This window comes from Balaenoptera ricei, chromosome 4 (genome assembly GCF_028023285.1).
Source record: "Balaenoptera ricei isolate mBalRic1 chromosome 4, mBalRic1.hap2, whole genome shotgun sequence".
Lineage (NCBI taxonomy): Eukaryota > Metazoa > Chordata > Mammalia > Artiodactyla > Balaenopteridae > Balaenoptera > Balaenoptera ricei.
The window spans coordinates 99,940,013-101,082,860 of record NC_082642.1 but is presented as its reverse complement, the minus strand read 5'-3'; the positions used below and the strand labels follow the sequence as shown (position 1 = coordinate 101,082,860).

The 1,142,848-nt window shown below is 37.6% G+C and overlaps 4 protein-coding genes across 28 annotated transcripts; 1 reads left to right on the top strand and 3 right to left on the bottom strand.

The window, feature by feature from the left end:
* Positions 1 to 23,509: 23,509 nt before the first annotated feature.
* Positions 23,510 to 60,105, bottom strand: DRD3 (dopamine receptor D3). 2 transcript variants are annotated; one of them, XM_059922155.1, is made up of 7 exons: positions 59,836 to 60,105; positions 48,765 to 48,877; positions 37,612 to 37,754; positions 29,497 to 29,693; positions 24,994 to 25,129; positions 24,847 to 24,894; positions 23,510 to 23,706 (listed from the first exon to the last, which is right to left on the bottom strand). In XM_059922155.1, the coding sequence occupies exons 1-7, from the start codon at positions 60,103 to 60,105 to the stop codon at positions 23,510 to 23,512; spliced, it is 1,104 nt and encodes a 367-aa protein (XP_059778138.1). The 2 variants fall into 2 exon arrangements, with proteins under 2 accessions (XP_059778138.1, XP_059778137.1); XM_059922154.1 differs by having other exon boundaries at positions 24,847 to 25,129.
* Positions 60,106 to 114,542: 54,437 nt separating this feature from the next.
* ZNF80 (zinc finger protein 80) lies at positions 114,543 to 115,099 on the bottom strand. The gene is given in 2 exon segments (XM_059919987.1): positions 114,543 to 114,746; positions 114,749 to 115,099. Coding segments are annotated over 2 exon segments (555 nt in total).
* A 33,881-nt stretch (positions 115,100 to 148,980) lies between these two features.
* TIGIT (T cell immunoreceptor with Ig and ITIM domains) lies at positions 148,981 to 164,740 on the top strand. Its single transcript, XM_059922153.1, has 4 exons — positions 148,981 to 149,044; positions 150,403 to 150,732; positions 153,235 to 153,341; positions 164,510 to 164,740. Exons 1-4 carry the CDS (start codon positions 148,981 to 148,983, stop codon positions 164,738 to 164,740), a joined length of 732 nt encoding a protein of 243 aa, XP_059778136.1.
* A 28,602-nt stretch (positions 164,741 to 193,342) lies between these two features.
* ZBTB20 (zinc finger and BTB domain containing 20) lies at positions 193,343 to 977,583 on the bottom strand. 24 transcript variants are annotated; one of them, XM_059921075.1, is made up of 14 exons: positions 977,521 to 977,583; positions 975,411 to 975,505; positions 858,353 to 858,445; positions 795,248 to 795,299; positions 739,811 to 739,856; positions 647,790 to 647,863; positions 543,223 to 543,270; positions 429,677 to 429,776; positions 360,497 to 360,536; positions 243,553 to 243,653; positions 235,706 to 235,869; positions 235,141 to 235,328; positions 206,786 to 208,390; positions 193,343 to 195,984 (listed from the first exon to the last, which is right to left on the bottom strand). In XM_059921075.1, exons 11-14 carry the CDS (start codon positions 235,714 to 235,716, stop codon positions 195,563 to 195,565), a joined length of 2,226 nt encoding a protein of 741 aa, XP_059777058.1. In that variant the 5' UTR covers positions 235,717 to 235,869; positions 243,553 to 243,653; positions 360,497 to 360,536; positions 429,677 to 429,776; positions 543,223 to 543,270; positions 647,790 to 647,863; positions 739,811 to 739,856; positions 795,248 to 795,299; positions 858,353 to 858,445; positions 975,411 to 975,505; positions 977,521 to 977,583; the 3' UTR covers positions 193,343 to 195,562. The 24 variants fall into 24 exon arrangements, 22 of the variants coding, with proteins under 22 accessions (XP_059777058.1, XP_059777057.1, XP_059777056.1 ...); XM_059921074.1 differs by lacking the exon at positions 429,677 to 429,776 and adding an exon at positions 379,945 to 379,999; XM_059921073.1 differs by lacking the exon at positions 429,677 to 429,776.
* Between the last annotated feature and the right edge of the window lie 165,265 nt (positions 977,584 to 1,142,848).

The following is a 1,142,848-nucleotide window of genomic DNA, read 5'->3' as shown; positions in this document are numbered from 1 at the left end:
AAGGCTCCCAACAAATCTACAATCCCTCAAAAAAGTATAATTGTTCCCATTTATATTTGAGAAAACAGGCTGGAACAATCAAATAACTACTTACAGTTATGTACCTTGATTCCAGGAATATCTAGCTCTGGAGCCTACACTATAATTCCAACCTCACCCCCTTCTCACTCACTGGCACCTGAGGTCCAGGGTAGGGCACTGCAATGGATATATAGCCTGCCTTCTTCTAATAAATGTATTTCTACAGAGACATGTCACTAATATTTTTTAAACAGAATTTTGAAAGAAGTGATCTAATCTTGATGTCTAGAAGATAATCATGGGAGTAGAGACCTTTCCTAATGACCCAGCAATTATTCAAAACCTTCTTGGAGCAACATTTGGAAACAGAGTTTGGGAAAGGAGTTCAGACTGGAAAGCACAGCCAGCTGAGTGTTCTTAATGACAGCATTGTATATGTGCTTTACATTTTAGAAAATAACAAAAGGTCATTTGAATCCATGCCTCATGAGACGGTCAAGCTAAGTAATTCTGGTTATGATTTTTTTTTTTAAAGGGTGTGGGTGTATGGGTCAGAGTAACTGCAAAGCAAACTACTACTGGTTTTCTCGTGTGATTTTTGAAGTCAGTAAAAAGATCCTAGCTAGAAAGCCACATTTGGAGTGTTCATCCAGAAAACAAAAAATTAAAGAAGTTGCCATTTCATACTATTAACCTGTTTGGATGCCTGATAATATTTGTCGATGGATGGTCTATTCATTCAACATGTATTGCCTGCTTATATGTCCCACATTTGCTGGATGGTGGAGCTTGAAAGGTGAAAATGTCAGGGGTTTTGCTTTTGAAATCACAGCTTAGTGGAGAAAATAAACATTTTACTGTGCAAAACAGCGCAGTAACCACATTGCTGGTGGGATATACAAAGTATAATACCATGGTATGAAAGTTTTACTCACCATGTTTTTTTAACCAAAATAGGAACATGTAGTTGGATGAATGTGAATCTACTTATGGGGACAACAGGGAAAATAGTTGACTTGGTAATTTAAAAAAGGATGTATAGAGTTTTACCAAGGGAAAAAGATTCCAGGCCACTAACCAAGTGGTCCAGGAATTCCTCCCGGATTTGCCTGTGTTCTTTCCACGGTGCCATGTTGCCTCTGATTACCCTTCCGTTATCCATCCCTTACTCACCCACAATTTGCTGACTGACTAGGCAGGCAATGCAAGGGATACAGAAGAAAGGAATGTTGTTTCCTCTGATAAAATGAAACCCAGAATCCCTGAAGTTTAGCGCTGGAAGGAAGGTGGTATTCCACAAAGGGGTGGTTCACTGATTCCAGCCGTCCCAGCGTTCTCCCGCTGGGATTTAACTTCCCTCTGGAGGTTTCATATTCAAGTTAGCCCTGTCTCCATCACGTGAGCTTCTGGATTGGAAATATTTGTCTCCTTCCCTGACAGCAGTTGGAATTTCTTCATTTTTTCACATAGATGATCTAAATCTTTAGATCCACAATCTTTTTTATTTTTTATTTATTTTAAAAATTTGTTGGGGCTTCCCTGGTGGCGCAGTGGTTGAGAATCTGCCTGTTAATGCAGGGGACACGGGTTCGAGCCCTGGTCTGGGAAGATCCCACATGCCACGGAGCAGCTGGGCCCGTGAGCCACAACTACTGAGCCTGCGCGTCCGGAGCCTGTGCCCCGCAACGGGAGGGGCCGCGATAGTGAAAGGCCCGCGCACCGCGATGAAGAGCGGTCCCCGCACCGCGATGAAGAGTGGCCCCCGCTTGCCGCAACTAGAGAAAGCCCTCGCACGAACCGAAGACCCAACACAGCCAAAAATAAATAATAAATAAATAAATAAAGTAGCTATAAAATTAAAAAAAAAAAAATTTGTTTATTTATTTTTGGCTGCATTGGGTCTTCGTTGCTGCGTGTGGGCTTTCTCTAGTTGCAGCGAGTGGGGGCTACTCTTCATTGCGGTGTTTGGGCTTCTCATTGTGGTGGCTTCTCTTATTGCAGAGCACAGGCTCTAGGGGCGTGGGTTTCAGTAGTTGTGGCATGCGGGCTCAGTAGTTGTGGCTCGTGGGCTCTAGAGAGCAGGCTCAGTAGCTGTGGCTCAGTAGTTGTGGAGCACGGGCTTAGTTGCTCCACGGCATGTGGGATCTTCCTGGACCAGGGCTCGAACCCCTGTCCCCTGCATTGGCAGGCGGATTCTTAACCACTGGGCCACCAGGAAAAAGTCCCACAATCTTTTTAAAATTTCAGCATTGGGGGTGATGTAGGGTAGCAGAGGGAACGTGGGGAGTTACCGCCCACAATTGGGTGTCTGCTTCAAAGCTAGGGGAGGTATTCTGGCCACTGTTACAACCTCTCCTGGAATCAGAAGTGACTGACTTCTGTGATTGACAAAACCAGCAGTTAATCCTGGGTTTCCCTGGTGGTGCAGTGGTTAAGAATCCGCCTGCCAATGCAGGGGACACGGGTTTGAGCCCTGGTCCGGGAAGATCCCACATGCCCCGGAGCAACTAAGCTCGTGTGCCACAACTACTGAGCCTGCACTCTAGAGCCCCTGAGCCACCACTACTGAGCCCACGTGCCACAACTACTGAAGCCCACGCGCCGAGAGCCCGTGCTCCGCAACAGGAGAAGCCACCGCAATGAGAAGTCCATGCACCGCAACGAAGAGTAGCCCCTGCTCGCTCCAGCTAGAGAAAGCCCGCGCAGCAACGAAGACCCAACACAGCCAAAAATAAAGAAATAAAAATAGTAAAGTTCCCTTTAAAAAAAACCACATGTATTATAGCAGCTAATCCTGATTCCATTATCTCCTTTGCAGTGGATTCAATAAACAAGACCCTTGCTATTCTTTGACAGAAACTCCAAACAGCAAGCTGGTGCCATTTTCTTAGTGTCAACCGATCAGCTCAGGGCGAATCTTGTTTGTTCTACATTCATATCTATTCCTCCCACTCCTATCTGGATTATTTTGAAGCAAATTACAGACAATTTATGATATCATTTGTAAACATTTCAACATGTATCTTTAAAAAATAAGGACTCTTAAAAAATTAATAATAATTTAAAAAACAACCAAGAAACTCTAAAATACACATGTGAAATAGCTGACCACTTCAGATATTACTTCATTACACACTATACCACTTTATCCTATTATTGATTAAAGACTAGTGATTTTTACTGAAAAATCTTTGAAAGTGGTTCAATAAAAAACTTTCACCAATCAATAAACAAATAAATAAGTAAACACAGTACTGTTATTCCACTTAAAATGAATAATACCTTACTATAACCCAATACCTAGACAGTACTCAAAGTTCCTCCAACATCTCATAATTTTTTAGAGTTGATTTGTTTGAATCAGCATCTATGTAGCTATTAATTGCTTGAAATGTGGCTAGTCTGAATTGTTATATCCTTAAAGCATAAAATATACAACAGATTTCAGAAATTTAGCACATAAAAAAGATGCAAACAATAATTTTTACCCTGTTAACATTTCAATGATAAATAATATTTAATACATTGGAATAAATATATTATTATTAAAATTAATTTTACTTATTTACTTTTACTTTTTTAATGTGGCTGGTAGAAAATTTTTAATTACCTGTGTGGTTTATATTATATTTCTGTTGGATAGTGATGATCTAGAGGCTTGATCAGGTTCAGATTTGATGTTTCTGGCAAGACCATTTCGTGGATGGTGGTGTGTTCTTCCACGTGGAGGCATGTAATGGTTCGTTCACTTTTTGTGCTGTTAAGATTGATCAGTGGTCCTGGCATTGCAGCCTGATGCATCAGTTTTTCATCTAATGGTCGTGGCAGCCACTAATGATCATTTTCCAGATCCACTATTTCATTAGTGGCTGCTGTGGACTGAATATTTGTGTCCCCCTCCCCAAATTCATGTTGAAACCCTAACCCCAATGTGATGGTAATTGGAGATGCGGCCTTTATGAGATAATTAGGTTTAGATGAGATCATGATGGAGTCCTCATGATGGGATCAGTGTCCTTATAAGAAGAAACTAGAAAACTACGCTCTCTCCACCATCGGAGGGTACAGCAGGAAGGAGGCCACCTGCAAACCAGGAAAAGGGCTCTCACCAGACACCGAATCTGCCAGCACCTTGATCTTGGACTTTCCAGTCTCCAGAACTGTGAGAAATTAGTGTTTGTTGTTTAAGTGACCCTGTGCATGGTATTCTGTTACAACAGCCCAAGTTGATTAAGACAGGGGTTTCTAGGTAACAGTCTGCCATTACTTCTGTCTTTATTAGTTGGAGTATTTCTGTAAAGAAAAACCTTTCCTCATCAAAGATTTGGTTTTATTGAGGTTCAAATTATATAGGATAAGTGCTTGATTATTTTCTTGTGTTTACCAGTTTTCAAAAGAATGTGTTGTTTTCTTAGCATCCTCCAAAAGTAACAAATGAGAGTTTTTTAAAATTTATATTTTAAGTATCATAATGTACTCACAACATTTTAACTGTCTGTTGTTTTAAAAACCATTCCAGTTATCCTTTGTGATGCTCAAATTGTCTCAAGGATCATCCTGTTGGCTTCTGAGTCCTTTTGACACAATCCCAATATTTATTTTTTTCTTTCTGGTATAATAAGATGTTCCAGGATCATATTTTACATTTCCTGCCCCAAATTGGAATTAACCATTTTGCAAAGAAGTTCTGATTCCTTTTATTGGAAAGTGCTTTTTCAGAGACCATAATCTGGGTTCTAGGAGTATTTATTGCTATACATTATGATCATTGCTTCTACGTTTTTTCAGTGGAAAGAGCAAAGAAATACATATTTTTTAAAAGAGAAAATACTCTGTGAACTCAAAGTCAAATTTAGATTATGGGGTTTTAACATAACATTTTTTATGTTAAACATATTACATTTATATCTCCTTTTACACTGAAAATTTTAGTTCCTTAATGACATCAGCCTAATTACTTATTTTGATTTACCCCACCCACATATGCAACAGTGTCAGAGTAACAATTCTAATATTATTACTAACAATGTGATGTCTCATAACAGTTTAAAGGTTCTTTATAATTCTTCATGCTCTTGGAGATGTACACCTCTTAGAGATGTACAGTCAATTACGTGTTTTAAAGTTACTTGGAATGACTCCTCTCTCTGTGGCTAAATCAACTCTATTCACAGATTTGTTTATTTTATTTTGCTTTTGATTGTTAGGGGTTGCTTATTATCATGAGTATTTAATCCAGGTAAGGGTGAGTGGTTTTTTCTTTCAACACTTTAAATATTTCACTCTATTCTCTTCTTGCTTGCCTGGTTTCTGAAGAGAAGTTGTAATTCTTATCCTTGTTCTCTACAGGTAAGTTGCTCTTTTCCTCTTGCTTCTTTCAAGATTTGTTTTCCTCTTTGTCTTTGGTTTTCTGCAGTTTGAATATAATATTCCTAGGTGTAGATTTTTTTATATTTATCCTGCTGGGTGTTCTCTGAGCTCCCTGGATCTGTGGTTTGATGTGTGTCATTGATTTTGGAAAATTCTCAGCCATTATTACTTCAAATAAGTCTCCAAACTTCTCTTTTTTATAAGGACACTGGTCATATTGGATTAGGGGCCTTTCTAATGACCTCATTTCAACTTGATTACCCTTGTAAAGACCCTATCTCCAAAGGTAGTGTTCTGAGGTACTGGGGATTAGAACTTCAACATATCTTTTCTGAGGGACACAATTCAACCCATAACAATGACATAAACTCAAATCTGTATAAAATTGAAGACTGAATTAGTAAACTGAAGATAGTATATATTGAGAAATTCACCCAGAATATAGCCCAGAGACCCATATATACATATGTGTATGGTCTGAGTGTTTGTGTCCCCTCCAAACTCAAATTTTGAAACACTAAACCCAAGTATGATGATATTAGGAGGTAGGGCCTGTGGAGGTAATTAAAATTAGAGAAGGTCATGAGGGTGGAGACCTCAGGAATGGGGTGAGTGCCCTTACAAGAGTCACAAAGAGCTTGCTTCCCTTCTCTGCTCTCTGACATATGAGGACACAATGAGAAGTCGGCAGTCTGCAACCCAGAAAAGCACTCTCACCAGAATCCAGCCATGCTGGCACCCTGATCTAGGATTTCCAGCCTCCAGAACTGTGAGAAATAAATTTCTGTTGGTTATAAGCCACTCAGTCTGTGGTATTTTTGTTACAGCAGCCTGAACAAGACAATGTGTGTGTGTGTAGTTATTCAGACTATATATGTGTGATGTATTTACTTAATTAATTTACTTCAGTTAAGAGACATGGAGGATAGATTCAAAGGTTCCAACATTCCAGTATATCTAATAGGATTTTTATTGCAGAAGGCATTACTAACAGCATACCCAATCGCCATTACTCCTCCATCCTTAATAGCAGTATCCTGATATTTTTCAGGGAGGAAATGTGCCTAGCTAAAAATACTTGATTTCCCAGTCTCCCTTGCAACTAAGGTAGTCATGTGACCAGTTCTGTATGGTGAGATACCAGCAGAAATCCCTGGGTAGGCCATTCTTTCCTTAATACGAAATCAAAGCTCCATTAGGAGAAAGCTCTTCACCCTATAGCATTTCTCCCACTGCCCCTCACCAAAAGTCTCAGTTGATTTTTACAGAGTAGTTTAACAAACGTAATCTCTACCTTTTGAAAAAAAAAATTTTCCTGACCTAGACGAATTGATCCCCAAAATGCAAATGATTTTACATCAGAAAATCTATTAATATACCACACAACCAATTAAAAGAAAAAAACTCTATGATCAACTTAGTAGATATAGAAAAAAGAAAGCACATTTGATAAAATTAGACATTCTTGCACTCTCTTATTCGTTCATTTAAAGGAAAAAAGTAGCAGAATAAGTATTGGGGAGTTGAGAGTTGCTATTATATCAATATATAAAGAGTGCCTTTTATAGGTGACATATGAGCAGACACCTCAAGGAAGTGAGGCAGTGAGCCATGCGGACATCTGAGGGAAGAATGTTAGGGATATAGACTTTGAGATGGGAACATGTGTAGCGCTTTTTAAGTCATAAAAGACGTAAACAACTAAACTCTTAGCACTTATGGGTAGAAGAAAATATCCTTAACTGTACAAAAGGTATCTCTCAAAATCTTGCAGAAAGTTAATAATGAAACTAAAAAACTATATCACCACTTCTATTCCACATTCTACTGAACATCCTAAACAATGTAATAAGATGAGAAAAAAAGAGGTACAGAAATTACAAAGAAGTTCCAAAATAGATCTTATTTTCAGTCAACATTTTTTTTTAAATTTATTTATTTATGTATTTATTTTGGCTGTGTTGTGTCCTCGTTTCTGTGCGAGGGCTTTCTCCAGTTGCTGCAAGTGGGGGCCACTCTTCATCGCAGTGCGCGGGCCTCTCACTATCGCGGCCTCTCCCGCTGCGGAGCACAGACTCCAGACGCGCAGGCTCAGTAATCGTGGCTCACGCGCCCAGCCGCTCCGCGGCACGTGGGATCTTCCCAGACCAGGGCTCGAACCCGAGTTCCCTGCATTGGCAGGCAGATTCTCAACCACTGCGCCACCAGGGAAGCCCCAGTCAACATTTTTGACTACATAGGAAATCTAAGAGAATCTACAAACTACAAGACTTAATCACAGAGTCATTGAAGGTTTCTGGATACAATATCAATATAAAATGATCAATTGTATTTCTATAATGTGGTAATAAGCAAATTGCAATTGTAATAATGATATTTCATCAATGATAGCCATAAAGCTATAAAGTGTCTAGGAACAAATAATACCCATTAGATTAACAAATTAAATAGTTAACAACTCAAAGGTTTGAAAGAATTTGGATAAATGGGAACTCATAAACTAAAGATGGAGAAGTAAATTAACACAACCACTTTGGAGAAAAATTTGATAATATCTACTAAAGTAATAGATGTGCAAATCTTTCTACCAATAATTTCTCTTATAGGTTTATATCCTAGAAAAAATTCAGCACATATGCTCAAGGATATATTATAAAAATATTCGTTATAGCTTTTTAAAACAATAAAGATTTCAGAAGAGATTAAAGGATTATCAACAGGAGAATGGTATGTTTATATAGAGTTAAAATGAATGATTGAACTAAACTTCCATGTATCAACTAATGTAAAAAATGAATTTTCAAAGAATAGTACTTATATATACTTTGAAAGCATAAAATAAAATACACTATGGATATATGTGTATATAGCAAAGCATAAAACATGATGAAAATGATAAACATTTAATGCCAAATAGTGATTCCTTCTGAGCATAGAAGGAGAAAAATGCTATAAAGATGATTAAGTGTTTTTGTAATGTACTCCTTCTTTTAAAAGATCTGAAATGAATATAGCAAAATGTTAACATCTGATATAGCTATTAGGTGTAGTATTATTCTCTAAAGTTTTCTGAGTATTTGATACATTTTATGATATTTTCAAAAGTGAAATAAATCATCTAAGAAGACAACATTTTTAATCTCATGGACCACTCCCAGGGTTGCAGAATTTAGTGCTTCTACCAGCTGGATGTTCCAGTTCCCCTCTCTGAGCTCCCTGTCTCCTCTTTAGGAAGTTAGTATGAGGTCATGTTTGTGTAACCACCAGGGCAGCCCAACGAGAACCAACTTTTTATTTGTTCCCTATGGTTTTGGTTTTTCTTCCTGACAAGAACTAAAACTCATGTTCTATTTCCACCCCCTTGATGTTGCTCATGGATTGACATAATTAAACGAGCGAGAACTTTGAGGTTTCTCCTACATTTCTTCAGAGTGAAACCTGATGAAGTTTGAAGGTGATGGTGCTGGGCCGAGTGACAATATGGCTGGGATGGCGTTACCAGGCAAGCTTTGTTTTCTTCTTCACTGAAAGGAATTACTCCTCCTAGCTTCCTTAGCTTCTTTCTAGCTTCTCACTGAATTCTTTATTTCTTACTAACATTTCTCACAGCTTCTCTCTCTTTTTTCTAAACTTGAATTTATTTTCACTTGATCAAGCTGTTTTCCTACTTCCTTTGAATTTCTACTCTATGCAGCACAACTTCCCTTATCTCACAGAATCTTTGCTCCCTTACTTTACCTCCCTTTGCAAATCCTGAGCAAGACTTGCCCTTATCTCCACTCCCCTGCCTCTATCTCAGTCTTCTGGACAGTTTTGTCTTTATAGTATTTTCAAAAGTGAGACAAACCATCTAAGAGGCAGTAACATTTTTATCTCATGAAACCCTCCTACGTTCTAGGCTTTAATCCCCATATGTGTGGAGACAGGGCATTTTTTTTTTTTTTTTTTTTGAGACATTAGTAGTTTTATCGATAGGGGAACTTACACATCTGAAGAAAGGTCCTGGAGTGACACCCCACTGTGTGTGGCCGCAGACGGCAGCGGGAGGTGGCGGCAGGCTTCGCTGCAGGCGGAGGGGGAGATTACCAGTTATAGGGGAATTGACATGTAAGGTAGGCTCATTAGTTACCAGGGAAACCAGTAGAGGGTCACACCCCTCACCGCCCCTTTGATAAGAACAATCACTAGCTGGGGCCTGGGGTAAGTATGTAGGAAAGTCAGTCATATGAGTAAGATACAGGTGAAGCAGGCACTGGTCAGGCAGGGGATGTACGGAGAGCAAGAGAACAGCCATCCTGAGTGGCCTGACCTCACACTCCACCCTTACATACCCTGCAGGACCCTTATAGTCTTGGTCTGCCCCTCTTCTGCGATATCCCTGGAGTCAGGTATGTAGAGGGGCACTGCAACTGGATACCACAAATACAATACAGACAGGCCACCCCTGTTTTTCACAAACCCAGGGCCACCCCCATGGGGAGAGGCGGGGACAGGGCAATTCTTGATTTAAAAAACTCAGTTCTCAGACTTGTGTTTGCCAAGAGGGGGAGGTAGGGGAGGAATGGATTGGGAGTTTGAGATTAGCAGATGTGAACTGTTATATGTAGAATGGATAAACAAGAAGGCCCTACTGTATAATACAGGGAACTATATTCAATCTCCTGTGATAAACCATAATGGAAAAGAATATGAAAAAGAATGTGTATATATATATATATATATGTATAACTGAATCATTTTGCTGTATGGCAGAAATTAACACAACATTGCAAATCAACTATACTTCAATAAAATAAATTTTAAAAATACTCAGTTCTCAGCGTTCCTTGCTCAAAATTCTCCCTAAAGATTGTTCATTTCTACCCAGTTCCAACTCATAACTCCCATCCCTGATATTTTCAGGCAACATATCTATGTTAAGCACAAGTAGTAGATATTCTTGTATAGATAGATCATGGTTTCCAGTTTATATTTTCTTACATGTGATTTTTTTTCAACAACTCTGTAGACAGGACAGAGTTCATTGCCCTCACTGAGGAGGCTGAGGCAGAGATTTACTCCTTAGAGTTTGTCAGCTGAAGAAGGTGGACTTTAATTGAAGTTGATAGAAGCAGAACAGTTAAGAGATGGAAATCCCCAGCTGTCAGGGTTTACAGGCGGAGACAGCCAATTCCCTGTAGAAGTGCTTTCTTCACTTGGCTCCACTCATGAGTTTTCTGGAGGCAGGTGGTAGGTGAGTTTGCCTGGTACAACAAAGGCTCACTCCAATACATGAACAGAAGGTATTTCAGTCCAACAAAAGCAGTGTCTGGAAGAGAAGCCCAGGGGTCTTACACAGATCCTGGAAGGAGGCAGGGAAACAGAGGGGAAAAAGACAGGAGGGAAGGGGGAGGGGGAAGGAGAGTAAGTAATGGAGAAGAAAAAAGGTGTGAAAGAATTTGCTCCTACTTTGTCTTTATGAAATTTTGATATATGAAAATTCCTACTTGAAAGTGAGATAAATAAATAATAAAATGAGATAAATTATTTGCATTACAAATTAACTCTTCACTTCAAAAGAGTATTTACCACAGGTGTGATTCTGTGATGTGAGACTTTAGAATGGAATATGACTTGGGGGAGGTGGGAGATTTAAACAATAAAATCCTGATTATATTATAATAGGAAATAATCCAGGGATAAAAGGGGAGACATCTAAAGAAGGAGGTGGTTGTACAGGGAGCTCTCTGCAGAGCTCAAGCTTTTAAAAGGACATGCACAAAAGACAGGGAAAGGGGATTACAGATGAGCTTGAACACAAAAGACTGTCATGAACCTTCAAAAACAGGATAAAGGAGGCTAAAGTTGGGAATAAACCTAGCCTTACAAAAAGTGCTAAAGACTGCTGTAAGGACCCTAAAAGCTTTGTTACGGTAAGGAGAAGCCCAAACATGGAGCAACTTGCTCTTTCAGTAAGTGAGATGGTATAATGTTAACATAAGTTAAGTAGTTCTTGCTTTTTTCTATTGTTTATATTGCTCTGTCTTCACCGACATGCAAAAAGATGGAAAAAAATTGTATTCTCTTAGCTAGTGTGGAAGAAGTATATTGATATTGTCCCACTTGGAAAAAGAATGAAGATTCCCAGAGTCTGGGCATCAAAGACAGGAGAAGACTTGGGAGCCCCGAGGCCAAATTTGGGAGAAATGTGGTGAGAAGATACAGGGGAAAGACCAAGCCAGGAAGATGGTTATTTGCCCCTCCCCTCATCCCCACTGGGCTCAGATCTTGGGTAAATTCCATTAAAGCTTGTTAATTGCTTAGTGTGAGTGGACTTCTTATGGAAATAGAAGATGGAACTCAGCTCAGTTCCCTAGGGGGCCTGGGGAAAACAAAAACCAACTTTCAAATGTAAGAGCCAGAGGAAGGGGATAGCAGGATATACCACATTCGATTTTGAAAGGCAAGTGCAAGGAGAATTGAAGTCCCACATAAGTGAGAAATTAAGAAAACATAGAACCTCTCTTAGTGGATTTAAGTTTCTAGAGCTGGAGGAATTAAATGCCAGGAAATTGAAATAATGTGCAGGGCAGAGGGATTCCCAGTGCCTCATCAGTAATCCATTGGGGGTTACAGCAAAAGGGAGAGGTGCCTGAAGGCTGAAGGCTTTTCACACAGGGGAACAGATTAGATTCTACCAACTATGGATCAGGAAGCCTGACATCGATTCCATTGCAAATGACTGGCTTAAGGCTAAACCAATCATGGTATTCCATTCCCCTTGCCAGGATGGATTTTAGAGCGTTACAGACTTAATCCAAGGATGAGGGGAATTCTTTTTAAGGGACAAAGCCTCAGATAGTATGCCTGTCAAGAGAAATACTTTGAGGTAAGAATATATATCACTCATGGGCAGTAGTGAATGATTTGGCCAGTTGATGCTTTACAACCTAAGAAACAGAATGTCTTAGCTAGTTGATGTCAACCAACTTCTATCAGTGCTGGCACAAAAGGCACATTAATGCACTAGTAGGTAAGAAATGGAGCCGCCATCCTAGCAAGGCTCACTGACCTTTACCACCAGGAGAAGACAGTTCTGCTCTTACATAATGGAGACAGAAAAGAATACTCAGTTGCCCAAATATGATGGTAATGGACAAGTACAACAAACATGGCCTGTGAAATGGTAGCAAGGATGGAGGCTACGCATGGCCCCAAAACATGGGCTCCAGCTGTCTAAGTCTGATCTAATTATTGCCACTGTTGAATATCCAGCCTACCAGCAAAAAACACCAGCAATGAGCTCCCAATATGGCTCCACCTCTTGAAGAGACCCATCAGCTCCTTAATGGAAAGTTTATTACAATGGGCCCTTCCATCTTGTGATTCCTCTTGATAGGAAATGAGTGAATTGACACATATTCCAGTATGGATTTACCTTTCCTACTCATACAATCTTAGCCCAACAGTGCTTATGTGGTACTTGATCCACTGGAATAGAATCCTGACAAACATTACCTCAGACCCTGGTAATTGCTTGTATGGATGGAGGGATGGCGGTATGCACATGACCATGTGATCCACTGTTTCTATCACATATTACACCTCCCAGAAGCTGCTAGTCTAATGGATGTGCAACAGCTTTTTGGATGCACGATAGAGGCATCAGCTTGGAGATGATGCCTTCTGATGATGGGCACCAGACTTCAGATAGGGTATATTCTCTAAATCAAAGACCCTTATATGATGCCAATCCAATCAGTAAAATACATGGATCTGGGAAATGAGAAGTAGAAGTACAAGCACCACTGCTTAACATTATTCTCTCTGATGCACTTGAGGAATTTTGTACTTCTTGTCCCTGCTATTTGGGACTCTGCAGATTTACAGGTCTTTTTTTAAAAAACATTTTTATTGAGGCATATTTTACATAGTGTGTAATTCACATACTTCAAGTGTATAATTCAGTGATTTTTAGTAAGTTTACCAAGTTGTACAACCATCACAATGAATCAGTTTTAAAACATTTGTATCATTCCAATAAGATCCTCATGCCCATTACATCTCCCTGCCCCAGGCAACCACTAATCTTCTCTCTTTCTCTGTAGGTTTGCCTTTTTGGACATTTCATATAAACAGAATCATACAATACATAGTCTCTTGTGGCTTGCTTTTTTCATTTAGTGAAAGTTTCTGACATTTGTCCATGTCACAGCATGTACAACCAGTTTGTTACTTTCCATCACTGAATAATATTTTGTTGTACAGATACACCACAATCTGTCTACCCATTCACCAGTTGATGGACATTTGGGTTGTTTTTAACTTTTGGCTATTATGAATAATGCTGCAAAGAATATAATGTGCAAGTCTTTGTGTGGATATTTGTTTTATTTACTTTCTCTTGGATAGATACCCAGGAGCAGAATCACCTGATGATATGGTAAATTTGTATTTAACTTTGTAAGAGACTACCAAACTGTTTTCCAAAGTGACTGCATTATTTTACATTCCTATCAGCAATGTATGAGGATCCTCATTTCTCCACCTCCTCTCCAACATTTGTTATTGTCTGTCTTTTTAAAAATTTTTTAGTCATTCTCTAATGAAAATGATGAGAGTCTTTTTCATGTATTTATAAGCAATTTTTCTCTCTTTTTCAGTAAAATATCCATTAAAATATTTTGCCATTTTTGGATTGAGTTGTCTTCTTATTATTGAGTTGTAAGTGTTCTTTGTATATTCTGGATACAAGTCCTTTATCAGATATGTGTTTTGAAAATATTTTGCAAGCCAGTCTGCTGTTTCTAATTAGTGTATTTTGAAGTGCAAAGTTTTAAATTTTCACAAGATCAATTTATCACCTTTTTTCTTTTTTAAGGTGCTTATAGTGTTATATCTAAGAAATCTTTGTCTATCCTAAGGTCCAAGGACTTCTACCTAGGTTTTCTTTTAAAAGTTTTATTGTTTAGCTCCTACATTTAATTCTATGATCCATATTGAATTAATTTGGGGGGATGGTCTAATTTCATGTTTATGCATATGAATATCCAACTGTCCTAACACCATTTGTTTAAAAGGCTCTCCTTTCATTAACAGATTGCCTTTTTTTGAAAATCAATTAACCATAAATGTAAGGATTTCTTTCTAGACTTTTAATTCTGTTCAGTTATCTATATATCTATTCTTATGCCAATACCATATTATCTTGATAACTGTAGCTTTATAGTGAGTTTTGAAATTGGAAAGTAAACATTCTCCAATTTTGTTCTTCTTTTCAAAAATAATTTTGGCTATTCTGAAACTTTTGCATTTCCATATAAATTTTACAATCTGCTTATAAGTTTCTGATAAAGAAAAAAAAAGAAGGTCTGCTGGACTTTTGAGATGGATTACATGAAATATATAGATCAATTTGGAGAGAGAACTGCCATCTTAACAATACTGAGTCTTCCAATCCAAGAACATGGGATCTCTAGGTCCTTGTTCATTTTTATTTCTTTTTAAAATAAAAAAAAAAATATTGAGGTGAAATTCCCATAACATAATATTAACCATTTTGAAGTGAACAATTCAGTGGCATTTAGTACATCTATCAACTGTGCAACCACTACCTCTATGTAGTTCCAAAACATTTTCATCACCCCCAAAGAAGATCATGTACCCAATTAAGCAGTTACTCCCCATTCCCTCCCTATCTACCCTTGGAAGCCACCAATCATTATTCTGTCTCTGTGGACTTACCTATTCTGGATATTTCATATAAATGAAATCATACAATATGTGACCTTTGTGTCTGACCTCTTCCATTTAGCATAATGTTTTCGAGGTTCACCTGCATTGTAACATGTATCAGTACTTCATTCCTTTTTATGGCTGGATAATATTCCATTTTACATATATATATGTAAAATGGAATTATATATAATATATGTGGTATATATATTATCTATATAATGGAATCATATATACTATATATGTGATATATATATCGCATGTAATTTTAGCTATTATGAATAATGTTACTATGAATATTTCTATGCAAGGATTTGAACATTTGTTTTCAATTTGGGGGGTATATACATAGGAGTGGAATTGCTGGATCATATAGCAATGCTATATTTAACTTTTTGAGGTAAAGGTCCTTGTTTTTAAAGGGGGAACATGTCCACTAGGGGATGAGAATCCCATTAAGCTTTAAGTTATAGTTTCCACCTAGTCATTTAGAGCTCCTTGTGCCAGGATACCAACAGGCAAGTGATGGAGCATCCTGGATAATTGAATCCTGATCATTAGGAGAAGTTAGGAATGTTGTTACACAATGGGGACAGGGAAGAATACATCTGCTACCTGGATGATCCACTGAGGTATCTCTTTGTATTCCTTCGTTTATTTTGATGGTAACGGATAAGTGTAGCAGCCACGGCCTGAGAAAGTTGCCATGTCCCTCAGGATCACTCCACCAGGTAAGCCACCTGGACCAGTAGAGTGATAATCAATAGTGAGGGGAATCTAGAATAGACAGTAGAAAGGGAAATGACGAGAATTACCTTGTCTTTGAAACCATTTGCTGTGGCAGAGATTATAGTCCATTCCACTAACTTTCCATAGGAAGAGAACAACTAGATTCCTGAGGAAGCTGTTTTTAGAATTTACTATATGAGGAAAAGTGAAGCCAAATGGCATAAAGGGTGAACTGTAGTGGATCTTGTGGTGTGCCACCCAGATCACTCTTCAGGACTGAGGAATTTGTTCCCCCAGTTGCTAGGAGTGTTGACAGCTGAAACCTTTCAACTGAAGAGAGCTTCCTTGCCTAAGTCACGCCTCCTTCCCAGAGGTAGCTTGCATCCAATTACTGGTTGGGACCACAAACACCCTGCTCCCTCCAGAACTCCCTGTAGGATCATCTAAGATTTTTGTGTGACTGCAACACTGTTCAATTCCTCCCTCTGCTGAATCCTACTTCCTTCAAGTATAGGTGTTGCTCCTTAAGGCATACCCCATTAAATTTATCCATTCAGGATGCAAATTTCCTTCTTAGAGTTTCAATATGAGCCCTAAGAATCTATGCAATTTGAGTTGGGTCATTAAAAATGGAATATACCAATCATGCGGAATAATGAGTCCATGGTACTCTGAACTGGTTAAACAATATTTAGGAGATTGGATTCTATTTGTGGCCTCATATTTTAAGAGAAACACTAACAACATGGTTACATCCAGAGGAAAGCAACCAAGACAGAGAGTGCAAGGAAATGTAACTTGAAGTAGAGATATAGGGATTGAAACTTTGGAGAACTGTCTTAATCGCACAAAGGCTATCATTGAGAAGATGGAACAGAGGAGAGAATAGGGACCAAAAGGTGGATTTTATAAGAAGGTAAATTTTGGCTTAAAAGAGGGTGGGATTTTCTAAAGGATAACTTGTTATATGTCTAGAAAGAAGTGAGCCAGCTCCTTAATACAGCTGGGTGATAACGAATCAGAGATGTTAGAATTTCTACAATAACCAGGGGATTGGAGTAAAGTCCCCTCCAACTCTCAAATCCCATAATTATACACTGTGATGAATTGCAAGCTTTTTTAAAAAAATAAATTTATTCATTTATTTATTGGCTGTGTTTGGTCTTCCTTGCTGCGCATGGGCTTTCTCTAGTTGCAGAGAGCGGGGGCTACTCTTCGTTGTGGTGCGTGGGCTTCTCATCGCGGTGGCTTCTCTTGTTGCAGAGCACGGGCTCTAGGCATGCAGGCTTCAGTAGTTGCAGCACGTAGACTCAGTAGTTGTGGCTCACGGGCTCTAGAGCGCAGGCTCAGTAGTTGTGGGGCACGGGCTTAGTTGCTCCGCGCATGTGGGATTTTCCTAGACCAGGGCTTGAACCCGTGTCCCCTGCATTGGCAGGTGGGTTCTTAACCACTGTGCCACCAGGGAAGCCCGAATTGTAAGCTTTTTAAGTCTTTACTATGGAGTTTTATGGAGTCTGCTCAAACCATAGTGCAAGACTCAATTATGTTTGTTTTTCTTAAAGGAAGAAACGCCCTCCTCCACCTTAGTCAGTCTGAAGTGGTGCTACATGGAGTAGGAGACCTACATGATATTCCCTCAGCTTTCCTCCTCAGCCCCTAATTGCTGTTGAATTATTTTATTTTCTTAAGACACAAAGAAGCAACTAAGAGTTGTTTCTGGACAGTTTTGACTTTTATTAATAAGCATATTTGTAGGCTTTTAGGGCCTAGAAGATAATTTATATCCTTCTAGAATTATTTTAACTTGTCTCGTCATAGCTTAGAAATTCAGACTTATCACTTTTACTGATAAGAAAGTTGAGTTCCAGGAAGTCTGCAGATTTGACTTGGGCCACTAAAAGGGCTACATGCCAAGGCTGAAATCAGACCTCTTATATTCTGAATGACAGAGCTTTGTACACTTCCCCAAGTCGTCCAAGTTCCAAGTTCTCCTGCCTTTCAGATCACTTTCACCATAGCTTATGGATTTATTTGTGTTCCCACAAAAAGATATGTTGAAGTTCTAATTCCCCAGAACCTGTAAATGTGACCTTATTTGGAAATAGGGTCTTTGCTGATGTAATTGAGTTAAGATGGGGTTATATCAGATTAGGGTGGGACCTAATTCAATAATTTATAAGAAGAGTGAAATTTGGACATGGACACACAGGAGAGAACCCCATATGAAGATGGAAGCAGAGATTGGAGTCACGCTGCCACAAGATATGGAACACCAAGGATTGCTGGCAGCTGCCAGAAACTAGGAAGAGGGAACGAAGGATCTTCCCTTATAGCCTTTGGAGAGAGCATGGCCCTGCCAGCACCTTGGCTTTGGACTCCAGCTCCCGGAACTGTGAAAGAATAAACTTCTGTTGTTTTAAGCCACCCAGTTTGTAGTAATTTGTTACAGTAGCCCCAGGAAACTACTGCACCAGATCCAATGCACTTGTCTCAGGAAGGAAGAGATGGAGGAAGAGAAAAGCATGTTTGGCTCAGACGTCATGAGGAACAAAGCTGGGAAGTCCTAAGGAATAGATGTGTTCTGCTGCTTTTTCCTGGCCAGGAGAGGAAGACAGGCCCTGAGGTCACTTTGGCAAGCGATCATCTGCCGGCAATCTGGTGTTAGATCATGCCACACTTGTGTACTTGGCTGTGTGAACAGGGAAAGGGACTAGCCAATTGCCTAACAATCTGACTACAAATTCAGCCAAGTATCTTGGGCACATTTGGGGAATAAAAGACAAGAGAAAAATCAGTTTCAAGTGGGAGGCTGAACAGATTATGCCTAATAACTTGAGACTATTAGAGAATCAGCAAAGAGAAAGAAAGGTGGGCTGTGAACCAGATAGTTAGGGTAGAAACAGCTGCTTAGGGGGGAAATAATAATAATAATATCAATAATAATAATAATTATAATAATAATCTCTTACATTCGTTAGAGCTTTGTAGTTAACAAAGCACTTTTAATATTAGCTATTTAATCTTTAAATGGTCTATGAAGAAGGCTAGGCCTTCAGATCACCATTTTACTAATGAGGAGGTTGGAATTCATAGAGGTGAAACACTTGCCCAAGGTCGCTTGCCCCTGCTAGTCTTCCAGTCTTTGATTCATTTCTGTCCATTGTTTTTCCCATAAGCTGGTCAGAGGAACCTTGGGTTCAGCCTAGCCCCCTCTCTGGGGCACATCCATCCTCAGTGGCCTATGGCCATCTCTCCGCTCATCCCAGTACCCAGCAGACGGCACAAAGCAGGGACTTGATGCACAATGGCGGAGGCTGGGTGATTAACTGAGGTGAGGGTAGGTGGAGCGAGAGGTCCCAGGTCTTGTGCTTGGCACAGACTTCAGGTTCGGCCTCTGCCAGTGTGTGCTACAAAGCTGAGCTGCCTGGCATCACCCTCAACTGAGTCTCCGTGTCAGGAGGTAGTCATGGAAACTCACTCCCTTTCTAAGCGGATGAGGAGAGAATTAGGTAGAAAGGAGGAATCAAATTAATTGCCTGTCATCTGCTCTCTGCTCTCTGTGTGTTGATTCAAATTAAGCTTTTTCAATTTTCTGATGTCAGCAGATACCATATGATCAGAGCACAGGCCTGGGAGTCAGGATCTCCAGGAAACAGCCAGTTTTTAGCGAATCCCTTAACCTGTCTCTCTGTTTAGTTCTGACCCAAGCATTCAGAAAAACAAATCTCTCTGCCTGACCTCCCTTGATTTCTGACCTAAACTCTCTGAACTGCCTTATTTTAGCCATCTTTGACTCTACAGCCACCCAACCAGCCATCCCTCATCTTGTAGAGAAAAGAGCAGAGAATTCGAATCGAATTCTGTGTTTGCTGAAATTGACTGCAGCTCAGAGAGAGGTAGTTAAGTTAGTCAGTGATAAATGTTCTGTGATGCGCGTTGCCCACCTGGAGGAAAGTGGAGGCAAAATCTTGAGATTTTCTGTGAGAGGTGTCACCACCAGCTCAGCTGCCACCTGAGCAGAGCCAGAGGATGTCTCCAAAGATGCGGCCCTTTCCTTTCCTGTGCTATCTGTAGGCTCTCTTCTCTACAGCCAGTTAGCATTATTTGAGATTCCTTGCATGTTCCTTGCTTGTTTGTTTCTTTAACTTTTCAGAGGTTTTCTCTGCCGAGAACACTCTTCCTACTTTTTCATTATGTCTCAACCCCGTCAACACGTCTGCGAAGCCTTCTCAAGGCGGAATATGGGATTTCCAGACACCATGAATTCCCTTTATTATAGATGACAAGCAGGTCATCACTGTACACAGGAATTCTACCTCCCCAGTGGTCTACAGGCTTCTGAAAGCAAGGACTATGTCTTCCTTGATCATGTTTCCAGCACCAAGCATCATGCCGAACACATGGAAGGTAATCAATCTATTTATTGAATAAGGGACTGATTTAATAAATGAGTGATGAATGGAATTTTTTCAGGATGGTGTCTTAGAAGAAGAAAATATTTACTTAAGGTCTAGAGTTGAATGTTGATTGTAATCTGTTTGGATTTCGATGTTGTTTGCATTTCACCCAAGTAGAATGGACTGCTGTGAGATGACTTTGGGCTCCAGACCTGGTTTGCCCCAAGAACTCTGCTCTGCTTTACTCAGGCCAACATCTCTCCAGAGTCATACTGGCTCTGAAAGTAGCAAGCTCTGAGGTCAAGCGTACTGATTCATGTTGGGAATGTAGAGTTGGAAGAGATAGAATGCAGAATCCCAGGATGAAGAGGCTGAAGTGAGTGCTTGGGAGATGTGCTTGGGATTCCCCTAGGAGGCTCTTCCTGGATCAGGAGAAAATCCTGGAAAGGAGATGTTGTCTCCTAATAGATACTATCTAGGGGAAAAAGTGCCTCTCAGTTTAACGATGGAGATGACAATACGATTTTATCCTTGTATCTGTATGGAGTTTTTTGGGTTTTTTTTGTTTTTTTTAAGTATTTGTTTATTTATTTATTTAATGGCTGTGTTGGGTCTTCGTTTCTGTGCGAGGGCTTTCTCTAGTTGTGGCAAGCGGGGGCCACTCTTCATCGCGGTGCGCGGGCCTCTTACTATTGCGGTCTCTCTTGTTGCGGAGCACAGGCTCCAGACGCGCAGGCTCAGTAATTGTGGCTCACGGGCCCAGCTGCTCCGCGGCACGTGGGATCTTCCCAGACCAGGGCTCGAACCCGTGTCCCCTGCATTGGCAGGCAGACTCTCAACCACTGCGCCACCAGGGAAGCCCGAGTTTATAGTTTTTATGGGCTTCTCAGGGAGTGGGGTAAAGTAGAAAGAGCACTGAACTAGGATTCAGCGGATTTGAATACTCGTGTGTCATTATCCAACCACGGGACAGCAATTCCTGGCCTCGCTTTCCTTTTCTGTAAATGAAGGAGAGGGTAGGACCAAATACTCCCTCGGGTCTGTTCCATGATTCTATAAAAATAGGTTATGCATGTCCCATGTGACTGGTTCAGAGGTTGAATATGGCAGGAGAGTGAGAGTAATGCCTTGGGCTGGGTTCTCAGGAAAGTCTAAGGCGGAGGTAGGTGGGGCAGGGTGAAGCTCTCCCAGAGATCTTGCTCCATCTTTTTCTCCCCACCCCTTTGCCACTCTGGTGGGAGGCAGTGCACCATAGTGGTTAATTGCATGAGCTTGGGAATCAGGCAGGCATGCCCTTGAATCCCGGCTCTGCCACTTACTGACTGTGTGACCTGAGGCAAATTTCTTAACCTCCCTCTGTCTCAGTTTCCTCACCTACAAAATGATGTTTATCTTCCTAAAGTAATCATAAGGGTTGGATGACCTGATGTAAAGAAATGCAACAAAAATATTTGCTATCACTTTTCCTCACAAATATATGAATACTTATGCTGTTTATATTTCTCTCTTTAGAACTCTGATTTTGACATGAAATTCTGTGGTCTTTCACCCCACTCTCCCACCCATTTGCTGTTTATTTTGCTTGAAAAAACTTAGGAATCACGTACTTTGACTTCTTCTGATATTTAATTGTCTCAGTCCCTAGTTCTGCTTGTACCATAAATCTGTTGAGCTAGGTGGCTCCAGGTACAAGAACTAGTGGGCAGACAGCATTGTTATCAAAGATAACATTTAAAAATATTGGCATTAAAAGCATTCAGGAGTAACATAACTGACTCCCTGGGGGGGGGGTTGTATATATTTCCTCCTTATACACTTAAGGGTTAGAGGAATAAGGAGGGGCAAGAGATGCCTCGGATTCCATACAAAATTCCTGTGTATTTTGAGGTTTTAACAGCATTGCAGCCGGTATCTGTCACGCCTATGCACTAACAGGTCTTAACAGTAAATTTATTGAAGCTCAGGATGATAACATTTCATAAATTATCCACAGATTGTATCTTGATTCTGTAATCAATAAGAAATAGCTTCTGTAGGTGAAAAGGTAAATGTGAGGATATTCAAGTTTCTTATAAATGCAATTTTGAATGACATTTACACATTGTTTCTATTACACCTTTCATCTCAATTGTGAGAGGATAATGTTTAGCATCTGCATTAGGTCTTTACAAAGACTGTCCATATGATGGCTTTGGACAGCTAGTCTGTCTCAGTTCTGGGGTCCTCGGGCAGTTTAGGTGGGTCCCTACCACCCTTAGACAAGTAAACTGCCAAATACAGGAGCAGGCGGTGGGCTCCTTGAGTGCAGGAGCTGTCTTATTCAATGTCATATATCCAGAACCTGGGAGGTGAATGGCACCTTGTAGACGCTTAATAGTTAATGGGTTTCAGGGTCTGAAAGTATTGGATCTCTGTTAAGCAGGAGATGGAGATGCCTGGGTAGGAAAACCTCACAGCGTTATGAAAACACATCTAAAGCACGCTCTGAACCACAAGATTCAACAGTGATACTGTAGTGGGCATTGTCATTCCTTTGTCACTTAACATCCCCATCTTAAATTACTCTGGAACTGAGACTCTGAGAGTAAGGAAATGGAATCAAAGGGCCTTCTTAGCTAGGGCTAAAATACAGGGGGAGCAAGGTTTGAAAAGGAAGCCCAGGTGCCAGTGTGGGACCATGTTTCCCTCAGGGTGAGGAATTTCCCAAATCAAATGTAGCCAATCAGATTCTACAGAGAGGTGGAAACACTGACCTTGCTATTATATTTCAGGATGCAATGAATGAAAGGAATGACCAAAGAGAGTGGGCCCATGAAAGTACAAGGTTAGCCTGACAGTTAATTAGAAGTTTGAAGGAAGTGAGACTGGCTGTCTGCAAGACAGTTTACTGGCTAAGATTTCAAGGACCCTTGGCAAGTTGAGAATTATGAGATCTGTTCATTTTTCCTTCACTATAATGAATCATGCCTCTGATGAAAATTGTGTTGGTGTGTGGAGTCATGTTCTATCAGCTTCTCGCCGAATTACTGCTTATCACTTGGGGGCCCCCGAACGACTTGAAGGTTGCCAGAGTGAAGTCAGAGTTTAGGTGGGGAGGTAGAACTCTCTGTTCTGGAGGAAGCAGTTGGTTACACCTGCTACTCAGGGACATCTTGCCTTCAGGAATCTTCTTCCTGCCACATGCCAGCAGACATCGCACTGTCATTTTGAGCAGGTCCTGGCCAGTGGCCCGGTGGCCTGGCAACTAAAGGTGGGCACAGGGAGTCTTCTCTCCTCCTTCAGCAAGACAGGATCTTGAGGAAGGCTTTTCGGAACTCGATGTTGAAGGTGGTATAGATCACAGGGTTCAGGGCGCTGTTCACGTAGCCCAGCCACGTGGTGGCACTGTAGAGCTCTGGGGACACGTGGCATGCTTGGCAGTGGGCATTGAGAATGTGGGTCAAGAAGAAGGGCAGCCAGCAGACAATGAAGGTCCCTAGGTTGCAAAGGAAGAGAAAAACTGGGTCAGGGGTTTGTTTACTCCCTTTGTTGTAACATGGAAATGAGTCACAGTTGTCTACTTTACGGCAGCTACTATGCTCGAAGTTTCACATACCCTTTTAATTTTTACACCAACCCTATGAAGCAGGTGTGATTAGTCACTTTTTTTTTTTTTAGGTGAGAAAACTAGATGCTAATATCTTTGATTCATCCCAAGCCTTTGCTCCTAAATCAGTTTTCTGGTTTGATCTTTATATAGTCCTTCGCTAGTCTTTTCTACTTCTCAATTCAATTCAAATATTTATTTTATGTCTATCCATGCAAGACATGTTCCCAGGCACTGATAGGAAAAAAGACCTTAAAGATGCAATTCATATAGTTAAGGTTGTTGAGGGGATTAACATAGAGGTTCCCTGGATATGAGAAGTCCCTAAGACATGAGTAGTTTGGGGCTTGTCTGTGACAGTGAACAGGATACGTTCACCTTCACTAACTCTGTATGGTACCGTGACTTATCAATTTTTAATTTCTTTATTTAAATAAATTTATATTTTTCTACTATAAAAACCAGCCCTGATTTTATACACTATGGAAAACTGGGTAAATATGCAAAAGTAGAAAGAAGTGAAATAATCACCCACCACACAAAGACAATCAATCACTTTTGACATCTGAGTGAATTAATTTTCAGTCTTTTTTTCTCTGTATTTAAAATAATCTAGATGTTATAACACCATATGACAGTAGTCTTTTTGCATCCTCACATTTTTCACTTAATATTTTAAAATAGGTAAGCAGGTAGGAAATATCCAGTATGTGCCAGATGCTTTTAATGAATCATTATCTTACTTATTATTTGATTTATCCATTATAATTCCAAGTGATAGACACGAAACACAGCTCAATTACGTGACTTGTTTGGTTTCATAAATTTCAGTCTAGGTGTTTTGAATTTCCACCAGAGTTAAGATTTATTCACAAACTCTTTTCATTTACATTATAAACATTTATAAATATTACAGTCGTTGGATTTCCAATTTCTGTTAAATATGGTTACCTTAGTATCCTCCACCAGCTCCACTGAACTCAACCTAACCCAACGTAATCCAACCCATCCCAACTTAACCTGACTCACCAAGCACCATGACCAGCATCTGGGTTGCCTTCTTCTCCCGCAGCGGCGCTCCCCGAGGTTGCAGGGGGCCCAGCTTCAGGGATGTTGACAGCCTGCCATTACTGAGTTTTCGAACTTCTAAGCTGAGCTTAGGTGCCATGGTGGGGCTGAGGGAGTTCCGAGTCCTCCCCTCCCTTTTCAACTCTCCTTCCCCTTCTTGGAAGCCTGGTCTTCCCAAGGCAGTATCTTGGCAGATGCTGTAGTAGCGCTTCAGTTCCATGTGTGTCTGACCAGGGGAGAGGGGCTGTAGGTGTAACAAGAGAGGGTCCTGACATTTCTGGGGATATTGTTTATCTTCTGAATGTTCCTGAAAGGGAAACAGAATGCAATGAAGGAAGAAGAAGCCATCATTGTGTGAAACCTACAGAGGGTGCATCTGAGAGTGGTGGGCTCATGGGAAGTTAAGGTAAACAAAATCTGCTTCTGCCTTTACAACTCAAAAGCACCTACCACATAAAGAACATCTGAGAATCACAATAATCCCTTGAGGAGGGTAGCATAGAATTATAGCCTGGCCTTTTTAAGGTAGAATGACCTGGATATACAGAGGAAAATGTTAAATGGCACCATTGAGATGTAAGCAGAAAAATCTGGAAAGTGGGAAATGATAAGACAAATGACTCAGTTTCTTCAACAAATAAATTGCAGTGACAACACCACCACCACTTACAAGGTATGGGTCTTATTTGAATTTTGATTCAAATAAACCAACTATAAGAAATCTGTAAGACAATTGGGGAAATTTGAACGTTGACTGGATATTTAATGATAGTAGGGAATTATTATTAAATTTTTTAGTGTGATGTGGTATTATGGTTACGTGTTTTATAAAAGAGCCCATATCCTTTAGAGAGTCTTAGAGAAATATTTTTGGCTGAAATGTTGTTATGTTTGAGATTTGCTTCATAACAATCCAGTGGGGGTGTGTGAATGTAGGTGGGAATGTAGTTGAAAGAAGACGGGGCCATGAGTTGATAATTGCTGGAGCTGGCTGATGACTACTGAAGGCTTAGTTATATTTGTCTTTCTACTTTTTTAGTTTTGAAATTTTCAATAATAAAAAGTTTAAAAAACCCAGGATTTTCATCTCAGCTTCCTACTTAGTTGATGCATCCTGGGCAAGTTAATTAAATGCCTCTGAGCCTCATTTGTAAAACAGAAAAGAAATGAAAGAAACAGGTTTGGGATGAGCAGACTCTGAGAGTAGAAAACTGAAGATATGTGAAAGTTTCTGGTATTTTGGGAGGACGTGTGTGTGCCAACGTCTGAACTTCTTTCCATGTTTGAAAAATCAGATGCTGTGTCAATCTTGAGTAGAAGGCAGGACTCCCCAGCACCCTTACCAAAGCCATAAAAGCCAGATATTCACTCTCCCCGACCTCCCCACTGGGCAGCTAGAACTCTGGTACCTGAACCAAGCCCAGCCAATTGGAGATTCACACCTACAACCTTGAATTAGAGCTCATGAAGCAGGGAGACTTCAGAATTCATCTAGCAGTGGGGACGGTCAATGTCCAGTGTCCTAGGTATTTGAACCAGATTCTTCCTTAGGCATGAACAGCGTCTTCTGAAGCTGTTCTTCAGCCTTCTCATTGAGTCTGAGCTACTTGATATCCTTCCAGTAAATTCCTTTTTTACATAAGTTAGTCAGTGTCAACAACCAAGAACATTCACTAGTCTCTCCTTAGTTCAAGGAATCATAGTTTTCTAGACACACAGGGCTGGTACACTGTACAAACTTAGAAGCATTGTTGAATAAATGAATGAATGAATGAATGTAAGTGGGCTTCAAGATTATTTAGTGTTTTAAAAACTGTGCTCCACAGAGGTGTTTGTAGGAATTCTATCATAACGTACTTTTTTAAAAATTTGGTTTTCATTTTGATGGAATTTTCTAATAATTAATGTAAGTATACTGTGTTTTATCTGAATGACCATTTGTAACCAAGATTATATTTTATGATTGAGCTGGCATCTAGTGATCTTCTAAAAGATGCATTATTTCTGAAACTAAAGGACTAGGGACAAATTTTTGAGAATGCTTATGAAATCTCAGATTTGGGACTTCCCTGGTGGCGCAGTGCTTAAGAATCCACCTGCCAATGCAGGGGACATGGGTTTGATCCCTGGTCCGGGAAGATCCTACTTGTCGCGGAGCAACTAAGCCCATGTGCCACAACTACTGAGCCTGCGCTCTAGGACCCGCGTGCCGCAACTACTGAGCCTGCGTGCTGCAACGACTGAATCCCGCGTGTCGAGAGCCCATGCTCCGCAACAAGAGAAGCCACTGCAATGAGAAGCCCATGCACCACAGCGAAGAGTAGGCCCCGCTTGCTGCAGCTGGAGAAAGCCCACACAGCAACGAAGACCCAGCACAGTCAAAAAAAAAAAAAATTTATGAAATCTCAGATTTGAGAACATTGATCTAGTACAGCTTGTCTCCATTTCACAGATTTGGAAATTCAGTCATGTAGAAGGAAAGTGATTCTTCCCAGATTCTATATTGATGAGTGTATTTTTCAGCTCTTTCTGAAAACTTTTATCACCACCTCCATGACTGACATGAAGAAACATTGGATTGCTTTGGATCTGGCTGGCAGAGCCCTCCACTCCCAGATGGCAGGACAGAACCTAATTCTCCACACTCCAGGCAATGCCAGCTTCTTGACTCTTCAATCTCTCCTCTGTAGTCACCACTTTTCCTTCTTTTGGCCTTGGAGCCTTCTCGGACTTTAAATCTCTTATCTATAAAAAAAATCATTTACAGCAAGAGTCTGTAACAGCTACATCCGGCCCGTATAAAAGTGGTTAATTAACTATACGGAGATTAGACAAGGCTTAGACATTCATCATTATGGGTTTTTGAAGCTTCATTCCTAATATTTACTTGGCTGTGGAGCTCAGGGAGAGGAATACTGGTCTTTTATCTAACACCTTCAGGCTCCATGCAGCACTTGGCTTTCTTAGTGCGGCAGGGCTGGTTTGAATTGGAAGAATAAGAATCAGGGTGACTATGAAATTGTCTCAGTTTTCCCCATATTTAATGGCAAATAAGGCACTTGAAAGTTTCCCATTAGACTCCCTTTTCGGCTTTTCTTGGATCTGCCCATGTCTGTTTCAGCGATGCCCTGTTTCCTCTAATGCAGGTTGTTCTGGATGGTATCTTCACAACACATCCAAGAGTCATTGGCTCTGGTCACTGGGATCTAGCCCCACAGTCATATGCTTTTGGAATATTATTTGATAATGCCTATTCTGAAGCTCAAATCAGGCAGAATCTCAGATCTGTTATTTATTACAGATGCAAGTGTGAGGTTGGCGCTAAATTTGATTTTGGGGTGGAAGCGGAATTAAGTCAAGCCAATGTCTTGAGAAAGGGTCTCTTATTCTTTTCCTACAGTCAAAGGCATGGCTTACTCACCATTTTCCCCATGGCATCTGATGGAAATCTGGCCCTTACTGAAAAACTGTCACATAGGGTGCAACCGTAGCCAGGAAGACTAGGGTGGGTTGAAGGAGAAACAGTTGTGGGTTAAGCTCTATATAGTTGGGCCATATAGGTGACAATGCTTTGAATACAGTGTGTTCATATCCTCCGTCTTGGGTCCTGATATCCTATTTCATAGGGGCCATTATTTTGCTCTATGTAAGTCTTGGGGCATTGAGTTCAAGGCTCTGATTCTCATTCAAGTCATTATAGGTTGATCTAGACATCCAATGTGTACCTGCCTTCAACATCAAACTCAATTCTTACTCTATGAAGCCCTTTCCGGAGCATATTGACCTTTATCTTCTCATAACCTCTCCAGCATTTAATATTTAGATGCTTAGTTGTCTTCATCTCACATTTGGCAAACGTCCCAGTCAGTGCTGGGCTGCTCATTCATTTTGGGTGGAGGTGTGTTTTATTTGCTTGTCTAAGATTCTAAGCTACATGAAGGCAGAGGCTGTATAATATTCCTGCTGTCTCTTCCCTAGCAGATTGCAAGGGATTGGTATTCATCCATTCATGCTTCAAGTACACCTTGAAGCATGTGCCAGGCACTGGAATGAGCAGAATTTACAGCCCAAGCAATCAGAAGATTTCAGTGACCTTCCTTTTCAGAGCCTTGAAAAACCTAATAAAATGTGTCATCAGCATCTCCCATTCCCTCGGCTGGTTAGTGCCTCAACACAGAGGCAGATCTAGAAAGGACAGGAAGTTTCAATGGACCCCCAGTGATTCCTAATGTCATGATCTGACCAAAAAGTCATTCCTGGAAACCCGGCATCAGTGAATGGTAAAGCTGCCACACTAAAACTTCATACCTGTGTGACATCTGAACAGCTGGCCATTTAGGGGCAATGAAAGACTTTGAAGGGGAGCAGAACAAGACCAGAAACTATCCTATCATCTTGCTAAGTCAAGTGTGCTCTAGGGAAGACTATCAATGCACTTTTGAGATTGGATTTCCTACCTTTAAAGCCTAGTCAATATCTGCAGATTAAAAGGTGGGTATCAGATGTGTGTCCCCGACGTGGCAGAACAGGCAAAAGCATGCACTGCTGGACACAAGGCTGGAGGCCACGGGGCTGGGTGTCATCTTCCTTCTGCCCCTCCAGGGTGCTTACCTGTTGGGGGAAGCCGGGCCTGACACTGATGCACTGACTGTTCTGTCGAGTGAGGATCCGTTTCCGTCTCCTCTGTCTCAACACCACGTAGATCCTGGCATAGACGAGGACAGTCACTCCAAAGGGCAGGTAGAAGGACACCACTGAAGAGTAGAGGACAAAGTCAGGGTTGGAGATGGAGCAGATGCTGGGGTCTCCTGTGAGCGAGAGAAGGGGAGAGAGCAAAGTAGTTGGCCAAGTATGGGACCTCGGTGGGGAGCACAAAATATGGCCTCACATCATGTGTGGTGTCTCCACCATCGAATCCACAGTGGAGCTTCGAGAAGCACTGGCCAGTCCCACCTACCCCCTCATCATGTCCCGGTCTATGTGCTGCCTCCTCCGTGGAGGCTTCCTTGCTTGATTTTCTCAGTCAGGAGCGACTCTTACTTCCTTTGTGCCCCACAGCCCTTTATTGTGCAGTTAGCACACGTGGCCTGATTGTTAACTTGTGAGGGTGCCATCTCAGACACCTACGTCGTCCGCTCGCTGAGAGTAGGAGGTCTAATTCATCTCGATGTCGCGCACAGTTCACTATGAAGAAAATTTACTGATGACCACATGCCAGACACTGCTCTACACTGGGGCTGCAAAGATGAATAAGACACAGTGTCCTCCCTCGAAGGAGCTCCCAGTCTAGACAGACAGACGATCCCTTCCGTGTGCCGCGCTAAGCGTCACAGAGGAACGCGGTCTGGGAGGCTGGGGTCGGGGGGTATCACAGAGCAACAGAGCAGAGGCTCCCAGGAGGGATGCGGCCCCCAGAAAAGGGCCTGCCTGTGTGGAGGCATCAGAAGATTGTAGCATGCAATGAAAGAAAGGCGGAAGGCTTCTTTGCTGAGAATGCCAGGTCCCCGATTTTGAATCCGAGTTGTCGGGCAGGTGGTGGTTGACTACAGGCAAGTCTATTTTTCGGCGAATCCCGGTACTGCTCAGGGCTGAGATGGGAAAAGGGCCAGTAAACCTACTGTCATCGTGGGCAATGTGAATAGAGGCACATCCTTGCTTCATGTCCTGAAACGCTCCTGCCCTTCCTCCTTAGGGGGCCCTGCAGCTTTGTCTTCTTCACTAGCAGATGTTGAGATCCCTCCAGTAGCCAGAGTAAGGCCTACAACTTGCCCCATCTTGAAAAAGAAAGTGGAAGGAAACAAATATCTTCCAGGTGATTCCAAGGGCTTTAGACACATTATCTTACCTAATAAACGTGGCAACATGATGTAGGCAGGTGCCATTACCGTCTCTATTCTCAGATGAGCAGACTAAGGCTCAGAGCTATTCAGTAAGTGGCCTAACATCACACGGTCTGGATGTGTTCCTCCAGTCATTTTGACCCCAAAACCAATGTTCTTTCTATGATTTTGACTCTCCACCTCCCTCTACTATTGGGCACGACAAATTTGCACTTTGTCCTGTCAGCAACAGGTGTTGGCACATCCAGCCAATCTTAATAAAGGGATGGGCATTCTCCAACCCAAACTCTGGCCTCGGAAGATGCAGCCTCAGGTGTGAACTGGTGGGGAGAGGGCTGTGGCCACTTGGGCCCCTTATTCTGCTTCTTGGTCTACGGAGGTAGGGAGAGGACAGGCAGCCTGAAGTGGGAGACCCAGGTCTCCATTTACTAACTGTGTGACCTTGGGCACGCTACTTAACTATGCCAAGCCTCAGTTTCATGGTCTGTAGAAGAAGGACAAAAATATTGTATCATGTAGTGGTTGTGAGACTAAATGGTAACTATTATGATTATGTATTCTTTACTATTATTTATTATATACTTCCTCTGAGCTTTTTTTTTTTTTTTAAAGTTTATTTATTTATTTATTTATGGCTGTGTTGGGTCTTCGTTTCTGTGCGAGGACTTTCTCTAGTTGCGGCAAGCGGGGGCCACTCTTCATTGCGGTGCGCGGGCCTCTCATTATCGTGGGCTCTCTTGTTGCGGAGCACAAGCTCCAGACGCGCAGGCTCAGTAGTTGTGGCTCACGGGCCTAGTTGCTCCGCGGCATGTGGGATCTTCCCAGACCAGGGCTCGAACCCGTGTCCCCTGCATTGGCAGGCAGATTCTCAACCACTGCGCCACCAGGGAAGCCCCCTCTGAGCTTTTTGAACTTGAAAGGGAAGGTATCACTTGTAATGAAAATTTGGAGAGAGACTTATAGGGAACAATATTTGTGGGGGAGAGAAGGGAGCAACAGCTAAGAATTAAAACAAAACAAACAAGAAAGAATGTATTCGGTGCTCAGTTAGGCATTTTAATGATGGCACTGCCACCAGAATCTTTATGGGCTACTCCAGATTCTCTGATTCTCTTGGTAGGGGGGTAAAATTCAGGTAAAATTAATGTCATCTCACCAAAGCCTATATCATCATCTTTTAGGAAATGGCTCATAAAACTCTGAACAGTGGTCACCAAAATGGCATCTTCTGGTCTTCTAGGGGAGTGGGGTTGGGAGTAAGGATAGGGTGGCAGCTGGTGGTCTTTCTGAATCTGTAAGGAGCCACGCTGGCAGTGATCACCCCTCCCCTGCAGTCAGCTCCCCTGCTGTCAGCGTCTGACTATGATTGAAATGCCTCCTCTAATGAGGAGGTACCTCAGCACGTTTTATAGTGAGAGGGGGTCAGAGGGGTGGCAGGGCCAGTTTCCCCCTATTCATCTTGTTGCCATCCTTGGTGTGCTGGATAGTCCCCACGCGTCTCTGCAGATATACCATCTATCCTTCTCTATCCTCCTCTGGGTTTTGAGAGGGTGACCTCTATATTTTATATATTAACTACGACATTTAAAAAGCCAGGAGCCAAAGTGGGTATAGTATGCTTGCATTTGTGTAAACGTGGACACACACACACACTCACATGTGTCCATGCACGGGTGTGTGTATGCATTTGCTTCAAGCGTGGCGTGCGGGATCTTAGTTCTCCGACCAGGGATTGAACCCGTGCACCCTGCAGTGGAATCTCGGAGTCTTAACCACTGGATCTCCAGGGAAGTCCCGAGCATTATCTTTTAAGAATATGGGTGTTCACTTCTAGGGAGGGGACAGGGGGACTGGCAATCTAGGGTAGACGGGAGACGAACAGGGAAGTCTGTATATATATCTCATTATACCTTATGTTTTATCACGTGCAAGTATTTATTTTTCCATTAAAAGCATTGAACTATTGAAACGTTGAAATATTGAAAGCATATGTATGAGAAACAGAGTGAAGAGAGAGCACATAGCTATTGCGAAATCGCTGATCAATGAAGATCTTCAGTATACAATCCTTGAACCTGCACTGTCATTCCTTCCCTCCTTCCCTACCTAAGAAACTGCCGCCTGTCCTTAGACAGAGTTTTGCAGCCTCTCCCAGAATTTCTCCATGTTATGCATCCCGTGAGGGCTGTCAGCAGGCAGAGTGATGCTGGAGGCGGTTGGGAAGTGAGTGGGGCCCTGCCCCAGCCTCCGCCAGGCCTGGCCTGGGTGTGTGTCCTGTGGGCAGTGCAGAGTGAAACACCACACACGGCAATTCTGAAAGCTTCTCTCTGCTGAGTCCCGAGGAGGTGGTGAGGGCAGTGAGGTCCCCAGGAGCTAGTCTTCCCCAGGAGATGAGGTGCCTTGTCTTGATTATTTAACTGAAAGGGTAGTGTGCTGTCAGCATAACAGTTATTGAATGAATGAATACATGAATGATGAATAAACGAGCAAACTGTACAGATGAACATTTTCCATAAGCACATCAGCAGTCACTAGCTGGAGTGTAATAGGGAAGGCCAGGAGGCTACTCCACAACCTCCGAGATGGGGATGTTTATCCCAACTAATCTCAACAGCTAAGGAGGAAAGAATGATGATGAGGACTCATCCACTGACTCTTTCAACACAAGTTTACAGAGCACCTGCTGTATTCAAGGTGCTGTGCTCGGTGATACACTAAATATCTTTCGTGGGCTAGCCTGGGAACTTGAGTCCCACAGTCATGTGAATGGCAAAGTCAAAAGCAAGTTGAGTTGAGAGATTCATGAACTTCTAGCTCATTGAAGGATTTGTCCTCAATTTGTTTCTGAAGACAGGAGATCTTAATGAATTTGATCGAAGATGAGCCTAGTATTCTCTTTGTGCTTCTCGACCAAGCCCCCCTACCCCCAGATGCAGGGTTCTGAAAGCCAGGTGAGGCGTTCTATTGCTAAAATCTAAATAGCCCTCCTCCATTTCTTTGTTTCAAAGGAAAATTAAGTCAGTTGGTAGGACTTTCTCAACTTTAAGTTTTTCTGCCCTTGAAAGTTTCTTAAACCCTGGTCACCAGCTATCGCTTATCCATTCTGGAATTTTTAATAACCCAATAGCTATCTGATTTAACAGAAATTTAAATACTAGTTATTTTTCTTATCTGTAAAATAAAAGGATCGGGGATCTTTCAGGTTTCCTCTAGTACTAACACTCCATCCTCCGCTGCCATCAGGGGCTGTGGATGATGTGATATTTGGCTCCTGACTGCTGGGTCTCTGCTGGGAGCTGGGGCAACACGGGTCAGCCAGGCCCCACAGCCTTGGAACTCTCTGTGACCCAAGATCCTGCTTTATGTGTGCATCCAGACATGCATGTCACCCTTTTTTCAGACAATAAGAGCAATTCCAAGATAGAAGAACCTGAAGTTCAACTTTCCTCTACGTTATGTTCTCTGACAATTCACAGTCCCACGTGGCAGCCCATTTCCTTAAAAGAAGAGCCCTTCCAGAAAGTTCTGTTTTGTGTTGCACCTCATGAAAGTCCAGCCACTGCCAATAGCAGGTGTTGTTGGCAGTATCCTGCCCTTTTCTCCTCTCCTTCTCACAGGAGGAGTAGAAAAAAATGGCCGAGAGAAGTCATTTATATTGGGCTTTTGAATGAACTTGGGAAATTCCTTAGAGCTGTAAGAGGTGCTGGAGGAACCCACATCTATCAGGATAATGAAGCTTTGCTGTGAAGGTCAGACTGAGGCAGAGAAGGCCGGTGGGGCTTCTCTGCCTTGAGTCCTGCTCACGAATTCCCTGAACTAATGTTCTAGAATGAGACGACTAGGCTCCTCTCTGACCACCAACAGGACTACCAGTGTTTAGATATCCCTTGGAGCAGGGGCATAGTTAAATTTTGAGGCAGATGAACATTTTCTAATACATAATAATAATAACAACAATAACGCTAGCTAGTATCTACTGGGCTTTTACAATGGACCTGACACTTGAGCACAATACATGAATACGTGGAGAGCCTACTGTAGTCTAATTAATACATTTAAAAGTAAGAGACAGAGAGAGAGAGAGATGAGAAAGAAGTGAGCCTATACGTGGTAAGTCATGAGCCTTTTTTGCCTTCTCAATTCTATATTTGAAAATCCTTTTGGAAAGATTTTTCTGAGTTTTGTTTCTGAAACAATAATGATCTCACTGGTGGCAACAACACTGCAATTAGGTTGTCATTCTTCTTCACTTTATACGTTGACTAACTGGGAACTCTGTCTAATGTCAGATTTTGATTAAGTGTTACCGGGTGTGTATGTGTGTGTGTGTGTGTGTGTGTATCTGTGTCTGTGTGTCTCTGTATCTGTGTGTGTGTGTGTCTGTGTATGTGTGTGTGTGTGTGTGTGTGTGTGTGCCCACGCGCGCGCATGAGTAAGACCGCCCCCGCTAGCCTCTAAGAATGAGGAAGAGGAATCACTCCCCCCAGCAAAAGTTGGTGGGGCTTTGCTGCTGGCCGAGTTAAGGACTGCCTTGGTCTAGCAGTGGTAGGAAGTGGCCCGTACTACAAATTCCAACTTAGAAGGCATTTTCTCATAGAAACATGGATATAGAAGGTGGCTTAGTTATCAGACTAACCCCCAAAGCACATTTAGACTCATTGAAATGGTATTTGAGCGCCAGAGTCAGCCTCTACAGTCATGTTAGAGAAGGTCGCCTTGGTGCATGTGCGTGCACACGCATGTTTGTGTTTATAACGTGACATTGGTGACTGATAATGGGAAGCGTTAAAGAGTAACGCAAAGACGATAACAACATCATATTTTAGGAACACCCTGAGTTAACCAGGCACATCTTTGTTGGATAACTTGGCTACTTAACCTCTAATGCAGCAGAGAAACAAGCCTAACCTCGAGCAGGTGATATGTGCTTGGCACATCTATGTATGTTATCCCAATTTAATCCTCACTTACTTGTAAAAGAACTCTGTGAAGGCTGTAGAGTGGAGTTATAACATATGTAGGCTTAGATTCTAGAGTCAATGAAAATTATAGAGAGTCAAAATTCACCCTGAATCACACATAAAGATACACATGGCTTGATTACAACCCTGAACAGTAATAAGTAAAGACATATGACACATGCAGTAATATGTCATCTATTATAAAGAGTTAAACCTAACATATAATTTTAGAGATGAAGTTGCTGGACTTACTTGTAGGAGGCCATATATAAAAATAAATATTGAAAACTTCCTAACTAAATACATAGACCTAGTCCACAAATTTGATTTTGTTCAAGTTTATGCTGTGCTATATTGTTATCCCAAACTTACCAACAAGGAAGCTTAACTTAGAAAAGTTAAGTAACTTGTTCAAGCAGACACAGCTGTTAAGCAGCAGAACTGGAGTTTGAATCTAGGTTTTTCTGACTCCAGAGCCTCTGTCTTCCTAAATGTATTTTGACTTCTAAATAATTGACTAGCAAATGACTCTTTGAAGACTATATATAAGTTAAGATTTGCCTGTATTTATATGTAATGTGTTACCTATATCTGTATACACATAAGCACACAGCTATGTGACTTGTACATATATACCAGCAATTCATGAACCTGGAACATAGTAGGAATTGAATGAATCAATTCAAATGGAGAAAATAAGAAATCCAGATGAACACTAGAACATGAGTCAATCAGTTCTCTCTTAGTGAACACTCAGTGTTTATTTTCGATACCTGTAACTATACTATATGTGCTAATAGTTACCATTCAACACATGAAATTCTTGAGGCTGAAAGATGGTCATGGAACAGACACTGAAGGCACTGTGAGGCGTCAGTTTGGATTGGTGTTATATCTAAAATCCCAGACATCTCAGATATACACATTGTTCATCCATTTGTCCGTCCACCCATCCATCCATCCATCCATCCTTCCATCCATCCAATAGAAGATGTACCATGTGCCAGCACCATGGCCAAAATTTTTGTATATTAAAAAATATAGGACTTCCCTGGTGACGCAGTGGTTAAGAATCCGCCTGCCAATGCAGGGGACACAGGTTCGAGCCCTCGTCCGGGAAGATCCCACATGCCATGGAGCAACTAAGTCCGTGCACCACAACTGCTGAGCCTGTGCTCTAGAGCCCATGAGCCACAACTCCTGAGCCTGTGCACCACAATTACTGAAGCTCACACCACAACTACTGAGCCTGTGCTCTAGAGCCCATGAGCCACAACTCCTGAGCCTGTGTGCCACAATTACTGAAGCTCACGCGCCTAGAGCCCGTGCTCCACGATGAAGAGTAGCCCCCGCTCGACACAACTAGAGAAAGCCTGCGTGCAGCAATGAAGACCGAATGCAGCCAAAAATAAATAAATAAACTAATTTAAAAAATATATATATATATAAAATACATCCTCCAGTAATTTAGGAATTCATCCTAGTTCCCAAACGTCAGAAATGATTTTTATCGAATAAAAAGTTAGAAATGTATACCCTACTCCAGGGCTGTCATTATTGTTATTTTGCATTGTAAATCCATTGCGAATTATCATCTTTTCATTAGCAAACTTCACCTCAATTATTCATATAGCATAGTTTTTTAACTGGCACATTTCTTCAAATGAATACAATGGCTTTTCTTTCAAAATAGGAGTAAGCAGACTTCATTAATTGGGGCAGAACATTACTCCTGTGCCATTAATTGAAGAGGTTTTGCTTTCTATTTTATTTTTAATCAATAAAGGCCAACGTTTTGCAGTCTATAGCATCCTCATTTGATTACACTGACCAGGGGTCAGACATTTCAGGGCTCAGCACCACTCACAACCATTCAGATGTGCTGTGAATCACGCCGGTGTTGGAAGTGGGGCCATCACTGTTACCTGTGGTGTTGAAGCCAAAGAGGAGAGGGCAAGACACGGCAAAGGCCAGCACCCAGACAGCCGTGATCATGAGGGCCACGCGCCGACAGGAGCTCTGTCCTGTGCCATGTTGGTAGTGAACTGGCATGACCACTGCAGTGTACCTGTGAAAGGGAGGGGAGAGAGGATAGACATGATGAGAAAGGTTCTAAAGACAAGTTGAAAGAGGTTACTAGAGAAGTACTCAGGTTGATACTTGTGGCAGGAGAAAAATAATTTAGTTGGAGAAACTTAGAGAGGAAGGGGTATTTGAGTGAACATAGCAGAAAGGCTGAGACAAGATAGATGAAGTACTCATTGAGGGAGGTGAGCAGAGAAAGGGAGAAAGAATAAAAAGCACAGCGTAACAACACTGGGTTGCCGGAGAGCTTCTTACCAGTGCTGGTTGACGGCCCAGCATATCCCAGCCTTATATTCACACACCCTTAACCTTGAAGACTCTAGATGCTGGTTTGTGTGCCTTTACGTTCTCCCACAGTTTTTCAGATAATGGTGGAACTGTGCCCAAAGAGGATGTTTAGCCCTGCCTGTATCCTAACATTAATTCTAACCCTCGTAGTGACAACTATTCCAAGTAGCAGAGATTTTGTAAATAGAGATGAGTGATATCCAATGAAGGCTTATTTTAAAATCAAGTTTTCATGCTGTCTTAGTCTGCTTGGGCTGCTATATCAAAAATACCATACACTGGGTGACTTAAACAACAAATATTTATTATTTCACAGTTCAGGAGGTTGGGAAGTCCAGCATCAATGTGCTGGCAGATTTGGTGCCTGGTGAAAACCCACTTCTTGGTTTGTAGACGGCAGTCTTCTTGCTGTGTTCTTACATGGTGGGAGGGCTGAGGGGAGCTCTCTGGAGTTTGTTTTATAAGGGCACTAATCCCATTCATGAGGGTGGAGCCCTAATCACCACCCAAACGTCCCACCTCCTATACCATCACATTGGCAGTTAGGATTTTAACATATGAATTTTGGGGGGGCACAAACACTCACTCTACAGCACATGCTTTTACATGGTCAAAGCACAGTTTCTTATTCTTGTTGGATATTGTTGTCTTTTCTGTGGTATATCCACACATACATTTACAGCTGCTTATTGGACTTACCTGCATGATTGCTCCATGGTTGTCCCAAACTCAAATTATCTGAAATAGATCTTCCTATTTCCCTGCATCTCTTAATCTGCTTCCACTTCCTGCCTTTCTTCCAGACATCCACACCCAACACTCAGGCTTTTTGACTCTTCTTTGGCCCTTCCATATCATTTGCTCACCCATTCATTTAGCCTTTCATCATTCAATATTTATTGAGTTCTTACTATATACCAGGTCTTATTCTGGAAATATAGAGATGTGCAAATGGGACATTGTCTCTGTCCTTACTGAGCTGGGAGTTGAGTGGAGTAGATGGATGAAAAAAATGTTAATATAAAATGAAGAGTATCACGAAGGAAGTAAGCTGGGTGATATGTTTAGGGATAGCAGAGGACGTAAAGAAGGGGCAAATGACATAAGTGGGTAGGAAAATTAGTGGGGTGAGAGGGAACCAGACATGAGGGAAGGTAGGAGAAGAACATTTTAGGCAGAAGGACAGCAGGTCCTGTAAATTTACCCATTATGGTATCGTCCCCATTATCCATGCATTTCTTTTCTACCACTTTTTCTCTGTGATGGCCACAGCCTCCTGGCTGGTCTCCTACTGCTAATTCCCCAGATAGATTTCATCATGTCCCTCCCAACCCATGTTCCCCCCAACTCAGATGAAAACTGAAACAGGCATAATTCTAAGATGGCCCCCAAGATTTATGTACTGTAGAACTAGTAGAACTAGTAGAAATCCTGTGATTAGATTACAAATCAACAGACTGAGTAAATCAAAAAGGAGATTATCTTGGGTGAGCCTGATTATCTTGGGTGAGCCCTTGAAAGGGACTGAGCCCTTCCTTAATTCAGAGAGATTCAAATCATGAGAAATTACCCTCCTGGCCTGCAAGAGGCAAACTGCCATGTTTGGGAAAAGATCATTTGGCAAGGAACAGCAAAAGGCCTATGGGAGCTGAGAACAGCCCCTGATTGACAACCACCAAGAAAGTGGGAACCTCAATCTTATAACTGTAAGGAACTGAATTCTACTGACGACCTGAATAAGTTTGGAAGACGAAAACACAAGTCAGCCTACACTTCGTTTTCAGCTTTGTGAGACCCTTAGCAGAGAACCTACCTACACGGTTCACAAACTTTTTGACCTGTGAGATTAAAAACGGATATAAAGTCACTACATTTGTGATAATTTGTTACACAGCAACAGAAAACAAATACAACGTCAATACTTAGCCTTCCTCAACATGACTCCAACTTGCCCAGCCAACCTGACTTCCCGTTGGACCCTGACACTTACATATAACTGCAGCCATACTGGCCTAGTGATGGGTTATCTTCAACAGTCTTTGTTCAATCCATTATTCCTTTTCCTTCCCTGGGTAGCTCATTTTTTCTCTCCTTTAATCCCAGATCAGCTCTCCAGTAACCTTCCCAGTCCTTCTATCTTACAGAGACCTCTAACTCTGAATGCATAGCGCTCCTATGCCAATCAATCATGTTGCCCTTCTGCATGCATTATTGAACTTGCCTCATGGCTGGAGAGAGATAGACCCCATATGATTTAAGTTACTTAATGGCTGAAATCATCTTATAGCCTTGGTATTCCATATAGGTCCTTGTACAAAGCAAGTAGTAAGAAGCTGTTGACTGATTGCCTCATGGACTCTGAAGGCCTCCTTCCTCATAAGAGGACAATTCAAATCCTAGCCCAGCTCAAGGGATCTAATATAAATAGTTGGGTCTACTATGCTCAATTTTTATTTATTTATTTATTTATTAATTATTGAAGTATAGTTGATTTACAATGTGTTAGTTTCAGGTATACAGCAAAGTGAATCAGTTATATATACATTCTTGTTCAGATTCTTTTCCCATATAGGTTATTACAAAATATTGAGTATAGTTCCTGTGCTATACAGTAGGTCCTTGCTGTTTATCTATTTTATATATAGTAGTGTGTATATGTTACTCCCAAATTCCTAATTTATCTCTCCCGCCCACCTTTCCCCTTTGGTAAGCATAAGTTTTTTTCTATGTCTGTGAGTCTGTTTCTGTTTTGTAAGTAAGTTCATCTGTATCATTTTTTTTAGATTCCACATATAAGTGATATATGATATTTGTCTTTCTCTGTCTAACTTCACTTAGTATGATAATCTCTAGGTCCATCCATGTTGCTGCAAATGGCATTATTTCATTCTTTTTTTATGACTATTATTCCATTGTGTATATATACCACATCTTTATTCATTCATCTGTTGATGGACATTTAGGTTGCCTTCATGTCTTGGCAATTGTAAATAGTGCATATGCTCAATTTTTCATTGTCTCATCAGTGTCCAGGGAACCTGGAGGCCAGATGGAGAGCAGGAACCCCCTTAGCTCCTCTTGTGCACCTCAAGGCTTGGGGCTGAGGCAGGGAAGGACAGACCCTGGGCTGGAGGGGGTGGGGTACTGCTCCCCGATGCTCCTCCTATATGTGCCAGCCACCTGACTCATCTGCCTCATATGCATCTGGCCTTAGAGTTCATGTGTTAACATGTGTATCCCCAAAGAGCAGCCTGAGAGTCAGCTCTGAGGGCTGAGATGGAGGCAGACTCTGCAGAACTTGGCCTTGGCACCCTAACATGTGACAGAGGTGGCTTCTTTGTCAAGAGGGAGAAATAGAGTCCTTATCTAATAAGGTCAAATTACGATCCCACCACCAACCTCAAGGAAGGCCCATGACAACCCAGTTCCCTTCTCCTGATGCACATACACTATAGATCCTCCCTTGAATCTCTAACTTGGCGATGAAGGAGCAGGGCAAGTAGCACCTGGCACTCCTCCAGGCTTCTCACTCTCTCAGGACTTCCGACTCTGCTGGGGCAGTGAGCTGGGGCTTCACGTCAAATATGTCAACCAGGGCCTGGCCCTTAGCAGTGATCCCTGAGGCACCGTGGAGGAGAGGCTGAGCCTGAAACCCCTCAGCTGTCCTGGCCAAACAGCTGATGAGGGTCAGGAAGGAAAGGTATGGCACACTTCTTCCTGTCCAGAGCTGTTGGCCTTCATTTACATAATGACCTTGGATGTAAAAGAACCCGACCATTCCATAATTTGGTAGTGTGCTGCTAAATGCCTAACAACTGGCTCTGCAGGTGGAAAAAAGCCCTAATTTATACCATTTGTCAATTTCTGTGGTACAAATACTCCCACCATTGTCCATTTCAAGTTACACGGATGGTTTAATAACTGGCTCAAAAAAGTAAAATTTTGCCAGTCAGTTCCCACTAGCCGTTACAAGCTGACTCCCAGCCCACCACTGAATGTTGCACACTTTCCTAGATCTGCTTTAATATTCAGCAACTTCTTGGAGGCTTCCGTTAATTCAATGAGTCAGTAAGTGTAGGGAGCACTGGCTCCATTTTATAAAGGACGAATCAAGGCCGTAGAGAGGTTACATGATGAAATCAAGTTCCCACAGCTGGTGGTAGCCGTCTCCGAGGCCAGGTCTCTCCTGGGTGCCCTGCTCCCTGCCAAGGGCACTGCAAACCTCTGAGGCCTTACAAGGCGACAAGGGCTTCCTCAGGAAACGTGGCACTGAAAGGTGGTTTGTACTTTAAGAGCACCGCGGCTACCCAGAACTGAGTTTCCCCATCAATTAGCTTGATTCTATTAATTTCCCGGGGGTCCTGTTAAAACACATATTCCAAGGCCACACCCTTGGATACTTGTTCCACTCCAGAAGTTTGTATTTTTAACAAGCAAGTGCATCTTATAAGATTAGACAAGTTGGAGAAAGTCTGCATTAGGGAAAATTTCTGTGTCAAAACTCTTGTTAACTTGGGTAAGAAGTGAGAGATGAGACTACGTTTACCACTGTTACATTTATATATTTTTTCTTCTTAGTTTTAAAACATGATTAAACTTTTAGAATAAATGAGACCCCCCCCCCCCCGCCCCCGCCAAATTTGTTTCCAGGGTGAAAAACGCCAGGAAGCTTGCCATCGGGGCTGAAACACAGAGGCTGTTCCGGCATTGGCCATCGGAGGGCACCAGAATGCAGCAAGAACCCAGCCAGCGCGGCGGGGTGAGAAGTTCACGGCTCACCTGGGGGCTCTCCAGGCCCCCAGTGGGGAGGCGGGGAGGGAAAGCTCGGCCCCCCTGGTTCCTGCAGCCCTGCAGGGACCCTGAATTCCAACTCAAGCAGACTGCTCAGCCTCTGATTTCCTCCCGAATCGATCGCAGATGACCGACCGCAGGCCAGGGCAGGGCTGGGCGTGGGCCCGATGCGCTCACCCGGCTCTTCTGGGTCTTCGGCCAGAGCGCGAGCGCGCGCGGCGCGTGCTGCCCAATCGCTGCCTGGCCAGCCGCCTCCCTTTGAGCTCCTAGCTTTTTGGGTCTTTCCTGCCGGAACGCTGGCAGTGTGCTCAGTGGGTAAGTCAATGGACCTTGGAAACAGACTGATTAGCGTCTGAATCCCGCTTGGCCTGCCGCTGAACCTTGTGACCGTGGACCACAGGTTTGACTTCTTTGAGACCCAGTTTCGTCATCTGCATAAGGGGGATAATGAGTCCGCCTGATAGGGCTGTTATGGCTATTGAATGAGATGATCTCTGGGAAGATTTTTAGCACAATGCCCGGTCCATATTAAGCATTTAAAAACCAGTATTATTACGATTGTCGTTATTATTGTGCTAGCCCAAGGGATCTGTGATTGTTCATATCAGTGAGTTTAGGGGTGTCTGCCCCTTATTCCTGATTATCAGGGAACATTAAATTTATTTATTTCTCAAACAAACAAGTATACAGCACTTTCTAGGTGCCAGGCAACTGTTCGAAGTCCTTTACAAACATTAACTCATTTACTCTTCGTAACAACACTTTTGCTCTGATCTCTCCTAAACAGGTAAGGGAACTGAGGCCCAGAGAGGTTAACTGATTTGCTCAAGTTCACCTTGCTTGAAAGAGCCAGGATTTCCAGCCAGGCAGTGTGACCCAGAGCTAGGGGCCCAGAGTAGGCTAAGCCTCTGAGAAAGGCAGTGAGCTGGAGTAGAAAGAGGCTGGCTGAATCCCCTCTCCTGTACCTACCAGCTGTGTGATCTGGGCAAGGTTACCCACACAGTCTAGTCTTAAGAATCCTTACCTGTAGAGTGCGGGTAATACACCTACCTTGCTGGGATGTCGTGAGGGTTAGCGATAATGACAAGCTCTCGGTGCCCGACACGTAGTACATGCTAAAGAAATGGTAGCTATTTCTACCGCTGTTGCCTTTAGATTCACTCAAGTTAGCATTAGCACAGAGGTAGCCAGGGTATTGAAGACAAAGGAAATGTGACTGGTTTACTCCCAGGAAATAGCACCTAGAGAACTGGGTGCCAGCATGGCCAGAGGCCCCTCCCTCGGTGTCCCATCCCCGCCTCCACCAATGAAGGGGCCAGACAGACGGGTGGTGTGGGAGTTCAGAGACTCAGGTTCTAGTTTCAGACCTAAGAGGCTACGGGTCCCCGTGGGGGCATTTAGTTTAACTCATTTCTGCACAAATGAGTTAAACTCTAACGCCCCTTCCGACTCCCAATTCTGTGACGGGGGTTCGTGGGATTGTCACTCCGCTGAAGGTTTCAGGATCCTCACAGAATTCGACCTCTGCCTGAGGCCCTGTCCCCAAGTGGGAGACCTGTGTGTGTGTGTGTGTGTGTGTGTGTGTGTGTGTGTGGGAACTGAGGAAGGTGCGTCCCGGGGAAGCGGCAGTGGGGGAGGAAGGAGGCTGGGCTGGGTGGGAGGACCTGAGTCTAACTCCCCGCCTGGGTTTAATGAGCCCCCGAGCTCTGTGAGGGCTGCTTTTCACCACCTTTTATTTGGTCAGACAGGGGGCTCAATAAATCTTTAGTTCTGTGGACTCCCCTCACGGAATGGTTGAAGGAGAAAGCTTTTTGCAAATGACTGGAAAGCCCTTTGCAAATATAAAGTGCTTATTTAGATGCAAACTAAAAATCCAAGGTGCCTGTGACTCATCTGGTACCTATTGTGCTCGCTGCAGAGACGCGGAGGCTTGCCTGTGTGATGGGTGCCGTTTGAGAGCCACTTAAAGAACTCCCTGGTGAATGAATTTGGTTGCATTATTCCTGGGCTCCTTGCGGAGGACTCGAATTCTCACCGCTTGCTCGGATCTTGTCCTGCTCCTTTGACACTTTCTCAGCCCTCTCGCCGAGTTAGTTCTGACCCAGGATGTGGCGGGAGGGGGCTGCCCTACTGGGAGGCAAGGAGCCAAGGGCGGGTTAGGGGGTTGTGCTCACCCACTCTGCTTTTTAAAAAAGAAAAGGCGGCATTAATCCCAGCATCCAGAGCTATGCCTACGAATCTAATGACAATGGCATTACTTGCTTTCAAAAACCCTTTTATCATTTCCTTTTCTTTCCTATCTCTTACCACCCTGTTATTACAGATCAGGGCTTCATGACCAAAAAATGCTGAATCCATTTGGTCAAGTTTGTCAGACGGGTGACTAGCATTGTGTGAAGACCAAAGGTCTGCATGAATGACTGCATTTTTAATGAATTGACCAACTATTTGGCATCCCATGAACAGAATTTAATGCTGTGTAGTGCAAACTGCTGTGAAGGATAATGGAGACGGCTTTTCCAAGGCCTATTTTCAGTCCTAGAAGAGAAAGGAGGCTCCATTTTGAAGTTTGGTGAGGACTGGATCATAGAGACCTACAGGCCAAGAGGGGTGCCTCCTTGTCCTTTGCGGTCTAAGGCAGGACTTGTTCCTCAGGTTGCAGGTAGGTGAACGCTATGCATTCTGGGAGTTCTCCCTGTATGGGACAGAAGCCAGTTCAAGGTTTGTTCTTGTTGGTTGTGTCTACTAGGTGGTGCAAGTAGAAGCGTGTGTTAAGCATGACCGCTGCCAGCAAAATGGTGCTTTTGTGCAAGTTACAAAAAGATACCCTCTCCCGGCTGGTAAAGGGCACCCTCTCTTGGTTTACTCAAGGCTTGGCAATGAAGCCCTTGGCTGAATTCAGTTCCCACACTCCAGCGCACAGCCTGCACAGCCTCACCTGCCAGCCGCATGTGTGAGAATGTGTGTGGGTGGAGTGTATAGGCACACTTTCCAAGATGGTAGACGGTAGGGTTGGAACTGACAGGCTGGGAGGGGGCTGTCCCAGAGCCTCTTCTAGAAGCTCTCTTCATACAGTTCTTCCCTCCCTCCTCCAAGGCTGATCTGATCCTACTCTCTCATGTCCTTTCTGAAGGTGCATATTTGTGGTATAAGCATTGGCTACCCTCAGGCAGGGACCACCGGATTCAGGATTCAGTTAATATTCCCTTTTTTTTTTTGGCCGCGCCATGTGGCTTGCGGAATCTTAGTTCCCTTACCAGGGACTGAACCTGTGCCCTCGGCAGTGAAAGCGCGGAGCCCTAACCACTGGACCGCCAGGGAAATTCCCTGGTTTAATATTCCTTGTTCAAAGCTCTGTAATAGGCAGAGCAGGGAGATTCACAGGTAATGAGGAACTAGGATGATATAATAGTTTGGGGTGGTGGAGGTGATGATCTAGCAAACCAGATGCAGTCTATTACTTCTGTAAATGATATATTTCTGAAAGCACGTACTAAAACATGTACTAAATGTCCGGAAATCACACAAAAGACTTAGATGTTATTGGAGGAATTCTGTTCTCAGAGAGCTAAAAATATTATAAAATCACTAACTATCCCTTCACTGTTTAACAGCTTTATCAAGATATAATTTGCATACCACACAATTCATCTAAGTATACAAATCAGTGTGGATTTTTTGGGTATATTTACAGAGTTATGCAACTGTATCCCTTTTTTTTAAAACACATTCTTTAATGGTATTAGTTTCAGCATTATGGACACGTTCTTTAATTTTCCCTCTCAGGCTAGCCAATCAAGTAATAATAGTCAAGTGATAGCCAAGCAAATGATAAAAGTCAAAAAACCACCGAGTTGACTGTTTGGGTTTGCAGTATCACTAGAGGATAGGGTTTTCATGCCCATTCTTTGGTTACACACATGCAAGGAAGTTTAGGGCTGTTGATACAGAGGGCACAACAGTGGGTCACGTGAATGTCACACTTGGGGACATGAGGAGGACGTGCATTAGGACTCCTGCAAAGGGAGCCTGGAGATGCCACAACATGGTTACAGAGGAAGCACTGTGAGAGTACAGGGGTGACTGAATTAAGCTGTAGACATTTGGAAGGGCTTCACGGAAAAGGGGGCCAGTGTGATCGGCCTTGGAGCATGAGAGGGCTAGAGGGCAACCCAGAAAGAGATGAGATTGAAAAAGTAACGTGAGGCCATATTGTGGAAAACTTTGAATCTTAGGCTGTGAAGGTAACTTCAGTTTTTATTCCACAGGCCAGGGAGACACTGAAGGGTTTTGAGTAGGGCAATAGACATTCGGGCTTTACTTCTGGGGGAATAATTCTGAGAGTGGTTGAAGGGCCAATTAGGAGGCTGTGGCAGAAGTCTAGGTGGGAGGTCATAGGAGCCCAAAATAAGCAGGTGAGGTAAGAAAGGAAAGATGGGTCACATTTAGAAAGCCTTTCAGAAATAGAGTCTGTAAGCGTTGATTGCTTAGATGTGGGAGATGAGGAAGAGAAAGGAGTCGAACAAAATCCAAGTTTTCAGAAGAATGATGTTGTCAGTAAGAGATCATCAGGTCAAGATGGTTCGGTGTGGTGATGGTTTGATGGTTTGGTTTTCAACATTTTGTCTTGTAGGAGCCAGTGGTATATCCAGGCAGTAATGTGGTCTGGACATCAGGGGAGAAATTAGGGGTGAGGCTGGAGATTTGAGGAGGCTTAGCACAAAGCCTAAGATTGTTAACTTGGAGTCAGATAGACATGAATTTAAATCCTGGCACTGCTTCTTATCAGCTGTGTGACTTTGTGCAAATTCCTCAATTAGTCTAAGAAGCTGGAAATGAAGATAGTAATAGTACCTGAGAGTTGTTGTGAAGAGGAAATGAGTTAAGGCTTTGTCGTGCCTTAGCAAGATGTGCTAAATTCGCAATAGATGGCGAATTTTATTTGGGGTCACCTGTTGGAGCTATGGAGTGGATGGATAATATTCCTGGGAGAGACTGTAGGAAAAGAAGAGCTGGACGGGGACTCGGAGAAGGGAAGATCAGAGGCTCTTGACTGGCAACAGGGGCCATAAGCTCGAAAGTGACTTCCTTTCCCCAGGGCGCTCAGTGGGCCCGGAGATGTCCTTGGGGGCCATGGCAGATCTAACACTCAGGAAGGGGAAAGGGAAAGAGGAGAGGAAACTGAAAGAGAGGGGAAGAGAGGAACAGAGGTCCCCAGAGCCAGGGCGGTACACTCTTAGGGACAGAGAATAATGTTACTCTGGTGGAACACATGAAGGCTCTAGTCAAAATCACAGAAATCCACTCCAGCAACCAAAAGGCAATTCTAAAAAACATTGTTCTTTACTTGTTTTTCTTAAACTCTATGAAGGAAATAAATAAATAGGGCACAGCCACATTTTCTAAAATTACCATTCTCCACTCCTCTCTCCCCCCTCACAGGTACTCCCAAGCTCTCGAGCTTTTCTCTCCGCTCTCTGTCTTTCACCCCTGCTCTCTCTATCTCCCTCCCTTTGCCAAAACAGAATAACAATAGGAACAGTCTCTCCTGTGTCAGCTCATCTCACCTCTTTGTCCCCCTCACCCTTTCTCCCCACAAAAAATTAGGAATCACAAAAGCCCCAAGGGTGTTGGAAAAGCAAAACCAGAATCCTCTGGGGGAAAGGAAAGCTCATAAGATAGTTATTTCTCTCCTGTCACAGGAGTTTCCTCTCACCTACAAACCATCGCTTAAAAGAAAAAAAGGAGAAAAGAAAATGTCCCAGAGTTAAGTTGTACATGGCAGTGACCCCAGTGCCCTCAGATGCGAAGCCTGTGCCTTGAATATAGCAAGAGCAGCTTCCCTAGGTGGTTTCCCTCGCCACCTGACCTAGGCCACCTCTCTCCTAAGTCTGGAAGGGAAGCCCAGCCTTACCTGTCGATGCTGATGGCACAGAGGTTCAGGATGCTGGCTGTACACATCATGACATCCAGAGTGACGAAAACATCACAGCAAACTCGGCTGAAATTCCAGACTCCACCTGTCACCTGGGTATCAGAGACAAGGATGTTAGTGTTTCCCCCCAGCGAAGAGACAACTACCCACTCAACTCTACCGCCTTCCCTAGGCTGCCCTGCACAGACGCAGACATGCCCTCCCTGTTGGTACAACATCATTACCAAGGGTAGGCATCGAGGGACTGTCAGGCTGCCCAAGACTGGTCGCCCAAGAAAGGACAAATCCACAGAATGTTAGTGCTGGAAGGGATCTTCCAAATCAATTAGTCCAGCATTTCTCAAAGTGGGGTCCACAGGGGGGTGCTCATGAAAGATGTAGATTTCTGAACCCTTCCTTAGACCTCCTGAGTCACAGTCTCTGGATCTCGGGCCCATGAATCTTCGTTTTTAAATAAATAAACCCCCCTGTCTCCCATCACACCAAGGTCTGTGAATTGCTGATCTGGTTCAAACTCAGGAGGCAACTAAAGCTCATCGTGGTTAAGTGATATGCCCATAGATGCACAGCTGGGAGTGAAAGAACTTGGGTGACTGCCAGATGTGTGCACCGTGCCAAAACTACCCCTCTGAAGCCCTCCGCCCAGTGGAGAGCTCACCATGTACCAGGAAATAAACTGAGAACACATTTTTCATAAAACTTACCTCCAAAATGAAAATCTATCTGGCTTCCGGTTTTGAAGCTTTAACAACATCTACAAGAGCCTATGTAAAATAAATCTGTGCCAGTGTGCCTGCCTTCGTCACCATGGTCCCACTCACCAAGAGGTCAGGGGGAAGGTGTGTCCAGGGCATTGGAAAGGGGCCCAGATCCTCTTTACTATTCACGGAATCACTGAGGATGGTTCTGACCTCACGCATTTACACATGTGTTCCAAGCTCCATAACTCCTCCGAGTAACACTTATAAGTAAGTCAGGAATTTAGGTAATTTAAGTTATATTCTAGCACATTTCTATTTTATTTAAAATTTTTTTTACATTACCTAATTGAGCCAGAGAGATATGCTAGGGAGATTATCACTTTCATCCACAAATGCCACTCTTGGGGCCCCAAGGCTTTTGTGCATTTGCCAGCTTCCTGCCCTTGGGGCTGCCATTCTTGGGCACCACGGTTCTCAAGGGGAAACCTGTGAAGCTTTGTACCCCAGGCTGTAGCTGGGTGTTCATGTTATCTCTGCTGGGCAGGCCCAATGGCTATTTAAGAGAAAAGGGAGTGAAACATAGGTACAGTAGCCTCTGAAGTGGCTTCTCAAGGAAAAAAACTACAACTAGTAGTGCATGAAGATGCTGTTGGCCCTCTGTCTAATTTTTCTCATCCAAGATGCTGGTTATATCACCAGGCCACTTGACTATACATCATTGTTTTATGGCACTAATGCAAGTTCCTGAAAGGCTCTCTCTCTTTCCCCTTCCCTACTAATTTCTTTCCCCTTAGATTTATTTCCTTTTCAGCATTTGATCTTTTCCCTATATTTGGTCATTTCCAAGCTCTATTATGAGAAACTCTGACCAAAAATATTTTGTTTAAAAGCAACAATGAAAAGTTCAAACTAGTGATGAAGTCGTCATTTTTGTTCATTTAGTTGTGGATTTACTTTCTCTCTTTTAGTCCAACCATTTGGCTCTATGTAAATAAAAGCCTAATATGAATTTTAAAGGAATTCTGAGAATGAAAACTTTTTTAAAGGGACATGTATAGTCATAACACAATGAGAGGAACGAGGAGAATAGAAGATGGTTTTGCTCAATCCATAGGACAGTTGTATGCTGTAAAAGCTTCTTGCAAAAGGTAAAATTTGTATACTAAATCTCTTTTAACATATGTTTACTATGCAATTTACATCTTAAATTGGGGAAAACCACTTTTTTTTTGCAAAATTGTGAGTGCCTGTTTGTGTACATATGTTGGGGGACAGTGTAGGTGAGAGAGGATCATTAGAACAATAGAAAACTGCAGGCTTGTTGGATGTTCTGTTTGTTCGTTCATTTGTTTGCTCATTTGTCCATTCATTCATTCATAAAGCAAGTGCTTGTGAAACTCCTAATACTTAGTTCATTGGAGGAGGGTATGTTATGTGCTTTAAATTTTTTAAATTTATTTATTTAATTTATTTATTTTTGACTGTGTTGGGTCTTCATTGCTGTGTGTGGGCTTTCTCTAGTTGCGGTGAGCAGAGGCTACTCTTCGTTGGGGGTGTGTGGGCTTCTCATTGCAGTGGCTTCTCTCGTTGTGGAGCGCAGGCTCTAGGTGTGCTGGCTTCACTAGTCGTGGCTCGTGGGCTCTAGAGCGCAAGCTCAGTAGTTGTGGCGCACGGGCTTAGTTGCTCTGAGGCATGTGGGATCTTACCAGCCCAGGGCTCAAACCTGTGTCCCCTGCATTGGCAGGCAGATTCTTAACCATTGCACCACCAGGGAAGCCCTGTTACGTGTTTTAAGAGGTTTTTTAAAAAGATCTTCAGGCCTTGTTCTTGAAGAGAACTGGAGAAGCAAGGCATTCTTAAATAAAGTAGAGATCATCATGAGATCCTAAAATCGTTAATACAAGCTAACATTTATTGAGAACTCAATCTATGTGTGTCACCAACCCATATGACCCATTCCAGAAAGTTCTATAACTTTGAAACATAGATTCTGATAACTCGATACCTGAATTTTTTAAAACTGTATATGCTCTTAAAGCTTTTTGAGGACAAATTATACACTTATTTGATAGGAGATTAAATGACTGCAACTTAATCAACCTGATAGGAGCAGGGACTTTTACTTGTCTGCTGCTGCATCCAGGCTCCTAGAGCAACGCCCAGCCTGCAAATATATTCTGACAGAACGAATGGTCTCTGACATAATCTGTGTTAATTCTAATAATTACCGATGTCTGAACTTTACATACATGGCCTCTATTGCTGATTATGGTCCTGTGAGAGAAGACTATTGTTATCTTCATTGCAGAGAAAGAAACTAAAGCTTGGAGAGGTTCAGTACCTTGCCCAGAGAGGCATGGCTATAGAGGCAGATGGGGCACTGGAATGTAGGTTGTTACACACCTGCTGTATGGGGGTGTCAGGCGAGGAGGGGGCAGCTGTTGGAAAGGGATGGAAATGGGTGGACACAGGGGGGAAGGAGAAAACCATATGCCATCAAGGATCTTTGTGTGGCAGACCGCATCAACCCCCTTCTAGGGAATGAGACATCTCCTTTTGATTGCTTGTATCCCAGGGTTGTAGAAAAACAGCACAAGACAGTGGGGGCTACTGACTTTGGGGCCTAGTGAAAGTATGTACCTGGCAGATTTCTTTGGTCCCTGGTTTCTTGAGCCCCTAAGGACCAAAGCCCTCAAGCTGCCCCCTGGCTTCCAGGCCCCCACTGTGCTACCCCATTCTGGCTCTCCTCTCATCCTGTCTCCAACTCTGCCAGCAAAATCCCCATTCACTCCTTGATCTCAGCTAAGTGTCAAGAAGACAACAACCTGATTAGCTAATTTAAGTAATTCCCGCTAAGGTGCCATCACTTGGTTTTCCCTAATTGGTGGAATGTGTAATGGAAATACTTAAGTCCTCCATGCCAAGTAAATAATAGTGAACGATCAATAAAGAGCTGAAAGGGCCAAGAACATGCTAAGTAACTCTTACAGCAAGGAAATGAGGTAAATGTTCTCTCCAGTTTATAGATTAAAGAAATGGAGTCTGAGAGGGGTTGAATAATTTGCCTAAGGACACACAGCTAGTAAAAGTAGCTGGAATTTCAAACCCTTAATATCAAACATTACTCTATTTTGCCTCTCAGAGGTCAGCACCCCGACACGCTGCTTCTGGGAAGTGTACAGTTTAACTCCTTTCTCATATCATAGGAGGGAGAAGAGTTGGCATTGGTCCGTCTACCCACCCACATAGCCGGCGTTCACTGAGGGCCCATTATAGGGCTGATACCTTGCTGGGGTAGCTGTACTGAAATGAATTAAACCTGTTTTTGTTCCCAGGGCCTCAGAATATAGTGTCTGTGTGTTAGGGGGAATCATGTGTGAATGGGAAGGGGTGAACTGAGGGCCCAGGAGATGGACGCTAAGAAAATAACTATGATACAATATGATAAGTGCTGACAGTGAGACGAGTACTACAGAGTGTTGGGAGAACATGAAAGGTAAAGTGATTTTTGAAATTAAAGCAGAAGCAAAGCAAAGCAAAAAAAAAAAAAAATCTGATTGATTTAAGGCTTTTTAGAAACATGATTCTACCTTTTCCCTAAATTTCAATGAATAACTCACTTTGGAATTAAACAGCAGGCAGATGGTGTTACTCTCACTTGCTAATGAATATAACTAACTCCCTTTGGCAATACAGAAGGTGGGAGAAGCAAGAGTGTCTTCAGGTACTGAAGTTGGCTATTGATTTTCAACAGACACAGCCTAAGGCAGCATTTCCCAAATTTTCTGATAAGGCAGCGTTTCCCAAATCACCTGAGGCTCTTGTTAAAATGATTCTTAGGCCCTACTCAGAATAATAAGTCTCTCCAGTGATTTTTGCTGCCTGGGAAGGTTGGGAAATGCTGGCTCTAGGGGGTGTGGGGAGCATGACTTTGTCCCTAAAGAATATATATATATATATATATATATATATATATATATATATATATATATAACTGAGTCACTTTGCTGTACAGCAGAAATGAACGCAACATTGTAAATCAACTGTACTGTAGTAAAATTTTAAAAATATATATATATAAAAAGAAAGAAATGGTTGTCCCTAGAGCTCCTTAAGCATTCTTTATCCCTTGGATGCCTTTGGCCTCATAGTTCCTTCTCAGAAGAATATTTTTATTTATTTATTTACTTTATTTAATTTTATTTTTAAAAATTTTATTTATTTATTTATTTATGGCTGTGTTGGGTCTTCGTTTTTGTGCGAGGGCTTTTCTCTCTAGTTGCGGCAAGTGGGGGCCACTCTTCATCGCAGTGTGCGGGCCTCTCACTATCGCGGCCTCTCCTGTTGCGGAGCACAGGCTCCAGATGCGCAGGCTCAGTAGGTGTGGCTCACGGGCCTAGTTGCTCCGTGGCATGTGGGATCTTCCCAGACCAGGGCTCGAACCCGTGTCCCCTGCATTGGCAGGCAGATTCTCAACCACTGCGCCACCAGGGAAGCCCAGAAGAATGTTTTTAAATGCATGAAATAGAATACAGTGGATCACAAAGGATAGTGATTATATCAAAATATAGTTACCAAAGTATTTTTTTAAAAAATATGTGATTCTTTAAGAATGCACTAAATGACAAGACCTAGTAGTTTCAAAGCATTGATGAGTGTAAATGGTATTTCGGGGTCTGCAAAAACTGTAATGCGATTTGAAAATACAAATATCTGTGATTTCCACCAGGGACGCTAAGGATTTCTTCTGCTGTGGGTTGATGCTGACATTCATAATTGAAGGAAGTGCTTAATTTCGGTTTAGTGAAAATAAAGAAGTAATTTTATTTATATCCAGGTTGATGGACTCCCCAGGTTAAGAACTCCTGTTCTAAGGGATGGATTTTTAGTTGTTTGGGGGAGATATCCAAGGAGCAAAGATGGAATTACTTCTCTAATTAGCCTCTTCATTCCATTTTTGTTTGCCGCATTTGAAATCCTTTTTTTCTTCCTCCCTCCCTCCCTCCCTTCCATCCTTCCCTCCTTCCTTCCTTCCTTCCTTCCTCCTTTTCTTTTCTTTTTTTTTTGCAGGAGGGGATTGCTGTGGGGCAAAATAGGGTACTAAATGAGGATTTTTCACTTCTCTGAATCCCAGTTTCCTCATCTGTGAAATGGGGTTTTACAGATTAGTGGTTCCTACCTGTCAGTTTGTAGCAGATGGTCAGCTGGCTGCACAAATCAGCTGGGGTGGGAATGGGCCTGGGACTAAGGGCTTGTTACAATTGCTATAGACTTTCAGGACCACCCCTAGAAATTCCGGTTTGGTAAATCTGGGGTAGACCCATCAGTCTGTATTTTGAACAAGTAGCTCCCCGTAATAAAGGTTGAGCTCAAAGTTGAGGTTCATGAGAGTCACGGAGGAGCTCTTTTAAAGTGCAGACCCTGAGGCCCATGCCCACAGAGAATCCCGGTCACTGGGATGTTCTTGAGGTTGGATCATACTTTAGAAATGACAGCAGAAATACTCTCCAAGCCCTTCCAGCTTTCATAGTCTTATGACTTCCATCAAAATCCAGACTTTGGTGAAGAGACTGTGAGAAGCTCCTGCTTTTGTTTTCCAGTAAGGAGATTTTAAATTGCTATCATCTGGGGTTTTTTGAACAATGGTAAAATTCTTCTTAAAAAAGTCTTTATTTTTAATAATCAATATCATTACAAGTCCAAAGGCACCTGTCTCCCAAAACAGCACTGCCCCTTCCTGTCGTCACTCTCTGACCTTCGATCAGGCCCTCTATGGCGAGTTTCCCTGCCTGAACCCATTTGGCACTTTTTTGCTTGTTTATATTCCCTAACCATCAAATCTTTTCTCCAGTCCACACTGGGACCCAAGTACCCTGAGTTTAGTATTCTAAATGTTCCCCTGGTTGCTTACACTGCCTTTCTACCCTGATACAAGTGTATTAAACATCACAAAAGGTGCTTAACCGAGTGGAACAAAACGGAATGTTCGTGCTTAGAGAGGGAGCTCCAAACAGACTGCAGCTTCTAGAGCAGGAAATTAAAAACTTGAGAGGGAATCTGAGATAGAACTATTTGGTACAGAACAGAAAACAGTTTTCATGAAAATGCTGCAAACTGAATTACAGAGATGGCCAGGCCAGGGCCCTCTGGAATATAATTTACTCTGAGGTCACCTGCAGGGTTCTTACCCTCAACTTCTCTGCTAGGCCTGAGGACTGAGGAAACTGAAGAAGGTCAGCGTACCTTCATGATGAGAATGGTACCAGCGAAGGCCACTGTGGTGCATACTTGCTGACTGTCTTCTTTCCTCTTTCCAATAGTCCTTGGATTCCACTGGGAATCCCTGAGATTCCTGAGCAGTTGATGTGTCCTATGGAAGGTACACATAACCTATGCTAAACTGACTATTCTATTCAGTGATTAGTTCAGAGAAAATCGTGTGCCATAAGCCAGTCCAATCCAAGTACATCTTGACACTTCTACTAGAAATTCTGGGACATGGATTTTCTCTTTTGCTGTGAATGGTGTGGTGCACACATGTGAGGTCTATAGCTTACCCTTTGCCTGTGGATAAGGTCAGTATATGGAAGAAGACAGAGCTGAGAGAACTGTAGAGAAATGGAACTGGAGCCCTGTTCAAATCGAGCCTGCAGTCCACCCTACCACAGGACTTTTAAACTTGCTGGTAGGAGAGCCAGTGCATTCTGTTCATTGTTTAAGTCCATCGGAGTTAAGGTTTCTTTTACTTAACAATAAAATTGTCTAAACTGAGATATTTATAGATCACACTTTTTAAGTATCGAAGCATTTTTTCAGTTGGTGACAGTTGAGCCTAAATCAACCTTGTGAGGTAGGGAAAGTGTAGTTGTCACTTTCATTTTATTCATTTAACTCCACGCCTTCTGATTCCCAATTCTGAGTTGTTCTCATAGCACAACCCTGCATCAGAATAACATTCATCCCAGTGAATTCCAGCAGAAGCACAAAGTTATATGACATTTTATTGCCTACATCACCCCCACATCTTCTTTTTTAATAAAACCCACATTTTCACTTTTCCTTTTCTATCCTCCCTTGCATCTAAAAGTGGCCTTATGTTCCAGGTCTAGCCAATTAGACAAATGAAGTTCCTTAGGGAGATGCTTCAAGCCACTCCAGCGAAAGGGCTTTTATTTACTTTTTCTTTTTCTGCTGTCCCCACCCATCCTATTTTTGGGTATGGCCATGATGCTTGGGGCTATGGCAGCCCTCTTGTGAGTAGCATGAGGAAGTGGGTTTGCCAAGGATGATGAACAGAAAGAATGGGAGTCTGGTCCTTGATGACACCTGAAGCAGCTGAACCAATACCAACAGGACTCCTTCCTCCAGAATTCTGTTTATGTGAGAAAAGTAACTCCTATTTGTTTAAGCCACAGTGAGTCAAATTTTCCAATATTTACGGTCAAAACATAACTCGTATATACTGGTGTCTGTCATTATGAGCCAGTTTTCCTCTGAAGGAAAGGGTCTGGCCAATGTGAGCCAATATTCCCTTCAAACAAGATGGATACATTCAAATCAAAGCACAGGAAGCTGGGAATTTGACAGCCAATTTGGCGCCCTCATGGTGTTCTTCTCATGTTTGTTCTGTCCTCCTGGGGGCCCTCAAACCTCCAGCAGTCTCTGTGGTCAACACTGCGTCCTTTCCTCTTTTCAAGGGAGCTCTGTGGTATGATCTTCTAATTACTAGACCAGCTACTCATCATTAGGACAAATTAGTGAGAGTAACACTTTTTGCTCGTCTCTGAGACACGTGAATTTATGTATTCACGATCACTTTGAGAGCTCAAAGTGCTCTTTTCTCTCGTTAAAGCACCCAGTCTACTTCTGAGGTCCACAGAAAGCAGGCAGGCATTTAAGACTAAGGGAAATATACAGACTGGGGTGGGATAGGGAGACCTGATTCTTTGGAATAGAGCCTTCTATTATCTTAACTGGTTGTCTGTTAATGATGGCTACCTAACGTCATATTCTGTCTTTTATTGAGACAGACCCTTAGTTGACTGTTGGGGGAAGTGACGTAGAGATACTAAGCTGCAATTACTAGAGCCTTGAAGCAAGTGGGTAGGACCAAAAAGAGGTCGCAAAGCCCATTTCCCAGTGGAGAGATGTCTCTGCTCCCCCCAAATCTTTTTTGTATGATTTTAGACTTATGTGACCGTACTCTTGATTACTGAACACCTACCTGTTATAAATAACCTGTTGGACAGAGGGCATTTTGGTTTTAATGGGGGGAAACAAGAGCTCCACTAGAGCTCTTCTCACAGGGGAAAGCCCATAGATACAACCTGCAGAGAGTCCACTACAGACTTTGGCAAGATCTCATGCTGGCCCTCTGTTGCTCAGTTGCTCCTCTACGCTCAGCAGTAGAGTGGGCGTACTACCCATACTGGCAGGTGTGGCTAGAAGGGGATGCCAGGGGTATCTAGTGTGAGAAGGTCACAACGTCCATCTCCTATACCAGTATCTACAGAGGTTTGCCAATATAATCCATTCAGAGGCCTGGAAGCAATCACAAATGAACAGCCAATGAGTGCCCTGAGTGCACAGACACCGAAAGCCTGGTTTTATTTCAGAGGCAATTAAAATGCTTATCTGAGTGAAGGTTCTCTTCCTGCCTTTCTTTCTGACATTCATCCTTCTGGCAGACTTAAGAATCCTTGTAATGCATAGGGATGGACAGAAACACTTTTGAGCAGGGTGTGGTGGTGTTCTGAATCACTGACTAATCCATCCACACTGGGTTGTAGCACCTAAAGTGTGCCTCATTCTTGAACAGAAACATCATATACTTCTAACTCCTTTTCAGTATCATTATTAAAAAATAAAATAAAAGTAAATAGTTCATTGTAACAATAGATGTAGCTGCAGATGGTATAAGCAGGAATGGCCCATCTAACGCATACATTGCAGACCAGATTCATTTAATCATTCATACATCAAATATTTATTTAGTACATATTATGTGCCAGGTAGTATGTTTGGACTACAGGGAAAAAAAGAACAAAGACATAGCTTCTGACTTCAAGGATGTCTCAGCCTAATTGGGTTGACAGAAAAGTCAAGATAATTACAAGACCCTTTGACATCAGGATAATCCTAACTGGGAAAAATTAATGCATATTTTTTTCTCTGAGTATTCCCTTAGCCTTTAAATCTATCCCAATCAGCCTAGTTGTTTTTATTCTTTTCCTTTCCTTTTCTATCTCCTTGATTTCTTTCCTTAATGTCTCCCCATTGAGATCATAAGTCTAATTTTAGTTCCCAGTCATTCTTTAATATGGTTACTCGCCTAAGCAGTCTATGTTCGAGGTTTTTGCTCTCCTGTGATATGTCATACTTAATTAACTGTCATCTTCACTATTAATATTAACTGAGATATTAACTTGATGAATTTTAATTTCTCTTAATCATGGCATCATTTTGAGCCTTCATTGGATACCTTTTTAGAATGATACACAGTGCAGAGGAGAAATATTAATAGGATATTAAGGGTTTAAAAAAAAACTCTTTAGTAATTGCATGTTTTCCTGGTAGGAATATCTGTTTCTTGAACAGGTGTAGGCACCCTGATTTCCTTGTTAGCAAATGGATGTTTTGTCTTGATCACCTCCTGACTCTGTTTTGCACTTTCAAACTTAAGAAATGTTTCTCTCCGGCAGAATTCTCCAGGGTCTGCTGTATTATCTAACTGGTGAGGGAGGCACCAAAAATATAAATTTGGTCTTTTCCTTTGGAAGCAGAGTCTGCAGAGAGCTGGTACCCAGGAGGAAAATGCTGAGTCCGAGGGCAACTGAACCATCAGAAGTCTGATCTATCTGCAGACTGTTCTTGCTCTCTTTTCCTCTCATTCAGTTAAAAAAGAAAATTGTTTTTTTAAAAATTAATTCCTCAGCCCCTACATGCCTCCTGCACATCGCCACCCCTATATACATTGAAACACTGTTGAGGATGGCCACTGGACTGCTCCCACCCCAACCCCCGTGTCTTTGCAACATGACTGGCACAGAGAGTAAGCCTGGTGCATTTCTAGGACAAGTCCCATCACTCAAGTCCAGTCACCTGGATGCTGGAGGCCTGGGGAGAGAATCATTCCCAGCTCCCTGGTTCTGACGTGGGCAAGTGATGCTGGAATAATGCTGCTCTCAGGACCTTCAGTTCCCTCATGAAAGGGAGAACGACAGGAGCTCTCCTTCCCTCCCTAGACCCTGGATCATGGCAGGGAGCATTCTGACCCCAGACGCCGGGAGCTCACGGAAGACAAAGACAAGCACGGTCACATGGGCAGCTTGCACTTGCGACCTACTCACCTCCAGGTACACCACCCAGGGCATCACCAAGGTGGCCACCAGCAGGTCTGCCACGGCCAGGCTCACCACCAGATAGTTGGTGGTGGTCTGCAGGGCCCGTTCCTTCAGCACGGCCACACACACCAGACCATTTCCAAAGATGATGGCCAGGATGAGCACGCAGTAGGAGAGGGCGTAGTAGGCATGTGGGCGGGCCCGGCTGGCCCCGGTGGAGTTCTCTGCCGCACACGTGGTGTTGATGTGGCCCCCCAGCTGGCTGAGAGGCGCCATAGCCCGGAGGGAGAGGAGGGACCCCGACGCGTTTCCTGGGAGGAGATAGAAAACAATGTCGGTCAAGTCAGACTCTTTGGAGCTTGGCTGCTTTGGGTACATATTTTGATTTTTTGATTCGATAAATATTTTGTTGAGCACTTTCTATATGCTGGGCACTATTCTAAGCCCTGGATATACAGCAATGAAAAAAATAGATAAAAATCCCTGCCCTCATGCAGCCTCCATTCCAGAGAAGACAGTAATAAACAAGATAAATCCAAGATGTGGTATGTTCGATGATGACATGTATTTCGGAGAACAAAAAATTAGGGAAGGGGGTGAGGACAGGGTGAGGATGGTGTGTGTGTGAGCACTTGGGTAAGCAGGAAGCCCTCATGGAGATGGTGACAGTTGAGTCACGACCTGGAGGACCTGAGGAAGCCCACTGTGCTGATGGCCGAGCAGGAGGAACGGCAGGTACAAAGGCAGGGCGGCAGGGCGGCTGGCAGGTGGAAGGGACCGCAGGGGGGCCAGTGGAAAGAGCCGCGTGAGGCAGGGGCAGAGTGGAAGGGCGTGAGGTTGAGAGGTTGTGCTGGGCCGTTGAAAGAACCGTGCTTGGACTCTTGAGTGAGGTGGGGGCTGTTGCAGGATTAGAATCCCAGCTCTACCACTTCCGAACTCTGGGGTCTTGGGCGTGTAACTTCACCTCTCTGAGCTTCAGTTTCCTCTTCTGTAAAATGGGGGAAATAATGGAACTCGTCCCACAGGGATTTTGTGAAGATTAAATGAGCTATTACATATGGAAGACGTTGACAGCCATCCCCGACACCTAGAAAGCTATGCAAGTGTCAGCTCTTTTTCTCTGATTGGTCTGTTTCTCTTAGCTTCCCAGACCCTCTCCTTGTCTCCTCCCTCCCCGTCTCTCTTGCCCGCATTTGCCTTTCCCTGCCTCCCTTCACTTCCTTCAATCTCCCATTCTTTCTCTTGGGTCTTACGTAGCAGGACATGGTGGGCTTGGGAGACTGGGCTGTGGGAGAAAATCTCAAGAATAATGGGGTTTAGAGGCAGTACAGTGGTTTTTATATTTAGGGAAAATCCATGTACCGAATTTTATTTGAAACCTCCTAATTTTTATTTTTTGGCTGCACCATGTGGCTTGTGGGATCTTAGTTCCCGACCAGGGATGGAACCCAGGCCACGGCAGTGAAAGGGCCCAGTTCTAACCACTGGACCACCAGGGAATTCCTGAAACCTCCTAATTTTTAAAGACTCATTACTAATTTAAAAAATATTTAAGCCTTATGAAGTCTCCCGTCCCCCTCCACCCCAAAATCCCACATCCATGGGCCAATGACCCATGCATCACCAGTTTTCAATCTCTGACCTAGTCCAATGCCCTCACTTTTCAAACAGGGAAATTGAGACCCAGAGAGATGAGTAACAAATCTTAAGTCACAGCTTCTTAGCGGCAGAACTGGCATGCAGGCCTTCCAACGCCCTCCTTTGACATCTGAAAGCCATAGCAACTGTCACATCACTAGCCCACTGGGAAAAGCCAATCCTCCAACCATGGGGACTTTGGACATAGCGTGGGAAAGGCAACAGAGCCCATTGGTTGCCCCCATGACACCAACCTGTTGGGGCCAGAAGAGACTCTGGGCTCTTAAAGCCAGGTTTGTGTGTGTCTGTGGGGGACAAAAGTCATTGTGTCCTGAAGAAAAATATGGAAATGACTTTGTGCCAAGGGTAGCCGTGCATCAAAGCCACATGCTGGGGGAAGCGCAAGGCTTATAGCCTATGGTATGACCCTGAGACTTGGGTAAGAGTGACTCCTGCCCTGGGCTCTGTGCTTCCGAGGGCTCCACATTGGACCCCATCTGGTCATATCCTTCCTAGAGGATGAGGTCATGCTCTCCCATGGCACCAAGGAGCAGATCCATCAAGAGTCCACACTCCCATTCTAGACCATACTCTTGGTACCAAGATCACAGGATTCTCTGCCCAAACTGCTTGGAGCCTATTTCTAGGGCAACACCAGCCTCATTTCGGATCTGTCACCCTGAAGGAAGACTGTGGCATGTATGTGTGGGACCCGTTGGCTCCAGGGGTAGCTGTTTGGAGGAGCTCAGATGAATAGCTTGGATGTACCCCAAGGTGTGGAGAGAGGAGGACAGAGTCCCTGGGACAGGATGTCGGGTGGGGCAGCTTCTCCTGCCCTCTCACATTTTGTATGGAACTCTTAAGGCCCAGGAATCCTAAATTCAAATCTGGCCTTCCAGATTCTTAAGAAGGTGCCTTTATCAAGGCAGGAGGAGTAAACATTTCATTCAATGGTGTTTGTTAATTATAACTAAAATATTTAGACATGGAGTATATGGGCCTCCATGGGAACTCTTGCTCCAGGCTGTGGCAGAGGTAGAGGCTGGCTTGGTGGCCAGGATTTGCTCTCAATTCTGCTAACTGCTGCTCTCCTTTGATTAGGAGATTGGCTTAATCCTGGCTGTCATTCTGTATGCCATTTTGAATGTTTCAGCCTGGAATGTGAAAGTGTTAAAATGAACAAATAATTGTAAGGGGCGAGTGATTTGGAATGAATTCATAGAATTGTTTAAAAAAAATTGTTCTTTATCTTGGCACACTGTTTGCACTAAATATATTTTAAAGCATAATAATAATTTTTGATAATAATTATAATTTTCTCATTATTCAGAGAAGGGCAGCCACTACCCCGGAGATTGCACTGTTGCTGCCAAGAGCTTCTGGAAAAATACAAAGCTTTCTGATTGTTCAAGGATATTTTCACCTTCGAGGCAGGCTCAGGCCCAGAACACCTTTCCTTCTGCAACTGGGCCATGTTGGAAATCAATGGCCAGAAATCACTCTTTCCTAGGGTCTGTAGTTGGCTCATGATGTCTTAGCCTCATCTTCCCTGTCAGGTAGGAGGGAGGCATAAAACCTTGGGATATTTGTTACCATCTTGCTGGACATTTTACTCTGCTGAGGTTTGACAGCTACTTAAAAATAGTACAGCTAAGTGTCAATGACTAACTATACGAAGGGAAACCCTCAACTCTGAAAATCAATTCTGAGCCTGATGTTGGAATCACCACTGCATGAGTTTCTGATTTACTTACTTTTTGCATTGCACTGTCTCTGCTCTTAGATTCTTTAGAGCAGCAGGTGGGGGTAAGCCTTGGTTGCCCAGGCAGTTCCTGATGAGTTGTGGGTGTGGGAGATGAAAGCAGAAAATGAGTGAGATGCTAGATTACTCCCCACTTTTCAGCTTCATTGTTCCAACTTCCTCCCTCCTTAGATTAAAAAAAAATTTTTTTTAACCAGCATTGCTTATATAACACAGAACTGGGCTGGGTTTTCTCCTTTCTTTCTCCTTTCGATAGATATGCTACCAGATAGTAAACTGGTCTCAGGCAGGAGAAGTAAAGAGCCTGGAGAATTCATTAACTTGATAATCACTCTCTGAGTAATTCATAATGATAGCCTGGTTTCCTCATCAGCAAAATGAGGATAATCATACCCACTCAGTAGGGTTATTGCGCAGTCAAATAAAATTATATACGTAAAGTCTTGGCACTGTTGACAACTGGGGCTGGATAATTCATTGTTGGGGCAGGGGGTGCTGTCATCTGCATTGTAGGATTTTTAGCAACATCCCTGACGTCTACTCACTAGATGCCAGTAGCACTTCCCCTCGCCCCAGCTGTGACAGTGAAAAAAGTCTCCGACATCGTCAAATGTCCCTTGTGGGGCAAAATTGCTCTCCCCACTGGGATTCATGGCTCTAACATAATGTCTGGCACGTTGCACTTAAAATATTGTTATTTTATTGTTGCACTTAAAATTATTGTTTAAGGGCAAGTGGGAATAGGTGAATGGGTCAAATAAACTACAACTGCAGAGTGTCTAATGGACTTGGAAATTAGGAGATTACTGATGACCTCAGCAAAGAGTGTTAGTTAAGAGTGGATGGAGGTGAGAAAGTGGAGAAGGCAAGGACTAGAAGAATATTGCTGGTCTTACTCTTTTAAGAATCATTATATATAATACTACTTACAAATTTTAATGAGCCTTTGAATTTCTTACACAGTCTTTATAGTTTATTCTAGCATCTCTTAGAGTGAGTGCATAATCTACTTTAAAAAGCAGGGGGACAGAGTGTGGTCAGGCCCCCATCAGCTATGACATACACCCTGATTTGATGATATTCAGTCCCTCAGTGTGGAACACAGTCTGCCTGGAACATCTATCTGTAGGTTGCCTCGTTTGGGTTCCTGGTTCCATACCAGGCTCCCACTGAGTTTGTTAAGAAGTTATTTATTAAGATTTACAGGGTTTTAATTGTTTGTTCTCTTTCCTCAAGGCTATCAAGTTAAGCAAAAAACAAACAAGAAAAACAAAAACATCTTGGGTTCTCAACCTCCTTCTGAAGACAATATTCACTACCACTTCTGGCTGCTACTGTGTGCCAGGCACTACTAGTACTGCACAGATATTACCTTGTTTTAATATTTATAGTAACCCTGAAGGTGGATATTGATATCTTCCTTTTATAGATTAAAAAATTGAGACTCAGTAACTTTCTTAAGATTACACAATGTGTAGGGGGCTACATTGAACCCAACTTTCATCTTGTGTCTCCCTAAATCCAAAACTTGTGACTTATTTAATGTGTCTATGCTGGGGGGTGGAAGGTGATGTGGGCAGTCATTTCCAGATAGAAATGGTTTTTCCTAAACCCAGAACAAGACTCCTTGATAGCAGGGTCACAAGACCAATTACTTATATCACAGATCTCTGTCTTTTGCCATCTCTAAACTTTCACTCAGTTACCTCCTGACCTCTAAGAACTTTTCTGGCTTGGGGCTTCAATGCAAACTTGCTATATTGCCTGAAAAAATGAATAATTATAACTAACATTTTATAAGCATTATCTTATTTAAACCTCACAACAACCTGATGAAGGAAATAGGTGCTATTATTGTCCCCATTTTTGCAGTTGAAGAAAGTAAGTAACAGAAAGGTTAAATATCTTGCTGAGGTCATACACCAGTAATTAAGGAGCTGATTCAACCCAAGATCTGTCTGTTTCCAGAACTCCATGTTCTTAACTTCCCCATTATTTGGGTGAAGGAGACAAACCTGAAATGGCGGCTAATTTTAAAACCTCTCCTTTTCAGAGTATCTTGTGCACATGACCTGACCAAACTCAGTGAAGTCAATGCAGGTGCACACTGCACATAGAAACAGTGGGAGTTACATTGTCATTATTATTAGAGGTAGTCTTTAGCATTTCTATGGCACTTTATTCTTGAAAATTGCTGTCTAGTTTATTTTCCTACTGAAAATTCACGAGTGCATTGAAATACATAGCCTATTTATATATTTGGGCACATCTACATTGTTGGCAAATGTACAGAGAAAAATCGTTTCTGGTTACTGAGATCCAGTAGCTAAGGTAATATAGTTTTTCTTCATTAAACTTGCCCAGTAAAGCAGAGCATACCCACTTTCCATCACAAATTCTAATGTCTGAGCATCCTACCATTCTATTCAGAGATAAAATGGGGAACTCAATGGATTACTCAATCAATCAATAAGCAAATGTTAATTGATGACAAACTTCAATACATTAGAAATTGAATTTAGTATTGGGTAAAATCTACTTTGTATTTGTTTAAATTCATATTCCATAATAAGCAGGCTTCTGTATAGATTCTTTAATATCAGACATGCATTTGGATACTGTCAGTGTTTCCTATGCTCAACATCCCTGCACACTGCTAGCCAAGCAGACCCTTGAAAATGTTCAACTATAAATAAACATGTGTCTGAGTAAGAATCTTTCTCATATGGTATCTGCTTCTCTTTGGCTACAAGAGATCCAATGCTATGTCAAGCAGCGCTTCTTCACTCCTACCCATGGACAGACATTTTACTGACCTTTTAGTGTCAGTAAGCAAAGGGCTTCACCTGTAAAGTGCAAACAGGCATGCAGAATGTGTTTAGAATCCAAGTTTCACTTTGCTATTGCTGCATTATTATTTGTGCATTCATTTTGATAGTATTTGATTAAACTAAAGGCATGAACTGGAAAAATGACTAATTGCAACAACTTCCGTTGACCCAATAAGCTACAGTAAGTAACGAAAGTCCTACAATTAAACAACAACAATACCCTCAAAATCATATGCCATCAGTAAAGAAAATATACACAATTATCATCTCAAGTACTGCATATCTCTGTTGGGAATAATTGGATTCTGACTTGGAAACAGCCTGACTTAAAATAGACCATTGAAAACAGTGCCTCTCCAAACCCTCAGCCCTGGATTACCAGGGTGCTGAATTGGGGAATTTAAAATAACAGACCCTTCCAATTAAGTAAAACCCTTAAGAGGAAAACAATCAACTTCAATAAAAATCTCAGGAATAGCAACAGCTTTTTATTTTCCATTTTTTAATTCTGCCTTGATAGAGCTTCTAGAGCCCATGAGGATCTAATTTGGGGGAAAAAAAAAGAGAAAGAGAACAGGTTTCTACTGCCCCCAAAATGAGAAGAAAATGAAAACAGTTTCCTCAGGGGTTCAGGTTTTTAAATAAGAGAGGATACAGAGTTTTAATGCATGTTCTCAGAGAACCACAGAACCCCAAACTGCTTAAATAACCTCTCAGGAAAACACTGTGTATTAAACTAGAAATGAAAAGAAAAACTACTTACCCTGAAAATTTCTTCTGATTTCTGGAGACTGTGGGGTTTAGCACCTCAGCTCCTGCAGCCATTTACTAACAGCAGACATGCCTAAGCAAAGCAAACTTTGCCTTTCCCAGGACACAGAAACTGTGGAAATGAACAGAAAGAAAATCACCCATTTTTGCCTCTCAGGTGAAATCACTTGTGTGTTGCTCTTCCAGCTTCCCTATTAGACCTTACTGCATGTTTCATAGCTGCTTTCGAATGCATCATTTTCTCTAGAGAATTTGGGAGGGACCCTAAACTGAACGTTGCTTGGGTCAGCCCTTCAGAAGCTCTGTCCTTGGTGCTGAAAGAGAGGTGTAGCAGGATCCGTTTTCCACCTCGCTCTTCTCTTTTCCCTCTGTGCCTCTATATACTTTGTGCTATGCTACTTAGTACATGTGTATTTTCCCCTCAGTGCTCTTTTGAATCTCAGTTTTCCCACTGTCTTTACTTCTATGCTTTAATTTCTCTTGAATAATTCTCACCTTCCTCAGTTTAATTGTCATTCCAGCTTTTGGTGGGTGTAAAGATGATTGGTTCAGAAGAATGAGCAGATCAACAAATTGATACCACAAGTGGTTAATAGAAATCAGTACACTTTAAAACACAATTGACAGAATAATTGAACTTGGAGGTGTAAGCCTGTCTTGGAAAAGAAGGTTAAAGGAAATATATTACAGCAGAAGCAAAACCGAGGTATGAAGTATAACTGGTGATAAAGTTGAAATAAGTTTAATACTGTGAGAAATGTTAAATGTTTATTTAGTGGCACTCCTTGTTTTCAGAGAACTTTACAATAACATTTGCTAATTCATTCTTACTGCTTTTCTGAGGTATATGTGAGTAATTTTTAAAAACTCAACTTTAGAACTGGCTAAAGGGAGATGCGATGAAGGGCAGTCAGTGAAAGTCAGTTTCTGAAGCAGCACTAGAACTTAAACAATCTTAATTCATTGTCACCTGTTCATATAACATTTAACCATGGAATCCTAACTATTCCCTACTTTCTTGTTTTCGATTTCTTTCCCTTCCTTCAGAAAGGGTGGTAATTCTTTTACTACTTTCTCTGCCAACAGTGGATATGTTTGGCAGCTGCAGTCCAGACTGTCATGCGGAAGCTAGTCCCAGTTCAACTATGATAGAGACCTCTGCTGGCTGAGAAAGGCAGCAACAGCAAGGTCTAAATATTGCTATTAATAACAGCCATCATTTATTGAGCATGTACTAGTAGCCAGTCATTTTAATGCATTCTCTCTTTTAATCCTTTCAACAACCCTAAAAGGTAGGTACCATTTTTCCATTCCTAGTTTATAAATAGGGAAATTGAGGCTTAGAGAGGTTAAAATAAATTCTGAAGGTCACACAAGGTCGCTAACAAGTAGTAGAGCCAGGATTTGGATCTGACATCAATTAATTCTGGAGCATGTTCTCTTAACTGCTATGCTACAATTCTTCCAAAGATGGAAAATTTAGATTTCCCAGGAGACTGACAATATGTCATAGAGAATAATAATTATGATGACAAAAATGGTGATATCAATGATACAATATTGCTATGGTGACTTATAGTTTATATGGCATTTTCTAATTCATGCTCCCATCTGCATCTTACATAAATCCTCATGATGACCATTTTTACAGAGGCTATTATGGATTGAATTGTATCCTCCCCAAATCCATAATCTCAGAATGTGACTGTATTTGGAAATAAGGTCTTTAAAGAGGTGATTAAGTAAAAATGAGGCCATTACGGTGTGCCCTAATACAATCTGACTGGTGTCCTTATAAGAAGAGGGAGAGACACCAGGGAGACACACACAGAGAAAAGGCCACATGAGAACACAGCAAGAAGGCAGCCCTCTGCAAGCCAAGAAGAGAGTCCTCAGGAGAAACCAAACCTGTCAACAAGTTGATCTTGGACTTCTAGCCCCCAGAAGTGTGGGAAAATTAACTTATGTTGTTTAAGCCATCCAAACTGTAGTATTTTGTTACATAAACCCTAGCAAACTAATACAGAAGTTTAGGGAGGTTAGGTGCCATATCCAAGGTTGCTCATGATTTATGGGGCATAAATGTACTGTTATGTGGCATAAATATATCGAATATGCCCTAAAACTGGAATTTCCAGCTTGAATGTAAACCCCTAGGCTCTTCTTCCCTTGGATTTGGGGACCAAGAGAATATGCACTGTCGAGGTTTGGCATGTCTGGTATGTAACAGCAGAGAATGTACGAGTAGAATTTAGCAGAATCATATTAATGAGCTCAGGGTCTTATTGCTCATTTTCAGCATCATGGTTCCACTTTGAGTATCCTATGTTTATTTTCTTTAACATTTGGTGATATCATATCTGATGATAATGCTGCTCTGATAATGCATGAATGTAGCAGGAAAGGTCACATTTCTAAACTTTCTGTGTTGAGAGTACATGGTGTATCCTCACAGGGCAGCTATAAATGTTGCTGGCAGAATTTTCCTCAGCATTTTTGTAATGCCTTTCTTTGGCAAATTGCAAAGGAAGATAAAGAGGGAAATTAACCGACATGCCCAAAGTCACACATTTAAGCAGTCAACTCAGTCTCGACTCAACTGTCTCTCTAGTAGATTCCCTGACTGCCTTAGGGAACGGAAAGTGGGTGGTGAATGAGGGGGTCCTTTCTCTCAGGACTTCAATGTAGATGACAGTCAGCAATTGCTCCTTTTAATCTGGCACTTTCCATTCATGCAACACTGAACAAGTTTCAATCTTTTAAGTAAACAGAACTCTTATTCGTGATTGGCATTGAAGATTTGGAGACCTGCCTTCTGGGAAGGACTCCAGGATGCCTACAAAACCGATATGCTTGGGCAGAAATCAAGAAAAATATAGATCATTCTCATTTTCCTTCCAGGAACCCATCTCAGTAGCATGACTGGAACATCTTATGATCCAGTCAACAGTGCTTCATCAGGGAAGTCTTCATACTTTGAACCTGAACTGGGAGGGTTAGAGCAAGAATTAAGAGGTGGTGGGTGTCTGATACATAGGCATGTGGTTTTGTTTGAAAGGGAATTGGTGTGAAGTCTGTGGTAGAAATACTCCCCTCTAGTCTTTGAAATGCTGCTCCAGGGTAGCAGTTCTTTGGTTTCATCACAGGAATCTTGCCTTCAGCACCAACCATTGAGTGCAACATGACTTTCTCACATCACTTTAAGCCTCCACAGAGCTCACACTCAGCAGGACAGTGTGGGGAGCCAATTTTCAGGGCCCTGTATGAACAGAGGGACATTTTGTTTCCATGTGTCAACATAACTAGGATTTTTCACTGTGAACTGGTAGATTGGATTATCATGACAATTTTTTTTTTTTTACATCTTTATTGGAGTATAATTGCTTTACAATGTTGTGTTAGTTTCTGCTGTATAACAAAGTGGATCAGCTATATGTATACATGTATCCCCATATCCCCTCCCTCTTGCATCTCCCTCTCACCCTCCTTATCCCGCCCCTCTGGGTTGTCACAAAGCATCAAGCTGATCTCTCTGTGCTATGCAGCTGCTTCCCACTAGCTATCTATTTTACATTTGGTAGTGTATATATGCCAGTGTTACTCTCTCACTTCGCATGATGATATTAAATTACATAAATACCATCAAAGAATAGCCCTTTGGTATGTTTTTCACTAGAATCAGACCTCAAGTTGTAGAGTGCAAAGGTAATTTGGCAAATGCAGTAAGTGGTCCAGGTAGTATGATAGCATCTTCCTAATCCCAGCCCCCATTCCTCACCAATGACACGGTGGTCTTGCCATAGATGAGAAAGCCCTAGGTTTTATGTTTGAATTCACTCTGCTGCTGTAATAAATGTATGAAAGAGAAAAATAGGTCAATTCATTTTTTATTGTCTAGTACTGGGCTCGAATCTTTCTTCTTTTTTACCAGAGAATGGCACCAAGTTACAGTGGAAGATTCCCAACCAATCAGATTAGTACCCACTCCACTCTTTTACAGGTAGCAGAGTAAGAGTAGGGAAGGAAGTAAATAAGTGATATCTGTCTTCATATTTATATCAACTTTTCTGTGTGCTTGCATCTATCTTACTTCCTTTTTATACTTCCACCTTCACTTTTCCACCTATTTTCTTCCTGTTTTTTCCTACTCTCCATCAGATAGTCTTTTATTCTTTTACCTTTTTCTCATTTTCTCCCCCAATATTCTATTTCTTTTCTTCTTCCCCAAATTACATATAAAAGGGAATGGGGATGGGATGGAATTAGAGAAATTTGTATCTTAATTAATTTATAATTTGTTCAAAAAGGACTTTGGGTTGTTGAATGTGGCAGATTGTATCTTTCAAAGATGACTACAATTACATCTCCCATCCTTCATGCTCTTCTAGAACCTTGCCACTCCACCATCAAGAGTAGAGTCTATGTCTCTCTTCTTGAACCTAGTAGGCCTTTGTAACTCCCTTGACTAATAGAGTATGGCAGAAGTGATGCTATGTGATTTCCGAGGTCAGGCCATAAAAATGCGACATACTTCCATTTTGTTCTTTTGGGACACTTGTTCTTGGAACTCAGTCCCCATGCTTTGAGAAAGCCCAAGCAACCTCTGCAGGGATCCACATGGAGAGGAACCAAGACAGTTTGCCCCACAGCCCTGGGTGAGCTTCCAGCTGAAAGCCAGCATCAACTTGCCAGCCCTAAGAGCAAGTCATTTTGTAAGTGGCTCCTCCAATCTCCAATTGAGCTGTCCCAGTTGATGCCATGTGGAACAGAGACAAGCTGTCTCTGCAAAGCTCTGCCCAGATTTCAGATTCATTAGCACAATAAATGTTTGATACTGTTTTAAGCAAATAATTATACTGTATAGCAATAGGTAATACACTTAGAGTCAATCTTTCTAGAACTTGTCATATTTAGTGTTCAGAAGAGCACATCTCAAATTCTGTCAAATCCCATTCTGAAGCAATTGCCATTTAATTATTTAGTGTGTTTTGTTTGAATCTCAGATGCTGTTTATGTAACTGATTTTATAAAACTGTGTTACTCAAAGTATGGGCCATGGACCAGGAGCAGCAACAACAGTTTCGCTTTGGAAGTTGTTAGAAATGGAGAATCTTGGGTACCACCCCAGACTTGCTGAGTCTAGAATCTGCATCTTAACAAGATGCCCAGGTTATTCATTAAAGTTTGAGAAGCACTAGTGTAAAGAAAAAGCCTGTAAAAGAGATGCAGTTACAGACACGACATGAAAAATTTATTATTTATTTTCCATTTGTTTTTACTGCTCCCCTGGAAATCAGGAGGCTGTATGTGTGTGGGGTGAGAGATGAGGGAGAAGTACGAGAAACGTTATGACAGAAGTAGAGATGGCTAAGAAAGCAAGGATCTGGGAGCCCAAAAGAGACCTAGAAGCTCTAGATTGGGTGAGGCATGTTTCAACTCTTTTACATTAAGGGGTGAGGGACAATAGGGGGAATAAGATGGAGGGATAGTAGAGGTTCTTTAACTTTTTCATAGTTGACAACATTCTATTATAGAATAGGTTGTGCTTTTTTTTTTTTTTGGCAAATCCCTAAATATAGATGAAAAATATATGTTTATTTTGTAAAAAAAAAAAAGTAGTTTTAAACACTTTAGGATTTCCCAGGAGGAAATGTTCTCTCAGATTAAAAATAGACTATTATTATTGTTGCCATAAATTGAGGCTTGAGTAAGCCTCTCTTGGGTAAGTGCCTTTATAATAGTTTGATCCCTGCCCTAGAGCACAAAGGAGCTCCTTTATCTTCATATCTGACTTTTCAAGATTCTCAGCATGTATAAGGTATATCTGCAGTCCATTCTCTGTGGGTTACATTTTCTAATCCTCAAAAGTTCAGTTCTCCCCAGCAGACAGGAGTTGTAGAACTTTGTATGTTAATGACAATGATCTCGCATTCAGTGGTAGCTTTTGTCCCCTCCACAGCCCCTTTGCAAGCTTGTCATTGATGTCCAGATATCCTACTGCACTGCCCTGATTGAAATAGTCACTCCCAGAGTAAAGAAAAATGACAGATTATTACAAAGTAGCTGGTTTGAAAAAGGACAAATACAAGCATCCAAACAAGGGTATTTGGTGTCACTAGAACTCTTGAGGGAATTTTTAAAAACTCAGATTTATTGGGCTGGCATTCCTATTCCTAGAAATGCTCATTTCCTCCTCTTTCTTATTGTATTTTCCCTTAAGAGAGGATTTCTCTCTCACACTGGTTTCAACTCTCTTATGGTTTAAAGATGCCATATTAAAGTACTGATTGTCATCAGTTCCTGGTCATATTAGGGTGCTTAGTAGAACCATAACTGGTAGTTCAGGCACAAGAATTGTGCTTATATCCATCTTGATCACACCCCTGAAATGAGACACCAGAGAATTTCAATTTAGTCATGCTGCCTATGCCTTAGGAAGAGAAAAGGAGAAGAAAATATAGGGTATGCTCCCCTCTCCACAAAGGTATCCCACTATGCTTCCCAAAATACAAGGGGATAATTAAGTTTATTATTTTGGCTGGGGCTTTGGCAAACAACAGGAAAACTTCTCAACTGAATTAAATGATAAGGAGTTGATTATCACACAGAAGATGTACAGAGGTAGGTGACTTCACACTAATTCATTAGGGATCATTTCTATCTTTCTGCTCTGCCAATCTCAGCTTATAGGTCTTGTCCTTAGGCTGGCTTGCCTCATGGTCACAAAATGCCTGCAGCAGCTCCAGGTGTTCATATTCTCACAACAACATCCAGAAGTGGAAAAAGAGACCTGCTTTTAAGATTAGGAAACCCATTCCAAGCAGTTGCACACCAAATTCTTTTACATTTCACTTGCCAGATTTATATCATATGCCCATGCTTGAGCCAATCACTAACAAAGGGAATGGAAACACTGCTATTGACAGATTTATCAGGACATTCTCCTTAGTCACAAGGGAAAAGCCTGGATAACTGAACAAAATACGAGGTTTTGCTAACAAGAAAGAAGGTAGGAAGTGGTAACTGGCTACCTTTGAGATTAAAATGAACCCCCATGTTAAAGAGAATAATCTAAAATGCTATAAGGAATATTATAACAGCATTAAAATGATTTTTAAAAGAATGACAATAATCATGCCACTCTAATTAATTTCATTTTGCAAATTTCATTCTTGTCTTTGTCCACATGCCCACATACTTTTACATAGTTGAAATCTTAATTTTGTAGTCATTGTTTATCATGTAAAATAATTGTGAATAATATTTGTACACATTTTACATTATTGTTATCTTAAATGACTAAATTCCCTTTTATTGCATTGGCATAACATTTTAATCCAGCCTCTATCATTTGAACCTTTTACTGTTATTAATATCACTGTGATAAACCTTTAAAGTGATATTTATATTAAGCAAACATGAAGCGTAAGGTTGTTACTAACACATAGGAAAAGTGATGGCAAGCAGCTGAAAAATCATCAGAGTTGGAGGCTAGAGTTTTGTCTTGACTATGGTACATGCTTGCTGTATACCCTTTGGTTGGTTTATCAACCTTTGGGTTTTGGTTCCCTTACTTGGAAAGATGAAGTTGAAATAAATAAATTCTAAGATCATTTCCAGTTTCCATTGTCCATAATTTTATGAATTCTAAGATTCTTTGGAAAGCATCAGTGCTTGGGCCTCAGGCTAGGATGCTGACTTAATAGAAGCATAGAGATTGAAAACTGGTGCTCACATTATACCCGGCCACATTAAACTTGGGTTTAGCCAGCACACTTTTATGTAAAACGAATGCAAATACTTTTTAGATGGAGTATGCACTATGTACTTTGGCCGCAGTTTTCTCCTCTGTTGTTTTACACTAGGATGCTTCCGACTTTCATAATACCCACCTGCCCCTGAAGGCTTTGAGTTTGCAACTCCTGGATGGAGGTAAGACCGTGGTGATTAAATAAATCACCCACCTGAACCCAGCACCTAGGTTTCCATGGAAGTCTTCCTTTGGAGGATTGTGAAAGGCAGCCTTACTCGTTCGCAAGATCTAGTGATGGTTTCCATGTTATGCACATAAACACCTTGTCAGGCACCAGAGACAGGTTGGAGAGGATGATTGATGGGAGTGGGCTTGTGAAATCACACCTGCTGTCACAGCAGATGGGGAAAAAAGCCGGAGTAACCTGTGGAATTGCTGATCTTTTTTGAAAATTCACTCCTAAAAACATTATTTTAGCTCTTTTACATACTTTAGAAAGAGCTAGTGTTACAAACCAGACTCTAAGGGAGCAACTACTATATGAGTTTTCAGGAGTATAATTTCAATAAAATAGCAAGAAGCCTTCACCAACCAGGTGAAGTGGTGTTTGAGCTCCGGGGTGGTGAAGCAACGCTTTCTTTGCCAAGCAAAGAAAATGTCATTCATGCTGCAATTTCTGGCTGGCTGCCCACTGGGCATATAAACCTGTCCTCAATAATGTTATCCTAATCCATGCATAACATTGCCTTTGGAGCACAGGATGCATCCTAGAGAGGAAAAAAGAGATGAAATAACTTTGCACAGAACAAACCAATGAACGGGCAATGGGAAACATGGGCCATTACACCAATAGGGAATCCATGTAGAACTGAGGAAGTGCTCTGAAGTCTCTGCTTTGACCTCATTCGTCGTTGGCTCTGGCCTACACAACTTAGCCTTATGTTGTCCTAATTTTACCTGATATGCATCTGAGAAATTTATTCAACAACTAGTTCCTGAGTTTTCGCTATATTCACTGCACTACTTATGGAAGGTACAAAGATGTGTGTTTGCACGTGTGTGGGTACAACATGCACATGTGCTAAGTTAAGAAGCAAAGGGAGACCTGAACAGGACTAGGCAGCAGGCTGCCAGAGAAAGGCCTCAAGGTAGGATGTGGTCGAATTCAAATGAACCCTTCAGACAGAGCTGTGTGTGAGAAAGAGAGAAAACACAGCATCTGAGTGGAAGGGGAAGACTTTCCAGAGAAGCTGGAAACTGATTTGGGTGCTACAGTGCATGGGAGTTAGGTTTGAGCTGGGATATGGTGAAGGAGAATGGTTTCACCTACCAGAGTCCAAAGTCTCAGGCAGTTCAATTTTTTATTCATTCATTTATTTGTTCAACAAATACTTATTGAGCATCGATTTATACCAGGTCTGTTTTAGGCCTGGGGATACAGTCAATAATCATGACAGACAGATCCCTGCTCTGGTAGAGGGAGACAGAGAATAAAACCAATTAACAAAAGAAAGTCTCAGGAAGTGGTAAACATTATACAGAGAGGTAGAATTGGGTGATGTGACGGTGATTGGGTGACTATGGTAGAGTAGGTGTTTTCTTTGCTTCCCTGAAAATGTGATGGCTAAGCTCAGATCTGAACGACAAAAAACAGCCAGCCATGCAGAGGTCAGGGGGAAGAGTATTCCTGGCAGAGGGAACAGCTGGCGCGGGGGCCCTGAGATGGGAACATGTTCGGCACATTTGAGAAGGCCAGTGTCACCGGCGTGTAGCAGATGACAGGAGGGGTAGAACAAGGTGAGGCTGGAGAAGGAGTATGCCAGATGGTATAGGAGTTTGGATTTTATTCTAAGTGGGATGGAAGCCATTGGAAGCCTTACACGTGGAGGAGAAATGATATATTTGATACGCACATCTCTCTGGCTGTTGTATAAGAATGGATCACAGCAGGAGCAAGAGAGGAAGCAGTGACCAGTGAAGAGGCCGTTGTGGCAATCCAGAGCACGTGGGTGTTTCCTTGGATTCAGTGGTGATACTGGAGATGGAGAAGTAGTGAATCCATTTGGGTTAGATTTTGGATACAGATTTGACAGGACTTACTGATAGATTGGATATGGGCATGAGGGAAATGGAGTTGCCAAGAGAGTGATAGAATTGGACTTGGTTATTAAGAATGTGCAAATTTCTCTGAAATGCTTATGGAAACTCTGTCGTCCAACACGAACAGCACTGAGGTCTCTGAACAAAAGTAAGCACACTGTGGAAATAAATGAAGACCAACTAAATGAGAGAACCAAAGACTATTCAGAGCGTGCCATGGCAAGGGAGTCAGCCACTGTCATTTGCGTTTTGGTAGAGACTCAAAGTTAGGCAGAGACCCAGAGGCAGGTAGCTTTATAGTGAAAAACGGGAAGGCTTCTGCTATGCCCTGATTGATGGCTGTTGGTATGGGGAAGCTCTAAGTGGGCTACCTGGAAGCAGGGCTTCCTGTGAGATTGGTTAGGGGTGCATATTTGGCTTTTTCTGGTTAGGACAAAATTAGGGAAGGAGGGACAAAAACCAGGGAAGAAGGGACAAAACTTAGGGAAGCTGTCAGTTATTAATCAAGTCCTGGTTGTTTTTGGCTGATTGTTACATAAGTTATTGTTTCGCTTCCTGGATTGTCACTTAGAGTTAGCAGTCTGGCTTCCTACAAGTCTGACTTATAGCAAACTGGTTTCTGGGGTTGTTTATTGTAAATAACTGGTTGGTTTCCTGGGCAGGTTGCTGCAGGTTGTAAGGCAAAGTTCTGTTTGTATATATGGTCTGGCCATTGTCTGATTGTATATTCAGTCTTTCAATGTCCTGATTAAACTTATTTTTCTCTTTGAAGCAGATCATAAATTTCTGTATATTTCTTTCTCCAAGCTCCCGTGTATCTATTTCTCTCCTCCTGTTCACTGTTCCCTGTTTCTTTCTCTGTTTCAACCTCAGTTTTCTACTAGAGATCAGGCTTTTCTTCAGTAGCTCATACAGCTCTCACCTCTCCTGGGTGACTATTTTATGACAGATATTAGTTGAGCTTCCGATCCTAAGACACAGGGTTGTCTAATGACATTTATGTCCACCTATTCCAATTGTCAAAAGAACATTCTGTAGGGTTCCAAGCATGGTTTACCAAGTGGGGTCGGTAGGTGAACTTTGTTACTGGTCTGAGATAAGATAAATACAGAAATAGAGAGTAAGTGTTCAGAAACATTTATAACAATTGGACAAAATAATTTTATCTCTGTTAGTATTTAAATTTTAGGCTTATATGCCTTTCTTTTTCATTGTTCCAATCTAATGTATGGGTTGGAAATTTTAAAAAAACCCTGAACTTACATAACATAGAGTTTGAGAAGTACTGTGCTGGATTTCTTACGGTAGCCAGCGCTAGAATACCTGGAATGAGAAGGGAAATAAAGAGGATAGCAGACAGTTAACGCTTACATGGGCCATCAGAGACAGTGGCGGACCTCACTGAAGAAGGGCTGCTTCTCCAGCCTGGAAGCCTCCCTCTCCCTTCCTCTCAGGGGTTCCTGAGTCAACTGGGCCTACACTGGACTTCTGTTTCTCAAGGTCTGCTGGCACAGAGCATCTCTGCTGCATATGAGAGCCTTTATGGCTTGGTGGGCACTGCGGGCTGGGGGAAGGGTTGAGGAGGAACACACTTTCCTTGTATCCTAATTGGAATTTTTCTCAAACACTCTCCCCTCCCCTTCTTGTGGTTTATGTGTATCTTGGAGTCCTTCGTACACTAAATTGAGTTATTTGTAGTAAGGTGTGTGGACCTAGAATCTGTCATACAGAGTGAAGTAAGTCAGAAAGAGAAAAACAAATACCGTATGCTAACGCATATATATGGCATTTTAAAAAGTGGTACTGATGAACCCAGTGGTAGGGCAGGAATAAAGACGCAGACGTAGAGAACAGACTTGAGGGTACGGCGGGGGAAGGGGAAGCTGGGATGAAGTGGGAGAGTAGCATTGACATATATACACTACCAAATGTAAAATAGATAGCTAGTGGGAAGCAGCCTCATAGCACAGGGAGATCAGCTCGGTGCTTTGCAATGACCTAGAGGGGTGGGATAGGGAGGGTGGGAGGGAGATGCAAGAGGGAGGCGAGATGGGGATATATGCATACGTATAGCTGATTCACTTTGTTGTACAGCAAAAACTAACACAACACTGTAAAGCACTTACACTCCAATAAAGATGTGAAAAAAAATAATATTAAAAAAAAGACAAAGGTATACAACATCAAAGTCTAGAAAGGGAAATCTTAAAATAAGCATCTTAAATTTCATTTGTTCAGTTTTTCTGGGTATAAATGAACACATACACACAGTTTGAGTGTGTGAACCAGTTTCAGCTTAGCTTTTTTGTTGAGTTCACTGAGTAGGTACAACTTAGATTGTCTTGTTGCCCTATTCTTTTGTCACCACACATTCTGGAGTCTCCTGGTCAGTTTTAATTTAAAATATTCTATCCTGTAAGTAAATTCATGTCTGTCAGATCGTGTGTTCTGATTCTTGATTCATAAAATATGGTCAAGGTGTCAACCAGCTTCTGTCCCTGTTCATCTGAGTGACCGAGATAGTAGGCCCTAAATGATATCCCAAAATGACACGGCCAATGTGACTTTGGTCCACCTCCAAGTCAGTGTGTTAGACTCAGTTTCCTCTTTTTGTTTCCATCCAACTGGTGGTTTTACACCTAGTTGTGTTTCAGAAGGCATGCCCTGCCAGGTCCCCTCTGAATCCTGAATCCATTATTCTTTCTGCCCTTGACATCTCTAAAGATGTGTGGGGAACGCCAGCGTTTCTGATCTTACACAATCATGTTGTCAGTTTTCCATGTGATGGACTTGGACTTACTACCTGCTTTTCTCTGTTCTTTTGAAGGCAGGCATTCTGTCTTGTCTCAGACAGTCACTTTCTACCTTGCCTCCTTCCATGGGAAAGAGAGACACAGGCTTGGAGCATATTGCAAAGATTTTTTTTTCTTCCGTTTGAAATCCCTCAAGTAAAACAAAGTCTCCTCTTGCTTTCAAGTCACTTATCACTAATGTTCAGAGCAAAATCTGCTTCATGTAGTCACCCGCAATGAAGAAGGAACAACTGTCCTAGGACTTGGGGAAGGCTTGTCTGCTCTCAGTTCTTAGGAAATTCCCCCTGGCAGGTATCTCCAATCCGCTCTAATCTACTCATCAGTGATTTTCTTTCAAAAGAAACCACTTGAGGCTGAACCAGAGGCTTGTCAAGTGCCTTAGTCCTTGTGGGGGACAGGGAGGAAGGGAAGAAGGGCGGGGGAAGAAGGGCGGGCGATGGAGGAGCTTATGAATCTGCTACTAAATAGGAAACTTTTCTGGTGGAAGACTCCCTGAATTCTAAGGGGAGAATGTTATTGCACACAATTGCTTTTGTCTGATTTGCAATAACTGGGAGATACTTTCAGAATTCTCTGTAAAATAGAGGCCAAAAGTGTGTAGCCCTAGTCTAGCTAAAGGATGTCAAGTGACATTGTGCTGGGTCACCAGACATATCCAAGGATGATGACAAACCCCAGCAAAAGTGTAAACGTTGAAATGAGGTGACATTAAATGCCTGTAATCACACAGTCAATAAAATGTGTAACATTATGAAAATACCTCAATTACTCACAAGTTAGCTAAGCAAAGTAACTAAGTTCCATAGCAATCTTTATTACTCATGTAATAGCAGAGACTGGCAAATAGAGACAATAAGACATGAAGTGATTTTTTTTTTCTTTTCCATTATGGTTTATTACAGGATATTGAATATAGTTCCCTGTGCTATACAGTAGTTCCTTGTTGTTTATCCACTGTATATATAGTAGTTTGCATCTGCTAGTCCCGAACTCCCAATCCATCCCTCCCATGCGGACCTCCTACCCCCCCAGACCCCGTGCCCCTTGGCAACCACAAGTCTATTCTCTATGTCTGTGAGTCCATTTCTGTTTCGTAGATAAGTTCATTTGTGTCATATTTTAGATTCCACATATAAGTAATATGGTATTTGTCTTTCTCTTTCTGATTTACTTCACTTAGTATGATAATCTTTAGGTCCATACATGTAGCTGCAAATGGCATTATTTCATTCTTTTTGATGGCTGAGTAATATTCCATTGTATATACATCCACATCTTCTTTAGCTGTTCCTCTGTTGATGGACATTTAGGTTGCTTCCATGTCTTGGCTATTGTAAATAGTGCGTCTATGAACATAGGGGTGCATGTATCTTTTTGAATTACAGTTTTGTCCAGATATATGTCCAGGAGTGGGATTGCTGATCATATGGCAACTCTATTTTTAGTTTTTTAAGGAACCTCCATACTGTTCTCCATTGTGGCTGCACCAATTTATATTCCCACCAACAGTGTAGAAGGGTTCCCTCTTGTCCACACCCTCTCCAGCATATATTATTTGTAGACTTTTAAATGATGGCTCTTCTGACAGGTGTGGGGTGGTACCTCATTGTGGTTTTGATTTGCATTTCTCTAATAATTAGTGATGTTGAGCATCTTTTCATGTGCCTATTGGCCATCTGTATGCCTTCTTTGGAGAAATGTCTATTTAGGTCATCTGTCCATTTTTTGATTGGATTGTTTGTTTTTTGTTACTTAGTTGTACGAGCTGTTTGTATATTTTGGAAATAAAGCCCTTGTCGGTTGCATCATTTGCAAATATTTTCTCCTAGTCTGTAGGTTTTCTTTTCATTTTGTTTATGGTTTCCTTTGCTGTGCAAAAGCTTATAAATTTGATTAGGTCCCATTTGTTTATTTTTGCTTTTGTTTCTATTTCCTTGGTAGACTGACTTATGAAAATATTGATACGATTTAAGACATCAATTGACTTTTAAAAGTTATCAGCCTTGTGGTTGAAAAATCTAGATAGTTTTACTTTCAGGTTTGAAGTTAATTCAAAGTGAGGAGGGATAACTAGTATATTGCAACGTCGGATAGTTCAATTAGGATTCAAAAGGGTTACATAGAAAGAATTTCTATTTATAACACTATAAAACAGTTTAAAATTATAAAACATGTTAGTCGCATGTAAAATACCAATTGATCTAAAAGCAGAGGATAGGGAGATCTGACTTGACAATACTTATGGGACTAAGACTTTAGGGACAATGATGGATTGGATTATAAGTTTGAAAAGGTTTAACAGTCCGATTAAAGTAAAGGAAACATCCACAAAACTGTGCAACCTTAGGCAGTATAGGCAAAAGTTCACAAAACCAGGGAGCGAGTATTCCCTTTGCATTCCAGACTGTCCCTGTAACCTTTGCAATGTTGCTGTAGAACGAGAGCACAGTCTGAGCGGGATGGCTGTGTTGGTATCCATGACGTAGGACTGATGCAGTGTCTCTCATGCTAACTAGGCTTCATAATCACATCTAGAGTTTTTATTGTTTAAATTGTAGTATAACTGATGAACTGCACATACTTAAAATATGCAATTTGATAAGTTTTAACATAAATTTGACACCCTTGACTATGATCAAGATAGTCAACATATTCATCATCCCCCAAAGTTTCCTTGTGCCCATGTGTAATCCTGCCCAACTATCCTTCCTGTATCCATCCCCCTTCCCTAGGCAACCATTGCTCTGTTTTCTGTCCATATAAATTAGTTTGCATTGTGAAGAATTTTTATTTAAATAGAATCATACAGTATGTACTCTTTTTTACCTTTCACTTGGCATAGTTATTTTATATCCACTCATGTTGTTGTTTGTATCCATAATTCATTTCTTTTTAATGCTGAGTAGCATTCCACTGTTTAGTTATTAGAAATAAGGCAGCTATGAACATACCTGTACAAGTCACAAGTCTTTGTATTGATGTGTGCTTCTTTTCTCTTGGATACATTCCTAGGAGTGTAATGGTTGGATCACGTGATAGGTGTAAAACAGTACCACACAAGTGGTTGAACCATCTTTACATTCCCAACAACAGCGTATGAAAGTTCCAGTTCCCCTACATCCTTATTGGCACTTATATGGCCAGCCTTTTTAATTTTAGTCATACTAATAGATATGAGGGGATATCTCATTTTGGTTTTAACTTGTGTTCTCCCTAATGAATAATGATGTTGAGCATATTTTTATGTGCTTATTTACCACCTCTATATTTTTGTGTTGGAGAAGTGTCTATTCAAATCCTTTCCCAATTTTATATTGGACATTTATTTTCTTATTACTGAGTTTTGAGAGTTCATTATACATTCTGGATAAAAGCTCTTTATCTGATGTAAACTTTGCAAATATATTCTTTCCAGTCTATGTCTGTCTCTTCATTCTTTTAATAGTGTCTTTTGAACGGCAAAAGTTTAATATTTTGATGAAGTCCAATTTATCAACACTTTCTTTTTAATGGATTGTGTTTTGGTGTCTTATATAAGAAATTTTGCCTAACCCAAGGTCATAGAGATTTTCTTTTTTTTTTTTTTTCTAGAGCTTTCATAGTATTAGGTTTTACATTTAGGTCTGCTGTATATATATTTATATATATATATATTTAAATAAATTTATTTATTTTATTGTATTTTTGGCTGTGTTGGGTCTTTGTTGCTGTGCGCAGGCTTTCTCTAGTTGCGGTGAGCGGGGGCTACTCTTCGTTGCAGTGTGTAGGCTTCTCATTGTGGTGGCTTCTCTTGTTGTGGAGCACGGGCTCTAGGTGCACAGACTTCAGTGGTTGTGGTTCACGGGTACTAGAGTGCAGGCTCAGTAGTTGTGATGCACAGGCTTAGTTGCTGCGCCGCATGTGGGATCTTCCCAGACCAGGGCTTGAACCCATGTCCTCTGCATTGGCAGGCGGATTCTTAACCACTGCACCACCAAGGAAGCCTGGATATAGTTTAAGTTAGTTTTTGTTTATGGTACAAAGCATGGATTGAAGTTCATATTTTTATACAAGGATGTCCATTTTTTCCCTACCTTTACTTGTTGAAAAGCCTATTCTTTCTCCATTGAATTGCCTTTGTGCCTTTGTCAAAAATGAGTGTCCATATATGTATAGGTATATTTCTGGACTTTCTCTTTCATTCCATTGATCTGTTTATCAGTTAAAACAATCTTGATTACTGTAGCTAAGTCTTGAAATCAGGTAATGTCAGACCTCTCTGACTTTGTTCTTCTTTCTCAAAGTTGTTTGGCCATTTTAGGTACTCTGCAGTTCCATACAAACTTTAAAATCAGCTTGTTACTTTTTACCCCAAAAGTATGTAGGGACTTTGATTGGAATTGCATTTATTCCATAGATCAATTTAGGGTCTTCCTTATAAATCAATGTTGAATCTTTCCACATATGAACAAAGATATATTTCTTGATTTATTTAGGTCTTTCTTAGTTATTCTCAGCAATATTTTATAGTTTTTAGTGTATAGGTCTTTCATTCTTTTCGTCAGATGTATCTCTAAGGAGAGATATGCTCCTATGCAATAATTCTATTGCTCTTAATTCTATTGTAAATGATATTATTTTATAATATCAATTTCCAATTATTTGTTGGTAGTGTATAGAAATATACAATTATTGGGGCTTCCCTGGTGGTGCAGTGGTTAAGAAGCGCCTGCCAATGCAGGGGACACAGGTTTGAGCCCTGGTCCGGGAAGATCCCACATGCCGTGGAGCAACTGGGCCCTTGCGCCACAACTACTGAGCCTGCGCTCTAGAGCCCACAAGCCACAACTACTGAGCCTGCATGCTGCAACTATGGAAGCCTGCGTGCCGAGAGCCCGTGCTCTGCAACAAGAGAAGCCACCGCAATGAGAAGCCTGCGCACCGCAATGAAGACCAGCCCCTGCTCGCCGCAACTAGAGAAAGCCCACGTGCAGCAATGAAGACCCAATGCAGCCAAAAAGAAAGAAAGAAAGAGAGAGAGAGAGAGAGAAAGAAGGAGAGAAAGAAAGAAAGAAATATATTCTCTAAAAAAAAAAAAGAAACATACAATTGTTTTTTACATATTGATCTTGTATCCTTCCAGCTTGCACTTATCTGTTCTAGTGATTTTTCTTCAGTATTTTTTTTTTGGTAGATTCTTTTGGATTTTACACATAGATAATCATGTTATTTGAAAATAATGACACTTTTATTTCTTTCCAATCTGGCTGACATTTATTTCTCTCCTCTTTGTCTCTCTCCTTCTGGCTCTCTGTCTTTCTATAAATATACATATATTTAAAAATTCTTCCTGTGTTTCATTTTTGATAGTTTCTGTTTTTATGTCAAGTTCACTAATATTTTCTTCTGTGATGTCTAACCTGCCATTAATCCCATTCAATAAAATTTTCATCTCCCATATTGTAGTTTTCATTACTAGAAATTCAATTTAGCTGTTTTTCCTTTGCATACCTCTACTTAATTTTTTGAACGTAAAGAATGCAGTTGTAATAATGGTTTTAATGCCCTAATCTGCCAAATTTAACATCTGTATTAGTTCTGGGTCACTTTTGATTGATTTTTCCCCCCTGTCATTATGAAGAGTTAATAACTATTGGAAATAACCCCTGAATGAAATTTAAAAATCTCCTGGTTTAACAACTGATTAGCGGGCCTAAAATTAAAGAGTCTAAATTATAACATACTATCAGAAGATCCATGAAAAATGTCTCTAAAGAGAGTCATATATATTATGAATTGATTGTTAAGAACCTGAAAGTGGAAAGTATGATATTGATGAGAGGAAGGGAAAAAAATCTCTGTGAATGAAAAATAGTAAGAGCAGCAACTACAAAGAAATACAATTAGAAATTCAGAGAAAACTAAGTGCATATGAGAAAATCATGTGATAAATATGAAGTAAATGACACTGTATGATTAGAACAATTGATGGAAATGAAAAAGCAGCATTTTCTGAAATAATGAAGCAAAATATCAGATAGTTCAGGAAAATGAAGTGGATCAGCTGATGTTTTGTATTCATGTGTAGTTTCTTTGGGCTTGTCCTAATTACTAGATTTAATCATGTTCCTGTGATGTATTTAGTTTTCCTCTCGTGAAACTAATTTTTCTTTTTTATAGGCTATTTTTTCTTTCAGAGAAGCCTGTCCCTATTAGTTTCCTCCAAAGTTTCAAACTTGGTTCTTTTTTTAAATTAAAAGATAGTTTTGTTCTTGCTGTTTACCCTTGGTGGTATCTTTAGGTGCTTAAGAGACAATTGATGAAGTATTTGTTCTAGAAACTTAAACTTATGTCCATTGAAAAATATTTTTTAAAAACTCTCACACAATCACTTAACCCTCTTAATGATTTTTCTTCCTTTTTCTAATACCTCAAAAATTGTTATGGATTTTCTGAAGTTCAGTGATGCCTAAAGTTTCCTTTTACAAATGGTCTTTGACTTAGGACGGTTTGACTTGAGATTTTTCGACTTTATGATGGTGTGACAGCTCTTCAGTAAGAACCACACTTGGAATTTTGCATTTTGACATTTTCCCAGGCTAGTGATGTGTGGTAAGATACTCTCTCGTGATGCTGGGGCAGTGGCAGCGAGCCATCATTCCCAGTCAGCCACGTGACCACGAGAGTAAACAACCAATACACTTGCAACCACTTGTACCCATACAACCATTCTGTTTTTTATTTTCAGTACAGTATTCAATAAATTACATGAGATATTCAACACTTTATTATAAAATAGGCTTTGTGTTAGATGATTTTGCCCAACTGTAGGCTAATGTAAGTGTTCTGAATGTGTTTAATGTAGGCTAGGTTCAGCTGTGATGTTTGGTAGGTTAGGTGTGTTTAAAGGCATTTTCGACTTGGGATACTTTCAACTTATGATGGGTTTATTGGGATGTAACCCCATCACAAGTCGAGAAAGATCTGTAGTTGCTTTCTCTTGCTATTTCTTTATGTTCTTAAAGGAAAAGCTGTCTGTTGGGGTGTTACACAATTTGAACACTCACACAGGGGTTCCTTTGCCTTCTGGTCCAGCTGTCGAATAATCATCATGAACTGTACCAAAGTAAGTCTTATTTCCTATCAAGAGGGTTAGAACAGACTTAGTATTCATAATTAGTCATATCCAAGAAGCAGTGTGCTCTAATTAAAGATGTTGGCACAGTCATATTGACTTTTCAAAAACGTTTGTAACATAAGGTGACCTGGATACTAGAAGCTAACAGGAAGATTTTAATTGCTTGAGGAACTTCATCTCATTCTTACAGTGACTCCAGTCCTGGCTATTATCCGGTTCACACCTCCTTTGTCTACCCACTCCATCAGTTGAATGAAGCACGATTATATAATCATACAATAGAATAGCATTGACATAGCAAGTGTCCATTAAATGTTTGAATGGAGAAATAAGTCGTCTATTTTATTCATCAGCTACCTGGAAACTAAAGTTAAATAATTCTTCCTTCATTTAAAGTTCCACAGACAGGTGTTTATAAGCTTTGGTAGGAAAGTAATAGTGCTCTAAATTAATATTAGCTGCCATTTATTGTGCTCTTTGATATTTGCCAGACTCCTTCCTAAATCCTTTATATGCATTATTGGATTTATACCTTACAATAGCTTATGAGTTAGGCGCTGTTCTCCTCATTTTACAGAGGAAGAAACTGAAGCATTAGAGAGACTGGGTAACCAGCTCATGATCACTCTCTCAAGGAACTGCAGGCTGCGATTCAAACCCCAGGGTGCTTGGATTCAAGCCCTGCGCCCTTAACCACTGGTCTAGATTGCCATGGGAAAGTAACCATTATAAAAAGTCAACTGAGCGATTTTAGAGCACTTCAAATCCTGAGGGGAACTGAGATGAAAGAAGATGATCTAACAAAGGCAAATTTTACTTTTCTGTAAGTTTTACCTGAGACCCTGAGCTTATGTCTGTCCCCCAAACTATCATAGGGATTATAGCAAATTCTTTCTCAGATTATTAGCCCTAAAAGTTTTTGGAAAATGCAGTGCCCCAGAAATGGCAACCAAGGAAGTAGCTGTTGGTAGAAGCAAATTTGACCTCCCTCACCCTCTCTGTAACATTTTTCACATCTGAGAGGGCTATAGTCCAAGGCATTCAAACTATTTTCTGCATGAGCTTCTGCTGATGGTTAAGTATTTAATATTACAATTTGTTGAGTACCTACTATACCAAATGACAGTCATTACTTTAAAAATTATGGTAAAATATGCATAACATAAAAGTTGCCATTTTAATCATTTTTAAATGTATGATTCAATGACATTAATTACATTCACAGTGTTATTCAACCATCTCTACTATGTATTTCCAAAACCCTTTCATCTTCTCAGAAACTCTGTATCCATTAAGCAACAACTCCTCATTCCTCCCTTCCCCTAGTCCCTGGTAACCTCTAATGTACTTTCTGTCTCTATGGATTTACCTATTCTAGATATTTCATGCAAGTGGCATCATACAATATTTGTCCTTTTGTGTCTGGCTCACTTCACTTAAAATCATATTTTCAAGGTTCATCCATACAGTAGCATGTTTCAGAACTTCATTCCTTTCTGTGGCTGAATAGTATTCCATTGTATGTATACTGTATACCACAATTTGTTTATCCATTCATCTGTTGATGGACACTTAGGTTGTTTCTACCTTTGGTTATTGTGAATATTATTGTTATGAACACTGGCATATGAGTATTTGTTTCAGTTCCCATTTCAATTATTTTGCGTATATACCTAGGAGTAGAATTGCTGGGTCATATGGTAATTCTATGTTTAACTTTTTGAGGAACAAACTCTTTTCCACAGCAGCTATGCAATTTACATTCCCACGAGCAATGTAGGAAGGTTCCAATTTCTTCACATTTTTACCAACCCTTGTTATTTCATTTTTTAAAAATAATAGTCATCTTAGTAGGTGTGAAATGGTATCTAATTTTGGTTTTGATTTGCGTTTCCCCAAAGACTAATGATGTTGAGCATTTTTAAATGTACTTATTGGCCATTGTATATCTTTGGAGACATACTCATTCAAGTGCTTTGCCCATTTTTAATTGAGTTGTTGTGTTTTGTTTTTGAGTTGTAGGAGTTACATTCATTATCTTTAATCTTTATCACAACCCTGCAAATTAGGCATTATTACCCTAACTTCACAGAGGAGAAAACCAAGGCTGAGAGAGGCTGGGTTACTTGCTTGTGGTCCTACAATACAGGGCCAGAATTTGAACCCATGTGTGGTAGGCAGTCTCTAAGGTGGATCTCCATGATGCCCCTTCCTGATATTCATGCCCTTGTATAACCCTCCTCACCTTGAGTGTGGGCTGATGTTAATGACTCATTTTTGTTTTTTGTTTTTGTTTTTTTTTTTTAGGTGGTCAGGTAAGTCCTCTCCGAGGAGGTGATTTTTTTTTTTTTAATTTCAAACATTTTTATTTAGTGAGACAAACTCCAGAAGAATATGTCAATAAGTTCTATTTTACCTTCATGAAGAAGAATGTTGGCCTATGTTATAAAGGCATGTAAAAAACAAAAACTTAATTAATGACTCATTTCTAATGAATAGAATACAGCAAAAGAGATGAGATGCCACTTCTGAGATTATATTCCAAAAAAACTATGACTTCAATCTTGCTTGCTCTCTTTCATTTGCTTGCTTGTTTGCTCTGAAGTAAGCTAGTTGCCATGTTGGGAGCTATGTGGTGGAGAGACACAAATGGCAAGGAAGTGAAGGAGGCCTCTGTTCAACAGCCAGTGAGGAGGTGAGACCTCCAGTCTAGAAGACTGAGGGGAACTGAATTCTGCCAACAACTATGTAAGGAGCTTAGAAGTGGGTCTTCCCTCAGTCAAGCCTTCAGATGAGACTGCAGTCCTAGCCAGCACCTTGAATGTAGCCTTGTGAGAGACCTTGAGATACAGGCATCTGGCTAAGCTGTGCCCAGATTCTTGACCCAAAATACATGTGAGATAATAAATCCTATTTTAATCTGTTAAATTTTGAGGTAATTTGTTTTGCATCAATAGACAACGAACACCCCATGTTTACTGCTTTTTGGTAAGAACCTCAAATTGGTTTACATGCCAGGAGAAGACATTTTAAAAGAAGATAAGTGAATACTTTCTCTGGACCTGTTTGGGTGTAGCAGCCTGGGCCAGCTTATAGGAAGAGCTAAATTGGGGAGTGGGGATAGTCAACTTCTCTGTGGTTGTGAATAGTACCCTGAAAATATTTTTGTGTATTGACCTTTGGATGGTTCAGGTATGGCCTACACTCTCCTCTCCTCTAGGGGCACAGAAGAGCTATCTACTGAGGTATCTTTACCTATTTCCCTAGCCTCTGTGAGTGGAAAGGTACCAGGAAGAAAGATAAATAGGTTATGATTTCTTCCTACTTTAGACCTTGCTGGATTGAAACCACAATGTTTATTTATCAGAGTTGTTCAGACTTTGGGAAGACTGACTCATACAAGAAAACTAATCCATCATCATATACTGATGGTGCCTGGTATTTTGAAGCTGTAGTTCTTGAATGAACTGTAGGGGGTTCAAAAAAGCCTTTGAAATTATAAGTGTGATGGTGTATATTTGTGCCAATGTACATTTTTCTTCAGAGAGGGTCCATAACTTTCATAGACTCTCAAAGGGGTATGGGATCCTGAAACAGTTAAGAACCACTGCTTAAGTTTCTTATTAGCATGACTACCCCTGGTTGCAACTCTATCTTTATTTTGAATCCCAGACTGGGGATGGGCCTTTATACTGTCTAGAGTCTCCTGTGGCTGTTTTTCAGATCATCAGACTGTACCCTTTGGATACTGACAGAAGCTCACTTTGGGCTCAAGGTAGCCTCTCAAGATACCTTGCCTGGGATCGCCAGACAAGCTCCTAATGGGACCACTGGTTCAGCCAGTAGAGTCTAAACATCTCTCCCTGCTGGCCCATTGTGAGGCTCCTCTGTGCTCTTACTTCTCTCTTTCAGGGCAATTTACTCTTGGCTATTGCCTGATAACTCTAAGAAGAGACTCTTTGGCAAATTTGAATCTCTTCTCTAGTATAAGAATGATAAATAATTAGCATTGAACGTAGAAAAACTCTAGTTCAACATCTATATTATCTTATCACAGCCTCTTTGAAATTCTCCAGTGTTGAGGAATTTCTATCACCCTTAGAAAGAGCTTATTTCACTGTTGGACAAATTTTGTTGGAAATATCTTTTTTACTTTTACTGTGTTTTCTGTGACTTCAACCCATTAGTCTTTGTTCTCTCCTTGGGATGGCCCTAGGGTTGTTCTCTTCCTTCTCCCATACTGGCAGCCATTTCAATAACTGAAGACAGCTCTCAACTCAAGTTATTTTAAGAGTTGTTCATATCATGTTTTTGAATCTGCTCATCTCATTCAGTTTGAGAGCATCTGATTGTCTATGGTTAAGGAGGCAGTTTTTCTCCTCACATACTTCTTGAAATGAGTTGCATTCATTAAGTCTACCTTCCTCCATCAGTTTGTATTGTGATTTATGGGTGGGGGCTCTAGATGCTGGAGATGTTGCCAATATTATGTTTATATATGTATGTGTGTATGTTTACATATGTCATGTTTATATGCACACATATATATATACCATTACTAGCAAGTGTTAACATCTAATTTCCGCAGCCTGTAGGGAGAAGCCAGAGCTGTAGTAAGTCTTACTTTACAATGCCCATCATAGGCATGATGGCAGAGAGAGTAAAGAACTTATGTTTTCCAGTCCCACAGTACATGGTTAATCTGAGGGTGTCAGATGGCAAAGTCTATGCTTGGGGTTAATCAAAGTACCCCTAAACTGATTGAAAGTAAACTTCCTGCCTCTCAAGCCAGTAGAAGCTTGGAATAGATTGTATGATTAAAGAAATAAGGAGATAGAACATTATTTCACACTTGGGGGCTGTGGACTAAAATTCATACCACTGCTTATGATTGTTTAGCTATATCTTGGTTATGGAGGTTTTCATAGCAGATTGTCCAATTGGAGTTTTTAACACTACACCGAGGAGCTTGTCCATTTTAGGTATGTGTCTAAATAGTGATGATCTTTTTGAGGCAGTGTACAATTTGTATTCCTACAGCTCTTCCCAGTTTATGAAACACTATTTTTTGTTTCCTCTGATAATATTAGAGGCAGGGATCATTACCTTCCATTTTAAAGATGAAGAGACAGAACCTCAGAAGATGAAGAGACTATCCAAAAGTCACAGGTGTGGTGAGTGGGAGACAGGGCTTCAGATGCAGGCTTTGGATTCCAAGTCCTAGGCATGATCTACTGCACAGAGCGGGGCCCAGGGAGCCAGGAATGGAACTTCCGGGCTGCCCTTTTTCAACTGGTACCAGAAAGGTAGGTTGAAGGTAAGGAATATCAAAATTGCCCCTCTTGTGGCCTCCTGTAGGAGAAGTAGAATAGCTTTTTTATAATGAAAGTATAATTTACGTACAGTGAAACGGAGTGTACAGTTTGATCACCTTTGACAATGACACTCAGTGTTTACACAATGACACTCATATAAACCACATACGATCAAGAAGTAGAATATTTCCATCACTCCAGAAACATTTCCATCACTTCATGTCCCATCTCAGTCAACACCCGCCCCCCAATCAGGTCTTCCTGCCGAATAACCTCAGTTCTGATTCCCATCCCATAGCTTCGGAAAACTGCTTTAAGGTGGCTCTGTTTTGGTCACCTATGGGAGGGGCTGGACTGACAGCAGGGACCCTGTCATCTCTTTTGGTTGCCATGGTCATCCTGGTACCAGGCTACATGCAAACCCCTTGGATAGAGCTGCCAGCTTATGTCACTAAACGGAGGCAGTGTCTCTGTGACAACAGCTCCCTTGTGCATTCACTAGGCGGCAAGTGACATTTAAGCAGCTTCCAGACCTTGCCTGAGGCTCTTGTTGGCTGGCACATAACAAACCACTGGAATCAAGAAAATGTTGAGACAAAATAAAGCATCAGCCCCATTCCATTCCCCCCTCTGGGGATAGTGGGTTATAAGCTCATAGACATCTACTCTGGGGTTTCCCCACAGGAGACAGACTCTCCCCTGCACACAGGGCTGGGAAGGCTGAGTCATGCCCTAAAGCCCATTAGCCAACATCATGGTCTACGATGGCAGCCATCACTACTCCCATTTATTAGTGATGACTGTGATGATTCTGTCTAGGTGACCTGCATATGGAGGCCACTCCCTTTTGTGGGGGGCGGGGGGAATAGGTTTGGGAAATTGGACTCTACCCAGAAAGGTGGCAGGTAACCGACTGGACTCAGACTGAGGAGGTGCTTCTAAGGAGAGAGACCTAGTGGTCCAGTCCTGTGTCCCATACCTGAGCCCCATTTCTAGCCTGGGAAGCTCTTTCTGGGGGCGAGGGGTCAGCCAGGATGGTCCCCTTTGAACCCCTACAACTGTCCTTGCCAATTCCTTGAAAGAATATTCTTTATCTGCTTCCTTCACACATGCAGCTTGAGTGAGGCCACTTGTACTTGGAGCAAGATCCGGCTCATGGTTTTACCATCCTCGGCTGAGACCACTCTCTGCCCCAGTTAGGAAAGGTGCTAGGAGAGGCTGGAGTGTGGAGCCCACCACCCAGGTGAGTTGGAGGCAACAACAGGAGGGGTTCATTTCTTTGGAAAGTGCCCACTCCATGCTCTTCTTGGTCGTGCTGGTGAAGAGCAGGGGTGGGGACCAGTTCATCTGCACGTCCTTGGTCACGCAGGACAAAATGGGTCCAGACAGTAACTTGTTTTCATTCATGATTGCTTATCTTTGCCTCCAATTGGCAAGCTAGAATGGGGTTGGCACTCCAGCATCAGCAGCAGGGAGACACAGCCTTTTCATGAATGCGTGGAGACACGGGGGAACCATGGCTCAGGTGGGGCCCCGGGGTTTTCTGATTTTAAAAAAAGGTTCCAGATTCTTCTTTTCTCCTTGCTGATAGTCCATTTCTCCAGTTGCTTCTCTATTGCCCCCATCTTATTCAGAACTGCACAGATTCAAAGAACCCCACTTCATCTAGACAAAACACAAAAAAAGAAAAGACTGTCAATCAAAGTTCTGCTTGATGAGCGTCTTCGGAGAAGGCTAACATGAGTCTTCAGGGATGCAAATAAATGGCGCTGAGCTTGGGTTGTGGTCCTAAGGCTGACCTTGTCACTGCCTAAGAAAGGAAGGTGATGGAGGGAATTAGAGCTCTGGCCCCAGCGTGAATACAGTTGTACCCTTAACAGGACACAGCCATGATTCTGGCATTCAATTAATGTTTGCTATGCGTGCGTGCGTACACTCACACACGCAGAGCTGGAATTGAAATCATCTCAAGTGAGAATTCTTGTGATGCATTTAAGGGGCCTACGTTTGACAGGCTGCTACCTAGTTATGGACTAAAATCTCACCAGGCACCCCCATAGCTTATCGCCTGTCATTTCAAAACAAAGACATCCTGCTTCCCCTCTCTGTGTCACATCTCATTGGCCCCTCAGCAGAATCTTACTTTCATGAAGAGCTCGGTGCCACCTCCTTGACTTTCATCAGATGAGAACTTGGAAAAAAAAGAAAAAGGAAAAAAGAAAAAAAAAACCCGTTCCATGTTTTGACTTGGATTCTAGGTGTTATTCTCTCAGTCCAGCTTGAAAGAAAAAAAGCCCACCCCACGAGGGGGCAGGCCTGCTTTCCTGTCTTCTGCCAGCACACAGCCTCTGAAGTGTGTGAAGAAGAGAGGAAGAGACAATTAACACCGAGCACCAATCTGCATTTCCTTTTTAGCTGCCGTTGACACGCTGCTCAGGTTTTGAAAACCAGCATTTCATGCTGCTCCCTAGAGAGCCAGCACCAGCTTCAGCAGGATCCATCTGCACAGCACTCACAGCGCTGAAATCTTCAGCCAGCCCAGAATTCATTTATTTATTTATTTATTTGAAAGATGAGAGAAGAGAGGATGAGTGTGCGAGCCAGCGAGCTGGGTGAAAAATAGATTAGAATCTGGTAATATTTCACAAGCACGCTTGGCCGATCCCTGCGCGGGTCTAGGCAGGGGTGAGCAGGTGGGGTTTTCCTTTGATCATCATCTAGATTTGTGTGAGCGGTGAGTGAATGAGCCGGAGCCGTGTGACCACAGGGGATGACAGGCTGTGGGGTTCGAGGCAGGAAGGACACACGGGCTGAGCTTCGGGGCCGCTCATCAGCCTGTGTGTCAGCACGTTCTTGCTGACGGGGAACAGCAGAGAGAAAAGCCGTCCTGGGAAGTCGCTGCTGGGGTAGGATGAGTTACAAGATGCTTCTGGAGGAGGGAAATGTGTATCATCAACTCCTCGGGTCTGGCCAACTTGCTTTACTTCCTCCAGCCCCCAAAGGGTTGAGAATTGAAGCCTAATAGCTTCGATAACCTTGCTTATTTTATCATTATTATTTTTTAAACTGGATTCACCACCATGGGAGGTCACAGAGTCAATGGTCACAGCTGGCTTTTAAAAAGGGGATGAGTCATTTTGTGATTGGTAAAACAGAGTCTCAGCCTGAGATGGGGGTAATCAAATTTCCTGCTTCAAGGCACCAGTTGATCACTACAGGGGTCAGAAAGAAGTGTTTTTCTCATGCAAGTCCTGGCACGAATATCTAGGTGAATGCAAAGCAAAGTAAAAAAAAAAAAAAGGGTTGGCTTTTTTATTTTTTGAGAGAGCAGCAGGGCTGAAAAACCCATCCTTACTTTAATAGACCAATGAGTGCTCTAATTCCATCGAGCTCTGCTCAGATGGCAGTTGTGGTTATAGCGTTACGGACACATTTCCCAACTAAGCAGGGCAAGATGGTACTGTCTGCATGGGCCCAGATTTGTCCATGGGTGGGCACAGGTGTGCTCAGATGGGGAAAATAATTCAGGGCAGGAGTAGGAGGTAGGGTGAGCACATGGCCGTTGAAATAGAAATTGACGAGTTAAAAGAAAAGATTCATAAGAAGCGCATAGTGATCTCTGGGTGCAGTTGTCAGGTCAAACCACATGTTCTCAGGATTCAGGGGTGTTTTGCATCTCTCGTAGCAACACAGATGTGTAACTTGGCCTTCTCAGCCCACCAGCCAGGCAGCAAAAATAAGGTCATGAAAAACAGCTTTTGTTTTTCTGACTCTGTCCTTACTAGGTGGGACCTCCAATCCTTCAAATTCTCAAATAGTTTTTGGAGTCCTCCATGACAAGGATGTCTCTCTTCTACTGTTCTGAACAATGCCCCCACAGTCAGACTGTGTGGATTCAAATCCCGACTTCATTCATTCAGTCAAAGTACATTTAAAAGGAGTGCCCACTTATGAACCTGACACGATAGGAAAGAGCAATCCGAGTTCTCACGGAATTTAGGTTCCAGGGAAGGGAGACACATGTAAACAAATAAACAACTGAGTCTGTAATATTCCAGATAAAGATAAGTGCTATGGAGAAAAATACATTGGGGTGGAAGGTAGGGAGAATGGGTGGGGAAGGTAATGGTGGTTCCGTGCTAGATCAACTGGGCAGTGAGGGGCTTACTTCTGAGGTGGGTCTTTAGTAGAGACTGAAAGGAACAAACTCTCTAGGGGACAGAATCCTGGAGGAGAGGGCAGCAGGCACTGAGCCAGGGAGCAGGTGTGCTCAGCGTGTCCCAGGGAGAGCGAGGAGGCTGGCTGACTACACGAGTCTGGATGTCAGAGGGGAGGTGTAGCCAGGTGGAGCTGTCACCTGAGGGTTGGTTGTAGCCAGAGAAGGGAAAAGACCTAAAGACTGAAACCCTAGGAGATTCCAGCATCTACATGTTGAGGGAGATGAGGAGGAACAAGCAAAGGAGACAGAGATGACCAGATGGTGACAGAGTGGTGCTCTGGAAGGGAAGCGAGGGAAGCATTTTAAGAAGGAAGGTATGAGCATCTGGGTCAAATGCTGCTGGAAGGCCAAATTAGAACTTACCACTGCATTGTGCATTGAGTGGTCATTGGTGACCTTGGCGAGAGCTGTTTTAGTAGAATGAAGAGAACAAAAGTCTACTTGTGATGTATTTAAGAAAAGACAGAAGAAGGGATTCCCTGGCGGTCCAGTGGTTAGACCATGGCACTTTCACAGCCCAGGTTCAATCCCTGGTTGGGGGACTAAGATCCTGCAAGCCGCAGCATGGCAAAACAAAACAAAACAAAACAAAATGAACAAAAAAACCCCCAAAAAACACAGAGGAGAAGAATGAGAGAGAGTGAATGAAGACAACCATTTTAAGGAGTTTTGTTGTGACGCGGAACAAAAATAGAGCAGTAGTTTGATTTAGATGTGGGATCAAAGGGCCTTTGTTTGTTTGTGTTTTTGATTGGAGAAATAGCACCGTGTTTGTATACAGATTCAGTGGATAAGGAAAATTGTTATGAAAGCAATGTCATTGAGTAGGCACGAGGGGATGGGCTATAGTGCAAAGTGGAGGGGTTGGCTTTAGGTAGAAGATGGACAGTTCATGCATAGCCACAGGTGGGAAGGTAAAGTACATGGATATAAGTGCAGAAAGATGTAGACGTGATGGTAGAAACTTGTGCCAATTCTTTTTCTGATTGCTCAGATTTTCTCAGTAAATCGGGAAGTGAATTTATCAGCCAAGAATTGTCAAGGAGGAAGAGAGGTGTTGGAGATTTGAAGAGAGAGGAACAGGTGAAATGATCCTGGGAAAGTTAAGTGGATTAGGGAAATACAGCAGGCTGCCAGGCAGCACTGGGGAGGCCCAGCTGAGGCCTGTGATAACGACTAAGGTGAGACCAGTCAGCAAGGTTGTTTTCTTCAGTCATGCTTAACTGCTCAGGTGCAGGTATGGAGCAAGGGGAGAGTTGGCTTGCACTAGACTTAGGGTTTTTTGTTTGTTTGTTTGCTTTTTATAAGTAATTCAGTGAGGAAGGCAGAATAATTCTTTATTTTATTTATTTATTTTTGGCTGTGTTGGGTCTTCGTTTCTGTGCAAGGGCTTTCTCTAGTTGCAGCAAGCGGGGGCCACTCTCCATCGTGGTGCGCAGGCCTCTCACTATCGCGGCCTCTCTTGTTGCGGAGCACAGGCTCCAGATGCGTAGGCTCAGTTGTTGTGGCTCACGGGCCGGGCCCAGTTGCTCTGCGGCATGTGGGATCTTCCCAGACCAGGGCTCGAACCTGTGTCCCCTGCATTGGCAGGCAGATTCTCAACCACTGTGCCACCATGGAAGCCCTAGGCTTAGGGTTTTGCCAACTGAGTACAATGAAGGGAGAGCGGGTTGAGGATGCTGAAGGTCTACACAGGGAGTAACACAGTGATGGAATCTAAGTTGGGTAAGAGGGCAGGAGGTAGGGAAGGGTGGGGGGCAATAACAAGGTGCCAGGAACAATGGTTTGTCAGTCCTGGGGTGGTCCAAGAATTGTTGGAACTGTGAACCTAGAAAAAGTGAGCTGGAAGGGGAGGAGACCGTGGGCTCAGAGGGAGATGTTGGTGATGTCCAGGTGGCGGCCTGAACACGGGCTGGCTGGCCAAGACGGTAGCAGCGAAGTCACTGGAGGAGAGGAGCTGAAATAATGGGGGGGGGGCAGCACTTGGGGAGGAGCATCTCCCTGCCAGGCAGCTACCCCTCGGGCTCCCCCACTTCCTGCTGTGGTTTATATGGGTGGTGTCTTCTGGAGCCCAACTCCCCGAAGTCTAGTTGGATGTTGCAAAGCAGCAAGAATTATGATAGAAGAAGTAGCTTTGGAAAGAGTCCAACTAACTAAAATCTTCAAGGAATGAGTGGGAGGGATGCAGAGGTCGGTGACCAGGAGGGGACATAAGGAGGAAGCCCAGCTCACCCCCAGCCCAGGGCCTCCGGAAGAACGGAAGCGAAGGCAGACTCCGTCCTGGTGGCTGCAGCTCCTTCGTTCGTTTGTTAAGCGACTCTGGGCGAGTTATTTAACCTCCTTGTGCCTCAGTTTTCCCAAATGGAGAATGGAGAAAGTAACTGTACCTCCCTCACAGGGGATTTAATGAGATAATGTATGAAAGGTGCTTATAATACAGTACACAGCCCAGAGTGGGTTTTTGTTGTTTTGATTGAAAGCACTTTTGTCAGGTATCTGGGTCACCAGAGCCCAGTGTTTTTGAAGGGATAGAAGGAGCCCTTGGCAGGTGCTGAGGAGCTTCTCAAGGAGGGCGACGTGCAGGCTGAGACCGGACGAGAAGCCGACTTCGCCATGAGAGCTTCGGAGAGGAGGGTGAAGAAAGCAGGCCCACTGCCAGACGGGGCAATTAAATATGTAGAGGGCTGAGAGGCTTGACGGGAAAAATGGAAGTAAAGCATGTTTCTACTCAGAGCCATGACGAGGGCTGCCCAGAGGCGCTATTGGTAACTGATGTGCTCTGACAATAATGAGAAGCAATTTCTGTGGACTTACAGGGTAGAGTCGCGTAGTGATATTATTTACCACGGAGAGTAGTGTCTGGAGTGAAAATGGATATTACTGTTTCCTCAGAACACATTAGAAGGTGACTTCATGGTGAATAGATTTTTCAAGATATTTGATGTTCACTGACTTTCCATTTAACTCCTCTTAGTCACAGAGGCCATTACCATAATGACAATCCCTGGATTTATCTCTGTTAATGGCAGAAGACATGTGAGAGATAAGCCCTCCCTGTGTGTGTCCTGGACACGTGAATTTAGCTGCTTGGCCTCCAAAGCCACTGAGACCTGAGGGATTCCGGGAGCGCAGGTGGCCTGGAGTGCAGCTTCAGCCCAGGAGACACCCACAAAGGCTGAGGGGCACGATTAGCACGAATGCTATTGCCTTTTTCTAAGGTAATCTTTATTTTATGTCATTTGGCATTAAGTGACATAATGCATGTAAAATGCTTAGCGCGGAGCCTAGCACATAGCAAGCACTCAGAAAGTTTTGACTCATGAATTGTTATTTTCTCGGGTTTTTCTGACGAGACTTAGGGGTCTTCCATATTTGGCATTCTCCAAGGCCTGGGGATGTGTGGGAAGAGTTGGGGGAGGGTTGGTGGCATTACTAGGCCACGGAGCTAGTGGGTTATATTCCCCTTGGGAGGCCCAAGGGAGTTTTTCCTTGCATGGGCTTTTCTTGGGGCATCAGCCAGGAGGCAAGATGTCAAATGGCAGTTCACCAGCAAGGATACCACATAGGGGTTTGAAGGCAGAGCTTTATAGGTCAGACAGGATGCATTTGCCTTCTGCCCCATCTGCATTGGCAGCCAAGTGAGCAGTGACGTGGAGCCCAGGGAAGGAGGCATGGAGAGCAACACCTCTAATTGTAGCCCAGCGTCCGGGCCAAAGGAGCAAAGCCCTCTTTACCAGGATGGGGAACAATAGCAAAGGCTTTTTGAACCCCACGGATGGTTCTCAAAAGAAATGTTATTGGCATTACGGGAGGGACAGTTCTTCACTGGGTGGCACTGTCCCAAGCAATGCAGGATATATGGCGCCTGTGGACCCCGCCCACTAAATGTCAGGAGAGCCTCTCACCTCACAGGTGCTGCAAGAACCAAAAAGACCCTACAAATGTCTTAACCTCCTCAGGCTGAGAACCCCACATGGACAACATTCCAGGGACAACATGCCTGGAATGTCCTCCCTGCAAATATGCCTGCACACCTGCTGCCTGGCCTCGGTGGGGGCCCCTTCCTGTTCCTGGTTCTCAAACGGGGGAGGCTGGCAGCTCGAGCTCTCACGGTTGAACGAGTATTTAAAGATTGCTGATGCTGCCTGTCTCCTCCCTGGGGATGTGACCCTCTCTGAAAGAGCTGTGTTAGTCACACTACCTCTAGCCATGCATGAGTGTCCCACTTGGTCACATGCCACCAGCAGAGGGGAGGACAGTCTCTAAGGCTGAAGAAGCTTTAAGATTCAGAGCCTTTGCCATGGCTCATGTATGAAAGAAACTTGAGAAAATCCCCAAATTTGAAACCCTTGTAACATTTCATATGACGTTACTATCATTTGAGAAGTTTGGCTGTGGAATGATGTTAAGAATAGCTACAAATTATTACTAGCCTGTGTGTGTGCACCAGACACCGTATACCGGGTGCTTTCAACAGTCCTGTGAGTTCATTTTTTTTCATTACTACCTACTTTATGATTGGGGATTGAGGTGCAGAGAGGTTAAATGCCTTGCTGAAGATCATACCGAGTGGGTTAAGAGTCAGGATTCGAACCCCTACGTTTCTGATTCCAAAACCTCACATACTCTGCATCTGGTGATACTGCCTCACAGGCGGGGGGATAGTTAGTTAACACAAGGAGGTGCAGGTCAAGTGAAGGGGAGAATTGGCTAAGAGGAACAGTGGGCAGCAGCCCGAGGGAAGTTGAAGAGTTTGACCAGGTCCAACTCAATCTGGAAGTTACCCTTTGTGGAAAAAACAGCGACGTTGCCCTCCTCGTGCTGACCAGAGTGCACGAAGCCATCAGACTGGCCAGCTCTCGAGCAGAGGGGCAGGCCAGGTAAACAGACAGGAAAATCAGCAGTGAGCATCTTGCTGAGGTACTGGAGGGAACGGCTGTTTGAGGAGAGTTGTTGGTAAAGACTTGGCATCTGGAGTACATGTTGAACGCATACAGGTATCAAGGATGCACATTTTCGGGAAATAGTAAACAAGGCATGTAGACAAGAAAGATACACCCCAGCATGGACTCATGTGGGGCAAAAGCAGTGCCCAACAGAGAGGAGAATTCCAGAGAAGCCAGAAAGAGACACATTTTCTTACCCACAACAAGCAAAAGTATATTTCTTCAGTTTGCTTAGTGGGGAGGAGTTTGAAATGTACAAACCCCTTTTATATGACTTATTCAGTGTTGTGTACAATTATGCTTAAGCTATGTGCAGTTTTCATTATATAATGTAGATTTATTATCAACAACTACCTTTTTTGTCATCATAAAGATCCACTGGGTTATTTGACAATTAGCAGTGAAAAATGCACATGGTCTATGAGCCACTTGTTGGAATGTGTCTTATGGAGCTACTAGCCTGGGCAAATAAAGCTGCATGGACAAAGATATATTTATTATAGCACTGGTTGAATAAATTATGGTTCAGCAGACAGTGGATAATTATGCAACTACTAAAAAAAGTTTGAATAGATGTTATATTAAGTAAAAAAAACAATATGCAAAATAATCTTATTGTGCAACATGCAAACAGTCTTATTATTTAAGAAAGCCACTGTATGTGGATATATATGCCTACACATATTCGTGTAAACATTAAAGAAAAAAGCCTGGAAGGACTGTGGATACCTTTCAGAGCTGAAGTTAGAAATAAGAAGGAATTTTCAGTTTTTACTTTATCCCCTTTTGCAAAAGGTAGAAGTGATAGGATTGTGGGTGATTTTTATTTCCTTTTTGTGCCTTTTCTCTATTTTCCCAAATTTCCTATAATGACCCTGTGTTGCTTTTATGATCGAGCTTCATTTCTGCGTGCATGATGTAGAGGCTAAGCTTGTGAGTCTGGAGTCACGTCGCCTGAGTTCACACCCCAGCTCTGCGGCTTTGCCATGGCTGATGACCGTGGTGGATGACTTCACCTTTCTGGGACACAGTTTCCTCATTTGTAACATGGAGATAACAACAGTGTGCACCTTATGAGATTGTTGGGAAGGTTAAGTGAGACCTTTGTGTAAGGAGTGTGGTCAGTTTTGGGGAAGTGTTGGCCATTACTGTTGAGTATGGACCTCTCTACAGGAAAGATCAAGCTCAAGGGCACCGGTAGATGGTTTGATGTTGAGGAAACCATCTGATATTGGAGGGACAGGACCCAACTGGAGGCAGAATCTTGCCAAAGGAAGATGGAAGTAGTGGTGGGAGCTTGACTGGGGTGATTTTCCTCTCTCGATAGAGCCACAGGGAAAAGGTCCAGAATAACCCTTTCATTTGGGTTCTTTCCCACCTTTCTTGTGGTCCAGCAAGGTTTTTCTTTCCTCCTGCAGGCTTCAATCCTGCCTGATTTTCTGCGAATGAAGTCTGAATGTTTTCGAAGAGGACCTGCTCTCGTCCTGCTCCACTGGGAGGAAGGGACAAAGGGAGTCCACCCTTCCCCTCAAGATCTGCAATCCCTTTAGCAAATCTGACCAGGCTGGACCTGTCACTGAGTCGTTCCTCAACTTTCTTCATTCTGAAGCTTGAACAAATGTTGAGACACCAGGAGCTGGGTTCTGCCCATGGTGGAAATTGATTTCTCAGAATTTACTGTTGGGCTCTAAAGCGGTGGACACTGAAAATAATTCATGGCCCCATTTGGGATTCCTTTTCAGATAAGTCATAAGCCAGACAGGTCCACACTTTGACTGGTTAATGTAACAGACAGGCCTCCACATCACTGAAAATGGTCACCTGTATGCTCTCTAAGGACAACTACACACTGAAAAACAATCTAGCATGTAGAAGCTCCAGGTCTGAGGGCAGCCCTGCCTCTTGCTGGGTTAGACTGCTGCTGTGCCAGATTGCCTCTTGAGATCCCTTACAGCTCTGAGAGTACAGGGGAAGACACATATGGCCTAGATGCCTCACAGTGTGGCCCCGGTCAGGACAGCAAGCTTCACCTCCCACCAATTTCCCTTCCCTGCACTCTGCCCCCTGACCCCCAAGCTAATTTGAGACTCGCTCGTCTCTGACATCCAAGTCGTGTTTGTTTCCCTCCCCAAGCCAGCTCATGCCCTCCCACCCACAGTGTTTTTGTGTTGTTTCTCTGATTGGCTACTTCCAGTGGATCTTGAATGAACTAATTCAACTATAATCTGTTCTATAAGGTCTTTCTAGAGCCTTCTATGCAGAATTGATTATCTCCACTCTTTTATCTCCACTTTGGTGTTTCCTAGCATTTTGTTCATACTTATCTCTCTTCTCTTCTTTTTTACTTTATTAATATTTTATTTCCTTATTACCTAACTTATTTATCTTATCGTGGTGTGTTATATAGTTAATCAGCAGTCCTCAAAACTCAGTGGGCAAAAGAATTTAAAAGCAGCAGCTGCAACAACAATCTATTGAATACCTATGACGTTCAGGCCTAGGACTGGGAAAATAGTGGCCTGCCAGATAGATGGGGCCCCAGCCTGTGTCTTAGGATATTGTGTCCTCTCTCCCAGATGGGACTTCTGATTAGGCAGCTCTACCACGGAGCCTGGGAATCTGCATGTGTTAATTAATTATAACCCCACTTGATTCTGATTCAAGTGGTCAGAGACACACTCTTTGGGTAACAGTGTAGTAAAGTTACAGCTTATATGAATGTAATGAATATCATTTATAATATTGCTGTAGTATAAATTTGAATCCAAGTGTTTTGAGCCTGGTATGTGAGAACTAGACATTAACTAGTGCATGAAGCTAACTAATCATCTAAGACCCCTCATCTCAATGATGGTTTGTGGTTCTCTTCCAGTCTTTGAATAAATGGTGCAGCAGTTCCTAAATAGGTATACTGGGGAACTTATTCTGCAATACATGGAAAAATGTGCTAGGTGCTATAATTGCAGCATAAAGAAAGTATTATTGGGCAATAGAAGAGGGCGAAATTAATTTTGACTGGGATAATTAATTTATAGCTAGCAGTTGAATGAAATGCCAAAAGCAAACAAACACACACAGGTGTTCAGGATTGTTTTTCTGACGCCATTTGCTATTCATTTGTGTGTTGCCTGCTATGAGCAGCAACATGGGCCCAACTGGAGATCTGTGAATGCCAATCTTCAAGACAAGGAGCTGCCAGGGAGGGGAGGACTTTGATATGGTCAAAGGATTTTATTTTGTATTTCAGAAATCTCATTACAATTATACCTGAATAGAGAATATTGAGATATATTTAATTCCAAGCCCAAGAAAATCATAACTTGGGGAAAAGACTTTGCAGACATTACACCATAACTTACCTTTACAGAATTTTGACATTCCCCAGAGGAAGAATGAAATTATGCAACTTTTATATGACTGATCAATTCCAGAATAGTCTATTTGTCTGAGCAGTGGACTTTTGGCAATTCTCTTTCTCCCCGTAGCAGTGCTTTGTTGATTGGCTGAGGATTTAGTCAGAGGAGCTAGGGAAAGACCCTGGGATTTAGCAATAAACAACCACATTTACATAGGACATTTATGTATTCATTAACAAATTCTAGAACTATTTGTTTAGCATCTACTATATGCCAAGCATAGCGCTAAGCACTGGGAGTCAGTACTACACAAAACAGGCCCTGACCTCACTCATGCAGGTACAGTCTAGTGGGAGCTACAGAAAAGTACACAGGTAATTTATAAGATAGTGTGACAAACTCTATATCGGAATGTGTACAAAGTGCTATGGGGCACTTAAGAGGGGTATCTATTTACATTTGAAGTGATTAGTAAAAGTAGCTAAGATTGTTTCATGGCCTGAGAAGTAGGGGTAATGAGTAATTCTTTGGGAGAATCCATAAGCTGACTCATAAGACAGACAAGAGAGGAAGTGCAAAGTTAGTTATCAGGGGTAGCAAAAAGGCAATTAGAGGCAGCAATTTAAGGACTGCCTGTGGGTGAGCATTCCTGAAAATGATCCTTTTGTCTGGTGTCTCTAAAAGCTGGGCATGGGTTTGCTGTGTGATGTGGTGTCTTAAGGGTGCCACCCAGGGACTAATACTCACAGATGTGAAATGGCCTGGGCCTGGAACAAGGCCTCCAGGTAGACTGAACATGTCCCTGCCTAGTGCCCCAGAGACTTACAGTTCATGCTCTGTATTGGTGGATTCAGCTTCAGAGAACAAAAACCATTCTAATTAAATTCACTAATTTAAGCGGAAATATTACCAGATACTAATATTACCAGATATTTAATGGCTACAAAATTACTTGAGGGCTGGAAGAATTGACTCTAGGATGAGCTTCCAAAAATACTTCCAGCCCCCGAAGTCATATATACCTCATTTATAATCAGAACAGTTGCATGTCTGCTGCAGGAGACTGCTAAATTAGGAAGCTGCTGGTTCTGGAACATGCTGCCTCTGCCTTAATCCATGCCAGCAAATGGATGGATGCTCTGTCTCCCTCCTTTCAAGTTTCTTCAGTGAAACTTGAGTCCTTCTGGAAACCTAGCTGCAAGAGAATCTGGGAAATGTAGTTTTTGGCTTTCTGGACTCTTCAGCACAGCCAGGCACACTAGAAGGAGGTTAGAATAAATTTGGAGCAGGCTAATTACAATATCTGCTACAGGTGCATATCCCACCTAGGTCTAATCAGGTGCTATGGGGAGATATGAAGCCCAAAGAACATGGAATATTGGATCCTTCTGGCTCTGAAGGGTTGGGGACATGGGGGAAACTGGGAGGTTGTGGGAGCTGGAGAAGGACAGCCATGGAGTTGATGAGGATGTGATGGGGAGGGCCAGGCACAGCCAACAGAGTATTAATAGTGCAATGCGAGATGTGAGAGGAGTGACAAGGGTACAGAATTCAGAGAGGGAGCAGAGCCTCAGTGGAAGAGAAAGCTGTTGAGATTTCAAACACAGGAAGTCAGGAATGGCCACCTGGTTATTCTGATTAATTCTGCTAGAAGTCATGATGTTGAGCCGTTGTTGAACTAATCAGGAGGACATATGCATACTACCAGTGTCTTCCCAGCTTCCTGGTCATCTGTTGGTTGATTTTAGCCTCAAGATTTTCAGAGAGACAGATCACTGAATTTGATTACCTTGGTGAGCAGCTTGCCTTCTGAGCTAGGCCTTGCCTTTGTCTTTCCTGGTGGGATTGGGTCATAAGCCCCCACCTGCAGGCTCAGTCTGATCCAGATCCTGAGCCAATCGTGGCAGAGGCAGGAGGTGAAAGAAATCCAGCCTCATCATTCAGGAGGATTTAAAATGAGGACTAGATGCCAACAGACCTGGGATGTGGACCATCATAGATTTATTCCTTTATTCACTCACTTAACCACATCTGTTGAGCCCCTGTCATGCAGCGGGCACATGTGTACTCTGCATGGTGATACACTGGCAAGCAGTCTGGAAGATGAGTCAGACTCCCTTAGGTGGAGAAGTGATGGAGAGCAGATAGGCAGAGAGAACAGGAAGTTCACAAGCCCTGTTGCTGAAGTGGGAGCAACAGGAAGCCGCATGAGGGATGGGCAGGGCCTTATTGGCCCCATTGTGGAGCTTTGCTTTCTCCTAAGGGTAAAGCGAAGCCGCTGAAAAGGGTTTTAGGTGGGAGGATGGGCATGATCAGATCGTGCTTTGTTATCAATGCCCTCTTTTCTTTCTTTCTTGAAGGACTGATAGAATGGGGAGGGGCAAAAGTGGATACTGGGAAATCAGGTAGGAAGCCTTTGCGGTGATAGTGAAGTTAAAAAATGATAATAAGTCAGAGGGTGATGGTGATAAACGGACAGGACAGAGACATTTAGAGGAGGAAGACAATAATATAAGAAAGAAGAGCAGTTTTGTTCTTTCTCTCTACTCTAGTCACTTCAAACTCTATTTTCACTTTTGGCTTGGTTTTCTGTTTTCATATGTATCTTTTCATCTTATATCCTGGTATAAGAAAATCAAAGGGGATAGATTTCTTTAAGAAAAGTTACATCACAATATGGATATGCTTCCATAGGACCCATGCTCAAGACTTTGAAGTGGTATAAAAATCGGGTTTTTTTTAGTGCCATAGATAAGAGCATGGATTTTGCAGACAGAGTATTAGCTATGTGACCCCAGCTGAGCTATTTCACCTTTCTAAGCTTCAGATTCACCATCTATAAAATGGGGAAAAAGACAGTACCTAAGTTGGTGGGTTGCTCTGAGAATTAAATGAGATAATCCATAAAAGGCCATTAGCATACAGCCTGGCATAATGAAAATGCTCAATGAATGTTAACTAGTATTATTATTCATAGCTTTTAGCTGACCATCCATGATGCAGTTGATTGATGCTCTTGCAGGCCTTCAGAGCCAGCACCGAGCACAGTACAAACAATTATTGTACGACAGACTTGTGCACAGATTGCAAGGACTCTGAAAAGGTGGCTCAACATATTGAATCTAATTCTGCCTGTTTTCTCCCAAGTCAGGTTCTGCCTCCGAGACTGTGCAGAACTTGTTGGAGAGGCATTGCCTGGTAGGGAGGATGGGGAGAAGAGGGGGCCAAGAGGATGGATGAAAGGGAAGACTATGAAGTGGAACACAGGATTTCTGCTCCTGTTGGCTCATTTTGGCAGTAGCTTTATTATGGCTCTTTTTTTTTTTTTTTTTTAAATAGGGCTCTGATTTGTTTTCTTATTCCTCATTCATTTAGTGAACAATTACAATGTTCCAAGCATTGTTGCAGGTACTGGAGAGACAGCCATGAACAAAGTCCCAGCTTCTGTGGAGCTTACATTTTGGCGGGGTTGTCTCTTGTGTTAGCAGATTTTATTCTCCTGGAAGTCTTAGCTGGCCCAAACTTCTTCCTCCCTGATAGGAGTGAAAGGAGCCATGGAACACATTGCCTGTTCTAGATCCATATTGAAAGAAAGTTCTGTTGTGTGGAGTTTGGAGCTTAGTCCTCCTGGGGGAATTCAGTTTGTATTTTGTAAGGGAGGGGAATAATGGAGACGTCAAAACCCCAATGAATATTCCTCCTATTAGTCTTCAGAATATCCACATATGTATTATTGTCACAGATGAAGAAACTGAGACTGAGAGGTTATATGATTTTCCCAGTGGAGGTGGGACTCAAGATTTAGACTTCACATCCCATGCTTTATTTCTTTCTTTTATAAATTGGGAATTATTTGCTCAACTGCAAACAAATAAATTTAGTGGCATTAGCTCAGCTGGCCGTTGACTTGTTAGTGGTTGGAATTTCTGGTTAATAGATTTTACGCTTTCAGATAGACTAGTCTTCATGAAATATAACATAGCTTAGTGGTTCCCAAATGCTGGTCCATGGACCAATGATGGTGTATGACAAAGTTGTCACCAATCTCAGCAAAATGCCAAATAAAGTAAATTTAAGTTAAAGGCTGTTTGTTTCATAATCTGCTTACCCAAATTTCCACTATGGAATGATTGTGTTAGTAGGAGGTAGTTAGGTTTTTGCTTATTTGTTTGTTTGTTTTAAATGTTGCTTTACAAAATAAAAAGTTGGCAAGCCTATGTCTGTCAATTCTTTTTTTGTTAAAATTTACCGTTTGGTAAATTCAAAAGGCTGGGGAAACCTGATATAGCTAACTAAATGAAAAATAGAAGTTCTGTTTCTGGCAATATGGAATACTAGATATTAAAAAAATCCTTCTGGTGCAGAGCACCTAAAAAAGAATGTAAAATTGGAAAAATTATATATTTTAAAAAATGCATAGTTGTATTGGCAAGAAGGAAAATTCCTAGAGGCCAAAAATGACAAGAAAGCGGAAACCAGAGAAAACTACATTTGGGAGAGAAGAAACAAATCTTAAGGTGTTAGCAAGGTGGAAAATAGGATCAAATACTGTTGCCTAAACTAGTGTTCCCCAAAGATGACATCCTTGGTGGAAAGAGGAAATAGGAAAATAATGTGCCCCTCAAAGGAAGCCCAGTTAAATACAACTTCTCACCCTTGGGATGCAAGGAAGGGTAAATTTCTTCTGAGAAGTTCATAACCATGAGTCACTCTCATTGGATTTGAGGCTAGAATTCCCATCATTAATATGAGCTGAAGAATCCCAAGCTGAGAATTCAAAATAATCTGAGTTGGGTAGTGCCCCCAGGTGCCTGATAGGAGCAAAGATAAATTTTCTCTGAAGGCATATGCTATGATTTCAGGCCTCAAAAAGTTCCTGCAGTTATGATTCCAATTAAATTTTGGCTCAAAATTTTAAAAAATCACAAAATAAATGAGGAAATAAGATGTCAGGGGAAGAAATCAAGAGAAACATCAAGAAGCAGAATCAGAACTTTAAAAACCTCAGATATTAGAAATGGATACAATATATAAATAGAAGTATTGAAAGGATAAGAAATTACCAAGAATATTTATTGAAAAGAATCAATTAGCGTGACTTCCCTGGTGGTCCAGTGGTTAAGACTTTGCCTTCCAGTGCAAGGGGTGTGGGTTCGATACCTGGTCAGGGAGATAGGATCCCACATGCCTCGCGGCCAAAAAACCGAAACATAAAACAGAAGCAGTATTGTAACAAATTCAATAAAGACTTTAAAAATGGTCCACTTCAAAAAAAAAATCTTTAAAAAAAAAAAGAATCAATTAGAACTTGTGTAAATGAAAAATATAACCACTGGCATTTAAAAGTTTCAGTTACACAGGTGAAAGAGAGTTAATGAATGTGACGATAGATATTTTCAGATTACTTTGAAAGCACGGAGGAACAAAGAGATTGAAAATATGGGAGGTAAGTTAAAGAGAAAGGGAAGATAAAGTGAGAAGGTACGATATACATCTAATTGGAATTAAGGAAAGTAATAATAAGAGATAATGGCAGAGATGCATATCCCAAGTTATAATGCATGAAAAGTTTCCAGAATTGATGAAATACAGGAATCCTCGGATTCAGAAATCCTTGTGAGTACCAAGCATGATAAATTAGAAAACCACACCTAGATACTTTAATCCTGTTTAATCCTATTAAAATTATAGAATACCAAAGATAAACAGATCTTGAAAGAAGCTACAGAGAAAAGAAAAATGACCTATAAAGGAATGGTGATAAGCTGATAGCTGACTTATCAACAGCATGAGTGAAAATGAGAGATTTACATTCAAAATCCTTCACTAAAAAATAGTTAAGAAGCCAAAAGTCATATCTAAAGAATTACACCTCAAAAGCTTTACATTTTATTAGCTTTAAGAAAACACATGTTTACCTGTTAAGAGGAATGAACTGCCCCACAAACTTGGAATTTGAATATGGGCCTTTCCCCCCTATTTTTCCAACTAGCTACTTGTTCACGTGTCCTACAGGCCTCATTATTACGAAGCTTAGCATCTTCTTACAGTTCTTATGCACCTTGAATTAAATTGTCTTAGAACATTGGGCACTTACTCCAAAATGGGTTAGTCCTCTTCTAATGCCAAATGAAATTTGGTCTGTTTATACCACCCAGTGCAGTTACCGTTTCACTGCCACATGTATTGCAATTGAACATTTCTATGGATATTTGTCCATTACAAGGACGCCTTGACAAGTTCAGATCATTGCATTCACAGTGAGACCCCACTTGGAGTCTCTTAAACCACACCCTTCTGGAGTGGCACAATCATAGCTTCCCAGGGAGCAGGAGGTCACACTAACTGCCAGCACCCCCCTCAGATGCAAAATTACTGTCCCTGTTTCTCAGAGTGGCCACCTTCTTTTCCAGAGTGGAGGCAGAGTTTTAAAACCATAAAAAACACAAGTGTTCTTCTATTCATTTTTCCCAGGGCAATGCTTAGTTTAGCCATGTAAATGTCGTCTGAATGAATTGCCCAACAAACTTGGAATTTAAATATGGACACTGCTCCCTATTTTTCCAGTTAGCCACTTGATCGCTCACATGTCCTACAGGCCTCATCATCATGAAGCTCAGCCTCTTCTCCTGAGAGTTTTCATGCCCTTTAAATTGAATTATCTGAGAACATTGGGCACTGACTCTTAAGTCTGCTTAGCCTACACCTATAACCAGGGGAGACGGCTCAATGACTCTCACAGAAAAGAGATCTCTAGGTGATATTTTCTCCTCTGCTATAGATTGTGTCTCTCCAAAATTCATATGTTGAGCCCTCACCCCTAATGTGATGGTATTTGGAGATGGGGTCTTTGGGTTGTGATTAGGTCATAGAATGGAGCCCTCCTGAATGGGATAATTACCCTTATAAAGAGACCCTAGAGAGCTCTCTTGTCCCTTCCACCATGTGAGGACAGTCATCTATGAACCAGGAAGTAGTCTCTCACCAGATACTGAATCTGCCAGCACCTTGATCTGGAACTTCTCAGAACTGTGAGAAATTGACTTCTTTATAAGCCACCCAGTTTATAGTATTTTGTTATAGCAGCCCAAAACCAAGATATTCTCCTAAACCAATAAGGTCATCTTATTGCTCTTTCACAGTCCTCTTTCAGGAACTGACCCTAAATGGGCAGAATTTATTTATATCACAGCATAGCTGCTAATTTCTCTTGCTAAAGGAGAACAAAACTCACAAAATCAGTCTTTTGTGGGGCAACTCTATTGGGCAAACTCTTTCAACTGAAATACCAGAACAGGGTTTTACCTGCGGGTGACAGATTTTCTTGTGGGAAAATCCCACTCCTTGTTTCTTTCTAAATAGGGAAAATATTTCTGATGATATATAATTCCCAATGAAATAATGTTAACAAATATTCACATATATTGTGAGGGAAAACACAAGCAAATCCTAAGGTATAATCAGTTGATATCAGACTTGTTTTCCTTACTGGAAAATAGGTCTGATTGCTTGGCGTGAATATTATGTTGGAAAAAAGCAGCTAGGCTTCTCTTTCATTCAGAACACTAACATACATCCCAAAGTCTGAAAGTAAATCCAGTATCACCAAACCACATTCATTCAGCAGCAAACATTTAGAAATCAGCTGAGGCCAGGAAATGTGTGTGTGTGTGTCCGTGTGTGTGTGTGTGTGTATGCACACAACATATTGACATTAACACAAATCAAAGTACTTTCCTTGTGATCAACTCCAAGAAGATTAAAACCTAACCACCTGCTAAAAGGCATTTATAAATAACCAAGATTTTAAAGAAAATGAATGTTCATTGAAGAGTGCCTATGCTGAACTCTCATTTTTTACATTATTGTATGTGGACTCATTTTTAAACTACCTTATTTATTAAGTGTGGCCAAGCAGTTCTGAATCCCTGATCTCAGTTGTTTTTATTTTTTTAAGGTATAATAACACCAGGACTTTAAAATCCTGTAATAAAATTCATGTTTTATAAGAAATAATGAGTCACTTTTATTCCAAGGTGCCATTTTTATTAAAATATTTATTGCAAAGTAATACATGCTCTTTATTTTTAAAAATGCAAATAATACTGAAGTATATAAAGTAAAAACTGAAAGTTCCCCACAACCCTGGTCCATCCCATTCCCCATAAAGAGTCACTGTTAACAGTGTTACGTTCATCCTTCCAGATCTGCATTTATTTCCTGCAACTTGCTCTTCTATCTAACACTGGATCTGGGACACATTTAAACATCACTACATACAGAGATACCTTACTGTTTCATAGTATTTCATAGACCAGATGTACCATAATTTCCCTATTGATGGACATTTAGATTGTTTTCAATATATTCAAAATAAAGCAATATAAAACATTTGTTTCATATATAAAAATAAAATCACAGTATTTTTTTGTACACATAACTGCACATTTATGAGAATAGTTCTCTAGGCCAGATTTCTAAAAATCGAATTAAATGTCAAAGGGTCTACATGTTTTACATTTTAATACATTGTATGCATTTTTTAAAAGTTAAAATTTTTTCCTGAGTTTTTCATTAGTTAAAAGTTAGCCGGATTTTATTTAGTTTGTTGTAGCTCTAGTTTAACCTCTAGAAAACTGCTGACATGGTTTAGAGAAGCCCCTCTACAGAAGACTAAAGAAGCTGGGAGACCATGGAAGAAAGAATTAGGGCTCACCTGGGAAAACCACACAGCTACACAAGCATCCCCACGTCCCTGAGAAAATGCATCAAAACAAACTAGTATAAGGAAGTCAAAAAAAAAAGAAAGTGCTGGGTGTTCAAAACCACATGAAGAAAGAGATTAAAAAAACACTAGGGACTTCCCTGGTGGCGCAGTGGTTAAGAATCCACCTGCCAATGCAGGGGACACCGGTTCGAGCCCTGGTCTGGGAAGATCCCACATGCCGCGGAGCAACTGGGCCCGTGAGCCACAGCTACTGAGCCTGCGCGTCTGGAGACTGTGCTCCGCAACAGGAGAGGCCACGCGCGATAGTGAGAGGCCCACGCACCGTGACGAAGAGTGGCCCCCACTTGCCGCAACTAGAGAAAGCCCTCGCACAGAAACGAAGACACAACACAGCCATAAATAAATTAATTAATTAAAAAAAACAAAACAAAACACTAAAGCCTTAAATAGTCTTAAATGATGCAGTAAAATGTGCCCATTCATATGTGGATCCTTATCTCCTTAAATATAAAATAATTAAATGTGGCAATATTTTTAATATTCTAATTCGTTACAAGTTTCAAGTATTTCATGACTTAAGCCTGCCTATTTCTCACAAAGACTCGTGCTCCTCAAGACTAGAGATAATGTTTTAGCACAAAGAGTGCTTTCAACGAATCTTTATAGAGCTGCCTTCAAGTGCCCAACTCTCCTGTCACTAGACAGATGTGAATATATATATATATATATATTCCAGCTCCTGGAACCAAAACTCTCAGTTCCTAGCTGGCTAAGGACCGAAGTCCTGGCCAGTGATAGGCTATAACAGTAGCTCAAGACTTAGCTACTATATAACTATATATATATGACAAATAAAGGATCAAGGCTCTTTTACCTTTCAGACATCCCCAAAATAAAGAACCAAATTCAAATTTTCATAGGTTTGGCTTTCAGAGAAGCCTGAAAGGAGCTGAGCATACATTTCTTCTCTTCTACAGCACCCTCCTCCTCGTCGTTTTTGAAATATTCCTGAGATGGTTTAGTGATATAACCTGTGGAGAGAGCTATGGCTGAAGTTTCTGCTAAGTGCACGATAACCAAGAGGTTTCAGATGCCAAGTAAGATATTTCCCGTGTCCTAAAGATTTCTTCTTAGTAGTTATATTCAAAAGGTCTTTTCTCAGTATAAGTGCTCTGATGTTGGCTGAGGTAGGCCCACCTGCGAAAGGTCTTCCTATTTATCTTAATTAATAGTTTCTCTCCAGCATGAATTCTTCGAGGGATGAGCAGCAGCTCTTTTCTATAGTCTTTGCATTCAGAGCGCTTCTCTACAGCAGGACTCAAATGTCAAGGAAGAGAAAAGCTGTCACAAAAGGCTTTCCCACATTATTTGCACTCACAGGTTTTTTCTCTAGTGCGGATCTTATTATGCTGGACAAAAGCAGAGTGGTGGGCAGAGGCCTTTCCACATTCCCTGCACTCATAGGCCTTCTGGCCAGTGTGAATCCGCGGGTGGTACGCGAGATGTGACCTACGGCTGAAGGCCTTCCCACACTCTGCACACTTATGGGGCTTCTGCCCAGTGTGAATATCCTCCTGTGCCGGACGAAGTCGACCTTTTCACGAAAGGCCTTCCCACACACCTGGCACGTGTAAGGCTCCACTCCAGTGTGAATCCACTGCTGTCGAACAAGGAGGCAATTCTTGTTAAACACTTTCCCGCATTCTTTGCATTCGTAGAGGCTCTTCCCTGAAGGAACCAAGGTGTCACTTGGTCCCTGTGAGTCACATTCACGGACAGCATCTCCTGCAGAGTCTTGCTTTTGTAAAACCCTTGAGCACAGACGATCATCCTTCCCCACCCCACTGCGCTCCAGGCTAATTCTCTTAAGGAGAACCTCCTTGTGGGAGGCTGTAACTGGCTTTAAGTGCCCTTCCTGCATTGCCAACAACCCTTCCTGATCTCTGGCTTGCCCCAACCTGGAGCACCTTCTGGCTCCCTGAGTCAGTCTTCCCTGGAGCAAGACTCACCTGGACAGGTGCTTCAGCAAAGAACTCCCTTCCCTGTCTCTTACTGCTGCTTCTGCTGTTAGGTCCACTCTGGCTTGGGAACAGCATGGCCCAGTGAGACACAGACTCTGCAGGTCTCCAGTGTCACTTCCCAGGACAGGGTCTCCTGGGCCTAGTCCAGCTGCCCTCACTCCTAACAACTGAAGGTCGCGGACACATCCAACACCGCTGCCCGGGACGCTACTGCAATCGAGCGAGATAAAGGTCCACGCCGCACCAGCTTCCGCCTGCGCAGAGCGCGCCTCCGACTACAGATACCAGGGAGCCCTGCGCTCAGCAGCTGGCGGGACTACAAGTCCCAGAGGCTCCGGTTCACTCCTGTACTTCTGGGAATTGAATTTTCAGTTACTCTGGAAGGAAGTTCACAAGTGTGGATGGAAATTCTCTCCAATTTTGGCACGGAGAACCTCCAAACATGCACGCGCACATACACGCAAGGAATTTGGTCCTGCAGGGTGTGGGGAGGGAAAGAGCCCTACGTACCGCTTTACTTTATCCGCTGACCCACATCAAACTGTACCCAGAGGATGGGTGTTAAAGTCAGTTCAACCCAACCAACTACGGAGTTGGAGAAGGCTGGACATTCAGGATCACTTTTACATTGCTGATGGTTCTGTCGTTAGTAAAACCACATTGAAAAGTTTTGGCCTTGCCTCCTAAAGGTCTTTCCAAAGAGAAGCTTTCCCACACGGGTACCAGGAGACATGGACCAGAAGGTACACGATAGCAGGCACCAGGAGAGAGTCCAGGAAGGAGGATGGGTAAACGGCTTCTCCACAGAATGGAACATTCAGCAGCCCGGCAGTGCTCTAGTTCGCCGCTGCAGCGGGGGAATCAGAAGCACCACAATTTACGTTGCAGAATCTTCAAAAACTAAGGACGCATCAGTGCCAAGTCCTGGAACTGGTGAGGACGGGAGAAAGACCTGGGAAAAGCCAACAGAGTTTTCTCACCCAAAGGATTTGGTGGAAGTCAGTACAGTCAGGAGACAAAGCAGAGAGCTCAGCTGTGTTTTTTCCAGACAGCAGGACTCTCTCTAGGATGGGAGGCAGTAGTGGATGGCCATGACTGAGGCGGCTATGCATGAGCTGGTCTGAGTAGGTGCTGGACTGTCTTGCCCAGACAGGTGTCCCTGTCAGTCTCAGGATGCTACACATTTGAGACAAAGTTCTCTCCAGCAGTGGTTCTCCAGTTGTGGTCCGTGATCTCAGTTATGTACACTTTTAAGGGTTCAAGAAAGGCTGATCACTAAGTACTGGCGTCATAGCATGATAATGTGGGCAATTACAAAATTAGTTGGCTTTGCTTCTTGGAAAAGTCTCATTTTTTTCTTTAGTGAATTTGTCTTTCAATATATGGTTTAAATGGTATATTTCCAAAATAGTTTCCAAAATGATTAATACTCAGTCATTTAAGCTACCCTAGTGCTTTTATTTTTAACATCTTTATTGGAGTATAATTGCTTTACAATGGTGTGTTAGTTTCTGCTTTATAACAAAGTGAATCAGCTACACATATACATACATCCCCATATCCCCTCCCTCTTGCGTCTCCCTCCCACCCTCCCTATCCCACCCCTCTAGATGGTTACAAAGCACTGAGCTGATCTCCCTGTGCTATGCGGCTGCTTCCCACTAGCTATTTTACATTTGGTAGTGCATATATGTCCATGCCACTCTCTCACTTCGTCCCAGCTTACCCTTCCCACTCCCCGTGTCCTCAAGTCCATTCTCTACATCTGTGTCTTTATTCCTGTCCTGCCCCTAAGTTCTTCATAGCCATTTCTTTTTTTTTTAGATTCCATATATATGTGTTAGCATACAGTATTTGTTAGTAGCAGTGCTTTTAAATAACCTGACTATCTCAGCAGGAAGTTGGTATACATGAGGTGGCATCAATACCTATACCATACTCAGAGTGCCATCTGGGAGTTCTCAGGAGGACTTCTCGTGAAGGCTCATGTGTCAGCCTGGGCTGTTGCAGGTGACTTCACTCTTGCGAGTGTAGACTGCCACCTGTGATTTTCAGTTCTTGGACGTAGCCATGGGTTGAGTGTCCACCACCACTCCTCTGCCTCCCTTTAGCATTGCAGCCCAAGTACGAGCATAGACTTTCCCTCTAATATTAGACCAGGCTATGAGTTTATTAAGACTTGGTTGATGACTGAGGATTGCAGAGGGACTTCCACACAGAGAATAACTTACAACCGGCCTCTTGCCATGGCTGTTCTTAGACCACCTGGTTCCCAGTCTGTCCTCCTGGGGCCTCTGTAGGACTGTTTTTCTGTACTAATCCCATTCTCCCCACTTAAGGAAGAGGCCGGGTTTCCTCTACTACCCAGAAACACCTCAAACATGCCTCCATTCCTCAGAGTCTAGGCCCAAGTCAAGGTTCAGAGAGAGGAAGAAATTTCCTTTTCAACCCCATTTCAGGCTTGCCTTCCCTATTTTTTTATTCCCATCTTTTACCTTTAAGGATGACTGATTGGTGTAGCATCTACTTCCTTTAGTGGAGACTCCACCCCCACTCACACAGTATTGGCCTGACCTTGTGTCTCCAATAGTCTGTCCCTTTAAAACACAATAGAGCAACGTTTCTACAAGGTAGCGTATTGATACTTACTGCTATGGGTTGAATTGCGTCCCCCCCAAAAGACGTTGAAGTTCTAACCCCCAGTACCTATGAATGTGACTTTATTTGGAAATAGGATCTTTGCAGATTATCAAGTTAAGATGAGGTCATTAGGGTGGGCCCTAGTTTAATATGATTATGTTTCTTCTTTTATAGATTCAGAAAAAAAAAGAAAGCTTTTTTTAAAGAAAAGCGTGATTATCTTGGGAATGAATAGTGTTTTCAACAAATGGTGCTAGGACAACTGGATTCCCAAGAGAAAGAAAGAACAACTTGGATCCTTACCTCACACTATACACAAAAATTAACTCAAAATGGGTCATAGACTCAAATATAAGAACTAAAACTATAAAACTCTTAGAAGAAAACATAGGAGTAAATTTCTGTGATCTTGGGTTAGGAAATGGTTTCTTAGACATGGCACTGAAAACATGAGCAACAAAAGAGGAAATAAATTGAGCTTCATCAAAATTAAAAACGTTTCTGCTTCAAAGGACACCACTGATAAAGTAAAAAGACAACCCACAGACTAGGAGAAAATATTTGTGAATTGCATATTTGATGAGGGGTTTGTATCCAGAATATATAAATAACTCTTACAACTAAATAATTGAAAGACAAAAACCTTAATTAAAATGGGCAAAGGGCTTGAGCAGCTATTTCTCCCTAAAGGATAAATAAATGGTGAATAGTACATGAGAAGATACACTAACATCTTTAGCCATTAGGGAAGTGAAAATCAAAACCACAAGGAGAAAACCACTTGATGCCTACCAGGATGACTAAAATTAAGAACACAAGAATAAGTATTGGTGAAGATGTGGAGAAATTGGAAACTTCATACATTGCTGGTGGGAATGTAAAATTGTGCAGCCATTTTGGAAAGCAGTCTTGTAGTTCCTCAAAAATTTAAACATAGAGTTACCACAGGACCCAGAAATTTTACTCCTAGGTATGTATCCAAGAGAAATGAAAAAATATGTCCACACAAAAACCTGCACATAAATGTTCATAGCAGCATGATTTATAACAGCAAAAAAGTGGAAACAACCCAAGTGTCCATCAACTGATGAATGGATAAGCAAAATGTGATTTATCCATACAGTGGAATATTATTCAGTCACAAAGAGTGAAGTACTGATAGATGCTACAACATCAATAAACTTTGAAAACATTATGCTATGTGAAAGAATTCAGACACAAAAGCACACATATTGTATGATTCCATCTACAATATATGAGTTGTCCAGAAAAGGTAAATCTACAGAGACAGAAAGAAGAGCTGCGGGTGGGAGGAAGGGATGAGGGTTGACTGCTAAGGGGTATGGGATTCCTTTTTGGGGTGAGAAATATGTTCTAAAATTATATTGTGATAGTTGGACAACTCTGTGAATATACTAAAAACCATTGAATTGTATATATTAAATGGGTGAATTTTATGTATGTGAACTGTATCTCAATAAGACTTTTTTTTAAAAAAGAGAACCATATTCAATTGTTCAAAGAATATTTCATTTCAGGCATATAGATAATAATACAATGACCACTCATATACTTAACATGCAGCTTAATAAAGAAAATCCTACAGATGTAATGGAAACCTCTTGTGTATTTTTTCTTGATTCAATTAACCTAACACCACCTCTGGAAGTAACTAGTTTGTTTACTAGCGGTGAACTTGATATTTATCATTTGTTATTTCTTGAGTGTTTTGTCCTTTTGCTACATTTGTATTTATGTATATATATGAAAACATGTATTTATTCATAAACAGTATATGATACTGATATTCATATATTACCCCTTTTATTTTTAACTTTTCTAAAGGTTAGGTAGTTCGGTTTTAAGCAATACCTTGCATAGGACATCCACGGTGTAATTCAGGCTGGGTTTCCACAAGCCATGTGGGGATCTTCTTCCAGAAGCCCGAAGAGAGGTGAAGATCCTTCTGCCTACAAGCTACAGTATCAGACAGGAATTTAGCTCCTTGAGTGATGGCTGCTCCATTACCTCTACTTCTCAGTGGTCTCCAAGTCCTTTTTTTAAAAAATTTATTTTATTTAATTTATTTTTTTATACAGCAGGTTCTTATTAGTTATCTATTTTATACATATTAGTGTATATATGTCAATCCCAATCTCCCAGTTTCCAGTTCTTTTAGGAGATGTTTCAATATGGTTAACGTTCCACTGGAGAGCTCTGTGTTTCATATATTCTAGAAAAGTGTGCACTTTATTTTCTAGATCTGTTCTATTGCCAGTTAGCAGAAAGGGAATACTCCCATCACTTCGTCTTCTGGTCCCTGAGTCTAGCTATAGCAGCAAAGGATCCCAGTTCTGTCACTGAGAAGACCTGAAGCGGGTCATCTCTATCTGGGAAGTCCTGAGCATGGCGGGGTGCCCTTGGACTTCTTTCCCACTTGGCGCTAGGTCCTCCATGGGTCTATCTGTGCTGATAGGCCTAGAGCCTCTGCAAATTTGTCCTCTACAAATGTTCAGGTCAGAGAGAGCGTCCCTCACCGTGTCAGATCTGTCTACCAGACTCTGTGTAAAGCACAGAGGAGGGGGAGGAAGAGGAACTTCCAGTGTGAGCACATCCGAGGCTGAGCTGTGGAGCTGAGCCCTCCTCTCCGTCACTGGGTGCTGGTAGAGAGGAACGGAGCAGACGGGTCAGGAGCAGGTCTGGGGAACGGAAGAGAACGAGGTGGCACCCAGCCCTGCTGAGATTCTCCCCTTTGGCCTGTGCGGCCACCGGTCCTTCCCTCAGTCACATCCCACAGATACCTTGAATGCAGCCAAGTCCCATTCCCCCCACCGTAGCAGGCCTGTGAAGCTGGCCCTTGAAATGCTTCAGTAAGGAGATAGTGGAAGAGAAACGAGAAAGCAGATCGACCCTGGGCTCTTAGCAACAGGGTCCCCTGACCTTCAGGCAGGAAAATGCAAATTAAAATAGTGACTTTTAAAGAGAGCAACATGGGTAATATATTTCGACGCTGACACACTTTCTGCCTTCAGAAGAAAAAAAAAAAAGCAAGTCCAATAGAAAGGAAAGGTCTTGAAATGTTTTTAGAGGTGAGTTAAAACGGCTTTAAGTGCTGGTGGTCTTTTGATTGCTCCCTTCCCCCATCCCAGCTCCTGGAGGAGGGAAGACCAATGGGAGCCCAAGACAGTATTTAAAGCAAAGGAAACAAAGAAACAACTAAATCTCCTTAGGTACTTCTGGTGGTCTGCCAGATTCTAGAAATTTATTAACTCAATTTCTTTCTTCCTCCTGTGGAACAGGCCTCTTGAAATACTCATCCTTTCCAGACTCACATGTGTCTTCCTTCACCTCTTTGCCTGTGCCTTGCTCCTGCCTGGAAGGTTTTCATTCCCTCTCTCTGAATGTCCCAGGCCCAACGAAAATGTCCTTTTATCCCAAAATGCGGATTCTCCTTAATTCTCCATGTTAGGAATAAACTCTCTTTGTATTTCCCTAGTCCTTTATCCTTTATCTCACATCATCACTCTTCACCTTCTGCCTGGTGGTGAGGCTGATGTGTGAACAGTCTCACTCTCCCCAGGCCTCAGCTCACAAGAGCAGAATTCCTGTGGAATTCACCTTTATACCTCCCGGAGCAAGAAACACTGTGCCTTGCATGTGGGCCATGAGCAAACATGTCTTGTCCGAGTTGATTCCTTTTATAAGTCAGAAAAAAAGTGTTTTCTAATGTTTTGACCAACGAAGAGAAGCATGTCCCCAAGATGAGACCGACCAGACCACGTAGGAGTCTTTCAGCACCCTTTGCTGCTTCAAACAACCAACAAAAAACCCCAAACATCAAAGCCAGTAAAGCGTCTCCATTGGTTTTCCATCTTGGGAGCAAACTTCGCTTCACGTGGCTCAGCTCTGTTTCTGCCTCGTGAGGGAGCCGGTCCACTTCCCAGGCAGAAGCAAAGCGACTCACGACACAGTCGAGGACCAGCTCCTTTTCCCTTTCTGCTTGTGGGGGTTGCCTCTGGGCACTGGAGCTGCTTGAGGAGCTCAACAGCTGCCTCTCAGATGCCCAGCGGATTCTGAAGTCCTTCCCCATGGTGATTGCTGTAGGGAAGAATGAGTTTCTGTTTTCCTCAGAAGATATTCTTTCTGACTGGAGGTTTCCCATGTGCTTCTGGTCTGTTCTACTTGTCTGTCATCTGCCGACAGGTTGCCTGACTCCTCAGTTTTTCATATAAATAAGTAAGTAAATATTTGTTTATTGGCATGTTTCCTATTACCAGGCCAACAGTGAATCCTTCAGAGGTTGTTATAAGATGTCAAAGTCTCACTCTGTAACATCCCACTAAAAAGATTCAGAAATAGGAAACAGAGAAAGCGTCATTGCTTCTCAGTCTAGGAGGATTTAACAACTCACTGTGGGGAGACCCAGGTTTGTCAGTTTCTTCACTGAAAAGGTGGGATTAGATCAGATTATTCTGATCTATTAATTTTCCCCCTCACCACTTTTAGGCTATCTCAACTAGTCTGCATTGAGACTGTAGGACATGGGTCATATAGGACCAAATGTGAAAAAGCGAATAAATCTCAGGCTAGGAAGGGAATATTAAAAAGAAAATGTCAGAAGCAGAATTCGTGAATTCATAGAACCATAATTACATTTATAACTCCAATTTGGGATATAAAAGGCAAAGATCAGATGGACCACTGTGTTCCATTTTAATTCAATATATCTCAGGATTCGCCACGTCAAAACTCTCAAAGTCCTTTGCCAAAAAAAAATCTGGTCCAGTCTTGGCAGTCTCTAAGCATCTGGATGGATGATCATACTATCCCTAAGAAATCTTGATCTAACTCCTCCCATTCCCATTTTTCCCAGCAAGACACTCCCAGCCACAGGATGTGGGCTAAGATGAGGAAGGAGGGACCCTGAATATAATCCATGCTAAAGTCTAGTAGGGGATCCCCAAACCATGCCTTCCCATTCTGGGCTGCGCTAGCCCTTGCTCATAGCTTCTTCTTGTTTTCTGGTCCAATTTGAGGCTGCTCCATACTGTTGCCAAAGCTGCCAATTGAAATCTCTTCAATCAGTGGCTGGTCAGGTGTGGCTGTTACTTTTTGAGAATTTCAGCTGTCCCTCTGAAAAAATTTTTCAGTCACCTTTCCATAAGGCGGGTAACGGAGCTCACCTGGGGATGTGCTAGGACTTTTTTGCTCTTTGGTGGATGTAGGACTGATTGCTGCGGTGCTGCCCTCTGGAACTAGCCTTATACAAAACAGCTTCATTTATCCCAGTGCAATCTCTCGCTCCAGACTCTTCATAAGACAGGGCTCAGTTTTATAGATTTTTATTGTGTCCACAGTTTGAAATTCCTCCCTAGGAGTTGATAGAGGATAGCTCTTCATCATCCTGACATTCTGAGTACATTGAGTACATCCCAGAACTCCAGAGCAAGTCTTCCCTGAGGAACCCTCTCTTCAACATTCTCCATAATAGAGGAGTATACATCCTTTAAAGCGGGGGTCCCCAACACCCCTGGCTGCGGACCGGCACCTCCTGCTGTGCCGCCCTGTTAAGAACTGGGCCGCAGAGCAGGAGGTGGGCAGCCGGCAAGCCAGCGAAGCTTCATCTGCCGCTCTCCATCGCTCGCATTACCAGCTGACCCATCCCCCACTCCTCCCCGGTCCGTGGAAAAATTGTTTTCCGTGAAACCGGTCCCTGGTGCCAAAAAGGTTGGGGACCGCTGCTTTAAAGTACCCAACTGGTCTGGTCCCTAAGTATTTCTCAAATAGCCTCTTTGATTTATTCATTAAAGCTTAATTGAAGGACTCTGGTTCTGGCCAAGATAGAAGAGCTCCATTTCTAGTCCTCCCTCTTACAACTAAAGAAAATCCAGACATAATACAACAAACACAGGGAGACTCTGAACGGTGGAAGGAAAAAGGTATACTGCTTCCCATCTCAGGACTTGAGGATAGACACATGGTGAATTCCCTGGGCTTTCCTCCGGTATATCTCAAACTGCAGGGTGCTGGAGAAACTTTCAACCTGGAACCCCTGACAGGCAAAGACAAAAAAAGCCCCAAGATTCTTTTATCTCTAGTCAAAAGACCAGGAAAAGAGCAGCCTAGTGGAACAGAAAGTCTTTTTGATAATATCTGGCTCACTCCAGCCAAAAAGCCAATACCTTGGAAAACCAATGATCAATTTGTGGTGACAGATATATAAAGTACAAGTGGACACGGTGGGGGGGAAGGGGAGGGTGGCACGAATCAGGAGATTAGGACTGACAAATATACACTACCACGCGTAAAATAGATAGCTAGCGGGAACATGCTACAAAGCACAGGAAGCTCAGCTCGGTGCTCTGTGACGACCTAGATGGGTGGGATTGGGGGTGGGTGGGAGGGAGGTCTATGAGGGAGGGGATATAGGTATACATATAGCTGATTCACTTCATTGTACCACAGAAACTAACACAATTATACGCCGATAAAAAAATAAAATAAAATAAAATAATCTATATATATAAAAAAAGAGTGAATGAAGAGAGATAAGACTGCAAATGTAAGCAGGGCGTACGTGTGGAGGACCCTGAGTACCAGATGAAGCATCTTTGTTAAAAATCTTTGGACTTTATCTTGTAGATTTAGAGGCACTACAGACATGATTTAAGGAAAGAAGAAGTTTAGATTTGAGTTTTAGGTGGATCGCTCCAAGGGCTAACTCCAAGTGAGAGATGAGGAAGGCTTCCACTTGGGCAGGGGCATTGGAGATGTGGAGGTGGAGAAAGATTCCAAAAGTTTAAACACTTGGTAACTGGATGTTGAGGGTAATGGTGAGAAAAAACTGAAAAAACAGTGTCAGGAATGACTTCTAGGTTTCTAACTGGGTGACTGTGTGGATGGCATGTCATCGACTGAGACAGAGAGCACCGGGAATGAGCTTGTTTGGAGGAGGAAATGTTGAATTCACCTTTGAACATGGTGAGTTTGAGGTGCCTGTGTGTCACCCAGATAGAGAAGTCTGCCCACATCATCACCCGCCCAGGTCTGAAGGGAGCTGTCTGGGGGGAAGAAGTAGATTAGAACCCAATTAATATGTCACTGACACCCTGGGGCTCCGAGTCCTGTGCAGATGAGTCTGGGGCATATGGTCATGACTCACCCATAATTTTCCCCTGGAGCTCAGAGTTATTTTGTTCAACCAGGGCCTTTCCATGGTGCTACACATCTAAGTTTTTTTTTTTTTTTTTAAAGACCTGGGTAGCCAGTATTTATGTAGTACATTTAATTAGATTAAATTAAACTCTCAGGGTGCTCCTGTCTTAAGTTGAGCCCTTTGAACAGAGATAAGAATTTTTAAGATGATCAAAATGGGAGCAACCCTACTTCCCCCCAAATTTCCCCCTGATATTTGGTGGGAGAGGGAATGAATGAATCACTGCTGCAACTGCAGACTTCTTACATGAGAGCTGGAAAGGACACTAGTTTTACTTTTAGTTGAGTTGAGGGAAGAAGGGAACTTTTGCCTACAGGAGAAGGGATGGTGGCCAGAAACAGCCTTGACAATGTGCTATTCTCTGATGACTCAGATAATCTTGAATCAGCTTGGATCACCAGGCTCCTTGGCAGAGACAGCCGGCAGCATCCGGACCCACAGATCAGCAGACATCAAACTAAGAACTCAGGAGTTCGGCTACCAAACCTTGCAGAAACTCCTTTGTGTACAGGAGCAGGGAATTTATGATTCATACCCACAACCCTGGATAATAAAGGCAGTCCCTGGGAAAGGACACAACCTCAGGCCCCATAGTCCCACAGAGGTGATGTTAAAATTTAATTAATTACTCATTAATGCTATGACTTAATCCTGAAAAGAGATAAGGTTGTTGGTTATGAATTTAAGAGATATCTCATGATGAGGGAGAATAGGGTGGGGAGGTTTTAAACTTAAGTTGGTCATTAATGATTTATTAGGCTCCTGTAATTTGCTAAGCTCTGTGGTTGGTGCATTAGAGAATATGAGGATGCAGAAGACACTGCCCCTACATTAAAAAGGTCTAAAGTGTGGTGCGAGAGAGAGATGTACACAAGTGGAAGTGAAGTCTAGAAGATGCTGTTAAAATCGTTCCATGCCCTTAGAAGTCAAAAAGGAGATATTCAAAGGCATTGCTTAGAATTGTTAGAATACTTATATTTATGTAGTGATTCTCTTCATTTTAAGTCATTTATACTTTTAGGTTCTTAAAACAGCCCTTTGTGGTTCATGAGTGGTATAACTCACAATTTGTGGATGAAGAAACTTAGTTCAGCCAATTCCTAGTGCATGAGGTTACAAGACTTAAGAGTGACAGGGTCTGGGCAAGAACTTACACCTCCTTGACTAAGAATCGTGAAAATGGCTCGCAGGTAGCATGCAAGGAAATACCGCTGAGCCAGAAGTGGCCTTGCCCACCCAGGGTGTGGAAAAGGAGAGCAAAGCAAGGTGAAGGAACAAAGCAGTGATCTTTCTCTTTTTACCTGAGTTTCCCAGGCCTCCCCTGTAGACAGGAATGGGGGTGATTAACTTAATAATTCAAGTCTCATTCCCTTTTTCCTGTTGGTATAGGCTTCCCTCCCCTGGAACATTCTTCCCTAATGATTTCTTGGAAGCCCCATCCTGGGGAGGGGAGTCACGTGGACTCTACACCAGTGAAAACAGGCATCGTCACAGGATATTCTGGGGATCTCCCTCCATGGAAAAGCAGAAGAACACCCCCCTTCCTTAGTGATAAACTCAGTTACAAGGAAGCCTTGAAGTAGGGACAGGAATAGCTCTTTCCGTTTTTATTTTAAAGGCTTGTGTCTCACTAGAATCCAGGATCCAAACTGTGTCGAAGCGTTGGGAGCTAGGATAGGTCCAAGTGACACCTGCCATTCAGGATCTGACAATCACAGCAATTCTGAGAGCTGAGGATGTTTCCTAAGTCAGACTGTCAGTGCCTCCCGCTGTCTTCTGTCTCCTGTGCTTTCCAGTCAGTCTCTGCAGCAAATAGGTTCCTGGCAGGCCTGCCCCATCTGGGTCAGACATATGCAAATTCCAATTTTTATGATAACAAGACGGGGCCGAGATAGGAGCAAGGCAAGTAGCATGCAAGATACAAAATGGTAGTTCTGAGGTGGGGGACTGAGGGGTCTGAGCCCAGTAAAATAGCTCAAAAAGGAAAACAGAGGGTATCACAAACTGTCTTCCAAACAGGATGAAGAGATAGGGTGGGGATAGAGACTAAGGGAAGTCTGGACTTCCTATGACCAAGCACAGCAGCCAAGTTAGTGAAGAAGGACCCACAATGGCAAAGTTGGCCTGTTTGAACCCCTAGGAAAGGATCTGAAGGACTGATGAGGTCAGATGGACTGAAAGGGACCATTTGATTCTTATAAACCTGTACCACCTCCAAGAGCCCTCAAGAAGCAGAGAGAAACCCAGAGAGCTGGGAATAACTGTAGGGTTAATCAAGCTCTTTTCATCTGGGTCTGGATGACTGAGTGGTAGGAAACATTGTGGGTGATATGGCTGAACTGTAAACAGCTTGCAGCAGTTTCAAAAAAAAGGTCCCAAATTCTGTGAGACTCCTTTCCCTGAGAGGTAGTGTCCATGTCCCCTTCTCTTGAATCTGGGTGGGTTTGTGACTGTTTTGACAAATAAAACATGGCGGAGGTGTGCTATGTGACTTTTGAGGCTAGGTCATAAAAGGTCATGCGTGGTTCTCTGGAGGCAGGCACCAGCCTCCATGTAAAATGTCTGACTACCCCAAGGTGGCCAGGATGGAGATGCCATGTGAAGGGTCTCCAGTCAATGGGCACAGCTGAGCTCAGCCTTCCAGCCATCCACACCTAGGCACCAGACAGGTGATGGAGGCCATTTTGGATCCTCCAGACCATCCCATCTGATAACTAAGTCCAACTGAGTGACATCAGTGAATGCACAAGGAGCAAAAAAACCCACTGTATGGCCTGAATTGTATTCCCCTCAAAGTTCATATTTTGAAATCCTACCCCCCACCTACTACCTCAGAATGTGACTGTATTTGGACATAGGGCCTTTAAAGAGGTGATTAAGGTAAAACTGAGGTTATGTGAGCAGGCTCTAATCCAACGTGACTGGTGGCCTTATAAGAAGAAGTTAGGACACAGACACACACAGAAGAAAAGACCATATGAAGACGTATGGATAAGGTGGCCATCTACAAGCCAAGGAAAGAGGTCTGTTAAAAGAAAATTCCGGGACTTCTCTGGTGGTCCAGTGGTTAAGACTCCATGCTTCCAAAGCAGGGGGCACAGGTTCAATCCCTGGTAGGGGAATTAAGATCCCGCATGCTGCGTGGTGGGGCTAGAGAAAAAAAAAGAAAATTCTCCACAGACAACTTACTGATCTAGTAGGCTTCATCTGGCAGCATCCAATCTAGCACATAGAAAGGAGCTCCAAAGAGTTGTACAAAGCAAGAGGGATTTTAAAGGCCAAAGTGAGCAGGAATAAGGCAGTTACACTGGGTGTTTGCTGATTGGTTAAAGCAGGGTTACTTTCCTTACATGGAGCAAAGGGGAGTCCTGGAGCTTGTTCAGGTAACTTGGGCCGAGCAGGCAAGCCCTCATCAGCTGACCTCGTTCTTCTTTTTCTGGGAGAGCTGAGGGTAGAGACGTAGTTAAATTTTGGTTTGCAAATGTGGGGCTTAGCATCAGCGATTCCATCTTGGACCTAGTCTGGTTACTTTAATAAGCCTCAGAAGAAATCAACACCTTGGTCTTGGACTTCTAGCCTCCAGAACTGTGAGAAAATTAGTCTCTGGCCTTGCAAACTAATATATTCACCCAACTAAGAATTTGTCACAGAAACTGTGAAAGATAACAACATGGCACTGTTTTAAGTCGCTAAGTTTTGGGGTAGTTTGTTCCACAGCAATAGGAATGGGGACAAGCTTGGACTTCTAAAGTGACTCTTCTTCTAAAGATATTTCATTTTCTAGTCACACTGTCAATTTAGGACAGACCGCGGTGGGCAAACTTGAAGAATTGATACCACCAGAGAGAGGGAGAGGATGGAGTAAAGGCCAGAGCCCAGACTCCAGGATTTGGTGGCACTTGAAAGCCAGAAACTTTTAAACAGAGGTTTAAAAATATTTTCTCATTAGTCTGAGAAAAATGTAAAAAAAACCACAAAAAACTGTGCATACAATGCAGCTTTATATAGCCATGTTAGGGGTATGTCATTTGGTCAGGTGGGATTCCTTGGGAGAGAGAATTACAGTACCAGATTGCAAGCTGAGGGCCCCATCTGACCTACATTCTGATTTTTTAGAAGAGTGATTATAGCTCTGGAGGCAGGGGTGAGGTCTCATGGCCTCTACCAGGAAGCACTTTTCTTAGCCGTGGGAGATAGTACATTACAGCTAATTACAGGCTGTCTGCTAAGATTTTCTAATTACTTCACTTACGTTAGTCTTGCTTTCCCAAGGAGCCTGTAAGTTTTTGGAAAGCATCTTGAGGACAGGGGTGCACATCTCTGGATTTTTCTACACCAGGCAGAGCCCTCTTCAGTGTCCCAAAACATATCAGATAGCAGGGCTAGGTGGTAGAACATGTGTCACTGTAAGCATGGGCTCTGGGGTCCACCTGGTTGGGTTCAAATCCAAATTTTACTTCTTATTAGCCACGTGACCTTGGGCAAATTGTCTAACCTCTCCAAACCTGTTTTCCTCATCTGCAAAATGGGAATACTAATAGTAACTACTTTATAAAGCAGTTGGGATTGTGCCTGGCACCTAGTAAATGCTCCATTCACACTGTAAATATTCACATTAATAAACTTTCTTTTTCCCCTTTCATTTGGCCCTAAAAGTTCAAGAGCTCCCTCCTACTCACTACTGTCAGGTTTGGGGTTTGCGTGTGGGGGGAGGAGCAGGGAGCAGAAGCTATTGGAGTTAAGGGGCATGGGTTTTGGAGAGATCTGAAGCCCAGCTTCCATTTGTGGAGGGGCGGTGAGTTTGCATACACCCGCATCTGTGACATAGGGCCCTGGGGCAAGGATTGCTAAGTCAGGGCTGTCCCTGCTTATCTCTCCCCCTACTCTCACTCGCAAGTGGACAAATCCCCGGGGACCGTCAGCCTTCTGTATTAGACTGGAGGCCACCACCAAAGCCAGAAGGACTAAAGATCTTCCTCAGCCATGGCAGGGGCTTTGAGAAATTAAGAGGGAGCAAGTTAATTAGAAAATGCTTAATTAGGAAACCAGTTCCCTAGAAGAAAGGGAATTAAATGAAAAATAGACCTTAATCAAGAAGCTTTGGGCACAAAAATCCAGTGCTGGAGTTGGTTTGTTTGAGACGATTGGGCACTTCCCAAACTTCTTTTTTTTTTTTTTTTTAAGATAGATCTTTATTGGAGTATAATTCCTTCACAATACTGTGTTAGTTTCTGTTGTACACCAAAGTGAATCAGCCATATGCATACATATGTCCCCATATCCTCTCCCTCTTGAGCCTCCCTCCCATCCTCCCTATCCCACCCCTCTAGGTCATTGCAAAGCACCAAGTTGATCTCCCTGTGCTATGCTGCTGCTTCCCACTAGCTATTTTACATTCGGTAGTGTATATATGTTGATGCTACTCTCACTTCACCCCAGCTTCCCCCTCCCACCCCATGTCTTCAAGTCCATTCTCTATGTCTATGTCTTTATTCCTGTCCAGCAACTAGGTTCATCAGTACCATTTTTTTTTAGATTCCATATATATGCATTAGCATACAGTATTTGTTTTTCCCTTTCTGACTTACTTCACTCTGTATGACAGACTCTAGGTCCATCCACCTCACTACAAATAACTCAATTTCGTTTCTTTTTATGGCTGAGTAATATTCCATTGTATATATGTGCCACCTCTTCTTTACCCATTCATCTGTCGATGGACACTTAGGTTACTTCCATGTCCTGGCTATTGTAAATAGAGCTGCAATGAATATTGTGGTACATGACTCTTTTTGAATTATGATTTTCTCAGGGTATATGCCCAGTAGTGGAATTGCTGGGTCATATGGTAGTTCTATTTTTAGCTTTTTAAGGAAACTCCATACTGTTTTCCATAGTGGCTGTATCAATTTACATTTCCACCAACAGTGCAGGAGGGCTCCCTTTTCACCACACCCTTTCCAGCATTTATTGTTTCTAGATTTTTTGATAATGGCCATTCTGACCAGCGTGAGGTGATACTGCACTGTAGTTTTGATTTGCGTTTCTCTAATAATTAGTGACGTTGAGAATCTTTTCATGTGCCTCTTGGCCATCTGTACATCTTCTTTGGAGAAATGTCTATTTAGGTCTTCCACCCATTTTTTGATTGGGTTGTTTGTTTTTTTGATATTGAGCTGCATGAGCTGTTTGTATATTTTGGAGATTAATCCTTTGTCTGTTGATTCGTTTGCAAATATTTTCTCCCATTCTGAGGGTTGTGTTTTTGTCTTGTTTGTAGTTTCCTTTGCTTTGCAAAAGCTTTTAAGTTTCATTAGGTCCCATTTGTTTATTTTTGTTTTTATTTCCATTACTCTAAGAGGTGGATCAAAAAAGATCTTGCTGTGATTTATTTTCTTTATTTTTTTGGCTGCATGGGGTCTTAGTTGTGGCACGTGGGCTTCTCTCTAGTTGTGTCGCACGGGCTCCAGAGCGCGTGAGTTCTGTACTTTGCGGCGCACGGGCTCTCTCATTGAGGTGCGTGAGCTCAGTAGTTGAGGCGCGTGGGCTTAGTTGCCCCAAGCCATGTGGGATCTTAGTTCCCCGGCCAGGGATCGAACCCGCATCCCCTGCATCATTGGAAGGTGGATTCTTAACCACTGGACCACCGGGGAAGTCCCCTTGCTGTGATTTATGTCAAAGAATGTTCTTCCTGTGTTTTCCTCCAAGAGTTTTATAGTGTCTGGTCTTACATTTAGGTCTCTAATCCACTTTGAGTTTATTTTTGTGTATGGTGTTAGGGAGTGTTCTAATTTCATTCTTTTACATGTAGCTGTCCAGTTTTCCCAGCACCACTTATTGAAGAGACTGTCTTTTCTCCATTGTATATCCTTGCCTCCTTTGTCACAGATTAATTGACCATAGGTGCGTGGGTTTATCTCTGGGTTTTCTATCCTGTTCCATTGATCTATATTTCTGTTTTTGTGCCAGTACCATATTGTCTTGATTACTGTAGGCTTTGTAGTATAGTCTGATGTCAGGGAGTCTGATTCCTCCAGCTCTGTTTTTTTCCCTCAAGATTGCTTTGGCTATTCAGGGTCTCCATACAAATTTTAAGATTTTTTTTCTAGTTCTGTAAAAAATGCCATTGGGATGATAGGGATTGCATTGAATCTGTAGATTGCTTTGGATAGTATAGTCATTTTCACAATACTGATTCTTCCAATCCAAGAACATGGTATATCTCTCCATCTGTTGGTATCATCTTTAATTTCTTTCATCAGTGTCTTATAGTTTTCTGCGTACAGGTCTTTTACCTCCTTAGGTAGGTTTATTCCTAGGTATTTTATTCTTTTTGTTGCAGTGGTGAACGGGATTGTTTTACTTAATTTCTCCTTCTGATCTTTCATTGTTAGTGTATAGGAATGCAAGAGATTTCTGTGCATTAATTTTGTATCCTGCAACTTTACCAAATTCATTGATTAGCTCTAGTAGTTTTCTGGTGGCATTTTTAGGATTCTCTATGTATAGTATCATGTCATCTGCAAACAGTGACAGTTTTACTTCCTTTCCAATTTGTATTCCTTTTATTTCTTTTTCTTCTCTGATTGCCGTGGCTAGGACTTCCAAAACTATGTTGAATAGTAGTGGTGAGAGTGGACATCCTTGTCTTGTTCCTGATCTTAGAGGAAATGCTTTCAGTTTTACACCATTGAGAATGATGTTTGCTGTGTGTTTGTTGTATATGGCCTTTATTATGTTGAGGTAGGTTCCCTCTATGCCCACTTTCTGGAGGATTTTTATCATAAATGAGTGTTGAATTTTGTCAAAAGCTTTTTCTGCATCTATTGAGATGATCATATGGTTTTTATTCCTTAATTTGTTAATGTGGTGTATCACATTGATTGATTTGTGTATATTGAAGAGTCCTTACATCCCTGGGATAAATCCCACTTGATTATGGTGTATGATCCTTTTAATGTGGTGTTGGATTCTGTTTGCTAGTATTTTGTTCAGGATTTTTGCGTCTATGTTCATAAGTGATATTGGTCTGTAATTTTCTTTTTTTGTGATGTCTTTTTCTGGTTTTGGTATCAGGGTGATGGTGGCTTCGTAGAATGAATTTGGAATTGTTTTTCTCTCTGCAATTTTTTGGAAGAGTTTGAGAAAGATCGGTGTTAGCTCTTCTCTAAATGTTTGATAGAATTCGCCTGCGAAGCCATCTAGTCCTGGACTTTTGTTTGCGGGAAGATTTTTAATTATGGTTTCAATTTCATTACTTGTGATAGGTCTGTTTATATTTTCTAATTCTTCCCGGTTCAGTCTTGGAAAATTGTACCTTTCCAAGAATTTGTCCATTTCTTCATGGTTGTCCATTTTATTGGCATATAGTTGTTTGTAGTAGTCTCTTATAATCCTTTGTATTTCTGCGGTGTCAGTTGTGATTTCTCCGTTTTTATTTCTAATTTTATTGATCTGCGCCCTCTCCCTTTTTATCTTGATGAGTCTGGCTAAGGATTTATCAATTTTGTTTATCCAGACTTCACATTCTGCGACATGTTCTCGGTAGCTTGAAATCACCACAGTGGGAGTATTTATGCCACTGACATTGACTGAGGCTACAGACCTGGGACTTTTTTCTTGGCAATCTGTTGTTAATCATTTACTGTCATGCAACTGCAGAAATCTAACTTGTGTTCCCAGTCAGAGGCCTGTGTGCCTCTGGGCCTAGAAACTTGTAGTGGAAGCACAGTCTTGATTCCTTCAAAGCTGATGTCTCCAAAGTAATTTGCACAACATGAATCACTGCAGTGCATAAAGAAGATCTCAAATTCGTTATATAAATATTTTTACTGCATAGCTACTTTTTTTTCTATTCTCAATTTTTGTTGTATAGCATATAAAATATATTACTACAGCCATATGTGTACATACTTTATGTGAATATACACATTTGGGAGGTCACCCCTTAAATTAAAAAAAAAACTGATAGTGTGCAGAATAAAAAGGAAAACGTGGAGACCATGGTTTTAGGGTAAAAGAAAAGGGAATTAGTTCTAAGAAATTCAGACATGGTGATTCAGGAGCAGTGTTTGTGTGTGTGTTGGGAGGGGTGGTGTTAGAAGTTAGAGGTGAAAATAAAAGGTGGAAAGGGTGGCCTCGTTGCTGTTTTAGGGTGAGGTATTGAATTAACATGCAAGAAGGAAGGTTGGTCTGTGCAGTGATCAAAGTGGTGAGACGGGTTTTTCCTCCAAGATCTGGAAGGAAGGTACTTGCAGGTGGACGTCACAAATGCTCAGTCACCTGGAGGCTTGTTACAGCAGAGACAGCTACCCCCAAACCCCCACACCTGGGATTGGGATTCAGTAGGTTTGGGATGGAACCTGGGGATTTTCATTCTTCCAAGGTTTTAAGTGATGTGATACTGCTTGGCCAGGCTCACACTTTGGAAACCAGTGATTTAAAGAAGAGTTTAAGGATGAAAGGGGTATTGCTGATGGCAGTCCGTGAGACCCAGAGAACAGAATGGGAGACTTTGGGGTGGGTGAGGCTAGAAGAGTGGGAAATCAGGTCAGATTAGAGCCTTAGAGGAAGAGAATCCAGGTGATGAGCATTGACCTAGGAGGCTTGGACTTCTGATATTGGTTAACACAAGCAAGATTACAAGTCACGCTGGGCTTAGCCCTACATAAAACCTCCTCGTTGGCAGTGGTCTTTGGGGCAGATTGTAAAGGTGAGGCGGGAGGTGGTTTGGCTTGGTGGAAGGTGGGGTGAGGTCTTACTGAGAGCCAGATAGAGCTTGGGAGGGCACAGCTCACTTTTGACCCCTCTTTGTCCTCCAGGCAGAATTCTACATGCTCTTGGTTATTCATTCCTCAGATCACGTCTCACCTCTTTTTTTGAAGTTTTTTCTTGGACACTCTGGAAGGGTAACCTCCATTCCATAAGGCAAAGAGGACGTGTGTTTCTTTCGAGTGAGGATGATTATGGGGCCACAGTCTGACCCTCCCACTCGCCCTCTGGCCCCACTGGAGGCACGCTTTCCCTCACCACTGTTAGGGGAGCATCAGGTATTTGTGTTTACACTTGACCTGTTGGACCAAGGGAGCAGGCTAGGTGCATCGACCCGGTGAGACCAGACAGGGACTTATGAATCAATAGGTCCCTCTTTTACTGAGACTTCTATCATACCTTCCCTTGAGCCACGACAACATCCACCTCCATAACGTTTTGTTTTTCATAATATATGTTTGTAAACATTTGTCTAAGCATGCTCGGTGTCCCACCATATCTCTGAGGTGTTGCCTAGGAGCACACGAATCTGGGTATGTGGATTAACAGTGTCATTGCAACTCTGTCCAGGCGTTCGCTGCATGCCAATGGTTGTTACTGCTTCTGCATTTACTTTTATATTATTTCGATATATCTCCTTGCTCTGAGATGAGACATCCTTGCTTCATCCACACAGCTACTGCTTTCACCTTTTACCTGATACAAATAACTATCCTATAAACCCAACTTTGTTCCTGTGTATGAGTCATTTGCACCTATTACCTACCTTATATTTTAAATTATTTTTGTTTGGGTATAAAACTTCGTAACTAGGTTGTAAACTCCTTGAGTAAACTTTTTCTTCTTCCTATCAACCATAATGTCTAGCACAGCAGTTTTGCAAAGTAAGTGCTCAATATCTGTTGATTGATTGACATGAAGAAATGTGTCCGGGCTGTTAGGTTTGTTGTGACAGAGAATCAAGCAGCCTCAGCTCAGACCAGGAACTGCCTATCCAATATGAGGAATTTGGCTAAATTCTGAAAAGTTCCTTTAACTATTATGCCACTTAAAAATAATTATATATTTCCAACTGTATTTTTTCAGTTGTACGCGTAATTATTATTATGTTGAACAGTATTTATACTTAAATGTTTGGTAGTTCATGTAAGCGACTGAAATTAGTAATGTTTTACAGCTAAACCACATTCATTTTTAATTGTTCTTTTCTCACAGCCTTACTATTGACAATTTCTCTGATGCAATATTCACTTGAATTCTAACCACCCTATCTCATGGGCAGATGGATTAAAACACAGAGGCCCTGAGTTCACTCCCATAACAGGCAAGGATCTTCTTGTAAAGGGGTCTTGCCCCTGGGCTTTTCATCCACATGTTCCCCCAAACTGCCTGCACATCCTGTCTGGCGCCCTGTTTCTCCCAGCTACACTTGAACATTTCCTTGCATTTAATTTTGACTTTTTGCTATGAACTTTTAATTTACAGAGAAGTAGAAAGATAAAAATTAATTCCCATTGCCTAAATTTGACAGTCAACATTTTGCCACCCTTTCTTCATTATTTAAGGATTTAAAAGTTAGAGACATTAATCCATTTCATGCTTAAAAATTTCAGCAGAGAAAAAAAAAAAAAAATTTCAGCAGAAATCTCTAAAAAAATTTTCCTACATAACCACAAAGTCATTGTTATACTGTGTTAGTTTATCGGGATTACTGTTACAAAATACCACAGACTGGGTGTCTAAAACAACAGAAATTTATTTTCTCACAGCTCTGGAGGCTGGAAGTCCAAAATTAAGGTGTCAGCAGGTTTGATTTCTTCTGAGGCCTCTCTCCTTGGCCTGCACATGGCCACCGTCTCACTGTGCCCTTACTTGGTTGTCTCTCTGTCTGTATCTCTGTCTCTCTGTCCAAATTTCCTCTTTTTATAAAAACAACAATCATATTGGATAAGGGCCCACCCTAAAGACTTCATTTTAACTAAATTAGCTCTTTAAAGACCTTATCTCCAAATACAGTTACATTCTGTGGTGCTGGAGATTAGGACTTCAACATAAGAATCTGGCGAGGGGGGGGGACACAATTCAGGTCATAACACACACTTAACAAATCTAACAGTAGTTTATTAATATAATTAATGTACAATCCATATTTGATTTCTTACAATTGTCCCCCAAATGTCTTTGTTCAAAATAAGGGTCAATCGAGGACCATGATTTGCATTCGGCTGTTATGTCTCCTAAATTTATTTTAATCTAGAATAGTCCTCTTCCCCTCTTTTTTCCCATGACATTGTCTTATTGAAGTAATTGCCCCACATTTTGCATTTTTCTGTGCTCTGTAGTTGGGGGTAATTTAACTTGTTCACCTATATGCCATACTGGGTTTCCCATAAGCTAGAAGTTAGGCCTGAAACCCTGCTTAGATTCAGGTTAAACATTTTGGGAATGAATATTTCATGGATGATATATACACTTAATATTGGGTCCAATTACGTGGCACACTATGTCTGGCTGTTCAAATTTAAGTGGCATTTAGATTAGTCACTGGGATAAAGTGGGGACAGCTTGATCCCTCCCTTGAGCAGTTATATTTTCCCCCTTGTGACCAGAAAGCAATCTGTGAGGCTGCCTTAGCACAATGGAACATCCACTTTGCCATCACATTTCACCTAATGGTTTTTGTTTCCATTGGTGATCCTTAACTAAATCAATTATTTCATTAGGGTTGACAAAATTTATTCTCTATTTATTAGCTGGAATTATTCTGTAAAGAAGTGCTTTCCCTTATCAAGTGGGGCTATTTAGCTATCCTTAAATATAGTTCCAAATGGAAAGACAGGATAAATCCTTTTAACTTTAATTACCAATTTTTAGAACAAGAAGTTGGTGTAGTAATTGCTTCCAATAGTGACAAATGAGGCTTGTTTTGTTTAGAGTTTTCTGTTTCTGGAGTGTCATTTATAGATTTGTGGCCTTTAATATATCCTTATAGCCTTTTTTCTTTTTCACACTCTATTTGACCCAACTTTGGCCATTTGTGGCCCCTGCAAATTGGTCTGGTCTTTTTGACATGACCCCATGAATCTTTGAAAGAATAAGATGTCCCAGGCTTACCTTGTATATTCCTTGATCCAAACCTGGAGTCAATCATTTCCCTCAGAAGCCTGGTCCCTCAAATGCAGAATGGTTTTAGAAAGCATTCTGCCCCTAGTGATACTCATTGCTACTGGAATATTGTTGTTTTTGGGCTCTTTCAATGGACCACACTAGACAATATATATATTCTTTTAATTCATGGCGTTGTATTGATCAAATTCAAATTTAACATTACAGGGTTTAACTTAATTAATTGAATTTATACTTCTATCTATTTTCTCTTATACTGAAAAGCTTGGCTTCTAACAACATTAAGGTAATAACTTTGTTTTTGTATCATTATTTCAGAATTATAATACAACGGAATGACTGGAATATATGGTTTTTTATCCTAGAAAATATCCCACTAAGTAAATACAAAGTGCTAAGTTTTAAACTCAGTTGATTATTTTCTCTGTGTGATTGTGTTATTAACTTTAAATGTGATTGGATTAATTTTTCTTTTTGCCTTTGATTTTTAGGGGTGGTTTTTCTTTTTTTTTTTTTTTAATTTTTTTTTTTTTATTCTCCAAGTAGGGAGATTGCTAGTAAAGCGGCTGGAATGGCGAACCCGAGCACAAGGAGATGAGAAATGAGGTGCGTTTTAGAAACCTTTCCCGATCACACGGTGTACCATCTTCTGGGTTTCTCATGCATGTTTGTGATGTAGGAAGATGCCCTTGAACCTGGAGATTTGGGACCCATGGGATGGGTACCACGCAGTATTACTTTCAAGGGTCTGCGTTTGCTCACCCAACATCACCAAACCTCTCAGCCCCAAGAGTGTCCACCCTTATGTCTCATCCATCTGTGGGTCTAGATATGGTCAATCCAGGTTGCATCACAGCCCCTGAACGAATTTTGTAAGAATTTCTCTCTCTTTCACTGTCTTTGTTTCATGGGTTTTTAAAAGTAATTTATTTTTATAATGGGGTTTAGCTGCTTTTCACGGCTGTGTTTATGCCGCTTTACACCCACTTGACTCACTTACAGAGAGAGATCAATACATAGGTTTTAAGATTCTTACTAGTCAGATATATTCTTGGGCGGTGAATAGGGGGTGTTGAGTCCAGTTCACTGAGCAAGGAGTAGGTCTTGTCTATTACATATTGGGTTTATGGAACGGTATCTGAGCTAATTTGAAACCCTTGTTTTATGCATCACCCCACCTCACCTTTCCCGTTAAGCAGCCATAGTGTGTTTTCTAAACGTGTGACTCTGTTCTGTTTTTTTTTTTTTTAATAATAGTGGTGAGAGTGGACATCCTTGTCTCGTTCCTGATCTTAGAGGAAATGCTTTCAGTTTTTCACCATTGAGAATGATGTTTGCTGTGGGTTTGTCATATATGGCCTTTATTATGTTGAGGTAGGTTCCCTCTATGCCCACTTTCTGGAGAGTTTTTATCATAAATGGGTGTTGAATTTTGTCAAAAGCTTTTTCTGCATCTATTGAGATGATCATATGGTTTTTATTCTTCAATTTGTTAATATGGTGTATCACATTGATTGATTTGCGTATATTGAAGAATCCTTGCATCCCTGGGATAAATCCCACTTGATTGTGGTGTATGATCCTTCTAATGTGTTGTTGGATGCTGTTTGCTAGTATTTTGTTGAGGATTTTTGCATCTATATTCATCAGTGATATTGGTCTGCAATTTTCTTTTTTTGTAGTGTCTTTGTCTGGTTTTGGTATCAGGGTGATGGTGGCCTCATAGAATGAGTTTGGGTGTGTTCCTTCCTCTGCAATTTTTTGGAAGAGTTTGAGAAGGATGGGTGTTAGCTCTTCTCTAAATGTTTGATAGAATTCACCTGTAAAGCCATCTGGTCCTGGACTTTTGTTTGTTGGAAGATTTTTAATCACAGTTTCAATTTCATTACTTGTGATTGTTCTGTTCATATTTTCTGTTTCTTCCTGGTTCAGTCTTGGAAGGTTATACCTTTCTAAGAATTTGTCCATTTCTTCCAGGTTGTCCATTTTATTGGCATAAAGTTGCTTGTAGTAGTCTCTTAGGATGCTTTGTATTTCTGCGGTGTCTGTTGTAACTTCTCCTTTTTCATTTCTGATTTTATTGATTTGAGTCCTCTCCCTTTTTTTCTTGATGAGTCTGGCTAATGGCTTATCAATTTTGTTTATCTTCTCAAAGAACCAACTTTTAGTTTTATTGATCTTTGCTATTGTTTTCTTTGTTTCTATTTCATTTATTTCTGCTTTGATCTTTATGATTTCTTTCCTTCTGCTAACTTTGGGTTTTGTTTGTTCTTCTTTCTCTAGTTTCTTTAGGTGTAAGGTTAGATTGTTTACTTGAGATTTTTCTTGTTTCTTTAGGTAGGCTTGTATAGCTATAAACTTCCCTCTTAGAACTGCTTTTGCTGCATCCCATAGGTTTTGGGTTGTCGTGTTTTCATTGTCATTTGTCTCTAGGTATTTTTTTATTTCCTCTTTGATTTCTTCAGTGATCTCTTGGTTATTTAGTAACGTATTGTTTAGCCTCCATGTGTTTGTCTTTTTTACGTTTTTTTCCCTGTAATTCATTTCTAATCTCATAGCGTTGTGGTCAGAAAAGATGCTTGATATGATTTCAATTTTCTTAAATTTACTGAGGCTTGATTTGTGACCCAAGATGTGATCTATCCTGGAGAATGTTCCGTGCGCACTTGAGAAGAACGTGTAATCTGCTGTTTTTGGATGGAATGTCCGATATATATCAATTAAATCTATCTGGTCTATTGTGTCATTTAAAGCTTCTGTTTCCTTATTTATTTTCATTTTGGATGATCTGTCCATTGGTGTAAGTTAGGTGTTAAAGTCCCCCACTATTATTGTGTTACTGTCGATTTCCTCTTTTATAGCTGTTAGCAGTTGCCTTATGTATTGAGGTGCTCCTATGTTGGGTGCATATATATTTATAATTGTTATATCTTCTTCTTGGATTGATCCCTGGATCATTATGTAGTGTCCTTCCTTGTCTCTTGTAACATTCTTTATTTTAAAGTCTATTTTATCTGATATGAGTATAGCTACTCCAGCTTTCTTTTGATTTCCATTTGCATGGAATATCTTTTTCCATCCCCTCACTTTCAGTCTGTATGTGTCCCTAGGTCTAAAGTGGGTCTCTTGTAGACAGCATATATATGGGTCATGTTTTTGTATCCATTCAGCCAGTCTATGTCTTTTGGTTGGGGCATTTAATCCATTCACGTTTAAGGTAATTATCGATATGTATGTTCCTATGACCATTTTCTTAATTGTTTTGGGTTTGTTTTTGTAGGTCCTTTTCTTCTCTTGTGTTTCCCACTTAGAGAAGTTCCTTTAGCATTTGTTGTAGAGCTGGTTTGGTGGTGCTGAATTCTCTTAGCTTTTGCTTGTCTGCAAAGCTTTTGATTTCTCCATCAAATCTAAATGAGATCCTTGCCGGGTAGAGTAATCTTGGTTGTAGGTTCTTCCCTTTCATCACTTTAAGTATATCATGCCACTCCCTTCTGGCTTGCAGAGTTTCTGCTGAGAAATCAGCTGTTAACCTTATTGGAGTTCCCGTGTATGTTATTTGTCGTTTTTCCCTTGCTGCTTTCAATAATTTTTCTTTGTCTTTAATTTTTGCCACTTTGATTACTATGTGTCTCGGCGTGTTTCTCCTTGGGTTTATCCTGCCTGGGACTCTCTGCGCTTCCTGGACTTGGGTGGCTATTTCCTTTCCCATGTTAGGGAAGTTTTCGACTATAATCTCTTCAAATATTTTCTCGGGTCCTTTCTCTCTCTCTTCTCCTTCTGGGACCCCTATAATGCGAATGTTGTTGCGTTTAATGTTGTCCCAGAGGTCTCTTAGGCTGTCTTCATTTCTTTTCATTCTTTTTTCTTTAGTCTGTTCTGCAGCAGTGAATTCCACCATTCTGTCTTCCAGGTCACTTATCCGTTCTTCTGCCTCAGTTATTCTGCTATTGATTCCTTCTAGTGTAGTTTTCATTTCAGTTATTGTATTGGTCATCTCTGTTTGTTTGTTCTTTAATTCTTCTAGGTCTTTGTTAATCATTTCTTGCATCTTCTCAATCTTTGCCTCCATTCTTATTCCGAGGTCCTGGATCATCTTCACTATCATTATTCTAAATTCTTTTTCTAGAAGGTTGCCTATCTCCACTTCATTTAGTTGTTTTTCTGGGGTTTTTTCTTGTTCCTTCATCTGGTACATAGCCCTCTGCCTTTTCATCTTCTCTATCTTTCTGTAACTGTGGTTTTTGGTCCACAGGCTGAAGGATTGTAGTTTTTCTTGCTTCTGCTGTCTGCCCTCTGGTGATTGAGGCTATCTAAGAGGCTCGATGGGAGGCTCTGGTGGTGGGTAGAGCTGCAGGGGTGGTTTTTCTTTTTCATTTTTATATAATACATATCATTTGAATATGTAAAACAGTCATGTGTCTTAGAAGTTAAAAGCTATATTCCAAGAAGTTCCTCTTCCATCCCAATTCCCCCCTCCCTACCCCTTCTCCCACCACCTAACAGTAACCAAATTTTAAAATTAATTCTGATCAGTTCTTACAGTGTTTCTTATTACAAATATGGGCAAATTTGTACTCATATTCTTACTCCCTTTTGTTCCTTTCTGCAAAGGTTGCATACTGTATACACTATTGGGCTCCATGATTTTTCATTAACAATGTCTCCTGGAGATCACTCCATATCAATACATTGTAATTGTTCTCATTCTTTTTATGATTGCCCAGTTCTCCATTAAATGGAGGTACCATAGTTTATTCAGTAAGGGGCTGGGTATCATAGTTTATTCAGCCAGGAACCTATTGATAGACATTTGGATTTTTTCCTGTTTTTTTTTGTTTTTGTTTTTGTTTTTGCTAGTGACTGATGTCTCAATGAATAACTTTGTGCACATGTCATTTTCTATTTGTGCAGTGTGTCCTTAGAATATATTTCTAGAAGTGGGATTCCTGGGCCAAAGGGTAAACACAGCTGTGATTGTGATAGATATTGACCAATTTTCCTGCAAAGGAGTTGCATCATTTTTTATTCCTAACAACGATATATGCCACTTGTTTCCCCACAGCCTTACCATTAGAATATATTGTTAAAATTTTGATTTTTTTCAATTTGGTGGGGGAGAAATTGTATCACAGTATAGTCTTAACGTATCCCTCTCTCTCTTTATGACTGGAGTGAACTTTTCAAATGTTTAAGGGACATTTGTATTTCTTTTTCTATGAACTTTCAGTTCATGAATTTTGGTCTTTTTCATATTGATTTTTAGAAATGCTTTATGTTAAGGAAATGAATCATTTGGTTGTGAAGTAAGTTCCAATATTCTTTCCTAGTTTGTCATTTATCTTTTGACCTTTATGATTTTTGAAATGCAAAATCCTTTTTTTAACAAAAAAATAAACTTTATGTAGTCAAATTCCTCACCAATTGTATTTATTGATTCCAGATTTTGAGTCACAGTTTAAAAAGTTTTCTCAGCTCTCAGGGTTTAAAGGAATTCACCCATGTTTTCTTTCAGTATTTGTAGGTTTCATTTAAAAGTATATTTGGATAGCTGATTCATTGGAGTAAAGTTTTCTTAATATGGATTTAGCACATTTCTTGTTAAATTTATTTCTAAGTATTTTATTTTATTTTATTTTTTGCTGTTACTGTAAATGGGAGATCTCTTCCAAAATATTTTCTAACTGGTTAATGATTGTATGTAGGAAGACTGTTTATTTATATTAATTTTATATCCTGCCAATTTTACAGAATTCTATTGTTTATGATAACTTTCCCATTGATTCTCTTGTGTTTCCTATGTATATAAGCATGGTAACTAGAGATAGTTTTATATCCTTATTTCTAATTCTTACTCCTCTAACTGTTTCTCTTAATTGAATTGGCTAATACTTCTGATAAGTTGTTAACTAGTTGTGGCAATAGTGATCATTCTTTTTTTAAAAAATAAATTTATTTATTTATTTATTTTTGGCTGCATTGGGTCTTCGTTGCTGCATGGGCTTTCTCTAGTTGAGATGAGCGGGGGCTACTCTTCATTGCGGTGCACAGATGCGGTGGCTTCCCTTGTTGCGGAGCATGGGCTCTAAGCACGTGGGCTTCAGTAGTTGTGGCTCACGGGCTTAGTGGCTCTGCAGCATGTGGGATCTTCCCGGACCAGGGCTCAAACCAGTGTCCCCTGCATTGACAGGTGGATTCTTAACCACTGCGCCACCAGGGAAGCCCCGATCATTCTTGTCTTATTCCTGACCCTAGTGGGAACACCTCTAGTGTTTTCCCATCAAAAGGGATGTTGGCTTCGGGGCTGGTGTGTGTGTGTGTGTGTGTGTGTAATTATGTTAAGAAAGAATTAATTTTTATTTTACTGAGTGGTTTTTTTCTTTTTTCGGTCAGTCGTAGGGATTGAATTTTCTTTTCAGTATCAGGAAATGACCGTATATTTTTTTCTATATAGATCTTGTATTTAATATTAAAGGATTTCCTAGTATTGAATCATCCGTGTAATCCTGGAATAAACTCTACCTGGTCATTATGTATTTTGCTTAATTTGCTATTGGCATCTGTGTGACGATATTTTATTTAGAATTTTCCCCTCAATATTTGTAAGAGATTAGGATCTGATTTTCTTTTATTGTGTACAATCTTAATAATTTTTACAACAGTTTGAAATTCACTTCATAAAACAAATTTGGAAGTGTTCCTTTATGTCCTCTGTCTGTATATTTTAAGTGACATTGAAATTATCTGCTCTTTACAGGTCTGTTATATCCCCCTGTGACACCATCTTGGTCTGGCATTCTTTTTGTTGGTGGAAGGAGGATGTTTGATGATTGAGACACTCTTTGAACGATATGTTCGCATGTATTTCTATCCGAGTTCTAGTTGTCCTGGATGTTGAGGGATGCAGGTAGCAGGAAGCAGGAAGTAAGTTTCCAGGGGTAGAGGACATCTTTCCCACAGCAGATGGAGCTAGGGGGTGACTGATAGTATAATCACATCTAGGATGGGAGTGGAGGGGAAGCGACGTTGGTGGGTGGGAGGGCTGTGAAGAGAGGCTGCAGAAAAGGCCTCAGCTGAAGACAGAAGAGGAGTTGCTTCCTCCCAGAGACTTTTCTTCTGATTGCACTCCAGCCTCTCCTGGGAACCTCTGTCCTATTTTCACAGCTGAGAAGGCAAAGGAAATTTACCATAATCCTCGAAACTCCTTGGCAGCGTTTACTGGGGGGCGGGGGTGGGTTCCTCAGGGTCACCTCACCAGAGGGAGCTTGAACAAACAATGGCAATCCCACCCCCAAATTCTCCCCATTGGCATTCGTTCTGAGCCAGTTGCAGCCAACAAACCGCCTGGCTCACAGACTTATGAAAGAGCCTCAGGTCAGAGATACTCCTTTCATGTTGAGTCTTTGATTTCCTCTCTCCACAAGGGGCTTTGGGACCACCACCCACTGCCTGGATGGCTCTGCTGTGAAGTGACTTTGCTGTGGCAAAGGGCGGATGGGGCTGAGGGGGACGCAGGGCAAGCTCTTCCGGGTGCTCTGGGCGGCCGGCCGCGTCCCCTTCTCTCCCCGGTTTCCGGTCTCCCTGCTCCCGCAGGCCTCTGCGGACCCCTGGGCCACAATCCAGCTCACACCAGGAGGCGCTGGTCTGCGGGGTAGCGAGAGGGAGCACTTGTCTGGGAAGGTCACCGCCCCTGCAGCTGCTGGTGTTGCAGTTGGTAAGAGGCCGGGAAGAGGGCGGAGAAGACAGTTGTGATATCCCTGAGGCTCCCGCACCCCTTCTGAGCCAGAGGGAAAACTCTGGAGACTACGAAGTCCAAAGACACAGCTGAGAGATTGGTCTGTGCCCTGAGAGAACACTAGGTTGTATTTCGCGTATATGAGTCATGGGCCTTGTGGACAGTGTGACCACCCTCAGCCCCCCGGGCCCAGTGCTTGTGACCGCCCCCCGCCGAGCCATGGGCTTCCAACTGGAGCTGGGGAGCCAGCTGTGGGCTCGAGGGGGGCCTACAGGGAGAGGGGAAGACTGGGCTGTGAAAGGACTTGAGGGGCCTGGTGAGGGTTTTACATTCTAGGCCAGTGCTTCTTCCCCCTTTACGTGCAAATAGAGTCCCTTCCCTGACACCTACACCCACCCCACTGCCTCAAGGCTAACCATCCCTGTCCAGCCCACAACCCCAGAAGTCAGGGGAGAAAAATACGGTGGCTCCTTTTAGAGCTTTAAATGGAAACGTGAGTTGGCACCCAACTAACCACAGGGGTTCACGCTTTGCTGCAGGGGCTGCCAAGGGGGGGGGGGGGGCCCAAAGGCTCAGGGTGGCCCGGGGAGCTCTTGCTCCAGACCTGCTCCTCGCAGCTCTGCTGCTTTGCTCTGGCTGCTGCCGGCGACTGTTCCAAGAGGAGTCCCAAGAGGAGGCTCCCAGAGGGATTTGGGAGGTTCCCTGGGGAGACTCTTCCGTCATTCACCTTCCTCCAAGGCGTCCTCAGGGTTTGGCTGGTACAGTGGCTACTTTTCCACAGTAACATCTTATTCTCATATTTGATATCAGATGCCTAAGCCAGAATGAAGAGATTTGTAGAACTCTGGCCTTGGAGTCCAGAAACCAGGGTTTTACTCCTGGCAAAATACATTACATAGACAGGGATAGTCTCCTCTGATTTTCCTTTCACTTCCTTAGTTAATGTTATTATCAATACTATCATTGATGTATTGAACCCTTCCTGTGTTCCAGGCACTGTGCTAAACACCTTACCAGACATTAGTTCACTGAATCCTCACAAGGACCCTATGAGGGGGGTGAGGAGCGGGTACTATTGTTTTTATTTACAGAGGAGGAAACCGAGGCTTAAGGAGGTTGAGTAATTTCCCAAGGTCATCAAACCAGGATGAATTTGGACCCAGGTCTTTTTCCTTCCCTAGGGTGTTAGTCACCACCTTCAAATGTCTCTGGAGAGCACCACTGATCAAAATGGACTTGACCGTGCTCTTCTTTGGACTGACTGCTTAGAAACAAATAGAACAATTCTTTAACCCACTCTAAGTTTCTTTGGATTTCTAATTATACAGTCATCCTTCAGCATCTGTGGGGGATTGGTACTGAGAACCCTGCAGACGTTCAAGTCCCTTACATAAAATGGCATAGTATTTTCATATAACCTAGGCAAATTCTCCCATACAATTTACATCATTTCTAGATTACTTATAATACCTAATAGCATGTAAATGCCATGTGAATAGTTATAAATACAATGTAAATGCTATGTAAATAGTTGCCAGTGCATGGCAAGATCAAGTTTTGCTTTTTGGAACTTTCTGGATTTTTTTTTTAATATTTTCAATCTGTGGTTGGTTGAATCCACAGATGCAGAACCCATGGATACAGAAGGCCAGCTGTATAAGACAGGTCCTGCCTCTGTGGCTTTTACCAACCCCCACTATAGAAACACAGTCTCTGAGTTTTTTATAGTCCAAACGCCAGAGTCCGCCTTTGTGCTCTATTCCCCAGAACCGCTCTCGGCTCTCCCACCCCTCACCCCTCTGCCTTGGCAACCAGTTTTGAAAACACCCCTCTGGTTCAACCTCTGCGCCCACATTAGGTGGGCACGCGTTAGGTCTCATAGCTTCTTCAGCTGCAGGCTCTGTGACTGTGGAGGGGCGGTGGAGGAGACATGTCTTGATGTGAGCCTTGAAGGACAGGTTGAATTGGGATGGGCAGAAAGAAGTTGGTGAGGCATAAGTTGTCTAAGGGGCTGGGGGTGGGGTGTAAGGGTGTACATGGGTCGTAGTGTAGAGTTGGGAATAGGTAGTGTAGAGTTGGGAATAGTTTCCTCCCCAGGGAGGGGAGGAAACTGGTTTGAGATGGAGTGTCCTGCAGAAGAGAAGGAGGACAGGAGCCCAGAAAGGGTGGAACGCTCAGGGTGCTGGGCTGGAATGAGAGGCAGAGCACCGGGCTTCAGATGTTCCCCCGTTGGAGCAGCAGACTTCCAGGACATAACACCACGGGGCATGCCCAAGGCAGGTGAATGTGTACCCTCCACCTCCTCTCCGCAGGGTGTGGCTTCACCAGAGCAAGCTTTGACTTTGACAGCAGGGGCGGTGATTATCTACCCTCGTATCTCCAGAGGCTAGTCTTGAGTCCAGTGCTTCGCAGGCACTCAGGGACTTTCAAAGGCATGAACTGAGAGAGGGAGGGCGGGAAGCAGGAAGGAAGGGTGGGTCGACAGTAGGACTTGATGATGAGCTGGGAGCTCCAGACAAGTGTCAGCCAATCCCGATCCAGGGTCAGGCAACTGGGGCTAGCCCCTCTTTGCATCCCTGATTGTCACGGGGTCACGGTACGCGAGAAAACTCACTCTTCTGGTCTCCTCTGACTCTACTGGGTCAGAGAGAGTAAACCCGAATTCAACAGTGTCTCAGTCCAAATAAACAAGACAGAAGAAATAAGATTCAAGGAGAGAGAATCTCAGTTCTTTCCCTCATTCAGGGGAAAGTTGCTCTGTTTGACCAAGACTTTTGTCCCACTCATGTCTTGTTTCTGAAGTAAATGTCTCTTGTTCCCTCCATCATTAGATTTCAAGTGCAGTTCCTGGCCTTTAAGCACACAAACTTAAGTTTCTCTTGTCATTGCACAGTCGGGGCAGCCCAGTGAACCCTGTGAGGAACAGGTTCTCCAGAATCTTGGGCATTACACAGATGTGCTTGAGCTCATTAGATAAAGGCTAATTTAAACAAAAAGTGCATTGAGACAGAACTTAAAAACAATAGGTTGACTAACAGTAATCCAAAGACCAGCGTACCTCTAACCACATTTTTGTTTATTTTTAAATGTGTTTCCTTCATGGTCTTTCTTGTGGCTCGCCCTGTGCCGTTTGTGCACTTGTTGTGAGTTTTATCTTCGACGTTGTTTTTGCTGAACTTGGTTTTTCCGAGACCTTCTCTCCTCAGAGGCTCAGTTTCACCCTGCCATCAGCAGTCGGCCAGTTTCGGTGGCAGAAGAGGCCACAGCGCCTTCCTGTTGGCCCCCTGGGCAGAAGCATGCAGTGGTGTCTCCTCCTGCTCTGGGCCCAGGGGCTGAGGCCGGCTCGCCTCCCTGCCTCAGGTACGGCCTGAAGTCTAGCCTGGGATTGGAAGGGGAGGGAGAGCGGGCGGAGGAAGGGCGAGGCCGGAGCCATGGTCTTATCCATCTGAGGGAAGGAAACACAGTTTTCAGAGCCCTGTGTCTCCTCGTTGAGAAACGGCTGTCTCTGAGAAGGAGATACAGTTCTGTACTAGGCGGCAGATGAAGGACTCGGGGATGGGGGGGTGCCCGACTGGCTGACCCAAGGAAGGAAGCAGGAGGAGAGAAAGGGACTAAGGAGGAGGGATGATGAGTTTGCTGAGAGAAGTTCACTCCTGCGCCATCCTCCTTTCTTCTGTCCTTGAGGAAACGTCTAGAAAGACATTGTATTTCTGTAATGGAAAAACCGGCACGAACTTTTTGGCCAACCCAGCATGTTTCCTGTGGATTAAAAAATGTCTTTGTGGGCTTCCCTGGTGGCGCAGTGGTTGAGAATCTGCCTGCCAATGCAGGGGACACGGGTTCGAGCCCTGGTCTGGGAAGATCCCACATGCCGCGGAGCAACTGGGCCCGTGAGCCACAACTACTGAGCCTGCGCGACTGGAGCCTGTGCTCCGCAACAAGAGAGGCCGCGATAGTGAGAGGCCCACGCACCGCGATGAAGAGTGGCCCCCGCTCGCCGCAACTAGAGAAAGCTCTTGCACAGAAACGAAGACCCAACACAGCCATAAATAAATTAAAAAAAAAAAAAAGTCTTCGTCACAGATTCCAGAGATTCTACTATTATAGATTTAACTTATGTTAAATCTATTTCCTTCTATATAAAATATCATAAACAAATGTTTCTGAGGGGGGCGGAAATATTTAAAAACTGTAGTATAATATTGTTTCCCTGTTGCTTTCTGAACCGTCTGGAGCAGGGTGGAGGTCAGTGTCGAGGATGGTGGCTTTGCCTGGAGAAGCAGATTTGCTCTCCAAGCCTCCTTTCCTTTGGATGTCATGGCTTTCCTGAAAAATTTTCCGGGCACCCCAAATGGCTGTCAACCAAAGCAGCCAGGTTTTGTTTCAAAGGATAATGTGCCCAGCACAGAACTGGCTGCTGGAAGATACAATCAAACAGAAGCGGTGGCTGACAAGGGCTTATATTCTAGGTAGAGAGACAGAATAAGTGTGTGGAAATAATCAGTGAGTTCATCAGGAAGGTATATTCCCACAGAATATCCTAAGAGGGTGAAGTGCTACGTTGTGTAGTAATTACAGTCTGTATGGGGGAATGACAGGGCAGGCTGGAGAGACTGTCATTCCAAAAATCAATTCTGGCCTAAAGCCGCCTTGGAATTTCTAGGGGAAGGTTCAAGGCCAGCTGCTAAAAGTGCATGCTTCTTTTTCCCCTTCCCTAGGAGCTGTGACAGGCAGAATAGTAACAACGGGGAACATTTCTGCAGAGGAAGGTGGCTCTGTCACCTTGCAATGTCACCTCTCCTCCACTACTGCCAAAGTGACCCAGGTCAACTGGAAGCAGCAGGACCAAGTTCTGGCCATTCATCATGCCAGCTTGGGTTGGCACATCGACCCAGCCTTCACGGAGCGAACAGTCCCAGGCCCCAACCTGGGCCTCACCCTCCAGTCACTGACTAGGAACGACACAGGAGAGTACATCTGCATCTATCACACCTACCCTGACGGGATTTACAAAGGGACGCTCTTTCTGGAAGTCCTACAAAGCCCAGGTATGCCCTCTGGAGCAGGGTGGCTGGTGATCGTCATCCTCTAGGGTAGAAAACGCATTCCTGCCCAATACTGCAGAGTGGGGCCTCCCAACCCTGGTTCACGTTCAAATCACCTGGGAGCTTTTAAATGGTACTGATGCTGGCACCCCATCCCAGACCAGTTCAGTCAGAGGGGCAGAGCAGGTTGTGCTAGGTTCTAAAAGCACCCCGATGATTTGAATGGGCAGCCAGGATTGAGAACCACTGTTCGGGTAAAAGCACCTCTTATGTATATTTGTTAGGAAGACCGGTTGTTCAGGTCTTGTGAGAAAGGATCTCATTAATTAGTTTAGCATCCATCATGCAAATTAGAATTAGCCACTAAGTTTATAAAGGATTAGAGCTCAGTGCTAAGTGTAGATGTACAATAATTTACATTTCTGTTGTACTTCATAGTTTCCCAAATGCTTTCACTTTCATTATCCACCTGGACACTTAAACTGTTCTCTGGAGGGTGGGAAAGGGTTGTTATCCTGGCTGAGGGACAGGATAGCAGAGTCTTGACGGGCTCAGGCAGCCTGGGTCCAAATCCTGGTGTTGCTGTTGACCTCAGACAAGATTATTGGGCTTCTCTGTGCCTTGTTTTTCTCGTCTGTGAAATGAGGAAAAGATGTAAGACCTCACGAGGAGCTAACGTAGGATTGAATTACTTACTAAAAAAAAAAAAAAAAATGCCCTTAGAACAGTCCCTGGAACATGACAAGCATGAATTCAGCACGGAAGTAAGCATGAACATAAGTATGAACACGATCCCCCGGTTCCCATCTGACTGTTGGGTGGAGGTAGAAGCTGAGGCTTGCTCAGAGCGGTACAGCCGATTTTAACACAGGTGTTCTGGTTCCACTCAACTACACCCTCAGAACTGCTATTTGCTGCCATCAGTGGTGTTGGAGATTAAGTTTGATGAGTTAGCAAAATATGTGTAAACTGAGAAGATAAAAAGGTTATCTTAAAGTTTCTTCTCAAGTGCTACTTCTTGAGGGCCCCTGGCACAGGCCAATGCAGCATGTGGGGAAGAGCCTCCGTCCTTTCCTGGTTCTATGCTGAGCCCTCTGCAGCTTCTCTGACCCTCTCCAACTTTGGTCTCCGTCAGTCCTCTTCCCCTACCTGTGGCCGAGGCAGGAGACTGAGTCCTTAGAGCAGGAGGAACACATTCTGGGGAATTTGGGCTCTCCCCCCCTGCTCCTGGTACCTTGTGCGTACTGGGGGTTCTGCCCTTGCCCTAAGTGATTACATGCTTTAGCCATCCTCCCGGCAATCTAAGCCCTTTGTTAGAAGGAAGAGGGGCCCGGCCTCTGCTACACCCTTCTCCTTTCAAGACTGCCCTGGACACCCGGGTTCTGCCCAAGTTCCTGGGAAGGAGGTGGGGATGGGATGAGGCAGCCTGGAAGCCCTTCCACTTATAGTCCAGCACACATCCTGACAATTGTCCTGTTTCCCTCACACTCTCCTTGGGTCAGGCGTCACTCATCTTTACAAAACTCTCTTCCTGGCTCTTCCTCCTTGCATTTACATTTTACATCTTCATAGAACTTCACTTATTCATGCTTTAATTCATGTCATGAATATTTATTAAGCACCTGGTAGGTGCCAGGTGCTGGCAAAACAGCAAAGGATAAAGCTCCAGAACCTTACTCCCTCCAGGGTCTCACGGCCGAGTTGGAGTAAGTGTTACAGGCTTAAGGTGAAAGGTTATTTGCTTTTTTACTTCTTTGTACTTTAATGTTCTTCCAATTTTTTTTTTAATATGTATTTATTTATTTATTTAGGCTGTGCCTGGTCTTAGTTGCAGCACGTGGGCTTCTTAGTTGCAGCATGCAGACTCTTAGTTGCAGCATGTGGACTCTTAATTGCAGCATGCAGACTCTTAGTTGCGGCATGTGGACTCTTAATTGCAGCATGCAGACTCTTAGTTGCGGCATGTGGACTCTTAATTGCAGCATGCAGACTCTTAGTTGCAGCATGCATGTGGGATCTAGTTCCCCGACCAGGGGTCAAACCCGGCACCTCTGCATTAGGAGCGCAGAGTCTTACCCACTGGACCACCAGGGAAGTCCCTGTTCTTTTAATTTTTAATTAAACTTTTTTTATACTAGTATGATTATAAATATGAAGTTTAATAAAGAAAGTAATCACTTTCTGGTTTTTTTCTGGCTGTTATTTGTTTCACTTCATGATTATGACTGAAATTGATTTTGTCAAAAAGAGAAAGGAATGTTAAAATGGTCTGCCCTGGTGTCAAGTGTGTGGGGTACACCCCTTGAGAGATCAGGCATTAGTTTCATGATGGGCCCGGCAGATGCTCTGCTGCCTGAAGAGCTGGACTTGAGGACGCCAGTCCTGTGGTTAGAGAAAGGCCTGGCCAATTCCCACGCCCGTGCCCTGACACTGAGGCTTCCCTTGTAATGGTTGCCCTTTGCTTCCGGCCTCTGCGCACTCACCTGTGTTTTGTCCTCCCTCTAGTGGCTGAGCACAGCGCTGGGTTCCAGATCCCATTGCTTGGAGCCATGGCCACAGTGCTGGCAGTCATCGGCACAGCAGTCATTGTGGTGGTCACACTGGCCAGAAAGGTAATGACTCTGGCTGCATATCTCAGTCCTGGGCATCCCATCTCTGCCACCCTGGTCCTTTCATGTCCCCTTTGTGTCTAGGAGTGATCTCTCCCACTGTTCATTGTGCCTTCTTCACAGTCCTTGCTCTGCCTTTCAGTGGCATTGTTTATGCTCTTTTGCTGTCCCTTCCCTTGTCTGGGAGCTCCTGAAAGGTTGGATCTGTATCCTTCCCATCGTGCTGTGGCCTACAATTCCTGGCTCCTGCTTGTCCCTTAAGCCACTCCTCTGAGAGTTTGATTTAGCCACTGTGATTTTGATGCGTCTTGGGCATCTACTCTGTGCCGGGGGGTTTTGAACATTAGCTCCTTTAATTTTAACAACGCTTCAGTAGTGCTGGGCTATCTAGCACTTCTGCAGAATGAGAAATCAATACTCCAAGGATTTAGGGGTAAAAGGTACATGGCAAGATGAGTAGGTTGTAAATCCTCCGTTACTCTTGCTTAAGAGGTCACGTGGCTGAAAGAGTATTGGATGGGGAACTGGAAGTTTCTAATCTCAGCATTGAGTGTGGGATGATAGGGATGCTGTTTCATCTTCCAAGTCTCCATTTCTTCATATATAAAATGGGGATTATGATTCTGCTCGCTCTATATCACAGGGTGGTGATGAACAGGTGGCATATTGCATGTGAAAGCTTTGTAAACAATGAAGAAATATATCCACATCCTTGTGTCATAACTGGTAGTTAGTGATTAGAATAAGCAAAAGAATTCCCACTCCTGTTTTGTCTGCCCTGTTGGGTCTTTTAAGCCATCCCAGGTTGCCTTAACTTAAGTTACTAAACAAACACTTGGGGGGACACAGGCCTGTGATTCCCAACACTGTTTTCCACCTTGTTTCAGATCCTCTTCCCTAGTGCCTGACTCACTTTCCCTCCAACTCTGGTTCCCCTCCGTTAACAACTCAACTCTGCAGCCTTGCTTTGCTCTCTCTGGACTGGTACCTGGTGCTGTTATTCCTGATACATGTGGGTTTACAGTTACCACTTTATTTTCTTCATATTTGTTTTGTCTGTTTTTTTCCCCAATCTTTCTTGCTGCCTTTTGAATTAAGTACTTTTTATTATTAAAAAGATCTATTTAGTAGTTATGCATTTTTCTTTTCTTTTAGTGGTTACATTAGAGATTACAAAATAGATCCCTGATTTATTAAAGTCTAATATGTATTAGTACTTTCATCATTTCTTGGATTTTGCAAGAACCTTAGAACACATTAACTCTTTACCTACCTCCCCAACTTACTGCTATTATTGTCATGGATTTTAGTTCTCTATTTTAAACCCCAAAGAAATGATTTATTGTCTTATGAGCCAATATTCATTTAGATTTACCCTTTCTGTTGCTCTTCACTTCTTCCTGCATGTTCTATCTTATAACTAGGATAGTTTTCCTTCTGCCCAAAGAATATCCTTTAGTATTTCCTTGTGGGCAGGCATGCTAGTGATGAATTATCTTGCTTTTTGTTCATCTGAAAATATCTTAATTTTTCCTTAATTTAAAAGTGATATATTTGTTTTGCTGGGTATAGAATTCTATGTTGGTAGTTATTTTCTTTCAACATGTGGGAAATATTGTCCCATTGTCTCTGGCTTCTCATATTTCTGTTCAGAAATTATACGAGAATCTTATTTTTGCTCCTTGGAAGATAATGTTTTTTTTTTCTGGTTCTTTAGAAATTTTCTTTCTCTTTGGTTTTCAGCAATTATATGCTGATATAATTGGATATAGTCATCTTCGTATTTATTCTCTTTGGGGTTTGAAGTGCTTTTTGAATTTGTAGCTTGATATCTTTTGTCAGTTTTATATCATTCTTGGCTATTACTTCTTCATGTATTACTTGTATTATTGGTATTTATATCATTCTTGGCTATTATTTCTTCATGTATTATTGAATTCTAATCACGTGATATTTTCAACATTTTCACTTTTTCCAACATCCTTTACCCTCTTTTTTGTATTTTCCATCTACTTGTCTCATCAAGTGTTTTCTTCGGACATGCCTTCCAGTTTACTAAGTATCTTCTTGGATGGATCTACTCTTCTATTAAACCCATCCCTTAAGTTCTTAATTTCCGTTATCATATTTTTCAGATCCAGGATTTCTATTTTGTTCTTTGTTTGGATAGTTTAAAGTCTGCCAAAATTCCCAATCTTGTTTTTAATTCTTTGAAAATGTTAATCATAGTTATTCTGAAATCTGTGCCTGATACTCCTATTAATTGGGTTCTCTATGGGTCTTTTAATATTCTCTCTTTTTGCTTGTTTTTTGGACCTATCTTAACTTTTTGACTGTTTACTTTTCATTGAATGCTGTATTTCTACATGAAAACCTATGGTCATAATTTGAGGCTGTGGATAATATCATCTTCCTCTAAAGAAGATTCCTTTTTGCTTCCATCAGGTAACTAATCTTCAGGCAGTAGCATTCCCATCACCTTAATTAAATCAGTAGTGAGAGGATTTAAAGCTGGATTTAATTTCTGCTACTTCCTTACTTGTAGAGTGTAGTCCTTTAGGGTCCCAACTCAAAGCCTGTAGTGTTTGCCAGAGTCTCCCTTCCTCGGTGGCCTCTGAACTCCAAATTTTGTCCCTCCAGCTAGAAATTCTGTGTAGCTAATTTGCCTCTCAGCCATGACTTTCAGGCAATTTCTCTAGGAGAAAATCCATACCCCTCCCAACCCCACAATGCTCATCTCATCTCTCTGGGCTTCCTACTCCTGGATCTTGCTCCCCAGACCACAAATTTCTCACTGATTTGATAGATTTCTGATTAATACAGATAGATGTTTATAATATTTTGTTCAGTTTTTCTACCTATTCTCCCTGGAAAGGTTGGTTCAAAGCAACATAGGCAATCATTGTTCTACCAGAAGCAGAACTCCTATTTCTGATGTTGTATTTCATATCTGCACTCAAAGGCTGACTTTTACAAGCAGAACATATTTACCCAGTCCACCCACTCTGTACCTTTGGCTATATTGGGTCAAGACCCCCAACTCGAGTTCTAGCCCCTCTGTACCTGATTCCTGAACAGCCATTTAGCCTGAATGTGGCCAGGTCACTGCCAGTCCCATAGAGGGAGGGATTTGGACAGATGTGTGTTCTTAGGCTCTGGTTCCATCTTGCTTGCTTATTGTGAGTTCTTGTCTTCTTTTTCCTTTTCTCCCTCTCTCAGAAATGGACCATCCTTTGACTTTCTCTTCTTTTTTATTTAACATCTATTTTACTATTTTACTCTTGTCACTCCTCTGAAGACCGAGAGCTACTTCCCTCTCCAGGCCTCAGAGTTGAGATGAATTGCACAAACTAGAATTACTTAATAAGAAAGTGCTATTGTAATGTTCCTCCACTTAGACCTCATGGTATTTTGCATTTTAAACAGCCTTAATTCTATATCCCTGCCTAGGATAAAAATTGTATATATTTTCCTAGTGTTAATTCTGCTTATGGAGTTACACTTTTTTGCACATTCATGTCTATTACCAGTGACTAATCTTGAACATTTAGTCTAATATCTTACATCTTAAATTCTCTTAGTTTTCTGTGTAGATAAACTCAGTTTGCTTTCTGTAACCTACCATCAATAACTAGGGTATTGTTGTAAAAATAACACGTTCCATTTGACACATGTTCTGTCTTCAGTCAGATCTACAAATGAAGAGAGGCCAGGAACACTCACTCTAACCTTATTTTACTGAGAACAGATTGGAGTGAGGATGGGAAAAGGTATTTTGGTAGCAAAACCAAAGTCTTGTTCCCCTCTGAGTTACAAATTGGCCAGGTCTCCCCCAGTCACTGGTCTAACAGTGCTCCAGGCACCTGTTGGACCTTGTTAATTTGGTCTAGAGGAAGTGAAAGAGATTCTCCAAATGGTAGGAAAGCTCATGTGATAGGTGAAAGTTACATAAAATCTAATATCAGAAGATGACTGCCTGGTCCACCAACTTGCCTACAAAAATCTCTTGTCCTATGGTTCAAACCCTCACTTCCAGGTTTATGAAACAAACACTGAGATTGTTGACCTACCTGGTTCATAGAGATGTGGCCACTTATTCCTTGTCATTCAACAGACATCATGGAACAGAGTACTGGGGATCCAGCAGTGGCTGAGATGTGGCTAGTGCTATCGAGGAAGTCAATGACTTACAGTATTTTCATTTAGGTCTTGGCTATCACAGTAGACAGGTTTAGTAAATGAAACCTCTAGGGGAAGATGAGGGAAAGAGAAGTGATTGACTAGAGGGGAGAGGGAAGAGAATGATGATTGATCTCTGAGCTGGGCAGGGAGCTGTTATGGTGGTTGGTGAACAAATGTCCTCTGCTGTCACCAGAGCTCTGTAGCTCTGGCATGGACATACGGAAAGCTCTTTAGAAGCAGCAGAACACATTTTCCTGTTAAGGATTAAGACTGGTTCATTTTCAGGCCAGTATCCCAGAGCAACTTTGGTCATCTCTGTATAAGGGAAAGGGGAAAAGGTGAAAAGAGAGAGTCCAGTAGCTATCAAGTTCTGTGGCTCCCCTTCTAAAATGTTTTATTCACCAGTCCCCTCTTTGACGTGTCCACGGCTTCCTGTCTAAATCAGTTCCTCTCTGTTTTTTCATGTGCTTTGGCTATAGTTTCCAGTCTTCTCTCTCTCTTTGCTCAAATGCATTTTACACCTGTATTATTCAAGGTCCATCAGGGAACACATAGTATTCTCAAGATGAGTAGTTTGAGGATAGTTTAATAAGGAGATTTACAAAGGACTGGGAAGCATATAAGGAAACCATAAGCGGGAGTGTAGGAGTGTGTTGTTACCAACCCTAGTTCTTTAGGGGAAAGGAGAGAGGATGACTACTGGAACCTGGGAGGGAGGATGATTACTAGGACCTGGAAAGAGAGAGTTGTGTGGAGGGACCACCTTGAGAAGTACTGTAATCTTTGATTGAAGGCCACAGCCAGTCCAAGTCCACCCTGCAGAGAGAATGCCAGGAGAATATACACCCTCACCTCGCACTCTTTCCCTCCATTCTCCTATTGTTGCTTTGCATTGGCTGAACCCAAACTCAAGCCAGAGGACAAGGGAACTCACTGATTCAGTACGCGTAGTTCAGTCTTCTTCGGGCACAGAAGAGGGTGCAGAAGGTTGGAGAGTGACGTTGAAGGGTGAACAGACAGTATCCAAGCCAGTACTATTATAGACCTGGAAATGGGCAAGAAATCTTGACTTTCCATGCTTCAGTCTACTCTCGTGTATCCTTGATCTTTTGATTATACATTTAAGCAATACCCTTGTTGGCTGTCCATTTATATTTCTCCTAGGAACACACTGGACTTTATTAGCCATCTTAATATCCCTGTGGGCCAGGCTTCCTTGGCTGCCATTGCAGTAGTTACATCCACCTTGTTTCTTAAGTGCTGCCATCTGTCCCTATATTATTTTGGGATCTCCTCATCCCTCTTTCTACTGGGGATCCAGTTCTATAAAAGCATCACCTACTTCAGCCCCAACCTACAGAGGAGAGATATCTCTGAGCCCCTCAATGACGCTGGTGCTCCCCTCACTAGCACATTCCTTTCCACCTCAGTAAAAGGGTGTCTTCTGGATCTTCCCTAGAAACATAATCAGCTGTTGGATTTTAAAAATTACTTAGTACAGGGATTGGCGAAGTTTCTTTGTAAAGGGCCAGGATCTTTTAGCTTTTGTGGGCCTTACGGTCTCTGTTGCAAAAATTCAGTGCTGCCATTGCACTGTGAAAGCACCACAGACAATATGTAAATGAGTGAGTGCCACTGTGTTTCAATAAATCTTTATTTATAAACACTGAAATTTGAATTTCATATAATTTTCATGTTTAATAAAATACTGTTCTCTTGAATTTTTTTTCAATCACTTAAAGACATAAACTCCATTTTTAGCTCATGAGCAGTACAAAAGTCTGTGGTGTCCCAGATTTGACCCATGGGCCTTAGTTTCCCAATCCCTGATTTAGTAGACTGTATTGGGAAAAACTCTGTTTGTCTGTCTTTTCCTCTTCTCTACTCTTAGCACTGCACAGAACACTTCTGACACCAGATGTGTGGGTTTATTGCCACACTGACCAATTCTCCTACACCCCCTGAGTGTCCTACGATCAATCCAGTTCTGACACTATCTGCTTGGAGTTAACGTCAGGTTAGGGGCTCAGTCCTCCAAGACTGCCCTCCTTCAGATGCCAATTGCAAGTCCCAGGTTGTCACCTGTACCTTTGACTGACTGGCTGTATATTGAGCTTCCTACAATCCTCTCCTCGGATTCGATAATTTGCTAAGACAACTCACAGAACTCAGGGAACACTTACTTACATGTACCTGCTTATTATATAATAAAGAATTTGATAAAGGATACAGATGAATACCCAGATGAAGGAAATACATAGGGTGAGGTCTCGAAGGGTCCTGAGCACAGGTGCTTCTCTCCCCAAGGTGCTGGGTGTGCCGCCCTCCCAGCATGTAGATATATTCATCAACTCCAAATCTCATACTTCTGGGATTTTTATGGAGACTTCATCACACAGGCATGATTGGTTATTAACTCATTTTCCAGCCCCCTCCACTCTCTGGAGAATAAGGAGTAGGGCTGGAGGTTCCAAGCTTCTCATCATGGTTTGGTTGTTCTGGTGACCAGCCTCCATTCAGGAGCCCAGCAAAAGTCGCCTCATTGGAACAAAAGACACTCCTGTCACCCAGGATATTCCAAGGGATTTAAGAGCCCTGTGTATGACATTCCTATCACTCAGGATATTTTAGGAGTTTAGGGAGCTCTGTGTCAGGAACTGGGGTTAATAGAGACCAAACATTAGCAGGAACTGGGGGTAGAGACAAATATATGCTTCTTACTATTCCACATGGGTCCATGATAACATCCCCACTTCTCTGAGCATTTTGTTTCTTTCTTCCCTAGTTTTCAAAGCACTGCTGGCATCTCTGTTGACAGCTGTGTCCCGGGGCCTTGTGAGGGTGTTAGATCTTGAGTCATGGGATGTGTCCTAATATTGACAAATGATGTGTCCCTCATGCAGTCTTAAGTTCTACTCACCCAGCCCTGATCCACTCCCCTCAGGATTCACACCCAAACATACCCTCCCAGTTCCACCAGTATGTGTTAGCTCCTTTTGTTACAAACTCTCTCCTCCCTCAGCATGCCCAGGATTCCCTCAGTTAGTGTAGGTTGAGATTTTTGCTAATTATGGGCCAATGGCCAATAGGGGAGGGGAGGCAGGTCCTGACAGGACCCATCTTCCATCCCGGGGAAGGGGGTCACCTCTGCAGCTCCAGATGATGCAAGAGAAGCTGGTGGTTCAAGGCTCCCAAGTGCATCTACCAAGAGATCCTCCTCCCAATGCACAGAAATGCCTCCATTCCCGCCCAGACCCTGATTTTGCTGGAGTCTTGCCCAGGCTTAGAATTCAGCCTTCTTTGAAGTTCTGTCGCCCTTATAGGTAGGTCCTCTGCCTGCTCTTCAGTGTTGGAGGTGAGCGTTTCTTTAAATGTTGCCAAGGAAGAGGAGCTTTGATTCTCACACTTTGCTTTCAGTTGCTGGTAGATCTGTCATGTTCTCTTCTCAGTCCAACAGCAGAATTTAGTAAAAGCCACCCAATCCCACAGTCCTAACAAGCACTATCTGCTCTATACTTCTCAAATGTCAGAGCTGTTGCACCAGCTCATAATCCCCTTCCCTTTGTGTCTCTTCCCATTTCACCACCAGTGGTGGGGTCTGTATTCCCATCCAGCTGTTGAGGGATTCCCCTCCACAATCCCATCCTAGAGTCTGCCTTCTAGGGCCATTCCCAGGAGCAACTGTTTTAGATTTGTGCCCAGACACAGAGCCTGGCATGGGAATTCCGGTGAGAGTGACTTATTGGGCTGGGCTCTCAGATGAAGAGTAGTGAAGGAAGCAGGGTAGGGCTAAGGGATGTGATTTTGGGGGAGATGTGGTTGAAGCAGATTTGGTCACACCTTGAGGAGGGAGCCAGCCTTTTGAAAACCCACCTCAGCCAGTTGTTGACTGCTGGCTGCTCACCAGGAAAGGTCCAAGAGCAATTCTCCAGAGAAGGGGCAGCTGTGAGCCACTCATAGCCTAGATTCCCAGTGTCTGGGGCAGGGGAGCACTGGTCAGGTGGAGAGGCAATCTGAGCAGGGCACCAACAGTATTCCCTACAGACGCTGAGAGCCTGAATTATTTAGGAGTTTGGCGTTTGGAATCAGACAGACCTAGGGTTTGGATCGTGGCTCTACCACTTGAGTAGCTGGACCACCTAACTTTGCTGACCCTCAGCTTCTTCATCTGTAAAATGGGAACAATTATGGTATTGCCCTATTAGGGTTGTAGAAAAACTCAAGTCATATAATTCACATAAGGCCCCTGGCATTTTTCCTGGCATGTATTGATAACCATTATTTATTAAGTTCTTATAATTATTATAAAATTTAGGTACTGTAGCACCTCATGATACCTGGTGCTCAATAAATTAGTTATATTGCATAGAGTGATTGTGACTAAATGAATGAATGTTATTTGCTAAGCTACTATCAGGAAAAGTGCACCCAGGGGAGCTTCTGTGAGGAGAGATGGGTGTGTCCAGCTGCAGGACGGTGACTGCCAAGTGTCTGTTCTCACGTTCTCCAAGAGGGTAACATTTGTCCTGCAAATCTCCATAGTCGCTATCGTCGTAGCTTCGTTTGGTCTTTTAGAACAACATCAAAGCCTTAATTCCAGACTTGTTTTTTACACTGATTACAATTACAGGGTTCCCTGTGCAGGATGGAATGAAAACAGAACAGCTGAGAGACCCAGCTCAGGCATATTTACATTTCCCAGAGGATTTTTGGAAGCCAAAATAGTCCTAAGATTCAAAGGCAAGGGTAGAGCAGTCTAAGAATGAGAACGAGACCACACCAACACAAAAAGCCACAATCAGCTCTTTGAGAAAGAATTGGGTGTCTGTATTTTCAAAATGGATAGGGTGGCATCAAGGGATGTAGGACTTCTCTGAAGCAAAGAATCAGCGTGACCTATGATAACAACCCTTTTCTTCACACCTACAGTAAGGCGCAGCCACTTCTACTGAAAAGGAATGAATGAAACAGTCCGTGGGCCTCAGCTCCTCAGGGCCCGCAGTGAGGCCGCACCTGTAACTTCTGATATGTGTTCAAGGCGCCCATCCATGCTGCCCACCCTCCCACTCAGCCTCTCTGCGTCTATTTATGTCCTGCAGAGCTTGACACCAGCCGATGAGGATGGTGCTGTTTCCTGTCCTGGAAGCAGTGGGGTGGGCACAAGGAAATTTGGTTTGTGTTTGTTGTTATTTTCCAAGCCTGTGTGTGGTGGCTCTTTGTGATTCTGTCATTTGGACCTACAGTGGGGCTAGGTGACCTGCTTTAGAGCATATCCATGAAGGCCGAGAGGCTGTCACCTTTGCATTGCGCGCCATTAGGCATTTCTCCTGCCATCCCACTTGTGCCTGCTGTTCTTGGATTTTCCTGCCTGTAAAGCACAACCCTCACGTATGACGCTGTCATATGGACGTGATGGCTGATTTCAGATCCTTGATTTTCCCAAACAGGTTTCACGGTCTATCCTCTTGTCTCATAAGTGTAAATGTACTTGTCTGACCATGAGTCCATATTTTGATTTGGAAAATCCCGTTTATTTAGATTTGGGGCCGGGTGGCGGGGAGCGAGCGAGGAAAGAGAGAGAGAGAGAGAGTGAGTTTGTGTGTGTTCGTGTGCATTTCAGTCCTAAGACCTATACTGAGCATCTGTTATGAACTCCGAGGTTACCAAGAGGAGTACAGCACAGATCCTCCCCTCAGGGGCGCTCACGGTTTGGGGCCTGAAGAGACAGAAGGGTAAACAAATTCCAGGCAGCACTGAATGTTACAACAGAGAGCACCCAGGGCCGTAGTGGAACACACAGGAAGGATGTTACTCTCCCGGAAGAGTCAGTGACGTCTTCTTGGACAACGTGCTGCAGAGCCGGGCCTGGAGGAGTGAGCAGCCAGCTTTGCAGGGAACTGTGGTGAATGGACAGTGGGCGAAACATACACCAAACTGGAGAGGCAGGAACCAGTGCATGGCATTCGAGACACTGCAAGATGAGAGGCAGCTCGGCTGAGAAGAGCACGGTCTGGAGTCCCACAAACCCAAGTCAGAACTGGGACTTCACCTGTCTGAACCTATCAGCTCACTCGCAAGTAGAAACGTCAATAGGGTTGTTGCTGAGATGACATCAAGAAGCTAGCCCGCTTGGTGCTCACAGCATTTTCTCAATCAACGGTGCCTCTCTGGCATCCAGGCCCTATACCAGGAGTTGGGCTGTTGGTTGGGGAAGCGCTGCAGCAAATGAAGCTGGAAAAGTGAGTGTGGCCAAATCACAGAGGGCATTTTGGGGGGCATCCCACACAACCCGCTGTGGGAGGTAAAGCGAAACTACACGGGGCGTGTGGGCTTGCTGTGGGTGGTGAGACCCGCCTGCAGCTGGACCTCTGGGTCTGGAGCTCAGGGCGGAAGCCTGGGCTGGTTTGGGTAGGGATTGGGGGATCCCTAGAGGACAGAGGGTGGTTGCAGCTGTACATAAGGATGAAGTGTCGCGTGTGCGGCACAGAGGAAGAGAGAGTACCGGGTGCGAGAAAGCAGAGACCGAAACCCCGAGGAACCTCTTTACCTGGGGAGCTGAGTGTCAGCGGAAAAAAAGAGCAGGCCTGGCCGCGGAGGAGGAGAAGCGGGGAGAGTGATGCCGCGGGGCCCAGGGAAGGAGAACATCTCGAAGAGGAAGAGGTCAGTGGCGTCAGAGGCAGCGAGGAGTAAGAGAGAGCTGGGACTGGAAACCGCCTGCCCGGGCTCAGCAAACAGGCAGGAGCGCGTGGGCCGCGTGCGCGTGCAGCCCGGAGCCTTTCAGGGGAGCAGTTAGTGCTGAAATCTACTGTGAAGAGGCTGAGAAATTAAGGGTTAAGGAATTGCTGTGGATAAGAACACAACTTTGTGAGTGTGTGTGTGTGTGTGTGTGTAAGAAAGGAAGAGATCATTAGAACTATGGATCATGTTGGGGAGTAACTTTTAAATAACATCCCCATATACTCACTCTGTAGTTTTTTTGTTTTTGGAAGAACTCGCTCAGAATCCGTTCTGCGGAAGGTGGCCTCGGGAGGAGGCCGTCTGAACAGGAGGAGTGGAGGCCCAGCGTCCTGTCCTCCCCGGGCAGCTGTGTGCGGGCGGACGCCGGCCTCTGCAGGGAGCAGCCGGGAGAGGACCGCGCAGAGCCCGAGCCACACGACTACTCCAACGTCCTGAGTTACAGAAGCCTCGCCAGCTTCAGCGTCCCCGCCGAGAAGGGCTAGCTCCCGGGGGCACCCTCTGGGAGACACAGTCCTGCCTGTGCTATTACAGGTGGACGTATTGGGGTCTGCCCATCACAGCTCTGTGTGTGTGTGTGTGTGTGTGTGTGTGTGTGTGTGTGAGTGTGCATGCATGTGGACATCTGCACACGTGTGTGTGCGGTGTGTTCGGTTGAGTGAATGTATGTCGTCCTCCTCTGTGTCTGCATTCCCTTTACCCTTCCCTTCTGTTCCATCTTGGCAGATCCCGGAGAGGAGCTTGTGTCTTGATTACCAATGCAAAGTTAAAAAACCAAACAAACACTTGACCTGGTTTTGAATCTGGCAGTTGGAACAGATCCTGTGGCTGAGATCTGCATTCCCCCTAAAAGCTCTGGGCAGGGTTCAGGGCTACAGGAGTCTGTGGTGGATTTCGGGGATGGGTGACTGCAGAGCCACCTCATCTCATTTGTCACTGTCATCTGCATCAACGTTCACACATTCGTGGCATTTTAGGACCAAGGCATGCTACCAGCTTGTATGCGGAGATTGGAGGATGACTAAACCATCGACCCGGGTCCCAGCCCTTTGAGAACTTAACAGTTCAGTGGGGAGACAACGTTTACATTAAAAGGTAGTGAGGAGATAAGGGTCCAAGACACAGGCCTTTGGGAAGAGATGTCAGTGCAGGGTGAGATGGTCAGGATAAGCTTATCTGTGGGGAAGTGGCCTGGGAGGATGTAGGGAACAGTGAGGCTGGGCTGGGAGAGCAGGATTTTTGTCTAGGGAATTCATAGATTCTAAAGTTGGGAGTTGAAAGTCCCACATGGAAGACCCTGGCATCAAGGGAGCCAGCAAGAGAGCCAGCAAGACTTCAGATTCTATTCTCTGGGCAGACTTTCAAATCTCCTTTTGCTTGATGCACGCAGAAGCTAGTGATGGCCTGATATAGAGGACTCTAGGCTCTTCCAGTCACGTGCGCTGGGGAAGCCCACAGAAATGGTGTATATCCGCTGCAGGAGCTGTAGTTCAGCCCTTGGGCCAAGATCCACCTCTTCTCTATCAATCTGCCATTGAGCCTTTGAAGAAAGAATCTGTTTCCCACCCAAAGGAAAATCTGGATTTTAAAATAGGGACTCTTCACAGGAAAACAAAGGAGGGGGATGGAAGTTTTAAAAAATGATCACCTCAAACTAGCTGCCTGGAACCCTTAAATTCACACCCTGAGCTCTTTGTGCTGGGGTTAGAGTGGCATCTGAGCTGCTCATTTCTGTTCAGCTGACATTCAGGCTTTCTCCTCCCACCACCTCTCTTAGAAGAATGAGGGAGGTTGGGTTTATAGGAGACTGATTTTCTTTCATGGGCACAGGAACTGAGAGAAAATGTGACGCAAGACTGTCCTTTACCAATGGTTAAAATAGAACATTGCCCTGCTCCCTCAGAATTAGGCTGGTTGAGTGAGGAGACAATTCAACTCCTACTCCTCCTTGGACTTTGATTTTGATTTTTCTCAGTTCTCTACCAAACAAGTATGTAGTCAGGAGCAATGAGCTGAAATCTGTCCAGAGTGCCAAGTCCTTTGGAAGAAAGATAGATACCTGTAAAAATGCTGTTATTTGCCATGGCAGTTCACAGCACTTTTATTGCAAAACTAGTGCAGATTGGTTGGGAGTAGAAGACAATTCACAATTCACAGTTCACAAATGAACTAACATATAATGACAAAAAGGGAGTGGTGGTTTGATTTGGAAAAGATGTACATTGGGCTGAGGCTGGACTGACAGTTGGGCGTTATTTAACATGATTATGGTAACAGGGAAACATTTACAGATGCCATTTGGATGGTGCTAAAAATACAAAGGAACCCATAGATGTTGTAAATGGGACAGGTTACTAAAATGAGATTGAATTAGACAGAAAATAAATTTGAAGGTGGAATTCATTGAACCAGATTTTCCTTGGAGAACTGAGAAGACAATCCCCTAAAAGCCAGATTCCTGGAGACATGCCTGTCCAGTACGCCAGCCACTTTCCACATGTGGCTCTCACGTGGGATGTGGTTAGTCCTATTGAGATGGGCTGTGCTAGAAGTAGAAAATACATGCCAGATTTTGAAGACTTAATGTGAATAATAAGAATGTAAACTGTCACATGAGTAATTGAAAAAATATTGAGTACATGTTGAAGTTATAATATTTTGTATATATTGTGTTAAATAAAATATATTATTAAAATTAATTTCACCTGTTTCTTTTTACTTTCTTAATGTGGCTACTGGAAAATCTAAAATTGCCTATGTGGCTCCCATTGTATTTGTGTTAGACCGCGCAGCTGTAGACTCTAAACCCCAGCCAAGGTGGTACCGGGGGAGGGTGTCTATCACTGACTGGTGGACTCTGTCTCTCTCTCATCCAAGACAGGGCTTGAGGAGTCTTTTCCCTCTTATTATGTCTTTTGAGAAGTATAAGGAAGGATCACAGGAGAGATTGAGGTGGGAGACCACTAAGTGTAGACGGGAAGAGCTCCTAAGCTCTCCTGGATCCCCTCTTAGATTCCATGATAAGGGGAAGGGAGAATAAATGAATCAATAAATGTGAGTTCGAAGAAAAATACCTTTACTGACTCCCTACCCCTTATTACTCCACATTCTAAGCCTGGGCATATAGAGTGTGATCTGTAACCCAAAGAATTATACTGAACAAATAAGAGAAATTATGAGTCATGGAACTTTGAGGTAGATGATCTTCATGAGTGGATAGAACCTTCCCATGCAATTTTATTTCATGACTTGTTCCTTCTCAGCCTGTGGGCCCCTGGAAATGAACCATCACGGACTCAGGTTTATACAGATTCCATCAGTGCTGGGCTGGACAGGCAGGGTGGCCGTGTGTGCTGCACACGAATGGCAGCGTTCTGGTGGGCTCACCAAACCCCACCAAAGGAGGGAGTCAGCAGCGTGGCTGTAGCTGCCAGCTGTGAGGTGCGAGTGTTTTGTTCCGTCTTCTGGTTCTTTCTAGTCCTGCAAAACTGCAGTAATCCCCCACATCCACTCCAAGCACACCTGCCCAGAGGCCCAGGAGAGCCTTATGCGTGTAAGAGCCTGAGTTTTCTGGAAGTCAGAATTATATACTTTGATGCTTGAGAGAATTCTTCTTCTTTTTTTTTTTTTTTGCATAAGTTAGAGTCTAGGACAATACTATCCGATAGAGCTTTCTCTGATGATGGAAATCTTCTATACCTGTGCTCTCCAACATGGCAGCCCCTAGCCACACGTGACTATTGAGCACTTGAAATGTGGCTAATATGACTAAGGAACTTAACTTTAAATTTTATTTAATTTTGATTAACTTAAAAGTAATGTAAATAGCAACATGTGACTGGTGGCTAGTATATTAGATATCACGATTCTAATAATTGCCTTGCATGTGGAGAAAACACAGAGATGAGTGTCTATAAGCCATTGGATGGATCTGCAGATGTTATGCATTTGAAAGGGCTACCACCAGGAAGAAACACGGAGGTCTTCTTCTGTTCTCTTCTGTCCTTCCTTTGATCGAGACAAGCATGACACCAAAAGCAAGCTGTGCATTTACTTATTTCAGACTCTTCCCCAAAGCTTATCTGTGGTAGCTAAGTGGTTCATATAAACAGGCCAAGAACTGGCAAGAAGTTTGCAACTCACAGGTGTTACGCAGGAATAGACTTGCGTCATGAGACTTGCCTTGGCCTACAGTCATTCTGACTTCATGCCAGAATGTTGTTAAGAACATCGCCTCTGCCACTAAAAGTCTAGTTGATTTTATGGAGGTCAAAAGAGCAGTAGCTGTGGTGGTGTAGTAGCTGTCGCTGTCGTGGTTTGGGAGTCAGAATACTTGTCCAAGTGCTGAACGCTGCTAGTTAGCCTCATGACATTGGATGAGGCACTTAACCTCTTGATCCTCATTACAAATGTTTCCTTATTTGTAAAATGGTAATAATAATATCTACTTTATAAGGTTCTTGGGGAGATGAAGTCAGATAATGTGGTTGAGTGTTTGTAAGCTGTAAAATGCTGAATTGTTATTATTGTGCCTGGCACCGCTTATGGTGCCACAGAGGTCCCTAGGGGGCATCAAATCTTGTTGGGATTTAAGGAATGCTAAGACGTTGCAGATATATCCTTGAGCTCTGCAAGCTCTCGGTAGGTATTTAAAACTTCTCTAAGTGTGATGATAGTCTTTAGAAAAGTCAATCGTGTCTTGGATATTGATGACCTTCTTATAATAAGGTACTGTCATTGTCTTCAGTCTTCATATTTGTGTTTCTAATTAAGTTGATGTCAAGACAGGGAAGCTTAATTCATAAAAGATTCATTTGCTCCAGGAGGGTGGAGCAGTGGAAGAGTTTGCAAGAGTTGAAATACTAGGAAAGTGATGGGAGAGTTGTTCTTACTTTGTACCCTGTCACGTGGGGCCGCGGCATCAGGACCGGGGCAGGCAGTGCACCTCCCTTTGTGAGCAGTGACTTCAAGTCAGCAAAGCCTCATCCAAAATATTAAATTTGTGTTGTTTACCTGTACTTATTTTTATTTTAGTTTTTTTAAAAACTGAAGTATAGTTGATTTACGATGTTGTGTTAGTTTCAAGTATACAGCAAAGTGATTCAGTTATACTTATATAACATATACATATACACTCTTTTTCAGATTCCTTTCCCTTATAGGTAAAATAAATAAATAAAATAAAATAAAATATTGAGTATTGTTCCCTGTGCTATACATTAGGTGCTTGTTGGTGATCTATTTTATATACAGTAGTGTGTATATGTTAATCCCAACCTCCTAATTTATCCTTCCCCCACTTCCCCTTTGATAACCATAACTTTGTTTTTTATGTCTGTGGGTCTATGTTTTGTAAATAAGTTCATATTTTAGTTTTATAATTCTGTAAGAGGTACAAGCATAATAGGTTTACCTGGTTTTATGTTTGAGCATATTTCAGAAAGGGTTTAATAAAAATACATTCTATTAATTATTAATTAATGTATTAATAGGCATTACAATAAAAATAATCATAGAGTCTTCCCTTGGGGAGGGGTCTGTGAGAAGCACTTTTTTCCTTTTTAAGTATATACACATTACTCAAGTTTGAGAAACACTGGTGTGGTATATGTATCATTGGATTTCAAAAATTTGACTTCAAGCACTAGTTTATTAATTGTTTTATATTGGGAAAGACATATTTCTGAACTTCTGTCTCTATAAGTTAGTGTAATAATGTTTCACAAGGTAACTGTAGGGATGGATAAAGCGTGTGAAGGAGAAGCTTTGTAAACTGTTAAGTGCCGTATGAGTAGTCCGTGTGCCATTTACTACTGTTACAGTCCGTGTATAAACCACACCACCACATTTCCAACAGGCAGGAAAGAGGCTTCAGGAGAGAAGATGATGCACAGAGAGATCGAGGACTCTGGGTGAAGCTGGCTGGCATCATTAAGATGTTGCTAAGAGTCACAGAAATCAAATAGGGGAAGATCATGCATCAGGAAAATGTTTCCTTCCTTTTATTTTGTACTTCCTAGAATATCAGGTGAACGTAGGGGCTCAGTGATTGAGTTGCAAGAAGTCAGCATCTAAATTCATAGAGGTCACCTTTCAGCCCAGGTTCTCCCCATCCCAAGCCCATGCCTGGGTATCAGTGTGTTCCTCACACTGGTGGGAATGTCCGTCCACACTCACCTCCTCCAGCCCAAAGCCTGCACGTTCTTGGGAGTCCCCAGACGAGACTGTGTACTCCTTGAACACTTCCTTGATGGACCTGCCCGTGTCTCTTTTTGTTAGTTTATAAACTCCCACGGCACTGAGAGTCTGAATGGTACAATCTAACTCTTGATGTATATGAATCTTTATTTATATATTTCTAGTTGTTAGATTTGAAAGCTCACCAAGAGCTGCAATAACTTCCTCCATTTCTTGCATACACTGCACAGTTTTGAGTGAAATGTAGATGCTTACTGAAGACAGCAAATCTAATTCAGTTGGGTTGACGTCACCCGGGACAAACAAGATGTACATTTTCTCCATCACACCAGCAATTTCTGTGAGAATGATGAGGTTAGAGAGCCCTATGGGTAGGGTCGCGTATGAGAAAGGGCCTATGGAGCAAACAGGAGTCCCTCGGGAGTCCCCACAGTCATCAGATGGGGACGTATTTTGAACCACGAAATTTCTTTGGATACAAAGATACAGGGGTAGATGGGCATAGTGTCATATGGGATTGGTTATTTCCACAGTGGGCAGAGAGATAATGATTTGCACATGGAGAAAGAGGAAAAAAGGTGAATCAATTCAGATAACAGTAAATGAGCCATGTGCCATTTATGAGGTGTGGACAGGAGACGGAAAATGCCCCAAACGGCCTTATATTTCCCCAAAGGGATTTCAGTATCACCCATCCTGGAATTCTCACTTCCTGTAGCATGAGGATTGATATGTTGAGAATTTTCCTGGCCTTTTAGCCATAATTCTCAATTTGGATAATCTCAGACCAGGCCTAGGCCACATGCATGAATGTGTAGAAACACTGCCACAATATAAAGAAGACACAACAGGAAACCAAGAGAAGAGTTTTTTTTTTTTTTTAATTATTCCTTCATATTCAAACTTCACAAACAGTGTGAACTTGTACAATACCTCGGAAAGTGAAACTTACAAAAAAAGTGCTGGTAACATTTAAAAAAAAACAACAAAAACCCCAAAAAACAAACATCATTCTTAGCAACATCAATTACTCTTCCACACAAAACAGAAACCTTGTAAAATTTATTTTCGTATTTTTAAGGCGTAATACTTCCGTATAAAGTATATGCAAGAGATAAAACTTCACAGTATTCCAAAATGTCACAATAATAATAATAATAATATAGTATAATGAAGCGCTACAGTTAATTTTTCTTTTTTTGAATGTTTTTTTTTCCTGTTTAAATAACAAATACAAGTCACAGGTAAATATACGTGAGAAAAATACGAGGCTAATATTAAATGGCAGGTAAGGATACTGTCACTGTAAGAAAAAACTGGCAGGATGTGTGTATTTAGTCTATATTTTAAAGCACTTGATAGAAAAGGCGTATGCAAGGTTTTTCAAAACAATTTTTTGTTTGTTTGTTTGATAACTGACAACAATTTAAGAGTATAATGAGAAAAAAAAAAGGAACAAACTCCCTCTCAAAACTATTGACCTGCTCAACCCAAACCACGTGTATATATTGATGGTGGATGGGTGTGTGTTCGCGTCTCCATGGGTTTGTACGGTACACAGACTGATACAAGCAGTGTCCCTTGCCCACCTGCAAAGTTTGGAGGTTACAGTCTCTGCAGTCATCGAGCTCAGGTTCCTCATGGGAAATTATTCTTTCAGTTTAAAGCTCTCTTTTTCCTTGCCTCTCCCTCCTTCCAAACTCTTCCCCAATTCCCAGGTCTTCAGTCTGAAAAGACAGTCTGGTTAGAAAAGTTGCCCTCCACTTAAAATTCACTGGGAAATAGAAACTGCGTAAACAGTGACACCCACACAGACACTGAAAATACCACTTGGACGAATGAATATGTTTGTGCATGTGTGTGGGGTGTGTGTGTGTGTGTGTGTGTGTGTGTGTGTACAGTAGCAATTGCAAAAAAGGGACCATATTCCTTTCCATACTAAGATACAATGTGATAAGAAACATTTCTGTGCAGGGAATAGGGCTTCTTCGAATCTTATCACAACACTGTGGCGGGAAGATCAGGAAACGGGTTCACCTTTCAGCAGTCACCACAGTAAACTTCATTGAGAACACGCATGCCCAGCTCTCTCGTCTGTGCGCATGTGTGTGTTAACAGCTAGCCATTCAGCCAACAGGTAACAGAAAGACAGCAGATAGCAAAACACGTCAATAAGGTGCTCAAAGAAAAAAGTGGCGCCCATTCCTTGAATGGATGGCCACATTAAGGTGCTTCAAAAAAGTTTTTTTTTTTTTTCAGTTTTATTTCGAACATTAAGAGAGTACTGATTTGCACATGGTAGTTCTGAGTCAGGCCAAGGGTTTTGAGATTTCTGACATCTTCCACTGAAAAGGGCTTTCACTGTAGTTGTTTTGTTCAGTTTGTTGTGGGTCACTTGAGTTTAAAAAAGTTTAATAGCCAAAAACTGAAATCAAATCAACATGACTAAAAGAAATAGGTGAAATGGTATAGAACATTACTGCATTCCCATTGGATCAAGATGGTTTCGCCCATTTTTCCTCTTTCACTAATACTGTTCCTTTTTTTCTTTGTTACAATCCATTCCTTGTGAACAGACAGAAATGACCAAAGTCACTGCAAGTGGCTGTTTTTATTTTTTGTGATCTGTTGCAAGAGTCCAACCTTGTTTCCTCTGCTGCTGTTTGTGTAGCATCTGGTTTTGTAATGAAAGCATCTGGATTTGTTATGTGCATGTGTGTATATATGCACATATACACACCTATACATGTATAATATATACACTATATATATAGGGATATATATAGGAAGTGTGTATACATTTATACATAATATAGTGTATATCGTTTCAACTGGAGATAAACTGAACTGGGTTCAGACACTAGCACATGTTTATCTTTCCCCTGCCCCCTCTGTACATTTTAAACAGTCTGGAGCTTTTATGTATTTATTTTTAAAGTGCATTTTTAACGCAGAATAACTGTACTCCACTGATTCCTTGGAAAACATTTTTGATGAGAAAAAAATCTGACGGTTCGCAGCCCCCAGCAAGAGAAGCCCGGGTCTGGCCGTGCCAGGGGCTGACGTGGCAGTGCCAGGCTTGTGCCTGAGTGATTACTGGGCGTTCTGGACTCTGGGCACCTCAGCAGCAGCAGCGCCTATGAGAAGGCAGAGACAGAAGAGGAAGAAGGAAGGAAAGCTCAGATGAGGAAGGATGAGTTTGCGGTGTGTTCCGAGTCGGAAGCGTTAACTTCGTGTGGATTTGTGCAGTTCCTGCTTGGCTTCGGCTCAGAGATGCCATCTAGTCCCCTCCCCACCAACTGACACCAGCCTCCTGACGCCCTGCACGCTCCAGCATTGCCCAGGCGTCCCCGCTCCCGAGGCTGACTTCTGGGTCAGCTCCCCGTGGGGATGTGAGTGCCAGCGTCCAGTAGGAATAAGGCACCAGAGAAATCAAAATGTTACAAAAAGATGCAAAACCCCGTTTCAAAGAGCCTCTCCCATTGCTCCGTTAAAATATTGCATGTGATACCATTCGTGTGTAAAGTGTGTCATATGCAGTCTCTGAAAGGAACTGGAGGCCCTTCAGCACCAGAGATCTTTAGGGATGCACCCTTTGTCAAAACACACCCACTCTCCCCACTCCCACGCCCACCCCACGCCACACGCAAAAGCACCAAAGTGGGAGAACAAGGCTGCGTGCCATTGCTCACCTCATTTTTGATAAAGATCAAAGAAGTGTACGAAACGAAATTTTCAGGAATTGCTCTAAAATTAAATGGGTTTTGGCTGCCATGTAGCCGGTTACTTGATGCTCTAAATGTCCAGAGAGTATGACGAAGGGGTGGAAATGTTTGTGTTAACGTTTGGGGGAACGTGCTAAACAAAAATTACTTCCTAAACGACACCCAAGTCCTGCACTAACACTTCAACCTCCCCTATTTTTTAAACACTGTGAAAAAGGAAGAGGTTCATCTAACTATAAAAGGAAAAAAATGAAGGCACAAGATTTTATTCGGTCCCACAATCCTTAAGAAAAATGGTGTTGTGCAAGTGTGTGTGTGTGTGTGTGTGTGTGTGTGTGTGTGTGTACGTGCACACACAAGTGAGATGGGAGACCAAGGGCCATTGGGGCAGTCGTCCAAGGGAAGCTGGAAAAGGAGAACAAGAGAGAATTTCGAGACAGAGAGAAGAAAGGAGAAAGGAGGAAATGGAGGCCTCTCTCCAGCTTTCTGTCATAGACAGTCTCAAGATTTGGCTGCTTTAGGGTCCAGAACGGAATTCATTTGTCTTGGTCTAGAAAGTGCCCCCAGTTAAATATCTCCAGTTAATCATGTTACAGCTTTTGGTGTTTCCCTTTTCCCTTCCCTCCAGCCAAATGATTTTTTTTTTTTTTTTAAATCACAGTTTTAAAAATTATTTTCTCAATCTTGAAAAAATATGGAAAAGCTATTGAACAGCCTTAGGGCTCTCTGCCTCTCCATCTTCACAGTGAGCAGATGGGCGGACAATCCACACAGCCAAAGATGAGGCAGGCAAGCTCCCCTGTGCTAGGGGGTCCCTTGCCCCACCTTCCCCAGGGCTGGGGGTGCCTTCGCAGCACCCACAGCCGCTTCTTTCCATTGGATCCTTCCTCCCCCCACCCCATCCATGGAAGGTGGGCTGCCGAAAGAAGCAAAGCCAGTCTAGAGAGCGATGGTAACAGGAAGGTCTTAGAAGCCGAGGGTGGAGGCGATGAGGGGGCGTCCCTGCTCAGGCAGGCCAGCCCTGCTCTCTCGGCAGCCTCCCCGCAGGATGGGAAGCGTGGCTGCCCGCTGAGAAGTTGAAGCCCCGCTCACATGGACTTCACGAGACCTCAACTCTCAGGCTCACCACCTTTATGCCTCTGTTGCATCAGAACTGGCCCCCAGTCCTTAAGAAGGCAATGATCCGAGACGGAGAGGCAGAGTCGACCGGCTGTGTCATACAAAAAAAAAGGGCTACGGACAGTGGGATTTCAGAAAGAAATTTAACTTTGGTTTTCCAACTTTTTCAAACCGTAAAAATTAAAGCAGGTCTTCAGTGGCTTCGATCATCCGACAGCTGTTACATTTTTTCTCATTTGGCAAGGCTAAGGCAGGGGGTGGGGGGGAAGAGAAAAGGGGTTTCCCATAATTGGTCGAAGACACAGGGTGGTAAAATGCTTCCACACTTAAACTCACAGTCCAGTGTTTTTGACATTTCATAAATAGCTTTTTTTTTTTTTCTCTAAAAAAAGAATAAAACAAGAACAATCCCTTTACTTACTCATCTGAAACAAAATAAACAGCAGTGGGTACAAACTTCTTCTTGTAACAATTACAAAAAACAACAATATAATCCCAACTTTTAACACGCATCTTGAATCAGTTATTTTTTTTTTTAACCTCAAAACTGCAGCATATCCTTAAGGGCAAACTTTTCGATTAGTTTTTTTCTTTTTTTTTTTTTAAATAATGTCTTCACCAAAAAAACAGTCTTGTACCAATAAAATGCATTCAAAAATAGAAAATATTACACAACAAAAATATGTATCCTTCCTTTCCAAAAAAGATTCTTCACAAAAAAATGTAGAAAAAATTCCAACAATTTTTTTCCTCTCCTAAACATTAACTTTCAGTCTAGGGCACGATTATTTATTGATTTAAATGTCTGCTTTTGCATAAAACATGGAAGATGCAAAACAATTACTGTATTAGGTTTGTGAAGTTATGTCCACTCCCACCCCAACTCTAAAACAAAACAAAACCAGAAAAACCCAGCAAACATTAAACAAAAGATACAGCTGGTTGACTAGAAAAAATCTCTCTTTCCTTCCACTGTGCCTTTGTATGGGTTACTGGCTCTGTTGGTATCTGGGAATGCTCAAGAAGGGAGATCAGTTTGGAGTCAAGAGGTACTTTAGCGTTAGCTGATGTTCTGAGGAGTCATTTACAGTCTCCCATGTTGTGGGTTTATCTGCTGCAAATACTCAGGGAGAAAAGAAACATGAGGATAAGCAGAGGACTAAACTGTGTCCACATGTGTACTGTACAAATACCTCTATACAAGCCAGTTTCTCCATCATAGCACATTTTTCTTCCCCCTTACGGTGCAGCTCAAGCGTCCGATAAATGGTAACGGAGAGCTCCAGTGGTATGCGGAAGGCTGGGGCTATTTCCTCTGTAGTCACCACGCCCACATTTAACCAGTTTGGGCACTAATTGGAACAATAACGAGATCTCAAATCTCAAAGCAATGTCCTGTTTTCCCCATCCCCATTGAACCCAGGTATCTTTTCCATTTCAGTATTGCAGCTTAAACATATATTGTTCTTATTTGACGGTATTTCTCTTTTGTGTGGGATGTATTTTGTATGTGTATCCAGTACAAACAGATTTTTTTTCCCCAAGCTTTTTTTCCCTGTTGCTTATTTGGTTGCTGGTTTTTTCTTTGCGGTTTTTGTTCTGTTTTGTTTCTGATTTTTTAAACAGTGAAATATGTCCAATTTTATTTCCAGTGCATTAAACAAATTTTAAATTAAAAGAAGAAATAAAACTTTTCCCCCATCCTTCTAAAGGAAATGACCCACAAAAGTACAATATAATAAAATCAGGCATTGCCAAAAATAGCATGATGTGCAACCTCAATTACATCAAAGGAAAACAAACAGACAAACAAGAATTATAAAACATAAGCATGAAGGAGCCAAGACTATAATCCCAACTATGGTATGATTGGCAAGCACTGGTTAAAAAATAGGTAAGGCTACTCTTAGATTTCTAACTCAACATAGTTAACCACTGCTCTTCTGTCTTTTCCTTCAACTCTTAATCTTTCACTCACTAGTTCTTTATATCTTTAAAATGAACAAAATTTTTTTTATATTTTTGGTCTACAGTAGAATTACATATTAATAATATAATAAAAAGGTATTTCATTAACAGGTTGGTACTGCATCTATGTGGGGAAAATAGAAAAAAAGCACTCAAAGAGACATTGCAAATGGACTCTATTCTTATAAAAATAACCACAAATACGATAGAAATTATGATCAGGGCAACAGATTCAACTGAAAACAGGTGGAAAAAGATATCTTTTGGGTAATACAAACTCCTGACAAGCTATGCCCTAGAATTACAGCCTCCAAACTTTTCCTGTGATTTCCACCTTTCCACAGGATCACTCAAAATTCAAATGGAAATGGAAACAAAACGAAAATAAAGTGGACAGGTGAAAGTGAGCCAGCCAAAGCTTCCAAGTTATCTTAGTTGACTGGTCAAGACCAGCTGGACAGCATTTGAGAAACTGGTAGGCCACAGGAGAGCCACTGATGGTATTTGTTTTTAATATTGGAGGAGTTCCCAGCCCACTGATAAAGAGAGAAACCAAGGAACCAAACAATTCTTCTGGTACCATATAATATATGAGATGAAATATAATTCCGATAGAGGGGATATGAGGGTGAGGTGGGAAAGAGAAGAGACAGGAGAAATAGGCAAACTTTGGGCACCACCTCCCTTTGTTTTCTTCAGCACATTGGTTTCCTTCTTTCTGAGCATCCTTTAGGATTGGCCCTGGGCCCCAATGTCCTCTGAGCAAATCTGTGTCAGCACAGCTCTTGACATGACATCTATGCTTACTGGCTTTCCTAAGGGCTCGATGGCTCTGGAGGCTCCCTGCCCCGCCCCCCATGCCCTTGATGAAGCAGAGAAGGGGTGTGAAGTTGTAATGACAGAGGCCCTTTCCATTAACCATTCCTACCTGATGGTTAATTCACACCGATGGTCCAGTGTGGGGAAAAAAATAAGAAGGAAAAGAATTGGTAAAAGTTGAGCTTGGTAATCAACAAGTGTGAAGTTTTCTTTCAGGAAAAAAAAAAAAACAAGAAGACGAAGAAGACAAAGAAAACAAAGAAATGACATCAGTCAGGAAATACTGCTTTTGGTTTCTCTGAACTATCCTTGGTTTTTCTCTCATTCAGTTGCTCCAGTTTAAAGTTTAGAATCTAGTGCAAATATCATCACATCACAGCATTCCAGGAGCAATACACTATCCCTTCATCCTAGGTGAATACTATCCCTTCAGACCTCCTCAGAAGACTGGGGGCAATGAGCCAGAAAAGCATAACTGAACAGATTATTAACCTAGTACTCGCTACAACAAGAAAGGCACTATCACAAGAGATCAGCCTCAGCATCTTCCTTGCCGTGGGCATGGATGTTTTCACCACTCCAGCAACTACAATGAAACCCAGACTGTGGCTTTTCCAGTACTTGAACTCACTGGCCAGTTATCTGACTCTCCCACTGGCCACTGCTCTTGGCTCCGGCCGTGCAGACCACTGACCGGCTCTGTGTCCACGCTGCCCCACATTTCACCAGGGATCCTTGTTTGGTTCTACATGATTTAGCTCACTCTCTTCCATGGAAGTTTCTTTCTCTCCATCAGTCTCCAGGTCATGACTCTATTATAAAGACAGTTTACAGTGTCAAGTACTAGCGCTTATCTATTTTTTCCTAGTTTTTTAAACCTCTAACCAAACCCTAAGTCATAAAGACAATTCAGTAGCTCCTCTAACAACAAGTCTCCTGTAAATATCACTGTGAACAGAATGAAAACCAGAGTATCATCCCTTGACCACCAAAGCATATCCCTTGAGCCTGTTGTATTACTTTTGTCTGCAAGAGAGGAGGTGGGGTTCTGGAAAGGAAAATCTTTGGTGACAGAACTGGAGTGGGTATGCAAGTTTCAAGGAAGAAGTTATTTTCCGAAAGCCTCAAGAGAAGTATCCTAGGGCAGTTACTGTGAATATATTTTAAAAGGTCAATTATTTCTTTCTGTAACTTTGGTTTGGTGCAGTCGGTATCTTCTCAGTGCTTACCCAATACACATCTCTAAGTACCTGTTAAGAGCTCTGAATTTAGAGTTTCTTATTTGAAAGGGAGATAATACTTTGAGCGCTTAAGGGACTGCTTACATTAGTTCTGAAAGCTCTAAATGGAGTTTTTCTGCCTAGCAAGGCTGACAGCTTCCTTAAAAATTTTTTAACATGGAAAAGTAGACTTGGATGGGTGCTAAGGAGGAGAGAGAAAGAGATAGGCATCAATGTAATCTTCAGAAAGGCCGCAACCGAGAGTTTTCCAAACTGATGCTCCAACATGTGATAGTGATCAGAGAAATTCCACATTACCCATTGATATGGGTTGTGACCCTTTCTTACTGAACCAGAATCTTCAAAGCTGTCACCCTGGATTCTGGACGAGTCCTTCAGCATCTTCACTCTCCTGTTATTATTCCCTACACAATCTATTGCTTTTCCTGTGGTGAAAGATTCTTTTATTAAGAGTCACTAAAGAGCTGTCAAATTCTAATTACTTCTAAGATTTAAAAAGGCAATAAAAATAAATCCAATAAAGAAAAATTGAAAGAAAAAGCAACAACTTCAAAACTAGGCTTTTAGGCACTGTTAAGGTCTTCTGCTTTATAAAGGATAGTCTCTGATGGAGCAGCTAGTAAGTAGGTTCTGATTAATCCTCCAACGCTTCCTCCAATTTCAAAGTTGGCCTAGCTTGTTTCAGATAAACCTTTCACCTCACTGGTTTTCAATGTTTATTGCACTGTTCCCTTACTGTCATCTTAAAGGATTCTACCACATGCATGGCCTTCCTCTTTGGTTAGCCTGATCTAGGTTTCACCCAGCGATGAAAAAGCATGCTCAGGCTGAAAGGATACCTCCAATATGGACAAGGTGAGGTTTTTCTGAAAGGAGGCCCTACCTCGGGCCAAGGTGAAGACTTTCCGGTCACCTCGGTTGGCTTCCTCACCATCGCAACTCTTACTGAAAGCTTAGTTGGAGACAACGTTGGGCAAACTTCTCCTTAAACGTCTTCAATTTACAGTACTAACTCAGCTTCTTTATAATAAGAAAACAGATCCTATCAGCATGGCAGTTTCTAGGCCTGATCAAGGGTTGGCAGATTCCACAGATTTTTACCAACCCTGCTAAGACCAAGCATGACGGAAATAACCCTCCATTTTTGTGGTGCTTCTAGTTTCAACACTTGCCTCTTTCTTTCCCATACCTCACACACTCTCTCCCGGCACAAGTAAATACATTTCAGTAGTGCAATGCAGTGCAGTCATATTTATTTAGTGCAAAAAAAAAAAAAAAAAAAAAAAAAAAGCCCTATTACAGCCCCAAGCTCAACCCTAAACAGCTCTTACTAAAAGTTACCAGTGCCACAAAAGTGGGAAATTCAGTCTCACACTTCCGTAAGTCATCTCTTTCGTTGTCCCTGTTTGGTTCAGCTCAAAGGAAGGAAACAACTAGCATACGCCTAGGCGTTATTCTGTAAAATGTTAAGCCAATAGGCAGAAAATAAAGGGAAGGAGTTGAGTTGAAACCAAGGGTAGTATTTAGAAGAGGAAAATAGCTATTTAATGCAAAGATCAGTAGTGGTTTTTTACTGAATGCTTTTCATCATGTCAAATGGCTCCGATGCTAAAGGGAATGGGTACAGAAAAAGATAAAGCTTTCCTGTTTCCCAAAACACGGTCCTAAATTTAACAGTGCTGGGTTCTTATTTTTGAATAGTGCAATCAGCTATTCCTCGAGGGCTTTGGGCAGCAGCCACCTTACCTAACATAAATAGGGACACTAAGAGCACTCACTTTTTCACATTGACCTTCTCTCTTGCCTCATTCCTCTCCTATCCATTTTTTTCTGACTACACATAAATACAGATCTACATACGCATACACAGAAATTCTCAAGGCCCCTCTCAGGATGACAGATTGAAAATTGGTACAAATAGCTCAATGACACACTCACACAAAAAGTACAATTATTAAATATAAAAGTGAATTATTACACCAAAATTAAGGGTCTGCATTGTACCTCTTCTTGTATTATTCTGTAAGAAAAAACATTCATAGCAGGATGTCTTATGGAACTTACTTTTTGCTTAAGATTAATCTGGACTTAGTTTGGGATATGGCAGTACTGAGTGATTTTGGAGAGATGCCTTGCATTTGATCATCCTCCAGAATCATTCTCTCCAGTTTGCCTGGGTCCCCACCCTCGAGGTGTAAATCTGCTTGTCTGCACATACCACATGCATGCTGGAAGTCTCAGGAGGATCAATATGTAGTTTAGAATAGATTATGGAAACATTAGTGGGGTCAGCACACTCAAATTCCTTTGGAACACTACGCTATCATAGAGTTTCTTGATTCTATCAACTTCTTGCCTTTGTTTGCCACGATGAGGATTACCAAGAGACTCTGCTTTCATTTACCCTGAAAACCACAGTTCTTTTAACGATAGTGCAAAAAACCAAATTTAATTAGATATATGAAAGTTACCCTTAATTTATATCTCAATAGGCCCCTCGGGAAAACGTAATCACTGGGACTAAAGAAGGAGTTTAATTGCTGACAATGCTTTTGATAATCCTCGCTTACAAATCTACATATAGATGGTTCCAAATCAAAGTCTGTGCCAAGGACAGCAGAGCAGAGTAACTCACCTTATTTTTCAAAGAACCCTCTGGCAGTGAACATACACTAAGCACTTTAGTCTATGTCTAAAGCTTGTATTAAATTTGAACCATTATTTTATTGTCCGTTATCTCTCTGCATAAGCCCCGGAGAGCAGATTAGTAATGGGAGCAGTCAAGGGTTTCTGTAGTTTCTCTATCTGGTTTTGATAGCATTAAGAGAAGTCTTAAATCACAAAGTAGTGAGGTTATTTTACTAATTCTTAGGCCTATAATAGTGAGAATGGGCAAAAATGGCAAAGGGCGAGTGGTGCTGACTTTCCCTGCTAACCCTGAGAACTGGCTTTAGGAATCCAGAACTGTATCAGATTTAGTCCCATCACATTGTCCTGTTTCCCCTCTTTCCTTTTCCTCTGTTCACTTAATTGAAATTGCAGTTATTTTAAAGATTCAGCTAAGAATGCAAATTATAGCATAAAAGACAGGTTATAAAACCGTTTGTCAGGCTATCTGTAACTTGAATTGAGTTGAAAACAGTGTGCTTTCAAATGAAGCACTACAATTTCCTCTTTTTTTAAAGTTTCCAATTTGGTTTTTCTTTCTTTTGTGGTGGTGAGAGTACGGATGGGTGAAGTACTGGCAATGCCAATCTCCCTCTGTGACTGTCACCTCCAGTGCCAGGTTGGGGAGAGGAGAGGCAATGGAGGAGTGGTGTTTCACCATTTAAGACCTCATGAACACATGCAGTTTTGAAATGAAGAGAACAGAAATCTGAACAATTATAGCAATCCACAGATCAACTGATTTTGGCATTTTAGTAGTATCCTTTCTTTTTCTTTTCTGGTGATTCTGTCCTATATTAATAAGAAACATCCAAAGAGGATTTTCATTACATCAGTCTATCCTCAGCCTTATTTCAAAAAATTGAGGAGACAATAAGGATTTGTAGTGTGAACTTCATCCGCAGTCAATTCCCATCCTTAGGCCTCATACGTGTAAGTTTAGGTAAATGGGGTTGCTTTTTCAAGGAACAGCTTTTATTTTAACTATTCTACCCTCAAAGTGCAGAGAGACTCTTTCTCCTCAAAGCTCTCACATTCTACTCGAAAAGGAAGATAAGATTTTCATGGAGAATAGACTCCTTAATGATAGAATGGAAGGCTTTTCATTCTAAGAGGGAAAGGAGTAAGGTAAGGGTGGGCAGTGATCTGACTGATGCCTATGGCCATGGACAGTATCAAATGAAAGAATCAAAGTTTTTTACTGCCTTGAGAAGAAAGAGATAAAGGAAACAAACAAATCAACAAACAAACTTCACTAAAATACACATTCCTCCAGTTTCAGGTTTCTAAAAAGTAATAATTATGCTTAAATCAAGGTTTACAGATAGCAAACAACTGTTTTAATGTGTAAAAGTATTATCCCTTTGCTTTACTATGTTAGTTTCACTTTCTTTGAAGGAATTGTATCCGTGCACACTTGTCCTAAAGTCCAGTGCAGAAATAAACTGGTTTGCTACCAGCCTCAATCTCAGAATATTTCCTAAGCTCTATCTGCAAATCCTAAAACTATATATCTGTAAAATGAGATGCAGAGCTTCTGAAATGCATTGTGGGGGTGGGGCCGGGGGAGGAAGCAAGCTTTTTATGGAGGCAAAGAAAGAAATCCCTTCCTGTCCTCCCAAATGTATACTGTAATGTTTCTGACCGTTATTTTGCTGCATTACTTACCGTTAGGGCTACCAGTGTTAGCTTAGAAAAGCAGGAGGCTCGAAAGTAACAAGAAATTCACATCCTGGACTCTCTAGAATATTCAACAGGATTTCAACATTAATCTAGACTAATGCAGAGGCTGTGGTGAGAAATCTGGGGTCTCAGGGCTAGAGCTCTTCTTGGAGCACTAGAAGGAACAAGGTCAAGAAGGCATCCTGGAAGAATCTTTGTGATAAACTGGACCCAATGGGACCTATCGGAACCAGATCCGCTCCTCTTCCACATTATACTTTAAATGATGGCATTTAGGATTTAAAAGAGAGTCTTTTGTTCTTTCAGAAGTCAATGCCTGAGGAGAGGAATACTTTAGATGAAGAGTACTTAAAAAAAAAAAAGATAGAGGGAGTCAGAATGGACAAAGAAAGAGAAGGAGGTAAGAATGATGGGGAGAACATGCTAAGTGAAGATGACGGTCCTAAGCAACATACACACTGACTTTAAGAAGTGTTGGTTTCCTGCTAGATGTGGGACTCAGGGAGGTTTTCGAACCTCTTCTTTATTTCATTGCTCTCTATGCTGTGAGATGTTAAAAATTGGTTTGATTAAGGTAAAACCTGCGTCAAGCCTCAGATCAAATTAAGACTACATTTCTGACATTAATGTTGCTTCTGTTTGTCAATGGGTAAAGCAAGAAATGGAAGCATACCCCTGTGTGCTCAGAATCAGGTAGCGCTCTAGATGCCATAGAATGGTCCACCCAAGAGCCGAGAGTCAAAGCAGTATCACAGTAAGAGTGCTGGACGGGGAGTCAGGAAAGACTGTGTTACAGAGTTGTTCAGATTGCGTCATAAGCGTCCTGTAAAGGGGGAGACCCAGAAATGTATGAGTCTTTTGGACAATGCTCTGGCAACCAGACAGCTGTAACTCACTGAAATGAGATCTAGCATGATGACCAAATTACATGGTGAATGCTTAGTTACTGGGGAGTGTATTACATGGCTCTTCAAGTATCTGTTCTGCCCTATTATTATTTTATTTAAGCACATATTACGTTTATGTTTAAAAATATCTGGTTGCAAAATAGACACTTTAGAAACTTGATGGATCTTTTCATCCCTTAGTAAATTACTGCTTAAAGTTCTAAACCAATCAACAATTATTTGTTTTTCAAAAACATGACGTGAAAAAAATTCTCCCTAATTATCTCCTGTGATGCCTTTGAGTAGAAGTGGATTTACCTGTTTTAGAAGAGCTCACTAGGGCTTGAGCAGGTATCAAAATTATTCTGAAATGTTACCCCTTTCATTAGATTTCTCTAAGTCTAGTACCTGTACGTCATTTGGCTAAATATTAGTAGGAGTTGAAAGAGTCATCACTGATGATTTTTTTTCTCCCTCAGAAATGGTCTACTCATATCAGGAATTTGAACACTGTGGTATTTAAAAAAAGAGAAAAAAAAAAAAAACCAGAAAATATTTTTCTCTCTGTCTTCGGCCAAATGTGAAGGTGAAAAGAATTTGTGACCTCAGCTAGTACGGCTGACATTTAAAACTGTGACTCAGGTCCTCCCACTCTCAAAAGAAAATTGATAACTTTTAAAACCTGAAGGTACAGTGAAGACATGCTCCGCTCTGCCTACGAGTCTCATGCTGATGAACTCACTCGTGTCAGTGCTCTTTCACCACATAAATCTCAAAGGAGGACATTCACAACGGGGTAGGGGGAAGGGAGGGAAATGAGCCCTCAGGTGTCATGATGATTAGAGTTCTTAAGGCAGTGAGGAGAGGAAGAGGTAATTTAAAGTCTTAGAGAGAAACAAGAAATAAAGAGAACGGGTGAGGAAAAGGAAAGAGGAAAATAGTGACGTTGATACAATTTGGGTATTAAGTGATCACTGGAAAAGGAAGAGCTCACCTCACCCTCAATTCACTATGATGTTGGTCTAGTAGAAATATATTTAGTTGAAAACTTTGGAGAAACAGGTGGATATTTTTGCTTTTAGGCTCAATACTAGCCCCTTCCAAGCAGATTAGAGCAGGTAGTTCCTTAATGAGTAGCGCAAGTAGAGGGCAAGGAGGGGAGTTGGATAAGGGGAGGGGGGAGGGCTTGTTGGAGGGGCACAGCAGAATGGGGTGGGATTTGAAAACAAAATCTACTGGAAAAGACGAAAGGAAGGAATTGGTGTTATTCACACTGAGAAGCCTTAACGGGTGGTTCAGCGTGGGAAGGGCTCTCACGCTGAGTATGACGAACAGCTGTTTTCATCCTGTCCTGAATGTAGAACTGGTCTCAGGCACCCAGGACGAATGTAAAGTTTATCCATCAGCGGGGTTTTCCAGGCATTGGGTTGAGTAGCTGAGGGAAGCTGAAGGAGCTCTTTATCTAAAAATACTATTTGAAAATATTTCTTGCGAGGAAGACAGGATGCCTGATTTCTGACGTTTCCGTGATGGCCTGGTTAAAGAAGAAAGGCACCAAGTTCCCACCTTAACAGACAAATGTGGATATTGAGGGCTAGATACGCAAGAACCACTATTTTATGGATTCTGCAGACTAAAAAAATGAACTATAATTTTCTGAGTTCTAGTTCTATCAGCCTCTGTCATGAAAAAGTTCCTAAATTCTGATTTTATTAAAAAGAGTCTCCTAGGAAAATGAACATTATATTGCTAAACTGCCTCCAGGGAAGCACTGAAGACTAGTTAAAATAACTGTAAGCATACTGAAAACAGAAAGTAGTCAGTAAAGAACTAGTATTAAAAATCAATATTTGAAAGCACAGTTGGGACAACTAGGCCTTTAACTGCCTCTGCTTCTCAGATGAGCAGCCCTTTGAAACGCAGCCTGTAATTGTTGGTCAGATCATACGGAGGTTAAGAGGCCCCTTGGTCATATTTTTAAAAGCAAATATAGACAGTGACAGTCCTAGAGGGGAAAATCACAGATACATTCATATGCACTTCTTTTGTTCTTCAGATATTGAGAGGGTCAGCTAAACAAGATCACTTTGACTATGAACCTCTTTGTGTCGGCCACACCAAAAAAAATGTCTTCTTAAAAAAAGTTTTCACTTTCCTACATTTGCTAAGTCTGAGCTTAAAAAAAATTCTAAAATCCTGTAAAGACAATACTGAAGCTGATAATATAAAAAGCAAACTAGAGCAGTAATGATTGATTATTATTAAATGCACCAGATTAACTGCAGCAGGTTGGTGATGGGTGATAAATGCAAAGAAATAGTATTTCAATCAACTCATGATCATAGGCAGATTCAAAAGTTAAAATGAATATAATGTAATATATATTTCAATATAGAGTTGTTATATATAATGTGTATGTTCTAGCTTTCAGAAATACTGCAATGTAGTGTACTGTACGTAAGTAAGCATACCTAAATAGTAACTCATATTCTTCCACAAAGTCACTAGTACTGTTAACTAAAAAAAAAAAACAACTCATTTTTTTCCAGTAAAAAGAAATACCTATGGTTACAGTCACAGACTTCTTTTGGATATAGAAAGACAATATACATTTAAAACAATAGTAACAACAAAAAGATTGCAACTGTAAGTAGCCTTACTTAACTGGGGAGGGGAAAAGTCACCAAAATAGAAGAGGAAAGAAAACGTCCTCTGAATTCTGTAAGTGAGCAGAAATAATCCACATGTCATAAAAAATAAGAAACCATCTAGTAAAAGAAGGGCGTGGGAGTGAGAAAACTGAATCCGACTGTTTCCAGGCCACCCTTCAAAGTCAGCTATGAGAGCCAGGTCCGTTTGTTCAGAATAGTCCAGTAGAGCGCGTTCTACTTTAATGTTCGAGATGGGCAAGAGCCATCAATTCTTAGAGATTACCGAAAACGATTCTTCTGAGAGTCTATTGGTTTGCTAGACATGGTAAACAACCCACTTCTGGAAAGACTTCAGCAAAGGCCACATTGGTTTCAGGAGACACAGTTTGTGATTGATGATGGTTCCCTGCAGATGCAGGCAGGATTAGGAAGCTTTAGTTTGGGAGTCAAACTTACAAGTGGGTGGGTGTTTGTGTGCACACACTGGGTTGCATAGAGGAAAGGAATGGAGGCTTTTAAGCCATGGAAGGGCTCAGGCAAAAGTTTGCATGGGCCTTGCCTGCCTGGCCTTGGTGCCCGCTCCTGCACAGGAAACCTGGGTAGAGGGGGTGCCCCACATTGCTGCTCCCTCTTACCTACTTGCCAGTTGAGTACATCTGTTCTACCTTATTCTGGAGGAAAGCAGCCTGTCACTGTGGGTTTGCTGTGGATCCAACAAGCTGCCTTTGTGTCTCCCAACTCTGAAACGCTACAAAAAGCAACAGAGTGGGCAGGTGACTGCTTCCTGGGAAGGGAGCCACCAGTCTTGAGCACGATGGCGGGAAGAGGCAACAGTATCTACGCACCAGGGCCTATGCCTGTGTGTGCTTTGTTTGAGATGCACACATACTCCCAGACCACAGCAAGTACACACGCAAACACGCATGTCCACACACACGTCAGTAAATCCAATAGAAGTGCAGTTCGTTAAGTGCACTCTACTCCACACAAGCATATTCAAGTTTCTCATGAAAGGGGTACATAGAAATTACCGATGGTTGGGCTCCTTCAGAATGCCCTAAAGCCTCATCACAGATAGTGGACAGCACTAATGCACCCAACTAAGGCAACAGAGCAGAAGCAGATACATGAGATATCTGAGACCTTTGACTAACTATAAATTCCAGACTTTATCTTGTTGTCACTAGGGAATACGAATGTGGAACAGTTTTGTACTGAGAGCACCTCACATTGCGTGTGTACATGCATAATGTATACTCATTTACAGACATTTTGGACAGCAGCTGTGACATACTAGATGGGTTAAGTCCCTTTCATTACTAGAATCTACATATAAATTGCAATGATTCTGCTGGGCAACAACAAACTTCTGTTGCAACGGTAGTAGAAACAGATGTCTCCCATGGGGTTAATTTTTTTTTTTTTTTTTTCCTGCCTTGGGTTAGAATCTCATTGAAGCATTTTGAATCAAGAAAACCTCTGAATTTGAAAAGAGGGCTAGTTAGGGACTTTTTACACCCTAATTAGGTATCTCAAAAGCCAGGACTCCAATAACTGCAGCTAGATTTTCCCTATGATCTGCAGATCGTGCTCCTTCATTGAAGACTTGAAAGTTGTGAGTTTGCATTTAAACAAAGAACCACCAGATAACCCAGATGCTCACTGAAACTGAGAAAAAAAAGTTTAGAGATACACACTGTACAGGAAAAGACAGCTTTTTGTTGAGATTGTTCTGTTAAGGAAATGATTCAAACTAGCATTTTAGGCACCTGTGATTGTGTCTTATGGGACTCGCTATTTAGCTAATAGGATGTCTATTTTACATCCAGCCCAGACCTATGTCACTGAGATAGGAAATAGCAGCCACTTCCTGAGGGCAGCCAGTTCCTGACAAGTTTGGTGCCTCCCCCTAAAGCCACTGTTTCCATAGTCTTCAGTCATGAATAGGGCTCATTTTTGTAATAATGCAACCATAAAAAGGCAAGAAGTGTCCACGTCTTCACACCCTTCCGATCTATCTTCTGTTCTCTTCCCTGGGCTTTCTGACTTAAGGCAGTAACTCTTTACTATAAGTGGCTTCCCGTGAAAATACCTTAACTGAGGTCGCTTCAGATAAGGTTTCGTCTGAAATTATTCAGTTTTTGGAGCAACAGGCTGGGCCTGAAGAACCACCGGAAACCAGGCATTTTTGGTCAGCGGTGTGGAAAATGATGTTTCTTGTTTCAGCCCAGGGCATTTCTACCCCTCGTTCAGTGAAATACATAGTTCTGAAAAAGAACGCATGCTGTGCAACCCTCATCTTCTACCTCTTCACCCTAAAAAGAATCCAGACCGACCCTAGTGTTCCATGCCATTTTCTGGGATCTGTTAACGCGCACCACTGACCACTATGGATTTGGTGTCCCAGGAGAAAAAATATTCAGAGACTAATCAAGTTCTCTGGGGTGTTTTGGTCAGGCTAATCATCTTAGCACCTAGTGTTAGAAATGATGCTTTGGGTTAGTAATTTCCAGGCTCTGCGTTTACAGGAACACTGAGTCACCACAGCTTTCCTACTTGGGGAGGTTTAAGCAGTATCAGAAATGGCAACTCTACACAAACAGCTGTTGCGAATCTGAAAATATTCTCTCTGGAGCAAGAGCTCCTCTGTGCCCCTTTTCTGTCTCCATATGCGGCCTGAGCCCCAGGGTAGAGATTGCTTTTGAAAGTTTGCCCCGTGTCATCTATTTCCCGGGCACCTAAGAGAACAGCCCCTTTTTTCACGAGAGCACAGAAGAGAAAGCAGCTGCTGCCGGACCACCGTGAGGGCGCGTCTAGCCTCGGGGAGCCCGGCTCAGCTCAGGCACCCTCCTCGCACACCACACACCATGGGGCACTGGGTCGCCCGGCTCTTCTGTGGAAGCAGGGAGTCGATTGAAATTCTAGTGCACCCTTCCTTTTGTTTGACACCAAGTCCCATGGTTCTGTCTTTAGTGTCCTATTTTTCTCTTTATAAAATTTCTTTCTCTGGGGGACAAAATTGGCCATTTAAATAAAGTTCTTTTATAGTTAGTAAAGAGGTTTCTCAGAGCCAGAAATCACTGAAAAGTCTGTCGACCCTACCCATGGAAAAGCCCAGAGCTTTCTCTAAATGCCTCTTGCCAAAGCTCCTAGTGTTGCGATGGGATGCTTTCTGGCTTCGCATTATTGGTGCTGAATACGTTTCGCAATCCTTCTGTTCCCTTCTGCAGGGCTCCCACTACCCTGGACTTCAACTCATGACTATATTATTCTTTCAGAAGATTTCTTTTAAGAGTCAGGTCACAACAGAAAGGGCACTCTCCCTTTTCCTAAATCCCAAGGGCATCTCAGGTGGTGCCTACTCCTCCCTTGCGCCTTCGTTTTGCCTCTTTTTGCTGCAGCAGCGCACTGGCTATAGCAGATGCAGACCTGATGTGGTTATCTGATACCTTTGCTGCAGTCACACATCCTCTGCTCCCAGCCCCGACTGATTAAATGACATCTTCTAGAACAATAGAGGAAGGCTCCAAAATGGGCATAGCTAGTGCGAATCCTGGCCAGATCTACCTCACTGGTCTACCTTTCCTCAGGGCAGCAGGTATTGGGAACATTCTGGAGGAGCCACACCGAAGATGCGACGTGACCCTTATTATGTTCTCTCGGGGCTCTGAGGGATTTTATACGAAGCACACCTCACTTTCAATTTCTGTGCTGAGGGAAAACACTGATTAGGGGCCTGGGCTGGGCACATCCTGTTGGTGTGCTTGTATGATGGGGTACAGGTAGGTGAAGGCATTAGGACTAACATGAAACTAACACACCCAGAGGAAACCTTTTCTCTTTTCATATCACAATGCACAAATTCTAACTGTTCATGAGTTGGAAGAAGTTTTCTTGGTCCTTACAGAATGTTGAGCTGATACAAAATAAAATCCCTGTGACTTTTAAACAAAGCAAATTCAAGTCTTTCCTTCTAAGGCCAGGAGCTACTGTGACCTCCGAGATACCTAGGAAGAAGGAATGGGCTTCAGCCTGAACAACAGCAGGAAAGTATTCACCACACTTACTCATGGCACAAACAGATTCAGAGCATTAGGAATTTGGGGAAGAAAAAGTCTATAAAACTGTTATCAGAAGCTAAAGTTTACAACTCAAGCTGTATAATAAGAAATATTTTGATATAGAGACTTTCATTTCAGAGTCTATTTTGGCCTGGCTTGTTTCTCAATCTTTTCCCATGTGTAGATTTGTATCAGATCCATATGTCTCAATTCCTTCCTTTTTTTGGGCTCTATTTTACACATTTGGGGCTTTGGGGGGGGGGTACAAATTTTGGCATTTATTATATCAATAGGGGAAAATTTGCCCACTCTGCTAAGATGCTACTGATGTGTTAGTGCTAGAAAATGTTATTTTTCATAAACTGTACCTAAATGTCTAGAGATAAACGTTCCCCTTTGACTTTTTCCTTTCCTTTGTCCAGCTAATCCAGTTTTAAGTCATAAATTGCTAAAAAAAAAAAAAAGAAAAGAAAAGAAAAAACAGTACTTTTCCATACCAGTTCTTGTTCCCTGTACTCATCCTAAGAGGTCTTAAATCTGGAGCACTTGCTTCCATTTCATCTATTTTTTTTTCCCCTGGCTACTGAAATTTTTTTTTTTTTTTTAGCACTCATAGCATCCTAGCATAAAGTTCCAAATGTAAGAAGATTGTTGGATCTGAAACTAAAAGAATAAAAGAATCATGCTCATCTTCTATTCTTGAAGCAAAATGTTTCCCCTTTCCTAAGATGTTGGTGATTATTTAATTTGAAAGGAAGGATTGACAAACTAAAAGCATCTCTATCCTTTTGAAATAGGCACGGACTAGTTTATTTCCTAAAATGTAGGTCAGTTTGGAAGCAGCCCTTTCAGAGGCCAGAACATGGAGTAAGGTCCCACAGCAAGTTCACTGCTCCCCAGCTTAGATCTTCCACTCCAATCTAGCTGCTTCCTTTCTCCAGAGAACAATCTGTCAACTATTTTGGACTATGAGATGTTTGGGAGGAACAGACACACAGTAAGAAAAAGTCTACTGCTATGCAAACCTGGAAAGTCCATATTGTTATAATGATTACATCACCTCACCAGGAATTCTTTGGGAGTCCTCTAACATTTAAAAAAAAGAGATACTTCATTTGAAGGGAAAGGATGAATATTAGGGTTTAAACCCAACTGGTATTTTTTTCCCCACGTGTTCTATAACAAAAAGTAAATTTTAACCCAATTGCTTAGTTTTTTACATGGCAGATCAGCACTAAGGCGAATGGGTCTCCCTCAGATTTGACAAGCAGATAGCTGAATGTGGCCCATACTGCCACCCAAGATCAAGTTTCTGGAGGTCCTATAACATCTGTCTACTTTGCTAAGGCTTGTGTAAGGCCACTATTTTAAACGAGCTACTGTCCAATAATTCAAAATATTTTAAAGTGGCTTTTGGCCTTCTTCCATTTGTAACATATGCTGAGTGATTTCATGTCATTTTCCTCTAGATTAAAAGGATCTTTTTTTAACGTCAATTTTTTCTTTTTTACATCATGGGTTGAATGACTTGTTTTTCAAAATATCAAAATTCTAGGCCATGGTTAATTAACTAATGCTCCCTCTGTTGGTAGTAAATGGAAATACTGGAGTCTTACTTAAGATAGCTATTTCAAAAAGCAAGAGAAAATGGACTATTTCTTGTTTCTGAAGCTGTTTCCCACTAGCTTTTAAAACAGGTCAATTTTGGACAGATAGTTTTTAGTAGGACTCCTCTTAGAAATCACGATGGGTGATACTTAAAGGTCAGTCAGTTAATCATCCAAGTCTACATTAAAACTACTAGCAAAATATTTACTGAATGAAGGACCACAGGACCAAATGAAACTCACATATACGCCAGTCCAGTCGCACTAACCCTACTAAACATCACCAAGAACTTATGGAAAAGATACAAGTTAACCAATCCTAAAATGTATAAGTAAAACCAATTTAGTTATTATACAGTTGCTTCCCTTGGAAGATTTCTCCTCATTTGTTGCACAGTTTTTGTAAATAAGTTGCTGATAGGAAAATTAAATTAAAATGCAAAGTAATTTTGAAACTGAAATACTTTCTTTCCTTCTTTTTTTTCTTTTTAAACTGTAGTTTAGTGTTTCTGCTTTGTTTAAAGATTTACTTTTCCCCTTAAGTGTGTTAAAATATGCCCAGCAATGAAATCACCTTTGGAGTTTTCATTAGGTTTAAAAATTCCTATATTTGAGTTGGAATCCCTTTAGGACACTGTCTATAATGGAAAAATCTCTATTCTGATACCTTGATCAGGACCGAGGAGAGAAATCCCAACTAGGAAGAGAGAGTGGCATCTAAGATGATGCAATGAATCGGTGGCCTTCTGAATGGTGGATGTTGGCATCTGGGAGATTTTTGTTAGTTTCTTTAAAACCTTACCAACAAGCAAGGGTTAATAAATCATCTAAAGAATAATCATCTTATTTAGCCCTCTCAACCATGGTGGAAATAGAAGGTGATCTTTGAAAGGAAGAAAGTAATTTCGGCATCGAGGCATTCTGATCTGCAACAGGCTTCTGATAACGCCGCTCTCTGTAGTCGTGAAGGGTGAGGAGGGACAGTAGAGTTTTGTGAACTCCTCCTCCCGGCTGACCACAAAAGGAAAGAACACTTTTGTCAAGACCTCTAGACTACTAATGTTTCATCAAAGAAAAAAGGTAAAGTCAATAGAAATTCTAGAATCATAAGATCTCAATGAACTTTCAGAGAAGCAAGAAATCTGTTTCTGAAAGATAAAGTCCCTCCCGTGAAAAAGAACAGAATTCTAGATGAATCAGTTGAAAAAAATATTCAGTGGAGCAACATAAGCTTGCTAAAAGTCGAAAGACTACATATCAAAATACAAAGCAGCAGTTCAAATTACAGCAGGGGTGGGCTGGCCAGAGGCCCTCATCAACCCAGGCAATACTTAAAATAATAAAAATTAAGAAAAATTTAAAAAAATATGAAGAAAATATCCTTCCTCTCTTTCAAATATAACTTTAATTGCCTTTTATTCTTTCTATCTGGAAGCAGTATCGCTAACCTTAACAGTCTTGACTTACCAAAAAATATATATATGTGTGTGAAATAAAATAAAAGAGAAGGGATTGGTGGCAGTGTATGCAAAACCAAAAGGAAAAAAAAATTACTTTTAACAATCTCACTTTTTTTGTTTTTTTTTTACACAAATACTGTTGTAAATATATTAAAAAAATCAGCATTCTATCTGGTAAACGTCACTTTTGCCCCTCTATAAAATTTTGAATTAAAAAAGCCTCAAGAACTTTTTATTATTCCCCCCCCCTCCATTTCTCTTTCTTTTTCTCTTCCACAAGAATATATCCTGACACTTTTTTTTTTTGTTTGTTTTTGTTTTTTGCAAAGATTGTTGGAAATAATCCTTCTCTTGTACCTAGAAACATAGGTGCAAACCTCTGATATCTTTGTTTTATCTGCATTCCTGCCTTTCATGAAAGTCCCTCTTGATTGTGCTGAGTCTGGGGCTCAGCGAAGACACTGAATAAATACGATAGCCACTGTTGCTTGATGCTTGTCCAAGTCTTCCTGGCTTCTGCTGAAAGGGGGGGGGGCATGGAGGAGGTGGGCCAGGGTGTGTGGACCGAGCAGAATCTGGGGGAGAAGCCTGCCGTCTGCCTTTCCCACACCACCAAACCCACGCCCCTTCCCACACCTGCAGCCCTTGCATGAAATCAGACAACGTTGGGGGTGGAAAACAGCAGGGCCTTTCCTCTGGGTTTTCAACCAGAAAGTGATATTCCACAGTTTTAACTGGTTACTGTGAAGTCCAAGCGGCCAGAATTGTGAAAATGTCCACTGAAACACTGCAAGCGGTGTACTTAAAGACAGTAGGCCTTTTAGATTTTGTTATATATTTTTGTAGTGCTCTTCACAAGTGAAAAAAGAAAATTTTTTTTTTTTTTACTTTTTTTTTTAAAGATTTTTTTGTAAAGAAGGGTTGTATTTAGAGGCCAGTAGCTAGAGATCCAACCAGTGGACCTCCTGAAGCACTACCAGGCCTTAAGGCCACCATCCGAGGGAGACTGGGAGAACTATTATCCCCCTGAGCCTCCGAAATGTAATGTACCAGCAGGCAAAAACAGTTCTTCATGTAGTACAAAATGAAACGAAACAAAAACAAAAACAGAAAGTAAAAACGAAACCAAAACATTTCTTAAATTCTAGTGCCATAGCTTTTTTTCGTTTGTTTCTTTTTTGTTGTTTTGTTTTGTTCATAAGAAAGAGAGAAAGATACTACTTATCCGTCAGACACATGCATCCTCATGTGGTCGTTGAACTGCTCGATTTGGTCAAACTTTGCTGGACAGACGGAGCAGACGTAGGTGGTCCCCTCCGTGCAGGCCACCACCCCTGGAGGGCCAGCTCGGGCCCCCGGGGGTGTGCCTGCGGGAGGGGTCCCGTTGCTGGCACTGTGCAGGGCCACGTGTCGCTCCAGGAGGGTCTTGTGGGAGAACTTCTTTTTGCAGATGTAGCACTCGTAGGACTTCTCGCCCCGGTGGAGGCGCATGTGCACGTTGAGGGAACTCTTCTGGGTGAAGCGCTTGTTGCAGATACTACACTGGTACGCCCTCACTCCCGTGTGTGTCACCATGTGCTTGATAAGGTAATCCTTTAAGGAGAAGGAGCGCCAACAGATGCTGCATTGGTGGGGCTTCTCACCTGTTCACGTGGGAAGAGACAGCAAGCGGGACAGAGCGAGACACAGCGAGGGAGGGAGAATGAGAGACAGAAAAACAAGACAACAGAAAACAAAAACAAAAACATTAAAAAAAAAATCTGATTGGTTAACGGATCACCCCTGATTGGAAAGGTCCAGTCCTTCCTGGCTTCTCATGTTCTGAGAAAACTTGCTTTAAGGTGCTGCCAGGACAGTCTAGAGTTTTCCATGTCCCCATGCCAGAAAATGTCTCTCTTGGAAAGCTACTCGACATTCTCCAGTAAAAGTCTTCCAAGGTCATTCCGTGGAGAGAAGGGAGTGCTACTTTATAGGGGTCATTTTTAGTGCCATCATTCGGGGATTTAACTGTGTGTTTGCCATTTGCATTAGCAAACAAATATAAGAAATAAAAGAGAGAAAAGTTCTTTGGAGACATGGGGTCTCTAGAATCTTTGGGAACTAAGGTTGGTGGTCACACAGCTTGGCTCTTTGGGGACAGTCTCCATTTCTGGTATTTTGTCTAGTAAATGCACTCATGCTTTGATTATAGGTCTGGAAAATATTGCCCATTGTAGGAATAAGTCATTCTGAAGAGCTGTGCCTTTGATTTTTATCTATTTTGGACAGCAATCTTCCTAAAATGTAACTTGAGAGAGTTAATTGGCTATTCTGTCTGGACTGCCCTGAACTGCAGATTGGCCTTGTCTGGTGTGGAGGTTGAGTAGGTGGTAGACAACACAATGATCTCAGAGTCAAATGGTCCTGTTCAAATCCAGGCACCAATGCATGGCCTGCCACTCTGACAAATCTGCAAATGCCTCTGAGGTATACAGTTCTGCTTACCTCACCGTGCTGGTGTTGACATAAAATACATACGAAATCACTTTGTAGACCACCAAGAGTGGTGTGGGAATACTTGCCTGGTGTTCTCATTACAAGACTATCCACCAACACCCCCTCCCCTCATTAAATGGTTCCATACGCCTTTTTTGAACTCTTGGTCAATTTTTAAAATAGTTTTCTCTTTCTTTGCTCTCATTGTGTTGGCTGAAACCCTTCTTTCTCCTCAGTTTACTGCTTTGGTTTGCTGTTGGCTTAGAGACCAAATGATCAAGCTTGCTAAAAACTGTAACGTAAATAAGAATATTGTCACCGAATGACCACATGAAATATTCTTCTATAAGTTAACATCCATGGGCCTGTCACATCTCTTTGGATAAAGAGAGACTTGTTTTTGTTGGTGCTGTTTGTTCTCGGCTCTGCTCTTGGCGGGTGAGATGAACTACATTACAGTGTTTCCATCTCTCCCAGCTCACCGCTGGTTGCCCAATGCAGGCACCCACCTCAGAGAGGAAAGGCTGTCCATGTACTCTTCCATAACTCAGCCTAAAGCCCAAAGCCTCTGAAACTCTCTGCGGTAATATTTCAACATCTGGACGAGGCATCAGGGTAGGAAATCTAGTTCTTGAATTTGAGTTAACATCCATTTAAAATATGTGCCTTGACTGTGTTTCCATTTTTTCCATCATGAAACAGAAGAGGTTTGATGTGTCATGGTGATAATGGCAATGAAAACAACCACCACGTATTCTGTGCTTACTACTGTGTGCCAGGCTCACGGCTCGTGATCTGCTTTATGAAACTTTATATCAACAGAAAGCTTTTTCGTTGTGTTTGTAAACATAAAAAGATATATTTTGAAGCACACAATCCTAAGAAATGGCTATTTGGTTCAGGAATGACTCCACAAATTTCTAAACCAATTTCCTTGATCTTTGAACTTTTTCCTTTAGTTATTCACAAACGTTTTGGCCTAGCTCCCTCTCCCCTCTGCTGTCTTCCAGTCTCCTTTCCCTTCATCCTCACTGATGAAAAAGTATGAGTCATAGGATTGCAGAGTTAGAAGAGAAGAGTTTCACTTTTAGGCTAAAATGGGGAAATTTAGGGAGGCCTCATTCCTAAATGAAGAGTTCAGTCTCTGCATGGTGTTTATGTAGGTACATTTTTTTGAAATGAGAGATTCCCTAAGAGAGACAGTCATGCATGTTATTTTTAGTTGGAACATTTCTGTCAGCTGTAAACATGCTTGGAACTCAAGCTGGTCTTTACCATCCTTGTGCTTTCAGTACACTTTCTAGAGGCTATGCTAGGCCGGCCGACTATCTTTTAAAATATGTCTACCTGTCACCTTTAATGGGAAGTGTGCCTTCTTAATTCCAGGTGGTATTTTGGCTGCTAGGAAGTTGAAACTTTGTCTGTGTTAAAAATTCTCCTGCTGTTTGAAACTTTCACCTTCTTATAGTGTATTTTTCCTCTAGGCAAGGTCAGTGAGGATGGCTTTTTACTTTCACACCCTTCTAATCTGACTATAAGTTGATACTTCACAGTTGTCATCTTTCCCTCCATAGCATATATATGTCTTGATATGTTGTTTGTATGCACCTAGTATTGGTTCGGCCATTAATTATCCGTGTGACCCTGGGTTTTCTAAGTGTTTTCATCTCTCTGGGTTTGTTTCCCCTTCTCTAAGTGAGGAGTTGGACCAAGCACTTGCCATGTCCCTTTGCAGATTTAGTGGCCTTCTGCCCACCATGGGCCATGCCCCAGAGGACTCTGGTCCAGGTCTTGTCAACACATGACCTGAGGGCAACTTGCTTAAATCACTCAATGCATCTGCAGTCCCACATTTTAAATAGGACAAAGTATCCTGCCACAGAAAAATGGTGTGATAGTTAATGAGTAAAAATGTTTGCAAAGCACTTGGGAGCTCCATAAAGGAAAGTGCTCTAAAATTATTCAGGTGCTGTGTTGGTGGAGCATAGGTATTCCAGGAACTGTCTTACTAAACAGGGTGCATTTTCAGATTAGTCAGGTATAAACAACTCATTTCTCTATGTATGGATTTGAAACAATATCACTCACTAGAAATGAGTGATTCTTTCCCATTATTTTCCTGCATATTACTTATAGTGATCCCCAAAGGGCTTTCAACATTATACATGAAATGGATATGGCCTGTTGATTATTGCTCTCAGTGTGGAGAAATGAAGTTAAGATGAGTGGTAGTTGATGGCTTTCCAGATCTGAGCCTATGGCCAGGAATGGTAAGTCTGATTCATTAGAAAGGGACACAAAGTACTAAGCAGACAGTAGAATTAGACACAGGACAGGGAAGCTCATATAAGCCCCTGTACTTCAAAATGATCCATTTTGGGGCCATACAGATGCAGGAGTCAGATATGAACTCCATTTCCTTGGCTGAATGACCTGGGCATGTTACTTCGCCTTTTTAAGCCTCAGTTTCCTTATCTGTAACTTGAGAATAATACAGTTAAGCACCTGTCTTGTGAAGGTATTTTGAAAATTAAAGCGATAAAGCACTTTGCACAGAGTATGTGATCATTTCAAGAAAAAGTCAACTGTTCCCTTCAGCACAAAAGAAGTGGTGATAAATGAAATCAACTGAAAAATGACTTCCATGGCATGGGGAAGCCAACACAAGATTTTGAAAAGATTGTTTCAGGTAATCAATAAGCAAGTGATTATACTGCAGCTATGCAATTCAGAGTTAAGGGTCTGGTCTAGTCTCAGTTACAAATGCTAACGGAAAGAAGTGGCACCATGAATAAAATGTCAGCAAATAGCATAGACAGAGGATTTCTTAGCAGGCAGCAACTGAACTCTGGAGGCTGAAAAACCAGACAGCAAGTGGAGGAGCAAAAGAGGCGGCAGTGTCCTTTACAATCCCATGGGTTGGGGAGTAGTGAATGCATATATTTGTCTCCATTTTTGGATGCCTGCTCTCTAAAGCATCACTTTCCAGCTCCTTCTTGTGGACCAGCACTGACACTCTACCATGACTGACAGTGAGAAAAAAAAAAGAGGAAGAAAGATACTGTTAGGTTAGTAGATGCAGAGGGTCTGCCCAAAGTTTGGGGCTGAGCCACCCCGATTCTTAATAGTGACCTCTGTATTGGGGGCTCAGCAAGAACCCATTTATTCTGCTGAATCTTTTTCATTCTAACCAGGCTTCTCCTAGGCTGCAGAGAGGACAGTGAATGCTGTTACCAGGACACTTGTTTGAAACACGGTCCCCACCTGTCTCTCACATGCTCTCGGCCTCTCCATCACCTGCTCTAGCATACGCCTTCCTTCAGGTGAGTACAGTGTAGGGTCAGAAAGCCAAGCCTGGGTGCTTGGTGAGAGGGCAGACAGCAGGGGAGGAAGGGGCGAGCAGGGGCAGGGGAGGGTGGCTACTGGCAAGGAAAGCAGAAGGGGTCCTGGAAATCGCAAGTCCTCTGAAAGGGGAAAATCAAGACTGGAACAGAAAATGGGAAAGGTTCAGTGACAAGAATGGAAAGTGCTCAGCTCGGGTCATGCAGAGCCTTCACTGGCTGAAGAGTGTGCTCTCCACCCAGAGGAGTCGAGTTGGAGCGGGGCCTCCACGACCGCCTGCCAGCCTTTCTCTCCAGGTCCAGGGATGCGGTCCTGGTGCCATCTTGGACTGTGAGGCTGTCTAGGGGGGACTGCCTGCTGGGGGCACACTGCATTCACAAAACCTCTGTGGCTTTAGCAACAACTAAAAAGTTTTGGTGTCAAGCAGAGTTTTAAAGATCTCAGGGACCTTCACCCACATTACTTGACTTTTCTTACACCTTTATGAGGGGGTAGATGTTAACAGCCCCAGAAGATGGTCTCTTCATTACAGTGGTAGAATAACATCCTGCAGGTCCCTCTACAAGTCAGTAACAGCTGAGAGTATGACACCCCCTGAGCCAGATCATCCCCTCCTCCTCCAGTTAACAATTTCCTGCTCTCTAGATTATGCTGCAAAACGTATGATGCTGCTATAAAACACAACATGTAAGTTCCTAAATGGCTTGGGTAATTTTAAAGTATTACAGGTAAGTGCTTTCACATAAATTATGTTATTTGATTCTCAGAGCAACCATGTAAACTAAGTGCTATTAAAATCTGTACCTATGTGACAAAAAACTGAGGCTCAGACTGACTACAGAATTTACCTAAAGTCACTCCGTCAGAAAGTGGTAAAATCAAGGCTTTCTCACTTCAAACCTTATACTTGTTCATTACTTCACTGGCTTGATACAATTAATAGCCCAAGCTCTATACGAGGATGATCACATCACGATCTTGATCTCACTATTATTACTATATGGATGACATTGTTATGCTACTATCATCACTATATCTATTTATATAAAATTCATGGCCAAAATAGCTGAGCTTCTTAAAGTAACAAAGAAAATTATTAATCGTCCAGAGGACACTAATGGGCATTAGTGACCATCGGGTGGGCTGCTGATACTATGATTCAGAAAAGGCCCAAATGTCTACCATTTGTTGGTGAAGGAAACGCAAGTGGGAACACAGATATAATACAGTCTTTGTGTATAGAAAAAGAAGAAAAGAAAAAGAAATTTAAGTCTTGCTGAGAAAATAATGCATTTATATATAAGTCCCCTGAATTAAATTCTCCTGGAAAGCATGCTCACATATTTTCTCCTGGAAATTGAGTGAACGTTCATTCACTCACTCAACAAATATTTGTTAAGCAACTACATATGCCTGTATTCATCTATGGATTTTAAAGCAAGAGTCCTAAGATTGGGTCTTAAAAGAAAGTTCTGTCTGAAGAGCACTGCCAGATAAAATACATGGCACCAGGTTAAATCTAAATTTCAGATAACCAATGAATACTTTTTTAGTATAACTACACCACATATATTGAATGGGACATACTTAGACTAAAAATTATTTGCTGTTTATCCAAAAACTCAAATTTAACTGGGCATCCTGTATTCTTGTTTGCTAAATCTGGCAACCCTGTACCTGGTGATAAATAAATACCCTGAACGCCATCTTAGTCAGTCTTGTTATTATGTGTGCAACTTTGTTATATAGGGCAAAGTACGAACAGACAGAACGTGGTATCTGAAATGTGCTCAGATCCTTGGAGAAAGTACTTCATATATAAATGTGCAAAGTATTTTTGCATTATTTCTATGGAACTACATCATACAATAAATAAACAACTCTGGAAATAGGCCACTTTTCCGTTTGGAAGTGATTAGATATCATTAGAGAAGGATTCAACTCATTCATTGATTAAATATTTCTTGAATGTTTACTATGTGTAAGGTATTATGCTGGGTATATTGAAGTATAAGATATATATTTCTTTATATATCATATATATGTAATTATATATAAAATTGTTTCTGTTTTCACAAAGTTTACATTCTAATGGGAAGGCATAAAGGCACCTACATAATGATAAGTCATTGTTATAAGTCAATGTTAAGTGCCAGAAGGGGTACATTTGCCATGGAACCTTCCATATGCAAGACATTTGCTTCCGTAACATAATTTATCACTATAAAAATCAAGCTGTTGTCCATAACTATGTTTTACTTTTTCCAAACACATAGGTTCTTGTGAGTGGAATTTTGGGGAACAATGTTATGTAACAAAAGCAACCTGAAGCCATCCTCCTCCTAATCACCCAGGCCATCTAGGGAAGCGATTCCCAACTTAGTGTGAATCAGGGCTTGTTAAAACACAGATTGCTGGGTTCCCTCACCAGAGTTTCTCATTCAGGTCTGGGATAGGTTCGAGAATTTGCATGTTGCTGCTGTGGGGATCACACTTTGAGAAGTACTGCTCCCACGTTATCTTTGAATTTTCCCTATTGCTTGGCTTCCACATCCACGTTCATACCCAGGCTTATCCTCCTATGTCCTCTGTCTTTTCCTTCCCTCCCATTCCTTTGACTTTTGCTTTTTCTCTTAGGAGAGGGCACAGAGGAGTCCTGCTTTGTTCCATGACAGGATGGTTTTTGTTATCTTTGCTTTTTTCCAATTCTCTTGTTTTCAAATGTGTCCTTAACTCTTGTTTTTCTTCCTTACAACTTTTATGAAGCTGCAGTAAAGCGAACTTGAGAAACTCCTAGAAGAGATGAAGTCCTACCATGGTTTGTTTGGCAGTAGATAGAGTGGTTTGGTGAGAGATTTTCTTGAAAAAATCCTTAAGGGATGAAAGAAAAAGTTCATGTTATGGAGGAAGTTCAAGGGAAACCCAAGGGGTATCACATTGCTTCAGCATTTGAATTCCAGTGAAGAAGGAAACATGTCAAGAGTTTATTACTCAGAGATTGGAGATAGAGCAAAAAAACTCAAAGCCTCTGGGAGAGGAGGGGGCTAAAGTAACGATGACGATTTTTTTTTTTTTTTAAATGTTAAGTAGTACTTTACCTTTTATGAAAAGCTCTCACATGTGTAATACCTTTACAGCTACTCAAAAGGCGGGAAATTATTATTTCCACTTTAAACTCAAAGAAACTGAAGGTAACGAAATTAAATGACTTGCATAAGGTCACAGTTAGAGGAACCAAACCCGAACCCAAATAATCTAATTCCAGCACAGTCGTCTTTCACTTATGTCCCTACTCTAAGTTTCAGTGTTATAATCATTATGGAATATTCTCTACAACCAGAGCTTCCTTGGTTCTCTAAGGTAGAGCTTAGCTCCGAGGTGAATACGATGGACTACTTATTTGTTACAATCACGTCCTTTCAATGAATATGTGGATCATTAACATAGAGTTAGAATTCAGATCTCAGAATCGATTCTCTGCAGTTGTTGAAAGCAAGTATCATTTACTTTAAAACTTGCAGTTGCTAACCTGCAAAGCCAGTTATCTATCATGCATAGTGGCTGTGATACCGAGAACCTAAGTTTCTTTCCTTTTAGCTCTGTCAAGCTATTCTTTCTTGGTAAGATTTTTTTATGTTAGACCGTGGGTAAGAATACAGAATCCATCTCTACTCTTCCAAGTATTCTATAAAGTATCTACTTTCTAGAATCTTATTTGAGACTAACATTTGGACTTTCTGCTGTGGATTATTATCATTTCCACTGGGCTCCTGTAAAGTCGGGAGGCCCCACTTTTTTGATGTTTTCCCAAGAAATTGGAGAAAACTTTGTTTTGAAATGTCGGCCAAAGTGAATCCAGGTCCTGAATTACTTCCATATGTTCAGGCTGTCTTGCCTTTTGAAAACCTAGACTAACTGTTCCTAAACTTTGTTAGGTTATAGACTCCTTCACTCAGACAAAAGTCTTGATAGAGACATGACCGTTCCAAACTGCCACTGCCAGATGATTCAGGGGTGAAAGGGAAGAGTGTTGATTCTTTTAAATGAGGTGCTCGAGTCATATATGTACATTTATTGTTCCTGGATGTGGCCAGGTTATACACACCAACACAAAGACCTTCATAGTTTACTGAGGAACTTCAGAGTTTACTAGAGATCTGAAGGCTACCCTCTGAGCATAACTCAGATTTATAAAATGACTATACTTGTAGCTTTTGTATCTGTGATGTCTAAATTTGCAAACCCATTGCTGGTTTTCTTATGGGCAAATCTAGTTATTTGGGTTAACCACAGAATCCTTTGGTGAATCCATTGAATAAGTGTGTTTATACACCCAAAAGACACTTTTCGGTAGTACGCTAAAAATTTTATGTTCCAGATTTAAAGCCTTATTTCAATACGTGATCTAATAGAGTGTGTAAACTTTATATCTGCTAGGTCTACTGGCAGAGATGCAAAGAAGGGGAGAGTAGAAATGTTCACGGATCCAAGACCAGCAAAGTCAACTTTGGCTAAGATTACACTTCCACAAATGATCTCTTTTTTCCCCCTTAATCCTTAATTTGATGGATTTATAAGATAGATAGCTGCTCAGAGAAGGAAAGGACATAAACTATGGGAGAGCACTCTGTAAACCATAAATTGCCACATAAATAAAAATATTACTATTTGATTAATTTACTAAATAATGATACCATACCACATGGAAAATGTCCTCGATTGATCTCAGGTTATTAGATATTCACATTTACCCTAAGTAAGCATAGTGACTTACTACCACTACCTGATTTTCTTCCTGAATTCAGTAGTGAGTCACTATGTTTTCTGGAGGTATGAAAACTCATCTTTAAGAACAACTGATTCACATAAAGGCACATATGTGGATTTACATATTGTCCTGACTTAAGTTGGACTGCAAAGAAGGAAAATTGCATCTTAAGTAATGTTCTATTTCAGTTGCTCACTTCCATGTTGGTGTGTCTGTTGCTGTCCTTCCCTTCTATTCCCCAGTTTAAATTGATCTGCTTTATGTCCTATCCCCTAGCTATTCCTGCTAGCTGACCTGAGAAACAATGTTGCTTTGAGGAACCAACTTGTTTTCATGTATTGTAATTCATGTATGTAACTTCCCCCTGACAATTTATTTGTCATTTAACAGGGACATTCTGGAACTAGAGGTTTACCTAGAGAGACGAGTGACTCTCATAATAGGAATTCCAAATATGGTGATCAACATTGGGGTAGGTATTTTCAGGTACAAGAGAATCCATGTGAAATCATATCACATATGTAGTCCCTTATATGGAGGAGCATGCATGGAATTCTCGCTTCTATGCCTGTCCCATTACGGAACTAGGATAGGGCACTGGCTGGGAGGTCAGGAGATCTTAGCTCTAGAATCATGGACTCCAGGGATGAAAGACCATCTTGCCCAACTACTCGCCTGATGGATGATTGAATTGCCTCTATAACATCGCTATGAAATGATCTTCCATTCTCTCCTTGAACACCTCTAATTACAGGAACTCACTCCCTTTGGAGGTTGTCTGCCTGTCTTAGAGCAACTCTGCCTGTTAACAAACTTCCTCTTTTATTTAATTGAATCTCTCTATAGCTTCCATTCATTGGTCCATTTCTACATTTTGGACCCAAACAGAACAAGCTTAAGGGATCTTCCCTCCAAACCATTTAAATAATGCTAACAGTGTGAACAATAGCTACCAATTATACAGTGCTTATTATGTGCTGGAAATTGCTTTAAGAACTTCATACATATTAATTCATTTAATCCTCAAAACAGCACTACAAGAAAGAAATATCACTACTATCCCCATTATATAGACAAGGAAACTAACGTATAGAAAGGTTAAGCAACTTTGCCAAGAGGACAAAGCTCAGTAGGCACTTTCAATTCAAACCTAGGCACTGCTGAACACCTCTGGCACCTTCAGCAATGACTCATATGCCATGGCTTCACGTCCCTTTCCATCTTACTCATACTCCTCTGAGTGTGCCCCAGTGAGTCTATTGTCCTTTCAACAGGGAGTACACAGAACTGACTGTGGTATCTAGATGTGGAAAATAGAGAACAAGCACTAGAAAACAGAGCAAGTCTATCACTCCTCCTCATTTCAGGGACCATAAATGCAGCCTCCGCTTGCATCAGCCTTGTTGTGGCCTCCTCACGCTGATGGTTCATATAAAACTTACTACAGACTAAAACCCTTACCCCTGTTCTGCCTACACGACTTTGGTCTGTAACACAAGGTGACTGGAGTATATGATCTCCAAGGACTTTTCCAGTTCTAACCATCTAGGATCAAAAACATATTTCAAAGTTCAGTGAAGTTAAGGAATGTTGTGCCTGCAAATTCTGTATTAGGTTTTCTCATTTGGCCCTTTTCCACAAAGGGTTTCTGTGACTTTGTCTTTCGGTGACAGGGTGCTTGGTTCCTGGGATGGGGGCATAGTCGGGGCTTCTAGAAGATGGTTTACAATGGGGTCTTCCTTAAAATCTGAAAGATGACTCCGTACCTTCCCTTGCACCTGCTGTCCTGCCCCCCCGCTTCCCCAGCCCCCTCAGCCCCTCCCCCTGCTGCCAGCTCTCCAGGGGGGGCCTGCGCTCACCTGTGTGTACGAACATGTGCTTGACGTAGTTCTGTTTGGCGGTGAAAGTCTTGTTGCAGAGAGTGCACTCATAAGGCTTTTTTTCGCCCTGCCCACTGGCTGTGCTGTGGCCGGCGGATGGGGCCAGGGGCTGTGGCGCTGGCAGCTGTGCAGTAAAGGTTGACAGGCCGGGCTGGGACACTGTCACAAACTGGGTCTGCTGGCCTGCCAAGGGCTGTGGCAGGCTGAAGAGGAAAGGCTTGGGGCCGCTGCCCGCGGGCTGGGTGGTGAAGAGGGCCGGCAGGTAGGTGTTGCCGGCTGTGCCAATGACCTGTGTGTTGCTGGTTAAGGTCAGAGGCATCCTCAAGTTGCTGGTGAGGGTTTCCGTCTGGCGTAAGTAGAGCTGGGTACTTGGCAGTGGCTGCCCGATGGACGTGTTGACCGCAGGCTGCTGCAGGGCGCTCTTGTCGGAGCTGTTGCTTACGGTGATCACCGTGCTGTCCATCTCCACCTCGTTGCTTCTTTCCGGGGAGGAGGCACCGGTCTCTAGCTGGTGCGGCGGCGGGGCGCCCTCAGCCGGGGCTTCCGCGGCCTGCTCCGGTTGCGCGGATTCGGCCTGGCCGTCCCGCGTCGCCCCGGGCCCGAACTGCTGCTCCACGGAGTCGGGTTCGGTGCCTATGGAGGAGCTGACGCCCGAGTCGAAGCTTTCGCCCTTGGGTTCACTCTCGGTGCCCTCGGCCTGGTCGGTGTCTTCCGTACACTCCTCGGACTCGTTGCGCTCTAGGATTTGCACCCTCTGCTGCCCGTAGTAGTCGTAGTCGTCCTCCATCTCCTGCTTGATGCGGATGTTGCCCACCAGGGTCTGGATGCGCACCGGCCGGGGCTGTTTGCGGCAGTGCGTGGTCTCGGGCGTGGTGGAGAGGTAGCGCTCCATCTGCTGCGAGCGCTCGTGGATGCGCGTGATCCAGCTGGGGTCTTCCATGTGGTGGTCGCGGGGCAGGCCGAGCGCCGTCTCGTGGTGGCTGACCACCGCACCGCTGTAGAAGGAGCGCTCGCCGCTGCCATTCTGCATGGAGCAGGCATAGAGCGCCGAGTAGATCCTGTCCACGCTGTGCTGCGGGTGGCTCTGCAGGTAGCCCGACTCGGTGTCGCTGCTCTGGCCCGAGGTGCCCGACTCGGGAGTGCCCCGTGGCGTGTCCTGGCCCGAGTCCTGGATCCCCGGGAACACATCGCCCACGTTCTGCGACACGATGCGCGTGCACTCATCGATGACCGTTTTGATCTGCAGGATGCTGGCGGCCGTCAGGATCTGCAGGGCTTCCGACTGCGAGACCCGCAGCACGCCACTGTACATGAAGTCAATGAGCTTTTGCACCGACTGCACCGACACCACGGACGGGATCTCAATGTCGCTGTAGCCCAGCAGCAGCTTGTCCTGGAAGAAGGGGCTGCCGGCTGCCAGCACGCAGCGGTGTGCACGCAGCATGCTCCCGTGGATGCGCACCGTCACGTCACAGAAGTGGCCACGGTTGCGCTGCTCGTTGAGGGTCTCGAGCACGGAATTGCTGAAGTTGTGAAGGTTGATGCTGTGAATGCGCTCGGTCATCCCCTTGCAACTGATGTCACCTGCACGGCAAGACAGACACAAGACAGGGCATGGGTCAGATCTAGCTGACTGCATCCCTAACATCTAGTCTCAGGTGGGCAATGCTCATGGCCCCTAGGAGCACCCCCCACCCCTTGCAGACACAAGCAGGCTCTGTGGCTTTGCACAAGGGTCAACTTGTGGGTGTGATGTCCTATGGGAACAAGGCCTTGAATTTTGTTCCAGCAGTGTTCCAGCTATTTTGGTGTATTGAATCCATTTTAACCCCGTGGACCTTCCGCCAGGGTTGTCAGTTGAGGCAGAGCAGCCTAAAACACAGATGGGTCATTGCCTGCTATACTACAACTTCAGCAAAGAGGGACTGAAAGGCAAATGTAAGACTTGTTCCACTTTAGGCTTAAGCAGGCCCTTTAAGAAAGCTTACATTTTCCTTATTAAAATTTCTTACTTTATTCATAGACAGCAAAAATACTTATAGTTAAATTCCCTTCCTATTAATTTATACGGCACATACCCCAAATCCATACGAGGTATGCAAACATTCTTGGAAAATTCAACCCTGTCTAAGATATCCACCCAACAGCTGCCACCATGTTTTCCAGTTGAGGGACAGGCTCTAGAATGCAATCTGCTGGCTGAAGGGGCACTTGCCCACTGCTTTCTGTATCTACACATTTTTCTCATCATCTCTCACAACCTGTTTGAGTACTTTCTAGGGTGGCTGGCTGTGATGTGGTGGTTGTCTGCATTTTCCGAGACTTACTGAAGAAGAAATGTTAAACAGGTCAAAGATGGCAGCGTTGACCTGGGAGGCTGCAGTACACTAGGTGACCATATTTGCCATTCAAACTGGGCACTTTTGAGAGTGAAAGGGAGCACTGTTGATAATTAGGTCAGGACAGCAGGAGTAAACCCTGAGTGGGATGTACGATCACCGAGGAATTGGGTGCTCTCTGTGCTTGCTAGAGGGAGGTATCAAACAGCTCCCAGTAGGAAGGCAGCAGTCAGCTACGTGGAGGATGTGGATAGCCTGACCTATTGCCACCCATATACCCCAGGCTGTGCAGGCAAGGGATAATACTGGTAACATCTAGACCCCAGACTGAGGAGGATAACAGGTGTCTATAACACTGAGTTTTAGGGCTTTCCTATTTTTCTACTTTACCTCTCTAAAGAATCCCTCTCTCCAAACCGTTCTTCAGTCAGATTCCCCATTCTTGCCTTCACAACTGAACGATCAGCTTGAGGGAGGCCAAGTAAGTAGGCTTTCAAAACCAGGTGACCCAAGCATGGATTGTTGGCTGTGACCCAGATCCTTATATCTTGTTAGAAGTAACCCAGAGGTAATGGCCTACACACAGAGGAATGTCCGCCTCCTCGCGTTCTTTCTCCTCTGCCCTAGGAGAGAGGGCTGGCTCAGGGAAGTCTGAGCTCAACTAGATTTTCTACCTTGCTACGCCCTACCTCCTCATGCTGTCTGAGCTCAGTGGATATGACCTCATTCTTAGGTACTAATTCATTTCCTTTGCTCTCAACTGTACATTTAGTCAGCCTCACATATATCCACTTAACTTAATAAATGCCTATGGGCTCTATGTTCTCTTTCAGTGATTTGATTTGTGCACATTTTTACATAAGAGAATTCCTTCTCATTCCGACTTCCATTAGGTCTGTTACGTGCCTAAAATATTTCATTAGGCTACTGTTTCTTTTTTTTTTTTCTTTTATATAAAACAAATAGTCTTTGCCAGAGTAAGGAATCATGATGAATCCTCTATAGCTGTGTTAATACAAAACATGGCACCAGAGGAAGGGCCCAATAACCTAGGAAGGAAAATTCAGGAAATCAGTCAACAGACCAAATTCCAACATCTTGCTGAGTCCCTGATGCATGTGTACTGCGATAATAATAAGAGCAAACACTTTTCAAGAGCTTACTATGTGTCAAGTTCTAACTACTTTATGTATATTATTTCATTGAATCCTCACAACAACCCTATGATGTCGGTAGTATTATTATCCCCATACCTCAGATGAGGAAACTGAGGCCACAGAAATTAGGAAGTCCGCTCAAGGCCATGTAGGCAATTGGTGGTCAAGCTGGCATTTGAACCCAGGCAGTCTGGTTCTAGAGTTCACACTCTTATCTGCTTCACTCTATTGCATTCTTTGCCCCTGAATGAAGTCTGGCCCTTAGGTGTCCATGGTCTGCTGTAAAGCTGTGTGAAAAGGTTTGTCCAGTATGCTCTCCAGCTACTTCTATACCTATCCATAAATTAGCATGCTGTTCATGTTTCTAGGCCTTGGGACTTCATCTTAGCCTCAGTCATCTAATAAAGAACATTTTTTGAAGTTTATAAATGGAAGAGTGCAAGAGATAAAAGTGAGGCCTGGCACTCAAATGTAGAGTTTTCTATATACAGTTTTACTATCACCAAGATCTCCATCATTTAAGTAAAATGGTAAGTACTAAAACTGGTTGAGTCTCTGATAAAAATCACCATCTCTGAGTAGGATGGGCTTATTAAAAAATTTTTTTTCCACACAGGTGAAAACACTCTTTAAACCCACAATTGCTCATAGCACCACTTGCAGTTATATCACTAGCGTTATATATTACAAAGAGTTGCCTTCTTTCTGATAATTCTGGGAAGAAGCTCAATCACAATTATCATAACAATTAATAACCATGTAGTGTTTTACAGTGTACAAACTCTTTCACATGTATCATCTCATTTACTCCTTATAACAATCCTGTATGTTTTCAGGACAGGTCCTATTATTACTATCTGATGTAAGAGGAAGTCGAGGCTTTCAAAGTACCTAAATGACTTGACCAATGTTTTACACAGCTAGTAAGTGGCAAGGGTGGGATTAGAACCCATGCCCCTTGATACTGTTTTTATCACATGATACTGGATTGCTGATGAATGAAACTTGGATTGCCCGAAGACTGAGGGCCATCCTAATTCTCAGGACGTAGAAGAAAAGATAAAGACGCTGAAAGTGATGATGGAGGTTGCTTTAGAGTTGGAAATGGTCAACAACAAGAGCTATCATTACATTACACACACACACACACACAAACACAGAGTCTCAAGAAGAAAATTCAAACTGCTTGTTGGACTGAACTGGTCAAGTCTATCTAAATAATCAGGTAACCCTATGGAGATAATCACGACAAAAATTGCTAAATAGTCTGAGTTACGGTTATTGCACTAATGTTGTTACCAACTTCATTAAAAACCACAGAGACAAACTCAAACCTGCACGCATATACAACTTGACCTGACTAGCCGAGCTGGATTTTTATAGACACAATTTTTAAACGTTTCTCCGAGAGCACTGGTCCTGTACTGCAGTGAGCAGCCGTGAAAGGCTGAATCGTTTTGCTGATATGTGTACAGATGTGACGGGGGACCCTGCCGGTCCATTCAAGCATGCCTCGTCCCTCTAGCACACAATGCTGAAGCAAGTCCTTTCCCAGGCTTTCTTTCATTTTTAACACTAACACAGTGGGAAAAAGTTTCTGTCACGGCAAGGCAATGTCCAGGCTTTTGTGAAACAGGTCCCTTTCATCCAGTGGGCATTAATGTATAGATTCCAACGGAATAAATCTGAAATACTCTACTGTAGAAGATTTGTTCCCCATTGAAAACAAACCTTGATTAGATGGTTATTCAGAGACTGTATAGGAAGGAATGGTGTGAAAATGTTAACTCCATTCTTTCTTAGATTGGCACTGAATAGGCAATTGGGCTATTCAAAAAAAAAAAAAAAAAAAAAAAAACAAACCCTCATCTACAAAACCATACAACTTTACAAAGATTTTGTGTGTCTGGGGATGCCACGTCACCCTCCCCTCCCAAGAAAAACCCCACAGTGGTGTGAACAAAGAACTGATGGGGCAAAATGAAAAAAGTGATAAAAATAGTTCCTGTGTGTTTTAAAATAGTAACCTACCTTCTCTCCCCTAGAGTAAAAATGTAGAGTCAGCCTGTGATGGCATTCACTAGGACACACAAGGAATTCTACTCCTGAAAGCGATCATGTATTCTAAGTGATCGTGTTCTGTGAGTGAGCACAGTATGGGTGAGGCTGAGGCAGGAGTGAGTACTGGAGGGGTATTCTGCTTGTGGTGAAACAGCTGATGGAGGGCCTGGCTCTCTGTGCTGTAGGAACCCAGGTCCTGCCTGTCCCTGAAACGGCGGGTGTCCAGGGATAGGACTTAGCGTGAGAATAAAAAAGCTGCCTGTGCACAAGGGAAAAGGAACAAGAAAGGAAACAGCAGGCAATACAATCTCTTTTAATTAGGTGTGAAATCCAGTCCTTTCTCAGCCCGGATATATAAAATGAGACTAGTGCAAGGGTGAGGTGTTGTAGAGGGAGATGGGAATTGGATGTCTCTGTGGCTTGGAAAGAAACACCAGCTCTCAAATTAAAACCAAGATGAATTTTGGTCAAGTCAACAGGCCGAAGTCAAATGTCAGGGCTGAAGAGCCCTTGAGCTTTCAATCTGGGCCGCCAGGCTCACGTGCGCTAAGCGGGTCAGCACACGAAATAGGGCCAGGTGGCCAGGCCTCCACAAGCCAGCCTCTTATCACACCCTTTCCCAGATTGTGCTTTGATAGCATGCTGAAGTTGCTCTTTCATATATCAGGTGATTAGTGATGATGTTAAACTCTCACATTTTGGTGCTACCTACCAAGCTGGTCCCAGTGGGAAAGAGCCAGTTCTTGCTGGAGAAAGCTGGGATGCATGTGGCAACTCAGGCCTCTTCCTCCCCAAATCGACATCTGTTGCCCTGCCAGGGGCAAGACCTCAGTCATGTGTATACTTCACCTATGTGTCGAGGGGATACCTGCTGAGCCTCTGCACCACAGGAGGTTAGGGGTTGCTTGCTCACAGGTTCCACCATCTACAGCAGATGGTCCTGTATGTCCCTACCCCCTCATTCTATCTCACTGGCATCTCCACAGTCTTTGGAGGGTGGCTCTGGGCAAGTCACTTATGCAAGTGAAAGGTGGTAGGCAGACCAAGACCTCTTTCTCCTACAGTGGCTCCATACACCTAGCATATCCCAGCTCTCGTTGCCCCTGCAGGTGAACTACGGGAAGGTCATCAGCTTACAACTAGGAGAGGTGTGCTGCTTTACTTATCCATTCCTGGCGATAAGGGGGATGCTTTGGGCCATCTCCCAATGAGAATTCTCCCCTATCTTCCAGATTGTCTTAAGCCTGCGCTACAGGAACCATTAGCGATTTCATCATTTTCTTTTTTTTTTATCATCAGTAACACAATTCTTCTCCTAAAACATAAATCAATTCTTCAACTTTCAGAAATCTGACTTTCAAACAAACATATTTTCAGGAATACATGACTAATGAAAGTTGGGAGCACCCCGTATGTACTTTTATAGTCACTGCTTATTATTTCAGGTAGACAGAGATATTAAAATTACTAATGCTTTTCTATTAAGGATCTCAATATTATGGTTGGGCATGTCTTTTACATTACTTGAATTTTCATTCATATATGTAATTCATACATTTAATGAACTTTCATCCATTCTGGAGCACATTTTAAGTATTTAAAGGTCCTTAAGAAGCATATGTAGTGGTATCAATATATATATATATATATATATATATATATATATATATATATATATATACACACAATAGAGTACTACTCAGCCATAAAGAAGAAGAAAATTTCACCATTTGCAGTAACATGGATGGACTTGGAGGGCATTATGTTAAGTGAAATAAGTCAGACAGAGAAAGATAAATACAGTATGATATCACTTATACGTGGAATCTAAAAAATACAACAAGCTAGTGAATGTAACAGAAAAGAAGCAGATTCACAGATATAGAGAACAAACTAGTGGTTACCAGTGGTGGGGAGGCGCAATGTAGGGGGTGGGGGAGTGGAAGGTACAAACTATTGGGTGTAAGATAGGCTCAAGGACGTATTGTACAACACAGGGAATATAGCCAGTATTTTGTAATAACTGTAAATGGAAAGCAACTTTTAAATATTGTATAAAAAATTAAAAAATTATTTCAAAATGTGTATTACATATATGTATTTCATATACTTATATAATTGTAAACTCAATAAAGGGACCAGTGTCAGCATTATAGTTGTATGAATAAATGAGTTTTGTGACAAATAAACATTAAAATTTTACTTGAAAGAGTAAAAGAAATATTCGGCCACATCTTAGCAACAATATAGGACCTATGGTATGCTTTTCTATGTAAAATTTATCCTTGACCTCATTCAATTGCTTATTTTACCTCTACTCTGATTTCTTTTTTATAGCTATAGATAAATATATTTTCCTATTTATTAATGTATTGAATATTCTTTTAAGCCAACTTAAATCCTTTTAGCTATGAGGTGAGGATATTATCAAACAATTAATCAACAAATAATTGTACATCAACTTTATGGAACCAATTCTAAACATAAGTTAACACTTCATTTTGGGGTATTATCAAGCCCCATACTTTATGAATTTACATACTTTGAGCATCTGATTCCAGAGGACTAAAACACTGAAAGTTCAAACACCTTTACTCTCTTACAGTACAGCTTGTGAAAGCTAAGTTTTAAGGCTGTGAACAAAGGCATTGGATAGCTATAATCCTAGACAACATTCTGAAAGACACCTATGCCCTCATTCCAAAGCTGAAATGAAATGGCTTCTTCTTGAAGAGGGAGGACCTGCTGGGACTAAGGAGAAAAATCAATGAAATCTGAGGTTGATGCCTTTAAATCCTCTTATATTGTAAACCTTTTGAGACACCTTTTAGGAGTTTGATTTTTTTTTTTTTTTTCCTAAAGCTCTTTCCTTACAAATTTAGCTGGTGCCCTATTGTAACCTTTTCCTTTGTTCACTAAATCTGGGGAACAAAAACACAGAGATACTGCATCTGTGGGTGGGATAAAAAAATGAACAAAATGATCTACTTAAATTCACAAAGGATGCAGTTTGAACTTGCTTTGGATAGGCCTTAAAGAAGGGCCCATGTATTCAAATGCACAGTTAATAAATTAGGTCCGTTATTTTTCTTGAGAAGAAACTATACACTTAAACAGTGTTTATATAAAAAACAAGCATCTTTTTGGGCTTCCCTGGTGGCGCAGTGGTTAAGAATCCCCCTGCCAATGCAGGGGACACGGGTTCGAGCCCTGGTCCGGGAAGATCCCACGTGCTGCAGAGCAACTAAGCCTGTGAGCCACCACTACTGAGCCTGCGCGTCTAGAGCCCGTGAGCCACAACTACGGAAGCCCGTGTGCCTAGAGCCCGTGCTCCGCAACGAGAAGCCACCGCAATGAGAAGCCCGCCCACTGCAACGAAGAGTAGCCCCCGCTCACCACAACTAAGGAAAGCCTGCACGCAGCAACAAAGACCCTATGCAGCCAAAAATAAAAAAAAAAAACCCAACCAAACAAAACAAACAGGCATCTTTTTACTTACTAACCTGTTCACCTTTTGATCTCTGCATCATCATATGCTTATTTTTTAAAGGAAAAACAAAATTTTAACTTCAGTGAGTTCAAAGATCCAGCATAACTCCCAGGAATGGCATTCCTTTGGAAAATATCATCAACTGGTGATGAAATATAGTTAGGTAAGAAATTAATTTTTTGACTTTGGGAAAACTTTTGTCTGAACTTCAATAAGTGAGAAAACAGAACCCTATAGTGTCATTTTAAAAAAGCTTCTTGACTAATCACGGAGCTTCCCAATTCACAGAACCCCCTCTGTTGCTTACTGTTCTGAAACTGCTTTTGAAGCATATCTTCAGATTCATGCTCAAATGATCTCTTTGCTTGTGTCTCCCTGGAAAAAAAAATAAGTTGCTTCCATTGTGACAGCTGGTTTTTAAGCATAGCTGTTTGTTGGTAGGAGGGGGCTAAACTCTTTCTCTATGGAAAGTGTGGACTTGAGCCATGATAGACTGTAGATTCCTACTGAGGAATGAAGGCCTTCTATCTCAAAGTAACAAGGAAAAGCCCAGGAAAAAGGTAAATTTGTTTTGCTGGATGACTGGTTAAGGTAGAAGCACAGAGGTGATTTGATGTGGGCCAGTTTAAGAAAGTAGCAGAAACTACATCTCAACAGCCCACCTAGGGTGATCCATTATAGAAGCAGGCACAGGATTTCCTTAAGAAAAAATAAGATGTAAGTTCCTTTTTGGCTCATGCTGAGATGAAGAAGAGTCTAAATAATTGTTGTCAGAACTTAAAACCTTGGGAAGCACTGGTAAGTAAGTGAAGTGGAAGGCATACTTCGTAATTATTCTCATTAGGAGTAAGGTATTGTATTTTTATTTTATTTTTAGTATATTCTTGATGTATTCTCTTATAAAATACTTTATTATATTATTTACATATTACAGGAAAAAAGATATGAAGCTGTAAGAGTCTTCTATTGCTATAGGTAACATTCTAGTTATCTTGACTTACTTCACCGATTTGATTTGATCTTATTTTCTCATTTTTCCCCAAATAAAATCTCAGCATTAATCTAAGAGGTTGGACATTTTGCCATCTCTTGATGTATTGCATTCATTCTTAGTTCTCTTCTCCTGCTGAATTTGTCCTGAGTTCTGAGATTCTTGTGCTTTCTCTACTTTACCAAATCTTATGTACCATTTGAGAACCCTATTCAAAGTTCTTCCCTCTCTGTGGAGCCTTCTTTGATTACTGAACTCCATCCTGAGTTTTCTCTTTAACTAGTTCCCACTGATGGGTGAGGTAATAAACTGAAACATTAATTTCTGGGTTTTCCCCCTGGAATTAGAAGACTTTCATAATAATAAGGCGATTAAGAAAGATCAAACCTTCCATACCATTCTGGGCTCCCTTACTCCAGGGACTTGTGCCTTTAGAACCCAAATCAGAAGTTAAGCCCTAAAAACAAAGGCCCAAGACAGAAGGCTTTGTTTTTTGAATCTAGGTCCTCTATGGGGAATTAAGCTGGGCCCTTTCTGGGTGAGGAAGGGGACACGGGTGCTTTGGAGTTAGACTGAGGTGGCCTGACAGAGGAGAAAAAGAATCAACTTCTCCTCAAATGACGAAGGTGCCAAGGTTTGAGGTCTCTGCCTGTACACGACTCCAGTTGGGGTGATTGCTTGGCACACTTTTGGAGGCTGGACATAAAAAGACACCCAGTTGAGAGGAACAGTGACGCTCCTGGGCTGGGCCCTTGCTCAGCAGAGAGGACCATTGTGAAGTGTGTGTCTAAACTCAACTAACACAGTAGTACCAGGCAGTCAGATGTACCAGCCAAAATGGCATCTTTGTCAGGTAGACAAGTCATGTTGATGATGAAGACCATTAAAGACTAAGGATCTGACTGATCCCTAGATTTTATGAGTTTTGTATAAGTCTAGGGAGGGGAAGGGAGCCCTAAAACTTGACTAAATTTCTTGCTAACTTAGTGATAGGGGCCTTGGGTTTAATTTTCTATAGAAAAATAAGGAAATGTTTCTTGTACCTGAATGTTGTAGGATAGGTCTGAACTTTCTAACAGTCCTTAACAGTATATTATTGATTATTGTGCCTTTCCATTTTTTCTGCATTTGCGCCCGCCTTATCTCTACAAGAAGACTCCCAGCTTCCCGAAGGCTAGCACCTTGCCTTGTTATAACTACAACTACCATCACAAATTATCAGATCCCTCACTCTGCCCAGCACACTTCTTTCCACTGAGTGGGTCTTGTCTGAGGGTTTACTTGCTCAGCTCTCCACCACACATCACAAACATGCTAACAACAAGTAGGCACCTTGTGGCTCCTGAGGGTGCACCTTTTCTCTGAGCTGTGTCTGCATGATGTAGTCCCACAGGTCTTTGTGCCCCCGCAGTTCTGGGTACTGCTCTTCGCCCTGTCCTTTATCACCGTACCCCCTCTCATCAGGGAAGTTCAGTGTTCAGTATGAATTCAAGGTCTAAGGCAATTGGTTTTTTATGTGTTCACTGCATTTCCCACAATCTGTGCTCCTTCATTTATGATTTCTGACACATGCCATACTGTTCCCATCTCTTTGGTTCCATTTCCCCCAAGAGACAGCTCATTGGGTCCTCCTGTCATCTGAAAATTCAGTGGAACCTTGCAACTCAAAGTGAGAGGAGACAGCCAATCTGTGATGTGATATAAAAGTGATCAGGCCAAACTCCAGGCACTCTTGCCTAACTTAGTGAAGGTAAACTGCTCGGTAACAGATGTTACAGAGATTATCTATCAATCAGCTTTGATAATGGGTATTTATATTTGCATAAACAGTGTCAGGGATTGTTTAGAATATTTTCACTTGGTGGCCACTGGGTGTCCTCATTTACAAAGTAAATATGCAATATTTAGTGTGGGTCACCAGAGAGGATAAAAAGACACTAGTTTTCTCTTTGGCCTTTCACATACTAGATACAAATTTATTGCTGAACTCACAACCAGGTCACGTATTAGTACTGTTTAAAAAGGTTCAGGTCAACTGTTAAAGTTTATAATCAAAAGTAACTTCTGCAGATCGCAGACATGAATTTACAAGGCTGCTTCCTCAGTCAGGGGGATTGTGAGCCAGCTATTAGAATGAACGCGTACTCATTTGAAAATTGGCATGGGACTTTGGCTATCTGCCGAGAGAGTCAGGAGAGAGGAGCAGAGACGGTCTTAATTTATTCTTGAAAGAAAAGAGAACACCAAATATCTCCATGGGATATTTGTTTAATTCTGTTTTTATCTCAACTTTTCTGAAAACCAATTAAAAATAATAATGAGAAAGATAAAATATGTCCTTTGCTTGGGAAACCTGAAATAATGTGAAAAATAGTACAATAAGCTGTGTCATATAATGGTTATCAATCATTTCATATTTAAAGACAAAGAATTAAGTTATTCCTTTGTGGACCAATTATCCCACGTGTAAAAGAAAGAAGCTTGTGCCTCACAAGGATGGTGTAGGACAAATAAAATAGAATCCGAAAGCATATAGGGTTCCTAAGAAGAGAAACAGTATACAAGATAGATTTAAGGCATTACTAATCTTCTAATTATGGGTGAGTCACAGTTGTGTGACTTGTTCCTGATGGCAGACAGGAGTCAAGGCCAGAGCTCACGCAGCAACAAATATTTACTGTTGCGACCACACCAAGGCACTGCGTGTGACATACTTCTGGGCAATCACTTTGTGCTCCCTAAGGTGATTTTTGCATGCTTGGGATGGTCAATGCTTCTAAATCTATATTACATATATCTCTGAGGAGATTATTTCCTTGCATGGCCAAAAGGATTTGCTTCCCCACCTTGCAAATTCTCAAACTTGAGATAGAGACCTACTACTGAATATATAACAATACTTGCCTTCAACTAGCTAACCTTTTTCAAAAGCAAAGTTAACTGTAATTTTTTTTCACTAGTGTATATCTCCAGATTAATAATTATTTGCTGGCATGTCATTTCAGTACATAAATTAGCAATATGATTCTGTGCCATAACCAACAGTTTATACAGATAATATCAGGGAAACTAGGAAGATCCGACAGCTAGTCACTGCCTTGCAGAGATGCGCTCTGGTCGTACTTGGCTTTGCTTAACAGCCTTTTCTGCTTTTAAAGGACCACCCACCCATGCCTCTAGTACAGCCATCTGTAACTCTTAATCAACTGTTTAAATCTACAACAAGTGCACAATAGCCAGGTCACTTTCACCCTGAGATTCTACTAAAGGATCGCCAGGTATTCAGAGAGTATGGAGAAATGTCTCATTTCTTCTAAGAGCCTTAAATTCCTGGGATCTATAGCATTTTCTAGCCCTTTAATTAGTAGATTCATTTCTGAGCTACTGTAACCCTAAGACACATATCTGCAGAGCCCTCCTGATTGTGTTTGAAGCGAAGCCTTTCTCCTTTCAGTCTCCTCCGTTTGCTCCTTTAATTTCACTGTGAGTACTTCTGGAGGCTCGGTGACTGAGCGCCACACAGCGCAGGTCTTATCTGATGTGCCGGCGCCTGGTGTGGTCTAAGACACACTGGCGTTTTGTTCTTGAAGTATGGGACTGATGTTCTGAAACCTAGACTCCAACGCAAAGGAGATCATTAGCCTGTTTTGAGTGTCTCTCTTCTTCCCGCCTGGCCTCCTCCTACCCTCCCGGATACTTCCTTAGTCCTGTGCATTGGCAGCAGATGGCAACCATATTCCAAGGCTGAGCATGTACAAAACCGTGCTATGGGGAACAGAGTGGCTTCAACGTTAGCTTTCTGTTCAAGTGGGGTGGCGGGGACTTCTGGAGCCATGAACTCATCTCTCGTTCATTTCATCCTCCACGTATTCATCCAGGAATTTGTTTTTTGACACATCTTTCTACTGTCCAGCTAGTGGAGGGAGGGTGGCTGGGAAGTACTCTCTGGAGGGCCCTTCCAGCATGAGGGCCCCAGGATTCTACGCCAGCCTCTTGTTTCCCTGGGCCAGCTCTGCCTGCTGCAGATCACATCATGCCCTTCCCGTGAGAGGGGCTTGGGAGCACTGTGTGTGGAGTGGATTTCTCCAGAACTGTCTCCTTGCTAGGCTGACAGTCGCACGCTGTACTTCCTAGGCAAAGCTTTTTCACCTGGGAAAAGGGTGAAGCAAGGAGGAGGCTGTGGGGCTGCAGAAACCTCTGCAGGATGGCACAGTAATGGGAGGTGGGAGTGGGAAAACCTATCCTTTTTGTTGTTTCAAGGTTTGCTGGAGCTTTCGCCTAATCATCTGTTTGAGCATCTTGAAAATAAGTGTCTATTTTCATGATATCTATCAAAAACAGGCACCAGATTATCCTACAAAGTCGACCTTAACCCTGCCATATTGCTACTAGAATCAAAACATGTAGCAGCCTACATCCAACAGAAAGGGATTCTCTTTTCCCAGCACAAAAACCAGAGGGTATCTGTGATACGCTTTGTTTTGTAGGTCTGCTGAATGAAAACAATTAGGTAAAAAATCAGTAACTCTACTTTTACAAACTGGAGCAATGCTCACAAACACACTATGCTCTCGCTTTTGCTCAGTTCTCCCTACCACATTCACTCATTTATTCATTCAATAAATATTTGCTGAGCACCTACTATGGCTAAGCACTTCTCTGCTAGGTGCTAAGAATTCAGCAGTGAACAAGATAGACAGAATTTATGCCCTTACAAATTCTTCCACCTGGCCAAAATAAGCATTTAATAATTTAACTGCTAGAATATTCCTCAAGGAACAGGAATAATTAATTTGTCTTACCTAGTATCTCTTCTGACTCTTTCTCAAACATGTTTCTCGAAGGTCCAGACTCCTTTAACCAAGAAGTTCTGTCTTAAAACTCTCTCTATTGTTATATTCATTCCTTTCTTGGCTACAATGTTGAGAGTTCAGATTGCAACTGCTACATTTTTTTTTCTTTTTTTGGTGGGATTGCAACCCTGAGGATCCTTACTTTTCAAGCTACATGTATATTTTCTCTGTAAATATTGTATCATCTAATTTGTGTCTTTGGATTCTGCTGATTAGCCATCAACATGTGATTTAAAGAATACAGCATATGAGATGTAGAAATCATGACTCACTAAGTTATTATTTTAAAGCTCTGACTTGGGATTTCTACGGACTTGCACACAATCTAGTTAAGCACTTGATCTGCGACTATTACTAAAAGCCTTATAGCTCAAGTTCCATACCCGTGTGTCTCTGGAATTCTACACTCAGCAGCAAAAGTGCTCCAGAGTTGAGAGAAGCAAATGTCTGAAATTATCTGCAAGCATTACCCCAAACTATGTAGGCACCACGGGACAGGAAAGGCTCACTAGGTACAATCAGCCAACAGGTCTTACTGAATTTCTTAAGATTATGTTTTTTTGCCAACTACTGCGAACTGCTTCAGAATGGATGAAGGTAAGTGAGCTGAGTGATTAAGAGAATCCTCCTCGGCAGTGAAACACATTTACTCTTGCAACTTCACTTCTATTTTGATTTATTTCAAAATACTCTGAAGCCACCAGGCAGACTGTCTTTCAAAACAGGTAAAAGATGCATTTCTTTAGCTGTAAGTGCGTCATTTTGGAAGGGGCTGTCTGATGTGGCAGCACAGCAGTTTGCCCATTCTCAGGACCTGATGTTGTGGCCTCTTCAGGTATCAGGGCTGGAAGATGGACAGTGAGAGGATGCCTAAGGGTGCACAGTAGAGGCACGCACAGGTTCCACAATGCAGTCTGAGGTCAGACAGTAGACAAATCCACTCTCCATATTCTGAAAATCTCTCATTGATTAGAATGTACTTGAGACAAGAAGGAACTTAATAGGTTAATACTATACTATAATGTAAATAATACCCTAAGCCTTCCCTAGACCAAGAAGAAAACATTCCGAAAGTTTTTTTTTTTAACTTCTCTGAACCACAGTTTCCTTATCTGTGAAATGGGGTGTTTTGTAAGAATGATATAATGTATTTGACAAAAAGTAGATGTTTAGTGGTATTAGTTCTCCTCCAGTGTTAGAAAACACAAGAAAAATGGGGGAATAAAAGAAGGCAAAAAGATGATGGAGAGGCTTCCCTGTCTGCCCAGGCCTGAATCCAAGAAGGGACAAGGAGAAGGGCATTGGCCATTTCCTGAAGTGAAGAACAGACCCTCCTGCAGACCTACGGCTTTTGTCTCAGTCATTCTCAGGGGGAGGGATGGAGCACCTGCTACAACCTTCATTTATGTCGCATCCATTTTAGTTCATATTTACCTAATAATTTAAAACCCTTAAACTACAGCTAATGCTCAGATTCACTGAGTGCTGTCTGTCTGGTCCGTTTTAGGGGCTTCCCATATAGCAGTCCCTCTAACCCTTATACTAATGCTATGAGTTAGATACTATTTTCATTCTCATCATGCACTCGAGGACATGGAAACATAGGGAGGTTAAGTAAAGGCACGTAAACTGCATGCATAGGCTGAAGTTCACATGAAAAAGGGCAAACAACCAGACCAAGGGGTAAGAAAGCATTTTCAGAGCAACACATGGTCCGAATCTTAGTCCGTTATCAACATGTTCAGGAAATGGCTTTCGAAGTCTGTTAGCACACCTGCCCCTGCCCTGCGGGCACACTGAGAACCCGAAAGAAAGAGCTTCAGGAGTCAGTCCACATCGGACTTTTCCTCCTTTGCTTCTTGGTTTACTCTCGGGGGCCAGGTTTGAGGATGCAGATTCTGACTGGGATTTGTCCTGGGGAAGTGGCTCTTTCCTTCTTTTAGTTCTCTGACCCCAATCTAAGCAAAGTTACACACTCGTGTCCAAGAACAGCCCGCACGTTGGCAGGCATCCGCGTGCGCCTATCTTCTTAGGAAGTTCACAGACTCTGAGAGGGAGGCCCAGTCACGGTGCCAGTGGAGTTTAAGGCCTCCAGCTCAGGAACTCCTCCTCTGGAGGGAGGGGTTATGCTCTGCTTAAAGTCTCTGCCTGTGCCGCTACCCAAGGACACCATATCTGCGGGGGAGTGCCACTCAGCATGTCAGCCAAGGATTATGAGGCTGCTTCAGGAGCCTAGGATCCAATCACCCCTCTGGGACCTAGTGTCAGGAATAAAATGGAATAGGCTACATTTAGGGGGGGTTTCTTAAAATTGGAGAAAAATACCCAGGCCTGCCTGGAGAGACCTACGATATTTCCCTGAAAAAAAAGATATACTTCCTTTTCCATGGGGCTAACTTCTCATGGTTGAAGTTCAGAATTTGCATGTGCATTTTCCATGAGACGTGGGATTACACTCTGTAGCTCAAATTTATATACACCTTTCTTTCATTATCTCCTTTATATCCAAGTACCGGTTGAGATATAAGGCAAAGAGACAATAAGTGATTATACAGGAAAGGAAATCATTACAGCAGAAAACTGAATGACAAAGTTAATTTAGTTACCACTTCTTGAAATTGTTCACGTGGTGTTCTACGTGCCACACCAAGCTTTCTTAAAAATTATGCATGCCCTCAGCTAATACTGCGTGAGATCTTGGCATAAAATTGATAACACGAACCTAGCTAAAACCACTGAGGATAAATGAGTCGGAGGAAATTCTTTTTTGGAGTTGGAGAGGAAAGGAAAACCTCCTCAAGGTCCATTTTGACGTCAACTAGGAATTCATTGTTCCCTGTGAAATTATAAAAACTCATATTCAAAATTCCTCCATGTGGTTGTTTGTATAATTTCTAGTAGTGAGAAAATAATTTTCTTATTTAGTTTTACAGTAATTTAATAGCAAAGCGAAATAACATTTCATTTAGTTGGTTCCAGAGCACCACCCTGAAGTAGGAGTAATTGCAGATACTGTGTGTCCAGGGGACTGTGGCCTTAGGGATGTGTTTAACCATCAAAGAGAACAATACAGACAAAATAAACAAGTTAAAAATGCCCCACAAATAATGAACTTGATGTCTTGTGACAATGCAGGAGTACATGAGAACAACATATAGGCTTGTTATTAGCAACTACTTGAATTGGATCTATCATGAAAGAAAGTCACAGAATGTGGCATATAAAAAAAAAAATGGATTATGCTTTGAAATAACTTGTTTTAAAAATTTTTAGAAAAGTTAAAGGCTCAAAGTCTATAATATCTGTCCTCTACCTAATGCTCAGAGATTACTGAGGGTTAGTGAATATTTGTGAAGTCATCCGAAGAGGATGTAACAATTTTTGCAAGACACTAGTTCTTATTAGCTACAGGGAAGAGAAACCAATGTCGGGAAGAAGTAGAGAAAGAACTAATATAATAAAATTACTGATTCTTTGGGCTTGGGTAGTGATTTCAAATTTCCTTTACATATATTTATCATCCCAATTGCCCTGTAAAATGAGAGATCTAATTCTCTCACCGTGCCTATTTAATTGCAGAGCCTCCCTTAACACTGGTTTTTATTCTTCAGTCTATAAATGGGCTTGGGGCTGCTGTATCGTAAAAATATTCACCACCCTGCTTTTGCATTACCTGTTCATTATTTCTTTTTAAAGTATTAAACTTTAAAAAAAACTGGTTCATTACTGTTGGTGTTCCATTCATTCTGTGTGCTCCTGAACCCTTTTCTAAGGTGTCTGCGTGATGCATCGGACTCTGTTCTCTCGACAGCCTCTGGGAGGCTGCAGTACCCACACTGCCTACCTTCTACCTTTCCTCTCCCTGCTGGTCTCTCTGCACTGTCCTGCTTTTCCTCCTATATATTAGACCATCTTTTCTTTCCCTCCTTTGAGGGTTCTTCATTTTCTTTCTCTTTCTTATCACTCAATATAAATATTTCCCAAGGTTCTGTTATTTTCCTTTTTTTCTCTCAACAAAAATCTTCTTTGAATTTACTCCTACATTCATGGCTTAAAGTATGCCCCTCTTGGCCAAAGCATTTGCTAGCCCTAATTTCAAATCATCCTGCTTTACTCCAGTACCCTATTTATAACGCAATGTTAGTTGTCTTCACAGGGTCTACCCCTGGTATCTCATATTCAGCATTGTACAAAACTGAATTGTATTCTGCTCCTCTCATTATTCCCTTTTCACCTTCTCTCTTTGATATCTTGGAATTATCTTTGATGATTTCCTCTCTCTTATCTAATACTCTGTCAGCTCCTGGAGCTGTCCACCCTCATCCACAAAGTCTGTTGAACCTGGATCTTCCCCATCCCCCTGTCACCAGCCTCCTCGGGTTACCAATAATCTGAACAACTGACAAGTCTTCCTGGGCTCTGTCCTCTCTCTAGTCACTCCCTTCCACATCCAGGCATGTTCCACATTCCTGTTGCTAGATTAGATCTTCCCAAAGCAAAGTCCAGATCATGGCAACCCCTACTTAAAACTTTTCCACAGTTTTGCCCCAGAATACAAACACCTTATACCTTACCCTAATGCCTAACCTCCAATGAAATTCTATTCATCCTTCAAGAGACCTCAAATGAAACCTTTCCTGATAAACTGAACTGGATGTTAATGTTAACTGGATTATAATGTATTTTATGAACTTTCTAACTTCTATCTAAGATAGTGGTGATTTGAGGGCATGTACTAAGTCTTAGAATTCTTGGTGGCAGGGTCTGTTTGTCTCCAACTTTCTACCCCTGCAGAACTCAGTGGAGTGCCAGACACCTAAGATATACTCTACACATGGTTGCCAAGCCAGTGAATCGAGTCAATCGATGCTCTTGTGCATCTGGGTAAACAGGGACGTAGCTTTAACCACCCTGCAGGGCGGTTGGTTGTGCATGTATCTGATCTTCTCCATGCAACTCTAAGTCTCTGAGCACAGGGCTCCTGTTCATAAAACTGCATCCTGTACAATACCTAGGCTTGGTCCTCTACACGGAAAGCATTCAGTAAACTGATGGATAAATAGTCCTGACTCCTTCTGGTTCAGAGAATGTAAGTTCTCTTAGATGCAGACTCACTAACAGGCAGCACAGTATGGTGGGGATGGAGGGAGCAAGGTTCTATTTTTGGCTCTTCCACTCACTATGCTGAGAACCTTTTGGTATGACCCTTGTTCTCTTTGGGCCTACGTTTCCCCGTGTATATAATAATAGGTTTAAACCAGCTAAACTTTAATCTCTTTCAATGTTGATGAAAAGTTCTAACTGCACTCGTTCCTTAGAGAGAACAATAGATGTAGGAGCAGAAGAAAAGCAAAAAAAAAAAAAAAAAGCAGACGTGCTTATTCAGCATGTGGTAATAAGAGGTTTCACTACAGTACCTGGTATGAAGTGATGGGTGGAAGGATCTGACTTGCAATTTCTAGAATCTTCATGCATGCTCTCAATCAAATGATCCTTCTCTGAAGGCAGTAGTACGTGTGTGTGTGTGTGTGTGTGTGTGTGTTTTTTAAGGTCAGGATGTGAGAGGCCCTGACAGATATGGAGGAACACTAATTTCATATAACGAAATTTGCCACGAGTGGAGGAAGCACATATGAAACTGTCACCAGCAGCTGCAGATAAGAATTAAAGATGTGCTTCAGCAAGACGTGAGATGGAAAGATGAAGAATACAGCCCTGAAGGTCAGCAATCAGCCTTACCAATTATACGTGGACAATCATAAGCACATTCATGCAATATCTGGCAGAGTAACATGGCACGGTGTGACTCAAAGCAATGGGTCATGAGACCAGATTTCCCAAGGGACCTGGGAGGAGTTCATAAGAAGACTGATGGCTAGAATCTGGAGGGCCCAGGAGTCAATGACAGAGTTCCAGTATGGCCCTTACAGGTGACTCTGTGGCTCCAGGAATGAGCCTCTCAATAAGAAAAGTTATTTTGAATGATTCATCAATAAATTATCACTAGATTTTTCCTAATACTTTCCTACATCTACTGACCTCATGCTAAGAAAGGTACTTTTCCCATTAGAAAATAAGTGGTGTCTTGCTTTATTATTTATTTGGAAAGCAAATGTCTCTAAAGGGACATGTAGCTCAGCCCAGCTGACTTTTAATGACAGGCAATGTTACCCAAATACAAACTGTCCTGTGAGTTTATATTAAAATGAGGCAAACCGTAAGAAGGTCTGAGTCTGGTAACTGAACTGCTCTGTTTTCTGAGAACACCACGCTCTTTTTGTGCCTCTGTGGTTTTGCTTCTGTTCCTTCTGCCTGGAAGGCTGTTCCTTCCTTCTTCAGCTTTACACACACCTATTCCTTCCTGATCCAGGTCTAATGTCACCTCCCCTGCGAAGCCCCTTCCTCTGCTTCAGGAGGTTGGGAGCTTTTTGTGCATCATCAGACATTTTCACACCACATTTGTATGTCCCCTTTTACAGGTTTAAAAGTTGGGGAAAGTGTGTGGGAACACCATGAGTTCCTAAAGTGTGGGGATGGTATTTTGCTTGTATCCTCATCCCCGGTCCTAGCTGAGGTCTTGGCACAGACGCAGGGGTTCAACAGCATTTGATGCGTGGCTAAATGGAGAAAGGCATGAGTGAACAAGGTAAGAGTGACTTCAGGAAGTTACTGAGTCAAATGGCTATGGAAGATGTCCAGTTACATTAGCATTGTAGGGAGAGGACAATTTTTATTAAAAAGAGAAACACTTTCATAAAAAGAGGTAGATTGTGACATGAAACTTCAAGACACATGATTTTTAAAAATAAATGTGTCCCCAGATATATGAAGTGGAAACTCTAGGAAATTAGAGACAATAAAAAAAATTTAACTGGGCTTCTAACGTGTAAGTGTGGGATTAACACTCAAACCTCTAAATAAGAGGGTATCAAAGGTAATAAAAATAATTCTAAAGAGATTATGTATCAATTAACTCAGGAAAAGAAAGGTGACTTTTAAAAAGTGAAAGACTATCTTTAAAGAAATGAATCCACACTTAGTAAGTAAGAGGTTTACTTGGTTAATGAAATAGCAGGAAAACAAGATTAAACTGTTAGCAATGAAAAGGTAAATATATAATTCTTTATAGGAAGTAGAATAAAGAGGAATGTGAGACACTCTGGGGACAATGAGAGCATTTAGTTACATCAAAGATGCTCTATTTACTGTTTAACTGATATGGAATCTATGAGAAAATTAATAGCAAGCCATAGGATAATAACTATCTGTAGTGGCTTATTTCATCCCATTTTGACTATTTCTTCTGCAAATTAGTGTGACCCCAAAATGTTTTCAGGATTGTCCAACTTGTCCTAAATTCCATAAATAAACTCTTTCAGAGGATGCTGTTTTTTGTCATGTCTCTACTACAGTTCTTCACAGATGGACCATTTTTGTCCTTCCAAAGTCTAAGAATAACTCTTTCAGTTATCAAGACATACCAAAATCCAGTACAGCTGCTCCTGTGGGATTCCAGTTAGTTTAGACACATCTGCTGAGATACATGCATTTGAATCCAAATGAAGCTTTTGTTTGATGATACATTTTGAACATTTATGGAGGTTTTTTGGGGGCGAAAATGTTTTTCATTTTTTGGCACTCCAAACAGAGATCTTCAGTTATAAACACTGCCTTCTGAGCACCTCCAGCAGAAATCCAATCCTTTCATGCGAACAGGTGCCTCAGGAAGTTTTTGGAAGGTTTTACACTGAATCAGCTTTCTGATTGGAAACTTTCTGAAAACGCAGTCGAATTTGCCAAACAGACCTTCAAACTTGCTTGAGCAGTTTTCACTCATACAGACATGCATTCACACGTACAGACAGCCCAAGTAAAAGCAATCAGAGCCCTGTAAAGCTGAAGTCTTTTTCTTAAAGGTTAGCTACTACACACAACCAAGCTAAACAAAAGGAATACATGACAGGAGAGATAATGAAGAAATAGCAAATACAGAGGTTCAAATTCCCCATAAGCGTGTTCCTAAAGCTTGACCTGAGCATTTAGACGACACATCCCTTCAGTAAAAATTCTATCATCTCACCCAGTTTCAGATAAACCTTCAAGTATTTGTGTTCTTAAACACTGTACCTTAGAGTATTGCTACTAATCCTTTTTACTAACAAACTTGTTCAAACAGTTATTTTTGAAACACTTCCTTCTCTAACACAAATAGGTCAACCAGATTCAAATCTAAAGGAATTAAAAACACTGCTCTGTAAATCAGGGATTCTTTGGAAAAACCTCTATTTTACATGAGTCCCTACGACTTTTCTTTTCCAGTTTGAATATAAACTGAAAAGCTGTTACAGAGTAAGACAACTTTTTAAGCCTTAAGCCTGAAGAGTTATTACAGAGTAAAATCACTCCCCCATTGGGCATGCCCAGAATTCAGGGGGAAATCTGCTTTGAAGTTGTTCTGATGGCCCTGGACCAGATGCTCTAAGGTGGCCAGAAACCTCTGTCTACACCCACTTAGCAGATTTCTGGCTCTTTATCAGGGACTAAGGTTTATTTGCAGAAATGAATCATTTCCTTCAAAATATCCTTTACCCTATTTACATGCTTGCATATTCCTTCCATTTTCTTTTCCCCCTACAGCTTTACTAAGGGAATTAATTATCTAGAAGAACAGGAACATACAGTAAGTACATCTGAGATGCAGGATGAGACACAGTATGTCATCTATTAGGCCTGGCTAAGACCAGCAGCTGATGCTAAATGGGAAGGAACATGCACCAAATGTTTTTTAATCACAAAGTTAGTAATTAATTGCTCTTTAAAATACATTTTATGCTTCTTTCTGTCTGTGTACATGAAATACACATTTATTACATGCCAAAAATTACAACATTATGGTTTAAATGTGACTGGCACGGAAGTCCGGAAATCAGAGTTAATGTTCCCACAGCAACTTTAATTCTGTCCGTGCGCACATGTAGAGCTCTAATCGTCTTCCGTTCCAGGATAATACATATAGATGGTTTGGGAAGGGAAGCTAAAGACCCATATCCTCAACTGTAGTTACAGGAAAAAAACAAAGGATAAAAGCTGTGCTCCTTTCCACGTACGTGGATGAAAAACAATGTCCCCACGCCTGGTGTTGTGTAATCCGGGAATGAAAGAATCTGCTATAATGCTGGGACTCAAGGGGACAGTTTCTTTTGCTGTGGGAACCTGAACTTTGCATTTCCTGACTTTGGGGTAATTAAAATGTCAGCCTTAATGTGGCATTAATGGAGTTTGCCATAAAAAATCCTCTTTGTTTTGTTCTCTAAAAAAATTGCTTAGAAGTTCACACTGAACCAAGTGTACTGATATCTTCAGGCTTGGGGACTGAGGCAAAGGGGTGGGAGGGGGAAGGCCAATGAAGGTGGACGGCAAGAGAGAGCCAAGGAAGGACCTACCCGGCTCCTTGACAGCGTTCAGCCCGGCAGGGTCATGCTACCTACAGAGTGAAAGTTAAACCCACCCTCACAACAGTTTGGTAATGTGTAAAGGTTAAATTAAAAATAAATAAAAACTGCTAATGTGTAAGCGCATCTTGGCAAGGACACAAAAAATGAGACGATCTGATGAGGCCAGTGCAAAACCTGAGAAGGTAAGTAACCACGGATGTCAGCTTCCAACGAAACAAAGACATTGTACTTAGGTGGTTCTACAGCCCAAAGCAGGGAGACTGCCAACGGGGGTGGGATGGGGGTGCAGAATCGCTTCTCCCTTCAGTGGGAGCCTTATTTGGGGGAAAACAAAATGGGAGCATCTTTCACATGTACATGACTGTGATGTGCTACGACTTGATAGCTGTCAGGAAAGGTTTTCCTGTGGAGAGCTTCGTCTGCTCTCCTGACTTGGTTTAGTCCTGTTAAGTGTTTAAAGGGAGAGCCTGGCTCAACTCATCCTCAGCCTGTGCAGTGGGAACTGTTCTGTCAAACGCCTAGGGGTTTGGTACCCTTTGCATTCCGAAACTCATCCTAATGCCTTCCGCTCTCATCATCTGCGTTGGTTTACCATGAGACTGTTAGAAAGGGTGACGAGGTGACAAGCTAGGGGGTGATGGGGGAATATTGCTAAAAGGTGATTGTAGTGGGTGCACTGAAAAGCAGCGCATGTTTCAGTAGTGATATTAACCTCACCATTTCACCAAGGAAAGCCTTTCTCAGCCATATTCCCTCTTGCTTTGACTTTTACTGGGATCTTCTGCTGAATTTGAAATGGCTCGCAGGTTAAATAGCCAACTGAGAATTTAAGGGGTCGGACTTGTTCTCTTTGCTCCAAAACGCGGCCTGTGTCCTTCAGATGCAACAACGCCATGGCTTGCCCACCCTGATCAGTTCGTAGGCAGAGCTGAATTTTCTTCTGTGGGGAGGCGTACCCATCGTGTTCTATAACCTCGTCACCAATATGAGTAGTTGAACATTCTCAAGATGCCTGTTTCGAGCCAGGAATGCCATCTCTGGGCTCAGAGCAGAGAATTCAGGCTGCTCACAGTGAGGGCAAATCCACAGACATCCCCCTCTCTCCCTCCCCATATCTGAACGAGGTAACTACTAAAGCACGGCATTCATCTATCTGGGTGTCAATTTTCTCAGTTTTCTCATCTGTAAATTGGGAAGAATTATAATGACTGATGGGAAATGGACATTAAGGCATGACTAAGAATAATTTTGCTAAACACATGACAAATAAAAGGGTGCTGTAAAAATTCAGGCACTTGTGAAAGCTTGGAACACCACATACTGGTGGAATGTTTCTGAAGTTAAAGATACTAACAAGTCAAGGGCACTATTTTTAAATGCCCCAAATCTGTTAGTTCTAAATAGAAACTGAATATTTTACCTTAAAGAAATTAGGCTTTTAAATTAATCTACGGTTAGAGTGACATTTGAAAGTAAAAAAAAAAAAAAAAAAAAAAAAAAAAAATCCTCTTGAATGCAAGAAGAGCATCCAAAAATCTTAACAGCTTAAAATAAACCTCTTTCCTGTCTTCTCTCAAGCAAACTCCAAATGGACAGATTTCTGTGAATCTTTCCTCAAAACAATTTTCTTCTAAGCGTAGGCTCAAATCAGGACAAACTACAATCCAAATATATTTGGAGAAAAGTATAATCAATTTAAACAACAGGTTGGAGCAGAGAAGGCTTATACATCTTAATGGCAAAATCAGAAGGACTTTCTGAACAGCTGGAGATTAGGCTTCTCCTCCCTATTTGTTCTCCTTCCAACTGTATTCAGACCTTACTGAGCTTGGATCCACTGGCATCCTCAGGGTCACCAAGGGGCTGTGCCTTGTACATATTCCAAGCTAACGCCAAGGCCTGGTCAGATGATGCTTATGGCAAAGTATAATACACAGAGCCCGATGCTCTTTCTATTCAGCAAAACATTCATTTTATTGTAGTGGGATTTCTGGGCTAAGGCCATTCTATGTAATCTTCCCCATAAGCTGTGGCAGAAAGCCAGGCATTGGAGGTCTGCATGCAGGAGCTCCAGGTCCTTCTCCACAGGAGCAGGCTACCTTCCTGGTAGGTAGGGACAGTACGCACATGTCTACGGGCACCGCGCCACGCTATTTTCCAATTCTTCCTGTAATTACTATTAGGCTGGAGACTGCCAGGCAAGAAGGCCAAGGATGTTACCATTTTGATGGTCCACTGAACACAGTCCCTGCTTCTGACCCCCGAGTTTCTGTATAGAAGCAGCAGCTTTGTACAACTTACATGGGCTGCAGAGATTTGGATCCTGTTATTTCTCGTTTCGTTTTCTAGTGACAGCTGGAGTGTGGTCTCAGCTCAGTCACGAGTAGAAAAAGGCTCCTTCACCCAAACCCCAATCCTTAGGTCATGTCCCTTTATCCAGGGACTATTATGATGAAGAAAGTAGGGAATGGAATGTCCCAGGCTCATTCACCTCTCACCCTTTTTGCAGAGTTACATTTGCTTTGTCAGAAAAATAACAACAGGAGATTTAGAATCTCATTTCCTAATTAATAATTTTTGCTTTGTGGACAGGATAAATGGAGTCCTTTTTGGAAAATAAAACTTTCTTGGTCTGATCTTAATCCAAAGGCGAATACGCCAGCTTTCTGCCTGACATCCACTGTGGAGATCAGTTCTGAATAGTTGTCGGGTATCTCAAGACTAAAAGGAATATTCTTTCCGATTGGACTCCAAGTGATTCCATTCCTTTCCATTGTCAACACATGTGTTTCTTTCTCTCTGAAGTATTAAGTTACGTTTCAGAAAATACCTCCCAAACGTGCATTTATCAACTTTCTTAAAATAGAATTTGAAGAAGTGACGACTCTCAGATTATTGGGAAGACAGCAAAAACAAACAGCAACGGAGTGATTTCAGTAGTGACAATCTCATTAAGCTGCCCTTTTCCAAATTTAGCCCATAGGCAGTTTTTTGAATTAAAAAATATTTTTAACCTAAATTCTTATTGGCTACGTGAAGTCTGGGTGGCTTCTGAATTCTTGGAAGCCATTCTCTTTTCTTCTGTAAATTTATGCTGTCCTTTAACCACTTCAAAATAAATTAAAAACCGGAAAGACAGAAATTCAGCCAAGGGCTTCCCTGGTGGCGCAGTGGTTGAGAATCTGCCTGCTAATGCAGGGGACACGGGTTCGAGCCCTGGTCTGGGAAGATCCCACATGCCACGGAGCAGCTGGACCCGTGAGCCACAACTACTGAGCCTGCGCGTCTGGAGCCTGTGCCCCGCAACGGGAGGGGCCGCGATAGTGAAAAGGCCCGCGCACCGCAATGAAGAGCGGTCCCCGCACCGCGATGAAGAGTGGCCCCCGCTTGCCGCAACTAGAGAAAGCCCTCGCACGAACCGAAGACCCAAACACAAAAAAAAAAACAAAAATAAATAAATAAATAATAAAGTAGCTATTAAAAAAAAAAAAAAAAAATCATCCCCTTGAAAAATAGTCTTTAAAAAAAAAAAAAAAAAAAAGAAATTCAGCCAAGCTACAATAACTAATGCAAAGCTGACTTGTGTTATGTAATCTCAAAATGGAAGTTTCCTTTTGAGGTACATATTTGGTTGTTCAATTTTGTCATGGTGGAAGTACCATTATTCAGATCACGGGGACAAAAGAATAATTAGAAAACAGCAACACGGCTTCTGTTTTTGAGTTAATGTTATGAAAGAGAATGTGATTGATGTAATTAATCAGCCTTTTGAGGCCAAATGGCTGGTCACCTGGTTTTGAAATACACTCTAGCTTTGAAAATATAGATGTTGGCTGACTCAAAATGGTGGCAAGTTACTTTTGGCTACTTTAGAAGACCGAATGGAAACAGCTTGCTCTGAATGCAAAAAAGCCCGAACCCGGGGGAGAAGCCTGCTCCCAGCACCGCAAAGACACCATCACCTTAGTGGTGTAAGTGGTGTACTCACAATCAGATGACCCGGTGTGAGCGTGAGAGTTTGTCAGTGAATGTGTTGAGTGGATGAGGGCTGGGCCTGGAGACAAAACAGCTTCAAAGTTCAGGCAGGGAAGGCCCGGCTTGGCGCTGGATCCACCCGGCTGAGTAATCTCATTCTCCTCAGATGCCTTCTGGTTTTCAGCTGTCTTGGGTTTCTTCCTGAAAATAAACAAAGGGCCCTTTGAAGGAACTGACTGCATATTTGGGAAAAGGCATTTTTAGAATCTGTTAAAGATAACTTGATTTTTTTTTTTTTTTCTGAGGGGGGATGGGAGGGAGTCCAGTATGTCCCTTGTTTTAAAACAAGCTGATTCTTGTTTTTTTCCCTCCAGTAATGGCCTAACTGGGAACACATGAAAGCATATGGGCCAAGCAAACAGCACCACATTTGGACTCTGTTGGCTGCATAAAAAGACCCTGTCCCAGAACTTTAGACAGCTTGAGCTACGTATGGCTGACATTATCCAAGAAAGCATCCTTTTTTCCCCCGTTAAGAGTTTTAACATGGTCTGGAAAAATACTAGTGGAGGTTTTACCGTTCTAGCATTTGTCAGGAAGCTTAGAGACAGGACCCGTGGAGTAATGGGAGGAGCACTGGACTGGGAGTCTGGAGACTTGAGCTATGGTACTAGCTGTGCCTCTAACTTGCTGTGTGGCCTTGGGCACCTCACTTCACCTCTCTGGGCTTCAGTTTCCTCATCTGTAAAATAAAGGGCTTGGATTAGAAGGCCTTAAAGGTTCCTTCCGGTTTTCAGTTTCTATTCATGGAACACATTATGTAACAGTCAACTTTCTTGCTGTTATTAGATTTTATTTTAGATCAACACATAATTTCAAATCACAATCTAAATTTGCAGGTTGTACAGATGAGAGGGGTAGTGATGAAAGGATTTGTTAAAGCAGCAAATGAAAAGTGAAAAGAAGAGCTTAGACTCCAGTAGGTAAAGAAGGAAGGTGTCACACAGAGAGCCTCTATTCCAACTCTTTACCCACGTGAAGCTTAAGATTCCCTTTGTTTTTTGATTTAGTGCATGATCCTGGAGTACAGGAGTGTGATTGTGTGTTTGGGACTGTGTGTTTGAAAAGAGATGGGTGAAGGGAATTAGAGAGTAATTGTCACTAATTGTTGTTTGGGACCAGGAATAAGAAGTAAAAGAGCTCAGCCATCAGTCAGCTCCTCTCCCTAGGACCATGCAACTGATGTAAATGAATAAATACTTAGCTTATGCTGCATGCACCCTAGGCCCTAGTCAAACCCGATTGGATTACTTGTCATACCCTGAACATCCCCCCAGTTTTCTTGGTTCTGTGCCTTTTTTTATCATCATGTGTATGGTGAACAGAAAAAAGTATTTTCTTATTTTTTTGGTAGGAGAATATGTGTGGTGCAGAATTTGTTGTAAGTAGGTCTGTTCCCATGTTTCCCTTGTTTCTCTAAGCACGGCAATGGACTTGTTATACAGAATATTTTGTATTGAAATTTGTTGTACTGGGTAGTTAAATCTGCCCTCGCAGAATATGGTGTTATGATTAGCATGCTGTGTTTCTGGTCCAACAGGTTGTGAAATCAAATCTGCTTTTCCAGAGGGCAGGAGGCAGAGATGGCATGGTAAAGATGAAAATAGAAGGAGAGCTTTCAGACATATTTTTCAGGATGGAGGAAGCCAGTACAAAAGCAACAAATTGGATTCCTTTACCCGCTCTTTGTTGAATGGGTGACTAAGAAACAAACCCCCAAATCTTGAGGGTCTACATGGACCTTCAAGGAGCTCGTTTCTGGTTTTCAGTGTAGGGAAGTATCCGAGATCAAAGTTTCCAAAGCCCAACTCGTTTTTTTCCATGGAAACCAACGCTTCCTCTACGGTCCCTATTTCTATCACTGCTGTCTGTCACCAGGTTTGTCACCGGGTTGGAAACCTCAGGGTCATACACCTTCCTCTGCCTTAAAGCCAGTTTGTCAAGTCCTGACAATTGTGCTTCCTTCATATTTTGCACATCTATATTTCCATTGCTATCACCATAACACTTTTTATTTAGACTGTTGTTTACTTTCTGACTCCCATCCTCCTTGACTTCTCTACTCTCACAGCTTTGATTCACTAAATCTGAGATGACCACGTTAGGCTGACAGTCAAGGTGAATTCCATGTCTATGAGACTGTAAACTCTCTGAGGGCGAAAAACATGTCATAGCTATTTTTGAAGTCCCTGTGTTCACCCATTCGTTCCTTCTTCCTTCCCTCCCACTATTCATTTATTCATGTATTCATTTCACAAATACTTGTTACGTGCTTATGATGTGCCAGCATGGGCTAGGAAATAAAACAAGCCAAGTTTCTGCCCTCCCAGATTTGCTGTCTAGTGTATACTGTTAAGCAGAGTTGCTTAGACAAAGCTGTCATTCAATATAGGTGTGTTGATGGAATGAAATTGAGTTGAAATTAAAGTATATTCTGAGAATAGTTATAGTCTGAATCCCAATTAAGTTTCCTATTCTTTATGCAGCAGGGAAATCTACCTTGACTGGCTGCTTTTCCTTTGAATCTACGAAATGCATTTGATAAGAGTAGGACCACTTTGCCCACTGAAGCTAGGCTGGTCCTCATGAATCATTTAAATATCGGGATGAAACACTGACAGACATCACTTAACGGAAAAAAAAAAAATTATTTCTGATACTCATAAACAAGGCCTAGGCTAGTTTCAGATGTGTGCTTCAGGAAATTAAGGAAGCCCTCTTCCAAACATGAGTACGTGGTCAACCCACCAACATTACTCTTTTATTTTTAACTTCGCAAAAGTTGTATTGTTCTTTATATCAATGGCCTTGCTTCCTTCCCTGGATTTGATCCTGCTTTCTAACTGACATCTTGCACCATATTCTCCTGTTTGTTGTCTCAGGGGTCACCTCTGGAGAACATTCAGAGCACAGAGGCACTGAAACCACTTCTACAAACAGAAAATACTGAAAACTCAACCTTTGGGCTCACCCCTTCATTTGCCTAATATCACTTTACTTGTCCTTAGACCACTGGGCCGTTTCCCAACTGCACAGATAACAGAGAGACACTCATTGTCCTTAGAAACAATTCATTTTCCATCTCACTCTCTCTAATAGTTCTTTTGGACTCCTTTTTCCAGAGCTGAGAAACACTAAAACGTAGCAGCAATCTACATCTAGACATGCACAGGTGCAGTTATTTTCACCCTATTTTTGCAGTTCATATTTCATTAAGGAGGAAAAAGCAAGTCCTTATTAATTAATTGAAAATACCTTCTTTGGCTGTGTAAAAGAATTATATAAGCACAGCACGTCTGAGGGCAAGTCTCTCCAAGCCTCGGTGGCTGTGCACTATTCCCTGGAGCCTGTAGAGGGCAGCAGCACACAGGCGGACTCCAGGCAGCATGTCAGGCAAACTCCCCACCACACCAGAACCTTCCTTCTGGTCACCATGCCAAAGGTTGGTTTGCCAAGCTCTGGCCGGCCGCTTAGCCTCTTTCTTTCTTTTCCCTCTCTCTCCCTCTCCTTCTCCCTCCCTCTCCCTCTCTCTCTCTCTGTCTCCCTCTCTCCCTCCCTCCCTCCCTCCCTCAATGTTAAAATTATACACTCTGATGAAGTCGCCCCTCAACCAGAAAATGAAAGCTCCAATGAAAAATTAGGCGAGCCAACGACAACAAAGAAAGAAAATGGGAGAAAGGAGAAAGGGGGCTGGTGAGGGGGAAGGATTTAAGAACAAGAAACGGGCAGATGTTTCGTAAATACATGCAAAGCAAAACTGGGTGTACGCGAACACTTCCGCAGAGAAACAGACCAATCACTGTGCACTTCCTCCCGCCGCACGGGTGGAGCTCTGCATTCAAAAAAAGTGTGGCCGCAGGCACCTGCGTTTCAACGGTCAGTTCTGACATTCTATCTCCCAATTGTCCAAAGAGAACAAAAACATTTTCATCTCCCCACTACAGACATTTCTGTTATGAGAAGAAGGCTGTTTCAAGAACGGGGAAGGCGATTTAAGGTGACGGGAGGCTGAGTTAGCCAGCGGGACCTACTGGTTTTTAACTCTCATTGTGCTGGCCCTGGCAACAAGTTTTGGGCTGAAACATAGCAGTGAGTAAGGCTGTGGATGATGCCGGCTCTTTCCTTATTAAGACCGTATTTTATGTGTCAAGAAATATACATGAAAACATACTGAGGAGATGGTAGGTATTAAGCATGTTAAATGCACGGAAATTAACTAGGTCGGTGGCATTTGATGTATAGATTTCACACTTCTTTGCACATATTGCACACATACAGTGATGGCAATGCTTTCGGCAACATGTGGAAAATAAATATTTTATCTGTGTGAGCTCTCATCAGTCTCCGGGGGCTGCTGAGGGAAGAGTGTTCTCTTCTGTCCCCCTCTCCCAATTTTCTCTCTTCGCTGGGCTCCCACCCTCTCCTGCACATTAACATGCCTTCCACTTATCAGCCTGGTTGGATGGAAAAGAATTAGTCAGAACCTCTTTTTGATAAATACTCAGTCACTGGATCATGACAATTTTGACCCATGACCTTGCTCATGAAGTCCTTCCCCCACCCCAATCGTTTTGGTGTGGTAACTATTTCTTTGCTCTCCTTCCCAATAATACATGGAAGAGGCTTAGTAGAGTGTTTGGGAAGAGGGGCAAAGGGGAGGTGGTAACAAACCACCCCAGTGGGGGTTGGTAGTACAACTGAGCTCTATCAGTAGCTGTGCACCCTAGGCAGATTCCTCTGCTTCTCTGGGCCTCAGTTTCCTCATCTGTAAAATGGAAATAATAATACCTTCTAGGGCTGATGTGAGGATTAAATAAGACACTTCCTGTCAAGTGATTGGCATAGCGCTGGCACACGGTCAGTGCCCCATGAAGGTAGCTCTTTCACAGAAAGCATCAGTTCTGCGGTTTTCATCCTTTCACCTAGAAGGAGGCACTTCCTTTATCTTTTTTTTTTTTTTTAACATCTTTATTGGAGTATAATTGCTTTACAATGGTGTGTTAGCTTCTGCTTTATAACAAAGTGAATCAGTTATACATATACATATGTTCCCATATCTCTTCCTTCTTGCGTCTCCCTCCCTCCCACCCTCCCTATCCCACCCCGCTTTATCTTTTTTAATATCTAGATTTGGGCAGGGGCAAATGGATTGTAATTTCAGCAAAGGCAGAAAGAATGCTAGGATAAGCAAACTCTTCTTCAACACTTGGATTTTACCGTATCACCCCCCTGACACCTTCTTTCTGTTCACGTGTTTGTCACTGCTGCTACTACACTATTAGCTCCTCTTGAAGTTGAGAGTCAAGCAAGCTACACTTGGCCTAGAGAAGCCCATCAAACCTGAGCACTATGGTCTATTCATTGAAACCAACCTTTGGTACTCTATCTTATCACGTCTTCTTACAATTTATCCTTTCACCGCTTGGTCTAATGTTCTCAGATCCATTTAAGATGTTTTCATGATTAAAATATTTTATTCCCTCAATTTTTCAACCTTCTTGGCAAGGTTGATTTATAATGTTTTTCAGTATATTTCTCCCTCACTGTATCAGTCAGGATCTTCGCAAGAAACAGATGGCACACTCAGAGGTTTTAACTGAAAAGCGTTTAATGAAAGGACTCTCTACTGGGGTACAGAGGAGGTTAAGGGATCCTCAAGGGATGGTGATACACCAGGGACTAGCAATGGTGCGAGGTTGTTAATCTCAGCTTTAAACTGCTAAACCGAAGGAGCGAGGAAAGGTGTGGAGTTCCCTAAGTCTAGTCAGAACTGGAGTAGGGAAGGGGCTGGACTCATAATACCCTGACCCCACTCTCCTCCCACTCTCATGTCTCTTTCTGATGCCTCCTATTGCCTAAATTCAAAGGGAAGCCAGAGGAGAAGGCAGCCTAGGTAACGTGGTTCAGAGAGGTCGGTCTCCTGGGCCATGTATCAGGGCAGAGAATGTTCTGGGGTTTTTTGTGTGTGTGTCAGGGGTGAGGGGGAGATGAATAAGCATACTTATTTTTCCCCTCTCCATTTCCTTTACCCTTTTCTTCCCAATTATACTTTCTGGAAGGAAAGACACAGCAAATCAAATGAAATCAGTTCTCTCTTAGTGTCCATTTACCTGTTTTGTCTACTTGTAATTTATGGGGGAAGAAAACTGAACATAAGCTATGTGAGAGCAAGGATTTTTGGTTTGTTCTGTTCGGTGCCACACCCCTAGTGCCTAGAACAGTGCCTGGCACATAGTAAATGCCCAGTAAATTTTAGTTGGCTGAGTAAATATACTCATGTCTGCTGTGCCAGACGCGACATATACGTTATCTCATTTAGTCATTGCAACAAGCCAGGTAAGTAGGCAGGTTGCCGAGCCCAGTTGTGCAGGTGGTGTGGGAGTGGGGAGGCTTTAAAATCTAACACTCACCCACTCCTTACCCACCTCTAGGCCTTGAGACTTCACCCAGGTATTGTGAATCCATAGGGAGGGATACATTTGAAATTAGTCCACATTTTTATACCATATTCACCTCACTCAATGAAGGTTTTGCACCTATCAAGCCTCTGTAAGTTTTATTATTTCTCTTTTACACATGAGAAGCTGAGTTTCTGAAAAGCAAAGGCTGCAAGGATTAGAACCCAATTTGTCCATTCTCTAGGACCTGCAAAGCATGAATGCAGGCACTGGCATTCTGCATAGGGGAAATATGTCTAATGGCACAAACAGAGGCTCCCTTGTGGGCTTCCCGGAGATTTTTAGGAAATCTTAGCTCCTGATTTCTAGGTCTGGTTATGGGTTCTCTGCAGTACAGGAAGGTAGGAGTGGCAAAGACTCTCTTCCCTCCCAAAGGATAAACCAGGCTGAAACTTTGGAAACAGGCTGCATCCTGGTGTGCCTGTGATACTTGCACCAGCAATAATTACTCTGTGATGAAGAAAAACTCAGAAAACTGTCCAGATGTGGGGATTTCTAACGCATTCTTTCGCTTGAACTTAAGGACGAATGAAGGTGCTTACACAAGCAAGTTCCTTGTATGGGTATGGAATGAGGACACTCTATTTTTGACCTTTTATCATGTCTTTAGTCCCCAGTCCCTCGAGCCCGTTAGTACTGTAGATCAGTCTGATGGTTCCCACCTCCAACCTGGCCAGGCAGGCCTGCCTATTGCCTTCATATCCGTCACCACCAATTACAATTCAGGTGACTGACAGCATTAAAGGTAAAATGCAAAGCAAAATAAAACAACACAAAACTCTGACTTCATCCCTTTGGGTTTGATTTATGCCAGAATAGCTAAAGACATAAAAAATATGAATGTGAAAATCCTACCTGAAGCCTGAGAGGGATGTTAGTCTCCCAGGTTTGGCGTTTTCCAGTAACAGAGATGTCTGTAAAACACCATCCCGTTACCTGCCTCACACCATATAGGAAAATGTGTAAATATAACAACCAGAATGAGTTTTTGTTCTAAAATGTATAATTATTTTGCATGCATAGCCTCTAAGTAATTTAAATTTCTGGCTTTTCTAGTAAAAGAGAGCATATATTCATCTGTTACTTCTAGCAATGATCAATGAATACTTGAGCATATATTCATCTGTTACTTCTAGCAATGATCAATGAATACTTGAGCATATATTCATCTGTTACTTCTAGCAATGATCAATGAATGAATGATCACTCTTTCATCAGTATTTTTCTGTAGGCATCATAGCTCCTACCCCAACTTATTTCTGCAACTTGACTTGCATGGGTTGTACTTCTCCTACATAAATGTCTGATGTGGAGGGAACTAAATCAAGTACTCAGAGCTATGCATCCAGAGGGCAGAGCTGACCTGGGCACAATGGTTTAGAGATATGGCTGAAGAAGCCCGCAGCTGCAAGGGTGGGTGTTGGCCCCCTTGAGTAACAAGGAGACCACAGCATGGGACACAGAGATGCAGCTACATCACAGGTGGACACAGGCACGGAAAGCTGGCTCACGGATGTGTCCAGGGTGGCATGAAATGACAAGCTGCAGTGAGATTCAACAGAGTGGCAAAGAAGGGGGATGAGAAGCAAACAGATAGGGCTGGAGCTGCCACCGCTTCAGGCAGAGGCGAGATGACCAAGCAGAACAGCACCGGTCCCTGCAAGGTGCGCTCAGATGCAGCTCAGCGCAGCCCCCCAGCGAGGCGGGCGCGATGCTACCAGGGTGCGCACTGCAGGCTGGAAGCGGAGAACCAGTGCAGGTACTTCAGGACGGAGTCTGGTCACCTTGCCGCATCCAAGAGATGACGCCATCTAAAATTTCATCTGCGCTTACAATTGTGTGAGTTTTTAAAAAAAATTAAACAAAGTGAACTAAGAAGCCTTTCATTGGAGGCATAATGTACTCACAGTAGTTTTCAAATAAATGGTGTCACTCTTCAGGTAAATCACTCCAAGGCTTGGGCCTAGTGCAGATGTTCATTGGGGCAGGGAACAGAGAGCGGCTGCATCTGGATCAGACAAGGAACAAACAAAGATAACGCTGTTAAATGAAGAGGTGATGGTGATCACTCATTCTACACAGCCAGAACCGTGGGACTTGGTTGAGAGTCGGGTCCTGCACTTTGCACCAGAGAACACTGAGTCAGGGGAGGGAGGTGGAGAGGGTGTTGCCCAGGCCCCATTTTCAGTGTTTCCACCTGACTGCCTGTCTGGTGTGAAGCTGTCAACAGCACCCGCCAGTGTGGAGCTGACGGTGTGATCCTGAGTTGGAGTTGAGGTGGAGGGTGAGGGTAGGGGAAGCCTGGCCACAGCGGACTCTTCGTCCAGTGTTCATTCCACCGCAATCTCTCTCTCACTGTTGCTCTGAGATTCTTGCCTATCTTAAAAACGCCCACTGACCTGGCCATGTTTCTGAGCTCTTGCCTTCTCTCCACCCTTCACTACAGCCTCTGTTTTCTGCCATATCCTCTAACCCCGAGGAGTTCAGCCTCAGGGGCTACAGAATGGACCCTTGTCTGTCTCAGAGCCTCAGGCCCAGAGGTCTTTTCCCAGGACTTTCCCCTTTGGCCACCCTGCGCCCTGATGACCACTTTATTCCGGAAACTCTCCTCCCTTCTCATTGGGACGCTGCATCATCCTGACTTCCCGCTCTCAGTTCTCTTCTGCCTCTTTCACTGGCCTGCCTTCTCTCTCCTGTTTCCTAAATGCAGACAGGCCTCAAGATTCTCTCTCTCCTCAAGCTTTGCCTACACAGCCACCCTCCATGGCCTCAACAGTCACTTCTCCATAGAGAACACCCACATGGCTATCTTTAGTTCTCGCTTGTCTACAGAGCTCCAGACCCGCATTCTAAATAACTGCTGCTTATCAGTTCGCTGATTCATTTGCTTGTTTGTTCATTCATTCATTGTTTACATAGACTCTATTAGGCACCTAGAAAAGATGAATAAGATGGGGCCTCTAACTTTGAGAAGCTCACATCTCCATCATACACTGCACAGGCACTTCTAATTCAGAAAGTTTCCAGCAGAATTCATTGCCTTTCCCTCAAAATATGTTCCTTCTCCAGCCTTCCCATTTCCTGCTACTGGTACCATCTTCGTCCAGTTACTTGTGCCTACAACTGAGGAGTCTTCTTTAGTTCCTCCTTTTCTTTCATTTCCCATATCCAATCAGCTGCCAACTCCTGTGGTTTTTACTCAGGCTGTGAATCAATACTCACTTTTTATCCCAACACCTATTTATCGTTTTATCACGTGTTGCCTGGATTTCTGTGAGTGCCTCCTAACCGGCTTCCCTTCCCCCAGATCCTCTGTACCTCTAGTCCATCCTTCACAACAACACTACATTTACTGTTCTAAAGCACCATTCTAAACACATTACTCCTTTGCTCTTTGCTTACTGGATCAAATGCAAACTTCTCAGCTTGGCATTCTAGCCTCCTACAATATAGCCTCAATCTAATTTCTTACTCTTTTTTTCTACAGTGCATTCTACACTGCAGAAGTCCCACTTGTTCTCACCATGGTCATGGTCTTTCCTCCCCTTTCCCAATGTCTACATAGAGCTTCTTTAGGGGTCATCCAAACACCACCTCGCTTATGAGACATTTTCCAAAGGAAAGTGCCCTTCTCAAATCCTTAAGCACTTTTTGCACCACTCCCTTCCCACGTTCTATGGACTCTAATAATTATTTGTGTAATTTGTCTCCCCCCCCCCCCCTTAAGCTTCTTGAAGGCAGAGGCCATTTTTACTCTGTGTACTTTTTACTTTGTACCCATAGAGTGCAATGCCTTGCACACAGGTTAGTGCTCAGCTGATGTCTGCTGATTCAGACCCCAAATAGCCAAAGCAATTTTGAGAAAGAAAAATGGAGCTGGAGGAATAAGGCTCCCTGACTTCAGACTATACTACAAAGCCATAGTCATCAAAACAGTACAGTAATGGCATAAATATAGAAATATAGGTCAATAGAACAGGATAGAAAGCCCAGAAATAAACCCACATGCCTATGGTCAATTAATCTATGATAAAGGAGGCAAGACTGTACAATAGGGGAAAGATAGTCTCTTCAATAAATGGTGCTGGGAAAACTGGACAGCTACATGTAAAAAAATGAAATTAGAACATTCTTTAATAACATACACAAAAATAAGCTCAAAATGGATTAAAGACCTAAATGTGAGACCGGACACTATAGAACTCAGAGGAAAACATAGGCAGAACATTCTGACATAAATCGCAGCAATATCTTTTTTTGATCCATCTCCCAGAGTAATGGAAATAAAAACAAAAATAAACAAATGGGACCTAATTAAACTCAAAAGCTTCTGCACAGCAAAGGAAACCCCCCTGAAAAATGAGGGGTTGGGGTAGATGAGCTTTAAGGTCTTTCCATAAATAAAACAAAAACACAACCTGCAGATTGGGAGAAAATATTTGCAAATGATGTGACTGACAAGGGATTAGTCCCTAAAATTTACAAACAGCACATGAGGCTTAATATCATCAAAACAAACAATCCAATCAAAAAATGGGCAGAAGATCTAAACAGACATTTCTCCAAAGGAGACATACAGATGGCCCAGAGGCACCTGAAAAGACGTTCAACATCACTAACTATTAGAGAAATGTAAATCAAAACTACCATGAGATATCACCTCACACCAGTCAAAATGACTATCATCAAAAAATCCACAAACAATAAAGTCTGGAGAGGGTGTGGAGCGAAGGGAACCCTCCTACACTGTTGGTGGGAATGTAAATTGGTACAGCCACTATAGAGAACAGTATGGAGGTTCCTTAAAAAACTAAAAATAGAGCTACCATATGATCTAGCAATCCCACTCCTGGGCATATATCCAGAGAAAAACATGGTCCGAAAGGATACAGTTCATTGTAGCACTGTTTACAATAGCCAAGACATGGAAGCAACCTAAACATCCATCAACAGAGGAATGGATAAAGAAGGTGTGGTACATATATACAATGGAATACTACTCAGCCATTAAAAGGAATGAAATAATGTCATTTGCAGCAACACGGATGGACCTAGAGATTGTCATACTGAGTGAAGTAAGTCAGACAGAGAAAGAGAAATGTATGATATCGCTTGTATGTGGAATCTAAAAAGAAATGATACAAATGAACTTATTTACAAAACAGACTTAGAGAACTAACTTATGGTTACCAGGGGAGAAGGGTGTGGGGGGAGGGATAGTTAGGGAGTTTGGGATTGACATGTACACACTGCTATATTTAAAACAGATAGCCAACAAGGACCTACTGTACAGCACAGGGAACTCTGCTCAATGTTATGTAACAACTTAAATGGGAAAAGAATTTGAAAAAGAATAGATACATGTATACGTATAACTGAATCACTTTCCTGTACACCCGAAACTTTCACAACATTGTTAATAAACTATACTCCAATATAAAGTAAAAAGTTTAAAAAGTTCTAAAATAAAAAGTTTATTAAAGAAAATAAAAGCAATAAAGATGCTTGCTTAGAGTCATGGAAGCTGAGATTGAACTGGAAAGACCTTAAAGCTCATCTACTCCAACCCCGCATTTTTCAGATGAGGAGATCAAGGGAACTGACTTGCTCAAGGCCACATCCTTACTAGCAGCTGAGCAACGACAATTGATAGAAAAGGTCACAAATCTCTGAATATCTACCGGTGTTGCTTGGCACCAATAGACCCAGCAGACCATCAGCAGTGACCAGACCAGAGAGAGTGAGGGGTTGGGTGCATAGCCTGCAAGGATACACTGGGTTCCACAAAAAGAAAAACTTTGTTTCACTTATTCACTTCAATAAATCAAACTAATAAATGTCCTTTTATAGTTAACTGATGTTTAAAAAATGAGGATGGATTTAAAGAACAAGGAAGCAAACCTTTTTAACATTACCAGCAGAAACAATTGTGACAATACTGCAAATACCACTGGGGTGATTCAACTCAGGGTGAAAAAGCAGAATGAAGAAATTTCTCACGCTTTGGAAAAGCAGGGGGTTCAGCTGAAGTTCTTGGTGAGAACATGCTGTGGTAATTCTATGGTTAAATTCATCTTACAGAAACATAGGCTATTGGCAATCTTGCTATTATGCCACACCAATAAATCTTTTTCCACCTCGCTTTGCCCAGTATTTATCCTATAGGCTTTTTTAAATTTTTACTTATTTTCCTTTCATTATATCACCAATCTACTTGTAGAAAAGGATAGATGACTGCTCCCAGGTCTGTTCTAATTTTCGTCCCTTGTTCTTCTCTTGTGGTAGACGAAACATTAATTGTTTAATCTCCTCTCTATCCTCATTCTCAAACGGAATCATTTTCTTTCTCCTGAAGATGTAATGCCCAACAAAACACGTTGTGGGGGTAACAGTGTTTACCTAGGTGAGGAAAACAGACTTTTCCAGGGGATCTCAGTAGATTTTACTTGTCCAGAAAAGCTCAGCTCTTAAATGCTAGCCTCCGGCCCTACAAGAGTTCACCTGTCTCCCCCAGGTGAGCACCTTACTCACTGTTACTCACCAGAGGAGAAACGTGGTGCTGGTCATTATATTCTCTTTGGCCAGTATGGTGGAGCCATGCTATGCATTGAGAGATCCATTAAATAGTAACACCCACGTAGACAGCAAATTGGGCTCAAGAGTTCCTCATAGTTCTTACTAAACCATCACATGGCTGGACAGTTATCAACCCTTCACCAGACAGAGCGTCCTTCTCTTTTCTTCCCTTGGCAACTACATTAAAATGATAAAGGAAATCACTGGTCGATATGTCCAGTACAATGCAGTGAAAAATCACCTGGAAGCATACACACCCACTGTGTAATTACATAAGTGTACATTTTAAGTATGTCTAACATTAGATTTAAATTGTGCATTTTATAATTAAATGGAGACATAATCTTTCTGTCCTTTAATCACACTCCTCTTTCACAGCTCCACATTTTCTTGCTAAGATTTTCCTTTCACTTTTGGGTAAATTGGGTAAAACCTCTCTCCTTCTTCTTATTTCCCTCTTGCCTTAGCACACACCTGAGGGTTTTTAATTAGAACTATTGCATGGTGTGTCATATTTCATTACTTAAAGAGTAGTTATACTCTAAAAAAGACTCAGTGAAAATGACTTTATGAGGTTTCATATTTATCCTTTTTCAATGGCGTCCATATCCAGTGCACTCAGTTTTTAAGTCAAAAGGTAAAAGGCTGCTGGGGTCATACATTTTTCCCAGAATCTGGAAATCCAGCTATTCTCTCTGCCACTTACATCATCACTGTAATAAAGAATCTGCCCTGGGAGCCCAGCTGGCAAGGTTCTGAATGGTGCCAGAGGCAGAATAGACAGTGGGTCATTTCCATTCCAGACTGCTGTATTGTTGACAGCTCTGCAGATCTGTCTCGGAAGCCCTTAGAGAGCAGAGCTCTTATGTAACACACTGCCACAGATTGCTGTGAGGAACTTTCTGCGGAGATCTCATTTCAGTATGGCCATTCCCCTTCTTTGGAAGTCACACCAAATCATTCTAAAACCACAGATGGGGCTTCTCTGACAAAGGCTTACAAAAAAGATAACAGTAACAATAATTTGTTAGATGTCTAAATGTTGTTAGGGACTGCGTGAGGAACTTTTATGTGTAAGTTCATTCTTAGTTAATCCTCACAGCAATGTCGTGCTGTAGGTGTTAGTATACCCATTTTACAGATGTGGAAAAGTGAGACTCAGAGTGCTTAATGAACCACTCCAAGATTAGAAAGCTGTGGATAGTGAGGCCAGAATTCAAACCCAGATCTTTCTGACTCTAAATCTGTGCTTTTTTCACTACACAACAACTGCTCCAACACAGCATGGACACATTTCTAGTTCCCACTGTGATTTCAGCACAAGAAAGAGGTTTATGTTATTTCCATAATGGTTCAGAGTCACTGAAAGAAATGGGAGTACAGACCTCAGGTGAAGGAACTCTTTCAGAAACTATCAATAAGTATAACTCCTTCCTAGCTCCTTTCTAGTTGAAGATGAGGATGCCTTGTACTGGTTTTCTCAAACTCTAATGAACAAATGAATCACCCAAGATTTCTGATTCAGCGTGCCTGGGGATGGAGTCTGCGATTCTACAGTTCTAACAAGCTCCCAGGTGATGCTGATGACACTGATCTGGTACCACAGGTCCTATGTCTGACACTCACCTTCCTACTGAGGGTTGCTTTCAAAGGAGCAGTTTGAGCTGAAAAATTTGGCTAACAGCTCACACGGCATGCCTGACTTCTGATTCTGGGCCAGTTTGTCAGGTCATCGGGCAATAGACATAATTCAAGGAGTTTCTGGCACAGAGCACATCGTGAAAAAGAATAATTTCTAGATCCCACAACTGGAAATTAAAATGATCATGTCTCTAACATATGAAGTTCCTATTTTTTTACATTATTGTTATTTTTAACAATAGTATCTGGTAATAATTCAAATAACACCTTTCCTCTGAGAAATTCAATGCGCTTTACTAACCTTAATTGTCTAACAGCGATTCCCAGGTGTAGAGAAAGCGGTCTCAAAGATCACAGTAAATTTAAAATTGTTCCACTTCCCTCCTTTCTTCACCCCCAAATGTAGTGATGAATTAGTGGTGAGGGGTTACTAATTGGCAAAGACCCACTAGCTCATAATCTGAGGCACAGGAAATTTCGTAAGGCAAGGATAAATGCAATAAATAATCAACAGAGAGATGGTTGTGAGTGCAGAGAATGTTGGTGAAAGAGAAAAGGAGAGCGTTAAAAAGAAGTAAGAGTAAGGAAAGAGAGCAAAATCATAGAACTAGCTGCATGACCTTGGATGAGTCATTTAACCGCTAGGTAGCTCAGCTTTTTCATCTGTAAGAAAAGGAGGTGAATTTTATGATTTTAAAAGTCCTTTAAAACTCTAATAGTCCCCTGAGAAGAAAGATGTGGGAATTAAGTAGCTCATCAACCTGTTAAACCACTAAACCTGTTAAAGAAATCTGTTTGACTTTTAACTTTTTAACTAATTACCTGAAACGAATTCCCAAGTCTATATTACCAACCCACCTCCTTGGAAACTGATGAGAAAACCATTTAATGAATAAGGCACCAATCATGGCCAGAAAAACTAATCAGGAACCCCATCTTCAGCTTTTTGATGCTACAAGAAATGTTTTACTTAAAAAAATTTTAGCTCCTTAATTAACCACTAGTTAATACCCATGTCCAGAAGAAGTACCTCTGGTGGCCTGAGGACCCCTGGGATAGCCCTGCCAATAGAAGGTCCCACTCACTGTTTGTCCCTTTAAATCTATGTTAATTTTCTCTACAGGAATCTTGATTCCTCTTTGACAATTCATAAACTCTGTTAATAAGAGTTGCACATCCCAGGAGCCTTAGTGTTGTCAGGTACAGTTGATTTTTGTTTTTAAAATAAGAGATCTTTGGGACCAGGTGAGAGATAGATATATAGATATACAGATATAGATATATACATACACACATACATATGCATATATACACATATATACGTGTTTATACATATGATGATACTTTTTCTGTTTTTAATGAATACCTGTTGATGGAAACCCCTTCTCTAAGTCATTTGATACTGGAATCTTCCGGTCCAAAAAGGCTGCCGCAGGACCTGGTCATAAGGTCACTTTAAACTCCGTAATGAGGATTCCAACATGAGAACAATTTAGGGTGCAGCATGTTATTTGGTGTTATATCAGAGTTATCTATACTTTGCCCCTTGCACTGAGCATGTTTTCTGGACTAATCATTACATTTGTGGCTAAATGGAGAAACATCAAAATGGCACTAGCCAGAAGAACACATTGCCACTGTCTCCAAAGTGAAAATCACTTCCCTCTTCCTGCTTTCATCACCTCCATAGTAATCTGGCTACCCGTATTAAATGCTTACTGTGCAGCAAGTCTTGTGCTTGGCACTTTTTATACATTATTTAACTTTATCTCTTACACTCACTCTTCAGAGATGGGAATTATATTCTGATTTTATAGATGAGGAAGCTGATGTTTAGGAAAGGTGAAGTTTTTTTTTTTTTGCCATAGATCACGAAGCTAGAGGGTAACAAAGCAGGGCTCTAGGGCCAGGTTTTAACCACAATGCTTTGGGGCTTAACCTACACCAAGCTGTGATCACTAAACAACTGATCTCCTGCCTTCATTCCACTGCGGTTTATTTGAGGTCCTCGTCATAGGCTTATGGTATTAGATTCTCCATCATGGCCCACTAATGCCTTCTTCAATCCTTTTTTAAACTTTTCCAAAACCTTCTATGCTTGATTTATGTTTTCCCTCCCTACTTTCATTAATATGTCAACCTAAAACCCACTACCATTTTTTTCGACAGACCTTTATCATCATCTTTTTCAGCTACTTCTTAGCCCTCATTCTCATTCCAAATTACTCTTTTGAGGCCTCACATTTGACCTCAAGTGTTCCAACCCCAGCTTGAGAATTCCCCTTCCTTAATGCCTAAGGAACCTACTCGTTTCACCTGGTCCATTAGTAGGCTCCTGCTGGCTTCACCGGATGTCTTTGTCCAGTCTGACCTTACCCCATGATCAACCATTTCAACGCTATTCTCAACAACTCTCCAGATTTCCTTGCTCCCCTGGCCTTCTATGTAACAGGGCCTCTTCTTATGTTATTCAGTTATGAATCCGTGTCACCACTCACCATTCCCTCCCACTCTCAGTACGAAACCCTGCGCATGCATGCCATCTGTACCCTTACTCCTGCTCAGTGCTGTTGCTGAGTACAAGCCTACAGCAGTTTTTCTTCATACGTTTTACTTTATCAAGTCTCATTCTTCATTCTCTTTCAGTTGATGACCTTGCCTCCTACATTAAATAAGAGGATCTAGAGCATCCAGTGTGGTAAGCTCACTGACTCTCATCTCCTTCTCCAATATCTCTGAAATTTTATCATTTGTTTCCTCAAGATATAGCTTTACCTTTCTTTACATTCTCCTCCTATCTTGGAGTTTATCCTCTCTACTTCTGATCTCTATCCTTCCCTTTGGTTCCATCAGTGATATCTTTTTTTTTGTCTGTACTTGAAGACAGAAAAAAATAGTAGTACTATTAGTACTTCATAATAGTACTAAATTAATCATTATAGTATAGTGTTTTGCCCTGTCATCTACTCCTGCCCTTCAAAATCTTTCCAGCTGGTATATCTCAAAGTGAGTTTTATAGGACACTAGAACTTCAAGATGAACCTCAAAAAAAAGTTCATTGGTCAAACAAATACAGGAAACACAGAATACGATATGTCTCTCTTACAAACTCATAATGCCCATAAGGATATTAAAGGTGTTGAAGACTCCAGCATTGTCCAAACTTACTGGATTACAGAACCATCCCCCACTCCCCCACCTTTCTACCGGCACATTTATTAACTTCAGAATATGCTTAGAGAAGATGCTTTAATGGATTTCCCCTGGCTCTAAACTCTTTAGCTTGGGTATGTTAGTTCACTGAATCTGTATCAAATAAGCCCTCTCAGATTTCCTTTCCATCAATATTCCATTTGGTCTAAACTGGTTAACTTACAGAATGTCAGAAAGACTAAGCACGTTCGTATCTCTGAGCCTCTGAACATACCATTTTGGCTGCTTGGAAGGCCTCTATGACCTTTTTGTTATCTAGGCCTTTCCTTTCTTTCAAGGCCTGTATCAATCATGTATCTGTTATGAAAACTGTCTCAGCCCATGCTGACCTCTGCTACTCATTTAACACTTAGATAAATGGTTGTAGTTTAACCCCTGTGTCCTCTATCACTGGTAAGAATGTAAATTCTCTAGGACATAGACCTTGGTTTACACATTATAAAAACTCCAGCACCTAGGGTGGCCCTTTGTGCAATACTAGGTGGTTATAATCATATTATTAGAGGCCGTGAACAGAAATAGTTAACACTGGGGCATGTTAGGTCAAAACTTGATTTCTGTAGCTATGGGGACAGCTTAATATGCTAAAGGCCCAGGTGAATGTACCACCACCTTGTGGGGAAGAAACACCATCCATTATTACCATCATCACCTCCACAAATGGTAACATGTATGCTTTGGGGAGATGAAGGCTAGATCTAGAAGAGCAAAGGCAGCTCTGTTCTTAGGTGAAGATGAGACTTTGCATTAGTTGACTCCAAATGGAGAGAAGACTAAAATAATCTGGGACCATCAGAGGACCCATGAAAGGAACCAGTGGCACAAATGCCTCTCTACCAATGAGGAAATCATCATTCATGATCATTAAATCGTGGTACCTGGCTGATAAAGAAAAGCCTCTTTTCCTGCACAAGGAAGTCGGTCTTGTGCGAGGATCCACTGCTTATCACCATGCCTGGGACACAGAATATGCCATTCTGTAGGGTAGCAACCACCTGCAGGATGTCAAAGGACTGAACGTGCTCCTGCCTTCCAGGCATCTTCCAGCCTCTATCTCTTTGGGTCGATCTGGAGACACGTTGCATTGACGAAGTTAAGACAGCTCGGCTGCTAGCACAACATGTTACCCCCAAACAGTGAATTCCATCATTCCCGTAAAGCTCTTTTTCTGCCATACCACATAGACCACTGAGCAGATTTGAAGTCTCAGGCGAGTGTGCAATAACCAGATATTAAGGGGCTTTGGGTTTTTCAGATTAGATGTATTCTGAAGTTAGGACTTAATGGATTCCCTAATAGTGAGTTTGTAGTGAGGCTAGGACTAAAAATTTGGTCTCTGGATGCCCAGTCAGGGAGTTTGATTATGAGAGAAACAGACTGTAGCTTTCTTCCTTAAAACTGCAGCAACATATGATTTTCACATTTTGGTAGAGGGGAAAATGAATTTCATTCAAGTATAGTTTGTGAAGTATTTTGCTATTTTCCTGGATAAAAAGTGGTATACAAACCAAAGATTTAATTGAAAACTATTTATAAGTTAAAATGTTTACTTAGGCTTACTTCAAAATAGGTATATATTGTATTATATAATGTATGAAAATAGTAGGATAATGGTAAAAATGCTATAATAGGAAATTCTGTGTTGGTCCTTAGTTAAAATTCATAACAATGTATTATTTATTATTAGTAGTAATCAATAATAAGCATTTTTAAAACTGGAATTTTTATTGTGGGAGATTATTGGGTGGGTGAAGCTAAATGGCTTAGCTAATTTTCTGTCATGTCCCTGTTTAGAGTTGCTTTCTGAACAATTTACACATTTGAGAGTAAAAATGAAGGGTAGCCTGACTTTTGAATGTGTCATAGGCCACTGGGTCAAGGCTGTTGCTTTCTGAGAGCCATGGGCAGTTTCTGCAGTAAAGTATCTTAATTTCTTCTTTTTGATGTAAAAATAGTTTACTTTTATGTTCTAGGTGAAATTTGAGATCTCTGCATCTCTCTCCTGTTGTCACACGTGGTGGAAATGGGGGGATACTACTGGCAATCTCTGCACTGATTTAGACCCATCAGAGCTTACGTGGTACTTTCATGGCCACTCTTTAAAAGTGAGTTCTCCCCACCATGAGTTATACAGATGAGAAGTCTGGGGTGGGGGAGGGAGGTTTAAGTTGCCCAGCTAATGAGCAGAAGAGCTTAAATCTAAAAACCACGGTTTTCAGCAGAAAATCCTTTTTTATCCCCCAAAATGCCATGGCTGCCAACAAGCTTTGTAGCAAATCCGAGAAGCAGAGTACTAGATGGAGAATCAGAGGAACTGCCTTGTCTTCTTGGATCTGATAAGTACTAGTTGTGTGATCATGGTCAAGTCACTAACTTTTCTGAGTCTTATAAAATCATGAGCAAGGAAACAATGAATGACATAATTACCTTCTAGCCATAAAACCTCTCACCTGTAAAATGGTATTCATTAATAATGTGTGCTTGGCCTCTCTCCCAAAGTTGTGAGGCTAAAATAAGCTGACGTACGTGGAAATGCTTTGCATTCTGTGAAGTGGCGAATCAGTGTAGTCTCAAAGAACAGCTACTGGAGGAATCAGGAAAGGGGCCCATGTGTGTCTACACACACAGCCAGTCCACTTCCATTCAGGTTTGAGGAGAAGCTGTACTAAAGCACCGGCAGCAGCTCAAATCTCACTCCATCCTCTCCCCTTCCCGCGTGCTGCAGAGCGTCACTGGAGCAAAGTTACTTGAATGCGTGAGCCAAACACTCAAGTTCCAACTTTGCTGAGTAGAAGCCACAGAGAATTCTGAGCCACAGTGCAGGTAACAAGCACTGTTCCTCCAGGTGTGTCTGAAACACGGGGGAGACCCTGGGGCGTGATGTACAGGAAGCTGGGGAGGGAGGTCAGACATCCCTGCTCCCGAGGCCCAGTTTTCTCCTGTACACAGCTCCAGCCCACATGATTTCGCCTGGTAGTCCCAGGAGACAGAACAGACCCAGAAAGAGCCAGGAGCCTCCTCTCCTGATAACCTAAGTGCTCTGATTGAAAGGCAGAGGGTATCAGCAGAATGGCTGTACTGAGTCGGCATTGATTTCTCCAGCCTTTGTCTGCGTCTGGTTTCTGTCTCGTTTGGAGGTGGTTACTGTTACTACAAGCAGCATGAATCATGTCTCTGTTAAAACACAGAGCTTCAATTGTCTTACATAACCCCTGGTAACTGCAAGTCTAATAATAGCAAGCCATTTACAGGTAGGGAGTCTGTCTCCTCCCAGACGTACACGCATACACTACTTCCAGTGCCTCCCAGTAAAGTGAGACAGGCAGGCAGAGGGAGAAAGGGGACAGCACGATTGACTTTGGGGGCAATTTTAAAACGTATTGAATAATCATGCATCGCAGGGCCTGATGACCAACATGTTTAACTAAACTAGTTTTAAAAACTGCAGGAATCAAGCATTCTTCTTCAAAGTATTTGAAACAGCAAGGAATCCAAACATGCCAGATAGACACCTTCTCTAGCATCCTATTACCGTATAAAACCCCCAAACTCCAGCGATGGGAGGGTGTGCAGGGGATAGGAAGAAGGTAGAAGTTTCACCAGATTTGCAACTAGCTTGCACCAGATACGTTTAATTTTCCAAGGACTTTTTCTTCTCTCCTTTTTGTGTGACCAGACAGAGATATTTCAAAGGTTCTTGGATACTGTCATTGCATAAAATTCTAGAGAGTGAAAAGCACTGAAAACACGGCTGCAATGTCCCACTCGTCAGGCTATACCTTGTTGGGTACTGTTACCTGAGTCACTTTCTTTGGGAGGGAGAACCTTGTATCTGAAGACCTGTATTTCCCCCATGAGCATAATCTCTGCCTTGTAAGACAAGATGAGGTCTTTTTGTACATGATCCCCACTCCACCACCTGTTAAAGTGACGACCAAAAAGCAAAATAAAAGGACAGGCTGGAAAAAATCACTCAGAAATTATGAATGTAAGTTTTTCTTTAAACCACCCATTTGACTGAGAAAAAAATGGCTCTAGATAGCAAGTTAAAAAGTGTATGAGGAGGGCTTCCCTGGTGGCGCAGTGGTTGAGAGTCTGCCTGCCAATGCAGGGGACATGGGTTCGAGCCCTGGTCTGGGGGGATCCCACGTGCCGCGGAGCAACTAGGCTCGTGAGCCACAACTACTGAGCCTGCGCGTCTGGAGCCTGTGCTCCGCAACAAGAGAGGCTGCGACAGTGGGAGGCCTGCGCACCGCGATGAAGAGTGGCCCCCACTCGCCACAACTAGAGAAAGCCCTCGCACAGAAACGAAGACCCAACACAGCCAAAAAAAAAAAAAAAAAAAAAGTGTATGAGGAAAAAATAATCTAAATTTGTAACATGCATGTCTCCATTTCCTCACTGCCTCATCATGGCCATCCTAAGAAAAATCACTGCAAGCTATGTTTTTGGAGTGTGCATTCCCCCCAGTAGCTCTAGATATCATAGAAATTGGACCAGGGGAGGACTTCATGGAAAATTACAGAGAGAGGCTACATCCTGTCACTCATTTGGGCTAGGACCACAGAAGGAAAACTTCCTTCTCTGTTTTGACTGTTCAATAACATGAAACAGTAGGCTCGGCTAGTTCAAATCAAAGAGTGCCCTAGGACACACCTACTTTAAGGACCAGCGCCTGGGCTGTTCTGTATGCTCTTCAGCTGTTTAGGAATACAGAAAGGCATATGGATATAGTTATAAGTCAAAATGGTTATGTTGCCCTCAAAATAGTTTTTATTCTGCCTATTTCCTTTTGGAATACTCCCTACATCCATAAGCAAAAGAGTTTTGAATAAAAGGAGGAAAGAAGAGAAAGAAAAAGAAAAAAAAAGGAAGAGAGGAGAGAGGAAGAGGAAGGAAAATGACTAATGTCCTGTTATCCCAGCCTGCAAACCTGGCAGGAGTTGATAACAAAACCTCTACTACTGCTGTCTAGTAGTACTTGCTACGTGCCATGTGGATATGGTTTCTGAAGGAAATGAGTTCTAGATTTTCCTCACAAATATCCAAATGCAGAATAGTAGGGATCTTGACCACTAAATCACCCCACATAACAGCGGTGGAATGTAGCTGACGGGGCTAGACTCTTATTTCATTCACTTTGTGAATTAAATTGCTCTTTGAGTTGGTATGCTGGTGAACTAAATGTTTTAATAAAAACAGCCACGAGACACCACAGTTTCTTTCACAAGAGACTTTTCCCTCTGACTACTACTGCTGAATGATTCCTGCTTCTGGAAGAGCAGGTAGTTTGCCTCTTCTCCTTTTCATGGTCTCAAAAGCCAGGCTCTTCTATGCATGTGTGAAGAGATTACACTCACCTGGTATTTCAGGGCACTATGTCAGCCAGTTCCTTCACAGTGGTGTGTTTGGCACTCGAGCTAGGACTTGGTGGGCCAGACACATTTAAAATGTAAGAGTGGATTATTATATTATTTTGCACTGCAACAGTAAGAGTATTTCTGGATTGTGGCTCACAAGTAGATCATAATAACCGTATGTGGTGCAACAAACCACAAGACATTGTATCAGAAGCTCAGAGGTAATATTTTCAAATGACCCAGAGATTTTTTTGAAAAAGAGAAATGATGGATGCTTTTTCCCCCTTTCAATAAGCATTTATTGAATGCCTAATGTCAGTGATGGACTCTTTATTCACAGAAGGGAAGCTGGGCTACGCCGGACTCTCACCATGTTCTTTCTCTTCTAACACTGAATGAAATATCAGTAAAACACCAAGTACAGCCTTTTTTCAACCTGATAGGCAATCAGTATGTAGTAACTGGCCATGCTGATGAGAGCAGGAGCTGATGATACTAATGGCAGTGGGAAGGACTTCCTTACAAAGGCACCTCAGTTTAGGAACATCCAGGGACAATTCAGAGGGGATACCTAAGCAGATCTGGTCTGACCTATTTATGCTTTCCAACAAAGGTCTAGAACGCTAGAAACTTTGAAAAATCTAATAATATGATCATGCCATTTTTATAGGAATGATAGGATTTTTATGAAGAGGCATCTATATTTATCTAGTGAGCTTCTCTGTATTTGTAGAATACTCAGAATACTTCTGAGAACCCATCTTAATTTTTAGAACCATTTCTAAGAATCCAGTAATTTATTATTTTAAAATAAACTTCAAAGCAATTAATTAAGAAGCTTGTTGATAATCAAGATACACAAAGCAAGGCTGGTAGGATAAGGCAAAGTTAGAGTTCTCCAAAACGACTGCAGAGAAACTGAAGAAATGACAGGGTGTTTGGCTGGAAGGCATCTGACTGTAGATCAGACGATGTGGGTCCCCAGCCATGTTTGTCAACTGCTGTAGATATTACAAGTCATCAAATTTCTCCTGAGTCTCACTTTTCACCTATTTAAAATGGGAGTGTTGGATGTGATGGTCTTTAAGATTCTTTGCAGTCGTAACATTTGATGACTTTAATCATCAAATGTCCTCTTGTTTTGGTAAACAGGTGGCTTTCCCTTCATCTGTGTCTATGTGGTTTGCATTGGGTTTTAGGTTTCTAGGTTCTAGAAGTCACACAGTAAATTTTCTAGTCATTTTTCCTTGTGTACATGATCAAATGATAGTGGATAACTCTCTCTTTCTTTCCATATCCGTGTCTCTTCTCAAATCAGACTTACACGCCTAACATTAAAAACACAATCATTCCGTCACTGACGAAGATTCTTCTCATCCTCATCACAGACCCTCACTCATGCTCATGCAAGCTTATCAGATTGGGTTATCTCTATATTTATGTCCTGGCTATTTTTTCTCTTCCAACTTGTTTATGAAATCCCTGGTAAGCATAAAGCTGCAAAAACAAAAACAAACAAATAAAACAAAACAGCTCTGTTTGAATAATTTACTTCAGTTAAGGGAGTATAAGAAAACATTCTAACACTCAGGGGAAAAAAAGCTTTAAAAAATACTCCTGCCATAAAAAGAAACGAAATTGAGTTATTTGTAGCGAGGTGGATGGACCTAGAGTCTGTCATACAGAGTGAAGTAAGTCAGAAAGAGAAAAACAAATACCGTATGCTAACACATATATATGGAATCTAAAAAAAAAAAAAAGTTTCTGAAGAACCTAGGGGCAGGACAGGAATAAAGACGCAGACGTAGAGAATGGACTTGAGGACACGGGGAGGGGGAAGGGTAAGCTGGGACGAAGTGAGAGAGTGGCATGGGCATGTATACACTACCAAACGTAAAACAGATAGCTAGTGGGAAGCAGCCGCATAGCACAGGGAGATCAGCTCGGTGCTTTGTGACCACCTAGAGGGGTGGGATAGGGAGGGTGGGAGGGAGACGCAAGAGGGAGGGGATATGGGGATGTATGTATGCATATAGCTGATTCACCTTGCTATACAGCAGAAATTAACACAACATTGCAAAGCAATTATACTCCAATAAAGATGTTAAAAAAAAAAAGTACTAGAAAGACTAGTACAGTGGCCTCCCATATACCCAACGCATAGATTAAAAACTTACTGTTTTGTCATAAAAAAAAATACTCCTGTATCTTAGAAAAGACTAAATAAAATGTTATATCAATGATAGCTTCATATGTTGTTATTCTTTTTCATTATATAGAATGCTACATATGGGGTTTATAGTCTGTTGTACAGATGTGGATATTTTTCCCAGTCTTTCTCAGGCCACTGCATCTTCGAAGCCAAAAAGATCCAGGGCTTGCCGAGCTACCTTTATATAGACAAAGGAGCCACAAAGAAAGCCCAGTACCTGGAGCTTATATCATATCCTACCTAGGCACTCCATTTACTCATGACTCACTCTTTTCCATCTGTGTCCTGTTCCTTTGCTGGTTTGACTCCCTTCACCTAGGATGCCCTCTGTTTGCCTCCCTTTACTGCTCAAAATTCCCCCTATCTTTCAAGACCCACCTAGCTCAAGCCCCATTTCCAAGAAGCAACTTAGGTTGACCCAACTTGGGACCCAGTGATAATTTTCATGGCTAGCAATCGATAATTGCCCTTGTAATAACTGGAGTCACTGAGAACACGTATCTAAGAAGTTCTCAGAGAACACCAGAGAAAAAGGTTGTAAAGAGTTGCAGGGTCCTCATAAAAGGAAAAAAAAAATGCTAGCTTTAAGAACAGGACCAATATAGAAGCTGTGGTACAAAAAATAAAAGTTGTAGCCTTGTAAAGAATAGTTGTAGTTTGTACAGAAAGGATTTTTTTAGAGTTGACTTTTTTTTTTTTTTTTTAAATAAAGCGAAGGATATTCTTTCTTAAAAGTAAGAGCTAAAGCACTGGATATAGCAATGTACAGTATCATGAAGTTTGATTGCACTAATTATGAAGCTAAAATATCAAGATTTTAATAGAAAGAAAATGGGGCACAGATTAATAAGGCAAAGACAGAGGGGTGTGTATAAAATCTGAATTTCATCTCCCCCCAGTCTCCCTCAGTCTGACGGCCACACCATGCATTACGATCAACTCTGCCAGTACCTAGCTGGGCTTAAGTGATGGGCCATGATACATTCTGATAGTAAAAGATAGAATGAAGCTAAGGAATGCTGGATGCTGTTATACATGTATATGATTTTATTTATGTGTATATTTTTATATCTATATATACAAACATATATATTTGTATGATGTTTGGCAACCTCACCCATGGTATTCCTGTGAAGTAGGCATGTGGTAAACATAATTAGCCCATTAAACAGATGGTAGGGCTCTGGCATATCTCACCATATTCTAAAATGGTGGAGCTGTGAGCAGGGACTGGAGAGAGAGTGCAGTTTGATATATGGGTAACTGCAAAGCTCTGTGAATTGCTACTTTCCTGAAGACAATCTGGGTAGGTTGCATTTGGCTGAGAACTGGGGATGGTTTGGGAAGATTTAAAAATATACAAGGGGACAACTTTTCACATTCATTCAGATATAGTATCTTCATTTTCACTTACTAGAGACTTTTTTTTAAAAACAGCTTTTTCTCTTAACTCATCTGTGTTCCAAGCAAACTCAAATTGCTGAGCAGATTTAAAAAAAAAAACAACAAAAAAAAAACAAACCCTACACGTCAAATAGAAACACCAGGTAAATTTTTTTTTAATTGTCTTTACAAAGTGCACTCTTGGAAAGGATCAAGTTGAACAGAGGTTTGGTACCATAAATATAAACACATAGCTCTCATTGTCGCTCAGTGACCAGATATGCGCAAAAGCACATGTGATGAGCTTTTACCTGGCTGAATTATGTGGCCATGGCATTGCCACTCCATGGTACAGCTGGCTGCAGAGAGCCTGTAATCAAATATTCTAGCCCAATTCTTGGTCAGTTGAAATAGGGGCTAGCAGAAGAGAAAGGGTTACTACAAGTTAAGACTTGAATTTACAAATGTATTTGAACTGGCTTCAAGAAGACATGAAACATCATTACATCTGGAGAATAGAACTTGCAATTGACTGTTCTTTACCATCTGGTCTCAAGAACATTTTCTGCTTGGAAGTTGCATAAGCAATGAAAAAACACACAAACAACTTCCTGTACCATGCTTTTGGTCACTTATAATGATGCATTACAAAGTAAACCAGCTAAATATGATCAACTCTGCCTTACTCCAGATGACAAATACAGTATATAACTAAGATCAGTGACAGAGAACATCTTTATTTTAAGAGATCTAGACTAGAAAAAATATTCAAGAACAAATATCCTTCCTTCTAAGGTATTTGTCTTGAGTAGTTTTGGCTAGACTGATTTTTAATGTCACTACAAAACCATGTTTAATTTTTTCCAAATTAAAAAAAGAACAACAAAAAGAGCTATACTGGGGAATGAAACGTTCCATATATATTTTTTTAATGACATAAACTTGCCTCTTTAAGCAATAAAATATATCTTACACTTTTTTTAAATAGAAAACTTTTACATATCTCTGTTTTCTTAAACAGAGTAGGCTGCTATCATTTACATTTTTTCGTATAATACTGGGTTATCCTTGCGAATACCCATTGCTCCTACTTTTCAGAAATACACTTTTTATTTTCTCTTGAGAATCAGCCTCATCTCGCTCTGCTCAGTCTAATGGCCCCAGTCTAATGATCCACTGCCATAGCTCGTTGGTGTCACTGTCCCAGTTTTTAAGAGCCATCTCCTTCCAACCTGTTATGCTATGTATATTTTCTACTCTGCTTAGGATTGGAAAATTAGATAAGTGAGTGCTATAGAGACATTATTGCCTGGAAGGGTTCGGTTGGAAACTTTGGGACGCTCATTTTGATGTCTGAAGGTCTTCATTTATTTCTTTGTTCAGGGTTGTAATTCAGAAGTCTGAACTGCAAGAAAGCAGACTTCGAGTTGTTGTACAACACCGAGTGTGGCATTTATGCTATTTTATTGCAAGGGTTTTTATTTTCAAAGAGTTGCCCAGAAATCCATTCTTGATCACTTTATTTGTAGGTCTCTGATCCATTCCATTTCACTCCCTTGATTTCTGCAGGCAATGGAACTAACATGATAACATTGAGAAGTAAAGAAATAGCACATTTTTTAGGATAAGGTGGGACAGTCTTGGTAATTGACTTCATCATAGGGATGGAAGCAAAAGTATGTAGTCAAGGTAGAAAATCTCTCTGGACTTCCAATTTTTTCCTAGATTTTGAACAGGACTCTGGCCTTACTGGATATTAGAAAAACACTAAAAAATTGTAAAGCTATTTATGTTAATTTAAGCATTCAGAAAAGTAACATCTGATCATCTTTTTCCCCTTTCCCCTAAAGGAGAAATCACTGTAATTCAAAATCTGTGATAGTTAAAAGGGATAGGGATTTTGTTGAAATTTACCTTTTTCCTAATCTCTGAAAATGGAACTTCTAAGTAAACTAATAGTGTTAAGATTGTTGGGAGGGAGGGAGAAAGGAGAACCATGTTTACCTATAGGAGGGGAAAATGAAAACTTAAGATATTTAAAAACACACATACCTGATATGCTACTGACAATTCTTATTTATTGAAATCAGTGCTTAAGAAACTCTACCCGTGAACACTTTGAAATCCCAGTTCAAACCACATTAAAATATTCCATGATTCATACTTTCAGCCAATTCAGATTGGTCTCTCTTTCCCAGTTTATCCCAACTGGTGAAGTTTTACAAAATAAACATCTTGAGCTTCCTAGAGTTACATTTTTACTTGTTTGACTTATTTGCTGATTTTTGTAATGTGCTTATATGATAAAAATTCTATGTAAGTGCTAGGACTATTGGTTAGAGATTATTTTTGGATCAAGAGAGTTTGCAGGAAACTGTCAATTTTGTAGCAGCCAAGGTTATGCAGACTAAAGCAGAAGTTCGGGCATAAACTGTCTTCCACCCGTTCTCCACAACAGCAGCTGAGGACATGGTTGACGAGTTCTGAAATTCATTTACAACATTGCTAATCTTTTAGGAATCTTATAACCTTGCCTGAGCTTTCCATCATCACTGGAGAAAGACCTTGACAGAATTAGAACTGGTCGTCATGGTCTCCCTTCCTTCTAGTGATCCACTTTTTCTCTGGTATTGGAACAGTCAAAAGACCCCATGTTTTTAAATTCCGTAGAAGACTAACGATTGAATCATTTTCTCACATCTCTGTTTGCACTTTCGCAGTCTGGTTGCATTGATTTGTGTCTCATAAGTAGACATTTCCTTTGTTGGTTACAAATCAATGCTATAGAACAAACCTGCCAGCCCATTCCCACCTCCCCATCCCCCCTTGCAGTTTGAAAAACAACACACAGTTTTCTTTTAAAAAATTAATTTAATTGCTTGGTAATGTATTAAAAAAAAAGAGGACGCCCCAGAGTTAAAAAAAAAAAAAAAAAAAAAAATCCATGGGAAAAAGAGCTCCTCCCAAGCGGGTGGCTGCGTTTTCTACCACCTAAAGCAGGGCCTGCCTAGTGGGAGGGCAGCGCTCGGCCCCACCCTCCTGGCTTGCTCCCTTAACCCAATCACTGACCTCACCTTCATACCCCACAAGGCTGCCCAAAGCAGCACACTGTGATGTCACAGTCAGATATGATTTCATGGCAGGGAAGAAACAAAAAGGCGGGGAAGGTTGAATGTATTCTGCTTTTATTCAGATCTTCTAAGAGGGGGCAAAAGGGAAGATAATTTTTTTTTTTTCTAGGAGAAAAAGAGCACAAGCTTTCTCAATGTGAATGTGAAAACTCGGCTCTGAAGATACCCTGGTGCTTTTACCCCAAGTGGATAAGCACGAATAAAGAAGCACAAAGAAGTACTATCATTAATCTGAAGGCTCTTGCCTGCACTTAGCTACAGGTGGAAAGCAAGCAGGCACGATTTGATTTACCTAGATTAAAAGAGCAACTTTCTGTCCTCTTTTTTTTCCTGTTAAAAATAGCCAATCGATTTTGGCCTAGCTGCTGCTCACTGTACCGGGTCCATTTTCATACACCACTGATTAAATGGTATGCTCATGGCTGAAGGCACTAGAGCAGGAACAAGCAGAAGCTGCCGAAGGACTGGGGATGGAGACCAGAGGCCACAGCTCAGAAAGGCCCCAGGTTCACGCTAGTTCGGTGCTCCATGAAGGCCACAGTTGCTAGCACTGTACTGCCGATAGCTCATTTTAGACTTGGACTATAGCTGAAGTATAATTCTGGGAGTGTGAAGCCTGGAATTCATTTAGCTTTTTAAATTCTGACCTTAAGTACCAAAGGAAAAAAAAAAAGAAAACAAAGTCCTTTTTTTTTTTTTAATATGGATGGGGAAAATATTGTGTCCTAAATTGCAACGGCATCTGACGTGAAGATGGGAATGTGCTTCTCAGGAATCAGCTTATTTAACTGTTTTATGAAAAAGTTAAATTTTTGTCTGTTACGGAGTTAGAGTCATCTACCAAAAGAGGATCTAGTTGTTTTGAGACCTTGGTGGGTGAAATTACATGAAAACGAAACACTGAATACAGGACTTTTATATAGGGTGACTCTATGCTGGGATTCACTGAGCAGCCCTCTGAAAAGAGAGATCTCTACTAGTTCTGGGAAACAACCATCTTGGTTATGATGAGAAAGTACAACCTTAACCAGAATCTGTGTGGCTGGAAAAATAAATTCTGGAGGGATTCTCTCAAATCACTCTTAGAGAGACTCAACATCCACAGATGTGTCTTCAGAAAAAGGCAAGTCCACCTGACAGGTGAGGCTATAGCTCAACAGTACATCTGAGGACACAGGGACTGGGTCTGGAAATTAGTAAAATCCATTTCTAAAAAGTGAACCTACTTTTTTTTTCTTTCACCTACTGCTTCCTCTCTCCCTTCTCTCCTTTTTTTTTTCTCTCCCATTATTGTTTACTTAATTTGAATCCTGGCCTTAATGCGGACAGAACAGTATCCAGAGGTGCTATTAAGACATTTCAGGAAGAAAGCTTTTATGACGGGCTTAGGAGTTTTGGGAGGAAGAATAGAAAATTAGAGAGAAACGAGAGAAAAACTAAGAAGTTAAGTATCAGAATCAGCACGATGGCTGAAGACAAGCTTCTGCGAGACACAGCCAGCCGGCCTGCATTTTCCAGAACAAAAACAAACAGGAAGTAACAGGGCCAGAACCCCTCTCTCCTCCATTCCTCCCTCCCATGTAAATTGCGGGAAAAAAACGAAAATGTGTTCAGATCAAAAAGTTTTCCTTCAAAAGCTGGAAACTGACCAAAGTAAAAGAAATAAGAGAGAGTTGGTTCTAGCAGGTAAAATGCCAAAGAGACATCATATTTTGGCGGTGGGTTGGGGGGAAGAGTAACTAGGGATCAAACACACACACAGTTTGGAGAAAAGTCAGGGTGTATGGGTAACGAAGGGTGAATGTAGCAGACAGGTGGCAAATCAGAAGTCTGGAGGAGAGAAAGGGCTTCGTTTCGGGCAGTCATTTTCTGGAGGAGGGGTGGGGAGTGCTAGGGAACATGACTACTCGTGGGGTGCAGGGGAGACAAAAGGCTGACAGGAGGCCAGTGAAGGAACTAAACCAGGGAGTCGTCTGGGGGCACTGAGTCAGGTCGGGGTTCATTTTGGATGATAACAAGCTCTCAGAACATGGCTTTGAGTCTTAGAAAAAAACGTCGCTGGAACAGATGGCTACTTACAGGGTTAACAACACACTAAGCTCTTCCATTTCCAAATCTGATGCTGAAGTCCTGCCTAGAGCAGCAAGCACGTACATGCAAAACATCGAAACTCCACAAAATGTGGGTTCGGGGCCAGAGAGGAGTTGTGTGAAATGTGCCACCTTCTCGTGCACACCCCAGGACAGCACAGAGCTCTGGCAGGGAAATCACCAGTGAAAGCGGAGACTTCCAAGCCATCCCACAGAGATAAACCACCCCAGGTCCCCAGCGACTTCAGGCAGCAACGAGGACAGTTTTCATGTTCCAAAACTAATTGGACAGTAAGGAGTGTCTGTAAGAATAAAAGGGGGTGGGAGTGGAGGATGGAAATAAAAGGGGAAAAAAGTGTCCTTGTTGAAAGTTTTAAATTACAGGCTCAGTAAAAAACTGGCATTCCACCACATCCGGTCTAGTTACCAAATGGAAAAATAGGGTCATTAACATGTTTATTTGAATTACATTAGTCCTTCTCTTTCATATTTAATTTATTCTGTTAGAAAAAAACCACAAGGCTCTGCAGGCTGGTGAAAGGCAGGAGTGTAATGGATCAGGGAGCTGAAATGCAATGATCTTTACCCATTATCTACCCTGCTAAGGCTTTTCAGAACTTACTAGGATCATTCAGGGATTCTGCCCCTCAGGAGGAAGGAAAGGGTACAGAGAGGTGAAAGGCACGGATGCCACTGAGTTATTAAAATATTGAAGTACATTTGAACTAAGGTGTGGGAGTGGGATTTTAATGTAAAGGAAGTTGAGGAAAAGAAGAAAAAGTTGGGATAAATGACCTCTTTCTGGATTGGATGTCCAGACACAAGGTCGATGCTAGGCTTACTGAACATTCTCCACGTGATATGGATGGTGTAGAATACAGAGAAATCTCCGTGTGATTGGTTTTCTGGGTGTTAAAAGGTCAAGTCTTCATGATGATCTCATGAGCCTTGCTGTTGCCCAAAACAGTTCCGATCAACATAAGTATAAGCAAGTTTAACGCAATACATTTAGGGGAAAATGAAAGAAAGTATATTTTTAGGACGGTGCGTGGAGATGACCTGGTTATCGCTGTGGTAGTGACAAGACCAGTCCTTACTCTACAATTTACTCACTACACTTGCACACATAATTTAATCAGTTCTCCCCATCCATAAAATGGAACCATGAACAGTTACCGCAGAGTTGAGAGGAACAAGTAAGATAATCTACATACAAGTGTTCTCTAAAGCACTATACAAACGTAAAACATTCTTATTTCCTGAAGATTGTGGTGCCAAGTACAGGCCAAACAATGTGCCAAATAGCCTTAGAAACAGGATTAGAAACAAAGCAGGAAATGCTCTAACTAAACTGAGGGGACACGGATCCTCCATCTCAGGGCTGACTGGTGGTATCACTCACTACCGGCAGGGACTTCTCACCGGGGTGTTGACCTTGGGTTCACAGACTGCCTCCACAGTAGGCTGCCACCCACTCATAATGAGTCACATAAAGTTCAGATCTTACTTCGTGCTGCCGATGCTAATGTTGAGGTAAGCAGGTTTAGGCTTTTTAGTTGCAGATTTCTGCTGGCATTGTCAGAACCGTAGCCCCTGCCTCTCACTGCAACACAGGCCGGCCAGCCCAACCTAGACTTGGTTCTGGGCCCCTGAGCGCTCCAAGTTCAAGTTCCAGTTCCAATGGAACAAACTGGATAGGGAAGCACTGCCTTGTGCCTCTTCCTTAGGACCTCCAAAATGAGTAAAAATTTCAGTTTCTACCTTGACCTTCAGGCAAATTTCTCACTTTGCCACAGACAGAATCACGTTTTCTGTTACGATTCTTCCTTTTGGTCCTGTTTGTTGAACATTTTGCCAGCTGCCTCTAAGCTGAACCTTGGCTCAAATACAATCGCATTCACATTAAGATCATTCTGGTTTGAGCCCAGAGTATACCTAGGATGTAATTTTGACAGAGGATGGGGAGAGTTAAATGATAACAACTCTATTAAAGATAATGGTAGCCTGTTTGTGGGACAGTTTCTGGATGAAGCACTTCGATAAACAAACAAACAAACAAGCAAATAAATAGATAAGACTAGGAGAAAGCTCAGAATCCATGGAAATAATCATCATATAAGATGAAGATTTCCATTTATAATGACCAAATCCAGGAAGGGATGTGATAAATGTCTATAAAAAACGAAAGGCCTGGGTAAAGTGAATACTATGGATTTGTTTATCAAATTCTAGTGTACGTGATATAGAAATCATCTTGTTACTCTTTAAAAGAAACAAATTAAGTAAAAAATCGTTTATACAATAGGCAGGAAACATAAAATTCATTATAAGTTGACGACAGAAACAGTATCATGACAGCTTAGGTAAATTCATGGATAATACATCTATAGTGGTTTATTCAGGGAAACTAGGATGTCTGGAGGAAAGTAACTCTAATTCTTGAAGGTATCAAAGGACAATTGTCTCTTACATAATAATTTCCTGGTCCTGTGATCAGAAGGTGAGTGCTGAGCTGAAAGGTCCATGGGCCCACCCAGTGGGGCTTTTCTTATAACCATATGCGCATAAGAAACTAGCAGCCAACTGTAGTACTGACAGTAAGCATGCTGGGGCCAGTAGTGTCACAAATTCTCCAACCTACAGTCACGTGTGTGGGACTGCCTAAGTCATGTCTTTCTCTGCAGCAATTGTTATCATCTCCATGTTATAGATGAGACAACTATGGATCAGAGAAGTTCAGAGAGGAAAAGTAATTTAACAAAGGACACACAGCTGGTAAGTGGCAGACCTGGGATTTGAACTCAGGATTATCTGCTTCCAAAGCTGTGCTACTCCACTGTTGCTGTTTTCTTCCCAGTAGCCTGATATATTAACAGCTTACAATGACCAGTGTCATCTGTTAAAGCTACATGAAGTCTGGTTCTTCATTTCCCTCCATATCTAAATTGTGTGTGCAGTAGCTTCTTGCTAAGAAACCACGTGAACATCCACAACTTTAAGATGACGCCAGGTCTCATTAAGAGGGAACAAAAGAAGCAAGCAGATCATGAGAGGGTAAAGGCATATGGCTAGTAACACATGCAGCCACGGATTACTATAGAGTACCACCGACTACACCGTATACTAACAGCAATTCTTTCTTATCTTATCAACCCATCTAAGGATTCATTCTTACTTTTCCTAATCTAAGCTCATATATTTCAATAAAAGTAACATCTAAGAAGTGAAGGGATATTGCAGATGCCAAGAACCTCCTTGCCTTATTAATTCTAATGATGACTGGGTTATCTAAATGGAAGATGGGAAACGCAAGAAAGATCTGGATGGTGGGGAGAAGCATGGTGAAGAGGAGAAGGGGAATCAGAGAAAAATCCAGGGTTCACTTTCCCAGACTCTGGGTGATTTAGGCCTCATGAGCTTGGTTTCCTCCATATTTTGAAGAGCTTAAATTCAGTTGCAGGAGACTTTGTGATATAAGAGTGCTGCTAACCTAAAGCTATGATAACATATTTTAGGAGCTTTCTGTCCCTCAAAACAAAAATAAGAAGACTTTCAAAACTGTTTATGCCTTTGAATATGTTGGTAAACACCTGTAACTTAATTTCTGTCCTCGCAGAGTGAGGCCAGTTATTTTTTTATATATTCAGGATTATTGTATCCATTTGTAAGTGAATAGGAACTATTTATGTGTATTATTAAAAATTCAGGTAAAAGTAAAGTCACTTATAATCTTTTATCCAGGGTTCTCTTCCATTTTCTTCTTTACATTTCTGTTCCCTTTTTTCTTTTTGCATGATATTAGCCACAAGTATAATAAGTTTCTATAATACTTACTGGGCACTCATTGCTTTCACAAATACTCCCCTGGAGATGGACTACCCAAATAGTGACTATCACTTGCCAATGAAAAATCAGTGTGGTGGGCTTCACTGGTGGCGCAGTGGTTGAGAATCTGCCTGCCAATGCAGGGGACACGGGTTCGAGCCCTGGTCTGGGAAGATCCCACATGCCGCGGAGCAGCTGGGCCCGTTAGCCACAATTACTGAGCTTGCGTGTCTGGAGCCTGTGCTCCGCAACAAGAGAGGCCACGATAGTGAGAGGCCCGCGCACCGCGATGAAGAGTGGCCCCCACTTGCCGCAACTAGAGAAAGCCCTCGCACAGAAACAAAGACCCAACACAGCCATAAATAAAAAAAAAAATAAAAAATAAAAAATAAACCAAAAAAACCCAGTGTGGCTTGATGTTATTTAGAAAGGATTGAAATAATTCTCTGAGCAGAAATTCTTTTATTATTTAAGAATACCTCCTATCTAAAGACTTACTTTCCCTCAACACCAATTTGACAATCTCACCCTAAATAAGGCCTGGGGATGTGGCATTACCAAACCTGGCAAAGCTATGTCATGATGTCAGTGCTTCACTGAGTTAAAGAAACTGGTAAGAAGAAAGAGGATATGAGAAAAATGTCAGGGGTTATTGTCTAGACCCAGAGAAACACTTCTCATTGTGTTAAAAGACTCACATCATGTACTGACTGGACTCTCTTTACTTTCCATGCAGCAATATTGACTATAATATTTAATTTTCACAGTTTTTTCCTACTGGTAAAATATCATTGAAGACTGGTTAGCTCAGCCCCTTGAATTTAATTCTGACTATGTTAAGTTGTGGGATTGATCTCTGCTTAGCTCATGCCCTTCAACTTGGGGGAGGAGGGACATACAGTGGACAGAACATTAGAGTGATGACCAGCAGCTCTGAGCTCTGGTTCTGGCTCTTGATACTAGTTAGATGTGTCGAGTTGGGCAAAATGACCGAACTGTCTAGGCCCAAATGCCTTCATCTGTAAAGAGAAGGACTCCTTTCAAATTTAAAGCTCCAATTTTGTCTGACTGTTTTTCTTGGTTAGAGTATGGTTTGCAATGAGGTTAACATCATAAATTCATTCTCATACAAGTAAGATGGCCCAGTATAGTTCCCACATAGCACTTGCTCAATGAACATTTGTTCAATCACTACATTTCTTGGTATAGAGAAAAACTCCGTCTCATAGTCAAAGATTCTAATTTACGTTAAAATGGAGAGCTGCCAAGAGAGACCATAGGGCTTAGTACCAATGCATCTCAGCTCCTGGGCAAAATAATTCAAAACACAGGTCTCACTAATGTTGAGTCAGTGGTATTGCTATAGCTGGTTGTGGTATAAGAACAAGGTCACCATCTGTTACTCCTAAAATCAGCCAAGAGTGCTCTTCCCAATACTATCTTCCAAAAAGATATTAATTCTAAAAGAATTCTCTGAACTTGAGATTACGGAATAGCTCATCAAATCCTCATGACACTCATTTGAGGTATGAAAATCACAGATAACTTTCTCTTCATTTTTCACGTGGGAAAAGAGAAGCCTGCTTCCATTGCAGGTCACCTTAGTTGCTACAGGGGTGGGAAACAAGTTAACCTTTGATACTTTAAAGCTTGAACCACTACCTCTTTGTAAAATACTTGAGTCTAGACTTTGCCCATATGTAGGATATCCAGTGATTCAGGTGGTGATATATGGCCCCAATTTTGCCTCAGATAATGAGAATCATGTCATAAAAGAACATGTAAAAATATAAATTAAGTGAGACAGTATCAACCACCAGACCAGTGTGATCAGATAAACCATAATTTGAATTCTTTGGCAATACTTTAAAAACTAACTAAAAAGAGGGATTAGAACCTGGGAGATGAAGGATCAAACATCAGAACAAGTCACCTCAGATCATAAATGTTCTCTGACATCTTCAATTTGCTTCCAACATCTAGGGTTTTCTTTGTTTCCTTTTGTTTTTGGTTCTACGAGTGCATCGTGTTTGCCTTCTCTTCTTCTAGAATAGGCCAGGTAGAGCTGTGGAGGGTGAACCCATGCCAGAGGGCTGACAAGAGTTCCTCCTCTGGCCACACAGCAGATCTACCGAGTCTCAGGTCTCCTGGGGGGGCCAGCAGCGACAAATAAGCACGGGTTTTATTTTAGTAGCTCCGTTGCAGTCCTGCAGGCAGCTGTCCTTACTGCACACAAGCAGTCCCTCTTTTCAGGGGGTTATAACTCAACCATCAAAATACCAGAATATGCTCTGGTTTGAAACTTGGTGTACAGAGTCCCAAGGCCTAGAATGACTGTGGTTTACTTCCAAATTTAAGAAAATATTGAGTTTTGTAGGTTATTTGTTTACCGTTTTCAAATATGTTTGAAGAGTCTTTTAAACTTTCCATAGGAAAATGTAGTAAAAAAGACACACCATTTTAGCACCTTTGGTAATTCATTCTGAATTTCAGCATACCACTGAAAGGACCAAGTGGTGGGGAAGAAAAAAAAGTTTGTTTTATTTTCTTACCAAAATACAGATGTTTTGAGCACTTGGGTCCTCATCAGTGTTCAAAATATTGGTGTGTTGTAACACAATAAAATAAAGGCGTTAACCTCTTTGTTTCATTCCTTTCAGTGATGTGCAGAATGGATTAATGAGTTCTTGTTTTGGCCCTTGTATAACTCAAAAACTCGTTTCAACTTAGATAAATTAAGTAAGTAATTAGTTCATAATATGGCCTAATCACCTCTGGTATTTTGAAACAAACAAAAACACAAAAATGGCTGTTGCACATTTGTACTTAATTACTTCCATATAAAATACCCGTGGAGATTTTATTATAGGTGGCATACATTTCAAATCTAAGCTTTGTTTGCGATAGAAAACCTGGGCTAATGTATTGTGTAGATTCTGTACCCTTCCCTATTTTCCTAAAGAAAGACAGTCTATGAAACCACATTCTTGCTCTCTTAATTGGCAAAGGAAAGCACTTCATTTCAAAAACTCTGGAGAATAGGTTACTTCCCTCAGAGGCTCAAAGGATGTTAATAAAAAAAAATAGTATCATTTCTAGAATTTATGCAATGTTCAATTTTTGCTCTTGGAGTCTGAGCAGTTCTTGTTTGCATACATGTCTATCTGGGGATTGCTCCTGGTGATCAGGACAGCCTTATGGAAATCCTTCCAGATGAATACACCCAAAAGAGCAAAAAATCTTGCTATGTCTCTAATGTAAAGGGAGAAAGGACTTTTTAACAACTGCGTAATTGTGAGTTTTAGCCTTAAAGGAACTTTCTTGGCTTGGATTTCTTCCACCCTCCCCCTCAGATACTTAATAATCAAAGTATATGCCAAGAAACTAATGATGCAAAGCAGAGTACTGCACATGAAACTGGACCTCCTTCCCATTGTGTAGTGTGCGTAGTATGACCAAGATTGGACCCAGAAAGTCAACGATAGAAAATAGACAATCCAACATGATCAGTCAGAAGGTGCTGCTACCTTGGGTAGACTCACAGATCCATTTCCTATCCTCCATAAATGGGTAAAAAGAGCCCCAGTATAGGTTTTGAAGCTTCTAGGCTAATCTGACAACCAGCTGCAAAAGGAAGAAGGAAGAAACCTTCATTAGTAAACATCCAGGTCATTTCCTTGGCATGGGCCCACTGCCGTGGCAGCTGCACACCTCACTGTTCTCTAGGTGACACATTTATAACACTTTTTGAGTTCTGATACAGAAATCTAAGCACAAACAAAAATTCCCCCAAGCTGTGACAGCTTTATGTATTTCACTCACTTTAGAACTTGGACCCACTTTTCTTCGGATGTTTGGCCTGGGAGAGCTCTTCCTTTAGCTTTCTGACTCATGCAAATCCATCTCATGCAGAGCTGCGACCCTTGTCAGTCGTGGCCATCCCTTCACTTAGCGATGCTTGACACATAGTAGGAGCTCCATAAACATTTGCTTTCCAGAATTGAACTAGCCTTATTTTAAGGGAAAAGGGAGTACATAACAGAGTTCTAAATGAACTTGAAGGAGGACTGATAGATCTTGAGTACATTAAAAAAAAATTCAAGCAGTGAAAACAGTTGGGGTTTGACACAGCTTCCCAAGGGAAGTAGTGGAAGTTTCATTACTCAGGGCATTTTAAACGAGAGTAGACAAAACACTAGTGGGGTATGTTGAAATAAAATATGCGTAGTCCGTCTGTGAATTAGTGTTTACTTTCAATATAATTATAAGTGAAGCAACACTGTAATGGGAATTTTTCATACACAGGAAAGCTATGGCTACTATGTTTCCACATCGACCATATGTTGCACATATTGGTTGGTGTGGATGTGTATCCCTACTGCCCTCTAGTGGATGAAATGTAAGACCTACCTGATCAGACCAATCTAGCAAGCTCCTATGGCCTGGGGATATATCAATCCTTAATCATTTAGGGTAGAAAGAAAATAGCTGTGTTGATGCATTCTCCATCAAATTATAAAATTGAAGGGCATTAAAAACAACAGAGTCAAACTCTGTAATTAAGACTGCCATTTAATGTTTGTTCGCACACGGTATTCATTTCTGTGTATCTCTGCCAAAGATCCATTGTGTAATGCTGTCCTCACATGACATTAAAAACACCAGTTCCCTGGTAAATGTAAAAAAGAAATCGTGCTGCCTTGAAATACATGGAGTTTACTTTTGGAAACAGAAAATTAATACAAATGCAGTAAAATAATTTGAAACACAAATAATGGCTAGAAGAAACTTGAAAATCAGGACTACTCTTTAAATCTGAGCAAGCATATTAGCAAACGATGGGTGTGCTGGCTGATATTCAGAAGAGGGCAGGCAAAATGGGCTTCGGAACAGGGAAGCTTATTTAAAAAGGACTGACTAAACACACTCTTACCCATAGTAATGGAGCAGGAAAATAAGTCAAAACACATATTTGGTACTGTGGGTATATATTTAATGCTATCATATTTTAGACTGCTTTTCAGGTGTAGAATCCAGATGCTCTATCCACTAAAGAAAGATATGGCTCTGTGTAGTTCTTTAGTGTTTTGGCTTTAAGACAAGGGATAAATCTGAAGGCTGTTCTCTTTGTATAATATCATTGTTTTAAAGAATTTATACTTTAATCACTAAACTTTAGTTTCAAACATAGCATGTGAAATAATCCTCCTAAAATACTGAGAGGGAACAATTGTAAAACCTGAGTTGCCAAAACAACTGAAATTACCAGGTAGAGTAAATGAAATCGGAATGAAGAGAAACGTAGCCTATGCATGCTGAGTGTAGCAGGCCAATGGCCATGACTATAAATGTGTAGTAATGTGTACAAATGTGTGTGTGTGTGTGGGGGGGGGATGGACTAATTCTTTAAATACCATAAATTATTAGAAGCTGGTGATGTGTATGGTGCAGGTAGGTGTACATTTGAGGTGAGAGGGATCTAGATGGGCATGAAACCAGATTGCTCCCTTTGAGGGAGTGACAGTTTTCACAGCACCTGATTTGGTAAAGGAGTGATGGTTTAGCAATCAAATGTAGATTCCAGAGGGCTTCCTGTCAACTTAAAAAAAGCAACAGACCTACCTAGATCAAGGTGAAAAACAACAGGAAATCTCTCATTACCTGAGTGACCTAGAAGAAAATCTGACCCAATAAATATCCTGATAAGTTGGTTTTCACCTCAACCAGATTTACTGTGCAGCAATTAGCACCCCTATAGACAGATGACTGGAAGCCCCAGGAGAATTGGGGGTAAGCAGTATGGGCCACAGGGAAGAAATCCAGCCAATTTCCTACTTAGCACCACGGACAGAGCTGTCAGCAGAAAGGAACATCCTCGGCGTTATCCTTGGAGTTAAAGAAACACAAAGAAATCAGTGTTGTATTTTAAAGAGGCTTCCTATCCCCAGTATGACTGGCTTGTGGGATTGTGTTGGAATTGTGTTCCGCTGCTTCCCCACAGGGCAGCCATTGGAGATGAAAAGGACTAGCTCTGAATAGAAAGGTGTCTTGCCCACCTGTGAACATGGAGGAAGGAAAGGTTGATACTGGAGAATGATGTCTCCTTGACCTTTCTGTCAATTCTGGTCTTTGAAAAATCATAGTACTCAGAGGAATAATACCCAGGCTTTCCTATGACAAGATGAGTCCACATGTATTTCAGCCTTCGGATCTCTAGGGCACAGAAATTGCTATGGGGCAGAACTAAGAGAAGAGACTAAGTAAAAACAACCTTAAAAGAAAGTCAAGCACCTCTATTCCATCTCCTGTCATAGCAGATGACAAATCAGACCCTCTTTTTCCTCATAGTTTTGGTCTTTACAGGGTGAAAGGCACTGTTCAATTCCGTAGCTGAATAACAGAATCTGGGAAATTAATGTTACCTCTCTCACACCTGAGAAGTGAGTGGGTCTCCTTTTCTGCCCTGTTAAAGCTTGATGCAGAGACCTAGTTTAGGGAAAGAAAGCATCCTGGCACAAATTATCTGACGTTAAATCTTACTGTTGCTTGCTGAAAATTTGGTCAAAGCTTTTCCTATTTGATTAACAAGAAACTTATCATATCTAAAAGAACCTGATTGCAGGGAACTTCTGGGTTGCAGTTTTAATCAATTTTTAGGGTTTTCTTTGATATCTTTTGTTTTTTAGGCCTTTATGTCCACAAAGGGAGTTTAGGGGGGCTATAAAGGGAGTTGGAACCTGGAATTTCTGTTGGCTCACTACAAATGTTCACCAAATGGTAAAGTCCTCACTTGAAATCCCAGCAAGACAAGATAAGCTCTGTCTGCCCAGCAGCCTTTCAGAGGCATTAAGGGTAAGAGAGAAGGTAAGTAATTCACTATGCGTCCCCATTTCTATAATGGGAAAGGACGTCTTGATACATTTACAATACTCCTCTGGGGATATTTCATCAGTTATACCTAAACTCTAATGGACAATAATTGATTTGAACTTTCCACTTAGCACAGAGCTGTAAACAGCTTCACTGCAGAAGGCAGCAATGAGCCGACGTTTTGTAAAGTGGAGAGAGATTCAGAAAACTTTTGTACTGGGTCAGGCCGTAGCCTAACAGCTTTTGTATCCAGGGAAGAAACAGCTTGTCCTCCTGGTTTTAATAGCTGGGCTAATCGAGTTTCAAGCCTGCAGTAGGTATAGGTTATCTCTTGAAGGCAATCCATTTTAACCCCTTACTATTATGATGGGTTTATAACCCAGCCATAAAAATGCATTCCTAGTTTAGGTACACATCAGGACACACTCAAAAACATAACTTTCAGAATGTTAATTTCCTAATGAAGGGGAAAAGAAGACATTAAAATCATTTTAAGACTACAGTTTTGTGGGGTTTTTTCCAGCGCTCTGTGGTTGGTGAACCTCTCAGGGAACATATTCCGTTTCCTCAATGTCTCTCATCTGGTCGACATTGCTCTGTCTCTTCCCCTCTCTCCCCCGACACCTCACTTTGTTTCCGGCAGTATCCTAGTGCAGTCTCCCGCAGAATGACCCCGAAGCCTCATCTGTTGCAAGGCACGGGCCGAGCACGAGGGCACCTCTGTTCCACAGCTGCTTCTGCCGTCCCTCCCTAGCCCTGCTGAACACAGAAGTAAATGAAATTTGAGGAATTCTTATTCTATTTAAAACAGTTTTTCTCTCTCCCTCAGGCATGACATCAGGTAAAAAATAAAGAAATGAAAGACGAACTACATTTTTGCTTAGCCCACTGCATCTTCTGCTCAAATTGTGGCTTTCCTACCTTGTCCCGTGATTCCTCAAAATGGGATTCAAAGCGCACCTGGCTGCCGCTCTAAGACAACAAAGGGCAGAGACGCCTTTGGAGTTGTTGCTGCCACTTCCCTGGTGTCAAAGATCCACAAACCTCATGGCAGGACCTTACACAGTCACAAGCTATAGCTTTGTAAAAGCAACTTTGGTCTGCTGTGTGAGGAATACACAGCAAGAAGGTACATTTTGTGAATATAATGCTACCTGTCATTAGTCACCTTATGTGAGTTTGACACAGAATATGAATTTTCTGGTAATTCAGCTGATGAGATTACCAGAGCAAAAACATCTCACTGTCAGAAAACAGATTTACCCTCCACCCCCAAGTGTAGCTCCCTTTCTAGAAATCTACAGGAAAAACGAGATACAGTCAGGTTTTGTAAGATGTCCAGATTCTGAAATGGATTAAAATCAAGCTAAACATTACTTGCTCCACTTGGCCCTGAAAAAACCAGTCTGTGGATTCCAGACATCAAGCCTAGTTCTGGTTTTGATTCTCACTGATTATGTAGGTAACACTAAGTCCCAGCTTTCCCATTCCCCATTTGGAGAGAGTGATACCTGTGCATTTATATTCATTCAGATACATGTTCATTCATATTTATGTACATTCATTTACTGATGAGATGAATGAAATTATATGATAAGCCCCTAGACAAAAAGATGTTATATATTTAAGGTCAGTCACGTTTAGAGTGGCATGACCAACGACTGACAATAGTGAAAGTTCACTGCATTTTATTCCCTTCTTGGGTAGAATGCAACACGGAAATGGCATTTCTTACTTGCTGGCTCTAGCTCTACCCAAGTTCTTTTCTAGGCAAGCCCTTTTCTTCCATGGTCAAAGGAAAATATTTTAATATTTGACCTTTGAATCAAATTTGGCATCCTCAAATTTGGTTTTACCAATGTTTAAAATTCACCTAGCTTTCAATGAATCACGAATACCTTCTCTCAGCATTAAGCTCCCATGGAACACTCTTTAACCACAAAATTTCATACGCTGGTACCTGGCTATTTCAAATTATTTTTCTCAACAATCAGCAGTTTAACAATTATTAGTCTGCAGGTATTTATAAAGTAGACCATCACTGTATCAGGTTCTGCTCTTATAAATTTTGCTAAGCATAAAATGTGCTTTAAAAATAAAATGATAACAAAAGTTAACAAAGAAGTGGATAACTTAAATTCACTCTGTCTTTTATATCAACCTTGGGATTCAAAGTTCCATAATTAATGGAGATGGGAAAAGCTTAGAGTGGGTTCAGGACAAAGGTCAAAGAACTCTCCCTCCTTCCTTGCCCAAAATATTTTAAGAGGTGATTTGATAATGGTTATCAGTAAGATGATGTGTTAATAGATGTTCTTCATCTATAATTCAGATCAAACATTTAAAAAGGGGCTTAAGAAACATCAGGGATTTAGTTTAGTTATAAAATTCTGACATATTTCAGGAGGTGTTAAATCCTCATATGAAATACCGTGATGTCCTATTATAAGTTTTATGAAACACATTTGGTCTCCTTTTGTCTATGACAATTTAGCTAGAAGGCAGGGTAGGTAAACCAAATGAGTCCTAGGCTTTAGCTTTTTATAAAAGTTAAAAATGAGTTGTAGAGCTTATCTTGAAATAATCTTTCACAAAAAGCCTATTTGTGACACAAGGACTGACACATCCCCCATGCTAAGTTGACTGCTGTCACAGGGAGCCAATCTCATATGAAATGTTTGATCCCGTTATTGATCAGTCTTTATAAATACTTGGCAGAGGTCAAGGAAGCAGATCTAACACCCATAAAACAAATAAGAGATGTATTTCCTTGTTTGCTTTTAAAAATGACATTTACTGATTTTTTTCTTTGTAGTATTCAGCTGTATGCAGCCATATTATAATTGTCATATAATAACCTTAATTCAGGGACACATCTTTTAAAACAATGTATTATTCAGCAACCTTCGGTAAACATGCAATTTAGGAGTGGAAAAATGCGCACAGAGACAAGTAATCATAGATACAAAGCATGGTGAATTTCTGTGCCATGCACTTCACACCCCAACTCATCTCGCAGGGAAACTAGAGAAGGGGCAGAACCATTTCTATTATGATAATTCACAAAGGGAGGCCATATAGATATGCATGCAAAGTCTCTCCCCACCTCTCCATTTACATGCCAGGATTTCAACTCTGTGACACTGAGTCCCTTCATTTAGCCAATTAGTCTTTCCAGCTTCATGTAATGCACGCCAAGAAGAAGGAGAAATAGAAGTGCTGACGTTCACTGCTTTGAAAGTTGCTATTCTAATGCCAAAGCTGCCTCTTGAGCAATTTCCAGAATGTATTAACATGGGAGCAAAGCTCTATTCCGAAAGACATGGATCACATTATGCAGGGGAGCCCCCTTCAATGTGTCACAATTGCGCAGAATCTCCTCCATCTCTCACAAGACCTTAACAGTTGTAGTTAGCACGGACTCAAATTTATGGTCCTTACTCAGGCAAAACCTAGGAGGTCTTCCTGAAGAAAAGGGGCCAATTTAAAAATATTTAACAAGCAAAGCACGACATGTTTTCTGGACTATAGCACTGGCCAAGTCTTTGCATGGCTGTACTGAAGAAAGCCAGTCAAGTTCCAAAGCAAACCAGTTTCTCAGTTTAGGTTACAGTGAAGGATTCTTCAGTTTCAGTCTTTTTTTTTTTTTTTTTTAAACCAACTGAGTCTAGGTTCAGTTTTAATTATTTTAATTCAACATGCAACCCCTAGAATTTTCCCTCAATATTAAGAATCAATATGAAAATGAAAAGAGTTGATATTTAAACAAAACATAAATATGCTTCTACACTTGCAAAACTGTGTAGCTGTGCACCTCGTACCTGCTTACACACGTGATTCTGATACTTGGCAGGCAATAAGAAGTTGCTCTGAAATACTCAAAACTATTCATTCCCCTTCTTCTGTTGACCATCCTGGCCAGAGCTGAAACAGTGATGGAGATTTCAACATCACCCTCTCCTTTTCTCTTATCAACGGATTTACACACGTCTGTTTGTGTCAGTCTGGCCTCTACAAATTCAGCCTTTCTTTGCTTAAGTCATGACATTTACAAGAAGTGATGGGACAGGTCCTTCACGGAGGCAGCACAGCACAGTGGAAGCAGCACGTGACCACGATCAAAGACCCCTATGACCTAGTTCTGGTTCTTCTACAAGTTAGCTCTGCTTAACATGACCACTTCTCTCTTTGAGGCTTCCTTTTTCCCACGCACAGAATTTGGGCATTGGCTGAGAAGATACTGCAAGGTTCCTTCAGTTTCTTTCTGTTTCCCCAAAATCCTTTTCAAAATGGTTTCTTACTTTGTCTTTGCCTTCTGTAGTTTAAAATCTTGGCTCAATCTTATCCCTTCAATTATTCCCTCAATGTTCCTTTACTATCTTCTAACCGTGCTGTCCCTCGAAAGCCATCATCTTAAGACTCAATAGTTTTTTCTTCTTATGTTCGTGCATTTGAGGGGTTGATACACTGATCCATCTTTTCCTATAATCTACCTCTCTTAGTTTTGGTTAACTAAGTTAATTTAGTAAACACTTCTTCTTTGGAACACCTCTGATGGGACGTTCTGCTAGCACCTCAAATTCCCTACAGAGCCTCCTCTCCTTTTAAATCATTCTGTTATCCAAATGCCATGAAACCACAGTCCATGACACCATCCAATGCCCCAAACTTCCGCTAAACTTTCACATTTTAAAATATTTTGCTTCTTATATATAGCCAGTTACCAAATATAGAAAGTTTCTTAAAATGATCTTAAACATACATTTTTTCTACTATCCTTGGCTAGTTCTTGATCACAGCACACCTAGGATATGAAAATTGCCTCCTCACTCCAAACATCTTCTCAATGGTTTGATTATCAGAGTTCCCTCTTCAGTCCTCCAGTCGATTTCTATCCCACTTCAGATCAGTTATGAATTCCAAACTACCAGCACTGAAAGCCCTTTACAGGTTTGCTCATCTAATTTGTCAGAAAATGGTGCCACGAAGGCCTCCCTATATCCACTAAGGAAATCTCCTTTGCCTTCTGGCTTCTTCCCATTGAGAGTCTTTCCTTTACGTAGAAAAGTCCATCTCTGAAACTTTCCCACATAAGCCTGCATCTGTGGAATAATTCCTCAGCACTGAAGAACGTTTCTCCTTCCTTCAAATGATAACTTAAATGCTGCTTCTGCTAGAGAGACTTCCAAGATTACTGTCAGTCAATTGCCAACCCTCTAAAACAAGGTAAAAACCACCCTAGCTGCTTTACCACACTTTAAAAAATTTATTGTATTTTAAATGTATATTGTAATTGCTTATAAATTCCATTGATGTTAGGAAAAGTATAGTGGGTACTCAACCAATACAGTTTGATTAATTTATTGTGTTGTAACTTTAGGTCTTGATTTCAAATACTTACATATATATATATATATATATATATATATATATATATATATATATATATATATATATCCTGTTTTGTTACTTTAAGACACATAAAGCTACTTAAAGTCTCCTGATTTTTGAGAACTGTCAACTGCTCTGCATTTGGTAGGTGTCAATAAACACTTGTTGAATTGGGTTGAGGAGGAATCATCTTAAACAGGTTACTCTTGGAGGAGGGAGTAATCAGAAGAAGACTATTAACATAAATATTCTATAACAGCATCTAAGTGTAATAAAAAATAATACTCAAATGAGAGTTTCCCAAATTTCTCTCATCCTCTTGATTATTTAATAGTATATTGATAAAGATATACTTTTAAAAATAGCTTTGATTTTAAAACACTAAATTTACACACCAAGAATGAGACACTAGCAAAATCTCCTAGTCTGATTTATTTCTCTGTAATATATCTGTCTTGAGAACATCAGCCGGAATACACTGAAGAAATATGTCCCTCACGGGACCAACTATATAAAAAGACAGAACACATCATCAGCACAAAAATCATTATCCATCTAATCCCCCATTCTAGATGGCTCCGGTGAGCCCCTCCATCATTACTGACTAGGGTTAAGATTGACCTTAATGGATTAATTAAACCGAAGCAGGACTGAACTGCAGACCGAAGAGGAGGCAATCCTGACACAGACGAGGCAACAACCCTGTTCTTTCATTCAAATGTGTAAGACTTGGCTTCCCCCAAATGCTGTACCTTTCTACTGTAAAGGAGCTGTCTAAAAATAAGATTTGGTGACTGTTGCCTGGGTCTTGCCCTTAGCACTCATAAAAATCTAATACTTGGGTGCTAATCAAAATTTATCATGTAAGAAATTAAATGTTCAGACTTTTGCTTCAGGAAGGTGGGAGCATCTGCAAGAGAGGTAAAGCAATAGAGGCAGCATGGTCCTTCTGGTAATCAAGAAGGGCCAACGAGGGGAGAAGTTATTGTTGGAATGCCAGTGCGACTCTGAGAGAGGGCCAGGACACAGAATGTTCACAAAGAGCTGAAAGGAAGAAATGCCCACCATAAAGTCCCCGGGACAAGCCCAAAGGCAGCTGTCAGTAATAGAAACCTTGAGAATTGCTCATTTAAAGAGGATTTTGAAATTCAAATGTAAAAGGAGAAGATGTTAATCCAAAGGCACAATTTAGGGTCTTTTTTCTTCTTGTAAAAGGAGAAGAAAAAAAAAAAAACCCCAAAACAACCCAGAAGTACTGTACCATACTGGCAGTTTACTCTTTCAAGAACTAAATCAACATATTAATGACACGAACACCTACCTTCCTGATGGGGACAATTAGGCTCTATCACACACAGCATTAAATATGCAGGTATTAAAAGACAGACTGGGCAGACTGTCATTAATATCAAGCTATCCTGAGAGTCTAGAAAAGCATCTATGAAGACAGACTAGAACTGGCTGGCCTCACTTCCACCAAAGCGGAAGTGTCCTTAAGGATTCCAGAAGTGGAGATCTGAGCAGCTTTCAGTTGCTTTGTTGAAGTAACAGAAGCAGGGCAGGCTCCTCTGGGGGTCAGGCTGGCCCCATCCCGTTGAATCCCTGTATCTAAGTGATAAGTAATTGAAATGAAAAGACACCAATTTCAATGGCTGCTCTGAGTTTAAAAAGCAAGTACAAATTCCCACCCCCCTAGTAGATTTCATTTGTGATTCTTGCACTAGGGGAAAAACTTGCACGAAGTTCAAACAACAGCACACCTCTCAAAAACACACATCATTTCTCACCGGAGAGAAAAAAATAGAATTATAGAGTTGGAAGGGTTTCCTACCTTAGTGATTATTTAATCTAGTCATTTTGTAAATGATGAAACTGAGGACTTGTCAATGGTCACAGAGTTAATTATGCAGCTGGCAATTTTATCAGAAAGGAATTCACAGATAGATTCAGGGCTATCAGTGATCCAATGGAACTGGGTCCCTTAAGGCCTTTCATTTACACAATCATATATATATATACACACACACATATATATATATACACACACACACACGCATACACACACAGAGGGAGAGATCTACAGATACAGATATATATATATATATATATACATAAAATATATTGCTGGACAGTAAAAATAGGATCCTGTGTCACTATCATGGCCACTATGACGGTCAAGAAGCCGCAGGCTAAATTTGTTTACTTGACAAACATTTATTGAGCTCCAACTATGTGCAAGTACTACAAAAAATTGTCAAAGAATTTTACATCTGTGACACAATCACGTAGAATAATCGAGTAGTCAAACTTGTTCCCATTGGATGAATGTAAAACTTAATCATTAATTTTGAATCAAGAGAGAAGGCATTACATATTAGTCAGAGATTAGAAATAATTTGGAATGTTTCTAGTATCCCAAACCTAAAGGTTGGGCCACTGATTTCAGCTGTTCTGTGCATTTAGACATGTTTTCCCTTCAGAATCTACCCCGAATTCACTGCCCTAAGTAGCTCAGAAACGGGGCTTTCTAGGCCTTGCTGCTCTGCTCCTGCTCCTGACCGGCCTCTGAGAGGGTATTTAGGTCAAGGATGAGGGTGGAGCTGGGGATAAAGCAAAGAACCTGGCTGAGCCACGCGTCTATTAGCTCCAACACACTACTTAATCTCCAAGTCATTTCACTAACAGTTATATTTTAGTATATATAGCACAGCAGAATGATTTCCTTTGAGATGAACAAAAATTGAGTGGCTAAAACCTAATGAATATGATTGGTTCAAGTAATCTGGATATGAAGAAAAATCACTAATAGTAAGCTTAAGACCAAAGAAGTGATCATATCACCCAGGCATTTCTCTTAAAAAGAAGGGAGGAGAGAAATAATAAATTTAAGTGCCTACCATGTTTCAGACACTATGCTAGGGGATTTACATATATAATTTTACTTAATCCTGACAAAAACCTTCCAGAGTAGAGATTATCATACCCCTTTCTTCAGGTAAAGAAACTGAGGCACAGCAAGACTGTGGTTTAACCGGACTTGCAAAGTAGAAACTACCTTATGCCACTCATATACGGAACTAAGTTTGTCCAGCTACAAAACCTGTGTTCTTTGCCAAAGTTTGCTGAGAGGGAAACCCAGAGGTGAAACAACTATGAATGCCATCGGAAAATATTTTTAGTGAGTGTCTGCTATATGCTGCTAAATTGTGTGAAGAAGTTTATACAAATATAAACACACATTTTCTACCACCTTGACATTTAAATATGCTAACATGAACAAACTGACATTGGACCCACCAAAAAGAATATTAAATATAGAAAATTCAAATGACTCATGTACAAAAGCGTATATTTTTTTCGGCTATAGAAGACAGTCTACCTGATACTGCAAAGCTTTTGTGCAACTAATGCTTAAAAACATAAACAAACAAACAAAAAATCCCCAGACTCTTTCAATACCAGAAAAACATGCATAACCCCACAAAAATCTAGCACAATCAATTCTCCAATAATTGCCAATAGACAGGGATTTTTCCTCAGAAAGTATTTAAAGGTGAGCACATAGTTTGTGCACAAAGGCTTCATTTTCAATCCAGGGTTGACATTGTCACTGCCTCCGCTTACCTTGTCTTCATAAAGTGTGGAAAGGGAAAAAGGTTTGAGTTTTTCTTCCACATATGAAGGCTTAGCTGTAGGGAGAGGTTGTTTAAATAAAAACACCGAGTTTCTTTCCTAGAGGTAGGCTCAGGCATCAGGAGATCCCCTCCTCCCTGCACTCTACCATCCACTCACACACACACACACACACACACACACACACGCACACACACACACACACACACACACACTCCAGTTCAAGCTTCCACCCAGTTGCATGAGAGGTAGAAAAAGAAAGGGAAGAAAAGAAAAGCAGGAAAGGGTGTAGAAGACGAAGAAAGAGGGAGGGATAGGAAGAGTGGCTAAGGAAGTAGTGCCGTTCGTTCTCCAGAGTGCTCCAGAAAGTGAAAGTATGCAAAGAGCCAGCTTAGAAGCACACAGCTCCCAGCTCTCCAGGGATGGCTCTCTCAGACCATCAGCTGCGGAATTCAAGCTTTCTGTGGCCAGGATGGCGCTGAAAGAAGGAAGATGCTGGACAGGGGTTGGAGAGTGATACTAGAGAGCTTTCCAGCCCCTTCCACCCCACATGTAAATATAATTATTCTCGAACTACTGTAACTTCCCAGGGTTTATCCAAATGCAAGGGAAAGGTGCATTCTAAGATGAAATGTGATGCAAGAATGTTAAATTATTTATTATTATGTCACAATTATTTATTTTAATTATCTATCTCTGACACCGCAATCTTCCATTGCCACTTGATAATCATGATTACAACACGTCACTTTAATTGCTTTGCTAAAGAAATAAAAAAGAGGGATTGAGGTGGACAGGAATTGTACTGCAACAATAAGGACACATGACCGATATCCCCAAATCAACAACAAAAATGTCGATGGCAAGGTCCTGAAATCATGGGGGTTTGCCTAATTTTTCCACACTCAGAACCAAAGGTGAAATTCAAGTTGTAATAGGCCCTCAATAGATAGTATTGAGGGCTACTGCAGTTAGTCTTTTTTGAATAAAATTCAAGGTTGGGATTCCAAAGATTCCCCCATGCTGGAAACTGCATTCATATTAGCTTTTCTGGGGAGCCACACAGAGGAGGGAAAGGGTAGAAAAGGAAGCATCCTCTTCTACCCCCTTGATGGGGGTTAGCTGAAGGCCATGGAGAATAACAGAGGTGCAGTCGGCTCTTTCTTAGACAGACAGCAGAGGGGGGCGGAAACCACACACTTGTATTTTGCTAATGTAAAAGTCCCAGTGGAAACATTAGCACTCAAAGACATTAATGTGGATTTGGGACACTCCCTGAAGGATTTTGATTCCATTAGAAAAAAAAAAAAAAGATGGTGACAGATATAATCCTGCTTTGATATGTTTAACGCCATTTAAAGAGAAACTGCACCCATTTACCTCAGGCCAGGACACCAAGAGTTCAAAAAGTGAAATATCATTTCTCAGTGCAAAGAAAAAGCTTGGAAAATATTATGTGAAAATTAATTTGGCATGCTTCTTTGAAATTTTAGATTTCTGGGATGAGCAAATGGGTACAGTTTTCTTTTAACTGTTTTTGAACACCATGTGTTGAGAAGAAAACAACAGAATGGCAATTGCTCATCCAAAATGCTAACTTGTGGCATGGCACAGTCAAGATGGCCTGCCACAGCCAAAAAGCAGGTGTATGCTATGCCTGTCACTTCAGTAGCATGCACGCCACATGTCCCTGCATTCGGCAACCTCTTGCATTTGCTTTTGGAACCTTTCTGAGGGGGACAGTAAACATTACTCAACAGAACGTCTAGCCTAGGAGGGACCGGCCCCCCTGGCTTTCTGTGAGGCAGACTCTCTGAGGAAGAACCGAGGCACAATTGGAATAATATACCTATATTGGAATTCTGTGACCTAGCACGGAAGTGACTGGTTTCAGATCATTTTGTGTGGCTGAAGTGTAGGATCTAATCAGGATGGAGAGTAATGGTGATGCTTTTGCATCGCTGGAGAGGGTCTATGCAATCGGCTGTCTCATTCAGGCTGAGGACACGGTCAATGCAGCTGGTACAGATCTTACGCACCTAACGTAAAAGCTTAGAGTAATAATCCCCTCACCTCTCAGGTCCACGAATAAGCGCAACGCATAGGATGTTCAAAATCATTTGGTGGGCTGGGATGCCAAAGCTTCCTCAATCTGACATTATGAATCTGATATTACATTCGTTCCAGAAATTAAAATGCTTTTATATAGACTAGTTCTCATTCAACTATGTAACAGTCCTATGAGGCAGAGGAGGAGACAAAAACAAAAAAAACAACAAAAAAAGATTTTCCTTCTTCCCTGTAAAAGGCCTGATAAAGAAGCCAAATTAAAAACCGTAACCATTTTTAAGCCTAAGCCAGGTACCATGTGGAATGATAACTCAAGATATCTGTGTTGCAAGGGTTGACAAGGTCTGAAGATAAAGATGTAGATGGAGACCAAAATGAATATTTCAACATAAAGCAATGGGAAATGACTGCTTTATTCTATGATTTTAATTGATAAATCAAAACCATTTATTAAAAACCTACTATGTGAAAATACTGTCAGCGAAGAGTAGGGAAGAATGAAACCTATAAATACTAAATTGGAAAAAAAAATCCTAGAGCTTTACAGATATAATTGAATGATATATTCTGTAGGCTACTTTCTGGGTAGGCATTTATGGAGCTCAGAAAAGCTAGTTTGTTGCCAAATATTTATATGCTATTGTTAATTTCATTCATTAAAATTACATTATTCACTATATACCTTTTATTTCGGATGGTACATTCTAGGTGCTGAAGGAGATACAAACTGTATAAATACAATCTCTGTATTTATGAACTTGCTGTGCAGTGTGCAGTGGTAGGAGGAATGACACACATAAACATACTCTAGTATAGGACAGTACGTAATCAGTGCCAAATGAGACATATAAATAAGTGCTTCAACAGTTCAGAAGAAGCAAGACCTCCTGGCTATGGAACAACACTTTCATAGATTTACTAAAGTTGCTCAGTGCACAAAAAGGAAGGGATTTGGATCAAACTTTAAGGCACCAGGCATCCGTGTGCATAGGGGTTTAGCTAGGCTATGAGGGGAGGGGTATGTACCCTGGATCCATAACGCCTCTCAAGCTGAGTTGTCCTGCAATTAATGTTGACCAAGAGCATGCGTGGCTGAAAGAGGAGTCAATGTGGTTGATAGGCCAGGTCAGTGGTTCTGCATTAGCCCTAGATATTAAGATGATTATTAATTCCCTGTTCGAAGTTGGCATCATAATGACATCATTTTCTTCCCATACAATTACGAAAAGTTCAGTCTTTACTCCAGCGTGATGGGAGGTACAATTCAGGGCTCATCCCTCCAAGTGAGGGAAAATGTAAAAATGCCATTGGTACAGGGATCACAATGTTTTTCAGAACAGCAACAAATGAAATCCCCCACGCTCCCTTAGGAGGATGAGTCAGAATCCACGCTCCCTAGAAATGATGACAGTGGAGTTCGGGTGAAGCGGCTATGTTGGGATCCACACAAGAAGGCAGGTTACCATTCAGTAGGAAACAGAATTTGGGTATCCTGACTTCTAGGTCTGGGTTCTAGCTATAGAATCACTTTCTTTTTCAATTTTTTATTCCTCTTGGCCACTCTAGCCATTTACATCATGAATAGTGGCCTTCTGTAGTTGGTCTCTCTCTCTCTCTGTGTGTGTGTGTGTGTGTGTGTGTGTGTGTGTGTGTGTGTGTGCGCGCGCGCGCGTATGTGTGTGTGTCTTTTTAAGAGGGAGGATGGCATTACTGATGTGCTTTTGTAAAGAATTCAAGGTTGTCTGGATCCTCAAAGAATGCAATTGAAAAAAATACTGTTTCTTTGATTCAATGGTGCTTACATTTGGGCAGAGTTTTCTTTTTCCATCCTCAAATACAGTATTTGAGACAATCTACCCACAATGGAAAGATTTTAGAGCTTCAAAAGTGTAGGCAAACCAAATCAGAATTAATCTCTGTGAAAACGGAGACTCAGGCACATGGAGAAAGTTGAGAAAAAAATCTGGGCAGGAGGCAGTCCCAGAGAAAGATGCCTGACATCTCTCTGAATTTAAGGTGAGCTAGAGTAGGACAGGTGAGGAAGGGCCAAGGAAAGTTCCAGCTGCCATGTGATCTGCTGTTTCACCTATGTCCATCTAACTTGAGTCTGTGTTATCAGGGGGTCTAGTTGATTTGGTTAAAATGTGTCCTATGGTCTGACTGCATGAACCCAGAGGAGGCTAATAAAGGGAAGTCTAGGCTAACTGGGGCTAAGGTGAAGTGGCCAACAGCTATTCACTCGAAAAGGACTGACCAGATCAGTCTGCAGGGTAGCTCTAGCAGTGTTGCCTTTTATTATCATATTAAAAGCCATGTATTTTATTGGGAAAAACTTAATTAACTAAAAAAAAAAAGACTTGCAGATCATAGAAGCAAAAAGGGTAGAAGATAACAATGATCACTTTTGAACACTTGGTATATGCCCATCAGTTTTTCTTCATATGTGGATTTCTCTACACATGTTATCTCATTTGATCCTCATGCTAACTATGAAAGATTGATATTTTGCCCATTTTCTATGCGAGGACCCTAGGGTTCAGAGAAGCTAGGTGAATATCCTCTGGTCACACAGCCAGTAGGGGCTAAGCTGGTATTCCAGTCTGAGTGGTAGGACACAAAACCTGAGCTCTTTTCCGTGCCTTGTGCTTTTCATGGCACGAAATCAGTGTTGGGGGAACTCTGCCCAGCATCTCTGGTTAGCAGAGTGAATCGCTTTTATCTTTTGCCAACACGTCATAGAAAAAAACCAAAACAACAAAAAAATTAAAACTCCTGGCTCTAGGAGATTTCCTATCAACCACCTGAAGTTTGGCTTTGTTACATATTATTTGAATATCTTGACAATCTTATAAAAAGTCTAACAAGAATAAAGAATTTTGCATTTATGCTAGCTTCTATGTTAGTTAAAAATCTCCTATTCCTGCATAACAAGGTGCCTGGGGGACTCGCTCACTGCCAGAAACTTATCTGAAAATGCTGGAAAGTCAGAATTTGGGGCCTATATACTGACTAATATTACCAGCTGTGAGTCGGCTTGAACATCAGTAATACGATATTTCCCGCTACAATTTGATTTGGTTAAAATGTGTTTGAAGTTCACCCTTTTATTAACTAGAATTACCACCTCCTGAAACTGGAGGGCCCCTGAGAGCAGGCTGCTAGTGCAATCCAACCTCCCACCCGCCATCAGTGCATTTCCTGGCAACAAATACTATTAAATTGATAACTACAGAAATAGGTCAAAATGTCTTTTCAATAGTTGCTAATGTTCCCCTAATGCTCCATCTCCTCCCTTTGATTCTCCTGCTAACATTTTCTCTAACATCACAGGAGCAACAACTAGTAAAGAGAAACGACAAGAAGATGGACAAGCTGGCAGAAGTGGATGGAGGAGGTCTTAGGCATTCCCCCAATTATCAAATAGAAAAGCTAAACTTCCCTAGGGGCCAAGGGCCCCCAAATCAGCTCCGCCGCTGAGTTGGGTGACCCGGAAAAAAAAGCTGTGTCCCATATGAGCCTTAATATCCTCCTGTGCAAAAGAGGAAACTCAAGATGACTGATTATTCAAATTTGTAAAATGCTCAGAGTTCACAGGAGATAGGAGCCTTGACTAATCTCAAAGCAGTGGGGTTTTAAACTTATTTACACTACTTTCATAACCATATCCATTAGAGCCTTGGCTATCCAAGATAGAAACTTCGTTTTATATAAAGAAATGATACCACAGCATATTTTTGTGAGAGAGACCCTCTGCAATCATCCCAGGTTTGATTATTCACTATGTAAACCTACATCCACACCCCGCCCCCAGAAGAAAGTTTGATTTTCTGAATTCACGTCACATATGTGACTAAAGATAAAGAAGCGGACGGGTGGGTACAGATGTATCAGGACACAGCTGATTCTAGGCAGATAGTCTGGCTCAGAAGGGACAGCCACCTGCTGTAGGCAAGGAGCATAAGCCCCCTTGTTAATGAGGTACATTTCAATTTCCAACACTTCTTCTGAGATGCAAACGTAACGTAGGGGTTTAAGCCATTCGTGCCTGGATGCTCTAATCACTTCAATCCCAAGAGGGTTACCTCAGTGTAAAGTAGTTCTGAATTGGAGCTGGGGAGGGGATAGGGATAATTTTGGAACTGGGGAGGCTGAAGGAAAAAATCAGATGAACACAAGGACCCTGGGCCCTGGAGGCAGAGGAGAGGAGGAAGGGAGTGGCCATGACTGAAAAGGACTCAATCTATTTAGCAGTTTTTGCTCAGGGCCTTGTCCAGAGCTAGGGAACCACTGCAAAAACCTCTTGCGAGATGCCATGGTCTCTGAGTAATGCTTTTGACCTTTCCTCTGTGCCATGGTTGTACTGTCACTAGACAGGAGGTCAGCATTGATTTGAAAACTTGCAAACTTCAGTCTACCTGGTTCAGGCAAATAAAGGTTATTCTAATCTTCTATAATTTAAACTCACAGAGACTGCACAGTCTGGCAACTCTCCATCAGATTCCTCTGCCTTCCTTCCTTTCATGGGGGAGGGAGAACAGAGGTGTGGAAGAGAGGGCACGGGAGAGGAGGAGGGGAGGTGGAAAGGGCTCTCCTTCCAGAGTTTTCGATGTGAGTGAGGCTTTGTGTCAGATGAGCCTCTCTCTGGACCCTCCCGGTAACCCAGGAGACACTGTTAGTGGTAGGAAGTATTTTATAGGTTCAGGGAGGCTAACTAGCTTTAGGTGGCCATTCAGGTTCCTTCTCCCAGCTCCTAGTTCCTCTGGCATATTTCCTCCTCCTCCTGGTTATGGGTGCTTAGAAACTGGTTTACAACCCAGTCATCTAGAATATATCTTTTGGGAATATTGAGGATGCCCTGAATAATCACAAGCATATCTGGCTGGGAGTCAGGAGCCTTGAACGCTTCTGGTTAAGACCTAGTCCTAACAAACTATCACTGAGGACAAATCCAGGCACCTCTATGGGGTCTGATCCTGACTTTACAATCCTGTCATTCACACTCATCAAGGTGGTGGCAGGGGTGTGAATGCACAAAATTCAGCAGAATCATTCTCATTATATGTCATATGTAGATTAAAGCGAAGAACTCCCTCATGCTAATGCCAGTTTTGGGTAAGAAGGATGAAAGGATTGATAGGAGTTGAAGGCAGAAGGGGTCATGAGAAAGATGTGGAACACACAGCAGCAGCAATGGAGGAGCTTAAGAGGGACGGAAGCCCAGGCCAGAGCTGGGAGATGAAATTGTTTGTTGAGTACACTGATGTGTTTGATCACACAGTGGTTGGAAAGTCCTAGTTTAAAATAAGCTGAATGTTAGATGTTCTTTTTTAAATCTCAATTTAATGGTTGAAGCCTATTTTAACGAGCCAATAACGGGCAAAGACCTCATTACTACAACTATTTCTCCCAAGTATTAACCTCTAGCAAAAAAATATTTGGCTGAGACCACTACAGAGTTTCTGATTACAAAACAAGACCATCTTGATGATAATCATATCAAAGTGTTTGGAAGAAGGAGGGAGAGATGGGTTCTTCTGAACCATATTGTATGGACAGAAATCTTCAGAGTTGAACACAGGAATTAGCTTCTGAGGAATCGAGAAAGAGGATCATTTTAAGCAAGAGAAGATATGTGACTGATACCTTCAGTTGGCATGCCAGGAAAAGATAAATTCCAGGCAGGACCAGCTACATAATCTGTGGGGCACAAGGGAAAATGAAAATGCGGGGCCCGTTATTAAAAAAATCATTAAGGATTTCAAGACAGCAACAGCAGCGCATTAAACCAAGCCCAGGGCCCTTGTGAGCCCTGGGTGTGACCACTTGGTTTGTACAGCCAGGAAGGTGGTCCTGACTCTAGCTGTATTGTTTTCACCAAGGCATTCTAGTCCCATAGTCACCAAGACCTAAATTAAGACAGATGCACCACCACTCTCAAAACTCTCAGTTAACCCTGTCTTCTTAGGGTAAGGAGGCAACTGAATTCTGCAGTAAGGATCAGAAAGATCTGGGGTCTGCCAACATGTTTGATAGAGTGCAACTGCACTGGCTTCTGCTACATTTGTTACAGCCACCAATCCCCACTTCTGTCACCACCCAAAGATGCCCAGGATATCAATGTCTGGGAATTGAAACATATTTTCTAAAAACACAAATTTCCCTGAAAAACAAAACAAAACAAAACAAAACAAAACAAAACAAAACAAAACAAGCAGAAGTTACTAAAAAGAAGCTGAGTTTCCTGGATATAAGTCCTATCCCTGATTTCTTACTGGGCTTACCTTGAGCAGGTCTTGGGCATGTGCTCAGGCTCAGAAACACAGGTGAATTACCACAATAACTCTTTTCAGTTTGGGAAAAAATAGAGGAAACAGGAGAACCTGGTCTTAGCCCAGCAGAAACTCACTGGGTTCACTAACAGTGTGCTTGCTCCCTTTCTCTTTCTCTCTCTCTCTTTCTGTCTCATTATGCTAAGTCGGAGCTATGACTTCACTCTCCATGGAAGCTGTTTCTCTTTCCTGGGTGCTTGGAATGGACCAGAGAAAAGCCATTAGAGGGTAATGGTCATGTCTAAAAAATCACATTTATTTATCTTCACCTGCCCTCCTGTCATTATCATTCCACTGAGGTCTGTATATAGAAAGCAGAGATTAAATAGCCAAGACGAACATCAAAAGAATAACAGCAGTACCAAATAGATCAATGTGACCTCTTTCCCAATGATCTTAGGGGCTTTACATATACTGAGCCTGATTCTTGTAGGGACAGACCAGTAGCCTGGGCAGATGCCTAGGATGTTTGTGTAGGCTGACACTTACCGTCCCCTTACTATACATCTCTGTTCCATTTTCTAAAAAATAAGGTCTAATATAGAGAACTAGTTCACTTCTACAGCCAGAATTATACCTTGATACTAGACCTTGATTTAGGATTTTTTTAAAAGATATTTATTGGCAAAACTAATCTTTTTTCTTTTCTTTTCTTTTTTTTTTTTTCTGCTTAATAGGTTTGTACTGCCTTGAGTAAGGCCACTAGGGTCCATAAGTAGATGGAAATGTGTTTGAATCTCTATAATTATGTTTAGATTTCAAAAAGTCTTCCATTCCACAGAGGTGATATAGGTTCAGTCATCATTTTCAAGTGTTTTAACAATTGGTAATTAGCAGAGGAGGTCTTAAAATTTAAAAAAAAAAAGTGATTGACCTTCACAACAGATGCATATATAAAATCTTGATTCACTTATTTTGAAATCATTCTCCTGCTGGAAATATATAGCTATACTATATACATTTATATATGTGTGCACAATCAGCCTTAGCAATACCACTGAGAAGGAGATGAGGATAGATAGTTTTCTATTTATCTGACAAATACACTATTACATAGACAGGTTAAGTGATCTGTCCTGTAAGGAAGGGTGGAGCTGGAAAAAAAAAAACCTGTCACATCTGCTCTCAGGTTATACCACTCTGGAATTGGGTAGCCGTTATTGTTTTTGAGCAACCTGATCTAAATGTTTGGCGAGGCAATTTTCCTGAAAAAAGATTTTGCACTTTTTTTTTTCCCTTGGTACTTTCTTTCCCCCTCTCTTTTCCTCCTCTCTGAGATTATTATAAACTAGCGATAAATGTGTCTGCTCTAAGTTTATGCTTGCTCTTCATGGATTTGGATGGATTTTAGCTCTTAAGAAAGCATAAGAAAAAAAATCACCTCTGAAAGGTAATAATGATAAATAATGCTGGGACAGTTGGTTTGAATTAATGTCACTGTAATAGTTGATATGGGTACAAATGAGGTCTTGGACTCACCTTTCACAAGAGCTAGTCTGTTGGCTCTGAACTGACCCAACAAGAAGCAAAGGCTTCTATGAGGCAGAACTCACTTGTCAATTCCCTGCTGTTCTCCTGGGATCTCAGACATAGGCCAAACATTTCTGTTGCACCTTTCTGTGAACTGCTGCATCTTGGAAGTGCCCTCTACTCTACATTAGGGCTACACCCTCTAAGTTCTTGACCTTAGATAGTCCTTCTCTATTTTGGTACATATTTGCATCATGCTCACAGTGCTATACTTGATTAAAAAAATTGGCCTGTTATTTGGCCAAGGAAAGACTATTTTGGTATTGTTTTAATTCTTTACTATCTATTTTGTTAATTATTTGTGTGAATACAAAAAAATCCTAGATTTCTTGCCTCCTGTCATGCTATTATTTCCCAATGTTATCTGGTAAATACTTAGGAAATACAATTTTATTTTAATATGTCCTAAACAAAACACAGTTGTGAAAGAAAACCGGTAGAGAAAAACATAATAAATTTTGAAGATAAGTAACAGTTAATTCTGAAATATCTGCCACTCTTACTCCTTTATATTAGAACCTAATGTTGCCAAGAAATTAGTTATCCATACCGATTTTTTTTAACTGAAGGGACAAAATAAGTTTCTTTCCTGATGATAAGAACTGTAACCCCTGCAGCATAACAGCACCTGAGCAGCATCTGTGATGTGAAACTGGCTTCAGTGATTTCTTTCTCTTGAAGAAGACTGCTCAGTCAGGACCTTCAAGAAAGCTGCTGCTGTTTAGGACCCAGACTCTACGAGGAACGTGCCGGTTCCATACAGAACTTGGGCTGGCTGTCGTCCCATCCGGTACCCAGTCTGCAGTTGTCACTCAGACACGTAGAGTGTGTGTCTGGGGACGACACACAGTAGAATAGGAAAGGATACAGAGCTCTGTCGTACCAGCACCTTTATTGTAAGGAACTAGTTATGCTGCAACTGCTTTGCTCGTTTATATTCTAGGCAACACACCGGTGAATATAAGTCATAACGAACATATTCAACATTTTTTCCATCAGTTCAATACATTATTCATAAATATTAGAGATGGAAAAGACCTAGTAGATTACGGAGTCCAAACCTCCTTTCTGTACCTCCCTTTCCCCCAACTGTTGATGCTAGCTCAAGAAAACAAGACAACAACAAATCACACAAGGACAAATTCACAAGTTTTACAAGTAAAAAGGAAAGCTCCAAAGAAGTCTGTATTGAGGGTGAGGAAGTTCAAGGCCTTCTCTTCCTGCTGGTGGTGGAGCTCTGAAGACTAAAAGTATGGTGGCCCTTTGCTGTGAAGGCAAGCCAAGGGAGAAAAATGCCAGTTTCTCCTCTTGAGAATCAGAATTCAAGGTAAAGCGCAAGAGACAATCCCATGTCCTTGGCTAAGTGCTTCCTATCTGTCTCTACAACCTGGTGTGGATTCCGGCATTCTTCTCTCCTGTTAGAACTTGAGATACTGACGATAATGATAAAAGAAAATGTATAAATGAATAGAGAGTTAAAACTACTAGAGTATGCTCCCTGGGATTATCTGTACTATCAAGATAGGGAAACTTTGCAGATGCTACTGTCTCTCTAGAGGAATAAATGCTTGCATTTTAATATTCTCAGCAGCTGGTTCCTGTTGAATGCCATCAGGATGATTCAGCCACCCACCAGGAACACCAGTAATGGCAAGTGCACACAGAGAAATCTGCAAAACTTTCTTCTCTTGATGCCAACACTATTACTCTGGCAAAGTCAGAACCCTTTATTGAATTACCAGTTCTACTAAATGTGACCTTGTTCCCCTCACAAATACCAGCTCGCTTTCAAATAAATGGAACTTCTGGCTGATTAAGATGCAGCATACTTCCTGATTTAAGCACACCCTACGGTCAGCTTCTCCTCAGCTATGGCCATGTGATTTGCCCGCTTTTATTTTCTCACTATTCACTGTAACCCTGAAGAACCAGTAAGACCCATATATACCTCGAGTCCACCTTGTATGCCAACCCGCCTACAGCTGACTTGAAGTATTTAATGCTATATCTCTACCCTGACATGCCTCAAGTTCTTTTATCATTTCCAGTTTTTAGAAGTTTCTCATTTCCACAGAATGGGGTTGCATGCCAGGAAAACAGAAATGTGTAGATGAACTGCATTGACCCTAGACCTCACTGATACAGAATTACCATACCACATTCAAGTTAGATAAAAAATTATATACTTGCCCCCTTCTTCAAACAGACCAGCTTAGACACTAAAAGAAAGAAATGCCAAAGATGATAGCTAGCTCTCAAAAATGTCTCACTGCCTCATTTTCTGGTCCCCAAAGTAAAATCTAAGGACATTCAACACAGATTCAGGAGCTCTCAACAGCCATGAAAATATATGGCTGGAGAGGGAATTTATAAATGTAACGAATACACAATTGGCTTATAACAGATGCAACTAAAATTAAATTCGATATCTTGACCTGCTCTCCAAGTGAAAGTTTCTAGTTCAGGCTGCAGACAGAGGTATAACCAGCTCATTAATCACAGGAACCAGAACTATAAGCTGACACTTCTGGGGATGCTGCAGAGAGCAATCCTATGTGACTGGGGGGCCTGTGTGGAACCTGAAAGGGAAGGCGGCACCGACAGTCTACAGTGAGCAATACTGATATCGTTTATGGCGTCCATAGGTTGGCCAGGGCTGACTATCCTAAACTTCCAGGAAAGAACTGAAGGATCTTTGTAAGGAAGTAATGGGGCCTATGGACTTGCACAAAAAGATTCAATATATTTTTATTCAGCTCCTATTATGTAAAAGTCATTGTGTTTGTTGCTTGAAGAGATTTTGAACTCAATAAGATCAATCTATGAGCTCGAAAAGAATACTGTTGGGGAAGAACTAGGGGAAAGGGAATATTAATATTAGTAGTAGTAGTAACAACAACAATGATACTGAGCAATGATCATGCACTAGTCATGGTACTAAGCACCCTACATACTCCATTTCAGGAATTCTTACAATATCCCAGCAAGGTAGTTATCATTTTCCTACTTATAGATGTGGAAATTGAGGCCCAGTGAAATTAAGGGCATTGCCTCAGATTACACAGACCTGTTCCTTACATTACAAATAAACATACAAATGGCTAATCTATAAGAGAAAATATGACAAAAGCCATTAAAAGATAGAGTATTGTAGAAATAGAGAAGGCAGAATTTGTCTCTACTTGGGAGCACCAGGTGAAAAGAACAGGGGTGTGGAAATGTAGTGTGCGCTTAGGAGACAAGGAGGAGCCCAGTTCAAATGTGTTTAAACTTATTAACTCAGTACCCTCTGATTAGAACTCACATTTTGATACAACAGTTAGATACATTGATTTGTACAGGAAGATTTCTAAGGAGAAGGACTTCTTTCTAAAGGATTTTCTGACTACAATTTCTCAAAAAATTTTTTTCTTTTCTTTTTTCTTTCTTCCTTTTTCTTTTTCTTTTGGTGGGGATAGCGGGAAGAAGAGAAATGAGATACAAGGTTACCTTGGAGGGGATATGAGGGTTGCATGAGGGAAGCAACGTTAACAGCAGAGAGTGTCCACGGAGTGCCAATGTGGGTGCGTTTTCTTTCATTCCCCAGAATGCCTTATCCTTACCACACATATTTGCCCCCTACCCCATGTAAGGTAGGGTTATTGGTATAGAAATAGGAACGCTAAGGGCCTGGTTACTTTGCTTTCTTCCTCAATTACTTCTGGAATATCATCCACTTTTTATTTTTATAAAATTTGTTTTAGGGGTCAGGCTTGTGGTGTAGAGTAGAAGCTAGAAAACTTGAGATCTCGTACAATTTGCCTTTCTCATCTTGAGAAAGTTTTATCACTTTTCCATTTACATTTTCCTATTAGCATGGTGTAAGCCCAAACAGCATTTCTTCTTCTGTTAAACACCCTGTCCCTTTGGTGAAAATAAAATTTTGTGCTTTACTGAAAAATTTCCACTCTTCTCTATTTAGAACCCCTGGTTCACAGAATCCAATGTATAGCACCACTAGTCAAGATGAATTTGTGGAGCTTTAGTTTCTCTGTTTTTTAAGCTTTTATATTAAATAGTGTTTTCCAAATGTAAGTCACAATATATAAAATACATATTGTTAAAAATTCTACATGGTCCTGCACCAGATATTCAGTATTCCTTTCTGGAGAGTTTGGTAACCCACTCACCCTTATTGAGATATCTAAGGCTCCTTCAAGCTCTAAGATGCCATGATTATGATTCTGTGATGCTGACATTTGCTTTGTCGACACTTAAAGCAGAGCTTTTCAACTTCAAACAATAGCATAACAAGTTGCTACAACAATTACACTTATATGAATCTTTAAGCAGATGAACATAACAGCTCTTTACAACTATTACCACACTGGACAGCCAAAGCTTAGGAGGTTGTTGTAATTCTCTGCAAAAGTGAATTCTACACTTGATTATATCCTATAAGGAAAAGTATTGCCTTTCTATCTACTTTTAAAATTCATGGACTCTTTTTTTTTTGGTATCTGTTAGTTTTGCAGCCAGCTACGAGCTTTAAGCATCTCCAATAACTTTCATCATTAACCTCCACTCTGTCATGGCTCCTGTGTCTCACCCTTCTGACCTTGCCCACTGAGGTCACTCTTCCTGATGTAATCACACATGCTTCTTTGTAGTTACATTCGTCACAGTGCTCATTAGAATTATCATCATTCCTACTGCACCTTAGGTCAACGAAATTAAATGTGCTTATGCAATTTGTTGTCATTTTAATTTTTCAGCCAGGATTTCTTCATCCAGAAGGACAATTTTATTTTATCTGATCAATAAATAACTAGCCAGTCGAATGACTCTGGAAAGGTTGGTAGAAAGTCGTTCATTGGGGCAAAATCTTAAGTCTAGAGAGGTTTTTGTAAACTTGGACAGTGGCATTTCACTGACCTTGAATCCATAGGTTCAAAATGTATTGATGTTAACTTAGTCTTTCAATCTAGTAAAGCAATAAGGATAAAATATGCGTGATTTACATTTATGTGTGTGTTGAATTTAATAAATTAGTCAAGAGTCAAGGTATTTTTAAAGAAATATTCAAGTCTGTTCCACAGTGACTAATTCACTTTCGGGTATAGTCTAAAATATTCTTTTTGGGTTTCCCTGGTGGTGCAGTGGTTAAGAATCCGCCTGCCAATGCAGGTGACATGGGTTCAAGCCCTGGTCCGGGAAGATCCCACATGCCGCGGAGCAACTGAGCCCGTGAGCCACAACTACTAAGCCTGCACTCTAGAGCCTGCACGCCACAACTACTGAAGCCCGTGCGCCAAAACTACTGAAGCCCATGCACCACAACTACTGAAGCCCACATGCCTAGAGCTTGTGCTCCGCAACAAGAGAAGCCACTGCAATAAGAAGCCCGTGCACCACAATGAAGAGTAGCCCCCGCTCGCTGCAACTAGAGAAAGCCCGCGTGCAGCAACGAAGACCCAACACAGCCAAACATAAAAATTAAAATAAATAAAATAAATAAATTTAAAAAAATATTCTTTTTGCTGTAGCTTTAACCTTTTTTTTTTTTTTTCAAATAAAGAACGTACATAGACTGTGAAGTGGCAATGTAGTCCACTGTGGCATTCTATATATTCCTCAACTTTTGCTCTTTCTATGGTCAGGGTATGTACAAATAAATAAATCTACAATAGCTTAAGTCTAGAAATTTTTGTTTGGCTAAACTCTGAAAACATAGCTTAAATAGAGTTGAAAGCTTGGCATCTCATCATTTCTTTATATTATAAGGCTTACAATGCCACCTTATAAAAGATATATTCGTTTATTTTCATGTTCAATCAAAAGTGTAGGGTTTCAGGTCTAGGAATGGATTACAGATCGTTCTCTCCTGGTTATTTTTGGCTTTAAGTGTATTGATCATTTTATCATTTTCTTGTTTTAAACTGCTTTAAACACAGCACAAATGTTATTCTCATCATGCCAGAAATGGGTTTGGAATTGATTTTGAGTTTCCATCAGTTTTACTCTTTGCTCTCTGTGAGAAGTTTTTCACTTGCTTAAATTCAAAAGGATAGTTTTGTTCAAAAGATGTCAGAGTACAGCATTCAGAGATCCTTAGCTGGACAAGAAAACTGACATTTTCTTCTTTACAAAAAAATAAAAATCATTGCATCTATTGCCATGGACTTTATTGAAATTAGTGAAGAATCATTCATACGAATGCAATTTCAAGGGCTTCCTCCCTCTTTCTCTTCATGTAAGTGTTCGACAAAAGCATGCATCTTCTGAGAAGCTGGCCTGATTGGTCCAGGTTGGCACTGTTTCAGTGTTTGGCCTACAGCGGCTGCTTAGGAATAATTTCATCTCATCCTCTCTGTTTTTCTGGACTGTATTGGACTCAGACACGTGGTATGCAAAGGAAATCCAAGTCCCTTAAAAATGCTATTTCTTTTGGTACTAAAGCCAAGCCCAGTTCTACTTTGGCCAAATGATCTTATCAAGATTTAACAAGAGATATTCAGTAATATCTCCAATCTGGGAGAAGACATTCCACTAAGAAAGATAATTTACTACAGAATATCTATATTTTCTCTTCTGGTACCAGGCAAGGACATGATTGAACTTTATCCTATTGGTACTGAGAATACTATAACACTGACGCAAATTTTATGACAATTACTCATTTCAATTAATTTAAACGGAAATAAACAAGTAGTTCTTTCCATATTAAAGCAGATACTGGAGATCTATTTTCAGATATTGCTGAAAATATTTTGGCTTCCATAAAGGCACCTTCCTAACACAGCTGCTTTGCCCTCCTCTGCACTGTCACAATTCAGAATTTGTCACATTTCAGCCAGGTTCTCTAGACTAATTGGATGAAACAATTGCATTACAGTATTAAAATTCCTTTGCAGAATCAAATGAGAGGAGATCTGCACAGTTCAGATAGCCTGGAAGATTTGCAACAAACACAGCCCAAATCCTGTATGTTCCATACATCTTTCTACATTTACAGTAATAATCACGTCTATAGTGTTAGGAGTTAACTTCACACTTGAGAATATCAACAAACATAGGGAGAAATTTAAATATGTGAACTTCATTTCCCACCCCATCCTTCCTTCTCCCCTGTGCTGTTTTGTGTTTCAAAACGGAGTGCTGCATCTTTTTTGAAAAGTGTCAGGAAATCGCTTTCTTAGCAATCTAGGCCCTTGAGTTTATATGTGTGGTATGACACACCTTGAAACAGAGAGCCCCACAAATCAGAGTGGGACGTTAATTTAAATACAGACTTAGGGGGAAGAGCTCCATCTACTGAATCAGTTAGATCACAGTTTGTACCCTATAGTTATCCCATTCACTACTTTCAACCTCTTAGAGGCTCTGGGGAGAACGGAAAAGTTACAGACCCCCAAACAGCTTTGAGTCTGATGCCATTTTGAATATTTCCCAGTTACCCTGAGCCCCTTTCCTTTGCCCTTCCCAATCTCCAAAGCTTTCCATGTTTCAATATGAAAGAAAAATGGGATGCTTTGCTGGATAAATCATCCCTGGAAAAAGGTAGAAATCCATTGGTAATTGAAGGAAAAGCCCCAAATAGCTGAAGGGAAAGCAACAGAAAAAAATCGCTCTACCTGACCAGTTGGCAGCCCAGGTAAGAAGCAAAGGGAAGAGTAGCCTACTTACTCCTCTCGCCTTACATCATTGCTCGGGAAGTCTGCAGCCACCCAGGATCAGCTCTTCTGGGCTCTCCCCAGCTGCACAGTGTTGTTGTGGCATTGGGAATTTGCTGTGGCTTCATAAGATTATGGGGATATGCTTCAGCAAGCCAAAAAAGTCACAAACAAAATTCAGGAGAGAAAAAAAAGTACAAAAACAGCTGATCTTACTGGAGAAGCACTTGGCATTTTCCTACATATGCCACAATTTTCTTTGGTATTTCCTGGTTCTATGATCAGAAAAGTTATCATATCATGTTTATTACTGTTGTGTTTTCAGGGTTGCTGCTGGCGGGGCATGGTACAGTGAGAGCAAACAGACTAGACATGGGAGTAGCAAGGTAAAGATTACTTCTCCTACTTGTTTGAAAGCTTTCCAGGGGACCATGAGGTTAAAAAGTTTTCTTCTTCAGAATACTGAAGACATATAGAAATAATGTACAGAAAAAATAGCCATAGCCTTTCTAGATTGGGAAAGTAAAAAAACTTGTTTAACACAGTAACAGATACGGAACAAAGCAAATCGTATCGGAATAAACCTGAATGTTAATACAGCTGCATAAAATTCAGGAGTATGTAAGACTTATAAAAATACTTTATAAGTTGAGATAAATTATTAGAATACAAAAAGACATTAATAAGTATATACATATATTAAATAATCAGAGGGAGGCAATAGTTAATTGGATTTTTAAATTACAGAAAATAATAAAATATAATAAATTAATAAAAGTTTGCATTAAGGCTAATCCTCTTTCATGTAAAAATAGAATTAATATAAATGTAAAGTGAAGCTGTGTCTCTATATGTGTGTGTATGTGTATATATATATGTATATTTGCACAAAGTATTACTGACTGACATTGAAAGGTGATATGTTGCATAGAAATAAAAACTTTGAATTATTTTAAATTGGGCATTTAAAGTATCACCATTAACCTGGCAGGTTTTTTTCTTTTTTTAAATTAACATTTAATTTTCAAGTTCTACTTTAAATCATAGAAAGAAAAAAAAATTAGAAAAGCATTGCATAGATGCACAATATGTATTTTGTAAAAAATTTCATTTGCATTTCTTAGAATATTTAGTTCTCAAAAAACGGCTAGTTGGCTTTTCTTCAAGCCTCTGCAAGACAAGTTCAGTTCTGAGTCAAGAAAAGCTATGAGAAATTTCACCTCAAAATGATATCTGTTTGGATAATTATAAAGGCCTGAAAAATGAGATTATCTCCACCATAACTATAACAAACACCTAATGAATAAATATATTCTGGCAAGAATCGATAAGAATTGCAAAGCCTGAGAGGGTCATTGCAGACTTGAAAAAGGTAACCAAGTGAGGAAACATCAAATGGAGTTAATGGAGATAAAGCAGTCTGAAAAATGTAAAGTGTTAACAGTCACTGACAGGAAAGAATATACTTCCACAGGGATGACAGCAACAAAATGAAACAAAACAACCCAAAACAACTGGAAATGTATATCTCCTGGAGCAAAGTATGACTACTTATTCAGCAAGAGGAGAACCTACTTCTTTGTCATTCCCTTTGGAAGCCTGGTTTTAAAAAAAAAAAAAAAAGGTTGCACAAAAGATACATGTGTTCTTTTTCTGGTATTATTACAGGCCCACCTAGATTTAGCTTTCGATTCCAGATGAGATCAGGCATGTTCAGACTAGCACATCTTTGCTCTGTAAGCACAGAGCTGCTATCTTTTCACTGGCAAATTCTCGGATCCCCAAATTTATGCACAATAAATGCCCTTAAAAATCTGCAAATTTTCTACTTCAGTCAAATACCTCATTGAGTCCAATTTTTTTCTTATTTTACTCTTCTAGTAGTAAGCCGAAAAGTTAAGGCAGGCGACTCCCATAAGAAAGGAAAGTTGAATAGTACTTACCCTAAGTACAATGTGCAAGCCTTAATGGGGGAATCTACTTTTGCTCTATGGTTTTTAGAAGGGAATCCAGGTTTAAACTCAGCTCTCGCCCTTTTCCCTTCTGGAAAACTGAGTAGACTCACTGAAGGTGGCTCTGAGAAAGATCCTACAAATCAACAGCCTTACCTGTGGCCATTCAGAAGACTGCACTTTGGTGTGTGTTTAAAACTATGAATAAAGTCAGACACAGCGCATGCTCAGCAGGCAATTTAAAAATATTTATAACATTGTTGTTTCAAAAACAAATTTCCTCAAACAAAGCAAAACTCACATTTCCGATCCATGCCAAGTTTAACGTTCTGAGACAAAGCTGTTTTGGAGTTTTCTGCTGGGGAAAAAAAGGGCTTCTAAAATTTTTGTTGAACGAAAAATAGTTCCCTCTTTCCTTTTGGATACTCTTAAAGAGGTGGAATAAAATTCCCTCTAAGTTTCAACAAAATTCACCTTGGGCTAAGATAAGGCAGTAGATATTTAAGGTCTGTAAAAAATAATTTTGGGGAGAGTAACAAGGAACTAAAAACTATGAGTTTAAAGAATGTAATGGTCATCTGTACCTTCAAGGCAGTCTTGCTTGTTACTATACAAAAAAAATCCTGATACAAATAGGATATATTATGTTACGTATAGATAGGTTATGCGTTGATAAGAATAATGCATAGACAACTATTTGCATACCTAGAGAAGTTATGTTTTTCTTTTGCTAACTAAAATCTGAACTCTTGAAAACTGAAAAAGAAATACATCAAAAATTTAGGAGAAACCCAGGAATAATGTCAGTATAATTCCTCTGTTTTACATAGCAGGCATGGAGAGGAAGGTAATCACGTATCTATTAGTTAAATTTTGAGTTACACAAAATAAAAATTGGATTAAATACAGTTTTTAAGGCCCTAATTGCAGCAGGAATGCCTGTGTTACCCTGACTGGAAATTTTTTCTTCTCCTTCAGTATCCCTAAGTATTCCATTTTACCATCTATCACCAAACCCTGCCCGGCCCACAGATCTCACAGATCTTATTTAAATCTCTCACTTAATTCTTAAGTCACTGAATGACTTTCAGCCCCTGCTCTACTTTCCAGGGGTGCTCAGCTGGCCTCACAAAAGCTCCACAGACACATCGTTCAGTATCTCTGATGCTTTCAAGCTCAGCAGAGGGTGCCAAAAAAAAAAAAAAAAAAAAAAAATCAATGATCAAAAAAAAGTTTATTAAAGTGAAACTAGGAGTGCAGATTTGAAGAAGTTGCTTCTACTTTTATTTCCCTCTCAACTCAGCACAGGTGTTTCCTAACTTATACTATTGTGCATGCTGATGAGGAGGAGGGTGAAATTAAGGTGAGGGAATGGGCCAAGGGCCGACCAGCAAGCATTTAGGATTTCCAGCCTCATGTGTTAATGGACATGTCTAAAAGTGGACCCCCCAAAAGTCTAGAATGAGGTTTCTTTTTGGCAAATGATTAAACCAGTACACTGAAATAATTAAAGCTTTGTCCTTAAAGAAAGCATCAGATCAACAGAACAAAAACAAAGATAAAAATTGCACACACATATGCATGCGCACACACACACTCTCTCACACACACAGATACACAAAACTAGCGGGTGAGGGGAGAAGGAAATTAAATAAAAGAAAACAAACAGAGTCCTAACAGGCCATTCTCCGAAAAGGAATCTAAATAAAAAGTCATATGATATCTGATAGTGCAGGACACGTCGCCAAGAACTGGAGCGGATTGCCTACAGGAAGAAAGGGCCAGTGTATTCCAGCTCAAAGAGCTTTTCTTTCCTCCTCCTCTATTTTTTTCCCCTTTTCTCCTCGACTGTGAATGTGTTACTCTCAGGTCAGATGCACGAAGAATCCCAGAATGACAGCTATCACCTTTCACTGTACTCCTGGCGGCACAACTGGCTCATAGGAGCTGCCTGAGTTGGGATCAAGAGGGGCTAGTGCAGCTTTCAGTAACAGCCTCTTCCAGTAGCCCCTCTGTCTCTTTCATAGACCCCCTTGGTCACATTAAAAATAGAACAACAACAACAACAACAAAAAAGCACAAGCAAAAAACAAAACAAAAAACAAAAATGCAAACACAACAGCCCACAGCAACAAAAGAGTTCAAGGGAAAAAAAAAATCAGAAACAAGCCAAAAGGGGGGGGGGAAAAAAAGCTCTTGCCTTCAATATAAAACTTTTTCAAGACCGAGTTTCTTTTCTCTTATTTTGATGACTTTCTTTTTAAAGATCTTTTTCTCCTTAAGCACTCTTAAGAGCATTAAAAATCTCTACAAAAATACAGAAAAGTCTCAAGGCAATACAAGAATTTTCCTGAGGAAAACACATAACGGTAAGAAGTGAGTTACCCTAGAAAAATTTGGATTCGCCAAAAGTTCCCCTAATTCTAATGTCTTTCAGCGACTTCAAGTGCAAACACTGGCCACCTAGCTCTTGTTTTTTCTCTGGTGGGTCATTACTGAGGCAACACATACACAGTAAGGTTTCCCGAAAAGACTCCTTGTTATCAAGTTACTTCAAACATAAGGCGCTCACACCTCCCAGCCAGAAGGGCTTATTGACTAGACACCACTCTCTGCCCTGATATGTATTACACCCTTAAGAAGCAGTTACTTAAATGTATTCTAAAAATATGGAAAAATGTATATATTTTCCCTACAGTTTCCCACCCCAGGGACAGAAACAGATTATACTTTCAGTGAATGAAAAAAAAAAAAAAAGAAGAAAAGAGTTTCTGAATCTTGAAACAACTGTTGTAGCTGGTTTCCACTTAGTAAAATAGTTATCTGTAGTTAGGTACTGTACATAATGTATATTTAAGAATTTTTGTGGTGCTTGTGAATTTTCCCCCTGTTCAGTGTCGTGTCTATTAAGTATCTTAAAGAGATTTCCAAATAACAATTGAAATATAAATGCATTAGGAGGAGAACTTTTAGAAAGAAAACATTTTCTTGAGTTTATAATTCAAGGATGTCAGTATAAAGATATAAATGTACAGCATATGTAAAAGGTGGAATTGTTTACACGTCTTGCACAGACAGTTCACATGATTTCTTTCTTCTTTTGTTGGAGCATTAATTTGAAAATGATAAGCATTCTGGAATGTTTGCTACAAACACAAATTCATGGTGAAAATATACATGCATAGGCAAAAAATCAAATGGAGAACACGCAAAGCTACGTGGCAATCAGAATCGTAGAAAAATCTCTGTCTAGACTATATTTCGCTTGAACTAGTATATCACGGATGGGGCAGTAATCTCTCTGGGGGGTTTGTAATTTACATCATTAAATAGAAACAAAAATAAAATACAAATATCTGTTCCCTTAGTACCTTTTCTTAATAACTGACAAGTGACACAAGCGGTACCTTTTAAACGGATGCAAAAACTTGTGAGACCGAATGAACTAATGTACCCCATTGGTATTTTGGGAACCCAAATCCCATAATTAACTTTTTACCTAAGTGGCAAAAGTAGATGTCCTTGCCACTAAATTGATTATTTTGTGGAGTCTTGTTCTCTCCTCCACAGGATTTTAGGGACCCAGAATGGGTAAAGAGATGATAACAGAGGATGAATCCTGAACAACTTTTATTGTGAGTAGAAAAAAATAGCATAGAGTGAGCATAGAACAGTTGGATTTAGAAAGATTAAAAGACGAGAAAAGAGCAACATATCCAACTTAATTAGTCTTTTTCCTTTTCATTTTTTATGTATATATATTGGGGTGATGGGGAGAAAAGATAACTGGATTTCTTTTGAATGTCTTTGTGTCTTTATAGAGTGAATGTTCTGTTCCTGTCTCTCTCCTTTTAGGCGAAAAACTAATAAAAATAGAAAAACATATATCAGACATTAAGCTCACTCCCCCCCCCCCCCCACCCCTTCCCTTTGTAAAGAACTCTTTGTTCTCTAGTGAAAATGCTGAAAAATCCCCGGGCAGCTACTCCCTGAAACAAGTGCAAAACACTTAGAGGCTTTTGGGCTGGCTGGGAGCCAGGAACCCTCCCGCTGTCTGGTTAGAAGAGGAAAAAAAGAAGAGAGAGGGAGAGAGGGGAAGAGAGATGGGGGGGGGGGGGCAGAGAGAGAGAGAGAGAGGAAGAGAGAGAGAGAGAGGAAGAGAGAGAGAGAGAGAGAGAGAGAAATTGGAGCTTCCTTTAACAGACATAGGAAGCAGCGTTTTTTTTTTTTTCTTTTTCTTTTTTTTCAAAACTGGCGGTCAAGCGTTAAGTAACTCCCGTCTAAATCCACCTGCTAGAAATGAACTTGGGTAACCCCCCAGGGGTGCACAAAGACAGGGAAGACAGTAACATAGTCCATACTCTTTCCCACCCCCCGTTGTACTGCTTCCATTCTTTCTGCTCCCATACACAAATGCCCACAGATCTCACGCCACCCCCTTACCCCCCAACAACAAACACAGCGAAATACATGCTCCCTAGGTCTCTTAAAAAAAAAAAAAAAGGCTTTTCCATCTCGGTTGCGACACAGTGATAAGGGGTAGCGAACATCTCATACCTGGTGTGAATGCTAATCAGTCAGGAGTTCTCCTTTTCCCAAGACAGGGAACTGTTTCCTTCCAAATTTATTAGAACCTCCTCCACTGCCTCTTTGAAAAACCTTCTTTGTCACCCTCTCCCAAGTCCCGATACTTCTTTAAAAAAAAAATGGCTTCGGAGCTCCTTCTATTCTTGATATTGATTCTCTCTCTCTCCCCCCCACCCCTCCTCCTCTCTCCTGTCTGTGTCTCTTCTGAGTGGTCTATTGATAAGTCCCTGGAGGCACTGGGTCAGCCTGCCCGTAGGAAACCAGACACAATGCACAAATCTCCGAGTGCCATTCTGCCATCAGCAAGCAGACCACGTTTAGGAGAGAGAGAGAGGAAAAAAAAAAACAGTAGAGCAAGAGACAGAGAGAGAGAGAGAGAGAGAGAGAGAGAGAGACCAACCGAGGGAGGGAGAGACCGAGAGGAAGAGGTGGGGGAGAGAGAGAGAGAGAGAGGGAGAGAGAGAGAGGGGGAGAGAGACAGAGGGAGAGAGACACGGAAGGAGAGAGAGAGAGTGTGAGAAAAAGACTGATTGGAACAGGAGGGAGGGAGAGAGAGAAAGGGAGAGGGAGAGAGAGAGCGCGAGAGGGAGAGCGACACTGCCAGTCAGGTTAATCATCCCTACTTTAATTAGCTGTTCGGCTTAGACATAAAACAATTGAATTTGAATGATCTGTCAGCAGGCTCGGCTGAACCAAAGGGGAAAAGCGAATATTACAAAAAGACTGTTGGTGTGTTCTGATAAGCAATACTGCTCCTACTGACAAATCCTCAAAGGGGGAACTATTAAAACTTACAACTAAACAAAAAGTGCAAATGTAAATGGTACTAGATAGAGGTCTTTTCAAAAAATGGAGTTTTCTACCCTAGTTTTATCAACGTAGATATTTATGTGCAGGTGCCAGCATATTAGGGTCTGTGTGTAATGTGTGAAAGTTTATTAACGATGGTCTAGGAGTGTAGCAGACAGATGCTGCAGAGAACAAGACAGGTACAGTCGGATGCAGAGTCTAGATCTTGGAGGGAGATGGATGCTGGAAGAAGAGGAACCGTGGCAAGAGATCAGCACAAAGTCAGTGGGCAGACAGGCAGACAGATTTTAGGCACGGCACGATCGCGTCTAAAAAGGCAAAAGTTCTGATGCAATAATAGGTGCAAAACAATCCATCCATCCTTCTCTCTCGGGAGCACTCCAAGGTACAGTTAAAATGGATTAATCTTTGTGACAAACAGAGCTGGCAAGGCAGACTATGGCAGACACTGAAGGCGATTCGCAGACCCAGAGAATACCAGAGCCGGGAAAAGCCACAGAGATCAATCTCTCCAACGCCCTAGCAGATGAGGAAACTGAGGGCCAGAGACTCAGGCTAATAAATCATAAAGGCAACAGCATTGTCGACATTGGAACCCAGGGCTCCAGTGGCCCACCAGTTCTGTTTCCATCATACCAGACAACTTCCAGCTTTCTTTAAAGATTCTGGCCCAACAGGTATGGAAATCACCCTTGTCTTCATAATAATAAGATTCTTCCACCTATACAGTTAGTGTACAGACCTCTAATTCTTAAAAATGTCTAAATAGCCAAGTGGAAATTTTTGGGGGTTCATTTTGAATTCTAGGGATAGGGATTTAAGTGCTTAATTCATTCTCAGAGAAAAGCAGAAAAATATTACATTGTACAGGCCCAGTCTCAGCAAGGTATAGCTGGTGCCACATTCCAACCTAGTGAAGGCCAGTTGATCGATCTACAAAGACCTCTTCCAGAGTTTGCAATTCTCTTTGTGAATATTGTCCGCTATACATCACCATGTAAAAAGATGTGGTTCTTTCATATAATTCATTTTTAAAATATAGGCACACTGTAGGTGAAAGAGATTGAATCTTTCAGTTTACAGTGTCATTTTCAATCACTGATGAGATTTTCTACCTGGAAGATTAGCTATAGGCAACTTTTCCTATATATTTCAATTGAAACGAGCTACTAAAATAGAAAGGGGAAAACTGTATTATCTGCCTATGTATTTGATGGTATCTTTTTTGGACATATATGATCATATTCAGTAAGGATCTTCCTCTTACAGCAGATAATTGAAGGTAAATTTTTTTTAAGGGGGAAAGGGGTGCTTATGAAGAGAACAGTTCTATCAGATGTTACTGGAGAGATTAAGTCTCTTGTCCTAAAACAAGAATCATGGTGTATATAAAAGTGAAAACTCTCAGTCATGCTTCAGCAACGACGTTGCTACTTAGGGTGATGGAAGAAAACTGAAAGAAATGTCAGGCACCTGGGAGCCCACTCAAAGGCAAGTAATCTGAGAGAAGTCATGGCCAGAGTAATTTAGTTTTATTTGCATGACAACCTCTTTAACAATGACTGCTGTGACATGTCTAAAACATACGGTCCACAGTCAATCAATTTAGGGGGAAGAGGAATCAGTGATTTTGACATTGGTAGGTCCTCCTGCAGGTCTCAAAGCACCTGATAGGCAAGAACCCAAGGCAGAGCAGTGCAGTCCTTAGTGAATGCGTTCTAGGTGACCTGCGTGAAAGGGGAATGGGCTTTGGAGTCAAACAGACGTTTGTATAAGTGTGTAAGTCACAGCTGCTCTCAGAGTCTCAGTTTCCCTGTCTGTAAAAGGTGATAATATCCATCCCATAAGGTTATTTTGAGGATGACATGAGCTAACACAGATAGAATCTGTGGCTGGTCATTACATGGTAGCTTTTATTGAGCTTTTATTGAGGAAGGCAGAAAATGAGGGTGTGAATAAACAAAACTGCATACTATGGATGTGCTGAGTGTATTATGTTCAAAGCATGCAGGTTCAAGACATGAAATCACATAGCAAAGCAAGGATCTAATACAGATCCAGAAGTCTAATACAGACTTCTGTTGGAAAGGGTAAAGTTTAAAAGCCCTAAATTCTGGAATCTAAACTTCAAGGATTATCTGAGGGGTGTTTGATCTCTTTGTTTCCAGACTTTTGTATATTTCCTGGCTAATAATAATAATAACCAACATATCACTGAGCACTTGATTTGTGATAAGCACTCTGCTAAGTACTTAACATTTTTCATCATACTTTAGTGCCACAACAACCCTATGAATTAGGTACTACAAATCCTCACTTCATAGAAAAGAAAATCAAGGCATAGAAGATTTAGGTGACTTGTTCAAGAGCACACAGCTAGCGTGCTCAAGAGCACACAGCTAATAAGTGTGGAGCCAGAGATGAAACACAGGCAATCTGACTTTAAAGCCTGCATTCTTAGCCATAATGCTGGGCTGGCACAGGGTAGGTATTCAGTAAATATGTGTTGAATAAATGAGCAAATGCATAAAACACCAGTGTTTCGATTTCATTACAAAATAAGTGCAAATCCATTCACGATCACCTGAAAGAATCTTGTGCTAGGACTATACAACCTGTACCTCCTCTGTAGCTCACTTCAGGTGGCAGCCCTTCCTCAGAAGCCAGGGTCAGCCATGTCCCTGGATGGTGCTGAAAATGGATGAGGTGAAGATCGCTGGCTGTGACCACCCAGGGCATTTAAATATCTGACGGCATTTTCAGCACTTTGAGGGTAGTGTTAGCACATGGGTTATTAATTGGCTTAATTCCAGTTCGGATAATTACATCGTGTCTCTTTAATTTTTCCCTGACTATGCCATTCTTCACGTCCTGTCACAAATGTGCTCTTTAAAAAAGCATAGGAACACACACAAACATATAGTTATATTTAAGGTTTGTATAACCATCTAGGGTGTTCTTTTTTCTAAATGATTAGTATATAGTAGCCATGTAATAAATGAATGAATGGGCAAAAGAATTAAAGTCATTGCAAAATAAAGATAACTAGTTGAGATTTTTGTTTGGCACTGAAATAAACAGATTTTTAAACCATTTCCTTGGTGACAGGATTCCAATCATCTTTTTTTCTCATGGGCAGATATTTCAAGAGCTGATGACCTGCTCATGATAAGCTGATTTCCTTATACTGTGTAGTTTCCAGCATAAAAAATAGCAATGAAAACTGATCTTTTAAAGTAGAAAGTAAGACTAGGTCCCGAATGGCATAGTATATTGAACTCATAGGTTTTAGAACAGTCATTAATTCAGTTATTAGCCCCTGACTTATTTAACAGCATTTTTCTTCACCAAACATATTACTAGAATAATCTTCAAGTAAAGAAGAAAAGGACAAGGGTTCCCAACTTAATAAGCTTAGGAAAGTTTGACAGTCATAAACACACACAGACCACCTCTTTTTCCCAAAGAATTCTTGACCTTTGAAATACTGACTGTGTCTACATGATACCAAAGAAAATCTCCTAGAGGCATCCATTTTAGTCATGTGCACAAATAGTTAAGTGCATCCATGGCAGAGCGTGGTTTATTAGTCCTTTTCAGTGTACATTTGTATGAACCAAAATAAGTCACCAAATATAAGGAGCATAGAAAGGAAAAGAATAAAGGGTTAATTTATTTACTATGCATGAGAGTGTCTAGACCTTTGCTTCCTCAGCTTTTAGTTCAAAATTCCATGCATACTCTGCACATAATAATAAATGCCATAATTCAATGTATGCCATAATTTGATTTACTTTCAAGCACCTTTTCTGGTTCGGCTCTCAAAGCTTTCCTTCCTATAAACTTCCTCCAAATTATTCTTCGTGACCCTCTGTAAATCATCATTTGAAACTGGTGTTTGTGGGGTGACTCTAATGCTGCAGAGAGATTTGTATCAAACTAGTCCTGTTTTCTTTTGTGAATCAGTGGTCAAGTTCCATGCCCTTATCGGAGAACAAGCCAAATTAAATTTTTAAAAAAGAATAAAACCCGAGCCCTTTCCCACTTCTTTGACCCCTGTAATAATGACAGAAGTCATTCAGTGACTGTCCTCTCATTTGTTTCTCATGCTTTGAGACTGAGATCTTCGGGACAAGGTCTGTACACTCTGCTCGGCGTATTTAACATATTGTCTGGTATCACATCTAGCTGTGGTGGTAGATGGTATCTCAGAAAAGCTGGAGGCAACAACTGTTAACTCTCTTAGTTCTTCATATGCAATTGCAATTTATTTTCTCTGTACCTCGAGTTTCCAATATGTAAAAGGGGTATACTTATTGCCCTAAGACTAGTGATTTGATGGTTAGACTAAAGTAGTATTATTGCGTAGGATATTTAAGAATTAGCAAGGGAAAAGCACTTATACTAGAGATTTTTATAGCCTCACCACTATTTTTATAGCAAGAAGTCCTTGGTTAACACATTCTAAATTCAAAATTTAAGTGAATTTTTAATTCAAAAGAAAAGTGGACAATATTTATACTGAATATTAGAGATAGTAAACAAACTCTTGGTTTTAAATTTAAATGTCGTCTAGAAACAGCCTGTTAAATTTTATAAAAGCACAGAATCTTAGCCCTAGGTGGTATTTAGGAGATTCTCTGGTTCTTTCAGTTTGCAGAGAAAAGCTGAGTGGCTTAGACATATTATCTGATAAGTACTGGAACCCAGTTTGTCTGTTTCTTGGTCCCATGCCCTCCTCAGCCACAGTGGGCAACATGGCTGTCACACTCTTGCCTTTCACAGTCCTGACCACCCTCCTTTTGGACATATTTTATTAAAGGGGCTCTTAAACTCTGGTACTGAGAAAGGGGTTCTGTGTTCCATGTGTAGTCTGATAGACACGCCACAATGGAACTGTGGTAGGCCAAATAATGACCCCGAAAAAGATATCTCTAATCCCCAGAACCTACGAATGTTGCCTTATATGGCAAAGGAGTCTTGTGGATGTGATCTAAATGTAATCACAAGGGTTTTTATAAGAGAGAGACAGAGGGTCAGAGCTAATAGTAAGAGATGTGATGACAGAAACAAGAGGTTGGAGTTATTTGTGGAAGGGGTCGTGAGCCAAGGAGTGCAGATGGTCTCCAGAAGCTAGAAAAGGCAAGGAAATGGATTCTTCCCTAGAGCTTCCAGAGAAACCAGCCCTACTATCAGCTACCTTGATCTGGACATTATTTCACAACACAGCTAAAATATTTCTTAGCTTTTTTTTAAAAGCAGATATATTACCTTGTTGATTCAAACTGAGTTTGTGATACAAGATTTCTTACTAGTCTTCAGAAAAATATTGACTAGGATAGGTCAAGAATGGGTCTCTCCTTCTTGCCCTTAAGAACTTCCTCCTAAGTTGACATGGAGAACTATATGTAAAGATTATTGGTTAATGGATCAGTTGCCTATGGATCCATCTAATCACGCTTGCCTATGTCCAGTCTTACAGCAGCTCTTCATCAGTGGGTTGGTACTCATCTCCAAGTTAATCTACAACAGTCAACGGTAGGTTCTAGTTAGAAGCAAACTGAAGGGTTTTGCTGTGTAATTCTTGAGTGCAAGAAGATCGAAACTTATTCTAAACAGTGAGGTGCTCTCTTGCTGGCCCCCACCCCAAATTTGTTCTACTTTTTCCTAGTGGAGGTCAGAAATGGAGAAAAGAAGCAGCATAAGGCAACACCATGCAAAACAAACTTTCTTCTTAGGACTTTGCCACTCAGATATGCATACAATCTGAGGACAGTGCTCCTAAAAGAGTGGTTCTTGGCAGCATTAGCATTGTCTAGAAACTTGTTAGAAAAATAAATTCTTGGACCCTACTCTAGGTCTACTGAATCAGACACTCAGAGGTGACTATCTGAGTGCCTCTGTTTTAATAAGCTCTTTAGATAATTCTAAAGTCTAGCTGAGAATCATAGGGCAAATCTGTGAGATCTGGCAAGGCTAGTGAAAAACATGTTGGACTCTGAGTGATATCACCTGTTCATCTGGGTGTAATTTAATTGTGGCTCTGTTGCTTGCCCACTATATGACCTTAGATCATGTTCTTAGTTCATCTCATCACATACAAAATGGGGATGACAATATTATATTATTAGTGGTATTAGTATTATTATTAGTATTATTATCATTGCCCTGTCTACGCAAAGGGCTAATATAGGACATAATAAGATCATGAATATGAAAACACTATATACTTTATAACTGCAGCATTATTATTATGGAAGAAACATCAATTTGGATTGCGAGTGTCCTGGGACCAAGGTGTAGGGGATATCACCTTGATATTTCACATTAACCGAGGCTCTGAAGACATAAGAGTAAAAAAAAGTTCAAGAAGCTCAAATGTCAGTTCTAATTCTCCAAGCCAAAAATGAAGCCTGGAAGTCTGTAGACTTTTAAAGGATGTGATAATGAATGGAGGACCCACTGACATTTTTAGCTTCTAGAACCAGGTGCTGAATTTTTTGATTTGTTCATCAGGTAGCAAAATGCAGTGGCAGTTTTGAATGCTATATCACCAATGAAAGCCTGTGGCTTGTGAGATTCGGAGTCATACTTCTTTATAAATTCCCAGTGCCACTCAGTTTTAGTAAAGCAGCCCATGATCTCTTTCATTTCCATACCATATTCTTAAGTAAGTAAGAAGCTCCAGGAAGCCAGCTCAAAGACAACTGATTATATTCACAGATTTTTCAATGGAAAAGATATAAATCCTGGTAGGTGGGAAGGGTTGTCCAGATCAGGATTGAGACTTTTTTAGATATTGAAGTCCAACCTCTTAAGGAGCCAAAAAAAACCTCTCACACAACCAGTTCAGAAACAACCATGATTTTCATGGAAAATCATCAGGATTTTATCCAATTTCTTAGTAATGAAAATTCACAGTATTTATCAAGGGCTCTGTATAAGTGGGAAAAAAATATCTTATAAAAGATAGCTAACCATCCCTTTTCCTTCTTGCATGAAGTCATAGTAGGTATGCCTTTTGGCCTGAGGGCTCTTCCATCCTCTCATGATTAAAGTCTACATGTCACATTTTGGCAACTCTTTGGTGCCTGGTGCCTTGCAGGACAGTTGTGGTGTGGAAAAGATTCTGTTTGGATTGCTACTTCCTCTGAGCCAGTCACAACGTGTGCATCAGGGGAAGCAGCTGCACCTTTTAAGAGCTCTGTGTCCTTAAGCAAGTCATCTGCCCTTTTAAATTCATAGATTTTTCACTTGTAAAATGTGGATATGTGACTTAATAATCTCACAACTTGTTGAGATCACAAGTTGAGGATCAAAAGGAATGATATATTCTAAATGCTTTGTAAGATAAAGATCCCATTTGCTTGGCACTATTGATGTTATTATTTACACTTCAACAGAAGAGTAAAGGTATATATGGAAATACTGCATATGGTAGCCTGCACACTTTCAGGCATTTAAGTTGTATATACTACCATGGTTTTCTCCTTAACTTACATTAATCTTTTTGTCAGGTTATAGTTAAGGTGGTAACTAAGGATGTTATTTCCTTTAAATCCCTATATAATCTTTGGGTCAATTATGATCAGTTATACATTAAATAGACACTGCTGCAGAATTTATTATGGTTCTGTTCTGGCCAATATTCCCTAAGTAAGAACAAATTCAAAATAAAAGCAACATAGCATCCAAAGCTGGTATTGAGGAGTGAAAATATCTTCAAAGGCCATTCCTTGGTTGCTTAACATCAAACATCTACTTAGAAATGTCTATTAGTTCAACAAGCATTCCTGAAGGAAAATCTGTAGCAAAGCTACTGGGTGTTCAACATTTCAAAAGACAGGAACATGTATTTTGCCACGATGCAAATTATTATTGCTTGAATTGCCCAAACTTTGTTTAAACTAACCTATGAGTCGAGTTCAGATGAAGAGCCCATGCACTGTTGCCACTCAGTAGCTCTAAGAATAGGTGGTACCCAATCAATGAGTCCTTCCAACGGAAGGGAAATTACCTGGTATATTTTAATATAAATCATTAATGTAATTGTGCAAAGAACATATCTAAGTATCTAGAACTGTTATTTAAATCTTTAATTGTTGTATACAATCCCATCTTTTCTGTTGTGCACCCTTAACTAGACTATATGCTCCCTGAGGATAAACCCTGACTTACACTTCTCTGAATTTCCCAATGCTTCCAGTACAGTGGTTTACACATAGCATTTGCTTCCAAAATATCTGCTTTTTAATTGGATTCAATTCTTACTGGCTTTTCTTGGGGGCAATTAAGCCACATAAAGTGGCCATAGATAAAGGCATCATTATCACTGAGGTGAAAGTTGCAATTCTTAATTTTTTTTTAAATTATGGATTGGGCCACTTATTTTTCCCATGTGACACTTAACCTGACTAATTATAGAAGTAAATAGAAAAACATGATTCTCTTCTAAAAAGCTCACTTTACATGCAACGTTTTTAGGAATTCAGCTAATATGTCAAGCAGAATCATTCTGCACAATGAAGGTGATGGTGAGTATGTACTACAGCTTTGACGGCAAATATTTTAAATTAAAGCAAGCTACACACAAATTACATAAACATAAATATGCACTCTCTCACAAATCCGCATTTGCACATCCTTAAACTTAAATTAATGCAAAGAAGAGATATATTCTTTTGTTCTAGTGGAATACAAATGATGAAGACTAATAAATGAATACGTAAAGCACTGGGTAACCAAATCAGTGTCTGCTCAATTCTGGTCAAGGAGGTGAAGTGAGGTTTCCCTTTGAGTCAGAGAATGTAGTGGGTAAAAAGGACATGAATAGCTGGGGGGATTTCCTGAGGCCATTGCAGACCAGCTCACATACTGTTAAGAGGCTCGTTTTTATGAGACTTTTGGTTGCATTTGTAACGCTTGCTCGAGGTCCCCTAGAGCATTAAGTGCCACATCACAGCACTACAACTACAGGACTAAATGTGAGAAGTACGTTCCAAACCTCTTTTTCTTTCAGATGCAAATATCTGGGAGTTTGTAGATATTTTCAAGACCGTTTTTCCTCCTTTGTTTCCCCCCTCCACTCCCATCCCTCCCTCCCAACAAAAATCCTTTCTAATAGGACTACATGGAAAGGACTTTCTGTTTTCAGTAAAAATCTAAATTCTTGTACTTAAAAAAAATGATCAACTGTAAAACCTGTGGATTAGTACAGTTAATTATTTCCATAGATAGAACATATTTCATTAAAAAACAACAACAACAACAAAACCTGCTCTGACTGGTAAGTTTTTTCTAGATTAAGGATTTAGCCACAGTTTGATAAGTATTTGTTGTCTGTCAGGCTTGGTGCATATTAATTGGTGCACATTTCAACATTTTACTACTGCATTAAATTATTGATATTTTGAAATTATTAGCTGGTACTGCCACCATTTTTTTTTTTTTTTTGAACAGTGCCACCCATTTCTTTCAAGTTTGGTTCAAAACAAAAAGTCTGTAATCTAATTTATCAAGAAAACAACTGTGAAGTTCAGAAAAAGGATAGGAATCACCAAAAGAATGAGATCCAATCTTAAAATCACTAGGGAGAACAAAAACTCACTTAATCCTCAAAGCATATGTAAAAGTAGGCATTCTGGTTTTGTTGATGAAGAAGCTGAGGCTTCCAGAGGTTAAGTAACTTCCCCAAGGCGCAGAGTTGACAGGTGGCAGCGCTGTGTGTCACACCTTGGTCTGTCTGACAAAGCCTGTTCTATTTTCTTTTACACTCTCCATCCCCAGAAAGTCTCTGGCTATCTAGGAGTTTCTTTGGGATGTGCCATCAGGTTCATGGGGTGACATAACAATTACAACAATTATAATAATTGTTAAATGTATATGTATTATAGGTATATACATATATGTTTAATATACATATGATTATATATACTATATATGCCATATATATGAATATTTAGCACTTAGAGTGTGCCAGATATTATTCTAAGTACTTTATTGTTTAGTATTTATTCTTTACAGTTTAGTACTATTTACTTAGTCTCATAACATCTCTGTCAGGTAGAAAATATTATCATCATCCCGTTTTACAGCTAAGAAATGTAAGGCATACAGCTAGAAAGTGATACAGCCCAAGCTACTCTCCATTACCCTACCTGTCTCAGGTACATTTTCCTATGTGTTACTACCTGGAGAACATACCTGACCTCTGCCTATTCTTTGAAGACTTTGCTCCCTCTTAGGAGATAATGAGTAGATCTTAGAAGGCAGAGTAACTTAACTAGTCAATAGTTTACTTTCTAGGGAACAAAAAGACACAACTTCGTGGAAAATTCCCATTTGTAGAAGAGCAAGTCTCCAAAGCAAGCTATTATGGCCTGAAAAGTAAGGGAGACACTTTGGGTAGGTAGGTTTTCCAGGTCTTTCAAACCCTAACGCATACATGACCATTGATACATAAACCCAATTTAATGCAATATATATTTAATGAGCACCTGCTATGAGTAAAAGACACTGTTAGAACCTAAGACCTAGAAAATAGTTACAAAGATGAATAAGAAGCCATAACCCTAATTTTTAGAATATGGGAGAAAATAAACACCACATAACTAAAATACAATACAAAATAAGGCCATTACCATAAAGTGTTGCTAACAAAATTCCGTAGGTTCAGTGGCTTGAGGAATATCATCTGATGATGCACACTGAAAAAAGTTACCCTAGGAAGGCAGTGTTTGAGATGGACTTTGGAATGTGGGAAAGTTCCAACTGTTAGAATTTAAGCAAGGACCATGGGATGAATAAAAGCATGGAGATAGTAAAGCATGAACTGTATTTGAGGTTGATTTGATTAGCTTCTAGCATATTCGAAGGATAGCAGCAGGAGTTTGAGATGCTCTTGGTGGCACATCCAGGTGGGTTTTTCTAGTTGGCAGCTGGTACCATGTCTGTGGTACCTGAGTCTACAAGCTAGGACTAGATACTCAGATCTTCAGGGAGGTGATCCGAATGTCTGGATGAAGCTAAAACTGCTCACAGACTTCAAAAATGCAGTGAGGGAAGAAAGAAAGGCAGACTTACATTTTGTGGGCAGATGAAGGAAGAATGCATGAAGGGGCAAGAAAGAGCATTCAGATGAACAGGAGAATCATGAAAACAGATGTTATGGAGCCAAAAGGTAAAGACTGATCTAGAGAAGTGGAGATAGATGGTCAAAACAGTCAAATCAATAATGGTGAAGAGGCATATTTAAGAGCTAGAGTCTTTCTTCATCATTGAACTCATCTTTAAAAGGCCTACCTCTGGAGAGACCTTCAAGATGGCAGAAGAGTAAGATGTGGAGATCACCTTCCTCCCCACAAATAAATCAGAAATACATCTACATGTGGAACAACTCCTACAGAACACCTACTGAACGCTGGCAGAAGACCTCAGACTTCCCAAAAGGCAAGAAACTCCCCACGTACCTGGGTAGGGCAAAAGAAAAAAGGAAAAACAGAGACAAAAGAATAGGGACAGGACCTGCACCTCTGGGAGGGAGCTGTGAAGGAGAAAAAGTTTCCACACACTAGGAAGCCCCTTCACTGGCAGAGATGGGGGGTGGTGACGGGGAAGCTTTGGAGCCATGGAGGAGAGCCCAGCAACAGGGGTGCGGAGGGCAAAGCAGAGAGAGTCCTGCACAGAGGATCGCTGTCGACCGGCACTTACCAGACTAAGAGGCTTGTCTGTTCCCCTGCCGGGGCGGGTGGGTGCTGGGAGCTGAGGCTTGGGCTTCAGAGGTCAGATCCCAGGGAGAGGACTGGGGTTAGCTGCGTGAACACAGCCTGAAGTGGGCTAGTGCGCCACAGCTAGCTGGGAGGGAGTCCGGGAAAAAGTCTGAAACTGCCTAAGAGGCAAGAGACCATTGTTTCGGGGTGCGTGAGGAGAGGGGATTCAAAGCACCGCCTAAACAAGCTCCAGAGACAGGCGCGAGCCGTGGCTATCAGCGCGGACACCAGAGATGGGCATGAAAATCTAAGGCTGCTGCTGCAAGAAGCCTGTGTGCAAGTACAGGTCACTATCCACACCTCCCCTCCTGGGAGCCTGTGCAGCCCGCCACTGCCAGGGTCCTGTGATCCAGGGACAACTTCCCCAGGAGAACACATGGCACGCCTCAGGCTGTTGCAACGTCACGTTGGCCTCTGCTGCCACAGGCTCGCCCCACATCCCGTAACCCCCCCCCGCCCCTCACCGTGGCCTGAGTGAGCCAGAGCCCCCCTAATCAGCCACTCCTCTAACCCCGTCCTGTCTGGGCAGGGACAGATGCCCTCAGGCAACCTACACTCAGACGCAGGGCCAAATCCAAAGCTGAACCCCAGGAGCTGTGTGAACAAAGAAGAGAAAGGGAAATCTCTCCCAGTAGCCTCAGGAGGAGCGGATTAGATCCCCACAATCAACTTGATGTACCCTGCATCTCTGGAATACCTGAACAGAACAAATCATCCCCAAATTGAGGCAGTGGACTTTGGGAGCAACTGTAGACTTGGGGTTTGCTTTTTGCATCTAATTTGTTTCTGGTTTAATGTTTATCTTAGTTTAGTATTTAGAGTTTATTATCACTGGTAGATTTGTTTATTGATTTCATTGCTCTCTTCCTTTTTTTAAAAAATATAGATATATGTATTTTTTTCCTTTTTCTCTTTTTGTGAGTGTGTATGTGTATGATTCTTTGTGTGATTTTGTCTGTATAGCTTTGCTTTTACCATTTGTCTTAGGGTTCTGTCTCTCTGTTTTTGTTTTGTTTTGTTTTGTTTTTTTAGTATAGTTTTTAGCGCTGGTTATCATTGGTGGATTTGTTTTTTGGTTTGGTTGCTCTCTTCTTTCTTTCTTTCTTTTTCTTTTAATTTTTTTAATTTAAAAATTTTTATTATTTTAATAACTTTTCAATTTTATTTGTTTCTTTCTTTTTATCTCCTTTTTCTTCTGAGCCATGTGGCTGACAGGGTATTGGTGCTCCAGCCAGGTGTTAGGCCTGTGCCTCTGAGGTGGGAGAGCTGAGTTCAGGACATTGGTCCACCAGAGATGGCCCAGCTCCACATAATATCAAACGGTGAAAGCTCTCCCAGAGATCTCCATCTCAAGGCTAAGACCCAGCTCCACTCAACTACCAGCAAGCTACAGTGCTGGGCACCCTATGCCAAACAACTAGCAAGCCAGGAACACAACCCCACTGATTAGAAGAGAGGCTGCCTAAATCATAATAAGGTCACAGACACCGCAAAACACACCACCGGATGCGGTCCTGCCCACCAGAAAGATAAGATCAAGCCTCATACACCAGAACACAGGCACCAGTCCCCTCCACCAGGAAGCCTACACAACCCACTGAACCAACCTTAGTCAGTGGGGGCAGACACCAAAAACAATGTGTACTACAAACCTGCAGCCTGTGAAAAGGAGACCCCAAACACAGTAAGTTAAGCAAAATGAGAAGAGAGAGAAACACACAGCAGATGAAGGAGCAAGGCAGAAACCCACCAGACCCAACAAATGAAGAGGAAATAGGCAGTCTACCTGAAAATGAATTCAGAGTAATGATAGTAAAGATGATCCAAAATCTTGTAAATAGAATGGAGAAAATACAAGAAACGTTTAACATGGACCTGGAAGAAGTAAAGAGCAAACAAACAACGATGAAGAACAAAATAAAGGAAATTAAAAATTCTCTAGAAGGAATCAATAGCAGGATAACTGAGGCAGAAGAACAGATAAGTGACCTGGAAGATAAAAGAGTGGAAATAACTACTGCAGAGCAGAATAAAGAAAAAAGAATGAAAAGAATTGAGGACAGTCTCAGAGCTCTGGGACAACATTAAACACAACAACATTCAAATTATAGGGGTCCCAGAAGAAGAGGAGAAAAAGAAAGGGACTGAGAAAATATTTGAAGAGACTAGTTGAAAACTTCCCTAATATGGGAAAGGAAATAGTCAATCAAGTCCAGGAAGTGCAGAGAGTCCCATACAGGATAAATGCAAGAAGAAACATGCCAAGACACATATTAATCAAACTATCAAAAATTAAATACAAAGAAAAAATATTAAAAGCAGCAAGGGAAAAACAACAAATAACATACAAGGGAATCCCCATAACTTTAACAGCTGATCGTTCAGCAGAAACTCTGCAAGCCAGAAGGGAGTGGCAGGACATATTTAAAGTGATGAAAGAGAGGAAGCTACAACCAAGATTACTCTACCCAGCAAGGATCTCATTCAGATTCGACAGAGAAATTAAAACCGTTACAGACAAGCAAAAGCTAAGAGAATTCAGCACCACCAAACCAGCTTTACAGCAAATGTTAAAGGAACTTCTCTAGGCAAGAAACACAAGAGAAGGAAAAGACCTACAATAACAAACCCAAAACAATTAAGAAAATGGTAATAGGAACATACATATCGATAACTACCTTAAATGTAAATGTAAATGTAACTACCTTAAATGTAAATCGATAACTACCTTAAATGTAAATGTAAATGTAAATGTAACTACCTTAAATGTAAATCGATAACTACCTTAAATGTAAATGTAAATGTAAACTACCTCCAACCAAAAGACATAGACTGGCTGAATGGTTACAAAAACAAGACCCGTATATATGCTATCTACAAGAGACCCACTTCAGACCTTGGGACACATATACACTGAAAGTGAGGGAATGGAAAAGATATTCCATGCAAATGGAAATCAAAAGAAAGCTGGAGTAGCAATTCTTATATCAGACAAAATAGACTTTAAAATAAAGACTATTACAAGAGACAAAGAAGGACAATACATAATGATCAAGGAATCAATCCAAGAAGAAGATATAACAATTGTAAATATTTATGCACCCAACATAGGAGCACCTCAATACATAAGGCAAATGCTAACAGTGATAAAAGGGGAAATCGACAGTAATACAATCATAGTAGGGGACTTTAACACTCCACTTTCACCAGTGGACAGATCATCCAAAATGAAAATAAATAAGGAAACACAAGCTTTAAATGATACATTAAACAAGATGGACTTAATTGATATTTATAGGACATTCCATCCAAAAATAACAGAATACACTTTCTCCTCAAGTGCTCATGGATCATTCTCCAGGATAGACCATACCTTGGGTCATAAATCAAGCCTTGGTAAATTTAAGAAAATTGGAATCGTATGAAGTATCTTTTCTGACCACAACGCTATGAGACTAGATATCAATTACAGGAAAAAAATCTGTGAAAAACACAAACACATGGAGGCTAAACAATAAACTACTTAATAACCAGGAGATCACTGAAGAAATCAAAGAAGAAATCAAAAAATACCTAGAAACAAATGACAATGAAAACATGACAATCCAAAACCTAGGGGATGCAGCAAAAGCAGTTCTAAGAGGGAAGTTTATAGCAATACAATCCTACCTCAAGAAACAAGAAACATCTCAAATAAACAACCTAACCTTACATCTAAAGCAATTAGAGAAAGAAGAACCAAAAAAACCCCCCAAAGTTAGCAGAAGAAAAGAAATCATAAAGATCAGATCAGAAATAAATGAAAAAGAAATGAAGGAAACTATAGCAAAGATCAATAAAACTAAAAGCTGGTTCTTTGAGAAGATAAACAAAATTGATAAACCATTAGCTAGACTCATCAAGAAAAAAAGGGAGAAGACTCAAATCAATAGAATTAGAAATGAAAAAGGAGAAGTAACAACTGACACTGCAGAAATACAAAGGATCATGAGAGATTACTACAAGCAACTATATGCCAATAAAATGGACAACCTGGAAGAAATGGACACATTCTTAGAAAAGCACAACCTTCCAAGACTGAACCAGGAAGAAAGAGAAAATATAAACAGACCAATTACAAGCACTGAAATTGAGCCTGTGATTAAAAATCTTCCAACAAACAAAAGCCCAGGACCAGATGGCTTCACAGGCGAATTCTATCAAACATTTAAGAAGAGCTAACACCTATCCTTCTCAAACTCTTCTAAAATATAGCAGAGGGAGGAATACTCCCAAACTCATTATGCAAGGCCACCATCACCCTGATACCAAAACCAGACAAAGATGTCACAAAGAAAGAAAACTACAGGCCAATATCACTGATGAACATAGATGCAGAAATCCTCAACAAAATACTAGCAAAGAGAATCCAACAGCACATTAAAAGGGTCATACACCATGATCAAGTGGGGTTTATCCCAGGAATGCAAGGATTCTTCAATATATGCAAATCAATCACCGTGATACACCATATTAAAAAATTGAAGGAGAAAAACCATATGATCATCTCAATAGACGCAGAAAAAGCTTTCGACAAAATTCAACAGCAATTTATGATAAAAACCCTCCAGAAACTAGGCATAGAGGGAACTTACTTCAACATAATAAAGGCCATATATGACAAACCCACAGCCAACATTGTTCTCAATGGTGAAAAAACGAAACCATTTCCTCTAAGATCATGAACAAGACAAGGTTGTCCACTCTCACCACTATTATTCAACATAGTTTTGGAAGTTTTAGTCACAGCAATCAGAGAAGCAAAAGAAATAAAAGGAATCCCAATCGGAAAAGAAGAATTAAAGTTGTCACTGTTTGCAGATGACATGATACTATACATAGAGAATCGTAAAGATGCTACCAGAAAACTACTAGAGCTAATCAATGAATTTGGTAAAGTAGCAGGGTACAAAATTAATGCACAGAAATCTCTTGCATTCCTATACACTAATGATGAAAAGTCTGAAAGAGAAATTAAGGAAACACTCCAATTTACCACTGCAACAAAAAGAATAAAATACCTAGGAATAAACCTACCTAAGGAGACAAAAGACCTGTATGCAGAAAACTATAAGACAGTGATGAAAGAAATTACAGATGATACAAACAGATGGAGAGATATACCATGTTGTTGGATTGGAAGAACCAACATTGTGAAAATGACTATACTACCCAAAGCAATCTACAGATTCAATGCAATCCCTGTCAAACTACCAATGGCATTTTCATAGAACAAGAACAAATAGTTTCACACTTTGTATGGAGACACAAAAGACCCTGAATAGCCAAAGCAATCTTGAGAAAGAAAAACAGAGCTGGAGGAATCAGGGTCCCGGGCTTGAGACTGTACTACAAAGCTACAGTAATCAAGACAGTATGTTACTGGCACAAAAACAGACATACAGGTTAATGGAACAGGATAGAAAGCCCAGAGATAAACCCACACACATATGGTCACCTTATTTTTGATAAAGGAGGCAAGAATATACAATGGAGAAAAGACAGACTCTTCAATAAGTGGTGCTGGGAAAATTGGACAGCTACATGTAAAAGAATGAAATGAGAACACTCCCTAACACCATACACAAAAATAAACTCAAAATGGATTAAAGACCTAAATGTAAGACCAGACACCATCAAACTCTTAGAGGAAAACATAGGCAGAACACTCTATGACATAAATCACAGCAAGATCCTTTTTGACCCACCTCCTAGAGAAATGGAAATAAAAACACAAATAAACAAATGGGACCTAATGAAACTTAAAAGCTTTTGCACAGCAAAGGAAAACATAAACAAGACAAAAAGACAACCCTCAGAATAGGAGAAAATATTTGCAAATGAAGCAACTGACAAAGGCTTAATCTCCAAAATTTACAAGAAGCTCATGAAGGTCAATATCAGAAAAGCAAACAACCCAATCCAAAAATGGGCAGAAGCACTAAATAGACATTTCTCCAAAGAAGATATACAGATTGCCAACAAACACATGAAAGGATGCTCAACATCACTAATCATTAGAGAAATGCTAATCAAAACTACAATGAGGTATCACCTCACACCAGTCAGGATGGCCATCATCAAAAAATCTACAAATAATAAATGCTGGAAAGGGTGTGGAGAAAAGGGTGCACCCTCTTGCACTGTTGGTGGGAATGGAAATTGATACAGCCACTATGGAGAACAATATGGAGTTTCCTTAAAAAACTAAAAATAGAACTACCATACGACACAGCAATCCCACTGCTGGGCGTATATCCTGAGAAAACCATAATTCAAAAAGAGTAATGTACCACAATATTCATTGCAGCTCTATTTACAATAGCCAGGACATGGAAGCAACCTAAGTGTCCATTGACAGATGAATGGATAAAGAAGATGTGGCACATATATACAATGGAATATTACTCAGCCATAAAAAGAAACGAAATTGAGTTATTTGTGGTGAGGTGGATGGACCTAGAGTCTGTCATAAAGAGTGAAGTAAGTCAGAAAGAGAAAAACAAATACCGTATGCTAACACATATAAATGGAATCTAAAAAAAAAAAAGAAAAGGTTCTGAAGAACCTAGGGGCAGGATAGGAATAAAGACGCAGACGTAGAGAATGGACTTGAGGACACAGGGAGGGGGAAGGGTAAGCTGGGACGAAGTGAGAGAGTGGCATGGATATATATACGATACCAAACGTAAAATAGCTAGCTAGTGGGAAGTAGCCACATAGCACAGGGAGATCAGCTCGGCGCTTTGTGACCACCTAGAGGGGTGGGATAGGGAAGGGGGGAGGGAGACGTAAGAGGGAGGAGATATGGCGATATATGTGTATGTATAGCTGATTCACTGTGTTATAAAGCAGAAACTAACACACCATTGTAAAGCAATTATACTCCAATAAAGATGTTAAAAAAAAAAAAAAAAAGGACTACCTCTTATCCCTTTCTACTGTTTCCCTAAACTCATGCATATACTCAACCACACACATGAACAAACTATTATTTTGCGGGAAAAATTTATGTCATTATTAACTCTGAAGCACCCGACCTACGTCTGGAAGTTCTATGAGTAAAGTTCAAATTTTATTGTTTGATCTTTATTAAAAAGATGACTGACTTTTTGATGTGCAAGTCAATTGTTTTTTGGTGGGAGTGCAAATTTATTCATATTTAACAAATACTTTTGGAGGCTTTCCTATCTGCCAGGCATTGTGCTAAGTGCTGGGATCAGATTAATTTCCATAAATGCTTAGACGGCTTTTACTTGTTAGTTTTGCTCCCTATGGTTGGCACAAAGTTGATTCCTTTGCAATGATGAGTTTCAGTTCCAGCCCCTGAGAGTTTTTGTGTTCATACTATAAAGTGCATATTTATGTGAAATTTTTCTGCTCCAAGATGTTTACAAAATGTTTTGAATAATTTTTGGTATCAGCAAAGGGTACTTTAGAAGAACAAACCAATTCCAGGTCAACACAGGAATTGGTTCTCTTGCTTTGCCATGGTGGTAGTCTAGTGTGTGGGCAAGCAGGAATGGCTTCTCAAGTATTTAAAACAACTCTGAAATTCTTATTCTTAATTGTATCCTCTAAAGAATAAAGACAAGAAGAATAATCAGCTTCAGATAGAGAGATGAAAAATAGCTTCAGGATATGTTCCAACTGTTGCATAAAAATGGAGTAAAGAAGTCATATGGCAGGGGCTCTAGAATAGATATCCTTGGGGCTTATTTATTTACTTATTTTTATATATTTTTTGTATACGTGTACATTTTGTAAGGCTGCCCTGAGACATCACTTTAGCCTTCTTCCTCTGTGCATAAATATTTTTTCTTGTACAAAACAGGAGTCTTGCTGTACAAATTGTTTTGTAACCTTCGTTCTTTCAAGACATATATTTTTAAGCCCTGTAGAGTATTCCATTCTATGGATATATCAACAGTTTTAAGCAATTCCCTATTTTTGGACATTTTTATTGCATTCTAATTTTTATCATTTTCAATAATGCTTTGTTGAACACCAGTGTATGCGCATAGCCTTTGCAATACTATCATGTATTGGAAAGAAATTTTTGGAAGCTTTAAAACTTAATACCACAAGCAAAGAAAGCAAGGAAACTTAATACATATACTGTAAGCAAAGAAAGAAAAGTGAAGTGCCTCTAGGAGCCAGGGTGATAGAGTAAATGAGTTTAGTGGATGTGACATAAAATGTGGGGCAATAGGTACTTTGTCTAACAGGAGACAACATGGCTTGTCTGAAGGGAACAGTTACTACCCAGTTCCAGATACTGGTCCTGTGTAAAAATGCAGGTCTAATATTTCAAGCTCACCACATTTTCAAGAGAACCTGGAAAAGATCTGGATTTCTTTTCCGTGAGATCTTGATCTTTAAAGGTTGGCTCAAACTCTCAAATTATTTGAAAATACTATATGGACAAAATTGTTTTTCAATAGGCTAGGTTCGATGCAGCTCACAGGTCACTGGTTTGTAACCTTCAAATTAAAGAAAAGAAAACATGGTGTTTGAAAATATATTTCTAGGCATGAAAATATATTTCTAGGCAGTGAGTTAAGCAAATAAAGTTTGCTTCAAGTTTTTGCAGTAACAAGAGATGTGACTGGAGAAACTGAACCTGAATATGCAAATCTTGGAAGGTGGGTAAATTCTGCTCCCCATTTAATCATCCACGAAATATTAGCTAGAAGACGCTTCTAAAATGTTTCAAACTTCACAAAGAACCATGCTTTAATTATATAAAACTTTAACCCAAGGTACTGTATGATGACATCTAACAATCATTTCCCTTCATTTTCCACCTGAACACACATTTCACTTTAACATCCACCTGCACTACTTCCTTTCGTAAAGAGGAGGTGGTATTTGGCTATTCTCTGGCTCTGATTCATGAGAAATCAGCCCAAGACCAACATTTCTGTTCTTAACAGATTTTGGTTTTTAAATCAGTAGAACACAATGTTTCCCTGGGCTGAGTTCTAGCATGCCAAGTTTTGGCTGGCCACAGACTTTGACATCTGAGTGAAAAATCTTTCAACAATGGCATTTAAACTGAAGAATCAACAGACCTTTAATTATAACACTGCTTGTAATCCCCCCCTCCCCACTCCTTTTATCATGATGTTCAAATTGCCTAAAATCACTAACTGCACGGACAGCATGTTATTTCATTTGCCATTGGAAATATCATAATTTGGAAACTTGGTAGCTTGAGCTTGTGTATTAATTTTTGAAAAATCAGTATTGTTTTATGCACTATAAGTAAAGAGGCATATGGAATGAAGTTCAAAATTATTGATTCATTCGCAATAGGAAAAAACACTTGGCATACAAATTTTCAATTTATCTAAAATGTTCAAGATTTATTTAGATAAGAGTAATATTTCTACTTGGAAATTAGGCATTAAATATATCAAAATATGGAGTCTCTTTTTTGTGAAATTTCTCTAAGTGCCTGGGTATTTTTCCATAAAATGTTAAGTGATCACTTTTTATGGCTTTTTTAAATGACACAGCCAGAGAGTACCCTACCTTTCCCTTATATAATAACAAAAGACACTTCTAAACTGCTAAAGTACATTAGGAATCCTTTGAAAACTTCCTTTTTAGAAATCAGTGTTCAAAAAGTATAGTTTATATCCAATCTGTCTATCTGGATATACTTAATGGACAAATTGGGGTTAAAAATGTAAATGTGGAAAATGTTTATTTCCATATTCTATAGTAGCTAGATAGTTTTTCATTTGTTTTTAAAGGTACAGATCGGTTATATGTGGAAAGTGGGCAAAATTTCTGTTCCGTTTCATCTTGAAGAGAAACCTGGCTCTAGATCTCCAGGAAATGCATTTATTTAGACCAAACAATATGCCAGCTTTTTATACATAATTTCTAATCTTCATAATATGTCTGCAAGATGGGTGTCATTAATCTTGGTCAAATTATTTGATTTATCTGAGCCTCAGTTTCCTTATCAGTAACAGACTAATTATAGGGGCTTCTGAGTCTTTTTGTCATTGTATTTTAAGTGGTGGAGTTTGGATGTAACTCCAGATCTGACTTCAAAGCATCTGCTTTCTCTTTTGGGGGGAGAAAAATACCTCCCTGAAGTGTAGACAACTGTTCCCTGTGTTACTGACCTTGCTTTCTGAATACAGTGGGTTATCAGGGAGGTCACTTAATTATGTTTAGCACTCCCTTGTGACTCTGAAATTCATCTTCATTCAGAGTATAAAATTCACAGTATAAGAAGTCATAAGTCTCCGATTTCCTGCAACAGACCTGGTTTCCAAGCTTGCCTTTTATTATCCCCACAAATATGCTTTTATTTATAAAATTATGTCCTGTTTTTGTTCATAAAATATGGTCCCTATCATTATCAACTTTCTGTGTAAAGTAGCAGAAAAGGTCAAGTGCAGGAAACTGGTCCTGACCAGCACAGTACACTCAAGAATTAGCTTCTCCAAGGTAGAACCAGTAGAGGAAATGTGAATCAAAATTGTTGAGGGAAGTGGAAATAATAAACAATATTAATACTGTAACTACATGTATTGAACTCCTAACAAAATGTTCCTGATCCTATTCATATATCATAGTTAATCCTCACAATATGCCCATTTTACATATGAGGAAACAGAGGCTTAGAAATGATAAATACCTCACTTAAGGTCATACGCCTAGGAAGTGGCATCTGACTCCAGAGCTAAGCTTCATCTATTTTACTAAAGTATCTCCAAGATCAGGGGAACAAAAATCTAAGAGGTAAATTTAAAGAGCAGTAATAAGATTATAAGTAGAAAATGGAACCAAGGCTCAGAATTTGGAGTGGGAACAGATTAGGAACAAGGTGGTAGGTCCAGCATGGTGGAGGCCAGCGGGTGTTTGATACATGGTGGTGTCATGTGACATTAAAAGTATAGCAACATGCAGAGCTGAGAGAGAGAGGTAGGGTGGGAAAGCAGAGAGAGAGGGAGAGGGAATATGTGTGTGGGGGGTAGGGAAGATACATAGGTCTGCTTGGCTGATTTCCTCTGTTATTCTCTTTTACGAATGTAAATAAAGCTTTGTGTGTTGGGGCACAGAGGGCAAAGAGGATGTGTCTGAGAGACCTACTCAAAAATATCTCTTTTCCCATGTCATTAACTGGAGGAAAAAAAACCGGTTGTCTAACAAGCTTCATTTTTAAAATACAAATTTCTCCAAGAGGGTTAAACCTCATTCACACCTTGGAGTAAATTACTTTAATGAGGCTACCAGACCACCTAACTGAGTGTAAATAGTCAAGATGCCACAGTTTGACTGGGGAAAGGTCATGGATAACTGTGGGGCTGAGGAGTAGAAGAAGGGTGATGGGTGATGATACAAATGAGGATGAGAGAGGATTTCCCTAGTCGAGAGGGAGGGCACAAATCTAATTCTGTGAAAATACTGTTAAGATCCATATGAATGTAAAGTATCATCATTATCATTAGTTCTCCTCTGCACTTAGGTCTATGGTAGTAGCCAGCGCTCAATCAAAATTACAACTGGTCGCAATTTCTGGTGTAAATAAAGACTCAGCAGAATGCCCTACTTATAGCAGCTCCTCAATAAATACTAGTTGGGCAAATGGGATGTCAAAATTAGTTTGGAAGTTGGAAACTTTCAGATTTCCTGTGTTCCAACCTGTTTCTCCAGTCTGACCGGTCAAGTTCAGGAGACTGTTTCCTCAACGGGAGGAAGGGAGAAAGAATACAGAAAGTGAACGAAGAATTGACACCTCAGCCCTCTCCCTTCTTCCCACCTGCATGGCCCAGGCCAGCACACTCTGAACTCTGGGGCCCTCAGAATGTATCTCTTTTTGCTGAGGCAATGCTGTAATAATGGAGCTATGAACAAGTTCAATTATGAAATGTATGATGAAAAACGAATAAAACAAAGAGGGTGTGTTAAAGGCGAGCCCATTAATCAAGGAGAGGGCTCATCCTCCCCTGGAATCTCAATAGGCTTCAAAAAAATTTCACTCTAGACCCGTTCTGGGTCTGCCCTATGGTCTGAAGGTCTGTGTCGCCCACCTCCAAATTCATATCTTAGACTTCTAATCCCCAGTGTGATGATATTAGAGGTGTGGCCTTTGGGAGGTGATTAGGTCATGAGGATGGAGCCCTCATGAATGGGATCAGTATTCTTCTAAATGAGGCCCCACAGAGCTTTCTAGCTCCTCGTGCCACGTGAGGATACAGGAGGTCTGCAGCCCAGAAGAGGATCCTCACCTGATTATGCCGGCACCCTGAACTCGGACTTCCAGTCTCCAGAATTGTGAGAAATAAATTTCTGTTGTTTATAAGCCATCCAGTCTATGGTACACTATTTTGTTATAACAGCTCAAACAGACAAAAACAATCTACACAAGAACCTCTGACATGCTGATATATGCAATCTAAGCAAGCACGGTGGGAGCATTAAAATCAACCATAGAGCACAGGCATAGCCGGGTTCTGGGTGCGTGGCTAGTCCACGGGTGCACAGAGAAGCGCTGCTGTAGGTGCGCACGTGCCCGACCCTCCCTGGTTTTCTGCCCCTTCCATCTCCCCCTTCACACTTATCTTTCACACTGTATAACATCACAGGAGACTTCTAAATTATAGTGCTTTTCAAATACGTTTTCTATTTTACTCTTAACTTAAAGAAGAGAGAGGGAGTATTTTGTTATAGATGGAATTTGACAGTAAATCTTATTTTGGATATATTTTCTTATTTGTCAATTGTGGCAAAAAAGGCCCATTTTGTCTGAAGGATTGCTAACTCTTTAGAATGTAAGAGCTGGAATGTGTAGCCCAGTGGTTACCAACCCTGGCTGCACATCGGAATCACCCAGGAAGGTTTAAAGAACACGGGTTCCTGAGCCTTGGCCTCTGCCCCTCTCTTCCCCAAGTGATTCTTACATAATGTCAGTTTTGGCTGCTTTCAGCTAGTTATGGTGACCAGGGATCTTAATCAACGTCTTCATTTAACTGATGAGGAATCTGAGACCCAGAGAGGTACAGTGACTTCTCTAAGGTCACACAGGAATTTATTATATGTGAAGATAAAGGCTGTGGATCATGTGAAATTGATACCATTAGCTATATTCCAAATTATTTCATTACTTTAGAGTATATTTTGTATGTTTTTATGTATAATTCACACACCTGCAAGCCACTTAGGTGGCATTCCAAATACGGTTAAGAAGAGAAAGAAAGTGTAAAAGACCTGCAAGTCAAGTAGACCACACATAAATCCCTCAAGTCTCTCTGATAAGCTCTGCTCTCGCCACTTTGTCCTCTTTGTCTTTGAGACAGAGACAACATCTTGATCTCCAAGCCTTGCCCTTCTGCTGCACTGTAGCCTCATGTCTCCAAAAGCCCAGCTGAACTCTCACGGATTCCCCGTCCGTACCTTCACGCTGTACGTTCAACATTAAACTTGTGCTTTCTGCTCCCAAATCTGCTCCTGATCTTTAGCCCTCTGCTTCTGTTCATGGCCCCACTCAGGCTCAAAATCATAATGACGTCTTTTGTGCCTTCCTCTCCCTTGCTCTCCAAATATAATGGATTAGTTCTCCTTCTGCCATGTCTCAATCAGTTTACCAGCTCCGTTCATTCCCTCTGCCCCTGGCCCTAGTTAGGGCCCTCATTGCCTTTTCCTGGACTATTGAGATAGTCTCCTACCTGATCTGTGTCCTCTGGTCTCTCCCTACTCCAATCCATTTTGCTCACGGTTGGCAGAGCCAATCTGAGGCACAGCTCTGATTATGTTACTCCTACTAAAAACTTTCAATAGCTTCCCATCGTCTACTGAAAAAAGTCCAAATTCCTGGCCTGGTAATCAAGTCCTTTCACTTTCTGGTCCCAATTTATTTTTACATTTTATTTCCCACTACTCGCCTTCACACACTCCATGCTCTAGTTAAACCCAACTACTTCTCTGCAGAGTCATTACCCTTTGATTCTTCCCGGCTTTGCTGACGGTTTCAGAAATGTTCTTTTCTTCTATCTGTCTGCTCAAGTCCTCCTTGCCTTTTAAGGCCCAGATCCAGTGTGGCCTCTTCGGTAAAGCCCCCCGTTAGCTCTTCTCTGAACTACAATAATACTTCATCTATACTGCTTTCATAGAGCACAGCACTTTCTACTATGGATTCTAGCAAAGTAGGCACACATCTCAGACCTGCTGCTGGATGAAAACTTTTCTGAGGGCAGGATTTGTGTCTTGTTTATCTGTGTATCCCTCCCACTGCTGAGTACACAGTGTACCACACTTGTTTACATATTTGTTAAGTGAATGAGTAAATGCATGGACTTTATGTGCAACCTAAGTGATGTTGGTTGTTTTTTTTTCCTAGTCTGAAGCAGATTAGAAGTAGTGTATAAGAGAAGAAATGCGGATTAAGATGAGGCTGGCACAACAAGAAGAAACTTGATCACTGAAGAAGAGAAATAAAAACTGTAAAAAGAAGACATGAGAACTAAGAATATTATAGCAATCTGGGGGTAAATAAACACAGAAGCAAATAATCTTAGAGACTAAGGACCAAATAGTTAATGCCCCTTGCAAATGCTTGGAAACCACAAAACAGTATTCAAATATACAGCATTATTTTTATACTTCCACATCCTCATCAGCGTTAGTAGAAACACAACACAATTGTTGTTTAATGATGATGACCCTCAGGCATTTAGAAAAGTATGAATGATGGTAAATATATTCTAAGAAAGCTGGATATCAATTTAAGATACTATACATCAAAACTTAATATTAATAAAATAAAATATCTTTTGATAATTAAGAGGAGATAAGCTTCTGTTATATGGGATACTCTATTTGCATAAACTGATTTCCATAGTGAAGTCAGATAAATAAGCTCTCTCCCTTTACACATGAAGACACCTATATATTTTTCTAAACATAAGAGAAACAATTGTTGTATCATTAAAAATAAAATATGCTCAAAAAAAATACACCCATGATATACAATTTAGGAAAACAGAAAAGGGGTAAGACAAAAAAACATAGTTTTCCAGGATCTACAATTTATTACTAAAAAATAGTTGTGTGGATACATGTATATGTATGGCTAAGTCGCTTTGCTGTTCACCTGAAACTGTCACAACATTGTTAATTGGCTATACTCCAATATAAAATAAAAAGTTAAAAAAATAAAAAAATAGTTGTGATTACACAATATGTATAATTATATATGCTGCCCTTTAGTATATAGCATAAATAGTCCAAGTTATTATAAGCTCTTCATAAACATTTTAATGACTCAAAAATTCTAGTGGATATGTCATAATACACTTAACCAATTCCCTAGAGTTGAACATATAGCTTATTTCTAGTTTTATAACATAGATATGTCTAAGAAGATTTGCTATGAGCTGATAATTGTTGCTGAGTGAGGAACTCATGAGGGTTCACTATGATGTTCTTTCTACTCTTGTATATGTTTGAAATATCTACAGTGAAAAGGTAAAAAAAATATTCATGATGAACATTTTGTGTACAAAGTTTTTTATTTATTTGTAATTATTTTCTTAGGTTAGACTTTGGTACTAGCTGCCTGGTTCAAGATCTGACTCCATCATTACCTAGTTATGTAACTGCGGGCAAACTGCTGATGTGTTCTCAGCTTTAGTTCCCTCAACTGAAAAATGGGTGTAATAATGGTGACTGATAGGGCTGTAGTGAGGATTATCATGTGACATGATATACATCACGTGCCTTGCACAGCACCTGGCACGGTGTTAGTGTACGATAAATATTACCTTGTAAAAACAAAATGCTGGTTGCATAATTATATGTGTTGTGGTTATAAAAAAATCATCATGTATAAACTGAGAAACATTCCAGAAATAACACACTGAAGTGTGCATCATGGCCATCTCCATGTGAGGCATTTATTCTAAAGATACTGACAATGCTAAAATAATTTAGACTCTGAACTACCATTACGGAGCATTTTCTATGTGACCGATACTGGACCAAATGCTTCACACATATTGATATTATTTCATTTAATCTTCATGAGAATTCTTGGAAGCAATTACTATTACTATTCTTATTTTATAACTAAGGAACTCAAGGCTAACCGATTAATTAACTTGCCCCCAAGGACACAGGAATAGAAAGGGCCTGTTGTCAAACACAGGTCTGAACCCCTGGAATTCATCCCTAAGCTATTGGAAATGGCCTTTGGACCTTGCTCTCTTTTGTAAAGACTTCAGTGTTTTTTCTTTTTTTTTTTTTTGGCCGCGCCCTATGGCATGTGGGATCCTAGTTCCCCAACCAGGGATCGAACCTGTGTCCCACTGCATTGGGAGCATGGAGTCTTAACCACTGCGCCGCCAGGGAAGTCCCCTCAGTGTTTCTAATCTTTATCCCTCAGAGGCAGATTTAAGTTTTGGATAAAATTTTGGCCCAACTTTGGAAGTTAAACTGGACCTCTGGTTAGAGCATATTTTCCTCCCTTTCACTTTCGTCAGTATTATTTAATTAGAAAAAATGTATTCTAGAAAACAATTTTAGAGAAGAAGAAGGAGTACTCCATAAAATAAGCTGCTCTTTAAGAATGCATATCTCATGGTCCAAAAAAATTAATATACATGTTGGTTTAGAACAATGATTTCCCATTGGTTTGATTAACTTATGTCCTAACTGTAAAATAATTCATTATCAAACACAAGCACATGCACACTTCTTTAGAAAACCTATAAAGTGGTCCATATTACATATTTCACTTTAAATATATAATCTCTAAATGTGTATGCATATGTGTATATGTGTAAGATACAGACAGTGAAAGTTTGAATTTGGAAAACGCTTCAAAAGTAGAAAAAGATGGTTTTCTACAAATGTTACGAGAAATTAAGTCACAGGAAGTCTTAATTTTAAAAAAATGGTCAGATGGCAAATTAAGTCTTTTATTTTGGGTCTGGGAGGCTACTCCTGTGCAATGCACTCCAGACAAGAAGCACCAAAGGGGACGTTGCATCTCTTCTGCCTCACACAGCACATTCATGCATCTGTATTATAAAGCATGTGCCAGCACTAGCAAGCTCACAGTACTGAGCAAAGTGCTACAGTTACAGCTGGGAATTTGTATTTCAGGGCTGGCTCTATTTACTGGTTGGTGGGTTTTTTGGGGGGGATCTGTTTCTCCCCGGGGGTCCCAGTGGGGTGTTTTTTGTGGGGTGCGGTGATGAAGGAAGGAGTTTTTGTGAGTTCTATTTTGGATTTTGGTGAGTAGAAAAGCAGGGAATTTGCCAGCCTGCTACTCAGTTATACTGAAACATGATGCAAACTGCCTCAATTTGGAGCACAGAAGGTGCTGAAAAAATTTTCTGAGGAGGTCTTGAAATATCTAAGCCTGTCTTCAAGGAAGGACTCGTTTCTCTCAAAAATCACCCAGTAAATAATAGAGTATGTTGTTGTTGTCTCTCCTCCCATAAGTGGCTCCCTAAGCCACTACCCAAGGTATCACACTCGAAAGGTAGCCATTACGATATCTAAAAATTACACTGTGTCCTTTAATAATTCCCAGGAGAGTATTAAGAGGAATATGCTTGAATGTGGGCCTTCTTTACAAAGTCACTTCTACATGTGCACACTGTTAGGAGTATAGGCTGCAAATGTTTGAACAAGCTGTATTTCCATATTTGCATTGTCCAGTCTATTTTCTTTTTCCTATTTTCCTGAATATGCCTGAACACATGTGTCCAGTATAAACCTACAATTGCACGGCCATGTCTACGTGTGTTTCCAATTCCAAACTATCTTCAAAATGGTTCAGCTTTCTAGAAACACAGCCATATAATTTGTTTGATTTGAAAAACTGCTTGGCAAATGCACGCAGGTCATAATGGCAGGTAACAGATCATTTATTGAAGTGCTGAAACAAACAGAAAACAAAGTCCAGGACACCATCGCAGAGCAGCACTTCCCTTGTGAGATCCTCTCGGCTGAGGAAGGACCGAGTGAGACAATAATAAAACAAATACCCGTAGGCTTTTCAAAGAGTTAACAACCCGCTCCGGGTTAGCAGCGTTTCTGGACCTTGATGGTACAATGATGTCCTCAACCCTTGCTTTCAGACACTGGATTGCTCCTTGAGTAGCCTTTATCATTTCCCCCCTAATTTTTGTTGAAGATGCCCTTGAAATTAGATCATATTTGTTCCTGACAAAGCATATGCATATTGTGGCATCACTCTAAAACCAAGGATGGGTTTTAGCTCTATGAAGAAAAAAAATTCCAACAACCTTTCATGCTGAGATTTCTCATGCTAGTTCTCAGCACAGAAGTGATTTTTTTTTTTTAAAGTTGCATAAAGCCTAGCAAGGTTTAAGTTTTCCCAGCAAGAAGAAAGTGTTTTTCAGCTGTTAAATTTTTCAGATGCTTTTTCTGAATTTGGATACAACTCAAAAACATGTTTGTTTTAAAATGTAAACCTTTTTATGTACAGAGGTTTGCATATAGAGAAATGCTATTACTATGTTTAAAGGTACTTGCTTTTGAAATAAGGAAGCCATGGGCACTTAAATATAACAAACTGAACGTTGCATGATGGACATTTCATTAGGCACTAACATAAATACGATGTTCTGGAGGACCACGGAGCACACGTCTGCTGGCAGGATCACTTATGACACTGGAAGTGGATGTATTTCCATGTGAGAGCAAATGGTGGCCAGGTTTGGACTGAAGGGCATCCTTACAGTCAGCTGGTGTGCCTTCCCAAGACCCTTCACTCCAGTTGCGTGGCACTTCTTGGCCCTAACTTGCTTGATTCCTCAGCTTGCTGACTGGGCCAAAGTTGATACAGCATATGGTATTTTAAGCACAAAAATGAAGAAACACATTGAGGTCTCAGCAGAGAGGCAGAGATGAGGGTAAATCATCAGAAGGCCTGCTGTCTGCCTATTTAATGGGTCTAGTCACTCTTCAATTTTAAGCACATTGTAGATATGTTGAATAGGAAAATATATTATCTTGATCTACCCATTTTTTAAAAAACATTTTTATTGAAGACTCACAGTAAGAAGTTCATTTTACATTGTGATCCAGTGATTGTTTACATACATACATGGAGATACACACACACACACACACACACACACACACACGTGTGTGTGTGTACCAGAGACAGAGGGTAACCAATCTACCCACATTTTAAATCTTAAGAGTCTTTGTAATTCTATTGAGTATTTTAAAAATTTTATTTTATTGAAGTATAGTTGATTTACAATGTTGTGTTAATTTCTGCTGTACAGCAAAGTGATTCGGTTACACACACACATATATATATATACACATTCTTTTTCATATTATTTTCCATTATGCTTATCATAGGATACTGAATATAGCACCCTGTGCTATACAGTAGGACCTTGTTGTTTATCCATTCTAAACATAATAGTTTGCGTCTGCTAATCCCAAACTCCCAATCCGTCCTTCCTCCCCCCCACCCCCATTGAGTATTTTATTGCTTGGAAAGTTGAATAGCAAGGATTAGAAATTCAGCACACTTCAAACTTCTAATCAAGTACTTTCCAAAATTAAGAAAAGTACCTGATCTTATGGTTTAGTCTTTGAAATGCAAACAAAATTCATCCTTTCCCTTATTCATTCATAATTTATTCATTTATTCATTCTCCAAACATTTATTGACAGCCTACTATATGCCTTACACTATATACCTGCAATATTTCTAGGCCAGTTACTTCATAGTTGCTTTAGAATATATGGCAGTGCTGGCCAGATGGTTCTTGAAAAGGAGAATCTTCCAGAGTAAAACAACCTGTTCATAGTGCTTCCTATCTAGCAACTAAGAGCCCTGATAGCATCTCTCCTAACCTCTTATTATGGTTCTAGTATAAAACCATAAGTCTATTTTTATTTACTTTTCATATCTAACCCTAATTTTAAATGTTGAGTGCAAACATGAGACTTTAAGAATATTTGAAAATAACTTTCCCATAATAAGGTCTTCCTCACATCTTACATGATACATAGAGAATATTTACACAAATTTTCCCATGCTACTGATATGCAGAAAACTGACTTACCTACTTTATAGTGATTATGAAAATAAATGAGCTAAAGCATGTGAAGTTCTAAGAAGCAGAGTAAATAAACATTATTATACTAGAACCACCAGAGACAGTGTGTCTGCTCCCCTCTTGATGAGGGCAGTATATGTACAGTAAGAAGACAGGTTCTAAATATTTATTACGAGACCTTCTTCAGGTGGGTGTGTCCTTCTATTGCAGTAGAAACCATTATGTAAGTATAGAGCTGGAGCCCAATTCAATTACTTACATGGGTCTTCCAGAAAACGGTTAAGACCAGGGACTTAGAAAAATGCAGAAGACTGACCATACACACAGGTGGAGGAGACATGAGTCTCTCTCCTCATCATGTAGGTCATAATTCAAAGTCATGGAGTTGCTACGTTTTAAGAGTAAAATGTTTTGAGGCTTTTATGAGAATTTTAAATGAATTAACTTTATTTTGGGAACTATGATTTGGGCATTATTAAAATATTACAATTGGATATTGTTTCATAAACATAATTATAGGCCACCTTTTCAAAAGACCTTAATAACTCAGTTTTTTTATGGGTACAGTCAGTTGTCTGTTTAAAGTTATTACATCTTCCAAATCATGTTACTTTGCACAAATGACAAACTGGCATGTGCATATCAACACAGAGAAAGAAGGAACTGCTAAGGTCATGTAATTAGGGACATGGCAGGCTTCAAGCACGGAGGCCAAAGGTGCCAGAAACATGGGCAAACAGCTTAAAATTGTCCCTTCTTTTGTTTGTGCATTGTTTCTATATGGAAAATTACATTTCTCTGAGAGTATATGTGTAAATATGCATCTGCTAGTATTTTGGCAACTCTAAGTTATCTAAATTAGTTTTGATCAACACTGTCGGATTTTTAAACCCACCAACGTAATAAAAGCAAGTTTAAAAAAACACAAACAAATCCTACAGTACATTGTGTGCTCTGCTGTTCCAAGCCTCAGTTTCAAGACAAAAGGAGAGCGAGACTTTGTCATTTGCTAGCTGTTAATAATCAAGAGAAGATCTGCCAGACAAGCTCTTCGAGGGCTCTGTCTGTCTGGACCAGGTATATACTGCAATACACAAAGGGCTTTGCAGGGGGAGAAAAATGAGTGTTCATGGACAATGATGCAGCTTTCTTAATTAAGATTTTCATTACTGATACATACATTAAGTTCTGCAACTGCAAGAGCCAAAGCACTGTCATGTGCAGGTAGATGTCCCTGATTCCACCTTCAGGCAGTAAAGCTAAAACATATTAAATGTGCACCCAGCAAATGTTGTGGGAGCCAGGAGAGCTCCAGAAATATTTCTGTTGAATGCAGAGAGGTCCCATTAAAAGCAACTTTGTAATGCATCTAATAGGCAGGAGAAAAGCCCATACCAACAGACAGTGCGCGCATGTGCTCCTGTACGGGACTGCTTTGAGGGTCCAGCCACAGACAAAGGTAGCTGTAGCTGACCTAGAAATAATCTCTACAATCACATCAATAGCTCAGGCCTGAAAAGGAACTTTGATCTTTAAGGTTTTTTTAATGCCTATTGTTGAGAAAGGAAATAAATGACTGATTTGGGGTAGTTTTTGGAAGATGGTAAAGACTCCTGTCCACAGCTGGCCTTGACTCTGTCCCTTTGGGTCACTCAGTCTGTTTTCCCTGGATCCTCAGGCTGGTCCACAAGTCAGCGTGATCTGCCAAGGGTGTACTGTTCCCATGAAATAATCTGACTGTGCTGTGGGGAAATCTTTCTTCTTAGATCAAGTTATTTTTTACTAAGAGATGAGAGGAAAGTAAACCCCTGCACAATCCTAGAAATGGATGAATATCTAGAGTATGTGTTTTCGATTACATCTTAACTAAAGCCTAACTCGTTTTAGGGTTGCTGGCACTGTTAATGAGCACCCAGCTCTCCCTTGTTTTTCTGGCTTCTAATTGCATCCCTTCCTGTTTCAAAGTCTGTGTCCCTTTGCAGGGCTACCCATAGAGCTCCTGTCTCCTCTCTAAAGAAAACCTCTATCTCTTGGTCATTACCAAAGAGGAAATGATTATTAGGCACTGAACTTCATGAAAGATCATCGTATCACAACAGTCAAAAATTATACATTCATTTCCTATTAGGTAAAAGCATTTATCTGGAATTTAAATGTAATCCCTCATTTTCTCAGAAAGAATAAATCAGAATCCAATATCAAAATCACTCAAAAGGATGTCTTTAAAGTGTTTTGGCTATAGTTCTTTGTTGTTTGAGGAAAAGGGGAAAATTCCCAATAATAGTGGCCAGTAAGATTTCTCTTGGATTCCTGCACCAAGATTCAGATCTCTGAAGTAGTTTTCTGGATGTTAGTGTACATTTCTGAAATTCTTTTCCTAGGTATATCAGAGAATTGGAGTGGAGTGGTGAACACACAGCCTACTGTGAGGTGGTTGACCTCTGTACCAATTCTAGATGAGTGATGTTAATGACTGGTGATAATAAGATGATCAAGAAATTGACTCTTTATAAATCGATAGAGATAGATAGATATAGACACATTGTCAACAGATACTTCATGCATTTTGGGAAAACTAAACAGTATTAAGGTTCTTCCTAAGCTTCATTGAAAAGTGCTATTATAAAACTGGTAGACTGGTAGTCATATAGGCTCAAACACATTCTAGAAAAAAAAAATCTACATTTTCTTACTCTCCTCCACCACATTTTGTGATTGTGGTGTCCCCTTTTGCATCTTCATGTTCATCCTTTTGCTGTTCATTGTGGTTATCAATGCTTTCACAGATTTTTTTTTTTTGGATTTTTAAAAGAATATATATATATGTATAACTGAGTCACTTTGCTGTACAGAAGAAATTAACACAACATTGTAAATCAACTATACTTCAATAAAATTAAAAAAAACTGGTAGAGGAGTATGTGGAATCTATTGGTAAAGAACTAATGTAGTGGACACTATTCAAATCTGATGATGATGGAGAAAAGCAGGGGGAAAAATCCCAGAAAATGATTCTAACTAGAGACTTCCTGTTACTTCTCTTATGCATCCTTGACTAGCTTGTAAGGACCAGAAAGAAGGATATTGTCAGAGGATTTAAATGTAACTTTTACTCAAATTCTGTCATGAGACACAGGCTTCTCTCACCCAAAATACAGGGTTAATTTTAAATTAGAGGTGCTAATTATTTTCCATGTACTAAAAGCCTAGAAATTTCCAGGAAAGAACTAAAGGTGGAATCAGTTTTACCCTACCAAAGTGTGAGAGGTAAGGTGGTCCATTTTAAATAATCTGGAAATGATTCCCTGGAACAAGGTAGGTATGCCTGATTTGTCTTCAATAACTTCACATTAAAAGAAATGAGAAATAACAGAGACTACAGAAAGAGTGCACAAAAGAAGAATCCAATGAAAGAAAAAGAAAAACCTTAATTTTATCACTACAAAGACCTCCTGTGCAAGAGAGTAGAAAGACTCTTTGAATAAGTAGGTGGCATATGTACCATACATATATGTAATGTATACCCTATATACACACCTTTGCCCAGCTTTAAATTGGCAACCATGTTTGGGGAAGAAAAGAAAAGGGTGAGAAAGAACATGAGGAAGACTCAACGTTAATTAATAACACTCAACATTAACCGTCATTATTGGGTCCCTGTCTGGCCTCTGAGTATAAGCTATGTTATAGAGGGAGGGGTATAATATGTGAAGTTTTCTAAGGGCATCATTAAGAAAGTCAGACATTCGGCACTCTGAGTTGGCAGTACGGCAGCGCGGCCTCTAACTGCTCCTGGGGCACCACTGAAACCCAGCTCGTAGTCACGTGCTCCCACCTCCTGGGCAGTTTCACTGCTCAGGTAGAGGAGTCATTTACTAGGCCTGGTTCCTACCATTTGCCTTAGCTTGTGGTTGGCTTAAAGGAGCTTCTGTACAACCTTGAACATGATTGCCTCTTTTCTGCTTCCTTTCTGGACACTGCCTAAGGATTTAAGGCACTGCATATGACTTTCAGACATGGTTTCTGTTAAAGAGGGAGAAAGGATGCCCCGGAGCACGTGCCATCCCTTATCATCTGTAAATGAACTTTTTGTGCTGAAGGAATGCTCCAATTACCACTCAGAACAGCGCTGCACAACATCTGCCCCTCTGAGAGGCTTGGGGTACACACTCCGGGAATCAGATGCTCCCTACCCCAAAACACAGGGAAGGTGCTCTGTCAGTCTGCACTGTGAAGGGCAGGGGCTGATGCTGTCAGTGTGGCACTTCTGCCTCTCTAGCGTCTTTCACTTCCCCTGAAGTTGCTGATAAATATTCCATTTCATTAAGTATGTAGTAATACACATGGGAGTCAGAGAGAGAGAGAGGGAAAGGTGGAGGTCACTGATGACATGGCCCCTAGCACTTTATTTATGAGAACATCCAGAAATCTCTATCTACGTCTGGTAGAAGAATAGTGTCAATTCTGCCCTGGAGACATGGATCAAGCAATGTTGCCAGTGTGTATTTTTCCCTTCCCAATAACTGACTGATTCTGGAGTCTGATGGCAGAGCTCAGATGATCATTTTCACATTCATGTGAGTGAACAATTAGCCTGCCGCTTTGGGGGATGGTGATGTCAAATAAACATGAATGTATGTAACCAAGGGAAGTACTATCAGTCCCTCACCCAGGAACTCCGCGGGTCCCCTGAGTAGTGCTTTCCCCCCACAGCTTTCGCTGGGAGGGCGGTGAGGGTGTGGGCTGTGTGCAGAGCACAGGAAACAGTGCTGGGGGTGACCTCACAGGACCTGAGGAGCACTGCCTTTGAGCAGAGGATGAGACTAAACAACTGAACACTTGTGAGGCTGCTCATTTGCCCTCTCCAAGTTTTTACTGTATTATTCACCTTTTCATTGTTGACTTATACCTACTCTTAAAATATTAGGGATATACAGCAGAAACTAACACACCACTGTAAAGCAATTATACTCCAAAAAAGATGTTAAAAAAAAAAAAGAAAAATCAGTGAAAAATTCAGCCAAAAAAAAAAAATATTAGGCAGATGTCACAATATTTTCCCCAGTTTTTTTGAAAAAAATACTTTCTACCATAGTGATTTTTATTTTCATGTAATAAAATTTAATACATTTTTCTTTAAGTTTTCAGACTTGATAGTATGCTTGGAAAAAGCATCTCATACCCTCAATACGAAACTCTTCACTTATATGGCAAAAAGAACAATTGACAATTACAGAATTAGTGAAGATGCAGAGAAATGGGCAGGCTCTTTCTTTGCTGGTGGGGGTATACATTGATACAGTTTTGTTGCAGGACAGTTTAGCAGTAGATAAACTTTACTTTGGCAGTTCCACTACTAGAAATTTATCCTAAGGAAATAATCAGGCAAGTGAATTTTTAAAAAAATGCACACATGTATAGAGATGATTACTGTAGCGTTGTTTGGTTAGAAAAAATTTCCAAATATCCTAAATGTCCATCAATAAGTGACTAATTCAATAAATTACCCTCCACTGGCGTACAGTGTGGCTGTCAAAAAGATAATGTAGATCTATATTTATTAACATGGAAAATGCTTATTACAATGTTGAGTAAAAAACCAAGATTACAAAACAGCCAGTAGATTTTCCTTTCATTTTGAAAAGAGAAAGACAAAGAGAAAGAAAAAGAGACGGATAAATAGATATGTTTGGAAATATATTCCCCAAAGTGTTACCAGTGGTTATCTCTGGGCAGTGCGATTTTTGAATGGATTTTTTTTCTTTTATATCATCATTGTAACAAATGCAAGCCAAACTAAATGTATACTTTAGAAGTAAAAATTAGAATTTTAACCTTAGGGGAAAAAAGCTTAAACTCTGCAACAACTACTTAAAAATTCAAATATGAGTTTCATAGTCTTAGCAGTTAGTAACTCTCTTAATAGGGTGACCATTCTTTTGAAAGGGTGGCATCACTGCCTGCCTCAAGTTTCCTCCAAGTTTGACAATTCAGGTGACACATTATAGTTCTCACCTTGAAAGACTTTAAAGTATAAAAGCTCAAATACTGGAAATAACCCAAATATCTATACCTAGGGCATTGTTAGGAAAATTCTGGGGATTTTATATGATAGAAAATTATTCAGACATTATGGTGGCATTTACAAACAGTATGTAATTACACTGAGAAGCACTTGTTTGTTAGTAAAAGAATTAGGATACAACCCTATACATACAGTGTATGCTCAACTATGTTAAAATTCAGAGAAAAGACTAGAAGGTGATCTAAAAAATTGTTAATAATAGTTTTTTTCTGTTTAGTGGGATTGTGGATGTTTTCTCCATACTCTATACCTTCTTAATATTTTACAATAAGTGTGAATTATAGAATCATGAAAGAAGTAAATATTAAAAAAAATACAGCTGCTTTGCTCAGCAGCTGCCAAATTTTACCCCAGATGTATCTGCAATTTAGTTTTGAGTCAAATGGTCCTAATGTCATTTCCTAAAGGGAATCTAGCAGAATGGAATGTGTTCAAATAAAGGAAAGCTGTCATTACCACCACCTCTTTGTAAGCTATCACTTTATAATGCTTAGAACAAATCTGAGTGAGGAATCCTACTGCTACTGGAATTAGGGATTTCCATATTCTTCAGGTCTTCTTCATATCTTGTCTTACATTACCAGAAGCTGGAACTTAGTTAGTTTATAGCACTCTGGAATGTCTCCAGGTCTGGAAGCTGCTTTGGAAGCTGATGGTGTAGGTCACCATTAGGAATGGAGGCTCATCTACTCATTTCAAGTGGGAGTTCCCTTGAATGACGAGGGTGAGCTGCTATATAAGGTCTTCTATAGATAATTAGCTTTCTTTTTCTTATTTTTTTCTTCTCTCTCATCTACCCACTCTTCTTCTCTCCATCCCTCTTTTAAATAAATCACCTTTCTGTATAGTTAGAGGGAAGCTTTTAAAATTTAGAGAAAATTCACACGGTACCAATACCACACTTCAAGTAGATGATCTAATTGTTCCTAAATGACCGTATTTTAGCAAAATGATGATGGGAGAAATCAGAATTGTCACTCATATTTGTATGATGCATATTAGAGGCTTGGCAATAAGGCAGACAGTAGATATTTTGTGAGAAAGCAAGAAAATAATTGGGTAATGCCAGGATGGCATTCTCTCCATCCCTCTTTTAAATAAATTCTCCATCCCTCTTTTAAATAAATCGCCTTTCTGTATAGTTAGAGGGAAGCTTTTAAAATTTAGAGAAAATTCACACGGTACCAATACCACACTTCAAGTAGATGATCTAATTGTTCCTAAATGACCGTATTTTAGCAAAATGATGATGGGAGAAATCAGAATTGTCACTCATATTTGTATGATGCATATTAGAGGCTTGGCAATAAGGCAGACAGTAGATATTTTGTGAGAAAGCAAGAAAATAATTGGGTAATGCCAGGATGGGAGGAAGGAACAGGCAGAAGAAAGAAAAGTAATGACATGGGTTTCTGCGTCTTTTGGTAAAGGTTATCTAATCACCTGTTCCTGGCCTTTTGGACTAGATGGCAGCCTTTAAACTTCACTAGACTGTTTTTTCTGTACCAAACACAGTGCCTGGTGCAATGTAGGTACTCACCAGATGCTTAGAGAACTGAACTTTCACACTGCCTTTTCATTCTGGTCTCTAATAGAACCAAAAAGAAGCTAAAAACTCTAATATCTTTTCATGTACATCAGGTAAAGCTCCATCCTAATTTGAACTCAAGTGCACATCTCCTCTGAGCTTCCACCTTCATCACTGAACTGCTTCATCACTGAACTGCTGGAGAAAATCACACAAGACAGACAGGTACCACATTAACCCACCAGGCTCACCTGGACCTTCCACACTGCCAAGGAGAATCCTACTGTTTTTCTGGCTAACCTACTGTCCCATTTGTCCCAAGAACTATTTTAAACCTCTACTTTCCTCAAATCTCCTCCTCACTTTTTCTTAGTAGGACCTTGCTCCCTAGGAGCCATCACTTGGGAAACCTCTCAACTTCTCACTACCAAACCTACACATGGCTCGCATCTATCCCTACCCTTCCTTCTTTTTTCTTGTAACTATAGAAGAGATGTCCCTCCTTCTCTCCTTCCACTTGTGCTCAGGATTCCATGTCTCTGTCCTTATCAGGAATCTTCCACCACCAATCATCCCATCCTCTTGTCTCTCCTGTACACTGAATCTCTCCTCTCTACTGCATTCTCCTAAGCATATAAAGATGCCAGTATCTCCATTTTTTCCCCCAAATCTTTGACCTCACTCCCCCATTCCAAAGATATTATACTAGCTCATTTTCTTTTCCTTTACAGTAAAACTTCTAAGACTGATCCACATTTGCTGTCTTTGTTTCTTCACTTCTTACGCTTTCCTCATCCTATGACGAATAAATTACTGCTTCTACCTCTTCAACAAACCACCTCTGGCTAAGGTCAACAATAACATCCAGATTAATATATTAAGTGATATATTTTTCAGTCCTTAACTTACTTGACTTCTCAGTGGTCGCTACTGACCGCTCTCTTTGAAACACTTTCTTCTCTTGGCTTCTGTGCCAACGTTTTCTGATTTTCCTACTACCTCTGAGCTGTTCCTTCTGAGGATATTCACAGCCTCATTTTTCTCTACCAGCTGATTAAATATTAAGAGTTCTTCAAGTCCCAGTTGGGGCCTTCTTCTCAATCTAACCTTGCCCCTAGGCAATTATCATCCATGCCAACAGCTTCATTTGCCTTTGCTTTACTTCTGAATTCCAGTTGTATATATTCCTCTGCCTACTCAATATGATCATTTATCTCTATCAAAAGCATCTGACACTAGACATTTTAAAAACAGATCTTATGATTTTTTTCTCCACCCCGGTTCTCCTCTGGTGTTTCATACAACCCTGAGTGGCACCATCCTCCATATTGTTTTACAAGCATAAAACCAGTAGTCATAGTTGCCACTTCTTTCTCCTTCATCTCCCACATCCAATCCATAAGAAAATCCTGTATATTTTGCTTCTGAATTATCTCTTGATTCCATTTATTATTCTTCCATTCCCTTTGTCACTACCCTAGTCTATCTCTTGTCTGTTCTATTACAGCAGCCTCCTTACTTTTGCTCCTTCTAGACCATTTACCATAATGAAACTAGCTTGATCTTTTTCTTTAACTTTTAATCTCAAGATTATGGTAGTTTATCATGCAATTGTAAGAGATAATGCAGAAAGATCTGGTATACCCTCTACCCCTCTATTATTGATATATTGGCCCAATATAATATCTTGTTTAACTGTGGTACAATATCACAGTCAGGCAATTGACATTGGTACAATCCATCCACCTTATTCAGATTTCACTCACTTTGCATGCACTCATGTATGTGTGTGTATGTAGTTCTACGCTATTGTATCCTTATGTATAGATTTGCATGGTCACCACCACAGTCCAAATACAGTTACATCATAAGAATATTCTGGCCTACACTTTTACAGCCACAGTCAGCTCCATCTCTCCCCCACTCCCTAATCTCTGATAACCACTAATCTGTTCTCCATCTTTATAATTTTCTCATTTCAAGAATCCTATATAAATGAAATTGGCTTTTTCACTCAGTGTAACACCTTTGCTATTAATCCAAGTTGTTGTACATACCAAGAGTTCATTACTTCTGAGTGCCGAGCAGTTCCATGGTATGGTCGTACTACAGTTTAACCATTCACTCATTGAAGGACATCTGGGTTGTTTCCAGTTTTGGGCTATTATGAATAAAGTTGCCATAAATCTTGATTTTTGTGTGGATATGTTTCTGCTTGTTTGGGATAAATGTATAAGAGTAGCCTGATCTTTTTAGAATAAAAAATTGATCATGCCACTTTCATTCTTAAATTTGCTTTCCTATTGCCCTGAGGCAAGTCCTTAATATGGCCGACAAAGATCCTGATATTATCAGGCCCTGTATTCTCTCTTCAGCCTCAACCTGGCTGCTTTTCACCTCATTCTCTCTATTCTGCTATATTCAGGGCCTTCATTCATGCTGTTCCCTCAGCCTGGAAACCTCTTCCACCACCTAATCTCACTTCTTATTTTTCATCTTCAGATGTCAGCTCAATGTCACTTTCTCAGGGAAGCTTCTCCTGTACTTCCAGACTCACTTATTAAATATTCCTCTCCTATATTTATTATTATTATTATTAAATATTCCCCTCCTATATTTGTTCTTAGAAAACCTGGCATTTTTATGTCATAACAGAAAGCACAGTTTGCAATTATAAGTTCTTTCATGTGACGGTTTGGTTAATATCAGTCTTTCATCCCCCAAATTATAAACTCCAGTAGGGCAGAGACCATGTCTGTTTTGCTCATTATTATATTTTCAGCACTTAGTAGACATTTACTTTGTGTTTAATGAAATTCAGCCAGGGCTTTTAAGACAGACAGTCTTGGATTCAAGTTCTATCTCTATCACTTCCTAGGCATTCTTGGAAAAATTACTCAAACATACAAAATCTCCATTTTATCTTCAAAATTAGGATTATAACATCATCTATTTAATAAGAGTAGTTTAAAAGGTTAAATCATATAACCATTGAAAGTATTTTGTCCACTACCTAAAGAAAGGCAAGCACTCAACAAATGTTATTTCTTATTGTTATTACTAGTTTAACAAAAGATAAGAGTTTTTGTATTTTTTTTCCCAACTAGGTTTTAGTCCATTATCTTCATTTCTTGCTTGTCCCTGGGATTCTGATTCTGGTAACTTTGAGAGTCTGAAAAGGATCCCTTAGTTTAGGTCTCCAATAATTCTATGACTACTGGTTTCAACATCAGGTATGTCCCCTTAGGCAGATGAGAGCCTTATTTGGCCTCTTGGCTCTGGTTCCCATTTTCATCTTACTCAATATTTCCTCTTTTTGTTTTCCAGCCTGTGGATCTTAGGGTTTATAGGAATGCCTCTTCCCCACTCCCAATTTCCATAGGGAAGTTTTCTAAACATATCTTGCCTCTGGCCTCATTCCTTATACTTCTCCATGGAGGAGAGTCATCATGTTGGTAAGACAGCCCTTGGTCCATGTTTCTCAGTTAGGTGGAACTGATCTATCAAAGTTTATAAGTACAGGAATTTAGACTTTCTCCTTCCTTGACTACTTAGACTAGTGGGAATTAGTGACCTGGAAAAGTGTTGTTCTTATGCAGACCCAAATTTTCCCCTGGGAGGAAGGGAGTCAGTGAGCTCTTTTTACCTCTCATACTAAGTTAACATCTGTCCCCAAAGACTTTGGCAAAAATTTTGGTTCCTCAGCCATCAGTTCTTTTGTCTTATTTTCCAATGGGTTTAGAATTTGAGTGGGGAAAAACAGTGCTATTTATTGTACCCCTTCAAAGATTCCCACACTTAGGTTTATGCTTTTGCTTGGAATACCATTCCTTTATTCTTCATCTTGTTTACATTCTAGCCATTTTTCAAGACCCAGCTAAATCGCATTTTACATGAAGTTTTCCAGCCCTCAAGGCTCTGTTTCACTAATGAAATCCTATAGTACTTATTGGAATGTCTCATTCCTTTTGGAGTTGTTATTTATTATTTTCTATGCATATGAACACTCAATAGTATGACTTCTTTTCCTAACTCAATTTTAAGTTTCTTAAGAGCAAGCAAGGGCAGTGTCCTAGTTTATGTTTTAACTCTCCACTAAATATGATTCTTTGTATATAGTAAGTAGTTATAGCTTATGGGATGATTGTGTTTAAGGCTGGCCTACTAACCAGGCTTTGATTTGAAGGCCCAAGTTACAATTGATATGGCTTAGTGGCTGGATGGTTCCTGAAGGGTTAGGGTTAGGGTTAGGGTTAGGGTTAGTGGTGGCAGTGGCCTAAGAAAGAAAGGTTAATATGAGTGTGTCCCTGAGATGTGTATCAGTGTGTTTTCATTTTAGTAATATACTTCCCCCACTTCCTTTATGAAAAGCATATGGAAAGCATGGCCTAATAGGTAGAAGGGCTAAGAGAAATGGAAGCAGAGGGAGGTAACGCTCCTGGCTGTGGTAGACTGGTCTGCAGAAGTGTTTTGATTCTCTGAATTAGTCAAAAGATTGAAAAAAATAGCCACTACTACTACAGGAAATAAAAATGAGGAGGAAGGGTGCTGAAAATGGTATCTGAGCAATGAAAGACAGTGAATATTTTAAAGATCACTGAATTTAATTTATTCAACCTAAATGCATAAAAGTACAGGTGGGGACATTATTTATGCAGGTATATGCAAATCACTTTATAAAATAGGCAAAGCCCTTCTGCTTTTTATAAGTTGCCAAGGTGGTTCCTGATATTTTAAAAGCTATGCACCTTTCATGCAATTTCCTAAGAGTTGGAATCCCTCTGTCGGAATCATAGTCATTGTCAGAGCAAGTTTATTTTTTTTCTCTCCTCTGGGACATTGACAAGGCTCTCATAACCATCACAAAAAGAGTGGTTTCCACAGCGATGTGACTGGAAAAAATCACTTGGAAATCACTGAGGAGCAAGTCACAATGTTCAAAGCAGAGAACATAGGCTTTGAAAACATGAACCCATCTGACCTCTTGAATTTAGAACAGTGAATTCCTGAGCTCTGAAACATGGGGCCCGGCTGTGCATGCCATATTGGTGCTATAAGACTGGCAGTAGGTTGGCTGTGGCATGGTCTATTTCAAACTCCTTCACAGTGCCCAGTGTTGCATGTTCCCAGATGACATTTGGTTGGCAGAAGCCGGGCCTCCAAAGCTGGCAGTCTGGAATGCAGCCCACTGTGTTTTGACAAACACATAATTGACCATCTGATCACCAGCCTACGTTCTGCACTCAGGTCACTGAAGGGACCTGGGCTTTCAATAGGTCTCTACTCCTTATCTTGTTCATCTCCTCAAACCTCTCTCCAGAAAGTAATACAGAGAAGACTTAAACACACCCACAGACATCCTCTCATTTGCAAAAGAGAACATGGTACATGCAACATAAGCTGTTGAAAATTTCCTTTAAATTGTCCTGGCAGCCCAAAGTGAACAAGAGGAAAGCACACTTATGGTGAACTCTAATTCAGAAAGAAGGAACAAATATACTGCATTGTTTCAATACCCGGCTGTGCATAAGTTGCAATTCAGGTCAATGGCTTGGAACTTCTCCTCAGAAAAGGGCAGCAGTGGGAAAATGATAGGAAACTGGGACAATGATTGACTTTAGGGGGATATTATTAAGAAATGGTTTCATTTTCAGGTGAAAGAAGAGAAAAGCGGGACACTGGCAATGTCCTCTCCTTTTCTGCCTGCCACTCCCCCAAGGCCACTATGGGAGAGAGAGACACACATCTCTGGAGAGCAGTAGGTCAGACTCAAGTTGAGGTCTCTGGTGAAGGTCCCATAAAGGTGCATTTTGGCCTGAAATTTGGCCCCAAACAACACATCAACCTTTCTCCTAGAAGGCAAGGATTATGCACGGGGCCAAGCCAGGCTGGCATTAGGCAAATGTCAATGTCTATGTCGGCACTACCGAATCGCCCCTCCCCTCCACTCCCAGCCCCACTGCACAGTTCAGGCCCTTGGTTTTCATCTATGACCTGGTCTCCCTTTTCTCAGTCACCAGAGTGCTCTTCTTCTAAAACATAAATCTACTTAAAATTCTTCAAAGCCTCCCCAAGCCTGCTGCTTCCTGTCCAAACTTCTCTGCTCGGCATACAAGGCCCTCGTGATCTGCCTCCTGCCCACTTTCCAGCCTCATCTCCTTTGAAAGGATCCCCTTTCCGTCACCAAGCTCTAGCCACGAACTCGGGATGCGGCTGCTGCGCAGATGCCCCCTGACTTCCCTCTGGCTTTTCTTCTGATTAGGATCCCCTTTTGCTTTCCCCTCCCCCCATCCACCTGGTAAACTACAATTCACTCTTTAGACTTTCAGGCCCAGCTTGGGCACCTCCCACATGCAGGCGGGCGCTCCCTCCTTGTTCCCCTCGCTACATCTTGTATATACCTCCATTCCAGTGCCTATCACATGGCATGGCCTTTATTTACTATATATCTCCCCTACTGGACTGTGGGATTTTTAACAATGGGGAGCATTTGTTATTTATCTAGCAGTTTTAGGAACTGAGCATAGTGACTAGCTTTCCATAAATGTTTGTTGACTGAAAACTGAATGAAAAGCTGTGTATGATAATCAATCAAAACCTAAGCCAAGCAGTAGTATTAGCTTTTAGAAGCAGGGTAGGGGCCTACTAGCAATCTAATGAAGGCAGAAGACCCCAGCAGTAAGGCGCTTTAGACGGTTATCACAGGGTGAAAGGAAGAGTGAGGGATAGAGGGCGTGATGGAGGAATGTCTTGTTAACAGAGAATGTAGGCAGTTAATTTTCAGCCTTTTCAACATTTAGTTTTCAATATGGAAAGGTGTTGTTCTGAGAATGAACCTTAGTCCGAACTGTAGAGAGGTCTACCTTTTAAGAACCTAGTTTCTCAAATAGGGCAAGTCTGTGCTCTCTGCTTCAAGGCAGCATGGCAGGTTATAGAGGGCTCCTCTTTGCTCTGCTAAAGATTAATGGGATGAAACACTTTTGGGGGAACATCTGGAAGCTGTTCAGCTCCTATTGAAATTTGTGTCAAATCCAGACTGGGACTTTGGACTAAATGCAGTGCCGAGGAGAAAAAAGTTGAACAGGCAGAATGCTGCACCTGTCTGGAGGAGGCCATCAAAGAGGCACTAGGAACCAGAAGCACTGGGGAGATAATGTTTTGATCTGTCCCCAGGGAACTTTTCTTCTCCCTTTGATGGGCACCTGGGGCACCACCTCTGGAGCCATCAGCTGTGTCTGTGGGGCACTTGAGGACAGCAGGACTGTCATAGGCCCTGTCACCTTTGAAATAAAGGCAGTCTCAGCATTGGGAACAATCTAAGCAAGCATGAAGCCTGGCCTGGGGGGTGGGAAAAGGTTAGTGGAGACGTGGCTGGGCTATTAGCCCATTCAGGTCATTTGCTCAGCCCCCTCTCTGGTTAAAAACTTGGATCTCTCTAGAAGCTGCGAGACTGATGGTTGATATAGCATAGAATCAGCTTCACATTTTCCTATGAGCCAGAGACAGCCTTTCAATTACGTTTTTTATCTCAAAGGTCTCCCCTCGATTTCTAATCTGTGACCCAGGTCTCCAGGCTGCTGCACTGCTTGTGTCTGAGGCTTGCCCTCCAGTGCTGACGTCATAATAGCTGAGCCGTGCGGGCAGAAGTGCACGGTGCTGATTCATCCCCGGTGATGTGAGGATTAATGCCTTGTCTAACACAGAGCTATTATGTGAACTGTTTTTACACAAAAGAACTGCAACAAAAATGATTTGCCAGTCAGAGGACTAGAAATATGCAGTGCTAGGTAACTGGAGTCGGGATGCAGAGACGTAAAGTGGTAACCACAAGCATGCACGCCGACACCCTCCGACGCACTGACAGACCCACTCTATCAACACCAAGAATGAGGAATAACAAGACTTGTCAGGGGCAGAGAGGACCCACCCCTGCTGTATAAATGCATTACACACAGCACCAGTCTCTGGGGAGTTTAATCAATCTCCTTTCTCTGTCAAATAAATGTCACTTTAGACTTTAGCCTTAGCATCCTTTGGAGGATTCTACTCCCCTACATATATTTGCAACTAGCTTCTAGGAATGTGAGTGGAAGCCACATGCAAGCAAAAGAGCCATGGGAACCTCCTTTCTGTGCAAATGATTGCAACACAAGAAATACCTCAGAGTGTGAAGGAGTCGGTGAAGATAGTATGTTGTGAATAAGGGACAGTGTTCACCAGAGAGTGAGAAGCAGCTGGAAGGATGCTGATAATATTTATCACGTGAGGTAACTGCCATTACCTGTAGCATCTCTTGGGTGGTGTCTCAGGTAGTGACTTTGATTATTTGGGTTCGTGGCCCCAGAATCTCTTTCAAGCAGCTCAAGGTGAAATTTATCCAAACCAACTCAGTGCAGCCTGATTTGGGCTTTAAATTATAAATGTTCTCTCTTTTCATCTGAAATCAAGTTGTGTTCTTTTTTTTCCCCAAATGACTTTCCATCTTTTCTAAAAAAAGAATGGTACCTTCTATAAACCTCCTGGCACATGATTTCTCTCTCTCTCTTTTTTTTTTTTTTTCTGGACTTTACTATTTCACATACAATTTTAGCCTAAATTAACTAACTAGTTATTTTGTACTTCAGTCTTGTACCTCCTGTAAAAGGATATTAGAAATTTTGTCCAAAAAATGACAGCTCTGATCTAGAAGTTGAAATTAAAAACTATTGGGCCTAGGGATGGGTGTATAACTGAAGAATAAATAATTGCCCATTGATTGACAGTGGAGCAAAAGCCCAACTGTGGCTGGTATCTGGCTGAAGAATGTAAGCTGTAGTTCAGAAGAGCAGTGACTTTTGCAAACAGCAGCCGTGGCTGAGTCAAAGGAAGTCTTTATATAAGTCCAGTGGCTTGGGCTGCTGGTCTTTTCAGCCCCCTCATGATGGCAACTACTACTACCACCAACAGCATTGGCTCCAAACACAAAAGAAGCTAATACACACTGAAGAAGCACTGGAAACCACAACAATGTCAACTGGAGAACATGCCAATAAAGACCCAAATTTCCCAAATCTGGTGCTTTTTTTGAAAAGTAAAAAAAAAAAACCACTTTTACTTACATAAAGAGAAGGGGCAGGCCACAGAATGACGGTCAAGGAACTGAAAATCAAAGACAAAACAAGGAATTAAAAATAAACCCAATGATACTGTGGAGAGAAGGAAAGCAAATCTAAGTTTAGACAGGACTAATTGCTCCTAAAGCATGAGCAGTGAGAGCCCATGAAAGAGGAGATTCAGCCTCGTAAAATTTCCAAAGGTGTGACCTGCTGCTATCTGACCAACACAGAAGGAGTGCCAACCTCTTTCTTTGTCAACTTCATTCTGATCGAAATCATACAAGCATTATCTAGAGCTGTGCTGTTCAATACAGTAGCCACTAGCCACATCTACCTATTTAAATTTAAAATATTTAAAATTTTGGTTCCTCAGTCTACTATTCACATTCCCAGTGCTCCACAGCCACCTGTGGCTAGTGGCTGCCTTACAGATAGAACGTTTCTATCATTGCATAAATATCTATTGGGCAGCACTGATGAGAATAGATAAAAGCTTTACTATGTAGTGCATGACAGATCTTAGCTAATTTTGACAAAGATGAGTGAAACTGATACACTTTGCTTCTTTTAAGGGTAGATTTAGTATGCTTAATGCCCAGAAGATACTCTGGGAAAATTCAAAGCCTCCATGTATTGTCAACTGTTAGCTGAGGACTGCTACTGCCTTGTCTACCCTGTCTCACCAGCCTAAGAGTGTCCCCTCTGACAAAATGATTTTAAACGAAAGCATTTGTCCCCCAAAATGCATTTCTAATAATGAAAACTTCAGGTTTGGGGGGAGTTGACCTTAACAGTTTCTCATTCTATATTTCAAGTCTGATAATTCTCCTTTGTAATCTTCAACACACAAGCCAGATAAGCGATTATGGGACTGGCCTGTTTGCCACTGTTTTGATAGCTTTTCTTACAGAAGAATAAAACTGAAGTAACAGAAGATCCAAGAGAAATTAATAAACCAAACAAGGATGCTGAGAAGACAAAGCAGGTCTCCCTACCCCACCCAACTCAAATATGTCAAGGACTTAATATACACTGATTGAATTCTTGTCTCTCTGACACCATGATTTTAACCACTTCACATACGGCCTTCAGAAATATGAAAAACAAACTGTATTAAAAGAGATCAAGTAGAAGGACCTGACTAAAGCATAGAATAAGGCTAAAGTAGAAAACTGGCAATTAAGAGACTTCACTTCTCGCAAGTTTTCTGGGAAAATGCACCATCATAGAGGTTCCTCCAAAGAGAAAGTTTTTCCTTTTATGGACAAGGTGAAACCCTGTTCCATGAACATGCAGGAGTGAAGTATGGTGTTCCCCTCTTTGGACAAGAAGAGTTAAGATGAAAATCTGCAGCCTGGACCATAATGTATGCCAACACAAGAGAGGCTGGAGGTCTCCAATGTTTTGAAATTGTTTCACAAAATTGATGAGCTTAATGAAAATTTTAAGCAAGATAATTAACTTATGTATGATTCATTGAAAGTACACACAAACTTGAAATACATATATATATATATATATATATATATATAAAAAGATCAACTAGCCTCAACGACTTTAAAGCTCTAAGTTTTGCTACATTCTAGTCCCTTCCACAAGCTAGGATCCTAGACCACTTCACTGGTGCATCTTTTAAAATCTTTTTCCTTCCTTCCTTTCTTCTTTTCTTCCTTCCTTCCTTCCCTCTCTCCTCCCTTTTTTCCCTCCCTCCTCCAACCTTTTTGAGCTTGCTTTCTTTCCCAACGCTTGAGAAAATGGAGAAAAATATGATTAGTGGTTATCTATACAATATACTCACTTATTTTTCTGTTGCATGTTATAAACCCAGTAAGTCTCAATAATAATTATGCTCTTTTTGAACTATACTTAGTATTTATGCTCTTATATCTAAGAGCATAACTTTCCTTTCTAGGAAAGGAGTATTTATTCATAAAAGTTAATCAGTCAAAATTAAATTTTTGATGTGATCAAAAGAGATCGATGTAAACTGTACCCAGATTGATTAATACATCCAAGGTCTGGAATGAAAAGCTATCTTTCCTGGATGTCAAATGACACACAGGCTGTCAATGACAGGAATCCAAGATGGAGAGAAAAATCACAGTGTGTATGTCACAGTCTAAGACAAATTAAAGCCAAGTTAAATTGAAGATTTTATTGGATATAATTGTTGTCTTTATGTATTAATGAAAAACAATACTATCTATCCCAAATTTAATACTAAGGCTAAAAATTTAATCTCAGAGTTCTTATACAATTTATAAGCATTCATAAATGTCAAAAGGCCCCGTTTCTTGATTGAATTACAATCTGCTATGCAATTTTGAAAATATGTATTAATCTACATGGGTTTATTTTTGTTCAGTTCAAATTGTTATTTTACTGACATGTGCCCTTTCTGCCTAAGTGATATTCACCTTGTGTGTTTGTAAATTGTTTTCATCTGAAATGCAAAGAATTATCTATAATAGTTTTGCATAAGCTTAAAAACATTTGCATTAAGCATGCTGGGTTCAAAGCACAAATATCTAGCCAAGAATATAGAACTATAAAGCCCAAAATGAATCAAGACCTTAAAACCTGGCGGGGGAGGCAAGAGTAGAGAGGGGGAGAAGGGGTGATTTGTAGTGAAGTCTAATTTTAGTTTTGTGATTTCTGAGTAGAAATTATTATATAGTATCAATCTCCAAGGAACTAAAAGTATTATTAACTGTAACTTAAAGATTAGTCCATTCTGATTTCCATTTATGTTCTACGGCAATGCTTCCCAACATCTGAGGTGATACAGATCCCTATGAGAATTTCTCCTCCCAGAAATTCTTCAAAAACACCAAGTTCCAAGCATCTCCCAAAGTCCATGAAGGTCTTCCAAGAGTTCCAGGTTAGTAAGCCTTGGTCTAAGGGGAGAGGGGAGAAAATGCTCTTTCAGTCCCCCTGCTCATCACCTCTAGGATGCTTCAACAAGTCGCTATAAAGTTAAAGCCAGGAGTAAATGAAATGGATAGAAAATGGATCTCTACATGGGTGAGTGTGTGTCACTAGAGACACACAGACTCCTTTACAGGACTTCCAGACTCTGACTTTCCTAGTCCCTTATAACTTCTTTTTTAAAAAGTCCATAGAGCCTTAGGAACAATGAGGTAGAGGAATAGTGAGCAGAGAAATGATAATAAGAGTTACTATTCACTGAGTACTTTGTGTGGTTCCAGGCATCTTAAGTAAATGCTTCTGAAGTTTGAATATGGGTATACCCAGGGAGGTGGAGCAGTATGACAAGAGTGTGCAAAGCCACAAAATAAATAATAAAGACACGGCTGTCTCTTCAGAGGGTCAGTTGTCTTTGTGACTAAGTAATGTAACCTCTTATTTGTATATGTACTCATTTATCCAATAACTATTTCTTGGACGTTATAGAAAAAAAGAACAGATCCTGTTCTTGCCCTCATGGAACTTCCGGTTTAGTGAAACAAACAAGGATAAATTGAGGGGTAGAATGCAAAACGTGTATGTATCTTGTAGGGTGAAACCTGAGACCTCACTGAAAAGCCTTATTTGCAGCAGACTGTTTCAGGTGAGGTCCAGGCACCCTGAATATCGGATGCTCACCTTAGCTTGATGATCACCTCCCTGGAAGAGTTTGAAAAGCAGCATTAACGGTGTATCATTTAATCCTGACTACAAGAGTAAATACTATTACTTCCACTTTACAAGAGGAAAAAGGGAGATTTGAGAAATTAGGAAACTTACCCTAAATCAGAGAGCTGCTGGGATCTGAATAAGTCTGTACCATTCTGAGGTCTACATATTTATAACCCTTAAGTTCCAGTACCTATAGGTGTTTCCCACTTTATGTTTGCCCTTGAAGTCTGGCCTCATTAAGAATTTTGTAGGCTAGTTTAAGTTTCTCCTTTGGAAGGAGACAGTTTTGGCTTGATTTGCATTCTAAATATTTCAGGGTGGTAAGGGAAAGCTACTATTGTACCCATTTTTGGGTGCAGAAGCTGAGACACTTGACAGCTGAGGTACCTGGCTGGGTTAAAAAAGGAGTCTGGGCTGTCAGTCTCTCGTTCCTCTTGACTAACTCCAAGCCTAGGCAATGGTACTCTCCAAGGGCTTTTCCGCACGTGGGATTCACACTGGCTGATAAAGAGTGAGAGAAACTTTGCTAAGGGAAAATAATAGTGCAATAAAAAAATGGAAAATAAGTAATCATAACTCACAAAAACTGGTTACTTTTAGCATTGTGCATAGAAAAGGGAGAGCTTATTCATCACAAATGAATCAGAAAATTAGAATGTGTCACAGCATTGATGACAGAGCTGAGGAATTCAGATGAACTGAAGTTCAACACTTATCCTTCTATCTGAAGAGGGTAAATGATGTGACAACAGGACAGAAAAGACCTCTTAGACATGCCTTTAATCCATCCAATTTTTTTTTTTTTTCAACTACTTTCTCCAGCAGTTAGGTGGGTTTATATCTTTGTTTTCTATGGGTAGAGATAACATTTTAACATCCTTTTAATGTTCTAGAAGTATTGTGTTAATTAATTCTTATGTGGGAGTCATTCCAAATAGTAGGATGAAGATTTTTACCTTACTGATTTTCCTAATACCTTTCTGGCTTCCAGTGTTTTCAAAGGATGAGGCCCTATTGGATTTTTAGATTCATATGTCTCATAATATGTGCCAACTTCATAGGTTCCTGTCAATTGATATTCCATCTTCACTCTGGATACATGATTTCCTTTATCTGACAGATTCAAGAAATTTTATGCTAGATATAATGACATTTCATGCACCCTGAATTTGGAGGTTTTTAAGTCTCTATTTTCTACCTGGCAAAAGATTTATAAGTTAAAGTCAGATGGAAGGCTTATTCAGACGTGCATACAAAACATGCTCAATTTCCCACTAGGTACTTTGGGGTCTCCTGCAAGTTTCTTGAAGTGTTTTCATTCCTTTGGTCAGTCTTAAGGAGACTGACTATAAATGCCATAAATGGTCATTCATATCTTGGGGTCTGCTTTTCAAGACCATCTTGAGAAGAACAGTAGGGAAATCACAGTGATGCCTTACCTTTCCTTAATATGCTGTGATAACACAGAATGATGTCTGTCTTCAAAAACCGAGATGATGAAATCATGATCAGTAAAAAGAGAGAATTCAAAAACTAAAGTTCAGCAATTAGGTATAGGACTGTTTCTGAGCCTGAGACATTGCTGAGATACAACCTGACACTCTACCCCATCCCATACAAATCCTCTTGAGTCTTCCTGATTCTTACAGGTATAAAGCCTGAGAAATAAGAATGAAGTAGAAGCAGTAAGGCTGGGAGGGGTGGTAGGGCAGGGTGGAAGGTAGTATCAGGAACTGAATTTGTTTAATATATTTAGGATGATTTCTTACAGCTCCTAAAACAGACTTAATTTGATGGCATGATGACATTCAGGACCTCTCTACAATCTTATTCCGAACAACTTTCCTTCCTTATTTCAAACTCCTAAAGTTACAGCTTTACATGTTCTAAATGGATTGGTGTACAAGACCTTTTATTATAGTACATTAATATCTTTTAGGGGATGCTGAAAAGGTCTGGTATTGTTATCATGTGGTCCAATCAAGTAGAAACACTTGGTCATAATGCTGCTCACAGCTTACTATTAATGCCATTTGGTACAAAAAAGTTGTGCCTATTATAGGACAAACTCATCCCAAGACTCCTTGGTATATAAACACAGAAAGTAACATGTTAGTGGTACAGAGGGCTTTGGAATAAATATGGGCACAGCAGGAGGAAGAAACATCCAGATCAGTGTGAACAGAAGGCTGTCTTTACTCAAATGGTTCCCTTGAATTTTTTTTAATACAAAGGGAAAAATTATAACACAAAATTTATATCGAAAGATACAAATTAAGCAGGTACTTTCACCCGATGGTCTGTTAGATACTAAACCAAGAGGACAACGTAGGCACAGTCTGTGTTTTAAAGACTTGATAAAAGCTTTCCATAATACAGATTGGAAAATGTTACTTTTGTCCTTGTCACCACCAACTATTTGCTTAAGAGCAATCCAAGATCTTTCACGATCTGGCCCCAATCCACCTCTCTTGTTTTTTTCCCCACCACTGCTTCCTTACGTACTGTAACAGGCTATTTGCTCTCCCTGAACATGCTCAGGACACCTCTGTCCCTGAGCCTTTGCTAACAGTTCACACTAGAATCTCCCAAGCCTAGAACAGTGTCCTAAACACAGCATGACACTCCAATGTTTGTTGAATAAATGCTGTCCATCTATTTTAGGAGACAAAGATGATAGAAAAAAGTTGTTAAATCAGTAAACAAATAGCACCAGAGAGAGGGCAAGGAAAAGTTAATTTTAGTGCATTTTAGAGTGGGGGGCAAAATGAGCCTTTAAGATTAAGAAAACTGATGCTCTTTATTCTTGGGTCTAGCCAATGCTATGAGTCAGTTACTTTTTTGGGAACAAGTTTCAACCTCAAGGTTAAATGAACACAAATGCTCTGTCCATCAGCATATAATGAAAAAGCTGTGGCTATTTCTACATCGGCACAGTGAAATTAAAATATGCAGTGCCTTTCTCAGGGGCATCATGTATGACAGAACTTTTTAAAATAGTCCCCTTTGCCACTCTTGTACAGAAAGAGCTATAGAGATAAAAGTAAACGTTTAAAAAACTGGAATAATTTCACTTAAGAAAGAAAGAGCTGAGGTGTATCTTCATAGTTTTCTGACTATAAGAAGAGTTGTTATAAAGAGAATAATGATAGGTATTTTTGTCCTAGGGCGAAATGATATTAAACTGTCCAGTGAAGAATTTAAGTTAAGACTTAAGCATGAACATCTTAAATGTACAAGTGGTAAATAATCAAATAGATTGATTGCTAAGAGCTGTTATGAAATTTCTATCTTCACGGTTATTTAAAAGTAGGAAAGATCCTCATCTATTTCGGATGGAATAAATACAGCTCTGCCTCCAGTCAGGAGGGTGAATTCAATACTTCTCTAGTCTTGTTTTGCTCTATATGACTACAAAATCCTATAACATGCTGACTCCCAAAATTGTACAGAATCACAACACAGTTGAGTAAAATACATTTTATGGTTAGACGAGGATAAGGCAACACAGAAAGTCTGTAAGTTACTAAATTCAAAATAGTGTATATAGTGCTTATGTATTGATTCAATTTGCCAAGTGTATATTAATTACTCAAATAGAATTGAGCAAAAATATACTTGAATCTACTATGGTTTTAACATAATGATTAGCTACAGTAAAACATTCTAACAATTAATTCTTTCACGTCCAAGAAATTTAGCTGAATATTTCATAAACCTGTTATGAATATGCATTTAAATTCAATATCCAATTTTTTCTTAAAGTTAGAAAAAAGACCAGAAAATAATGTAAGAATTCACTGTTATTATTCCCAGGACTATCTTCAAAGACATCAAGAGAACCAGTGAACAAATACTTTTAAATGGCCAAAATGGGCTCCATATGACTAAGAATGTAAATCTGATGACAGACTCAGGGAAAGCTCTAACAGGGGTGGCAAGTTACTGGCTTTCTTATCTATTTACCTTGCAGCTTTGGAGCTCAGCAGAAGTGTCCATTACATACGGCACACAGGATTAGATGAACAGTTCCAATGACCTTGTCTGAACCAAATTCATTTAAAGCAGTTTGCCACATTTCTTAAATAGAAGATGAGCCCTTTCTATCTATGGCCCAGATTTGGACTGGATCACTGAACTATTGCCCAACTCTTATAAGCAAAGCAGTAACATGTACCAATCAACAGGCAGCCCATAGCAGAGGCATCAGGAAGGTCAAAATACACACACATAAGAAATTGGCAGTACATTATAGAAGAAAGCTATTTCTAAAGATGGACTTTGGCTACTAAAGCCTTTGAGTGTTATTCAACCTTTGTTAGGAAAAAAAATCAGTCCCCATGTAACTTGTAAAGATCTGGTTAAAAAAAGAGATTGAGACAGAGAAATGTAGTTTTATTTTGCAAACCATTATTTTCATAAGGACACAAATCAGAGATAAACTACGCCAATTTCTTCATAGCTGACTTTTTATAGGATATTATTCTAGTCTTCACTAATGACTTCTGGAGGTTGGTTATTGCTGTAATCAGGAGCTGGGAGGATAGACGTCTAAGACCTTTCAAGAGAAACATTTTGTTCAACATCAGTACAGAAAATAAAGCCAGCATTAAGCTGACTTTGACCACCTAACTAGGATAATGGTTGGTACATGTAGCCATTGCTTATGCTGTTTCGAATGTCAAGAATGAATTGAGGACACGGGGAGGGGGAAGGGTAAGCTGGGACGAAGTGAGAGAGTAGCAATGACATATATACACTACCAAATGTAAAATAGATAGCTAGTGGGAAGCAGCTGCATGGCACAGGGAGATCAGCTTGGTGCTTCGACCACTTAGAGGGGTGGGATAGGGAGGATGGGAGGGAGATGCAAGAGGGAGGGGATATGGGGATATACATATGCATATAGCTGATTCACTTTGTTATACAGCAGAAACTAACACAACACTGTAAAGCAATTTTACTCCGATAAAGATGTTAAAAAAAAAAAAAAAATGAATGAACTGAACAGCAAAGGTGTCAAGCTAACCAGCAACTGGAATTTTGAAAGCCTGTGGTACAATAAGCTGATAATGTTGTTGTTAGAATTCATAAAGCTTACTCCTGGCTCCCTCCCTCCATCCCTTCCTATTTCTACATCCACATTCCTATCATCAGGCAGTTGAAGAAAAAGAAACAAATGTGACCTGGACTGCCTCTTTGGGGACACACTCAGTCAGCTCTCAATCCTCCTCAACCCCAACCTGCTCTCAGTTATCTGAAAAGTTATTAATTTAACTGCTTTTAATACTTCTTCTTAGGGGAACTGTCATTTTCTTAACTGTCTCTACAAGATCCAAATGCAGGTTTTTCCAAGGTAATGAAGGAGGTATTTGGTGATTATGTGTTTGTGTGTGTGGTGATGGTGGTGGAGGTGGATTCTGCTCTGCACTCTACAGATTGTTCAGCTTTACTGCCCAAGGGCGTCACCTGATTCTGCATCTCAAGAAGCAATATTGCCTATAGTTTAACTGCAGATAAAGATACATACATATACATGTATATATCATATATATGTGTGTGTATATACATATTTCCTTTTGGAAGTTATATACATTGTGGGACTTTCTGTCTATACACTCTGTGAAGTGTTCCTACTGATGTCAGAGTAATTTAGGCAGAAACATAAGAAAACATAAATGGTTTGCTCTGAAACTTTACAAACATGTTCTTTGTTAGTGATTTCCTCCTGGTTAATCTCCATTGGTTCCTGGCTCTTAGGAGCATGTGCTCAAGGAGACTTTTTCACAGTATCTTTCTGCCTCAGAAAACCCTGTGGGTGAAATTTACTTATAAACACCTGAATTCTTGTATTCACCGATTAATGATCTAGGAATTGAGGATGTTTCCTGTCTGCCCTTTCACCTTCCACTTCATGAAAGGATTAGACTGTAAACAACCTAGAGGAATCCTTCAGGCCAAACCCTGGCTGGGCTTATCTCAGCAGGCAGGGAACCCGTGGAAGCCTGTGAAACACAATTATGAAAATAGAAAGAATTCACCCATATTTTCAGGAAGAAATTATGTTGTTTCCAAGATGAGACCTAGAAAATAAGGCACATTAAAAGAAACTGAGCAAGACATGAATTTAAAGATTCAGCAGAGGTAAATTTCAGAAAGTGCCCAATTTGCTAGAGCCCTCCTCAAGCCGCAGGTTCATTTTCAGGATCTGACAGTGGCCTGCCCAGATATTTCAAGTGAGGTCCACTCGTCCCTGACAAAAGGCAGTGAGTATTTCTCACCTCCAAAGGCAATCAATTTGTGCCACGGAGTCTGAAGGTTCGTGGCTTTCTTTTACTTTTAGAAGTCTGTACATGGGTGGTTCCTCTGCATGAGTTGGTCCTGAGGAAGGGATCCACCCACAACTCTACAGAGCGAATTAACCCCATACTGAGCTTTTTTGTTTGTTTGTTTCCCCTCATTTCACACACCTACTCAATGTTTTAAATGACCCAGCAGTAGCATGATCAGATGATTTTTTTTTTTCTTCTCAGTGAGGAAAGCCTGGTGGTGGGAGAGCTGGGACATATCTGCTCTAATTCAAAACAGAAGTGTGGCCCTAAAACATCACCAAATAACATTTTACCAGCAGTGCAGAAATGCTCAAAAATGCTTGAATGAAACCCTTTCATGCTATTCATCCAACTTACTGAAGTTTCTATTTTAAATAACAAATAATACATAATAAATACTGAGGTAGAGAAGTTTGAGCTATATCCAGAAAATTTTTTAAAATCCCATTTTACTGGAAAAAAATTAAAGAGACCCACAGCCTCCTTCCTCATCTTTAACAGCTTCAAGAGAAGGGCCAATGAGAAGAACGACACAACCCATCCTTTTTCCATTTCAAGGAATAGGCTCATATTTTTCCAGATTTATTTTTGCCAAAGTGAATGTCTTGAAAACTCTAAGATGATCGCTGTTTTCTAACTTTTCAAAAAAGAAAAGAAAAAAGTGAACATGATGATGGTGGGTGATTTAATGGAATCAGCTTGTCAACATGATGAAACTGAAAAAGCTTTTACAGAATATGTCCACATGCTAAAATAAAAAATCTTTAACATAATGTATATAGTGTAGCGTGATTTTTGTTATGGCAAAAGAAGGGAATATCATTAATTTAGACAGTAAGTGTAAGGTTCTGCTAAAAACTCCACGGATAAATCATAGAAATACATCTTGGCCAGACAAATGGAGCCAGACAAGTTCTAGTTCTTTCAGAAGCTATCAAAAGAGCCATCAGATTTTAAGTCTGTCATCTCTGGTATGTGATAAGAAAAATTCTGAGCTATTTCCCTCAGTTATACTAGAATACAGCTTCAAAATTTTAACGATTTATACATAAATGGACAAGAAAATGACCTCTCCTGAATGTCCCATTTTAGGCAAACTATCAGACCTCTCTCATTCTCAAAAGTAAGTGTGGCAAATTGGCTCATTTTGGTAGGACTTGGCCATAGAACATGCACGTCTTGTGTGAACTTTCAACCTCTCTTTCTTTTGCAGAGTGATTTATGCACACACTATTTGATGCCCAGGAGTTCTGTAATTCTTAGCACAGTAGTCAGTAAGTACAAGGGAAAACCTCTCACATTTAAAATTCATGTTTGAAGTGTCTTAAATCCAATGTTTTTGAACTGAAGGCCTTATGAAAGTTCTAAAGCACATTCACTACTTCCCCCTAAGCGTCTTATAGGTATGGCTGCCAACTGAAAGTGTTAGGTTGGTAAAACTACTGGTTCAATAGGCAAAAAAGAGGGTCCAAATGAGACAGTGCTTTTATTTACACTGGTTGGAAATTTTATATTTGATTTATAGCCCAAATCAAGCTCTTACGTCTGTGTCTCCAGCCCTTGGCTGGAACTGCTTCATCTGGTCAACCTATAGTAGGATTGTTGTTATGATTTCAAAGACTCCTGCCCATCACTGATGCTAAGGGATTCTAAAGGACTTACCATAGTCTGCGAGCCCCAATCCCTCACTACCTCTCTAATCTCATTTCTCATCACTTGCATGCACAATTGGTCCAACTGCAACAGAATATGGTTACCTAAGTGGAACAAGAACAGGAATGTGAACGAGGATTGAAATGAATAAATTAAAAACAATCAGTGACTCTATGCCCTTGTGAAAATTTAATTCTCTCATTGGAGAGACACCTGTGTTTGTAACTGAGACTAAGAAAGTGTATGAACTTTCCTTGAGAATTGGTTAGATAAGGGAGAACATGCAAAGCATTGTCCAGATGGCGGCATGCATTTATTCATTAATTTAACAGAAGTTTTTTCAGAGTTTACTATTAATTACTCTGCTAATTGGACTCCATTCCCGCTCTCAAGGACCTCTACTCTAATGTACACTTTAGAGAGTTTTTATGTCTCCATTATCACTAACAGTTTACTAGCCCACTTAGGTAGGTTATCAGAAATATAACCACCTACCTATAACACTTCTTGTTCCTTATTCACTCTTTTCAATTGCCCTGTGACACCCATTAAGCCCTCATCAATAATCTGACCCTTCGTGGCCTATATTATCAACTCAGTTAATGTCAACTTAGATAAGAAACCCTTACCTCACCACCAACTACCTTTTCTTTTTCAAACAGTCAAGAAAATATCATAAATGTCTTCCCAGAACTATTTGTTTGAAATGGGTCCTTACAATCTTATTTAAAACAGCATTTTTGTCTTTTCTTTTCATTTCCTGAGAAGCGTATCTTGAGCTACAGACAAATTATGAGTCAATGGTCTCCCAGACACAACACTCACTACTCACTGGGGTAGAACATTTCAGCACCCAGCAAAGAATCCTAATCTTAAATAAGCTCAATCTCAGGAAGGATTTAATGGAGCACATGTCTCTAGTCTCTCTGCTCCTTGTAAGGAGGTACCCCCTCCATTATACTTCTGTCTTTTCTAAACTTAGCTATCTTAGGTCAATTGCAGTGAACATGGTATAAAGATCACTAACTCCTCCTCAACTTGTTAAACTTCTTCTCCCTCAAATGCCTTATAAACAAAAATACAAGAATTTAATGTATGTACAGAGAAGCAAATGTTCTCTCCCTGTTTCTTTTCAGGTATTTTCTTCTTACATAAACAGTGGTGATAGAATTATAAGTGCCACTGCTCTGCCTCCACGTTAATATTCTTATTATCTTGTGTAAACAGGAGTGAATGAATACGTACATGACACCAATCAATCCCTTTTTTAAAAATGCAGTTCTCATCTTTTTAAACAGTGGAGGAAGAATTAATGAATTCAACATGTAGTTTACCTGTTTATATTTTGGATGTTAATAAAGTAAAACCAAATTATTGCCTAAGTTCTTTTCAGACTTACATCAGCCATTAACACTCTCCATGCCAGCATGGGCCAGGGGAAAGTGGAACTAATGGCCCTGGGTCCAAGTCCCTGGAGTCAGCTGGCAAGGGGCTTGGAAGGCTGGAGAGGATGTTAAGCTGCTAGGGCAGGAGATTTTGGCTTGTTGGGTAGATAGGAGATATTCACTGGCAGTGAAATAAATTCTTTTTGTAGAGCACATTGCTAGGGAGAGGTCATCTGGGGCATTAGGTGAAAGGAATATCAAAACCAAACGTACAAGTGCTCTGAGGAAACCACGGAAAAGGGAAATCACTATTTTTTTCCATCTCCTCATTGGCTTCCCTTCTTCCCTAGTATGCTTTCTCTTTCCATCACTTCATACTTCTTCCCCCTCCATTCTTCAGGTTTTCCTCTGCCTCTTTCTAACAAAGAAGCACTTAGGAACAATTTTAGGGAATAGTGAGACCAAAAAAAAATTAGAGAAGACAGGATGATATACTGTACATTTATATATACACAAGAAAATACAACCTATATTTGATTGACCAAGAACTAGAAACTGGGAATTTTGAGATTTAAAAAATTCATGGTATGTCTGGTCATATTAATCTCCAGACCAGCTGGTTTTTAGCATCACTGGAAAGAGCTATAAGAGAATCATGAGCAGGAAAAAAAACGGGGGAAAATGGAATTGTATAAGGATTCATATTTGTTAGGAGAAAGGGAATTTAGAGCTGTCTATTGAAATTCCCCCAAATTATTTTTTGTACTTATATATGACAATACCAAGAGAAGAAGCTTGGGAATTCTGATTGGGTTTGGGGAACTACTAAACCCTGTGTGTTGTCAAGCAGATAAAGGATAACCAGAGCATGGTACCTCACAGTGGGTAACATGGGTGGCTTCTCTGCCACCCTGACATATGGAGGCAGGGCCCGCAGGAGCAGAGGTGCCTTATGAATTCCAGAGAGACGCTCAGGTTCATCTGACTGCATAGGGAATGAAGGGATAGCTGCACCGTGTCATCTGTGAGGTACCTAAATGTATCCTGTAACCAAGCGCCGCCATTTTAAGCCTTGTCGTCTTGGAAAAAATTCTAATACAAAGCTTATGGAAATACTTTATTTGGTCACCGGGTGGGGGAAGATGCTGGGACATATGACAACATTCAATGGCCAAGGACAGGAGGAAGCAAGAAGAAAGAGGAAACCCAGAAAGGGAGAGTGAGTATCTAAAGTAGGGTGCCAGCTCTGGAGATTCTGTAACCGAATAAACAGAGAATCTTAAACTAAGAGAGATAAAAGAGCATGCTTTGAGGGAAACATCAGTATGCTTTTGGAATCTGAGGCAAGAAGGAAAAATATTTGCCTCTTGTCAATTTTCACCATTGTCCCATGGAAGGTTCCTCTTTCTTCCACTTTTACACACACAGGTATATTCTTTTCCTAAGGATTAGCCTTCTGTGATAATGGTGGTAATGATGGCAGTCTTAAGTTATTGGCAAAGTTGGGAATGAAACTCTGACCTCCAGGCTATGTTTCTGAGTCCAGACTATGTCCTCCAAAGTGTTCAGTCTACTTTCTGTGATTTCTCTGTGACCAGTGGCAAAAGGTATGTGTGGTAGGGGCAGACTTCCTTCCTGGGATATACATGGCTCCAGAAAATAAATGCCTTCTTACCATGACTTTTTGATTTTCTTTTTTTTTTTCTCTTTTCTCCTAGGCTATTAATCTCCAATTTCTTCTCTACCAGTCTGGGCCCTCATGGTTAATTTTAAGACATCCACCATTAGTTTCCTCATGTATGGCTCTCAATTGTAGCTCGCTAGTTCTTGAGGCCAGAAGAACCCACTCAAGTATGTTTGCCTCAGCTCCCAGGCTGCTGAGCAATGCTGAGGAAAAATTGAAAAACTGGACAGCCTGGTGCCCTTCCAGAGTCCTGGTTTCCAACTTGAGCTGGGGTTCTGGGACTACTTTACAATTCTTTTATCTTTCCCTAGTCAGTTTCCTTTTTTAATCCCCAGTTTCCATTTATCATTGTAATTAACTCCTTGTAACTTACCTCCTACTCTTTATTCTCAGTTACTGTATTAACCTTGCCTCTTTTTTCACAGAGAAGACAGAAACCATCAAATGGCAGTCCCATCACCATGTTACCTCTGTCAGAACCCATCCCTAACATCTGAGAGACTTTTTTCTCTGGCACTAATAATCTCCTCCAGGATCTTACTATATCACTTACTCCTTCTTTCTTCTGTATTTTCCATTTTCCTACTGCATGCCAACATGCTTCAGTTGCCCACATGTAAAACAAACAATAACAACCATAACAAACTAACAAACAACAAGCCATCTTGTGTGGACCCAATCTTTCCCTCCTTTGAACCACTTTCGAGCTTCCTAAACTCCAATTTATTCCTCAGCACAATAAAATCTGGTTTCTCTACCTGTGTTTCCAATTAAACTGCCAAGGTCTCCAAAAACCTCTGAATTGCTAGTTCCTAAGATCTATTCTTCAACCTTCTTGTTTTATTTCTTTCTTTTTAAAGTCAGGTTCATTGATGAATAATTTACATACAATAAAATTCATCCTTTTAGTACCCTTCTACAGTTCAATAGGTTTTGACTTCTGTGTTGGTTCCTTGATGTCTACAAAATAAAATCCGAATGCCTTGAATTCATATAAAATCTCTTCAAAACCTCTAGCAGTCTTCCCCATGTAACCCATTCTCTGGTCATACATCATTTAACAAAATGTACTCTGTACATTCATGCCTCTGGGACTTTCTTCATGTTTCCTCTCTATAAACACACACGTTTTTGTGTAATATAGTAAACGTTATTAATATCACCACATCGAGTTCCACATAGAATTATAAAACTAGATGCTATTTTGAGAAGTTGATGTTTTCAAAATAGAAAGTAACTTTAAAAATATTACTACCTGAAGATCTCTGCTGTTTTAGTGTTATGGGTTGAATCGTGTCCTCCTCAAATTCATATGTTGAAGTCCTAGCCCCTAGTACCACAGAATGTGACTGTATTTGAGAACAGGGTCATTGCAGATATGATTAACAAAGATGAGGCAATCCTGGAACAGCGTGGGCTGCTAATCCAATATGACGGGTATCCTTTTAAAAGGGGAAGTTTGGACACAGACAAGCACATGAGGAGACTGCCATGTGAAAATGAAGGCAGAGATCAGGGTTATGCTTCTATAAGCTGAGGAACACCCAAGATTGCCAGCGAATCATCAGAAGGTAGGAGAGAAGCATGGAACAGATTCTTCTTCAGAGCCCTTGTAAGGAACCAATCCTACTGACACTTTGATCTTCGGTATTTAGCATCTAGAACTGTGAGACAATAATTTCTGTTACTTAAGCCATCCAGTTGTGTGGCACTTTGTTATGGCAGCCCTAGTAAACTAACACATTTAATAAATAAACATCTTTGAGTATGCTGGAATACTAAGTAGCTCATTCACTCATCAAGTCCTGAATTGATACCTACTATGTGCTAGACACTGCTCTAGGATACGAGGATGCATGGTATATATGAAAAGCTCAAACAATATTTGTTGAATGAATGAATAAGAACTTCATCATGTTACTGTATTTTTTTGAATACTAATAAGCAGTTAATCTATTAATCAACATAGGATTGATTGAATGCCTGCCATTTATTCATTGATCAAATATTTATGGAATACCTACTATGGGTCAAATAACATTCTAGGCACCAAGGATAAAGTTATAGATAGGACAAGTTCTCCACTTTCATGGAACTTAAATTCTAATGGGGGGAACAGACATCAAACATGAAAACAAGTGAAAAAATTATGTAATTTTACTCTGTGCCCCACATTGACAATCACAAGCATTTATTCTGTAAACCCTCTAACTCTTGAACAATGCCCAGGGCAGTACTAAGACTTAAAAATATTCCTAAATACCATGCCCTGTTATTTCCCTTACATTCCTGCAGTCTACATATAAGCCTGAAATATCCCTAAGGTTAATGACCTTAAGCAGTTCTTTAGACTTTCTGATTTAATAATAGTTTTAGGAGTTTACACATTACTTCAGAGTCTACAAAATAAAGATCAACATGATAAAGTCCAAGTGTGGAGGTAGGGTAATCCACAGGCAGTGCACAGGTGAAAACTGTTTGAGCAGGACATCCCCAAAGCTGGCTTTCTCAGTCAGTCAATGTCATTCAACACGTATTTCTTAAGCACCTCCAGTGTGTCAGCCCCTGTGCTGAAGATAGCAGAACTGTGGGCAGAGGAGGCATGGTACTGACCCCCATGGAGCCTACATTGTAAAGGGAAACACCTGAACGGCTAAGTTCATAGTCCGTTTCTTAATTACGATTGTGATGAGGTTGTGTGAAGAGAGCTAGAAGAACTCCTGGGTTAGGGGACCTGGCCGTGAGAGCTTTGTGAGAAGCTTCCCTGAGGAAGTGGTACCTCAGTACTGGCTTTGGGGCTGGCGTATGGGTCTTTGTTTGAGCAGGGATCACAAAGTCTTATGTTTCTTCTTCCTCATTTCCTTTCATCCACGTGCACACATTTCAAATACTTAAAAGTATTCTTCAAATACACTAAGAACACCAAAACTAAACACAAGAGAAGGACTCTCCAGAGGAAAGAGGCCAAAAATAGAAGGGAAAAATACCCCTAATCTCACCATTTGTTTTGAAAACACCCAAAAATGATTAAAACACATTATAAACTAAAACATATGAACTAATCACTTGCCAAGTTTCATTTTTAAATCATAGCCATTTTTGAGGTTCCTAAACTGAAAAAGAGTCTTTAATATGAACTTGTGTTTTTCTTTTCTTGGCCCTCAGTTGGCTTGAAGCATTTGCTGTTAAGCTGTATGGAGGGAAAGGGATCCAGCTGGTCAGGAACACATGGCATACCTCCCCTAGAAGGGAAGTGCCGTGAGATCAGGCCTTTGTCTATTCGTAGTTATATCCTTAATACACAGAAGAGTGCCTGGAAGATAGTAGGGACTCAATAAATACCTGCTGAATGGCTAACTGAATGAATATCCTGGGCCTCTGAAGGAATTCTCCAGCTCTCTTTCCTTACCCAAGCCGCATCTTGCTTTAAGTCAGTGGTCCTCGGGCAATTTTTGCTCCCATAGGGGACATTTGGCAATGTCTAGAGACATTTTTAAGTGTCAAGACTGGAGAAATTGCTACTGGTATCTAATGGGTAGAGGCCAGAGATGCTGCTAAACATTCTACAATGCACAGGATAGCTCTGCATAACAAAAATGTATCTTTCCCCAAATCTCAACAGGGCCAAGGCTGTAAAACTCTGCCTTAGGCCCTTTTTACTAGTGGGCTGTACTTGGGAGTATGGCCCTCCATATATTTGGGAGAAGTTCAGTCCTACTGTATTTGGGAGTATGGTCCTCCATATATTTGGGAGAAGTTCAGTCCTAGAGGAAGCAACCAGATGGATGAAACCTTGTTTCATCCTCATTCCCTTCATGAACTGCCCCCCCTGGGACTTTTGACCCCACTGGGTCAATATGCAGTTGCTGGAGAAACCACTTGAAAAAGTCTGTCTCTACAATGGTGGGGAATAATTTTTACAGTGTATTGGTAATTCCCCTGAGCTTACCTAAGAATATAGCCTAATTTAAATAAAATGAGCTTGTTTAGAGTCTAGTCATGTGTCTGTAAGAAAAAGAATGTCCTCCCCTAATTCAACCAGTTTCTCCATGTCTGATCAGGGTGTGCACACCAGTCTAGCTTTATAATAAATAAGATCAACTTCAAGAATCCCCCAAAACCCTATAATGTGCCTGTAGAGAGACTGGGTTTATAGCATTTCCTCTGCTCCCTTCTTTGCCTTGTGTATTAAAATAGTAGTATCTGATTCCAGTTTCAGTGGGGGAAACTTCCATGGTGCCAGAGGAGTACATGCACCGATTTCCTGCCAATGATGGTTGCTCCAGGAATCTTGGTGTTGTGGCATGTGTCCTAGTTACCATAGAGACCGCATACACTAAGAGTGTAACATTATGATTGGTGGGGAAGATACATTTTGCAGAAGCTTTTTGGAGGGAGAAAGAGAAGACAAGAGAAAGAAAGTGAGACTGCCAATAAAGAGGCACAGCAAAGAGAAGTCCCTGACCATCACAGATTCTAGAAATTCGGGACCACAGAGATTACAACTACTAATATAAGACCAACATAAACTTTCCCCCAAAGGCTGCCTCCATCAGGAAAATTTCAAGTATGAGGAGAAAGAACTGATATAAAATATTCTAAAACAAAAAAAGTAAATAAATGAACCTACCAAGGTCTAGAGGTGACAAAAGTGGTATGGCAAGAAAACATTTTTAAGTGATTCAAGGCAAGGAAAAAAAAAGAAATCTAAGAGAAAAATAAAATTGAAAGTTACATTCCTGAGGATGGCTGACTTACAGAGAGGCTGGCTGGCAAGGAGTAACTTAAGTTCTGAGTGCCTATGTTTCATGCCCTGAAAGTGGAAAGAAAAAGAATAAAGATGAGTCCCCTCTCTTTTTTTAACAAGGGTCTCCTTAAACCTCCCAATGGTTTGACGTTATAGCAGATGAATACACGCTGGTCACAGAAAATCTGACAAAAACTCTTAGCAAATACATAAATTAGGGGACATTGTTCACAATGCAAATAGGCTCATTCCATAGTTTCATAAAATAATGAGAGCTTAAAGTGCACTGACAGTGTGCTTTCATGTACATACTAATTCTCTGCATACAATTTTGAGGTATAGTGTTTTTACAGAGATCAAGGCATGTCTGCAATGTAAAGGGTCCAAGTGTTGAATTGTAGATGTTTTTAAATAGAAAGGAAGGCTGGAGATAGGATGTGGGTTGGTGTAGGGGACGAGTAGGAATGAATTTAGGAGAAAACCAGTCTAAGGAAATGTCAGATAAGTGATTATGTCCAGGTCCTTGACCTCTAGGTCTATGTCTGGTAATGTTTTATTACACATACTTCAGCCTAATATATCCACTGCCCACTGGAAATCCCTGTTTCCAAATTTTAATTATCATCAATATATTAATAATCTCTGAAATCTATATCTCAAGCCATTAGTTCTCAAATCTACATCTTGAGCCATTAATTCTGACCTCTAGCCCTCTATATCAAATGACCTACTTGACAATTCCAACTGGATATCACAACATGTCCAAAGCTCAATTATCTTCTCCTTTATAGTTTCTCTCCTTCCTATGTTCTCTATGTGAGCAAATAGCATCAATATTCACCCATATGCCCAAGGCCCATACCTGGGAATCATCACCCCTCAAATAATCACCAGATTTGTAATTCTAATGTAATTTCTTTTAATAACCAACGGAGGCTTTTGTGCATAGAAAGCAATATTAACAGTTAATTGGGTTTTAAACTATTATGTGTGTGCATGTGTGTACCTATCTATATACACATATATTATTCTATTTAATAATCTAATAATTTTTTAATAAAATAAGAAAAAATGCTTTCAGGAAGGGTGAGGTTACTAGGCAGAAAATTTGGGACCTCAAACTATTTCAGTAGTTGGGACCTCAACTATTTTGGGAAGAATGAGAGTTAGGATCTGATCTGGGAGCACCTTCCAGAATGATTCTTTAGGGTCACCAATGAACACACCAAATATTCTTATAGTGACTATGATGATGAGGGGTTCTAAGTCAACATCCTACAAAGGGAATTTTACAACTCATGTCCTCTGTGTTCAAGTTCCACTCTTATCCAGTTCTTTTATAATCACTTTCCACTTTATAGCCTGACAAAGGTAGACAGCATTTTGTTTTCTCCATCAATCAGGTTTCTTGACTCTGGTGACCTTTTACTTGATGATGTTTCTCACACTTCTAGGTCTCTTGCTCCCACTGCACCACATTAGCTTAGGCCTCCATTACCTGTCACTTGTAATATGGTAACAGTCCGTTGTACTATGTTCTCTTACATTTCTGAGCCTTTGCACATGTCATTACCTGTGTCTAGCACAGCCATATTCCCTGATAAGCATTTAACAAATGAGAAAAAAAATGCTTTAGATGTTGCTGCTTTGGGTACTAAACAGAAATAGTGGCCTATCTAATATTCTGGATAAACCTGCACAAAGTGCTCTTACTTTCAAAATTAATTTTGAAGAATGAAAATTTTGCCATGGAGAATCACGGGCCAATGATACAATTTTAAGTTTTGCATCTAATAAAAACATCTGTAAACTCAGAGAAAGAAGCACTCATTTTTTTCTTCAATTCATCCAGCAAGTATTTCCTTAACACCCTTTATATACCAGGCACTATTCTAGACACTGGGGATTTCTTAGAATGTAAAACAGACCAAAAAAAACCCCACCAAGATACAAACCCCTGCAATCATGGGGCTTATATTCTATGACAAGGTGAAATAAATATGTAAATAAAATATTTATCCGAAGGGAATAATTGCTATGAAGAAAAATGAAGCAAAGGAAGGGGGTACAATTTTAAATATGGTTGTTATGAAAGGTCTTACTTAGAAGTGAAAATTGAGCAAAGACCGGAAGACAGTGAGCAAACAAGACTTATCTGGGGAAAGCACTGCAGGCGGTGAGAAAAGCAAGTGCAAAGGCCCCGAGGTGAAATCATGTATGGTAGGTGAGGAAAGCAAGGAGGTCAATGAAACTTGAGAGGAGTGAGTGAGGGATCAAGCGCTAAATGAGGACACAGAATTAACTGAGGAAACTGAACGTTTAGGGCCTTGTGGACTACTCTAAAGGCTTTGGTTTTTCCTCTGGGTAGATGGGGAGCCATTAGAAAATTCTGAGCAGAGGAGAGACGTGGTCTGACTTAAATTACTTTACATGCATTACAAAGAATCACCCTGGCTACCATTTTGAGAATAGACTGTATGTGGCAAGTCCAGAAACAGAAAAGATACAGATAGGAGGCTATTGCAATAATCCAGGTAAGAGATGATAGTCGCTTGAGTCAGGATAGCATGGTGGTGAGGATGAGAAGTGGTAAGATTCTGGATGTATTTTGAAGGTAGAACTGCAGAATTTGTTGATAGGTTGGATTTGTGAGATAAAGGGCTGGGAGGGAAATAAAATTTTGACTTGAACAACTCTAAAGATGGAGATGCTATTTACTACAGAGGTGGGGAAGAATGCCTATTTGTCAGGTAAAACAAGGAATTCCATGTGGGGATGTCACGTTTGTGGTTCTCATTAGACTTCCAGTGGAGATTTTGAGTAGGCAGTTAAATATGTGAGCCTAGAATTCACATATTCTAGCCTAGGGTAAAGGCCTGGACTAGAGATACAAACTTGAACCGTAAGCTTAGGTATGAATATTAAGGAAGTGAACAGAGATTAAAAAAGAGGTTCAAGGACTGAGCCATAGGACGCTCCAGTGTTTACATGTTGGGAAATGAGAATGTATCAGCCAAGAAGAGTGAGAAGAAATGGCCTGTGAGGTAGGAAAGAAATCAGGTGAGTGTGGGGGACTGAAAGCTAAGGGAAGAACAGGTTTTAATGGAGAAAGAATAACAAGCCATGTAAGCAATGCTGAGAGATCAGGAAAGACTGCAAATTGCTTGATGGATTTGGCAACATGGAAGTCACCAACAGTGTGAACTGCTTTACCACGTTGGTGGGTGCAAAGCTAATTAGAGAGGGATCAAGAAAGAATTAGAGAATAGGATTATTGGAGAGTGTTTATAGTGAGTACCATGACATTTCTTGAGAAGTTTTGCTATAATGGGAATCAAAGAAATGGGACAGTAGTTACAGGGAGTGTGGGATCATAAGAAAGTATTTTTTAGGGCGAGAGAAATGACAACATTCTTGTGTGCTGATAGGAAAGATTTGGTAGATAGGGAAAATTGATCAAGGAAGAGAAAGGGGAGATTTTTCAGGAGCACGGTGGATGAGTGAGTGAGAGGCGCGGGGTCTAATGCACACTGAGGGGTAGGTTGAACAGGAGCAGGCAGAGTTTATCCACAGTTACACGAGAGAAAGCAGAATATGTGGATACAGATGCAGATGGGAGCGTAGGTGTGATGGGGAGTGAGTGTTTGTGCAAGTTCTTTTTTCATTGCTTCTATTTTCTCAGTGAAGTAGGAAAGAGGGTCCTAAGTTGAGAGTAAGGACGGGGAAGGAGGTGTTGGAAGTTTGAGAGAGGGAAAGATGAGAAATATTCTCGTAGTGGCATGGGAAAGTGAATGGACAGGGAAGTGTCATGTAATTACATGGCAGCACTAAGAGCTTCTCTGAGTGATCATGAGTTTAAAGTGAGAGTCATCAGTTTACCTGTGTGCTTTTCTCCAGCCTCACTCAGCTGGCATACAGGCCTGGAATAGATGGGGAGTTGCATATGATCGGTGTAGTTGAGATTTGCCAGTTGAGAGGACAGTGAAGCAAGAGAAGATTGAGGGAGTTAAGGGTGTATGCAAAGAAATGATTAAAATCATCGTCCATGGAATCTAGGCTACATAAGGAAGGGGAAATATGAGGGGCTATGGGTAGAATCAATGTATTGGAGGCCCTAGTAGGCTTCAGGGATTGTTGTAATAGAGGGAACAGTGGGATTGGGTTGGAGAGTGGGATGCTTGAAATTGAGGTTATGGAAAATTTGTAATTATTAGTAAATAAAAGGTCAAAAGTAAAACCATGGGAGTGAGTAGCTATGGTAGGGTAGAGGACAGATCATGAGAGAATTAAGGAATTGAGAGGCAAAGTATTGGAAGGGTTATATATTTAGACACTGAAATGACCGAGAATTGTGATGAGGTAGAAATGAAAAGAGCGTTAGTGAGCCAGTGGCTAAAATCCTCAAGAAACTGGAGGTGGCAACCAGAGGTATAGTCGATCACTCCAATGAGAAGGGGTATGGGGACAGTGAGCTTTCCTACCCACTCCCCAGCTTTTCCCCTCTCTCACTTTCCATCTTCCCAGCTTATATGACTGGCATTAGCAAACTTTTAATTTCCCAGACTAGCTAGCTATAAACAACCCGTGACTTCCCTTTGTTCTTTCTATCTGAATTACTTCCAAGTCTGAAGAATTTCCACTTTCAAATATTTACTCTACTTTCTCCCCATTTTGGGCCATAACTACTCTTGCCAATCACTCTTTTTTCTACAACTCAGTTTAATGTTCTTTATGGTATTAATCATCATCAGAAATTATCTTGTTCATTTATTTGTTTGTTTTTTGTTGGAGGGAGGTTCTATTTTCCCTCATTAGAATATAAGTTCTGGAAGGGGGAAAAGCCTTGACTGTTTTGTGTTTGAAATATAATATCCCCCTCAATAAATATTTCTAGAATGAATTAATGAATGGACCCCTGTCACATGCTGATGAATCCTAATTTTCTCAGGTTCACACACTGGCCTTACTTTACTTACTACCTCTTTCTACTTCCCCTCCTGCTCAAACCAACCATTTCAGCAGTTAAGGGTATTATACTGCTCCCTCCAAACATCCTGTTAATTTCTATCCTGATGATTTCATCATATTTCTCCCCTGCTTTTAATGTCAGCCCCCCACACACCAATTCTTCAAGGCTCAGCTTGGGTCTCATCTCCTGGATGGCTTTTCCATGATTACTCTGAGACCTGCTGATTTCTCCCTTCCCGAAAATCCTGCTATGCCTAATAATGTCAGCTGCTTTATTTTTTGTAACTGTTTAAGGGGTGTTAATCTTATCTTTTCACTTTGAACACAGGTTTATTTTTGGCTCAGGGATCTTGACTTACATCTATGGTACACTCTGTAAGAATTAACATAACATAGGACAGATAATGAATGTTCCAAAAAATACCACGGCTTCATTGGATAGTTTCATTGACTTCTATCTTCAACAATCTGACAAACTTGACTCCTTTCCCACCTTTCATTCTGCTTTTTGCTAAATCTTACTAATCTTCTTGCTGTACCGATATTGTCTTCAGGACCATGCCCTCTGTCCACCATGCAGAGTTCTACACCCTTGCATTGCAATTTCCATAACTAAATCATTGTCTTTGCCATTATTGTTCCTGGAGATTCTTGGCAATTTTAGTACGTTCAGGACATAGCTGCCAAGATCATCTTTCTTCTTGGTTGATTTGAATCTTTCTTTAAAAAGAAATCATTGCAGTTCTTTTTCATCAAACTTTATGTATCCCCTTGGGATTTATTTTTCCTTGGCTCCATCGTTGGCCTGGTCCTTCTCTACTTTCTCTAACTGTGTTCAGTCCCTGCTTCTCACTCGATTTGCCCTTTGTCTCATTTGAAGGAATCGGTTTTCACACCTTCTTTCAAACCACCCAGTATATTTAGAATAACTTCTCAAATAATATAAAATTTATAATATTTACGAATAAGTGACACAATGCCAAGATATTCTGTCTCTTCTTTCAAATAACATCTGAAGATGCACCTGTACCACTGAGTTCTATATTTAAGATATTGAATAAGTATCATTCATCCATCTGCTTTCATTCTGTCTTGCATTTTTCAGGACCTGCTTAAGAGTTGTATCGTGAGGTCTTTGGGGCTGGGGACTGTCTGGCATAGTTCACAAACTGGCCTCTGCTCTGTATATTCATGTTTCTTTAACAAATAATAAATAATAATAATAGCCCATTGTGCTTTTTTACATTCCAGGCATAAGACGCTGGAAAAAGGAAAACTAATAACCAGGGATTATAATAGAAACACTGAAACAAGACTAACCTTTTGCCAGGTTTTGCTACGGTAACACAGACTTCTATCGGCCTATATTCTAATAAATAATTACCTACTTAAGTCATTTGTAAATTGTTCCTTTGCCAACATTATGTATCATATCACATGCCTATGTGGTTTTTAGGACAGGGAAAAACAACTAGAACATTACAGCTATGTGGGGGATCGGAGCAAAAGCAGCAAAATAAGAGGTTTACTCTGCTGGGTGCACAGTTTGTAAGAATTAGTCTCACAAGTAGAACTACTTGACAGAATACATGCCTGCTTTCCCGCTCCCCTCCTCTCCCTCCCCTTCTCTTCACCACTCCAGATCTCTCCTCAATAACGGAAGACTTTCTTTCTTTTCCTTCTCCTCCTTCTCCTTCTTTTTTAAAAATTCTAGGTGGGAAGTGTACCATTTTGTATGAAAACCCTGTTTTTCCTGTGAGTGTAACAAATGTTCTGATTGAAGTTGCTCTGTGAGAATGGCTGTGTGTGTAAGGGACGAGGAGGGGACTCCGTACTTATCCACAGATGAGCCACATTTAAACTCCAGTTTTCAAATGAAGACAAAAATGTTATACCATTGCCTTGTTACTGCAGTGGCCACTAGATGGCAGGTCCAAAAAATCTGATTCGCACCTCACAGGAGGGCAGTTCTTACATAGGAAGTAGAGTAATTCTGGCACTCAAGCACTGGTTTATCAATAAGCCTTTGTTGCTTGCCAAAACACTGGGTGGATAAGACAATATCCATGTTACTTCACAGGGCTGCAGTGAGAAGGAAGCCCTTTGATATCTAGGCTTGTACAGCATTGCCATCACATACTCACACATCCAGACACAGCTAGATCTTTGGACTTCTATTAACAGACTTTCTCAGACCTGGTTTTTATAAATGTTCAGTTGTATTTCATTATCTAATGGTCTTCGCAATACCTTGCCATAATCTCAGGGGTATAAAAAGTAGTTGTCTAATCTGCCTCCGTAAGAACACATGGAAAAAAGACTGTCAAACAGGTTGGGGGTATATGTAACTGCACTCTGTACCACTTAGCAGTACATATTTACCAGTAATTCCAATTTAGTATTTTCTATTTCTATCTCTATATGTCGATCTATATCTGTATTTAATATACCAGAGGCTGGCTACATATTCACGTAAATTGTTTCGGAAAAGAGAATGTTTGCATATAAAAGATCTACTATTTAATAGGAAAAACAATTAAGCCCTATGATTGAAATGGATATGAGTAAATTTAGAACAAATTCTTTGCTGTAACCAGTGTCATTTCCTTTTTCCTGCACTGAGATGGAAGACTTCTAGAAGTGGATCTTATGATACTATAAAAGAAGTCATTCTTAGGCCAGTTATTCTGAAGATAGAGTTCATCTCTCCCTTCATGATATTTTTCATGATACTAGATTATCCTGGTGTAAGTGATTTGACTACCTGGACATTGAGTACTTTTCTTTACCTTTTAATTAAAGAGTTGATCTTATGATTTTTAAAAGTAAAGAATCACAAGTTCTGAGACAATTTATCCTTCTCACTTGAGAAAACATGTTCTAAAGTCAAATTTATTTCTGTACAAAAGTTGTGACATGCATTTTGATATACATTTAAGCATCCATGCCAATTAAAATTCTGTAACAATGAAAGCAACACAAACTCAATTATAGCCATACAACTCACTCATCACTCACCTTTTGTTCCCTCTTTCTTTTAAAATTTAGGTAAGAGAATAATTGTAAACATGTTGATTTCCTCTACCCTTGCTCTGTATATTTGGACGGTTAAATGTCTACATGAGACATGTGAAGAAGAGGACATATACGCTGGTCTTCAGAATAAGAAACAAGCTTTTCTTTTTCATAAGGAATAAATATGGACTATACTGATTACAGAAGAGATTTTACATCAGCACTAGATGACTTCCTTTCGTTTGGCAGTAGAATTTAAATACGATGACAGAAACAATTTATGATGAAGCTCCATGGTTATTTCTACATAATTGTGGTGAATGGAATTTAACCTCCTTTTTTCACCCCACCAAAAATGCTAAAGCTTGTGCTTCCCTCACAGAAAAAGCACTGGAATGGAAGCTGAGGCCTGGGCTCTACCCTGGTTTTGACAGTGCTTCACGGGGTGAGACCCAGAGGGTAAGGCCTCCCCGGGCTCCTCTTCTTCGCCTCTGAAATGAGGCTTTAAGGAGAAAGTCCGTGATCCTTCTCTGCTTTTACATTCAATAGCCAGTGAAGTAAATTACCATGTTTTGCAGATTTTTTTTTTTTTTCTCAGAAATAGACTAATTTTCTCAGATGAGAGAACAATGTTGTTAAGGAGTTTGTATTGAAAGCTAACATGTCCCAACCAACATTGTGGATCTGACCCATGGAGGGGAAGCTGGAATTGCTTCTTCCTTCGACCCCTCCTTTCCCCTTTCTGCATCACTCTTCCACGGACTCCCCCATTGTCTGTAAGTCTAAGTCCTACCCCAGAGGCCCTCCCTGACCCTTAGGCAGTCACTGGCTAATTATTCAAAAAAACCTTTATTTTTTTCTCTTAGATATATAACCAAACTCCATTTCCCAGCCCTTCCTGCAGACAGCTACAGCCTTGTGACAAAATTCTGGCCAGTGGGATGTCAGCAGAAGTGACATGTGCTGCTCCAGGGCTAACCCGTAAAAGTTCCTTTGCAATTATTGCTCTCTCCCTTCACCAGTCTTCTGACTGGATGCCACACCCAAGGTGACCTTGGAAGCTACATGCTGAAGATGACAGAGCTTCGGCCAACCTGGATCCTTGACCAGTCTTTACTTGAGCAACAGATAAACTTTTATATTAGGCCACTGAGACTTGGAGGTTTATGCATTATGGAAACTAATATTACCTTAAATAAGAAGCCCTCTAAACCAGAGATTGGCTCTCCTTCCAAGACATTTTATTTATGTCTCTTTGATCATGTTTTCATCTTGTAATGGATTCTTTATACTGATATGTAAGATCTTCGAGGACAGTATGTGTTTTATTCATTTCCTCATCCTTCACAGATCTCTAGGTAGTTGAATAAGTGCTGAATAGAACACGGCTAGTTTGGAAATTGCAGACGGTGGTAAAAGAAGTTTTGATTAAAAATAATCCTAGCTTTTTTCTTGTCCTATTTGGGTGGAAGGCAGGAATGATGAGCTTTTTCAGAGTGAAAATGTTATATTGTGACAACGGTAGCCATTTAATATATTTTGTGTGCTGCCTTCCTAATAACCATGCTCCTAAGATAAAGTGCAAATTAAATATTTTGAAAAATTTTTAAAAATACCAAAGAGGGGGATAAGTGAAGAGATAAATTGAGAAATGTGAGAACTAAGGGATAAAAAAAAAATGTCTAGAGTTACAGGGGGCTTCTACTAGCCCTATCACCTATGAAATTATAGCTATAAACTATTATCTCAAATAATACCTTACTCTCAGTGTTAGTATTGACTTCTTTTGAGCCAAATTCCTTGGACATTTTCTGTTTGATTTGTAGTTGGCTTCACCACAGCCCCTCCCTGAAACACTTCACCCTTGGTTTCCTCAATACTGGCCGGATTCTCTCATTCTCTGTCTCTGACTGTCCTTTCTCATCTTTTCTTTGGCTCTCTTTCTTATCTACTCTTTAAGCATTAGAATTTCCTAGTATTCTGGTCTGGGTCTTTTCCTCACAACTTGTCCTTGAGTCATCTCACCCAGTCTCACGGTTTCACCGACCACTTCCTAACAAGTAACTCCCGAATATCTCCGGCCCAGCACTCACTTTCTCTGTAGCTTCGGACCTGTATTGTCTATGGTGTGCTGGACATTTTAAGACATTTTAAACATCTTGCAGCAACCTTGAGTACGAGTCCCAAAACAAACCTATTCTTCCTCCTCCTGTGCTCCCTCTCTCGGTAAACAACATCGAGTTAGACACATTAAACTCTCCTTACTCTCGTCTGTCCCTGATCTAAGTTAGCTAATTAAATTCTAAATCCTAAAGTGTTTTCACAGTCTTTTTGAGATTTTTAACCTAAGTTTGAGGACTAGAGAAGTGAAGGCAGATTAAAAATAGTACTTCTTTTAACTCAATGTCAGAGACCTACCACTATGAATTTCTTCACACAAACATATAAAAAAGGCAAGAAGTATAGAATGACAAAAAGGAGATTTTCATACCCTTCCATCATACCCAAGTTACTCTGTAAACCAGCAGAGAATCATGAGAGCTGTTCTGAGAGTGAACATTCTCACATTCTGTTTCTTAAATTGGGACTGCTTTGAAGCAAAATTGAATCAATGGAAAGAAAGGATTTTTGCAGAGGTGACAGGAGCTTTGCTCACTGCTGTTCCTTCCATAACCTCTGCAAAAGAAAAGTTTAAAAAATGTCCCTAATGTCTAAACCTACAGAAATTTTAGACCTGTGGCTTTCATTCCTTCCTGGGTGTAATTGTAAGGGCTTGCATTGATTTTAAGTGTTTTATTTTCCACTGACATTCACATGAGACTTCCCCCTCATCTAATCAGTTGCTTTGATTTCTTTGTCTTAAAATTCATTCTTCAGTGTTTTGTACAGTTCTTCAACATTAATAATAACCGCCTATAGCAACTGTGGTCCTTTCTCTTCCCCTGGTGATATATTTATCATCTATTACACAAACTCCTCTTTGCTTCCTCCTTTGCACCACCAGCTCTAACATCTTAAATTTTCATTTGACATACTGCTTACCTAAATTATTTCATGTGTGTTCCCATCCATGGAAATTCATTTTTGTGTGACATAAATCCTTACCCTATTCTATTTCACAGTAATAAAACTTTATACTGAATTGCCAAAGAGATAGGTAACCAAGCACGCAGTTTAAATTAAGTGCAAGATACACATGTTTGAATATTCTTCTCTCTGTCTAAGATGTATAGAGACAGGTCCTGCTTGTGTCTGAGCACCCTGCCATGTTACTCAAATTGCGGGGGTTAAACCACGTAAGAACAGGTTTCTCACTTTGAGTCAAAAGTAACTGCTGCTATGAAAAAATAAAAAGCACAGTAATGAAATCATATGTGCATTAAAAAAAAAAATCTCTTCTAAATAATGGTTATGATTGGGTACAGTCTATGAAAGAAGCAGCTCCTGACTTGAGCACATGCCAGTGAGATTAAAACTCATCCAGGGCTGGCATTCTCATTGTTGTCCCTTAGCACCTTCAGTGGTTTCCAGTCTTCGCCCATGCTAACCTTTGCTAGTTGTTGTAGCCATGGTAAATACCCTGTTTATTGGATTTTATTAGGATTTAAAATTTTGACATTTGGAAAAAGCACAATCCTTCTTTTCCATCCTGTCGTTTTTAATGTATAAGTGTCCAGGCTTTTTCCAGTTTTAAGTTTCTCTCTCCTAGCTTCAGAAAATTATAATTTTGGAAAGTCACAATTATATTGCTAGTTTGTGGCCAGAACATTATCAATTCCATATAACAAAATTTTAGTCTGAGGCATGATTCATAAAACTTAAGCACCAAAGTTTACTTCTGTTCCAGTTACTTGGCATTTTTGGTGAAATGAGTTTTGGTCTGAATCACCCATTTAACTATGTTGATTCTCTACCACTTTTGGTGATATAATAGTTATAATGCTAGATATCTGCATAGCACTGTAAAGTTTTCAAAGTGCTGCCATATACACAGTTCTTACTTGACACGTTGTATTATAAGCAATCAGATATTACAGCCATTTTATAGATAAAGAAACACAGGAACAGAGAGTATTACTCTGGATCACACATGGTTAGCAGCAAGGCCAGAACAAACTCCTATTCCAGGGTTCTTTCCACTATATCACATTATTATTGTTTTTATTATTTACTTACCATTGCATACTTATTACTGCTTTTCAAATATCCGATCATCACATCCTTCTCTGCACTGCACTAATATTGTAACCCTATTGTATTTGATCTCTTTACTAGGTTGTACCCACCCTTCCAGTTCCCTACAGCCCTCACTAGACTGTGAGCTACTCCAGGACAATGTTTCATCCGTGTTTGTATCTCTAGCCCCTGGTGAGATCCTACCATGTGTTTGCCAAGTGACTGTGCGGTAAATATTCACATTCTCTTAGTTGTAAACTGTTTTCAACCCACGATTTTTAAAAATACGATATAAAGGTTAGTATTATCTAAGAGGAAGGCATTTCATCCATGTCACAAGTAGGAGAATGGAAAAATCAAGCGAGTGAATGTGGTTTATTTGAGAGTATCGGTGAGTCAGTGACAGAGATAGGAAACAAAAAGCAACCCAGGGGTCTTCATGCTCAGGCTACATCTCTACCACCACAGCCAAACTTACTGGGACCAGACAGACTGTGGGGACTGTGTAAGCAGCGTGAACAGTATTTCCACATCCCTTGGGCAGGCTATTATTGTTGAAAAGAACTGTGGCAAACTGGACATTTTGTTCCCTTCTAATTTATCTGTGTTCCTGTAGCCATGTCTCCACTTCTAAACACTAATCACTTCTCTAGGTGAGCTTAAGTACCTAATTATTAAGAGCCCTCCAAATTTCTAGTGCCATCTTCAATACAGTTAGTGCCCTTTCTGTCCCATTTGCCCCCTGTGCTTGGTACTGAATCAGTATAGCAAATATCCCTAATGAAGAATCATGACACAGGGTTAAATTTACAAATTAAGCAATTCCTTTAGTTTTTATGTCGATTCCTTTCATCTTTGAATCCCCATCCTCCATTTGCTTAAAATACATCCCACTGTGAAACTAAAAAAAACAATGCTACTATGACAGTTCAAAGAGAAATACTGAAACCTAGGCCATTTTCCAGAGACGCGTCTCACCTGTAAGCTCTTGCATATAGCATCAGATAACCTAGTCTTCCAGGGAATGGTAGGACAATACATTAGCAGATTTAATATTAATCTCCAGAATCCCAGATTTATTCCCGTCCAGGTTAAGTGCTCTTTTGATTATTATAGCAAAAAATAATACAAAAAATCGATTACAACCATTAATGGAGGCTTAAAATATTAACTTCCATAGCTTTAACCCAATATCTATAATTAAATGCAGAAAAGCTAAGTTAATGTAATGTTAAGGTTGAGCTTCTAATTGCACAAAAGTCATGAAATTTAAAATTAAGGTTTCTAGTGCCACTCTCTGTTAGTTCTACAACATTCCTCATATGATTTTCTACAATATATGTTTCATTTAAATGTGTCTGTGATAGAGTTCCTAAGAAAGAATATAAAGTACAATAGATTAGAATTCAACTCTTAGATGTCTGCTTAGAGTTTTATGTAATCAAAAGTACTGGAAAAGTGCAATTAGTTTAAAATTACAGTGCCCCATTTGAGTGATTACCATATCCTTGTTTAGGAATTTGTCCATTTCCCCTATAAATCCTTTAACTTTCACTTCTAGCCATCCCCTGGAGAAGAAAAGAGAATTTATGTAAAAACAAAACCAAAACAACCTGTGGGCTGGGATAGTACATATGGGTCTGTTCTTTAAATATATGACAAAAGGTATTCATGTGAAACTACTACTTAAGAGAGTAACTTGGAATATTCAACTTTATGGGAACATCTAATAGGACAAGCCAAGGCTCCAGAGATGGGTAGATAGGGATTCAAGTCCTTTTAATGCTACTTACTAGCAAGCTGACTTTGAGCAAATTACCTAACCTCTCGCAGTCTTGTTATCAGAGTCATTATACCCACTTTGTAAGGTAATTGTGAAGATTAAACGAAGTGACATATGTAACACAGGCTTTGCAAACCTCTCTTGGAATTTATAGCACCATCTCAACTATTGTCATTAAAGAATGAATGACCATAATTTAACCTTCATTTGGTTGTCCACATGTATTTCTGAAACACAGAATAATCATTTAAAATTTATTCTATTGAAAGGTACATAGAGCTGTTATATATATTTTTCATAATAGTTTCCTTAGGACAGGAACATGTCTATGGCTTATTACTGAGCATCCAGATATGTTCAATACATGATGCATCAGGTACATCAGCTAATTCTGAAGGCAGATGAGTGAAATGAATTCTTGTATATTGGGCTGCCATGCTCAATATTTTCTTCAAATGTTATGAAACAGTTGTGTCTAAATAGAGAATACGCTTGAGAAGTTCTAGTCCAACATGCAATTTAGAGAGAAAGTTATAAATCATAAATATAAGGGCTTAAAGCTAAAGTGCCACCTCAACCAAAACAATCATAAAAACTCCTAAGTGCATTCTGGCAGGAATAAAAGCAGCAAAGCCTGTTGTGGACGCTGCAGAGCCCAAGAAGGTAACCAAGTGAGTAAACAGTAAGGCAGGATTATCCTTATTTGGGAGGAATCCATTCCAGACAGGAATTAAAGGGGAGGGGGTGAGGGAAGGAGAATGCAGTTTGGGAGGAAGGGCTTTTGCATCTGAAAGCAGCTAAGTTACCTTGTGGAATGAAAAGGAAATTTGTTTTTTTCCTGTCAACAGTAATCTTGTTTGAGGTCTAGCAGACAGGTACACAAAAGATACACGTGTTCCATCTACTTGGTTTTTCTCCTCTGGCAGTGGGGTATACAGGCAAGGTTCAGGTTAATCAGACCCACTCAGAGTGACATGGCCAAATTCCTTTCCAAAAGTATAAATACCGATTCTTCAACAGCTTTATTCAATAGACTGATAATTTATTGCACGGTTCCTGGCACATTCACAGCCAGGATTTGCTCCTGGGTGTACTACAATGCAATAAATGGGTTTAAATGAAAGGTGGGGGGATTTATACTGAAACCATGAATCACAATAGATAATTATTGAAACCCCAAAAATCTCACACACATGTAATACCCAGAAAAACATACATAACCAATAATTTCTGAACCCTGTTGGCTCTTCCTATGTTAAATCAATGGTATAAATGAGATTTCAATGCCCTCAGCATCACATATCATCTCTGACTTCCTGTGATGTGAAGCAAGTTACCTATCTTTTTTGGTACTTCATTTTCTTAACAATTAATAAATTGACTATAAAACCTTTAGCTAATATAAATTCTATTAGAAAATGGCCTGTTTCCAGAAAAAGCCAAGGACACTAGCTATCTACACCCAAAGATTTACATTCCCCAAGCTTTTTAACAACATCAGCATATATTTATAACATTACAGTTTATACTTTTGAGACCAAGAAAATAGTTAAGGTTTCAATGGTCATAAAGAAAGCAATGGCTATTTTCTGAGAAAGGAAAGACTTTTCTTCCTATGATAGTTTAACTCAAAAACTTTTGAAGTCCTTTTCTTTAAAGATTTTCATACATCATTTACCTTTGAGAGTAAGCGTGAAAAATCTCAGGAAATAGGTAAATATTGTTCATTTAAACACGTCCCTCCCCACTCCAGGAAGCCTCACAAAGCTAGATGACAAACAAATTGGAGGTACTTCATTAATTCATTCAGCAACGATTTATTGAGCGCCTACTATGTCTGACATGAGGCAGTGAACCAGAGGGTCCATAGATAGCATACAACACCATCTCCTAGTACCATGAAGGGAAGACTAGTCATAGTTAGGCTTAGTGGTTTTGGTTATGAGGTAAATGAAGTTCAAAACAGTGATCATTTGTTTCATTTCATTAAAAATTTTTGAAATAATTGTTTATTTATATCATTTAAGTGTTTGTTTACAAATTATCTCCTTGCTAAAATGCCAAGAATTGCCAACTAGAGCCATTTTTGAAATAACGAAAACAAATCAATAAAAAACACAGTGATTTGGGGGAAAAATCTATTTTATAAGAAAGGCACATTACCTAAGACCAATGAAATTACATGAAGTGTTCTTAAAAACTAGATTTTCAAACGTGTAGGGTTTCTTCCAGCTATGTTGAAAACTCATTCATTCAGTCTGTATTTAATTAGTGTCTAGAACATGGAAGATAGTATCTCTAGGAGCTACTTTTACTCCATCAATATATTTAGAAGAATGACTACCTATTTCATGCAGTTATCATGAAGAAACCCTGTCAGAAAACTAAAATGAAATGGCTCATGAAGTTGATATTTATATTAACAAGGATTCTGCTCATACCTCTTCTTTCTCCTTGGGATGGCATTGTCCATGAGCATCCCTGTATATGAAGGAGGCAAAAACTGCTTTGGATATTTATGCTCCTGGCTAGGCTAGTCAAAAAGGAATATGAAGTTGTTACTGGATGCTTCTGTATGACACAGAAGCACAACTCATGGCCTTTTGTACATAACCAAAAGGGCTGCTAGTCTCTTTAGAGTGTTTAGAATAAAAGCCATTTATTCTCTTTTCAGGGTAATGTGAACATTGCCCTTCTCAGGACTTTCTGCTTCCCACATAAACTACCACCTGTGCAACACTTTCTGGTTTGAAAAATGCTTTCACGTGTGCTGTGTTGTTCAGTTAGAAGGCAGCAGCGTGGGGACTGAGAGAACTGGCTTTGGCACCAGAGAGATCAGGGTGTTTACCAAAGTCACTTACTAGTTGTGTACTATGTGCAAGCTGCTTGGTCCCTTTAAGTCTTTTTCTGATCTTTAAATTGGGGATAATAATGCCTACCTTGCAGCAAGGTAGAGGTTAGCTACGGTGCAGGTAAAGTGTGATTGCCATCGACAACCCATTGCAGGGACACCAAAGGCTTCTCAATAGTCTGCTTCTCTTTATCAGGCTGGAGGAAAGGGGTCTACACCATTACTTAAGAGTATACACACACACACACACACACACACACACACAAAAGAGTATACACAATCCAAGCCTCTAGCTAAAGTAATGGTCTCTTCAAATCTTTGATCTGAACCATCTTCATAAAACGTTTCTTTAATTCATGGCCAAAACAGGCCTTTCCATATACTCTCAGAGAGACAGCCCTTCTTTGGGAGCAAAAGATAAAATTTAATTCTATGTCTTTTTTAACCCTGAAACTATGTTCCCTGAAGCAATCCATGTGCTGCCATCAGATTTTATTAGGTGGGCTAAAATAGAGTCAGAAGGAGATTTTCTTACATAATAGCTGTCCCCATGAGACCTTCGGAGAGTCAGTTCAAGTTTTCTAATGAAGAATTTTTGAGATCCATAAGTACAGGAAAAATCTTGATGGCCTCTCTTGCTTACTGATTCATTGATAATTCTCAAGCACTGGGCTGGCACAACTAGAGTAAAATTTTGCACAGTGTAAAGTGGTGGGTGTGGATGTTTCCGGAGCCAGTCAGTCTCTGGCAGCTGACTGAATCACACTTGTGCTTTCCTGCCCACTTACATCTTCAGAGAGCAGCCTGGGTGGGGATGCTCATCAGATGTGCTCATTTAAGGACAGACCCATTTGAATATTATAACAACATTTGGCAAACTTCCTCTACCGAATGGTGAACCTGGCCCACTGCCTCTGAGAACTATTGCTTGGCTGGGAAACATAGGTCCTCTGATGTTCCTCACATGGTAGACCATATTCAAGGCCTCCCAACTAAACACCCTCTGTAAGAGTCCTGCTCCTCAAACATTTTCAAGTTCCCGGTCTGGACCAGTGGGTTACAGACATGCAGTGAGTCCTTTTGCAACATACGGCTATTTTTAATCGTGTCTGGAGAATCCAAATGTCTTATTGAGATCTAGTGGTCACACACTTCATTAGGAAGTCAGAAACTGTCTACTGAAGAAGTTCTATGTGGAGAATTCTGCACCATACTTAAGGCAATGCTCTCTATTCCCTTCAGATGTCTGTAGTCTTGCTGGGAATCTGAGAACAACAAAACCTGTTCAGGCAAAACTACTTAACACTTCTAGATCAACATACAAGTGAGTACAGACAGGATATATAAAGACTAGGGTAGTAGGACAGAAAAGAATTTGGAAGGGAGTGATGGATCTACATATTCTAAAGTGAGCGAGAAGAGCATCACAGAGTGGAGAGAGAGCATGGACAAGGGCATGGGGGTGGGCAAGGGTCAGCCTATGATGCTTGATGTAGAGAAAGCAGGGCAGTCAGAGCAGGAGGGTCACTGTGGGTGCAAGGAACTGCATGAGGAACTGACTCATCTGGTCATAAAGACTGCCAAGATGCCAACCAAATCCCTGTTCATTCTGCTTTGGGGGAAACAGAGGTTAATGGGGAGCTGGGGAAGAAAGAGAGGCCAAGGAGAATAACTGGTACTAGAGGAGCTTACAACCAGATGAGGAATTTGGATTTTAATCTAGAGGTAGAAAAGAAGAAGAGTAGAATCCTAAACCAAGAAATGGGATGAAGAAAATGATGGGTGAGGGCAATTATTTTAGATGCTTAAAGGATTGTTTTCTGAAAACAGCCTGAAGGAAGGGTGGCCTATTTCTAGCGGTTCAGAAAGGAGATGAGGGCCATCTTCTCCAGGCCCACTGGGAGGTCCTGAAGATAAAGAGAATAAAGAGGCCAACTCAAGAGATGTGGTTGGGGGAGAACTGGTAGAATTTAGTGATTGATTAAATGGGAAGTAAAGGGCAAAAGAAGAGAATTTTAAAATGATCCTAGTGCCAGAGCCTGAGGAAAGGGTCTCATGGATAGTAATTGGAAAAGAAAGCGGACTCCTGGAGTGGAAGATGCTTTGGGTAGTGATGGGATGTACAAGTGATTAGGAGGGTGTGTGTGTGTGTGTGTGTGTGTGTGTGTGTGTGTGTGTGTGCAAACTATAGACCTGCAGATTTAGAAGACCCCTTTTCCCTAATGTTACATAAGAGCTTACAACTTTCATTCAGTTACTTAATTTTTTAATTAAACAAGTGTTTATGAAGGGCCTATATATGTGTAAGGTTTACAATACAGCTATGTGTAAAGCTTAAAATAAGGAGACATAAAAGTTCCATCACTAAATGGAAGATGGTTTAAACCTGTTTGCAGCATTATTTAAAGGGTACATTTTCATTTTTTTTATGTTAATTTTCTATTGTTTGTAATTCTTAGGGCACCGACATAGCACTGCTTTCATCAGTGATAGATGTGCCATCTCGACACAATTTATAATCAAGTAATTTTTATTAGTGTACTTGGATATCTTCTTTTTTCTCAAATAGCATTTACGCATTTAAATGAAGCCAGTTGAATAAGATGGCTTTTGGTTACAGCAGGTTTAAATTTCCACTCAGATCAGTCCTGATCAAAAACCATGTAGTTCCCTGGAAAGATACATGTCTATATGCATATTCTATGCCTCACTCAGGTTTTGGCCTTATGGCCATGGTACTGGAACTACTATCAATTATATTGTGAATTCCTGCTTGTTTGGGGTTGAGAGGAAAAAGGAAAATTAATACTTATTTTGCACAAAGCACTGTGCTGGAATCCAATGGCTGTAGCCTCTGTTCATCGTCAATTCAGGTATGATGGAAAACTGTGGGGAGTTGACCTGCAGTAATGATCTCTTAGATCATCTCGCTTCTCTCATGCAACTGATATCTAAGGAGCTGCAGAGCCCCAGGCTCTCAGTTATTCTCAGAATCGAGTTCACCTATACGTATACCAAAAGAAAATCATTTTAAAAACACAGCTGGATTATTTCTTAAACATTAATAAAAAGCAAAAAGAGCACAAGAAATGGATGTAGGAATCTCATTTCTTTATATTTATTAGGACCTGAAAACCTACCTTGAAGAAAACTAGTCATGGATAAGAAAATAACTTCTTCACAGTGGTTAAAGAAAAAAGTACCCAAAGAAATAAACAAACATATGAAAGCCTCTTAATATACCAAGGTATTACTATATTTATTTCTGACCTTTGGCTACTGAGAAAATACGAAGGATGACAATTCTATAGCTATTCTATATAATGGCAGATGTTCCTCTTATTCAAAGAAACAAAATCCTTTTATGACATTTTACTAAATGTCTATCCAACCAAAGAGCATTTTATGTGTTCATTTTAGATAGTCTTGCTCACCAGTCCTTATAACTTAAAAATAAGACCTTTTCTTAAGCAGTCCACCTTGTGTATGAGTGTATTGAATATTTTCTTTAAGTGTTAACTTTGTAGTACATGATCTAGTAGAGTGGGACAATTATATACAACAATTCTTCCATCAGTCATATTTCTACTTCCTTTTCTAAAATATATTTAAATTAATGGCAAAATTCTGTTAAGTGTTCAATGTATATCCTCACTGCTGATTTTTTCGCCATGGTACCGTTACTGGTACCACAATGGCTCCTCATGTCTTAAGTCTATGCAGTACAATCCATTCTCTATTACAGCATCATTTTCTTTTTGTAAATAGAAATTTGGCTTTCACACAGCAATTTCCACTAAACTATAAAAGTGCTAATGATGCCCAATTTAGGACATAAACAACTTACTACTGTCTTCCTTTGAGCCTTTCTCTTTTTTAATTTCTCTAACTCATTACACTAAGAATATTCTTTCTTGGAAAGCTGTGGCAGGATTGATTTCATAACGGGTTACAAGTTGACTTTTTAAAAAAACTGATGCTCATATTAGACTTTTGGTTAACCTATCAGTTAAGAAGTGTACTTTGTACTTGACATTTTTCTTGCTTGGGCGATTGATTCCAAATATCCTTCTTCTATTTTGCTTTCCTCACTGTGCATCCTCAATTTTCTTTCTATAAAATATCCTTTCTACTTCTATATAACTATATCTTCTTTAATTATTTTTCTCACTTATCACATCTGATCCTACTTTTCTTATGCAATTAAAATATTTCCTGAGTACGTTTTAGTTCAGTAGCTGGTTGTAGTTACATCACTTATTCCACAGTTTGTTTGATGACTTGCATAAAGCACATAGATTTATCAAACTGACTCACATTCACTGTGAATAAACTGAAGTCCAAACTGCAAATGGATTTGTCTATAGCTTTGTGTAAACATGACGCTGGACAAGACTGCCATTCTTCAACTCTGTTTCCTTTTCACTTATGGAGGAGGCCTTGAAGACAATAAGTGTGTTGTTTTAGCTTTGTAATTTTTCTTTTTTTTTACTTGTCCTTAAGGACTTACATTCACCCTTTAGGAAGAAATTATAATTTCTTATTTTCTGGTCTCCTTCTTTTTTGGCTGTGCTGGGTTTTTCGTTGCTGTGCACTGGCTTTCGCTAGTTGCGGCGAGCAGGGGCTACTCTGTTGCGGTGCGCAGGCTTCTCGTTGCAGTGGCTTCTCTTGTTGCAGGGCAGGGGCTCTAGGTGCGCAGGCTTCAGTAGTTGTGGCATGTGGGCTTCAGTAGTTGTGGCCCTGGGGCTCTAGAGCGCAGGCTCAGTAGTGTGGCGCACGGGCTTAGTTGCTCCGCGGCACGTGGGATCCTCCCGGCCCAGGGCTCGAACCCATGTCCCCTGCATTGGCAGGCGGACTCCTAACCACTGTGCCACCAGGGAAGTCCCCTGGTCCCATTCTAGATCTCTTTATTTTCTTCCTGTTTGTGTATTTGTTCTCCATTTTAAAAATCATAATTTATGAGTTGTCTTTTGAATATACAGAGCTTAAGATAAATTTTTCTAAAGGGGATCTGGAATAAAAGATGCCTGAGCATATGAAACAAAGGGAGCTTATAGACTCACAAGGATTAAAAATTACTTTCATTCTCTTTCTAATTTTGAATATAGAGATGCTTTTATTTATAAGTCTGTCCTTTAAGTAGTATGGAAAACTCAAAAAAATTTCCTGTTTACAATGAAAGAGATTCGATTTGAGCTGTAATATTTATTGAGAATCTACTATGTCCAAGACATTATATCAAGTAAACTTCTTTCACTTAAAGAATTAACATCTAGCAGACGAATTAGACTAATACCAGATGATGACACAAATTAAGTACTAAGTTTCATACAAGCACCACCAAAAATTGTGGGGAGAGGAGTCCCTAGGAGGAATCAATGACCTTTGCTACAGAGAAAGATGAAGAGAAGTAGGCATGAAGGGCTGCATAAAAGTAGTGGACTTTGAGATGGGCCTTAAGGACAGACAACATTTGACAGATGGAAATGAAGGAAGGGGTATATATGCAACTAAGTAAAGAAAAGAGTGTTAGATCAAAAGTGGGATATTCAGAAAAAAAGTGCTCTTCTATGGAAACTGTAGGAAATATTTCAGATTCTACTCTTACAAATTATTCTAAGCAAAGGTGCCACTCATTATATGGTACTCGATGTTAAATCTTCTCCTAGCCTATAAGGTACATTACTAGTGAGACCAGAAAGGATGTAAGTAGATGTGAGGCTGTGACTAGACATACCCTGATTGTGTCCCAGATGTTTCTGTAAACTTCTCAATACGGTCTTTAAAGAAATAAACCTCACAGAACTTTTATTGTTTTAGACCACTTTTAATTCCATAAATAAATGGAAATATCTGCAGCTAAAAACATGGAGATTCCAGATATCTATGTATCTATTTACTCTTACAGCTTAACTCTATTTCCTTATTATTTTGTCTCTAGCTAAAGTTCTCTGGCAACAGACATCAAGGGAAAAGACCTCAAGAGTTATGAAATCTAATCTAAAAAGATGATGGAGTCAAGGACAGTGGCACCTTTTTGAACTTTTTACTTGAATCCTCCTGGTTTTTTACTTTCCTAAGTCATTCACTACTCCGTTCTACTTTACAACCATCGAAATAACAGAAAAGTTACAGAGATTCAGTAAATGTTCCTATGGCCTGTTTCCAAGTAGCCCAACATAAATAAGGGAAATAAAGTCAAAAGAGCTTTTTCTCTGACATGGGTTTCTAAACAATATAATTATGGTTCACTCCATGGTTATGAGCTTTTGGAGCTCCCACAAAAAAGTCTTTGCTGCAGATGTGGCCACTGGCTGTTATACCCGGCAATTTGATCCATGTTTGTTGTTGTTTTAAACACACACACACACACACACACACACACACACAGTCTTCTTGTGTTCGGTAGAGTAGGATGAAGTTAGATACAAAGGTCAGGTATTCCAATATGGTCTCTCTCTATTTGCTCATTCATGACCAAGGTGGAAGCTTACACATTTGATGCATGTGAAGATTGTGCCTATTACTCTGTTACATTTCTGACCTCAGAATTATTTTTTTCAACAACACCAGTTTATATAAGCACAAAAAATAAGTCCAAGCTGGACTACTGACGTTGGGTCACTCCAAGAAGTGTCTTCAATGTACCTTCAAAAATTTACCCTCTTCTCTCTAAATCTAGGTTTATTTCATGGGACAGTTATATGGTGTCTTGCCAAGAAAGGAACCGAGAGTAATGCCTCATGTTTAATTGGGCATTTAGACTTGAGAAGCAATCCAGTAAAAAGACCTTAAAAAAGACCTTAAAAAAAGACATTTTGTTTTCTACATAGATCTAGGATGTGGCACATAAAGTATTAACACTTCATGAGCATAGTAGCTCAATTTTTACCAATTTCTGGCATGTATATTAAGTTATTTTTTAGGAAAAATAAAATAAATTGAAGTATAATTTAACTTCCATTTTCCCAAACAGCCTCTTCTTACCATCCTTCCTAAAGTATTTCTTTGATCCTTGGCAAATCAGTGAAAGAAATCAGGATTTTGCATTTGATTATGTGTACATTTATTAAAAAGCATACTGGGCTTCTCTTTTCTGATGCTATTAGAGATTAATTATAACTTTCCTAACTCAACCTTAGTATTAGACTGGTAAAATTTATTAGTTAAAATGAACACCATAAATTCACAGTATAACTTATCTGGTACATTCTTATCTGGTACAAACTACTTGTAGTTTAAAAATGTGCTGTTCAGGACTGAATGCCTCAAATAAAATCAGATTTTATTTCTAGAGAAGCAAAGTCTATACTTGTATGTGACCCCATCAGCAATTAACTTTGTCCTAATGGAATTAATACAGTGTATGAGTTCAGAATTGGGTAGATGAGAAGGGGAAAGGAGAATGAAACTCATTCACTCCCTTGCTAGGTTTTGCAAAATAGCTTCCTTATTCCCACAGTGTGACATTTCTTTTCCTTATTTCCAGCACAGTTAAGGTCAGTAGCCCTCAAAATCTTCTACACAGAGATTTACGTTTTTTCCCCTAAAAACATAAAGATGAGCTTGTGATTAAAAAAAAAAAAAAAAAAAGATGTCTCCTGCTAAATTATAGTGTCAGGTGGAACAGTTACCAAGCAAAATTTTGAAGAGTTAGTCATACTTCATGCTACCTTTCTATCCTTGTCTGCTTCACAGATTTGAGGATGGGGGTCACAGCTAGTTTATCCCTTTAGGTTAGAAAGCCTTTCCAGATGAGGTCATCATTTTCATCACTGTTTCTTTCTCTCTCCCTAGAGTGTCTTTCTAAAGGCAACTGAGGACCTCTTTAGTGAAATATTGAAGGCAGGGGATGCCTAGAATGATTAAAAGACACAAAGCTTTCCCATAGCACTTGTCCTTTTTTCTGTAAGGAGATGAGGTGATATATAATCTCCTTCCTATATTACTACCACAAGGGCAATTTGTGGGAGGAAGAGATGGATTTCTGGGAGTAAAATCCTATTGCATGGCCAGGGCTATTTTCAGAAGTGCTTATCTTCAATATCCTCATTTTAGAATTGGTCTCTTTGCTCAGAGCAGTACCTTGGGCAACACTGAGAACCCCCATCTTCAAGGTAAGATTGAAAGTTATTTCCTTGTTGTTGGAATATCTGATGAAGAAAAAGGAAAATGCAAAACCAAGAGATTCTGCTAATATAAGGTGTTGTGTATGAATAAATGTCAAATCCTTCTGCTATGTCTCATGTGGTTTGTCTGATATTCCTATTTACTCTTCTGCTCTGCAGTTTCTACCACTGGACAGCCCCCATGTGTAATCTGGACAGACAGCTAGTTTGCTTATATACAAATTAAATAGCCCCAAGTGCCAGTAGACCTCTGTATCTTTTTAATACCCCAGTAACTTCTTCAAGCAGAAACAGTTACAGAGAACCTTACCATAGAACATGGAACTTGCACTAGCCAAAGAAATCACTACATGTGTAAATTAGACTAATCATTACTTCCTTTCTGGATACAGTGCTAGCTTTGCCTCAGAGTTTATGTTGAAATATACATTTTTATGAAATATTTCTCACTGTAGTCGGTATCAATTGAGGAGTATTAAACATGCATTCCCAGTTCTCGCACACCTGAAAACCAGAGAGAGAGGGAAGAGCTGAAAAGGGTAATTGACAAAGGCCTGGACTTTTCTTAGATTTTAAGAGGCCTATTGTATTTGTAAATTCCTGATTAAAAACCTGACAATTGTCACTGCCAGACTATTCCTGAGCTTCTTCGTCATATTTTTTTTTCCCTAAAGTTTATCAAAGAACTGAAGGGCTTCCAGAGATGAAAATAAACTTGACCATCATGTTGCAACTCAAACAGATCCTGATTCTTTTCATCACTTTTTAATTCATTGCAGATGGTGTAAATGGGATGTTTATTGGCTGGCAGGTAATGAGTCTTATTGTAGATAATAGTGATGGACGGGCTCTCATGCCTGTTGACGGCCCAGCATCTCAGAAGCTGTATATGACTATCACCTATTGCATGGTAGCACGTACAATATTGTGACAGGATGCAAAGTCAAGTACATTCCCCTCAATAGAAACAATTACTGGTACACCTGAATCTCACTAGCCACATATGAGTTGCACTGATTTCATCCTCAATGTCCACATGGGTAGACAGTCTAAGATGTGATCTAATGTCTACTGCTCTAAAAGGAAAATGTAATCTGTTTAAACATCCAAACACTCCTCTTCCCAGGTCCCACCATTCATCACAACTGTCAGTGCTTCTGTGGAAGAGTAATGACCCTCAGGCATGGGATAATGCTCCGTAGGGGCCTTATGAATGCCACTGCCAAGCACAGAAATTGATCGGTTTACAGTGGAGCTGGTATGTGCATCATGAAAGACCTGCACTTACTCACTAAATTACAAGTGGCTGTTTACTCCTTATACAATAAAGCCTGGGTTAGGGAGCCACAGACCCTGCTGACTTTAATTGTCCCAAACATGTGAGCACTAGATTTGGGCCCATCAGTGAGATAGATTTAAACAGCTTGAAACTGAAAGTTGGATCAGAGTCATTCAAAAATGCATTGGGAGATAACATAGGTATTGTTGCCTTCCACTCTTTTTTCTTTTCCTTTTTTATCCTCTCTAGCAATGAAAGGTAACAACATCCCACTATCCAATATAAACACAGTTTAAAAAAAAAAAAAAAAACAGAATAAATGTGCCAGTGAAAAGTTAATTCTTTGTTTCCTTCCTGTGGGCTTCCCTCCATTTCTGGATTTGCTCACACATTGTTTCTACAAAGTAGGATAAAGATGAACAGTTACATAGTATGAACTCATGATTTTCAAAATATCTCCCAACAGCTCTATTTCCTCATTTAACCTATATTGACCTTTTCCTTTAAATCCTCCCTACACTCCCAATCTCATCTACGTTTACTATCAAATCTCCTTGGGAGATAGGCTAACTTGCACTCTATAGACTATTCATACCTTGGTAAATGCTCTATTATTTGAAAGTTTTATTCAAAATATATCTCTTCCTCAGCTCTCAGACTTCCTTTTTAAAGCTGGATATCCTCTTGTGATCTCTCTTTTGATTCTATCTCCCTTAGTTCTAGTAGCAGTACTTTATTTTCAGGGCTTTTAGAATCTAGAAAGTCACCATGTTTTTCATATTTCTTTGATATTATTTCCTAATGTACTGTTAATTTTTAAATTTCTGTCCAATCTTTTTTGTCAATAACCTCGAGAGTACCAAACATTTTAGTATAGTTTATTTCTCAGTAAATAGGTTTTGGTAGTTCTGTTATTTTATTAGATCATAATATTTTTATGCTTTTCTTTTTTTAAGGGGGTAGAGATAGCCAAAACTGGAGGGAAAATAAAAGATACCTTTCAGAATGTCACATCTATGTTAAGTCACAAAACACTAGTTGGTCTTGCCTTGAAAACTGTTTTCCAACCTGTATGAGTTGAATGGATCAACATAAATAAATGAAGGAAACTAAATCTTTTACTCACATTGACTCATTCCATTTTAAGAAAATTTACTAAGTAATGAACGGGCCCTTATTAAATCATTACAGTTAGGAGAGCTCTTTCTACTTGAGACTTTGTTCCTTTGGCAGTTCAGGGTTATGCCCAACTTAACTATACTTTTGGTGTTCAAAATATTCTGATTATTAGTATTTCTAATGATGGGACTCAGACACGTTCCTGGGAAGAGAGACTTACAATTAGAGAGATCTTAATAATTAACAAAATATACCAATGAGATAATGAAACTGGAAGCTCTCAGTATACTGCCAGGGATGAAGAAATCTTTTTGAGAATTAGGAATATGCTAGAAGACAATAAAAAAGATCAGATAGTGAACTGAGCAAAGTGACCTTTGATGTAAAGTGTCAGCTAAAAATGTCAATCCAATTCAGGACTGGATACAAAGGGATATTGTGTCGCTGAGCAGAGAGGTATTAAGTTACCTGATAATCTTCTCTGGAAGAATGCATTATGGTTTAGACACTTTTATTACCAGAAAGATGTAGACAAATCAGGAAAGATTAACAACCAGTTTTATTAGGAGGTAGCAGATGAGCTGGTATGAATAGCTCTGGTTGTTAAAAGTTCTGTATTCTCTTCGCAGCTTTGATATGCTCTCGAGTGGGAATAGTCATTCTTGAAATTTAGATAGGATAAATTATATTCTGTTCCCCAGAGAAAGGGCAGTTTGGGAACTGAAGGGAGGGAAGGTTTTAAAACAGCAGAAAGACCTGGGGTGGCAGAAGGGCAGGAAATTCTATTATAAGATTTTCAACTTTAATTAAAACAACAAAACAATAACAACAACCATTTGTTAAGCCTTCATTTAAATAAACTCAGCACATTTAGTATGTGCAATATGTCTTTCATATTTAGTACCTAGTTGTTTTTGGTACATGCAATAAGATTATTCCATAATACTACACTATTATGCTCATGTTTCCCTGGAAATATAATTTGCAAGGCCATTCTAGAAACTCTGATTATGAAATTCAATATCACTTTCAGTTAGTTACCCTTAATTCTAGTGCAGTTTTCTCATCTCTTCACACTTACCCTGAAGCTGTAACCTCTGGTTTCATAGGAATGTCCTGGTGGAAGAGGCTCCTGATCCTTGCCTTCTGAATGATTTTCTAGATATACTTTCATATATAATTACTTATTTTACCAATTAACACTATTTATGAATATCATTGGGAAATGATTCATATAATTTTCTAGTTTATTAGTGAAAAGAAGTTGTCCAGAAGCTAACAATAAATTACACAGGCCATTATTCCTGGGTGTATTTATTATTTATTATTATTATTATTTATTGTTTATTATTCCTGGGTGTATTTATTATGATTTACCATTTATTAAAGGATTTCAATTGGTTGACAAAGTATAATAGAACTAAACTTATTTCAAGAAATGTTGGTGACTCACTAAAGTCCCGATACATTATACTAATACCTATCCCTGGACTCCATCTTTTAATTCTATTGGGAAACACCTATAAACATAACATAATTTTTTTCTTTTCTGATGTTCATTCAAGTTACATTTGCCCCCAGTCACTGCAGTAAGCTTCTCTGTAGACTACCTTGAAGGGTAGATGGTGGTGAAGAATCAGGACATTTAAACTCATATTTAAAAGGGGCAGAAGAAGAGTTTAGATGACATGTGATCTTAGGCAGGCTTTAGGAGAAGAGGCGGACTTGTGATAAACCTTAGTAAAATGAGCCCAAACTCTCAGTCACCCCCTTACCTACTGAGGTGCCCGGTTACTGGTGACTTTCTCAATATCTTTAACAATCCTCTCCCCACCAAATAACTCTGCTTCATTTGCAAACATTGTTGGACTGTGTTCACATTTCCTTTTCCTCTTCCTCTAAGGAAGAACATTTTTAGGCCAAAATAATCCTTTAATAGACCAAAGACAGGAGATGCTGCTACACATCATCAATCAGTTTCTGCTCTCTTGGCTGCTCAACATAAGACATCTCAAAATCTCCATGAAGCAATATATTACACTGTCATGAGTGTAATCTCCTTATTATCTTCAATTCCGGACATTTTCTTAACTATTAGTTGGGATTACTTCTCTTCTTGCTCCTCTACACTTCATTATCTCTCTACAGCAACTACAACGATTATCTCAAATGTGAAATCAGATCCTACTACATAAATCTCCAATAGATGCTCACCACAACTAGAATAAAATTCAAACTTCCCACCCTGAAGCCTGCATAATCTGGTTTCTGACTCCTCTTCTGATCACATCTCCAATATACTTCTCCTTATTCCCTGACCTTATTTCGTAATTCACATGCCTAACTCATTTTAGTCTCAGAGTCTTTGCTGTTGCTGCTCCAGTTTCCTCTAGACCATCACATGGCTGGTTTCTAAGATCATTCAAGTCTCAGCCAGAGGCCATCTTTGTACACCCTATCTCTATTAGGTTATACTCTTATTGTCTTCATTTCACTTATCAGTGTGTGCTAGTGTGTCTACATATTTATTAACTATCTCCCCTAACTAGAATGTCTCATGAGGAAGAAGACCTTGTGAGTCCTGCTCACTATTATATTCCCAGTGCCTAGAACAGTAGGGGGCTCAATAAATATTTGCTGAATGCGTGAATAAAAGAATGACTGAACAACAACAGAATGAACAGTAAACAAGGGCAATACCAGTGCTTTTCATCTCAATGGTTCTTTAAATGCACCTCAAATGCTTAAAAAACAAAAATACACTTTCCTATCCATTAGCATCAAAATTACTAATTTTACTAATTAAAAGACTGGACCTCAATGTACATTGATGACTGTTTCAAAATCATGTGACAAATAGGGATTTCATAATTCCGGTCTCAAATTATGTGGGATGAATTAGTCCCACAGTGTTTTTCTTAGAACAAAATTGTAAACCAGGGATAATTAATCTGAGGTCCACCATTAGGCTTTAGGGGTTCTGTGAATCCTCTGAAAAGGTATTATATCCTCTTTTGGGGAGAGGGTCCATAGCTTTCACCAGAATTTCAATGGAAGCCCTAAACTGGAGGAGGCAAGGAATCCTTTCAAGCAGTACCATTCTAAAGCACTATGCTATCCCAGCTTCCTCTGTGATGGTATATGTTCTTTTGAATACAAAGATGCTAGGTAGCAAGTTTCAACCACTGTCTATTTGAGGTTTGTTTGTTTTTTTTTTTCCCCTAATCATTGTCTTTGTCTATTAGGGTAAAACTCACTTTACTCTAAAGCTTTCTTATGAGTTTTAGACTGTTACTTTTTGGAATGACATACATGCCTGTATCCTCAACTCTGCTAAAATATCATTGGCCAGTTGGGATTCAATCTCATTTTTACCTGAATATGTTATATACAGCATTTTATTTGCCTAAATTCTACGTAACTCTGACATTTATTAATGACAAAATTTGGGGAAAAATTTTTAATGCAAGTCCTAGAAGGTTCAAATGAAATAACCCTGGGTAAAAAAAAAATAACATAGTAGCAAAACAAAACAAACAAAAAAACTGGGTATGTTGAACCATATGAAATTGCCATTTCTGAAAGTCAAAATGATTGAACATTGGCAAAGTGAAATGGTTCAACCTGTGGTTCAGATGTTAACTGCTACTGTTGTTAGAAAAATTATTCTCACTCTCCAATCCTCCCTTCCTGTAAACACTTCCATTCATGTGGAATGCATTGCTGGTAAGTGGCGCTGGGGGATGGGGTTGAATTTGCCCGTGATTTTAATTCATAATACATAGGCTTTCTTAATTCTTACCATAGCAGGTACCTCCAAATGACAGAGAGCCTGGAGAATGGGCCTTAGAAAATTAAATTTATAGAGGCTTATTTTTCTCATACCCAGGTGCACTTTTAACTGGACAACTTTTGAATGGGTATCGAATCCATGGAGCAAGTTCATGGGGACTGTATTGGTTTCCTATTGCTGCTGTAACTAAGTACCACAAACTTAATGACTTAAACAATAGAAATCTGTTAAGAGTTCTGGAGGTCAGAAATCCTTAATCAAGGTGTCAGTGGGCTGCATCTTTCTGGAGATTCTAGGAGAGAATCCCTCCCCTTGTCTTTTCCAGCTGCTAGAGGCAGCTTGTACTCCTTGGCTCACAGTACCTTCCTCTATCTTCAAAGCCAGCAGCCTAGCATCTTCAAATCTCTCTCTCTCTCTTTGATTCTGCTTCCTTTGTCATATCTCCTTCTCTGACTCTGACCCTCCTGCCTCCTTCTTTCCTTTACAAAAACCCTTGAGATTACCTTAGGCCTACCCAGATAATCCAGAGTAATCTTCCCATCTTAAGATCCTAATTTACTCACATCTGCAAAGTCCCTTTTGCTATGTAAGGCAATGTATTCACAGGTCCTGAGGATTAGGACATGGACATCTTTGGGGGAGGGGGTCATTATTCTCTCACTGGGTTCAAAATATTCCAGATACTCAAATTTCAAATAGCAAGCAAGACAGTATCATATCATTTCTTTACAGCTACATAGAAATTTTTACATATACCCTCTTATAATTTTTAAAGAGATAGTAACTTACAACTCTCCAGCCTCACTTTTGGCACATGAGTATGGAAATCATAGTCTTAGTTTTGGTTTGTAGAGTCTTATTTTATCCCTTTACTCAGTTTCAGTTAATCCTACTTATATTCTAACTTGTCCTTTCTGTGGAAATCATACTGCTATCTCTAGCCAAAGAATTATTAATAAGTTCTTTCAGCACTATCTTCTATTAACTCTAAAAATAAAAATAAAAGACACCGATTTTTAGCCAAGAACCAACCAGGACAGATTCCGGCACTTCCCATCACACCTTTCTTGTGCCCTTCCCTCAGGCACTATATACAACCTGTCTGAATAAGCTAACCAGCAGGTGCAGGTGTTAACACACATGACTATACCATGAGAAATTTCCTCCCTCAGATTCTCACGTGGATAAACTTAACTCAAATGTCTTCCTTCTTCACTCACCAGAAAGACCTGCTTCCCTGACCTGCATCTCCCCTGTCCACTATCTCAGTGAACATTAGCCCTTAAACATTTCAGCTTCATCAGCACAGGCCCATCATGACAGCATAACATCTTTGTCCTGCTAGAAACTATTCAGCATCCAGAGGACCATCTTTATGCTGATAACACTAAAATATAAAATAATGCCAACAGCTGGTGCTACAAATGGCTTTTAAAAACGATGTTCATTCACTAAAATTCCTCTTGCTACTTTTGACATGAAACACGCAGTCTCTAATTATTCTGATCAAGACGGTGAAATACAAAAACAAACTTTAATTGTGTTTAACAGATATTTAATCAGGACTCACTGAACTACAGATTAAAGCTGAAATTCATAAACCATAATTACCCGATTGTCGCAATCTTTTGGTCCACATTCTCCTTCCGTCTGGGCGTCTGGCACCTTGCCCCGAATTTCTTTTACTGTCTTCTCAGCTTCGTTACTGTTCATGTTTTCCAGCAGAGATTTAGCACAGATTACAAAATATCTGTTCTTGGCAACTTTCTTCATTAGCTTTTTTTCCCCCTTGCAAAAAAGTTTATTTTTTTTTTTTCCTACCAGAGTAGCTGAAACGGGCATACGTTTAGGGTGCTTTGGTGACACAAACTAATTATATAGTTATCAGGAGATAATAAGGCAGCGATAACGAGAGTTACTATAGCTATCACGTAGGTATCATGCAATTTCTCCAGTATGCCACGCAGTGTGTCCCAGTCACCATGTAATTACCTCATCACTACCCCATTGTTTTATGGAAAATGCTTATCTCACCCTAACAAAACCTTTTCTGCCACATTTGGCAAAAAAAGTAGAATTCTAAGTTCTTATTTCCAGTACCACTTATCCCCAGTAAGATGCTATCTTGCAAATTTAAGAGAAACACATGTCCTCTCCTGAAAATTTGCTTTTACGTGGAGCAAATGGAGCAATTCTGTTTTCTTTTGCTTTATTTCACCCAGGTGAGAGAAGTAATTACTAACAATTCATACATTTTCTCTTTTGTTTTTTTTAAAAAAGCAAACAAACACACACACACACACACACACACACACACACACAAAGACCCAACCTCACCCTATTTACTTAGGATTCATTTAGTCTGGCACTTCCCCCCTACTCTTCCCTTTCAAATCTCAGTCACTCACATTTGTTTTTTCCTAGAATTATGGTGTAAATCATTCTTAACAAGCTAGCTTGAAACATGTCTCACTCAGTAGAAACACATAAGCCACTATAATTGAAACATGGAATTGCAAGCTTGAAACTCTTTCTAACTATTTTTTTGGGCCACTCTTCAGAAGGACATGCCGAGTTTCCCTCGCAGTGCCGTAACCCCTGTGTCACACAGTTAGGATAACATCACAGACCAAGACGAAAGGATAAAGAGAAGGCACTGGCAAAAGAAGAGGTGGGTGGTTCCTTTATTCCCCCCAGTTGGGCAGACAACCCTATGAAGCAAGGGTTGTAGTTACTGCTTATTTATCTCAAGTTGATGGCTTGAAGTTTGACCTCACTAAGACCTCTGGATGACATCCCACCTGAGAGTTCCAGTTTAAAACAGGATGGAGTGGCTTACTTTGCAGCACAGATGAAAGCTGCTTCCAATTCTGCTTTTATTAGTCACCTCCCAGTCTGATAGCTTCCCATTCATTTGTACACTTAACTCAAGTTGGGGTCAAAATCACCCTCAGATTTAGAAGGGCCAGAAAAATTGCTATCCCATCCTATAGCATTGCTCTTCAATCACACAGTTTCTCTAAATATGGTTGATGGCCTTTGAGATGCAAAATGCACCACTTTAATGTAGTAGAAGTCCCTTTCATTGCATTGCCAAATCTATTTAGCAGAATCTGCTTGGAATAATCTGTCCCTAGACCTGAGGATGTGCAGTGATTTTAAGCATTTTAAGCTAACGATAATGGTTAGTGCTGAGAACAGATGTACCTGGCTGTGATGTGATCTATTCCAGTAGGCTTTTATGAGCTGTTCATTCCTATTGACTTAGCATTTTATGTCTGTGTTTTTGCCTGGTGTGATGGTTGCATAGGGGTGTCATGTGTGTATTTTCCTGATGTGTGATGGCTGCACGGGGGGCTGTGTGTATTTTCTCAGTGCAGTGGCTACACAGGATGTTGTGTGTGTGTTTGCCTGGAGTTACAGCTGCACATGCTATTGTGTGACTCTTCCCCCCACCATTTGATGCCTGCTAGCAGGGTCCTATGTGTGTCTTTTTCCTAGTGCGATGGTTGCACTCGTTGCTCTTCTAATGATGGACATTTCTAGCAATTATCTATCTACAGGGTCCTGGGGAAAGAACTGCAGTAAAATCAATAAACAGTTCTAGACAGGGCCTTGTAAACATGAAATGACACCCCTGCATAAATGCCTTTTCCTACCATAGCATGTTAAAATCCAAGTGCTGTTACCTTATTGGCATTGGGATAAAATTTCTATGGTCTCTCCATCTCTTTCATATATTGCAATCGTTTGGGGGAGTCTGAGATTAGTGCTGGTTGGAGGGCTTTTACACATGAATCGATCTAATGACATTTTTTACTACATTGTCCTACGCATTACTTCTTATACTCCATCCTGACTTGCTCTGGTATAACAGCTGATATTCTGAAAGTGAATATGCCTTTCATTTATTCCTGCAGTCTCACCAGGCCCTCCCCACATGCCCACTACCTCACACACACACAACCTCCTCCCTTACTGCTTTCTGGTCTCTGTATCCCTCCTGCGTTCACCAAATGGGACTGACAAAGAAAAGAACCAATGAGGTTAAAGTCTTTTGAAACCCCTGGAATACAGATGAGCTGGGAGGCATCTGGAAACAAAACCAGACACTTGAAATCAAAGAGACAAGTAAATTACTATCCTAATCTAGGAAGAATAACTAAAGGTGTCAGTGGGGTTCCATTGATAGCACTTGGCCCTGGGCCAGAATGCCAAAGGTTCAAACTCCATATCAGCTTTGGGCTCGGGCCCAAGACTTGCCACTGCAGGGTGCAGCAGCGTGTGCAGCAGTATTAAAGGTGTCAGCCTTCTGCAGAGAGGTTAAGTCCAAGTTCTTCTGCCTGCTTGTCATTATACCCCAGAGGGATGCAGAGATAACCCTCGCTTCCTCTTCAGTGCCTTTCTCAACAGGACAGGCTGTGGGGAGCTGCGCTCACTAGCAGTATTTACTAATATCAGTACTGTACAATTAATGAAATGCCCCTTTTCTGATAAGGCTGCTTGAAGAAATAAAGTACGTGCGAGAACATCCAACTGCCTCCCCCCTTCTCCCTCCAAAAAACCTGATGTCTGTCCTAAAGATTCTTCCATCAATGCAAAGAGCTAAGTTTGGAAACCTAAAACCACGTGTCTGAATGAAAGGAAATGTTTTCATTGGAACAGCTTACATGTCTGGTACACTTGCATAAAAACTATCGCGTAGCATTTTAGAGCTAAAATTGCTATAAAATGCTTAATACAGTAAGAATAATTATGAGATTTTGCACGCACAGCTGGTATACAACTAAAGTCTCAGCCACAGATTCAGTGGAGCATGGGAAACCATTTATAAAAATTCCTGGTATGCCAGTTTAACTCACCATCAACAGCCCATCAACACTCCCTCCATTCTTTAGGTGGATGGGGAAGATATTTACCTACCGAATGCTTTATTTCTCCTTTTATGGATGTCATTAATACTCGATTCAAGGAATTCTAGTCATTACTTGACAGTGGCAGTATAAATAAATTGTAATAGGACACAAATGCCCTGAACACAAGGCTTTTCCACTGAGCACAGGAGTTACAAATACAGTAAACAATAAACCAAAACACCAAACTATTGTCTACCTGTAGTACCATCCCCCTTTTTCCTTCCTCTTTCTTCTATTCCCTCACTGCTTCTCATCTCCCCTCTCTTTCTCTAAGATTCAAATCCTTGAGTGACTTCCTAGGTATTCTGGAGGCCCATGGTCACAGCCCACCTGGCCTTGTCTTCCCCTGGGTAACACCCCAAGGACGGAACTTCACTTTCTCCTCAAATTATAATAGTTCTTTCTTCTCCATTCCCCTCAGCATCAGCTAACAATCACTTAAGAAGGAGCTAAAGTAATTTGGATGAGATGTTAATGGTTAATAATAATTTATTATTATTATAATTCATTATTATATACATTATAATAATAATTTATTGTTACAATTTATTATTATAAATTATAATAATAATAATAATTTATTATTATTTCTTGATGAAGATTGAATTAAAAGACAAGGAAGAACCTCTTTATTTTGGCTTTATAGGGTCTATGGAAAATGCCATAATAGGTGAGATGATTGTCGTCAGAGGCATTGCTGGATGCTTCACTGCATGGCCTTGGTCATAGAAAGAGAAGCCACAGTGGGTATATGGGAACCCTCAGGGAGACAGTCTGTGGACACAAAGGCAGCATAGTACAATATAAAATGAATTGGACCAGAATCAGGAAATCAAAATTTGAGTATCAGTAAACCTTGCCAACAAGTGTTTGGGTAAGTCATTACACTCTCTTAGCTGAGAAACGAGGCCCTTGGATTAGAAAATCTCCATGGCTCCTTCCAGCCCTGAAATGAAGATCATGTCATGGCTCTCTGACTGAAGATCAGTTGTTTCTCCTAGTTTAGCTGCTTCCTCCAGCTAAGAATTAGTGGCTCTCAATAAAAATGGCTGACATTCCACATGGAGCCATCTAACTAAAGGAGTGTTGATGTCCATAAATAAGTTTTAAGCTCTTTGCCTACTACCTGCATATACTACTTCTGAGCTGGCTCCTTTATGCTCTACAGATATTTTCTTAGAATTTTGTTTCTCATTTACTTAATCTGACAAACATTTAATGAACACTTTCTATATATGAAACACAGAGCTAGTCACTGAAGACAAGGCAGAACAGGACACCATCTTTGTATCCTAAGAAGCACAAATGAGTCTACTATTCTTGTCCATTCTCTCTGTCTATCTCTCTTTCACTTCTGTGCATAAACATGTATACTTCTAAGACTATAAGAGTAGTATAGAAAAAATAAGGGGAATTGGACTTATCTAATCTGTGCTCAGTCCAAAGTACTGTTTATCTTCAGCAAAAGACTGATAATAATTGGTATTAAAAAATTATAGTCATTCAAATATGCACTTCAATTGTATAAAGGGTATTTATCAACATGTATTTTGAGGTCACTGATGTACATTAAGAACAGCAATCTGGGTGGCAAGAAGATTATAAAGGCAAAACAATCCATCCTGTAGGATTCCTGATAAAATTGTAGGATAAAATTGGTGACTCTTTTAAATAGTCTCTGGGGAAGTTAAGAACACAGAATATTTTTGTTTAGTATTTTTTTCTTCTGAGGAGTTTGGGTTCTTATCCCTCCAAACTTTCTTCTTGAATTAATAATAATAACTGCCATTTATTGAGTGCATATTAAATTACAGGCACTTCCAATACAATATTGTATGATAAGAAAATAATTCTGCAATGTAGATATTATTACCCTCATTTTACCGATGTGAAAACTGAGGCTGAGGAGGGTGAAATAATTTGTCAAAGATAATACAGTGTGCAGAGTTGGGATTTAACCTCAGGTTTGTCTTTGTCTGTGAAACATAGCTCCATAAACGTGTCTTGGTTCTGCCAAATCTAACTGTTTAAAAAATAAATAATCTTGTTTGAATGCTTTGTTAACAAACAAGGAAAACAACCTTCATATTCTTTCTTCACACTCATTCATTCCATTACATATAGTACAATGAAAACAGGAGATGGTTAAGATTTTTCTAAGATTTGGCTGCCTTTTCATATTTATCTGGACTGAGATGAATAATTAAGCTTGGGGCTCTCAATCAAAAGTAAAAGAATGAGCTATTTGCTATCTGAATAAGTATTTGTTGTTAATTGATCAGACATGGATAAGGGGTGTTATTACAACTATATTTGTGAGATATGATTTACGTTGTTCTACTGCATATTACTCTGTGCTGTTTTTCATTTTCTTGCACTTTGGACTTTCTGTTTTGTTTTCATGAATTTAGTCACAGTTGGTTGTGTTTTGAACTTTGTAAAAATGTAATTCTAAGAAAATTAAAAAAAGAAAAAGAAAATATTTTCAAAATGATGTCAAAATCAAATCTACCCCTCACTAATTTGATTTGTAGGAAATGGAGAACAAAGTATTGAAAGCAGAATGCTTTTTAAATACATCCTAATCACTTCAATGTGCAAATGGATTGACTAAATCAGAGCATGCATTTAACACTTTGCACTTCAATTGTGCTTATTCATCTAAGTCCTATAGATAGCAATCCCATTTAAAAAAAGGAGATAAACTTCACTATAGTCAGTCATTCTATAGTTATCTGGGGAAAACTATCATTCTTAAATTCAAGCTTACCTCTCAAGTCCACTCACTTTTGGACTAATGCAGAAGATCATTAGTCCAAATAATACAAAATAATAGATAATTACTGCAGCTACTCAAGTTTTCCCAATTGACCCTATCTTTCCTATTCTTCTCTTCTGCTTTTAGTGGGTGAGCTGAGGGGGTGGGGTAGTAAAGCCACACAGTATGAAGCAGACAGAGTGAGTCCTGAGGAATGATGCTATGGGCTGGAGATGATACACAATCTAGGCTGGGATGGAGTTATAATGTCAGGGTTAACTTAGGGCTTGCTCTGGGACCACCTACACCAGAATCTCCTGAGGAACACGTTAAAAAGACATATTTCAGAGTCTCACCCCAGAGTAACTAAACTGAATGAGTGTCTCTTGAGGTGGAACTCAAAGATCTACATTTTTAACAAGCTTCCCAAGTAATTCTTATGCTACTGAAGCCCGAAAAGCACTGGCTTATGCACTTATGCAGCTCTCTGATTCTATATCCAGGGACAGCATCGCTAGTATACCTCTGTACCTTCTGTCCCAGTTCTCAAGATGCATGTGCAAGTACACATAGCTGACCTGGGAGGCACAAATTGTAGTAATAATAGCTCAAGGGCTTAGCCAGGCATGGTGCTGTTTGATATGCAAGATCTCATCGGATCCCCACAACAAGGATTATGAGTTAAGTATTATTACTATTCCCATGTTTCAGATGAGGAAATTGAGATTCAGAGAGATGTAGTAACTTGTTGTGAGTGTCACATTAATTATTGCAAGAGCTCTTAAGCTTTAACTCTTTAACTCTTAGCCTTGTGGAAAAATATGTTCTTGAAAGATGTTTACTCCCAAAGATGTTCATGATTTGGTGATAACATCATTGTAAAAGAACTTACTTAAGTACTAGTAAAACTGGTTATATAATTAACCAATCATGGGTTAATGTATAATAACCTATACATAGGGTGTGAGCATTTGTAACCAAGTAACTCTTCCCTTAGGTTATTTGTATAGTTACTAAAATCATCTAAACTAAGTTGCTGATCTTTCATTAGTTCATTCAACAATCATGCACTTTGCCAGAACCTGAGGTGACAAGGATAAATAGGACAAGGCCTCTGCCTTCATTAGACTTACAGTTCAGTAAAAGAGATGAGCTTGTGTACAACTGGTTCTGGGTTAACTTGTAGTCAGTGGAGGCCTGAGCTGGAGAGAGAGTGGTCATTCTCCTGGCAGAAAGGAAAAAGGGTGCGGTCTGGAAATTTTTAGTTACTCCAGCACTATGCCATTGGCCAGTGTAAGGAATCCAGATTTTTTAAGATTACATTTTTACTTATACAGTTTTGTTAGAAAAAGGGCAGACTAAGTTACTTGTGTATTTTGGGCCGATAAAACTTTATGTGGTTCACTCTTTCTGGCATCCAACTGGGTTTCTTTTTTGGCTAAATTCTGGGTACAGAGCCAAGTTAGTTGTTATGTTTATTCATTCTTACACAGAGCAGCCGAGATTCTCCTCTTGAGATGGGTGCCTGATAAATGTTATCAGTAGTAGCTCATGCCACCCAATAAAAGTGACTCTATAGAGACATTGGCTGTGTCCTTTACTTCATTTTCATGTGTTTCAATTACTCAAAATGCTATTATTAGATTATGAAATTTTTACAATATGAGAAATTTAGGAGTTAAAAACAATTGAAAACATAAAGAGTGCTCTAGATTTCTTCCCTTGTGATAATCTCATATACATGTAAATGTGGTCTGAGCATATTAATGTCAGAGCTGATTGATGGACTAAAAAAAATGCAGTTCTGCAATGTCAAAGTGCAGGCTGATAATCTAAGGCAAATGTACAAGAATCTAAAAAAGAGAAAGAAATTCTGGGAAACACTGGGCAATAGAAACTGTATGATATGATTCAGAAAATACATATATTTAATATGATTAAGATTCTAAAAATTGATATCTCAAATACTTCAAAAGCTTAATAAATTGGAAAAGCAAAACATTTTAATCCCTTTATGAAGTGATAAATAGTAGACATGCGTTCTTTTCTTAAATTGAATTATTATCAGAGTTGGAATTATTTTTATTTAGATTATTTGCTGTTTGCTTAAAAATTTTACTTTTCTAATCATTAGAGTATTTTTAGAATATTTAGAAAGTTTAAGAAAAAGGAGAAATAAAATATCACTTAATTCCATCATACAGAGGTACTAGTACTATTCATATTCTAATGTATTTCCTTTGATTGTAACCAAATATATTTTTGGTTACATTCATTTTTCTAATTTGGGATCATTTTGGGATCATGTTAGGTATACAAGTTTCTTTTGGATCAGGTATTTTCAGTTACAATGTTTCATGAACAATTCCTAGTAAAATAATTACTTAAAATATCTTTAATAACTATGTAGTTAATAATTATTATATAATAATATATGTATGTTCCATAATTTGCTTAATAATTTCTTTGATTAAATATTTAAGATCTTCTCTTCTTTCACTTTTATAAATGACATTGTGATGAACAAGTCTTTGTATACAAATCTTTGTCTGAGTTTCTGGTTCCTATAGATAGATTCCTAGAAATCAAATGACTGGGCCAAAAGACACATTTTTAAAGAAAGGTTCTTGATAATGTAATGCCATATTACTTTGCAGAATTTCATGTTAACACATGCCCCCTCATCACTATTATATGAATGACAGTTTTACTGAACATTTATCAGCATTGAGGATTATTATTTTTATAAATAATGTCTTCGAGTGTTAGTGAGTTGAAATACTTTTTCATATGTTTATCAGACATTTGTATTTCCTCTTTCAAAATTTTTTTTTATAATCTTTTTAGATTTTTTTGAACAAATATACATCTCAGTACCTTCATATCTTTTGCTTCCACTTGATCTCTAGAGTATCACTATACTCCAGACTCTCCTTACCTAATCCTGAACCTTGGCATAATGTCTGCCTAGTCTGTAGTTCAAATTTCTTCCATTCTTATCCATTCTGTACACTACTGCCTAACAGTATTTTGAAAATACTGCTTTTGTCATGTCAGTCCTGATCAAGAACCTACAGTAACTTCCAGTTATGTATCTATTGGCTAAATTCAACTGCCTTCTTCAGGGGAAAATTAATCCCGTTCTTGGATATCTCCTTATGAATTCTGTTGATTAACTTAGGTTATTGATGTATGGAACTTACATGCAGTTAAGTTTTTATATATGAGTTTTTATATGTGTGTATTTATATACAATAGAGAGAGACACACACACGATATTGATACTAGACATGAGCACTGGAAGGGGATTTACAGAGCATCAAACCCAACTCTTTATATTTATAAATGAAGAAACTGACTCAAAGAGTTCAACAAATTACCCAAAGTCATAGAGCTAGTTAAATGATAGAACTGGGACTAGAAATCAAGTCTCCTGATTCCCAGTTCAATGCCTTTTAAATAGGGAATAATAAAAAATCATTTTTACAATTTAAAGAATAGAAACAGCTAGGAAAACTATTTAATTTCAGACTGATCTTATGTATAAAAGATTGTTAAAATCATGTCACATAGAAGGCTTTAGTGTTCTTATAAACATGAATAATACGTACTTATAAATTGATCAAAGTGTCATTACAATTTTCACAAAATTTGCACATCAGCAAATGACCCAGTTTATGCTAGTTTGCTTTCTTCTTGTTAATCTACATTGTTTTATTTAATCTGCTTTGCTACAATAGAAGCACGGTATTTTTATGCTAGCATGTTGCAGATCATCATTAAGTTTCTTGGTAAGATCTAGTGGTATTCAATGGAAAATCCAATTTGCCTAGCAACTTCTATAAAGAATTTCCTTTGACAATAATTGGGGATTTTAAGAACTACCCTTAAAAAAGAACTATTTCAAAATTCCTCTATTTAAATAGTAAACAACATGAACTATTTTGTAAGAAAATGGGCTGTGAGACTGGGAGTTGCCAAATATACTAATTATTTATAGGGATAGGGTAGGGCACAAGGGGCCAATGTGGGAATAGCTATGAATTGAACTAACTTGGATAGGCGCTCATTGACTGTAAAGCGTTGATTCACAAAGCATGTGTTTGCCCAACAAAAGTACTGACAGAAAGAGTGTTTATTAAATCATATGGCAGTGCCACAGTTACAGAATCCAAGGTTTAAATGAATAGGTGGGTCATCCAGCAGTAGAGGGAGACTAAAGAGATCTTAGCTATGTTTTCTTTCTCTGTGTACATGTGTGTGCACACAAAATAGGTCTATTCATTTCATCCTCAACAAACATCTATTAAGCACCTACTTTGTGCTAGAAGCTATTACCAAAATAAATGATCCAGCTTTTTGTGATTATCCTCTCCACAGCTGTATCATAGAGAGGCATAATAATCTATACCTGACTAATGCATTATCACAAAAACTGAGAAAGTGGGTAGGAGGAGAGGATTGAAGGAGCGGCATCCTAAATTTCTCATTTTATACAGCATACAATTTCATTAATGTTGATAATTTAAAAAACTAGGTCTAAATATTTTTTTAAAAATAACAGTAATCATTACTAGAAGAATAAACTGTGCTTTAAAGCTCCCAAATTGCTAGATTGATAACAAACAAATAATATAGTCATACACCAAAAGAGAAAAAGAGAGAGAGAGAGGGCCAAGGATGCAGAAAAACATAGAAAGTAGTAAATAAAGTTTCTGAGATAGTACCAGATATATTTTTTACAACAATAAATATTAAGTTAATTAGTTTATTATTAAAATAAACACTATAACATAGGCTTAAAAAACCCACAAAATCTAACCATAGGATAGTACTTTAAGAATACTAGTTTTGGTAGTGGAGAAAACTGAGTTCAAATATTACTTCTGCCATTTACTAGTCATAACCTCTTTCCTAAGAGGGAATTTATTTAGCTTGTTTATATCAATTTCCTAGTTTATAAAATGTAAATAAAAATAACTGATTATAGAGAGAATTGAATAAAATAGTATCTATAAAGTTCAGTGCCCAGCACCATTAAACATTCAATAATAATAACTATTATTTATAATATTTGTTTTAAAATGATGTATCTAAATGAAAGAGAGGTAAAAATCACAGGAGTGTTGTCCAAGATATACTGATAACTGAAAAAACTGATACAATACAAAATGAATAAAACTAAAGAGGCAGAGTGAGACTTAAAAAGAAAGTAATCATTTCTGCAAAGAAAAAAGCAGTGAGGAGGGCTGAAGCCATAAGCCTACTGAAATCTGGATCCATAAGCACATAGAGGTAGCTGGGAGTCTAGGTCTTTGAAGTAATGGGGCCAAAAAGTTTCCATATGAAATGGTGGATCTAAGTCTGTCTTACTACTTCAACAAGAGTCTACACAAAGTATGGCCAACTGCTGCCTGGGGCAATAGCTTATATAGAGCTGAAGGCACTGAAAGGTGGAAGGATGAAGATACGGCCTCAGCCTTGAGATCAAATATTCCTAAAGGTAAGCTGAAAGGACACCTTTGTAAGATTTGGATTAGGACTAGAAAGCCAGGAATGCAGATAGGGGCAACTGGAAAACCATTAGTCAGGGAGGTATGAAAAAATTACAAGAGAGAGAGAGAGAGAGAGAGAGAGAGAGAGAGAGCTTACCAACAGGCAAGACAAAACAGCCTTATGACCCACATTAACCTGCAAAACAAAATTCTAAAACATAGCAAGGTAGGTTTATTCCTAGGTATTTTATTCTTTTTGACGTGATGGTAAATGGGATTGTTTCCTTAATTTCTCTTTCTGATCTTTCATTGTTAGTGTATAGGAATGCAAAACAACCACAAAATTAATAATTAGAACATTCACTCCAGATAAATTTGATTTTATAGAACTGTCTGACAATGACCTCAAAATGAGTATATTTGCAATGTTCAGAGATAAATAAAAGAATCATACCTGTAAAAAGAACAAGAAATTATTTTAAAAAAATAGAGAAGATAAGAATAGATGAATAAAAATCAATCAGAAATCTTAAAAATGAAAAAAAAATGTTCACTGACATAAAAATGCAATAGATGGGATAATTTAAGATTGGGCTGTTTCAAGGAGAGGATTAAGTGAGTTGGAAAGTGATATTAAGGAATTCACTCAGGAAAAAAAAATCGCGGAAAGTAAAATATGCTTTTAGAAAATGAAAAAGTGGTTGAGATATGGTAAATTGACTGGGAAACACCAAAATGTAGCTATAAAAATCCCAGGAGAATAAAATGAAGGTAATGACAAATATACAATAAAAGAAAAAAAATAGCTGAGAATTTTCCAGAATTAGAGTCTTGAGATTAGAAAATATATCCTTAGTTCATGACTGATAATTTAAATAAATTCACATCTAAACACATTTCAGAGAAACTATAAGATATTAAGGATATAGAAAAACTCGAATAAGTTACCAGAGAGAAAAGGCAGAGTACTTAAAAAGAGATGAAAAACAGATCGATAGCGGACTTTTCTTAAGTAATGATAGTTGACAGAACAATAGTCTAAGATATGATTGAGTAATACCTTCAAATGCTGAGCAAAAACACCCAGTTAAATTGTTATTTAAGGTAAAAGATAAAATAAAGACACTTTTAGGTATACATAAAGAGTGTACTACCCAGGGCCCTCCCTAAACAATTACAGAAAGATGTAATTCAACAAGAAGGAAAGTAAATCCAGAAAGGAAGCTATAGAATCCACAAATAATGGTGCGCATAGTAGTAACTAAAACTGAGTAAATACAATAAAGTGTTGATTATAAAAATAAATGATAATTATTTTTGGACATGTTTAAAACAAATAAGTAAAACTAAAACTCTATTCAACAATTACAATAATGAGAATGATACTCAAGAAGTAGATAAAACATGCTAGACATCTTTTTTTTTTTTTTTTTTTACATTAAGGACAAAGCCAGAAATACTAAGAAGTGGATCTTATTTTTTATTAGAAAAATATGTAGTTAGGTATACATATAAAAATTTTAGTATGAGCACTAAAGAAAAAGATAAGCCACCTATGGACTTCAAGCCCAGCAGTAAAATCCATGTACTAAAAAGAATTTTTAAAACATTTTTTTCAATCAAAGTTATATGAAACATATCTTATTATAGTGCAAGTAAATTCAGAATCAGTAATAAAAATAGAGCAAATATATGTTTAGAAAATAGAAATGTACACTTTTTAATTTTTGGCCGCACTGAGTGGCATGCAGGATCTTAGTTCCCCTACCAGGGATCGAATCCACGCCCCCTGCAGTGGAAGAACAGAGTCTTAATCACTGGTCCACCAGGGAAGTCCATAGAAACATACACTTCTAAATAACTTAAGGGTTAAAAATAAATCAAAAGAGATTTACAAAATATTTAAAATTGAACAAAACTACATATCAACACATGCTATACAGCTAATGAGAAACTTGCTACGCAGCTAATGAGAAACTTGAATGAGAATTTAGAGACCGATTTATTTTGAAAAACAATAAGAAGTATTAAAATTAAATGAGTAATAATTCAACTCAGGAATCTAGAAAAAATTATCTAAATAATAAAGTAGAGTGAAAAAAATAATGTTGACAAAAGCAGAAAGTAATGATATAGAATACAAAGACACAATAAAATAGATAAGCAAAATCAAAAGCCAATTTTTGAAAAAAGTTAATGAAACAGAAAAATGTCTAACAGCTAGTAAGAGAAGAGAAGAGGCTAACATAAATAATTTTAGGAATAAGGGGACATAATTAAAGATAAAATTAAAAATCATAAGACTTTATGAAGAGCTTTGTGCAAATAAATTTAAAGGTGTAGATTAACTGTTAATTGTATATTTTCCAAAAACAACTTCTTAAAATTGACTTAAGAAGAAATATAACCCTTGAATAAACCAATAGCCATGGAAGAAAAGGAACTGATGATAATCAAAAGTCCACCCTACACTACCTACCCCCTACTAACCGAAAATAACAGGTCCAGATGATTTTAGAGGCAAATTTAACCAAATCTTCAGAATAGGTAATCTGTATAATATAAAAACTATTTCAGAAATAGAAAAAAAAAAAAGAAAGAAATGTTGCTCAACTTATTTTATGAGGTTAGTATCACCATGACACCAAAACTCTGCAACAACAGTTTTAAGAAAAGAAAATTAAAGACTAATCTCCCCATGCAAACATATTATTAAACTATCAGCAAATTAAAGTCAAGAGTGGATTTAAAAAACACAACAGGACCAAGTAAAGTTTTTTTGCAGGAATGTAAGAAGTGTTTACTATCAAGAAATGTATTAATATCACATAAAATATTAACATATTAATGGGAAATTTTAATCATATTATTGATGCAGAAAATGCATTATATGAAATTCAACTAGTATTCTTGATTAAAAATGCTTAGCAAACTTTAAATAGATGATGGGAACTTTCTTACAATAATTTTGATTTATCAAAATCCTAAGCAAATACCACATTTCCAAAGCATTTCCATTAAAGAAAGAAACAGAGCATTCTGAACATCACTGCTTCTACTCCATGCTATATAGAGGTCTCAGTAATGCAATATGACAGGAAAAAGAAATTGAACATTTAAGAATTGAAAGTTAAGAGACAAGTTGGAATTATTTACTGATGATATACATGTCTATGTAGAAAACCTAAGAGAATTTCAGTTTAGCCAGTGGAACTAATAAGAGAGTTCAGCAAAGTTGCTGAGTATACACCAATAATAACCAATAAACAATACAGTGGAAAACAGATTCTATACATAATATCATGAAAACTAAGTTATATGAGAAGAACTCTAACAAAACAGGTTCAAGCGAGACCTTTATGGTGAAAATTATAAAACATTATTAAAGAACTTGAAGGAAGAGCTGATTAAGTAGAGGAGTATAGTCTTAATGTCAGAAAGACACAGTGTTATAAGAATATCCATTCTCCTCCAGATTATTCTCTAAAGTTAATGTAAATACAAACAAAATTCAGCAGGGCTTTTGCCAAATTTGACTGACTAACCCTAAAATCCATATTGAATAGCAAAAGGCCAAGAAGAGCCAAGAGAACTTTAAAGAAGAACAATGTAGAGAGATTTACCTTACCAAATAACAAGAATATTATAAAGCTATGGTAATTAAGGCACTTTTGTGTTAGCACAAGAATAGAGAAACAGTCCACTGGATAAAGATCCTAAATAAACAGATTTGATGTAGGCGAAAGATGGCATTACAAATTAGTGGGTAAGGATGACTAATTTGTTAAATGGTGCTGGGATAATTGGGTTATCCACATGGAAAAAGAATAAAATATGATGCATGTAAGATACCATATACAAAAATAAATGCCAAGAAGATTAGAGATCTAAATGTAAAAGGCAAAACTTTAAAACTGTTAGAAGAAAATATAGGAAGGTTTCTTAAGGATCTTGTCAAATGGAAGGATTTTTTAAAATGACATAAGAGCACAAGCCATAAAGGAAAATATCAATAAATTTAACTGCATTAAAATTAGAAACTCTTAAAAATAAATGCTACTACAGACACAGTTAAAAGAGAAACTGAAAATTGGGAAAGGACATTTGCAATCTATATTGCCCAAAGGATGAGAATCCAGAATATTACAACCACCACCAAAACCAAAAGCTGTCCAAAACAACAATAGCAAAGCAAATACCCCAATAAAAACATGGGTGAAGATACAAATAGGCAACACACATGAGGAAATCCCAGTGGTTTATAAGTGAAAAAAATTTTAAACGATATATTATTCAATCCCCCTCAGTCTGACAAAAATGTAAAAACTTTGGCCATTCCAAAACGTTGTGAAGCATGTGGAGAAGATCTCATAGATTGCTAATGAGAAAGTAAATTGGTACTACCATTTTAAAGAGAGAAATTTTATAGTTCTTAGTAAAGTTAGTGAAGTTTAATTTAAAAAATAAAAAATATATAATAAAAATTTCAAAATGCATTATTTCTTACAGTTTAGCATTTCCTCCTCTGTGTACAAACACGTACAAAAATGTTAACTACAATTTTGGTGGTGATTGGGAAATACTGGAAATAATGTCTAACAATCAGAGACTCAGATTTTAGTGATACATACAGTAGAACGCATTTTATGTAAGTCATAATACATGACTTATGTAAAGCTAATTCATGATGATAGAGATCAGAAGAGTTTTGCTTGTTTTTAACGTTTTGTTAAAGTTTTGGAGGATATCGCCTATAAAGGGGCATGAGGGATTCTTCCTAGGTGTTGTGAATGTTTTGTATATCTTGGATTGGATATTGTCGCATGGATGTATACTTACATAGAAGTGCATCAAGCTATACACTTAATTTGTGTACTTCACTATATATAACTTAGAATAACATACGATAAAAAACAGGTTGGGAAAAAAATTTTCCACATTGATTGAGGTTTGTTTTACTTGGGTGCTGGATTCTTGTATGTTCACATTATTCTTTATACTTTTATATGCTTGAAATATTTTACATTAAAAAATTGATAAGACAAAGACTACTGCATTTCCTAACTAGAATTAATCAAGGTAAAAGAAAGCACTAGTGTCATCTTCTCCTCTTCACTGTCCCTGACACTAGGTCCAACTATTCCAGGAATCAATAAACACTTCACAGCCAGACATACTTACAAAGCGATCATTCTGTTGAATCAAAAGCAAAACTTTCAATTCATTTCTTGACTATGTGTAGAATCTAGGCTTTCTTAAGTGAACGACCAGCAGTATGTATTGTTGATGCGATGCTACTAATGCACAAAGATCATTCATCCATTTAGGTTTTTCAACTGATGAAGTACGGGATGCATTGCCAAAGATTTTCTTGATGTGAATCAACAGGTGGTTTGGCATCAATATTGCTATTTGTTTCTGGGCTTCACCTCTGGTTTCAGAAAAGAAAAAGAGACGATACCTTTTCAATGCTGTATTTCAAGTCAACCATATGGAAAGCAAGGTTTTATTCCAGCCAATTCTCTTTCTCTCAATTCGTGGAGGAAAAGTGCCAGCCACTGCTACTCTCGCCACCAGCCATGGTACAGATGTTTGGAAAAGGCAAAAATAGAGAAATGAAACAAAAAGAAAACCCTCAAAAATAAGTTTTGCATAAGTGAAAAATAGAGTATATAATTATCATAGCTGCAAAAAGGTAAATGCATTTTGTATTTTTTTCCCTCGTGTTAAACTGAAAGAACCAAAACAAACAAAAACATTGATGTTTTAACTTAATGTTTTGTTGAAACTGACGATTACAAAGACCAACTCAAACGTGGCTAAAAGTGGGAATAAAAAACAGATTTCTTTTAATCTGATAAAAGATTTTTTATCTCCAAGAATGTTAGAATATGACCTACTTAAATGAATATTTATTAAAGGAATAATTATAGACCCATTTAAAAATACATGTTTTCAGGTGCCAAAATGGGAATGGAGAAGTGTTTCTTTGAAATCTTGTAGGAGAAAAGAAATAATTGAAATTATAATGGTTCCTTATACGACTCAGATAAAATACAGCTTGGGAAGAAATGTCTCCATACTGTTCACATGTACGTCCCTGAATTGGCTTAGCCAATTCGTAGACCTGGTTTTTCCAAAAGCAAATGTCCTATTAGATTTAAGCACATCGATGTAAATTACTCTTTGTTTAAAAGAAAGTTTAAAAAATAAATAACGTAATTTCTGAGAGAATATTGCCTGAATTGAAAGTTAGACCTCGATTTAGGCCTAGCTCTGCCACAATCTTGATGTGTACCTTTGTTCCTGTTATAACTGAGATGTCTGGGTCTCAGTATCCACATCTGTAAAGTGGGAGTGTGACACAAAGACAAAGCCCTCTCATTTAGCTCCTTTCCAGCCCCACCATTCTATGAATCTAATGAAATTACTCCTGCATGAGAGTTTTTCTTTACTTTCTTCCTTTCTTAAAATAGACAATCAAATAAGTAAATATATATTAAAAGCACATACACTAATCATCTATCCCTCTGAATACGAAGAGAGAACATTTGTTTTTGTTGCCATTATCTATTCCCTAATGTGTATTTAAAAAGAGAGCTCCCACAAAAAAGATTTTTATTTTTTCCTGAATCAAAAATAGCATATCATTTCTTTGCCATTTACGTTCTATTAAGAAAGAAAACAGAAAATCATTACAGAAATCATATTAGGAACTTTAAGAAGGAAGAAAAGAGTCACTAAAATTCCATTTAAAATTCAAATGGTTCATTTACATGTTTTCTTTGACAGAAGATATCATTGCCACCTCAAACTCCCTTCACTTCCTTTTCCAGGGGCAATATCCTTAACTGTGCAAACCAGGACCCTCGTCACACACCTTTCCCACCTGTCTTCTGAGGTAACAAAGCTGCGGTGTAGATTACAGCCTGAGATACTTGGGATGGGAGTAAAACATTTCATCTGGGAGACAGTACTGTGATACATTTGCCAAATCTAGAAGAAAGTTAAGCCCCATCACTACTTTGGCAAGAAATTTCGGTTCTCATGGCTGAACAATGATCATCATTTTTACACAAGACTTTTAAAAATGAAAGCACCTGGGGCGCCAGAAAGAAAATAAGTCTAAGAATGCAATTTTTTCTGTCAATATTTAAACCAGATAAGACACTATCAATGCACCCTTAACCAAGGGTCTGAAAAGAATTCAGGGCACCTGACACCTTGGTGAATAAGAGAAGCTCAGCTTTATGAAAAGGCCAAAGTCTTTGGGGGCGAAAGCTCCATTGTTCCAAGTACTGATCTGCCTAAGACACCAGCAGAGGCAGAATGCTTGGAGGCAATAGGCAAAGGCTCCTATTACAGGCTCCAGCTCTGGTGTATATGCTGATAAGCCTGGGACCCACCAGACGCACACTCAGGAAACACCAAGGGTGGGTCCCCTTGGGAGCGGAGGGCTCCTCAAGCAGGAAGGCGAGAGTCTGAAGTTGCACAGTGTATGAGCACTCCCTACTGGCTGCTGAGGTTGGAGATGAACCGGTGGTTTCTGAGTAAGGGCTGTCCCAGGTTTCTGTGAGGAGGCTGATGGACGTACCTCATTTTCTAGGGGATAAGGGCGTGGCTCTGATTAGGTTTAGATTGCTCCAGATGTCATGCTGAATGAGGAGGAGGTGAGGAAAGGCTACGGATAGGAGGAAATCCAAGAACTGGCAAAAACTGTGTAAAACTGGTATATAATTTTCATTACCTCTTCCAGCTACAGTATTCCGCCCTTATCTGAGGGGGATAGGTTCCAAGAACCCCAGTGGATGCCTGAAACTACGGATAGTGCCAAACCCCATATACACTATATTTTTTGCTATACATACATACCTATGATAAGCCAGACACAGTAAGAGGTTAACAACAACTAATAATAAAATAGAACAAATATAACAATATACTGTAATAAAAGTTATGTGAATGTGGTCTCTCTGTCTCTGCCTCAAAATATCTTTTTGTACAAATTTAATGACTTTTCCATCTTAACTGAGCACTTATCATGCACTGTGGCCATAGCTATTGCAGTTTGAGGTGTGACAGCAAAACTAGCACGAATTTCTTTTTCCTTCTTCACCATTTCATGGATGGAAGATTCGTTCTTACCAGAGATCTTAGCAACCTCAGCATACGATTTTTTTTCATAAGTTGAGAACTTTCACCTTTTCAACTAAAGGAAACACTTCACAGCTTCTCTTTGGCATATCCAATTTGCCAGCATCACTGCTCTTGTGCTCTGGGGCCGTTATTAAGTAAAATAGGGTGACTTGAACACAAGCAGTGCCGACTCAGTGGATCTGATAACTGAGCCTCCTACTAAGTGACTAACTGACTCCTACTAAGTGACTGCGCAGTAGGATACACTGGACAAAGGGATGATTCACATCCCAGGTGGAATGGTGTGAGAGTTCATCATGCTACCCAGAACGGTGCACAATTTAAAACGAATGAACTGTTTATTTCTGAAATTTTCCATTTACTATTTTCATATTGCAGTTGACGGTCGGTAACTGAAACCAGGGAAGGTGAAACCGTGAATAAGGGGGGACTTCTGTATTAACGTTTTATAAAGTATATACAGACCTGTGTACGCACACGTGTGTGTTTGGGGTGAAGAGGGTGTGGGAGGAAATGAATTTCTATGTGGCTCATTTTATCCCAGCAACAGGAATCCTTGGGACAGTCCAATGTGCTTATACTATTTATGTTTTACCAGAAAAATCCCATCCATAAACTTGATGAAACTGCCTGGTGTGTTCACTATACCGCTGCACCTAAGCCCTAGACAGGTGGTCCCAAGCCTGGGGCAACAATATGCTATGTCCCCAGTGCTCTGTTCTGTTTGGGTTCTTCTGTATAATAAGATGAAGGTCAAAATGGCAGCCTGCTAAAAGCAGAAGCATTTCAGTTGCAGGAATAACTTGCTTGTCATCAATTTGTTAATGCAATAGTCAAACATTTCTTTGACATGTACAGTATCAACTAACTTCAACAGATAAAGGGTCTAGAACAGGAAGATGCTGCAGATGCTTTAGCTCGAAGGAAGGCTTAGCAGAGCCAAAACGTCAGCAGGGCCTGTTTGTTCCATACTTTCCACCGGGCTCTGTGAAAGAAATGTTAGATTACTGCAATGACAAGTTTGTGACAAGCAAGTCATTTGTGCAACTGGTGCGCTCCTGTTTTTATCTGTTTACCATTCAGACTTGTGAATGCCATTTCAAGCACTTACAGGATTTCTGGCTCCCATTAAGGGGAAATGGTTTCTCCATGTTTAGAATTTTCTGCCTCAAAGAGAATTACTAAGCAATTATTTATCCCTGTGGTCACAGTGTCACACAAAAGCACTCTTGTGTTGTTTAGTCGGACTGAATCATGAAATGGAGTCCTGGGGACTGGATAGCTTGGAGCATCAGAAATTTCTCATCTAGTTTATTGGAATGACTACAAAGTAAGTCTGTAAGAGTCAATAAAATTGTGGCCAGCTTGAAATACCTTGCTCTTTTGCTCTGGGATCATATATCAAGGCCATATGTTTTAAGGCACATAAACTCACTTCTAATGAGTAGATCCTGAGAAGCCAAGGCCTATGTCACAGACACTGATGTGATCTAACATATGATAGTTATGGTGACAAGGACTGCTTTAACTGTTGAGAAGGGGATTTACATGGCCTTCTCCCTGTGTTCTGTGGGTAATCAAAGGCCCATGCAGAAAACATTTTAAGTGTGTGGTAAAAGGTATTATCATAATCTAAAATTAACACTTGGGATCATCCTTCCTAGGCTGACTTTTGCATAGTAAATGGCAGATTTTGGATCAAGAATTCAAGATTGTCTCATGGGATTCTTCACCTGAGATTGCTGAGTGAATTTTCGTGAGTCATTTTAACCTCCTGGGAGGAGGGTACAAAATAATAATACCTGTTTCTTGTTTACCTGACATGAATGGTCTCAGGGTCAATGTTATAAAACATGAAGAATGCCTTCAGAACTCACGAACAATATTTCCTAAAAGTCATGTATTCTTTTTATGATTTAAATTTTTTGTCCATTGTTGGTACTGGATTTATAAATGATTCTAGGTATACCTCTTAAAGAGGTATACCCCTTAAAGAACATGGAAGCATGAAGTTTTGAAGCAGGGAGACAGACGCTCACAATATCTAGGGAAGCAAGTCAAAGCTGGAACAGAGGTTGGAATGTTAAGAACCAGCCAGAAAGTGATGATGTAAAATGAGGCAGAGCTTGGTATGGTGACTAGAGAATGTTACAGAAATGTATATTTGTCCCTGCTGAATAAAAATTTTATTGTTAGTAATCATTTGCCAGACACTACATGCATTACACAATTTACATGTCTAATACAATCTTTATAACAGCTCTGTGGTGTGCGTATTATCAATTTTTTTTCACCTGTGGAGACTAAAACTTATAGAAATTTAAATACTTTACCATAAATCTGTAAGTAGCAAAGGTTTGAAACTATTTTCCCTTAATCCAAAGCCCTGATACTCTTGACCACTGAAGAACTGAAGTCACTTCCAACTGCCTTCAGAAGACTTTTCTCTCTAGTTTACTGGGAAACATTTTAATCTGAAAATGTAGATATTTGAGAATTTGATACAAAAGGCCTGGTGAAAATATTCTGGCTCTAGCTGTGTTGCCACCCTTCTTAGGCCTCTGGGAAAGCTGAGCTTCATCAAGATGTCGTTCCTCTTGCCTCGGCCTGACCTATTCCGGCTTTAACACACTGGGGAAGAGGTGAAAGGGATTCTAACCGAATCACGTATCTTTGTGCAGTGAATGCACGGTGTTTGGCTGCTTCTCCCTGTGTCCATGCGGACTCCTTTCTCTCTCTTCATGTGTATAGCCTTTAGTTCACCCTACTCTTTGCTCCTATGTTACCCCCAGGGAGCCTTCTTTTGTCACTTGTCTGCTGTTGTTTTTAGATGGGGGAAGGGGCAGACGTCTTTCTTACCATGACAAGGATTACTGAAACAGTCTAAACTTCAAACTTTGCACAGAATGTATCCTTTGTTCAGTCTTCTGCTTTGTTTCTCTTTAATGATAGCTTTGCCACAGGTTCTTCCTATGTAACTCAGAGCTATGCAAATCAAACTGGTAAGCAAGACTTTGCAGCTGTTCTATCTTAAAATGATACGTGTCCAAGAGGTGGAGGCCTGAGTGAGGCATATCTTCTGAATATTACATGTCTAATGGCTGCTTTCCTTGCATGAGTAGCAAAAAATGAGCTCAGTGAGATTCCTGGGTCTCTTTTTAGTGTGTGTTCAGGGTGGATCCCAAGAGGTTTTAGCTTACACAAACGTTTTGTTTCATGATATTTCTACTTTTTAAAAAATAAAAAAAATTTACTTCTAGGGGTTTCCCCAAGCACAAGATTCTTACTTAAAAGTTACTCAAAAAGACACCATGCATCATGCAGAATCATAAAATCACAGGGCAGTGTGTAAAGGACCCTAAAACCCTGTGGTCTGAGTCTTGATCTGGTGTCTGAGTTTGCTCGCTGCAGTCATTCAGCCTCTGCTGCACACCGCCAGGGGCATGTTGCTTTCAACCTCGCAGACAACTCAGTCCTGCTCTAGGACACTTCTATTTGTACAAAATGTTCTTCCTTATATTAAACCTTAACATGTCTTTCTAAAATTCCCCATCATGGCCTCTCGTTCTTTTTTACCACACTTTTCAATCCTGAGAGCTTCAGGGAATTAACAGTTTAATGGCTCATTTAGTGACAATTCTTATGCATTTCATATACCAACAAAGGGTTTAGATTGTCTTGCCTTGTCCCTCTTCCCTCACCACACATAAGTTAAATTCCCATTCTACCCCTCTGACAACCCTGGGAAGAATGAGAGTCAGTTAGTCTACCCAGTTTTTTCATTTCCATTTGGATGTAGATAACACGTGTGACAAAGCATTCTGAATCCCTTCGATTTTCTGTCCTACTCTGTGGAAGTTTTGCTAGACAACCTCAGGCAGGCTTGACAGCTATAGCTATTCATAGGGTGACCACACAGTTTACTGTCCAAATGGGGACACTTTTTGAGGGTGAAAGGACCCTATAAATAATACCAAGACCACAGGCAAAACCCAGAAATGTCCCAGGCAAATCTGTACAATACTTTTCATCTACCTTTACTCCAACACCCATCTCTTCGCACCTTAGTTCTCTGTTTCCAAGTCTGCTTCTCCCAACAGTCTGTGAGCACTCTTTAGTGATGGACACATTTATCTGTGTACCTCTAGTTCCTAGAAGAGTACTTCGCAAGTAGGAAGAGCTTGGTGTATATATATTTTTAAATGAGGATATACTTTTTCCTACTTGTTTACTGTGGACTTCTCCCCTTATTTTTATAAGCAAATTCCACCAACACATGTTGGCTTCATATTTTTGGAGATGAATCAAAAATACTTAGTGTCATAGGAAGGGAATGATTTAAGTTTAATAGAAATGAGTTTGACTTTGAATATTGAGAGCAACAGGCAGAGAGTGAAATGTGCTAACTTTTCCACTAAAAGTCTACTGTACCTCTTTACAGAACACTGAAAATATGTTCTAATCTCTTTGTTCACAAGTAATTTTTTTCAGCAGCTGTACCCACAATTCCAAGTTTGTAGGAAAGCAATTATTATAGGCAATGATGGTAATATAGTGTGACGGTTACATATATGTGATCATATGGAACAAAGGGTAACATAGTGTGATTCCTGAGAATTCTCCACTAAAACATTGGTGGCACTTCTGTTGCTTTCACCTTGGGCAACCACATTTAGCAGTCCTGGTGGCTTTTAGTAGTGTTTGCTTCTGAATAACAGTGGTTTTTAAAACGACAGAGAAGAAGAAAGTCCTGAAAAATGAGAATCACCTTGAGAAGTCATTGCTTCCTTTCATCCTGACACATTTAAACCATTCCATAAAGATGTGGGTCTATCCTGTTTAGGTTAAAGAGCTTCAGAGAAGACAAACCCAGAACTTCCCTTTCAGTGTTTAGAAGCCTCACTATCAAGAGCTTACCTCATTATCAAACCTAAAGATTTTCTGTCGCAGTGTAAGCCTATTTCATCACTATGGGGCCTCAGTGAAGAAAAGAAAGTCTCATTTCTTACTTCCCATAACTTGCTTAAAAGTTAATCTTAGCTCACTATCTCAATCTTCTTTTTTTTTTTTCTGTTAGGACGAAAAAACTCAACGGTTTGACTTTTCCTTAAAGACTTTTTTTTCAGAATTTCATTTTATTTTTTAAAGTTAATTTTTATTGTAGTATAGTTGATTTATAATTTTTTTAAACATCTTTATTGAAGTATAATTGCTTTACAATGTTGTGTTAGTTTCTGCTGTGCAGCAAAGTGAATCAGTTATACATATACATATATCCACACTTTCTTAGATTCTTTTCCCATATAGGTCATCACAGAGCACTGAGTAGAGTTCCCTGTGCTTGTATACAGTAGGTCCTTATTAATTGTCTATTTTATATATAGTAGTGTGTATATGTGAATCCAAATCTCCCAATTTATCCTTCCCCCCCACTTTCCCCCTTGGTAATCATAAGTTTGTTTTCTACATCTGTGACTCTATTTCTGTTCTGTAAATAAGTTCATTTGTACCATTTTTTTTAGATACCACATATAAGCAATATCATATGATATTTGTCTTTCTCTGTATGACTTCATTCATATGACAATCTCTAGGTCCATCCATATTGTTGCAAATGGCATTATTTCATTCTTTTTTATGGCCGAGTAATAGTCCATTGTATGTATGTACCACATCTTCTTTATCCATTCATCCATTGATGGACATTTAGGTTGCTTCCATGTCTTTGAATTTAAATTTTACTGGGACGGGGTTTAATAACTCTTTCTCTCCAAAATGTTCACATCCAATTTCAGCTGAATATCAAACAAGCATGATTAAGTGTCTGATCCATGCTCAGAGGAAATAGTAGAGATATCTATATTCTTCATGCTTCTTATATAGTCCACTATTACAGCTATGTTTAAATTTCAGTTTTACATTTCACACTCCTGATTTACTTTCTATGCTCTACTTCTAGATGCTATTTTGCCCACAAAGCTAGCCATTCTTTATTTTCAGTCCATCAGTGACATTTACCAAACCATCACGGATAATGGAAAATATAAGACTTGCAAGAAGATTCAAAGAAACAAAGTTATAAGCCTTCCCTTACATATGGCAAACTTATAGAGAAAGAAGACAACCTCATAGAAAAGAAGCAACGGGGATATGCATATTCAGGTACGTGGTGTTAGTTTAGCAGCTATTAAGACGTGCAATCTAACATGGCTATATGAACTCAGATATAAACGATGAGAGAGTAGTGAGACAAGTTGCCACTTGTGATGTTTATTTTCCTTCCTGAGAATATTAACATTAACATTTATTTAACAACATTCTGTTGATTTTCTGTTTTAGGGAGTGTTCATTTTAAATTTGTCCTTTTTCTGAAGTGGTTGGTTACACCTATGTTTCAAATTGCTGCTATTTGGACACTGTGCATAAAAGTACTGTACTTTGAAAGCATGCATTCCCTGTCCTCAACATCTAAAACAGTGATTTACAGCTAACTGTTTAGAATCTCTGGTGACCTGTTGTTCACGTGATTTGCATCCCTCTTCCTTGACTACTCCTTCCTAAAATATAATTATATATTAAAATGCATTTTGTTTTGAGATTTTTGAAATGCTGCCACCAATAATTTAGAATACACTGGGTTTGTCAATATTGGAAAACATGTGTCTAGTTAATCAAGGTAATCGAAAACCAGAATCCAGAATGGCATACCATTTCTCCATTTCTCCATATTGACTCCTGAGAATTCTGAAGTGCTTGGCACCAAATAAACAGGTTAGAAATTGTTTTTGTTTGCTTATTTGTTTTTTGTCATTTGAGACAAAATCAAAAGCTCTGCTATTTATGTGGAGTTAGATCATAACTCTAGCTTTGCCTTAGTTCACCAGAGCTCTCATTGGACCAAGAAAGAAGACAAGATATTATACAGCATGGCATTGTGCTGGTTAATACCTAGAGTCCTGGTATTGTCAAAGGACTGCCAAATAAGTTTTACCAGGGCTTTCCTGGGATATTTTATTTCACATAGGTTAGATTTCCATGATTATAACTTGCAGATAGCAGTATTAAAATGGTTGTAAATGGTGCAGTTTCCCAAATAGTGAATTTCATTTTGGCAGAGAAGAGACAGTGAAGGTAAATATAAAAGTATCATCACCTGTAAACCAGAAAGGTGAGCTAGAGCAAAACTGTACCTTTCTTGGGTGATCAGCCACAGAGCACCATTTTTTAAAATTGAAGTATAGTTGATTTACAATGTTGTGTTAGTTTCTGGTGTACAGCAAAGTGATTCAGTTATATATATGTATATATGTATATATATATATATATACATATACACATATATATATTCTTTTTCATATTCTTTTCCATGGTGGTTTATTACAGGATATTGAATATAGTTCCCTGTGCTATACAGTAGGACCTTGTTGTTTATCTATTTTATATATAAAAGTTTGTATCTGCTAATCTCAAATTCCTAATTTATCCCTCCTCTACCCCCTTTCCCCTTTGGTAACCATAAGTTTGTTTCCTATGTCACAGAGCACCATTTATATAAGAATTTGAATTTCTATACTGACCTTATTTTCAAATTGCATTGAATATAAATATAATAATGCTGTTAATAAGCAGTTCATTTACTAAATTTATAGAGAAATTTTCTCCAAAATAGGTTACTTAGTCCAATCTATTACTTTGTCTAATCTATTCTCTATTTTGCTCCATACATTGTTTTACAGAATTTTATTCTATAAAAATCTATATCATATATTTTCTAAACAGCATAATCTATTCTTTGTTTTTTTAAATAAATTTATTTATTTTATTTATTTATTTTTGGCTGCGTTGCGTCTTCCTTGCTGCACACGGGCTTTATCTAGTTGTGGTGAGCGGGGCCTACTCTTTGCTGCGGTGCACGGGCTTCTCATTGCGGTGGCCTCTCTTGTTGCAGAGCATGGACTCTAGACACGTGGGCTCAGTAGTTGTGACGCACAGGCTTAGCTGCTCCGCGGCATGTGGGACCTTCCTGGACCAGGGCTCGAACCCGTGTCCCCTGCATTGGCAGGCAGATTCTTAACCACTGAGCCACCAGGGAAGCCCAGTATAATCTATTCTTATACCCAATCTATTCCGCTCCCAACATACAATTCCAAGAGACTCACATACATAACTCCAAATTCATTACTTTGGGGCACATAAATGGTCTCCGGGTCCATGACTGCTAGTTAAGCAGGTAGCTTCCAAGCCACTATTACATGAGTACAAACTGAAAACTATATGCTTTATAATTATTGGGTAAAAGAAGACTTTCACTATGGAGGGGCATATAGTTATTTCAAAAGCAGTGGCTTCAAAAGCAATGGCCCCAGAGGAAGAGCTTCAAGATGGTGGAAGAGTAAGACGCGGAGATCACCTTCCTCTCCACAGATACACCAGAAATACATCTACATGTGGAACAACTCCTACAGAACACCTACTGCACGCTGGCAGAAGACCTCAGACCTCCCAAAAGGCAAGAAACTCCCCACGTACCTGGGTAGGGCAAAAGAAAAAAGAAAAAAACAGAGACAAAAGAATAGGGATAGGACCTGCACCAGTGGGAGGGAGCTGTGAATGAGGAAAGGTTTCCACACACTAGGAAGCCCCTTCGCGGGTGGAGACTGCGGGTGGCAGAGGGGGGAAGCTTCGGAGCCACGGAGGAGAGCGCAGCCACAGGGGTGCGGAGGGCAAAGCGGAGAGATTCCTGCACAGAGGCTCGGCGCCGAGCAGCACTCACCAGCCCGAGAGGCTTGTCTGCTCACCCGCCGGGGCGGGCGGGGGCTGGGAGCTGAGAATCCAGCTTCGGAGGTCGGATCGCAGGGAGAGGACTGGGGCTGGCGGCGTGAACACAGCCTGAAGGGACTAGTGCGCCACAGCTGGCCGGGAGGGAGTCCGGGAAAAAGTCTGCAGCTGCCGAAGAGGCAAGAGACTTTTTCGTGCCTCTTTGTTTCCCAGTGCGTGAGGAGAGGAGATTAAGAGCGCTGTTTAAAGGCGCTCCAGAGACGGGCACGAGCCGCGGCTATCAGCGCAGACCCCAGAGATGGGCAAGGGACGCTAAGGCTGCTGCTGCCGCCACCAAGAAGCCCGTGTGCGAGCACAGGTCACTATCCACATTTCCCCTCCCGGGAGCCGGTGCAGCCCGCCACTGCCAGGGTCCCGTGATCCAGGGACAACTTCCCCGGGAGAACGCACGGCGTGCCTCAGGATGCCGCAATGTCATGCCGGCCTCTGCCGCTGCAGGCTCGCTCCGCATCCATACCCCTCCTTCCCCCCGGCCTGAGTGAGCCAGAGCCCCCGAAGCAGCTGCTCCTTTCACCCCGTCCTGTCTGATCGAAGAACAGACGCCCTCAGGTGACCTACACGCAGAGGCGGGTCCAAATCCAAAGCTGAACCCCGGGAGCTGTGCGAACAAAGAAGAGAAAGGGAAATCTCTCCCAGCAGCCTCAGGAGCAGCGGATTAAATCTCCACAGTCAATCTGATGTACCCTGCATCTGTGGAATACCTGAATAGACAACGAATCATCTCAAATTGAAGAGGTGGACTTTGGGAGCAAAGATATATATTTTTTTCCCTTTTTCTCTTTTTGTAAGTGTGTATGTGTATGCTTCTGTGTGTGATTTTGTCTGTATAGCTTTGCTTTTACCATTTGTCCTAGGGTTCTGTCTGTCCATTTATTTATTTATTTATTTTTACTTAAAAATTTTTTTTTCTTAATAATTATATTTTATTTTAATAAATTTATTTTATTTTATTTTACTTTATCTTATTTTATCTTTTCTTTCTTTCTCCCTTTTATTCTGAGCCGTGTGGATGAAAGGCTCTTGGTGCTCCAGACAGGCGTCAGGGCTGTGCCTCTGAGGTGGGAGAGCCAACTTCAGGACACTGGTCCACAAGAGACCTCCCAGCTCCACGTAATATCAAATGGTGAAAATCTCCCAGAGATCTCCATCTCAACGCCAAGACCCAGCTTCACTCAACGACCAGCAAGCTACAGTGCTGGACACCCTATGCCAAACAACTAGCAAGACAGGAACACAAACCCATCCATTAGCAGAGAGGCTGCCTAAAATCATAATAAGGCCACAGACACCCCAAAACACACCACCAGATGTGGACCTGCCCACCAGAAAGACAAGATCCAGCCTCATCCACCAGAACACAGGCACTAGTCCCCTCCACCAGGAAGCCTACACAACCCACTGAACCAACCTTAGCCACCAGGGACAGACACCAAAAACAATGGGAACTACGAACCTGCAGCCTGCGAAAAGGAGACCCCAAACACAGTAAGCTAAGCAAAATGGGAAGACAGAGAAACACACAGCAGATGAAGGAGCAAGGTAAAAACCCACCAGACCCAACAAATAAAGAGGAAATAGGCAGTCTACCTGAAAAAGAATTCAGAATAATGATAGTAAAGATGATTCAAAATCTTGGAAATAGAATAGAGAAAATACAAGAAACATTTAACAAGGACCTAGAAGAACTAAAGAGCAAACAAACAATGATGAACAACACAATAAGTGAAATTAAAAATTCTCTAGAAGGGATCAATAGCAGAATAACTGAGTCAGAAGAACGGATAAGTGACCTGGAAGATAAAAGAGTGGAAATAACTACTGCAGAGCAGAATAAAGAAAAAAGAATGAAAAGAACTGAGGACATTCTCAGAGACCTCTGGGACAACATTAAATGCACCAAAATTCGAATTATAGGGGTTTCAGAAGAAGAAGAGAAAAAGAAAGGGACTGAGAAAATATTTGAAGAGATTATAGTTGAAAACTTCCCTAATATGGGAAAGGAAATAGTCAATCAAGTCCAGGAAGTGCAGAGAGTCCCATACAGGATAAATGCAAGGAGAAACACACCAAGCCACATATTAATCAAACTATCAAAAATTAAATACAAAGAAAAAATATTAAAAGCAGCAAGGGAAAAACAACAAATAACACACAAGGGAATCCCCATAAGGTTAACAGCTGATCTTTCAGCAGAAACTCTGCAAGCCAGAAGGGAGTGGCAGGACATATTTAAAGTAATGAAGGAGAAAATCCTACAACCAAGATTACTCTACCCAGCAAGGATCTCATTCAGATTTGATGGAGAAATTAAAACCTTTACAGACAAGCAAAAGCTAAGAGAATTCAGCACCACCAAACCAGTTTTACAACAAATGCTAAAGGGACTTCTCTAGGCAGGAAACACAAGAGAAGGAAAAGACCTACAATAGCAAACCCAAAACAATTAAGAAAATGGGAATAGGAACATACATATCGATAACTACCTTAAATGTAAATGGATTAAATGCTCCAACCAAAAGACATAGACTGGCTGAATGGAACAAGACCCATATATACGCTGTCTACGAGACCCACTTCAGACCTAGGGACACATACAGACTGACAGTGAGGGCATGGAAAAAGATATTCCATGCAAATGGAAATCAAAAGAAAGCTGGAGTAGCAATACTTATATCAGACAAAATAGACTTTAAAATAAAGACTATTAAAAGAGACAAAGAAGGACACTACATAATGATCAAGGCATCAGTCCAAGAAGAAGATATAACAATTGTAAATATTTATGCACCCAACATAGGGGCACCTGAACACATAGGGCAAATGCTAACAGCCATAACAGGGAAATCGACAGTAACACAATCATAGTAGGGGACTTTAACACCCCACTTTCACCAATGGACAGATCATCCAAAATGAAAATAAATAAGGAAACACAAGCTTTAAATGATACATTAAACAAGATGGACTTAATTGATATTTATAGGACATTCCATCCAAAAACAACAGAATACACATTCTTCTCAAGTGCTCATGGAACATTCTCCAGGGTAGATCGTATCTTGGGTCACAGATCTACCCTTGGTAAATTTAAGAAAATTGAAATCGTATCAAGTATCTTTTCTGACCACAATGCTATGAGACGAGATATCAATTACAGGAAAAAATCTGTAAAAAATACAAGCACATGGAGGCTAAACAATACACTACTTAATAATCAAGAGATCACTGAAGAAATCAAAGAGGAAATCAAAAAATACCTAGAAACAAATGACAATGAAAACATGATGACCCAAAACCTATGGGATGCAGCAAAAGCCGTTCTAAGAGGGAGGTTTATAGGAATACAATCCTACCTTAAGAAACAAGAAACATCTCAAATAAACAACCTAACCTTACACCTAAAGCAATTAGAGAAAGAAGAACAAAAAAACCCCAAAGTTAGCAGAAGGAAAGAAATCATAGAGATCAGATCAGAAATAAATGAAAAAGAAATGAAGGAAACAATAGCAAAGATCAGTAAAACTAAAAGCTGGTTCTTTGAGAAGATAAACAAAATTGATAAACCGTTAGCCAGACTCATCATGAAAAAAAGGGAGAAGACTCAAGTCAATAGAATTACAAACGAAAAAGGAGAAGTAACAACTGACACTGCAGAAATACAAAGGATCATGAGAGATTACTACAAGCAACTATATGCCAATAAAATGGACAACCTGAAAGAGAAGGACAAATTCTTAGAAATGCACAACCTTCCGAGACTGAATCAGGAAGAAATAGAAAATATGAACAGACCAATCACAAGCACTGAAATTGAAACTGTGATTAAAAATCTTCCAACAGACAAAAGCCCAGGACCAGATGGCTTCCCAGGCGAATACTATCAAACATTTAGGGAAGAGCTAACACCTATCCTTCTCAAACTCTTCCAAAATATAGAAGAGGGAGGAACACTCCCAAACTCATTCTACGAGGCCACCATCATCCTGATACCAAAACCAGAAAAAGATGTCACAAAGAAAGAAAACTACAGGCCAATATCACTGATGAACATAGATACAAAAATCCTCAACCAAATACTAGCAAACAGAATCCAACAGCACATTGAAAGGATCATACACCATGATCAAGTGGGGTTTACCCCAGGAATGCAAGGATTCTTCAATATACGCAAATCAATCAATATGATACACCATATTAAAAAATTGAAGGAGAAAAACCATATGATCATCTCAATAGATGCAGAGATAGCTTTTGACAAAATTCAACACCCATTTATGATAAAAACCCTGCAGAAAGTAGGCATAGAGGGAACTTTCCTCAACATAATAAAGGCCATATATGATAAACCCACAGCCAACATCGTCCTCAATGGTGAAAAACTGAAACCATTTCCACTAAGATCAGGAACGAGACAAGGTTGCCCACTCTCACCACTATTATTCAACATAGTTTTGGAAGTTTTAGCCACAGCAATCAGAGAAGAAAAAGAAATAAAAGGAATCCAAATCGGAAGAGAAGAAGTAGAGCTGTCACTGTTTGCAGATGACATGATACTATACATAGAGAATCGTAAAGATGCTACCAGAAAACTCCTAGAGCTAATCAATGAATTTGGTAAAGTAGCAGGATACAAAATTAATGCACAGAAATCTCTAGCATTCCTATACACTAATGATGAAAAATTTGAAAGTGAAATTAAGAAAACACTCCCATTTACCATTGCAACAAAAAGAATAAAATATCTAGGAATAAACCTACCTAAGGAGACAAAAGACCTGTATGCAGAAAATTATAAGACACTGATGAAAGAAATTAAAGATGGTACAAATAGATGGTGAAATATACCATGTTCTTGGATTGGAAGAATCAACATTGTGAAAATGACTATACTACCCAAAGCAATCTACAGGTTCAATGCAATCCCTGTCAAACTACCACTGGCATTTTTCACAGAAGTAGAACAAAAAATTTCACAATTTGTATGGAAATGCAGACGACCCCGAATAGCCAAAGCAAGCTTGAGAAAGAAAAACGGAGCTGGAGGAATCAGGCTCCCTGACTTCAGACTATACTACAACGCTACAGTAATCAAGACACTATGGTACTGGTACAAAAACAGAAATATAGATCAATGGAACAGGATAGAAAGCCCAGAGATAAACCCACGCACATATGGTCACCTTATATTTGATAAAGGAGGCAAGAATATACAGTGGAGAAAAGACAGCCTCTTCAATAAGTGGTGCTGGGAAAATTGGACAGCTACATGTAAAAGAATGAAATTAGAACACTCCCTTACACCATACACAAAAATAAACTCAAAATGGATTAAAGACCTAAATGTAAGGCCAGAGACTATCAAACTCTTAGAGGAAAACATAGGCAGAATACTTTATGACATAAATCACAGCAAGATCCTTTTTGACCCACCTCCTAGAGAAAGGGAAATGAAAACAAAAATAAACAAATGGGACCTAATGAAACTTAAAAGCTTTTGCAGAGCAAAGGAAACCATAAACAAGACGAAAAGACAACCCTCAGAATGGGAGAAAATATTTGCAAATGAAGCAACTGACAAAGGATTAATCTCCAAAATTTACAAGCAGCTCATGCAGGTCAATATCAAAAAAACAAACAACCCAATCCAAAAATGGGCAGAAGACCTAAATAGACATTTCTCCAAAGAAGATATACAGATTGCCAACAAACACATGAAAGGATGCTCAACATCACTAATCATTAGAGAAATGCAAATCAAAACTGCAATGAGGTATCACCTCACACCAGTCAGAATGGCCATCGTCAAAAAAGCTACAAACAATAAATGCTGGCGAGGGTGTGGAGAAAAGGGAACCCTCTTGCACTGTTGGTGGGAATGGAAATTGATACAGCCACTATGGAGAACAGTATGGAGGTTCCTCAAAAAACTAAAAATAGAACTACCATACGACCCAGCAATCCCATTACTGGGCATGTACCCTGAGAAAACCATAATTCAAAAAGAGTCATGTACCAAAATGTTCATTGCAGCTCTATTTACAATAGCCAGGACATGGAAGCAACCTAAGTGTCCATCATCGGATGAATGGATAAAGAAGATGTGGCACATATATACAATGGAATATTACTCAGCCATAAAAGAAACGAAATCGAGTTATTTGTAGTGAGGTGGATGGACCTAGAGTCTGTCATACAGAGTCAAGTAAGTCAGAAAGAGAAAAACAAATACCGTATGCTAACACATATATATGGAATCTAAGAAAAAAAAAAAAAGGTCATGAAGAATCTAGGGGTAAGACGGGAAGAAAGACACAGACCTACTAGAGAATGGACTTGAGGATATGGGGAGGGGGAAGGGTAAGCTGTGACAAAGTGAGAGAGTGGCATGGACATATATACACTACCAAACGTAAAATAGATAGCTAGTGGGAAGCAGCTGCATAGCACAGGGAGATCAGCTCGGTGCTTTGTGACCACCTAGAGGGGTGGGATAGGGAGGGTGGGAGGGAGGGAGATGCAAGAGGGAAGAGATATGGGAACATATGTATATGTATAACTGATTTACTTTGTTATAAAGCAGAAACTAACACACCATTGTAAAGCAATTATACTCCAATAAAGATGCTAAAAAAAAAAAAAAAAGAAAAAAGCAATGGCCCCCATGTTGGTGTATGCATCTCAGAAATTTGGTATCATATCCCTCCCCTCACCCTTTTTCAAAGTAGCTCTCAAGATGAGTACTAAAAAGCACTCCTTTAGTAGTAGTAATACCTCTTGCTTAGGGTACTTTTGAGTTAAAAGTTGGCAAATGGTCTTTTTAGGAAGGCAGAAGTAGTAATCATTATAAAATCATTCAATCATTCATAAACTAAAAATAAAATGGCAATTTATTGGCCCAAAATAGAGGAGGGCAGAGGTCTGAATAAAGGTACCCTTGTGACTGGGATATAACATAGAACTGGAACTAGATAGGTCATTTACCTCTGGTGCGTTTGGGTTGGAGGTTGTAGGTCTCTATTGAGTGGTGTCTAGTGCTAAGTATCACAGAGGCATCGACAAAGCTCATCTCCATAACAACAGTAGATTTTACTCTATGTTAAGATAGACCTGTTTTTAAATTTTTGAAAAAATGTTTTATGTTTTATTTTTTGATTCTTAGGTTGACATTGCGATTTGATTTTATTTAAAAAATTTTATTGGGGTACAGTTGATTTACAATGCTGTGTTAGTTTCAGGTGTACAGCAAAGTAAAGGAATGGATAAAGAAGATGTGGTACATATATACAATGGAATATAACTCAGCTCTTAAAAAAACAAAATAATGTCATTTTCAGCAACATGGATGGACGTAGAGATTGTCATACTGAGTGAAGTAAGTCAGACACAGAAAGACAAATATCACATGGTATTGCTTATATGTGGAATCTAAAAGAAAGGCTACTAATGAATTTATCTGCAAAACAGAAATAGAGATACAGATGAAGAAAATAAACTTATGGTTACCAGGGGGTAAGGGAAGGGGGATAAATTGGAAGATTGGGATTGACACATACACACTACTATATATAAAATAGATAACTAATAAGGACCTACTGTATAGCACAGGGGACTATAGTCAATACTCTGTAATGGACTATATGGGAAAAGAAGCTAAAAAAGAATGGATATATGTATATGTATAAAAGATAGACCTTTTAAACAACCCCATCAAGTGTTCTGTTGATTATCAGCCATACAGTCAGGCAGCTATTTCTTTTTTGTCAGGGGTAGCCAAGGCAGAAGAGTCAATATATGTGCCTTCCCTGCTGAGGTGGGATCAGACATGCCCCCTCAGCACTTTTGTCTGTTCTTATTTCTCTCATTTCACTCTGTGATCAGTAAACAAAATACACACCAGGGAATAAAGAGCTGAAGAAGTTGCTAGGATTTCTAAGGAAGAAGAACCCAAATCTTTCCTGCTTTTAGGCAAGAGAATGTTTTAGTATTAATGAAAAGAGATGGTTAAATTACAGCCCATCAAATTTCAAAAACAGTTCCAAAGTGTGTCTAAAATGATCCAAAAGAAAACAAAATTCCTCCTGTCCTTATCTATAAATTCTGCAGGCTGATCCTATGTTCTCATCTCATTCCTGTTTCTTGTTTTGCCCCAGAAAGGATTAGTGTCTAACATTAAACAAATAGTATACAATAAAGAACAGATATAATGTATACTCATAAAATTCTGAGTTCAGAGCAAGAGGAGGGTGAGTTGTTAGCCCAGCAGATGAGTCTTACTGACAGGAAGAGAGACCTTTTCTAATTCATCCATAGAAGGTGCAGAAAATGCCCTCTAATATATCTTGAGATGAGGTTTTGGTGGTATAAAAATCTTGTGGTTAATACGGCATATTGTTGTTGTTGTTAATTTTCCTCCTCTCTAGGACCACAAAAACAGAGCTAAGTATAGACATGCTTATTTCTTCATTAGAAGCTTTACATGTTACTATATTCTATTGTAAATGAATTAGAAAGAAAAATACCAAATCCCTTGATGCAGGCCATGTTACAGATCCATGTATACCTATGCTTTCCTTTTTCCTATCCTCTCAATCCTTGCGCCCATTTTGTCTTTTTTGAATTTGAGGCTTGCCCTTCCATTGCCAGATTATTTCTGGTGGTGGGAGTCCTTGTGACATTACTTTGTCCATCCACGCTGTCTAGTTTGATACAAACTCCCAAGGGGCCTTTCTCCTACCAATGATGGTGACTGATTGAATTAAAAATGATGACTTTTGTATTATGACGTAAAATCTGGAGTCAAAATGAACTTTTAGTTTTATAAATAACTCATAATTATGAGGCAAATATATATATGTATTTCCCTTTCTGAAGTATAATTAAAGGTTCTAGAGGTCCTAAGTTTGTCTTCAGTTGTTGTATTGAAACTGCATAAATGCAGTTCATTGGCATTTCTTTTCTCAGTTCCAACAAGAACCACCCTAAAATCTTCTATGGTGTATAGCAGATCCTGGCAGCCCACATGAAAGCAAGTGCTCAAATGTTAGGGACTTAAATTGGAAATCCAGACTGGGAAATGTCTGTGAGTGACATGAAGCTTGGGCAAATTCATTCAACTTAGAAGTTATTGCTGGTCCAATGGATCCAAGGAAAAGGTCATTACTGACCCACTCAAGGGGCATCAAGAGTTCCAGGTTAGTCTCTTGGATATCTGGAAACCTGGATTATTTGATCTGAGCATGACCTAAAGCTTGGCAAATTCTTCCATACTTATTCTAGGTTGGATGCAGATCTCCAAGACACTCTCATCTTCCTTCTTCCTTTTGTTAAAGTTCAGATTCTTGGTATATTTTCATTACACGTTATGGACAAGGTTACACATGGGTTGAGAGCACACTGTAGTGCAGTAACTAAAGTGTTGTCTTAATATTGGTCTCTCTTACAAACCATGAAAGGCCAATATGCTGTTATCTGGGGCAGTTCATGGGAAAGTTGACATAATAATGCTTTCATGATTCAATTTATAAATGGGCCATTTCACTGGCACAGTAGGAAGGACACTAAGAAACATCTGCAAATGTAAATAGTTTTTGTTTCAGAGAACAACCTTATCTCTCCAACTCATTAATATTTCTTCATTATGTAGCTAAATCTCTATCACACTAAGTTCATACATAATCTAGGAAGACTTACTTAGAAAGTCCCAACATACAGTCTGTTTTCCATATCCATGGATGCCATTTTATACATGAGACTTGAACATCTGTGAAGTTTGGTATTTGTGGGAGTCCTGGAACCAATCTCCCATGGATACTAAGGGACAACTATATATATATTTCTAGTATAAAATGGCAACAACAATTCTGGTTCAAATATCATAACCTAAGCAAAAAGAAACACCTAAAATATAATAAAAATGTATTACCTATGTATATAGCTATATACAGAGCTTCCTTGACTTATGACGGGGTTACATCCTGATAAACCCATCATAAGTTGGAAATATCTTAAGAATGCATTTAATACACCTAACCCACTGAACATCAGAGCTTAGCCTAATGTACCTTAAACGTGCTCAAAACACATTAGCCTACTGTTAGGCAAAACCATCTAATGCAAAGCCTATTTTATAATAAAGTGTTGAATATCTCATATAATTTATTGAATACTGTACTGAAAGTGAAAACCAGAATGGTTGTGTGGGTACCGAATGGTTGTAGGTGTATCGGTTGCTCACCCTCGTGATTGCATGGGTGATTGGGAGCTGCAGCTCATTGCCACTGCCCACCATCAGGGGAGCGTGTTGCACTGCATATCTTTAGACCAGGAAAAGATCAAACTTCAAAATTCGAAGTAAGATTTCTACTGAATACATATCGCTTTTGCACCATCATAAAGTCGAAAAATTGTTAAGTGGAACCATTGTAAGTCGGGGACTGTCTGTCTATAAAACCCACCAAATCAAGATTGTGCAATGATGCTGTTTACTTCAGTTTCATTATAGTATTTTTTGGAGATTCCTATTTTTGTACATAGAAGGGAATGACATCATATAAATGAAGCAGACAAACAGAAAAGTGCAGAGGGTGAATGCAAGATGCCCATATACTGTCTACCAAGAGTTGCCAGTTGTGAAAGGATCTGACATGCTAATATCCATTCATTTGGACTCGTTACTGAGACACTAAGAGCTTGATGGCTGGCAGGCACTACATTTAAGTGTGGTTACCGAGGCCCCCCAATACTGACAGAGTGCCAGATTCTAGGAAACTATTGATGTACACAGCTGGCCACAGCTCCAGACACCTCTCAGACAGAGTCTTTAAATGTCACAGATAAATGAATTTTCATGAAACTGTAAGAGAGAAAGGAAGAGCAAGAAGAGAGAAAGAACATAGAATGGGAAGCAGGGTAAGAAAAAAAAAAAAGAAAATCACTTTTATACCACTGACATGAAAGCATGTGGCATCCCATCTCTAAAGAGCCTTACAAAGGATGTAAGATCAAGCCTTCTGAATGCATTCTGTGTTACCAAACACTAGATCACGTTTAATAATTTCACTGTGTATTTAAAAAGTTAAGGGAGATACATATTAAAGAATAGCGTCAATGAACTATTTCTGAACAAAATTTGGTTTAAATATAAATATTGTAAAACTCAATCTTAAAAAATTCAGAATAAAATAAAGTAAGGGAATCACAGGTACAAATAAACATGAGAAAGACTCCTAAGCAGTTTTCTCTGTATATTAGAGGTTAAAATTCAAGGTGCCATGAAATCCGTTTTCCGCCAAGGCACAGATGTGTCCTCTGACAGTTTCCTTTCCAGAGTCCCACTGAAAGCAGTGACACCTAGTGGGTTTATAACAAGATATTGAGGAATATCTCTCTCTCCCTGACTTTCCACAGAAAACACCTACCAGGGAAATATATGAGGTAAGTCAGTTACTTGACACATGATAACGGAAATGAGCCATGGTTATAACTAGAACAACCAAGTGTTCCTTAGAAATCATATGTAACTCAATACATTTTAAATGTAAATGAAGTTTTTTCACTTTGAAAGTCTTCCATCTGCTGAGGGCACCTTCCCTTGACCTTGATGCACTGTGTCATTAAAAGCAACCACATTTTTCAAGATTAGAATAGTTAGAATATGGCTTGCTTGTGCATTTACTTTTCCGTATTAGAGTTGTGCAATCTCCACATTTTACATAGAGCAATCATGCCAATGCCCACAAACAAAATTCTTCCTCCTATTCAAAAGCACATGGGTAATTTTTTTTAACCTGTAGCAATATGGTTTTGAAAGCCCCACTTGCCTTATTACTAGCATCACAGTAAGTCTTGATGTAAATTACTTTTCCATATCTGGTTCTCTCTGTCTTAGGTACCTGGGACATTATCAGGTACTTGGAGAATAAAGTTCCATAGCTCAAATATTCAAAAGGGGTTTTTTTTCTGCATCAACTTTTCAATGATTTCTTAGTGCTTTTCTTTTTTACATTAGGACATAAAAGGAAAGAATTTAGAGTTCCTGCCATGGGAAAAATAATTATTTTCTCTGTTTTTGAAGGCTTTTATTTTGAAGACAAAATCAGTTTTAACTCAAATGGATGCAGTAAAATCTCAGATACTGTAATCAGTGACTGCATTAAAACTCTCAAGAAGTATGCCAACTTTCATGTGAGGCCACAAGTCAGCCAGAATCACAAAGAGACATTATCCACCTTACCTCTGGCCATTCTAACATTTTGTACTGTAAAATTATAGATCAAGACAATCATCTCTAACATGTTCACACAAATACACATACATACATACACACACATACAGTAATTTTTTTCTCCTGTGTCTGTATAATAAGCAGAGAGGTTTTCATTTACTCTAGGCTGAGGTCTAGCAAATACATAAAAATGGGTATTAAATTTTTCTGATTATAAAAGTAATAGTGTTCACAAAATATTCAGCAACTGATTAAACACCTGTGGTATACCCCTACAAGGAATACTATGAAGTTGTTAAAGAGAATAAAGTAGATTTATATGCTATATGACAAGATCTAAGACATATATGATATGGTCCCTCTTATATGAATAAAATGAGGACATATATAGATATATACTGGCATATACATAAACACATTTTTTTGTGGGGGAGGAAGTACAAGACAATTTTGACTGAAGGGATGAGGAGAATTTTACTTCTAATTAAATGTTTTTCAATTATATGTTTAAAAATTAATGCCAAGGTGCTGGGAAAACTGGACAACCACATGTAAAAGAATGAAATTAGAACATTCTCTAACACCATATACAAAAATAAACTCAAAATGGATTTAAGACCTAAACGTAAGACCAGATACTACAAAACTCTTAGAGGAAAACATAGGCAGAACACTCTTTGACATAAATTGTAGCAGCATTTTTTTGGATCTGTCTCCTAAAGTAAAGAAAATAAAAGCAAAAATAAACAAATGGGACCTAATGAAACTTAAAAGCTTTTGCACAGCAAAGGAAACCATCGACAAAACGAAAAGACAACCTACTGAATGGGAGAAAATATTTGCAAATGATATGACTGATAAGGGGTTAATATCCAACATATATAAACAGCTCATACAACTTAACATCAAAAAAAAAAGTCCAGTTAAAAAATGGGCAGAAAAACTGAATAGACATTTTTCCACAGAGGACCTGCAGATGGCCAATAGGCACATGAAAAGCTGCTCAACATCACTAATCATCAGGGAAATGCAAATCAAAACCATAATGACGTATCACCTCACACCGGTCAGAATGGCTATCATCAAAAAGAACAGAAATAACAAAGGCTGGCAAGGATGTGGAGAAAAGAGAACCCGTGTACATTGTTGGTGGGAATGTAAATTGGTGCAGCCGCTGTGGGAAACAGTACGGAGGTTTCTCAAAGAACTAAAAATAGAACTACCATATGACTCAGCAATTCAACTCATGGGTATATATCTGACAAAAACAAAAACACTAATTTGAAAAAATAAATGCACCTCAATGTTCATAGCAGCATTATTTACAATTGCCAAGATATGGAAGCAACCTAAGTGTCTATCAACATATGAATGGATAAAGAAGATGTGAATGGATAAAGAAGATGTGGCATACATATATATATATATATATATATATATATATATATATACATATGGAATACTACTCAGCAATAAAAAGAAGGAAATTTTGCCATTTCTAGCAACATGGATGGATTTGGAGGGTATTACGCTAAGTGAAATAAGTCAGACAGAGAAAGACAAATACTGTATGATATCACTTATATGTGGAATCTAAAAAATGCAACTAATGAATAAAACAAAAAAGCAGCAGAATCAGATATAGAGAACAAACTAGTGGTTACCAATAGGGAGAAGGAAGGGGGTAGGGGCAAAATAGGGGTAGGGAATTAAGAGATACAAATTATTAGGTATATAATACAAATTATTAGGTATATAATAAACTACAAGGATATATTGTACACAGGAAATATAGCCAATATTTTATAGCTGTAAGTGGAGTATAACCTTTAAAAATTGTGAATCGCTATATTGTACACCTACAACTTATATAATGTTGTACATCAATTATACTTCAATTAAAAATTTAATGCCAATAAGGCTATCTAAGTGGCAAAGTTATGAGGAATTTTTTCCTTGTTTTTCTCTTGTTTACAATATATGATATTTTAACAGAAAAAAAATCTCCAAAATAAATTTTGTAAAAGTAGTTCATGTTAGTTATAAGAAATTTGAGAGCACTAAAAAAGCATAAATAAAGCAAAAAAAAAAAAAAAACAAAACCCATAATTCTCTGACCCAACAATAACCACTGTTGAATTTTTGGTGGGTTGTGTCCAGTTTGCAAAGTCTCTTCTCTGCTCTACTTTAGGAGTAAGAAGGATCCTTTTCGTTCTTTTAGGCAGAGAGACCCAAAACAGCTCTACAGCTGTTTTGCTATATAGCTTCCTGAACACTCTCCAACACCACACAGTTTTTTATTTCTAGGACATTCTCGGAGCAGCATAAGCTATATGTGACACTTCTCAAATCTCATAGGTCTTCCTTCATCTGGTATTGCTCCCTGAAAAGCATGATTCCTGTGCCACCTCATGATCTCCGTGGAGTTGGGGCAGGGGGGACCTCATGACACCACACAATTATTTGCACTGAAATCATTTCAAGAGGACTCAGGAATGCTCTGTTCTTCTGAATACACAGAGATGCTTCTCTGCAAGTTACCCAGCCTTAGAACATCTTCAAAAGTGAAGGAAGAACACAGAGAGGTGATATGCTTGGTGTTATTTTTTAGGCAATTGACCTAATGATTACAACACCTTCAAATACTTTACTTGGTCAGGATCATTTTCTGAAGAAGGGTATTAACCCTCTCTTCCACGCAGATACCTGAGTGTTACTGTTACTGTACATCCTTTAAGTACCTTATCCTCCTTTCAACAAATTTAAGCATCTTCCACCTTTGTTGCTGCTGTTATTGAAAATAAGATGATAATGATAATCCTTATTTTTATTATGGCTAACTTCCATTGATTGATTTCTACGGGTTGGGCGGTTTACTTACACTATTTTCATTCAATTCTCAAAATACTTCTGTTGTTGTTGTTATTATTATTATTCCTATTTTATAGATGAAAAAACTCAGGCTCAGGAATGTTGAAAAACTGCCGAGTGTCACAGACCTAGTAAGAAGCAGATGAAGACTCAAATCTACATCAGATTGATTTCAAACCTTCCTTAAGATCATTTTCCAGATTAGATTTATGTGACTCCTTACTCGCAGGTACAAACCATGCCCGGAGCTTTCTTATCTCTCTAGTATCTTTCTAATGCTCTGTGTGTGTGTGTGTGTGTGTGTGTGTGTGTGTGAGAGAGAGAGAGACAGAGAGACAGAGACAGAGACAGAGAGAGAACTTCAAATAAAATGTTATAAAATTTCTCTAGAACTCTATTTTCCTCACCTCTAAAATTGATAGCACCTACCTCAGAGGTTTATTGTGAGGACCAAATGAGATAATATAAGTGAAAACACTTAGTACATCTAAAATAAAACATCATCATTATTGCTGTACAAGTTTTCCTCTTTTGCATAATGGATGTGTTCTAGAGAAGGTGATTATGAAAATGTATAGGCTTAACTTCTATTATTAAATCACAGAGCAACTGCATTATATAATCATAGAAAAATAGACTCCTAACAGATTGAGATGAAGACTTGATGTAAGGCAGGGGTTCAGGTAGAGGTTGGGTCTATGAATGTTGTACTGGGAGCAGTCTGTGTTGGCAGCACTTTCTAGATACTCTTATCTCCCCTTCCTCAGCCTCCTTGGTCTGGTAAATTCTTGATCTACTCCAGCAGTTTACAGAGATGATTTCTTTCTTTTCCTTTGTCTGGTTATGAAGTCCAATGATATTTGTATGCAACAATACTTCATCTGGTGGCCCTATCCCACACATGATGGACAATAGTTAGAAAGTTCCTTTAATTTGAGATTTCCAATTAGGTAAATTCATTAGTGCCCTATTTACTCTGGATGTTTGGTTATAAGTTTCAGTCACATGTATTAATACTATTTGCATTAGCTTCATCATGTTTATTACTTTGAAAGGCTTCTGGGTCAGAAACCATGTCTTCTACTTTTTTGGAAACCCTACACTTACTAGTGAGTTCTATAAATAAAATGAAACTTTAAATAGTACTGACTTCATCTTCAAATCATAACTAAACCTGACTCTGGGCTTGAAGTGCTATTTTCTCCCTGTAGTCTCATCAGATATGAGTGTGTCATGTTACTGAGGGCAAGCTATATGCTCCCACAATTCACTTCTAACAACCAGCTACATCTTGGTGCTTGCCTTTTCTTGAGGTACCAGGACTTATTCTTAAATCAATGCCTTAATTTTTTCTCTCAGCACATCCTTTACTTTTGGAAAACATTCAGAAAGAATGGAATTTAAAAAATAAACGATGTGCTGCCCAAACCTTGGGAAAAGCGGTGATGTTTGAAAGCATCAGATTCAACTAATCAGAGGCACAAAAGCCTTATTTTTTTAAAATTAATTAATTAATTTATTTATTTTTGGGTGTGTTGGGTCTTCGTTTCTGTGCGAGGGCTTTCTCTAGTTCCGGCAAGCGGGGGCCACTCTTCATCGCGGTGCGCGGGCCTCTCACCGTCGTGGCCTGTTGTTGCGGAGCACAGGCTCCAGACGCGCAGGCTCAGTAGCTGTGGCACACGGGCCCATTTGCTCCGCGGCATGTAGGGATCTTCCCAGACCAGGGCTGGAACCCGTGTCCCCTGCATTGGCAGGCAGATTCTCAACCACTGCGCCACCAGGGAAGCCCCTACAAAAGCCTTATTAAATGTATTCACTTTCTTATCTTTAGAGCTCAGGTAAGAAACAAGATCCAACCTCAGCATACCAATGGGTATCAAGTGAGAGAGGTCAGCATAGTCTACACCGTTATAGGATAGCTTGGACACATCAGCTGGAAGTATTCTTAAATTCTAAAAGGAGATCTTGTTCCAGATTATCTCACACATGACAGCAGCCTGGGAAGCCACCAGACAGTCTACCTTGTTCTAGACCAATTCAAACAAGGCTCATTTATATTTTATTTAATATTTTGTCATAAGAAGACTATAGGATCTACTCAAGACCACTTTTATTTTACTGCTTGTTCATATTCCTATATCTGTCCACTATCCCCTCATTTTACCATTCATCCATTTATTCAGTATATAATAAATATCAAGTACCTTAGGGGATGGGTAGATAGATAGATGATTGATAAATAGATAACTCAATCAATAGATAGGTAAATAAATAATGGATAGTTAGCTAGATACAATTTATGAGTAATGACCTCAAGAAATGGCTAAGGAAGGAGATTTCAAATGGAGAATCCTTGAAACTAGGTATTAAAGGATAGATGGGATTTCAAAGTATAGAAAGGGAAGAGAAATCATTTCGAGCAGAATAAACCATATGAACAAAAAGGTTATCATGCAGTGGGAAAAGCAAATCATTTGGTTTGTGAAAGGGAGTAGCAAGAAATAAAATTGGTAATCTTTAGGCAAATTAGGGCTAGATCACAGAGGAACTTGAGTGCCAACCAAGGAACATCACTCTGGCAATAATCTAAGTCTGAAGAAAGTTCAGTTAACAACCTAGAAGCATTATAATTTCAGTAGAGAGTACTGTAATACATCACAGACTCTGAGGCTTTGGGTTCCATAGGGGAGATGCTACATTAGTGGTAAAGAAAATGTCTTCATATCTAATGTCTTACTCCAGCTAAGATTATTGTGTTTCATCTATTAAGATTAATAATATCACAAAACAAGAATCTTACCAGCTCCTAATCACATTGACATTGGTCCTTCATTCTCAATAATAAATCCTATAGAGTTGCCTAAAGGCTGATGGTGAGTCTGGCTTAGATGAGAGAGGTGAGTAACCTAAGCACATGTGAGATGTCTGTTGAAAAGTTTGATATAAGCTGTCATTTGAATTTGAATAGAATCAATATGTTCATAAATAATTGGTTACTTATGTAAGTTTAGTTCTGGTTCTTCCTATGATACAGAAAGTCATTTTAGTATCTTTGGAACTCTGAGATATCCTTACATATCCTTTAAAGGTCATTGCTGAATGTGTAGGATTCCCTGATTCCAGTCATCAAAGAAACACCCCTTTCCCAGCACTTCCTATCCCCCTCCCTCTTTCTTGCTCTCTACTGTACTTACAGACTTCTGATATGCTTTATATTTTATGCATGCATTTGTTTATTTTCTGCCTTTCTCCTCCAAATATTAGCTCTTTGAAGACAAGAATTTTTTTAATGTGTCTGTTTTGTTCACTGTGTAACCCCAGCACCTAAAACAGATACTTGTTGAAAGAACACTTTTGAACCTGAAGGAAAAATATAGAAGAGTGTGAGCAAATATTAACTGGAATGTGGGAAAATAAAGCTTTCTACATAAAGCCTCCCCCTAAAAATTCATATGCCATATCATATGAAAATATCGTCAGCTAATAACTTCATGAACTAATTTTCTATAGTACTCAAACATTTAAAAATGTATCTATTTGCTTTTTTACTGTTTTTGAGATAATGATCTCATTCTTTCCATTGACTACAGATGGAAATCATGGCAAGGAGAGATGCTCTGGGGTACACCAGACGAACTCAAGGCTTCTGACTCCAAGGGCTAGGTTCTATGCACTATTTTATACCAGTTTGGATTTCATAATGAATAAGATTTTAGTGCTGAATTGCATAAGATACTAGAATTTGAACCAATAAATAATGCCATTAGCTTATAGCCTCCCTGCTAGCATGTGGCCTTCTCACAGAAACAAACAAAAAGCAAAAACAAACAAACAGCAATATAGAAAGAGGAAAGGTGAAGACCTCAAGAGGCTAAACATTGTTATTCTTAATTTTCCTTTTAAAATCCAGATTGGCCCTTTCATTGTAATTGTATTGCATCCTGCTGGCAGAAAGGAATGAGATTTAGTATGCTATGCAAATGATAGCAGGTTAGCCACAGCTTATCAAGCTCTGGGAACATTATGGCTTTTCTTTCCTAGATCCTCTTTTATCCTGAAAATATCTTCTGGATTAAAAAATCTCATTCAATAGATGTATTTTTCAATATAAAAATCTAAGCTATCAAAGTACTAAAAGAAAACATTGGCAAATCCTTTCATAATCTTGGCATGGGAAAGGACTGTCTACCTGACTCAGTATCTAGGAGCCATAATAGAAAAGATTGGTAAATCTGATTATATTAAAAGCAAACTTCTGTATGGCAAAAAAATATATACATCATAAGCAAAGTAATTAAAAAAAAGACAAACTGGGAAAAATATCTGTAACTCGTATAGAAAAAAGAACTATCTCCTTAATGTATAAATAGCAAGACATCAATAAGAAAAGACCAAGAACCCAATCAAAAGAAAAGGCAAAAGATGAACAGACACCTAATAAAAAAACAAACACCAAAATCATTAAACATATCAAAAGATGCTTGGCATCACTCATAATAAGGAAAAGGCAAATTGAAAATACAGGGCGATATCATCTTTTACCTATACAACTGGCAAAAATCCAAAGTTTGAAGAAACACTACTTTGTTGAGGCTGGGAGTAAAAAGGCACTTTCATATATTGCCAATGGGAGTAGTCAGTAATACAAGCCCTGTTGAGATCCATTTGGCAAAGTTTCTCAAAAGTTAAGATGCATGTAATCCTTTGACCAACAATTTTACTTCTGAGAATTTATCCTGCAGAAAATCTGCACGTCTATGAAATGATTTATGTACAAGGTTGTTCACTGGAGCATTGTTTAAAATGACAGAAATTGTTTATAAATAGGAACTGGTAGAATAAACTATGATACATTTACATAATGGAATACTGTGCAACTGAATAAAAGATTAATGTAGCTCTCTATGTACTGCTATGAAAAGATCTCCAAGATATACTGGAGAATGCAAGTTTGAAAACTGTGTTGAAAATGCATTGAAAAATGTGAGATTGACTAATTCAAGAATAATATCATATAAAAGTGAAAATGGAAGTGTTCTTGCCATGATAAAATGGTTCTCTTGCTCCCCCATCTTTTAGCCACCGGTGTAGCCAACATTTGGGCAAATGTGGCCAGTATTTAGCATCACTGGGACTCCATCACCTTGAACCATAAAATGCTCTAGGTTCTTCCCTCCCTAGCTCTGTAGCATTCTTATGATGTTAAGATGTATGATGTTCCTTTGTAAGCTCAATGGAATTTTTAGTAAAATGTAAAATGTCATTAAATGTTTCAGCTATGAACTAGTTGGGACAAATCCCATCTAAAAGCCTGGGGTGATTCCCCATATGTTCTACTTTCCACGTGTTGAGTGGAGAAGATCTGGTAATCCACCTGATGATATATAAGAAGAAGAAAACACATTTCTCTAGGAATTTAAATGTATGAGATTATTGAAAATAATGAGCGTAACATATGCATTTGATAATATTTATCAAGATTCTGAAGTGCTCAGGTGATGGCTTCAGTAGCCGTAAGATTATTAACATGAGGCAGAATATAGCATTAGGTTGATGATGTATGTTGAATACTTGGGGGTTCCTAAAGGAGAAGCCTATATAAACAATGCATTATAATTAATAATAAATTTAATAGCAGCAGCCTACTTTTTGTGAAGTAATCAACACATTCATTCACTACTCAGAAATTATAGCATAAGTCCAACAAACTGTTTCTCCAAAGGTTTCCTCACATATGTAGTCAGAGTGCTATCTGGAACAAACTAGAGGTCACAGAAAAGAGCATGTGTTAAACTCCTAAATTTGATTTCCCATTTCTTTTGTTCCATTACTTTTTTGGTAAACAGATAACCAGTGGGTTATCCATTCTGGGTAGAAATGTCTTCCTCTGGGTTGTGTTATTTATTTCAGGCAATTATTTTAAAACAAGGAGGTAGGTAGGTAGGGAGTATTGATTGATTGATTGATTCATTCTTCATTAGTTAAACACCCAGTACATTCTGGGTATTTTGCTAACATTAAAGATGCAAAGATAAAGGCTACAGTCCCTGCCCTGAAATATTTCAGTCTATTGGGGAGAAGGTAAAGTAACTATCCAAATAATTATAACATGGGGTGATGCCTGCTATAAATGAGTTAAGCATAAATTACCATGGGAGAACAGAGGCGTGGGACCCTGACTTTTAATGAGGAGAGATGGAAAGGGTCACCAGGTAGAGGTGACAGAAAAAAATTACAGAGCAAGGCAAAATATAGTCCATGCAGGGAACTGCAGGTGGTTCCAGACAGAGCTCTGGGTAGCACTTGGGAATATGCTACCCAGAGGTGGGTTGGGCTCACCCAGGCTGTGATAGAAGCACCACTTTAGATAAGGTGATCAGGGAAGGCTGAGGACATGAATGAAGAGAAAGAGTCAGCCATACAAAGCTCAGGGAGAAGAGCATTCCCAGCTGAGAACTGTACTTAGTGTACAGATAAGTCTATTCCCAGGAGTGTTTAGAGAGCTAGGGTCTCTGATTCCTGGTTGTCAGAGATGAGCAGAACTATTCCAAATACTATTCCCCTGACTATTATCTAATCTCTTTTGTTGTCTCTGGAACCATGGCTCTTTCCCATCAATGAATTCATTCAGTCCCTGTAATCAACTCTGATTAGTGTTGTTTAACATCAATCTTTTCTACTTTTTTTCAAAGAAAAATACCAATCAGTTCTGCACACCCTGCATGTTAAAAGCAGCACCTCTCCTGCTGACTTACCGTTCTCTTAATCAAAAGGGCAGGAGGAAGCAGTTGGGATTCACTTCTCTTTTTTTTTCTTTCAAAGTACACAAATGTCAACTTCCTCAAGGATGTTTGGCATAGCGGAGTTCAGTCATGTTACGTACAAAGTCAGCTTGATCAAAAGGTTGCAGGCTGCCCACTGCTAAAATGGAGCGAGAAAAGGAAACCGAGGGCTTCTCTGAAGTGTGAATGAGTGCATAGGCCACTGTCACATGTGTATTTACACTGAGGACATGCTGAGCCGACAAGGGAGCTCAGGAAATGTAAACCTCTACTGCTACACTTCTCTATCTTCACCTTCAAAACTCGAGCGGCACTTTCTTTTATTTTCTACTTTTATTGTTGTACTCAGCTAAGGACTTTCCATTTAGCTTTGTAGCAAAGCCAAGTCATGGACATGTATATGTATTTACAAAAATTTTTTGACACCAGTCCTCCAATGTTTAGTTGAAGAGTATTACCATCCTTGCCTCCAAGGACTTGAAAGTGTTAGCATGGAGAACAGGCACCAGCTTATTCATTCATTCACTCATACCTTCTCTTACTCTTTCAACAAGTCAGTATCCATAATGTGGTTGTCAATGTGACAAACCCTTGTCAACAGTTCCCATGGAAGACACTTCTAGCTGCCAAAAGAAGAAAATACATTTTCCAAAAAGTTTATTATCTTAGATGAAATTGTAACTCAATTTGGTTTCAGAAATAGGTAACAAGTCTGTAAATAATACTTAACGGACATGTCTAAACCTGAACACACATTCCCGTCAAGCGCAGAAGTCATCATATATGGTCCCCAAACAAAGTTACAGAAGTTATTTAATATTCGTAACAATGTAGAGCTGGGATAGTTCACAAACAACATTTTGTGCAACCTCATCATTATTCTAATGTGAAAACTAAAGTGATGGAAGGTATAAGGTCACATAGCTCTGAGCTTCAGCCAGAACTGGAACTCAAGCTCCAAATTCCTAATCTAAGGACTTTTATTTCATGATATGACCATTTATTAGGTAGGGATGAGGGGTGGGGAAGAGGGGAATACAAAGTCTTAAGGTCATTGATATGGAGGGACAAGGAGAGACAAGAGATGCTTAAAAATCATTGGTATAAAGAAAGGCTCTTCTTTTACTCTCCTGAAATGCCTCTGAAATCTCAGGAAGAACATAGGAGAAGTGTATATATAAAATCATCAGTCCCCCTCTTTATATGTTCTAAAAAAAACCTCTTAGAGAAGTATTCCCAGACTTCCCTGATCTTAACAATCAACTAGTTTCCTTGTTTCAGATACAAATGCCAAGGTCACTCCATGGAAGTTTCTGATTCTCTAGGTCTGGTGGCAGGAGGGAGGACCCAGACAAGTGCATATTTCACATGTAACCCTGATGATTCTTAGGATCAGGGATGTTTGGGAAACACTGTCCTAGAGAAACCTTTGCCACAGCATCTAGAAAATTCTTTGTTCCTAATGAATTGTCCCATTTCAGCATTTCTGTTGTGCCTTTTAAGCAGGTGCAGACTCTCATAGCAAGCCATGAACTTACATGTTCATTTAACATGACTTTGATACACATACTGAGTTTTAGGGCTTTTAGTGATAGCAAAAGGTCAAATGGGGTTCTTACCTAGCTCACTTTCACAGAAGCAGCAACCTATAACTCCCAATTACCAATCCCTAATTTATTTTTTTTTAAAAAGCCTTTGCTCAGGCAACATACTTTAATTGAATACAGGATTCCTTTTTTCCATTTTCATTTCACTGTCTGTTGATCTAGTTGATCAAATTACTAATTTCTACCCTACTGAAGGTGATCTTCAGAAAAATCAGTTTGCCTTTGTTGCACAGTAGAGATAGTAAGAAGAATAATAAGAGGAAAGCATACCAAATAAAAATAACTAGGAAAACAAAGCTCTACCTTTGAACCCAGTCCGTCTCCTATTCAATGAAATATCTGTCTTATACCTTTTTGACATATAGAAATAAGCCCTTTTCACATCATCTCACCTCTCTTTGACAAGACAGTCTCTTTCTTTCCAAATTCTGTCTGAGACAAAACTCTCCTGCTTTCCCATCTACCTTTTAGAAAGGCAAAATCAGGAAGCACTGTCTCAGATGAGCTCACTTCTTGTATCTTTCAGTCAGACTTTTATTAAATGGATACTACACAAACCAACCAAAAAACGAAAATACTCCTGTCACTTCTTTTGCAATAATGCCACAATCTTGAGGAAAATTGAATTTTAGGGGAAGAGAATGGTCCATGCCCTCTTATAAGCATGAGAGGAAGAACAATGACAAAAAAGAAGTCTGTTAATTGTGGTTGTACTGTAGTTATATTAAGAATTGCACAATTAATTTCCACTATCAAATTAAACTGGTAAACAGGCCTAGATTAAAAACACAAGTTTGCTCTGCTTGTTTTCTTCAGTTATATACAAAGTAATCATAAATTCACTTTGCCATCACTAGTGTGTTTTCACTTTGGGGGAGAAGTATCTTTTTCCTCACAAGGAATATTCATACTGAGACGGTAAAGACCACGGTCAATGATGTATATATTTGTAGGGGTGTGATAGCTGCTAAAGTAAGCACCTAGTTTAGTAGACTATTTCCATTAGAAGCCTGAAGCACAATAATTTTTTCCTACTGGGAGGGAGTGTGTCTCTTGAGTGGGACAGAGGCTGAGAGGCAGCCTGCAGCAGGAAATACACTTAACAGGCAGAATCCAGGAGGATCAGACAGCATCTGAAAGGCGTTAGAGATGGTGCCTGGAGATAGCAGAGATGTGTGTACTCTTGAGGCACGATTGAAAGACGATAGATGGTGGGTAACCATGGTTTTAAGAGTCCATCGTCACTGGCCACAACAACATTGGCAGTCAACATTTGCAAGGTCTCTATAATTATGTCAGTGACCAGAGCTAGCCTCCCAGGTTAGGCTGGAACAACAACTAACAAGCTGCCCCTAGCCTCCTTCAGGATTCAAATGATAAAGCCACAGCAATCACAGTGGCGGTGGTGGCAGCAAGAGCACGGCTTTGACCTGCAGTTCTTGCCCATCAAAGAGCTGTGCCCTGTCTGCTCCCACTGACAGGCAGATAAATACAGAGATCTGCTGGCAAGTACATATTTATGTGTAGCTACAGCTCCTTCATCCGGACCTATGGAGGATGCATAACAGCTTCCAGTGGTGTAACATATGCACCCACTAATGGGGTGAGACCCATTACTCACAAATGGGTGAAAAGAAGCCACAATATGCAGGTCTTAACCCTGGTTTGTGGGCAGAAGCCTGTCATTCCGTTGCAGGCCGATAGGTCTCCTATTCAGACAGTCCTTGTTTAATTTCCCAAACACCCTTCCTCTAAATGGTGCGCCACTCTACACTCTGCAGACAGACAGGTTTGACAAGCAGAGCCATCAATTTCACATTCCCTATGCCAACTGCTGGGGAAAGTTAGGCTTAGTAAGTACCTGGGATTGACTGGTTGGGGAGCCAAAAGAGTTCGTCACTTAGGAGGTATTTTCCGCATCAGAACTCAAGATGGAAACCTCATGGAGGGCTGTCCCTGTTCAAAATGCATGAAACCAAGAGAGTCCATAAACGCGTACTGGTGGTCTACTGTGGGGCATATGTTATGCTGAAACCAGAAGATAAACAGAAAAGCAAGGCATGGTCCTGTCTGGAAGGAGCTCTGAGCAGGCAAGAAAAGGCAGTCACTCGAATAGCCATAAGATAAAATGGGGCACTTGCCTTAGGAAGGAATCACAGCAATGTGCACACATGACTCTTGGCCAATAACAAGTTGAATATAGATGTGATATGCTGGTCAAATTGTTACCCTTCAAGAAATGTCAGAACTGTCCAAAGAAAAGGCTAACTGAGTGCATGACTGATAATGATGGCACACAGCAAAAGACAAGTTAATGAGTACTGTTTCTCACAACCAAGTACAAGAATACCCTTGCGGTCTCTGAGACCGTCCAGGAGTAAGACAGAGCTTGGGATGTCCCTGAAATCTCTGCTAGCATATAGTCTCTACTGAGGTTTCCTTTTGGTGTTGACCTGGTTTAAGTGAAGAAGGAAGGGAGAAAATGTAGAAGGGTTCTGTCGCTATTTCAGGAGTTAGATAGTGAGAGTTAAGAACTATATAGTTAAGAACACTCCTCCAGAATCTCTCCAGAGAGGATCAGCACTCTTTGATTTGCTAGATTTCCCACAGAGTCTTGCCTATCAGGAACTCATAAGTATGAACCCAAAGGAGTCTGTGTGTCCCCTGAGTTTATTCCCCAAGCAGTCAAACTTCGAGAGCATGTTACGTTGTTCAGGAATATAATATAATAAAGCTTCACTGATTAGAGGCTTGAGTAAGCCTGAGGGTCCATTCTCCATACTGACCCTGCCTTATAAGTAGTAATGGACTTCACTAAAATCAAATCAAAAGGCAAAAAGGATCCCACATTTAGGAGATACTTTCCATTTAAAGTTATGGTGGGGCTAGGGTTACGGTTGGCAGGAAAGAGACACAGAGAGTGCCGTTAATGTTTTTAGAAATGTCCCTTTTTTTTTATCTCCACAGTCATGACTGTATCTGAATTTTGGTTGCTCTGCATCTGAATGATTGCAATTACGTCTCAGCTAGAGGCATCTCGGACTAGTCTCAACCCCCTCAAACCACCCTGCACACTATAGCCAGGTTAACTCTTAAAACACCACTTTCATTATTTTTGCTTGCCTCTCTAAAACATGTCAGTTATTCAGCAAACCCTTACTGAGTTCTAACTGTATGCCAGCTATTGTTCTCATCACCCACATAAAATAAATTTTGGACTCCACCTGCCTTTCCAAATTCATGTCCTAATCTTCACGAACGTGGATCTTATTTCCAATTTCATTACTTCCTGTATGCATCAACTTCACTCCCATTGCTGTGCCTTCTTTCAGGTTAAAATTTTTCTTCGTTCTCCCTACTTCTCTGTTATCTGGTATCACAGCACTGCATGCCATCTTCCCTTCTCTCCAAAAGACCCTTTTTTCCTTTATCCTTCAACGCCTAGCTTTTACATCCTCAGCTAAAGTTCTCCCTCTGCTATCAAGCCTCCCATATACCATTAGAAACCTCCCTGATGTGAATTCTTGCAGCACTCACTGACTTTCTTTACTGCTCATTTTGGTGCATAATAACAGGCTAGTGATTTCCACCTAATTAGTTTTAGGACCTAATTACTAATCTCTGCAACAAGACTATACAAACTAGAAGCTCCTTGTAAGCAGGTATTGTCTCTGATAATAGTAACACTGATAATAGTAACCCTGTTAACTATTGTGAGAAATACTAATTAAGTTTAGTATCATACTTGTTTCTAAATTTAAATTGTACCTCTTCTTTAAAAAAATTTTTTCTCTCCTTTTTATGAGTCCCTTCCCAAAAAAAGTGACAATAAGAGGAACACAATAAATATGTCAAAATGTAATGGTGAATGGTGCTTACCAGCTGCAACGATGTTGGATTTTGCTGTTAGTTTCTCTCCCTTTTACATGTGATATTTACTATTAGATGTACTCTACACTAATGCCAACATTGCTCAATTAAATTTTACATTAATTAAGTTTGTTAGCATCAGCCTAGGGGTGGAGCAGGTATAGGGCAACTGAGACCAGGTTCAGGATATCAGATCTCTGACATTTATCAAGGGACTAAGATAAGGACCATCGTGGAGGCATAACAAATGGTACAACACGTGGTCTGCCAAGGTGGTTGAATGCTGTTTCTTACAGATAGGGCTTGATATCAGCTTTCACTTACTATTGATGTAAGCGTATTTTTCTCAAAATATAATAAATATACAAAAGGGTGTGTGAAACACATGATATGAAGATCAAAATCAAGGTTAGAACCAAGGGTATCAGATTAAAATACAAATGGATAATAATCACTTATAAGATTAAAGTTCAGATTTCAAATGGGAAGAAGGTATAGGCAGAGGCATAAAGAACACAGTTCTAAGGATAGTGTCAATGGTTCCACAAAGGAAAAGATGAGGCAGATAGGAGGGCAGGCCTACTATAGTGACTGGATATCAGTACTGAGAGTTTCAAATCAGGCAAGAGGAGAAAAATAACTAGCAGAATCTGGACTAGAAGACAGAATAATAACTAGGGTTAGTGAATGCAGTGGCCTAGATAAACAATGAGGTTAACATTTAGAACAACAGGTAGCCAGCACTAGGACCAAAGTGAAGATGGCGAAAATAGAACATTCATTCATTCATTCATTCATTCATTTACTGCACATTTATTTACTGAGCTGAAACTATAATGGTGAACCCATCTATAGATTTGGACTAGACCATGCTTAACAGAATTTATGATTTAGGAAGGTCTTAAGGGATGAGATGAGAACAACTAGAGTGAGTAATAGGCGTGAGGACCAGCCACTGCGTAATTCTGCATCAAGTACTTAAACCAGTGTGAAGGCTGAATTTAGTATCAAACCCACCTCATCCAAAGCATGGAGTCCTTATACGTTCTCTGCTTAGGAAGACCTTGAAATTAACATATAGGTGAAGCTTAAGCCCACAGCTGAGGTAAGGAAGCACTGTTAGGTGGATGGCGTGTGTGCATGTGTGTTTGTGTGTGTGTATGTGTGTGCATGCACACACATGTGTAGAAATTTTCCCAACAGGTATTAACCAAGACTCTATAGTTAGGAATAAGCGATGAAGAGGAGGATGATAATGGTGATTATAATAGCAGCTAATGTTTATTGAGTGCTTACTGTATATCAAGTATTGGTTTAATTATTTTACATTTATTAGATCATTTACTCCACATAGTAATTTTATGATGAAGGTATCATTATCATCCCCATTTTATATATTAAGAAACTAAGGCACAAGAATTTAATAGCTCTCCTAGGGTCATATAGCTAGTAAGTGGCAGAGCCCAGAGAGTCTGCCCTCTTAATCACTCTGCTGTGCTGCCTAAATCCAGGAAAACAATAGGAGAGTTGTACTTCTTCATGACGGAGCTTATCTATGTCTACATAATCTCTCTCTTTTTTTTTTTTTTTACCTTCCCATGGATATAAATGGTTTGAGGATACTCTCACTAGAGCAGTATCGCTTCTCAGAAATGTGACAATGGCATATTATGTTGTTCAGGAATATAATGAAAATATCATGGTAACAGATGAGAGAGATTCAGCTTTTATAGACTTTAATTTTTAATTATACTATTTAAGCAATAAAGAAATAGTGTGATGAAGCAGTAGAACAATAGTCAGGCTAATATGGAAAGTAAAAACTTCAGTCTCAGCCATTAATTGTGGGTCCAGCTATCTACCTCTCCATCCTCCATTCCTCTACAGGGTGATATAAGGGTTAGTAAGATCACCGAAAACACATTTACCTTATGAGGAGTCATAAGTTCTATTACTATTGTGGTTTTCTGAACCATGATAATCCTGCTGGGATTTTTGTATTTAAGACAGTACGTAGATAGATGATTCCCTAGCCCAGGAAAGAGAGTGACCAAATAAAATGTCAGCCACAAGGACTGAATAAGTTTAAACTCCGGGGTCTAATTTTGTAGTGGCCTCTCTGGACAAAGTTGATAGTTGATGTAGGGGCACAAACGTTTTCATTAAAAACCAAAGAGAAACATACACAGCTTTGAATCTTTCCTTGTTGGTCTCCTGGATTCAATTCCAAAGCATCATCTAATAAACACAATTTGACAATTTGCAATTTTATTTAAATTTATTTTCTTCAGAATATAAACATTCAAGTCAATTATTATGGCTTCCAATTTTCAGCTTGACTATATCTCAGGACAGAATGGACCCTTTAGACGTCTAGGGAATCACTTTTGTGGGGCATTGTATAATCTGTACCTTACTGGATACTATTCTAAGACTATCCAGTACTAGTATTTTCACAAGAGATCATGGGTCAAGGCAAAGAGAGGAAAGAATGGGGCAAACACTTACAAGCTGTAAACTCTGATGTACAGGTAAGTTTAAAGGTCCCAACTTTTCTAGCCTCAACATGCTGGAAGACTCTGACCTTAAACAGAAATAGAGAATGTCTTCAACCAGGAACACAAGAACACCTATATTCTGAACTTGCTGGGGAGTTTCTGGCCCCTTTTAACATTTGACCTTCAATGAATAATATAACTGCTTTTAGCCCTTAGCCTATACCAGCTGCAAAGGTGACAGGTACCTGTCATATTTTAGGATGGCTTATCACCTCAGCCCCTGGAGTGATTTGAGTACTTATAGACACAAAGATAGAAACATAAAACACATATGTATAGGCAGGGGTCCCTCGGAGGTGGCGATTAGGACTAGGCAGTAATTTTAGCTTGAAGTTCCTATGACTTAAATAGCCACTTGAGCTCTGCTCTTGCAGTTTACGATGTCAATAGAACCCCTAAATGAAATTACAGCCTTCTGATACACAGCAGGATATCCTTTCTTTGCCATGCAATGTACACGGCCAGGAGAAATTGCTCTGTATATGGAGTTTCACTAAAGCAGAATTTATCATAAGGCTGCTCTGCTAAAATATCATTATGCTGTTATTCACTGGATAACACATCTAATGACTCGGGGTGCACTTGATAGCCATGTTTCAGTGAACACAGACGCACGCCCTGATGTGAACTGGGCACTCCAGTGCTTCAAAGCGCTATCGATTTCAATTCTACCATAATTTACACCTGGCTTGTTTTGCCGATAGCTTGAACCCATGCTAACACCGGAACATACACATACAAGTATTAGAGAAATCAGAAATGAACGGTATGGCGACATGCATGCAGCAAACTTTCCAGGATTCTGCCTTTATAATCTCCCTTAATGCTAATTAAATATTCTGTACTACTTTCTCTGTTATGCTTGGACATTTCCTCTGTTAGCACTGTCCATGGTTGGTGGTGATAGTAACCTCTTATATTTTTACAAACTGTGGGTGCTTTCAGGGCAGGATCTGGGTAGTAGTCATCTTGGTTCCTCCACAATCTAGCACAACGGCTGGCACATAATAGTTGCTCAGAATAATCTTCTCTAAGACTCCTCTTTCTCTCTCTGTGCCATAAATGTGCTTTACTCCAAGGATCTGCTCCCTTTTGCTTTCTGTCAATAAATTTTCCTTGAGAAAAGTCCACGCTGTAATTTTAACTATTATCCTGAAGCTGACGACTCAGATGATTGCCAAACTCATCTCTATCGCTGACCTATCTCCAGCTTTCCTAACTAAATCCAACAGCCTGCCAGGCATCAGTCTGGATAATTCCCCAACATCTCAAAATTAACACATTCAAAAGCAAATTTATCATCTTCCCCCAGCCTACAAAACCCATTCCTCCTCCTCATAGCTTTACTTGCTTAGTTGTATAAGGCAGAAGAAACCTGGGAGCAATCCAAAACTCCCCCTCTTGATGCCCAGCCCAAAGGTTATTAAGTTGTGTCCATTCTGCCTCTTATCTCTCGAACGTGTCTCTTCCGCCCTATTCCCAAAGTTATTGTCCTAGTTCAGAGCTTCATTGTGTTCTGTCTGAACAATTTTAGTTGCCTCCTAACTCATTTTTCTGTCTCTATTCTCCCATTCCTCCAATCTATCCTCCACCCTGCTGCCAGAGTGATCTTCTGTAACACAATTTGATCATTAACCTTCTCTACTTAAAACCTTTCAATGGCTCCCCAAATGCCCCGAGATGAAGTTAAAACATCTTTGCATGGCAGTCAAGGCCCATCATGATTGTTCCCTGCCTACATCTATAGCATCATTTCTCCACACTCCTCTATTGAACATTAGCGATCCTTGTTCCCCAACTCTGCTATGCTATTTCCTATTTAAGTGTCTTTGCCCCTTCTGGTCCTCTTACTGAATGTTCTTCCTCCCTCTGACCATCTGGGAAAATCCTTCAAGGCCCAGAAGGGACTTATTAGCTCTTTTATGAAGCTCTCCCTGACCCTCTGCCGCAAGGTGCATTCGGGTAAAACATTCACTGTTTTGTGCCTCCGAGGTTCCTTGAGCATCCTCCAGTTACGATACTTAGCATATGCCATTATCCCTGCTTGCTTCCCTATCTGTCTGTCTACCAACGAGCAACTTGAGGTCACGTCTTTTCATCTCTGTATTGTCAGTGACAAAGCCAAAACCTTCACAACAGCATATAAAGGCCCACGTGCTCGGGCCCCCACTGCCTTCCCTGTCACATCTACCATCCCCCTGCTTGCCCACTCTGATCCTGCACACAGACTTCCTTGTTACCCCTCAGACTTGCCTGATACAACTCCATTTCTGTCCAGGGCCTTTGCACTTGGTAGTTCCAGGCCAGAAATGCCTTTGCCTAGATATCCACAAAACTTGCTTCTTTATCTTTTTCAGATGTTGTCCCCTTAGTGAGGCATTCCGTTTCTACCCAGTTTGAAATTGCAACCTTACTCCTGACACACACGCACATATACACACACACACACACTCTCTCTCTGTCTCTGTCTCTCTTTCTTATTTCACTTTTCTCCACAGCACTTATCACTACCTAACATACTATATATTTTACATATGTACCTGTTTGTCATCTTTCTCCCCTGCCTAAAACGTAAGTATTTTGAGAATAGAGACTCCTGTTTGTTTTGTTTACTGTAGTATCCTCAGCCCTTAGAAAAGTGCTAGGTGCATAGTATGTGCTCCTTAATAAATATTTGTTAATAAATGAATCAAGCTTTAGCTTCTAGAATAATATCTGACACAGAATATGGTTCAAAAATGTTTCCTGCATTAATAAATAAATGAGTGAATGAATGAATGTTAAATCCATGTTTAATGAATGTAATGAAGAGACAGTCTTTGTAATCTGATCCTCATAACAATGCTGGTAAATAAGTCAAATGGGTACTATTATCCTCATTAGACAAATGAAATAGATGAATAAGGATAGGAGCCTAAGTTAAGGCAATATGGGTAGTTTAAGGTTTGCTACTCTTTTAACTCACTGTTAAAAGGAAGAGACATTTTTCTGCATTCTGTTTATGATGCACGTCTAACATTTATTACACTATTTTGGTTCCTTTTGACTAGGAAGGCAATTAACAGGAGATGCAAGGTGCTAACACTTTTTATTACAATTTGTGTCTTTCCTTATTAGGTGCTTTTCATAAAAACAGATCCTTTTCTTTCATTTTCAAAAGTGGATTAGGCACTCATACAATTTTGCCCCTCAGAGTGGTTTGAACATGACTGCCCAAGAGGACATCATGCTACAAATCCTGCCAGAATGAACTGGAAGGTGAGTGTGGCATTTGCAGCTTGAGAATGAACAGGTTGTTTGGTGCCAAGTTTGCGCTAATGGAGATGTCCTCTACGTGTTAACACTCAAAGGAGAACACATTCAACAACAAAACATTTCAGTTTTTGGCATGTCTATGGAGAGTTAACTTTCCATTGTTCAAGGGTTAATTATCCGTTATGTGAATCACTCCTTTTTCTCCCTCTGGCTGCTTACATCTAGGAATTCAGTTTACTGGAGGATAAATAGGAAAAATAAAAAGAGATGGAAATCAAACTAGTACATATCATTTATATATATTAGAAGCTCTAGAAAAGAATTCAGTGTAGGAGACAGAATTAGATGTAGTTTGGGGATTGCCAAGTTGATTGACCATTGATTGACAGTTGATAACAGATATAATTAAATTTCACGAAATATTTTGGCTTCTTTTAATTATTGTTTATTAGGGTCAGCTTGTAGTAATATGAAGTTAGTCTCCGGATGTTATTCGTGTCAGCAGGGTACCATTTAGGGTGTTGGAATGGGCCCCTCTCCTCCGATGTGTCCAGAGCACCAAATGTGCCTTAGTGTGCTCCAGCTTACTGACTGAGGAAGCACCAAGACATCCCACCAATTTCTTTACTTATTCATGAGAAACAACTGCCCTTGGCTATTTTCAGCTATTATTTGCCTAAAACAGGGCATTTAATTAGTGCCTGTTAAGATCGTGGAAATGATTTGGCTGCCTGTCCTCTTGCCCCTCTCTTTATTGTGCTGTCTGTCTGCCCCACCCCTCTCCTGTCTAGTTCATGGGCATTCATAGCTAGTCTTCGTGCCTTTCCACACCTGACATCAGCCTGAGCTCCTTAGATGCTGAGTTTGAGGAAAGGAAGAACCACTGACTGACTGTAAGCAAGTACTGACAAGCTGGAGGAGCCTTTGGTCAATATGATACATTAGAGGCCAGTCTGGTACTTTCAGACTGCAGGAGCAGACCAACCTGGGTATTTGGCCCCCTCATGAGTCCTGGAAAATGAATGGAACCACTGCAAGCTCAAGACTCCATGTCCCATCAGAAATCACCTGGGCATTGTGGAGATTAGAAAAGCTACCTTGGCAAACGACTGGAGTTGCTGTCAGCTAGCTGGAAGATCTAATATGAGAGTTTAACGGATTCAGATATAGAAGAATCTGTTGATTTGTTTTCTGGATGTATTTCTTCCTTACGATAAGCAATACGTACTCAATGTCAATGCACTGCCATATAGATATCATCCGTCCATTCATCCATTCATTCATTCATCACATATTCATTGATCCTCCATTCAGATTAAGGTAATTTGACATTGGTTGGAAGGGAGATAAATAAACATAAAATGTAGTACCTTTCCTCTAACCACGTGTAGTTTCATACATATAAAAAAACTTCAATTCAAAGCAGTACATGATAAGTGTCAAACAAAAGCTACCGATTTTTAAAATGCAATTAATGTCAGAAGGGGAAGTTCACTTTTAATCTGGGTTATTATGGAAAGCTTCAAAGAAAAGTGTGACTTCACAAGAATATGTCTTGGCTGGTTATCTTGAAAAGGTATTTGGGAAATTATAGTTGCTGATGCTGATATGTAAATACAGCATCAAAGTATTTAATGTACAACTAAGTAGCCGAGAAACTAGAATAAACTGGGTCATTTGTATATAAATTCATTCTTACAAAATAAAGTGAATCATTAAATATATTCTCAATTTTCAGATAATTAAAAGCAATTTAATTTCTTTCTACTTCATTTTAAACTACTTTATACATATAGCAATTAATATTTTGAAGTCGTACATAAATAGAATTTAGGCTCATAATCTAACATGTATGTTCTATGAAGGATAAGTACCAATCTTATCAGCTAACCAAATCTTATCTTTTGCAGATATTGTTCATAAATATTTGTGTAAAATTTCTGTGTTGTCAGTGTGATAAAATGTCAACTACATTTCACTTACGGTTGATTTGCAAAATGTTTGATTGAATTCAAAGGCAAGTAAGCCTAGCTAGGATTTGGTTATATTTTTAATAGTTGAATATAGGTATGTGATTATGCATAAGATAACATACATATACAATCACATGATATAATGAATCAACGCCTTCGTCCTAACGTTTAAAGATATGTATCTTTTGAAAGGAATCGCATAAATTCAAAAAGCATTTCTATATAAATAAGAAAGAATAATTTCTTACTGGGGCAATAATAATTCTGTTATTTAGCAATGTCATTTGTGTCTCTTTGTGACTGCCTAATTAAATAAATATAACATAGGAAGTACTTACAGCAAAAATGCACATGCAAGATAATATACATTTTATAACGTGCATCCTCTGAAATGAAATAAAAATTTGGGGGATCAGCACTGGAAAACTGAATTATTGATAGTACACTATGAAGGTTTATAAGATAGGTTTTGAAAAGATCAGGTAACCATTTACAACCATTTAAATGGAAAGAAACACATCATTATCTGGCCTTTTTGTCGAAGGTGTACTGATCAAATTCTGACTTAAATACTCCAACTTAGCCATAGAATTCTTTCTTCCACAGCCATGTGGAACTCCAGATCTTGGCAACAATGAGGACAATTTCTCTGTCAGGTTATATTTTTAAAATGTCATCTCTTGGGATGTACTCTTAGATATTTGTGTTTACCTGTTTTCTGCTTAAAGATGCTCATAAAATTTCATATACAGGCTACAGGATTCCAATAATAAAATATTTTCTAAGTATTAGATATACAGCTTGCCCTCAGTGCAGTCCTAATAGACATCATCCCTACCAGAGATGAACAGACAATTCTCCCAGCAGTCTGTGCAGCCTAAGTGTTAACTGAGGAAGGCACAACCTAACGTAGGTCTTGGTGGTAACGGGGTAAAACTAGTTACATTTTTTTATATCAAACTTTAAAAAAATTTTAACACTATTTTCCCTTTCAACTTCTTTCTTTTGAAAAAAAGAATTAATGGAAAATCCCCAAGAAACATTATACATACAAGTAGTATGGTCATAACTAACATGGCCTAACTGAAATAGGCAAGTTTTCCATTATATACCATTAAACTTTCAGCACACTGGTCCTAATAAAACTCTGGGACTGCTTCCTATCACATTGACAGCTCAGGAATTTGATGTGCCTCACAAACTATAGGAATTGTGAAAGGAAGCTGCCTCTTTGTTCTAGAGGTCACTGACAGACCCTGATGAGGCTGTAGCAGGGGTCAGTCTCTGTAGGGACCACAGGGATAAACGAGCATGCGTGAGTTCAATGGTTAAGAATCTGAATCGCCCAGAGTAGCAAACAAAATTCCAAAGCCAAGTATCACTGTAATATGCTGGATGACTGTACCAGCTTGGACAAGAGTACACACAACAGGCACACAGAATACACATCTGGTTAAATGTAAAATCAACTATTGCTAAAGCATTTTCAACTTTTAGGAGGAATCTACTGGCAATGTGTTAATAGCAAGGAAAACTAAAACAATAAAATAGCATCTCTTTCCAAATATTTAAGAACATCGAGTAAGTGCCCCTTAGGCTGGGTTGTGGTTCTTGGAAGTTTTAGCCTATGAGAACCATATTGGGGACTTCAAAGACTCCTCCCTCTCTCCAAAGAGCAATTCACTTCAGATGCTGCCACACAGTCAAATGCTTTTATGGCCACCATGTTTTTTTGTTTTCTGTTTTTTCCACTCTTAATATTTTGGAACATGCTGGATTCTTGAAATTGGAAGGAAGACAAGAAAACACAGTAAGATCAAATACCTCTGAAAGAGCAACGAAGTAGGGACCTGATGGTAAAAGACAAATACACATTCCAACCGAAACTCCACTTCCAGGGAAGAGTGTGAATTATTAACAAGGACACGGAAGGCATGTATTGGCACCAAAAGCTGGTCTGTTGACTCCTCTGCTAGTCTCATATCAGACAGCATGCAACCACCCCCATTTCATTCCTTCGACAACTTCCCAGAGCACACTCAATCAGAATCTCTTATATTGAGGACAATACTATATTTGGGTTTAACACTGTGAGGACAGTCATCTAGTTTTCCTCGGTCACAATGATAAATTTCCCTGGAACCAAATAAGGATTCTCCTTGCATTCTTCTGTTTGATATCATGAATGCAGAAGAATAAAGGAGAGGGTATGACAAATAATATTTTCCAAAGGTCGGGTGGAGGGAGTTTCCCTAACATTTAAAAACAGCCAGTTCTTAGCAAAGTGATCTTTAGAAGAACAGTATTAACAATATTCTTCTGCTATGCGTCCACTTCTCTTTCTTGCTTAGCTGGGTACGTTATGTATTCTGAGCATAATGTAAATGTGCAGAAGAGAGATGCATGAAAAGTTGGTAGAGAGAAACTCCAAACAAACCATGAATCCCACTTTCACTTCCCCCTCCTACCACCCCGACTACTACCTCCCAGCTGCACTCACTCACCTATCTCCCTCCTCCCACAAGCATGTTTGCCAGGCCTGCCAAGGCTGACATCCATCGGTGGCAGCATGAAACCTAAGCCTGCAGGCTCCTCCTGAGCACAGACTCAAGGCTCAGCCATTGTCCATAGAGTGCTCTCAGCTGTGCACAGTAAAATCTTCATCAGGCCGTTGGATTGTTTGGTAGCTTTTTAAAAAAACTGCATTCTTTTTTTCCTTTTGAAAAACACTCGTTATTTCCTGACTGCCTCAGAGACACCAAGAATAGAATCCTTGACACATCAAATTCTGGAACCTCACCACTCACCAGGACTATGGTTCCTGATCCAAGGAGTATCGACTGAGAATCAGCACAGCCTCTTGAGAGTGTCCAGGCCTGGCTGCTAAGCTCCCTGCTCTGATTAGTTTGTCAAGTTCACAGTGTTCCAGAGTGCTGAAGCACAGAAATTAGGGAGGGGAGGTGGAAGGAAAATCACTGGAGCCTCTTACGATCTAACTTCTACTAACTGAGAGGAAATGTCTTATAAATAAACAACAGCAAGAGAAACAAAAAAAAAAAAAAAGGAAAAAAAGCCCATCCCGTCCTGCCAGAGGAATGTTCATTATTGTCTCCCGACGGAAAACTTTACACCACACCAGAATGCAGCCATGTCTCCTGAAACTACCTCCCTCAAAACAGAAAGAAAAAGAGAATCAGAAAGAAAAGGAGAACAAAAAAAGATTTTTTTTTCATTTCCTTGAATTCTGTTGGGAAGTTCATGTCAGTTCCCAGTAGACAAACTAAGCAGTTCCAACAGTGTCACTGCTCTAGGATTTCTTGTGGAGGCTGCTTATTAGCAAAATTTCATTTCTGCCCAGATCATTGCTGTGCCATCCAGACATTTTCAGAAGGGAAGTTCAGGGAAGGGGTGGGGGGAGGGTGCGATTGTGGAGGAGAGGAAGGAGAGGACAAAGGAACATTCCTGATGAACCGGAATGCCCTAGACACGGCCAGCTCCACCCGCCACCCCACTACTGCTTGTTGAGGACTTGGTGATGCAGTGTGTTTAATCTACTTACTCTTTCTGCTCGGGAGGCTGAGGTTCCTACATTTCCAGCTCATGCTGGACTGTACCGTAAGCAACAAGTGAAATGAGTTCAGTGATCTCATTCTAGTCCTTCGACTCCTGTCCACATCGCTAAGCGACTGCACAGCTTGGCACAGGCCAGGATGAGTCAGCAGTCTCTGGTCATGAGAGGCCAGGCCTGGAATAGCAGGGGGGGTTTAGGTCAGAAGCAAAATGAAGCAGAAAGGCGGTCTAGATGGCAGGGCTCAGCTCCGCAATTCACGGAGATACTGCAGGTCAAAATGAAAGAGCCTCATCAGCTCTGGGGTGAAGATTGTAGGAGTGTACAAAAAAGGAGCAGCAAGGGAAAAACTTAGAACAGCTGCCTACCAAACATAGCAAGAACAAATTAGAGTACCACAGACAGAAAAAGAGGGCACGGGTAGAGCCCTGGAGGAGAAAAGATGCTCATTAAGATCTCTGGAATACCTTTTTTTCCATGTGCTCCTGAACTTGATTTAAGAAACAGTGGTTACCTATACACTATCCTGGTATTTAGGTATTGCTTTCCCAGTTTGGTAAGTAGCAAAACAAACAAACAAAAGAAAAGCACTGCAGTAGAATAACAAGAGGAAGCCTCATGTTCCATAAAATAATGTAATTATAAGTAAAAGCCTAATATCTCAAAGATGTGCATTTGGGTCAATAGTGTCCTTGAATAGCCTGTAAAATCTGGTCACAAAATGGTTAAAGAGAAGCACTCCTTAAATTAAGCTTGGATGGCAGTAGAGAAGAACTAAGAGAAAAGAAAGACATAAGTTCAATGATGGAACACAGGGGAAATATGAAATTGTGTCTATATTTCTACCCAGTGGGGTCAGCATAGACCTCCAACAGCAAGTGACACTTCTAGTCAACAGGACTTTCAAACACCTCTTCCTGTGCAGTAGTACTGTCATAAGCAAGAGGAGAGGGAAAAGAAAACAGCCAGAGGAAAAAATCAGGTTCAACCTGAAAAATAAATCAGTAATAAACATTTTGTTTTGGAGGAGGCAAATCACCTGAATGAGCCAATGGATAAAGAAAAGACTTAGTGTATGAAACAAACTTAGAGGAACCATTTCTAGATAAGGAAACTGAGGTGGGGACAGAATTATCAGCAAATAGTGGTGATGGCCCCCAAATAAGGAAGAAAGCAACTTCAAAAGTCAGATGGGATGCAGCAAGAATGGCAGGGAAAAGAGAATACCATCAACAGAGCTGGGAAATGCTAGTGAAATATTTCTTTACAGTGCTTTGAACAGGACTAATAAGGACCCACCATATATTTCTAATTGTTATCCCTTAAGGACATACAGATGTGTAAGATGTGTAAAAAAATGTAAATTTTATTTAGTTTTCATTCCAGAGACCATTAAATCATCTCAACATGTCTTTGATAAACGCTTAACCTTGAGCAAATGAACTTTCTAGCCTCAGTTTTCTTTTCTTTGAAATGGAATATTATCACATTGAATTATTATAAGGACGGAATCAGTGTTTGTCAGTCCTTATCACAGTAGTATCTATCACAGGTTGAACACTCAATAAAGTGTTATTGTTTATATTTGATTATCATATCATCTTCATAAGTGCCAGTGAAAGAATCATTCCCAGTGTCGTTGCACTGTATTGAGTGGAACCAATACGAAGACTCTAGTAAAATCAGTTGAGCAACATTCCTCAGAGAATGTTGCCTTAGAAAGCTTGTTTCTATCTGGAGACGTTAAACATTATGCTTGAACACAGAGGATGTTAAAAGTCTATTATGTTAAAATCTTGATTTGGGGTATCTATGTTGTCAAAGCAGCTTGGAGCTTAATAGCATTCAGTAACTAGAGACCTAAAAAAGAAAAGAGGGATTTTTAGAAGCTTCTCCAAAAGCAACAGGATAAAAGTGCTATCGGCCTTGACCGCATGATGAGGGTTTTTTACCAAAGGGAAAACTTAGTCCAGTTGATCATCCCAGCCTAATTGATTAATTGTGGGTCTGACCATCTGGCTGATGAATGCTGACACCCAGCAGTGATTACTGTGAAACACAAATCCGGATGTGCTCTCCCTGATGCCTCCCACAATAATGGCAACGCTGAACTTAAGGTTAGTTTTTTCAGGCCTCTTGGCTCAGTCTCTTCATGGAACAGCAGTTGTGGCAGGGAATATTTTACTAGACCTGGTCAAGCATTATCTTCTCTTATTTCAGTTACCCACCCCTTTCCAACTCCACGCCTACCTGCTCCTGAGCCCTCTCTTGTATATAATCACTTTTCATGCAAAGCATTCCATCTGTAGTTTTCATCATACTGTCTGATTCTCTCATTTCCGGTTGCTCTATTCTGAAAAATATTCGATTGGTCTAAAAGACCTATACTGCTATATCACAGGGAATCCTACTGAAACATTTTTATCGTATCTTCTTTGCTACTGGTTTACTTCAAATTATCCTGTGCTTCCAAATAAAGAAAATTATTTCACCAAACTCATGAATCTGATTATAAGGCCCACATATGGCTCAAGTTCTTCATGAGGTTAATAGAATACAAGGGTTAACAGAAGATAATTTCTGTATCTTAAACCTACAACTGATCCTTAGTTAGGGTGTCCGTTGGAGAAGATTCTCCCCACAGGGACTCTGGAGCACATTTCAGTGCTAGAGAAAAAAGTCAGGCTCCCATAAATAACAGGAATCAATAGCAATGCCACCCACAAACCTATCAAGATAACCTGTACATGGGAGAATTCTCTAACCAAATCCAATTTGAATGCATAAATATAAACCCTGGAGAATTACAACCAAATTATTTTATTATTGTGGGAAGGCACAGGGGAGTAAACTGACATAAAATGTCTTGCAGAAAGTTGGCCAAAGAGTCACAATGAAGGAGAATCATCCATTTCCCCTCTCCTTTTCCCAGACTGACTTCCATCTCAGAATTCATCATTTTTCTTGCTCCCCACAGATGCTGAATTCTTCTATGTTCCAGGCTGGGTTAGTGTTAATTTTCGGTAGAGAATGGCAGTAGCATGCTGAACTACAGAGTTCCAGACTGGGAGTTGGGAAATGTTTTTGGCCTGACTGTCAGTAAACAACTATGTGTCTAGGGCAAGTCAAGTCCCTTAACTCCCCATGTCTCAGTGTCTTCATTGAAAAATGATAGGGTTGGACTGCCTGAACTCCATAGTCTCTGCCAACACTAAGATTCTATGGTTCTATAGCTCATTTCCTTTTTCTCTCTGGCACCAACTGCTCAACAACTCTGCTTATAGTCATTTCTCTGCTCTCAGTTACTGATGGAAAAATATCGCCTTCATTTACTAGCCGGTATTTGGTATTTGTAACCTTTCTCTCTTTTTTTGATGCTAGATATTTTGAGTCGTAAACATGAACATATCCAGATAGATGCTTTAAATTTGAAAGCATTTAAGGAGAATAGCTTTCCCATGTAGAAACATTTAGTGCAGCTCGGCATGGAGGAAGCCAGGCATCCAAAAGTGGAGCAAAGGGGCCAATTCACAAATGAGAGGAAGCCTTTCATAATAAGAGTCTCCAGACTCTTCAATTTAGATAAAGCTACCAAATTCCAACTACTTTTCCAATCAATCCCAGACACCCTCGCAGACACTTAGGACTATAAATTTGAGGACCAGCACTGGCAGTGATGCAGTTCTTATTTCACCTCCACCATGTATTGCCAAGTAGGATTTAGGATGGCACAGTAATAAGAGCCAAGAGGACAATCTGTCATTTATTTTCCTCCAAACTTTTCAAAATTTCCCATTTGGGCTCTGTTTCCCAGTTTTAATTTGGTAACTGCCATTTTTCAGCATTTCTTTTAACAGGTTACTAATAATTTCTGATACAGGATCTCATATTTCATTTTGTGCTGCTAGAACTGCTGTTAATATTTCATCTGCCTTCAATTCAGCTCTGAATAAAGGCTGCTGGGTTTTTAATACACGGTTAACACTTTGGTTCTGGGGATTTGATCACCAGTGTTCACCCAGTTTGTCCATATCTTGTTAGGTAAGAGTAGTAGATTATCTCAGAAATATCTCAGGGTGTGTGCTTAATTAAACATTCTGGGGTTACATTACAGTTTCTTTTTCTGGATATTTGATGAAAACAACACAAACAAGTGTTCTGTGTTTGTTCTCCCAGGTAGTTTGCTATTTACTTCAGTACGAGTGTTCTGGAAGCAGAGAGCAATGGTTTAGAGCCAGGGCTCACAGGCAGATCTAAGTTCAAATTCTGGCTCTGAAATGTTACTACACATACCACATTAGGCCAGTTCTTTAACCTTCCTGAACTTACATTTTTCTATTTGTAAATAGGGATAATAACGGTATCTACCTCTATTGCTATGAGTTCTCAAAAAATGATGGGTATCATTATTTCCCTAGCATTAATAATCTACATATTCACATTATAGTGTTACTATTTTGCAACATCTTTTCAAGGCTAACAAATTATTTTTGAGTCCAGTCTTTTGTTGTTTGCCTTATTATAGTTTACATTTTAAAAAAACTCTCAGTGAAATCAAGTAAAATATTTTAAAATTGGATCCTTAAAACCATACGTACAGTTAAAAATAGTATATAGCATCATATTCTTATGTCACTTTTCAATCTAGCATCAAATTCTCAAAACTCTTTGTTCATCTAATAGCCAGGCCTGGATAAGGCACATCATACTAATGCTAAACCATTCCATAAAGAGATGACTGACTTCCCCCTACTCCCAAACAACACATTATTTCAATATTCTCTGGTCATGTATCAGTCAGGGTCCATCAGGAGAGAGAAATCACACAGCAATTTGAAAAGGAAAAATTTAATATAAACAATTATTAACTATAACAGGGGATTGGAGGAATGAGGAAGTAACTAATAAGAAGAGAATTGTAAATTATATAAGAATAAGCAAAAATAAGGAGCAATCACAACTTCTAGGGCTGATAGAGAGTGCCCAAGGAAGAGTCCCTTACACCTCTAGACTGGGATCTAGTCCTTGTTGGACAAGGCATACCCAGTGAATGAATGAATGGCAAAGAAGTTGCTGGAGAGCTGTGTCAGTAAAACTTGCTGGAAATCTATACTCTAGGGTGCCAGGGAAGCTGTTCACAGGGAGGCTGTCTCATTTGAGGCACACTACTACATAAACCACCCGATGTGTGTATGTGTGCACGTGTGTGCATGCACGTGTGTTGGGTGCTGCACGTAGCCGCTGGCTGCTGGGCACGGGAGAAGCTACCTGTGCTTCAGCTGCTGGGCACCGGGGCAGCTGTATGTGCCGCAGGAGCCAGGCCTTAGAGAACCATGCGCACGGCAGGAGCCTGCCAAAAAATACACGGGGGCTAGGGAGGAGAACCTCTTTCTCCTATAATGTCTGTCTGATTCCTCACTGACAAAGCACACTCACACAGTTAGGAAAGGAAAAATATTTAAAGGACCCAGATACATTTTTGTAGAGCAGGCAAGGAAGGGTAAATTTGGATCTGAGAGGCAGTATATTGATAACTGGTAGAGTTATTTGCTTACACACTTTATGAAATAACTCACTTCGGAGACTACAATCCAGTGTTCTCTTACTTACTATACTACTTACTAGGCCTGCTGTTTACCTTTAATAATATACTGACTCTCTGCATAATGAAATAAATATTGTCAGAATTAAGGAAAATAATATTCTATTAAATAAAAGTGGCAATACTTGTATCTGTATAATGACCTTCTTTCCTCCACAAATGCTGCCCACATACGTTTTCATTGTTTATAATTAACAGATTAGGAAAAAATGTAAAGAAATACTAAACTATTGACCTAAATTTACACATTAGTGATCCCAGTCCAGAATTTCAACTAAGTGGGTAATCAGGAGAGTCACTGAAAACAACCCACAGCTTCAAGAGTGGTAAAGATGACCTCAACTATTATTTTTCCTTTCTCTCTCCTTTTCTTTTTGTTGACTCTAGAACCCATATTTGCTGTTCCATGATTCATTTTTGGGGAGGCTGTTAACTATAAGTTGCTATTTTTCAGAAAAATGTCACATAGTTAGCAGGAAATTTTTCCTATGATTCTTGTCCTATATTGTTCTACCTTCAATATTAAATAGAAAAGCATAAGTAAATGACCAGCTTAATACATTCCTCAAGGTATACAGCGATCATTGTCAGAAATAATTTTACATACAGATGGGGAGGTATACTCAAATACCTCCACTGTTTTCACCTAATTCCTTAAGAAGGGGACAGAACCTTTTATTCTATAACTAGAGGTAGGGTTTAAAAACACAAACACTTGACATTAGAAAGGGTTGTGGTGGTGAGAGGCTGAGAGCACAGAAAGCAACTGGGTGAGAAGAGGGTCCTGTGGAGAGAAGACTGTCTCAAGACTAAGGCCACAAAGCACTCATCTCACCCATTCATCTGTTTTTACTGATGCCTGGCTATAGCAATACTATCTGTTCCCACTATTATGGGAAGGATCTACTTGTTTCCTTCAGTTGTGTTTTCTGAAAACCAGTGCTATTATCAAGCAAAACAAGCCCTGTTGGGCTGTCTCACGATCATACTGTAGGCAGCGCTGGCAGCTGCAGGTGGTTGTCTTTAGGATTTTCTTTTGTTTGTGTTGTGTGTGAAGACTGAGGATAAACCTAATGACCCTGCTGCGTACATTTGATCCCCACCTCCCCGGCAAACACATACGCACACCTCTCCCCTGCAATTCCTGAGTCCAAAAGTAGATGATGACAAAGACGAATCGTAAGTCCATGTGAATCAGGCAGGCAAGTCCATTTTATTTTAGTTTGCCCTTCTGTTCAGCTGGCTTTTCTGCTCTGACCCACTATACTTACCCTGTCGGCTGCTCTTACTAGCGACATGCCTTTTTAATCAGCCTTCCTGGGGTCTGCATTTGATTACAGCATTTGTGTTCTATTTTGATTCTTTTGTACTATGCCCTGTGGTGTTAGCTTGAAAGGTGTTATTTATAAAATGAAATTCTATTGTATTGCCACTTGGATTCAAAGAGGGCATATAATATTAATGCAGAATGTATTTAATATTTTGAATCTATTAAATCAATTTCTTCATGAGAACACAGAATGGGAGGGAGGCAAGTGGGTTGGTAACCCAGGTAATAAGACTTCAGAATCACCTGCACTTTCCTTCACAAGCATTCATGAAAGCTGGCATGAGAATCTTTCTCTTAACGTCAGGGTTTCCAGAAGGAAGAGACTACCTTTCCTCAGCCAGACCAGTGCAGTGTGCACCTGTTTAAACATTCAATCGTGAAAACCAAACATTTTCCTAGGCCTCAGATGCAAATTTTTGACTAAGGAAACCATGAGACGAAACACGGATATGACTTTTTTACTACCTAGGAAGATTTAGGTAAAGAAGGAAACCTAATCACCTGTTTCCAAGGAGCTGCTTGCAGGATTTGTAAAAAGAAGTAAATTCATTATGTTCCTAACTCCCCTCAAAAGAAGGCTAGGAAAATTCTAGTGATGCTAAGAACTGAGGCAGTTTCCAGGGTGGCATGTTCAGAATGACATTCTCGCCTAGCAAAAGCCCAGGTTTCTTTATGGCTGCTGGGCCTATAGTCAAATGTTTATGGATCAGATTGACGAAGGAGTCCCCAACTTTTCTTCACTTCTAATTTTAGTGCAAACTGAAGACTGGAACATTATATCACTATATCACAACTTGCGTGTCACATCTGTTGCTGTACACATTCCATTCTTCCACTATAACCTTTTTTTTTCCTGGTGATACATCTGAAATCATCAATGGCTGCTCTTCAGATAAAGAATAAGGAAGGATCAGGTGTGGAAGATAGTTTAGCAATCAGGCTCTGCAGAATTTGCTAAAAGAAACTGTCACTCACAGGGGAAGCTGGCTATGCAGTCCTGGAGTGAGGGTTCCTAGAATTTCACCTGTTCTCACTCACTTGCTCATTGTATAACTCCAGGAAATTTAGGGTCCAGTTTTCTAATCACTAAAATTTGAATAACTATATTTACACCTTTCTACTTGCATTGGACTTCTTTAGGGATGAATGAGATAATGGTCTGGAATGCTCTAAATTCTCTGCAATGAAGGTGGGATACAACTGCACAATATTATTAAAATGATAGTTCAGATCCCCTTTTTTTTGTTGTTTCTCCAAATCCAGATATGAAAAACTAACAAATGAATGAATTTCCTCCCCTTTGGGAATGAATCATATGCCCTCATTCATAAATGACATCCCAAACATGAGGAGCTAGGATGTGTTGGGAAATATACGTCTCAATCTTGAATGCATCCAGTTGTAAACCCCTTGCATGAAAAAATCACGTTATTTATCTCTGTATCCATCTAGGTCCTACCATATTGATTTGCATCATGTAAGTATTTCATTAATATTTGTTGAATTGTACTGAAAAATGAGATCATACAATTACAGAGTTGAAAGTTGCTAGAGATCATCTGAGTCCAGTTACCTCATTTTGCAGATGAGAAAACTGATACCCAGATAAATTAAGTGACTTATCCAAGTGCAATATTAATAACGTTACAGGTCTTTGGAGGAGTTAAAGATCTGTCACTGGAAATATATAACTCAATCAATTACAACAAAATGAATGTTCTTTTGTCAAAATAAAAAGTATTCTTCAGCTCAAATAATCTGAAGTATTCTAATCTAACCAAGGAGGCTGAAGCCTAAAGCAATAAGTAAACTTCACGAAATGGCTACAGACCATAAGTGTGCTAGAAATGCCATTACTAAGGTTATACATTTTAATACCATGCCTATCCCCCACTCCATTGGCATACTTTTCAGGTAAAGTTAAGGTTGTGAAAACAAAAAGGAATTGCAAATCCTTAAAATTATGTGGGATTCATGGAGGTGCAATTCAAAAATGAAACTACTTTCATTTATTATTTCAGTTTACTATTTAGCCATATTGTAGATGGTAAACCAAATTTAAATTCCAGGGTTCGGGAAACAAAATAGGACAAGACACTTTATCCTTTGTTAAATAGAAAGTGAGCAGGACTATGAGAAAGATAATTTCCCTCCAGTGGAAGTTACTCATGTGGTATTTGCAGAACCAAGTTTGTTTGACTCTTGGCCTGAGTTGTCTGGTTAAATCAGTACCATGACAATAAAAGCCAGTCAAACTATCCTTTTGACCAACTTGATTTTTTTTTGAACAGTATTAAATTTCTTTTTCTTTACTTAAATCAATCATGATATTTAAATTCTTGATTAGAATGTAAACAATTTGTAGTCAGGTATTTTAATGATCTCCTAAAAACTGCAGCAGACTGACTGGCATAGAACAGGAACTGAATAAAAGTAAAATGTCAATTACTGTAGAGTAGGAATCTAGGAATCTCCAGCGAACTACTTCTCATTTTCCCAAAGCTCCTTTCACAGTGGAAATCCCTGAAGGTCACAGAGAACAAAACTTGGAGAAAAGGGGGACAAGTGACAGCAACAGACTCTAGGCTTCCAATAGTTGGAGGGCCTGTTGGAGACTATCATTTGTATATTACCAAAACTTTACTCCAGAAACATAATCAGGTTTTCACAGATCAAGTTCAAATTATTAACTTGATATTTCAGCCTCCATTTCTTGCTCCACCTTGCTTAGGCATCCCAGGTTCCAGTACTAGCCAACAAGTATTCTAGAGTGTAGCCAGACTATATTAGTGTTTCCCTTTATCTTGGTATTGCCAAGTGAGTCCTAAATTTTAAATTTTGTATTCTATTATCTCCATGATTTATTAAATCATGTCTGGACTTCTGGGTTGGAATATTATACATTCATTTACTATGATTCAATAAGCATCTACTATGTGTGAGACACTAGCAAAATAAATAGGAATAAGCCTTACTTCCTGCCTTCAAAGAATTGAGGAATTCACAATGCAGTGTCTACTTCCCATATATAGCATATATGTTCCTGACTTTAAGCTTTTGTTCTTCCCTTAGCTGGAGTGTCCTATTGTCATTCTTTTATCAGTCTAATTCCTTTAGTTATCTTGTAGTCCAGCTTATGTTCTATCACAGCCGTAAATCATTTTCCAGTTTTTGTAGTCCACATTAATTTTCTTTCTTCTTCTTTTTTTTTTTTGTTTTTGACTAGTACAGCTGGAATAGACACTATTGCCTACTCAATATCTATTCCCCCATTTCTGCCTACCTACAGACTCCTATTTTGTTCAGAGTGGCAATGTGCTTAGTCCTGAACGATGAGTTATAATATTTCTAAGCCAATTATGACAAATCTGTTCCCTGATTTCTTTGCCTCCCTAGCAACCAAGGGTGGCCTTGGGACCCAGTCCTAGTCAATAAGATCTATGTGGCAATCTGCTTGAGAAGCTGGTTTCTGAGAAAGCTTTTTCTTTTCTGATAGAGGTAAAAAGTGATCCCCTGCTTCCCTCTTCTTCCTTTGAATATGGACATTATACTTCCAGCTGCAGCAACTATTTTGTGAACATATGGCAACAAGCATGAAGAAAAAAGCAAAGATAAACCCAGAGATTTTGACCCTGAGTTTATCACACACCAGCAGCTCTCTACCTCTGGACTTGTTACGTAAGAAGCACAAACCCCTATTTGTTTAAGCCACTCAAGTCAGAATTTCTGCTACTGAACGTATTTCTAACCAAGAAATAATTTTCATAAGTTGAGTTATCCAAACTGTTCTTCCTAACTAGATGGTAGACACTGGTCACATTCTTGGTATTTAATAAATATTCATTTGCTTCATATCTTGATTATATATACTAGACGTTCAATAAATGTAATGAAATGCTCACTCTGAAAACAAGGGGGAAATTTCTGTTAAGAAAAGAGGATTAAACCAGGTCAAAACAGAAAATTTTGAGTCTAAAATAAGAATTTTTATGACAAGAATTTGTTACAACCTAGTTCAGTTATTAATACAATAAAAACAAACTTGTAAAATTTTCTAAAATTAGTAGAAATATACTTTAAGTAAGAAATAAGACTAAGCCCCAAAGGCACGGATGTTTTAAAGAAGAGATGATTATAAATAAGATTTCTACTAAACATAGAGAAAACAATGCAACGCAGTTCTGGCTCTGTTAAAACTAAGTGAGGAGACAACACGCGTTAAATATCACTAGCGACAAGACATTTTCTCTACCCCTCAGGTAGCACGGCTGTGACTCACCCAAATGCTCCACACTCCTTAGCACGCTAATTAGCTTCCAAAACCTTTCACCTGACATTTGAACCCACGAGTAAGGAAACTATTACAGTATAGCATTTGCTTTTGGAGAAAAGGCTACATAAGTTAGGACAGAAGCTATTTTCAAGTCTTCCAAATATTACAAATAATGGGGAAACCGTTGAAGAGAGAAATAAGTAGCTTTGGGTCGTTTTAGGTTAGTGACCTTAAATATAAAGTATGATTTAATCAGAAGCCAGAGTAATCATGGCAGGAGGTGGGGAAAAAGACTCAGAGCTGCCTGGATCTGGGGAGGACTTTGGTGGCAGCTTTCAGCTCGAGCTAAAACTGCAGGATTCTGTCAGAGGCTCCACAAACACAGGGCTGCATTATGTAATGCATCTTGTATTCCTTTGTGAACTATTCCACAACAAAGTTTCATTAGTTTCCCCTCTCTAGACATTTTACCACTTCCAGGCTGCAACTTGTCCAGAAGGGAAACTTTCTACCTCAAATAAAAGTTTAAGTTGCAAGAAAACTGACATTTTTCCAGGAACTAAATCAAATAATTTGAACTTTATACAGACTAGGAAAATACTTCTTAAGCTAGGTGGACCAAAGTAATCTCATTTGAAGAATTTCCAGATAATTCAGCAAACTCTCTCTCGAGCTGTCCTTTTCTGGTTATGTTATTCTGTGTTCAGTGTACCACTCTCAGAGGGTCACCGTTCAATATAGCACTTTATAGGCAAAATTGGAAGACAGCATGTTGCGTGGATAGTACATAGCAATACGTTCTCATAAATAGTACCTTTTTTTTTAAAACAAAATTTATTTTTGTGCCTGTCATGAGGATATTCTAAGGTTAAATACAGTCCTACATTATCAAATTTAGTTTTGGTGTATAAAAATCTATCTTTTAGCAGTTTAATTATTTTTATCAATTACTAATATAATATTACATAATATTATTTTGATCAGCTGTAAAAATAATTTAACTGTTGGACAGATTCTCCCTCGTGACATTTCAAATGTTGGTTTAATGACTGTCAGTTAGACCCCTATGAAAGTGACTAAGGTTTACTGGGGAATACTGCACAGAACATGTCTGTTTGAGTTTCTGGGTTGTACATAGTCAAAGTTTAGATGGGAACCCCCAACGACCAAGTGGTATAAAAAAACGTGGAATTTGAATCTCAGCAGGTGACACTCTTCCTTCTGACTTGGTCTTAAATGGATGCCCCCAGACTGTCATCTCTTGGGCAGAGCATGAGACTGAAGCATTCAATCGTGCTTATAGTGTTTAAGAGTCAACTTCATGGGAATTGGGAATCGGGGCAAGTTACAGGTCAGGTATAGGAATTTTGATTCTGCTGGCCTTTTTTCATTCAAAATGCATCACTCTTAAACCCAGAATTATGTCCTATAAGTTGAATAGTCATATTTCCCTATTTACTCAGGATAGTTTCAGTTCCAGCTGTTCAGGCACAATTATTAATAGTGGTCACTTTCACTCTGAAAATTGCCCTAGTTTGGATGATAAATTATGGGGTTACCCTACATACAAGCTTTAAAAAAGTTATTTATAACACCATTTACAGTGATAATCATTCTCTTTAGGGCAAATTAAAATAGTCACTATTGGTCAACTTCTGTAAAGAGAAAGAGATAAACTAAAACTTTATTACTTTAATCCCAATGCTTCAACTGGAGAGATCTTGCCATATAAAAGTTTATTTTAAGATAAGAATAATTTCGGAAAATCATATTTCTATGAATTATTTAGGTTTTCTAATCTTAGGTAGTACTGGGGTTTTTTTAGCCCTATTTCATACAAGAAGGTATATCTGCCCCTAAATTTTGTTGTAATGAAAAAACACAGTTTATGAAGTAAAATTCTTTAACTCTTGGATCTGAATCCTAATTCAACTGTTTGCTCAGTTGGCAAATTCAAATAATCTCTGTGAACATCATTATTATTAACCCCTTCTAAACTACCTTTAAGGACATTTTAAAAACCAGAAGTGAAAGAGCTATATAGTCTGTAAAAAACTGACATGATTTCAAAATAGTTATTATTATTAGTTTTTTATAATAAAGACGGCTTTTGGATGGACAGCAGAAAAACTGCAGTAGCTAAGACTGAGCACACATATGGGAACAGGGGTCTTTCTCTAGAATCTCCTTCTTTTACAGCTTCATCACATTTCTGGGTGACACCTGTGCATGGACATTGGTGGCCCACAAAGATCTAAGGGGGAAAGACTATGGACCCTGTGCACAGAGGCCTGAAAATGAAAGGCTGAATTTTCAAGTACACAATTGTGGTCAAAGGTTTTGTTAGTGGTTTCATGAGTTTCTGATATAGATAATCTTTCCTCAAAGGGAAAAGGAAAGGGAAACTTGGGAGCAAGAGGAGCTGGAGTAGAAGGGCTAGTTTGTGGAACAGAACAATTTTCTCTTTGCTCATCACATTTTAAAAAGAGATTCCTGGATCCCTACTGACATACTCCTCTTTCTTCTTATTGATGATTCTACTCTTTCTTCTCTGAAATTCTAAATTCTTTGGCCCAGAAAAAAATCTAGGTGTTCAGAGTTAATTCTCTTAGTCTGACATCAAAATTACATGGAAAGTGTTTTTCAGTTTTTCATCTACATGAATGTAATCAAATAATTTTATTTTTTAAAAGGTCTCTGATCTTTTCCCCCAATTTTTAAAAAGACATTTCTTTCTTTTAGTAATTATAGGAAAGTTCTTATAAATTGCCCTTCATTTAAATAATTAAACAGGTAAATATACTAAATGGAGAGTTAATCCTTTAATGTGTGGCATTTTTGTCTGTTTACATTGACTACTGTGAGATTTAGGGCTCTAGTACCTAATGTGAGGCCCAAGACCTTCAGGTTTGCACAAAATTCTATCAAGCAATTCTCTAATAATTCTCTGTTTTAAATATGTACTATTTGCAAAGGTTACTGGTAGGATAAAAGAGGAGTGACTGCAGAGGGGAGAGGAATGCCAACAAGACTGTACTTGTGTACCCATGGGCTGAGAAAGAGCACTGGAAATCTCCCCATCACTTAGAGAGAAGAATCTCTCTCACACATTCCATCTATTAGAAGTTCATTTGTGTTTAACAAGCCCCTGTTTTAAAATGCAAATCTGCCTTGTGAACCTGTAAACCTCAAACACACCTTACTGTTAATTACTTTTATATTCTAGAATCTGATCAACACTTAACTGATATTGGCAATCTAGGAATGAACAAATAGCTCAGGGTGCAAAAAAGGGAAATTTGGGTGGAGTAGGGTTGGAGGTGGTAGGGTAAAGATTTCATTTGTGGGCAATAGAGCATACTGATATTTTGCAGTTTTGTCCAGTAGCTCGGAATACCACAAAATGAGAACTTTTCTTGATTGCCAATGCCTGGCTGAGATCAGAACAGACCTGGAAGCCTGAAAATTTCAGGTTTCAAATATTTAGCCATAGCGAGTTAATAGAGTTTACTCTTTCCTGGAAACCTTTCTAGCTAAGTCTCACTATCTCCCCAAGTTGGCAACCCTGGACTCTAAGACTCATGGTTCAGCCTCCCAGGTTTGAAGCTCAACTGATAAATGAATTCCAAAAAAACAAAAAAAAGGGAATGCGGCCCAGTCCTTTTTCATTGTCTCACTAGTCATTCACATTTTTGGAGACTATGGTATGTAATCCTAGAACATACTGTAAGCAGTTTCAGAAGAATATAAGATGATATATTATTTCTATATCTGTTTTAGTAAGTGCCATTCAATCTGATATCAAAAGGTTGCAAAATTTGAATTAGACTTCAGTTGACTTAAACTGCAAGTCTTGGTTAGGCAGAAATTCAAGGAAAAATATTTTATGACCCCTTGTAACATTATTAATCACTTCTCCTTTTATATGAAAAATAAATACGCTAAAATCTTCATTCTTAAGAAAAGGGGTCATCTTTCCCACCAAAATGGCTAATTTTAGTTTTTATGTGGTTTGATACATTTGTAAACTATTACATGAAAACATATGGTCGGAACATGCTTATTCCTTCATGAGTATTCTTTTGAGGATGCAAAATATTCCTTAGTTGTTCCATGTGCTATTTTGTTGTGCTGATGATTTCTTGTTCTAAATATTTTTTTTTCTTTTTCCAGCGTTAATGAATTCTAATAAGGAAAAAAAGAAGCTCTCTAATGAAAATCTCTTTCTTGCAGATGTGGGCTGGGAACAGACATAGGTCACAGGGGGACAGCAAACATTATGTCACACATTCTTCAATCAATTGATCCCTTTGTGATTTATTCACCTGAATGTATTTTGACAAGTAGTGAAGCAATAGTGGAAAAGGGATTATTTGTGTGGCTAATTTTCATTTACCTATAAAGTACTAGACAAGTTTTTCTTTTTATTTCTTACTAGCTACACACTTTTATGACCCATAAGATCAGTGAACCACCATTTTAAGCTATGTCACTGATAAGGAACAGTGAAAAGTCCCACAGGTATTAAAACTTCACAAAGCCTGACCTTGGAGTTTTGGTGTATGATTCTCAGTTGATCTTTCAGTATAATAGTCAACTATTAAATTGGCATGGTTGAAGTGCAGGTCTTTCAAATAGAAGGGTATTGTAGAAAAATTGAGAATCCCTCCAACTTTTAAATTTGATTTCTTACTTTATATTTTGCCCTTACCTTTCCTTATAATACTCCTCCTTTTTCCCCTACGTGTATTTATTCCCATACCTTCCCAATTCTGCTTGACAGAGATACTCTACTATTTTGGCATATGAAAGAGTCTCTATAATTACTTGTTGAATGCACAAAAAGCCACTTGGACAAATATTTTGAAGTGGAAAAATAGAAAAACATTAAAATAAGCGAATTAACAAATCTACAGCTTTGGGAAAAAAATCCATGAAAGTAAAAAAATGGTTAATAATTTTAAGTATATTTAGGAAGGATGAAGCCTAGAAGGTTAAAAATTAGAAATTCTAGAATTAGAAAAGAAAAAAAATAATACAGTTCAACACAGTTGAAAGCACATGCAGAAGGAAGCTAATACATTGTTTATTAAGAAATTAAATCTAAAGGCTGAAATTAGAATGCTAGTATTATTGTATCAAAAGCAGAAAATTATTTCTTTCTTCTCCAACTCTAGAGAGAAAAACAAATTCTCTAATGCCACCAAGAACAGAATAGGGAGAAATGTTTGGAATTAAATAGTTGTAGTATATAAAAAAGCTAGTTGTTCAAGGTAAGCCAGATTGGTTTGTGTGGTACTGGTTTCCAAGATGACCCCTTATGATCCCTGTCTCCTGGTATCCACACCCTTGTATAGTCCTACCTACAACCCCTATGAGGGTTGACCTGTGTGACCAAAACAGTGTGGCAAAAGTGATTTGTATGACTCTCAATGTGAGGTTAGAAAAGCCGTTGCTGTTTCTCCTTACTCTTCTTGATCATTCACTGTGGGGAATCCAGCCCCTATGTTGTGAAGACACTTAAGCAGCCCTATGGAAAGGTTCATTTGGCCAGAAACTGAGACAAACAGTCAACACTGACTTCTGAATCCTGTGAGTGAGCCACCTTGGAAGTGGATCTTCTAGCCCCAGTCAAGCTTTCAGATGACTGCAACCCCTGCTGACATCTTGACTGCAAGCTCATGAGAGTTCTCAAGCCAGAACCACCCAGCTAAGCTGCCCCTGAATTCCTGATCATGAGAGATTCCTGAAAGATAATGCATGTTTTGTTTTAAGTCACTAAGGTTTTGAGGTAATTTTTTTTTTTTTTTTTTTTTTTAGCAATATATAACTAACATAATGATTGTAGCTTTTTTTTTGGTACCTCAGGTATATGGAATTAGATAAATCATAATCCTTGGTACATGATGCATACTCATTATTGGGCCATACCTGGCCTACTTTTATTCACATAGTTATTTTTTAATGAAAAAAAAATAAATGTTTTAAGTCCCTGAAAGAAGAGTTAGGAGCTTTATAATAACCTACATCTATCGATATAGTTTTCCCCATCTTACACTCTTGCCTCTTCCACCCAAGATAACCATTATCCTGATCTTTAAGTTTATCATTTCTTTGTTTTCCTTTTCATGTAGTTTATCACAACTATAGGTATTCTTAAATTTATGTTTGTGTATATGTATGCATATATGTATATATATTATGTATACAATGTGTATATATTTTGATTGCTTTTAACTTTATAAAATGCTATTATGCTCTACATAATGTTTTGAGATTTAATTATTTTCACTTAATATTATACTGTTAGCATTTATCCATGTTGCATATCACTGCAGTTCATTCATTTTGTGTCTAACTATTGATGTTGCCAAGGTGGTAAGTAAGACAGAAAAATGGGACTAAGAAGCCCTTATATTATGGAATTATGTAGTTGTGGGTAAGCAGGATAAAGTATATTTAGGATATAATCTAAATAAATTAACTAGCTCTAGAAATGAAAAAACTAAACAGAAAATTAATATAGAAATTTAAAAAAATTCTTTCCCTATGGATAACGGATAAGCAATAGCATTTTTTTTAAACCGTACACGTTTATTGTAAATATAATACAGTTTATTACACACAGACATACGAACTATGGGCCCCACAGGTGTTTGTTGAAGTGATTATTACAAAGATCAAAGATACATGAAAATATAGTAAAAGTAAATGTTAATGTTCTAAAGGACCCATTGTAGGAGACTACATTGGTGAGCGAATACCAAAGATCATCTAGTCTTACCTTTAAGAATTCACATAATACATTTTTATGTAAATAATAATTATGTACAGAAATTTTCTTTACTACCAACTGTTCTCAAACACATATACATTATCAAAGAATTCCTATATATTAATTAATAACCACCTCAAACCTTTCTAACTACAATCTACAGCATTACTGACAAATCTAATTAATTATGTAGCCAAATGGTGAGGATCTCTCAATCTCACCTCTCACCCTCTTCCCAATCACTCACAGACTATATTCCTTTGTCTTGCTAGCATCATCCAGAAGCTGGACTCATTTGTTAATTCCAGAAATGTTTTAACTATATTTGTTTCAGCCAGCTGTTTCTTGATATCTTTCGGGCTAGCATCAGTTTACAATGGATAGTATTGCTGAAATTCAAAGTTATTTTATTTTAGTATTATTATTAGTTCCCCCACATTCACTCCCTCCCGCACCCCGACCCAGTGCCTCAAGGAGGGTTACTGAGTCATAGAGATTTAATATAAGCTAAACAGACTTCTAACACAAGTAGACTTTTGTTATGGAGTAGCCAAATTAATTTAATCCATTGAATTAGGATTTATCTAGCCACTTGTCTTTATAAAATAGACACAACCACTTTCTCTGACTTGACACAATCATAAAGAAGGTGTATGAAGACTATAAAGCAGGAGATATCTCATTCTTAGTTCTTCACTAAACAAATTATGTAGGATTGAGGAATAGAGGAAAACAAATTGATGAAATAGAGCCCTCAACTATGGTATAAAATCCAGAGCACGGTCAGAAAAGAATGCAGAAGATTAGCAGAATTACTGAAGGTGATCATAAGTACTGATGGAATAGAGTTACCTTTTTATCCTTAGTCATTTTCCTAAGGCCTTTTATAAAAATAGGGCATAAATATTTTAGGAACAAATTTTTCTGAAATTTCTCAGTTTTCAAAAAATCTCTACACAAAAATGGACTATATGAAAAGCAGCTAAGTGGGAGAACAACAGGAGTCTGTGGACCAAAAAGGAGGCTACCCAAGCCAGCCCTTGCCTTGATGCCCTCTCTCAGTAGGATTGCAGTGGATGGGAGAAGTTAGGAAAACATTTATGTGGAGATGAAAAAAGCAGTGGAAACCCTAGTTTAAAGAGAGTGAAAGGCATATCTTTTCTCCCTTGTACTAGAGATTGTATTTGGAAAAGTAAGCGTCTACTTTCTTCTAATGAAAACTACTTCTTCCTAATGAAAACTCCACTAGGAACATTTGCAATAGTCAAAGCACAGGGCAATGGTAATGGGAAAGAGAGACCAGTTTTAAGATTTGCTTTGGAGGTTGAATTGATAGAATGTGGTGAAAACAAGCTATATTGAACAATAAGTCAAAAAATAGAATAATATCTTTCTTCCAGTCTATCGCTATAACTGAGAGTTAGTTGACTTTTATACTGCAAATATAAAGAAAACAAAACTTTCATTCAGCCTCCTATAATCATGCCAATATATTTGCTATTAAATTTCCATTCAAACTCTCTATTTTGTTTACTTACAAGGGATATGATCCCCTTAAACTTTCCCAGACAGTTTGTATGGAAATCAGTTGCTAAGGGTATTCCTAAGGGAAACTGCAAAATGTTGGAAGATAAATAACCTCACTACAATATGCAGATTAAGTAGAGGGGAAGGCTTAAGAGTTACCTTTAGTAAGGAAAAGAAAAGACTTAGAATTCTGGGCTAGAGTTGCTAGTTAATCACGGATTGGAAGGAACTTTGTCAAGGTAGTTTTACCCTTCTTAATTAAGAAGGGAGGACTTTCACATTTTTCCTCGTAGGAATAAAGGTAAGAGGTATCATGGAGAGGAAGCTGAAGAGGAATGCTCATCACTCCTAACCTTACAAAGTTCCTTTTCTTCCTCCCTCTACCTCTACAGCTCTTTCTTTTCTTGCTCAAAGATAAAGAACCTAAGAATAGGAAGCCATAGATGGCAGCTGGGAAGTCTCAAAAAGTCTAAAGTGAGGTTAAACTTCCAGGAAAAGCTTTTGGCAATTTACTTAGGTTGAGTGAAAGAAGCCATGTGATGTGCTAGGGAAAGCATGGGTTTTGGGTCAGACAGCCATGAATTTGAAACCAACTCCACTACTTATTATCAGCATGACCTTGAGCAAGTTAACAGCCTGTTTAAACCATAATCATCTCTAAGATGATGATTACCTATGTGTTATACATACTATGCAGGTTCTCAGTAAGTACTAAGCACTTCTCTAGTATCTCTCTAAACCAGATTTGGAGTAAGGAGCTAGTAATCATGACATTTATGGAAGAGAAAGAAAGATGTCTAGTCCTGAGAGCACTCACTGTCTGTAACAACCATTTGACTATTGACCAGATGGTACTTTGTTGACATCTCTTCCTTTGCTAATTGATAAAATGCTAGGAGTAGAAGAAAAAGGATTAATCTCTAATTTCCATCATTTGAAAAAAACTAAAGATCAGAACTAAGGAACAGAAGACAGTACTAGATTATTTTTAAGGTTAATCCTTTAGAGATTTTTCACAAGCATAACGTGTTTAAGTTTCCCACATTATAGAACATGTTTTCCACTTATACTTTGATATGGTTGTCTATCAGAAGAGTAAAACAATGTACTTTAAGAGTAAATATTCACTAAATTTTGTGCTTTGTTTTGACTAGTTGTTTTACCCATATTTTTGAATTTGTTATGATAGTCCTTCCATTATTATTGCCTTTGCACTGCAGTTAATAAAAAATTTACTAAGGAACTTATTAGTTAACATAATTAATACTTATTATTTATTACATACTAGACATTGTACTAATCACAGTCTTATTAGTATTTTAATACCATTAATAGCTATGAACATATTATATATAATAACAATAGGAACCTTATTGAATGCTTATTGCATACCACATTTTGCTAAGCATTTTATATACATTTTCACAGTTAATACTTTCAAAGACCTAATGAGCTAAGTATCATAAGATAAATGAGGAGACATGATAATCTTCTCTAAGGAAAAACTCACCATACCCAGTCTTCCAAGCACTGATAGAATAGTAATATCTTAAATTTAGAAAGTGCCATTCAAAAAAGTGTACTATTAACTACTTTACTAATTTGTGTTCTATACAATAACAATGTTATATTACATAGGACTGGCTTCCTCCTAAAAGATAGCATTTGATAAATTATATACAATAAGCCACTAGACTAACAGCTTAATAGAGGAATGAAATTCCATCTGAAGTACAGAGAGAGTTTAGAAAAACCAAACACTTTAGCTTGACTAGAATTTGCTTCAGTATATTGCAAAGTTCATAAATATAGTAGGGCAAAGGTCACCAACACTGTCAGGGAATTATCATTAAATTTCAACACAAAGGCAACAAACTCAAACAATGCAAATACAGAAAGTAATGCTCCCAAAATAAAAGTAAAGCAAATATTATGATTTACTCCAGCTCTTACTCCTTTGATTAACCAGCAGCCTCAGAAATTAAATATTTAAATATTTTAAAATAATACATCTTTAAGCAGTTGACTAATATGTTACTAAATAAATGATCCCAATTACATTTGAAGTGTCTCCCAGTTCAAAAATTTAACTTATATCCATCCATTTCCTATCTCCCCAAATAATACAATAACTTACTTATCCCATAGTTTAATCTGGCAGAGGAGCCAAAGAAGATATGTTGTACTTTCATTGTTACTTTACTTCAGGAAAGGGAATACAATATGAACGATATGGAAAACCTTACATGTGTGTGTGTTTGTGTGTCCCACCACCACAATGCTTTTACTACTAACTCTCTTGTTGACCCAATACAAAATGTTACCATTCAATTAGATGAGTCTCCACAAAGTTAGAAACATTCAAGTGAAATCCATAAAATAAAAATGATAAATGGACTCCAGAAATTCTAGTTCTTGAGACGCTGATTACACAGAAAAGGGCTATTAAAAGTGAAAGGGTTAGTAGAAAATCTTCTGGGCTTATTTAATAAGAGAATGTGGAATTCCATCAGATGTTTTTCTAAAGAAACCACTAACAATGTTGTAGATCTACAAAACCTAAAAGGGTGCACAATGGACTCGAGTCTCTGCTTTGTGATACATGGGTATGCTTTATCAGGATGTACTTCCTCTTTTACAGGATCATATAGGTGAATGAACTGACACAGTCTATAGAGAAGAGAAATCCACATATGTCATAGGGATAAAATTGATTTGATCTCAAGTTCTATATGCATTAAAAAAAACTAATTCTAATCCAAGCCTTGAGGAACTCAGTACTGTTGGTGGTGTTTTGCCTCTAGAATGTTCTCCTTCTTTTGCTTCTAGAATACAACTCAAATTACTTTAAATTTACACTAGGTAGATTATATATTTCCCAAATCTTTTATAAAAAGATAGGCTTAATGAGACAACTTCTAAAGGCCAGTTGGAAATGTCCTTTTAAAAGTAGTAATAATAACAGAAGCAATACTAATAGAATAAGAATGAGTAACTGAATGCACACTATGTATCAGGCACTATGCTCAGAGTTTTACATGCATTCATAAACTAACAAGACAATCAATACTTTTGAGAATCTACTCCAGACTAAGTAAGCACTATACAGAATATGTCACACACACACAAAAGATAGAAGCAATTTTAATTACACAACAGAGCTAGAAAATATAATGGATAAGGGTATCATGGGAGATTTTTGGTAAAACTGAATAGGTCCTTTGAATCTTTCCAAATATCCCTAATGTCTGCTTTTAAAAAGAAAAAAAGAAACTATAATAATTTTGAAAAAAATTATTCACAAAGAAAACTCCCACTCTTTTATATGAAGCAGTAATTCTTAACTTAAGACACCCAATATTCTCTACTATTTCTGAAAAGTCATTGAGAAGTAGCCATAAAAACTTAAATAATAACTTAAAATAGTCTTCAGAGATAAACAGGCCAAGAAGAATTCTTAGAATATGCACTGGCCTCCATGCACATTATTCAAAGCCATGTACTTTTATCTGTCAGCACTTTCTTCTGTTGTTTTTTATATCCTTAGATTGAGGAATACCAGCATTTGTTTACTGAGAGTGCTTCCACAAATGCATATTCTTATGAAGACCAAGAAAACAAGAAGAAAACATGAGAGTCATAGTATTCTGAAGTCATTTAGTCTTTTTTCTTATTACTATCACTATTATTAGGCCTACTGCCTATTTCTAATAGGCCAAATCTTTCATTAGACCCAAAATATAGCGCTCTTTATTTAGGACCTGGACATAAATATCAGTTGCTCAGTTGCTATTTTCATGGTCATTTTAAGCGATTTCAACCATAAATGCTTTAATATCCTGAATATCCTAAAGCTGTCTAAGTACAAATATACTCCCACCACATTCTTCTATGCTAAAAAGTAATGTAGTTGGAATAAAGTTTCATTAAAATATATGAGGGAAATTGGTGCATTACTAACATCTAAAAATGTAACAATATACATGATAGTCATAGGACATAACATGTAGTTAGGACTTCAGAATTTCTGATGCATCATTTTAAAACATCTTTTATCGTTTTGATAAAGCCGAGGTCAAGTTTCTAAAAATGCAACTTGTTAAAAGCAGGAATAAATGAATGAGGGATGAGTCAGCTCATCTGATGGAAAGGGTAAAAAAATACTTCAAAAGCACACCACATGACTTGGTAAATATTCAGTGTATCAAAATGCAGTTGCCATCTGGCGTTGATAGACTGGGCTAGAATATGTGTTTAAAAAAAAGCAGGAGAGGAAATAAGTCAGCCAGGTTAATGTGCTCTTGTCTGCATTTCATAATTCAGGTATTAGGTGCTTTAAAAAAATATTCATTACAAAAGAAATTGTATTACAGTCAGACTTGTGCAGTGTTTGTTGGGGGTGGGTGAAGAGGAGTAAAATAAGACAAGACCTGATGACACCTATGTAAGCTAAAAACAAGAGTGTTTTAGGTAAAGCAGAATTCTCGATCATGTGATAATACTGCCAAAACACCAGCTTTACGGTTAAATGCAGGGAAGTGGTAAGCCTACATTTGGAAAGAAACTGAAATCTTGCTTATTGTCATCTTTGAATACTCAATTATTCTTTTCTTTGACGATGACTCTTTAAAAGTGTAGAGTAAACCAGAGAATAAACAAAACTATTGGTTGGATAGTAGAAAGAAGGAAAAATTTGAAAGTCCTGAAATTCTTTGAAGTTTTTAAGCTTAGAGTTTGCTACTAACTTTGCAATATGTAATCAAACAAAAAGTAAATGTGAAGGACTTTATATCCCTCTTGCTCAAGAAATGAAGCAAATTTAGAAAACAATATCGTTCACAAAAGAAAACTGAACATAATCAGTGAAAACTTGCCTGAAGTAGCAATGCCTATCCAAGGCCATATCTGGGCTTGTTATTAGATTCCTCTTTCCTTAACCTTGAACATTTCTTGGGTTTCCAAATCTTGACAGTTTATGTTTTACCACATCTCTTGGAATCAAGGCAATAGGAAAAAAGAAACGTTTTAACACAGCTTTGAAGGTTAATTAGGACAGTGCCCGGGGAAACTGTTAGCAAAATGGATGAAGCACTTCAGGTGAGAGTTGATTAGAGTCAAGCATACATCGTTTTAAAAAATTGAGGTAAAATTTACATAAAGCAAAATCCATGGATTTTAAAGTGTATATAGTGCAAAGAGTTTTGATAAATGTATACACCTATGTAACCGCTATCCTAACAAAGATTAAGTTCCTTGTGCCCCCTTCCAGTCAATTCCCATCTCTTGTAACAACCAATATTCTGATTTTTACCACTATAGTTTTGCCTTCATACAAATAGAATCATACAATATGTAGTCTTTTGGGTTCTGGCTTCTTTTGCACAACATATCTCTGAAATTCATCCACAGTGTTGTCTGTGTTATAGTGCATTTGTTTTGTTTGCTTATTAGTAGTCTATTCTGTGAATATACCACATTTTGTATACCATTTTCTATATTTGGGTGTTTCCATTTTTAAGCAATTATGAATAAAGTTACTGTAAGCATTCTTGTGCAAGTCTTTTTGAGGGTATAGTTTTCATTTCTTTTTGGGAAATACCCAGGAACGCAATTACCAAGCAATAGGGTGGGTAGGTATATGTTTAACTCTATATGATACTAAGTGTTCCAAGGTGGAACATTCCCACTAGCAAATGTAAGAATACCAAGTATTCTACAACCCTGCCAACACTTGAGTGTGTCAGTCTTTTTTGTCTTAGTCATTCTAGTAAGCATAAACTATGATCTCCTTGTGGTTTTTTTTTGTTTGTTTGTTTGTTTTCATGGCTGTGTTGGGTCTTCATTTCTGTGTGAGGGCTTTCTCTAGTTGTGGCAAGTGGGGGCCACTCTTCATCGCGGTGCGCGGGCCTCTCATTATCGCTACCTCTCTTGTTGCAGAGCACAGGCTCCAGACGCACAGGCTCAGTAATTGTGGCTCACAGGCCTAGTTGCTCCGCGGCATATGGGATCTTCCCAGACCAGGGCTCGAACCTGTGTCCCCTGCATTGGCAGGCAGATTCTCAACCACTGCACCACCAGGGAAGCCCTCCTTGTGGTTTTAATTTGAATTTCCCTGATGACTAGTGATGCTGAGTAGCTTTTAATGAGTTTATTGGCCATTTTTAGATCTTCCATTGTGAAGTGCCTATTCAAGTTGTTGCCCATTTTTAAATTTCATTTGTGTACTTGTTATGGATTTGAAGACATTCCTTATATACTCTGAACATGAGTCCTTTTTTGATACATGTATTGCAAATATTTTCACCTAGTCTGTTGCTTGCCTTTTTATTTTCTTAACAATGTCATTTGATAACCAGAAGTTTTTAATTTGGATGAGGTCTGATTAACCAATTTTTTGTTTTATGTTTAGGGCTTTCTGCATCCTATAAACATCTTTGCTTACCTCAAGGTTATGAGGGTTTTTTCTTTTCCCTATGTGTCATTCTAGAAGCACTTACAATCTTAGGTCTTGCAGGCGTTTAATACGTATCAAATTAATTTCAGTGTGTAGTATGAGATAGAGGCAAAGGTTTAATTTTTTTTTCTGTATGCTTGTTCTTTATTGTTCAAGCACCATTAGTTGAAAAGATTTTCCTTCTCCTAAATAAATGATATTGTCATCTTTGTTGATATTAATCAACCATATGTTTGGAGTCAATATCTAGATTCTCTCTCTATTCTGTTCCAATGGCTTATTTGTGAAGTGCTTTTTTCTTGGTAGGGGAGGTGATAGTATAATCTGTTTTTATTTATACTTATAGAAAGTCTTGAACTAGATAGTGTGAGTGCTCCAACTTTGTTCTTCTTTTTCTAGGTTATTTGCAATTCTATATGCATTTTAAAATTAGCTTGACAATTTCTCCAAAAATTAGGAAAAAAAAAAACCTTGTTGAGACCTTGACTTGAATTGTGTTGACTCCATAGATCAATTTGGGGAGAAATCATACTTTAATTAAATATCGAGTACTCACCCACAAACAATGGATATTTCTAAGGCTTTTGTAGCTCTGAGTGTAGAGGCCTTATATTCTTTTGTTAAACTTATTCCTAAGTATTTTGTATCTTAACGTTATTGTAAATTAACTTTACAATTTCATATTCAAATTATTTGCCACTACTACATACAAATATAATCAATTTTTGCATAAAGATCCTATGACCTTTCTAAACGCACTTTTAAGCTCCAGTAGTTGTTTTGCATATTCCTTAAGATTTTCTAATGTAAACAATCACGGTATATGTGAATAAAGACAGTTTTCTATTTTTATTTTATTCCTTTTCTATTTTTTAAAAAAATTAATTAATTTATTTATTTTTGGCTGCATTGGGTCTTTGTTGCTGTGTGCGAGCTTTTCTCTAGTTGCGGTGAGTGGGGGCTACTCTTTGTTGCGGTGCGCGGGATTCTCATTGCAGTGGCTTCTCTTGTTGCGGAGCGTGGGCTCTAGGTGCGTGGGCTTCAGTAGTTGTGGCACGCAGGCTCAGTAGTTGTGGCTTGCAGGCTCAAGGGTGCAGGATCGGTAGTTGTGGTGCACGGGCTTAGTTGCTCCACGGCATGTGGGATCCTCCCGGACCAGGGATCGAACCTGTGTCCCCTGCATTGGCAGGCAGATTCTTAACCACTGTGCCACCAGGGAAGTCCTCCTTTTCTATTTTTTAACCTTTATTTTTCTTGCTTTATTACTCTGGCTAGGATCTTTAGTATAATATTGAACAGAAATAGTAAAAATAGGTACCTTTGCCTTGTACTAGATATTAGGCAGAAAGCATTCATTCAGCCTTTCATCTTTAAGTATGATATTAATTGTAGGTTTTTATAGAAGCCCTTCATCAGATTGAGGAAGTTCCTATCTCTTCTAGTTTCCTGAGTTTTTATTAAGAATGCTTATTAAATTATTTCAAATGCTTTTTCTGAATCTATTGAGATCATATTTTCCTTTTTTATTCAAGTAATATGGTGAATTTACATTGATTTATTTTCAAATGTTAAGCTAAACTTGCATTCCTGAGATAACCTTTAGTTGGTTGTGAGGTATTACTCATTTTATATATTGCTGCATTTTTTTTTTTTTAAACTTTGGGTATTTATTTATTTATTTATTTATTTATTTATTTATTTATTTATGGTTGTGTTGGGTCTTCGTGGTTTTTTTTTGTGCGAGGGCTTTCTCTAGTTGCGGCAAGCGGGGGCCACTCTTCATTGCGGTGTGCGGGCCTCTCACTATCGCGGCATCTTTTGTTGCAGAGCACAGGCTCCAGACGCGCAGGCTCAGTAATTGTGGCTCATGGGCCTAGTTGCTCCGCGGCATGTGGGATCTTCCCAGACCAGGGCTCGAACCCGTGTCCCCTGCATTAGCAGGCAGATTCTCAACCACTGCGCCACCAGGGAAGCCCCCTTGCTGCATCTTTTTTACTAATTTTTTATTTTTTAAAAAATTGAAGTGTAGTTGTATTTGCTAATATTTAAAAAAAAATGACTGTGCCCAGACCCATGAGGGATACTGGCTTGTAATTTTCTTATCTTTTTCAGCTTTTGCTAATTACGGTTATGCTGGACTCATAAAACAAGTTAGGAAGTGTTTTCTTCTATATTTTCTGAAAGAATTTGTTCGGATTAATATTATTTCCTCCTACAATGTTTTATAGAATTCTTCAGGGAAACTATTTAGTCCTGGGGTTGTCTTTTTAGGAAAGTTTTTGATAACAAATTCAATTTCTTTAGTAAATATAGGGTTATTCAGATTTCCTGTTTCCTGTATCAGTTTTGGCAACATGTATTTTAAAGAAATTATCTGTTTCATCAAAGTTGTTGAAATTATTGGCATGAAGTGCTCATAATATTCTCTTGTTATCCGTTTAATATCTGTGTGATAAGTAACGATACCCCCTTTCATTACTGATATTGGTAATTTGTATCTTTTCTTCTTAATCATTATTTCTAGAGGCTTATCAAATGCATTTATCTTTTTAAAAAATCAAGTTTTCCCTTTGTGTATCTCTATTGTTTTCTGTTTCTTGGATTTTTGCCTTTATTATTTATTTTCCTTTTTCTACTATTTTAGTGTTTAATATGATCATATTTTTTCTACTTCATTAAAGTGAAAACCTATGTCATTGATTTTAAACCTTTCTTCTTTCTTCTAATTAAGAATGAAACCCCTAGATTTCTGCCAAGACCTTCTTTAACCTGTATGATAAATTTCAATATATTGCATTTTCAGTATAACTTGATTTAAAATATTTTATAATTTCTCTCATGACTTTATCCTTTCAACTGTGGGGTATTTAGAAGTTTGTGGTTCAATTTCCAAGCGGTCTTTTCTAGATATTTTGTTTTTTATTTATCCTTTAGTTACATTATAATCAGGGAACATATTTTGTAGTATCTCAATCTTTTGAAAATGTTTGTAACTCATTTGATGGCCCAGATTGTGGTCTACCTTGATAAACATTCCATGTGCAGTTGTAAAGAATGCATATTTTGCAGGTGGGAATAGTGTTCTATTCAAGACAAATAGGTCAAGGCATTTGATGGTGTTTTTAATATCTTTATGTCCTTACTGATTTTCTGTCTACTTATGCCATCAACTACTGGGAGAAGGGCACTAAAATTTCCAGTTGTTATTATGGATTTCTCTATTTCTCTTTATTTTTTGGTCAGTTTCTGCATATATTTTTATTACTTTTGCCTTCATGATAATTAGACACATATCATTATAAAAATCCCTCTTTATCTCTAATGATACTCCTTGTCTTAAAGTCTACTCTGTCTAATATTAATATAGCCAATCCAGCTTTCTTATGCTAACTCTTACTGTATGTATATTTGTATATATCTCCCTATTCTTTTACTCTCAAGGTAACCGTAACTTGATATTTAAAGTGCTTTCCTTATAGACAGTATATAGTCAAGTCTTACTTTTTAATCCAGTCTGACAGTCTTTGTCTTTTAATTGTAGTGTTTAGACCATTTACACTGAATGGAATTATTGCTATGGTTGAGTTTAGACTTACCATCTCATTATTTGCTTTTTTTTTTTTTTTCTTTTTTGTTCCTCTGCTTTCCTTTCTGTTTTTAATGGCTTAGTAGGTAATTTATTATTTCATTTTAAATCCATTATTGGCTTTTTAGCTGTACTTATTTTGTATTGGTTTTTAGCAGTTGTTCTTGGGATTACAATATGCTTCTTTAATTTATCACTGTCTACTTAGACTTAATATTGTACCACTTCATGTAAACGTGTGAGTCTTACAGGAGTATAATTCTATTTATCACCACTCTGTCCTCTGTAGTATTTTTATATATTTTTAAATTTATAAATATTATAGATCCATGATAAAGTTATAATTTATACATTAAGCAATTAGTGTTTTTTTAATTAGCAGAATAAAAAACATATTCTTTTACATGTACTTAGATATTTACAACTTTTAGTGTTTTTCATTCTTTTTTTAAAACCAAGGACATCTGATGTCTTTTCAGCCTAAAGAACTTCCTTTCACATTTCTTGTACGAGTTCTGCTGACAACAAATTTTGTTTATATGAAAATTCTTTATTTTTTCACCTTTGGAAGATATCATTACTGTAAGTAGAATTCTGTATTGACAGTTTTTCTTTCTAATCATTTTTTCTAGCTTCCATCATGTACGATGAGGTGTCAGCTGACATTTACTTAATCGTTCCTCTATAGGCAATCTATTCCCCAAATACCTTTGGATGCTTTCAAGATTTTTCTTTTTATCTTTGGCTTATAGAAGTTTGAAAACAATGCCTACATGTGGTTTTCCTTGTATAATTTTGCTTTTTCACTTAATTTTGAACATTTTCTGCCATTAGTTCTTCAAATATCATTTTTGTCCCATTTTCTCTTCTTCCATCTCCAATCTGCTGCCAAGAATTATTTTTATTTCAGCTATTGTACTTTAACCCTTTGGTCCTTCTTAATAATTCCATTGATGTTCTCTTCTCCTGAGATACTCCAAGAATATTAGACTGTTTGATGTTGTTCTACAGATTACTGACCCTCTGCACATTTTTTCAGTCCTTTTTCTCTCTCTTCTTTATACTAATAATTTTTATTAATCTGTATTCAGGTTTACTGACCCTTTCTTCTGCCATCGATATGATGTTAAGCCTCTCCAATTATGTTTTGTTTATTTGTTTCAGATATTGTACCTTAACTTTTTGGCTTTTTAGAAAATAATTTCCATTTCTCTGCTTATTTTCTCATGTTTCCCCTTATGACCATATTTTTCTTTAAGTACTGAATATATTTAGAACTTTTGCTTTAAAGTCCTTGTATGCTAATTAAAACATCTATATTACCTAGGGATTTGTTTCTATTGACTGTTTTGTATTTTAGGTTAGCAGTCACATTTTCCTGTTTCCATGTCCAGTCATTATTTAATTGTATTTGTACCTTATATATGATATAAGACCCTCGGTTCTGTTATCTTCCTCTAAAGAATGGTTTTTAATTCTAGTAGGCAATTAAATTACTGGTTGACTGCCTTGACATTGTGGTGGCTTAGTTTTGTGCTTTGTTAGGGCCTTTCAATGTTACAGTTTTGTCCCTTTTTCTCAAATTAATTTCTTAGTCCTGATTCACCATCTATATTTCTAAAGTGTGGGCCTTCTGTGTTTTAAGCAAAGCTTTAGACATTTACCAAACCCTTACAACTTAGTTAAACTCATACTCCTAATTTTGTCTTCCCTTCATCAGATATATTTTCTCAGCTCTTCCAGCCTTCTAGTTGTTCCTTTTCTCCAAGTCCTTATAGACTCCTCTCTACTTGCATAGTCCACAAATCAGCCAAGACATTAGGAGAGTTTATATACAGATTTATGGGTGCCCTCCCTCTGTGGCTCCATCCTTCCCAAAATTTGTTCCCTTAATTTCAGCTACTCTGCCAACTCTGAACTCCATCCTGTGACACCTCAGTCCAGTAAGATTGTGGCTTGCTGCTTCAATTCTAACAATACTCATTCCCATACCACACAGACTGGGAAGTTCCTTGAGGGAAAAAGCTATCATAAATGTGGATTTCACCCAGTACGTTTCATTCCAGATTCTGTCTGCTTTTGGTCACTTTCCAGTGCCTTCAAATAATTGTTTATCAGTTTTCAATTGTAGTTCAGTTTTTTATTTTTTTTTGTTCTTGTTTTTTTAAATTGCAACCAGAGTTTAGAATTGTTATCTGTGGATATCGTTGTCCTGAAATAGTACAAGCTACTCCTCCATTACCAAAATCAGAGCTATCAAAAGTGTTGTTTTATGGTAGATAGTATTTAGAAATTGATTTGGAAAATTGCATTATAATCAAAGTGTCAGCAAGTTTTCCTTTCTCAATAGACTGCTTTTTCCTTATGAGAAAAGACATTTTTTTTTCATCTTTTAAAAAAGTAATTCACAGTGCCTTGGAAAATGGTATGTATTCCATTTACTAAACATGGCCAGGAAATATTTGTATAATTAAATTCAACAGGATACTCTATATGAGTGAAATGAAATACAGTTACAAATAAAGAAAGGCACCTTAATGAGAATGCTTGGGAGATTAGTGATGTGAGATATTTCTGATTATGACAGAGAATCTGAACATGTGGTACAGTTGTGAAGGGAAAATGGGTAACTTCATCCTCATCATTTATAAAGCCTCATTCTAAGACAAACATTTACTACGTATTTTATATAGATGAATTTATAAAGTGGCCCAGGTAGTCAGACTCCAGAGTTAAATTTCAACCATTTTCTCATATTGCCTACTTAGAATTGAGATCAAACTCATTCACAGTACTCATCACTTGTTCTAACAATATGCATTTCCTATTAATATTCTTCCCATCTCCTACATTAGCAACTTGCTTCTTCTGTCATGTAAACTTGCTCTCCATCCTTCCCATACAATTCTTGCTCATTGTATGGAGCAGCAGAAAAATGGAGCTCTCAGATTGAAGCAGGGAGTGGTCCAAAAATAACTCTGGAATCAATGAACCTGAAACAGCCTCTCCAGTTCTGTCCACCCCTTTTGTCCTTTAGAAATCAGTGTCAAATTCATCTCTTCCAGACAGCCTCCAGTATTTAATCTGGAGTTTTTAACCTACTACCCCATCTCACCAATTACCATGGAAAATTGATATAACAGACCAATTGTTAATTATTTATTTTTATGTCTCAACAACATTCCAGGTGCGGAAAACAAATTAAGAACAAGACAAGGTCCTTAGCTACAAATTACACCTTGGTTAGGGAGAGTCTTACCCATCACACAGTGACCTACAGTGTAACCTTCATCCAATTTATCAATCTCTATGTATGTATATATTCCGATATGTATTCCACTTTTCTTTCTTCGCTGTAATAATTTTATGCAGGCTATTCATTTCAAGAACCTAACTGGCTTCCTATTAGTACCCATCCCTTAAACCCTGAGAACTGAGGGCCGAGTGGAGCCCTGTGGCACCTATCAGGTCCTTCTGGTGGAATTCAGTCCTTGCTGCCTCATCCAACCTTCCTCCCTCAGCTTGTAATCAACTTAACTTTGAAAGTCTTTGTACACATTAGGTAATATTTGTCCTCTGTTCTCCCAGGGGACTGTGGTCACTGCCCAGCTAGGAAGCCCTACCCTTCATTATTCAGCCACAGCTTGAAGAGCATTCTAATTCTAACTTTCCGCCCTCCAATGGACCAGCTGCATCAAAGGCTGTGTTCCCTTATTTGTTTGTTTTTTTCCTAAAGCAGAATCAGTATTTCAAACTAAGTCATTTACTAGAAGAGTAAGGACTCTGGGTCCAAATTTTCAAAACATGTCTCTTCTGTGAACCACGACAAATCTAAACTGAATTATGCTTCATATTAGAGTCAGGACTCATGTGCTCCCTTTTTCTCTGCCCCTCTGGATCCCTGCATGCTGTTCAGGGGAAGTTGCTGGCTTTTGAACTGACAGTTTGGAAATGAAGGCATTTTTCTTTTAGGGAGAATAGTCCTTCAGTGATTCAAACAACAAGCCTTGTGATCAAAATAATTCATAAAGGAAAAGATTTATGAAGTGACTTCACTAGCACACAATGCATTTTTAAAACTTTGTTTTTTAAATAAATCTGTCAGTACACAAGCCAAGACAACACATCTGAATGCAATATCAGTGGACACACCCTGAATCTCTTCTCCTTCCCTTGTCTGAGACTGTGGCAGAAAAGGAAAATGCTTCTCATTGTCTTTTTTAAATTTAATATTTGTTCTTTTAAATTAAAAATGTGAGTTCTATGAAAAGACTTTAAAAAATTGTGCATACTATCATTTCCTACATAAAATCTGTCTTTAAAAAATGCATTTTCCATCTACCACTTGTGCTTGTTTAAGAGAATAAAAAATAAATAAAGAAGTCTTACTTATAATGAATCCCTCTGGCATAAGGAAGCTTGTCCTAATCTCCCTTTATCAGGTTTGACTGATAGATCTGCTCAACGAGTATTGACAAGGCCGTCCTGTTTCTCAGGCTTTCGTTTTCCTCAGTTGGAGAAGCATACAGTGCATTTTCACATTCTCAAAGTCTGCAGTTGTTTTTATATAAGAAGCAATTTGCTTGGGTCACGTCAGGTCGAATGGGATGCCTGCCCAGCTCTTGGTTTTAAAGGAAAAACATACAGAAAGACACAAAAACACAGCAGTTTCCTTCATTAAATTCCACTCTACCTGCCATGGGCTTCTAGCCACAATGGAATTTCCCACCCTGGCCTAGACTAGCCTAACTTTTATTTTTAGGGATTTTTTTTTTTTCCCCTTAAATCTTATGAGCTTTCTTTCAAGTGAACTTTGAGGTAAGGATTATTAAAACATAGAGTAATTGCCTGGTTTAAAAAGAATCAGACTTGAGAAACAAATGCCTGCTGACCTTCCATGATATTATTGGATAACCACCCTCCTAGATAACAGCCTTTCAAAAAACTGTTCATAATCAGCACAAGAAGACAGGTAATGTAATTCAAAATCAAAACCTGAATCATGAAATGAAGAGAGGAATGGCACCTTTTCAGTAATACTCTCTACTTACCATTACATTGGATAGACAGAATTTTAGGATAAAAAATGTAAGTGAATAACTAAAAAAATGAGGAAGTATATATAGAGAGAGAAGAGGGAAGAGGGAGAGAGAAAGAGGCAGGCTTTTGGACCATTCTCTCCTGAAAAACCATTTATGCTTTTGCCCATAGCCTGGGGGCAACTGATTTAATCAGGGTTGTTCATGTGGATTATCTAAACTATGAAAAGCAACAGGGAGAACTTCCTAAGAAATCCCGACTGGGTCTGCTGCAAAATACTTGGTTTGCAGCCTGGAGCTAAGTAGTCTGTTCACATTGTACTCAGGGTCTTAAGGAAAATGGATCAATGCCTCTATAATTCTTTGTTCCTTTGATCTACCTCACCATTTGGTGTCTCTTGGCATTAGGAAAGCTCTTGAAAATGACCCTGCCTAGTTAACTGATTTATAGTCCGGGGACAAAAAAAGCAAAGAAAGAAAAAAGGTCTGGTAATGAGGAAAGAACAATGTACTTTCTTGCTATCTTTTCTTAGCATAAATAAAGATTGAAAGATGTGATTTTGGGGGATGTGAACCCCACTCTCCCCACATTAACAATAGCCTTGTCAAAGCCAAACTGAGGGCTCATCTCAACCAACTCTCTTTAAAACATATCAAGTTGGCCCTCTCATTCATTATTTTCAAGTGGATTTTGCATAATATTCCTTCAAATGGCAAAGTTTACTTTTCAGGCATGTCATTTGCTTTGTTGTTCTTCTTCACCCATTTCAGCTTCTTACCCTCAAACCCCTGTCTCCTTGTTAAAGTTGATTGTTAATGCAGCTGTTCCATTAGCATCACAGCACATTTATAAACCAAAGACTGGTTCACTCTACCTGGCTTCCAAAACCATTTGCTGATTGAGACCATTTCATGAGTTTGTCTACTCATGTGAGTAAACAAAAATTTGTCTATAATGTGAATTTGGAGAAGGAAAGAGCAGCTGCCTTGTACAAAGTCTACAGAGGCCAAAATTACTGCCATAGGCTTCATGGCCGCTCCCCCGAATGTGCTATTCTACATTAACTTCATCTTAGATATTAGGATTTTGGTTCTTAAATGGATTCCATTTTCCTCCAGTAAAACCAAGTGGTTTACCCTGACATTTAACAGTGATTTAGTGAGTTTAGAGTTTCTTCTAACTCTAAAGTAAATGTTCATGAGACTTGTGAACTCATATCTAGGCAATTAATCTGAGCATTTTAACAGTTCCCTGAGGCTGCATATGGTCTCTCATAGCCCCTTGCAAACCCTGAGATTTTGAACCACTGTCTAGTTTGTGGTTGTGCTGCCAAGGAGAAGAGCAAAATCATTACTTATGGTGACTTCCCCTCAAGCATAGTGAATTGAAATACAAGGAAACCTGCACTATACTTTAGACAGAACATTAGGATTAATGCTGAAAACCAAGGAACTAAGAGCCTGTAAATATGCCAACTCAAGAAGGAGAAGATGACAAAACAATATTGGAGTTTAGAAACAAAAGTAGTACTGTGTCACCATGTCACTATGCATCAATCATCACAAAACTAACCGAAGGTCAGCCTCAACACCAACAGCGATATCTTTGCGTACAATTCTTGAAGCACAACTTGAACTGGATCTATAGGAAACAGTTCTCATAGGTCTGTTACTTATCCTTCTCTCTCTCTCTCTCACACGCGTACACATATATACTCATAGTAGTAGACTAGGCCTGTGGCTACTGTGTTAAATTTGCATCTGTGAGCCACGAAGCAGCTGCTTTACGTATAGACTGTAGAAGAATGAAAGTGAGAAAACTGGCGTAGAGATGGTTTTTGTGTACTACCACAAGGAAAGAAAATAGGCTGAGAGCAAGTTAAAGGGAAATGGACAATGATGAGCATAGAGAACAAGTTAGGATCCCTCAGGAATTGACAATAGGACTAACCTGACTTAAAACATTTATAAAGGACTTGCTCACCCCAGCATCTCGCACTATGCCTGGCATATAGTGGAAGCTCAATTAATTTTTGCTGAATTCACCAATGAGTAATCTGAAACTAAGAGTGCACAATAAATTATCCAATTATGTGGATGGAATTGAACTTTCCTGAGCAGGGTAAAGCTAAGCTGATGGGACACAGTATTTGTCCAGGTGTGCAGAAAGGTGGCAGTGTGAAAACATGGACAACAAAAATATTCAAATATATGAAAAGGATAGCTTTAAGCCTTAACCAGGAAAGGGACTTGAAGGTCACTGGGCTCTTTCAGGCAAAAAACAAAGCAAAACAAAAACAATGCTTCAAAAACTTGGTCATTATTAAGGGAAGTGTTAAAATAAAAGTTATACTTCCTTTATATTAAACTCTCTGCACTTATGTAAAACCATCTGCACTTAGAGTACAAAGTTTCTCTGACATAACATCCCAGAGTCTCTTACACAGGGCAGTCATTAAATTCAAACTAGATTAATATAATGTAAGCTAGTAGAGAACAAGTTATTTTGAGATTTCATAACAATTCATTGACTACGAGAAAAATGCAAACAAACATGGTTGTTAATAAATGTTATTTAGCAGACGTCATATTGACATTTCTAAGTAACTGGCTACCAAGGCAGTTTCCTAATAAGTCTAATTTTCCCTACTCTCTGAGCTTATGGGCTAGTGATCTTGTAGTTTTGGGTGTTTACATTCATTTATCCATTCAACAAACTTTTATTGAATGCTTCCTCCAGCTGTACCAGTCTGGTAAGATCAGACTGGATCTTAAATGAACACCATGCTTCCTTTGCCCCTTGCATTCTCTGGTTTTTACGGGAGGTTGTCTCTCATGATTGCACATTCAGATTCCAGATCCTAGCTCCTTTCCCACCTAATTTTTTTTTTTTTTTTATTTCCCTTCACCCTATGTCTATCTCCCTATGAGTAGACAAGAGGCTGTATAGTTCTTAGCAGTGGCCATAGTGCTATCTAGAGTGGAACTCCATCATCCCCATACACATTGCCTTGTTGAAGAGATATAATGCACTTTCCACGCTTAAGAGATGATTTGATTTCCTTTGCCTCAGTAGAAATATTACAAGCTAACAGTGGTTCTCCTGTTATAAACCACAGTAACTATCTGCTCACCAACATCAGTTGCTAAATTGTATCATGATAGAATTCTAAAATACATGTTAAACTTTCTTTCTACAAGTTGCCTATTTCCTCTGAATACAGCCAATTCACCTGGCAACAAAGATTAATTAGCCGCTGGTTTTTTTGTATGCAAAAAGAAAAAGGTATGATTTCTCTTTGCTTATAAGAACTTCTGGTAAGTGGTGATAGGTTTCAAAACCCTCTTCTTTTTTGGCAACCATGGTTCAATTATCAGGAACTTCAAGTTCAGAACTGGAGAACATTGACTCCGTTCTGTGATTTCACAATTGCTAGGGATTGGTTAATTGCTAAAGACTGCTCACATGGAAGACGAGACACTGTTCTCTTTATTTATAGGGACAAATAGGCATATTAAAAGGGGTTTTAGAGTATCTAAAACATGATAAACTCGTCGCTTTCTTTTAAAAAACTATTCATGAGGTTCTCCTTAGAAATAGGAGAGACTAATTTCTATGGGTGGAAATCCCACCTGTAACGATGTTTTGCAAAGACACATACTACCAATACCTTTTCCAGTGAGATGCAGATACTAAAATCATATAAGCTAGACAAGATAATTTTATAATATAAGCAGAAAACAATAAAAGCTACTGTGATAGTCTAGATTACATATGAAATGTGTAAAAGAATCAAATGAAAAGTTCTCTAATTATTTTTGAAGTTGCATCAGAATTTCCCTTCCATGTTGTAATCATGTCTCTTTAAATGTATATGAAAAGTAACTTTGCTAGGCTCATGAAGAATGACCTTGATAAGCATGGCATAACTGTAAGCAAAATAATTTTTAAAAGAATGAGTCTACATATATAATTTCATCATTTCTAGAAACATGGATGTCATTAGACTTGAAGATAGCCAGTGGATTAAATCAACTTATTCTGACATCAACCAAAATGTGATCTAATTGCAGGCCACAGTGATTAAACACTTTTGGAAAGAAATAGGTCTCTCCTCTATTTCTCCAACTGCCCACCCCTCTTCTCCTCTTCCGCCACAGATCTGTGGCAGCCTAACTTCCAGCTAACAAGTTAGAAGACTGGGTGAAGCATCAGTTTGGAAGTATTTTTTAAAAATTATAAATAATCAAAAGAGGTGACAAATGTTTCAGTGGTTACTAAACATTTAGTGGGTAGCAAGGTATAAATTAATAAGTAAGGGCGTTAATCTGTTGACTAATATTGATGCTTAGAAAGCTAGAAGTGTTAAGATGTTCTTTCAACCACAGTATTCCAGATTTCGGAATTTTTTAGTGGGTTTAGTATAGGAAAAAAGATGCTTAGAAATGCACACTTAAAAAAATAATAACTGATTTATCTATCATCTAAGTCCTTGTGTTTTCTGGAAAATATATTAATGAGAGGTGGCATTATTTGACAGTTAAGGAAGGAAAAGGGAAATCATCTGTTGTATGCCAACTATGCTCATAAGCAAAATAATATTCTCTTAATCCTCAAAATGAAAGGGGCGATTATAAAATAATTTGAGACTCTCTGGACAGAACTGAGATATTCTCTGAAAATTTTGTAAGTGCTATATATTTTAAAAGTAGTGTAGTATTACTATAACATAGCTATTAAATATGTAATTCTTTTCTTTCCGATAATCCCTCTCCCTTAAATCTGAAGGGTTGATTAATTTCTTCATTTATTCTTTTGGATAAATATCCTGTTCAGAGATGCTTGAAATCCAGCCCATCACTTTCCCTTTAAATTCTAACATATTTTAAAGAACTTTAGAAGATCATGAACTCTGGAGTACTGACTAATTTGGAACCTGCCTCCGTCTCTTACAGGCTGTATGACTTTGACCAAGCTACTAAAATTCTTAGTAGTCCAGTTTCTTCACCTGTGAGAATGGCAGAGTAAACATACCTACCTCCTATGGTTACTATGAGGATTAAGGGGTTTCATACAGCCAATGTGAAGATGTGAAATTGCTTTTCTGAGTCTTTGGAGGTATCTGAAATCAGGCTAAGTCAAGCAAAGCTGTGGTGTCTTTGTTTGGCAGGTGATCTCCAAATTTCACTTCAAGGTCTTGGACCCTCTCAAATCAGTGTAGTGAAGAGCTCTTTGTGTAACTGCCATCTTTCTGCCTCAAAGCCAAGATGGATTTACCTGTTAGTTTTAGTTTTCACTAAAGATCTCTCTTCAGCTGTGTGCACTAAGGGTAAAATATCAACAATTAAATTATTTGAAGCAGGCAAATGTTGAAAGGGGAGTTTAGTTAAGTCATAGCAGTGTGCCAGCTTGGTCTGACTTTCAGAAAGATCACCATAATGAGGAGACCAATAAATAAATTAAAAGTATAAAATATACATCTATGCAGAATCTTAGAACCCCTTCTCTGACACATAAGTCATTAAAGGGAACTTTGTGTCCTGCCTATTAATTCAACATTTAAAATAGAACCCAGTTTTATGGAAGAAATTCACAGGTGAGAATTACTGAGTTCCTTTGGATCAGATTTTTCTGTGCTCCATTAAAAACAACAACAACAACAGCAAATGAATAACAACAACAAAAAACAATGGTTCTGGTTGTATGTAATGTATACCACTAATCTAGTGGTTCTTAACAGGGGAACAATTTTGTCCTGCACCCCCCAACCCTAGGGGACAATTGACAATGTTTGAAGACAATTTTGATTATCACAACTGAGGGGTGCTATTGGCATCTAGTGGGTAGAGGCCAGGAATACTGCTAAACATCCTAGAGTGCACAGGACAGTACCGATCTGCCCCCAACAAAGAATTTTCTGGTCCAAACTGTCCATAGTGCTGTGTTGAGAAACCCCATCTTGATTTGATATACCAGAGACACTGGCCTTGAACCATCAGCTGCATCAACATTTAAGATACTCAGTCTATGGAGTAGTCTGACAGTTGAAGGATACACCTAGAAGGAATACCACTTTGAATATATAACTGACAAATCTGGATACAGTGCTAAGGGAAGAACTGGTAAAGCAAATAATTGGTGGCTAATTATGCCAAATATAAAAAGATAATTTTACATTACTGAGTAAATCAGATTAATATTCTTCTTTAATCCCAGGGGGTCTAAAAATAAGAAGTTATGGACTATGCAACGTTATCCTGACACAGATATTTTGAAACGGTTTATAAAAAGCAGTAAACGTGTTTTTTTTTTTAAAAAAGATAGCCCAAATGAGGTATGAAGAATTAGAAGTCGTTTTTCTAGGTCAGATTTCTTTTCCTACAGATCAGATTTTCCATATGCATTCATTCATGCAGATCACAAACTACACTTCTAACACTCTTTCTCTCTGAAGGCAAATCAGGCTAAAACTAAGAGTTTAAGAACCATTTCTGTACAAGAGTAATTTTCAGCTAAGGGAGCACAACACAAGCTCTAAGGTAGGTGTGAAATTTATTTTTAAATTAAGCCACTACTATTCTGCAAACATTTAACTCAGAACCACACCACTGTTAAAGTTTGTTGATTCCATACGAAAGGAAGAACCAACATAAATTAAATTTGAAAATGAAGAAAATAAAATATGTGAAAATTATTTTTAATATGGCTAAAATTCAAATATGTAACATTTTATCTTTTTACAGGTTTCACTGTCAAAGACAACATGTATATTTTTCCGATGAAAGAGGATGACTGAAATTGACATTCAGGTGAGCATCTGGACGCTACCAGTATGTGATGTTGCACAAATTTACTCACATCTGGAGTTATCCTCGTGCTTTTGAATTTTATCTTGGTTAGTGTTACCAGGAGTTAAAATGTATTGAGGGCCTCAGAAAAATTGGCTTTTATTTATTGCCACTTAGAACCCCAGAAGTTGCTTCCTAGACAGGCACTTCTTACTGATGAGGAAATCCAAGGTGAAATAACTGGCTTAGCCACAAAGAGAATGGAAGGTCATTCATATCTGAGCTGCCAATATCTTTTCTTCTCCTTTTTCTCATTTTAACTTCTAGATTTAGCTCCAAAACATTTGCTCGTTCTCCCTTAAGGGGAAATTCTAGGGTCAGAAGGTTAGTGGAGGGGAGGGTAGTGATGGGTTTAGGTTTTCGTAGCAGTTCAATTCAAAACTGTTAAGTACCTCCTACCAAGAGACCACCACTAAAAAACTGCTTCTAGAACAAGGCAAAGGGAGAGATTTAAACATGGGGGAACAAAATGGAAGGAAACAAGAAAGCTCTGGCACTGTGAAAGATTCAGAAAAAAAAAAAAAAAATTCTGATTTCTGCTCTCAAGATGCTTACAATCTTATTCTAGAGGAAAAAAAAAAAAAGAATTCCACTTTAAATAACTGAATAACAAAAAGAAACAGTACAGTTAAGTGTAACAATGGGTGGTAGAAGCAAAATGCTGTGGGGAAGCCATGTCTCTTACCTCTTTTCCAACTCAGAGGAAAGAGATAGTGGGTCAAATTCAAGCTACTCTAGTTTTTGATATTAGTTTCATAATACAGCTATAATCCTATTACAAAGAACTTCAAGGAACTGTTGACATTTTTTTTTTTCCTGTCCTGTAGTTTATTGTCTCAAGTATTGCTTGAAATACCAGGCTACATGCAGAGATGTTTGCTCTAATGGTATTTGTTGACCTGCATTAAGTTAGGGTCAACCTGAATAAACGGAGGTGCACACTACAGGGAACCAGTTAGTCGGATTGTTTGTAGTTAGGCTTGCATTATTTTTACAATACTTTATTACTTTTAACCTAAAGACTAGACATTATCCTCAAATAATCTTGTTATTATATGAAACAGTAATATTTATTAAGAATGCCTCTGGAAAGCCCCAAATGGGGATATGCAGAGGAGGATTTACTATGAATTTAATGGAACTTAAACTTCAGGGCCCCTCACTTGCACAGCCCCTCCCAAGACCCTGTACTGAATTTGTAATCATAATTCTGTATTCTTTTCCTTAAAGAGGGTCCCCCAAATAGTTTAAGTGCCTGGCAAAATCTTCATCCACCTTGGGTAGAAAATAATCTTGAAGGAATCAAACCTGACTATCCTGAAAGGTCAAGTCAGAGAAGGATACAAAATGTACTTTTACAAGCATATATAAACTACATTTCCAAATGTATCCCTCCTATCGTTGCTGTCTTCCACCCCCGGCAAAGGATAGATGCCATCTTACTCACTGTTACAAGGTTTCTAGACTCTTTTAAATAAAATCTGTCTGTTCAGTGACTGGGAATAATCAGTGTTTAAAATAAAAGATGAAAAATTCAGAGACAGAAGATGATTTCTAAGAGTAAAAAGAGAGACACAATTTTTTACATAAATAGTAATAATTATTATTCATAGCTAAGGGATACATGCATCTGAGAAAAGGAAGGACTTGGAAATTCTCTCAGTACAATTTACAGTAGCACCTATGAAAAGTATGGTGAGTTTAGGCAGAGTGTGGGAACTTTTACCACAAATAACACCACGTGTCTGTTTTTCTGGTTTCTGAAAACCCCAAATAAATCCCACAAGCACCTCTAAACCCCACCATGGAATTCTGACACTTCTGAGTAAGAAGTTCCGATGAAAATAAAAACTTTGGATGCACTATGTCTGTCTACAGTTTTTCCTATAATGCCTTGTCCTGCTTTTTAAAGAAAACTGAATAAAAATTAATTCAAAAAATGAATGAAATTACCCCAAATGGAATACTAAATTGAAAAATAGTAGTTAAATTGTTCATAACCATTTTCTCTTATATTTTTTTCCTCTCTCTCTTAGAAATGGAGTAAGAATGCTTCAAATAAAAAATGTAAAACCCATCCCATTCCATAAAGGGCCCACTCACGTAAACAGGCAGATCATTAAAAACGCTTTTCTTGGTTTCCTGGCAAAGCCCACTTTTTATTTTGGTAGCAGCACCTATTAAGTAGAGGACTCTTTTTGTGGGCAGGGTGAAAAATTAAACATTACAATCCATCAGGCACCCGCTGGATTAGAGTTAGTTGAGCGACTCCTTGACGAGAGTGAACAAGGTAGCTTTGAGATCAAGGAACAGGTTTTGGTCTAGCCCTGCCCTATAGATGATGGGCTTCTCTGTCCAGGCATCACAAATCAGCTCGAAGTTCCAAAAGAGCCAGGGAATGCCAGTTCATAATAGTGCAAAATGTTTCACATGCACATTGAACTATTCTCTCATTTCCTTTACATTTAAATACTGTTTTATTTGTTTCTTTCTTTGCTTTCCCTTTCTGGGAAGCACTGTAGCATAATGGAAAGAGTATGGGTTTTGGAATTTGAAATCTTGGTTTCTAGTCCCCGCTCTGCCAAATATTGTGACATCTTACCTTCCTGAGCCATCATTTTCTAATCTGTAGAATGGGGACTAACAATTCTTCCTTAATCAGCTCAAATTTTTCAAAGTATAGGTAAGCATCACCTGTCTCAAAAATCAACTGAGGTGAAAATCCAAATATCAGGGCCCCTTTCTGATTCTCTGTAACTTAGAAAGCCTTGAAATCTGCATTTGAAGCTTGCTTCCCAAATAACTTTTGTACACACTAAAGTTTTAGGACCATAGCAGGTTCTTATTAGTCACCCATTTTATACACATCAGTGCATACATGTCAATCCCAATCTCCCAATTCATCACACCACCACCCCCACCCCCGCCGCTTTCCCCCCTTGGTGTCCATACGTTTGTTCTCTACATCTGTGTCTCTATTTCTGCCCTGCAAACAGGTTCATCTGTACCATTTTTCTAGGTTCCACATATAATAATAAGAACCTGCTGTATAAAAAAATAAATAAAATAAAATTCAAATAAATAAATAAATAAAGTTTTAGGACCACACATCTTAACTTGTCTGAGTCAGAACTGAATTAAATCATGTAGGTGAAATTTATTTCAGCCTGTTAACTGCAAATCAAGATGTGTATGCTTAGGTGCTCTCATTAGTGATATTTTCCAGGGTAGCTCAAAGAACCAAAGGAAGGACACAGGACCATTTTCCCAAAGATCTTGCTTTGAGCCATTCCTGCCGTGCCAACAGCATTCTGCTTTACCTTCAGTTAGGCAGGTTGGTGGGTTGGTGGAGAGAATAGAGCTGAGAGCTGTGACACAGGCGAGACTTCTGTAGAATTTCATTTATGTGACTGTACCTACCCCACAGGGTGATATAAGGATTAATTCCTATTTGGTAATTTACTGTGTGTAAAATGCCTTGAGCCCCTTGGAGGAAAGTGCTATATAAATGTAAAATAATAATTATAATAATAATAACCTCAACTATTTAACTGATCAGTGAATTAGCTAGAAGATTTAGGCTGCCAAGGGACAAGGCTGAAACCATTATAAGTAGGAACATTTTACATCATCATCTCTCATAACTGTTATCACAGAAAGGGGAAACAAAGGGTGAAAATTAAGATAAATCCATGTTCTCCACTGATTTAAATGACAGAGGATCACTAGTAATGGTTCATGAAAGCCAGGAAATGCAAAAATGACAGCTGCATTGTAATTCTAACTCAGGCACACATCCTGAGATTTTATACACTTTGGTCTTTTATTTGTATAGAAAATATCTCATCAGTGCAACATCTAAAATTTAGCATTATTAATGCACTTGATTATGCTTTTGCTCAGTTGGAATATGTTCATAATTCACCCTTATTGGTAGGTAATGGTTTTCCTATATGAAAGGTATTGATGTTATTCTACGAAGTTCCAGGTAATATTTGAATCAGTTGTTTACAAACAACTTGATTCCTGTGTATCTTCCTAAGAAAACTAGGGATTTTAGGAAACTAAAATATATAGGAGATAACTTCTCTTCCCAGGAATAAAATATTTTGGTGCATAAACTTGCATGAGTTCAACTGCCCTCAGTTCTTACATTATTTGTTTTATTTATTTGATTCGCTTTGTGCAGACCCTTCCACTAAAAAGCTCAAGGGGCTGAACCCAGAACTTTCATATACTGAACGTGAATCACTTCTTAAACCACAAGAAGCAAAAGAAAAGGCTATAGAAATCTTAATGGGCAAGCTTCAGATGCTCAAAAGCAATTGTTTAGTTACTCTACTTAGTTATGCATCGTTCAAAACACTTTCTAAATCGGGCAAGAAAGGTTCTTTTGTGAAGAACAGGCTTTGGGGCCTTGGACAAGTTTTAAGTTGTTTTATAGCTCACACACACAGTAGTTTCGATGTGTATGTAAAGAGGTACTTCCATGCGACAAAGTTTGTAGTTGAGTACTGAAAGGGAAATGGAAAGAAACAAAGCAAGGAGAGGAATTGAGCATGTGGTACCTTGTTCTATTTTTAATTAGTAATTCCTAGCCTCAAAGATTTACACTTTTAAAAAAATCCAATACTGAGTGTGTAAAAACAGGTGTAGACTAAGGTGAATGAATACCAGAAAATAAAGTTAATCAGTATAACTTCAAATTATCTTATAAATACTAAAATTAAGCTTTACTCTGTCTAAAGGAGGAAGAAAGAAAGACAGACAAAAATAAAAAATCAGACCTTGCAATGAATTTTCTTTGCCTGAAATAATAAATATTAGATATGCCTTCTGATTTATAAAAAGTCATGTGATACCTAATCCCCAACATTACAAAACATTCCAAATGTGATGTGTGTTTAAACACATCCATACATAAACACACATGCACACACATACACACACACATCAAAAATATCGGTGTTTTAGTATAGCCTTCTTGCTTTAAAGGGCCTCTAAAAAGGGCAGAAGCAAATGGGTATCTGATAAAATGCTTCTGCTGGGGTCACCAGCAGAAAGCAAATCCAGTCAAGTGCTGCCAACAATCATTTCTATTACAAACGTTTTTAAAATCCATCTTTTCTTTACATATACTTTTTCCTTTGGTATAGCTAATATGGTGGCCAATGTCCCGGTCTTCTAGTCACATTGGAGTTTCTTGCCCTTGCATCACAAGCTCAGCTGCACTCATCAAAGTGGAAAAGCTGACAGCACTGTCTGAAAGACACAGCTTGGGATAATTGCTCCTTGTAGTTACCCTGTCAATGAATATTATCATATTCTTCTCACGAGTAAGGTTACTGTACTTTTTTTTTTTTTTTTTTTGGATTTCTACACACTTAGCCACTAAGCACATCACTATTCCTTTAATGAAATGGACTAAACATGACAGTGTGAACTGTGGCCTAACATTCTCAAGATTCTGTTTTGAAGCCTCTGTGTTCATATTTTTAAAAATAATCTTTGTCCAGAAGAAGTAAAAATGACAATAATTTTTTACTTGATATTACTGTTTTCTTAAGAAGGCTAACTGAGAAATATCAATCAATAGGCACAAAGCAAAGAAAAAAAACACATAAGCCTAGCAAATATACTCTCTTACTGAATTTCTTTCACCTAAATATACAATGGAATCCTCTGACATAATGTGTTTTCTTTCCCTATCATGTTTGGCTGAAGAATAGTTCTTGGGCAAAAGTAGAAAAACCATGCTTTAAGTCTCCTTGTGATCTACACCTTTGAAATATTAGCTTCTCTTTAAATTTTAAATGCTAGCTCATTAAGAAGGAAAAAATTTCAAAGTACTGCAGTCACTAATAACAACATCAGCAGCAACAGTAACAGTAACGATATTAACATCAACATTTATCAAACTCCTAGATGTCCTAGGCACCACTGTAATCACAGGAATTGACTCATTAAATCTTCACAACAACTCTGCCAGGTAATACTATTATTACCCCCATTTTATGGATGAGAAAATACAGGCACAGAGAGATTAAAATTTTATGCAAGATCACATAGCCAGTAAGCAGAGGAGCCAGGATTCAAATGGAGGGAGCCAGACTCTGCCACATAATGAATGCTTGACACCACAGGGCCCAGTGCTCCTTACTCCCCCTGAAGCTCTTCCCGAAGTGGCCAGTGATCAGTGTTTACTTCCCTCCTGAACACTTACACACTTGTTGGCACCTGTGGTTAAAAGCTCAGGATCTGGAGTCACATATAAGAGATTTACCCAAGATACCAGCAGTGCTTAACTCTACCAATATCTGTGCCTCAGTTTCCTCCTGTGTAAAACAGTAATAATAATACCAATGTCATGTAGTTGTTGTGAAGGTTAAATGCGATAAAGCACATTAGAGTTCAACGGAGGGTCAATGCTTAATAAATGTTAACTTCATTATTACTGATTTTTATCTCTTAATGTATATGACCCCTTTCCCCAATTAGATTGTATTTCTTTTCAGAGAAACTGTCAATATGAATCCTCATTGTTTTGTGTTGGGCTTTCCAATTGTTTAATATATGTTGTTGAAATCTTAGATGTCCTAGGTACCACTGTAATAACATGTATTAGCTCATTAACTCTTCATAACAATTCTATGGGGTAATATATTTATTTATAATATTATAAGTAATATAATATTTATACCAGTATCCAAAATTTAGTGAGCACTTACTATCTGTCAGGAACTCTGCCAAGTGCATTATGGCATTATCTCATGCAATTCTCCCCAATCCTCTGAACTAGGCACTTTCAAAATCTCCACTTTACACAGGAGGAAACTGAGGCTCACAGAGGTCACACAGCTAAGTGTTCAAGAATGTGAACCTCTAACCACAGCCCTATACTACCTGCTAAAGAATGAATGTAAGGTAGGTATTCAATAAATATTTGGTCCTGATGATGAATCGACTATATTCTTAATTATTTCTGTTACCAGAAAACTGTGCTCAAAGCAAACTAATGTGGCCTAGCCAATATCATTCATTCATTAGTTAACTATTAAAAAGAGATTACTGTGTGCTAGGTACATGCCAAATACCGGCAATAAAAAGAAAATACTACGGATCTAAAATTTTCTCATCAAAAGCAATTAAGGATTTAATATAATTTCACTTACCACCATTTCTATGTCAACTCATAAAAAATCAAACTTCTTCCTCTCTCCCTTTCCCTCCCTGCCCACTCTTTCTTATTCCTTCTTTTAAATCCAAGTTTCATGGTATTAAATTTATAAAGATTTTTGCCGATAAGAAGCTTATATGTCAAGGCAAGGAACCATTTTAATTATATTTACTCTTCATTTTGAGAATATTTCTTTTTCATATCTGACAAAGACTTTTGAAGTGACTAAAGAAAGGCAAAGCAACCTGATTTAAAAAAAAAAATTCTTTCACGTACAATCTTTTTTCTGTAATAGTCTCATAATAGCTTCGAAATTTTAAAAGAAGGTTTTAGCTGTTTTTGTTCTTTTCAAATTGGCAAAATTTGATTTTTTTCTTCACATGTTTAGATTACCTTTAAAATCAACAAACAAGAAATAAGAACATATTCAGTTTTAAAAATACACTCTTCATTGGTGCCTTGGCATCATCAACTAATATCAGCATCACTCTGAAAACTGTGTTTCTGTTCTTTTTTAAAAAAGAGTTGAAAAATGCACCCACAGAACTCACACAAAACCAAGCCTACTATCTTAAAGGGAGAAAAACTTTAAGGGCAATGGGAGACCATAACCATTGCTATTAACAAACTCTCCAATCAGCTAGCAGATTTTGTCAACATTTCCTTCACCTCCACACTTAAGGTATTTCATTTTGTCTGTGAACTAAAAAAAACCAAAACATCTATTTAAGGGTTTAGGTGGATAATTCTAAAGTCAGTAGTGTTCAGGTTTACTCTGCAGAATCATGATTTCTTATGTATGACTTTAAGTTGTACTGAGTTTATAATAAAAGCCTCCTGAAATTCTGTCATTAAATGGCTCAATTATGCAGAATTATTTAAAATGCAATGCCAAAGAAGAACATTTTATACTTATCTAGAGTGCATACACATAAGAATGACCTTAGGAAGTTAGTTTAATTCATTAATTCATTAAAGGTACATTTATTGTGTATCTGCTATGTGCTAGGCATTATGATGGACAATAAAAATACAAAGAGCAATCAAATTGATCTGAAAAATAGTAGGGGGCATATAGATGCTGCTGGTGAGAGAGAACAGAGATGAGCTAATAAAGTGATTATAATCATAGCTTCCATGAGCTGACGGCCTATCACATATCGAGGGAATGTACTAGGGCTTTATATGAAGCACTTCACACCAACACTGCAGGATAGGTATAATAATCTTCTCACAGATAAGAAACCAAATGGTTGATGGATTATAAAGGGCTTTGTAATGACATACAACAAAGTTTAGATTTTATTTTATATGTAATGAGGAAACATTTTCAAGGTGAGGAATGATAGGATTGAAGTTTTGTTTTAGAAAGATAACTTTGGTGTTGCATTCATTTTCGTATAGTACCACTTTCCCTGGCTAAAATGTCCACCACACAAAGATATGATATTTTGGGTGGAACTGTGTGATTCTCTAACTAATCCACAGTTTATCACCAATAGAGCCCCATATGAATTAAGTACTATATGGTTTCTGGAAAACATAAGATTGGATATCACTATTCTTTATTTTTTTTAAAAAGTCACCTTTAATGATTCCCATTAATTAACCAATAGAACTCCATTCTGAGACATCCACGATCTGCTCCTGAAAATTGAACAGCCTTGTCTCCCACTAAATTCCTAATGCCCTGAAGTCTTGCCACACTAGTCTCGTCACTGTTTCTGAAAACACTAGATTCTATCATGGCTTCCCACCCCAGTTCTCCTGATGTTCCATCAACTTAGATTGCCTTATTCTTTTTTCTATCAGGTGAAAATCTCACTCATTCTCCAACATCTACTTTCCAAAGTTTTCCCTCTCAATCATCTTAGATCAACCACTCTTTCTGGTTTCCTTCAGCACCTAGTATGTCCTTCTACAATAGCACCTTTTCATTCTGCTTTATATTGAAGCTATTTGTTTCTAAGTCTCCCTCCCTCTAGAATCTATTTGGTAAACAGCCTGAGAGTATTGGTCTTGAATCTTTCATCCAAGTTTTACAAACAAAAAAGGAAAAGAAGCAAAGTGTATTGTATACTTGGCCAAGTAATGATGTCCAAACGCTGCACTGCCATAACCAATGCTCAGTAACTGACTGGTGAATGAGATAGAGTCATTCATTCAATCTTTTACTCACTTTTTCATTCATTCAACAATTCTATATGTTCATATTTAGTAGAAACTAAAGACTGCTTTATAAAAAATTTTTTGTTCATTTAAATAAAAATCTTTTATAAATCAACAGGCTAAGAAAAAAATCCATTATAATTACTACTATTGAATCAAACAATGGGACATCTGAAGAGTATATACCATGTTAAGAGGCAGGAAAATTTGTGATAAACTGAGAATTGTACCAGCTCACCATTTAAAATCACTGCCTCCGAACAGCCTACAGATATTTATTGACTGTCTCAGACTAATGTGTGAGTGCCTGTGGCACTGGCAGAAATATATGAATTACCTGCCCAGAGATACTAATAGATACATATAGATGTTAAAACAAACAAAACAATTTTATAGCACCACAAGGGAGAAAAGACTAACATTTACAAGACTGTTTATTGTCCAGGCAAGACTGTAGACTCCAAACATATTATCTCATTTAAATCCTGATAAAAACACTAAGATGGCTAATGTTTACACATTTTAAATAAAAACATAACTGAGTATGAGAATCTTAACCAAATTCCCAGAGGCCACAATATTAGGAGGCTGGAGAGCCAAAATTAAAAAGCATAGAGGCCTTAGACTTTTCCACTTATATTACATTATTTCTTCTTAGGATCTACTTCTAAACCAAAGAAGTTGAAATCAATGTGGATATATATTTTAATAGAAGGGTTCACGGAAGAGTGGGATCTTAATGTAGGCATCAAAAGATAGAAGTTAATAGGTAATATTTATTGAGTACTTACTACTGTTCTGAAAATTCTGGATATATTCACTCATTTAATCCTTACAGCAATTTTTTTGGAGGTAAGTAATATTATTATTATTACTGTTATAACTGTGCAGTATGGAAACTAAGCCAAAGAGAAGATAATAAACTTCCCCACAAAGTCACAAAGCTGGTAAGTGTTGTATAGACTTCCTTGTCTATAGCCCACAGAATTTAACTATCATGCTATACTGCCTTATTAGTCTGTAAGGGTATTTAATGTGATGGCTTGAATAAAGTTCCAAGCATGGGGCTATTGCTACCACATTGGAAATTAGGGCTTCTACATATGAATTCTGGGGGGACACAAACATTCAGTCCATAACACTAGCACTTCCCAAACTTTTTCATGTCATGGCACACATAGAAAGAGGTAATATTTGTCTTGCTTGCTTGCTGGGATAAACTGGGAGGGATTTGGAGCCTTAGAGGAGGCTCTGCTGGACTAGATATGACTAACCCCTGGAGCTCCAGTTGCCACTAGGCCTCCCTGAGGGGATCAATAACCATTCTACAAAGTTTGGCAAACTACACACTGTACAAAACCACAAACTCTTCAGAACACAAATAGCATCAGCCATTATAATCACTGTCTCAGAGCCTCCTTTTGGATCTTTCACAATTGAGCTGATATTTTTCTGGAAAACAACATTAGTGTAGAAAGGGGTTTCCTAGGAGGTTGATCAATAATCACTGGAAAAAAGATGAGGATATTTAGAAAACTGCTGCAGGGCATAGTACAAATTCCAAATAAGTCCACTTTGGAAAAGAGCAGATCAGATAGTTGACTTTTCTTGAAGAGAATGTTTCTAAATATTTATAATTTTACAGTTCTCCGGGTGTCAGCAAGAATGTTGAGAAAGTAAATGGAAATCACCATTTCTTCCTGAAACAGATACTTTTTTTTTTTTTTTTTTGGACAGATTCAGTAATCATCAATAGTTTAATCTTCCTAGAATAAAAGTTGAAGAAATTTCCTAAAAGTGGGGAAGAAAATCTTCTGTTTTCTCAGAGGAGTACAGCTAACATGCAACATCAGGTCCTTTTGTACTCACATGGGGCCAAAATAAACTACGTGGGAAATTAAGATCCCTTTTCCTGAAGTGTCCTTCTTCTTCAGTCCAGAGTGGGACATTGGTTAAAAAGAAAGAGGCTTGTGGTGTTAGGGTGATCATCTTGGTCACCGCACCCTGGACATAACTTTAAAATTTCATGTCTTGGACACTGAGATGCAGGAAGAGAGTTTTGAACTCTCTATCTCATTGTTATTTGTGTTCTGGCGCTTCATTAATCTCTCTTACAGAACGTAGACTCTTCCCTGGTGCCAATTATAGATACAGAGGATCTTACATTTCTATCTAGAAAACAGCTATCAACAGGACATCACCATGTCTCATTTCAGACTAGACTCACATAATCACTGCAATAAATACCCCAAAACAAGAGTCATTCAAAAGCCTGTTGAATTTGATCAGATACTTCAGTATCTGCCACTATTCCTACAGTATGACTCTGAAGTACTCAACTTTATTTTCCCCACCTTGATACAGGAAAGATGATATTTAGATTCTAACACATTCTCATGGATTTACCTAGGGTTATTTGCAATTTCTAGAGTACAAACTAAAACATAACCCATTTTTCTCCCACTTAATAAAGCATATTAGAAAACACAGGTGTATAACTTTATTATAGGGACAGTCTTATGTTTGTTTTGATTTTAAAAAGAATAAATCATATACTTCAGAAATTTATTAATAGCAACAAATTTGTTGTAACGCATCTCACATGACTGAAACACACCAGTATTTCTTATTACTGGAAATAAAAATCACTGTGCAGATTATGTATCTCATCCGACAAACATTAATTGAGTACCTACTATGTGTCAGGGCAGTGCTAGATATAGGAGACCACAGATGAATAAACAATGTTTCTCCCTCCAAATGTTACAGTCTATTGACGTGAGCAACTGGGCTTCTATCTAGCTTTGGGAATGGGGCTATGAATGGGCAATAGCTCACTGTGGGTAGTAGACAGCAGAGAAGCAGATGCTGTGAACAGACTGATTAAAACAAACAAAAAGTCTTCTGACTACCTGACTCATTTTGTGTTCCATCCAAAGAAGAGCCTGAGACAAGGACTTGGTGCAGATAGTAATTGGGAAGGTGACCTCAGAAGGCAGTAGTGAAGGAGTGATGAGAGTGAGTCACGGAGGAGGACTGGCAATAATAAGGATATGTCAAAGAGGCCAACAGCAGTGCAGTTCCACAGGATCTCTGAGATACATATATAATGCCTCCAGAGGTGTCCATCTGAAGGAAATGGAGGCTGGAACATTTCTTTTCCAGCTCTGTTCCTCCTTTGGTTGAGAGTTGCCCCCACAGGGAATTAAGCTGCCATTCTAGTTCCCCAATCCAGTGTAGATTTATTGAGCTCTCCCAGCACTGGAAAAGGCCCTGGGCCAGAACATGGAAGACCACCACAGAGGCCGAGTCTGGGCTAACACTGAACTGCTTCAGTGTGGTTGAAATTACAGGTGAGCTGAGGGATCTGTCCCACATACCGGCTAAAGCAGACTATAAAGACGTCTGCGGGTGGAGCATAGACACTGAGCAACCTGATCTAGCACAATCTGATCTAAAGGATGGTCTGGGGAAAGGTTAGACTGACATCTTTTTATTAAATTATATTCCACGTAAAGTGTCTCTGACTCCTGCAAGAAGTCAAACTTTGGGATAGTAAATCCTGACACTGCCCAGCTTAGAAACAGAAAAATGATGATTTGCTAATCGGCTTACCTGATTCTCTGGCTATGATGTCAAGATCAGACTCTTAGCAGTTCTTATGAAAATCCTGACACTCATTCACCAATTACCCTCTAGGAGTTGATATATGTCGATCTCCCTGTGTTTCAGGAGAGAAATCTTTGAATTGCTTTAGGGAGCTTTTCCAAAAATGGTGATGCATTTTTGCATCATTTTGTCATGACTGGACCTACTGAAAATTTCCTGACATTCTGAATTCATGGCAATGTTATCTGTGCTGTTGTAGTTGGTTTGCATTTTTTTGTTGTTGTTGTTTTGTATTAAAGTAGAGGAGAAGTAAGGAGAGGTGACGGGTTGCATCTAAATGTATTAAGCTTGAAGGTTTTCAACATAAATGAGAAGATTTATAGAAAGTTATTAAGACCTTTAAGCTTCTATAAACATTTCATCATTGCTGACAATATCTACTTTCGTTAACTCTGCCCAAGCAGTTCCTGTGTTGCTATAAGGCTGAAGGTGAGTTTATTTTGCAATTTAGCAAGCAGCATAGGAGCTTTCTGGAGAATTTTGGTTTGGGGGTCCAGATCATAAGGTTAAACAATAGATATTTTATGGTTACAGGAGAAGAATTTATAGGCCCTTCATTCTTCTATTATAATGTATAAAGGATATGACTGTATTCCTAATCCCTAGAAAATGTGGTGGACCGGTACATTACGGACTCTTATATGAACATATGTAGCGTCCCTTTGACCACAAGTGGGCAAGTCTTTAAAAAAGTTCTGGGAGAAAAAAAAGAGCCCCAGGGACCATTTAGGCTCTGTCGGTGAGTTCCATTCTGAGACATCAAATCCAGTTGCCCAGAAACCAAATGTCAATATTTACAAAGCTCTTCCCATCTTATATCCACTTCCTTTTCATTTTATGCTTTTTCTTCCCCTTTTCTTTCCTCCCTTCTCCTTGATCCTCTTCTTCACTCTTTATTCCATTTGCTCTTATTTTCCCCATGCCCAGTAGTCAGTCCACAGTCTGTGCATCCTGAAAGCGGCTTCATGGTGATTGGGGCCAAGCCTGAGGATGAGTGCTTGGGGCTCTGAGGTTCTTAACCCACCCAGCAAGCCATGAGGCTTCTGCAGGCCTGATGGCTGTATCAAGCCTCGCGATTTCAAAACTCTTCTGCACTGACAAGGACTTGCCAATTTCAAACTTTCTAACCAATTACAATCACAAGGAACTGTGGACAACATCAGTGAGCAAAGTGAAAGTGCTGGGGTGGAGGGGCCCTCATAGGTTTCACTCTGCTGGTAACATGCAGCTGGGACTCTGCTCAGTGAGTAAATAAAAACACAGCACAAAATACAAACTGCTCAGTGGGTCCCTCTGGCTGTCTTGTTCCCAGTAGTGGGGTATGTAGGAACCTTGTCCTGCATTTAGCCCATTCATTTCTGATGGTGTTAATTAAAAACTTTTGATGCTGATTTGAACGGAAAATACCTCAAACAGTGTTTTCTTTATTGAAACACCAAGTTCCAAGTCGTGGACTATTAGGTCAAGCTCTCTCATCAGTGAGACCAACATAAATGCTTTTCATACCATCTGCTTTGACTACTACTACTACTAATAATAATAATGATAAATGAAAAAGAAGAGAAACTTTAGATTGAAACCCCCTTATTTTAACCTGTTTTTTTTTTAAAGGACTAAACTGAAAATCTGGGTCCCTGAATGTAGAACATATGATTCAAAAAAATCTTTTTTCAAATCCTTATAGAACATTCAAATCACCCAATGTTCCAGGACCTGAATTTTTTATATTTTCAAATGGGGAAAGCTGCTTAAAATAAGTGAATCAGCTGCTAAGTGATTTCTCTCTGTCTCTTCCCCTACTTTCCCTTTCAAAACGCTGAAAAAATGCTTAAAATGGTATATGAAATTGATATGTGCTGCTTAAGTAGCTTAATATAATTACTGAGGACGCAGAGTTTCTATTTAAAAACAAGACAGGGGAGGGCAATAGAAACTGAGTTGTGAGTACTCATCCTTTGTGAGGTGTGGGGAATGCTTCCAAATGTTTAATCCACTGAGCAAGGTAAAAGGGTGCAAAGTAGTTATTCACAGATTTCTCTGTCCTCCCGGAAACCTAGAGAAACCTGGGAAATCCAGAGAGCAATGCAAGGGGATAGTCTGACAGATGCTGTGCAAGAAGCGAGCAAATAAAAAGTCCATCTCTGCAATCCACCACTTTTGTGAAGTACTAAGCACACCACTAAAACATCCTGATTGGTTTCTAAGACTCTTCTTCAAATTTATTTTTTAATCATATTTCCTCTTACACCAGGGCCTGAAGCTTTGGACATCTAGTCTGAGAGGCCCCATGAATGTCCTCTCACAGATGACAGCTTTTCTTTTTCTCTTTTGTGTTTTCATATACCTAACTATCATTTTCCATCTCCTAACCTGTTTATTCACACTGTTTGCAATATTATCTGAATCCTTAAAAGACCACAAGCCTTTCTTTTTTTACTCTGAAGGTCTTCATCACTCTTATTCTTGTTTTGATCTACAGATCTCTAAAGAGGATGAAGTTCTCCATAAAGGCTAAGCACTTTGGCAGATCTCCTTTCCTTCCCTCCCTAACCATAGGCTGCATTGACCTCACCCTCTTGGAAAAGTTTGCAGAATTGGCCTCCCAGCCTGATGGGACATGATAGTGATCCTTCAACAACAACAAGGACGACAATGACAACAATAACAGAAAACACTCACTGTAACAGCATAAAGCAGGTGAGGGGAATATGTAGGGCAACAGAACTAAAACTCTAAAAAGGAAATAGGCCTGAGCAAACCACAACATGAACCTATTTGTTCACAAAATTTATGTTTCCCCCAGAGAAAATTGATAGGTGATATTGTCTATAAAGAACTAGTAAATGCAAATTAATAGATATGTAGCAAATGAGTGCACTTAATGATGATTTCCAGCTGAAATAATTTTTTTTTTTTTCCTAGAGACCAAGTTTTCGTTAAACTTAATCCTTACTCTCTTCCCTCTCCAGCAGCAGAAACATCTGGTCAGTTTTAGATTCCCCTTGGATTTCCAACTTCAAAGGGAATTACAAAGAATAACAAATTCATGTACCGGCACTAAAAAAAATTAGAGCAGCAGGAGAGAATGGTAAAATTGTCCTTATTTGACTGCTAGTGACAGGCGCCACAGGCAGAACTACGAGGAAAGACAAAGGCAAGATCACTGGTTGACAACCCGAGTTCCTGGAAAAGACTGAATCTTTGGCTAGATACAAATATGTACAGGGCCCTTACAAACTGTAAGGAGCTTTCTCCTTGCTTACGTGAAAAATAAATAAATAAAGTATAAGGAGTAAGAAGGTAAAGAAAAAAAAAAAAAAGAAATGCGTTCACATGTACCTGTCACATAGCGAGCATCAACAAAAGTTTGTTGAAAGGGTGATCTGGAAAGAATCTTAAAGATTCACTTAACCTATGGGTTTTTAATTTAATTTGCAGAAAATGGTGTGAGTTCTGATTCTACAAAGGGCTGGATAAGCCATCCCAGAAATAACTCAGGCTCCTAAGAATCTACTAGACCTATCATGTCCTCATAGAAGATTAGACCTCCAAGTCTCAAAAGCAGTCTGTTTCTTCTTTGCTCTGCATCCTTATCAAAGGATGGCTGGAAATCAAAGTCCTACCAGAGTGGAGGAATAGAGTTTGAATGAACTATTGATATTTGTAGCTGTGCCAAAGTTGTGCCTGACATCACTTTATAGAACTGGATTTACCTTTCTCCTTTGTCATTTTCCTAGCAAAACTGAAACACAATTCTTAGAGTGTAGGTCTTGATGTAATCAAACATTAGAAAATGAGAACAGTTAAAGAAAGTACAATTTTGTCATTGTAATTACCTCTTACAAATAGCCTTTCCTCTTTCCTGTTTTATGTGCAATGTGTGCAGCAACAAAAATAAAAATACAGATATGATTAGCCAATCAACTTGTTTGTGGACAAAGAGAGAGAGAAAGAGTTAAGGGCTAAAATGTCTTTAAATAAGTAATTATAAAGGTCTTTAAACTTAGCATTCAGAGGTTACAGATCCCCACACCACAAATACATTAGGTTGATTCACAGAATGGCCATCAGAAACTTAGAAAGCAAATTGCTTTTGATAAAAAAGTATACATCATACACTGATGTGTATAAAATTGAAGACTGATTAAAAAAAATTATTAAAAAAAGAAGTATACATCCACGGCACCTTAAGAATATTTTATAGAGTAGGATAGAACAAATAAAACCAATTTTCTATGGAGCCCAGCACGGTTTGCTAATGCATCAGTCCCCCCCAAAAGCAGACCATCTCCAAAGGAAGTTCTTTATATCACAGGCTTTGAGTAATCGCTAGTGAAGGGTGAAAAAATGGAGACTTCTCAGCATTTCCAATGTGAAAGGACTGAGCTGGCTGCAAAATCATCTCCTTGAATATCTTTGCCTTGAGTGGAGTTTTCATCCTTATCTCACCACTCCAGGTAAAGCAGAATCGCCAAAGTTATCTCAGTAAAAGAATGCCATAATTCCCATCCTTATGTTAATTGTGCATGATGGTGTGTTACGTGTCTAATAAAGTTTATCCAGAAAATACGCCAGCTTCTTGAAACATAGGTCTGATGACATGAACAAAACGTTTTTTTTTCCTTTGTAACTATCTGTATTTAAGTCTAAAATGAAAGTCCTGGCTTGATGGGGGATTTTCAAAGGATTTCCTGCTCTATCTAAGCAGAATCATCCAACCATGATTATGAACTAAACTAGAGGGAAGGAGGTAGAGGATATGGAATACTACTTTATTCCAAGAAGTGTTGTTTTATAGCAAATGTAACAATTGAACAAACACCAGACCCAAAGGCCAAGCATAAGAAAATGCCACACACATACACCAAGAAGTGAACACTATCATTAATCATAGTAGTAGTAGTAATAATAATAATCATAATAATAGCTGTTGTCGTGATGAGATATTTAAGGTTCACTTGGGCATAATGAATTATACTTTAGCTCGAAAGAACTATTGGTAAACTTACTCTTCTCTATAAAAGTCACTTTATATTCTAGGTTTATATGACATGAGCTACATAATCCAACACCACATGTAAGATGATGCAGGAAAAAGTGAAGACTTACACCTTTATTTCAGTTGTTGTGTTGTCAGCATCAATCTTAAAATAATGATGAAAAGGTTAACTGTTTTAAAATATGGGTATTATGGGTTATGGTAAAATATCCTTGCAGCTTTAAAATAGTATAGTAGCTAGCTCCTACCTATCTTTTTTTGGAATGCCTGCTTCAACGCCAAGCTGTCAGATACATTCCTGACCTTTTGAGGACATTTTAACGATGGTAATGCCAGGCCAGGATAAAGAGAAACAGAAGTGATCAGAAGACTGAGGGGAAAAAGAAATGAGATGGAAAGAAAAAAATAGTTTGTACTGTTTACACCATCCAGTCTGGCAATTTTTACAGATGCTTTCTGTTTGCTTGGGATAGTTTATTGCTTACGTTATTTCTTTTCTTTCTTTCTTTTCCATGTGCTTTCCTCCACCAACTTTGTTTGAAAATATTTTGTATGTGTCCATACTGTTAACCCTCATATTTTTTCTAGAGATTTAGTGCAGTGGGGAAGCTCTTTTTTCTTCCTTCCCCAAGGGTTAGGCACATCAATATTCTAGCTACTCACTTTCAAGGCCAATGGAAAATGTGCTCTTAAGATTAAATAGACGTGAGTAACACATAAATCCAGTTTATACTGATGCAGGATGTTACGCAGTTACTCACATCCTGAATCTCTGATGAGTGGAACACACCTGTTGGAACAGTCACTGACCTGCAGGTCAAAGACAGCCAGGAAGGATAAAACCTTCACTACTGGTCTTCTGCAGACAACGTACTTGCATGAAGCATTCCTCCTTGTGGCTCTGGGTATAAAGGAGGTGGTCTAGCCATGGAAAACTGACCCACAGAAGGTTCTTTAAATATTCTCAGGATAAACTGGAGTTAACACACACAGGCAGTGAGTGCCCTTTGTTCTGCAAGGCACCATCTCCCTCCACGCCCACTTCCCCAAACATAGTGCTTTTCTGAAAAATTATTCAGACTATTAATGGATAATTCCTCCCTTTTCAGACTTCCTAAGTACCTCCTTAGGAAGAAACCTTCCGTTTCTGCCAATAAATCTTAAAAAACTATACACATTTAAATCCAGTGTTACATTTGGTTTAAGTATTTTCACCATATTTATATCTAGGATGGGTTGGCTGCAGCCATGCTGGACTTCTGAGTAGTTAGAGGGCTATGTTTTCCTTTCACCTCAAATATGGAATTGTATATAATACAGCATATATCCAAAAATGAGTATAATTAATGCTGCATCGATCTGGCATGCAAATTATTATCCTAAGTTTGAGTCAAGTAAAAAAAAAATACCAAAAAAAAAAATTCATCCAAGAAACCTAGCCAAATCTGTAAAATGTCTCTCTAGTCAACCAAATTGTCCTTTGGCTTACAGATGCGCCTAAGAATGTTATGAAACACACTGATGAGATTTTATGATCAATTGTTACATTTTAGAAAATGTGATGACAGTACACTCAGAAGAAAACTACTCCTCTACACAATGATTAGAACTATTCATCTGAATGTTTTTAACATTAAAATGTAAAAAGTTCTTTTTTTTTTTTTCTGATGGGCCTGAAATATTGATGGACTAAAATGCTATAATGACTGGGGTTTGCTTCAAAATAACATGGTGGTAGCACGGGAAAACAATAGACCATGAGTTAATCACTGTGCAAGCTGGGTTATGGGTACATGGGGGTTCATTGTAGTCATCTGCTTATATTCATGTATTTTAAATTTTTCATAATAAAAATTTTTTAAATTTATACTGATTTGAACTTTCATTCATTTACTCATTATTTATTGACTGATTCATTTACTTTTTATATGTAAGATTATGGAAACAAAAAGTTAAAAAAAATACTCTTGTTGGACATTTAGGTTAAGTAAGCTATTCCTCTTCAGAAATAGTATATATTTATTTAAAATGATGTTTATAAAGACTATGTAATTACATGTAGAATTCTGAGGTTAAAATTTGAAAGCAGGACATAAAATTATATGGAAAGTATGATTACAGCATGTTTTAAAAAATATATCCTCAGGGGAAAATGAGCGTAAAGAAATATATCAAATGGTTATTAATGGTTGGATTTAAATTACAGAAATAATTACTTTAATTTTTCTTCATTTTACTCCAATGTGTTTTTCCAAATTATTTTTAATAAGCATGTATCATTTTTAAATGAAAATAAATATTTATTCATTAGTGGATAAGATGTGCTCTCCTTTCCCAAGGAGCTTTTTATTTACTAAAACAGAGAAACTACAAACACACAACATTGCCCTGATAGTTTAAATCTTCATACCTAGAAGTGAAATACACCCACAGGAAAAGAAATGTCAATACAGATTTTATCTGATCGTAGAAACATAAAGAGTTTTCTGTGTGTTGGATAGAAATAGGGGAGGAACTGGCTTCTTTGCAAGCCAGAAAGAGTGTGAAATTCAGGCCATTTTGTTATGAGATCATTTCGCAATGAATGCAGGGAATGACAAATAAAAGTTACCAAATGAGCCTGTCCCTTGAGTTCTTGACATTCTCACTCTTTCTTTTGGGGCAGTATAACAAGTAAAGCTTGGGAGTGGGAGTAGGGAGTTACAATCTAAAGGCTTGTGCCCTTCACTGGCAGGATGGGTACATTCAGAGAGACAGATAGATGTACAACAGAATTAGAAACAAAAATACAGTAGACAACTGTGGATTATGTGTAATGGATATGGAAAGTCTCTGCTAGAAAGCTATCTTTATTACCCCAAGAGATTACTTTCCTCATTTTATGCAAATTCATATAAAGTGAAGTCAAGAGTGTAGCTGCTAAAAGTCCAGATGAATATGATGCTCATGACTAAACAGGCCTGGCTAGAGCAAGGGAGAATACATTCAGATGCCAGGTAAGTCACCCCTTTACTCCTCCCCTCTCTGGTATATCTGCCAGTGCATTTCTATGCAGGCCAATCTCTAGCAAACTCAACTCTTTCAAGCTCTGTCTGACTTGATGATGTTCTACCAATATACCCTCAGTCCTGACCTGCACTCTCCTCCCAGCCACTGAACTCTCAAGAATTCTAGAAACTTTGAATTTTGAAACTTTACCAATTCTCACTAAAAGACACATAGACCTCAAAGTTTCAAACCTAGGCTAGCCTGAAGCCCTGGTGTTGGTCCTCTTACTTAATTGGTAATGTTGGTGGTAGTGGTGAGGGTTGTCCACATCCCCTTCGTTTGTGCATACCCACAAGAGCAGTCATGTCTGATTTTAGGACTGATCCACATGAAGTAAATGCACCTCAAATGTGTAGCATATCATCGAATAATAACATGTAGTTCAAAGCATCACAGAATATGTTTGGAGGGTTTCGTTTGCATAATGCCAAAACACCCAGTGTTCCACATGGAAACATCAGTGCCCAACTTCACCAAATCACCTTCTCTGTCCACTCAGGTGTCCTCTGAATACTTCCACCCCAGTGTAGCAAAATCACTGTAAACCATTTGTTGAACTCTGTGACAACAGGTTCTCAAGATCATGTTTCTTATCATTCTAAATGATGGTATTTCAAATGAACAAATAGGATATGAAATAGGTACCCTTCACCAATGTCAAAATACGTTCTGTTCAAATTTAGTACTTGAGGTGGTGGACTCACCACAGCTTTACGTTTAAGTCTTTCTGAGGTTGGGAGAAATATACTTGACTTCTTTGTACCTCAGTATTTTGGACCGCCATTTAGAGATGATGAAAGTTGCTTACCAGACGGCAATGTCACGAGGAAAATCCAGTTAGTGATGGTGAAACATTCTGAAATGAAAAGAACACTGTTGCTGCTAGGTATTTAATAAATCTATGACAATCATGGAAAATAACCCCATTTACTTTTCACTCAGGCCACTGACACACTGATACTATATAAAAAGTAAAGGATGCTCCCCTTTGGGAATGAAAATACAACTGTGCCCTGAGAAAGTGCTTTTGTAGCTGTCTGTGTGCTTCACTTTAAGGCTCTAACCAGTTGCAACCAGTTGTGAATGACTTGCTGCCTATTTCTGTAATTCACTGTAACTTGTGTTGAGAAAGTTATGTTTTATGGTTAATTATCTGTGGTCTGTTTAAAAAAATAAATCAAACCATTGTGAACCACCAGGATTTGCAGCTCCATTTGAACTTTACTGTACTTTTGATTAAACATTTTGTAAATAAAAACAAACTGGTTTCTCCTTGTTTGGGGTTGTTTGTTACTTGTGTTCTGGATATAAATATTGTGGCAAGAGTGGTAGAACAAGCTATGGATTATTTACCCCTGGTTTCACGAGTTGTGAGTTACTGGCCTTATCCTCTTTCATGAGTATAAATAAATGTATAGCATTATATTCCAAGTCCTGTAAGACAACTGGAATGAGTGAACTGAAACCTTTCAAAACCAAAACCTTTTATGCTAAGTCACAGAACAACAAAACAAACCCCAAATTAACATTTAAAAAGCTTCTACTGTGGAGCAACAAAATCCCCAAATATTATATAATCTGCATTTTAAAAACTGCTTCCCTAACAAGCAGCAGTCTACCAATAATTCCACACACGTGTCTTTTCACTGCTTTTATAATGGAGACGCCATAGGTGGTTTTACCAGAGATCACCTCCCACCCCCAATATCACCACCAGAATGAGGCCTTGAAAATAGCCAGCATAATAACTTAAGCCAAAATTGATTTAGCAAGATCAGGAATTACTGTAGCTAAAAGTAATGAAACAATATATAAAAGAAGAATTCTATATAAAATTTGTCTGTTGTCATCATCCTAGGACCTGTGTAAATAAAAGAAGTCTAAAAAATAATTGCCTAGAGAAAATGAGAAAAGCCAAGATTCAAAGGACCCTGTGGCAGAGTGTAAGAGGAGTATATTTGAGACCCAGAATCGTTATATCCCTAACACATTTGCATATGAAACTTAACCAGGATTACCAAAGTACCTTGCTCAAAATTATGTTTTTTAAATGATCCAATGGTCTGTGCAGCGCTGACCATTACAAAGGACCTCTAGGAAAGATATAAAATTTCCTTCTGCAATTTGTTATTTTTATAAAGACAGAGACAGGATAATAAGGGTTTTCTTATAAAATGGGGTGGTCGTCCCTTGCTGAAGCTTGGAGTGCTGCATCTGGTTTCACCTTACCCCTTTATTGCTCACATTGCTTACTGCTTACCTGCATAAGTACTAAGAGAGAACAGCCACCGCAGCTCCCCAAAACATATTCATGAAGCAGATACCATGTGCCAGGCACAACTAGAGTGATTCTTCTTGAAAAGGTTAAGTCAGTGACTGAGGTTCCTGCAACATTTAAAAATATCTATTGTGCCAATAGAAATGAGAAGCCAGGTTAAAAGAGTTGTGAAGTACTTCTGAAAAATTAGAAAATGTCTAAATCTTCCCCTAGATTCTTGAACACCCTGGGAATAGAAAGTTTAGGCCTGCTAGCCCTTCCTAAGCCTGGATCCCATATTGCAGAAGAAAAACTAGAAGTAGGCTATATGTTCTCTGTGACATGGTTACAACCGAAAAAGAGGGCTGAATAGAATCGGCTGGCATTCATTGGGCATTGAAAGGTCAATTCTGCCCTGAGTATGGTTCAGAGAGTGCAAAAAAACTCACCGAAATGGAATTGGAAGATATTCTGATAAACTGAGGCAGGAAAAAAAGTCCAAAGATGTTTTACTCAAAGATGTTTTCCTCTACTTCTTTGATAACCAGATGGCTCCAACTATTTTTGACAATCAAGAAAATGCTCCTCTACAGAGGTCTAAGTTTTCTTTTAAATCCAAGCAAACCCATTTGCAAAGCGGGGTATTCTAAATGATTCCCTGTATACAGAACTACACACCAAAATTAAGTGCTTGGCTACAGATGATTAATCATGTTACAATTACATTATAAAGAAACATTTTACATGGTGCAGAATTCATTTTGATAATCAGGTACACACATACAAAACCGCCTACTGGAACCCACACTCAGCTATAACTGAGAAAACCATAATTCAAAAAGATACATGCACCCCAATGTTCATTGCAGCACTATTTACAATAGCCAAGACATGGAAGCAACCTAAACGTCGGTCGATGAATGGATAAAGAAGATATGGTATATTTATACAATGGAATATTACTCAGCCATAAAAAGAATGAAATAATGCCTTTTGCAGCAACACGGATGGACCTAGAGATTATCTTACCAAGTAAAGTAAGCCAGACTGAGAAAGACAAATATACAATATCGCTTATATGTAGAATCTAAAAAAAAAATGATACAGATGAGTTTATATGCAAAATAGAAATAGACCCACAGACATAGAAAACAAACTTATGGGGCTTCCCTGGTAGCAGAGCGGTTAATAATCCGCCTGCCAATTCAGGGGACACGGGTTTGAGCCCTGGTCCGGGAAGATCCCACCTGCTGTGGAGCAACTAAGCCCGTGCGCCACAGCTACTGAGCCTGCGCTCTAGAGCCTGTGAGCCACAACTACTGAGCCCGCGCGCCACAACTACTGAAGCCCGTGCGCCTAGCCCGTGCTCCACAACAAGAGAAGCCACCGCAATGAGAAGCCCATGCACCGCAACGAAGAGTAGCCCCCGCTCGCCGCAACTAGAGAAATCTTGCCCACAGCAACGAAGACCTGACGCAGCCAAAAATAAATAAATAAAATAAATAAATGTATTAGAAAAAAAAAAGGAGAAATCAAACTTATGGTTACCAAAGGGGAAAAGGGGGGAAGGATACATTAGGAGTTTGGGATTAACATATACACACTACTGTATATAAAATAGATAACCAACAAGGACCTACTGTATAGCACAGGGAACTATACTCAATATTTTTTAATGACCTAGAAGGGAAAAGAATATTAAAAAGAATAGATACATATATGTATAACTGAATCACTTTGCTGTACATCTGAAACTAACACAACATTGTAAATCAACTATATGCCAATAAAAAAGTTAAAAAAATATGAAGAGGGACACAGAAAAAATATATGTATGAATATATGTGTGAATATCCTGCTTAAAGGCTAGAATATTGTGACCAATTTTCATTATATTCCACAAACATATCTATCTGAGCTATAGATTCTTTCAAGGAAAAAAAAAAGCTGAAAGGAGACATATTTACAAAATACTTTAATAATGTATGCTAGCTTAGTCATTATTCATATTAAGACAACAAAAGATGTCCCCATGTCATCATACATACAGAGATATGACAACCCCAGTGATCTTGATCATTCAGTTGTTACAACACAGAGCCACATATTCAGGCAATGAAACCTGAAAAACCAGACAAAACTCTCCTGGCTTTGATTTTTATCTTTATGCACCAGACTTTTCCATACAAAAGGAATCCCAAATTCAATAGCTAACACATAAGAGAAAGTTAAACAAACTAGGAAATAGCCTGAATCTTTTATAAAAAGTAAGGAAAAACTCACCTCCTACCTTTAGTAAAATTAAATGAACCAATTTCATATGGCCTTACCATCCAGAAGTAAAGTGTGACCTAAAGGAATGATACTGATCCCAAATACACAGAGATGAACCTCAGTAGTTCCTACTCAGATCCATCCTCTCTCCCGCCTACTTTTACCTTTCCTTATTGTATTAAGAACACTCAGACCTACCACCACACTACCTCTCACACAGGTGATCTCACTTTCCTGTAGCAGAAACCTCACAATGCCTAATGCTGTGCTCTCTAGAATTTTGTATCCATTTAAAAACCATTTGATAGGCAGAAACTAAAAGGGAAGAACAGACAAACCCCCAAAGCCCTCCAACCTCCCTCATCAGAAAAATGCCAGGTCCCCAGAGGACATCAGTCAGTTAAGTGAAACAAAATATCATAACAGGGAAGGAAGACTGATAAACCTTAGACAAATCTCACTGTGTTCCCATCTGGGAAGGGAGTTACTCCAATGAAAAAGTAGTGGGTGTGGGAAAGAAGTGAAGAGCTACAAAAAGAGAAAGAGGAAAAAAAATACTTTTATAATATGTTTGAGACTTGAAGGCAGTACAATGAATCCAAAGGTGTTCCAGGGAATAGTGTGAGAGAAAGTTTTAAATGAGAATTCCAGAGACTACAGGTTAGTAAATGAAACTCTTGTTCAAAGGGTGAATTCTATAGGGAGTTTGAATTAAGTGTCTCTGCTGTAGCATCTAGATGTTTTCTCTTTCCTTAAGACTTTGTGGTTTGAATGTACTTTGTCATGAGAAAAAAACAGTAGAGCTTTATACAGCTCCCAAAGTAAAAAGCAAGAGAAAGACAGGGTTTATATAACCAGCTTTTTACATAAATATTACATCAGGATACATTTCAAATGAAAACACACACATACACACACACGCAGCTGTCTTCCTTATCCTTTCTATTTTAAAATTCATTTCATACTTTAAATGTTGTTGATTTTTCACAAAATAAGTAAAAAAGCATTAAACACCTCAGAATAATTTTAGTCTTATATTACCTGGAAAATTTACCACATCATGGAGGGTCACAAAATCTTGTTTTAAAGCCAGTTAAGACACTGACAATTATGGGATGTTTTGCTGCAGCCCAGGGCAACTAGAAATGGTCGTGAATGTTAGCTAACTCCCTTCTCAACAGTCTGAGAAAAGGGAAAAAAAAGTGTAAGTTTTCCCCATCTGTTATTTCCTTTTTTTTCTTTTTGGCTGTGGAAAAGTAAAATTATGCAAGAGCTTTTGAATGTAAAGGCTGTGTGTGCTTTTTCCCTTTTTGTCTCTGTGTACCGGTTATGTGATGTTGCGTAACTGAGTACAGAGTAGGCGGTTAGCGTTTACTATTGATTTACACTATGCCATCTAATGAATTCAGAACACTAAAAAGAAAGGAGCAGGAGGGGAGGGAGGAAAAAAGAGAAAGAGAAAAACAGGGAGAGAAAAGAGGAGGACCGAACAGAGGGGAGAGAGAAAGAGCTCATTTAGAGAAACAATTCTAATGCCTGGAATAGTTTCATTCTTATTCCCTGTAGCTCTGACTTTCCGTTATTGTTCAGGTCTCAGAAAAACGGATTTGAGCTAGTGACCCCAATATTCCAATCTTATTTCTAATGAGGATTACTGGCAGGTGAGTGTCTGAAAGTACTAATGTGTCAAATTACTTGAAAGCAATTCCACTAAACTGTCAGACTTCTCCACATGCACCTATTTGTCATTCTCTTGATGCCTTTGGGAATCTGTATCCGTGATAGCCAATGATATGGTCCAACTAGTTTACCTAGTAGCAAATATTATTTGAAAGACACACAGGGATATCATCAGGGCAAAGAGAAATATATTCAATTTTACCCATCTTCTTTAAAAATGCATGAAGAACGCGTTTAGAAATCTTTGAATAGATCACTATTTTACTTTGGAAGAAGACATGCCACACATTATTTTGCTAAACAGAACAGCCCAATATAGGACAATGACAGAGAAATGGGCAATGAGAAAAGATTCTAAACTGATGAACATGCTTGTAAAGGAAATTTAAATAATTTCTTATATTGTGCTTATGGAGAGCACTTAAAATTTAACTTTTGATCTGGATGACTACAGACATCTCCAGTGCTCTGAGGTTGCCTGGTGCTTCCCATGCCATACAATGAGTTCCCAAAGCTGAGGCCAGAAAGTACGGGTGAAGTTGATTCTCTTGCTAAGCACAGGACCGTCCTGTACCTGAGTGTCCTCCTATGGCTGAGGACAATCACTAAAGTGAGAAAGAGAAATAGAAGTTCTCCTTATTAGCAGCCAGCTAGAGAGCAAGGCAGGGAGCTTGTACCCTTCTTGAATCTGCATTTGTAAATGGTGACTAGAAAAAAAATCACAGGAGCTCATCTAAAGGAAAGAACAAGAGTTTGGTGTTTCATTTCTGATCATCCAGTGATCTTCTCTTTTCATCCATTTTAGCTTACAAAATAATAAACAGATGCCTACTCCATCCACTTTCAAGGATGCTTTAGTGATGGATGGCCATGTGCACACAGTTTATACCTAGCACCGAGCACAGTGCTTGGCACATTCTCTATGCTCATCAACATTTGTTGAAACAGTAAAATGATTATGGGAGAAACATCTCTGTAGGAAAAGTATACTAGAAAAGCCTCAGAAAATATATTCCAATGACTTACAGGAAATCTTAGGCTGTGCTTCGGCTGTAGACACAAAAGAATGATGTAGATAAAGTGTCAAACAGCTATTTGGGGATCAGTTCACTTTAGTTCCATTTTATTAGAAAAAAAGCTTAACAAAATTATAATACTGGTAATATCAGCAAAGTTTTGTGTTCATTTCCACCATCCCTTTGGACTATTTTTCATTTCAGACTTGGGCACAGAAAAGTCCATTTTAATTTCCATGGACACATTCTAAAGGAAAAGTCATGGGATAGCAACATAATTCATCTTTTAAAAAATACTGAGAAGAATATAGCCATTTAGTAATGGGAGAGAATACAGCATTTTGTTGAAGGGCAAGGCAGGTTGAGTTTTGATTAGGTTATGCAAATTTAAATTAATAGAAGGGCAACCAAGAATGTACTGATTTCCATTTTCTTGGTTAAACAGGAGTTTTAAATTTCTGGATTAGAAAGTCAGAAATACCATCTTTCAGTTAATTGGAGAATAAGACCTTAAGAGAAAGAATTGAAAGTATAATCTCTCAAAAATTCCAGTTGAAGATTTAACTAAAAGTGTGTTTGGCAATGGTAGCCATAGTACTTTTTATAAAGTGGGGCTACCGTCTTGTTAACTCATCTGGGACTAAGCATGCACATATCAGTAAAAACTTCCAAACTTTTCTTTTTTTTTTTTTAACTTTGATCATTAGTATAATCTAATCTAATTCAGCAACTTCCTTCAATAAGCATCCTGGCAGTAGGTCAACAAGATCATACCATGTGCTGTTTCATTTCATGGATTCTTAAAAGTGGATAAGAATGTGCCTGGCCCCCTCATTTTATATGCAAAGATTCTGAAGCTCAGAAGGTAATTTTCTCAGGGGTATATATTCTGAGACAGATCTGGGAGTAGTACTTAAAGCTCACAGTTCATTTCTCCACAGCATAGAATAAGTCAAAGTTGCATAGAGTGAATCTTATTTTAAATGCTATAAAGAGAGATTTCAAAAGATTTTTTAGTAAGATTTGGACTGCTTACATTATGTAAAATGTTCACCTCAAAGCTATCTTATACTTAATTTTCCATCTTTAATCTGAGTCTCTTCTTCCTCCTCTTATTCTTTAGATCTTTGGATTGAGTCTTTTCTACTCTGATTCTCACTCATTTATCCCCATATCTGACTTCAAATTCTTCCCTTTTATCACTTTTCATCTGTTTCTCCAACTTGTATTTATTACTCTTCCTCATAAAAATCATTTCTTTTCTGTTCATGTGTTTTGAGATCCTCAGAAATCATAAAGGAAGAACAAGTTTGAATTTAGTACCATACAATAATCTTTGGTATACACTTTGGAAAGGTTTTTTAAACTGCAACAAGATACTGACAACCTGAGGTTAAACTATAGCTAGAGGCTTTGCCTGTGATACAGCTGTCTAGACCTCTGCACTGCTGGAGAGGAGACTGGGGCCTAGTGTTACAAGGAATCTCCTCTAAGGTAGAGAGCAAAGTCTCACAATCTCCAGACCCGACCACTCATTTTTCCACTACACCAGGTCACCTTTTTGTTTCCTTTTCTTTCTCTCCATTCCACAGTCACAACTATTTTGAGACTGATTGTGGCAAAGCAGGAGGAGATCCAGAGAAATCCTAGTGGCTTAACGTGGTTTAATGATACTGGCCAAACTCTCAATGCCAAAAAAAGACAGAAAGCTGCATACTAAATTTGTAGTTACACAGAAAGTGGAGTCTGAAGAGGTTCAAAAAGAACTTGGACCTGAGAAAGGTCTCTGTGTAACAGTGACATTGCTGCCAGAATCATTTAGGTTGTGTCATTGTTTCCCTTATAAAGCTTAACTCTTATGGGGTTTACAATTCAGCTAAAATGATCAGCTCCAGGCTGAAATGCAGCTCTAGATATCTTAGAGTGGGAGGGTTTTTTTTTTTTTTTTCCTCCTTATTCCTTAACAAAGAACATGTACAGCAACTATTCAGCCATTTCAATGACATCTGGATTCTGACCGCACACCTCTCCCTAAAAAGGAGTAGGTGCTAATCAAGGAGCCTAATCTACAGTGAGTTAAAGTGAGCAACATCCACTGTGGAATGAAGGACATGAAATTGGTATATGAATGGGCAATACACAGATGTTCTATTATTTTAAAAGGCTTAATGTACATCACTTGGATAGATATTTCATTCCACTTTACTGATGTGAATAGGATTTTGGCAGTAGCTTGGTGAAGTCTCCCATTTGTTAACTAGAAAACATTACAATTACAGGAGGCAGAAATTCCTGGTGCATTCCTTAGATCTCCTTCCTCATAAGCCCATTCCCAGGGTAGCTATAAGATAATCAATAATTTTAAAAACTCCTTGCTCCTATGTCTCTAGTCTTGGTTATAATGTCTACAGTATGATGCTGTGCCACAGTGTTGAGAAAGGATAGGAGGAGGAAGTCCTAGACATAAATTAAAATTAATAGGCCAGAAGGAAACTAGCATTTATTGAGTACATATTATGTGCTACATCCTTCATTGATATTATCCCATTTAATACAAATCCCCTGTGAAGTAAGTAAGATTGGCCTAAGTTTCATAGATTAGCAACCTAGTTACAGAGCTGTTAGCTAACTTGCTTGAGGACACAGAGCTAATTAAAAAGTTGTGCCGGGGAGGATAAGGACACGTCTGACTCCCAGGCCCACACGTAGTGTAATGTACCACAAAGCCAGGAGCAGAATATGAAGCCATCTAACCAAAACAAAATTTCTCTAAACCAATGATGAGAACCACCAACATCCTCAAGTAGGGGGTGGGAAGGATAAATGACTCCTAAGGACAAACAGATTCTTGCTTTGCTCTTGGCTACGATAAATCCCTGTTTTCCAAATGCATAGTTGGAAAATGTTCCTTGTCATAGGTAAAGAAATGCACAATTTCCCAGGAACCTTTAAATCAGACCAGATATTTAAGTGTTTTTAAAAATTCCTTTAAAGATTTATACTGGATAAAGGTAAAAAATATAATGCATATAAAATCTGAGGATTAGTATATTAACAATTGAATATATCTGTGTATGTATATGTATATGTGTGTGTGTGTACATACAATTTTTTTTCTCTTTGCTAAAGTTTCTGGTAATTGCTATAAACTGCTTGACAAAATCTAAACAATGAATATGCTAAGCCAGGAGAAAAGGAAAGAAACAAAGAATAAGAAAAGGAGAGGCATGTGTGTGTGCATGTGTGTGTGTGTGTACATAACTTTCCTCAGAATTTTAATCCTAAAATATTTCTTAAGCTAAATAAGTCATAATGCTGTAAGCCTACATTGTGTGTGTGTGTGTGTGTGTGTGTGTGTGTGTATACAATTTTTTTTCTCCTTGCCAAAATTTCTGGTAATTACCATAAAGTACTTGACAAAATCTAAACAGTGAACATGTTAGGCCAGGAGAAAAGGAAAGAAACAAAGAACAAGAAAAGAAAAGAAATGTGTGTGAGCTCGGTGCTTTGTGACCACCTAGAGAGGTGGGATAGGGAGGGTGGGAGGGAGACGCAAGAGGGAGGGGATATGGGGATATATGTGTATGTATAGCTGATTCACTTTGTTATATAGCAGAAACTAACACACCATTGTAAAGCAATTATACTCCAATAAAGATGTTAAAAAACAAAACAAAACAGATAACTAATGAGAACCTGCTGTATAGCACAGGGAACTCAGTGCTCTGTGGTGACTTAAATGGGAAGGAAATCTAAAAAAGAGGGAATATATGTATACATATAACTGATTCACTTTGCTGTACAGCAGAAACTAACACAACATTGTAAAGCAACTATACTCCAATAAAAATTAATTTTAAAAACATGTGTGTGTGTGTGTGTAAAGATAAAGGGGTTTTACAATGTTAATTTGACAAATGACTGTTTTTCAAAAGTTTACTTTTCTATACTGAATCTTTTATATGTAGACATTTTATAATGCTCGTGAATAAACACTTGTTGAAGATAACATTAGAACTCATTAAGAAAATAACAGCAGTTTTGAAAAGTCTACATTTTGAAGTACTATAGAGTTTACCAACTTTACATATTGCAATGAAGCATTCTTTCAAAATAATAAAATGGAGCATATACTCCATTTTTCATACAATACAAGTTTTTGGAATGAATCTTTCACAACTGTATTATTGTGTGTGTGTGTGTGTGTGTGTTACATGTCCTATTCTCAAGACCTTTGGGACACTTTTCTTAATATATTTTTAAAATCATAGTTTGGTGAAGAACTTAAAGTAATAGCAGCCAAACAGATGTGAAAGGAAGAATTAACAGTTCTTAGGCAGCACCAATTTATTCCTCAACTTTTAATGAGTCCTTCTTGCTCTGTCCTTCCCTCCTTTTCTCCCTCAAGTCCGAATTTGTTTGAGAGCAAGAAGAAACACTAGCTTCTGGCTTAGAAGAAGCACAAAAGAGAAGAGAACTAGACCACCTTCTGGGCCCCCATTTCCCATCCTTATAAGGAAAAGCAATAGTAAACTGATCAACAGGAAAAGCGATGACAAGGACTCTGACACTTTTGTGGTGTGAGGCAAAAGCGGGATTTGCATTTGCACAATTTCAAGGACTTTCTTCAAAATTTAGCTTCTCTGGATGTTCTTATAATGACACTGAAGAAGACACACGATCTGTTGAGGGAAATAGGTGAGATTTGGGGGAAAGAGGAGGCACCCCTTATTTTCATATAGTATTTAAACACATGATCAAGATATAACTTGCAACATTAAAAAAAATTACCCAGTTAACTCGAACCTGCTAAAAATAACTCAGAATACCCTCCCCACGAAAACAAAACAAAATAAAGCAAAAACTCACAACCAGTTATTTTGACTGGTGAAAACAGTGACATGAAAGTAACAGATGGAAGCCCAGTTTTACTCACACAACATACTCACTAAGCACAGTCACAAGCATCCCCACGAAAATAACTTAACAATGCTGACTCTGGCCTTATGCTTAAAATATCTCCTTTAGGTTGGTTTCCTTGAAGACTTCAGGGGGCTTGTGAAAAATGACATAGAATGAAATTAACTCATCTGTCCATACCCAGAAACAGGAAAGAGCTGCCAATCACAGCCTATAAAGAGGACCTTTGTCAAGTCCTTTCTCAGGATTGGAACAGGTGTTCTTTTCTTATGTATTATTATTTTGTTGTCTGGTAGTATTTTTAGGAAAGGTGATATATCTGTACTTTTAAAAACACCACACTACATAGCATCTAAAAACTTTCATAAAACAAATAATTAAAAGTAACAAATCTTCCTGCTAATTACTCCTCAAAGCTGTAAGAAAGGTTATTTTCTTACCTTACACCATGCCTTCTGATCTGACAGTGTCATTCAATCAATAATTTCAATGTCAGTTACTGATTTTCACCTCTTTTATTACAAAGACTTCCAGCAATAATGAAATGGTGCTGATCTGCTTGCTTTCACTCTATATAACGTCTATATTTATATGCTTTGCTTCTATTTGGATCTATATTTATCTGCTTTATCTGCCTACAGTGCATCTGTTTCTCATACACACAGACATATATTTATATATATACACACATACTGTATATATATAGGTTATATATAAACACACATATCCACAAAAATGTATGAATGTATGCTAGTGTGCTTACTTCAACAAGCATGCAGGTGCATAAATACTCAGACACATGACAAATATACAAAGAACATAAATGTACATGTAAACATAGTTGCACAGGGAGAAGAATGTCTCAACAATAGGCCTGTCTAAACACTTGGCTGTTGGCCTCTGAGGCTTACACACCACTGAGTGACAGCCATAGACTACTCTGGGAAGGAGAAAAATCTTCATAAGGCAAAACTATATAACTAAATAGAGAGCATTCATTCTGATTTATTCATTTTAAAGACTAGGAAACTGAGACACTGAGAGGCTAAGAGCAAAGATTTTACAGCTTTTTAGTGGCAGAGCTGGAAATAGAACCCGAGTCTCTGCCTTCTAGACACTCTTGTGCTACGTTGAATTGAAGTGATGAAAACATTTTTCTCAAACCCAGTATCATCTTCTGATTTCCACTCTTTTCTAGTTTTCCTTTTCCTTGCTGCATGAAATCTAAGCAACCAACATTCACTGAGGGTCAGGCACTGTTCCAACTGTTTAAATGTGCTATTTCATTTAATCTGCACAATATCTCCAAAACGTAGGTATTATTATTCATGTCCATCTTACAGATAAAAAAATCTGAGGCTTGGTGAGTTAAATAACTCACCCAAAGCGACACAGCTTGTAAGCAAAAGAGCTGAACTCCTGTGATACTCCGAGGCCCATGTCTTTTCCACTAGATCATAAATGCTTTCCTTAATATACACCTCAATGTCCTATGAACCTCCCCTCCCGTCCACAGCCTAACCATCATACAAACCTAAAAACTGGTCTGTTTCAGGATATATAACAAGCCTAAAGCAGAAATTCTGTCAGACTAAGAAAAGTAAAGAAGGGTGGAACAGGTATAAGTTACATATCCCCAGTATGTAGCACACACCCACTACTAGAAAGCTGAAATATGCAAAATTGCGTCCGAAAAAATTACCCCACGAGTAGTCTTATGTGATTTAAAGTCTTAATAACTTCTAGTCTGTGAACATTTTATGTTATTTTCATCAAAGGATCACAGCAAACTGATACAATTGAATCAGATGGGAAATAGAGGCAGGAGCAAGCAAAGGGAAGATAGCAAAATGAAGAAAGAACCACACCCCCTCTTCTTCCTCTCCTGGGGCAACACTTCCAAAACAAACACTCATCAAAAAATACAAAGCTAGTACCAATAATTGGTATTTCACCCCCACTGAAGTGTCTAGAACAAATTCAGAAAAGAAACTATGTCTACATATGGTAAGGTAATTTTACACAAATTTCCTCAGCTAGTAACCAGTCCTGAGCTATCCCAACACTTAGGAGTTTTACACTTTGTTCAGTTCACACAGAACCCAGTACCAGGAGATGCCATGTGGATTTGTGAAACTCCCTGGGGCATACTGCATCCGTAAGCCAAGGAACAGAAATTACACTGATCCATATATGCAGCTCTTCATCTGTGACATATTGATAATTACTCTTTATTTGTGAATTACATCCAAGTTATAAAAACAAGTTTCAGACATTTGTCACAAACAGGGTACGTTTCACTTAACTCTTTCAGAACAGCATCTCGATGTGGTGTACAGGAAATGGGAGCTGTCGTACAATGGAGTCTGATGTTGTGGAAAGATTATAACCTTGAGAGAGAGACTGACTTGAGTATGAATTCCAGTTCTTCCACTTATTAGCAATATAAATTTAGGCACATCACTTAAACAGCCCTAAATCTCAGTTTCATCACCTGTGGAATGAAGAATAAAACCACCTATTTTGCAGGAACATTGTGAGGATTAGAGATAGTCCCAGTGCAATGTCCTCCTCATAAAGAGGGGCATTAAATATTAATTATTATATGTTTAAGAAGGCCTTTTGGCTGCGACTTTCTATTGTAGATCTGATACAGAATTCTTCTGAGGTACTTTTTATGTTCATTTAATCAAAGATAAACTTTTTGGTGATCAAGTATGTTCCAAGTAATGATAGAAATAAAAGCATTTCAAGGAGTAACATTTTCACTGGAAGATCTTAAGGTACTTAATAACCCTCGACTTTCGTGATGGCTAGTACTCTCATTTAACAATTGGGCAAAATGAAGCTCAGAGATACATCCCCCAAATGAATTATAATAAAAAAATTCACCAGCAGGAGTGAGTAGAATTTCTGTCTTTAACATCTAAACCCCATAGTGTCCAGCTGAGTAATAACTGCTGCAAGGTCACAGATACAAAGGGCCATGCTTTCCCCAAGGCTCTTTGAGATTATTCACCGAGGCCAGAAACATTAGGTAATGCTGTGTACATCTGCCGAGATAACAGGGCTGAGTCAGGGTTAGGTCAGGGTTTCAGGTTATAGGGGTGGAGTGAAGAGTGGCTTTCAGATCAAATGATGAGAGTAGTTTAAATTAAGCAGATAACAAGCCATACAGTACTTAATGTAAGAGGAAAGGAAAGGGGAGACAACCACAGCCAGGAGAAGGTGGGTGGGAACACAGACTCTGTGGGGCTCAAACGGGTAACTGTGCCTCACAGAGGAAACTCTCCCATGTTCATGCACACTGAGACGTGAACAAAAAAGCCCAGGGTGCAGCATAAATCCTGCCATCCCAATAACACACACAGATGTTCCACTATTGTTTTCTTTTATGCACATTTTAATTAAGAGATCAGAATCAAGCATTAAAATGTTATTAAATGGCTTGTTTACATTTTCACTATATGTCATTTATTATGCATTTTCTAAATGTGTGCATATCTATTCAGAAGGATTCTTTGGAACTTTTACATCACTGTTACAACTATCCCGCTAACTCAGGCCATTTTTAGCAAACCAAGTAACTGTGGGAAAGCCTTTTTGGTCCAAACAGTGGGGTAGAGACTCTCACCTCTTTAATTCTCAGTCAAGCAATGCCCATCCCCCATCAAACAACTTTGCCTAGTGACAAACTGCACTCCAGAACTCCAGCGCTACAGGAGGGCCCAGGTCCACCACAGCCTTTTTGATTACTAATGAAAGACCCAATTACAAATATTGCCCCATTGTCCTCACAAGAAAATAGTCTTTCTATCCACACCACACCCCTTCCCTAAGCAGTTTCGAAAGCCTCAGAAACCCCAAGCTATCACATGGAGGAACCTGGCCTCCTATCAGTGGCACAGACTCCCTTGGAAGTAGGAAGGGACACAGTAGGAGAAATGGGAATAAGTAGATGTTTTTCTCTCCTCAACCCATCACCTAGTTCTAGTCTACCACTTATGTCTATTTCACACTGCAGGAGTCCCTTGAGTTTTCACTATTATTCTAGAGTTGAAACAGATAGCCACACTTTTCCTTCTCTCAGACTCCACAAATATTAAGACTTAGTCACACAATCCACCTGCAAGGGTGGATCACAAGTATTCTGTAGTCTGCCTGTACCATATGGTTCAAGCACTTTAACAATAGGGCATTGTCCTAGGAGCCCACAATTCGTATAATGCCTTATGAATAATGGTACATGGAGTTGTATGGTCTCAGAGGGCAGGACTCATGTCTCCTGCATGTTCAGTTCAGTAGGCAGGACTCATGTCTCCTGCATGTTCCGTTCAGTAGGCAGGACTCATGTCTCCTGTATGTTCAGTTCAGTGGGCAGGACCCATGTCTCCTGCATGTTCAGTTCAGTGGGCAGGACTCATATCTCCTGCATGTTCAGTTCAGTGGGCAGGACCCATGTCTCCTGCATGTTCAGTTCAGTGGGCAGGACTCATGTCTCCTGCATGTTCAGTTCAGTGGGCAGGACTCATGTCTCCTGCATGTTCAGTTCAGTGCCTAGAGTGCTCAATCAGTCCAAATAAAGAGGTGTTTTTGTTTTTTTTTTCCTTTCCTTTTTTTTTTTTGTCTGTTTTTTTCCAGGGTAAGCAGAACACTTGTACAGAGCAGTCATAAGATAGGAACACATTCCAATCCCACTGTCAAATTATATTCTTTAAACTGTCTCATTTATAGCACAAATGATCTAAAAAAGGTTTAGGTATAACCTTAAGGGAAGAGTTAAACTGAGTCTGCTATAACTGGTGGACCAGATAGGACTCAGAGAAAAGCAATGGTACAGCTTTAAATCAAGTTTCTTTTGGAAGGAAACTTTAAGATGTTACCACAGACAGAATGAAATTGGTACAACTCTCAGGAGACTGTCTTAGCAATATGCATGAAAAACTTTAAAAGATATAAATGCTATTTGATCCATAAATTTCACATCTAGGAATTTATCTAAAGGAGATAATCTAAGATCTGCACAAAGATTTAGAAGCGAGTGCTTACCATGGTTTACTCACAACTGTGAAAAACTGGAAAACTTGTCTGACGATAGCGGGTTGATTAAATAAATGATAGTACATCCATATATTGGAATACTATGCAGCTATTAAAAATAATATTTTGAATACTACTTAGTAACATGAAGAAATGTTTTTGGTATATTAATAGATGAAAAGGCATACTAACCAATAATATGTAAAGGTTGATCTATTGTATAGGTAAGTATTGCTAAGTTAAATATTGTTTAAGAAATGATAGATGTGTACATACATAATGGAAAGACTGGAAAATATATATGAAAACACTAAAATTCATTGTTTCTGGACAGAGGAATTTTATGTAAGTTTTGTTTATTTTGAACTTTTCCATAATTAATTTTACAGCAAAATATTACAAATATTAATCTACACCAACCTTCCTTCCCTAAAGTCCTAAAAAGTTATTTTCTATAGGCATTTTGTCCCTAGTAGTCTTCTCTCTCCTATTTTTAGAGAGAGTATATGCTGCATTCTAAAATCTTTAGTGTTTGAGACTATGTAGTTATAATAGATCCTTTACTTCTTAAATCAAAATCTTTAATAGCCCTATGATTTTTGTCTTAGGCTTCTCCTTAGAAAGATTTCTAATGGCCCGTAAGTTAATCTTAAAATTAGAACAGAGCTGCTGTACCTATTTATCCTAAAGTCCTAAATTTTTCTTTCAATTCAGGCTCTGTAACAGCAATTAATATCATTAAGTTATATTATTTAGGACCACAACATAACACGCCCTTTAGGATTTCCAAACTCTTTCATTTATTTCACCAGTGCTACATTGTTTAATAGATGCCGATGCTATAGAGAATAAATGAAACATAGAGAGTGAACCATTCAGAAAATATCATCACAGGCTTGGTCAAAAAAGGAGGAGCTTAGTTCAGTGCAGTCTAATTCCCTCTGTGGTATTTGATGTAATAATCCCTGTACTTCTCATACTGACAGTTCCTTGTAAGAGATACTACCCCTTCCACAGCTTTTATTCACCTGCACACCCATACCCAGCCATAGGTGATTGTATTGTGCAAGGGACCATAAAGTAGGAAGAAAATGGAGGAGCCGTGACAGCCCACAGGTGGTTCCAAGTTATAAAAAGCAGGAAAAGGATATACATTCTATTAATACTAAAGGAAAATCAGGCAGAAATGCAGAGAAATGCCAAGCCATGATATTTAGTCTACTATAGTAAAGTTCCATGAACTCCTGCCACAAAGGTTTCTGGAGCAGCCCTGGATCTGGAATGATCTCACCAGAACCTCTCCTTAGAATTTCTTTATTGTGCCATGTGTATCTCAAAAACATATCCTCAGCACTTGAGGAAACTGAGTCTCTATTCCTTTAAATAAAATAATAATAATAATAATAATAAAAACAATAACAATAATATCTGACAGCCAAACTTAGAGGCTTCATTAGAATTCAAAACACAGACTTTTCTGAAACCCGAGTTGCTGATCTCAATATGGCAATTTCAAATAGCTAAAGTGAAGTATCACAAGTTTGTATGTAGGGTCTGTGGGATTATAAATTTAGGTCCATGATACACGATAGTGTAGCAACCACTTACAAAGACAGGGAGTTACTCTTGAAATCAATTTGTAGGCTTCTGGGTTCCCACTGGATAATAGCAGCAAACTAAATTTGAACCCTCCAAACATCTTCCAAAAGTAATGTAGATTAACAAGGAGAGAAAATAAAACCACAACTTATGCCCATAGCATAAACTAAAGACAGAGAAAGCTACAAACCTCAACTTCTGTGCAAGTAAGGAAATAAACATTCTGAAACAAGAAGAGCCAGCATGAGAGCCCACACTAGCATGGTGACTGGAGACAGCGCTACCTAGGAGTCCAGCAGGACTGTTAACTCTAGTAAATAATCACAGCTTTAGGGAGGAGGTGTGTTCTAGAAGAAGCTCTCCGTGAAAAAAAACAAATGCTACAGCGCTTCCAAGACCCATGGAATCAGATTTTCCAGAAGTGATACACAGGCATCCATATTTTTAAGCTCTAAAAGCGATTTTGAAATACTCTAGAGATGAGGGCCAATGTGACTGGGTAAGTTCAACCATGATAAATTCACCTCCCTTAAATTCATAAACAAAAATTCTGCTCCTGCTCAGCCAGTCTCCTTGTTCTCCATCCTTGCTTCCCCCTAAAAGGAAAGTTAATTTATATCTTTCTACATCTGCTCCTGACTTCTCCCTATCTGGAAAGCCCTGCCTGCTCCTTCCTGCCTCTTTATGTGTTCCCCAGTTTCAAAATTGGGTTCAAGTTTTACCTCTCCTTCTAACTCACACTAATTCCACTCGCATTAGTAAACCACCGAAAATGTGTTTTCACCTCTGTCTTACATCATTATGGAAACAATAAGTTATGTTTGTCTTACATCCCAGTGAGATCATAAACCATATGTGTCCTCAGGAAGTGTTCATATGGTTTTGTTGGTACCTCTCTGCTAGACACATCCGGGACTTTCCAAAGACAGCAGAACGGATGAAAGTAGCACCTGTATATTCATCATCGAATAGCACAGGGTGGGCACATTTACCTCCAGAAACTGCTCATTGTCCATCCCTTGCGTTCCACAGGCTTACATTCTAAAAATAATGCTCATGTAGAGATGAAAAAAAAAGCGTTTGCATCTCCAGCCCTAATCCCTCCTCTGGGCTCCTAAGTTATATATCTAACTGCCTACTCAGTTTCTTCACTTGGATAAGAATCTCAAAGTCAACATGTCCCCAGAGTAACTCATAATTATCTCTGCCCCCAAATCTGCCCTTTCTTCCATATCCCCATAGCACCCGACTCCATGGAGTTACTGATATTGCCATTCATCCAGCTGCTCAGGCCAAACACCTGTGACTCATCACACCTGCTGTGTTTCTTTCTAATCTACACCACATCAAGCCCCTCAGCAACTGCCTTCAAATTACCGCCAAAATATTCAGAATTGAATCACTTTTCCTCCCCTCCACTGCCGTGGCCCGTCTCATACTCGGCTACCACAATAACTCCTAACTGGTCTTCCTGCTCCACCCTTGCCCCCTTAGGTCTATTCTCCACAGAGTAGCCAGAGAGCTCTTTAATCTATAAATCAGATCGCACACCTTTTTAAAAACCCTCTTATGACTTTCCATCAGTCTTTACCATGCTCTTCCTGGAATATTTCAAGTTGTTCTTACTTAACAATATCTATTCCCTCTGCCTAAAACCCTCTTCCTGCTGATCACCTCATGCTTAGCTCCTTCTCATTGTTTAAATCTTTGCTCAAATGTCTCCTGCTCAGTGAGACATTCCCTATTAACCTTACTTCAAACAGCATTTTCTCTATTACTTATCCCTATTTTCTACCCCCTTACCCTGCATTATTTTTTTTTGCCTGATCTCATCATTATTTAAAATGATACATTTTTGCTTACCTAATTATTGACACTCTCTCCTTTCACTACAAAGTAAGTTTTATGGGGGACTTTTTAAATTTCTCACTATATTCCCCGTAATTAGAATAACGCCTGAAACATTACAGGTGGTTGATAGATCTTAAGTGACTGAATGAATAAGTGGGTGGCTAAAATGTTCCAGTACTTATCAATCTCACCCCAGTCACATCAACTTTAATAGAAAATCTTTGTTATGCATTATGTAGTGGCTGCTCTAAATTGTCCCAGAGGTCTCTGTTCTTTCCATCTCACTGCACAGGCCACTTACATGTTACAGCTCAGGTCTTCGAATACTGTTCTTAGAATACAGTCAAATAAGATAGTTAATTAAAAATACTATCTCCGAGTCTATAAAGGGAATAGTTTTCCCAGCCCAGCTGACCCTGGTGACTTAGACTGGCATGGGATGCTGACATGGCGATCTTGTGCCTGAGGAACTCCCAATCTGGAGGGGAAGTTTGGCATCCTTTTATTGTGAAAGTACCAAGTACAACTGCTCTCTGTGTCCAAAAAGTTCAGGACATTTCTGAGTAGATAGTAGGGTTCCAATAAATGTTTATTAAACAAATGAACAAACTGATCTGTGAAACATACAATAACAGAATTTTAAGTGCTGCTCTTCTATGTCTAAGCTTTGTGATAGTGTTAACTAATCTCAGTGAATAAAGCACTTGCCTCAGTTAGACATATGATACATAAAATTCATTCTTGCAGTCTTTTTTCCCTTCGTAGATTAGATTGAAAAACTCATTGTGAGGGACCACGTATTATCTATCTTGCATCGCCGGTTCTTAGCATGGCATCTAGCTGTAAAAGGAGAAAAATTCCAAAGCAAAGAAAGGATAAAGAAACTAGAAGTCCTGGCAGAAATCAGTGAGTACTAAAGAATGCCAGTCTGACATCACTGTCAGATGTTAGGTGATGAAAATCATGCCAACTAACATATGGATTCCTACCCTGTTTCTATGGAAGACTTGAGCTCTAAAATTATTTCCTCAACACAGGGGATCAGAGCTGATTCTGATTATTTACTATGAGACTGCTACTTTTCAGAATATTGCTGATCAAAGTGCTAGACACTCAATGCATGAAAAGCTACACCTCTTAACTCTCTCTTACAGTTAGGTAAAATGCTTTAGCAAATGGATGTTAAAAAAAAAAAAGGGTTCCTAACAGCAGTTTGTTCACTAAATATGAAAGTCTTTTCAAATATAAGATGAAATATATAATACAACCATTAAGTCAAATGCCTTGAGAGTATCCATCATGATTAGGGTACTAATTGCCTTGGTTTGCCTGAGACTGAGGAGATTCCTGGGACGTGGGACTGTCAAGGATAAAAAAGGGAAATTCTGGGCTAGCCAAGGTGACTAGTATAGCTTGCTAATTTAATCATCAGATCTCATATGTATCTATATGTAGGATTTATATATAGCTGTAGAATATAAAATAGATAACTAGATTATTACCAGGCTACAAATACAAGAGGATGAAGAATTAGCCTTGTCCTAGTGCACCATATGAAGTGCAAATCCCTTCTTTTGTTTTCTCTCCATTTCCCTCCTATGTTGGCCCTCTGACTTATGTTTTAAAATTGTATGCTTGTATTGTTTTTATCATAGTCAAAGGATATTAATTTGGGCATTAGGACAATTTCCATCTCTTCAAAAGAAAGGGAAAAGTGAGACGCAGCAATGGAGACTGGTCTCGATTGACACATGGGCTCGTCTGTTTTTAACAATCCCAAATGTGGTAGTTTATGATGGTGATGTCACTGTGGGGAATTAAAATTTTCCTAACTCAGAATGTGTGTTTTCTACATATTCCAGAACTGAACACATGCAGATTAAGTTCCATAATCCAAGGTGAGATCTAAAAATCTACCTCAGCCCAAATTCTGCTGAGGTATTTATTATGACAAACTGGAACAGGCCCTTGTGGTCTCCTCCATCTCCTCCAGATTCTGTGGCCCTCTCACTAGCATCATCTGGCTTTAAGAGGCTCCAAAAGAGTAATAAGCAGTCTTTGGGCAAAGAATAGCCATCAGAATCTGGACTTCAGTCTGAAAAATATTGCATTTTCCCAAGAGTTTACAATGCCAGATTTTAAATATTGAAGGGCAATGTCTTCTTTCTAAATATCTCTGGTCAGTCTTAGCAACTAGACCTACCTTCAAGGCTCCATTTCTTTTGTGTCTTTTAAATTTAATGATAAAGAAGAAATATCTAAATTTATAATACCCATGAAACAGCTAAATTAGTAAAAAAATTCTCTTGTTTTTGTTTTAAGCTCCCATGACTAAGAAGATCAACAGTTACCTACATTTGTAATATTTATGCCTCCTAGACTCAGTGTAATGAGTTTCAACTCTGATTGAATTTTTATAACTGACTTTCATTTACTGGTGAAATAGAAAGCCTTGGTAGGCTCTTGCCCTACAGAATCAGATGCAAAAGTTAGTTCTATTGCAAGGAAGAGAAGGAAAAATAAAATGTCACTCTAATACACTGCTACAGCATTCCTCTGGTTTTTGCAGGAGAGAAAAGCTATGGGCTCCAGATATAATTGCCGAAATTCGTGAAGTACAGAAGACTGATTAATCTAAACCTGAAAATCATAGTCTTCAGCTGTCTTCCATGAAACTGTGGTGTGTCCTCTTAACTTTGACCAAGTGCCCAGTTAAGGGAATTCTTCCACGAGATGAGCAGGTTTCAGAGCAAACTCTTATCCTAATTGATGGTTTAAGGAAGCCCAACCTTACATTCTGTTCAGAGCTTTGGTTAAGTAGGCAAGCCAAGACAGAGGAGACATGACTTCCTCCATTTAACTGGCTAGAACCCAGGTTAAACTAATTCAGCCTAAATAAAAAACCTCTGCTTTTCAATCCCTTTGTTCTCTTGGATGTCACAGCTCCCTGCTCTATTCGCGCTTCCTTTTATAGTCTTTCCTCACCAAGCATTTCAGGAAAAAAAAAAAAAGCTAAATAAAGATCAGAGCCTGTTCCATTGTGTCCCCTTCTTCTTCATCATCTTCTTTTCCATTTGTGCAATGTTGTGGCACCTATTAACTACCAATGTTTTCAGAATGACATTATACAAGGTGCAGGCTGTACCACTGTGCCCTAAAAATATCAACAACTGCATTAGTCTCACAATAATTAATGGCAGGCATTATGCAAATGACAACTTTTTCGCTGCAAAATAATGACATTTCTTCATTTTGAGCAGAGTTATGCAAAACAATGAATTTAGGATGATAAATCACACAGGAGAATTAAGAAAGCCATAACGTTCCTGCCCAGGCAGGCAGAAAGATAGACAGACCAACAATTTAGAAGACATTGTTTGTTCTCACACCACTATAAAAAATCATAGCCAGTCGGCCATTAATGTGTGGGTTTTTTTTTCCTTCTCCCCTTTAGGCAACAATGCATAAGGGGATGCTAAATTCTAGCAATTGGATCATTACAAGTCACAAGCAAATTTTTCTTTATTAACCTTAATAAGTCATTCACTCACAGACTATAGTCATCAGGCAAATAAAAAGTATCACATGCCATTCTGCTACACATTAACTAATTCCTTATGCAAACATCACAACATATAGCAATTACTGCCGCTCAAAAAAACAAAGTCATTTTCAATTTATTTTATTGCTTTTATACTTGGCCATTTCCTGTAGCACATTATCGTTTCTTTCCATAACAACCCGAGGTGGAATGGAGAAGAACTTCAGTAGAAATGAGCACTTCCTCTAGCCACCTCTGTCACACCTTTTTCCCTTCCTGGGGCGGCTAAGGGAGGTTATTAGGGTATGTGTGTACTCTTTCACAGCACATCTCCAACAAGCTCTGATTGGAATGGCACACTCCGCCCCTATCCCTGTGGCAAAGAGGGTTGGGGGCAGGCAGAAAGACTGGATCTGACTGTCTCCCTCATTTGCCACCATACTGCTGCCAGCTTTCCTTGATTCTGTACAACAAGGTAAAAGTGCAGGTTTAGATTTGCCACTAACAGGTGAACATTAAAGTCAATATATTCAATGTTAGCCTGAGAGATGCCCATTATGTTTAATGAGAATTATGAGGCTAGTTCGTCATGCTTCACTCAGTGCATAACATGTCCCTTCAAGAGAGCTAAGTGAAGAGCAATAATATGTATTAAAACCCCACCCCCCCAATGTTAAATAGACCCTCTTTGATTTTTCTGTTTTATTCCACATCACCCTTTATCCAAAGCTCTCAGGATGTGAAACAAACACTAAGTAAACCTTATATACAGCCAGTAGATTTTTTTTAGCCCATTTTACAGACCGACAAATGGATTCTAAGCAACTAGTGGCTTTTCACAAAGTTGGACAATGAAACAGGTCTGATCTGACAAACTCTCCAATGTTCTAACCTCTGAGGCCCATGGCCTCTTTCTCATAATCATGAGCACTCTTTTCTGCTGGTAAACAATTAGGCTGAAAACAGTCTGTACTTGTCCCTGTTCACACAATAGGATCATCATCTCCCTCTGTTCTCCTAAATCCACAATCCATCCCCCCGTTTTTAAGGTAGAACACTTCCAAAATACACAAAGGAAAAGCTCCCTTTTCGGTTTTTCTTCCTGAAAGTAATAACATTTTGCAGTTCTCCTTAAATAAAATCCAGCCCATGCTGGATCAATAAGAATGATGCCCATTTCCCTAATGGCAGCCGATTGCCATTTGCTATTCAAATCAGACTAGATAAATTACAGTACATGCCAGGGAACAGGCCAGTGAATTAAGACAGGCCTCCAGAGGACCAGCGATATTATTAATCTTTTAAGACACTATCATATTTCTTCTTGACAGTGTGCGTAGACTCACCGACACACTGCACCCAGATTGAAATATCAGCTGCTGAAAAAATCAATAGTGTTAGAAACACAATAATTTTTGGTCTGCAGGGCCTACACTAAGCAACACTTGTACCCCTCTGTGCCACCTCTTCTCCTCCTTCCCATTTCCCATTTTCTCCTAGTACCTTCTTGCTCTTCCCTTTCCATTCTCTGGTGTTAAAAGCTTATGAGCCCAAAGGACGAGATACTATGAAGTTTCCACTGCTAACACTGGTCATTGTGGTCAGAGCATTGATTTTCCATGGGCTGTTTGAGATAAAATTTCACTAGACTAGTAAACTGTTTTGGTGTGGGGCTGTTCTTCCTAAGCTCTTAATATAGAACCCCCAAACCCTGTGCACTTGGTTCTGTTTTAAGAAGAAATGCAGACATTTAGGGAGGTGGACATACCCAGAAAGCCCTGGGGAAAGTAGAATGGAAAGAAAGAAAAATTATGGGAACCTGGACCAGAAATGAAAAAAAAAAAAAACCCAAAAAACAAAAAAAGCGCATTCACTGAAGAGTGAGGGGAAGAAACAAAACAAAACAAAAGCCTACAGGACAAGTAGAGGGCGAGCACTGCATGGTGGGAAGAACTTTGAATTATATTCTGAACATTTGGGTTTAAAGCCCTGCCTCTGTTGTCTGCACACTGTATGATTTTGCTCTTTCAGAGCCTTGGTTTCCTTATCTGTTAAATAAACCAATATAACCACTTACCTTGTAACAGTCTTGTGAGGGTTAATTAGCAAGATGTGATTTCTTTTGAAATAATATGGTGCTTTGTTAATGGTTAAAAATGGTATAAATTTTATTTCTACTAGAGAGAGATTTCTGAAATATGTCTTATAATTTTTTCCTTTCATAGAATTAGAATACCATAAATGAACTTAAGATGTTATCAATAAATAACTAGACTGACAGTCACAGAAATGTTATTTAGGGCCATTTTACCAACAGCTGGCAGAACTTGAGCTAGAACCCAGATCTGTTGAATATTAACCAATACCTTTCATATTTTACCAGACTGGCTTTGCCTTTTCCATATTTCTTTTTACTCTAGATTTGATTCTTATTCATGTTGTTTTTCAACTGGGGAAGCAGATTAAACAAACAAATGTGAAACATAAAACAAGACAAAAAAAACTACCATACTTTGCAAATCTTGATGATACTCTCTTGATCCCAAGTCTCTCTCAGTTGCTTCTCATTTGCCTTCCTTTCATAGCAAAATATATTGAAAGAATTGTTTATATTGGCTATTACCATATCTTCACTTACTATTCTTTCCTCAGTCTATTTCAATGAGACTTTTATTCATTCTATTTACCGTATCTGCTGTTGCCAAATCCAATGGTCACATTTTCATTCTCATCTTACTCAACTTCTCAGCAGCAATTTAACATGGTTAGCCACTTCCTCTCACTTTAAACACTGTGGCTATCTTCTGGGACACCTCTCTTTCCAATTTTTCCTACTACCTTATTGGGCACTTAAAACCTATTTAAGTCTCATCAAATTTGAAATCTGTTGCTAGTAATTCAATCTCAAGTTATTTCTGATTTGGGATAAAGACAGCATATTTGGCAAAATAATCAACTCTTAGAAGGTGCCTGTGAGATTCTAGGTTTTGAATGTCTGGCTTTATGACTTTGAAATGAAGAATAGAGCAGAAAATCTAGCTCTTGATTTGGCCTGAAGCTTGTTTATTCTTGCTGCAAAAATTATTAGCAACTAGCTTTAGAATATCCATAAATGATGCTTTACCTAGAAACTTGCCAAATGGACAGATTTCTACATATGGGCAAAACATAGAGTGTCTTCAATGGCTCAGAATTTCAGAGACCTCCATATTAAATTTTAAAGTCACATACATGCAACACCTCATAGTTCTCCCAGGTTAATTTAATTGCTCTACCCAGTTTCTTCTAACAACTGTTCCTTGAGGTCTACATTATAAGAAGTAAAGATGAAAACCATTCCCAAATAATCCAAAATAACCTGAATATGGTTTCAGTGCTAGGTTGTACCCCTGAATCCTAGCAAAAGTATGAAGATTTCTTTTTAAGATATACTCTAGCAATCATCAGATAGAGCTCTTTGTCTCAGGAGAAGAAACAGTCCTTCTTGACTTATGAAAGCAGCTGGAGGGCAGGACCTGAACAGGGTGATTTCTCACCCCATGTCTGACTCCAAGTTTTGATCATGATGTAATATATAAAGTCAATGACACAAAAAAATATTGTAAGATAGCACAGGGCAGATCAAAGCTAAAGATTATTCAAATACACTATTTGGAGAGAATCCCAACAACTTCTTTTGAATGTGATATTACCAGGAATATGAATAAAGGGCATTTTCCTAAGAAAAATAGGATGTTACCATTATTTTCAAGTCACCTGCCATCTAGGAGTAAACTCTGCCTCCCCATTCTGCTTAAATTCTTCCAAAAAGTCAGCCTGCCAGGCCTATAACTAAGGTCTTCTTTTATCTAGACTAGAACAAATATTCCATTTTGAGTCATGAGAACATATCAGCAGAATTCCCAGAGTTAATACTTTTATTTAATTATATACACATATATTTATTTTTTTATGTGTTGTTCCACTAAGTTAAACTTCAACTATATTAATCCAGGGAAAAACCCCAGATTATCAACTAACAATTTTGTAAACAGTTATCTCATGAGTTAAATATTAACTTGAAAAATTTAACTCAAAACTCCAAACAAGCAGGAGCCAAAAGGCCAGTAGGAAGGAGTAAAGATTTTGCTGCCTCTGGTATATCAGGTTCCTTTGGAAGACTGTGACATAGTAAAGTGAGGGAGTATTCTGGTGGCAGCTGGAGACGGGAAGCAAGAAAGGAGCCTGGAAGACACCTACTGCTTATCATCAAAACCTCTAAACTTGGAGCAAAAGAGGTCAGACCTCATGGAAAAGAAAATTCATAGGAATATGAATCCACTGGTAATGTCCATAGGAATTCAGGGATAATAAAGCTATGCACTTCAAGAATATGGACACTTAAAAAAAATCAACACAGTTTAAGCTATCCATTACAAGTCTGGCTGGACCACACTGTCAGCCTGCAGTGAACCTCAGGTGGAGCATTCTGATACCGTTCTCCCACTAGAAACAATGGAATGAAGACTGATCTACTTGTCCTGGTTCCATTTAATACTAAGAAGAAAACAAAGATGTCTTCCTGCAGTACTGGGTTGTTAGGGGCTGTGATTTCAAGTTCCAAGCCATCATCAAACTGTCCATCAATTTACTCCCTGATAAATAGAAACACCCACCTATGAAAAAAATTGAATCTAGGCAGTAGACTAATGTCTGAACAGCAATACTATAAATACTGACTTTGGTGAGGTTTTTGACTCAAAACTTTCAAAAGAATCCACAAGGCCAAATAATTTGCACAATCTTATATCTGTGGTGTAGGATAAAGTTGAGTTATTTTTAATGCTGTTTAAGGAATGGTTAGGAACTGTTAAGATTCTTCCTGTCAGTCTGTTAAAGATCAGTCTTGCTTGCTGATTTCTAAAAAACAATTATGAAAAAAGGAAAATATTCTCAGTGAAGATCTTTTAAGGAAGGCTCCCATTTGCCCTGTAGATGGAAAGAGTGAGAGCAAATAATGTGAGTTGCTCACAAGAGGGCTGAGACTAGATGGGAAAAAGGGGAAGACACATGAATGTAGGAAGTACCATCCTTAGATACACATGTATATCTTATTTAGATTCAAGACATATGACATGGCTCATCAGACCTTACTTTTGATGTTTTTAACTATATATTTAATACATGGACACATGCTTGTTGGAAAATATTTAGACACTATAGACTATATGTTGTACTCACAGAGCTTTTTATAGTTTATAAAATGCTTTCACTAAATTAGCTTTTGATTTTCTGACAACTCCAAGAAGTAAAAAAGAGCAGGTTCTGTCATCTTTGTTCAATAGACAAGCAAGTTTCACTCTAGCATTGATGTAGTTGGTACAGAACGAACTTGAACAGAGGAACTAGGACCCATTAGCATCCTGGCAATCCATATGAACATGAGGAGGGAGGGGGTAGCATGAAGACTGTGAAATGGAAAGACTTTATAAGTTAAGTGGTCAGAGGAGGGTAATCAAGGAGGGAGAGGTTTCAAAATATTCAAAAGGAAGTGTAGACAAGCACCAGGAAAAAAAAAAAAAAAATCCAGAATGATCTGTGGGAAAAAGTGGTGAAAGCAAGGAAAAAACTCCAAATTCAGATCACTTATTTGTTTGGCATATATGAATTATATAGCTACTATGTTTGAGTTTCTCTGGATGCCATTGTGCAAACAATGATGACCTGTGCCTGAGGTACTTAATATCTAATTTTTGAGACAATGTCCAAAAATAATTATAATACAAGGCAATTCAGATATTCAGAATAGGGGTTTAGAGAAAACCATTTCTATTAGGCTGACAATGGAAAACTTCACTACAGTGAAGAAATCTAGCTGAACTTTGAAAAATGTGTAAGATTTGGGAAGTAATATGAAGATTCTGGTTATGTGAAGGGCATGAAAAAAGGCATGGAAGCAGAAAATTGAAAGATATATATGGGAGCAGCAAATAAACAAGTTAGCTGTAATTGCAATAGGAAATAACGTTGGAAAGATAGGTTGAACCTGGCATGGGAAGGGAGTCCTTGAATACTGGGCTGAGCAATCCACACTATCTTGTGGGCAAAAGAGGTCTATTAAAGGCTTGTAAGTAGGGCACTGTTACATCATAATGGTATTTTAGTATTTAGTATAAATAGTTGGGAATAATGGGCAGAAACAGGGAAAGCCTAGAGGTATTGAGAGACATGGAGAGAGAGAGAGAGAGAGACACCATTGGAGTAACCCAGGCGATATCTAGTAGTGTTAGTAGAAAAGGAAAGAAAATGAAATGTTCTCCAGACATTGTGAAGGAAGAAATGGTAACTAATATTTATTAAACCTCTACTATGTGCCAGGCACTAGACTATGTGTTTTACGTAGATTAACTCATTTAATCTCCATGTCAGCCCTAAAAGACAAGTAACTTTATTGTTTCTGTTTTACAGATGAGGATTAAGCAACTTTTTCAAGTTTACACAGTTAATATGTGACAAAATGGGATTCAAACCCAGATTATCTGCCTCCAGAGCCTGCCTGCTTAACCTCTATGCTTAGTGGTTAAGCATAGGCTTAGGGGTTTTGGTGGTGCATTATATATGACAAGATCTGATAGAACATGATGATTGGTTGATTACATATGAGTCATAAGACCCTAAGATACTTGGGAATCTTGGTTCTGAGATTTTGGGGTGATGGGTAGAATGGTAATACTACGAATAAAAACAGGCAAATGAAAAAGATCTTCTGGATTTCATATTTTACATTTGCTCTTAATGGTCCAATTGCTTTTTGTATTTAAAATGTCAATTTACCATAAAAGTCACAAAAGCAACTGAACCACCAAACTTAAAAACTTTTGAAGATAGATACTGGCTGATTCTTCCTTCCTAGTTTTACTAATGAATATGTGGAGTATAGCACAGTGCTTAGTATATAGGAGATGCACAACAATAATGTGTTAAATAAATGATTGGAGGGTTATTAATCATAAGTAAGTGTGAATAAAGGGCGGGTGGGTAGTAGAGTCAAAAGTGTATGACCCAGAGTCAGACAACTCTTGGTTCAAATCCTGGCTCAGCAACTTTACAACTAGAGGACCTAGGGCAAATTACTTTAAACACTTTGTGTAATATGGAGTAATAATTCATGGGAAAGCCAGACATCTTTCTGGATTCAGTACTTCTTTGTAAGGGGTCTATGGAGACCTAGAAAGGATACCCCCGAAGGCCATTATCTCTGACAGAAAATTTGCAATACTCTTCTCTTACTGAGTTGAATTTACAAAAATTACATTGAGACCTATACAAAAAAAAAAAAAAAATCTGCCAAGTAATTGCCAGTTTTAAAAGAAAAATAAATTATTTTCAGAGAAGTGAAAACTGGAGTTTCAACTGAGGGGGAGATTTTAATTGCAGGGAGACAAATCAGCTGAATGGTTTAGCTTGGACTTGTGGGATCAGTAGCAGCCAGTGGGATACATATTAAAGAAAAACCAAGTTTAATTAGCCTTAAGATTTTATACAGCTTGGCTCTTCCCTCCCACACCTAGTCTGATTCCAGCGGGTCAATATCCTTTTCAATCACGCTCTCTTCCATCTTTTTCTCAGTTGCTGTCATGACAAGCCAATGGGAGAATGACATACAGATGAAAACAAGGCTTGAATAATTACTGCACTGCGGCTGGTTGTTGTTTGAGCATCATTCTATTTCTTCCAATCACACAGGTCCTTGGACTTCACAGTCCTGTGTTTCAGACGGGGGTGATGCTGATTATATTATGACATTACAGCAAAGACAGGCAGATCAGACAAAGTGAATTTCGCTCCGTAATTAAACTGCAGTATCTTTTGTCTAAAAGTCCAGGGCAGGATTAATCGAAAGGTAGCTCTTTATCATCTCGATTAGTGCTGGGATTTGACGAGTGAGTTCTGACTTGATAGCCAGCTCTGAGTCGAGCTGACTGGTGGCCCCATATCTGTCTAACTGGCAAAAATAATATCAGATCAAGATACATTTGCAAGGTTATACCCTTTCCTTTTATTTTTACCTGAAGGAAATTCAGATAGATTCAAATATGCTGGCATTTCCATTACCCTGTTTTCTATTACGAAAATGTCTATTGAAAAGAACAGGTCCTTCTAAACCCAACAGCATTTTACAAATGATTTCCCATAATTCCACTTAGCTCCATGCTCTAATGGCTTCTTATTTCTTGCCTTTTTTTTATGTGAGACTCAAATCTGAATTGGATGGCCCAAGCAACAGCTTCTAGAGCTGCTCACAGGGTCCCCTTTTATTTCAAAGGACTTGTTGTTGTAGAATTTATGAAGGGATTTTGCTTCCTTCAACTGCTCTTTTAAAGTATATAATATTCCCAAATTCTTCATAAACTAATGAGTTGGATCAGTGATTCTCAATCCTGAATCCCTATAGAAGCACCAGTGTGGCTTTGTAAACAATCAGTCACGTAGTCCCCACTCCAGATCCAATGATTCAGTATCTGTGGGGTTAGACCCAAGCATCTGTATATTTTTAAAAGTTCATAGTTGATTTGAAAGTGCTGCCAGGGTTGAGAACCACTGAGTCAGCTATACAGCACATCAGCTGTACTTGCAAAAGACTCATCAAAACAAGCCATTATTAAGGGAAATAAAACCTGATATTGTGAAAATTTTCTTAATAAAATTATAAAAATGTTTATTTTAGTAACATTTGCATAGAAAAATACATATCAGGTCTTTTAAGGGCTAAAGAAGACAAGGTAGATTATAAAACAGACAGGTTTATGTGGACAATGCTTCCATTGATCCCTCTGATAACACTGAAGGTGATGATTTACTGACTGAGCTCATCACAAGATAATACTATAGCTACCAGCCATATAATTTAAGATGACTCTCGACTAACCTCATAAAATCTCAGAGTTTGGACACAAACTTGGAATTAGCTGTTATCTACTTTAATACTTTTACTATTCAGCTGTCTTTTTAGAAAAAGGCAGGATTGAAAAGCTCTGATTTCAAATTCTGACTCAGCCTTGTTTTAGAGTTTAAGAACACACATTCTGGAGTCAAACAGAATCCAATTATCAGTTCGTTGGCCTTCAGAAAGGTATTTACTTCTCTAAGCCTCAATTATCACATCTCTAAAATGGGGCTAAGAATCTTATCTCACAGAGCTATTTGGGTTTTACACTGATTAATTTAGATAACAGTGCCTGGCAAACAAAAGTATCAGAACTAAATATCTGTTGAAAGCAAATGCAATATTTACTAAAGGTTGGCACTGAGCCTCTGTGCCTAAAAACTGCCAGTTTTGAGATTCACAGATCAGTTTTCTGGAAGATTTGACCCACCAGGGAAAAAAAGAATGAATCTGAATAGGAATGGTGTTCAAATTTTTTTGTGCATAAGCATCACCTTATGCACAAAAGTGATTGTTAAAACTGTAAATTGCTGGACTCCAATCCCAAAGATTCTGATACAGTATTTAGGGATGAAATCCGGGAATATGCATTTTAGCAACCATCCAGGTGATTCTGACTCAGGGTCAAGGATCCTCAAGTGGATAAAACAGCTATAAAGGAATAGAAATTAGTCAAAAATTTATCCCCCCAAAAACCACAGTGTGGCCTGACTTGGAAGAGACAATGCTTTCTGTTGCTAAGGTCAGAATTCAGTTAGATGAATTTAAGTTATGCACAGATGTAACATGTTCACATAGTATGATTATGCTCTGAGTAAAAAGTCTATTTTTTCTTTAATTAAATATACTTCCGGAATAATTATCATTTAGCCACTAATATTATCTTCAATTTTTTCATCACCACTAGGTACATGTAAGTATATAGTCATGGGTCAGATTCATTATCAACTCATCCTTTTCCTTTTATAAAATAATAAAGTAACTTTCTGAAAACTGGTAAATTCTCTAAATAAACAAAAGTAGCTATTTCCTTCTTTAAATGCTTTATAGAATAAAGTATTTTTGAAATGCCTTAATTAAAATTGATGATGAAAATCAGTGCACAACTGTAAGTTGAATACTTTAAATGCAGTTGATAAATTAGTCTGCTAAAATGCAGATACCCAACCTATTACTGGAGACTCTTCTGGATCTAAGGGGAAACTTGAAACATTTTCACTTCCAAGATTTTCCTAAAGGAAGACAGTGAGACAAATGCCAGAACTAGGTTTAGTTCGTAATATAATATACCAGCAGATAGGCATTAATTCTCTATATTCTAAAAGTTATTGTATAAGACAACAAGAAAATTATGGCCTCTAATTGCAACTGAGCATATAGTTAAGCTAGGGAGAAAAAAGATGCCAGTAGGAGAAAAGTTTATCAACATTACAGGACAGTATAGCCTACTGGTCAAGTGTAAGTCTTTTTAATACATAATGTGTGACCTGGGGTAAGCTACCTAAGGTCTCAGGAACTCAGGCACAGTATTTCTTTGAGAGGGTTGAGGTGACCATAGTGGGTACTGAATAAATGTAAGCTGTTGTTTATTGTAACAGTTGACAATTTCTTAGGTGAGATCTGTCACAGGTAAGACTTAAATGAATGGTACAGACATTGAGAACTATAGAAACCCCAAATTAAGAGAATGTCATTATGACTGGTAAGGTTTTTGCAAGGAACGGTATTTGAGTTGGATATTTCAGAATGAATGAGATTTGGCTAGACAGAGGGTAAAAGGTCATTTTAGGCTGGGCAGGGGGTGGGTCTTGATATGAGCTGCAGGTCAGAGGTAAAAAGTGTTTAGGAACTGTTAAATAGTTTAGGGTAAAACTGTGGAGATAATTTGGGTTAAAACAATAGAAGGTTCTGAATTCCAAAAGTCACTTTTGGCTTTTTCGTAGAATTTTTAATTGCTCAACTATTTTCCCAGTGTAATTCAATATCTCTTTAGAAGAGTGGTTGTTCTCAAATTTTAGTATGCACCATAATCACCTGGAGGGCTTGTTCAAACACAAGCTGCTGTACTCCACCTCAAGGTTTCAGATTCGATAGGTCAGGGTGAGGCCCAAGAGTCTGTGTTATAGTGTATTCCTGGTGATGTTAACGCTGCTGGTCACTGTGAACCATGGCTTTAGAAGATGATAAAACAGAGGTGGATGGAGAAGGTTTTTCCTTAAAATAAGAAATAATTCAATAACTGAATAGCCCTCTTTATTTCCTATAAAATTTCATCCTCACTTTCATGCCAAGTCAAAGAAAAACCTACATGGAGATTACTTACGTAAGAAAAATGCTTACTTTGACTTCCTAATCTATCAAGTCCAGGTCCTTAACTGTGGGAATGAAGGGCCCCTGATCCAAAGGACCCCAGTCCAACCAGCCTGGAAACTTAAAGAAGACTTAATCAGCATTAAGGATGTTCAAGAATTGAAAATAATAAAGCCAAGAGATTGGAGAAGGTGGGTGGAATTTTTATTACAAAGAGCCTCTATCAATCTGTGCTAGACATTTTGTACTTGGGTTACACTTAACTGCCTGCCTCATAATCCACAAACTATTTTCAACTTCCCTTCATTTACCTTTTTCTTTTCTTCAACAGGCACTCAGGAATGAGCAAGGGGAACAAGACCTCTCAACTTAGGCCTGGGTCACTGTTTAAGCATCTCTACCTCCTGCTTCAAAATCTTTCTCCAAAACATACTTCTGCTATGTAGTGACTATACTTTAAGAAATATTTTAAAAGGCAGAAAGAGGAAATGGAATGCTCTGAGAGACTTTATTTTCTATACATGACTCCGAGGGCACTATCTCACAAGTTAGTACTTTATTTTCAATGGCAGACCAAAAAATGTTGTTTTAAGATTCATGTAGAAGTCTTTGTAAAAAAAAAAGTCAAAAATGGATCTAAAATGTTTGAAACTCCAAAAATCTCTCAATTAGAGTAGCTTGTTTATTTTCTAGACATTTATCTTTTCTTAAAATAAGAAACTATATAATTACAAAGTATAATTAATAATAATAACAACAATTACCACAAGTACAACAGAAATAGTGATAGTAAGCACCATGGGCCCAGATCCTCATAGTTATAAAAGATAGGAATTTGTCTCAGTATTTTCAAGAACAGACAGCAGCCTAATAATACAGGGGAAAAAATATGAAAGGAAAAAATCTTTCCTATGCTCCCTGGAAAATAGCACAAAAAAATAGACAATAAACTTTAATACCTGTTGTTAAGGATCTTCATTTTACAGATAAGTTAAGGCAATTTAAATAGAAAACAACATGAGGCCTCTAACGTCTCTTAGGAAACAGTATCAACATTAATTCCTGTCTGGTCCCAATTCCATTGCTAGTTAAGCATACCCATCCACTCATAAGAAGAAAGAAATAGCCTTTGTATAGTGTTCTACAGTGTGTAAAGCACTTTCACAAACATCATATCATTTGATTGTCTCAACAACCCTGTGGGATATGTAAGTAGGGAGAGTATTAATATTATACCCATCAGAAGATGAGAGAATTAAGGATCAGAGAAGAAGGAAATAAATTAATCTTTACTAAATATCTACATTGGGTCAAACTCTATTCAGACTTGAAAAGAAGCCTACATATAGAGTTTTACATAACATGAAATAGGCTCAGAGAATCTGATACCTGCCCAAGATTACAAATGGCAGAGCTAGGACTTGAATGTAGATAATCCAGTTCAAGATGCCCTGTTCTTCCACCAAACCTTAGCCTTGACTCTCAGTTGTAAATGTCTAGTTACAGTAACTGGCCCTCTTGAGAGGAAGCTTGTTCAATTGCCAAATACCATAACCACTACTAGTTTCAGGGTTTTTGTTTATTTTTAGTTAGTCTGATGAAAAAGGTATACATTCCTTGAGAAAATGTGCATCTTTATAATATCTAGTATGTCAAGAGAAAAAAAAAAGAGAATGCATTATTTCATTGGCTTAGAATACTGACTTTTAAAAGTCAGTCCAACTACCCACAGACACAAGAGACAACATAGTCCCATTTCCAACAAAATACTCATTACAAGAAAGAGAAACCAAAAGACTAACCAATCTCAAAGGCTAGATTCTGGCATAAGCTCAACTTTAAACTAGTATTATCTAAATAAGTGGCCAATACACATTCATGCTAAAATGAGGAAAAACGGCAGAGTGTGCATGAACAAAATAAATCATCCATTCCTTGTTCTGTCTCAAAGCTATAGATTCAGATTTGGAAAACTCTTGACAATACCACTTTTTATTTTTATTTTTTATGTGCATTTATTTGTATAATTTGTCTGTTTTGTTTTTTGTTTTAAGATATGAGTTATAGGGGCTTCCCTGGTGGCGCAGTGGTTGAGAATCTGCCTGCCATTGCAGGGGACACGGGCTCGAGCCCTGGTCTGGGAAGATCCCACATGCTGCGGAGCAACTAGGCCCGTGAGCCACAATTACTGAGCCTGCGCGTCTGGAGCCTGTGCTCCGCAACAAGAGAGGCCGCGATAGTGAGAGGCCCGCGCACCGCGATGAAGAGTGGCCCCCACTTGCCGCAACAAGAGAAAGCCCTCGCACAAAAACGAAGACCCCGGCTTCCCTGGTGGCGCAGTGGTTGAGAGTCTGCCTGCCAATGCAGGGGACACGGGTTCGAGCCCTGGTCTGGGAAGATCCCACATGCCGCGGAGCAACTAGGCCCGTGAGCCACAACTACTGAGCCTGCGCGTCTGGAGCCTGTGCTCCGCAACAAGAGAGGCCGCGACAGTGAGAGGCCCGCACACCGCGATGAAGAGTGGCCCCCGCTTGCCACAACTGGAGAAAGCCCTCGCACAGAAACGAAGACCCAACACAGCCATAAATAAATAAATAAATAAATAAAAAACAAAAAAAAAAAAGAAGACCCAATGCAGCCATAAATAAATAAATAAATAAAAATTTAAAAAAAAAAAAGAAAAAAGAAAAATATCCCCCAGGAATCTGAAAACAAAAACTAGATTCCAAAATAATTACTGTGAATGTACAGGGAGCATATCTCTTAAAAAAAAAAAAAAAAAGAAGATATGAGTTATAGTCTCCCTCTGCTTATGTAGGCACAACTTCTGACTTAGAGTATTTAAAGGTTTGACAAAGCAACATCCTCCCACAGAAGAGACAGAGGTTTCACCTAGAAGGTATCTTGGGAATTTGGGCTGCAGAGGTTAAGGGAGGTCTAGGATATAAGTAAATATTTGTGAAATTAGATTGAATTTTTGAATATTAAATGAAGGCATTTATTGAAAGAAGATTGCTCTATGTACTGAGCAATTACCTTGTTACTGAGCATTTTCAGAGAACTGCAGAATTTCAGAGTTGATGCTGTACTGGGGATTTTATTTTTATAATGACAGAATATTTGTGTTGGACTTCATTAAAATTATATATTACAATCATCTGTCTAAGGCTTGAATATCCTGTAAACATCCATGTAAAGCAGTTGTCTATGCTTAAACACCTTGATCTTAGGGAATTAATATTTGTTGATATTAGGGACTGTTGGAAACTGAATATGTTTCCTTCCTCCCCCTTTCATATGTTGAAGCCCTAACCCCCAATGCGACTGTATTTGGAGATAGGTCCTTTAAAGGAGTATTTAAGGTTAAATAAGGTGCGGTTCTAATCCAATAGGACTGTTGTCCTTAGAAAAAGAGGAAGAAGCTCAACGGATGAGTGTACTTAGAGAAAAGGCCATATGAGGAGACCCAGTAAGAAGAAAGTCATCTGCAGGCCAAGGAGAAAGGCCTCATGAGAAACCAACCCTGCCGACACCTTGATGCTGGGTTTCCAGCCTCCAAAACTGAGAAAAAACTTTCTGTTGTTTAAGCGGCCCAGTCTGTGATATTTTGTTATGGCAGTTCTAGTAAACTAATACAGGCACTAAGGTTTTCACAACAACCTGCAAGGTAGGAATTGATTAAATCTACTTTACTGGCACAGAAACAGGTTATGGGAGATTTGAGAAATATCCCAAGAGACACAGAATACGTAAGTGGAATAACCAAGATTAAAGGTAGGTAAGTCTGTCCTCCAGACCAATAATTTTTTCCCTCCTTGTCTGTTTTCTACCTTTGAGCACATAAGAGTGTTACAAAGTTAGTTTTTATATTGACCTGAATATTTTATTCTTGTATGTTTCATCACTGGCTTGTGTTCTACTTGAAGTCACAGAAAATATAGTTTATTTTCTTTGTGACAGTCCTTAATTTACTAGAACACAGTTATCTTATCCTTACGCTGTGAATTTCCAAACAATTCCAGTTCCTTTAAGCATTCCTCGTATCATTTGTTTCATTTCCCTACCATCCTGGTCACTTACTCCTGAAGATGTTGTTATTTATTCAGATTTCTTGTACTGGATTGTTAAGCTATCTCTCCCCTATATCATTCATGAGCAGTCTTTTAAAACTATAAAGACAAAAGCTTGTATCTATCCGTTTAAAAAACTTCATCTGGTTAGATGTAGCACGTCATTCCAGTCTTTCAAGATGTCTTTGGAACTTGATTACATCATTCAACAACTTTTCTATGTATTTGGATTCATGTCATCTGCAACTCTGATGAACATGCTTTCAACAAAGTTATTGAAAAAAAATGGCGGTCGAGGCTTAGGATATTCCTGCAATATGCCATAAGAATTCCTTCCACTTTAACACTGAGCCATTTGTTCGTACCTAATAGTGTGGTCACTCAACCAGTTACTAATCTATCTGTACTTAGATTAGTTACTAATATATCTGTACATCTAACCCAGGTGAGATCAGATCATATATTACAGACATGCTTTCACTGAAGCCATTCTGGTTTCTAGCAAGCACCACTTCTTTCTGGGGATCATAAACCATTGCTTTATGCTTTACTGTTTTAATAATCAATTGTAGGCTCTTGGTCAGGACTGACATCAAGCTGTTTGTACTTGTAAACTGCCTTATTATACTTTCTAAAAATTAGAACATTTTTAATATCTCTAGTTGCCTAATATTTTTTCTCTTCAGACATGAATGGCAGTAACTGATCTTATTAATAAATCCTCTCATTAGCCTATGGCTCTCTACCCCTATTTCCAGGCTCCTCTCTTTTTCCTTTTTTCTGTGTCCTTCCAAGGAATAGAGTCTCTGTGTGTAATCATGGACCAACTCCAGAGATGGTATGCTGGTCAGAGATGTATCTGCAAACCAGAAGAGCAGAGAGGACTTAGGGTGCTGACTTGGGCCTGGCTGTGCTGGCAGAGGAGAAGGAGCTCTGATTAAGTGAGGCTTTGTGCTCATCTCTATGTATGGCCCTGCCGAACTTCTGTTTTTCACTTCTGGCTGTGCACCTGGACAGGGTTACATCCTTTTCCTATTCACTCTGGATGATTTTCTTTGCCAAAGATTCAAGTCAGCTTTGTATTTTTCAGTCTTTAACTGAGAAAGGTTGTAACATATGATGCTTTTATTTTCCCATGAAGACTTTCTCTGAGGCAGGCATGTACCCTGACCTTTACCTAATCAAGAAAAGTTGTTTGGGGGATGGGAGATGGGGAGGCAGGTTGGACTTTAAATGCACAAATCAGTTCTAATAAAAACACTGAGATTCAGGTGCCTGAGGTTAGAAATACTAGAGGGAATTCAATTACACTGATTAATATTTAAGAAGGGCTAGAGATCACATGCTGAATGTGGAAAACTAGGCCAGTCAGACATGAGCATATGAGGAGGGCAAGATCAACTGATAAAAGTAACAAACATATCATACATAAACACTCCAACAGGAATGAAAAAGAGAATAGAAAATAAATGTTCCAAATGACAATGAAGAGGAGGTAAATGGTCTACCAGATATAAAAGCAAAATGTTCTAACACACACAACACTTTTTATTGGTTTTATATAAACACATATCTTATAAAAATGATTTTTTCAAATAAGTTAGTAGGAAATGTTACCCATTTGTAAAAACACTTAGTTTGGGATCTGTGGATTCAGAGCATACTATATCCGCTCTTGTTTCTGCACTGGCTGCTCAAGTAGTAGTCTCAGTAAGGCTTGACTTTCATAATAGGTAGTTCCCTGATGGTTTAGCCTAGCTGGAAACCCAAAACCTGATGGAAGGTCGGAAAGCAGCAGAGTATTCTGGGTTCTACACCAGCTTTTTAGTTCTGGCCCTGATGTCATTTGGTTGGTATCACAGCTTATGCCACATTCTCTCGTTGAACTTGATTTTTCATTCATGGCCCAGACAGTCAATTCTGATTTGTGGTCACTCTTTTGTACACTTCAAAGCTTTCTAGAGCAGGCACTAATGGTACCAGCATTACCTTGCTTCTGCCATGTAAACGGTTCTTTCTTCTTCTACTCTAGCACTTACCTACCCTTTTCCAGTCCTTCTCTACCTCTAAGCCCTGTCTTCCTCTGTCCTTTTGCTCTAGTTCATCGGAAGGTTACGCGTCGAACCTTGTACTACTACTCTACCAATCTTATTCTTTCAAAGCTCCACCCTCTGAAAGCCACAGTTTATCAATTCACAGCCCTATCTTGGGAACTTTGAAAACTGGAAGCCAAGAGAATTCACTGGATTGCTTTTGCCATCGACACATCATGAAGAAACAGAAGTAGAAGCACAGAGTAGTAGATGGGAGGAGGACTGAGACAGATTTGGGTCCCTTTCCCAAATTCTCTAGTGTACACAGATGGTAACTAAATGACTTTGGACAAACCCTATGCCTATGTACAATGTGCAAATGTTAGGCTGGTGGTGAGAACACAGCAAAAAGACAAAAACAAAATCCTTGCTCTTCAGTTTAAACTCCAGTTGAAGAAATAATTTAAATAAACCAAAACCCCCGAAATAAAGCATCCCCAAATGATCAAATTGTCCTTAAATAATAGAGGAACAGAGAGAGAGATTAAGGTTACTTCCTAGAGATTTGAACCAAATTAGTGGTTTTCAAACTATGCTTCATGGTCCTCAAGCTTAAGAAGAGATGATTGCAAAGAGATTGAGCAGTTAAATATGTAATTAAAATGTAAATTTAAAACATTACATATTTGTATCAATTTACAATTGTGATAAAAATGACATGCAAATTTAAATGTATTATATAAATTTTTAAAAGATCAATGTGTTGTTACAAGTTAAATATGTACAATAAGGTTTACTAGTTTTCATGCAGGTCTCAAATTAAGACCCTGAAATTGGAAGGCAAGTTGTTTAAAAAAAAAAAAAAAAAGCAGAAAACAAACAAACAAAAAGCCCTGTAACCATGTGCAACTACTTAACTGTATACAATGATTTTCTTGACACCATATAGTAGTGCATTCCTCATACAAAAATACACTGAATTCTTAAAGCCAATATAATAATCTGATCCCGAGTTTCCATTTCTTCGTATATTTGCCATTATATTCTTATTGATTGACTTTATAATATTTAACATAATCATTTGGATTTATAAAATGAGTTTATTTTAATAAAATGCTACTCATTATTTCAAATGTAAAGGTTCTAATGAGATTTATTTTGAAAAGAGGGTTCTGTTGTTTAAAGAAATATGAAAAATCTCTACATCAAATAATTTGTATGAACTCTCCAACTCAAGACAGTATGATTCTCAAGCTTCTGGCTCCAGGCTGCTCAGTTTCTGAATTTATCGACTTGCTGGCTCAGACCACTGTATACAGCAGATATACTAGGCCCAAACGAGATTTCATACTGGCTACTATTCCTTCAGCCTTAAGATGATGATAGTTTTACACTGAGGAATAGATTATATATCATGAAACCATCACATGTCGAAAGAGGTCACCTTATCTTAAATTTACCCAATACATGAAATTTATCAGATACTCTTAGAATGCCAGTTATCAGAATTTAATATATTAGTTTAAAATTTAAACAGTAGTAGCAAAAACTAAGTTAATGGAAACCTCTTTATTAATCTAAGAACCATTGTTTAAATTCATTACGTAATATGTGGACATTTATTCATTTATTTTACATTTTCTCAAAATATACCAAAAGACTCCAGAATATTTTTTCCTAACATTAATCAGCCATTATCTATAGCTAGGAAGAGAGTGAGCCAAAAGTGACTTTCTACCACTACAGAGAATGAAACTAGCAAATCTGAGGAAAGATCCATTTTCTAAAACCTGAACTATGCTCTACTATGGAAATGTTTCAAACTTCTATGATGCTTAAGTGTAAGTAAAGAATAAACTGACTTGAGGCCTTTCATGGTCTCTATATAGAATAGTTAAACCATAATTATGTACATATTTGTTTGTTTTTTAAAGGCTGTGACTTGAACGGTACCACAGTATAAAGGTTAAGAATGCACCTGCGTTTCTATTCTGGCTCCACGTTTCCAGCTATGAGACCTTGAGAAAATTACTTAAACTGTCTAAGTCTCAGTTTTTATTTTTGTTAAATGGAGGAAATATCAATAATAAGAATAACTCTCCTCATAGATTTGTAGTAAGAAATAAATGAATAAGTGAAATAATGAATGAATGTTACTTGGTACATTGCCTAGCACATAAAAAGCTCTTAATAAATATTATTAACTGTAATAATTAAAATTGCTAAACACCTAAAAGCCAGTAGTTTTCTTCTGATTAATTTTTTCTATGACCTGATTTTACTCATAATTTATTGACTTCTTCCTTTCTGGAATGATGTTTTATTTAATTTCTTTTTCTTTGTTTCTAGAATGTTCTCTAACATCTCTTCAGCTCCAACCCAATCATCAGATAGGATTGCAGGGCTTCATTTTGGTAGCTCTGTACTTGCTTTTCTGTCACTGCTTGTGTTATTTTCTCGTTCCTACTCAGTGGTTTAAAAAGTAAAACCCAAGGAAGAGCTAAACATTATGAGGAATATATTGAGATGAATGGTTATCAAAATTGGGCAAAAAAAGGATATTATTAAAAATAAATCACACCAAGGGAGAGCAGCTGATGACAGCAGGTGTGAAATGGCTGTACATGGTGGGAATCAGTGAACCCCAAAGAAACAAAATAAAAAATAATGGAAGGCCATGAAACTTACATGATTTACAAGGGAAGTGTAAACTTAATGAACAGCCTCTGAAGACTAGAGGAGCCAGGAAAGTCACTTCTGGATGAATATTTGGACAAGACAGTAACACGGAAAGGACTGATGTTCTCTGATCAAATGGGAATTACTAATAAGAATGGAATGAGAAATAAGACAAATGGAATTTTTTACTGTGTTTGATTTCTTTACTGCATAACCTGCAATGAGGGGACAATGTCCCTGTGTATACCAATATAGACGGGATGCTTAAAAAATGCTTTGTAATGATGGCAATAGCAATAAGGATGATATATTTTTAAAAGCCAAAGTTAGATTTCATGGACAAGATAAATTAAAATTAGAACCCAGGTTGGCAGGCATTGGGGCAGGGTATTCTGTGACACAAAAGCTTTTCTTAAATAGGACTCTAAGGATTTAGTTGTTTGAAAAATATTTCATGTAGGCAACACAAAAACAAAGAGTTGGTTTACTGCAAAGATGCCTGCAGATGTATGGCTTTTTGCCTTGTACCTGGGCATGGACCTGCCTCTCAACTTCCATGAGCACGAAATTAGGTTAAAAACTAAAAACAAAGATACTGCCAGGGAAATTGAGATGGAAATATAACATCACGCCAGAGAGAATAAACCATTGAGACAAAATGAACAAAACCAACTGAGATGGGACAAGCAAACTTAACACAAGTCAAGGAAGCTGTGTGTAGTGTTAAAATAAAAATACTACTAAACAGAACCAAACTTGCTATTCACAGGAATTCATGGGGATAGCAAGTGAAGAATTTTTCTCAGAATCTATGTAGATGACTCCTGTGAGATTATTCCAAACATGCGGAATTTTTTCAGAATTGCCTTTGTTTCCAAATGAAATTTTAAGACATTTCATGAAACAAATGAGCCTTTATCAGAAATAACCCTTTAAATGACTAAAAATAAAAGGCTAGCCTACTTAGGAAAAGAAAACTCAAGTCAGGCACAAATGTTGAGGTAACAGTGATTTAGGGAGACATAGTAGGAAACATTTTCATTAAAGCCCGATATCTTCCCTTCTTGAGAAGAAATTGCTCCACTCTGCTGAAAACCTAAACCAATATTCAAGGAATATTCATTTGAAATCTCCATTTAGGAAAAAAAAAAACCCACATTCATTCTCATTCCAACACGAACTATGTGAACTTTTAAAATCATCTTAAAAAGAAAAACATCACTCTTTCTTCTAATTTAGCGTTTTTGCATTTTCCAATAGTCGACATCTGGAAAATAACAACATGCAGGAGGACAATGTCATAGTGAATATAGTCACCAGGTCAATATGATAATTTAATGTATAACTTTAAAATCAAGCTTTCTTCCTTTCATGCTACTGTTCTATAATTAACTTCTTTATTTTGCCATGATTAAAATATCTTTTCATCAAATTTGATATAAATGCATTAGATATGGTAAACATATTTCTGGCTTAAAATGACAACAATGCAAGTTATATGATAAAGACTATATAATTGTCCCATTGTTATTTTGATAAAATCTCTTTTTAGGTGATATCATTTCACATTAGGCTTTTTGTGCTGCTTAATATTATAATTAATAATTCATATTTTTGTCTTCCCCCTCTCACTCTGACAACTTTTATTTTTAATCGGTGGGCCTGTGCAAAGTTGGCTTGTTATTTATTTATAACGTAAAGTGACATGGGAATTGAATATGTGAAATAAGATAGAGAGATCTTCTTTCATGCGACAAAAATTTCTTAGTAATAGGGATGTTTCTTGCTTACCCTAATGGACTCAAGGATTTTGGAGAGGTTAGATCTGATGGCACCAGTACCTCATATGACAACATAGGATAAATATATTAAATGGAACTGTTCATTTCTGTTTTAAAATTCATTTTAATTTTGTGAAGACAGCTGGGCACAAGCATAAAAAGAGGACAAAAAATACCAAAACTCATAAAAGATCCCCTATTTTGATAGATCTTTAAGTGCAAATTAGGTAAAAATTCTGACCAAACAGATCTATTTGTATTTTCTTTCCTAAATGCTAAAACATGCAAATTTAATAGGAACAAACAGAAAATTTCAAAGATATGGAGTTTCCATTGACACAAAAAGTTCTGTCTGTAGGGCTTTATAGAGCATTAAATAACCCCTTCAGTTCTGCCCATAACCAGAAACCACATAATCTGAAGGCTAGAGCATTGAATGGCTGTGACAGAAAATTCAGAGTGTGGTCTCAAGGACATCAGCTACCAAATCACCGAGGTTGAGAAAAATGAAGAATCACAGGCCCACCCAAGAATTACAGTGGAATCAGAATCTGTAGGGATATGGGTCTAGAATCTGCACTTGAAGTCAGCTCCTGAAGTAGAATTAAGTTTGAGAACAGGGACTTGCCATAAGAACAGTCTTATGGCAAGTCCCTGTATCTCACCACAGTTCCCCATTGTCAGACATGCTCTCTTAATTCATCCTTTGTGTCGAACATTAGAGAACTCACAAGATATAACACATTTGATCAAGCAATATGCTTCGCGAAAGATTCTACTGTCTCAAATTTCTTCTGTTAATTTAAAAACCATAGTCTACTGTCACTGCCCTACATAAGCCAGCCCCTTATCTCTGGCTCTACCTTTGTTGTCAACCTGTGCAGATTTTCAGCCTTTGACATCATTCAGTTGGTCTCCAACATTTGGAACAGGCAATCTTTTCCTAAAAATTTGGTCCCAATTCCCATTTAAAACTTGACGATTAACAGACTATATTTGTGTATAACATTGAATACTTCAAAATAATTTTATGACACATTGTTTTGACCATTATTCAAATGTAGGAGGTTGTGGAGGGTAGATGTTGAGCCAGATGAGGGAACTGATACACAGGGAGGTTAAATCCTTTAACTAAGGTTGACCCATTAAGTGGTAAAGTATGAACTAGAGCATAGGTATTCTAACATTATACCACACTGCCTTTCAACCTTCTTCCTGAGCAAACCTTTCCCTGCCTTTAAGGAATATGCCATTTCATGGGCTCTGTATCTTTGAGATATTTTCATCTATACTTATGTGTACATGGTATTTATCTTTCAAAAATGGACTATGGAAAACCTAATTTTACTGTGTTAGTATAGGATTATGCAATCTGGGGTGGTCCAGTTTAAAATGGCAATAATAATGATGCTAATGCCAGTCTTGTGAGGTACTACTTCTGACCCCGTAATAGCTACATTTTTAAAAACTTATCATTTTGAATTTTCATAATTCATTTTAAGGTTTGGTGCTACTGTAGATATGAGAAAGAAAAAATAACTGCTGTCATGTTGAAAATGTATCCAAAAAAAATCACTAATAGCCATGACTACTACTTGGTTAGCTGTATCTCAGTATTTGAATGTAACCATGGGAAGTGATGTTCTAGAATCTCATTAATAATAACTCCATATAATGAAAGGAACTAGAAGCTATTAGCATAGGTGTAACGTTAACAAACTGGTGAATTTTCAAGAGAGCTCTATCAGACCAGATTATTTGAAAAAATGTGCCTCCCCCAAGCATATATCAAAATCTTCATATTTAAGTTTTTAGAGAAGAATGCCAATAGACCTGTTTGTTAAACACTTTACTTAAATGGCATGATAGAGTCTTTCAGAAATGGGAGTTGATTTAGATTTCAGGAGTTTTGATCCCCAGAGGTTAGGGCAGGGGGATGGCCAGAGGAAGAGGAGGGCAGGTGAAGGGTATGGGTGGGGGTGTAGAGGTGGAGGGAGGTGCCCACTTGCGTGAATTTAAGCACCCTGAATTTAATGAAGAAAAATGTCATTATTCTGTGTTTATGTAGCATTCTGTGAAACAAGTACTGTTCTCTATAACTGGAGTTTACCTATCATAACACCCTTTGAGAATCTTTTTAAACATCAAAATGTATTTTTCCAAATAAAAACTTCCATGATTTAGCTTTATTAAAATCTAAATGAATGTTTCCATTGACTTGTCCAGAAAAGGGGTCTGAGTACAGTTTAGAGAACAACCTTTTTAATGATGATGGGTAGCAATGTCTCCCTTCTATCAGAGAGCAGGCTGTAGAAACACAAAGCAATAGATGTACACCTAGATAAAAATAATACTGTAGAGTCCAACTGGTATCTGTGAGGACAGGCTGAGATGGACTCCTTGGCTTCCTTCTGTCCAAAAATTTTCTGTTTCCCTATTGCCTATGGTTACCACCATGGAACATGTTAAAATCTCAGTAGGGACTCTGTTTCAACTTTTCCTTTCAAAACACAGTGAAAAAGCTTAATGGAAAAAAAATGTCCTTCCTATCTCCATGCCAGGCACAGTGTAAGATCCACAAACTTAAAAGCCAGGCAAATAGTCTTTTATGTGCCCCAAAGCTCAGCAAGTGACCTAGTGCTACAAAAATTCCCAAATAGGCATGTGACCTGACTAATGTGTGCTGTGAGATGAGTCAAGGAAAATGGAACCATCTGTACTTTTATTGGACAGTCAAATAATTCCTCTCTGTCTGTCCAAAAACATAATTTGTATACTTTAAGGGAGATACAAGGGGAGTTTTTTCAAAAGGGCTCTAATTTTTAAAATTGATGGTATAAAATATGATCTAGTAAACATAGGTAGAGATAAGCAAATGTGCTTAGAAAACCATGACTGTCCTCAGAAATTGTTACTACTCATCTGTGTACTAAGACATTTTTAAGAGTCACAGGAGGAAATCTGGGAAAATGAAGGGACCAACAAGATGGCATAATCTTCAAGAAGTGGGATGTGGGCACCCTTCTTCCCCTGCGATGAAAGCTACCAATGACTGAGAGTAGGTGATGGCAGAAAAATAGCAATCAACTCTAGGGCCATGTTAGTTTTTGTATGTTTACAAAGCTTTGCCGTTCGTTTTTTAAACCTAGATGTCAACCATGCACCATACCTCCATTAACCTATATGGGAATTTCAGTGGATTTGTTCAATTTTACAAGTTTTCAGTCTTGATGGGAAAAAGGAGGACAGAGTAGTGATAGCTGTTAAAATACAGTAATAAAGGTTGAGTCTGTCAAAGACAGCACCTTACAAAATATGTATATTTAGGAAGTGAAAAGGCAAGATGGAACTGAGCAGGATACTGTGGATAAGGTGACAGACAAGTATCTACAGAGAATCCTAAGATATTTGTCTTCCATTTCATAAAGTGCCCCCCTCACTTCACAGATAAGGAAACCAAAGCATAATATAATAACAGCAGCTAACGTAATACATCCGTACCATGAGCCAGGAACTATGTCAAATATTTAAATGTATCATCTCATTTAACTCCCGTAAATATCTGACAAGGCAAGTATTATTATTTGCATTTTACCGATGAGAAAACTAAAGCTGACAGAGATTAAATAACTTGATCAAGTTTCACAGGAACTAAATAGAAGAGCCAATATATGAACTAAGATCTGTCTGATTTCAAAATCCAGGTTCTTAACCAGGAGGTCAGTAGATCTCAACCCAGATTCCACATTAGAATCACCTGGGAAGCTTTTAAAACCTCCTGCTGCTCAGATCCTACCCCAGACTCTTAATCAGAATTGCTTACACATGGAACCCAGACATGGGTGTTCATTTCCAAGCTCTCCTGGGTGATTGTAACATGCAGCCTGGATTGCAGACCACTGCACTACGCTCAGTCTCTTTGCAGTGGCTTTTCCCCTGCCCCACTGTGTACTCCTTGCTACGTTCCTTCATCATGACTATCTGGAGAAGTAATATACATGTGGAAATTTTTACAAAGCATTGTCACAGCAGAATATGTTCACAAGTCCAACCAAAGAGAAGCCTGTTCATATCTGTCTACAGGCTATGATGAGTGAACACAAAGAAGACTCAAATTTATCACTCTCATCCCCAAAGGGGCAGAATAAGGCTGGCCTTATAAGCCTTTCATACCAAAGTTAATCACTAAAATTTGGAAGGTCCTCCTTTTTTTCCTTCACAAATCCAATAAGAGTAGCTACTAGACCCAAGGGGAAAAGATCCAATTACCACTCCTTTACAATGCTATTTCACTCAGGATCTCAAGACAACCGAAAGTCATTCCAAATAAAGTAGTAGAAGTAAAGAGAAAAAAATGTATGTAGTAAGAAAGTAAGATTTCAAGTCAGAAGTCCTAGGTTTTTGTCTGTACACTGCCACTTTACTGCCGTGAGTTGACCTTTGGTTTCCTTTTCTGTACTTAAGCTACATCTCCCTTAGCGCAGTGATTTTAAAAGTGTGGTCCCCACCAGCACCACCCGGGAACTTGTTAGAAAAGCAAATTATCAGTCCCTACCCCTAGACTCAGAATCAGAAACTCTGGGAGTGGGGCTTAGTAGTCTGTGTTTTTAACAAGCCCTCCACGTGATTCTGATCATTTCCAGGTGATTCTGTTGTATCTACTTCATAGGGTTGTTGTCTAAGGACAAAAGGAGATTGTGCAGAAAGTTGTTGGTTTTTATTGCTACCTGCTTAAGTCAGAAATCTCAAATTCTCTAGCAGAAATAGAGAAATAATGTTATAGCCTACATTAGTTAGATTAATAACCTCATTTCTGAATTTCACTTTGTGTAGACGAGGCACAAGTCAACCAGAGGTTATGCAATTAGCTTGGAGTCAAAGAGAAAGCAAGGAGTAGAGCTGAGAAGGAAACCCCAGAATGAACTTGATTTTAATTCAATCAAACTGTTAAGGTACCAACCACGCACTTTCATCTATAATCACAATGAACCTTTTTATAAACAAGTCTCTATCTCTCAGCTTAAAAAAATATAACAGTAGCTTTTTGGATTTTAAAATGGATTGACTTCTATAATTCTGGGCTAAAGGCAGCTCAGGAAGCAATAAGAAATCACGAGCTTTCTACAGTGAGAAGGTGCAACGCCCCAGACCTCTCTATGTGTGAAGTGCAGACAGTACTCCCCTTGCTCACCTCACATTTCTGATTATTGCAATGGTGGAAACCATGAGAAATAAAAGTACGTATCTAGTGGTTGAGTTTTCACTCTGTAATATATATATATTATATATATATAATATATATATTATACATATATATATATATATAAAATATATATATACCCACGCTTCTGTAATATTATTATTTGGATACTGTAAAACATAAACTGGATTTCAGGATATGCTTTGGAATGTTTTTTCCCCCATCCTCCTATCAGCAGCACTCTATCTTCTTACTGTAATTTATCTGATATAGCTACTAAGATGCTTGATAGTTTTACATGCAAGGGTGCAGAAAAACAAAGAGCAAGGGAATGGGTTCTTAATGAAATTCTCTGATTGTAAAAAGCACTTTGGAATGATCAGGTGGTAAATAATAATAAGAGGAAATAACCTAAAGTGCTTAGATGCCACAGCAACAGTCACTGTAGAAATGCAGAAGAGATCAGACTTGAATAGAATTTGCATTTTATGCAGCTTCTGTGTGTGTATATAGAATATACAGTTGCTAATTTTTCAATAGTGCTGGTAAAATATTGTTCAAAATCTATTCTTACTATCTTATCACTTTAAAAGGCATCATATAGAAGCACCCATGTGTCCTAGTGAAATGGAGACTGTGTGTAAAGAAGCTAGAGAAAGAGTCTCTTTCACATGAAAAAAGATCCCAAATAGAGGGAGAAAATGAAGAAGAGAAAATAGTAACATTATTATAACAGCTATGGAGACATACACAAAGATGATCTCTGAGAAACATCAGGGACAAATAACTCTGTTAATGTGTGGCAGAGGAACTACAATGAAGATATATGGTCATACACCAAAAATACAGACACGAGCTCTTTCTCTTTGCTGGGCAATTTTTATGGTGGTGGTTGTTTTTAAATGAAAACAGGGAGAGGGGAGTGAGAAGTAAGGCTTTTTTAATTGTTGTTATTGTTGCTGTTTAATTTAGCTATATCACTAACAAAAATTCCATACCAGGTACTTCCAACAGTTGCATGACCTCAGTGCTTATCATGAATTTACCTTCAATTTTCTTGTTACTTTCCCTTATTACTTGTTCATAACCCAATGCCCATTCATTAAGGTATACCAAACTTTTGTCCATGGTTACTCTACTTTTGCAGATGAAGATGAAGAGTTTGAAGAGTTGGAGATTCTCTTAGTTACAGGGAAAGATTCTGATTAGAATGCTGAGAAAGCAAAGACCTTAAAAAGACCACTAGCCAAACAATAGAGGACTGAAGATTGAACTAGCCAAAATACACAATTCCCTCCCTTCCTTTGTCCCTTTCCTTTGTGGAGCCTTTTGTCTCTAGGATCTTTTCTGTCTCTGGTCATTTAAAAAGCACATCCAGCTATACTTCAAACACCTCAAATTTCCAACTTGGAAGAAAACAAACTCTCTCAGAGAAACTAACTCTGTGTATTCACAAAATTTGCACTTATTTCTGGAATAAGAAAATGGAGAGATAATTACCAACATAAGAAAGGAATAATAATAATAATATTAGTAATAATGATATTGATACCAGTACTTTGGATTCTAGAGCATGTTTTATCACAAAGACTCACCTGTATTAAGGGAGACTCCAGGACAAGGAGTTCATTAGGCCAAAGTCAGACTCTCTGGAAAGCTGTAAATGCTCCCAGAACAGACTTTAGTAATGAACGAACACTGGGACTGTAGCATAAAAGCATCTCCCTGTCCCTTGTTCTAAATGTTAACTATTAAACCATATGTTGTTCATCCTGATTTGGTTTACTCAATTCTAGAAATGTGGATGCACTGATCAGATTGCGCTGGGCAACTGAACACTTAGTGAAGGCTTCGTGAAGACAGTGTTCTTTCTTCCCACTACCTTCCCACCTACCCGAAGGGCTTCTATTATCAGACTATCAATTCCTTGTTGCTGATGAAGGATGGAAAGTATCATCTTTTGAAGAACAAGTTCTTTCTCTCCCTGAGTTTTCTGGTTTTGGTACAGTCAACATTTTAGGTGCTTAATCTCCTCCTCATTCCACCCCTCCCAAACCATTTCCTCTTTTCTAGTTTATTCTTTTAATTAATTACAGACTTGCTTGTCTGGACACTTCATTCTAGTAGAAGTTGGCTGATTTTTTTCAACACCTTTTAGTGGAATGAAATAATAGACGAATAGAGAGGGAATTGGTCTTTAATGGTATTTTTAGGTTTCATATGTGAAATATAGAGATTTTTTTCCCTTTATTGATTTTTCCTGTATACTGTCCACTCTACAGCTTGAAATGGCTACAACAGTGTTTGAAAAATTGGTTGTTTATCATTGTTTAAACCTCTTTTTAAAACAGTTTTTGCAAGCCCCATTTTACTCTCTGTTTTAAGGAAGTTTTTGTTTGGTTTCGTTTTCTTTGTGGAGTCATGCTGGCAGAGAAAAACAGTCTAGAACATTGCTTTTAAATGTGGTATGATTGGGAATATAACCATATTGAATCTATATTCAAAATTTATTAGAGTGAGCCATGTGCAGCTAAAAGGAAAAAGAAGTCGTAAGTCTTTAATATTTTTCACAAATACGAGCAACAAGGGATGCGAATGTTAAAATTCATCAAGCACAACACGATACCCGACTGTTGGAAAGACATTTTCTCTTGTCCAAAATTCATTTGGGGGGGCAAGGAGTTGGGACATTTACATGTGGGATTTTCCTCCATATTTTTGATAATGAGTATCTGGGAATGTGTCTTGATAACTATGTGATATTATATTTGTGAAAATGATACGTTATAGGTTAGAAACAGCATGACAGGAAGTTCATTTTGAATACAACTAAGAACAGGAAATTTTCCTATGCTAACTTTCTGGAACTGTTCATTTTCACTTATATTCCCTGGACTCTATGCTTTACAGAGAAGAACAAAAGTTGAAGAACTTGGGGATAAAGAAAAAGGATGAAGATAGCCCATGGTATTCAGATTTGTAAAAAATAATGGCAATATTTATTTGTTTAAAAAACAGGATTTGGGGCTGAGTTTTGGAGTGCTTTTTTGATAAATGTACAATAAAGCCTTCTGAATCTTCAAAAAGGGAAAGAGTGAAACATCTACCCTACTTTAAATTTAGAGTGATAAATAATAGTGTAGACATACATCAAAATTGGCAACAGTCAGAATTTGAGGGAAGGAAATTGAACATTCATTGTGACTGGAGGAAGGGTGAGCATGAGAGATGCAGCCCAAGAAAAGCACTCATGATGTGTAATCCAAAACCCAGCATCATACATAAGGTTTTTATATTTTTTTTCTCAGGGGAATATTTGAAGAACGATGGTTCCAGGGTTCTTGTTATAGTTTTTCTTTTCTTTTTTTTAGCTAAAATTTCACTCTGAATTCTAGGGAAATTTCCAGAGTTCCTCTTGGAGGTTTTGACCCAAATGAAGTAAGTGGTTGTGGCAAAGAGACAAATTAAGCCAATCTACACTAACGTCCAAGTCCTTGCTCAAAGCAAAGTCTTGGGATCTGGACTGCAAACTGGCAAACTCAATGGTCCAACTGTGGAAGGGCAAATACTAAGTAGTGCCCTGGAAAATAAAGATTCTCAATCTTGGTAGGAGGGTAGTCCTACCACTGGTTTACTGTATGTGCGCACTGTAGCTAAATTATATATCTCCATTTTAAGTTACCCTGTGGAAAAGACAATGTGCTATCTGGTATACATTTTCCAAACTATAAACCATAAAGTGCTGTGTAAAAGTAAAGTGGTATTGATTAGTGCCTCATAAGAGAAATATATAGATTGATGATGAAGGATTAAAAATGCATTACGTGTGTGCTTTATAAAACTCCTAAATACTACTAGTACTACTAATAACAATTCTTCAGAAATTTGGTGGGAGAAAAAAGATCTACAGAATACATTTGCTGAGAAAAATCATCAGGTTTTAATTTTGGAGAAAAAGACTAGCAGAAGTCACAGAAGTCTTTTGATGGGAGGTCTGAAACCCCTCATCTATGAACCACCCATTTTAAGCTCCAGTTTATTCAGAGCTAATAATAACCTGTCTCCTGAAAGCAAAGGGAGCAGTAAAGAAAGTTGCCTACACTCATGTGCTTCAGACTTCTGGAGACCTAGTGAATCCATAGCCTGAGGCTCATATTTCTATAAAAAATGATAACAGTTAAATCTCATCATCACTATGTTTGCTTTGAGGAAATTGGCTATGCCCCCAATTAAATTATACTACAAACCTCCTTCCTACTACCAATAATGTAAATATATAACCAGGCACAAAAATGTGGTAAAGGAGAAAGGATGAGTTTTAAAGTCTTAGAACCTTGGGTTTGCATCCTCTTTCCACCCCTTAACAAGTCACTTAACCTCTCTAGGTCAAAGTTTTCTCATCTATTAAGTGAAGATAATGGTTCCTATCTCACCGGATTGTTTTAAGAATTAAATGTAAAATTCTTGGTGCAGAGAGGTCACTCAATAAATGGCAGCCAAATCGCTGTCTGCAGTAAAATCCAGATATAACATATTTTGCCTGGACTGTTGCTCTGTGTGGTAGGTCTGGTATCCAAGCTACAAAATCCATTAAGCCGAAATAATTTGGTCATTTTAGCAATGCATTTTAGAGATATTTTTAAATGACATTTCCCCAAAGTCAAGCTACCTTATGGTTATATGGAATTGCTGTATTTAAAAGGGAGCTTTATTCAGTTCATAAAATAGTGTATCTAGTGTTGTTCCCCAAATCTAGGATTGTAAAGACCTTCCACCAAAGAGGATAAGAGTGACATTTAGAAAAACAAGTTTTAAAAAAACTATAGTAGGAAATGAATGTAGATTATCCAGATGACAGGAAGTGCCCCAAGTCAAAGCAACACGGAGAAGAAATATGTCCTGCAGATGAAGAAGAATGGAATGACACTTTAAACACTCGAGAGAGGTGGAGTAAAGATCAATACCAAGCCCTAGAAGCCTGTAGGCTAAAAAGTGATTGAAACTCTGACTCTAAGGTGAGAGGTAAAGAAAGATTCAAGAATACGTATCAGTGGGAAGAAAAGCAGTGAGAGCAAAATTCCTAGGAACCAAGAAGCATTTAGTAATAAAATCCTTAAAAGTGGTATGCTCGCTCCAAGGTGGCGCTAGCTTCAGAAAATACAAATATTGATGGGTTAAATCAGGACTGGAGAAAATATAAAAGCAAATATGGGCAGCTCTGAGAGAAAAAAAAAAAATAGGCAGCTTGGGACTCAACTGTCATCACAATTCATTTGTGTTTCACATCCCACTGTTTGTGACATTAACAGAATTTCGAATTTAGCGATGAACTATTTTTGTATTGTGAATCTCTGCAGCCATTTTCCATATGTAGCTACCACTGAAACTAGAAATAATAGCCCTATGATCTTTAAAATACTTCCAATTAATACTATGCAAATTAGGGGTCACCTAAGACTTTCTTAAATTAATTCACTTTTTCTATCATTTGAAGTGGAGTGTTAGCCCTGTTCTTTATTTGCATTAAGTCCAAATTATTTGACTATGTTGGTAACAGATCCTTTGGTGGCTTTTGCTTTTATTGCCATTTCTCAAAAGATAAAGTTAGTTTTAGATTTTTGAATTTTATCTTCTTTAACTAAAATAAATAAAGCAAATCTTTTCATAAAGGCATTTAAATACATAAACTTTACATGTAACGCTCCTATGGTGTGACAAATATTAAGCAAGGCAATCAGGTATTAGTATTTATTATATTGGAATGTATATACCAATTTACATGAATCATATCTATATTTAGATATATAGTGGGCTTATATACATTGTACACAGTGCTTTTCTGTCTTATTATTGTTATTGCCATTGTTAATGGATATAATTTCTTGAGTATCTATTATGCCCCAAGAACTCTTCTAGGCACTATACAAACATACCGTGCAATGAGGCCATTATGCTCCATTTTCTGTTTAAGGATTTAGGCACAAGAAATAAGGTGTCCATGATCACATAATTTGTAAATGGTGGAGGTAATAACCAAATACACGGCTGTGCAACTACAAAGTCTACATTCTTTTCACTATATAGTTCTGCCTTTCATACTGAGGCAAGCCTACTATTTTAAAAACTTAATGTAATATGTTGTCAAGATTCCACACAACTGATTTTTTTCTAATATATTGTTATTCTTTTGTGTAATCTTTCTCTTAAAATCACTTACACTTCTACAGAACATCTACATTGATGTTCACATGCTTTTTCTTGTAAATTCTAAATCAATTGAAAAATTATTTAAGCATCTAATATGTAGCATTGCTAGGCTAGGTATCTTTGTTCACTATTACGTTAAAATACAGATCCTGACAATGTAGAAGTTTCTGCTTCCTGAAGGTGCCTCTTTAGGTCAATTTATATTTCTAATCATTTTCAGTCACTGATGGTACAGAACATTAGGGCTTTGGATTTAAAAGTTCCTTTTAATAAAACAACCTAGTTAACCACAAATTGTTGAAACAAAATCTGTAACATGAAGGGCATTTAAGGCAGATTTAAACATCATTTCCACTTAGAAACAGAAAATTAGTCTGCATAATGTCATTTATCTACCAAGCTAAATTATAATTTTCAGCTATAAATCCAGATTCTTAATGTGTGTCTCAAAGATGATATCTCTGACCCACCCTCAGTGGGAAGCATGTTTTGAGTTGTTTTGTCAGTAGTGACAATGGAGTTGCTTTGGACAAAATATGTTTTCGGCAAGTTTCCTTGGTAATGAAAATAACTGTAATAGTAATAATAATAACAGTAATCAGCATCATAATAATGATAGCACTTACTGAATACTTTACTATGTGCCAAGTACCGTGATTAGCACTTTACATGCATTATCCTAATCATTTCTCAAAATATCTCATGAGGTATGTACTGTTAATAATCTAGTTTAACAGGGAAGGACACTGAGACACAGAGAGGCCAAATAAGCTGCCCAAGATCACATAGACAGAGAAGAAGCAGAGCCAATGAATCTGACTTTCACACCTATATCAGGTGGGGGTGATAGCAGGTGCTATGATGTTTGTTCCGGAGAACACTCATGGTGCTCTTCTATCTACATCAGCTCCAGTTGGGGCCCAGCTGGTTTGTAAGCCCAAATCTGAAGACATCTAACAGGAGTCAAAGTTTGAGTTGCTTCTATTCATATTGCCTGCTAATTAAAATGTTCCCTTCCGAGAAGACAGTGACTGGCTGGCATAACCCTAGAACATAATACATGCTCAAAAAGTATCTTATGAATGTTAACAATGGTTTCTCAAGTGCTGAGTTAACTGGTGATTTCCACACACCCCCTTTTTTAAAAAAAATAGGTTGTCCTATTGTCTAAAATATTTTCACCATGGACACATACTATTTAGGTGATCAGGTGAAAAATCAGAAGTTTATTTTAAAAAATCCTTTTTGTTTTGCTTTACTCTGAGGTTGTTAGTCTCAGTTAAAACCTGACCCCCTCTGGGAAACCTTTCCTGTTGCCTATGCTCTGATCTATTCTAGGGCAGTACTCCTTCCTGTGTCCTTTAGAACATTATCAAAGCCACATACTATTGTTAATTGCTTGTCTTCTTTATCTTTATTCACTTGAAGATTGACCCCATAACTTATCTAGGTCTTAGACCCCTGGGTATACTGAGTGCCTAGCATTCAGTTCATTAAACAATGAAAAACAAAACCCAGGACACACACACACACACACACACACACACACACACACAGATAAGCAAAAAGATGAAAAAGAAGGATTTTGTAGTTGACTGTGCACACATTTTGGTCCTTGCAGGTGGCTTGTCTTCCCCTTACATCATGTGCAGGTCCCCATGAAAAAGGGCTTCCCACAATAAGGAGAGCCCTGAATTGACTGGTTTGTTCCCGAGAGTTCATAAATCCATCAAGAAATATATATATATTTATACATACACACACACACACACACACACACACACACATGCACACACACACACATAGATACATACACATTATGAAATAACATGAATATATTTGGAAGTCATGGAGAGTGCAGTAGGCAATGTCTCAAAACTGAAGCATATATTTATATTTATATTACTTTACATTTTACATTTAGTAATTTTATTCCCTTTCTAATCCTAATACATTATATAGCCTAATATAAATTTCATGAAAGTAGAAACTTTATTCATCACTCTATCCCTAGTTCCTAGAAGAAAGCATGGCACTAAATACGCAATAAATATATGTTAAAAAGAAGGGAAGGAAAGGAAAAAAGGATATAGAAGGTCTCACAATATTTCTCATATTGTTCTGGAAATAATAAAGGGGGAGGGTGTCTCCAGTACTTTTCCAGGAAAATATGAATCATCAATGAAATTGCAAGCTCATCCTGTCCCTCAGACCAGCTACCAAATTCCTTTATGCACAAAATGTCTCTTCTAGCCTGCTGACACCAATTTCTGGCACTCATGGGACTGGGGAGCAGGGTACTAGGCAGGAGCAGCTCAAGTTCCTCCATATTTTGCCCTACCTGACAAGTAGGGAGGATGCTGCCATAGGCTCCAGCATTTCCTATAGGTGAGCTGCCCCAGAGGGGCAGTGGAAAAGGACATACAAGTCTTCATAATGTTAGGAGCATTCACTTACACATTTCTGTCCTCCTCTCAAAAGGAATCCTGGTAACAAATCACTGACTGATGATGAGAGAAATGCAATTAGAAGTTCCCCATGATACCTCCCATTCCAGTCTTGGGGGATGCAGTCTCCTGCTGAGGGGAAGAAGGGGGAACCCACAATGGTTTCTTACGTTTTGCCACATCCGAATTGTAGCGGGGTCCTGTTATGCGAAATTTCTACCAAGTATAAACTCATACTGATATAATACAATGGAAATCTTCAGTTTACTCAAGGGAAGATTATGTGGCAATTCATACTTACTCTAGTACAGAGAAGACAATATCCTAGTAGTAATAAATTATCCTAGAATATGCATTTTTTTCAGACAATGGGCGGACTTGTTCTTTTTCATCTTTGTATCTCTAGTACCCAGACGCAACATATGACTTAGCACATAGTAGTTTTCAGTAAATGATAGCTAAAAAATTTAAGGACATCTTCCTGTAATGGTGAGATATGGCTTGAAGGGTTCAAACAAATGCAGAATGTTCTTCTAAGCTTGATCTTTCCAGTCTCATGAGCAGGCAATCATCACTTATTGTTGAATGTGCATTAGTGTTTTGGTCAGTGTTAATATAATAAGCCCTTATCAACTACGGTGTGGAAATCCTACCATTTTATGTTCATATACTAGAAATTTTATAGTCATGATCTTGAAATAGTGGTTTTCAAACTTTAGTGTACATAACTAACCTAGGTAGCTTCCTAAATTGCAGAGCCTCAGACTCTATTCTCAGAGCTTCTAATTCAGAAATTCTGGAATGGGGCCCAGGAATCTTCATTTTGACAAACATCCTAGATAACTCTGATACAGGTGGTCCTTGGACTACTTACTATGGATTGGGCTACAAAGGTAATGTGAAAAGAAATCTTTCTGCTTCACCTGTTCAATATGGAGAAAAGACTAGCTTATTCAATGAGACTTAAACCATCAAAATTACCTGTGGAAAGACCAGGCAGTTTGCTAAGACTTTTGAAAATGAACGAAGGGAGGATGCAAGGGCAAGGACCATTATATTCAAGACAGAAAGGGTCTTTTTTACAACTTCACAAAGACTGACAGTGTGCTTAAAGTAAAAGTAGGAGAAGAATGGCAGCAGTGCAGCAATGTTTCATTAACAATTTAGGGAAGCAATGTTGATTCAACAGGTTTATTTGATAAAATGTGTTTTAATGGCTATTCTAAAAGTGGAAGCCTTCTAAATCTTTGATTTACTGTTAAACTATATATGTATATATATATTTACATGAAATAATTTTTAAAATTTCCTCCTTAAATCCCTATATTCCATAATATCTTGGTCTTGCCAATGTAATTGCACTAATTGAAGCTTCCCCCTCCTCCACCCAAGAAACTTCTCCCCTGGGAGTGAAAGGAGATTACTGCAGTGTACTCCTCCAGACATGTCCCATGGAAGGTATAGCTGCTGATTCTGTCCTGACCTCTAGGTCTCTGCAGCCTATAATTATTTTCAATGGGAGTTGTCTTAGCACTGAGTTCTCTAAATATTCAGAGTCTGTCATTCTTCAAGAACTTTAGCAATGAATGATGGAAATTTTAAAATTATTCTTATGAATGTTGTAAATTGCATAACTTGTCATGGTTTTCTCTTTGACTTGACTGCATGAAAGTTTAAAGGCAAATGTATAGCACTTCACCAAATGTAGTTTTGTGTACCAACTTCACTCTTGACTCCTTTTTATATCTTTGCTCTTGTTTATTGTTTTGGGTTTTTTTTTTTTGTTTGCCTTTCTTATCTACTTTCAATTCATGTATTTCACTGTATTACTTGTTTCTTTTCCTTTGTCAGCCATTTTAATTCCCTTTTTGGAACTAGGTGGCAGAAATAAATGAGGAAAACAAAACAATACAAAAAGTGTGTGTGTGTGTGTGTGTATATTAGATATATATATATCAAACTCACCTAAAATATAAAATAAAAACTAACCTCCTAAAATAATGGAAATATTTTATAGTCTTTGGGCTAATAGATTCATTTGATTATTTGCAGGACTGCAGTTTAGGGAGGCATAAAATTAAAATACCACTATGAGAATAGCCATATGAAATTGAACATAGGTATTTTCGGCACCAGATCATTAATTCTGACATCCTTCAGTTCTGAAAGCCAACTATAGCTGTGTTAAAATCTGTGCCTTCAGTCTTTTAGACTGACTGTATAAAAAAAAAAAAAAAAATGACCAACTCCTAGGCTTAATCAATCTAACAAAGTATGCAATTCTAAAACTATTTATTATTTAAAAAATTATATATGTATGCATGTAATAATATATGCATATATTATTTACTTATATGTATTTTGCATACATATATATGTATATATCTTAGAATCTTCAACCAAACTCTTCAGTCCTTTGACTCCATTATTATTTTCTCTTAAATAATTTTCATTAAGCAACAAAGAGTGATAAGTCCTCTCAACAATGAAAGCTTATATTCAAGCTGGGTTTAGTCTATTTTCTGCATTTCTTCTGATAATGATCCAGCTAGTCTCAGACTGATTCTAGTAACAACTCAGGTTAAGTTAGAAGAACTCTAATTGGGCACTAGACATCTTAACAATGATACTCGTGTTAATTTGTCCTTATCTAAGCACCTTGGGCTGAAATATTATTGTTTGGGACCAAACATGACTTTTGTTCTTGTATTAATTTCTGGATCTCATATCCTTTCAGATACCAAAGGAATATAGTACCATGCTGGAATAATGCCAAGTTATGTTTGTTTTTTTCTTTTTCCCCCCATTATGGGCAACCAATAGTTGATTCATACTTCCATTACATCACAGCTGGATTACAGATGTGCTCTTTAGTCTGACCTCCGCATGTCTCTTGCAACTCATTTGTAGATAGTCCAGAAGCTAGCAGCTGGATTTCATTTTTGTTCCAGCAGTCACCATTTTATAATGTTTCTCCAATTCACTGTGAGTTTCACTATTGACAAGTCAATCCAAAACTCCAAAAGGCATTTAAACATAGTGAGTTAAATCAGAGAGAAAATACTACCATTAACTTGCCATAGGTTCATGTCACTCAACTACATTTTGCCACCTCTCCCCATACATCAAAAGGGTGTAATGGTACAATTCTCCCACAGAAGACTAATGAAATACTTAGCAAAAGTAAGTGGTTACAAAAAACTTTTAAAAATATAAGTGCTGTATTTTTTTTTAATCTTGCATAGAACTCTGGTTCAATTTTTGAGCCTTTCCAAGTCCTCATAATTCTGTGGTATTCATAATAAAGCAGGCAGATGGTTTAGTCTTTGAACATATGCTTTAAATGCCCCCTTTGAAAATAATGGGCCAAATTGTGCCCTCAAATAGTCACAAGAAACTTCAAGGAGGCTGCCTCTTGAAATCTGAGGACAGAATGTTATCCAGTGGGAATTAAACCTTTAAAAAATATATTTTTAAAACTTTCTTCTGAGCTCTATTCTACATAATAAGGGAAGCCACTTTTTAATAAAATAGGATATAGTAAGGAAAAATCTTAACCAGCACAATATTGCATGGTTCAAGGAACAGATAAGTAGGTAAAATATGTTTTTTATATTTATATTTTAAAATCCTGATTGTCTAAAACCTTATAAGAGTTGTCTGATTTAATTTTTGAGTGATTGCCAGACTTTCCATTTTTATTATTATTCCTATTATTATTACTATCATGTAGATGTTTTATTGTTAAAGCACTTTGCAATTATTAATTAATTTAGTTTAAATTATGTTTATGCCTTTGTTTTAAATCCATGTTATTCATAGTTATTATAATCCTAAAATGCTATTTCGCCAGCCAATTACTCTCATTTCAAAAACAGTTTGTTGTTGATGAAAGCACATTTTCACAGAATATGAAATTCATCCTCAGTGGATATATGTGTTTTGATAATATTGTTCACATAACCTAGTTGTACTTAGCAGTATACCTCTGTTTCTATATGTCAACATTTCATACATAGAATGAGCCTTCATTTCCACACTCATATTTTTATGTATTTAAATTTGCTTTTGAAAAAGTCTCTAATCTAGTCTCACTTATCTTACAACGTCCACAGAACTCAGTAGTTTGATTAATACGTCAGCTAAAAAGACCACACAATTGACAATAAGGACACTTTGGTTATTACAGAAGCCCGAAGTTTAAGGAACTATTCCAGAACTGTAACGTCCCTTTAGAAACTCTGAACAAGGACTAGCTCGGAGCTAATGTAAAACAGAGTTTACTTTGAAAAATAAATGCAATAGTTGTACCCAAATGTGTTCAGGACACTGTTAAGACAGGTCATAATTAACAATATTGAGAATAACTGAAGAGCCTTAAATCAAGCGATAATTTCATACAAATGCCCACAAATATCTGAGCAAAGTTTATAACTATTTTTTGGGGCAAAACATTAACATACTCTTCTGCTAATAAAGACACAAAGTAACTCTGAGAAAACCTCCCTCCTCATTTCTCTAACTTTCACAATAAATGCAGCACTGAAACTGAATTCTCAGTCAACGTAGAAATATGCCGAGCAGTATTCCAATAAACAACAAATTGATTTTAAAAAAAACACCAGATTAAAAATTTCCCCCTTTCTCTTGCTTCGCTTCGTTGTTTCACTTTCCATGCACACACAATCACACTTACCTGCACAAGTCTGAAACATCAGCCTATGTAATTTTTTTGAAATGTACTCTGTACCGATGCATTTTTCTGTGTTTCTTTCTAACCCTCGGGAATGTTAAGAATTTAGGAAGAGAGCCACAGCTTAAGAGAGCAATTATTTGCCAGTAAATACTCAATTTGCTTGTCCTGTGATTTTTCTTCTAACTTGCATATTCAATAATCCGTCCCTGACTGCGTCACGAGCACAAAAAGTCTTTTCTCCAAAGGAGAACACTTTCGCCAATCAACCTTCAGCCATGCCAGGGCACAGCTCGTCAGGGTGATTTGTTAGCTTTAATTAATAATTCCTCACGCTGGCCACTTTAACAAATAATGCGGTGAGACTGGGACGCTAGATGGCTATGATTCAGGCCAATAAAACTACAGTGGAAAAGAGGTGGGGAGGGGTGGGGGGGAATTCAGATGCCGTTTATAAACACCTCTAATCATACTCTTTCAGTTTACAATATAGAGGACATCTCTGCTGAATTACCACGTTATGTCCACCAATTTGTATTCAGATGGGAGCCATATGTTCCTCCACTTTATCTGCTAAGGCCTCCTCGGTGCCAACTCAGTTATCGGGCAGACAACATTTACAAAAGCGGTCTCTAGCCTCCAGATTGCAAAAGTTTACTGCAGGGTGAAGTTGGGAAATCAGACATATACGGCACTTCTCAGTGAGCCTGTGTAACGACTGAGAGACTCTACAGAGGTAAAAATTATGAGTGTCAGATTTGCTCTCATCCGCTGTCTGATACTGGGCATTTCATTTAGTCTTTCTGTTTTTTGTTTTTTTTTAAATCTCATACCTCATCTTCAAAACAGTTAACAATAATGGCTGATTTATTCATGCATTCCACAAACATTTACTGAGTCCCAACTATATGCCAAGCACTGTATTAAATGCTGAGAACTGCTTTTGAAAGTAAGACTTTTCCAGCTAACTGACACAATCCATGTATTTATTATATAACATAAGATTATGTACTTGAACAAAGCCACCAAACAGGCAGCGTGTGAATAAAACTAAGGATTCATAACATTGTATGGTCCAAACAATCAGTACTTGACAGCACACTTGAGTCCATGTGCAAAAGTGATGCTCAAAGTAAAAACAAAGAATAAGAAAAGGTAAAAAAAAAAAAAAAATTTTCTTTTCAAAGATTAGAAAGTTTCCCTCAAGGTGACTAGAACATTCAGAAATATATCAATCTATTCATAAGCAATGTTAAAAGGTTCACAAGCACTTAAGGAACATGCAAAGTTATAGGACATTTTATTCATGCCTTGATCTAATATGTGTGTGTGTGTGTGTGTGTGTGTGTGTGTGTGTGAGACTGCAAGTTCATTAATTTATTGGGTATATATTTATTAAGCACCTACTCTATCCTAGGAACTGAATAATACTATGTATCAAGAGATAAATAAAGCACTATCCTCATCTTCAAGAAGCTCACAATTTAGCCACCAGATTCAAAAAGGGAAAATCTAAACAGAAAACGATTGGGTTGGCCAAAAAGTTCATTCTGGTTTTTCAGTAACATCTTACCAAAAAACCCAAACAAACTTTTTGGTCAACCCAATATAATACACTATAATAAAGGGAATGACATAAATATGCATAGAAGTATGAGGCAGGGCTTCTAGAAGTGATGCATGGACTGTTTCTAAAGGTAGAGTAGAAATATCACTGGTAGAAGAACATTCTAGAGAGAGGCAAACCTTTGAACTTTTATTAGAATTAGATTACCATTTAGAAACTATGGTATTTAAAGCATAATAAATTCAGGTGCATAATGATAAACATTTCAGAATTTTAAAATGAATTTCTTAAGAAAAAAAGGCTCCCTAAACTGTGATATCTTGACATCACCAGAAAAGTAAGCGGTATCTCCAGAGTGTTTCAGTTGTCTTAGACAAATAGGAAGCATTCACAACACATACTGACTTTTTGTTTTTCTCCAGTCCATTCATCTTCTTTCACTATGTACATACTTGTACAGCTTCTGTTTTCATTATACCATAAGATAAATCATATCTGCATGACCAATAAAGGAAGGAGAAAATCTATATCCATTTATTGGTCACACGTATAACTCTAGCCAGAGAGTACAGGCTATACAGTACTAAGGGTGAAAATGTTGAGGAAAAGAAATGATACCCCAATACCAAAAAAAAAGCTCTTTTAGAGCTAGGAAATGCTCCTGAAGATTGTGTAGAGTTCTTAACGACATTAAACATTTTGTTTTATATTAAACTCAATAGTGAGGCAGCTGGCAGAATACTGCATTTACCATAAATCATTAACCACTAGCCAGTTTGAAGAACTGATACAATTTATTAATTTATTCAACAGACGTGTATTGAGCTCCTGACATGTACCAAGCACCTACTAGTTATGGTTTGATTTTTATTTCTGTAATACTCATATATAATAAGTTTACAATTTGTTGAGTGCTTACTATATGCTAGGAACTGATCTAAGAACTTTACATATATTACCTCACTTAATTCTCACAATATTACAAAGTAGGTACTATTACCATCTCCATTTAATAGATTATGAAACTCACAAGTGGTGAATCTGGATATGCACTATGTGGATTCATTCTAAACAATGAGACCAGTGCCATTAACACCCACCAAAAATCAGTCCCATTACTTTATAGTTACCTAGTCACATATAATATTTATGTTATTATTTTTAATCTAGCAAAATTAAGGTAGTTTTGAGGTTAATTTGAGAATTGAGCTAAACTTCTATATTTAACGAGACGCATGTCTCATAAAATAAGACTGGAAAATAGCATTTATGGTATCAACAGGCTAGCACTTGGGACAAACCGGCAACTAGCTTGAGTTGGGCATGTTTTAGATAATAAAAACTAGCACCACAGAACCACATGCTATGGCAGCCCCCTTCTCCCTTATTAAAACTTCACAAACTCTTAGAAGGTAATTCAGAATCTTCTACACCTTTAGAAGCAGAATGAGACAGTGGTTTAAAAAGTGAGAGGAAGACCTTGAGTCAGAAAGGCTTAGGTTTGAATCCTTGCTTGGACACTTATTAGCTGTGTGCCCTCCGTCAAATTAATTAGGTTCTCTGAGGCTCAATTCTTTTATCTCTAAAATGGTTTGTTGTGAAAATTAAAGGAGGTAATGTAGTAGGGTACAAAGCATAGAAATTAGCCCAGAATAGATGCACAATATATGGCATTTGAAGCATTCAGAGTTAAAGCTTATTACATACAACTAAAATTTACTGTTTCTGAGCCAAATGATACATGTAATATGTAAGCCTGCCTTAGACAATAAATGTAAATAAGTCTTAGCTAAAGCAAATCGGACTTGGTAGTCTGGTAGAATTTCCTTTGAGAATGTTAATAATATAGTTGAAATGGTTGTGTTTAAGAAAACAGAGCTGACCCACAAAATAGAGAGAGATGGCACAAGAATTTACCAGTTAATAATAGAAGAAATCTTAATTTTCCAAGTGATTAATACAATGTTACATTTCATTTAGTGGAGACGTAAAAGCTTATTTGGGACTCACTGCGGAAGCCAGCACTCAGTACAGTCATAGGCTCTCCTCAGACAACCCGATGCTGCTAAGTTTGCTAACTACCAGCTAACTACCAGCATTCTCCAACTCCAGGCACCCTGATGCCCTTTCCACATACTTTCTTCTCACCTGACCTTGATTTAGACCAGCCATCTCCAGTTCTTGATCTAAAGTATAGAGCAAATATTAGTGGAACACATATTTACTGATGGTGATAAAGCTAGTTGTAGGTGAAATGGGGGTATTTCTTCATGGAGGGGGTCACTGGAGGGGGTTCACAAAGGCTCTTCTTATTTACTTGAATGTGTATGTAAGGCTTCTCCTTTGAGGATTCCTTTGGGATAAGGAACTTCCTGGACCCTCCATTATTGGTTCTTATTCGATGGCCTCTACCTGACATCAGGAGACGGGGAAACCAGCAGACCAATTAATAAGCATAGGGATTTTCTGAGCCACAGTAGCCTGAGTGGGATCTCCTGGGCAGTCAGAGCTTTCTAGAATCTGCTTATTTCTCAGTTAGAAACCCTAATTGGTAGAAAGAAGAAGTATGGAAGACTAATTCATGTACTCTTTCCCAGGGATACCTAGATTGGTAACAATGACTTAGTAAAATTTTGGCCAGGTTTAGTCTGCCTTTCCTTATTAACTACCTGATTCTCCAGCCTTATTTAGGGAAATTTAATCTTCTGGTTAAAAATGATGACAAGCAGACATTAGAACAGAAACAGTTCAAAGTTGATGCTATTTTTTTTATAACATTTTCTCAAATAAATTCCATGTATTTTACAGTTTCCAAACTTATGCATTTTTACATATGTACATAAATACCTAATACCTAAATATTTCACTAAGTGATAACTGGATAATGATGGAGGGGAAAGGTGATTTAATTCCAGTTTCAAATTTAGAATTCTGTCTAAACAAGAATTTTAGAAATATTCATAAATTGTTAAGTGGTGATCAATATATTTGACTGTACTAGGTTGAGATTAAAACCTTAAATTTCTCAAAAGGTCCTTGTCCCTTGAGGCATTACTTTTTCAGTGAAAGTCTCCAACGTTTACAAATGTGAAAATTGGGATTCCCCGAAGGAGAAAAATATTTCTTGTCAGAAAACTAGTCATGGCTAGTTCACACAGTGAAGGAGTCCAAGACCTTGTCAGCTTTCCTGTGACCTTGCTATGTGATTTGCTACAAGTCATTTAATATCCCCTTATGTCTCAGTTTTCTGTCTCCTTATCTATGATACCTAAATGATATTATCAAGATAATGTGGAGAAAATACTTCTATCGTCTCATAGAGCATATGCTAAATTCCTAAATTTCAGAGTATCCAATGATACTACCAGTATCAAATGGGTAGAATGACACCAACGCCCTGTATAATCTTAAATAACATATTTAGTACCTCAGCTTTTCACTTTTTCAGCTATAAAATGGGTATTGTCATGTTTACATTTTTGTTCAAATACTGTATTAGAATAGAGAGACTATTGCATAATCTATTAAAACTTTTCAACAAAAATTTCATACAGTTTAAAAAATATGACCAATACAATCAAGTTGCCAAAGCTGATTTTCAAATATTGATATATTAGAGGAATTGATCTTAAAATATCAAGGCATAAGATGAAGTAAATATTTCTAAGCATATTCAGATATTTATGAAGGGAGACTATTTCTAAGTCTATTTTTATGGTGGCTCTAAGACCCTGGTAATGAGAAAGCCAAATCAGGGAAAGTGATTTTTAGCAGACTGTTGAATGATATATAAAATAAAATGTATTCACTAATGGGTTGGCAGAAATGTTATACATGAGCTTTTGGAACCAGAACTGCTTAAGTAGCTTTTCATATTTGGCAAAGCCGTGTTCCTGAAGTGTCCCCTCCCAACCTCCTCCCACCTCTCATTTTTTTGTCCTATAGTGCCAGGTGGGAGTAATGAAAAAAGGGAGGGGCAAAACAAACAGAGACAGTCACTGTGCCAGGAGCCACTCCAAAGATCAAAGAGCCAATTTGGCTGTGGCTGCCAAAACTGGAACCACGGTGGGTGGCTCATCAGCATGGTACCCTGAGAACCACATGGGCCACTCCTGGTAGGTCAGCACCTGTGGGCACAGGCCCCTCATCCAGCCAGGAAGGACTACCTGCTAAGAACTAAATGTGCACATTTCCTTACCCACTCACAGCATTTGACTTCAACACAGTTCTGCACTACCATTATGTTCGTTGAATGATCTCAGTGTGATAGACACTATACAAAAGGGTAAGTCTGTTCTACTCAGATTTCACACCTTACAGAATTCTAAGGAGAACTCTGATTTTCCTATACTAATGGGTAAACTCCTGGGTAACTAGTAGACAGGATAATACAATTTCTAATATTTTAATCAGATATATTGCTTTAACTTTCATATCTGTCATGAGAAAATAATACATTAATACCCCTATTACCCAGCCTTCTCATATTCACCTATAACTATACCTCGATTTAACATGGTCATGAACCCAGAAAAGAGAAAATAGAGTCCTTGAGAAACTAAAAAAAATGCCATAAAGTACACATGATTGTCCAAACTAATCTTTATTCATCAGTGAGACTTTAACTTGGAACCTATGTATTCTTCCTTACTACATAGTAGTATTAGTTATCTGGGCCCTCCATTCATGTTAGATGGAAAGATGAGATACTTCCAGAAGAAAGCACAATGGGAACTTTAAGAAATAATCATTCTGTGTCTCAGAATGAAGAGGAAGAAAGGAGTAGGGGAGAGATGAAATATCCAAGGCTGAGAACTATGTACAGTTTGCAAACATATGTATAATTGTGTCCTACATAAATCAGTGTGGCAGAGCTCTACACAAAAAAAATATTTATATTTGTTATGGGATGAATTATATCCCCTCAAAATTCATATGTTGAAGTTCTAACCAATAACTCAGAATGTGACTTTATTTGGAAATAGGGTCATTGCAGATACAATTAGTTAAGATGAGGTCATACTGGAGTAGAATGGACCCCAATCCAATATGATTGGTGTCTTTATAAAAAGGGGGATTTTGGACACACACATGCACATGGGGAGAATGCTATCTGAAGATGATGACAGAAATTAGAGAGATACTTCTACAGGCCAAAGAACACCAAAGATTGCCAGCAAACAATCAGAAGTTAGGAAAGAAAGATGGTACAGATTTCTTCTCACAACCCTCAGGAGAAACCAACCCTGCTGATTCTACCTGCCAGAACTCTGACACTGTACATTTCTGTTGTTTAAGGCATCCTGTTTATGGTACTTTGTTACAGTAGCCCTAGGAAACTAATACAGTAATGATGATCACAGAATCATTATGTAAAGATTAACTCATGTTTGCAACACTTTGTTTAAGAAGGTTGAAAAATATAAGATTCACTTCAGGAAAAGTGTCATTGATATGCTTTAAATAAATAAACCATTCGATGTCTGAGTGATATCTAGATGACCAATATACATGAAACATACAGTTTTCAATTTTTGCTAATGCAATGAGATATTGCCACCTTTACTGAAAAGATAAAGTGATATATACTCTACAGAAGACATCAAAGAGTCCCCAACCTCTAAGAAAAGCATTTTGACTAGCAAGGCAGATAAATTTGAATTTATTTTTGCTTATTTGTTTAAAATACATACATAGCCTAATGAGGTTGGCATGGTTACCAAAAGAAATTATTGGTAGAGAAGAGGCTGGCTACTTAGAAGAGAACAATTAAGAAATGGGATTTGAGTCTAGGTCAAAACTAGGTGATGTTTGTCCAGATGAGAAGTTACAGACAATTCTAAGTATGAGGAATACAGGGGGAAAGTAAGAAGACTGAGGCAAAGCAAGAGAAAGAAGGAAAGGGTGAAACAGCAGTGGAGGAAAAATGAGAGAAAGTAGCTGGTATTGAGAGCAAGACAATCTGAACTGGGCACAGAAAAGGAAAAAAGTCCTGCAGATGTTAAGAAAGACAAGAGAGGGTAGCATTCCTGTGTTCTGAACAAAAAAAAAGAGAGTTAAAAACATCTAGTGCAAGAATTAAGCTCTCTTTAAAACTAGTGCTCTGAATGCTTTTGTGTGAAAAAGAAAGACTGTACCTTGATTTTTCTTTAAGGATTCAATAGTGCAATGGAAACCTTTTTTTCTTTAAGTGTAAGCTAAGCAGTTATGGCAGGTAGGTCAAGGAAGAAATACTTCATGGAACAGGAAGCCATAACTTTATACAATGTGTTCTCTGGAGAATTTACCAAAAAAAAAAATATATATATACAAAATAGTCCCACAAAGTTTGTTTTGTTAAGTAGCTTTAAAATCCTACCTCTCCTAATTGTTATTAACATTTTATTCAGCCAATTATCAACTTAATCTGGGGAAAGAAAAATCAACTTGACTTTTTGACAGCCAAGTCAATCCAACTGGAAAATTCTAATCCTACAAGAATAGGGCATAGGGAAAACTCTGCATAACAACATTTTCAACTGTCAACAGAAATCCATAATATTATAATCATCTTTTTCTTCCTTTCCCAAACTCATTCTCTCTAAAAAAATTGATGATGATATAATGATATTCTTGGGTAAAATGAAAAAGTGAAGATAGCCATTCATTCTTTATGGTAATAGGAAGTTCTTGTTCAAGATGGTAAAAATTGTAATCTTTTTTTATCCTTCAGAGAAGTTATAGATGGCCTTGTCCATGTCCCTAAAACAACTCAATTATACCACTAAATAGAAGAATTACAGTTTAATTTCATCTATTTTCTATGTTAAACAATTCACAAATCAATTTATTTATTCATTGGGGGAAACTTTAGCTTAGATGATGATATTCAAGTAGGGAGCTAAAATGTTGAAAAAGAAAGTGATGGATTTTTTTTTACAGGTATTACTTTTTCTTTCTACTGATTTCTAAATGATTTCTGCTATAGAATTGACTTCTACAGAGCACTACTGCTTCTGGTAGATGGGAAATAATGCTCTCAAAACTGAGATAGTAGTAAAATGAATAAATTCAGATCATGGGAAAAGGAAATGAGAAGGGAGTGAGGAAAAGGTTACTGCTACAGCATTAAAAAAATATATTCTTTGATGCTTACTGAAAATAATGCTTGCTTAATCTTTCTCCTCTGAAGAGGAGTAATTGAATGAAAAAAAGAAAAAGGAAGGGAGGAGGGAGAGAAGGAGGGAAGAAAAGAAGGAAGAAAGGGAAGGAAGGAAGGAAAAGCAAGAAAACAATTGATCAATTAAGTGTAAAAGCAATAAAGTAAGAAGGTGAGAAAGTAGGAAAGAAAGAGAGAAAGCCATTATAGAGGTACTCTCTCATCCCCTTCCCACTGGTTGGCCCTCTGATCTTTTTTTACCTACTATTTACTCCAACTCAAATGTTTGGGACACAACTGTGATAGTTGAAAAGGGAGTGGGGAAGGAAAATTACTCCCTTTAATTGATGCTCATTTAGGTACCAATCTGTAATTCAGCAGCTCCAAGTGCTTTTTTTTTTTTTTTTTTCCCAAGTGCTTTTAAGCTCATGTACCCCTTTGAGAATAAATAAAATCCATGAACCTCTCCAAGGAAGAAAGAAAGGGCACATCTACCAACACATACAAATTAGGTGTTGCATACTTTAAAAATATGCATACACATACATATGAAGCATATTTGCATGCATTTTCAAAAGGCCCATATAAACTCTAAACTGATCCCTGCACTCTCTAACCATCCATTAGATCAGTGTAAAGAACTATTGGCTCTAGAATCTGAACCAAGCCAAAGTAAATAGATGAGGGTAGGGACTTGGAGAAATGGAAATGGGATATAAAACAACCAACCAACCAACAAACACATACATAAAAAAAAGTCCCTTGTCTCCAAGTCAACCCTTAAGCTTCTGACTCTTTTCATTGGTTTTGGAACTTACGACTAATGAACTATTTAATTAACAAAAATAAAATATATAGCAAGATATATAATATTTTAGTGATTCTGCATGTTTTTAATCAGTAATTTTACATTCCTCCCTGTTAATTGTCTTTGATAGTGCACTGACATCTAATACTGTCTTGATTTTGAATATTAGCTCTAACAATTACAATAACATTGAAAACCAACACTACTTACTATTGTGAATAGCAACTCATCAGACACATAAGAAATGACATGGAGACTTGGCAACAGATATGAAAAAATCAAATAAAGAATAATAAACTAATTTCAACATTTTAACTAGACTGCATATATTTGAGGACACAGACCATGCCTTAGCTGATAATGAGAATTATTTCTATTTATTTAAAACATAATTTTTTCATAGTATTTCACAATCTTTAAAGGCCTTAAGGTATCTTTATTTCATCTGATTTAGACATCAATTCTGCAAAGTAAATGGGAGAGATACTATCTTTATTCTACAAGTGAGGAAACAGTCTATATGTGATTAATTGGCATGCTTAATATCATATATCTAACATGTGATGAGGTAAAGATGGGAATTCAGGAATTTTGATAAGTTTCCCAGTAATTTTTCTGCTACCCTATACTGCACTCAAAAAATGTTCATTACACATAACTTATTTAGGCACTTAGTATTTAGTAGTGGCACATGTTGACAAATAATTTATAAATCGAATCAACATAAATACATGAACAGCACAGTAGAACATATTTGGAGAAAAAATATAAATACACATTATCTACCTTCAACTATCCTTCCTATTAGTTGATAAGTGGTTGGTTACTTACATTGGGTTTATTAAATTAGAAGTAAAAACTGACTTTAAAAATATATTAGTATATTTTCATTCTTCCATCTTTAAATACAGTCCAAAATTTAGTTATTGTTAAAGTTTTACAATTTGATTGTCTTTATATTCCCTGTTTTCACTTGGGAAATTAGTCTTTTAGCTGGAAAATTCTCCTTCCTATTTTTTATTTTAATCTGAGATATACAGCCATATTTTAAAACAAATAAGATGGTAGATTGCTAGGATGAGCTAATTTCTTACTTGAAGAAATGGTATAACAAATCACAATCTAGTGGATTTACCTGTATTTATCCCTTAATGTCCAAAGCAACGCTTATATTCCAGACATCAGAACCTACCTTGAGCAAAACTGTGAAATGTAGATGAAATTTGTCCCCAGTTCCTATTCCTTATCTCCCTTTGACCTTACTTCCTTTTGACCTTCTTAGCCCTTCCTTCAACCTTATCAAAAGATTTATTTCTGGTCCCTTTTCCCTGGGGCACTAGAAACTTCCAATTTAATTTCAGCTGTAAACTGAGGTCCTTAGTCAACTCAGATTCCTCCTACTGCATCCTTAGTCCACCTTGTTAACCCGTCCATCAGAATGCTGCCATGTATCTGACCAATTTCACTATGCCTTATGTCATGCCTTCACTCACCACATCATACTCTCTTAGGCGCCAGTGAGAGACTTGAGATTTTCCTATTTCCTGGCAGGTTATAACTGCATTTATCTCGGCCCTCCATGTAAATCATCTCTACTGATATTTTAGTAATCCCATTTCAGGTTTATTCAATCTTGGCTTACGTCCCTTTCCCAGTTGGGCTACCACTACGGTTCTAGCATGCTCTGGCGAGAATAAAAGGGTGTCAAGGAATAAAATCTGTCACCATAAGCCTGAAAACTTCCAGTCTAGCTCAGGCTCTAATGATCAACATGGTTTTTTCCTGTGCCCTAGTTGTTCTATTTATCAAGTGAGAAAAAATACTTTTTACCATGAGATATATGAGGATGAACGTTTAAGTTTTTTAGGAGAAAACCTACTAATAGATTTTGTAAGTATTCATACTGCCTTTCCTTCTGCTTCTAGAGCAAAAAAAGAATACTCAGAGTACTCCAAAAATAAATACTGGAAGTGACCCATTATTCTAGAATTCATCTGTAGTAGGCAAAATAATTGCATCCCAAAAGTGTCCACTCTCTAAAACCTAGAACCTTTAGTACATGGCAGAATGTTATGTTACATGGAAAAGGAACTAGCTGAGGCAGTTAAAGCTACGGACCTTAAAATAGAAAGGTACCCTAGATTATCCAGGTGGGCCCAATCTAATTACCTTAATAGCAGAGAACTTTTTCTGGCTGGAATTTGGAAAAGAGATGTGTTATAAGGGGAAGTCAGAGAGATTCCAAGGGTGATACTGATGTGAGGTACTCTTGCCTGCACAAAGATATAGGGGCCCATGTGCAAAAAGCTGAGGATGGCCTCCAACTGACAGCCAACAAAAAATGGAGATTTAGTCCCATAACCACAAGGAGCTGAATGAGCCTGGAAGCAGATCCTTCCCAGAGCCTCCAGTTAAGAACCTGGCAGTATGATACAAGTTTGGTCTCGTGAAACCTGGAGCAGACAAATCAGTTGAGCCAACCCAAACTTCTGATCTGCATAACTATGAAATGATAAATTTGTGGTGTGAAAAGCTGGTAAATTTGTAGTCATTTGTTATAGCAGCAATAGAAATGTAATATACCATTCCAGTTCAAAGGCCAATAGGTACAATAGTTTAAAATTATATGGTAAGGAGTTGGAACAGGAACCAATATCATGAACACAGAAAGTTCTTGGTACTACAAACACATTTTCCCCTTGATTTTCCTTCTTTCAGTCATATCCCCAGAGAAACAAAGGACTAAAGGACAAAGACCATGAGGAGTGTATATCTACTTAAATGCAAAGTGTCTTCACCAAGGAGCTTCACAAATATGCCTTTTTGTCACAGGTAAGAATACCAATAGTGCTACACTACTCACACCAACTAAATCCACTGTCTTGAAAACGAAAAAGAAAAATCTGAGAATAGTTCAAAGGATTATAAAGATATGATAATAATGGCCATTTAGGAGAAAATGAAGACAGAATCCAAGCAAACGTACTCAGAATTCACAGATCATATGTGTAGTAGGGTGTGTTTTCCCCACTATATAAGTTGTCTTATAACCATACATTTAAAGAAAATTATTTTCAAAATTAAAATTATGTATTTTTATATGGCATCAACAGAGCTATTTTTCAGATGTAGCTTCCAAACAATTTTCTTTCTTATTCACATTTTTTTGCATAGCCAGATTCTGGCCTTGACAGAACAAAACAATATTGGAAGAAAGGCAGCAATTTCCAATGATTCTTCAGCATGGAAGGTCTAGAGAACTTGACTTTTGAAGATATACTCAAAAGTCTAAAAAACCTAAAAGTTTTTGAGGTATAACAACTTGCTGAAAACGGATACTTTTATAATCGACTAGAAATGATTCTCACAGTAAAGGGTAAATGCTCAGCAAGTTGTACATATTCTACTTTATATCACAGTATGAAAGAATACAAATGAAAAAAGGAAGAAAAACAAATGTAGTGATTAAAAATTCTTGTAGAAACAGGATAAATGCAATTAACTTTTTTTTCCTGTAGAGACAGGAAATACATGAGGTAAAAAATTTCTAACACCACACTTTGCAGCTTTCCTTTTGTGTTGCATGAGGCCACAACAGGGAGTATAGCTCTAATGGTTTGGTTAAGAACTGTGCAGGATGAAGGCCATGTGAGAAAAAATACTCACCTTTCTCTTCTTTTGAACACTACATTCTGTTTACTACAGGTCTCTGAAAACTTAGTAAAAACTTTGGTCATTTTATAAGGAGATATCATAATCTTGAGGGACTTTGAGCCTCAGGCACAGCAAATTAATCCCCATTTTATATCTGTCCCAATTTAGTATTTCCAAAGGGGGCGGATATAATAAATCCCGCCAACTCTCTTTTTTAGGGCTATTCAGATACTAAATAAACCAGGAACATTTTAAAATGCAATCTCACAAAAATCTGCTTTGCTTAACCTTCTCTCTGTCTTTAAAAAATAAGAAAGCCATGATGTTCTTTTTTTTGTTAATTAATTCATTTTAGACAATTCCTTAAATTTTCATTTTAATAAATTTTTGTGTGGGTGCATTAATTACTTTCAAAGACAGCTTTACAACTGTTACCTATTAAAACCCTTTGTTAGTGAATAAAAAAAAAAAAAAGAAAAATAAAAAAAACTCCCAGCATGCGCCCTCCCTTCTCCATTCTGAGCAGGTCCTTGCTATCAACTGCTGGAGTATGCTTGCTTTGCACCTAGAGCTATAATTATTTTGCTTTAATTTTACAAAACCTTTTGTTCCATTCCCACGAGCCCACCTGATCCTTATATTACACTCGCTCTATTAAAACACTCATGCAGAACAAAGCATGGCTGTACTGATTCATAAGTAACTTTTTTTTCTCAGAAAAATGCCACTGGCTAGGGTTCGGGACATAGTCCTGGGCTTCACCTTCCTCTGCCAATTTTCATGTGTTAGAGAAAAAAAATATGTTGTTTCAGAGTGTCATATTCTTCCCAAACGTCCTTTCTTTGTCCCGGTGGCTTTTTGTGCATTTTAAAAAATATTTTATTATCCATAATTTTAATCTGCCGCAATATAAAGTGATACATTGTTAAGGATGGTGGGTATATTCAAGGATTGTAATCATGTTGAGATTTCTTTTATTCATATGGTTAGGATCTTTTAAAAATCACTTTTCTCTCCTTACTCCACTCCTTTTCCTTGAGATCTTGCAACACATGTGGGCTTCTGGCAGAAAAAAATTGCAGTGACTCATCAGGAGAATTGTTTGTTTGCTCTGAGGAGCACCCTGAGGACCCTCTGGGCTGCACACGGAGCCCTTTGATCCTAGGAAATTTATTTCTTCCAGATGTTTTCCCCACAGCCACCTTTCTGCAATGTCCCTCTTCATTAGGTAGCATGAGGATAAACACTCAAGACCCACTGCTACAGCATACAGTTTTCCTGAATGGAGTGTGACAGGGAGTTGACATTTGACTGAGTCATTGGATTCCCCTTGCCTTAGGCACAATGATGGAGGAAGGTTAACGCTGAGGAAGACAGAACCGGCTCTCTTCAGGCAAATGTCCTTAGAATTAAGATGGAAATTATGTGAATCAGGCCAAAAAAATACACAAAAAACACAAATCTGCAGCCCATTGCTCATGAATCTAGCCTTATCCAATCTTATAAAATCTTAATGCTTGGATCTGTCATGTGACTTGCCCACTTGTTCAACCTAAAGTATAAAGAGTGAATAGGAAAGTGAAGTCTTTGGACATCTCTTGCATTTTCTTGGTCTCGCTGAGTGTGCTAGTAGAAATGAAGGGAGGACAAGGCAGGAGAGGGAGAATAGGTGCATAGAGAAAAATGGTCTGCTAGGCTAAATAAGCCCCCCTCTGCACAAATGATAGCCACATCCTCATCCCTGGAACCTGTGTTTGTTACCTTATATGAAAAAAAAGGACTATGCAGATGTAATTAAGTTAAGGATTTTAAGATGGGGAGACTGTCCTGGGTTATCTAGATGTGCCCTAAATGCAATGAGAGGTATCTTTATAAGAGGGAAATTTCACGCAGACACAGGAGGACAAGTTAATTGGCCATGAAAGCAGAGATTGAAGTGATACAGCCACAAGCCAAGAAATGTTGACAGTCACCAGAGGCTGGAAAAGGCAAGGAAACACATTCTCTCCAGAAAGAACAAAGCCCTGCCAACACCTTGATCTCAGCCCATTGATATTGATTTTGGACTTCTGACCTCCAGAATCATGAGAGAAGTTTCTGATATATTAAGTCACCTAGTTTGTAGTAATTATGTTATGCTGTCACAGGAAACTAATATAGATGGTAACTGCTTCAAGACTCCATTGTTCAACACATTCCTGAAATCATCAAAGTCTCAGGTTGAAGGAGGAGTGGAAAATAGGGTGCTACGACTTGGCAAAATTCTTTGTGCAGATACTGGAGTTCTTAACAGCATTTGTGATCTACAGCACGTTGAGAGTGAAAATAAACAGAGAAAAGAGAGTACAAGAGGTCATTTAACAGATTTTACAGATTGTAAGTGTAAATGCTCCAATTTTCTAATACTAGTTTGCATATTTTATGAAGTAGGACAAATCTATTACATTTTCCCTTTAAAATAAACATTTATATATAATGTATGACCAGTCATTTCCCCCCTAAATTGTCAGTATAATATAATGAACTACAGCAACAATTGATTTGGCATATACATACCAATATTATATTTGGCATATATAGGCTATGCTATAAAAGTGAAGATCTGTCTGCACTTGAGGTAACTTTCTATTAGCTATTCAAAGGACAGTCAATTTTAAAGATTAATAATATAATAATATAATATAAGATAATAAGATAATAATATAAGATAATTTGGAACCTAAACCCAAGAATTCTTAAATAGATGCATTAAAATAATAACAAATCTGGAAAAGTCCAATAGCAAAATGACTATTATGTGACCAAACTGCTCAGTTTATCACTTTCCCTAGATCATTAAAAATCTATAGCAGCTGCATCATTTAAAAGGACAAGGAAGACTCCTCAATTCCCATGCTTCTTTTCAGCTATTGGGTTTTTCAACAACCAAACCATTAATCTTCATAAACAACATGAGGTCAGTAGACCTAGACCACTAATATAGATGAAGAAATGGAAGATCTGGAGAGCCTAAAGAGATTCTAGATCAATCAGCAAATGATAAGAACTGAGAAAATCAAGTAGAAATGCTGACTCTATTCTCTAGTACCTTTGTAAAGCAAATAGAGATCGAGTTGTCCTTTTGAAGATAACACTCCAATGACAAAATATATAAAAGATGGTCATTTATTTTTTGCTACTTTCATGTAACTACCGCTGAGTATTCATTTGACAGTAGGTTTAAAAACAGAAAAACATAATACTCTATCTTTTAACAAAATAAACAGATAATAAACTGATGATTAATACAACTAACCCACTGAAAAAAGATATCCCAAGTTATTCAAAGTACCAGGAGGCTAAAGAAACTGGTAGTTGTCCCCATGAGCCTACATTTGGGGAAGCACGAATAATGAGAATCTCCTTGCATTCCTTCTCCACTTCCCACCATGACCAGCTGTATCCTGACCTGAGGCAGTTCAAGCTCTCAGGACTTCAGAGATTCACTATCTGGAGTGAAGAGCAATCAGTGCAAATTCCACCTTCATACTCCCATGTCTCATTGTTTTATTTGCTTTAGCACTATGTACACCTTATCTTTGGAAGGTCAGAATGCATATCTTTGCTTTGAGTGTGGTACAGGTTCTCACAGCACCATATAATTATAACTGCTCTTTACTCATTTATTAACCCCTCCAACAACTCAGGAGGCAATTGTTAACATTCGCATTTATCACCATCCCACTTGTTTCTACAAGTTCCTAAAGGGCAGGGAATATGTTTTTCTTTCAACTAGCTTCCCTTAGCTCTACAACACCTAGTTAATTCTTAAGGAGTAACCGGCTGATACATAACTCAAGCACAGGAGAATGGGTGGCCAGGGTCAGTGCGGATTGGCCCATTTGACTTTGCAAACTTTGTAATAAAACATTGTTTGCTGAAGAGATAAACAATAAAAGAATTTTTTAAAAATCCTAATACAAAGGTACCTTAACTCCTTTAGCATAGGTTATGATCCTGAGAGTTAATAATCTGTACTGTTCCATAACAAATACACTGAGCCATAACAAATATAGGAGGGTGAGTTTAGTATAATATCGTTGGCTGTGATGGAGATATGGTTGAGATGAATGGAGCTTTAAAAATCAAGAGTCAAGGACATTTGGGAAGATATAAGATGTAATTGGGTACCTTTTAAATGACCAAGGACTTGTCTCCAGCATTTTAATTATCATGTTTCTGGGACTTGAATTAAAGTCCCAGGTTATCAGTTACTTAGTATAAGTTTTCCAATAAACACCCTTTGATTATGCATTTAGATCTTCAAAGTGGGTAGACTTACACAGCCCTTCCTACACAGGCAAATTACGTAGGTAAAACATGTAAAGTTAATATTTTCTTCTTTGATGCAGTTTAGTGAATTTTTAAAAATCTGCAATGAATAAAACCAGACTTTAAATTCTGGATAAAAATGTTCTACATCAATGACTATCATGATGTGTCTTGGTTACAGATTACTGTATGTTTTTTTTTCTTAATAAAATGGGATCTCCATCAAATACATAGATAGATCATAGAGTCTTCCCATAGGAACCTTTAAGATCATCTAATCCAATTGCTCATTTTACAGATGAAGAAACAATATGTGAGTGTTTTAATAAAGCATACTTTACTATTTGCATTGAGACAAAAAGGATGTTACATGAAGAGACTTAAAAGTAGAAGGTTGATGAAGGAGAAGAAAAAGAAAAGAGAAGAGCTTTTTCAGTGGAGCAGAGCACTAAGCAGAGATGCATTTTCTAATATGCATCCAAGTCTTTGCTGGCTTAAATATTACAAAGATGGTAGCATCCATATTTTAAAGAATTGCTTAGATTATTAACATATAAACAGTTTAGACAGATTTACCTCTAGGGAATCACATAACTTATCATAAATAAACAAACATGTTCTGTATTTCTAACATGTAACTGTCCATTCATTTATTCTGCATATCACCTCTCACTTCCCCAGCATATATGCAAATTGAAGGGAAATACAAAGAGCATTATTAAAATCTATTTTAGGATAAAGATTATCCCCCCACAAAACAGAAAATGTGAATACTTTTTAGAGTTATATAAAGATAAGTTCTGATTTGGATACTTGCTACTAGGAACTATGTGAACTTGTTAAAAGTGTAAGGCTCTGGAATCAGATTTCCTGGGACTGAATATTGACCTTGCCACTTAGTTGACTTTGGGCAAATTTATTCCTCTCTGTGCCTCAATTTCACACCAGTAAAATTAGATAACAATAGTGACTATTTAAAAGAGCAGTAGTGAGGGTGGAATAATAGAACTTTACATATAAATCTCTTAGAACAGGAACTGGCACATAGTAATTACTCAATAAATAGCTGTTACTACTAATATGTACAAGCCTGTTAAACACTTTCAGGGGGGTAAGGGTATTCTCATTAATGAGACTTGTTTAAGTATTCTGTCTTTCAATTTGTGGCCTAATTTAATTCATACCAATATTCCATCTCAGCATGAATAATGTAGTATGAGGAAAAGCCTCAGTTTGGTTTACTTAGATGTGTTTGAGACAGGGATTATCATCCTTTTAAAAGGAATAAACTAAAAGGCTGCATCTGGTTCTGACTTAAAGCAACTGAGAGGTAACTCTTAAAAGGCAAAGGAGAAAATGAGAGAGCAGGAGAGGCTTAGCAGGATGCATATATTGTCTGATGCTGTGGGGAACATGAGAGAACACTCTAAGAGGAAAGTGAAGGTGCAAATGCCCCCCTTATATGACCCCACAGTCTCTTATGCAGGTCTCAAAGTCATTAACCTTCTACTATGTAATTATTTGTTTACTTATTTTTTTTTCCGATTGTACAGTGATCCAATTGAGGACAAAAATTGTTCCATTCATTTTTGTTCAACAGTTGCTCAGTAAAATATTCACTGAATTAATGAGAACTAGTTAATTAATAACAACTACTACAATGGGGGAGGCTAGTTAGCAGTCCCTAAAAGAAGAGCTAAGACTCTCATAGACACTCCTATTCAATGGAGGGAAATGTTGAGGTAGAAGTGACTGGCCATGGATCTGGCAATGGATCTGTGATCTCCGTGCTGGGGATAAATGTTCTCAGTAAGAATAAAATATTTTTGAAGTCTTAACTTGTGTAAGTTTTGTGAGTTTTCTTCCATAACTTTCGTTAAAAAAAATCACAAATATTTGAGAATCTACTATGCAGAACTTTACAAGGCAGAAGAACTAACTGCAATGTGGGGAGCAAATGTAATCAGACTAATAAACCATGGCAAAAATCTGAAAGTAAATTCAACAAGAGTCCCAGACAATGTGTTGTGGAAGATCAGAGAATAAGTAAGTACTTATAGCTGGGGAAATAAAGGTAATTTTAGTAGAGAGGGTAATATCTCAATCCTGATGCAAATACTTAATATAAATCTGTGAAAACAGAGCATTATATCTTTAATTTGGAAATTGATTGATGTGCAGATGTTAGTGGAAATATCTGTGAATGAATGACATAAACATCAAAGGCATTCCTTTGTAATTGTATGAAACTCAGAGTATTAATATATAGTTCATGGCTATTAGTTGATATATATGTCCCTGAAATGGCAATAAGTCTAAGTAAATAAAATAATAATAGTGCCCCTTAGAAAATTCATCCATTTGTGAATATTCATTCATTCAACCTAACGTGAGGACCTACTGCATCTCAGATTTTGAACTGTGCTGAGTACGTTGGATAACATGTGTGGTCAAGATGGAATAGGTGTTCTGTCCAAGAAGTAGATTCAGACAATTAAATTAATAACTACAACATGATGTATTCTATGTTAGATGAAGAAGTGGATGTTATGGGAATGCATATTTGTAAGCGATTTTACTTTAACTCATTCCAGAAATATGGCAGAAATATATTTGGACAAATATAAAATGCTAGTGGTTTTTACTGACCTTGAATTTCTTCTGACTTGGTCTCATTTAAATCTACAGAGTAGATTGCCACAAGTGGGTCTTTTGCACGCTGCTTGCTACTCAAAATTTTGCTTTTTGAACAACCTATCTAATTATGGATATATCGAGCAGAAACAAATTTATTTTCTTAATTTCTTTAAGACTCAACATGGCAGCATTTTTCCTACCTCAGGGTTTTGGTGTTTTTTTTCTGTTAAGGTACATCTTTTATCATAAACAATAGCAACCTCAGGAAGATGACTGTGATAATGTCTGAAACAGAAAAAAATCTGCTCTCTTTTGTGAGATTATATCTACAGGCCTGCGAAAAGTAAAATCTTGCTTGGACCAGTAAATTGAACAAACATAACACAGGAGTCACAGAGGTAGCAATTACAGGCAACATCAATTCTTATCATTTTAATAAGTAAAGGTTTGAACTGGTCTTTTTGTTGTGATTCTTCTTCAAATCCAAGCCATAACCTATTCCCTATACCAAATATTTCCCCCCAAATTGTCAACCATACAGTGAGTCTGTCTTAGAAACCAAAATTCTGGATTTATTAAAGCAGAAAACATACTGCCTTCCTTCATTTCAACTCTGAGCAAGGAATAAAACTGTCTTCTTGTTTTTCTTTGCATGAAAAGTATAGTTAACTAGAGCTGCCACAGTCTAGAGAACTAACAGAGTAAAATACTAAATGATCCAATACATAGGGCATTTGTCTCCCTGGATTTCATCTAGTTCAGCATCATGGCTTTGTAGTCTAAGCAATAGATGAAGAGCATCAATAAACTGGGCAAATAATGTTTTATGTGAATAGCATAGAAAAGAATGGACAAAAATACAGTTCACCATTGCACAGAATACAATTAAATATTGTATTGTATTGTTAAAAAAATAACAAATAGCAGCTGACTCTCAACCCGATCATAGAAATGAATGTGATCAGTTCAAATAGTCTTAAATATGGTAAAAATGTCCTTAGGATATACAGGATGAGAGAACAAAATGGTCTCTCCCTCATCTGTTGGACTCAGGGCCGGTGTGCTGCGTGGCGGTCATTTAAGTGCTCTGTTTTTATTCCTATCAATACTATAAATTATGCATGCATGTTTGTATTTTAGAAGTACATAATTTTTTTGGATTAACTCGTGGAGCTGTTGTAAAGAAGGATGAACAAATCATGCTGAGAAATGAGAATGTGAATAAATGCCAATTCTTCCCCAGATCTGAGATGAGATACCCTCACTCCTATTGTGAGAAAATGAAAGATAGGATGTGAATTAATCCCTTCTCTTTAGGATACCCTACTAATTAAACACATTGACACTAATTATAACAATAAGTAACAATTTTTGAGCACTTACCATGTGCAAAGCAGTGTTATAATCATTTCATATATATTCTCTTATTTAACGCTCACAACAACACTATATTACATATAAGAAAACTTGAGACAAAGAAGTGAAATAACTTGTTTAAGATCAACAGGCTAATAGAAGGTGGAGTTAGGATTCAAACCAGACACTCCAGAGCCCATACAATATTAGAATATTCTGAACCAAAGAGATGAAAGGGATCTAACCAATACCTTGGGAATATCATTCAGCTTTTCTCAATTTTAGGTCCTTCATCTAGGACAGGGGTCAGCAAACTTTTTTTATAAAGAGCCAGATCATAAATATTTTAGGTTTTGTGGGTCAAGCGGCAATATCAAGAACGCTATATTATGTGGGTACTAATATAACAAGAGAGAAAACAAATCACACTATATATTTTTAATAAAAATTATTTAAAATATTTAATTTAAAAATGTTAATTTTAAATAAAATTATTTAAAATAAATCACATTGTTATTTTATTAACAAAATTTAAAATATAATAATAATTAAGTCTTTTTTTTTTTTTTTTTTCCAATACAGGTCTCCTAATGACAAGAACAGAATTCTTTTTTAGAGCATAACATATTGCTTAGCTGAGGTTCAAAGACAGTGTCCTTATCATGAAATCAACTGCAAATGTTCATCTGTAAAAATCATTCTTACCTCACTGGCCATACAAAAAACAAACAATAAGCTGGCTTTGACTCACAGGCCATAGTTTAGCAACCCCTTATCTAGAAAACAAAGTTACTGTACTAGATGATTTCTGAGAACCCTTCCAATTTCAAGATTTTATGGCACTATCTTACTTTACAAGTATAATAATTTTGATTTTTCAGTGTCTTCAGTACAGTTAGATAAGAAGTAAAATCTAAAAGCCCTATACTCTATATATGCTAATAATTAAATGAATAGACGCATGTAACTACAGCATCAAATATTTATATCTGCCTTGCAGACTATTGTTTTCTTAATTTTCTTAGGACAATTTATATTTTATTGCATTTCCACGGGTCCCTTTGAATGTCATCATAGAGGAAAAAGCTTTCTGTTGATAAAGCATTTAAGTGGTATGTTAGAGGCAGAGAGACAATCAACATAGCCTTACAGTGAAATAAGAAAAGAGTAACTACGACATACCGATAGATTCCCTACTAAAGGGAATTGTTTACCTGATTTAATTCTGTTTCTATACTAACATTTGGTACCTTAAACTAATAGTATAAACTCATACTTCACATAAATTGGCATTGGATTTGCAAACTGTGACTTCTATATTGCTTTATTATTATTATATTGTTGTTGTTATTATTATTGAAACTCCTATGGTTAGTCATGGGAATTTCTCAAGAAACTTCTAGATTCCCTGACAGTTTTCATAGGAGGTTGTAAAAACAGAGGGCTTCCAGCACACATAGAATCTTTTCAACACACAAATATGTAGTTTTCTTGCCCTTACGTAAGCAAAAATATCAAGAACTTACTGTCGCACATTTATTTACACTTAAATACCTATTTTCAAAAAAAAAAAGAATTAAAAAGTCGATCTATGATATTTGAGGTCAAATGTCATATGATTTATCAGTTCTTTAAGGTATAATTGAACACTTCTGTAACAGTCAAAGTAACAGATAATTAACAATTCTGGATGACTTTATAGAAACTTACAGAAGAAATATGTTTTCTGGTTTCTGATGCAAAGATCTATAAAATAGTGTTATTATGCAAATTCCTTGGTGGTCCTAAATAAGGTTGACCCTAGCAAAATTGCTAAGTCTCCAAAAAGGCTTACTTTCCCCGAATTCTGTTTTATATTTTCCCAAAATACTACATTTTATTTTCCCAGGTAAGAGTGAATCAACAAATCAATTAATGCTATTTTGTTCTTCCAAGGCAACATTTTAAATTCTGACAGGGGTTTTTTCAACTTAATTTTTTTTTTTATTTGAAACTACTGAAAACTATCCCATTCACCCACAGACAAATACAAAATGAAGTTAAAAAAATTACAAACAATCCCACCACTTAAAAATAAATTTTAACAAGAATGAAAGAAACCCCCTCTGTCACTGCAATCTTCCTCAGTCACCCTCTAAGATAACCAGTTTGGAGTGCATTCTCCCCATTCTTTGTGACAGTTGTAGTTCACTTGTATCACTGTAAGATAAGACAATTACCTATATTAAACCTACAACTTTGTAATTTAAACGTAACATATATTATGTAAAATTTCAGGCAGTATATATGGATCTATTTTATGCTTTGTAAAAGATAGATATAGTCTAATGTAATAATATGTTAAACCATTTATCTTTTGATGGAAATCTAATATGTTTTGAAATTTTTGCTACTTTGAATAAAGCTGCAATGAAAATTGTTGTAATATATGTGCAAGTATTTCTTATGGAAAGATTACTAGAAGTGGCTTGCTGAATATTAAGATATATTCCTTTAAAAAGCTTTTTTTGAAGGCAATTTCTTTAAACATTAAAAAATCAAGCAAATCTGTTAATAAAGTAATTACCATTATTTAGTTCCTAACATTCTAGGCAGTGTGGCATGCCCTTTAAATGCATTCATACATTTCAATATATAAAATTTATTATATATAAAAATTCTGATGGTCCAATTCTGAAGGACCTTAATTGTCACACTTTGGAGTTGGGTTACACTTCTACGAGCAATGAGGAGTCATTGCAAGTTTCTGAGTAGGGGAATGACCCATCTCCCTCATTCAGAATAAATCATTTCTAGGAAGGCAAGAGAGGAAAGAGACCCATCCAGTTGGTGGAGACATATTAAATGGTATCTAGAGGGCATGGGACCAGACAATGGAGAACAGTCCTTGCAAAAAGCTAAACTTCTTCTGCACCCAAAAGTGAAGAAGCATGGCAGCCTTAACAGGAGATAAGCATCATCCTTCAAGTATTACCTGTCAGACAATGACACTTGATCAGGGCAAGAGTAGGTTAAGGGTGTGCTTTCCCATCCTGCCTATTGTTTCCAATGGCTCCGGATCACCACTATTAAATTGGAAAATGTGGAGATGAGGAGAACACCGGGCCAGTTAAAAAAGAAACACAGAGTTTCCATGTTTAAAAACTATCCAGTTGAGAATTTTGCTGTGGTTACTCACATATGGAAATGGCCTGAAACAAATGGACCAGAAGCCAGCTAAAGTTCTGAGGAAACTGTATTGCCAAAGATAATAGAATAAGAAAAAAAGATGAGATACAGCATTAACTGGAGCAGGCCTCTTCCACCAGGATGGTGCTATTCACAGAGATGGGGTGGGGAATCAAGATCTCTTACTCAATTTAAGGTGCCTACCGGACCTCCAATGTAGACAGCAAGTAAATGGTTCTATTTCTATGTCTAGAGCTCAGGTGAGAGATTAAGGTCAGACCTGAGATAAAAATTTGGGGGTCATAGACATATAAATAGTACTTAAAGCTATTGGATTGGAAGAGCTCCTCTAGGATGTATAATGGACCAGAGAAGGAGGAGCTAACAAAAGTGACTAGTCAGTGAGGTAGGAGGAAAATCAGGAGAGTGTGAGGAGTGTGAGGTCATAGAAGCCAAGGGGTGACATTATTACAAAAAAAACGGATTATTTCACATTTTGAAATGCTTCTGAGCAGCTGAGTAAAATGAGAGTATGCCTCTGTATCAGGGTATAGACAATGTCCTGCAGTAAGGATGCATAGTAAACAAATTAGTTAATTATGTTACATTGTGATATTAAAGTCCATCTTTGTTAAGAATAATAAAAATGTTGCCTTTCTTGCCGTACTTAGTAACTAGATGTAAATCCTGGAAAGACAGTGTTAGTTTTTAATTTTTAAGCTGGTAGGAATTTTAGAGATCATCTAGGCCAACTTTCTAATCTTATGGACAAGGAAATGAATTTGGAGAGGTGGAATGATTGCTCGAACTCCAAAACTGCAAAATCGCAGAAGTGGGGCTGTGATGCCGGTCTCCTAACTCAGGACAGGACTCTTTTCTCTAAAAGAAAACGTGTGTTCATTGACATAAATTTGTTTTCATTTTTCCAAAATGTTATTTTAAAGTAGAGACCAAGACCCATTCAACACCTGATGTGCTGATCTCAAACAATTTTATTTCAGCAACCACATTCTCAATATAATTTGCCTCAACATTAGAAGTACAAACAGAACTATTACTTGATATTTTTCATATCACCCTTTCCTAATGTACCACGTATTTTTCACCTAACTCATTGAGATATGGCAAGTGTTCAACAAATGTGTGTTGAATGAATACATTAATTTTGTTATACCTCATATCTAGAATTTACGTAGGTACATACTCTATTTCAATCTACATTAGAATTTCATATAAACAGGTGATCTTTTTTAGATCTTCAAGAAAGAGATTTCTGAAAAATTAAATTAATGCACTATCATAGAGAAAAATAGCAATTCTGGGAAGAGGAGGGTAAAACAAACAGTATCAGAAATATAAAAATAATAGACCATATTTTGTTTCCTGTGGAAAAACATACATAGGAGTAGAATATCTCTAGAAATGAGTCAGGAAAGATTATGAACCCAGAATCACATTTTCATCTATAGCTTTAAAAAATGTAGTTAAAAGAAAAAAAAAAAAAAAAGTGTTTCCACTACACACCTATTACAATGACTAAAATAAAAAATATTAACAATACCAAGGGTTGTCAAGGATGTGGAGCAACGGGAACTCTTATATATTTCTGGTGAGAATGCAAAATGGTAGAGCCACTCACTCAGCAAAACTGTTTGGGAGTTTCTTATAAAATTAAACATACATATTACATCTGACCTAGCAGTATGACTCCTAGATATTTACCCTAGAGAATGAAAACTATGTTCACACAAAATCCTGTACACAAACGTTTATAGCAGTCCTATTCATAATTGCCCCAAACTGGAAAATAAAAAACAAAAACACAATGTCTTTTGATGGGTGAACGTATAAACAATCTGTGATACATCCATACGAAGGAATAATATGAAGTAATAAAAAGAAACAAACCATTGGCACAGGCAACAACATGGCTGAATTGTAAATACATTACGCTGAGCGAAAGAATCCAGTCTCAAAAGGTTACACACTATATGGATCCATTTATATGACAGTTCTCAGAAAGACAAAACTATGGGGATAAAGAAGAGATCATGGTTGTCGGGGGGTTGGTGGATAGGGGAGGGATAAAGGGATAGCATAAAGGAGTTCTTCTGGGTAATGGAACTGCTCTGTACCCTGATAGTGATGGTGGCTGTTACAAAAATCTATACATGTGTTAAAATTTACAGAACTTTAAACCAAGAAATTTATGAGTCAATAAAAATGTTCAACATTTTCAGGAAAATAAAAAAAAAAACAAAACCACTGGCTCACATATTGAATTACTGGAAAAGTATGGACTCAAACAAAGCCAAGGTTTCTCCTACCTAGAAGATAATTTGGTAAGAGATAGTGCTGTTGGTAAAAGAGAAACCTGTAGCTCTGCCTCTGCCATCAGTTAATGAAAAATGAGGATTCTAATATAGCTTTAAGCATTTAATAATAATCCTGTTTACTTAAAATCTGGTCTCTGTAGTTTATTACAGTCATTACTGTTTGAGAATCAAGGATAATACCAGCACTTGGATTTTATAAGTATGACTGGCCTCAGTAGCAAAGTAAAGACTATTACTTAAACTAAAAAGTTATTATATTTCATAAAACCCTAATGATTCTGTGAATAGACTACTCAGTTCAATTGTGCTGTCTAACCCTGTAGCTGCAATCCATTTTCACTGAAATTTCTTAAGTTTTCAAATGTACATTTCTTTTTAAAATTGTGGTTAAATATATATAACATAAAATTTACCATTTTAACCATTTTTAGGTACACATTTCAGTAGCATTAGGTACATCACTATTATTGGCAACTATCACCACCATCCATCGGCAGAACTTTTTAATCTTTCATACTCTGAACGCATTAAACAATAACTCTCCACTCTTCCCTCCTCTCAGCCCCTGGTTAACCTCTATTCTACTTTCTGTCTCTATGAATTTGACTATTCTGGTACCTCATGCAAATGGAATCATACAATATTTGTTCTTTTGGGTCTGGCTTATTGCAGTTAGCATACTGTCTTTAAGGCTCATCCATGTACTTACTGCGTGTCAGAATTTCATTCCTTTTTAAGGCTAATATTCCATTAAATATGTTTACACCACATTTTGTTTATCCATTCATCCAGCAATGGTCATTTGAGATGCTTCCACCTTTTGACTATCAATTTTACACCCCTTTGACATTGTTGTCAGCCACCATTTATTTCCCCACAAATCAGACTCAAGGCATATTCTGGTTGAGCAATGTATGGCATTTCATTTTCAATACAGGTTTAAAGAGGACTCTTAAAATTTCATTAACTATACTTAGTTTCTAATTAATTATGGTAAAAGCAATTCTATGTATATCAAATTTTTGTTCAAGTTTGGTCATTAGCTTAATGTGTGTGCTTGTGAGTGTCACATGCATGTCTGTGTGATAATACATAGATACAGCTGTATTATGCATAATGTTAAAACTTTATTATTGCCTGGTTAGGAAAGTAGTCATTATCCAGAAAAAAATGGTTTTCCAGTGTGAAGAAGCATGTTAAACTTAACTGAACTGAAAATTTTGAGATGAAATAAGAGTGTGGCTCCTGTAAGGGTCTAGCATTGTAGCTAAACTCCACCCCTGACCAATTAAAACAGAACATCTAGGGTGAGGTCAATGCATTGGTATGCTTTTCTTAAACTTCATAGGTGATTTTAATGTGCAGCCAAGATTAGGAATCTCTGAGCTGGAGAAAGAGTTCCTGAGTCAGGGGGAGTAAACAAATGAAAGTAACTGTAAAAGGCAGTTTGGGTCTAAAGCGCAGAGGTGAGGAAAGAGAAATTTAGAATTGTAAATGACAGAAGAACCATTCCAACTGGCAGAAATTAAGTAGCCTTTTAGTTAAAAGCAGAAGAGCAGAAGAGGTGTCAATTATAAGGATAATTGACATTTAGATTTTAAAGAGCTACAGAACCTAAACTAGAACATAAGCTATGAAAATGGTCTAAGGACTTCATTAGACCTTAGAGAGATATAAGGTGAGAATAAGATAAAAAGGTGAGCCATAAGGTGAGAATAAGATAAATAGGTAAAATATTTAGAAGACCAGGAGATACAGAGTTTGGGCTATATCAAGTCTCTTGACTGTGTGTAGTTTTTTTTCTCCATTTAAACGTTTGTACCATCTGAGCTTTATAAGTGGAACATGAAGTAAATTCTCATTTAAGTAAACATTTATTTTATATAGAAAAGCATGGTTTGAATATATCCATTGACCTGCCTTGCTTCTCTTGACTATTCTTTCCTGAAGTGACAAGTGTTCTGTTTGAGTTATATTAATCCATCCCCGGTAATTAGATAATGAACCATCTACCTCACAACCTCCTTCTCCCAGTCACTCCACCAAAGCTCAACGGCTATTTGAGCATTAAAAATGACCAGAATATTACACTATAGTAGCATCTCTAAAGAAAAAAAAATTCTCAGCAAGAATATCATGTCACTCAAATTTGAAATGAAATCTCTTCATTATAAGAGATGCAACCATTAAAATTATTTCATTGATTAAAACTAAACAAACTAAAAAGGCAGGATATTGCAAGAGCACTTTTCCTTTTCTTTTTCTTTCTTGCCATTTTGGAAAACGAAAAGAATGGAAGAGAAATGAACAATAACCACCTAGAAATAAACACTTAATATTTTATACAAGTTTTGTATCTTGCTTTTATCCCTTGACATTATATAAGCATTTTCTTATCTGATTAAAATCTCTTCACAAACATTATTTGTCTTTCTAACCACACCTCTATTGTTTGTCACCTTTCTAGCTAGAGTGACTGTTCTCACCAGACTATTGAGGCTCAGGTAGGAGTCACATAAGATAAACAAGAATTCATGTTTTTTCTGCATAAATTATTTAAACTGAAGGCATAGGGCAAAGAAGTGAACCTACAACTTTGCGCAAGCTTGCCATGATCAGCTGCCTTTTGACTTCTTCAGTCCCCTAGAGTTAAGAGACACAAAAGTAATTGCGAGCATATTCTAAAGGGCGTTTCCCACAACTGTAAATGGTTCACTCTGAGTCAGCACTCTCTAAAAGGAAGGAGTGGACAGCTGACTGGCTGGAAGTGCCAAGAAGACCCAACCCACCCAGGATTGGACTCATAAGGGACCAGGGAAGATTTGTGCAGATGTAGAGAAAGTCTGGGGTATCAAAATATATTTTATTTTTTCCTTCATGCTTCCTAATCCCATAACCAATCACCTTCTTCCACTCTTGTACCCTCTCTCCTTTTTTTATTTGAGAGGAGGATATTCTTTCTTTCTCTTTATCCCTTCCCTCTCCTAGTCCCCCGATCCCTTCTTTTCTCTCCCTTCTTTTTCTTAAAGCCTTTATCATAACTGACTATAATATGAAGTAAAGTACATCTGTTTAGCTGTGGTTATTATACTACAACTTTCCTGTGTTTTTAAGTTAGCTTATGGTACCTCTGCCCTTTATCCATAAAGGGTGAGTCATTGTCAGGACTACTCTATGACGGAATCTAGAATGTACTGATTCTGAGAAATACAGTACCTCAGATTGTGCAGTCCTCTCTTGCCTGATTCCAATTCAGATGTTCTGCCCATCTCATTGGCTGAAGTCTATTCAAGCATATTCTAAAGGGGACCTCTGATGTTTGTTTTTAACCTAAGGCTTCTGGGTCTGCTCCTTCAATTACTTAAACTTCTATGAATTTTCTGTTGGGAATAGAGTCCTGAAAACTTATCTTGCAGAAGGTTTATTTATTTGTTTATTTTTCCTCAGTGAGTGAGAGAAATAGAAGTCAGAAAGTCTAGTGAGATTTACAACAGAAAGAGAAGAATAAGTCAGATCCAGCAAGGAATTTGGAAGTGAGCAGAAAAATTAATTGACCTGGGCCAAGGAGAGTTAGTGAGGGCTCTTGAAGAGGAGAGTGAGGAAAAGGTAGAGAAACATTGGGGGTATCTATAATGGAGAGATATACTGTGGATGAAAGAGATGACAAAAAAAGAACATTAAGTTTTATTTTTTCTGCATTGCAGGTTATATATTCAGAGAAACTATAGTAAAGAATCAAATTACTTTTAATAACTTTTGCTTGCTCAACTATTATTCCTTTGTATGTGGTTCCAGTCATGAACCTGTATCATGAAAAGGCTCAGTTTTACATACACACACACACACACACACACACACACTGTGCTTGTTAACAAGAACCAATACCATCATTTTTTTCATGTTTGTGTTCATATAAACACACAAATATATTTACTCATAAATATTTATTATCCTGAAAATTTGCTCTTTCACCTAATAAATTATGGTCATCCTTCCAGGTCGATAGCAATAGATATAATTCATTCTTTCCCTAATGGCTGTATAATCTTCAATAACAACTGTACATATCACATGGTATTCATGTAGTCAAATTAATGAATGCAGTATTCTTTTTTTAAAGCAAATTTTACTAAAATTTTACTAAATTTTTACACAGGATACTCAACAAACACTTACTGAATACCTATCTGGTGCCAGTGTTAGTGACTGAGAAAATTAAGTAATTACCCATGGTTCTTTCCCTCAAAAAAAAAAAAAAAAAATCAGTCCAATGTGGGAAGTAAAGCAGTTTAAAAATATTTTTTTAACTTGAGAGAATCAGAGAATTTATAATAAAGAATGGTTTAAAAATAAATCTTTAAAAGAAGTAATTTATCACCGGCAATTTATTCTTAGTCATAGTTTCCAATGTATGAACAGTACTGAGCAGCAACAGGGTACTTCTCTGTAAGGCAACTCAAGAAACAAACTAATTTCTAACCACTAAGAGCTCGGATAAAGCACCTTACTCCTGAGACCTCAAAGTGATTTATAATTCTACTAATACTTTTACTGTGATAGTAATACATGATATTTATGAACCATCTTTATTCCGTGGAACTCTAAATATCATTTGACTTCTTTGCATAATGTCTGTAAGATAGAGAAAAGTGTCCCCTACAGATAAGGAAAATGATCTTAACACAAAACTGTTCGACAATGCCTGAATCAAGTCTCTAGATAGTTAGCCCCTTGCTCCTTCCTCTCAATTACACTGGCTGTCTCTCTGGTGGTAACTGCAATGATTATGTGGATAGTATTATGTCATCAATCAGAGTCTTGTATAGCAGGATAGAGTCAGTTCTTATTTAAAAAACAAGAGCTTTTCATGCAAACTATTTCTCTGTCTGATAAAAGGACTTACACATAAAAGTCTGCTGACAAGTTTTCTAGGTGAGATGAATCTAAGTTAACTAACTGAGCAACCAGTCTAATTGGTCCCTCCCACTTTCCAGTCCTACAAGAGGATAAGACAACTGTAGCGTTAAATGTGTAACCCAGGCTCACAGCTATTCCTGGCAGCCCTAATCCACAGAGGAAAACAGAACTCAGTAACAACAATGACCATGATAACAATGTTAGACATATACTGGTTATTGATTATTTAATAAAGTTTTACAATGTTCAAATAAGGTAAACAAAGAACAGTTCAGTAAAATTGTAGCAAAGGTTAAGCAAATTTCATATGATTAAGTTAGTGCAATTGCAAATAAGTAAACGACTTTGTCAAAAATCTAAATCTTCTACTACTTGGTAACTATTATTTTCCTGTATCTCTGAAGACATTTTATCATAAGAAGTTTATAATCCTGAGAATCTGATATTAATCAGAAGACTGACTTCATTCTGTATTCCATTTCTCATGACCTCCTGAAAGAATGTCAGTTCAGCATGGCCTCCTTCCTTTGCCAGTTGATTCAAAGAATGGTGCTTTCAAATTGCCATTTGGGATATATGAAGCGGTGCATTTGGAGCCAATGTGCTGCAACCTGAAGTGTAACACTCTTTATTGTTCTTGAGAAACGTGTGCTTAATTCCCTGGAAATTTACTGTTTCAAAGAGTCACAAGTCTCCTGATAGCTTCTCATCAGTCTTGAGGAGATTAGATAAGCTTCCTCCCTCTTACAAAAGCTTTTCCTTCATTCAAAATTCCTTTGAGAACAAAACACTGAACCAGAATTGGATTTTTAACAAAATATTATAATATTGTAGATAACATTTTTTTTTTTTTTCCTCCTGAGGAGACCCAGCAGTTCAAAACATATACTAATGTACTTTCTGATTTAGGGCTACTAGCCACATATTGGAGGAGCAAGGCTGAGGTAAAAGAACAAAGTCCCTTCTGTGAAGCAGGAAGGATTTTTTTCACTGAGTTATTTTAGAAGACTTGAATGGACTGCTAAGGGCTTTCACACAGAAAGACTTGGAAGTCAAACTCAAGAAATACAGAGGAAAAAACAAATGCAGAACTATAACAGGTAGGCATTTCTTCTAATTACCATAAACTTGTTATGCATACTGGTGCTATGCTATAGTGACAGACAGTTTTAGAATAATCGTTCAAGTGTAACAACAGTAGAAATGACCTCAGAAACGGAGGTATATACATGTGGTGTTGCAAAAGTTGACAAGGAAGGAAATTCAGGATCATGTTTGCAGTAGGACCTGCCATCAACAAATGTTTCAAACCTCTCTCTCTTCCTCTTCTTCCATATTGTCTCTCTCCCTCTCTCCCTCCCTTACTCCTTCTTTCCCTCTCTCTCTCTCTCTCCCTCTCCCCCTCTCTCTCTCTCTTTCTCTATCTCTCCTGCCCTCACCAAGGAGTTCACTTCTAATGTTGTCCTCAGTGGTCATTAGAAAACAACATTAACAATTGATAAATATGTCTGGATTTTCTGCTTTGCATTTTTTTTAGTAGCAGTAATGATGAGCACTTTTATTGACCTATATCTCTGATCAGGCTTATAAGGCTTCAATTAAGTTAGACTTGAGAAGGAAAATGTAAACCTTATTCTTTCTTATTGGTCTAATAAACACAATATTTTACTTCTTTCACTTTTCAAAGATGTTTTCAAGTATGATCAAGGTTAGTAGCACCATTGTCTGCGATATGATTGGGACCTTGGGCACAGACACACAGTGAGTCAAGATGATGTAGAGATGAAAAACTAATGTCATGGATTTGACCAATCTTCCAGCTCTTCATTTCTGAAAGATGGAAAAATATATAGGGGCTCTATTTATTTCCAGGCAAGATGATATAACTTAACCATAAAAGCATCCTCTCAACATATTCTCTTTTTTCTTGGGATATCTACAAGAGCATGTATTAAATTCTACTTTGCCATATAAGGAGCTGAGGTATGCAGACCATAGAATACTAGCATCAGGAGAAGAGCAGACTTGGAGGTGGGTGGAATAATAGAAAGAATACTTGGGGTCAGAGAGATCTGCGTTTGGATCCTGGCTCTGAGTTTTACTAAGATGTTGGGCAGCGGGGGGCTATTTAATCTCACTGTTCCTCAATTTCCTAAAATGTAAACTAAAGGTTATAATATTTATTTTGAGACACTGTTGTGAGAATTAAATGTAAAGAGCTTTATGCAGAGAGGGCACCTGCTAAACGTAACTTTTTTCTTTACCTTCCTAACTTTTTTCAAAGTTTTTCAGACATTTGGACTGTTAGAGAACTAATGGCCTCTGTGACCACATGACCTGAAGTGATAACAAAATGCAATAGATAAAAACACCAAACAGGAGATAGTACAGGGTTTGAATCAGTTAGGTCTGGCATCAATACAAAACTCACTTACTGGCTTTGCAATCTTGGATGTTACTTAATCTTTCTGGATCTCAGTGTTCTCATTATAAAATGGAAATTATTCCTGCTTTGCTGAGGGGCTGCTGAGGGTGGTAGCAAGGATTAGAGACAACTTTTATAAAGCATCTGGTACATTAAGTAAACAGATTGTGAGTAATATTTATTGTTCAGATTTTTATTAATTAAAATTTGTCTATAGATTCATCTCCTATACTTAATATTCCTTTTTCCACCCAAGACCTTGAAAGGGCTACAATAGGGGCTTTGATCACAGATTAGCTGGTTTGGCTGTGGTAATCTAGCTCTTAAGCATTAGAATTACAGTTCCAGCCCTGCCATTAACTATTTAACTGTATGACTTGAACAAGAATTCTAGGCCTAAATTTTGTTCATCTCCAAAATGAGGAGAGTGGAATAAATAATTCCTAAGGTTCTCTGTAGACATAATATTTTGATTCTGGTGTCTTTTTACTGAGTTGCAACGGATAAGTACTCATATCTTTAGAGCTTAACCTACTTCTCTATGGTTTAATTTTCACATTCCCTCTACTCTATTTCTTCAATTGCAAAAGGGGATAATTTCTATCACTTTGCAAACAAACCAATACCTCTATTCTGATTTAGTGGCATTCCAGAATATTAATCATCATACTTTAAAACAGTCTGGATTGTTTTAATCCAGAAATTCAGTCATATTATAGGTAGTATTAATGAGGATAATGATGATTCATTTTCAAGGCTTTCTATGCCTCCAGGCCCCTGGCCACTGCACATGATAAAATACATCAAAATTAAAAATAAGATTAAGGTTTAACAGTTAAAAATACATTCTAAGAGTAAAACACAGTTTTGTACTCATTTCTACACTATACAACGAGCACTTAAAAATCAACAAAAATAACAGATTCATTAACCAACAACAGAATTTTAATAATTATTAACTAGAAAAGAAATAAAATTAACTTGACCTTATCTTAGAAGGTTGTCAGAGACCTATTTTGGTTATGCAGATGGGAAACATGTGGTGAACTATTAGACCTCTGTTTCAGAAGTCCAAGCCCTCCTCAAATTCAGAAGTAAACCTTCAGTGAGGATTCAAAATGAATATATAGATGCTATAAGCTTACGAATATTATGTACCTTTGAATTATCTTCATCTTGTTCTATTTTTAAGCTATTCTTCAATTAATATTTATTTACTCATTTACTTACTTTTTTTTGCATGTCTACTATGTGCTTTTCCAGGGTATTCAGAATAAAATCCAAATTCCCCACCCTGGCTACTTCTCTGACCTCACCTCCAGTCACTCTCCTCCTTTGCTTCTTTTGCTCTACCTACTCTGGAATCCTTTTATTTCCTTGAATACAGTTTGTCCTTGCCTCAGGGCTTTGTCCATGCTGTTTCTGTTGGGAGCTTTCTCACCCTCTCAAACTTCCATCCCCACCCCAAATTCTTCACCTGGCTGATTCTTTCTGTATTTCAACCCTCAACTTAAATGACACTTTCTCTAAGAATTCTTTCCTGAGCACCCAGTGGACAGTACAATAGATTTTCCCCACCCATTATTGTCTTGCATACCAATTAGCTCTTCCCATGGACTACAATTTGTAATTTTGTAATTATTTGCATACTTATTTGATGTCAGATTCCCTTAGAAGACTATAAATTTCATGAGACACTAAGGGATCGTTCCTTTATTCCCAATATTAAGCATGGTTGAATAACGAATTAATGATTCTATTGTGGTAGATTCTATAGGGTTAAGAAATATTAATAATTTAATATGGGCTCTATCCCTAAGAATTTGCTTTCTAGTAAAAAAATAAATAAATAAAGCATGCCCATAAATATTACTTAAAAATATAGAAAGTAATTCATGTCTCAAAAAATGTGTAGGAGGGTGCTGTATTAGGCTTTTAGGCTGCTGTAACAAATTATTACAAACTTGTTAACTTATATAAATTTATTCTTTCACAATTTCGAAGACCAGAAGTCCAAAATGAGATTGTTGACAGGGCTGCTACAGGTGCTAAGTGAGTTTGGTAGGTAGGGGAGAGTGGATTATTTCTGGCTAGGCCAGGGAGAGAAGGTTTCATGGAATAAATAGCATTTAAAGTAACCTGGAAGGATGGATTAGATTTGCATATGGAAAAACAGAATGATGGCCATTCCAGATAACAGAAACAATACTAATAAATGAGGGTGTGGAAATCTGGCCTGAGTGTATGGTATATTAAACCATAAAATTAAGTCAAAAATGGGGACAGAATTAGATTTTAGAGTGTCATGAATATTGGTTAGGCATTGTTTGGTAATTACTATAGAATATTTAAAGTTTTGTCTGAACAAAAGTGACATGATCTTAGGGCTCCTGCTTCATGAAACCTAATGGGGCAACAGCATTTAGGATGAACAGGTCTCCCCTCCCTGTTTCTCCCGACTAGGAGATTAGTACAACCAAGAGAAGATGAAAACCTGACGAGGACAGAGATACCAAAAGAGGAGAATTACTGGCCATTTATTGGATACTTGGCGGGGATAGGAGAGGCAAGAATGAGATATTTTGAGCCAAGATGACCTGGAGAATTGGGGTGAAGAAAATTAGGATAGTCAAAAGAAGGATGATTTTTAACTAGGAGGATAATTACTTGATATATTGATTCTGAGAAACTGGTGTGATACCTATATAGTTGAAGATTTAAATAAGGAAACTGGAAATACAGTGCTGTAGTTTGGGACTTAAGATATAAATGTGTGCGCTATCAACAGTGAAATAAATGAAGTCATACAACCCTGCAAAACAGTGTCAAATCATGGGAAAAGTATGCATGTGGAGTTTGACAGACATATTCACATCCTATCTCAACCAATTACCTTTCGTATGACCTGGGACAAATTGCTTGATTCTTCCACTTTCTCGTTTGTAAAAAAAGGGGAAAATAATATTATCCCTTAGTCATGATTACCTGAGTTGAGTATTTAAAAGACCTATCATCTTTAGATCTGCTTTCATATTCTGGTGGCATGATTCCCAGTAAGACATATATTTATTTTTCAATTCATTATCTTAAAAATATGTAACACACTCTTTTTACAAACTTTTTTTTCTTTGATTCTATTTCTTAAAAGCATATTGACTGTGATCCTCTAAACTGATTTCATGACCTATGAATGAGTTGCAACCTATACTTTGGAAAACACTGGCCCTAACCATCATTCTATACTCAGGTCACACCATTACCATTGTTTCCTCAACTTCCCTCTGCCTAGGCTGCTTGCTGATAAGATATTATTCCTTGATGGTCCAGAATAAGTGATAACCATTTATTTCCTCTACTACACCTATAAAATACTTTGTCTATAAGAAAGATGTATCTGTTGTCCAACTACTACTCTGGTCTCTTTGGATTGCCAAATGACAGAATCCAATAAAGGAAACCTGAAATACATTACCAGGGCAAGTAATTCATTTTAAATTATTAAAGTTTATTTCAATTTTTCCAGACCCTGAGAAACTTTTCTCTGATGGAAATGACTCCTGGCAACAATGACATTCTGACACCATGCCTGATGCACCCTCTTTGGGAAGTCTGAATTCCATGTCACAATGGCTGTGTTCAGATTACCGGTTTCATCTTGCCTGTAAGCCCAATTAAACTACTGACGTTTCTAATGGTCTTCTGTCCACTTTGTAAATCATCATAAAGAATATTAAACCAACCACATAAATTTGCCTCTGTGTGACTCAATGCACAACCAGAGGCACAATACCAAAATGCATAATAAAAAAATAACAATTTTTTGATAACAATAAGTGCTTTTAGAATACCCTTTATATATGAATTTTGGACTAGTTGGTAGAGGGGACCACAGTTCAGTGGGTCTCATAAGATGAACCTAAGGCAATTTGTTCCTCAGCAAACACAGCTCAGACACTGAGTGTAGAAGAAAGATCAAAGCCTCAGAGTCCAAAGTTAGGTTTACTCTCAGGCCTAGATGTCTGAGGATGATTCGCATTGGTGATCAGTATGGTTTGGGTAACCTGCATGCCCTACCCTGGGCCTCAATTTACTTATTCCAAAATGGGATGACTGGACTTTTATTTCTTATATCCTTTCTACCTGTAATGTTTGACGATGCTCTGCCCTTACATCCCTTTCACCTCAATCTTTTAATCTTAAAAAATGTGAAATGTGTTTATAAAGTTCTTTGATGTCCCTAAATGTTATTCAACATGATAACAGTACAATTCATGAAGCCTAAATTTTATCATTTTAGCTTTGCCTCAGAGGCCAAGTTTTATGAGAGCCTTAATTTGTACCACCAGAAGCTAATTTAATAAAAATGAAGGGACCCCTTTTAGAAATAAATTAAAATTGGTGGAGGAGGGCAGATAACTTTATGCAAAAAAAAAAAAAAAAAAAAAAAAACCAGGAAACTAAGCTTAGAAGGGGTCAAATTGTTCTGAGTTCTAAAGAACGCTGTGGTCTTATTTGTGCTGAGAAACTGGTCCTGGCTTTTGACGCACTGAAAGCAGAAGTTTCTAATGGCAACTTCCCAAATCTCTGGACTCTTGACCCAATACCTTTTGTACCATTTGCCCCATTTTCTTGAAGCACAATCTACTGCATAGCAATTAGACAAACAGGTACAGAGCACCATCCATCCTAGAGTCAGGTAGATTTATCTTTGGAGACAACTTCAGTGTATGGGATGTAAGACACAACTTAAACAGAAAACTAGTGAAGACCACTTCACAGACAAAAAGGATATATGTATGAGTGGGCACTTCTCATTCTGCTCCGGTGAAAGAAGTATAAAGTCAAAGGGGAGAAAGACTAGGCAACTGATGCCTAATGTTATGTGGTAAATAGTAGGTTTGTCTTTGACAAATTCCTTTATAATTATCTTCCTGACTGTCAAAAACTTTATTCAACCCATCTTCAATATTCTCTGAATGAATGACTCCTAAAGTTCTGACTTAAATTTTCTAATTGTACTAATAACAATAGCTGTTTCTTGATTACTACTATTATGCCAAGTACTGGGGATTATAAAAATCAATAAGAAATAGATCCTGATTTTAGAGACCTTACCATCTATGGTTTTCGACTGTGGTAGTTATGACAAAAATAACAATAACCATCATTTATTCACTCATACCATCCAGGCACTGTGCTCAGTGGGCAGCATATATAAGCTGCCAAAGTTCCCTCCAGTTCACCAGATACCCTGACAGTGAAGTGATCTTGCTCTGTCCATGCATCATCTCTCAAAGCAAAAAAAAAAAAAATGGACCTAACAGGAATTCAGACAATAGGCAGGGATATTTAAGCAACATCAGAACTGTCTACAGTAAACATACAAGAACTGCAGTCAATAATGAAACAGTGCAGTAAACCAAAGTGAAAATGGAAGAAATCATCTGAATCACCTTTAGTGTACTCTGTCGAGAGGAACTGTGACACTTTGAAAACCACGATGCAGTAAACCCCACATCCGGCATTCCAACAATGACACAAGGAGATGAATGCTATTTAAGTGTTTTAAGACTCTCTAGCAAAAGACCTCATAACACATTAAATTGTGAAACTTAGGAAGACACCATAACCTTCTGGACTTCACTACGAAAATGTACATTTTGATCTAAAATTTTAAAAAAATAACACTGAATTTCCTTGTAGTATTTCATAACCTTTGAGTGCGGCATTAAAATGCTTTTCTTTTTTCCCCCACCAACTCTAAGCTTCTGTTTTCTTACCCTGGGCGTCTGAATCTTTTATATGCTTGGGTTCTATTCACTGCCTGTTATTCAGACATTGAAATCCCAAATGTTAATTGTTCTTCCAAGTACATTGACAAAACAGCAGCTAAATAAGGGTAGACCAGACTGTGGTAGACTCTGACATGCATTTATGGAACAATGGGGCTCTGAGAGACAGCCTTGTAGCTCACGGGAAGACATAAGATGTGCTATTTTGACTGCTTCATAGCAGAATGGGGAACACACGCACACAAGGGAATTATGCATTTTACTTAGTTTTGCCCAAAGTCCTCAAAGCAACAGAATCTTGTGATGTCATCATGAACTTTCTTTCTCTCCATTTACATTGACACAAAGGCTAAAAATTTCTAATGACATCACAAAGGAAAAAGGAACCTACTTTGATTCCATAAGAAATCTGTTACCTTCTAAGAGACTTGTACCAAAATGTAAGAATCCTTCCTGACAGGGTGTATGTCACTGTGCTGATGCACGGTGGGTGACACCCTCCCTAATGCAATTCAAGCCAGCCAAAAGAAAGGATTCACAATTTAGGTTGGATAAAAAAGACATACTGAATATTGAGCCTTACAAATTTTCTTTTTTGAAAGAAGGAAATCATTTAAACATGTATTTCTTCAGGGATATTCAAATTTTTACTCATGTCTGGTTACTATGTTACCAATATTTTTGTCCTTTTTTTGAGTTGGTCACAAAAACACAGAGGAAGGTAGAGGAAGCTTTCACTTACAAGAATGCAGTGCAGCTCAATCTTTTGTTTTTAAGGTGCAGTGATTTCAGTCTCTAAATGTAACTTCAGGCAGTCTGAAAAGAAACAGGTTAAAATCTCTTTCAGTTATAATTGGTATTTCAGATTTAATTAAAAATTAAACTTTCATAATGTTTCACCATCCAAAGCAATGCATTATCAGTCAAGCGTGGCTTTTTTTTTTTCCTAAGGAAAAAAAAAAAAAAACTCTCTTCCCAGAGTCGTTTTTTTAATGAAAAGGAAAGGATCTAAAGAGGAAAAAAAGCAATTCTGAAAAACAAAATATGCCGCCATGTTAAGTACTTCATAATGATATGACTAGAAGCTCAGTGCTTCTGAATTCTACCTATATTCTGATTTTTAAAAAACTCCTAAATAATTCCAAAGCCTCAAGATTACATAAAATGTTATTTCAGAGAAAAAAGAAGAAAATCTACAATCTGAATACACATATTAAAGGGAAATATAACTTCAAATAAAATTGGAAAAAAATGTTACATCTACTACTTTCAAATGACTGAATTGGTGGTGGGGCAAATGGTGAAGTAGAGGTAAAGGAACATAATTTAGCAATACAAATGCCCATTGCAAGGTATTGTGGGTTTAGTGCACTCCAGACCACATCATACTGTATAGCTAGTCACATGCAGCACTGCTATTTGAAGCAACATGGGAAGACCATCAGGGTTTGAACCAGCCTTCTTGATTTAAATAACTGTGAACGCATTTAAAAAATACCTATTTTTAATCTTTGAATTAAGAGTCCAGGCATTAAAATAAAAGTATGTCATAAATACTTGGGCTTAAAATGTCATACTAATTTTTTCAATCCTTTCTTTCTTCATACAACACCATCTATGAATAAGATAATAGTTAAAAAACAGACTGGATTAAGTCATCCCTATTTTTAGCTTCAAATAACTGACACAACAGGTTTAGAAAAACACAGCTTTATAGTGTAAAATGGAGATAGAACAATTATCTTTCTTTTACTTTACAGCATGGCAATACATTTTTTATATATTTGTAGCACTAAATATGGTATGTTTATGCCCACCTTCCTATTAATGCAAGGTAATATTTTAATATCACCATATATGAGACTATGATCATAGATCAGCCCTGAAATTGCATCTGTTTTTAGAAAATGCATCTAGTTCTTACTTGTGAATTCTATTTTCTTTTTCTCTTGTATTATACAGAGGAATATTTTGGGTATTGCGTCTATTTGATGCATATAGATTTTAAGTTCAAACTGGCTTAAATTCACTAGGTCTATCCATGAATGGATCCAAAAAAAAAAAAAAATCACTGACATTGACTAACTAAACTTTTCCCCTGCTTCTCACATGCCTGAATTAGACTAAAAATGCACCAGTATAAAGACAGAAACTGACTGAGAGGAGGGGAGTTCACATATTTCCTTATAAGGCAACAAAACATTCATAAAAGAAACTGACAAAAATAACTCATGCTCAGAAATAATAAGGAATAACAATAATCCCCAATAAATGATTCAGAAATATAAAAACTGCTCACCTCTATATAAATCTGAATCACCAATTGGTACTGTTCTACTCACTGATCACATATGGTTAGTGAAACGGATTCAACTGTCTAGTTCAGACAAGAAAGGGTGATAGAAACTAGGCTGCATATTTATATATAAACTACTTAACTGACAACTAGCAGTTCAATTTAATCAGTCAGATTTCCTTTTCCTTAATTCACCAGATGTTGAGTGAATTGAACTTTTAGTTCAAAACAATAAAGCAGTTTCTACGAATAGGAAGTCAAGTTACATTCTCCTCTTCTCATGTCATTCCTCTTTCTCTTCTTTGACCTTTCTCTTCCCTTCTCTATCTCTGCCTGTTTCTTCCTTACTTTCACTTTCTTCCTTATTTATTTTCTCCCTCTCTCTTCTCTCTTTTTTTTCCCCCCTTGGTGAGGGTAATGAAGCTCAAAAATAACATCTTGTATCCTGTTGAGGGAAACTTGGTCACAACTATCCTTCCAGATGACAAATTCATTCTTAAATGTCTGCTTCCCAATCCAAAGAAAACAGAGCAATTGAGAAAATAGAGATGCAACATCACTTAGCACTACCAACACCACCACTTTTAATTCCCATGTTACATTCATCACAAGGAGGACTGAAGTTGATTTACGTTATCCCCTAACCTCAAATAGGACCACAAATAAGACTAATAACAGGACCATTTTGTGGCACTCAGGCAAACGGCTGGGCAAAACAGATGGATCTTACTTTGCGCCAGGACTCAAAAAATGCAGTCGCCAACACACTGTTGGCGACTACATATCTTGGCCCAAGGATGGACCTGGAAGTGGGACCAGTTGTCTTTGATATGAATACTGTTCCTATTCATATCTGCCTCATGAGAAATCATTAACTCTGTTCCTATGTAGTGGGGTTAAGTATTGGGTAGAAACTCTTTGGAAGATTGATCATCGAGAAAGTGAAATATTCTGAAAGCATGTCAGATTAGATTAAGGAGCAGAGAAGTTAGGACTAGGACCTTATTTTTGGCACTACTGTCTACTTTTCAACCTCCTGTTTTTTTCAAGTTCAGTACTGTACACTGAACCCACTTTTAAAATACTAGATTTCCAGAGTATGTGTCATCAATAAGAATAACTTGCTGCTGACGTTTTGGGTTCCAAAATCTGTTAAAATTTTTTCAAGTTATCCAGATCAACCTCAGTCATTATTAAAACTGACCACCAATGTCAGACTTCTTTAATCAAGACAGAACTATGTAAGGCTTTATAGAATACACCCAGTGATACACTGGGGAACAGCTCAGTAATCAATGCAAATTACAAAGCCCGGAAGAATGCTTCTCTTGGCAGAGACTATTTAGCAAAAGAGTTGTACATTCTGCACTAGTTAAAGATTCTGAATGGCTTTCCAGAGAAGTAGCAAATGCATTATATTACAGTAACCCATCCTGTAAGTCTTCAAGGCCAAAAAACAAAGCCCCAGACAATAAAAAACTGAAGGGGGTGAGGAACTATAGATCTTAGTATTGATTAGGAACAAAGGACTGCTTCTGACCACACTCTACTTTTTAAAATCCTCGCATAGGTAGGAGTTTTAGATATCACCAGGTCACAGAACTTCAAGGAAAGAGCAACAAAGCACTCCAGTTTAGGAAGTCTGTGCTAATACAGGCAATTCTCTTAATGCTTTCCCAACTATTCAGCACTGACTGTATCTTGCTCAGATTGTTTTTGAGAGTTCACTCACCTCTCTATGATTTATTCATTCTGACACTGTTCAGATTTGATTTTTCATAGACAAGCCCTGTTTGTGGTCAACATAGAGACCAAATTATAATGTTTTAATTATTTCTCTTAGTCTTTTTTTTTTTCCTTTTCACTTACAACTTTTCTTATTGTGAAATATTTCAAACATATGCAAGAGTAGAGAGTATAGTAAAATGAACGCCCCTCCCCCCACAAAGAAAAGAATTCCTATGTACATTGCTTTATTGCACTTTATAGATACTGCATTTTTTACAAATTGAAAGTTTGTGGCAACCCTGCGTCAAGCACTTCTACCAGTGCCATTTTTCCAACAGCATTTGCTCACTTCATGTCTCTGGTAATTATACCTTGGTAATTCTTACAATATTTCAAATTTTTCATTATTATTTTATTTGTTATGGTGATCTGTGATCAGTATCTCTGATGTTACTATTGCAAAAAGACTACAACTAGCTGAAGTCTCAGATGATGGTTAGCATTTTTTAGCAATAAAGTAATTTTAAATGAAAGTATGTACATACATAATGCTATTGCACACTTAATAGACTACAGTATAGTGTAAACATAACTTTATATGAATTGCTGAAACCAAAAGATTTGTGTGACTTGCTTTATTGTGGTGGTCTGGAACTTGAACCTTAATAATTCTGAAATAGGCTTGCATATAGAAATACAATTGACTTGTGTATAATGCTCTTGTACCCAGCGAGCTTGCTGAACTCATGTATTAGTTTGTGTGTATGTGTATGCATTCCTTAATAGTCTCTACGTACTTATGATATTTTCTGCAAATAGAAGTTTTACTTTTTACTTTCCAATCTGGATGCCTTTGATTTCTTTCTTTTCTGTCTGTTTCTTTCTTTTTTTTTCTTTCCTTGTTTTATTTCCTCTTTTTCTTTTTATTTATTTATTTTTCTTACCTTTCTGTACAGAAACTCCAGTACAATTTTGAACAGGAGAGGTGAGATCTGACAACCTTGCCTTGTTCCCAATCTTAGAGAAACCCGTCAGTTTTTCATCATTAAGTATGATATTAGTTGCAGGTTTTTTCATAAGTGCCCCTTATTTAGGTACAGAAGTTCTATTCCTAGTTTGTTAAAAGTTTCTGTCACAAATGCATATTGGATTTTCTCAAAATTTTTTTTGTGTATCTATTGCCACAATAGATACACATATAGATACAATATACATATAGATACAATAGATATAGTCATGTGGTTCTCTCCTTTATTCTACTAATATGTTATATTACATGAATGGATTACTGGATGTTAAACCAATCTTGCATTACTAGGATAAATCTTACTTGGTCAGGGTGTAAATAATATTAGATTGCTGTACTTAGGTTTGTGAATATTTTGTAGAGGATTTTTGTTTCTATATTTATGAGGAATACTGGTTTATTTTCTTATGATGTCTTTGTCTGGATTTGGTCTCAGGGTAATACTGTTCTAATAGAATGAACTGAAAAGTGTTCCTTCTTCCTCTATTTTTGGAAAAGTTTGTGAAAAATTGGTATTATTTCTCCTTTAAATATTGGCTAGGATACAGTGAAGTCACTTGCATCCAGACTTTTCTTTGTGGGATGACTTAGTTAATAATTCTATCTTTTTACTGTTATAGGTCCATTTAGATTTTCTGTTTCTTCTTGAATCAGTTTTGGTAATTTGTGCATTGCTAGAAGTGATACCATTTTATCTAAATTGTCTAATTTCTTGGAATATATTTGTTCATAGTATTACATTTTAATCTTTTAAATTTCTATGGGGTTGGTAATGTCCCCTCTTTCACTTCTGACTTTGGTAATCTGTTATGTCCTCTCCTTTTTCCTCGGTCAGTCTAGCTAAAAATCTGTCAATTTTGTTGATCTTTTCTAAGAATCAACTTTTGGTTTCACTGATTTTCTCTATTATTTTCTTGTTATATATTTCATTGTTTTCTGCCCTAATCTTTTTTATTTCCTTCTACTTTAATTGAGTTTTGTTATATAGTTATACCATATCTATGTTTACCTACATAATTATATTATCAGTGCTACTTATCTCTTTGGGTGTATTTTAATTGCTGTTTGCTGTCATTTCTTTTCAGCCTAAAGGATTTCTTTTAGTATTTCTTGTAAGGCAGGTCTGCTAGCAGCGAATTGTCTCAGTCTTTATCCTACAATATCTTTATTTTACCTTCACTTTGAATAGTTTTGCTGGATATAAAATTCTTGATTGTCATTTAAAAAAATCTTTATTTCCTTCAGCCTTTGAATATGTTATCTTTCTGCCTTCTGACTTTAAATGTTTCTGATGAGAAGTCAATTGTTAATCATAGTGGTGTCCCTTGTATCGAATTTCTTTTTTTCTCTTGCTGCTTTCAAGCATTTCTCTTTCTCTTTGGCTTTCTAAGTTTGGCTATGATGTGACTATGTATGGATTTTTCATATTTATGATACCTGGAATTTGTTGAGCTTCTCAAACATGTAGATTAATGTTATTCATAATATTTGGCAAATTTTTGGCCATTGTTCCTTCCAATATCTTTTTTCTTCTCTTTCTTTCTTTTCTCTCCTCCTTCTCTCCCATTACACATGTTGGTATGCTTGATGATTTCTCACAGATCTCTGAAGCTCTACTTTCTTCATTATGTTTTTCTCTTCTTCAAATTGGATAATTTCTATCAATTAATTTCAAGTTCACTGATTTTTTCTTTTGCCATCTCAAATCTGCTGTTGAGTCCCTCTAGAATATTTTTCATCTTAATTAGTGTACTTTTTAACTCCAGAATTTTTGTTTCTTTTTAAAATAATTTCTATCTTTATATTAATATTCTTTATTTGAATAGTAATTATAGTAATACTTTATGTAATTATTTAATATGATTTCCTTACTTACTCAAACATATTTGTAGTAGCTCCTCTCAGGTCTTTGCTAAATTCACCTTCTGCTTTCCCCCACAACCTGGAGATAGTTTCTGTTGACTGCTTTTTTTTTTAACTGGGTGTGGATTAAACTCCTGTGTCCTTACATGTCTGAAAATTTTTTTCTTGAAAATTGACATTTTATACAATATATTATAGTAGTTATGACTTCTGATTTTTCCCTCTGGGGGTTTCTGCTGTTTTTGCTATTTATGTGTTTGTTTGTTTAGTGACCTACCAGTCTAATTCTTTGGAATCTGTCTCCCTCATACTGTTCAGCTGCTGATGTCTCTGGTCAGTTTTTATAATTCCTATTTTCATTTCTTAGCTAAGACTTGCCCCTGTGTCAGCACAATTTGCAGTTTATATCCAATGACTGGTCAGAAGTTGTACTCAAACAACTTAGGCCAATAAGCTAACACCCTTTGCTGATGAATATATGCATGGGTTGGGGAATTCATTCAAAGTTCAGTCAGCTTACAAGTCTTCCTTGCCTCTTACATTCCACTGGGCTCTCCCTTATCTCCTCTTTGCACTAGGCCTTAGGGTCAGTCTGGGGTATGTGGATATCTTGGACCTTCTCTGATCTTCCCTGAAACATGTATGCAGATTTCCAAACCACCAGAGATATGTGTTAGTTTCATCAAGGCTCAATATGGCAGTCTCCTCATCCAATTCTCCTTGCTAAATTTCTGGCTAATATGCCAGTCTATTGCCTGTCCCAACCTGAACTGCAATCTGAGGCTAGCTGTGATGTTTACACTTCCTTTTTGTTTGCTGCTGAGACTGTTACTGTTTTGACAGCACCCAGGGGCATGTGGTTTTTCAGCTTGATGTTCTATTCCATCAAGTCAGCCCCTTTCAGCAGTGAAGGTGTGGATATTCATGGCTTACCCTGCCCTGATGGAACTATTGTGCCAGTGGAGTTTGGGGAGGGGTAAGGAGAGGAGGTAGTCCCAGCTAAAACACCAGACCCCACTTATGTCTGTTGTCTCACAGTAATCTTTAATGTGGCACCTTTTACTCTCAAAAACATCCAATTTAGGTGATAAAATTTATAGTCTCCTTCTACATAGTGATCATAAACCACTTACGGTATTCCTTCAACAAATGCCCACTGCCTAATTCTTTGCCTTGTAATGCAAGAATCAGAGGCCCAGCTGCACGGGGGGTGTGTGTGGGTGGGTGAGGAAGTCCAACTGCTACTGAGTGAAAGTTTCCATGATGGTTACATGTGTACAGAAAATCCTCTACAGCTCTAGAAAGTACAAACATTTTGGGGGATTAAGAATATCTGTCAATTCTGAAAATCCTTAGTTGGGTTGGGCCATGAGAATTGGGAGGTGGATGGAGGATGAGGATGAGGGTGCCAAACTTCTCCCATCAGAGATAAATAATTTTGCCTTACTTTACAGATCTAAGAGGAATCACTCAATGAGAAGAGGTAAAATTATGTGGTTTATAAAGGATTTCTAGGAAATTTAGAGCTTGAATGAGCCAAAATAAACCCATTCCAAGTCACTGTGGAGAATGTGTTATCTAGACTTAATCTTACATAAAATAGTAGCTCAGAGATCTCACTAAAGAGGTCCAAATACTTACTTGGATCAGTTTAGTATTTACCAAATTGTTCCTTCACGGTTTCCTGTCCCTCTCAGTTTATATCTACTCAGGAACATACTAAGGTGATGCACTCCTCTGGGAGCTTAAATAACTCTTGCAAATCAGAAAGTTCCCATATAGAAATAGGGAGTAATAAGCACTTTAGAAACGATTTTTGCTTTACATGATGATCCACAATAAAATTCCCTTGAGAGATTCTCCTAGAGCATTTAAATTATGAATAGATTTACAAAATCACTCCTATCACATAAAATGAGATAAACATGTACTATCTGCTTCTAGGAATTTTCAAAACTGTTTTTTTTGTTGTTGTTGTTCTTCAAAAAGACTTAAAGGATTGGGAAAATCAGTAAACTTTGTGCAGTAGAAATTCAGAACGTATGATGCCTTAACTTCGAATATCTTACTGATATTTTTGGATCAACATTATGCTTCACAATTTACAAAGTACTGAAGAAATCAAAGTATTCACCAAACTTCATCTAATTAAAATGTCATAGCAATTCACCTTTAACCAAGGAATGTGTAACAGTAAATATTACTATTTCTATTTGGAAAACAAGGAATCTAATCCATGAAACAGAACATGTAAACATCACATAAATTGCTTAATGACGTGAATAAGTCTGCTGATGGAGTATATGATGAAATTCCATCATCTTGTAGCATGAGATTATCAATTAGGCAATATCCAGGCTGTGACAAAGAAGAAACTTGGAACCTGCATCTTCCATTTTGTGTATATTAGAGCAGAATCAAAATAAATGTTTAAAGAGATTTTTTTTTCTCCTATGAAATGATACTTCTCCAGCTAATCTCTCAGGTAAAGTGGGTAGACATTTTTTAGCTGTGTGTTTTTGTTAGGCTTTTCAATTTCTGTAAAAGAATTTAAACACAACCCCTAACTTGACTACTATTTCTGCCCTTAATTAACAAAGAATAGCTGTATTCCAAGTGTTTTCCAATAATACAATCTAGAATTCACAGTCATCCAATAGCAATCAAAGGCCTAACTTAGAGAAATAGTATATATAGGAAACTGTCTGAAGGATGTGCAGTCCTTTCATTGGAATTCAGCATCTAGATATATTCTAAAATCTTCCTTCGAGTTATACCAGAATGGAGTGTCATCTATCTGGTCTGTATTTTATGAGACTGAGAATACCAAATTGTACATTACTGAAATGTTATCAATCTATATTGAGGGCCACAAGAGTAGAAGTATACCTATAAAATATTCTTTGTTTCTCATGAAAGTGAATATTGATCATGATATTCATAATAAAATACAGGGATCCCTTTATATACTTAAGGGTATCAGAGGAAGATATTTCTTTCTAGTCTTAATATCAGCAATGTATTGCTTCAAAACATATGATAAGAATCTTATTTGTAAACGTATGTAAGATACTATCTAGGGTGCTTTTTTATATATAGGTCTAATTCTTGCCCCCTTCTCATGTTTTTCCCTTGTTTACCCATTTTAGTTTTCATTTATTTCATTTATATTATATACTTCACTTAAATTTTATTTAATTTCATTCACAATAAATATATATATGTGTGTGTGTGTATATATATATAAATATATATTTATATCGTATACCTATGTATCCCTTTAAACCATCTTTATTTCTTTTTGGAACAAAGAGATGTCCATCTGCCTCTCTGTCTTCTTATCTACCTTTTCATATACCAAGTCATCTAAAGTTACTAGAGGATACCCCAAAATTTAGATGTAATTTCAAAATGTCAACCTAGTTCTTCTAGGAACTGGACTTGATAGCCTTATTTATACTTTTGCGGTAACTTCATTTTCTTCTACCCTCAATGCTATTCAAATCAGATGTCTGAAGCAAAGTAATAGACTTGTATCGTGAGGGTCCAAGACTAAATTAAAGCTAAGATAAGCATCTTTTTGCTAACTCATCTAAAGGTGATTCTTGGCTTTCTATGAATAGAATAATTTGAAACCTATGGAGCAACAGTAGCTATTTTCAAATCATTAATAAAGCATATAAAATAGGGCAGTCATGACTGACTGTGCAGGATGTGCCCTGTACAAGGGCTCCCAGTACAATGGTGTGTTCCAATTTAGAAGCCATACTCCCTGGCCCAAGCTACATCAGCTGGAACAGGGTTTCCTTTAATAATTTGCACAAAGGTGCAACCTCTTCCTGAGTTGTTCTAAACCTCTGTACAAGTAACAGAAGCCCTGTATAACATGTTTCTATAGTATTTCTAACAAAATATAATTAATTGCATTGATATTTAGCTGGCTTTCTAGCTGTTACATGTTACATGAATGTTTGGGTAAGCCTGCTAGTAATGACCTCACCACCTGAGTTTGAGTCTACATGACTTGGACTAAGCAATGCTTCAAAAACAGAATGTTAGTTATAAGTACAGATCTACTCAGGGAGACTGACTCTGAAACAGAATAGGAGGAAAAGGATGCTCCTAATATTGTCTTTCTTTGTAGGAAACAACATATCTTATATCAGATCATATTCTCAACATACTAAAGGCTTTTCTTCTGAAGTGGAGTTGAGAAGTGGGTGCAGAACATAATGTTATTCATATTATTATTATCTCATTGATTAAATTGTCTCCAGTTTAGAATTTTCAAGCAATGAGAAAAGTGACTTTAAAAAATCTTCAATAAGTTTTGCGACAATGGATTATTTGTATAATGGAGTACTTTGCCCTTAAATTTAGCTCGTGGCTTTCTCTCTCCCTGGGAAATTTTATACAGTTAACTCTCAATAAATGATTTACAAGTGAGCTATGCATGAAACATTTTACATTAACTTTTTTTCTGACTGCAAAATTAACACATACCCTTTGCAAAAGAATTGGAAAATGCAGAAAAGTATAAGAAAAAATGATAAATACCAAAAGTCTGATCACAGAGTCAATCAACCACTACTGGCACTTCAGCATTTAATTCAGACATGACAAACTTTAATCCCAGTTTGGCTTTCTTTTCTCCTCCTGAACATCACTGAGCTGCCTCCTATTTTCACTTTTTGGTATTTACTCAAGCAATAGTAATTATTTTCTACAAATTAATTTAGCAATTAACCAAGTATGATTATATTTCATAGATCTGATACAGATTATTATTCATTCTTACTGTTCATTATAACATGAGATAAGTTTTATCTAATCATGCCCTATGAAGATTATAATACATAACAAAGTATGACATTACATACTTTGTGTTAGATCATTTCTGTTTCATAATATGGATGCTAGAAATAGCTTCATTAACTCATGAAAAACAAAAGTAAAATGGTAAATTTGATGTTAAAAAGTCAAATACTGCATGCAAAGACCAAAGACAAATTATTTTAGATAATACTCTTGCTTCTTTATTTTGATTTTTACTATCTGTACTTCAAAACTACAATATTAGTATGGAAAACTGAGAGTTAGCTATGCTTATGAAGGTAAAGCACCATAAAAGTGCCAGTGCATCTCTCTCAAGAGTCTAATCCAATTCTATCTGAGGAGCTATCCTCTTTCTGTGAACTCTGTCATGTAGAATTACATCATCTCCCATGGCTCAAATTATCTCCAATTCATAAAATGCTTTAACAAAACTATTATGAAGTGGGTTCTGTTATATATTCATATAACTTCCTCCTCACTTTGGTTTAGCACAGAAATACACAATACATCAATATGTATTTCATTAAGACAGTTGTTTCGATATGGTAACAAGCTGGGCAAATAGAGGAAGTGTGTTGGATATAATTTATTTACATTTTAGTAAGATCTCAGATGAATGATACCACACAGGAAGCTAATAGTGAGGTTAGGAAGAAATGGTGGCTGAAAGATGTCTTGAAGTTTGGAAGCTGTTAAGTATTGCTTAATCAATAGTATTGCTTCTGAATTAAGATAGGATATCAGTTCCACAGGGATAGGTATTGCGGTCCACGACAAACATTATTCAATGCAGGCATTAAAACTTAAGGGGGGATATAAATTTTCCAAAATATGATAAATGTTTAAGGTTATAACTTAGAACATACATCAAATGCTAAAGTTTAAAATGGGTGGCCCTATGATATAAAAATCCCATCAAATCCCAAAGGATGGGACTATGCTTCTTTAATATACCAAAGCTTACTGCTAAAATTTCCTTTTAGTAGAGATGCTAACTTCATGTTAGCATTTGGATTTCCTCCTACTTTGCATGTTAATTCTTTTGTGAATGATTCTAAAAATCAAAGCAAGTCCTTTAATGAAATAAGAAATTCAGAAAGCAAGGATTTTCAGTCTACAATTATAGTAGCCTGCACTATTTCTGCTTTGAAATTATGAGCAGGGTCACCTTTGCATAGGACAAATTATCACTGGTAATATTTTAGAGATTAATGTGTGTAGCATTTGTCTACCCAGTGTTGTTCCAAAGAGAATTTTTTAAAATCTTGCAAAGGTAAATACAATTTTCAAGCAGAAAGTGAAAATAATGGTAAAGGTACAATAACAATAGGAAAAGCATAAAGAGGCCAGGGTGAGGCCAACATACAAAAGGTAAATTGTGAGTTTTAATATAAGTGCTTAAATATAGACTAAGAATATGACTATATTTGTATTAGCCACTATAAAGAATAAGTATTTCATTAGCATTTGTTGTTTTTGCATTTTCCCCTTATTTATATCTTAATTTGCCAACTAGAACGTAAGCTCATTGAAAGTATGTAATTTTTGTTTTCCTGTACTATAATTCATAATAACTAGTGTGATGCTGAGTAGAAAATTGATTCTCAATCAATATTTCTTTATTTGTTTTGTGTGAAATATAAAGAATCTGGTGAAGAGGGTATAGTATAAAAATATCGTATGTTCATTCATGCATACTGTATAAAAGAACAAAATAAATGATTCTGAAAAATAAAATAAATTATAACACTAGATGGGGAAAACAGGATAAATTATGCTAAACTACACTGAAGCAGTAAAATAAATACAAAAAAAAACACTTCAATTGAAAATAAATCAATGTAAATGCACACTTAAAACCTACAGAAAATTAAGACTTCCAGAGAAATGAAAATACAAAGATGGCATCATGAAAGTGATTTGTCCCAACATCACAAACCATTTCTGTCATACTATATAAGAAGTGATAAATTATGATCAGGAATTCCAATTTCCTGATTCTATAGAATATGAACTATCTATATTATAGAAGTCTATAAAATTTCAAGTTTTATAGATGTCCCTGATTAGAATTTGAGCACTATGACTTCAGATGTAAAAACTCATAATTTCAACTGTAAATCAAAATTTAACTTTTAGCAATTCTTAAAATTCACATTTTGACATGGTAAACAATTAGGTAGCCTTCAAAGTATCCTTAATAAAGTCTTAAATGTAAAGTTTTTCTAGTGATGCAGGGGAAATTTAATAATGGGAAATCAATTACTATAAATCTCTTGCTGAATTATCATAATCTGAATAATCCTATAATGTTTTTAAGGGAAGGGACTATGCCTCTGAATTCCAATGCCTAGTGAACAATTTCTGGCACATGGTAAGTGCTGAATAAATGTGTGTTTGAATTGATTTTAATTGAAAAAGACATCACAAGAAAAGTCTGTGTTCACCCACCAATTAGAGTTTGAGAATATTTACCCCAAAAGGCATGTAGTGTACTTCAACACATTCCTAATAAACAAAGAAAGGGTGAGACAGTAGTATTCTAACTCACCTTACCAATGTAACAAAGAATATCTGTCTTAAATCAACAACTAATATCTGCCTTAACAATGGAATAAATTAGAGGCATTATCATACAATCAAGAACGAGACAGCAGCAAGTAACACAACAATGCAAAGCAATTATACCTCAATAAAGATGTTAAAAAAAAAAAAATGAGAATGCCTCCTATCACCATGATTACTTAACTGATTTGGAAATTCTAGTCAATGAAATAGAACATTAAACAGAAGTAAGAGGGAAAAAAAGAAGATAAAGTCATCAATGTTTGCAGACAATTTAAGGACCTTGAAAACTCAAGAGAATTTATAAGTTATTAAAATTATTAAGAAAGCTGAATAAAATAGCTAGATTATAAATATTATAAAAAGATATGGTTTTTCTACTGAACAATGAGAAAACGGAATGTAAGCAATTAAAGAGAATAACAAGAACAAAGCATGCTTATACTTGAATTAAATAAGGAATCTGAGGACCTATATGAATAGAAAGACACAGTTTATTTGCATATGAAACATTACATAAATAGAAACATACGATGCTTCTAAATGTGATGACTGAATATTGCAAAGATATGAGTCTGCTTTATAGGTTTAATAAAATTCCAATGGATCATTTTTATGAAATCAATGGAATAAATCAATCTTAAAGAATAAGTAGGTGACAATATTCAAAGTATTTTTGAAAAAAGAAAAAAAGGAAGGATTTGACTTAACAGATCTGTAAACATACTGTGAAGCTCTAACGGAAACAGTATGGAACCAGTGAGAGAAATGAAAAAACAGGTAGTCCAAAAATAGGTCCTAATGTTGATTTAAAAATTAGTAAGCAAGAAAGATGGTACCCAAATTAGTGAGGAAATGGTGCTGGGATAGTTGATTAACAATTGGGAACAAAATTAAGACACATCTCATACTTTAGGATAAAATAATTTCTGGAAGGAATAGAGAGTTAAAAATACAAAATAAAAACATGATGATACTAGAAAAACGGTGAATACTTATTGGACTTCAAGCTGTTTAAAAAGAAGATAAAAGCAAAGGCTACAGTCATAAAGAAAAAAAATACAACAGAATTGACCATATAAATATTTAAAATTTTCTCACACCAACAACAGCAAAAACAATTTAATGGCATATGAAAACTGGGATAAACCCTTTTGCAACACGTTTGACAAAATTAATGATTTAACATTTAAAAAAATCTTATAAATCATCAAGACAACATGAGTAAAGGACATGAGCAAACAATTTATAAAAAGAAGAAAACAATGGCAAATAAGCATATGTAAAACATTCCAGTTCCATATTAATCAGTTCAATGTAAATTAAAACAAAATAAATCCATTTTTTGCCTGCCAAATTCGAAAATATTTATAAAATGATACTATTCAAAGCAGGTAAGAGTGTAGTTAGAAAAGTACTCTCACAAATAATTAGGGAGGAGTTATCAAAAAAATCTTGAGAAGTTTATATCCTCTAACCCAAAAATCAACCTTCCAAGAATATATGCTGAAAACATAATCCAAGATGCAGATAAAAATTTAAATATAAGAATAGTCCTCAGAGCAGTAGGAATAATGGTGAAAAATAGCCAAAATGTCAAATATGGAGGATTTAAAATTTTTTTGGTACATAAATAAGGTTCAGTATTAAGCAGCCATTAAAAATGAGTATTTTATGACTCAGAGAACTAATAATATAATAAATGTTAATTTAAGAAAGAAGAATATAGATTGTATGATCCAAATTTTTATTTAAAAATACACATACAAACACATATATGAACACATACACTTAGAAATATACATATAATTAGAAAGAGGCAGAGCAAAATCTTAGAATTGTTCATCCCTGATTTAAATTTTATTTGATATATATATATTTCTATTTACACAATTATATTCAATGAGCATACTTTACTTTTAATCTGAAAAAAAATGTATTTTAAACCTAAAAAGAATTTATATGTGTTTAGAATCTACTCAAGAGAAAAAAAATTCAAACATCAATAAAAATCAATTATCCTATACATATGGAATTACTATGCCCATTCATCTGTGAATCTCCATAATTTTGTGTGTAAAGAATACCTATTGAGATATTTGATTTTCTTATTTTTACTTCTGAAGAATGTAATACTCTCTCTAAATTAAGAATCAAAGAATGTAAAGTCACTTTTAAGTCCCATATTTGACCATAGTGTTCTTCAAGTGCTCTGATGGCCTTTCCTCTAACAACTTCTAGAGTAAGGTAAATAAAGTTTACCTATTCAGCAATATTCAGTCTCAGAATGTTTACTTGGCCCATTTAGCCAATACCAAGGAAGTCACCTTCAACCAACTGTGACCAACATAGTGAATAGTGCATTTGATTTTCACATTTCTTTTGCCTGGAACATGAATCATGCTGAGTATTCTGAGAGTAACAATGGATGGAAGTTGGATTTTTCATCAGTGCTTAAAAAGTAGCTGCCAAAGTCAAGACATGCAATAACCTTCTAAGTAAGTTTGCTGGCTCCATATTGTGTTTGAAGGCACACCCCCTCCAAACGTCTGCACTCACCATCTGCTACTCAACTGCAGAATAATGCACTCAAGTCTGGTGTTGCTTGGCATAGGCAAGGGCAGTCAATGTCCAACTCCATTCAGACATGTGCACCATATCAGGAACCTTATGACACAGTCCTCAACTTCAATGCAGCACTTTCAAGCCCCACTGCACATCAATCAAGTACGTATGACAGTCAAGCTGATAGACAAAATCTAAGCCAACCCTAAACACCTACTGTTCATGGATCTCTCCAGTTTGCCTGCAGCTCACCTTCTATTAAGATGATAGTGTTGGCCTAGTCTTCCATGCCAAAAAAAGTCCACGGAGTCACTCTGGCAAGAAGAAGGGTCTATATCAATGTCAACAAACAAGTTCCTTACTGCCGACCCTACCATCTGTCCTCCTGCTTCCCACCTACCTTACTTTACGTGGACCTTGATGAATGGGATTCTAGTAGTCCAAGATTCTGGTTTAGCCAGCCTTTGCAGATGGGGTCAACATGACTGCCCTCTGGCCAAACACCCAGGGTAACATAGCTGAAGGGTTACCTGGAGAGTGCCTTTTTGCAAATTTGATCTTAGAAACAAAGCAAATGACGAAGTTCCTATCAGTTTTTGAATTTCAGGTTTGTGAATAAAGTGTTGTGTTCAGTGCTTAAAGTGAAGATGATTTCCCTTTAAATTCTTTAAAAATGTTAAACATGCTAAAGGATAAATTCCATTTCAACACTATGGATAAGGGAAATAAATAAATAAAAATAAAACTGAGATTATTTTAAAGTATTTACAAAGAAGTTTTAAGAGAAAGACTTGTAAAACATCTCAGAAATATGTAGAAATAAGATTTTAAAATGTAATATTAATATAGAAGTACAACATTTCATTCTGCATTAGATGTAACAATATTAGAGAATAATGTACATGCTAAATGGAGAATAATAGCTTTCAGACTTATTCTCCGGAAGTTGTATAGCACTTACAGAGACTTCATGGTAGAGCAGTAGAATATGATATAATCTTAAATATGAATAGTTTCTTGGGAAATCTAATTTTTTGATCTTAAAAAAGATATATGAAATATAATACATCAACATTGCCTCAAAAGTAGTAAAAAAAAATATTTTTGTGAACATTTTGACAAACCTTTTCAATTAGGTCATTAAAAATACACTTCAGACTGAACCTAATGTCATATAAAACAAACAGAAAATTTCTGGAAATGCCACTGGTTCTAACCAAATCAATTTAATATGATGATACAATTATGTGCCTTTATTTTTTATTCAAGGGATGCTAAACGAATTTGTAGAATGGTCTCTGGATTCACCAAAAACAAAACAAGCAAAAACTCTACCCCAAATTCAAAATATAGCTCCTCTGAAACTCTAGGCTATTTAAATAAGTAATAATTGTAGGGGGAATCTTTACCACACAAATGAGATAATGAATGTGAAAATATGTTATACACCATAAGGCACCATGCACAGAATTATTCAGAGCATCTATCACAGTTTTTTGTACATAGTAAGTACTTACTAAATGTTTATAGAATTGATTAGAATTTAATTGAAAGGAGAGGTATAATGAGACTCCTATAAGTAGAATTCAGATCCTTTCAAGATCATGGGAAAAAGTTCAATCAAATTATATTACTAGGTACATCAGTTGTCTTTGATGTTATGAATCAAGATGAGCTCCTATTGTATCTAAAGAAAAATTTTGTAGGATCCTCTTTGGAGAAATCACAGTGGAATAAAAAGCATGATTATTTTTAATTTTTAAATATCCCCAAATTTTCTAGCATTCTTTGGTCAAGTAAGATAACGTTATAGAAATTCTACATAAAACCCGAACTTACAATGTCCTGGCCTAATCATCTGGATAATCTCTTTGAGTTTTCCTAAAATATGCTCCCATCCCATTTTCTATGGGAATTCTCCCACTGATTAACACAGAGAATGAGAATTTGGCCTGTGCTCTATAGACACCATTGAAATGTGGCCACCTGAGGCATGTAGGGAGGGCATCCAGCTGGCACACCACATGTTGCCCTGGAGTAGTATACAATGAGAAGGATATTTTGGCTAAGAATACCTGGACAGTCTCTACAAAAGCCCTGATTATGAAAAGAACTTCAGTATCATCATTGTCTCTTGAGTGTAATACGAGCCAGGGAAACTTCTGTTTCTAAGTTTATATATTTTACCAAAAAAAGCACTTATAAGAAAAATCAAAGAAAGCTGGGCCATTCATACTAGAATTTGAGCACTATTCATATCACTGGTAGAAACTTTTTTGAGAACCCCAGATACTTTAAAATTGATGCTAAAGCACATTACAGACTTGACCATAAACTAAAACATAGAAAACTGTGTAAAATAAAGAATGTGAAAACACAGAATGAAAATTTATGTCTGTAGTGCAGTTGTTGGACTATATATAACGAAAATCAATTACGTTCATACTCACTTAAGAAATATGTTAGTTTTATTTTTATTTTAGGCAACTTGTGAGAAAGAAAAGCCAGGCATTTGAACTGCAATGCCAATGAAACAATTTTGTCAATTCTGAATCTATTTTTTTCAAAACACCATACGTGATTAGAACACATAATGCACTAGTATTTTTGCCAATTTTTGTTTTAAAACCAAAGCTGTTTTTGTGTTACATAAGCACAAAATCAGAAATTCAAAACCAGCAAACATATTTAGGGGTGAATTTTAAAATAAGCCCACTTGATGCTTTGTTAGATCAACTTTGAGCGCCAGGAACATTTTTGTAAAATTCCACTGGGGTAAATAGGGTAGCTAGGAAACGCTCCTCATAGTGAGAAAGAAGAATATGTATTATTTTCAAGTTTTGTTTAGAGTTTTTTCGTCCTCCTACTGAATGTTTCTGGTGATATTTACAATACAATACAAGTATAAATCTTATGGGATTTATGATGTCACCAAATGCTGAGAAACAATTACAGCTGGGATTTACATTTGTTTTTATGTGTTATTTTGCCTATAGATTCCAAAAACCAATGAAGAAAAACTTTGATACAAAACACATCTTGAAACTGAAAGACAGATTCCGTCTATCAGTACAACCAGTTGATAGTAATTCTAAGACAGAGTTTGACAGAAAGTGAAACAAGCAAAAATAATGGTTTAAATATGCCACTTCAGCCATTAGAGCTGTCATTCAAGAGGCTTTTTTTTTTTTTTGCATCATTAATTCAATGCCATACAAATAGGAATTCTTACTTTTCAACAAATTTTGGTGACAACTCGTCTACAAAAAGGAAACCAACACCTATAGGGAAACCTTTGTTTTGTCATCATGTATGTCCATTTGAACTTACTTAAAATATTATAATTTATTTAATTTACACTTTTTCCCCTAAAAGCTCAAGAAAATCTCAACGATCATAGTGTTCCTAAGACTAACGAGTCCCAATTTATGTCAGAGAAAATAGAAGCTCAGAGAGATAAAGAATATTGTCAGGGATCATACTGCAAGTCCAGCAATATACTCAGTGTAGTCACTTGGAATCCTAATAAAACCATACAAATTACCATCTTACATTTTTTCATTAACCTATAATTTCACTTAATTCAAAACATTGTGCAGAACAGTTTTATTGCTGGCTTAAGTAACTGAAAAAATTAATTAATTTAATAATTTTTGTAATTCGTAACGAATAAGGTTTGGCATACATCTTGCCTTTTTCTTCAGGAGTTTAAGGACTTCCCAAACCTTAATATCCTGATGGATATTTAAGTCCTAAGAGGACAGAAAACACTGAGACTGAAGCTGGCCCCTCTTCCATCTTTATTGACAGAAATTCCAAGTGCCAAAAGCCTGTGCTGCTGGTTACTGTTCATCATATCTAAATACTGATTCTTCTAAAACTTGTATTTTGAGACTTTCCTCAATTTAGAATTACAGGTGGAAAGTCACTTCTCTTTGATACAAACTGCATGAAATAAAGAAGGAGGCAGTCCCACACAATAAATATTTAGGGAATGGTTTTCCACCTCTGCATGCTGTAGAAAATCCCACTGAGTTAAGTAGGGTTCTACCAAGGCCACTTAAACATATTAGCCTATTATGCTCCACATTTCTTTGTTGTTCTCAGAAAGCTAATGAAATGTTCCAGTGTAATGTTTATGCTGGAGTACTTTTAAAGGCATTTTAGAAGTGATGTTTCTCTCATAACTCCAGAAGGGGGTTCCACTTCCTAGAAGTATTTAGTTGACCATGCAGAGACCATGTAGTCTCATTACTCAGACTGTTCAGTTGCATAGCTGGAGAATAAAATCCTTAAAGATAATCACTTAAGAGTTTCAGTGTGGGTTTTAACATCATTGCAAAGTGACAGGAATTTAAAAAGTGGCAGGCATACATGATATACTGTACTACTGAATTAGATAGGATAAAAATACTGCGTACTGTCTACTCGTAGATAACATTGAGCTATATTGTCAATCTATTGGTTCAGAGTATCAGAGAAAAGTTAAAGAATCAATTGTTTCTCCAGATTCAATTGTTTTTATAAATATAAGGAAATATAATCTTCTATCACTGAAACTCAACCAGTTATCTTCCCTGTTGCGGTGTCAGTTTCTTCATCTGTAGGATGGAGGAATCAGACCTGTTGATATCCATGATCACTTCTAGTTCTAACATTTGCTGGTTTTATGATTCTAAATACCAACACTGTGTGTTGAGGAATAGCAAAGTAGGCAAACAACAAGGAACAAAATTTCATTAAGGTACTAACTTTCCAGCAAAATTGAAGGTATATAATTATGCCTGGAGTTGCCATACATGATCACTTCACCCACTAAACATCATCAATAATATAAATGAAAGGTTGAATATTAAGGTCACATGTGATAAGATTAAGGTTAAAGCCAAGACTAAGAATATAATAATGAATTGAAAAATGAAAGAATTATAAATTTCTATTGAACTAATATGTGATATGCCTTGATAAATGGCGATTTCTTATACAATTATTCTCAATTAAAAACAACAACTTGGAGAGATCTTGGAGTTTTTGTTTTTATTTTCAAGAAATCAGACCATAATACTAAAAAAGTATTTAACAGAGTTCATAGCGCTGACCTCTACTGGATAATCCTAAGAATATCCTGTTCTTCTTTTTGAAATGAGACATTAGCACTTAATACGGATACTGCAATTAATTAATGCCAACTATGTTCCACCTGCTTTATTTGCATTAACTCATGTAATCCTTCCATTAACACTAGAAAGTAAGTACTATTAGAACTATACAGAACCAAAGGGGTGGCTATCAGTAGTGCTAGAATATCAGTGGGTACCCCCATTTTCTCAGTGTACAAAGCTAACACAGTGTGGCCCAGTGTTTCAATAAATAAATATGACTCCTATCAAATGATTATGTTTTTGTATTCTTCCTAACAGTAGCCACATGAGTAACTTATTCTTCCATACACGAAAGCAAAAACAGAGGCGATGGTATTGGAAGGTATACACTTTTTTTCTCAGTATAAGTCTGAAGACATCCCCATAAATTATTAGAGGCATAAAAACCAATAACCAAAGTGAATGAAACTGTTTGAAATTACATAGCAAGCTTTTAAACAAGTGAATTCTTGTAGCATAATGAACACTAAAATGGGCACGACAGACCTATATTATAGTCCTGAAGCTGCCACCATCAAATTATATCATCATGGACAAGTAACTTAACTATTTTAGATGCATGTTTTAATTTTTCCTAAAATGGGGAGATTTAGATCTCAAAGTTTCCTTCTAATAATAGCATTCGATAGCAAGTTACCTATGAAGTCAAGTAATGATTTGTGTTGTTTCATTTATTATGTAACAGTTACTAATCTAAGTGAGTGGTATATCCTCAGCTTTAACTACATTACAGCAAAGATCTGGCCTGCTTTGTAGTCATCTCTCTAACTGCAGCTCTGATATAATAAGGTGCTACCTTGAACATTGAGGGACATGTCACTTTCATTTCTGCTCAAGATTTAGGTGAAAATATATCTTTGCAGTAATCAGATAATATAAAAACTCAGAAGTGCATAAATACTAGGCCTTAATCTTCTTGACCCCGTCTATAATTTTTGACCACCGTTTAAAATCTCAGCCTGCTACTCATGACCTCTAATACTGCCAAGTACTAAAAAGTTCCCGGATGTAGTACCTGCGCTAAGAGGCTTGAGAAAGGTGGAGGAAGGGGCAGAAGTATAATAATTTGCTAACACATTTCTTATGTTTCTTACCATTTCTTTAGTTATATTAGTTCCAGGAACTATTTTAACACATGACTATAGGTAGAAGTCATGTGTGACAGGCTGGTATTATAAGTAAAAACAAAAAATCATGGGAACAATGGAATATTAGGTCCTGGAGCTTAAGCATTTCTACCACTAGAAATACTTGACAAGCATACCACCTTCACTGTGCTCTGGAAATTGTTTGAAGGTAAAGCCAGATAGCAGAAATCCAGCTTCTATATTTTGGGCATTAAAAGGTCATTTGAAAAGGAGAGCCCAGGTCAAGAGCAAGCCCCTTAAGCCTACTCCAGAAATTTCACTAGAGGGTGCTCTTGGGCTTTTATGAGTTGTCAATTCTCCAGTATGAAAACCAAGTATCTCTTAGAAAACATGTTCTGTCTTAGCATAATGTGGACTTCATCATGGAACCCATATCCAATACTTCAATATAGACGTAAGGATATCTCAGGTAGACCTTGGGCCTCATTCCTATTTTCCCTTGTAATAGCCTTGTTTCTACCAGTAGTACACTTGTAGGCTTCACAAATGTAGGACCCACAAGAGGTCTCCAAAAGTCTACATTCTAGTTAGATAACTACAGAAACTTCTGAGATGTCAAAGTGAGATTACATGGGGTTAACTGATGGAGCTATTTTTGCAAACATTTTAATCTTGTAATAGGTTCATAATTTATATACCTACTGAAAGGATTTTAATTATTCTATAGGACCTATAGAGGTAATCTTACTGTCAAGTAGATCAATCTGAAGCAATTATTTATATTTATTATTCATATTTATAATGACATCAAATATTGAGCCCTGAATAAGTACTCAGTAAATATTTCTTGATCCTTTATTGCGTATAGAAATTTCTGTACTATGTTCCTGGTAGGACGACGTAGGATTAAATCTTAATCTCTACTCCATATGTTAGAATTTTTTTCTATAACTGTAGTTTCACCTTTCTTATTAAAAGAGTTTCACCTCTCTTCTTAAAAAATTAAAGAAAGTCATTTCTTATTAAATGACTTATTCTAGTTATTTCTAACGATAGCTGCTTTCTTTATGTTTCCTGTTTTTCTATGTTCTTAAGAGAAAATGGAACATGGAAATTGTTTTGTTATGTGATTAACTTTTTAATGTTTTTTGTTTTTTTACTAGAAAGACTGAGTAGGTTTTTTGTTTGTCTACACATTAAAAAATTGGCAATGACATATAACCATACACAGCAATGTTCTTAAGAATTAAAATGAAAGACTAAGTAAAATTCTTCTTCACCTTCATATTGTAAAATTTCTTCTGAGCCACTGATGGCCACTGGCCATTATACCTGGTGTCATGTTGACCTTCTCATCACACATGTTGCAATCTTGATGACTTTAGCATCTTTAGGATTGACAGGATAATTCTGAAGATGATTATGGAATACTAAGGCTTTGTCTGCATTTCCAATTTGGTTAAATTTGAAGTTCCATTATTCCCTAATTGAATTAAGCTTAACAGTTTCTCTCAAAATTACCTTGAAGCTTCTGATAAATAAGAAATTCAGGGCTAAATAGTAGTCCTTTATAATGTATACATTTGTATAAAAATGTGTTTTAAATTCTCATTTTGTAAAAGATAAGCCAGTTTCATTTATGAATTCTGATTCCTTTCATCATCCTGCCCGGAATGTACCAGCATGAAAAGTTGGGAAATTCTGAAGTGGATTCAGAGCTCTTATGGTCATTTGAGCTCTTAAGGGGCCCTCTTCGAGAAGCACCGGAGAGTTTAAGCATACACATCTGATGCATGTTATCCCCCCATTCATCTTGAAGAGCAGAATCACCAGCATATATTCAAAGTGTACTTTATCTAAGCTGGTGATAAATAAGCTTAAAGCACTCTATAAAGAACTGGCAAAATTCCCATGGATACTGTGAAAATAAAGTAAATCAATGAAAAGATATAATTATTTTAGGCCTGTATGTAATTAATTGTGGGTAAGGTCATTTTCTCTTAAACACATTCAAGCTTCTCCAAACACAGGTCAAGGTTTACTGGCTGATGGGGAGAACCCATTTGGTTTAAGTTTTCCCATGTTCATATTCATTTCTATGTCATAGCAAAATAAAATGTCATAAATCATCACATCTGCAAAAGAGGGTTCAAGCTGAGGCAGAGTGACAAGCATTGTTGACTGGGAATAAGAAAACCGCTTAACTACTCATACATGTTCTTTCTATGATTTTCTGTTCTATTCTTTCTACTGGAAAGAAAGAAACAAAATAGTTTTACCTCATTTTATGAATCAGATGCAATAAAAATTTTTTTTACCTAGAAGTTATATAGGAGATCTAAGTCCAACCTGATTATTTTACAATTAGGACACTAGGACACAGAAAAAAATAGTAGCTTCCTATCCCATGCCATGCAGTTAGTACATGGCAGGTCTTATTCAGGGCTCCTAACCCAGTGTTCTTTCTGTTTCACAACTTTCCACTGCTGTTTGTTTTTTCCTGAAGGGTCTATGTATCATGTCACAATGTCATGTTGACTTCCACTGAAATTTCAGAGAAAGAAAAAGAGATATAAGGAAAATTACTCTGAAATATCCAGCTCTTCAATTCAGGCAAAATTCTTATGTGCAATGGTCTAATGGTCAACTGACCTATATGAGCTTGCATGCTCATTAAAATTGTATGCATCACAAAGCACAATTAATGTTCTAACTGACTAGAGTGACCTTGTATGTTCCCGTGGTTACCCAGCCTATGCCATCCTGAATCTAAGAGGCACCCTATATTTCTCTGAAAATCAGCCCAGCATGGAAATACTGCCTACCTTGTAGGAATAAGAGTGCAGGTGTACTCTTTGCTTTAAGAAGACTCAATAAGCCAAATTCTGAACTTACCAAACAGATAAATTAGGAGATGATTATTCACATTGTAAAAGGATTCACCACAGGATGCTTTTAAATCATAAGTTGCTCTACTGCATTTTAAATAAATTGATTTACAAAGCTTCCTTTATAAGTGCTTTTCACAATCCAGAGTTCATGGCGACCTTATCCAAAGGCAGTGAGAGATTGGTAAGCATAAAGTCCTATCACTTATTACCTGCTAGGCCAAGATTCTTTTTCCATATGAAAGAGTAATTAGCACTGTAGTTCATTTTTGAAAAATTAAGGAATCTTTCACTCCTGAAAAATTAGTATCTTCTGAACACTTACTATGTGCCTGGCACAGTGCTAAGCATTTTACATAATGATCTAATTTATTCCTCTTCACCACAACTCTAGAAGATTAATACAATTATCCCAATTATAGATGAGGAAATTAGGACTCAGAGAAGTTAGAGTTAAGTAACTTGACTAAGTTCATGCAGCTAATAAATGATAGTGTCAGAATTCAAAGCCAGATCTGTACAGAGCTCTTGCCCTTACATGCCGTACAATACTGCTTCAGATGAAATTAATGGTGTCCCTTACTTCTCACCTAGCTGAGCATAGTTGTACTCCAATGTACTATTCCAGTGCAGCAACTCTGTCTGCAGCAACAGAGACCTGCCATGCAACCTGTACAAACAGAGACAGGGACCTCACTAACAAGGTTGCCTATTCTGATTACTGCACTGCTATGTTAAACCAGAACATATCTCCTTATAATTCCCACCTATTGGTCCTAGTTTTGCTATATGGTTGTTGAAAACAATTATAACCTGATCTCCCCATAGCTATCATATTTCTTTCATGGTTTTTTCTCTTCCAGGTGAAACTCTCCAGTTCTTCCAACCTTATATTTTATGCGATGGGTATGTCTACTATTCGCGTATATCTTATTCTTTCTTGAAACTCATTCTTCTGGAGCACTGAGAACTTACCTATGACATTTCTAAGCAGGCATATAACTAACGAATGCTTGAGAGGCTGCATAGCATAGTGATTAAGGACACAAGCTCTGGAACTCAGACTGCCTGTGTTCATTCAAATCCAAGCTTTACCACTTAATGCATCTGCTTCCTTGTGAATTTACTTAATCTCCTTCCTATGCTTTAGTTTCCTCCTCCAACTATGTAATGAATATAGCAATAGTACGTTCTTCGTAAGGTATCTTATGAAGATTTAAAAGAGAGACTGTAAGTAGAACAATTAGAGTCCTGCCCTATAGCACTTACAACCTGCCCTGTCCTAGCAGGTTGTAAGTGCTATAAATGTTTGCCATTGTTATAGATGCTATAGGAGTGGACAAACACTTAACTGCATGGAAAAAATTATGACCTATATCATTCTATGAGATTGACTTTATTGTCCAGGTATAAAGAAATTAAGCTCTACTAGAAAAAGCACTTGACTGGAGACCAAAGACTTGCTTCTAGTGCCAGCTCTTCCACACACCCCAACTTAGAGATCTTGGACTAGTCACTTTACCTACATCATACATTACACAGAGGAATAGGACTATACTTCTACCTCTAAAATGATATGATTTTATTCTAGGATTCTAGGATTCTATGGTCCTATTCCCTTAGACCTTGCTTAAATTTCATTACTAATTATGTTTGAAGACTACCACTACAAGACTAACTTTTTATCTGAATATTTATATTAATCTGTTGAGATTTCAAGCAGCTTAACTGCATTATTTCCAAGACAGAGAATAAGCTTCTTAGATTCTATTGATGGGTTTCCTGGAAAATGAAAGATATTATAATTTCATAGAAAGGAATTTAATGTTACTTTTGCGGTGATAACACAAAAACCTATTCTGCCATGTCAGCAGATCCTGCCCTCTCTCTGCCCAACCTGGCCCAGTCCATTTTCAATCATCTTGCTGAATCTCAGAGCAGTCCTTTGGGTAAACACACATTCCAGGTTTAGATGGAATGCTAAGTTGACATAATAATCATTAAGTGTTCTTTTCCACAAAAGTGAATCCAAGTCAGACTACTTCCCTACCAAAAATCACCTTATTCTGTGATATGTATAACACTCAGCTAATTTTATTATGGCTGAATATGGCTGTGTTACTCATGTGCCTCATTATTCATTTCTAGATCTAATGAAGGCCTGGTATCAATATGAAAGCAATTGTCTTCAAAGAGAGTGACAATCTATTCCAACAAAGTAAATTCCACAAGGGGGCAAAGGAACAAGCACCCCAAATTCACTGGTGACAAAATCTTTGACATTTTTAACTGAGTGCATTTTAAAAATGCACTTTTCTGTAAATAAAAATGATGTCATTGTATTCCTAAAAGCCAGGAAACATCATCTTCTCTATTTCTAAAAACCTCTATGCTCAAAGTTTAATTAAGTATTCTTAATTGCATGGACAGCTATGATGTTTCAAATCTTAGATACTAAATTTGTGCATTGAATGAATCTCCCCTCCCCCACTTAGATGTGATCATTTCCGTTCTTACGTAAAAACAGATGAATATTTTAGGCCAGTGTTCTATTTTTGATAATTGACTTCTATAGTATCTGTCTGAGAAGGTGAAAAGGTGACAGCCTATTTCAGGATATCTACAATTTCATAACACTAATATGGCCTTTTAATAATTCTGGTTAAATAATGTTTAACTCTCATTCTATCTGTAGCCCTTGCATTGTGAAGAAAAGCTTGATGCTGAAGGAAAGACTTCAGTAAAAAGGATATGAGCTTTATACTCTGAAAGGTTAGAAATATTAGAAAAATCAAAGAAATGAAATTAAAAATTTTGGAATCTGGTTTTATTTCTGACTATACATAAGAAAATAATCTGGCCCATATATACTGATTTACTGAAAAATCATTACAATGTTACTCAGATTGTCTGATGCTACACCAGCTTTGTTTTGGTTAATGTTTGCATGATAAGTCTGGTTGTGTTACAGGAGAACACTCAGCAGAAACAGAGTCGTTTTTACATTTATTACATTATATACATACAAAGTCTTCCCTTAAAGTGCAACACTATTGCTTTTGAGAAACAGACTTTATATGATATTCATTAAAATGATTAAGTCAACATTTTCATAGCACTTTAAGCTTCCCTAGTAAGTTTCCTATTATTTCACTGAATGGTAAGAGAACCTTATAGTAGGTATTATTAATCCCATTTTACAGATTAATAATAATAATAATAATAATGCACAGAAAGGTTAAAATGAGTAGCATAAGGTCAACAACTACCAAGTAGAATTAAGCCAGACTTTGAACTTTGACTTTCTGTATTGGAATCTCAGTGTTCTATTATTCCCAAAACAACCTCGCTAATATACACATCAGACTGCACTGATAAAGGAGACCCATTATCTCTGTATATGATACTGCTCCTAGGAAATACAGAACAATACTAAAAACACCATCCCATCAAAGAGCTTGGTAATATCTATTGAATGTTTTAAGTCTCAGCTGTATTGTAAAGTATTCTAAATCTTGAAAGTTAAAGAATAGCGCCATATCCCTCTAAATTTTGTAACCCTTTAAAATCTAAGAAATATAAAATGAATTCCTAATTCCTGACTTATAAACCCTGGAGAAGGAAATTTATAACAAAACCAGAGACAAAGCCCTTCCAACTGTGCCTATGACGCCATGGATATACAAATCTGCCCCATTTTATACTACACAAAGAAGACTGGAATTCAGCTGTTATCAGAGATAATAAACTTCTGGTGAGTCAGTCTCTCAGCTTCATATTTACATTCCCACTGTCAGCAAGAGTTTTTAAGTTAAACATTTTTCAGAAGTAAAAATTCAATAAACAATATATTACCAATAGAATGTGTTTTCATCACTTTGGTGCTAAAATATCTGATTTTTTAGACTTTGCTCTCTTCTTTCTCTCTTTCGTCCATCTCTTAGCTTCCTTGCTAAAAACCATGCCCCCTCTCCACACTTGTTCTCTCCCGAAGCTTCAGGGAAGAGGACTGCAAACTGCCTGGATGGCTGGACCCTCACACTTCTGAGATTAAACCCAGACCCACCCATGGCATGGGTCCCATTCTTTGTCTGAAACCAGCATCTGATTGAGTCAGATATGGAGATATTATCAAATTGAACAGCAAGTCTGTATTATTTTTTTTGCTATTTGTATAAAAAATGTATGATATTTGTATAAAAAATGACTATCTAATAAACTCTCCCAAAGAAAATAGTCTTATTATATTTTCACCCTATTTCCTCATTCCATCCTTAAAGCCACAGTGAAAGGAAAATTGTTGTGGTCACTCCAAAATATTCTTTTCCACTGCCAGTTAAGGTCTGGTTTGGGCAAAGCTAAGCAATAATTTTTAGTTTGTATTTAGAGATACTAGTTACTATGGATGTTACCTGGCCTACTGAGGGGTCCTTGGAGTGATATCTAAGTTTGTCACTTCCTTGACATTATGTTGTAGGTGTTAGGAGGGATTTTGTAAAGCTAATTTTCTCTCAGTACTGTTTTATCCCCATAGGGAGTAAACAAGATGGAAGGGTATTTTCCCTCAAAATAAGGCTTATGGCATTGACCAAGGCATTTAAATGTATCTTTACAATCCTCAACTTGGTCTCCCAGGAATAGCTTTTATAGATTTAGATATTTTTTTGTCATAAAGTATTCTATTTATTTCTCAGCAGCTGGTGTCAAAAAAGTTGTTGTTGTGTTTTTTTAATATTCCTTTTAAATAAATAAAATCTGTTTTCATATTGTGTAAAATTAGTTTTGCCTGCTGTGAGTTTATAGCATTATAAAGTGATCATTTCTTCCCATGAATTATTTAAAGTGAGGATATCAAAATCTGACGGAACAATACAATGCACTATACAATACAATTTAATTTTATAATATACCAGTTCATACTAGTATCTCACAATGCATAGCAGTTGCAATGTGTTGGCTTAGAATTAGCAAATCAAGCCTATGCCTCTCAGTTTATTATTTTTGTATCTGAGAGGCAAGTCTAAATTTTCCAGTGGGCTGGAGAATCTCCCCATATTTGGCAACACATAGATAGCTAAGTACATTTTTGCTAACTACGCATGCAGAGCACTGATGTTCAACTAGCCTGGGTGATATTTACCTTTTTTAAAAAAATTCTTTAAGCAGGTGTTCACCCTCTCATTACAAAACACTGTTGGTATTATCAGCATTTCCTCTGGATTTTTCTGATCACTTTGTCTTATGGGACAAATGCATATGTGTAACCACAATTATTCTCACCTCTTATTCTTACTACAGAGTTTGTACAGGAAGGGAAACAACGATCCACTCAAAGTCTCCACTGCACTTATAGGACTTATAGGAAAGCTGCTACTAAATTTTAAAGTGAGTGAGGTGGCATGAATCAATTACTAATAAATACAGAAATATATGATTATAAGCTGTAACAAAGTTTGAATCAAGGAGAGAGCAAAGGTTACCCTGTATGTGCTATCTGTGTTGTAATAAATTATAACCAAAGTACTACACTGATTTTTTTTCTTCGGTGGATTTCGTAGCACTCCGTAAGAGAAATTATGCCTGATTAACCCACTATATTGAAAGGATGAAGTTAATGTTTGCTGTTTAAGCATTCAAATAGTCTCTGACAAAATTCCACCGCAAAGACTAAAAAAAAAAAAACAACTCACCAGGACACAACATATTATGGGATATTAGAGGTGGTTTTCCATAGCAAGAAACTGGCTTAAAGCACATAATAGAGATCAGTGGGCACTTCCCTTGCTAGGTTCACATGCTATGGACTAATATAACACACACAAAACAAAAACCCTGAGTCCTTAACACCCATGTTGCCACTTCCTCCTCCAACCAAACTGTGTTTCCTTCATCTCAGTGAAAGGTGCCACCATCACCCTATTGATCAGGCCAAACATTAGGAGCCTTCATATTCCTTTTGCCTCACTCAACACATCGAATCCATCAAGAATCCCCATTAACTCAAACTGAAAATTACATTCCAAACTCAACCATGTCTCACCATCTCTGCTATCACCAACCCAAAACATGATTATCTCTTAAATGGTCTCCTAATCAATTTCTCTGTTTCCATTCTTGTCTCTGACAATCCACTTTCTAAACAGAAGCCAGAGTGGCCTTGAAATGCAAGGCAGATCATACCATTCCCTTGTATAAAATCCACAGTGTATGTATGTTGCAAGAAGAATGAAATCCAAATTCAAAACCCTAACTAGTAAGTTCCTCCATTATCTGTTCCTGCCCACCTGCCTGATCTCATCTCCTACCACTCTTCACTTACTCACTGCGCTTCTGCCTCAGTGACCCATCGTGTCCCTCAAACAAGCCAAGACTATTCCTACTATCCCTACTCTAGCTATCCCCTCTGCCTGGACTGTCCTGCCTTTACATCTTCACATGGCTGATTCCTCATTACTCCTAGCTGAACGTTACTTCACAGAGAGGTCTTTCTTTCCCTGATCATGGTCTCCAAAGCATCCCCAATTCACTCTATCCTGCTTTATTTTCCTTTTAGAATGAATTACCAGTATCTTCCTCATTTATATATATTGTGTGTGTTGTGGAGGGATGTGCTCTTTACCAGAGTGTAAATTCCATGAGAATGAGGTTCTCAGCCATATTGCTCTATTAGTTATCTATTATTGCTTGACGAGTTATCCCAAAATCTAGTAGCTTAAAAAAACAAACATTTATTATCTCACAGTTTCTGTGGGCCAGGAATCTGTGTGCAGCATAACTAGGTGCTTCTGGGTCAAAGTTCAAAGTCCTTCATGAGGTTGTAATCAACCTGTCAGCCAGGGCTGTGGTTTGAACTGAAAACCACATTCTAAATTCACTCGCTTGGTTGTTGGCAGGTCTTAGTCCTTTGTCAGGTGGGTGTCTCCACAGGGCTGCCTCATGACATGGCATTTGGCTTTCCCCAGATAAAGTAACACAGGAGACAGTGAGAGAGGCATTCAAGATGAAAGCCACAGTCTTTTTTTTAACTTAATCTTGGAAGTTACATCCCATCATTTTTGTCTTTTTTAGAAATAAGTCACTAGGTCTAGTCAATACCAAAGGAGAGGGAATTACACAAGGGGGTGGGATATAGAATATGGAGATTATTGGCGGCCAGTTTAGGAGTTGCCTACCACCACCAACTACCACTGTACTCTCAGTGTGCAGAATAATTCCTGGAATTTAATAAGTGAATGAATAAAAAATGAATCTCCCATTGATTAGTACTGGAACCTGTCCTAATTCAACATCTTGCCAATAATGAAGAAAAGTAGTGAATAAAAACTCCTCAAAGTAGTGACATTGAGCCATTCAAACCAAAGAGATAACCAGTCAGAAAATCAGGTCATGTGAGTAAGCAAAAAGTACTAATACAGTCTCAGTTTCTTCATCTGAAAAATATAGAAAGTAGTTGTACATGTTGGAGATTTAGTGAGGTAACTCATATGAAATATTTAATATAGGGCCTCACAAGTCAAAGGCACTGGATAAATATAAGTTATTATTCTTAGTGAGAATAAAAGCAAGGCAAGCCCTTTGGGAAAAAAATAACTGAAATTATATCTTTAAGATGATTTGAGATATCAGATACAGTCAAAAAAGTATCTATAAGTCACTTTGAACTGTTTACTAATGATATTAGCTTAATATGAACCTGTAGCCAAAAAGACTAATAAAATGTTGGGACTCATCACATGTACTGAAAACAAGCTAGAAAGGTTTTCCTATTTTTATGTAAAATTATGACATATTTGAATGTATGTAATGACACATTTCTAGTCTGTACAATCCATGAAAGCTCAAATGGAGAGGGCTGTGTGCAGTTTTGGAATTGAAAGATCCACAGTATGACTTGGGGTTAAAGTATCTGAAAAGTTAAAGGAAGGGCACTGAACCTGGTCTATTACATAATGGGATTATGGAAGTTATGGACAGGATAAGCACAGAATTATTCATGAAATCCTAAAATATTACTACTATAGGACAAAGTTCAAGTTTGGAAAAGTAAAAATAGAGTCAGAGGAGAGGGTGTGGAGGAAAGGGAACCCTCTTGCACTGTTGGTGGGAATGTAAATTGATACAGCCACTATGGAGAACAGTATGGAAGTTCCTTAAAAAACTAAAAATAGAACTGCCATACGACCCAGCAATCCCACTACTGGGCATATACCCTGAGAAAACCATAATTCAAAAAGAGTCATGTACCAAAATGTTCATTGCAGCTCTATTTACAATAGCCAGGACATGGAAACAACCTAAGTGTCCATCAACAGATAAATGGATAAAGAAGATGTGGCACATATATACAATGCAATATTACTCAGTCATAAAAAGAAACAAAATCAAGTTATTTGTAGTGAGGTGGATGGACCTAGAGTCTGTCATACAGAGTGAAGTAAGTCAGAAAGAGAAAAACAAATACCATATGCTAACACATATATATGGAATCTAAGAAAAAAAAAAATGGTCATGAAGAACCTAGGGGCAAGATGGGAATAAAGACACAGACCTACTAGAGAATGGACTTGAGGATATGGCGAGGGGGAAGGGTAAGCTGTGACAAAGTGAGAGAGTGGCATGGACATACATACACTACCAAATGTAAAATAGATAGCTAGTGGGAAGCAGCCGCATAGCACAGGGAGATCAGCTCGGTGCTTTGTGACCACCTAGAAGGGTAGGATAGGGAGGGTGAGAGGGAGGGAGACGCAAGAGGGAAGAGATATGGGAACATATGTATATGTATAACTGATTCACTTTGTTATAAAGCAGAAACTAACACACCATTGTAAAGCTATTATACTCCAATAAAGATGTTAAAAAAAAAAATAGAGTCAGAGAATGAAACACTCTTCAATATTTTAAAGAATACCTCCCTTGAAAGGTAGCAAGGATTTACAGATTAACTAGGTAGTTGGAGAAATTTCATGGAAGATATACCAAAATAGATTACAATGTATTTATATTTGAGGTTGGCATCATGGAAGAAAATCAAATGTCTTTCAACTTATTTATTGATGTCTCCTTTTGCAACCAAATAAGCAGGATGGATCATAGTTTTGATGAAGCTATTCCAAAAGCATGAGCAGCATTCCTTTAAGATGGTATCATTCTTGCCTATTAGCAACAGAGTGACAGTCACTGTTCTACTGCTGGTCTCCATGGAGAATCAGCATTAACCAGCCATTTGCAAATATCTCTGTATATTTGTAACTTTAGCTTTCTGCACTCTGATTACCCTAAATTCCAAAGATATACCTACTGTTTTGAGAGCAAAACAGTTCCTCTGATACCGAGTCTTGAGTCTCATGGGTTGAATGCTGGCTCTCTAAAAGATATGCCCACATCTCAATCCCCAGAAGCTGGGAGTGTGGTTTTATTGGGAAAAAGGGTTTTTGCGGATCTAATTAGGTTAAGGATCCCTAGATGAGATAATCCTGGATTATCCAAGTTTGTCACCCAGGATTATCCTAAATACAATGACATGCGTTTATAAGAGACAGAGGAGAAGACAGAGACACAAAGGGAAGGCCAAGTGAAGAAGGAAGCATAGACTGCAGTTATATAGAGCTGCAAGCCAAGGAATGCCTGGAACCACAAGAAGCTGGAAGAGCAAGTAATTCTCCCCTAGAGCCTTCAGAGTGGGTGTGGCCCATGCTGATTCTTTGATTTCAGATTTCTGACTTCTGGCCTTCAGAGCTGTGAGAGACTACTTCTGTTGTTTTAAGCCATCAAGTTTGTGGCAATACGTTACAGCACATATTACCCTAGGAAACTGATATACCTAGAACAAGTAATTGCTTTGCAGAGAGGTAATGGAATGAATTAGAAAGAACATTTAAGCAAGATAGACTCAGATTTTAAACCTAGATTTTCTCTGTATAAGTTGTGTGGTGTAAAAATGGAAGTTACTTTAAATCTCTGATGTTCAGGCTTTTCATTAGTAAAATCATGGTAAGCTCTCATTGTAGGATCACTGTGGGATATGGAGGTATGAAAATACCTCACTTGCTGTAAGCATTACAACAGCAGAATATTATTCTGATCAATATTCAATACTCAACCTATTAATAAGTTCAAAAATGTGCCACATATCTATAAAAATTAAAAACTGTTGTTTTCCTTGAGAATCAACATTTTAGCAATTAGAGCATAAGGGATTGATTAATGTGGAAACTGGTTGTGCAATACCAAATGTTTTGACAAACCTTTATTTCAAACTTACTATTCATGCCATTTTAAGCAACCTCCTCGGTTGTCAGTGGAACCATATTCAGTCAGGTTCCTTTACTGTCTCATTTTTAATATCCTCCCTAGTTTCTTATAGACAAATAATGGAAAGTAATGCCAGAGTATTACTGGAAAATATTTGCATCTAGCTTGGGCTTAAGACAGCCAGATAAAGAAGCAAAGACTGTGATAATAGAATTTTCCTAAATGTTAGTCTAAGAAAATTGACAACAGCATAATAATCTCTAGGACAAAGTTGTCATATTCATACCAACCGTGAACACCTTTGGTTATCCCTGACATTAAGGAAGACAAAAAAATAAAAGGAGCTCTAACAATAATTTTCCTAGAGGGACAATATAGGAATCATGCAGTTTGGGTATTTCATATTCTGGAATAACTCCTTAATACCAGAAAATTGAGACTCTAGTAAAAGCTATTGAAAATACACACAACAAAAGTGAAAAAAAATTTCAAGAATTGCTCTTTTTTACTTTTCTAAGGACAAACTTGGCAAATATTATAAAAAAATAAAAAATTAAAGTGAAAAATATAATAGATTAGCTATAATGTTACTTCTGGCTGTTAAAATTTATTTATTTACTCTTTCGCTCATTCATTCTCTCAACAAATATTTATTAAATGCCTCGTCAATACCAGGCATTATGTTAGGTGCTAGAGATACAGCCTTGAATGAGATATCCATTCCCTATCTTAAAGGAGATTTAGATAAAATAATCAATTAAAATAAGGCACACATTATAGGAGTACAATGTAAGGCAACCCTAATTAGTTGGGGAATAAGGGAAGGCATCCAAAGAAAACGAACTTTAAGTTGAGATTTGCTAAGTTATTTCAGTAAGGGGGAGAAGAGAGAAATGGAGACTTATTCCAAATGAAGGGGAGGACAAAGACCAGAAATGGGAGTGAGGTGTGCACTGAAGGCATGAAAAGAAGTTCAGTGTGATTGGAGCATAGAAAGCCAGGGAAAAAGTGATATAAGTCAGGCTGGCAGAGGAGACAGGGGCCAGATTTTAAGATTAAGGACATCAGGAGAATGTTGCAATAACTTAGGTGAGATAAAATGGTACCGTAAACTAGAATGGTAAGCTTTGATATGGAGAGGAATGAACAGATTTAAAACATACTTAGGAGGAAGATCAAGAGAACTTGGAGACTGAATGCATGTGGGGACAGTAGAGGATATGGAGACGGTAAGGATAATGCCAGGTTTCTAATGTATGCAATTATGTTGCGACACTGAAGGTAAGGGCATGTCTGCAGGGAAGATTATGAGTTTCCTTTGGGATATGTTGTTTGGGGTGTCTATGGGTAATCAAGAAAAGAAGTCTAGAAGGCAGTACTCAGAGATAAGTGTGGGTAGGAGAGAAAAATGTGGTGGCCATCCATATGAAGATACTAATTGAAGCTATGGGAGTAAATGAGATTGACCAGGAGTTCTATCCAAAGTGAAGAGAGAGCCTAACAGAGAGTCTTGAGAACATCTGTCTTTAATACTGCAAAGGTTAAGTAAGACTGCCTTTAACGGACTTCGTAATTCCCCTTCATAACAAACCCTTACTTTTCTATAGCAATTCAACACTTTCCCTTACATACATTCTCCTTTTTGGCTCTCAAACAAGGTTATGAAATAAGCAGGGGTGGCAGTACAACTCTTTACAGATAAGAATCAAGGTTCCAAGAAGTTAGGCCTGAGGTCACTGCACACCAATGTGAAGACTGCAACTTGAAACTTATTTCCAGCTTAGTATTCTTTCCTTAACACTACTCTGCTCTCAAACATCAGTTGCTTACAGCTTCTTCCTTAATGCTAGCCTGGGCAATAGCCTACTTGGCATCGCTAAAGGTGTTAAGCTTTGTGTACATATCAATCAAAAACCTCTCCATCTAGAACTGCTCTAAGGACAGAAGGGCTAAACTGAGGCAACATTATGAAGTAGGAGAACTATTTCTTAGAGCTTAGAGCTTCCTACCTTCTCTATCTCTCTTTCCTTCTGTAAAACCATTTGTTCATTCACTCACCAATTAGTTACTAAGCTAGATACTTTGTGAATACAGGAGTTAATAAGTTACACCCAATCTCCACCTGCATGGATCATACACAATAGCAGGACGGCAGATGTAACAACTAAATATACTTAAAGTTAGGAAAGAGAGGAGTAAGGAGCTGGGGGAGCAAACAACAAGCAGACCCAACCTACCCTCAAGAGGCTGGGGAACACATCTTAGAACAAGTAACATTTAAACTGAGACTTAAAGGATGGTTGAAGTCAAGTATCTTGTCGGCTGTTGTAACGAGAAAAAGTGAGCCTATCAATTAATTCAAAAAATGAAAATAGAAGCTTATAAGTTAATGGACTACCTTTTATATTTTTCAAAAAGGAAATCCCAGAGTTTGTGATGCTTGATCCAAAAGACCTCCAAAAGTTTCCTTATGCAACCATTGATCTACCTTCTGTCACTACACATTAGCTTATATTTTCCAGAATTTTATATAAATGGAATCTTACAGTATGCACTTGTTTTGTCTACTTTCACTCAGTATAATAATTTTGAGATCCACCATGTTGTAGTATGTATCAATAAATTGCTCTTTTTATTGTTGAGTAGTACTCCACTGTATAGATATAGTACAATTTGTGTATCCATATCCATTCACCTCTTTATGGACATTAGTCTGTTTATAATTTTTAGCTTATACAAATAAAGCTGCTATGAACATCTGTGTACAAGCCTTTACAAAGACATATACTTTCTTTTGTGTATATACATAGGAGAAGAAAGACTGGATCACATGGGTGTATGTTTAACTTAAAAAAACTGTCAGAATGTTTTCCAAAGTGGCTGTACCATTTTGCTTTTCCATCAGTAATGTATGAGGGTTCTGGTTTCGCCACATCTTTGCCAATATTTGGTATGGTCAGTCTTTTTAATTTCAGCCATTGTAATAGGTGTGGAGTAGTATCTCACTGTGGTTTTAATTTACATTTCCCTAATGACTGATGATGCTGAACATCTTTTCATATGCTAATTTACCATCCCTTTATCTTCTTGGGAAAGTGTGCTCAACTACAAGGAGCACATGCAGCTCAATATCAAAAAAACAAACAACCCAATCCAAAAGTGGGCAGAAGACCTAAATAGACATTTCTCCAAAGAAGATATACAGATTGCCAACAAACACATGAAAGGATGCTCAAAATCACTAATCATTAGAGAAATGCAAATCAAACCTACAATGAGGTATTACCTCACACCAGTCAGAAGTGCCATCATCAAAAAATCTACAAAAAATTAATGCTGGAGAGGGTGTAGAGAAAAGGGAACCCTCTTGCACTGTTGGTGGGAATGTAAATTGGCACAGCCACTATGGAGAACAGTATGGAGGTTCCTTAAAAAACTAAAAATAGAACTACCATATGACCCAGCAATCCCACTACTGGGCATATACACTGAGAAAACCATAATTCAAAAAGAGCCATGTACCACAATGTTCACTGCAGCTCTATTTACAATAGCCAGGACATGGAAGCAACCTAAGTGTCCATCGACAGATGAATGGATAAAGAAGATGTGGCACATATATACAATGGAATATTACTCAGCCATAAAAAGAAACGAAATTGAGTTATTTGTAGTGAGGTGGATGGACCTAGAGTCTGTCACAAAGAGTGACATAATTCTCATAATGTCTTCTCATAATTTATTTGAAAGCAATTTAATAAAATAATATGTATATGAAAAAATAAATAAAAAGATTGGGTCATATTATTATTGAATTTTGCTTTTTTTAATATTTTCTGGCTACAAGTCCTTCATCAGATATATTCTTTACAAATATTTTCTTATAGTCTGTGGCTTGTCTTTTCATTGTGTTAATAATGTTTTCAAAGAGCAGAAGTTTTTACTTTTGATGAAGTTCAATTTATTCTTTTCTGGATCATGTGTAAATGGATAGTGCACTGATCATCTCCTAACATACTTCATGATTCACTTTTCATTGATGGATTCCAAGTGTCTAGAATGGTCCCCAATACACAGTAGGTATTCAATGAACATTTGATTAATAAATAAAAATTTCAAAAGTTAAATGCAAATTGTGGAGACAGTTTGTAGACAACACAGAAAATAAAGTAGTTTTAAGTGCAAAGGCATGTTCAGTTTTTATCTGATCTAATACAAATGTTTATTGATATAAGTACCCAAATGTATTAAAATCTCTCAGTTAAAGAACCTGGTACTTTTTACCTGGAGACAAATTCTTTCTCCCCCAAAATATGAATTTGAGATTCTGTAGAACTTAAATGTAAAGTAGTAAGTCCCCTACCCATCTCCATTCTCCACACCCCCAGTAACTCAAATCCTATATGAATCTTTGTAAATAAATTAAAGCTGATGAACTCTCAAAAACTCTAATTGTGCCAATTATAAATAAGCCTCAGGATGGATTTCAACCAGCAGCGTCCCCAAAACCATTATCTGAAACTCTAATCCATTATTTTTTCTTTCATAATTAATTTTCCTAAGTAGGTCAGTACTATTCATTTTATTTAAGTGCTGTTCCAGTAATCCCATTTTCTTAACAACCAAAGTCAACTATAACTATATCCGTATTTTTAATTAAATACACCAAAAACATTCTTATATTATGCAAAACACTATATTAGGCAGTAAAAGTTTTTTTCTAATAAGTAATATGATAATGTACTATACTGGTCCTCAATTGCACATCTTGGCCATATAAATCTGGTAGAGTCTTATAAGCACCTCAAGGATTTCCAGATATATGGGTGCTTAAATAGGTATTTCCCGCAAGAAAAAGCTTATGTTATTATATTTTAGCATCTAAATCACTAGGAACAATTACCAGAGATGTATATAAGTAAATAGATAGATAAACACATGATGTGGTAGACATACATATTATATGTTATATGTATAACTATATATACCTACATTTTGTGTGTGTGTGTGTTTATGTATAACATCAAAATTAAACTCACTGGAACACAGGAGATAAAATGGTCAAGCAGCCAACAGAATTTGCCACATTGATGGACTTTACTCCTAAGAGAGCTTCTCAGGTCCCCCTCACTCAGAGCTTACATATTCTCCATTTAGACACAATTCTAAAAACTCTGGGATCTGCTTTCCTATCCTCAACAGATTAAATGTTGATAACTCAACAGTGTAGGTGGATTTGTGGTTGATACTAGCTGCAAGCAGCCTGACATGGGGAGAAATGAGAGCTCTGATAGAGCCCATATAAGCAGTGTCCTGGTGGGGTCACTGAGGCCTGCTGGTTAGGAGGAAGCTTAGTGGAAATGGGTGAAATTTCTGGGAGGAAGGGTCTGATGTTCTCAAAGGATGAAATATTCGAGACTCAGTGGACAAGGTGATATGGATCCAATAGGAGACTGACAGCAAATAGAAATTCATTATTTTGTTATTTAAGGCAAGTTGCTTTTTAAATTATTCTTTCCCTACGAATCTTACCACCAGGTATTTGTGAATATTCTGAGTGAATTAATGCTTCCTGACTTATTAAAGCACTTTTGACACTATAAATTAGCTAACTCTTTCTTAAAAGAGAATAAGAAGATAAGGCTTTGCATTTCTCATAAAGGAAAATAAAATCACCACAAGTATATCCATTACGAACCACTGAGGTATGAATTTAGGGGAAATTAGGATGAATATAGAATACTATCCTAACTTTCTGCAGTACCCCCTGAACTGTCACCAGAGTTCTTAATTCAAATATGTACTCTTGATCTAAAAATATGCTAGCCCAAGAACCTGAATGATTACCCCTCAGCTGAAAGCATATTTAGTGATCTGAGATAGGAGAAATTTCATTTCAGTCAAGCAAATGGTTTTGGTTTTCCAACCAAAGGAAGGCTTCATCATGTGTGAGCCATCATTATAATGGAATGTGACAGAATTTTTTTAAACAGATGTATTTTAACGTAGATCTCTAATAAGGGCTATTTTTCATAGTAGTCATCCTGGTAGAAACTTACTCCAGGGATACTGTCATTACTTGGAAGTTGGGGCATTGCCTTTAGAATTAGTTCCTGAAAAAAAACAGTTTTTTTGCTTCATAGTTACCCTTTCTCTACCACCACATGCCCCTGATTACCTTACTACGAATGTGCCTCACTTACACTGATCAGCAAAGAGCCTCCTCCTGGGATTGGTATCATGGCCTTCTTATCCTGGGCTTTGCTGAGGGTTAGGGGTTTATGGGAATTAAGAGAGTCTATTTTTGACCACCGCATCTGTGTGGCATATCAAACTCCTTTGGCCAAAAAAGCAATATAAAATTGAGATTACCACGGGCCCTATTCCTGGGACTAGAGAATGAGAAAAATTCTCCACGACAAAATAGAGGACTTTTAGGAATCACTTTTCATCTGAAGTTCGTGTGTGCATGTTTCCGGCTTGGCTCTTAATTGACCTGCTCTTCCAGTATCTGCTGCCTGGAATCTGAAGGAAAACTCTGACCTTACCAAGATGGTTGTCATAGAGTAACACGGTAAATAAAGTATAATGAGTTAATTTGAGCACCTAGTCTAGGGTTCTATGTACCCTGTGGGTCTTCAGTAAGAATTTGTTGATTATGTCTGACTCACTTTCAATGTGAATAAGCCACATACATATAGCTATTAAAATAAAACAAGCAACACAAATACTTTCTAACTTCCCAGAAGTGGAAGTAAAGTAGCAAATTGGAAGAACCACTCTCACCCTTCCTAATCCCCACTCCCTGCAAACCAATTCAAAGGAAGAAAAGAATATAAAGGGGAAAATGAACATAAGAAAAACAATTAGCCATTGCAGTCTGCAAAGGCTGTAACGTTATCTAGAATGACAACATAGCCATTGTTCATGCTGCCAGAGCCCTGCATGTTCGCTAGCTCACCCGAGGTCCTGGGAGAATCATAAACTAAGCAGATTAGATGTAGACTGATGCCTCCATGCCACCACCACCTCACACAACAAGCACACTGTTCTGAGTGTCTGAACACATGCAGGCAGGTAAACCCAGAGAATGGGCACTCCATGTTGGCGGGAGGGGAAGAGGCTGCCAACAAACAGGGCCTGTTTATTATTTAACAGTTGGTACTGCTAGAGGCCTGGCACTGCTATAGAGCACTCTCTGTTTCAGTGCAAGTCAGCCTGATTATGAGAGCGTGTGAGCCAAATCGTGTTTACCATAGTCTGTGAGAACCTCAGTGCCCCCAACAGACATGGAAATTCTTACAATAGCTCTCATCCAAACAGAAAACATCATTCCTGAGATGGAGGTAAAGGGCTTTGTGTGCTTAAATCTTGTCTGATCATCTGCTCAGTGTCTCTACGTGTACTTGCTTTTCTCCTGCTTAAGACCAGTCATTCCTCTTTAATGACATATTCCTCTGCTTTTGCTTACTCTACTTCAGGACCTAAATCAATCAAATAATGTGTGAATCACCCATCTACTAATAGTGCTGATGCTGTCTTGCACGCTTTGGCTTTCGAGCAAAAGAATCTGCTGCCCAGGACAGCTACCTCCTGCTTCGCCAGGACTGCCTCTGCAGTGAGTCTCTTCTCTGCCAACGTGGGCCACAGGTGGATGCCTTCCTACAAATCCAATCAGCAGGATAATGCACGACTATCAAAAGAATGGACCTTAATGACAAAGAGTCCTGCTTAGATGGTCACCCCATTAACTTTGATTTGATTATTCTGCCCCAGCAGAACACTTGGCTTCATAACCACTCATGGCACCAGCCCAACATAAAACCTGTAGAGAAAGTAGTTTGGTTCATAGATTTTCAAAATGTTAAGTATGATATAAAATACAAAAATGGTAAGTATCGAGATAGTCTCTAGCTCCCTAGGAAAGCTCCAACTTCTTTTAAAAAATAAAAAAGTTCAGAGCACGTGAAACAATCGTGATAACTAGGCAACACAGATCATCTAATCATTTCCTTTGAAATTCAACATAAATCAGCCACTCTTTTAAGTGTAAGAATCTTGGCTTTTATCTTCAATACCAAGGCAGCTCTTGATATTATGTGAATTTATTCTATACAACTGTTTATAAATTTGAGATAAAATTGGCTCCATATAAACTAATTCAATATTTTGAAACTTAACTGTACCTTGGATACACTTTCCTTATGATCATGTGTAAATTACCAAAATGCTTTCTACCAATAAAGATAGAGGCATAACAAACTATATTGTCTTACCTGAAACAATGTATATTAATTTTTGTCAATTTTCTAATTGACAGTTGATATTTACATGCTGAAATATCAAAATACTGTTTGTTTTTCCTTAATAATCTTTCAAGTTTAAATGCCACTCAAAGAAAACAATATATGCTAAGTATAGTTAAATAAAGTCATAATTTTATATTTTTCATTTTATTATGTTTCCAAAGAAAGTACTTGTCCTTAGGTCATAGATCATATACACATACATAGTAAATAAAACTACAACAACAGAGAAGGTATGAAAAAATAATTCCCTGTTTAGGATAAAGTTAATTCCTAATTTAATTTAATCACTTCCTCTACTGATCAGAGATGCTTCATAAACAGCCCCAAATTAAGGAAGTCAATTCTAAAATCAAGGGGCTTCTCCCAAAGCATTCTGCATATAATAATGTTCATAACTACTAGTTAATAGCAGAGCAATGGATCCAATTATAGGTTCACAAAGGGAAAGGTGCTATTTCTGCCATGACAAAAATACGAACAGGGATTTTTCACAATGAGTAGATTAAAGACAATGACATGTGTTTATCTTTGTGCTAAAATACTTCACAGATAGAAAGAGACATTAGTAACAGTTCACACTTGTCGAGAGCTTACTATGTGCTAGATACTCTTTTAAGAGCTTTATATGAATGTACTCATTCAATCCTTACAACAACCAAATAAACATGTACTATTATTTCCTCCATTTACAGATGAGGAAACTGAGGCACAGAGAGGTTAAGTAACTTGCCTGAGGCAGAGTCTAATAATAATCACTGTGTTGAGCTTTTCATAGAGCTGATCATTCCATCTGAGGTCCATGTCTAATTTAAAGATATGTGGTTCCAGAGGCTGTAAATGTTAGAGCTAAAGCAATTTAAAATGATCTAGTGCATGGTTCTAGAATTCCAGGTTGGAGGAGAAGGTTTGGGAAGACTGTGAAACCTCAAAATTTTGTGGATAGACATACTTTTCTCAGAAAAGAATATGAACCATGAAGCTAGTCTAAATCTCTCAATTGAGAGATTAAGGAAATAAAGCCATGGAGCAATGCATGTAAATGTTACATATTATAAGAAAAAAAAATAGAAGAACCAAGCTTAGAAACCAGAGCTCCTTTCATTACCTTCTCAGCCCTAACTCCCTCAGGTGACTGGACTTCCATGGCAGAAGAAACCTGAGTGAATGACACAGAGACTTCACCTCTGCCAGTTCCCCATAACTCAGTAAAGCAAAACAAGGAGACAAGAAGAACAGAAACTCTAGTGGAGTCTGTTCTTGGATACTCAATGCTAATGGAAAAAAGGTGCGGGCACATTTAAGAGATAAGAAGAAAAAAATTCTCCAAATTTCTTTTTATTTCTCTTGGATCTCTTAATGGTAGTTTACCCAGAAATCATCTATTGTGTCCACATTTTTCAAATTTATACGTAGAGTATTCATAATAATTATTTTAACTTCTTCTATTTCTATGGTTACTTCCCTTCACGTATTTCTAATTTTGTGCATTTGTAGGCTTTCTCATTTGGTGATTAAATCATGGAATGTTGATTTATTTATTGTTTTGTCATTCTCTTTGTAAAACCCAATTCTAATTTATTAGTGTCTCTCTTTCTGTTCTCTAATTCATTAATTTCCGGTTTTATTTTTTATCAATTTTTTCTTTCTGCTTTGCAGATTTTTTTTTCTTTTAACAAACTTCCTGAGATGAATGCTAGTATGTTTATAATTATTTTTCCCTGTAATGTTAATATCTAAAGCCATGGATTTTCCTCTGAACACTGCTCTAACTATACCCATATGTGCTTATTTTCTGTAAATTCTGTAATCTTTGTTTAATTGAAAAAATGGATTTTAAAAGTTTAAAGTTTACCAAGAGATAATAGTTTAAATTTTTTCTTTAATATTAATCTCTAACTCACTGTGTTATGATAGAATATAGCCTGAATTTTCTCAAATGTCCTTCAGGCATAGTAGTTTTCCTTCTTTGATTTTTTAACATGGCTAATTGTATTAGTAGACTTCTGAACAATAAACTATATTTTTAATAGATGACTTTAGTCTTATACTTATTGCTTTAAAATATATTCTTGACCTTAATTCTGCCACCTTATTTTATATTATTTTTAAAATCACTTCCTTTCTTTTCTCTGATTTGCTTCATTACTGTGTTTTCTTCCTAACAGTTTGGAAGTTTTATCTTAGTTTGTTAATTCTTCTATTGCAGTGTTTCTCAAACCTATGGGCTTTATTTAAAACATAGATTCCAACTCTCATCCCTCTCCATCAAAAGATTCAGTAGGACACTCTTGCACTGTTGGTGGGAATGTAAATTAATACAGCCACCATGGAGAACAGTATGGAGGTTCCTTAAAAAACTAAAAATAGAACTACCATACGACCCAGCAATCCCACTACTGGGCATATACACTGAGAAAACCATAATTCAAAAAGAGTCATGTACCAAAATGTTCATTGCAGCTCTATTTACAATAGCCAGGACATGGAAGCAACCTAAGTGTCCATCATCGGATGAATGGATAAAGAAGATGTGGCACATATATACAATGGAATATTACTCAGCCATAAAAAGAAACGAAATGGAGTTATTTGTAATGAGGTGGATGGAGTTAGAGTCTGTCATACAGAGTGAAGTAAGTCAGAAAGAGAAAAACAAATACAGTATGCTAACACATATATATGGAATCTAAGGGAAAAAAAAAAAAAAGGTCATGAAGAACCTAGTGGCAAGATGGGAATAAAGACACAGACCTACTAGAGAATGGACTTGAGGATATGGGGAGGGGGAAGGGTAAGCTGGGACAAAGTTAGAGAGTGGCATGGACATATATACACTACCAAACGTAAAATAGATATCTAGTGGGAAGCAGCCGCATAGCACAGGGAGATCAGCTCGGTGCTTTGTGACCACCTGGTGGGGCGGGATGGAGAGGGTGGGAGGGAGGGAGATGCAAGAGGGAAGAGATATGGGAACATATGTGTATGTATAACTGATTCACTTTGTTATAAAGCAGAAACTAACACACTATTGTAAAGCAATTATACTCCAATAAAGATGTTAAAAAAAAACTTAAAAAAAGAATTCAGTAGGTCTGTAGTGAGATACTGGGTATTTTTTTATTTTTTTATTTATTTATGGCTGTGTTGGGTCTTTGTTTCTGTGCGAGGGCTTTCTCTAGTTGTGGCAAGTGGGGGCCACTCTTCATCGCGGTGCGCGGGCCTCTCACTATCGCGGCCTCTCTTGTTGCAGAGCACAGGCTCCAGACGCGCAGGCTCAGTAATTGTGGCTCACAGGCCTAGTTGCTCCGCGGCATGTGGGATCTTCCCAGACCAGGGCTCGAACCCGTGTCCCCTGCACTGGCAGGCAGATTCTCAACCACTGCACCGCCAGGGAAGCCCTAGATACTGGGTATTTTTTTAAAGGATTTTACAATACTCATTCTGATGGTCTGATGAACACATCTTGAGTACACTGTTCTAATGGTTAACTTTATACATTTTAATAATGGAGTTAAAGTCCTATTTTTGATTTCATGACTTTATAATACAACTTTGGATTATCTAAAAAATTACTCTAAAAAATCATGAAAATACTCCCCTACACTTCCTTTTGTCCTCCACTCTCTCTTTCCTCTCATGACTGGACTTTGATTAAATTGTTACTTTTAATTCTTCTTCTTATATTTATAGCTTTAAATAACGCGTCTACATCTGTGTTACTTTGTTTGCCAAATTTAGACAGTATTGATCCCTCATTCCCAGCTATGAAACACAGGTGAATGAATCCACACTTGCCTCCTATTATTTCCTCTTTACCTTTCAAACCTCTCAGGTTCTGTCATGTTATTATTTCTATATCATCAAGGTTTACACCATTTACTTTCTATTCTGTAACATCCTCCCCTCCCTACCCACATTGTTTAGTCATAAGTCTATTTTTAAGTTGATTTGAGATTCACTAATGTTTATTTATCATGGCTTCTCTTAATATTTTGGTAGCCTAAACTCATCATTAAAATTTTGCTTTGTTTTGCTTGTTTACCAGAATAGTTCATGGTGTTATAGACTCTGAGTACTTGCATTTTAAAATTTTGAGGCAAATTCAATCTCTCACCTTTTGATATTTTTCATATATGCTTTCCAGGTGTCTTTCTTCAGCCAGGAATTTCTGTAATTTCATCAAGATGGATCTCAGTGCTTATTGCTCAGCACCATGATTTTCCTAGGATACAGTGTGCCCTTTTCAGTATAAAAATTCAGGACTATTTCCAGAAAATTTTTATTCTATTATACATTGAAATTGTTTTCCATTTGTTCTGTTCTTTTTTTCCTTCACAACTATCAGTTGTCCCAATTATCACTTTGCCTTCCAAAGGTGTAACACAAAATTTTGTTTATTCAATTTTAACAGATAACACATTTACATGATCCAAAATACAAATGTATGAAATGATACACAGTAAAAAGTCTACCTTTCATCCTGTTTTCCATCCACCCAGTTCTTACACCATCCTCTGACTAATACTGCTATTAGTTTGTTGCTTTTCAAAAAACAGATATGCCAGTAAAAACAAAATATATTCTTTGTATGTATGTTTTTATATAATACATGCTGCTCTACATCTTGCATTTTTCACTTAAAATATGTATATTGAATGGAAATCCAATAGTTCATTAACCTAAGCCCCTTTTGACAAACATTTAGATTGTTTCCAATATTTCCAACAACAACCAATGCTGTAGTGAATAATCTTATGTATATATTATTTTACTCATGTGGAATAAGTTCTTAAAACCAGAATTGATGGGTTAAGGAGCATATGTACTTGTTATTTTGGTAGATATTATAAAATGTATTCTCCCTTTGAAGTTGTTTATTTTTGGCATTTTGATAGATGAAAATGCATCTTGGTGTTTTTCTAATTTGCATTTCTCTTACCATGAATATTTTAATCTTTATTTATCTTATTATGTATGAGTTGAATATATATTAATATGTTTAAGAGCCATTTGAATGTTTTGTGCCAGTTTTCCTATTGAGATGTTGGTCTTCTTCCTTATCAATTTGCAGGAGCTCTGATTTATTAGGGAGATAATATTTTTATTTGAGATATGAGTTGCCAATCATAATTATCACTTTCTCACATCATTTAAAAACTATTTTTAAGGGTTTTTTTTTCTCATTCACAATTCTGGTGGTATTGTTAGAAGTTCTTTCCTTCTGCTACTTTCTATATCTAACATGGCTTTTAGTTCTAAAAGTTTTATTTTTCTCTTCCATTTCTTTCCTGTTCTCTCATAGGTCATTTTATTTCTCTTTTTGTTGTTTTACCTCTTTAATCCTGTATATCTAATCTTTGACCTCTTATTTTTAAAAAGCTACAGTTTCTTCTATTTCTTTGCTACTATGGAGAAAATATATTATTTTCTGGTATAACTCTTTTTCTGGTATATATCTTGATCTGCTTTTCCTTATGTCACTTTTGCTTTAAATTAGCTAAGAATGGACCCAATGTTGGTTCCTTTCTGATTATTTCTCATTTTTCAATCAGCCAATTTTATCAGCTTTTTTCTGAATAGAAGAGGCTGGAGGAGTGAATTGGGGCGGTATGGAGTTTCATTTTGGTGCCATGTTTGCTGGCACATTATATCTTTTCTCTCCAGCTCTGCTATGCACACTGTTCAAGGAATATGCCTCTGCTCAGTAACTTCCCCATTTGGGTTGATGGGAGCCCTAAAGGACTTGCATGGGGTCCTATATGTTACAGATCTTGCTGGTCATAATTTAATGTTTCTTTTTCTTCTCCTAAATGTGTTCAACACGGCAAAAGCTAATATGGGTTACTATCTCCACCTTGCCACCCTCACATCCTGGTCTGGTACATGTGGCAGGTTGGTACTATTCCTTTCACTGCCAGCTTCTCTGTTGACCTGTGTTGTAGAATAGGGCTCAGGGCCGCATCCACAGACCACCTAGAGCCTAGACTTCCCTGTTCCATGTAAGTAACAGTAGCGTGTGTCCCTCAGGGTCATTCCATCTACTTTGCAGGTTCTGGCTACCACATATGTTTAACACACTCTCGATATCCCCCTTAACTTGGTCTAAATTTCATAGTATTCCATGGTTTGTGATTTGGGATTGTGCCTGTCTTCTAAAGGAAGAGAGGTTTTATGTGTCTTGTTTTTGTTTGCTTATTTATTTGTTTGATTGCCTATTTGGTTTTTGCATAAGAAGGTATGAAGTAGAATTGCATTTATCATCTATGTCCTCTTAATTGGCAAAAAGAGAACTTAATTTATTAGCTCCTCTTCAACTCTTCCCTCAGTTAAGTGCTTTGCCATTCCTGTCCCTAAAACTGGACTAACCCAATATAAGGTGTCAACTAAGTATTTACATTAGTTGACCATTGTATGTCTCCCATCATAAGCGTATTTGCAATAGGGGACTTTAAACCTTAGACCAAACCTGAGACTTCCAGATGAAGCTATGAAATGACGCTATGGTTGCAGAATGACAAGTAATATGGAAGATGTGGGGAAGAAGCTAGAGGACCACAATTAGTATCTGCAAAATTACCTCATGTGGGGCTTCCTTGGTGGCGCAGTGGTTGGGAGTCCGCCTGCCAGTGCGGGGGACAGGGGTTCGAGCCCTGGTCCGGGAGGATCCCACATGCCGCGGAGCAACTAGGCCCGTGCGCCACAACTGCTGAGCCTGCGCTCTGGAGCCTGCGAGCCACAACTACTGAGCCCGCGTGCCACAACTACTGAGCCCACGTGCCACAACTACTGAAGCCTGCGTGCCTAGAGCCCGTGCTCCGCAACGGGAGAGGCCACTGCAATGAGAGGCCCGTGCACCACAACGAAGAGTAGCCCCCGCCTGCCACAACTGGAGAGGGCCCGCGCGCAGCAACAAAGATCCAGTGCAGCCAGAAATAAATAAATAAAATAAATAAATTTATTAAAAAAAAAAAATTATCTCATGTGGGTGACTGACAGATATGTTTGAGTTGCTTTAATCTCTAGAATTTGCTACTGTGATGCCTCATTTTTTCTACAATAAGAGAATAAAAGGAGAAAATAAGTAAATTTTCTAGTTAACTAAACAATTTTCTTTTAAACATTAAGGTGGAAATCTTTATAATTATTTCCAGTTTTCTAAAGAAATGACTTGATATAGTGAAAGTATACTGGCATGGGAAGTTCTGAATTCTTACACTCTGTCTGCCATGTATTATTAATAAAACTTTGGCAAATCATTTAACCTACTCAAGCCTCAGTTCCCCCATCTGTAAAATGGGAAAAGGAATACTCCTTTTCTTACCATATAGGTTTTCTGTAAATGAAATAATATACATCAAAATGCCTTGTAAACTAATAAACAACCAAAAAAGTAAAAGCTTCTTTATAATAAAAGATAATCCAGATAAAAATAAGGTATTATGATACTGCCAAAGATAATACAGACATATGGGGCAGTTTATCCTATACAACATGATATGCTTTTGTGACCCTTTTGTGTGCTTTTTCTAATTGTTCAGCTAAGCTCTGAACTGCCATTTCACTTCTCATTGCTTTCAGTGAGTCTGCCTCTAGGAATAAAACTTCCTCTCCCCCTGCTTCCTCTTCCACAGTACATTTATATAGTTCTTGTGTATTTTTTTATGTTTTTTTATTGCCTCAAGTCTGCTGTGAAAGATAGTATAGAGTAATGAAAAGGGAAAGAAGCTCTGAAGTCAGACAGACCCGGTTGAATCCTGGCTCTCTGTTCTTGTGCACTTTATTTGACATCCCTGAATCTATTTCCTTATTCCTAAAATGAATGTTATAAGTATTGTTATGAGAAAAAAATTGTATCATATCTACATAAGGTTTGGTACATAGTACGCATTTTTAAAATCAGAGATACTCTGAAGGACTATGTGATATGTAAAGTTCTTGGGTTTCATCAAATCTCATTTGCCTTCTTAGAAGCATATTTTGTCTATTTCTACGTTCTTAATTGAGGTTTTAAGACAGTTGACAACTGATATATTGTAATACTTTGATCAACAGCTTTTTTTCTCACGAGCCATTTCACTTTTTTCTAAATGCCACTATAGAATCTACTTTTCCTTAAGATCTACTTTTTATTGATATCCTTTACTCATCTTACAGTTCCAACAGTTTCTCTGTTTCAATTAACTTCTTTTTGTCTTAAGTAACTTTTTTTCTCTCGTGTAAAATAATATATCCCACTCGTAAACCTTCAGGACAGAGACCATATTATCTGTGTTCACAATGCTCTGAATATTATGTAAAAACAATACCACTATTAAGTAATGATTATGTATGTGAATACTATGGCTTCTACGAATTTACCCACTCTGCCTGAACTCATACCTAGAAGATCACAGAATATTACTATATGGCACTTACATAATCCTTTATCATTTTGCAAACATCTCATAATCATTTAATGGAAGTCTTCAAACCACTAGAATAGGTTGATCTTGTCATTACTGTTGTTGAGAAGAGGAAACAAAGATGAAATGATAAAAACTTGTCAGATATCACATCTCATGCTATTAGGAAAAGTAGGATGAGCACTCAGTCTCTTATTCTCTTATCTGCTGATATCCATTGAGCTAGAGTTATCTTAGCATCAGAAGAAGAAATAAATCTATTCATTTCCAAGTATCATTATTTGGAAAAGATCTGTTCAGTTTTAACGGGTGGTTTTCTTTATTTTCAAAATAAATAAAAGGTAAATCCCAGTGATTTGGGGCGGGAAGGGAGGCAGGAAAACCCCCAATCTAGGGCCAGAGAACAGGAAGGAGGTAAAATTGGTGGTGAGTGAATCCTCAATCCATCATCACATGGGAGAAGTATTTAAAAAGCAAGGCCACTGTCTTTCCTCATCTGAGGTTTCCTCCAGAACCCTGTAGGAGAGGAAGACATACTGCTGTGCCTTCATTTGGGGAGCAGCAGGGCAAGGCAGTATCTCCTCAGCCAAAAGAACCCCTTCCTGACAGCTGTAGGGATAAATGTTTGTGCCACTAGGCCCCTTAGAAAATTATTCCCTAAAGTCACTATTGTTGTCAAAAAAACCTAAAAAACAAAAAACGAATAAACCAAAAACAGCTTCAAAGAGAAAACAATGTGGGGAGAGTAAACGAGAGTAAATAAAATACAAAATTTGATGTGACCTTCCTAGCAATTTTGTGGGTTTAGGGTAGAGAGTAGAAAACACTCTGAGTTGGGATTTAGAAGTCCTGATTTTAGTTTGAGCAGTTTCACTATCTAGCTGTGTGACATCAGACAAGTGGCTTAACCTCTCTGGACCTATGATCCTTCATATTTAAAATGAGGGTGTTGGTTAATAAGTAATGTCTAAGAGTCCTTCTAGAGATCAAAATTCCCCAATTTATAATAGTAATAATTAACATTTTACAGTGCTTTACCACCTATAAATGGTTTCCACATACATTATCTAATTTGATTCTCGTGCCACTTCTGAGGTAGTAATATTATGAGTATGCCCATTTTAGAGGAGAGATTTAGAAACCACAAAAGGGCAGAGTTGGCACTGAACAGATGTTCCCAAGAGGAAAATACCCCTTCAGTAAAAGAAGTAGCTAATGCTAACAAGGATAAGTAACAGCAGATAATTTAGGCTGTGAGCTCTTGTTTAGGGGTGCAACAGAATTTCTGGATGCTACGTTGGGGCAATGATAATCCACCCTGTGGAATGTTATCTGATGATGTATTTATCAAAAAAAACTAATAAAAAGAAAATTAAAAAAAGATACAATAATTGTTACTGCACTACACCCTAATGAATTATTGTGTTCAAGGTTCCTACAAAAAAAAAGTAATATTATACTCGGCTTATGTTTTAATTGATTTATTAATATTTTATCACAGGAATGTAATTTAAGCTCCTCATGATTTAGATCTCATAAACCTTTAGCATTTTGCAAATTCAAATTCCAATTTAAAGCCAGGGTGAGCAATTAACTTTTCTATCATCTTGTCAGGGGAGAAGGTTCGTGTTTAATTTGAGACAAAGTGACAGAAATATATATACACTGTATGTATTACTCCAATTTAATTTATGAGTCAGCACCATCCACCTTCAAAATGTAGATTTAATAGAAGGGGAGGAAGAAAAGGCCGTGCTGTCATGATAGGGCTGTGATACCTGCCCTGAATTTCTTATTAAAAAAAAAAAAAAGTCCCTGGTTTGTTGAGATACCAGGCTAGATTGATTGCAGGCCTATTTCCAATTCTTTTGTTTTAAATCCAGTTACTAATTCTTTGCTCATAGAGAACACAATCTCATGGATATCATGGGGAGCTCCTAACCCCCCACTTCTACCTCTGCTCCTACCCAGTTCTCGGTTTCATGTAGAGCTGCCCCTCCAGGTTTATCCTAAATCTAGGCAAGTGAGATAAACTATGGAAAATATCACCTCCAGGTCACTTCTTCATCCCCTTTCTCATTTTCCAAAGCAATCTTTTAAATACTCTCCACCTAAAACAAGCAAGCAAACAAAAAACCTCCTCACAACTTTGTATTCTAATTTACAGGATACACGTGGCGTGGCACTTTCCAGTGATCCTTTACAAAATATTTAAGGACAGGATCAGAAGAAATGAGCTCAGACCACAGAAGGTAGTCAGGTGAACAGAAGGGAAGTACTTCCCTTTAGTGGTAATTAAACACTGGAACAGGGCTGCAGGGAGAGGTTAAGGAATTCTTCCTAGCTGGGTTATCCTATAATTCACCAAAGGCGCACAATGCTCTATGCTGATGAGATGAGTTACATGACATCTCCTCCCTGGTTCAATCAAAGGGAAGCAATTTACATCTCAAACCAGTTCTCTCATCAGTGGGACATAAAAACTGCAGAAAAGAGACACAGCAAATGTGCTTATTTATACAGCATCAACTCAGTTGCCACTGTTCTTTATTATTTTCCTTCACTCCCTCCTCCCTTGTATGGTGGCCATTTTTAATAGGATGCTTTAAATTCTAAAGTGAGAAAAACACAGGACCAAGAACAATTCAGGACCAAAATTAACTAAAGATTTCTCATGATTCTGACAATCACTGGCCCTTGTGGTATTAGGCCAGTCCCTTTGTTCCATTTAAAAATAAAATTGGATTCCCTCTGCACACCACAAGAAGGGAATTAGAAGATGGTTAATGGAAAACTCTGGAAGGTAGCCTGGCAAATGTTTATTCACTTTCCAGGCATACAATGCTGTTCTACATAAGTGAATGCAGTGCATTTGTCAAAGAAAGGCTATGTTGAATGAGTGTGAGGTCGTCATTCATAAAACGAGCTTATTTTACTAATAGAGTCTATTAATCACAGCTTAATTACGTCAGATGTTTTGCACTTGCACACGACAGTGAAAATCGCCAAAAATGCATTTACCGCACCTGCTTAAATGCAGTCATATCCCAAAAAACTATTCCAGGGAAGGGGAAACAGCTCCTACAGACATGGCTTTTAGGCAGAATATGGGATTATGGCAGAGGGGTTTAAATACATGAGGTAAAAATGGTAATCATATTCATTAAGTACACAAAGAAGTAAAAACAAGAAGCTCTAGATAATTCTTTTTAGTGGACTCACTAAAATAACAATAACATCTTGATGAAGAGAACATGATTGTCGAAAGCTTGTCCATTTTACATTTTCTCTTTACATGGTGCAATAAAAAGGGAGCACCTGCAGTTTCTACTTGTGGGTTTTTTTTTTCTTCTTCTGATGTTAAAGGAAATCATGGGACATCGTATTTGCTTTAGGAGCTACTAGTCTAATCTCAAGTACACTCTCCCTCCCATAAAGTTACATTTGAGCTCTCTAGGAATACCTGTACAGTGCAGAGAGGTTCTGCAGCCTACAAAGTACAGTCTTTGCTTCACACACTTTTTCTTCATTCAAACACACCAGCCCTTTATCACTTTGGACATTCAGCTAAAACAGATTTCTCTGTCATGAACATTTTTAGACAAATTAGACCAAAATATCTTGTAATTTCCATTACTTGGTAGCATCTATTTTACATCATCTCACTACAGTTTCACTATAGCTCTGGTGTCCTAACACTTACCTAAAAAAATTCTATTAACTACCCATCATGGGTATTTGAAGTGCATTAGAAAGCCATACACTTAATTACATTGGAGGGCTGGTGTGATCTCACATGAAACATGAGCTACCTTTATTAAAAATAGAAATTGCATTTATTTAATGTGTCTTACAGTAAATCAGTCAATTTTAAACTTTCAAGATTGTATAATGAAACAAAACAATATTTGAAAAAAACAGAAAAGGTCTACAGATTTTAATAGAAGTATTTTACATGCCAAGAGAAGCATTCTCTTTCCCATTTCTCCCTTTTAACATTCTCTCCTTCCTTTTCTTCCCTTTCCCCCCTTTTTCCCTTCCACCTCCCTCCCTCTTTTCTTTAATTTGGAGGATGTGGTGGTAAGCTTTGAGTAAGGAAAAAGTATTTTTGTTTCAGAATCCGTGTGCTTTTACTACTCCAAAGGCTGACTTAGAGGAAAATTTTTGGTGACTTCTTATGGCATTCTCTTTTTTTTTCTTAAGAGTCCATAAATAGCCTTCAGGGATCAAGCTATTTCCAAACATTCCCATCATGGCCTCCAGTACTACACACTGCAGTTTGTGATGTACCCTAACAAAGGCAGTCTTTTACGAAAGACTGCAATAGCTAGTGAAGAACTATTTTTTCAATTACTTTCGTAAAGGCACAAAATAAATGACAGTGGAGTATGTACATAAATAAAGCAAAGGTTCAGACTTACAACTACAATGTCACTAATAGACATCATCCCCCCTGCTGTGCTACATATCTAGATTCAAGTCTGAGGCTTTAAACTATCTTTTACAGACAAAATAGGGTAAGGGACAAACGTGTCTTTCATGTTCCAATAACAAAGAAGGTATGGGAGAATAATTTGTTTCTACAGGTGTCTGTCACAATAAACACCCAATATACAAAATTCTTAAGTTATGACAAATTTAGGATCTGATTATGTGTTTTACAAAATGATTTTCCATAGACCTCTATTGAGGAGATAGTAACTCCAAATACATCAAAAATTGTGGTTTAATTTTTTTTTATTTTCATAAAATGTTTTAAGAAAGATTGCTGTCATATAAGAAGTGTCAGTATTTTAAGAACAATCAGAAATTTCCAGAAACAGAACAACATTACAGCTTACAACATTACAACAGACACCTCTCATACTCATGCATCTAATAAGATCAGCAAAACCAGTGGGTAGGAAGTACCTACAGGTGATTGTGAAGGCAGATGCTTTCTAAGTGGAGGAGGCTGAAAATAAAGTCACTCCTACAGTGCTGTGCTTTCATCTTTCTTCTTGCGCTCCCAGTCACCCTGCATCTCTCACTGTGGTGCTTTAACTGTCTTGTGGCCTTCCTTCTTCAAGCACTTTTGGAGGAGTAAACTTGAAGTCTTATGAGAATAGATTCAGTCCTGTGCCACTGACTGAAGGCATTTGTTCCTTTTACGGTTTTACTAAAATCAAAAGTATCATGAATATGTCTTAAAATCTAAGACTGGAAATTACATTGTAAGGATGCCTTAAAGTCCTCCAGGCCTACAGGTTGTACAAGGCAAACAAGAGTACATCATATGGGCCAGTATCTACCTGACTCTTCAAGATTCTGAAGATTGTCAAAGTTCATAAAGCGTTCTTTTTTTTCTTGGCATACACTAGGCTAAGTATTACCTCAGGGCCTGAGGACATCTTTTTACCTATGCCTGGAATGTTCTTCCTCTAGAGCTTGGCATTTCCATTCTCTTTCTTTATTCTCATCTCTACTCAAATACCACCTTTTCAAGAGACCGACACCAACCATCAGATTAAAATGGCTCGCCATCTTCATTCTACCCTACCCTGCTTTATTTTTTTCATAGTATTTATTCTTTACTGAAATTATACATTTATTTGCTTATTATGTGTCTTCCCCACTAAAATATGAGCTTTGTGAGCCAAAGACTTTCATCTTACTCCCCATAGCATCACTAGTGACCAGAACTGTGTCTAACATATGGTAGGTGTTCACTATATATTTCTCAAATAAATAAAACTTAGGGCTAAGGTACTTTCTCTTAAATTTTACAATTTAAATACCATCTTCTGCTGATTAGAGAAGGTATCATACAATGACCTTTCACACTCTAGACAATGAATGAAGTCAACATGGAAGAGTCACTTTTCTAGGAAGAGTAAGTTCAGACCCAGCTTGAAATCACAGCCTGTTGCTCTGGGGTGTTTACTGTCTGCCATTTTAGTTAGACCACTGAATTGATGGAATTAACAAAAGACCTGACAAGACACAAGCACACACACATCAAAAAAACAAACAAAAAGCTCCCAAATCCTCCTTACTCTTGGAATTGGAGTGCATCGCTACTTTACTCCATGCCAACAACAGCTAGAGAAGAGAGGCATAAATCGGCAGACCTTTGAAAGCTATTTCACTGAACCTGCCACCTGTCACTCATGCAAGAAGAGGCAATCATCCATCTATCCAGACTGGTAGGTCATAAAGTCTTAAGTGCCATTTATTTATCTGAAACTAGTGATTCCTTGGAAATTTTTTATATCACATAATAATGAAATGACATGATCTCTGTTTTTCTTTTAGATAAACATTGAACATTTGCTTTAAGATTGCATATAACTTTTAAAATACAAACACCAATTAAATGAAGTATTTTTTGTTACAGGAAAAAATGTCTATCATAATTTTAGTGGCAATAATAGTTCTGTACATTTCCCTTAGCAATTTTAACCTCAGATTTCTAAGCACTATGCAAACATTAATTTACTAAGTTCTGCTGTGTTCTCCATGTGATTTTGAATTTTAACATTTCTTCATTATTTTCAGATGGGAATCACATGGACAGGTCCATGACTTGCCAAGACCACCTAGCAAGGACATTAAGAAAAAAAGAGCAAGATCTTTCCTTTTTGAAAGTGGACGCTCAAGGAAGAGTAATGAAATAATATAAGAAAATATCTAAAATAGCACCTGGTTTTTCTTACACAGTGCTTCCATTCAAATTTGTTTTGGGAAGTGAAATAAGCTGATAACTCAGTTCAGACGCTAAGGACTCTGAATAAACATCCCTGAAAATAGTAGGGTCAATCTTTAAGAATAGTAGTTAGCAATTATTGAGCATGTGCTATGTGCCAGGCACTGTTCTAAGAGCTAGTGGAAATAGGGAACTGTGTCTTGTTCACCACTGTATGCCCCGAGCCTAGAACTGTGCCGGGGCCAGAGTGAATGCTGAATCAGTACTCGTGATAAATGTACGTATGAGAGAAGCATTCTTCGTTCCAAATGACTAAACTGTATGAATTTTTAAACACAACCTGTTTGTAAGTTAGAAGCAGCCTATATAAATACTTACTCTTAAAAGTGGAGGAGAAATGAAGAGATTTGATTTGACCTGGTGTGTAACTAAATCTAGGGTAGCAGTGAGCCTCTATACAATAGCATCCATTGATTTAACAAATATTTATTGAACACATACTATATGCCAGGCATTATAAGGGGTTCTAGGAATAAATACAAGGTCTTTTTGTTATGGAGCTTAAATTATTGTTTATGTACCTGAGAGGAGGGTAACTTTGTATATATGCAATTATGAGGCAAGAATTTTTTATAAACCAGTGATTCCTGTTTGTTTGGATTTACCATTTTATCAACTTAATTTGCCAGTGCTTCAACAATTCAGTCTCTTTCTGTATGTCCATGAGAAAACTACAGAGAAATGTAGGTGTACTGATTAATTAAAATATGTATCCATAAAGTGGGTGGTTAGCTGACAATTGCTTAGACAATCTGATCTATGTCTGAAAAGTTAATTTAGGCATCAGGGTGAGTTCTGAGTTATCTACTTTAGTTACCCATATTGTCAATTCTCAACTTCACCTATACAAATACACTCTAGAGCTTCATTTGGACTACATAAAATTGGACTCCAGATACAAGTCTTAATGTATAAGATTAAGAATGACGCCATTTCAATGAAAAGAAATTTTAAAGTACACAGAATATTAGAAGATAAAAAGGTCTTACAAACTCCCTACAAAGGCTGGCGATCTCATCTATGGTCAACCTTTGGGTGCTAGCTCTGTCCCTACTACACAGATTCTCTCAAAACATAGCTGACCAAAGTATGGCTTGTTGATGAGTATGCATAACTGAATTTATTTCACTCTGATAATCCACCAGAGATGTTTAGTTTTTTGAAAACAATCTCATTTCTTTTGACTTTACTTTAGGACACAAAATCAAGCTTTTGAAAATATTTCTGCTGTAAACTGACTCTTCAGCTGTGCTATGGAAGTTTCGCTCTGTAAGAAAACCAAGGAAATCCAAGGCAATCTAAGTTTGATGTTTAACCATTGCTAGCAGCCCATTAAAGTTATATTTCTCCTCCAAAAATTAAGCTTTCTGAAATATATATTTTAGCTGGGAGTTCAGCAATGCCGGGAAGACACTAAACATTTCTTGGCAAAGGAAGAAAAGAAAAAATTTGGTATTGATGTATTTGATTTTTAGTATATTGAAATAAAGAACTAGATTCAAGTGACAGTTCTGCTTCAACCTGCTGGGTCTGTGCATTTGAAAAACTGAAATTTGATATCTAAAAATCACTATTATATTCAGAATTACTCAACATTCCTTTTCTGTTTATACATGTTCATGTCAATGATACAACAGCCCCAGGCATTCCACTACCAATCTCCTTGCACATGTCCATTGACATTGTCTCTATCAAATTCGATCCAATAAAATTAAATGGAATTAAATAAAACAGTCTGCTTGAACCTCAGTATTTCTCATCTCTTATTATATTGTACTTCTTATCATTTCTTATTTATTTAGCTGTGGCAAAAATGTTTCCAGACTCAATTGTATTTTCCCTCTTGGTCTCCTATTTCTTAAGTATTTTTTCTTTGAGTAATGTTGTTCATCTCAATTGTCAAAAAAATAAAAAAAAGAATCCTTATAATTCTATGAAAATGAAAAGGGTGTAATAATAAAGTAACTGCTATTGTATAGCAGAAAGGACATTTCCATCTGACGTTCACCATAAAATTCTCATCTGATTCCAATAGTTTTCACAACTACTGCCTTTGAGAAGATTCCAAATTGCAGAAGGCAGATGGGTGGAAGGTAACTCAAGGAGAAACTTGGTAAGGAAGACAGATTTCTAGCTATGGCTTCAAGAGTTAAATTTTAAAATAAAGTAAGGAGTAAGTGTTGAAGAAGATACGCAATTGGCTTATGATTTCTCCCATCACTTTTAGACATGAGAGTAACCCTACAGTTCTCCCCTTCATTTCCACACTCTCTTCTATCTGAACATGGATTTTATGCTTCCCCCGAAAGCTGCCTTTAATATTAAATTTAACCTGATTTCATGTGTTTATAAACGTGTTTGGGGGGGGGGGTTAAGACACACAGTATGATTTTCCTCTGGAATTCTCTTTCTACAAGCAACAGCCAGATGACAATCAACCTCTTCTTAATCTCTTGAAAAAAAAAAATCAGTAAGTTTCTTGTGTCCTTCATACAGGATTGCCATTTATTACAAATCATGCTGAAAGACCTCACACACAGCAAACTGAAGCATGTGGGATTTAATCCATCCCACAGAATGATTAAGGATTGAGTCAACACTTCTAGGGCTTCTGCCCCCCAACTATGCATTTCCATGGTGCCCATTTCCATGGTGTTCAGACCTTCAAACAAACACATTTGTCTAAAAACAAATACATATGTAGGAAAACTCTTCTGAGGGCTCTCACCTTTTCAGCTGCTTTCGGTTGACAGTTGAAAAGTCAGATACAACATTCTGAAATTCTGAGTCTTCTTGTCATATGTACTGGAAAGGGAAATATTTGGTCCCAGGTAGTGAATCTTTCATGGCTTCTATTAAATGGGCAAGAGAGTCACAAAAGGAGGCCCTCGGGTTTTCATCCTGTAATGGCCTCCTCCTTGGTTTCCCTCCACCTCCCATCCACTGGTTTCAACTTCATTTTGAGGATACATAAAATTATTCTGAATAAAAACCATTATTTTCACACTCTCTCTCAAAAAAGTTTTCTAAGAAATTTGTTTCAAAACAAGATTATCTGTAATACTAAGAATACATTAATGTCTTTCAATACTTCTCTAGATTTCATAAATCTTACCTATCCAGGAATCAAGTGGTATAACTTGAGGGCAACTGAAGAAATCTCTCCTCAACAGTCTTCCTGTGCCTGAAATTCTATCACTTAAAATTCACAGATAAAGGCAGTGTCCCTAGAAATCATCTGATTCTATGTTACCCTGAGAAGGGTACCATTTTATTTCTCTTTTAGAGATGAGGAAACGAAGGTACAGAGAAGTTAAGTAACTTGTCTAAAGTCTTTTGGTAAGGATTTGAACCCATAGAGTCTGATACCATAGCCTTAGCCTTATTATACTGATTCTCTGTAAAGTAGAGATCAGTAGAGAGGAATGGCTAAACGCATGATTTTGGAGTCAGCATAAGTTCAAATCCTACTTTCACCACTTACTGGCTGTGTGAGCTTGGCCAAGGATCTTAACCTCTATGAGCCTTTATTTCTTTGTGTGTATAAAAAGTAGCTAGCCTTTACTGAGTAGTAAGCTATGTCCTAGTCATCAAAGTGTTTTACATGCATTAGCTCATTTAATTCTCACAATAACTCAACAAGGCATGAAGTATTATCATCCCCAAATTAAAGATGAGGAAACTGAAGTTAAGTAACTTGCCTACTGTTATACTGTAAGTCGTAGGGACAGAATTTGACAAAGGGTAACCTCACTCTGGAAACCAATATGTTTAATCATTAAATTTGGTGATAATAACCAACAGTATTTACCTCATGGGGCTTTGGGCTGTATTTTGGTCAGGATTAAATGAAGTAAAGCATGTGTGATGGTTACTTGTATGTGTCAGCTTGACTGGGACACAGGGTACACAGATATTTGGTCAAACATATTCTAGGTATGTCTGTGAGGGTGTTTTTGGATGATATTAACATTGGAATCTATAGACTGAGTAAAGCAGATTGCTCTCCCTAATGTGAGTGGCCTCCATCCAATCAGTTGAATGCCTGAATAGAATAAAAAGGCAAAGCCTCCTGGGATTAATAGGGAATTCCTCCTGCCTGCCTGACTTTGAGCTGGGACATTAGTTTTTCCTGCCTTTGGACTTGAGCTGAAACACTGGCTCTTCCTGAATCTTGAACCTACCAGCCTTTGGATCAGAACTATACAATCAGCTCTCCTAGTTCTCAACTTTCAGACTGTACTGGAACCACCCCATTAGTTCTCCTGGGTCTCCAGCTTGTCTTCAGATTTTGGGACTTGTCAGCTGTCATAATTGTGTGAGCCAATTCCTTATAATAAATGTGTATATGTGTGTGTATAGATATACAGCAAATGGATGGATAGAGATAGATAAAAATCTGTCTGTCTGTCTGCCTGTCTATCTATCTATACATCCTATTGGTTCTTTTTCTCTGGAGAATCCTGACCAATACGGTATGTAAAGTGCCTGAAACAGTCATACAGAAGTAGTCAGTAATTGTTTCTCAAATTGATTTCCCAAGAAAAGCCAACAGAAAAGAAATTACAGGATGACTAAGCCTCCTTCAATAATGAGAGTAAAGATAGGTCCAGAGGAGGAGGATAAATAGTCTGTAGGCACTAGCCTGGTGGCGCAGTGGTTGAGTGTCTGCCTGCCAATGCAGGGGACACGAGTTCGAACCCTGGTCTGGGAAGATCCCACATGCCACAGAGCAACTGGGCCCGTGAGCCACAACTACTGAGCCTGTGCGTCTGGAGCCTGTGCTCCGCAATAAGAGAGGCCGCGATAGTGAGAGGCCCGCGCACCACGATGAAGAGTGGCCCCCGCTCGCCGCAACTAGAGAAAGCCCTCGCACAGAAACGAAGACCCAACACAACCAAAAATAAATAAATAAATTAATTAATTAAAAAAAAAGAAAGGAGGGGGCAAATTTTAAAACACAATCTGCAGCTAAGTCAGCTGATTAGTTTCTTTATGTAAAATAAGAGATGGTAGAGAAACGAGTTTGATCTGGACATCAAGAATAAAAGCTACTCTCATCCTCCCCTGCGGTGACCTGGAAGGGAATTTTGGTTCTTTACCATGATGGCAAACTCAGTGGGAACAGATATGACCTTAAGAATCAACAGAAAAGGTCAGGTTTATTTAATGCCTGACTTACTGTGTACTAATTCAGCCAATCCAGCTTCTACATACGCATTTTGTTCCCTGCTATAAATTATGAGGAATAAAAAGACTTCTCCATGGAATAGGTTAGGTCCCCAAGGTTTTCAGCTAAAAACATCCTGGAGATGGCAATTTCAAGTTTCCTAATGTATGTCATTTACACTGATATCCTTGAACTACTGATTCAATTACCCCCACCCACTGTGGTTTTCACCCATGAACACTCCTCCCTGACAAATTTCCTTCTGAATATATTATTCAGTTAGAGTTAGCCAGTATCGTGACTTCAAGGGGTTCACATAGGAAGAAAAGAAATGAGCTTTCCTTTAGGTTTCAGTGAACATGTGTTACTCCCATCATCTGAGCTAAAAATTAAGGAAGCTGCAACAGCTGGGAAAGGAAGGAAAAGCAAATTTGATTTTTTAAAGAAAATAGAAAATAAAAGCAATTCTTCCAATTCCAGTGTGTGGCATCTATGCTGATTTTTCTCAAGGAAAAGTGCTTATCACCGCCAAAATCCCCAGAGTAACCACAGCTGACACACTTCTCAGCATTAGAGCACTTGGCAACTGGCAATAAAGCCTGCTCCTTTCCCAAGCAGATGAGAAGCCAGGCGCTCCCCAAACAAAACCAATGTAGCTTTTCTTGATTCTTCAGCTGCCTTCATGTCTCCTGACCATAGCACTTTGTCCTGTGCAATGGAAAGCTCACGGGGCAAACCTATTTCACCCAATGAATCAAAACCAATACAATGAATTTTTTATATTCTTCTGGCTACATTAACAGAAGAACCTACCCTCAAATGTTGCTGCTGCTGATGTACACATTATAATTGTACAAAGGACTGAGAAATACTGTCAATAAATTAGTCCTGCTAAAGAATGTCTAAATATGCAAAGGGATGCAAATATAGGCCCTCTACCATACACAGGATCCTTGTTTATACCAGTTGCACATGATCAATGGAAGAGGACATTCAAAACACTTTTTAATAAACAAATTGTCATCTTGCATTAGCTTATACCAATAGAATTCTTCCAAGTATTTTTCATAATAAAATGTGTATAGATTGATTTGATTATTTTTCACTCTCATCCAAGAAAAAAAAATCATCTGACTTAAGGTGTTTCCTCTTATGTGAAAGGAGGAAGCCAATTTCAAAGGCTACCATTTTCATAACAAATGCCTCCATTTATATTCTTATTAAAAAGCCTATTTCCTTATCTAAGTTCTATGTAAGTATTTCTACTTTTCTCACATTAACTACATGTGTGAAATTCCATCAGTGCTATTACCAATATTTATTCCTGATGGCCACAGCTTTTCTAATTTTTGTGTAGCCAAATGCTTAATGTTACATAATCCAGTGGGAATTCCTTTTATAAAGACAAAAAATAAAATGTAAATTTATGAAACTGTATTCCTTTTTTATGCCAAAAGTAAAAACAAGAGAAAGTTTCTAAAATGGACATTAGATAAGGTATAAAATCCAGCTTATAAAAAGTGTGTTATTTACCTCAGGAATTCTTCACATAGCCCTTGAAATCCCAGCCCTGGGGTGGCAACATGTTCCCAGACACACCAATTGAAGCACAACTACGTATGTCAGTGGTTAATCTTACAGAGAACAATTTCATGACTCAACAATTACCCTGGTTGAACTACATTTAATTCCTAAATAACAACAATGACTAATAGTATTTTATTGGATATTGTTTATTTGCTAACATTTCTTACAGGCATCTTGATTAACTGGCTGGCTATCTAATCCTCCAAAGATTATTCTAAAACATAATAATGCCTAAAATGTAGAGTTCCTTCCTCTGAAACTAAGCACAAATTTCTTGTGACTAATATAAAATTACTTTGCAAATCTGACCCCTAACAAGTATAAACACATGAATTAAGATCAGCATGTAGGTGACATGCACTAGTAATTAGGCCATATGAGGGGACAGCTGCCTGGTATGAATCACATACTGGTTGGCCATCACTCCTATACATTTATGGGGTTAAACTTAACATCAAGAACAACTGATGAAGAGAGCAGAAATCACAAAAGAAGTCTAAAGATGATTTATGAAACACTGGAACAATTCTGAGCCTCACTTCTTCACTATGTTGTGTTGGTGATGGAGGTGGGAAGGTAGGAATGAAGCTGTGGTCCAGATTATACCTAGTTTTGATCCAAAGAAATAGTAGCCAAGCAGAAAAAGCATACTAAAAACAATTTCAATTTTTGTTCAGTTTCTCAAGAAAATACCAAAAAGAGGAAGAGAAGAATCCCTTTTCTCTGTCTTGGCCACATTGGTAATGGACAGCACCTGTGCCTCAGAATCTCTCTCTACTCTTCCTTTCACCTACCAGCCCAGACCTCTCTCCATCCCATCTATTCCCAACAAGCATTTCCCCTTCTTCCCTGTTTATTTTCCTTTTCATCTCTGTTTTTTTCCTCTTACTCTAGTGAAATTCTGGCACTTTATGAAGAGCTCTCCACCCTTTCCCCAGCCATAATCACTTTTCAAGTTGTTTCCCATTCCCAAGTCCTAAGTTGCCAAAGTCCTGAAGTAAAGGCTTAATGCAGGAAAAAGCAGCTTAGGGAAAGGAAGTTGAATTAGTTCAAGATATTTTTGGTAGCAAGAGCCAGAAGGACTACAGTTGCCAGAAATGTAAACGGGACTGACTATGGAGCAAAGCTATGCTCCAGTGTGCCACTGAGCATTGAGTTCAGTGATTTATAGAGTTTATTTGAACTAACATTCATAGTCACCCTGTGAGGTAGGAACTATGAAGAAACAGAGGCTCAAAGCAGTTATGATTTGCTCAGATAAAAACTGGAAGAGCCAGCATTCAAACTCAGGACTGATTCCAAAGTCCACCCTTTATACATTCAGTATTGGCCTAAATCCAAGGAGGCTGTGTCCACAGAATTAGCCAAAAATTACCTTATTTCCTCAAAGACCAAAGCCTAAGAAAGACTTTCTATTATCCTAAGGGTCTTAGTATGGTAATAGTATAATCAGCTAATACATTTATAGTATAATCAGCTAATATGCTTTAGCATAGCATATTTGAGATGGAGATACCTTGGAAATCTTGTGTTCCAACCTCTTATTTTGTAAATATTGAAGATACTAAGACCAACTAGCTGAATTATATAGATTACTAAGGAGAGAAGTTCTAAGAAGAAATAAAGTACAAACTCTTTGCTCCTAAGGCTGAAGATCATGAGAAAAATACCATCTCATCTTGTGTAGGTGAGCTCTATAATGCCAGGCATTTTGTCTCTTTTTTGGCTAACTGTATCTCCATTATCTAGGACATAAATGGTACTGTTACTAACACATAGTTACTAGTCCACACTTTACAAAAGGAGGTGCCCGAATAATATTTGACTCATGAAGGGAGGAGTGGTTCTGTGTATGAGAGTGTATATGATGTAGGTGCAAGTGTGCAATTAATCAGGAGATTGGCCATATTAGTTAGATGTGACTAAATTAATTTTTATGTGCCATTTGGATCACATCATTTCCTCCTCGACACAGTGACATATTAAATGCCTTACATAGCAAGGTCTTTGGGTTCGAATGCCTTTATCAGGAATCAAGAGTTTAGTGTACCACCGATAAATTGAATTTGCAAGGTGTCCTTTGGGTAGAACCATTAAGAAATTTTTTAAAACTTATCAAGAAATGACGCAATAGATTTTGATAAAGTGGTAATATGAACATTTCAACCTTATCTTCGATTCGGGGGGTGGGAAATACAGCAGCAATGTTTCATTCATAAAACCCTGTTCCAATGAAGCTGAGCAGAAGGATGGCTTGTAACGGAATTTTCCAGCCAAGGTCTCGAAGGGCCCCCAACAGGCTTTCTCAGTTTGTCCTCTAACAATCTATTCCTTTCCAGACACTCCTTGGAAACCAAAGATTTATGTCATTCTCTTCATATTTTAAAATGAAATTGATCTTGGTTAAAGAAAAAATGAAAACTGAAAGCTTGTCTTTATTGCAGGTACCAATGCTGCCTGGACAAACACCTCATTAATACGTCGATTCTGAAGACATCACCAGTGACTTTGCCTCTGCAGCATTCTTACCATTATTTGGACATTTCTAGAAATTAAGCGCACTACAGGCATTTGTGAAGATGAGTTGTGCTTAGACAGAGGACTAAAAAAGGAAGGTAAATAAATGCTCTGTTTGTCAGGTTATAAAGGGGAAGCGGACCCTCCTTATATAAGTGACATAAATGTCCTGCTCAAATTCCAGACTAAAGGAAAAGTTACACGGACTAAAACGATTTTTTTAAAAAAAATTACTATTCACTTAGTAATCCTGAAATGCCTTCTGCTCTTTGAATATATTCAAACAAGTAGGTATCAGAGCATTTCATTGATAGCTTATCAAACCACAGAATAGAACAGGAAGACTGAATAAAAGGGCTTTCCTAAGGGAGCTCCACGGTCATTGTTCTATAAAAACATATGAACATATTACTATAAACTCATCTTCACAGGAAGTCACCCAGCTTAATAAGCACAGACCTGCAAGTTAATATTAAAATTCACTTTGATTCAGCAGCAACAAAGCTGATCCAACTAGGAGCTATTACATAAAACCCTTATTGTCATATTCGTCATCACCACTCTCAATAGAGACCACTGCCAGCACCAAGAAACCCTCAGTTCACCTCAGGAAATATACTACACAGACAGCCATCCCAATAACAATACAGCGGTGAGATGGCCCTGTTTATTTTATCAGAACGGCACTCCCTTAATTTTTCAATTCTCTTTATTGATGTCCTCTTTCATGTATAGGTCTATTAGATTCTACTTCCTCTACTGTCCTCCCAGGAATTGGTGCTTGCCAACTACAATAAGTTGTTTTGACAACTTGTCTAGCTATACAATACTCTGTTTCTTTCCCTCTGCAGTCTTTTTGGCCTCAAATGAGTGCCTTCAAAATATAGCAGAGACTATCTAACCAAACTATGCAACAGGGGGAAAGAACAGCTTTCTATGCGTAAGCACCATCCTGCCAAAACCACAATCTTTCCTGTGCTCATAGTTATCTTTCTTTTTCTCTTCATTTTTGTGGATAAATTCCCCTTGCTATCTTGTCTACTCCTGTCTTAATAAGGAATGACTGCCGTGACTACCCCCATCTAGCTTACGCCATTCACCGCCAGCACCTCTGCTCTCCTCGTGTGCTTCAAGAAGAACTGATTAGCACTTTGCATAATTAACCTGATTAGCACTGTGCATAATCAAACTGATTAGCACTTTGCATAATTAAAAAGAAATAATAATAATAACAATAATAAGCACTAAGTAATATCAAAAGCTGTTAGTCCCACAGCCCTTTGGTTACCTCCAAGATGAGTTCAGTGCAGCATATTTTGCACCTTCACGTTGAAATCTTTTCTTTAACTCAAAAGTCAAGAAAATAAATCAAAATGCTTTTAATCCATAGACCCATTATTATTTTTCCTATCCCTATCAGTTACCAAAATAATCAGTTCTTGTCCATGCGTGCCCGCCTCAGTTTTAGTCTTGAGTATTTTACCCGTGCCAAAATGGAGAAAATGTGGATATAAAACCAAATCGATGAAAAATATTTGGAACAAAATTGGAACCAAGATGTATGCTGATTCTCTAGCTATATAATTCTCCCATACACTGTTTCTCGGTAATAATGAGGTATACAAAAAGAACTGGCCAATCTGTCAGGAACATGTGGCTCTGACACTTACTGTGTGACCTTGGCTAAGTCATTTAACTTCTCAGAACTTCAGTTTCTTCACTTGTAAAATGGAAATAATAATGCCAGTTCTACAACCTTAAGGGTTGTTATGAAAATAAAATAAGACTAATTCAGAAAGATACTTTGTAAACTATGAGGTATAAGACATACATGAGGTATCCCATTCTGTCCCTAAACCTCTTATTCCCTAAATTTTATTTCATACCATGGAAACATTACACATATTTTATTTTATACCATGGAAACCTTACACATTATGAATAATAATAAAATTTTATATTTCTAATACCTTAGAATTAAAAAGTTATAAAGTCTTTTGCATACTTTATCTTATTTCCTATTCAATGGCTAAATGTGATTAAATTTTGACTTGGAGTTATAATTTAACTTTAGTCATTATTGTATCCATCACAGGCCTCATTTGTGTTTCCACAGAGGTTAAAATCAAGCTGTTGCTGCAAACTCATAAGAGAATAGAAGAAAATCTAGTATATTTCTATTAGCTTGGGACTGCAACTTAGAGAATTCTGCAACTCTGCTTTTCTCCACCCCACCATAGACAATCATCTGCTCCTTATGACTTTCAAGTCTTATTACTTCAGTTCCACCTTCCTCCAAGAAACCATCTCAGACCCTCTTTAATCAGAATTTCTCTCTTTCTCTCTCATGCTCTCGTAATATTTTATCTGTAACTCTACTTTGTACAATTTGCTATGTATTAAGTATGTGTATGGTTGATTCCTCTAGAAACTAGGAGCTCCTAGAAAGAAACTGCTCTGCTTACTTATCTTTGCCCCCAAAATAGCTGCCACGAGAAGTGATGCACGTGGTAAGCACTCAACACATTTGTTACTTGAGAAAACTGGACAGCAAAGTATTTTTTTTTCACTACACACTTATCATACAACTGCTATATGCGAACCTGAGGAATTGCTTCACTAACTGTTTTCTGGAGACTACAAAGGTATTGACATACCCATAACCACTTTACTGACCATTAAAATATTTAATGTATGTGATATCATGTTTCATTTATTTATCAACTCAATCATTCAGTTAATTATTCAAAAATAAATGTGAGTGCTTACTAAGTGCTAGGCATTATGCTAAACATTTAATACAGCATTGATGAAGTTCAAAAGGAACTGTGGGTTCCTCTCAAGGAGCTTATAGTATACATCACTTTTAAGGAGCCTGTGGCAGTCTTTAAGAGGCTGGGGTGGAGAAGTATGGAAGGGGAACCTTAAAGTAGCCAATGATCAATTGCAAGGTACCCACCATGGAGCCACTAAGCTTCTATCAACCTAAAGGAAAGGAACCCAAATAAACAGTATTTCTGGGCCAATCACCCATTTTACAATTCATTTAATTCAAGAAAGAAAATGCTGCTGTGGAGATTATTCAAGTCCAAATGTTCCTGGTGAAGGTGCTTCCAGTAATTCTGGGAAAGAAGCCAATCCTCTAGTTTTATATGTAAATATTTTAAAAACACACACATATATATAAGCACAAAGGAAAGGTCAGGAAGACTAAGTCTTTTAAAATCTATTTTAATGTTTTTTTTTCTATAACTGTCCACAAAAGTTTGGGCTTTTTTGTAGCCTTACATTTTCTTTTACACAATACACCTGCTTTTTTTTTCCAAACTAAATATTTCTTCCACCTAATGACTCTCTTTATTAGACAGCATCTAATTTGCATACATTTACATACAATTTAACTGCCAGCTTGTGAGAACAAAGAAATGGCTCTGTATTGTACTGAAGGACAATAATCAGTAAAGGAAGGTATAAAAACCAACCAGCTCGGAGACTGTGTAAGCTCTTTGTTTCAGATATATCAGGCTCTTTTCTTTTTTTTTTTTAAAAAAAACATACCAGTTAAAAGGGGCAAAAATTATTTCATCAAACAATGAAAGAAAGATACAGCACTATGTTTAACTGCCCATTTCCTCCCCAGCTTGGTTACTACAATTCAGGGGTCCAAGTTCCCTGAATCTACTATAATTTCCTTTATTAGATTTGATGGATTCAATCCCTTCACATATTTTTGTTTCTGAGCCTTATACCTAAAACAACCTGGGATTCCACTGTGATAAAGCTCTGTTCTGATGCTAATTTGTGCTGCCACCCTCCTTGTTCCCCAGCAAACAGGGGAGAATATGGCATACTGTTCTCCAGTGAACAATACATACCTTTACCCTTAGCAAGTTAACAGATTTAACTGAGACTTCAGGCTTTTATGTTATGAACCAGCTCTTTAAAAGAGGTTTTTTTTTTTCAGTGTCCACTGAGGAGTAGATGAGAAAGGAGGTCTTGAACACAGGGAGGGAGTGTATGCTGGTGAAAGAGAAATTAGAGGTAAAAGAGTACTTGAGTCAACTGTTTCTCCACTTAGCAATGTTTTCCCTTTATAAGTCTCCAAACTTCTCATTTGAAAGTGAATTCACATACTCTGTGACACAGGCTAAATCACAAGTCACCTTGCCTCTACTATGAGCCTCTCATCCTTGATGCACAGAGAGGGAGATTAGGGGAAGCAATTTTGAAGAGTCTGGTCAGGTGTTCTGTAAATATTAACTATTGAAAACACAAGAAATAAGTAATAAAACTGGTCACAGTCAACTGAATTTAAACACTAGAGGGATTCAAGTCTTTGAAATCCCATGTGTAAAATATCACAAAAATAAAATATGATATACAAAAATACTTCAAAATTGTAACAAGTGATACAAATATAAAGCACGATATAGGGCAAACTGAAAATCATAAAGTCACGTATGAACTGGCCCCATAGGCTTGATGGAAATATCATTTGTGACTGGGTGCTGAAAGTGGTCATGAGAGATGGCACTTCTTTGGAAATAACATTTAATATCATTAATTTGGCCTGTTTTCTGCAACTGATAATGCAGATTTACAATTTTAATGACCAAAAGAGGTGTGAACTTGTCAGTGATAAGCGAAGAAATTCTACCACTCTGTGGGGTTGCAGAATGCCCACATGATTTGGAACTTTCAGCAGTCCAACAGATTGCACAATCTCTACCAGCAATCTTGAAGCATGTCTGATTTTCCACCTGGTGAGAAGAAGCCTGAGTTAGAGACTTGTATTAATGCTGGAGTGCTGTCATAGACCAAGTCTGCCAACTTCTTAACCCATAAGCAATTATGAAAAATGATAAAAAATAGCACTTAAAAGAAATGTTTAGACACTGTCCTTTTAAAAACCTTAGGTACTGACTAGATTTTAGTCACTAGAACAAGTAGGCAGGAAGGTGTTGACACCCTGAAAACCACGGTTTATTTCTAAAAACGTCCTTAAACTCCAGGGAACCTGGCTCCGTCTTCTAAACTCCTTACTCCACGAGGGAATGAGACAGTCACCTCATGAGTGATCATCAGTAAGTTTTACTGTCCTTTCAGAGATTATAAGTTTCACTTGAAAGTTCTATTTCTGAGGCTCATTGGATCTCTCTAGTTAATATAAATTTGAGGTAGTACTTATTTTCATGTCATGGAATATTATCTGTTGGTACCCAAGCATCAGACCTATTTTCTACAATCTAACGTATTAAATTCTGCCTTGTTTGTTCGTAAAGCATCTCTTAATACTAACTCAGCCAATGTCACCTGTGCTGGAGGTGGTTAAGATCCACCTCCCCAAAGCATGTTACCACGGTGACAAAGTAGTGACCTAATTTGCACACACCTGCTGGGTTAATTGGGCCAAAATGAAAGATGATGTATATGCTCAAAATCCAAAACTGATTTTTTCCTCAAAATTAAACATTTGATTTTTTTAAATTAGCAGTTTCTAAAGCTCAGTAAGGTACTCCAGGTGTGCATTTGCCAGTTAATATACCCTGAATGTTTCATGACACTTGAGGAGCAAAATATATTGAGTAATGATTACAAATCTTTTATGTATTTTCTGTGTGCAATCATTAGTATGAGTAAGTGGTCTCAATCACTGTGCCTGAGGGTCGGGCTACTGCCTCAAAGCAAATAGGGACATCAGAACTGTGGCAAGTTAACATGCAGTCTGAGCCACCTCAAAAAGTGCAAGTTTGCTTTGGAGAAAGCTGCTCTCCATAGCCTGCAGCAGCTTGCAACATCTCCTCGACAAAAAAGGCTCTTACCTCTGCTTTACCCCTCCCACCTCTTTGTACTCATCTTTCCCAGACCACTGAATAGCTTTTCTCTGAGCCATATAAAGTTATATACCAAGAACTGATAGGATATGAGCAAACAGACACTCTATGAGACTGCTGGTAAAGTCACAGCAATGCGTAAGTGGTATAGCTAAATGAATAAAAAGCTTGAAAAATGTGTATATCTTTGACTCAGCTATTCCACTTGTAATAACTTGTCCTAAGGACATAATCAGAGATGTTCATAAGAATGTGTGCACAATGATATTAATCAATAGGTTATTTGTAATAGAAAAAAACTGGAAGCAACTTACATGTCCAAGAATAAGAGATTGGCTAAATTATTTTAACACATCCATTGCATGGGATACTATATAATCAATCAAAAAAAAATCATGCCAGAGAAAAATTATTTATTAACAGAAACAAATGTTCATAACATATTGCTAGTTGAAAAATCAGAATCCACAATCATGCAAAGAGTATAATCCTATGTATTTTGCATGCATATAAAACATACACACATCAAAATGTTAATGACATTTTTCTAAGTGGTAATAATAACATCAAGGGTGGTTTTATTGTCTTCTTTCTGCCTTTTTGTGTTTTCCAAATAGTTTTACTATGATGGTGTGTTACTTTTATAATAGAAAAGATGAATATTCTATTAAAAATAAAGTGAAGGATAGGAAAAAGCTAAATTGCATTTCTCGATTCCTCTCCCTCACTTAGATTCACATTTAATCTGTCCTTACTTCTCTCCAAGTCAATTCCAGTCATAAATATAACAGATGTTAAACTGAATTATGTTCTTTTATTGGTAAATATTCAACTTTCTAACTGAATGGCTACTTTACTTATTTACAAACCTTACAAAGATGTCAGCTAACAGAACTCTTAGAGTCTCCAGGCTGCTTTTCAAGCTTGGAAAAACCATACAAAGTAATTGCCTTTTAGTAATGATGATGACTTGAAGTGAACTTTTCAAGGAACAGATATATCTGTTCATCACCTGGCTACTGCGCCCTGCTTAAATTAGAACGTTCACATTTTTATTTTATTTGTACAGTTATAGGTCTTACTGATAAGTAAGTGCTTTTCTTAAGTAAGTAAAATTAACATTGCCATATGAACTGAAATTGCTGTTAAAGGTATCTCGCTAGGGGTTTGATTTATTCTATGATGCTTTCACTGATTTAGTCATTGCTTAGATTATCAAAATATAATAATTTATTCTCATAAGTAAAAAAATTTCTTGGGATTTTCCTATGTCATAAACAATAGACATCAGTGATTGATAAATAAAGAAATACATGTCAATTTTGACATTTCAGTTCTCAGACATTCAGTCTACCAATTTTTTTTTTACGTTAGTGCTGATCTCTGCCTTCCTAAGGAACTCAGGGACAAAAAAAAAGTCTGTTTCTTCAAGTGATAAAATAAAAATTGTTTAATAAAGTTCCCCGAAATGTGTTAATAATTTAAAAAATATATATATAGTGTACAAAAATAAAATTTCATTGAATTAAAGCTATAAATATTCAGAAAGACTAAATCACAAATGTACTAGAAGAAAATATGGGTAATTTTTATTGAATATTCTACATTATAAAGGAAATGATTGATAAATGCAGCTACATAAAAAAACCATAACAAAAGTCAAAAAGCAAATTAAAAACTGAGAAATATTTTAAAACCTATTACAAAAATGTGTTATTTTCCATATACAAAGAGGTTATACAAATCAATCAATAGAAGACAAAAAAGAAAAAAAAAACCTATAGCATAATTGGAAAGTATTTAACCGTCACTCACGGAAAAAGAAATACAAATAGCAAAATTTTAAAATGGTGTTTAGTCCAACTCATAAATAAATAAATGCAAATCAATGCAGTGATTAAATATCATTTTTACTTTTCAAACTAGAACAAAAAATGTGTTAAAACCAAGTATTGGTAAGGCTGTAAGAAAGTAGGTATTCTCATACACAGTTGTTAGAAGTATATATTAGTACAATGTTTTTAAAGGAAGATTTTTTAAAAGCTATCAAAATTTTAATTATACAAGTATATGTAGGAAATTATACTATGTATACATTAGAATAAATACAAGATATACTTAGAAGGCTGTTTATTGTAATAGTTTTTGAAGAGGGAAGAAATTGAAAATAACCAAGTGTCCATAAATTGGACCATGGTTAAATACATTTTGTTACACTCATAAAATGGAAATATTAGGAATCTATAAAAAAGAAGATGATATAGCATAATATATTACAGTATAAATTCTATAAAATTTCTAAGACATAGTATTAAAAAGAAAATGAAATACAAAGAAAACTTGAATGGTGTGATTCCTGCTCATTTTTAAAATGTAGGTATATAGGTACATTTTTGTACATGTACACTTGAAACTGTCTATCTCTAGTAATAGTACTATAAGTCGGTAAAAAATAATTTTCATTTTACATCTTTGTATACCATTTTATTTTTAAAATTTTCACTATGTGCATGTATTTTTAAAATAAAAATAGCAAAAAAAAATTGTGGTAGATGGTGAAAAGTGAAGTAAAAATGGTGAAAATGGAAGTAAAGAGTACTGCATTGCTGAGTTCTTCACTCTGCACTTGTCTAGTCCTATTCAACTTCACTATGTTTTCATTTCCGCATATGTAAAATAATTGAATTATACTAAAAAGATAACGTAAATTTTCTTATAGTTCTAACAGTTTATACTTTTAGATCTTAATAATCCAATACAGAACAGTGGAAAAATATGTTTGAGATTTAAATATCTATTTTGAGCATCTGTAGCTACTATAATGAACAAATCTCTATTTGGTACTTTGTAGACAGACTGTAGTCATGTCTTTATGACAACAGAAAACAATGTATTATGATGAAAATCTTGATAAGCTGAAAAAACTAAACATTATCTTAAATACTACCCTCATGGTACAAGTAGTGCTTCTAGGTCTTCACAGTTTAGTTCTGCACAGGTGTTGAAACATGCCAAACAAGACTGATCAGAAATATATTTCTTATATAATTCATTGCCAACTTTTAGTATTGGCCCTGGAGTTTTCTTGAATCTATTCTTGATATATGCTCTCAAATATATAACTTGAGTAGGACAAAAGGTCAAAATTGGTTTATGATTCAGGTATATTTTATCACAAACACTCTTTAACACTTTGTGATATTCTATAACATTATAGTACATGCTTACAAGTTATAAAAAGTACTATGTATCTTTTTAATTTGTGGTATTTGAAGCTTCAGTATGATAATGGCCTTCTTCCATTGTGGCTTAATATTCTTGACACTTGGATAGTTGTTTTTAAAAGCCAAATATCTCAGTCATGGTTGGATGACAAATTGTATGGTTACCTAAGTTACATAGTGAAAATTGTGCACTGTAGTATTTCTGAGAAAGACAGTAGTTCTTGCCTTCATTTTTGGTTTCCATTATTGTGATAAGAACAGAATTATGGGAATTTCTGTGGTAATACTCAATGGTATAACTGTTAACAATGTTGTGTTATCAAACATACCACAGTTTGGTTTATAAATAAGAATGCAGGTAAAGCCTAGCAAAAATTATATTGAGAGATTTTTAGTTTCTCTACTCAAAAAAAAAATTTAAACCCTTTCTTCTAAAAATCATTTCTGAAAATGTTATTTGGCTCTATTTTTCAAATGTTCACAATAGAGTGTGTACTTCCTTGTGCATTTTTTTCATATGGTATCATCCTGAGTCCTGGTAATACTGTCATCTGTTATAGCAGCAAGCAATGGGAAAATAATAATGCCGTGAGTACAATGTTGATTAGACACTTAAACGCAGGAAAATTCAATCAAATCTCATCGGTTTCAATAATTTACCACCACACGTCCTTGTCTAGTTATGGATAAACAATTTAATTTTGAATGAAGTATTTGGAGAAACTTCTGCTTGAGAATGAAAGTAGAGATGAGAAGAACAGATTTCTTGTGTTCAATTCAAATGGAAAGATAACTACATATTCCTAAAAAGTTCTATGTTAAATCTTGACCTCGTATGAGACTATTAAAAAAAATTAAATCTAAGGAAATTCTGTTTGACCTTCCATTTTTATTTAAAGCCTTGATATACAGAAAAAGAAGAAAAGGAATGATGTTACTCCTAGAAAAGATGATTTGCCAAAGGAAGAAATGATTGTTCAAGAATTCCTGTGGCTCCTCTACCAATCCTTGGCATCAAAGTGGGCAATGGAATTGATAAGGGCAGCTAAGAGTAACAATAAATCCAGTCCCTCTCTTTGTGGCCTAACTAACTTTGGCTTTTACAAATCAGAAGTCTGTAAAATTTTTAGGAAGATATAATTAAGCTTCTTTAATCCATCCCTGAATGCTTATTTTTGCTGTGTTTACTATCAGAATGAAGAGGAGAGTCAACTGGATGCCCTTGAAGCAGACCTCCTAATTGTACATTGTTAATAGCTAACAGACAGGACATGCATCCCCTTACTTCCCTACTCTAATACACACACACCTTCGTGGCACAACCTGTAAGAATATAGAGATAAAATTTCTTGTACTCCAGATCTTTCCTTGACTGGCTCCTTTATATTTTTCCACTCTTAGTTCAAGCATTATTTCCACAGATAGTCCACCAATGACCACTCTCCACCCCCCTGAGCCATTCCTATTTTTTCTGCTGCCCTTTCAGAATAGCCTACACCACTTTCTAAACATATCTTATTTATGTATTTGTTAATTCATTTATTGTCTCCTCCCATACACACACACTACCACCCTACTGCCATGTTAACTCCATAAGTTACAGTATCTTAGTCTTGCTGTTCAGAGCTGTATCTCCAGTGTCTGGAACTAGGTCTGACTTTCACCACAGTGTAAGAGTGATCCATACCAGAGAGTAATCTGCAATTTAGCGAAAGGATACTTTCTTCTCTTTGGTTCTTATAGCAACAGGAACAAGACAAATCAGAATAGGTTAATTCAATTAATATATTTTGGTTGCAAATCATAATTTTGTAAATCAAAATCATTTTCACATTTAACTGTATTACTATTTCAGAGATTATTTAATTTTCATTTTCATTTCTATTTAATCTTTATTTTTTTTTTTTTGGCAGGGATATCTAATACCTACTTCTAATTTCTGATGTCCTATGAGCTTACAATTACATTATCCAGAACAGAAGTGCACCAGCCAAGCTCCAACTTATAGGAATTGTTCAGTAGATAAGACAGGTCATAATTCATATAATTACTAATTATATATTTTTAAAATTCAAATTGTTGGCTTACTGAGTATTCATAAAGAAAACACATCTGTAATATCTCACAATCATGAGGTGGAAAGTACCAACAAATGTTTCTAATTCTATTCCAATTCTTTTTGGACTGTCTTTACTCTCCACTGCCTCTATTTACTATCACCCTAATAATACTCCTTACTTACATTTTCAACATAAAAACATTTCAACACTTTGGGAATCAACTTGGGAGAAGTAGAAAGAATGCAGGTATTTCACTTGAATAGGGCTGAGCTGAAATTCTGTCTCAGACACTTGCTGGCTCTATAAAGTTAGAAGTTAACTTCTCTGAGCTGAGCGTTGCTTTCTCAGTCTGGTCCTGGATACTCATGACTTCCAGTTACCACTTAATGGAGGTGTATTTTTATATACAGCCAGATTCATAACTGTCTAATAAACACCTTGCCTATGCTAAATATAAAGATTATCGCATGGTTTCAACAAACTATTACACAGCACAATGCTTTTGTCACTCTATGACACTAAATTTCAGGTGCATACTTGGCTTATAATATCTGGAGATCATTATGAAAAAATTATGTAATTCATAATCTAGGTCATGAGTAAAGTTATTTGAAAATACCATGGACAATAAAAGTACATTTTGTATCTCAATATACATGGATTCACAGAAAAGTTGGATGATATCAAAGTCAGTTTTTAATTTTGCACTGCATCTGTGGAGTAACTGTAACCCTGCTGATTACCTGTTCTATGCCTTAAGTTCAGCATCTATAATGAAGAGGAAGTTTCAGTAGTTTAAGAATATGAAAGAAAATGACTCATAATTCAACTACATCCATAAAAAATGCCAAGGTTTTAAGGCAGCAAGTATTCTACAAATGCTGAACAGATAAACTTTATCAACTACAGAGGAGAGAAAGGATTAATGTGTGAGTGTGTAAATAAGCCTTCCATAGTTATTTACTACAGAAACTTTAAGTTATACTCTATAGTATGCTGAATATGTCCTCCAAATTTTCATGTCTACCTACCTGGGACCTCAGAATCTGATATTATTGGGAAATGGGGTCTTTGTAGATATAACTAGTTAAAGATCTTGAGATGAAATCATCTTAGATTTAAGGTGAGCCCCAAATCCAATGACTGGTGTCCTTATAAGAAGAGGAGAGAACAGAGACACACACAGAAGGGGAGGCCATATGAAGATGGAAGCAGAGTTTGAAGTTATGCTGACAAAAGCCAAGGGACATTTGGGGCCACCAAACACTGGAAGAGGCAAGAAAAATTCTCACCTAGGGTCTTCAGAGGAATTGTGGCCCTGCTGTACCTTGATTTTGGACTTCTGGCCTTCAAAACTGTGAGAGGACAAATTTCTGTTGTTTAAAGCCACTCACTTTGTGGCAGTTTGTTATAGCAGCCCTAGGAAGCCAATACACTTTGTGCTTTCCAGGTCTAAAACAGTAAAAGAGGGTTCAGCAGTTTCATAAGTGTAAATGGTGACCTTGAAGTCCCTAGCTGACAGGAGCATCCAAGGACAAAGAGAGATCAATGAGAAAACTTAGTGGGAGGTTATAATGATGCTTGCTAGTAGTAGTAAGTCAACCTTTAAAAGTGATAAACTGTTTTCTACTTGGAGTTGTTCCCTCTTAAATCCCATAAATAGATGTCATCTAAAAGTGATATAACCTCTTCTAATCCCTTACTTTCAAGAAAGCCAGAAACTAGTCTTAAACAGATGTTAGTCATTTTTTTTAATTATGAGATTTATATTTTTAAAAATCTCAAGTACCATATTGACATAAATAATTAATAAATATTTTATGACAATACATGATCAATAGCAAAGGTATCCTTGAAATCACTTAATTGGACATGATTTAAATCAGTCATCAAATGAAAAGTTATTTATGTTTTTGAAGAACATAAATGCAGAAAGTAAATATACCTATTTTTGATCAATGGGAAGTTAAATATAGTATCGAATGACAAATTTACAGGGGGAAAATCAATTTTCTTATAGCCGAGGGTATATTCTATTCTGACACTGGCAAAGACTCTAATAAGTATACATTGCTTTGCTTGAGGCATCAGGCCAGCATGATTGAAGAGTATGTTTGAAATATCTCATAATATCCAAAATTAACCATTTATTAAAGTAATATTGAACTCAGTTACCCTATTTGCTACATAAAACTAACACATTATAAAAGCAACATTTTTAGTTAATTTTCAGCTTATCTACTTTTTTCTGTACATATCATTATACATCTATACTTACTTAAATCTCAAAATTCAGAAGACTGTAACTCATTTACATGTTTTTATCTTAAAAAGCCATGATGTTTAGTACAATCCTATTTTGATGTTCTTAACAAAAAATGAGAATAGTAAATAATGTGAAAAGTTAAAATACTTTAAAGAAAATATATTTTGAGAGATGAAAGCTTTATTCACACATTTTTACCCTAAAAATACAGGGATGCATATACTTAGAAAATTAGAAATTATTTTGATAAATTCCCTTAAAGACCCTCAAAATCATAAGGATGATAAAAGCATTCATCATTAAACATTACATGTTCAAAGAAGGAACTGTTGAAGGGATTATCTTTCTAGGAAATGGCAAACATCAATTATTTTTTTTTTAACCTAAGAGATGTGTACTAATCACTAACTATTAGTAAACTAAATTGTTTCTGCAGTTAATATATATTAGTTAGCCAATCTTCTGATCAACCTTCTAGTCACCAAATATTCTAAAGGTAGAAATAAATGGTTCTTACAACTCAGAGATGAGCCTATTTATATTTGAATTGTTTTAGGAGGCGTTGGTCTCCCAAGACTTTATAAGTTCAGTAAGATGTAGATGATTATGGTTTCCACATAATCAAGTGGAGAATGAATATAGTTATGTTAATAGTTAGAATGATTTGCATTGAATAAATGAATGAATGAATGAATAAAACAAAATGTGATGTTTAAAATGAATCGGTATGAAACACTCTGTAAATTATTAATATTAAATCATTGTTACAGATGAAAGAAAATTGTTATTGAGAAGCAAATGATTCGGCAGTATTAGTAATGACTAGGTTATAGAGTATTTCTTAAATTCTTATTTCTTTTTAGATAAGTGTAATGTTCTATTTAAAGTGCACAATAAATCTGTGAATAAGTCCTATGTTTCATGTTATTTCAAGGCCTAGCTCAAGTCCTGTGTTTTACTTGCAGCTCACTGAGCTCTTATTTCCACTGAATATCTTTAATATTTACTTAATGATTTGTTCAGCGATGACAGATGGGTTTCATCTTAAATCAACTGCCATCAATTTGTAATGGTTAGCTGAAGTGTCATCTTCAGGAGAATTCTTAGATGAAGTTCTGGTTTAGTGGCAGAGAGAACCATGATGGATTAGTGAGGTCCTTCATGGGCAATGAAGGGGAGTAGGGGGACATTGGGTCTAGAGCCTTCATTTGACAGCAAGAGTGCTGATATTTTTACTTTTATAGGATTTATTTTTTACCAAATCCAGGTCTAGAGCATGCATTTAATACTGAGAGTGTCTTACTTTAATTTATATCGTGTCCCTTCAAGTATACTATAAGATTCTTAGAGTCAAAGACCATATATAGTTTTTTTATGTCCATAGCATCCAGTCATGCCTTGCAAAATCTGCTGATGATAACAAAATGACTTTTTTTAGAATTCACTCTCATTACTATTATTCATAAACTCAATAATCTCAAAAGATTATCAACATTAAACCATTTTTAAAGAAACTTTACTACATAAACTGTGAATTTTAGGTAAATGTGTTGTCTTTATCATCTCCAGGTTCAAATTAAACATCAGTAGATTGGTAATATTTAAGAATGAAATATATGCCTGCCAAATAATATGTTGTTCCAATAATGGAACAAACAGAAGATAAAGAAAATAAGCATTTTAAAAATGGATTTAAGCCGTTTAAAAAAATTCTAAATATTTAAAATATGTTTTATGTATTTAGTAGGTCCTAGAATTTTTATCCCTTTTTTAGTAGCCTGCATCTTTTTGCACCTAGTAAGTGTTGAAGAAATCCATGTCGATTAGTTTAGAGTTACATTAGAGAAATAGTTCCATTTTATATTCCCTCCTGCTAAGCAAATGTATTTATTATATTCCATAACAGTTCACAGTTTGTTATACATTAACTGCTCATTCTCTGTGCCAATAAGACTGTGCTGGAACAGCAAATGAATTTGGTACGTTCATCTGAATGATTCTGCAAACCACAGGCTACCCAGTTGTCTAATGATAAGACAGCCCCAAAGCCACCTGATCACCATTATACTCCCTTATATTTTTGGACTGGCATGGTCAATACTGTCAGGATCTCAACACTGAGAAGAATGAGAAGGAAAAGTTTACCTCAGACATAATCATGAAAAGGGGCTTTATTAATTCAGGCACCAATGGTGATATGGCTAGACTGGAAGGAGAATGGAATATAGCATTTGAAGTGCTTTATCTGCTCCAAGACCAATGCTGGTTTTGGCACTTCTTTCACTCTAGTGAGTTGCAAAAAAACAAGCAGGTGCTAGCAATCTGAGAGACCACATGCCAGCTACAGCTGCTTCAAACTGATTCAATTACATCTGCCTGAATAGTCCCAGGACATCAAACCAGTTGAAGAGATCCGTAGGTTGCAAGGAGACCTAGTCTATCCTGAGACAACCACCTGCAAATCTCCACGTTTGGATAAAAGTGATCATTCTATCGCCAGGCACAGGAAAAAAGACCGGAGTGGGAGGGAGGGGGAATGTGATTTTAATTCACTTTAAAATTAAAAATTGGTTGGAGAGAGCATAAAATGTCTCTTTGAATTTTCATGTCTAAAATCTGAGAGTAGCTGAGGTCTTAAGGATACTTTGAAACAGCCTGATTTTGTGATAACATTTCCCAAATCATTGGGTACAGCACATTTACAGAACATGCTCTTGGGATCCGGACTTCGCTCCAAACCTTGTTTGTACAAAAAGGGGCCAAGCAGCTGGGAAATTCTGGAGTGGAGTGTGTCCTCATTAGTTTCCATCTGCCACCAGAACTCAGCTCATGGCAAGTCTGGCTAAGTCCTGGTGTACTCAGGTCCAAATGTGGGTCAGTTTTAATTACACTATACAGAATCCAGTGTGCAGTTTTTAAATCCTTATTATACAGCACAGAGGAATGGGCAGCTCTCCAGCTAATCAATTTTTTAAAAGTACATATATAAAACTTTTAAACCAGGCTAGACAGACAGTGGATGGAAAAAAGTCTTATAAATGAGTACAAGGGTTACTTAAGACAATTATTAGTGAAATTGGGTCATGAGCAAGTCTGCTTTAAAACTTCAAAGTGAGAACAAACTGTTCCAATGGTAAGATAGAAAACTTAAAATAAGGTGCACAATGCCCCTTGCTCCTCAGTGTGAATGAGTAACAACAAGGCTGTGACCAGTTTATAGTAAATACCTATGGCAGCACTGGCTTTCATGTAGCAGAGATATTTCTTATTTTGTTATTCTTTACACTTACCCCCTTTCAAGGAATAACTCATGGCAGGGATTGTAAAAAAGGAAAAAAAATCACAAACTACCTGTTAAGACTGAAAACAAAGATGAAAGAGAGGAGCGAGAGAAAGAGAAGGAGAGCAGGGTACACATGTGTTGAGAAGCAGACTCTGAGCATGACTTGGCTCTCAATGCCATCCACACAAACTGGGGCCAGAATCAACCCACGCAGTTCATGTTCAGACTCCATCCTGTCCGAAAGCTTCATCAGGTGCAGAAGAGCTAAAACACTAAGCCTTCAAAGACAAGTGTCAGCAAAAAATTCAGGAGTGAAGATGTAGGCAGTCAATGTTGGGCATTTATACGATAGAATAATGCACCATTTTTTGATGGATAAAATGTCCTTTGGCACAAGCCCTAATGCCAAAAAAATAAAATAAACGTTAAATGCTCAAAGTATTTTGGGGGCTTTTGACTGAGTTGTTATGAAACTTACCCATTAAAAAGGCAGAATTGAATTCTGGGTTCAAATACTAGCGTTTAACATTTACTGGCTGTATGATAAATTTGGAAAATTGGACAAATTTGGACAAATTGCTTATTCTTTCTGAGTGTAAGTTCTTTTTCACCTGTAAAATGGGGAAAATAACGTCTACCTAATAGATTGTTGTAAGGATTATCAATAATAATATATATATAAACATCCCTCTGGAATATAAAAGTCACTCAGTAAATGTTAACTATTTTAACCCAACTGTTATGAGTTGAATCATGGCCCCCCCAAAAAAAATATATGTTAGAGTCCTAACTCCAGTACCTCAAAATGTGACCTTATTTGCAGATAGGGTCTTTAGGAAGTAACCAAGTTAAAATGAGATAATAATTGAAGGCTCTAATCCAAGATGACTGATATCCTTATAAAAAAGGGAAATTTAGGCACAGAGACAGATATGCATAAAGAGAAGACAACGTGAAGAGACATTGGGAGAAGATGGACATCTACAAGCCAAGGAGAGAGGCCTAAAACAGATCTTTCCCTCACAGCCCTCAGAAAGAACCAACTCTGCCAAAACTTTGATCTCAGGCTTCCAGAGTGAGAAAACTTCTATTGTTTAAGCTGCCCAGTTTGTGATACTTTGTTAACAGCAGCCCTAGCAAACTAATACCCAACTAAATAAAAATTTCCTTAAGCATTAATGTTTACCTTGACTCATCATAGTCAAAACTGTACACTTGACAATAGGCAAGTCAACTTTATTAACTCTACTGAATAATGGTCTATTTCATATATTATCTAGTGCTTTTTCCCTTATTTCTTTTCTGATTGCTGTTCAGGAAGATACTGCTGCAATATAAAGAGCCTGGTAGGGGGAAAAAAAAAACCAACTTGTTTACTATAATTAAGATTATCTAGTTTTTATTAGAGATAAGGGAAAATCATACATACAAATTCACAAATCCACTTTTCTTATCAAGACATTTTACTACACAAATTTCCTTTTTGAGAGAAAAAGAAAGCCTTATAAAGCCTTTACTCATTGCCAACTCTGCTCACTAAACCTGTGGCTGCTTAGATTGTGAAAACCTTGCCAACAGAACCACCTTCAGTTCACTAGGATGCATGTAAGAGTACATGGTTTAATTAGCAAGTATGGGTTCTTCATTGTTTACGAGATTAGTTTTAAGGGTATCTGACTTTCAAAAGAGGGGTGAAGTTGCCCGGGAGTTGTATCAGCAGCCCTTTCATTGCAAGGCACACTTCCATAATCAACAGACATTTAAGTGGATGTGATTATCTTCATCTTGAGCTTTTCTTTAAACAGCCCCAGCTTCTACAGACATGTAGCATGTTCAGTTAGAAATGGTGAGTCTGGGACTTGCCTGGTGGTGCAGTGGTTAAGAATCCGCCTGCCAATGCAGGGGACACGCGTTTGATCCCTGGTCCGGGAAGATCCCACATGCCGCGGAGCAACTAAGCCCGTGCGCCACAACTACTGAGCCTGCGCTCTATAGAGCCTGCGAGCCACAACTACTGAAGCCTGTGCGCCTAGAGCCCGTGCTCCACAACAAAGAGAAGCCACCACAATGAGAAGCCCACACACCGCAACGAAGAGTAGCCCCCGCTCGTCACAACTAGAGAAAGCCCACGTGCAGCGATGAAGACCCAACGCAGCCAAACATACATACATACATACATACATACATAAATTTATTAAAAAAAGAAAAAAGAAATGGTGACTCTAACCAAGATGAACTGAGATACTCAACTGCAATCATCAAAGGCATAACTTTGCCAAAATTAACTTTCTTAATGAGTGAATCCTATACTTCCTCCAAATTCCTATACTGCCTATCATAACAACTTTTATATTTTAACAAGGGGAGAGAAAAGAATATTTATGAAATACTAGTGTGTATTATGCACTAAATAAAGTATTTTGTATACCTAATCGACTTTAATCTTCACATCTATCGTTGAAAAGGTAGACATTGTTACCACCAAATTTTAGATAAGAAAACTCGAGTGTTAGCAAGGTTAGACAACCTCGATCAGGTCACACAGCTACTGAACTGTGGAACTGGAATTCAGTGAAGGTCATTTGAACTCCAAAGCTCCTAAGTTCAAAGTCAGGCAAGAGATTTAGAATCCAGATACCCTAACATATCACTGACTTTTAAGATGCTGATTTATTTAAGGTATCCGCAGTCTCCTTTAAATCATCTGAAGTCACTTAGATAGTAGATGTCTTGGTAAACTTGACTCAGTTTATTCTCCTTAAGAAGAAACCAGTTATTCACAAACACAAACTAAAAGGCTTCAATCAATTTAGATGAAATTAACCCCTTTATGAGAAAACCTGAAGGTCTTTTAGATTCAGTGCAGTGATAGCTTGTCTTGTGGTTAGTATTCCAACAACTTGATATAGTCCATTTACTTCCTGGAGATAAGGAATCAACTCTCCAATCACTAGTAGAAAAAAAATTAACGCTAATATATGAGGTATCTTACACTAGACCAAGAATCCTGAGTTTTGGTTTCAAATTCTTACATCTCTCACCTACTATACTGTATAACCCTGACAAGTACATAAACTTTTCTGAGCTTATTTTCTCACCATGGATAAAACAAAAATATTAAATAGTTGACCATTAAGGTCCCTTCAAGTTCTAACACTATGTGATTTTTAGGACTTCTTCTAAATCCCTAGAAGCAGAGGTAACTAGAGAGAACCTTTACGACAATCAATGTGACAGTGTCCAGACCAGGGTACCTGCTCTCGGTCAAGTAGAGGGTCTTTCTTCAGCATCTAAATTGTAGTAGTGGTGGTGGTGGTGCTAGAAATAATAGTAGTATAGCTAAGATTTATTGAGCACTTGCTACATGCTAACCACTGGACTAAGAATTGTACGTGTATTATGTTATATTTAACTCAACACAGCAATACATAAGGTAGATACTATTATTTTTCCAATTTTCCAAAGAAGTAACAAAGGAACAGAAAAATTAGGTAACTTGTCTGGGTCCATACTAATAATAAGTGGTGAAGACAAAAGGAGTTCTGCTGACATATCTTTGTTTCCTACTAGCCTGTATGCTCTTTGAGGGCAAAGACTTTATCTATTTAGCCTAGCTCAGGGTCTAGCAAATAGTAGGTATTCATTATTGTGTGGAATAAAAGTAAGGAAGGAAATGAGGAAGGGAGGGAGGAAAAGAAGGGGAGAAAGAAAGAAATTATATCTAGACATGCTATGTTCTCAATAAATATTGATTTTCTTCCTTTATTTCTTTAACCCTGAAATCACAGGGAAATCTGCATTTATGCTCAGGAATCCTAGGTGATTTCTCCCTCCTGGGTATTCCATACTGTAATTTCTAGTACAAGTCACTGAAGCATTTGCTATCATCTGGTTTAGTATTCTAGCTAATACATGTTCTTGGTTCATCTCTTAATTTCTAATATTAGCCTAACAGAGGATATAGTTGATTCTACCAAACTAAGTTTCTGGAAAAAAAAATAATGTCCCTGATATTGGCCTCTCACCCACCGGTGTAAACTAAGGTGAAAGAAAAACTGTTCCCAGAGGAAAGATACTTCCAAGCTTAATAGTACCCATGAATATCATCAACCAGTGGTACTAAAATTTGAGAAGTCTAAACAAGATGTTTTGATGCAATAGATACTGGCTCACTTTGCTACCTCTGCCGTTGTTATGTGACTGCCTCATGCCATACAAAATGGAACTTGAGAGGGGTCTATCTAAAGCAGGTCGTAACTCACACTATTTTGACTCTACCTCTGCTTGGCTTCATATCTACTTATTTACAGTTAGAATTCAATAAATAATAGAAACCATAATTATAAACATGTATACAGCAAACACAGGGCCCATTACTTCTGTTTAGCAAACCACAATTTTTTTAATATGATCTAATCTTACCAGGCCATAAGTCAACATACAGCTTATTTTTGTGTTTTCAATGAGATAGAGTTAGGGTGGGGGTAGGGAGTTTGGGGGAGAAAGTGATTGCTCAGGAAACTCATGGCACTGCTCACATAACACAGAGATTTATTTATTCCTATACTGAAAATATTTCCAAGGTGACAAGTGACTTAGTCATTGAATGCCTCAGCATTGTGCATAAAATAGGGATAATATAAAGACTTTTCTCTTTTTTATAACAAAGTGAATCAGCTATACATATATATATATCCCCATATCTCCTCCCTCTTGCATCTCCCTCCTACCCTCCCTATCCCACCCCTCTAGGTGGTCACAAAGCACCAAGCAGAAACTAACACACCATTGTAAAGCAATTATACTCCAATAAAGATGTTAAAAATAATAATAAATAAATAAATAAATAAGAGTGGGGGAAAAAAAAAAGATTTTCTAGACCTGGGGGGACTGGCCAGGTCCCCAGGGCTCAAGAAATTCTAAGACCCACTCCCTTTCTTATTGTAAAAAAAAAAAAAAGACTTTCTCATAGTCAGCAAAATGAATACAAAGCACATTGCAAATAGTGTTATGGTAATTCTTGATTGTGACGAGGATCAATTCTTACATATTCATTTCTCATTTTAAGGACAGAATTTTTCAGTATTCTCATCTCCACCTCATCAGTAGTATGAGAACTGAAGGAAGTCCATCAGGACCATCCACAATATACAACAAGTAACAAGTTTCTAGGACTCTTTATCCCTCCAGACATGTTTTATTCATACATGCATTCATTCAACATTTACTGACCACCTACTATGTACAAGGCATTGTATTAAGAGTCTGTGGACAACCGTATATTTAGCTCAGTACCGATGTTTCCTACTCCCAAAGAGGTCAGTTAAATTCATATTATGGTAGTTTTAAAAAAACAGATTTAAATGGGTCAATAAAAGGAGAAGATACACAAGCTCTAAGATTTTATGTTACTAAATACTGATGGAAACTCCTTACCATTTTTTTACTGAAGCATTTTTAGGAAGAATAATGCAGGTTATTAGAGTAAGTTTTCAATACTGGGAATTGGGTACAACCAAATAAATTATTCAATTAAATACTTGGCTTATTGAGTTGTGACTTTTAAAAAAATTACTTATTTATTTATTTTGTCTGTGCCGTAGTTGCAGCACATGGGATCTTTTAGTTGTGGCATGCATGCGGGATCTAATTCCCGGACCAGGGATGGAACCCGGGCCCCCTGCATTGGGAATGCCTAGTCTTACCCACTGGACCACCAGGGAAGACCTGAGTTCCCACTTTTTATATTATATTTATAGAATTTTATTTAACTAGTATAAGATATACTCTGTAGTAGCTTGTCTATATTAAAAATACAGATATTTGTCAGAAAATATATAGAGCTATTACCCAAAAGAAACTTAACATCACTAACAGCAACACTTAGGGAAAAATATCAGATGACTAGGATTTGACAGAAATAAAGGATGATATTCCAGCCTTAAAATTTACATCTGGATTTTAGCCCCTTTTCTAAGATTACTATTTAATTGTTGTTATTTTTTTTCTCTCATTTCCACCCTACTGCAACAGAGGCACATGCACAAATCAAGAAATCATCTTACAATATACACTTAAATTTTCTGAATATGCCCCATGTGTCCACTAATAGCCAAATGCTTTCAAATCTGTTCAGCTAAATGGATCAATAACTACATCCAGCCTCACATAGTGGGGTTGCCAACATAGTGAAATTGAGCCAAACAGAAAGTGTCTCTATGAGGACAAAAATTATTATCAACCCAGTTATCTTGAGAGATCCACTCTCTCCAGGTATCCTTTAAAGAAGTTAACATAAACATTATCTAGGGCAGTCAATAGCTGCTAAAAAAATATTTGAGACTGAGAACGAAGAATTTGGATAAAATATTTGGGAGCTAAAATCACTGAGTTTTATAATAAACCAATGTAATAGTTCAAGGTCTACATCAAGTAAGAATCTTTCAAACTCAAAGTACACAAAATACATAACAGCACAAGCAAACTGCTAACAAGCTTCTCTGTGCGCTCAATCTTACGACACAGCTGCAAGCAACAATTGAGCAGGTGCAACCAAGCTTTTGAGAATTCCTGCCTGTTGCCCAGGAACCACAACACCACACAGTTGAGATTTTTAAACAGGTGCAAACATTTTTTTCCCGTTACTCTAGTGCTTGAGACAGTGAAGCAGACATCTGCAACTACTCCTTACCTAAAGCAACCACCACAGAAAATAAAAAGCAGCACAAAAAGTTTGAAAATAAAACAACAGTGTCAAAAACAGTGGTTTTGCAATAGTCTCTGACTGCACGTCAGGAGTTGCTTTAATAGTACTGTTCCATAAAACACTCTCTAATCTCTCCACAAGATGAATGCTCTGTAATTAAAATTATTCTGCTTCATCAAATCTTAGAAATGTTTATTTGATTCTTACAATAGAGTGAAATGCAAGGTATGTGTAAAATGTACTATCCTTTGACGCTGTCAATATTTGTAAGTACTCAAAAATTAATTTTCACATTATGAAATCTGTAAGCAATTTTAATACCCCAAATTTTAGTAACTTGCCAGTTAATATACAGATTAATATAACTATAGGTAATTCATATACGTACCTGTGCAGCTATGGGGCACAAACAGACTTGCAATTTATCAGGTACTCTGAAATGTAAAACAAATATATTTTTTAAGTAAAAATTATTTTCTAAGTGCAGCCACTATTTATGCTGAGACAATTTCTGCAGAGAAGTAGAAAAGACTGCAGTTCTTAAATAGGTGGGTTATTTTATATCTATATTTTCCCCATATGATATCTCAGTTCACCCTAAATTCATGTGTGAACTACATCCACACACAGCATCCCAGAGCAGTGTGATCAAAAACAAGTACCATGGCCTCTGAAAGGAAAATGCTTTCACTAGAGAATGAGACAAACACTTAAAAATGGTTTTTTTCTTTGGTATTCTTCCAAGGCTATTGTTTTCCTAATACAAATATGACTGCTACTCTATAAAATGAAACCACTCAGATTCATCTCCACTCAGTTTGGATTTGTGTGGAAGAAAGATGCTTTTGTAGAGCTCCACAAAAATGCATAATTAAATACAAGTAAACTCTATGTTCATTAACTTCAAATTACAACAGCAAATAGAAATGATATTGATCACTACAAGATGGAATGCTAAAGCCACACTAGATGTGATGCCTCGACGTAACACTCTTTGAGATAACTGCCAGTGAAGTAGGTATTGATAAAGAAGTCCAGCTTAAACAAAGTATGCACAGTTCACAATTAGACCCGAAAAATATTTGCATGTAAGTGGAAACTGTATCGCAAAATGTAGCCTCTGAACTACCATGACCCTTAAACATATTTCATAATTCTCTCTGAAAGCAAACTAAAATACTTATTTTATATACTTCTGAACATAGTTGATGATAGTAACATAGTAAAGTCATATCTAGTTGATAATACTTGCTTAAAAGTGTGTAGAAGAAATAATTTTGATGATGACTCAATGAAACACTTCGTCATACACTTCTGATAGGAGTGTGAATTGCTAAAAATTTTCAGGAAAACTATTGAGTAATATGATCAAGAACTTAAAGTTCAGAATCTTTACTCAGTAGTTTTAATTCTAGGAATATATCTTACATAACTGAAAACCAACAGAGATTAATGTTAAAAAGGTAATTTGTATGATAGCAAAAAACTGAAACTAACCTAAATGTCCAACAGTAGAAAAATAAATAAAGCATAGCACATCCATATAAAGAAATATTTTTAAACAATCCACAAGGTAGCTTGTGGTACTATAATGTTTTATAAATATATAGAGTACCAACTGAATGGACATAATGAAATTGTGCAGCTGAGAGAAAAAAAAACTACAAAGAACACACAAAAATATTGAGTGATTATATCTGGATAATAAGATTATGCATGTTTTTAATTTTTTCTTTTTACTTTCATATATAGTTAATCTCTATGATAAACATTACTTTTATAATAAGAAAAATATTAGTTGTTGGGGGGGTAAGGGAAAAAAGTTTTAGAGTGCCATATGGAAGTGATAAATCTAACCTTCGTAAGTAAAATAAATTAATTCAGTCACGCATAAAATCCACTAAGTATACCTACAGTGAGAAACCCATCCTTACTGGTTCCTCATAGGGGTATAGCCAGGGTCTCTTTTATCCCACTGCTTTAGAATCTAAACCAGTAATTCAATAACACATTTTTAATTGTCTTAGTAAAACTTCCTTAATTATGCAGAGTGAAATGATAGCAAGAACAATTTAGGACTACAAATCTGTTCAACCTATTACAAACTAATTTGTTCAACAAGTCAACAGTATATAGTGAGCATCTATTGCATTCAAAGTGTTGTTCAGCATTATGATATTCTAAAAGACAAATTAGGAAACATTTTACCTTCATAGAACTAACAATTTAAAAGTGCTGGACTTCCCTGGTGGCACAGTGGTTAAGAATCCGCCTGCCAATGCAGGGGACATGGGTTCGATCTGGGAAGATCCCACATGCCGCGGAGCAAATAAGCCCATGCGCCACAACTACTGAGCCCGCACGCTGCAACTACTGAAGCCAGTGCGCCTAGAGCCCGTGCTCCGCAACGAGAGAAGCCACTGCAATGAGAAGCCCGTGCGCAGCAACGAAGAGTAGCCCCCGCTTGCTGTGAGTAGAGAAAGCCTACGCGCAGCAACAGAGACCCAACGCAGCCAAAAAAAAAAAAAAAATGTTTTTTTAATTAAAAAAAAAAGACTTAAAAAAATTAAAAAGTGCTGAAAAGTATGTGCATAATACCTTCCTGTTAATTTTGCTGTGAATCCAAAACTGATCTAAAAAAATAGTCTTAAAAAACAAATAACAAAAAACTAAACAAAAAATATGTACATACAGCTCACATAAAGATGTAAACACAATACATACAGCTTAGTGCATTTGTGACAGATCTGGTGTACTTTAAACTAAGAAAACACGTATCAGGTGTTTTTTTTTTGTATTATTGAGCAAAAACGGATATTTACATAACACTCAACAAAATTCTTAAGTACGTGAATGTGTATCACTTATAAAATGCCCTAATAAATTACTATAAGTATGTATTTTTTATCCGTATGTAGTCTACTGTTTATTAATAGAGTTATAGAATAGGAAACCAGGTATGAAAGAATACTGAGCCAATCTCAGATACCAGATGCATAAGATTGTCTCAGATTACCTAAAGCCACATAAACATATGCACAGTTATTAACAGGATATAGTTATTTATTGTCAACCAAAGTAAATAAATGAATTACTTGCTAACCTTGCCAAAGATGCTGCTATAACACCACCTCCAGGGAAAGAAAAGAAGGTAAGGGTGGATAGACGAGTGCTGAGGGAATCTCTAACAACCAAAGGGGGTGGTGGTGGTGACGGTGGTGGTGGATGTGAACCATTTTTGTTGTGCAGATAAAATAATGCAGCACAGAGTTTCTCTCAATGACAGTTCAGTCTCCTGGTGGGCTGTAACCATAATCAGCATTTGCCTCTCTGAAGCTAGTGTCACACGATGGTTCTGAGGTTCAGTCAATGGGGTCAGCCTGTTTGAGGCAGTGCCAAGCGGTAAGAGAAGCTATTCGAGTGATCAATGATCTGTGGGTTGGAGACGGCAGCAGAGTTATATGAGGTAGGGTGGTGGTTAAGTGATTAGCTTTTGCAATCAGAGAAACCTGGTTTCGAGTTCTAGATCTCTCTTTTCAATTGTGTGTTCTTGAGTGAGTTACATTTTCCCTGTCTGTAAAATGATGATCATGTTACCTACCCTATAGGATTGTTTGTGCCTATTACATGTTATAGGCATGTAAAGGAACTAGCACAGTACCTGCTATAAAGTAAACTTTGCTGAACAGAAGCTATTAGTACTGTCGTAGTTGTATGAGAAAAAGAGGGGATGTCTGTACCTTTAAGCTAAAGAGCTAAGCTAACGAAGGAGGAAGGAGATAGAAAGACAACTTGCTCAGGATTCCACAGCTCATCCAAGAGCCAGTCATGTGCTGGATGTTCACAGAGCATCTCTGAATCAGGAAACACTATAACAATATTAACAGCCAGGATAAGCAACCCTAACCTGCATTTTAAAGCACCATTTCTATCATTGAAGGGGAAGGCAGTAGGATCTAAGTAATACGTGCAGCAATACTGCCCATTTTCCTGAATGAAAAATGAAAGATCATTGTCTATACCTAATTGAAACAATCAGGAAATGGAAATATAAGGACAAAAGTGAACATAATTATGCAACTGGAATCAGGACCAGGTGTTGTAGACTCCTTAACGATCACACGTGAGCAGTATCACTTTTTTATGTATTCTAAAGAGACCCTGCAAATGACCTGAGCTCACATATAACACAATGTTTGCAAATATAAGTAAAAAAATATCACAGTGGGTTTTTCTCTCAGGGTTTGAAATACACAAATGAATACATACTGATGTTGTTCTAGACCTTATTTCTGTTTTGATTTGGAGGACAGCACAAATTCAGAATTGTTCCATGGTATCTTTAGAATCCACTGCAGTTTATATAATCCCTAGAATTGTTTGGGTCATATGAGGGTGAAGGTACTATCAGTACCATTCCAGATGGAGATATACTATAGAGGATTTTTTTAAAGTTCTTTTTACTTCTAGGTTGGCACAGCTGTGTTCCCCAGTGGGAACTGAATAGGTCCAACTATATGTTGTGAAGTGCAAGAAAGTTTATCTTCCCTTCATACTGGATGGGCCTGAGGCATTAATAAATCTAATACCTAATTCACTTAGGACACTGAAAAGGGCCTCGGCTGGGTCTGCAGGAGCAATGGCTCCATAAAAGAGCTCTGAACCTAAATTTAGACTAAAAAACATTTCCCCCATGACTAAGCATTCTTAGGAATATTTAGTGCTTTATATTTTAAATTTTACCTATTTTGAGAAAAGACACTATGTAATCCAAAATACTTTTATTTACTATGTGTTTACTTCTTCCAGACCCACAACTAATCTGGGTGCTCTATCATTATTATATTATTATAAAATACAGATTTTAATGATCAATAAAGACAATTTACTTTTTTTTAAGTTGAGGTGCCCTAACTTCTGGAGTTTATCTGAACAGAAAGTCTATGAAGATTAAGAGAAATTATAATTTTAAAAGTAGGCTTGAAAAACTTTAGTTATGCTTATTTTTGTAAGTTACAGAGTTAGAGTTAGCCCTATCAGAAACAGGAAGAAAGAGAGGCAACAGTTATCTATTTATCAACCCTGTGAACTGGAAACAGATAAAGGGCAATAAGGAAGGAAAAGGAAATCATATGATAAACACCCGTTAACCCAAGGGCACAGTTGGTCTGCCTAGACCTTAGGTTAGACCAGCTCTAATAAAGCTACAGAATGTATGAAAAGCTAAGCTTATAAAATAATTCTATATTTAAATTTTCTATGACTATTGGCTACCATTTAAAATGAAACAATTTAATATCAAATTTTATGTATAAACATGATGAATTTGAACTCTCCAGTAGAAACCTGATCCACAATACACTAAATGTTAATAACTCTATCTTATAAGTCACACTTCAGAGTGTATTAAAGAGAAAATAGTTTTTTAATAGATGATTTTTAAAAACTTAACTTCTTACCTTAAAGTTTAGGATCTAGTAAAGAAAATTAACAAAATTGGAATTTAGATAAATGTCAAGAATAATATTTTCAAAATATTCACAACCTGAAGCTATGACTATGGAAAGGATTTATTCTTATGAATGTGAAAATTCTACTGACTAGCTTGTACACATTCCTGGAGTCTTAATTTAAATATTACCTCCTCCAGAATCTGATGTCCTGTGCTTAATCTTGTCATAATAATCATCACACTGCATTGTAATTGTCTTTCACATAAGACTGTAAACATAGGAACAGAGGTTTTGTCTTATTCACCATTATGTCATTAGTCCCTAGTACAGTACCTAATGGATAAATAGTAGGTATGGGTTAAATATTGGGTAAAGGAATGTTGACTGAATTGTGTTATCATCTATTCCTGATGATTAAGAAAATTCACAATGCATTGAAAAATTAAAGAATTGCATTCCTAAACAAATTATTTTTCAATCTTTAAAGGACTAATCTTCCAACCTCTTTTCTTTTAGTTTTCCCTCTTACTTGTCCTCTTAATCAGTACAAAACTAGATGATCAGAATCTGAGTTTCAAATGTTAACAACAGATTAGAAAGCCTGGTTGGTTTGGCCCCAGGGTGGCTAGGAGTCATCCAAATCTCGCTCTTTAGCAGACACCTGGTACGGTAGAAGTTGAGACACAGAGTTCCCTCAAAGAGTTCTGCAGTTCCTAACTGATTGTGTGGTTCTTCTAAGTCTCTGAGAGGCTGGATCTGACTACTGTTCCTGAGACAGATTCAACCATTATTTTATTCTTTTGTGGAATTCATTACAGTTTGAATTATCCGTGTGGTTATTGGTTTATTTGTTTATTCTCTCTCTCCCTCACTAGGCTGTACACTCCATAGAGGCCACATTATTTTGTTCAGCACTCTATATCCAGGGTCTGGTTTAGTGCCTGACACACAATAAACACTCAATAAGTATTGGTCAGATGAGTAAATATGAGGTTTGGAGCAGCAGTTTTCAATCAAAAGAGGCTGTAAAATTAGATAGGTAACAGCTACCCCTACTGTTATTTGCTCTACATTCCAAGTCTATCTGTCACATGGAAGACTTGATGCTGTAGGTACTCTTTCATTATAAATTCTGTTCAATCAATGGCAGGTCCGGAAAACTTCAAAAGCAATACTAGGTAGGCTGTAGGCACAATGTCTAGACGAAGCAATGGAACCATTCATTTCCAATTAGAAGTTTAGGGTTTGAATTCCAGCTTACTCAGTGTGTATCCTAGGGGAACTTACATAATCTCCCTAAATACTCAGTTTCATCTTATTTAAAATGGGGGTCTTTTATCTAGCACGCAGAGTTTTTAATGGTGACTAAATGAGATTGTATATATGAAAGCAACTACTAGTATAATTCATGGTATTTAGGAGAAGGGGCTTACTACAAATTAGTTCTTTTGTGTTGGCCAGCCAGTGTCTGCAGCAAAATAGAGATATGATTTGACTAAAAGCTCAGGAGCAGACATTTTGGGTAGAGAAAAATGAAAGAAAAAGGATTCAAAGGCAAAAAAAAAGTAAGTAGATATGAGAGACAATAAGTTAAAAAAAGCATAAGACAGAGCAGTAAGAACATAACAGCAGTTAGAAATGGAAAGACATTTTAACACGATAGAAAAATTGCCAAAAAAATCTATTAGCTTTTTCTTAGGTGACACAGCCTTCCCCACATATAAAATAATTGTTACCACTATAGTTAGGAGAAAAATCAACTGAAATGTACATTAAACACATATTAGAGATTTAACATTCTTCACTTGAGTTCACATACTGGAAACTCAGCCTGTGTAAATATAGCCATGAACTTTATTATTTACTGTGATAAGGTAATAGCATATCCTCCTCTGTGTACTACCTGCAGAGTTATAAAAGCCAAATGTGCACTAGCTCTTTAGGTACAATCACAAGGCATCAGAATGTAGAGTTAGGCCCTTTCTTTGCATTTTGTGATCATCATACAGTGGCTACCAAGATTGGAAGAGAAACTGGCTATCATGAAAACTTTATTGGAAATTCTTTTTTCGTGCTTACTTTCATTTTCTTACTACTGTAGTCAAACTACTTCAGCTCCCTCATTAAGATTGTTTTCTGGCTAAATCATTATCTTTCTTGTGTGTGTGTGTGTGTGTGTGTGTGTGTATTCTTTGGTCTGTTCTTAGATAAAGAAAGAGAATAAGAGGTCTTAGATACATTGCATACCAGAAGTAAGCACCATGCAACCTCATGGTGGGCAACCTCAAGGAATGCCCACCTGGTACCAATAAGTTCATTAAAAGAGTGCATTTGAATTCATAACCTTTGTCCACTTGTGGTGATACAGTGATTTTTAAGTCTATCTATGCTCTCTGTAAGGCAGTCATCTTCATGAGGGCTGGAATCTTGTCTATTTTTCTTTCCTTTGTATCATCATCACCTAGTTCAGGGACAGGCACACAATACACAGACAATGAATATTTCATCCATTATTAAACAAATATTTATTGAGTATTTACTATGAGCCAGTCATTATTCTAGGTGGTGAAAATATAGGAATGAACAAAATAGATGAAAATTTCTGATCTCACGGAGATTATGTTTTTGTGTGGGCAACTGACAATAAGCAAGAAAAATAAGTTGAATACATAGAATGATAGATAATGGTCCATGCTAAGGAATTAAAATAAAGCAAGGAAGGGAGAAATAAATTCTAGGATGGGGGAGTTGTGGTTGAAATTTCAGATAGTATGACCAGTGATGATATCATTGAACACATTTAGGTAAAGACCTGAAATAAATACAAAAATGAGTCAGGAAGATAACCTCGGAGAAAAAGCATTAAAGCCAAAGGAATGGTAAAAAGGTCCTCTGGAAGGAGTAGGCTCCTCTATAAAATGTTAGGCTAAATTCACAAAGGAATGTTCCTGTTAAAACATAGAGGTACCACATTTAAAACAGAAAATATACAAATGCATACACAAGCAAAACCTTTAAAATGTCTGATCTTACAATAAATTAAAATTCCAGAAAGATAGGAAGAAAAGGGATGTGAAAGAAAGGGCATTATTATGATGTTATACAACACGCCAGAGGTATTATCCAACTCAGTAATAATCAGGAAGCTTCAGGGACAAAAAGCAGGTTTACAATAATGACAACCACAGAGAATGGCAACCAAGTAATATGCCTGGACTACCTAGAAAAAGAAAAAAAAAAAAAAAACACTCTCTACCAGGACACCTTCAACAACCCAGATTATGTGGGAGTCTCACAGGAAAAGCAAACTTCAATTAAGAAGAGCTCACATATCAAAGATATCAAACACATAAGGAAAGGCTTTTTCATAAAGGAGTCAGCAGACACAAAAGTGCTTTACATCAAATATAAGCATTAAGTTAGAAAATGAATAAGGAGGGCATAGTCTTAAGAATTGAAGTAAGAGAATATTAATCTCAGACTTCAGTGGGACAAAATATTTAAAATGATAAAAATTTTAAAAGAAAGAGGCAAAAATAAGCAGAAAAAACATGGAAAAGCAGATTTGATAAAAACCAAAGAGATTTAAAGGAATGAAATTTGTATTAAGGTTTGCATCTGAAACGAGGCTACATCACATTAGATGCAGATAAGGGAAGAATTACTGAAATGAAAGATAATTCTAAGGAATTTACCCAGAAGAAAAAGAGAAAGGTGGAAAATATAAAAAAGAGATTAAGAAATATGAAGAACAGAATAAAAAGATTTAACATGTCTAAAAAGTATATGAGAATGAGAAAATAAAGACAAAAAGGCAATATCTGAAGCAATAATGGATCTTTTCCAGAATTGAGAAAGACATGGAACATCAGATACATAAAGCAAGTCCCAAAAATAATAAATAAAAATAAATCCAAATCTGGAGATGTTATAATGAAATCTAGAACACTGTATCACTCATGATCCAATCAAGGAAACATAAACCACTCACAGTGTTTAAAATGAGGCAATATAAAGTATGCAGAAGAGGCTGATAAGTGAACCAAGGTATGATGACACAACCCAGAAATTAGCAATGGCAAGGGACAGAGGGGTAAAATAGGGAGTGCTGGTGAATTGGTTCATCAGGAGTTGGGTCCACTACAGAGATGTAGCAGTGTTTGGAAATGTCACCCAGGCTGACAAAGGAGACATTTTTAAATTTCTCCTTTCCTCCTGTTCTCAGTCAATCACCAGTGATTCCCACTGGATGAAGCCTGGCAGAAGAAAACTGATTTGGGAGCCTAGGAAATTCAGCCTGAATGGTCTGCCCTCTTCAAAAACAACCAAGAAGAAGAGAAAAGAATAAATCTTAGAGCCAAACAATCCGCAACCTGTACAAACACCAAAGACAAAGAGTAAGGACAGATTATCTATAGAGGAAACTCAACTAAATAGATAGTTGATGTCTCAACAACAACAGTACAGAGTCTAGAAAACAATGGAATAGTATCTTCAAAGTATTGAGGGAAAATAAATAAGTATGGTAGTTTATATAGTCAAATAAACTATCATTAAAAAGTGAGAATATCAAAATCAAAACTACAATGAGGTATCACCTCACACCAGCCAGAACAGCCATCATCAAAAAGTCTACAAATAATAAGTGCTAGAGAGGGTGTGGAGAAAAGGGAATCCTCATACACTGTTAGCAGAAATAGAAATTGATTCAGTCACTGTGGAGAACAATATGGAGGTTCCTTAAAAAATTAAAAATAGAGTTACCATATGATCCAGCAATCCCACTCCTGGGCATATACTCAGAAAAGACAAAAACTCTAATTCAAAATGATTCATGCACCACAGTGTTCACAGCAGCACTATTTACAATAGCCAAGACATGGAAGCAACCTAAATGCCCATCGACAGATGAATGGATAAGCAATATATATGTATATATATATACACACACACACACACACACACACACACACATACACATACACAATGGTATATTATTCAACTATAAAAAAGAATGAAATAATGTCATTTGCAGCAACATGAATGGATCTAGAGATTATCACATTAACTGAAGTAAGTCAAAGACAAATATCATATGCTATCACTTATATGTATAATCTAAAAAAATGATACAGATGAACTTATTTATGAAAAAGAAATAGACTCACAGACATAGAAAACAAACTTATGGTTACCAAAGGGGAAAGGGGTGGGGAGGGATAAATTAGGAGTTTTGGATTAACAGATATAAATTACTATACATAAAATAACTAAGCAAGGATTTACTATATAGCACAGGGAACTATAGTCTATATCTTGTAATAACCTATACTGGAAAATAATCTGAAAAATATACATTTCTATATAACTGAATTACTTTGCTGTACACTTGAAACTAATACTACATTGTAAATAAACTATACTTCAAATTTTAAAAAGTAAGAATAAAGTACATTTTCAAATGAGGATCAAAAGTTTACTTATAATTTGCCTTCATTAAAAGAATATAAAAATATAAATTAGTAATAAGTAAATTTAACCCAGAATAAAGGATTGGATGAAAAAACAAATGAAAAACAAGAATACTGGCAGTGGTGTACTGGTAAATAGTCAACAAATGATTCTTCCAAGAAAAAAAAAGCCCAGATTTGTAGTGTTTACTGATTTCTATTGTATAAATACTCCCACCATGGCCAACTTCAAACTACAAACATAATGTCACTGAATGAAGAGTTGGAAAGAGATACACACAATCAGCTTTTGCCAGTCAACAGCACACTGGAAATTGGTAACCACCTAAGGAATCTTAAATAAATTCTTACTATAAAAAGTTAAATAATACCAGTTATTAAATGGGATATAAAAACAAGTTGGATCTAAAATATTAGACAGTATTAATATGTAAGATAAGGGCAGGGGTGATTGAAGATGAAATACTTTAACATTTTTATATTGTTTGACAGGAGGATAGAGATACTAACATCATCAAATCAAGTAGGATTATACAGTATTTAAAGGTAATCACTATCTGTTAGAAAATTTTAAAAATGCATAATTTTCAAACTAATAGAGGGGTGAAAGGAACTTAAGAAAACTCAATACAATAGTGAAAAGCAAGAACAAATTTTTTTTTTTAAATGCATTGTAAATAGAGGGCACAAATTAGGATTTTAGTAATTAAACATATAAGTAATCACAATAAATATACACCAGTTAAATTTCTGGTTAAAGGTGAGCAACAATTTGAATTTTAGAAAGTCAGTGGCGGCTTCCCTGGTGGCGCGGTGGTTAAGAATCTGCCTGCCAATGCAGGAGGCACAGGTTCAAGCCCTGGTCTGGGAAGATCCCACATGCCGCGGAGCAACAAAGCCTGTGCGCCACAACTACTGAGCCTGCGCTCTAGAGCCCGCGAGCCACAACTACTGAAGCCGGTGTGCCTAGAGCCCATGCTCTCAACAAGAGAAGCCACTGCAATGATAAGCCTGTGCACCGCAACGAAGAGTAGCCCCCATTCACCACAACTAGAGAAAGCCCGCCTGCAGCAACAAAGACCCAACACAGCCAAAAATAAAATAAATAAAATAAAATAAATAAATTAAAAAAAAAAAGTAAGTGGCATGCTATTTACAAGAGACTCAGCTAAAATATAATATTTGAAAGTAAAGAAATGGTAAAAATTGAGGTAGCTATATTAATGTCTAATAAACTAGGTTTTAAGTAAAAGAATTATTAAAAAATAAATATGTTCATTAAATAATGAAAGTGAAACAAATCATTAACAAGATACAATAAACTGCCCCTCTAAGCATCTAACAACAGAGACATAAAATACATAAAACACAAATAGCAAAATTCTCAATCATAAAGATTTGATCATATTTATAACATTAATTGCAAGAGTAAGCAGGCAAGAAAAGTAATGATAATTTAACAAGGCAGATCTAATTAACAAATATAAAGCCTGTACCTAAGAATTATAAGATACACATATCTTCTAAGTACAAATGAAAAATTTACAAAAATTGACCTTACATCAAGCCACAAATTGTCTTAACATATACTAAATAATTAAAATCATTGAATCATCTCCTCTAATCACAAGTAAATTTAGACTTTAATTAAGAAAACCATAACCCTGACCCCACCCCAAATCTCCAATAGTTGGAATATTTAAATTAAAATTTTATGTAATTCATAGGCAAAAAGCCAATAAATATTTTGGAAGTTAGAGAATATATAGAACTCAGTGACAATGAACACAATACATACCAAAACTCAAGGGATGCAGTTAAAGCAGTTCTTAGGGGAAACTGTATAGCTCTAAATTTATATGTTAAAAAGACTAAAAATTACCAAGTTAGAAAAGGTACATTAAAGTAAAACCAAAAACTTTAAAAGCAGGAAAATAACAAAACAATATCAGAAATAAGTGAAATGAAAAACAGACATAAAGACAGTCGACAAAGTAAAATATTTTGCTTCTTTGAAAAGACTAATAAAAAGACAAATCACCGGGAAGTTTTATCATAAAAAGAAGGTATACCAATAAACAGCATTAAAAAAGAAAAAACAAATCTGTTTGAAGAATTAAAATAATTACTGAATACTATGAACAACTTTATGCTATTTATTTGAACTAATTATTCAAGCTATTTTAAAACATAGATTAAAGGACATTTTTGTTGAAAATATAACTAGCTTGAGGGGAACTAGAAAACTTGAATAGACTTTTATAAACAAAATATTACCTTAGCAGTTAAAATCTATATAAACACACACACACACACACACACACACACACACACAGGTGTGCACACAGGCCTAAATACATTTAAAGGCAACACGGAATAAACCTTCAAAAACCAGATGGTCTGTTATAAAAACTATACTGCAGAAAACAGAAAAGCACCTTGACTTATTGTATAAGACTATTAAACATTCATTCCAAAACTAGAAAAAGGCATTATGAGAAAGGAAAATTATTTTCTATAATAAGTATTAAGAAGTACAACCAAGCAAAGAACATTGAGAAGAAAAAACAAAGAGGTACAAGAGCTATCATTTATCTAACTTCCACTAAGTACTTTGCCAAGACTTCTGCATATATAATTTAATCTGTACATCATCCATATAAGGTAGTTTTATTTTCATCTTTATCATCATTTTATAAAGGAAGAAAGTGATGTTCTAAGAAAACAAACTGGTTCAAGGTCACAGACTTAATAAGTAGCAGAGCTTGATGTTAGGAGACTAAAGCCCATTACTTAAACACTACATTCTACAGTTTCCTCATCTTTTTAAAAAATATATTCAAATACAACATTATAACATCTACATAACACTAAACATAATTTTGAATGCAGTATTATTTTTGGCTTTCAACAATTTTATTATGCTATTCCTAGGCATTGTTTTCATCAAATTTATCATGTCTGGGGTTTGCTAAATTTCTTGAATCTATGTATGTCTTTCACAAAATTTAGGAAGCCTTTACCTTTATTCTTAAAATACTTAAAACATTTTTTTCTACCCATTCTTATTACTCAATTGCATATATAGTAGATGTTTTAAAATTGTCCTTCAGGCTTCTGAGGTTCTGCTCATTTTTTCCATCTTTCTTTTCTCACTCTTTTTCAGATTGGATGAATTCTATTGATCTAACTCAAGTTCACTGACTTTTCCTTTGGCCACATCCATTATGCTATTAAGCCTATTCAGTAATTTATTTATTTCAGATAATGTATTTTTCTGTTCTAAAATTTTCATTTGGTTTTTTTGTATAGATATATATTTTAAAATTTCTCTGTTGATATTTCCTATTTTTTATTCATATTAACAATATTTTCTTTTACTTCATTCAGCAGTTGTAATAGCTTCTTTAATTTTCTTGTCTGATAATTTTAACATCTGGGTCATTTCTGAATTTTCATCTATTGATTTTCTTTCCCTTTGAGAAAGGGTTACAGTTTAGCATGCTTTTTTTGTATTTGAACTAATTTGGGGTTGTATCTTGGACACTGTCAATGTTAATTGTGAATACTCTGGATTCTGTTACACAGAGACAGAGAGTGCTGGTGTTTTTTGTTTTAGCAGGTCATTAGCTAGTCTCAAGTTGCAAACTCTGTCCTATTCAGATCTCAGTTTGGATTGCTTTCAGTCTACCCTATGCATGTGTGGTTCAGGGGTCAGCCATAGAGTTAGGCAGAGTTTGTACATGGAATTTGAGTTTTCCCATCTCTGTCCCTTTCCTTTCTTGAGTTACCCCTCACTCTCTGGCATCCCTGTCCCTTCCCATGTTCCTCCAGTCTGAAAGCACCAGGCTTTCTTTTGAAGTTTAGTTTCCCTATGTTGCCACTACAACTGCAGATACTCTCAGGAAAAGCCACAAAAATGTGAAACTCACCCCACCCTATGCTAGTTGCTTAATACAAGTTTCAACTCCTGTCTAAAATCTTCCTACTATTGTTCATTCTCCAAAATGCTCATATCATATTGTATTTTGACTTGTTTGTTTTGCCTTGGTTTTTTCTTTGGTCAGAGTTTATGGTTGTTATTTGTAGGTGGGTTGTTTGATTAGAGATTTATTTCTCCATACCAGAAACATCTCATGAATTATGATTAATTCTGGGAACAGAAGGATCTAAATAGGTACCAAGAAGTACAGATAAAAAGTGAAGTCAATGGGCTAGAAACATGTCACTTGCTTCTGGAAGAGGGCTGAACAACAACACACGAAGAAAGGGAGAAATGAAATGGGTAAAAAATAAATTTAAAGAAATATGTACCAGCAAATGGCTAAGAGTGCAAGTGAAATTTATATATATATCAAATTCTCAAAAGTTTTGGAAGTGGAAAAAAGTTGTCAGTGAAATGTCTCAAGACCAACACCCTTCATCAGATCCCAAAATCAAAGTAGGGAAAGAAAAGAAACTTAAAAGAATCTCTGTCCAACATTCTCTGCCAAGATTTACAGTAACCCACAACATATCTCAAAGCTTGAAAATCTATCTCAAGAACTGGTCATGATTAAGTTCCCAAATAAATTATATTTTCTAAATTAAAAATGAGCACACACTCAAATGCAAAATATTTTTTTAAATTGAAGCTAAAGCAAATTTGCTTTATAGTTGAAAATAGAGCCCATATATCTCTGTCATTACAAGATCTGTTTTCAGATCTTGATGCATTATAGGATATGGTAATATCAGATAGTAAGGAAAGAAAATCTTATTTAAAACTCAGCAAGAATATAATCTCTACAAGATATCCATCATTTGAAATAATTTCATCATACTTTTTTCTCCTTTGGTATGCCTCTGGATCTAATTCTACTAGGTTACAGCAAGAAAAACTGCCCCCACCTCCATCAACCATCAGAAGATATGGTTCCACTATTAAGCAGCAGTGGGACTTTGGACAAGACCCTATCAAGGCTTCAGTTTACTCATGTGAAATGTGAGGCAAGAAGAGATGTTTTCTACTTTCCAATTGTAGCAGTATACCACTATATAAATAGCCCCACCCTTTTTTTTGTTGTCGTTCCCCAACCAGTGATCAAACCAGCATCCCCTGCGATGGAAGTGCGGAGTCTCAACCACTGGACCACCAGGGACGTCCCTAAATAACCTTATTTCTGAACTCCTTAATATTTGAAGATTTGTATGATTTCTACAAATCAGGTCTGGTTAATTCCTCAGATTTCAGGCCCGTGGAGAATATTTCAAGAGAGGTATATCGTCCCTTTCAGAAAAGTGAGAAAAAAAATGCAGGCTCTCACATACAATCTCAAGTAAATCATCAACTGACACCTGAAGTTTTCATACCTATGGAGATAAGAAGCTTGTTTACATCAGTACTTCAGCTGAATGGGAAAATTTTGTGAATGGTGTGTTTAAAATAATTTTAGGTTTGAAGATTAAACAACTGGACACTGGCTGCAAGTTTCAAGAAAAAGATGTTGCAGATTGTTTAAGATTCTGAGAGCTTTAGATCTATCTTCTGATAAAAACTCTGCTTAGAACCAAAAAACAGGATAAGTAGTACAAGGCTGTTTATAACTGCTTGGATTACATTCACTCAAATAACATTAATAAACATTTATTAAGCACCTGGTTGGTGCAAGGTGCTGTACTATTCACTGCGAGACACATACATATAAGAAAGAGTTTTGTATCTGCCTTTAGAGAATTGGTAATATACCAGAAGAGATACATACGAGAAGATATACATATGTAAATAATAACAGTGCATAGCAGGAAGAGGAAAATACTATTAAGGAGGAACAGAAAGAGCCCTGTGCCTCAGGCTTGATTCCCTGTAGGGAACTAAGGTAGTAGGGGTCACACTGCAGAAAGGGGCCAACCACACAGCATGCAGGACATTCAGAGCTAGCCAGGGAAGCAGGAGATGGAGGGATGGCTAGAGGAACCTGGAGAAGCAGGGGCAGAGCGGTGGACCTAGAGGACCAGTAGTCAGTTGAAGATCTAACAGGTGCCTGCCTGGATGATAGGATCTAATTCCTGGGCCAAAGGTCAGGACCCAAGGATGATTCCGTGCAAGTGAGCGTTGAGAAAGGACAGCAATGGAGTGAGTATTCTGTTATGGGAAGAATGGTGTTACAAGTTGAGGAAATATCAAGAACAAAAACCACAGCAGAAGGAATTTTTATTTTTTTCTAGTTTTCTGCCTCATGAACATGCCAATATAAGCAGAAATTATCTGAACAAGTAACAATTTCTATGAGTTTACAAATTCTGGCAGGCTAAATTAAACCTGAAGATGAGGACAAAATTACCTTCAAGTTCCTATTTACAACTTTCTATCCCCTAAAAGGATATATATATATATATATATATATATATATATATATAGCTTATACGTGCAACTGAGTTGCATCCTTTCTAAATCATTCTATTTAATTGTGAAATGGCTGGAATCAAATATCACTGGTCTTCATTTCGTTTTAAAGGGGAGTAAGAATGAATTAACCTATAATCACACTAATGACAAGAATAAGAATTTTAACTCCTTCTTTTGAAATGAAGAGACAAATAATTTAGCCAAGAGCTTCCAAGTTTAATTTACAAATCACAAAAATCTACAAACATAAATTATGTAGTGAAAATTTCACTTATTTTTACTTGAATATAACCTTAATCTCTTGAATATCAGTTTTAACAAATGAATAAGCGTGCAACAGAGTTCAGATGAAGCTTATTTCTTGCCAAAATCCATATGAATGCCAAATACCTTCCAAGCAGATTGTCTGGCCACTTAGTACAGATGAATCTTTTTGCCTTCCATTTAAACTAAAAAAAAAAACAAAACTCATATTGGGCACTTATCACTAAGTTACAGTCTCCCTCTTCACTGCTTAGCAGTGAACAAGAACTAAGTGAACTAAGTGAGAAAGAGTGAACCCTTTAGGCCACAAGAGTACTTACAGTAGACCACATGTATTAGAAACAAGCAACAACAGTAGAAAGAGAAGGTATGTTATGCTCTACCTATGAATCTTGGCTTACAGGATGGGGGAAGGAAGATTAGGAGAAAGGGAAATAATATTCAATTGTACCCTCTTTGGGCTGGGCACTTAGCAAATATTTTACAACTTAATCTCGTCACAATCAAATGAGGTACTAAGACCATGTAATACAGGAAGGAGTGGGTTTCAAAATGGCTAAGTTACTTTCGCAATGTCATTTATCACTTAACTGGTGACACTATGACTTGAGTCTAATTTGACTCTGAAGCTTCTTTTACTTCCCTTACATTTATTTTTGTTTATGTACCAGTTAAAAAAAAATAGCATACCTCCTTAGGGTTGCACCTCTGATAGGCAGGAGACTCCCCTCAAGCTGTTTTGGGGTGACACTGATTGTGTTAATGACCACCTGTTCTCCAGATCTAGTGTCATGGATCATCATAACACAACAAGCTAAAGGAGTATTTATCTAACACATAATCTAAAGAATTGATTCCTAAAGCAGTGAGTCTCACTACCACAGTAGTGGCAGCAGCCTGTCTGAAGAGTGATAAAATTTCGTCTTTGCTCCACTGGTTTCTGCTCCTTAGAGTCAGCAAGGGATACTCTACCATTACTGGACCTACAACCATAGTCTTCTTTCTTTCCAGGCTTTTCTCCCTGCCAAACTTAACATGTCTAGTTTTTTGATATCATAGATATTGTCAGACCCTAGGCCTCCCGAGTCTTCTGCTTTTTGAACCCTTTAACATTGTTTTTCTCACCCAGCCCAAACCCCATGACCCATCACTTTATTCTTTTACTAATACTCTCTATTCACTTCCTGGTTTTCCTCTGTCTCAACCTCTACCTCAACTTCGTTTGGTTAAGATTCTGAGACAAGAATTTTGTATAAGTAGTTTATTTGGAAGATGACCCCCGGAAACACTAATGAAGGAGAAAAGTGAGGCAGAGAAGGGAAATGAGATAGTCTGCAAAGATAACCATCAATGGTTCTAGATCCCTGTTCTTGCATATTGCCCCGCCCATCAGGAGAAAAAGTTTGTTTCCCCCCATCTTGAATCTTGGCTGGCCTTGTACCTTGTTTTGACCATTTAATTACAGCAGAAGTCACACTGTGCCAGTTCTAACCCAAGACCAGAAGAGTTCCGGCAGCCTACTTTTATTACTTTCTTGGGATGCAGACACCATGTAAAGAAGTTCTGACTAGATTAGTGAATATTAAGAAAGCATGTGGATAAAAAGAGGCTCAGACCCCAGCTATTCCACCCTTTGCACTGAGGCCTCAACTTGTGAGTAAAGCCACTGTGGACATTCCTGACCCAGACAGGCTCCCAGTCAAGTGCAGCTACATAAGTGACCTCTGGTATTCCTAGGCAGAGCAGAAGAACTCTCAGCTAAGCCCAGTCACCCCACAGAATTGTCAGAAATAATAAATCCTACTGTTACACAGCCACAAATGAAACAGGTAGGAAGTCAATAAGGGGTGCATTTATTAAGCAGCTTACTGGTATGGTGAATTGGAGCTTAATCTTATTGGCCTATTCTGGGAAGCAGTATAAAACATGCCTCACAGTTATTCCACATAAAAGGTGAGGATGCTGGGATATTTATCCACTAACTTGCCACCAGTTATTTGCTTAAGGCTTCTTCTAGTGACATTAAATCTTTGGCACTTCAAGCCTGGCCAGAACTTGAGCCAAACCTGCTGAATATCCAGGAAAAAAAAGCCCCTAGAGGGTCACAGTATCAGCCATAGGAAGTCTTCAGTGACAAGAGATGAGTAGTGGAGAAAACAGAAAGAGCACCAACATCAGAAAAGACCCAATCCTGGAGCAGTCCAGCTATCTGCCTTCTCTATCCTTATATTTCAGAAGCTAAAGAGGGTCTCACAAACTTGCTGACCATAACCACTACTCATCCTCAGCCTTTACACTTAGCTGGGCCCTAAATGTTGCTTAATAATCCTTCCAGGTTTCCTTAATCAACTTTCTCTCTACTTCTGTATATGACATCTATTTCAAATCTTCCCTTGTTCCTGAAATCTTCTATTCCACCCCTCCCCTTTCAGTATCTGCAAAGAAATCTGCTATCTATACCAATGAGAAAATAAAATAAAGGCCATTATATCAACTTTTTGGTATCTCACTTACAAACAACTGCATTCATACACTTCTATTTATTCTTCCCTACTAGTGCCACAGGAAAGGATCAACCTTACTCCAGCATTAATTCATCCACCTCCACCACTGGACACTCTGCCTTAGGGATTTTGTCCCTCTTATGTAATTGCCCTTGTCTGTCTCTCTTAACACACAAATTCTGGAGAAATGGAAGGATATGATCTATTAAAATCCTACACACCATTCCTATTGCCTGAAATGTACTCTTTTTTTCCCTCATGCCTCCCTCAGACTCTTGCCTGGCAAACACCTCTTCATCCTTTAGGTCTCAGCTTACTATTACTGCCTCAGGAAAGCTTTCCCTAACCTTGCCACTTCCCAAGTCTAAGCTTACCCCATCACAGTGGTTTGCTCTGTATTGAAATTGCACATTCCCTTTCCTGATATTTCTCCTTCCTCTCCCACTGAATGTAAGGTCCTCCAAGTCAGGTACTTGTTTTATAAGTTTTTGAACCACAGTCTCTATGCTTAGAACACAGTTGGTGTTTAATAAATATTTACTGAATAAATAAATGAACAGGGTCCTCTCATTCTCTCCTCACCATCCCAGAGTAACTATAGTGAAAGCGGCATGCAGGACATAACATATTGTGGCCCTTCCTTTTACCACTATCTTTGCTGCCTTTTAGTCTGCTATGAAGTATGATACCATGGCCCGTTTTAATTTTCATGCAATTTAGTAAAAAATAGCAGAGCAAAATGCACTTGCATAGAAGCTCAGGAATCAATTGTTAACTTGGAACTTTTTGTTTTGTTATAATGCTATGAAGAAACAGACTTCAACACTGGATTCTATTTCTCATCAACAAAAATTCAGAACTTCTTAAGTTTTAAAAGACGTTTCAGCAGAAACTAGCACAACATTGTAAAGCATTTGTACTCCAATAAAGATGTTAAAAAAAAAAAGAATTTTCAGAGGCAAAAATGCATACTTGTATATTCACAGTGAGTTGTCTAAAAAATGTTTCTGGAAATGTAAAATAACCTCTGTTTTAGTAGTTAGATTGATGGGTCTATCTATATCAACTTTTATAGGTATGGTTTTCACTTTCATCAAGAAGTGAGCCCTCAAGTTTAAGAGAAATGAAAAAAAAAAATCCGTTTGGGTTTATGGTCACTTCTGAGCCCTACTACCCAGTCCTAGAGTCTTCTTAAGCCATAAGCCAGATTCCCTGAGAAAAGATTTGGAACAAAGAATATATACTTCTTTGCCTCCTCCCTACCATGTTCTAAGCAATTGAGGAATGTGAGACATTTTAAATCTTTCATATAATATTAATCCCACTGCTTTAGAATGCCTAAAATCTGCTCAGAATGATTCTCACCTTCCCCCTTCCCCTCTATTGCCATCTTTTGGAATAGGTGAGGGGGGTGAGGTGGCTTTTAAAAGCTGGTCTTGAGGGAGAAAAGGACACTGAAATTCCATTCCAACTATTTTTTATTTCCTGCCACCTCAAATCCTGAACACATGTGATATTATGAAGTCTTTATGTTCTTCATTAAAAGCAACCTTCTAATTAAGATTTTTTAAAATTTAGATTAAAGCAAAAATGCAGAAAAGAAGGGTGAAATCAGATTAGCACACCATCTGAAAAGCCTTGTCATTTACAAAAATTGGTAAGATATAGGAAGAAGCATGTTTCCTGGTCTGTTTTCTTGGTCTGTGGATACCTGGGACATAATTTAGTTTTTCATCCCCTGTTCCCAGATCAGCTCACTCTGTTCAGCTCCATCTTCACTCTGGCATATAATTACTTCTTCAGCTCCTGTGCTATTTGGTTTTAAGCACCTCTTACCCCCAAGGCCTCATGGCTCTAAGGGCTTGTTGAATTTAAACAAGCACATTTAAATCTTTGTCTTTAAATGAGCAAAATAAAAGTCTTAACACCTCACACAGAGTACTCTTCTATCCACCTACACTCTAAATGTGCGTGTTATAATTGTCTACCAGATCATAATGAGTATCTATCTATCCTCAAAATCAGAGAAAGGAGGACTCATTCTAGAGGTAAATTTACAATAAATGGTTTTATTCTTGATTAGCTCTGTGTGTTTGAGGACACAGAGATTGACACATGCATAATTTAACTACCTAATAAATATCAGATGATCAGGGACATCTTAGAAATAAAGGTGTGAAAAAGATAGTGAATGAAAAACAAAAGAAAAAATAACAAAATTACTAACAGAAAAAAATAAATAAATAAGACAAGTAAAGGAATTTTAAGCCTTACCTCTCATACAAAAAATTCTGCACACTTACACACACCTGCTACTCATGCATGTACATGCATATGTACACACACACACACAAACATTTTATAGAAATGTTAAACTATATGCCTTTCCTGGAGACTTACAGTAGGCCTGGAATCTACTACCGTTGCTGCTAACAAATCATAAATAATGTCTATGGTCTTAGTTTAGGCTTGAGTAAATGAGTGATCATGATATTTGTTCTATATTCTTAATTTATCCCAACTACTGACAAATGAGTATTGAATGAGACTTACATTCAAATACACTATCAAAAATGAAGCAAAAAGAAGTATTATAATTATGACTATGAATTATAAGAAAAGTTTCTTAGTGAAAAATGAATAGATTTTAATAGATCTTAGATGGAAAAAAAGGATATTTAATCTAATGAAGGAAATAGAAATTTTAAAAGTGGAATACCATTCTTTCATCTATCAAATCAATGAAAATTCTAAAAAGAAAAGAAAAATATAGTGTCGAAAAGCTGAACTGCAGTGGGGGTATAAGTTGGTACAAAGTTTTTTGAAAGAAAACTGGACACTATGTATCAAGAGACTGAATAATGATTATATGCTGCGTCAGTTTAGGTCCTCTGGTGCCAAGACCAATTGGGTTTAAGAGATATCTATTGGGAGAATAAATTGTGAATGATAAAGGAGGAGGGGCTTAGGCAAGGAAAGTGCTCAGACCATGATGCAAGTCTGACACCCATGAAAGGAAAGAGGAAAGGAAGGGTTTCACATGCAGAGGAGTTCTAAGAAAGTCTCAGCCAGGTTGGGAGGAGTCCTAGGCTAGGAGCAGCCCAGGAGAAGCACACCTTCCATGTGAATGTCTGAATGCTGAGGTGGAGCCAAAGGTGTGGCAGCTGGAGGCTGTCAATCATCTATGCTCTCCATAGCCGCCTCTTTTGAAAGGAGGTCTAAAAAGGACACCTCCATGGCCACCACATAAGGCTTTATTCTAAGTCTAGGAATTTATCTCAAATACTCTAAATACTAGGAGGAAAAATGCTTTATGCACAAAGAAGCTCCTCACATTCCTTTTTAAGATAACTGAAAGCTGAAAACAATTATTGTCCAAGCATAAGAATTGAGTAACTATGCTATATCTACTCTATAGAATATGCTATAGCTATTAAAATGGAAAAGGTACTTATATTTTAAGTAAAATTAAAAATTAAGATACAACATAGTATAACCATTAAGATTAAAATATTCAAAAAGATGTATTTTTTTAAGACTGGAAGAAAGTAAACCAATATGGTATTAGGAATATTTTCTTTTTTGGAGTGTTCTAAAATTTTCCAAATTTTGCTTAATAAAGTGTACAACGTTTAATTGGGAGAATGAAGTATGAAAAATATGAAAAAAAGCTTAATATTTTAAATAGTTTAGAATGGAAAGTAAGGAAAACATGAAGATACATATGGATGAAAAAGCAAGACCAAAAAAATTTGAAGAATACTGTCTTTAAGAATTCTGGAAAATAGCTTCATGGATCCAACATCCCACTAAACAGAATTGAAAGGGAAAGTTTTTAAAATTTTAATCAGGGTATTGGGTGCTTGAATGAAAATTAATGTTTCATGCACTCTTCTACGACTATTCAGTATAGGTGTTCTACAATCACTGTAAAGTGTGTCTTCTGCATATTTCTGTGTGTGTTCATTAGTGTATTCATTTTCAAGCATACTATTGAACATTTTTTGAGAGTCATCATATGTCAGGCACTGTGCAAGTAAATCAAAGGTCACAGTGTAATGTGATAAAATGTATGCTTTAGCCCTGTATTCTAAAATTGTTTATAGTAAGTACATATTTCAACTATAGTGCATTTCATTGCTTTTCAGGTTCTCTTCAATATGGACGTGAGTGACAGAGTCTGATTACAATTTTATTAGTTCATATAAATGAAAAAAGCAGGACATTATCCATTCATTTCAGACTCCCTTTGGACTGTGGAAAGTGGCCTGAACTGCTATAGTGCGCCAAACACTTTCAGGGTAGAAACCTATTTACTCACAAGCAATGGTTTCATAGATTGCTGTCATGCTCCCTAATGATACAAATGTGTTTTCCAGGTATATTTGAATGACATCTCTGATGTAATGCATACCTATCTTCTTATTCAGCTTATGCATACTTTTTTTCACTTAAAATCCATCAATTAATGATCTGTGAACTTCAAGTAACTAATTTAATGATTACATGAATCAAAATAATGCACACCCTTCAAAGGAGCCAATATTTTCTATGTTTATGTTACAAAATTGGCCTTGGGTGAACATCGTTCATTCCCTGAATTTCATAATGGTTCAAGGATAAACTGTTTCTTCTTCGTAATTCAGTAAGTTTGCTCCAAAGGAGACTATTGCTTCTCCACTCAACAATGAGTAAAATGCATTCAGGGACCTTAGGGGACCTATTCTTAAAAAGATAGAATCCTGTCCCAGTTTGTTAAATTCACTGAATTTATATCTCATTGTTACTGACAAAGGAATGAACCCAAGCTTGTTACTTGATTGATCTCATAAAACCCACAGATTAAATCTGGTGCCATTTTTTTAAAACATAAAATAACCAAAACAAAAGTACAAAGGATGTGAATAAGTTATGGATAGGAAAGCAGACTTTATATTTATCATCAGGCAAACTAGAGAAAATTTGTATCAAAACTGTTTTATGCTTCTGAGCAGTGCTATAGTCATCCACTATCATCAGTACCACTAATGATGCGGAGGATAACAGTAATAATCTCCTACATTTGCATAATACTTTTACTTTGGAAAAATACTGGTATATACATCTTTTCATTTGATCTTCATAATGACTTTTTGAGAAAGTAAGGTAAATGCTTTAAAATGTCTCATTTTATGAAGTAGGAAATTAGAGTACGGAGAAGATATGAGACTTGCCTGACAGCAACACAAAACTGGAATTAGGTTATTGGCCACCTGACTCCTATTTTAGGGTTTGTTTTTTAATATTTTCAAATCAAAAGAATCCATGATTAGCAAAATTTTTCTGAATTTTGTATAAACCACTTAGAGCCATGAATTTCTATCAATCATAGCAGTTTAAAACACAGACAATTGTTATGCAGGTGTGTGATAAACAATTTAGAAGCTGGAAAGGAAGATATGTCTCTAATTAGCAGGGCAGAAGGGAAGATAAGTCAAAGATATCTAAGGGTTCTACAGCCCTTGGAATAATTAATTGGTACCTTTAGTTATTTTCATTCTTTGTTTCAAAATGTATTCAACTTTTGAGACTTTCTTCACTATAAAATACAATGGATTATTAATAACAATAAATAAATCTCCAGTTGTCTAAATAGATATGCTTATCTAGGTACTCACTGTTCAGCTTCCATTATAACTGCTTCATTTTACCCAAGTTTCCAGTACTGGATATCCTAGGACAAACACTGATTTTTATCTGCTGCTACTGGTTTTACTAATTGAATATTACATTATATATGGTTCATCACATTATCCAGGGAGGTAAGAAAGTTCTAGGGGAAAAAAATCAGTAAATCAAAATAATTTCAAAAACTATTTATACCCCATTTACGAAACTATTTTCTATACCTATTCACTACTATTACCACAAGATACACATGAATCAGTTTTAAATAACATTGATTTCCCTTTATAAATTACTTTACCCACTATTAAAGGAACTTGGCACCAGTTTGACACAGGAAAATATTAATCATAGTTCAGTACACAAACTGGAGAAGGATATATAGCCTACTAAAACAATTGGTATTATTTGGATTCTCAGAATGCATGTAATTACCTAAATTAGAAGATTTTCTTTGCACCAGGGAAACCAACTTTCTTTTAGAAAACAACAATTTTATTTTTGGTAATTTTTAAATTTCAGAGGAGTATAGCTCTAACTAGGGTGATTAAGGTAATCACTCAAATGGAGATTGATCAATTCGTAAAAGCCTAATGAACTTCAGTAACAAAGTCTTTTTGTACTTTTAAATATGGAAGGAATAATATTTAGATACAAATAAACAATAAACGTAAGGAATACATATAAAGGGGATTATAAAATATATTTGGAAGAAGAAGGATATCTTCATAAATTACTTTGTAAAGAAACAAAGTAGTTAGCTCCCACCCACCCTCAAATAACCTGTTAATCAAACAGCATTATAAGAGGGTGCCCAGTTCTACCATGATAGGATGACTTGTATCAAAATACACCTCTTGCTGAGAAAATTATAAAAGCTGAATAAAATAAAAGTTATTTAAAAAACTGTTGGAAGGCCCAGAGATCAACCAAAGCGGTTTCAGTTTAAAATTCAAGATATTGTAAAGAAGGAAAATACACTGAAGCAAGCTCTATGATGTCTACCACCTTTGCATTCAAGGCATTTAGTGATCCTACATATTACAGGGCTGAGAGACAGAGCACAAATCTCTGGATCAGAGCATTAAGTAGTCTACTGCAGGGGGAAAGTCAAGAATCAACTTCAGAACTGTCAAGATAGCCGAAACATGGAGAGCCAAAATCCTGGACAGAAGGTAAATGCAATGAGATGAAGCCTATATTCTTTTATACTTTTAACCCTTGAAGCATTTGCAGATTACCTTTCATGGGATGAAAAGCCCCAAAAATAAAAAGCAGAAAGCACCAACCTAGATACTAGAAAATTAAACAGAATGTTCAATGCCAAGTTCTTATGTTCTTATGGTGCCAAGGAGGCAAAAACTGGAGTTTAGGGACCACTTGAAAAAATTCCATAATTTTATTCAAGCCTCTAAATGGCTATTTATAGGAGTAATGGCAGAACAGAAAGAGGTTAACCATCACAAAGATATAAACCCAACTTCAAGTTATCTCAATTCCTGATTAGATCAAGGTGAATTAACTTTAATTATCTGCAAGAAGAAAATTATATCTTCCTCTGAAAAATACAATATCATAAAAAGCCTTCTCAATTTTTCATATGCAAAGACCATCATGCATGCCAGGAGTTATGATCAAATAACCAAAAGCCAAGAAAAAAATAAACATAAGCTCAAAAAATAATAAAAATAAGAGAATTATCAGACATGGACTTTTAAATACCAATGAATTGGTTTAATAATTAATAATTTTTAATAATTATCTATTAATTTTATAATTAGAAATTAATTTAATGATTGGCTGATTAATTGATGATTAATATGGTTTAAAAAGTAAAGAAAAAGATTGAGTATTATCAGAAAGCTGGTATCTATAAAAATATCAAATAATATTTTAGAATTAAAAATAAAATAACTGATATTAAGAATTCAATAGATAGGTTTGACAGCAGATTAGACACAACAGAAAAAGGGATTCATGAACTTCAAATTAGGTTAATAGAAAATAGCCAAACTAAAACACAGAAATAAGAACGAAAAACACAAGAAGACATATGAGACAGGGTTAGAAAAAAAGTGTCCAATATACAAATAATTTTAGTTCTAGAAGGAAAGAATAGAGAGAATAGACAGAAGCAAAATTCAAGCAATAATGGTCAAGAATTTTCCAAAACTGACAAAAGATATCAAGCCACAGATTAACAAATGTTTAAGAACTCCAAGCAGAATAAACACAAAGAAATTGACACAAAACAGTGTTTTGGGTTTTTAAAAACTGCTTAGAAAATAATAATCAAAGAAGAAACATTAAAAGAGCCAGAGGAATAAAACTGCATTGCTTTCCAAGGAGTAATGAGTCTGATAGCTGATTTCTCATGGAAATCAGAGACCAAAGCCGTGATATCTTTAAATGCTTTTGAAAAGTAACTACAAACTTAGAATTCTACAACCAATGAAACTATCCTTTAGTTGAATGAAGGCAAAAGAAAAATATTTTCAGGAAGACTACAGTGGGAAGAAATTTCACCAGTAGAATCATTCTCTAAGGAATACTAAAGGATATCTTTCAGGTAGAAATTTCCATATCTCAGACAGTGATATGGAAATTCAGGGAGAAATGAAGTACACCAGAAAAGGTCAACATCTAAGTAAATATAAAAGAATATATACTCACAGGGCAAAATCCCAATAATAATAATTTCTTATAGCAATTAGAGCACCCAAAGAATTATAATATAGGACAATGGCACAAATGGTCCTATATTTGGATAGGGACAAATAGAGTTTCCTTGCTGAAAAGAGATAAAAAGTATGATTTATAGTAGGCTTTATTTGGATAACCATTAAGGAATTAAAAATATACAATTAGCAAGGCAAAATAGAAGGAATGAAATAAAAAGATTGACTAATAACAAAGAAATTAAGAAAAGAGAAATGGGAAATGTAAAACAGGTAGAAAACGTAGAAAAATATAGTAAAATAATAGAATTAAATCCAAAAATATTACTAATTTTATTTAATGTAAATAGACTAAATATTACACTTGAAAAACAAATACTGTTGAAGTGCAAGTTAAAAAAAAAACAATATGCTGTTCACAAGAAACACACCTTAATATGAGCTTACAGAAAAGTTGAAAGTTAAGGGGTGAAAAAAAAAATTACCAACCAAATGTCATTTTATTTTAGAAAGCTAGGATAACTACACATTATACTATCAGTCTAGGTAGAATTTAAGACCAGATATAGTACAAGAAGAGCATTTAATAATCTACTAGAAAGAAATCAAAATTCTAAATTTGTAAAAAACTAATAATATACTCTTAAAAAGCAAAATCTAACAAAACTAAAAGGAGAAACAGACAAATCCACAACCACATAGGAAATTTTAACATAACTCTCAGCAAGTGAAAAAACATGAAGGTAGAAAATCAGTATATATAAAATATTTGAGTACCAAGATTTAACAAATTTGCCCTAATTGGTATGTATAGAACACTATACCCAACAACTACAAAATACACATTATTTCCAGATACACATAGAACATTTATCAAAACTTCCCTTAAACTGGGTCATAAAACAAGTCTTTTAAATCATATAATGTATATGATTAAACCATATAATATACCTGACCATAGTTAAACTCGAAATCAATAACAAAATGTTAACTATAAAATGCCCCAAACATTTTAAAATAAAGCAAGAGATAAAATGAAGAAATCCAAAAATTGTTTTTGGAAAGACAAATAAAAATAATAACCCTGGGCTTCCCTGTTGGCGCAGTGGTTGAGAGTCTGCCTGCCAATGCAGGGGACACGGGTTCGAGCCCTGGTCTGGGAGGATCCCACATGCCACGGAGCAACTGGGCCCGTGGGCCACAACTGCTGAGCCTGCGCGTCTGGAGCCTGTGCTCCGCAGCGGGAGAGGCCGCGATAGTGAGAGGCCCGCGCACCGCGATGAAGAGTGGCCCCCGCTTGCCACAACTGGAGAGAGCCCTCGTGCAGAGACGAAGACCCAACGCAGCCAAAAATAAATATAAATTAATTAATTAATTTTAAAAAAACGCAAATGAGTTTTAAAAAATAATAAATAAATAACAATAACCCTTAAGAAATATGCATTTTAAAACAAAAAGGAAAAAGTGCAAATAACCTTAATAGGAATGAAAAATGGGGCATTCCTATTGACGCTATAGACGTTAAAAATATAATGAGAGGATATGATGAACAATTTCCGATCAATAACTTTGAAAATTTAGATGAAAGGGTAGATATTACAAAGATAATAGGAGGATATGACAAACAACTTAATATCAATAAATTGGAAAAATTGTATGAAATGGATAAATCTCTTAAAAAAACACGTAATACCAAAATGGACGAAGAAATGAGAAAAATGTATAATCCTATTTTTTAAAATAAACTGAAATTTTACTTTTAAAACCTTTCCACAAGGAAAACTTCTGGCCCAAATAGCTTCACAGGTAAATTTTTAAATTAGATAATTAATTAATTAATTAATTTTCTTTTGGCCGTGCCAGGAGGCATGCGGGATCTTAGTTCCCCAACCAGGGATTGAACCTGTGCCCCCTGCAATGGAAGTGCAGAGTCTTAACCACTGGACCACCAGGGAAGTCCCCACAGGTAAATTTTTTCAAATATTTAAAGAAAAAAGTAGCACCAGTAATATACAGACTCTTTCAAGGGTAGAAAAAGAGGACTACTTTCCAACTCATTTTATGAGAATAGTATAACTATGCAACAAAACCTGACAAGAACATTAAAAAAAATATTACAGGCCAATTTCTTTCGAATGCAGACAAATATTTTAAAGGAAATATTGGCAAACTCAATCCAGTTCCCTATTTAAAGAAAAAGGATAACATATCAACATCAAGTTTCATTTATTATAGGAATGCAAGAGTGGATTAACATTCAAAAATAAATTAATTGAATTTATGATGTTAACAGAATAAAGGGGGGAAAATCCAATTATTTCAATGGATCCAGAGAAGCATTTGGTAAAATTAAATATCCCCTCATGATGTAAACACACACACACACACACACTCATCCCAACTGAGCAAACTAAGGAATCAAGAGGAACTTTAAAAATCTGATAGAGGGCATTTACAATAAAAACAAAAACTAAAAACCTAGATAGAGCAAACATTATGCTTCTATTCAATATTGTATTAGACATCCTAGCTAATGTAGTAAGTCAAGAAATAGAAATTAAAGGTATATGGAAGGCTCAAACTACTAGTTATAAGATAAATAAGTTCTGGGAATCTACTATAACAATACTGTATTACATACTTAAAAGTTGCTAGGAGAGTAAATCTTAAATGTTCTCACCACAAAAGAAATAGCAATTACATGAGGTAATGGAAGTGTTAACCAACATTACTGTGGTAATCATTTTGCAACATATAAGGGTATCAAATTATCATATTTTACAACTTAAACTTATACAATGTTGTATATCAATTATCTCAGTAAAGTTGGAAAAATAAATAAAATAAAGGTATATGGAGTGTACAGGTAGAAATAAAATGGTAATTATTCACAGAAAACATGACTGTGTTCCTTAAAACTCAAAAAAATCCACAGAAAAGTCTAATACAAATAATAAGTGAATTTATCAAGATGCCTGGCACAAAGTAAATAAATTTATAAATGAATTGTTTTCTTATACACTAGCAACAGACATTTAGACAATAAAATGAAACAATACCATTTATAAGAGCATAAAATAAAATACTCGAAATAAATCTAACAAAAAAGTATGCAAGTGTGCAAGTGCTCTGCAAAGAAAACTATAAAACATTACTGAGAGAAATTAAAGACTAGAATAAGTGGAGAATATAATGCATTAATAGGATATCAGTTTCCCCAAAATACAATCTCAATCAAAATTCCAGAAATTTCTTTTTTGTGGCTATTGACACACAGATTCTAAGCTTTTTATGGAAACACAAGGCACCAAGAACAACCGAAACAATATCTAAAGAATTTACACTACCAGATATAAGACTTCTTCTAAATCTACACTAATAAGCAACGTAATATTAGTACAAAGATAGACAAATAGACCTGTTCAATGGAACAGAATAGAGAGTCCAGAGATAGACACACAAATCTGTAAGCATTTGATTTATGATAAAGTTACTGCTGAAGTACCTGGGGAAAGGTCTACCATCCCAACAAATAGCGCTTGATCAATTAGACATCGACCTCAAAAAATAAAATGAATCTTGTCCATCCCAATCCCTACTTCACATCGTACACAAAAAATGAATTTCAGATAAAATGCAGACCTGAATGTTAACGGCAAACAATAAAGCTTCTAGAAGATGACAAAGGAACATGTCTTCATGATCTTGTGTTAGGCAGAGGTTTTTCTTTTTAAAACAGGATTTAAAAAACACTAACTATAAAAGAAGAGATTGATAAGTTAAAGCTCATTAAAATGAAAAACTTTTGTTTATCAAAAGACAACTAGAAGAGAATGAAAAGACAAGGTTCAGAGTAAGAGAAGATATCTGTAATATGTATATCTGACAAAGGACATACATCTAGACTATACAAAGAAACACCTACAGGTCAACAACTGGAAAATGGCAATAAACTTTAAAATGCTCATCACAAAAGAGAATATCTAAATGGAAAATAAACACATGAAAAGATGCTTAACTTCACTAGTCATTAAAGAAATGCAAATAAATATCACAATGGGCTACCCTGCCACGCATACTAGAAAAACTAAAATGAAAAAGATAATACTAAGAGTTGTCAAGGATTAGAGCAATTGGAACTCACATATACTGATATTAAGAATAGTAATTGATACAATATCTTTGGAAATTATTTGGCATTATCTACTGAAACTGAACATAAGCACATCAGAAATACCACTCTTTAGTATATTTCCAACAGAAATATTAATACTTAGACTTGTAAAGCAAAACATGTTCTAGAATGTGCACATGGTAACCACTATTCATAATGACTCTAAACTGGAAATAACACAAATTCCATTTATAGTAGAGTAGCTAAAAAAAATTAAGTTGTGATATATTCACCCACAGGAATATTATAAAGCAATGAAAAGTTTTTAAATAATCTGCAGCTTCACAGAGATGCACCACAACATAAATGAAGAAGTGAAAGAAGATATACCACATGATTCTATTTATATTGGGTTGGACAAAAAGTTCATTTGGGTTTTTCCATAACACCTTACAGAAAAACCTGAACAAACTTTTTGGCCAACCCTATGCATTGTTTAAAAACAGTCACAACTACTCTCTTGTATTAGCAAACATGACAGTGGTTGCCCTGGAGGGGTAGGGAGTAGAAGGAGGGATGAGGAGACCTCTGTGGTCTGGTAATGCTTTGTTTCTTGGAGGGTGCCACTTACATGGGTATGTTCACTTTCTGAAAATTCACCTAGATGTATACTTATGATTTCTTCACCTTTTTATATGTAGGTTTTATTGCAGTAAAACATTTAATTTAAAAATTAGCTTGAAAAATAAGCTTATGGTCCCAAAAGGGTTGGGTGAACTCCCATTGCTTTTATTTTTCTCTCTCTGTCCTCTCACCACTTGGCCTTGAACATAAGCAGAGTCACAGAAATGTACATCAGAGTGCAGTAAATAAAGCCACAACTTGCTGGCTGAAGGACCACAAAGTGGAGCACCAGGTAACTGAAAAACACCAGTGATATCATGGAGAGAAAAGTACTCAGAAAAGTAACCTAATAAAGTCGTTATTCTGGGCTCCTCTCAAGCTGCATAAAAAAAGATCTGATTTTAATCAGCATACAAAAGAAACTGAGAACTAAAGAACAGATAGACCAGTGCCTAAGTCCAATACTGACCATTGTACACATACAGGACAGATCTGAAAAGCACTGAAAGTAAAACTGGCATTGAAACCACAGAAGGCAGCTTGTAACTTGTGACCTCAACCTAACGAGATCAATTACCTGCTAAAACAAAAATACCAACATTCTCCATACAATTTAAATGATTCAAAATCTCATAATATTAAAAATGTCCAGGTTGCAATCCAAAATTACTAGGCATGTGAAGAACCAGGAAAATCTCAACTCACATGAGAAAAGATAATTAACAGTCACAAACACTGAAATGAGACAGATGTTGAAATTGTCTGACAATGATTTAAAAGTAGCTATTATAAAAATGCTCCAGCAAGGAACAGTCTTGAAACAGAAAAATAAAACCAACAACAATAACAACAAAATCACTCAATAACAAAATGAAGATGACAGTGAAAAGAGTCACTGAGCTTTAAGACAGATCAGATCCAATTTGAACAACAGAGAAAAATAAGTAAGAACAGGCTCAGGGACCTGTGGAACAATAACAAGAAGTCTAGCATTCTTGTCATCATAGTATCAGAAGGAAAGGAAAAAGGGTTTAGTGCTGAAAAAATATTTGGAGAAATAATGACTGGAAAGTTCCCAAATTTTGTGAAATACATAAATCTACAGGTTCAAGAAGTGTAGGAAACTTCAAACAGAATAGAAACAAACAAACAAACAAACAAACAGAAAACCCATGTCCAGATACATGAAAACTAAACTGTGGAAACTGAAAATAAGGAAAAATATCTTAAAATCATCTAGAGGAAATCACACATTACCAGTAAGGGAACAATGATCCAAATGACTGTGGATTTCTCATCGGAAACCATGGAAGCCAGAAGGAAATGACATACCTTTTTTAAGGTGCTGAGAGAAAAGAACTATCAACATAGAATTCTATATCCAGTAAAAATAGCTTTACAGAAGTGAAATAAAGACATTGTCAGGGGACTTCCCTGGTGGCGCAGTGGTTAAGAATCTGCCTGCCAGGGCAGGGGACACAGGTTTGATCCCTGGTCTAGGAAGATCCCACATGCCACGGAGCAACTAAGCCCATGTGCCACAACTACTGAGCCTGCACTCTAGAGCCCAAAAGCCACAACTACTGAGCCTGCACGCCACAACTACTGAAGCCACTGAGCTGCTTCAGAACTGCTGCTTCTGCAACTACTGAGCCAGCATGCTGCAACTACTAAAACCCACGTGCCTAGAGCCCGTGCTCCACAACAAGAGAAGCCACTGCAATGAGAAGCCCGCACACCACACCGAACAGTAGCCCCCGCTCGCCACAACTAGAGAAAAGCCTGTGCGCAGCAACGAAGACCCAACGCAGCCAAAAATAAAATAAAATTAAAAAAAAAAAAAATGACATTGTCAGATGAAAAAGAACTAAGAAAACTGGTCGCCAGAAGAACTGCTCCAAAAGAATTGCTAAAGGAAGTTCTCCAGACAGAAGGAAAATGATACCAGAGGAAATTTTATACATCAAGAATAAAGGAAAAGCAACAGAAATGATAAACATGCGTAAACAGAATGAACTGTTCTTCTCCTCTTGAGTTCTTTAAAACATGCTTTATAGTTGAAAGAAAAAATTGTAACATTATCTGATACAGCTTTCAGTGTATGTAAAGATAATATATGACAACAATATTGCAAAACTGGGAGAGTAAAAGAATTTATATGGTGTCAAGATTTCTACATTCTACTTGAAGTGACAAAATACTGATTCTAAAAAGACTGTGAACCTAAATGGGAGGGAAATCCAAAAGGGAAGGGATAAATGTATATGTATGGTTGATTCATTTTGCTCTGAAGTAGAAGCTAACACAACATTGTAAAGCAACTATACTCCAATAAAAATTAATTTAAAAAAAACAAGCAATTCCTGTTAGCACCTGAAAAAAAATAAATAAAAATTTAAAAAATAAAGACTGTGAAAAGTATACATATTGTAACCTATAGAATAACCCCTAAAAATATACAAAGATATATAGTCAAAAGCACAATAGATAAAATAAACAATAAAAATGTTCACATAACCTCAAAACAAGGCAGGAAATGGGAAATGGAGGAATGGAAAACAGAGGGAGCAAACAGGAAACAAAATATAAAATGGTAGACATAAATCCACACATATCAATAATTACAATAAATGTAAATGTAATTATTGATACACACATACATTTACAATTTCCTGGAGCCATATACAGCTGGTCCTCCATATCCACAGGTTCTGCATGTGTGGATTCAACCAACCACCCATCTAAAATATTCCAAGAAATTTCTAGAAAGTTCCAAAAAGCAAAACTTGAATTTGCCCTGCACTGGAAATCACTTACATAGCATTTATATTATATTTACAATTACTTACATAGCATTTACATTATATTAGGTATTATAAGTAATCCAGAGATGATCTAAAGTATAAAAAGGGACATATGCAGGTTATATGCAAATAATAGGCCATTTTATATAAGGGACTTGAGCATCCTGGGATTTTGATATCCTTGGGGGTTCTGGAACCAACTCCCCCACAGATACAAAGGGACGACTATATACTAAGAAGGAAAAAAACACAGTACTGTGGTATGAATTAACAGGACCGTCCTACCTTAGACAGGATGATCTAAGAAAGTTGCTTTGGAGAAGTATCATTTAAGCTAAGATTATGGAGTGAAGAAGGACCCACCCAAGAAAAGAGTGAGTTTAAGAAGTGCCAGTTCCAGCATGCTTCAATGAGAACACTGAGAGAACATGAAAGTTGAATAGTCACAGTTCTCCTCCAAAGCAAGATAAGATTTGCAGCACCTCAAGTGCACTCAAGAGCAAATACTATTAGAAGCCAAGCACTACCTGGGGGAAATACCAGAGGAATAGAAAAACTTCACTGGGTCCTGGATGGAACAACATCTTATGGAGGTAGATAGATTCTACTCTGCTCTGGCTAATATTGGGCAACAAGGAAAAAAAAAAAGGTGACTGCGCTTGCAGCTGTCATTGCTGCTAACAAAGCTCCTAAAGCACTTTGATCATGGCTGCCAAGTAGAAGTCTGGAACTCTGCTTCATCCCATAGAACAATCTCACCAGAGCAGGTGTGTCCTGAGGTGAACCATACTACTGCTACTATGGTTACCTAGAAGTTAGAGGTCAAGCATTCAGCCCCTCATCAGCACAGGGTAACCAGCACAATGAGCCGTTCCATGACTGTGAATGAATTCTGACAACTCCAGCTCCAGTAACTCCTGGGCAAATTCCTAAATGGCAGTAACCAGTGACAAAATAGCCTCCTGCTATCTACCTGGGCACTCTAATTAACTCTCGATGTACCAAGTGGTTGAGGCCCAATATAAACAAGATACAGTTTCCCAAGTTCTGTTCATACAGCTTACCCAGAGACTTCTTCTTTTTTCTCTCCATATTGCTTTGCTTCATTCCTAGCTTTTGGATTGAATTCACTTGTTAGTTGCACCATTGTGCTTGGGTTTGTCTTCTGATCTTGGTTTCACTGACTTAATGACAACCACTCTCTAAGGACTTTGACAAGATAAAAAAATCACTCTGTTTCTTTTCATGCTGCCCAACTCAAGTGGGATAAGTTTTCATTATCTTAGCTCTTGTACTCAACCCTGAAATCATCCACAGAGATGTCTCACAGGTAAGGTTTTTCTCATTGTAAGGGAAGATTAGGGCACTGGTAAGTCCCCTCATCAAATAAGAAATGATGGCTCCAAATGAAGAAAGGGAAAGAGAACTAACACTCCATCACTCCACCTCTAACTTTGGCTTTCTATGAAATCTTTTTTTTTTCCTGGGCAAAGGTGAACAAAAAAGTTGGAAAGAGGAGGATACATTTTATTTTGTTTTGTTTGTAAAGAAATGGGCCTATTTCCACAGACGGAAAAATATGCCTGGAAAGTAACTGGGAGAGGAATCTAGTAAAAGTGAAATAAGAAAGGGCAAATTCTGTGACATACTAATTGTTAAAATCCCTTTTAAAATTTGGTGCCAAATAGTGTTGTTTTACTTTATAGATGGATCTGAAGTATCCATGTACAATGCTAAAGATTTAATACTAAATGTGTTCTACTACTGCAAATAGGACCAAGGTCTCTAAACAACCAGATAAGAGCATACCATACTGACAAAAGTGTGCAAAAATGCTAATAAACTCAGGTCATAGGAAGAGGAACTGATTGTTATGATTTCATTCCCTAAATATAAATCTCCAACTCAAGGCATTCTGCAATTGTCACTGGGTCAACACAACAAAAGCAAGGGATTAAGTTAAATCCTGCCTTTTCAGTCAAACAGATGGACAAATACTCAGGAGGACAGCACATGGACCAGGAAGATGATAGCAGAAAATTGCCCATGCTCAGCTCACCTCTGCGTGACTAAACCCTGTTCTGCAGGTCTTCTGATGACTTAAGAGAGCAGGGTAGGTATCCTGGAAATAGACAAATAATAGTCCTCTACTAGGAAGATATGAAGATATACTGAAATCACTAGGGGAGCTTTTTTCCCCCAAATTAACCCTTTCCCTCCCTCACCTGAGAATGACTAGATTTAATTGGTACAATCACTTTAGGTAAAGGACATGAAGAAAATGAAGGTATGTGGTAGGCTTGCCATCAGCAACTATGCCTATTAAAAATACTCTGAAAAGCCAATACTCTGACAATATTCTGAGAAGCCAATAATATTGGATAACTTTATACAACCATGATAAATTGGACACTGCAACAAAACATGAAGGCTACTTGACTCCACATTTGCCTCAATCAACAACAGGCAAGGGAGAGGCCCAATATGCGAAGTCACCATCCCACAGCTTAGGGATGACTCACTTTGACAGGAAAAGTAGAGTGTTTTACTCTCATCTCATTGAACCCTGTTCATTTTCACATAACACCGCATGGTTCATAATATGCACCAGAGAGGCAACTTTGAGTCTTTAGATCCAAATGCCATGAGTGAGCTGGGGTAGTGCTGTTTCTCTTCCCTCATTTTCATGGCAACAAAGGGGAAAGGTGGCAATCAGACTTTATACCAGACTACTGGCGTATGGGCCCAGGCCTCTCCGCAAAAGAAATGTGGACCACAGTCACACATGGAAATTACAAGCTCTGCTTAGAATAAAAGGAAACCAAGTCATATTAAAGACAAGTTATTTTGTCTTTTACCCTGTTCTTACTAGGAAATTTAAAGATCTCTAAAACAATGTTTTCAAACTGTCCAGTATACTATTAGTGGTCTTGAAGTTAAGAGAGTGGGTTTTAGACTTCAAAAGAAAAGGAAAAATAGAAGAGGATAGGATAGAATGAGATAAAATTGATAGAATGGAAAATACTTGTAGGTATCATGCATAGAAAGGGTAAATACTGTGAAATTTTTGTTTCAATTTATCAATGCCTGCATTAGTATACTAGGTCATGATTTAAATGCATTTCTGTCTGTGGTTTATGAAAATGTTTGAAAACTACTGCCACAAGTGATACCTTTCTCATTCCCCAAATAGCATTTCGCTATAGAAATGCTACTGGTTTTGGGAGCTGGCCAAGTCTCCTTTGTAAGTAATTAGTCCACATGTTGCAGAACTTAAAGTCATGTCTTTTCCCTACCTACTAAATTCCAATAGTGCTTCCTGGTCACCGTAACAACCACACATTTCCAAGTGCTACCTGGGAAGTGATGTCACCCTCTATAAAGAAATATGAATCCATAGATCAAAGGTTGCTAACTCAACTCATACCTGCTGAAAAGAACGTGTTTCCAAGTATTCTTTTGTATCCAGAGCTTGACCTCCAATGGAGATTGCTTTGTAGGCCCTTATCTGGGAAGTGTAAACTGCTCTACTTAATCTGCAGATTAAGTCTTCTGTTCCAAGCACCCATCAGTCTGATACTAAACTCATTAGCAAAATGAAATGAAAAGAACACAACATAAATTGCTACCAGGCATGTCACTCCCCACACAATGTACTAAAAATGGACTCATCTCTATTTGAGTGTCTCCACACAAGTATCTGTGCTTTTCAATACATAGCATTTCAGAAGGGAGGTTTTTCTTATGGCTACAAAGACATTTTATAAAGCTCCCTTTCAAGGCTAAACTTCAGGAATTTTCACCATCAATTTATGCTGACTGAGTATTTACTCTTTGGTGGATTCTCTCTTCTACAGACATGTTCCAATAAGGAGAAATCATGGTTTCTGGCCTAAAGAATTGAAATTGTTATATTTTTTAGAGTCCAGATATTTCTTACTTCCTGTGACTTATTTTGTATGACAGTGATAAACAGCTCATAATGCTTCATCTGCCATTCTTATTCACAGAATCGGGGAACAATATAATATATAAAATTTTAAAAATGAAGACAGAATCAGCTGGTAGCATCCTATTGCAGCACAATATTTATACTTGCACTTGTGTGGGGGAATTGTTCTTATTTGGGGTAGAGTACAATCTTTATAGATTTCTAAAAGTTAGATATTTTGAAGACATCAAGAGAAATAGTCTAAATTTATAAATTACTCAGAAATGGTAAAATTGTACTTGAATTTTTCACAAAATTTCCTATCTCTGGCTAGCTGGGGACCAAACTATGTGTAACCAAGATTTAAGTAGACCAAAACCTAAAATTCACAAATACTCTGAATTACCCAGCTATTTTCTTTCTAGGACCCCAAGAGGATCTAAATAGAATTCTCACTTCCTTCATTTCCCATAATGAGCACCAATGGACAATTAGTTAGAGATGGACAAGCAAACCCTAAAGGAGTGTTTTTAAGACAGAAAATTACACAGGTGGCTCAAGGCTTACCTTCAAATAATTTATTGGATAAAATGTGAAGAAACAAAAAAATGGACATGAAGAAAGATAAAAGTGGGAATGGGGAATATCCTACTGTATGTTTAAATGATAAAGTGAACAAAGAAATATGAGAAAAAAGACCATTTATTTTTTAAATGGAAAGACTGATCAAATGAGTAAAAGAAGGTCATGTAGTGGAAGGTCTGGGGGGTAAACCCAGGTAGATTGCACATTGCAAGTGTTCAGTAAAAATTATTCAAATTGAGAAAGAAAATCCATTCGATATTGGGTAAGATAAAAAAAAAAATCCATAAGAAGAAAAATGAGGCTGGCAAGGGACAGCAACACCAAAACCAAGTGAGTTTTCTTTTGTTGTTCTTGTTGTTTCAATTTTGTCTGTTCGTTTGTTTTGGTTTTTTGTATGCCAAGGGAATAAATAAGTTAGCAATATGTAGGGAAATTCAGAGATGTTTTATTAAGTTAGTAACAAAAAATGTATACACACATACTAAGCAAATGCACACCCATACACACACACACATGCACATACACTAGGAAAACATTAAGTAGATTCCCATGCCTCAGATGTATTTTGAAGCACACAAATTCAGAGGTTCTAGATTCAAAATAATGACAAATACAAAGCTTACTCTAAAATTCATTAATAAGCTAAATGTAGATGAATCACTAGCATTAAATGGGCTCTAAGAATAAAACTGTGTCCTGAATATCCAACTAACCTGTCCTTAAAGTGGCCATTTTCACAGAGACCTGAAAGTACATTGGCAATGTGACCCAATCACACGTAAAAAAAAATAGGACCAAAGACAAATGAGGGGAATATGTACAAAAGGGTAAGACCCTTGAAAATCTTAAGCCCTACTTGGTTAATTGAGCTTCTCACATCCAGGCTTCCTGTGGGGTTAATTAAGCATTGGTGAGTGCAGTAACCATAATATAAAATCTACTCAGATTTTCAAAAGTGTTTTGATAAAATTTCATAGCAAAAACTGTGCAAAGAAATTTTAAGTAAACATGGAAGTAGGAATAGTTCCACAAGCATAGAACTATCTTAAAAATAGGAAGTAAAGTGTGAAGTGTAGATGTGGAAAAGACAGGCAAGCATTTTTATAAACTTTGACTATGTAATTCAAAGTGATAGCTGCACATCCTTTAGAGTTCACTGTCCTCTTTAGGTAGTAAAATATCAAACCATAGCATCATGGAATCCTAAAGAGCTGGTATGGCTCCTCATATACTATAGATTAAGAAACTGAGATTCAAGGGGGATTAATAATTGCCTAATATTAAAACATAAACATCAGGAAGATTTTATAAGATGTACAAATTAGAACAAAAGTTACATATGAGTTCCCCTGTGGGCATGTGTTGAGTATTATTGGGTTGGCCAAAAAGTGCCTTCGGTTTTTAAGTAAAAATAAAAGACACATTTTTCATTTTCACCAAGAACTTTATTGAACAACGTATATTGAACAACGTATTCAATACGTTCCTTTTGTTCCACTACCTTCTGCCATTTTTCAGGCAACTTCATAATTCCATCTTCCCAAAACTTTTTATCTTTTTGAGCAAAGAACTGTTCCAGGTGCCTTTTACAGTCTGCCAGGGAACTGAAATTTTTTCCATTAAGAGAATTTTATAAAGACCTAACTAAATGGAAGTCCAAAGGTGTAATGTCTAGTGAATACAGCAGATGAATCAGAACTTCCCAGCCAAGCTGTAACAGTTTTTGCCTGGTCATCAAAGAAACACGCGGTCTTGCGGTATCCTGATGGAAGATTATGCATTTTCTGTTGATTAATTCTGGACACTTTTCGTCGAATGCTGCTTTCAGATGGTCTAATCGGGAGCAGTACTTGTTGGAATTAATCGTTTGGTTTTCCGGAAGGTGCTCATAATACAGGACTCCCTTCCAATCCCAACATATACACATCACCTTCTTTGGATGAACACTGGCCTTTACTGTGGTTGGTGGTGGTTCATTTCACTTGCCCCACGGTCTCTTCCATTCCACATTATTGCACAATATCCACTTTTGATCTCAATTTGTTTAAAAAACGGAACATTTTCATTACGTTTAAGTAGAGAATCGCATGCGGAAATACAGTCAAGAAGGTGTTTTTCGCTTAACTTACGTGGAACTCAAACATCAAAGTGATGAACATAACCAAGCTGGTGCAAATGATTTTCAACGCTTGATTTGGATATTTGGAGTATGTTGGCTATCTCCCACGTGGTATAATGTTGATCGTTCTCAATTAATGTCTCAATTTCATCGCTGTCAACTTCAACTGGTTTACCTGACTGTGGAGCATCATCCAGTGAGAAATCACCAGCACAAAGCTTCGCAAAACCACTTTTGACACATTTGATCAGTCACAGCACCTTCTCCATACACTGCACAAATCTTTTTTTTGTGCGTTTCAGTTGCGTTTTTACCTTTCTTGACGTAATAAAGCATAATATGCCGAAAATGTTGCTTTTTTTCTTCCATCTTCCATATTAAAATGGCTACATAAAAATTCACCAATTTTGATGTCTTTTTTTAAATGCACACAGATATGACAGCTGTCACATATAATCTAAAAAAATTGTTTTGAATGAAGTTAAAGACAACTAAGTGCTACTAGAGCCATCTTACGGGAAAAAATGAACCTTTTGGCCAATCCAATACGTATTACTAGTAATAAAGAATACAAGACTATGTACTTAAAAACAACCTTTGAAACATGGTCCCCAAAAAAGGATCTTAAAAGAATTATAGTACATTCTCTGAAAACATCTCAATGTGTTGTGGCTATACAGATGCCAAAAATACTGGGCATCAATAGAAGCGCTTTGGATCCAGACTTGAGGATCTCCAACATTTAATAGCTAGTTTTTGGAGAAGATGGCTGCACAGGAAACATCAAGGGAGTAACAAGGGGCATAGGAAGAAAATCAAAAGAGCATGATGGCATGGAAAATAGGGCAGAAAGCATTTCACAAAGGAGAAAGTGGTCAGCAAGATGAAACGCTCAATGAGATCTCAATAAGAGTTACTTTGGTGAAGTGACAGAGGTCTCAGAAGCAGATGGGGTGAACTGATGAATGCATTGGTGAGGAAATGGAAATAGAGTATAAACATCTCTGGTGAAATTTGAGTGTAGATAGGGAAAAGAGAGAGGGCGGTAGCTAGCTGCATTTTCTATCTTTATAAATGATCCTTTCACTCACCAAATCCAGGAAGCTGGCTTATTCATGACTCCTCCACCATCCTCCATACCCACTTGATCTTTATGTGGTATGGATTATATTTCTACACTCTTGAATATATCATCTTATATTTATCTTCCAATGACTCACCAACGGTGATAGGATAAAATCCAATCTCCTTAGTACAGGATTTAGGGCCCTTTATAATCTGACCAACATTACCCATCCAGCCTTACTTCTTACTTCCACCCTAAGGTGCAGCCATACTAAACCAGTTGCCATTTCTGAATGAGCCAGGCTTTCTCATTCTTCTGGGCCTTCATGCGTACTATTACTTTTTCCTAGAATGTTCTCCCCCAATGCAACCACCCCCCGCCCCTGCCTGCCCTTCACTTATCAAACCTATTCATCTTTCAAATTTCCATTCGAATATGATCTTTGTAAATCTTTCCTTGCTCTCCTAAGTAGATTTTAATGTTCCCATAGTAACATTTTAGGCCCCTCTTAAGGTATTAATACTTATAGAATTCTTTTGTGTTTGAGACCCCAGCAGCCCATATAGGGTGTCTCCTGAGAGCATACACCCTAGACAAAGTATATCTCTTTGCTTTGCACAAAGTTAGCACTAATAATTTTTTTTTTCTTTTAGTGAATGAAAGGATGTATTTGTTACCAAAGATGTGTTATACCAAAATACAACTAGCTTTAGTTTAGGTCATAGGTGGGATATATATAGTTGGCTACTAGAGGAAACTAGTGATTTATAAGTCAAAGGTGAATTTATTTCCTTGAAAACTTTATGTATTTGAAAATTAAGATGAATCACATTCTGCTGCAAAAGAAGTTTCTTGAACCACTCTTCAATTTGGTGGCTGTCCTCAGTGACCTCAGCTTCTCTTCATTTAAAGCAAGAATTACCTAAAAAATGCACTGCATACCTGTAATATCCAGAGCACTAAAGAGGATATAAAGTTATAAATGATATATTGCCTGTTCCCACAGTTCATAATCTGGAGAGGATCTAAGACGAACAAATATATACTTCTTTGAAACACCTTCAAGTGCTATTTGGGCAATAAGTGCCTTATAAGTAGCAAAAAAGGTATATAGTGACCCTGTATAAAACGTATGGTTTCGTTAATGCCCCTAAAATGAGAAGACATTTCATTCTAGAGTTCAAACCCAAGGAATATCTTGAATCTCGACAAGGATGATCTCTCCTATTGTAAATAGGTTTTAAGTATCCCCCTACTTAGACTTAGCAGAATGGCCACAGATAAAATCACTTTGCCTATCTTTCTAGCATCCAATTAAAAATGTATAATAGAAAACATGAGAAATTAAAAAGAGACAAATAAATAATTTTTTAAAGGATTCAGTTTAAGTATTTCAAGGTACAAAACAGGTCCTATCCTATTGCTATGCAAGATAGATGGGTAATTAGGAGGAGTTTATTGATTTTTCGTGGCTCATTTAGAAAACTTGGCTTGTTTCACATGTATTTAAACACCAAACTTGGCAGCCTTTTTTTCTTCTTGAGGGTTTATGTGTTATTTTTCGGGGGGGTTTGCTTGTTTCTTCACTGAACCCCCAAACTTAGTCTCTGTTAACATAAAATAGGAAGATATGATGAGAGCAGAGGAAAATTCTGTGATTTAAAAATCTCTATTCTATTTTCTACATTTAAACTTCAAAAGATTAAAAGCAGCTTAATTATCAATTGGTCAAACTGTTTTCTAGTATTTTTGGCTCTCAGACAAGTGTCTATACAAATAATTGTCAACCTGGGGGAGGTTAATTTGAAAAGAAAAGACCCCACAAGTGGTAGTTTTGATCTCTACTTTCTCCACTTTGAGAATCACTGTTCTCCTTATTCAGGCAGCTGATGTATTGCAGCTGTAGTGATTCACCTATTTTCTTTTCAACAGTATTATTTTCACTCTATTGACTTAAAATTTTATCCTAAACTCTAGAAAAAATAAATATATGGCAACTGGTCAGTTTTTGAACATCCAGACCCCGTGATTTTAAGAAACAATTCAATATTACCCATAGTCAGGCTTTTTTCACCATAATTCCCAGTCACACCTATCATAAGCCTGGGAAGAACACCTCGAAAGAACTTACTTAGAGCTGTCCTTTTTTACATGGAAAAACAAAAAAAGGCATCTGGCTTGCAATAGGGCTATAGACCTTGCAAGTCTTCTGCATTTTGGTTTAATCAGAGATTTTCCAGAAGTCTAAAGATGATGCTACATCTTTAAAAAAAATAAGAGAACCATACAGTTAACTTAGCTCTGTAAACCATGGGAAAAACAATTATCTTAAGAGATGCCTTATGGGGTCATTGTTTCACATGATAAAGCAAGGAGATTAGGGGGCCAAGACTCGGTTAGAAGTCTTGGATCATTCGAATTGTTCTAACTAATGATTCTTCTTCAAGGAAAAAATTGGGCTCCATTTCTGTTTTTAAAAATCCAGAGTGTCTGTAATAGTGTAACTAATGACAACCTTCCCGTTATTCTCACTTAAGAGGAAACCCTATAATAAGAGCTTCCCAAAATGTCAAATAATACTTGTCTCATAACAGGGCTTCTTTGTTCATTCACCATGTCTCTTTTGATACGCACAGATAATAAAAGTTCATGTAAAACTGAAGGTAATATAGAGCAGAAGCCAACACTAATTCTGTATAAATATGTCTGATTAATAAGAGTGCCATTGTTATGGTTACTTCGTAATGTCATGATTGTTACAAGAATGGAGGATAGAAGTACTCTTACTCTCGCTGTTTTTGTTCATCCTCTGTCATCCAACCAGTTTGTGAATTTTTCTTCAACGAGGGAAATGAAAGATAGACTTTGTCCATTAATTATTTCTGTTGCATTAGTTCATCTCATGAGCTGTGAAACTAGCTTTAAATTCAGGGGGAAAAAATTAGGGTTTTATTCTAAAATTAAACCTCGCATCCTCAAAAAAAACTGAATACATGCTCCAGGCTTAATTTCTAGGCTCCCTTTTCTACATGTACAACTACTATATCACTCCAACGATAAAATTTAGCATGATAGCACTAAGACATGGCTAGGAGCCTAACATGTTAAACCAAGGTTGTATTTGAGATTCAATCCCAAAAATTAGAAAAACCCCACCCTGTGAAGTAATAAGAAAGTCCAGAAGTGAGCATATGGTTCCTTATTGGAAAGGAAATAGAAAACAAGTAATAGATAATAGCACACATTCATGGCAAACAGACAGGCTCATAGATTTTGAAGATGTTATCTTAGGCTGGTAGATAAGTTTGTATTGTCATTACTTTGCTTTTCTCTTTAAATTCTTATCTCCCAGATCCTGGCCTCCCCCTTGGGGCAGCAGTATAATATAAAAACTTAACAGTTGATCTTAAACTTAGCTGACATTTTCACAACATACTCTTTAGATTGCACCCAAGAAGGAGATCATTAAACAGTAGCAGGAGACCAGTTACCAGACCATTTTGACTGAACAAATAACACTGTGCCTTCTTGCTGACAAATCAAACAATATTCATACAATCATTACAATCAATTTCATAAATAAAGAGCTATTAACAACTGGAGAAAAATAGGAAAGAAATTCTATTTCACCCAAGTTCCTGCATCCTCTCCTCAAAGCTCACAAAGTTTCAGCAGTGGAGGACGCTGTGCATGAGAAAAAATGGACTTGGTTGAACTGGAGTCTCCTGTGAAGCAGATTTTGTCAGTCAGAAGGCAAGGACACATTTCTGTGATTATTTCAGCCTATTTTTTTGTAGTAATTAGCCAGAGTTCCATTTTGCTGGGGCTGGCATCGCTCACAGCTCATTTTTTTTTTTTTTTTTAATTTAGGCTTTTCTTTCCTTTTTATAAAGTAAATTTACATATTTTCAGTCTCTCAATCCCTTCTATGTTTTATTTATGAATATAGCCCTTCTTGATGGTAACTTTAATGTGAAAGTGGTAGTAATTAATGTCCCAGTCTGCTAGGTTAATCCCTTTCTACGTTCTCTATAGAGAAGTTTAAGGTAAGTAACAGTTTACAGTAAATATTAGGTTTAATTATGCTTAATGAGAGTTACTGTCTATGTTTACTAACTGCATTTAGGTGTGTGGATCCTAGATGAATTTTCCCTTGGCCTCATTCTGATTTTTTAATAGTGCCACTGTGTACTGTATACTCAATGCTTAAATCTATAAAGCTGTTCCTGGAGAACAAAGCAGGGAAGGCACCTGTTTCAGTTAGGACACCATTAAATGAGTGCAGCCTTAACACAAATGCACCTTTCTTTGGGAAGGGAGGTATTATTTTATAATGCTTTCCAAACAGATCCATTTGAGAGGCTAATTATTGCCTAAATTTCAGATCCTGAGTAAGTCTATACATATAAAAAGCTGTTTCATACTAAGTACTATCATCACTAGTGGTTAGTATAAAATTATAGAGTATTAAACACTTCTAAGACTTTATTATATTAATCCTTCAATGTTATCATTTCAAATATTAAGATATAAAACTATTTTGACAAGTCACTGGTTTGGTCCCTCTTTTTTTTTTTGCCTAAAAAATGTCTTTTGTCTTATAATTGTATTTAAATTCATTGAAGCATATAGGACAAAACTTTTGTTTCCTTACTGAGCTATAACAATAAGCATCAAAACAAATACTCAGACCTAGAGGGAATCCTGTAGTAGTGATCCAAAGGAAATTTAGTATACTTATTTTTCTTAAAGGATTCCTTTTTGCTATGTTTGTGTTGTGGATAAATTTTGAGTAGAATTGAGTACTACAGTTAGTTTCTCTAAGTCTATTGATAGGCTAATCAATTCAATAAACATTTACTGAGAACATGGTCTGAGCTAAACACAAAAAATGAAGAAGGCATATTTCCTTCCCTCAAGAAGCTTACTGTCTGGGAAAGGAGACATACTTGGTGAAATAAAGAATTTGTTTACAATTAGTTTGAGAAATTTCTTGTCTTTTGAAAATTCTACCTTTAGTTAGTAATAACCTGACTTTACATTTGCTTTTAGGAAAAAAAAATAGAGGCAAACATTTCTTTAAAAACCACAAACTAATGGGCTTAAAAGGAAAATAATGCAATCCAAACTATATGCTTAATCAGAAAAAGACTTTCTACTGCTTAGATCCTGTTTTAAACGTATTTTAGAAATAACTAAACACATGGCCTATGATAAGTATTTGCCTCTTTTTGGAAAATTAATTTCCCCTTTTGGGGTTTCTATAAAGTTAAATGTTTTTTGTTTTTTTTTTTAAATCTTAAAGTAGCACACTCAAACATACAAGGGAAATATATTTTGTAGGAAAAAATTTTAGGAACAATACATTGGATCCTTTAAGAGTCACTTTTCTTAAGAGGTCTTTATTTTCAACGTCATCATCTAAATTATTAACTTTTCATATGAAATACATCATGCTAACAGCAGCCTAGAGAAGAATTTGAACAAAACCAAATTATCCATTTCTAAAATACTTGAAATACAAAGGGATGGTTATGTACTTCTAAGAATAATATTCAGATGTTTTTAAGTAATCATCTCTCCCTAATATTTTAGATTTAATTTTATGAATTTAGCAACAAAGAACATGGTTTAGTACAAAATGAGAAAAATTGCTTTAAAAGTGAAGAAATCATCTAAATATTATTAGATTTTTATTAAATAGCAACAGAAAACTGTATGCTGAACTACTGTCAGATATATGCATATCTTCTTTTTATCCAATAAAAAAACACTAAATTCCTCCATTTCAAATACTGAGGATACCAGCAAAGTGTTCACACATCTGGACGTCTTTCTGCACTTACCTAAACTGACCTTCCTGCTATGTACTTTCCATCTCAGTACCTTGAGCTATGCACATTTGCGAAAACCACTTGACCAGTTTATATTCTCCTTCATCATGCTACATTGAACCATCTTGAGAACTTTCAAATTACTGACAGACACTGAGCATTCATAGGCACCAAGTTCTCTATCCCTGCTCAGCAAAATAAAAAAAGGGAAAAAACCTAGAATCAAATAGTAATAAAGTCCCTATCACCCTGATAAACATCATTTAAAAAGTCAGTCTCATCCTGACACCAGTTATATAAAACAAGTATTATCTTAGTGTTAACTCACAGGTTATTATATAAAAATTTCTATAAATATGTATAACAGGCTTAATATATAAATATGCATAAATATATTTGAATATAGCATGCATATCCAAGCCAGCTATTTATTATACTTGAATGTACATATTATACATATATATTTTTTTACATGTAAACATTTATTCCTGAAATTTAAAGGGAAAATACTTAAACTATTTTCATAACACAAGTTCTAACTGAAATAAAATGTCCTTTAAAAACTGTAATTAATGGATGCTGTGTCACACAGTGAACCAAAGGGTCAAACCTTATAATTCACAGTTTGAGAGGTCATAGCTTAAATTATAACTTTAAAAAACTGATTATCTGTGAGTAATTTGACAAATCCATCTAATATACTCTGAATGCATATAAAGTCTTTTTGAGAGTAAAAAGAATGTATGTCCAAGTGGACAGCTGATGGAGGAAATGGCCTTTTTACTGAACAAGGCTGAAGTCCAGCATAATGACTTGGAATGCCTTTGAATGAGCATGCAAGGCTGGAAGGCCAAACAATACACACATCCAACGGGAGCATAATGAACAATCTAATCGGAAGACAAAAATATTCCACACATATGTCCAAAGAGAAGAAGGAAAAAATATACATTTCCATCACCTGCTCTTTCATCACTGCTACTACTAATTCACAGATAAACTCAAACTCTGGACCATTAATAAACAATCTTTAAAGAAATAATTTTTGTTTTTTAAAAATACTAGAAATTCCCATGACTTTTCAATCTGAGATTGAAAATACTTATGGAAGTCACCTATATCATATATAGTAAACCAGATTTATAAAATTGTTTTCTTTATGACTTACCTTGAAAGTAAATATTGCTTCACCTATCTTCATCCCAAGGCCACCCACCCCTCAAGACATAATCTGAAATAATTTTGCCAGCCTGCAGTTTTTAGATCCAGAAGTAAACCTCTATTAAGGAGGTAGTCCATTGAAGATAATTCCTCCATTATAGACCAAACTTCTTAACTCATGCCAGAATTAAGAAGTCCAGAAAAATGTCATTTAGTTATATGTCTATGTTATAATATTTACTTATATGTGTATTTTATTTTCTTCTTAGTCCTTCTTTCTTATCAGTTCCCCAAAGAGGAAAGACTATGTCTCATTTTTTCAACAGTTATATCTTAACCCCTAGGAAGTTCCTGGCACAGAGCAGATATTCAATAAATATTTGCTGGAGGACGGAAAGAAGGAAGAGAAGGAAGGCAGGAGGTCTATAGTTAGTTAATCTCTTCTAGCATTATTTATGTGATTGTAGGAAGAAAAATTTGGAAAAAAGTGTACACTTTATTTAGTCAGTTTACCTACCCAGCAATTCACTGACCCATGCATCTATTCTAGAAACTAAAAAGATTTAAAACAGCTTCCAAAAGTGCATATTACAAGATAAAATAAATTAAAATGGATGAAAAATAAAAAGGATGGAAATTAGAGTGGGAAATAAGATGTTTATGTATGTATACATGTAAAGACAATTAAATCACAGGAAAGGAAGGGAATTTGCTTTCTTAATATCTTCAGTTTAAATCTTATTATAACCACTTATTATAATGCTCTTATTACAACAAAACACTAAGAGATATTTATCAGTTCCTCACGTGGCCATGTACTACAGCAAACATTACATAACCAGGTTTCTTATATCATAAGCCATAGAGTCTATTGTCAATTATAATAAAGTGTAATGAGTAAGTTATAACAGTAAAAACATAGATTTTTGTGAGAGAGCAAAGAATTCTTCTCTGAACCAGAAAAAATGCTTGCCTGGTAACTGCTTTACTTCGATGCTACTATGTCCTGTTACATGTATCAGAAAGGAGACTTTTGTAAACACTGTTGGCTCTTGATGCGCAGGGAAATACATGCACTCAAATGTTACTAGTACAAAGGAAATCTGAACATGTAAATTATTATATCATAAGAAAACATATTTGAAAAACAGTCTGTTTCTTATAAGTGAAAGCCAAACTCTGATTCCACTTAGCCTGGTAATGTTTCTGTCATTCCCTTGGACCAGCCCACACATACTGGGCTCTTGATAGGTCCTGGGCTCGACCATCTGGCCCTTTATTTACTTAATTCTTTTTTAACACTGACAAGTGTATTAGTAACACTTCCTTGATCACTGGTAAATATAGAACCACCACACAACTAAGATTTTCCCTAATTCTGAAAGTCACTAATTAGTTGTGGGTAGGGGTTGGGGAGTATTACAAAGATATGTTGAGCAGTACTACAATAAGTAATCTAATTCCCAAGAAGAAAGCATGTTAATCTGCTTCCCACTTCATTAGAGGAATAAAAAAACATCTTGTCATCACTAAAGGATACAAAAAGAGACCTGGATATTTGGGGGAGTGGTAGATCGGGAGGAAGAATGAATGCAGCATTTAGTCAAGAAACACAAGTCCCCTACACATCTTGGACAATAATCATGGTTTTTCTTGGTATCTTTTGATTGCTCTATTTATCAGTGTGTTTCATGAGCATACTTTATTCAATTAACATAAACACAAGCTTCCAGAGGAAACAAATATGGTAAATGAATCCTATTTAATAGAACTGATCATTCTACTGGTACTTAAGTTATGCATTAAGCAACTTTGGAAGCTGCATTAATATTTCCAAACCAGTAAAGTCTCGATTACTTGACCTTGCAGAATAAAATACTGTAGGTTTAAAGGAGAGAATACAGTTTCCAAAGGTGCTAATAAGTCATTTAGAGAGAAGATATGGTCTAATTATAAGTACTAAAACTGGAAATTTATGTATTTTAAGTCCATTAGAAAACATATTTATTTTTAGGTGTTTTTTTTTTCTGTTGAATGAGAGATAGTCTAACACTGTTTAATTTCCTATAAGGTTTAGATTCTTCAAAGAACATCAGCTGATTGTTGTCTGTGTTAACTCAAGCATCAAGTTTAAAATATCATAACTCAACTCCCTGAAGCTAAAGATTTTAACTGTGTAAGTTTGGATCAGTTGTCCTCATTTCTAGGATCAAACAACATAACACCAAGCAAAAGCCTTTAAGAGACTATTTTGGGTTTCAGTCTATCTCCTTTGTTCGTTTTGGGGAAAGGATGATGTTCTCTTTGTATTTACCCCAAATAACTATAATCTCAACTAAAAACTTATAAAACTGTGGATTGTGAGGTAGGTGTAAGTATTTCCAAATCTTATAACTAATGAATAAAGTTTAATTGGCTCATATGCAGAAGTAAATTGATGAGAGGTTGAAGAATAGAATAAACAAGGGGGGGAAAAGCACATTGTTTGCTATGTAATTTAAGAACTGTCAGAGAACTGGGGCATGTCTTATTTACTGGTATATGAAAAAAAGAAGAATGAATGCTTTTGCATACAAATAAATGCAGGTATAGAAACATAACAGAAGCTTTGTGTTACAGTGGAACTTAAACTCCTCTGGGCAGTGATCAGCTAAGAAGGAACAGAGACAGTTACAACGCAGTGATAACTAGCTGACAGATTTATTATTCATGGCAGGTATGTAAGCAGTCAAGGCAGAGATGTTGGTGGCCTCTCCTCATCAAGTAGCTTTGCCAGTACAGATTGGATGCCTGGAACCAGGCAAGACACAGAAACAATAAAACCTAGAGCCAGCTAAGGGAAGATTCAGCACAATCCATCTCCAATTTTAAACACTACTAGAAATCTCCACTGAAGAATGTTTTTCCCTTGGGATTGGCATATATTGTATTTACAGGATATTGACCAACACTCCTCTCTATTTATCTTACTGTGCTTAGCAACATACCTGAAACACCTACCCAGAAGTTCCCAGTATATTACAGAAAAAAGTGATTTTAACATTAGTTGGCAAAAATTTCTGTTGATAGGTATGTCATTACATGAACAGATGGTCAAAGTGAGTCCATTTCACTGACAGTATATTACGTGGGTCTTTTTATCTCTGAACAACCAAACCAAGCAAAAGCACAGCACAGAAGAGGTCATTGTGCCTTCCCACATTTGGTTGGCAGCTTTATCTTTGAAACATGAAAATAAAACTAACATGGACTATAATCCTCCATAGTACCATTTCTGTATAACATGTAATAGAATATGTAAGTATTCATATTTAAAAATCATCCTGATATTTGTGAAGATGGAAAAATACAAGGGATATTTTTTATCTTTCAACTCCATGATCTGCAGTAAAAGGAGAAAAAATAAAGGTCATATTTCCTATTCTTCAGTTTTTTATCTAACCAACTGTTCATAAGAAGAAAGCAAGTTACAATTCTTTATTGGTATTCAGGTCTTTTAATGAAAGCTCAGGAAAAATATATTTAAAAAAAACAAATCTCCATAAAAAATTTATTTTCCTTAGATTATTTTTACTTAATAATTTTAAAATATAACAGCTGAAATATTCATAACCAAATGAATTAATAGTGTAGCAGATATCCAATCACCAATTACTACATTTTACACCATGAGATCTCTTGAAATACACACACACACACACATACACACACACACACAGACACACACTACTATTTGGATTCTTAGTATGATAGCTTCATCAATATAACCAACCCAAAATATAGTTTACCTTGATTTTGTAAAATAAAAATAAATAATATTATGAAGCAAAAGAAAAACTAAAAATGTATGTATATCTATAACAGCTAGCAGTCAAAACAACAGCTGAAAATCACACTGCTAAAACGCATCTACACATGTGGCTGTGCAAACTTAAGTGCAAGGAAAATTCTGGTTACCTACCTTCAAAAGGAGCTGATGAAGTATGAGATTTAAGAGTACATCTTTAGTACTTCTGTACCTTAAAATATTGCCGAGTATTAATTTTTCATCAAGTTGTCATTTTCTCTGACATTTGGTTTTATTAATCAAGGCATTTATCATTAATTTGTAGAAAATATCATAATTAAGCCAAATAAAATAAAATCCTTAAAAGGTTAAAATTAGAAAGCAGGTGAATGAGAACTTTGACATTACCCTGTTGACATACAGGAGTTTTTTGAAAGTATGGGAATCAAGTTTTTGCAGTGAGTTTGGTGCCTCAATCTTAGGGCTGGCTGGTTTTTTAAAATGTTATAAAGATTTGATTTAAAGCTCTCTGACAGTTTTGACATTCAGGTGAAAGTACTGCTGCTGCATTTGGAACAATTTGCATATCCCACTGCTAAACGGAATGTTTGAGGTGTGCACTGGTGTAAAGAAATTAAAAACAAGCTATCACACATGCTTAAGTGTATGTATTCACAAAACTGATGGTTGGATCACACCACCCCATCTCTCTCCAATGTAATCTGTGATTTACTCTTCTATAATAAATTACCCTACCATGTTATTCTCGCTGGAAGATCTAACCATGCATGTAAGAAGCAAAGTAATTACAGTCCCCTCTTGTTTCAGAAACCTTCTTCAATCCCTATGAGCTCTTTATACACAATGCAGCAACACAAGTCTATTGTAAACTTCTTGCCTGAAATTCTGGATTTCTGACTATGAGTCGCCATTAAATCTTGTCTGCACAGTTTCACTGTCCCCCAAAAATGCATTTTTATTTCTAATAGTTAGTTGTAAAGCTCTTGCTGAAGAGGAATTGGTACTGACTTTTTGACTTTGAGCCAATGTGTCTATTTAAGAAAAGGGCAAGGTATAAAATCAGAAGAGTTCCAAACTGATTTAAAAAACAGGGGAGGGGCCATAATACATTCCCAAATAGAAGGATCAAGGGGTATATAGCAACACCCAATTAGGGTGACATCTTCTGAGATGACACAAGGTTTCTTCTTTTTTTGACTTATAATTTCAGATTGTTTTAGGTAGACATAGAAAATTTTATTTAACGTGCTAAAGGGCAATAAAGAAAAGACCTGAGGCAGTAAACCCAAGGCCTTTAAAATTATGAAACTTTCCAGGAAGATAAAAACCTATTGAAGAAAATATCATTGGATATTACCTTTAGTCTTCAGAGTCTCAAAGGGCAATTCTTAACACTTCTTTTTGTGTGACTGTAAAAGAGAAATACTTAAACTTAGTAATCTGCCAAGGAAACAATTTACATTTCCACAATACCTTTATGACTAGTCATGAGAAGTAGGTAGTTGAGTTTGTGTATGCCAACTAATATCTATAGTTTTTTGTTTGTTTTGTTTTGTTTCGGCCACGCCATGCAGCACATAGGATCTTAGTTCCCTGACCAGGGATCGAACCCAAGCCCCCTGCACTGGAAGTGTGGAGTCTTAACCACTGGACCACCAGGGAAGCTCCAATATCTATAGTTTTAAAAAGAAAAATAAAGGCTAACACATTAATTTGTCTATGTGCAGAACAATACTCAGTAAAATATGGCATGAATTTACAATTTAAACCACTGTGTGTACAGGGTTTAGATGGAGAACAGAATATTTATTATAGTATTATTAGAAGCTTTATTAATTTACACAAACAGATGTTTTTACATTTATATTTTTTAAATTAAAAAAACTGATCTAAAAAAACCCACTAATCTCCAATAGTCTTTATTACATTTATTTGTTTATTCTTAATTACCGGAGATTTTGCCAAGATCTACTACCCATAATACACTGGTAAGCACTGGTAAGTTAGGAAGTATACAAAGATAAAATACAAGCCCTGTCCTCAAAATATGAGTGAGGTTGGAGAGATTTTCATGAAAAAGATAATCTAAAGAGAATAAAAAGTAAATGGGTGGAAAGAAACAGGGAGTAGAGGGTAACATGCTCAACAGAGCTTGAACCGGTCTTTAGTACCTAATGCACTGATATTAGAACATGGCTTTATGTTCCCTGTCTCAGCAAGCAAGGCTAATAGGAGGGTCCTACTCAGATTTGGAGGCAGGGATGTCAAACAAATGGATCAGTCACTTTTAAACTATCTTCTGACCAAATGCTTTTGATAGTATAGAATGAAAACTAAGACTGGGAGCAGTAAAGCAGGCAGGATGCTGAGGTGACTTTAAAGCCAATTTGGTGAGTTAAAATATAAAAAGATTTAACTAGAAGCAACTCTCCTATTAAAAATTGAGTTTGATATTGTATGTCCTCGGAAAGCGATCTCTCTAAATTTGCTATGAAATCTCATTGAGGACCTTGATGTCATATTTACTAATAATCTCCAGAGATTCAGCCATTCATAATCTCAAAAGCAGTTTTACTAATGGAAATGCGCATATAAACATAAGCCAATCCTGTAAACGAGTACATCTACCGTAAAAGTTCTATTAAAATGAAGACGGTCTAAGGGTTTTAACTGACTAGATCTTTAAGATGCAGAAACAAAGGGAAAACAAAGACTCAAACAACAAACCATACCAGCGATCCTGAGCTTATGCTGTACTAATAAATAAATGGGATCCAGAAAAGGAAGGTGATAGTTCTACTATAGTCAGGGTACCTGAGTAATACTACACTTACTCTGCAACATCAACTTTAGAAGAGGCTCTGAAAATTAGAATCTGCTAGGAGGAGTGAGATAATAACCATTAATCATGGATAAACAGAGGATAACTAGGAATGGAAAAGAAAAAAAAAATGTTCAGGTTGTAGGGATGAGGTGGGGAAGGATACTTTGGAGGAAATTAATTTGGCCATTACATGATATTTTATAAAAGTAATTTTTATTATTTATTGTCTGTCTTCCCTCCTAGAATGGAAGGGCCATGAGATCAGGCCCTGTCTCTTTCACTGTATCCCCCATTTATATGAATAGTGTCTGCTACATAGTAGGAGATCAATGAATATTTATTGAAGGAAAGAATCAACAGCCTGACCAACCTATGAAAAGGCACTAAGTCTATATCTATTTACAGATGAAACAATTTAAGCTTAAAGAAGTTAAATGTTATAAACTTTGACCTTTTGCAACTGCAAACTTCTACAACCCATTTTTCATAGTCTTTCACTCAATATTCATTCTAGCAGGGGAAACAAACAATAAGCAAATAAATCATTAAACCAATAATGTCCTATAATTAATACTATGAGGACAAATAAAGCAAGGTAATAGCATTGAGAGTTACATGGGCTGATATTTTAGATAGGTCTGGACAGAAAATCTTCTCAGAGAAGGCGACAATAAGAAAATTCCTGAGCGAAGTAAGGAAAAGAGTCAAAAAAAAAAAAAAAATATCTGGGGCTATATGGGCTGTTATAAGGATTAAAAGAGATACACACTACCTTTCTTAGTATCGTGGCTTGCAAACAGTACTCTCAATAACTATTATTTTATTACGTTGCTATTATTTTTATAAATGGTGAACTCCCCCACTAGATTATAAATTTGTCAAAGACATCCATTTTTCTTTCCCTACAGCTCCTTAAATAGTGCCTAGAAAGAATTCAATAAACATTTATAAAATTGAAAATATGAAGACACAATTATCAGTTCAGTAATTAGAAAAACAGACCATATGAATATGAGACAGTTACCGTATTTCATATGCCTAAATCAATCTAATTCTGTTAAATCAATATCACTTAATAATTAATCATTTATGGATTAAAAAGAAAGGAAAAAGGGAAAATATATAAAATGGTTAGAGTCAATAAGTCATAGATAAAAAAAGAGTAAGAAATAATCAGAAAAAAATGAAGGTATTGATACTAGCCCACTATCTTGACCATTCACACGCTCTTTGTCTGCCTCCATCAGATTAATACATGTTTCTAGCGCAAGAACCCTACAGCGCAGGCAGCTGATTCATTTATGTGTTCCTAATGCAAGCACAGGGCCTGGTGTATAGTGAACAGTCAATAAATCTTTGTCGAACTGAATTGAACTAAAATTATTTTTAGTAGTTCTGATGTTTTAAAGCTAGTTTAATTTTTTTAAGTGATAAAATAGAATAGGAGATTACAATAAAAAAAATAACAAGTATTAGGTATTGGCTCTGCAGCAAAGAAGTAGAAAACAAGGTTATTAGCTTTTACCAAAGACTGAAATATAAGTGACAGTGTGATAACTGTCATTGGAAGAGACAGATCTGTAGAACAGACCATAGGGACTTCAGTATGGGGTAAATATTACAGGTTGCATTTCCAGAGTGTTGAGATAGTTGACTCATTAAATGACCAAAAAAAAAAAAAATTGTTCCCTACCTTTGCCATGCACCAAAACAAAAATCAGATTGATATATCTGAATACAGTAAGTAAAATAATCAAAGCGCTTTAAGAAAACTTATGTATATAATTTTCTGAACTCCAAGGTAAGAAGGCCTTTTGAAGCACATAAGTAATAGTATATAACATAAGCACAAAGATTTATGAATTTGACTACTTAAAATTAAAACTTTTATAAATCCAAAAGTATCTTGAACAAAATTAAGATGTCTACAACAAATAAAGACAAATATTTTTAACTTATATGATATTCATAGTGTTAATAGTCTTTATCTAGAAAGAAAGAAAGAAAGAAAATATCTCAGTTTTTCAAATGAACAAGTAATTCACAACAGAAAAAACTTAAGATATATATGAAACAATATTAATCTGTAATTGCAATGAAAGAAATGCAAATTAAAATAACTTAAATACTCCATAATAGTGAACTGGTTAAATAAATTTTATGTGATATAATGATAAGCTTCCATTAAATAAGGCAAGTAAAAATTTATAATACACCATTAAGCTCAAAATTCAGGTTGTAAAATGGTAATGATATTAAGATAGCAATTTTTAATAATTTGTGTATATATAATATATATAAACTATGCAAATTTTTGGTCATATGCATATATAAATGTTGATCTATATGTATGTGTGAGTACATATGTATTAGAAAAAAATATATGTATTATAAAAAGCATGTAAGCACCTATATACTAAATTATTCCCAGTACTTATCTCAGATATTAAGATATAATAGGTATTTTTCTTTTTACAATTTCCTTCCAAATATTCTACAATACATACAAATTACTTTTCATAAAGACAAAAAAGCACTAAAACAAGACACTTAGTCTATGGTGCAGAAAAAAAATTAGATGATATATCATTAGATTTCCTGAATGTTAAGAAAGCCATTTGAAAATGTCTATCTGTCCTATTTTTGGTGAAGGCCACCTCCATTAACTGCATAGATTTTTAAAAAAGAGGTAAAGAAGGGAAGAAGATGGAGTGAGGGAGGGAAGAAATAGAACAACAAAGCAAAAAAAAGAAAGTAAAAGGAAAGAAAAATAAGATTTGTTAAAAAAAAAAATAAAACAGCAATCACACATAATGGTACCTATTAGATTCCTAGAAGCCAAATTTTAATTGTCCACATATTTGATCAAATTTTCAAAGAAAGGCACAGCCTGGAATGTAGAAAATTTAAGAGGTTTGAGGTTATATTTATACAGTAAGCATACTATTATAAGAGAAAACAGATAAAACATGTATCAATTTCAGCAATAGGACCACTACAGAGAGACAAACAAAATTCGCCATGAGAACAAATGAAGCATCAGTTTTAGAGGTAGGAGGAGTATAATTTCAAATAAGTAAAAATTCAAACTAAGCAAATGACAGGCTGGGACAAAATGAATAGAAACTGTTAAAGACTATTTGTTATCAATAATTACAGAAAATGTCTTCATCATTAAATAAAGATTTAAATACAAACTTTGGTTGTATCTGATCAAAGATGTCAAATGAAAACCAATTTACGATCCTTAAAGAACATCAGAAAGAAAGAACCTGTACATACATGGTCAAGAGGATAAGACATATTCTAAGACTAGAAAAGACTAATTTAGTTCTAGTTCATCCATAATGGTGCTTCTGAAGGTGGAGGTATTCATTCTGGCTTTGGGTATTATCAAAGTTTTTGAAACACCAGAGAAATCTGATAAGTTCTACGGTAGACTTCTCTAAGAATCCATAAAAGTGACCTGGCTAAACCCTACACTAAAGCCATCCAAAATCAAATCAAATTCCACTGAGCCAGAGCTCTAGGGCAAGAGAAGACCATTCACTTGACTCAATTATCCTTTCTGTTAGGTATTTCAGTTTCCCTTCCAAATAGAGGGGAAAAGTTCAGAAAGATTATGTACTAAATACTGCCTTTAACCCTAAAATCCAATCAATTCCTTTTTTTTTCTCACTTGTCTCTTTAACAGTAACCCAAGCCATTTCCTTTATAATGTGCAGCTTTACTCAGTTTATTTTTATTTCCCAATAGCAGAATGCCTTAAATAAAATCTTAAAAACCAACACACCAACAAATAAATAAATTAAAACACCATGACTATAAAAAGTACATAGTCTAACCTGCTTAATTATTAACAGGTAAACAGAATGCATTTCTGAATTATTTACTTAATCTCCTTCAATTAAAAACTTTAAATAAAGTTTTTGAGCTTGGAATGTGTACCCTTTCTGAGGATCCATAAAACAATTATTTAAAAATATTCTATTAAGACATTTTAATAAAAGCAACTAAAAACACCAAAGTAAATGTGAATTTAAACATTTGCATAAGTGCATAAGAAATACAACACATTTTTAAGATTTCAGAGTTCAGTAAAATTCCCTTTCTTCCAACCTCCCCTTGTCCTCTTTCAGATACTTTATTCCACAGTGCCTTTGGACAGAATGAGTAGAAATATTCTGTACTAAATTATATTAAAGAGATTGATACAATAATGGTTTTGAAGCAAGCATTTATATAATGCTTTTACTCCTAAGCATATCATAAGAAACATACAATTATGAAACTATTGCAAATGTTAATAATTCTGAAACTAGGACAAGAAAGAATGAACAGTAGACAATAATCACCATTTTCTCTGGACAAAATACCAACTCAGCTAATATACTGAAGAATGATTGCTGCTTGACATAAGTAAGCATTGATTACCTGAAATGCTGGCTAATTAAATTTTCTGGCTAGCTAAGTGTTCACCAGGGAGAATAAAATTTTCATTTTGATCCTTTTAACTAAAAACCTAAAATATACTATTCGATTTTTCTGCCTTGGTATATAGGGTATTATATTTTTATCTTCACTGAAGACAAAAAATTTATATTGTTTCAGAGGATGGTTCTTACTCTTCTGGGGGATCATAATTCTCTCTGAGAAGATGATAAAAACCAAGAATCTCTTTCTCAAGGAAAGTGTACATGTTCACAAAATTTTGAATAAAATTTCCAGGAGTCCACGAACCCACGTAAAGACCACTTGTCTTCTAATTTTACAGAATTCTAAGTAGGTAGACATAGGAGACTGTACTGACTACACAGTGATCTCAAGACATAACAAGGATGTTTAAAGTTGCTTTTTGAAGACGCCCCTAATAAGGAACTATCACCTTATGATTTGTCTCTTTTTTTTTCAAAAAGAGGGATATAAAAACAATTCTGTTTAATTTAACCTTAATCTAAATGTTAAATAATGTCTCCTTTTAGGACAATTGTACTACCATTGCTTTGAGTTTTAAAACAAAATAGTGCTGTTTTCAAATCATTCCACATTCTAGAAGTGGCAACAATTTTCTTATACATTTGTAACTCTTAGAGAAGGCAGGGTCAGAGAGAGAGCTACTTAATTTTTACCTTTACTTCTAAAGATTATCAGAAAATAGCAAATACATAAGCATTTCCTGTATTCAGGTTTTGTTCTAAGTACTTTTATGTATACTTACTTAATGTAAAATTAAAAAACAAAAAAAACTCTAAGAGGTAGTTACCTCAAAATCAGATATCATTATCCCTATTTTATTGATGTGTAAACTGAAGCACAAACAGATTAGGAACTTTGCCAAAGATCACGTCTCTACTGAGTGGCAAAACCAGGATTCACACCCATTCAATCTTCCTGCAGAGTCTATACTCCTACAAACCATACTACATTTCCAGTTTCAATCCTTCATGAGGTGATGGGTTTTCTTGCATGGTTTTATATTTAACACAAGTCCACCTCTTCACTACCATACAAGCAATATTCATAGTGTTGTGCTCAGACATAGCCATTTGGGGAGTTGTTCATAAGTTACTGACAAAACTAACACCACCTTTGTGACAGTTATATACCCTTGTAAATTTCCCAGAGTCAACTACTCAGAGGAAAATCCTATGATAAAAGCTGACCCCTCATTTCCTTTTCGGAAATAACTCTGATGAGATAAAAAATTGAATGATTATATATTATTGTGAGGGCCAACCAAGATAAGTGGGCCATATTATCATAATAACAGCTCCCAAAGGTAAGACTGTCTGTTATTCCTAATTTGTCTGAAGAAAGGAACAAACAAACCAGATTATATGATTTTTACTTTCTAGTCTGAAATAGTTTCTATGAAATAGAAATATTAAAGTAAAATGTATATTTAGTGAGGGCAGGCAATTTGCTTCAGTGACTAAACCTGCCACAACATGAAAATTTTCTTGGCATATCTTTCTCACTGACAGATTGAGTGTTCACAGAGATAGCAACCAATTTGTTGCTCAGGATTTGCTTTCAGTGTACCAACCTTTACATTTGGAGTAGTCCCATTAAGAGTAAAGTTTGATGAAAGAAAGAAAGAGAGAAAGAGAGGAAAGAAAGAAAGAGAGAAAGAAAGAAAGAAAGAAAGAAAGAAAGAAAGAAAGAAAGAAAGAAAGAAAGAAAGAAAGGAAAGGGAGAAAGGAAAGGGAGAAAGAAAAGAAGGAAGAAAGGAAGGGAAAGAGAGGAAGGAAGGAAGGAAGGGAGGGAGGGAGGAAGAGAAAGAAAGAAAGACGGGAAGGAAGGGAGGGAAAGAGGGAGGGAGGGAGGAAGGAAGGAAGGAAATCCCATCCTTACAGTTTGCATAGGAAAGCTTTCCATTTTAAACTTGTTCCATTTAATTTTTATTGAATTACTCCCTACATGTAATACAATCAAGGAGGTACCAGTGAGAGACAAATATAAAAAGGCAAAATAAAGCAGAATGTTCAGAGTCCTGAAAAATTGTTAAAGATCACTTAGACAGGAAAGAAAGTACAGCAAAAGTCAAATACAAATACAGATGCAAGACTACAGAACAAAAAGGACCTTGGTAACGGAGACAGCTTTCCTTTATTAGACTCAGGGACTGTTATGAAGTAATTGATTGCAATGTAGCCAAACCAGGCTGAGAATGAGAACCTGGTTAAAATAGAAAGTATGCCTGGAATAAAACATCATCCTTGGCTCCTTCTGTCTTTAAATCATCCTACAAACCACAATAAAACAAATATTTGGAAATCATCAAGTTATTGTCTTATTCCCTATAATGATTCCCAACCACTTACAATATCAAATCCTTTGTGCTTGGTTTTCAGAGTCCTCCATAATCTGGTTCCATTATGTATCCTCTCTTCAAATAATGCAGAAATTGTACCCTCCAATCCAATCAGGTAAGATTTCAAACCAATATACACTGATTCAGCAAACGTTTTTTTGAGCCTACAGTGTGTCTAGGAGTGTTCATGTAACTGAAATCTACACAGTCTTAGAGCCAAAGAACCAAGTGTTAACCTCCAATTTCTCTAAAACTCTATGTGAATTCTTTCTCCCTTCCCACTCTTCTCTTATTCCTATCCAGACACCTATTCATGACCTTCTCTTGGATTCAACAAAAATTGATTCAAATAAAATTAATTCAATCACTCTCATTTGACTTCAAAAACCTACATATCTGTTTAAAAACTATTGATTCTTTGGGTACCTAAGAAAACAAACAGAGGGCCACCCTGTTACTAACACTCTCCCACAGACACAAAACATGGTGGATCCTAAATTAACACAACACACACATACACACAAACTCTTTCACTAGGATCTAGATACACTGGTCTTCTTTCTGTTCCTTTGTGAGGCCACAACTGGTTGGGGTTTTTTAACTTGTTCTTCTAAAGTCTCTTCTCCCAGATCATTTCATGGTGGCTTCCACTTCTCGTCATTCAATCTTAGCTCAAATGGTACCTTGTTACTCTTTATCCCATTATCCACCCTTTCTGACACAAATCACTCTTTATCACTCTCTGCAATCATTATGTTTTAAATTTATGAACTCATTCATTGCCCATCTTCCTACATTAGGGAGAGCTATACACTATCCACTGCCAAATCACTTGTTTCTGGGCGTTATGCCTGGCACGCAGTGAGCGCTCATATATCTGAGGAATGAATAAACAAACACAAAAAAGTAATTATGAAGTTAATATTCAAGCCATAAATATTTATCAAGCACCTACCATGCACAGGTGATTTTTTTTAGTTGAATCGCAGGCTGAGGAATGCTCTGCTCCTAATATAAGTACTTTGGGAGAAAGGTCCAAGATAAATTTGATGATGCTTATTTTGAAAGATTTCTAAACAAAATAGATTGTTACAGAATAAGACCTAAAATGTCTCCATATTTAAGACTAACAACACTGTTTTTCTCAGTCACAGTTCCCTTCACATTTCCCCCATTAAACCTATTGATATATCATCATCAACTTTTATGATGTCAAGGACAGCTGAATGGAACTGAGTGAAGGCAGTGACAGTGTCACATATGTCATTTTGGACCTTTATTGCTGAAACGGATGGGTCAGTCCCCATGAAACACAGAAGATTTAGCTTAAGACTAAACCCTAAGAGTAGTAACATGTACAAATTCACTCCCTCCTTTATACAGTGTACAAATATTCTACCTATGCCCAGACTTGACAACAATTCTAATGCTTCTAAAGGTTAAAAAAATTCATGTAAACCAGGGATCAGCAAACTATCTGTAAAGGGCCATATGATAAATATTTTAGGTTTTGTAGGTCATGTGGTTTCTATCTCAAATACTCAACTCTGCCACTGTAGCAGGAAAGCAGCCAAAGGCAATAAATACATAAACAAGGATGCCTGTATTTCAAAAAAAAAACTTTATTTAAAAAATAGAGAGTGGGATCATCAGGTAAATGCAAATCAAAACTACAATGACATTCTGAGGTGGTGCCCACCAGCACCAATGTCCACGTGATGGGAGAAGCTCCCAGGAATGGCTGCTGCCAGGGTCTACGTCCCCAGGGTGAGCTGCAGTTGCCTCCTGCTTCTCTGGGAGACTCTCTAAGACCAGCAGGAACTAAGGGCCCTACTCAGGTGGAGGATAATGACATCATGCTGAGACCCTAGACTTGTGAGAAGCAGAGGTTGATGATTGAGATTGCTGGAACATCACCCTTGTTACCTTATCACCAACCAATCAGAAGAAAGTCATAAACCCTGAAGTCATCACCCCAAATGTTGCCTTTAAAAACTCTTCCCTGAAAACCATCAGGGAGTTCAGGTCTTTGGAGAACGAGCTGCCTGTTCTCCCTGCTTGGCCCTTGCAATAAACCTTTCTCTGCTCCAAAAGAAACAAACAAAAAAATCACAATGAAATATCATGTTGCAACTGTCAAAATGGCTATTATGAAAAAGGCAAGAAATAACAAGTGTTGAAGAAAAGGGATATTTTATGCACTGTTGGTAGAAATGTAAATTGGTGCAGCCACTATGAAAAACGCATGTAGGCTTCTCAAAAAATTAAACAGAACTACCATATAATCCAGCAATTCCATTTCTGGTTATTTATCCATAGGAAATGAAAACACTACCTTGAAGAGATATCTGCACCCCCATGTTCATTGTAGCATTATTTACAATAGTCAAGACTTGGAAACAACCTGAATACCCATCCAAGGATGAATGGATTTTTTAAAAAACTGTTTTATATATACAATGGAATATTATTCAGCCATAAAAAGAAGGAAATCTTGCCACTTGTGACAACATGAATGGACCCTGAGGCCATGATGCCAAACAAAACAGGTCAGACAGAGAAAGACAAATACCATATGATCTCTCTTATATATAATGGAATCTTATGGAATCTACAAAAAAAAAAATGTACTGTAGATACAGAGAAGAGATTGGTAGTTGCCAGAGCTGGGGGCGGGGGGAGTGGGCAAAATGGGTGAATGTGGTCAAAAGATACAAACTTGCAGCTATAAAATAAATAAGTCCTGGGAATGTAATGTACATCATAGTGACTATATAGTTAATAATACTGTATTGTATACTTGAAAGTTGCCAAGAGAATAGATCTTATAAGTACAAGGAAAAAAACTGTAACTATGTGGGGTAATGGGTGTTAATTAGACTTACTGTGGTGATCATTTTGCAATACATACACATACAGTATCAAACAATTATGTTGTATACCTGAAACTAATATAACGTTATATGTCAACTATACCTCAATTAAAAACAAACAAAACAGAGAGTAAGACAGATTTGTTGACCATTGATCTAAATCCATCAATAAAGCCTATGGAATTTCTATATAGGGCAAACAGAGCAACAAAATATGATTAGAAGGGGTACTAGGAGAACTTGTATTAGAAGCCATCTTTATGTGATATGCATGTTGCTTTTACATGAATTGTATGAGTATTTAGGGGGATCAATAGAGATTATGGGGGACCCAAACCTCTCAGGTCACCCTTGTCACTGCTACCTAATCCCAATTTGGGTATATTTTTGGCACTATATTTTGGTCTTAAGTAGATTCATTGTCTTTCCATAAATATTCAATCCATTAGATTATTTGTATCCTAATTTTTAAATTATTTTTGAAAAGCTACAACAAATACTCAGTTGAAGTTAAAAAATGCATTCTCTTTATCCATGCTAATTCTGCAATTCTATTTTAAACAACTATTAATTTTGTCAGACATGATTTGTTTGTAATAAACTCATCTTGTTCATTGGTCATGATTCCTTTGTCTTCAAGATATTTACTGATTTTTCTTCCAGGATTTTATTGAAAATGTTGTCAAGCCATTTCAAGCTACATTTTCATTACACTCATTACAAGAATTGTTTCTTCCTCAAAATCTTTTAGGTCTTCTAAATTTCCCAATTAAAATAAACCTTCCTATATCTGAAGTACTAAATACTCCTTTACCTGATTCAGGTTGATAACCATCTTAAAAGGTATTTTAAGCTTTTCAAAATTGTATCCCAACACCAAAATAGCTACACAATTAAATAAAACTTGGCTGATAAAGATTCTAAATGATAGTACATTGATCCACATTGTCATGAGATGCATTATTTATTAATTAGTAATATTATCATTTTCTATTCTCTGTATTACAGTTGCTATGATAAATCCTACTGCCAATCAGCTTTCATTAAGTTATCAGGCCTTCTATTTGTGGTAACCAATAAACTGTACTCTACCTTTCCAACATGAAATTCTGCTTTATCGGTTCTGGCCACATAAATCTCCAGAACCTATGGTGTCAAAATATTTTTTAAGCTTCAACTAGGCTTTTGCACAAACGCTAAAGCTGTAACATCTAAATGTAAAGTTTACAATTAAGCTACATCAGCATGTCATACAACCATGAATTTTAAAATAAAATAAGAAAATATAAGATTTTAGACAATATTATAAAAGCTGCTTCAATTGGATTCAGTATTCAATAAATGAAAACACTTGAGAATCCTAGTAAAAGTAAACCTTGAGATGGTTGAAATATCCATTCTAAATAATGGGAACATTTAGGTAATTATCTATACCAAACAAGGATCAGGCTTTTTGAGGTCATAAAATGCTTGACCTTCCCAGGTAAGATGAATGTGGAAAGCTTACCACTAAATTACACAATAGGAATAAGACTGTTGAATCTATCTGAAAAATAACATTTTCAAAAGTTTCATAAAGTAACTGATTCATTAAATAAATAATTGGAAAGATTTTTTTCTCTTTTCTGATATGAAGGAGAATCACAACATTTTGCAATATTTGCAAAAGAGAATGAAGTGTTCACGTCCCACTTGTGAGACTTGAATACCTTTATTACCTATGCTCTTGCTACGTATAGAGAATGTTAAAGAAAAGCAGTTCCAAAAGAACACAGGTTTGCTGATACTGGGTTCCTGTTAATATCACATGATAGATTAGGAGCTTTCACACACAATCAAGCTGACAGTCACTTACTCTGTACTCAGAGGGACCAATTTTCCCCTGTAGACATGAGTACTGTACAAATCATAAAGTGCCAAAAATCGAGTGTAAGTGCAAACCTCTCAACTTCACTCAGGTGTCAGCAAAAAGCACCAGTTTAGCTATATGTGAAAAGAAGTCAGATTTAAGGAGTTGAAGGGGAGGGCAGATTGGAATTAGAATAGTTTATTGTCTCTGCTACAGTTCATCTGCCTCACTGAAAAGAATTAAACCAACCTTGCCAAAGATTTGTCTTGTTTAGGTACAAGCTATCTTATCAATGCAATCTCGCCCACTCCCCATGCTCTATCTCCCTTCCTCTCCTAAACTGTCTTTTTCTTCATAATAGTCTAATAGTCTCTTTTTCCACCTAAACTCTTTAACCTCTCTGTCTCCCTCTTCCTTGCTCCCACCACACACACACACACACACACACACAAATACTCATTGCATGATGTTAACTGTTAAAGGATATTTTCTTTGAAAAAAATCTGATACGATTTTTGATATGACACAGAAATATGACAGCCACTGAAGAATTAGGGCAACATGATCCAAATCAAGTGCTAGATACATTAATATACTTACTGTGCATCTTCTGTAAGGGGATTACCATGCTATAAACACCCTTAATAAAGATTCGTGTAAAGATCCTATTGGACATACTAGAAGTAAAGACAGTTTATTATGAAATGCTAATCATTTCAGTAACTACAGCAGATTCCACTGATGTGATTTTATCTCTCACTTCAAATACACAGGTACTTAGGATAATTTTGATAATTAAAAACTGATCTAAATTAGAATGAAAGACAGAAAAGGAAATCTCTGAGTATCAGAAAAGAACAGGTAACTCAAAGCTAGAGCCCAGGGTGGGGCTCAAACCTTGTTGAACCCTAGGGTATCATACCCACATATACCCAAATATTTGGGATGATTTATAGAGTATTAATGTCAATGTGTGGACAACAGACAAGACCTAAAGCCAGTGAGAGGGGTGGAGGAGCATCTCCATGCATATTAATGGATGTACTACCCATAAGCTTAGGAGTAGGAAAAAATCTATAGACTGGCTTGAAGAAGCAGTAAGAAAACTTAAATTATTCTTAGTGCTCTGGGTGGTTATAAATAATAATAATCACATAAAAGAAATATGAAAGCCAGATATGTTCCATGGTCACCTTAGGAATCAGCATTTATACTATATTTTGGGGACAGAAAATCCAAGCTTAAAAATTAACACAAAAACAATCAGGATTTCCTTAGACTCTTATAGGCACAGATCTTAAGTCATGGGATAGAAGAAAATGCTAAATCATTGGAAGGACCATCAGAACTCTCATAGAAAACAACCTCGTTCAACTGAAAATGAGGTCACCTTAATATCAGAAACTGCTATTCTTTTGTTCATTCATTCAACAACTATATATTAAATGCCTCTTTTATGCAGGTATTATTTTAGACCCAGAACATACAGTAGTAAATAAAACATAGTTCCTGTCTTCAGCAGTTTACATTCTAGTAAAGGAGACAGTGAACACATAAATATAAAATATAATATCCGGTACTAATAAATGCCACAAGGAAAAAGCGGGATAGGGAAAAAGAGACTGAAGATATGGAGAAGTAGATATTGCATTAAACAATGTTGACAGAAAGGCTTTCTAAGAATGTGAAATTCCAGCAGAACACTGAACAAAGTGAAGAAGTCAACCATGAGGCAGAAAATACTTCAAGAAGTAAGGAAAAAAACCAGTAAAGATAAAGAAAATTTAAACAATATAATTAATAATTTTGGACTAACTTATGTGTAGGAACTTCTCCCCTCAAGGACTACATATTGTTTTCAAGCTATTGTGTAGTATTTATAAAATTCAATAATTATTGATCCATAAAAGAAGACTCAACAAACACCAAAGAATTCATATCATAAAAACCATGTTATCTGACCACAATGCAATAAAATCAGAAATTAAAACAAAACATACAGATTAAAAACCCATATATATTTGGAAACTAGAAAACACAGTTATAATCAAATAAGCCATGAATCAAAGAAAAAATCAAAATGGAAATATTAAATATTTAAAACTGAACAACAATGAAGACACTACATATCAAAACCTGTGGGATGCAGCTAAAGTGATACTTAGTGGAAAATTTATGGCCTTTAATGCATATATATGATATTAAAGAATTGTAAAACTAACTAGGTAAGGATCTAACTTAGCAAGTTAAAAATATAATAATAGCAGAATAAAGCCAAATAAATAAGGAAATAAATAATAAAGATTAGAACAAAAATTAATGACATAGAACAAATATATAATAGATCCAAAACTGGTTCTTTAAAAAGACAAATAAAATATTAGGTTAAACCATATGAAATTGCCAAAATTCAACCTGATAATAAAACCTCTACTGATCAAAATAATATTAATTATAAACTATGAAGCAAGAAAAAAGGCACAAATTAGAAACTTTAGAAATGAAAGAATGTATCTCTAAGATACAGGAAACATTAAAATATCTAAGAGAATATACTGAACAACTAAAGGACAATTTACAACATCAAATGAGATGGGAAATTACCTGGAAAACTGTAACATACTGAAATCAATACAATAAGAAATAGAAACACTGAATAATGTTATGATCAATAATTGATAATGAAATTGATACTAAAAGTAGAGAGGATGAAAAAGGAAAAGTATATCCTGATCCCACTTAAGAACTTAGATGCAAAAACTCTAAATAAAATAAGAGCAAACCAAATAAAGCAATGTGCATATGTATATGTGTATGTATAAACATAAATACATAATAACTACAGAGAATTGACCCCAGGAATGTAACAACTGTCCAACACCAGAAAATATATTAAGTGATACACACCATATTCAGAGATTAAATCAATAAAACCTTTGTTATCTCAATATAAGCATAAACCAAAAAACCAATACAAAACAAAACCCAAACACTATAAATATGGATAAAAGACATGCAATAGACTAGGAAAATACATACATCCTCGGTGAATCACTTCTATTTAGAATATATAACAAGCTACAACAAATCAATAAAAAATAAGCATTATAATTGTAAAAACTGTTGAGAGAATACAAATGAAAAAAAAATCAGAGAAAATAAAACTTGATTGGCCAATAAGAATATGAAGAGAAGCTCAACTTTATGCAAAAAATAAAATTAAAGTAGCAAACACAGTTTTACTCTTATCTTTTTATAAAAAATTTAAAAGTCTGTCAATACCTAGAGTTGGAGAGGATATGGAGAAAGGGGAACTCAGAAACATTTGGAGAACAATTTTTCATTACCTTGTAAAGTTAAAAAAGTTTATTCCCTAAACCTATCAATTAAAATATAGAAATCCTCTCACATGTACACAAGGAGGTATTAACAAAGATGTTTAGTGCAACACTGACTGTAATAGAAAACTAAAAAAGGAAAAAAAAAAGAACAAAAGAAAGGAAGGAAGTAAGGCAGGGAGGGAGGAAAGAAGGAAGGGAGGGAGGGAGGAAGGAAGGAAGGAAAGAGGGACAACATAAAGAAAAGAATGACGGTAAGTGTAGTAAAGGGGAAGGGAAGAAACACTTAAATGTGCATCAATAAATTGTGTTACTGAGTCACATATAAATTGTGACTCAGTAATGCAATAGAACAATACACAGTACTATACACAGCAACTAAAATGCCTTGGGTCTATATGTACCAACATAGATAACCATGAATGAACATAATGTCAAGTGGGACCAAAATGTGTTGCAGAATGACACATAATTTTTCAGTTGACGTGAGCCCTCAGTGTTTCATAATTATTTTTTCTGGAGCCCTTAGTGTCTTAGTAATGTTTTATCAGCAAACTTCACCTAAAATATTACCTAACAGATCCATTTATTGAGTAGTTTAGTTCTAAACAACTCAATAAGTATTTATGTCCCAATAACATAGCGGTCATAAAAAAATAATAAACATACATTGAAAGAAAAATATTTTCTTAATTCCATTCTTATATAACCATTCTTAAATTACTTATTATTGGTATGTGTATGCCTGTGGAGTACTGCACAACTTCGCAAACCTTTAAGTCATATTGGATACTGTCATTCTTATTTCCTGTACTATATTGATTTTCACACACTTCTATATTGATTTTCACATCTACTTTCTATGACAGCAACTGCCAAAAACCCAGGTTCTCAAAGACATGGTACCATCAAGAAGAATGTACTGAATGTTAAATGTGTATTCTGAAACTTTACTGAATTCATTTATTAGTTCTAATAGGTTTGGGTGGGGTCTTTTGGGTTTTTTATATGTAATATCATGTCATCTGCATATAGTAACTGTTTTACTTCTTCCTTGCCAATTTGGATGATTTTCATTTCTTTTTTTTGTCTGACTGTTGTGGCTAGGACTTCCAATAGTATGGTGAATAAAAGTGGCAAGAGTGGGCATCCTTGTCTGGTTCTCGATCTTAGAGAAAAATCTTTCAGCTTTTCTCCATTGAGTATGATGTTAGCTGTGGGTTTGACACATACGGCACTTATTATGTTGAGATATGTTCCCTCTGTACCCACATTGTTGAGAATTTTATCATACATGGATATTCAATGTTGTCACATCCTTTTTCTACATCTATTGAGATGACCATATGATTTTTATTCTTCAGTGTGTTAATGTGATGTATCACACTGATTGATTTGTGGATATTGAATCATCCTTGCATCCCTGAGATTAATTCCACTTGATCATGGTATATGATCCTTTTAATGCATTGTTGAATTTGGTTTGCTAGTATTTTGTTGAGGATTTTTGCATCTATGTTCATTAGGGGTTTGGCTTGTAACTTTCTTTTTTTGTAGTGTCTTTGTCTGGTATCAGGGTAATGCTTGTCTTGAAGAATGAATATAAGACCTGTTGCATTTCTATACACTAATAATGGACTATCAGAAGGAGAAATTAGGAAAACAATCCCATTTGCAATTGAATCAAAAAGAATGAAACACCTAGAAACAAATTCAGCCAAGAAGGTGAAAGACCTGTATTCTGAAAACTGTAAGACACTGGTGGAAGAAACTGAAGAAGTCACAGATAAATGGAAAGATATACCACGCTCGTGTATTGGAATAATTAATATTGTTAAAATGTCCATACTATCTAAAGCAATCGAGAGATCGAATGCAATCCTTATCAAAATACCAATGGCATTTTTCACAGAACTAGAACAAATAAGCCTAAAATTTGCATGGAAGCACAAAAGACCCAGAATAGCCAAAGCAATCCTGAGAAGGAAGAATAAAGCTGGAGTTATCACATTCCCTGATTTCAAATTATACTACAAAGCTATAGTAATCAAAACAGTATGGTACTACCACAAAAACAGACACATAGATCAGTGGAGCACAATAGAAAACCCAGAAATAAATCCACACTTACATGGTCAATTAGTCTGTGACTAAAGAGGCAAGAATATAAGATTGGGAAAAGGCAATCTCTTCAATAAATGCTGTTGGGAAAACTAGATAGATATATGCAAAAGAATGGAACTGGGCCAACTTCTTACACCATATACAAAAATAAACTCAAAATAGATTAATGACTTAAATGTAAGACCTGAAACCATAAAATTCCTGGGAGAAAACATAGGCAGTATGCTCCTTGACGTTGGCCTTAGCAATATTTTTTTGGATTATGTTTCATTAGGTAAGGGAAACAAAAGCAAAAATAAACAAATAGAAGTACATCAAAATTAAGAATAGAACTACCATACAATCCAACAATTCTACCTTTGAGTATCTATCCAAAGAACACAAATATAATAATTTAAAGAGATATATACACCCCTATGTTCATTGCAGCATTATTTAAAATACCCAACATATGGAAGCAACCTAAGTGCCCACCAATAGATGAATGGATAAAAGAAAATCTGGTATATACATACATACACACATACATACATATATACAATTAAAATATTACTCAGCCATAAAGAGAATGAAATCTTGCCCTTTGCAACAACATGAATAGATCTGGAAGGTATTATGCTGAGTGAAGTAAGCCAGACCGAGAAAGAAAAATACCATATGATTGCACTTATATGTGGAATCTAAAAAACAAACAAACAAAACGAAACAGACTCATAGATAAAGAGAACAAACTGGTGGTTGCTAGAGTGGAGAGGGGTGGAGAATAAATGAAATAGGTAAAGGAGATTAAGAGATACAAACTTCCAGTCATAAAATAAGTCATTAGGATGGATGTAATGCACAGCATAGGGGATATAGTCAACAATATGTAATAACTTTGTAGGGTGACAGCTGGTTACTAGACTTACCATGGTGAACATTTCATAATGTATAAAAATGTCAAAATACCATGCTGTAAACCTGAAACTAAAACTGATATAATACTGTACGTAAACTATATTTCAATTAAAAAAAAAAAAAAAAGAATAAAATTGAATGTTGAAACTGTGAACTACCACCAGCTAGTAGTTGACCTGGTTTCTGACAGATGTTGGATACTGCCATGTTTCTCTTGAAAATTTAAAATATCCCACAGCACATCAACAAGTTTACTGTGGTACTCCAGGAGCACCTTGATACCTAGATTGGAAACCATGGCATTATAGTGAGATATGATTTATGTAAATTTGTAAATTTATAAAACTATGCTAAATGTTCATGGACACACACACAAACACTATAGCTATATATTATTATATAGAGTAAAAATATAAACTTAAAACGTATTCATTAATCTCAGGAGAGTCATTACCTCTGGGGGAAAAACGATAAAGAAATCTAAACAGGGACTTCAACGATTTCTCTATGATGATTAATTTCTGTAAAAGTTTTCTTAAGCAAATATGGTTAATGCTAACATTTTAAAAATAAGTGATGGGTATTTGATATTTATATTAATTCTGTGCCTTACTAATTTTTTTTAAAATAGTTCATTAAAATAATAAGAAAGGACTGACATTGTAAGGCTTCAAAAGCTTTACATAGGCTTCTACTTTTAGCATACCATTTAAAATCCCAGGACATCTGTTTACTGTTAGACCTGCTTTTCCAGAGTTCCACATAGAATCATTAAACTATCCACTGGAAGTAGTCTAACATTTAATGAAAAAAAAAAAAAATTCAGTGCAAAGACCTCTATTTTGAAAGCTCCACCCTAAGTCACAAATATTGCTTTCATTTAGTAACTTTGGTAAAACTCTCAGCATACATGAAATATAAGCATTTTTTATCCCCTTCCTTCATAATATAACTATTTGCTCATTTTACTTCCTGAAGATAATGTCACGGTATGACAGAACATAACATTTATTTATTTGGTGCTATCACAAACTCCACAAATGTTTGGTCCATTTCAAGAAACATACTATTCCCAGCCTTAATCTTAATCTATTTATTTTTTAGGACTAGCAAAGTTAGAAGTGCCAACTACAGTGAATCAACTGATGTTTTATATTATGCTAGTTATGCTAGGTATACATTAAGTTTGTGTTAGTCATGTGTGCCAATTCTCCATATTCATCCCTTTGCCCTCTCCCAGCTCCAGTATATTTTTTTAAAATTATTATTACCTTCATTAGAAGAAGGAAACTACAGATGTTGTGGGATTGTTGGTAACATTGTTGGTAATACTGGACAGATTTCAGGATTTCTATGTATCAGCCAAGGCCTTATGATCAATAATATCAGTTACAATAATAAAGAAGATAGCAATTATCCCATGTGCACCGGTCAAGCCACAGCCTGTGTCTTACTTTAGACACTCCATTTTGATAAGGACATTGCCATATCAAAAAACCTATAAAGAAAAACATGCAGAATGGTGAGAAGTCTTGAAGTAGTGGGGTCAGTTGATGCAACTAGGGAGGGATGGCTTGAAAAAGGGAAGACCAAGAGAGATCCCCAGCATCAACATATTCTTCATAGACTATTAGGTAGCTAAAGGATCAGGTACTTAAAAAATCACTGTACAGGCTGGATCTCTAGGAATGACTGCTAGGACCACACTGTAGAATCTTTGGGGTAATGAAAATATTCTAGAATTAGATCATGGAGATGTTTGCACAACCTTCTGAACATATTAAAAGACACAAAAATTGTATTCTTTAAATGGCTGAAATTTTATGGTATGTGAATTATATCTTAATTTTTCAAAAAACTGTTTGTTAGATGTAGTATAGTATAATCATAAGTGAAAGGTCAAGAAAAAGGAACAATAAAAACTGTGGTTTCAAACAGGGAGAAAAGAAATAAGGTAATAGAGTCCTATCAATACGATCAGTGACATAATTATATCTACATTTAAGTGAACTAGCATAAACTTTCTCTTATATTGATATGTACCCGACCCTTGATTGTTTCTAGGAAGAAATGATATCTAGAGTGGCCCTTTCTAACCCTGATGTCATTTCCCACAAATCAAAAAACCACAAGAGCCTATGTTCCAAAATATCACAAGTGCGGTAGGATTCCGGAAAAAAAAATTATACACTTCAGTGTTTTACAGGGTTTTTTTTAAATGAGTACTTTAAAAAATTAATAAAGTATTACAAAATAAATTATAGCCCTCCAATTAAAAAAAGTGAGAACTACTCTTTTATTTCCAATGGAATACATGAATGAAACAACGTGGTTGGAAACACTTCATGCCATATTTGACACAGATTCCAGAATAAAGTTAAATATGAGAATAAAAATATGATCTTGTGACCAACAGCAGTATTATAAATTTATTATGGGAGGCTGTTCGTTTTCTAATCTCATATGGAAAAGAACAATTGGGAACCATATGGAAGCAAATAGTAATTTAAAGTATTTACACTAGTTTAGGTTTTTGTTTTTGTTTTTTTTGTTTTTGTTTTTTTTTTGTTTTTGTTTTTGAGAAAACAAGAGTCAGGCATTACAACTATACAAAATGCAATTGCTTTCTCATATATCACCAATTAACCACTGAAATTTGAAATTATAACAGGATACTATTTACATTAGCACAAAAATATTAAATAAATTCTTAAGTATAAAGCTAATAAAATATACACATTATCCATATGAGAAAAACTAGAACTCTGATGAAAGACATCAAAGAACTAAATAAATGAAGAGATATCCCATGTTCATGTATAGGAAGATTCAGTATCATCAAGATGTCTGTTCTTCTCAACTTGATCTACCTATTCAATGTAATCTCAGTCAAAATCCCAGCAAATTATTTTTTAGATATCAACGAACTGATTCTAAAGATTATGTGGAGAGGCATACTAGTTAACTCTATATTGAAGGAAAATAACAACATTGGAGGACTGACACTACCTGACTTCAAGACTTCCTATAAAGCTACGGTAATTAAGACACTGTGGTATTGGTACAAAAATAGACAAATAGGTCAGTGGAACAGAAAAGACAGTACAGAAATAGACTCACATAAATATAGTCAACTAATCTTTCACAAAGGAGCAAAGGAAGTACAATGGCGCAAAGAAAATCTATTCAACAAGTGGTGCTAAAACAACTGGACATCCACATGCAATCAATCAATCAATCAATTTATCTAGACATTGACATTGTACTGTTCATAAAAATTATCTCAAAATGGATTACTGAACTAAATGTAAAACTATAAAACTTCTAGAATATAACATGGGACAAAATCTAGGTGATACTGAGTTTGGCAATGAGATTTTTGATATAAAAACAAAAGCATGACCTATGAAAGACATAATTGATAAGTTGTATTTTATTAAAATTAAAACCTTCCATTCTGTCAAAGATAACTCATAGACTAGGAGAAAATATTTGCAAATCACATTTCTGATAAAGGACTGGTATCCAAAACATAAAAAGAACTCTTAAAGCTCAACAATAAGAAAAACAACTCAAAAAATGGGCAAAAGATCTGAACAAACACCTCACCAAAGAAAACATACAGACAGCAAATAAGCACATTGAAAGATGTTCCACATCATAAGCCAATAGGGAACTATAAATTAAAACAACAATGAGATACCAGTACACACCTATTAGAATGGCTGAACTCCAAAACAACTGACACCACCAAGTGCTAGTAAGGATGTGGAGCAACAAGAACTCTCATTCACTGCTGGTGGGAATGCAAAATATAATAGCACAGCCACTTTGGAATACAGTTTTGGCAATTTGTTGCAAAGCTAAATATAGTGTTACCACATGATCCAGCAATCACACTCCTTGGCATTTACCCAAATTAGTTGAAACTTATGTCCACACAAAATCCTGCACATGAATGTTTATAGCAGATTTATTTATAAATGCCAAACATTGGAAGTAACCAGGGTGTCTGTCTTTCAACAGGTGAATGGATAAACAAACAACGGCACATCCATACAATGGAATATTATTTAGCATTAAAAAATGAGCTATCAAGCAATAAAAAGAGACGGAGGAATCCTAAATGCATATTGCTATATGGAAGAAGTCAATCTGAAAGGTTACATACTGTACGATTCCAATTATATGACATTCTGGAAAAGGTAAAACTATAGAGACAGTAAATAGGTCTCCAAGGGTTTGGAGGTAGGAGAGAGAGTAGTGTAGGGGAGAAGGATAAATAGGTAGACCACGGAGAATTTTTAATTTTTAGGTGGACACATGACACTATGCATTTTTCAAAACCCATAGAGCTGTACCACACACAATGAACCCTAAGGCAAACTATGTATTTGAGCTAATAATAATGTAGCAATATTGGCTCATTGATTGTAACAAATATACCAGGTCAGCATGAAGCTAGTTAATAACAGAGAAAACTGGGGGTGGGGTGGGAGGGTAGGAGTGGGTACCTGAGAACTCTGTACAGTCTGCTCAATATTTTTTTGTAAACCTAAAACTGCTCTAAAAAATAAAGTCGATTTATTTTTAAAAAAAGAGTTAAAACCACCTATTTCTAAAATTAAGAACAGGAAACATAAAACTACTATGTTTAACAGATCTATTTCAATTCCAGTGACAGACAATCAAAATGGAAGGAAGACTATGACAAGGGAATGGAAGAGACAGGGAAGGTGAGAAAGAGATAAAGAGGAAAGGAAGGAGACAGAGCAAGAGAAAGACAGGGGCGTGACCACTAAGAAAAGACATACAGGGCACACACACACAGAGAAGGACAAAAAAAAAGACAGTGTTTGTGAGACTCGACTGCATTAAATTGAGGCATATCTTATAGTGCTGATAAAGTTGAAAATAGCACAGTTTTTACAGCGAAATCTGTCATTAGAAAGTAAAATGTTCATTTTTAAAAGACATAAACCCCACTCTACAATTGAACAAGTTACTTTCTCTTCCCAGAATGTCCCTTCTATCTCCACCTGTCAAGGTTACAAGCTATGTACTTCTAGGTTCAGCTTGACTGTCACGCCCTAGTTACAATGAATCCCTCCCTCTCCTGTATTTATATAGTGTTTTTTAACTCCAAGAACTCTTAAACCTGTCTTGTAGTCCAGTCATTGAAGGGTATTCCCCTCCCTCACTATGTGTCCATGAGTCGGAGCTGGACATATTATTTCTTCATCTTTGCATTTTGCATTATTGCCTGCTACAGTGTTTTGCATAATACACGTACTCAATAAATACTTAACTGCACTGAATTGAAGATACATATCACATATCCAAAAGTTAAGGATTCCAATACCCTTTATCACAATAGAAGTAATATCTTTATTCCAATGATTCTATAATTCTTGAAGTACTATAAGTTACATCTCTTGAAATTGCCTTTAGAGACTGCACAAAACCACACAAGATAAATGGCATTACTATGTCCATAATGTTAAAAAAAATACCCTTTTTGATCACCCCAAACTGAGAGGCCATAGCCTTAGAAAGAGTAGTCTGAATGAAGTGGATGGGACAAGGGCACCAAATTGGAGTAGGCTGAAGAGTTGGAGGTGAGGAAATGAAGATACGGGATTTAGAGAACTGTATTAGTCAGAACAGGCCAGGTTTTGCTATGGCAATAAACTTGTAAACATGGCTCTAATTTACCCTGAAATATTTTTTACAAATAAATCAAAGGGTCTTTGTCAGTGAAAATATTCAAAAGGATCTGTCGTTGGCTCTGAAGGCAATTCCAACACAATACAATATTTAGAGCAACGGCTGTACTTCTTAAATGAAGAAATATCTCATTTCTCATAAAAACTACTTTACAAAGACTAATACTCATTTGGATGCATAAAAGTCCATTACATAATACACAATATTTATCTTAAAAATATGAGTTTTAGAATATAGTTAATTCTTTTTATATGATAAACAAGTATAAATCAAAATTTGTGAATAGTACTTTTAAAATATTTTGCAAAATGTAATTCTTCCATGTATCAAACCAACATTCCTTAATTTGTCTCTTTTCTCAAATCCTAAATTTTCATCAATTAGGTTCTTAAAAGTGGAGATCACTTGAATTATCACATGGACAGATTCTAATCTAGGTAACAGATGTCTCAATTTTTATTAAAAATATTTTGAATAATGAGCCATAAAGGCCAAAATACTGCTATTATTCAGAAAAAAAATCAAAATGCAATGAATTCCTAAAATCATTATACTAGTGTGTAAATTGCATATTTATTTTGATCCAAAAGTCCAGCCACTTTCAAAATGTCTCTACTCATTTTTTAATGAGAACAGCATTCTCTGTATAAATGTGTGAAATATTTTAACATAATATTTAGTTTGACAAAGATACAAACATTCCACTGTTAGAATACACTATTTTTTCCAGTTTTATTGAGATATAATTCACATACAGCACTGTATAAGTTTAAGGTGTACAACATAATGACTTACATACATCATGAAATGATTACCACAATAGGTTTAGTGAACATCCATCATACATATATATAGAACATTAAAGAGGTAAAAAAAACAACAAAAAACTAGTTTTTCCTGGTGATGAGAACTCTTAGGATCTATTCTTCTAATGACCTTCATTTATAACATATGTCAGTGCTAATTATCTTTATCATATGTACATTACATCTTTAGTACTTATTTATGTTATGACTGCAAGTTTGTACTTTTTGACCACCTTCATCAAATTCCTCCTCCCCCCCCCATCCCACCCCCCACCTCTGGTAACCACAGATCTGATCTCTTTTCCTACGAATTTGTTTGCTTATTTTTTAAGTATAATTGATCTACAACACTAAGTTAGCTCCTGGTACACAAAATGATCACCATAAGTCTAGTTGTCCTCTGTCAAAATTACAAAGATATTATATAATTATTCACTACATTTCCCACAGTGTACATTTCATACCTGTGACTCATTTATTTTGTAACTGAAAGTTTGTACCTCTTAATCCCCCTTACCTATTTCTCTTCCCTCCCCACTCCCCTCTGCTCTGGGAACAGCCTGCTTGTTCTTTGTATATATGACTCTGTTTCTGTTTGTTTATGTTTGTTAATTTGTTTTTTTAGGATATACCAATTTTAAGTGATGGTGACTTTTTGAGTAAGGAGGAGAGTGGATTTTTTGATTTGTAGAAGTAGACCTTGATGGCAGAACAAGGATAATAGCATTATCCTTCAAACAGACCTCCTCAGTTTGTATAGAACATGTGTAAATTTGTTTACTTTAATAGGGAGTCATGTTTGACAGTGACTCAAGTGCACTCATTTTACAAAAAATTTTAAATAAATTTTCACTTTATAGGACATCATTGAAAAGAACAGCTTCATTACACAGAAACTTTATTTAGTAATGTTTTTAATTTTGCATAAGTGTAGGGTTTTTCTTTAACAAACTTTCGTGTATGTGCACATATACATATATGCTATTTATATGAAATATTAGAAAATATATATATACATTTACAGTAAGCTTGTTAGAGAAAGATAGTGCTTTTTGAGTGAGTAAGGTTGCTTTTGTCTTTGCTGCTAACCTTCATAGGTTTAAGCCTGATTTTAATGAGAAATCAGGATGATTATATCTGAAATTCAAACATTAAGTTCTTTGTACTATTGCAAGCTATTATCCTAGAAAAAACAGCTAACTATTTCTCTTAAAAATACTCTAAATTAATAATGGTATTCCAGGGAATTCCCTGGCAGTCCAGTGGTTAGGACTCGGAGCTTTTACTGCCCGTGGCCTGGGTTCGATCCCTCGTTGGGGAACTGAGATCCCGCAAGCTGCACGGCATGGCCAAATAAATAAATAAATAAAATTAAAATGGCATTCCAAATATATGAAGGAAAAATCAAATAGCACACACATATAATGTTGACTTTTGTAACACGATAAAAATTGACCATTAATGTAAGGTACAAATTATAGAAATAAATAAGGGATGAAAAATCTGCAGTCCATGACTGCGACTTGCCCTTTACTCCATCTAACAGCCTGTAAAAATTTCAATTAAGTTCTACAACTAATAGGACATCCAACCATACAAAGTTATACTGTAGCAATACAGTTCTGCCTCAATTTAGTGTTAAAAGAAGCTTCCATGTAATAGAAGGTAAGTCTTTCATTTGTAATAAAACTATCTGATATAAAATCCGCCCTAAATAATTATTTCAATAAATGTTTTAAAAGACTCACTAAATGAACATAAGTGGAAGAGAGTATGCACATGTTTGTATATGTACATATAGAAAGACTAATATATATTATACATACATGTTTATTTAAAGAAGGAGATGAATAAGCATGAAGAAGAAAAACAGATTTATGTATAGAGAAGAGAGAATATAATGAGTATAGAACAATGAAGTCCTAAGATTTCATCTTTTCTTTATCAGCCTTAAAAAAGACGATTAAAAGTTTTAAAAAGAAAAAGGAAAGAAAGAAATATTTCTTCGTTGAACTGCTTTTAAGATTCCTTTGCACTAAGTTAAAGACTGTGGCTGCCATCAACTACTTGGGTCATTAGTTTATCTAAATCTGTCTAGGCCTGACTACACTGTTTCTCATTATATTTCTCCGAATTCATTATCATTTGCAAGGGTCTGAAACGTTTGTCACTGAAATCACTTTCATGGAATTTAACAAAATATTTTGAAGGGTTTTTTAAATACTGAGGCTAAATTGACTCTGCTGATTGACTGTTATTCGTTATTATTTTTGGTAATCCATAGGGGTAGCATAAGTATGTTCACACACATATAAATTTTAAAATTATATTTGTCTTTTTGTATAAGCCATCAAACACTAAAGGTAAATGTGTTACGTAAGACCCTGGGTACTTCAGGTGGCTGAAGGCATTCGGCTTTCGGCTTTTTACTTCAAAATTCATTTGAGAAAGTGCAACTAATCCTAGTGCAGAGTTGTGTTGCTCAGGAATATCTTGCTCTTCAACTCTTACAGGAAAGAGCAAGTACTTCACTTCCATTCACGTTGTCTGCTTTTTACACACAAAATTTTAAAATCCTTTTCTGTTGGCCGGGCTACTCTGCATTAACATCCCTGAATTTTTGCTGCTCCTATTTCTGTTGAGACATTTTTATTTCTTTTCTAATTATTTCTAACTCCTCGCTGCATTTTTTTGTTTGCTCAGTTTTTCATTTTACTGCTTCACTGCCACCTCTTCAGAGCTCTCTGTCTGACCAGAAGTTTCACTGCAGTTTTACAGAACCACATTGACTCTTCCTGTCACTTTTGGATGCCTGGACCTTCGTAGGAAGAGACTGCACTTTTTTCCATAAATGTTCTTCAAACATCTTCCACCTGCATGCAGTATATATTCAGACTTCATTTAACCTTTCTCTAAATTCTCTTTCTGCCCTTAGTCCATTAATTTTGTAATATAACTTTTATATGAAACGAATGTTCCTAGGCACACTGAAGACTAAAATAATGAATAAGGTACTCACATATCCTCTAATTTTCCATGGGTCTAATGTTAACATTGAGACCATTTCAATTTCTATTAAGTCTGTAACTTGTTTTTATTATATGTACAGTATGAATATTTGAGTTTTGGAGAACTAAAAAAATAGAGCATGCACTAAGTGCCTCAGGGCAGCCCGTATTAGATAATGCAGTTCACTAAACGCCAAGCAATTCTCAGCCTTCATTGTGTTTAAAATACAGTAATTTATTTTGGTGTATCAGAATTCACTTCTTAAAATACAATCCCCAAATATGATCATTAATCATTCAACAACAAACTATTTAAGTTCCAAATTAATACATCTCAAATTGTTTTCTCCATCAAGAAGAAGGACAGATTTAAACTATCTTAAGTAGACAAAGGTAACAAAAGAACTGGGAAAAATTAGATTTTTCTTTCTTTGCAGCCGTACTTAAAAAAATATTTAGTCAGAGTAGGTGAAGTGAAGTGAGTAAACTGCTGAAGTCCAAACTAACTATAAGTTGACCTCAGCTCAAAGGACAAAAATCATACAATTTGGAGGCGAGAAAAGTTAACATTATACTAAAATTGTCAAGCAACTTCTAAACTAGATCAATTGCCTTCATAATATTCTCAGAACAAAATGTTCTCTAAGAGCAGATCTGATATGAAGAGCCAAAAAATGGAAAATATTCACTATCAATTTACTGCAGTCACCCATAAACTATTACAAGAACATTATGTATCGGGGTTCAAGCCAGCAAGCTATTAAAGCAGACTGCTCTGGTGTCTTTTTATTTTACTTCAATGCTACTGAAGCATTAATAAGGCCTCAGGGAATTGAAGTTATATTGAAACAGTCTTATCATGTAATCAATTTTTCAAATAATCCAAGTCTCTTAAAATGAGCTCTATTTCTTTTCTGTTACTTGTTGGTCAATGTCATTCCACCTTCACAAATGCCATCATCATTTTTGTTTGTCTGGTCCCAGTCATGCTTTCATCTTGGAAATATATCAATCTAAATAGTGCTAATTGCCATAGTTAATGAGTGCCAAGACACTGAGCACCCTTGGCTCCATTACCACTTTATGTGCTTCTGCTCATGAAGAGATCAAAGAACAAAGGATGGAAAGAATCATCTTCAAAAAATGAGAAGATGCCACATATACAATTTTTTTGGTCTGTTTGTTTGTTTGTTTCAAAACTTTGATTGAGGGCATAAATAATTCTGCTAAAATTACTTTCCTTTATACTCCCTGGTTAATTTTAACTTGTTAAAATTTTTCTACCTTAATTTTTTTCTTATTTAAAGGATAGTAATGATACTCTGTCAAAACATGATTAACCCAATGATCTAATGCTTTTAATTCACTATTCACTGTTTTCCCTTGGTGACATAAATTCCAGGCAATTGAGGCATCTGTCAATCTATTGTACTAATGGAAAATATTCGTGCGTATAAACTTCCTACAAAATAAGAAGTCTCAGTAACTTTCATGGATACAAATCAGCAATGATTCAGTTTGTAATTGAAACTGTAGGTGAAAAGAAAACTAGGCATAAGCAAGTTTAAATCTGCAAAAAGTTACTGAAATATAAATCTCAGCAAACGAGATATTTCTTACCAGTACAAAATTAACCACAATTTAGTAGCATTAACTGAAGGTGAATATTCATATATTTGTGTGATTATTTAATATGCTTATGTGGGTGAGATATGTGTATATATGTGTGTAGATACACATATCTATCTCAATTAGGCTGTAAGATCCATAAGCCATGCTTCTTTTCATCACCACTGCATCTCCAAATTCCAACACAATACCTATAACACAGCATTTCCTCAACATATATTTGTATAAGTAGGTGATAATATGAATATAGTAGTATGAGATTTAAAATTTTAAAACCTTTAATATAAAAGAAATCTGGGAAAGCATTAGTGATCACATATTTCCTCAATGTGTAGTTCAATTTACATCTCTTTGTGATAGCTTATTTTTGTTTTTTTCTTTGCCTGCTGCAATGAAGATTGCTATCTTAAGTATTAATTTACACCATAAACTTTTCTTGAAGAGATTTATTGACAATTGAGCCCAAAATAATTTTATCAACCTTATCATATAGTAATGAAAGAATATGTTTCTTTAGTTGTGCACAAACCATACCTTATTTTTACTTCATACTGCTTATCTTAATTAGCAGATCTAGAATATCCCTGTTTTATGTTTCTTGTATAAGCCTCTTATGTAATTAGTCACATTCCAATCAAACCTACATTAAAATAATAAGCAACTATTTCTACCTGAAATAGTATATAGGTCATTTGAGACCTATCACACAGTAGGTAAACAAACATAGCCCTAGCTAAACCTCTCCCCATTACTTCCATTTTGTCTTCCTCATAAAAAGACTACAAGAAGTGATGTCATTAAAACAGTCAATAAGGTTTTCATTGAAATTGTTTCCTCAGATTCTTATCAAGTGACATCTTTATAAGCTTATACGTGAGATCATACAGTAAAGAGCTAGTTTGTTTTGTCTTGTTTTGTTTTACTTTGTTTCACCAGACTTCTTGACAAGATGCTTAAGCCAATGTTTTAATGAGAAATGTTTTAATTACTCAAACAAAAAACAAAAAATAAAAAGACAATAAAAACACTGAGAAACATTCTTTGATAAAGACACTGACTTTTAGAGCCACCTCTCAAAGCTAACACCAGACTATAGACCCCATGACAGTACTTTTTTGGTTCACTGCAATATCTGCAGTACCTAGGAAACTGTGTGACTCACAGTAAAACCTCTATAAATATTTACTGAATTGATTTGCATACATACTTTAATGAAAAAAATACAACATACCAGGGCTAAATGAGGCAAGCAGTTTGAAACTATAAATGCTCTGTGTTCCTCTACCTTTCTGGATATTCTTTTTTTTTTTGTATTTCATTTTATTTTTTTTACAGCATGTTCTTATTAGTTATGTATTTTATACATATTAGTGTATATACGTCAATCCCAATCTCCCAATTCATCCCACCACCACCACAACCTCCCGCCACTTTCACCTTTGGTGACTATACGTTTATTCTCTACATCTGTGTCTCTATTTCTGTGCTGCAAATCGGTTCATCTGTGCCAATTTTCTAGGTTCCACATATATGTGTTAATATACGATATTTGTTTTTCTCTTTCTGACTTACTTCACTCTGTATGACAGCCTCTAGATCCAACCACGTCTCTACAAATGACCCAATTTCATTCCTCTCTATGGCTGAGTAACATTCCATTGTATGTATGTACCACATCTTCTTTATCCATTCGTCTACTGATGGGCATTTAGGTTGCTTCCATGACCTGGCTATTGTAAATAGTGCTGCAATCAACACTGGGGTGCATGTGTCTTTTTAAATTATGGTTTTCTCTGGGTATATGCCCAGCAGTGGGATTGCTGGGTCATATGGTAATTCCATTTTTAGTTTTGTAAGGAACCTCCACACTGTTCTCCATAACACTATATCAATTTACATTCCCACCAACAATTCAGGAGGGTTCCCTTTTCTCCACACCCTCTCCAGCATTTGTTGTTTGTAGATTTTCTGATGATGCCCATTCTAACTGGTGTGAGGTGATACCTCATTGTAGTTTTTATTCGCATTTCTCTAATAATTAGTGATGTTGAGCAGCTTTTCATGTGCTTCTTGGCCATCTGTATGTCTTCTTTGGAGAAATGTCTATTTAGGTCTTCTGCTCATTTTTGGATTGGCTTGTTTGTTTTTTTAATATTGAGCTGCATGAGCTGTTTATATACTTTGGAGATTAATCCTTTGCCCGTTGATTCGTTTGCAAATATTTTCCCCCATTCTGAGAGTTGTCTTTTCGTCTTGTTTATGGTTTCCTTTGCTGTGCAAAAGCTTTTAAGTTTCATTAGGTCCCATTTGTTTATTTTTGTTTTTATTTCCATTACTCCAGGAGGTGGATCAAAAAGATCTTGCTGTGATTTATGTTAAAGAGTGTCCTTCCTATGTTTTCCTCTAACAGTTTTATAGTGTCTGATCTTACATTTAGGTCTCTAATCCATTTTGAGTTTATTTTTGTGTATGGTGTTAGGGAGTGTTCTAATTTCATTCTTTTACATGTAGCTGTCCAGTTTTCCCAGCACCACTTCTTGAAGAGACTGTCTTTTCTCCATTGTATATCCTTGCCTCCTTTGTCATAGATTAGTTGACCGTAGGTGTGTGGGTTTATCTCTGGGCTTTCTATCTTCTTCCACTGATCTATGTTTCTGTTTTTGTGCCAGTACCATATCGTCTTGATTACTGTGGCTTTATAGTATAGATTGAAGTCAGGGAGCCTGATTCCTCCAGCTCCGTTTTTTTCCCTCAAGACTGCTTTGGCTATTCGGGGTCTTTGTGTCTCCATACACATTTTAAGATTTTTTGTTCTAGTTCCATAAAAAATGCCATTGGTAATTTGATAGGGATTGCATTGAATCTGTAGATTGCTTTGGGTAGTATTGTCATTTTCACAGAATTGATTCTTCCAATCCAAAAACATGGTATATCTCTCCATCTGTTGGTATCATCTTTAATTTCTTTCATCAGTGTCTTATAGTTTTCTGCATACAGGTCTTTTGTCTCCCTAGGTAGGTTTATTCCCACTTCTTTTATTCTTTTTGTTGCAATGGTAAATCGGAGTGTTTCCTTAATTTTTCTTTCAGACTTTTCATCATTATTGTATAGGAATGCAAGAGATTTCTGTGCATTAATTTTGTATCCTGCTACTTTACCAAATTCATTGATTAGCTCCAGTAGTTTTCTGGTAGAGACTTTAGGATTCTCTATGTATAGTATCATGTCATCTGCAAACAGTGACACTTTCACTTCTTCTTTTCCAATTTGTATTCCTTTTATTTTTCTTCTCTGATTGCCATGGCTAGGACTTCCAAAACTATGTTGAATAATAGTGGCGAGAGTGGACATCTTTGTCTTGTTCCTGATCTTAGAGGAAATGCTTTCAGTTTTTCACCATTGAGAATGATGTTTGCTGTGGGTTTGTCGTACATGGCCTTTATTATCTTGAGGTAGGTTCCCTCTATGCCCACTTTCCGGAGAGTTTTTATCATAAATGGGTGTTGAATTTTGTCAAAAGCTTTTTCTGCATCTATTGAGATCATCATATGGCTTTTCTTCTTCAATTTGTTAATATGGTGTATCACATTGATTGATTTGCGTATATTGAAGAATTCTTGAATCCCTGGGATAAATCCCACTGGATCATGGTGTATGATCCTTTTAATGTGTTGTTGGATTCTGTTTGCTAGTATTTTGTTGAGGATTTTTGCATCTATATTCACCAGTGATATTGGTCTGTAATTTTCTTTTTTTGTAGTATCTTTGTCTGGGTGGGTATCAGGGTGACGGTGCCCTCATAGAAGGAGTTTGGCAGTGTTCCCTCCTCTGTACTTTTTTGGAACACTTTGAGAAGGATGAGTGTTAGCTCTTCTCTAAATGTTCGATAGAATTAACCTGTGAAGCCATCTGGTCCTGGACCTTTTCTGCTGAAAGATTTTTAATCACAGTTTCAATTTCATTACTTCTGATTGGTCTGTTCATATTTTCTATTTCTTCCTGGGTCAGCCGTGGTAGGTTATACCTCTCTAAGAATTTGCCCATTTCTTCCAGGTTGTCCATTTTGTTGGCATAGATTTGCTGGTAGTAGACTCTTAGGATGCTTTGTATTTCTGCGGTATCTGTTGTAACTTCTCACTTTTCATTTCTAATTTTATTGATTTGAGTCCTCTCCCTCCTTTTCTTGATGAGTCTGGCTAAAGGTTTATCAATTTTGTTTATCTTCTCAAAGAACTAGCTTTTAGTTTTATTGATCTTTGCTATTATTTCTTTGTTTCTATTTCATTTATTTCTGCTCTGATCTTTATGATTTCTTTCCTCCTAATTTTGGGTTTTGTTTGCTCATCTTTCTCTAGTTCCTTTAGGTGTAAGGTTAGATTTTTTATTTGAAATTTTTCTTGTTTCTTGAGAAAGGCTTGTATTGCTATAAACTTCCCTCTTAGAACTGCTTTTGCTGCATCCCATAGGTTTTGGGTCATCGTGTTTTTGTTGTAATTTGTCTCTAGGTATTTTTTGATTTCCTCTTCGATTTCTTTGGTGAGCTCTTGGTTATTTAGTAACATATTGTTTAGCTTCCATGTGTTTGTGTTTTTTACGGTTTTTTCCCTGTAATTGATTTCTGATCTCATAGCATTGTGATCGGAAAAGATGCCTGATATGATTTCAAGTTTCTTAAATTTACTGAGGCTTGATTTGTGACCCAAGATGTGATCTATCCTGGATGCTGTGAGCGAAGCAAGTGTAATCTGCTGTTTTTGGATGGAATGTCCTATAAATATCAATTAAATCTGTCTGGTCTATTGTGTCATTTAAAGCTTGTGTTTCCTTATTAATTTTCTGTCTGGAGGATCTGTCCATTGGTGTAAGTGAGGTGTTAAAGTCCCCCACTATTATTGTGTTACTGTTGCTTTCCTCTTTTATAGCTGCTAGCAGTGGCCTTATGTATTGAGGTGCTCCTATGTTGGGTATATATATATGTATAATTGTTATATCTTCTTCTTGGATTGATCCCTTGATCATTATGTAGTGTCCTTCCTTGTCTCTTGTAACATTCTTTATTTTAAAGTCTATTTTATCTGATATGAGTATTGCTACTCCAGCTTTGTTTTGATTTCCATTTGCATGGAATACCTTTTTCCATCCCTTCACTTTCAGTCTGTATGTATCCCTAGGTCTGCAGTGGGTCTCTTGTAGACAGCATATATATGGGTCCTGTTTTTGTATCCATTCAGCGAGCCTCTGTCTTTTGGTTGGAGCATTTAATCCATTTTTATTTAAGGTAATTATCGATATGTATGTTTCTATGACCATTTTCTTAATTGTTATGGGTTTGTTTTTGTAGGTCCTTTTCTTTTCTTGTGTTTCCCACTTAGAGAAGTTCCTTTAGCATTTGTTGTAGAGCTGGTTTGGTGGTGCTGAATTCTCTTAGCTTTTGCGTGTCTGTAAAGCTTTTGATTTCGCCATCGAATCTGAATGAGATCCTTCGTGGGTAGAGTAATCTTGGTTGTAGGTTCTTCCCTTTCATCACTTTAAGTATATCATGCCACTCCCTTCTGGCTTGTAGAGTTTCTGCTGAGAAATCAGCTGTTAACCTTATGGGAGTTCCCTTGTATGTTATTTGTTGTCTTTCCCTTGTTGCTTTCAATAATTTTTCTCTGTCTTTAATTTTTGTCAATTTGATTACTCTGTGTCTTGGCATGTTTCTCCTTGGGTTTATCCTGCCGGGGACTCTCTGTGCTTCCTGGACTTGGGTGGTTATTTCCTTTCCCATGTTAGGGAAGTTTTTGACTATAATCTCTTCAAATATTTTCTCGGGTCCTTTCTCTCTCTCTTCTCCTTCTGCCACCCTATAATGTGTATGTTGTTGCGTTTAATGTTGTCCCAGAGGTCTCTTAGGCTGTCTTCATTTCTTTTCATTCTTTTTTCTTTATTCTGTTCCACGGCAGTTAATTCCACCATTTTGTCTTCCAGGTCACTTATCTGTTCTTCTGCCTCAGTTTTCTGCTATTTATTCCTTCTAGTGTATTTTTCATTTCATTTATTGTATTGTTCATTTTTGTTCGTTTGTTCTTTAATTCTTCTAGGTGTTTGTTTTTTCCTTTATTCTTCTAGGTCTTTGTTAAACATTTCTTACATCTTCTCAATCTTTTCCTCCATTCTTTTTCCGAGGTCCTGGATCACCTTCCCTATCATTATTCTGAATTCTTTTTCTGGAAGGTTGCCTATCTCTACTTCATTTAGTTGTTTTTCTGGGGTTTTATCTTGTTCCTTCATCTGGTGCAAAGTCCTCTGCCTTTTCATTTTGTCTTTCTGTGAATGTGGTTTTCTTTCCACAGGCTGCAGAATTGTAGTTCTTCTTGCTTCTGCTCTCTGCCCTCTGGTGGATGAGGCTATCTAAGAGACTTGTGCAAGTTTCCTGATGGGACGGACTGGTGGTGGGTAGAGCTGGGTGTTGCTCTGGTGGGCAGAGCTCAGTAAAACTTTAATCCGCTTGTCTGCTGATGGGTAGGGCTGTTCCCTCCCTGTTCGTTGTTTGGCCTGAGGTGACCCAGCACTGGAGCCTACCTGGCTCTTTGGTGGGGCTAATGGCGGACTCTGGGAGGGCTCATGCTAAGGAGTACTTTCCAGAACTTCTGCTGCCAGTGTCCTTGTCCCCACGGTGAGTCACAGACACCCCCCACCTCTGCAGGAGATCCTCCAACACTAGCAGGTAGGTCTTGTTCAGTCTCCTCTGGGGTCACTGCTCCTTCCCCTGGTTCCCAATGAGCGCATTACTTTGTGTGTGCCCTCTAAGTGGAGTCTCTGTCTCCCCCAGTCCTGTCAAAGTCCTGCAATCAAATCCCACTAGGCTTCAAAGTCTGATTCTCTAGGAATTCCTCCTCCCGTTGCCGGACCCCCAGGTTGGGAAGCCTGATGTGGGGCTCAGAACCTTCACTCCAGTGCGTGGACTTCTGTGGTATAAGTGTTTTCCACTTTGTGAGTCACCCACCCAGCAGTTATGGGATTTGATTTTATTGTGATTGCACCCCTCCTACCATCTCATTGCAGCTTCTCCTTTGTCTTTGGATGTGGGCTATCTTTTTTGGTGAATTCCAGTATCTTCCTGTCAATGACTGTTCAGCAGTTAGTTGTAATTCCGGTGCTCTCGCAAGAGGGAGTAAGCGCATGTACTTCTACTCTGCCATCTTGAACCAATCAACGTCAATATTCTGGTTGTGATATTGCATTAGAGTTCTGCAAAATGTGAGCTGGTGCCCCACCTTCATGCATGACTGTGGGTGAATGCCACTTCAACGTGGGCTATCTGTGCCTCTGTCCCTTTCTGAACTCCCGGCACCCTCCCTAGGTATTCTGATTAGACAAAGTCATAAAATAGGCTACAGATGAATCAGGGTGTTAATTTAATTTAAAGAAAGCCTACAAAGAGGATTTCTCTAGAAAACTCTTTTTAGGACCAAGAAAGAACTTTAAAAGCTGTATCTGAAATACTGACATCTTTATGAATGAAATTTTATGATATCTTAGATTTGCTTTAAAATAATTGAGTGTGGATGTGGTTTATTGACCACTTATTGATATTGAAGCTAGGGATTTATTATATCATACTGTCTTCTTTTGTGTAAGCTTGAGATTTTCCATAATATTTTTTTAATGAGAATACACACATACATTACATATTTTCTTCTTTCCAAAAAAAATGTTTTTAATTTGGAGGCTTCTGACAGCTTTTCTCACCTATCCCCCCCCCTCAAAATACTACTAGCAACAATTAATAAAAGGAAGGGATACAACTTACTTCCATAATTTTAGAAAAGTGGAAGCCAAGAAAAGAGAGACAACTGATATAGCTCCTGATTTGCAACATTCTCTCCCACCAGAAATAGTTTTTTAAAAATTGAGTGGAAAAAGTCCTGAAACAAACTTCATTAATAGCCCCCAATTTAGAAAAACATTCACTGAGAAGTGTGACAATCTTAAGATGGGAGTAGGGGTATTAAAAAAAAAGACAAGGCTAGAAAGCCCTCCTTTAGGAAGGCTTTGCTTAGGAATCTAAGCAAACTTCCTTAGCTGGGAAAGGTAAATGGTCAATGCTCACCATTTTGTTTTTTCTTTACTGGGAGGAAAGTAGGAAAGGAAAGACAAAATCATGTTAGTTTCTGAAAACTAATTACCTTTAGTAATAAATTGGCACTTAGTACAATGTAAAGCAGAAGAGAAAAATAAAAAACACACAGTCCTTGGAGGAAGGAGGAGTCTGGAGGGAAAAGCCACATCAGTAGGCACAAACATAATCCCTAGTTGTCAATTCTAGACTATCATGGACTGAATGTCTGTGTCTCCCCCAAATTCATATGTTGAAATCTTAACCCCCACTATGGTGATATTAGAATGTGAGGGGGGGAGACTTGGAAGGTAACTGGGTCATGAGGATGGAGCCCTCATGAATGGGATAAGGCCAGTGAGCTAGGTAGGTCTTCCCCCACTCCCTGTGAGGATACAATGCGAAGTCAGCTGCTTGCAACCTGGAAGACAGTTCTCACCAGAACCTGAACATGCTGACACCATGATTTCAGACTTCCAGCCTCTAAATTTCCTGGTTGATAAGCTACTCCATTTATGGTATTTTTGTTATAGCAGCCCAAGCTAAGACATAGTCTAATGTTGTAATAGTAAAACCCAACAATTTTTACCTGATTCGTCCTCACTGCCTGAAAAAGGATGAGAAGTATGGTGGAGAGAACTGGTAAATAGGAGAATCTATGCACCTGGACTGATTGGCTGTTAGAGTAAAATTTTAGTTCTCCAACAAAAGTTCAGAAGATAAGTCATTAAGTTTGGATTCAGGTGGGGTGGGAAGAAAACCAAGGAGTTTTTACTCACATAGTTTTCAAGCATAGAGATTAAGGGCTATACAGTAATTTGGACATTTCCTATTAAATGAAACAATTACATAAAAACAGTACAGGAAAAATTATGTAGCATGAAAAAATATATCTGAAGAATGCATTCCAGAAGAAAACCTAACCCAAGTAACAAACAAAAAAAGTCAAGAAGAAAAATGCAAATAACCAAGTAGAAAAATGGTCAAAGGAAATGGAAACATGTCTTAAGGAAAAAATATATAAATATCCAAGAAACATAGGAAAAGATGTTCAATCTTACAATACACACATACCATTTTCCCTTATCAGGTTGACAAACTTCTTAAAATTGGATAATATTCAGGGTTGGTGATCATATAAGAAAAAGATATCACACATAGTGCATGGGGGAGTAAATTTTTTGGAGGGCAACTTAGAAATAACTCTTAAATTTTTAAATTTATGGTAAATTCCACTGCCTCCTATACTCTTATGCCCTGATTTATCCCCTACCAAAAAAAAGTTTGCTATCACATACATTGGGGACAAAGAGGAAAATCAGTTGTTTCTAATAACAAAGAGATACAAACATTACTGAAGTGACTCTCCATTTTAATCCATGCTCTCTCATTAACTTGTCTTTATATTAGATATTCATCTCCCCTTTCTAGGACTGTTTCTTCACATATAAGATCAATATTTGGGATTTTTAGAATGTTCAAGGACCGTTCCACCTCTCAAATGTTCAATGTAACTTAAAAAGAAGTTTTTCTTTTTATTTTACCTACTCATCATCAGGAACATTGTCATAGTTATTCTTCGAATATTGGTGAGGTATTGATGATAGATTTCCTCTAATAGAAACATACATTCTCTCCTAGCCCTGTCTTTAAACCCAGCATAACAAAACTACAGGGAAACTGTAGGGGAATAAAGGTTTTTCCAAGACATCTTGGTGGATGATACTGACATTCAAAGATATGGGAAGAAGAGAAGAATTATCACATTTTAGAGTGAAGATAAAATTTGCAGTTTGAACCATGTTAAGTTTGAAGTGCCTATGGAGGTCTCGGCTGAAGATATCCAGCAGCCAGCTGTATGTATAAGTTTGGAGAGAGATGGAAGTGCTAAGATATGTGCTGAGATCTGAGAGTCATCAAAATAAAGATGATGAGTGAAACAAAAGATGTGAATATAATCACCTAAAGAAGAAGAGGTGTGATGTGAGGGCAAGAGAGGGAAGAAGAAAGAGAAGGAGGAGGAGAAGGGAGAAGAAGAAGAAGTAGAAGGCAAAGAAGATAAGGGAGAGGGAGAAGAAAAGAAGAAAGAGGAGGAAGAGAAGGAGGAGGAGAAAGAAAAGGAGAGAAAAAAGGAGGAGGAGAAGGAGAAGGAAGAGAGGGGGAGGGGAGGAGGAAGAAGAAACATACAGGGACAGGAAGAAGAAGAAGCCTACAAAGGAAACTTAAGAGAGGCCAGAGAGGGCCAGGAGAAAAATCAAAATGTATCGTGAAACCAATGGGAAGACGGAGTTTCAAAAGAAAGGAGCCGTCAAAAATGTTAAAAACATCCAAGATATAAAATAAGGTCAAGACTGAATATATTCTATTGAATTTGACATTTTTATGACTTTTTATCTCGCTGGGAATAATTTAAATTACAGTCTAAGGACAGAAGTCAGTTTTCAGTGGACTGTAGAGAGAATGAGAAGTGAGGAATTAAAAATTCCTTCCTGAAGGTTTGAATAGAAATGAGAGAGAAGAAAATGGTAACAGCAAATCTTTTAAAAAAGGATTTTCTTTCTTTTTGTTGTAGTTTGCTTATTTTTTGTGTATATTTGATAGAAGATGCTTGCACAACTCTATATGCTAAGAAGAAAAGGTTGAGTATACAGCTGAGAAAACGGGATTAGCAGTAGAACACATAGCAAGTTTTGAATAAGTATTTACTCAACAGCTAATTGTGAGTTAGCAAAGTCCTGGGCGTTGAAAGTGTGATGGCATTCAGAACACACATAGTACACTTTATTTAAAATACTCTGATTTTCTCTTCTTCTCTGTTTCTTTCTTTTTTTTTTTTAATTTCAGAAAATGGTATCCCGACATTATTCAAAATTAGCAGGCATTATCTGGGAAATTAAATAATGAAACATATTAGAAAAATATCTTAAGAAGGTGCAGTCATAAATTACATTTTACTCGATTTTCTCAATAAAATTAATGTGTTTTCCAGAGGAATCAAGAAAAAAATACATTTAGTTCAGAATTTTACTTGAAACATAACACTGATTATGATCTGAATACAGTGACTGACTGATCTGGCACAATGAGAAATGGAAGCAAATATAGATGGAACTATTTTGCAGGAAATTTTCAAATACTCTTACTCTCCTCATTAAGTTTACTAACAAGCTAAAAGTCTGAACCACCCCCCCACCCCGCCAAAAAAATAACTATACTAATTCAGGGGAAAAAATTGCCTTAATTGAGTTTTTAAATAAAAAGAAATAACAAAATTAGGTCAAACTGAAAAAAATTCAAATTAATATAAGGGCATAAACAGTGAAAATTTAATAGGAGAAACTTGGAATATATTAATGCCTAAAACTCTAAACATAAATGTCAGGCTATTAAAACAGATTAAAAATTAGATGGGTTGGACTTCCCTGGTGGCGCAGTGGTTAAAAGTCCACCTGCCAATCAGGGGACATGGGTTTGAGCCCTGGTCCAGGAAGATCCCACATGCCATGGAGCAACTAAGCCCGTGAGCCACAACTACTGAGCCTATGCTCTAGAGCCCGCGAGCCACAACTACTGAGCCCGTATGCCACAACTACTGAAGCCTGTGCACCTACAGCCCATGCTCCACAACAAGAGAAGCCACCACAATGAGAAGCACACGTACCGCAATGAGGAGTAGCCCCCACTTGCCACAACTAGAGAAAGCCCACGCACAGCAACGAAGACCCAATGTAGCCAAAAATAAATAAATAAAATGAAAAATTAAAAAAAAAAAATTAGATGGGTTGTCTTAAAAGGTACTTAGTTCCTTGAGCCTGGTGATGTCCAAGCACTGTCTCCAGGACCACTTGCTGGAGGATCTGCAGAGGAGGCTCAGGCTCCAAAGAGGTGATGGGAATAGACGGGGTTTAAGGTGTCCTTCAGCTAATGACACTATAATGTATGGTTCTTTTAGATATTTTGCTAAAACATAAAGCCACAATATATTTTGTGTTGGCCAAGCAGGAAGATAACATGTTCTGAGCAAGGAATAATATTCAAAGGAAATAAAAGAAGTGCCATCATTTTACATATTCCAAACTTTGCTAAAGGACAACAGAAATACCGAAAGAGGTAAAGAATAAAATATACATTACCAAAAGGATAAATTTTATGACTACTTTAATTAATATGAAAACACATTAGAGTGGAGAATGTATGTATGTATATGTATGTATGTATATATTTATTTAGTTATATATTCTTCTGGCAAATATTTACTGAGTGCCTACAGTGCTGGACACTGTACAAAAGCAACAAATAAAATAGAATATTTCTGTCCTCATAGAGATTTCAGTGTACTATGAGAAAAGGGAAGGATATACGGTAAACAAACAAAACAGTTAATTACAAATTAAGAAGGTCCTCTGACAATAACTAGCAAAGATCCAGGCAAGGCGGAAGGGTGACTATTTAAAAAAGTAGTATCTTAGGATGAGAGGCATCCAAAGATGCAGAAAGCCAGGGCAGGTAACAGTATGTATGAATGCTCCAAAGAAGAAAAGCACCTGACATTGCCTAGGAACAAAAACGACATCAATGTGGCTAGAATGTTGTAAGTTATAATGAGAGTACTTTTGAGATGAGGTTAAAGAGAAATGGAGATATAGACCTTACAGAATTTTACTCTAAGTGAAATGGGAAGTCACTGAAGCATACTTCTTGGACATAATCCAAGAATAAACCTGTTTCTCATGCAGAACGGATTGCAAGCAGCAAGGCAGTTAGTGAGAAGACCAGTTAGGGGACTAATCCAGTGGTCCATGGTAAAGATCATGGTAACCTCTACTAAGAAGGCAGCCGTGGAAATGGAGAGAAGTGGATAGAGATTTGTAATTAGGACCTGAATCACCTTAGTTCTTACCTACTCTCTTTGGGCCTCAATTTCATCTTCTATAAACTTGAATTTACAGAAGCAAGTTTATAGAATGCAAAGAGATGTTCAGAGCACTATGTGAGACAAGATATAAGTACCTGGTATAAGGGAAGTTGCAATAAATCTCAGTTCTTTAAGAATACTTATTTAAAAATAATATTCATTCCAAGTTCATACTAGTGATAAGCAACTAAAATCCAGTATGATAGGAACTGTTTGTCTTTCAAATGTGTATAATTTCTGAGGTAACAAAGGAAAATGTTTAAATTTTTGATTTATAAAATATTTGGGGTTATACAAAAGTTACACAGATATTAATCCAATGCCCAATTGATTACAACAGAAAATAAATCAAAAAGGTGAAAATTTCTATTTAAATTAGTTTCAATCACATTGTAACAAACATTTTAAAAACCTATTAATTTAAAAGTGAAGAATTAAAAACAAATTCTTTGGAATAAAATCCCTCTCCCTAGAAATGGGCCTATTGGCTGGAATACAGTGACTGCTCAATTTCCCTCTGTCTCTACTTCTCCTCCATTAAAACACACACACACACACACACACACACACACACACACACAGCTTTTTAGCAACCCTGTTTAACATTTAGAAAGAAATAAATGACATGACAGAATAGGGATAAGTAAACATGTTGCATGGGCTCTATATAATTGAACATTCTTCAAATTCTGTAAACAGAAATTTCAGTGCCATGGAGATCCTTAAAATGAAGACAGATAAATGTGACCAAATATCAAATATCTCTTGTCAAAAATTTAGAGAGATCTTCCATGAAAATGATAAATAAAAATCTCACTTTAACATTATATTATAAATGTGTCCCTCAGTTCAAGAAATATTATACTCTTTAAAACAGAACAAAAGAAAAACTGGCTGTGTTCAGTGTGAGAAGAATACACAGAGTCTTCATCTCTGAACAAAGAAAGAAATGGCACCCAAGGAAGTGGACTATGGCAAATGAAAGACCCTCTTATGTTTTGTCTTTCCTTTGTTCATGTATAAAACCAAAAAAAAAAAAAAAAGTAAAGAAAAGAAAGAAAGAGAGAAAAAGGCACAAACCCTAGGGTTAATTGCACTACACAGAAACTCATTTCCAAGAGTTGGTGTCAAATCTTGCAGTCTAAATCTCCAAATAGCTATCCTCTAATAAAATCTATATACCCTGCTTCCTGAAAAGAGAAAAAAAGGGGAAAAAAGTAAGGAAGGAAACAAGGGAGGAAGGGATGGAGAGAGGGAGGGAGAGGAAGGAAGGAAGGAGAAAAAGAATAAGGCGCTTGATCACAGAATACTTCCATATAATGAAGTGTTCAGTCCTGTATATACAGAAATTATAGGCAAGGCATTGTTTCAGTCATTTTTAACCATGGTAATGCTGCATATATAGATAGCCCTCCACACTCTGTTCAGGACTAACCCCAAACTGGATAAACTCTTACAATATGAAGTTTTCAACAATTACTTTCTCTTTGTACTTCTTTCTTTCCTTTTTAATTTTTCTTCTCTTCCACTTCATTTCTTTGTACTATCTCCAACCTTTACAGTTTTTTCCCCTTTCTCCTTTTTCTCTCTCTCTTTCCTAATTTTACATCACACTGCTGATGGACTTGGTTGGGGGAGGTGGTGGGAATGATGCTAAAATAAAGCAAATTTTCTTTCCTGTCAGAACATTACTAAACAATACTTCCAAGCACTGCTAATTCAATCATGCAAGCGCAGTTAGGATTTTAATGATGATTCCAAGTTATATCTCCTTTCTGAATCAAATACTAAAAGACTACTAATTTAGAGATAAAAGTATTTTATTACATTATTTTTTAAGAGAACTAGTCATTTATATGTGTTATCTACATCCTATTTCCCAACTATGCTACACAGTCTAATTTGTAGTACACAAAAAACTTCTATAGTTGTCCACTTCTTGCAGGACTAAATCAGAGATCTACTGCTGGCATAAGGCAAAGTTGGTCAAGGCAAAAAATGTACCTGATAGTGTTTGTCTTCAGATTCTCCCTTTTTCTTCCTTGCAATAAACCTGATCTCCTAGATTCTCCTTTTTTCCTTTAGTCATTCAATAAATATTTACTGAACCCTAATTATTTGCCAGGAACTATGGTAGATGTTACTGACAAACACATGAAATAGGCCTTCTCTGACATGGAAAAGTTTATAACCTAGGTGGAGAGGCAGGAATGTAACTGCAATGTAATTTGATAAGGCCCTTAATGGAAGTAAGAACAGATTGCAATCCTCATTACACATCCGGCTACTTAGACTCCTCTACTTTGTTCCTTAGATTTTCCTGTACTTGGAATCTACTTCTCTATCCTCCTCATTAAAACTTACCTACTGGGGAGGAGCTTCAGGATGGCAGAAGAGTAAGAAGTGGAGATCACCTTGCTCCCCACAGATACATCAGAAATACATCTACATGTGGAACAACTCCTACAGAACACCTATTGAACGTTGGCAGAAGACCTCAGACCTCCCAAAAGGCAAGAAACTCCCTATGTACCTGGGTAGGGCAAAGGAAAAAAGAAAAAAACAGAGATGAAAGAATAGGGATGGGACCTGCACCAGTGGGAGGGAGCTGTGAAGGAGGAAAGGTTTCCACACATTAGGAAGCCCCTTCGCGGGTGGAGACTGTGGGTGGCAGAGGGGGGAAGCTTCGTAGCCACGGAGGAGAGTGCAGCCACAGGGGTGCGGAAGGCAAAGTGGAGAGATTCCCGCACAGAGGATCGGTGCCGACCAGCACTCACCTGCCCGAGAGGCTTGTCTGCTTACCCGCCAGGGCGGGCGGGGGCTGGGAGCTGAGGCTCCGGCTTCAGAGGTCAGATCTCAGGGAGAGCACTGGGGTTGGCTGTGTGAACACAGCCTGAAGGGGGCTCGTGCGCAACAGCTAGCCAGGAGGGAGTCTGGGAAAAAGGCTGGAGATGCCAAAGAGGCAAGAGGCTTTTTCTGGCCTGTTTCCTAGTGCAGGAGGAGAGGGGATTAAGAGCTCTGCTTAAAGGAGCTCCAAAGATGAGCGCGAGCCACGGCTATCAGCGCAGACCCCAGAGATGGGCATGAGACGCTAAAGCTGCGGCTGCAGCCACCAAGAAACCTGTGTGCAAGCACAGGTCACTATCCACACCACCCCTCCCGGGAGCCTGTGCAGCCCACCAACGCCAGGGTCTCGTGATCCATGGACAACTTCCCCGCAAGAATGCACGGCACGCCTCAGGCTGATGCAACGTCATGCCGGCCTCTGCTGCCACAGGCTCGCCCTGCACACGTACCCCCGCCCACCCCCCAGACTGAGTGAGCCAGAGGCGCCGAATCAGCTGCTCCTTTAACCCCATCCTGTCTGAGCAAAGAACAAATGCCCTCAAGTGATCTACATGCAGAGGCGGGGCCAAATCCAAAGCTGAACCCCGGATTAAAACCCTACAATCAACTTGATGTACCCTGCATCTGTGGCACCTGAATAGACAACGAATCATCCCAAATTGAGGAGGTGGACTTTGGGAGCAACGATATATATATATTTTTTTCCTTTTCCTCTTTTGTGAGTGTCTATGTGTATGCATCTGTGTGTGATTTTGTCTGTATAGCTTTGCTTTTACCATTTGTCCTAGGGTTCTGTATCTCCGTTTCTTTGTTTTTGTTTTTTGTATAGTTTTAAATGCTTGTTATCATTGGTGGATTTGTTTTTTGGTTTGGTTGCTTCTTTCTTTTTTTTATATTTTTTAATACTTTAAAAAAATTTTTTTTAATAATTATTTCTTATTTTTTATTTTAATAACTTTATTTTAAAATAAACTTATTTTATTTTATTTATTTTATCTTCTTCTTTCTTTCTCTCTTTTTTTCTCCCTTTTATTCTGAGCCATGTGGTTAACAGGCTCTTGGTGCTCCAGCCAGGCATCAGGGCTGTGCCTCTAAGGTGGGAGAGCCAAGTTCAGGACATTGGTACACAAGAGAACTCCCAGCTCCACGTAATATCGAAGGATGAAAATCTCCCACAGATCTCCATCTCAACGCCAAGACCCAGCTCCACTCAAAGACCAGCAAGCTGCAGTGCTGGACACCCTATGACAAACCACTAGCAAGACAGGAACGCAACCCCATCCATTAGCAGAGAGGCTGCCGAAAATCATAATAAGGCCACAGACACCCCAAAACACACCGCCAGATGTGGACCTGCCCACCAGGAACACAAGATCCAGCCTCATCCACCAGAACACAGGCACTAGTTCCCTCCACTGGGAGGCCTACACAACTCACTGAACCAACCTTAGCCACTGGGGGCAGACACCAAAAACAATGGGAACTACAAACCTGCAGCCTGTGAAAAGGAGACCCCAAACACAGTAAGTTAAGCAAAATGAGAAGACAGAGGAACACACAGCAGTTGAAGGAGCAAGGTAAAAACCCACCAGAACTAACAAATGAGAAGGAAATAGGCAGTCTACCTGAAAAAGAATTCAGAATAATGATAGTAAAGATGATCCAAAATCTTGGAAATAGACTGGAGAAAATACAAGAAACGTTTAACAAGCACATAGAAGAACTAAAGAGCAAACAAACAGTGATGAAAAACACAATAAATGAAATTAAAAATACTCTAGAAGGGATCAATAGCACAATAACTGAGTCAGAAGAACGGATAAGCGACCTGGAAGATAAAATAGTGGAAATAACTACTGCAGAGCAGAATAAAGAAAACAAAATGAAAAGAATTGAGGACAGTCTGAAGAGAATTCTGGGACAACATTAAACGCACCAACATTCGAATTATAGGGGTCCCAGAAAAAGAAGAGAAAAAGAAAGGGACTGAGAAAATATTTGAAGAGATTATAGTTGAAAACTTCCCTAATATGGGAAAGGAAATAGTTAATCAAGTCCAGGAAGCACAGAGAGTCCCATACAGGATAAATCCAAGGAGAAACACACGAAGACAAATATTAATCAAACAATCAAAAATAAAATACAAAGAAAAAATATTAAAAGCAGCAAGGGAAAAACAACAAATAACATACAAGGGGATCACCATAAGGTTAACAGCTGATGTTTCAGCAGAAACTCTACAAGCCAGAAGGGTGTGGCACGACATATTTAAAGTGCTGAAGGGGAAAAAATTACAACAAAGATTACTCTACCCAGCAAGGATCTCATTCATATTTGACGGAGAAATTAAAATCTTTACAGACAAGCAAAAGCTAAGAGAACTCAGCACCACCAAACCAGCTTCACAACAAATGCTAAAGGAACTTCTCTAGGTAGGAAACACGAGAGAAGGAAAAGACCTACAATAACAAACCCAAAACAATTAAGAAAATGGTAATAGCAACATACATATCGATAATTACCTTAAAAGTAAATGGATTAAATGCTCCAACCAAAAGACATAGACTGGCTGAATGGATACAAAAATAAGACCCCTATATATGCTATCTACAAGAGACCCACTTCATACCTAGGGACACATACAGACTGAAAGTGAGGGGATGGAAAAAGGTATTCCATGCAAATGGAAATCAAAAGAAAGCTGGAGTAGCAATATTCATATCAGACAAAATAGACTTCAAAACAAAGACTATTACAAGAGACAAAGAAGGACACTACATAATGATCAAGGGATCAATCCAAGAAGAAGATATAACAATTGTAAATATTTATGCACCCAACATAGGAGCACCTCAATACATAAGGTAAGTGCTAACAGCCATAAAAGGGGAAATCGACAGTAACAAGATCATAGTAGGGGACTTGAACACCCCACTTTCACCAATGGACAGATCATCCGAAATGAAAATAAATAAGGGAACACAAGCTTTAAATGATACATTAAACAAGATGGACTTAATTGATATTTATAGGATATTGCATCCAAAAACAACTGAATACACTTTCTTCTCAAGTGCTCATGAAATATTCTCCAGGATAGATCCTATCTTGAGTCACAAATCAAGCCTTGGTAAATTTAAGATAATTGAAATCATATCAAGTACCTTTTCCGACCACAACACTATGAGACTAGATGTCAATCACAGGAAAAAAATCTGTAAAAAATACAAACACATGGAGGCTAAACAGTATACTACTTAATAACCAAGAGAGCACTGAAGAAATCGAAGAGGAAATCAAAAAATACCTAGAAACAAATGACAGTGAAAACACGATGACCCAAACCCTATGGGATGCAGCAAATGCAGTTCTAAGAGGGAAGTTTATAGCAATACAATCCTACCTCAAGAAACAAGAAACATCTCAAATAAACAACCTAACCTTACACCTAAAGCAATTAGAGAAAGAAGAACAAAAAAACACCAAAGTTAGCAGAAGGAAAGAAATCATAAAGATCAGATTAGAAATAAATGAAAAAGAAATGAAGGAAACTATAGCAAAGATCAATAAAACTAAAAGCTGGTTCTTTGAGAAGATAAACAAAATTGATAAACCATTACCCAGACTCATCAAGAAAAAAAGGGAGAAGACTCAAATCAATAGAATTAGAAATGAAAAAGGAGAAGTAACAACTGACACTGCAGAAATACAAACGATCATGAGAGATTACTACAAGCAACTCTATGCCAATAAAATGGACAACCTGGAAGAAATGGACACATTCTTAGAAAAGCACAACCTTCCAAGACTGAAGCAGGAAGAAAGAGAAAATATAAACAAACCAATCCCAAGCATTGAAATTGAGACTGTGATTAAAAATCTTCCAATAAACAAAAGCTCAGGACCAGATGGCTTCACAGGCGAATTCTATCAAACATTTAGAGAAGAGCTAACACGTATCCTTCTCAAACTCTTCCAGAATACAGCAGAGAAAGGAACATTCCCAAACTCATTCTACGAGGCCACCATCACCCTGACATGAAAACCAGACAAATATGTCACAAAGCAAGAAAACTACAGGCCAATATCACTGATGAACATAGATGCAAATGTCCTCAACAAAATACTAGCAAACAGAATCCAACAGCACATTAAAAGGATCATACACCATGATCAAGTAGGGTTTATCCCAGGAATGCAAGGATTCTTCAATATATGCAAATCAATCAATGTGATACACCATATTAAAAAATGGAAGGAGAAAAACCATATGATCATCTCAATAGATGTAGAGAAAGCTTTCAATAAAATTCAACACCCATTTATGATATAAACCCTCCAGAAAGTAGGCATAGAGGGAACTTACCTCAGCATAATAAAGGCCATAGGCCATATATGACAAACCCACAGCCAACATTGTCCTCAATGGTGAAAAACTGAAACCATTTCCACTAAGATCAGGAACAAGACAAGGTTGTCCACTCTCACCACTATTATTCAACATAGTTTTGGAAGTTTTAGCCACAGCAATCAGAAAAGAAAAAAAAAATAAAAGGAGTCCAAATCAGAAAAGAAGAAGTAAAGCTGTCACTGTTTGCAGATGACATGATAATATACATAGAGAATCCTAAAGATGCTACCATAAAACTACTAGAGCTAATCAATGAATTTGGTAAAGTAGCAGGGTACAAAATGAATGCACAGAAATCTCTTGCATTCCTATACACTAATGATGAAAAATCTGAAAGTGAAATTAAGAAAACACTCCCATTTACCCTTGCAACAAAAAGAATCAAATATCTAGGAATGAACCTACCTAAGGAGACAAAAGACCTGTATGCAGAAAATTATAAGACACTGATGAAAGAAATTAAAGATGGTACAAATAGATGGTGAAATATACCATGTTCTTGGATTGGAAGAATCAACATTGTGGAAATGACTATACCACCGAGAGCAATCTACAGATTCAGTGCAATCCTTATCAAAGTACCAATGGCATTTTTCACAGAACTAGAACAAAAAATTTCACAATTTGTATGGAAACACAAAAGACCTCGAATAGCCAAAGTAATCTTGAGAAAGAAAAATGGAGCTGGAGGAATCAGGCTGCCTGGCTTCAGACTACACTACAAAGCTACAGTAATCAAGACAGTATTGTACTGGCACAAAAACAGAAATATAGATCAATGGAACAGGATAGAAAGCCCAGAGATAAACCCATGCACATATGGTCACCTTATCTTTGATAAAGGAGGCAAGAATATACAGTGGAGAAAAGACAGCTCTTCAATTAGTCGTGCTGGGAAAACTGGACAGCTACATGTAAAAGAATGAAATTAACACTCCCTAACACCACACACAAAAATAAACTCAAAATGGATTAAAGACCTAAATGGAAGGTCAGACACTATTAAACTCTTAGAGGAAAACAAAGGCAGAACACTCTTTGACATAAATCACAGCAAGATCGTTTTTGACCCACCTCCTACAGAAATGGAAATAAAAACTAAAATAACAAATGGGACCTAATGAAACTTAAAAGCTTTTGCAGAGCAAAGGAAACCATAAACAAGATGAAAAGACAACCCTCAGAATAGGAGAAAATATTTGCCAATGAAGCAACTCACAAAGGATTAATCGCCATAATTTACAAGCAGCTCATGCTGCTCAATATCAAAAAAACAAACAACCTAATACAAAAATGGGCAGAAGACCTAAATAGACATTTCTCCAAAGAAGATATACAGATTGCCAAGAAACACATGAAAGAATGCTCAACATCATTAATCATTAGAGAAATGCAAATCAAAACTACAATGAGATATCATCTCACACTGGTCAGAATGGCCATCATCAAAAAATTTACAAACAATAAATGCTGGAGAGGGTGTGGAGAAAACGGACCCCTCTTGCACTGTTGGTGGGAATGTAAATTGATACAGCCACTATGGAGAACAGTATGGAGGTTCCTTAAAAAACTAAAAATACAACTACCATATGACCCAGCAATCCCACTACTGGGCATATAGCCTGAGAAAACCATAATTCAAAAAGAGTCATGTACCACAATGTTCATTGCATCTCTATTTACAATAGTCAGGACATGGAAGCAACCTAAGTGTCCATCGACAGATGAATGGATAAAGAAGATGTGGCACATATATACAATGGAATATTACTCAGACATAAAAAGAAACGAAATTGAGTTATTTGTTGTGAGGCGGATGGACCTAGAGTCTCTCATACAGAGTGAAGTAAGTCAGGAAGAGAAAAATAAATACCGTATGCTAACACATATATATGGAATCTAAAAAAAAAATGGTCATGAAGAACCTAGGGGCAAGACGGGAATAAAGACGCAGACCTACTAGAGAATGGACTTGAGGATATGGGCAGGGGAAAGGTAAGCTGGGACAAAGTGAGAGAGTGGCATGGACATATATACACTACCAAATGTAAAATAGATAGCTAGTGGGAAGCAGCTGCATAGCACAGGGAGATCAGCTCTGTGCTTTGTGACCACCTAGAGGGTGGGATAGGGAGGGTGGGAGGGAGGGAGACGCAAGAGGGAAGAGATATGGGGATATATGTATATGTATAACTGATTCACTTTGCTATAAAGCAGAAACTAACACACCATTGTAAAGCAATTATACTCCAATAAAGATGTTAAAAAAAAAAAAACTTACCTATTGGTTAATCCCATCTTTCCCCTCAAGACACACCTTCTGGATAGGTGTCTTGGGAAAACAGTCTCACAAATTAAGTCACACTGGATATTAAAAGAGTAAAGCATGTACATCACATCTCTTTTGCGTATTAATGTCATTCTATTTGAAAGGAACTGGTTGCTAATGCTGGGAATTTTAACTGTATAGTAAGCTGTTATGAAAGAAATTTTAAGAAGAACTTCCTCATACACTTCAATCACAACAGCAAGGGGTTAACAATTCCACATAAAACGTGCCTTTATATGCCTTGACACTATTATTTTTAAACAAAACAGCATGCTGCATATTTATTCACTTAGGAAATACAATTAAATCTAATTATTATTGTTAGTAGTAGTAGTAGTTACTGTTAGTAGCTACTGTTACTAAAAGGGACTATACTGATTTAAAATTATAAAAGTTTGCCTTATTGTTTGATGTTATTATGAAGGTTTACTTCAGATACAAAATTTAGCACAGGACTGTTTTTTAATTGGAAATGCATGATTCTCACAATAATAAGAGTAAAATAAAATCAGACATATTTAAATATATCAAGAAAAATGATTCATTCAATCACATAATCAAAATTGTACCTATCGAGGAAAACAGAGATTATTTAATGTAATTCTTATAGGAAAAAATAATTTAATATCTGTGAACTTAGGTTTTCTCCCCTGTAAAATGAAGGGTTTAAATCAGAATAAGCTCTGTGTTTGCTCCCAGGCTTGATACTTATGTGAAGATTTTGCATAAATATTTCCCGATTCTCCTATGACATGAAATTTTACAGATTCTGCAATATCATAATGAAGGAGTCTGCATTAATAGTTGAAACCTCTTCTATATTTGTGTCCCCAATGTTAACAATGCCTAACCCAAAGTAATTGGCATAATAAATTTAAGTGGATAGATTGAAGATTGTATAAACAGAAAAAAGCATTCATGTAAAGGAATGTTACAAAGTCAGGGATATATCTAAATATCTAGAGACATTTAATGAGAGACATGGAAGACACAGGAATGAGTATTTTTACAGATTTCAAGCCTCAATGGGAAGCTTAAGAAATAGCTAATGTTTAGATTGGGTGTCAAGGCAAGATATTTTAAAATGGAGAAAACTGAAGTAAGTTAAATAAGGTCCATTCTCACTAGGACTATTTATGACGATTCTCCCTCATCCACCTTCTGCTGTTCACTGTACTGTGCTTACTGACAATCTATCCCAAATAACTCCTGGTAGTTTGAAATCATTTCATCATTAATATATAAATGTCTCACTTACTTCAATTGTATGAATCTCAGATCTCATCTCACCAAAGTTTACTGAAAATTAATTGTTCTTCACCTAATATCTTTAGAACTCAATTTCCTCATCCGTAGAACAATAATACCTAATCATAGAGTTATTGTGATAATCAGATAGACTCAATGCATGTTGTATTTTCATTTATTTATCTTCCAACCCACTATCATTATCCTTCTACTTGAGGTCAATCCCTCCACTTGTATACTTGATTTTTATACCCTCCTAAAATCTCTGAGACTTTGCTCTATCAGTTATCACTTCTCTCCCCTTATCTTCAGTATCTTCTTTACTGGCTCCTTATTTTTCAGAACATGTAAATCACCTTCATCCTAATGCAAATCCCCTTGACCTTGTGCCTCCCTTTAGCAATATCTCTCCCTTCTTTTCTCACTTCTGTTCATTGATTAGGTAAACAAAAAAATTTAAAGAATTTATTTTTCAACATAAAAAACACATGTGGGTTTATAAAAAGAAAAATATAGAAAATAAAAAGCAAAAATAACAAGAGCAAAAAAAAAAAATCCCCAAACCAAAACAATAACAACAAAAAACACCTGTTGTCAAACACAGGCATTTCTTTACAGGTGTAATGTATAGTCACTATAACTAAAATGGACCCTTCACCTAAAGTTTCAATTCTAGTTTTTCGACCTAATAAACCTATATGACAGTTCTCCCCAAAAGAACTCATAAATATAGTGCAACCCCTATTAGAAGTCCAATGAAATTAAAGTTGGGCAGGAGGTGTAGGGGGGGTGGGGTGGGGGGACCATGATTAAGTTATTCTAAAGTTCTTATGGAAGATTAACTGGATGAAAATAGTCAATAATCTTATAAAATGAAAAAATAATAAAAGGGGACTCTCCTTAACAGGTTTAAACTGTATTGTAAAAGCCACAATTGTTTAAATAGCATAGTCCAAGTAAAGAATACAAAAACTGAAAGAACTGAAGAGAAAAAATAGAAAGGCTGGAAATGGAATAGAAAGGCATGAAACAAACCCATTTGTAAATTAAGTATTTAGCATATGATAAATAATGCATTTCAAATCAACGGGGAAAACATAGATTTTTCAATTGATGGTGCTGGGACAACTGGTTAAATATTTAGAACAGAGTAAATTTAGAGCCTATCTCACACTGTATATCAAAATAAAATTCCAGATGGTTTAAAGAGTTATATGTAAACAATGAAACCATAAAAGAACTAGAAGCAAATATAGGAGGATTTTTAATCTAAGTTGGAGAGGTCTTTCTAAGCATAAGAGCAAAGGCAGAAGCCATTAGGAAAATATAGCAGGTTTTTAAAAAAATAGTAGATTTGAACGTATAAAAAATGAAAAGTTCTATATAGCAAAAACAAAACACATTAAAAGGCAAATAATAAATTCAGAAAAAGCTATTTGCAACATGTGACAGAATACCATGTAGCAATATTTTTAAAGTCCTGTGAAAATAATTAAAAATCTGGGAAAAAATGATCAGTGTATGCTATTAAATGAAGAAAATGTTACAAAACAGTATATATGTTATGAGTCCAACTTTGTAACATATATGTTTGTTTGGGTATAATGGCTTCCCACACACACCATGTTTATAATCTCCATGCTTTTACTCACGCAGTTCCCTCTGACCTAAGAGATATTCCCTCTCTCATCTAGTCATCTATTCATTTTTCAAGGATCATTTCCTATATCTCTACAGATACCAAGAAGTTTTCCCTGAATTTCCAGGCTGCAATAGGTGCCTTCCTTTGTTTACCAGTAGCACACTGTTGCATACCATCAAGTTATTATTACATAATATTAATATCTGTTGGGACATTGAGAAACTTCCTTCAGTATAGAACTCAATGATTCACCCTAGAGCACCTTCAGTACATATTGATCTTTTAAAAAATCTAAAGACATACACCACTTACATACTGTGTCCCACAATTTATCACTTAAAGTTTATTGTTATTTAATTATTTCTCATTTGCGAATATTTTCTCTCTCATCAGATGTTGAGCTCTATTACAGGAAGAGCCCATGCCCTATTCTAATTAGGCATCTTATTATGTATTTGGCTAAAAATCTTAGTATTTGAATAAACTTTCAATATACAGTTATTTTATTTATAGCTTTGAATAATTTTCTATGTTTTTATATACATCTCTTCCTTATTCTCTAGGACACGGCGAGTGAACTCCAATTTCCTTCCTTCCCCATCACCATACAAAATGGGAGATATATACTGAGTAACACAGAAATACTTGCACTTGCTGAGTAAACCTGATATTATCTCATCAGAAGAACAGCTTCATCTGTGTTAACCTAGTTGCGCTAGGCCATGAATCTTTCTGAATTTTCATGAATTAGTGAAGGTAATATTGCCTCATTTTTCTAATAATAGGATATTTAAATGACCTCATCTCTATTCAATAATAGGTCTTCTTGAGCTAAATCATGAGAGGAGGTACTAGTAAGAATTTTTTTGTTAGTCAAAACATTTTTCTACATATAGCCTAGTATATACAATGTCCCAAAACATACAGTACTATTTACTGTTAATGCCAATTTACTGCAACATTGCTTGATATATTCCAAAGTTTTCCAATAAGCTATTGACCTCCTATAGGTTAGAAATAAAATCATTATATTTAAATTATTAAATGCCAAGGAAGAAAGTCATCTTTTTCTCCTTCTTATGTCTTTGTTTCACAAAACTATTGTCATACGGGACATGAAAACAACTAAAAACAAAAAATTATATGGTGTAGTTAATTGAAAAAATGCTTTTGCTGCACACAGAAATTGACTCTAAGTGCTGTATTAGCAGGAAATCAGTGATTTTCAATTGACATTGCACAGGAAATCGTTTAGTGTCAATTGATATTAAATGGGCAAAATTGTACTGAATTAGTACAAAATGATTCGGTAGAAAGAAATGTGCTTCCATTAGGTGACTTGATATTAAGTGGGCTCAAATGTAATAAGTTTTAGAGGTCACTAGTCAACAAAAATTAGGGCATGGTATCCAACCCTGAATACATCAGACTGGTTGCTTTTAACATATTTATCAAAAGATAAGTTAGTGTCATACTATCAAGACAAAATTGTCTCCCTTTGAGCTTTCAAGAGAAGTGGGAAAATTCAATTGTTTTAAATGAGTTAAATTAACCAGTGGTAAGAATCATGACTTCTTGGGCCTATTTGGTGGTCCTAATCCTTTTAAAAATATATTTTATAGAAGTTTTCATGTGAAATAAAAGGCAAAATAATAGCATGTTTTATGTAATAAGGTCCAGATTGAGTTCTTTCTATAAAATTGCTTTGACAGTAAGCACACAATAAATTATTGGTTGAATGAGTGATATGATTGGATATTATGAAGAAATCACTTTATAGGTCTTTAAAGAAACCTGTGATTTTTTAAACCTGAGTAATTGGGAAAGGAAAGTATGTAGATGCCGGAGATATGGGGAGGGGGAAGAGGCAAGAGGAGACAAGTTATATAGTAGCTACAAAGAGAACAAGTTGCATAAATATTTTAGATATTTGCTGGGGATAGAAGTGCAGATGTTTGATGTATAAAAAACCATAAAAATCACGTGTTATTCATCATACAAAAACAATTATGGGGGGCTTCCCTGGTGGCGCAGTGGTTGAGAATCCGCCTGCTAATGCAGGGGACAAGGGTTCGAGCCCTGGTCTGGGAAGATCCCACATGCCGCGGAGCAACTGGGCCCGTGAGCCACAACTACTGAGCCTGCGTGTCTGGAGCCTGTGCTCCACAACAGGAGAGGCCGTGACAGTGAGAGGCCCATGCACAGCGATGAAGAGTGGCCCCCGCTTGCCACAACTAGAGAAAGCCCTCGCACAGAAACAAAGACCCAACACAGCCATAAATAAATAAATAAATAAATTTATTTAAAAAAAAAAAAAATTATGGGGTAAAAGACAAATACACAATATTCCTGAATAGCCAAAACAATTCTGAAAAAGAATAACGAAGCTGGAAGACTCATATCTCCTGATTTCAAAACTTACTAAAACGTTATAGTATTCAAAACAGTGTGGTAGAACATAAAGAAAGACACATGGAACCATAAAATAGACTAGAGTCCAGAAATAAATTCTCACATATTATGGTCACATGATTTTCATTAAGAGTGCCAAGACCATTCAATGGGAAAGACAGTCTTTTCTACAAATGGTGCTAGGAAAACTGGATATCCCTATACAAAAGAATGAAATTGGACCCTTACCTAACACCATATACAAAAATTACTTAAAATGGATCCATGACCTAAATGCAAGACCTAAAACTATAAAACATTAGAAGAAAACACAGCATAAAAGCTTGACAACATTGGATTTAGCAATGGTTTCTTGGATATGACACCAAAGGCACAGGCAACAAAAGAAAAAGTAGACAAATTGGACTTCATAAAATTTTTTTTTTAAATCTGTGCATCAAAAGACACTATCAACAGTGTAAAAAAGGAACATATAGGAGTAAACATTTGCAAATCATATATCTGGTAAGGGATTGGTATCAAGAATACACAAAGAACACCTAAAACTCAACAACAACAAATAAACAAACACCCTGATTCAAAAATAGGCAAAAGACTTGAATAGACATTTCTCAAAAGAAGATATACAAATGGCCAATTAACATATGAAAAAATGCTCAACATCACTAATTATTAGGGAAATACAAATCAAAACTACAATGAGATACTACCTCGTATTCATTAGGATGACTACTATCAAAACATACAAAACAAAACAAAACAAAACAAAACCCTCCAGAAAATAACAAGTGTTGACAGGATGTGGAGAATGTAGAACGCTTGTACACAATTGGTGGGAATGTAAAATGTTACAGCCACTGTGGAAAACCACATGGCAGTTTCTCCAAAAGTTAAAAACAGAATTACCATATGATCCAGCAATTCCATTTTTGGGTATATACTAAAAAGTATTGAAAGCCAGGTCTCAAAGAGGTATTTGTACACCCATGTTCATAATAGCATTATTCACAATAGCTAAAACACAGGAGAAACCCAAGTGTCCATGGATGGATGAATGAATAAGCAAAATGTAATATATACATACAGTGCAATATTAGCCTTAAAAAGGAGGGAAATTCTCACATATGCTACAACATGGATGAACCTTGAGGATATTATGCTAAGTGAAATAAGCCAAGCAAAAAAAGACAAATACTGTATGATTCCACTTATTTGAGGTGCTTAGAGAAGTCAAAATCATAGAGTCAGAAAGTAGAATGATGGTTTCCAGGGGATGGGGGGAGACAGGAGAATGTGGAGTTATTATTTAATGTGTATAGTTTCAATTTTTCAAAATCAAAAAAGTTCTTGAGATGGGTGGTGGTGATGGTTGCACAGCAATATGAGTGCCACTTAAAAATGGTTGAAAATGGTAAATATTATATTATGTTTATTTTACCACAATAAAAATAAAATGGGTAAAAATGGTAGGAGAGCTTTGTAACTTTTTACTTGCTCTTGCCCCTCCAAAAAAAGAACAAACAAAAAATTAATGGGGAAATCACCCTGCTAGGCATTGGGCTGAAGAAATAGTATGACTTTCTTTTTCTAATTTGGCCAAGAGAATGAAAAAATAATCCTTCGAAAGAATTCTAATCCCTCAGAGAACTTATCATGAAGGTACAAAAAGTAAACCAAGAATATTCCCTAAGATGAGCAGGAAGCAATCCAAAATAAAACTCAGTTTCATCCCTGAAGGAATGAAATTAGTTTTACAATGAAGCGAGAGCTACATTCAGGACAATCTTTAAGAGACAGGGGAGTTATTAATTCAAATGGGTGATACAGAGAAAACTGATAGGATAATGATAATAAGTTATGATAATTATTATTTACTGAGCTCTAATGACAAGCACAATATTCAGCATTCTTCATAAAATATCACAATTCTTTCCTTAACAATCTGATGAGGTTCACCTAGTTTAGAAACAAAGACCATGAGATTAAGAAAACTGACCAAAGTCACAAACACAGAGTAGTGTAGTTGTTAAACCTACATCTATCCAAAGTCTTGAATTTTAACTAAGTAAGTAGGACTTTCAAGACTTAGATATAGTTGGTAGTTTAAAACAAAAATCCTCTTACAAAATACCTGAATCTAAACTATTCTAAAAAACAACTGGAGCTGAGACACATAAGAGCTAGCAGGCTTTGAGTAGAAGTATGAATATACTGGATGACTTAATCTGTGGTGGGAAGGGGTTTTAAGCAGTGATTGACAGGAGATTAATATAAAAAACACGTAACTGACCCTAGATATGGCTATTCCTTTAAATCTTGCTTTTAGTGCTATTTTTTAAATAAAAATAACCACTAGAAACACTTATTGTTTATTATTTTAATGTACAGAATTTCATTTTAATTTCTAAACAGTGCAAATGAGTTGAAAATTGTGATTAAATAATTAACTCAGTTATCCTAACTATAGAAAATTTAGCTATATTCTAACAATGAAGTTTCACACAGGTGCCACTACCATCTACGTAGTCACACATGACTAAGCTATAGTCAAATGTATAAAAAAGAAATAAGCAGCTTTTCAGGATTAAACTTCCAATCTAAAGCCTACATATGATGATAAACGTCACAGGCTCAAAGACCTACAAGGAAAATCTATATAAGTTTGAAGGGAGGTTAACCAATACACATTAATCCAAAACGCATTTGTGAAGAGAGCAAAGCAAGCATTCACAAACCCAGTTAACAATCTTCAATGACAAAGCTTGTTCCTTGAGTACATAATAACACCATAAAATACTAAAAGAGCAAATACAACACAAGAAGAAAACTGACTTGGCCTTATAGGGCTTAAAATCTAAACAGAAAGTTAAAAATTACAAACAAATAGATGAAACACAACCAGTCACATCAGTAAATGTACTGCACATACTTAGTAAATTCCTAAGTATTCAAGAAAGTAAGAAGTGAAAATAACATGCATTACTTGTTTACTGGACTAAACTCATCCCAGGGAAGTTTTCTTAAGATATTTTTTGCTATATAAATCATATTTTTCCTTGAATTTTTATTATAAAATTGAAGGTATATTTTCCTGAAACAAGTTTATCTCTGAATATAAGAATGTATCCAAACTTAGAGAAATCACAAATTCCATAAAAAATATATGCTTTTATAAATTATTAACATTGTTGTGCTATATTCAATGGAAATGCTAAAAATACTGAAATTTAAATTATATTGTAGTTCTAAAAACTACTAAATACTTTGCTTAATATGTCTGCAATATGAAAGTGGCAAAATCTAAAAATTTAGCATTTTAGCATAATATTTTCAATAGTTTTTAGCCAGTGCATGGTGTCTATATTTAATTCACACAATTGTTGCCCTTTTGTTTAATTTTTTCTCCTTCTTTACTGAAGATTACTTGGCTTCTTCTCTAATATTATTATTAGATAATATCTCAGTGAACTGTTACTGTATCCTTAGAAAGAGATAATATCTCCAGTAAGGTCAATATGAGTCAACTGTGTGACACGAACATTTTAAAAAAATCAGATTAAATCTTAAACTGTGCTAACAGAATAACAGTATCTAGAATGAGAGAGATAACATTCCCACTCTCGTCAACAATGATCAGATGACATGATCAATGTTGTGATACAGAGTGACCCAGAACTACTATAATATTTGAAGAAAGGGGACAAAAATGGTGCAAGACTAGAATCACAACAGACAAGAGATAGTTGAAAGAATCAAGGGAATTGCATGTTACTACTTATGGGATTGGGGGAATAATTAGAGTAAGAAAGGTTCCAAATATTTGAAAACTTCATATTAGATTTACTCTGCATGGCCTCAAGGGATATACTAAAATAATGGGTTGAGAATACTAGATATAGATTTCAACTCAAAGTAAATAAGAACTTCTTAACATAAGAATTGCTCACACACAATATGATATCTCACCTGAGATATTAATGAGAATATGGAAACTGGAGGTGTCTGTTCACAATGTGGGGAGTTGGACTAGATTACCCTTAACAGCAATTTTACCATATGATTCTATGATTCTTCTCAAAGCTAAGAACTGAAATATTTAATCTTGCTGAGCCATGGATGTTTTTCTCATGGTGCCTGAAATCTGCAGTTATCAATCTATTATTGTCTGATTTTTATTAGCAAAATATTAAAAAGTTGTTCTTTTTCCCATTTAATAAGTAGTTTGTGCAATGGTGATTGCTTTTCAAGAGCTGTCGTTGATTTTTTTTATTTCTAAACATTTTTTTATAGGAGTATAGTTGCTTTACAATGTTGTGTTAGTTTCTACTGTATAGCAAAGTGAATCAGCTATATGTATACATATATCCTCTCTTTTTTGGATTTCCTTCCCATTTAGGTCACCACAGAGAACTGAGTAGAGTTCCCTGTGCTATACAGTAGGTTTTCATTAGTTATCTATTTTATACATAGTATCAATAGTGTATATATGTCAATCCCAATCTCCCGATTTATCCCACCTCCCCCCCTTTCTCCCTTGGTATCCATACGTTGGTTCTCTACGTCTGCGTCTCTATTTCTGTTTTGTAAATAAGATCATCTATACCAATTTTTTCAGATTCCACATATATGCGTTAATATACAATATTTGTTTTTCTCTTTCTGACTTACTTCACTCTGTATGACAGTCTCTAGGTCCATCCACGTCTTCACTGCAAGGTGGCAGACAAAAAGAGAGAACAAGATAGGGCCTCTGCTTACAATCTGTTGGAATAAGTAGACACACACACAAATTGTCATTTTACAGAGTATTGGGTCTTATTCTAGAAGCATGTGCTCTGAGAGCATACTGAAATGATGTTTAACTTTCCCAGGAGAATCAGGCAAGATTTCACAGAGGAATTGATATTTGAGCTGGATTTTTAAAAAATTACTAGAATTTCACTAGGTAATAAGAGAAGACAATGACATTTTAGGTAGAGGAAGCATCATGTTCTCTGAGGAATGGAAGTACATGATGTGTTTAGGAGAAATGGCAAAAAATTTGATAAGGCTAAGTGTAAGACATGTAGTGAGGAGATAATGAAAATAAGATTGATGAAGTAGTTTGTGGTTAAATACCTGAGGCCAATATAAGGATTTGTGTTTACCTTGAGCACAAAAAGAAGATGTTTCCAGGTAGAAGGGTGTCATGATCAGATTCGCATTTTAAAAAATTTATGAGTGACAGTGTAAGAAATTCATTTCTTTCAAATATTTTTTTTTCTTTGAAACATATTTCAGGGGGAGTTGAATTCTCCAAATACTGGCATCAGCAAGGGTAAGTTAATAGGCACCAGACGGCAGAATAGAGTGTCCAATTATTTATAATATCAGTTATTATTTCTGAGCCTCTATTTTTGACTTAAATAATTCTTATACTCAAAAGTTCCATTAAAAGAATGAATCTTATTTGGACTGATTGGTATGAAGTATATTACTGTAAAGGGAATAAGCACTTTTAAAGAGTTAAAGACCATGTTGATGCATAAAGGGGAAAAGGCATTTAACTCAAGGAGGATAAAGATATCTAGATCAAACTAAAAGTACAACCTTTAGTTCATTGGGCTTTTTAATTTCTCTTGTAGAAGTTGTCATTTATTTTGAAATAATAATAAATACATGTGTACACCCCCTAAAATTTGTAAAGCCGTTTTGTATTCATCACGTCTCCTCTCTGTCTTGATACCCATCATGACTATATCAACAAACATTACTATTCTCATTTTAGCAGGAATGAAACAGGCTCATATAAATTAGATTACATGCTCAGTTTATGTTACAGTTAATAAATGATAGTGCCAAAGCCAAACCTCTTGTTTCTGATTATAAGTCCAGTCCTTGGTTCACTTTGTCATGTTTCACAACTGAAAACAGTTGCAGAACTAGGACAAAGTTAAGATAAGAAGATGACAGAACCAAATGACTCTATGCAATTCTATGGAAAATAGAGAAAAAGAGAATGCAAATAGTATAAATTGGATTGCACCCTTTTCTGAGATTTATTTTGGAAGAATTTTCATGCCAAAGAAAATGATGACCAATATTTAAGTCCACCAGGAAATTTACATTGAAGAAATTCTTTACATTTTTTTTGGTTGGAGTTGATAATTTATTGATGAGATGATTGACAAGACACACAGAAATGATTTGTAACTTAGGACCTAAAAAATTTCAAGTGGCTATATACTCCTTACGGAGAAGTCAGTTCTGCCTGCCCTGCATCATCATACCTTTAAAAATAGGCACAAAAATTTGAATACTTAAGAGTGAAATCGTATATTTAGTAGTACAGAAGGTCTTCCTCTATTTTCTAAGGGAATATCTATAATAACTCATCCTAGATTATGACAATAAAAAGTTTTTTTTTTTACTCAGAGAGTTTATTCTATAAGTGAGAGGTAACTTTTTTTGAAAATTTGAAAAATGTTCATGAGGTCTACATCAAGAAGCTACATATTTCTCATACTTTATCATCATACTACATTTCTGCAACCAAACTAAAAAAAAAGTTATGCAAAGAATAGGGCCTAATACCTTTGATCATAAGTGTTGTAATACAAAGGTAAATCTAACTTTTTGATTTAACACAAAGGGAGAAAATAATTATCTACAGATATGTCACTTGAAACTTTTTCAGTAACTTCTATCTCTAGAAATTCTGATTTTTCCAGATTCTCGCTACATCTTTCTAGAAATATACATCCATTTCCTTGCTTTACCCTGGAGATATTGTTTTTACTCATAAAGTCTCATGTTGACAATATTTCAAATCTTGACTTATAATTTATATGATACCAGAATGAACCAGCACATTTCATATGTGATAACTTAAAAAAATAGTTTAACCCTGAAAATATATTCTCTGAAAGAGTTTATAACTTCCATAAACGAATTATAAAAAGGTAGCTGTAGCCAAGAAAGAGTTCATCAACTACATAAGAGCAGTTTTGAGGTATGGTTTTACTTTACATTTTCTGTGTCTCTTTCTTCATCCTCTATTGTTTCTACTTCCTTGAATTTATAAGCCCTATTTTCAGGATTTACTCTCCAAGAGGTTTCAAATCATATAAGACTAAACATTGGCATGTTGCTGCCAGTGAGCCTACTTCTGCCCTCTTTTATTTCCGAGCGAGAAAAACAAATCACTTAATCCACAGCACTGATTTTGATTTACAGAGGTAAGCAGTAAATCATTTTGTTTCTAGGTGTCACACATACTTTTCTCCAAGCTTCAGACCTTAAATGTGAAGTTAAAGCCTAATGTGGCTCAGTCCTATTACCTGCGTAACCTGAAGGTGAAATAAACACTAAAATTTTTAAAAATAATTTTAAAAAACAGACAGCTAAATCACATCATATTAGTTTGTGGACTTTAATGGCTATTTACTAAAATTCTGCAAAAAATGAAACTACTTTGGCCATTATCTATGTCAGTAATATCTAATCATGGCTATCCGTAAGAATCACTTTGAACTTTTAGAAACATACCAATGCTGGTGTGGCTAAGATGACACAGTAGAAAGACCCTAAGCTTACCTCTTCACACATGCACATCAAAATTACAACTACTAAAAGAGCAACCATCTACAAGAACAACCTGAAGAGGGGCAGAAAAGATTTTCCATAACGGAAGGTATAAAGAAGGAACCACAACAAGATGAGTAGGATAGGCAGAGAGGCGGTGTAGTCAAGATCCAAATCTCTGAGTAGAAGACACACAAATGGGAGGATAATCACAATTGCAGAGGTTCTCCCCAAGAAGCGAGGGGTCTGAGACCCACATTGGGCTCCTCAGTCTGTGAGTTTTGCACTGAGGCCCCAGAATGTGACTTTGTCAGTAGAGCTTGAGTACAGGAGAGAAAGAGGGTTGTACGAAACAAAGACTCTGCTCTTAAATGGTGTGTACAAAATTTCACATGCTATGAGTTCCAGAGGCAACAATTGAAAGGAGCCTAGGTCAGAAAAACTTGCTCATGTTGGAGAGCCTCCCAGAGAGGAGGAGGCAATTGAGACTCCCTATGGGGACATAGCCCTTTCTACCACAAGGATACTGGTGCTGGCAAGTGTCATTCTGGAGTCCTTCCTTTAGCTTGTTAGTGCTGGGGGCTTATCTGTCCACCAGCAAGCTGCCACCAATCCTTGGCCCCCTGGCTCTGTAGCCAGCTGCCTGGGACCTGGAACCACCTACCAGTAGGCTGGCACCAGCCCCAGAGCCAGATGTGCTGGGACCTGGCTCTGCCCACTAGCAGACCATCATTAGCCCTGACCCAGTGAAACCCCACAGCCAGCACACTGGGACCCGGCCTGACCCACACTGAGCTGGCAGCCACTGCAGGTGGCAGGGCCTGGCAGCCAACTGGGTTGGGTACCACACTGCCTACCAGCACTTCCACAGTAGTTGACCTCACCACAACAAAAAGGCCCATGAAGGCCACACAGGGAGTATCCCTAGAGCACATAGCTCTGGTGACCAGAGAGGAGTGTGCTACTGGGTCCCATAGGACACCTCCTATACAAGGCCACATTTACAACATCAGGAAATGTAACTAACTTACTGAATACCTGGAAATAAACACAGAGAATTAGGAAAAACGAGGAGGCAGAGGAATATATTCCAAATGAAGGAACAAAACAAAACTCCAGAAGAAGAACTAAGTGAAGTAGAGATAAGCAATCTACCTGATAAAGAGTTCAAGGTAATGATCATAAAGACGTTCATGAACTCAGGAGAAAGAATGGATGAACAGCTTTTCACCACAGAGCATGATGTTAGCTCTGGCTTTGTCATATATGACCTTTATTATGTTGAGGTATGTTCCCTCTATGCCCACTTTCTGGAGAGTTTTCATCATAAATCGATGTTGAATTTGGTCAAAAGCTTTTTCTGCATCTGTTAAGATAATCATATGGTTTTTATTCTTCAATTTCTTAATGTGGTGTACCATATTGATTGATTTGCGGACACTGAAAAATTCTTGCATCCCTGGGATAAATCCCACTTGCTCATGGTGTATTATACTTTTAATTGGATTTGGTTTGCGAATATTTTGTTGAGGATTCTCACATCTATGTTCATCAGTGATATTGGCCTGTAATTTGCTTTTTGGTGTGCGATATCTTTGACTTGTTTTAGTATCAGGGTGATGCTGGCCTTATAGAATGAGTTCAGAAGCATTCCTTCCTCTACAGTTTTTTGGGATACTTTAAGAAGGATACGTGTTAACTCTTCTCTAAATGTTTGGATGCTCACTCTCACTACTTTTATTCAAAGTAATTTTGGAAGTCCTAGGCACAGCAATCAGAGAAGAAAAAGAAATAGAAATGAAAACTGGAAAGGAAGAGGTTAAAACTGTCGCTGTTTGCAGATGACATGACACTATACATAGAATATCCTAAGGATGTCACCAGAAAACTACTAGAGCTCATCAATGAATTTGGTAAACTTGCACGATACAAAATTAATATACAGAAATCTGTTGCATTTATATATACTAACAACAAACTGTCAGAAAGAGAAATTAAGGACACAACTCCATTTATCATCTCATCAAAAGAATAAAATACCTAGGAATCAACTTACCTAAGGAGGTAAAAACCAGTACTCAGAAAACTATAAGACACTGATGAAAGAAATTAAAGACAACACAAACAGATGGAAAGATATACCACGTTCTTGGATTGAAAGAATTAATATTGTTAAAATGAACACACAACCCAAGGCAACCTACAGATTCAATGTAATCTCCATCAAAATACCAATGATATTTTTCACAGAACTAGAACAAATAACTTTAAAATTTGTATGGAAATACAAAAGACCCCAAAAAGCCAAAATAATCTTGAGAAAGAAGAACAGAGCTGGAGGAATCACACTCCCTGACTTAAGACTACTACAAAGCTAAGTAATCAAAAGAGTATGGTACTGGCACAAAAACAGATCATGGAACAGAACAGAGAGCCCATAAATACACCCAGGCTTATATGGTCAATTAATCTATGACAAAGGAGAGAAGAATATACAATGGAGGAAAGGCAGCCTCTTCAATAAAAGGTGTGGGAAAACTGGAGAGCTACATGCAAAATAATCAAACGGGACTACTTTCTCAGACCATATATAAAAATAAATTCAAAATAGATTATAGACTTAACTGTAAGACCTGCAATCATTAAACTCCTAGAGGAAAACAAGCAGTATGCCCTTGACATCAGTTAGTAATATTTTTTTGGAAATGTCTCTTCAGGCAAGGGAAACCAAAGCAAAAATAAACAAATGGGACTATATCAAACTAAAAAGCTTTTGCACAGTGAAGGGAACAGGAAGCCTACTTAATGGGAGAGGATATTTGCAAATGATATATCTGATAAAAGGTTAATATCCAAAATATACCAAGAACTCATATAACTCAATGACAACAACAGCAGCAGCAACAAAAACCTGATTAAAAAATGGGCAGAGGACCTGAATGTCTTCCAAAGAAGACATACAGATGGCCAAAAGACACACGAAAAGATGCTCAACATCACTGATCATCAGGGAAATGCAAACCAAGACACAATAAGATATGATCTCATACCTGTCAGAATGGTTATTATCAAAAAGACAACAAATGACAAATGTTGGCAAGGATGTGGAGAAGAGGGAGCCTTTGTGCGCTGAAGGTGGGGATGTAAATTGGTACAGCCAGTATGGAAAACAGTATGGAGGTTCCTTGAAAAATTAAAAAATGAACTACCATACGATCTAGCAATTCCATTTCCGGGTATTTTTCTGAAGAAAACGAAAACACTAATTTGAAAAGATATATGCACCCCTATGTTCACAGAAGCATCATTTACAATAGCTGAGATATGGAAGCCACCTAAGCGTCTACGAATAGATGAATGGATAAAGAAGATGTGGGGGATATACATTTATAGGTGTATAATAAAGAGAGATATAATAAAGGAATATTACTCAGCCTTAAAAAGGAATAAAATCTTTCCATTTGCAACAACATGGATGGACTGAGAGGGTATTATGCTGAGTGAAATGTCAGACAGAGAAAGACAAATACCAAATGATTTCACTTATATGTGGAATCTAAAAAACAGAACATCAAGTAAACATAACAAAGCATAAACAGACTCACAGATACAGAGAACAAGCTGGTGGTTGCTAGAAGTAGGGGGGTGGGAGGATGAGTGAAATAGGTGAGGGAGATTACGTAGTACAAATTTCTAGTTATAAAGTAAATTAGTCACAGGGATCTACTGTACAACATCAGGAATATAGTCAATAATATCGACTTTCTACGGTGACAGTTGGTAACTAGACTGGTGATCATTCAGCAATGTATAAAAATATCCAATCACTATAAGTTGTACATATGAACCAAATATAATATTGTAAGTCAATTATACATCAATGAAAGAGGGGATTAGGTCAGAGACAGGGTGATCTGGGGATGTCAGTGTGGACAGTATGAGAAATAGGAAGGCATGGGGCATAGGGTGCAGAGAGAGTGGAAGAGCAGAGAAACTCTCAGGTGAAGGGGTATTAGCAGGGAAAGAGGGAATCAGCTCTCCAAACCAGAATTGGTCCTTGAAAATTCGGACTCAGAAACAGTCAAAGTCAAATCTTAATTATTTGGTATATTCCACAATGTGAATGATTTCTTCTAAGATCCACCCCACTTTTCCCCATTTACTATATATATCATCACTTTAACTAGAGGAGCAGAGTTAAGAGAAGACAGGCAAGAGAGAAGTATAAGTCTGTTTCAAAATCATGTACATTTTTTTTAACATCTTTATTGGAGTATAATTGCTTTACAATGGTGTGTTAGTTTCTGCTTTATAACAAAGTGAATCAGTTATACATATACATATGTTCCCATATCTCTTCCCTCTTGCATCTCCCTCCCTCCCACTCTCCCTATCCCACCCCTCTAGGTGGTCACAAAGCACAGAGCTTATCTCCCTGTGCTATGCGGTTGCTCCCCACTAGCTATCTATTTTACGTTTGGTAGTGTATATATGTCCATGCCACTCTCTCACTTTGTCACATCTTACCCTTCCCCCTCCCCATATCCTCAAGTCCATTCTCTAGTAGGTCTGTGTCTTTATTCCCATCTTGCCACTAGGTTCTTCATGGCCTTTTTTTTTTTTTTTTCCCTTAGATTCCATATATATGTGTTAGCATACGGTATTTGTTTTTCTCTTTCTGACTTACTTCACTCTGTATGACAGATTCTAACTCCATCCACCTCACTACAAATAACTCCATTTCGTTTCTTTTTATGGCTGAGTAATATTGCATTGTATATATGTGCCACATCTTCTTTATCCATTCATCTGATGATGCACATTTAGGTTGCTTCCATGTCCTGGCTATTGTAAATAGAGCTGCAATGAACATGGTGGTACATGACTCTTTTTGAATTATGGTTTTCTCAGGGTATATGCCCAGTAGTGGGATTGCTGGGTCGTATGGTAGTTCTATTTTTAGTTTTTTAAGGAATCTCCATACTGTTCTCCATAGTGGTTGTATCAATTTACATTCCCACCAACAGCGCAAGAGTGTTCCCTTTTCTCCATGTATCCAAGTATCATTTGAAAGTTATTGCTAAATTGAAGGATTTTTTCCTTCTCATAATTTTTATCTTTCTACATTTTTATTTTATTACTTAAAATGTATTACAAAATTAGAACATGCTCTTTGTTTCAAATCAAACAATACTGAAGTACCAAAACAAAAAATGAGTGTTCTCTCCTCCTTCCAATAACACCCACTAAAGAGCAATACAGTTTGATGTATCTTTTTACATTTTTATAAAATACCATATATAAGGACCCCCCCTTTTTTACAAAAATGAGAATATATATTATACTAACACCGTTGCACTTTCATTTATTTATATATATCAACATATTAATTACTACATAGTATTTCAGGCAATGGGTATACAGTTCTTCTTCATCCCATACTCTTCTGATAAATATTCAAGCTATTTCCAGTGTTTTGGCACTACAAATATTGTCAAAATAAAAATCTTTACACTAAATAAATAAATAAGTAAATAAAACATACAAATGCCAGAGCCTGCTGTTCACTGATTAAATCACAATTGGCAGTGTCAAGTATAAAGCATACCTGGGATAGAGTTTTGTTGTTAACTGTTTAGGAAGAGTTATTAAAAACTCAGGCTGTTTTTAACCTATAAAAGTCTCAGTTTCCTCTCCTCTAAAATGGGCACAATGATTACATTATGTGGATACTGTGAGGACTGAATGAAATAATGCTTGTAAGGAACCTAGAACAGTGACACAGTATGCACTCAAACATTTGTTGGTGCTGTTGCAATTAGAGCTCTTGTTGTTCTGCATGGGTAGAGCTATAGAAACGAAATGGTGTGACTGTGAATAAGAAGGAAGAATGTTCTTCCAACATCAACCTCAGCAAGCAATGTGCTACATCCATAAAACATAGGGAAGAAAGTAGCAAATCATATTTGGGCTTCCTCTGATGTTACCCTCACAGAAGTATCCTCATGTCACAAAGAGGACTACAAAAAGCTCTATGGTATCCAATATTCAATTTCCTGTAAGAACTTATCAATCCCATTCATGAAGTTAATAATTATTTAACATTCTTCTTCAATTTCCCTATATCAAATTCCAACCAACTATAAAAAATGTAGCATATGATCTTTTTTATATATAGATGTAAACATATATAAATATATATACACATATACATATTATATATATTAAAAAATACTAAAAGAGTCAGGTGATTTTTCTTTGGTCTATATAATTTTTTTGCAATGACTGGGTTTTCTACAATAAGTATGTTTCATTTTTATAATATCTAAAACAATAGAGCTATTTTCATTTGAATTAAATAAAATTTATATCTATTAAAAAATACAAAGATGGATCGACCTATTGTGTATTACGCTTACTGAAATGTCAGACAGAGAAAGACAGATCCCATATGATTTCACTTATAGGTGGAATCTAAACAATAAAACAAACAAACGAAACAAAACAAAACAGAAACAGACTCATAGATACAGAGAACTGGTGGTTGCCAGAGGGAAGGTGGTGGGGAGATGGGTGAAATAGATGAAGGGGATTAAGGGGTACAAACTTCCGGCTAAAAAATAAGTAAGCCACAGGGATGTAAAGTACAACATGGGGAATACAGTCAATAATATTGTTATAACTGTATAGTGACAGATGGTAACTAGACTTATTGTGGTGATCGTTTTATAATGTATAAAAATATTGAATCACTATGTTGTGCACCTGAAACTAGTATATACTGTATGTCAATGATAATTCAATAAAAAATATTAAAAAGAATACAGAGAAAATACACTTTTCTAAAACTATATTTGTACAGAAGAAATTTGTCTACTGATATTTAAATTGCATATACTGACTTTACAGTTTCTTAAATAAAAAAGAAAAAAGAAAAAAACTGGCAATCAACTAAATGTGATCAATTCAGTCAAATTCAGAGAGCTACATATTCTCCAGAATGTCACTAATAGGGAAGAGCTTATAACAGGTGAAGAAAAACTAAATAAGAGAGGAAGGGGATATGAGTATAGGATTTAACCCTCCCTTTCAGAAAATTTGGAAAAAATTTTCAGGACAGAGATATTTCTTTGTCTCTACCACTTTCATATTTTACCCCTAAACTCAAATTCTGATCTGAATCTTTTTTCTCTACTCTTTATTCTCATATCGTAAAATTCTAAGACTGTTTCTCAAACTGTTCATTTCTGCTAGATCACCTGACATGGGCTCAACAAACACGGACCACCAATTTCAGTTGAAAGAATGCTACCATTTGCAGTCTTTAATCAATGTATCTTTATCTGGCTCAATGATGAGTTGTTTGAGCCATAGATCAACTAAAAATTTTATACAGAAACCATTTTTTAATTTTTTTTAACTGAACAGAGAATCATGATTTACCATTATAGGTCTTTGGGGTTAGGAGCAAGTTAGAGGTGGCTCTGTCAGGTAATTCTGGGTTACTTATAATAACTGTTAAGCCTGAAGTTATGGAATTTCTCTTTGAGAACTACCTTCAGTATGTATCAGGTGCTGTGTCAACAATTATTCAAACCTCAAACACTGAAGGTTTCAACTTGGATTATTAATTCATCCTTGGGCACATTAAAAATTCAGCATCAATCCTTTGCCCTCAAAATGAAAGAAGACATCAAATGTTGAGTAAGGGTCATGCTCTCAGTGATCATGGAGCCATTTGCACCAGAGTTTGTATTCTGAAGAAATCCTGTTTTCTTATCTCAACTAAAAATCATGTTGACCCTAAATTAATAACTTAAGTCTACTTAAGAACTAATATGTACACCTTGACTATGCTACTTGCAATTATTGAAATAGTCTTTACCATTATAAGTATTAAGAAGAAATATTTCTCTCATCCTTCATTCATATTTGCCAATGTAGTTTATGAATTAGCTTTTAAGAGAAGCCATTTTAATTCACATATAACAAAATCTCGCCTTGCTATGGGCAAGACTGTTCTCCATACTGTAGCAATGACAATTTTCCAGTCAACATTACAGCTCAGAAAATAATTATTAAAAACAAACAAATACAAATCTCTATTGTAGAGTGTGGGTTTTTAGTGATAAACAGAAGAAAAAGCAAGTATTTGTCCCTTAGATATTCTCAGCACAAATGTCAAGAGCTGATTTAGACCTTCCAACTTAAAATTTAATTATCTGCTAGCACATACATTAGATGGTATCTGTTTTTCCACATTGTATTAATGTGTTGATATAATCCAAAATCAAACAATGTGATTTGATAATGTAATTTTATCAATAGCCTCTTCCACTTTCTCTTTAAGCTTATTTGTCACTAACTTTAAGGTTGATTTAACAGTTTTAAAGCAATCCTGTGCATTACTTGTATCTGTTTTTCTTTGAGGAGTACAAATTTGAATTAAGCCTTTGTAGTTTTTATCTTTTCACCCTTGGCAACAAAAGTCATCAAGTTTTGTACCAGAAAGTGTTAAAAATGACAAAAGGTTTCAATAACTTCCTTTCATTATTTGACAAAGTTTGAGAAAAGACAACACTAGGAACCAGTCGGAGAAAGTACTGCTGGTATTTATCATTGGGCTTTTCTACTTGTACTGTTTAAAGTGCATGTATGAAATCGTCACAACTGCATATTCACTTTTCCCAGCATACAGTAAATATATGGTCTATATTGCTCCAGAATATTCACTATTTATATTTGTAATATTGTTTTGAAATATTTAGTTAAGAATTTCACCAATACCTTTATATTTCAATGAATCTATTTTTATCTACTAATACATTTTTGTCAATTGGGAATATAACAGAAAAGTAACAACAAACATCTGCAAGTTATATAAAAACATATCAGCCAAGACATATCAATACTGTATCCTATTATTATCGGTTGAGATAAGCTGTCTTTGCAATACATATGTGAACTTTAAGCACAAAGTCTGTGAAAGTATAATTTCTTATATTGTGAAATGACTGTAAAATTAGTGTGAACAAAACTATTTCATTGCTTTTTTTTTCTCTAAAACTACCAAAATTCATGGAGCCCTTGATAACTTGCCAGGTCCACTGGCAACAAATTAGGAAAATACTGATATAGAGGACAAAACCCAGAAGTCTGAGTTAGGATAGATGATGCAGCTAAAACAAATCTTTACTATACATAAGAAAACTACTTTAAGTAATTGAGAAACTTTCAAAAATAGCAACTCATTCACATCATAAACAATCTTCCTTGCTGTCATCTGTGACTGAAAAACATGCTTCATCCAAATACCTTATTATGAAACACTGTGAAAGAAAACACCAGCCACAGTTACATTCAATGGATTTCTTGAGTAATAAAACTCAGATACACAATCCAGTCTGCAGTATAAAATGGCTTGTGTGGCATCTGAAAAGGATCTTCCTTTGAGCAATAGCTCAAACAAACAAGCAAAACAGAACACCACACTGTAGATGTGATTTCAGTAGATTTTGTTTCTAAATGTTTGTTTTATTTTTACAGCAAGCTCATGCATGTGTGTGGCACCTAAAGATACAAATTCTTATGTAAATTCTCACCTTCTAATGACCATACACTTCAGTCACAGTACCATGGCTTCTTTAAACATATTGCAAAATGAGAGGCCTAGGAGGGGATGGTTGTAGAACCAAGAAGAATGAAAATTGTAAATATGCAATCCAGGTTCTTTCAAAACAAATAGGTCTTTCCTTCTTCTGTTATCAACTTTCATCAATTCATTTTTTCTCCTGCAGTATTGACATAATGTCTGAAGTGGTAATAACTTTTTTCTACTCATTTTTAATGACACTGTAAGAGGTTCTGCTTTCGTGAACACCAGACATTTCTGCCCCAAATACAAATGTTCTATAGGCTTGTTTGGTTAACAAATATAACATGAAGAAGCTACCTCCTACTCTTTCCCCTGCTGAGTTTCCTTACCCTACACATATTGCAACCAAAATTTCCTCAGGAAAAAATAATGTACTCAAGAGTACAGACTATAAATTTTTTCTCTAGTTATTAAATTGAGTGTTTTCTGATATATGGTTGAAATTATATTTTATAGGAAACAGAAACACAAAGAATCTAAGGCTGTGTCAGAATGTTGTCACAATTTAGTCAACAAAAACAAATTATGATTTAATTGGTGATGAACAGCCTGCTCCCATATCTAAGTTTACCTTATGATGGTGGAATTGGGTGTTTACAATGCTTGTTCCCTATGCAACTACCTGTAATTGTGGTACTTCCCTGATTCCAGAGATAGTATGATCATGAAGTTGGAATAAACAAAACAAATAATTATTAACTGCAGAAAAATTTTTCTATATCAAATACCAATTCTCCTTTTATTTGAAGAATATCTATTATTCTTTATACAAGGAAAATCTATTATTTCTATTTCAATTCAATTAGCCTTTTATTCCTGAATTAATTTGGCTAAGACAGAAAAGTTCCCACACACGCCTATGCAACATCCCATTTCAAGACCATCTCAAGGTCTGCCTACTTAATGTGGTTTAAAACCTATGCCAAAGTCAGGGCCTCGGGTTTATATGATTTATATTGATAAATCATAATGATAATTATAATAATATCCCAACAGAAGTAGGTGTCATTTCAGGTAAGATAAATAATCTTGGCTTAATTAAAACAAATGTTGAGATGATTTTTACTGTGTACATTTCAAAGCAACCATAAGCTTCACAAAATGAACTGAATTCACAATTGTTACTCTCACACAGTTATGTATTAAGGACTATTATGAAAGGTCATCCATCAGTCTTTGCTCACACACATAGGAAGCAAAATCAATGATCTGTCCTTTGTTTATAAAGATGTGAGTATTTTTCAATTTTTATTTTCATTTTAATTGAGTATTTCTTAACTGTCTTAAAATAGTAATTTTTAGATGATCTACAAAAGGGTATGTATTAAAGACTAAAAAGGCATTTATAAAAATCCATGCATTTTTAAAGCTTACCTATACAAATTCATTTTTCACAAGTACATACACTCTTACTTCCAAACATCAGCCATATTGAAGTGTCTACACACTCACGAACCTGTCACACACTCTTTTTTTTTTAAGCCTCCAGGCTTTTGGACAAGCTGTTTTCTGTTCTACAATATCGTTAACACTTCTATCTTTGACTAACTCCTTTTCAGTGTCATCTTAGCCATCATGTCCTACAGGAAGTCTTGCCTGGCTTGGGTTAGTTACCCTTCTATATGCCTCCATATCTCTCTGAGGTAACTTGTTTCCATAGCAATTATTGCAGAGTAATGAAAATGTCCAATGACCGGTCTGTCTCCCCCTCTGAACCACATGTTCTTTGAGTACAGGGAGTATTTGGTGATTACTTTTATATCTCTAGCATCTAGACAAACAGGAGGTATTGAGAAAATATAGTATATTCTAGAATATAAGGTAAACTGTTTCTCAATATTATTTCTCAGAAGAGAGTCTCCATTTATGGGGCACACTCCCAATTATTTATTTTAAACAACAAAGTACTATTTAAGAAAGATGTATTATCTAGAAATAACCTCAGTTATTATTGGTTTTGGATGGTCTTACAGGTCATTCTGATAAAATAGTTTAAAATGAAGGAAAACATTTTGATACAAGTTTACTGTTTCTTCCTGGCAATTTTACTCAAAACTGCAAATATTAGATACCAATGTAAATGAGGCTTTCAAAGATCACTTACAAAAGCAAAAAAGCATATAGATACATCATACAGGTGATAAATAAATACTTAAGGGACAGATATTAAAAAACAATCTCGTATTGTTAAACAAATGGTATCTGTGTCTTGTAATGAACTTTTAGTTGACAGTATATAATATTGTATTCGACTGGATTTAAAACATGCTATAACTAAAATAACAGATAAAATTGAAGATTATGTGCTTCAGAAAACTTTGATAAAGATACCAATTTCAAAAATGTATTTGAAGAAAGGGCAAACAGCAGAAGCAAGACTACAATCCTGCAGCCTATGGAACAAAAAACCACATTCACAGAAAGACAGACAACATGAAAAGGCAGAGGACTTTGCACCAGATGAAGGAACAAGATAAAACCCCAGAAAAACAACTAAATGAAGTGGAGATAGGCAACCTTCCAGAAAAAGAATTCAGAATAATGATAGTGAAGATGATCCAGGACCTTGGAAAAAGAATGGAGGAAAAGATCAAGAAGGTGCAAGAAATGTTTAACAAAGACCTAGAAGAATTAAAGAACAAACATCTAGAAGAAATAAAGAACAAACAAACAGAGATGAACAGTACAATAACTGAAATGAAAACTACACTAGAAGGAATCAATAGTAGAATAACTGAGGCAGAAGAACAGATAAATGACCTGGAAGACAGAATGGTGGAATTCACTGCCACGGAACAGAAAACAGAAAAAAGAATGAAAAGAAATGAAGATAGCTTAAGAGACCTGTGGGAAAACATTAAACGCAACAACATTCGCATTATAGGGGTCCCAGAAGGAGAAGAGAGAGAGAAAGGACCTGAGAAAATATTTGAAGAGATTATAGAAGAAAACTTCCCTAACATGGGAAAGGAAATAGCCACCTATGTCCAGGAAGTGCAGAGAGTCCCAGGCAGGATAAATGCAAGGAGAAACATGCCGAGACATATAGTAACCAAATTGACAAATATTAAAGACAGAAAAATTATTGAAAGCAACAAGGGAAAAACGACAAATAACATAAAAGGGAATTCCCATAAGTTTAACAGCTGATTTCTCAGCAGAAGCTTTACAAGCCAGAAGGGAGTGGCACAATATATTTAAAGTGATGAAAGGGAAGAACCTACAACCAAGATTACTCTACCTGGTAAGGATCTCATTCAGATTCAATGGAGAAATCAAAAGCTTTACAGACAAGCAAAGCTAAGAGAATTCAGCACCACAAAACCAGCTCTACAACAAATGCTAAAGGAACTTCTCTAAGTGGGAAATGCAAGAGAAGAAAAGGACCTACAAAAACAAACCCATAACAATTAAGAAAATGGTCAAAGGAACATACATATTGATAATTGCCTTAAACGTGAATGGATTAAATGCTCCAACCAAAAGACAGAGGTTCGCTGAATGGATACAAAAACAAGACCCATATATATGCTGTCTACAAGAGACCCACTTCAGACCTAGGGACACATTCAGACTGAAAGTGAGGGGATGGAAAAGGATATTCCATGCAAATGGAAATCAAAACAAAGCTGGAGTAGCAATACTCATATTAGATAAAATAAAGAATGTTACAAGAGACAAGGAAGGACACTACATAATGATCAAGGGATCAATCCAAGAAGAAGATATAACAATTACACATATATATGCACCCAACATAGGAGCACCTCAATACATAAGGCAACTGCTAACAGCTATAAAAGAGGAAAGCAACAGTAACACAATAATAGTGGGGGACTTTAACACCTCACTGACACCAATGGACAGATCATCCAGACAGAAAATTAATAAGGAAACACAAGCTTTAAATGACACAATAGACCAGACAGATTTAATTGATATTTATAGGACATTCCATCCAAAAACAGCAGATTACACTTTCTTCTCAAGTGCGCACAGAACATTCTCCAGGATAGATCACATCTTGGGTCACAAATCAAGCCTCGGTAAATTTAAGAAACTTGAAATCATATCAGGCATCTTTGCTGACCACAATGTTATGAGATTAGAAATCAATTACAGGGAAAAAAAGTAAAAAACACAAACACATGGAAGCTAAACAATATGTTACTATATAACCAAGAGATCACTGAAGAAATCAAAGAGGAAATCAAAAAATACCTAGAGACAAATTACAACAAAAACACGACAATCCAAAACCTATACAATCCAGCAAAAGCAGTTCTAAGAGGGAAGTTTATAGCAATACAAGCCTACCTCAAGAAACAAGAAAAATCTCAAATAAACAATCTAACCTTACACCTAAAGGAACTAGAGAAAGAAGAACAAACACAACCCAAAGTTAGTAGAAGGAAAGAAATCATAAAGATCAGAGCAGAAATAAATGAAATAGAAACAAAGAAAACAATAGCACAGATCAATAAAACTAAAAGCTGGTTCTTTGAGAAGATAAATAAAATTGATAAACCTTTAGCCAGACTCATCAAGAAAAAGAGAGAGAGGACTCAAATCAATAAAATTAGAAATGAAAAAGGAGAAGTTACAACAGACACCGCAGAAATACAAAGCATCCTAAGAGATTACTACAAGGAACTCTATGCCAATAAAATGGATAACCTGGAAGAAATGGACAAATTCTTAGAAAGAATAACCTTCCAAGACTGACCCAGGAAGAAATAGAAAATATGAACAACAAATCACAAGCAATGAACTTGAACCTGTGATTAAAAATATTCCAACAAACAAAAGTCCAGGAGTACTTGGCTTCACAGGTGAATTCTACCAAACATTTAGAGAAGAGATAACACCCATCCTTCTCAAAGTTTTCCAAAAAACTGCAGAGGAAGGAACACTCCCAAACTAATTCTATGAGGCCACCGTCACCCTGATACCCAAACCAGACAAAGACACTACAAAAAAAAGAAAATTACAGACAAATATCACTGATGAATATAGATGCAAAAATCCTCAACAAAATACTAGCAAACAGAATCCAACAACACATTAGAAGGATCATACACCATAGTCAAGTGGGATTTATCCCAGGGATGCAAGGATTCTTCAATATACGCAAATCAATCAATGTGATACACCATATTAACAAATTGAAGATGAAAAACCATACGATCATCTCAATAGATGCAGAAAAAGCTTTTGACAAAATTCAACACCCATTTATGATAAAAACTCTCCAGAAAGTGGGCACAGAGGGAACCTACCTCAACATAATAAAGGCCATATATGACAAACCCACAGCAAACATCATTCTCAATGGTGAAAAACTGAAAGCATTTCCTCTAAGATCAGGAACAAGACAAGAATGTCCACTCTCGCCACTATTATTCAACATAGTTTTGGAAGTCCTAGCCATGGCAATCAGAGAAGAAAAAGAAATGAAAGAAATACAAATTGGAAAAGAGAAGTAAAACTGTCACTGTTTGCAGATGACATGATGCTATATATAGAGAATCCTAAAGATGCCACCAGAAAACCACTAGAGCTAATGAATGAATTTGGTAAAGTTGCAGGATACAAAATAAATACACAGAAATCTCTTGCAATCCCTTACACTAACAATGAAAGATCAGAAAGAGAAATTAAGGAAACAATCCCATTCACCATTGTAACAAAAAGAATAAAATACCTAGGAATAAACCTACCTAAGGAGGTAAAAGACCTGTACGCAGAAAACTATAAGACACTGATGAAAGAAATCAAAGATGACACAAACAGATGGAGTGATATACCATGTTCTTGGATTGGAAGAATCAATATTGTGAAGATGACTATACTACCCAAAGCAATCTACAGATTCAATGCAATCCCTATCAAATTACCAGTGGCATCTTTTACAGAAGTAGAACAAAATACCTTAAAATCTGTATCAAGACACAAAAGACCCCGAATAGCCAAAACAGTATTGAGGGAAAAAATGGAGGTGGAGGAATCAAACTCCGTGACTTCAGACTATACTACAAGGCTACAGTAATCAAGACAATATGATGCTGGCACAAAAACAGAAATATAAATCAATGAAACAGGATAGAAAGCCCAGAGATAAACCCATGCACCTATGGTCAACTAATCTATGACAAAGGAAGCAAGGGTATACAATGGAGAAAAGACAGTCTCTTCAATAAGTGGTGCTGGGAAAACCGGACAACTACATGTAAAAGAATGAATTTAGAACACTCCCTAACACCATACACAAAAATAAACTCAAAATGGATTAGAGAAATAAATGTAAGACCGGGCACTATAAAACTCTTAGAGGAAAACATAGGAAGAACACTCATAGACATAAATCACAGCAAGATCTTTTTTGATCCACCTCCTAGAGTAATGGAAATAAAAACAAAAATAAACAAATGGGACCTAATGAAACTTAAAAGCTTTTGTAAAGCAAAGGAAACTACAATCAAGATGAAGACAACCATCAGAATGGGGGAAAATATTTGCAAACAAATCAACAGACAAAGGATTAATCTCCAAAATATATAAACAGCTCATGCAGCTCAATATTAAAAAAACAAACAGGGCTTCCCTGGTGGCGCAGTGGTTGAGAATCTGCCTGCCAATGCAGGGGACACGGGTTCGAGCCCTGGTCTGGGAGGATCCCACATGCCGCGGAGCGGCTGGGCCCGTGAGCCACAATTACTGAGCCTGCGCGTCTGGAGCCTGTGCTCCGCAACAAGAGAGGCCGCGATAGTGAGAGGCCCGCGCACCGCGATGAAGAGTGGCCCCCGCTTGCCACAACTAGAGAAAGCCCTCGCACAGAAACGAAGACCCAACACAGCCATAAATAAATAAAAATTAAAACAAACAAACAAACAAAAAACAACTTTCTTTCCTTAAAAAACAAAACAAAACAAAAACAAAACAAACAAACAAAAAAACAAACAACCCAATCCAAAAATTGGCAGAGGACCTAAATAGACATTTCTCCAAAGAAGACATACAGATGGCCAAGAAGCACATGAAAAGTTGCTCAACATCACTAATTATTAGAGAAATGCAAATCGAAACTACAATGAGGTATCACCTCACACCAGTTAGAATGGGCATCATCAGAAAATCTACAAACAACAAATGCTGGAGAGGGTGTAGAGAAAAGGGAACCCTAACCCTCTTGCACTGTTGGTGGGAATGTAAATTGATACAGCCACTATGGAGAACAGTATGGATGTTCCTTAAAAAACTAAAAAGAGAATTACCATATGACCCAGCAATCCCACTACTGGGCACATACCCAGAGAAAACCATAATTCAAAAAGACACATGCACCCCAATGTTCATTGCAGCACTACTTACAATAGCCAGGTCATGGAAGCAACCTAAATGCCCATCGGTAGACGAATGGATAAAGAAGATGTGGTACATATATACAATGGAATATTACTCAGCCATAAAAAGGAACGAAATTGGGTCATTTGTAGAGACGTGGATGTATCTAGAGAGTGTCATACAGAGTGAAGTAAGTCAGAAAGAGAAAAACAAATATCGTATATTAACGCATATATGTGGAACCTAGAAAAATGGTACAGATGAACCAGTTTTCAGGGCAGAAATAGAGACACAGATATAGAGAACAAACGTATGGACACCAAGTGGTGGAAGTGGTGGGGCGGTGGTGGTGGTGGTGGGATGAACTGGGAGATTGGGATTGACATATATACACTTATATGTATAAAATAGATAACTAATAAGAACCTCCTATATAAAAAATAAAATTCAAAAATTCAAAAAAAATGTATGGGAAAAATTCGAATACAACTGATTCTTCAAATTAGGATTGAAAAAATATCAGTAATTTAAATATAATACTATGTGACATTTTAATTACACATGTTACTAAATTACCAAGTTAAATAAGTAAACATTTTCTATTGCATCCAAAGTGCCCCCCAAAAGTTTTTTCCATGATAAAGTAGAGAATCTACTGACTTATAATCAGAGTTACCATATTTGGGGGCATGTATAGAATTTGATAAGTGTATGATGAAATGATTGAGTTAATGAGTTAAGCTCTCTTTCCTCTTCTTTAGAAACCAAAACTAGCATTACATTATTAAACACTTTTATGCAAAAACAATTTATAATATATTTTACAAGTTTAAATAACTTGGTGATATGCGTATTCATAGATTGATCCTCTGCATCTCACAGTGGTTTTTGACATTTATTTCAACTTCTACAAAAGCTACTACAAAACTCAATTAGAACAACAGGAAGCTAAAGTCAATCCAGAATCATAGAAAGACAAAATTACAGAACCTGATTTTTAAATGTTGCTCTATCATTTTCAAGCACTTTCTTCAATTTTAGATATAAACCTTTGTCCTAATATTCAAAAATCCCAAATTGGTGGTATATAAATTATAAATGATTTAATCAAAATTTTGTAGTGCTAAGGCTTTAAGCTTAAAGTACCTTGGCCAAATTTTTGGCTGGGTATATTCATTCAATAATTCATTCAGATATTTAGATACTAATTCAATAAGTAAGTATTGAGATTCTATTATATTTTGAGTATATGTTAGTTTTTGAAAAACAATGAGGAGAATAAAACAGACACGATCCCTGTTTTCATATAACTAATGCCTACTGGGAACCAGACAATAATTTATAACTATACAAATGATTACATAACTATTAGTAGAGAGAAGATTTTGGAGGAAAAATTTAGGTTCTATGATAGTATTTGAGAAAAGGACCTAACATATGCTTAAGAAGGTTCCTTTGCAGAAGTGACGTTAAAGCTGAAATGTGATGGATGGGTAGGAGTTTAGCAGCTGACAAGTTAAAGCTGGTAGGGGCCAGGATTAAAATGTAGTTTTTTTATTAAATGAATATATAGGCTAGTGAGAGCCGTTAATTCATTGTTGGAAGAGAAATTAATGTTGCTAAAGTAATATCTTAAAGATAGTTTGTTCTGCTAAGTAGGCTAGAAACTACTCTAGTCATGTTGGTCATAATCTCAATGTGCTTCACAAACCCCTTTTTCATAAGTCAAATTTCAGCAAGTTCTTTTTCCAATTATTTTAAATTTGGAATTAGTGATATCTTAGTGGATAAGGTTTAATCAGAATTTAATAATACTAAAGTTTTCTAAGGACAGAAGTGTCTGGACCACAGTACTACTTTGTGTACTAAAGAAATATGGAGTCAAAAAGATGAAATTAGAATTATGTTGTACTATTAAATGGGAATCTATCATCTTTCATCCTGAAAAATTTAACTAAAAGATAAACATTCCATTTGGAAGAGGCTTGTCAAACTTTCATTCCTACCATTGACTATCCTAAACAAATAAAGAAACAAGAATACCTAATTCAATTTTAAAATTCATAAATTTAAATCTCTGAGAGTTTTATTATAATTTCTGAAGTATATCTAATTTTTTACTACAGAACCATAAATACTTCTTGAGGAAAATTAGAAAATGCAAAAAAGTAAAACTTCAGAAGAAAAAACTGTTCAGAATCCCACCACTGTAAAACAACCACTGTAAATATTTTGGGGTTTGAATTGTTTTTAGTTACTAATAATAATGTTTCATTGTTTAATTGTGTTTTTAATTAAAATTTAAAATCTTTATAGTCTCTCTGATTATTCAATTTTTATTACTCTCTAGTAAAATCTACAATAAAGACCAAAGTGAACGCTAAAATCTGTGCCTATGATGCTCTCATTTAGAAAGCCACTTTGGTTCCCTTTTTCTCTTTTTGGAGAAAAAAAACAAAAGAAACACTAATCTAAATCATTTGATCTATCTCTTTAAAAGATGTAGCATATTGAAGACTATACACCTTCTTTCTACAAATCCAACAAAGGCTTTTTTTCCTTCATTATTACAACTATTTTTTGTTTGTTTTGTTTTCCTTTCAGTTCAACACCTTAGAATGTAGTTGGATTGATTTCAGAGGCTATATAGCGTTTTTTTAAGCGTCAACAAATATTAGAAATATTCAAATCATTCAGAATGGCAAGACGTTCACATGAGAATACAGGGATCAAAGCCAACCATGTCCTTCTGTCTGATTCTGAGAGTGATGAGCTCACTAATGAGCAAGAGCTCATTTCAGCGGAATACGTATTAGACATATTTTTTTTCTTTCAATGGATGTTAAATTTGTATAAGTTAAATATACTTATATTAACTTATATTTATTGATGAGATTCCACTGTACTTCTTCCTAAGTTTCATTGTTGTATATATTCATTATATAATTTGGGAATTTCCATACTGAAAGCTGAGAATCATTTTTCCTCTTTATTTAAATTATTCCAGTACCCTGTGAACCAATCCATTACACTTAAATTCTGAATCAAACTTCTAAGAGAGACAATATGATAACACCCACAAAAACAATTTTTTTTTAAAAAAGATGAAAACAGACTAAAACAGAATGTATTATTATCCAGATATATTGCATAGTTTTTATTTGGTTTAGTTTGTGGTCGGTTTGGCACTATACTGCAAAAAACAAAACAAAACAAAAAACCAAAGAACAAACAAATTAAAAAAAATCATCTTTACTGTAAACTACTAATGATTGTAATTTCAATTAAATTGAGCTTTCATCTCAAGTCTGCAAGTTTCTCAACTAACTCCTAATATTAAAGATGGAGAATTTAGGTTCAGAGAGATTATTTAAATTGCGTCAATTTTTTGCAATAATTTGACAGCAGCATTAGAACCCAAACTCAAATCTTTTTTCAGTCAGGTATTCTATTAGAACACTACATCAGGTTCTATTTTTAGTCTTTCTAGGTTTAGTTTACACAGTTCAAGTGAAAATCATGCAAATAACTTAAAGTTATCCATTATCATGCAAGCAACAGTTACTTGGATATTACAAAATTGGTTGATTTGACACTCTGATCCATACAAACCTAAAACAAACAAACAAAAAACCAGAAAGGGCTCTTAGGTTGGCCCCTAGAGGAATTATTAATATCACTACAATTCTTCCTAAAAGTAACACAATCTTGTTGAATTTTTTTTAGCACTTTATCCTTTTTACACTATTTTTACTCTTATAAATGCTTTACACGCATTGGAAAATGTACAAACTAATCATAAGAACTATTAACTACAAGACTTGCTCCAGTTCTCATGCTAGTTCATGTTGAAGGTCTTCAACCTCAAGTCTGAGTTGTAGAAGTCAATTACAGATAATGATATTGTCCTGACAACACATAAACACTCTAGAAGATCCCTGAAATCAGAGCCATGTACAAAACACAGGTCCCAGCTTTTTGGATTTCCTTTTCCTATTACTAATATATAAAGCCACAGAGCAATTTTAACTGTCACAAACTTTTGCTACCTCCCTGCAATTTCTCTCTCTCTCGGGTCACTTGCCTTGGGAGAAGCCAACTGCTATGTCATAAGGACACTCAAGCAGCCCTATGGAGAGACCTCTGTGGTGAGGAACTGAGGCTTCCAATCAACAGTCAACAAGAAACTGAGGCTTCTTGCTGATAGCCATGTGTATAAGCTACCTTAGAGGCAGATACTCCACTTCTCACAAGACTGCTACCCAGGTTAACATCTTGATTACAACCTCATAAGAAACTCTGAGCTAGAACCAGCCAGCTAAGTAGCTCCCAAAGTTCTTACCCACAAAAATAATAAGACAATAATGTTTGTTGTTTTACGCCACTAAGTTTGGAGAAATTTGTAATAAGACAATAGATAGCTAACACCCACTATGAGAAATTAGGTAAGTTATCTAGCTCTGAATCTGTTTCTTTACTGTTATGAGAAAATAAACATACCAATAGCTAACCTATAGCACTACTGTAATGATAAAGAATATAAAAACACCTTGCATAGCAGACAGTAAAAGCTCAATAAATGTTATTTAGTATTTTCTATTAATATTATTATAAAATATTATCATTATTAATCACAGAAGTTTACCACATTTCGTAATATTTTGCTTGCTCATGTTTACTTCATTAGCTAAATGGGTGAAATTCATACACTAAAATAAGTACTGAGAACTAAAATTAATAATAGAAAATGAAACAATAAAAGTATTAAAAGAAAATACTAAAACTATTTGTATAGCCTTGAGGTAGGAAAAATTTCCTTAGCCTAATGCCAAGGTAAGAAACCTTAAAATAAAATATTGAGAAATAGGACTACATAAAAACTAAGACTATCTGCAGAGTAAATGATTTTATATAAAAGTCAAACGACAAGTGTGAAAACATATATTATATATATGTGTGTATATATATATGACAAAAGTGAATACCTTTAAAATAGAGTTTTACAAAATAATGAGATATATGAGTGAGTATGCATGTGGGTAATCTAGTGTAAAACAGAGTTTAATCTAGTGTAAAACAGAGTTCTTACAGTGAAATTTTTTTTAAAAAGGTAAGTAAATAAGAATTTCACAAAAGTTCAAATGTTCAGTAAACATACAGAGATCCTCAAAAAAATAAAAGAAATACAAAATCAAAAATGTGAGAGAGTATCACTTTTTTACCTAGCTTAGACTGAAAATATTGAGTGGAGAAACTAACATAACCTTATGAGAGAATAAACTGGCCCAGAAAGTCTGAGGAGCACTCTGGCAATACATATCACAATCTAGTACGTGCCCCTCCACCCCCGACCTGGCAATGATTTTATCCTAAAGAAATAATCACACAAGTATGCAGAGAGTCTTGCAAATGATACACAAATATCCTTGAAAGACAAACATGTCTCTTCAATTGCGAGGGTTTTTTTTTTAATTAGCATATAGAAAGATATGTGTTATATATTGAAATTTGTGTTTTTTAAAAATGTCTCCTCTTCTAAAATTATAAAAAATATACAGAACTATAAATAATGTTGTCTATGACTATGAGGAGAGTATTAGGGGGATCCTCAGTTTACATCCAGATAATTAAATCATACAGCTATCTAGCTTTTTCATAGCCAAATCTTACCTTTTCAATTTTATGGCATATTGATTTAAAACAGTGATTACTAATTTTCCTTAGAGCATGTTTGGGCTTAATATGAGAAGAGAAGGAAAAAAGACATAGAAAAAGGAACGCTTTTTCTTCTTTTACGTCATAGTACAATTTGAAATGAAAAGTATCTGCATAATGATAGGCTGTGTCTAATTTGTGCCCCAAAGTGCCTGATCTATTCTGTTGGAATTTTAACTGGGATTGCATTGATTCTACAGATTGCACTGGTAAGAATCAACATTGTTAACAGCATTGAGTTTTTGAATCCATGAACATGGTTTATCTCTCCTAATATCTAGTTCATCTTTAATTTATTTCAGTAATATTTTGTTAGTTTTCAATATACAAGTCATATATCTATATGTATATATCCTTTCTTTCTATGTATCTATCTATATATCTATCTACCTGAGAGTTCATTTTGTACCTAAATATATCCGATTTTTATGCTATTATAAATGGTATTTTACATTTTCTCTTCTAAACCTTAATGTTAATCATTTTCAAAATAGGGATAATAATGCAGAATCTACCTCAAAAGGATTGTTGTGAAGAATATATAAAACAGAGTAATAGTCAATAAATGTGAGCTAATGTTATCACTTGTAAAACTTTTCCCTATTTCTTTATATACACATCCTATTCATAATTCAAAACCCAGTTAAAATGTACCTCTAAAAGAAGTCTTTCTCCTACATCCAAGCTGAGAGTGTGCTTTCTTAAGTAGGTCATTAATAAATATTTGCCAAAAACAAACGAGCAAACACAAACATGACTATCTAAAAAAAGTTTTTCAAAAGTTTATGAGTCTGCTTAAACCTACTGCCATAATTGTGTCAAATCCCTTGCTTACACCAAGATACATATGCTTGCAAGATTTTCTTATCTAATAACCTAGTTTACTTTATCAAAAAGAAAAATGAGATTAGTATGACATGACTTGCTCTTGGCAAAATAATGATATGGCTCTTAATAACCACTTTGGTTTCTACATGCTCACAAATAGTCTATTCAATGTTTCATTTCAGAATTTTGCTGGAGATAAACAAAATTAACTCTGTAGGTTACAGAATTTATCTTTATTTTTAAGACCTTATACTTTTGCTTATATCCAGTATTTTATACCTTCCAACTCTCTAAATGTGATCATATCTGGAAGTTATGAATTTTCAGTGGAAAAAACATAGGCTTCAGAGCAAAAGTCCTTAGGTTTGGATTCCAGGTGCTTTGATGGACCACTGTGTGGCTTGAAAAAAAAATTATTTAATTTCAGTTAACACATCTATAAATGGAGATAATAGCATCTTCTTGGGTATAGTGAATATTAAATGAGAGTAGTATTCAAAATTCTTTAGTTGCTTGTTTTTCTGTTTCCTCACCTATAAAATGGGAATAATCATCCCTCCTTACTACTCAGGATCACCATAAGGACCCAGTGAAATATATATATATATATATATATATATATATATATATATATATATATATAGACAAAGCTTTGAAAAACACACATTATATAAATGGGCAGGATTTTTTTTCAAAAATATGATTATTATCATTCTGGAAAAAATTGCCGAACTCTGTGAGAACTTGATTTTAAATTTGCCTAAATGGCCTCTTACTAACCAGTTCAATCATTGAGTTCCATTGCCTTCTTCCAATTTGAATGTTATTCCTCTTAGCAGAGAAAAATGTAAGCAAAATAAATGTTCCTCATCTCTTCCTTCTTTGTATCACCTCCTAACAGTGTGTCATATTCTTCCAAGTAATGGCCCTATCTATTCAGTATGTGTGACTTTTCATAACCCTTCTCAAAGTTTATTACTCTAAAAGACTAAATTAGAATGTTATTGATGTTACTGGATACATGGAAAAGAAAGCTGAAAAAATTTGGAGTGGATTTTCACAGATAACGGAAAAAAAATCCATTGAGATATCCTTAAAAAATCAATAACTAAGTATTATAAACAATAAAAGTCAATTACTTTATGATGAAAAGATTTTAGTGTAGCTATATATGAGTATATACTGGATTTTCTTTCAGGCCATAAACATTAGTCTTTTCTACCAACCACCACACGAAAACTAAATAATATGCACTCTATGTCATGAAAAGACAATATAAAAATATATATTCCCATCCTTATTAATTGCCCAGAAAGTATTTTCTCACCCTGAACTTAGACTGACTATAGTACAGAATCTGTCATTAAGTGTTCAGTTCACACACATACACTCCAAACTGGTCCAACAACTTCTATTATGCCAGTTACCAGCATTGCCAGCCCCTTTGCCCTTCACTGCCTGGAGAACGTCCATCAGAAACAGGGCAGCAGAGCAAGCTGCCACAATGCACCATTGATGTTTGAGCAAGGCTGCCCAAGCAGCTGCAACAACAGGGCAACTCTTCAAAGTGTCAGTATTGAAACTTAGAATTCTCCCTCTCATACAACTGTCAATGAAAACCTTTATAAGCTACAATCAATTACAAAATAAATCTGTGAGACAAATCATGTTCTTTCTTCATTTCTCCTCTCCTCTTTCTCTTTTCAACACCAAATGTCCTTGGTTTAAAAAAAAAAAAAAATTCAAGGAGAAATTCCCTCCTTTTCTACCTCGATCTCTGTCTCTGCCTCTCTTATGTTCTAAAAATTCTCTCAAGGAGGTTTAAGGATTTCTGCTAAACACTTTTGTTTACATGTTCTGGGTTTTTTGTTTGTTTGTTTGTTGTTGGGTTTTGTTGTTGGAGTTTCTTATTTAAAAACTTCAAAAGGCACTTGATATTTTGAGCACACTCATACTGGAATTTTTGGCAAAGCATGTTTTTGATTATTGAAAGATAATCTAAATTCTGAAGTGCATGCACTGAATCACATAACCTCCATATTTTTGTAAACCACAACAAAAGTGGTTTTACATTAACTATAGATGAATAAGTAATGAGTTGGTGAACAGTTAAAAGCATTCCATGAGAATGCATGAACTAGCCATGTGAACTTTTCGATAGGAAAAAATCCTAAGTGTTTAGACATTACTTAGAATGAGGGAAAGCGATTCTTTAATAAATTCACCCTGTTTAATCTGTTTTATGTGGCTATACCTACTAAATCAAAATTTACTTTTGTTTTTTCTATTTCTCCTTAGCCATTGGTAGTTAATGGCTTCCTTTTATTTGGAACACATACTTGAAACCGGATAATTGTAACAACAACTTTTAGATTTCACTCCATAGCTTTTACCAGGTAAACAACATGAGTACCTTATAGGAAAAAGAGGAAATTCCTCTAAATAATATCATATTTATTCTCAATAGACAGAATGTACAAATTTCAGCAATGCCAAGGTGTAAACCATTTAATTCCTCCAGATAACTAAAATACGCACACTTCATCAAGAGTCATTCTTCTATCTGAAAAATCAAAATCCAAAATATTTATGTTCCTAATTTGTTATAATTTTTAAATTATAATTTCTCATTGTTTTCAAAGTAATACATCTACATAGTTTACTAGTTAACTAGTACCACAATGTTTCTTAAAAAAAAAACAAAAACAAAAACAGCAGCCCATATCCCAACCTTTGAGACCCGTGTCAAAATTCTTTCTAGTGTTTATCTCTTTATCTCTAAATAATATGCTTATATTCTTATTTTTTATTTGTAAACTGCACACATTACTAATTTTCTATCATGAAAGATAAAGTGTTAGCGCTCTTATACCACCCATTTCCCTTCCTTTCATTCTCCCAGTATTCAGCCAACTGGTACATTTTTAATACATTTCCTTCCTTGAGTAACAAGTTTTCCTTCCTAGAGTTAATATTGCCAGTTTTCTCCCCATTCCCAAGCTCTGCAATAGAAATGTAAAACCTCTCTGAATATATCTCACACTCTTAAATATGAAGCATTCTATCAATTCCAACTCTTCCATCTGAACACATCCCTTTCTGGAGTCTTCTATCTTCCTGCTCAGGTAAGGATAGATTATTCTTAAGATCAATGCACAGTTGTTGTCCAGGAACTTCCCTTCACCTTTCTCATCTCATTCTCATCACTTATTTCCTGAATCCTCTGCCTTCCTCTTTCTCCTAGGTTTCTCCTCCTTTGGATATAGCACAGCCTCCAGAAGATTCCTGAGAAAGCAAACATGGAAGGTAAATGTTGAGGATCATGCACCTAAAAATGTCTTTTTTTTCTACCTTCACACCTGATTAATAGTTTGACTAGATATAGAATTACAAGTTCAAAGTAATCTGGCCTCAGAACTTTAAAGCCACATTTTCTGGCTTTGAATGTTGCCATTAAGAAATCAGATACCATTTGGATTCTTGAACCAGTGTGTATGTAAGGTTTGTATTTTCTTTCTAGAAGCTTCTATCATCATCTATATACTGCTGGTAGTCTGAAATTTTCCAGTTATGTACCTTGGTATAGATCTGCTTTTCATTTTTTTTCCAGTTTTATTAAGAAATAATTGACATACATCACAGTGTAAGTTTAAGGTATACAGAGTGAGGGTTTGATTTACATATATTCTGAAATGATTATGGCAATAGGTTCAGCTAACATTCATCATCTCATATAGATAAAATAAAAAGAAGAAAGAAAAATATTTTCTGCTTTACACTTTTTATGGGCATCAAGCAGACCCTTTCAAAGTGGAAACTCATGTCCTTCAGTTTTGAAAAATTTTATGATATAATTCCATGCTAATCTCTTCCTCATCATTTTCTTTGTTTTCGCCTGTTTTCTGGAATTGCTATTAATCAGAGTTTTGGTTTGTTAGACTGATTTTATTTTCTCCCCTGTTTTCCATTATTTGACTTTCCACTCCATTTTCAGGAAAATTTCAATCCTATTGAAGTCATTTCAGCTATTGTGAGCACTTATTCTCTGATCATTCCTTTTTTATATCATCCTGTCATGTCTCATGGAAGCACTATCTTCTATCGCTCTGAGTATATTAATTATAATATGTTTTTACTTCAGCCATTGTCTTCTAGAGGAAGTGCTGCCTCCAATTCTTGAGCCAGTTCTGGAGCGTGAACTGGCTTGCCTTCTCCTTGGCACAACCATCTCTAGGCACTTGCATTTAGCTAACTCCTTCATCCACTTTACATCTTCCAAAAATTGTATCTCTTTCACATGTTGTTTCCTCTTCCTTATGCTTGTGGATTTGTACTTTTTTTAGTCTTTTACTCACACTTTTAGTCCCTTACTAGGAAGGAACAAGGGAAAACATGTGTTCAATCACCAGGTTTAACTGGAAGTCTGTTGTTAAAGTTTCTAAGATGTTAATCCTATAGTTGCAATCATGCCATTTATAGGGTCATAACATCATAGGGTTTTTACTGTTAAAAAGCTTCTCAGAGATAATCTGATTCAATCCTCTTTTTTTAGAGGTGAGAAAATGGAAACTTCAAAAGTTAAAGTGGTTTATACAAGGTTATTTAACTAGCAATTCATACAGCTGGTACTTGAACTTGCCTTCATTACCATACTGCCTCTTCACATAGATAACCCCTTAAAGTCCCTACTCTCCAAGGACTCCCACACACATAATAAAGCTAAAACATCTGAATAGAGCAGTCTAACCTTTGGTTAACAAAATGGAGGAAATCTGCCATTATTAAAAAATCTGAGAAAAAAGACTCCAAGAATAAACATCTGATTCCAAACCTTCTATTTTTTACCAAAATTCCCTAATCAATACTCTCCCATGAAACTCACTCTCCTGCTTCAACATGCCAGACTTATCCTAAGTTTTACTCTTTCAGGTCACAGGATCACACCATATTTTTCTCAAAGCAAAGTAAATTTATGTTTGAAATCAACTGAATTATTTATATTCTTCTTTATCTCCCATCCTCACACTCTCCCTGACCTCAGCCTGACTGCTTCTCCTAAAATAATCTTTTCCTCATGAATAGCACCATCCAGATACTCAAGCAAAACACTTGAGAGCCATCCTCAACTTCTCTTTTTTTCTTAACAGCAACCAACTCCCACCCCTCCATCTAGGAAGTCCCCAAATATTAACAATTCTACCTCCTAAAAAATCTCGTGGATCCATCCCTCTTGATGTTCCTCACAGCTTCACAGATACTGTTTCAGTTCAGGCCCTCACTGTACTTCATCCTGATTATCATTAGTTGTCTGCTAACTGGTCTCACAGACTCTAGTCTCTTCTCTTTACACCCTTTCTCCTACACTCAATTGCTGAAATGTTTTTTCTCAACAGAACTAGGGAGCCATTTCCTTACATAAAACCCTTTAGTGGATCCCACCTCATTTCCAGATCCTTAGCATGGCTTATATAAGGTACTTCATGGTAGCACCTGTGTATCTCTCCATCTTCATCTCCTGAGGCTCCTGAACTTGCACTTTATTGAATTAGAAACCAGGTAGAAATAAAGAGGCTTCTTTTGGGTTTTCTGTTTACACTGGATTTTCACTACCAAATGACAGCTGTCTTTTCCCATCTCTGCTCTCAAATAAAGAAGGAATCAGATGAAAGGAAAGAAGGTGATATGATTAAAAAACATTATTAACCCTATAAAAAAACATTTAATAAAGTTCTATTTACCATAATATTTTATATTTATATTTATAATATTTTATGTTATCTTTTGGGGGATTATAGTGTGTTTAAAGATATTGGCAGTCCATTAAATTCAGTATCCAGACACTGAAGATGCAAATGAAATATCTGATCATAACAACAGCAATTATACCTTCTGGATGTGAAATAATTAAAGGATCAACACATTTTTATAGTAAAGGCCAAATCTAAGAATGTTTTATACAATAGCCACTAGACTACAAATTTTAGTAGGCAGGGGCCATGTCTTAACCATCTTTGTATTCTCTACTGTGCCAAATACAACCCCCAACATAATAGGTGCCCAGTGAATGAATGAATGAATGAATGATTAAATGAAATTATAGGTAATATCAGGCCAACAAACCCAGGCAGCAGTAGCTTGTCTACTATTCGATAAGCCAAATAATTCAATGGAATGTATTATTATAGCTGATCAACTTAGTCAAAATGTAATGAATATGTATTTTTTAAAAGTGTGTATATATATATCTCCAGCAGATCTTTATATCTTTATTTGGGCATCTGTTAAATCATTCAATAGATAACATAGCAAAAATTTTCAACATAACAAAAAAATATATACTATTTGAAAAACAGGTAAAATAAAGATGTTTCCATTTTTAGTATTCTTATCTTTAGATTGTCCTCCACACGTCTGTCCAATACAGAGAAATAAGAACTTTCTTAGCTAGAACTTTGATCAAGTTACTGCCTTTCATATTATTGTGATGATATCCAAACTGCCTTCTAAACCAAATAGAAACAGCACCATTGTGCATGCACATAACCTAACTGCATTTCTGCTACCATAACAACCTCAAGTCCCATGATATCCCGACTGCTATTAGGCACTAGACTCAACTTGCTTGCCTAAAGCTTAGCAATTCACCCCAGGCCAGTTACAGAAACGCCTTAATCCACAACCTAAAATTTAAAATATCGAGGGGCTACACTTAGTCGGTACCCCTGGGCCCCACAGCCAGCTGCGTCAGGACCTGTCTTCACCTACCAGTGGCTGGCAGCCTCTGAAAGAGGCAGGGCATGGCAGCCAAACACACTGGGGGCCAGCCCTGCCTACCAGTGTTCCCACAGTAGTTGGCCCCACCACAACAGAAGGGCGCACTCGGCACACATTGGGGCACCCTTAAATCATATAGTTCTGGTGACAGGAGGAAGTGTGCTGCTGGGCTGCATAGAATGTTTCCTCCAAAATGCCACTTCTCCAAGATCAAGAAATATAACTGACCTACCTAACACAGACAAATAAACAGAGAATTAAGCAAAATGAGAAGACACAGGAGTATGTTCCAAATGAAGGAACAAGATAAAAGCCCAGAAGAAGAGCTAAGCAAAGTAGAGATAAGCAATCTATCTGACAAAAAGTCCAAGTTAATGATCATAAAGATGTTCAATGAACTTGGGAGAAGAATGGATGAACACAGTGAGAAGTTTAACAAAGAGTTAGAAAATATAAAGTACCAAATGGAGCTGAAGAATATGATAACTGAAATAAAAAATACAGTAGAAGGTATCAACAGTAGATTAGATAATACAGAGGAACAGATCAGCGAACTGAAAGACAGAGTAGTGGAAATCACCCAAGCTGAACAGAAAAAAGAATTTCAAAAAATGAGGACAGTTTAAAAGACCTCTGTGACAACAACAAGCATCTAACATTCGCATTATAGGGGTCCTGGAAGGAGAAGAGAGAGATAAAGACAAAGAACTTATTTGAAACAATAATAGCTGAAAACTTTCCTAACCTGGGAAAGAAAACAGACATCCAGAAGTTTGAATACCTAGCCTATGGTACTACAGTATAAAGATGGCTATTTTCTGGGATACTGCCTTGTTTTTATAAATTCCACTGTTGTCCTCATGTAAAACGACTATGGAAATGGTGTAGCTAAAGAAAAAATGGGTGAAATTTAAATCAACAAACTAAGGAATAAAAGTATAGGTTAGAAAGAAGGATACATGTTAACAAATGCTGACATACAGAAGAGCAAAGAAAAATATGTGAAGACACACCTGAGGGCAAAAGGCTGAGGACAGCCAAAACTGATAGGACATACAGTGATTGAAATAAAAGCACAGGAGAGAAAGAGTAGAGGAGAAATTTGAATATTACTAATGGGTAGGAAAATGTATGTTGTATGAGCTGAAGTAATGCCAATGCTATAATGAGCCATGAAGTAGAAAGACAATATTTCTTCTATCCAAAAGTTTTACGACAAGTAAGGATGGACTACAGTATGAAAAGCAAATAGACCTAATTCCATAATAGGCATAGAAAGTGACCAATAGTGATATTTCTATTGTTTAAGGACACAAAAGGGTACTTAATAACTTTAGATTATACCATTTAAAAAATTTTTTTCAACATTGGAAAATGTCTTAAATTCTACTTTGCTACCTATTTGCTTTAGTTGTTAAAATTATGGAAGTGCCATGCAAATCATCTATAGGAGGTGAATAACGTCACTTATCTGAATAGTAGTAATTAAAAAGAACCCATTGATAGCGCATTCACTCCAATGCCACCAGCACTGAATCAACCACTGTAACATCCAAACCCAGGAGGAAACTATCAGCAGTGTTGGTATCATCTCTGCCCCCGGAGTTTGAGCTTTTTTTCTATGAGAAGCGCATTCTTACACAGGACAACAGGATGTGAAATGATATGAAAATGTGTGGGCCAGCACTTAGAAAGAAAGCAGGTAAATGATTAATTCTCCTCCTAAAAGCAGTTTCTAAATGTGGATTCATTAATGAAAACCTGTAATCTACTGGTCAGCCGAAGCATTTAGGAATTGAAGGCATACAGTACAATGCCTACCCTTACAATCACTGTTTGACTATGACACAACTACTCCAGTTTAGCTACCAGTGTTTTTTTGGTCAAGATTTTTTTTTCTTTTCCTTTGTTTGTTCTCTATTTACAATTGTGAGAGAACTATGTAGAGAAACATCTTGACTAGATCTAGGCTCAGTGTGGGCAGGTGCCTGGTAAGCATTCCACAAAACTCCACCAATACACCTCAAACTCTCCACATCATTTCAATCCTTTTGATAGTCTTCAGCTGAGACTACATCTAACACTTTCACTTGTGTCTCACCTACAATTTCAGGTCTTGGCATTTCCTGAGAATAGGTAGTTATAGTTAAACGTTCTCTTCTCATAAATCCTGAAAAAAAAGGTGGGGTTGGGGTAGGAAATGAATAGTTTCAATGCCAGCCCAAACAGAACTATTATGTCTTACTCCTAAAATATTCAAATAGCTGGCAGCAGTGATCTAAAAGATTATGTTTTTTAATACTGGTGTACATAAGCCCTTCAGCAGATAAACTCAGAGGAGGAGGAATAGGAGGAGGAGGAGGAGGGGGAGGACAATGATGTTGATGATGATGATGACGATAGCTAGTGTTTTTAGTACTTGTGCCAGGCACTGCTCTAGGTGCTCTGCATGTATTATCTCATTTAATCCTCATACACTCAAAAAAAAAATCCTTGTTGGGTAAAATTATTTTTATCTTCATTTTAAACAGGATACTGAGAAACAAAAGGAAGTTCTTTAAAGGAATTTAAACATACTTAGCTCATTTAAAGTTAAAACATAAAAGTTTACACTGATTGACCAATCTTTTCATATAGAATCAAGGGCTGTTTTGACTGCTAAGTCACACTATTCTTCTTGCTTAAACTGTACCACAATGTATCGTCTATTTAAAGTGAGTGAGAGTTTAAAGGTTTTGGTTTATTTAAAGCCAGCGAGTGCTTAAAGGGACTGGCAAAGCAAGTTGAATGCAGGATCCTTCCAAATTTTTACATTCATCCCCTACCCCTGACACAGGTAATCTTTCACTGTTGTCTTGCCCACACCTATTTAGACTCTAATTTGTTCTGGTGATTCACCCTTAAAAAGTCTTTCCAAAGCAATCAACTTAAATTTCACAAAATCAACAACCATTTATACATTTTTACTCATATTTCACCAGTTTGCATAATTAAATTACAATTGCACATTCAACTGGCATAAACAAATTTGAAAACAAACACAAATGACTCTAGGTAAGCATACAGCAGGTAAACAGATAAACAGAAATGTACCATATTTCAGATTTTCCTGTTGGCCTAAAGCAAGAATTGGCTAACAGGGCTTCTACTATATTCATACCTTCCCTAATCACAAAGAATACTATTTAATAAGTATATTAGATTTCTGGCAGAATGGATTTACAATTGAAAAATACAATCAAATTTGATGGGGGGAGAGACCTTCAAGATGGTGGAGGAGTGAGAGGTGGAGATCACCTTCCTCCCCACAAATGCATCAGAAATACATCTACGTGTGGAGCAACTCTTACAGAACACCTACTGAACGCTGGCAGAAGATCTCAGACTTCCCAAAACGCAAGAAACTCCCCACGTACCTGGGTAGGGCAAATGAAAAAACACAGACAAAAGAATAGGGACAGGACCTGCACCTCTGGGAGGGAGCTATGACGGAGGAAAAGTTTCCACAAACTAGGAAGTCCCTTCACTGGCGGAGACACGGGGGTTGCGGGGGGAAAGCTTCGGAATCACGGAGGAGAGCGCAGCAACAGGGGTGCAGAGGGCAAAGCGGAGAGATGCCCGCACAGAGGATTGGTGCCGACCAGTACTCACCAGCCTGAGAGGCTTGTCTGCTCACCCACCGGGACGGGTGGGGGCTGGGAGCTGAGGCTCGGGCTTCGGAGGTCAGATCCCAGGGAGAGAACTGGGGTTGGCTATGTGAACACAGCCTGAAAGGGGCTAGTGCATCACAGCTAGCTGGGAGGGAGTCTGGGAAAAAGTCTGGAACTGCCTAAGAAGCAAGAGAACATTGTTTCAGGGTGCGTGAGGAGAGGGGATTCAGAGCACCACCTAAACGAGCTCCAGAGACGGGTGCAAGCCATAGCTATCAGTGCAGACACCAGAGACGGGCATGAAATGCTAGGGCTGCTGCTGCAGCCACCAAGAAGCCTGTGTACAAGCACAGGTCACTATCCACACCTCCCCTCCCAGGAGCCTACGCAGCCCGCCACCGCCAGGGTCCCGTGATCCAGGGACAACTTCCCTAGAAGAACACATGGCGTGCCTCAGGCTGGTGCAACGTCACGCCAGCCTCTGCTGCCGCAGGCTTCCCCCAAATTCTGTACCCCTCCCTCCCCCCAACCTGAGTGAGCCAGAGCCCCCGAATCAGCTGCTACTTTAACCCTGTCCTGTTTGAGCTAAGAACAGACACCCTCAGGCGACCTACATGGAGAGGCGGATGCAAATCCAAAGGTGAAACCCAGGAGCTGTGCAAAAAATAAGAGAAAGGGACATTTCTCCCAGCAGCCTCAGGAGCAGCGGACTAAATCTCCACAATCAACTTGATGTACCCTGCATCTGTGGAATACCTGAATAAACAACGAATCATCACAAAATTGATGTGATAGACTTTGGGAGCAACTGTAGACTTGGGGTTTGCTTTCTGCATCTAATTTGTTTCTGGTTTTATGTTTCTCTTAGTTTACTATTTAGGGTTTAGTATCATCGATAGACATGTTTATTGATTTGGTTGCTGTCTTCCTCCATTTTTTTTTTTTGTTTATATATAGATATATATATTTTTTTCCTTTTTCTCTTTTTGTGAGTGTGTATGTGTATGCTTATTTGTGTGATTTTGTCTGTATACCTTTGCTTTTACCATTTGTCCTAGGGTTCTGTCTGTCCGTATTTTTGTTTGTTTTTGTTTTTTTAGTATAGTTTTTAGCTCTTGTTCTCATTGTTGGATTTCTTTTTTGGTTTGGTTGCTCTCTTCTTTCTTTCTTACTTTTTTTTTCCTTTTTTTATTACTTTTTAATTTTTTAATTTTTAATAATTTTTTTATTTTAATAACTTTATTTTATTTTTTTCTTTCTTTCTTTTCTCCCTTTCCTTCAGAGCTGTGTGGCTGACAGTGTCTTGGTGCTGTGGCCAGGTGTCAGGCCTGTGCCTCTGAAGGAGGAGAGCCAAGTTCACGACATTGGTCCACAAGAGACCTCCCGGCTCCATGTAATATCAAATGGCGAAAGCTCTCCCAGAGATCTCCATCTCAACGCTAAGACCCAGCTCCACTCAACAACTAGAAAGCTACAGTACTGGACATCCTATGCCAAACAACGAACAAGACAGGAACACAACCACACCCATTATCAGAGAGGCTGCATAAAATCATAATAAGGTCACAGATACCCTAAAACACGCCACTGGACGCGGTCCTGCCCACCAGAAAGACAAGATCCAGCCTCATCCACCAGAACACAGGCACTAGTCCCCTCCATGAGGAAGCCTACACAACCCACTGAACCAACCTTAGCCACTGGGGACAGACACCAAAAAGAACGGAAACTACAAACCTGCAGCCTGAGAAAAGGAGACCCCAAACACAGTAAGTTAAGCAAAATGGGAAGACAGAGAAACACACAGCAGATGAAGGAGCAAGGTAAAAACCCACCAGACCAAACAAAGGAACAGAAAATAGGCAGTCTACCTGAAAAAGAATTCAGAGTAATGATAGTAACAATGATCCAAAATTTTGGAAATAGAATGGAGAAAATACAAGAAAAGTTGAACAAGGACCTAGAAGAACTAAAGAGCAAACAAAAAATGATAAACAACACAATAAGTGAAATTAAAAATTCTCTGGAAGGAATCAATAGCAGAATAACTGAGGCAGAAGTACAGATAAGTGACCTGAAAGAAAAAATAATGGAAATAACTACCACAGAGCAGAACAATGAAAAAAGAATGAAAAGAATTGAGGACAGTCTTAGAGACCTCTGGGACAATATTAAATGCACCAACATTCGAATTATAGGGGTCCCAGAAAAAGAAGAGAAAAAGAAAGGGACTGAGAAAATATTTGAAGAGATTATAGTTGAAAACTTCCCTAATATGGGAAAGGAAATAGTCAATCAAGTCCAAGTCCAGGAAGTGCAGAGAGTCCCATACAGGATAAATCCAAGGAGAAACATGCAAAAACACATATTAATCAAACAATCAAAAGTTAAATATAAAGAAAAAATATTAAAAGCAGCAAGGGAAAAACAGCAAATAACATACAAGGGAATCCCCATAAGGTTAACAGCTGATCTTTCAGCAGAAACTCTGCAAGCCAGAAGGGGGACGCAGGGGATATTTAAAGTGATGAAAGGGAAAAAACTAAAACCAAGATTACTCTACCCAGCAAGGATCTCATTCAGATTCGACAAAGAAATTAAAACCTTTACAGACAAGCAAAAGCTAAGAGAAATCAGCACCACCAAACCAGCTTTACAACAAATGCTAAAGAACCTCTCTAGGCAGGAAACACAAGAGAAGGAAAAGGAAAACACAATAACAAACCCAAAACAATTAAGAAAATGATAATAGGAACATACATATCGACAATTACCTTAATTGTAAATGGATTAAACGCTCCAACCAAAAGACATAGACTGGCTGAGTGGTTACAAAAACAAACCCATATGTATGCTGTCTAAAAGAGACGCACTTCAGACCTAGGGACACATGCAGACTGAAAGTGAGGGGATGGAAAAAGATATCCTATGCAAACGGAAATCAAAAGAAAGCTGGAGTAGCAATTCTCATATCAGAAAAAATAGACTTTAAAACAAAGACTATTACAAGAGACAAAGAAGGACACTATATAATGATCAAGGGATCAATGCAAGAAGAAGACATAACAATTGTAAATATTTATGCACCCAACATAGGAGCACCTCAATACATATGGTAAATGCTAACAGCCATAAAAGGGGAAATCGACAGTAACACAATCATAGTAGGGGACTTTAACACCCCACTTTCACCAATGGACAGATCATCCAAAATGAACATAAATAAGGAAACACAAGCTTTAAATGATACATTAAACAAGATGGACTTAATTGATATTCATAGGACATTGCATCCAAAAACAACAGAAAACACTTTCTTCTCAGGTGCTCACGGAACATTCTCCAGGATAGATCATATCTTGGGTCACAAATCAAGGCTTGGTAAATTTAAGAAAATTGAAATTGTATCAAGTATCTTTTCTCACCACAACGCTATGAGACTAGATATCAATTACAGGAAAAAATCTGTAAAAAATACAAACACATGGAGGCTAAACAGTACACTACTTAATAACCAGGAGATCACTTAAGAAATCAAAGAGAAAATCAAAAAATACCTAGAAACAAATGACAATGAAAACACGACAACCCAAAACCTATGGGATGCAGCAAAAGCAGTTCTACGAGGGAAGTTTATAGCAATACAAGCCTACCTCAAGAAACAAGAAACATCTCAAATAAACAACCTAACCTTACACCTAAAGAAATTAGAGAAAGAAGAACAAAACCCCCCCAAAATTAGCAGAAGGAAAGAAATCATAAAGGTCAGATCACAAATAAATGAAAAAGAAATGAAGGAAACAATAGCAAAGATCAATAAAACTAAAAGCTGGTTCTTTGAGAAGATAAACAAAATTGATAAGCCATTAGCCAGACTCATCAAGAAAAAAAGGGAGAAGACTCAAATCAATAGAATTAGAAATGAAAAAGGAGAAGTAACAACTGACACTGAAGAAATACAAAGGATCATGTGAGATTACTACAAGCAACTACATGTCAATAAAATGGACAACCTGGAAGAAATGGACAAATTCTTAGAAAAGCAAAACCCTCTAAGACTGAACCAGGAAGAAATAGAAAATATAAACAAACCAATCCCAAGCATTGAAATTGAGACTGTGATTAAAAATCTTCCAACAAACAAAACCCAGGACCAGATGGCTTCACAGGCGAATTCTATCAAACATTTAGAGAAGAGCTAACACGTATCCTTCTCAAACTCTTCCAGAATACAGCAGAGAAAGGAACATTCCCAAACTCATTCTACGAGGCCACCATCACCCTGACATGAAAACCAGACAAAGATGTCACAAAGCAAGAAAACTACAGGCCAATATCACTGATGAACATAGATGCAAATGTCCTCAACAAAATACTAGCAAACAGAATCCAACAGCACATTAAAAGGATCATACACCATGATCAAGTGGGGTTATCCCAGGGATGCAAGGGTTCTTCAATATATGCAAATCAATCAGTGTGATATACCATATTAACAAACTGAAGGAGAAAAACCTTCAATAGATGCAGAAAAAGCTTTCGACAAAATTCAACACCCATTTATGATAAAAACCCTCCAGAAAGTATGCATACAGGGAACTTACCTCAACATAATAAACGCCATATATGACAAACCCACAGCCAACATCGTTCTTAATGGTGAAGAACTGAAACCATTTCCTCTAAGATCAGGAACAGGACAAGGTTGTCCACTCTCACCACTATTATTCAACATAGTTTTGGAAGTTTTAGCCACAGCAATCAGAGAAGAAAAAGAAATAAAAAGAATACAAATCGGAAAAGAAGAAGTAAAGCTGTCACTGTTTGCAGATGACATGCTACTATACGTAGAGAATCCTAAAGATGCTACCATAAAACTACTAGAGCTAATCAATGAATTTGGTAAAGTAGCAGGATACAAAATGAATGCACAGAAATTTCTTGCATTCCTATACACTAATGATGAAAAATCTGAAAGAAAAATTAAGGAAACACTCCCATTTACCACTGCAACAAAAAGAATCAAATACCTCGGAATAAAGCTACCTAAGGAGACAGAAGAGTGGTATGCAGAACACTATAAGACACTGATGAAAGAAATTAAAGATGATACAAACAGATGGAAAGATATACCATGTTCTTGGATTGGAAGAATCAACATTGTGAAAATGACTATACTACCCAAAGCAATCTACAGACTCAAAGCAATCCCTATTAAACTACCAATGGCATTTTTCACAGAACTAGAACAAAAAATGTTACAATTTGTATGGAAACACAAAAGACCCCGAAGAGCCAAAGCAATCTTAAGAAAAACAGAGCTGGAGGAATCAGGCTCACAGACTTCAGACTATACTACAAAGCTACAGTAATCAAGATAGTATGGTACTGGCATAAAAACAGAAATATAGATCAATGGAACAGGATAGAAAGCCCAAGGATAAACCCACGCACATATGGTCACCTTATTTTTGATAAAGGAAGCCAGAATATACAATGGAGAAAAGACAGCCTCTTCACCAAGTGGTGCTGGGAAAACCGGACAGCTACATGTAAAAGAATGAAATTAGAACACTCTCTAACACCATACACAAAAATAAAGTCCAAATGGATTACAGACCTAAATGTAAGTCCAGACACTATAAAACTCGTAGAGGAAAACATAGGCAGAACACTCATTGACATAAATCACAGCAAGATCCTTTTTGACCCACCTCCTAGAGAAAGGGAAATAAAAACAAAAATAAAGAAATGGGACCTAATGAAACTTAAAAGCTTTTGCACAGCAAAGGAAACCATAAACAAGACCAAAAGACAACCCTCAGAATGGGAGAAAATATTTGCAAATGAAGCAACTGACAAAGGATTAATCTCCAAAATTTACAAGCAGCTCATGCAGGTCAATATCAAAAAAACAAACAACCCAATCCAAAAATGGGCAGAAGACCTAAATAGACATTTCTCCAAAGAAGATATACAGATTGCCAACAAACACATGAAAGAATGCTCAACATCACTAATCATGAGAGAATTGCAAATCAAAACTACAATGAGGCATCACCTCACACCAGTCAGAATGGCCATCACCAAAAAATCTACAAACAATAAATGCTGGAGAGGGTGTGGAGAAAAGGGAACCCTCTTGCACTGTTGGTGGGAATGTAAATTCATACAGCCACTATGGAGAACAGTTTGGAGGTTCCTTAAAAAACTAAAAATAGAACTACCTTATGACCCAGCAATTCCACTCCTGGGCATATACCCTGAGAAAACCATAATTCAAAATGACTCATGTACCACAGTGTTCACTGCAGCTCTATTTACAATAGCCAGGACATGGAAGCAACCTAAGTGTCCATCGACAGATGAATGGATAAAGAAGATGTGGCACATATATACAATGGAATGTTACTCAGCCATAAAAAGAAATGAAATTGAGTTATTTGTAGTGAGGTGGATGGACCTAGAGACTGTCATACAGAGTGATGTAAATCAGAAAGAGAAAAACAAATACCATATGCTAACACATATATATGGAATCTAAAAAAAAAAAATGGTTCTGAAGAACCTAGGGACAGGACAGGAATAAAGACGCATACGTAGAGAATGGACTTGAGGGCACGGGGAGGGGGAAGGGCAAGCTGGGACGAGGTGAGAGAATGGCATGGACTTATATGTAGTACCAAACGTAAAATAGGTAGTTGGGGAAAGCAGCCACATAGCACAGGGAGATCAGCTCGGTGCTTTGTGACCACCTAGAGGTGTGGGATAGGGAAGGTGGGTGGGAGATGCAAGAGGGAGGAGATATGGGGATATATGTATATGTATAGCTGATTCACTTTGTTATAAAGCAGAAACTAACACACCATTGTAAAGCAATTATACTCCAATAAAGATGTTAAAAAAAGAATTTGATAGAGGGCTTTACAATAACTCCAAAATTCCATATTGGAAAGGTAATACATTCAATCTTATGTTTTTTAAACAGAAATCCTAGAAGACTCCTTCACTGATAAAAAACTAAAGTCATAAAATTCCATCCCAAACTCAATTAAATGTAACAAAGCCCCTTCCCAAAGCATGAACATACATACTCACACACATAAAAACGTATAATTAAATAAACGAAGAAACTCAGATTTTAAGAAAGTTCCTACCAGAGGAAACTATCACCTTATGTGGAAAAAACTCTAAATTTAAAGTTCAGGTTCAACCAGTTACTACTTATTTGATGTGGGGTAAGTCACTTCCCCTCCCTGAGCTACACTTTCCTTATCTAAAAAAGGAGACAATAATACTTGTTCTCTCCATCTCACAGGACTATGGTCAGAATTATATAAAATAAAATATATGAAAACACTCTACAAACTATGAGTCATCTTACACATATAATTTACTGTTACTGGAAATGCTAGCTTGTATTCTGAACATAGAACTTTAGAGTCAGGGGAGGTCATTTCACAAGGGACGAGGCTGAGAGCTCAAAGCCTAAATTACTTTCCTACTTACAGTGGCATGGATGATGGAGCAGAAATAGAGAATCCTTGATTAACCTGGAAAAGGATATCACAGTCATGGGAGTGGGATCAGTTGGAGATTCAAGGAAGCGGAAGTGCCCAGAATGAACTAATGGTGCAGTGTAGACTGTGAACAGAGATAAAATTTTAAAGGCTGAGCAGTTTCATGCAATAAGTTCTGGCAGTGACTTTGGTGAAAATATTAGAGGAGAGATAGAAAGCTCAACTCCCAAAAAAGTTCAACTATGCCAAACACAGATTATTATTTCGTCTTATATAACAAAATTTTGATGCCTTTTCAAACTAAAGAAAATTGCAAATTTGAGATAATTCTCTTTTTTATGCTCTTCCTTGCTACTGGTCGGAGTAATTAACCATAGTTTAAGAAGTTAAGAAAACAATAGGATGCATGTCAGTAAAGTTCAAGTACTTTAATTGGATTGCTTTGGGTACAGTTTGTTTCCCTTCTTCTCTAGCCATTAACCCAGCAGGGGAAAGTGATCTAACACAGCACCATGGCACGAAGGGACAGACCCTAAGAGCCTGTCTCTATGATGACTGTTCTTGTGCATCCAGGCCGCCTATTGAAACTAACAATGCCTGCCACTGCTGCCGAAGAGGATCATCCAAACTCTGAAAATGAAACGCATCACACAAAGGGATGAAAGAATTCTTATTCCACAGGGTTTAGCTTGTAGCTGGTCATGCATGCCAGAGGGATGTGCCATGAGGATGAGAAAGAAGCTTCCAAAGAGAATGGCTGGGGCAGCCAGTTGGACATTTTGAAATACTTAGGGAATTATTCTTTTGAAACTAAGGCAAATAACTAGACTTCTTTACAGCAGAACTGGGAAGAGTCAGGGGTTCTTTTTATTGCTGCAATTCACCCAGGTGTGAATATTCCTGCCATTAAAAGAAACAGACAATTTCTAATTGATTATACATTTTTGGGGTTGCCCATTTATAGTAAGAGATCATATTACATAATTGATTTATTTATTTTTTCTCTGGGCTGGTGCTCAAAGTCACTTTGGAGTTTAAAACTGAATGCAGGAATAGGTGCTGGGTTTTTCAGCAATTGATGCAAGTACACTGAATAATGTGCTTGTTATACAAAATAAAACACTGGTTAGGACCACAGACTTTGAGGTCAGATTAGGGGTGAAACTAATGTGACCTTCATTACATGGCATTGGGTCCCATGGGCTCTAATAGCCTGGAATAGTTGTGCTGAGTAAGTTTGCCCACAAAAGATGTTCCAAATAGGGTTAAAAGTTGTAAGAACCTTCCCTGCAGTCACCATTGCTCCTGGTCCCTCAACTGGCCTCAGCAAGGCATAATGCAGTTTTCAGCTGCCCTGGACATCACTGTACAAAGTAGTGCCAAAAGCAGCACCTAGAGCTTTGTAGGGAAATGCCACAGCGAGGCATCAGCCTTTCCTGATAAACTCACTCTTACCAGCCAGAAACACAAACAAGGCCTTTTCCACTCCTGTTCTAAAAAAGCTCATCTTCCTCTGTTTACTGGATAAAAGTAAGAAACTCCTTTCATTGCACGTAACAGTACACACATTAGACTTAGCAACTTACGTTTACCTATTATACCACTGATTCCAAATAACTCCACCATAACTAGATATGTAGCTTTATGGAAGTTATTTAATCTAATTTAGGCTTACATTCTTCATTGATAAAATGTAAATAATATCTGCCTTGTGAAACTGTTGTGAAGAATATGATAATATTTACCTCATAGTCCAGTTACCAGCACAAAGGGTGACTCGATAAATGGTAGTCATTGTGTGTGCCGTTCTCTATAACAGGAGTAACAAGTAGTTTACATAAGAAACTAAAATGAGAAATGGAATGCAATATCAGGAATAGTCCACTACCTTGTCAGGATACTACTGTTGATTCAAACATTGTATCATTCTCTCAGGTTAGATCATACTTTGTAAGAAGCATTACTTCCTTGCAGGATTGAGTGAATAGAAATCACTGGGAGAAAACTTTCCTTTCCACATATTCAAGCCATTAGTTCTAATTAATGTCCTTCAGACCACTGTAAACAAGTTCTCATTACAAGTGTTTTAACTTTTCAAATCGCTACTATTATATTTTATACAAGGGTTTCCATAATTGTTCTAATGTTTCTTGTTCCCCCACTTCTATCAGGGCTTCTACTCTCTCAGTAGCTCTTCTAACTTCTCTCAAAAAGAGAAGACAATTTGGATGAAAATTGATACTACAAAAACATATTTGAAATATATTTGAGAAAAATTAATTCTCACTCTCAGTCCTTCTACAGGCACTATCCCACTAAGCTACACAAAATGAACTTTTAGCTGTGAGTCCATTACCAACATATTCTAAAGACTAAAAGAAGCAGTCTTTCAGAAAAACCTAAAAACTAACAGGGAAAGAGAAAATATATATACACATATAGATATAGTATCCAAAGAGAAGAGATTATAATGAGGAAATATGTATGTAAAGAGACAATGATATTTGTAGTACAATGGAAAATTATCCTTACACAATAAAATAAAACCCACAATTTATTTCCCTTAAGAAATATAAAATATTTTAAATTCAAGCTTTATTCTAGTAAAAAACTAAAACAATTTAGATAAATTGTTTCCTATCATTAATTACTTCTTTACATTGTGAATTTTTGGTCTCAAATTTTTATACTAAAATCCTTCACCTAGGGCTTCCCTGGTGGCACAGTGGTTAAGAATCTGCCTGCCACTGCAAGGGACACAGGTTCGAGCCCTGGCCGGGGAAGATCCTACATGCTGCGGAGCAACTAAGACCGTGTGCCACAGCTACTGAGCCTGAGCTCTAGAGCCCGCAAGCCACAACTACTGAGCCCACGTGCCACAAATACTGAAGCCCACACGCCTAGAGCCCGTGCTCCGCAACAAGAGAAGCCACCGCAATGAGAAGCCCGCACACCGCAACGAAGAGTAGCCCCCGCTCAGTACCCCTGCTCACTGCAACTAGAGAAAGCCCGCACGCAGCAACAAAGACCCAACACAGCCGAAAATAAATAAATAAATAAATGCCTTTATTTAAAAAATAATAATAAAATAAAATAAAATCCTTCACCTAGGTGCCAAAGAAGACAAAAGAACGTAATATTTCATTCTAAAGGAATTGATCAACAATACTGAAAACCTGACCCATCATTTTTCTCACCATTCCTTTTAGCAGTACCCAATCACCAGATCCTGTCAGTGTTCTTTCTACTCCCACTGTGTTTGCCTAGAATCCTAAGTAATCTAAGTATTTTCATCCTCTAACCTCTGTCATCCATCTTTATGCTTCTAGAGTTACTTTCTTTAAAAATAAAGGCTCAAGGAATTTCCCTCACCTCCTCAAAAACCCTGGGTGGTTTACTGAATAAAGTCCAAACTCTAGCATAGCATTCAAAGTCTTTCACAGTATAGCACTAAATTACAATTTGCGGTAATTAAGTTGAAGGTAAAAGATATTCAGTAACTGCCTGCTATGTTCCAGACTCCATAGTAGTGGATTGGTAGTAGGAATAAAGCTGAACCAGATATAGTCCCCATTCTCGAAGAAGCCCGTGCAATGAAGAGGCAGATAAGTAAACTAAAAACTGTAATGCAGTGTAGTGAGTACAAAAAAAGGTAACTAACTACAAGGTACTAACAGAATTAGATGATAAGTCCCAAACTCAGTGAGGGGTGAAAAGTGAAAGTAATATGTTGGTCCTCTGCTTCTGAAAACGATGGAGTAATAGAAACAGGACTTAGCCTCCTGCCTTAAACAACTAAAAACTACGCAAAATACTTTACAGACATTGGACAACAGGTAGCACATGATGAGGTCAGCCCCACAATTACTATAGCTTACTTCCTGGACAGAGTTACCAGACCACATCTCAGGGCGGAAGAAACCAAACAGAGCCTGTCTTCCCCAGGGCCACACTGCTAATAAGGAGTTAGGTCTGGGCTTCAGATAAGAGTCCTTCTGAATGCAAAGTCCAAGAAGTTTTAACTTTTACTTCTCTACCACCTTTAAATCATTGCTTAGACTCTTCGCTCGGCCTAGAAATCTGCTCACTCCTACCCCTTTACATTCCCTTGCCCTGTAGAAATCATGTTGCAAGGCTTCAGTTTAAACATTACTTCATCCAGGAAAACTCCCCTAATTCCATTGCCCCCAGCCATAGTAAAAATCAGCATTATCATCCTCTATAATACTGTATTACTTTGTTTTTATTGTTTTTGCAGCATTAATTTTATTCTGCTTTATCTAATAATTATATTAATGTTAACCAACATTTATTGAGAGCTTACTATATTATTGCTCTAAATGATGTACATGAACCCAATCACTTAATCCTCAGGACAGTCCCATACAGTAGGTTCTATTTTCAGCCTCATTTTGTAGATAAGGAAACTGAAACACAGATAGGCTAAATAGCTCGCTTAAAGTTACACATAACTAGTAAGTTTCAGAGCAGGAATTCAAACCGACTAATCTGACTCCAAAGTCCTTGCATATAAGCTAGTTGTTTCCTGTCTGAATAGCTTACTAGATTTCTTGAATAGGGACAGTTCATCTAAGTAACCTTGCTATTTGTATATCTCATACCACCTGGGACTATGTTTTATACTTAATAGATATTCTATGTTGTTTTTCATATGAATGAATGAACAAAAGAGCACTATGAGGCTGTGGAGGAGTAATAACACTGAGTGCTAAACCAGAACTCTGGGAATCTCTAAACTATGGACAAAAGGTACCTGTAATTCTTTGAGAGAAATTATTCTTCATCCTTGCAGCTCCTTGGAAATTTCATCCACAAGCAATTAAATCTCTCTCATGCTGCAGTGATAGAGTCTTACTTCATCCTTAGCTAATTTCAATATTGACAAATTATAGATATATTATTTTATGCTTATTTTAATGACCATTGTAAGAAATATTTCATATATTTATTCTAAGCATAGAACAACACTACTAGTAAGAATATATAGAGGTGGGAAATACGTATGGGAGTACAGAACTGGCTAAGGTAATAATAAAATGGTAGCAATAAAATCAACTACCATTTCAAATACTTACCATGAGCCAGGCACCTGCACTATCATTATTATTAATGGCATTATAATGCCAGTGCATTACCTCACTTAACCCTCACAACACCCATGAGGTAGGAATAAGATGAGTCCTAAAACTCTGGTATTCTCATTTTTTAACCATAGTGTCAGATGCCTTAAAAGAGTGTATTCACAAAAGTCATAACCATTTTATTAAATTAGAGAAGAAGCTTAAAAATCATGGCTCTACGTTTTTATCAATTATTGTTTTTTCATCAACTTCTCAAGTGTTATATAATGGGCTGGCAAGCACTATTATTCTGCTTACATCAATGCCTTCATAAGTTCATATATGTCTAATATCTACTCCACACAAGCTTATTCACAAATTAGTACATTGTTTACTAAGAAAATGTAGTAAAGTTGCCAGATTCTTAAGGTAGAACATAATGGTACAGGACTTCAAATTAGATGCTCTCATCCACTTACATAGTTAACAAGTGCTGGAATCAATGCAGTCCATGAATTGCTTTGAATAATCAATCCAGGTGATCGAGAAGTTCCTCCACTTCCTCTCCAGAGTTAAGGAGTTTTGTGTGCAATACTCATAACCAAAACAGAAATAATAAAACATACATGCACAACTACAAAATACCCTAGTCTCAGAATTAATCTTCAGTCCCTAGTGTCTTAAATCACAAAGGTTTATCAGGAAGTTTAAGTTTTTTTCATTACTTTAATTCAGTCCATTCTTTTTTTTTTTTTTTTTTTTTTAATTTATTTATTTATTTATTTATGGCTGTGTTGGGTTTTCTGTGCGTTGCTGTGCGCAGTCTTCTCATTGCGGTCGCTTTTCTTGCCGTGCGGTCGCTTTTCTTGCCATGCGGTCGCTTTTCTTGCCGTGGAGCACCGGCTCTAGGGGGCTTTAGCAGTTGTGGCACCTGGGCTCAGTAGTTGTGGTTCGCGGGCTTAGTTGCTCCGCAGCATGTGGGATCTTCCCGGACCAGGGCTTGAACCCGTGTCCCCTGCATTGGCAGGCGGATTCTTACCCAGTGCGCCACCAGGGAGGTCTCCTCAGTCCATTCTTATAGTAAAAGTTCTGACATGACAAACTTTCAATAATTCAATAGCATATTAGCCATGCTTTAAGGACAATAATAATCCACTATAACTCAATAAAATTAAAAAAGCACACATTCACACACAAACACACACACAAGAATAACAATGATAATATTACATCATGTCATATCCCATTACATTACATTATTAATGGATATCAGTAATTAAGTCCCTATTATGTGTTGGGCAAAATAATAGGTGCTTTACAATATGATCTCATTTAGTCCCCATCACTCTGGGAGCTTGGTTGTCTTATCTGCATTTTACAGGTGAGTAAAATGGCTCAGAATAACTTGTCCATGGTCTCAAAGATACTAAGCAGTGTGCTAGAACGGCGGCTCAAACCCACCTCAGGCTACCACAATAAGAAAATTTTTGCAAAGTGGGAGTTTGCAAAATTAACATACAAAATAAATAGCCTTCCTATACAGAAACACAAAGCCAGTTAGAAAATATTATGGAAGAGAAAACTGTTTAGGATGTAAGGATGTAAAAAAGTAAAAAAAGCACTTAAATAAACAAATGAATAGAACACCAAGGAGCAACCTTAGGAGCAAATGCTCAAAACCTCTATAAGGAAAACTGTACAACACTTTTGAAACACACAAAAGTTATTTAACAAGTTGAGGGAAAAAGCAGGTTCTTGAATAAGGAGACAACCTCATAAAGATATTAATTGTCCCTATGTCAATTCATGAATTTATCATAAGTCCAATAAAAGTAACATCAGTTTTATTTTCCCCTTGAGGTCTGCTAGTTTATTATATAAAGTTCACTTGGAAAAACAAGTAAGCAAGAAAAGTCAGAAAAACCCTGAACAAAAAGAGCAATGGTGGGGGCAAGGTGGGAGGCTAATACTTCAGATATTAAAACATGTTCTAAAGTCTCTATAATTAAAAAAAACTAATAATGGCATATGAATAGATAGCCCAACAAAGAATAGAAAATCTAAAAGTATGTATAATTAGTTGCATAGGAAAATTTACAATAGGAAATCATGCAAGTACTGGAAGAAAACATAGATGAATTCCTTTACAAACTTCAAGTGGGAAATTTTTTTTCCTAATTATGCCTCAATGACATAAGACCCAACAAAGTCAACTAAATAATATTAAAGGCAAATGCCTCTTTTGGCCAGTAATCATCACTGTCATGGATTTTATGAAAAGCTCAATCCAACACACCTCTGGGAATCACAAAAATTGCAGAATTAGATTATATGAGTTAGAACTAACTCTAACACCTTCTCTTTCTTCATCACCATTTTTAAACCCCAGCAGAAAGACTGCAGTAATATAACCAAAACCTAGGAGAATCTAAACCTCATCTATAGAATTTAGTTGGAAAGAAACTACACTACTCTATACCCCCATTCATATCCAAGACTTCTCCTTGCATTTCAGTATTATATTTACTTTTAAAAGGGATTACAATCTTTGAATATCTTAATCCACTATTTATGTTAAAAAATATATGTGATTTCTATGTGCTACGGGGCAAGGTAGATATTTAGATTTATCCTGTAATTTTAAAATAATAATGCAAATGTATACCAAAGCCCCGTAAACAATATTTTCAAAAAACTTGTTGTGGAGAAGGACCCCTGGTGTCCAGCTGGATTCAAGCCAGTCTATAGTGTAGCTGTTGACTGCATAGCATTTGAGTCCATGATGAGACAGCATCTTTGCTTACTTTGAGATATTTTACCTCACTCATAAAAGATGTCAAGCCTCTAAAGTTTGTAAAGAATATGTTTAGGAAGAAAAATCTAGATTGTTTTACAGTTTTCCCAACATTTCAAGAAGCATGATATAGGTTCTTTGGACACTGAACACACCATTACGGGCTGACAGGAATGTATCTCAGACACAAAAATTACAGTGTCTCATTAGTGTCTCCGGAACGTATAGATAACATCTACATTTATAAAAGTGAGAAATATCTCCACAAGTAGCCTCTGAAAAAGCTTTAAAAAAAAAAACAACATAAAAATGGTACACTGGCAAAAGACATGATCACAGCCTTGCTGTACATGATCACTGCCTTGCAAATGAAAACCTGCACTGTTCCTTATGATCAGGGTTTCACCCATTTATTTGGTTAATCATTCAAATGGCTAAACAGACCTCTAATTTGAAAATAAAAACCAATTGATGCAATCACAAACAAGTTCTAAAATTGCGGTTTATAAAAATTGAAATCTTGTTCTAAGCCAAAACACACACACAGTTACCTTTTCCTAATCAGAGCATTCATTTCTCCTCATTATGATCTCACAAGCACATTAAAATCTTATTAACATTAATTACTTCTGAGCGCCTATGCATGAGCAGTGACAGTCGTGAGCGTGCGCGTGTCTGGATCATATCTACATTTATATACCTTGCTGCACTTTGCTTATAAAACATGTGAAAATATTTCTGCTAACACCAATTAGCTAATTTCACACACACACAGATAGTAAACTGCTGTCTCACTGCACAGCCTATCAGAAGCCAGTAACCATATGGACAAACGGACGGGAAAGAAAGCAGAAACACCTTTGAATGTGAGAACTAAAACGTCTTATACTTGCGCCTTAATTCTTGAGGTGAAAACAAGTTGAGAGAACAAAATAACAAAAAATTAAAAATCATTAAAATTTTAAAAACCAAGCATTCTACTTTCTATGCAGATGGGTTCAATTATAAAAGTGACAGAGACAAAGAAAAACTGGCAAGCAAAAAGCAGCAGACACAGGAGAGATAGAAAGAGACATAAACAAAGACACAGAAATGAAAGTGTCCTTTTTTACATGTGTACACACGTACACACACGCTCACACACACACACACACACCTGCTTCACATAATCATATTCAAATTTTACTTTGAACAAAAAAAATATAATCTTTACTCTGACTGTAAGTTAACAATAATAGCACACCACACCTCAAAATCAAACAGGTCTATCCTCAGAAGCAATAAAATTCCATAAATCAGATTCTATTTATACCGAGAACATTATATACAGGAGCCACTCATCCTTTACAACAGAAACTCTACGTAAATGTAGAAAACTAGGTAGTTATAGCCATAAAACTACATATAATCCTTATCTCTTTTCTTCACACTCTCCTCTCAGCATCCAACTATTTTACCTTTCACACACACTCCATCAAATTATGTCCTTCTTTCCCCCATCATCTGTCCTTTAGTAGGAATATTCATAAAGAATATACCATTGATCATTACATCCACATTTTTTTGTTTGATCCATGTATCTATCTTCTCTTCACAGCCTACAGTTTATACTAAATCCAAAGACCTATGTAATACCACTGTATCTTTATCCACACATTCTATCCTGAATCTTTCTGCCATCTTTAATTTCTTTGTTGCCACTGACCACTATCTCAACACTATATCATTTTCCCAAAGAAAATATTTCAAAATTCCTAAGGAAAACACTAGGCAATGGACAAAAAAACTCATGTTTAGTTCCACAATGACTTTTTCCGGGGGAAAAACAACCTCTTTGGGTCATAATACCTATGTTTGTAGGAAAAAGGAAATAACTTAATTCTAAGATTATACTCATTAGAATATTTGACTAAGAATAAAATATAGAAAGAATATGAGACATTCAACCATCCAGTACAATTAATGCTGAAGATGATTTAAGCAAATAGAGCTCATTCTATAATTCCAATGTTCAGCCTATTGTCCAGCAGCCTCATCGGCCTAGAGCATGGCGGTCAATTACAGCAATACAAGTGTGCACCCTATAGGTGTGCTATGTAGCAAAGGTCTAAGTGCTCTCTCCATAGTGTAGTGCATATTGGAGAAGAAATGGTAGGAAGCAAGATTTTTTAACCTTTATGAAATAGTATTTAAAATATTGACATTGGTATCATACAAAGTTTAAATGAAAGCAAAGTATATACTGAATTTTATTTTACTTCAATGTTAAACAACATGCTCATAACTGAACAAAATTTAGTGGACATTCTCTGGGAAATCTAAAACATGCTAATATAAATTTCATTAGTAAATGAGGTGTTAAGAGTTTTTTTTTTAAAAAATAAACTAAAGGATAATAAAATAAGGACAAATATAATAAAATGGTACTTAAAGATGAGCAAGAGTTATTTCAATTAATTGCCAACCTACCATAACAACTTAAAATAAAACTCAAATTACCATCCTTATGAAGTTTACAGACTTTGTATAGCTCAACAGCAATTGTTATAGTACTATTTATGACTTGCAAATATTCTGATTTACCAGATTTATCAAACAAAATTAAATGTGCCCTTTACAAGAAAGACTACAGAACTGAGAAAATAAAAATCTGAAAACCTAAAAAAATAGTGGTTGCCTGTCATAACACAGTAACACGCTATGCTTTAAAAATATATTAGTTTTTAATTAGTAAACATTTGAATATTTGTTTATAGGTCATTAATAGCTTAACAGAATCTGGGAACCAGAAATTAGAGTGTTAGCAACCACTGCCAAATGAAGATCAATTTTATTTTATTTTTAAACCTGTAAATGTATAGATCAGTGAAAAAAATATGAGATTTATCAAAAAAATCAATTTACATTGAAATTTTTAAGAATATATTGCATTAAGATATACCCCTAATGATTAGAGAAGTATGGAAAAGGAGGAGGCAGCAAAGAAATCATCTTGGGTAAACATCAAAAGAACCACAGTGCTCTATTATCAGTCTGCTATGTTGCAGATAGCTTCCCAACGATCCATTGACATATGACCATGACAGAACTAGCAAAAAGTGCAAATACAGACTGAGACTTAGAACCCACCTTCGCTCTCAAAAATGCTACATCACAAATTGCAAAGATTAGGTGGCCAAATTTCAACATCAAAGGTACACTTGGCATTTGAACCAGGTCTAAGAATTATGGTCTTTGTTTTCCAATAAAAGCTAGTAAGCTGAGGTTTACTTAACGCTTTCCTGTGTTTTTGAGCTTCTCAAGGATTATTGAAATTGGAGACTACATGTGAAAAAAGATAGTTCATCATTTCCAAAAAAGATATTCATCCAGATTGCCCTCCAATCCGTGAAATCCGAGATGCCTGAGGAGTCTTCTTTGTGAAAGCCTTACAAATATATCCAAAGATGGTGAGTCCCATATGGCTCTGATAAATGAAACCCGTTATTGTGAATTTCGAGCTCTTCTTTAAAACAAAACACTACTGGGTGGATTTGGTGCTCATGAAACAAAGCACTAATTGCGTGGCCTAACAACACTCTGAACCCTCTCCCTAGCAGACATTTTAAGTTGTGCCAAATTGGTTTTGGGATGTGAACACATATCCTGCAGCCAGACTCTCACATGCACGCACTACTCCCTGGAAGTAAGTTGGACACTCCTGGAAACGGCATTAACTCTTTCAGGCCACCAGGGAACCTAACTCTCTCAAAAAGAAAGTCCTCTTTGAGGATGAAAATAAGTCATTCAGTCTCAAGTCAAACTCAAATAAGAGGTAAAATAGAAAAAACTGATTTGGGGCCAGTTCAGCAATAAAGTACCCATAGATATTAGAGATAGCCCCTATACCGCGATGGATGCTTATTCAAATGTATCCAGAAAATCTTATTCTTCTTTCCCTATGTGTGCATAATTTCCAAGACATTAATAAGAGTTGTGTGCATTCAGGAGAGGAGAATTCATTTTAAGCTTAATATGCCACATTTGCCTCAGGCAGAGTGATAAGAAACTTTTGTTTCTTTGGTAACCACTTTCACCTTATTATAACAGAAAACTTCTTGAGTTTTTGTTTCACCACATGAGCTATAATTTCCACACTAGGATTTTTTCTATGCTCTTCCCATCCTGGTTCAAAAAGATGCCTACAAACCTGTAACTGCATATTTAAATGGCAATTAATCTAATCCCATCTCCCTCTCATTCAAATTTAGGAATTAATAAAAACACTTTTTAAAAGTAACTAAATGTAAGAAAAAAATCATAAATACCAGCTTCTTCCTTCTTTCTTTTTCTCTCTTTCAGTCTCAGTTTCTTCAGAAGCAAAATAATTTCTTAGGAACAAGGTTTACTTTTTAGGGAATTTTAATTAAGCATTTTATTCGCAGTATGCTGACAACAGCATTTCCCCTTTTAGCTCACTGATAAATATCCTGGCTTTTATTTGTCCTCAAGATTACCCAAGTTCCAGTAACTATAATTTTACACTTTAGGTCACTGTCATTCTATGGCTGTCACTCTACCCTTTCATCTAAAAGGCTTGATAAAGATATAGATAAAAGGAAAATTACTTTTTTGGGTAGAAAATAACTAAATGCCTGTGGAGTTTTTTGGTTTTTTTTTTAAACAATTCACTTCTAGTATAAGCCTTCTGTGATATATTTCTTAGAGAACCATATTTAATTTCCGGCCAATTGGTGTGAATTTAAGAGTATTACCAGAAGCGTATGTCCCATTTCTAACAAAGCCTTATATTCTAACAATTAGCCTGTGTGCTGCTGCCAATGACTCTATTGCTAAGACATAAAAAACAAAAACAACCTCATCAGACCCTAAAAGGAAATGAGCTGCTATTTGCAAGTAGATAGGACACATTTGGTGAATCAAATGTGTAGCTGCTTCTGACCTCGGTTAATTCAAACTGCAATTCTTAGAATAGAAATCAAGTCTGCAGATGTGTCAATGTGAGGACGTATACCTGACTTTCATTGGAGTTTTAGAGCTCTGAATAACTCTTAAATATTTCCCAATAAAAATTTAGAGGATCTGTTAGTGCATTGGGGCCTGTTTATACTATGTCTGATAATGGCATTATTTCTAAGCTCTGGGGCATACTTGTTTAGTTAGTTGCTGGTAACAAAATAAAACTCATGTTCTAGTTGAGTTTGGTAACTAGAATCACACTAATGACATTAAGACGTAAATGGTAATACTCAACAGGCACCTCTACATCAAAAATGTTTTTACCTATTTTTTTAAAGTGAGTATTTATTATATCAGTGAGAAACTGACTGAATACGTATTGAAAACTTCAACAGAGTGATACTAGGGCCAAGCAGCAATTTTCCCATGGAGTCCAAACAAAAGGGATACTGGGGCAGTTATAAACACTTTATGGAAGACTGAAGTTTTGATTTATATTTCTACCATGGTCCTCTTTTCCACCCTAAATCCATATAATGACATCAATTTAGGAAAGATATTATCAAAACTTGGCATATGTTCATTTCAAAATCTTACGATTAACTATAATTAGGACTTAAAACAACAATGGTCTTTCTTTAGTATGGTATGCTTATATTAGTATGCTTATAGTCCTTACTCTTTTTGTGTGTGTATTTACTATAGGTTTTTGTTTTGTGGTGACCATGAGGTTTAAGCACTGAAAAACAAACAAAGCTCAAAGTTAGTAGAAGGAAGAAAATAACAAAGATTAGAGCAAAAATAAATGAACTAGAGACTGAAAAGACAGTAGAAGAGATCAATGAAACTAAGAGCTGGTTCTTTGAAAAGATAAAATTGATAGACCTTTTAGCCAGACTCACCAAGAAGAGAGAGGACTCAAATAAATAAAATCAGAAATTAAAGGGGAGATATTACAATTGATATCATACAAAATACAAAGGATCATGAGAGACTACTGTGAACAATTATATGCCAACAATTTGGACAACCTAGACCAATGGATAAATTCCTAGAAACATACAACCTACCAAGACTAAATCATGATGGAACAGAAAATCTGAACAGACTGATTACAGTTAAGGGGATTAAATCAGTAATCAGAAACCTCCCAACAAACAGAAGTCCAGAACCAAATGGATTCACTAGTAAATTTTTCCACATTCAAAGAAGAATACTAATTTTTCTCCAACTCTTCCAAAAAACAGAAGAGGAAGAAACTCTTCCAAATTCATTTCATGAGGCCAGCGTTACCCCAATACCAAAACCAGACAATATGCCACAAGAAAATTATAGGCCAATATCCCTAAGAACATAGATGCAAAAATCCTCAGCAAAATATTAGCAAACTGAGTTCAACAATACATTAAACGGATCATACACACTGATCAAGTGGGATTTATTCCAGTGATACAAGAATGGTTCAACATCCACAAATCAGTCAATGTGATACACATTAACAAAGTGAAGAATAAAAATCATATGATCATCTCAATAGATGCAGAAAAAGCATTTAACAAAATTCAACATCCATTTATGATAAAAAAAACTCTCAACAAAGCAGGTATGGAAGGAACATACCTCAGCATAATAAAAATTATATATGACAGGCCCACAGCTAACATCATACCCAATGGTGAAAAGCTGAAAACTTTTCCTTTAAGATCAGGAACAAAAGAAGGATGCCTACTGTCAGCACTTGTATTCAATATACTATTGGAAGTCCTACCCAGATCAACTAGGCAAAACAAAACAAAACAAAAAACAAACAAAAAAAACATAAATATTAGAAAGGTAGAAGGAAAATTGCCATATTTGCAAATGAAATGATATTTTACATAGAAAACCCTAAAGGAAACCCTAAAGTCCTTCATAAAACTATTAGAACTAATAAATGAATTCAGTAAAGTTGCAGGACACAAAATCAGTACCCAAAAAATCTGTTGTGATATACTATATACTAATATAGTATATTAGTTCATATACACTAATGAACTAATATATACAAATAATGAACTATCAGAAAAAAATTAAGGACACAATCCCATTTACCATTACTTTAAAAATAATAAAATCCCTTGGAATACATTTAACCAAAAAGGTGAAAGACCTATATATTGAAAACTACAAGACATAAATTAAAGAAATTGAAGAAGACACAAATAAATAAAAGGATATTTCATGCTCATGGATTGGAATAATTAATATTGCTTAAATGTCCATACTACCCAAAGCAAATACAGATTCATTGCAACCCCTATCAAAATTCCAGTGTCACATTTCACAGAAATAGAACAAAGAATCCTAAAATTTTATGGAACCATAAAAGACCTTCAAGAGCCAAAGCAATCTTGAGAAAGAAGAACAAAGTTGGAGGCACAATGCTCCCTGATTTCAAACTAAACTGCAAAGCTATAGTAATTAAAATAGTATGGGATTGGCATAAAAACAGACACATAGATCAATGGATCAGAATAGAGAGCCCAGAAAATAAACCCATCCATATATGATCAATTAATTTACAACAAGAGAACAAAGAATATGCAATGGGGAAAGGACAGTCTCTTGAATAATGGTACTGGGAAAATTGAACAGGCACATTCAAAAAAATGAAACTGAACTGCTACTTTCCACCCCACACAAAAATTAACTCAAAGTGGATTAAAGACTTGAATATGAGACCTGAAACTAAACTCCTAGAAGAAAACATACATGGTAAGCTCCTTGACATAGGTCTTGGAAATTACTTTTTAAATCTGTGCCAAAAGTAAAAGCAACAAAAGCAAAAATAAACAAGTAGGACTACATCAAACTAAAAGGCTTCCACGCAAAGGAAACTGTCAACAAAATGAAAAGGCAACCTACTGAATGGGAGAAAAATATTTGCAACCCATATATCTGATAAGGGACTAATATCCAAAATATATAAGGAACTCATACAACTCAATAGCAAAAAACATACAATCCAATTTAAAAATGGGCAGAAGATCTGAATAGACATTTTTCCAAAGAAGACATACAGCTGGTCACTACGTACATTAAAAAAAAAAAAAAAAAAAGCTCTACATCATCAGGGAAATGCAAATTAAAACCACAATGAGATATCACCTCACATCTGTTAGAATGGCTATTATCAAAAAGACTAGAAATAACAAGTGTTGGCAAGGATATGGAGAAAAGGGAAACCTTCTGCATGGTGGGAATGTAAACTGGAACAGCCACTGTGAAAAACAATAGGGAGGTTTGTCAAAAAATTTAAAAATAGAACGAGAACTACCATATGATTCAGCAATTCCACTTCTGTATACTTTTCTGAAGAAAACAAAAACACTAATTCGAAAAGATATATGTACCCCCATGTTTATTGCAGCATTATTTACAAAAGCCAAGATATGGCAACAACCTAAGTGTCCATCATTGGATGAAAGGATAAAGAAATTGTGATACCTATCTACCTATCTATCTATCTATTTATCCATACACTTACATATAGGGATATTATTTGGCCATAAAAAAAGAATGAAATCTTGCCATTTGGATGGACCTTGAAGGCATTATGCTAAGTGGAGTAAGTCAGACAAAGACAAATACTGTATGATCTCTCTTACATGTGGAATCTAAATACACACACACACATACATATATTTTAAAACTAAGCTCATAGATACAGAGAACACATTGGTGGTTGCTACAGCCAGGGGGTTAGGGGTGGGAGAAATGGGTGAACTGTTTTTGTTTTTTGTTTAAATGAATTTAATTTTTAAAATACTAAGAAAATTTGAATAAACTATGAACAGTACTTAATAATAATGTATCAATATCAGTTCATTAATTTTAACAAATGGACCATGCTAGTGTAAGATGTTAGGGGAAATCATGGTGGTGAGAGAGAGTATTATGGGGACTCTTTACCATCGGCTCAATTCTTTTGTAAACCTAAAAACAAACAAACAAACAATGGCCTATCTTTTATTAGGTGCCCATCACATTTTTCATGTTTAGAGGTATGCCATGAGCTCAGACCCAATTTATTCAAAGCCATTTTTTTTTTCTGGTTCCATGTTCATTACTTAACATAACCCCAATAAAATAGAGGCAGAAGGCTTAACGTGATGCATGTTGTTCTTACAGCTCAGCTAGTTCTAAAAGGCCTTAATAATCAAAATGTTTATTAAACTAGCTTATAAACCTGAAATTATAAGCAGAATTATTTTTTTAGATGTTAAAAGACAGTAGCCAAAAAACAAAGAGGGAGGGAAAAGGGAGTGGGGATATTAGAAAGGCATCTTGATGAACAGAGACACTCGATTGTCCAGTTGTTTTACTGAAGCAACAAATAACCTAGTCCCCAGGACTAACCTCAACATTAGAAACTACTATGTAACTTTAGGCAAATTATTTAATATCTGTTGGTTTCTATTTCTTACTCTGTAAAACAGGGGTAAGTTTCAGACACCAACTGCTTTCTTTATCCCTACACTGGCTAGGATCTTTTAAAATGTATTCCCTGAGCCAAAACCTCACCCACATGCCATCAGTTATTTTCCCTCCTTTTTCCTGTCTCCTTTGCCTCTGCAGAGAAATAAAATTAGCAGTCAAAGTTAAACAAGCCCAGTGGGCAAGACAGTCTTCGGTTTAAGGACAGGGATGGAGTAAGTTGTGTTGAAGTGCTCATTTGGCCCCAAAGATTCATTGTTGGGACACTACCTCCCACAACTAGATCCACTGGAATTTTTCTCAGGAAAATGGAGAACTGTTTTAAGATAGACATGCCCTTTAAGCTGGTCTCAAATCAAAATAAATTTAGGATATTCAAAAACACCCTACAGGATTTTCCCTGTGGAGCCTAAATAAATCACTGGCCAAATTTTCCAATTTATGCTCTGCTGCTAAATGGGACATTCTAAAAAAAAAAAAAAAAAAATCATGTTTTAATTTCTACATCTGAAGAAGGAGTATAGGTAAAAGTCTTCATTTTATATTTTCACCCTTCTCTTTTCATGGTAGCATTCATTTGCTTGACAGAATTTAAAAGAATGCTGTTTGGGAAAGACCACCCCTAGAGAAGAAAGTTGAAATAAAACCTAATTTTCTAAAAAACTTGAAAGTCTGCTAAAGACAACACTATATCCCCTGATTAGTGACTTTGTGGGTCTTTTTAAAAAATGTATGTTTTAATACATAATTACAGAGGCATCAATAATATCCCCAAAATATATGCATATCAAATTTATAAAATCATGATTATTTTCACACCTAAAAGATATATTTCAGAGCCCCAAAACTGTTAACACCCCTATTGCATTTAAAATATTATTAAATCTATAAAAACTCATAAATATAACATTTTTAGCAATTCATATACCAGGTAAATGAGAAGTTGTATTAGTTTGTACACTACACTGTATACATAGGCTGTCATTTCATACCATAAGGCATTTTTTAAAAAAATAAGAATACCAGAAATGCTCAGGAATCAGTTTTTGGATTTTATAAAGCACTGATGCATTGATTCTATTAATGTTTTTACTTGATTTTAAATGTGAATCAATTATTTTTAGACCAATAACAATGGCTATGGAGGCCATGAAATTGTTGTGTTCATGGCATGTCATACAAGGTAAGATGGAAATTTTCACTCAAATAGTCTGTTCCATCAAAGAGTTTCAACCTCAAATAAAAATATAAACAAAAGCTTGTTCACTTCAACTGACTTCCCTATGGTTTATGCATAGTTAACACCAAACTTTACAAGACGTAAAAAAAAAAAATTACTGGACTGATTAAGTGTGGCAAAATGGTTTGTTCCCTATAAAGAAAATGAACTTAATTCCCACAAAGTTTAATTAGCATTTAGTAGCTGGTACTTACCAAATTGAGGGACAGCCTGATTCTGCAGGTTAACTGTAAAGCAGAGTTAGAAATTGCATATACTGGGGGTTAAGAGCACTAACTTTGATGTCAAAGTTAGATTGAATCACAGTTCAATCCCAGTTCTGCCATTTAGTAGATTTGCAATCTTGGGTAAGTCACGTACCCATTCCAAACCTGACTTTCTTAATCTGTAAACTGGGGTAAAAAATACCTCACAGCAAATGCATGGGGGTTAAAAGAGATCCTGTAGAAAACATTTTTTAATAGTTCAATAATTACAATTATTATTGATAGTTAAACCCCTTCTTACCCTTTAGAAAACTTGAATTCTACCTCCAGTTAAAAATTATTTCTTAATGGAAGGATAAGAAAAAATTTCAATTACTTTTACATAGTGTAAGCAATACTTATTATACCATATCAGTAAAGCACTTTGTGGCCCTCAAAGCTAAACATTATCACTTAACATAATAGAAATCTGGTAAAGATTTACTGGATTAGGGAAAAAATAATACGATATAGTAGAAAGAGTACAGGCTATGAATCCTGGCATTGACACTTAACAGGTATGTGAACTTGGCAGTTTATAAGCTTCAGGGTTTTTGCCTGTAACATAGGCAGAAAATAGAGTATACAACAGAGTTATAAAGATTAAATTAAGCAATTTATGTGAAAGGTGCTCAGTAACTTCTCTTTTCCTTAATTTTGGTGTTACACGGTGAGAGTGGTAATTGCTGTTTTTCAAGCCTAAACTTTTCTTACATAGCTGTACCAATTTACCCTTCTATGTAAAGTGAGATTATGTTTAGTGAAGGAATAATGTGAATGATGAGAATGAATTCAGGTGCAACAGTAAATATATTTTAACAATATACCCTAAAAACAAGAGCAATGAATCTCAAACCTTGCAATATTATTAGAATCTATGAAGTAGTTTTTGTAAAATACAGATGCCTGAATATCAATGATTCTGATTTAGGATATCTGGGAGTTGAACCTAGAAATCTGTGCATTTAAATATCCCCTAGCTCAATATGATGTATAATAGCAAAGGCAAGTAGTGTTTTCTAACATGTGTGTACCAACTGAAATCCAGGATGGAACCCTATTAGGGATGGAGCTCTAAAATCTGAATTGTAACAAACACCCATGGTAATTCTTAAGTACACTAAAGTTTAAGAACCACTGGATTAGAGTCCAATACTACAATACCAAAAAGGTTTATAAAATTTTTTCATCATATTTGGTTATTTAAAATTTTTACCTTCTATTTTAAGAAATATCACTCTCAAAAACGAACATACCAGTGCTTCCCTGGTGGCGCAGTGGTTGAGAATCTGCCTGCCAATGCAGGGGACACGGGTTCGAGCCCTGGTCTGGGAAGATCCCACATGCCACGGAGCAACTAGGCCCGTGAGCCACAACTACTGAGCCTGCGCGTCTGGAGCCTGTGCTCCACAACAAGAGAAGCCGCGATAGTGAGAGGCCCGCGCACCGCGATGAAGAGTGGCCCCCGCTTGCCGCAACTAGAGAAAGCCCTCGCACAGAAACGAAGACCCAACACAGCCAAAAATAAAAATAAATTAATTAATTAATGAATTAATTTTTTTAAAAAATGAACATACTAAAGGATATATTGTACAGCACAGGGAAACATAGCCATTGTTTTGCAATAACTTTAAATGCAGTATAATCTATAAAAATAGTGAATCACTATGTTGGATACCTGAAACTAATATAGTATCATAAATCAACTTCAGTTAAAAAAATGAACATATGAATGCTGCATAAAAAATTTATCTAAAGGAAACACTAATTTTAGGCTCATAAGCATTATCATTATTATTGTTATTGTTATTATTATTATTACAGGTTTTGTAATCAAAACTTAGAAAACTGGGTAAACATATCACTGAAAAGCCTACACCACTGAGGAACTCTCCAACTAAGAAATGCTAGGAATTTCAGTGTTCTTCAAATTTGTGTTTTGCTTTGATTTAGGTTTCTATTACCCATTCCTTCTTTAATTAGAGCAGTAAAAATAAATAAATAAATAAACGTTCTTAAACTGGTATAGTGCTTTACTATTTATAAAGAAATTCCATATACAATGTAATTTAATCTTCACAATAACCCTGTGAGGTAGACAGGAAGGGTAACATTTATTATCACCTTTCTGCAAATAAGAAAACCAAGCTTAACCAGCCTAAGCAACTTGCCCAAAGTCATACAGTTTGCTATTTAAGGTAATATATGGACTGAAAACCCCAGATGTAAATTCCATGCAAAAATTCTGAAATTTAAAACTAAGCACTCATTTTTAAGTGTTATAAAAAAATTTTAAATAGCATAAAAGAGTCTCTAAATTGCAAGTAGTTTGTAGTCCTATACCGAAGCATAGTTCATTGTGGTATTTAAATTTATTGTAATTTATTTATTTTATATTTAAAGGTTAGAAGGAAAGTGGAGCTCAATTAGCCAAAATCAAGCAAAAATATTGACAAAAAATTGGACTGTCCATCAGTTATAATACTATTTACACTGCCCATTTGCAGTTCTGCCCTGTATAAGAAAAGCCCTTGTGTCTCAGTTTCCTCTTCTAAAACATGAAATAGCAAACAGTACTTTCAAAGGCTAGCAATTTAATTTTCAGCAATCATGGCACGTTAAAAACTGTTAAACCAAATATACAACTAGAGTAACACTAGTATGTGTCTAATCCCTATTAAAAACCCTGAATAAAAAGTACCTTAAAATCAAGTAGTCCAGTCTGCTCATTTTATACATGGGAAACAAACCGAGAAAAGTTAAGCATCTTACCCAGGATAACACAGCAAATTTGCTGTAAAGGTAGAACTAGAGATTAATTGTCTTTATCCCAAAGTCAACTACAATATACACTCGTGAAAAGGCAGTATTGTTTTCAAAATCAAAAAGAGAAACAATCATTTTTAATGTGAGAGAAAGTAAATTTATAAAGGGATGTTTGGAAAGTATGTGGTATCAGAAGGTATTTTTCCAAAGAGAAAAAGCTCTAAAATTATTTAAAATTCAAAAAATAAACAATAAAAATAAAACAAATAAGTTATAAACAAGCCAGACATAATCATTTATTCAGACCTCAAACATCTGAGTGCCTCTGGGCTGAATGCCAAAGAAAGTTCTAGATGCAGAAGGATGAATAAGACACAAACACTATCCTGGAGGAACTCATGGTTTAGTTGAAAGATATGCTTACAAACAATGGCAGTACAATGTGAAAAGTGCTGTTACCAAGGTATGCCTATAAAAGTTGTTCTGCGAATGTGCTGGAAGGATCACCTCACTGTCTGAAATGATTGGGCTGGGGCTTTACAAGTGGTAAGAATTAGGTGAACATCTCCAACAACCCCTGCCTTCCTCATCCCCCTCTCTAAATTGAATGCATCCCTGTTTGTGCCTGGAATTTTTAAAGTATTTTTAATATACACTGGAATGAGAGAAGGGGTAAAGTGGACACATCCTAACTTCTCTTTGGGTAGTAAGAATTGCCAAATACACTAAAACATAGATTTTCGTGCAGCTACTGCAAAATCAGAGCTTGAAACAATTTGCCCAATTTTTGCAAATATCCTGTTCTTTCCTTTTCACTGTCATGCATCAGATACTCTCACAGCAATAGGGACACAAGGTGGCACTGTCGTGCTGACATTTATTTGAGGACCCTTTCAAAATGGACAAATTGGAAAGAGGCAAGAGGCCCTACTGCGACAACTAAAACCAGAGTTGTAATACTGGCCTTCTCCTAGGTCTACCAGCATTAATAGTGGCCAAAGGAGCAAATCATTTTGCATTTCACGACTATCACATCATGCCTGTATAGAAAAGAACATATTCTCTGATGGTTTCTGCAAAATGTCATGTGTGTGTTCACAGACTCATCCAAACACATATAGCACAGCTTTGCCAATAGAAAGTTGGAAGTGAGCTGTTTACTATGGGCAAGGCCATGGGCATGGACCACCTCTCCACCTAGTGGCCAGTGGGGAGGAATGGAGCCTTAGTAACCATGTTGTGCTTCATTCAGTTAAAAGTAGCCCTTTTTATTGGAGTATAGTTGATTTACAATGTTGTGTTACTTTCTGCTGTACAGCAAAGTGAATCAGTTATACATATACATATATCCACTCTTTTTCAGATTCTTTTCCCATATTATCCTTTTTCTAAATTTTTTTTCTCTGGCTGCACAGCGTGGCATGTAGGATCTTAGTTCCCCGACCAGGGATTGAACTGGCGCCCCCTGAAGAGGAATCGTGGAGTCTTAACCACTGGACCGCCAAGGAAGCCCTGTGCATTATTTTATTTTATTATTTTTTTTAATAGGTCTTTATTCTATAAAATATTGAATCACTATGTTGTACACCTGAAACTATTGATAATATAATATTGTAAGTTAACTAAACTTAAATTTAAAAAAAAAGTGTTCAAAAAGATAAATAATGCACAGATTAAAAAAAAAAAAAAAGTAGCCCTTTTACCAAACCACCAATAGGCAATTATGTCACTTTGTCTGACAAATGACAACTTTTGGTTTATTGCATTCATTGAATTATTAAATAGACCCAATAATATACTGTGATATATACTGAGGACAACAACAACCAAAAAATTAAAGTACGTGTGTGGTCTCTCAGATCACCTAAATTCCCTTTATTCTTCCATCATTACCAACCTAAACTTTTCTCCATACATTTGTGATTTATAGGTAGAAAATGCAAACAGAATTACATATATATATATATATATATATATATATAGCTATTTATAATAAAAGCACACAATCTTTAAGATAAAAGAAAATCTAAAAAAGAGATTTTCCCTTCATTTTACAGGCAAGGAAACTGAGGAACAGAGAGATTATGATTTATTCGAAGTCATATAGTCAGTTAGGACTAGGCCTCCAAATTTAACCACTTTAAATCCTTTTTGGCATTAGTTAATGCCTCCTGTTCTCCAAGGCACTGTTTTTTGTTTGGTTGGTTGGCTGGTTGGTTTGGTTTGGTTTGTTTACCACACCATAGGGTTTCTCTCAACATACTAGGAAAAAAATTAGTTTCTAAAACTTTCATTCATGTATTTTCATGCTAAGTTGATAGGATTGTTTATAAGTCCTAGCACATCTTTATATTCATGGGTATATTCTGAGCCTATTATAAGAACATGCTCTTTTTTAAACTAAGGAATTATTCACATTCATTTAACATTTAAAAAACAAAGCAGCAAGTGGGAAGGGAATGGAATAGAACGTGCTGGTCCAAACCACTATACAAAAATGGTTTCAGAAAGCCACTCTAAAAAGAAATCTGAATCCTTTCAGACTGATAGGAAGTTTAGAGTTGTTTTTGTTTTGTTTCATATAAAAAGTATTTAACATTTTATTTTAAGAGAGGAAACACACACGCACGTGCATACACACACACAGACAAACTTTTCAGTCGATCATTTCATCCATTTTAATTAAAATCATGATGCTGTTCTGTGGCATGCCTTGGGAATGCTTTGCTGGGAAGGCTTCTTATCAAAACAAATGAAAGCTGTCCACCAACTATGAAAATCTGCTCACAACTCCAAACCCAAGGCTTAAAAGGAAAAAGGTATGAAGAAAACCTGGCAGTGAATGTATTAGAAATGTGATTCGTTATGATCTTATGATCTTCCTTGGCAGTACCACTGGATTCTGTCTTGGAGTGGAGGGAGAATTTAGGTAGATCTGTTTTAAACAGTCATAGGCAGAAGAGAATGCTGTGTCCAACAGATTAGATGGCTTTTATTGAGGGTTGGGGAGAAAGTCTTTTTCTTTCATTAGACTTACACATTTAGAAGCTTCAAAAGCCCCCACTCTCTCCACCCTCAGCTTTACTTATATTCTTATCTCCATTTGCTTCTTAATCATCTCTATTCTCCTCCCATCTAGAGACAAGGTGAAGGGATAAAGATTTTTGTTGATTTGAGGAAATAGAAAAAGTAAGAACTATTCCAACTCTTCTTGCCCAATCTGGGGTGATAAGTGCAAACAGCCAAGAAGATGGAAATATTAGTAAATATGTTCAAACCCAAAGTACATTTACTGGGACAAAAAGAATTTTAGTATGTCCAGTTTTTAAAAACAACAATAACAAAAATAACAACAAACCCAACAGTGTAAAGCCACCCCTTAGACTATATTACCTAGTTCCTATTTAAACAATAAAAGAGAGGACCATACTCTCACTGTTTAAATGTCTTCGTGTCTAAATAAGGGGGTTTTGTTTGTTTTTAATAATAACCATACAGTTTTTATATACATACATACTATCTACCAGAAAAACTACATAGCCTAGGACATTCATAGTTTTCTGCTAGTAATAGATTTTGTTTTGTTTTTTTTTTTTTTACTAAGTTTTAATTTGGTACCTGAGCAAACTGACAATATTACTTTAATTTTCTCCTACTTGCATTTCATTTACTGGAAAGAAGCTCATACTATAAAAGGAATTTGCCAACAACAAATCATAATTTGATTACAACAGTAATTCACAGAACATTTCTGAAAGGAAAGGAAAAAATAGCAAATATCCAGGCTCATTTAGTAAAAAACTAAAGCCTTCTAAACATTAGAGAGAATTAAATTTTAAATAATTTAAATTCAAATACGGTTTAAAAAAAAGTTTAGATGACAAATTTCTAAAAAACAAAATAATACTATTATGTATAAGATTAATAATTATTATCATTTTTAGTTTCAATTTATTGGACATCTTTTTAATTTCCAAAATCCCCAAGCTCCATTAAATAGTTTTATATTTGTTGAACGCAAATCCTTACATTAGTTATTTAATATGAAAAGCTTTCAAATAAATTCTTAACGTTTTAAATGCATAATGTGTAATATGTATGTTAAATTCATCATACCTCATGACAGAATTATGCAGTGGCAAAATTACTTTTACTATCAAGAAGATAAACACATTATGCTATAATTACCACCTTCCCCATCAAAGTTTCAAAGGTTAAGACTTAATATTCAGAAATTAGTAATAATATCTGCAGTTTCCATCTGGTAACTAGATGGATCAATGAATTCAGCCCTTGCTCCTATATCAGTATACTCACTTGGAAGTCAGCAACTAACTTTCCCAAAGTTAAAGCAGTTATATAAGGGTTGCTTTGGTTAACTGAACTACAGAACACCCCGAGCTGAAGTTTCAATTGAGTGTCAAAAGATTCCAGAAAGGCAAGGTCCACGTCCTCAAGCTGATTACTTTCAAGTTAACTGTAGAATCACAAAAAGGCTTGATCCTGGAGTAGAAGAGAGGTTATGAAGCCAAAGTCAAGCATAATTTTTCCACAGTTTAGTGCAGAAATAGCAGGCCACTTATTCATTATTACAGTTGAACAGCTAGAGTGGCAGAAAAGCCCTTTTTTCTTATAGGCCCTTGAATGTTGTTTCCAACATCTGCTGTAGTGGTTACAGATACACGATAGTAATAATAGATGGTATTATTTCTTCCCACAATCTCAAAAGATTGCCTATGTTGAAATTAGAAGTAATAGAGCTCAAGGAATATATTTTGATACATTAAACATAATTGGCATCAATGTTATTTGATGATTAAATGTATAATATCTATGTTACAGAAAAACATATGAATTCAGGCTTTCTCTAGAAATTCTAGGATATAGATATTGCCCTTGGGTTTTTGGTAAAGAATTAAAAGGATTTTGTTAGTTATTTGGCATTGCTATAATCCCTGAGGATTCTGCAAAATGCTAGAAATTACTTAAGCAATGGAAATGCATGAAACATAGGTTTTCAAGAAAATTGCAAATTTCTGGTTTTGCCAAATAACCTAGGAATTGTATATCTGATTTGAAAGTTTGGAGCAAAGAAATCAAATGGCCAATGCTGACTGTAGTAACACTGTAAATAATACCTAGTGATTGCATAAGCTAACCAAAATGGCTTATACAACATAAAAAAAAAATCATATAAAAGGGTTGATTTCTAATTTAAGAATAACTTTTGCATGTACACATTTGTTCAACTGCTAGTGTTTATTGTTCTTGATGTAGGGTGAACTATTACTATGTAAGCAATAGATGATTTCTATGTGCTTGCGATAGTCACATGGCCATGTAAATGGAAATATTTAGGTTTTTTTTCAGCGCTATGCAACTTTTCATGCTTATTAGATTTTCACTGGCTACGGACCTTAGGATGAACATACTAGTTTATTCTTTTGTAAAAGTTTAATAAAGTGTATTTTCCATTGAAAAATGTAGTTTGTTAAAATATAGTTCTAAAGTGGCCTCCAAGACAAGTCAGCTCTAATATCCATTATCAACTTTTAGACCTAAAGAAGGCACCCTTGGGACTGAAAAAGGCTGGAACTAGTGGCATTCAAAGAATGTCAGCATCAGTCCTTCCTTTGCCAGCAAGGGTCACTAGTTAGCCATCAGCCAGATGCTGCTTCCACACACCTTGCAAGACCCTGGGGCAACGCATTTGCTCAGGGTTCAAACTTGGCTCCTATGTGGCAGCATGACTAGCTGCTACTCAAGCTTGGGCAAGTTCATGAACACATCCACTGATAATTTCTATATTTATAGAAAGCCAGAACATGTGTAGATAATCACACAATTGGATATTTATAAAGTGCCAGATTTTATGAATACGGGAATTTGTTAATTAGCACAAGGACTAATCATTAAAATTCAAAAATAGATAAATAAACAGGAATACCATTTATTTGTTCACATTTCAGGGGAAAGTATGCAGCTGCTATCCTTTTGATGAATGTAGGCTTCTGGAGAAAAATATGAAGAAGGAAACTATCCGCAAGTTTTGAAATCTTAATGAGTAAAATCCAAGAAATTACTATACAGTCTTTACATTAAAAATAATCATAGTGATTTTCCCCTTAAAGAAAAAAAGTTTAAACCAGCATGTGCTTAGCATTTGAATTACACTGTCTTGCATTCCACTGTTTTGGTCCTTTTCAAGGAGCCATAGCTGATTTTCATCGGATAGGAGTTTAAAAGTACACACACATCACTCAGTACCAAATTGTTTTAGCTACAGGGCATGGCAAGGCATGAAATAACTGCTTTAGAGCACTTCCTCATGTGGGTGTGTTAGATAACTGTCTGCTCCAACATTAAAACGAAACACACTGTGACCTGACCAAGACTCCAGGGCTTTCAATAGGCAGATTTCATGTGCTGATAGGAAAAGCCCACCATAACCAGCAAGGCTGGTTAATGAATTCTTCTGGCACTCTATAGCCCTCCTGTGATGCAAGCCTTTCAGCTTTCCAAATCCCTATATAGCAGAATACTCTGGTTTTGAGTTTACTTATGCACATTTTATAATGTCCTGCTGTATTTAGATTGTGACAGTCCCTCCCAGAAAAGGCTAAGATTATTTTTCATACTAAAAATATTTTAAATCTACTGAAGGCTAAGAATTATAATGCAAAAGAAAACATATACACATTCTAAAAATCAAGCCAACCATAAAAATGACTAAATGTTTACTCTTTTATTCTTTCTAGAAGGTTAAAGGAAATTTTCATCTTCTCTTAAAAACCTCTCTGTTTTTTGTTTGCTTCTAATTAACATAAACATGCTTAACATGAAATTTTAAGATGTCATATCCACAAGGAATCTGTGATTTTTTTATCCACACATGTATGAGAATATGTACATAAACATACATACATGCACACAGATATCTCCTCACATACATGTGTACAGAAAAAAAAAATTATTGGTCAAGAGATATATTAAAGATTTCTTTTGAAAAAAGGGTAGAATTTTTGGTAGTTCTCATAATATTAATATAGAAAATGACAGGTGCATGAGACATGCACAGTTTTGACATATTAGTTTTAAAACAAATGTTTGGGTCAAAGAGTATGAAATGGAGAAAATCACATTTGAAACACCATATATTGCATACCATATGAACATACACTTTCAACAGATTCCCCCCACAGTTCCCCTTTAGACCTTCAGGGTTAAAAAAATCCCTGACAGGCCCTGACTGAGTATACTTAGCATCTGTACTACTCTTGGTCAAAGCTGGCCTTCCAGTTTAGGTAATATAAGCAAATTAAAAGTTTAGGTAATATAAGCAAATTAAAAGTCTCTGAATAAATTTTTTAAAAGAAAGGAAAAAAAGACTTTTAGCAGCAAAAGTTCACCACCCTCTTGGAATAATGGATTTTTAATAAACATTTTACTAGGCTTGAACCTTGAGAATGTGTTTGGGAATCTGCTCTGGCGTCCCAGGTGGGTTAAGAATATTGCTTTATGGACTTCTTTGTGTTGTCAGAGAGGCCTAATGGAATATAAAAAAAGAAAGAAAGAAAAAAAAGAAAGTCTGCCACTTCTATTAAATAAATAATTTATTATGAAAAAGGTGATTGTTATTATCAAAGATCTCTATAGATTAGCATCCATTTTCTATCACTGCTTAATGTGTATGCTGAAAACATTTGCGTATCTTACCACCTGACTTAATTTTTATCAAAGGAACAACAGTTTTACTTTTGGACAAATCCAAATAAAACTCCACTAAGGAGACCATTTCAAATGGACCTATTTAACTACTTCTTTGAATTTCGAAGAACACTGTTCTGGGAAAACTCTTCAACAATGTCACCTAGTTGTGAATGCAACTTTTCCCACCATAAAAAAGAAAAATAAATAATAAAGGAAAAAGAAAGCACCTCAAAACTATGTTTGAAATAACAAGTGCATTATTTATAGTTCTCGAAATGTTAAATGAATACTTACAGTTGTTGCATAAGATGGCCTGATACACTTCATAGCTTCCACTTTGTAAAAAGACGGCCAGCCCCCCACTTCTCCCTCCCCAAGCATAAATAAACAGTAACATACTGAAAGGAAACTGTCCTAGGATAAAAACTGCTTGTTAAGAAAGTTTGCAATCTTACTAACCACAGTGATATCCCTACAAATGTAAAAGTCCATCTGCAAAATACAAGTTACAAAACAGAGTAGCTTATTCCTTTCAGAATACCCCCCACATGTAGTATAGAAGAGTATGTAATAATAAAAATAATTACTAGATTTATACCCACCCTCAGTGACAACCCCTCACCTTATGGCCAATGCCATCCAAAAAACATACTGGCAAAAAGTATTCAACCTGCTTCGAGGATTTAAACTGTAAATATGGACTTTAAACTTCAATGTAAAACAAAGAACAAGAGTCTCACTTTAGTAATACCCAGGCTGTCACTGCAGCTAAAACTCATTGGCACATTACTAACAAAACCCAGTTAGCAATAAATAAGGACAACATGATATATAGACAGACAGATGGAACTGCATAAACAGACAAGAAAAGCAAAGAGACTGACAAACATACGAGGGGTCTGTTTTAAAAGAGTGAAAGATACTGATTTATTTGGGACTTTAGTAAGAAAAATAGGTTTGTTTGTAATTATTTTAAAAGTAATTAAACTGAATTACAAGGGCACACCCTTAAATAAGTCGGAAGAAAATTAGTAGAGGATAGGCCTCCTATAGATGTTCTAAATTTTAAGCTAGCAATACCTCTGTCAAACTTAAATCTAGAAATTAAAATTCAAGGGAGAAAGAATAAAAGCACTGGGGGCTAAAGGAGATGATAGGTAGAGGGGGGATTGAGGAAGCAGGATTTTTTTTTTGAAAGTTGTCTGCCCTACCTTCTTCCCCAGCGCTGAGTTTCTCTTCTCATAATCGGTGTCTCCCTGGAAGTACAGTGTGAGTGGTAATGACTGCCTGCCTCCCTAATGAGTCCATTTTCCTGCTCTTGATGTTGTGTATATACACACACTGCAACCTACCTTACAAACCACAGAGACGGGAAGAGAGAGAGAGAGCAAGGCAGGGGGTGGGGGGCAGAGAGGGAGAGAGAGACAGAGACAGAGCAAGCGAGTGAGAGAGAGAGAGAGAGAGAGAGAAGAGGAGAGAGAGAGAGAAAGAAAAACAGAAAGAAACAGAGAGAGAAAGGCACAGACAAAGCCCTCCTACCAGACAGCAGACAGCCTTCCTTCCCCTATCCAGCAAAATGCAACTCGTCTAATGCAGCAACAGGTTCAGTATTGCCAGACTAACAGAGTGAAAAAGGTATATTCTCTATATCATTACTGCTTGCAAATAAACAGTTTAAGAGCAGCTGGCTCCACCTTCTTTATTTATGCTCCATTATGAGGAATGTATTGTTTCAGTTCTGGCACACAGTACATGTAATTATCATAAATACATTTTTTGCATATTAGCAGGAAATAGTGAAATACATAGCTTATTTGTGCAATCTTTTAAATTTATTTTTTTTAATGTGAAAAGAGTGTCAACAAATCTGCTCTGACAAAAGCCTAGTAATGATTTTAAAGTCAGAGCAGTCTTAAAGGAGGCTCTGAAAAAAACAGACTCCATACAATAGGAAAACTGATCTCAGACAAAACTGATAACTGCAAAGAAGAAATCATTGCTCAGTAAATAAATCAAGACCATAAGCAACATTGCAGACAAAAGCAGAATTAAGTTTAATTAAGTAACTAATAGATTGGTACTCTAGAAGAAGGCAGATTGGTTTCTTATTTGAAGCATCTCTCTGTAAAAAAACACCACAATGCAATGTACTCTGTGTGAACAGGTGCAATGCATATAGTACATAGTGTTACAACAATAGAAATAAATCCCACAAGGAGCTTCCATCACAAGCAGGACAAGATTTCATAGAATATGGATCTGAAACCACAGCAGAACTCCCTTGTTCTTTTATTAGGAGGAAAAAATAAAAATAATCAATGCTTCCTTAAAAGAAAAAAAAAAAAAAACTGTTTTTCTTTGTCTAATGCCTCTAACCGTTTTTTTTGTCTACATGCTAGAACCAAAATAATGCTGATATTGCACTCCTTACCCCATCACGTGTTTCCCCACCCCTTCCCCCATGCCTTTTCTTATTTCATAAGTGATACATTTGCAGCTATGGAATTACAAAGATCAGAAAACAGAACTAGTTTCAAGCCCTTCTCCTTGTCCCCCAGTTTTTTTAAACTAGACTCTGCCTGTCTACCTAGACAGCCACCTTCCTTAAAATATTTCTATACAGTTTGGCTGTGTGTCATTTAGATGGGACTTAGAAACATTACAATACAGGTTAAATATTCTAAAGAAAATTTACATAAAAATGAAAAAATGACTGATTCTGACCCGTTCAAACCCTGCATTTGGGCACCAATAATTAAGTACATTCATTGTAAAATCATCCTTTTTACATGGTTTAGTGTTTCACCATGCTTCAAAAATTAGGATGTGTTCCTTTGCATAAACAAAACTACTTCAGTATATAAGTATCAATTCCTTTGTTTAAAAGTCAGTTTTCAATTAATAAAATGAATAACTTAATTACTTCAATATACAACTTACAGATTAACTCTATCTTCATCTGATTCACAAGAATCTTTTAGAATGTCAGTTAAATCTTGGGTCATGTTCAGAACCGAGATCAATATTGTTTTAGCTATTATAAGAGTAAATAACCCATAGCACAGAAATTAAAACGTGATGTCTGGCCACACATGCACACTGTCCTAGGAAAATTCTAGCAAGAAACCAAGACTCCAGACCCTCCACTCTCACTGTAAACCACCAGTTCTAATTCTCTGGCACTGCAGTAGTGCTATACCCCTCTCAAGGGTGGCTGCTTAATAAAGAGGGGGCAGACACACGTGAAAGGGGAGGTTACAGCCCCCCACTTTTGGTCACATGTCTTGAGAAAAACCTTTCTAAGACTCACTTAGTGTGCCTAAGGTACCAGCATGCATCTCACCCCTTACTGCTCAGTCAGGCAGTTCTGTTTTTCTACTATTGCCCTATTGTTTCTCTGAAGCTTTGTTCAAATGTATGAAGAAAAATGCCACTTAAAAAAGCACACAAGCTGCACAGTTTGACAGACTGATTTGAATTATATATTAGTATGTCCTGACTTTTTAAAATAGGGTTCTAGGTATTTTTGTTTTGTCTAGTTTGCTTTAACACAAGGAGAATAAGAAGACAGTATTTGATTTCTACCAGCAGGAGTCAAAAGGAATGTAAAGGACCATGAGGGCTATTCACCTTTTCTAAAGAAAAACCAGTTAGTTGAATTTAAAAAAGAAAAACAAATATTTTGGCTTAGTGAAAAATGCACAACATCTCAACACTTTCTCTGTATCTGCATACTTTACTAGATTCCAAGCACAGTAAGTGACATATTCTTAGTACTTTCTGGAGTTCAAGATACACTTTCCCTGCTAGAACTCGAGATCCACGTATTAAATTAACCATAGCACCACATGAAGCAATAATCCTAACTGACTATCAGACTCTGAAGTTATAAAGTTATTAAATTAAATTGTTTCATATGTTGATATGCCATGGGGCAATTTCATCCTGTAGCAACATCCTAAAGTTGGAGTTAAGAACTGGTTTTGGTCCTACTGTCACCATGTGTAGTTTGTGTAACCTGGGCAAGTCATGTAGCCATCCTCAGCTTCATATAATAAATTAAATCAAATTTGAAAGGAAGGAATTGAACTGGTTAACATAATAATGATTATGATAGCTAATGCTTAAGTCCTACTATGTGCCAGGAACTCCTCTAAGTACTTCCCATTTATTAACTCATTAAATCCTAATAATGACTCTGTGAGGTAGGGATTGTTTTTAGTTTCATTTTCCCAGTGAAGAAACAGAGAGGTTAAGTGATTCGCCCAAGATCACACAGCACAGCAGTAATGAGATTTGAATCCAGCCTGTCTGGTTTAGAGATCATGTGCTTAATCCCTACACCATATTGTCTCCCAATATCTAATTCTAGCTCAGGCCTCATCTAGGCATAAGAATCTGCGCTTATGAGTCAAATCCAATATATCCTGATGATTCCTCCTAACTTGTTTACTAATATAGCAAATTTGCTCTTCTAATTTACACCCAGAACTCTCAATACATTTGGTTTAAGAGTCTATTTAAAAGTTTACATAATCCATTCAATCGCCTGTTTCCAAATGTCCATAAATATGTGCAACCATTTGCTTGAAGTGGAAAATAACTTGTAACCAATAAGGCTATCAATTCATAAAGCCTACTTGCACTATATGTAGTTCCCATACATTAGTCTCCTGAACACCCTGTGTTTAAAAAAGAAAAACAAAAAAACAAAAAAACTACACAGTTCTTAACCGTTCCCTAGTTCAAGTATCAAATACAAATGCAAGTAATTATTTAAAGAACAAAATAAATAATAAATAAAATACAATTTTAAAAATTCTTGTTTTCCATAGCCTGAGAAAGGCATGGAAAAAAACAAGGATTTAATTATAAATGATTTGTAAGAGATGCTGAATAATATCATCCTATGATTTTTACGCAGTTGGTTTTAACGTTAAATTATTTAGAGATATATTCTCAAGACTTTTATACTAATGTCTCATTCTGCGAGAAAATTTATCTGCTCTGATCTTTGTGCATTAATTAAACATGTATTTTGTGCCCACTATGTGCCATACACTATACTTGAGGGTGAAAAGTGAAAATAAAACATATGGTGTAGTTTCTGCTTGTGAAGACTTCACAGGCTGGTGGGGGACAGGCATGCGAACAATATTAGCCCAAGCAAATAATCTTGCCACTATTTAATGTAATATCCCATGTAATGCAGTGCCTTAAACTTCCTGTACTTCCATCAAAAAGCTAAAAATGAAATTAAACAAAATAAATATAAATACCTAAATTTAAAAAGTGGCTTATGAAAGGTGTGTGTGCCTGTGTGTGTGTGTGTAGCAGGAGGAGGTACTGGGGTTAGATTGGAGATAGTTTTTTCTCTAACAGTGTGGTTTATAGACCCATTGAGTTAATTTTGTCCATTGTCCCCCAGGTGCCTAGTAAAGTGTCTTCTACAAGTACACAGCACATGTACTTCTTAAATGATTGTGGAAATCCGTGATACCTATTGCCCTGGAGCATAAAATTTCATTAATTTTAGGGTTACAATGTACTTTGATCAGAGACTGTTGACTTGGCAAATGAATACTTCCACATGTACATGAAGGGTGATACTTCTTTAATTTTGAAAAGAAAGTCAGCTAAATTCAAAACCATTTACCCCTATCCCAAGTATACTTTTGCCAAGTCCTTTCTCAGGCATCATTAATGTTTTTATATTACGTGAGGTTAAACAGGAAAAAATGTTGGGACAGTTTAAGATTGTTCACAAGAACATTCCCAAAAGATACTTTCATTGCACAGATTAAAAAGAAAAAGAAGGGGGAGGAGTGAAAATAAGAGTCATGTTGCAATGATGGACAGAACAAGACTTTTAGCCCTAGTACGTGGGTAGAAAAGCAAAGTCTGGATTAGTGGGTCAAAATGAGTAAGTGTCACTAAGTACTGAGGCCACCATCATAAAGTCAATTCTATCTGGCCTAATTAGATAATGATCCTTAATCCTTAATCTTGGTCATCTGTCTTAAAATTGTATCTCATCAGTACCAAGAAAAAACAGAAGAGATTATAGATAAATCATAGTTTACTAGTGGTAGGTCAGTAGTTATGACCCTTATATGGGAAGAGATGCATATCTAATGTCAATTCTAGTCAACAAATATTTAATTTTAAAACAAAAACAAAGCATTCCATGTAAACTGCATCACTGGGAGTACCTTTATTATACACTTTGCAGTGCTGTAGACATCTATCCTTTAATATACCTCCCTTCTCCACCAGACTGAAGGAACCTCCTAGAACAGAGGTTCTACTTATTAAGTTTTGTCAGCCTAACACCTTGCAGAACACCTGGAATATGGGTGAAGCTCAATAAAGTTTTCTTGAATGAATGAATAAACAAATGAATGAATGATTGAACAAATGAACAAACAAAGCAATATATGGGATTTATAAAACTTGGCTAATTAAAAACTTTAATAAATTTGAGTTGCAAGGATGATATAAACAACCTATAGATAGTATTTTAACACATTAAATCACATATAGAATGTATTCTTACTTTAAGATCTTGGGGAAAAAAGATCTTGGAAAAAACAAAAATGGTTACAGTAGACAAAAAAAGTAATACTCTTCAACTTTTCTGTGTCTGAACATTTTCATAATAAAATGTTGAATAAAAAAGGTATTGTCCTATAGCTAGCAGAATTTTAACTCATCTCTGAGAAAAAAACTCAGCTTCCCTTTACATTTTGTTCATCCATTTTTTCTTTCACATCTACAACATAAGTGTTCAAGTATAAGTCTGAAATTGGCCTTAGAGTGCCTCATAGGAATAGAACCATATCCTTTGAGAAAAATACCTTTTAAGCTGGTTAGGGTCAAAGAGTGGGACCTGAATAATTCTTCTTGTGTGTTTAAAGTGTGCTGCAAAAGAAATTAATAATAATTTGAAGGTAGGGGAGCATAGAAATGAGAAGAGAGGAGGAAGAGAGGAGAATGACAGGAAAGAGGGGGGCAGTGAGAAATTCCCCAATGTCAAGGTGGCCACAGATTTTTTTAAAAAGAGTGACACCTAATATTAAATTCTAAGAGGTTTGCATTTTTTGCGATGCAAATATTCTTCTTCTCTCCAAACCTGGAAAGCTTGGTATATTCTACAACCCCATTTAATAGTATAATAAGGAATAAAAAGATGGAAAAATAAAGTACTGCCATACGTTCACTCCTATGCTGTAGCCTTTGCAAACATAGAAGCTTCTTAACTGAGACAGAAAATACTCCAGGAGTTGCATAGAGTGACCAGTGGCACTTTGAATAGTGGCCAGTAAATGGCGAATAGTGAATAGTAAAAAGTCAAAAGTATCTTTAACATAGAATGACTCAGATATGGACATGAGTCAATCACCTTTTTTTTCCATAAACACACAGGAGAAATATGGCCATGTGGAAAAGAGGCACAGAGATTAATGTCTGAATTACAAGCTTATTATGACTATTACTGTTGTTGCTACCTCTATAAACTGATCTTAAATGATATGAGTATCTTCAGAAATTTAGGGGAGGAGAGTTCTTTTGTGGCACAATCAATAAATTTTGAATCAAAGAATTAAAAAACATAAAAATGTCATTCTCAATATCTCCCTGGCTCTAGAAAAATGTATTAGGTATATATCCTACATTAACTTTTTCTGCTCCCTGCTCAATCTTCTCTCCTAAACAATCTAGAACAGTGTTAGCAACCGTCTTTAAAGTTTCAACACTTACATAATAATTTATCCATATGTACACGTTATATTCAATGCACAAGGAAAAAGAAACAAACTACAGAGTGCATTCTATAGGAAAAATAAAAGTTACATAGAAGATATAAAAGAGGCATCTTAATTGCTATAGATGTTGTTTGTCCAGCAGGTTAGTGAGATCCCCACTGTCCTGCTTGGTGACTCTACATGCAAAATCTGTCTCCGTATTCTTCTTATCTACAAAAGTTGCTACTATTAGTAAGGATGCATTCTTATAATAAAAGTTATCACTATTATAATGTATCAGAAACTGTGCTTGGTGTTACATACACTAACTCATTTAATCCTCCTAACAGCATTATAAGAAAAGTAATATTAATGTTTTCATTTATAGATGAGGAAACTGAGGCCCAAAGTCTTGCAGCTAATACGTGGTAGAAGTCAGGCCTAAACTCAATCCAAGTGGAATTTTTAAGGGATAAAGGGAGGAGCTTGACAAAATTACTCCAAAAATTTTCTAGAGTAATGAACTGGTGAGATTAGGAAGAAATTTTCGGAAAAAACTAATGATGAGAAACACGTTTGAGTATATATATTCCCCAATAATAATTTCAATATTCATTTTACATATATTTGAGAAAAAGTATACCTGTCTCAAAATAAAATTTAAAGAAAGGATAATGAAGAAAAGCAGAATATAAATAAATAACTTTCAAAAGTGATGAAACATACCAGGAACCAGTTTGATTAAAGAGTTGGAAACATTAATAACAATCTGTCCAGTAATATTGAAGCCAGATATTAATAATAGAGTCAGCATGATAAGAGCCTGCTAACTCCTCTGAGGCAACAGGCCACAGGGACAATTCAAAATAGGTGGAAACAGTATCTCTTATTTTTAAGAAAGCTCATTTAACCCCGATAAGTTATAGGCTTACAAACATAACCTTTTAAATATATAAGGTCATATCAAGCTTTTGGAAAAGAACCTACAAAAAATCTCAATCTTCTTTATTTCTATTAATAACAAATACAGGAAAACCTCATTAATCAGAGTATATACAAATCAGAAGGTATAATGTATCAGATACGTCCACAGGATTCTTGTGAAATATAAATTTTGAAATGAATTTCATTAAATTAAATTTTATTTTGATAATTATGTTAGGTGTTTCAAAATTATCAAATTATCAAAACAAATTCTACTTTATGTTGAATATCTATAAATTTAGGATTATCACTAAATTAAATGTGGTGTCCTCCTCTATTTCAAACTGATGACATTTTACCACTTAAAATGTAATACTAACTGGACCTTCCACAACTCAGATAATACTCCCAGCATCATTTAAACCTATGTAGAATATGAACATAAAAAAACAAGTGTCTCATCAGGAAACAGTTTTATTAGTAATCAATAAGAGAAGAACACTGCCCATAATTAAATCTGTATTAATTATGAAAAGGGTTATTAAAGTAATAAATCATCATTGTGGATATCATTTTCAAAATTTAATGATCTGAGACTCCAATACACACTTCGTATGAAATCATATCTAAAAGTTTGTAACTGAAATAAACTGCAAAGCACTCTAAGCTAATATTTTAATAAAATCCATGTGGTTTTTGCCTAAAATAAACTTCTTTAACTATACTCCCTCCACCAATAAATGCATTTAATTCAATATGCCACTCAATAATTACTTTGTGCTGTAGCAGTTTAACTGAATGTTTACAATATATTTTACAAAATAATAAATATTATAAAATATTTATGTTATAAAATAAAATGTTAGATATTATAATTTTAAAAAATTCTGAAGTTTTCCAGGTGCTACATTTTAACTATACTATTATTTTTTAAGTTAAATTAATAAGTGTATAGAAATAAATAATAAATCAGAGCAGTTTTTAGGCAGTGGTGGGTGATACACAAAATATTTATAGCTGGAAAGGCATGGGCATAGACCAATAAGAAATGTTACTGTTAACTAGCAATCAAAACAGATACTGGTTGTAAATAAATGATTTATTGCCAGTGTGTGTTTCCTGAATAACAACCCTTGTTTTAGATAACAGGCCAGAATCCATTTTCTAAAACAAGTTAATAAAATTTGGAGGAAGATGTAGTTTTACTAATGATCTACTACCCCTATACTCTAGATCAATGGATTCTCCAATTTTTAAAAATTATACATCCCATCAGTAAAAATATTTTGAACTCTACGTAGATGATTTATCTGTTGGTTCTCAACTCCATTCCCACCTCCTCCGTGTGCTCTTATGCGGTGGAACCTGAAAACTGCATTTCCCAGATTGCTTTACCAGGATGGGATGCACTGGCAGAAGATCAAAGAGAATTTTTTTTTTCCTTCTGTTTGTGGCACCAGCAGTCTCAGCAATGGTGCTTCAGCAGCCTCTGTAGCACAGAGCTCTTGGGATCTGGCTCTTAGGACTGCTGACTGCAGCAGTAGTACCACAGTTGCAGAACAGAAGCAGCCATCAAAGGTGACTGGAAGCTCTACCAGCCAGGGCAAATACAACAGCATTGGAGGAACTGTGGACTCCTGGGCTCTTGCTGTGTCAGTAGGAGTGTGGTCACCTGGCTTCCTGGCCATGGTGATTCTAACATTTACAGCAGAAGCAGTGCTCCAGTGCCTCAGCAGCACAGTGCTTACAAGCTCTGGGTAACAAAACTTTCCCTTGCTTTCTACACGTATTTATTGCTCAAAAACACTGCCACCATCTTTTCCTTCCACCAGACTTTTCAACAGTTTTGCAACCAATTCCCTGGATTAAAGTCCCTCTGTTTTGAGTCATATCTGTTTTTCTGACTAGGCACTGATCAAATATAAGCCCACATTCGAATATATACAATTATTTATAAATTATAGACATATTATAGATATTATAGAACATATGAAGTAATAGTTGTTTTAAAGAATGAGGTAAACAAGAAATAAACAATATTTTAAATAAATTTTAATTTTGCATTTATCAACAATTTTCAAATATTTTTGTTCTCACTAAAAAACACAATTTTTAGAGTAATGTGATTAAATATTTGTCATTCTTTGTATCTTGGTTTGGTTTTACACTTTGTGAAGCGGTCATTTGAAAATCTGGTACTACTTTCAGGTTATTATGATGCTTAGCTGTAATGGTTGTCATGGAGGGGGGAAAAGCCTCACAAAATAGTAGATCCAAATGGAAGAGGAGCACCATTAGCTGTGCTTCAATCACAGTACTCAATTTTCAATCCCAACCAACAATTGTGTAAAAGATTTTGTTGAAATTTGGCTAGTAAATTTTCATCTTCCCAGATGTCAATCGGTCATTCTTAAAAACTAAGAGGTACCTGTAGCATTTTAATTTTTTTAACAAAAGAATTTTAAAAATCTATTTAAAGATTTCATTTGGAGGATTGTAAAACAAGTTATAAAATTCTGTTTCAAGTTTTAAAAAATATTCAGATACAGTTTTTGTGCAGTTTTTAAATTATACAGAAACTGGAGTTTTACAATTACCTTGGTTTTGGCAACAAAATCACATTATTTGGAAATAACAACAAACATTCAGTATGAAAATGTCCTCTCCATACTATGGATCTTTCAAAAAGCAGTTATCTTCTCACTCATTGTTAGTATAATTACTTAAAAAAAAAAAAAAAAGATCAAGTATATTTCTTTTTTTTTCACATTTTTAATTTAAATTTTTAATTTAAAGGAAATCCTTTATCTTGAGGTTATATATGTACTACACTTTTGTTTCCAGATTAATTTTATTAAATTTATTTTATTTTATTAAAATGTGAAATTCCGAATTCCTAACATGGCTCTTTCTGGCTGGTCACTACCCAGTGTGTTTCCTGAGCTCCTTTCACACAGGATTTCTCACTTTCTCTAGACCTGCTTGAGCAGAACCGTCACATCCTATCAAAGTCTTACCTGTCAATTCTTGGGGGCCCCAGTGTGTTTCCAGCAATTCCATCCCCATCAAATCTGAGGCGCTGTCACACCGAACCTAAAAAGTACTGTACAGTCTCCACCTTACTATGCTGGGCAGCCTATTCCTACCTGCTCTTGCAGATGCTACAGTCCTCTGCTGGCCCCTCTTCAGAGCCCACCTGGCAGTAGGTGCCAAATTGGGAAAATTGCCCTTTCTCCTTTGCGTTTCTCTCTGATGTGGTCCAAAGCAGCGTTATTTGGGGCCCTATGTTTCTTTTTTTTCCAGAAATATTTGTTAGAGAGCACCTGTCATCACAGAAAAGGGCAGCAAAATTAGAACTCTTGTCATTTTATAAAATAAAAATGCATAACTGCAACAAATTTCATATCGTCTCTCAATGATCTCCCACTGAATAACAGTGAACCTCAAGTGGTACAAACAAAATTCATGGTCACTTTCCATCATACTACAAAGTATCATAAAGACTCCACTTCTATATTTGATTCTGTTTTCTACTACATTTTAAAGATTTTATTAAAAAAAACAAAAACAAATTAATCACATCAATGACATCCTGCAGCACTTGTGTATCCTTTCACTTGAACTGATTTGCTAAAATAGCTTGCTTGTAAATTATGAGCGAATGAATTACATGAGCAGAAGTAGCTCTGTAATCTTACCCAGAAATCTTTTTCCATTCCAACCACATCAACCACTCCAACACTACAAAACTACGTTAACATAGTTTTTTCAGAATACATTATTTTACTTAGAGGGCATTTTGATTCTTGGCAGGTATCTTTTCCAGTAATCCTTTTAGTGATTCATAAAAACACAGTTCTTCATATTACTGAAATTGAGCCTAACAAGTACCATTGGTTGAAATATTAGAAATACTTATACTTTCATTTAACAACACAGTGAAACTCTCACACTATGTAATTTATTCAAACACATTTTTTCAAATCTTCAGTGTTTTCTATGCATCGTCTAACAGCATTTGCTGACAAATAAATGTTATATCGTTTGTTGTAATATTATTTTTCATGCATTATTTCAGTCATTTTTCTCAGGGCATGCCATATACTAAGGATGAGGTTCATCCTTAATGAGAGTGAATATAAATCCACATTTCAAATAGACTTCTTGATCATTATTTTTGGTTGACTTAGTGTCAAATATGATTAAATCATCATTTAAAAAATGTTTGTAATATAGCTGACAACGGATTCATACTATGTATTAGAGATATTCTTGTTCAAATGTGCTTATTAGTATTTATCCTTATTCTGCTATTTTCTTCCACAGTCGGTTTGTTTTATGAGTTGAGTTATTTAACACTAGACAATGTAATCTGTGACTTATAACAAGGCACAGATAAAATTCAGTACCCCCAAATCTTAAAGCAAATCAACTCCCGCTCTCCCATCAGGATACCTTATATAACTTACAATGTGTGTAAAGGATACTTTGACATTACCAGCAACAATCTACATATTAGTAAATCTTAATTTCTTAGATTTTTTTAAAATAAAAATATATATATAAGAGTTTTGATATCTTCTCGAATATTTGTTTTATTTCCTAGAGTGCATGTACACTATTTTTGAGACCACTGTACTACAGCATGGGCCTTGGACTCAGATCTGAATAACACATATTGGCTATGTATTTTTAAGCAAGTTACTTTTCCATGTCTGGTATACCTCATCTATAAATTAAGAATAGCTATTTCACAGAGTTGTTTTGATAATTATATTAGATTGATAATAACAGATAATACTTGTTGAGCACCTACAAAGTGCAAGGTACTATTCAAAGCACATTGAATGTATTAATTTTTAAGTACAGTGTCTACACATTATGAACACTTGCAAAAATTAGTTTTCTTCCCAGGGAAAGAATGAGATTAATTGTACAAAATCAGGAACATTTATTAGGGCAGATAGAGTAGGTTGTTTACATGCTTATCTATTTCACAAAATTACAAGGCTTCTGATGGCAAAGTCATGTTGTAGCCATCCCTATATCTTAACAGAGTGTAAAGTACAATGTTTCAAATGTATTAAGTGCTGAAAAATTAAATAAATGGTGTTGAATGAATGTATATAGGGTACGACCATCAATTTCTGCTTATTGTTTGTAAAACTTCTGACAATTCAATTATTGATAGGAATGATCAATTAACTGCACAAGCAATGCAAAACATGCTATTGTTTTTATATGAATACCTTTTCAGGAAGGAAAACACTCTCCAGAGCTTTTGAAAATACTATAACCCTTAATTTTTTGTACTAACAGATGGAACGTAAGGTATGAAAAATCCAAAGATAATTTCTATTTGGATTTTGAAATGTACTTCCATATTTACATTTGATATGCCTAATGTTCTATAAAAGCAAATGTATTTCCAACAAAATAAGCTACACTGAAAAGCTGACTTAGAAGGAAGATGAGTGTGATCTTTCCTCTTTACTAAACTCATCTGTGTAACCTACACCACTTTGATTACTCAAACTACATGGAACTTGCCTTTTCTCAGACCCTCTCCAGAGGATAAGAAATGTTTAAATGTTGGTTTCCAATGGGATACTTTGTGCATAAAGTAGGCAATTCTCATCAATGAATTTGAAATCATGATTGCCTAGGTATTATAAAATACCAATTGAAATATATTATAAAATATACCATTTGCTTCACCAAAATTAAGAATTTTGATTTTTACAAAATATTCATTTGTGAAATGCATTATAAACCATTAACGTTCTTCATGACTCTTTTTCAAATAAGTGATCTGAGATACAGAAAAACTAGCGGGTGATTGATATACAATATTTAGTTACTTAATCACATCTGAAATTTCAGTTTTCTACTCAACTCATAGTGCTGTTTAAAAAAAAAGCAAACCATTCTGAAATATTTAGAGACAGTAAAAGGAGGAATAATAAATATAAGGTGTCACTGTATCTTAATGAGAACTTGAAAGATTAGCTTTTCACCTTACTCTCAATTATCCATGTACAGTACACTCCATCTCTACGTGTGCAGGAAGCAGAGTGTTTTGGTAGAAAAAACATGAGCTTTAAAGTCAAACAAACCTGAATCAAATGTCCACATTCACTAGCTTTCTCATTTTCCATGATTTCAGTTTCCTCATTAGGAAAAATGGGGCATACATAGTCAATGAAAACAGATATAAAGTGTTTGACCCATAGCAATAATTCATTAAATGATAATACATTTCCTCCTTTTATTCCTAAATCAGAGGTCCTCAATTTTTTTGTATTATGGATCTCTTCAAACTAGTAATGATTCACATCAACAATTTATATTTTGCCTATCATATAACAGCTTAAAAACTTTCTTCACATAATTACTGAATTTAATCCTCCCTGCCACACTACGAAGTAATTTGACATTATCCTAATTTTTCACAGAAATAAATTGAGCTTCAGAGACAGTAAATAATTTGCACCAGATCTTGTAAGAAGTAAGTTACAAAATTGAACTTTCACCTACCATTCCATCAAGCCTGGTTCCCCAGCTATTAAAAAAAAAAAGTCCTATCCAGATCTAACAAACAGAATGTTTTATACTAAGAAAGTGATATATATAATGATAATAAATATTATTAAACTATTTACCTAGGCCCAAAGTGAAGTACATATGAATATGAAGGACATATTCACATTATTATTACTAGTGGTTCTAATATCTCAGAATTTGGTTGGTGAAGCAAAATATTTTTGTAATACATTCCTAGAAAATAGCTTTTTATGAAAAAAAACTGAATCAAGGAAGACATACCCATAAAAAATGTAATAGCTAGCATGGTCATTCAAGGTGGGGAATGACTTTCAAATAAAATTTAGAGTGCTATTTTATACTCTTCATTAATACACTAAGTTTCCTCAGTAATCAGTTTATTTCTTCCCAAATGATATTATAAGATGAATAAGTTCTGGGGATCTAATGTACAATGTGCTGATTATAGTTAATAATACTGTATTGTATACTTGTAATTTGCTAAGAGAGTAAATCTTAAGTGTTCTCACCACAAAGGAGATCTTAAGTGTTCTCACTATGTGAGGTGATAGATGTGTTAATTAACTTGATTATGGTAATCATTTCACAATGTATAGGTTTATTAAATTATCACATTGCATATCCTTTAAAAAAATCATGCTATGCAACCTAAATATATTCAATTTTTATTTGTCAATCACGCCTCAGTAAAGCTTGGAAAAAAATTTTAAATAATAAAAAGTGCACATAATCTTAAAAAAAGCAGTTGTCCCTAAGTACTGGAATCATACACTTTGTTTCTGAATACGTTTCTGTATTTTGCATACTTTCTAAATAGTACATACATTATTTTTATAGTTATAAAAATATCTTAACAAAATAATTGCTATTCATAAAAAATAATGTTGGAAAAATAGGTATGTCTAAAATATTGGGTGATCCATTAAAACAAGATCACCATTTCATCTAACCAATTCTGAAAGAATAGCTGATTAAGAACTTAGATGATCACAAGACTCTCAGGATCACACTTAAAGAATCATTTCTTTGAGCTCTTAGTTTCTCTTGTATCTGTTTCTCACTAATTAGGAGGAAACAGAACATAAAAGTTAAAGGTGTGTGGGTTCTAAATTCAGACTGCTTAAGTTCAAATCTTGACCCTACTACTTCGGACAAATCCCTTAATATCATTAAGCATTTTGCTTTCTTCTTTAAAATGGTGAAGTAAAAGTACCTATAGCACAAGGGCTTTTGTGCTGATTAAATGAGATAATCCAAGTATTGGTAACAACTAGCATTTATCAAGCATTTTACCATATGACAGACACTATGTTAAACATTTTACATATATTATCTCATTTAATCATCACAAAACCCTATAAGTACTATCATTAAACTTTTTCCAGGTGAGAAACATGAGGTCCACGGTCCCACAACTAGTACACCAGAACCAAGATTTAAATCCAGTAGACTCATTCTAGAGTACAAACCCTCAAACGCTAAACTCAATAAGCTCAGGCACATAGTAAGCACTTAATAAACCTTAGCTTGTGTTTTTGAGCTTATTTCTGCTTTAACTGTCAACCTCTTATTTAACAGTTCTAAATTGAATGAAGTAGTTCCCAAATATTTCAATTTCATGAGTCCTTGCTTTTACCCTACTCAACACCATCATACCAAAAGAGATTATTGAGTGAGAGAGAAAGGGAGAAAAGAGCGGGTGTGGTGAGAGTAAGAGAGAGGACACTACATTGTGAATTACTTATTTAGGGTTACAAATAAGGGTCAGATTTGTATATGACATTTAACTAATAAAATTCAATAGGAAGGCTTTCAGTTTCTAGTTCCACACGTAAGGAGCTTGGAAGTCACCACTCTCTCCTAACAAGTAAAAAGCTGAAGAGATAGAAAAATCATCAATTCCTCTCTTAGGTCCATAAGATTGAAGAGACAGACAAGTGAATATAAGGAGTCACAGCTTCCTGGAACAGAAACTCATGAGCAGGAATCGTCACAGGAACTAGCACCAGGGTAGGAAAACCTGAACGATAATTGACCAATTGCTAGAGGTTCACTGTGAACAACTTTGAGAGTTAAAAAATCCAGGGGGTCCAGTCATAAGCAGGTCCCCACAACAAACCAATAAGCTGGACTTCATTAATACTAAAATTTAAAACTTTTGCTGTTAAAGACAATATCAAGAGAAAATATTTGCAAAAGATACATCAAAGAACTTTTACCCAAAATATACAAAGAACTCTTAAAAGTCAACAAAAAGAAAATAAACTACCCAATTAAAAAACAGGCCAAAGAACTTAACAAATATCTCACCAAAGTAGATACACAGATGGCAAATAAGCATATGAAAAGATGCTCCAGTCATATGTCCTCAGGGAAATGCAAATTAAGACGAGATACCACTACACACCTATCAGAATAGCCAAAATCCAGTACACTAACAACATGAAATGCTGGCAAGGGATGTGGAGCAACAGGAACTCTCACATATTGCTGGTGGGAATGCAAAATGGTAGAGTCACTTTGGAAGATAATTTGGTGGTTTCTTACAAAACTAAACATACTCTTACCATACAATCCAGCAATCATACTCCTTGGTATTTACCCAAATGAGGTGAAAACCTAGGTCCACAAAAAAACAAAAAACAAAAACCCAAACCTGCACACAGATGTTTATAGCAACTTTACTCATAATTGCCAAAACTTGCAAGTAACCAAGATGTCCTTCAGTAGGTGAATGGATAGACAACTATGGTACCTCTAGACAATGGAATATCACTCAGTGATAAAAATAAATAAGTATCAAGCCATGGAAAGACATGGAGAAATCTTAAATGCATATTAATAAATGAAAGAAGCCCATCTGAAAAGGCTACACACCATATGATTCCAACGATACAACACTCTGAAAAAGGAAAAATTATGGAGACAGTAAAAAGATCAGTGGTTGCCAGCAAAGGTTAAGTAAGAAGGCAAGGAGATGAATAGGCAAAGCACAGATGACTCTTAGGGCAGTGAAAATATTCTGTATGATATTATGATGGATATACGACATTGTACATTTGTCCAAACCTATACAATGTACAACACTAAAAGTGAACCATAAAGTAAAAAGTGGACTTTGGGTGATTATGATGTGTGAATGTAGGTTAATCTTTGATAAAAAAATGTACTATTCTGGTGAGTGATGTTGATAATGGGGGAGTCTGTGCAGTGTGTGTGTGTGTGGGGGGGGGTATATGGGAAATCTCTGTACCTTCCTCTCAATTTTATTGTAAACCTAAAACTGCTCTAAAAATATAAAGTCTTTAAAAGTAATGTGGTATCCTGGTTGGGATCCTGGAACAGAAAAAGACATTAGGTAAAAACCAAAGAAATCTGAAAAAACCATGTACTTTAGTTAATAACAATATGTTAATATTGGTTCATTAATTGTGGCAAATGTACCATACTAATATAAAATATTAATAATAGAGAAAAATGGGTGTGGGATACATGAGAACTTTATAGACTATGTTCTCAATTTTTCTGTAAATCTAAAACTGCTCTAAAAAAATTACATCTATTTGAAAATATTCAACTACAAAAAGTCAATAGGAGTTGTTTTCGGAATGCAAACATAAAAATGTAGACTTGAGGGGGATGATACTATCAGGCTGCATTTAAGTCAGACAGGGGCAAAATACAGAGTGTTATAGTACCTTAACACAGGAAAGGCATTTTTTTTAATGTACAGCTTTGAATGGTTAAAAATCCCCAAATGAGAAATTGAAGAGAATTAAGATTAGAAGTAAAATAAAATATTAGGAGTAAAATAATTGCCCAGAGTCATAAAGCTAGTTAATGAGAAAGCTGGGACTAAAAAACCCATAACTCCTAATCCTGTGCTCTTTCTACTATGACACATAGGCACAGTAGAACATGTTTGCCTTAAGGCAATAATGTAGTACACTGAAGAAAAAGAAAAGAAAAGAAAAAGAAAGAAAAAAGTAACAAAATGGAAAATCTTTGAGTCAGACTCAAGTATTCTACCTAGTCTGGCAAGGAAGAGCCACAATTCAAAAACAGCTTTAACCAGAAGAGAAAGAAGTAGACTAGAGATTTGAAAATAGATGAAACTTCAGAATTAATGGGGAGTGATGACAGGCTTCACTGTTTGTTAGTTTCAGACCTGAGTTTTTGCCTTTAACATAATAATTCAAAATACTTTAAAACCTGGACTGACCACACTAAATAACATAAAATTATAACCTGTTGAGATAAGGTTAATTTTATGGTCTGTGCCCTGAAATTCCTGAATTCATATCTAGTTATAACTGGGCAACAAACCCACCTGTTGGTTAAGGTAATTTATTTAATTTTATTTTTCTGACTGCATTAAAAATTTTTTTATTATAAAAAATTTCAAGCATACAAAAATAGTGTACGATGAATGAATTCTCTTGTACCCATTAGACAATTTTAATAATTCACATTTTACCTTTCATATTTTACCTATTGCTTGCATCTTTTTTTTTTTCCTGTAGTGACTGAACTAATTTAAGATGAAGAACAGAACCATCTTTGGGAAAAGGAAAAAGAAAGGATGGAAGCAATATTTTCTGTCTGTTATTCATTGATACTTGAGCCAAAAAGATTCCAGACTATAAGGCAAATAAATACAAGAGTCAAGGATGATAACAGTGAAAATCTCTTAGTAGGATAGCCTAGCTATGCTATTTGACAATTAGTGGACCTATTGCCTATGGGGAAGGAGGGTATTTTGAAGAATTATTTTCCAACTTTCTTTAGTTTGACACAAAGAAGTAGGGCAAGAAAGATTGTAAAGCTTCATTGAGATTATAGTTTCTAAAGATGGGCTTATCTTTGAGGAACATAAATCTGTAAACCTGTAGAAAGAATAGTTTGTACTATTTGCAAAATTTCAGTATTACCAAGTCTCAGTTTATTGTGAAAGCTCATTTATTTTTATAGTAAAACATTTTATTTTCCGTTAAGTCTCTTTGTGTGCTTGAGAAAGCTTTCCGACTTTTAGATTTTGAAATTTTAAATTAGAATATAAAGTGACTTTGTCAAGTTCAGTGCTCTTTTTTGTAATCTTAATAAAGGTTTCTAGACCTTGGAGAATTCTTCTGCACATTTAAAATCTCACCGAAGTTTCCTAACTGTTGAAGGTAGAGACCATTAGAAGCTGGCTATGCAGCAAATATCAGCATATCTAAAACATCTTCATTGAAAAGAACATGTGAAAAATGTCATACTGAACTGTCTCAATTTTCATCATGAAACAAAAGGCAAAAATTAGCAGGTAGATGATGGGGAAAGAGGAGTTAAAATGAAATAAATAGCAAGGCCCAGCTAAAGTCTTAAAGCATGAATCTAAATATCAAATACACATTCTTTTTCTCAAATTTGGGCCCCTCCGATTGACTTTAGGTTGCAAATCCAATGAACAGAGACTCATTCTTTCCTCTATCTTCATTAGCAAAATGTTAGCCTATAGCAATCTCTTGCTCTCTATTCTCCTATAAACTTAAAAAATTTTCCTGGGCTTCCCTGGTGGCGCAATGGTTAGGAATCCACCTGCCAATGCAGGGGACACGGGTTCGATCCCTGGTTCAGGAACATCCCACGTGCTGCAGAGCAGCTACACCCGTGCGCCGCAACTACTGAGCCTGCGCTCTAGATCCCGGGCGCCTAGAGCCGGTGCTCCGCGACTAGAGAGGCCACCGCAATGCGAGGCCCGCGCACTGCAATGAAGAGTAGCCCCCGCTCACCGCAACTAAAAAAAAAAAAAAAAAAAAAAAAAAAAAGGAAAGCCCACGGGCAGCAACGAAGACCCAACGCAGCCAAAAATATATAAATTAATTTAAAAAAATTTCCTCAATCAAAAATATTCCTTCCTATGTTGCATGTAAATTAAGTTAAATTATATCTCTGTACAGTCCTATATCTCTGAGGATATCCTTGGTTCTCCACAGATTTTGAGTCATTCAAAAGGTATCACAATCCCATAATGCCTTTATTTTATGTGCCCTGCTTTTCCATATAGTCTAAGTGCCTGCTTTTTCAATAAACATTTGTCTATAAAGACCATTCACACATTGATCCTATTCTTCCTCTTTCTGACCACACATTCCTACAATTGCTATATAGTCTGAGTAATATATTTCTATACCTTATAAGTCCCTCAGTGTCCATTCCCTACTGGCAATCAGCTTTTCACTAGCCTACATTCACACAGCTAGATCACTTTCCAACTATAACTTATCCCTCTAAATTCTGCCTTCTCTACACACTGATTTCCAATATTAAACACCCACTCTTGAGGCAAAACTATATCAGTTAAAAGGTCAGGGTCGAGCAATTTATCTCAAAATTCCAATCATGAAAAACATGTATGACTATCCGTTAAGTTCTAACTCTTACTCCTTTCCAAGTGATCACAGGCTAGTTCTGTGTGCTGTGCCATCATACACCTCTCCCTATTGCAGCCACCCCAGGTCAGTGAAGGTTCTTCCCTCTACTTTCTCAAATCTATATCCCCTTAAGATATCTGGTCAGCACACAGTAGAAAAATTAGGAGTCTCATATATCAGCTCTTTGTCACCATCTCTTAATATTTTTGTGGGCACCTATTTTCATTCCATCCCACAGAAACCTCTTTCTCCTTAACATCTGCCTTTACCATAATTCAACAAATACTAATACCAAGAATAGCATATTAATAGTTGAATATATTTTAATATGTGACATTAATAAAACATATAATTATTTACCTATCTGATTGCATATTTTTATTTTAAAAATCAAAATAGACACAGAATAGAAAACAAAAGAAGTAAGCATTCAAGAACACAAAGGATTAATAATGGAGGCAGATTAAACTGTCAAAAGTGTGTCTTTACTAGAAACAGTAAGCAGAATACTTGTCCATCCTCTGACAAATATACCACTATACAAGCTCTGGACATCTGAGAAGGGAAAAAGGCAAATGAGTGAGGGAGGTTCCACCAGCCAAAGCTAAATATGACCTGAGATCTGATGCCACGTCACATATACAATCAACCTATTACTCAAAACCAGTAACTATACATCCAATCTTCCATTTCCAAGGCAATTTTACATACTTCTTCAACGTTATATACTTACATCTTTTGTTCTCTCTCAAGATGGCTTTGATGTTAATGTTTGATCCTCCTGAATAAAAATATTTGGTGCTAAGGCAGAACTGAAGGAAGGCTGAGGTATTTAACCATCATAGAATTAGTTCTGTGGAAGGGCAGCTCAGTGAAGTTTTCACACAGAAACATTTCTTAGTACTATGTGAATCTACCATCTGAATCCCTAATAAGTGAGCTACCAAGCTGTTTAACCTCTTTCAGCCTTTGTTTCCTCATTTGTAAAATGGGGATAACTACCTCATGGAGTTGTAAGGAACCAATGAGTCAAAAAATGTTAAGTACTTAAACACTGTCTGGCATTTAGTGATATTAAAGACAGCTAAAATTGATAATAATAATCCCTGAATGGATGCAATTCCATGGGGTAATTTATATTTAGATTCATAAAAAACTGCTAAAAGCAATGTTAAGTGAATAGTATACACTTTTTATATTTTGTTAAATTAAGAAACTATGATATCAGCTTGGAATCCTAAAATAAATAATTGAATCTGGAATGGTATTCAAATTTAATTAGTTTGAATATTATAAGACTGGCATTACATTTTGTTGGTTTTTTGCTTTTAAGTTTCATAGGCTGGCATCATTAACAAACTGTAAGCCAAAATAAGCAGTTACTGTAAGAAATGCTTTGGATAAACTTGAAGATATTAAAAAAAATGTATTGATAACTAGGTTTTATACTTAAAGAATGAAGCATATAGCTTCTATATTAAAATTTAGCTGGGTGGGGGGAGGCTGACATTTAAGGAAAAGGTAGAACTAAAAAGATGAATTCTGGGAGACTCTCCCCACCACACATAAGGACATATTATAATATAAAGCTCTAGTAATTAAGAAAATGTGTTGTTGGCATAGGGATAGTCAAATAAACCAAGATCACGGAAAAGAGAGTCTATAAACAGACCCTCATTTATATGGACTCTTGCTATATGAGAGGTGGCAAGGCAAATCACTGAGGAAAGACAAGAATATAAATTAAACAGAGCTGGAAAATTGTGTATCCCTTTAGAAAGCAACTTAAACTTTAATCTCCGCATAACATACAGAACTCAATTCCAGAGTAGGATTTAGTAAAAGAAGATAGAAAAAGCACTAACCATAAAAGAAAATAATGATAAGTATGACCATATAAAAATTAAGAAGTTTCTTTTCATTAGAATACCCTACAGGAAATGAAAAGATAAGCTACAAAGCAGAAGAAGAAATAGAATTAGTATCTAGAATATATAAAGAACTCATGCAAATCAATAGAAAAGATCCATAAAAAATTAAAAGAAGAAAATGGGCAAAGAACAGGAACACTATTTTACAGAAGAGAAAACATACATACATACATGTTCACAGTTTTGGCAAACAAGAAAATGCAAATCAAGACCACAATGAGATATTTTCTTATTCATTCAGGTAGCAAAAATTAATAAATCTGACAATACCACGCTTTAAAGAGAATAAGGATCTACAGATATGTTTTACACATTGTTGGTGAGAGTGTAAATGGGTAATGCCATTTTGGAAAAATAATTTGACAATCTCTTGCAAAACTGAGCGTTTTTATACCCTATGATTCAGCAATTCCAAACTCAGCATATTCTGAAAAGAGTGTATTGCAAACGTCACCAAGAGACATATACAAGAATGTTTATACCAGCACTATTTGTATTAGCAAAAAGTAGGAAATAACCCAAATGTCCGTTAACAGGAGAAATAATAAATATACTGTGATGATGTCATGAATATAATACAAAATTAAAAATAAATGGTGTGAATTACAGTTACTTACAAAAATATGGATGAATCTTAATAACAATGTTGAGAGCAAAAAAAAAAAAGCATATTCTAGGAGATAAATACAGTATTATATTAATATATTATTTAGTCACACATTTATAAGTGGTATAGCTATATATATTATTTTTTGAAAAAATAATGGAATAATAAACACAAAATTCAGAATGCTGGTTACCTCTGGTTAGGGGAGTGCTGATAAGAGTAGGAGAAGAATATATAGATAGATGTAAATTATTGTTAATGTTCTAATTCTTTGGTTGGGTCTTGGGTTTACAGGTATTTATTTTGATTAAAAAGAACAAATGAATAAAAGAATGAAATAAAAACAAAAGAGGATAATAAATTGTACAATGATTATGAACCATATCATAATTAACCAATTCTGTGCACCTGAAGTCAAATTTTTTTAAATGGCAAATTCTTTAGCAGTGTTTCTCAAATTTTAATGTATGTATGAATGACTTGCAATCTTATTAAAATAAAGATGATGATTCATTAGGTCTGGGATGGGGTTTGAGATTCTGCTTTCTAAGCTCCCAGGTGATGTGGATGTTGCTGATTTCACAGACCGTAATCTATACCATCCACTGATTTCCAAACAAGAGGTCCAAGGGACACTAAAAAGATTTATACTGTTGAAGGCCATAATAAATATAAAGCCTTAAATGTAAAAGTTTAAACAAATAAGCATTTTTATTTGGTCAAGTTAAGACTTAATTAAAAAAAAAAGAATAGAAAAAATAAAAACAACCATGGTTTAAGACTGAGCATCAGTGACTCAAGAAATTCAGACACTTGGAAAGATAAACTAAGTAAGCTAACCTGACCACTGAATGGGATAACAGGTGCCATATTTTGGAAAGTTGATTACAGTGTTAAGAAATAATGATTTGGTATCACTTATATGTGGGAATCTAAAAAAATGATACAAATTAACTTATTTACAAAACAGACTCACAGACATAGAAAACAAATTTATGGTTAGCAAAGGGGAAAGGAAGGAGGGACAAATTAGGAGTTTGGGATTAACAGCTACACACTACTATATATAAAATAGATAAACAACAAGGACCTACTGTATAGCACAGGGAAGTATTAATAACCCATAATGGAAAAGAATCTGAAAAAAATTATACATTTATATATTGAATATATGTGTGTGTATGTATAACTGAATCACTTTGCTGTACACCTGAACCTAACACAACACTGTAAATCAACTATACTTCAATTTAAAAAAAAAAAAGAAATGATGATTTTGTTTCAGTCCATTCCAAAGTGAAGAGGAAGATACTGATAAAAGATACTGGGATTCAGGATTTACTTAGAAGTGAAAGAAACTTCTTTCCTGAGAAAGAAGAAACTGAAAGAATATTAAGAATTAAGAATTAAGGTATGATATTCAATACTCTGTAATGACCTATATGGGAACAGAATCTAAAAAAGGGTGGATATATGTATATGTATAACTGACTCACTTTGCTGTACAGCAGAAACTAACACAACAGTGTAAATCAACTATACTCCAATAAAAAAATTTAATTTAGAATAAAGAATTAAGAGATGATCACTTCGGTTTCTTAAGACTGAGATTAACAGATTACTTGAAGATTTCCTTGCAACTTCCTATCAAACTGCAACTTGCATTTGGGGGAGTAATCTTTGGTGGTTAGAAATTTTCTTGAATGGAGACAGAGAAGAACAGAATTAAAAGATGACTGTCAATGACATATACATCTAAGTATGCATACAGAGTATTCTAAAAACTCCTTCTGCTCTAGTAACACTAGTATTGCTAGACAAAAGTGAAGAGATATTTTTAAAAATATATGTCACAATTGCTGTTAATTTCATATTTGATAAGATAATCAAAACACAAATAGAAAATGCAAATATATTGATTAGAATGACTTCATTAAGTGAAATATAAGATATCAAAAAGAACTAATTCAGGTAGTTTTTACTACTAGCCTTGAATAAGGTCTATTTAAAGAAATGCAGAGAAAGATTGATCTCTTTTAAGATCTATCTTTTCAACTTTCTTGTAACATTGTCTCCACTACTGGAAGAATAGCAGAGAACCTAACTGAAGGAAATTAGACTAGTGAAATAGCGAGAATATTTATGCAAAAGTCAAAGCCAAATTATTGGGGCAAGAAAATTTTAAAATGAGAATGTATTCTTGGAAAGAGTCAAATATAATTTATTGAGACTTAGAGAAACAAGTCTATCCATTCCATTTTTTCAAAACACAATCTAGGTATCTTTAATAGTATAGTATAGTCTCTACAATATTAAGATTATAACTGTTTCTTTAATAAAATAATGTAAATGTTTTTACTCTTTTGTAGTATTAGTTTCAACCAACAAATCATAATGTAGGTATTTCCTTATAGTCACACACACACCCAAATCAGCCAATGGCACATCTGGTGTCTGGTTACTAAAAGATGATAAAGATTTTACTATTTAAAGTATTCATGCTATAGTCACTATTAACTGCAGCTATAAATTACAAGGAGAGGATTTCTAATGAAATATAACAACAGATTACACCACTGTATTTAGCTGTCCAAGGCCATTTATTAAGCCAAAACACAACACAACATTATTATCATGTCCAGATGAGATGAAGGCCCAGACTTCCCACAAAACATTAATATCTCTATACTAGAACAGAGGACATCAGGAGATATACCTAAATAAAGAATTTCCCTCAATGACCAGCAAAATAAAGAAATTCTGGAGACTCATCTTAAACTTTAAGCAATTAAATATATTCACACCTTCCATAGATCCCAGTTTTGTCCATTTGAGGCTTTGACAGCTACATCAGTAATACATTCTATTACTGATATGTCAAGAGGCTTAACATCAAACATGCAACTTGAAATACATATATGTATATATATACAAAATATATGTCCATTAAGTGTAAAAAATGGCTGCCTTCAGATTTTTATTATCATCAACATTCTTTGCACAATGAATTATGTTTTTCAAAGCACTTAAACATTTATTACTTCACTTGATCCTCAAAGACTGCATGAAATAAGTGATGAAAATACACTATTTTAAAGATTAAGATTCTGAGACACAGGAGTCAAATGGTTTGCCTGAAATCATGACTTCTAGTCTTATTTTTAAACACCCTTGAATGCTTTCATTTCTACACTCTATTACCTTGGTAAATTCATTACTTAAAATCTATTATGTCAATCAGAAAGTATTTATTTATTAAGCAACTTCTATGTGCAAGTCTTCCATTCATTCATAATTGTTGTTATAATTAATTTGTGAAGTGACAGGGGTAATATTAGAAATATTTTATAACTGACACAGAAGGTACCAATCAAAGAAAATGAACACTGAACAAAGTGAAACATACTACCTAACTTTTACTAAGGGATATCAGCTGCATGTCAGCCCTGACATGGGAATGATCCATGTAATTTGATTTGATCTCAAACTGTAAATCATTAAGTTTATTTGGCCTGAAATGCTAGACAATTATCTAAAGATTTTTTAGAACATGTAGAAAATTCTAGTAGCATGTGATACAAAATTAAATAAACAGCAAATGTAAAAGAATAAAAAAAAACCCTTGGTACCAATATTGAAAAATATGAAATCATTACCATCAAAAGTAGCCATAATATTTTTAAACACTTTGACTTCTTAATACATATACAGCCAAATGTACTTAATTTTATTAAAAAGCATAAGTAGGATTTTGAACATGTTTTTAGTGCAATTTTTCTTTTCCTTTTATTGCTTGGCTCTCTGCTTCTCTCCCTCTATAGTTCCTCCCATTCAAAGCAATCCATTTTCACAACATAGTATGCACCCTTCCATATTCTCCCTTTGCAAATACATAACTCCACTATAAAGCAGATATACACATATAGATATTTACATACAAAATACATATTCAGGGATTTTGGTCATTATTTTATAAAAATGTAACATCAACACATACTTTTCTATAACTTGCTCTTCTCACTATCAATAACTCCAGAAATTCCTCTAGATCACCTGAGATATCTTTAATTCACATCTTTTAATAACTGCATTATAATCCATGATATGAATTTCCATTATTTATTAGCATTATCTTATTAATGGAATTACTTTCCCCCCCCAGTTTTACTACTACAAAAAAGCTGTAACAACTTTGAAACCAAAAAATTCATATGCCCTTAAATATCAATACTTGTATTTCTATGGGATATATTCCCAAGAATAAAATTGTTCAATCAAAGGATATGAGGTGTTACCAGACTGTATTTCAAAAAAGTTAAAGCATAGCACATTTCCACCAGTAACAAGTAAGAGTCCCTTTTTGCCACATCATCACTGGCAATAAATATTAAACCCATCAGACCAACAGAAAGTTTAAATGCTAACACACATTACATCACTGTTACTTAAACTTGAATTTCCCTAGTGAATTTGAGCATCTTCTATTTTGTTAACCAATAGAATTTGCTTTACTGTGAATTATCTTTTCCATTTACATTGGGTTGTTTCATAACTTTTTTCTTAGCATTGTCTAAGAGCTCTTGGATATTAACCTTTCATGTTAATAAAAGTCAAATTATAAATACTTTTCCAAATCTATATTTTTCTAATAACTTTTATTTTTATATAAAAGTTTTTTTTATTTTTATGCAATCAACAATGTTAAATCATTTTAAACTTTTTGCATTTTCACTATTGTTAAAAAATTTTATAAATAGTCTCCTAGACTTTTTTTGGCAAGTTTTTTGTTTTGTTTTCATTTAAGCATTTCATCTTAAATGATTTTTGTATAATGTGCGAAATGAGAATATACTTCCATTTTTTTCCACAAAATAATCTTTTATGCCAATTCTATTAATTAAATGATTCATGATTTTCAAACTAAATTGTCATCTGTTTCAGGATTCTCTTATCTATTTAATGGATCTATTTGTCTATTCCTATGCTATTACCATATTGTTTTGATTAGCTGGCTTTGTAATATGTTCTACTATGTATAATGCAAATCTCTCTTCACTGTTCTTTTTCATATTTTCTTGCCTTTTTTTTAGCACTTAATCTTCTATGTAATTTAAAAATAACATTGTCTAACTCAAAAAAGAAAAAAAATCCCTGCTAAAAATTTAATTGGAATTGTATTAAATAAATGTATTAACTTTGGGAAAATTAACATTTTGCTATTGTTTTCCCATACAAAAACATAATTTGTGCATCCTTTAATCAGATCTTGTTTTATGTCTTTAAATAGTATCTCTTTTTTACATACAGGTCCTATATTATTCTTGGTAATTTTATTAATAAGCATTTTATAATTTGTGTTTCTATGGAAAATTAAATAATTTTTTCCTGTTGGGGAAAAAAGGTTCCTAGATGCCTATTACTTCCAGAGAAAAGTTATCAATTTTCATCTAATTATTTTCTATCCAACTACCTTTTTAATTTATCTTACTAATTTTTCTAGATTTTTAAATTAGAGTTCTAAAATTTTTAGGTCTGATATCAGCCAAAAGACATGTTAAGTTAGTCTCTACAAATGTTAGTGTTATTTATACCTTTGACTATTATATTTGCTAAAGCTCCCTACTTAATGTTAAATAATTGTGATAAATAATTACTTGTCTAGTATCTGATATTAATAGAAATATTTTTAAGATTTAACTATTTCAGATTATATTTTCTGTTGGCTGTGAATGAAAATATTATATTTAAGCCATCTTATTGAAGACGAATGTATAATTTTTCCCTTTAACTTGATGATGTAATGAACGATATTGATATATTTCCTGTTGTTGAATCATGCTTGAATTCCTACTTAAAAAGAAAAAAGGAAAATTCTAGGTCCTAGTATATTACTCTTTTAATTCATGCTGATACTATTTGCTAATCTGCATTTTATATAGAAATTTTGCATTTCTTTCATAAGTGAGATTGAACTATAATTTATTTCTGTACAATTTTTATCAGTTAGATATTAAATGAAATTAGAAAATATTTCATTATTTTTCAATGGCCTAGCATAATTTAAATTATATCAAAATTAGTTATTTCTTTAAGTTTAAGTGATCACGTGTGGTTAGCTTTCCAATTTCTTCAGTATTAATAGGTATCCGTTTTCTACTTCTTCTTAGGCCGATATTTATAATTTGCATTTGACCATATCATGTTCTGTTTCTCATGGGTTTCAAAATTATTGCCATAGAGTTGCATTAGATTTCTTTTTTTTACCTTTCAGTTTTGCCAAACCTTTCAGTTTTTTCATCCCTAACTAGTATCTATTTTTGCTCAATTTCTTGGTTGTTATCTTTATTATTATTAGCATAAAATTCATATAACATAAACTTCACCATTTTAACCATTTTAGAGTATACTCTGTGGTTGCTTTTAGTACATTCAAAACGTTGTATAAACATCACCAACTATCTAGTTCCAGAACAAGGAAATCCTATACCCATTAAACAGTCACTCCCCATCTTCCCTTCCTCCAGCACTGACAGCCACTAATCTACTTTCTGTCTCTATGTATTTGCCTATTTTGGACATCTCACATAAATGGAATCTTACAATATGTGGCCTTTTGTGTCTGACATCTTTCACTTAGCATAGTGTTTTCATGTTTCATCCATGTTGTAGCATGTATCAGTACATCATTTCTTTTCATGGCTGAATAATACTCTATTGTATGCATACACCACATTTTTATTTATCCATTTATTAGTTGATGGAGAGTTTCTTTGATTTGAGTTTCTTCCACTTTTTGGCTATAATGAAACTGCTGCTATGAACATCTGTGTACAAGTTTTAAGTGAACATATGCTTTCAATTTTCTTCCACTTCAGAGTGGAATTACTGGCCTCATTTTCTTTTTTGCTTTTTCATCTTCCCAAGGAGTTTATGTATTATATTAAGTCTTGTGAAAGAGCCAGCTTTTAGATTGATTTTTTATTACATTTTGTTTCCCATTTCATTAATTTCATATTTTAAAAAATTAATTTCCTTTTATTCTCTCATATTAGTGTTTATTCTAATTTCTTAAAGTTACTAGATAATCCTTTATTTTCCATCTTAATAATGAAGGCCTTTAAGGCTATCAACTCTACTCCGACAATCTCTTTACCTGTTTTCAATAGGTTTTTACATAAAATATTCTCTTTTTCATTGTTTTCCAAATGACTTCTTCTTTATCCAAGAGTTATCTAGGAGTGTTCTCTTTAATTTCTAAATAATTAATAATTTTTTGTCACCTTTTAGAAAACTTCCAAAATTCTAATTATACTAGCTTATAATCAGAGGATGTGCTTGCAAAATCTCTGCTTACTAAAATTTATAAAGTTTTCTTTGCGGCCAAGCACAGAGATGTTTAAAAGTATTTCAAGAATATCAGATACTACAAATATATTGCTTCTGAGTTATAGTATTCCATTTCTCTTAGTCATTGTTTGCATGTGTTTAACAGAGCTGTCTAGACTTTTCCAATAGTCTTTACTTAACATACTTATCTACTTTAAATAAGCCTGCTGTATACAGAGTTATGTGGTTATTCTCTTCATAAACTATGCCTTTCATCATTACAGTGCCCCTTTTTGATATCAATGCTATCACTCATGTTTCTCTGTTTTCCTTTTGTTTGCCTTTGCCTGATGTCTTTTATGTCCACCATTTTACAAACAACATTTCTTTATAATTTTGACACAGGTGTTTTTCGTGTAATGTAATTTGAGTGGCTTATGTTTTTAAATTCAATCTGACATCTGTTTTCTTAATGGGAGAATTTAGTCCATTACATTAAATGTAATAATGTGCCTAATTTTATATCTTCCAATTACTTATATTTATTTTTAATCTTACATTATTGTTTCCTTATTTCCCTTTTCCATATTTTTTTGTTTGATCAAGTGGCTCTGCATTATATTTTCTCCTTGCTGCTATGAAAGTTCTACATGATGTTCTATCATGCTAACCTTCCCTTTCTCTACTCTAATTAACAGATGTATATATATATATATTTTCATGGATCTATTTTTCTATCTATCTAAGACAATTTTTTTCCCCACCAAGAGGTTCTATCCTCCACCCCTTTCTCCTAAATAAATGAGATCTTTAGGATACATTCACTTTTCTCCTCTTTTCTTCCTCCTCTCATCTCCCACCACTCATTTTCCTCCTTTTTTACATTCCTCCTGTCTACTCCCTCCATCAACTAAGTGTTGAAAAGACAGTTATAGTACATTAAAATTTTTCTTTACATAAGTATGATCCTTTTATTTCAAAAGTCTGAAATTGTCTATTTTATTACACATTTACTAGCCATCTATCTTCATCTCTTAAATGAAATTATACACACAACACACACTCACACACACACACAATTATATACAAATGCTCATTATTTACCACTATTTCCTTTCCTTTTCATCTTGAAATCTTTGTCCTGGTTCATTTGTTGTTTGCTTATAATCTATCCTCAGGCATTTTCTTGGATGGGGAATAATTATATGTTCTGAGTTCTTGGTTTTCCCTAAATGTATTTCTTTCACCTTGGTTGGCAAATGACAACTTTCTGGGCATTGAGATTCTTGGACTGTAGTCATTTTCCTTTTGCAGTTTGTAGATGTCATTCCGCTATCTTCTTGCTTCCTGTGTTACAAATAGGAAGTTCTATGATACTTTGTATTCTCCTCTTTATAGGAGAAAATTGTTCTTTCTACTTGGGAGTTTATGTTTCAGTTTATTTTTAGAGTTCAGAACTGTGTCTTTTCTTTCAATCAAGACCATAAATCAATAAACTCTTTCAATCCACAGACTCTGATCTTTCTTACGCTCAAAGAAATTTTCTTCTATTATACCTCTCCTCCTTCTGTTCTTATTTCTCCCTCTATAATTCCTAGTATTCACATTTTGATTTCTAAACTATCCTCCAAGACTCATCCTTTTTATTCAATATTTTCATCATGTTTTATTTGTGCTATGTACTTTGATATATTTCTTGCACTTGGTCTTTCAGTTCACTGACTCATGTTTCAACAGTGACCATGTTCTCCTCCGATTTTTCCACTGAGCCGCTCAATTGAGATGTGTTTTTCTTAGTATCTGAAATTTTTTTGTTCTTTGTTTGAATGTCCTTAAGTGCTCTTAATATATTTCAAAATTCAGGTTTCATTTATTTTCGCCAATAGTACTAGTTGCTTGGAGTACGTACTCTAATTTTCCTGCCTGATCTTCCTCTCTCCCTCACTACTGGCTCCCCTTTGATGGATTGTTATTTTTCATTGATAACTCACTGGAACTCTGGTCTGGTTGCTAGAGTATCCTAAATGGCAGAAGTATAACACTTGGAGAAAAGAAATGTAGACAGTCTACCAGTTCCCTGCCAAGGCATGAGGAGGTAGATCACTGTTGCCCTATCTCTGAATTTCTTTTCAGCCTCAGGGACAGAGAAAACTCAGCAAGCACATTCAGCTACTCTGACTTTTTAGCCTGTTGGGGAGACTTGGATACATAAAATAGTCAGATATTAACTTTCTCCCATACTGGTTCACAGACCTCTGAAGCCCAAGCTCTTCTTTACAATGTCTACTGTTTTCTGATCTTTATCCCTGAACTTTCAGTACTATTCTCTAGTTGCTTGCCCAATTGATGGTAGAAGTTTTCAAAGCAGTGTTTCTCTGCCCAAGGTGTCACAGCAATTGTTCACAGATCTCAGTAGCGATTTGATTCAGAAAGACAGTCAGGAATTGGAAGTGAAGGGGAAGATGGCCATACATAGGTCACCTTGTTTTCAGAATCCTTTTTTTTTTTTTTTAATGGTATCTTTACCAGTTTTTTTTTTTTTTTAATTTTTATTTATTTATTTATTTATGGCTGTGTTGGGTCTTCGTTTCTGTGCGAGGGCTTTCTCTAGTTGCGGCAAGTGGGGGCCACTCTTCATCGCAGTGCGCGGGCCTCTCACTATCGCGGCCTCTCTTGCTGTGGAGCACAGGCTCCAGACGCGCAGGCTCAGCAATTGTGGCTCACGGGCCTAGTCGCTCCGCGGCATGTGGGATCTTCCCAAACCAGGGCTCGAACCCTTGTCCCCTGCATTGGCAGGCAGATTCTCAACCACTGCGCCACCAGGGAAGCCCCAGAATCCTTAATTTTAAAAATATTGAGAAAGGGGAGAGGTATGTGGGTCTGGGGTTGTCTGGGAGTTCATTATCATTATTTCCAAGAATCAATACTTTCCTTAGAAAGCATATTCTTGAATATACAAAAACAACAATATGTTTTTAGATACAAATTATGTTCTTAGATACAAATTCCAAAATATACCATAGCTACTAATCACTTGAAGTACGCTTTAAAGAGACCCCAGTTTTAATTATCCCAGGACATAATTATCTTTTGTTTTGGAAACAACTTCAAATCAATTTGCTATAGCTTCAGTTAGTAGAGAGACAAACTATGACTTTGGCAGATCATGTAAGTCTCCCACTGTCTAACTAGCAGGTCTTATAAATATGAAAAAGCATGTCAGCTGTTATATAGGAAAGAAACATGCACCCTACACAGTGGTTTACATGACATTACCCTCCATATTGTTCATAGCCCCATTACCGTTTTTGCTTTGTAGAAGAGCTAAGGATATAATGTCAATAACATTAAAGTGTTTCATTGGACTGACTTCTAAACAACTTAGATAATAAGGTAAAATAATCTAAAGCTCTGTTTTTTAATTGTGTGAAATTTTATGAACTTATCTTTTTAAGAATTAGGAAGCTCATATAAAATGCTCAAAATCTCATTACAATCTATTAAGTGCAAAAAACAAAAATACTCTGGACTGTTTGTCCTACTATCCAGATAGGAATCATATAGGATATGAAATTTGGATTTCACCCTTGAATCACTAGGTAATGTAATTCTGTGTACTCTATTCAATACAATATCCTGAATTGATTGTAGTAGATTTGCTTTACCACTGATGGGCGATATCTGATATATTTCTTTTCTGAATCACGGTAAATATAATTTTTTATTGGAACTTCTGCCATGACAGAATTTCATTAAGTATCTAAAAGGATAAAAGATCATGAGCATGTGTAAAAATGTTTGGGTCTTAGAAAAGTACAGAGAAACCCTGTAATAGGTATTAATGATTGTAACAATGTTAAATTTGAACCAGTCAAAAGAAAATAAGGAATGAATAGCCTGGTAAGCAAGAATCAAAGTAATCTTTCTAGGACAGCTACAAAAGAGTCTAATCAACATTGAATCCTCCAGTGTGCCAGGTACTGTGCTAAGCACTAAGGCTTCAAAGATTAATAAAATACGGTACTGCCCTTAAGGATCTGCAGTTCAGTGTAGTATAATTCTGAATGCTATCTTTCCTGGGTGATGAATGTCAAAGAATGAATGCACCCATTTTTGCATAATAAAATTCATCATTACACAAATAACAGATAGAAACAGAGGTATGCATAACACAAAATTACAGAAAAACAGCAACCATTTATTTTTGGCTTTTATACACTCTAGCAATACACTTTATAACAACTGTTGAAACTGTTATGTGAAATACCTGAATCAGAAAGGTCTGGAATCCTGTTCACTTTTCAGCTCAAATCACCCCTTCAACATAATATTGCCTTGTTCTCAACCCTTTGCTAGAACAAGAAAGATTATTGAGAGGATGAGTTTTCAAAGGTATTTCTCTAAGGGTGAGATATATGAAGGGAAGGGAGGATGCAAACAACATAGCTGTTAAAAAGATTAGATACCACCAGATGTCAAAAGAACGAGAACAAAAGAGTACCAGTGACAATAAACCTGAAGGGGAAAGGTGTCATGCATAAACTGAATGTTGATTATCTTTCTAACTTCACAGTATATTGTATTAGTGATGTATCAATTTGAAACATACAAAATGATTACTGTAATATATTTCCTAATGCACTAGAAATAAGAGTCTGAAGGAAATATCAGAGATATTGTAATAAGGAAAACTGAAGACACATAAGTGATAGTATAGCTATTCCATTATTCTTTGACTCCATTCAGACAATCCAACTCTTCCCCACCTCAATATATATACATAATATAGCTCAACAATGAATATTATCTCTTAAAAACTTTTGAAGTCTCCAGTACCTTGTAGAAAAAGGGTATGAGTATGCATACATGGCATACACATCTGTTTGTATTTGGTTTGATGTCATTAAAATTATTTGAAATAACAAAAATTCACTTTAAAAGCTTATATAATTCCCTTTTCATTAACTCATGCTGGCAATCATAAATATAATCCTAACTCATGTACACTGACTTTACCTGGACTGATCATTTGAACCGATTACTCTGATAGAAATGCATTTATCCTATCAAATAAAATTGAACCTTTCTTTCAGTATAGCGACAATTGAAGGAAAAGTTTACATAAGAGAAGTCTACACTCTATTCCACCTTAAGCCTGGTAGAGCCTGGCTCCATGAATGTGGGAAGAGGAGATATCAAAAGCTAAATTACGAAATGAAATGAAATAAAATTAAGGTATAATTTGTTTTACCCATCGAATCCTCAGAAAAGCTAGCAGATGTTTTCTTATATTTGAAAACTGGACAGCAGACGGTAACTTGTACTATAAATGCCCCCCAGAAACAGTGATTTCAGAATTGAATGGTACACAGCGGGTACTCAATAAATGACAGCTATTCTCAGGTTTATCACATAGGTTTCTGTGCTAAATTGCATTTCTTTGTAATGCATCTAAATTTACTGCCTAATTCTAAGTTAGTATTGATGATCATGTTTTTTGTGCCAAAACCATAGCAGTCTTTGTATCCCAGGCTCTAGGTGGCCCCTATTTAAGCCAGCTGTTGGTTCTGAAACCAATCTAAGGGTGCAAACAACAAACAATAAATGTTAGGGCCTTTCAAAGTCAGTAGGATTCACCAAAGTTTTGAATATATTCTGTTTCTGTTCTGCCTCACCCTTTTTTTCTGCATGATCCCGATTCTTGGTTACTCAACCTGTTAGATTTAGGTCTCCTTTTCGACCTCTGCCTTCCCAGTACTGCCAGTATCTAAAGCTCTCTTTGACCTGTTCCTACTCATGATTTCCTCCATCTGCTTTGACATCTGTTACCCAGCTCCACTGTTGTCCATCCAACCAAATCAGGCAGTGGCTACCCAGTCCATCCTCTGTTAAAACCTTCAGATAAACTCCCTCACAGGAGTTGTACTTCTAGACTGAAGGGTTAAATTTTAAAAACAAACTTTACCATAGCAACCATTCCTCCCACTTAAGCTCTTTCACTTTGTGCCCTTCTCTGGAACCTTCTCCAAATCCACTATGCCTTTCTTGAAATAAAATTACCAGTATTAATCAGGGCGAGTACTAAGTGAAAATGGTCCCAGAAGAGAGGCATGATGAGGTGGTGATTAAGAGCTTAGGTTTTCTAGAATTGGACTTGAGTTTGAATTCCCAACTGTTATATACTAGCTGTGTGACTTTGAATAAGTTATTTAACCTTTCTGAGTCTTAGCTTATCTTTAAAAATGACATAATAAAAGTGCCTATCTCATAGGATTATGAAATTAACTGAAAAAAATTCAGATATAACCAATGTCTGGTACAGAGTTAAATGCTCATACATGTTGGCTACTGTTGTTTAGTACAAGAACAGAATGTATTTTATTTTCTTTCACTATGCTTACAACCAATAATTTTGCCAGTGCTTTTGGTACCAATGCCTTTAGAAAAGGGTCTACATTAATTCCTCAGTACATGTGCTGGGTTTCAGTTAACTTATAGTCTAAAATCAGCTTCCCTTCTAAATATCTCTTAGAATGTTTTTTCCCCCTTATTTGCATGCATTGAAGCACTCATACCACCTTTTTTGCCCTATGGTTGATCTAAAATTTTTCTTGCCATTTCTCCCAAATAGCTTAGCATTATCTAATATATTGTCACGTTTGCTGTATATTCCGTCTATGAGGTAATTTATAAAATGTTATGAGCAGTATCAAGAACGATGGATATGTATATGGAAGGGGAAGGAACCAAGGATTATATAGCTTTCTCCAGATAGCTGTTTCCATTTGTGAATAGGTAAAGGATTTGACGGTTTTGAGCCTCTCACTACCATTCATACTAGCAAAAGGAATGTGAGTCAATTAAAAAGAAACTGAGAGTGAAATTCTAAATGAAAACTTTGAGGTCATCATTAAATAAATACCTACAAGTAGGTACACACAAATTGCATGCAGTTTGTTTCAGATTCTTCCCACTATTCTTCATCAAAACAGAGTCAACTTTGTCTATCTTATCAGTCCTCCTATGTAAATCTATCCCTGGATGGATATAATGTAGGATCAAAATCAAATGCAGCAGTTAAAAATTACCAATTTTATAAGATCTATATGGAGATGGCTCCTGATTACTCGAAGTATATTTATTTTTTGCTTTAAAAATTAGGCACAAAAACCAAGTTTACCTTTTTCTTCAAATATATCTATCTATCCATATATTTTATAGAATTAGAACACAACTCTGAGTTAATTATTCTATTATTACCTGCTTTCTCCAGTTAAGCAACTTCATGCAGAGTAAAATGCAAAGATTCATGTTTATAAATTCTATTACCAATATATCTACATGAGTGAAGGTGAGCTGGTAAAAATTTATGTAAACTAATAGACATTACAGTTACCAACTATAAAAGATTATCAGTACTTAATATTGTGGCTCTTGTACTACTATGCTATGTTTGAAAGCAAGTATCATTAAAATGAAACTTTTATCCAGGACTGAAAGTAAAAAGCAAAGTCGAATATTTTACATATACTCTTTCCTGGTGCCCCCTGCACATCACATCCAGTCACGTTATCTGATGCTAAAATAAAGACTCAAGTATCAAAAGAAAGATACTCATATTATTAGAGCTGAAAGGGACCCTGAAGATGAAGGAAGCTAAGGCAGAGATCCAAACAAATTATGTGAAATGACTAAGATCATACAACTAGTTGCTTGTAACATTATACCAAAAACAATATTTCCAGTCTCTACATCTGAAATTTTTGACAATGTGCAATAAAATGAAAGAATTAAATCAAATATATGAGGGATTGGCTGATAAGTTATATGTCCCCTCAAGCTAAAAACCATTGGATTTAATGACTTCTACCTACTGGATTTTATATTCCTAAGAAAATAAGTTTAAAATAACATAAAATTGTAAAAACTGACTAGAAGTAAAAACAGCTACAAAGAAAATTTATGCTCTTTCTTAAATCAAAACCATGGAAAAGGATATTCTTTTAATGCCTAAAGGAAGCCAGAGATTTATGGTTGTGGGTACATGTATGGTAGTGGTAGGGTTTTGTTTTGTTTTGTATTGTTTCATTTTGTAAATTGTTAGAGGTTCCTTTTGTGATGGTAATATGTGTCCCAAAAATGGGGGTACAAAGAAAATGAATTTCTGATAATTTATAAAGTACTTAACCATATATAAATAAATAAGTCTCTAGAAACTTACTAATGACAGTAAGAAAATGGTTGCCAATAATTTCAAAACTAAAAATCCAAGTCTTTTTAATATTGTTTGAATTTAAAATAAAGAACATCTCTTTTTAAAAAAAGGTCAAAAGTAATTGAAAAAGAGATTAAATCAGTACACTTAATTCTCTAAACTGTGTGTATATTTTTCCTGAACTGCGTATTCATGAGCTGAGAGTAGAGACAGGCTGGTTGCTTTGTTTGACTATAGTTCTATTTACCTCATACTGTCAAGAATGGATTTTGACACTCACAATATTAATATTGCTATTTTTATTGATATAATTAGCACTGCTATAAATAATTCCTTGGCCTGCCACATCTAAGTATATCATTAAAATCAGCAATATTAGGGCTTCTTTTTCTTATATGATGCCTTAGAAACAGTCTGCTGGCCCAAAGAACCATGGTGACTTCATGATGTGGAAGTTACTGGAAAAAAAAAGTTGTCCTGTCAATAGAGACTACTGTTTTGTGTATGACTTCACTAAATAAACTAGTTTATATTTGTTTGAAACTAAAGTTTCTTACCAATCTGCTGTTTCACTTTCACATCACACCATATTGTACCTAAAACAGGCAATCTGGATTTCCCGTTGCTACTTCCCTCCATCCCCCCACCCCCAATAGCTCAGGAATGGGTTTGAATTATGAGGCTTGAATACACAAAGCAAAAGAATTAAGACACCCAAAATTCAGAATGGGTAGGTGAAAATAAGTGTGCTTGAAGTCACTTGTATAACTGCTAATGGGTGGTCCACTTGTGAGTTTTTAATCATTACATGAAAGCAAAATCAAAACATTTTATCTTGCCTCTAGATCACATCAGCTGCGACAGTAACCTTATCTAAACCTTGAATAGTCTGTTCATAAAACAAAGTGGGGTGACTGACCCAGTGCATATTCAACACAGAATATGAAGGCCAAAACAAAATGACAATACAATTCAAAACAAGTTTGTGGAAATTTTGGGCTAGTATATTAAACCTTTCTTTGTCTCTCTCTCTTGACAGATGGTTAGCCTTCATACAGTCTAGTATCTCTGGCAAAGAAATGACTGTGTCTAGCCAATAACACCCCAAATTTTGACTTAAAATGCACTGTACACATACTTACACTTACCTTAAAAATATGAATATTAATTAGTCTTTATTACTATAGAAATTTGACATGTCAAGACTTTATCTTTTACTCTATGAATACCCCTTTTGCAACTCTCAACTATCTTATTATGTGGATCCAGTTTAGATTTCACTTTAGATTTCATTCATTTTATGTGCTGCTTAGTAATCATGCTTTAAAAAAACTTCCCAAAATAAATTTTAATCCAAAATTATTACAAAATTTCCAAAGATTTAATTAGCTTGTTATTTCTATGTTGCTCGGAGCAAAGGTTTGGTAAGTAACAGAGTATGTTAAACAAAATCACCTGGGAACTCTGAATGCCTTCCATGTCAAGGAACACAAGGCAGGACTGGAATCATTTATCCAGTAATGAAATATGTCTTTATTCAAAAACTGATCATATATAAATACATACTTACATGCACAGAAGGACACATTGATCAACCATCCTTACTAGAATTAGGAAGAGTTCTTAATTTTTAACATTCTATTAACCATTCTTCCACTTTGCTTTTTAAAAAAGATTTCAGCTAAAACAATATATTCTATTAGTTACAGTCTCTGCTTTTCATCCTAAATCTTCCTATTTGTAGCTTTCAGACGCTGCCTGGTCTGTACTCAAATAGCCACAGGCAATCTCAAAGTTCTCTAAAGTGCATTAATATGTACCTTTTCTAGAAGAGTTGATTATGCTACAAATTAGCATAGAGATCTAGTGTAGGTATAGATTCAAGCCCTTTACAGCAGGGGATGGGAGGACTGTAGGTAGGAGGATTGTGTGTAAAAAAAAAAAAAAAAAAAAATCATGCTACTTAAGAACTGAACTCATACTTGACTAACAAAATAAAACTCACTGTGATAGAGAAAAATAACGAAAATAAGAACTGTTATTTGAGAAGTATGAACTAGGTTTTGTTAAGGTGAGACACCCACTACTTAAAGCAACAAACTCAGCTTCAAAATCATATACTCCCTTAACCAGGCACCAAGTTTCCTTCAGTTAGAAACCTAGGATTTTTACACCTACAGACTAAATGATTAAAGTAATACTAAAATACTCTGTAATGTTCCTCTTGCATTACAAATGGTCTATTAAATCAGAGAAGTGCCAATCAAATGCTTTTGTAGTTTGAAAGAAAGGTTTAAATAACAATGCATTTTTTGCAGGCCTCTCTCTTTTTCTCTTTTTAAAGTCACCTATAAATTAATTACAAATTTCCACCTTCTCTTGATAAAACCACAACTGTAAAAGATTTAGGCACTTGATTTTTCAGACATATTCTTAAAACAAATTCTAACTAAACAAATTAAGATATTCTAGCTTATGTTTACCACAATTTGCTAACAAGACAAAAGCTCCACAGGAATTTTACAGTAAATTCCAAGACACAGAATTTTTTTAATATAAAATAATATTTTATTTATTTCAAAGGCAAGCTTAAAATTACGAAAAAATAAAACCCCTATCTGTTAAAAAGACCTACTGAAACGTATGGAGAATATTTCATGACAATAACAAAGGGTACAAATAAGAAATACAGTAAGCTCTTCCTTTCTTATCGTTGGCAATTGGTAAAATCTCCCTGCCCCTCGAACTTCTCTAAGCTTTTTCAAATCATATTCCCCCAAATGAGAAAACAGCTAGGTTTTAAAGTTTCATCCCAAAATACCTTCTTCTAGCAATCTGAAGTACCCAAAGTGTATGCGACATTAGAATGTAAACTCCACATGGGTAATTTTATCCCTTGTTCACTTTTACATCCCAAGTATCTAGAACAGTGTCTAGAACAATTTGATGAATTTAAAAATCCATTTCAGAAAAAAAATTATTTCAGAGAATAAATCAGAGCCCATCAAGCTCCACTTCTGTATTCCAAATGTTTTAAAGAATCTCTTCTTACCACTTATTCTAAGGTATTTCGAATAATTTGTAATTAGTTTATAAATTTTAGATCCTTTATAGGAACTTAGTTGTATCTTTTATTGTTCTTCTAAAATGACCTAATTTTTTCTAGGAATTCCAATTTGGTTGGAAAGTCTTCTGAAAACTGACTACTGAGATAAAAGTAATTCATTTAAAATGGCTTTTTCCTTGGATTTTATTCCTATACCAAGTAGTCAAAAGTCGTGTTAATTTGACAGCAAGAGCAATTGTATATGTATGGGTCTCAAAAACTTCCTGACTTTACTTAGGACACTGGCAACACATCAACTAGTCGTTCTGAACAATACCCCTCCTCCCCCTACCACACACACACACACACCAAAATTACAACCCTCACATGTAAGTTGTTCTTTCCTCTAGTACTCCACTTAAACTCATATTGTCTTTCAGTAGCTAGTTGCTAGTAGCGGGTGTACACATTAACTATACCTGTATTTTCTTGGTATAGTAGTTATTTCAAAATACTGGCATCTTAAATGAACTAAACAGGTAAGCATAAAGAATTCTTCCTAAAAATGGATAAAATTTGACAATTTTTAGTCTTAAACTTCTTTCTTTAGTCTGTTAAAATTGGGACCTCACCATGAAAGGGCGTATTGCTTTGGAGGCTGGTAGCCAGTTAACTTGTCACCTGATCTTCATATGCAAAAGGCCTTTATTCCACTGGTCTGTGAGATCTGAAATCACAAAACCAAAAATACCCAACTGCTGGACTCACTGAGCAGATAATTATATTTCTAGAAAACTCACTTTTTTTCCTCTCCTCACTGTTTGCGCATGATGTATTCTCAAGGCTAAAGCTCTCCAAAATTGAGCTCAATGGAAATCACATCCCCAACCTTAAGAATTAAACCTTGAGCGCTAAGCAATGAATAACACCAGCAATTCTTCAAGGACAATACCAAAAACTTTCTTGAGAGAAAACTACTTCCAAGAGGGCACAGTGAATGGTATCACCATGCACTATATGTGCATCAACTTTGATACATTCTGATTAAGAAGGACAAAGAGCAAACAAGGGCATTAAAAAAAAAAAAAAAAAAACCAGTGTAAATTGTTCTTGCTGATGTTCTTTTCCAATAAATACAGAAATGCAAATCGTAGCCAAAATCGGACTGGTCAAATTTATACGTGGGGGTGTGATGGGGTAGAAGGGTGTATTTTAACGATTCCCAAGCGATAGCAAAGGGTGCGTGGGATTAGGAGCAACAGGTAAGAAAGTAAACCATTTATGAATTTGTCGACGGTAACTGATTATTCAATGTGTAAAGCTAGAGAATGTATTTACAAAACGGTCCTTATAATTCATGTTTTAAAACTTTCAATAGCGACAAGAATACTAACTTTAGAACAGAGCTTGCTTGAAAACATTGGGGGAATGAGTGGTCTCTTAATTTTCTTAGCTGAAATTTACACATGACCACGCAGTGAGAAAATTCCACTTGAGCAACATTTTGGTATTTTTAATGGTAAGAAGCAGTTAAGACAATTTTCACATGACTAGAAGATTCACAAATTCAACTTAGCTTGGGCCAATGCTGATGTGAGGACAGTACTTTACCCGCGGGCTGCTTCCAAATTACTTCCTGTTTCATTCAGATTTTTACTGGAGAACTGTCATCCTGCTACTGACCCCATTCAACTGGGTTGGGTTAAGAGATCAGCGGATTACCGCGCTAGTTAGTGTAGCTGTACGCCATATTGTGTTTTTCGCGAATGTTTATCGTTTATGTGTGTGCCTAGCATATGTTTGTACAAGTGTGTTTATCAATACACCTTTTAGAAAATCCCTGCCTCCTGCCTCTTCAGCATCCTTAAAAAGGCTAACAGCTTCAGGAGGGCAGGGCGTGGGGCGGATGGTGGGAGAAGACCAGAAAGCCACACGGACAGTAATGCATTAAACAATGTAAAGGAGAGTGCATTTCTTTTAAACTTTCAAAAAGCTTCCAACCGTTTTCTCTCAGCTATGGAAAAAGCGTAAACATTTTTTAATGTTTCCAAAGGGGCCCAAAGGAGAAGAGAAAGAAGGAAAGCTGTCTTCCCTTCCCATGCCCCCTTCTCTACAGTCGTAGCAGCGAAGCAGGCGGCGGCCGTTAGCTCCGGCGTCTGGAGGGGCGTCCAGCGGCTCTGGGCCAGGACCCCTCCCGCCCCCCAGTTCTCTGAAGACGCTCCAGATACCGCCAGAGCCACGGCAAGCGGGGAAGGGCGAGAAGGGAGGGGGCGGAAGACAAGCGGGTGCCTCTAGCAGCTCCTGAGCCCCGGCTAGTCCCCCTCAGCTCCTCTTCTTGGTAGTGGCAGCTCCAGACGCGGGGAGTAGAAAGAAGGCAGAAGACACGTTTCCAGCTGCGGGACGCCCCGCCCGATCCTGGAACCCGGGACCCTCCCGCGTTCCCTCCCTCCGCGCCGGGTCAGGCGAGGCCACCGCCGCCGCCCGGCGCGAGGAGGGGCGCTCAGGGGAAGGGGCCGCCGGGGGGGGGGGGGGCGGGCGCTCGGGGGAGGGGGCGCGCGCTCGGCCGGCCAACAGCCCGCGGGCTCGCCACTCTAACTCGCTCCCCCAACCCCACCCCGCGCGCCTCCTTTCCCGTCCCACCGCCCCCCACTCCAAGCGCCTTGCAGACGCCCCGTCCCCCACAGCACGCACACACCCCTCCCTCCAGCCCGCCCCACAACAAATTAGAGTTTTTGGCGTTACCTCCTCGCGCTCTTTAATCTTCTTTCCTCAACTCCTAAACTTCCCCCCGCCCCTACTTCTTCGGCAGAAGGCCCACATTGGGCGCCTCACGCCGCGAACCCTCTATCTTTTCCTGCTATTGGGTTGCCCTCACGCCACTCTTGGCTTCAGTGAGCCAATAAGAATGGGACGCCCCTCATGAGGTTGCCGCCCATAAACAAAATACACTCTTCCTCCTCCCCTCACCTGTCCCCGCCCCCATCTGCCTCTTCCCTCATCTCTACCAGCTTCGATTGGGCTAGAAGAGGCCCAATCCGCTATCTCAGACACCCATTGGAGCACGGAAACTTCGCTCAGAGAACTGTTAACAGGCGATTGGTCAGCAGTCTTCCCACTCCCCCCCCCTCACCCCGCCGCACCTTCGTCCACTCTGGAGAGGTCAGTCATATCTTGTTGTTCAGTGATCCGAGAGGTGGGAGGCTATTGGTTGAGAGAGCCCGTCAGACCGGACTAGAGTGAGTCGTGATTGGTCAACACAGACACGATCAGGTTTGGTTGTCTAACCTCCGCCGCGCCCCCTGTTTTTCTCCAGGCCCCCGCCCCCTCCTAACTGCTTTTACTTTCTACGCATTTCTATTTCCTCCTTTATTTATTTATTTGTGATAAACTTAAATGACCTGGCGACGGAGGCGGGACTCGAGGCGAGGCCGAGGATGACGAGGGACGGCCGGGGGCCAATTGCCGAGGGGGCTGCCGGGTGAGGGGCAGCGGCGGTGGCCAGTGAGAGGCAGGTGTCTGGAGCGCGCTAGGCCTATGGAGTCGGGATGCCCCAGCGGAGGCGGCGGTTACCCGCTGTCTGGCGCGGCGACCTGGCGCGGGGAGCCGCGGGAGGGGAGGAGAGGGTGTCGCTGTCGCTGACGGCTGAGGCGGCAGGAGGGAAGCTGGATCCCGGGCGGTGGGAGGGAAAGCGGGAGAGAGGGTCTGGCGAGGCGGCGGCGCTCAAGGCCACGCTGGGTCAGGCTTGGTTCTTGTGGAGCGGGGTGCAGGTTGCCAAGCCAGGAGGTCGGCAGAGGCCGCTGAAGCAGTGCCAGTGCTCAACGGGAAAATGCGTTCGTTCAGGAGGTTTAGAAAAATGCTATGTAAAGCAGTTTGGAGTAAGCCGCCGTTAATATAAATGAGAATATTATTCTAACGGGAGAAGCAGATTGTTTCATATTACTAAACGCCTGAAGTACCAGCGACCCAACCCGAGCCCACAAAATTCAATATCCTGAGGGCTAGAAGGAACAAATAAAGCAAAACGGAAAATTAAATGCGGTTCAGATGCTTCAATAAAACCTTCATCCTCATCCATTTGTCACTCAACCTAGCACTCCCCAGAGCCAAATTCTTACCAAGTGTTGGTCCAGTACTCAGGCATGGGGGAAATAGACGAGGCTTAAAGCCGGCAGGAAGCTCAGGGAAGATTCCTAAAAACGATTCCTAAAAAGGGCTAAGAGAGGAAGGAAAAAAAAGAAAAATCGCTTTTCACTATACAAAAAAAAAAAAAAAAAACCTGCCAAAATTAAAAGTTGCAATATTTGGGGAACTCAGCAACAATTTGTCACAAAATAAGGGACTCTATTAAAAATACCATGCATACAAATAATATACTGGATTTGCAACTTGAAAACAATTTTTTTTATAGGACATGTATTTGATGTATAGTTTCTAATAGACTCAAGTCCTCTAATTTTTATCCTAGGCTTCCTTGGGACATACAGCATGCCTTAAAGAAAAAATTATTCATGAAACTTGTTAAAGATGGTTAGGCAGATTTTATTCAGGACCACTGAGGTAGATGTAGATAGGATCATTGCAGTTGAATTTTGCAGGGGGTAGAGAGATTGGGCTCAATTTCATGTTAAGAGTAGGCAAGTGGGAACTTTAGCCAAGGAAGAAGGTGAGGGTCAGTGGATGGAAAATTGCTAAGAGGAAACATTAGGGGTAAGGGAGATTTTGGCTAAACCAACCTAGCAGTATTCTTGCTGAAGACAGGCCAGGGTGATCAGACATCACCTTGGGGATGGTGGAAGATGAGGAACCTGATCATATATCTAGGGTAATGGGGGTTGGGGGGAGTTCTTGCTAAAGCTGTATTTTGCAAGGAAGTGTACAAATGCCTGGCTTTGATTAGCGGTCTTTGGCAGAACCTAAGCAAAATAAATAGGCCCTGGTGGAAAAAAATGTACAAGGCCTTGACATCATAAATAACATTAGATCTATCTTCTGAAGAATATATGTATGACGGTCTCAGAATCCACAAAATTATTGCATCAGGTGTCAAATTTGAAAACCAGTAAAGTGTACAAATTTCTATTACATCTGGAAGCCAAAACATTTTAGAATTTATGTATAAATCTTAGGTACAACATGATGTAGTGACCATAGTTTTTAAGTATTCCATACAGAATAATCAGCTTCACATGAGAAAATTCAGTAAAACTTAACAAAGGTGTTTAAATAGTTTAATTCCACAACTTTAACGAGGTGCAATAGCTACTCTCTAAGTACTACTTAATATTCATGCTTTTCAGCAAGTTTTTAAAGCTATTTTCAGTATATGGGCATGAGAGCTGTTAGGATCATAATGATAAGGCATTAGGAAAGCAACGTAAAATATTCTAATTCAATATTAGTGATCAGGTGAGGCCTTGGATGTTACTGCCCCTATTTAAGATGGTGGTTATTTATACCAGTTCTCATGATATTAGGATTTGGGGTTAAAATGCTTCTGTCTATAAGGAATGCCTCAATCTTTATGTTTACATTACACACGCACAGACCTCAACCACCAGCCCCCCCCACACAGATATACAAACATCCCAAAAGATGCAGCAAGAATTCCATAGTAATGTTAAATAGTTTTCCTATACACAAGCAATAACAGAAAATGTAATGGGAAAAATATCCCTTTTTACAACTGTGAAAAATGCTATAAAACATTTTCAATGGTAACAATGAAACACTGATCTGTGTAGATTAAAACTGTAAAATTGCTGTGGACATCAACTAAGATTTACAAATGTCAAATTGCAAGTGACAGAAACCCAGTTCAAACCACCTTCACCAATTAAAAGAAAATCATTGGCTTGTGATAGGGCTGGAATGATAGGGCTATAGTTGGTCCCAGGCACAACTAGATCTGGGACTCAAGGAGGTCCCTGAGCCTTATGCTGAACATCTATTTTTTTTATCCTGTGCTTTTCTGGGGACTGTTCCTCCCAAAATCCAGTCATGTGATTCAGATAGAACTACCAGTTATAATGCCCACCTCCTGTTAGCAGGTTGAACACACCATCTAGTCCCTATAGGACCTGATACTGATTTTTATATATGCTATGTAAACCAGAGATTCAGTTAATTTTATGTGTTTCCTTATTAACTTTGTATCCAGACATCTTGGTGAACTCTTTTATCATTTATCAGTTGACTCTCTTGATTTTATGTAGAAATTCATATCATCTACCAGTGATAGTTTTTTGTCTCTTTTCAGTGTTTGTAATATATTGTTTTTCTTATTTTGTTGGCCAGACTGACAGCAAAATGTTGAGTAGTAGTTACAGTAGTGTGCATCCTTGTCTTATTTCTGCATTTTTGATGTTGCACCTTTAATTTTGTTTCTTGCTGAAAGTTCTGTTAAAGAAGTTGCTCTATCATCACAGCTTCCAAAGCACTGCATTTTAAAAATCATGAATGAATATTGAATTTTATCAAATACCTTTTCTAAATGTATAAAATAACCATAATTATTTTTATTTATTCTGTTAATGTATTGAATTATAATGATAGATTTCCCTAGATAAATTTTCTTAATTTTATTACTATTCAGTAAATAATATGTTTAACTTACTATTATTTTTATTCTGGAATTTGCAAACTTCAGACATTATTATTCATAAGTGACATGGACCTTGTTGAACCTTTCATCCAATTTTGAAATTTTATTAGACTAGCTTCTTCAAATTAGTTGGGAAAATTTTGTCTTTTACCGTACTTATGGCTTTTTTCCTTTTTTTAAAAAGGATAGATCTTTATTTTCTCAATTCTGTAGTTTTTGGTTATTGTACCTTTCTACCTCTTCCTTAGTCATTTTGGTAATTTAAATTTTCTTAGAAAAATATTCATTCTAGATTTTCAAGTTTATTTTTTAAATTTACATAATGTTACTTTTATCACTTATCTTTTTAAAGTGTCCATAATTAGTGTCTATCCCAGCACCATATTTATTTCTTAGTGAACAGATTATTTTATTTGTTCATGTATTTATTTGTTTATATAATTGTGTTTGCAATTTATTTAGTTTTTAAATTGTTTTAGCTACATACATCTGAATCATCTTCCTACATAAGGGGAATGTTATAATCTTACCTTATCTATTACCGTGTAATAAACTATTCCAAAACTTAGTGACCTAAAACAACCACTCATTTATTTGCTCCTGATTATGTGAATTAGCAATTTGGGCTCTACAGCTCTATGTTTGGGGCTTCGCTCCAGATCACACAAATGTCAGAAGTTCCACTTGTTTCCCCTTTATCCTATTAGAGTCACTCTATGGTAAGCCTTCTCAGTACATGCACAGACTCAATAGATACTCCTCAGGAAAAAGTAGTTGGAAAACGCAGCTTACCCAGGAGAAGCTCTTCTCTCTCTAGTATTTTAATTCATGAGTTCCTCTTTGCATCCACAAGTCTCTGATGTTTTTAAAAATATAGTTTTTGTGATTTATCTCATGTTTTTCCTAGTTCAAGTGGGAGTTATGGCCTGTTACTATCTTCTCCATCCTGTCTGGAGGCAGAAGTGAATGTTTTAATTTCAGATATAGTATTTTTCAGTTGTAGAATTTCTGTTTGATTCCTTTTGATGAAGTTGTGTCTATGCTGAAATTTTCCATCTTTTCCTCTTATTCTAAACATATTAAACATATTTATTGTAACATACTTGAGTAGTCAACTCCCACACCTGTGAGCCTATATTTATTGTTGTTTTCCTTTCGCGTGAATCATTCATTCCTGTTTTTTAGCATGGCTCATAATTTTTTACTGAATGCTGTATATTGTGATGAACAATTACGGAGATTAAGCTGCTTCTGGGAGGCAGAGGGCAAACACAAACAGATCACCTTGATCCTTGTAAAGGTTGGTGTTAGTGTTTATTCAGGCAGGTCTGTTTCAGGCAGATTTATTTCCATAGGCATAGCCTTTCTGGAGTCTCAAATAAAAGTCTGGGTGTTACAGTTTCTCCTTTACTTTAGCAATCTCTGAACTCCATCCTCTGTCTCCCAAGCAAGGAATTTCTGCTCAACCATAGCCTCATAGTTACTGTTTTGTTACTCTGTTGCATATCCAGCTTAAAAGTTCACAGATTCCTCAAGGGGAAATCAAACAGAGTTTTAGACTGACTTCTCTGTCACTCCTTCCTCTGAAATTTTGTCACTCAAGCTTCAATGACTTCGGCAGAGTCAAACCCTATCCTCTCTTGCCTCTTCCCGGTGAGCCTGTAGCTTTCTACTCAGACTCTTGTTCCCTCACTTTGTGAATTAGAAATGCCTCAGAGAAGGGGCCACGTTGCCTTTAGAGCTCTCCTCCTCGTGCTTCCCTTCTCTCAGCAATCATAGCCCCTTAAACCCTGTCTGTATCAGCTGTCTTCAAACAAATGTTTTATATATTTATATTTTATTTGAGTTTTGTCGTTGTTTCTGACACAGAATTAATCTAATATGAGTGCTCCATTTTAACTAGAATTCCTGTGAATTAACATAAATCACTTCACCAAGCTGAGTATACAAACCCAGGCCGCAAGTCTTTTAATACTCAAATGTTCCTAACCGTTGTCAAATAGAGCAAGTATGACTTTCATCTAAACTCAGAATGTCCTAATGATAAGTCTGAGGTTTTCAGAGTTGCTTACTAAGTCCAAGGGGTCATTTTTACTCATTGCATCATGACCAGAATATGTGATTTATTCACTAGGGAGGGTTTTTATTGATGCTATTGCTTCCATCCAGTGTTGCTTTGAAAATTGATGGGTCTCTGTTTATGGTAGATAGTGTTTTAGTGTCTGATACGTATGTCACTACAGCTGGTTCCACTCTGATTTCTATAGTGTGGAAACCCCTTTCCCTGTGTTAGTGTCACAAGCGTGGGATTCAAATCTTACAGTGATTTTATTGTAGGGCTCTTTCAGAGAGAGAGAAAGGGAGTTTTCTCTTGGAAAGGTGGTGGCATCAGAAGGATTTCTTGCTTCAACCATATGCTGAGCCATAACAAGCCCTTTCCTACAAACTTTGTGTCCTAATTCTCAAGTAAGAATGGAAATATTTCACTCATTGTCCTAAGGTCTGCTCCAGACTCTGTCACTGGTTAAATCACATTTTGGCTAAGGAAAAATTTATGATGATACCAAAGAGCAATCATTTAAATGAAATTTACCCAACAAGGTTCTCCCTTTCCGGGGCTATGTTGTTCCGTGAATGCCTCAATTTTGACATGAGGATCACTTTTAGTGTTAAAGAATGTCCACAGATGTGGTTTATATTGGAAAGCTACTAGAGAAGATGTATTAGTTTCCTGGCGTGTTGTAACGAATTATCACAAACTTAGTGGCTTAAAACAACACAAATTTGTTATCTTACAAGTTTGGACATCAGAAGACCAAAATCAATCTCAGTGGGCTAAAATCAAGGTGTTGCAGGACCTTTTCTAGTTTCTGGAAGCCACTGCATTCCTTAGCTTGTGGCCCCATCCTCCATCTTCAAAGCCAGTAGCATAGCATTTTCTAATTGCTCTCTCCCTAATTCAAACATCTTCTTTTTCTGTCATTCCTTGCCTCCCTCTTATAAGCATCCTTGTGATTACATTGGGCTACCTGGATAATCCAGAATAATCTCCGCATCTCAAGAGCCTTAATCACATCTGCAAAGTCTCTTTTGCTATGTAACACATTCACAGGTTCTGAGGTTTAAAATATGGACACCTCTGGGGGCAGAGGGGACGATTATTCATCCTACCACAGAAAGCTTCTTGCCACTTTCATCATTGTACTCTCATATAAGCCCAAGGAATATAGGGCTGTAATTTTTAAAATTGAATTTAATATTCTAAACATAATTCCCTAGGTCTTAACAGTCCTTGAGCGGATCTTTCTTTTATAGAATTCCATAACCCGAGGATTAAACTGCTAAATTTCTATAGCTCAAGAATTTCAGGACTATTTCCTAATGTGTAGACCTTCAGAGGGTTAGGGTGGATTAGGTAGAGACGGCAAGTAGGGTTTCTACATTGCTAATTGTTTTTTAGAGAACACGTTTAAAATCTGTTCTTTTAAGATCTTTTGAAATTATGCAACAGGCATCAGTTTGGAAATAGCTCAGTTTATCAAAGATCAATTACATATCTCTCACAGGGCAATGGAAAATGCAATGGCATCTAATCAAGAATCACAGCCAGGAAGCTAGAGTCAGAAGAAAGACCAAACTCCATCAAAGTTTCTTCTTCGTCTCCTTCCACAAATCCAGTAAGCCTATTCTCTAATAGAGAGTTATTTTACTTTTTGTCTATTTGTAATTGGCAGAAAGAAACAAAAAGACCTTTGGTGACCTGTTTTTTTCTTGAAGAATATGATTTTTACATTATGACAGAGGTTTCCAGCTTTGTGAACCCTTCCAAAAGTGGATCATGCCTCTAGGTAAAGAAATACTAACCCTCATCACCTGCTAGAGAAAATATAAGAGAAATTTGAGAGATTGGTTTCTTTTTTTCAAATCGTGCATCCCTAAACTATTTGTGCAGGAAATTAATATGCCGTGTATTAAATCTCCGAGAAGATTTGTTTAAAACTTCTTTTAGTAACTCCAGTGTTTCTTCAACGTCTTAGAATTTTAATGTTTCCAGGTTTACGAAATGCACCTAAATGATATTCTAAATGCCAAGGACATTTTAAGTTTCAAAACAGGATGCCTTTCTGAGATTAAAATTTAAACAACTGTCCTCATAAAAATCATTAGAAAGGACAGAAGCCACAGGGGAAAATGACAATAAACTTTTAAGTTAGAAGACTGAACTGGTATTTTGAAAAAAAAAAATGCCTATTTTCAGCGCCTTTTAAAGATATACAATAAATGTGGTTGTTCAAGAATATACAAGTATATTATGTTAACTTGATTTTCTTGGCCTATTTAGAGATCATAAACCCCCCAAAAATGTAAGGCTTTTTTCCCCCAGTTTTTTAACAAGTCATCATGAAAAATGTTTTCCTTGCCTTCTAATCTTACCATTTCCTTCAAGCCTTCATAGGCTATACACTTTGCAAATAATGTTCAAAATTGTGAGACTGCAGTACTGTCATTTTGAATGAAAATTTTTCTTTGGATCCATACACATCTGTCATTATGGCCAGTACTGATAAGCTCACTATGGGGCAGAAGGCTGGCTTTGGAACCAAGTGCTTTAAAAATGTTCAAGGGTTTGACTGAAAGGCTAGTACTGTTGAAAGCATATAAGAACTAAACACTTGGAATAGGTGGTTATATTTTCCGGAAATTGGGATGATTTAGATTTGAGGGACAAGCAAAGGAGTGGTTCCTTATAAACAAAAGATCTACGAGCATATAATCACAACCCTTGCTAGCTCTTTTATTTCCTGTCACTCCTCAGGCATTTTAGTGCTTCCCATTATCAGCAGTGTAAGAGAAGTGGTACATATGTCTGAAGTAAATTTGAGTACCTTCCTAGAGGAGCAGAAGACCAAGGGAAAGGGAAGGAAAGCCATTTAGACCTATTTCCTGATTCTCATTTTGAACACCTTGATTTACTTTAATCTGTACATACTGAATCAGTGCTTGCTTTCCTTGTTGTCAATATTACCTATACTTCAAATTTAGAGATAATATAAAATTTGAATTTGGTAGGAATGCAAAGCATAAACCTTGAAAATTATTGCATTGTGCATTGTTATTTGCATTTATATATGATGATTTAAATATGATTTATATATGGCTTAAATATTGTAGGAAAAGTCTTTTTCTCATTCTCCCCCAAGGGTAATAGAAGTTTGAACTCTAAACATTCAGTTATTTATGTACTGAACATATGTTTATTGAGAACTTCCTAATTTTGCTAAATATTGCACACATAAATACAAATTAGTCATGGTCCCTACTCATCACTAATCACACAGTCTACTAAAAGAAACATGTAAATTCTGTTACAATCTAATAAGGGGCATGGTGGAGGTATGTTTTAATGCCTAACATTTATTAAATACTTACTATAAACCTAAGAACTGTATGTACAGTTGATTTTTCTAATAGTTTTATGAGTTAAGTACAATTATTATCTCCAGTAATACAGATGAAGAATTGAGGCTTAGCAAGGTTAAAAGCATAGTGAATTCAAGGAGTGTCAAATAGTTTACTATGATTGACATCTATGTTACAGTTGAGGTATCCTTTATTGTGGGACAGAATTGACTCTTGAGATTTTTCTTTTTTTGGTAGACTGGTTGAAATATCATCTAATACAGCTATCCTCTTTTTCAATCTCTATGTTAACCATCAAACTTATGGCCTGCTTGTCTGATTCCCCCCAGTGTTCTGCCCATTTGTCAGAGCCTAAGGGTGATGGGGGTGGAAAAAGTCTTGGAAAGAAGGGGCCAAAGCCCCTCTAACAATAACAGATGCATGGGAGAAGAGAAAAGTCCAGAAAAGGATAAAAACCACACCCAAAGAGAGATTTCCAAAACAGTAACTGCAGAGGAAAGAATGAAGCCATAGGGATGTCAAACCTCTTGTGTCATGTGGGAAGTTTCAGCCCTTAGCACTGGAGCCCACCAGTGCTCTTGGCCTTGATCCACATAATCTTTCTTTATTCATGATGGTGTTGGAAGGAGAGGAAGCCTTAAACCTACTTTGGAAACTGTAGTATAAAATAGATAATAATCCTCCAATGGGGGCATGTAGAATGGGCACCTAACCAGCTATTGAGAGGGTGATGAAATTATCTAAACCATTTCTGAACTTTTTTGGTAAATTTTAGTCAGTACTGTCCTTTAAAGTAGCAAATTGGTTCTTTTGCCTGAATAGTAAATTAAGGTTTTCTGACCAATGGTCATATTAATATTCAACTTAGTTCTTAAAGATCATGATATTTGCATTATTTCTGTTTTGTTTCCAAATCTGGTTCTTATAATGGCCTTTTCAATGGAGGAATAATCCAGTCTTGGAGCCACTAAATTGTGCAAAACAAACACTACTGAATTAGTCAGGAGTCTACATTTGCAAGTAGAAGAAACCCAACTCAAATTATTTTAAATGATAAATTATACTATATTAGCTTCCATATGAAGATAGTACCTCATTGCTCTTACCAGAAAACAGTCTCTCCTGTTCTTTCCTGGATTTTTTTCTTCGCTTTGACTTTATTCTCAGGTGGGCTATCTCTGTGTAATGGCAAAGATGGTAATGAGAACTTCAGGCATACATGATCTTCAGCACAAACTGGTTTAAATAATAAATGTACTGGCCCACATAACAAAAGTCCAGATGTAGTACAGTTTTGGATGTGGTTTGATCAAACTCTCTGGGATTCTCTTAGCCCATCTTTGTGTGTTAGCTGTAGTTATAGTGGTCCTAGGCCTTACAGATGCCACGTCATCAGAGTAAGTAAATCTTTTCCCTCAATTATTGGACAAAAATGTTGAATTTCATTCTGTGAGGACCAACTAAAGTCATCGCCCATTCTGGAACCAATATCTAGAGCAAGAGATTTAGAAACTCTATTGATTGGCTTATATTAATCAGGACCCACTTCTGGAGTTGTATCGATCCAACCCAAACGCCTGTTACATAATGGATGGCAGGTAAGATGGATACTGAAAAACGTAATAACCAAAACCACTGAATGCATATTTCTGTAAAGTCCTGGGGGTTTCCCATTGGGAGAGTTCCATTGACTGACACAAGCCTCAGGCTTATCTAGGCCCCTCTGGATTAAAAGTAGAGAATCAGTGGGTCTCCATATGGCAGAGAGGAGTTTGGGGAGCTCTATGTACTAGATCTCATCTCCAATTGCTCTATTTTATATTCTGCATGGAGATTAATCTTGTCTACTACCATGGACACACAGACTAGAAAAATTATATTTTAGAATTCTTGAATACTAACAGCTGAATTTTTATTTAGAGTTTGAAAAGATTAGATAATATTTTCCAATGGGTGGAAAAAATTGAGATTTACAGCATTTCTTACATAGAAGGAAGCAATATTTGTTTTTCTGGAAATGAAAGCTGCAAGAAAGTAAATCATGTTTTAGGAGAAATTGGTAGAAAAAGACAGTTTCTCCCAATCCTTTCATAAAATGTGAGAATTAGCATGGCTTTCAAAGAAATGCAGTGGTGGCTGATACAGGGACTTAATTCTAATGAAAGGACACCCAATAGTCTTTGGTATTAGGAAGAATATTTATGCAGTTTTTTCTTAATTAGAAAAATATAGTACAACTAATTTGATCCTGCATACATTTTAAAAAATATATTATTGCCTTTCTTGCATCTTTATTGGTACCTTTAAAGTTAAAGTTGAAGCTTTAAAATTTTGTAAAAGTTTCAGATTCAAGTATAGACTTCCAAGGAAGGATCAAAGTTATGAGATGTAATTTAAGAATATTGCTAAGTAAAATACTTCCAAGGTACCCTATCTTTGATTTATCTTTTCTATTAAAGATTAATAGTTTGAAATGTCAAAACATCACAGACTTGAGAAAAACTTCAGCCTTGTAGAGTTACTCTGTATACTTATATATAATGAGCCTCTAGTGTGCTGTCAGAATGCAGTGTGGAGCTGAAGCCTGAGAGATAATATCCCACCTCCCCTGCTTCTATGCCCCAAGGTGGGTGTGTGTGGTTGGTGGTGGGGCATTCAAACAGCTGACAGTATACATAGCTGATATTTTCTGGCCCACCTTCATTTGTCACTCTGCCTCTCCATAGTTATTTTTTCACCTCCAGGTATGATTTTTATTTGTGCAGAGAACTGAGAAATGAAAAGTTTTTCCAGCAGACATTCAGTGCTGTGAATACACAGTAGTGGTTTAAGAAGGTTGCTGGTTGATTCTTCATTTCTAATGGAGGTAAATTAAATGCAGGAGAAAACAATAGATTAGATAAACTGTTCTTTCTGCTATCTGGGAAGAAGTCGTATAGGACACCCCACATCTGAAAGAAAGAATTCAGCTGTCATTATTGAAAATAGCGTATAACAAATACATTTGGGATAATTTTAAAATTAGTTTTAGAAAGAATATCGGGATTAGATGTCACTCCAATTTAATATGTTCTCCCTGAGGATCTCAGTATGTGAACACTGTGCCAGCTCCTTGGGGAAGATACATAATACCTCTACCTTCAAAGAGCTGATGGTCTCAGTAACTAGAAAGGCACACATGCAGCTTGCAATGAAAGATGCAAGACAGCATATAATAAATGGATAGTGTTTTAGTCAGTTATTTTCATGTCCAGTCAAAAAAGCCTCCCTGGGGGTTTTCATTAGAATTTGTGTGATAAAAAGAGAGGTGACATCTCATGGAACTCCAGGATAAAAATCCATGCCATGGCAATATAGGAAGGTGAAATGCTGGAAACTTTTTCTGGATTCGAGGCAGCTAGTAGGACCCCTGCACAAATGCTCTTCCATTAGTGTGATATGACTACTTGCTAGGTATATTTTTTTTCTCTGTCTTCCTCTCTGCTGTCCTCTCTTCTAGAGTTCAGGTTCAAATTCCTGAGAGAGAATCTGTTCAACTTAACTAATTTTGCTGAGCTTTTCTTGCCCAGCAATGGCCAGTGGGTAGATAAACTGTTTGTTGGGGTTGGGGAGAGGAAGAGTGGTCTGTGATGAAGGACACTGCTCCCTTGGGGTACCTCTTCCACCAGGCTTTGTAAGTGTGTGGCAGGGGGTACCATAACCAACCTGAAAACAGCAGTAAGCATATTGGTAATAAATGCTCTGGGAAATCAAAGAAGGGAGTACTTAATATGGAATTGTTAGCCTAGTGAAACTTCATGGCAAAGGGGGATTTGAACTGTGTCCTGAATGGTGAGCAAGAATCTAGTTGTAGAGACGAGGGAGGGAGGGATTCTAATATAAAAGTGTTGTACTACCTGAATAATAGCTACAAAACTCATAGTAACTGGGACAAATTTTTAATATAACTTTAAAAAATGTGTGAGCCCAAAAACACTTACATCATTTAATTAGATTAAGGACTAATTTTCTAGCTGTGGAGGTGAAGCCAGGAACATTTTTTTTTTTTTTTAATCTGCCTACTAACTGAGTGGGTCTTTATGCAGAGATGTGATCTCAAAGTAGAGATAAGCATATGCTGACTATATTGCCATCCTAACATGAACTAAGAGGGGAATAAAGGGGAAAATCCCTAGCAGAGAGAAAGAGTTAGGAAGTACAGTTTCTTACAACTCCATGTGAATTATTTTAGCCAGTAGATTGAGGCAGAAGTGGAAGTATGTCAGTGGTCAGCCTAGGTCAAGAGGACTTGCTTTTTTTTTTTTTTTTTTTTTTAATCTTTGTGCACTTCTGCCATTACCACAGGAAGAATAGGCCTAGCCAGCTTGCTGGACCCAGGAAAAGAATGAGAGACATGCAGATCATAAGTGCCCCAGCTGGGTTACTCCCATCAGCCCATTCTAGATCAGCCAGCCTCTAGTCAAATCACTGATGAATGAGCTAAGTAAATGCCACTGAGATTTAGAAGTTCTTTTTCACATAGTGAGAGCGGACACAGGCAGATTTCTTCAAAATATGTCTTTAGATGTGGTAGCTTTAACTAGAATGGGGTTGTGGGCGTGACCGGCACTCAAAGTGCCACAGACTTCCCTCCAGCAAAGAGCTGTTTCCCTTAAAGCCCAAGACATAGAGACCGCAAACAAGTCAAAAGATTGATAAAACAAAAAACTCCAATAAGGAAAAATGTATCTCCCTGTGTAACTACATATACAAAAATCTTAATCCTTGGTGCTCTAGGCTTTGAGTATGGCTGGTAAATTCAATGTAATGGTTTCAAACCTGGTAGGGAAAGGAGTCCCAGGCATCTATTGGAAGGGCAAATCTATTAGTAGCTGAGACTTTCTCATACCTTTCCTTAATGTAAGCAACACTCATGGGGAGCTGTAGAAAATGCAGGACAACATAGATATTTGACAGGATCAGGAAGTGCACATGGAGTTTCAGGTATGACTTGAGCCAAAACCCAGTAGCCAAGAGCTAGACTTCCTCTGGGGAAGGATCTTGGCTTTATGAGGTGGGAATGTCAGTGTAGCTGTTAGAGTATCCTAGAGATGGTTGAGACTACAAAGAAGCTTTTCATAGCCTTTACTCCTTACGGCTCAGGGCAAGAGTGGCCACCATTAGTATGCGTGGGGCATTTGTAAGCATGATAGCCAATATTGCAATTTGCCTCCCACATGCTATTTAATAATTTTACCTTGATTTTATTTAAATAATACTTTCTTTTGGTACTCTGTGTAACATGTTTTCAAGGAAAAGGGGGAGTATGTGTAAAGATAACTAAAATGTAGAGTGAGATTTTCCCAGGCATAAGGTATGGCTCAAAACTAAAGAAGTGTGTAACACTTAAAGGTATAAAGAACAATGTACACCATTTTCTCTGTCTCTATATGTTTCTCCTGTGGTTGAAAAGACAAAATTCTTATATATATATATAAGAACAATTATTGACTATGGGAAAAATCTTAACTGGCCAAGGAGCTTTCTGGAAAAAGTCTTATTCTATAAAATCTTTTAGGATAATATTCAGCATAATAAAGATAATGTTGTAACAACAGCATTTAATTTTTTCTCTTTCTAAATTGATAAATATGTTAGAAATAGTAAACTATGCTATAGTCTAGGACAAACTACTATTAATTCTTTAAAAGCCTTTTAATTTACGACTATGCTATGGCAATGTGGTCAAGTAAATGAAGACTCATATAGGTATGAGTCAGACAGTCAAACGTTATTATTCTTAATGTATTATACTTTATGACCATACATCTAACTTTATTTGAAAAATGTTAAACTTATGATAATGCAGAAAGGACTTCTTCCTTACGGTGTTAATTCTGAAAATTTTAGGCTTTAAGAACCAATTTTGGCATTTATGAAATGGATAAGATTTCTTGGTTCTTTTTATATTAATACATGTAGGATAATATACCACTACATAAGTGTCTCCAGACATATAAATAACAACAAATACTGCTATAATATCCACCTTGAAATGAGTTTTTAATTGGTTTGATGACTATAGTAGCAATTCCCAAAATATGCTAGCTCTGTTTACTTTTAATTTTATTCAGCATATGGGCATAGGAAATCATTAGCATTTTCCAATTCCAAGGACGAATGTGTTTAATTTTAAAATAACTCAGAACAGTTTCATGTTTTTCATCATGAAGTTCAAGCAAGAAATATAAATACAGAAACTTGGGTCTGCTGCTGTTTTTCTATATAAATTTGGTCAAGCTGTCAAGGATATGATTACAGAGAGCTTGTGGATCAACTATTTGGGCTTTCTTCAACCATCAACTCAACTGAACACATGGTACAATATTATTTTCACCAATAAGCCAATTATTGGAAAACATTCATACAGTGTAGACATGTTTTTAACCTCAGTTTTGTCTGTCATCAATTCTGAATATTCTTTTCATACAGAGAAGAGGCTGTACTGATTGGTGCCATATCTGGTAGTGGCGTATCAGAAAATGACAGGAGTTTGGGTTTGAGTCTTAGTCCACACAGCCAGCTTGCAATAAATATAACTTTCATCTCTTACTTCTCAACTGAATTTTATTTCAACTTTGAGACCTCATTCTCCTGAGTGTTGGAAACACAATCACTTTGGGATTATACCCCTGTTCTCCCACTGTTGAGTTCAAGATCCATGGAACTTGTAAAATGCCAAGTCATTGTGAGTGGGGGTAGAGGGAATGGTTATGGAGGTAGTGAGAATGGTTCTAAAATATGGTTTTATATATATATATATATATATATATGTAATGGAATATTACACATCCATTAAAAATGTTTATAGTTTTTATTAACAAAGGGGAAATTATTCTGATCACTAAGCTTAAAAAAGCATATTACAAAATTAAATGTGTAATATAACTTTATGTAAAAATGTGCGTTAAAAATACAGGAATTATGTCAAGATTAAAGCAGTGTTTGCCTCTAAGTAGTAGGTGCTTCTTTTCCCACCTGCTCATACTAATATCAGCAAATTTTCAGCCTATGATCCTCTGCAGGATGTATTTTCAATAGAAACATCCTCAAATATAAAATGCCACATCATTATAATAGATGGTGATAACTGATCCAGATAAGTCACTCTTACTTCCCACCATCCAACTGATGGGATCTTTGCCAAATGATCTCTCTAGGAAATCTTACAGTGTCCATGTTAAGAAAAGTCTATTTTAGCTCTCTTTAAATGTTACAAAAACAAGGGAGCAGAAATGATGAAATATAGCCTTTAGTAGGGGTTTCTGAGTAAATAGTGTTTCTGAGACTAGCAGCGCCCGTGTCACCAGGAAACCTGTTAGAAATACAGATTCCTGAGCCCCTCTAGAGACCTGCCTAATCAGGAACTCTAGAGATGAGGCCTAACAGTCTGTGCTTTAACAAGCCTTGTAGGTGATTCTGATGCTCAACTGTAAGAGCAACTGGCCTGAAGACCAAATCTGCCCACTTATTGTATATAAAACGTTATTGGAACACAGCCTTGCTCACTGTCTACGTCTGCTTGGGGGCTACAATAGCAAGCTTGATTAGTTTCGACAGAGACCTTAAGGCCCACAAAGCCTAAAATATTTATCCTTTACAGAAAGTTTGCCAGCCCCTGATCTAGAGGATAAAAACCTCTTGAATTTTAGCTCGTACATATTTTTTCTCCCTTGGAAGTACAAAGTCTATGTTAAGCATTTACCCCGTGACATGTGTTTTATGACAAAATATCTGTGAACTTATAACTTTAATTGAATATGCTGACGTGGATTCTATTAATGTAGAGACTTTTTGGGGAATGTGGAATGATCATTCTTGCCTACTATCATTAAGTTCTGTTCTATAAATAAATATTAAATCAAAAAAATTCTTAAAAATGAAATCAGAAAGGCTTATATATTGCTGTGTTAAAGTGAGAAAATAAATCTAAAGGGTTCCACCTGCTGGTAGAAATTTAAAATGACTACAAATTAAAATGCATTTAAAAAATTATCTGGTAAGTCAAAAGTGATAGTTACTGAAGTTTAGATGGAAAGGACTATCATCTAGTTTCTTTATTTAAAAAACGAACTGACATTGAATATAAAAATAAAATTATAATCCATTTTAATAGATTATACAAACATACAGGTAGCAAGTTTTTTTCTGACTCTAAGCTTTGTGAAGGTATATTCCCATCACTAAAGTGCTATTATGCAAATATGTATAAATTATTTTGTCATATGATTTAGAGTTGCGTAAAGCACTCAATTGTTACAGAAAGTTTTGTATTTTTTTTTTTTTACACACACACACACACTGTATTTTATTTTTACAAGAGATAAATAGACTGACACCAAGCATTGTACATGGATGACCACAACAAAAGCAACAATGATTGCAATTACCAAACATGAAAAAGTTTTGTATTTTTAATTTAAAAAACCATAAAGTTATGTTATGAAACTACAGAAACACATTTAGTAATAATTTTACTACTTAAATGGAAATTCTTCATTAAAGAATTTAGCATAAATATGTCATAATACATTTTATTTCTTAGAAAGATAAATGTGTCGGTCAGGACAGACTCTGCTATGCTGTGATAAAGGATGATGCCTAAATCTCAGTGGCTCACAACAACAAAGGTTGTTTTCTAGTTCACATCCGTTATGGCTTGCCTGCAGGTTTGCTCCACATGTGTCTTCATTTTGGGACCCAGGTTGTTGAAACAGCTTTATCTGGAACGTAACTGCACATCTTGACACAGAGAAAGAGACTCGACCCATACACAGACTTTTTCCTTTTTTAAAACGTCTGTATTGAGGTATAATTTCCATACCATAAGTCTACCAATTCTGAGTGTACAATTCAATGACTTTCAGCAAATTTATGGAGTTGTGCAACTGATCACTGCAATCCAGTTTTAGAACATTTCATTTTCATCACCCCCAGAACATCTCCCATCCCCATGTGCAGCAAATTCCCATTCCTACTCCTGGCCCTAGGCAAAATTAATCTGCTTTCTGTCTAAAAATTTTCCCTTTATGGACATTCCATATAAATGGAAAGATATAATATGTAATCTTCTGTGTCTGACTTATTTCACTTGGCATGTTTTTGGGGTTCATCTGTGTTGCAGCATGTATCAGTTTATTTCCTTTTATTACTAAATGATTTTCCATTGTGTGGATATATTGCATTTTTTTAATCCATTCACCAGTTGATGGAAATTTGTGTTGTTTCAGGTTTTTTACTATTACATGTAAAACTGCTGTGTACATCAACACACAGTATTTGTGTGGACATATGTTTTTATTTGTCTTGGTTAGATACCTGGGAGTAGGTTTGCTGGGTTGTATGATAAATCCATGTATAACTTATTAAGAAACTGCCAAACTTTTACAGAGTGACTAGCCATTTTACGTTCCTACCAGCAACATATGAGAGTTCCACTTTCTCCATTTCTTTGCCAAAACTTATTATTACTTGTCTTTTTTATTATAGCCATTTCAGTGGGTATGGAGTGGTAGTTCATTGCAGTTTTAATTTATATTTTCTAGTTCAAATGACTAATATGGGTAAGCATCTTTTCATGTGCTTATTAACCATATCTTTGGTGAAATGTCTGTCCAATCCTTCACCAGTTTTTTTAGTTGTCTTCTTTTTGAATTTCAAGAGCTCTTTATATATTCTGGATAAAATCTTTCTCAAATATATAATTGGAAGATATTTTCTCCCAGTCTGTGGCTTGTCTTTTCATTTTCTTAAAGTGTCTTTCGAAACACAAAAATTTTTTAATTTTTACAAAATACAATTTATCAAATTTTTTTTCTTTTACAAATTATGCTTTGGTGTCACATCCAAGAACTCTTTGCCTAACCTAAGGTCATGAAGATTCTCTATTATGTTTCCTTCTAGAAATTTTATGGTTTGTGGTTCTTGTATTTAGGTCTATAATTCATTTTGAGTCAGCTTTTGTGTTTAGTATGAGGAAATCTGCGTCATTCTTAATTTCTCCCCATTAAATTTCTGACTAGTTTGCCAGTCTATTGTTGCCCTAAACTTAATTCACAACTTAAGGATACCTGTGATATTGTCCCTCCTGATTGTCACAAACTTCACTATTGTTTTTGATAATGCCCTGGATGTGGGAATTTTCCACTCTGTCCAAATTAAGTAGACTCAAGTAGTCTACTTCCCTAGTAAAGATGATGATTTTCATGGTCTGCCTGCCCGGAGGAAGGTGTAGGAGTAGCCCCAGGCTAAAATGCCATAAATACCTACTGTTCTTAGCCAAGGTTCAGTAGTTTTTCTTGAGTAGATGTTTCTTGATTAACTATATGCCTTTGGTTGATTCTCATAGTTGGGATTTTTTTTTTCAGGGTTTTTGTTGTTGTTGTTGTTGTTGTTGTTGTTGTTTTCTTTTTTGGGGAGAGGATTTGCCAAGCTCCTCACTCCACCATTCCAGAAGTCCCACGCTCTCTGAAACAGTTTTCATAGCAGGATTTTAAAAGCCTTAAAACATAATAAAGTATGTTATTTCTATCTCGATTTCATGAGCCAAAGCAAGTCACATGTCATTTCTTTGTTCAATAAGATGAGGATAATCTTCCCATAGAGGAATATCACTGAGATGATGTAGTAGGCAACTTCTGATATAGTTCCCAACGGTCTCTGCCTTCTGATATTCACACTGTTGTATCATCCCTTCTCCGTGCGTGTGGCCTAGACTTAGTGACTGTCACCTAATAAATAGAATTCAACAAAAGTGATGGAGTATCACTTCCATAATTAAGTTATACAAGACTGTTATTTCCGTCTTTTTAGCTCTTGCTAGCTTTTCCTCATTCTTTCTCTTGCCTTCTTGGGTTGCTCTCATTGAAAGCAAGCTGTCTTGTTGGAGAAGTTCACATGGCTAGGAACTGAAGGTGACCTCTGGTCAACAGTCAGAACAGAACTGAAGTCTTCTGGGTAAATCCAATAGCCCACAAGGAACTGAATGCTGCCAGCAACCAAAGAGTGAGCTTGGAAGCCAATTCTCCCTCAGCTGAATCTTGAGATGACTGCAGCCCTGGCTGATGCCTTGTTTGCAGCCTTGTGTGAGACTGAGGCAGAGGACCCAGTTAAGCCATGTCCACATTCCTAATCCACAAAAACTGTGAGATAATAAATGCTCACTAGCCACTAAGTTGTGTGGGTAGTTTCTTATGCAGCAATAGATAACTAATACAGATAGTAACTAAAATATTTGGTGAAGAGTCAAGTAATCTACCACAATAAACACAATAGATATGGAAGTGGACAGGCTGCTCTTTGCCATATACAAGATCAGTACTTCTAAACAAATCAAATTTTATTCAGAGTGGTTTTTCATGGGACTTATAACCTGGCATTTGCCCTGAATTTCTGTTCTTATTTTATAAAATCATAAAATATTGGGGTCACAATTTCAGTAGCGCCAGAAACTAATTATAGAAATACTACTAAGCCACAACCAAGTAAGTATATTTTTGTAAAATGAGTTTGAGAACATAAGATTTCCTTAGGCATTGTTTATGGAGTGCTCTAATTTCTCATTGATTATTTTGTAACTGGTAAATGTTTTGGTGGCTGTCCACTCTTTATAATTTAAAATAGTATAGAAATGCTAAAATCAACCCTCACTTATATAAAAAATTCTCAGTAATATAAGGGAAGATTCTTCCCAAGAGTAGAGTATGGAAAGGGAGACCGAAAAAAGTAACTTGATAGTGGAGAAACCTGACTAACATGACCTCTAGCCCGGTGAGCAAGGTTAACATCAATAGGAATGAGTCATATTGGTAGTGTATATCCTTGATAAGATGTGATGAGAATGCCACTTTTGCTCTGTGGTATTCCTCCCCAAAACACATTACCCCAATCCAATGATGAGAAAAACATTAAACAAAGCTTAGTGGAGGGACATTCTACAAAACACCTGACCAAAAATTCTCAAAACTTTCAAAGTCATCAAAACCAAGGAAAGTTTGAGAAACCATCATAACCAATACTGAATACAATGTGGTATCCTGGAATAGAAAAAAAAAAAGAAAAAAAAAACAGTAAAAGTGAAGGAAATCTGAATAAAGTATGGGCTTTAGTTAATGATAATGTATTAGTATCAGTTCATTCATTGTGACAAATGTACCTCACTAATGTAAGATGTTAATAATAAAGGAAACTGGTTGTGGGATAAAGGGGAACTCTATTATCTTTGCAATAAAATTCTTTAAATATAAAATTTCTCTAAAATAATTTATTATAAGATACAAGGGGAGAAATATCTCTTAATAGCAACAAAATTATGAAATTTCTAGAAATTAAGAAAAATATGCAGGATCTATATGAAGAAAACAATTTTTCTAAATAAGCAAAGTGATCAAAAGTAGACTTGAATAATGGAGAAATATGCCATGCTTCTGGATCAGAGGGCCAAATATAAAGTTGTCTTTTCTGCCCACATTTATCTATAGTTTCAAAGTCTTTCCAAATATATCCATAATATTTCTCATTGAACTGGAGAAAATGCCTTATCTGTTAAAATAAATGGGCAAAAGTATTCAAACTGTAAGCAGATGGGGTAGGGGGTCCCTGGAAAAAAGGAACCAAGCATGGCTTTCTTGACATAAGAGGCCTAAGCCATTTTGTGACCTAAGCCTGGCCACAGTGCTTGCCCTTGAACAAGTCTCAGTAATTAATAATCTTAAGGTAACAAAAGAATGCAGAAACAAAGGACTATTATCAGGCAAGAGAAGTAACAATAGCAAAGATAATAAATCAGTAGTAAAGACCCCCAGTTCTATTTCAATGGTAAAGATGAGCCTGAAACATATTCTTGAGCAGTTTCGCAGAATTCAGACTCCCCTGGAGCACTCAACCACCAGATCAGCTGGAACCTAAGGAATGATGATGTTGACCTTTTCTGACCCTCATGACTTCAATCAACTAAAGCTTGAATTCTGTCAACTTTTGCCCCAATTTTATGCTGAATTCTCCTCTGCTCAAGTCCTTTCATGAATATGCATACACTCCCCAAACCCCTTCATGTATATGCATGTATTCTTAGCTTAAAAATTCCCCAGTTTTGCTGTTGGGGAGACACTGCTTTGGGAAACATCCCTGATGTTCGTCTTACTTGATGCAAGTAATAAATCCTTCCTTCTCCCAATCTTTGGCTTGGTTGTGTCTTTTGGCTTGATACTCACCAGGAGGCAAACCCAGTTTGGGGGTAACAAAACTACATTTTAAAAACAAAATAAATGTGATGATGTATCCAATCACATTAAAACATAAAGTTATACTCATTAAAATACTGTAGCACTGGCAAAATAATACAGTATTTTGTATATATAATATATATAGTATATATAGTATTTATCATATATAGTATTTATCAATTAATATATAGTATTTATCAATTTAATATAGAACTGAGAGTACAGTGCTAAGGAAGTCAGGTATTATCCCTGCCCTCGTGGAGCTTACAGTCTGTTGGGTTGCACCCCACAGGCCTGCCAGCCCTGTAGTTGCTCAACCTCAAGAGTGAAGAAAGAACCCAGAGGCATCAATGATTTAATGGACGGGGGAATCTTACACGTCTGAAGCAAGTTCCTGGAGCGACACTCCACCATGTGGGGCAGATGTATAGATAGGAACAGGAAGGTGGGGATGGAGAGGGAGGTTACCAGTTATAGAGGGATTTGATGTCAGGGAAACCAGCAGAGGGGCACATCCCTTTGGTAAACTGTCATAGTGGAGATGGTTCTGATGTAAAGATTAGAACAATCACTAGCTGGGGCTGGGGGCAAGTATGTAGACATTTACTGATTAGGCATGATGATTAAGAGGGAAGGTCAGTCAGGTAAGTAGGGTGTAGGTGAGGCAGGGACTGGTAGAGTAGGGGATGTACAGAGAGCAAGAGAACAGCCATCTTGGGTGACCTGATCATACACAGTGTTGGAGAAGTTAGCTATTGTTTACAATCAACAATACAAATGTACTTAGTGAATCAGAGAGGATATACTAGAGGAAACTGTACTTTAGTTAAGACTGAAAGAATTTTAGTTAGCTTGGTGTAGGAGGGAAAAAAGTTAAAAGATCACGATAGGCAAGGTAAACAGTCCATGTGAAGGCTGGACTTCACAACTTCAGAAAGATGTCCAGTATGACTAGACATGGAAACCAAAGGGAAGGGTCATGAGATCAGTGGCTACAGAGTTAGGCAAGTGCCACATTGCATAAAGTCTTGTTGAGAGTTTTAGTTTACCCTAAGGATGTGGGAAATCATTGGGGATTTTCAAACTGGAGAAAGATCCAGTCAGATTAACACATGTAAAATATTACTTTGATTTCCTTGACAAAAATGAATTAGAATTGAGCCAGGAGGTATGCTAGGAGATAAGAAGCTGTTGCAATAGATGACATTATGAAGATTTAACAGTAAAAGGAAGAATAGAAAGATGATGAAGACTTGAGTTATGGCAGTAACAGTGAGGTTGAAATGTACAAATAAGAAATTTATTGTTATTTAGGAAATTTATTGGCCAGCTTTTCAGAAGGAAAAAGACTTTCTAAACATAGTATAAAAAAAAACACCAAATAATTGACTTGATTGTGTTAAAAATTATTTTTACTTTGTACCTAAAAAATTTCAGGCATGTAAACAGTCAAGAGAAAGGAGTTAATATTTGTAATAAAATAAGAAAAAGATGAATATTCTAATGAAAAATAGGCAAAGAACATTAATAGACATTTTGTAAAATGAGATTTACAAGTGGTTGAGAAGCAAAAATATTACAACTCAGCAATAATAATTTCTATAATAGTCAATAATAAAGAACTGCAGATTTTAAAATAATAAAGTGCTAATTTTAATTTCTGGAAGAGGTAGATGAAAATCAGTGATAATATCCAGTGTTGGTGAGGATGTGGAAAAAAAATGTTATCTCACAATTCTAATGAAAGTTTAAATCAGAATTCTTTTTATACAGGACATTTTAGCCATATATTATGTATAAAGAATTTTTAACTTAAAATAATTCCAGAATTTAACCTAAGGAATTAATCTGTGATGTGAAGAAGTATTTATGTAATACAATATTTTCACTACAACACTACTTATAGTGGTGAAAACAATTTTTAGCAAGATAAATGCCCAACATTAGGAAACTGTTTAAATAATGGCAAGTGAGAAATTACTTGGAGTCATTGAAAATGATATTTTTGGAAAAATTTAATGACATTGAAAAACTCTTATGACCTAATTTTAAAAGAATAAAATTTTAACACAATATTTATATGGTAATATCTGAAATAAATAATGATCTATTTTTAAACAATTATTTCACACAAAATTAATACATATTCATTATAGAAATTTTGAAAATACAGAAAATTCTAAAAACAAACAGAAAAATTAGGTCATTTATATTTTCAGCACCCATGAGTAAATACTATTGATGTTTTGGGTGACAATTTTGAATTTTCTTCTTAAATTTTCTGGGTATATTTATGAAGTTCCAAGACTCAGTTTTTGTTTGTTTGCTTTCCATCAGTAAAATAGGCTTACCTTACAGATTTGATGTGAGAATTAATGATTGTATTATTTAGAACTCTTTTGGTTGCAAGTGACAGAAACCTACTACAAACTCGATTAAGCAAAAGATTTATTGACTCATGTAACTAGAAAAAAAGAAAAAAAAAAAAAACAGGGAATAGTAGAGTCTAACTTTAGACACTGCTAGATCCAAATTGGGACACATTTTCAGCAATTTTCTCTACTTTGTTTTCCACCGTGCAGATTTCATTCTCATGCAACTCTCGCCAAGTTGGACCTTGGGGTTCCAGGTTTACATTTTATAAGCCTGGAGCCTCTTTCCCAATAGTTATAACAGAAGTTCAGAGATGAAGTCTAATTGATGTAGCAAGTTCCCATACCCCATGCCTGAATCAATTTTATAGCCCGAGGGGATATACTTTGTTGAGATACAAAGGGGTCAGCTCCAGCTGAATCACAGCAACTGAGAGTTGAAAAGGAAGGTATACCAAATCAAAATTAGCGCTGTAATCAGAATAAGCAAGAATGCATAGTGGGTTTACAAAAACAATAGATCCAGTACAAAGATAATGTGCCTAGTTCCTTGCCCGACATACACCAGGGTTCCTCAAAGTGACACTTAATATTTGTAGTATTTTTAGATTCAACAACTACTGCAGTTAATTTCTGCGAAGGCTATAAAACTACAGCCCTTGAAACAGGTTTTGAGAAGTCATTTTTAAATGCTCTCTTGCCTATAGTAGTTATTCTCTAATCCCATTTTAGTTCTTTCATTCTTTTATCCATTCATCTGACAATGATCAAGTATCCATATGCCATAACTATTGTTATAAGGCTAGGGAAGATTAAAATCTGTTTTTAGAACTTACTGTTTTGTAAGGGTGATATGTGCACATATTACTTGTTAGAAATTGTTAACAATTACAAAAGAGATTCAGAGAACATACTTTGGGCATTAGAGGCTGCTTCCTGCTTGGGGCTAAATCAGGAAAAGCTTTAAGAACTAGTTTATATCCTAAAGAATGCAAGAAATTGGACAAGTGGAAGTGAGAGATTAAACACTCCTGTGTTCAAGTGAACACCTTAAGCAAAAACATAGAAGCTGGAATGTGTAGAGTGCACTGAATATTGAGAGCAGTTCAGTTTGCTGGAGTATGAAGATGACTTGTGGGAGATTATAAAATGATAGGTTAGCTTTTGTGATAGTGAAGACCACCCCATGAGAACACACCTCTGGCTGGATTGCTCAGTCCTTCTTTGGAGGAGTTAAAGGAAACATGAGAAGTACTTGAAGCCGAGTTCTAACTCCTTCTCCTGGCTGCCATAAAACTGAGTGATTATCAGTCCAAGGGGCTTCAGTTTACTTCACGAATGTGTGGCTTTGCTTTCATATGATTAATCTGACAACAGCAGCAAAATGAGAGATAGAAAACTGAAAAAATGGTAAGGAAGTCAGTATTAAGTTGATGATTGGTGGTTGAACTGGAAAACTGTTGGTGAGAATAAAAAGGAAGTGTTGTGTGTTACAGATATTGAGGAGGTAAAATCAATAAGATTTTGTAATTGGACCTATAGATACAGGAGCTGGAAGGATTCTTAAAAGGTCATTAGAAGGGTGATTTCTTAGTCCATTAGAGTTGCTATAACAAAATAACATATATTGTGTAGTTTATAAAGAAACAGAAATTTATCTCTCATATCTGGAGGCTGGGAAGTTCAAGATCAAGGAGGCAGCAGATTCAGTGTCTGGTGAGAGTCTTCTTCCTGTTTCATACACCGCCATCTTCTTACTGTAACCTAACATGAAGGAAGGGGGCAAGGGAGCTCTCTGGGGTCTCTTTTTTAAAGACGCTAGTCCCATTCTTGAGAGCTCTGCCCTTATGACTTAATCACCTCTGAGAGGCCCACTTCCAAATACCATCACATTGGGGATTAGGTTTCAACATACAGATTTGGGGGAGACACAGACGTTCAATCTAAGGCCGATGATATTGCCATCTTTGGAAACAGGGAAATTAAGCTTGTTGTGGGGGAAGTGGATGAATACTCTTTTAGACATTTTGAGTTTGATGGACTAATGGGGGAACACCAAGTGGAGATCTCCATCATGCAGTTGGCAATTTAGGGTTTGAGCTGTGAGACAAGTGGGGCCAGAAATAAAGGTACTCTCTCTTTTCAACCAACCATGACCACTTAGTAGAATCAGTAGAAATCCTGCAAGTGGTTGGAGTTAGCAAAGAAGCCAGCATGGAAGAACAAGCTGATACCAGACACTATGACATTAGCCACATTTAAGGTCTAGTAGAGAAAGAGGAGCAGAAATGAAAAGAGATCATGACACTTAGGCAAGTCAAGTAGGGGAAACTGTGTCTGAGTGTGAACCTCTGTATAGAGCATTTAAAATCTGGGCCTAGTTAGATCAAGGAATTAAGAAAGAAAAATGGAAAAACAAAATAGGGTTTTATGTATTTTAAGAAAATAAAACGGTAACTATGATATTAGATAAAAACAGAGTGGACAGCAGGTGTTCTAAAAATTGTTATTAAAGAAATGTACCAACAAATAAACTTTTATATTTTCCTACAATTCCCAGTTTTTCTCCTTTATCATACAAGTTACTTTCTTAAGATTAGCCAATAATATATACTATAAATCTTTTTCCTAAAAGAATGAGAGTATGGTATTTTTTTAAAGTATATTTTATAATGCCAGGAGGCAAATGTGATTAAGAACATCCTTATCTAGCTAACATATCTCATCTGTAAAATGGGGATAATAAGACTTGTCATTAGCTGCTCTCAGAGAATTGTCATGTGAGTTAATTGAAAAGAACTGTGCAGCATTGCATGAATGTAAAAGCTACAGTAATGTGCAACGTAATTAATATTTAGGGATGTTTTTGTTTTTGATCTTATGCTGGTAAAATTGTCATTACTTTAAATAAGCCATAAATATCTATTTTTTGCTCTATGTTCAGTAAATAAATGTTCTCATCTTTCTTGCACTTATAAATTTACTGTAATTTTGCCTTCTGTGAGATGCTTGCATTTATCTTATTTTTGCCCACTTCTGCTCTGGCAAATACATGCCAACTAAAATGTGAGTATCAGCAAACAAACATTTTTGTTGGGTGTGTCCACACTGTCCAAATGTTTGTTTTTAGCCAGAACTATTTGTTTCAAAAGCTTTCAAGAAACATACATTTGTTTTTGAACCATCCCAACAGTTCAGATATTTCTGTCTACATTTCCTTAGATCACCTTCTATTCATCACTTCTTATGAATTCTCCTGCTGGCCAGAATTTTTTCTGAGGCTTCAGTAGTTGCCTAGTAGGAATGCTTATAAAAACATTTGTGGATAGCCCAAACATTTTCAATAACATTTGCTTGGAAAAATTTTACTGGCAGTCAAGACACATTATTTAAACATATTTCAAAATATTTATGCATCCCTGCAATACTTTGGCAGTGTCTGTATATCAAGGCTGAATTGATGGTTTTCTAGTTAAGTCTTTTTGTTTGTTTGTTTTTGGTCATTGATAGTGGTTGACTGATGAGTGTTTGATAGAATTTCCACACAGTTGATTTGATTACCTTGATAGTAAGGTGGCTATAAAAACTAGTGAGTTTTGAACTTTCTTTCTTCTCAGAGAATGGAACTTAATAAACAAATTAGATTGACTTTACCATAATCTCTTCAGAATGCTTGATTCTCAGTTGCTATTTTAGCTTTTTCCTTCATCTCCTTCCCAACGGTAATTCAGAAAATGTTAAATTTGTTAGGATCATTTTAACATTAGTATTTAGTAAAAGAAGTAGCTTTAGTGAGACCTGTGGTTCTTATATAGGATTTCATCATTTTTAAAAGTTATTTTTCATATTCCATGACTGTGTCTAAATGAAGAAAGAAAATGGATAAATTATTTGTACATTTATGTGGAATAGATAAAATAATTTGTTTTATTTTGTGTATGTTTTATTAGTAGGGTTCATTTTTTTATTTTTCCAAAATAAAGAGGGAAACCTAAGCCTGTGATTATATGTGGTCCTTATTTTTAGATGATGTGATCTACAGAAGAAAGAGTAAGAAATAGTACCTTAACTCTGGCTTATCAGAGATGATAAGGCCACATAAAAAGGCTTTAGTAGGCACATCTTTAAAGACCATATTAAAGAGTTTTAGTTCATGAAGTCCTCCTCTCTGATTTTGCCTTCCCCATATTGCTAAGTTGGCCTTCTGCATGTCGTTTCTTGCATCTCTCCTTTCTGTATTTTTGTGTGTAGGTGTTTTTTCTCCATGTGTTTGTGCGTATTTTTTCATGTGACTTTCTCTCTGTATACCACTGTGTGTACTCATCTGATTATGTGTCATTTTCTATGCCTATATATGTATGCCCAGTCTATTTTTTCTTTGGGTGTCTCTATTGTGATCTCTGTCTATGCCTTTATTAGTGTGTGTCTCCATGTGTCTTTGTGTCTGCATGTCTGTCTGTCTAGATGTATATCAGTTCTGTGTTCTCTGTTTCTATGTCCATTTCGATGTATTCCTCTACTGTATGACTTTGTCCTCTTTCTCATTGTCTTTCTGTGTTTCATTTTATGTATGGCTTTCTCAATTTTTATCTGATTTCAGTTTTCTATGTGTGTCTTCCTTCTTTTGTGATTATAAGCACTGGTGTTTTGCTGTGGTACTATATTTATCAATTAGAATTTAAAATTTCCTGATCCATTCTATTAGAAAAATGTGTTAAAGATTATGAACAAGCAATTCATAAAAGCAATACAAGTGGGCTAATCAATTTATAAAATAGATATATTCTCACTAGTAATTAAGTACTAGTAATAATTAAAATAATTAAAATAATGAGATTATTGACTATCAGATTGACAAAGATATCCATTGGGGGAAAATAGTAATAACTTATAATAGTATTTAATCAACATTTTAAGAGGACAACATATATTAAAGTTTTAAATATACATAAGCTTTGATTCTGCAATTCCACTTCAGGTATTTGTCTGTCAAAAATAACCAGATATTTGTACAGCTGTTTGTTTCAGAATTGCCTTTAGTAGTATAAAATTGAAAGTAAATGTCCATTAGTAGGGAATTGGTTAAATGAATTACGATACAACAAATACAACAGAATATTAGATTTCTATTGTTATAGAAAAATTCTATTGTATATTGATAACCAGAAAATAATCAAATTCAAGAAAGTTTGTAAAAATGTACATATTGTATATGCCATTTATTCATTCAAACAATCTGTATATTTTGTGTCCCTTCTAAATGCTAAGCCCTATAGAAGCACTATAGAGATATCCATATTGTTTCATATGAGGTGTTAGATAATGAGAGAACTTCTACCTTCTCTTTATTGTGGATTTAACAATCATATATTACGAAAAATAACAAAAAGCATCAAGAATTCTCTTAAATTTTAAAACATGAGTATTTTTCTATTTTAAAATATTAAATTAAATTGATCTCTCCTTTTGTGGTTTTTCTTTCCTTTTTTTTTTTTTTCCTCCTTCCCCCACACTGTGGATCAGTGACCCTCTGTAAAGAGTGATTCCTAATCGTAGCCAAGGCAATATTCTTAGGTGTTCTGGAAATGCTGTGCCTTAGTATATATTGTATTAATGAGTTGTCAAGAAGAAATATTTGTTTAAAGCCTTTGGAAAGATAGAAAAAAATTAAGCCATGTATGTGTTAAAATGTCATTCCAATGTGAAGCAGGGAGAATTAGAGTGTGATGTGAAACTATAAAGGAGAATGCTTTACTCAGTCATTGGAAACTGACACTAATGTCAGTGGAAAACCAAACTTGAAAATTTAATGTTTAGTACAGTAATTCTCAAACCTTCCTGTGATCAGACTCACCTAAGGAACTATTTTTAAATGCAGATTCCTGGACCCCACCCCCAGAGAGTCTGATTTGGTAGGTCTGAGTGGGTCACAGATTCTGTATTTTAATAAGCTTCCCAGGTGATTCTTATATCTAATATAAGAGGTTTAAGGTCTACGTTCAAGAAACAATGCTAATGAGTAAGTTTCAATAGCTGATCTACTTTTAAAATGACAGATTTTTGTTAAGTCATATCTATTAGGTACATTTCTAGAAGAATTCTTTGAACAAGGTTATTTAAGGGATCGTGGAAGTTATTTAGGGGGATTGTGAGTTCATAGGCAGGTTACATTCCATTCAAGACCTATTGGCTTTCTGGACCGCAACTTTGAGCCAAAATTTTAATGAGCTGCCAATGTTTACTTCCGTCACATAAAAATTGTCATGCCTTTTCCTCAAACAATGGCATTAGTATTTATAGGTTTCCTTTCATTCTTATTATTTTATAATAGGTAGATAGTGTTCCCAAGAATATTGTCATAAAAAAATGGCAAAGTATAAATACTAGACCACTACAAATGCAGAATTCTGATCAATGAAAGCAGCTATGTAGTATAGATAAAAGACTACTTTAGAGCACTTATACAGAGTCAGAATATCAAATCTATAAGTCTTAAAAGACTGAATTACATACAATGAGTATATCGACCACCAGAACAGTTTGCCTCAAGAGTAACTCTGAACTTCCTGAAAAGAAGGGTCATGAGATGTACTGCAAGAAGTTTATAATGTTTTTACAACATATTGTAACCTACCTGTGTATGACCAAGGTGTATGCTAAACATACAATTTAACTACTTTGTGATCATTTAATACAAAACTATTTATAATTCTATTTTAAATAAAGTTTATATGGGTAGAAATCCAAAAAAGCCTTCCACAATGAAGCTAATATATGAAAACACCTGACCAGTTCAGGCAACCAGAGAGTTTTATGGCTGAAAAACCATTCATTTCAGTGTTTCTCAAACTTTAATATGCAGAGGAATCACTTGGCTATCTTGTTAAAATGAAAATTCTGATGATAGTCTAGGGTGTGGGACCTGAGATTCACATTCCAAACAAGCTGTTGTTCCAGGGACCATACTTTGAATTGCAAGTATTTATGTCAACCCTTTTGTTTAATACAGGGAATTGGGCAGGGGAAGGGCATAGTTTTGCAGGATGTGACTGTGGCTCTGGTGGACATAAAGTCATTGGAGCTGAATGGTATGAATGGCAGTTCCTCAAATTCTTATCACTATGGTCTCTGGTGAGGCCTTGGTTGCTCCCCTTCCTGAGTGGAGGCTTTCAACTTTTCCTTTCATTCTGTGAGAGAATTGAAAGATTCCTTTCAATGAATTTTCTTTTTGCTTGAACTATCCAGAGACAGTTTCTGATGCAAAAGAATATAACTAATACAGGCTCTGGGTTGGGACTTGCACTGCAAATAAATAGACCATACTTACATCACAAGGAAATAGATTCTTCTTCCCTGGAACATAGTAATAAATATATTTTCTTAAATATTTACACAAGTCCACTACTAACTCCCAGATGCCTCTCTCCATCATGATTCTCCCCTCCTCTTCCAGACTTTATCCAACTTCCTGTTTGATATCTGCATCTAAATGTCTTATTAGACTTCTGAGACATTAGGCATCTCAAGCTTACTGTATTCAAAATCCAAAATTGAATCTCCCAAACTTGATGTTTCTGTAGCAAATGGCACATCTTTTCAAAGCAGTCCACCTTCCTGCTTTTCAGTTGCTCAAGTAAAAACCTAGGAATTGTCCCCATTTTTTTTTTTCCCTTCTCACATTCTATCTATTAGCAAGTTCTGTCGGTTCTGCCCTAAAAATTTAGCCAGAAATCAACCATTTCCATCTCAATTGCCTCAGTCTATTCTAAACCATCACCATCTCTACCTTGGACAATTGCAATAGCTTCCTAATCTTTCTTTTTGCTTCCACTCTAACTTTTCCACGTGGCAGCTAGAGTGATGACACTTTTAAAATGTAAACTAAGGCATGTTACTTTCATGCTCAAAACTGGTCAGTAGCTTCCCATACCACTGAGGAATAAAATCTAAACTCCTTACCATGATCTACAAGGTCTTATGTTATCTGACCCTTTACTAAATCTCTTACTTCATCTTGTTCCAATTTCTTCCTTACACACGCTGCTCCAGCTACACTGCTCTCCCTGATAACTCTTCAATTAGAATGTTAGTCCCAAGGACAGAAAATTTGTCTGTTTTACTCACTGTTGTATCCTAGTACCTAGAATAATGGCTGGCACAGAGTAGATTTTATTTAATAGTTCTTGAATAAATGAACAGAGAAATGTATACCAGTGTAATCGATTAGGCACAGAAAATAAGACAGACCAATCACTGGAATTCTGATAGGAAGTGGGTGGTTGGTCACAGATGTGAGACAGGATCTCAGTTATCACTACTAACCACTTATACCTCTAATCATCTGCACATGAAATTACCCCCAATTTTGAAGTTCTGGGTCCTTTTTAATAAACATAGAACAAGAATAGCAGTAAGGTAGGTTGGCTGTTACCTGAGCCTCTCAATTTTTCCCAACCAGAGGAATACACATGTTGATGGCCTTCAAGTGACCTTAGCAGGGAGTAGAAGAGAAATGCTAAGGAAAGCAGCCAGATAGATGATTATGTTACTGTTATGGATTGAATGTTTGTGTCCCCCAGAATTCATAGGTTGAAATCCTAATCCCCAATATGATGGTATTAGGAGGTGAGGCCTTTAGGAGGTAATTAGGTCTTGAGGGTGGAGCCCTCATGAATAAGATTAGTACTCTTATAAAAAGAGACATAAGAGCTTGCTCTCTTTCTCTCTCTCCTCTCCACCATGTGAGGATACAGAGAGAAGACACGCATCTGCAGACAAGGAAGCGGGTTCTCACCAGAACTGAATCTGCTTGCACCTTGCTCTTGGACTTTCCAGCCTCCAAGCTCTGAGAAATAAATGCTTTGGTTTAAGCCACCAGTCTGTGGTAACTTGTTGCAGCAGCCTGAGCTGACTAAGATAGTTGCTGTTACTATAGACAGTTTGTGTGCCTTTAGTAAGGAAATAGGGTGGATACCTTGCAGTATATCAATTAACCAAATGAATTGCTTGTCATTCATTTTTAAGCCTGTTCTCAAGAGAGGGTTAAAGATACAATATGTTCATAAAATGTTATATAAGAGAGTTGTAGCTGAGAAATCTTGATTGAAAAAAAAGATGTGGGTGTGTTCACAAGGACAAAGGAATAAACAATAAACAGATTTTTAAAAAATCACTCAACACACCTCTGCCTTGGAAAGAAGGCATTCTAATTTCTGTTAAGTAGTGTCTATGAGTATTGCTGTTCTGTATGCACGTTGTCTCCTAGTCCTATGACCCTCGTTAGCTCTGGGATGTATATTACTTAGGATGCAAGCTCCAACAGCCTTTCTCCTATAGGCTCAATTTTGCAACTACCTGAACCAGTGGAAAACAAATATTAATTGCTGAAATTAACAAGCAGATAGGGCCTAGAAATAGCAGGTGGCCTCCAGTCCGAGTTTTAGTGTCCTGGGTAAAGTCCTTTGCCATTGGCTTTCGCCGTGAGGAGCGATCTGCCCAGTAATATTCAACATGTATAACTAGTCCATGTGCCAGGGTTTTGCTTCCTTTGCAGTGTGCAGTCCACCTTCCTACTGGGACTGTAGCCGTGGCTTTAACCTCTGCGCCACTTACCTGGTGCTCTGATTCTCTTTCTTTTTTTCTGTTAATCTGCTTTCCCTGGGGCTGGGCCTTACTTTCAGGCCCTCTTTCAAACTGGACTAACCTAACTGCATCCAAAATATTTGCCCATTGATGAGTATAGCTACTATCCAGAGACTCTTTGTATAGTGCCCTGTCTTCTTAGGAATCCTCTGAGTATCAGCATAAGCCTGGACTGGGTTCAAATTTGTACTCCTCTTTGGGGACCAGCCCTACTGCCAAGTTAATTCCCTTTGCCCCAATTCTGCTGGTATTTCATTCCTTTTTTCTGCTCTTGACAGCATAGCATTCCTGAGCACAGAGTCTACATGGGTTGGGACACATTCCTGAAGGTCTGAGAAAGAATGAGATAATGAAGATGCCTGTGAATGCTGCTGTGTTGTGGGCTTGAACCAAGTGCACAATTCTGTGTTCTGGGGAAGGAGGGAGAACACTGGTGGAAGTAAAAGTTTCATAAGGCTCTATGAGGACTTTCAAAAGTTTAAGATTTTACCTGTTGGTTTACTACAAGTAGGACAGTCATAATAAAGATAGGTCCTCTATTCTCAAATGTATAGATTAATAATGCTGATTTATGGAAGGGCTAAGAAACCCCTAGCTGGAATAAAACCATTCTTTTTTTCTCGCAGAGTTGAAATCCCTGATATTCATAGAAGGGATGACCACGGCTAATATCCAGTTTAAGATTTTTTTTTTTAGTAGATCTTTATTGGAGTATAATTGCTTCACAATACTGTGTTAGTTTCTGTTGTACACCAAAGTGAATCAGCCATATGTATACCTATGTCCCCATATCCTCTCCCTCTTGAGCCTCCCTCCCATCCTCCCTATCCCACCCCTCTAGGTCATTGCAGAGCACCAAGTTGATCTCCCTGTGCTATGCTGCTGCTTCCCACTAGCTATCTATTTTACATTCGGTAGTGTATATATGTCAATGCTACTCTCACTTCGCCCCAGCTTCCCCCTCCCACCCCGTGTCCTCAAGTCCATTCTCTATGTCTACATCTTTACTCCTGTCCTGCCCCTAGGTTCGTCAGAACCTTTTTTTTTTTTTTAAGATTCCGTATATATGTGTTAGCATACGGTATTTGTTTTTCTCTTTCTGACCTACTTCACTTCACTCTGTATGACAGACTCTAGGCCCATCCACCTCACTATAAATAACTCAGTTTCGTTTCTTTTTATGGCTAATATTCCATTGTATATATGTGCCACATCTTCTTTATCCTTTCATCTGTCGATGGACAGACACTTAGGTTGGTTCCATGTCCTGGCTATTGTAAATAGTGCTGCAGTGAACATTGTGGTACATGATTCTTTTTGAATTATGCTTTTCTCTGGGTATATGCCCAGTAGTGGGATTGCTGAGTCATATGGTAGTTCTATTTTTAGTTTTTTCAGGAACCTCCATACTGTTTTCCATAGTGGTTGTATCAATTTACATTCCCACCAACAGTGCAGGAGGGTTCCCTTTTCACCACAACCTTTCCAACATTTACTGTTTCTAGATTTTTTGATAATGGCCGTTCTGACCAGCGTGAGGTGATACCTCATTGTAGTTTTGATTTGCATTTCTCTAATAATTAGTGATGTTGAGCATCTTTTACTGTGCCTCTTGACCATCTGAATGTCTTCCTTGGTGAAATGTCTATTTAGGTCTTCTGCTCATTTTTTGTTTTTTTGAATTTTATTTTATTTTACTTATTTGTTTTTTAATATAGCAGGTTCTTATTAGTTAATAATTTTATACATATTGGTGTATATATGTCAATCCCAATTATTATACCAACAGTGTTAAACCTTGATAAAAGTTGAGGACAAATTAAATTAGCCATTTTAAAATGTATTAAATGTTTATATAGCACATATTATGTGCCAAGTCTTGTTCTAAATTCTTTACAGATGTTAACTGATTTAATCCCCAATAACAACCCCATGAGGTAGGTTCTGACATTATCCCAGGTGTACAGGTGAGGAAAAGTTAAGCAGTTTTAAGCCAGGTCACATAGTTAATAAGTGGCAGAGCTAGAATCTGAACCGGACAGTTCTTTAACAACTCTGCTAGACCACCTTCCCAATTTAGTAAAAGTGTTTCTGTAGGGTTAACCTAAGGAAGTCTCAGTATGTAATTTTTTTTTTTAATTCTTTTAAACTTTATTTTTTAAAAATAATCACCAGCTTTTAAAAGTGCTTACTATGATGTAATCTTAAAATAGGGAGCTTATCCTAATGGATGGCCAGGTAGACCCAATCTAATTAAGAGGTCGCTGTCTGGTAGTAGAAGGGGAAGTAAAATATTCTAAGCCCAACAAGGATTAGAAATGTCCTTATTGGTTTGAGGATGAAGGGGATTATGCAAGAAAACAGGGTACTGAATCTCTGTAGCCACAACTGTTGACAGAACTGAATTCTGTCAACAACCAGAATAAGTTTAGAAGTAGAATCTTCCCCACAGCCGTCAGGTAAGAGTGGAGCAGACACCTTGATTTCTGCCTTGTGAGACCCTGAGCAGAGAATCCAGATGAGCTACTCTGGGCCCAGACTTCTGACCCACTCATTGTGAGGTAATAAAATGGGTGGTCTTTTAAGCTGCTATGTTTGTGGCAGTGTGTTGTGACACCAATAGAAAACAGGCACAGAAGGAGAACTGGAAGAGTCTAGTATCACAAAAGCTAATGTAGAAAGAAAAGATGTATTCATTCATTAAGAAGTCGCTGACATTTGAGGAAGTAGTTTTTCCTCTTAATGAATAAGGTTCACTTATGACTAGGGCTAGTTCTAGCAACCACCATGACTTATACAGCTTGGATTTGAAGTACAATACCCGGCAGACTAAGCCTGATATGAATCATTTCTTATTGATAGCACTTTATTTTTCTAACTTCAGTTGGGTACTAGGTCTTTTTCCAATCAAAATGACCTCAGGGCTTCCCTGGTGGCGCAGTGGTTGAGAATCTGCCTGCCAATGCAGGGGACGCGGGTTCGAGCCCTGGTCTGGGAAGATCCCACATGCCGCTGAGCAGCTGGGCCCGTGCGCCACAATTACTGAGCCTGCGCGTCTGGAGCCTGTGCTCCGCAACAGGAGAGGCCGCGGTGGTGAGAGGCCCGCGCACCGCGATGAAGAGTGGCTCCCGCTTGCCACAACTGGAGAAAGACCTCGCACAGAAACGAAGACCCAACACAGCCATAAATAAATAAATAAATAAATAAAATTTAAAAAAAAAAAAATGACCTCAGCTGCAGCAATATCAGTTCTTATTATGGCATTTTGCTGTGCAGCTGGGGTCCTTAGGTAGGAGTTGGAACTGAAGCCAGTGATAGAGGGCAGGGAAATGTGGTAAGGATAGAAACAAATCTTTGGGAGTGAGGATGGGATGCAAAGGAAGATGATGCCAGTGGGAGCAGAGTCCTGTGACAGAAGAGTGGCCCAAGGGCTGCTGCACGTCACAAGAGTCAGGGACTTCTCCCACCTTCTGCACACTAGAGGCTGATAAGTGTGTTCTGGAGTGTGATATTGTGATTTATAATAAGAAATATATATTTGGTCTTTGTCTCTGTTGCTTCTGGCAAAGAGCTTCTAAAACCCTTGGAATTTCCTAGGTGCTGAAGAGACAAAGGAGTCTCTTGTTATGTTAATGAGGTGACTTTTGGACCACACCTAAGGATGGGGGCTGGTTGCCAGGAGAACCAACCGTGTGATTGGAGGGTTGGAACCTTCAGTTCCAACACCCACCCTTACGGGGGAAGAGGGACTGGAGATTGAATCCGTCATCAATGGCCAATGATTTAATCAATCATGCCTATGTGATGAAACCTCCATAGAAGTCCAAGAGGATAGGCTTCTGAGAGCTTCTGGGTTGTTAAACACATGGACATCTGAGGAGAGCGGTGCACCCGAGAGGGCATGGAAGCCCCACACCTCTTCTCACATACCTTGCCCTACACATCTCTTCTATCAGGAGGTTCATCTGTATCCTTTATCATCTTTTTACAATAAACTGGTGAATGTAAGTAAACTGTTTTTCTGAGTTCTGTGAACCACTCTAGCAAGTAAATTGAACCCAAGGAGAGAGGGTCATGGGAACCTCTGATCTATAGCCAGTCGGTCAGAAGCACAGGTAACAACCTGGGCTTGCAACTAGTGTCTGAAGTTTGTGTGTGTGTGTGTGTGTGTGTGTGTGTGTGTTGGGGTGGGTGGGGCAGACAGTCTAGTGGGACTGGACCCTTAACCTATGGAATCTGATGCTATCTCCAGATAGACAGAGTCAGAATTGAGTTGAATAGTAGGACACCCGGGTGGTATCAGGGAATTGCTTGTTGGTATGCGGAAACCATCCCCCCTACGTTTGAATTGGGTCCAGGAACGTAAAAGTGGGAGAAGGAATGTAGCTGCAGTGCTTGTAGCACAGGCTAATGCCAAGGGAGGCAGTACTGAAAAGAAGGAAGCAGTCCTGAAGCAGAGGCCAGGGTGTGGAGCTGCTTGGCCCATAGCTACTCATGGTGAATTTACCGGGTGCTAGCTGTTCAGGAACTATTTCTCATCCCTTCTGGGAGGGAACAGGGAAAGGCTCGTCCATGGATGATGTTAATGAGGGCCTGAGTCAGAAAGCAGTTTTCAGTTGCTGTCATGACCCACATACAGTAATTAAAAAAGAAATCTTTTCAGATCAGTGGAGCCTGAGGTAACATCTATTGTGTATTTATAAGTTTTCTAAGTCCCTCTGCAGAATGTTTCTTGTTTGATGGTTAATTCAGGCTCTCACTATTTATCCAGTTTGTTATTAAGTAGGCTTTCACTTCCTTTACATACTTAGGACAAAGATTTTCTTGATGTTAGGTTGCAAAAACTGGCTGCTTCTTTCCATCCTATCTTTTCAGATGCCAAGATAGCATGTAATGTTTCTAGCTCTTTTATCTTAAAATTCTAGTCCATCTTATGTATCATTTTGTCATCACCATTCTCTTGCTCAAAAGTGATACTTACATCATTGACACAAGTTAAAATATATGACCCTCTGTTAACTTATTTCTGCAATGTAAGCATGGGAAGAGTATCCTTTCTTTATGTGAAGGTTTCTTTGTTGTAGTGCTTCATCTTGTGTCTTGGTTTGTACTCTGGCAGCTTGCTTAAATACATATCTCTTGAATCTGCACCTCCCTCTTTATTCCCACTGCCATTGATTTATTCAAGCTCCTATTATTTTCTCCTGGGACTATTACAATAGTTTTTCCACCTCTGGCTCCACCCACACTTATGACCCATACTGTATACTGTAGTAGGAATGACTTTTTAAACACACAAATCTAATTATGTCAATGTGTTCCCTTTACTGCTTAACATTGCTTATTATATAATGTCTAAATGCCTCAGGATGGAAAACTAAGCCTTTAGTGATCTGTGCCTACCTGTCCAATCTCATCTACTTGACTCTTCTAAATAAATTCTGCATTTAAGCAATACTAAATTACTTGCAGTTCCTGGCCTCTGTGCTTTTGTATATGGTGTTTATTTTTGTTTCTCTACCTTGTTAGTGAGGTTCCTGTCTCTGTGCTGCAAAGCACCATATTCATATCTCTGTTATGGTGCTTAGTCATGTGAACAGCTACAAACAATACAATGTCTCTTTAAATAGATAGTGAACTTCTGGAGGGCTGGAATTATATCTAGTTATCTTTGTTTCTTAAATGAACCATTCAGTTTCCAGCTGGAATTAATAGTGATTTGGTATTTGTCTTATACTGTTAATGTTTCTTTCCCCTTTTAAAATGTGCATGTTTAATACTGAAAGTATGGCCAAGCACCAACATCCAGGTATGGACATCACCCAGGAACTTCTTAGAAATGAAGAATCTCAGGCTCTAAACTTAGTGAATAGGGATCTTCATTTTAACAAGATCCCCCTGTGGTTCATATTTACCACACAGTTTAAGAAGCACCGCTGTAGGAGATATTTCACCTAATAGAGAGTTCTTTTTATATTCAGGACACACAGAAACCCCTTGCCAGTGTCTCACATATGTACTTTAATGGAGTATACAGCTTTAGGAGTTGATAAGCTTTTCCCACCAGCCAGATAATTCTTGCCTTACATGACAAAGTCAAGTTCTCTGAAGAAATCTGTATCATTTGTTAAAGAAATTTATGCACCTGAATCTAGGTGGTATTCAAATGGTGGATTCTCCAAAGTAAGCTTTAAGCAATCATCCGCCCAAATGGGAGTTAGCCTCACTCATCACAGCCCTGCCCTTTCCCGTGGACAGTTCTGGCATTTGCGTTGGCCTCTCAGCCTTCCCCAGATGAAAACACCTGTTTTTTTTTGTTGTTGTTGTTATCTGTTCTTCTCTACAAGAATATTTATCTTGGGTTGCTTCTTTCTGTTACTCTATTGTCTTTGAAAGCTAACTCTAATCTCCCATTTTCTTTTTTCTCATATTTCTTCTTTGCAGTTACATTCATCCATCACTCTGTCCTTAACATCATCTAATCCTAGTTTTACCCAGCTCTTTATCTCAAGTATATTAATGAGATAAATATGAAAGGCTGCATATAAACAGTTCCATAGTCCTTTGTTTATTCTTTAGTTCTATTCAATTGTCTCAGAGTTTTAAACAAGCCATAGCATTTTTGTATACCTTCTGATCCCTTTTATATCTTTTCACATATGTACAATTACTAAACATTTATGTTTGGGCATTAATGTATTTTCTGGAGCTGTGCCCATCTACCTCAAGCAGTGTTCCTCCTTGCTTTTAGGACTTGACTATTCTCTAAAAGCAGATTTATATTAGGTTGGCCAAAAAGTTCGTTTGGGTTTTTCTGTAAGCTCTTACGGAAAACCCCGAATGAACTTTTTGGCCAACCCAATACCTAAGGTCTGAGCTCCCAGTTTTCTAGCTAACCTTATGCTTAAAATATTCCACATATTTTTCTTGAATAGCATCATCTCCAGTTCATCTTTTAATAGCAATTGGTTTGCATTGTTCTACTTTGCTTCTGCAAATTTAATAACCGACATATTTCCTTTTAAAACATCCTCTCCTTGCTGTATCTTTTAACACAGGCCAAATCATTTTTGTTTGCTCTCACTACCATCATTTTTCTCAACTGTGTCAGAGGACATGTCCTGTTAGGAGGGCTAACCAGTCAGTCACAAAGGGCTTGAAGTCGCCTCAGAGTCCTTTCCTTAAAACTTCATGGTCCAGCAACACAATGTGGTTAAGTAAGGTAAAAGGAAGGCAGGGGAGAAAACAGGAAATTGTAGTAATAAAGTGAAAAACCAAGGAAGCAACTGGCCAGCAAGTCGTAAAATTCTAATCACGCAGCAGGGATACATTGAATCTCTGCTCACTGGCTGGCAGAGTTCTGTATTGTTCTTTTAGTCTTTATTCACGTCTAAGTGGTTACCATTGAGACTTGAAGCTCATCTGGTCATTTTACAGTTGAAGTAACTAAGACATTTAGTGATGTACTTAATACTGGAGGTTTCATCAAATGACTGGTAAAACCAGGTCTAGGATGTGGGTCCTCTGACTCATGGAGCAGGACATTTTCCCTAATAATATAGAAAATTTCTTAAATAAATTTATTAAAGGGTCAGTAAGTTGCCAAGCCCTGTCCTTTTCACATTTTAATGTAGTAAATCCTCCCCACAAAGCCATGAAGTCTACTTCCCATTTTACAGATGGGAAATCTGAGGCTGTGGGAGGCAAACATGAGGTTCTTCATTATGAAAGTGTTTGCCTTCGCCCCAGAAGATAGGCTCACATGCATGAAATGACTTTCCCAAGTGAGCAATAATATCTTACAGACCTGAGTTGGTAGGAAGATGAACAAACTCTTTCTCAAGGAAGAGAGGTGCCCTGTAGTTGCTATAGCAACTAGGAACTGATGCAGAGGCATTCCAGCTAGAGAATTTCCATAGATGGAAGATGTCTTTCTGTCTGACCAGGACCTGAAAAAGTTTGATTAACTTTGTTAATTAGAGCAGAGGTATCCCAAATAGTGAGCATGTACCCTAGGAAATATGCAAGTCAGTCTCCTGGAGTTTGAGAAAAATATTGTTTAAAAATCTTTTTTAATGAGATATATACAGATAAGTGCACATAAGTGTATAGTTTAATGAATTTTCACAAACTGAAACATCTGTGCAGCTAGCATCAAGATCAAGAAATAAAACTTTAGTAGCGTCTTAGAACTCCGTCATGTTCTTCCCTCTAATCAGTACTTCCCCGAAGGTAATCACTAGACTGACTCCTAATGCTATACGTTAGTTATGTCTGTTTTTTGAGTTTTATGTCAATGGAATCATACTGTATGCACTCTTTTGTGTCTAGTTTGTTTCATTCAACGTTATATATGTGTGGAGTGTGACTAAGTTTTTCATCTTGTTTAATTTTTGTGTGTGTGTGTGTCTTTTTGATGTGTATAACATAATCGTTCAGTATTAGATCCATATAATCTATAAATAAACATAAAATTTACTGGGGATATTTGTTCAAAAAGTCTAGAGTTCTTGGATTAAAGTATGACACCACTTCTGTGAATACCCTGACTTTAAGCCCCAGATAGACTCATTAGCTTTGCTCAGAGATAACCATTCATAACTAGACTATGATCTTGACCTCAGCTAGACATTTGCTTTCAATAAACATATTTTTTGAACAGCCACTAAGCACTGGTCTTTGTAGGTACTGTGACACTTACATAGGCAAAAGAATACATGGCCTAGGATCTCAAGGAGTCTATCACTAGTGGGAGAAACAGAGCAACAAACTCAAATGATTAATACAGGCAGAATTAAGTCTATAAAAGAGGCAAAATTATAATGATGTAGGAGGCTGGATGAAGGATGAACAATCTTCCAGGAAGCTAGTAAAGTCCCATTAAGAGTTTTACTAGATAAACTTTGAATTCCCTTCTGCTTTCCAGTTTCCAAGATTTAATCAGATTTCTCATTACAGAAATAGTATCTTTATTCCCACAGCCCATCCATTGCATTATGTATGATTCCAGTTTAAGGCTGCATGGTATCCATAGCTCCTAACAGTCAAAAGGGGGCAGCATTCACCCTTTTTCTGAAAATCAGAGAACCCTTTGGCCATATCCATTTCTTTCTAGGAAAAGAATACTTTTATCAGATAACATTTTAGAACATACATATATTTTAAGTGCCCTGTTTTAATTGTTCTTTTGTAGAGATAGCAACTTATTTGCACCTTCATGTCATTGAGACCAATATATTACACATCTGTAAACGAAGTCGGGCTGTCTCTGTATCCAGAGTTCCCCTATTTCTGCCTTTGTCCCATGATTGGGCGTGGCAGTCTTGCTCAGACACAGATTGCTAAAGGGCGGTGGCTGGAATGAACAAAAGGAATCAGACCTCTACTTTTACCCTGAGAAAAAGATTGCCAGGAGAAGCCTGGGGAGGAAGAGAAATGCTGTGTACCTCCATCATAGTTTTAATTGCCAAATGCATTTTTTTTTTCTCTTCTGAAATCTTACCCTTTTAAAATCTCTATTTATAAGCGTAAAGACTATATTAAAGGTAAATAAACAAGATATGTGCACTATGGGGATATATGACTGCACTCAATCTTAGGGCCAGTCCTTATTAGCCAAGCAACCTTTAGAGTTTAAGTAATGCACAGTTGCCTGCAGTTCTTTTCTTGCTGATGCAGTAGCAGAGGGTGTGCTGTTGGAAACTGCAGAGGTTTTAATGCTGAAGCTGTCAGACTGTGTATCTCTCTGACCTCTAACCACCAGACCACCAGATGACTGATTCTGTATTGTTAGTTGAAACACTGATTTTAATGACTAACTTATATCGACTCCCATGTTCTACTTGATTGGTTTTGAGAAAATCGATGCTGACGGCCAAAATTCTAAATTAACTATTGCTTTCTAGATTTCATCATACTGTATACAGCCCTAAACAGTCTCCTGAATGACTTTTTCTTTTTTTAATTTAAAGAGTAGACCTTAACCAAATATCTCTGAATGATAAAGGAGAGTTGGCCCACCCCATAATTAGCTTTTGTAAATATCAAGTCAAAGATCAGAGCAAAGGTCATCTGATTTCTCTCTTTTGTGAAGAAAACAAGGGTTTTAGACACTATGACTGATGTCAGAATAGTAGCTAAGGATGAGGTCATTGCTTCCTTTCTAAGCAGAGACTACAAATGGAGTGAATTTGGAAGAGCCACAGAAATAATTACATTGATATTAATATCAAATAACAGCTGATGATTTTTGTAGCAGTTACAAATACCTGTGACGCTTAGTTGTAGATTTTGTGAAGTATTTTGCCCCGTCAGATAAGTGGTGCTGGAAGAACAGCTCTTGAGAAGATCGCTGATGACATCATGTCACTGTGCTCTGCCACTTTTGAAAGATGTCATACCACAGTCAATCAAAACAAGTAATGTGGAATATCCAAGAATTTCACAAGCCAAAAAAAACCCTCAAACTTCAACTCTATTAGAACCCATTTACCTAAATTACCTAAATGAACAATGTATAAGGGCTAAAGGCTATGTGAGAAGTAAGACAAAAATATTTGCATTTCTGCTGAAATTAAACATCATAAAGTTGAGACTATTACCATTTAAACCAAAGTGAATTTAAATACATTTGTATCAAGTGATGAGTTAAGACTTACTTATGGACCAGAGGATAAAGCTGGGTGACCAACTATCTTACATCACCAGGAACTGAGAAGGTCTCCGGGAGATGAGATGTTCAGTTTTAAAATCAGAATCATCTCAGGCAAACCTGGAAAAGTTGGTCACCCCAGCTGGAAGAGATCTTTGAGTCTAGTCCCATTACCTTATTTTACAGTTGAGAAAAATGAGGCCTCTGGAAATTGAAAGATCTAACCTAAGATGTCTGCAGAATCATTTTTCTCCCAAATACTTGTCTGTATTGTGCTTTTCCCATTTTCTCAGGCCACATATTAAATTTAGACCATAGGATCATCAACAGAAACAACTGGCCCTTCTCATCAAGTGGACCTGGCAGGGAGCTGAGTTGGATTGAGTGGTTTCAGGAGTAGCCATTCTTCTTAGATCTGAAGGTCCGTTGGCTGGCTGTGGAAATGCCTGGCTACACTTCCAGGAGAGTACAGAACACCCTTATCAACAGCTTGAACACTGTTTTGTACCTTTCTGAGTGACACTGCAAAGTACCAAAGACAGAATTGGAGCATTCACAGTCACAGCGGGGGGGAAAACTAGGTTTTCTGAGACTTGGGCTACATCAGGGATTCACAACCTTTCAAAAGTAAGAGACAGGTTGCTGACACCTATTCATCTGGGTCATAAGGAAAGCAGAAAATGTAATTAAATCATTCAGCCTGATCTAGGGGCTTCATTTATGGTCACTCTTAGGAGGATTTGCCTCTCTATGAAGACGATGGAGGGTAATAGTTAAATGAGTGAAGTGGTTGAGTGGGAGGTTTTATACAGCTGTGTGTTGATGAGTTAGGTGGTGGAGAGTGGGATAAAGACTGCTTTCAGCATTTTCTTCAAGTCATTCCACGGACATGACTGCCTGAACCAGAAAGAAAATGAGAACTACTAACAAGATTTCATTTCCATTCATGATGGAGAATAATTACAGAACTGAAGAAGAGAACACACATTGTAAAAACATGGTACAAATAAGTTAAAACATGCTCAAAATAGAACAGATGGAGGCAAGGGTAATCAAAGCTACTCAGAAACCTGGTACAAGGTTATCCTTCACTGAAATAGAGACCTGTGTCTTCCATCCCTATTTGATCTGCCAAACACATTACTTCCTCTCATTTCACTGGACATTTCTGTAATCATTGTTAGTTCTCAGCCTGAATATCACTTTTTAGGAAAGCCTCTCCTAACTCCCTAATTCTATTTTAGGTTGCCCTGTTAAAAGCCTTTATAGCATTCTGTACTTTTTTTTTTTTTACCATAATTTGATACAAAAATTTAAGTTAGCATGAGTTAAACTAAAATTGCACTTATAATAATTTAATATCTGTATCCCTGCTAGACTTTAAATTCCTTACACACACAGACTGTATCTTCCTAGGTTATTGTCGATTGAGACTCCTGGTACATAGTAAGCACTCAATAAATGCTATTTCCTGAGTTAATGAGTTAATTCCAACCATTTGGAATGAGTTCAGGTTTTCAAACTTTGTGTAGGCTTCCTATTTCATAGATTTGTAATATGTGGAAAAATCAATAAAATGTATTATAAACAGTACATTTCCAATGTGTGTATGTAGTATTGCTGTTAGGAGAACTGGCGCTATAGAAAGACAATGGGATCCAAATGTTGGCTCTCATACTGCCTCTGGAAAGTTACTTTGAAATAACCTCATTTCCATCATTTGCAAAATGAAGATAATTGTGTCTTCTTCAAAAGTTTCCTCTGAGGACTAAATGAAATAATGCAGGACAAACATTAAGCACAGTACCTGGAACATGATATGTTTTCCATATTTATCAGTTTATTAATTTGAGTAATTAAAATATAGAAACAGGCAAATTCCTCAAATTTCTCAAGATGGTGGAAAATGTAATTGACTATGTGAATAGAAACAAGAATTTAGTTCTAGTTTTCCCACTGAGTCATCATATAATGTTAGGCAAGTTATAAATATCTTTTAAAAATGAGAGAGTTAAACAATTTTCTTTGGGTTCATGGTGAAAATCAGAGTGCTGTGAATGTCCTAAATTTATTTAAAGTTGAATGTTTATGTGGTCATATTTTTCCAAACAGAACTATATCTTTTATTAGATTCTTAAAAGAGAATCTTGTGTTACAAGTCAGGTTGCTGGGAAGCAGACTCAGATGGAGATCAGGGTGCAGGAAGTGTACCAGGAAGTGCTCTCAGCATTACCACCTATTGGAAAAAGGAAAGAAACAGGACTAGACAGAGGGAGAAACAAGCAGTCAAAACAAAGCCCTTGGCCAAACCTTCCTTGGTGGATATTTTGCTAGATTCTGTAGAATAAACATGAACAATATGACAAATGTCATGCCTTCAGCATTTTTATGATTTAGAAGAGAGCATGGCAGACACTTTTAGTATCTTCCCAGCATCCCTCCCCCTGTGAACTGCTTCTTTTTTCATTCCAACTATGCAATTTACAGGGTAGATGCCATGTTCTTACAGACTCTGCCACCTTGCTACTGTTGATTGTTCCTGAGTTGAGTACCTAACTCAAACTGTGGGTCATTTGAGTACATTTTTAAGTTTACCTGGGAAAGAGTTAACCTCTGGTGATGGGGGACAAAATGTGAAACTCAGGTTTGGCCTTGCTTATGATCTCTGTGGGTGAGGAAGCCATGATGGACTTCAGAACCTACCTGTGCATATTACATAACAAAGAATTCAATCTCTAAGTCATAACGATCCTAAAAATGTGTGCACCTAAGAGAATTTCAAATTACATGAAGCAAAAATTGATAGAACTGGAAGCAGAAATAGATAAATCCACAATTATAGCTGGAGAATTCAACACTCTCAGTAATTCAGAGAACAAGAAAACAGAAAAACAGTAAGGATATAGAAGACAACAGACACTATCAACCAACTTGAACTAGTTGACTCTTACAGAACACTCTACTTAACAACAAAAGAATATGCATACTGTTCAAAGGCATATAGAACATTCATGGGAGACCATGTTCTGGGCTATAAAACAAACCTAAAGAAATTCAAAAGATTGAAATTATAGAGTATGTTCTCCGACCATAATGGAATTAAGCTAGAAATACATAGTAAGATATCTGGAAAATCCATGCATATTTTGGAAAGTAAACAACATAACTTCTCAATAATCCATGTGTTAAAGAGGAAGTCACAAAGGAAATTAGGAAACAGTTTGAATTAAATGAAGATGATGCAACACATCAAAATTTGTGGGATGAATCTAAAGCATGCTATATGTGCAATTTATGGAATCAAAAGCTTATATTAGAAGAGAAGAAACATCTCAAACCTATGATTTAAGCCTTGAGACTCTAGAAGAAAAACAAATTAAACCTCAAAGCAAACAGAATGAAGGGAAAAATAAAGATAAATGTAGAAATAAAAATTAAAGAAAAGAAAATAGGCACAATCAATTCAAAAAAAAATTAAAAAAAAAAAAAGTTGATTAATAGGTACCTAGAACTAGTCAGGGGTGTGGGATACTGCTAATGGGGTCTGGGGTTTCTTATTGGGGTTACTAAAATGTTCTAAAATTAGGTTGTGGTTATGGTTCCACAGCTCTGAATATAATAAAATACACTGAACTATAGACTTTAAAAGAAAAAAAAATACAGACAATCAATGAAACAAAATACTGGTACTTTGAAAAGATCAATATAATTGATAAACCTCTACCCAGACTGAGCAAGGGGGAAAAAAGAGAAGACAAAAAATGACTAACATCAGAAATGAAAGAAAGAACATCACTGTTGATTCTACAGACACTAAAAAGAGAAGGGGTTATTGCAAACATCTATGTTCATGCATTCAGTAACTTAGATGACATGGACAAATTACCTGAAAAACAAACTATCAAAAAGCTCATGTAAGAGTAAATAGATAACCTGAATAATCCTGAACAAGTCTACACAAACTCTTCCAGAAAATAGAAGAAAGAACACTTGTCAACTCATTTTACCTCAACACCAAAACCAGAAAAAATATTACACATAAAACTAAAAATCAGTATCTCTCATGAACATGGAGAATTCAACACTCTCAGTAATTCAGGGAACAAGAAAACAGAAAAACAGTAACATCATCAAAATACTAGAAAACTGAGTCCAACAATATATAAAAAGGATAACACATTATGACTAAGTGGGGTTTATCCTGGAAATGCAATGCTGGTTCAACATTCAAAAATCAGTGTTACTCATCATATCAGCAGATATTTGTCTAACAGAGAAAAACATAATATTTACAATAGAGGCAAAAAATATTTTATAAAATTTAATATCTATGCATGATTTAAAACAACAATAATAAAACTTTCAGCAAGGTAGGAATAGGAGACTTCATCAACCTGATAAAGGGTATGTACAAAAATACATACAGCTAACCTCATACTTAATAATGGATTACCGAACACTTTCCCCCTATGTTGGGGAAAAAAAGCACTGATGTTCTCTCACACCACTCCTGTTCAACATCACACTGGAGGTCCTAGTTAATGTAATAAGGCAAGATCAAGAAATTATTGGTACATGCAACAACATGGATAAATCTCAAATACGATTATGCTCAGTGAAAGAAGTCAGATTCAAAAGGCTACATACCGTATGAATTTATATGACATTCTGGAAAAGGCAAAATGGTGAGAACAGAAAATGGATCAGTGGTTGCCAAGATGTGAGCTTACAGGGAGAGTTTGAGTATAAAGAGGAGTTTCAGAGAGTCATAGGATCATTCTGTATCTTGTTTACAATGGTGGTTGCATGACTGTATGTGTTTGTCACAACTCATACAACTGTATACTAAAAAGGAAGTATTTTCTATAAGTAAATTTTACCTCAATACACTTCACAGAGAAAAGGAAACCCCACTCACAGAGAGAAACTTTGATAAGGGTTTTTCTTTGGAACAAAATTGGCATTTTATCTGGGGTTGTAGCTTTTTTTCAGAGGGTGTATCTGGGTGTATCTCTGGTCTTCTTTGAAGTTTGGTAATTCACGTAGTTTATGAATTACATGAGTTACCCAGGATATTTTCAATTTAACCTTCATATTTTTGCCCAAGCAAGTTTGAATTAGGTTTCTATCACTTGTAACAGGCAGTCCTGAGTAATGCATGGAAATAGACACAGGCATAAGTAATTGTTATATGAGGATGTGTGAAAAGCGCTATAATAGAGGTAAAAAGCATATGGAAGCAGAGAGGGGACAGTGATTAAGTCTGACTGGGGATATCAAGGGCAGATAGTAATTGAGTTGGCCTTGAAGGCTTTTTGTAGTTGTAGTGAGGGGAAGTATATCCCATTTTCAGGGAACAGCAGGAACATATGATGTGATTAAACAGACAGATGAATGAGAGTATATGGTGTCTTCGGGGACAAGGGGTGCAGTGGAGCTGAAATGTAGAGACCATGGGACCAGGTGGAAGACGAACTTGGAAATGTAGACTTTTGCCGGGCAGCGGAGAGACCTTTCTGTGGGCAAATGTTTGAACTTTATTCTAGAGTTCTATAGAGAGTACGGCATGCTCAGATAAGAACTTTTGAAAGATAATTTAAATGCAGTTTGAGGAATTATCAGACAGGATTATAGATAGGTCAGTTGGGAGGCAGTTGCTCTAGATTATGTGGGTTAAAGATGACATGCCCTGAATAAATAGGGTGTGGTGATGTTGATGTCATTGTTATAGCAGTTACCACTTACCACTTCCTATGAGCCAGGCACTGTGCTAAAGTGCTTTAGATACATTATCTCATTTAATACCAACAATCATATAAAGTAGGTACTATTATGCCAATATATTAGCCAATGACTTTTCACTTAGTCCATGTGGGTACAGCTGACCCCACTGCCTTTCCCACCTTCCCAGAGGTGGGGACATTAGGGATGGGCGTGTGTCCCAGGCCATCTAAAAAGCATATTCTTTTTTCCCTGACCAGAGCAAATGGTGAGGGATAGGTATATAACTCATTATATTTATTTAGATTCGTCCTATGACTTTGGTAGGAATTATGAATAAGACAAGAATAATTTCATCTGCTTTTGGTAAAGGATGGACAAGAGCCACCTGGAGACATTTGTTAATTGATATTTATACTTTAGCCCGGTGTTTCCCAATAGGTTTTCTCTGAACATTAGTCCTAAGAAATATTCTGTGAAAAAGTGTCCTATTTTACACATTAACTGGAAAAACATTGCATATTGTATCTCCCGCAGAACATATTAAAGGCTCTAGAAATCCTGCAGTAGAGAAATGAATTTAACTTTGTTTAATTCAGCTTTCTCAAAGGTATGCAATGAAGGTGCCCTTTTCACACATTTGTTGATTACTATCTACCACATTTTGGGAAATACAACTTTAGGTATTTATCTGCCTACCTGTAGTTACACCATTCAAAATTTTAATAGCTGGATAAAAGGCACTGCTCACATTCTCTCTCATATCTTTCGAGGCTGCATTTCTCAGCCTTTCCCTTGGAACACTTACAAAGTTGCAGATCATGATCTGAAAACAAATAATAGAATGTAAAAACCAGGGGCATGTTTTTCAATTTGTACTTACGCAATCCCGTATAACACCACTGCGGCCTTAAGGAGACCCTGGAATCCATCACTTGACAACTGTGGAGAACACAGTGTCCCATTTGGCATATAATCGTGCCTGAGACTCCCAAAGAAAAGAACTAAACAGATTACTTAAGAAAATGAAGGGTTGTTGAATGATAATGTGAGGTAGAAGTAGAATTTGACATTCTCAGCAGCAGTTACCTGAGGGTCTCATTTATTAATATGGATGTGAAAAAGGCTTAAGGAGTAATTGAGAAAATGCCCAGCATGCTTGGCATAGTGCTGGGTGTGGTAAATGCAGCTATAAAAAGACCCAGCCATTGTTATCTTCATGGAGCGTTCTTGTAGCTTCAAGTGACTTCAAGTCTCTGAGAAACCTCCCATCAACTTGTAATTTATCTCAGATCCCCTTCCTTATAACATTTGATGAAGTGATACATAAAATGCAATGAAAGTGAGAAGAGGAAGAGCAACATCATTTCTAAAAGAGAAAAGCATTTTACAAGATTGAAATAAAAGCAGATTCATAGAAAAGGTCATCAATGGGGCATCTGTGACTAACATAGGATCTGAAATAATACCAGTGATAATGAAAAACATTTCTTTCTGAGGCATTTCAAATGCAGGATTACTCTTCTCTCCTCAGGAAACTTCACAGTGTTTTGCTGATGACAAACTGCTGTAATAAAAATAAAGACATATTAAAATGGAACTTTTACAATTGTGATTCTTAAACACTTAGCACTGCTGTGGGAAAAAATACAATATACTTTTACATACCCAAGCTATCTTATTTTAGCACTGTTTTGCAAACAATTGAGAAGGCTTAACAATCAATCCATGTTAAAATTAGCTCAAAACATATACTCTCTGAATGAATGATGTTGAACAAGCTCAGGGAATCTAAGATGCTTTCAGTTTTTCATTTAGAAACCCCACAACTGGTGTTTCTCATCTTGCTTAGCAGCTTTCTGCCTACAGAAAGGTTGAAAATTATAATAGAAACTTCTAGAATATAGACATGTCTTAGAGCTGATGGTGATTTTGAAGCTGAAACAGTATGGGGGACAGAAAAGACAATGGGCAATGTTTCAGGGCAGATATAATCTCTGCTCTGAGAGAGCTTACAAATTTTGGGGTGGGAAGTAGACATGTACACAACTGAATACACTTAAGGGTATCATGGAGTGAGAATGGACACCATCCACACAGCTTATTTCTGCATTAAACTGACTTTACTATTTACTGATGTCATCAATCTAACATTATCATTCCCGTGTACAGGAGGAAAAAACGTTTCCCCTCTAGGTTCTACCCTCCTAGGTTCTCCAGCTGGTGCCCTGTAAATTAGACTGACAAAAGACAGGTTAAGAGAAAAATAAACAGGTTTGTTAACATGTGCATTGCACTTACAGATGGGAGTGCTCAAAGGGGGGGTTAGAACTTGGGCTTATATAGCATCTTAACAAAAGAACAATGGATATTTAGAGAAGTGACAGGACAAAGGAAAAGGACTTTGAGGTTCTAGGGTCAGAAAATTGTGGGAATATAAATGTATGGGGGAACTAATGGAAGATAAGGGCTAGTTATGTAGATTCCTCTGATGCTACCTCTGGGCTGTTAAGAGTCTAGAGTTTTCTCTGGTGATTAACTTTGTCCTTCCTGATAAGAGAGTTGAGGGGGGACAACTTTACAAATTTATGTCCTGCTTTTAGGAAAATAAGGGCAGGGAAGGGAGTGTTTTGTTTTTTATCTGCTTATTAATTGCCTTCACCTCAAAATAATGCTTATGCCAAAGTGCACGTTTTGTGATGGCATATCCTGCTCCTCTTCACCAGGATGCTCTTGCCCTGGAAGATGAAAGTTACAAATAACATTATTGCTCATTCCAGGAACTTCCCGAAAGACCCATCAACTCTTTAATAGAAAGCGTCAAACAGTTTACACCGCAAGACTGCAGAACTCTTCCTTTCAAAATACCTGCTTTGTTGTGTCTACCGATCCCAAACCATCATATAATGATCCTTGCCCAGTTCTAACCAAACCTCTTCACTGAAAGACCTGCTTTAAACCAGGCCTTGAAATCTCAATAAATATCCTAGCTTCTCTCTCTCCCCTCTAAGATGCTACTAAGACTAACAAGGCAGTGCTCTCCCTTACAGTGAGCTTTGTCTTATTAACAAGTTGCTTTGGTAATATTGTGGATATTTTGGGGAGCCAGCATTTGACAATCTTGGAGGCTCTAGGAAATTCAGCTGAAATGGGGACTCAACACAGGTTCTGACTTGAACACAGCGGTTCCCCTGTGGCCCTTCAAGCCTTCTCTGAGCCTACCCTGAGGTGAGTCTCACATTGGCTAGAAGTTTGGTTTCTTTTCATTGAGCACCCTGAATGCTGAGTTTATTTTTTCTTTTAGGAATAAGGAACACTGTTCAGGAATCTTCTTGTTTATCTGATCATATTTGAAAAAAACTGGTATCTGTGGTGGGAATCTGTCTAATTACCGACGACATTATTCTTTGTCTCTGTGGTTTAAATTTTGTTCTTTCCTCTCCCCTAAGATGGATAATTATTACCAGCTCCTTTACTGCGTCGGCCCAGACTGCTAGTGTGGTATCCACAGGGGGAGTATCAGGGCAGAGCAAAAAGCCTGCTGGAGCAAGGAGTTGATGAAAATACTTATGAGTTGCTCAGCCTCATCATTCACTTCTTTGCCCTTCTCCTCCCAGGAGAGATTGTTTCCTTCTGTTGCTGTCCTATAGGTAGAAAGGTGAAAACTTGAAACCCTTTCCAAAAAGGATGATAGCAAACAGTGAACAAGAATTGCTTGGTGTGGTGGTGGAGAATGGTTGTGTCTCAGTTCAGGCTGCCATAATAAAACCATAGACTGGGTGACTTAAACAGCAGAAAGTCATTTCTCACAATTCTGGAGGCTGGGAAGTCTGGGATCAAGATGTCAGCATGGTTGCGTTCTGGTGAGAACTCTCTTCCTGGCTTTCAGATGGCTGCCTTCTTGCTGTATCCTCAACGTGGCAGGGAGGATGGGGGTAGGGTAGGGAGGGAGAGCAAGCTCTCTGGTCTCTTGCTATAAGGATATAAATCTCATCCTGAGAACTCTACCCTCATGACCTCACCTAAACCTAATTATCTCCCAAAGGTCTCAACTCTAAATACCATCACACTGGGGGTTAGAGTTTCAACATATGAATTTGGGAGTGGGGCACAATTTAGCCCATAGCAGGTGGTAATCAAGAATAATTATGTTCTTCTCCTGGTTCCTCCTTTACCAGTTCATCCCTGCACCCTCCTCCATATCCCTAGTAACTTCCAGCACAGTGATCTCACTGATACAGTTATTAGGTGTTAGCTGCATAGCCTGGAGCTTTGGAAACCACAAGCACTAGGATCCCTGGGACATGTTTTGAGGGAAGGGGGTGGTGGTAGTAGTAAGATCACTTAGCTGAAAGATAAATCAAGGAGGAAAGAACTAGTTTCAAATGCTTGGAAAAGCACAGATAGTCTCAGCTCTGAGAATGAGAAGAAAGAATAAGATGTCAGACTTCTGTAAGTTTCAGGGAGTCAGAACTATTGGGAAATAAGTCATTTTAGGTAACAGCTTTGCTTAAAATTTTATTTAAAGTTTAAGGCATCTATTAAGGAAAGATTTCTAAAATGGATTGCACACTTTGCTGCCTTCTTAATTAAAGAAGACTGAACGTTATTTAACCTTTTCTTGATGATTCAAGGTCATCATTGTGCACATCAGTGATTATTCTGTAAAGCAATGATGCCCTCAAGGGCCATCAGTGTATTCCGGGCTGCTCACTTCTACATTACTCTTTCTAGATTGCTATGATATTTGAGTTTGTATTCACTCTTAATTGCCTTTACTGTTGCAGGCACTATACACATACCTTTTCTCACTACTATCAATGTACAGTATATCAGATCAAATAGATCTTCTCCCTAATAAAAATGTGTTGCTTACAGTCTGCTGTGGTCTTGGCAACCATGAAGACAAACGTTAGAATTGTACACTGAAGTGATTAGGTTCTGATTGGGATAGAACAAATGAGTGCTCTAGCTCACAGCATTTGGTGACTGTGACTTTGGCTGCTACTTTTCCCCCATACATACCAACCCTACTCATATTCCAGTTAGGTGAAAAGTAGATGATATAGTCCTCCTGATAGGTGAGGTGCTATTGAAACAGGGAAAGCACAGACAGATTGCATTGTGATTGTCAGTTCATTAGTGACATCATGGCCCTCCTAGAAGATTAACGCTTGCTTCTCTGTGCAGGGTTTCATGCACCAACTTGAGTAAGAGCCCTGTATCCCTTTTCTTGAATACTTAGCCTAACTGTCCATTTTAGTCAGTGATTTTAAAAAAAGAAGATAAATATGATGATAGCAGATATATTAATTTGGCACCGTTATTAGCACTTCAATAACAATTCCTCTTTAAGTCAGTTAGCAGTTTCCAGAGTATTTTCCCATGTATGTTCTCCTGGATTCTGATCACCACCTTCCACAGCAGAACTGCCCAAGACCTGGCGCTTGATCAGGGCCATTAATTTCCCAACCGACAGGCTATATAGATTCTCTCTAAGCTCAGTGTCTGTGAGATCCTTCCTGCATGTCAATGAGGCCATCATCGCAAGCAGTTGTAGCAATTGTCCTACTTGGAAGTAACAGATACGCTAATTAAAAAATTGCTGAGGAAAAGGGCACAAACCTTGAAAGCCTCCATCAAAAAAATAAATAAATAAAACAAAATTACTGTGCACACTGGTTTAGAAGCCTCTGGGGAATTCTCAACGAATGAATGACTATCTCACAGCAGCCTAGCTGCATTCTTCAGTATTGTTTTAAATAATCTTCAACCTAAGAGTCGCAAAAAGCAAAGACTATTTATTTGCAAGAAAGAAAGCCACTTTTACTTTGGTGTATTTTTCAGTTCAACCTCTGAACCTACACTTCTGCAATTAAACATCTGTTTATCTTATGACCACTTTCTTCTTGTGTGAAGGGCTTTTATTTTTTCACTTTAAATCAGTACAAGAGAGAACGCAAGAGTAACTGTGGATATTGCACTGAGGCAGCTTACTGTGTTCAGAATCTCTTATCTGAAGTAGCTATCTACACAGTCAACACATTTCTTGAGCTCCTCTGATGGTCCAGACACTGTTCTGGATGATGGGGTTTCAGCAGTGAACCAGAGATGAAGGCTGGAAGTGGAAAAGGCTAACAGGTTCTCCTGACCTGCAGTGTATGGATTAATTTATAGACAACTTCAGACATGTGATGGTAGTAACAGGCAAGAATCCCAAGAATCAAAATAGCTCACTGATTTTTTGTCTTCAATTCCACATTGATGTAGGAGAGCCTGGGAGATGGAAGAGTTTAAGATTTTATTTATTTCACTGGACACCAGGACTTGTTTCTTGTTCCCTCCAGGATCTGCACTAATAAAGCTTTAAATGTGGGCTTTAAGATGGTGCTGGGTTGCAGTGGAAAAAAGAGAGTCATTAGACCAGGGTGGAGCCCCAGATTTGGAAGACTGCATGATTTGGGGCAAAGATTATGGCTTTGGGATCAGACAGATTTTATTTGCATACGGGCTCTCTGACTTCCTAACTAGGTGACCAAATTATTTAAACACTCTGATATTTGGTCTCCTGTCTTCAAAATGAAACTTCGAAATTCATTCACTATCTCTGGGAATTTAGATGTTGGCTGACTTTCCTTCCAGAATTATAAGTCTGTGACTGTGGCAGTACAGCCTATTATTTACGTAGAGTCACCTGTTGTAATATAAGCCAGGTGGTTTAGGGATGCCATTTCAGGATTGATTTGTACCTTAGAAATCCATATAAATTTGTGCTATTTAGGTCGAGTAAAGATGACAGGAAGTACGGTATGTACTGTTTAGTAAGTTTTTTTGTGGTGGTTTTGGTGATGATAAAATGTTCTACCTAACATGTGTGTTATTTCTCTGGGAAAAAAAGCAGTCAAAATAAATTGAGTCTTCTCAACCAGGATATGAAAATACATATTATGTTTTTTCATTGTTAAATTGAAATCATATGATTTAGAATGAGGAAAAGACAAGCGTAAATAACAGCATAGACTGGACTGCTTAAAAATTTCGAATGGTTATAAATAATGAATGGATGTTATACTTAGGTTTAAGCCAAGAGGGTGCTCACTCAGTGATTTAACACATCAATACCCTAACAGTGTTTATTAGGAATAAAAAAATTTCTCTCATCCTCTTCCTTTAAAAATACAATGTATAAAAATGTCAGCTATCTCTTTATGAGAGATGGAAACACTTATAGACTGTAGAGTTATATACGTAACTATTTTGAAGCAAACCCAAGGTTCAAGAAGACAGGGAGCAAATTGTCACTTGAGGGGCAGTCCTGAATCAAGGATTCAGAGTAGCATGAGGGGAGAGAGGTAGAAGGAGGGGGTAATCTAATCTCCCTTCAATGGCTGGTTATGCCTGATTGAGAAGAGCTGGGTGTGTTTACGAGTAAGGAGTAGAGTTGTATCACTTTAGGTTAGAGCAGTGGTTCTCCACTTTGACCGTATTAGGTGGTTGGGAAAGACATGGACTTTGCAATGGTGTTTTGGAGCTGGTTTGTTCCAGTTCATGAGAGCAGATTGTTAAATTTTCACTGATCTTCTGAGCCAGCTGTTACATAGCCATTATTAAAAATTAAATTACACTAACATACAATTAAATAAGTAAATTGTATGAACAAAGGCAATAGATGCTTAAAACTCATCACTTCTTAACTGTTTTACTACATTTTTACTTTATGTTGTTATTGACATCTACTGTATTGGTATGGTGAAAATATCTTCAAATAGTGTGCTGCTGTGCCTCTGTTTCCAACTTTGAATTCAGTGGTATGACTTTGGTAACTTGAAATTGGCCACGGTAGTATTTACACAATGCAAATTAGCAAATGCTACAAATCAGGGGTTTTTTTTGTTTTTATTTTTTTCCATAAAGCTGGTTTTTAAACATTTACCAGTGCACCCCTGGATATGAGGATGAAATATTAGATTGGACTGGACTAAACTTAGTAAAAAGTACTTTATTAGGAAACATTTCAAATATACACAGAAATAGAATAATATTAAGAATACCTATGTATCCATTCCCCAAGTTAAGTAATTATCAACATTTTGCCTGGAGTATTACAAATCAAATCCCAGATATCATCGTTTTTAATCTGAAAACACTTCTGCATACATGTCTAATGCTTAGGTACTTTAAAAAGACATAACCACAATTTTATTATACCAAATAATATTAACAATAATTCAATGATTTTTAAAATATCAATGCATATTCAAATTCCCTGGTTGTTTCAAAGATGTATTTTGAGGGTTGGTTGGTTTGAATCAGGAGCCAAACAAGTGAACTGGTCTTTTTAATAACTGAAAGAGACCAGAAAGCTGTGAGATCTGTCTGACGTGTCATTAAAAAGCAGGAAAGGAAGATTTGACAGAACATAGTTCAAAGTAAGGATTAGAGAAAAATAAAACTGTTTCATGTTTATACCCTACTGAGATCAGACTCTTCAATAAACCGGTTATACAAAAAAAAAGCACACAATATATTTTATGCCCTTAAAAAGCTCATGGTTTAGAGCAGTAGTGATATTTAACTTCTTGGGGGCGGGGACATAGACACCTCTGAGAGATTATGAAAATTACCTGCATATGTGTGCCTGCATAATTATAAAATTATGCAGGCTATTTGAAGCATAAACTCATCCTGGAGCCAATGGAACCAGAGTTAAGACCTAGGATTTAGAGGGCAGGAGGAAGACATGGAAATGAATAGTTTACAATCCAAAGCAATATTAGAACCAAACGTGTGCTATGGGAGCACAGAGCAAAAGAGTGTCTAATTTCTCTTAGGGCACAGGGAAATTGATGTTGGAAGTGAAATTTGACATTTTGAGTAAGAGTTTCTCGGTCAGAAATGGTAACTAAGGCTGGCATGCTAAAGTTGGGGGTGACAAGAGGTGGTGCTAAACAGACAGCTTAGCTGGCAGGTCCAGAGCCACACAGAGCCATATGAAGGAATTTGAGTTTTAATTTGCCCCAGTCATTGCAGGATTTTGAACTGGGGAGTGATGTGATCATATTCTCATATGGGAAATGCAGCAACAGTGTTGAGAGAGGAATTCCAGGTAGAGAGACTGGACACAATGAGGCCTGGTAGCTGCTATTATAATAGTTGCAGTAAAATACAACAGTCTGGACTATGGCACAATCAATGAGATCAGAGAAGAAGGAAGATTTTAGGAGGGATTTAGGAGATAGAAGGAAGTAGTATATACAAGTAAATGATGAAGAAAAAGGAGAAATCTAGGAGAGCAACAATTTGTGGTTTTAAGGTTCTAGTTTTAAGATAGAGTAGGTAATGCTATTTATTGAAATAAAGGATACAGTATGCATAGCTGTGGTTGAGGAAGGAGAGGGGACAGATATAGGCCATTAGTTTGGGGCATGTTGAATTTGAGGCATCTATGATACAAACAGGAAGGGATTTCCAAAGGAAGCTAGATAGCAAAGAGCCCCTCTAAGAGTTGGCCCAATGCTTTAAGTGCAGAATAAGCATGGTCATTTATGGTCAGAGATAGACCACAATTCGTTTTGGGACCCAGTGAACTTTTAGGCCTTCTCCATGGCCAAAATTTTATCCTCCAGAACTTTATCCAAGAAGCACTTAGATTAAAAAAATAATTGTTAATCTCTCTATATTCTCTCTCTTTTTTTTTACGTGAATCCCATCTCATCTCCAAACTGCAGATCTCCCCAAATGCAAATCTGATCATACCCCTTTCCTGCTCACAACCTTTAAATAGCTCCCCATTCCCCCAGGACAAAGTTCAAACTCCTTACCCTCTCCTACTTATGATAATAATGATTATTTTTCAATGTGGATATTAATTCTTCCAGGGAGCCCTTCCTGACCCCGCAGAGCCAGGTCTCAGTGAAGCAGAAAGTATTGTAATCAACTTTCTGTTTAATCTACATTTCCTTCTACTAAGCAGCTTGTCAGGAACTGGCTTCCTTGAGTGACTTAGAAGAAGGTGGTTACTGTGGAGTAGAACTGAAGGCCTACTCTGTGCCAAGTAGTTTGAAAGGGGTTGAAAATACAGTGGTGAGGCATTGGAAGAATAAACTCTAAATTGCTCTGTGTCAATTATGTATTGTGTCCTCAAGGGATTAAAATGATAATCTTAGTTTTTAGACATAGGATATGCTCCTGATCATTTCTCCTGGGTTGATTATAGAATTCTCTCTGGCTATAAAATTGGACTCTGTTTTGGCCAGTTTCTGCCTTCTGCTCCGTCCCAGCAGGACTATTCTTTCAGCTGTCCTCAGTTTGATTTCTTATCCAAGAATGAGAAATGAGACTCTAAATTAAGAGTTGAAGATGAAGGTGAGAAAGAAGGCATAGAAACTGGATGAGAGAAAAACAATGTGGAATTTTTACCTTGGAAAGGCAGCAAGTGAAATGAGCAAAAGAAGAGGCTCTTTGAGTCATGTTAAATTCTGTGCTGTGCCATGTAAACACATCATGAGAAAAGTGTTAATCTAATGCTGAGCACACTATGAAAATCTGTCAGTCCAAAACTATTTTCCATTTTCAAGGGACTAGAGCTTTGCATTTCTTGGAAGCATTGATCAGCGTAAGTACAGGTCGATCAAGGCTTTTGTATTTGCATTTAAATGTTAATCAATCACGTTTTATTAAAAATTTAAGGCAAGTGTGAGAATGGAAAAGTGTATGGGTCTGTGCTTATGACAAAGAAGTCAAGTTGAGATCCATTCAGATATGACTTGAGAATTTCATAATGTGTGGAATATTAGAGACCCATCTGGACAGCAGATACTGGTGATAGTAATGATGAGCTGGGGTTGGGGTAGGACTAATGAATATTTATTGACAATCTCTACTTTGCAAGATGAGAAAGTGCCTTCCATGATGTCTGGACAAATCAACAGTGCATCTAAGCATTCCATTAACCATTCCACAAACAGTTATAGTAATAATTATTATCATTTAAAGTGTTTCAAATAATGCCATTTAAAAATATGCACTTTTTTTTACTGTGGTAACATATACATAACAAAATTTACCATTTTAACCATTTTTAAGTATACAGTACTCTGACATTAAGTACATTTACATTGTTCTGCAGCCATCACCACCATCCACTTCCAGGACTTTTACATCTTTCCAAACTGAAACTCCATACCTGTTATACAGTAACTCCTTATTGCTCCCTCCCCTGAACCCCTGGTAACCACCATTTTTCTTCCATCTCTATGAATTTGACCACTCTAGGTATCTCATATATGTGGAATTATACAATATTTGTTCTTTTGTGACTAGCTTATTTCACTTATCATAATGTCCTCAAAGTTCATCTATGTCATAGCCTGTGTCAGAATTTCCTTCCTTGTTAAGGCTGAATAATATTCTATTGTATGTATGTACCACATATTTTGTTTATTTATCAACAGACACTTTGGTTGTTTCCATCTTAGGGCTATTGTGAATAATGTTGTTATGAACATGGGTGTACAAATAAAAGTTCAAATCGCTGCTTTCAGTTCTTTTGGACATAGACCCAGAAGTGGAATTGGTGGATCACATGGTAATTCTATGTTTAATTATTTGAGAAACTACCATAATTTTCTTCAGAGTGGCTACACCATTTTATATTCCAACCAGCAATACACAGTGTTCCTAAAAAAATTTTTTAACTGAAAGTTAGTAGGAGAAACACTGCAAAATGTTAGAAAAGAAAGCAGGGTTATGAAAAGCCAAGTGGAAGAAAGTTAATTTTCTTGCTCTCCCTTTTTAATTCTCTAAACCAGAAGAGTTTCCCAACTGATGAGCTTCAGATATGTTGTGATGCTGATCCTCTAAGCTCTGGTGTAGAGGGGAGAGGTAGACTGTGGAGGATGGGGTGCTGGGACATCAGGCAGGGCCTGGGGCTAACAGCCTGAAGTTTGGAACAGTCTCCCCCATGTACCGCTGTGTGCCTAACAAATGTTATCATTTTCTATGTAGGCTAGTATATGAAAAAGCTTAGGATGCCCTAGGGGTAAAGCCAGGATTAAAATCAGGAAAGGATGTAAAGGCATAAAATATTTGTTCAACAGTAGTGCTTATTGAGCACCTGCTCTATTCCAGTGCCTAGGTCACAACGTGGGGATACTGTCAGATAAACAAGATAGAAACATGATGCTTTCAAAGAGCTCAGTCTCTTGAAGCTGAGGTATAGGTAAATAAGCAGTGAAATACAGTTTGTAAAGTAATCTACTGAGGAATGAGAAAACTACAAAGTGTTACATGTATATCCCAGCCACCAGCCCCCAGCCATTCAGATCTTGAGATCTGAAGAGAGATCCCTCTGAACTCTTCTCATTTTCCCTGCCATGGGAGGCCAAATGTAATACCCACTTCCCATTTTGTGGGACGTGGATGCTCAAGGTAAGTTGGCCAAGTCAGAAGACAAATGGACTGTATGGATTGAATGTAGCCACGTGTTAAAAATTTTAGAAGTAGTGTTTGATGGATAAGGTGTCAGGACTTAAGAAAATACTTTGCATTACAACAGAGAAAGAATTATGACAACTCAAGGAAGCCATCCCTGAGGACTTCTCTCTAACTGCTCTCCAGGCTGAGTTGGCTCTGATTCTCCCTGCTGTCAGCACCCTGGGTTTATTTCTCATGAGAACCACATAATACTGTGGCTGTTTGATTATTCACCTAACTCTCCCATTTATCTCTGAGTGTCATGGTGGAAGGAATCCTACCTAGAAATACTTGTTGGATAGATAAGTAAGTGGGTAGAAAGAGAGCTATAAAATAATTGGGACCATCTACATGAAGTAGTCAAGATACTCACAATAACTTAGAGAGATTGTTCTTGGAATTTAGACATTAAATATCCACTGTTGGGAATTCTGACAGCTATAAAATGGTGGCATGGTACTACCACAGTTCTTCCACTGCAGCACAATAATTTCCAACATGTCCTGTTAGATCTCTTCTCTAAAGTCTTCCCCTCCCCACCCCCCCCCAAAATAATCAATATATGACTGAATGTCTACATAGGTTGCAATTTTCTGAGTTCATGACATTATTGTACTTTTTTGTTAAATGGGTATAATCTAGCAAATGAGACACAGAAATATTGCCAGACTTTATCTGGAGTAATTTTAAAAGATTATCATAATTAGCACAATCATCTTGATTTTTCATCCAACTATGATTGCTTATGTTATACATACGTTTGATTTGAGGTAGAAGGGTGATAGAAAGGTCTCATTTTAGCTTTCCCATTTTTAACCAGAAGTAAGATTATTTCTAAAAAGTCAAAAAAGGATATCCCAGAAGAACTTAGGAAATATAGAATGTGGACTGTGGTAAAAAGTGCTTTGGTGATAAACATTTTGATGTGAAATGTTGTAAAAGCATACACATCCTAATGGGAAGAGGATAAGTAATGTCTTTTTAACGCAGAGCATCAGTATTCCAATCTGGCTGGAATTCTGGAAAGTGCTGGAAATTCCCAAAGCGAAGTGCCGGATGTCATTTCTGGATCCCGGATACGTAGGCTTGGTTGCTAAGAAGATGATGCCTTCTCCCCTTTGCCACACTCATCTGACACCTGAGCAACAGGGAGTTGATGTAAGCAGAGCAGGGATCTAACAATGTCAACTGTGCTGACATCATCCTAGCTGTGTGGGGCTGATGGGAATTCAGAATATCAAACATCATATCAAGGGCAGCGACCAGGTGTGACTCATTTCCCTGGAGAAGCGGGAGAGAGGAAGGGAGAGGGCAGGATTATCTTACACTGACACACACACAGCCTTTCAAACTGAGCAATTTGACTGGCTTGCTTAAAAGCAGCAAAACCTTGTTCTATCATCTCCCTCATTTTTCTACCGGAAACACTTTGTGTTCTAGTCCAGTGTGTTTCAGTATAGAATCGAGCATTTCAACGTCATAATATATTAAAATACACATTCCTTAGGATCATTAATTTCTATTTTACGTAAGCCCAACTATGAGAACAATTCATACAAAGAATTTTGCTTTTCTATATTTTCCCTTCAGCTATCACCTAGTGAACTGTTGAGATATCACTGAATTGAAAAGAGCTGAACAAAAGAGCATGCTATAGGGCTGATGACATTGCTTTGGGATTGCTAAATGAGCACAGTGCTTCAGTATCCTAGCAGAGTATATTGCTTGGTGTGGGAGGAGGGGATGCACAGTGAATGTTTCTTGGGTGAATAATATGAAAATCCTGTAAGTTTGTGAGAGTGGGTGCCAATATATAGGCTGTCACCTACTTTATGGACTTGATTATTTATAAATTGCCTTTAAGGAATAATGGGCAGTGAAACTGGGCAGTGATTACTGGTACAGTAATCATTTTGGTATTAATAAAGGCACTGGTTTCACAAAGTTCTTGTGCATTTGGAACATTTCATTAGAATGATGGGGCTAGGGCAATTAAATTAGAAAGGAATGCACATCAGAGCAGTCAAAAAGCCTTCTGCTTCCAAAGATTTAGTGTTCATTAGTAACCCAAGAGGTAGAGTAGGACAACTGAGGGTTGTATGCTCTCCAAAATGATCCCAGTGTGTCTTATCACTCTGTGGAATACTAATTTATCTGTGTCTTATGTCAGCCATAACATGAGGAACCAAAGAATAATAATTATTGTTACCTTGTACTCAACGTTAGAAAAAGAAAGTACCATTTATTCTTTCATTCACTGTGAATGTTTAGTAAAATGACATATGCATGACAGATTGTGAAACGTATTGGAATCGATGTATATTGGTTGTGATCTGTGTAGACTGGACAGAATCAGGATGATGTATTTCAGATCAATCTATAGGATAGTACCTGTACAGTTCAGATGGTGTTGGAAGCAATGGGAGGGGAGAATATAAAAAGGGAGGGGTGGTTTCTTTAGGATGATATCTAGAATGACATAAAGAACTCCAGGTTGTTGTTATGAGATAATAAGTAAGTTGATAAGAGAGATGAAAGCATGTTATCATGTTCCTAAAGGCATCTTAAATGTCTGAAGCAGATGTTGGGAAATGTAGAACAATCTTATATTTCATTTCCTCTCCTTTGAAAGTTACTTGGTAAGGGATTTCTCTGTCTACTCTCCTTTGAAAGTTACTTGGTAAGAGATTACTCTGTCTCTTTGTCTCCAATCGTAATTCCTAATAGGGAGACTGAGAATCACACAATGATTGCTAGTAATGTTTGATGGTGATGATGATGATGATGATGACGATGAATTTGTGCACCCTAGACAAGGGATCCTCAAACTGGCTCTGAGGGTCTTCTAGAATGTCCCAAGGGAGTATCTCCATGTTCCTGAAGAGTTGCCATCATACTATTCCCTGGATCATGACTGCTATAAAAATCCCCTCATATTTTCTCCTTCAGTTTCCAGAAGGACCTACCTGATAATTGTTATGGGTCCCCTTTGGGGATGACATGATGTGCTGCTACAGGGTAGAAAGGGTAAAAAGATATGAAATCATTATCCTTGATACAGAATATTACTTCAGTTGAGAGCATGTGGTTATCACTATTTTATAAACCATGTGGACTAAGGCAGATCTTCTTCATGTGCACCCCACAGAGAGAAAATAGTATTGCTTATCACCAATGGACCGAACAACACTCTAGCATATCTCCCCTTGGGGGTCAACCTTAATACTCAGCCTGAGATGTGAAGGAAAACTTTCGGTGCTATAAAGGAGCAATTTTTATAATTGCTCAGAAAATTCCTCCTCTTAGGTTTTGTTTAGGGAATGTACGATTGGTGGTCATGTCTACATTTCTTTTGAAGGGAGACATAGTTGTTTCTCTCTTCAAATAATCATATCTAGTAAAGAAAGCTCCTGTACAGTTCTGCTACCATAGGATGCTGAATTAGAACAGATGTAAACAAAGAATATGGAGTTCTTGAAAACTTCTTGAGCTTGAAGTGCAGAATAGAGATCAAAACAGTTATAAGCAGAGTTCCCTGTTACTTTGCTGACTACACAGGGTTATAAAACTATTATTAGCCCCCTTCTAGGTCCTTTATGATAGAATTGTATAATCAAGGATTATTATTAGAGTTGGGCTTACTTATTTGTCTTGAAAAAGTCTACTATCTATGAGATTCGGGTAGTGTATATTAAGATAAATGGGAGGTGAATTTGCTATGTATGCACTAAAACTGCTGTCATAAATAGAGTTCAAAATACAGAGGTTTAAACAAGACAAAGTTTATTTCTCTCTCATATAATAGTCCAGAGTGGTAAGGTGACTCTGTCAATCTCAACCTCAGTCTTTTATCTCAGTGTGCAAGAGAACAATTCCATTTCTCTCCATCTTCCAGGCAGCCAGTGGAAAGGAGGAAGGAGTCAGGGGAGTGCATGTCCGATTGTTTTAAAAACAAGACCTGGAAGGGACACATATCACTTCTCACATCCCATGTGTTCGAGTTTATAATATGGACAGATTCACCTGCAATGAAGGCTAAGAAAGATCTTTAAATACTCAGGTAAAACTATTGCTATGGAGAGCAGATATTGGAGACAACTAACAGTTGTCCACAAGGCCTATTGCCAAGTCCCTAGGACATCTGGGTTTGGAGGATGCTGAGAGATATCAAGCGACTCTTTTATAGTGCTCTTCAAGGCACCTTTATAGCCTAGAAGAGTCACTCTAACCTAATGGAGAGTGTAGTAGGTTTGTGACTGTTTCAGTATTCAGAGGAGGAGCACCTATGGGAAGGTGATAATATGTGCTGCCAGGAGAAATTGTTTCACCTGGTGACTCCCAAGGTAATAATTGCAAATTGTGGCCCTAAAAATCCCTTAGAAGGCCTAGAAAGGAAATGCATGCTCTCAAGAGAGGCTAAGGAAGCCCAAGCTTTAGCCAGGGAATGATAACAGGGATAGCCAATAGGCTTGGAAGCTGAGTCATGAGGAGAAGGGAGACTTTGGGAACGTTAATGTGAGAGGCTGATGGACAGAAAAGTGTAGTGTATAAGAGAAAAAGCCTTGGGGACATTGATCTGCACCCTGTTAACTCTTTAGTCAAGAATGCTGGGAGTTCTGTTTGGGAAGTTTCCAAAAGGCAAAAATCTAGAAGCCAGTAATAGCCAAGGTTCTAAGAGCAGAAGAACTACCAGATTGGGCCAAAGAAGACTTGGAGGCCACAGATTTCTTTCTGCTATATGAGTTGCTATGAAGGGGAAAGGGCATGCCAATCACTTTAGGGGAAGTTGTAGCTAGCTTTTACAGAAGCTACTTGTTAGAGGGGATGATTACTTCCACTAGCAGCATGTTGATCGTAGTCATAGGAACACTGGATCTCCAGTGATTATAGATTTTGGAATAAAATCTGCATAAGATAATTGATGAAGGAGGTGGTACTAGAAAGGGATTGGCAGTTATATAATCCTTTAGAAAAAGCCAAATTAAGTGGAGGCATGTTGTTAGCTAATGTGACTGGTTCCTTAGGGGTCCCACTGTTGCCCAGAAGACTGTCATACATTCTGTATGACTTTAAGAGATATAGGATTTGTCATAATGGTTTCAGTTAAAAACATGCCATGGTGCAAAATTACAAGGATTTCACTAATCCTAGAAAGGTCAGATGTCTATGGCTACAGACATGTGGCATGGTCTGCAGAGCTGGTGATGGTGGTGGCTGGCAGGGCAGGGTATAATATGGAAGGGAAGTTAAGGGTGATACACACAGAACCCGCAGTTAATCCATAACATTTTCCTGGTTCAAGCTGTCTATGAATCAGTGTTCTTCCAAAGGTAAATAAAGGTTTGAGGATGCCTTAATGCATTTACATTACGCTGAGAATCTGTGAAAATCCTTGTCCTATTTAGCTCTCACAAGGCCCTCTGGAATAATCTTAGATTGGCAGAGGTCACTGGGTCTCCAGAACTTGTGAGAAGTGAGTTCTGACATTGATGCGAAAGCATCGATAGATCCCTTCAGCCTGGGCTGTTTCTAATCTGAACCCTGACGTGGTTTTTTGTCTCTGGGCCTTAGCCAAAACAGTGCCCCAGGCAGTCTACACTCTGCAAAAGGTGCAAAGAAGAGGTGTTTCCCCATCCAGGTAGAAACTCCTTAATACATTCCTACAAGCTTCATTGCTAAGACAATAGTAGACTGAACCCACAACTCCTAGAGGATTTATAATTATTTGCTCAAATGTTGTCGGTATATTTTGTACTTTTTGTAGCAATGGAGTCCTGTCAAAACGGTGTGCAAGTGACCAGGTCTTTATGTTATTAAGATAGTATTATGATGATATTTGGCCAAGGGATCCAGAATATCTACATCCAGATCTTTACTAGCCATTCTCATCTAGGAAGACTCCAAGAAAGAGTTACACAGAGGAGGCAAATCAAGGAAAAGTAACATATTGTTATCATCTAGAGCTTTAGATCCAAACTCCAATGCAGAACTCTGGTGCATTTAGCTGGACTCTGTGAAGAAGTCCTTTACTTAAGCAATGTATATATTGAATGGCCTAAAACAAGAGGCTGAAAGGCCCACTTGCTTCATTTTCACTTCCCAGCTAAAACCTGGGCTTGGATATTACAATTCAGGCCTCACACACCCTTGAGAAGCAGAAGGGAAAGCAAGGTTGAGAGACCTAAGTAAGGTGGGTAAGAGTATGAATTTTTGGATCATATTTTAAATCTCCAAATTCCTGGACTCAGTGTCCAAAAAGGAACCCAAAGGCCATTCCTAATTGCTTTGAAATTTTCAACACTTGGAACTGAGTCCTAGTGTGCGTCCTCTTATTTGACCAATTTAAATTAGCCCACCTCCCATTTGAGGGTGCAGAGGAAAGAGGGCACTGGAGAGGATATAGGCAGGAAAGGGTTATCAGTGTGCCCAAGAAGTCCACGAAGCTCCTTTAAGAGGCCCTTAGTTACCTCATTCTCTACAGAAATATTATATTGCTCTTGGCATAATGCAAATTGAAGAAACAGGCCACATTTATTGGATATTCCCAATTGAGAACTCTGCATTTATGCTTCTGGCTTTACCTGGGCTCATTATAGCATAGATTCAGTGGATGAATACTGAGAAGGGGTGAATGGAAAATACTTGGGACCCCACCAACAGACACAGTGTGTGGCTCAAATCCTCACAGTAATTTCAATGGCATAATGTAAAATAGAACCCAGAGCTTTCCCCATTAAGGTCATTGCCCTGACCAGATCAAGCTTTTCCCCTTCCTTTGAAGAAATGCTGCCTGTGGTGAGTTCTGCACATATGCTTTAAATAGCTCATTATTTTCTCACAGGATCTTTTGCTAATGTTTAGTCATTTAGATATTATTTCCCTGATATATATTTCAATATTTTCTTTGTTATTTTACAACATTAATTTTGTTTTAAATCCCATATCTCCTGAAGTGCACCCTTTTCTTGCCTGGGGTTATAGTTTTCCACTTGGCACTTCCATTTTGATTGACGGATTGAACAATAAAGGCTCATATTTGTACAAAAGACAATTTATTGTTTATGCAAATCAGAGAAATGTGTAGCTTTTTGCAGTGTGTGGGAAATGGAAGGAGTGAATATACAGCCCATCTGATTGATAGTTATATTAAAGGTTATAGTCAGTTAAATAAGTCCCTTTGGATTGATATGATAAGAGCCTTAGGTTTTCCTTGAAATATTATTTCAGTAAATATTTGGTGTTTATAATTTATTGCTTATCCTGATGTATTTTCCAACTGCTGTCCACCAAAGGATCACAATAGGAATATTGCTATAAAATGTTAATTGTTGAAAATGTGTTTTGAAAAATAATATCTAACAAAACTATATTTTTGAAAATTGTGTGCTTCCTAAAACTAAATATTGACATTTAAGTTCCTAGGTTATTGCATTGATTTTTCTCCGGTGGCTCTGAAAAAATCCCTTCAGGCAATATTATTTAACATAATTGGCTTCTTAGCATACTGAGAGATAAGGAACAAAGTAATCTAGCGTTCCAGTTTGGAACTGGAATGTCATATATACCATGGCCAAGCTGTGATTTCCTCTATTACAGGGACTCGTATATTTTTCTAAGTTGAAGTATTCATTATTTTCTTTTCTTCTGAATCTTAATCCATCATTAGTATTAGAGGATACTTTCTAAAAGAAAATAAAATACTACTCCAAAAACACACTGTGAAGATTGATAATAATAATTTTTTTTTTTTAATGTCATCAGGTTGCTTTTAACTTTTTTTTTTCCATTTGGTTAGAAGTATTTTAGAAGTTGAAAAGCATAAGTCTGAGTAATATCCTGAAGTAGTGACACTAATTCACTGTTTGAATCGGCAACAGTGACTCATCTATTTTTCCTACCTTCTATTGAATAGTATCTAAATCCTAAAAATAACCCTTTTATTCACTGTCAACATTTATACCCATTTAGAATTCCTGAGTCCTCAAACTCACATTGAAATAATAATAAATTGCCTTTACAACATTAAAACTACTTTGTAACATACGGTTTTTTGGGGGGGAAATAAAATGGGCCATCGGAAGTATCTTTAAAAAGATTATGTGATGGGATAGCTTTCACACTGCCCAGTCCCATCAAAATACAAATGCTGGGGACTTCACCATGCTCATTGCTACCAACTAGCTTTTGGGTATCAGGGTGCACACCATTTTTTTCAGGAGCTTACAGGTGTCCTGGAGATGTTCATACCAGAAAGCTCAAATGGAATTCAGTCGAGTCACAGGCTATGGTTTTGTTTTTTGGTGGTTTTTTTAACTTTTTATTTTATATTGGAGTATAGTTGATTAACAAAGTTGTATTAGTTTCAAGTACACAGCAAAGTGACAATTCAGGACATCGTGCAGGACTTGACAGAACTGAGTAGGATATCCAACTTGGGCCTCAGCCCATGTGTTGTACTCAGTTGAATGGCCACACATAGTCTGCGTATATGGGTTTGGCCTCCCGTGTGGATCCCCTTTAAGGGATATTCTAGGTCTTTCCCCTTAGCTTTAGGTTCTACCCATCTCACCTATGGTCATGCTCCATCCCATTCTTTCTCCCTCCTGCCAATCTGTGTACCCCTCATTCAGAGATCCTTGGTCAGAAGTCTTCTGGGACTTTCTATCTATTGTCTGTCCCATCTACTGTTACATGTAAATCTATATCTTGCCTGTTTTTCAAGAGCTTTTCTGTTCTTAACAAATTTTACTTTTTGCAAATCCAAATTTGTATGAATCAAAGCTATTGTCAAAATTATTGGGTTTTTTTTTTAAGATTTATTTTATTATTTATTTTTTATTTTATTTTATTTTTGGTTGCGTCGGGTCTTAGTTGCATTACGCAGGATCTTTGCTGAGGCATGAGGGCTCTTTCGTTGCAGTACGCAAGCTTCTCTCTAGTTGCAGTGTGCGGGTTTTCTCTCTCTAGTTGTGGTGAGCGCGGGCTCCAGGGCATGCGGGCTCTCTAATTGAGGTGCGCGAGCTCAGTATTTGTGGCCATAGGCTTAGCTGCCCCGCAGCTTGTGGAATCTTAGTTCCCTGACCAGGGATTGAATCCAAGTCCCCTGCATTGGAAGGTGGATTCTTTACCACTGGACCACCAGGGAAGTCCCCAAAACTACTGTTTTTGAAGAGGGCTTTAAGAGACCATTTGGAAGTTAAAAAAAAAAGAAAAGAAAAGAAAAGAATAATGACTAGCTGAAGTTTTTGTACTCCTACTATAAATATCCCAATTCCCCTTTAGGCGCACCAGGAGAAACTCATGTCCAAGGGAAAGAAAAGCACAAAGAACAATCCAGGTTTTTATTTACTGCATTCACTATACTTTAGAGGTACATATTCTTAGTACCTCTAAAGTACAGAGCTACTATACCCAGGCAGGATTAGTGAAAATAAACACTTTGGTGAAATTATTGAATTACAAAGATAAAGAGAAAATTTTTCAAACTTTCAGAGACTTAAACAAAACAACACACACACACACACACACACACACGAATACCAAACATACAAGACCCTCCAGTTTATTTAAAAAGGAAAATGAGACTAGCATGAAACTTCTCATCTCCAACATTGGAAGCTAGAAGATAATGGCACAATATCTACAGCTTATTAAAAGAAAAGGAATGTGATCCAAATAAAATGATTAAAATATTTAAAGAAAATTTAGAAAACTGTTGTATGATCTTACACCTGCAGGACCCTAAGAAAGCAAACTCAGACACCATAAAGGAAAAAATATATATATTAGACTACATTAAAATAAAAGTGTTTGAGTGTTAATAAATTCCATAAACAAAGTTTAAAAATAACAAAGGATTGACTGGAAAAAATTATTTGCAACCCAAATTATAGACAAAAAGCTAATACAATTTGATTCTACATATTGATAAGAAAAAAGATCTAATAGAAAGATGTACAAAAGGTATAAATAACTATGGGAAGAGAAAAATCTAAGTGGTCTGTAAATATTTATTAAAATGTTTTACCATATTAACAGGAAAATAAAAATTAAAGCAGCAAGATGATATTCTCTACCCATCAAATTAGCAAAAACTACAGAGTTAGATCTAGTGTTGTCAAAGATACAACATAGATTGCTTTGGCACCTGGCAATGTGAAGTGCTACAACCTTGCTATGAAAAATAATCTGGGAATTTCTATTAAAATTTAAAAACACATATCCATGACCCAATGACTCCCCAATGGAGATTCATCTAGGAGACATAAAAGCAGAATGTAGGCCATATGCACAAGAATGTTTTACTGTGGTGCTATTTGAAGTGACAAAAGTTTATAGAGAAGATTTGATTGACTATCAGTAGAAAGATGGTAGAATAAACTAATGCATAGTTTTGGACCATTTTGTAACTTTTACCAGGAATGAGTTAAGTCCCTTATCTATCGACCTGATGGAATGTCTATAATATACTATTAAGGAACAGTATTCATTGATGGGTAATATGTAGTGTTTGCGATCCCATTTTTATAAAACAAAAAAATGGCAGCCACCACAAAACACTCTGTATATGTATATTTTTGTTTGCAAATAGATGTGTGGGTGTGGGGCAAGGTATGGAAAGAAAAATAAACTGGTTAGCTTAGGAAAGTGGGAATAAAGGAAGGGTAAGGAAAAAGACATCTTTTTTTATGACTGCCTTTTTTCACCACTTCTTGTATTTATCTTGTATTTATAAATTTAAAAAAATTAATACATTTTGAAAATATTTATTGTGTTTATTGGATGTTTGTATTGAGAATATTGAGAAGGGGTCTATTATTTTGACTTTCTAACCTATGATCCAATCTATGGAACGTTTTTGCTGAATGCTTGAGATGTGACAAAAATTCATAATGCGTAAATTTTTAGGTTCTTACAATACAATTTATCCTATTAATAATGAAAAGCTATTTTAATCAACCTATAACTGTTAGGGTATAAACTCCTTGAGAGCAGGGTCTTACATATTTCCCTGTCTTTCTCAGGATTTTGAACAGTATTTGTTGAAAATAGGCTGAATGAAAGTATCTCCCAAATTATATCTTTAAAAAAAAAAAATGACCATGTTCCTTCCAGACAGCAACAAAAGAGTAAAATGGATTTTATTGTATTTAGAAAATCAACAATTGCAGTATGGATTCAAATATCACTGTTTGATGCAACCAACTTGAATCGAAGGATGCTTCAAATCCCTCTGTGCTGGAGATAAATACACTCAAGGCTTTGAGAGTGTCTCTTGAGGGAATTCAGAATGAGGCAGACTCTCAGCTTTACTTCACGATTTTAACTATCAAAAGAAGTAAAGTAAGACCATCTTGTAACCAAGTGAGGATTGCTGGGCCCAATCTATGAGTTAATTTTAGTCACCAATTTTAAACAAACTTAATTTTAATGCTTTAAATGATTTCTGTGAAATGTTGTATATATTGTCAAGTCTTAAAAGAATCATTATGTCTCATATAGCTTAGTGATTCAGAGTGTGGGCTATATATCTAGCCTGCTTGGATGTAAAACCAGCTCTGCCACCTACCATCTCTGAAACCTTGAGCAAGTTACTTAATCTCTGTGTGCCTCAGTGGCCTCTTCTGCAAAATGGGGATAATGAGAATACGTACATCCTAGGGTTGTTGGGAAAATCTTAGAAGAGTTTCTGGCACATAGGAACGCTAAACAAATGATAGTCACCAATATTTATCATATGCTTGATAATTAGGATTAGTACAAATATGCTTAGAGATTATGGCTTACAAGTCAGAAACATGCAGAGACTTGGATACTGAAAATGGTCTTTCATAAATGGTCTCTAGTGGTAGAAAAATCTTGCATGCACAGCTCAGGTATTCAAATTTTTGAAGTCTTCTCTCTTTTTATATTATTTCCCATTTTTCTCTCCTTCTCCTCAAACCCAATGGAAATTCTTTGGACTTCCTTATTCTTGTGTTTACAGCTACCATGATGGGCTTATGTATTAGCTATGTATTGCTTTGTAACAAATTATCATGAAATTTAGAGTCTTGAAAAAACAATAGGCATATATTATCTCACACAGTTTCTGTGGGCCAGGCATTCTGGAGCAGTTTAGTTGGGTGATTCTATCTTAGGGTGTCTTAGGAGAGTGTAGGCAAGATGTTGTCTGGGGCTGTAGTTATTTGATGACTTGACTGGGGTTGGGGGATACACTGCCAAGATAGCTCACTCATGTAGTAGACAACTTGGGGCTGGCTGTGGACAGGAGGCTTTGGTTTCCCACCATGTGACCAACCCATAGGACTGCCTGAGTGTTCTTATGACATGGTTGCTCCCTTCCCCAAGAGCAAGTGATGGAAGAGAACACAAAGTGAAAGCCACAATATATATTTTTGAAGACTTTTAATTTTTTTAGAGCAGTTTTAATTTCACAGGAAAATTGAGAGGAAAATACAGAGATTTCCCCACATACTCCCTGCCCTCACACATACATAGCCTCACCCATTATCAACATGCCTCACTAGAGTGGGTGCTTTTGTTACAATTGATGAAATGACATTGACACATCATAATCACCTAAAGTCCATACTTTACATTATGGTCACTATTAGTGTTCACAGTATCTCTCATGACTTCACCTTGTAAGTCATATTCTATCATTTCTGCAGCAACTTATTGGTATTCAGTGTGGGAGGGAATTACACAAGGGCATGAATACCGGGAGGCAAGAATCCTTAGGGACCATCTTGGATGTTGACTACTACAACATTTTACCTGTTTCATATATTTTATCCTTTCAGTTAGTATATCTGTGCATTATCTCTTACAGCCAACGTACTACTAGGCCAGGTGCTGTATTGAGGCATAAAGATGTGTGAGTTGTGAGTTCTGCTCTGAAAAGCTTCATACTTGGTGGGGAGAATGAAATCCCCACTTGCATAGTTATAGTACAAGGAAGTATGGAATATATATCAAGGAAGTATTGATATCAGTAAGCTCCTTAGATGTTCAGAAGAAGAGGAATAATTTCTGGTTGTAGCTTCAGATGAAATGGAATGTAACCTGAGTCCCTAAGGATGAAACAGAATGCTGTGAGTGGCGACAAGGGAAAGTGCATCTCATGCAGAATAAACAATGTGAACAGGATCACAGAGTCGAGAAAGCAACCTGAATTTAGAGGCCAGCAACCAGGACCCTTTAGAGTAACATTTTATGTAGGCAAGTAAAGGGAGAGAAAAGTAGACAAAGGCCAGTTTATCCAAGTCCTTAGAAGCTGTAAAAGTTTAAACTTTTAAAATCATTCAGTAAACAATGGGAGCTTATGGAATTTTTTGTTTTTTGGGTTTAGTTTTTTGTTTTTTTTTTAGCTGACAAGTAATGTGATAAAAAGGGTCTTTTAGGTTACTCTCAAGGAGGAGTTAGAGAGGGAGAGATCGGAGACGGAGAAACTGGGTAGGAAGAACTTCTAATAGTCCTAAGGAGAGCAGGTAAATACAACAAATGCTGTAGTAAGATTATAAAGCAACAGACAGGAATAATCTTGAAGGGGGAATTTGCATAATTTAGCAACTAGTTTGGTACTTCATTTGAGGAATCTGCCCCAATAACTTGGTTTAAAGAGGAAGATGATGAGTTTGTAATAGGATGGTGACTTACAAAGGACTAGAAGACCCCCTTCTATGCTCTCTTTCCTTTTTCCCACACTGAGGCTGAGTCTTCCTAGGGAATCCTAGCACTGAGGTGAGGAAAGAGTGCAATGGGGGACATAAAAAGGCTAGAACCTCAAGAAATTGAGTTGAATTAGTCGGTGCAAGATTCTGTTGAGCTCAGTTGGTAACTGTAATGGTGGGCAAGGAATGGGAAGATGAGAAGATTCCGGGATGAGATAATATAGTTGAGGTCACATGTTAGGGATCATATGGACACGGTTTCAAGTTCAGCTCTCCATTTCTAGCAGAACTAACTATTTAATTTTCAGGAACCTCAGTTTCCTAATTTTTAATGGGATTCATAATAGGGTCTTGTGAAGTTTCAGTGAAATGTTTGACATGTAGAGCTCTTGGCATGGTGACTGGCAGGTAGTAAACCCTCTATAATAAACAGTAGGTTTATTGAGATGGTGAACTTTATGCTACTGCAATAGGAGATTGATATTGTCCCAGGATGTTTTAGGCCACATCAGCAGAATTACTGATCTCTTTTAGAATTTGATTAGTCCCTTACTGCATATAGTTGGGAGAGATGTGTGTGTTTATATATTCAGAAGGTATCAGGTGAATATGCCAGCATGAATGTGCCAGTGTACCAATACTCTAATATTCATTCTCATTCCCTATGAACTTATGTTCTTGGTCAATGATTTTAAGTATAGTCTTCCCTTACTCCAAATTAACAAATGAGGGTTGGCATCCATCCAACTGTGGGATCCATCCTGATGGGAAGGTATATTAAGATGAATTTTGTGCTTATAAAATTATATATAAAATAATAAACATGATTTCTTAATGATTTATCTTTTCTTTCAATTAACTAAGATTAATGGAAGGAAAGTTAGTATTCTTTGGGATGATTCATTAAATATAGGGATAAGTTTGTCAAGAATCTTTGAGTTGCAAGTGACAATAAATCCAATTCAAGCGGGTTAAGAAGAAGGGGTATTTATTGGTTCAACTAACTGGGAATTCCAAGGGAAAATGGCTTCTGGAAAAGGTGGATCTAAAAACTAAAAAAACAATGGCTTCAGGGTTCTCTTTTTTGGTACTTGGCTCTGCTTATCTCTGGATTAGGTCTTTTCTCAGGCAATCTCTTTTAATGGCAATACGATTGCCAGAAGTTTTAGGCCTTTAATCTTATGTTTTTAGAAACCTCATCAGGGAGAAGGCATCTCCCTTCTTGTGGCTCCAGAAAATTGTCTCAGGATTAGCTCAGATTGTCTTTGCTATTATCATGTGCTCTTCCTGGAGCCAGTCGCTGTGGCTAGAGGAAGGTCATGCTCTGATCGCCTTAGCCTGCTTCACATGCCCTCCCCTGTCACTGGTGATGGAATCAATTCTACCAAATGTCATGGATTGAAAGTGGGAGGGGGCATTTCCCAAAAAAATTCAGTATCATATTAACAGGGGTAGGGGAAGGGGTACTCTGAAGGCAAAACCTTCCCACAAAAATTTCCTATAATTCATGAGTTAAGTTGTTAGTCAAGATTCAGGCATAGGAGTGCCAAGTACAGCAAGTGAGAGAGCCTTAATCACTCTCCTCTCTGTAGGTTTTCTGCTTTTTAGTCTGCTAACCCTGTGATAGCACATCCTAGGCAGTCAATCAATATTTGTTGAATTGAGTTGAACCTGATTCAGACTCATGGTTTTCCTCAGTTGAATGATTCAGGTTTGCTCCCACAACTCATTCTATTAATTTTCAGAACCGTTTCTACAGATACATGGTACAGAACAGAAGATCAGGGGGTCTGAAAGCAAAACTTACCTTCACATATTTTTCCAGGTTGACCCTATATTCCTCTCTTCCTGCCCTTCAAGCCTCTCAAAGTTTTTTCAAAGAAGGGAAAATGGATATCTCTGAATGACCAATGGTTTTTAAGAGGAAGCCCTGGTGGAAAGTTGGAAAAACTGTGCCAGATGTAGAAAATTAATAGATGGATGAAAAAACTTAAGCTTCCCTAGATGAGAGAGAAGAAGGCATCTTTTTCCAAGTGCTCTGGAAGGGCAGTTCAAAGCACTTTAATCTTTGATGAATGTGATTGAACTCTTTCTGCTACTCAAGGAAAAATAGAAGTGTTCACAAGGGCTCATCCTGTGCTGGCTCCCTGCCACCCATCAACCCTGCCTTCTGCATAATTATTAGGCCTTTAACTTTCTCTGATTCTACTATTTTAAAATCCCTCTTTCAGACAAAAAAATATAATTTTTGGATGAGACACATGTGCAAATGGAAACCAGGTATTACAGTAAGCTAACACCAGGATGAGAGCCAAGAATTTAAGGCTGGGTGCTTCATTAGGGGACTTGCACAGCTGTAAGTTTCCAATGTCTGTTCTATCATCTATCACTGCCTCTACTCCAAGAGTGCCTCCTAGCTACACTGTCCACATATCATGGAGGACGTACATGGCCAAAGATGCTGTGGTGTTACAGATCCACTGACGTTAGGATGAAGACCAATGGATAAAACAAGTCTTCTGGATCAATATGTGAGATATTTGCTAGTTAATTAAAATATTATATCTCTTAATTTGATGGTAAAATACTTACAAGTACACCAGAAAAGATGAAAACACAGCTCAACCGTACACCAAGACTGATAAACACCTTAATGCTTCTGTGTAGGAATACTCTTTACCACCTATGACACATATAGAACTGTTCTGAGGAAAACAGACACACACACACAAATCAACTAACAAAATGATGGCAGATCCAGGCTAGAGAAGACCTGGAGAAAGATATTCACCAATCACCAGGGTCTGTGCCTACCACAAATCTAAGGTATTTTTACCTTATATATATATATATATATATTTTTTTTTTTTTTTAATAAATGAAGCCTATTTTATTACTTCAAGTGTTAATGATAAAAAAAAAATTTCAGCACAGCTGTTGCATTTAAAAAAGTGAAACTACATATTATGTTTCTAGCTTGGTAAACAGATGAACCTGATGTCTTTGAATGACATAACAATTGAGCATTGTACAGTACATCTTATGAAGACTCGTAAATTAAAGAACTACTGGTTTAAAGTTAGTGATTATGAAACAAATATGTATTCATAGTTTCAGTTTCTTTTTTCTTCCTTGGCCATCAGGTGCTCCCTCCATTTTACGTTTCTGGGTTGAAGGTTTTGGTCCTCTTTTCTTTTTCTCTGCCTTCTCCTTGTCCACTGTAGAATGCTGCTTTTGTGGTATCTTGATTGACACTACAATTTCCTAGGAATCCATCTACATGCATTCTGAGAGAGCATCCAGAGATCAGTTAAACATCAGAATAGGAGGAGTATTTGCATGTGTGTGCACGTGCATGTGTGTGTAGACAAACGTGGCACGTTCCATCTTGGAAGATGTACTCCTTAAAGGAATGTAGGTAGCAGTATATGCTGGAATTTCCATTTCCCATGTATTTTCTAGATTCAGAGAATCAGAGACCAACATACAAATGTGACAGATGCTGCCACCTTAGTGGAGAGGAGCTGCCCAGGTGAATGACTGCAGTGAAATGAGGACTGAGGCTTTTTAGCCATGATTTAAAGCTGTAAATCCATGTGTGTATTTCTCTGTTTTCCAACTTTTTTAAATCATGAAAATATTATATTAAAAAGAATCAACTCCCACTGGTCCTACACTTTGCAATTTTAAAGCATATATTCACCTCTTTGATTCCTGAAATAATCCTATGAGTTAGGTATGGTAGATGTTATTCTACAAGTGGAGATGGCAAGGCCCTGAGAGGTGTTTAATATCTTGCTTAGCTTATAAGAAGGGAATGTTATCAAATGTTCTTACTCAAGCCCAGTTATCCTTTCATAGTTTCAGATAAACAAACCAACAACAACAAAGACAGACAAAGGGTTAAACCAAGGCCCACCAGAAATATTTGGAGCCCAAAACAGAGTGAAGGGTGGCAATGGCTATCTGTATGTCAAGGTAAGACAATGCTATGGAAAGAATGAACTAGGTAGGTAGAAGCAAGGGTGAAATGAGGAAGTTGGAAAAGACAGCGTTGTGGAATAGCTTTTGCTGTTGCTGTCATTGGTAGTGCCACTCTGTTTTTAACTTTTCAAAATCCATATAGACATAATACTTATTGTTGAATTTTTGGCACTCTTTTAAAACAATTGTATGTTGTCTCTCATTTTCTCCCGTGGCTTAAAAATAATTATATTAAGTTTTCCTTGCTACCAAGGCACCTCTCCATCCATAAGCAGAAACTCCCAAACTTCCCTGTTGGTTTTGCTGAAACACCTGTAATAACCTCCCAACAATGTCTGCCCAACTTAAGTTGCAAACCCATGGGGCAGGCACCGGGAATAATGATCCATGCTGTAGCCTACTTTGAGATCAGACTTGTGGAATACCAAGCCTTGTTTTGCCCCCTTTATTCTGCCTGTCTTTATGCTCCAGTCCCCTTGCCCATCTAGCACTCTGTACCTTACTGGGAAAGTAAGGCTACAGCCAAACAGGTGAGCATGGAGCTTTGTTTATGAAGGGCACATGAGTTTATCTCTCTGCTTCAGCTCCTTAGTGTCTGATTTCTCTTTCTACACATCTCTGCAAACTTAGGTCTGAATGTATGGTCTCCTGAAGCCAGAAGCAGATGAAACTCATCGGGTCACACCAGTGCTGTTTCTGAGCTTCACCTCAAACCTCAGGAAACAAAGCCAGGCATAATATCCTCAGCTTTTATCTTCCTTTTTTGCCTGGCCTGGAAAGTTGCAGATAGGATGCATCTAAAATTGGAGTTTAGGAGGAATACTTTTTCAAAGGGTTTTTACTGGGCAGGAAATGCCATATTTTAAAGGGTAGCCCTGTGTTTTTATAGCTGGTTCAGACATATGAAATCATTTAAAACCAGCATGAAAGATAACTAAACTTTCAGCTTATAAATTCACAGGACAGAAGAAAGAGTTGGCAATTATTTGGATTGTGTATTCACTGTAAAGAACCAATTAAAACATACATAATTCAGGATCTTTTGGACTTTTAGTGTGCCAACCAACGGCATAAATGGATTACAAAAATCATTTCTATTACTTTAAATATGTAACTGCAGCTATAACTTCTGAAATGTTGAATGAACACATGAGGACCAAAGTTTTGGTCAGTACAGCATAAGCCTTGCAGTTGGCACCCCTGTGGTCCCAGCTTCTCTTCCTGGCACAGTGCTAAAACGGCACATACAACTTTCATCAGCACTAGCATGTTGTTCATTTAGCATTTAGGAAACACAGTGAATAGCAATTATCAGCCGAATAGCTGGGAAGTGAAAATGACCTAGTAATCAGAGTAAATATGCATTATGCAGTCATATTATAATGTGTAAATATTGGAGAGAAATAGCAGAACATGGACATTCAGAATCTTTCTTTTGAAGGCTTGTATGAACTCAAGCGCCGTCTTGGCTCTCCTGCATGCTTTTTGGATGACAGCTACTAAACATGCCGATTTGGTAAATAGTAGGTCATCCTCATCATTTGCTCACTTAGAGGTATCATGACCAGAAGAGGCATTGCACTGATTTTTATAAATCCTAAACTTGGCTCCCAATGACCAGTAGACATATGGCGAAATGACAGCAGCTTGGTGGAAGTTTAGACATTATAAACCTTGCACAGCCAGTTGCTTTAGCTGCTTATTGCAGTCCAACTGTATGTTAATATTACAGAACCCTTCTTCCTTTGTTAAGATTGGAAAATGCTATTTTGCTTATCAACGGCTTCCAAGCAAATCAGGTGGGGATAGTATCAATGTTGCAAGATGTTGCTAAACTGAGCACCTGGATTGCATTCTGTGATACATAGGGGCACAGAAGAATAGGCAGGATCTTTATTTTAGAAGCTTATGTGAATATACTGGGAAAATTAGGATAGCTGATGGGACAAGTTCATTAGCAAGGTTCTAAACAGCGGGCACACATAATTTCCCCACTTTCTCTAATAAGGGCTAACAGACTTAGAATACATCTAATAATGCCTCCACAGCAGAAGAGAAAGGTGGGTAATGGTTGTAGTAGATGTTTGCGGTTTGGGAGGTACCCAATATCCTTCTCCCATTGTTTAAAGCTTCTTGATATTTTGGGGAGTAGAAGGGGGTGGATTCTCTCCCTATGTTGGGTGAAACCTTGATGAGCTGGCGAATTCAGGTACCTATTCCATCTCTATGGAATCATGGGCTTCTCTAGAGGTTCCCTCTGCCAGATTCTCTTTCTAGGACAGCCAAGCAGTAAGCATGTACCCTAACTGTGGCTAATCACACTCTCCTGAGAGACAAAAAAAGAAAAAAGAATCCACTCACTTCAGTAGAAGTGCATCTACTGAGATTCTGTTGAGACCTTCAGGAGCTACCTGCACTTGATTGTTCTAAGTTGGGTTCTTCAGTCTTCTATTTGATCACATGCATTGCCAAGTAGCATTTTAATAATATAGCTCTTAAATTAACTAGAGTTTTTTCTCTTCCTAGCAACCAAAGAACTCTAAATAGCTTTTTATAACCTGAAATACTGAGAATGACTACTTCTTATAAGAGCAGAGGGTCAGAAAGACCACCAAGTCTGGAGTGGATCTTTGGTAGAAACAGAGTCAGTTTGAATATGGAATTATAATATTTGGATTATCTAAATCATAGGGATAATCTTAATATTTCAAAATGGTGGTTCCTCCCATTTTTCTAGTCCTTCTCTACTTCATCCTGTCACAGCTTGATTAATTAGGATGGAGTTGAGCGATCTGTGCCTTCCGGCCCTAATAAGACCCACAAACATAAGACAAAGTTACTTAGAGTGATCTTGATTCAATGTATACCTCAAACACTGTTATACTCAGTAGGCAAGGTTGCAAAGAAAACTGCACCGACTGTGACCAGATGAAATAATTTCCCTTGTCCGTAACTCAGCAGCAGTGAGGAAGTATTTTATTAATTTTTGAAAAGTCTTTAGAGAGCCCTGAAATCAAAACATTTGTTAAGAAGGATATACAAGTTATTTGTCTTAGCTGCTATAAGGAAAACAAACAGAAGGTACAGTTTCTGCCCACAGAAAGCATATAACCTTTTTGAGGAGATTGCCAAATAAACAGACTTGAAAGTTCTTTGAGAAAGAAGATACATCTTTAATCTGGAGACACCAGGAAAAGCAGAATTGTATTCACTGAGAATTATCGCTGACTCTCAGCACCCAGCTGATTCCACAGAACTTCCCAGTCTAGGCTAGGCCTGGACAGCATCACTGCTTTGTCAGGCCAGTCGTTCAGCTGGTTTTACCCAGGTTGGCCTCTATGAAGGAGGACTTGGGATGGTGATAACTAAATGATTTTAGTCTAAGGAGTGTGTGTGTGTGTGTGTAAGGGAGTGTCAAAGAGCGACTTATCAGTTTGCTGCGTTCCATGACCTTCCTTGAAAGCAGAAATGGAAGGCAGAGTGTTATCTCAAAGCAATGTATTTTGTAATGCTGTACATTGTTGTGAGGAGGAAATTTGTGAATGGCAATGCACAAGTAATAAACAACTATTTGAACTGAGGCTCAGGGGATGAGCACCCCTCTATCTACTTGTTCTCTCATAGTGACCAAAGATGTCTGAATTCTTTTAGAATGTGCTGTTTGCTAGAGGTTTAATCTCTGACACTTGCTAGGTCTATCTGCATATGGCTAGATCAGGCTGGATTGATTACATTTACTTTGCTCTTATTTTGTAGAATAAGGAAGCAGTAGAACCAGTATTTACAAGTACCCATTTTGAGACAGCATGTGAAAGAATTAGGGTTCATTATAATATTTAACCCTTTTACTCACCTTCATTATTATAAAATATAGGAGGCAGAAACTGTTCTCCATTTTTTTCAAATGGGGAGAAACGGAGGAACTTTCCAAATATAACTCAATGGCAGAGTCAGAATGGGAAGTCCAGTTTTCTGACTTCAAACAGCTTGTTTCACTAAGGCATGTTGCTTGCCTTTGAGTATAAAATAAAAATAGCCCAACTTAATCAAACTATGTTTGCCAAGTTCCAGTCTATAGGGAACTTTTATTTTTATAGCCAAGAGAAACAAACACTCTATACACGGCAGTATTGGGACAACCTATGCTATAGCTTCACAAATGGAGTACAAAAGCCCTTGGGCATATTTACCTATTAAGAGTTGTGTTAGAGAAAGAGAGCAGTCCACAAAGATAAATGCATGACCACTCCACCCAGCTGGTAAAAATCTCTTGTTTAATTCTGAAGCTGAAATATCATTTGCAATGCTTTCCCTCTGCTACTATTTTCTTCAACATTAGTAAATTATAACTCCTACCAGGCAAGGCCTAATCTTGTCAGAGATAAATGCTTGTTGAATGAATAGATGAATAAATGAGTGAACAATCTTTAAGGTAAAAAATTTTTTTTATATCTATCTGAGGAGGAATCAATGAGTATATAGACAAATTGAATCCAACTATAATGTAATAATAGTATTTATTGAGTGCCAAGCACTCTACTAGGTGCTTTATGTATATTAGTTCATTCAGTCATTGAAACAATTCTGTAAACTCGGTATTATTGTTAGCTCTATCTCAAAAATGAGAAAAGAGGAGATCAGTGTGATCAAGTTTGTACTCATTGTCTCACAGCTAGCAATGGGAGGAAGAGGGATTTGAATCCAAAGCTAGTGCTTCTGTGATTAACTTATACACAAATAGCCATGAAAAATGCCAATTAGAGTATGAGTCTCCCAGCCAAAGCCCCTTAACATTGACTACTATGTAGGTGAACACTTAACTCGACTATCCACACCATGTCACGAGGCAGGTTTCTTTTCTAGAGGGGCATTGGCTCGATTTCATTTAGAACATGGAGGAGAAAAATGGAAAAGTCAACAATTAAGCAGTCTATAGACAAATTATGGCATTTTAGAGAAAACATTGTAAATGTGAGTATTCCAATGTTGCTTATACTTTCTAGAGAAAGTTTAGTCCCTATTTTCCTGGGTAGTCCAGAGTCAGGGCAGCAATGTGAGAGCCTCACTCAAAGGTGTGTTCATTATAAAATGCAACCTTTTTCTGAACAGCTGTTTACCCTAGACTACAGGATAGCCCTCAACTTTCAGTCTAATGTTACCCTGACCTTGAAGTCCTTCTAACCTCTCAATGATAGGCTAGAGAGTCTTTTCTCAAGGACTTCCTATCACCTATCACATTGGCTTAATGAGACACTTTAATTTTGCCCACCTTTCTCCTTCAGCTTCTACCTAAACACTGAGCAGGTAAATAACCTAGGATTCACAGTGAAAAGAAGGGTCACCTCCATTTCCCTTCTCCCACCTCTGGTAAAGTTGTGTTCTCTGTACCAAAGTTTGCTTGCTCTGGAGCCTGCCTTCATTCTCCTGAGCTCTGAGGGAAGAAAGGGCACATCAGAACATAGAGGGAAGAAAGGGCACATCAGAACATAGAATCTTTGTTTTCACAGAACAAGATACTTGGAAAAGAAAAAGAGATCATTTTGATGTTTGGTGTAATTTGGCTTTTAGTTGAGGAAAATTTGTTTTGTTTTTGCACTTTTTTTGGTCAATACACATGAAAACCTATTCTGAAAGCTACTAGTCATCATTATCTGGCCCTAGCAACTCTGATCCAGGACAGAGATCCTAAGAAAATGTCATTGTGTGACATGACATGGTGTGATAAGGGCACCAGGATCAGGAGGTGAAGAGGTACCCTGGGACGTCTAGGGAGGGAAGGTAACGTGAGAACAAAGATGATCCAATAGATTTTGAAACTAGAGCTGCTTTGTATATATTGAAGCATGATTCTCCTCCAGTGTCCAATCACTTGTGGAGGCCACACTCTGGATGAAAATCTGGACACTGCCCATTCTTACCATCTTACGATCTTGCGTTTAAAGAAAAAAGGAAATAGTATGGGCCCACAGCTCCACCATGACAGCTTCCCACAGAGTACCACACGTTTCCTTATTGGTGTAATTCCAGAAATATGTGTGATTGTTTCTGCTGCTTCTAACTTGACACGTGTGATCCACAAATCTCTAAGGAATTCTGCTCTGCTAAATATTCAAGAGGCTGTTTTACAGAGGGAAAAAAGGGAAATTAGCAGAGACAAAAAGGAACTGGGCAGAAGAAATAAAGCAGTTATGGGAATTTACAAAATAGGAAGGAACTTTTTATATACCAAAGAATTTACTGGATCCTACCAGGAGAAACGAATCTACCATATCAATTATTAACAATTTAACCATTATTTCCATTAAACTATAATATTTCAGAAAAGAGGATAATCAGCTTATGACAGCATGATTCCCTTATAATTCCTTTTTTTTTCAATTTAAAATATTTTTTGGATAAGTTATTTGGAGAAAGTATCCTGTTTCCTAGTGAGAGGAAAACCCCACCCCTTTTTACATGGTGTGATGATTCTAGTCCAAACGCGATGAGTTTCTGGAAATGGCAAGTGAGACACTTGTTGTCATGGTGATTGTTAATAGTTCTGACTCAGATATAGTGTTGCTATAGCAACTGCATCGAAGCCCTTGGGAGGTGGTGCAGTCTTTTTTTTTTTTTTTTTTTTTTTTTTAAAAAAGAGGCCAGGAAGAACCATTTTAGTAGTTTCTTGCTGCACTGCAGTGACGAAGCTTTCAAGGCTATTTCATCCAGATGAAAGATCGTCTAGTTCCTGCACTGATGAAGCAGATATGTTACACTGCAGGATAAATATAGTCCCATATATCTTAGTAGCAAGTACAGTATCTGCCTGTTAATGAATTCTAATTTTCTGACTGTAATGGTTTCTAATAACACAGGTAGTGTCCAGTGAATATCTTGAAGAATCCTTAAATGTCACTGGCAATACAAGAAAGCCAAATGTCAAAGACCAAATAGTGCAAAATCATTGAGATGTAGACTGTTTCAGCTGAGATGCATCCCTGTAAGGGTAGGACACATGGCCAACAAAACATTTGGAAGATCCATTTTGGATGGTCTGGGTTTGGTTCTCTGCAGTGTATGCTTATATAACAACTTACATATACCCTGTTCTTGAAATAGTGATTGGCATACAGAAGACCCTCAATAAATATTGTAAGTGAAAGAATCAACTTGTTAGACAGTGGATAGTAGTGTTTACTTTTCCCTAAGACCACTCATATAATTTTGCACCATTCAAGGCCTTTGACACATTCTGGGTTGCCTCTTTTCCAGTCAGTAGATCAGAGCAAGTCTTTAAAGACTCCTCACTGCTGAACCAGGATTTGAAAGTGTTGGGATAGCATCACTGACTGGACCCTAAGACTGCCTTTTCCCAATATAATCCACTATCAACTGCCCCGTTTTTTGTTTCCTCCCAGACTCTTGAGCTAAGGTATGTTTTCCTTCCTCCACTATAAAGCTCCCTTGAGGGCTAAAATAGTGCTCTCTTCATCTGTGCATATTTCATAGCACCTACATGGTGACTTCAGATAGCAGGAGCCCAGTAAAACCAAGTTAAATAAAATAAAAGGAAATTAAATGTTTCCTCCTACTGCAACTTACCTTTTGATTGGATTCCTTCTTCCTGCCTCTGAAGGTAGCAACTAGTTTACATGAGAAAAGCATAGGTGTTAATGCAGATGGTTGGCATTAATGGGAGAGTTGCCTTTTGGGTGAGAAGAGAGGAAGGCCTCTGAATAATTTGAAGAAGCATTGAAATTCTCTGTTATCACACACCATGGAAGCAAGCTGCTTGTTCTGCTCATTTCAGATCTAGACCTGGTTCTGTATATACAGTAAATATTTGTGGTATGAGTGATTATCTTTTTCGGGAATCCATAAGCTTTATACACGAATTGTTGATTCCACAGAATAGTGGGCTGTCTTAGTTTTCTCTCTTCTTGGTGCTCCCTGCACAGCTGGAAACTGTAACAGAATGTTGGCTATATGCTAGTGAACAATCTAGCCCTCATTAGGCCAGTACTGAAACAGTTATTCCCTTAAATAAAAATCCTTTTCCAACAGGCTTACCAGAATGGCTCTTTGTAATGCTTTCTTTCCCCATGTTGTTAGACTGTGCTTTATTCATTTGTTTTTTAATATTTATTTATTTATTTATTTATTTGATTGTGTCGGGTCTTAGTTGTGACAGGTGGGCTCCTCAGTTGTGTCTCACAGGCTCCTTAGTTGTGGCATGCGAACTCTTAGTTGCAGCATGCGAATGGGATCTAGTTCCAGGACTAGGGATCAAACCCAGGCCCCCTGTGTTGAGAGCATGGAGTCAACCACTGTGCCACCAGGGAAGTCCCTGGACTGTGTTTTAAATGTTTGAAAGTGACTGGAACCTATCATTTCCCATCTTGGTAGTTCATAGCTGTTTCTCCCTTTCTAATTAGTTTCTAAATTTTTCAGGGACTTCGTATTAGGCTGTTTTTCTCTTTTTCTTAGTTGAAAACTTTTAAACACGAATGGAAAGTTGACTTGAAGTTTGTTTAACGAGCTTCTTAAAAAATGGGGGGGCTTCCCTGGTGGCGCAGTGGTTGGCAATCTGCCTGCCAATGCAGGGGACACGGGATCGAGCCCTGGTCTGGGAAGATCCCACATGCCGCGGAGCAACTAGGCCCGTGAGCCACAACTACTGAGCCTGCGCGTCTGGAGCCTGTGCTCCGCAACTAGAGAGGCCGCGATAGTGAGAGGCCCGCGCACCACGATGAAGAGTGGCCCCCGCTTGCCGCAACTAGAGAAAGCCCTCATACAGAAACAAAGACCCAACACAGCCAAAAATAAATTAATTAATTAATTTTAAAAAGAAAACATTAAAAAAAAAACGGGGCTTCTTGTGTAAAACAGCACCTGGATATGGGGTCCTAAAAAAGTTCTGTCATGTCTTCCTACGGATATATTGGGTTGGCCAATAATTCGTTCGAATTTTCCATAAGAGCTTATGGAAAAACCCGAATGAACTTTTTGGCCAACCCAATACCTTGAAGATGAGAAAAAGGCGGAAACTTGTAGTGACTCTGAAAATGGATGACTGATAATCAACTTATTGCTGGCATCTGAGGGAATTTCTGTTAGCTACAAGGTGTTTGGCTCTAGATTGAAAAACTCAACTGGTGGCTTACCTTTATTCTCAACTGAAAGTACTTAGGAAGACCTTCCTCTCTCCTTCCTCATCCTCCCAGGGTATGCCCCTTGGTTCACAAAAGCTAGCTCTGTTTCAAATAAAACCTTGGGCAGCTACCCCTCTACCACTTTGGGGGTAGCCATAATGCTGTCTTCTCCCTTTTCCCTTTCCTTTGCTCCCAATCAAGACTTCTCTCTCTCTCTTTTAAATTGTGGCAAAATATATATATATAGAATTTAACATCATAACCATTTTTTAAGTTCACAGTTCAGTAGCGTTAAGTATATTCATAATGTTTGAAGACCTCTCTTTTTATATCCAACTAGAACCTACAACACCAGGAAATAATTGAGTAGGGAGGAGGGGAGATTGATAGAGCATTGCATCATGGGAAGTGGGGAAGTATAGTCTTCACAAGTAAAATATAGTTGATAAAAGAGACAGGGAGAGTGTTGGCTACAGTATAAATGAACTCCATCGGTTCAGAGTGCCAGAAAACCAGGAAGTGGGCCATTTCAGCTCAGTAGAAGTTTATGGAAGTCCCTGTTGTAGATGTCAATCCAGACCACTTGTATGTCTAAGAAGAGGATTCAGCAGTACTTAACTATATAAGGACTAGGAATCAACATGGTGGGCATGAAGAAATATTACAGAACAAGAGGAATAAAGTTATTGTGAAAACTCAAAAGAAAAAGCATACCTATGAAAAGGATTTTGCAAGGTCCAGAAGAAAATTTTGGAAAATTGACTTTTTCAAGAGAATAGAATACATGAAGTCTAGGAAAGGGAAGCAGAAATCTGAAAGCATCATAAGATAGAATGCAAAGGCAGATGGATAACACATAACTTGTGTCTAACACTGTGCTCAGCTTGGTGGACTGGTATAAATCACCTGACCCTAAGAAGCTGTAGAATATTAACAGATTAAAGAATGCATAGGAATCTAGATAGTATGCAATAACCTGTTAATTAAGGACCAAAGTAAATGATATAGATCTTCTGTGCTCTGGGCAGTCAGGAGGAGGCAAGATCAATGTTGGCTGGAATTATCAAAGAGAACTGAAAAGATTTGGTTCAGTAGGAGAGAAGCCAGAATAGAATTCCAGGAAGAGGCGGTAGCATGAGCAGAAGCTCTTATTGGTTTTGGGCAAATGCCATCCTCCTCAAACTGTCCTCAGATAGTCTTATTCACACAATTTTTTTCATTCATGTGTTTAACATTTCAAAATCTGAAATATTTAAAAGATACCACTTTCTGGCCAATATCATCTTACTCATGCTTCTTCTGAACTTTTTAGATAAGGTTTAGTTCACCTATCCATCTCCAGCTCATGAACTTCTCTCAGACAAGATTGTAAAACATCTAACGTCTCAACAGCACGCTAATTTTTCTAACTTCATTCAGATCAAAAATGGTTCAGGCATTCTCCTCTCACAGTAATGTTGTGTCGTAGTCAGGGTTGATAATCATCCCATTTACAGGCAAGAATCATAAAAAGTTAAAGGATCTTTCTAGATTTTTCTCCTATAAAGCAAGAAAATGGTTAGGACTTAAATCCAGGGTTTTTGATTCCTCATCTCATTGTCTCTGACAACATAGGTGACTGAGTAGCAAGAGTAAGGGAAGAAAAAGGTGTTGGAAATGAGTAAGTAAAGATGTTTTATTTAATTATTTTAAAAGATAGGAGTAGGACTGTGGGTGTTTGAAGACACTAAGAAAGAACTTGACTTTCCTCTCCAACCACAGGCATATCTACCCCAATTATTTACTAAACTATGGAAGAAAGGATGTTAGGATTAGAGTGTCATTTTTGAGGAAGAAAAGTTAAGGCACATAAGATATGGGCCCAGTGGGAAGGGGGAGTCCATCTGGATAGCTGCTGGGACCATTCACCATGTTCTGGAAAAGCAGAAGTATAAAATGTAAAAACCATTTGTTTTAGCAAGTGAATACAGCTAAGTAGAAGTGAGAAAGAAGCAAAGAACAGGAAGACCAAAGAAAGGAGAAAAGCAAAGGGGAATGATGATCCAGGGAAGAGCCTAGTGTCAGTAGGGGACATTTCTAGATAAGAGAATATCACATACCCAGAATTGTGGTGCAAGTTTGGTAACAACCATTTGACAACTGACAGTCAAGAAGTCATATTTAGGGCTTCCCTGGTGGCGCAGTGGTTGAGAATCCGCCTGCCAATGCAGGGGACACGGGTTTGAGCCCTGGTCTGGGATGATCCCACGTGCCGTGGAGCGGCTGGGCCCCTGAGCCACAATTACTGAGCCTGCGCGTCTGGAGCCTCTGCTCCACAACAAGAGAGGCCGCGATGGTGAGAGGCCCGCGCACCGTGATGAAGAGTGGCCCCCACTTGCCACAACTGGGGAAAGCCCTCGCACAGAAACGAAGACCCAACACAGCCATAAATAAATAAAAATTAAAAAAAAAAATAGAGCAAACCTTAAAAAAAAAAAAAGATTCTTTAAAAAAAAAAAAAAGAAGTCATATTTATTTTCAAGGAGAGATAGTGTACCTCTTACTGCTTCTTTCGACAGTGCTTCTGACCCTGGTCTATGCAAGGGAATAGTAGTCATGCCTTACTGACAGTAGAGACTGTTGTGGGAAAGCAGAATGCTGGAATGACTGGAGGGATAGTTGGTGATACGAAGTGTTCACATGACAATAAAGTAGCTTAGTGTAGTCAAACTGGTTTAACAGTCTGATGTGACACTTGCCAATTTGTATGTTCTTTGTCCTCCATGTACTCTTATGCACTTGATTTTTGTTTAATCTACAATGTTGTTAATTCCAGTGGTCACTTCTCCCCTGTTTGAAAGGTTTGTGAGGAATCATGTACAGGGATACAAAGGCCAGAGGTCCTCTAAGTGAGAGCAAACATGGTAACTCTTTATCCATTACCCATGAAAACTTACAGAGCTGCACTTAGCCATACTTTCAAGAGAATAGTTAAAAATTAACATGCATTTTAATTTTGTTTTGTTTTGCCCAGAGAATTAATTACTATTCAGGCTGCAGGCACTCACATTCCCAGCAGTATTTTAGACTGAGAGAAAACCAGGCTGCTGGATGTGTCTGACTTTTCAGGCTTATCTCATACTCCACCTTGCCTGACCTGTTTACTGCCAGAAATATAATTCTGAACTCTAGAAACACTTGGTAACCCTCTCATTATTTTGATGTGTTTTGGATATACATAATAAAATGTCTGATTTTCCTCCTTTCTTTTTCATTGAATTAACACTAATTGTCAGTCACTGGTTAGCTGTTGGTTCCCTGTTTGCCCTGCCCTGAATTCTTTCCAGTTTCTAGACCCTCAGCAGGGAAATCCTTCTTACCTGACAAATGAACATGGACCCATCTTCTTGAGAACTACTGCCACTGCCTTGGAATTATATTAGTTTTCTGGGGCTGCGATAAAAAATTACTACCAACTGGGTGGTTTAAACAGCAGAAATTAATTGTCTCACGGTTCTGGAGGCTAAAATGTGTCAGTCCAGTTGGTTCCTTCTAAGGGCTGTGAGGAAGAATATGCTTCATACCTCTCTCCTAGCTTCTGGTGGTTTGCTGGCAATCTTTGGTTTGGTTTGGTAGAAGCATCACCCCAATTTCTGCCTTTATCTTCACGTGGTGTTCTCCTTGTGGGCATGTCTGTTTCCAAATTTCCCCTTTTTATAAAGACACCAGTCAGACTGGATTAGAGCCCACCTTCGTGGCTTCATTTCAACTTGATTACTTTTGTAAAGACCCTGACTCCAAATAAGGTCACATTGTGAGGTACTGGGGATTAGGCTTTCAACATATGAATTTAGGGGGCACAAAATTCAACCTATAAGAGTAGTATCTACTTTCTACATAAAAAAACACAAGAAGACAAAACACATTTAAAGAGTTACTTTGGAATGTGTTCTTTACTGGTTTGGCTTCTTTATTTGGACTTTATCTTTCTCTACTTCTCTTCTTTAATCCTTTCTTGTCCAGGACCCTCCCTTAGAAATCTATTTTCTTTCAATCCTATTTATCTCTTTTAAAGTCTTTGTTCCTTCTTATGGGTTTTTTTTTTTCTTATTTCTACTTTCTTTTCATTGTGGATACCTGCTTCTGCTCCCTTTATTCAAAAGAAGGGTTAACATCTCTCTGAACCAGTGATTATCAACAAGGGAGGTAAAGTACCCTGGGTTGAGTGAATCCCAGGCTTGTGAAATGTGTTCAGATAATTTATTCCTTATAATTGGTAAATACCCAATTCTACCAATGATTTGCCTTTTTAAAATATGTATTTCAGAATAAACCCTTAATAGTCACCCATGTATTTATACAGTAAGTCCCTTGCCTACGAACGAGATCTGTTCTGAGAGTGTAAGTCCAATTTGTTCGTAAGTCCAACAAAGTTAGCCTAGGTACCCAACTAACACAATTGGCTATATAGTACTGTACTGTAATAGGTTTATAATACTTTTCACACAAATAATACATAAAAAACAAACAAGCACAAAAAAACATTTTTAATCTTAAAGAAAACATAAAAGAAACATAAAGAAAACATTTTTAATCTTACAGTACAGTACCTTGAAAAGTACAGTAGTACCAGCTACATCACCGCTGCTTTTATGCTTCCTTCCAGACATCCTGGGCTTCAAATAAAGATACTGTACTACTGTACTCTATACAGTAAAATACATAAAAGCACAACCACTTGTAGAGGATGCATGCACGTGACAATGTACGCCAGACACTTGAACTAACTTATGCAATTGGACATGCGAACACACGTTCGCATCTTTGAAGGTTCGTATGTAGGGGACTTACTGTATTCTGATATGCTCTCTTGAAGCAGGAAGTAAGGGAAGTTATAGCTAGCATGCGGGAATTTGTATGTAATGAATAGACCACCATATCTGTGCCCATGGGGATGTGTCACACATGTGACTCTCATCCATCATGTGTGTCAAGGCAGAAAAGAAGGTGAGACCCAAAAAGTTCTTGGGTACAAGGGGCCTCCCTTGGGGAGATAGAGAATAATTTGTTTTCAGTCTAGACATGTTCTGTTTATGTCTAAATCAGATATTATATATATATATTCTCAGGTAAGGCAAAGCTAATTTTGTTATATGTGGCAAAATTTAATTGACTGGCTTTACCTTTATACTTTAATGTTCAGTAAAGCTTGTGTGTTAATAAGTTTAAAGTTTCTCATCAAATTAAAAATATCAGTGATCAGTTTCTCAGATGAACATCATCAACACTGGGCAGGAAGTTGTGAAATTTGAGTTTTAATCATAATACAGATACTAACAATTTACTGTCACTTTGACATGTCACTTAGATTCAGTAGATTACAATTTCTTTATCTGTGAATTATGGTGTTTACATCAATAGCTGCCAGTTATTGTTTTATAAGTTTTAAAGGATAATTTATTCAAATGTAAAATTATGAATCTCATACTAACATAAAATGAACAAATGTCAAAGACTTTTATTTAAGTCATTAATTAATGAGGGAGCCAGTAAGATGCAACAATTAGTTCCCAAGATAATTTAAACACACACACATATTTCTTGTTACTTAACAAGAAATAAGTTTACTAACAGATGCTAAACTGGTCAATATCCACAAGGCACTATTTCAGGCAAAAAAAAAAATCATTTGCCTTTCTATGGACAAGAATCATTTGCATTACTGTAAGCATTCTATAACTTATAGAGTTGTGAAATACTGCAAAGACAATAAAAGGTTCAGTCTTCTTCAAATAAAATAACCTGAAAGGAGGTACTTGACAGGATATTCAGTATTCTATTTTTGTCCATTTTAAAATCCTTTACAATTTTTCTGAGATAAATATTGGAGTCCTTTGTTTCAAACAAACTGTTCTATGGAATCAATCTCTAGTCATAACTCATATGAAAAGCAGAATCACTTTGGTTGAAATGAGTATAGGGGCTTCTGATTAAGCTTCCTCCTTATTTTTTCTCTTGGATTTTTCATTGAGACCCTAATACAGAGTTTTTAGATCTGTGTAAATCACAGCTTAGAAACAATTAAATGATTTCTATAATTATTGATTGGCCTTATATTCAGTCCCTCCACTTTCCTTTTTTTTAAAATAAATTTATTTATTTATTTATTTATTTTTGGCTGCGTTGGGTCTTCATTGCTGCACGTGGGCTTTCTCTAGTTGCAGCAAGGGGGGCTACTCTTCGTTGCGGTGCATGGGCTTCTCACTGCGGTGGTTTCTCTTTGTTGCAGAGCATGGGCTCTTCATTGCGGTGTGCCAGCTTCAATAGTTGTGGCATGCGGGCTCTAGAGCGCAGGCTCAGTAGTTGTGGTGCACAGGCTTGGTTGCTCTGCCACATGTGGGATCTTCCCGGACCAGGGTTCAAGCCCATGTCCCCTGCATTAGCAGGCGGATTCTTAACCACTGTGCCACCAGGGAAGTCCTCCACTTTCCTTTAGTAGTTCCCATACCCACACATTGCACCCATGCCTCTACCTGCTCCCCACTAAACACACACACACACACACACACACACACACACACACTTCTGCTATATCAAGGAATGAAGGTAACCCTTTCAGGGTCCTTACGTATTCTTACAAATTATCCACAACTCCAAAACTATCCACGACTGTAGAATTTTCCATCTCTGAATTTCATAGAATAATTGCAAGTTACTTGAAAGAAAACTTCCCACTTCACTAAATAACCCACACCCTAAGAGCCTTAGAGTATTCTTGAAAATAATTTACAAATATATCAGTTGGGTTTTAGTGTGATGCCTTCTTTATCATTAATGTATTCAGTTTATTTTCTTAATTTTGAATAACATGGCCATATTTTTAGGTGCCTCTGGGCACATGTACCAAAATATCTTTATAAATTCTGTAATCATGCTTTCCTGTTCTTTATTTCTATTTCAAATTATATGGATTGTGAAAGTCTGTTGTCATGTGAAGACTATGAAGGACTTCCTTACAAATAGGACACTCTTTCCTCACTACCCATCTGGCCTAAAATCTTTCCCCCTCTATCCTGTCTGTAGACTTTACACTAATCTGGCCTCAGTCCTGATCCTGGGCACCACATGTGTGGGATTCTTAGTGGCAGTAGTGATTTCATTTCTTAGAACCCAGGGTCATTGTTAGTAATTCACATCATATAATCCACTGTCATATTGTCCCAGCTCTGTATAGTGAAACTCAGATCCTCAATTAATTTTCTGATTCTTGCTACTTGTTCTTGCAAGTACCCTTCATTTCATTGACCTATAATCAACTGTCCAGCTGACCTCCTAGACTTGACACTTTGCCTGCCTGAACCCAAGGTGCCTTCCCATTTCCTTTTTCTTGGCTTAACCAAGAATAACTCTATACGTGCTCTACACTCCTGTGCCATTTTGGCTAGTCTTTCCTGGCCTATCCTGTCCTTTAGCTGCCCAAATCCTGACCTGACCTTCTTTCTGTGTAATCCCAGAGTTGTAAGAGACCAAGATATTAAACTTCACTATTACCTAGCAAAATATCAAAAGTTGCTTTTCTTGCCCTAAAGCTATCATTCTCCCCCATTTCAACATCCATCACAGTGATATGGAGTATTTTCATAAGAGATCAATATTTTCTTAAAACAACATTACATGAAATCACCCCTTTAATTCTATTAGGTCCACTGAAAACTTTTTGTTTTTCCTTCCCTTCTAACCTTATCTCTTGACTAGGGCAGAAGCATAGACCAATGAGAAAACCTGATAAGATAGCTAATTTTGCTAGGTAAGGACTCTATACTACGTGTTATGCTAAATGTTTTAAAAGTCTTATTCTACACAATATTCTCTAAGGGAGATACTATTATTCCCATTTTACAGGTGAGAAAAAGCTGAGTAAGTTGCCAATGTCACCTAAATAATAGCTTATATAACCAGGACTCAAATTCAAGCCTTTCTGACTTCAAAGCTTATTAAACTCTACATCCTCCCAGGATAACACACTAATATCACCATCTATTACTAAATGAGTGGCAACCTTGACTGCTTTGCATCTCAAAACATTTACATTCGTTTGTGGTAGAACTGTTCAGAGGCAAATCATTAATCAGAGGGAAATATTAGAAAAAGAAAAGCATCAAAAAGTAGTGGCAGAGGCGCAGGTCAGAAGATAAGGAGGCCCAGATTCTAGTCCAAGCTCTTGTGCAAGAGGTTTCTGTTTCGGGGTTTCTGTTTTCTCATTTGTAAAATCAGACTTTTGTACTAAACAGTCCTTAAGGTTTCTTTCAAAATGTAACTGTTTTCTTCCTGAGGGGGACTGAAAAAATCCAGACAGTATAATCGTCTCTGCAGTTGAAAGAGAGCCATGACAGCACTGTACCTGTGTTGGGCTTGCATGGTGAGATTAATTATGCAAGTCAGTCCAGCTCACCTGTTGGTCTTCTCCTCTCTTACTCTGTAGCAGGGCAATTGCTGAGTGAGTCAATGAGAACCAGGCAAGTGTGGCAGCAGTGTTACTTCCTAGGACTGCTGTCATCAAAATGGAAGGTCAGATCACCACCTGGAAGGTGGATGTGCATTTTACCTTAAAGTCAGTCTCTCAGCTTGGAAGACCCATTCCAACCCGAGGACACTGGGTTGGGCTCATGTGGAAAAAGGGAGAGATTAAGAGAAGTATCCATAGCAGATGATGTATTGTAAGTGAAAGCTTAAAACTACAAGATGAAAATCTGGAAAACATGCTGTACAGATTCCTTGGAACACAGCTTGAGGGAGGGAAGCCTGGCTGAGTATTGTTGAGCAACAAGAGCAGCAGACAGATTACTGGTATGCGGTAATCACGAGCGAGGGTGTCAGAACATCTGTTACTGTGTCTGCCTGGCTCCCCTTTCTGTTGGAAACTGCTCCTCTACCACATCAAGCAAATCTGATGTGGCCATCTTTCCTGCCACCCAGGGGTGGGCAAGTGATTCAAGGTGGCCAATCAGAGTATCTCATTTCCCAGGGCCCAGATATTGATTGACCAGAAGTGGGTATGAGACCTAAGTAGGGCCAATTAGTATCTTTTGAGGAGAATTTCTATCGTTATAGGAGGAGAGGAATTCATTCTGAATTTGAGTTGTAAAGATCATTGTAAGATGGAAGCAAATGGTGGGCCCCACCACTTGGAAAGAGTAAACCAACATGGAGTAAGGAAGGACAAAGGACATTGCTTAAGTACCCAGCCCCAAATATGCCTGAAACCAGAAAACACCCAGATATCTTAAATATATGAGATTAGAAATTCCTCCACCCCTTTTAGGACAGGTTTATTGGGGCATATTTTACATGCAGTAAAATTCACCCTGTTTAGGGCAGAAATAGAGACACATGTAAAGAATAAATGTATGGACACCAAGGGGGGAAAGTGGTGGGGTGGTGGTGATGGTGGTGGGATGAATTGGGAGATTCGGATTGACATATATACACTAATATGTATAAAATGGATAACTAATAAGAACCTGCTGTATAAAAAAAATAAATTAAATAAAATTCCAAAAAAAAATTCACCCTGTTTAGATGAGTAATTCCATGAATTTTGATCAATGTATAAAGATTGTATAATCACCACCACAATCAAAATATGGACTATTGCTCTCACCCCAGAAAGTTTCATCATACCCCTATGAAGTCAATCTCCTTCTTCCACCCTGCCCCTTGGCAAACACTGATCTGTTTTTCTACCCCTCTAGCTTTGTCTTTTTCAGACTCTCACATAAAATGGAATCATAAAGTATGTAGCCTTCTGAGTATCAAAAGTTTCAGTAGTTTGTTCCTTTTTATTGCTCAGTAGTATTTCATTGTATGGATATATCACAGTTTTGTTTATTCTCGGGTTCATGAGCATGTGGACTGTTTCCAGCTTTTGGTGAATATGAAGAAAGCCACAATAAATAATTGCATACAGGTTTTTGTATGGACACATGTTTTTATTTCTCTTAGGTAAATATACCTAAACATAGGATTGCTGAGTTGTATGGTAAATATATTTCTAATGTTACAAGAATCTTCCAAACTATTCCAAAGTTGCTGTACCATTTTGCAGTACAACCAGCAATGAAAATTTCCATTGCTCCTCTTTCTCACCAGCATTTCATGTTTTCTTTTCTTTTTCAATTTGAGCAATTCTAATAGATATGCAGTGGTATCTCATTATAGTTTCAGTGAAAAATGATGTTAAGCATCTTTTAAAAAATATTTTTCCAGTATTTATTATGAATAAATTGGCCTCCTGGAATTGTTCTACAGAATCATGATTAAATAAATAACCCTAGCAGTGCTACACCTGTCTATGTGAGGAGCAACTTGATTTCAAATCAAAATCAAGCATCTTTTCATATGCTGATTTTCCATCCACATCTTTAGTGAAGTATCTGATCAAATCTTTTGCCCATTTTTAATTGTGTTTGTTTTCTTATTATTATGAGATATAGATTCTGGATATAAATCCTTCATCAAATTTATGTTTTGCAAATATTTATTCCTAGTCTGTGACTTGTCTTTTCATTTTCTTTGCAGTTTTTTTCAAAATCAAAAGTTTTTTAACTTTGAAGAAGTTCAATTTACCAATTGTTTTATTTCATGGGTTATGTTTCTAGTGTCCTATCTAAAAAATTTTTGCTAAACCCAAGTCCATGAAAATATTTTTCTAATTTTTTTTCCCTAGACACTTTCTAGTTTTAGATTTTACATATAGGATTGCGATCAATTTGGGTTTTATTCTTGCATACAGTGCTCCTCCCTTTTAAAGATGACTTAATTTGAGCTTTTGCCCCTGACAACCAGAGTCTTGACTAATATAAATGGAGTTGTTCACAAATGTTGAATGAGAAACATTTTAAGAAAGGACTTTTTTTTTTTTTTTAATAAATAGGTATTTTTTATAGTGGGTAATGTGAAGACTTCAGATGAAATAGATTGAGAAACTGATTGGAAATTGAATGCAAACTAAGACCACTTGACTGTTACTGAAATGAATAGCACAGTTTGCTTTTTTTTTTTTTTTTAAAGAAATTCACGTTCTTTTATTTATTTATTTATTTATTTATGACTGTGTTGAGTCTTCGTTTCTGTGCGAGGGCTTTCTCTAGTTGCAGCAAGTGGGGACCACTCTTCATCGCGGTGCGCGGGCCTCTCACCATCGCGGCCTCTCTTGTTGCGGAGCACAGGCTCCAGACGCGCAGGCTCAGTAATTGTGGCTCACGGGCCCAGTTGCTCCGTGGCATGTGGGATCTTACCAGACCAGGGCTCGAACCCGTGTCCCCTGCATTGGCAGGCAGATTCTCAACCACTGCGCCACCAGGGAAGCCCCAAGAAAGGACTTATTTAGTGGAAGAATAAAGGGGTGAGAAAGCAATGAATTTTATAAAAAGAGCAATGAATTTTATAAAAATAAAGAGACTTGGGCTCTAGATATTAAAACATACAATAAACCACAAGTATGGTACTGGTATAGGAATCAGTGGGCAAAACAGACAGCCTAGACACAGGCCAACATATATGATTTATATCAGTATAAAATTTTTTCCCAATGAATAGTGCTGGTAAAATTAGTTTAAAAATAAACTGTATTCTTAACTAACATCAAAATTCCAAGTGCATTAGAATGAAATATGAAAGACTGAAACATTTAGAGGAAAAAATTCTGAAATGGCAATTCAGAGCTAGTATCTTCTTGGTGTTTTTGAAAACTAGTTTTGCTCTTTTTGGGTGATTTAACTTGATTGCATGATTACCCATATAGTCTGCATCTCATTTCATTGTACCCAGGTTATGCAAGAATCTAGATTATATCAGTCTTTGTTGAAAGTGTAAGCACTCTGTTTTGATGCATAATTTTATTTATTTTTGTCAGAAGCATTTGTATTCAGGCAAAATTTGTGAAAATATTTTCCCCACCAAGCTAAATATGGCTTCTAATATATTCCAGAGGGAACATTTTATAGTTAACTCTGAGGGTGGGGTCTGGGGGCAGAGTCGAGGGCCTGAATTGACTGCAGTGTTTCTGTGAGGTGAAGCCACATTTTTCTTCTCTTCATAGATGCTCCAGCCTAGGGGATTAATGTTTACCTTGATTTAATGTCTCATCAGAAGCATGACATCCACAGCAGTCTGGCTGCCGCAGGATTAAATGAAGCATGGCCGCTTTTTCAAGAGAGACTTAAACCTCAAGCCATCAGCCCTAGAGGGGAGGGGCAGGAGATGAAGAGAGAACAAAAATCTATCGAACTACTAGTGATATGGAATAAGAAGGAAAAATTTAACCTTCTTCACCACAGGCACAATTTAGGGGCAGAGATGAGGTTTGTACTCAAGAAATCTAGCAGTTAAACTCAAGTAAGAGGCTTTAGGCTTTCAGGGAAACTGCTCTGGGAGTCGAGGGAGGGGCTCAGCTGCTCTTGGACCACCGCTACCCCACACCACACCATGCAAGTGACCTTGAGACAAAGGGATAAGCCCTATCTTTAAGGGAGGAAAAAAGGGAGGTTATTTTCAGTGTTTGGAAATTGACTCCAAAGCCCTGTCAGGACAGATTTTGCCAGAGCAGCATATTCCTTCTCCCAGAAGCAAGCAAGTGAATATAAGAAATGCTAAACTGGGGCAGGGTAAGGGCCAGTCCACCCAGAACACTGCCTTTGGCAGAGGATCAGGAAAGGGCTGTGGGAACCGAGCCTTATGGGGTTCTTTTTCCACCCCCAACCTCAAATCTTCTGAGTTCTTTCACCACATCATTAAGGATCTGGTGCTCATGAAATTATTTAAGTGTTTCTTGTATCTCTTGTATTTTTACTATTTCAGTGGGATAATGAGTTCTTTAAACTCACTTAATGTTGTATAAAGTGGTACTTCTTATTTGTCCTAAAATTAACCACTTTGAGTTTCATGGGGTGGATCTAAATTCTTACATAGCAGAGTGTTAGGATTCTCACGTTCATTCTCTCCATCTTTTTCATGACTTCATAGGCTTCTACTAGGTCTTTCCTGTTGTGGCCACTTCTCTCCCCTTCCAACTCTTTCCTTCTCCCTTCCTCCCTCCCTTCCTTCCTCCCTCCCTTCCTTCCTTCCTTTCTCTTTTTCTCTCTTTCTCTCTTCCTTCTTTCCCCCCTTCCTCTCTCCCTCTCTTTTTCTCTCTTTCCTTTCTGCCATACTCTCTTTCTGTCTCTGTCTTTATCTCTCTCTTTATTAGTAATGCTAAGGAGAATTATCCACAGTAGGCCTTTGGGCCATGTCCTTTCTTTAGTCATATTGTACTCCTATTTAAGTCATGCTTAGCCCTATAAGAGGCAGTGAACTTGAAGATAGAACACGGGCTCAAGAGTCAGACAAAACTGGGTTCAAATCTTCCCCATATCATTAACTACTTGCATGACATTGAGTAATTAAGCTTCAGTGTTTTGTTTTGTTTTTTATTTGAGAATAATACACACATCCTGATGAGTCATTATGAAGATTATGTGATGTTGAAAAACATTAAATGAAAAAATATATAGTTTGAAAAAATACGTAGTTCAACATTATTATAATAAAACTAATCTAATTTTTTAAACAAATCAATACAAGTATCAAGACAGGGTCTGGCTTGTTATCAAATCTCCCCTGTACTTTGAATATCAAAGTTAAAACTTCCAGTGGGGCCAGGTAAATGGTGAAAACTTCCTTCTTTCCCTAACTGACAAGAACATGGCAGTCAGTGACAAATAAGTAGAGAAATTGCTCATCACTTCCCCATCACACCTGGTAGTAGCAATCTTGAGGGAACATAATGAGGAAATCCTCACTGGAGTGAACCTAGAAGCTGGCCAAGTATGAGCTAATGCTTGCCATCATAGTCTATGACCACAAAGAAACTGCTCCTAGTACAAACATTCTCACAAACTTATTTAAAAGACTTGGCCAACCCAGTGGGGAGCTCTTGAGCAAGAACAGCCCGTGAGCATTTCACCTTTTGGACTGAAATTACTGGGACTTTGTATTGTCACTTCACTAAGTCACTGAATGTGGGCTGCCCTAAAAAAGGCATGACCTTGGGAGAGGCATTTCTCAGTAGCTGAGGTAAACCCTGAAGGAGCTGACAGTTGAATGCTGTCTGCCAACTGCATTCCCACAGCTGGGCAGCAAGTCATTTCTTGAAGGAGAGTTTGGGCATCATATGTTCTTGTCTATTACAATAAGATATTGTCTTCGAAATATATTCTAGTGCTTTTTATGTCTTTATTTCTACTTCTTTAGTAAAATCTCTATGTCTTTATTCCTACTTCTTTAATGAAATAACATAATGAAATAATATTGCAACATGCATTATTGATATGTAATAAAACACTCCAATGTTTAGTGACTTAAAATAACAATGATTTAGTATTTCTTAAAATTCTTTGTGTTGGCTGGGATCAACTAGATAGTTCTTCTGGGGTCTTGCCTGAAGTCATTCATGCGACTCTAGTCATATTCTCTCTCTGTCATGGATAGAGGATCTAATAGGATCTTATTCACATGTCTTGGGCCTTGCTGTTGACTGGGTCTCTCTCCATGTGATCTCTCTCTCAGTAGCTTAGCCTATTTCTTTATGTGGGAGTGGAGTATTCCAAGAGGCAAATATGGAAGCTGTGGTACAGACACCAGAATTGGTTACATTCTATTGGTCAAAGCAAGTCATAAGACTACTCAGATCCAAAAAGTGGAAAAATAGTTTCTATTTCTTTATGGTAAGAGCTGTAAAATATTGTAGCTCCATTTTTCAATCTACCACATTCTATTCTCTGGCTTCCAAATGCAAAATGCGCTCACCCTCTCCCCACAAAGCTATTCAATGCAGCATCATTATCAAGTTTGAAGTCCTCAATCTCAATGTAACTTGGAACAAAACTTGATCATTTTCATTGCCATAGATCTCATTGTGCTAAGGAGATCTGCCATCTAAGAATTGCCATTCTTGACACAAGTTACTATCTAATTTCTACATTGGGTTTATATGATTTTTCTGGGTGACTTATGAAAAAATCTTTAGATCTGCTGTAAAGACTGTAAGCATCCTACATTATTAAACACTAGGTCTTATCATTGTAGAAAATCAGTTCTGTTAATGTCCAATCAAATTCGAACTTGATCAGTTTGTGTAGCAAATAGGTCTTTCAGATAGCTCATTCCACCATAAATCTTGAGACAAAAAGTGGAAAAAGATTGTAAAGGATTGTTTGTCAAATATACCTTGAAAACTGTAGCACTTCAAGAGAAAGTTGTAGATGGGGGTTCATTTTTTAATCTCTGGGCCATCCAAAATTTATCTACATCTACTGTGGAAAAGTATGCTTGGGAGAGAGGCATCTCAAAATTCTTCTGACTCCATACAGATTTCAGGAATCATGAACCCATTAAAAATCTAATAACAGCCAAGAAAAATTGTCATACGCTCAGGATTTGGGGATTCATGGATTCCTTGAGATCTTTCATGATAATGCTTTAGTTCTTAAAATTTAGAATGCTTATAAATCAGCTCAGGTGCTTGTCAACAAAGGCAGAGTCCCAGACTCTAAGAGTCAGGATCTGTGACTGGATTAGGCCAGATAAGGATCAGGAATGTCCATTGTTTTACAAAAATACCAGATGAGTCTGATGCAGGTTAGTTTTGAGTTTGGTTTCATCTGAGAAACCTAGGAGTTCATAAACCTTCCAATTAAATTCTTTGCTCTTCTGGAGATAGATATATAACTAAAAACAGCAAATGAATTATTTTCCTTTCCTCTGGTCCCAGAACAGTTAACAAGGATTTCAGTGATTCATCTATTACAACTGGCTCAGCTAATGATGACACTGGAGTAGACTTCAATTGGATAGTTGTCTCATTGTACAAGAAAAAATATGACATTGACTTGATTACTTAGTTGCAATTTTAAAATTCTGATTCCTTGAACATACCCCAAACTGTTCTTGAAGACTAAACACCAACTATTAACATTCTTCAAATCATCTAATTACTGTTAGTATATCTGTACTCATTTTCACATAGTTGGAATCAGTGTGGTAATCTTCTTTCTTGTAACATTTTCCATATAGAAGGCTGTAGTTAATTCCTTTTATCAACATCATCCACATATTTGTATTTTGTATAGCCGTAATATTCCACTGTGCAAATGTGTCAGAATGTGCTTATTTCTCATTGGTAAGCTTTGGGGTATAGATTCTATTTAACATCAGCTTTATGCAGTGGTACCTCTTTTTTAAAAGTTATTGTGAAGGTATTATCATGTGAAAACATCATGGAAACTGATTTTGAAAGATACTTGAGCCTTATATTAACACATAATTAGTCCACAAAAAATGGGCAATAAATTGAACCCAAAATGTTGTCAAGGAGGTAAATAAAATTTTAGGCATCATTAAGCATGATGTTAATAGATTCTAGACAAGAATATGGCAAGTAGAAATCAATCAAAAAGAAGAGGTGGGGAGAAGCTCCTCCCAGAAGAAAAATATATCAACTGTATACAAATTTATGAACTTGAGTTTGTAAGCATGGCAGAGTGCAGCTGGATGATATAGAAAGAGAACTAAATTGAAATGATATTGTGTGATGTTTCACAGGCTTGCTCAACAGACAAAATATGCTTCCTTATAGCAGATTATAAAGATATATATTGGTGTTTCAGAAGACTTCAACTCTCTTGGAATCTGTTGGAAGTCTAACTTGGCTAAAAGGAGGACATCTGATAAATTTTTGAGTTGCCTGACTATTTTATTACTGAGAAAGTAAGAGATTAAATGTAGGCAAATTCATCCTGGACTTGATTTTAACTAAAAAGGAAAAACTGATTATTAATGTAACAATAAATGCCTAATACCAAAGAAAAGGAACACTGGGCTCAGTTATTCATGTGCCCTAGACTTTAAAAGTCAATTGTTAAAATGTTTCCTTGAGATTCTGAAAGGGAAAATAGATGATGAAGTGTGGAAAGTTCTATAAATGTAATTCTGTAATTTAGACTATACAAAAGTTTTGAAAAGTTCAATGAGAAAGGCAAAAGGAAAGACATCTAAGGAAAATAATGTGGTTGCATAGGTATTTAACCCTAAGTCCAGGTTCATAAAAGGCTTTTACAAAAGATATAAAGAGAGACATATAATGAAAGATGAATATAAAAGAATGACCAGAATATAAGAAAAGCACCAAGAAGCCTAAAGCAAAAGTGAAGTGAACGAGGTAAGCTTTAGAGAGAGAAAGAAATGACAAAAGCAGTTATTCTAACTATGCAGAGTAAGAAGAAGCTATAGGTCCATGGCAGGACAAAGAGGTACCCTAAAACTCGAGACTTGCATATGCTATTCCAATTTTTTAATTAATTTTTATTGGAGTATATTTGCTTTACAATGTTGTGTTAGTATGCTATTCCAGTTTTTAAAGGGAGACTTGTTCCTGCCAGAAGGTATGAACCGAACACTTGAATTTTAGTTTTTGTCAGCATTTCGGATTGGATTTTTAAATAGAAGGCTTGTGAACATTTAGAAAAGAATGTGGTGATCACTAGGAACCAATATGCACTCACCAAGCACAGTGAAGCCATATTGATTTCATATCATTTTAAGATGATGATTGACTGCTAATTCAGGAAAGTGTCATTGACTTAGAACCTATTGATTTCAGTAAAGAGTTTGACTATTTTTCCTTCATGTTATTTAAGATAAAATGGTAAAACAATTCATGAATTATTAAATGAATTAATAACTTATCTAACAGATACTGTTTAATGCTTAAGGAAGGAGGTCTTTATTTGACTAGAAAATGGTATATTCTTGGCAGTTCAAAATTTATACCAGTGACTTGAATGAAGGAATATATTGTGTACTATATAGCACACATAAGTTCTAGATAAAAATAAATCTCACTAAAACAATTTTGTGTAGGATGTTGTTTACTCAGATTTGAATCCTGAACACCACAAGTGAATCTGAGTAAGCTAGAGCCACATTGGACTATAAGGATGAAAAGAAGGATTTATTGACTATTCTTAACTAACCGTCAGTCTGTGAAAAAATATTGTTGAGAGTTCACCCCACTGTGGTAGGCTGAATGATGGCCTCTCAAAGATATCTAAGTCTTAATCCTTGGAACCTGTGGATATGTTACCTTACGTGGTAAAAGACACTTTGCAGATGTGATTAAGTTAAGGATCTTGAAATTGGAAGATTGTCCTGCATTGTTTAAGTGTACCCAATGTGATCACAAGTGTTCTTATGAGAGGGACCCAGGAGGGTCAGAATCAGACAGGAAGACAGAAGCAGAGGTTGGATTAGGTGGGCAGCCTCTAGAACCCGGAAAAGACAAGGAAATGGAGTCTCCCCTAGAACTCCCAGAAGTAATTCAGCCCCTGACTTCTGACCTCCAGAACTATTAAATAATAAATGTATGTTGTCTTAAGCCACCAAGTTTGTAGTACAGTAGGTGCCCAACATATGAACCTTCAACTTGCGAACCTTTCAAAGATGCAAATGTGTGTTCGCATATCCAGTCACGTAAGTTCACATGTCTGGAGTCATTGTCACATGCATGCATCTTCTACAAGTGGTTGTGCTTTTGTGTACTTTCCTGTACAGTACTGTATAGAGTACAGTAGTACTGTATCTTTGTTTCAAGCCCAGAATGTCCAGAAGCAAGCGTAAAAGCAGCAGCGATGTAGCTGGTACTATTGTACTTTTCAAGGTACTGTACTGTAAGATTAAAAATGTTTTCTTTACTTTTTGTGTTTTTTTAATGTGTTACTTTTGTGAAAAGTATTATAAACCTATTACAGTACAGTACTCTTTAGCTGGTTGTGTTAGTTGGGTACCTAGGCTAACCTTGTTGGACTTATGAACAAATTGGACTTATGAACGCACTCTGAGAATGGAACTTTCATATGTAGGGGACTTACTGTAATGTGTTACAGAATCAAATGGAAACTAACACACCCATACAGAGAAAACTAAGGAATATGTGTTGAGATCTGATATAAATTTCTAGTTTTTCCTCAGGGAGGAACAGATGATAACCATTCACTGGTGGGGTTAAAAGTATTGTCCTTATCAATATCCAAATATCAATACTTTGGACCCACTTCTACACATCCTACATTGCTCTCGTTCCATTTCATCCTACTATGGCATAACTACTAACTCAGTGCCCCTGTTACATGGCACTGTGCTGAATTTTAGTTGGTGAAAATATAGCCTTTTTTTCTTATAGACTATTAATACAGTTCCATGCTTTACTAATGTTTTCATCTAAGGACTACTGCAAATATTTTGTGAAAAATTCTAAAACATACGTTTACACTGTTAGGGAGTTAGCTAATCATTTATTTTCTTCTTTTTCCCCAGCTTTATTGAGATAAAATTGACATAACATTCTGTAAGTTTAAGTTGTACAATGTGATGATTTGATATACATACACATTGTGAAATGTTTAACCACAATAAAGCTGGTTAACACATCCTCACCTTACATAATTACCAATCTGTTGTTGTTACAGTGAGAACATTAAGTCTCTGCTCTCATAGTAACCTTCAAGTATACAATACAGTATCATTAACTATAGGAACCATATGGTGCATTAGATCCTTGGAACTTATTAATCTTATAACCGAAAGTTTATACCCTTTGACCAATATCTCCCCATTCTCCCTACCCCCTGCTCCCAGCCACTGACAATCACCATTCTATTCTCTGTTTTTATGTACTAGACTTTTAAAAAAAATTCCACACATAAATGGTAACATGCAGTATTTGTATTTCTCTATCTGGTTTATTTCACCTAGCACAATGACCTCAAGGTCTATCCATTTGTCCCAAATGGCAAGATTTCCTTCTTTTTATGGCTGAATAATATTCCATTTTGTGTGTGTATATATTGCATCTTTGTCTATTCATCCATTGATAGACACTTAGGTTGTTTCCATATCTTGGCTATTGTGAATAATACTGCAATGAACATGGTAGCACCAATATCACTTTGAGACGATTATGTCATCTCCTTCATATATATATATCATAAGTTGGATTGCTGGATCATAGGATATTGTTGGATAGTTCCAACCTCCATACTATTTCCCATAATGGCTATATCAATTTACATTCCCACCAACAGTGCACCAGATTTCTTTTTTCTCCAAGTCCTCACCAGTATTTGTTATCTCTTGCCTTTTTGATAACAGCTATTCTAACAGTTGTGAGGTGATAACTCATTGTTTTGATTTGCATTTCCCTGGTGATTAGTGATTTTGAGCACTTTTTCATGTACTTGTTGGGCATTTATATGTCTTCATTGGAAAAATATCTATTCAAGTCATCTGCCCATTTTTTAATCTGATTGTGTCTTTGTGTATTATTGAGTTTTATGAGTTTCTTATATAATTTGTATATTAGCCTCTTATCAGATATATGGTTTGCAAATATTTTCTCCCATGCTGTAGGTTGACTTTTCATTTTGTTGATTGTTTCATAGGCTATGCAGAAGCTTTGATGTAGTCCCACTTGTCTATTTTTGCTTTTTTTTCCTGTGCTTTGGTGTCATATCCAAAAAATCATTGCCAAGACTGATGTCAAGGAGCTTTTCTCCTGTTTTCTTCTAGGCGTTTTACAGTTTCAGGTCTTATGTTTAAGTCCTTAATCATTTCAAGTTAATTTTTGTGAGTGGTGTTAGATAAGGATCCCATTTCATTCTTTTACATGTGTTTTATCCACTTTTCCCAGCACCATTCATTGGTGTTAAAGAGACTATTCTTTCCCCATTTAGTATTCTATGCTCCCTTGTCAAATATTCAATATTAATTTACCATATATGTGTGAGTTTATTTCTGGGCTCTTGATTCTGTTCCATTTGTCTGTGTGTCTGTGCCATACTGTGTTGATTACTAAGCTTTGCAATACACTTTGAAATCAGGAAGTATGATGCTTCCAGCTTTGTTCTTTCTCAAGATTGCTTTGGCTATTTGGGGTCTTTTGGGGTTACATATGAATTTTAGGATTGTCTTTTCTATTTCTGTGAAAAATGCTATTGGAATTTTGATAGGGATTGCATTGAATCTATAGACGACTTTGGGAAGTTTAAACATTTTAGCAATATTAACTCTTCCAATTCACGAACATGGGATATCTTTCCATTTATTTGTGTCTTCTTCAATTTGTTCATCAGTGTCTTATATTTTTCGGTGTATAGACCTTTCACTTCTTTGGTTAAATTTATTCCTAGATGGGTTTTTTTTTATGTTTTAGAAGCAATGGAATTGTTTTCTATATTTCTTTTTCAGATAATTCATTGTTAGTGTATAGAAATGCAATTCATTTTTGTATGTTGATTTTGTATCCTGAATCTTTACTGAATTTGTTGATTAGTTCTAACAGTTTGTGGAGTCTTTAGAATTTTCTATATACAAGATCATGTCATCAGAAAATGGACAATTTTACTACTTCCTTTCCAATTTGGATACCATTTTTTTTAATTTTAATTTTTTTAATTTTTACTTTTTTGGCCTGACTGCTCTGTGTAGGACTTCTAATACTATGTTGAATAACAGTGGTAAGCGTGGGCATCCTTGTCTTGTTATTGATCTGACAGGAATATCTTTCAACCTTTCACCGTTGAATAGGATGTTAGCTGTGGGTTTGTCATATATGACCTTTATTATGTTGAGGTATATTTCTTTTATACCCAGACTTGTTGAGAGTTTTTACCATGAATATGAATTTTATCAAATGCTTTTTCTGCATCTGTTGAGATAATCATATGATTTTTGTCTTTCATGACACTAATGTGGTACATCACACTAATTGATTTTCATATGCTGAACCAACTGTGGCAACACTCTCCACATAAGAGTGTGCACTGTAGTGGAGGCTGGTGAGGGTGGACCAGCCAGGGGCGTGCAGTTGGATGGCTGGGGGACTAGTTGCAGGTGAGCCCAGTGGTGCAGGCCAGTGACTGGAGATAAGGCTGAATCCAGGCCCAAAAGCAGCAATGGGGGCCTTAGCTATCACCATGCAATTCTGAGGCTACAGGATCTTGCCACCTGGTGTACACAGCAATGGGGGTCAGCTGCCCAGTCTAGGCTGTCATCTTACACTCAGGCAGCGGCAAGATCTGGAGCAGCTGCCAGTGTGAATCCCGGACTCTAGCAGGGGTTGAGATGGAGGAGGAGAGAGCAGAGAAGAACTCAGGTGACTGACATCAGCAAGTGTGAATATCTGTGGAGCAAAAGCCTGGAGAAATCTGCAGGGGGTTTCCAGCAACTGTGCTGGCCCTTGGCTTCTTCAGTAGTAAAGCGCTGGGGCTGTCTGAAGAGTTGGTCACTAGGAACTGCAGTCGCTTCCACTGCATAGATGATATTGATAGCTCCTGCTTTTCTTCCTTGTTCCTAGCCAACTCTATTCATCTCCCTTTCCCTGTGAGGGAAGCTCTTTCTAGTTGGGGAGTTCCCTCTTGTTGCTGAGAAGTGCTGGCTGGGGAGATGGGATTATACAGACAAAAACGATACTATTTTTCTTTCCCTTGTTGTGTGGCTATTCTCAGGTTTTTTGTTCCACTGTTTTGCTGAAGTTCCTTAAGTGAACTCCAGAGCTCTCCCAGAAGTGTTTTTGTTTGTGTCTAATTGTCCAATGTCTAATTGTTGATCTTTGTGAGGGGACAGAAGCTGGGATCTCTTACTCCACCATCTTGGTGACATCACTGTAGAAATAGCCTTTCAGTGGTAGCTCTTCATCAGATGATTGTCACTGAAGATTTTGTTTCCTTCAAATGCTGGCACTGTCTATAGGATACTGTAGCTCTCTGTCTGTCCAATCCACATGTTCTGCATTGGTGTTCTTTTCTGTTGTGATAAGCACTGTCTGCTCTGGCACCATAGTTCTTGGTGCACTATGTCATTATGTGTGGAGTTTTAAGTCCCGGAATGCACTCAGTCAAAAAAGAAACCTAATCATTGTGATTTCAGGGGATGTCTGGATGGAACAAGTTAAATCAGTAAAATGTGGAGGTGTTAGGTCAATTCATGATAGAGAAGTAGTAGAGAGAGCAGTAAGAACCAATTCTTCTTATGGTAAATCACACAAACAAGGCCATTCTTAATACCTCAAATAAAGGATGACAGTCATCTCCACAAAGAGGTAAAGAGGGAGGGCGTCTTTCTTGTCTTAGAACCACCTGTGTTATTAAATACTTTATGGGGTTAGTAACTTATTACAGGACTCAGTGCCAAGTTTAACTAACATAGTCTAATCCTTCAAGTTTGAATCAAAAGACGACACCTTCACAAAAGCCAGAAGTCATAACAAAGGCATGTTTTATATTCAGGCAGCAAACCAATGAGTAATCACTAACCCATTAAAGAAAAAAAAAAAACAAGATAATGCTCTCTTTGTGAGGAAGGGAATAAAACCATCAGATTTCTCCCAACATCACACTCTTGATAATCTTCAGTACAACATAAACAGGCCATGAAAGGGCAATAGAACCATACACCATCATAAAAAGAGATTTAGCTTTGGAAGCAACCATTGAACAGAAAACCCAGACATAACACAAGAAAAATTTTGGTCATATAGAACTTTGGTCTTGCTATAGACAATTTTACAGCAATATCTGGCTTTTTGCAACATGAAATATATGTCTGGTCTAAGATGAAGAATCAAAATAATTTTTTAAAAGTATTCAAAAGTAAGATTGAGGCTAAAATACAAACATATTTTGCCCAAATAAATATTCAGCCCAATTAATGGTTAGCACCAAAGATACAACATTAATCAGCAGCTTTTCAAGTAATAAGGTGAATTAGCTAAACTGGAAATAAAAAACACCTGATCAGTGAACGGCATTAGAATTGACCTAGTCCGCACCACTGCCAAAACCCACAGCTGAATGTGTTTAGTCTCCATCAGAATTCTTAGCACTGCTCCATTTTGGTTTCTATTATTAGTCAAGGGAAATTATAAGAAATGATAGGCCAGTCACTTAGAGGTATGTATCAAGACAAATGTCAAAGACAGTTCTGTAGTGAAAAACCTGCCTAGCTTACCAAGCAAAGATAGTGTCAAAAAGGCCTTTCTGACCTAGCCAGTTGAGAATATTTTGACTCCCCATTCAATTAGAGAGAACATAAAGAGGACATTTACTTAGCATATCAACTAATAGGCATCAAATACTGATAAGAATAATTTTAAAATGAGACTGCTAAGTACCTTATTATTCCGGAGGATGGGAAGGAAAAACCTTCCAAGTTTGTAGACCATGTTATTTGAATGTCCTGTAATTGAGCAGTGCCATGCCTCAGTGTTCTCACCTGCAGCTGCTCAAATGCCCACATTAACTATTTAACGTGATAGTTATCTACCAGAATGCCTGTCCAACCTCTCCCTCACTAATCCTATTAGTCCTTCAGACACAGCTTTGATGTTATCACCTCCGGGAAGACAAGACTTCCTGGCCTGGGCTGGATGCTCCCTCTTAGGAGCTCCTATATGATGCTACACTCCTTCTCTCTTTCTAGTAGCATTGCCAGTTTCTTATTTCTTCTATGGGATTAAGCCATTCAAGGGAAGGGACTGTCATTTTTATGAATGCATCTATAGAAAATTCTGACACATTGGAGATGCACAATGATTTGTTGAATCAATGAAAAATGAGTGCATGTATGACTTCTCCATAAACCAGAATAGAGCAGACTTCTAAAAGGGCAGATTTCTTAGCAAAAGTCTCTAAAGATAGGACTTTAGAGCTTAACAATCTGTACTAGAATATAAGTGCCATGAAGGCAATGACAGTTGTTTTTATTTACTGTTGGGTCTCTAGCACCAGGAACATTGTTTAATAGATAGTAAGTACTCAGTAAGTGTTAAATGAAAAAGTGGAAATTAATGAACAGAGGATCATTTGAACTAAAACCTTGTTTCAAAGGCATCTATCAGGGAGTCTCAAAGGTAACCATAATTATAACTTGAATGGTATTTTACAGTTCACAAAACATACTTACTTCATTTAATTCTCTTAACAACATTGCTCTGTAGATTTCATTGTAACCACCTCCATTATGTGATTAGAAAATGTGAGCTGAGAAAATGGCACAGTCAGAACTGAAACCCTAGTTCTGTACCACAGATTCTGGGATTTTCACTACACTGAAACTTCTCAATCCATGACATTAAATGTAATGATTAGGTGGGAAAAAAAGGAGCCCCTCTACAGAGATAACATGCTTTGTTTCAAAAATAAACATCTAAAAGATCTGACCATAAAGTGGGACTAGAAATAAAAATAAATCACTATGGTTCCCTGAATAACATTAAAAGAAAGTTATGAGATACCATGTCTAGGGTAGAATTCTCCTTTCTAAAAACAGAAGAAAAGCAACAAGATCTTTAGTGAGACAGTCCACTGATAAAGAAATGGATTTGATTTTTAACTTATTGAGTGAAACTGTTAATATGCATACCTTCAGTGACAAGCAGCTGACAAGTCTTGGAATAATCCAGAAAGAATAATTATTTGTAGGAATTAATAGAAGAACTGATTATTTGTAACTGTGTTCTAGGTAATAATAAATGATGATGACAGGTTGGGAAAACATATTAAAAGGATTATACTCTACAGTATCTAGGGAAGAAGATATCAATTCAACTTCTAGATATGCAAAGATGATTGGAGCTGGATTTGTAAACCAACCCTAGGTCTCTGCATTCTATCAGCAATATGTTTAAGGGCATTGCCTGAAATACTTATATGAATGTGGTAGGCTTAATAATGCCCTCCCCCCAAAGATATCCACATCTTAAACCCTTGTATAAGGGAATTTTATCTTATATGGCAAAAAAAGCTTTTGCAGGTGTGATTAAATTCAGAATTTTGAGATGGGGAGATTATCTTGGATTATTCAGGTGGGTCCTAAATGCCCATGTATCCTTATAAAAGGGCACAGAGAAACTCCCTCAAACAGAGGAAGATTTGATACAGAAAAAGGGAAGGCAGTGTGACCATGAAGGCAGAGAGTAGAGTGATATATCCACAAACCAAGGAGTGCTGGCAGCTATCAGAAGCTGGAAGAGGCAAGAAATGGATTCTTCCCTAGAGCATCTGCAGGGAGGCTGGTCCTGCCAACACCTTGATTTTGGCCCAGTGAAACTGACCTCAGACTTCTGACCTCCAGAACTGTGAACGAATAAACTTCTATTTTTTAAGCCACCAAATTTGGGGTAATCTGTTACAGTTATCATAGGAAACAAATATATCCACTATACATATAGCAGCACTAGCAGGTAGCTTTGCTAAAGTGCTGCCTTGATTTAGCTGAGGGGACTTAATAGAATCAAGTGCTTTTGAACTTGTCTCTGGTACTGAAAATAGAAAATCTTCTGCTTGATAGTAGAAGAGGACTCTGTTTCTCTTCGCGAAACAATTCAAATTGGTTTGAACTTTTGCGGGGTTTAACACATGGAAGCAGTCAAGTGGAAAGCATGATGGAGAGAATAGTCTTACGTTGAATCGTCTCCACTGGAAAGTTGAGGGATGAGTCTTAGTTTTTTAGCTTGGGCAAGTAGGGTCCATGGAGGAGACTGTTAGAGGAACCGGTTGGGATAGCGTGGGCAGAGGTAGAAATCGAGTTTCATTTTGACACTTTAAATTTAGGCTCTCCGTTAGACACCTAAGTATACATGTCAAGCAGGCAAGTGAACATATGGATTTGAAGCTCAGGGGAGAGGTGAAGGCAAGAGACAAACATTTGAAAATAATCAGCACAGAGTTAAAGAGAAAGTAAATGTTAGAAATCTGACTTATACTTTTTTCTGAATAGCTTATATACTGATGCTTATTTTATTGATCAGGATTTATTTTTAAACAGTATTACTATTTCTTGCCATTTTTGCAGCCCTCTCTTTGTTAATTAAGGTTATATAAAATATCATTGAATCCCATACCATTTATTCTTTAAAAACTATGATGCTCAATGAAGTCATTTCCCTATACACAGTGAAATGTGATAAAATCTATCCATACTAGGAAGCTTTTTCTCATTAGAGGTGACAAAGATCTGAGCATTTAGTTTTTTTTGTTGTTGTTATTTTTTGTTTTTTAAAGCTACTCTGGACATCTTTAAATCATTTACCTAATGGATTTTTAAAAAAATTTTTTTTAATTTTATTTTTGGCTGTGTTGGGTCTTCGTTTCTATGCGAGGGCTTTCTCTAGTTGCGGCGAGCAGGGGCCACTCTTCATCGCGGTGTGCGGGCCTCTCACTGTCGCGGCCTCTCTTGTTGCGGAGCACAGACTCCAGACGCGCAGGCTCAGTAATTGTGGCTCACGGGCCTAGTTGCTCCGTGGCATGTGGGATCTTCCCAGACCAGGGCTGGAACCCGTGTCCCCTGCATTGGCAGGCAGATTCTCAACCACTGTGCCACCAGGGAAGCCCTGAGCATTTAGTTTTTAACAGCTTTATTTTTTATCAGAAGTGAGAACAGACTGACCCCTATGCTAAAATAATCACAGAAATCAGAAAAAGAATATCATTATATGCATCATAGTACTACATGTAATTATATGTGTGTGTGTGTGTGTGTGTGTATATATATATATATATATATGTATTTTACTTTAGAAAGTTAAATGTTTTTCTGAGCTAACTCTTATAAGAATAACTTGCTGCGTGAACTACTAGAGATGCTGTAGAATTTTTTTTTTGTATGTGTAAATTGAATGTTTTTTTTAAAATTATATATTCTCTGAGAAACTCTTTATGATAATCTCACTCAAAATACTCAAGTCTGTAGGTAATATGAAGTGTGCTATAGTTGTGGTGCAAATATGTTCACATCATTGCATATTTTGAGTCAACCACTTAATCTCCACCTTTGCTTTTAGCAGCATATACAGACCTTTTGAAATGTCTAAGAATCACAAGGACTTATTGTTATAATCTACTTACATAGTCCAAAAATGGAACTGGCCTAACACTCTCTCATGGAAAGAGAATTGGAGTCTCATTAGTCCACTAGCAGTGCTGTTTCTTACTGCCAAATGGTTCCACAGATGAAGGCTGGTCTTACACAGCCTAGTTGACTGTACTTATCCAATGCTCATAGTAGGGTGCTCCATGCCTGGGGTTCTGAAACTTCAGCTTCAGCACTCAGCTAAACATCACCTTCCAGGGATTAGCTGGTGCTAGATTCCTTTTCTGGTAGTTATCCATGTATCACAATGCTTTTCTTCCTAAACCTTTCAAACAACACCTTCTGAAGATGGCTGTTATCAGAGAGTCAAAAGTGCATTATCGGGGCTTCCCTGGTGGTGCAGTGGTTGAGAGTCTGCCTGCTGGTGCAGGGGACACGGGTTCGGGCCCTGGTCTGGGAAGATCCCACATGCCGCGGAGCGGCTAGGCCCGTGAGCCACAACTACTGAGCCTGCGCGTCTGGAGCCTGTGCTCCGCAACGGGAGAGGCCGCGATGGTGAGAGGCCCGCGCACCGCAATGAAGAGTGGCCCCCACTTGCCGCAACTAGAGGAAGCCCTCGCACAGAAACGAAGACCCAACACAGCCAAAAAATAAAATAAAATAAAATAAAATAAATAATAATTAAAGGCGCTAATAATTAAAAAAAAAAAAAAAAGTGCATTATCCTTCCAAGGAAGACTTTATAAGTGATTTTGAAGGGATTTGGAGGGCTCCTTATCCACAATAGGAAAGAATCACAATTTAATTCCTTTTGGCTCATGCCATTTCATAAAAGATAATTCCAAATAAATTCTAGCTTAAAAAATAAAATACAAACCACAAAGCATTCCGTGGGGGAATCTGCATGATTTTCTAAATATGGAAAAAATTTCAATGATGTGCTGGGTATCATCGGGAAGAGAATAATTTTTAATTACAAAGCTCCATCTCAGCTAACAAACCATCATGGTTTTATACTTCATTACTTTGTGTACATTTAAAAAATGATAGCAAGTTGAAAGGACTTCTGCCTTAGCCATGCCAGGGTAACTTGTTTCAAACTTGCCCTCCCACTGTAATCACAGTTAGCTGGAAACAATAGTATAGGACTGTGTTTCCTACACAAGGGAGACAAATAAGATGAGCCCTATGATAGCCCCAGCTTAACACCCTTGAGATAACTTCTAGACCATAATGTAGGAAGAGAAAATCAAAGCAAAGCCTCGTGTGCTCACTGAATCAAGGAGACAGAGATTAGAGTTAGAGAGGTGAAGATGGTATATGGAACTTGTGGAGCAGAGAACTGGATAGAGAGAAACTATACATAAAAAGAGCTCCAGAAATTTGCATAGGGATCCCTTTTATATGTTGATGAATAGGAAGCTGTGCATAATGGATGTCACAACTCCACATGGTCAGACTAGTACTGTTGGGGCGATATAAACTGAACAATTCCAGGAGATATCACAGAACTGAGGCACTTTCAAGTTCTAATCAGCCAGGGTAAAGACTCTTTGTTGAATACCTGAGGTACTCAGTAGAGATCCCAAAAGAGTTGCATCTTAGTAGTAGGGTTAAACAAGCCCCAAAGAAAAGGATACTGTAGACCTCCCCATTCTTACACAGCTTAAAAACAAGCCTCAAAAGGATCAAGCTCATACACAAGTAAATTTAATGCCTGCCAGGACAAAATTCAACACTTTTAAAAAAAGACAGTAAAATCCAGGCACTGAAGAATGAAAAACCCAGTGTCCAGCAACCAACAAAAAATTAGAAGAGGTGGTGGTACTAAGCAGAAAAACTGACAGATTACCAGGAGAAAAATGAATTAACAGAAATGGTATAGATACAGACAAAAACTTTAAATATTATAAACATGCACATTGATTAAATAAAAATAGAAAAATGAGCTTGGAAAGAAGAGAATGAGATGATACAATAAAGAACCAGAAAGTTTCCACTTCGGCTTAACATATAGAAAACTGCAAGAAAATTATACTTCCAGCCTGTAGAAAGCTAAGTAATGGCCCTCTAAATATGTTCAAGACTCAATATTGATAAAATGTCAGCTCTCCCCAAATTGATCTATAGATTCAATGGAATCCCAATAAAAATTTCAGCAGACTATTGGGTTTTTTGTTTTGTCTTTTTAGAAATCAACAGTCTAATTATAATATTTACATGAAAACGCAAAGGATCTAAAACAGCCAAAATTATTTTTAAAGAAGTAACAATGTGACAGGGCTTTCATTTATTTCAATACTTACCATCAAGCTATAGTGATCAAGACTGTGTGGGGATGAATATATAGAAGACTGGAAATATGGCCACAAATATATGTTCAACAGATTTTCTACAAAGATGTCAAGGCAATTCAATGGGGCGGGGGGAAGGACGGTGGGGAGGGAAGTATACTCTTTTAAACAAGCGGTACTGGAAAAACTGGAGGCTTATTTGTAAATAAAATTGATCCCCATCTCACACAATACCAAGATTAAGTCTAAATTTATCATAGACCTAAACATAAACCTAAAGCCATAAAACTTCTAGAATAAAATGAAAACTATAGCACTACTAAAATGTAAGAGAAAATCTTCACAACTTTGGACTATGCAAAAACTTCTTAGGACACAACACCATGAACTAAAAAAGACTGATAATGAGACACCAGCAGTCAAAGTTAAAAGTTCATACGCTATAATAAAATAAAAAGAAAAGCCACAGACTTGAAGAAAATATTCACAATACATATGTGCATTATGTATATTTAAAATGAGTTGCACAGATACTTCACAAAAGATACGTGAATGGCCAATAAAAATATGAAACTGTTTAATATTATTTGCCATCATTGAAATGAAAATTAAAACCACTGCATGCATCCTAGAATGGTTAAACATTTTAAAAGAGTGATAATACCAAGTGTGAAGAACAAAGCAATCGAAACTCTCAGACATGCTGGTAGGAAGGTAAAATGCTACAACCACTTTGAAAAAACAGTTTGCTAGTTTCTTATAAAGTTATAGATAAACTTACAGTTCAACCTAGCAATTCTATCTCCAAATGTTTACCCAAGAGAATTAAAACATATGTCTACACAAAAATTTATACACAAATATTTATATTACCTTTATTTGTAATAGCACAAAACTGGAAGCAACCCAAACATCTTTCAACATGTCAGTGGGAAAATTGTGACATATGTATATAACATATATATGACACACACTGGAATACTACTATACGGTAATAAAACAGACAGAGATACTGCTATACAAAATAACAAGGTTATATCTCAAAAAATTCTGAGTGAAAGAAGCCAGACACAAAAAACTACATACAGTATTATTCCATTTGTCAGATAATGGAGAATAGGTAAATCTAATTTATAGTGAGAGAAAGCAGATCAGTGCTTGCCTGGTGCCACAGGTGTGGTGATTAATGCTAAGAGGCACAAGGGAGCTTTTAAGGTGATGAAAGTGTTCTATTCTTGATAGTGATGGTGGTTATACATATGTATACATTTAGCCACATTCATGAAACTGTACACTTAAAATAGGTGCATTTTATTATATGCAAGTTGTAGCTCAATGAAGTTGACTTTAAACAAAGGCAGTAGATCTAGAGAGAGGATACTAGACTGAATGATAAATGTTAGATTCCAGCTTAAAAAGATAAAGTCTGAGGGAAAATAAGACCAAAGGTTTTAAAATTTGAAAATCAGAAGTAGGCTGAACATATACTTAAAAAAAGAAAAAAAAAAAAACACCTCAGTATTTTAAGAGAAAGTATCTATCATAGATTGAATGTTTGTGTTTCCCCCAAAATTCATATGCTGAAGCCCTAACCCCCAGTGTGGGTGTGTCTTGAGATGGGGCCTCTAAGGAAGCATTTATGGTTAAAGGAGATCCTAGGGTGGGGTCCTGATTTGATAAGGATAGTCCTTATAAGAGACACCAGAGAGCATACATTCATATTCTCTCTCTCTCTCCTCACACATGCATCAAGAAAAGGCTATGTGAGGACAAAGCGAGAAGGCAGCTATCTACATGCCAGGCCAGAAACCAAATTTGCCAGCCTCTTCATCATGAATGTCTAGTCTCCAGACTGTGAGAAAATAAATTGTTTTTTAAGCCATCAAGTCTATATATTTTGTTATAGCAACCCAAGATAATTAACACATATCCTTTACACTTAAAATGGTAAGTTTAATTATGTAAAACTTTGTAACACTTCACAGAATAGATAGCAATCTTATAAAACTCAATAGTCCAAGCAGAGAGAGTTCAGAATAAAAAGAAGTAGTTTCAATAGTAGATCATGGAGAACACCTTTGTAATTTGCTGGTAGGCAGTACATCAGTATATTTTAAGATTTACTGCTACTTTTGTAGTCTTAGGTCAAGAATAGAAATCTTCTCTACCCACAAGGGCCTTGGTTCTCAGATACTTGTCCTCTCTCTGTCTTGCAGGACAGTCTTTCCATGTATATCCCTTGGCTTATCTTGTATTTCTTAGCTACCCTTTCAATATTCTGTACATGTTTATATCACTTGTCAGTGGGTCCATGTCTTCCTTACTTCCATTATAACATGTATTAAGGTGGATGAAAAAACATAAGAGCGTATTCTCACATCTTACTGTCTTATTATTATCACTGTCTTCATAGAACCTAGCGCAGAGCTTGATGAATCACAGGGACTCTATACCTTGTACCTGAATATAATCTTCAGGTGTAATTCTCCAGTCCTAAAGTCCTTAGCACATTTATCATCCCATCCATTTCCCACATCCCTGCAGTTTGACAATAGGGAAGTAGAAAGAACTCCAGGAAAGGAGTTAGTAAACCTGAGTTTTGGTTCTGGTTCTGAGAATGACTTTTTGACCTTGTAAATTTAATTCAACCTTCCTGGCTTTAGCATTTTCACCTACAGAATAGGGATTAAACCCAACTTCGTTATTTCAGAGCATATTGTGAGAATGAAATGAGACAATGTATGTGAAAGTGACTTCTAAACCTCCAAGTGTAATATAAATGTCAATCATCATTGTATTTACCTTGTTATTATCAGACCACATAGATTGCATCTGCCTCTGGGCCTAATATAAAGCATTTACTCAGTTATATTCCCACTACCAAAAATGATTTTGGAAAGGAGGGGGAATTGAGATCTCCTTCATCCATTCTTTTAAATAGTTGGTATATCAATGAATTAGTGTATTGTTGTTTTTAAGACACATCAAGAAAAATTAGGTTTATGACTATTCTTAACCTTGATTGATTCTAGAAAAACAAATCAATATTTTCTTATTTTCAATCAGCCCAGCCACACATAAAGAATTTTATTTATATTTTGGAATACTTTCATTTAATATAATTCAAATGTATTAATTGACATATTAAGATTATGTAAATTGTATTAATATAAGCTATTTCTCATCATTTACCTAGAATTAGAAAACAAAATTATATAAAAATGTAGTCATGCAAATATAATGACTGCATTTTATGTACTATCATGTCAAAATTTCAGGCTTTGCCTTCCTGCTAAATTTAGGAACAAGGCAGGATGCCCACTCTCACCACTTCTATTCAACATAGTATCTGAATTCCTAGCCACAGCAATCATACAAGAAAAAGAAATAAAAGGTATCCAAATTGGAAGGGAAGAGGTAAAATTGTCATTATTTTCAGATGACATGATATTCTACATAGAGAACCCTAAAGACTCCACATAAAAACTATTAGAACTAATAAAAGAATTCAGCAAGGTAGCAGGATACAAGGTTAATATACAGAAATCTGTTGCATTTCTTTACACGAACAATGAAATATCAGAAAGAGGAAGTAAAAAAACAGTCCTGTTTAAAATTATATCAAAAAAATAAAATACCTAGAAATAAACTTACCAAGGAGGTGAAAGACCTATACTATACACTGAAAACTATAAAACATTGTTAAAGGAAACTGAAGATGTAAAGAAATGGAAAGATATTCCGTGCTCTTGGAATGGAAGAATTAATATTGTTAAAATGGTCATACTACCCAAAGCAATCTACAGATTTAATGTGATCCCTAATAAAATATCCATGACATTTTTCACAGAACTAGAACAAATAATCCTAAAATTTATATGGAACCACAAAACACCCAGAATTGCCCAAGCAATCCTGAAGAAAAAGAACAGAGCTGGAGGCATAACCCTCCCAGACTTCAGACAATACTACAAAGCTACAGCAATCAAAGCAATGTGGTATTGGCACACACACACACACACACACACACACACACACACACACAAAGGACATGTAGATCAATGGAACAGAATAGAGAGCCCAGAAATAAACCCAAACACCTACAGTTAATTAATCTATGACCAAGGAGGCAAGAATATACAATGGAGAAAAGACAGTCTCTTCAGCAATTGATGTTGGGACAGCTGGACAGCTACATATAAATCAATGAAATTAGAACACTCCCTCACACCATAGACAAAACTAAACTCAAAATGGCTTAAAGACTTAAATATAAGACATGACACCATAAAACTCCTAGAAGAGAACATAGGCAAAACATTCTTTGACATAAATTGTAGCAATATTTTCTTAGCTCAGTCTTCCAAGGCAAAAGAAATAAAAGCAAAAATAAACAAATGGGACCTAATCAAACTTAAAAACTTTTGCACAGCAAAGGAAACCATCAACAAAATGAAAAAAACAACCTACGGAATGGGAGAAAATATTTGTAAATGATGTGACCAGTCAATGGGTTAGCATCAAAAATATACAAACAGCTGATACAACTCAATATCAAAAAAACAACCCAATCAAAAAGTGGGCAGAAGATCTGAATAGGTATTTCTCCAAAGAAGACATACAGATGGCCGACAGTCACATGAAAAGATGCTCAATTTGCTAATTATTAGAGAAATGCAATTCAAAACCACAGTGAGGTTTCACCTCACACTGATCAGAATGGCTATCATCAAAAATCTACAAATAATAAATGCTGGAGAAGGTGTGGAGAAAAGGGAACCCTCATACGCTATTGGTGGGAATATAAATTGGTGCAGCCATATGGAAAACAGTATGGAGGGTCCTCAAAAATCTAAAAATAGAGCTACCATATGATCCAGCAATCCCATTCCTGGACATATATCCAGAAAAGACAAAAACTCTAATTCAAAAAGATACATGCACCCCAATGTTCATAGCAGCACTATTTACAATAGCCAAGACATGGAAACAACCCATGCCAAGCAACAGATGATTGGTTTAAGAAGATGTCATATATATATATATATATATATATATATATATATATATATATATATATATATATACATATATATACATACACACACACACACACATATATATATACATATAAAATGGAATATTACTCAGTCATAAAAAAGAATGAAATATTGGCATTTGCACAACATGGATAGAACTAGAGAATATCATACTAAATGAAGTAAGTCAGACAGAAAAAGACAAATATTATATGATATCACTTATATGTAGAATCTAGAAAACAATACAAATGAATCTACATACAAAACAGAAACAGACTCACAGACATAGAAAACAAACTTATTGTTACCAGAGGGGAAAGGAAGGAGGGGGGCATAAATTAGGAGGATGGGATTAACAGATACAAACTACTATACATAAAATAAATAAGCAACAAGGATTTACTGTATAATGCAGAAATCTATATTCAATATCTTATGATAACTTAAAATGGAGAATGATCTGAAAAAATTATATATATATGTATGTATAACTGAATTACTTTGTTGTATACCTGAAACTAACACAATATTATAAATCAATTATACTTCAATTAAAAAAAATTTAGGCTTTGTAGTGTATATCCTTTTCCTGAAAGATGCAATAAGCATAATGCAGCACCAAAGGAGTATATTAAATGTTTGTTTACCAGGAAATACCCATTTATTTGGAGATAAGGTTATGGTGAAACCACATATGATCAGAGTTTGTAGAACAGCATCCATGAAACCAAACAGACAGTGATGGAAAAAACCTTTTGAAAATATATGCATCATTTGCCAATTTTTTAATCTTAGCTTTTCAACTTTTTTTTCAGCTTATACACAATTATTTCTGCTCAGTGGCATGATCATTTTCCTCATGAAGTTTATGATATTTTCATAAAATGGAGTAGTCCCTGACAGATTTATTTTCAGTCTCTTCATTAAAATTCATGCTCTCTGTATTTATTGCATGGGTAAGGCACTATGGCATCATCATCAACTGGTCACTTGTAGGCCACTCAATAAATGCCAAACACCATGGCATTTTATTTAATTATTAACATGTCATGAATTTTTTAAATGGGAAACTTAAAAAAAGTCTTTTAGAACAATCCCATTGTTGGTGTGACATAGAGGAAAATGTGTACCATGTTCTTGGTGAAAACTTAGGTGCTCAGAAATACATAAAATATACAGTATGGGCACAAATTAGAAAGTAATCATGTTTACTGATTGGGGGACTACAGAGAAATTGACTCTGGAGCTGGGTATTAAAAAAAAAAAAAGAGTATGACTTTCCAGGAACATAAGGAATGGAATGCCTTCTTTAAGAGAAAATAAATGAGGATGTTGAAGTGGTGAGAGAGAAGGTTAGGTAAGCAAAGTCTAGAGGGCCAATTGACAAGTTTGTACTTAAATCTGTAGGCAAAAGGGAAATGTCAAGTTTTGTTGTTTTTTTTTTTAAAGTAAAAATTTTATTGAGATATAATTCACATGCCATAAAATTCACCTTTTAGTGTACAATGGAATGGTTTTAGTATATTCATAGAGTTGTACAATGATCACCATAATCTAATTTCAGAACATTTTCATTATCCCCAAAAAAACTCTATACCCATGAGTAATCAGTCATTATACACTCTTCTCTCCAGCCCCTAGCAACCAATAATCTACCTCTGTCCACATGGATTTACCTTTTCTGGAAACTTTATGTAAATGGACCCATATAATGTGTGGTGTTTTGTGACTGGCTTCTTTCACTTAGCATAATGTTTTCAGGATTGATTCATGTTGTAGCATGTAGCAGTACTCCATTTTTGTGGCTGAATAATATTCCATTCTGTGGATATACTACATTTTGTTTATCCATTTATCAGTTGGTGGGCATTTGGATTGTTTTCACTTTTTGGCTGCTATGAACATTTTGGTACAAATTTTGTGTGAATGTATATTTTCATTTCTCTTAGGGTATACCTAGTAGTGGAATTCCTGGGTCATATGGTAACTTTATGTTTCACTTTTTGAGGAACTGCTACAGTGTTTTCCAAAGTGGCTGTACCATTTTATATCCTTACCAGCATGTATGAATGTTCCAATTTCTCCACATCCTTGGCAACACTTGTTATTGTCTGTCTTTTTTTATTTTAGTTATTCTAGTGAGTATGAAGTAGTATTTTATGTGGTTTTGATTTCCATTTCCCTGATGACTACTGATCTTGAGCTTTTCATGTGCTTACTGGTCATTTATATGTCATTAGTGTATCTCTTCAAATTCTTCCCCATTTGTTTTAGTCTGTGAGGGCTACCATAACAAAATGCCACACACTGGGTGGCTTAAACAACAGAAATTTATTTTCTCACATTTCTGGAGGTTGGAAGTCCAAAATTAGGGTGTCTGCAGGTTTGGTTTCTCCTGTGGCCTCTCTCCTTAGCTTACAGATGACCTCCTTATCAGTGTGTCTTCACATGACCTTTTTTCTGCACATGTACCTCAAAACCCTTCTCATAAGCACACCAGCCATACTGGATTAGAGCCCCACCCTTATGATTTTATTTAGCCACAGTTACTTCCATAAAGGCCTCTTTCCCAGTCGCATTGGAATTAGGGCTTCAACATATGAATTATGGGAGGCACAGTTCACTTTGTAACACCACCTTTAAATTGGGTTATATGACTTTTAATTGTTGAGTTATAGGAGTTCTCTATGTATTCTGAATACAAATGTCTTATCAATATATAGACTTGTGAATATTTTCTTCATGATTTTTTTTTTACTTACTTGATTGTGTCCTTTGAAAGAAAATGTTTTCAATTTTGATGAAATCCAATTTATCTATTTTTCTCTTTCATCATCTGTGCATTAGGCACCATATCTAAGAAATTATTGCCTAAACTAAGGTCACAAATATTTGCTCCTATGTTTTCTCCTAGGAATTTTATAGTTTTACATTTTATATTTAGATCCTTGATCTACTTTGAGTTAATCTTTGTATATGGAATGCATTAGGGTTCCAACATTATTCTTTGGCATGTAGGTATCCAGTTCCCCTAGTACCATTTGTTGAAGACTATTCTTTTCCTGTTGGATTATCTTGTCACCCTTGCTGAAGATAAATTGATAATAATTGATAATGTAAGCATTTATTTCTGGAATGTGAATTATATTCCATTGATTTATATATCTCACCTATACCAATACCACCTTATCTTGATTACTATAGCTTTGTAGAAAGTTTTGAAATTGGAACGTTTGAGTCCTCCAACTTTGCTTTTCCATATGAATTTTAGGACCATCAGGACAGCTACATTTTTATAAGCATTGTGTTGAATCTGTAGATCAGTTTGGGAAGTATTACTCTCTTAACATTATCTTCCAACCCATGAATATAGGATATCTATACATTTATTTAAGTTCTTCTTTAATTTCTGTCAACAACATTTGGTAGCTTTCAGTGTACAAATATTGCACTTCCAGAGTTAAATTTATTCCCAAGTATTTTATTCTTTTTGATACCATTGTAGAAAATGGTTTTCTTAATTTCACTTTCCAACAGTTCATTGCTAGTGTATACAAAACAATTGATTTTTATGTGTTAATCTTTATCTTGCAACATTGCCAAAATCATTTGTTAGTTCTAATTTTTTTTTGTTGAATATTGCAGATTTTCTATATATTAGATCATGTCACTACACATAGAGATAGTTTTAATTCTTCCTTTCCAGTCTGGATCCCTCTTATTTCCTTTTCTTGCCTAGTTTTCCTGGGTAGAACCTCCAGTACAATGTTGCCTAATAGTAGCAAGAGTGTATAGCCTTGTCTTCTTCCTTATCTTAGGCTGAAAACATTTAATCTTTCACCATTAAGTATAATATTAGCTGTGGGTTTTTTATAGCTGTCTTAATTTTTTTAAGAATTTTTTTTTAATAAATTTATTTTTTATTATTTATTTATTTATTTATTTATTTTTGGCAGAGTTGGGTCTTTGTTGCTGGCACGGGCTTTCTCTAGTTGTGGCGATCAGGGGCTACTCTTTGTTGCGGTGCACGGGCTTCTCACTGCGTTGGCTTCTCTTGTTGCGGAGCACGGGCTCTAGGTGTGCGGGCTTCAGTAGTTGTGGCTCACAGGCTCTAGAGCGCAGGCTCAGTAGTTGTGGCACACAGGCTTCGTTGCTCCGCGGTATGTGGGATCTTCCCGGCCCAGGGCTTGAACCCGTGTCCCCTGCATTGGCAGGTGGATTCTTAACCACTGTGGCACCAGGGAAGCCCCTATAGCTGTCTTTTATCAGGTTGAGAAAGTTCCCTTGCATTCCTACTTTAAGTATTTTTATTATGAAAGGTTGTTGAACTTTGTCAAATCATATGATTTTTGCCATTTTTTCTATTAATGTCATATATTGATTTATTTTCATATGTTATAGCAACCTTGCATTTCTAGTGTAAATATACCTTGTTTGTGGTATATAATACTATTTACATGTTATTGGATTCAGTTTCCTAGTGTTTTGTTAAGGACTTTTGCACCTATATTATATGGGATATTGGTCTGTACATACTTTTCTTGTGATATCTTTGGTTTCGGTGTCAAGGTAATACTGGCCTCACAGAAGATGCTGAGGGATTGTAAACAAGAGGAGGGTAGTAAAACTTAACTTGGCAAGGAATAAAATAATTTTTCAGGTAGCTCACTCCAGAGCATGGTGAGTGGATTGGAAGATGTGAGGATGGGAGGGGTAGAATTTGGAGTCTTGGAGACCAGTAAGAAGATAATGAAATGACGTAAATTGGAAATGATGAGGTTCTGAATCGAGGTTGTGGGCATGAGGATTGAAAGGAAGTGCTCAAAACAAAATATATTGAGGAGGTATATGAGAAATCTCATTTCTATATTCTCTAACCTGTATTTTCTTGGTGTTCAGTGGGTAAGTATACAGGCCCTTGGGGTTCTTTCATTTTATTTCTGCTGACACTGCTGCTCTCCCTTTCTTTATCACACAAGTATTGGGAAAACTACTCTCTGCTTTTATATAGCTGAGATCAGATGAATTTTAGAAAAGGAACTTTGCTAAAGGACCCATGGAGAAACAAAAGAGAAACAAGAAAAGAAAGCATGCAGCACACTCAAATGTGCCTCAAAACACCATCAGACAAACATAACATAGGTTTCTGACATTCCAATAGCTAATTCTTGCCCAGTAAGCAAGCCCAGTTCTAATCTATATCCTATACAAGGGCCAAATTTAGAGAATCCTCTTTTTGTTTCCCTCCCATGCCCCCTCTACCAGAGTCCGTGTTCAAACAGAACAGATTATCTGTAAAATCCAGTGGAAAAAATCAACGGTATTACAGGTACTTGAGTCATCCTTGGTAAAACAATCAAACTTTCCTTAAGAATCCATCATCATAAAAATAAATTGAGAAGAGAGATTCACTTTTTTTCCTCCCATAAAGAATGAGGTCACTAAGGAAGTTTTTTCTTTCCTCTGTGGCAGAGTTCATCCTTAGACATTCAGTATCTTGGTAGAAATATCAGTTCTCGCTTGTGTCTCTCAAAGGGCAGAGGGGGCATCTACTCATCCATTCATTAAACTAACTTTTTCTGACAGCTCACTATGCATCTGTCAGTAACTTACCAGGCCCTAGGTTCACAGCAATAAAAGGGTCCATCCGTTGTCCCCAAGAGGCAGGAGTTGAGGGGAGCAGGGCTAACACCTAAAGAACCATTTGTAGTACAACATGGTGAGAAGACTGATAAAAGTTAGCACACAAGAGCAACATCTCAGTTGTGTATGATGCAAAGAAAGGGTGTCTGGGAAGGCTTCTTGGAAGTAGTGATTTGTGCTTGAACAATGAGTATTTGTTAGCCGGGAGAGGAAAAAAAGGATATTGGCGTCAAGGAAAGGCACTGAAGCAAAAAATAAAAAACTATCTGGATTTTGTATATATCTGCTTTCAGGACACAGTAAAGTTCTCCTAGATGTTCCCCGAATAGTAAATCCAACTGGTCATCTGATAGGACACTGGAATGAGACTCACAGATTGCTTCTAAACTCTTAAACAAGTTGCTTTATCAATCTAAGCCTTAATTATTTTACTTTTAAAAGGCAGAAGCGGTATTCTTAATGAACTTTACTGTTCTAACATTGTATGCTCTCCTCAGAAGAGTATTTTTGTCTCTAAATAGGTAGTAGAGATACCCAGAAGGGACTTTTTGTAGTGTAATTGGAATCCTGGGATGGTTGGAGAGATTTGGTGTGGGACAACTGAGAGGACTGGAATTGTAGATAGATTGAAAAGCAGGGCTATGGCTTCATTTGGGAGTGGATCAGAGGAGGGAAAGACGGTAGAGATGGTTGTAATGCACTTGGACTGTAGGAGATTCAGGAAGGATCCACTTCTATTTGCTGTACACATAGTTTTGTGTGTGTGTGTGTATGTGGGGGGGGCGGTGCGTGTGTGTGCGTGTATCATTCTGAAATTCATAAAGTGTGGTCTTGTATAACAGCAGTGTGCTGTGTGCATCTGCTCAAAGGAATTATGGCCCAGGGATGAATGAATGAATGAATGTATGAATGTCTCTCTTTCTTCCTTTTTTTTTCCTTCTCTTCCTCCCTTCCCTTCTTTTTGACTTGTTCAGAAGGAATTCCTAATCTTGTCACTTTTCCAAAAAGAAAATGCTAAAAATAATAACTGAAGAGATATCATTGTTGAGGACGATCCCTTTATTAAAGTGTAGTAAATACCGAAACATAAGCTAGTGTCCTCTGGGCTGAATACTAGACATATTTGGTCCATAAAATATGTTTAAAGATCACAAGCCGTAATTTAAAACTAAGACTTCACATACAAATTTGAATTCCTAGCTTCTCTTATAAAGTCACAAGACTTGATAGCATTGGAACACTAATCTTAATGACAACAATTAGTTGGACTTGAGTAGTATTTGCCCCCTTTACATGGGGTATGTGCTTCTAACTTAAATGCTTTGTGTCTCAGTTTTCCTACCTTTACATTGGGGGATAGTAAGGGAACCTCGTGGTTTGGAGAGTTAAATAAATTAATATGTGTAAAACTCTTCAACTTATGCCTGGTACAGAATAACTGCTATATCAGTGTTTGCTGTGATTATGATTATTATTCCTTCCCAATTAAACATAGCCTTTATCACTTGCTATTGTCTTCCATCCATCCTGAGTTTCTCATTTATGTTTCCTGCCTGGCTTCTATAAACATTTGTGTTTTGATCTCTGCTGTAGGCTTTTCACATTTGTGGATTTGACATTTGTGATTTTAACCACTCTAAAGCCACCCAAATATCCATGACTCATTGAGAATTGTGATTTTGTTGAAGCAAAGATTAGACTCACTCATCTTGAAGGCCTGGTCAGCAGAAGCAAACCACTTAGTTTCTGAGTGGGCCTGGCTCAGCATCCACTTCTCATGTGGTGCTGTTGGACTCCTGTTCTGTGCAGTAACTCTCCTGAGGGGCTACCTAAAGGGAAACATCTATTGTAGTGTTCATTTGGCCATCAACACATGCCTTCTATGCACCTCAGGAGAGTGCCTTTTTCACTGTGATGCAATGTTAGCCCTGCTTCCATAATAAACACTCTAATAAAATATTATTCTATGGCTCAAAGGGTTGGAACACTTGAAAAATAAAGTTCTGAATACAATTGTGAATAATTTCTATGAGAAGAAAAAGAAGGGATGTAGTTAGAAATGAATTGGCTGCATAGAGAGCGCCTGCCAACTCAGCTTTTTTAATGGACCCACAATCATGATGGTAAGACGAGCATCAACAATGAATCCAAGAAGGGGTGTCAGGTACCTGGATAAATAGTTGAGGAAAGCAAAAATCCAGCAGGAGCTCACTTTTGAGAAAAAAAAAAAAAAGACAACTAAGAATAATAAAGGATCTTGGGTTGAAAGAAGAAGAAAAAATACAGGCAAGGCCTGCAGCTGCAGAAAGATAAATGTGATACTAAGAGATAATGGAAAAATAGAGAGAAGGCAGAACTTCCTGACTCAGATCTTATGATCATCTTTTCTGGTAACCAGAGGTGTCCAACAATGGAATAAGTTGCCTGGCAAAGTTGTAATTTTTTTAGACATTGAAAGGGTTCAAGCAGTGGCTGGAAAATCACTGGTCAGGGTGCAGAGCCATCAGGCTCTTGCTCCCAGAGATTCCTCTGCTCAGGTGGACTGGGGACATGAGTTCTACAGAAAGGTCCTGAATCCCTCTCCTGCACTAAGGAAGTACCACTAGGACAGACCCTACTCTCTCAGCTCATCGCTTGCTATTTTGTTTCTGATTCTCTTCCCAGCTCTTTGGATTGGTGTTTTATTTGATTGGCTCTTAGTTTGATTCACTTTTTTTTAAAAGTCTCTTAAGCATATTTTAACCCATCTGAAGTTCAGCCCAGTCTCCGGACCCTTTCCTGTAGCTTGAAACTGCTAGTTTAAGGAGAAAAATGAGAGAATATGTTATCATAAATCTAGTGGCCAAATGAAGGAATCTCATTTTTTTCTTCATTTTTATGAGCCTATTTTTCTTTCCTGTTTTATGAAATTGCACTGTAAGTAGGATATTTGGCAAAATTGCCTTTGTAGATCAGTTCACGTATTTGGAAGATGATTGTATGATTTTACAGCATTTGGAGAAACAGACCGTCACATTTTCCTAATAAGGGCTAGGGAGAGAAGAAGGTGACTACAGAAATTGCAAAAAGAGGTGGGAAAGTTATTTTTGTCTTATCCCTTTCTCCTTCTACTAGAGTTAAGTTTTTTCCTGTTAGTAAGAAGGCACGCTGCTCTGCCTCCACTCCCCTGTGACAGGTCTGCAAAGGCCAGAAATGCCCCTTGCATCTGACCACAGCATTATGCTATAGCTGCATTCAGGAGTCCTCATGGTGCTGCCGTTACATTCCTCTTTGGCTTTGCGGGCTGAACTGGAGTGCAGAGTGGCAATTGGCCCTTAGCTAAATATAGCTGCGGATGTTGCTTGCCCAGCTCTTGGCTATCTTAATAGGGATTGTTGCTTGGTCACAAGAGTATAATTAATGTGCCTCTCTTCCTAGGTGACAGAAGTTACCTTTAAAGAATTGGCTAAGCATGTTCCTTCTGTAAGTTCCAATTCCCCCATCAGAAAATTATGAAATTTAATAAAAATTTTGCAATGATCATAGTAGGTTATTTGTTATAAGTGTGCTTTCAAGATACAGAGAAATATCGCTGAAATCGCACACTGGGGAAGAGGGGTGGCAGTATAGATGGAGGGGGAGAAAACACAGAGAAAAGTTCTTTCTTGTCCTAAAAAAAAATAGAAAATATTTCTAGGGCATGGTGTTCCATAGAACACACTGAATGGACAGTCTTGTGAAACCCAGAGGCAAACAGTGGAGTTTTGCCCCACTGAGTTGCCATTATGGATAATCTCTCTCTCTCTCTTTCCCCCCTGGGTATCCTTGTCTCCTTCTCTGTTTTTGAACCTCTATTACTATCTACTTCTTGTACTCTGCTTGTTTTTCTTTTTCTTCCTTCCTCCTGTATCCTATAACTTAACTTCTATGCTTCAGTTCGTCTCTCTTTCATTCATTTATGTACTGGGACCACTTCTTCTGTCTTCCCTGTGTATGTGGCCACCCCCACCTGTCCTCAGGCATTGACTCATGGTGTTGACATCCTTTCCCACACACCTATACCCACACACTTCCTGTACTTCATGGCTTCAATCGTTCCTTTGTTGGTGTACTCCTTTGCCAGCACTGACTCAGTGGGGCTTCCTCTGCAATTCTGTGTTGGTGTCTGTTTGGATCAATGTCATTTTAGTCTGACATGCAAATAAAGCACCACTGAAGGTTGTTCCTACAGAGCAGAAAGCATGGGAAATGATCTGGGGAATGACAGGCAATGCCATCTGACTGTAAACTCAGTAACATGACTTTTGAACCTCACTGTTCTTAATGAGTCCTTGCACACGTAATCTTTTTAATGAGCTCTAGGTCTTTCCCCACATTAAATGGTTCAGTTCAGGAATTTTTAGTTTTTGTTTACTATTTGGTATTGTTTGTAAAAATATCTACCTTCTTAAAATTTAATTTTATTTAATGGTCTATTCATTTACTTTTTTAAAAAGACTTTATTTTTTAAGTAGCAGTTTTAGGTTCACAACAAAATTAAGAGAAAGGACCTGAGGTTTCCCATAACCCCCTGCTCTCACACATGTTTAACTTCCCCTGTTATCAACATCCTCTGTCAAATATCTAACCTTTTTAAGCTTCTAGTTGTATGATTATTTTTCCAATTTGTTATGGCATTTATCTTCCAACCTAAAACCTTCTCCAGAAGGACTTAGTTCCCTTTATCTCTGTTCTACCATAGCAATTTGTCTATGTTTCCATTGTGCCATGTCTCATGCTGTATTATAATTATATGTTTACATGCATCACTTTCTCTTGAGGACAATTTTTTTTTAAATTTTCTTTCAGTCAGTGCCAAGAAGATTGTATAGCAGCTACAGCGTTGACCTTTCTAAACGTGTGGCAGAATATGGTCATGCCTGTTCTCAGAAAGCACCTAAATTAACAGAAATGGAAAAATCTTAGGTCCAACAATGCAGAGTCAGATAATAAGAGTTGCATAATCTGAGGTGGAGGTTCAGAAATAAAGGGATCACACAATCAAAAATTTAAGTACCCAGAACCCTTAAAATGAGTCTGTATAATGCTGCTTTGCTAAGGAGCATAACTTTGTTCTATATGGAAGCATAGGTTATATCTGTGCACCTTCATGCCACTCCCACAGGGGATAGAAAAGATCTTGGGAAACTCCTTTTCAGATACTCTGCTCTGGCTGGTTCCTTTCCCCATGCTGACTGCCTGTCAGCACCACCACCCTAGATATCCTACCTCCAAGAAACAGAAGGGTGCCCAGGGAGCTTTTTTCACTCTGATATAACTCTTTGTCTCTGTGGTTCTCCTATCGTTTTGATGTTTGAGAAAGTTTGGACATAGAATTGGCCAATGTCCATGAGTTTTTTCCTCAGTTCCTCAAATCTAGTCCTTATCTTTTTAGACCTGGATCTAAGATAGAATTTAGTGAATGAATTTGCCACAAAATCATAGTTTGATATTTTAATTCCCATCATATTCACAGGTTCTGCCTCCACTCAAGGGGAGGGAATTATACAGGGAGTATACACCAAGGTGTGGGAATTTGGTGGGCCATTTTAGAATTCTGCCCACTACAATAAGCAAAGGAAAAATAAACTTGTGTTACAATTTCTATATTAAGATTCTTTTGACTGCAAGTAGCTATATCAATTCTAAATAACTTAGGCTAAAAAAGAATTAATTGGACATATGCTAGACAATCTTACAGATTCCAAGGAAGAACTGGGCAACCAGCCATTGGGAGTAGGTTCTGGGAAAGTCCTAGAGACCTCAGTTAGTGGACCAGTTCTTCAATGAACCAAAGTAATTGTGCCTCTTAGTTCGAAAGTATAGTAAATTCTTGGGAGGAAATTTGGGGATAGGTGCCCACCCTAAATCAGTCAAATACAACCTGGGATAGGGTCTCATAGTATACACATAGTTATGGAACCCACTCCTCTATACTGGGAACAGTTATCAGAGAAACACTAATCACTGTGAACTATTCAACTACCCCAGTGGGAGTCTATGCCACAGTGAGGCAAAATGATGCAGTGTTGACATATATCAGTAAGTTTTGTGTAGCTAGCACGAAAAATGTCAGCCAGATAGAAATGATTAAAGTGTTATGTTGTTTAAGTTATATTAAAATACTTAAATTTTCGGTGTTATAAATTTGTCTATTTTGGTTAAACTGTTGCATTTTAACTGATGCAATTTAAAGAGCATTAAACCACAGTCTATATCGTTTTAACTATTTTCAATAGTTTTCAAATGTTTCCAATAAGTAGGATATGTACCCTTCCTGCCTTGGAAGTTTGGAAGTGCGTGGGAAATGCTCCGTGTTCCCCAGGTGTTCCCACACCATGTCTCACTTGTGAGATGGACAGGTGGGGTTAGACTGGGTGGAAGTAATTTGAGAAAAGTTTAGGCATTGTATGCTAACTACACCTGTCACTGCAAGACCCCCTCTGCCACCATACTTCAGCCTTTGACATAGGTGGGTTCGACATTGCAGTTTCTGATGTTCATAAGCAATACTGAAAAAATTATATATATTTTACTTTTGCTGAGGCATGAATTGGAGCCATGTGTACTGGGAGACTGAGGTGGAGTAGTGAGACGCTTTGCCAGTGAGTGAGCACTGCTGACCACACAGACCCTGAAACACTTATTTAAACATTTATTTTGTCCCTACTACTGTTGTACATTTTATAAGATGAGAGGAATTAATTGCAATAGTGGTGTTCACCTTGGTTTCATTAAATTTCCAAGGTGTGTTTGTTTTTTAATATAATGATTTTATGTGCAGTTTAATATATATTTATATAATACTTAACAGATTATAAAGCACTTTTCTATATACTATCTCTCTTGATTCTCACATAACCCCTTAAGGCAGTCAGGTAAACCCTATTCAGAAGGAAGAAGTCAGAGGGCATTGGAACTGAATGTTAGATTCTGGAGCAGGATCCCTTGTCTTTTGACTTCCACCCTTGTGCCTTTTCAATAAAAAGGTACCTTTGTTTCTGTCTGAAATTGTGACTGCCAGTGAAAATAACAAAAGCCTAGCATTAGCATACCAGTGAGGTCTCAATAAATATTCAGTGTGACTAGATGGCCATTTTTTTTCTCAATTGAGAGTCCAGGAATCTCTTAGTTAAATGTGGAATCATCCTAGTAATGTTTTTTCTCTTTGGGCTTTGTTCCTAGAAGCTCTTTGAAGCACAAGCAAAATAGACTCATCCATTATAATTATTATTTATTTTTTAACATCTTTATTGGAGTATAATTGCTTTACATTGTTGTGTTAGTTTCTGCTGTACAACAAAGTGAATCAGCTAGACATATACATATATCCCCATATCTCCTCCCTCTTGTGTCTCCCTCCCACCCTCCCTATCACACCCCTCTAGGTGGTCACAAAGCACCAAGCTGATCCCCCTATGCTATGCGGCTACTTCCCACTAGCTATCTGTTTTACAATTGGTAGTGTATATACGTCCATGCCACGCTCTCACTTCTTCCCAGTTTACCCTTCCCCCTCCACGTGTCCTCAAGTCCATTCTCTATGTCTGCATCTTTATTCCTGTCCTGCCCCTAGGTTCTTCAGAACCTTTTATTTTGAATTCCATATATATGTGTTCACTCTGTATGACAGACTCTAGGTCCATCCACCTCATTACAAATAACTCAATTTCATTTCTTTTTATGGCTGAATAATATTCCATTGTATATATGTGTCACATCTTCTTTATCCATTCATCTGTTGATGGACACTTAGGTTGCTTCCATGTCCTGACTGTTGTAAATAGAGATGCAATGAACATTGGGGTGCATGTGTCTTTTTGAATTATGGTTTTCTCAGGGCATATACCCAGTAGTGGGGTTGCTGGGTCGTACGGTAGTTCTATTTTTAGTTTTTTAAGGAACCTCCATACTGTTCTCCGTAGTGGCTGTATCAATTTACATTCCCACCAACAGTGCAAGAGGGTTCCCTTTTCTCCACACCCTCTCCAGCATTTATTGTTTGTAGATTTTTTGATGATGGCCATTCTGACCGGTGTGAGGTGATACCTCATTGTAGTTTTGATTTGCATTTCTCTAATGATTAGTGATGTTGAGCATCCTTTCATGTGTTTGATGGCAATCTGTATATCTTCTTTGGAGAAATATCTATTTAGATCTTCTGACCATTTTTTTGATTGGGTTGTTTGTTTTTTTGATATTGAGCTTCACGAGCTGCTTGTATATTTTGGAGATTAATCCTTTGTCAGTTGCTTCATTTGCAAATATTTTCTCCCATTCTGAGGGTTGTCTTTTGGTCTTGTTTATGGTTTCCTTTGCTGTGCAAAAGCTTTTAAGTTTCATTAGGTCCCATTTCTTTATTTTTGTTTTTATTTCCCTTTCTCTAGGAGGTGGGTCAAAAAGGACCTTGCTGTGTGATTTATGTCATAGAATGTTCTAAGGTATGTTTCCTTATTTATTTTCATTTTGGTTGCTCTGTCCATTGGTGAACATGGGGTTTTAAAGTCCCCTACTATGATTGTGTTACTGTCGATTTCTCCTTTTATGGCTATTAGCATTTACCTTATGTATTGAGGTGTTCCTATGTTGGGTGCATAAATATTTACAATTGTTATATCTTCTTCTTGGATAGATCCCTTGATCATTATGTAGTGTCCTCCTTTGCCTCTTGTAATAGTCTTTAAAGTCTATTTTGTCTGATATGAGAATTGCTACTTCAGATTTCTTTTGATTTCCATTTGCATGGAATATCTTTTTCCATCCCCTCACTTTCACTCTGTATGTGTCCCTAGGTCTGAAGTGGGTCCCTTGTAGACAGCATATGTACAGGTCTTGTTTTTGTATCCATTCAGCCAGTGTATATCTTTTGGTTGGAGCATTTAATCCATTTACATTTAAGGTAATTATCGATATGTATGTTCCTATTACCATTTTCTTAATTGTTTTGGGTTTGTTTTTGTAGGTCTTTTCCTTCTCTGTGTTTCCTGCCTAGAGAAGTTCCTTTAGCATTTGTTGTAAAGCTGGTTTTGGTGGTGCTGAATTCTCTTAACTTTTGCTTGTCTGTAAAGATTTTAATTACTCCATCGAATCTGAATCCTTGCTGGGTAGAGTAATCTTGGTTGTAGGTATTTCCCTTTTATCACTTTAAGTATGTCCTGCCACTCCCTTCTGGCTTGCAGAGTTTCTGCTGAAAGATCAGCTGCTAACCTTATGGGGATTCCCTTGTGTATTATTTGTTGCTTTTAATATTTTTTCTTTTTATTTAATTTTTGATAGTTTGATTACTATGTGTCTTGGCATGTTTCTCCTTGGATTTATCCTGTATGGGACTCTCTGCACTTCCTGGACTTGATTGACTATTTTCTTTCCCATATTAGGGAATTTTTCAACTATAATCTCTTCAAATATTTTCTCAGTCCCTTTCTTTTTCTCTTCTTCTTCTGAGACCCCTATAATTCGAATGTTGGTGCATTTAATGTTGTCTCAGAGGTCTCTGAGATTGTCCTCAATTCTTTTCATTCTTTTTTCTTTATTCTGCTCTGCGGTAGTTATTTCCACTATTTTATCTTCCAGTTTACTTATCCGTTCTTCTGCCTCAGTTATTCTGCTATTGATTCCTTCTAGAGAATTTTTAATTTCATTTATTTTGCTGTTTATCATTGTTTGTTTGCTCTTTATTTCTTCTAGGTCCTTGTTAAACATTTCTTGTATTTTCCTCATTCTATTTCCAAGATTTTGGATCATCTTTACTACCATTACTCTGAATTCTTTTTCAGGTAGACTGCATATTTCCTCTTCTTTTGTTTGGTCTGGTGGGTTTTTACCTTGCTCCTTCATCTCCTGCGTATTTCTCTGTCTTTTCATTTTACTTAACTTACTGTGTTTGGGGTCTCCTTTTCACAGGCGGCAGGTTTGTAGTTCCCATTGTTTTTGGTGTCTGCCCCCAGTGGCTAAGGTTGGTTCAGTGAGTTGTGTAGGCTTCCTGGTGGAGGGGACTGGTGCCTGTGTTTTTGTGGATGAGGCTGGATCTTGTCTTTCTGGTAGGCAGGACTGAGTCCGGTTGTGTCTTTTGGGCTGTCTGTGAACTTATTATGATTTTAGGCAGCCTCTCTGCTAATGGGTGTGGTTGTGTTCCTGTCTTGCTAGTTGTTTGGCATGGGGTGTCCAGCACTGGAGCTTGCTGTTCGTTGAGTGGAGCTGGGTCTTAACGTTGAGACAGAGATCTCTGGCAGAGCTCTTGCCTATTGATATTATGTGGGGCTGGGAGGTCTCTGGTGGTCCAATGTCCTGAACTCAGCTCTCCCACCTCAGGGGCTCAGGCCTGACACCCGGCCAGAGCACCAAGACCCTGTCAGCCACACGGTAGTTCTGTGATCTTGGACCAGGCAGTTAACTTCTCTGTGCCTCAGATTTCCTTTTGTGCAACACCTCCTTGCCCCACAGGCCCAGTCAGATGTGAGGGAAGGGCTGTCACTCACAGGCTGTGCAGGGAGGAAGCCCATGAGGCTGGCACATGACGCTGGTGCAGGACTGAACTGCGCATGCCTATAATCATTTTTTAATTTCTTTCCAATATGGGCATCAGGGAGAAAGGACACTGAGTGGTAGAAAAGAAGTAATATGGAGCTAGTGATGGGTTGGGCCTTGGGGAATCCCTGGGAGTCCAACAATGCAATACACCAGTCTTAATTAACAGAGAAGTGAATTGTATACAGTCATACACACAGTTTAGTTACCTCTTCTATTCCTTTGTTAAGTTAAAAAATACTGGACTTGAGTATATGTGTGTGGGGAAGTGAAAGTGATGTTAGTGACAAAGTGGGCTGGAAGGGGCAATGATAGATAATGGTCTTATATTGCCTTTTGTGACCTCAACAGTCTTCTGGGCTGGTAGTTAGTCTTTTGACTCACAGCTGTGCTTTGCTAGTTGGTTGATGTTCCAGGTATCATTTTTGTAAGTGAAAAACAAAATGAAAAATAAATGCAGCATACCTGTTTTGTATCCTTTAAAGATACAGTGATGACTTTTTAAATATAATGTTGCCCTAGGGCTCTGTATGGTCCTGAAAGTCTGCTATGTTCAAGACGTGTATAAAGCCTAAAGGCAATATTGCATGATTAAAGAAAAGATTTTTGCCAAGGCAATAAACATATGATGCTTTAGTGTCCTTCACATTATCAATCCTTTGTATTAACATCCTTTCCTTCACCTCCTCTCTGTACCACCTGTGATACAGGTTTTGAATCACTACTCTCGAGGTGATTTTTTGTGATTTAGTGATAGTGTATCTTTGGTAATTTTTTCCACCTCTCTCTTTAATTGTTCATTCTTTCAATTTTTGAGTCTCCCTTTTTTCTACCAGAACAACCATTTTCCCAAGGTCTATTGAAGAGAAAGATTATCTTGTTACCAAATTAGCAATAAAGTGCTAGTAATTTTAGGGAACTTTGCATTTGAAAGAGGAAGTGTAAACAACTTTTGAATAGGGGAATTTTCTTGATCAATCAGTAGGTTTCACAGATGAGGAAGTGGGCTAAAAACTGGTCAGGAATTAACCCAGTTAGTAAAGGATGCAGGTGAGATTTGTCTTCCTCCAAAATCTGATCTAATTTTACTGCCTAGCAATGCTGACCACAAAGGAAAGAATTTCTTATAGGGAGAATTCCTAATAATGAGAATTATGAAACTTTAAAGGATAGGGTTGTGAGGTCTTGAAAAGAACTCTCAGGCCTCATTGTATTTATTTTGCTCAAGGAAAACCTTACTGCCCAGAACGAACTTCGGTAAAAAGTAAACCCTGCTTTCTTCTCTTTGTTAGGGTAGGCTCATTGAGGAAAAAAAAAAAAAAGGTAGCAGCGAGTGGGAAGTAGAGCAACATCAGTTCTGTGCTGTCCTAAGCTCTTCAGTTTCTCCCTGCACACAGGTACAGATCTATGTTTACCACAGCCTGGAGAGAGTATGTCTGGTCATGCTCAGAATGGGAGAGCATAAAATAATCTACCATTTATCTCTCTGAGGGATGTAGAATCACTCTTAACCTGCCCACTAATATGGATAGGGCTCAGCAGGGATGAGTGGTGGGGATGAAGCTATGTGTAAAATGCTTAAGATGGGGAGTCTGGTATCAGTCAGACCCAGGTTTGAGGCCTGACTTTGCCATTTATCAACTATGGAACTTCAGGCAAGTTAATTACCATCTTCACTTAAGAGATGAGATAACATCAGGGCCTACCTACCTCCTGGGCTTGATAGGTGGATCAAATGAGATAGTGAACATAGTATGTCTAACATTTATTGGACACTTCCTCTAGGAAGAGTTCAATAAATGTTAGCAAATTTTAAAATGCTAATTTAAATAACTCCTGTATGAGTTCCATGTAATTGTTCCTTTCTGTCATTGCACTAATGGTGTGGTCTGCTACTAAATGATATGCCCTGATGAAAGAGAGAAAAGAAGAAGGGATATGTGTGGGGGAGAAAAAGGTAAACCTGGCTAAATAGCCCACAGATGCTAATGTAACTCGAAGCCTCAGAAAAGCCCTGGATATCCTTCTCTCAGAACATAATCTGTGAAACAAGTCCTGCTCAGCTCTGCTCTAGGAAGGCAAATGTGCCGTTTCCTGCAGTCCTGGCTAAGTGCTTTGTTGCAGGGTTAGCCTGGCCCCCACTTTGCTTGTCTTTGCAGGGCTGTCATTGTGTGATTCATAACTCAATATGAACCACAGATGAGGGAGGAGTGAATAGGGGAATTTTCTTTCATGTGACATAAAGTAACGGGGATCAGGGCTTTTCTACAGAAGCATTAATTACCCTTGTCAGTCTAACCAAGAACAAATTTTACTTCAACCAAAGATCATGCTATTTCATGGGCATACCGTGAATGTGCAATGAAAGCTTTGCCATTTATCCATGAGTATAATACATTTAGAGTCTCTTGTGATTTATGATTTCCCCCTTTCTATTTAAACTAGTATGGTATCTATTAATAATAAGCACCCAATTCCAGAATGTGAGACAGAAGGAAGTTTATTGGTGGCAAGACCAGATTAGCAGTATGAAAGTTAAGTTTTTTCAGACTTCTTAGTTCATTACTTCTCTTACCCTTTTTTCTTCACCTGTTTTTCCCTTTGTTGATTGTGGAAACTAATTGAATATTAGAATTAGAAAGAGCCCAAGAGATCATCTAATCTATTTTAAGGAAAAATTGCAAAAGACTAAAATTTGATGAGCGCCCTGTTTGATTCCTATCTTTGATAAGCATACTTTACAACTCCGCCAAGATAAAAGTTAATTTATAAAAAACTGATAACAATGCAAATAATACCTATTTATAGAAATGCATCTGGTAGAGTGCAGTTAATTATCACTCTATGGATATAGATCAGTTTTACTAGTTTTACATTTGTAAATTCAGCATTCCTTACCGACTACAATTGTGTGGCATTTTGCATTCTCTTTTAAACCAGTTGTAATATCTTCTTGGGTCCTTCATCAAAATCTTGGACGTGTTCATTTTACATATGTGCGAGTAACATGATTTTGTCTTTTTAAAAAATGATGCTTTAACACTCCAGATGATGAAAGAAAAAAAGAGAGAGGGAATTACACAAACTTTTTGTCATTGTTTGTCATTGTTTGACTCAAATCCATGTCTCCTGACCTTGATTCCAGAAACTGAAATTTACACCATGAACTCTTCCCCAATCTACTTTTCTGTATTCTATAATTCCTCACATTTTCTTGGTCCTTCAAAGTCAGACCATGTCTCCAAAGTACAACTAATTGATAGCTTCAATATCTACTTGGTACATACGTATCGTTTTCCCCCAATCAGATGTGTAGAAATTACTTTGCAAAAGGTGGTGAAGGTGCTAACTATGGTATATGCTTTGAGGAGCTACTGAGATCCTCTCTGCTTCCTTCTCCACGCCCCTTTCCCTGACAACTCAAAATGCATCTCCTCATCTGACTCTCACTGACACTTGGGTGAGTACTAACACAGCATCATTTATTTTAACAAAAGGAAGTGATCCTAAATAAAACACAAATATACCTGGAGGAGTAAATAGTATTTAATACAGACGAGTTCATTGAATTATTTCCAGTTTGAACTCTAGATGAAGGATGGTTGATAAAAAGAAGACTGGTTTAAAGGATGTGGACATTTAGTGTTTTGGGGGAGAGGCTTATTCTGTCACACTCATCATCTTAAGATATCTGTTTATATAGTTTTGGTATTTGAAAGAACTGGTTCTACTCTTATGTCGCTTGACTGCTTAATCGTTGTGCCTCTACTTTCCATGTACTTCTCCCTTCACACAGGCTAAACTTAGTAGTGAGAGGTTTCCTAAGACTGAAGGTGATGACTGTTGGAACCTCTGAAATTTATATCTGAGAATTTCAAATTAGTTTGCAAAGTCATATTTTTCTACAGCTCACAGGGGTTATACATTTTATACCTTTCTCTCTTTTAACCTATTCAGCATTAACACCTTCTTAAACTGATCTGTTTAACTCTGGTACCCAATCTTCTCCTATAAGCTTTCCTGATAGGCCTCACGATAATACGTTATCATTCCCTTAGACCCCAGGTTTTTATCTAGTCATTGAGACAGATATCTACCAGGTTATAATCATCTCTATTCATACATGGGCAAATATTAATGAAGCTTCACATAATATGGTATTATACAACATACTACGGAGGTACTTAATTTGTACAGACACTTGCTCTCTAGATATTCTTAAACTCTAGTGAATACCTACTTTTCTATATCGCAAGGGCATCTTTAAATTTCTTAATTAACTTAACTTAATTAACTTCCTTCCACCTCTTCTTTCTTCCTTCCTTCCTTTTTCTTTTTTTCCTTTTCTCCCTCCTTTCTCCCTTCCTTCGTTCCCTCACTAAGTACTTACTAAGTTCCCAATATGTGTCCAGCACTTTGCTAGGCACCATGGAATGTGCTATATCATCCGAATTAAACATTTTTTAGGTCAAAGTTTTAGAGGTTATATGAACTTAGAATGTACAAAAAGCCCATTTTTGCCTGGAGATGATTTTTGTTTGTTTTTGTAGGGAGACATGAAGAATATTGTTTGAAATTTCTACCATTTAGAAAATTTAGACAGAAAGGCCAACTTTAGGTTGGGTCATGACAAAATGTAATCTTTCAGCATGGTTAATGAGCACTTGTTTTGGTATATATTTTTAAAATATCAAACTGTGAAGATAGTAATAGTTATATACATTCTGAACATTTTCTGTGTCAGCCCTCAATAAGGCATTTTATATATGGTTGGCATGATCAAACTTAGTCTGGGACCCAGAGATAATGTCCTTAACTAGGCAAAAGGAAATCATATGCAATGATAGAAACAAGAAATTCAATTGAACAGGCACTTCTAAGTGATTATCTTCTAGAATTGAGAAAGAACCTCTAAAATTGATATTTAGATAAGATGTTTTTCAAGCCAGGGCTCAAACTGACCAATATCAGCTCTATTGAACTCCTACTTTTCCTTTTCCTTCTTCATTCTGGGTAATTCAACAGTACTTCAAAATTAACCTTTGGAAAACCTTCCTTGAATTTTATGTTTGTGTGAAATTCCCCTTTATTAAACTGTTTCATGTGATAAGATGTAAGAATAAGTCCTGCTGGATATGGAGAAATTGGAACCCTCACACATTGCTGGTGGGAGTGTAAAATAGTGCACTTGGAAAACAGTTTTGGCAGCTCCTTAAAATGTTAAACATAGATTTACCATATGACTCAGCAATTCCACTCCTAAGTCTAAGCCCAGAGAAGTGAAAACATATGTTCACACAAAACTCTTGTACATGAATGTTCATAGCAGCATTATTTATGATAGCCCAAAAGTAGAAACAACCCAAATATCCATCAACTGATGAATGGATACATAAAATGGAGTATATTCATGTAAGGGAATATTTTGACAATTAAAAAGGAATGAATATTTGATACATGCTACAATATGAATACACCTTGAAAATATTGTACAAAGTGAAAGAAGCCAGTCACAAAAGACTGCATATTGTATGATTCCATTTATATGAAATTTCCCAAAGAGGCAAATCCATAGAAAGAGAAAATAAATTAGTGGTTGCCCAGGGCTGGGGTTGGGGGAAAATGGGTGATTGCTAATGGGTAAGAAGTTTCTTTGAGGACTAATGAAAATGTTCTGGAATTAGATTGTGGTGATGGCTACACAATTCTGTAAATATATTAAAGCTACTAGAATTGTGTATACTTTAAATGTTTAAATGGTGAATTTTATGGTATGTGAGTTATATGTCAAAAGAGCTGTTTTTAAAAAAAAACCTTTCAGGAAAATATGCTTAAATGTAAAAAAAAATCCTATAGTACATGGATTTCCTTCTGTACCAGAGCCAAGAATAGTACCATATATGTGAGGAAACTGAATAAATATTATTGATCTGGCTAGCTGGAAGATTGAATTTGAGCTCTTGCCAAATTCTAGGTGGTTATTTCAAGGAGAGATTGGGAGATTCAGTAAGGGCTGTGGAGAACCACTAACAGTTACTGGCTGTGACTGCTGGCTTTTGTTTTCTATTCCTTGAGAAATGACAGTAATGATGTCCCACAGTGGGGCATGGGGTGTGTGTGTGTGTGTGTGTGTGTGTGTGTCTGTGTGTGTGTGTGTCTGTGTGCGAGAAAGAGAGAGAGAGAGAGCCTGACACATAAGGGTACATTATTTTTTTATTACTGGTGTTATCATTACCTTTATCTAGCAGAGCACAGCTTCAGTGCCAGATGTCACATTTGGGACTTGTGTTTAGGGTAGGGAATATGTTAAAATAGCCACAGAGACACTTGGCCTTCAGCTCTCCTGTGTTTAAAAAATTTTCTTCTTTGTCTCAGCAAATTATTACTTTAGTGAAATGAATTTTTTCTTTCTGAATTTTCGAAGTGTAAGTTTTTACACTACAGTACTTGGCTATGAAAGGATTTTTTTAGGAACACCTTTTTTTAAAAATTGAGGGCTACTGAGGTGAAGTACAAAATTAATTGAAAGCTGTGTGAATTTAAAAGCAACTGAATTTAGTTATTTTTAAGAGTGAAAGAATTATCAGTTTAAATGCAAAGAACAAGGCTCTGATTAGATAATGCAATCAATGGCAAAAATATCCTTCTGAGATGAAGAGACTTTACGGACTCAGTGAAGGAGCCAGGTGTAAAAGGAGAGAGAATTCGAGGTTAAAAATTATAGAGAGAAAGGCAGAGAATAACACCAATGCTCCCCAAAGTGGTGTGTTAAAAAGCTAGCACATTTAATAAAACTGCTAATTAGTTTAAAGCTTAAAAAGCACAAATATTGGGCTTCCCTGGTGGCACAGTGGTTGAGAATCTGCCTGCCAATGCAGGGGACACAGGTTCGAGCCCTGGTCTGGGAAGATCCCACATGCCGCGGAGCAGCTAGGCCTATGAGCCACAACTACTGAGCCTGCGCGTCTGGAGCCTGTGCTCCGCAACAAGAGAGGCTGCGATAGTGAGAGGCCCGCGCACCGCGATGAAGAGTGGCCCCCGCTTGCCACAACTCGAGAAAGCCCTCGCACAGAAACGAAGACCCAACACAGCCAAAAATAAATAAATTAATAAAAAAAAAAAGCACAAATATTTTAAGCATATGTGGGTTTAAAAACTCTATTGTTTTTCAAAGAGAAATCAGACCTTTATTCAAGAATGTGGTATGTGTTGTTAGCATATTTTTAGAACACAACTGTGGACACAAGTGGAATTATCGTATGTTTTCTACATCAGAAGTCTAAGTAATTTTCTATTTTAAAATTCTAAGATAAACATATTTTCATATTCTAATATTCCTGAAGTTTAAAAAAGTTGTATTGAGAAATGGTAGAATTTTCTCTTTTTTCTTTTTTCCTTGTTTTCTGAAAAGCTGCTATCAAAATGAGGGTGCTATTCAGTGGCATCAGAGAATTAAGAAAAATGGTAAATGTAGTGTTACATTATGGCTACAAAATGGAAGTTCCCATAATTAAGCTAGCCTTCATTAGACAAAGAAGTGTACTAGAAATATGGACCATTACAAGTCAAGAAGCTAAATTGTGTTACCACCTGTGGTGACACGTTGGGATGTGTTTAATTGCAAAACGCTGGGAGTATTTAACGTCCATTCACATTCTGAACCATATAGAATTGTGCTGTCTAATATATGTGGCTATTTACATTAATTGCAATTAAATAAAATTAAACATGTAGTTCCTCAGTCACATCAGCCATGTAGGGCTAGTGGTTACTGTATTTTACAGTGCAAATACAGAATATTTATATCATCTCAGAAGGCTCTGTTGGATAGTGCTAACATACAAAGCTACCAAAAAGATATTTGTTTTTGCTAATGGACTGACTTTATATCTAAGTTGATTGGTTTAGGTTACTAATAAGGCAGAATTTTGACAGCAACCCTGGGCTTTAATTTCACATAGAATTTTCTCTTCAGTGGCCATAGAAATGTCCTTTAAGCATATCCAGAAGCATCATCGACATGTGTTAATAGACTCAGGGACTGGGTGAGAGAGTATAAAATAATCATTCAATCATTCATTCATTCAGCAAATACTCATTGAGCACCTACTATGTTCTGGGCTTATGTTCACTCATGCTAGATCCACATGGTACAAAAAGGAAGACACTGTCCTTGGCCTAAAGAAACTGTATCATAGCAGACCGAATTAAGTCAGGGCTTAATTATGGGGCTAACAATAGAAGTGGAGTCTGTGGGAACACTGTGAAAGGAATTGGGTACCAAAGGGAAATAATTGCAAATCCTACTTTATTTTTTTTAAAAGCGGTTTGTGACACTTAAAAAGAAGGTGGGTTCCCTGGCAATAAGAGAGAAGAATTGCATGGAATACTTCTCTTATCCCCCACAGAATCCAGCATAATCCTAAATTCATAATAGATGGTCAGTATATCAACTGAATAATTTAGCAAGTACCAACCACTTAACTGTTTTTAGATCTTTAGAGGAGTTTTCTTAAAATAGCTATCTGTTTTAAAAAGCAATTAAAAAAAAAAAAAGACAACCAATCAACCAAAGGAGGAACATATCAGGATGACTGCTAGAAGTGCAGGGTGGTTATGTGAGCAGAAGTTAAGGCAAACATAACTTTCTTAAATTTCAATGTATTTTTAATTTACCCTTATTTAATATCAACGAAAAGGGCCTTATAGATATCAACTACAGAGGTTCGTTTTTTTTTCCTGATAATTTATGATAAACTATAGATGATTGACAGGGACTATAATAGGAGGTCTGAGCACTACCTACTGGGTTGGAAGTAGTCTGAACTTGGTAATGTTGAAACCCTGCTAAAAAAAAAAGGAGTCAGGAACCAGGAAGATGTGTGTCGATGAACAGTTGTGGTGAACAGTAGGGTGGGCATCAGCTCTCCTGAAAATATTTATGGATTGGGCAGTTCCAAACAATCATTTTATTCTCATAGTTACCACCAGATGGATTGCCCAGTTCCTCCTACTTTGTATTAAACAACATGTCTAATAAATATTCAACACTTAGCACATGCAAACTGTACTTGTTGAGCCTCCCTAACAGCCACTAATGAGGACATTAGCTTTCAATTAACTGTGTAAAGCTTTGGGTTTGGACTAGAACATTCATTCAGCACAGGCATCAATTTGTAGATCGTTATAGGACATTAGTTGGTTGCTAGACAACCACGTGTCCTAGCAGATTTTAGGCTGACCTCCAATGATAAGCAAGGATTTCAATGCTTAAATTGTGTCTTATTGTCTCTTCCACCTGGACTAGTCTAACAATTCTTCAAGTCTTACCAGGCAAAGATTTAGGGGAAGCAGCTGCTAAGTTCAAATGATGAAATAAAGTATGAAAAAGTAGAATATTTCTCTTGAATTCACAGGTAAAAATGTTAGTGTAGCTTGACACTGGTGACAATCTCAGCCAAACTGCTGAGAGGACTGCCACAGGGTATCAGGTATAATTTTACAGATTAATTTTAGTGTCTTCTTTGGATTTACTAGAGTTTCATGATTATTATACTACTATTTTAATAAAAATTTTCTATGAGAAATATGATTTACAAATATTTTCCATAGTTTTGTCTCATTATATACAAGCATTTTCCATATATATGCCTGTGATATTATAATGGAACCAATGTGAAAAGTAGAACATAAATATTACTTTGCAAAAGCAAATTGCTCTACCTCAATGATCTACTATTTAGTTGTGTTCTACAAGTAATCTTTAATAAGCAGATCTCCCAGATTGTGTAAAATGCCACAAGACAGAGTTGACAAGTTGGAAAGCGGCAAATAAGTTGAGTTGTATGTCTTACACATTTGAGTCAGGTTTGCAAATTTTGTGAGGCTTGTCTATGGAGTGCTGGTCATGGTTGTGGCCTCTGGGATTATTCTACAGTTTACATTATATTCATTCCATGAAGCAGGATATAGGCCCTGTCTGTTCCTTCCCTGTCGTTAAAGGTTGAATCATATTTCTCCAAAATTCATATGTTGAAGTGTTAACCCCCTAGTATCTCAGAATGTGGCCCTATTTGAAAATAGGGTTGTTGCAGATGTAATTAGTTAAGATTATGTCATGCTGGAGTAGGGTGGAGCCGTAGTCCAATATGACTGGTGTCTTTATAAAAGGGGGAAATTTGGGTACAGATATGCACACAGGGAGAACGTTATATGAAGGCAGAGATCAGGGTGATGCTTCCCTACGCCAAGGAACACCAAAGATTGCCAGAAAATCACCAGAACAAGTTTAGAGACATAGAACAGATTCTTTTCCATAGCCCTTGGAACAAAGCAACTCTGCTGACACTTTGAACTTCATCTAGACTCCAGAACTGTCAGATGATAAATTTCTGTTGTTTAAGCCACCCAATTTTAGGTATTTTCTTGTGGCAGACCTAGCAAATTAATACACCTGTAGTAGTAAAGTAAGCAGATGTGTATTCATTTTCTGAGGTAGTCAGTTCTACCAAATATCCTGCACTGAGGTAAAGCTTCAGGCTACTGGCCATACAACACTTTCAAAATGTAGAGGGGATAGAATCAATAGACTTAGATGCTGCTGCAAATTCATTTGTGTCCTCCATCAATAATACAGCCCTTGTGGCTGATCCATATCAACTTCATTCCAGCAAGTGATTTTCAATGATATCAAAAGAAGCCACCCACTGTATTCATTTTCAGAAGCATGTGTCAGCACTCCCTAAAACCCACACTGATCTCTTTCCAGTAGCCTCCCCTGCTTTGAGGAAGCAGAGAAGGACCTGATAAAAGCCCAATTAAAAAGATTTGCCATTGACTGGGGCGCTTTTCTGGATATAACTGAAAGCATCTCATACATCTGCAGTCCATTAGTGTAAGCCACACCTGCCGGAGGCTCATCGGCAATTAAAAGTTACAAGACACTGAATGTCCCCAGTGAGTCCTGTAAGGTAAGAGATAAACACACACTGAACTGGAAAAGTGCAGTGCATTATGATGCTCTTCACATTTGGTTCAAGGCCCTGGTTGAGCTCTATGGCCATTAATACCAGTATTTCTATCTGGGACTGGTCTCCTTTGAAGCAGTTTCCTGAAACTGTTCATCACACGTAGTAAACACTTAGAAAAATCTATTGATAGAATCAATGGAGGGATAAATAAATAGAACTAATGCCCTAGAGGTGGGTTCTGGATTCACCCCTAAGCTCTATCTCTGTTTCTTTTTAAGAGCCCTTGACTGGGTGTTAGCACTGTGTGATCACAATGTCTTACACACTGATAAAATAAAGTTCCTATATCTCCTTGCCACAGGCTTGTCCTATTGCTACACCTCTTATCTATTACTCAGCATCAAGTTGTACCGCATTCCTCAAAGTGTATCAAAATCCACCTAGCTCACGGTCCATTTGGCAGATATTACTGACCATGTGTTTACTCAGTTGTAAAAATAAGTTTTATACGTTGATCAAAATTTGGTGAACACATAAGCTGCAGCACAGATTGAGGACAACTAATTTATTTGTTGGGATTTAGATTCATTTAATCTCCCCTGAAGGACCCCTAGAACCCCTTCAGTTTACGTTATTAATTAACCACTCTAATCGTTGCCATATGTGTATCCAGATATCAGCATAAGCACACACACTCAGCATCATTCTCTACACTAAAGCAGCAGCAATGGAGACTAGAGTTCAGAATTCACAACGGAGATTCCCAGTGCAAGGGCTGTAGTGAATTAGCAGACACGTAAGGCCAGCAATTTTTGGCTGGTTATTCTACTAAGAAGGCTATGATTAGTCAAAATGCATCTGGCTATTTCCTCTCCTGATTGAGACAGCTGGATTCCTTATAATTCCCTTCTTTGACATTGTGAATGATAGTGCCCTGTCATTTAAAGGACAGGGAGTGATATAGATTTATGGGAAGATAGAGGTCAAGTTCTGTTAGTGTTTGAACACAACAAAGATGGCACTGATGACCCATCATCAATGCATATGTTTACCCTTATTTATCCAGTGGTCAGGATGGGTTTCTACTTATCTAGTTTACACGTTCTCATTTGGTATCTTTTTAAAACACACTTTGGATCTATAAGGCTCTAGCCTGAATTTGGACGATGGAAGAGGGCAGGCTTTGGCCTAGATTAAGGCCAACACAAGGTAATGATCAACCTCATAGCCTTGGCCTTATCAGCATGATGTTCTCATCTGAGAGAAGCATGAAAAGTGGAAAAACCATGGTTCTCAGAGTCAGACATACCTGGAGTGGTATGTCTGCTATTCACAGGCCAATTCTCGTTGAAAACTTATTAAAACTCTCTCAGAAACGCAATTTCCTTTGATTTAAACTCAGGCTAGTAATAGTACCTTCCTCCCATATTTGTGTATTTGTGTGTGTGTGTGTGTGTGTATGTGTATCATGACACAGCCCATGTTAAATAGAATAATATATTGGAAAGTATCTGCCACAGTGCCTGGCACCAAGCAGGTGTTCAATTGCTAATCCCCTTTTCTTCTTTCTTTTTAACCAAACCAGGATGCTGGAAATGTTCTCTTTGACTCATAGCCCTGCTTGCAAAGCACTGCCCCCTTTAGACCAGAAACACATAAACAAATAAATATCCGATTTGGACAAATTCTTTTTAAATCAATAAAAATAAACTTCACCTTTAGGAGACCTTTAACTGCTCGACAATAAAGACCCAGTTGTTTTTTTCACCACTGCGTAATTGTTACAGTGTGATCTGGAAGAGAGGTGGGTACTTTGCCAAAATACAAATGTTGTAGACACTTTGAGTGCATGAATAATGCATATCCAGTAACTACCTGTCTACTAGAAAAATGTCATTTTTAAGACCAGGATTTTGGGAATAATCAGAAGATATAGGTTTTGATAATGAATAAACCTCTTCCCAATTCGATGTATATCATGTTATAGTCCCTCTTACTCTATCTTGTACATTTTCTTTGTTGGCAAAATAGAGATCACTTCATACGTAGTAAGACATTGGCACAGGTGTTTGTCAAGAGAAGGAACTTGTTTATGTCTCTTTTGTTTGTATTTAGACAGAAGACCCTCAAGGATCTTGTGCTATTTTGTAATCTTTCCTCTTACTTGGCGTAGTGCTGGCCACAAAGGAAGTAAATTCTCAGTGATTAGAACTGAATGAGTCAGAACACAGAATTATGGCCAAGAATAAAAGAGCAGGATGAGTCAGAGAGGAGTGAGAGGAGCCAGGGTTTGAATGGAGAAGTAGGAGGAAGAGAAAGGAGAGACTAATGTGTAGAGATAGCAACTGCTCTGGGGGTGGAAGCTGTTTGGAGAAGCAGACGTACTAGAATCTGACAATCCATGTCTGAAACATCAGCCAAAAAAATCCTATCTTATACTGTCCTGTGAAAGTAGAGAAGGACCTAATTGTACATATTTGGCTCTTCATATTAGTCTCCTCACCTCCTTCTGGTATTGGCTCAAATATCAACTTACCAATTAGTTCTTCTCTGACAACCCCACCCCCCAATCTATCCTTGCATTCCTTATACCTTTCATTATTTTTATGTTTTTCTCCATAGCACTTATCATCATCCAACATACTATATATTACTTATATCTCCTTTGTAATATTGGCTCTATAATTGCAGGAATTTTCCCCCTACTGTTATATGTTTAGCATACAAAACAGTGTCTGGCACCTAATAGAGGCTCAACATGTGTTGAGTAGGTGAAAGAATGAACTAATGAATGGATGGATAAATTGAGTGTCTACTGCATTCCTGCTACTGTGTTAAATGGATACTGTGGACATAAAGACAATAAGGCAGTCTCCTTGCCCTCAAAGTGCATGTAAAGGCAGACAATGAAAGTGATAGTCTCCAAAAATTATTATTCATGTCCTGAGCATTTTGGTAGAGGTAAATGTGGGTTTCTGTGGGAACACAGAGAAAAGACCTCTAACCCTGGCTTAATTAGGAAACGAGAGGCTCCAGGAAGTGTTCCTTGAATTAGAGGTCTGAACTGGGACCTGGAGAATGGGTAGAAGTTAGCTGGATTCTAAGAAAAGCAAAGGCCCTAATCAAGCAATATATGTCTTGAGTGCGTACAACTGTACTTTGAAAGGTTAAATACAGTGATCAATTAACCAAAACTATAACCGGTTTATGCATAGTTCTGACCACGCAGACCTTAATAGGCAAGGAGAGACTGGCCATTAGGGCTGTGATAGAATGATAGCTTCTGAAGCTGAGCATTAAAGATGAAGCCCTAGATTAGGCACCCCAAAATAAGGCAGATGCCAAAAGGCAATAAGAAATCAAAGAAGGTAATAGGCATCCCATTTCCCTTCTTAGAGAATACATTAGGAATTTTTATACTTAAATGAAGAGATTGTCTAATTCAGTTTGGATAGAGCAAACCTATACAAATTTTGATGTCCAATACCATAAAGATACCAGCTATGTAAGAAAAAAGAACATCATCTACTTTGAGCCCATGGTGTACTGGAGCCACCTATTCAGCTCACAAGAGCCAGTTCTTAAACTTTCAGAAATCCTGAGCCAGTTGTTAAACATCCATTACTAAATTATATAAACTTTCAATTAAATAAATTATATTAAAACAAAGATGATAAGGACTCCAAACATGTTTTACTGCATTTTACTATTAGCTCTGCTCTTGAGCAGATTTATATTTATTATATCTATATGGTGGAAACACTTTGTAATGAAGTGATGCACAATCTCTTCGCAAAACCCTGAATTCAGTGATGATGTGTTGGTAGCTAGAAGTCAGCCATGTTTGGAGTATTTACTGCATGGAAATTGGCACACATTAGGAATCATGTGCCCCCTGCCCCGTCCAGAGAGCTAGTCATTAAACATTTTCTTGCACATCACTGCTTTGAACCTAGCGACCTAATAGCTTGATGGTCTGAGGGCTGAGTTTGTCAGGTTCAGCTGACAGAGTAGACCTTTGTCATAACTACAGTTGTTCAGTACCTTTTAAATGCTTTTCTTATATTTTGGTAATTTCCTGAGGTGTATTAGAGTCCAAAATGCCTCTCCCACCTCCCTTGCCACTAGGCACAGGTGTGTAACCTAAGAAGAGGGTGCTGCCTGGAATCTTTGCTGCTGGCAGGGTTGGTGGAGTGTGGGGGAGGGGTATGAAGCATCAGGGGCAGTGGTGGAGCTGCTCCTATGATGGCCTCTGGGTCTCCTAGGCTGTGAGAACTGTGCTGTCTGCTTGTGCCATGTGATGGGTAGATCACACATTCAAGGAACTGCACAAGTGACGTGGCTCTTATTCAGGGCTTATCAACCTCAGAACTGAGCCTCAGCCTGATTTTCTGGCTGTGTGTTTCTGGAGATCCTGTGATCTTCCTCTTTCATCAATTTATCTTCAGCTTGAAATAACTAGAAGGTTTCTGAGGTTTCAAGCAAAGGACCCATTAATGTAGCAGCTTATTTCTATTTTAGTACACCATAAATGAAACTATAATTGTTAAACTTTGACATTATAGAACAAAAATATAATTATATGGCATAGATTAAAATCTTTACTGCCAATTTATGTTTTTATAAAAATGTTGAAAAATGTAGAAGTACTTATTACCCATGACTCATCACTACTAACACAATATTTCTTCCTTTCTCTTTTTTGTGCGCAGTATGTCTTAATAAGAGCAAGCTCACACTGTTTATATTATATTGCATTATAGTACATTGGTGGCATTAGTTATATGTATTTAATAAGCACTACCTGCATTTGTCTTTCTAAATCAAAATTGTATTAATTTCTTAATTTAGATATAATTTATATGAGGACTTTCTTTTGAGTCTGTTTCTTCTGAAGCTTTGCTAATTTCTGATTTGGGGAGACAGAGTCTGATATTCTGGAACAAGCATGGCCTTTGAAATTCATTTATTCATTCATTCATTTATTTAATAAATGATTGTTGATTATATACCATGTACAAGGCACTGTTGGTAAGTGATAGAGATACAGTAGTGAGTACATAGACAAAAATCCTCACCTTCAAGGAGCCTATACTTTGATGGGGGAGATAGACAATACAGCTAATGAGTAAGTACATTAGAGAATATGGTAAAGGTGATAAGGTACTATGGAGAAAGATAAAACTGAGCAGGGAAGATGGGAAATGCTGGGGGTAGGGAAGATATGTACAATTCTAAGTAGGGTAGTTAAAGTAGGACTTGCTTGTTTGCAATCCCACTCCTGGGCATATATCTGGAGAAAACCATAATTCGAAAAGATACATGCACCCCAGTGTTCACTGAAGCACTATTTACAATAGCTATGACATGGAAGCAACCTAAATGTCCATTGACAGATGAATGGATAAAGAAGATACGGTACATATATATACACAATGGAATATTACTCAGACATAAAAAAGAACGAAATGATGCCACTTGCAGCAACATGGATGGACCTAGAGATTATCATACCAAGTAAAATAAGTCAGACAGAGAAAGACAAATATCATATGATATCACTTACATGTGGAATCTAAAAAAATGATACAAATGAACTTATCTACAAAATACAGACTCACAGACTTAGAAAACAAACTTATGATTACCAAAGGGGAAAGATGGGTGCAGGAGGAGGGATAAATTAGGAGGTTGGGATTAACATGAACATACTACTATATATAAAATAGATAATCAACAAGGACCTACTGTATAACACAGGGAACTCTACTCAATACTCTGTAATAATCTATATGGGAAAAGAATATGAAAAATAATAGATATATGTATATGTATAACTGAATCACTTTGTTGTACACCTGAAACTACCACAACATTGTAAATCAACTATACCCCAATATAAGATTAAAAAATTTTTAAATAGTAATAAAATAACACTCACTGATAACATGACAATTGAGCCAGGACTTAAAGGTGAAGGAGTTGCTGGGGAAGAGCCTTCCAGGCAGAGAGAGGAGCTAGTGGAAAGGCCTGGGGTAGGATCTTATCTGTAGTATTTGAGGAACACTGAGGAAGCCAGTGTGGCTGAAGTAGAATGAGCAAGGGGGAGAGTAGTAGTAGATAAAGGTGAAAGAGATGAAGGGGGGAGTTTGGATCATTTAGGATTGTTGACCACTACAAGGAGTACAGTTTTTACATTGAGTGAAATGGGAAGACATTGGATTATTTTGAGCCAGAAGAGAAACATGATTTCAATTATGTTTTAAAAGTATCACTCTGACTTCTGCTATTCAAAGTGTTGTCTGTGAACCAGGAACATTGGCATCTCCGGGAGCATGTTAGAAATGGAGACTCTCAGGCCCCACCCCAGATCTGCTAAACCATAATCTGTCTTTAACAAGATCCCCAAGTGATGTGTATGCACAATACAGCTTGAGAAATAGTAATGCAGACTGAGGTGGAGGGTAAGAGACACATCCAGGGAGCAGTAAGAGGCTCTTTCTTGCTATACTCCTGGTAGGATATGATAATAGCATGGGCCAGGGTAGTGTCAGTGGAGGTGGAGAGAAGAAAAACTGAATGTGGGTGGTAAGAGGAAGGCCAAACCAAGAATGACTTTATAGTTTTTGGCCAATGCAAGTGGAAGGATGGAGCTCTCATTACCTGAGTTGGGGAAAGAAAACAAGTGGAGAAGATTTCGTCAAATTATGTTTGAGATGTGTGAAGGTTAATTATATCTGTTGACTTGGAGAGTGTTTTTGGATGAGATTAACATTTAAATTGGTAAACTTTGAGTAAAGCAGATTGTTCTCCATAATGTGGGTAGGCTTCATCCAATTAGTTGAAGGCCTGAATAAAACAAAAAGACTGGCTTCCCCCAGCAGGAAGGAATTCTCCAGCAGACTGCCTTTGGACTTCATCTTTATCTGTACAATTGGCTCTCCTGGGTCTCTGCCTGTCAGCCCACACTGCAGATTTGGATTTGCCAGCCTCCACAATTATGTGAGCCAATTTACCAATTCCTTATAATAAATTTAATATATAAATTAAAAGGTTTTGTATATAAATAAGATTTTCCTGTTGGTTCTGTTACTCTGGAGAGTCCTAACTAATACAAGATGTTAAATAGTTATGTAAGTTTAAAGTTTAGGGAGAGACCAAGTCTCTGGACAAAAAAAAAAAATTGAGAATCACCAGCATAATCTAAAGTCATTGTATTAAATACAGTTACTAAAGAAGTGAGGTAGATAGAGAAGGGAGGAAGCCAAAAGGACTAAATTTGGGGCCCTCCAATGTTAAGAGGTCAGAGAGAAAAGAAGAAATCAGCAAAAGCTGTAATGGAGAAGTCAGGGAAGAGGAGAAAAACCAGGTGAATGTGATGCCTGGAAGCTAAGTGAAGAAGTTTCAACAAAGAGGTTGTAATTAATGCATCTAATGCTATTGATAAGTGAGGTAAGATGAAGACTGAGAATTACATATACCGATATGGAGGTCTTGGATGACCTTGATGAAGTCAGTGTCCATGGAGAGGTGGAACCATGGAAAACCTGACTGGAGTGAGTTTAGGGGAGAATGGGCGGAGAATGATTAGTTAAATATGTGTGTATGAATATTTTATTTATTTTAAAATTATTTTTAAAATCAATGACTTTTTATAGCCGCAGTGGGTTTTACAGAAAAATTGAGCAGAAAGTACAGAGAGTTCTAATATACTTATCTCTCACAGTTTCCCCTAATATTAACATCTTGAATTAATGTGGTATATTTATTACAATTGATGGACCAATATTGATACATTATTTTTAACTAAAGTCCATAGTTTACATTAGGGTTCACTCTGTATTGTATAGTTCCATGAGTTTTGACAAATCTATGATGGGTCAATCCACCATTACAGTGAAACTTCTGAATCACAGATCCGCTGCTTACTAAGCTGTGTGACCTTGAGCAAATGACTTCTAACACTGAATCTCTATATATTGTTATTCTTAAATAAGATAAAATAAATGAAAATGCCTATCATAATTACTGGCATCTATTAAGTGTTAATACACTTCCACTCTCTTTTGAATGGAAACCACGAGGTATTGCCAAATACTCGCAGTTTTATTAAAATGCAACGTTGCAATTTTGTAATAAATGTTTTTAGCTTAATGTGACTTTTTTTCATTTTAATCTCAGGGCATCTATCTTTCCCAAATAACTGTTTTACTGCCATAATTGTTGGTATTTGGTCCAGGTGACTGTTGGTTCAGGGTGATACAAAGGCCAAGTCATCAGGTGATCTTCATATGGGTCAGTTAATTCTACAATAAGAAAAATGGTTACATTGCCACAGATACATCTCACCAACCCTGGCCATCCATCTCTCAGATAGACTGAAAGAGGCCTCAGCCCAAGCGAACAGATAATCTCAGTGCAATCTTATCACTTTTAGAAAAACAACAAATGCCATAAGTCTCTCAAGTGGTATAATACTTTTTAGGTGAAAATCATTTCCATCTATACTTTTTGGCAGAAGTTTAAACATTGCATGGGAGGTTAATTAGACAAACTTTAAGGACCCTTTCAGCCTGACACCTTCACAAAATTTATATTTAACAGCTAGTAAAATAAGTGTGAGATTCTGGAGTTGGAGAACAGTACTCTTCAGGGAGAAAAGAATATTGACTGTTGAAAGGAAATCTATTTTAAAACTTGAAGTTTTGATGGAATTTATAGAGCAGAAGAAAGGTGAATATTTCTGTAGGTTCTATTAGAAGGAGATTTTTGGTTTGGTTCTGGAAGCTGTAATGATCTTTTATTTCATGGAATCAAATTTTTTTATAAGATAGTATTATAGGAAAATATATAGTTTGTGGAACTAATGACTAAGCTGAGCTGAAATGGATTGGTTCAATAAGAATATAGACTATGGAAACAAGTTTTTTCTCAGTTTTTCTGAAAAATGCATTAATTATAACCTGTCCTTTTGAATTTTGAGTGGAAGTCTGACCATACTTCTTGGGTCTCAGGTTGACAATAAATTCTGGCATGGAGGTGGAGTTCACTAAGAGGAGTGAGTATGTTAGTAAAGGTGGTGGTAGGGACTCAGAATGGGACACAATCCATCTATCAGGTAGAATAAGTCAAGTCAGCATCAGTTTTTATAGCAGCCCAGGATTGGACAAGGGAGGATTAGAGTGGGCATAGGTTTCACAGTGCTATGGATTAAAGTTTCAGATAAAGACTAGATAAGATTTAGGGTCAGGCTAACCAGATCAGGGCAATGGAAGTCAGGAAAAGCAAAGCCAAAGAGATGCCAAAGAGAACTCAAAGATGAGACAAAACCTTCTAGCTAAACCAGGTTGTTTCAGTTTGACTGGTTGCCTAGGTTTCCAAGGTACAGTCATCTACCAGGTAACTCTTTATGGCCCTCACATAATTAAGTTTCCAGTTACTCAGACATTCGCATAACATTTTCATGAGTTTTGGTACATTCAGGTAGCACTATATGATTAGCTACTTCATATGTATTTTCTTAAATGGATTGGCTTTTAAAAACCTTAAGCATTAAGTATATCTTCTTTAAAAGGGAACTTCTTATCACTATTTAAAATGTGGAAAACTTTTCACTGTAGAAAGAAGATAACTATAAATATAAATATAATGGAAACAAAGCAATGTTTATTGTAACTAATTATTCTTTCCTGCATTTTTCCAGACTCAGATATTGATATCCATTATCTCTTTATTAAATGGGAGATTACCTTAGTATTGGATCACTGATCAACTAGTATCAAATTGAGTCTTCCTCTCTAGTCAGAAGGGCTGAAGGAAAACAGAAAAAGGCATGATAACTTTTTTCACTATTTGATTCAATGCTATTTATTACCTGTTCTAGGCGTGATATGAAACCTTCTCACAAACCACCCAAAATCATTGCATTTACAACTCAATTTCATTTTAAATGTCTTATTTGCGGAGATACTACTCTAGAATAAAATTTCTAAAATCTGGACAAGTTCCAAACCTTAATGTATAGACTTCTGCTGATCTATCAAAGGATTGATGATGGTCCGTATTGAAATAAATTTAATGAGGGCAATATGTGAATTTTTCTTAATGTTAAATTCATTCAATTTATGGTTCTTATGAGATTAATCTTATTTTTTAATGTTAAAATGTTTATTCATATGAAATGACAATAATGATGGAGGATGAATTTTTCTTATTTTATATTATAAACATATATAAAGGCTTATCCTTTCCTATTTTGAGAAAATATTTTTCTGATTAGTCAAGACCACAATTTTGGAAGCCTCAGGTCTAGACTTTTAACTTTGAAAGACTGCAGATTCTCTACTTATTCTTGTGCCCCTTTTGCTCCATCATCTCAGAATGTGATCTCCAACCTCAAGGTTATCTTCTTGGTTCAACATGGCTGCTACAGCTCAGCTATGATGTTGAAGTTTCAGGTTAGAGAAAGAAAAAAAGGAGAACATATAAAATGGGTGCCTGATGATTTATGTTCTTTTAAACAGCCTTTCTGGTTGCCCATACAACACTTTTGCTTACATCTCATTGACCAGAACCTAATCATATGGCTACAACCAGGTGTATATACACTTGGAAATGTCTTTTGACTTGGTTTCCATACAAGTAGAATCAGGTTTCTTTTACTAACGATAAAGAGGAAAGCAGATATTGAGTGGCAACTGGTGTCTATACTGCACCATCTTTCAATTCTAGCTCAAGTCACATGGTTCTTTTTCTGAAACACACAATCTCTTGTAGACTCTCTCACCTTAAATAACATCTTTATTCTGTAGGATTCATTTGGTTTTTTATCACATTCTACTTTCCTTGCCTTCTTGTCTTTTCTATCCAACTATATAATAAGCTCTTTGAGTGCAGTAGTTATTTTTATACCTCTTTAGATCTACATGCATTATCTAGCACAACATCTTTTATATAGTTGATGCTTAATAAACTTTTGTCAATTATTTTATTAGGGTATCGAGAATGAGTAAAGAGGTACAATGGCAGAGTTGGGAGGAAAACAATTAAATCTCCACTCTCTGCACCAACATACCTCTCCTCTCCCCAGAGTTTTTCTAGGGTTGACCCAGCCTGTACTACTCAAAATCATCTGGTAGGCCATCTCTCCTATGCATGCCATTGTTACCTTTTCCCAGAGCTACTTTCCCTCATGTAAAACTTCCTTTCAAACTTCATTTTTGTGTGTGTGTGATTCATGACCAAGAGAAAAGTTTTCAGGAGTGTAGATGGTTCTCTGTGAAGCAGGAGTTGGTAGCCATCCAACTTTCCTGGGCAGAGATCCACACTACAATCTGTGAGTGTCCAAATTGGCAAGAATTCTCTGGATTCAGCAGAAAGAACACTACCTGGACAGACAGCAGAATTTGAAGTCCAAATTGCCTTTTCTGGCTTGAGTGACTCCCTAAAACTCATTGCCAGCGAGGATGAGCTCTGTGTGTCCCACTAACTCTAGACACTGGGCCCTCCAGTCAAAAAAGGATTAGCCTGGATCCTCCTCCCAGGACTATATTTTGAAAAAGGAGAAGAAGATTAAGAAGAGAGCCTTTGTTTCTCAGTCACCTGTGAGTATATCACTCGCAGGAAGTGAAGTAAAACTCACAGGAAGAGAAGTAAAACATGGCTAGTTTCCTGTAATTATCACCGTATATTTACATATATTAAAGATTAATGCTAGACTAAATAGTGAGGCTCTGTGTGTGTACATATACGTGTACAAATCAGTATGTTAAATATATCTGGTAAATTTTCATGTCTTTGAGGGAGTCTTTACCTCTAAATGTTTTAACCTAGTTAGCCTTTGTTACTTGGAAAGAATAGCTGAAAAAAGGAGTTCGTCAGATAAATATATGAATCTGTGAAGGTCACAGTGAAATAAAGTAATGAAATAAAATATCCAGGGCAACCAAGTAATACTTTTACAGACCTTCTAAGAGACAGCTGAAATTTCCAAAGAAAATACATTGGGGTCAGAAATCAGTGATGCAACTATTGAAAATAATCTCGGCCATGTTCTTCTTCTTCTTTTAGGCAGCTTGGAAATGTAGCCATTGTGGTGTGAGCAGAGAAATCAGTGATTTTTAACCCAAGAGGTTTTGTGAATTGTGCTACCCTAACTGCCTGAACTAAGTTTAGAGCATTTGAACTGTAAGGAGTTAATTATTGTTAATCCGGACCATTGAAGGAGGGCATGCAAGACAATTTTCAAGTAAACACTTTCTTAAACCTTTAGGCTTTGGTTTCTCATCTATAAAATGAGAGAACTGGACCAGGCTAAGTCAGAGGCTTACTTCAGCTCTCTGTTTCGTGGTTCTACAGAGTCAGCTGAGTAGAATCAAGGTGGTGCATTGACTTCATGCCAAGTTTGATTAAATTTCTGACACCCTTAGTAAGGTTTTCCTGTCTGAACCAACACAATCACATTGAACACTGATTACATTATGCTTCCTACCCCTCCCCATTTCCTCATAAACGTGGGTTGTTGCAAACAATTTTCCTCAGGTTTAGACTATGGCTTGGTTGAATTCTTACTGACTCATTTAGATGCTGTATCATTATCTAATTTTGTTCATTGCTCACTTAATCAGGTGCTTCTATGGAAGGCAGTCTCCAGAATGTAAAAAACAAATTGTTAGGCAAGGCAAGAAGTGGAAAACAGGTGCACTA

Coding starts and splice junctions, on each gene's coding strand:
- ZBTB20 (XM_059921075.1), bottom strand. Junction 208,391..235,140: donor TCACACCGGGTCATCTGATT/GTGAGTACACCA, acceptor CTTGCCGTGCAG/GTGACATCAGTTGCAAGGGG. Junction 195,985..206,785: donor GCACATGTTCGTACACACAG/GTGAGCGCAGGC, acceptor CCACGTGAACAG/GTGAGAAGCCCCACCAATGC.
- TIGIT (XM_059922153.1), top strand. CDS start 148,981: ATGCAGTGGTGTCTCCTCCTGCTCTGGGCCCAGGGGCTGAGGCCGGCT. Junction 149,045..150,402: donor GGCTCGCCTCCCTGCCTCAG/GTACGGCCTGAA, acceptor CCCCTTCCCTAG/GAGCTGTGACAGGCAGAATA. Junction 153,342..164,509: donor TGGTCACACTGGCCAGAAAG/GTAATGACTCTG, acceptor TGTTTTTGGAAG/AACTCGCTCAGAATCCGTTC.
- DRD3 (XM_059922154.1), bottom strand. CDS start 60,105: ATGGCGCCTCTCAGCCAGCTGGGGGGCCACATCAACACCACGTGTGCG. Junction 48,878..59,835: donor CCTGGGTGGTGTACCTGGAG/GTGAGTAGGTCG, acceptor TCTGATACCCAG/GTGACAGGTGGAGTCTGGAA. Junction 29,694..37,611: donor CTTTGGCTTCAACACCACAG/GTAACAGTGATG, acceptor TCTCGCTCACAG/GAGACCCCAGCATCTGCTCC.